This window comes from Chiroxiphia lanceolata, chromosome 18, assembly GCF_009829145.1.
Source record: "Chiroxiphia lanceolata isolate bChiLan1 chromosome 18, bChiLan1.pri, whole genome shotgun sequence".
NCBI lineage: Eukaryota > Metazoa > Chordata > Aves > Passeriformes > Pipridae > Chiroxiphia > Chiroxiphia lanceolata.
In genome coordinates this window covers 13,719,680-14,862,727 of record NC_045654.1, presented here as the reverse complement: position 1 = coordinate 14,862,727, position 1,143,048 = coordinate 13,719,680, and the positions used below count along the sequence as shown (strand labels likewise).

The following is a 1,143,048-nucleotide window of genomic DNA, read 5'->3' as shown; positions in this document are numbered from 1 at the left end:
ACCCACTTCACACATCCTGGCAGAAGTATCAAAAGAGCAATTCAAGATAAAGGACTAAGAGAACACCATTATAGCTTGTAACATGAAAAATTACCTTTACTAGACTGTTGCTGTGTTTTATGCCCCCTGCTTGGATGTGACACTTGTTTCATTCTTGTAACAAATCCCAGGGATTGCAGAATCTTGTTTATAGCAGCAGTAACTTTCTGGATACTGATGCTCAGGGGATTTTGCTGGTTCCGACAACTTTACTGAAGGTTTCCATGCCCTGCTTCCCACCCTTCTCAGACAGGTACACTGTCTGCTCTGCAATTCTTTGACCTCACAAAAGGACAAGTATCAGTTACGTTGCCTTGTGCTTGTGTGCTCCTGCCAGAGCAACTGGTTTGGTTGTGTCCTGTGGCCCCCTGAGCTTTGCAGAGGCCTCAGGTGACTTTTTTTTAGAACTTAAATGTTTGAGATACCCCAGAAATGAGGCACTGGAATGTAGATATTTCTAGCTGAACAGGGTCTTGACAAGGATCCCAGGGAGTACAGAACAAAAACCCAGGATACAAAATGGGTTTCAGAAAAGCAAAGGACAAGAGCATCTGTGACAGTTGCTTTGCATGACATGCCAGCATTAGCAGAAGTTTTTTGCACTATACTGATGCAGAAAAGGATTCCGAAGACTGTGACCCCCAGCTAGTGTGGATATGATCCACCCGAGTGCCGGCCTCTCCAGAACTCACATACTGGTTGAGATGGCATTGCAATATTTGCATTTCACCCCTCTGTTACCTTCTATCCTGTGCACTGCAGAAGCGTTGCATTACCTGCACTGGGAAGCAGCAGCATTACCTCTGTCTTTATTTTAAGTAATTGTTATTACGCTCTATGACACATGCCTGGGAACTTTTATGCATAGTTGGATGCTGCTGTCTCGAGCAGATGTAAGAGGGTCTTTATAGCTTCCTCCCACCCTTGTGCCAGGCATTTAAAACACTAGACCATGCCGTGGCTGCAACAGCCCACCACCCCATTCCTCTTCTGTGCTCTTCCCTGTGCTGGCCTTCCTGGGCTACAAAAACTGCCCAGGCTCAGAAAACATTGTGACAGGCACACGAGTACCAGAGCAGAGCAGAGTGAGCCTTCAGCAGCTGTGTGGCACAGCACAGAGTCCCACTGGGGTCTGCACTGTGTCATGGTGCCATTCTGACCAAGTGGCAACACTAATGCACGTATTTTTTTCTTGGGTACAAAATCTAGCAAGGAGTTCTTCACAGCTCTGAGCAAATTTGCTTTATGAAATGCATATGACGTACAGTAGAAGACTGAGAGTCTGACACTATTAACTCCTTCTGGTGCCTGTCTTGCAAACCTGCACATTTTCCGATTTCTGAGCACACTCTGCAGGGGATGTGAAATGTCATTCTAGATGTGGAATGTGCTTCAGCTTGGCACTGACATTACAGAATGAAGACTCTTTGTCGCTCACCCTTGGATATCGTGGATGCTGTGTATGACATAGCAAGAGAGGCTGTTCTTACCAGGCATATTTTTTTTTTTGCTGGGGCCTGTGACTCCTTGGAAACAGGCACTTTCTTTGCTTCCACATCATAGGGATCAGGGGATATGTCTTTTATATTAAGACTTCCAAAATACATGTGCAGCTAGCCTTATCCTGCCTCATAACCAGTAACCAACCCTGTACCAGTTTCTGGAAACATAATTTGTATTCTCTTATCTCTGCAATCTTGCATCTCTGGAATATTTTTAGAGAGATGAATGCGGTTTCTACTGTGCCTGTTAGAAGCTCTATCCAGCAACACACAAGCTGATACCCAACAGAACAGAATATCCAGCATGCCCTGGTAGCTCACTGCCTTCCTGCTGCCAGCACTGAAGGTGCTAAAAGTGAACTATTTACCTTTATTGCAGCTTGAAGAAAATATATAGTTGTACTATACACCAAACTATGAACTTACATGACTGGGCTACGAACCAGGGACTAGCTGAGCTGTGTGATCAGTGAGCCCGGGGGCTGGCAGCCCTCTGTAATTCCTGCTGTGGGGTTTGCCCTTTGCTGTGCTGAGTTCATGGTTTGGGTGGTCGAGCAGCCAAACCAGGGCACTTACTGAATACACTGCTTCTAGTTCAGGGATGGCAGGAAGAGGTTAATTGAAAAGTATCTGGTTTTGTTGGAGTCAAAAAGTGCTGGTGCATGCTTGTTCTCCCTCCTCCCTGGCTGAGGCTCCTCTAAAAGGTAAGGGGGAGGATGTGACCAAATGCTATGATTGATAGTGCTGCACAGGGAAACGAGCAGTGCTTGCCTGAGCTGATCTTGTCCTTAACCTGTCTCCCCATTTCTCTATTATCAGAAACACTTGGCCCATTTGTTCTAAAAGTTATAAAGGAAGTTCACACACAGTTATTTATCAATATTTATATAAGGCTGATGATAAGAGGAGTCAACCTGCTACAAAAGAATCCGTACAGTTTCGGCCACAAGATGGAGCCAGTACAGTTCCAGGCACACCTTTCCAGTTACAGAAAATGTTTCAGGCTGTATTGTCTCCAAATCCTTCAGCAGCTTTAAGAGGATTGTTCACTTCTCAGTTACTGAGATAGACTTGGAGAATATAAAAATCCACTGGAGAAACAAAAATCAAAAATATCTAGTATTTAAGGTATAGAATTGATATATAACTCATTCCAATCCACAAATGAAACATACAAGTAATCTGATCAAGAAAAATAAAAATCACTAATGCTTCTTTCTTGACTCTAAGTAAAACTAGTCTTTAGACCTAGTTGCATTCTCCAGGGGTTTATGGAATTAACTGACTGTCCTAGTTACAGGGGCCGGGACCAGTTTACTACTACATGGGTACAGCCAGGACTGTGGATTCTACAGCCTCTGTCATTTCTGAGGGACTGTTAGTAATGGATCATTTGCAGCAGCTGCCCAGAGCACACCTAATGACTCAGCTGTGATAACTCCCCTCCGGGGAGGAATTAGCACCTTCACACCAGCCTGAGGGGCCGTCTCTGCCAATGGGCCACACCGGACTGGCAGAACAGGCAGCTGCAACACCCAGACCATCAAACACTCCAAAAATATCCCAAGACTCACAGAGTTAAATCGCCCATTGGGAAACTCCCTGCCCTGAGGGAGGTGCTGGACATTCCCACCTGAACCTGAGCACATATACTCTTGGGGGTTTGGGACTTCTGGTACCACACCTGGATCGAGAGGAGGACCAGAACTTCAACAGGACTGCCACTCTCGACAGGATCATTATCTCGACAGAACTGCCACCATCATCTGGACCAACAGGTTTTCCTTTCTTTTTACTTTGCACCCAGGGGAGCCATGTGGTGCTCAGCACAGGGGCTAATGAACACTGTTCTGTTCTTGTCCTAGAGAGCTGGGTTATACATCTGTTTTTGTGGGTTAAAACCAGTTTTTCTCTGTATTGTTTCATCTATTGTAATTTATTTTTTAGTAAATCGTGACTCTGACTTATAGTCTCTCTAGAGCTGGGTTCATTTCTCCCACCGGTTTACTTTTAAGCCAGCACACTGACTTTAGAAAAAAAAAAGTAGGAAAGACTAGGCGAGGGAAAAATTAAAGGGTGGCAATTAAGGCCCTCGAGTTAATTGTCTTAGAGAATCAAATGTGTCAATACAAGCAGTAAACCAGCAGAGGCAGCTCTAGCAGCTACCACAGTGAACTTATAAGAGTGAAAATCCCAGTGAGCAGGACAGGAAGAGAGGAATGCTCTGTACATTCTCCTTTCAGCAATCTTTTTAGACACTTTTTAGATAAGTTATTAAAAAGAAATTCATCAGTTAGGCCTGCCTGCTGTGTCAAGTTATACTGTATAACCCTGTGTTCTGATAGTCACAGAGAATCTATGTTTCTTTCCTGTTATTACTGTTCTTCTCTTCAGTCTCCTCACTTAGCTTCAAAGTTGCACTAGACTCATACCAATTACAAGAAAGGTTTCATTTTTGTCCTTCTCAGAAAATTTCCATGGTCAACATTACTTTTTACTTCGTGTATTCATCTCAACGTTGCAAAAAGAATCAGCTCTTTAAATCCGTCTTCACATAATTCCAGAGAATAGTGTGATGCCCTGTTGCATTTTGCCCTGTAAACAATAGCCTGACTCCCACAGGAAGTCAATCCTCCTAATCAAAATGTGTTTTTTCCTGGAGTATTGCTTTACTAAGGAAACCTCTGAAAATGAAATGAAATTTGTCTTCTGTGAAAAACTCCAGGGGAACTGCTAGTCATTCTTGAAAAGAGATGCCTCCTGAGTGTGGCCGAGGTTTTAATTTGTATAGTATGTCTGGCCTGATTCAGGAGAAAACACTAACAAGCTGAAAATGTTTTTACCATCAGTTAGCTAACTTGGGGTTTGCTTTCCCCTCTCAGTAAGATCCTCAGTAGCAGAACTCTTCATTAAAGTGCACAGGAGGTCACATTCCCACTCTTTTTGACTTAAAAATGGATATGTTTGTACACCTTATGATCTGCACAATGGTACTGCTTGTAGAAAAGACCAAATACCTGTAGCACTCATTTTATCTTTCCTATATTGTTTATTCAAACAGCTAACTATATTAGAATAGTTGCTGTGAGGCTGATGGATTAATAACAGATTAATGGTAACAGATACATTTTCTTAGCATTATGTAAGCTATCATTGTCTAAAAACATCTCTAAGACGGGATGTTTAGGGTGGGCTAACATTTTTATTAGACCAATTACCATGTAATCTCTTCCCAAAAGTCCATTTTGCTTATATTCTCTTATACATCAGTGATTTTCAAATCTAATTTCATTTAAGCAATTTGCTTAACTTTCATTTAAGCAATTAGAGATACGTTACTATGTGCTCCTAGTAAGTTATTGAATGTGGTGTTACAACTTAAGAAGAAAACAACTCAGTGTCACTGATGTATCTGGAATGCTGTTGGTAATCCAGGGAAGGTAATACACTCAGCGAGATTTTGTTTCCTTCTCTAGAAGGCTTCTCTGAGCTTTAAACTTTTCAAAAATCTCCTTGCTTAGAAGAAAGGTGGGAATAGGCAAGTATTCCTGTTTTTGAAATGGGAACAGCAATTCTGAAACACCTTTGAGGATCCCAATGAAAAATCAGTTGAACTTCTGGCAATTAAGTGAACAAATAGATATGATAATGTGACTGTCTAAATAAGAAAAGGACAGTCCATGCTCGATAGGGACAAAATGGCTGCTGGAAATCCACAGCTCAAGAAACTATTTGACAACTTGGAGAAGGTTCTGAGAAGAGATACAGAAACAACTTAGAAAATGAAAAATGTGCTTTATAAAATGCTATTACTCAAAGGGATGACTTGCTCTTATGTCTACAGTGAGTCCTATTGTCTCCTCTGTCTTACAGAGATGAAGGAAAAAACAGCTGAAAGATAAAACTAAATACATTCAAGGGAGAAATATGTATATATTTGTCAATGAGAGTAATTAAGGACTGGAACTAGGAATTAACAATTGGTAGAGACAGGATGTTCCGGGATGTTTCCCTAGGGGATGCTGTGGTTTAAATGACCAGTAGTATCACTAGTCACATGGCTTCTGCCTCGCAGTGAGTTACAGTAATCCCCTGGCTCTATTTATCTGTGAAAGGACAGAATATGCTTGTGCTGGATGCCCTAATCTGGACAGGATAGAAAATGAAGATGGAAATATGTCTAGGTTTTAAGATGAGAAACACATCTCAGAGAGGAAAGAAAAAAAAGGAAACCTAAACCAGAAAAAGCTCGAATCCCTGCCTCTAGCCAACTGTTTTGCATATATAGGCAAGCATATGCAGAATGTGATTTTCCAAAACATGTATCAACAGAAAATTAATCTCTGCTTTTCTACAGGTTTAACTTCTCAGATAAGCAACAGCTGGCCAACAATCAACCAAGAAGATGGTAGCTGCATGAAATAGATGACAATTCTACATAAAGGTGGATTTTTTAATATGTGTATGTACATTGAAAAGCTTATGTAGTTCTCTTTAATCTACTACATTGTCCTTTTGCCTCAGAGAACATGTCTTCTGCCTTCTTTATTGCTAAATGCAGACAATCCCTGCCAGCATCAGCTTTTGTGCTTTAAATGCTAGGGTCCTCATCAAGCACAATCAGTTTGTACGTGTTTGTTGTGCTGGTTTATTGTGTTGCCACTCTTGTTTGCACACTAAATACTCCACTGCACTGTGCAATTTACTCACCCGGAGTGAAGAGCTGGAAAACTGATGATGCCATTTCCAGTCTCCTGGTGAGTGCAGTGTGACTCTTGCGTACAGCCTCGATGAAGGCACCGCCCCCCGCCCTCTGCATTCAGAATCACCCAGCCACCATCAGGGGGTCAGAATACTTCTGGCTTTTCAGTCTCTGGATATGAGCAAGACATTGCCCTTTGCAAAGCACTCGGGACATCTTAAAATAACTACTGCTTCCTTTTCAGAGATGAGGGGGGAGGTTACAGAACTGCTGTAACAGATAGTAGGTAGGGCTCTTGTTCACTGACAGATTGTGTCCAGTTCAGTCACTTACACCAATGCAGAAATTAGGCCCAAATAGTGACTTCTGAACCAGGTCGCAGGCAAATGTAAAGACTGCCTACTGTTTCATCCTGTGTTCCATCTCTGTTATGCTTTCACGATGTTAACTATTAGAACAAGTCCGTATTTGATACATAAAATGCTTATGCTTATTTCCCATACACAGATATTTGAGGTAGATTGCACACAGACAGTAAGATTTGCAATTCTAGAGTTAGGACTGAAAGATATAATGTGCACTTTAAACCACTGCCTAGATATACAGTTTTAATTAAAATAGAGAGCCTTTTAATACATATTTTTGGTACTGCGTTTTGGTCCTGAATCTTTTTTTGTAACGTCTAAAGCAGATTAGAATGAGTCCAAACACTCGTGTTTGGACTTCCCCCACTTTTAGGACTTTGCTTTACTTTATCTCACCTTTTGGTCCTGACCTGTGAATCCTCCAGTTCCAGAAGCTGTAATTGATTGACGGTGCCAGATACAAACACAAATGGAACGTTTATAAATTCTCCCATTAGGAAAACATGTAAGTTTTGAGAGAGAGAGAGAGGGATACACACATGTATCTACAATTGTCTGTTCTGCTCTTGAGACTTCAGCAAAGCCAACAACCAGCCAGCAGAAAAGCAGAAACAAACAGTTGCAGGGCTTCCCCACTCACACCAGTCTGGTAGTAGCTCACGTTTCCTGCAGTTGCCTCTGCTTTTGAGGACAGACACAACTTCACCTCTCCACAGCTTGGTTAGTAAACAAAAACCAATTTTCAACAATAAAATGGCTGTCACTTGTTCTTATGATCACCCTTTTCATTACTGTGCTTATATCAAGATGACTCTTTTTGTTGGCCTTATATTTTTGTTTAAAAACCAAAAGAAATATATAACAAAACTCAACTCTTACTGTTAGCCTGAAGAGAAAGGTCTAGATTTTCTAGTGAAAGTTGATATTTAAGTATTAAAAAACAAATTCAGGGGGGAAAAATAAATAGAATTTAACCTAGCTACTAAGGCATGCTGAAGCTTGAAGGGTTTGTATGCTGGCTAATTCCCTGGTGAGCTTCTCTGCCTTAGGCAGGACACTTGTACATCTGTCAGTCTGAACATTAGAAAAGTTTAATTAACATCTGGTTTTGCTATTTCAAAAGCCAGACAAGAGATAAAGTAGATCTTCTACAGTGATGGTGGGGATGAGCAGAGCAATGCAGATTTTGCAGATGACAAATTGCCCTCCAGTGGGGTGTATTTCAACCATCTGATTAGAGAGAATATATATTCTTCTGAATTAGGTATCGAGAACTGGCTGATACTTTTTTCCATATCACACCCATTTATATGTATATGAGCAGATGTCTACATCATATAAAAAGCATGATACAGATTTGTTTGATTCATAGCCCCTGAATAAATTCTTCTGACATCAAAGTATTTCAGGACAGCTGATCATACTGCTTGATATTCCCTGATACACCGAAGATGCAGTTCCACTGCATCTTTTCTGGGTTTGCAGGCTTTACATTGGCATATGTAGGACAATTTAATAGTCACTTCTACTGATTTCAAAAAACATCCCAAATGAAAAGATACTAAATTATTTGTCACGCTGAAATACCTCCCTACACATGCAGTTCCAGACATGTAACTAAAATACACTGTGACAAATACCAGTATAATTTATGACCTAAAAAAAAGCTGGCTTACAATTAATGCATAATGTAATATCTTTGTATTATATAATCAGAAGTTTGATATTAATTTTGTCAGTTATTTCTACATTATACTCTCTAGGCCAGCTGCGCCAATCCAGAGAAATAAATGCGTATTTCTTTTCCTTGGAGAACTTTGGAGAACACAATGTTACAAACCTAAGTAACTCTGAAAAGAAGATCAGACTTTTTGTTTTTCATTACTAAGATCACATGCATGGTAAGCATGTAGGAAAGAAGTTAAATCAGTGTAAAAAAAAAAAAAGATTTTTTTTTTCTTTCAGTGGTCTTCTTTCAGCTAAAACAAGAGAAACCAGAATTTGACATTCTAAGACCAAGCAATTTTTAAAAAATTTGGTTAATGTCTCCAAGCTTTTGAGACTTAAAATATTCTGAAGGAGCAAAGGAAGGAATGATCCAGATATTGCTTCTCAGTTTAGATGCTTCTAATGGTCTTTCCTGCCTCTACCTGTCATGTTTTCAGTTTGTCTTGTTTCAGAATGGCTTTTTATGGGTTTGGATAGATTCACTGCTGATTCTATTTCTATTGTGCTAAACCACACAGACAATAACTGCATTCCATCTCTCCAATTCTCATAACCCAGTGAATTCCACAATTACAAACCATTACCATAACCTCAACTAGAATCCTAACAGGAAACAGCAACACCACTCCCTCCCATTACAGAATTGTATTTAAAGAGGTGTTTCACAATCCAGAACTCACAACAAAAACATAGGTGAGAGTTGTCCCTGTCAAAATCAGTCACATTCAAATGGTGTGCATTATGTTACTGATGATAATAGGAATGGGATACAATTAGGACACTACCCGTGATTTAACAGTAGTACTGTACCATTTGCTTTGCTAAGCAAATCAGAGCTCTGCTGTGAAAGGCAGATTTCACCCTAAGAGTTTATACCCTAAACAGTATAGAAATTGAGATGCAAGCATTTTTCTTCCATGCTTTTTAAGTTATTTCACTGTCTCAGCCACTGACTACATGCAGTACTTTCAAGTACCTCATGCTGTATCAGAGGTTCATTCGTACCAGCAACCTTAACCTGCTACTGAACGCACTGAATAGATCCTCGACATGTCTTGATCTTCAAAAAAAATAAAAAAAAGAAGAGAAAAGGATGGTATTCTAACAGTGCAGCTTGTGTATTTGTTACTAGGGAAACAAACAGCAAAGAGAAAGAAACCCTCAGTGTCCTTGTCATTTGGATCTTCCAGTGGAGAAGCGGAGCTTGTGTTAAAACAATGGAAACACTGTTCAGCTTTCAGGATCCTTTGCTGTCCTTGCTGAATGACAGACACTTCTTTCTCCTCCTTGTCCATCTTGTCATGTCTGAAAAAAGAGAGTCACTTCTACATTCCACATTGGACTGCTGGTTATTTTTTTACTATTCGTGTAGACTTTAATTCCTGATTCTGTGTAACCTGGTCAGATCCTAACACCTAAACCATGTCTCTTGAGGTAAACAGAAGAGAGAAACTTGATGTTGCATTCATATCTGCAGAAAAGCACATACAGCAGCACAAGTAATTCCAAGTCTGTGCTTCTTTGAGTCCTTACTGAATGAGAGCACCATCAGGACTCTCTAGAGTGTGAGAGGTACGGCAGCATTCACTGCAGTCCAACATCAGGCCCCTGTGCAGCTGTGATCCATGGAGAGGCCCGGGCACATGTAACATCATTGGCTTTGAGGGTCAGGGCTGTGGATCGTGGTGGAGCTTTGCCACCAGCTTCAGTGAAGCAGTGAGATGTCAGGCCATGTAAGCCACGACTGACAGGTATCTCCCTGGTTTCAGCCAGTTGTGAGGTGTCAGTCATGACAGGTGGGTTGGGAGGACAACACAGAGATCAGTGTTGTCTTTATCATGACTTTCTGCTCATTGCTTAATAATCCTGGTTCCTAATTCTCAAAAAGATGATAAAGGTGGGAACTGTTGCAAATATACTGTGGAATGATACTTAGAACCTGTCAAGTACAATATAAGTATTGACTGCTATGAAAAGGTCAAAGCAATTAATCCTAATGCAACACAGAGGAGAGTTTCTATAGGCAATTGCATAAATGGGGTAAAGGATCCGCAGTGCCAGAGGAGTTGCTCTGTAGATGGCTCTATTTATCTGCTTCAGAAAAACCAAAACCAAACCCCCACTTGATAAAGATTTGAAAAAAAGAAAAAGATGTCAGGATTGACTAGAAAAGGAAGCAGAGACCTGCCCGGGGGTACAGGGTAAATGACAGTTTTCATCACAGGCTCTGGCAGTTTGTGTCCCTGCACTCTGTCCATGGAAATAGAAGGGTACAGCCAAAATAAACAGGGGCTGGCTTTTATTGACTTTTTTAAGGAAAACTCGATCATTACCAACAGACTTGATATGCTTTGGAAACCAGCTGCGTGTGAGTTGTGTTTTGGTCCCCTTAATATTCAAAATTGTTACAAGCAACGAGCTCTTCCCAAACTGGAATCAGCGCTTTGACCAATCCTAATCTTTCAGCCTCCAACTGTGCTTTTTTCTTAATGTTTTTCCTAGAGCACTCAAGTTTAACCAGACCAGTGTCACCTCTCAGGGTTTTACCTCCTTCGAGCAGAAACGCGGAGGGGAAATACTTTCTGATGTCTGTCATGACTGGACTGACATCTCACTACGTGTTGTTGGGACGACAAAAAAAACTGAGCAATCCGACACTGCAGACTTACAGCGCCTTCACAAGGAGGCCGCTCCGAGAACACCGGGCGATGAAACCCTGGCTTCGGCGGGGGAGGGTGGGTTTACCTCGTTCTGTTCCCCGATCCCGCGGGTTCCGCCCCGGCTCTCCCCTGAGGGGCCGCTCCCGCCTCAGCCCTCAGGGAGCGCGCGACGCGCCTTTCCCGCCTCGCCCCGGGCGCGAGGGGAGGGGGGGGGGCGCTCGCGGCACGCGCCCAGCTGCACGCGCCGCCCCGCCGCGCGCGCAACGGCCGGCGGGGCGTGGCCAACCAACCCCTCGCCACGCCCACCGAGCCCGGTTCCCTCTTCCACAAAGCCCGGAGAAAGGGGCGGGACCGGGCGCGAGGGGCACGCGCGCGCGGGGCCGCGCGGCGATTGGCTGGGGCGGCGGGGGGTGGGGTTTAACGGGCGCTGCGCCCCCGGGCCGGGCAAAGCAAAACAAAGGCGGCGGCGGCGGGAGCGCGGGGCTCGGCAGGGCTCGGCACGGCACGATGCCTCGCCGCCCCTCGGCCCTCGGCGCGGCACACGCGCGCCCGGCCCCCGTCTATGACCCGCCCGGCGGCCACCGCCGAGACGGTACCTTCGAGGCGAGGGAAGCCGTCGTGTCCCCCCCCAAACCTCCCTCTTTGTTTGAAGGTGAGGGCCCGGCGCTGACCGCCGCGCGAGCACCGGGGGTCCCGCCTCCCTCCTGCCCGTGCCCCCTGAGGAGAGGGGCCCGGGGGCTGCTCATAGCCCGGGCTGGGAGCGGAGCCGGCGTAGCGGTGAGTACCGAGGCGGGCGAGGAGCGGCCGATCTCCCTTGCGCTGGGATTTATTGTTTGGGGCGGGTGGGCGGCTGCCAGAGAGCCCCGAGCTGCCCTCCGGCCGGGGGGCCGAGGTCTGGCGGGTGCGCGGGGCCGCCGAGGCAACTTCGTGGCGGGAGGAGACTCGGGCGCTAGTTATAGCGCCTGGAAATGACGGCAGCGCTGTCTGCCCGCAGCCTCCTCGGCACGGGGCGGGTGGGGGCGGTTTACAAATTGAGGGGGGGCGAGGCTGAGCTCGGCGGGCAGGGGTAACGTGCGGACTCCCCGCGCTCCCCCCCGCCCGGAGGCGTGGCCGGGCGCGGTGTGTCCCCGCACGGAGCCCGGTGGCTGGAGCGGGGGACTACGAGCCGCTGTCCTGCGGGAATCGCTGCGGGGGTGGAGGGAGAAAAGGCGGCGGCGTCACCCGCACGGCAGTTTCGTGCTCCGGCGTGAGAGGAAACGGCTGAAAGGCGCACGGGCAGCGGCACCCGCCCGGCGGGGGGACGGAGTGCCAGCCGGTAACTTTCTCCGCGCTTCTTCTCTCCTGCTGTTTCCCGGTACCTGAGGTGACAGTGAGGCTCCCGTGGCTCAGTCTTCTAACTTTGTGAGCCTTCCACTGCTGGAGCAATCGCACCGCAGGTTAGCGAGAGCGCGCGCACCGGCCGCGTCCGGCTTTGTGCAGCTGCCCAAGACTCGTTAAGCTTATTTCGCGTCGTTCCTTTCTTTAAACGCAGAAGGAACGACGCGGGGAGGCCGATTTCCGACACGTTTTCCCTCTCCCCGCACGCAGCAGGAAGCCGCTGTTTCCCGGCCGGTGCCGGGCCCGCCCCACTGTGGGCACAGCGGGGCCCGTGCGGGGTGTCCCCCCCGGCCCCGCCACACTTATCGGGGTGTTTGTTTACACATCCGGGCCTCGCGCGGGGCGGGGCCGCCCCCGCCCCATTGGCTGCCCCGCGCACCTCCCCGGTGACGTCACGCGGCGGGACAGGGCCGCGCACCGGGGGCACCTTCGGGGGGACCCGGCTCCGGGGGCACCTTCGGGGCGGCCCCAGGAGGAGCGCGGGGGTCGGAGTGCCCGGTGCAGCCGGTGCGCCCGGAAGTGCCCGTGGGCGCTGGACTGGTAGGTGCGAACACACGTAGATCGTGGGCAAGGACCACTGTGTAGTGGTCAGAAAATTAAGAAGTAAATAGTTATTTCAGGCTTTTACGCTGTTCTCCATAGAGTAATGGACAGCAGCTGTGGAACTGCTCCTAACTCTCAGGGGGAAGTGAAACTGGGTTTATTCGCCGTTTTTAGAGGAAGCTGAGAAATGGTTTGGTTTGAATTTTGCCTTTAACAGCACAAAGCAGCAAGTCTCTGTTCTTAGGGTGTGTATCGAACACAGTTGCCTTTTTGAATCAAATACAGTTTTGTCAAATGAGATTTGGAATTCTTAGGATCGTAGAATCGTTAAGGTTACGATCATTAAGCCAGCGCTGCCAAGGCCACGACTAACCCATGTCCCCAAGTGCCACATCAACACCTACTGAACTTTTGCAAGGATTGAACTTGTGTTTCAGTTACAGATGAAAGGGGTTTAAACCGAAGTCAAGACATGTTTGCATGTGGTGCCTTTCATTCTGAAACCCTGAGAGAGTGGTAGGGAATGGTGCTGCATCCAGTTGATGGCCAGTCACTAGTGGTGTCCCCCAGGGATCAGTGTTGGGCCAGTTCTGTTTACTACCTTTATGATATTTACTATCTTGATGATCTAGATGAGAGGATCAAGTGTACCATTAGCAAATTTGCAGATGACACCAAGTTGTGGGGAGGTGTTGATCAGCTGGAAGGCAGGAGGGCTCTGCAGAGGGACCTGGACAGGCTGGATCCAGGGGCTGATTCCAAGGGGATGAGGTTCAACCAGGCCAAGTGCCAGGTCCTGCCCTTTGGCCACAACAACCCCCGGCAGCTCCAGGCTGGGACAGAGTGGCTGGAGAGCAGCCAGGTACGAAGGGAGCTGGGAGTGGGGATGGACAGGAAGCTGAACAGGAGCCAGAGTGTGCCCAGGTGGCCAAGAGGGCCAATGGATCCTGGCTTGGATCAGGAACAGTGTGGCAGCAGGAGCAGGGAAGTGATTCTTCCCCTGTTCTCAGCACTGGTGAGGCCACCCCTGGAGTGCTGTGTCCAGCTCTGGGCCCTCAGTTCAGGAAGGACATTGAGGGGCTGGAGCAGGTCCAGAGGAGAGCAACGAGGCTGGGGAAGGGACTGGAGCACAAGTGCTGTGAGGAGAGGCTGAGGGAGCTGGGGCTGTTCAGCCTGGAGAAGAGGAGGCTCAGGGGAGACCTCCCAACTCTCTGCAACTCACTGACAGGAGGGGGGAGCCAGGTGGGTGTCTGTCTCTTCTCCCAGGAACCAGCAGTAGGACAAGAGGGCTCAGTCTCAAGCTCTGCCAGGGGAGGTTTAGGTTGGATATTAGAAAGAAATTTTTTACAGAGAGCGATCAGGTATTGGAATGGGCTGCCTGGGGAGGTGGTGGATTCACTGTCCCTGGAGGTGGCATCAGTGCGATGGTCTGGTAACTGTGGTGGAGTTGGATCAAGGGTTGGACCTGATGATCTTGGAGGTCTTTTCCAGCCCAGTTGATTCTATGACTCTGGTTTTGTCCATTTATATGAACCTAAATAGGATCTGTATCTAACAGTAAGTGTTCAGATGGAGAATTTAACAGGAACCTCATGTTCTTAGGTAATCTTCCTCCTATAATCTCTTACTTCTAATAAATGACTTACTGTGACTACTAGCTGTTCTCCAAAAGTAAGCTGTTTTCTCCAAATAATGTAATCATTCTTCTCTTTGCAGTTGTAATTAAATTATCTTGGGACACGAAGTATATAATATTTGTTTAAATTAGTGTTACTATTTAAGTTCTGCTCTTCATGCCAAATGGGTGAATACTTCAAGCATATTAATATATCCCTTATCAAATGTGTTTTCTTTTCGGTGACAAAGCCCAATCATTCTGATGTGTAGATGTGCAATTGGATGGCAGTTTATTCCATTGTTGCTTCATTTCTTTGACTGCCTTTGTTCTGCTACATCTTCTTTGTGGCTTATCTCTGCCTTGCAATTCTTTGTGTAAGAAATTTTCTTGTAGCAAGTCCTTCAGTAGTTCAAGTTTCTCTCCTGTTATCATCTGCTTAGGATTAAAAACAACTAAAGCAAACCCTTTAAATTTTGCTGTGGCTGTCTCATGTGCTAGGCCTGCTGTACAGATTACTTTCTCAAGACTTCTTTTGAAGCACAGTGACTGCTTCCTGTAAACCATCTTTAATTTATGTGGCTTTCATTATCTGCTCTAGTTGTATTACTTGTATCTGACTGCTAGAAGAGTGGCTAGCTGCTGCCCTGCACACAGTTTACAACTGTAATAATTGCTTTGCATGCTTAGCTAGCTCGAGATACTGTAAATTCCTTATATGGGCTCTCATTTCTGTGTTTGTGCTATTGATCTACTCTGTCAGTCACCTGATAGCTGATGACATAAGTGACCGGGCAGTGTTTTGTGTTTGCATTGCTCATTAGCTTGATGCACATAGCACAGGAACTGCAGGCCTCTGACAGATCAGTAGGTGTTGTTATGAGTATTTGGAATCTGTAGTTTTCAGGCAAACCAAAGAGATTTGCTTTCCAGCCTAGCGGGAGGGTCTGGCACACTCTGTACTGCCTCTAAAATGCACTCTGAGCATTAAAAATTAAGAATGGGTGTTCTCTGTGCAGAATTTAGCTTTTAGTATCTGACTGTGACTTTTGTAGCATCTATTAAGACTATTCTGGTACCTTGAGGAAGTTCCTAATTAGCTTTGATCAGGACATGAGTCAAGAAGGTCTTTGCCTAAAGGCATAATTGTGCTTGAAAGAGGAATAGACATGGATCCCTGAATAGGCAGCATCTTAGTTGGGTTTTGACTTAAGCCGGGTGCTTTAATCTTACTGCAAGATTTTGCTGAAAACTGAAGTGCAAATATATCTTGTATGTTTACTGTTGGACAGAGCAAGTATTCTCCAAGATGCTATATTGGAACTGACCACTGGAACTTCAGGGACAATTAACTTTGTCTCATTCCCTGCCCTTTTGCTGTAATTTTCTGCATGGATGTCTTAAAGAGAATACCTGGTATAAGGTAGAAAGTGCTTGTGTTTCTTGGTGAACTGTTAAGTCTCCTCCCTCATCAGAAGTGTGGTGGAGTAGAAGCTGTTAGTGGAACAGAGCTGCTTGTCGCTGTGTTGAATGGAACTTGAACTGCACAGCTTCTTAGAAAAAGGGGCCCCTAGTGCAGCCAAGGATTTGCTCCAAATAACACTTTGCTTTATGGCTGGAGTTGTTGAATAACAAGTTAACTCTGGCGTTGTTGTAAGCTGCTAATTGTTCTGCTCTTTTCACCTGCAGGTTGTGACTGTTTCTCTTCTGTCATTTGTGTGGAAAGTGCCACACACACTCCAGAACAACAACGGCTTTTGCTTGCATATTCCAGTGTTTCTTTTGTCAGCGAGTTCAGCAAAGTTGTAATTCTTCAAGTGCCAGCCCTGAGCTGAGTGAGGAGCCACCAGCAGAGATGGTAAAAATGACAAAATCAAAAACGTTCCAGGCTTACCTGCCAAACTGTCACCGAACCTACAGCTGTATCCACTGCAGAGCCCATCTCGCCAATCACGATGAACTGATCTCCAAGGCAAGTGGTTTCTTTAGAGACCTGAATTATTTCTTAACCAAAATGGTTATCACTGAGTCACTGCTCCCAGTAGATAAGGGATGCATATTGATGCATACTTCACTCTGTCTTCCCTGGGTTGTGTACTGAGAACTGGATATATTCTGGAAACTTCTGAATGTGACATAAAGGTTGATCTAATATGTTCCCCATGTTAACAGCCTTGGTCTGCTGTCAGGTGGGTACTATTTGTGAGCTATCCTATCTGAAAAGTCTGCTAAGGAAAACTGTCAGAAGAAAACATGGATCTCTGGGTAGGGAAATTATTCTCATTATGGTTATGCCAGATAGAGATTATTTTTGACTCTGTTGGACTGATGGTCACAAAACTGGCTGTTTCTAGAATGTCCCACTTCTGTTATGGAATCTGTAAACACACTTCTGCTGTATACCAGTTCCTAAGGAATATGATTAGCCAGAGCAGTTCAAACTAGTTGGACTGTCTGAACTTAAGCTTAGAGGATAGGTGAATCCTAGAAACAGGTGAGGCCTGCCCTTCTTACCTGTTGCCAGAAGAAACCAAGACTTGTGATGTATTATATATGTAGGAAAACTTGAAGTTTGGGATAAATACTAGACAGACTGGTTCATTCTTTGCTTCAAACAAGCTCCTGATTAATTTACTCTTACTGGTGTTCTGGAGAAAATACTTCAGTTGCTTTTCAAACCTATTAATACAAATTGTTTTCTATATATCTGTTTTGTCAAATAAAGTTAATTCTAAAGGGTTTGCCACTAAAGATGTTATCTCTTGCTCCTGCCTGTTCGTGTATTCAGCAGCACTAAGGCGATGCTGCTTTCCAGTGCTGAAGAGATGGAAAGGGTTGAGAATGCTGCTACTTCTGAATTTAGGTTTTCTTTGGGTGAGGAGGTAGTATACCTGCTTGCTTATCCCTTAGAGGGTTATCAGGCAATAATGGGGATTCCCCATACAGTTTTTTCCTGTGTTACTACTATTTTTAATTTAGATCTCAAGACAAGTTCTTGATTCAAACAGTAAAATTGGTGTCTGTTCTTGGCAGTGTTACTGTTTGGTGCATGCTTACTCCTGCTCTGCCTTCAGTCTTTTGTCCCTCAATTCTTTCCCTCAACTTAGTACATGTATTGAGGCATGGAACTGCAAATGTGACACATCAAATGTGAAACAGTGAGCGAGCTACATACATAGAATTATGTGAAGAAGTTGCAAGTGAGGACTTGCTTAACTTTTATTAACCTGAAGAAAGTTTCTCATTTTATTGTGATTGATCTTGCTTTGTTTTATGGTCAGCAAAACTAAGAGAAATGTGAATGCTCTTAAATTTAATTTTTTTCCATGTTGATTTCAGCATTTGAGTATAAGAGGCCTTTTTGCAACACTGGATTATAAATTGCAAACATTCATAGCTTCATTATTCACTACGCATTCTGGGCCAAAAAGTACTGGGAGGGGTCAATCTTTCCTGAACTTCAGGCTGTAGATACCTATGGGAAGAAGGAGACCTTGCTTGCTGTGTCTTTTGAGATGTATTAATTGAGAAAATGCAATCCAAGCACACAGACTTAATAAGGAGCTCTTCTCTTTGTGAACTTAGATTTTTGCATGTCAACTAAGATGCCACAGTTGCCACATGAGCCAGTCCCAAGGCCTTGGGAATGTTGATCAGCAGAATATTTTTAATATGTTAAGCAAATCATGTGTTCATTTTACAGCTTCATAAGTAATTTCAAACATTAAAAAATTTTCAATTCAAAGAAAACACAGAGAACTCTTAAAAAAAAATCTGTCTAGTAAATACAAATAATTACTTCGAAGTTGTTTCTGATGGTGTTGGGAAGAGTGTTAGAGGTGCATTCTGCTTTATTTCTGGCTTCTTTAATTGTTGGTGAAGACACCTTACAAAAGTCTTTGTACTTTCAGATTGACCATATGCTTATTTGACAGCTGATCCGTATTTTATCAAGATTTCTTGACCATATTTTATTGTCTAAATCTGTATGGTGAGATAGATTTAAATGTGAGGTGTATCTTTTTGTATGTTTGTAAAATAAAAAAGAACATTTCTCATTGTACTTGTATTTGGGACATAGCTTTGAAAAACCCACCTTCCTTAGGCTGAATTTATATATATTCCAACATTGGAGAAGTTCTTCTGATGGAAACAACTGCAAAGCAGTAGATACACTTGGATCATTAAAAATAAGTACTGCTGGCCTGGGGGTGGTGGGTGGAAATAAAATTTGATTTATTATGAATCTTTTTTCTGAACTTCTCTCGAAGTGCCTTCATTGAGATATATTATGTGCAATGAACTTGGGTTAATGAGAGATTAAGGGTTTTTTTATTTATATGAACATATCTAGGATGATGTAACTACCCAGCCACAGGGGGGGAAACCCAAGCCAGAAAAACTCCAAACAAAAACATAAACCAACCTGATGTGTAGCAAGTCATTTCTGTACAATCTGAAGTTAACTAAGAATGGTGTGGTTCCTGGGCTGGTTTGGATTTACTGATGGAGCAGAGTTGAACTATTCAACCTGATTTCCTTCCCGCTGCCTTATTTTGAGGGCCTAGTTAAAACCTAAATCTCAGTGTTACACTCACTAAATACAATTTTTGGTTGCAGATTGTCTCACTTTCTTCCAAGTGCTTCCTCTACACTTTCACTCCAGACCCCTGGTGCCACAGGTACTGTGCAGCAGATAAAGGCAAACAGTATTTATTTAATGCCTGGCTGTGGCTGCTTCCTTTGGAGGTTGTTCTCCACCCTGTGTTTCCCGTGTGCATGGTGACTTGCTTCCTTCTGTGTGATCAGGGAAAATGAAACAAAACACACGGTGCACTTTTAATTTAAAGCAGCTCCAAGTAGCTTTCTAATGTGCTTTGATGTATAAGGATTTATTATACCTGACACTGAGGTGTTTCCAACTTGAAGATGAAAAGATAAGCTGTGCTGTGAAACGAGTGGTGTTTCTCTTAAACATTGGTCCATATGTCTGTCAATCATCCCTTTGATTCTGATCCTCAGAATATCAGACTTCAATACAGATTTGCAGTTCTGCTTTTGAGAACTGTTAATGCCAGTTGTCTGCCATGGATGGCAGCATACACAAATCACCTTTTCGCTCTGTTTCTGTTCTGTTGGAGCAGCAGGATCTCTTTCTTGCCTTGGAATTAATCATGAAGCTCCCTTTTTTTTTCTTGTGCCCTTGCTGATCATGAAGTGGCAACCAAGAGTCCTTGCAATGGTTTAGGAATAAGAACACAAACTAATGAGACAGGACAAAAGTGTGTTACCTGCACAGGTGAACTCAGCGTTATTGGTGGTTTTAATTTTCTCTGCAGCTATGAAAGGACTCTGTGTTGCCCAGTGTTGAAATCAGCTTGGATAGTGGTGGTTAGAGCATACATTTCCAGATGTTTTCACTCTATAATCTCGTTTTCTGCCACTAGGGAGGAACCTGGGGAAGAGGAGGAATGGGAAGAAGGCTGGTTGAGATTAGGTCATTGGCCATAGAGGTTATGTCAAACATTAGTCTGTACAGCTGGACACACATGCACACATGTATGAACAGCTGCCATAATCATTTATAAATTCCAGCTATCTTGAGGAAACCATTGATTTGAAGGATACATACACAATAAGAGAACTAATAAACTGTAGATGACTTTTAATTAAGTGAAATTTTGAGGTTGTGCTGGTACACGTTAGACACGACTGCTTTGCGTTGCTAACAAGTCTGTAAGTGATGGATTTCCTGTTTCTTTGGTGAAGACTTCAAAGTGGATATTAAAATATTTTAAAAGTACTATGAGAAGGAGTATGCTGTTCTTCACTACACTGGGGAACATTCAGAGGACAGGAAAGAATCTACAGCTTTTTTTTATTTCTTTAAAAAGTAAATGGATATTTCTTAGAATCATATCCTACTGTCACCACAGGCCCAGAAGAGAAGTAAACTGAGCAAACAACCACCAGTCTCAGTAAAGAGCAAGGCAAAAAACTGATGCCATAGGAGGCACCTACTGGATTTTAAATGTTCAAATAGCATGGAAAAAGTGATATGTTAATAATAATTATTTTTAAAAAAACAGTGTAATTAAGTTTTAAGAGAAAATTTCTACCAGACTCCTTGAAGTACAGGGGTGGTTGCCACTTGTGTGGCCTGTACAAAATGTTACATGTTTGCTGCTCTTAAACCCTTTCTGGAGTAAGTTTTGTGAGAGGCTTAACTGATAGAGCTTTCTTCTGAGTTGTTTGTAAGTAGTAGCCAATGTGCAGTCATTATTAGCAGTAGATAATTTTATAGGAGGCAAATGTTACTTGAAGCACTTGAGAGGGGTTTGGAGCTATTCAGTTCCAATAATTGTGTAGAAGTTCAGGTGTGATTCAGCAAATTACAAAGAAATACAAATACTTAAGAGAAGTCTTGGAACCTAATGGATATACTGCAAAGGATGATGCTTTGTTACTCAAGGTTGACCTGACTGAAAGACTTGAATCATCTTACAGTGTGCCTTGATGCTGGGAATGGAAGAAAATTTGGATTACTTTGTACAGATGCCTGTATAAATACTGTCACTTTCTTCTGTCTTGTTCATTGCAAAGCATATCTGACCAGAGGGGGGAAAAGTCATATGAAGTCACAGACAAGACTAGATGTGTCAATATTTTCAAGAACAAGTTCTACATAAAGGTATATACGTATATACATACGTAATTGTCATTGACTGCACTGGGAAATCCTTGTACCTTGTGGGAAAGAACGATCTTGGTGGTTAAATGTAGTTCTCCAAGGCATTCAGTATGGGCTGCTCTTCTATTATTGATGAGAAGGGAGAGTCTTCAGCCTAAATAGATGCTAAAACATTTTTAGCCTTGCTTGGCAATCTGTGGTTTTGTCCTCTGCTGTTTAACTGATGAGTTCAAGAGGAATTTTTTTTAAAGGGTTTGTTGTCTTTAAGTAAATATGCTATGCTTAGCTTGGTTCAATTTGATAATTCTCCTGTGCTTATGATATAATGGGTATTTGGAAAGATAATTGGGCCCACTGTGTGCTTGAAGGTCATTTTTGTTCCCTGCCTAATTTCATAAATATTCTGGTGATAATTATTTTCTCCAAGAAGTTTCTAGGTTTTTTGGGTTCTGTTTTTTTCTTTTGGGGGAAGAATCTAGTTTTTGAAAGAGAAGCAATCTTTGGAAAACATCCAAGAATAGATTTGAAGGCTTAAAGGAGCTGGAAAGTACAAGGGGAGTGTTCTACTCTATGGGTGTTTTGACATAATTATTTCTGAAATCCATTCAAGATGCTGTATAGGTCGAGATAACTTGTCCTGCCTGACAAAGTTTTCACTCTGAGGAAATATCAGTTGCCAGATTTGCAGGCATGTGGTTTTTGGGGTGGGATTTTTTAAGGTTATTCTCTATGTATTGAATTTTCTTACTGCATTGAAATCAGTAAGTAATTGAATGGAAATACCCTTTACATTTATTTTTTAATACTTATCATGGAGTCTTTGAGAACTTGCCTAGGAAGTAGCTGAGCAGCATTATTTCTGTCTGCATTATTGAGGAGTTGGGACTGAGAGAAGTACCAAATGGAACACATTTTTTTCCCTCTGATTATTTTTTTTGTCTGTAGCTTATGTTGAATTCAATTTTCTGAACTAATTTTGCAAATCTTGAAGTGAGAGGATGTTCTTACGGCCTCTGATGCATCTTGCTGAGAAGGTAATTTCAGACATCAGAGCACTCGTGTGTGTTGCTGGTTTACCTTAATGATACTGCCCCTACAAACACTGTTTTCTGTACTTCTCCAACGTGCTTATTTGTTCAGAATACTAATTCAGGTTGCTCTATCTTAGCTTCTAGAGGGAACTTCAGCTAATGAAATGAAACTCAGGAAAATGAAACTGAACAAAAACCTATGGACTTTCTTCATTTTCATTCTTTAAAATTCCTGTTCTGTGTTATGAGTGACTTGCAAACTGCGTGAGGAGATGCTGTTGATGACACTGTGACTTGCTCAGAATAATGCCTGTCCTACTCTTAATACATGCTAAGATGGCAGTTCCTGTGGATGTGGGGCGTGATCTCTAGCCATGCAATCCAGTCCCATCTGTGGGGAATAATAAATGATATAAGCTTTTCAGTAGGACCCCTTCCCCCACCCATGCCTTGAGCTGTGCCTTAGGGCAGTAAATACATGTTCTGCTTGACTGGTGCTTCCTTTTCTCCTGGGTAAAACAGCTAATCCTGGTGTTAGAGGGAAGGATGGGTTTAACTGAGGAGCACAGATCAAATCTAGATCTGCAGGTGTGTATTAGTGTGTAAGTGAAACATGTATAAAGCTTCTTTGCTACAAAATATATTGACAGAGGTCTCTCAGGTGATTTGGAAAAGACCATAGTTCCAAACTCTTCTTGCATTCGACCTTAGTGTGATTCCTAAGCACAGTTGAACATTTTTGCTGACTCAGTGAGGCATTCTAGATACTTTCAGCTGTGCTGAAACAAGAAAACATGATGGATCTTGTAGATCTTTCTGTATAAATGGAAGAGCTAGTCAAAGATGTGGATTTTCTAAGGAATAAATTAACTCATAAATCAATCCAATATTATTAATTGAGGACCATGAAAAAACAGCCTTAAAGCAATTTTAAATTTTAACTGCAAGGGTTAGTTGAACTGATAAATTGTCCAGCTTCTGAGTAAAGATCCTGGTTGCTGTGAGTGATTATTGATGGCAGTTGATCACACTTGCCACATCTAATTCCTCTCTACTGGTAAGACACATATTTAAGACTCAGTTTGAATAGAATGTTCTGGTTTACTGATGATTTATGTACAGTGCCAGTGATCTTGGAAGTGCTGAACAAATCTTGCAAAGTAGAAGTTTGTGTTTGCATAGGTGATGTTTGTTCTGCCAAATGTGGAGGAACTTGTCTTTGCAGCTGGGCAAAGAAACAAGTGTTCTGTGGCATGTAAATACAATATATGGTCTCTAAACATGTGCATAGGTAAGAAAAGATAATATCCAAATAATCAGTCAGTCTCTGGGAACAGGACGTAAGAGAAGGTTGTGTTTGTGAACAGATTTTCTTTCTAAAATCACAGAAAAGGTTCTGTGTTGCTTCTCCCTCTGCTCTACCCTGATAATCCCAAAAATAGAAGGTAACAAAGATGACCCTTTCTGAGGGGAAATAAGCCTAGGGCAGTACAGCATATTTAGGGCAACAAAGTAAAGGATGCAAGAAAAGCCAAGTCATCTTTAAAAATATATCAGGAGAAAAGAACAATTAAAGCAGTGCTTTCCAACCTGCTCTTCTTATTACATTTGGCTAGAATTTTTTTTCAGCTTATGAAACAAGAGAGGGGAAGAGCTGCTTTTTGTGCTATTCCTGGCATCCTTTTACTGCCCTCTGCTTAATTTTGAGAAAAGCAGGGTCAAAAGAGAGCTTTTATTAAGTGATACTAAGTCAAGACTAAACATAACCTTCGCACAAATAATTGCATAAGATAGTTTGGAAAGACTCCTGACTGTTGGTTTGTTCTGGAGTTTTTTCTTTCCCAGCCTGCTGGGGAGCTTCAGGTATGGCATGTAAGTAGTTTAAAAAGTGATTGTGTAGGACCAGACAAAAAAACCCCAACAACCCACCACATTCATTTGTATGTGATTGGCATGTGTAATTAATTACATGTAAATAGAGAAACTAACACATGATTAATAGGAGAGAAGATTTCTTGGTGCAGTTTGAAAGAGGATTTGTGAATTTTAATTCACAACATGGACTTTTTAAAGCAAGGGGAAATGGCTGCAGCTTTTAAAAAAAAATTAAGAATTTTTACAGTAGCTTAACCAAGTGTTAGGGTCATCATGGCTTTGAAAGTTCTTTTTCATAATTTCAAGTAGATGAAACAGGGAAGTTCTAGTTTTAAGTTTGCTTCTTAATGAATAAGAGGATTTTTAACATCTGTCCTTTGCTTTTTCTTAAATTTTGGGGTTGCACAACTGTAGTTTTCTTTAGATTAATGTGTAGTTTACTCAAGCTAGTTACTCATTTGTTAATGAGCAGTTTTTGAGAGTATATATCTGAATAGTTTTTGGTTTCATCTGCAGTAAGCATTCTCTGCTTAGTTACTGCCTCTAATCCTAGTTATTCTGTAGAAACTGCAGGCTGTAGGTCTGCACCACTCTGCCAGTTTTGTGATGGGTGTTTAAGTATCTCAGGAGAACTGAACTAGTGGTGGGGTTTTGTTTGTTTGTTTTAAAGGCATAAATTAGAGGCATTCCTCACTTTCAGGTGGAGCTGTTCAGACTGTTCAACCAAGTCTCCCCTTTCGGGGTCAGTACCCTCTGAAGTTTCAGCTTTCACTCTACACAGCCTGTGTGTTTTTCACTGCCTTGTGAAAAATAAGAGTTGCAATTCTGGCGAGTAGAGACAGTACCTTTTCTTTTGTCTCTGCTCTAGACAGAACCTCCTTAGTGTCATTTAGGTTAGAAAAGACCTATAAGGTCATTGAGTCCGACCATAAACCCAGCAGTGCCAGGTCCACCACATCATGTCTCCAGGTGCCAGATCTACACATCTTTTAAATACCTCCAGGGATGGTGATGACTCCAGCACTGCCTTGGGCAGCCCATTCCAGTGCTTGAAACCCTTTCAGTGAAGAAATGTTTCCTTATCCAATCTAAACCTCCTCAGGTACAACTTGAGGCCATTTCCTCTTGTCCTGTCACTTGTTACTTGGGAGAGGAGACTGAGCCCACTTTGCCCTCCTTTGAAGTGGTTACAGAGAACAGTAATATGTTCTGTCAATAATTGTTTTAAATGATTGCTAAAATAATAAAATATTAGCACTGTAAACTGTTAAGTAGAATTTTTCATCCTAATGTAAGATTTTAGGAGTAGCTAAGGGCTGTATGTAACTACAGTGCCACCAGTGCTACCTAGAGTAGTCCAGTCATGGACTTCTTTTGCCACTCTTTATTGCATTTATCTTTACTGGTTAATGTTGATCAAAGAGTGTTGATTTATACACATTTTCCTTTTACGTATTTTTTTTTTTCCCCAAACTGTTCTATGTAAGTACATAAGAGACAAAAGATTATTGCTGTTGTGTTCCTAGTTGTTAGACTGGCAAAATACATAATGATTTCGAATTACTTGTAATGATATAACTAAATACATGTCAGAAATAGAATCCGTTGTAGAAAGGTCCTTTTACCTACAGTTCCATGCCTGATGTTACTAAAACCATTCAAAAATATTGAAGGTGAGATTTTTCTTCTAAAAACCTTCCAAGTTGATCTAATGTAGGCTTCTGAAAAGTTGTTCTGTGATCTTCAACACTAGAACTGTGAGGATTCTTAAAGACAGTTGTACTATCTCTGCAGCATGAATAAAATCATTAATTTTCTTGGAAAGTGGGTTAGGGAAGGGAAAGACTGGAAAAAAGGAAATTAAAGCAGTTTAGGGATTTTTTAAAATGAAATTCAGTATGGAAGAGAGAAAAAAGAAAAACTCCATTTCAGTGTGATCCTGTTTGAATGGGAAATAATGGGCGTGTGTAAATTATCAAGTGATCCAATAGAAGGAACAAAGCAGCAGCTGGAAGGAGCGATGGGTTTGACATACCCCTTGAATGTTCTCCCCGTGGCTGGGCCTGCTCTGCTCAGGGTTCTCCCGGGGCCTCGGTGGCTCAGGACCATCTGATCCCAGCCCCAGGCCCCTGGGCCTGCCCTGGCATTGCAGAGTGCCCGGGAGAGGGGCTGCTGGTTCGGTGGGCACGGGAGGAACAAGGATGCAGTTCCCAGGCACTGACACTGCTCCACGAGCCAAACCAGTGAGCGTGGCTGATTAGGGGTTTTAATGCAAAACTGGGCTACTGCTCTGAACTAAAACATTTATTTAGGTCTGGCCAAGGAAGTCTTAACAGTCATCTTTTGTCCATAATCTCTCAGGAATGTGAGAGATTTGAAAGCATATGGCTGTGTTCAGGCATTTTATGATAACAGTTGGTTTGTTAAAGTAAAGCTGAGCTTATAAACTGATCAGATGTGTTTCCTGAGTACAGTATGCTGGGTTTATGCTTGGTTCAGAATTTCACTATTCTTACATCAAATGATGCAGTGAAATTGAAATAAGTCATCTTTTGGGTGCAGCAGGAGAAGACAGAGATGGGAATAATTCCCTTTGAGTTAAAAGCAGATTATTTTAATTAGCATGAACGATGTCTAGGAAAATGAGATTGGTATCTTACAGAGGGGTAGGAAAAAAGTATGCTTAGTTTTTATTACGGAGTCTAATTTTGAACAATAGTGCTTAACAATGTAAAATCACTGCTAAAAATCTAAGTTAGGTGAAGACTTGGCTGACCAGGCCTTCCTATTAAAGAACTGGTATAAAGTAATTGATCTGCAATAGTTTATATCTGTATTACCTCAATATGTTTACTAATACACCCTTCTGGAACTTATTTTTTTGTTTGGTGGGACTTCTTTTTTTTAACGTATGCATTTTTTGTTGTTTTTTTATTTTTAATGCAGTCCTTCCAGGGAAGCCAGGGACGAGCCTACCTCTTCAATTCTGTGTGAGTATACTGTTATGGTTCTGCACACTACTTTCAGAGTGTAACTTTATGCTTCCCAAGTGGAAAACAGTAGGAATTAACGTAGCTTTACTTTGCCCTGTTCCTTTTAACACTGGCTTTACTCACTAGCAATAGTTATTAAAGAGCTACTGGGCTAATTCTGAAGTATCCCATTGCACATACATGAGTTTATCTTATATTTTAAGTAATTTTGCTAAGAGCTGAAAGATTAGGGAAGGGTGTTAATGTGGAATTCCTTTTGTGTATGTAGTGGTAACTGTCTTGAGTAGAAGTTGCTGTTCTGAGGTACTCCAGAAGTCAGATTATACTGTGTGACTCTAAATTTGCTTTAGACAACTCAGCTGTAGTCTAAAGAAGAATTTCCCAGTGTGATAGTTGGATACATTTACAGGTTAATGTTTCAGTAAACTTGGTACATCTTAAATGACCTTGAATATTGCAAATGTGCTAGAGGCAAAAGGTCTCTGTGATCTTATCAAGCCCAGTATTTGCAATCTTAGGCACGTCCTTCCCTTCATAGAAGCCTCTTTGCATTTGCTAATGGGTGTTTTTTAAGTTTTTAATATGCAGGATTGCATTTTTGTCTCTGTTTCTCAGCGGTTTTTTGTGTTGCACCTTTTTGAAAAAGTAATGCAGTTACGTCTCCTGGTCTATTTTTGAGCAGGATAATGGAACTATTAACTGCAAAGGATTTGATTATAGGTCCTTGAGATTCTTTTTATGTGTAGTCATTCAGTGGTGATGTGGGACTTGAATTATAGTTGTAATAGTAAGAAGCTGGTAATACAACAGCAAAACCAGCAAAATTTTGCTCTTGTTTAAAATGACCTAAAAACTTGGTTTAGTCTTGCCTCGTGTTTTGCGCATGGATTCTCACTGATGACAAACCTGGCTTGGTGCAGTACTTAGCTTGGTGCAGTACTTCTTGGCATGTTTTGGTTTGATATTGCTGTTTGTTCGTCATGGCTTAGTCTGCTGATGTGCAGCAAAGAAATATTTATGAGGCTTTTTCCCTGCTGCTATTTTGGAGTTGGTTCTAAATTCAGCTGCTGGTGCTGATTTACTGGTACAGACTTCAATTACAGAGGTCTCAAATTGTTTTTGAAGAAAAGCCCGAAGTTGGAGAAGTCTCCAGTTACTGCCCAGTGTTCTGTTCTCTGAAAGTTTAACTGTGTAGCTCCTCACTGCTGGGAGTGAGTGGGTGTCACCGACAGTGACACCAGCAGACACTTGAAAAAAAACAAAACCCAAACCCTCATTTTCTTCCTGTCCTTGTGCTCAGTGTAACAGAGGAAGTTACTTTTACAGCATCGACTAAGTCAGGCACTTTTTAAAAAAAAAAAAAAAAACAAAAAACAACACCAAAAAACCAACTTCTTGTCCACTGGAGAAAAGGTGGGGAACAGAAAGAAAAGGAACAGAGTCATGCAGTTAATGTAATTTCTCCTTTTTTTTTTCAGGGTAAATGTGGGCTGTGGTCCAGCAGAGGAGAGAGTTCTTCTGACAGGTTTACATGCTGTAGCAGATATCTATTGTGAAAACTGTAAAACCACTCTTGGATGGAAATATGTAAGTAATATACTTAAATCTTCAATAAATGTTTATGTGTTGAAGCACAGATATTTGGGTAGGCCGTTGAGTAGCACCTATACTGATAGTTTGAGTTAGCTCCAGTGCTTTTGTATATATCAGGATGTAATATAGTTTTGCTTCCTTCCATCTGCAGAAATGCTGTAGTAGCTAATAACTTTATTCTGCACTGGAAATCAAGCATGAGCTATAGGTGCTGTTACATGTATCTAACATTTCTGTAATACCTTTTTGCAAGATTACCAAGCACACATGCACTAAACCAGATGAAAAAAATTGTCAAAGTGGGTCTTTCATTTCTTGGATTGCAAAAGTTGGTTCATACAGGAAAAATATGAATTGCAGTAAATGGCACTGAGCATGTTTATACTGCTTACAACTAATGTGAACTTGATGCTGTGGTTTGAAAAGTTACCCGGGCCCTTGCACAGTTCCTGTAACGCTTGCAGCTGTGTTGGAAATTTGATGTTTTGCAAATGTTAGATTCTGAATGTTGCATGTAGGATTTTCATTGATTCAGTATAGCTTCAGATCTTAGAAGTTTTCCAAATGCATTCCCTGCGATGATGAATATGGAGGAGATCTTTTGAAGAGGTTCCCATTTCCTCTTTTCATTACTTCTGGGGATAAGGAAACAACACAAATAACATGCCATTTCCTAATCTTCACTTTAAAAAAAGCATTAAAATTCCCTATGCAGTCAGAGGACATGGAAAGTTCAAAGCAAGATCAGCTGTGTAGTAAATCTGCTGATTCCACTTAGAAGTTTACTTCTATTTCCTTGTCAATGCTTTTCAGCCTCTCCTTCCTCCCTCCCTACTCAGTGTAACCAACATGGGTTGTTAGCTGTAATGTCTCCTGTAATGTTTGTAATTTTAATGCAAGCTTGTTTAAAATGCTTAATTTTCCCAGCTTAATTCACTGTGGTCTTGATTATTTTTTTCTTTCTTTCCAGGAACATGCTTTTGAGAGCAGTCAGAAATACAAAGAAGGAAAATTTATCATTGAACTTGCCCACATGATAAAAGACAATGGTTGGGAGTGAAACATAACGTTGTTCCTTCTGTTTGGACTCTGTTCTGTGGGACAGGCTTTACAAAGACTAAGGAAGAGCTTGGCTAGAGTGGCCCTGAGAATATCACTGAACTCTGAAACCTCACAAATGAGTAGTGTAGTGTAAGTGGCTATTTCAGGCCATGTTTGCCTTTTCTCCTTGTGTAAGTTCCCTCTTTTTGTACGTGTATTATTGTGTGAACAGTTGTTTTGGAACATTTTGGATGACCTTTTTCTAAACTCTCTCTTGACTAGAGAAACAGTTCAGTAATTGAAAACGGATTTTACTGGTTAGCATCTCTCTCTGACCTATGCCTTTAATGCTACCTTCTGCTGTGCATGCTTCTTGCCTAAACACCTCCACTCCGGTCCTGTAGAAGTTCTGTACCTGAGCAGTCTGAAAGAATGTACGGGATGGGGTGCTTTTTTATTAAATGTAGCAATTTCTGATGTGTTTGGCAGTGAAGAGGATGCAGTATTGTAGTTATTAATTTCTTTTTTAAATTTGAGTGTACCACAACCTATGTACATCTTTTAGGTGAATTGGTTAAAGGTACAGTGCTCACTTCAAAAGAAAATATTTCAATTGCACTGACTGAAGTTAGCAGGTCTCAAGTTGTTAGGACAGGTTATGCCAGAGGTTTGGTATCTTAATGAAATAACATAGATTTTAAATCAATAATGCTATAGAATATGTTCATTTAAGACCAACATATTCCCTAAGGAGTTTGCTGGATAAGAAATTTATAAAACTGTAACTTGCTAGATTAAAAAGAAATATATATGCATCTTCTATTTTGGAAAAAAAAACATTAGTTGCTGTATTAGGAAAAAACAAAGTTTTGGTACTGTACCTTTGCCAGTAACAGGGACTTGTGCATCAGTAAAGTTTTATGGCTGGTTCCATGTAACTGTATAGTCCTAATGCACTGGACAAAGAGGTTGATGTCAAGGAAACTTGTTGAAGTATTCTGCTTCTGCTACATTTGAACAAAAGTATTTATTTTTGTGAGAAATTGCAAGAGCCTATGACATGAAAATTAGTATAGTACCTGTAGGAAAAGGAGAAGGAATAAGAGGGAAGTTTGACTTGTTTTTTCATAAAATAGCAAGGTAGTTTTTAAAATTTGGGGGTGGGGAAAGGGTTTCCTGGTTTGCTGGCTAAATCATCCCCAAGTACCTTTTTATAATAAAAATTTATATGAAAGTCACCTTCTCTTTTGTTCTCATGCTGTTTCTTTCATGGAATCAGTTAATGAGAGAAACTTCTGGAAAGTGTATGCACAATATGAGCTGTTGGTATCTGTGTAATGCAAACTGAGCAACTGTGAAAGAAGTGCTCTACATAAATTTGCTAACTTAATTTTCAAATTAAACAGACTCTGAAGACTTTTTGTATTTGAATCCTTTTAATGCTTGAGGATAAAAGATGTTTGGAAAAAAACCCTTTAACACTACATAAGTCCTATCACTGAACAGTACAGAAGCCTTGCAATACAAAATCCTTTTCTCTCAATAACAATTCTTAACTGGCACCTGTGAAGCTGGTCACGGGTGCTGCTGCTGCTGTTCCGCTTTTGGGAATCTCTGATGGGCTTTCTGAACTCTGCTGCACTTTAGAAATTGTCATACATGAAAAATTATGCCAATGGGTAGAGGCAATACAGATCTTCAAAACCAGCTTTCCAGTGTTTTTGTGGAGAGGAGGAATGGGAAGAGCATTCACCCACGTGCACACGTTCTCTGTGATCCAGGCTGGCTAAACTACATTCAAGATGTTGTAGTGATCTATACCTGTGAATTAAAAATGTAAGAATTAGAGAAGTAGTTGAAGCTGTTGGGTTTCAGTCCAGAGACCTTAGGTGGTACAGTCATGTTCAACCTGGATTTTGTGACTCACACGTTACTACTTCATGTTCACATCAGGCTTTGAGGTCTCATTTTTAACAATGTTGTTGATGCAAGATGGGCTTTGGTGTTGCCTGTCTTGTGATCTTTTTGACCTGGAATTCTTGGGATTTTGTTTTCCACCATTGTAATGTATGTTGCCAACAAAGAAGGCGCTAAAACTGTCAGCAAAAAGCTTGTGTTGGCTCCAAAGTCCTGTTGCAGTGTTGATACTTGTGAACACGTTTATGTGAAGTTTGTGTCTCTTTGGGCTTTTCTTATTGCCTGGCTACAGATGTGTTGAGGCAGTACACTGGACTGAAGACAAGAGTAATGGTTGCTTTTCCATAGCTGAAATTAAAGAGAATATGTAAAGTATTACAGATTTTTCTCTCCAAAATTGGGGGTTTGGCTCTCTCTTGTTTGTAAGCTCATGCTGTCTGTAACACAGTCTGATTCTTAGAAATTCAACCTCTTTCTTCAGTGCATTATTTATATTTCAAACTGGACATTTTCACCAAAACCTTAATTAACTTTGATGCCAAAGGTTGGGACTTCAAGTGCTTAGCACATAGAGCTTCAGACTGCTGGCATAGAGTTAATGATCTATATGTGATGCTTATGGCTTTAAGAGAACAAAACAAAGCAATATTCTTTTTGGTCTGTCATGAAGAGTGGATGCTTAGAAGAAGTAAAGAGCAGAACTAATACAGAATTGCTATTTTTTGCTGCCATGTAACAATTCTTGAGGCTCGTCCTATTGAGGGAATATGTGAATTTTCTTCCTGTGTTGTTTGGCGGCATCGATAATTATTTTCTCCCCACATTAAGGTGTAGAGAGTTCTTGTTATTGGTTTTGGTGAAAGTCGAATCCAGATAGCAATGGCTGCTGGCTGATGTGAAAAGGTCAGTCTGGTCACTGAACCCTCCAGCAGTCATTTAAAAGAAAAATAAACTTACTTGAAAAAAAAATTTTACTAAAGCATTTTCCCTCTAACCAATTTTTGTAATATATTAAAGATTATATTTAAAGTTTGTATGTGTTTGCTCTGGGCAAGTTTACTTCCCCTCCAACTTGAGCACTTTTGTTACTTGTACTGGTTATTTTTATTGTTGGTCTTAACATTTATTTTGTATTTTGTTTTTTATAAACTGTAACAAAAAGCTGTTGTGAACCTTTGATTCTTGCTGGCTCTTTCTTGGACCAAATGAACTGACTATGAGCTGGCTTAGAAGAAATGTTCATTGGGATGCATAGGAATTTGCTAGCAAAAATGTACATGTACTGAAAGTGTTTTTCCACTGAACTTCTAAAGCCACACCTGTCCTAAAGTAATTAATCCTAATTTGGTGTGACTTTAGTAACCTGACCACACATTCTCTGTCTAGGTCCAAAGTCACGACTTTAACAATGATGTTCCAGGGCTGAATCTGCCTCCAAATCCTAGAGTTCTTCTTTGGCTGGTCACTTTTTGATTAATAAAAGGCAACCCTGCCATCTCAAAAAATTCTGTTAAGTTGCAAACTTGCTGTGAAATAAACTGCAGAATTTGGTGAGGGGTTGCTGAGGCATCAACCTGACCACTGTTGCTGTATGCTTTCAGCAGTGCAGTAATCTTAATTTTATCTGCCAGTTCAAAGGGCCAGAACATGAATTTCCCTTGCTTACTATACACATTGTTCACATTGTAAACTACACAGTGGCAAACTGTGTGAAGGAAGTTCGTTACAGCTCCATCCTAATTTCCCATAGCAAGGCCCGGGGTGCTGACAGTGTCCAGTGCTGTGCCCGTGTGCTCGCGGTCCAGGGGAGGGGGGGAATGCAGTTTGTGACATTTCTTTGAAATAAAAACTGGCCTCAGAGGCTCTGACAAAGTCATCACTGCCCATAACCAACTGGTATTTGTATTTATTACTGCTGTGTCAGTGCAAGAGTTCCCGAAGGCTGTGCACCATTTTTGGTGGATTTCTACTTCCCTCCAAGTGATGATTGAACATCTCCTACACGCTCATCTCTGCAGTCAGATTGCAACAGCAGGGACCTACAGTCTCACAGACCAAATTCCACCTATCTCCATAGAAGCTTCAAATTATCATTGGACACTTTATTGGACTTCATTGAGACTCGTGTTAAGCCAACCAGCAGTACAAACATTTACTGGAAAAGGAACAGATGCTTCAGATGTTTCTTTTAAAAGGACTGTTACAAGTGGTTTAAGGTCTAAAGCATGAGTCGTAAATGGCAGTTGAGTTGTGCCTCATTGTTTCTTAAACTCTTGAAAATGCTTTCTTTTACAGGTGACATGGCTGTGTTGCTGTTTTGTCCTAGCAATACTGTACATCATTTGTTGTTTCACTATATTGTATCTACTTGAGGTATCACAATAAAAGCTTTCAATTGTTTTGTTGGGTTACCTCTTGGTTTTGTGCTGTCTTTTCTTCCTCATCAGATTCTTATGCTTCATCCTCTGATAAGGCCAGAGAGAAAAGCCGGTGCTCTTAGCTGCTCTTAGGAATTTCTAAATTGGTTGAATCTGAATTTTATGTGGTTTTAAGACTGCCATGAAACATTTTGGGTTTTTTCCTTTCACAAATCTGTCCAAAATATAGAAACTTTTGTTGCTACTTTTGGAGGTTTTGCCTGTTTTGAGCCAATAATGGAACATCTGTGAAGTGAGAGTCAGTCTCTGCACACCCCGAAACTGACTTTGAGAAGAACTGAAGGAAGGGTGGTGTGCCTTTTGTTGCATTAGCTTGGTCAGCTGTAGACCAGAGCAGCACTCTGGGCACAGACACTCCCTCTGTTCATTCTGCTTTGGTTGGGAGGAACTCCTGTAATTCCTCTGATCAGATTATTGGTCTTGTCAGTGCATCAAATATGACCCTCTGGACTGCCTGAGGCTGAGAAGTAATTCAGGGCACACTTGTTCAGCTTCTCCAGTAATCCATCATTTAATCTCACAAAGGGGTGGTAGGGATGCTCTTCAGATGAGATCAAGCATATTTCCATCTTGAGAAAGTGGAAGATGGCCTGCTACCCTTTCTTTTATTTAAGTGCTGTCTTAGGGGCATGAAGTAAGGATCTTTCCAGATCTGAAAAAAAAAAGGGATAAAATGGAGATCAGAGGTGTATGGTATTCATAGTGTAAAAGCCTAACTTTTGACATGGATATAATCTAAGTAATAAACATTAAAATACCACAGAAGTATCTTTCAGATTTGAGATGTTCATAGTAACATGCCATTACATTTTAGTGTAGTAAAGGGACTATAAAAACACCAACTGTCAGCAGTTGGGTTACCGGAATAATTTTGGAGATGTGAACTTGGGTGTTGTGTCTTACCAGCTGGAATACACCTGCAGGATATCTGACTTACAGACAGACAGAGGTGAGCAGATGCCTCATGTAAAGCTTGAGAACTTTCCATTAGATGTGGTTTTGCCCCTGTTAAATTTAAATAGCTGGACTCTCGGTTGAGGGTTCTCCCCACACACACGAAGCGCTGTGGATGTGGCACAGAACAGGGAAACAGTCATGACTAGAGCTTATCTTCTGCACAAGGCTCCACTTGGGTTGCTTTGCCCATATTTGTCTCTTCCTGTGTCCCCTGCCCTTGGCTCTCCCCCAGCTGGGTCTGACCCAGGAGCCGAGCACCTGCTGGCACTGGCACTCACCTCCCGTGGGCACAGCAGCCGTGGGTTAGCTGGGCTGGGCAAAGGCATCCCTGGCTGGCAATTAGCTGGGCTGGGCAAAGGCATCCCTGGCTGGGAAGTGGCTGAACCAGGGAACTGATGAGCATTATCTGTTTCTTCCTCTAGCAGGGGCCGAGCTAATCTGAAGGTTTGGCTCATCCATTTCTGTAGTATTGCTGAATAAGACTCCAGCTGAGAATCTGAGATGTTCTATGATCCCTGCAGCAGATTAATCTATGCTTATGTTACACATAAACCTGATTGCCCACAAATTTGATGTAGTAAAGATCACTCTAGAAAGCAGACAATATAGGTTTTTCAGTGTTTAATGGATTAATGGATGGTCTGATTTCTGTATTTTAGTAGTAAATATCATAGCTTAACTTTCCTTCTTGCCCAAACAGACTTCAGTGATTTCTAGCTCAAGAAAAAACAATGGCAGGACCAAATTAGCCCTTCATTCAAAATGGAGTTTGCATCCTGGCATTAAAATATGTACATGTTTGTGAAGTCCATCACTGCATGGAGTATCGTGGCTTGCCCTGTACCTGCAGAAAGGGTTGTCAGTGTTATTTAATTTTCAGAACACCTTCATGACATTATTAGCAACGATCATCTGCTTTATTTTACACCTGATGGAAGTTGTTAGTTTTACAACATGAGCAAAAGCCTCCAGTTTGGGCCTTAGAGCTGATGACAGAGCAGCAATGGTATATTGGGAATCTGAAACATTTTTCTTATGTTACAAATGTTGTAGAGTTAAAACTCCTGTGGATTAAAGAGCCTGATTGTGGTAAAAGTTTGGAGGGCTTTTTAGCTGTTGGTTGAATGGCATTAATCAGCTGTGTTTGAATTGTAAGTCAAGCTATTTGTCCATTTAAAAGCAAAATCAAATAAGCTTTATTCTGCAGAAAAGATTATTCAAAATGTTTTAGTACCGAATCATATAAAACCGTGCTCACAGAGGTGCAACACTAAACGGAAAAAAAAATAACCCCAAACTGCAGGAGCTCTGTGCCATTGCCTGTGCAAACAAACGTTTTTCCAAAACTTTCTTTAAAAGCTCACTAGAAGTCTGGGATCTTGTGACAGGGAGCAGGGCTGCCAAGGGCTGGAGCAACTTGTTTTGCAGTTGGGCCTGGGGGAAATTGCTACATCTGGGGCTGGGTTGCAGCTGTAAAACACGTGCTTTTGAGGGCTGGGGGAGCTTTCTTAAACAAATATATTTCCCAAACAAACATTAATAGATTCTCTGCCATGCGCAGGGAAAACCTGCTGATGTTATTGCAGTGAACCCTTGATCTGTTGATCTGGAACTGCTGAACACTGTGAAACCACTTTGAGAGGCACGTGCTGAGTGCTGTAAAGCCTGTGTGTGAAAGGTATGTGGGGCACTGGGACAGGAGGGTGAGTACTGGCCTCAGTGCTGGAGGGTGGCTCTGCCTCCCAGGAAAGAACTGAATCTGTGAGACTCTTACAGCCTGCCCTGAAGAACAAGCACAAGTGAACTTCAAAGGGAAAAGATGGCATTTTGTGACACTTCAGGCCCCTCCCAAAACTATCCATCTCTGTACCTTGTGTTAAATGGCAAATGGAACTGCTTTTTCTGTGCCCTGTGGAGAAGGATGCCCAAACACCTGCTCATCACCTGTGCTGGGCAGTGAGTAGCGCCTCCTGTGTCAAGTCAGCCCCAAGTCAGGCTAGACTGGGGAATCCACAGCTCCCAGCAGCTGCTCTTTGGAGCAGGAGGCTGTTTCTGGCCATAATCTCCTTACAGGCCTCAGTTACTCATCTGTTTCCCACTGATGGTCAAATAAGCACTATTGACTGGATGGCACTCTCTGCTTAGTTATCAAGTGTAACCATAAGACTGTAAATCTGCTTGTCTACTTAACTTTTCATCTTCCCTTCCTTTCTTCCTCCTTTATCTTCCTCCTTCCTCAAGTACTCACTTTTTTATGATACCTGTAACAGTCTAAAGTCTGCAGCATTTTGCTTTTTGTTGTTCCTCTTCTTTCCCCTCCAGAATGTGTTACCCAGGGGCAGCATTAACAATCTGTGGTCAGGAAGGATACCGATATTTCCTGGTGTTTGATTCAGTGCCGAGCCAGCCCGAGGGAGCCTCTGTGCTCCCACCCTGCCTCCTGCGTGTGCTGGGAGCCAGCGTAGCCAGTCCTTGAACCTCGTGGGCAGAGTACAAGGTGCAGCTCTTTGCTCCTAACCTATTGCTGCTTTACTGATTAAGCTCCTGCAGCAACTTTTAGGTCTAAATACAATTTCTTTGGCATAATAATCAGCAGTGAACAAGCGGGTATGAGCTGCAGCCCTATAGCCCTCCAGCAATGCTGTGCTGTACTGCCCTGCTTCTCCTGCTCCCAGGCTGATAAAGCCAGTGGATTTTAACCGTGCTTTTTTCCCCCTTTCCTCCTCTCTTCTATAATGAAAAGTTTCTCACAGCATCGAGGCTGGAGACACAAATTAATGCCCTATAATTACCTACTCATAATATACAAAACCAAAAGCTTTCTCACCTCATTCTTTCAATGTTTACTAAAATAGAGACTTTGTTCTGGCAGACTTCTCCTTCACTGGCCAAAACTCACGCTGAAGGTTAACAGCTCCCAAAGTTAATGATTATCTTGCCTTGTTTGCTCAGTGTTTCAGAGTTAAAACATGTAAATATGCCTCCCCCGTGTAATTGCTGCGATCAGCCAGCGATGAGCACTGCAGCAAACATAAACACTGCTCTGAGCAGAGAGAAATGCACCCCCTGGCCTGGGCTGCCAGGAGCGTTGGCTCCCCCAGAAAACAGCCAGTGCAGGAGAACGCCGTCCTGCTCGGGCTGCAGATTACACAGAGCCTGCCATGAAAACCCCCTCTCAAAATAGCAATTTCTAATCTCCCCCGAGGCCGTTAATCAGGTTTCTAATCCAGCCAAGCTGTCGGTGCTGTGACAGGCTGCGATCCCCAGGCCTTTATTAGAAACCCCTGCTGGTTACAGCATTTATTGGGTCAGGGGACTGATGGCCACGGCTGTGTGGGCAGGAACAGCTGCATGTGTTTTGTGAGGCAGATCTGTGATGGTGGTTGATGCCAAGACTTGGCTGCACCTCACCTGTGAGCGCTGGACTTTACCAAAGGCTCATCTGCATAGAAATGCATTGCAAGGTCAGCTCAGATTTGGTATTTTCTGAAGACTTAGAGCAATCTCTGCTTTTCTGGAGAAAAATGCCATACCTGGTCCTGTCTGATTGCTTTCAAACTAGATAGGAATGCTCCCGCCCAGCACAGGGTGGTGGCCGGCACTCACAGTCCTGGTCTGCTGCGCTGTGTCTCATCCCATCAGGCCACAAACTTGTGTCAGAACTACCTTCGTCATCCCTTGGTTTCCTAGAACTCCAGCAGCTGGCTTGGCAAGCAGAGATCCAGTACACAGGGCTGGTTAAATCAGCACAGCAGTGACCATTATGCGGAGTTTTGCGTGATGAAGCCATTGCAGCTGTGCCAGAGGTGGGGGGTGTTTTTAATCTTTACTTTTCCCGTTTGCACTATAGATGCAGAGCAGCCCTGTGTGCACAGGTGGGGATCCAGATCGAGATCTGGATCTGTGTCCAGCTGCTGGAGCCCAGGAGGATCCTTCCCTGTGACCAGCAGTGCCTGGGCACAGCTCCTTGGCTGTCACCCTCCTTGGCTGCCGGGCATTGCCTGGGGCAGCAGGCAATGGAGTTGGGAGCTCCGGCTAGGAACCAGCCCCAGCCTGGAGGAACACACTGCCAGGCACTGTGCTGTGCCTGCTGGATGCTCAGGCTAGTGGTGGTGAAAGGAGAAATTATTTCAATGCAATGAACATAATCTGAGATGCAGCTGCAGCAATGAGACTTGGGCAGAGGGCCCAGCTGCCCTTCTCAGGGGATGGGAGCCCCCAGAGCCTTTTTCCAGCCCTGACTGCCCCCCTGATCACACAGCAATGCTGCCCCTTGCCACTCCTTTCCTTTGTATCTCTTGGCTTTTCTCTTTGCCTTTTTTTCCATCCTTCTTTTTTTATTCTCTTCTCACTTTTTTCTCTTTCGGGTTTTGCTTTTTTTTCCTTTCTCTGCCTATCCTCTCCTTGTCTCTTCTTTTCTTCTGTGCCACAATCAGGCAAAGCCTGACAGCCAGGAGCAAGCTGCTGATGTCCAGCAATACCATGGCCTGACTATCCTGGATGGGACATAACTCCTTCCCAAGGGCAGGATCGATGCTGGTGCCTGTATCTGCCTGGGAGGGAGCCTGGCTGTTCAAGGTGCAACATCTGAGCCCTCTGGCCACACGAGCTGCTGTTCTGACGCCTGTTTGTGAGCATTAACACTCTACAGTTTTGCCACTCAAAAATCCCCGGACTTGTAACAAGAGCCAGCGCTTCACCCAACACTGTCAGTGTGAAGGACTTCATGGAAACTTCTCTGGTTTCTGTGCATGTCAGCTCTGAAAAGCGAGCTCATCTCTGAGCCAGGCAGCAGGTTCTACACTTCAATTATGTCCAAGAGGCCAGGGCAGCAGCCAGGCTGTGTGAGAGTCTCCAGCCTTCACATCACAGGGCAGTGAAATCTGCTCTTGGGCTGGCTCTGCCAGGCTCCCTGGGCAGCCAGCAGCGGTATCAGCAGAGCTGGTAGTTACCCTCTTCCCCATTTTTTCCCATTTTCCTCTCTTTTTCTCATTTTTACATGAAGCTGAGCTGCGCAAATATTTGATCCCCTCAGACGCTGGACAGAGAAGTGAAGGTCGTTGCTGTCCTCCCGGGGAAATCCGCCTGTAGTCAGCACTGCTGGCTCCAACACTGCCTAAACCTGGCTGGAAACGTCTGTGCCTGGACTTACTGCAGCATGTTGGGGTGTAGGGTGCTGGGCAGGGACCTGCCTGTATGTGAGGAAATTGTGGGATGGATCCTGAAGTCACCCAGTGGGCAGGAATGGGGACCAGAGGACTATGCCCCTGTTCCCCATCCCTCAGCATCCAGCCCCAGACAGTGTCTCTGGGTGTGAGCTCTGAGTGCCATCTGGTTTGGCTTTGCTGTTGTTCCCTGTGGCTTTGCTGTGCTATGGGCTTAATTTTAACAGAAGATGAAAGCGTGGCAGGGGTGTGGAGGTGGCAGAGAAGACCCTGAGCTGAATGAACTCAGACTGGCGCCGATTCCTCGACAGAGCGAGCGGCCCCGCTGCGAGCGGGGTGTGTGGGAGCCCTCACCCTTGGAAAAAACACAGAGATGCTAAAAAAAAAACAGGCCAAGCTCTAGCAACGTGTATCTGGCTTTGTTATAGATTAACCACTGCAATAGACCCCAGGCACTGTGCTGAGCTGGATGTTTAATCTACTCTTTCGATCCTTTTTTTTAGGAGAGGAACATTGCTTCTGTGTTTTTATGTGGAGCTCACAGACTGCAGAGATGTTTGCCTTGCCTCTGTGCAACTCTAGACAAGGGATCAGGAGCAGAGGGTCCAAGCACTCCAACCCCAGGGCTGCAGGACACAGCCTGGGGTGGGTCCGGGGAATGCCCTGCCCCAGGACATGTGATGGCAGGAACCGACCCTTCGTCTCATGCTGGGCAGAAATGCCACGTATTGACCAATTAATTCTCCCCTGAGCATCCGGGGGGGGGGGCTGCTGGAGCCCCCCTGCCCCCTCCGAGGGCCATTTGCCACGTGCAGTGCTGCTGAACCGGCTGCTTTCCTTTCTGGTGAGGTTTCAGGTGCCGCCCAGAGCCCAGGAGGGTTTTGCTGACCCTGCAGCCTGTAATCTTACTCCTGGATTTGAGACACCTCTTGGCCCCATTCCCCATTCCTCTGTCCCTAGGACAGGCTGTAATCATCTCTTGGCAGGACAGCCCTGACCTGAGCACTCCGGCTCCCAGCAGATTTCCCCAGCCTCGCTGAGTGTTTGCAAAAATACCCAGTGATTTATTCTCGACAGCTCAGCTGGGTGGAGGAAAAAAACATGTTGCTCTTTACATCTATTCCTAATTTTGTTGTTTTTCCTTGTAGCAGAGGTTGTCAATAATAATATAGCAGGAACAGCTCCTGGCCCCAAACCTGTGAGTTTTCTACCCTTTTTTGTGGCACCTGCCAGCCTGGCTTCTTGCCAGCCCAGTGGCTGCTGACAAGTGTCCAGCAGTGACACGGGTGGGATCAGTGATGGTGTGGGTGAGCCGTACTCCCTCAGGCCTGGATTGCAATGGGAATGACGGGTGATCCCCAGCCCTTTGCTGCCATTTACAGTCGCTGGGAGGTGACAACTGACCCCGACCCCCCCACCGCCCCCCGGCTGGTTATGGGAATGGAATGGGGGCTGGATGAAATGGAAATGGAATGAAATGGAAAACCAAGAGGGACAGACAAGCCTGATAGGCCAGTGCTTCAGGAGGGGAATTTTCTTGGAATACATTTATTCTGGAAATGAGAAGGTGGTTCCCAGCCTTTCTGGTTCTGTGGGATGAGGGTGTTGGTGGGGGGACAGCGACTGTGCCCCTGCAAGACCGGACCTGGGAAAAGCCTCATTGCAATGGACAGAGGAGGAGCCAGGAATGTTTACTTAGCCCTGGAGAGGCTGAGTTGGGTGGTGTTACTGGTTTCCTTGTCTGCACTGGGAGTGAGGCTGGCAAGGGAGCTCTGTGTCCCACCCCACAGACCCGGCGGGTATAAGCACGCTGTTTTATCGGGGTGGGGGGAATACATCAGTGTCTTAAAATGTGACCCCTCCAGGTTATTAACTGTGTAAATATATGCTCTTAACTAAACAAAGTTGTAAAAGTCAGTTAACATCTTCCTCGTGTCCCCACCTGCCTCCTCGCACAGCTCTGTAAGGTCTGCAGCCACAAAACACAGTGAAAAATGAGCTTATTCAGCTGGTCCAGGAGACAGCTCAGGACTGGTGGAGATGGAGTAGGATGGAGAGAGCAGGATTATTGCCTAGGCTGGGGCCGGTGTTGCCCAGATCGGGGCAGGGAAGGTCCAGCCACGCTTTCACTAGCTGGGATGCCTGCAGGACCTGAACACGATGCCTCCGCCTCTGGGCAAAGAAAAGCTGCTTCCCTGTGACTGCTGAAGACTGGGAATCCTGTTCTTCACCAGTCCCTTTCCGCAGCATCCCTGCCTCCCCCTGCCCTCCCAGAGGGTGGCCACAGGGCTTGACACCCCTTTTCCATGTTGCCCAGGGTGGGAGAGGCGAGCAGGCTGACCTCAGTGTCCCAACCCTGGGACAGCCGAGCCCTTCTCCCCCTGCAAGCCCTGGGCTCCCCCTCCCTGCTGCCTCCCCAGCGCGGTGCTGGCACATAAACCCAGCTGCAGACCCGGGCTGTGCGACAGCGAAATACTGGGAAAGTGGGCGGGCGCCGAGGACTTTGATCCCCGGCCACGAAAACCTCCTCCGCAAGCTGCCTTCTCTTGCGAAATAACCTCCGGGGGGGGCGGTATGTGGGGGGGGCTGAGCTGGCGTGTGCTGCCCCAAAAAGGGAGTTTGGCCGGTCAGTGATGGGGTCGTCGGCAGCCTCACAGCGGTGCAGAGCCGGTGCCAGCGCAGGAGACGGGCAGGCGCCTGTGGCACCACAGACATTTCCCTTGGACTGCGCCCAAGAGCTGCTGCTCCTCCTGGTACATCTGCACACACCAGCACCGGCAAGGCCAGCTGGAAACCTTCTCAGGTGGCAGAGGGCATGTGCCCAGTGTGACACTGAGCCCCTTCTTCCAGAGATGCCTGGCAGGGCAAGACAGGCAGCTCTGCAGGGCATTGAGATCCTGACCCCTCCTGCAGCGGGGCTGTGGGCGCAGCACTGTGGGGTGGGTGGCTGGTGCAGAGTTGTCAGATGTGGATGTTAGTGTGTGCCTTAAAAACATTAAAAAAGGAGGTTTTCGAATTTTTTAAAATTTGTTTTTTTCCTTCCTGGGGTTCTCAGCAGCCCTAGCCCACCCCAGCTCAGGTGGGTGATGCTGAGCTGCTGGGTATGAGCATTGTGCTGTGCTGGATGTGCAATATCAGCCTGGCCGGGAATGAAAGGGCCACAGGTGCCGTCTGCTAACTGGCTCACTGAGCCACTGATGAACAATTTCTTTTCCCCATTTTTGTTGTCTTTATTCCAATGCCAGCACCATCCAGCATGCTGGTGGAGAGGGGCTTTTTATGTTATTTAAGCACAAACATGGGAAATAGAGGGATTTTTTAGCGAATGCCAGATTGCAGCTTGATCAAATCAAGGCAGAAGACGCTCTGCACAAACAGGGAGGCAGAAGAACATCTGGGGCTTCTCATACCAGGAAGCCTCCTCACACAGACAACACAAACCCTATCCCATGGTCTGAAATCCTGCCAGGTCCTCAGCGAGGTGATAGTCTCCCCTGAGCTGCTGCTGCAAACATCCCAGACCGCCAGGCAGACACTGGCTGTGCAGGACCAAGGCTCCTGCAGTCATGGCCAGCCCTGCCATGATCTGCTTTTATTTCACTGTTCTGTACTTAAACACAGATTTTTTATTAGCATTTCTGCTCCACAGAAATGTTTCTGTGGCTGTTTCTGACCACAGCCTTGTCTCTCACACCCACGAGCGTCAGAGAGACACCTCTGCACCAGGGGCTTGTCATCCTGTGAACCTGCCTCAGTCTGCACCATCCCGATCATCCCCTGGGGCTGAGAAGTTTAGGACGTCAAGGCCATAAAGCCCTTAACATCACTTCAGTGTCACCCAGCTCTGGCTCCCCAAGCCCAGCAATAACTTGAAGTGTTTTCCTGCTCTGCCAAGTACCCTGAGTGACCCCTGGCACTCCCCTCTCCGTCTCTGTGCAGCGCCTGGGACAGACAGGCCTGATTCTGGTCACAGCAGAGGGGATGGAGGCAGCATCACCAGTGTACCTTCACCCTCCTGCCACACCAACCATGGACCATGGCACCCACCAGCTCTGCAGAGCTGGGCATGGACACGGCCACCCAACTTTTTCTCCAGAGAATGGAACTTTTTTTAACACAAGGAAAAAACCCCAAAAACATCCCAACCCCAAACATGTTTTTAAGGAGAAACAAAGATTAGAAATACTGTAAGCAGTGGAGACAAAACACCAAAAATAGCATCCGAAGTTTCCCGGCGCGCTCTCCCTGCAGGCAGCCTGCACTATATTTGTCTTCACTTGCCATTTCTGCTGCAATCAATTTGCGATTGCCGCTGGCGAGGAACCCATCTATTAAAAGCTCGGTTGAGATCTATGGTGAAGATGTCTGCAATAAAAAAATCCAGGCATTCATTAAAAAAAAATAAACAATGTCCTCTGCAGGTCTTCCCTTTCCCAACAAAATCCACTAAAACCATCACTGGCTGCGTTGTCTGGGCTCGGGAGCAGCCGTGGAAGCCCAGTGTGGGTTTCCTTCCATGTGGGGAGGGATTTGCTCTGCAGCTGCTCCGAGGCTTGGAAGCACTTGGTGTTTGCTGCATGTTGTGCCTCATCTCCACAATTTGCTGCAGGCCATCCTGGTGAGGCAGATTCCTCCCGGGTCAATTGTTTTTATCATAAAAACAAATGTTTTCTAGCATCCCTTTCATCCAGGATGAAAGTGCAGACAGGAATCACACAACTCCCTGCACTGCCTTGGCGGGCCCTGGCACTGCTGGGAGCTTGCTCTCCCTCCAGAGAAATGGGATAGGAGGGACAGGGAAGGCAAACAGGAGCCTTGAGTGATCCCTGCATTTGCCTAAAAAAATAAACCCATGGGGCTGCCTAAAAAAATAACTGACAGGACTCCCTGAAGGCACAAGGCTCTGCCCCAAAGCGTCACGGCCAGTGCTGACATCGAAGTGGTTTCTGCCAGAGCCAGGGACAGGCTGGGCACCCATCTGACCACATCCAGTCGAGGAGGGGACAGGGATGGAGGCAGGAGGGCAATGGGGCCCTTTGAGGAGGCTGAAGGCACAGAGCCTGTGGAGCCAAGCACAACAGAGGCTGCAGGGGGATACAATTGCTGCCTATAAATAGTGCCAGGAAGCAAGCATTAGGGAGGCAAGAAAGCTATTCAAGCTAGAGGACAATGTTGGCACTAAAGCAAATAGATATAATTAGCCATTAATAAATGAAGGCCAAAGATTAGAGAAAGTATCTAATATCAGAAAAGTGAGAGCTGGGAAAGCTTTCCAGGGGGAAGGGCAGAGGAGACCTTGACCAGTGTTTAAAACAGGCTGTGGCTATTTTTTAAAAGCCATAAAGTTATGAGCTGTCAAACCCAGCCTGCTGTGATTGCTGATGAGCCTTTTTTCTGTGTAAAAGGGAAGATTTGGCCTCTCCATGGCATCACAAACAGCAGAGGGGCTGGGAAGCCAGCGCAGGGCCAGCAGGGTTATGAGGCTGATGCCTCTGCATGCTCCCCAGCTCTAGAAAGTACCAAAGAACCAGCCTGGAGCTGTGCATGGAAGAAACCCCCAGATATGCAACTCCCTGGGCCAGGGACATGGGATAAGCCCCATGGAGGGAACAGAGGGGTCTGTGAGAGGGGGTTGGTTTTCTTTCCTTTTCACAAAAGCAAACCTGAACAAATAGGCACACAAAGGACAAGTGACAGTGAGCACCGAGCTTGCTTGCCTCAGCCCTCCTGACCTTTAAACAGCAACTGGGGGAAGCAAAGTTGGTGCTGATATTGCAGCAGCCCTGAGACTTCGCAAAACTCTGGCTCCTGCCCCAGACAACAGAAGGATGGGCACCCACCATGCCCATATGTGCCCTCCTGCATGGCCATGGCAGAGCTGTCAAGGCAGATGGTGCACTGGACTGGTGTCTGTGGGACACCTGCCTTGTGCCCACACCAGCCCTCCACCCTGGCTCCAGCACCACAAGCCCCATCCCGGCACTGTTCCCTTGGGAAAGCCCAGGGTGGAGACTCACAGGGTGCCCCCACGGGAGCTCCAACACTCCTGGCCCTTGTGGCAGAGCCATAGTTGGGCTGTCTGGGGGATGCTGTGTGCTGGCTCAGCACAAACCCCAGGAAGACTCTTCTCACCAGTGATAAGAGCAAGAGCCCTGGGCAGTGGCCCTGTTATCTGAGACAGCCACTGCCAGCTGCTGCCACGGCTCTGCTTCGCTCCCGGGGGAACTGTGGGAGCCCTTTCTTGTGGAAGCCATCACAGGGAGCCAGGTGCCTTTTCTGGAGCTAAGTGCAACTTGCTGAGTGCAAATTGTACTGTCTGTGCTGTATGAGCAGGGCATGGATACAGCCGTGAGCTCCCTGGCCTTGAGACCCCTTGAGTTCATCAACTCCTGCAGCAGCTTCCTGCTCCAACCCTCACAGGGCTGGCAGCGGTCAAGCGCCGTCAGCTTGTGCAGCCACGGGCACCATCCTGTCCTGTCCTGTCTTGTGTGGAGCAGCTCCAGCATGGGGCTGACTGGAGGGGCTGCTCCTGCCTTGGAGCTGGGGCTGGGTGCAGGCAGCAGTGCAGGCAGCAGCCAGTGCCTGTGTGTGTGCACGGGTATGGCAGTGACAGAGATGATTCCTCCTCGGCTGCTATTTCCAGCAGATGAAGTCACCGAGCTCAGCGGAGGGTGAGTCAGTGCCGGCCCCGCTGAGGCCCCGTGTGCAGCCCCCGCTCTGCAGAGCCCACCAGGCCCGTGCACCAGGGCTGAGTTCAGTGGGGTTCAGGTTTGCAGCAGAACAGTGTCAACGTGGCTTCACTGCAGAGTGTCTCCTGGGCTCAGCTCTCCCCCCACGGCCCCAGCTTTGTCCCAAACAGCAGTATGTCCCTCATGGGGCCATGGGGTGCCCCAGCCTGTGGTCACAACGTGCTTTTTGTTTAAAAATCCCTGCACACATTTCCACGCACGCTCTCGGCTGTGAACAGCCGTGCTGTGCCCATCAGCTCCACCGGCATGGGACACACACACTGTGGTTGGCCACAGAGCAGCATGGCCACAAGTGCTGCTTGCTGGGCACCAGCAGCCACAGCTGGAATCTCCCAAACCCCACCTGGGCTCCTCAGGGAGCTGTGGGAGCAGGGAGGTGAACGGGCTGATACAACTGGGAGCCCTTCCCCCCCACCTTCCTTCCCCCTCCCCTCCCTTCACTTATCCACCCACTGAGCTCCCTTTGGTTTTTTTGAGTTTTCTGCTGCAGGGTTTAAGGCCCAAGAAGCAAACCCACTGCTGGCTGTTTGTGTCAGGTCAGTGAGCTAAAGCACTGTGTGGGATGGGCAGGTGGACACGGGTGGCTGTGTGGCAGAGCAGGAGGGAGTGATGGCACCCCACTGCTCCTCCCAGCTCTGCAGCCTGGTCCCAGCCTTGCACTGCAGCGGGGATCTTGGTCCCTGTGGATGGCAGAGATGGGACACCCAGGTCTGAGCTGAGGGTTTGGATGTCATGGCCATGGAGATCCACCTATGTCCCAGAGCAAGGGGGGCTGTGCTCCCTGAGCTCTGAGCACAGCCTCGGCTCTGGCCCCTTCCCCACTGTCACAGCACAGGTTAAATCCTGCACCAGGGCTGTGATAACAAACACGCTTTCCAAAGAAAGAGAGGAAGTGAGAACTCCCTGCCTGCACCGTGTGGTGTAAGTGCTGCCGGCCGGGCAGGCGCTGCCCGCCTCCTTCCTGTGTCTGATTGAGTTTGTTTGCCTTCTCCAAAGCAAACAGTGTGAACCTGGGGGGTGTTTGGCAAATCCCCTCTCTTGCTTTTAAAAGCTGCTTCCTGTGCCAGGTTTCCGACATCCTGTTCCTTCCAAACATTGCTGGGGAGGGGCTGCGGGAGGATCCCAGAAACAGCCGATACTTCCAACCCAGCACCCGAGTGTGGGGCTTACCTGCCAGCTGCTCCCGCTGGTTGCAGGGAGGCCACGGCCATGCTGAGACTCCATCAAGAGCCAAGGGGACTGACAAGGCCCATGCTGGGCTCACCTGTGCCTGGGGGGGCTGCAAGAGCCCTCTGCACCCCCTGAGGCTGTGCCCATCCGGCTGTGCGTGCACCAGTGTGGAGCCAGTGGCACGGCCCCTCCGGCAGCGCCTGCTCCAGCACACTCAGCCTTCCTCTCCCTTCCAAGGGCTTGGTCATGACTTGGTGCACTTGAGCCCTTCACTGCTTTGCTGAACCTCTGCTCCTGGTATGGGCATCTGCCACCCAAATGCAGGATTCGGGCAGCAGACACCATCCCTCAGCACACCGGCGTGGGCAGCGTTGAACCAACACACCACTGCTTTCAGACCAGAACCCCGCTCTGCCCTGCAAGCCCACACACAAGACAATCTTTACCTCACTGTCCTTAAAGCCTCAGTGCCAGCTGCACAAACTGCATCAAGTCAGAGATGCCTCAGGCACCCACAATGCACCACCGGACGTGGCTTTGCTGTCGCAGGTCTCCTACAGGACCATGGGCTCTTCCAAAAGGAATCAGGCAGATAAACAGCAGCTTTTGTTGCTCACATTTTTGCTATTCATTCTAGTTTTCCTGCTAGGAGACACAAAAGCTCAGCACAGTCCTTGGTTTCAACAAGATGGCCTTTGGTGCCTTACAGCCGAGGGTGGCCTGGGCTCCAGGGAATGCTCATTGCCTGTGACTGTCTCCAAAGGAGCTGGAGGGAAAAGCAGCATTTTCTTAGAGACCTTCAAGCACAGTTTCACTACTCAGTTTGTGACCCCACATGATATGGGTACCACTATGGTCTACCATGTGAAGCTGAAGCAGAGCAATTGGCAATCTGAACTCCTGCTCCTGAGAGCTCCTGAGCTCCACTCAAAGCAGCGGGAACAGGCAAAATGGAACTGAACAATAATATTTTGGGGTTTTTCTCTTGATAAACACAGTAACAGAACTGCAACTATTGGGCTTGAAAACTATTCAGTCTGTGCTGTTTCCCACGCAGACAATACCATGGTTCTTGAGGGGCCAGGCTGAATTTCTGTCAGAAAAAGCAGAGGTGAAGAGCTGAGTCACCCATGAGCCCTGTCTCCAAGCCTCCACCCCTGCTTGGAGCAAAACTGAAAGGGTCAAGCTCAGCCCTTCCTAGAAGCCAGGAACTTGTTTTCCCTTTTGTGTCCAATGTTATGGTGGGAAATGGTAAGAAAGGGGCAGTGCCTGGCTGGGCAGCAGTCCCTCTGCCCCGTGCACAGCAGTGCTCCTTCACGGACTGCACTGAGCTCTGCCAAAACGCTGGAGCAGAAAGGGAAGGTGGGCAGTTATCTCTGCAGCCTCTGCTGCCACGGAAAACTGCCCCTTGGATCAATCTGCAGCAAGGACTTGCTGAAATGGGAATCCTTGCCAAACCTCTGCTGCCTTCCTTGTAATCAAAAGCTCCTTTCCTTCATAATAATCTTCATTTTAATCTAGTACAAAAAAAGCATTTTACCCTTATGGATTCAAGAAACTATTCCAGCTCTAGCAATACTGTGAACTTGATAACTCAAAAATGTGCTGAAGTAGAAGTTAGGTAGAAGGAATCAATAACAATTTATCATGAAAAGGCCAGCCCAGTAGAAACAAGAGGTTCCAATAGGACAGAATAAACTCAGCTTTAGGAAAGTACCATCATACCCCCTGTTCCAGTTATCAAACATCTTATTTCAAACTTAGTCGCTCAAAAATGTTGCAAAACAACCCCCCCCATTATTCTTTCAAACTAGTTTGAACTTCCTATGATTTAACAAAGATGCAATCATATCCGCAGAGATCCCAGTTCCTTACGAGCATCTTAAAAAGCACGAATGAATCATTTCCTTGTACAACAATCAACTTTGCAATGCCATGATCTTAGAAATGATAGTTGAACCGTTGAAGGCAAGCACTCAAAAAAAAAATAAAAGCATTTAATGCAAAATATTTTACCAAAAGTTTTTACAGCAATTTCATATAAGTGGAGTCTTCTCTTAAAACATGAAACCACCGATACAAATGTATTGTTCCAAAGGGGATTACAAAACTTTCTCCTCAGCCACACAGGAGGTAGGAAGGGCATTTCTCTCACCTGAAAATACCTAAGATGAACTGCAGAGTAACATTCAGGGCAGAGCCTGCAACGTCTAAGCGAAGGTAACACACAGATGTTTTGGGACTAAAACTTCACAGGCTGATATCCCTGTACTCCATAAGGCTTTATTAAGATTCCTAATAATTTGTGGGCATGCAATGGAAATATCCGAGATGCCTCCCAGCTCTATTACATGGATGGGAAGCCTGATGTCAGGGCAGACACGGGCTGTGTTCCCCTGCAAGGAGCAGCCTTAGGGACAGTTCTTTCTGTTCCTGCTCAGTTGCTCCAGGCTGCAGTTTCTGGGACCTGAGGGCAGGTGTCAGCTGGTGCATCCTGGCCCCTCTGGCTGTCCAGTGGCTCAGGGAAGGGCAGCCACTGGGAGCAACAAGTGGTGCAGCTACCCCAGGATCCCCATCTACATTTGCAGCTCCCCCCAGGCTGTTGACACTTTAACAGGTTCAGAGAGGGCTCGTTGTGGAGCGAGCGAGGCCCTTCGGAGACCGACAGCACGATCCCAGCAGGCCCACAAAGAGCAAGAGACAAAATTGGTCCTTGTTGAGAAGCAGCAAGAGGCAGCTGGAAGGGAAGGGCAGGACAGGCTGGGGCCCCTGCACAGAGCCCTGCAGCAGCACAGGCACTTCCCAGCACACTCACTCATTCCTTCCCTTGGCACACGGGGCCGGTCTGGGGACCATTACCTGTGAAAGGAACTCTTTCACCCCCGTCCTGCTCCCTGCAGCGTCCTGTGGGGCTGGGCTCTGCCTGGGCTGCTGCCAGCCATGCAGAGAAAGGCTCCAGCTGAGCCCTGGGGAGCTGGGCTGCCTGCCCCTGCTTCGCAAAACAACAACACAACGGCCTTCGAGGAAGATGCAGCGTGGGGGGACGAGCTCTCTAGAAAACAAAGCCACATTAACCGGCCTCAACAAAGCAGCAGTTCTCTTTCCCAGGGGAAGGGCAGGCCAGTGCCTTCCCTCCCCAGGACAGGCTGTCTTTCACGCTCTCTGGGGACACGTGGGAGGTGCCTTTTCTGTTGTTGCTGTGCTGCCCCAGTGCTGGGCTCCCCGTGCTGCTACCAGGAGCTGAAGTCCCCAAAGCCTGAGCTCTTTTTCTCTTTCTTCGCAGCTGTGCTGGTCGAGGGCCCGTCCTCCTCTGCACTGCGCTTCCTGGAGCCAAAACGAAAACAACTCTCAGGGACTATTTACTCTTCAGCAGGACCAGGGCAGCTGGATGCCTGTTCTCCCCAACAACAGCTGTACCAGAACTAGCCCATCCCCGGTGGAGCAGAGAGCAGTGCAAGCTCTGTGCCAGCACGGGGACTGCAGGGGGTTGGACATGGGGGCCCCTGGCAAGGCCAGAAAGAGGGAGAGTGTGTGAGTCTGTGGGCATGGTTTGGGTCAGGCTTTGAACACTTCCAGGAATGTGTTCAAAGCACATTAAGTTCTCCAGGCCGGAGCTGAAGATTTACCAGCTGTACTTTTTTATCATGGTCATGATGAAAACATGAGCCATGAGTTCCTTCTACACCTTCTCACCTGCACTTGTGGAAGCGACTGGATTCATGAGGAATTAGGTATAAAGCAGCTGGGTGAGCTTTTCAGATCCTTTCCTGTTTCTCAAGCCCAGCCTGTTGCAGCTGCTGCTGCTGTTTGAGCAGAGTTTGCAACCCCAGGGAAACATTATGCAGCCAGCTCACGTGCTCTGGTTTTATTGTCAGATATCAGTAGAGGACAGGGAGAACAGAGAACCCTGAACCTGTCAAAGGGCTGTGTGGACAAACTCCCAGTGTCAAGGCAGGCTGCAAGGACTGAAGGTCCTTTCTATACTGCTTGGTCCTTTCCACAGAGCCACAAGCTCGGCCAATGTTTCCTCTGTAAATACAGTGCAACATGGCAGCAGTTTTAAGCTGAACATATTTTAAGGGACAAGCAGTATTTCGTAACTGAAACATTTTACTGACACACCAAACTGACCCACCTGGGCTAACATACTTCTGTTCTCACAGTTATGCAAATGCCTGTAAGTCACAGAGGCACACACAAGCTGATTAAATAGCTGCCCAGATCTGTGTATGCATAAATATAGGCCTTTATGCAGACAGACAACAACACTTTCACAAATGCTTTTAGAGAAGTCTGCTAAAAATCAAGTGGAAGGCATTTATTTTAATTTTTCCCAAACACATGCTAAGCTGCTGCTCAGCCAGGATTCTGTAGTGTCCTTAGGAAAGAAAACAGTGCTGCCAATCCTGACAGGAGTACAAAGGGTGTCTGGGAGAGGGTGCTTTAGGATAAGCCTGTCTAACCAGCCAGGTACCAGGAGCTACTCACCAGACACCCTGTGCTCCCACAACAGGCCTGGGAACCTGCTCCCCTTTCCAGCCAGTTCAGCTGTTTGTGTGGCTGAACAGGGAACCAGATCAGCAGACTGATGGGGGCTTAGGGAAACTACTTTGTGCAGGGGAGAAGTTGCTAAATGAAAAACATCTGTGGGACCATGGCCTTCAGAAAAGGAAGAGGATAACAGATAGTGTGGGAAGTGACACCGTACAGTTCCTCAAGGACTTCTGAGTTCTGGAAATGTATCTACAGTTCTGAAGTCAGTACATGCTGTTAAAGACCAACTTGGTCACGTTCAAGTGCTAAAAGAAATGCTCAGTTAACTTGTAATCTTGAAAAACAAGAGGAAACTCTTGACTGTTAGGACTACATGAATATGTCTTTGCTGGCACAAACCAAACATCTGAGCAATGGCACTGAACAGAGTCAGCATCCAGCAGGAAAGGAACCTAAAACACTCAGCCAAGATCAGATGGGCAGGGAACTCACGCTGCAGCCATGTTGATGTATTTTCCAATCCCCTGCCGATAAGTTTTAGGAGCCTGGACCTCCTTCTGTGGTGGGACCACCTCAGCTTTTGTTTTGGCTGCTGCTTCTTCCTGCTGGAACTTCTCTCTTTCAGCAGTGACCTGTGGGAAGCAAAGGATGCAATCTGTTGCAAGAGACAGAATAAGGAGAAAAGGTCTACAATTCTTTGAAGCTTTAAACACTCTAACTCAGCAATTGGCACCGCGGTGATTACAGGGCAGGCTTCAGGAGACACCTCTCAATGGCCACTGCAAACAGGCTACCTGCAGCCACTACAGGAAGACTCCTTCCTTCTTACCTGAAGCTACCCAGAGCTAGTGTGGGCATTTGAAAGGAAGTCATGGGAAGCTGATGGCCTGGGTGCCGTGCCAGACTCAGCTGCAAGAGTAACTCTGCACCGAAAGAGTGACAATGATCCTGGCACACCAGGCACTGCTGAATGGCAGCTGCTTAACCTTAGCTGGCAACCATATGGGCCAGGGGCTGCCCATGTTCAAAGAAAAGGCATTAAGTTACAAAGTTCTCCACAGAAGAGCTTTGGCCTTTCAAATAAAACAGTCAACCAACCAACCATCCTCACCTGCGCATCAGCCTCTTCATAGGGATCAACAAACACAGTCGTCGTCTGAATTCGTATTTCCTCCTGGGAGCAGAAGAGAAGAACAATAATTCCATCTGCTGATTAAGTTGTGCCATCTCCCCCAAATTCAGTTTTGAGAAGGGTCAGCAGGGTGAGCAGCACTGCCATGTGAGGCCACAGCTCCCGGTGCTTCACACGTACCTTGGGACGGTCTGTTTTTGGGTCACTTTCCACATTCTCCATAGCAGTCAGAGTCTCAAAGCCACCAACTACCCTAAAAGAGGAAAGACATGATATCCATCTGTCACAACATACTCAAAATATTCTTGCACCCTTACATTTAATATATCTAATTTATGACCATTCTCTAGCAGACTTTTAAAACACCATGCTTGGGTGATGGAAAATCAGCAACTGTATTTGGAAGATCTAAGAAAATGTCATTCAGCATGGAAGGTCAAAATTTTTTCTCAGATATGGGATCTGAATTTAAAACTAAGCAGAACATGGAAAAGTCAAACACTCAGAGGCAAAGCAGAGCCATTTGTCCAAAAACCCTGGAGCCACACAAACCAACCAGATGAGGAACAAGTCTGTTTTTAAATTGTACATCAGACTGAAGATGTTATCAGGAAGAAAGGGAATGGTAACTACAGCACTACAGGAGAGCAGTGACAGAGCTGTCTACACTAACACCAATAACACAGAAAGCACAGGATTGCTCCAGGAGAATGTCATGACCGTGAGCTCACGAGGGCTCTGGGAAAGCAGCAGAGCACCAGATCACAGCCACAGGGTAATGCTGGGACACTTTTCACTGCAGTTTTTACTTTGGAGGATGTCAGATCCCTGGCCTCTCACTTTTCAAGTCAACATATCCAAATACTTGCTTGAAAATGTTTAAGGCTGAAGCCTTTCTGAAGTGTTGCACGTTCATTTTCAAAACAAAAAAGTGTGGAACAATGGGAAACTTCCAGAAAAGCATATTTAGAAGGGATAAATGGGGTAAACCAGATAATTATAATCCTGTCATCCATAGCAGCAAAATAATGGAATAGTGGAGACAGGACATGATTAAGAAAGAAAGGAAATAAGTAACGACAATCAACAAGGCTTTGTGGAAAACAGAGTCTGTCAAACAACCTTCTGGCACTGAGACAACAGATGTGGTTAACAGGGATAACAGTGTCCATGGAACAGACTTCTGGAGGGCAGCTGATATTTTGATTGAGGAACCAGAACAATATGAGGTGAACACAGCAGACATTAAATAAAAAATTGGCTGACAGGTGTCAAAATCTAATTTTAAACAGGAACCACTGAATCAGTACATTTCCAGAGGGGTCCTGCTGGGATCAGATCTTGGTCCCAGGGTATTTAACACTTTTATTCACATCATCCCCAATTATATTTGAAAACAGCTATTCTTAGAAGAGCAGTAAATAAAGAGGAAGACAGGCTGCTGATGCCAAGAGATCCAGATCCATTAGCAAAGCAGGTTGTTGCTGGACAACATCTGTTTTAAGAGAGCCAAGCCACATGGCCAGGAAACAAAACTACAGTTCCTATTGATGGCCGTGGGACAATGAGAAGCAGCTGTAATTCCCAAAAGCATTGCTCCTGCAGGCAGAGGAGTTTGGGGCCGGGAGCTCAGCACTGAGGACAGGGGAGCTCAGCACTGAGGACAGGGGAGCTCAGCACTGAGGACAGGGGAGCTCAGCAATGAGGACAGGGGGGCTCAGCACTGAGGACAGGGGAGCTCAGCACTGAGGACAGGGGAGCTCAGCACTGAGGACAGGGGAGCTCAGCACTGAGGACAGGGGAGCTCAGCACTGAGGACAGGAACCGGCCACCAAGGGCCTGTGGACAGGGCAGTCCTCCAGCCTTCACAGGGGGCAGCTCTGTTAAGGCCTGATTGCTGGGTTTACTGGGATTACTGGGACTCCAGCACCAGAGCAGGCAGGCTGTCAAGGGCTGGGCAGATGAAATAGAGGAAAATCAAATTAAATGTAACTGGTGGGGAAAAAGAAATCAAACTGGTGGAATATGAAGTGTTTTATCGCCTAACTCTGCTTTCATATCAAACAAATAAGCACTGCCTCAACCAAAACACACACTGTATTCACAGTCATCTTTGTACAGTTGTACCAAGCTATCTCACTCCCACAGGTGTTTCACAGCCCTGCCCATCCTGGCATGGCATCTGCCCAGCCAGCACCAGGAGAGGCCCCCGGCTCTCACCTGCCACAGTCTCACCTGATCCCTGGAGAAATACTCCTTTACACCACTCTCCACTGCCCCCACTGCCACCCCATGGGCTGGGACGGGCACCAAACACACCCAAAAAGACAGAGCCCATCACAGAGGATGACCCCGGGCAGGTCAGAGAGGGTTCCTCAGCACCCTCCCCAGCACAGCTGTCCTTGCTCACGTTCAGTGCTGCTCCAGCCTCACTCCCCAGGGGCTGCTGATGTGCTGCACTCAGGCTGTGGCTTCTGAGAGCAATTAAAAACCATGTATGCAGGCTAGAACAGCCTCAATCTTCTGTGACTGGAGGGAGCACACTGGGGGAGGCCACACAGGGCTTGAAGACCCTGCATGAACTCTGGAAAGTTCATAACAAAAACTCAATTTTAAAATCTCCCTCCAGGCCCATATCAGATTCACTTATAATACTGGTGATTAACACCCAGCCTAAGACATATTCACTGTATTTTAACTGCCCCAAAGGAAACTTCTGATTTAATATTGGAGGATTTTCTAGCCAACAGCTCTACTCATTATCTGCCCATATGTTTTCATTTAATTAGGTTCTGATAATTTGAAATGGCCACATCAGCTATACACTGGCAATCTCAACTGAGTAATCCCTTAGCCCATAGCTAGACCTCCCACAACAGTAGGTCTAATGCATTTTGGTGATGCTCCCAGATCTTCAGTCTCCATGCTAATTAAAATTTATTGGGAATATTTTGTCACTTGTATGTTTTAAAAGGCTGTGATAGACATGGCATTCACAGGTCATCAGTAAATGACCTAAACAGTCTATTTTGATGTGATTGTAAAGGGCTAAGGGGGAATAACACAAAGTTGTTACGCCTGCAGAGCACGTCATTCTCTTTCCTTCTTCACTTCTTGTCTCACAAATGGAAAATTGCTCTTTTTTTTTTACACCCCTGCATTCTCTAACATTTTGCACAGATTGTATCTCTATGTGTATTAGTGTCAGCACAATCAGATCTCAGTATAGGTTAATGTCTTTAGACACTGCCATAATACCAACAAAAAATAAAACCTGCTTTGAATACAAACCACCAGCTGAGAGGAGAGAGCTCTGACCAGAGGCACTGGAAATAATCTACTGGTCACTTTTGTTCAGGGAGCACTTGGGAACTTTGTCAGGATCAAGCTGGTGTTTCATCACTAAAAATTAATATCCAAAAAAGACAAGATCTGACAGCAAACATGACCCATCCTGTAAAACTGAACTACACACTAACCAAGGCAGTCATAGGTGGATGCAAAAAAACTGAGTATTTCAACTTAAGGTCTCAAACTGTAGAGGCTTTTCCAAGCTTTCCTCTGATCTAAGCAGAGAGACAATGTACATGCAAGCTCTTGAAACGTTACATGTTGTTATTGTCAAATCTCATGATGTTACATTGCAGCACTAAAATCAGTTTGATGAGATGCAATGTGTCAAAGCCCCTGCACTGGCATCACTTACAGCAACTGCTCCTCACAGAATGAGGAAACAAACACACTAGAGAAGTTTTGGGGATTCTTTGCCTGCCCCACAACACATACTTTGAGTGTAAGAAGAAAAGCTCATGTTCATCTTGCCAAGAAAAAAGCCCATACAAGTTATATGTAGGAAAAAACATTAGATCAGTACATAAGAACGTTAAAAAAACCCCAAACCGCTAAAGAGAGAGCCATTACTTAATATTATTCTAATATTCAAAGAACTCTATACATAATTTTCAATAAAAGAAAATGCAGACTCCAGAAGTCCAGCTAATATCCTTTTATAGTCTTTTCAAGTGCTAAACGTGTGACACAGACAGTGACAGTTCCCTGTGCTGACCTGTCTCGTGCAGTGTCATTTCTGCCAAGCTGGGAGCCAGCAGGGATGGGAGAAGGCAGAAACAAATTTAGTGTTTTCCCCTGCTTCTGGCTCTATTCCTTTTATAAGGTGCCATACGTGGTTTGTCCTACGTTGACTAAGTGAGGTTTAAACAGATGTTCAGATGACATGCTACAGGGAAAAGGGTAACACCTTCAAGACACCATTTACATTAGAACAACCAGTGACACCGAGAGTTTGCTGTGTGCTTCCAGGAGACATTGAACAGAGAAAGGATGATCTCAACTATATATTTAGCTCAGCATCCCTGAGACAGCTTGTATTTTTAGAGGAGCTTGATAAATGTTGCATTACATCTAAGCATGAATGACAAGGTAGGCACATTTAGGGTTTTTTTCTGTTAGCATAGGAATGAAAACAAAAATCTGCCCTTAATCGCGCAATTCTGTTTTCTTGAAAACTGGGTAAGTTAGCACTGGATATCTTTGCATTTCACATTTAGATATGTTATTAAAATCTTCCTTCCTGTTAAGGCTCCTTTATGTAACCTGGTAACCTTGCTTCATAACCACCACCAATGTCTTTGCACAACGTTTAGGTGGAATATCTGGAGCAAGCTCTGTCCATGTGCAATGTGCCAGGGAAGGTCTCACTGGACACCAGCCAATGCTGCCCCCAGAGAGGAGAGCATCTCCCTCATGCTCTCAGAGACATTCACACGGGGACCTATTTCTCATACTTTTGTTTAGAAAAGAATTATAGGAATCAAGCCTTATGCAGTGCTGGGGATGGCAGCAGTCCAGGACGATAGTTTCCTGGTCAGAGGATGACACAACAACAATGTCTGGACTATTTAAAAAAGTGCTTTGAACTAGAAACAGAAACCAGAAAGAAACATTGCTGTATGTGTAAACACATTCTGCCCTTAGGGTTATTTTTATAACAAGGAGAACATATATTTATATACACACACAGAGAACAGTACATACATGCACAAACACGTACAACCGGGACAAAATGTCTTCTATGCACACACTCAGTCTGCAGTGGAGGGTGCAATTCCAACGTGTAACAAGAACACAGCCAAAATATCTCCATCTCTCATAAGGGCTTAATCTAGCAGGTGAGACGTGGTAATAAAAGGTGTTGAAAAAATCAAACAACTTGGAAAAATCTTTTTGAAACTAGACTCAACAGAAGAACCTGGCACACAAGGACTTCCCTGCTTTGGCACAGGTCCCTCTCCAGAGACAATACAACTGTTTTGGACATGACAGCAGCCCTCATGCAGCTCCAACAGCCCAGTCCTGGTGTGCTGCAGGAGAACACAGCCACAGCTTCCAAAGGAGGCCTGGCTTCTTTTCCCACCTTGCTCTTCCCTCCTATCCTAGTGTCTGGGGAGCAGACTCTGCAGGGCAGAACTAGGTCAGGCTCCTACACAGAATCAGCTCTTCTGCTGTCACACGATTTCTCCACTCTTCAGTTGTACTAAAGCAGAAGAGCAAGAAGAACATGAGTTTTCCACCTTAGAAGCCATTGGGATTCACTGATTCAAACCATACAGGGAATGCTGCAAGTGGAACCAGACACTGTTATTTAACCCTACCTGGCTAACTGAATAATGCCTGGCAGTTGTTTTATGGAGATAATTACTTTAGAGGACAAGAGTTACTTTCACTACCCCATTTTACAGAATGGCAATACAAAGCATTAAAGAGGTTAAGGAATACTTAATACAGAGTGATACTGATCCAAGGGAAGAACTCTCTTCCACAAAAGCATCTGGCAAAGGGAGAAGGGAAGAAAAGAGAAGACTAAGCTGAGTGAATGTCAGCTACTGACTGATGCCTCCAATTTGACCTCATTTTCAAGTCCACCGTGCTCTGCTTGTCCTAAATCTCACCCAAAATACCAAAAGCATTTTTCTCCTCCCGTTGAACACCTTCCACTATTATTTGAAACATGCACTTTTTAATGTGTCTCTTCAGCTTTGGAATAGGCTCTCAAAAAACATCCACAAAGCAATTTAACTTTTTCCTGAGGGTTTCTTTTTCTGAAAAAAGTGTAAACTGTTGGTGGAAGGTAGACTGAAATGGGTCATTGTCACAACAACTTCCCTGTATCTATATGCAGTCTCTTTTCTACTTACACAGCTCTCAGGGACAGAGATTGTTTCTAAGTCTGTTTATAAAGGGTAAATGTAGCAGGTCTCTGATTCACAGAAGCTGCAGGACATTGGAAAAACAGAAAACATACTAACAACATGGATGGGATGTGCTTGCATCTAAATTGCATGAAGCATAGCAGACAGGAATCTGAGCCTCTCTGCTGTTTTGGCTGTAATGTTCCTGTAGCTCATGCAGATCACAGCACAGCTGAACTCCTGCTTATAGCAAGGCAAGGGTAAGAAGGAGCCCCCCCAGAGCCCAGGGCAGCAGCAGGCAAGACCCTCCCCATGCAGCAGTTTGGCCCCTGCAAATGCTTCTCATCCACTCTGTGCAAAGCAAATGCATGTTGGTTGGTTTACATGATTTGAATTTCTAAATTAAACCTCTTACCAGCAAGCTAGAAGCCCAGAAACGCCACCAGTTAGTTTTCATGTTAATTTTACATCATTCTCTAAGTCAGGAGAAATAGTAATTACTAGAAATGGTAATTACTAATTTAATCTAGGCAGCTCTGCTGGAGCAGGAAATCCATGCAGCCTCCAAGGGAAGGCATTCTTCTAACACTCTACCTTTGTTTTTGCTCCCCACCCACGCCAGATTATCTCCTTTCTTTTCAGTACACCCATCCTCATCACTGCCATGGTGAGCAGCACAGTCATGACACGATGCCTGCCCTGTCCTCCAGCTGCCCCCTTCTCCTGAGACTCCAAAATCCCCCTGCCCCAAGCCAGACATGTCCCCTCTCACAGCCCCACTGCCCACACCTGGGGTGTTTTCCAAACAACAGCCAAACCTCCAACACTAATATCTGCCCCCATGCAAAAATTGTGTTTCAAACCAGTGGGGAATAAGATACAGCTCCAGAGAAGAAACCATCAGTGTTCCATCCCACACAGGATCAAAAAAAACTCAAAGAAAGGAGTGGGGAATGGTTGCTCTTTCATTCTTTTTTGTTCTCTGAAGTATGGAAAACCTGCTGAAAAGTTCTATACAAATTACAAACAGATCAAATTGTGCTCTCCAAGATACCTATGTGACATTAACAGGAACCAGAGCCACACAGGAATAGCTGAGGGTACAGGTCAGATCAGAGTATTTAGGTTTTTATATTAACTGAAATAAGTAATCCTCAAATCTATATGAAAGTCACAACAGGCCAGTAAGCATCCAATCAAGACAATCCAATTTAACATTGATGGAAACAAAGAAACCTGATTTCATGGGTTCATTCTGTTCTTAAACCTAGATATTATTTCTAGATATGCTTCCCAGACATTATTATTGTGCTATACAGTCTAAGATCAGATACAGTCACCAAATCCCAGAATCACCCAGGATCTAAAATAGCAAACTGAAGTTTCACTAGAGGTACAATCTCTGGCATCTTCTTCTATGGCTTTTCAAAACAATGCAGGTAAAAACAGCTGAAGGATTTTGATGACAGAATATAGATCTTAAGAGCTACACACATCAACCTTTTATATTACATTTTTAGGTAAAATTGATTATTCAAGAATTCAATTTGTAGATTAATATAGAGTGATTGGAATACATATATCCCAGTATCTTCATTTTATACATTCTTTGAATTAATCTTTATTTACGTGCAAGTGAGACCAGAGTAAAATTCACCTGCTCTGTGTTCATAGGAAGATGTCACCCAGTTTTCATGCAGGGAGCCAAATGTGATTCCAAACCAACATTTTTTATAAAGTTTTTCCATTATATTTCAGCTAAAAATATTTGCAGTGCTGAGAAAGCAGCACCACTTCTTTATTCTGGCACCTAAGCTCAGATTTCTGCAGTAACAAAGACAATTCACAAATTAAGACAGTCTTTGTTAAAACTGCAAAAATCTCTGCTATAGACATTTAACCAGATTTACTTGGATTGAAGTAATTCCTCTCCAAAGGGTAATGTACAGTGTGAAACACCATTTGAGCTAATTTGCTCATAAGGTACTTGAGGTATCAGCCAGGGCAAAGGCTTTTGGGAGCACCCTCCCTGCACCACAGGGAGCTCAGCTGCTCCCCAGATTCCTTCCTGGTGAATTAGGGTAAAACTGGAGCCCTGGGGAAACACAGCAAAGACACTGCAGGACTATCCAGTGTGCTCCCTGAAGCCAGGCTGCATCCAGAACTAAGAACAGGCACCTTTTCAGCTGAGCTGTCCTAACCCAAATACTATTTGATGAGGTGGCCAGCTCAGGTTAACAGCATTACTGTATGGGATTTGAAGGGATTTTTGCAAGGTGGACTCAAAGTGTAGCTTAAGTGAAATAGTCTCAAGATCTAGGTAAGGTAACTCCTCCAAGAATATACTGGCTCTCAGCTTTTAGTGTTGGCATTTGCCTTATTTATCTGCTTTCACCAAATGACAAGGCAACTTTGAATTTTTCTAGGACACACCTGAGAAAGAAAAAAAGAAATAAATTTTCAAGGGTGCAATTATTGAAGAATCAGTATTGGAACTAATAGCACTAAAACAAAGTGCCACTGCAATGAAGCATTTTCTGCCTCAAGAACTTGCAGGCAGGGAAGATGGGATTATATATATCACTGTCACTGTACAGCACAATTGCATGACATCCAATCAAAGTAAACAGCACATGGTTTTATTTTCAATTGCTGACTTCCAAACGGATAAAACTGTGAAAAGAATAACAAAGCAGATCTCCATTTGAAAAGACTGTAAGATTCTCAGGAACTACCAATGCAGCAGGTCAGCAACATTCCCCCTCCTCCCACTCCTGGGGATGCTTTAGAACACTGTGCTTGGCTTGGTAAATACCAGGTACCTGCAGCAGAGCAAGCAAAGAACTAACTCTGCCCTCATGTGAGGGCTTCACTGGAAAAGACTTTCAGAAGAGACTTCTTTATAAGGAATGAAGTTCCCTCACTGTTTGGCCATTGGTAATATCTTTATGTACATAAACACATATGTATGTACACATACACACATACAGATTTTATACCAATGAGAACTGTCAGGAATGAAAGAAAAGGACAAAAAAGAACAAAATGGACCAAAGACCTAATCTATGCAGAAGCTCTATGTTCTATGCCATGATGAAGAGCAGTCCTGTCATGACTAATTTTCCAGTTGATGGCCTATAAGAGGATGAAGCAGTATTGAAGAGGTAATCTCCTGTGTCCCAGCAATTACCATGCACAAATATTAATATGGTTCATTCCTGTGTTCATGACTCCTGGAGGGCCACCCTCCAGGGAAGTAAGGCAACTTACAGTGATGGAAGGAGGAAAAAAGACAGGGTCTGATGACTGGTACTGATGCCATGTTGGCCACCTACTCGTGCCCAGAAGAACTGCACTGTGAGCTAGGATTTGGCTCCAGTTCAATTACAAGAGTCACCAGATTCTTCTCCTTAGGCTTCAGACACACAGGAGAGCACATCTGCTGTACTGCTGCCCATATCCTTCACTTACCTTCCAAAAACTGTGTGCTTCTTGTCCAGATACGCACAAGAGCGGAATGTGATGAAGCTGGAAAGAATAAAGACATAACAGTTACCATATTGTCCCACTGACCCTCAACAACAGCCAGGAATGCTTAAAAACAGAAAGTTTATGGAAAAGCCCTTGGAGAAAAACAAGTCCCCTTCCCTCTCTGGCTCCTCTCTGGGAGCCCCGCTGACAAAACATCCTTTAACTCCTCAGTTTTGGGGGTTTCATCCTGGATTTCTGGAGTTTTGACTTCTCACTTTTACACCTTTATCCCTAAAGAATATTCCAACCATGGGGCCTTGCACCAAGTCCAAGACTAATCTGAGCACCTGCCTCCTTGGCCACTCAGGCTCTGGGAAGCTCAGGCAAGGCAGGGAGACGTGCACGACAGGGAGCTGGATCCAGCACACACAGTTACATGGCACAACAGTCTCTGCCAGTGGAAATTTTTATTTTTTTTGATATTTACTTTTTGCGTTTCGCTTCCCTTCAGTTGGCCTGTTGGTGATCCATTTCTCCTCTGGACAAAGAGCAAACTTGTGCTTCAGACACAAATACCCCAGAATAATACTCCAAAGTGTCCAAAGTAATGAAAACCTGTGAAGCTTGGATTTTTAATTAACTGGACTTTTGGGGGCTGTATTCTTAGACTTTATCATGGGAACTAAAATACAAATCCAAAGCAATCTTTACTACTAAAACCTCTCTCTAAAGCTTGATGCTTCTTTGGAAAACTTGGCCTACAAGTGTGTGAGACAGAGGTTTCCACACTGAGCTCTGCAGACCACAATGGCCCGTCTTGGCTGGACATGCAGTGCTGGCTCTCCTCCCTGTCCCCATCTGTTGCACCACATAAGAGACAGCTAAAAATATATAAGCATTCCAAAAACACTTTTCCATATAAGCAACTGCCTCAGGAAGTTATATGATTGCAAATAGGAGGGGTTGTAATGTGCCAGACAATCTATTAAGACATGGAGGAAAGCACTGAGATGCTGTACAGGATGCAAACTCCTACACAGGGCACCACTTTATTCCTGGATATCCAATACTTAAAATCATCATGTGGTCAGTTATGTAGCATTGTAATAAAAAGAAATCTGAGCAGCAGCAAATATAAAGAGAAAGCTTCTAATTCATTACTGCCAGTCAAAATAAAATTAAGGATAACAGAATTAATTTGGGATGACCCCAGAGGAGAAGTCCTGAGCATTATTGAAGCATCACCTTGCAGAGGGGACACAGCTCCCTCTGTCCTGCACTGCCTGTCACCTATGGGGAAAGCTATTCAGCAGTTCCCAAGGCCACAGCATTTGTCAGAAGTGTCTCAGTGATGCCCAGGAAGCTTTATAAATATGGGCAGCTGGAGTCTCTTAAGGACTTACATATAAAGGAATTTCATATTACATTTGCAAATTTTAGGAGAACATACAATCACATTTACAGCAGCAAATGCGACTCAATATGGCACATCACTCGTGATCTCTGTAACTTCTGTTTCTAGAATCCCTGCTTTTTTTTTTTTTTTTAAAGAAAAGAAGAAATAAGTCTCTGCTCTCCCATAATTTAGCACCTGAGTGCTGGCAACAACATTCAAATCCAAAATAAGTTGTACAGCAACTTGATCCTGCAAACTGCCCAACACGTGCTTAGCCTTAAGAATGCAAGTAAGCCTATTAAAGGCCCTGAGACAAGCACTTGTGTTGAATTAAAGCAAACCACACTGCTGCAGAGTTTATAAGCCATAATAACATTTAGTATCATGAAGACCAACACCAAGAACCCCCTCCCTTCCTCCTCAGTCCCAAGACACAGTATTGTACACACACACACACACACACACACACACACACTCTCTCTCTCACTCTCCTGCTGCTCCTGATAAAAGAACAACTTTGGAGCAACCAATAAATAGCTGGTTCAAAGAGACATTTTCAAAGGATGGCAGGCAAACATCCACATTAATGTTACACAAACAAGGCTATTACAGCTTCAGCATCTTTACATTTCCTTGGTGTTACTTTCTGCTTTTTTATGCATTTTTTCCTCATTTTAGTCCTCATTCTGCTTTTGTACATTGAAAAACAAGTTATTATCAATCCCAGATTGTGCACTTTGCCATGTCTGGGTTTAAACATTTCAAAAGAGCAGAACTGTTCTTTATCAGGTGACTAAAAAGAAGTAACATTTTCATAGAGTGTATGCTTCATTTCACTAAGCCCTTTCAAAAAGTTCAATACAGGGCTAAATTTAAACAGAGTGAATAGGTATGATCTTACAGGGGTAACACTGGGGGGACACTGACAGAAACACAAAAACTTCAAATCATAAAACCAGAAAAGACAAATTACTGATGATATAATAAATCTCTGGGTCTTATTGCCATGCTTGACTTTGCTCTTAGATTGGTAAGAGCAGCTGTAGCCCTGACTGGAACATGCAGCACCCGACAGAATATTTCACTTGACTGAATTTTAAAGAGTAGCTCATAAAATGTCATTTGTTTTCTTAACAGAGTAAGACACAATGTCCAGAGGGAAACAATAAAGCATAAAAAGCAAGTGACTACTTACAACTGTGATTTGTTTGTGTTGGGTCCTGAATTTGCCATACTAAGAACACCACGTCCTGTGTGGGACAAATTGGGCTTGAATTCATCTTTGAAAGGTTTTCCCCAGTAAGATTCTCCTCCTTAAAAGAGAAAAGACAGAAGAATAATGTTTGTTTTCATTAGTTCCCCACTGTGTTTTGTGACAGGCACTGACATTAAACTCAAGGTTTCCAGCACCTGGATCACTACCTGTGACATCCACTGTTACCTCACCCCTATCACTAGGCCAGTATTTGAGCTCGACCTTGAAATCTGATGTTTGCAACTGGCAACAAAACTCTGTGCCCTCACACTATCAGCTGCAACAGAGCACACTGCTCATCAACAGCCTTATGTGTCCTGTGCTGAAGAACTGTCAAGGATTTCATTTTTTACTGCTGGTCCACCATCATTTTTCTCCTTTGAGACATTAAATCTTTAAAATTGGTTTTCTGACAAAACACAGAGCAAAGAATTACTAGTTTAATTGCACCCTGGATATAGCATTGCTTCCAGAAATAAAATATCAGGGAGATGAAATGCATTCATAGAATCAACTAAGCACAGGAGCTATAAGCTCAAATGCTTAACTTCCAGCTAAACAATCAGGAATGATGACACATGGTCCTCCAAAATAACAGGTATAAATTAGATATTTGGACTAGATACCTGGATGATGTGAGCACTTAAATGCAATGAAGTCAAAAGGATGACAAAACTGCACAAACCCCACTTGCAGCCCTCCAAAACTGATTTCTTTTTTGTGACTGTGGACAGAAAGAGGGTCTGGCAGAGCTCTCCCCCTGGCTGTCATTTTTACATTATTTATGACAGATCTGACATTTTCATTTGCACTTTCCACCAGGATCATTCTCAATAAGAAAAACGAAGGCTGAGATGAGTCATAGTTTTACAGTCAAATCCATAATCCTGTTTGACAAACCATGAAAAATATTTCACCTTAGGACAGTATTAAAAATAAAACAAACAAAACTATCCAAACAGACAGCATGACTGGTCCATCTGCTAACAGGCTCAAGAATCCTCTGGAGTAAGTGTATCACTGGTGCAGCAGGAGGTCAGTAAAGGATCTGTGGTGCTCAATGGCCATTTGCACATGGAACACACAGAAGCAATTTGATGACACGGCTGCACAGGCAAGAGCAAATAAAACCAAGGAAGGGAACAGCCTCCTGCTGAAAACCTCATCTAAAAAAATCACAAGAGTGCATTAAATGAGAAAAGAGTTTCAGATGATACCATGAAAACAAGGCATCACATCTGGACAGCTGAGAGTGGAACTGAATAAGTGAGAAATTTTGGAAGAAACTGACCCGCTTAAAAACCCAATTAATCATGTTCAAAAGATTTATTAATAGAGTTGAGTGTTGCCTGCTCTGCAACTTGACAAGAGGTGGCAAAAGGGGACAAACTCTGTAGGGATTTTCTGTAATCAGGGGTAGAGGAGTGATTACTTCCACAACCCTTGGCTATTGAATATTTTAAGATCAGCTAAATTATATCAGCTTGATCCCATATGCCAATCTTTTCCAGTAGTGGATGACAAGCACATGGTCCAGCTGCAGCCAGCTCTAGAGGAGTTTGTGCTGGCTGAAGTTTTCAGAGGATACAGGACATGAGCACAGCCTGTTGAGATGGGACACAGCAGCAATTGGCCAAACCTCTGAGTCCACTACACCCTTCAAATGCTTCCAGTATGCAGGGAATGTAATTCCATGCTGGAATTACAGCTTCGTCAGCCTGCTGAAAGAGAGTGGAATCAAGCCTAAAGCCTTCACCAGTCAGAAAAATAATTCAAAAGGAAAGAGAAAAATTGTGAATGACAGAGACTCTCTCTCTTTCTGGCACAACAACCAACCAGACCCAAGAGCCTGCAGACAGGAGTAATGAGCCACGATCTTCAGGTTTTGGAATATTTATTTTTGTATAATTTCATTTTGGATCATGCACTGCAGGTCAGAATTAATCTCATGTGTGTGAAGGCTAACTTTGGTGCATCCCAGTTCTCTGCAGGTAAGGGCTAATATTTTAGCAGATAGTTACAGCACGAGATCCAGCCCCTGCTTCCCTCTCTGTCTGCCATACAGCTGTTTGCTAAGTTAATTCTGACTGCCCAGGAGCTGCAGCAAGAACAGGGAATGGCCTGTGCAGAATGTGCCTAAAAGGCCAGACGTCCTCTGAAGGACAGAGCTGAAGTGCCTGTGGAGACCAGGCAGCACAGACTGGCAAAGGGTGGTGGAGACACTGCAAAGGCACTCAGACAGCAGTGCAGGCATGGCCTGGGGATTTTGTTGTTGGTTTGTTTCAGGTTTTTTAATAATTTAAAGAGAATACTTTTTTTTTTTATTTAAGGAGAATACTTTGGGATTTTCCTTTTTTTTTTAAAGAAAAAAAAAAGGAAAATCCCAAATAGCCTGAACGTGCTTTTTGTCAAACTCCTGCTAACCTCTGGAATTGTTCCAGGTTTCAAGTATCTGCTTGAAGCAGGACTAGACTGAGCAAGCCAGAAGATGGCAAGTTGCACACCTGTATTTTTTTACTTACTGAAACCCAGTATTACTTTCCCTGTGAAGATTAAGTGCAGACCCCTCATCAGTCTAGTGCCATGGCAGCACAGTGCCTAATGCTCAGCTAGGGGGGCTGCAACAGGGATTTCACATTCTTACATTTTAGATCTCAGTGTAACCTTGGGAAAATCACTCACAGCCTCTAAACCTAATAATAATATTTATGAGGTGTTGGGAAGTATCTAGCAGATTTGACTGCGTTTAATCTCAACACAGTTGGGAGGTGTGGCTGTGCCATTTTCTTAGTTTCCTGGAAGCAGGATGGATGGAGACAGGGGAGGTGGGAGCATTGCAGTATCTGGCTCCTGCCCTCTCATGTTACACTCCCAGTATGTGCCAGAAAGAGAGGAGGCTCCTCCTTACATTCCCCAAATCTTCCTCCGAGCACACCCGGATCACTGCTCAGTAGACACGGAGTCAGGACACAGCAAACCCCTCAGCCCAACGCTGATGTGGCACCTACAAGCAAAGCCCACAGAAAACAAGAATTTCCTCTGGGTGTTGGATTCCCAGCTGGCAGCACTGCCCCTCACCTCACCTTCCTCTCAGCTTACTCCTGATAAGATTATCTGCTGGGCACGTGGTGCCCACTGGACTTGCAAATGTTTCTGAGATCCTATTACAAAAAGTGCTGGAAAAAAATGCAGGAGGCTTCTGTGCTGAAGATCAGAGGAGTTCCCATGGCAGCAGCCATGGTCCCAACAGGTACTGCCACTGGCTGGATTGGTGCTGGGAGTACTTACACCCCCCCACAGGGATCTCCTGTGTGCACAAAGCTGGAAATGTGCTTGGGATCAGCCACAGAAACACAGCGGCCTTCAACAGCATTTAACGTGTTCAACATCAAAGTCTTCGGGAGCCAGAAAGAGCTTTTGTACAATTCAGTAGAACAAAAATCACGTGCCTACTCAGATACCCCAGGTTCAAATCTGAAGGAAGTTGGGAGACAATTCCACACGTTTTTCACTAAAAAAAACCCTTCTCTTAAATTAAAGAGGCGTTTAACTCATTCTCACACAGAGATGAAACAAGACAGACCACACAACTCTTAAAAAATATTAATAATTTCCATGGCTATCCAGAGTGGCAAGATACTTGTACTTAATATACTTAATGTACCTAAAATAGCTTGTGCTGAAGTGTGGTTGGTTATTCAGTCTTGTAGCTGCATCCTGTGCTGACAGTGAACAGGTGAACAGATCTGAACTGACATCTGAAGCAATCACACATTAAGCCACTCTCTAGAAAAAAGCCACATTTTCAGATTATCTTTTGAACTAAACCAGATTACTCTTTGGTAGTTTTTGTTTCTACTAAAGGAATTTTCAAAAATTTTATGAGGTAAAATCACAGAATTTGTACAACTTTGTTGCAAAAAGCTGAGAGATGCACCTAAAGCTTCAGAAATGTAGCATTCCAAAAGCCAGGTGTGGGCTGGGAATCATCATTCATGACAGTTGTGATTTTAAATAAATCCTTCCTTTTTCTGGCATAAAAATTGCTAAGCAGTGGTAAGGAAGTGGGAGGGCTCTGATTCACAAAAATGATGGCTTACTTTCTGTAATTTTCTTCTTGTCATTTGGAACAACGAGGTACATAATAACATCTGACACTTCTGTAGAGCTTTCCAAGTGAGATTCTGGAATCATTTTGCTAATATGAAAGCCTCAGCTCAGGCAGCAAGTGCTTCTCTCCTCTCAGCTCAGAGGACATGGTACTCCTAACCCCACATACCTGTGACAGGATTTGCAGAGGGGCTGCAATGTAAAAGGAGTATATTCTAGATAAAAAAGGCTTGCTCTTGCCCACTTGCTGAGCTTCAATCAGGCATGAAAAGGGGTTCTACAACTGACACAGTTTAGGAACTTGCTTTGTTAGGACATCACATTGCATTGACTGAGTTTGTCCACAGCCCTTTGCTATTGATGTTTCAGAGGAGCTCTTGTTGCCAACTAAAATGCAATTCCCATTTCCCAGTGGTATTTTATCTTGGGACTTTTACAGCTGTTTTAGGTCTCCTTTGTGCCCTCCAGGATTCATAAAAGGACAGAGGCACACACAAGCTGATTCATGAGACCTTCCAACAGGTTGCACGTCACAGGGGCTGAAAAGTGCCTGTGCTGCTTTGAAAATGTAATGCTTTGCATATAGTTTCCCCTTTTTCATACAAAAGGGTTAGGATATTAAACCTATTTTTCCTACACGCAAATTTTCTTCTATTATTTGGAACACTGAAAATACAGAGCAGCTGCTCCACTTGCACGACCATGAGTTACAATTACTCACAATGTTCAACCACTTAGTTGTTATGAACGGTAGGAAAAGAGATACGTCACAAATCTAAAATTCATTTTCAAATAATAAATCATTACAAAGAATGACCATGACTCAGCTTATTGCTCTGAATACTGCCTCTATGGGTGGTTATTTTGTTAGAAAAGAAATAAGCTGCTGCTGCACAATAAAATTTCTCCCAGTGGTCTTATGAAACATTAAGTTGAAGGCTGTAGAAAACGAGCCTGGTCCTCAAAATCAGTGTCAGAACTGTGTATCTGACTACTCTGGCAGTGCAAGTCTGCCAACTGTGCTACAGTGAAACTATTCCCCACTCCTTTCCCAGGGTGGTATCTCAACTCCTGGATACCACAAGGCTAATTCCCACCCTCCTCCATCCCAAGGTCAACTGCTCAGTACCAGGGATCAGTTGTCCTTCACACTTCTGCTGGGTCATGGTTACTTTTATGACAGTCCAAAAGAGACTCAAAAAGGACATTGGGGAGCTGAATAACAAAGTAGGGATCAGAGCTGCTTACAGAGAGGGCTGTTCAGCCAGAGCAGCCATGGAAGAGGATGGTCAGTGACCACCAGCTTGGCATTTGCCTGTGAAGTGCTTCCAAAACACAAGCACACTTAATCCAGGTGAGCTGAGAGCACAGTTGCAGCCTGTGTGACTCATAACCTTATGTCATGTAGTACTGAGTGTGCCCAAACCCACCCAGAAGATGAACAGTCCTGGCCTTAGCTGGCAATGGAGCAGGTGATCATCTGAGCATCTGGGTATTGCAACCATAAACCTGACACCTGCTGCTGAACATGGGATGAATGTCAGATGACAGAAACCAAATGGTGGGAAGATACTTGAACAAGTCTGTTCTAGTTCCTGAACTAATGAACAGGAATAATTAAATAACCAGAAGAAGAAAAATATATACAGGCTTAACGTACCTTCCCTGTATCAGTTTGGAAAAGTGTTTTTTTGTGGTTTTTTTTTTAAAAAAACCCAGGCAAAAAAACCATCCCAAACCTCTTAGCCAGAGACCATCAGTTAAGGCAGAGGGTTCTGTGTGGAAGGAGAAACAAAGTATGCTGTTTTTTCTGAAGTCTTCCTACAAAAGGCCTAACAGAAACAGTTTAAAATATTGACATTTAAAGGGTAACCTCCACATAGTCCTCCCTATTGCCAACTGAAGTATCTGGGAAGAAAGCCCTGTTCTACTCTCATATGCTTCTCTGATATTACAGAAGTCAAGTTATTTACTTCTAAAGACCACTAAATCTTATGGTCTTTTTAGCCTTCAAAGATGCATCTTTTTTTTTCCTTCTAAGAAACAGTGAATCGAAGAAATACTGAAATTCTTTCCAGCTGCCAAATGAAATAAAAAAGAGAATTTATCCTGCAAATAACATAGAGGCCCCAGGTAAAAAAGTACTTTGTACTTTCAGTACTTTGTACTGAATCCCAGTGCTTTACTCCAAAGCTTTCCTAACATGAATGCCTGTGATCACATTAACGAGGCACAAACCAATGGACCAACCCTTTCAGAGCAGGGGGGCCCAGGAGGGCATCACTGCACCTGCCAGGCTCCAGCACTGCTGCTGAGCTGCACCTTCCTCTGGCTGTGCTCTTGTGGAGACAACGTCAAGGAGAGAACATCAAGTCAGACAGGCCCTCAGGTCTGGCCACCTTCTTACAGCTTGACACACACAAGTGAAATTTCTGCCTCCCAGTCAAGTGCCCTGGATCTATCAGGTAGTCAGGAACAAATCCTGACAGACTGCTTGCACTCTGTGAACTGTCTAAGCAGCTTCATTTAAGAAAGTATTAAACACACAGGCATGACAGCTCAAGAGCAATCCAGCAGCCCACCACGCTGTCCATTTAGATTTTCTTGTGATATTATCATATTCGATAAGCGATTAAATAAAGATACCTAAAATTCAACTGTCTTCAAAAAATAAAAACTATTCGGTGCAAAAAAGACATTTGTACTGTTTGGGTTCTATCATAATTGCAGTCAGTCTCTAAAAATTTGCAACACTCATGTCCATTTGAGCATACACTGTTCATTTTATTAGAACTTTAACAGTCCTGACAGATGTTTGCAAGACATCTCGCCTGTGATACATTCATATTTAATTAAGAACGACACAGAGGAAAACAAGATGGAAAAGACTAGAGGTCATCAGACTTTCTTCTTTTTTTTGAAGTGTATATGTAGGAGGATTTTTGCATTTCACTTCCTACTGGCTTTGCCAGTAGAGCTGAGTCTTGACCTTCAGTGCAGCAGTGCTGCCAGTCCTCTGCCAACTGTTAATTGTGCTGTCTTACAGTACTTCTGACCATTTGCACAAACAGAGACAGGAATGACACCAGAAAGTTCATTTTGATTCCACAGCAGGATCTGAACTCCACCCTGCAAGGGTGAGAGGTGTCTGAGTCAACCTATTAAATCTCTCCAGTCTCCTGACACCTCCTTAATTTCTCATTTTAAAAGATGTCCCTAATTATGTCTTTTGGGATTTGAACCGAAATTTTCCCTATAAAACCTCAAATCGCATTTATTTTGACAGTCCAAGCAGAGATGGCAACAATTCTTGTTAATGGGCTTTTGCCATCAAAACACTGAACCTTTAACTAGTCTCATATCTTGCAAGGGTTGATTATCACATACACTGTAAGAAGAGCTGTTGGGCAACTCACACTGACATTATTTACACAGTAAATAGAGCTAAAGTATTTACCAGCTACAACAAGGGCTTTTCTAGATGACCTGTGAGCACACACAGAAGAACACAGTGCTTGCATATGACACATTTATGAACTGGAACAAAGATGTACAGAACCCCCCAGGACCAGGCAAGGAGCTGGGGACACTGGTGACATCCACAAGTGGGGAGATAAAAGGGGAAAGTGGAAAATGAGCAAATTTATAGCAGCAACTGGAGATCTCTCCTGTGGTGGGCAATGCTCTGAGGACCTTTCAGCTGCTCTGTCTCCTGACCATTCCTGACATGACTGTTACCAGATCTCCAGCTAAGGGAGGAAGAACAAACAGAAGAATTTACTAACAGTGATCCTTAAAAGCTAGAAAAAGAGCAGCTTGGGCTTTACAAGGCAACTAGCTGGGAGAACAGATGGTACCTGGCCATTCACCAATTCTGAGACAGGTCTCAAGTATTTCATTAATGCTGAATTTGAAAGCAACTTTGCATGAACGTGTTTCTTCCTTTGTTCTTTGACCAGGAAGGCCAGCTGTAAAATCATTATAATTTTCATTTATTTATTTTCTGAAATAAAAAGGAAGCAAAAATCCAACAAAAATCCTGCATGGAAGAGTTTCCGAGTTTTAGACTTGAGAGTTCATCAAATGAAATTCTGAACATGGTCAACACGGTCATAAACATATATCAATAAAACCTCTCCTTTAAAGTAAACACAATGTACCATGTAACAGCATTTAGATAATTTTAATCTACAAACTGTCTGGAAATAAATGTAACAACACAGCACATGAAGTGAAAACAGTTTACTTGATTCAAAGCCAACCTTACCTGTTCCCGTCCCAGTAGGATCACCTCCCTGGATCTGCAGAATTAAAATTAAATCAATGTTACATATGTATCCATGTGAAAGACATTAAATACAAACCATAAAAGCCAATGTTGCCTGATTTTCTTCCTTCTATACTGTGTCACGTTGACAAGTCAGCAAAAAGGAAACCATTACTATTTATTTGGAGCTGCTTTTATCAGCTGACTGTCGCCCCTTATGTTGCTTATCCAAGAGCAGAATGACAGTTTTATAAAAATAATATGTCTCTTGTGGGTAAACAGGGAAAATAACCAGTCTCAAATGGGTTAACCAGATCATCCTTTCTATTATGTGCTGGGTCATAACCTGCTTTTTAACTGATGATGCACTGCTTTTGGAACAAAAAAGGCTTTACATTTTGCCACCAACCCTCCACATGAGGGAAGGCAAGAAATGAAAGAATATGGAATATTTTTTGTATCTGAATCTGTATTTTCCCGTATCCCCCTCACTGTCTGTAGTAGAAAAAATCCTCATGTGAAACCAATCTTTCAGCAACAAAATTTATCACACGCATTAATCACTGCACATGTAGGATCTACAAAAATAATATTCCACATTCTAATGCCAGTGGAGGGAGTGTGCCATGGCCAGTTTCACACTAACAGCACACAAGCACAATTTTAGTTGTGAGTTTAACTATGAACTGAGATATACAGTGCTGTCAAAAGAAAAAAAGCTTTTTGTAGGATGACAGGATGGAATGTAACATCCAGTGATGTTCCCTGAAAGATGTGCTCTGCCTTCAGGATCAAGTTGTTAATTCTTATGAAAGGAACTTACAGGGCAGCTACTATATCCCAGACTGCCTGGACTGTAACTATGCAAAGAGAGATCTTCCATTACCAAAGACAATGTTCTGGAAGACAAGGTGCTCTTTAACCCCTTCCCAAAGAAAGCCTGAGCACCCAGTGCTGGAGCACGCTCAGGAAAAGATGACTGGACAGTATCCAAGCACCACAACCTGAAACAGAAATTCAGCTGCTCTCTAAAGTTTCATCTGAATGGGATTTCAACAGGCCACAGTATTACTTATCCAAATTAGCATTTCCCTCTCTCTTTCTCTCCTTCTGTTCATTAATGACCCACCCACAGCTCGGGGAAGATAACAAGAGCCTTGCCAAGGCAGTGACTCCAAAGGATTTGTTTGGAACAGCCAAAGCAATGCAGTGATGCTCCAAGTGACAACATCACTCAGAGACAATTGTTAGTAAGGCTAGTAAGTGCACACTGAGTAAATCAGGACAATCCTAGTTCTGAGGGTACATTTAATATACACCTATTTCAAGCTGTCGTGCGTGGAAGAACCTAAAGCTGAAATAAGTAAATGTGTCTTTTGAGAACATCACATGTTGGGTGTATGAGACAGGATTTTTTCAATACTCACCACAAAATTCCGAATTGATCGGTGAAAAATTGTCCCATCATAATAGTTCTTCTTGCACAATTTGATAAAATTTTCACATGTTCGGGGTGTCTGGAAGACAAAAAGAAGTTTTAATTAAGCAAGACCTTTAGACAATCAATTAGTGACTATGCTGTTTATAAGAATCACTTTTCATTTGTGCCTTACAAAGAAACAATCATGCAGGACTTGAAGAGGATGGAGTCTGTCTACAGAAAATGGTCTGAGAGCTGTGACACCAGTCCTGCTCTGAGAGCTGTGTGACACCATTGCTGGTCTGAGAGCTGTGACACCACTCCTGGTCTGAGAGCTGTGTGACACCACTCCTGGTCTGAGATCTGTGTGACACCACCACTCCTGCTCTGAGAGCTGTGACACCACTCCTGCTCTGAGATCTGTGTGACACCACCACTCCTGCTCTGAGAGCTGTGACACCACTCCTGCTCTGAGAGCTGCCACCACACTGAGACTGAGCCACACAACCTGCAGTGACTTCAGAGCAAAGAAACCCAGGCCAGCCTGCTTACAGTCATTTACAGGTGAAATAATCTGTCTGTTGATAAGCCAATCCATAAAAGTATTCATCTGGAACCCTACAGAACTTTAATTTTCTGTATTTTCTCATCTGAAACACAATCATTCTCACCCCTCTTTATTTGCACTGAAATGTCTCTTAATTATCCAAACCAACTCTACCTACCATTATAAATTCTTTATAATGATTCCTTCTTAATTGCTCTACACAGATATAGATGACAGTTGTCAGCTGGGCCATAACTGAAAAAGGAAGCAAATTCTAATGCAATCTTACACCAGCCATTATTTCACATCTCCTGCACAATTCACTCCTGAGTTAAATGGGAATGGTACCATAATGGCTTTAGGGTAGAAACATGTATTCAGGACATGTATTTTGGTGGCATCCTGAGGGCAATTTTTAAGTAACTATATCCAACAAAAGATACCAAGCAACATGAGGTTTTCCTACCATTGTAATGCTTATAGTAAATTTGAAAATATTTCCTTTGAATTCAACACATATGCTTTAAAACAATCTTTGTACTTAACCTTTCAAGTAAAATTCAACCCCTGAAGAATCACCTGTGCAGCACACACTTCCTTTATCAGAGGAGATTGTCACAGCCTTGATCCCAATGTAGTGCTATTGGTTATCACTTGTGAAAAGTGTCAGTAAGGATAAAAATAAGTTAAAAACATTCTTCATGAATCGGAAATGGAATCAGCAGCTTTTAGCCTAAGGCACTTTATCTCATGAGAGCCAAGCACTCTTCAGAGAGAGAGACATAGTTAATAAGTTCTCTGGGGGGAATACAGCAACCTGTAATTAATTTTTTACAAAAAATGAAATGAGGCAAAAGACTGAGCCCCCAAGAAATACACAGCAAACCATTTTAAATTTGCACAAAGTTGATAAGCCCATACAGATTTCCTATTTATTTTCAAAACACGATTTGTAAAATATACATCAAAAAAACTAGCTCTAGTAATGTATTTTTTATGCAGGACCTATGCTGACCCTTCTCTCTAAATGGATTTCTAGCTATTACACTCTTTCCCACAAACAAGCTTTTTGAATGCAACTGCAGAAACATTTAGTATACGTGGAATAATCACTTCACTGCAAGGTTTTCTTTCAATTATTGCCACCAAATTGGTTCCCATGGTCACCTCATGCATCACACAGATACATCTGGCAGGTAAGCAGCTCCTTAGCAACATTACCATTACCTTTTAGAGTGCTTTTTAGTAGACACAAATAAACAGGTCTGCATTCAGTCAGTAATAAACCCCAGTTTCAATCATGCAGTAGATCTAGAATATCTGGCTCAGATTATCCGATTTATTCAAAGCAGTTAATGTTCTTGCCAAATCTCACACTGCTAAGCATATTTCAGGGATTTTTTAATACACTGTCCTGCCCAAAGCAGGAGAAAAAGGCTTGAGGTTCATGGGAAGGTGCAGATCCTCAGTAATGAAGTTACATTCTGCACTGACCATACAAACAAGGCCAGTCTTTGAAGTCTTTGTTCCAAATACAACGACTGATGACAAATATATACAAACAAACCTGACTTTGTTATTTGAGTGTAAGATCTCGTGGAAGACGTCAGACCCACAGTCTCTGAATACAAAGCTGTCTGCTTCTTCAGAAACTTCCTCCCCACCACTTGTCCCACACTATTTCTGCAGAAGGAGGGGATGGTCCAGGCACCTGGAAACGCGGGAGTGCAGGAGGCAGTGCAGGTTTCTGTTCCCTCATCACTGGCTGTGTGCTCCAGGTTATCTTTTTAATTCTGGCTGTTCTTGTTCTGGTCAGTTCTCAAACTGCCCTCAACAGTAACAGCTAACTTCCTCTCTGTGCCTTTTACATGAAGCAGGAAATTTTAGTCTGCTGACTATGACTTCAACTTACATATAAGAAAGTCAAGGGAAAAATGCCACCTTGTCAACCTGATCTGAAAACTACTGACAGAAAAACACCATGTTTTACATCTACTGCAATATCTTGCCAGGGGTATGCAGTGGTAGAATTAACATGACAAATTTAAAAATTCTGGAAGGCTTTTCTGACTGAGGAGTATGGTAGGATAACCCTGAGAAATCCTCCTTTGTTCAGGTCAAGTTGGGACCATGTAAGGGAACAAATGTCTCTGTATCATGTCCTTCAGCTTAAAGACACTTCTCTCTCCAAATGACAAATAGTGAGAAAAAACCCCTTATTTATACAAAAAACGAGTCACCTGCTCCAACTATGCTCCCTATTTATTTTGTAGAAGCCAGATAACTGTCTTTCAACTGTTGAAAATTCACACCCAAGACAAGCAGTAAAATTTTAATAAATGGTTTGAGACAGGAATCCAGAAGAGCACTTATCCCAGAAGATGCCCCAAATGCTTTGCTTGGTTCACAGATATGTATATTTAATGGGGCCACAGCCCAATGGTTTTCTAAGTAGGTTTAAGTCTCCGTTTAGCCAACACACTTAGCAGGTAACTCCACATGGAAACACCACCATTTTACCAGTTACTGGGTCCAGACAAATTTCAGAGTTAAAGAGAGATTGCTTCTAAGAATGACCATGCAAACATAACTGACAGGAAACTGTGAGATCATGGACACAGGGAAAACACTAAAGAAAGGAATGTACAATTTAGAAAACCAAAGCCAAACAGAAAAAACCCTGACTGCTTACAACAGATTTCTAGGATAATCACAGATTTTACCTTGTTCCACTCTTAGTTATTAACCAAGCCAATTCCAGGTTCCATTTGGCCATCAAGGGTGGCTCCAAACCAGACAAAATTCATCTCTCCTGCAGCATCCTAAGGCCTGAGGGGTGACAGCAAGCCATGTCCCCAGCTGATTTCCCAGTTTGCAGCTCTCCTTTCTCATTAGTAACAATGGGTTTGCTAGTTACCTAAACTCAGAAGCTGAACTGGGCAGCTGAAGAGCCAAACAGGAATAGATTAAAAACCTGCAGCATTCCTGTTGCCAAGGTACAGGAGATGGGAAAAGAGGGGAGCTCCTGAGTCGTTGCCATGACTGCAAGGAAGAAGGCTTTAGTATGTGAAGAGCTAATCATTTCAAAATGCTCCATCCCTTGAGGATGTGCATGAACCTTGAAGGGAAATTTCACACTAAGCATTCAGCTGTCATTCCCACATCTGTATAATTTTCTTGTGCTAATTCCACTTCCCTTTTATTTCTTTTTCTTCCTCTAAATTGGATGAACTGTAGTAATGGCACTAAACTACGGAGCCTTGCTACATGCTCATTAACCCTATGTTTCAAAGCAGAAATAATGAAAAGCTCATTCCTCACAAATTAAAATTGCGTTCTACAGCCTTCATCTTATCACATAAATGCCAGAATCCTGCTACTAAGAGGCATGAACTAGTGATGGAAATTTCTAAGGCTTCAAACAAAGCCTTTAATTTTTTGAACATAGATCCCCTTTAAAATGCAAGGTGGATTTTGTTTAGCTTTAATCCATTTACATCCCTTTTTTATATATATATAGAGAGAGAGCATTTTCACTCTTGCAACTGTTCATTCAGTAACCCTTCTAATGTATGAATCCATAAATAGGTGTTTTGGTAAGGTTTAGACTCAGTCCTCCCCATCCCTTTCAATCTAGTCCTCACAGCCCACCCACCACACAGACAAGAACTCAGCAATAAAAGCTTGGCTTTATTTAGGGTGTAGTCAGAGCCAACCGTAATAGAGCAGTTTCAGGAATCACCATCTATCAGGTGCAAGTGTTTGTTCCCTCCTCCAAGGTATGGAAAGAAACTGGACATATAAATGTTTCTACGTGCAATTCTGCGTGTTTCTACAGCATTTCAACGTGCAATACTGTTCTGGAAGGCCATTTAAACTGCCCTACTTCACTATGCACCAATGGACCAGGAGCACATTCCAGTTGTTTCAGAGCAAGAGGGACAAGAAAATCAAAAGCTCCACAAAGTGCAGTGTAGAAGCATAGGAAGAATTTCACTGAGGGAAGTCCATGACATTTCCTGTAGGAAAAACGTTTACTACAGACCTAAACATCACTCCCTGCCAGCTCTTCTTTCCTGCTGACAGTTCTCCCGTGTGCCAGAGGGGCTGAGCTGGGACAGGTTGTGGTGGTTCAGTTCAAGAAGGCCCCAGCTGAGGGAAGGGGCCCCTTTCCCAGCCTGGTCACACCGGGAGCAAACCCGCTGGGGCCAGAGGAGCACAGCTCAGTGAGGGAGCACTGCAGACAGGAAAGCACCAGGGCACTGGGGGGAAACACTTGGCCAGACACTTACTGGTAATAAAAAAGAATCAGAACAAGTGAACTATGCCTCAGGTAATAGATTACTGACTTGACAGTAAACATTTGCCTATTTTGCTACCTCAAAGCCTCAAAGTTCACTTAGAACAAAGAGAAGAATTAATGCATTCTCATTACACAGAAATCCACGGTAATTTAATCAGCTACTTAGCAAAGACTTCAGCAGATAGCTAAATTTCACTTTTAAAAGGCATTTCTTACACAATACTGACATTCACTATGCTACCAAAAACTTTTCCAAAGTCTAAGCAAGATGCTCAGCTTAGACAAGATGCCAGTAAAAAGACGACACACTTCAGTTTTACTTCTCACTTTTTTGCAAACACAGGGACAATCAATCAGTTTAGCTGAGCACAATTCAAGTGAAATAAGGCATCTAATTCACTCATCTAATTTGTCATTTTTAACTACTACTTTTCCAGAGTCAGAGTCAGAGTCAGCATCTCTAGCCACACTTATTACTTTCCCTCTAACTTATATTTATTGCAGTGGTAGAAAAGAAAACAATCCTCTTCCCACCCCTCTCAAATTTGTCATCACACAAGGGTTGAGGAGTTTGTCAGACAGCATAGTGCAGGGCTGGATGCTGATAAGGATGGGGCTGGCAAGCAGGACACAGCACTGGTAGACACAGCCTAAACAAGGATGCAACTTTAATTGCTTGAGCAAGCTCCAGCAGCTGTAAAACTTGGATATTGCAGGTCCCATGGAGGCTCCCTGGCATTTCACCAGCCTGCAATTGACTGCACATAAATCCCACCTTTTCAGAAGATGCAACCTGTAACAACTTGCATGGAGACAGGACAGCTCTGGTAGCCATCAGCCTCCCAAGGTCACCCTGCTCTCATCAGAGCAGCCAAGGTACAAACAAGGAACATGTCAGAGAAGGATGCAGAGCAGTGGCTGTGTAACTCCATCCACCTCATCCTCGGGGTCAGGATCACTGAGGGGCAGACACAGCTGGGATGGGATGGCTGCACCTCATGCCTGAAAACGTCAAAAATCGAGTGGCACAATCCAAAACCAACCAACTCCCTTCCAAAATCCAGCTTGTCAGGGCAGCTGGGAGGGCAGAAAGAGTCCAAATGTGCAGAATGCCTTCCCACTAATTATCCAAGGCCAAAGGCTGCCATGCAGAGACAGCCCCGGGCAGCAGCCCCACAGTGCAGGGAGAGGTTGACAACCCCACGCTGAATGTCCCACTCAGGCATGGACAGGGGGGACATCAGGGACTCCCAGTGCCCCTTCACTGCTGCAGAACAGCACTGAGGACAAGCACATGATGGCAGCATCCAGACAGGGCACTTCCTACTGACATCTCCCATGAAAATGTTCCTTCTCTCTCCAGCATGGCTGTGTGCTGGCTTTGCCTGGGGGAGAGTGAACCTTCAGAGCAGCTACCATGGGGCTGGGTTTGGGATTTGTGCTGACAACAGTGTTGATAATTCAGGGATGTTTTCACTATTGCTGAGCAGGGCTCACAGAGTCAAGGCCTTTCCTACCTCTCACCCCACCCCACCAGTGAGCAGACTGGGGGTGCAAAACGAGTTGGGAGAGGACACAGCCAGGACAGCTGATCCCAACTGACCAAGGGGATATTCCAGACCATATGACACCATGCTCAGCATATAAAGCCAGGGAAAGAAGGAGGAAGGGGGGGAATGTTAAGAATGATGGAATTTGTCTTCCCAAGTCACCACTGTGGGTGTCCTGGGGATGGCTGAACACCTGCCTGCCCATGGGCAGTGGTGAATTCATGTCTTATTTTGCTTTGCTTGTGTGTGCAGCTTTTGCCTTACCTATTAAACTGCCTTTATCTCAGCCCACAAGTGTTCTCCCTTTTCTGGCTCTCTCCCCCATCCCACGGTGGGGAGTGAGTGTGTGGCTGTGTGGGGCTGAGCTGCTGACTGGGGTTAAACCACAAGCAGTTGTTAATGCCCCCAAAGTTAAACTATTTGAAGTATGAGCTGCCAGTTACTTAGAACAACCTAGAAATGACCTGTTAATCAAGATGGCTGTGCAGAGCCATCCCACTCTCAACCACAAAGAGCAATAGATTTGCTAGGGTAGCACTTTGAGGAAAAAGCACACCAAGAAGAAACAACATCCTCTCCAACAAACATTTTTATCCAGCTGCTCTTCTACTGGAAAAGCACAGCTTTGTTTGTTTGTTTTTAGTTTCTGTTGACAAGAACTCTCAAAGTTGAAAGTTGCAGCTCTTCCTATAATCACCTCTTTTGATGAAAAAACATGAAACAAGCCATTAAAACTACGTCAAGACCACTGCACTTCATCCCTACAGTCATACTAACTGAGTGGACAGACACTGGTAAAACATCAGCCAGTTATGTGCCAGACAGTGCCAATAAGACATTGACAGAAAGCAAGACTGGAGGTTTAAGACAGAAAGAAAATGAGAGATTCAGGAAGATTGGAGAACCTCATCATGCCAAGAGGTCAAAGGATTTTTACAGCAACTCACTTCTTTCCCACTGGAAATGGATAAGAAGTTTACAGGCTTCTGATCTTCAGAACAGTCCCTCACACAAAAGGAGATGATTTCAAAGAACAGAGGCTGGATTACACAACTGTACATCACAGGCATGTTTAACAGGTCAAAGGGCCTCAAAAGATTAAAACATCAATGTTTGTCAAATAATGGCTTCTTCAGATAGCTATGCCAAGACACCATCATTAGGCAGAGTTTGCCAGGTCCTAAAACCTCAAAAAGCATTTGTGGAGTGCTGCATGGAGCTTTGAAATCCATCTCACATTCTTCTTTATTATGTCAACTTGCCCTTAAACCTTAAAATGAGAGAGACAGGTGAATTTACAAAAACTGCTGTGGCAGTTATGGATTAGTATTGAATTACCATGATCAGCATGTGCTTAACCACCAGATCATCACCCCAGAGCGACCACTGGTGTGAGGGGAACTCACAAAGGAGAGAAGGGAGGGAGAACACCAAACCAAGGGTTCATCATTTTGCCAGGATCTTCTCGAGCATTACATTTATGTATTTATACATACATACATATATATTTTTAAAAATGGTTGCTCCACCACCTACAAGGTATAACTGCATCACTCTAGCGACTAATACAGCAGAACACACACAGATAATATACAGCTGTTCCTGAATAAAGCAGCTAAAAGAACTTGAGGAGACTAGAAAAATCACAGTAAATAAAATACAAGAAATCCAGTGAAATTCATTGCCTTTCATCAGTTATTTCTTCATAATTTATTTGTTCAGCAAAGCATAAGACTAGAACTGAAAGGATAACACTTGTTAAATCTTCTGTACTTGCCAGAATTACTTCTGGTAAGTAGCATTTTTGTAAATTTGCATCCAATTATTATATACAACAAATGTTGCTTATGCACAGGGGAACTCAGCTTCCTGGAAAACGTCCCTACAAATGGCCACCTGATTAGTCCCCATCAGGAGGAACATGCTGTATCTCAATAAGAAGACTGGGAGAAAAACAAATGGCAAAAAAGAGCAGTAGGCACAGCTATGACGCAGAGAGAACAGGAGTGTGGCTTTGCTCATTTGAGGCACAAATTCAAAAGGGTAGAAAAAAATCCAGCTTATCTGCTGAAGTCTTTTAATTGCATTTTTCAGGACAATGACTTAAACCACACATCATCTTTCTGGAACATAAGTGAAGTTTTCTGGTGCTCTGAACAAGTGATTTCAAGCACTGAAAATATCTGGATTCTAGCCCTATTTCATACCCTTTCTGAATCATGTCACAAAGTAACTGATGACTTCAATCACACTGCAACACTGATTTTCTCCCCTGGATCAATATAAAACATTTCTAGACAAGGTTTTTGGTGCTAGGAATAATTTCATCACTATCAATCTTATTGACTGACAGCTTAAAGTACTTGTATATGAAGAATCCTAGATTTATCTTTAAACAAAAGTTTCCATGTGTACATATGGACTGAACTCCAAACAATCCATACTGCCAGATAGCTCACGAAAAATGAGAAAGAAAGGAGGCAACAGAGCTATGAAGGGAGAGGGAGTGAGAACCCAAGAAGGGTCCTGAAGGCAAGAGTTCCTGGGTAGAAGCAGTGCAGAGTGCTGAGAGCACAACTGCAAGAATATTTTCCTTAAATACAGCCCAGAGCCATGAATATACAACTGGAGACTCAGCAGACATACACTCTTACACAGCAAATATGTCACTTGCTGCTCCTTTAGTGAGGAGACTTCACCTCAAATTATAGATTGAAATCTAAACCATAAGACTATTTTAAAATGCAATTCAAATGTTGCACAGTATATACTGGACACAGTATTTATCTGCCATATTTATATAGCAACCTCCCCCTCAAGCTTCCTTAAGCATTTCACAATCATTTATTTGCAGTACTGCACAAATATGATCACTGTTGGGGTGGCTTCCAGAATAACCAGAGCACAGGATATCCCTCAGCAATTAACAAAAAAGCCAGTGCACATTAATGTGGGTGAGCATTATGTTATAGCCCAGCTCCCTCTGATTGTATTCAAGGACCTTACCCACATTCTACACTTTTGTAAGAAAACCAAATTTTGTCTATAAACCGTTTCACCAGACAGCTCCAAGCAGCTCCCAGGACTGGTTCAGCCTGTGCACTGGATAAGCCAGAAGAGCTGATAAACACTTGGCATATGATTAAGGCTGTTTCCATGCATATTCACAGGCAGGGTGAGCTACATGTGTTTAACAATGCTTAGATTTTGGTACTTCTCCATTTTCTATGTCTTTGCAATCTCAGTAGATCCATCGTAGCTGGTCTGTGTCCATGTTTGTGACAGATGTTTGCTCTGTCTGCACTGAGTGACCTTAGGTGCCTAAACCTCAGTGTCATGCAGGAAAACCAAAGTCAGAAGCACAAATTCCTTATATAGTAAAGGGAGAAAAACAAGTGCCTCCCGGAAAGGACTGATTTCATAGACCTAGGGTGATGACCTAAAGTGGATGTTGTGAAAACCTCCCTAAAGCAGCAAGTTTTTCCTATTTATTCTAAATATATATCTTTTTCCCCTCAGCAGTGCCAAAGGTCTGCTGAATTCACACAGATTTAATCAACACAGAAGGAACAGATGGTGGGAGGCCAGTGTTCAAGCATGTCTGGTTGTGTAAAACAGCACACACCTCCAATGTGTACATGAGGAAGCTTTGTGTGTGAAAGGGAGATGAATAGAAATTCATCTGAAAAAAAAGGAACACAATGGACATCATACAGGAAGTTTATAATGAGCAATTGAGACTGGGTCCTCAGGACAGAGTGCCACTGGTCACATATGTGGCCCAAAAGCCCACACTGATAGGAATAGCTGCAGTCAGGCTGCTCCAGCCAGGAGCCACTTTGGAACATATGGCAAAACAAATGAGTCAATGCAATCTGCTCATTCTGCTGCTTCCCCCAAATATTGCTGTACTGACTTCCTCTGCTTTTTGCCTTATTACCCCATTCCTATTTAAGAGCATGGTAAACACCTGCAGGGATGGCAGTGCCCTACAGGATTCCCAGCACTCCAGGCTGCTCTGGAGATTCTCAGACTGTTCCACAGATCAGCTCGAGATGTTTGCACATATCTTGTGCCTGACTCCTGGGAGAGAAAGTAAGAGAAGGGAAAGCTGGAAGGTTTATGTTGTTTGTACCTTTTTCTTTCTCACAGGCAAAAATGGATGCATTCTCCCAGTACATCTCTGGATTTCACACCAGGCACCCCAGCTCCCAACCAGCATCACTTACTTTTAAACTCTGTGAGGCTCACAACAAGTAGAAATTTTACCATGTAAACCTCTATTCGCATCCTTCAGCTTTCTAAAACATCTACCTTCAGGGCTATCATCTCCTGAGTCAAAAATCTCAGCAAACAATGGAAGGTTTGGGCTTTTCATGTTGAATTTTTTTTCCTTTTATAGATGTGGCTGTACAAATAAATAAGCAAACACACTATCAAGCAGTGACGTCCGAGACATCAGTGTTGCCACAACTCATCCATCTATCGTAAGTCTTGCCATGTTTATTATTTTAAGAGCCACAGATTTCCCCCAGAATCAGACTGTACAGACTATAAAAAACTCTAGTCTGTTGTTTTTTAAAATTAACTTCTCCTAATGGCAAATGGAAGATGTTTGAAAACTTGAACTTTTAAAACTGAGACAACAGGGAGTAAAAAACATATTCTAAGGTTTTCATTTAGGGCTGTTCTGTAAAGCTTAGGCTTTAAAAACAAATCTAACCATTTCTGGGGATCTCAACTACACATACTCAGGCTGACAGACTGCTCTTGGTTTCATTGAGGTTCTTTTCCTGGTCCTGTCAGTAACCTGCTGTGTAACCTTGGGTTACTCTCTCTTCTCTGTGCTCTGCCTTCTCTCTTCTCTCTTCCTTCTTTGTCATTGTTTGGGTCACTAATCCTTTGGGTCCCTTTGAAGCTCTAAACATGTACCTTGGCATGTTGTAAGTAGTCTATTAAAACAATGGGACTGCTTACAAAGACCATTTATACATATAGTAGTATTATAAATAAAATAATACCTAGATTTAACAAATGGAGTTTTGTGTATGTATGAAAATACATTAAAACTACTGAAAGCTTGTTATTTATCTGTATCTACTGCAACTACACACTATTGTTTTCCTTTGACATTTCCACTGCCAGCTTCTGTTTCTTATCTACAGAGATACATCCTGTGGGGCACAGTACCATGTCACAGTGCAGCTCCAGGTTTAGGTCTCCTTTATTAGTGTGAAGTCGCACATATCCCTTCTTCTTCACATACTGGTACCTCACAACATCATCTTCAATAGCAGCTGTAGCAAAGGAAAAGACAAACAATTAGCTCTCTGGAAGCTTACTCACTGATCTCTAGAAATCATCAGAAAACAATTCACAGATTCCCCTGTCTGACCTCTACCCCTGGGTACTGGGTCTTCAGGGATTGTACCCTGCAATTTATCTACAATAACTTCATATTAATCTCTGTGCAAAACACTTTCCATTATAGAAAACCACCAACTCCTTGAGAACCAAAAATATAATCTATATTTTAAATCAGAGAAGCATTCAGTATTACAAACTATAATTTTCAAGTAATGTCTACCAACCACAAACTTTACTTTGAAACCAAATTTTTTCTTGTCAGTCTTGGAAGCCAAGCAGGTAGTCATCAGTCAACCACAAACTGCTGACATACAGAGACCTACCCAGTTCTGAAAACAAATGAAGCTGCTACTGGACACTTCTGGAAAGTCAAACCAAAGGATCAATCTAGGATGTTTCCATTTCCATTTTGTCAAAATGTCCAGTTAGTCAGATACTTTCAATACTTAAAGAGTCACCTGCAAATCACTGTAATACACCAAGTAAAGGAACTGAACTTGGGAAACACGGTATTCAATCTTTGCCTAAGTATGTGATGTCTGAATTTTAGTGCCCAAAGCCAGACCTCCCTCTTTAACTGGAAATACTAATCACTCAGCTATTAAATCAATATCCAAATTAAATAAATTTTATACATTTTTGTTTAGGCTGGAGAATAAAAGGAAAACTTTATTGTACTAAAATGCATTTTCATGTTACCTGGAAAAGTAGTGAATCAAAAGTTATCACCACAAAACTTGTTGTCCTTCTAACCAATACTGAGGCAGGTCAAAAAGGTGGGCAAGACTTTGTATGCTATCTGAGGGAAGATTATACTTCATTCCTAACTTACAGAAGGGAATATCTCGCTTTGTGGTCCCCAGGCATAAAAAACGTCCCATTAATTTCCATGCAACAAAAGTAACTGCCATTCAAAGCCAAAGCTAATTCATAATTGCTCCATTATTTTCAGAGTGAGCTCACTGGAAAGTAAGTCTGTATCTGCTTAGGGAATACATTTCCATGGCATTCGTACTGACCAATCATCAATGCATTCCTTCAGTCCCAATCAATGTGTGTGTGCCAAGGAGCACACTTGAAGATGGAAGGGAGGGAGGGGCTCTGGTACCTGCTTCGTGAGTAGTTTCAGGCACCATTGCAGTGGAGGTGAAGGAAGCACTTACAGCTCCAGTGGAATAGTGAGCCTGTTTGCAGAGGAAAAAGCACACGAAAAAGGCATTAGGTCTTAGAATTTATCTCCTAAAGATACTATATAAGCACTAGAAACACACAAATGTCATCCTTCTGAGGGCAAACTTTCTGCTCCAGCTCCTGCTGACAGAAGCAAATATCCAGAGCAGCAATAATTCTCCATCTGCTACCCCAACACGTGCTCTGATGAAACTGGAGTTAAGGCTGCTCATGAGCTGAGCCAAAGGGGCTTAATGTTTCCACTACAGTTTAATACATCACTATGCAAAGATTCTATTATGAGAATTTATTTGTATGTCCACAGGTGGAGATAGGAAAGGAGCACTGCTGGCAAGACATCTGTAAAAGTCTCCAGTGTTGCTGAGTGAGTGGAAGGAAACCAGTGAAGCACAGAGATAGCACAGGGGAGAGCAAAGCACCCCTCCCACACAGGGCCCCTCTGCGAGCACAGGCTCTGTCCCACGGCTCCCACTGTCTATTTTGAGCCCTGTAATTCTTCTGCAGAAAGGAAATGTTAACGTCACACATGGATTTTGGAGTAAATTACAAAGATCTAATAAACCCGGAGACAGGTTTAGCAGCTTTGCAGAAATGCCTGTAAAGAATCCAGGCCAGGCCAGTGCTCATTCCTCAAGGTTTCACTGCACCCTAAGGAAGTTACAGCCATGCCCATCCACCTCATCAGCTGCTGATCCCACTCCCCAGCATGTGAGAGCTCACCATTGTCTCTCCCCTCCTTTTCTTCTCCCTACATTTTTTTTATTATAACACAACAATGCCCTGAAAAAGGAGCAAATGTGATCCTCCTTCTTGGTCACACACATTCCCTAATCCATCCCTAAGCCTGCTCACTAAGAGCTGTAATCAAAGCAAGTAGGCACACACATCCCAGAATTATTAAAGGGGAGAAGAATACTCTGTCTGGCCCATTACAAACAGCCTTTGATGTAGGAAATCTAGATGTAGATGAATTATTTCTCTTGAGAACCATGAACACAGAGTAACATGCACCTGGAAGAACATCCTTTAAAATATTCCACTAAAATCCTACATTCCAGTGGAAAAAGAAATGGAGAAGCAGCTGTGGATGATTTATGTATTTGCCCACACCAGAAATGATTCACTTGCACTGCCCTCAAGGTGTGCTCTCTCTGCCAATAACTGCAGGAAGCAATGATAAACAAATTCAAAGCAAGAGATTACAACCTGGGAAAAAGGTTCTGCCAACATACACATCATAACCACATCATAAGGATTCTTCTTCTTATTGTGCTCCAGTTCTCAAATGTGTGGGTTCATTTACAATGATTTAACAAACAGAAACTCACTGACACATACAATGCTGTTCTAAGGAATCCCAATATGATTCTCAGATTTTCATCTATGACAAATTTCCATGTGGCAGAAGACAGAAGGAGCAGTGTCTGGTTATGCTGCAATACGGCCCCTAAGCTGAAAAACACCTATTACCATTCTTGAAGAAGTCAGTCAGTGCCAAACTGCAAATTAAGTCAACTTACTGCATTCAGCTTATCCACTTTCTTCTTTTCAGGAGCCTTCATAGTAGCTGCTAAAATATCATCGCCTTTGAATTCCTTATAAAGCTCCAGTAAAGTCTCTCGGGTCTCTGTGTTTGTATTTTTCAAATAGTAAGATGGATCTAATTTTGCTTTTTCTTCATCTAGGTAAGACAAAGTTAAATCACTTCAGAGCTAAAAGAAACACTGTATTTTGTTCTCCTTCAGTTTATTACATATCTAATCACACAAAACTCTGTCAGGTATTAATTCTATTTTTTTTAAAAACAGAAAGGCCTACTTACTATGTTTATTCCTGCAGACAGTGACAAATAGCAACACTTATGACACTGTAACTCGAAATATAGCACAATAAATGCCAATATGATGTACATGAAAAGAAAAAAATAATTAATCCAATTACCGTAAAAATTTATTTGAAACCATGAGAAATTACCTAAGTCCATTCAAGCCTTGGAAAATTTTTACAGAACAATAAAGGCAAAATACAGTTGGATACAATATAGACTTCTGTTCTTCATCTCCTCACTGAATGGCCAGGCCTATGATGCAAAAATCCCAGGATCAGATCTTTCATGTGATACTGGAGGAGGAGGCTGCTGGACTGGACTGTAGAATTTGATTTATTTAGTTTTTAATTTTATTTTTTAATTTTTAAAAGTTTCACTTGTTCTCTATCTTGATATGCCTACTATTTGCTAGATATTATATATGCCATTTCTGAGATAATACCCACTTATTCTGAGCAGGTAAATAGAAAGAGATGCTTGCTTGCAGAACAGTAGATAAGAAAACCAAAAAAACCCCCAGAAAAACAGATATGAGCATAATAAGACCCAGAGAAACACACTTTGCTTAGAATTAGCAATCAGACCTCATTAGAAACAGGTCTATAGGAACCCACAAGGGCAAAGGAGAGAATTTTTTTCCTTCAGCAGTTTAATATTAGCAGATATTACTAAGCATTTAGTTATCAAAAAATCACAAAATAAATGAGAATCAAGTGTCTAGGATATCTAGAAAAAAAGCATTGTATTTTTCACCAAAACCATAATTTTGAGATTATTTGAGAAAAATCTTACTTGGCAGATGCCCATTGTTCTCAAGACAGAAGGATGGGCAATACATTGCTGATAAATATGAAGGAGGTCTAGCAGAGGAGTGTGAGAAGAGGCAGGTTCCCTTGTCTTGGTTCTGGTATGAGGCTAACAGGCATTCTCACTTCTCTCTCATGTACCCACTCACTCTGAAAGGGCATGGAAAGCTTTCCCTGTTTGCACAGCACTCAATAGAGACAGTTAATGAGTTCTCAAAAAATCATGTCTTTGCTTCAAAATATGTTTACACTTTTTGATGTGCAAGGGACAGATTCCACAAGTTATTCATGTTTCCAAGCAGCTTTCCAAGCACCAGCCATTGAGGGATGTCCAACCAGAAAACAGAGTCAATGCCACATTTGGGCTGGGGTTTTCTCAGCCCACCTTCATCTCATCCTTACCTGGATCAACTACTTTTATGTTGTTCTTAACATGAAAGAAGTTTGAGACGTTGAACTTATCCAGGTTTGTTGGATCCTGAAAATAATAATTGAAAAAAGAAATGTCAGAGAGCTTGGTGGGCACCAGTTCCTTGCAACAGACTAGTCTGAAGGGCAGACACCACCATAATAAAAGAACAGGGGGACACAGAACAACTTCCATACTCCCCAAACCACAGAAAGATACAAAAATACAAAGTCATCAACCCCAACCAACATCAGCAATGAGCCTGTTCACACAGACTCTTGTACTCCTGATTCTGCAAAGCAAGAGTCACCACACATTGAGAAGGGGAACAACCCATGCACCTACTCCAAAACAGGTTTCCCTCTGTCAGTGGAAAAAACCCTCACAAATAGTTCCTCAAGTTGAAACTTGAGTATCATCTTACACAGGACACCTGGGACATATTTATTCCTCCCTCAAAAATACAGCATCATGATACACCAGGAGAAGTTTGATTAGAATTAGTGTGGATTAGAATTAGCATGCTAAGTGTGAGAGCAGTGCAGTGAATGTTAAGCACAAGACACCATTTGCTTCTACCCCCCCCAAGAGCAGAAACACATCTGACCAGTCCAACCTGTGCTGCAGAAGACACAACCCATTTCCTCACTGATGGTACTGAGTCCTACAACACGAGAGACACATTTTTTGAAGGTAGGACTACGTAAATTTTAGAAGTGTGCCCAGTCTTTAGACATATCACTTCAGGAAGAAAACTGTCTAAACACTAATAGTTAGGCTGCCAAGCTCCTCTCATTGCATCCCTGACAGCTACTGGGCACAGAACCAGAGCAGTCTGAACGAGAAGCTGCAGGGATGGGCAGATGGATGTACCCACACCATCAAAGCCTCAAGCTCCTGGTCAGAGAAAGGCCAGGCTCGTGGTGATGTTCCCAGTCCTGTTAAGATTAAGAACTAGAGTTCAAAGACTTAAATAAGTTCTGTGTAAGTGCACAAAACCAAAACAGAAGATGAACCATGAAGAGTAACTCGGCCTACTTTTGTTTGTCTTAGCTTGTCTAAAAATATGCATTCAAATCACCATGGTTGGCAGTCTCAGGGCTTTTCTTATTAAGGTTACGAACCATAAACTCCTGTTTAGCAAATCACTAGCACAGATAAAGACTTCAAAGGGTTGCTAACTATCATGACTATTAAAAGTCTCATATTTAATGTTTTCCAGAAAGCTAAACTCTGAAAACTATTAACTTCAAGTTTTATTCCACTTGTTTTTTTCCTGTCATTTTCTGGTTTTACCCACTTAGGGAAACAGCTTAAACTCTGTTAATCTTAAGCACCATACACACAACTTGCCAAAAAGCAGGTTAAACCCAGCAGTTTTAGACCGTGTGATTTCTTGGAGGCCTGATCCCTCTCCTACCATGTGGTTGGCCGTGCTGGATCCCTCATTATTCTCAGGGCTGTCACCTTCACATGTGACCACGTCCCACTTCTTTAGCAGCTCCTCTGCACACCCACTGGCACAGGGTTGGCCCTCCCAGAGCCCTCATCCACAATTGTGAGGAAATCTGCTCTGACCTTCTGTCGCACACAGAGCAAAGAGGAATGGCTGGGGAGTGCAATATCAATTAACAGTGTGTGGCTCACCCACCTCCAGCTCTGCTCATCGGCTCTGCTTCCTGCCACAAATGTCAGCGCTGTTTAACAGCTTGTTGGGAACCACGTCTTGTCCACAGCTGATTGGCTTATACAGAGACAATAAAAGTGACATATGGAAGCACATAACAGTATGAGCCTTTCATTTTTTCCTTTAACAGGAGCAAACCTGGTAGCATTTATCCACACCCTTTTTTCTTTTCTTCTTTTTGCCCCTCCACTTCTGCAGTGCAAAGAAGATGCATTTTTTAGCATAGATCTACTAGGGAAGACTCTCTGCAGGCTGCCAGCAGAAGAGCACTGTGCCTGCTACCACTGGCACAACAGGGCTTGGCTGCAATTCATCCTGCAGAGAGGAACACACCACGTCAGTACCTGAGCACTGCCATGGAGGAGACCCACACTTCTCATTAAATCCCCTGCCAGCACACAGCTCAGTAATAGCTTACTCCAGAGCAGGAGTAATTTCTGCTGTATCCTCACAAATTTGAGTTTGTCCCTTGTTTGTGAACAGTGCAGGATGACAAACTGACAGGGCGTTAAAGGGGAAATTGTTCTTCGCTGCTCTGAACGCTTCCTACCAAATGGGATGTGAAAGCAGGGGATTGCAGCATTCTCACTTTGCTCTCCTCAGGACCTCTCACACTTGCTGGGATGGGAAGAAGTCCATAGCACTGTCAGAGTCCACCCCTGTGTCCAGCAAAGCACTACCTGACCCTGTTCCTCTCTCCATCCTGAGCTGGGGCAGACACCTGCTTCAGCCTGCCCACTCTTACGTGAGGGAATCCAGGTTATACTGATTTATGTGCTTGCGATGAAGGTCCACATCATTACACAAAGAATAATTTGTAAAATACAGGATTGAAACACACAAGGAATTAAGTCACACTAATTAATAATAAATTAATACCAGACTGTTGACCAGATTTTGTCATAAAGATTAAATGCTGGACAGCAGACATTGAGATCTAGCACTCAACTACACCCCCTAAAAAATTTACTTAGAAGATAACTTCAAATTAGGTTAAACAAAACTGTTTTGAACGCTGTGCTGAATCCTACCTTGAAAACAATTGCAAAGTGATATGATGAACAGCAATGTACCAGAATGGGAAGAAGAAAAGGGAGGTAAGAACACTGCAAACAAGAGTTAACAACATCAGCTTTGCCATCACAGACCCCCCGTCCCCAGATCTCCAAGTGCTTGACACTGTCCCTTACCACTGACTACAACTAAGAAACCTCACAGTTCTGAGCTGCCTGGCAGCACATCCAGGGCATTTGCAAGGGATGCTGAATCAGGCTGAGCTGGTCATCTTTCAAGGTAAAGAATATAACTGGGTTTAAATTTATGAGAAACACAGACAACACACAACAGCAATATTCCATTTAAAAGAGATATGAACCGGTAGAGATGGGAGAAAAATTATATGAAATAATGATAAACTGTAAGGAAAGAGAAACTTGGACAATGTAAGACCTGCACTGCAGAAGATGGAAAGTTTGACTTGAGCTTGTGGCAAGATCACAAAGCTAAGAAATGGAAATTTCAACTTTAAGGTAAAGAGCTGGAGTCTAAAGTATCCAGTCACACTAGGAGTGCTGGTGTCCAGGAAGGGCATCATATGGAACAACGTCACATGTATTTCTGGCATTATCAGCAAGATATTAAATGAGAATCCATGGCCTCTTTTGCCTGAATAACTGCACTCCAGTTCTGGTAATCCATCTCACACCCCAGGGTCTGGTGTTACTCGTTACCTCCTGCCCTGCATGGCTGGATAATATCACCATATGCTGATGAAAAACTGCCACACTACCCCAGGACATTTGCATTTCAACAGGGGAAAAAGCAATTTCTGTATGTGGATGTGTAGGAAGCACTGAGGACTCCTTTGCAAAGACAAGAACATCATAGATGTAAGACAGTATTATTAACAATTAAAGTTGTGCTTTTGCTTTTTTTAGTTTCAAATTAAAAAAAATTGCCTTTTTTAACAAGTAAACTTTATAGCAATAGGAAACAAAATTCAAAGCTACCAGCTGAGATGGTGTTTAGCAGAAAACATAACAGGGAAGGATTATGATTGGTGTTTGAATAACGTTTAGCACCGAGAACAGAAAAATAATATTATGCAATTATGTCTCCTTTGAAAAAAAAATATTTTTGGGGTTTTTTTTAATTATATATATTAGGACAGAGAAGCCAAGTTTGAGGTCAATTGCTATTGTGGTAAAAGAACACCCCTAGCAGCTGTAGGAATTCCCTTTATGTATCAATAAGGAAAAACGTGATGATACAAATAATCTGTAAACATACATTATTTATATTTTCCATTTATCATGTTGCATTTCACTACCAAACACAGGTAGGTACCTCATCTGTTTCCTAGGACATTCAGAGTCAGCCTCTGGAAATGCTAATTTCTGCTGCTAACCACACTATTACACACAGCCCTATTCAGCTGATATTTGCAAAGCAAAGAATGTTTTTCTAGCAACTTCCTTTATATCTACTTTTCTGCCAAACAGCAGGGTCAGTGATACCAACTCACTCCCAATTGCAGCCCTCTTGGATACCACAGTGCTCAATTCACATGGGGGAATGGGAAAACAACAAAGGGATGAATTTCAACCCAGAACCGAGAGGTTTTTAAGAGAAGCAGGATTTGGGACAGAGCTCTGGTGAAACACAGAAACACAGCAGACTGCAGTCATGAACTCTGGCTAAGGAACAGAGCCACAGGTGGCAGAGCTTGGCAGTGGGGAGCCAGCACGCTGCCTGCAGGGTTGTCAACAAGAGAGCCTGTACAGCAGACATCAGGCTGGCTTTCAATAATTTATATGAAGGAAATACCAGGAGAAGATAACAACACATTTCTATATCACATACACTCAAGCAGTTTTAGTGCCCACACTAGTCATGCCACTGCAGGTTGGATCCTGGCCTCAAGAGAGCAAGTCAGAATAGGGCAGCATTTGAACAGGAGAAATCAAGTTACACATGCAAGTTTGCAGTGGGTGATGTGCAGTGCAGGAAATGGCTCTTAATTCTCCTTCAACACCCTGAAGCCATTTTAGTCTGTTTGTTGAAAACTCTTCTTGAAAAAAAGAATTAAAAACCAATTTGGTGAAGGTCAAACTTTATCTGGTCATACAGATGGTCAAGTCTCTTCCAGTCCCATTCCAAGATGGGACATTTGCTATTTCTGAACTTATTTAGGAAGAGTATAGCACTGCAGAAGTTAACAACAACCCCTAATGAACTGTTTCCTTCAGAGGAACAAATCTACTCACACATTACTGATGCCACCTTAACAGGGCAAGCAGTGCATGGACGAGCCCTCCTGGCACCCAATGCCCCAGTGACTGCCCAGCTACCAGAATATACCTGGTTTGTGCCAACAGTTACTCCTCTGAGTGAGACAGAAACATGTCAAGAACACAATGAAGATGAAAAGTAGTGATAAAAACCCACACAGGGAACAACTAAACTGCTAGCTGCTGCCCTTTGAGACTTAGGGGACTAGAACATCTGTGAAAAATCAAGGCTAGGCAAGTAAGAAGAACACACTCTTTATACATACATTCAATCCCAACCCTATAAAACACACAGAAATACTTTTTTAGTGACTGCACATTTCAATTATTTGTTCAAAATAACTTCATTTTCCATACTGCTGCCCAGACACATTTTTAGCCACTCATGTTGTCCTTTTTCATATTTCCAAATCCATTACCACCCCTGCAGTTACACTGAAATGACATTCTGTTGGGAGCTTTCAGTCTGAAAAAGATCTTCCATTTTTTGCTTCCATTGGATTAAAAACATTTTACTTCGTTGCATTAGCTTGAACAGCAACAAGCCCAAAGGAACACAGTAAAAATATTTAAAAACATGCTGTGAAGCACTGGGGAGTAGGGAAGAAGGGCTACACTTAATTTAAATTTAGACAAAAATGAAAAATATTTTTCTATTTGAATTAGACTGTATTAGTCTTGGTTAGTGGCAATGAACTGTTCATGAGATGCATACTAACTCGTGATTTCTATAATAATGATCCTGGAATCCTTTTTCCCCTGTTTTCAAATCATGTAAGCTTAAAAGTGCCTGCTTTTAAACTAAAGTTTTAGAACTTTTGATACTAAACTTCATCTGTAAATAACTGTCTTTTACAGTCTGAAGTTTATAATGTTGTTTTAATTTCGTTTTTAATTCTTTTAAAATTAGTAAAAGACCAACACTGGTATTTATTAAGAAGAAAAACGTTCTGAACAAGCATTTAGAGAAAATACTCTGATTTGCTGCTTATTTTACTCTCCTTTAGAGAAATACCCTATAGAAAATGCTTTTCTGAAGCTTTGACTCTTTTAGACATCTTCAAAAGAGTGAGATGGACAATCAACTTCAGTCTTAAAGTAACATGTCAACTTCCTAAAAGTTTAAACACTTCACATTCTAACCCACGTTTCTTTTGATGCCACAGACCATGTAGGATACCTCACTACTCTTCCTGACTGTTACATGGCATCATTGGAGCTCACCTGGATAACAAAGAAAATACAGCAGAGTTTCTCTGTTCAAGCATTCTAGTTTTCTGCTAGAACAGTGGAATAGCAACCTTTCACCTGCTGCAAAAAATCTGGTTTTATATTGAGCTGTGTGGTACAACAGGTAACAAGGAGCAAAGTTTACCTGCAGTGTCACAATGTCCTGGCGAGTGAAGGGCTCGTCTGTCAGGAGATCCTTGTAGCTCTTTGGTTTTATGTTCAGCTGCTCGACTGCCTAACAGCCAGGCAAAGACACTGACATTAAAAATGGGATTCTCATGTGTAAATATTACAGTAAATATGTGCTATCAATAAACTCTTACAATACAAATCATAAAGAAACAATTTCACCTCATTCGCAACTGGCAGATGCAATATTTTCACTATGTGCTTCAACAAACAAGAGGTTTTTGTCTCTCATCCCTACAGAACTTGACAGTTTTGTGTGGTTTGATGAATTTTTTTAAAAAAGAATCTTGCAGTTTCCGTTCCATAGTTATGCCTGTCATTTAAATCAAATTAATCATAAATGTACTGCCAAAATAAGAAAGATCTTGCTTTCGGTTTTCTAAGCTCTTATCTGCAGAAAACCTCCAGAATCTCTCTTATTCACCCAAATGTCCTGTGTCCTCCTCAGATGACAGTGATAATATTTTTCTAGTACCTCTAGAAGTCCCTAAATTAATTCCATGCTTATAACAACCCAAGAAATGCTTTTGCTTCACGTGGTGCCACATGGGACACAGACTCTTGGCACAGCTCCTTCAGGAAGCCCAGGCCTGTAAATTGCAGCAAACAGAGCAATAGTTCTGCAGTATTGACAAGGGTTTAACAGAGACCACTCTAAAACTCACCCCTGCCTTTTAACCAGCAATCAAAGCCCTGTGCTTCTAGAAGGAACAGAGAATACTTTCTATTTTAACCCAATCTGGACTGCTCTCACAGCTGGAATGAAGACAGTTCAGTTACATCTGAGCAAGTTTTCAAAAAGCCTTTCCTTGATTGTAATGGTTTCGGTTTGTTCCTCTCTCAGTGTCTGAAAGTCCCTCCAGAATTCAAAAAGTGGATGTTTCAGTGTTCAGACTTTTTACAACTTTGGATATGGATTCATTAATTGAAGGATTTATTTGCTATTGGAAAATAAATAAACATTGCTTTTACAGTAAGGATTATGCAAAGATAAAATTCCACTCGGGTTCACAGAAATGTTCACAAAACTCAAATGCAAATGCAGTCCAAGTGTCTACTAAGGCATTCTCTCTGCTATTCCCCCAGCTCCACCTAAAATAGTCTTTTTAATTCATTATGATATGAGTAGAAATTAGGCAATTTGTATTTTGTTGATGACAGCAGAAAGAAGACAACAGAAAACTTGTCTTTTAATTCAACTGAGGAGCATATAAAAGCTACTCATATTGATTTACAAGATTCAGTGCATGCAGATTAACTTCAAAAAAGGTTTTAAAAACATAATTAATTCATATTCTAAGGTTGTTCCTATCTTGATAGCAAAGGTTGGACAACAATTTGTGAAGTTGGTTCACCTCTTTAATTTCCCTGGCAGTAAAATAAGAATAAAATCTACCTGTCTTTCTAAAACGTTCTGTGATCTTGAATGAAATGCATCAAGTATAAAATATTAATAACGAAATGCAAGAGAACCTACCTCATAGGCAAATACATTTCCAGTAGTCTTGATGGCCACAATATGGGAGTTATTGGTGAATACAGTGAATAGCACTGGACAGTGGTACTTGCCTGAAGAAGGTAAAAAAGTTTAAATTTCACATGAAGACTTGGAACTGTTTGGAATAGCTAATTTCTCTTATCTCTGTGGAGAATATTTACATTAATTTTTAATATGAAGTGTAGCTTCAGTGTATTTAATGGCGTTTTAACAACATTTTGATTCTCCAGTGGCAGATAAAGAGCTAGAAAAAGTAACACTTCAGAGAACCATAAAACAAGCAAGTTTTGAAATCTATTGCCTTCAATCCCCCAACACAGAAGTTTGTCTGACTTGGTTGACATCTGAGCAGTACCAGCCTATAACTGCTGTTGTTGTAACCAAAGACCTACTGATGACATGAGCCTGTCCCTTGTACCAGTGCTCTGGAACACTCTTGTTCCCAGGAATAAATGTTTAGCTTCTATCCTACAGAAAAGTTCCCAGCAGCTGTTGTGCTTTTAGGAGAGGGGAGCATTTGTATTCAACTGTGGCAAGCAGAATGCCATTAAATTTGAACACATTACTCAAAAGGAACCCAGCTTCTGCTCTAATCAAGCTGTGAATTTTCCCAGGAGGGTCAGCATAAATATTAAGCATGTCAACAGCAAGCAAACTGATGGGGGGCAATGTAGGAGGAAAAAGAAAAATGTCTGGATGATCTCAGCAGAAAGCAATTAGAAAAAGATTATTAATACTTGATCAGTTTGCTAGACCTGGGGGTTTGGGTGAGATTTTTGAAATAAGTTGGGCGTATTTGGCTCTTTTATTCCTAATTACCACTTGAAAATCCAAAGCAGCAGGGAGGCCAGAACAGGCTGCTGACAGCACCTGCAGACAGGAGAGACAAACACCCCCAGAGATGTACCAGGAGACACCCACAGAGAGCCAGAGGCAGCTCTGAGCCCAGCACGAGGTAAAGCTGAGCCTGGCTCTGCTCGTGCCACCAGAGCTGAAGGAAAGGCACTGCCACCAGGGACTGACACTGAGAGGGAGGTTAGAAAGGGATTTTTGGAAGTGGTCTCAGGGTATGGCCCAACTGATGGACACAGCAAGACACTGGTACAATGTGAGGGCTCGCTCCAGCTGCATAACAAAGAGCAAAGGCCCATGTTCTCAGTTCTAGCAAAAGCAAAACTACCTGTTGATCTGATAGAAGGCACTCAGAGGGATCATTAAATGGAAGAAACTGCAATACCCAAAGATCTTTTATATCATACAGGTGTGAAAAGAGAAGACCCTCACATGTAGCAACCATCCTACATGCTAAGATTTAAAGAAAAGTTTGCTGATGGACAGAAATACAACATGTTAATTTTCCTCTTTTGTTGCATTTTCCCTCGATCAATTAATGTTACAGAATGCACCCTTTTAAGGAAAAGGCTTCTGGCTGGCTGTCGTCATTCCACACCAGCATTATGAACTGGACTCCTTTAAGGAAAGTACAATATCACAGTATTTCTTGAAAACTTTGGCCACAGAAATTATTGATCAATTTTTAACACCCTGCTCTTGAGACAGATGGAACACAAGGTGCAGAAGAAATCCATCAGCTACAGAAAAAGCTTGTAGTCCATGGACTTTGGTAAGATAAGGAGACAGACACTCCAGAATTTTATTCCCACCTAATCTTTGCCACTCTCATTTCAAAGAAATCATTATCTGCTCTGTAGCAGATGAATTCATCTCCACTCTTTTCTTTTGTTCCCAGCATCCTCTCTTAGATGGCAGATTTTTTATCTTGCAGAAATAAAACTTGAGGCTGCTGTCTTGTGTGCTTCTACTCATAAAATCCCACATGTTCATTTAAGTCTAATCCCTTTTATAAACAAAAACCTGTTCAAAACCTAGTGAACAGCAAATATTGCCATAGGCAAGTTAGAAATAAGATAACATTACAGAAATTTGGCCTTTTCTGATTCTTTCCTTAAAGTAAACAGCACCTTGCTGCAGTAGCAGCTCTAGTGAAGTGAAATTGCTGAATAATTTACAGCTCCCCAGTGTAAAGAAAAACAGAAAGTGAACTTTAAAGGTAAACATATCACTCACGAGAAGTTATTCTACTCAAAAAATAAAAACCATGATAGAGAACAAAAACTATGTAACTTTACCATGAGTAAGATAAACTAGAATTTATTAAAGCACTCATTAAGGAAAAAAAACCCAAAAGACAACAAAACACCATCACAGAAAATGACTGCACTTACCTTCACTGTTTTTAGCAAAATTCAGCTTTATAAGTGATTTGGCATCTAGTTTCTAAAGAAAATGAAGCATTAAAAAGATTAATCACAACAGAATGTAACTAAGGAAATAAAAGGAAACTGTAACATCACTGTTAGGATTTTAATAGTACATAATTTATTAATAATATTTTGCAAGTTGTCTGAATCATCAGAACCCTGGGAATTTAAGTCACAGACAGCCCACCAAAACAAGACTCCCAGAACCTGAGAACTGGGATACATTTGTTTTCAGGGCTGTATTTGACACAGTACAGTGCCAACCACAGGGAATAAACTGAAGAAGTTGCACTGTGTCTTAGCACAAACTGAAAGGGGGCTTTGCATGGAAAGCTAAGAGGCAAAGATCATTGCTGCCTACCAGAAGGGGCAATTCAGCTGGGACCAAACCATAAAGCCACCAAGCCATTTTGGCAATCAAGCTTGATGCCTTTTCTGAAATAACTGTAATTTTCCTTTTAGTCAGGAAATGTGCAGCAGAGCCCACATGATAACTAGTAATAGTGAAGAGAAATGGAGCACAAGTTCTCTGGAGAAGCATTTGAGGTCATGAAGGGAGTCCCAGGAGAGATTTTCAGCCACTTAATCCCCAGGTAACAACTCCATGGAAGAGGGAACTGAGATGGCAGCTGAGGTTGGGATAATCTCCAGCTCTAGAGCAGACACTGCAAACTAAGGTAGTTCCTGCTCTCCCACCTTCATCTGAAGGATCTCTGTGGCATTTTCTGCTGCCCTCTCTCTGCAAAGGTTTTCTGACACGGGCAGGGAAGAACTATCGGGCTGGCAAACATCTCTGGATGATCAGGCTGCTCCCTCCCTAAAACATGAAAGCTGCAAACACCCCCAAAATAATAGTGAGTCTTCAGTAACATGACAGGGCAGGCCCACGTATGCCAGTCATTCCATAGGGTCACTGTGTGATCTGGGCACATCACTGGCATGGCAGGGCATCCCACAGGGCATCCCACAGGGCATCCCACAGGGCATCCCACAGCCCGCTGGGATGCTCAGGCAGTGCTCCACTGGGGCACTCAACGCAGACAAACGTCCAGCCCAGCAAGCTCAAGGCTGAGCCAGGATCCAAGACCTATAAAAAACAAACCCTTTGATTGTATCAGTCAGAAACTGCCAGAGACACTTTCACTGCCAAACTGATCATTAAAAGCACACACAGCACAGGCCGTTTAAAAGAAAGAATCGGTTTTCTTCTCAAAACATGCTGTAGTGGTTTGGACTTTGTTTTCCCCCAGAGGATAAGAAAAGTGGTAGACCCCAAGGGGTGGAAACCCCTGGAAGTTTTGAATTTCTGTCCAATGAGCGCTCCTGCAAAAAATGTAAACATATCACAACCAGACCGGAAGAGAAGAGTTGTAGTTTGAGGTTAGAAGAAGGTGGCCATGTTGTGAGCCACGAGGAAGGGGCTCTGAGCCCCACAGGGGGGGGCTTTGGCCCCCAGCCCCAGCGGGGACCTGCAGGGACCTGGAACAGCATAAAGCTGGGCTAGGTGCCTGTAGTTATGCCGGGAGATGTTTTCTCTCCATCGTGGGCAGGAGTAGTAGCAGACGCAGCGTCCGGAGACTCTGGTTAAGAGCCAGGACAGATAAGACCTGAACCAGAAGAGCAGCAGAAACAACATGCAGCACCAGAGAAAGAACTCCTGGAAGGAGAGCCGAGGAAGAGAGAGTCAGCAGCTGAGTTCTACAGAGTTCTTGGGGGTAAGAACTGATACCAGACCCCCCAAAACTCCTTTGAGACCTCCTGGAAGGAGGAAGTTGATAGACTCTTACTTGAAAGAGCCTTGAAGTGCGACATGCACTGTAGAGAGGAGCTGAGAAGCTCGGTCGTCCTGAGAACTCAGCCAGGACGGAGTGTGGGAGGTTGGCCTTGAGGCCCTCCCTTGCTGCAAGCTACAAAGAGGCTCGCAGCCTGAGACAGGGCACAGAGGCCCTGCAAGGAGCTTGAATCTCCTGAAGATACCAGACCGTCACGAAGACCCCCCTGTGCTTCGTGATATGACGTGGTGATACGACCTTGTCTGGGGTGACGAAGCCCACGGAAGACCACTCGTTTGGAGAGACGAGTGGCCGAGGGGGATACCCCCCTCGTGTGTGCTGGCAGAGATCCAGCTATCAGCTGCTACAAGAAACAGAAGAGACAGAGAGAGAGAGCCTGCTGCCTTAGAAGATGCTGCTGCTTAGTGACTGCTACTCTGAAGAAGCTGCTGCCCTGAGAGACTGGAAGGGATCTGTCCTTCTTTCCCTCCTGGACTTTTATTTGGAGGGGAGAAGAGATCTGATCCATTGTAAATACTTATGTCATGGTAGAGATAGTTGTAGTCGTGTGTATAATGTATTGTAGTATTTATTTGTATAGTCATTGTAATATATTCCCTTTCCCCATTCTGAGTCTGGTTGTGTTTTGTCTGGAAAAAAACCCATCTCACATTGGGTTGAGATGTGGGAGGGGGGATGGAGCTAGGGAATTGGAATTTGGGCTATCTCAAACCATGACACATGCACCTGAAGAGATTAGGGAGGTTTTTATACCACAGACAGCTCTTTATAAACAACTCTGAGTGGAGATCTGCCAGCCAGGGGCCAACACTGCTGCTCCAATCATTGTGGTAAAGAGTGGTAACAAAATCCCATGAAACTAAATCAGTGGGCTTTTTGTGCCTAATCAAAATCCATACTCTTAGCTCCGTGTACACATCGTGACAGCTGGACTCCTTCCTTTAGAGGAAGGCACTTCTCAAATTGCTCTCAACCAACTGGCAGGCTCATGTGCTGCCAGAAGGCTAACCACCTCTCTAATTTATTAGCAGGAAGAGCAATGAGGGCCAGTAGGAATAAGATGGGAAGGGGGAAAAGGGCAAGGCTAGGTTATATTTAGTTATGTGGTGGAAGACCAGTGCTGCTGCTTTTCCTTAAGTGAATTCTCAAAAAAAACCCCAAAACACTCCAGTTATCTGCCCACTACTAGGGTACAAAGGACAGCAAAGGCAATGGCAGCTTCTGAAATGACTAAGTGAATGCAGAGCTTTATTCATTTATTTATCTTCTTACATGAACAAAATTATCACAGAAGTACTAGGGGAACAGTAGAGTTGCCAAAATGAACATCTGATCCTGGACAGATCTGTTCAACCTAAATAACTATTAACACAAAGCAGCATCCATCTGTGCATATGTTGTGCAACAGCCCAAAACTCATGTTTCAGAAAAAGCTTCTTTAGAAATACAACCCCTGGAAACACTGATAATTTGAAGGAAGGTCCTTAAACTGCCTTCTTGGCAGCCCTGAGCTATGCCCAAAACATATGAGCAGATCATCTTCAAACAAAAATGGAAACAGTTCCCTAAGAAACAGTTTATCATGACTGAAGATTCAGATTTAGATCTTGACAGAAATTTAGCAGAAAAGAGACTAAACTGCCATGCAGACTTCCAGGGCACCAAAAGCTGCAGTGCACTGTTTCATCTGGCAATGCAGGATGTATCATTAGAAGTGCTGTCAAGCCCTTGGACTCTGACTCCATACCCAGGGAAATCATATGGTATTTCAGGTCACATCTTTCCATAATAGAGAAAAAGGCTATTTTTCAGCATCAGTTACTCATGGTGCATCAGCTGCTCGTGCTGGATCTGCTCCCCACTGAGACCAGCACTTACACAACAACAGTAAATAAAAAAATGGTGATTGTCAAGGAGGAGTTGAGATCTGCACACTGCCTGGAGTCTGCTTCCAGGGTGGGAACTCTGTAGTGAAATGCTGCATGACTACTATAAACTTTGATTGCTGCAGACTGGCCTCCCAATAGGCTCATGTTGAAGAAGTGACCTTGGCCTGTCAACTCACACCCTTTGGAGCAGCTCTGTGCCTCGGCCTGTGTGGCGAGGCAAGAGGGGGATTCAGTGTTTGGCCAAAGGAAATCTTTGGAGCCCCAGAACAGGTGATGATCTGCTACAAAGGACTGCTCAGTGCCCAAGACCAACTGCAGGATCTCACAACTACCCACAGAGCAGCTGCAGAGGAGGGAGTCCACACCCCAGGACTGCCGGGAGGTCCAGTTGTGGAAGATCTACACACTCCACAGGAAAGGATGAAAGAACATGATACAGGCAATATGTGTAATATTATTTTTTTCCTCTCAAGTTCTTCATTTCACATGAAAATAGGATTATCTTGTGTGTGTGTGAATCTCCTTTTATTTATTCTCCATCAAAAGTCAGAGCTTTCCAAGCACCATCACACAGTTTGTTGCCATGGAAATGACCATTATGCCACAAACCGGCGCTGGCCCTCACGGGGAGAGACAGCAGGAATGAATGAATCCCAAAATGAGTTAAAGTGCTTGTCTTCATGTATTTCTTAATAATGCATAAGAGAGCAAAAATATAGCATACACAGCTCAAGTTCAAAACTATTTCCAACCTGAGTTTCCCTGACACACAGCTACCATCCAGTTTCAGCTACCCTCCAGTGAAGAAAGCAAGGTAAAATAAAGTGTTTATTAAAAACACTTGATCTAATCAAAATTCTAAATTCTTAATGAAAATAAAAGGCTACAAGCATCTGCCACTTCCCCTAAGCAGAAATAAGAGCTGCATACTCACTTCTAAAAATATTTTATGCAGAAATACTGGAAAGCAGACGCATTTCACAGCACATAGTGCCAGCTGCTCCACAGCAAGGAAGGGCTAAAAAAAACCAAATGCAAACCGTGTGAGCTCTTCTCTCAGCTGACTCCTCTCTCCCAGGCACACTTCCACAAAGGCAGCCAAGGCTACGTTTGGCCATGACCTACTTTCCTGCAGCAGCGAGGAGCCCCAGCACCCTGCACACTGTCATCTGTCAGCTGACAGCGCCGGCTCCTGCGGGATCCCAAAGGGCAGCATCTCCAGGGATGCCCACCCCGGGTCAGTGGGGCACTGTGGCAGCTCGTGGGTGGAACACGCCGATTGTTTGCAATGAAATCCCTCCCTGTCACCGCTCTTGTGTCTCATGAAGAATGACCTACAATCCCCACACAGCAATTAGTTACACTCTCTGAACCTCTTTGGTCTGTGGCTGCATGTTCTTCTTGTTAATGAGGCTCTGGCCCGGTGGGATCCACAGCAGCCTGAAAAGCCACCTCTGCTCACACGTGGGCAGAGCTGGGATGGGTGGGAAGAGTTGTGTCCAGCACAGACAGATCTTCCTGCTCTACAACAGCAACTGAGGAAGTGCTGAAATGTTCAGCACCCTGATGGGACACACCGAATGGCCTCTGCCAGGAACACACAAAAATCCAAGGAAGCTCTCATGGGGAAAAATTAATGTGTCATGTCTCAACCGGTTGACAAAAATCACTCAGAGCTGGTGTGGCCATTTGGTAGGTTTTCATCCCACCAAAACAAGCAACACAGTTACCTCTGTAAAGAGAAAGCCAGAACTACTGATACTGAAACCCAATGTGGCCTACCAAGTACCAAATTTAGCTTAACAACAGCAAATGAATTTCACATTACATTCTTTGGATCCTTTAAAGATGAGACCTGTTACAGATAATTTTGTATACAACTTCCCATTTTAAGAAGCCCTTTTACAATTTTCCCTGCTATAAAATCTTACAAAAATATGGAGATATGAATTGAACAAATAGTATTGGAATAACTCCATGTATAATGTAACTTATTTCAGATCTTGCAAATGGATTTAGTGAGGATAAAGGGTATTGAGAATCCTCAAGTCTACACATTAGGGTATGTGACTGCAGAACTGCTTTAACAAGATAAGCCATCTTCATGTAGTTTAATACTTCATGACAAATTTGGGGTCAGAGCCAAGAGATCAGAACAGTCTCACAATTCAAGGTATTGTTTCTATGTTCAGTTCAACAGTAAAAATGCTTGACATGTATCATGTGGACAACTGCCTCCCAAATGCTAAAGAGCCACCCTCAATTCCTGTTCTGGGATGAAGCTGCTGTTTAACTGCAGTTTTCATGCACTGCTAAACTAATATGGAAATGGTCACAAAAGATCCTTCATTATGCACTTCCAGACCACTGTATTTACATATTTAAAAGTTAATTAAACTGACACCATATGGTCACCAAAGCCTTGTCCAGAGAATCATAAAGATATGCTTGATAACACACATGGCTCACAGAGAGCAGCAATAATGTTGCTCTATCAAAGAGCCCATTAACAGAAATTACCATGAGAAAAAGATGTATAGTTGCACGTGCAAGATCAAACCTGCAGCCTCAATGCAGTCAGAAGTCTGTCAATCCAGAGACCCACAGCCAAATATGACACGGTTCAAGGAAAATAAAGCTTTGCAGAAGCACCAAAACTCCAGTCCCCGATTATAGTGAAAAACAGGCAAGTAAGGATCTGTGGGAAACCTCATGCTGCATCTCATTTAAGGCTAGAGCACTTCACAGCTGCTAGTTTTTCAAGTGTCACAGCCACAAAATCCCATCCAATGTGCACTTTCACCAAAACACAGAAAAGGAAAAGAAGAGACCACCTGTTCAGTCTGTAAAACCTAGATGTAAATGCTTTTTTGCTGTAAGGGATATAATGCATTAGAAATAATGTCAGACTCATGTATCTGCCTGTGTCCAGAGGTGAGTTACTGGATCAAACACTGCCCACCACCACCACAGGCCCCAGGAGCAAGGCATGAAAGAGGCACAGCAGCTCGGCCAGGGACTCAGGACACTGGAGGGTTTTAAATGTCTCTTTTTGATAAAGCACTTGAACAGTGAGTACAGGCAAATCTCATCTTCTTCACCCTCACTGCTTTCCAAAGATACAGGGAATTGAAAAAGAAATCCTCTTTTCAGAACAGATAGAGACTAACTCTTAGTGGTGCTGAGTACACTGCTCTAAAACACACAGATCCAACTCCAGAAGAACAACCACCAACTGTCCATGTTTGTCAGTAACAAACGAGAGTGGGAAGTTTTCAGAAAAGCCAACACAAGAGAAGTCATCTTGCAGGATATCAGCCTCAGTGGGACCTTCATCCCCTTGACCCTCCAGTGTTTTATGACCATTTTCAATTATGACACATGACTTCCTGGTCACTCCTCAGGGCAGGAATCATGTCCTCATATGTTTTTATCCAAGAGCCTTGAAAATTTACGGTCACTAGTCAAATATTAACTCATTTAGACTGTTGACTAAAAGCTAATGATTTCTGAGGCAAATGAGGTAAGATGGCACAGCTCAGTTCTGCACACTGAAGAGTTCATCTCGTTCCAAGTGGGTTCTGGGCACCTGAGCAGAGCCTGTGCTGCTGCCCCAGACAGAAATGCCCCTGGAGGGAGATGCTGCACGAGGGTGCTGCAACCACCCCTGGCTGAGAGGCTGCTACTGGCCACAGAAACACAGGCAGCAACACCAACTGGAAACAAAACAAAACAAAAAAGAGAGAATAGGAAGCAACACTGCTCATCCTGGCTAACTCTTATTTGTAAGTAAGTACCTGCTTCTGAAATGACCCAGCTTATCAAGAAAAAAATGCAATAAATTACCATTTTCTCAAAGCATCCTTCCATCTAAATGGATACACTGAAACTGTTTTCAGTCTTATGCTATCATATGTAATATATCAAAGTATTATCAAAGTATTTCAGGAAGAGATTAGAAAATTTTCCTACCACTGTACCAGGCACTCACACAGCAATTACTGTGTATGATTAAGATTAACTCTGTTCAAAGAAGACATATTAAAATTTAACAGATGGGGAGAAGGGCAACTGTGACCATTTAGGGTATGAAGAACTTAAAGGCACGAAAACATCTGACAGGAAAATACAAGTCTCAACAAGAAAATGCCAAACACACAGCTGTAAACACCAACAGAGAGAAGGGCAATTCTGGCACAAATACAAACAAGACTAAGTTGGTCAACCCCAAAATTTACAGAAGATATCTATCAGATGAGAAACCATCAGAAGAACCTCTCAGCAGTCAGAGCAGGCAGAAAGCAAACAGCAGCTCAAGGCAGAGCATGCAGTTCTCAAAGCAGACTGTGAGAGAGCCGAGGACCCCAGACGATCTTCCACTTTTCTGTTCCTGATCATTTCACCTTTCTTTCTGCAACACATGAAAACCAAGCTGGATTTGTCTGAATCATTTTTCAGCAGCAAAGTTTTCCTTGGTTTTATTTCTGTAAGCTTTGTTCTGTGCTCTGTAATAATGTATTACTCACCCAGAACAGAACTGTATTCCCATCCCCCACTGAAACTTTTTTTACAAATAAACAAGAAAAATAACTCACTTCAAATGTACAAGAAAAAATATGGTAAGTTTAACAAAAGGGAAAAAAGGGGGCAATTGACATTTAAATTTAAGCAGTATCTGAAGACCTGACTGAGTTGCATTAGACAAATTAAGAAACATACTTTGAATTTCAAAGCTGAAGATGTGCCGACTTCTTCTGGCATGTATGTGAAAAGCATTCTCTAGAGAAGAATTATAATTCTCATTTATACATCACTCCTATTACATCCAAATGATACCTGAAGTTACTGATCCACCTAAATGATCACTCATATCCAAAGCCCCAGGGAGAAAATGCAGCAGAGACTACTTGGATTTCAGGTGCTGTGTTCTGGTGCTGAGATAAAAAACAGTGAAAGAGGGACGTGACTCACTCCTGGATTTTTCAACATAATGAAAAATATCTCAACTGGTCAAACTATTTTGCTCTTAATTAGACAGTCCAAGCATTCTAGATATGGAAAACTGATGTGGAAATAGCCTGCCTGTGGAAGGCTGCACAGCATTTTCTTCTCAACATTTTGTATCTAGAGAAAGGATAAAAAAGCTCAAAGTAAGAACAATCTCTTTGGAAACAGTAAGTGCATAAAATTTTCAAGAGAAAAAGAGGAAAAATCATAAGGAATATCTGACTCCTGCTGCAATGTGCCATTTTTAGATCATCAGAATCCTAAGGTAACATTACCACCATGTTGCAGAAAGGTCCAGACAAGCACCTTGAAAATGCATCCCAGTGAACATTATCTGCAGCTATTACATTTTCCTGACAATGTACACTGCTCCACTGGGTCACCTTCAAACCACAGGCTCATTGATGACATCCATTATTTGCCACTCATTATCTAGAAACACACCTGGAATAACACAACGAAAGCAGCAATCTGCAGTAAATTACTGCACAGGCCAGGGCTGATTTAGCCAAGGAGGGCCTCGTGAAACCTGAACTTGTCCTCTTCCCAGATCTGCTCCACTCAGCTCAGGGCTGGATGAGTTTTGTCTGTGGTTGTGACCTCAACACCTGTGACTCCTCAGTGTGTGAAGTTCATCCAACCACCCACAGGAATCCATTCCTGAAACACACGGGCCCTGCACTGATCATTTGATACAAGTGGAAAGCAATTTGTAGTGAACCATAAAGCCCTGGCTGGAACTTAAACTGCCCTTTAGCACCTGCTACTACTGTCCTAGCTGTTCCCCACACTGCTCACACACTGCACTTTCTTTACTCACAATATTGCCAAAGTAGGAAAAATACCTAATCCCTCTTTCTCATTATGTTCACTCCTCGGGTGAAGAAATTATTATCAATGCTTTCTATTTCTCTATCTATGCTTTCAAAATACATACATGGTAAAAACACTTTTATGTTTAAGGAAGTTTCACCTTTGTTCCAATTTCTGCATCCTTTTCAGGCAGGATTTCCCTTATTTAGACAGCCAAAGACTTTTTTAAGTGCATTAAAAAAAGGGCTGTAAGGTTGTTTGTTCCTTTTTAAAGTGGGATTAATAAATTCAGCAGTAAAAGAAATAATCTCCATATCCTCTTCATCAAAGCAGGTCAGCAAGCTTCACTGCAAGACCAGCAACCGATTTCTATGAGACTGACTGCAATCTAGTTGATCAAATGGAAAAGAAACCATGCTTTCACAATAAAATGAGGTAACAACCACCATCAGCATTTGGGAGAGCAATTAGCTACTAATATATTTAAGAAATGTATTTGAGAATGATTTTCCAAAGTTTTGAAATAACAGATTTGGTTGCAATTTTTTCTTTCGAGGGTAAGAAGCTATTGGTTTTGAAAGTGCCTGTAACTATTCAGGCAAGCATCATCTCACCAATCTCACTTCAAATCAATGCTGAAGAAGGTCCCTGCTGCAGGCCTGGTGAGCAGCACTGGGGGCAGGAGTGCCCATGGCAGGGACCTGCTGCAGGTACTGCAGCTCCAGGCTCTGCTGCTCCCACTGCAGCTCCAGGCTCTCCTGCTCCCACTGCAGGTCCCTGCTGCAGGGCAGGGCAGCTCCAGGCTCTGCTGCTCCCACAGCCTGGGCACACAGGCACTGCACAAGCCAGGCACCTGCACTGCCACACTTATTTGATCACCTTAGCCATAATTTCAGCCCAAGTCAGGTTTATTTGGTAAACACGGGATTAAGAGTGTGGGAGAAAACCAGTAAATGTTTATGCTGTACGCAAAGCAAAACTTTGTGTCCAGCCCTCTCTTTTAAAAAGGCAGATGTCTTACTGGAAAAAGTCAGATTTTCAGCCTTCTGACTTCAAAGTTAGTTCTCATGTTCATGTCAGTGGTTCTACTACTTCTCCATATGCACCAGGTTCTTCTTTATGGTTATCTTCAGAGGCAGTCCAAGTAAAAGGCTTTTCTAACCCTAAAAAACCCTCAGAATTTATAAAAATCTTCCTCTTTAACCTAATAACAAGCTTGTGACACTTTAAAAAATGCTCTCTCTGGCCTGCAGGTGTGGATCCTAACCTTGCATGAGACAGGGCACAGCACAGTGTGTTCTGCCTCATCTGGAGCAGAGATGTGACTGCAGGTCTCACAAACCCACCACACTGCACCTCCAGGTCTCCTCCCCTGACTCCTGGGCACATGTTCAGCCCAAGCTAAATGAACTCGACTGAGCTTGTTTACCCTTGAAGACAGACACACAGAACAGCCAGGCAGCTGCACAGGGCCCTTACCAGGGCACTGGCTCTCTGGGACAGGCAGGATCAGCAGACATGGACTGCAGTGTGCTCCAAGCAGTGCAGAAAGAATTCACACAGGGGAGCCCTCGACATGAGTTTAACAGTAGATGCACTTAAAGCAGTCACAAAATTGACTTTGGACCAAAGCCTTAGAAGCAAACATCAGAAATCAACTGGCTTTCCAGTGTTCAAAAGAACTAAATTCCCACAGAAAAGGGGGAACAAGAGACAAGGACAGTAGCTACTGATGAGACAGGGAAAGAGAGACATATGTCCACGGTTACAGAGCCTTGGTCAGGGCTGAAGTACAGCCACAATAATCTGGCCTGCCCACACACAGTCAGAATGCCACTGAACCAGAGTGGAAAAAATAGGTATTGACATCAGACACGTTACAGTGCAAAGGAGGAAAAATAGCTCAGCCCACATATAACATATCCATGCAACAAAGAACAATTTCCTTGAAATTCCTGTCAAAAGGCACATTGCTCTATCATCTGTTCATACTTGAGATTCCAACAAACCAGACATGCTCTGGCCCATCTCTCTCCTTGGAAACAGGTCTCTGAGCCCAGCTGGCTGCCTCGTGTGGGCACGCTGGTCTGGCTGGTAGAACGTGAAACCTCCTGGCAAGCCTGCAACTCTCCCCAAGCCAACAAGTTCACTGAGAACTTCTACTGTTCTCAGTAAAAAGGAATGAGCTAACTGTGACTTCCCTCTTTTATTCTATGCAATTTTAGTGTAAAGATAAGCTAGGGCAGTGTCCTGACAAAGCTGCCAAAAAAACTAAAGGAGCCAATGCTGACTGACAGGTTGTAGTTGAGCTGCAAGAGATGCACTGTTTCTTCAAAAATCATTGGTGTAGTAACATAAGCATTTTCTATCCCAATGTATTCTTAAAAAGGGGGGGAGAATAAATCTAAAGTTATTTTCTGGAATAGTTTATGGGAAACTCTAGGCAAGGGTCAACAGTGATATGTTTCTCTTAAACGGATATTGGTGTCCTTACTGCACTTCAGGAGAATGTTCAGAAAAGCAAAAAAAAATAAACCATAAGCCATTAGAAAGTCTAGAAAAGGAAAACAAAAGAAAAATATTAAAATATTTTAAATATATAAAAGAACAACTGTGATCTTGGCATTGCAGCATTTCTTTAAAAGGAAGGCTGGTCCAATAGTTTAGGATTCAGAAGAGTCAGAGAAGTCCCTTGTAGATCAGCTCACAAACATCCAGTTAATAAAAGACCATCACAGTCCTACCCTGGAGCACTGTGAAGACAAACACATTAATGACTGCAAGGCTCTCCAGTTCTCCACTGAGGGGTCCACTTCAGAAATAAGAAGCCAGACAGAATTAGTGAGTGCCAAGAGTGCACCATTAACAACACCAATTCCAAGCAGCCTGTTGACTTCTCTTAAGCATCTGTCCTGTAGCAAACCATAATAAGAGAAGTACAAACCACAAAGGATTTCATTATAATTTTTTACTTCAAGACAAATAAATGGAAAAATTCTCCAGAGCCTCATCACCAATGTGTGCAAAGTAACTTCATAAAACCCTGTACAAAACATGGCACTGCAGCTGATCTGGCTCAATTCCTTTCTGAACAAACCCAGAGTCTTTCTGTAAGTCACCAGTTCATTACAGAAAGTACCTTCTGGTTTCCACAGGCAAGCTGCACAGGGCACAGAAGGTGCACACACAGTGACAGATTAAACAGAGGACAGCACAGTGCAGGGATGCACAAGCTCAGTCCACTGATTCCCTCTGCCCCTACCCTGCCTTGTCCCAGCACCCCCATCCCCTTCCTCCCCCATCCAAAAATCTGAGCTAGCCCTCTGGGAAACAAAGGCCAAGCTACAGCTCTTCCTTCAGTGCCACTCTTCGACCTACAGCTCCACAGGGCTGGGTTCAGCAGGGCTGGGTGCTGTTCTGGACAACAAGGGGCTCCTTTTGCTTCCAGCTGATCTGAACACCTCTGTCCTGGGGAGGAGAGAGCTGGACAGCAGCAGTCCAGAACACAACAAAAGGGGAGAAGAAAGGGCTGCCCAGACAGAGTGATGCAGAGGAAAAGGGGGTGGATGTTGAGGAGAGCTGGAGGTGCACTGCAGAACAAACAGAGAGGAACAAGCCTGGGTGAACTCCACTCAAAGCCAGACTTCATTTGAGCATTTATGGTTCACCAGGTATATTTTCACAGTCTCCCTCTCTCTGTATTACACAAGACCACTGGGCACATTACACTTCTTGCTTAGCGTTTACTGCAAGTAATTTTAAACCACATCACAGTCCACAGTCTGCAACGAGAGCAGGTGTCACAGAGCTGCTCTGGGTGAAAAAAACTGATCTGGCAACAGCCCAAAACTCCCAGCCAATGCAGAGCAGCAAGGTGGTGAGAGGCTGGCAAAACCAAATGAAACAGCTGTAATTGCATTCCTTCTCAACAATACACTGGCCTCCTCATGTGTGAAGAAAGACCTTCAGTCATCTCTCCATGGCACAAACACACCTGCAGGAAGATATGGAGTCTCAGACAGACTGTTCAGATGCAGAGTTTGGAATGCTGCATCTGTATTTAGCTTCACCTCGTATCTGTCTGCTGGGAAAATCTTTAATCAAACACAAGATGTTTCAGAAACAATCTCACAGCCCAGAGCCATCTGCAAACCTCCCCAATCCTGGGCAGTGGCTGCCTCCCAGTGTCCGGGAAAGTAACTGCACACACTGAAGGAAAAAATAAGTTTCGGTAGCTCAAGCAACAATTTCTGCTTAAAATTTTCCTCTATGCCCTCATAAACAATGCACTCTTTTTAACACATCAGAAAAAAAACATAATTCCAACAAGGAAACATTTCCTGTACCTCATATTTATTTGGTGCTCTACAGCTTCTTCCTATTACAGAAAGTAATCCCTTCATAATTATCATTTATGCAGAAAAAGTGGGGAGAAAGCCACAAAGGCACTGAAATCCCACTCTCACAGTGAACTATCATGAGAGAAGCTTTCTGAAATATAACTCAAAAGCTTTCTGAAAGATAATTCAAAAGATTTTGTAGTTTAGGCTTACCATTCATAATATCATCTACTAATCTCTTTAATCTGCATAACACCAAATACCCTCTGGGTAAGGAAACACTGCTGCAAGTTTAATCCCAGCTGGAGATGTGCCAGCCCCCTGCCCTGCACAGACCAGAACTCTGCCTACATGAGGCCACAGCACAGAGCCTTTTCCAGCAGTGACCAGTCAGGCTCTCTGGGCAGCACCAGCAGGGACAAAAGAGCTCCTATTTCCACTGCTCAGATGTCATTAGGCCACACCTGTAAGGCAGCAAGAGCTTCTGGGAATTCACATAAATAAACCACACACTTCCTCTGCCTACTATTTACAACCCACTTATAAAAAATAAATATATGTAATGCTGTCCTCTTTCTTCCACACACAGACTGAGACTGAGTATTTTCTACTACAGGGATCATCAGCATGATGAAGTGGGGGATATCAGGTCTAAAATTCCAAAGCCTCCCTTTTTTCAGCTAAAAAGAGATCCCCAGTAAATCTCTACATTCATTTCAGCAAAACTGATCTCACAAATATGATCTTTAAAACAGCACTCCCCTTAAAACTTCTTTTGCTTTCACCAAAGCATTTTTGTTTCTCCAATACACTAAACAGGAACCTGAGCATAAGGAAAGCAGAGACCTGATGTGAATACACCCATCACTACTTACTTCTCCTGTGATTGGATTGGTTCCATATTTCTTTATCCAAGGAACAATGCTCCTGAAAAAAGAAGGGATAAAGTAATAAGTGACAAACACCATCAGAAACCTCTATTAGATGGGCATTTTCTTATTTTTCTTGCCAACTTGCTAAGACCAAGTGATGATTAAGCAGCTGTAACCAGCTCAACAACACAAAAATAAAGGTAAATTCAGGCAGTAACTTACAGTATGTCAAAGACTGTCCCATCTGGTGTGCAAACTGGGTATTCAAACGGCTGCAGAGACAAACTAGAAAAGAGAGAACACATTCTTGTCAGCAAAATCAGCTGGAAATCATGGTGACAGAGGCAAATAACACGTTGCTGATTCACTTGCACGTTAAAGCAAGGCCTATACCAATGAAAATACTGAGTGGCTGCCAATGCCCACTACCTGGCTCTACATAAATTAGATTAAGAACAAAATCCACGAGAGGAACCGGTGCTGCCCTCAGGAACCTGTAGCTGTCATCACTCACAGCCACAGAGCCAGGGGATGCTGTAACACCCCCAAGACCTGCTTTCGTTGCCATGTTCAACAGAAACACTCCCTGTCTTTGCACTGGAATGGGCTGGGGAACAACTGGCAATGACATCCCTAACCCATGTCAGGGATGCTTCCATAGCCCAGCAGTTGTTGGCCAAGCAGCAGCAGTTTGTAGATGTGGAAGGTAATGTCTTGACCCACCCAATTTACAAGAGGATTTCTAACCCAATTCTGCCAACTCCCTTCTTTCCCTCCACACTTTAAACAGTAAATTCTAAACAGAAAAAAATGGCAGAAATATTCCCTCAATCTACCTAATCCCTGCCTCAGCAAGAGGAGTGATTGACCAAGCATGTTCTGAGCAGGGAAAAGTAGACTCAAGCCCTGATTGCAGAGATTTGAAAGACTGGAATGTACCCAGTCACTGTCCTGCATTATTTTATCACTTGTGTACTCTTGCAGCCATCAGCTCCCACCTCTGCAGACACTAAACATGGCAAGTGTAGATATTGTTTCAGTTCTTAATGAAGTTTTTCTTGCCACACCACTGTCCCAGCAGGTAGGAGGCAATGAAAGTAACTGCTTTGGTTCAGTGTCAACAGCCTGACAAACAGATGCATCATTTAATAATGATAATGTAAATCTGTTATCTTACCTGCAGTGATCAAATGATAAACGCCTAAAATTAGTTCGAGGAAGGTCTGTTCATGGAAAAAGAAAACCCATAAAACTGAGTTTAAGAAACACATTGCATTCTAGGTAACAAAGAAACATTTGAAAGTTACATTTTGCTACGTCAGTGGGCAACTTACTGATGATAACACAGTAAAGCTTGCAAACCTCTAACTCTACCAGACTCCCCTGCCCTGAAATTACACGGCCAGAAAAAGATCGCAACAGAGCCGAGTTTAAATCTGATTGCTAACAACACTCGGGCTCTGCCCCACCAGTGGGCGCAGGACTTTTGGAGGGCGGGGACACTCAGCGGGGCTACTCAGAAATGTCCCCGCTGAGCTCTGGGGCTCAGCACCCCATGTGCTCGGGGAGGGCCCCCCAGCGCCCGCCCAGAGGGACGGGGGGGCCCCTCGGCCCCTTACCTGCTTTCTTGCCCCCGTAGAACTGCGTGTACTCGGCGCACGTGATGTACCTGCGGGACAGGGGGCACTGAGGGGCGGCCCAGAGCCAGGCCCAGACCCGGCCCAGACCCAGACCCGGCTCGGCCCAGACCCAGAGCCAGGCCCAGACCCGGCCCAGACCCAGAGCCAGACCCAGACCCGGCCCAGACCCAGAGCCAGGCCCAGACCCAGAGCCAGACCCAGACCCAGACCCGGCCCAGACCCAGAGCCAGACCCAGACCCGGCCCGGCCCAGACCCAGACCCAGCCCTGGCTCGACCCAGACCCAGCCCCGGCCCGGCCTCCCGCACCCCCGGCCCCACCCCAGCTCACATCTTGTCCTTCTGGTGCTGTCTCTTGCCCATGGCGGCGGCTCGGCCCAGCCCCGGCCCGCTCTCGGCCCCAGCTCAGCCCGCGCTCCCGGCTCGGCCGCGCCTTCCGCCGGTGCAGCGGAACGGCCGCGGCGCGGAAACTGCGGCGGCGGGCGGAGCGTTCCGGGGCCGCGCCGGGCCGGGCCAGGCTGGGAGAGCCGGGATGGATGTTCGGCCTGGAAAAGGGAGGAGGCAGCGGAGAACCTTCCAGGGCCTGCAGGGCTGCAGGGAGCCGGAGAGGGACTCTCCGTCAGGAGCTCCAGTGACAGCACAGGGAGTGATTGGGAACCGAAACGGGAGACGAGGGAGGAATCCTTCCCTGTGAGGGGGGGAGGCCCTGGCACAGTTTGCCCAGAGAAGCTGTGGCTGCCCCATCCCTGGGAGTGTCCCAGGCCAGGCTGGATGGGCTTGGAGTAACCTGGGCTGGTGGAAGGTGTCCCTGCCCATGGCAGGGGTGGGACTGGATCAGCTTCAAGATCCCTTCCAACCCTTAACGTTCTGTGATTCTAAAAAGGCAACTAAAGTTTATGAAGTTGTCTTAATAAAATAAATGGTCACAAGTCTTCCTCCCCTGAGGAAAGTGTGTGTGTGTTTGCAGTGAGTGCTGTTTGGCACCTCTGAGCTGTTTGGCACCTGCTTTTAAATATAAAATTCTGCTTCACGTACCCCAGGTGAAACTCAGGCACAGGTTACTTCCCCATCACTTACAGGCCAGGCCAGAGGGCAGCGGGTGCTGCTGGTGGCACTGCAGCCCCCTTTGCACAGTGTGATACAGCCTGAGGTAGAGCCCTCACAGCCCCCTCTGGAAAAGGAAGGTGCTGAATGTAGCAGAAAATGTGAAAATGAACAACGTAAGAAAAATGTTCCTCTTAATTTAAATATTTTATTCCATGGAATTTATAATATTCCTGGTCTGTCGGGCAGTGACAGAATCTCCCAAGAAAAAATAGGGAGAAGAACCTACTTGGTGCTCAGCATGGAGATAGCTTTTCACAAAAAATAGTTCAGCATCTCTTCAAAGACTCAACAACAAAGAAGAATTTACCATCCCTTAGCTAATTACCTTTAAATCCCATTAAATAACCTTAATTATAAGACTGGTATAAACAGCACAAGGCTGAACAGAGGATGGTCAGAATCCCGACACCTTTAGGAGGAGGAAAGAAGCACCTGTGCCAGAGCTTTCACTTATCAAACACCTCCAAACCCAGCCATGCTCATTTTTCCTTTCTTGTTGAACCATCTTTCTTACAGCTGCCCACACAGAGCCACTGGGAGCCAAACCCATACAGAAGTGACTCCCAGACTCCCACTGACTGCACCAGGCTTTGGACCAGACTGCCCTTCTCTGCAGAACACCGTGCCTTATCCCCTGTTTTAATCCCAGCAGTTGGTCCTTGGCTGCACATGTGAACACAAGGTGAGCACAGCCAAAAAGTCCCTTCCAGCCCCAACATTCCATGAATCTGTGTTGTTACAGTTCTCCTCTGAGGAACAGAAGGCTGCTCCCATGAGTGCAGACCAACGGGCAACAGCGTAATGAATCACTTAACAGCACTGCCACAACTGGGTCTTGCTATTAAACCTTTGGGACTAGAGCTCAGGGGGACTTGTTTGGCTTTCCTTTCCCCACTTACCTTCACTTTCCCCACCAGGTACACACAGCATCAAACTGTGTTGTCACTCCTTTTCCAGCTGCTTGTTGAAGACTCGCTGATGCCACACTGGATCCCTGCTAAGGCAGTTGTTTTTGTTGCTCTTCAGGACCTGTCTGTGTTCAGCCTGCACAAGGGCTGTACAACGAAGTAAGCTGGTGTCTGGCAGCTGAAGAGGCCACAAAGCCCTGCAAATGAAGGGGTTTGTGCCTTAAAGAACACATCCTCCCTCTAGGACCCAGAGAACCACATAACTGCAGAGCTGCCTTTGTGAAAGGGGTTAGTCCCCTTGGCCACAGCAGCACAGCCAGTCTGAGGGTGAAGGATACTGTTTGTTGGAAGTTTAGGGGAGAAAGGGCCCTTTTACAAGGGTTTAAATACACTTAACTCCTTTCAATTCTCTTACTCAAAAACATTTCAAAGTAAGGCTCAAACTGAGGCACACCCAAACAGCAGGGCCTGGAAAGAGCCAACACGCTCACTTGCTTCTTTTCCAGCACCAAACACACTCTGGGGAAGAAAACAACTTGATTGATTTGGTTTCAGTGGAATTCCAAAAGCACTCCACAAGGAACACGGCCATAAATGCAGGAAGCTCATTCCTTGCTGCAGCACCGACCACGTCCATCAGTCAGGGGAGGCTGTTGGGCTGTGCTGTGAGATGATGATCACTCCCACACAGCTCCCTCTCCTCGGCCCACTTGGGGCTCGGAGGGAAAACTCTGTATCTGTCTGCAGACATCAGCAGCACTTGTCTGATCCTGCTTTCAGAGGACAAATCATCCAGACACAATTATTTCTTTCTAGACACGTTAACGTGATTCAGCCTGTGCTGACATTTCTGGAGATGCCTGTGCCCTTTGTAATGATTCAAGACCATGTTTTTGCTTTTTGGGTTTTTTTAAACCAATGCAATGTTCTTTTATTTTGTACTTACAAAAAGAGCCACCCCATTGTATCCCTCCCCCTCCCCCCAAAATGCCTTTTACAAACATTTAAAAATTAAAAACCTGATGATGACATGTTAATTTGGTAGAATTACTTTGAAACATAGCTTTTGTAATTAGAGTTAAATTTCCTACAAGATGACTTGGTAGAGATAGCCTGATTATTGGCCAAATAAAATTCCATATTACAAGTTAGCAAATTCTAGTACAAAAATAGTCCATGTGTTAGAACAGCCTCTTATTATTATTATTATATTCACAGGAAAGAGTCTATTGGCTGCATAATACCTTAATCTTTATGAAATTTCTTTTTACGTGGCTCATTCATCTAATTTAATATAGTGTTGAGCCTCAATAAATCCTCAGGCAAAAAACCCTAAACAGGGTTAAATATGCTGAAGTACTGTGCTTTTCACAGGACATCCAAGAAACCGCACAAACAGTTCTCAGCTAGCTTTAATATGAGATCCAGATCCAAAAGGATCCCCCTGAAGTACATATCCATGACTTCCCACAGAAACAGAGGCCACAGCTTCGATGGTGAAGTTTCACTTGGGGAACCGTCCAGCTCCTCCACTCCTCCTTTCCCGGAATCCTCGGGGACCTTTGGGCACAGCCCCTCCCTCAGGAGTGTCCCGCTGCCGGGGCTCTCGCTCCTCTCCTGGCTCTGGCTAATGCTGGTCAGCAGTTTCTCTCGGACCAGGCCCCACAGGGAAAATCTGGGAACATGCTACTTGTCTCTCAAGATGTCCAGCTGCTCTTGATACTCTGTGAAAAGCCTCTGGAAGCGGAGGTTCTGTCCAATAACAGGAAGAAGCTCTTTCAACAGTTCTCTCTTTCGTAAACCCTGCACGAAAAAACCACAAAAGCATCCTCAGAATCTATTATTTAGTATCATTAATATATTCCATGGAGCTGTTTAAGATTCGTGCCCTTTTTCCTGCCTGGAGAGAGCTGCATATTTTATGTTCTTACTCTGCTTACATGACTCCTGGAGTAAAAGCTGTGTTACATTCCCCCACTCCTGAGGCCGGTGCAGCCTCTGCAGGTCCCGATCCAGGCCGTGCTCGGGGAGGGGACACAGCACTGCCATGGCCCTGTCTCAAGGCTGCTGCCTGAAGAACGTGGGGACCTGAACATGCAACTCTGCTCCCCCCATGTCAGACTGCAGCCAGCAGCAGAGCTGGCACTGGGGCAGCGAGCACTGGGCTCTGTCTCACATGAAATAAATCTGAACTCCACGGTAGGGAGACTTTTATGAGATCAGAGCAGAGCATGGAAGGGGTCATGTTCTGTAATTTTCATGGGAAGCTCTTCCTGGTTTTTTATTAAACTATTATCAGGACTTACCATAACTGTTGATTCCCACTGACTTCCAGCTGAGTAATGGACTGGACCCAGTAAATCCTTGCATAATTCTCGCAAACGATATTCAAACCCTGGACATTATCAGAAATAAAATCACAGTCACAAGCATTTCACAGACAACATTCAGGAGAGAATTACAAGTATCTAGAGTAAAATAAAGCCTAAAGCATTGATTTCTGAAAAGGCATATTACTATTCTTACAGCATATTTTGGTAATATAAGATGATTTTTAGAGTTCTGAAAGGTTTTACTTAAAGTTCTCAACCCCAGAAACACTACTAAAGATGATCTAAAATTGGGAGAAAAACTGCAGTAATTACTCTAGTTTGTTTTAAGAGCTGCCCTGAACCCAATCTCACTCCCTGCTCCCACATAATGATACCAGCTTTTAAAACCCCAAACACTGGAAAACTGACAGACTTCAACAGCCAGAGAAGAATCCAAAAAACATATCACAAGAGTTAGAAAGCCACAAGATGAACATCATTGAAGAGGAAACGTTGTCAGGTTGCATTATAACAGAACTAAAATGGATCCATACGCATGAGTTATTTTAAAAAAGAACACCTTTAATAAAACCACACACAGTTTCCAGGCCAGCTTTATTCACCCAAAAATTAGAGGGGGGAATTCCCTTGCAAGTAACTTGCCAATCAAGGTATAACAGACTGAGTATTTCAATGGATTGGGATTCAGTCGATGTTGAGACAATCCTAAGAATAATGGGTCAATAATAGGATGTGCAATTTTCAAAGTTTAGCAGCTCTAGAAAACCAGTGAAACAGCAACACACAGGTGGCCAAGCAGAGCTGGCTGTGCCATCCACCCACACACACAGGGCAGTGACACCCGGGTGGTGCCAGATGAACCCTGTGCACACAGCAGAGGTTCTCAATTAGTGAAGGCTTTTAAAAGTACAACCATCTCCTTAACATATGACCCAAGAAGAATATTTTAATTTCAACTGGGGAAGGACAGAGAGAACCATATGAAGTTCAACAAGCTCTCTTGTTAAATAAGATAGGGGTCAAAAGGCAAGAATTAATGAGCCCGATTTTAATTCTGCCAACACCTGTGAGGTGGCCTAACACGAACCATTTCACCTCCCTCTGTGCAGAGTGATAACAATGGGGAGGAGTAAGGCTGAATTAATGCAACAGGAACTACTAAACTAGGAATGCAGACAGGCAGAGATACAACAGAGATCTTTAGAATCCAAAAAGCATAAAGTCAGTTGGTTAACCTTATTTAACATTAGCTTATTTAACAGCACAGAGCGAGTGTATTCAAATATAAAATAGACACCAGCAACCTTTCTTGTGGGTTTCCTTCCTCACAGAATTCAACCCCTGAGCTCACCAGTACAGGTGGCTGAATTTTTAGAATGTAAAAAAAGAATGAAGTGCCAGGAATATGAGCAAATTCCCTGCAGTTTGCTGTGCTCTGGTACAATCATCAGGGACTGAGCAACTCCTGCATTTCACACCAGGCAGCAACTGTCAGCTGCCTGAGGAACAGGACACACTCTACCAAGTGCTGCTGGTGTCCTTGGAACATCTGTAGCTGCTCCCAGACAATACATATGATATGCCTGACAGACCAGGGCATTTTCACAATGCAATTCCCATTATTTAAGTCTGCAGATGGCACTGCTTCCCCAGACCACGGTCTGTTCCCAACCAGCGTGTCCAAAGAGGACTCCTGAGGCCTGGGCACTGGAGAAGCAGATGCACTGCACAATCTGTTCTGGTGTGCAGCAAAGCCTGAGTGCTGAAGCCAAGTGCCAACAGGAGAACATGAGGTGCCACCACAGCCCCAGGACAGGACAGAGTGTTCCTCAGAAGCTGCAGAGGCAGCACAGCCCCGGGTCTCACCTTCATTGACCAGGTACCGTGCATAGATGAGGAGCCAGTGGCGATACTCGTGACTGGACTGTAACATAAGTGCTGCTGCAATCTGGTTCTCCAGGTAGGCCAGGGTTGTCTCTTGTTGCACTAAATGAGGCATGGAGAACAATCTTGCAGCTTGCCTTCCTGAACTGCAAAACCAAAACGGATTAACCAGCCAGAGAAACAGATATAAGCTCAAGGAATCTATATTTCTGTAGTACTTGCTACACTACACTTCTCTTTCACAGGCACCTAATGCTTCCAGAGCTTGAGCTTTTAATGACAAAGGCAGCACTTCAGAGCAAACTGCCTTCACCCCACTGGACCACTTACAAGAATCAAGGTCCACAGAGGGTTTTCTGCCTCCTGTTCTTTTTCTCTTCCTTTCCTCTATCTTCTCTTTAAAAACACATGCTTATCAGTGACCAGGGGCTCCTAAATGTTTATAGGAAATTAAGATGACCGACTGCCTTTGTCTTTCTTTGCCCCTCACAGGTAAAAGTCACAAAACAAACACAAGATACAAAGTTAGATTAAAGCATTTAAAGGATTTCTTGCATATAAATGTATTGTCATATGACGGCTAATTTGAAAAAATAAGCAGTTATTAGAATTTTTTTCAAAAAGGACATTTTTCAGTCTGTTATCTTTGTTCTCTCGTTTGTTTGGGTTTCAAATGTTTTTCACAATTAATTCCCCTTCCCTCTAGAGAACAGCAATAAAATCATACAACTCTATATGGTTTATCTCAGAAAAAAAATTAAACTTAGATGTGGAGAACAGAAGTAGCAAAGAAATCTGCCTGGGAAATCTAATTCAAATCTGGATGAGGATGGGCTATTAAACCACCTACAGGAGTCTGCTCTGGCTCACACAATTCCCTGCTGATGTTTTCACATGTTAAAAATATGCATTAGATGACTAATCCCTCAAAGACTTCAATAAATAGGTCCTTTGAGAACAACTGAACTACTCAAAATTTGTAGGCCTACTCCAGAAAGGTGGTAAACTAAAAACTAAATGCAAAATGTAAAAAACCCCAGTTTGGCTAATAAAAATATTACATGAATTTGAATTGGAAAATTACAGAATCTTCCAATACTTAACCCATCCAATAAAGAGGAGTCATAAAATAATCAAGTTTAGAGCATGCTTTCCTGCCCCTCCAAATCTCAAAAGTACATTAAGATACAGACTATAAATGTGCAAAGGTTTGAAAAAGCCCTGTATGAGCAACTGATCCTTTCAGAGCCACTGGCATGTGCAGAATGAATCCCTGACTGAGCAGGGAACACACCCCCCCAAGGGGTGCAGAATGAATCCCTGACTGAGCAGGGAACACACCCCCCCAAGGGGTGCAGAATGAATCCCTGACTGAGCAGGGAACACACCCCCCCAAGGGGTGCAGAATGAATCCCTGACGAGCAGAGAACACACAACCCCCCAGGCCCAGCAGAGGTGCCGGTGGAGCAGCGGTGGAGCAGCGGCCGCGTACTTGGATGTGCGTCCCTGGATCACAGCCAGGGGCCCAGAGCACAGCAGGGCTTCCTGGGAGGGTACGCTGGTCCTGAAGTCTGCACACTGTGCTAGGGAGTCCTGCTTGTCAGAAACCAGGTTCCTGCAAAACAGCAAACAAACACAGAACGAGTCTGAGGAGAGCAGGCAGTGATGCCAGAGGAGCCAGCTCTGTTCTGCCCCACAGCCTGACTTGGACTTTCATAGATAAGCAAAAAAATATCACTGCAGTGCTCAGGAATTCCACAGATCCTGACTATTCCCACTCCATGTCCAAAGTTTGCTCCTGCCGTGTCCCTCCCACCCCTAAAATTTAATCCATTACATGTATAATGCAATTTAGCATTATTTTTGAAGGAAATGAACTTTCTACTTGTTGTTGTACAATCTAATAAAAAGCCAGGTCCCAGAACGAAGCCTGGAGTGAATACAGGTAATGACTTTCTCCTGAAGAACTTGTTTTTACCCCATGTCAGGTCTCCCCAACCCACCAGACAGGTGTTGACAATCTTTCCTACACATTACAGCTACTCCTCCCCTGACACTGCAGCTGCCATTCCCACACCTAACCAAGGATATCATCTTCCCTGGCTTGAGATGCCAGGGGAAAGAGTGGCTCACACCAATGCTAAGTTTAGACCTTCAGACAGCACAGAGGGAAAATGGCACAAACATTTAAAATACCCTTTGTTGCTTTATCATGTTTAAATTTGTATAATGACTAAAAGGATTGCTCTTTCATATATTTCCCAAGCTGTGGTATAATCTAAGAAATAACAGAATTATGTCTGAGAGCCTGTCTCCTGCTCCTTACTCAGTTAATGTAAAGAACAAAAAAGGTGCTTTTCTTTTCCAGAGGATTCACATCAAGTAGTTGAATAAAAACAATTATTCTAAGGAGGAGTTAAAACAATAAGCCCTCTAATAAGCATGCTCATTACACTAATTACAACAATTATATTAAGACTGCAACATGTTTTTTTCCTCTCAGAAAAACAACAAAGAACCTGTTTTGGAAAGACACTGCAAATAATTTAACCATGGAAATTTTTCATAGGAATTTATGGCTTTCCATGGGGAAGGCCTGTCCGACCCCCAGCAAGACACAGGCTCTGGTGTAGCCTTTGCTTGTGTTTAATGTAATGACACTTCGTGGGAATTCCCTAAGGTATAACAATTTCTTCCCTACCCCCCTACCTGACTTAGTATCTTCATTAAACCTTTACATCTCAGAGACAAAGAGCTCTCTTCAGAACTTGACTGGTCATCAGACACACAAACGTATTAAGGAGTGATGGGGAGTGACCAAGTCAGGTACACACACAGTCAGAACTGGAGAGCAGGGGTGTTACTTTCCCTGGAAACTGAGCAAAATTATTTTAATATGCCAAAACAAAGCTCTGAAAATTGTTTTGATAATTTTTCCAGAACTGCAGTCTTCTACCTAAAGGAAGGGTATTCTAAGGCTAGATTATCTCTAATCATTGCCAAGTTCTTGACAGATTTAACTGATGTACGTCAGCAAAAGTATATATAGGTGTATGCTCATAAATAAAAGGAGATGCACCATGTAGGACAGTGATACAGTAAGCTGCATTTAACTTCTTCATTTTAAAAATTTATTTTAAACACAGAAAAGCATAAGGATATAATAGAGCAATGCCTAGACAGACAACAGTGAACCAAAGCCAAACAAAGCCTGGTATGTGATCCTGCTCAGACTAACCTTCAAAATCTGAAGTGAAACAGCAAGTCAGAATACACATCAGTTCCTCTAAGCTGCAAAAGCAGGAAATAATATATGACTTACCATGTAGAAAGAGAAGGATTGAAACAATATGCCTTTCCATCAGACATGCTCATTACAGGTATTCCATGCTGAGTCAGCAAGATCTGAGAGACAGTTGCATCACTTCCTACAAGTCAAATCAGAGCAAAGTGTTTCTTTTGGAGTCTTGCCTAACACTCACAACGGCAAAACCCAGCATCCACTGTTAAGTATCAGCCATAGCAACCAACAGAAAAAGGTTCAGTGTCCTTCCCAACACTGACAGGAAGGTCAAGACAAGCTGCTGATGATAAACACCAGTCTCAGTGCAGGAGCATTAACATCAATTTTGCAAAATACACTATTGGTCTTGGTGCTGCAATTTACACAGAACAGAAACATTCTCCTTAGCCAGGGAAAATCTTCAGCAATTCTGCCAAGTCTTCAGTCACCCAAGAAGCCTTTAGCTTTCTTTTTGCCATTAAGTTAAAACTCTAAACCCCAGCACACTCAGCAGAGCGTGCTCTCTAAGAGCACAGTGTAAGTGGGATTGCTGGAGTCTCTGTTCCCAGCACATCCCAGGGCTTGTGTGTGTAACCTCTCATGGAGACATTTGCAAAGGGCTAATACAGCTGCTTCTTTAGGTAGTTTGATCAGTACTGTGTGGATTAAAGCTAAAACAGGAGCCAATATGCTCTGAGACACTGCTTTTTTGATAACTTATGTTGGCAGTGATAGAAACTGAAGGTTTTTAAGTAACAAATCAGAAGATAATCAGTTGCTGTTCATCATTAACACATAAACATGCAACTTACACAGAGAAATTGCTATAATAGCAGATTTACATTAAATATTTATTTTGTGATCATCACAACACTCAATTTCTACATTCAGAAGTAAGCCAGAATATAAGCTTCAGAATCACATACGAGTTTGCTATTTGGTGATATTTCTACAGGATATCAACACTGCCAATAACTTCCCTTTATTACACAGTAACCAAGGGAAATTATTTATTTAGGCTTTTCAGGTTTCATAAAATTTCAGCATATTCATAAATGGCACTACATAGGACAGGTGGGCTCAAAGGTCAGTAATTAAGTGACCCCTTTTATTACCTGAAAATATTGTTTGCAAAGACTCATCTCTAACAATGGCTGTCTGCTTGTGGACATCCCTGAAAGACACAAAAGGACAAGTCTGCAGTTTACAAACAACTGAAAACTCCAAAATCATTTAACGAATGCAATTCTTCACTATTGATGACAAAGTGGAGGGGTTTGGGACTTTGTTTGGGTTTTTTTTTGTTTTGATGTTTTCCTCATTGCTTCAACAAAATTATTTTGGCAAACCCAGACCCTTACAGAAAGACAGAATTCAATAGCAGAGAACAACTTCTATGGCTCTTTACCAGGAAACCTCATTAGAGCTAAGCAAACACTGAGCATCCAAATAATTCCTTTAGGAGCTCTGACTGCCATGAGACATTAGATGGAATTCAACAACTGGAAATGAGTTCCTGCTGGTTTTATCCTGGCCTCTTGAAGATGGCTGGAGTACTTCTAACTCTGAAACTCATGCACATTATTGGTTAAGTGTGATGGAAAATGCAAATATCCACATTTCTCCTTTTCTCCCCAGTCCATTCCATATGCATGACAAGTTGCCCTAAGGAGGTTGTTTAAACCAGTAACTTCAAGCTGATCTAAATGCCCCTGATTTTACTTCTAGAATCACACTCAATATTATGGACCCAGAACAGAGAAGAAACAGGATTCAAGTCCGGCCCCATCAACTCTTCATATTCTACCCAAAAGTGGACTTGTGGTCAGACCTGCTGTAGCTTCAGCCTCATTTTCAGCAGCGATGCACTGACACAACTGAACCTAAGCCTATAAAATACACATCCACACCCCCAGCTCTGAAAGGAGCTGGGCCATGCACTCACCACACAGAGAGTGTAGCAGCAGTGGTGAGGGCCATGATGCAGGAGCCTGTGCAGTGCAGGGTGGAGATGGGGGTGTTCAGGATGATGGGAGGGAGAAGGCGACGACCACAAGCTGAAAACACCGACAGCGTTCGTTTCTCACAGGCCACAGTTACGATCTCACTGGAAAAAAATCAAAGAAATATCAAAAAGAAATGTTTACTTATTGTCAAATGCAAGTAGGATAAAACCAGAGTGAATTCTTAAGCTATCATACAACTTGGGTTAATTCCCCAAAAAGTAACTATTACAGCTTTGAAGAAAATCCTGGCTACCAAAAGGTAAGATCATGAACTAGCCAGATTATCTATATCTGTGCATGCCCTGCCTCCTTCATTTGATTATAACTATGAGGAGATGGGCAAGAGAAAGTTTGCAGGCAAAGATAACATCTTTTATTAGACCAAGGGGCATAGCTGGAAATAGCAGTAAAGCTTTTGGGTATACACACGGTCTTCAGGCCTGTACTTGTATTTAGCTTTAAAATCTGCTGCTTCTTTTTCAGACCTGGACATGGCTCAGGCTTTAGAAATATACTTTCAATTTAAACTCTGAGGTTATAACTAAGCAAAATCGAGGAAAATACAGAGAAAAAATAGCAAAGAAATTCAGAAAAATACTTCCACATCACAAAATATCCCTTAGCACTTGAAAAACTGTCACTTAACATGATTTAGTCAAATTTAATGAAGAAATTTAAAGAAGAAATGTAAGTATACAGGCAAATTGTTTTAAGTGGCTAATGAGAATTTGTGATGTTTTAAGACTGCATAGAGCTAATACCTGAAGCAAAACTGGTCTTGAGACTAAGAGCACTGCACACTTTTATCCACAAATATTTATTATGAAGAACTGTGTGAAAATTACAGAGTGTGTGTGTGTGTGCATGTGTGATAAAACCAGCAAATAGCAGTAGTCAACACAGAAACGTCAGAATCCCTACAAAAAACTCCAGAGGATAAGAGCTTAAGAGCTTGAATGAATTAAACCAAGGTAGCTGGAAGAGAAATAGGACATCTTGAGCCAAGTACAACGGATCACAAAAATCCCTAGCAGAAGCGACCCAGTTCATCAACTTTTCTAAATAAGTAGATAAAGGCTTTAAAGCTTCTACTTATTTGTAAATACGTGGGTTTAGGTGCACTTAACTTTCTGTAAATGTATTTTTGCACCCTTAAAAATGTCTTCTGGCCTTCAGGACCCTCTTCCTCCAAACCAGACTCCCTTACCAGCTGCCGGCTGCGGCGAGGATCCGACTGGTGAGGACGGTCTCCCACTCCTTCCCTTCTCGGTTACACTTCAACCTGCTCAGCTTGGAACCTCCCACTGTGGTCATTTCATTCTCCACTTCAAGGTACATTGATGGATCTGAACTTATCTGAAATACAAAAAATTAAATAATTTCTGGAAGAGATAAAACCCTACTCAAAAAAGCACCAACTACTATTAGACCCAAGACAGCGCAGTCTTAAAGAACAGATTCAAGTATTGCTTTCTCTGTTTAACAGGACTTCAAAATACACTGTGGCACCTCAAAAGAAGCAGACATCTGAAAATCACTCTTGGCTAAAACAAATAATTCCTTTGTATTTGAAGCACAAGCCTTAGGAAAGGTTCTGTCTGTGCTTCCTAATTATGGGCACCAGATCAAGTCTATATGTGCCCATGTGGAACCAGACTACCACAACCTAAACACACAGAAAAATTCTTTCATAAATACCCAAAGCAATACCATCTGCAAGTCTCTTCAGATGCAGAGCAGCTCCAGAGAGCACTGAGAAAATGCTTGCTTCTATTCTTCAGTGGTGCACCATCAACACTGCTGCAATAACAGTGCAGCAGCTACTCCTGCCACAGACCCTTCTCTTCACCACTCACTGGGACAACCAGGAGGAAGGACTGATGAACCAGAGGAATTCATTCCTCTTTCAAGTGTAGCTAGTTCAGAAGTGTCCTATTTTTAGCTGATTTGCTATTAACTTCACTCATACAGACATATTCTCAGAAGCTGAAGTATCCCACCACCTTGCTTGCTTGAACAAATACACATTCAGATGTTAACTTGGCAAAGGGTCTGGATAATCTCAGAATATTTAAAAAAAGCAGGATTTTTGTTTGTTTGTTTGTTTTTAAGGTACTAAGCCTTTTTCCTTACAGTCCACTTACTTGTAAAGTAAACGATTTCTGTGGGATTGGGGTTGGCAGTTTAAGTGCTAATGCTGGTGCAGAGATGCAAGCAGCATCCTTCTCAGAGGCCAGTGCAGCTGAGGACTGGAAAAAAATTGCAGAAGTAGTTAAATTTTTCTGTTAAAAAAAATTAAAACCAAAACTATTATACCATATAGATTGATTTGAAAGGGATTTTTTTTAAATTCCAAATAATGCCAACTGGAAATACTAGTCTTTTTCCAATTAGCTGTACAAATACAAGTTTTTTAAAATAGCTTCTAAGAATTAAAAAAAATCAAAACAAACTTGAAGTGGTCTTTTTTTTTTTTTTTTGAACCCACCCTCCACTTTCAGCTGCAACCAATTAATGGAAATTCTGATACCTTATATGGAAAATATAAGTTCTAAATACTGAAAACAGAGTATCTATATGCCCTAAAATGATGGAAACTCTAATGCAACCACTCCACCGTTCTGAGGAAATTTATTTATTTTTTTATGTTGAATATATTTATTTATATTTTAAATCATCATGGACCACTCCATCACAGCCACCCTAAACTGATGGCATTTAATTTCATTCTATACAGTCATTTGGCAGGCTGCCACTGCTTGGCATGCTGGTGCTGTTTAGTAAGTAGCTGTATATTGATATAAAAGATAGACACATTTGCCACACCATATGCATCTGCTTTTTCTAATCTTAAATTCCAAAAAGAGTAAGTTTAAAGGCATGAAAGAGGGATGGCTAAAAATTCTGAGGGACTGATACTTGAGTTTCCCCTCCGTTGAGGGAACAAGTCAACTTGGGACTGCTTGTGAAAGTCACAGTGAATCTTATTTCTTTCACCTGAACAGTTAAAGTTACTGGTACAAGTCTGGAGTCTTTCCTAGGCCTTCCTTTTTTCTTCTTTTCTACTGTTTCCCCCTCAAGTTCCAGTTTCCGTTTGGGGACACTGAGTGGTTTAACAGCTGGAATCTTCTCTTCACTGTCACTGCTGCTCTCCAGAATATCCTTAGGCTTATTGTCTTTAATTAAATTCTGATCCTTCAGTCTGTAAAAGAAAAATTTCATGTTTTATAAGAGCTGATTCCAAAAGCTGCCACATATCATGTGCACAGCATTCCTGTAGATAAGAAGACACATTCTTAGCCCTGTTTGAGCGTATTTCAAAATGCACAAAGGCAAGAGGAAGAAGCTGAAGAGGTTTGGTAAATCCTCTCTAGGAGTACAATGTGCAATTCACACATAAGCTGATCAGACATATTCTCCCCTTCAAAAAAAAAAAAAAAAATCAAACCAGCAGTTAGCTACAGGGGAAAGCTGGAAAGAGCAACCTTATTTTAGCGTTCAGTTCCAATTACAATCAGATCTCTTTCCCTGAGCCGATACAAATAATTCAGCACTCCAAGATGCAAGAGTAGTTCATCTTTTCCCCTTCAATAGACATTACAGTTTCTACTTACTCATGTAGAACTTCCTTTGTCATTCTGTTGTCTATCCCCCAAAATTGTCCTATTCAGCTCTCACTGCTGTAAACCATAAAAATGACCCCACTACTCCATCTTCCATTTCAGGAACACAATATCATGGAATCATAGCATGGCTTGGGTTGGAAGGGACCTTAAAGCTCATCTTGTTCCACCCCCTGCCATGGCAGGGACAACTCCCACCAGCCCAGGTTGCTCCAAGCCCCGTCCAACCCGGCCTTGGACACTTCCAGGGATCCAGGGGCAGCCACAGCTTCTCTGGGCAACCTGTGCCAGGGCCTCAGCACCCTCACAGGGAAGAATTTGTTCCTATTATCTAATCTAAACCTGCCCTCTTTCAGTTTGAAGCCATCTTCCCTTGTCCTACCACTACCTGCCCCCGTGAAAAGTCCCTCTCCAGCTCTTTTGCAGCCCCTTTAGGCATTGGAAGGCTGCAAGAAGGTTGCCTCAGAGCCTTCTCTTCTCTAGCCTTACAGCCCCAACTCTCTCAGCCTGTCTCCACTGCAGAGGTGCTCAAGCCCTCTCACCATTTTCGTGGCCTCCTCTGGACTTGCTCCAACAGGCCCATGTCCTTATATAACGAAATATAATATAATATAACTAAATACTAAGTACAAATCCCTGTGAACTCTCTTGTTAGCCATTATATCCTAAAATAGGTCATTTATTCATACTCTTCCCATTCCCTCCAGTAGCTGGTTATTAACTGACACCCTTTTGCCAGTTATTCCTTAACTGCTTGGCTTCACAGAAATACTTTGCATAATCCAAACCTTTTTCCTCTGGTTTCTGAATTATGCCAAACAATAAACTTTTATCCATACTTTACTGACACATCAGAAGCAATTATGAGAGTCATTTAATGCATCTTTCTTCTGCATCACATGGTTAAACCCTTTGACATAAAAATATTGATGTATAAAATATGTTTTATTGATAATAAGTTGGGGAACTAGACAGTTCTTTCTCCAGATTGCTATTTTTTCTCTCACGTGTTTTGGTGAAGCAGGAACACTTATGCCATAGTACACTATGGCACAAAAACAAAGGCTTGTCTTTTTTTTTTTAAGTCATGTGGATCCAGAGCCAAAACTCCTTAAAATCAAAGAGTCTTCTCCACGTGCCTTCAAGGCACAAAACTGAAATACAACTGCAGCTATTATGATGCTAGGCTGTCTGCTGACAAGGATGGTAATTTATCCTGAAGGAAGTCTGTGCTGTGCAGAGATGCAGGCTGGCTATTTTGGGCTGGTTTTGTCTTCCAAGGAGCACAGCTGCACACAGCCACACAGGGAGGCACGTGCACACACAGCCTCTTGCAACGAGGGCTTGAACTTGGAACATTTTGAAGAATCTGCTTGATACCAAAATGCCAGGGACAAATGTACAAAGGGACAATGCCAGCAGAGAATTTCCCTATTTGCAGCTGTCCCCTTCCCTTCAGTAGTGGGAGAGACCCAAGGCAATTTGTGCAGCCCCAGTACCACGACATCCACAGCCCAGAGAATCAGCATTTCAACTCTCTGCATGAGCACCTTCCCCCTCCCCAGGCTGTGTCTTACCTGTCCACAACAGTCTGGTTTGTGTTTGTTACCACAGCAGTCCCTGAGGTGGCTTTGGAGCGTTCTGTGAATCTGGAATCAAATGCTTTCATGGGTTCAATCTTGGATGGAGTTGTCAACACAGAGGATGCAGGAGGAGCAGTTGAGGCAGAGGTAGCATTTACACTGTCAGTAAAAGAGACAGGAAAAGAAGGATTAAAATGAATTTCGTATTGGTAACCTGCACTGCTCACAACAACCAGGTAGCATTCATTACACTGGCTAGAAACCATGTTGAAAACCTTTCACTTAAGTACATCAGGAATTAGGATATGCTTTTGCCACCCCTTCATGTGTCAGTATCTTGAATGCTTTCCCTACTCTCAAAAACTGCCTATGCTACACCTCAGAGCTTCATGTGGCCACATGTCTAGATTAAAAGATCCTAATTCATTCATTTTGTATTTTTAACTCGGGAATGAAACTTTCAGGAACAATACTTTCAGCTGCTATTTATGTACCCAAAGGGAAAGGATCACTATTCTAAATAATCACTGGGGTTCCTGCTTTTACCCCTTGCTCAGGTTAGAAAATCCTTTCCATTACAATTATATTCCACTGTTTACCAATCAAACAATTTGGGCTGAAACAATTCATGCCACGTTTAGACTTTTGTTATTGAAGAATCCAAACTGATTATTAGGCCTTTCCAAGCACAACTCTAAAGCAAAGGAATGTGTTTCCCCCACACTAAAGCATTCCAGGGATCTGTTATTTGAATAGCTGTTTATTTTAGAGATTTTTCAATTCATTCAGAGAATGAATTCAGGGAATTAATTGAAAGAAAGAATGGCTCTAAAATAACTGATGTTTGTACTAAAAAGCTGCTAGAAGAACAGTTTTCAAAGAAAAGGAGACTAGTTTCATCTGTCAATCATTTCTCATAGTCTACATGCTCATTTTTTAATCTGGGGCCAATTTCAACTGATGTGATGGATAAGCAGAGGTTCCAACGCCACTTGTGCTGTTACAAAGACTGTAAAAACACACTGAGGAGAAGAAACCAAGTCAGTGCTGCCACTGAGAGAACAGCAAGTAAAATTGAGTGGTTCCATTATTCATTTGAAAGGCACACTGGCCAGTGAGCTCATGTGCACTGACAAGTCAGCGACACTCTGCTCTGATGGGGTTGTTGGACAGGAAAGAAGGATCACCATGTTCAAAGGGAGGACACAGGACAGAATTTGATATAAAACAGGCTTCATGACTTCCAGTACTGGAAAGCCTTCTATTTATTACTAATAGCAAGCCAACAATCCATAAGCAGGTCATTTTGTTAGAGCCTCAGCAATCAACTACACCCCTCATTGCACTGGAGCTCACTGCCAGAACTGTGCACGTGGATTTACTCATTCCTGATTTACCACTATTTAAAGTAACCAATGCTAATAAAATCTTGACGTTTTCAGGAAGGTTTGATTCTCAGAGTTTTGCAGTCAGGAAACTGCTTTAATAATTTCTTGGTTACAGAACCATAAACAGAAATTTAAAACTAAACAGACTCACGTAAGTGAAAAACAAAACTGCAAATACTGACCCATCTTTATTGGCTGCATCATCTGTTGGTTTTATACTGGCTGCTGTTGGCTCCACAGAAGGCTTTGAAGTATTAAGGGAATTTGCTGCATTAGAATCAAGTGACATGAGCTGCTGGTTACTTTGAGAAGACATCATTGAGCTAGACAGAGTTCCAGAGATTGGGATGCTATTGAAAAATGCTGTAGAAAAATCCCTAGCAAAAAGACAAACAACAAATATATTACTCAAAAACACGTAAAAGATAATTGAAAAATAGTAATTTTAACTAAACTATTTATTCCATTCTTCCTTTTTCCACATGTGGATACTCATATACAACCTAAATAAACCACCAACACGTAACTTTCCATAGTTGTTTCTCATATCCAAAGGATATTAAAGCCAGTACTAATACAGATATGAATCTACAACACATAATGGTAGATAAGGAGAATTAGCCTGAGCTATTAGAAGTGAGATCTCCTGGCTAAGAGAAGACAGGTCAAAGCTGTCTTTCATAAGGACACACACTTATTTCCAATACATGCTTTATGTGCTGTAAGTCAGAATTTGGAGTTTGCACCAGGGAACAACGACAACAAAAAGATTAAAAAAGATCCCAAAGGATTTTAAAGATGACTTCCAAACATACCCAGTGTCCAGCTGAGCAATGCACAGAGGTGTGATCCTTCTCCGACCGTCTGCGGTTCGGGTTTCAACTTGTTTTTTTAAGAGATTCTGTTGGAAAGTACATTTCATCATCATTTCTGATAAATAGGAAATGCTTTTTTTACTTTTTTTCCAATAAACAAGTATAGTAGAAGAAAGATGTGCCTCAATTAAAAATCTGCTAACAAAGACTGTTTCCCATATCATCTCTGAACCATGCTATTATTGCATAGTCAATCTACATTTTTATTAATACAAGTGTATTTCAATACCATAACTTTTTTTTGACCACTAACAGGTGTTAAGTAGAAGCTCATATAGTACCAAGTACAACAGAATTCTGATTGTGATTACTGCTCTCAGCCTGTACAATAATACACATTATTTTTAATTTGAACACGCACCTTTCCAATCTTCAATCTATCCATCTGTAGAAAAGGCATTTGTGGAGAACGTAATCTGCTCTCCACAGTTAGAGAGTCAAGTCCAAAACATTCTCATCTGTGTGTGTATAGAGTCCTTCATTAGAAGTCGTGTTTCATGTTTAGGAGAGAATTAAATAAAGCTTTCAACCTCTATCACTGAGAAACTGAAGTACAGTTCTACAGCTTCCCTGTTATGAGCTACTTTTGGGTTCCTTCCTGCACACCAAGAATTTTGTATCTGTTGCAGAAACATCCACAAGCCTTTTTCCACAGTCTTATTTCTGCTTAAAAGCACTGTAACTTTTCACCAAGTGCCAGTAACCGACCCAGTGACTCGGGCACCTGGACCCTTCCCAGGCTGGAAGGACACACAGACTGGTTCTGTCATAAGCAGTTTGGTGTTTAACAGCTTAGTACTTGGCACTGCCCAAGAGCACCTACCTTCCTGATGTCCTCCAAACTCTCCCCATTAACCATGCTTGCCACTTTGGGAGCTGCTGCATTCCCGGATCCTTCCCGGATCGACGCGTTCTTCTGATCCACCTGCTGCTGCTGCCTCTGCTGATACTTGAGCATCTCTGGATTCTCAATAATGGTGGTAGACAACTGAGCTTCAGTCATGATAGCCAGGCTTTTACCATAGGTGGACTGGTGAATGTTGCTCTGTGGGCGTTAAAGATGTGAGTGACTGCAACTGCTACCACAGCATCACTGATTGTAACACAATGGAATCACAAAATCTAATGGAATCCATCAAATGCAATTGCCCTCTGTATGATTTACACACTAGATTTTTTTCTTTCTTTCTGTTCTCAACTAACACTAAGTCAATATGTAAAATAATTGGAACTCAAAGCTCTAGTTGCTAATAGCAATGAGAGGAAAAACAGCCAACAGCAATCAGTTTAAAAAGACTTGCATACATGCAAGTCAAAGAGTAATTTTAAAGTGTTTTGAAGCACCCACTCCTTGTTTCCTTGGCCAAATAATTACTTCAAATGTATAATGATGTGTAAGCAAGTGGATGTTTTCCAAATGCTCTTTCCAGAACAGAAACTAATATGACACATTCATTTCTTGACTACTCTCCTTTAATGATTTATAAAGCAGACAAGAACACATCTTCTATAATATGGAAACCAGTCACTATATACTTCAATAAACAGTCCAATATTTTAATTGAATCAATATATCCCTCAAATATGATCACAGGTTGTCTGAGTGCTTACTGTACCTTTTCCTCCTCACTAAGTGGATCCCCAAGTTCATCCTGGGAAAAGTCCAGAAATGCCACAGATCCATCCATGGAACACACCAGGATACCGAGTCCATTAAGGGTCCTGAAGGAAATAAAGGTCCAACTTTGTTTTCAATCTCTTTCATTGATGCAAAGGAGCAAATAATAAAGTGCCCAATAAAAATCTTAGCATAAGATTTATTATCACAGCAATGCCCAATGGAACCAAAGAAGTGGGACAGTGAGGAGATGGGATGAAGGGCAGCAGGAGTCTGTGTGCCAACAGTCCTTGGCAGACTGCACATAGGAAGGTGGCATTGGAACAATACACCCACCCATGGCACGATCAGCACCATGAAAACCTTTGTGAAGGGGTAAATCAGAGCAGTGTTCACAATGAACAACGGGAGAAAATTATAAACGCTCCAAAAGATGTACAAAATCTTCGTGCTAATGCCAGAGGGTGAAGAAAGGGGCTCTCAGCAGATAAGCAATCCATACACATCTTTTAAGGCCCTATAAACTGCTGTTTGAGGCCCATGGAAGATAAAGGTTCATCATGCATGGGAAACAAGTAACAGATATTCCATTCCTATAAGAACTCTCTGATCCAAATAAACAAGAAAGGAAGGAGAGGAAACGAGATTCTTAAGAGAGAAGCCCTATATGTTGGGTAAATGCCTTTTCTCTAGCAGCATTCTCTCAAGCTACAGCAATCAAAAGAAAGCAAGCTGAACATCCGAGCAGTCCAACAATCTCTGTATTAGGCAAGAACATATGTCTGATTTTGTTATTGTTCATTATTTGTGGTTTTAAGCAAACTGCACATGTCCTTGTATGTGGGAATGCATTGTAACCCTCTTCTGGAGGTCTCAAAAGGTTTTCTTAGCGACAAGAGAGAGGAGAAACTACACATTCTAGTCTTAATAGAATTATACTCTTGCATATACAACCTATTATTGCACATTTGAAAAAGTATTAGATGAATTTTGACTGCTCACTCAGACACTTCCAGTTACAGAGCTCACAGAGACAGTAACAGTGGCTTACAGATCAATTGTTACAGAGAAGGAAGAGGAAAGGAAAGCTGGCAGAACTCTGACATCCTATCCAAGTTACTCCAGCAAGGCTTAAAAATGTATGATGTGCACCATGGCTATGGGCATTTGAAAATATCTACTTTTGTGGTGGCTGGTGCCTCGATAGCATCACATCCACAACAGTCAGCCTCAGAACCATGAACTAGGGAAACCAACAGTACTCCAAGCTAGAAAATGGTATCATCTTGTTGAGAGTTTTCTGCTTGCTTAGCAGACAAAATTGCTGAGCTCTTATTGACCTCTGGAACCAAGCAATTGTTCCGTGAAAATATAATCATTTCAAGATATTATTATGATGGATCCAAGTCTAAAACTCTGAAAGAGAAACGACAGATATAACAATATAATAGTATCAGATTTCTCTGAATTTACTCAGTCTGTTTTCAGAATGGAGCATGTTTCTGGGAATATTCCATATTATTGACATTTCAGCCATCCATTTCAGTTTGTAAACAGGATATAAAATATCAAGCTTCCTGATGATCCTTTGTCTCTCAAAGATGCCACAAAACCATTTCCTCAGAAATTGCAAAATGTTAACCAGCTATTACTCCCAATGACTTCATGCCATGAAAAATGTGCAAACTGCAGATGGAGAAATAAAAAACACTACAGGAAAACAAAACTATTCAAAGCTATTGTAGTACAGCAATAGCAGCACTTCTCATGAAATATTCCACTTGCTGGCTCTCTAGCCTTAATCTGCTAACGAAAGAAAAATGTTTTGGTTTTGAAAACTTTATTGTGGTTCACTGAGCTTCGTGGTAAAATCCACTGAGCACACAGAGAGCAGGAAGTTATACTGTGAGCTTTGACATTCACAGTATAAACCCACCTGGATGGTTACAACTATTAGGACAGATTTTCAGAAGTCAGGAAGCAATAGAATTAAGATGGCCTATGGAATCAGCTGTGTGGCTATTATGAAAAAAAATATTAGGCATTTTCTTGTACATAACCCTTAACCCTCTAAATCACCTGCTGTATAGGTGCAGAGGTTTTTTTAAATACCCTTTACTGAGTGGTCTCATGGGCTTTTTTCCCCTTATTATTTAAGTCTTGAAGCGAATGAAGAACTATTAACTTCTGCATTTTTATGACTAGGCCTTAGGAAGAAAGCAGGAGAGGAGAGAGTACCACTCACTGCAGAAAGAAGAAAATAAGGCTTGGGACAGTAGACTGCTGGGAAAGTGGATTGTCCAACCAGCTTCTCACAGATGTAATGCACATAAAACTCACCAAGTCCACCACGTCATGTTACAAAATAGACATTCTGTGAAAAAATATCAGTGAATCATAACAAGTAGGAACTCATTCCACAAGTATTTTACTGTGTCATTACTAAACACATTAATTTTTATTCAGTTTTAATGTTATATAATGTCCAGTGACCACATGGTCAATTGCTAATGTTACTACCAAAGATGTTGCAGCAGAACCAAAACCTTCAGGAATCAATTACTTGTGTTCCAATCACAAGCTATACTGTTTTAAGGAATTTCCAGATAATTCTGGAAAACACCTAAAGTTGATGACAATACTTTGGTTTCTGTAACAAACAGCAGAAATTAACTTACCAGGAAATGTCCATGATTGACTTGTCAAACAGCTCATGTATGACAACTAAAGGTCGTTTCAGACATGTGAGCTTAAAAAAAACAATAAACAACACTCATAAATGTAGAAGCTCTACACTACCACAGATGTATTACCTCATTACACTCTCCCAGAGCCCAACAACATCCACAAACAAGATGTGGCCTGGAGACATGCCCTGCATGCCTGGTGGGGCAGCTGAAGAACCAACTCACCCATTCCACTGCTGGGACAGAAAAGCTCTGGAGAGGAATAGCTGACATTCAACTCTCCTTTCTGAAACACAGACTGAATTTCTAAATCACCTTTGCCTTTCCATCACAGCCACAGAACACCCTCCACCACTTAAAAAGCAATTCCACGGATGCAAAAGAGCTTCTATTCTAAGCTGCTCTGAGATAAGGGGGTTGCAAACTGCCAGCACAAGAGGAAGACACAAAACAGATCAGGTTTTCACGTCCTCACTCACTCTACTTGTCTAAGAAAGTGAAGCCTATGAAGAGCAAAGGGAATTTGACTCACAACTAACTTTAAGAGGATCCCTCTGCACTTACAAATCAGCTTAGTAATAAAGAACTAAATATGAAAATGCCCAATAACCTGTTCTAAATCAGACATTCTAAGCTCTTTAATGTTAAACCAATGGACTTAATATCCATAGTGTATAGTACAACTGAAATGAAGCCAGAGCAGTTGATGTGGCTGAGAAGTTTTATGCTCATGGGTTCACAGTGTAGCTGTCACCTTCAGTACTTCTCTGTGCTTCCATAGGTCTGTGCTCTATACATATCTAGTAAGCTCTCCAGGCCTATAACTTTGCACCTCTGTAATCCCTAATATAACCCCAACAGCCATTCTAAATGAAATCTTTATAGTATAAATAGACAGTAAAATATACTGAGTGATACTCTGATATGGGTATGCACTGGTAGCACTGCCAGAAACAGATTTAGTGTTATGTATCCAGCGATTGATGGATAAATATCACACTGGAATCTATAAATAGTAGATTGGAGTTAGCAATTGGTGTGTTCTGGCACATATTCTCATCACAAAGCTTTACAAATCAGTTAAATTTATTCCCAGTATTTTGCAGTTGCCAAACAACCCGCCTTGCATTTATAAATGTGAGAACAGCTACTCTTCTCTTAGCCAGAATAACAATTTTAGTGTAGATTTTAAAGTAAAACCCAAACTAGATGTCAAAAGTTTGTCAAAAGTATACTTAAAAACCTCCTTCACTTTCACATTCCTTTCCTTTGCAAAGACAGAAGACAAGTAAAAGACACAGGAAGGAAACAGGGCTGAATTTATTAACTGTGGTAACACATTATGTCCCTTAACAGTTCCTCCCCCTTACCAGGGCACATACTCTGCCACTGGTTCCTAACTGCTCTTGGCTTTAGAGAAATTAATTAATAGCAATCCACTTCCTTCCCCTCCAGCTAAACCTGCAACAACAGAAACAAAAAACCCTGAAAAGCACCCAAATATAAGACCTAATGCTGTACACGTAACCTTTGTGCTAAACCCCAAGTTATCCAAATGATAACTCTGAACATCAGTTCAAAGCAGCAAAGGAAACACTTACCCAGACAGAGAGAGATCGGTCTTTACTACCAACAGCACAACAGCAGTAGGGACAACTTGACTTGGTGGAGCTCCCATTCTTTTGTTTCTTTTTGAAGATTTTTGGATTGAATTTCTAAACAAATGAGATGTCCAAATTTTATTACAGTAATTACATTTTAGCAGAAGATCTGCTTTAAAGGCTAATTTTCCACTTAAGAGTGAAAAAGAAACATTTCATAGGAACAAAGTCCTGAACCAGACACTATAAGAGCACTGAGAAAAGCTGCAGGGGCTTTCTTAAGAGGCTTTTTGAATGCCTTAACAGGAATGGCAAATAATATTAATTTTACTAGGGATCTAGTAAACCTACACCACTTTAACCAAGTCACTGAAGACCTAACAAAGCCCGTGTTGGGCATTCCTGACATGCTCCTGTACTGCCCCTTGTCTTGTTCATTTCCATCTGGTTCTCTTATCACACCAGCAAGCTGATTGCTACCAACATGTCAAATTGACATTTTTTAACCACCACCATGCATTTGCTTTACTAATCTTGATGCCTGTCTTCACCTCTTGTCCCATTTATACATAAAATTATCAAAAAGTGCATAACAGAAGTTTTACTTCAGGGGTAAACGACTCTCACTCACTCACCACTACTGTAACTGCCTTCCGATGCCCTACAAAATCCATGTTGGTTTTCCATCCATCCCTCTCAATGATCTGAGCAGTGGGTCCAGAATTATTCATGGCATGAGCAGAAACAAGATAGTGACCATCAGGCGACCAGCTAAGACGCAACACATGAGTTGTCCCTCCACACTGACAAAAAAAAACATACCAGAGCTTTAAAAGTGTTTGGCAAACAAACCATAATAGTTAATACAAACTATTTAAATTTTACATTTAGGGAATATGATTACAAAGTAAGTTTTTTGTGAACATTAATGATCTTACACACAATTCTTAGCACTTGGCCATGTTTACACAGGTGATGAAGTGTAACTTAAGAAGCCCTATCAAAAGGGGGGGAAAGGAACCCAGAGAACTTTTTTAAAGGAAACAAAAATGTTCCATCTTTTTGGATATGTTCCCTCAATAATTATAACAGTCCCAGTTAATGACAGGGCTGCAGCACAGCAACTGCTAATGATGAGACTTCAGCTTGCCACAGCAGCTCACACGTGAATTTAGGCAGTTACAGTCTACTACAAAGAGTAACTGTACTAATCACAACACCATAAGATCACTGCACAACACTCCAGTCAGTAAGCACCAGATTCTGTCCCCAAGTATTTGCTCTGTTGATCAAAGTCACCAAATAACAGCCCTGTGATGCCAGACCAAAGATCCCTCCAAAGTGCTTCTCTCATTTCTGACAGTGGCCAACAGAAGATGCTTAGGGAAGAAGGTAAGACTGCTGTAACCAGGGTGCCAATACTTCCTTGGAACAACCACCACATTTCCAGACATTTACTGAATTGTTTACATAACCCACATAAACCTTTGGCATTCCCAATATCCACTGGCAATGAGAGTCTCCAGTCAACCACATTTTGTGTGAGAAAGTAGCTCTTTTTTCCCCCCTTCTGAACCTGTCATCTGAGAACTTCATTTCATTCAGCACTGCTAAATTAATTCATGTGTCAGCAGAACCAGAGTTGTTCTAGTTTTCTCTCATTCTCAAGGAATTCCCTTTGAACAGTCCCACATTCTGAGGTACCTCATCGAAGGGTTTTGTGATGCTGGTTTCCAGCTGCCAGTCCATGGTCCTCCACACCTTCAGGCTGCGATCGTCGGCCTGCGAGGCAATGTACTTCCCCACAGGGTCCCAGGTCAGCCCCTTCACCAGGCCAGAGTGCCCCTTCAGAGTGGCCAGAATTTCTGTGCAGGCAAAAATTGAGAACAGGGAGTAGTTACTGAAATCTCCTTTAGGACAGACTGTTGAGAAGATTTACCAGACCTTTTTTTGGAGTATTAAATATAATTTTCTTTACTGTACAAAAAACCAGACTGGAACCCGTGCTTAAGTTAACACTGGTATAAAAAAAGGGTAAAGAGAACTCTGTCCAGAATAAGGAGTACAAAACTCTTTGTAAGAAATAGCTCAGAGCAGAAAGACCAACAAAGCCCAGGCACTTCAGAATAGAACTTTGAAGCTGTAGAAAAGCAGCACTTGAACTGGAATTTCAGTTAAACATTCACCCTTTCCTCCACACCCAAAGATTATCACAACAAATTCAGCTTTGTGCAGCAAATGTGAACTAAGTCAAAGTTTTGACTCGACAGATACACAAGCCTGGCAGACCTGGTAACCTATTTTCAGTCACTCTCTTGCTTATCAGATTGTGGGAGGAGAGGCTGAGAGGGTACAGAGCCAGCTTCAAAGTGTAAAAACTCTGGGATCAGTACTGGAAGCCAGCTTCAAATAAATGGCACGTAAATAAAATACACATAATAATGACTGTCTGTAAAATGAGCAGCACAGCCTGAATGCAGCTGTTGTCTCCAGCAGGGTGGAACCCAGTGCTCATTGCCATCCAAACCTGGACAGAGGACTGACCTGCCAGGTTGCAAGTGTGCCATCTCAAAATGCCAGCCATTCCCCCAGAGAGACGTTCAGAGTCAGTGAAACGCCCAAGGAGGGGGTGTTTGTCACAACACTGCACACACTTGCCCATGTGACACAGGAGAGTTCTCACCTGGGAATTTGACAGCATTCCAGATGACAACAGTGTTGTCAACACTACAGGATGCCAGCCAGGCATCATGGGGAGACCATGCTACATCCATCACATCTGTTTGGAAAAAAATAACTTCCATTAGGAAAGAGGCTGATGGTAATCAGAAAACCCAAAAATCTTTGAAAAAAGAACTGGCATGGCAACATTTTGCTCTCACTGAGAAATTATTCTCATTTCACCAGAGTAGAAGGTAGGACAGAACACAGCAACAGTTGTTGGGAGTTAGGCTCTCCAACTTACACTGTTCAATGGGGATCAAAAAACATCCAAGGCAGAGAATGCAATGTGATTGTAGAAAGTACTAATGCCTGTACAAAGAACTCTGTCCTGTTTTGGATAAAAATAACAGAAGCTACTGCAATCCACTCACTTCATTCCAACATATATGGAGCAATCACACTGATGGCCACCTTGATTCTAATCACAGTTCATGTCAGCAGGTGCAAAATGCATCTGAAATTACTTGTTTATTCATCCATTGCACTGCTCTGCAGTTATTTTTTTTTTAAATAAACATTAACATTCTTTGGTTTACAAAATCTTCATCCTTTGCCAACCAGATTATTCACCGCCAGTGTGAACATTTATTTAAATAAAAATACAGTTTATCTTCCTTTATTCGAATTCATTTTTAAGCTAGAAAATAGCAAAAACTAAGTTTCGTAATAGCTAATTCTTCTGTTATGTAGTTGTCAGAAGTTACTTGTATGAAAATCATATTTGATTAAAAATTGTATTTTCTTTTACATTTTTATTGTTGCTCCTAAAAGGAATTGCTGACTTGCCACCAAATAAAAATGTTTTGAACAAAACACTGTGACACTGAAAAACTATTTTCTTCCGAATACATTCAAATCACGTTCACTCAGCACCTTCTAACTTACCCCCTGAATGGCTTCTGAGGATCGACACACACCTCCACTGCTCCACGTTAGTGAGTTTGCTACTAGAACCAAACACAGTGCTAGGCCCAATGTACCTAATTAAAATAGAAACAATTAGCAACAGAACCACCTCAAGTTCTTCTTGGAAAAAAAATGAGCTGCACAGTGCACTTCTATTAATCAGTTATTCCTACAATGAAAATGGAAAGGGAAAAACCCGTGGTTTTTTAGAGCAAGTAATTCCAGTTATTAAAAAATTAGCTTCAATAAAATGTACAATCTCTCTTTAGGGTGACTCTTCAAATCTCACCAGGAAGCTTTGCTCAAGAACAGAAGAAAACGTGTCAGCTCCTCCAGAGGAGAGAGACCCCCAGGCAGACACACACTGCAGCACCAGGGATCTGGTGTCACAGGGTTTGGCTCCTCATGCACCAAGAGAAGCTCTGAGCTTCCAACAGGCCAGCACTGAGGAAACACTAAGGTGTGACAGAGAAACCCACTTGAACTGCAGTATAAAAGTGAGAGGAAAGGAAGGTGCTTACGCCGCTCGTTTCCACACCATAATCAGCTTGTCGTCCCCCCCCGAGGCCAAGTACACGCCGTTGTTGGACCAGCGCACACAGTTCACACAGGCTGCAAGGGACACAAGGAAGTTTGGGAGATGAAATATGGGAACAAGTGGCTCTGGAGCGGGGACAAAGATCACAACAAGCAAAACTTGACAGGAGACATTTAGGATTTAAGTGTGCTTTTTCCACTCAAAGCAGTTACTCTGTCTGCTTTAGATAAATGAATTGGTAACTTATCTGCCAGTAGCAGTCGAGGAACTTCTCACTTAAAAAACCTTATCTAAAAAAGCTTCACCAAAAGTAGCTCAAAGGAAGAAACATTAATATTCATCTAATGAAGGACACTGCTCCTGGTAAATGAGGTGGGATTAAGAGGGCAAAGAAGGAAAGGTATATCTTGAATAAAGAAGGGACAACTTGTCAGGTACGCACACTAATTCCAAATGTAATGTGCAATAAATCCAGAATAATTTAGAACTATAACCAATATACTTCATATGGGGTTTATTTTACACTTATTTCTTCTCTTGCCCTTTCCTTCAGAGCTCCCCAGTTTCTCAGGATGTGCATTATCAAATACTTTGTGGCCACAGCTGAAAAAAAGCTTATAGGGAGGAGATTTCCAAAGGTATCTATATTTCTCTGCATATTTCCCCACATTTTAACATTTTCTACTGAATATCTTCAGAACTATATAGCCAAAGTATGAGACCACTCTGCTGTATTTTATGGATTCTTCATCACTGGACAGAGCACAGTTTTTACAATTACATATGTGTAATGCTTAAGCTTTGGCAAATTACCATTAGTCGGTAAAAAAAGATAAAAATAATAGAAAAAAAAAAATCTTTGTTACCTAAGTGATTGTCCATCTGACAAAGCATCTTGGGAATATTTTCATTCTTTTCATCTTCCTCTTTCAGGACAGGAGCCATATTCCAGATCACAACTTTGCCAGAATCCTGACCTGTAAGAAACCAAAAAGCCCCCCCTTTCAAATACATGCAAAAAAAGCTTTTCAAATTATTCTCAGTCCCAGAACAGATGCTAAAATATAGGCATTACTGCAGTGTGAATTTTGGAAACATTTGAATATAGATGCCATTTTGATACAATTACACCAAGTCACAAGTGCTTTATTTTTCTTAAAGCTCTTAAAAATAAATTTATACAGTTCAAAAATCATACTGTACATAACTGATATCAACTACAGGGACAACTACTTATAATAAAATTGTATTTTAAAAGAGAAAAGATATATTAAAATACTAAATTGCAATTATTGTAGCCAACATAAAATTATTCACTGTTGTGAACCAAGTAATATTTCTGCATGTATTTCTTAAGCTATTCCATTTATATAATTGGATTTTTCTGTCCCAATAGCTCTACTATTTAGCAACTCAAAAAGCCCAACTGCACATTCAGTTCCTCTTCAACTAAAAAAGAAATTTGGCCATGACTCAATTATTGCAGCTACTATCTCAATGGTGCCCAAGAGGACGAGCACATCAGGACAGTGAACCCTGCCTTCTGCAGGAACAACAGCACTTTTCAATACATTGTAATGACTTACAGAATCATGTGTTTCTTAGAGATAAAAGTGATGTCTTTTCAAAAGGGTCAAACTGATTGAAGTGCAGTGAAGGCACACAATTATTATTATTAGAGCCCCAAATTCCACGTTTTATCAGCACACAGACATACCTTGTCCTCCTGTTGCAAACTTGGTCCCATCTGGGTGAATGTCCACTGAAAATATTGGCTTTCCTGGAATTAGAGAACAAGCAGCAATACACTGAGTTGTTTTACAGTCAAGAGAACTGTAATGCCAGAGCCACCATAACTCTTCTGGTTGGCAACTTTCTTGTTCTAAAAGCTGCAGTTGCAGGAATGACAGGAGCTGAGAGCAGCCTGGCACAAAGGGCAGCCCAGGAAAAGCCTCTCTGGAAGTTGCCATTCCACAGCAAACCAGGGATAACCCAGGACATTTAATCCAAATGCCAAATACCTCAAAGCAAAACAACACCAGAGTGCCAAGGAGGCAAAACTGTATTTGAGTAAGGAATTTCTTCCAGGTTTTTACAGTTCATTAGCTGATGACCTGAAGCAAGTTTTGTTTTGGTTTGTTTTTGCTTTTCTAAAATCCTCCCCGATCTCAGGTATCTGCTGGTCACACAATTACCCGTCTCAAATTTAAGTTCTGTTGTTATGAAACTCTTCTACCCAAAGATCAGCTTTCATTTTATGGCTTCCATATAGACAGAGGAAGACTAAGCAACCTCAATATTACTCTTAAACCCTCCAGTTCTCCATATGCTACATCTTTCAGAAGAAACTTAACAATTTTATTAAAATGTAAACTGTGTAACAAGTAACTAACACAGTTGGGGAACAGCTTTGGAAACCAGACAACCTTCAGCCTATTCTGCTCCGACCACTGGCTCACACACACCCCACTGCACGTTCCTTTAACCTTTGCAGGAGGAGAAGGAAGAGCAGCAAACTTCCTGCCTTTCAGTGATGCTCCAAGAGCCACCACCGAGGATTATCTGAAAGAACACACGTGTGATTTCCACATTCAAATGATTTTTGGCAGCAGTCCCAACCCTTTCCAACTGGAATGCCTCTGCAAAGCAAGCTCACACACGTGCCAGGATAAAATAAGGCAATTTATCAAAGAGCCAAAAGAACCAGCATGCAGGTACCAAGACTACTCGATACACTTCCCATATGTGCCAACTCCTGCACTGTATCTTTGTGAGATGGTGAGAATAAATGATAAAACCTGGAGAATCTATCCAGCAGTAAGTTTTATGTCCAACTGTAGCATCTGAATTCCTTGACACTAAACTGCTAATAAACCCCTCATCCAAATACCCACTATTTCTTCCTTTTTGAGGGATACACATTTTGTTTCATGTCAACTTCTATACTGTGTTGACTTGTTTTAAGGTTTGTTTTATTTGGATTTGTATTGCAATTCTGACATGTGATTTCCCTTAAAATTTTTACAGGCAGCCAAGCAAGGACCTTAAATACAGAAAGAGGGCACTCAACTTACATTCCTTCCAAGTGCTTTAGACCTCACAAAACACGAGCTCAGACTCGGCTGCGACTTTTCTTCAGCTTGTTGTGCCCAATTCTCTCCCTTACTATATTAACTAGAATGCAACATGGAGGGCCAAGCTGAATATTTAGAGAAGCACAGGCAAGAAACAAACATTTATTTTGCCCTCCCCAAAATGTGGAAGTTCCCTTAAATTAAACCAGTGCATCATTTGAAACAGTTGAACCCACTGACACTTACAGAAACAGGCCTTTCTGATCAGAACTCATGAGTGGAAGGGGTGACCTTTTCAATTTGCATCAACAGTCTTGGGCAAGAAGACTTCATATACTCTGAAATTTGCCATGGGATGTGTAGAGGAGAGTAGGAAGCCAGTTATCAAAGACCTTTTTACTCTATTAACCAGGTTTGTTTTGCCTATGTATCATTTACACCAAGAGAAAGCTTGCCCAGCAAATCAGAAAGAACAGTAACATCTAACATTATTATCCAGGCAAAGTAGATGTGCTACACATTCCAAAACACTGTCATTGCACCCACTGCTTTGCAAATGTTACTGACGTGATACAATTTTCCTTTCCTTTACTACGTGGTTAAAACTCTCACAGCCTTTCCAATTTCTGCTTCATCTTCAGAGCACAATTCTACAGGAGCAGTAACATCACCCCTTCCCTCCTCCTGGGCAAAGATTTTTCACAGATTCACAAATGGGGTTGAAGAAATTTAGCATATTATTTTGCTTATAGAGCCAGAGGTAACTTAGCTACAAATTCACCATAAAAGCTTAAAATTAGCCACACCAGGGAAAATGTCACCAAGCCCAGTACTGTGTGTTCAGAAACCAGCACTAGATACATCCCTAGGGATCTGTACAATGGTAAGAACACAATGCTTCTTCCTAGGATAATCTTCCAATTCCAAAGAATTTCCAACTCAGACTTCTTGAATCAGAGGCCCTCAACAGAGTTTTCTTCTGTAAATTTAATCAGCCATTTCTCAGACCCATAATTACCATCAAGAGTCTCTACACAGAGAGATCCAGTGCTCACCCATGGATTCTGAGAAGAACCTCCTACTCCCTGTATCTGCACCAGTTGTTACTTCAACACCCTTAATTCTTGTGCAGGAGGACAGTGGCTGAAAATCCCTTGATATTCATCCCTTTCCTGCCACTCCCAACTCATCACGTCCCCAGCTCAGCTCCCAAAGAGTCCCAAGAGTCCTGCTCCACTCAGCCATTCCTTGGACAAGAGCTGTCTCACACTCCTGACTGCCCTGGTCACCTGAGACACTTGCAGTCTCCTCTCTTTTATGCCATGGATTGAACTGGCATTGAAGACCACGTGTTCAAACACAAACCATCCATATATTTACACAGCAGGATAACACTTTATTTTTGGGGGTTTTTTTTTCTAGCATTAAATTTGGGGTTCAATCAAATGAGCACTGAGCAGATATTTTCATAAATAATTATAATCCTAAAAAGTCAGACCTCGGTGGAAGTTGTCAGGTCACAGCACGTTATTTTTGATGTGAAGTTTAGAAAGGGCATGGACTTTGCACCCAGGAAAGGCAGGGGTAATAAATGAAGCCCTCAACAACAAACAAAGTTTCCTACGTGGCTCAACTGTGATCCAGGGAGGGATCTTATTCCACAGGGAACTGATCCTACACAATGATCTATCCAGTACACCTGGGCTTCCCCACAGAATTTGCCAATAAGCTTAAGGCACGGGGACCTGGGAACACGAGGCCCATCAAACTCATCTCCTGTAAGAACCATGTAAATGTTGTTTCCATCTGATGGATAAATCTTAATAAACAGGACTAGTTTCATACATTTCCATCTCACCAGCAATGTCCAGATGTATCCAGTGGCTATCCTATAAGGACATGCTTTTTTCTCCCTAGAACATTAGTTTACTAAATCAAGTTCCAGAATCCTAAGATTTTGTACAGATAAAAAGTCTTCCATTTTCCATGTACAGGAAAACTGTCAAACTACACCCTGTTCTTACCAGGCAGCCTGCATTAATCAACACCCCAGCAGCAGCTGCAGAATGCCATGGCACACACTGGTACACAGGAACACTCACAAGTCAACCTGGACAAAATACTAATTACAGGTCAGTCTGGATTTTATTACAAATGGCCCCAAGATCCAGGGGTAATAAACATGGACTGTTCAGCTGTTAGAGCAGTTTTCAGTCCCCAACACTTTCACTGTGCTCCTCCACTTCAACTGGAATTTGAAGTAATTGTATTAGTGCTGAAAAGCATAAACTGAACCTGACAAGAGCAACCCAAAGAGTGAAGCAACTACTTATGGATTATTCAGATTTGAAAAAGGGAATCACCAGTAAAGTTACCTGCTTATGAATGCATATCAACTCTTTCACCACTGAGAAGGAACTTATGTTTTTAATAAGTCTGCTCTCTGCACTTTTATGTCTATTCCTTAAAATGCAAAATAAGTTAAATAATTATTAGACTGTTTTCCTAAGTAAACCAAGACTTATATTTGTTTTCGGTTTTATCAATCTAGAGATATCAAATTATTAAAAAACCACCACAGGTGAAGTAATTGCAAGACAGAAATTCAGCAAGACAAAGTCATTGCCAGGGTGCTCTTTCCTCCAGGGTACCATTATCAAGGGAATGCCACTGACAGTGCTGGACAAGTGTCACAGGTTGAAGCTGGAACACTTGTTCCATACTACTTGTGGGTTATAAATTGAGCACAGATACTGGGCTTTTCCTCACTTCCTCCATTATCTCAAAATAATAGAGAAGGAGCCACAATTTGATAGCAACCACTTCCTTCCCAAGGCCCATGTCTCCATCAGATTATGTTGTCAGATCCTGTGGAAAGCAGCCAAAAGGTACAAGGTCCCTGTTTCCAAGTGACCAAAGCGTTCCCATGCTTCTAACTGGAGATGTGTTGAATTTCCCAACAGTGATGATGCATCAAAACAAAATGCAAGTGGTACTTAAGCAGCAACACTAAAATCTAACATGGTGTGTTTTAAGACATTTTGACCTCTTGCAATAATATCTAAAAGAAAATAAGCTTAAATTATTGAAGCTCCCAGCATCACATTGCATGAGGAAGCAAAGCAGGTTCATTAAAACCAGAACACCTTATGATAGAGCAGATGTCCCGTGGGCTTATTTGTTTAAAGACACCAAATATACATTACATACTTAAAGAAATACCAATAATGAAACAAGCTTGGAACAAAAAGTTCCAAGTAAGAGAATTAAAAACCCAAGGAAAAGGTCCCATCTTTTTAAAAAAATACACCAGCAGAAGAATAAAAGCCATTTTGAATATTGCATCATTTTTGTTTGTAATCAATGAAATACAAACACAATTTTAAGTGAACTTCTACCACAAAATTAATGAGTTTCTATTCAATTTGCTTTCAGCCCATCTAATGCAACATCCAATGTGACTCACAAATCAATTCAAATATTTACATTCCACCATTACAGCTTGGAGAGATAAACTCTGTGCCTATATTTAAACAAGAGCAGGCTCCAGTTTCTACAAGTTGTTATACATGAACAGCACCTTGGGGCTTGCAAGGGTTTCTTGGAATGGCAAGGGACCTCCTTTCCCTCAGGGAGCAGTGTTTGCCTGCATGAGCCATCTTTAAGCACCTGGGCTCTCAAAACCCCCTGTGCTGAATATGTTCAGACAACTGGATTCCTCTTCAGAGAGGTACTGAATGGAACACTAGGAGAGGGAAGCAAATCACACCAGCTGTATCTTACAGTCATCTGTTCCTGCCCCCCCATTAGATTGCACTTTGAATATTCTACCTTGCTCTAAGCCAAAGAAACATGGAAGAGAACACAACAATAATGAGAATTTCATGCAATGTCCAATAAACTCACACTAGGGGCATGACAAACTTACAGAAGATGCATCTGAAGAAGAAATATTTCCAATAAGTATTCAGATAAGTGACATTAAGAACTCTAAGACAAAAACCTACAGAGCCCCCCAAATGTGTTTTTACCATAAATACATGGCCCACAATTCCCAGGTGTGCTGAACATCCCAGCTCCAACACTGCCTTCCAGTGCCTGTGGAGTGTGTGCCCGTGAGCATCACTACACTCATTCTAGTCCATTCAGGAAAGGAAAAATCCCAAAGCTGAGTGAGGAGAGGGCAAGGCTGGAATGATGGCAGCTGGGTCTGGAGTGTGGAAGAGCCATCCTTGCTCCAACAGCAGTGAACAGCCCCGTGTGCCTGCGCAGGGATCGAGGGAACAGAAATGATCAGTCTCCAGCACACACAGTGAAAAAACTCTGCTGACCCTGCTCTGGAGAGGTTCCAGAGCCAAGGGGAGGTCCAAGAGGAGTGACAGAGACTCCCTGCATGCAGGATGCCTGGAGGATCCAGAGCCCTGGGGTGTTAAAGGGGCTGACTAAACCCCCGGTTTTATCCTGCACTCCCCACCCCAAGGACAGCAGTGTGGGAATGTCACACAGTCCTGCACCCCTGGCACCACTGACAGCACTTTACAGATGGAGCTGCTGCCAAATGTCTCTTCTGCAGGAGGTGAAACTGTGACAAAGTGACTTGGCCAAACTCATCCCAGCAGGTCAGCAGCAGAAATGGGAATAAAATGTGGGACTATCGAGGCCCTGCGTGGTGCATTATCCACCAGGCAGAGGATCCCAGAGCTCTCCAAAGGAGCCCCTGCTGCAAATCACTCAGCTGAAGCCTGTTTTCTGCAATTGTTGGATGTGTTCTAAACTGCTACAGATTTCAAAGACGCACCCGTAACAAAAGGTGCACCCTTTAAAGAAATAAGGAAAGAAGTCACAGATCTAATCTCTTAGATTAGATTTAGGCTGAAAGTTTTTATTCAGCTGCTCCTAAGTGTGCTCTCACTGAAGATAAACAGAAGCACAGGACATTCTGCCCCCGGGTAGCCAGAGATTAAGATGTAAATGCTACATTTGTTTAGATTAACCAAGCAGAAATGTAAAAACCAACTCAAAGTATTTCCACAATTTTTCACTTCACTAAAACCTTTGGTTACAAGTCTGGGTCCATCTGCTGCCTACACAGTCCCTGGAGAGCAGGCCAAGTAAAGATGCAGGTGAACAGCAACTCGAGGCTTGAGTGACTGTTACAAAACCTGCAGCACGGACACAAACACAGCACCACGTGCAGAAAGGCAGCTGTAAAGTTGTATCTGTGGTTTTTAACTCAAAGCACGCTTTTCCAGCCTGAATAAGCTGGTCTCCACCTTAGTCTTATCTAGATTCCAATCAGCTACGTGAGTCCATCTAATGACATTTAGACATTAACAGGGTACAGTTTGCAGTGGAAATGAAGCTGTACCCAGGCTCTGAGGACAAAGCTTGCACAAACTCAAGTGAGCTCTTCACGTTAGATTTCTTCTCACTGCCTCACCAGGAGCAGTACAGGTATTAACCTGGAAACTCATCCTAAGCAGTGTAAGTACATAACACTGATGCTACCCCGTGTTTGCCACACCAGGGAAGCACAGAGCCTTCTGTCAATACCAACACTTCACTCTGAAAGCGTTTGAGCTCACAGATCTCTACAAAACCCCCAGAGGACTGGCAGACAGGAGAGTACAGAAATTCAGGGAGTTGTTTTGAAAGTACTGCTGGGAGAAACCTTTTTGCCCACGGAGACCGACAGCTCAGCGCATGTGGGGACTCCGATAGCGAACCTGCCGCAGTGAGAGCGGCGCGGTCAGTGCCGTGCTCCGGACACCGCTCACCCCGCGGGGCACCGACAGCGCCGACCGCCCTGCACTCGAACACCTTCTGCGCTGTCTCAGGTACGGAGCTGCCCGGGCGGCGGGAGCGGCTCCCGCTCCCCCCGAGCCCCGCAGCCGCCCCCGGCCGGGCTGCGCCCCGCGCACACGCCGTGCGCGGCGGGACGGGCCCGGGGGCTGCCCCGGCACGGCCCCTCCGCCCCGCCCCAGAGCCCCGGCCCCGCTCCGGGACACACCGGCACTTGTTGCGGCCGCTCCGGGCCCGCCGGGGCTCCGGGCCCAGCCAGGGGGCGGCCCGAGCCCGGCCCGGGACCCCGCGAGCGCCGCGGCCCCGCTCCCCGCCGCACCTGCCCGGCCTCACCATTGTGGTTGACCCAGGTCGGCTTCAGCAGCTTCATTGTTCCCGCCGGGGGCCCCCGCCGGCCCCCGCCCTCGGGCCCCCGGGCTGGCGGCCCGGGCTGGCGGCGCGGCCCGCGGCGCTCGCGGCCGGCGGGCGGAGGGCGCGCACAGCCCGCTCCGGCCGGGCCCGCCGGCGATCCGGCACGGCCGGAACCGGCCCCCGCCTCAGCGGCCCGGCGGGAAACAGCGCCCCCGAGCGCGGCGTTCCGCGCGCCTCGCACAGCCCGCCCCCTGCCGGGCGGCAACGGCGGGCGGGGCGGCGCGCGGAACCTTCGTGCGCCGGAACGGCGGGCGCAGGACCGGGGCGCGGGCGGAGGGGCCGCGGGAGCACCGCGGGGCCATGTGGGCGGTGGCGGCGGCGGCGCGAGGGCTGCGTGGGGCCCAGGCCAGGTACGGGCGGGGGGACCCGGCACCGCCCCGGGCGGGCCCGGGGGGATCCCGCACGCCCCCGGGGGGACCCCGCACGGCCCCCGGGGGGACCCGGCACCGCCCCCGGGGGGACCCGGCACCGCCCCCGGGGGACCCGGCACCTCCCCGGGGGGACCCGGCACCGCCGCGGGGGGACCCCGCACCGCCCCCGGGGCCGCGGGGAGGGAGCCCGGGCAGTGACCCGTGCCCGCGGTGCCTGCCGAGCCCACTCCAGCCGCGCCTCAGGGCTGCTCCCCGCCCGGGGTCCCTCGGCGGGCCGGGCCTGCCCCGGCCTCCCGCACCAGGAGGAGCCGGTGCGCGGGCACCTGGTTCGCCCTCCCATAACACTGCCGAGATCTGAGTAACATCTCTCCTAATCCGAACGGCGGTGCTTTTGTCTCTCCCAGACCAACACCTTAAACGAGCCATTGTCAGAGCTTAAAATTACTGTAACCTATCTAAAAAAAAGTCTGTGTTTTGCTCCTCGGTATCCTGTGGGCGCACAACACCGACCAGCCTGGGTTTGGGGTCAGTGACCTTGCTGGAGAGTTCGAGGTCATTTCTGGGCAAACGCTGGATCCTGCCCGGAGTTGAGGTGGTTCAAAACTCATCACTCACTCCTGACTAACAAGTAGCTCTTGTGCCACCAGAGTCGGTTTCTCCTCACGCTTTATGTTCCTGTTCCTCCTGCAGCTCCTGGCTGCCCCAGAGGGGCCCGCTCCGAGGGAGTCACTGGCAGAGCTCTGTGCTGACCCTCAGGACATCCCTCCCTGTGAGGTGAGTGCAGCTGCCTTGGAGTTACAGAGCAGTGTTCTCATCTGCGGGGAACACAAATCTTCCCAAGTCCAAATTAACCTTTACCTGTGCATGTTTAAGTCTCCATATGCCAAAGCAGTTAAGGACTGTTGGCCTCTTGAGGGGAGTTCAGTGGTGACACAATTACCACTTTGTGCTCATATGTAGCATTTGCTTCCTCAGCAGCTGGAAACGTGGGATTTATGCAGTGCTCCAGATTTCCCTGCTGGCAGTGAAAGCCTGGCTGAAGCAGCAGTGCATTGCTGTGAAGGCAAAGGCAGCCCACGTTTCTGTCATGTTGGTGTCCATGTTTTGTTTTTATGCACTAAAACACCTGTTAGCTACCCTCAGAGAGGGGCTGTTTCACACCATAAAGGTTGGTTGTTCAGTCTGCAAGGCAGGAATGACACCCTCATGTGCTCTGGGAGGGTCAGTTTGTGGGGTGTGCCATGGTATCTTGGGTGTACAGGATTTGCATGGAGAAGTACAACAGGAGAGTAACATCTGCAGCCTGAATTTGGCTCCAAATGTGGAAATTTTAGAAGCATTTTAAAATCACTCACTCTCTGCTTTAATGTGAAATGACAGGAACATTTGTCCAAGGCAAGGCTGGTTTGGATCAACCTGGTCTAGTGGAAGGTATCCCTGCCCATGGCAGGGGGTTGGAACATCACTGTCTCGTGGAAATTCCACTACTTGAATAAAGTTCATGGTTGGAACTTTTATTAGGGACTAAATTAAGCAGTGGGAAGGAACAGTCCTTGGAAAACTAAAGTGAAAGTTGCTGGTGTTGAATCAAAGGACAAAATATTTTTTACTATTTCCCTTGTAGAGCACAACCAAAGAAGAAGAAGAAAGTGGATGTGAGGAGAGAGCAAGCACAGAAGGATCGTATGAAAAAGAAGCTTAAGAAGTTGGAAAAAGCTGCCCCAGAACTGATTCCCATTGAGGATTTTATAACCCCACTCAAGTACTCAGACAGCAACAGGTCAGTGGCTCTGGTTTTACCACATGCCTGCATTCACAGTGAGTTTCCTTCTCTGCACAACTGCAGCCAGCCTTGGTACAAAACCTTATCCGCTTCCATAAGGACAAAAACATGAAAAGGAAATTTTATTTGTTCTTGCTAAAAGTAATAAAAAACCGGTAACATGAATTTCCTGTTAGAATGGCTGGGGTGTCCTTGCAGACAGACTAAATTATTAGTAAATTAAATGTATTCTCTGGGTTTGGTGGTTCTGTTGTTGTTGTTGTTTTAGTGGTTTGGTTTTATTGATTTGGTTTTTGAAGTCAGGCTGTTTGTCTCTCACAATGTTACTCCACTCTTTGCCAGGGTGCGAAGCCTTCCTGCCCTGTCTCCTGAAGAGACTGAAAGAAGAGTTTTACTTCTGAAGAAGTGGTGTTTGTTTAAGCAGAAGCAAGATGAGGCAGAAAAGAAAGGAATTCAGCGCCTTGTGGAGTCTCAGCAAGAGGCACTAAAGGAACTGCGCCTGGAATCCGAGGAGCTGTACCAGGCAGCCATCCGACGGGATGAGGGGCTGTTCCCCTTCCAGAGGGATGGGCCCACCTACACCCCCCCCCTTCCTGGCTATGACCCACCCGAGGGAAAGTGTGTTGATATCACCAAGGTGTACACACAGTGAGGGAGGAGGGCGTGGGGCACCCGCCAGGAGCTGCTCAGCAACTGAAGGAAGGACTGAAGGGAGAAAGAACACACAATTCTTCCTGCAGGTTACAGCACTGCAGGAGTGTGACTGTAAATAAAACATTAGTGAGGTATCTGTGTGTTTAGATGTTTTTAGGAATTATCCAGGTAGTAAGACACCCAGCCAAGCTACACAGCCTTACCCAGTGACAAAGCCAGTTTTTTTATTTTATTGCCACATAACTCGTGTAACCAAGTTTCCATGGGTTTGCCCTAAACCAAACCAGATCTCTCTCTACATTTGTTTAAACCTTTATTTTTGTAGGAGTTTTGAATATTACCACAACACACACCATCATTCAAGAGTAGTTCCACAAAGGGGCAGTTTCAGGGGCTGCAGCACCTCCCTATCAGGTGAGAAGCTCTTAACCCACAACAGTCCTGTTCTGGGAAATGCCTTTTAAATGCCAGTGGTTGGGACTGTCCTGAACTGGAGGGAGGATTCCCAGCTTGTTTTTTTCCCATTTGCAGGCCTGGGGTTGGTACCTTGTTCCAAAAGTGCACACCACCAGCTGGTAGGGGGAGAGGCCCTGATCTAGCAAGAGGAGCTGGATCATGTGTGCATTAATTTGGGAGTTGCCTGCTGAGTTGCTGAGACAAAATCCTAAATTGTAAGAGCAATACAAGACCAGACACAAATTAGGCACCTTAGCTCTCCCTTTAAAAGATACTCAGTGTTTAAATAAACTCTCAGTACTTTTGAAAGAGTGCTCAAGTATTGCAGGGCACAGCTACAGACACGGAAGAAAAAAAAAGGCAGCACAGTTCTGAATTGTGTATTAAGTTATGACCAAACACAGCAAACAATCTTCCTAATTTGGTTTGTCCTGGTCAAGGGGTAGATACCAGTCTGGTGGGGGGCTCTTCCTGAGTGTCCACACCGGAGCATACTTCTGGCTTTCCATCACTCGAGCTCTTTCACTCTTGCACAAAGCTTCCTGAAACAGAGGAAAAATATTACCATGATCATGTTGGATATTCCAGTCCTACAGAGCCCATTTCCTGTTGTGACTGAGATAAAAGAAGAAAAAGAAATTTATCATGCTTAAACAGAAGTGCCAAATGCTATCTAAGTAAGACAGGATACAGGTTTTTAACTAAGTCATATTTTGCCTGTGACTCCTGCATTACGAAGAGAACTACCAGTTCTGTGCAACCCTCCCCACCAAGGGCTTTCCTGCCTGGCTGCAGGGCCCGAGTCACGCTGTAGCCTTTGCTGCAGGGCCCGAGTCCTCCAGCGTCTGTGGGGCTGTAGCCAGAGGCGTTTCTGGACACCGCAGGCACACGTTTTGCCTGTAACGTCGCAGCTTTTCCTATCAGGAAGGGAATGTCACAGTAACTGAAACCAAGGGCTTTGCAGCAGAACGCTGAAAATGCTCCCTGGATCCTTAAGCGGATGTCGAGACAATCCTACCCACCCGCTTTCCCAAGCCCTCCCCGCAGCCGCCCCGGGCGGTACCTGCGCGGCGGCGGCGCCGTGCCGCTCCCAGGCCCGGCAGGCCTCGTAGTCCTCCCGCCAGCGCCCGCAGGCCGGCAGCTCCCCGTGCGCGTAGTAGTGGTGGAAGGCGTGGCGCAGCCCGCGGCAGTGCTTCCACTCCCCCCAGTAGTCCTCGCACGGCCGCGGCGGCTGCGGGCGGACACAGGGCCGGGCTGAGCGGAGCGGAGCGGAGCGGAGCCGAGCCCCGCGCCCCTCACCCGGCCCCGCGCCCCCTCACCCGCCACGAGCCGCCCGCGTCCGCCATGCCGCGCCTCCGCCAATGGCCGCCGCGCTTACGGCGACACACGAGGGCGCGGCCAATGGCGAGGGGCGGCACAAAGCGGCCCCAGGCCGGCGAGCCAATGGCCGCCCGGCGGGCGGCGCGCGAGCAGCGGCCCCTCAGAGCGAGCCGGGACGCGGCGGGAAGGAGGCCCCGCTTCGCTCTGACCGAAATCACCACACAGGACGCGGCTGGTTACCAGGGGCCTTTACTTTCAGCACAGCGCAGAGGTTACCCCCGCGTACCCTCGGGTGACACCCACACGGCCGTTCCAAAGCAGGGCAGCGCAGCTGGGTCTTGCCTCTCCCTACACCTGCCATTAGATTGCTACGTTATATTATCTGAACTATTAAAAGGCATGTTAATAATTATAAATATAAAAAGCACTTACAGGGAGTTTGCTTAAAATGGTTGAGAACCCAACACCTGAAGCTAAAGCTCAAGGAGACTCCCTGCACAAAAGTCCTAAACACCAAAGTGTCAGCCTTCACCTGCACCACACCAAAAAAGCTTACCTGAAATTGTGGCAAAATTATATATAGAGGGAGGAAAATACCAAGCAAAGAGTGACATGAGACCATCATCACTCAGGATAGGAGAGGAGGATGTAGTCTAAGAACTGGATCTTTAGTAAGGTAGAGCTTGTTAGTTTTACTTCTCAGGTTGATCAGAGATCTACGTTCACCTCTTTACAACACATACAAAAAGCTCCTTCCAAATTCCCAGGACTCAATTTTCAGCTGAAAATTAAGACAGTCTGACAGCTCCGGTTTTAAACATGAAACCAAAACCAGTAAAAGGGTTCCTATGCTGCAAAACGATCTCTCCTCTCAACTGCAATAACTAAGATCCAATATGCTGCAACTGTTACTTTATTTTCCTCCTAACTAACTGAAGGTGCCACAGCCTAGGGCTTCCTTCCCTTTTTGCGCAGGGACTGGCCTTCTCCTGAAAAGGCAATAAACCGGCTTCCAGATTCATCCTGGAGAAAGGAAAGAGGGAAAAAAGGTTGTTACCTCTCCGCTCAGTGCTTGTGTGTGATGAAAGCTGAACGATCATTAGCAAGAACATTCCATCAGAGCAGCCACTGACTGCAGACATTTCCCATCCTTAATCTAGACATTAATACCTTTTTTTCTTCCTGAAAATAACGTAGGAGTACTTCGGTGGCCTCGCAGCCACCTGAAATGAGGGTGCACTGGCTCATTACACACCAGGCCCATCTTTTTACATCAGTAGCAAGGACACCAGAGGTTGCTTTCACTTAACTCACACCAGTTAACTGCTATCACTTTTTAACAGAAGCATGCTGTGAAAATCAAGTATGGGGAGAGGAGCCACAAACTTGGGCCATAGTTCTAATGTTCTAATTCTGTGCAAGACTAGGAGCACTCAACTTTATATTTACCTCTTCGACTTTCTTAACCAGTGGACGTGAGTTTCTAATGAATGTGATTCTACCAATCTTGAAGTCATAGTTGGGAATTCCTCTGGAAAAGAAGCATAAAAATATTATGAAAGAAGTTTTATACCTACCATGGAATTGAACACAGCGAGACCTGTTCCATGTCTGTCAGTGTTGTACCAACACTCACTGCATATTTCCATTACTAAATAATTCCAGAGTTAAACCACTGAATTATTTTCTGAAGGTTCATACATTGCATGAGGTAAATAACCAAATACTGGAGTTGCTGTGGAAGCTTGGCCAGGGTCATGTTTCCTTGGGGCCTGTGGATAAGACCATTTATTTTCTAAAGGCAAGTTTATGATGAAATTAGTTTGTTTATATTGCAAGAGCAGGAAAAAACCCTAAAACTCTACTCAAACACTGATTCTTCACTTGCTGACAAGTGAATGAAACATACCTTCGGATGTCTCCTGGTTTAATTGGTGAGGGACTAGGCTCCACACCTTTCTTCTTGCCATCCAGTCTGTTCCCAGAACCGGAGAATGCCTATGGATACATAATGAGTTTTCATTTAACCTCTCGTATTTGAAAGTTCAGTGCACAGGGACATTATATTCTGTACAATCTCACAGTCATTTTTATTTAGTTATTTGATTCAGCATGTTTCTTTTTGGTGCATATAAGCTGATGGGCCCTGGGTGCAGGGGTATGTTTCAGCCTCCCACTTACAGACTGCCCTTTACAGACAGCAAGTCATCCAGTTCCTGGTTGCAATCACCATAAAACACTTGCAGGTACTCACTAGTTAAATGACAATCGCCTCCAAGGACAGATATTAGTATTCTGCAGCTGTTTGAAACAACTTTCCCTCTCCATTCTACAACATTCAGAAACCAGCAGAAATAGGGGACTTACACGAAATCCTATGTCACTCACATATCCACTATGGTCTGCTTCCACATCCTGGGAGGGAGAAAACAACGGAGTTCATTGTGCTCATGTTGTACACACACAACATGTGGAAACAGTCCCACATACTTCTGACCAAACAAAACTTCAGAACAATCCCTTTCCAAAACCAACAGTTGGTAAACAACCACCTCCTAAGTAACACATGCAAAAGCTCCTTGTAAGTCAATTTTAACCTTAAGAACTTGTTTCAGGAAAAAAAAATTATGTTGGGGCTCACTGCTTCCCCACAAGCAATGCTGACTTCTAGGGAATACATTTTGGAAGAACAGAAGCTTAACCTACTGTGCTCTCTTCGTGTTGTGCACTTCTTTCTGGTTCTTTGTACCCCAAAGGAGCATCAAAATCCACCTATTTACACAAAAAGCACGAAAATAAATGCAGTTAATATTTTTCTTTTAATCATAAGCTTTATACTACTATTCCTCCAAACTCCACAAACTATCATAACTACATTTGATCTAGAAAGAACTGAGGTTTGTTTGTTGAACATTTTAACTCAAAACTAAAAAAAGACTAAGCCTCCCAGGAATGAGCCTTAGCATGTAATTGAAACAGAGCAGTAAAGCAGCACCACAGTATCACTAGAGTTTGAGTCAAGACAAGGCTATTAAAAAAACCCCAGATAAAACACATTGAAGCTAACCATGAAATTCGAGGCACTAGTCACCTGATGGTACATGAAGTGCCACTCTAGACCACGGATGTGGTTACAAAGGCACGTGGAGTCCTCTCAAATGAGCCACCGGCCCCACCCATCTGCTTGTACCTGTTTTGCAGCACAGAGGTGCTGGATGTACAGCACTATCCCTGCCCCAGGGAGGACACAGTCAGGGCAGACCTTCCCCATCAGCTGTCACTTACATTCATGTCACACTCGATGATGGACACGGCCTTATCCGGTTTGGTCTCCATCACCCGGAGCTCGTAGATCTGAAACAGGAATGGGTATTTTAGCACTGCACATGAAAAAGCTCAACTTTATGTATAAGAAAGCACATATAAGCCCTTCCCTTCAAACAGCTTCAAGAAAACTGCAGTAAGTGCTCTAGGTTGAGGACTGGATACTGCAGGGTCTCTACAGAACTTAAGAGCAAAGGTTTTTAACTCAGAACCGAGAGAACCTACCTATTACTGTACCTTGCTGCACTCTTACTGTACTTTAATCTGCACTTTTGAAAACAAATTAGGATAAATTCTGTCCCTTGGCTTGTAAGAACTTTAACAGTGCAAAGGCTTATTTTCTTGTGAGTCAAAAGAAAGTTTAAACAGCAGTTCAGGGAAAGGCTCAAATGACCCCTTTTCCCCTCCAACAGAAAACCCGCTGCGAAATCTCCCATTTGGAACTACTTGTCAACAACACTGCACAGCTCTGGGTTGACTGTTTTAGCACCAACATCCAACAGCTGAACTTAGTCCACAACCCTCAACCCTCTACTGTACCTTTTCATTGTAGTTGATGGCAATAACATCCCCAGTCGTCAGACAGGCGAAGTTTCTCAGTGCATTTTCTAATCTTCAGAGCAGGTTAAGATGAAACACTTGTATTCAAGGCAACATCAAAGCTTTACAGTTACTGTATTATAGACCTCTGATCCTCAAACATGGTTTAAAAATCATCAGCACACCAGAGGTAGCCTTTTAGTAAACATTAGGGTGTACAAGTTCTTCAAAGGGACACTCAAAATTCATTGGACTTTTAAACCAAGATTCCTGCTGCTTCACTCCAGGCCACACTTTGTGCCAGCAGCTGGCCACATCTCTGTACAACAGCTCTCCAGCCCTTTTGTTTTCAGAAGGAGCAGCAGTAGTCACCTACTACCAGAAGAGTATGAGCCCCACCTGGAAAGTTAGCTCTGCCTGATTGTTCCAATTTGGGAGAAAAATCTTTTTCCATCATCGAATAGGAAGGATACACAGCTTTGGGATTGGTGATGTCAAGAAAATCTGGACTCTGTGGCTGAAATTTTGAGTAAGTAGCAACCTGCAGATTAACACTCTCCACTTGCACCAGGCCTCCCTCTTCCAGCAGCAAGTTCTGCATCATCTGCAAGAATGGAAACAAAGATACAAACCACCGTCAGTATGTCTGATGTTTTCAAATCTCTTTCTTTGTGCATATCTAGTTTTGCTGGGGCCACCATCTTCCTTGACATGCACCTGTTTACCCCGGTTTCGCTTCAGGAATAACAGCCAGGTGCACCTTAAACACAGACTGCTTTGCTTAGTTAACCCCTCGAGGAGGGAAACCTGAGCTGGGACTGAAAGCTGTTGGAACATGACCCATTCAGGAAACACTGCACTTCTTTCCTATTAAACTGGCAAGCTGCGAATGCTGCTGCTGAGGCTGTGCCAGTGCAGCAGGAGCAGCTCACCCAGTGTGGCAGGTAACAAATGCCCTCGTCAGCCACGAACTCGAGCACGCCGCAGTGCGTCATGCGGTCCGAGTTCTTGTTGGTCAGCTTGAACAGCATGGGGTAAGTGATGTTCAGGCGGCCTGCGAGAGAGGGGAGGAAAACTGCTGGTCAAAAGCCACCAACACATTGCTGAAGCTTTCAAACATCACCAGGAGAACGGGCCAGACTGCAGGAGAGGATTCCCCTCCCACCATTATCCCAACCTCCAAACTACAAATCCAGGAGAGAAAGCAGATACCCAAATACTGTGGTGGCATCACACCTGGAGCTTTAAATCCTCCCCCAGCCTTTCCCCAAGCTCAGACATGAGCAGGCAGCAGGAACGAGAGAGGAATCTATTACTGTTATGTCCTTGTGCTATTATTGCTCAGCAGCTACCGAATGACTTCTAACAGGTCCTGCCTATTTTAAAATTAAATTACTAAAGTAATTTCTCAAAGAAATTCTATTAAGACTAAAACTCCGAGGGGGAAAAAAAACCCCTTAGTTAAAAAGGTAAAAAAAGACCCTTTATGTTGTTGATTTGGTTATCTTTTCCCCAATTCAAAGTTAATTCTCACTTATTTTGTTTTTAAAATAAATTTTGCTGCAGACAACATTATCCAGGACAACCTGGTTGAGATTAAGAATTTACAAGATTAATTGTAACCATTATTCTGAGTGCACTATTAATAGTTAATAAATATTGCTTCACACCTCAGGTAGCCCAACGCTTTGGATGTCTGCACTTGAAGACAGACAAGCCCCATTAATTCTAACAGGAAAAACACCTTCAGAATACATTTTTTAACTAATTGGTCTATTCTCTATTTAAGTCAGGTTTCAAGAGATAGCTAAAAGACTGTGGCATTTGCCTACACCTTTGCTCATATTTCTAATGTTATTGTTCCAGAACAAAGTATTCACTTACTGAGTTGATCCAAAGCCGACGGTGGCATAATTACTGCAGGGATGAACAGAAATGGAAGATTAGGAAAAGCACATCCGTACAAGAGTACATAACATACGACTTTAGCATTCCTTTCTCTAGTCTCCTCTAAAGAGAAAGGAGATTCTAAAACCTCCTGCAAATTCATTTTCAGCCAGAGACTTCAGTAGAAATAGTCATGATAAATGTACTTGCTAATGGTAATTCAGAATTTAACCAGAAAAGAAAAGAGAGGACACAAAGTTTTACAATACCTAGTACTAAGACCAATATTTTCTACAGCTAATTTTACTTGTTTGGGCTCACAGGTGCTCTTTAATGACACCAACTCAAAACAACACAGCACTGATCTGACAGCTTGAAAATGAAGTTAGCCAATTTATTATTCTTTGTTCAAGTTAAGTGAGGTACAAAAATGGGGTGGAGGGAGAAAGCTCTTAGTCACAAACTTCCATGGCTTATACTAGATCCAAGATCGTAAAAAGAGACTTCAAAAAATAAGACTGTCCAACGTTCCTAAACCCAGACTCACTCGGTAAGTTTTTTAATTACAGAGTAAGGCAATGGAAGATGACGCCTCCTCCTTCCTCAGGGCCCCACCCAGGGTGCTCAGCTGTCTCCTGCCGTTCAACGTCTCTGCAGTCTCGGCCAAAAGCTGCGTTACTCGACAACATTCACAAACACCCTTCCAACAGGTTTATTAGTCAAAATAAAACATGCACATACTCTTCCCGCCTTTCTCCACATCTGACCTGTCATTAGGCCCGGCCAGCATGGACACCGAGAAGCAGCGGTACTGGGTGGAGAAGCGATTCTGGAACACGCGGGGGATGGGATGGTCGAACATGTTAAACGAGAACTAGAGCGGAGAAAACAACACAAAGAGAAGGACGCGTTAATCGGCGCCACAGCCCCCCCGAGCGCTGCCGCAGCGCGGCGGTCGTGCCCCGCGCCCCGGGCTCACCATGGCGGCGGTGCCGGCGCCGGGGCTCCCTCGGGCCGCCGGGTCGGGCCGGGCCGGGCCGGGGCCGCTGCTCCACCTCACGGGCTGTGCGGGACCGCCCCGCCCCTCCCGGCGTGCCCCGCGCCGCCCGCGCCGCCATGGCCTGTGAGGGCGGAAGGCGGGATCCCGCATCTCGGAGACGGCATCGCACGGGGCTCTCATGGCCGCCAGACCCTCTCTGGGTCACCGGACGTTGTTGCGGCCCCGTCTCCCCTTCGTCGGGCTCGCTTTAGTGGGAGAACAAACACCTCGCCCGCGGCAAAGATGGCGGACGCGGCTACAAAAACTGGGAACGGTACTTCCGGCTGAGGCCCTCTCGGGATTGGCTGGCCGCACGCATCGCCACCAATCCCTCCAATCCCATTGGTGGACACCCGGAATGGGTTGGGCAGTCGGCGCCGCGGCAGAGAGGCTGTCGCGTTCCCATTGGCCAGCGTGCCGTGAGGCGCGGACCAATGGGACGCGGAGCTGGTTTGGCGCCCAGTTTGAGCGGGGACGGCCCAGGAGCGGGGGCTGCTGCTCATTCCCGCCGCTCCTTCCCGCCCGTCCCGCCCGCTCCTCATTCCCGCCGCTCCTTCCCGCTCCTCCTTCCCGCCATGTTCGTCTCCGACTGCCGCCGGGAGTTCTACGATGTGATTGTCACCCAGGTGCGGTGATGGGCCGCGACTGGGGCTGGGGGGGTTCCCCTCAGGGCTCTCCTCCCTCTCAGGGCTCCCTCTCCCCCCCTCCCTCAGGGCTCACTCTCTCAGGGGTCCCGCGGTTCTCGCCGCTCACGGAGCGGGGCCGGCGCGGGCCGTCCCGGCGCTCCGGGGGTCGGGGGCGGCGGGGGCCGCTCTCCCGGGGCAGCACCGCTCACCCGGGTCGTTCCCTTTCCCTGCCCTTGGAAACCCGACACAGAGGAGTCTGAGTAGTTACATTTCCCCAAAGTAGCTGACATATTTCGGGTATCCTTTGGAGTTGCTTTTTGTTCATATTACAGGGATCCAAACTGGTTAATTTTGGTTGCAGTGTCCATTCAGAAGCAATCCCATTTTATGCTTATGATGATCTCTACCTAAATTTCTGGCCTTGCAGTTGTCTATGCATTTCGTGTTCCAGCACATCAGATCTGGCACCTGTATTAATATATTTATTTTGTTATTTTTGCAGCGTGTTCTTCTTCTTGTTGCTTCAGATGTTGATGCATTATGTGCCTGTAAAATACTCCAAGTAAGTCTTGGTTCATTATCACTGCAGTAAAAGAAAATATACCCTGGGGTCCTTTTAATGGGTTTGAACCAGGGAAAGGGTAAAGGTTTAATCTGCTTTTGTAACTTACTTTTTCCATGAGTTATCATGTGGGAAACTGGTGAGTCATGCTCTGGGTTCGTGTAGGTTTGTCATTTGGGATGTCTTGACTAGAAAGGTTTGTAGGGAATAGAGTTTGGCACTGTAGGAGAAGCTGCTTCCCTCCCGTGCACTGACAGCTGTTTGCTTCCCTGCAGGCCCTGTTCCAGTGTGACCATGTGCAATACACCCTCGTCCCAGTCTCTGGATGGCAGGAGCTTGAAACTGCCTTTCTGGAGCACAAAGATCAGGTGAGAAAGCACGGGAAACTTTTTAAGCTGCAGCTCAGCTTTCAAAGAGAGGCACTTCTTCCATTTAAAATGTCAGCTTTTGAACTACTTGTTACTAATGGTTACCTCAACACTGTGGTTACATTTTATCATGCCAGTAACAACCTTGTGAAGTTCTTCATATCAGGTCAAACTAAAGTGCTATAATTTTGATAGAGTCAAATTAGGTTTGCATACCTTTGGAGATATAAAGAGTGGTGGTATTGGATGTCCCCAGATTTGGTGTTTTGTCTTAAAAAAAAATTTCTGCTACAAAAACATCAAATATCAGAAAGCAAATACAAGTTTTGGTGATGATGAGTGTTTTGAAGGTTTTGTAAAGGTATTTTCAGTCTTCTATGTCCCCTGTTAATTTAAGTAACAAGCTTTTTTTTTTTTCCTCCTTTTTTTTGCAGTTCAAATACTTTGTTCTTATTAATTGTGGTGCCAATGTTGACCTCCTGGAAATCCTGCAGCCTGAAGAAGACACCTTTTTTTTTGTGTGTGACAGCCACAGACCTATCAATGTAGTGAATGTTTACAATGACACACAGGTAAAGGCTTTTCTTTCATGATAAAAACCCCCCACAGTGTGGTGGTGAGTGATGTAGAGGTTCTCTGTGTTTTGCAAAACTGCTTCTAGCATTAAGTAGTAGGTCAGGAAGCAGCATTAATGAATATTTGCAGTAGTAATGTACATGATCAGAAAGAGAAATCTATTTTCAGTAGTAAAATCTATACTGTCAGCAGTGTGAGATTTGTCAGTAGTAAACACATTTTAATCTTGCTTCTATAAATCAAGCTGCCATAAATCAGGGCAGCTCAGCATCTCTCAGCATCTCAGCATCTAGCAACACCTAGACTTCCAAGTATTAAACACAAATTATTTGATTTTAACAATCAAAAAAAAGTAAAAATAATTAATCCAGTAATGCTGTAAAAAAGGAATATGAGGTTTTTTACCCTTATTTTGTATAAATCAGTATGGTCTTTGTATTAAAAACCAATGTTTTTTATACGCCTGGAATTGAATTTTTGGTTTCTCTTACTAAGAATACTGAAGTATTCTCATTTGTCCTTTAAGATGTTTTACTCCCTAAATACATTTTTTTCCTTGCTAGATTAAGCTGTTAGTGAAGCAAGATGATGACCTCGATGTTCCTGCTTATGATGATATCTTCAGAGATGAAGAGGAGGAAGACGAGGATTCAGAGAACGAAAGTGAGGGGTCAGAACCTTCAGACAAACGCAGACGTTTTGAAGAGGTGTGTTTCTGCTACTTTGTTGTCAAAATAAGGAAAATAAAACTGTTAAAACCTATATTTTGCATCATAATAATTGTATTTGAGTTTAAATATTGTGTTCCACTAGATCACAAATTCAAGTGCATCACCTAAAAATAATCAGGTAGAGTTTCATTATAAGGAATGTTTATTTATCTGAACTGCACAGAAATATTTTCTCCTAATAAAAAAAGATGTTTTGAACTTACGTTTAATGACTTCTTAAAACTGTGTTCCTTGGAAAAATATTTGATGCTAATACTTTTCTCATGAGATGTTGTTCATAGCGATATTCTTTTTCTACTGATTCTTAAAAAAAGTTCTTTATAATGATTACCTTAATTACATTTTTAAATTAAGATTTAATCATTAAAGTGTCTAGATGCTAATCTAGTTTTTAACATCCAAATTAATTCACAGGATGTAATAGAGAGGACGATGAAAAGGCGACAGAGGCGAGAGTGGGAAGCACGCAGGTGTGTTGGCTGGGTTTGTGTTGCTTGTATCTCTTTTTCTGCTCTTAATCTTTGACTAGAATCTTGTTAAGAATGCTTCTGTCTTCTTTCACAATCTCATTAATAGGAATGGGCAGGAACAAATCAAATAAAATGGGCTTTGAGGAATAATGACTTAATAAATTTTTCCTTTTTGCTTTATGAGTACATTTCAGAGTGGTTTCCACATTATTACTCAAGTCTGTTTGCCTTCCACAATTTCTAGCCCAAATTTAATTTTTTTCATTACTAAAATGAAACTGAGATATTGTTCACAATTCTAGACTTATATTTTCAGTTGGATCCAGTGACCAGTTCATCCTTTAGTCAAATGTATTGGGTTTTTTCTCCTTTTCAGACGAGAAATTCTTTTTGATTATGAGCAGTATGAGTACCATGGGACCTCAGTAAGTATAAACTCTTTGTTTACCTTAAAAACCCAAGGTGACAATGTAAAGGTAATTGGACAATATCCGAGGTTATAATTACCTATTACAATTATATAATTATCTAATAATAATATGCATTATAATATTGTTACATTTTATTTTTACATATATACAAGTAGTTTAACTTAGTTTAATGTTTTCTAGTTGATTTTTAGGTCTTGACAAAAGTATCTATCTATGCACAAGATACTTTCACAAAAAGACCTGAGCATGTAAGGGACTTGTTTGTCTTTCAAAGTTCAGGATATCACAAACATGGCACTTAGGACATCAAACTGTTCCTTATGTCCTTTGGCCTTTGATGATATTTATATTTTTTTAAGTGTTTGCTTTATATATAATGCAGGTTTACAGAGCAATCTGAAACATTTTGCTTTCTACTTAGTGAGACTCTGGCAGACTGTCAGACTCCAGCATGATTTCCAGAGCTTTAGTAACATGCTAACACTTGGCAAATTCACCTGTGTTCTGTCTGTGTGCTGAGGTGAGAATCCTGTGACTGTTTGTGCTGCCTTTTTGCTTCTCCCCCTTGCAGTCTGCGATGGTGATGTTTGATCTGGCCTGGATGATGTCTAAGGACTTGAACGACATGCTGTGGTATGTTCCCATCCTCATTTTCCAGAGAGGCTGGAAGCTTAAACCTGCAGCAAAGACAGGCAGGATTGCCCAGAATTACTCAGCTTGAGTGTGAGGGTCCAGTGAAGCCCATACCTGTGTGAGTGAATGCACATCTTCAGCCAGAGGTCACTGCTGTGTGAATCAGTCACGAGCAGCAAGGTGCTGTGGGTAGCACAGGGTGCTGTGGGTACCACGTGTGTACCACTGCTAGAGGGGAATAACAGCACAGCTTTGCTATGAACCTCTGGGAGCTGAGGGGAACAGTGCTGCTGACATTTTCTGTTACACACTTAGAGGGTTAAATATAACATACTATATTGGAATATTTGTTGCTTTAACCTTTTTTTTTTCTGTTCCTTTTTTCCAAAAAAATTTTAGGTGGGCGATTGTTGGCCTTACAGATCAATGGGTCCAAGATAAAATCACACAGTAAGGAAGAGTTTTTAATTTATGTTTATTATTATTTCTTATCTATTTGTCTGTCTTCTAAAATTTTGGGTTTGGGAGTAACTAATAGCAATTAATAGAGATCAGGAAACCTAAGGGAATAAGTGCTTTCTACTATTTAGAATTTTTAAGCCAACTTTATTTTTCACAAAATTATAAAACAATCATTTCTGATCTGGGAAGAAATGGTGTTTAATAGTAGTTTACCTAAGTATGAACTTGATACAGTCTTATTAAAGGAAAAACCTTTTGTGTGTTCTGGATCTTCCAGCTTCCTTTACAGTTTTAGTTTAGATTTTTTCAGATTTTTTTCTCCTTTTTTCTTATTTCCTGCCAGATACATCAGAATTCTAGTATTACAAGTGTAGGCTTTAATTCTGCTGTTCTATTGTTACTTTTAAGGAGACAAATGTGATAAATAACTGATTTGGTTGGTCAGTCTGTCTCTCACTATTGGGGTTTTTTTTTTTAGTTTCCCTTGCCCGGGTCTATGGCTGAATACTGAAAGATCATCCTTTAGCAAGCTGGGGGGGTTCAGGTGTTTCACACTGCTGACTTTGTGAAACATTGTCTCGTAACCAAGAACAAAACTCCCGGGGAGCGGGCGAAGTGACGGTTGTTGTTCCCAGGATGAAGTACGTGACGGACGTGGGGGCCCTGCAGCGCCACGTGTCGCGCCACAACCACCGCAACGAGGACGAGGAGCACGCCCTGTCCATCGACTGCACCAGGATTGCCTTCCAGTACGAGTATCCTTGCCAGGGCTGGGCAGTGCCCTCTGCCCGCTGGGTGAGCCCCTTGCCAGGGCTGGGCAGTGCCCTCTGCCTGCTGGGTGAGCCCCTTACCAGATGTGGGCAGTGCCCTCTGCCCACTGGGTGAGCCCCTTACCAGATGTGGGCAGTGCCCTCTGCCTGCTGGGTGAGCCCCTTGCCAGATGTGGGCAGTGCCCTCTGCCCACTGGGTGAGCCCCTCCTGAGCCTTGATGGAGGGAAAGGATCCCTGCACGTCTCTGCTGCTGAGAGGGAATGGCAATAAATGGAGGTTTGGGTGTTTTGTTGGACAGGACTCCTGTTACATCACCTGCAGCTTCTGCCTGCATTTCTTGTAGTACAGAGATGTGACATGTGAGGGCAACTGAGCCCTTAACTGCTGCTTGTGGAGTTTTGTTGGGGTTTGGAGCTTCAAACGACTGTGTTTGCAGTTATTTGCCCTAACTCCTGTCCAGTCTGCGCCTGGCCCTGTATCAGCACTGGTCTCTCTATGAAAGTCTCTGTAATACCTCATACACCTCTGCTAGACTTAAGCTTTGGTCTGTACAAGGGCAGAAGAGGCTCCAGGAGTTTTTGGCTGACATGGGGTGAGTTATAAAAATCTGTGTCTTGATTAAAGGATCGTTTTTTCAATGAATTATGGGGAAATATTCAGAATATAGCTCGTAAATACTCAACTCGTTAGTTTTTAAATGATTATGGGGCTCTGAGTGGGTGGCAGTGATGCAGCTTGTGTGTTGGTGGTTTACAAGGAATACTTCAGCTCTATGCCTCTATGGAATGGCAGGTTAGTAAGTAACCTCTGCTTTCTCACATCTGCTTTTTAAGGACTAAAGAAAAATTAATGTAAACAAGTTTAGTCAGACTTAAACTTGCTAAATTACCTAATAATTAAGAAAATATTATTAAAAAACAAGGCAAAATTTTTTTTTTCTGCCATACAAATTTATGGTTTTTTTCCTTCTGTTTTTAGTTTGCCTTTGAAGCAAGTGAAACAGAAATTTAATTCTATGGACATATCTTTGAAAGAAAATCTTCGGGAAATGATTGAAGAATCCGCAAACAAATTTGGGTAAATTGTTTTAAATACAGAGACTTTATCTGAAAATACTTTTCAATTAAGTTCATATATTTTTGTATGAAGAAGTTCTAATATCTTGTTTTAAAAAATACAGTCCTTTGATTGACAAAGTTACACTGGGCTCATTGCGAATGTTAGGGTAAATTTTGTCTTCATGCTCTTAACGTTGGCCAGTTGTCTCCTCAGTATGTTAATGCTGACAATGTTAATTAACTTTCCTGGGTTTATTTCATTTTGCAGAATGAAAGATTTAAGAGTTCAGACCTTCAGCATTCACTTTGGCTTTAAGAACAAGTTCTCAGCAAGTGATATAGTTTATGCAACAACTTCTCTTATGGAGAATATAGAGAAAGAGGGGCCTGAAACAACTAATTTTATTAAAGCTTTGGACAGTCTCTCCAGGTACCAAAAATATGTCTCTTCATTCTTTTGCAATTTTATTTAGGGAACATGGATTATGTATCTAGAATATGCATTGTTGCTTCACAAGCTGTTGAAGAAAAATCCAAATATCTTTGTGAATAGTGTTTAGATTTCATTTTTGTGTGACAAGCTTTGTTTTTGTGAGGACATGCTTATTTTTATCCTTTCTGTTGCAGGGGTAACCTGGACAAGCTGCACCAAGGACTGGACCTGGCCAAGAAGCAGCTCCGTGCCATTCAGCAGACAGTGGCCAGCTGTATTTGCACCAACCTGGTCATTTCTCAGGGGCCATTTCTCTATTGTTCCCTCATGGAGGTCAGCATTCTATATTCAGCTGCTCATTTGACTCTCCTTTCTGTCTGCATCATCCTTGAATAACACTTTTCCTAACTGCTAATTCCATAAGAACTACTGTGAGAAAGAACCTGTTTCATGTCCTGTGCTCTGTGGGTCAATACTGACATGTGCCCTGAACTTCCCAAAGGAAGAACCAGCCCTCACAGAGGGGAGAGGGATCACTGCAAAGCTGGGGGAGCCCAAACTCCTCGTCCTGATGGTTCTTGTAATATTCCTTGAGCCACACAAAGCTTCTAGACTTGGCAGTAGATAGTAAAACTAAATAAGTGTAAGAATCATCTTGGATTGCAACTGAAATAATTCCTCTTTTCCCAGGGCACACCAGATGTGAAACTGTTTTCCAAACCTGTGTCTCTGTGCCTGCTTAGTAAAAACTTACTCAAATCATTTGTTTGCTCTGTAAGTAAATTAAAATCTTTTGACTCACAAACTTCTGACCAGTGTAGTAGTTACTGTTGTGTTGGATACTTGCAGTTGATTACTAGAAACATAATATGAAAATATTAATAATGCTTTTCTGCTAATTGATTGGATAATTTTGGCATATCTGTCAATGCTGCTCTAGGAAAGATACCTGTCTGAGAGACTTCACAGCATTAGGGAGAGTTTTCATTGCTGAGATAGTTACAATCTAAATCTTTGTGTAATTTTCTAAGTTTTGAGGGAGCAGATCACTGAAATTTCTGTTGGTCCTTAAACTGACTTTTGATGGAAGGAAGAAGGGGATTAAGAGATCTTGTAAAGAAACCACCTTCTGTTGAAGTCATCAGAGCTGTACCCTTAGATAAATGCCTGTAGTACCATCTCATGTGGAGAGCTGATACTAAATTAGTTCCTGAGCTTTGTCTAACAAAGGCTTTCTGACTTCCAGACAAAAAACAAGCGCTGCAAACTGCTGCCCCTGGTCATGGCTGCACCCATGGATGTGGAACAGGGAACTGTGATCATGGTGGGCATCCCTCCAGAGACAGAGAGCTCGGACAAAAAGAAGTAAGCCCAGTGTTTAGAAGGTCTTAGTAAAGGTTATCCACAAATGTATCTTTCCTGTATCTACTTAACACTGATTTTGTTGACTTGAATTGTCAAGAACACATCTTTTGCATACAGTGTGGATGAGATACTTTGACAGAGGATACAGATCTTTAGGACCTTCCTTGCAAGGTGTTTTTTTCTCTCCCTCTTAAAAGAGGGAAATAATTCACTAAAAGAGGGAAATAGTTCACTGTGTGGCCCACGACTTCATTTCTAAAAGCCTCTGATGTGAGGATTTTTGCATGTGCATGAGTGAGGTGTGTGTTGAACACACGGCACCTGAAGCATATCTAGGAGCCATTTCCAGCTCTCATCAAGGAAAAGGTTCCATGAACCTACCTCAGAAAATATATCCTTTTCTGTAACGCTCACCTGTGTTCCAGCTTTTTCGGGAGAGCCTTTGAGAAAGCGGCGGACAGCACTGGCTCCAGGACACTGCACAACCATTTCGACATGTCCAGTGAGTATCAGAGCACTGCTGGGGGGCACTGCTGGGGGGGCACTGCTGGGGGGCACTGCTGGGGGGCACTGCTGGGGGGACACTGCCGGCATGGCCCCACAAGGGACACTGCTGGAAGGGCACTGCTGGGGGGACACGGTGGGCATGGCCCTGCTGGGGAGACACTGCTGGGGGGACACCGCAGGCACAGCCCTGCAGGTGACACTGCTGGAAGGGCACTGCTGGAGAGGGGCACTGCCGGGGGGGCACTGCTGGCATGGCCCCGCAGGGGACACTGCTGGAAGGGCACTGCTGGAAGGGCACTGCTGGAAGGGCACTGCTGGGGGGACACGGTGGGCATGGCCCTGCTGGGGAGACACTGCTTGGGGGACACCGCAGGCACAGCCCTGCAGGTGACACTGCTGGAAGGGCACTGCTGGAGAGGGGCACTGCCGGGGGGGCACTGCTGGCATGGCCCCGCAGGGGACACTGCTGGGGGACACTGCTGGGGGACACTGCTGGGGGGCACTGCTGGAAGGGCACTGCTGGAAGGGCACTGCTGGGGGACACGGTGGGCACAGCCCCGCAGGGGGCACTGCGGGCACGGCCACGGGACCCGCGGGTCCTTGGTGTGGCTCTCGTGGGACACCGCGGGGGCTGCGACCCTGCCCCATCTGGTACAAACAGTGGGATGAACACCACCGACATATTCCCTTAAACGGGACAATCCTGGGAACACAAAGCCCTTAATTCCAGCTGCATCCCAGGGAATTCTCACATAAGCTGCTCTTTAAACTCAAAGCAGCATTTCTGTGGCAGAGAATTGTGAGTTTACACGTTATCACTGAAGTTAATGCCCGAGTGGACCTTGGGAGAACCATGGGAAAAAAAAAAGTAAAAAGAGCCAAAAATCCAGCTGGCAGGTGAAACAGGATTGTATAAAACTGGATTGAGTGTTGGCAATATTTCCAAAAAATTAAGATAACTTACAAGTTACTCGAAACCCTGGACATGCTGCTTCAGAGCCAACCAAAATAAACCAGGAGATTCCTTCACCCTCTCACACATGGAGATTCCGGGAAAATTCTGGGAAATCCTCTGTGCTGAGGGGCAGGAGCAGCTGAAAGCATGGGCCAGCATGGAGGGACAAATTTGTCAGGCTTTCTTCCAAGTGCTGTCTTCTTGTGCAGAAACAATGAACTCCAAAGCACATCTTTGTGAGAACATCTCCCTCTTGCAGGCAGTGATGGTTTTCACACGTGCCCTTGGCAATCTGCAAGCTTATCTCTCAGGGGGTTTATGTTTAGCAGCCAAACCAACCGTGGTATTGATGAGACACTTATTTGCCCATCTTTGTACATGCCTACAAAAGAGGCAGTTTTTAACCATACATGTTTATGTATGTGTGTTGAACACGAAAAGAAACATGCTTAGATTTAAACAGTGCCTGCTATATTGTGTAATGAGCACCCAGCAATCAGAGTTTGCTGAAGTCTAAACACAAAATCATGTGCTTTAATTTTGTCCAAGTAAATAGGTGGGTTTTTTCCTTCTTAAAGTCAAGTAAGAATATAAATTAGTATACTCAGGATTATTGTTCTTCAAATGTGACATCTGACATATCATTCAATTGCTTGCATCTTGTAATAAAATATTTCATATTTTAGTAATTGAATTGAAAACAGAAGATCGGAGCAAATTTCTGGATGCCCTCATTTCCCTCTTGTCCTAATGGTAAGACACTATAAGGAGGATTAATTAAAAAATGAGTTACAGTTCAAGCTAGTAACCTGTAGAATATTATTCTTCTTTCACAGTGTTAAGGTTGTAGCCTATGCCAGTGTGTAATTTTTATCTGGAATAGAGAGGGAGATACGAGGCTCTCTGCAGTTGTGACTGTTAGCCCAGTTCACTAGGCTGGTACACTGTGAACACTAGTTCCAGGCTGTTTGTTAGACAGAGTCATGCATGGCTTCCAAGATTTCTACATCTATTTGTTTCTCTCTTTGCACTTTGACTACTGATGGTTTCCTTTTGTCTTCTGCCCTTGTTACACAGTGGTGCTTTTTGGCTCCCAGTGCTGGAAGCTGAGGATCAGACCCTCTGCAGTTATTTGGGATGTTCCAAAGTTCATGGTGCTGCAGTTGTGATGTATCTTGCTTTATCTTAGGAACTGGTACAGGCCCGGACTGTTGTTTTTATGCCTCTTGGGAGGTCAAAAGGATTTTGACCTCAGCACACAGATATTGAACACTTGTTTTTGTGAACATCCCACGCCCGTAAGGGGGATTCCTAAATAGGACTTCTCTTTGTCAAACTTGCTTTTATTGTAGGCATGCTCCTGTGATGTTTAGTTGGTGACTAACGATAAAAAATAGGTTTTGAAGTTCCATATTTATATTACCATTCAAATGTGCTTTTAAAATTGGCTTAAATGCTTTTTATTTTTTAAATGAACTATTCGAGACTCTACTTGAAATTACAGAATGTTGAAACTGTTTTTGGTACTATGGGGTTGAAGTCTTGTAGTTTAGTTAAAAGAATTGTCCTGTGAGACAAGTTCTAAGATTTTAGGGCTTTTAAAATCCAAATACTGAGTAACTGCCAAATACCAAATGAAAAATTCGAGGAATTCCAGTGTTAATAAAGCCTTTCTAGTCGTGCATTGTGATAGTGTATTGTAACTTGACTTTGGGAATAATTTTCCTGGAAAGAGTCTAGAGTGCTATGATGATTCTGTTCCATAACAGATTTCATTTTACTTTGGTCATATGAAATGAAATGGCTTGTTGGCCTTAACCTGCTGTGCATTGGTGGGTCTGTAAATGTGTACATTTGCAATGCTTTTCTTCTTGCAATGTTTACTTGAATTCTCTGTGACTTCAATGTTCTCATGTATTATAAGGAGTATCTAAAGGTTATGCATCATTACATCAATTTTGTACATATTTTAATACAGATTAATTTAATATTACACGTGATTTAAATGTAGCCAACAGATACCTAATTAAACTATATATTTTTATTCGAAAAAAAGTGATTTTTAAATTTTTTATATGTTGTCATCTTATCTGAGTAAAATCCTTGTACCAAGCTGGGATGGCCAAAAAATTGTGCTTCCTGAGATGAAACCCTTTGGTTTTGTATATTTACTAGATAACATTGGCAATAAATGATATTCCTCCTTACCAGCACAGTTTGGGGTTTGCCTGTACACAGCATACAGTAATTCTGCCACATTTCTGAAGCACTTACTGTGCTTTGAGTCTCTGGAAATGGAAACAGATGTTTCTGTTGTTTTTTGAACACTGACAGCAGTGTAAAAGGTAGGAGTCTGTGTGACACTGAAGTGCACTTTGAAATATATTCACTTTATCTTTCAGTTGCAAACTGCTGAGGGGGTAAAGTTCAAGAGAAACGGAGGAAAATCATTTATTTGTCACAGCAGAATCGTGGCCATTTCCACAGCACTGAATGACTGTAACCAGTCCAGCCCCATCAGATATGTAGGACTTTCATGCCTCTAGAAGGACATATCAGACAAAAATATAAATACAATGTGGCTTCCAGGCAAACACAATGTGTTCAGTGTCTGAGACCTCTCAGTGTACTCAGTTCTCACTTGCACAGTCTGTGTGCTCAGTAAGGGCATGAAAGCTCTCACACATCCTGGAACTCTCATGGTTCAGTGGCCATCTATCAGGAAATCCTAAACAAACACCTAAATTGCCAATTTTCTCCCTGAACAAGACTTTTAGGCAGAAAATAACTGTCGTGAGGAAGGCATCAAAAAGCATGGGCACATAACATCTCAGTTTAGTTACTGCAAGTCTTTGTGTTTTCAGTACATGGAGTAGTTTTGATAGGTACCTGAGCAAGCTATTACCTTTATCTTCTTATTTTTTTTCCTCTACCTTCTGCATAGAATCTGTGTGAACCCCTTCATCTCACCTCAGCAAATGACTCATTGCTGTTGTTTGCCCTGTCCCTGTCCTGGCACTTTATGCATTTACTCCATTCCCCTTTCAGGGCATGTCTGGGTTCTCCTGCTGCTGTTGTGATAAATCCAGATATTTCCTGTGTTTGAGAAATGGACAGTTTTCATGGACATGCACCTTTTCTCTTCAGCATACTGCATCGTGCTGGGAGGATGAGAAGTGGGAGCTGGTTTTTATGCTGGGATGTGTTGGCAATTGCTATCCTGGCAGGTTCTCTGACCAAACAGATGTGTAACGTGCAATATAAGCTTTCCTTGTCCCTTCTTTATTGTTTTTTCAGGGGTTTGCTGGTTTTTAAGGTTCTATTTTCCCCAAGAGAACTGGAAGTGCCGAGAATGCTTTTGCAAATTTTAGAATTGATCAGCTGTTGAATTGATCCCAAGACCACCCAAATGTGGCCATAAATCAGTCAGGAATGTAGAATGCTGTGTGAAAAGAAAGTTAGTAAATCTACATAGACACCTGATAAAACTTTTGCATGCCAGCACTTTACAATATGTGCAATGGAACCAGATGCCCCTTATGTAATTTGTTCTGTGCTATAGAATTTGTAGATTAAAATGTTACTGTTACCTGGAGAATCATTGTATGAGGAAATTGTGGAGCAGTTCTGCTCAGCAGCAGTGACTCAGTGCTTTGAGTGACCCGTTGAAACTGTTGTGTAGGTTGGGTAAAGTGGGCATTTCTTACAGTTCAGTGCTGGACAGAGACTGTGCCAAGAACTCTTGACATCTGTTCATGAAGAGATAATTATGGGTTTGATTGATTTTTCCCAAACAGAAAATGTGGCTCTAACAAGTCATTTTAAAAGAAATAGAGCACTAAGAAATCAACTTAGCCTCTAAATGTACAGTGATATTCCACCTGTAGCTGTGTCTGAATGCAGATAGAAACATTCCCTGAGGATTGTATTGAAGCTGCAGAAACTCCTTCTTTCACTGTATTTGCTTGCTGTAATTGTAGCCTCCTAATCAGCTCTTCAAATTATTTCTGCACTGCTAATCTGCTTTAGAGACCAATAAAAGTATGAAACAAATCCTTTGAAAGGTTTTAGGTTTTTTTAGCAAAATAAAATAATGAAAATCTTTAAATACCAAAGTACTGAAGTAGCTGAATAAGCTGATTTATACCATTCCTGCTCAGTGATTCATGGCAGTTTTCTTTATGGGGTGATAAATTTAAACATAATTGAAATTGCACAGTAAGGACCTCATTTGATTGGAATTAAAGTGAATCACTCCACAAAAGAATTGTAGTGACTTACCTTGTCATGGTTGCATAGTGGGTAAGAATTAATTCTTACCTCCTTTGCTATTTCTCTTTAGGAAAAAACCAGAAAAATTAAAGGATATTAGAAGTTTCTTGTCTGAAAGAGTCCCTGGGTCTGTGCCACTTGAACCATGGCAATAACAGCCATGGGGGGAGGCCAGTGGGCCACTCAGTCCTGCCTCTGTAATGTCAAAAGCAGGTGCTGGGGAAGTGTGTGGAAACAAAGCAGCTGCATGTGCTGCTTCCTTCCAGAGACAAACAAGAGCTCTCCCAGTCCTTGTGCTCAAGGACATCCTGGGCCAGGTGTGCTTTCTGTGGCTTTGGGAGCTGTCAGTGGTTATCTGGGAATCTGAATGACTTCCTCCCAGATCCTTGCACAACTCTGGCCTGTGCAATATCTTCAGTGAGTACATCTGCAGCCTGGCCAGAAACTGGGGGAAAAACTACAACTTTTTAGTGCTTTTTCCAGCCTGCCAATTGCTAATTTATTTGTTGCTCTGTAGTTTCTACTCTTCTGTGTACTCATCACTCTGTAACACCACTGTGTATTCCCCAGTCTTCTCTTGCCAGTCTGAAGAATCACATCCTCACTTTTCCTTTTACAGGAGCTGTTCTGTGTCTTGATTACTGTTGTTGCTCTTCTCAATCATTTTCAGACAAGGGAGAACAAAACCTGCAGACAGTATTCAAGGTGTGAGTGTTCAAGTCTATGAACAGCAAACAGTGTTGGCTGTTCTCTGTCCGTGTTCAACAATTCCCAACACTCACCTTGCCCCTTTGGCAGCTCCTGTCCCCGATGTGGCAGTGCCACTGCCCTGGCTGGAGTGACACCAGTACCTCGCTCGGGGCTGTCAACACTCCAAAGAGCTGTTGGTTTGGGGTTGTTTTTGCCATATGCATCACTTTACACTCAGCAATGCAGGAAGTAATCTGTTCCCTGGTGGTTGTTTTTCCAAGTCAAAGCAAGAGCACAATTAGTCTGCTGCACAGAAAGACTGGTGGTAAAAGAAACATGTAAGACAAGGAAATCTGCATCACTGAATGATACAGAAGTGTATGGAAAGAGTAAATTCTGATCATTTGGTGACATAAGATGGCAAAAACATTGAAAGAACTTCATGGTAATATAAGAATTAATAAATTTTGTTTACAATTTTAGAACTGATATTTTTCTCGGAAAATTATTTTTTATATTTTCTGTGTTCTTGTTAATGGAAGTTAAAATCTCTACAACGATTTTTAAGCAAATTAATTTACAAATGTTCACTATTTTTACTTGCTACTGTAAAACTTGTTATAAAGGAGAGAAAATACTCCTGTGTTGAATATTTGGAGATATTAGGGAGTTTTCCCTTGATCTAGAGGAGTATGTATGTCTGTCCTCAGACTGTCTTCTATGTGAAAACTTGATTTATACAACAACATGGGCTCTAGTTCATGAACCAGATAAAATTTAGCTACAGCTATTCTTTCTCACTATTCACTCTGACTACTCCCTCAGAGCCTCCTGCTCTTCTTTTCTGGCAGAAGCAGTAAATCAGAGATGTTTCAGTCTGATGTTTTATCAGGTCTGTCACCAGTTTGAGTTGATGTTAGTAGACAGCAATCACCCCTTACAAACCCGACAGGATCCCAGAGAGCTGCTGCAGCCTTGAAATGCTGACTGGCCTTGGGGAGAGCTCCTTGGTTGGGTAAAATCCAACATCCCCAAGGGACTGCCGCCAGGAAAAGGGCCTTAGGAGTGCCATGGTTGGATCTGTGATCCCAAGGTCTTAAATATAAAGGGAAAACTAACTCTGAGATGTTCCAAGACATCTTTCATTCTTCAGTTTCACTTTTCTCACTCTCGTTTTTAGGACAGCATTTCCAGCCCTCGCTTGTCCCTAAATACATAAGAAATAAAACATCACATCTCTCTAGGAGAGATCACTAATCACTAGTCTGGAGTACCTCAGTTGTAAGGTCTGAAAGAGGAAGTTTTAAAATCAAGTCTCTTTTGTAGGGCAGTTCTTTGAAGATGACTTTGAGTTGAATTGGCCACTCAGGATGTGCTAACTTGTGAAGATGGGAGTAGTACAGAGCAGAATTTACTAAAAGGAAGCGGAGTAATCACAGCTGAGGAGGAATCAGAACACAAAACCCCAGGACTGTTCTCAGAGCAGTAAACAACCTCATTTGATTGTTGATTTTAAGTGTAACCTGTCAATCACCATGGTTTTGATTCCCTCATAGAAGGAATATTCTTGAAAACATTCCTTTCAAAGTTCCTTTGTGAGTAAGTCTGGCTCATCAGAGGGAAAGAAAGCAGTGAAATGTTTGTTTCTTTAAATGGAAAAAATGAAGTCCCTCTTGGCTCTTGTGTACCATTGTTGGCTTCAAGGTGGTACTGAAAGTTCCCTTTGGATCAGATTCAAGGACTAAAAAAATGCTGCCCAGGGTGGAGCTCGAAAGTGCCACCTTTATGCTCAAGCATTTGGGTTATAAACACTTTCTCAGCAGGAAATACTGCAGAACATTCACTAGGGAAAGCAAATTATGTGAACTTTTATTTCAGACTAGACTCTCCTTCTCTTCCAGCAATTGCATTTTGATTTTTGTCACTCAGAAGGTGGCAGAATTAGAGAAGCAACATCAAGGTCAAACACATGCAAAGCAGGCAAGGGATCCTTTACTCAACTGTCTGCAAAGTGCTGCCCCCCCCGAGTCTGACAGAGTGTGGGGTTCCCAGTCACTGCTGCTGGGTGACAACAATTCTGACTCCCTCTGCCCCCCCGAGGCAGCTGTGGCTGCTGGGGAGCTCTCCTGGCACATGTTCCCTTGACATGCTGCTTGTTCCTGCCCTGTGTGTCTGGGCAATCCACTGAGATCTCAATAATGAGAGACAGAGTGCTCTGGTAACCTGAGATCACAGCAGGCATTTAGCACTCACTGCTCTGGGCTGTTCACAGGGGCCTGAAGGCTCAGGAGGCTTCCTCAGACCAGAGACAGCTTCCCAGAGGAGTCTGTGGGCAAGCCTAATCATACCTCCTGAACCCCAGTAAAATGTATGCACCAGCTCTATCAAAACATGGTTCCTCCCAGTGCTGGATCTGGGTTTATTATATTAAGAGATCTGGGGATTCTTTTATTCCCCAGTTCAACAACACTCTTCTCTGAAGTCTTTGTCACTCCTTTGACAACTGTAGATAACTTCTTAGGATATTTCTTCATGTTAATAACTAGATTGGCCTGTGTTAGACAAGCACTGTGATATTCTCAGTCCTTTGTGGTTTTTTTCCAGACCAGTTTTAATTGAGATTATACCTTCCTGGCCTGGCTCCCTTATGACAAGGGCTGCTGTCTTTTTAACTGGGTGAAGCACTTAGAGTCGTTTCTTCTCATTGCTGTAGCTTCTCTGTGTTCTCAGTCCCTGTGGTGTTGGTGTCTCTTTCCACTGTTTAGCTCAGTGGAATTTACTTTCATTCAATCATTCATTTGCAGCATGTTAGTGGAAAATCAGAGGTACCTGCCACTGAATTGGAAAGAATTCACAGGGACAGTCAGCTCTTGGTGTGTTTTTAGTTGCTGAAAGAAGTCACCAAGGGGCTCCTGAAATAAGTATGCCACTAATAATGACCTGCTGTCTGATCTGAGAGTCTGGCTGGTCAGGAATGGAAATGTAAAATGGTATTTTCTTTAAGCATTACTGTGGTCAGTGTAGTAATTCAGGACTCAAATAACAAGACTGTAGGATACACATCAGGTTCTTACACTGTCATATGGCAACTGTCTGCTGTAGCAGTCTGCCTGAATATTTGAAGTTGTAGCTCTTTTTAAAGGATTGGTGCATTCCTTAGTATTTCTGTATTATGTTACACAGCGTGTTGCAGAACTGGAAGGAAAAATGACCTTTGTCTCTAAATAAGTTCATTTTCAAATTGATACAGTCTTGGATAAGTGGAGGTAGAAAGAGGGGTATAACTCCCTTCTGTGGCTTGGGAAAAGCTCCTCTTTGTTGAGTTACAGCCTCCTTTTTGGTGGCATTTCAGAAGAGGGGAATAAACAGGACTTGATTATTTAAGTCATTCCTCTAAGAGACCTGGTCTGTATTTTTAAAATACTGCCAAAGTAGGTCTAATCAGTATGGCATATTTTTAATATTAGGAGGTAGCAAATAATCTTATAATACTGTATGAATACCTACAATTATTCTGCTTCAAGGGATGATGTTGAGAAACCATTGGTGCTTTTAGGATCGTGTTGGTTTGTGTCTGCTGTTACAGTTATCACAAATAGATCACCTGAAAAGTCACAGGATTTGGGCTGGGGCAGTTGGCAGGACAAAGCTCTAAAGAGATGGTGAAGAATCTTCCTTTAGAAAGGGTAACATTCTTGATCTGTGCAAGGCCATGTGCCTTATGCCCCCAGAACAGAGTCTGTGAACAGCAGCTCTGGGGCTGAGGATGATCTGAGCTCCGAGCTGACCTTGGACCCCTCCCGTGTTCCTCTGCTCAGACACAGGCACTGACCAAAATTTCCTCTCCCTGTTTTACAGGGTGACATTCATCTTTAAAAAAATTAGCATTGTAAGTGTTTTCCTGAGGCTGCTGTGTTTCCTTCAGGGAAGCCTCTTTTAACTGGAAGTGTTACATTATATGGAAGCTGTTAAAATTAATAAATTAAATAAACAAAAAGAGATGCTCTCCAAACAGTTTTCTTCTGAGCTTTTTCGATGGTGAACTGTCAAGTTCCAAGAAACTCAGGAGAGCCTTGGGCTGTGTCTGGCTGATCCCCTGTGGTGGGGCAGGTGGCTGGGGAGCTTTCCTTGACACGCTGGCAGATTTGGGATGCTGCTGCCCTGCAGTCTCCTGAGGCAAGCCAGTTCTCCAGGCTCTTCAGGGTGTCCTGCAGACCCTAGAGCATGGAGAAAAATTCACAAGTCAATGGAAACAAGATCTCGACCTTGGCAGTTGCAGAACTAGTGCTGTAATACAATTCTGCAACCTGATGCTTTAGCTGAGAATTCTGGGATGAGGTTTGGTGGGTGCAACACTGCACACACTGCTCTGCTCAGAGAAGTGCCTTCTAAACAGAGCTGGAGGTTGTTCAGTGCATTTACACTGCCCATGTCTGACTGCCTCAATTAGGTGTTCATTGCTTACTAGGTTAGATCAATACTCAGGTTTAATTTAATCTAAAATCAACGGTTCAGATAACTAGTACTAGACTAGTTCAACACTCAGTGCTCATAGTGGTGTCTTCCTTGGGAAGTTTAAGCCACTAAAGGCAGCATCTGTCATCTCAAGCTTCACTTTCTCATTTACCAAAATCTTCATGGCTGAAAATGTTTCCTACTCTAAGCACACAGACCCCAGTTGGTTCTTCATTATTTATAGTTGTTGTCAGTAAAAGGCATTACTCTTTAGGTTATTGGCACTGCAAGTGTGTGCTATCAGAGCAGCACCACTTCTGGACTGTGTAAAAGTTACATTTTGAAAAATTGGGCACAGTCCTTTCAAGACCCTTATGCACACGTCTGTTCTGGGGAGGGAAAGAGTGTCCCCCTAAAACACCCTGAGGACAAGCCAAACCATCCTGCAGTCTCCCTCTGCCTGCCTGTTTCCTCTCCTTGGGAGGTTTTTCTGCCCATGTTATCTGTCTCTAATGTTACACTGAACTACCTTCCAAAGGGCTGAATCTCCCTCAGTGTTTAGGTTTCTTTTCCTGTTATTTGGCAGTAGTTTGTTCACACCCAGAAAACCAGCATTTGCTCATGCAGGGCTCTTGGATAGGGTTACCTGCTTTGCAAATCCAGTCTGTGCTGCTTCATGAACATGAAGAAGGGGAAGAGTATTGTTGTTTCAGCTGGTTCCACTTGCAGTGGAGCTGTGTGAGTAGATTAGCTGATATCAGTGTTAAGGACAGAGTAGTTAGAACAATAACTTAATGAACACATCCTCTTTATGAGACTTTTTCCTTGCAAAGGCTACTGAATTCTGACTCATTTTTCTGACTCACGCTGAATTGCTGGCTCCTGCTGCAGAATATCCCCTCAGCCATCTCCCTGAGCACAGCACACTGTCAGAGAGACAGAGCTTTCCAACTGTTGCATACAAAACTGAGAAGGGAACCTGAAAAGGGCTGAAAATGACAGGCTGAAGTGCAAAAATAGAAAATAAAGAACTAACAGGAAAAGAGAGACTGAGTAACAATAGAGGGCCAGCAGTAAATCCGGTTTGCCTTTCTAGCTCAGGAAGGTGTCTTGGAATCTGTGTTTCAGGGCACCCACTGGGTGGTCAGCAGAGCTCTTTGAGTGTGTGAAATGAAATGGAAAACAATAGCTCAGCAGCAATTGCTTTTTTCCCTCTGATGAGGTGTTCCTTGAATTGCCAGCACGACTCCTGCCTGATTTAGCAGTGAATACAGCCAGGCATTTCCTGAGATGACAGCACTACATGGCTGTTAGAAATGCTAAGTGAAAGGTTCTGCTGTGAATAACCAAGGAAAGGGAATGGGATATGGGAGTGTGTCCCACTAAACTGCCTCTGCAACAAAAGGGGAATGAAATGTAGCACAGCTGCACAGGGACCATCCAGCCAGTCTGAAAACCCCCATCTCTTTGCACAAATGGATGATAGGAGCCAACAAGATCTTTTTAGAAGAGATATATCTTTTTTGGAATGGTTAAAAGCTGATGCCAGCATTGTTTGTCTTAATTGCTTGTCTTTTTTTTCTCATATTATCTAATAAACTCTCAACCCTCTTCTTCTTCATGGGGAACTTTTGCCAGCAAACACAGATACTGTTTGTGCTCTTGGCCAATGTCCCATTCTGACAAGTCTCCACATATGAATCTATCTGCTCACTCATCTGTTCCACTATCTCCAAATAAGCAATAAATGATTCCTTTTTAGAAAGGGTATCTTGTCTGAGCCTTTCCAAGACAGCAATACAGTGTGTGGCTCCAAGAGTACTGCACTGACTTGGCAGAAACTATTTAGGAATTGCTGCTACTCCTCCTCCTCCCTGATTACAGCCCTTAGGAAAAAAATGTGATGACCCCTCATTTTTCCTTATTCAGCACATATTTGTGGTCTTTTATTTCATTAAACCTCGAACTGGTTTTGTTTCCTCTTTGCCTCACCTTCTTCCTTCATCAGGGAAGATGTTAGAGAGTGCCTCACTCAAAGGGACAGGGACCCAAAAGGACATGACTCTGACAGATCAATTAGTAATTAGCTAAGCAGTATCAAGTCTCATGTCATGCCATCTGTATTTAGGAACTTGTGCTGGGTTTTATCTGGTGTCCAATCACTCATATTAGTTCTATCCTTTTGTTTTTAGAACAAAAAACATGTATGTTGCTGAAATCAGTCTTAAAGCCCCCTCCCTGTCCAGGACACTCACCACCTTACCCACACAGTGTTCTATGTACTGCTTTCTAGTCTGTTAAAAAACCTTTCTTGTTGTACCTTCAGCTTGGATATAGTTCTGAAACAAATCAATTTTAGTTCTACCTTTGCATTTTAAGTTAATTGAGCTCTTTAGTTTTTGCCTCTGGCCTGGAAAGACTCCTCTGCATTGCCAGACTCATTCCTGTTACCATTTGTCAGGGTGCAGTGTCTGTATTCTCCTGTCTCCCCGGGCACTCAGTTTGGTGCCTACACAGGGTCGTGTCTTACCCCACTTTTGCTCATTATAAAGCACTTTCATTATGACTTTTCTTTTTATTCCTCTGCATTAAGACCCTTCTGTTTGATTCAAACTCACTTCGAGGTCCCGCAGTGAAGTTCCCCAGCAGTTCAAACGCTCCTGTGTTTGTTGTCCTGCCTGCCCGTGTTGCTGTGTGGAGTGCTCTGGGCAGACAGAGAAAACCACTGCTTATTCTCCTGTGGGTTTGCTCTCAGCCAGCTGGTGTCCTTAACCAGTCCCCTCCTTGCAGCAAATGTGCCAGTGCAAGGGAGGGGTCAGGCTGTGGCTGGTCCATGACTGGTCCTGTGGGATCTGTTCCCTTGGGTTTCATCGCTGCTGTTCTTCGCTTGCTGTCACTTCTTTTCTGAGTTGATGGTCCTTCAGTTCTGTCTGGAGCCTTCTCTGTAGCTTTGTTATTCTTGTGATTCTAGACTTTTCCAGAGTGGCTGAGGTGTCTGGTCTGCAGGTGTTTGATATGCCCATCCCCATCCTTTCCTTACAGAAGGGACAAAATGCAGTGTTGGGTCAGGACAGGCCCAAGACATTTTGGTTCAGGAGAAGAATTGCAGTTTGCCCTTTTCTTCATAGTACAAATTCCTGGGTAGCAACAGATACTAAAACTGAAATTCTCAATTCCATATTGTGATATGACTCAGACTTCAGTAACTGCTGAGGGTGAAAAACTTTGTCTTACAATTTACTGCCCCCTCCCACCCTGCCTTTGATGTGGACTTGTTTTCTACACCAGTGGAGCTCAATACTTGCATTGCAATCTGCCAAAAGCCATTTCTACAAGGCTGTGAATGCATTTTGCAGACAGCAAGCCAAGAAATCTACCACCTTGTGAGAGAGGCAGGAGACAGAGGGACTGTTCTTCCCAGCACTGATGATCAGCCTTTGTGGCAGATGGCAGCATGGAATGAGCCCAGACAGTGTCCAGGTGTAAAGGCAGGATTGCTGGGCTGAACTAAAAGTGCACGTTACAAAGAATGTAATCAGCTCTGAGGAATCTGGGCAGGATGCCATGGATAAGAGCTTTCCTTTAGGAGGGACACTGTAATGATGATATGGATGACTTGGATAGTTGTGGTCATTAATAACCCCAAGTAGACAAGGGGTCTCTTTTAATGTTATCCAAACAACAGCATTTTACCCCTACCCTCTTAGTATGATTTTGGCTTCCAGGAAAATCCAGTATCTATTTAGCAGTGCCTTTGTCTGGTTTCTTCCAAAACCACCCAGTGCAAATAACTCTTTCTCTACGCTGCTGCTCAATCCACCTTGTTACAGACAGACAAAGATTACATGAAGAAATTATTTCCAAATATCTGAAAAAAGACATCAGTGTGTCTTATATCTTTTTGAACAACAAAAACCTCTCTTCCATGGCACAATCTGTGGGAGTTAGGACTTTTAAAAAATTGGCAGGTATTTGGGCATATAGATATTCTCAACTGGACAGGACAAAAGAATCAGGAGAAAATGGGACAGCTGAAAAATAAGTTGAGGTTCCAAGAACCTAATGGATTCAAGTAGATGTTAAATTTTTAAAGCTTCAGTCTTACATGTCAACATTTTAAAATGCCAGCAGTATAACAAAAATAAAGTAAATGTAAACAGTGAAATGTATTATGTTGCTTGGATCTTGGCAGTCATCTCCAATGAAATAATAGCAGGAAATTATAGAGGAAAAAAATGGTGAAATCATTCTGCAGTCATTGGGTATTCTGGTGAGTCTTCTGTGTGGAGATAACATTTGGGTTTATTTGCATTATAGAATGAAAGATTGCTGTTATAATTGGAAACTGTTAAAGGTTTTGTAGCTCGGGCTAAAGGTTATCCAGGCTGCTGCAGCAGATATCCTAATTCTAACAAAAGATACACAATAAGGACAGAACACTAAAACTGGAAGAGTAATCTAAAAATACACACAGTGCAGGAATTCTGCCGTGCTAGGCACTTGTTAGCCCCGATAAGAACTGTGATTGTTGGTTTTTTCCCCAATCCCTCGAATATGTGAAGCTGTATTGAAAGTGAATCGGACCATTTTGAGATTTCACATATGCTCTTGTCAAGAAGTGCCCATTTTTCTTTCCTGAATGATCTTTCGTGCCCAAGCCTAAATTCTCTAAGGGTTTAACCTTCTGTGGAAGTGTTCTGATAGCAAATACAGTTTATGCTAATGAGTTGTGTGTCAGTGTAACAGAGAGGGATGGATTCAGCTCAGAACGTGTTTGAGAGTGGGAATGGAGCCACAGGTACCCACGTGTGGTTAGAATAGCTGTCACAGTACCTGGTGAGGGACCAAGGGGAATGTCACGCTGAGCTCTGTCAGATAACCTGCTTGGCTGAAACTTTAGAACACAGGCAGCTGAAATCCAAAGTGCATTTAACATTGCAAACTACTTTTGCTACCAGATTAAAATTGTTGTTGCAGGATCTGGTTTGGTGCATCTCCTAGCTTTTAGTGCATTTGTTCGACCCATGGGAATCTTCTGCTTATCTTAAAAAAAAAATGTTCATTGTGGCACAGCTGGTGCTAGAATGTGTAAGACCTAAACTGTACCCCCTGGAACGTCTGCAGGATGTGGCCAGTGATGCACAGGGTGTTACAGCTGGCACCGAGTTCACAGCTTGCTCTCTGGATCTGAGTCACTTCTGAAAGGGTTATCTGCTGTTTGCCTGGAAAAATCAGCTATTTTAAACATTTACTTTTGTTCTCCACTGTAAATAAACATGAGCTGGCTTGGTCTCCTTTGCTGTGTTTGTGCACACCAGAGCAAACTCTGCCGGGCTGGGGCAGCCTGGAGGATCCACCAGGAGGGAACCTCCCTGGCTTTGGAGCTGAGGTGTAGCAAGGGATGGATCCACCACTATTGCTGTCCATAATAGCACTGAGGCACTTCAGCCTGCCTAAACTAAGCCTTTTTTCCCCAAAAGAAATAATACCTTGTGTGAACGACATGTCAGCTGGGCTTCAGGAGCACCTTGTACCTGCTTTGAATTCCCTGCCAGCTGCTGCCAGGGCTTGAGTCAATGGGAGTGCCCCTTGCCATTCAAGATGCTCTGAGGAGTATCAAAGTACAAAATGCAGCTTATTTTATTTTCTACCTGGTTTTCTAGTTAATCAAAATCCTTTTGTACTGTTCTATACTGGGTATTGGAGGTGGTCTTGTTATTTACTCTCCATGATTAATGTAATGAGATTTGTATGCCTTGTTGAAAAGACTGTAGGTTGTGGAGTTAGGTGTGTTTTTCATTTTTGTCCTTTTGTAAACTGAAACCAAAACAGCTAGATAGTGGTTTCAAAGCCTGTTCTTTGCTTTAATTAGTGCTGTAGGTACAGTTCCCCATGCTGTATGATCTCATTGTTCTCAAATCAAGTAGCTAAAGGCAGTAGTTCAGTAAATGTATCAGTTAACTCTATTCAGGATGTTTAACATCCAAGCTCATTCATATATTCATTTTTTTATGTTACTCTTAAGCCAGACTGTGATGCTGATGAGTATTTTCACGTTATAAGTGGTAAAGTTTGTGTGATGTGCTCCCCCATTATCCTCAGCTTGTTTAAACAGGGTGATCAGCACCCAAAGTGCAGGCAGAGCTCTGCCTCAGGGCAGTGTACCAGTGGCCAGGGTGCAGGGAGAAGACTGGCACGAGCCCTGGGCAGGTGCCCTCAGCATCACATTGTGCTTCCATGTTGAGCCCTGCTACTCTCCACCTTTCCCTGCCAGACTGTGGCTCGAAGCTACATGGTGAGCTCTGGAAAGAGGGGGAAGCTCGGGGCCCTAAGCAAGATCCCAAAATGCCCCAGACAAAAGACACTTAAATTGATTCATGATGTCTCAATCTGTGTCCAAGGAAATGAAAAGGTGATGCAAGGCTTGTGTATCCAAGCAACTGCAGAGCCCCTGCTGTTGCCATGGGAGGTTTTATCAGTGAGGCAGTGGTTGAAATTGTCCTTTTCTTATAACTGAAGTTGCAGGGGGAAGGAGGGGTTTTCTAGACAGAGAGCCTGTTCCTGCAGAGAGCCAGCAAGGAACAGTCTGGAGCAGTCACAGGCACAGACACACACAAAGGGCTGATCTGAACAAGAGTGACAGAACTCAGTTATTTCCAAAATATAAATATGAGACCCTCCTGAGGCTCTGCTTTTGGACTGATTTGTCCTGCCACAATCAGGCTACAGAAAACAAAGGCAGTATTTGTCCTGAATTCATCTGCTCTCTCCCAATTAATCTAATACAGCAGGAATACTTGCTGTGTCTTACCAGACAGACTTATAAAAGCAAGGGTAAAATGTTGCAGTATGTCCTAAAGAGCAGATGCCCAACAAACATCTTTGTGCAGGAAAAGGAAACATTTCCTTAAACATCCTGCAGCAAACGTGACTGATTGAGCTTCCTTTTCCCCCTGCCTGTTGCATTTCCCTTCTTTGCACAGACAGGATCTAACCAGATTTGCAGGGTATGAACTGCAGGTTACTTTCAAATTCATAACTATGAAATGGTTCGTTTAGCAGGACAAAGGCCAAGCTGACAGACACCCTTTTTCCAGCTCAGCATGTGCACAGCAATGGGAGGGTGGCAAGGAGCTTTTGTTAATCTCAACCCAGCTGGCAAGAATGCTGCAAAATGAAGGCTTTGAAGACGTTTTTTCTTCATTTTTAAAGCTACAGTTTGTTAGAAAAGCTTGAAAATCTTGCAAAAAAGTAATCTGTGAAATATTGAAAGTCCTCCCTGGCAGTCATGTGACTTAGGCAAATTTCTCCACTAGCAATTAGCCTGGACAGTTTCCTTTACCAGTCATTATTTTTGCAGGTTCTATTCTGCTGCATCTGTGAAAATGTTTTTCCCCAGCTTGAATACACTTTTCAAAAAAAATAAATGGTTGGCAGAAAGGATTAGGGTATTGGTCAGGTTGAGGCTGATCCAAGCAGCAGCAGGATTTTTTTGCCTTTTAGTTTAAACGTGTAAGAATTGAAAGCTTAAAAAGCTTCAAGCTTAGAGCTGTTCTGAAAATAGCTGGGGCTCACACTCCACTTCCTAATGTGCTCACATCACAAGACCAACTGCTGCTTCTTGCTCTCTTTTGTCTGGGGTTCAGTGGAGAGCTGAGGTGCTGCCTGCTCTGGAGGGAGCAGCCCTTTCTTCTCCCCAGAGGTGGCCCAGCTCTGCCCTCAAAGGTAGCCCAGGGAAAGGCTGCCCTTTGGGCACCAATGTCATACCCATCTTCCTGAGCCCAAACAATCCAGTGTCTTCCACGAAAAAAACAGCACCCCTGCTCAGGGATTGGTTTACATGTTTTTATTTTTATGAGAAACATAAATACAAAATAAAAATAGTAAACAAGTGCTATAGGCTTTTCATTGGGGTGAGGTTCAGGCCTGATCCTGAGCAGTTCCAAGCTTTTAAGTTCAGGTCCAGGTCTTTGCTCTTAGAAAACAAATCACAGGGAAAACCAGCTGACTTTTACCTGGAAGCCAGTGCTATCAGTAACAGTAACATCTGGGTTATCTTGTAAAGCACAGCGACAACTAAGAAGGATGAGATTAAATATAAAAACACTTTCCAAGATGGGCCCCACTTCCTGCAATATTGTTGGGTGCTGCCCCACTGACCTCAGCAAAACCTTGTTCCACCAGCAGTGAGTTATTCTGGTGGGATGATGCTGTGTCTGGCAGCACATGCACAGGTAGCACTGGCTTCTTCCAAGAGCTCTTGTTGTGTAATTGGTTCAGATTTTGGTTAAAGAGGATCCAGCCCTGCCATGACACAAAGAAACGTATCAAGAAGTTTGGCTTGTTGAAGAAAATTCCCTTCTAAGGTGTAGGTTTTCCTCCCTCTACCACAGACACCAGTTTTGATTTGATTTGAAATTCTAGTGCAGCACTGTCCAGAAAGATCTAATCTTTTAGACAGACCCCAAATTCTGCAGCACTTCTGAAGGCTCTACTCTACAGAGACATGCAGACACGTCTGCCAGGGGGGTTTATTTCTTTAACTGGAGACCAAAGAGCGAGGTCCAGGATTTGGGCTGATATCTGTTGGACATCAGAGAGCTCTGAGTGAGGGTGTAGCGTGTCTATGGGCTGGGTGACAAATACAGTTGGACGTTATCATTTAAAGTAAAAAATAATCATGAAACAAATAAAGGCACCAAACCACATAGCAAGCCAACTTTGGTAGATTTCTTGCAAAATATATGCATTTAAATACATTTTTACAAGGTTTACAAGGTTACACTGTTTAAAAAAGTTGCAATGATGAAATATGGAATATTTCATTCTTGTACCAAAACTACATATCACATCATAACAAAAATATTACAGCTTTTATTTAAATGCAGATAATATAAGAACTGCACCTCTTTATAGAAAAAACCTAATTGTAGACATATTGCTCTGCTTTTGTATTCTCTGATGGGCTCAGACCCTGCTATTTATGTGTTTAAAAACTGAAAGCAGTTATCTTTAAAAGGGTAAATCATGTGCTCAATATTCAACATCACAATTTGCAGGGTCAAGGCTTTAGTCTTATTCTGGTCCATGAACATGTTGATACCCCCGGGGTTTTAAGTTTGTTAAGCAAGGCAGGAACACAGTCCATGTCAATCTGTCACAGACCCACAGTTATGATTAGTCCACCAGTCTTGGAGATATCAGAAAGATAAGCATTAATGCTCAGGTCAGGTGTGCACTGTACTGCTACAGGACTGTGAGGGACCCATGAGGTTGTAGTGTTGTGTTCTGAGGAACATAAACAGCACATTTCCTCACTGGCTCTTGGCAGAAATCTCCTTATGGCAATGCAGAGGCTGCCACGGGCAGGAGCAGGATCCTGTGCTGATGTAACAAGTAACTCGTGTGGAGGAGTTTCACACATCCCCCTAACCCCTCCCTTGAAAAAACGTTTGTCTCTGCAGTGTAAAATGGAGAAGTGTAAGCTGGTATTCCAGGCTGTGGCAAATTTCTGCAGGTGTTGAGCTCAGAAAATTAGAGTTATGTTGCCCGATATATTCTTCCTTCCAGTCTGCAGTGTGTTACCGGGCAAGGCACAGGAGCTGAGAGCTGTGAGAGCCAGGACTTCACATCTCCTGATCAGCTGACGTAAAGTCTCAGTCAAGATATTTTTGGTAAAATTCTTCTAGCAATTTTTTGCTTGATTTGGTAAATGAAGGAAAGCATGTGTTAACAAAATCATCGTGGGGAGCCAACCAAGTGCACGTCCAGCTGAGCACACAATTCAAAATTGGCAGCAAGCGGGGCTTGGCAAGAAGGCCACAAAAGCATCATCCCCCCAACCATCAGTATCTGGGGCAATTTTTATGCTTCCAATCTCCTGTAGTGCAGATGAGAGGAGCAGAGGCCCTGCTGGAGCCAGGACATACAGTGATCTCTCAGATCTCTGGATCTAGGCCTCGGATAATTCTGGCAATGAGTTCATATTCAAGTAAAAACAGAGCATAAGCTGATGGAGGAGAGGGGATGAAGAACTTCAAGGGACAACCTGGTGTAATCTGGTTTGTACTCCACTAAAGGACAGCAACCACCTGAAATCTCTTTCAAGGTCTCAAAGACACACAGACCAACTCACTTCTCTGAGGGACTGAAACAAATGAAGAAAGTCAAATACCTTTCTCCAAACAGCCAGTGGGATTAAGGATCAAGGTTAGTGACATGCTTTGGACAGGATCCCTAGTTTAGTTGCCCGAACAGAAGATCAAAACCCCCCTACTCAGTTAAAGCCGCAGCGGGAGCCGCCAGACGCGGGCTTTCAGGAGGGAGAACGCGGATGGGAATCTCCTCCTGGGCGACAGCGCACACCCGATGCCGGTCCCAGCAGCCGAGAGGCACCGGCAGCGAGAGCGGGCGGCGAAGTACTCACGAGTCTCAGGGCATCGCCGGGGCACGGCCGGGAGCGGGAGCCGGGCGGGCGGCGGAGCCCGGACGGGATGTCCCGGTGCTGCCCCGCGGCTGCCGCGCCGCTCGGTCACCCCGGCCGGGGACGCGCTGCCCGCAGCGGAGCGGCCGGACCCGCCGGGCGCTGCCCTGCCCGGGGCCGCCGCTTCACGGGGTGCCCGTTCGGAAGAGCCTCCGGGCAGGGCAGCGCTGGCGCTCCCGGCCCGCGGCCGTGTGTCCGTGTCCCCGCGGGGCCGAGAGCGGCGCGGCCCCGCTCAGACGTAGTTCTTCTTGTCGTACTCGCCGTTGGACGTGGGCCGCCGCGGCGCCGAGTACTTGACGGGGAAGGAGGTCTCGTCGCGCTGGGAGCAGGAGCAGCAGCAGATGAGGCAGCCCCCGAAGAGCAGCAGGGCCGTGGCCGCCCAGCCGATGTAGAGCGCGGCCCCCATCTCCCGCTTCTTGGACGGCGGCACGGTGGGGTCGTAGAAGTCGCTGATGACGATGTTGGCGAACCAGCAGAGCGGGACGAGCACCAGGACCCCGCAGAGGATGTAGATGGCTCCGCCGGCGATCACGATGCGGGACTTCATCTTGCCGGGCCGGATGCAGTTGGTGCACTGCGCGCCCACCACGGTCACCATCAGCGCCACCAGCCCCAGCAGCGCCACGACGACGGTGAGCGCCCGGCCCGCCTGCACCTCGGGCGGCAGCGCCAGGATGGAGTCGTACCCCTTGCACTGCATCTGCCCCGTGCTCTGCACCACGCAGTTCATCCACAGCCCTTCCCAGAAGGTCTGCGCCACCACGATGTTCACGTCGATGAAGGCCGACACCTGCCACATGGGCAGCCCGCAGGCCAGGATCACCCCCACCCAGCCCAGGATGCCCAGCCCCAGCCCCAGGATCTCCAGCGCCGCCGAGGTCATGCTGCCGTCCCGGGGGCTCCGCGGGCAGGACGGGGCGGGTGCGCTGCGCTCCCCGCGCTGCCGAGCCGGCTCTGAGCGCCGCGGCCGCGGGCAGCGCTATTTGAGGGGCCGCGGGGCGCCCGCCCTCCGCCCCCCGCCCTGCCCTGCCGGGCAGCACCGCCCGCCCCGGGGCACGGGCAGGGCCGGGGGGGCGTGCGGGGCTCCCTCCTGCCCGGGGGGTCCCGCCGGAGCCGGGAACGCGTCCCCGTGCTCCGGGAGGAGCTCGCGGCGACGCTGCCCGCTCCCAGTTCAGCGCGGGGCTGCGGGCGTCTCTTCGCGGAGTTCATCTGCTCGAATTCCTTTCGGTGCCGCTATCTGTGTATTTCCTGTTTACTGATAAAGTCCGCGGCCAGACCTTCGGAGAGGTCTTGCCCCAACGCAGGCACCCAGCAGTGTGGAAGTCCTGGTTATCAGAGTCTAATTGATCATTTCCCAGAACACTAAGTGTGCTGACCGACCTGCACGGCTTTCTCCTGCACACTGGGACGGGCAAAATTAAAAAAGCACGACCAAACAGATTTCACAGATTATTCTGAGTTGGAAGGGACCCACAAGGATCATCGAGTCCAACTCTTAAGTTAATAACCCATACAGGGATTGAACCCACAACCATGGTACTATCAGATGTCTGTACTTGAAGACAGACAAGCCCCACTAATTCTGACAGAAAAAAATACTTTCAAAATACATTTTTTAACTAATTAGTCTCATATTCTCTACTTAAGTGAGACTTAAATAGATAACTAAAATACTGTGGCATTTGCCTACACGTTTGCTCATATTTCTAATGTTGCTCTTCCAGGATAAAATATTCACTTACAATGCTTAGGAACCACCCTGAAAATGGAAGAGCTTTGAACGTGGGATCTGCATGTCACCTGTCAGTACCAGTAGACAGATTCTCAGTTTGGTCCAGGAAGAATAATTGCTCTTAGCTTATACCAAGTGTGAAATGGTTTTTTCTGATACTGGAGCCTAGAGCAAAGCATACCATTTAAATATGTCACCACAAAGATTTCAAACTTGACTTTACTCTTTTAATAGTTTGAGTACATTTTGAATCTTTATGGTATGTTGATGAGTTATGTGCCCATATCAAAAAGGGTGTATTTACAAGAGGTATCATCGTCAGGCCATGCAGAGATTGTAATTGCTACAGTCTCTTCATGGCCCACTGGTGTTTTGGATTGCTCTTGCAAAGCAGCCTTGGTTCACAGCTCACAGTCCCCCAGGCTGGCAGCGAGTGCTCGTGGTGTGAATGCTGTGTTCCAGTTCAGAGAGAACCGACCCCACCAGCTGCTCACAGCACTCACACGGAGCTGTGCCCAGGGGCTTCCACCGGCTGCCCTGAGAAAGGCTCATTTTGATTGCAGTAAGTTTAAATGTTTTAGACAAAACTGAAAGTTATGTTCACACTGACTTTAGAATTGGTTTGGCTTTTTGTGGATTCAGTTTCAACTAGCCCAAGGTATCCTAGTGTAGAGGAGATTGCAGAGTTTGAAAATAACACATTTCCTGCCCCTACATAAGTGGTTTTCTCTGTTGCACAGTAACTTACAGCATGTACTGTGGCATACAGAGGTTTGTGATGGAAATCTTGAGGCTGATATGAGTGCAGCATGAATGGAAAAGTCCACATGCGAAGCAGAAGCAGCAGAAGGAAGGATAAGCAAAGGTTACAGGAATCACATGGATTGCCAGCTGAGGATGTGCCTGCTGAGCTGACACGGGGCAGTGCCCCGAGTACATCCTGAGTGGTGACTCTTCTGCAGAAGACCCTGGCATAGTAACAGGAGGATGACAACAAGGTCACAGTACACTGGATGTGGCCTTTCACTTCTTTTTTTTTTTTCCCAGCCAGGAGAAAAGCTTTTAGCCACAAGACACCCAAAAAAAGGAAACCAAAGAACATGAGCAGCTTTGTGGACTGTGGTGTAGGACATGCTGACACATGACGACTGCAGCCTTCCATTGATTATCTCTGCAGGAGGAGCTGTAAACATTTCTAGCATGGAAAATGTCTTCCTAACAAAGACTGCCTGGCAAATGGAGTTCAGAGGATTTATCTCCTCTTCCAGCTGTATATGAAATACATACAGTTTACTTCAATTATTCAAAACTGCAAATTCCAGTGTGCAAGTTCAGGAGGAATGTGTGACTGGGGCTGTGCAGTCTGTCAAACTGAGGCTGCTTACAATCACTCAGAAGAGTCCCTGGTGTCAGGGAGGGGAGAATGTGCAAAAGAACCATCCACAGAGACAGAGATATCTCAGAGGTGAACAGGAAGAAACCCAGAGCACAGACTGAAATGGAATAACATCTGTATTTATGATGATAATAACGATTATATAGAAAACGACACAGAAGAACAATCAAGAAAGGGGGGAGAAATGCCAGTTATCTTAGCCCACAAGCACAGGAAAGCCCCACCCTTGCCACTCGCCCGGGAGCACGGAACTCTGAATTTCCTCCGATAAATGGCCTGTGCCGCGGGAGGCACTGACGGGGCCGGGGCAGCTGCCCGGGCCCTGGGGCTGAGAAGGGAAACTACTGCAAGGCTTGTTTTACCTCTGCAGCCCTCACCCCACCTTTCCTTGCTACCTGTAACCCAGCAACTGATTCCTACAAATCACTTAATCCAAGGCAATTATTTCTCTGGGGAAATGCATGCTTAATAATCACACAGCAACTGGACCTTTCTGCTTGCAGGCATTTCCCGTGCTGGTATTTCACCTTTGTCTGTTTGTTCCTTTTCCTTACCCCAGATATTAGCTTTTATCCTGGCTACTGGCAACAACCTCCATTTTCAATTACTCCATTCCCTGATCCCAAATGTCTGTTGCACAGACCACCTTTAATGAGCCCAGGGTGCAAGGTGCTCCCCCTCTGCTCACTTCACTTACTGGTACCTTGAGTGACTCAGGCTGGGGAGCCTGAGGACCCCACCAGCTCCAGCACAGCTGCTTTCTGATTTTTCAGTGTCACAACACTGAAAATTAAACTCTCAGAAATGAAAGGGTTCCATTTGTTAAAAGGAAACACACATCAGCATGATGTTTTACTTGGGATGTTAAGTAAAGAAAATCGCCACTTATAAGTTAAATCCTTGCTGCAAAAGTCTGGATTCCTTTAAACTCCAAAGCACAATGTTCTTGCAGCAAAGTAACTCTAACAAATGGCCATTCATGTAATTCCATCTATTTCTGCTCCAGCTGTGTATTAATTAAATTATTCTGGGGGGATGCTTAGAGGGGCTTTACAGCCTGTGAAAATGGGCGGAAGTGGTATTCAAGCTGAGAACAATTGCACAGGAGCCATGCTATAGCAAGAGGGGCTTTGGGATTAGAGGTGATTGTGTTTTTGCTCTTTTCCTGACATAATCAGGACAAATACCAGGCTCAGAGTAACTGGGAGGGCTGCTAAGGGGGGTCCAGGCTCTCCCCACATTGCTTGTCCTGGGCTATGAACCCTGTCCCATGGCACAGAAGTGCTGTGCCCTCCAGCCTTGCCAGGGCTGTGCTCAGCCCCAAGGCATCCCACCAGCAATGCTGGCATAGATTTGCCTTTGGGCACCTGAAATGTAGCCTGCAGAGCACACTTGGTTTATAACTTTTAGAGTGTTCCTTACCCAAGTGTTTCTACTCCTTCTCATCCCTAAAATATTAAGCATCTAGAAGACAGAGAGGAAAATGACATTTAGGATCAATCTTATGCACAAACCTAGTATTGTTTGTGTGAATAAGATGGAGTATGAGTCAAAGGATTAATTGAAAGCCCAGTGATCTCGAGAGAGCTTACCATAACTTTTGGATCAGACATAAGCAAAAGTGAAGAATTAGGAATCCTATTAGAGATTGATTTTGTGCCATATTTTGTATTCTAATTAGTGCTGGAATAAAGGCAAAGAGATTTACAAATACAGAGTGGTTAGGCAAGGACTGTTCTTTATTTAGAAAGCTTGAGGTTTCTCAGTGAAGATTACTCCTTTTGGAATTATCCTTTAAACTCCAATTCTTTTCCTAAGAGAAGAGATTTAGTTGGAGTTTGAGTGCACATTCCACAGTAAGATAGGGCTTCAGGAAGCCCTTGCACGTCAGCAGTGCCAATGTGTCTTCAGACCAGTGTTACACATCAGAAGACTGGCACGCAGGAATGAGTCCTTGTCAAATGAGCAGGTTATTACAAAATGAAAGTGCACAATTCCACCAGAGTACTTATTTAAAGATCATTTATTTTGGAAACAAGCAGAAGTGGTTAACATGAAATTGTTACTTCCTCTCTTAGATCATCTTTTGAGCAAAGAGAAACAGTGATTTAAAAGTCAGGCCAGAATTTTGCAAGAGGAACCAGTAGTGCTCAGTGACTGGTGCTAATGATGAAGAATTCAACACTTTTTTTAGTACAAGTGTTGCTGCTGCCCCTCAGGATTGAGAAGTGGGTGCCCACTCTGCTGTTCCCTTCAGTGGTGATGTGACAAGGCTCAGGGAAAAGAAAAGAAGGAAACAGATATATAGTTGGGAAAGTAGTGAAAGAGGTGATAAAGGCTTCCAATCTTCATATATTTGCTTTATATCCCTTTCCAAACAGTTGCCCCAGCCCTGCTTTACACACCCCCTGTGCCTGGAGGCAGCAGGAGCCTGGGTCTGGCTGGGAACACTGAGACAGTGTTACAGCACTTTCCTCACAGAACGAGGGAATTAATTGTGCTAAACCATCATCAGAACCAAGTTCCACATCTTCCTACTCGAATTCCTCTGCACATGAACTTCTTGATCATCATTTGAAGCTTCCCAGTGTTGGAATTTTCTCCATGTCTCTGTGTTCTAAGAGCAGGCCCTGATGGGAACATTTCCCGTCACCCTGGTCAGGACCAGCTGGGCTGCACTGGGGAGGAGCTGTGCACCCACCTCTTCAGCTCCTTGTTTCCTGAGTTTGGCTTTCCAGAGAACACTGCAGTGTCACTGGACACCATAGCTGTGTCAAGGGTGTTCAGGACAGTTGATGTGGTGAATGAGAGCCCCTTCCCAAAGCCTAGAATGTCACGCCTGCAGGTGAGCAGAAAAGGTTTGATCATCCTGCTCACCAAAAGATCACACTGCACATGCTGAGGCCATGCCACTCAAATGGTTCTCTTTAATGCCAGGGACAGGTCCTGGGAATGTGTTAAAGCCTGGATAGGCAGGGCAGGGGCTATAGGAAATACACATTGTTTCATGCCTAATGCTCCATCCTACTGCACGTTTCCTTCAGGAGAACTGCAGGCTGATTCTATCCTCTCCAGGGTTTGCCTCCTTCCACAGATGGTGGTGTACCAGGATCCTGGCAGATCTCTCTCCCATGGAATTTTTGGGAAATCACATGGTGATTGACAGACAGATGTCAGTCTGTAAACAACAGTCAGCAAGGACAAGTGCCATTGTTTTAAATACACATTGCAAATGTTGAAAGTAATTGGTAAAGGCTTGACCATGAAGTTACTGAAACCCATTCAGGGTTAGTGATGGGAAAGGTACTACATTTCTATTGTGTCCCAGGAAATCTGCATTCCTGAGCACACCTGGGAGGTTTGGCACATCTCCTCTCATTGTGAGTGATTACTGCTCAGCAGTGCTGGCCCTATTCTTAATAAGACATGTCTGAGTCAAGCCCTGGTTTTGGGAAAAACATGTATCTGTCTGATCAATCATGATTTCCTTCTCAAAAGTGAAGGTGGTTACCAGTAAGAGGAAAGTATGGCTGTCATTGGTGAAAAGATGTAAAATGTCTCTAACACTGGAGAGTATTTGTAGGTTCTTTTTACTGCTTCTTCATTGCCACAAGTAACATCTTGAGAAGGAGGGTTTGTACATGCTTGTAAATGCAAAAGAAACACTTCTGTCTCACTCTGAGACTGCTGTAAGTCAAACACGATCTTCATTTCCTTTAGTGTGTCACTAAAAATGAGGTTTGGGAATTCTTTTTGCAGCAAGGGAAAATACTTATCTGCTGCAGGTTTTCTTATGGATTTGCAAATAACTTGCAAAGTAGCTTGTGTCAATAGATCCTGGTGCATCCACAGATAGGGGCTTCCTGTTTGTGCCCTGCCAGAGCTCCAGCTCTGAGCTGAGGGCTTCAGAAGGGCTCAGCAGAGACCAGCTTTCCATGGGCCAGTTATTTCTGATTGCTGACACAGCACATCTATAAAAACACAGAAAATGTGAGATGTTAGAGTGGTTCTCCCTGTTAGTGATTCCACAGATCCAGCCCTACACAGAAGAGCATTTTGATCAAATCAGCAGTTTACCAAAGATGAACAGACAGTGGGAAGTTTGCCCTTAAATTTCTGCCTATCAGCACACCCAAATCCTAAAATTAACCCAGGGAATATCTAAGTTACTGTCTCTGACATCCACTACTTTTTTCTCTGGTAACCCTTTAACAGAGGATGTCACCTACAGTGTGCAGCTCTTGAGTATTTATTTCTAAAAGGCTTGGACCTGGAGCCATGTACTGTAACTTGGCAAAGCACACACAAATATTCTGAATCAAACACCAACTGAAACCTTATGGAAATGAAAAGAATTTATGCATATGGATAAGAATAAGTTGTTTAATCTGGACTTGAGTAATTTTATCTCCAGGGAGGATTGGGAGAGTTCAAGATGCTCAGTGTCTTACAGTAGTGGGCCAGTATCTTCATGAATTGCTTTTGTAGTGCAGCCATCAAAGCAATCACACAAAATTTAGGCTCAACTTTCAAACATCCAGCTATGTGAGGAACAGACTGAATTAAAAGATAATCAAGTTAAAAGGGATCCTACAACAGAAAAAAGACAGTTTTATTTTGTCTAAGCAGCATAACTTTTTTTTCTTTAATGTAAAAGAAATAATGCCAAGGAATGTGGAGTTGTTTTATCTATTAAAACTCAATTTAGTTTTCAGTTATAGGGTTGTATTTGTTTTATTATAATCAGTAAGACACCATTTTCTCTGGTAAGGACCAAAACAAAAGACACATAATGTCTTTTGCTGAATGGATGAGGTATTTCTAATGTGCTAAGATGTGACTCCACACAAAGTTAATATTTGAATTCAAGGAAGGACTTTAATTGTGCTTTTGAAAATGTAAACCCAGATGTATCAGGAACTTTTATAAAAGGCATTGGAACTTCCAAGGGAAGAATTAAACAAAATTCTTTCAGAAATAATAATTCTGGGAATGAGTGATTCACAGTCACTGCTGTTCACAGCATGAACTTTTCTAGACTCTTTAACCATTTAGGAAGAACAGTCTCCAATAGAACCACTTCTTCTGTTTGGACTCACCCCTAATACTGGGGTGAGAAGCAAGGAGCATGCAGGATGTGTTTTGTGGGCCTGCATTTGCTGTAGGTGTCTGCAGTTCTCAGCACTTCTTAGCCACACACCCCGAATAGTTCCAGTCCTGCTGCCTGGAGTTCCTACAACTGTGGGTTCACAGGAGTCTCGTAACAGGTTACAAAATAACAAAGCACATTTTCTCCAAGTGCGTAACACTCTGTAACACTGTCACAGGATGCTCTGCAATGCCAGGAGTCGAGATGGGTTCAAAAAGCAAGGAGAAAAATTCATGGAAGAGAGAACCACCAAGATAAAACCCCTGGCTCAGGAAGCTGCCAAGCTCCAGAGTGCAGGGAGGAAACAGGCACGGAGCTGCTTTTATCTGTTCCTCAGCATCTGCTCCTGGGCCCTGCAGAGCCTGCAGCTGACCTCTGCTCTTACCCCAGCTGCCCCTCCTTACATCACTGTCTGGCACAGTGGGACTTTTGGGGAGGACTGTGACTCCCCTGAAGGTTCTGTGGGGCAGCTGGTCAGCGATCTGGTCCAGCCAGGACCTGGGAACACCACCCCTATTGCCTCAATAACGGGCTGTTGGAACCCCTGGGGGCTGCTTCACCCCTTGCACTAAATCCTGCCACAGGAAAGGAGTGACAGGCATGGGAAAGCACAGACTTCCACTTGACTCTGGGTCAATGGCAGTCTGTGGTTTGGCATTGTCTGTGTTAATATCTTATAATTTCTTCAAATGGGAGTTATTTGTAATAGCAGTGCAGGTGTGAAAACATTGTGTCCATCACAGTGTTCTAACTTAGTGAAAGAAAAAAACTGCCTTGGTTGTTCCTCTGCTGATAGTACAAAACATCTGTATGGAAATCCATGGAGTAATTTTAAATAATACTTTAATTTCTAAAGAAGACTGAAATTCCATCCTTTAACTCCTCCAAGGACTTACTGTGTAACAGAACTCGGTGTTACAACATTGCACTCTGTCCCAAGAAACGGGACTTGGTTGTGCTTTCGTTGGCTTTTATCTGGTTCTTACTCAGATTACATCAATGCACAGTTGATAATATGAGCACAATGGGAATTAGCAAATAATGCCAGTCTGCCTTCAGCAGCATTTGTTTCACTTCCACGTTTTCCTGTTGTGAGCTGCAACCCTGTTTGCTTTATGGATGGAAATGCAGAAAGAACAGAAATGTGCTGCTTGGTGTTCAGAATTGTAAGTCAAAGGATTTCCTGCAGGGTCACACATACAAACTGCCCTCTGCAAAACGTGTGGATGGACTGCCAGGAACTTTCCTGGACATAGTTCTTGCAGGTGGAAGGTTGGAAAAAGCCTTTCCTGAACTTCTGCCGACAGTGTTTTAGCTTAGACAGTGCTGAGTGTTTGGGCTGTGTAACAGTTTCCCCGTGAGAAAGTGATTTATTCCCGTACGCTGACTGCGGTATCGCTGACAGCCCAGGCTGTTCTGCTGGAGTCCCCCCAGCCCCTTCGGCGGTGACACCGTCCCTGAGCCCGAGGGAATGCCTGAGGAAAGGCCACAGTGCAGTAAGACAAGGAACTTCTGCACAATGCTTGGGAGAGAAATTTGCTCCCTGTGTGAATGAGCAGCTGAAAACCAACCAGCTGATGTTACCCACGGCGTGACAGCAGAAAGCTGGATTTCCCCGTGGCTATTCTCCTACCACAGGGTTCGCACCGAGAGCAGGATCGGGCCCCGCTGCGGGCGGGTTCCAGCGCTCCCCCGGTCCGCCAGGCCCGGTCCGCCAGGCCCGGTCCGCCAGGCCGGGTCCGCCAGGCCCGGTCCGCCAGGCCCGGTCCGCCAGGCCCGGTCCGCCAGGCCGGGTCCGCCAGGCCCGGTCCGCCAGGCCCGGTCCGCCAGGCCCGGTCCGCCAGGCCCGGGCGGGGGCCGCTCTGTCCCTCCTCTCGCTGCTCCCGCGGCGGGCCCGGACCATAGAGCGGCGCGGGGTAGGCGGGCGCTCGGCCGCGGTGGCGTGTGGGACGCGGGCGGATCGCGGCCTGGCGGGGCGGCGGCGGGCGGAGGGCTCGGGGCTAGCACTAAGGGCTCAGCGCTCAGGTGAGAGCGGGGAACGGGCCCGGCTCGGACGGCGCGGCCTCCGCCCGCACAGCGCCCCGGAGCTCGGCCCGGGCGGGGCTGGGTCGGTGTCGCCGCTGTGGGGAGGGAGGAGCCGCGGGGCAGGACCCTCGGGCCGGAGTTACCCTGAGGTGCGGGCACGGCCTCGGCCGGGGATGGAGCGGGCAGTGCCGGCCCCGCGGGCATGCCGGGGATGCCTCCAGACCCGCCGGGGATGGAGCGGGCGGTGCTGCCGGAGGGCACAGCCGCGGGGCCGGGGGCGGCCACACACCCAGCACGGCTTCGCTGCTTGCGTTTGGTTTCGTTTAGTCTTTCATTGTTGTTCACGTGCAGGTCGGAGATTTCGTGGTGTCACGGGACTTAAGCGTGATTTGGAAGTGGTTTAAAATACCAGCTTATCAGTTCGCTATGCGTTGCCAGTGTGTACACAACTGTACCTAAATTCTGTGGGTGTGAGGCAGAGCTACCTGTGTCCTGATGAGTGATTGTGGCTAATATGGTTGGCTTTTTCGTTTGAATAAGTCCCTGCTTTTCACGTTTTCAGATCTGTTACCCAATAATTTTCTGACACAGTAACTGCAAAAATACAGTCCAAAGCTGCCTGCATAGGAAGCACATAATTCCTAAAGCTGATCGTTAATGAGAACAGTATCACTGCCTCCTTTGTGCTTTTTAAGTCACTGTGTTCACTGATATAACAGTAAGGAAAGAAGATGTCTAGAGTAAAATGTTACTGTTGAAATGGAACTTTAAATAAAATATTTGGGATCAGAGCTTTAGATTCATGCACTGCTTTTTCTTGAGCAGTGCTCACACAGGTGGGTCCCTCTAACTTGCCCGGTCTTTGCTCCTTCTGCTGTGCATGTGTGCTGGGAAGTCACAGGCGTGTTCCAGGTTTTGATACATTCCCAGAAATAATCTGTGTGGAGTGTCCTTGGTTCAAATCCAGCCCCAGAGTGAAGTCTGTGGGACTTGTGAGCACTGAGCTCCAGTGCAGAGCCAGAGCAGGGGCTCATGCTTGGAGTGGTCTGTCTGCAGAGGTCACAGCTGGGTTGTGGAATTTGCTGTGAATTTGTGCTTGGGGGAAGTGATGCAGTCATTTTCCTGAGTGAGAGTAATGCAGCATTGCTAATGTTTAAAAGAGAATTCCTTCGATTGGTAACACCTGTGTCTGATGAGGAAAATGAAATCATCTGTGGTTGTTGATCCAGGGGGAGTGATGGGGGGTTTCCCCCTCAGAGACGAGGATGTGGCGGGAACAAAGCATGGCACACAGAACAGGCTCTGCTGGACACACTTGTTTGATAGAATTCAGTGATTCACACAACTTGGAATGAGTAAGCTACCAAAAAAAAAAGGTTAACTGCTTTGTATTTGTATCCCTGTATCCAGCTTGGAATACAGTGAGAAAATGTCTAATTTTCAAGTAACTTCTTTGTTTCTCTGTGTATAAGACACTTGGCAAAGTTATATTTTTTTTCATTCTTATTGATGTGCTTCAGTGCTTGAGTCTGACATTTCTTCCTGGGGTTTTGTAGTGCTTTTGTGAGAAACCACAAATACTGGTATTTCACTGACATATTCCTGGTGTTCCTCTGTCTGCTTTGAGTCTGAAAAGTGACTTTAGAATGCTGATGTTTTTGAGACCATTTCCAGCCCTGGGAAACCTGTTAAAGTCTTTACCTAACAGTTCCTTGTTAGGTTATTAAATACTTCTGAAAAAATATCAGAGTTGTATAATCTCAGATGGAAAGAAAGAAGCCTCATTTGAGAAATCAGGAGGGCTCTTCTGCTTGTAGAGATGGTTGTAAGGTCACTCTAAAGTGATGATTTAAAATGTTGTTTGATATCCTTATATGGAAACACTCTTTGTACATGTCTTGTGGCGCTTTCTTTGTGTGGTTCTTATTAAGAAGCTCCCAGTCTGCCTGTTCCCAACAGTTTACTTCTTGCATCCTGACAGGAACAAAGGAAATGACCCATTTTCCTTCCCCTCTCTTTCTCTCTCACTGGAATACTGTTCTCAGCAGAAGAGGGAGGGATGGCACGTTCCAGGGCTCTGTGTTTGCAGAGGAGGAGCTGGAACTGAACTTAGGGGCAGTTTGCTCCCTTTGGTTGCCTGACATCACGTTGTTCAGGGGAGGAATTTGTTGGGATCCAAAATGAAACTTTGCTACATTATGCTCCATTGGAAAACAGATCTGGACATTCCTCTACTGCAGCACAGTGTCCTTTTCTCCTTCTAGGCCTGCTAGATGGGGCCCAGAATTATTTACAAATAAAGTTTCTCTGCTTTTTGCAAGTTATTGCAATTGCATCTTATCTATTCCTTTCTCTGTGTACTATTTTTCGTGTGCTGCTTGGCTTATCTTGTACTGATTGAAACAGGACTTGGAAAACCTAAAGAGAACAGAACAGGCTCTGGTTTGCCTTAGTTATGTTTTTTTATACGTTTTATTCTGGAAAATTGATGAGAAATTAAATATTCCAGTTTGCGGTTGAGGGCCTGCCCAGAGTGTGGTCAGAGGCTCAGGTTCCCCTGGGTTTGCAGTGTGCCTGAGCTGTGTGCAGGCACAGTTCTGGATTTCAGGGCTCGCTGATGCCCAGCGTGGGCTGGGTCAGCAGCACGGTCTCACTCGGAGCAGCGCTGCCGATGCTGCGCTTGTTTGGTGCTGGAAGGAGATTTAACCTGTGGCGTTTTGCTAGTGATAAACTTCTGATTTGTGCTGTGTGGGAAAGCTTCGGGAGGACAGCACGTGGTCATCCGGGGAAGGTGGTTGGTCGAATGATTTTCGAGCAAACCTCACGAGGGCAGTATTAGGAACTGCAAAGTGTGTCGTGGCTGAGTAGCTGAGCTCCCAAATGAACCCTGGTGCCTTATTAAGTGTTGTGGAACAGCAGGTGTTTTCTGTGGGTGGGTTTTTGTGTGTGTGTTTGTTTTTATGGTGGTTGTTGAGGTAACTTTTAGTTAGAATATTTCTATTCTAACGTAGTACAGTGGAAATGACCAACTGGCCGCCTGTTGCTGCAGTCATGATGTGATCAGAGCAACTGTGCTGCAGCTTTGGCTACAGAAACTTTTTGGTCGGAGGAAGACACAAGGTGAATATGGTTTGCCCTGTAGGAAGCAGGTTTTGTAAGTTATATTTATGGAAAAAAATTATTGTAAATGTAGCTTCTTGTGAGAGACTGATTTTGAAGCCAAATGTGTCATAGTCAGCTGACAGTGATTTTCACTCTTCTGCTTCTTAATCAAGTAACTTGGGTGATGCCACAATGGATGTGACTCTGCTGTCAGCTTAAAGTAGAAGCAGTTAGACAATTTGGCATACATATTGAAACCTGAATTGTTCCCTTCCTATCTACAGACAGCTGGTTTGGGGGTTTCTCATCTGGCATCACTGTGGGAGATAGGCCAGGTCTATCTACATTAGCACTCAGTGGCTTTTTATGAGCTTTTCTAAACTCTTGAATTATGTTACTGATTTTATAGACAAAGTGACAGCAGAGGTTTGCAAACTTAGCAACAAGCTGTGGCCAGAGCAATAGGTTACATCTGTCAGTGAGACTGTGACTGTCTTTAAGGGTCTGGAGCAGTGGTTGGCTGGAGGCTGGAATGAGCCCTTGCATATTGGTCAAAGAAAAATAAGCTGTTTTTTCAAAACCATTCCTAAGGGTTTCTTAACAGTTTCCCAGACTGTTCTGAGGAATACCTAATTAGGGGCTACCAGCAGATGGTTAGGATCAGGACCTCCCTATTTTCCAGGCAGTGGATGTTTTATTAGGCTTTCATAGCAAGGAACTGAGCTGGGTTTGGGGGAAAAGTAGGCCTTCTTTTCTTCCAGGGTGGCTGGCATCTGCACAGCTGCCAGGACTTTAAATGTCTGCTGCAGGGCAAATGAAATGCTGTGGGAGCTGAAAACATGTTTTCTTTAAAACTCCAAGTGGTAATTATGCTAACTTTGCTTTTGCTCAGACCAGAGTGTGTCTCTGCTAGGATTGGACTGTCAAAATGCCAGTCTCAGAAACTGGCCTGTATCCTGCTGAAATGCCTCCTGCTACCCCCCAGGAAGGTGTCTGTGTGTGAGCACACAGGTGCCTGCACAGGTCACTGCCCTGCTTCCCCAGGAGCTGCACTGCCAACAGACCAGGCTGGGAAGTGCTCCTGCCACTTGTGCACCTCCTGCCCTGCTCAGGGGCTGCTCTGGGTGAAGGGGCCTCTCGCTGCCCTGAGAACTCACCTCCAGCACAGCTGTAAATAGAGAAGGGCTTCCAAAACCCAGCTCTTCGGGGTGGCTGAAACCAGAGAACAAAGCTTTTGGATAGTTCTTCACCTCAGGGTGAGTTTCCATGTCCAGAATGGGTCAGCCAAGTGTGTCCTTTTCAGCAACAGGACTTTGAAGTGACTGGCAATAATGTTATGTTCTGACCCTTACCTGGGAATCACGGGGGTGTCCTCTTCTCGTGGGAATTACTGTGTAATTTTTTGACAACAGTTACATTACGTTCACCGGTTTGTAAACCATATTTAAGAGAAATATAATAAGTCAAAAGGGTAAAAATTGAAAGAAAAAGGACCTCCTTATGCTGTTATATCCCAACCGTGGTTGGGAACAGAGAATATTTGAATTTTGGGTTTCATTAGCTAAGTGCAGAATCAGAGAACTTAAAAAGCATTCCATCAGGAGTGCCATGCATACTCAGCATTAGCCTTCAGTAGATAATTTTCCTTCTTTAAAGGCAGGATGGATGAAAGTTTGTTATGATACTGAATTTTAGTATTTTGTACTCTAAAGGAATATCTCTGTTTTGAAACTTTTAAGTATTTAAATGAAGTATTCTGGCTTTGATAATCCCAAGTAACTTCTTTCAGAAGCAGACATTTTGGTTGTGGCCTGTTTATTGTGGTAATCCTTGAGTATGTGATATTTCATTCTACTAGAATAAAATGTGATTTTTATAAGCAGATGATCAGTTCAGAACTAAAATCAGTGTAATCTTCAAGTCAGCTAACATGCACTATGGCTTTGTTTTCCGCAGTGTCTGACACTTGGAGTGACGAAACATGTCTCAGTCAGGTGAAAAAGTGAAGGTAAAGAGATGGCTGCACAGCCAAAATTTTGTTTAGAATCTCTCCAACTTCTGAAAATACTCATGGTTTTAATGAAGTGGTAAAACTGTGAATAAATGATACCTTATTGCTGCAGATGTGTTCCTTAAAAGGAACTGTTTAGTAGAAACAGAGCTTGCATGTGATTCTCCTAATAGGCTTCCTGGTGTTTGCCTGAGTTTGCTTACACAGTTAAAATGGTGCTTTTACCTCAGGAAACTTCATTTGACAAACCTTCATTTCTAATGTTTTTGCCCACCTGGGTGGGCTTTAAGAGGATTGTTAGCAAATAAATAATTACCTTTTAAGCTGTGTCCCCTCTGCCCCATTGGAAATGTCTGGCATTGTATAAAAAATGTTCTCATCATAAATTCATCTGTGAAGAAAACCCCTGATTCCAAGTAGTTCATAGGTCCCTAAATCAAGTGGCTGCAGTTCTTGTTTAGGCTCCTACCAGGTTTTCAGTCAATGGATAACAGATGGTGAAGCAGCCTGCTCTGTTTATAGCCCAAATCTCTTTGATAAGTTTTTCAGGCATGTTTCTTTTTCCTGCTTTTGTGTTAGAAGTTAAAGATTGTGAAGACAGGTGAACACCTTAACAAGCCAAAGATACATCTCTGTGTAACTGTGTCTTGGAAATCCCTACATGAGTACAATGTTCCTGTGTTTTACCTGGGAGCATATACGTTGTTTTTAGAGAAGATAGTCGCAGCAAATACTAAATTTTAACAGATTTTTTTTTCTTCTATTTTTAACTGTATTTACATCTTAAGATTGATAATAGTGTGCTCTTGCAAGCTTGCAGATGTTGATTTTATGCAAGGGGAGACTTTTGTTTGTGTAGCCCAAGGTACTGACTGGTTTCTGTTGATACATCAGCCTTGGTCAATGGGCCTGTGTCAGGGTCTGCCTTGCTACAGCAGCAAAAAATGGTTTCAGTCTCTATTTTTCCATGTGCTTTTTATACCTCTGCCCCTTACTGTGTAGAATCAGCTGAACTTGTTTTCAGCTTTGAAGGGGGAGAAGGATCTCATTTATTCCCAACTTTTATTTCCTTGCAGTTCTCTGACTCGGCGGGGTATGTGGGCTTTGCTAACCTGCCCAACCAGGTTCACAGGAAATCTGTGAAGAAGGGCTTTGAGTTCACTCTCATGGTGGTTGGTAAGTCACTTCTTTAAGTGTTTTTGACTGCTACACAACAACAACGAAATTTCTTTCAGAGGTGTATCTCTCTTCCTACTTAGCAATTGACTGTTACACAGAAGAAAAAGCTTTGAACCTCTATACTTTCTAATTAAATCTCTTACCATTTTGTCCTGTTTCGTGGGAGGGAGTATTTGTAGTGATTAGAGGTGATGACTTTGAGCCAGCAGGACATTTTTGTGTTCCTGACTCATTGTCAGATGATGGGGTGGTTGTTTAATCTTCCTTTGACTCTTTTTCCCCAACTCAAGGCATGAATGCACATGATCAGTGTCTTGCTGTTGAAATGGTGATGCTGCTGTTGTGTTTGCTGCTGTTCAGTACTGACTCACTTTTGTGTCATAGATAAACCTGTAATTTAAGAAATAATAAATAATAATAAACCCTGCCTGTTCTGTCAGTGAGCACCTGTGTCTCTGATGGAGAGTCCTTTAGGCACAAAGGTCTCCCAAGTGACATGTTGAATTATATCTGCATTGAATCAGTTTAATGTTATCCAAGTGCAAAGGGAGCCCACAGTACTGTCACTGTTCTGTAGCAGTTACTGAAAAATGAAAATGAGAAGAGATGCAGAACACTTCCATCTTATTCTCTGTGTTCTGTAGTACTGTTTAGGAGTATTTGGTGGCAGTGTTCAGCAGTGTTTGTGAGATAAATAGGTAATTTGTGTTAAGTGTAGAGTTCTCGTTTCGTGTAGTCTGTGATGATGGATAACTTTTCCATCTCCGAGATCAGATTAGTAGCACCTACAGTAATACAGCCAATTGTTCTAAATGCTGACTCCTTTGATTCCTTGGGCTAGGAAAAAAAGTGATTTTTTGAAACTCAGATTTAGTAGTTACATTTACAAGTTTATTACTTTGATGTAGGACAAAATCTGTATGACTTAAAGTTACAGAATTGTGAAACTTCTCAGGTGAATTTTGAATGGTTTTGGTTTCATAGAGCGTACGTAGGTTCAGCTGTAAGGGTGCAAACCCTGACTCTTAGTTTGGGGTTGCTTTACTCATTCTCCTTCCTAACACTGCTCCAGGTTCAGAGTCTAGCTTAGGAAAACCATGAAGCTCTCAGAAATTTTCAATGGGAGAGCTACAGCTCCCGATTTTTGTAAGTTTAGATGAAGAAGTTTTAATTTCCCTTAAGTAACTGAACTGTCTCTAGGTCTACAGCCAAAGTGCTGCATGACCTTTCAGCTTTTATTGTGACATCTATTACAGTAAACTTAAAATTTTCATGTAACATTCATGAAAACACTGGAGCCTTGTTTTTCCGGTGTTTTTCAAAGTGCTTAGCTGAACCTTTGATGTTTTTATATCAAAAGCTAGGGTGGATCCTGATGAACAAATTATTTTTCCTCTATAATGTGTGCCTGAAGAAGGATGAGGGGTTTTAAAAAGCTTGGAGTAAGATGTTTATATGCTTAATAACCTGAATTGTTTTGTTTGTAGGTGAGTCTGGCTTAGGAAAATCCACTTTAATTAACAGTCTGTTCCTGACTGATCTATATCCAGAGCGTTATATTCCTGGAGCTGCAGGTAAATGTGCTTTTGCAGTTCCTCCAGCACACATCCTATAAAACTTCATGTTCTTTCAGTTAACATTGCTTCATTCTGATAGCCTCACCCATGACACCCTTTCTTCATGCTGTCTACTTGCATTTGAATCCTCCAAATTATATTTTGTTGAGTTGTCATTTTCTCATTTATTTTTCCTTTCAAAGACTCATCTTTTGTTTCTTCACCACTTGTTATTAAAAACAACAACACCCAAGCCTTTTAGGTGTTCATATACCTAAATGGGGCTTTCCTCCCATTTCCTCTCTTGCTTTTTACCTCTAACGCCTTAAATCCTGGTTAGAGGTGTAACTACCTTTTGACAGTCTAGCATGCTTTTGAGTATCCAGGTTTTATTTTTGCATATTGTTATGAGTAACCCCCCTTTTAGTTCACTGCTGCTTTTTATTTACAAAGATGTGGTGTTAAATTTTACCTCCCAGCTTGTTCTTTTCCTCTAAAATATTTGATGTTGTGTAGGTTACAGTACACTCCAGATGGCGGTTCCTCCTCTGTTGCTCTGTCCTGCAGGGGTTTCTGCAGCAATTGATAGGCATAATAACAATGCAAATGTTCCTTTATTTTAGAGAAAATAGAGAGGACAGTTCAAATCGAAGCTTCCACAGTAGAGATAGAGGAGCGAGGGGTGAAGCTGCGTTTAACAGTAGTTGACACACCAGGATATGGAGATGCCATTAACAGCCAGGACTGGTATGTGTGGAAATGCTGCTTTGTTAATAGAGTGTGTGTCTTCTCAAACTCCACTCCAGTGTCTGTGCCGTTCTACAACTTCCACTTTCAATTTTCAAACTGCTTTCTCCTGTTTTTAAGAGGTTTGGTTTGGGTTCTCTAGGCTCTGTGTGATTCTGCCTCAAAACCAATGGCCTTTCCTCCAGTAAGGCTCTCTGACAACTGCAGTCAGCTTTTTGTCTCCATGACCATTCCAGTAGGGTGGAATTATGGGGGGCAGGAATTTTCTGTTTGTCTTTTATTTTCTGTGTCTCTGACCATCCAGTTTCCATGTTTTTAAGACAGTACTTTTCATTCCCTGTCCTTTATAGGTACTATTAGCAATTTGGGTAGCTGCTGTTATTTTTTTATGATGAAGTTGCTGCTTAGCTCTCTCTGACCTAAATGTTGCTGATAGTCTTTAAAGGGTGAAGTAATTGTCAACAGATCCACTACACAACATACATAATTGCCTTAGCATAAAGGTTGTGAAAAAAGACAATGGTGAAACAGGAAGGAACTGGGCAGTTTGTAACAAAATTAGTTCATAAATGTAATTTCCAAATAATCATACTCAGGCAATTCTCTTTGGCTGTGAAAAACTGATAACTCTTTTCAAATAAAGGTGAGATGTATTACTGTGCTTATGAGGATGCCTGAATCCAGTGCAACTGGAAGCTGAATTTTGAGTGTCCACATGATTGTCTTTTAAGAAGTGCTAACAATATTTATTTTGCTTAAATATTGACATTTGACACTTTTTTCTGGTGGTGGTGGTAAATCAAAGGCAAACAGAGTGTCACTGTGCAGAGGGAGGAAGCATAAAACTAATACAGGTTGATTTGAGTCCTTCAGTAAGAGTTAAAGGTCAGGAAAGAGACAAATACCTGATCAAATAAACATCTGTAATGCTAATGGACTGTGTTGTAGTCTTTCATTGACAGAATGCTGTGTTATCTGGAGCATTCTGAAGAACACAGTTCTCAGGGTTTTTCTCTTCTTTCCAGGGTGTGTATGTAGGAGCATAGCAAAAGTGAAGGCAGTGAAGTTCCGTAAGACGCGAAATGAAAGTTTGAAAGTGAAGCTCTAGTGAGATTTTTATTTTCCTCCTACTTTTCCTACTTTAGTAAGTTGAAAAAAAATTGAACTTTTGGAATAACACAAAGGCATCTCTCTGGACTGCACCATGGTCTTGCTTATTTTGTGCACTGTTGACTAGAGCTTCCTTCCGCTGCAGCCAGAGCTGAGCAGCCTGTGCATTGTGTTACTGAGAGCTCTTCCTGTTGATTGTGTTCTAATGCCCTTTGTTTATTCTGGTCAGATGTTTCTTAGAGACCTACGTGTTCGGATTTTCCCCCTTTCTTTTTGGAGGCTTGCTGAATAGAGTCAGCCCATGGTGATTCAGACCCAGGAGAAAAATTTACCATTTTGTACATGGTTTTCTGGGACAAATCTTAAACATCAAGATACACAACAAGAACAAATAGTGCTTACCTACTACAAAACAAAAAGATGTAGTTAATGACTACAAAGTTAGCTCTTTAGTGTAATTTTCTTATGTCACACAAAAAGACAGTGAGTCATGGCCAGTGTCATTTGACAAAGTCTGTTAATCTTTCCAGGATGTCCCAGGGACTCGAATGGACAGACTCTTTGTTCTGAACTGCAGTGAAGACAAACTCAGTGCAACCACCTTCCTTCCTTGGTAGTTCAGAGGAAGGAGCAAGTTTGTGTTCTTGAACTCCAGTTTGTGTTCAGGAGCATTTCCTGCAGTCATGGGTAACCGGTGGATGGTGCTGATTGTGAGCCAAGATTTATAAAGCCCTTTTTTTGGGAAGGCTGCAATTTGTGCAGACTCTTTGTATGTCAGGGTGATGAATTTTACTAAGGCTATTTTTGAACAGATGTCATTGTACCTAAAACAGGCTGTAAGGGAAGGTGGAGGAGAACCACAGTTAACCAGAGTGATAATTTTGTAGATGCTGTATGAAGCTTTAGTGCTAGCTGGAGTTCTGTATTCTGCAATCAAACCACACCTAGAATTGCTCAGGGCAGCAGTTTAAGCATGTTTGGGGAACAGCAAAGTTCTTTGTGGTCTGTGGTTTGACACATTCAGCATCTTTTCCATGCGTGAGTATGTAGGGGTCGTGAGAGGAGCATGTCCTTGAAGTAATCTCTCTCATGAGACAGAAGAGAGAGGATCTAATCAGGGGAGGAACAAAATTGCTTGATGCACAGATCTGGTGTGAAATCTGACCTCAAGAGCAGGGCTGACAAAACCAGCCTGCAGGTGAACCTGTTAGATGCTGCTGATCGTACGCTTTGTGTCACCTTGCAGTGTCACAGGTCATTCTTTGAGAGCTGCTCTCTGGCTGATGCTAAATTTTTGTTTTTTTTTTTTTTAAGCTGGCTTAAATGATATTCTGTGGGTGTTGGCAGCTTGATAATATCGTTCATTTTCCCCCCATGGGTTTAAATGCAGCGTTGTGTTGTTTGCTGTTCCAATCCAGGATGTGCTGTCTCCTCAGCAGTGACAGCACGGGGTATCAGCCAGGTGTTTCCTGGCAGTCAGGAGGTACAGGACACTGACACCATATTTATGGGGAAAATTATAGCTGTTAGAGCCAGAGAGCTGCACGTAAACCAATGATATTGCCAGAGAAATGTGTGATAGTTCTTTCCCGTTGTTAGTGCTTGGTTTCTGACCTAACATCTGTATATCTTCAGTCTCATTACCTTTTACCAGCTAAGAGGAGAAGTATCAAAGATCAACAGGAACATAAGCCATGTTGTTGTATTTCAACCCGTTTAGGTATCAAGATGCAGGCTTTTAAAAGAGCAGCACTAAAGTCAAAACCCCGTAAATTCCATGTTTTGCTGTGTTGTCCTCTAGTATGACTTAGAACAGCCAGATCTTGCAGAGATGTAAATGTGTGTGTATATATATATATATATACTGCTATGGATTTATTCCTTCTCTATCCAAAAGCTTACTCAACTCTGGAAAATCAAATTCCCTCCAGGACCTCTTCCATCATTTTTATTCCTTTTGTTTATCATCTTTACATCTGTGCAGTGCTGCATTGACTGTTGCCTGTTGCAGTATTTGCCAGCATTCTGGGTTCATTTGCCAGCATTCTGGGTTCATTTGCCAGCATTCTGGGTTCATTTGCCAGCATTCTGGGTTCATTTGCCAGCATTCTGGGTTCATTTGCCAGCATTCTGGGTTCATTTGCCAGCATTCTGGGTTCATTTGCCAGATCACTGATTTTTTCTTCTGTTCTCTTGTGTGTTTCCCCCTTAAATGTCTCAGTCAAATTGGTGCTTTCTCAGCAACAGAAATATGGATGATCCTATTTTTCAAGTCAAGCTCTCTATGTAGTTTTTCCCCAAGTAGTTTAAGACATGTTCATGACACACAGTCATCTGCCTAATCTTATCTACATCTGTGTGTTCATTTCCCTTCCCCTGCAGAACTTAATATAAAGTGTGCTTTTGTATTAATGATGTTTGCAGGTGTCTGCACACTCTGGAATAGCTTAAAACCATCTTCTTAGTAATGCATTGTGTTTTCTTTTCTCTCTCTAGTCACTGCTCTTTGTATCTCAATAGTCAGTGTAATCAGATTTTGTGTTCCTTTACTTCTTTGTAGGGAATATTTTAAATTGCCTTCAACTAAGTAGGAATTACTTTTCTTTGTCAATAGAAAAGGATTCTGTAAGGTAACAAAAATAGCTTAATAAATTATGTGATGCTTGAGTGCATGACTTGCAAATGTATTTGTACTTAAACAGACTAGAATACCAGAATTTTCATAGGTAACTATAGAAACCTGGTTCTAGGGTCAGGGTTGTAAATGAAGAGGATATCCAGGATATGTCATTTGTCAGCTGGTTTAAAACCAAATCCTCACCCCCTGCCCCCAGAAAAAAAGGCAGAAAAATCCTCAGTCTTCTGTTCCTGTCTCTGTTGTCTCAGCACTGAATGCTTTTTTCTGAGCTTGCACTGGAACTTTTAATGCAGTGAACACAGTGGCTCTAGGCAGAAGTAGGGAAATATCTTTTGGCATTATCAAAATGTTTTTCCTCAGTACTAGATACAATGCTAGGAAGCTGAATTTTTTGTAACAGAAATGTTTTTAATGAAAGTGTGATTCTCCTCCTGTTCTTATCTTTTCATGATTCTTCTTTTGTTGTTTTAAAGCTGGTGTAAGATGCCTCTCTCTCCCCTCCCATCCCACAGCTTCAAGACAATTATCCAGTACATCGACAACCAGTTTGAGCGGTACCTGCACGACGAGAGCGGCCTGAACAGGCGCCACATCATAGACAACAGAGTCCACTGCTGCTTTTACTTCATCTCTCCTTTTGGGCATGGGTAAGAAAATACCCTGCAACTTCTGGGGTTTAGGGTATTATAGCTTGTTCATAAGTCTGTTCATTACCTGAACTGGTAACTTAGCTGTTAATGGAGTTGTTTCCCAGCCTGTCAGTAAGCCAATGCAATTAAAATGGTCTTTTGGGGATTAATGCTCTCCTCTGCTTTGTCCCCTTTTTGACTTTTAATATTGTTTTAAATCAGTCGGTGTTAATATTGTTTATCTCACAGAAACATAAGCACTTTTAATATGCAGTTTATCTTACAGTGACAATTTTAATTACAACTCAAGCTTTACACGACCAAGGTGATAAGCAAAGGACTCTGACTTAATTTGTTATGGAGATACTGTTTATGTAGACACTTGAAATAAATAGTTTTTAATACATTTGGTCTGTTAAAAAGCAAACAACACAAAACTCCGTGCCTTTTTTAAATCTTTTTTTTCTCCTATTTGTTGGCAGGCTGAAACCATTAGATGTAGAGTTCATGAAGGCCCTTCATGGAAAAGTCAACATTGTGCCTGTGATTGCCAAGGCTGACACACTGACACTGAAGGAGAGAGAGAGGCTGAAGAGAAGAGTAGGTCCAACATTGGTCATGAGAACAGAGCAACCCGTGTTAAAGCCACATAGAAAGTCATTTCAGACTAAAGAGGGGTGAATGATATTGGCCAAGGGCATAATGTTTGGGAAGCGTGAGGTGGGAAATCTTCCCTGGAGTCTGATGTGCTTTATCAATTGATTCAGACCCAGTGCATTAATTTGTGAAGTCTTAACAGATTTGAACCCTGCAATCCTGTGAATTTGTATGACTTTAATAACTTACCTCTTGAGTAGTGTAGAGATAATTAGTACTTCTAAAATGCAGTCTGTATTTTACACCAGAGTAAATCTTTTCATGGTAAGATTACATCTTAATCTTCTATATTACCTTTTTATGACAGTTGTTTTGTGATCCTCTGGCTTCCCATGGGCCTTTAGAATGTTATTGGATCTTTATTCCAGGGGTTTTCCTGTGGGAGTGCTTTTCTGTTTTCTTGAAGGGGGACTACAGTTCCATTTAACTGGAAAAATAGTATAGTTAAAATCATGCCTGCAAAACAGCACATGGTCTGAATTCACCCTAAGTTAGAGGATTTGTTTGGAGCTCTTTTGGGTGAACCAGTGCCAAGGTGACAGGTGTGAGCATGGTTTGTATGGGCTTGTAAACAACTGCAGTTCAGCATTGCTGTTGTGTTTGTATAAAGCTCAGTGATGGCAGAAAACTTGCCCAAGAAATGGAATAAACCCTCTATCTGAGGAAGTTAAAAGTGGGGACAGTTGTGACTGAATGAACCTTGTCTGCAAAGACAAACATTCACTGAAGGGGGGGAGAGGTATTTATAGAGAAGTGACCAGCATATGGGGAACGAGGTGAAAAGAGGAAGGAAATTAAAAACAGTCCATTTGTTGAGATAAAAAGGACCTCTAGATCTTACTGGGAGAAATTCTGTCCAGGCTCTTGAGCTTCTATTGTGTTGCTCCACAAATGCTGTAAGGAGATGACAGGTGCACTGTGTGCAGATGGAAAGAAGTCATAGGGAAGTAATAAAGCAGAAATGTGGCTGATTATGCTGGGGTTTTGCCTCTCCTTTTCTGTGGCTGTACTCGGTGAAAGATTGGTATCTCACAGTAATATTGTTTGCAGAGCTGCTACTTTTTGTGAAGAAACTGCATTTGGTCTTTCAGCAGGGAACTCCAGCTCAGTTTTCATAGGTGCTTACTTGTTAGTTCAGCACTTGGGACCAGAATGGTGTTGAAAGATTTTAAGGAGGCATTTAAGTGGAACATTAATAATTTCCAGTATAATTCACTGGGAATTTTAATGTTCTGCTTTAACAGTTCAAATACATAAAATAAACTGAATAAAAATAGGTTCTAGCTACAGTCATCTTTCACAAAAGCAGTTCTTAGGTTTCAATACTTTCTGTAATTTTTTGGGGACTCTTATCTGTGCTCTTTTTATCTGCTGCTTGATGATTTGTCTTAGGGTCAAGCCCAGCATGGTGGACGTGCTGTTTGACAGTCACTTCTCTGTGTTGTTAACACTGGATTTTATGGCAGTAATGCAAACAAACGTTTCCCATGTGAATTGGGAATTGCTTATTTTTCAGTACACTTCTGGAAGTAATGTTAGATTGAGGGTTTATGATGTGCATTTATTGTGGAAGATGGAGATGAATCCCACTGTACATATCCTGTGATGAACAGATTGATTTGAAGGCAACTTCTTGTGACCATATTCAGTGCTAATCCATGTCCAGCTCTTCCTACTTTGAGCAAAGTTACTTTTAACTAACTAATCTTTAAAACAGTCTTACCTTGGACATATGGACACCACATTTATGCATTGTCTGAGTACAGCGAGTTGGATGTAGTGTGAGGGAGTGGTTAGGAAACAGGTAAACAAGTTTTCATTATTTTTATACTGCTGGCAAAGGTCACTCTGCTAACTGAGTTTATATTAAGTCAAATGTATAATGTGGTTCCAAAGCTTTGAAAGTCACAGCTACTGTATATTGTTCTAACTCAAAGCATCTTGGCCAGCAGAGTCTCTAATCAAGCCTAGGAATCAAAAGCTGCTGTGCTGACGCAGCTTCAGCCGTCCCTTTTTAGATGTTTCTGCCATTTGGCCGTCAATCTGAGGGCAAATGTTTTTGTTTTGCTGCTGTGGGCTGAGCAGCAAGATTAGCTTATGGTGCTTGCAGAGGAAACCCAGCTTGGAGTAATTCCTGTTTGGTCTTTCTGGAATTCAAAGTTATTTTTTAAAACTCTTGAGTGGGAAGAAATGCAAGACAGTTTCACAAGCTGTGCCATGCAAGGCTGCTAAGGAAACATGCTCAAAAGAATGACTTCATGAGAGGGGAACTAATATTTTGACTTTTTCTTTTTTAATTTCCCATGGGAAGGCTAATCTTTAAGAACACAGAATCCTCCAAGGCCAATAAAAATTCAGATTTGAAGAAGCAAAATGCTGTTTCATTGTTAGGCCCATAAAATAGAGTTTGTTTTTATTGCAATTCTTTTTCCTTTCAGGAAAGCACTAGGTTTAACAACTGTAATATATTATTCTAGCACCCCTTGCTGTTGGCTTTCCCGTTATTGTTTCACTTGCATTTTATCTTCAAGATCTCAGCCAGGTTAAATGTGCTTTCTTGTTTTATGCAGCTTGAAGGCATCACACTGCAGCACTGCCCCACCTATCCCAGCTGTGCATCTTTTATTATCATTTGGTGACAATTTAGTTCTCTTCCATTTTGCAGAAAGTAACAACGTGCATTGAGTTAAATGCCATTCTGTCAATGTAGCTGTTAATTGCTTCTTGGCAACACTTATTCCCAAATTTCTTTCTTCTTTAAAAAGTGCTGCTCTCTGTGTAGGTGGGGGCTCATGGTATTTTATTGAGTGCGGGGGATGTTTATATACCTGGCAGGAAAACACTGTCAGGGGAATAGCTGTGCTTCAGACATGGTCTTTCCTCTTCTAACAGTCTGGAGAATTGTTTGATTTTAAACAGCTGTTTGATAATCACATTCTGGTTGGACAAGTTTCATTTATACTGTAGCTGTTGGTTGCCATCACGACAAAGGATGGAGGAACCCAACAACAGCCAGAGAAGCTCATTAAGGGCTCTCATCTGTTTGAAGTCTGCTTGTACTTGTGTTATTGAGTTAATCTCCAGTCATATGTGTAGTAATGGCATCACAAGTCCTTACCCAGACTTTTCTGAATATTTTTACAATGACCTCAAAGCCCTCCCTGATTTTCCCAGAGTTTGTCCTCTCTCCGAGTCCATTAGTGCAGCTGCTTGGGTCAGGGGCTGTCTGGGGGGTTCCAGTAGCAGCTCCTTAGGGAAAACTGCTCTAGGAAGTTTGCAGAGTCCACCTTTTCTGCTGAAACATCCGAGGTGCCTGTGCAGAGAGCCATTGTGGAGTCCCAGCATTCCTCATGCTCTCCTCATACCCTTCACTGGGAGAAACTCTCCTCAGTGTGTTTGGTGCAGGGACACGAGCTGACTGTCATATTTTCAGCAGTATGGCAGCAGAAGCATTCTCTTCAGTTTTGAAGAAAGGATTGACTTGTGCCACCTTTTGAAACTGCCCAAGGCCCAGAGTTATTTTGGCTGCTCACCCCGAGGTGATTTCATTAGGAAAAGAATGTACACAGGAATATGGATACTGTATTTTTATGTGAATCTCAGACATTAGTGACAATAAAGAAAACTGTTTAGGAACAGTTTTTTTCTTAGTGGATTTTTAACAACTTTCTCCAGTTTTAAGTAGATAATGAGCTTTTGTCTCTTTTGATTGGAGAAGCAATACAAGCTGTCTTTTAAATTTTTGTACACGTTAAATGCACAAAAATATACTTTGACATGGACTGGGTGGTTTTGATGCTATAACTAATGAATCCCTTCTCCAAGTTCATTGCTTTTATTCTTCCTTCATATAACCTCACTTTGCTTTTGTCCTGCTCTGTATTATGTGCCATGTAAATCTTCTGGCATTTTGTAATGATTTACTTGCTATGTTTTCTAAAAATGCATTTATCTTTTGTGTCTTTAAAAAAAATCTTTAAGCCTGTGTTATTTGGTACTTTGGACACTGAATCAGGTACATATTTGTGACAGACTAGTAAATCAATGATAGATGTTTTTAACTGAATACCTCTTCATAAAATAAGAATTTACTATTCTTCCTTTTTTGTAAACTTTCAGGTTCTGGATGAGATTTCTGAACACGGCATTAGGATTTATCAGCTCCCTGATGCAGATTCTGATGAAGATGAGGAGTTTAAAGAGCAAACTAGAGTTTTAAAGGCAAGTTTCACTCCTAATTTATTATTTTGCTGCAGTAGTTCTTCAGTCTACAATATGCCTAAGGGTACTTTTACAAGGTGTTTAAAATTCCAGTTATCTTTGGATGTTGACTCTGAATTGTAATCCTTTTTATTCCAATCTGTGTTTCATCAGAATCCCAAAGGTAGTATTGTGACTTTCTCTTCTCTTCTAAGGGAAAAGCCAGTGTTCACCAGGAACTATAATTTGCAGTCTGTGTTCTGACTCAAACGTTTCAGCACGCAGGGAGAGAGCGTGTGTCATGGTTGCTGTGCTAATTAACAACTTTCCTCCCGTTAGATGAGATAATAAAGGTTTTACTGCAGTAATTTCCTCTCTGTGCTGTGGTATTTGCAAAGGTGCTTGAAGAATGTATCTGCAATTCTCTCTCTAGCTCCTGCAGTCTGTATGTGCAGTGTGTTTGTGTTGGCTGTTCTCCATGCTGGCTGTGGCAGATGACACATCGTGCCCAGACTGTGCTGGAACAGTCAGGTGTTCCCAGGGCACAGCGTCATTTCCTTCGGGGCCTCTGCTCACACAACTGATCCTCACAGAGCTACAGGTGTTCACTGGGAGAGGTTGCCTTGCCTAGAATAGGATTTATTGCTTTTCCCATGGGGAAGGGTTTTAGCAGAGAGCATTTGTCAACATTTCTTTCCCCTCTCTCCCGTCTGTTATTTAAGTCTTTGTGCTCTCTTTAAAAAAAAGACAAAAGTACAGAAATCAACTGGCCAGAAATCAAACCAGTAACTTGTTTTTCTGTCTTAACTAGGCAAGCATTCCCTTTGCTGTTATTGGATCCAATCAACTAATTGAGGTGAAGGGGAAAAAAATCAGAGGCCGCCTGTATCCCTGGGGAGTTGTGGAGGTTGAAAATCCAGAGCACAACGATTTCCTCAAGCTGCGCACGATGCTCGTGTGAGTAACGGGACAAAGGTCCCCTCTCTGGGGCTGACGTCACTGTGACAGTAACTGCACTTACAACAGCAGGAATCCTTAACTCAAAACTAGTTCTCGTGGCAGTGCAGAGTGACATTTTAGTCCCCTGCAGCTTGTTGGGCTGCTGTACCCTCTGATCTCCAACTTCAGAAAATATTTTCTGTATTTTACGTTACCAGATATATGTGGGTTTATGCCTTTATGGGAACTGATTTGGTGGCTTTACGTTTCAACTGAAGTTTTGTTATGGTGCAGTCGGTGGGCAGGGAGGCTTTTAAAATATTATTCCAAGTGAAAAGTATTCTTAAAAGCAAAGTGCAATTTTCCTGGCAGTGCAGGAAGTGCTTTGTTAGATGTGATGCCCCGCCCCTTTCTGATTTTAGCTGATACGGGTATTCTGCCTGCGTAAATGGCTTCCAGGGATTTTTTTTAAAAACGATGTTCTGCTGTTGTTGGACATGGAATTCCATTGTGTCGTTCCCAAGTCAGTCTGGCTGGGCAGGGATTGCCCTCTGCTGGGCACTGGGAGCAAGCGGGTTTTCCTCTTCCCTGACAATTGGAAGGTGTTGGGCAACATCAGCTGTTGTGTGAGCCGAGCAGCCCCACCTAGTTCTGTTACAAATTGTACTTAACAGCACTTCAGATTCATAACATACTTCAGGAATTACAGGACTTTTCTGAATAACTGTCTTTGCAAGGTTGTTAATGCTGCAAAGACTGGTATAAACAACTCACCTAAAGCAGTGACCGAGAGAAGGACAGTGTGCTTTGGGTCTGGGAAGAACAGTGCTGGGGGCACTGAGCTGTGAATTAAAGACCAGGGAGCTCTGGTGGCTTTATGGCAGGCTGGCTCTGTAAGGGTTTACTTTTCTGGGAAATGCATCTGTTAGATAAAACAGAAATAGAAGATAAAAGGGGTGATTTTCTTTCGTTTGAGATGGACAGAGTGTTCAATAGCCCTTTGCCTGTTCCAGAACACACATGCAGGACCTGCAGGAGGTGACCCAAGACTTGCACTACGAGAACTTCCGCTCGGAGCGGCTCAAGCGCACTGGCAAGTGAGTGGGTGCTGCTGGGACTCCCTTCTTCCACTGGGACACTGCACTTGCTCTTCCTCCCAGCTGATCCCTGCTTATTTCTCATGAGATTCCAATCTATGGAATTACTGAAACTTGTCTGAAACACTTCTGGAAGAGGAGTAATGCACAGCACGGTGCTGTGCTTACAAATGGCTGCTTGTTCTGTACCCATTCCCATTTCTCTGTGCAGTGGGCTGCAAGCAGGATAGGTTTTTATTAAATGATGTCTGCTTGAAGGAAGTAAACATGAGTAGGCACATTTAAATAGGCCCCAGCTTACCTGATCAGGTAGGACACTGCTGCTCCAGTTACTGCAGGACTGCCATGGTGGTTGTTCTCTTGCTCCTGCAAATATAGCTGAAGAGAGAAGTTTTGACCAATCAAAATTTTCTGATAATATCTGTGGGGTTTATGGAGTTTATTTTTTCTTTTTTTCTTCCTGGTAAGATTTTTGTCCTTGGCAACTTAATGCAAAAAAAAATGCATGTACCTTTCCTGCATCTTTATGGTTAGTAACTGGTCCATATTGCACTTGTTCATTAAGTATTCAGCAAAGCATTTTGATCTTAAAGAGAAGAGGAAATGACCTATGCAGCTTTTTATTGATTTGATTTTTGTTCCATGGGTAGATAGTGGGGGAAATCTCTTCATTAAATTGCAAAAAAATCCGTACAGCAGTGAAGAAATGGAATTTTAAGAAATGAAGAGAGAATAGCAGGAGCTGGTGAGGTAAAGATGGCTTCAAAAGGGAAGCATGGGTTTAAGAATGTCCCAATTTCCCCTGTGCAGAGACATGTAGCCTTTTTTAATGTTACATTGATTGAAATATGAGCCTTAAATCTGTTCTTAGAGGTTTTTAATTCTGTGTTTTATACTATCAATGCATTCTTTTCCTCAATAGGCCTGTTGAAGAGGAAGTGGTAGACAAGGACAGAATCCTGCAGCAGAAGGAGGCTGAGGTAAGAGGAAATCTGTGAAGCTGTTGTTCTTTGGTGTAACGTGCTGTGCCCCAGTGTCAGTGTGTGCAGCTGGAGCTGTGGAACAGCCCAGAGCAGGACAGGGGAGCTGCCCAGGCAGAGTTTGGGTCAGAGTCAGGGGCACTGTGGGTGGCAGGTGGCCCAGGAACTCTTGGTGCTAGGCAGGATATTTATCACTTCCCATTCCTGTGCTAATTTTCCATAAGAATATTTGCTATTTTAAGTATTGAAATCAGTTTATGTTTGTCAGCTGCGTGTGCTGCTTTAAACAGTGTGTTGGGACAGACTGACAGTCTGAGGTCATTTCAGATGTGCAGGTACTCACTGCAAGCATGTTACCAGTACATTTCTTTTTATGGCTTGTGGCTATAGAGTAGAAAAAGGCTGTTGGGTCTCAAAACTTCCATGATAAAATAAATGTGAATGTTTTTTCATCTTAGTCTTGACTTAATAGTATTTCTGTTACATTTTCATCTTATGGATTTGGTGTTTCCAAACTCTGATTTCTCACTCTGGTTCCAAGTTATTGCTAGGCCTTTCAACTTAGTATTTTTATGCTAAAGTTGTAAAGACTCAAACTTTTAGCCCAGTATTTAAATTCAAGGAGTACATTGCCAGTGCCTATGATTGCTTGCAATGTGAAAACTGAAGGCTTTCTGCCAATTGCAAGATAGTGAGGGTTTTTTAGTGTTTATCCTTCTTTTACCCAATTCAGCTTGGATCCAAGTCCATAAATGCAGGAAGGTGTGATTTAAAAGATCAGTGCATATGTGCAGTGATTTGGAGTAAGAAATACAGAGCTGCAAGCAGTTTTGTGTGTTTCTGAGGTGAAAGAATGACTCCCATACATGGAAATTTTTGAAATGATGTTGCTTTGGTCTGTGCATTTCCTTCTTCCTTTATAGCATCCATATTTAAAAATAGCTAACCCTGCTTAGCTATTGGCTAACCATGGCATATTGACATAAATAGCAAAAATGTTCCTAAAAGGAAATGCAGAAGTGGCTCATTATCACCGTATTTAATGATATCAATTAGTGGAGATTGAACGAGCTGCGTATTTATCCCTGTATGACTCCATTCCAGCAGCACGAGCCCTGGGCTGGCTGTGCCCCCCCAGGAGTGGGAGCTGGGCAGTGCTGTGTGCCCAGTCAGTGCCTCCTGGGCAGTGCTGTGTGCCCAGTCAGTGCCTCCTGGGCAGTGCTGTGTGCCCAGTCAGTGCCTCCTGGGCAGTGCTGGGTGCCCAGTCAGTGCCTCCTGGGCAGTGCTGTGTGCCAGGGCAGTGCCTCCTGGGCAGTGCTGTGTGCCAGGGCAGTGCCTCCTGGGCAGTGCTGTGTGCCAGGGCAGTGCCTCCTGGGCAGTGCTGGGTGCCCAGTCAGTGCCTCCTGGGCAGTGCTGGGTGCCCAGTCAGTGCCTCCTGGGCAGTGCTGTGTGCCAGGGCAGTGCCTCCTGGGCAGTGCTGGGTGCCCAGTCAGTGCCTCCTGGGCAGTGCTGGGTGCCAGGGCAGTGCCTCCTGGGCAGTGCTGGGTGCCAGGGCAGTGCCTCCTGGGCAGTGCTGGGTGCCCAGTCAGTGCCTCCTGGGCAGTGCTGGGTGCCCAGTCAGTGCCTCCTGTGCCTGCTGGGTGTGCAGAGCAGCAGCCCCAGCAGCTGTCCCGCAGTCCAGGGGCCTGGACACTCTCAGGAGCACTTTGGGAAAATGCTTTTTGGTTTTCTTTTTTCTCCTTAGTGCTTTCAAGATTCAGGCAGTAGACTTAGAGATTTTAAGTCATGGCTGTTTCTCCTGTTATTTGAACTTTTTAAATCATACGTATCTAATAGTTAAATAGAAACTTGAGTATCCTTTAGAACTATTTATTTTAAGATTTATGTCTCAAAAAATTCTCCTATAACCATTTCCTCTGGAAACTCATGATAGGGCTGGCACATTATTATATACTGGTCTATTCTGACCACTCTGTCTGAATGTATAGATAGAGTTTTAAATGTATATACACACATATACATATATAATATGGAATGTGTCTTTTATGTAACATGGCTAAAGGGGTGAAATTTTGAATTTCTTGGAGGACAGTCTTTGGAAGTTTCCTCTGGGGCTAATCATCTCTGAATAATTGCTGCTGAAGTCACAGAGGATTAGGTTAGAACTTGAAAAAACAAATACATTTTAACTTCTGCATTCTGCTGTCCCAAGGAGATCAAGAGGCTTTGCTGAATCCTCTGTAGATAAGCTGGTATGAAGTCCCTTCATCTCAAAATCATCCCTAAGGTTCAGACTGGGAAAAATCTGTGGAGGAAAGAGGCACAGAGGAAATGGGCTTGCATTCCATGGCCTTCACAGAGAAAACAAATATCCATTTCCCCTCCTGTTTTGCATTCCCATCAGTAACGGTGCTTGCAGTTCTATTTACAGTTTTGTGAGGTTTATATAACCTTGGAAGGAATGAATGCTTGGGCAAGTGCCAGGATCATCTTTATCAAGGCATCACTTTTGCTAAATGATCTTTTATTATGCCAAAGGATGTGGTCCCCAGTTCAGCAATCTGGAATTGCTAATCTGTCGTTTTGGATTTACTGCTCCATCTTCTTGTGATTTTGCTCATTTGCAAGTGATGACCTATTTTTCTGAAATGGGAAGTGAAAATAAGAATAAAGATACTCGTGTTCCTTACTGTAAAGATGCAGTGCAGATTATTTTCATGTTGTAGTGCAAATGGGCACAAAGTTAAAGTGTGTAGTTTTGTGCCCTATTTTTCCTACTCTGAAAACATCTCGTAATAAAAACCTTTCAAAGTTTCGAGAGGTAGTTCTTCCAGAAAACAGTTAGGGCCGTGATTACATGAAAACAGCAAGGACTGAGCTTTCTCTGGTTTCTCCAGTGAGCTATTCTGAGGCTTTGAGCAAATCTTCTCTCCACTGCTTCCAGTGCAGTTGCTCAGCACTGGGCTGAGTGTGGTAGAATGAACCACACTGCTGAAATTGTTTGCTCCTGTCCTTCCACCTTGTGAGCGTGTTTAACCCTTTGGCAGCTGAGATGGGGAGCTCTGGTTCAGTGTGGGAGTCAGAGAGGGCACAGCAGTGGCCTGGGGGAGGTGAGGGTGTGAGGAGTGTGTGCAGGTCACTGCCTGGAAGTGCAGGGACATGTGGAAGTATTTTCTTGAAAGATAATGTGGAAACTTTTATGTGAAGAGACAGCACGAGTGCTGCTGAAGGCTGTGTATCTGTGATCCTGTTAGGGGCATGGATACCTTTGAGGAGGTGCATGGTTCATTTTTAACTCTTATTTTAAATGTTTGTTTCCTTTCTGTGTTGCTGCAGTAGTTACATGACAGTTTGAACTAAATTTTAGTCCTGACATAAGTAAACTAAGAGGTGTTTATGTCAAAGTTAAGTTTATTCTTTTGCCTTTTGTTATCTGAGAACTCACAGGAATGATTTGTTTTACCAGATCTCCAAACATTGTTTCCTGGCTTCCTTTCCATGGTGTGCATTGGCCCTATACAGTCATGTTGTAGCATCTGTTCTTCAGGGGCTGAATGTGAATGTATTAATGCTGCTCTTACAAGTGAGAGGAGTTGCTGCTGAGCAAGATCAAAGTCATTTTATGGCCTTGATGCTTGCAGTCCCCAACAGCAAAGGGAACACAGATGTGGATGTGACATCAGTGCCAGTCTTTGGTGTGATTCTTTACATTCTCCTCTATTAATAGCAGGGTTGTTTCTGTCTGTGCAGTAAGGTGAACATGAGCTGCTTTTGGTGTGTACTGTAATGTGGAGGAACAGCTCTTATGGCCCATCCTCTACTTGAGGAATTGTTACCACTCCAGCACAATACAGCTGCATTCTCTTTTTTTAACTCCACTCCTGAGCTGCCAGGATTCCTGCTGTGCAAACCATGTCCTGCCCAAGGTGTGCATCCTCCCTGACTTCAGCACTGCAGTCCTGTAGTTATGGGACCAGGTTTTACTGTGATAACTATCATTGCTCACAGGTTGTCTGCTGACCAGTTGTGAAACTGGTAGTTGTAAGTTTGATTAGAGCTCGAGAGCCACAGTCTCACAGCAAAAAGCAACCATTATTTGCAGAGCAAATGCTCAGTGAAAACCAAATCAAAATGCTGATGCAGCCCAGGCTGCAGTGAAGAAAAGGTGTGCTTGAGTACCTTTCTGTTTTTCTTTTTCCTTTTTTTTTTTCTCAGCTTTCCTTATGGAAAAGAAACTTGATCTCCCAATGGCCATAGGAGACAACAGTGTGCCTGGTTTTGCCTAGTTTTTTTCACAGGCTTTGTGACTTGAAGTTTTTCTACTGAATTACACTGAAATAGCTTCAGAAACTTGCCATTACTTAGCTAATGGATGAGACTGAGACTTCACCAGTAGGTCTCAAAAACTCCCCATGAGAATGGAAAAGGATAATCCTGTTACAATATTAATGTTAGAGCAGAGTAGGTCTCGTGGGGCTTTTGTGCTGCCTACATTTGTGTCCTGTGCAGCATCTGATTTCCCTCATGGTATGGGCAGATTTTTATCCATGAAGGTTAAGAAAATGCAAGTCTCAGTGCTGTATTTAAATCCTACAGTGATGCTGGCTGTTAGCAGAGTTCTGTGTTTGAGCAGTCCCCATAATACTTGGGCAGCAATATCTTCCCCTGTCATTACCCCATGGTTGCTATTTTGGGAATGTTTCATGGCTGTGCTTGGAGTGCTCCTGGGAAGGCTCAAGTAGGAGAGCTTCCAAAAAGCTAGTTTTATTCTGGTGGTAAATCTGCAGAGAGGCAGTTCAAAAGACCAGGTGTCTTACATTTTTACAGATAGATCTTTGGAACTTCTTTTTTGTTGTGTCATGGAATCAATACAGCTCTCACTTCTGAAACTTTCTGCTTTTTTTCCTCCTTCCTGCAGCATTATGCCATCTTTCTGATCAGGAGCTTTTTGTTTTGAGTATGTAGCAGAAAGATGTAGATGGGTTTATAATAATCCTTGCAGACTTAGCTGTGTCTCATGCTGTTGCTGTGTGAATCTCCTTTTGTCAGAGGGCATCTCTGCTGCAGTCACAGGAACCTGAATTAGCCTCTCCTGAACCCTGTGTTGCAGCAAGAGGATAAGTACATAAGCCAGCTAGTTCTGGGCAAGCTCTGTTACTGCTGGCTATGCTGCAATCTGGTTTTTACTCCTTAGTTAATCTTCAGTTTCTTACCATCTCCTAAATCTATATCTGAGACCAGGCAAGGAAAAGTGATAAGGGCACCTGCAATTTATTTTTTCTGTTCTGTGATGTTTCTTTCTGGTTTTTCTTGTTTTGTGGTTATTTTTTATTTTGTTGGTTTTTTTTTTTTCAAACAGCCCAAACCAACAGCTCAACACCATGTACATGCAGTCAAGTATTTGTCTCAGATTCTTTTGTATTGAATCTGATGCAGTAATGAGTGTCACAATAGTTAATGTGGTTGGCTGGATGAAAGTACAGTATGATTGTTTAAACACTGTGTTTTGAGTTAGAATTCCCCCTGAACTCCTTGCAAATAACTGAAAGCAATTCTCTAACTACGTAAATAAGATGACAACTTGCTATACAAGCCTCAGATTTTTACATGACCTCCAATTTGAGATAGACTCATACTTTATACAATGTGCATGGAAATAGGAGCCTATTTCCTTCCCAGTTTGTAACACAGGACATTTGTAGTTCTGTATGTGAAGCTTCCCCACCTGCATTTGGAAGGAAGTACCAGTCATTTGTAAACCAAATTAGAGGTATTTGCATATACATTTTGAAAATCTCTATTAGTGATCTTTCTTCTTTCTAAGGAACATTTGTTCCAATTAATGTTATTTAAAAAAAAACCAAAACCAAACCAAACAAACAAAAAAACCCCATTATGTATAACTGGCCTTTTATGAAATGGAAACTAACTTATAAGTGTTATAAGAAAATGCCTTAAGAAAACAGTTATTTCCATGAAAAATCATTGCTTAGATGTAAAAAATATTGGTTCTTTATATGTTTAGTCTGGCTTTCCAAATTTTATAAACATCTTTCTGTTTTTCTTTTGAAGTAGTTATTAAATCCTGGCTGCATGTTCAGCTGTTCCTGTTGCTAAAAATTTGCAGAGTTCTTTGATAGCCAAAGGCTGAATGTTCTTGCATGGTCTTGTGCTTTGAGCACTTGTATCAGAGCAAAGCTGCTCCAGCTCGCTCAGGTGCATGTTTGCATGCCAAAAGGACATGCCTTTCTTACTGCAGATTAAATGGGGGTTCACAGGTCTGTAAACAGCAAAAGATTTGGACTTTATAACTTAATTTTCATTATAAGTATTCTTCTGTGAAAGTTAGATGTAATGAACTGAAGAGTGTGAGATGGGGAAAACCAAAGTATTCAATTATGTGAATTACTGAACATTTTGAGCTTGTAAGAAAACAGGATCTGCATTCTACCATGGAAGAAAAAGATGTATGGTCTGGATTTTTGGCCTCCTCCTGCCATGGTTTAAACAGTGGGTGTGTCTCTGTTGCAGCTGCGCCGCATGCAGGAGATGATTGCCCAGATGCAAGCCCAGATGAGGATGAAGCCCGGGGATGACTAAGGTGTTTGACACCTGGATGCATCAGGTATTGCTCTTCTCACTTGTTTCCTCCTCTTACATTAGACTTTCACAGTGGTTATTGCTAATTTTGCACTTTGGGCTTGCTTTCACTACTTACAGAGGAGAAATGAGTGGTGGTCTGGGTAGACTGGAAAAGAAGACCTGTGCAAATGTTACCTTTGCAGCTGTTTTTAAGACCTGTAAATGCTTATCCTCAGTGCCTTAATTTTGGATCACGTGGCTTTGTTTCTGTTAGTACAAGCTGCTCAGAAAATTAATTTGTTTCTATGTAAACAAAAGTTAGGGTGTTTTGGGGCATGCAGGCTGCTGCATTTATAACAGTTTTCTCAAAGAACCAAACAGAATTTTACAAGCTGGTCATGTACAGTGAGTACAGATTCCCTTGGTGGTGTGTGTGATGTATGAGGTGGGATCAGAGCGAGCGAAGAAAAAAATTCTTGTAGCAAATATTAATTCTTTCTTCAGAATGCAGCCCTTCTGATATAATTCTTTTAAATACAAGAAGGAAAAACAGAAGGATATGAGGAGCCTTGTTGCTTAATACTTCAGCTTAATACTCTAGTTGTGATTGCTGGTCTTGTGGAATGTAAAACTTGAATAAAATGGATTATATTATCCCTTATGACCTTGTGGCAGCTGCCAACATTCCAAACCTAAAATAAGGAGATTTTTTTGTTGCCTTTATTTGAACCTTCAGTCTTCCTGTTTACATAAAGAAGAAAAAAAGTTTAAGAAATAAACTTATTCACTGGATTCTGATTTAAGCAGAAGTTGATGGTTTTACTGGTATGTTCACTGTGATCTTTGAGTGAAGTAGTTAAGGGAAAGAAGTAATGCAGTCTCAGGTTTCTTACTGTCACAGTTCCAACTGTTGAAGATAGAGGAGTCTTCACATCATGTCTTCCAACTTCCATCTAAGATGTGCTTTCCCAGAGTTGGAATTTAAACCCTGAGGATAATTTTGTGGCTGACCATGCAGTGTGTGCAGGAGCAGTGTCTGACACACGGCCCTCATTCCCTGGGCAGGAGCCTGTTCAACACTGGGAAGTGTTTCAGTCTGAACTGAAGGTTCCAAGTTTTCATGGTGACTTTGTTTTGTCATCACATGGCCAAACTCTGAGCACAGCAATGGCTGTTTGCTGCAGGACAGCTGATGCAGTGTAAATGGTTGGTACTGGTTTTTTGCAAAGGAGCTCAATTCTTTGTGCAACTTACAAATCCTGTTTAATCACATGGCACCTTTACACTTATATTCAGTCAGAAAAAACCCACTATAGGTGTAATAACCTTGTCTATAGTTGTTTGCAGAGCAGAGGATGGCAAATGGTGCAAACACATTCAGAGTTCTGTCTTGAGTTCCTAGATGCTGGCTTTGCTGTGAAATCAGGCTCTGGGGGCTGATGGGATGCAGTATTCCCACTGATGGCTAGCCAGTGATGGCCCCAGATTCCCTGTGTTTCACAGCTTCTGCAGTACTGGCTATGGTATTTATAAAGCTGACCTGGAGCAGAGTTTGTCCCAGGCTGAGTTTGCAGCCATGGCTACGGAAGCAAACAGAGTTCAGACCATGCTCGTGTGCCCAGGGCAGTGTTACCCTGTGGGTACCTCACACTGCTGACCTGGAGTGCAGCCTGCACCACTGAGGGTGCTAAGCAGGGGAGATTTGCAGATTTAACTGAGTGTTCCCATGATCTTGTTGTGATTTAGTTGGAACTGAAGCTCGAGGAAGTTAATTGGTCTGAAATACCGAGTGGGGACAAATTCGGGAAGGATTTGAATGAGATCTTCATACGTGGAGGTCCTGCTGTTTTTTTGGAATTTGCTGAGCTCCATTTCTGCAGCTGCTGTGGAAATCATGTTTGACAGATTGCTTTCAGGCAAGAGTTTTGAACTTATTTTTTGTTACCCTTGAGATGCTGATGGATAGACTTTTGGTGTAAGTTGTTGGCCAGTATGCACAGTCAGAACTGCAGTTGCAGTCCTGCTGAGCCAGGGTGTTGCTGTATGATCCTGGCAGCATGTTGAAGTGAATCCTCACCCAGAACTTACCCTTAGGCAGGTTTCTCTCATGCATGTTAAGTGACTTTGCAGTTCAGGAGGAATGACGAGTTCAACCTCCAGCATTCCCATCAGATTTATTTGCTGCATTTTACTTAACTCACTATTTCTAGAGAAACCAGGAAACTTGTAATTAACACAGTGGTTAACAGAACCAAACTGACAACAAATTTAAATATACTTGATATCAATCTTTTTGTTCTATCACAGCTTATCTTGAACATCTCTTGGGTTCTAGTTTTACGAGAACTTTAAAGGATCAGCTCTGCTACTGAAAGCACAGTGTCTTCTCCAGTTGCTCTTTTGCACCCTTACTTATCTTTATGCTGAGAAAAATATGTGACTTTATAGACAGTTTATATAAAATTTACCATTTTCACTCCTTTTTATTTTGGATAAATACATATTTTTTTATTTTATTCAAAAATCCCTTAAAATATTTTTCCCTACATAAAGCACAGATATAAAGATGTTTTCAGGTACTTTTGGGAAAAGAGAAGTATGGTGTAAAAACCTCTCATCTCCCAGATGAGAGCTGGAGAATAAGCAGTAGAGTTATGAAATGTGCTGATATCCAAGTATGTGAAATACCCACTTCTGGTTTCAGATGTATTTTGGGGTGGGGAGGAGATTGCTGGATGCTTTGGGGTTTTCTAGAAGGAGTCTGGCACTGCAGAATGATTAAAAAGTGTTAAGCTCAAAACCTTGCCAAAAAGCCTGACAAGTCTGTATTCCCATGAGGTGCTGCACAGATGGGATGACTGGAAGGTCTGGTTTGCCTGATCCCTTTTGAATAGGGGCAACTTTAAAGGGTTTATGGGAAGGGCAAAGGGAGAATTTCCTTCCAGCAGTCTCCTTTGCTCTCAAGGCTGAGGTACGAGGAGGGTGACAGAGGCAAAGATCACACACAGGGAATGTGCTCCGGGTTTCCAAAGGGATGGATGGACAGATCTGCTCTGGAGAAGCAGAATCCTGACAAGGAAGGAGGACGAGTGCTGGTGGAGCCTGGGTTAGAGGTGGGAAGGGAAGGTGATTGTGGCACTCTGGTCACTCCTGTTCCCAGCTGCAGCTTTGGCAAAGGCCTGTGAACACAGAGGGTGCTGAATAAGATCTTTGAGTGCAGCCTAACAGGGGTGTGACCTGCCCTTTTGTCTGTTTGCTCTAAACATTTCATAGCTTCTGTGTACAGACAGTGCAGTGGAGGAGATGGTAGTAGGCAATGAGAGCGCAGCTGGACACCAAAATATTCTTGGAATAAGCAGTAACAATTTTTTTTATCCTAACTTTTGATAGATTCACCTTACTAATCTTATTCAGATTTTTTTTCTTCTAAAGCACAAGACTGCTCTAAAGGGTCGAAGCTTCTTATACTTGACAGTTCAAATAAAGGTTTGAAGAGAAAGATAGAAAGGGGAATAAGTTACCAAAACTTAAAACAGGCTTAGTTTTATTTGGGTACTCCAATACAAAATGCTTTTGAAATAAGCCTGCAGTAATTCCAGGAGCATATTGACTAGTTCCTGAACTTGTCCATCTCAGATGAGCGATTATTATGAAAAGCTGGAATTATTTTATCAAATTAAGTGGTTGTTGGTGGATATTTCTTCCCTGTTTCTGAAAGTGTGTATCTCTTTGCAATCTGTTTTCCTCTCATTATTCTTACAAGTCTGGTTTGTTGTCTTCACTCAACGTCAGGATCATACTGGGACAAGCCAGTGACAGTAGCCAGGCTATGGAGAGCTAATACAGCCATCTGGAAATGTAGTTATAGTTAGGGAAATATGCTCATATAAAAAAGAAACCCAAGCATCTTGCACTTAAAATATCTGTAGGATGTTGAAAATTCTTTTAGTACAGATTGTAATTTCCACAATTATTTTAAAGCCTCCTGAGCTTGCTAACACTGATTCTTGATAAGAACAGTGCTGAAGACACTAAACAGCTCCTTCTTTCTGACAGTGAATTGACATCATTTAACAGAACAACACAAAAGCATTGTCATAGCAACCAGCCTTCAGACGATGCTGCTGAATGCTGAATTGATCTGATGAGAAATGTCATTTGAGGGAATAGAGATCATGCTGTAGTTTTTGGCAGCTGAAATTGAGAACCTGGAGAATGTGAAGCTTGGGCAAATTTGTAATATTTGGAACAACTGCCTGGCACTGCCAGTGGATGTTTCTCTGGCTTAGAATCTAGAGCAGGAGGGCACCATCGTGCTCCAGCTCTTCTGACTGTGGAGCTGTTGAGCAAACCCTGCACTGATGGGCTGGCACCAGGGGTTGTCTCCTTTAGAGAACAGACTTCTGAGAGAAATGGTTGTTGTCAGGGGTGAATGGAATGACGTTTATTTGCTTTCAGTAGCGTGTGGAGGCCTTGGGAAGGATGAAATCCCCAGCGTGGTGGCTGCAGTGGCATTCCCAGTTCTTGGGCATGTGTGCAGTGGCACCTGGCACTCTGCCTCTTAGAACCTTGATTGCCCAGGGATGTTACAAGTGACATATTCCACCTCTTCCTCTATGCCAGTGGTTAGAGGATACACTGCTGTATCCACTGCAGCTCCTGGATGTGTGGGCTGATTGAATGATGCCTTCTGGCTTGCTTCCAGAATTCTTGGGCATTTAGTGTGCCCGAGGGATGGGGTACACAGACCTACCAGGTCTGTGCCAAAGCCTGACGTGGTATCATGGGGAACCTGAAAATGCTTCAGAGACACCTTTTGCTAAAGAAACCGAGGAACACTTACAGTTTTGAAGCTTGGAGCCTGGTATTTGTGTGTGACTCATGGCTATCGATATCAGCATGTTTAACTGCTGAACGTTAGAAAGCAGTTCAGAGGCTGGGTTTGTCACTGCCTGTGAACTCGGTGATGACATTTGCTATGGGGAAGCACAAGGGCTTGTGCAGACCAGCAAAGGAAAGGGAACAAACTTGAAGCAGTGAAGTCAACAGAGGGTGACTGAAATAGCAGAAATTCAAAACGTTTGGGGTGCAGGTAACAAAATGAGTCAAAACTACCTCACAGCAGGCACTGGTGCTGTCCAGTACTCCTCTGCCTTGTGGGAAGATGCCATTTCCCAAAGTTCCTGCTGCTGATGGGACACTCAGAGGGGTGCACCTACAACATAAAATGGGTGCTACTTGAGGAAAAACAATTTAGGTCAGTGAGAAAATGTAGCTGCTTAGAAAGCAAATTTCTCTCATTGGGAATTCAGAAGTGAACATGTAGAGATGTCAAGTTGCCCTGCACTGTAGCCGTGTTCTTGGAAACAGCTGAGGGGGAGGCAAACCCATTCCTTCCCAGGTTTTTGAAATGTTTAAAATACAAGACTCTGAGCAGTGTGACCAGGTGCTTCAGGGAGCAGGTGTACATAGTGCTTGCTGGTTACACCACTCACTGAGAAAGTCTTGTTTGAATGGCACACTGGAGAAATGTAGCCTCTCTCTTAAAGGATGGGATGAATTACATTGCAGCTGGAGGCACTTATTAACACTGTGTGTTGGTGAAAGGAGCATGGGGGACTGTGGGGTTGGTCTAAGAAAGATGCAGATCAAACTTGTCAAGAATGATACCAACCGAATTGTATCATGAAATATTGTCTCACAAGGAGATGAGGAAGCAAGAGCAGTGAAACAAATCCACACTAAAACTCTGCAAACATCCTTTGCCAACACCCAAGTGTGTTCCATGACCATATAAATGTGGGTGTCGTGTAGCTGGTGCTGGAAACATCAGTGCACAGCTGTGCCTATAACCCCAGCCTTCACATTTATTGGAAATTCCAGTCTTTGTGTGTCTGACACACCAGGCACGGTTTCCTCTGCAGGTACCTGGAGCAGACTGGAGCTGGGCAGGTGGTGGCAGAAATCAAGCTTCTCTTTCATACTCGAAGCAGCAGTGTAGCACAACAGTTAATTTTGAATTTGCTTAGCAGTTTATGGACTCTAGCTTTAAAGCCTTACTACTGGCTTGCTTGTTCTAGGTGTTATGGGAAGTGATGGACTTCTCACAATGTGCAGGAATCGTGCATTGAGCAGAATCCCCATAGTGAGAATGACCAAGAGCAATGCACCCCATTGGCAGCTTTCCTTGCTCCTTATCCCAGGTGTAGTCTGGATGAGTGTTGCACTGTATTTTATAAGTGAGTTGACACAACAGTGTTTTCTAGGATATTTCTTTTTCTCTATCCAGATGAATGTTTAGGCTATTTTTTCCTGTCAGGAATGAGTATTTTTGGGACTGGAGAATTTGAGGTGTTTCCCTGAGTTCCAAATCTGACACATCTTCCTAAGCAAGACCCGATTTTCAGGGAAAGCTGGAATTCTGCTTTCTTTGTAGCAGCCTTTTTGATTGGCAAGTAACTGTAGAAATTCCAAAACTGGAAGTTATTTTTGAAAGTACAGACTGGTATCCCTTTTTTTCAGCCATAGGAGTACTGCTGTACCAATGCTGGGAAAAAATCTTCTCTCCTGTTTTACCTAAGCAGTGTCACAGGAGTGTTGGTGCATGACAGCAGCCTTGCTGCTCCCCTGTAGCCCTGTGTGCCCGGGTGGTTTGTGTGCCCCTGTAGCCCTGTTTGTCAGGTGGTTTGTGCCCCTGTAGCCCTGTTTGTCAGGTGGTTTGTGCTCCTGTAGCCCTGTTTGTCAGGTGGTTTGTGCCCCTGTAGCCCTGTTTGTCAGGTGGTTTGTGCCCCTGTAGCCCTGTTTGTCGGGTGGTTTGTGCCCCAGCAGCAGTGCTGCCTCACCTCACAGGCGAGGTGGTGCCTGGTGGGCAGTGCTTTGGAGATGAGCTGTAACACACTTCTGGTGTTCTTGCAGGCAGAGGGGGGGTGGTGCTTAACAAAGTATGTAGCTAAAAATAAGTTCTCATTTATTAGCTCTGATTAGACATTTGTGATAAACATCTGGGGCCGGGCTGCTCAGCTGATCTCATTCTCGGGCAGGTCCCTGTGATGCAGAGACTGTCGCTCCTTGTTCCCTGGATTGTGCTGCTGTGCTTGGAGGGGCTCGGGCTGCCCCAAATGCTCTGACAGTGCTGAGAGTTTGTCCTTTCTAATGCTCTTTGTTTTCCATTTTGTCCCCAGCAGCAAACGGGTCTCTAAGTGGATGGGTGCTCTGTTTTCTTTGCCCGAATGGGACCGTTCAAATGCAAAAGCTGGATGCCACAGACCAAGACCTGCTAAAACAAACACAAAGTCTGAAGAACGTGTTGTAAAATGGCTTGTTTTATATATCCAATGTTATTCAACTTACAGTGTATCTTTTTTTGATTCTTTTGGTAATGCTGTCTTCATACTTATAAATGTGGGTTTATTATCCTTCCTATATCTTTTTATCAGAAGCTGATAAGAGTACTCTGTATGGACTAGTCATTGTGGTGGGTTTAAGGAGTTAATCATGTATCTGATAGGTTGTTCTGAACAGTTTCGTGGTTAATACTAAGACTTTGTGGCCTGTTTACAGTAAAATGTGTGTTTGCACAGTATCATAACTTTCACCTGCCATTTTAAGTCATTATGTATCATATCAGTTTTTCAGAACTTTCTCTCTGCTTTTGTTACTTTTGGAGCTTCATCTCTGGTGATTTGCATTTGTGTGGTTGTATGAGAAAATGTCCAAAGTGCTGATGCTCCAGCAGTGGTACAGCAAAGCTGACTGTTCTGACTCGTGTGCCTTACTGTCCACGAACGCTGCACACACCACGGCTCGTGTGCTGCTCTGAGGGTCTGTCTGAGGGTCTGCAGTATTGATGGCAACAATTGTCACAGGCATTTCTATCTGTCAGCTGAGCGATGGCATGTACTCAATTTTTTATATACCATAACACTAATTTTCATTCAAGTTTTGTAATAAATTGTATGAGTGTGGAAAATGTTGATTTTTTTTTTTTTTCCCTCGGGGAGTTGGTTTTTTTTGTTTTATTTTATTTTGGCTTTTTCAAGCTAATCTATGAAGTGCTGTAATGCTGTCGTGCACGGTGTGTATTCAAAGGAATTGTGATGTTTACTCTGGGGAATGAAGGCATTTTCTAAAATTTCTCTGCATACAAACTGCTTTGATTTCATTTCGAAACAACTTTAAAAGTGTTTTACCTGGAAGTTGGGTAGCAAGGCTTTGCATCCACTTTTTCCCAAAGTTCATTAGGCACCTACTGATGTCTTTTAGGTAGGTAAATACCTTGGAAAATCTGTTTGCACATCTTAGCAACATGCATGAATTTATAAAGTATTTCCTTCCCGTCATTACTGACTGTATAGCTCTTTTCTGCATGCTTTTGTAGTCTTGTGTGTTTTATATATGCATAAGTGTAAATTACTTTGCAAATAGGGGGATTGAGACACTTTGTCTTCTGTACTAAATTGGGGTGTCTCTCATGTAATGATTAGCCTTAATTTTGCTGTCTAGCAATGAGTGTTTAATCAGGATAGGATTCACAAACACACAGGGATGCATATTTGCCTTGTTTGGAGCTGAACTGCATAAACTGGACATTTCATTGTTACCTCAGTGGCTGCTATCATGAAGGTGACAGAAGAAATTCAGTGACAGGTTTGTGTTCACATGAAGTCTCTTCAGGTTTTTGAAGATTTGAATTTAAGTGTGTCTGTCCAGAGGGTCAAGGTGAGTGATTTAATGGGAAACTTCATCTCATCAGTACTTTGCTGTTATTTGCACCTTTCTTGTTGTTTTCCTTCCAGAATTTTGCATGATATTTCGCAGCCTTGAGAAAATGATGTGCTGTCCCTTTGTGTTTGTGGAAGTTGGAGCAGCCACACCCCTCCTGAGAAACCCAGGCTGCAGTTACAGACCTTGGTTAGGGCTGGATTAGCTCTGAGCAAAGGGAACATGAAAGCTCCACCTTTCAAAGCCAGCTAGGACAATGGGGAAGCGCACTTTCAAAAGCATCTGGTCTTTAATTTTGTTGAGAACAGAGGGTTTTTTCCTCCCTCTTTTCAAAGCAAGGTGCCTAATGTCACCGTCACAATTCCCATGTGGGAAGCCTTAGTGAACAGATTTTTACTAGTGGATACTGATTAGGAGTTGTAGTCTTTACCTTCTTTGGGCTTGTGGATTCCAGATGGAGCATTTTGGCTCAAAATCTGAGATCTGTTTTAATAATTGTCCCAGAAGGGCTTGCAGTGCTACTGATCCCATATGCTTTCTACCACTTCTTTGATGTTGTCTGATGTTAATTTTCAGTTACATTTGAACTTGGTTTTGTTAAAATACTTCACAGCTTACTGGGGGAATGTACAGTTGTTAAGCCAAGTCTTTGCTCGTCTGAAGATCTCTGGATGGAGGACGCTGCCTAGAACCTGCTTTTGTGACCTTGCATTTCCACTCCCATGGTGCCAGCAGTGCCAGGGCCATGGAAGACAAGATACTTCCTCAGAATTCTACCCTGGCCTTCTCCAGGCTGACATTTTCCAGCACTGGGACAAAGTGCCCATATGTAACTATTTTAATGACTGTTCAGCAGGATCAAGGAGAGTTGACTGTGGTCCTTTCAGTCTTCATTAGCTTTGAACACTGTGGCAGACTATAAACCAACTCATGAAAGGCTGATTGGCTCACTGGGGCCTTTAACTATGGTGCAGGGTCTCTAATGGTCTCTGGCTCTCTAGTGTTTAAAAACAAGAAAATGTGCTGACAATTACCTGATTTATTTTTTTCTGATGCATTGAATCAATGGCTAAAAGTGAACTCAGAATGAGCTAATGGGGTTTTAAAATGTATGTGCCTGGGATTACCAATCTCTGGTCTTGAAAGTGTCTCCTTGTTTAGATCTGAGGGATGTTTTGAATGAGAAGATGGAAGAAATGCCAAGATAAATGCTGTGATAACTACAAGGATTTGAAAAGTTAGTACTGTGGCATTGGTGTCAGATTTGTTCCAAGGCAGGGCAGTGCCCTTGCACTTGTGCAGCCATCACCCTGCCAAGCTTATCCTGTCTTGTGTCTGGAAGAGTTTCAAGTTTGATAATTTACCTGTCCTTGAAATGTGGAAGACATGAGCCCTCCCTGCAGCCGTGGAAGGCAGGGGAAGGATCTGGGTGTCCCGAGTCTTCACATCCCCCTCTCCTGTCTCCTCTGCTGTTGAGGTTTCTATGAGCTGTTCTCAAATAATGTGCAACTGCTGCTTTTCATTTGAGTTCTCTCTTGCCTTTTCTTTAAGAGTTATACTGACAGCTTTTACCTAAAATAACTTTCCATACAACCTCTCTAAAAATTTTTTAATGGAAACAGAGCACACATTCCTACTTCACGCAGCATGGTTGCAGTATGATTCAGGACTTCCCACTGTATTTCGAGGCGCTAAATCTGGAAACGCATTTCCTATTTATTCCATTTGTGTTTGGGTTTTGTATTTATTTATTTTTTTAACGCTGTATTCCCTCTTCTGGCTGTTGTGTTTGTGCCGAGAGCAGGCAGTGCTCTGGGCAGGGGGCTCTGGGGCGCTCTGGGCAGGGGTCTGTCGCTCTGCTGCCCGGTGCCGGTGTGGCCCGGCAGGGCTGGGCAGGGGTCTCTGCGATGCTCTGGGCAGGGGTCTGTCGCTCCGGTGCCGGTGCCGGTGTGGGCCGGCAGGGCTGGGCAGGGGTCTGTCGCTCCGGTGCCGGTGCCGGTGTGGCCCGGCGGGGGCGGGCCCGGGGCGGGTCCCGCTCCCGGGATTGGCGGCCCCGGGCGGCCGCGGCCCCTCACGGGGCGGCCCCGCCGCTCTCGCTCCCTCGCCCGGTCCCGCAGCCGCCCTCGCACACGCGGGCTCGGCCGCGGCCCCGGAGGCACCATGAGCGCGGGCACGCGGTACAAGAGCAAGGCGGTGACGGCAGGTGAGGCGGCGGGGACGCGCGGCCGGTCCCTCCCGCGGCCCGGCGCGGCCCCCCCGCCTCACCGTGTCTCCTTTTCTCTCCCCGCCGCCGGTCCCCGCCGCGGGCATCCCGCCCTGGCCGCGCCGCCCCGCAGAGGAGAAGCAGGTAGGTGGGCTCCGGCCGGGGCTCTCCGCGGGATGCGGCGGCTGCCCGGGCTCGGCTTTGCCCGCCGCATCCCCCCGGGTCCTGGGTTGGGTTTCTTTTTGCTCGCTGCCTTTGGGTGTGTCGAGCGGGTTCGGATGGAGAAAGGCAGCGCGGGGGCTGGCGGAGGCGTTTCGGTATTGGGAGCACGTCTCCCATCCTTCTCCCATCCTTCTCCCATCCCTCTCCCCTCCGCAGCACAGATGCGCAGACACAGCCCCGGTCCTACCGCCCCTCGGTGCTGCAGCCCATCGGCACCTCGCAGGCGGCCGGGATTTGGGCGTTAGGGAACATCTGTTTTGCTTTGCAAAGCTTATAGCTATTTGGAGACATGCCTTTGAGTCCCGGAGAGAGAGGAGGAGTGATGCAATCAGATGACATCGACAGGTTTTTTGTTCTCTGTTTGGTCTTTGGAGGGATTTAGGATATTTGAAAGGAAGAGGAATCCTTTTCTGCAGATCTTGAATGCCTAGGTAAGGGGTTATCAGAGCCCTGTGTGTTCCTTAGCACCCATCATCGTGATGTAGGCAAGAGGGTTTTTTTATGAGGATGGAAGAGCTTAGAATTCTGTCTCCCAAGGGTGGGGATGGAGGCAATGGTAACACAGCAGGGCAGTGCAGAGGGAGCAGCCCACCCACTCCCAGCCTGGCTCACACTTGCCTTTGGGCCCAGTCTTTCTCTGAGGCTCCAATTCCACAGGAAGCAAACACCTTGCCTGCTGAGACCCTGGTACTGCACAGCCTTCCTGGGCCACAGAAAAGCAAACTAGCATTGTAGCAGCTTGGGCATTCACCTGGCCACGGCAAGAGATGATGTTTCCCTATATAATGCAGACTTGGGCACTGTGAAAAGATACTTGTGCATTTTTGTGAGCTGCTGATTGCAGTGATGAGAAGAACAAAGTAAATCCAGGGGTAATAGGATAATGGGATCACCAGATGCATTTTTCCCAAGCTACTTAAAGTTTTGCTAGTATTTTGTAGTTATTTCTGAGTATTGTGGCTAATTCTTGCTTTATTTCTGGAGGAAAACACTCCAGAATGTGTTCTGAAATTGCAGAACATTTAGTGTAAGCTGTGAACTGGGGAGAAGCTTTGTGACCCACTAGAAACATGCTGTTCTTCAGTTCATTTGTTTTTAAATTAAGAGGGAAGCAGGTTAGGTACAAGGCTTGTTCTGCTCATTCCCCAGGGGCAGAAGTGAGGTAGAGATCAGAGGAGTCTGTTGTGGATGTTATTGTGTCTCCTGAAGGCCCTTGTCACACTGCACAGGTGAGGGGGGCTGCAGTCTGTACCCCGAGGAGCCCGTGTCTGCAGGACAGGGCAGTGTTCTGCTGGGGCAGAAGAGGCCTTTCCTCAAATGCAGAGGTGTATCTGTGTATCTGCCACTGAGTGTGGAGCTGGGCTTGCATGACAGAGCACAGTTCATTATGGGTTTGGGCCAGCCATGTTCCTTGTGGATGGTGGAGGGAAAACGAGCTGTGAACACAAAGCAATCCGTTAATTTGTGGTTTCGTACTTCAGTTTAATTTTAACTTTATTTAACATCCTTTAAGAGCAGGATTTTTTTCCTGTGCCACTTTTTTTCCCCAGTCTGCTCACATCTGGCAGCAGGTAACAATTTAAAAGATGTACTAAAAGTGTGATTCTTGCCTGAACCAATTTTTCAAAATGTATTATATAAGGGTTTTTTTATAAATAGTTGGGAAATGAAGTGAGCTTCTGAGAGGGCAGTACAATAGGTTGCATGTAAGTAGGGTAGCATTTGGATAAGTCTTAATAATGTTCATCACTTACTGAGTCCAAAGAATGGAACAATGTGGTGTCAAAGAATGTGTCTTCATCCTCCTTCCCAGTGCAGTCAGGGCTGATGCACTGTCTGGCTCCAGGGGACTCTGGTTTGCAGGTTGGGCTCCTAATTACTACCATTTATGAAGAAAAAATAACGGTAGATTCTCCACCTGTCTGATTTTCAAGGAATGACCTCTTATTTGATTAATCAGACACTGAACTCCTGTGCTGTGGAAGTCCATGGAGGTTTGGTGCTGGTCTCTGTGTGCAGAGCACCCAGCTTTCCAAGGGGAAGGGTTGTGGTTTGAGAGCCTGGGCTGGGGGGATCCAGTTTCTGGTTGAAGCTCTGCAGCAGGTTGCCTGGTGAGGCTCCTTAGTCTGTGTTACCTCTGTTCAGCACCTCTTGGAGGGGGTGGTTTCTCTCCCAGCAGTTTGTATCCCGCTGGATCACTGCGTGGTGCTCGTGGGGAGGCAGCTGAAGCCGTGACTCATGTCCCATGTGCGTGGGCCCCGTGTGAGGGAAACCTTGCAATTTGTCAGGAGTATTGACCTGAGAACCAACCAGGGCAAGGGCAGAGGGTGGATGCTGTGCCAAAGCCCGAGGTGCTGCTGTGGGAGGAGTACAGGTGAAACCACCCAAGTACCCAGTTGAACTGGAGTCTCCTGGCACGCTCCTGCAGAACATCCTCCTAGCTCGGGTTGTCGGCGTGTGTGTGTTTGGGGTGTTACCTTGCCTTGTCTCTGAAGCTGCTCTTGCTCATTCCGGCCCATGTCTCTTCTTTGAAGTAATTGTTTCTTTTTAAATCGGGAGGATGGGAACCTCTCCTTCCCAAGTTGATCTCTCCCCACCCCATCAATTTGCAAAGTTGTTTGGGTGTGGGAGCAGAGACTATCTGGTGGATCCAGTTCTTTCAGTGGGTTTGAAATTACAGGGTTGTGCCTTTTGTATTGAGCTTGGTCCTTTTTTTCTACTTGAACATATTTTGAAGTGGTCTCCTTGTCAGTAAAATATATATGGAGGTGCTGTGTATGGAGAAGATGCTGTGCAAAAGGTAGTTTGACTGGAGGAGTGGTTTCAGTGCCAGTCATTGTGAGCCACTGAGAACTTAATCCATTGCCTTTGTGTTTCAGTTTTTGAGAATCTGGAGTTTATATCTTAAAAACTTGTATTCAGACTCCTTTGTGGTTTTTGTATAAAAAAAAAGAGGAGCAGACATTTCCATCTTTCCTGGAACAGTAGATATTGCAACAGCAGAGATGTCTTCTATCTAAAATAGCAACTGTGCCAACACAGTGCATCATTTTAAGGTCATCCTTCAACCCTTGCTGACCAGAGAACGTTGGCTGATGGAAATCCCCCAGTTCCCCGTTAGTGTCTGCTGAACTGCCTTCTCCTTTTCTCTACTGTGCTTACGGAAATATAAGCCCAGGTGGACTTACAAGAAAGTTTATCCCCTGAAAAGTGATGCCCTGCATGGTGCAGAGGCACCTGAGGGAGCTGCAGACACTGCCCTTGACCCCAAGGACAACTCCCATGCAGGTGGCTGCTGGTGACCAGGAGCAAACTGGGAGAGGGAGAAGGGGTGATCCCTGTGTCTGGAGCAGGAGAAGGGGTGATCCCTGTGTCTGGAGCAGGAGAAGGGGTGATCCCTGTGTCTGGAGCGGGTGAGGATGACCTGCTGTGACCCTCAATGTCTGTGTAGGTACCCGTGTGGTGAAAATGGATTAGCTGAGTTTTGTGAAGTAAGTGATGAGACGTATCATGTGAGGGTGAGGTTCCCTTGTACAGCAACTGCACAAGAAAGACCAGAAGCAGAGGTTGGTCTTTACAGAATCCCTCCAAAGTCTCTGTTGGAGCAGCTTGGAGCATTTGTACCTGCCCCATGACTTTGAGTCATTGCTGTCTTTCACCTGAGTGTTTTTCTTACAATAACAGTTCTTGTAGTCTTTAAACCAGAGGAAAGTTCTTGCTTGTGCAGAAAACCATGGAGCCTGAAAGCAGAGCAGAGTATCACTGACTTTTTCAGTTTTCTCAGAGTTAAATGAATTATTTATAATTGTGATTCCTTGAGTCATTGGGAGCAGCAGTATGGATCTGTGTTCCTGTGCTGCCTGTCATGCTCTGTATCAATTCAGGGTGGTTGTGAGGAGGTGGTTTTTGTTGGGTTTTTTTGTTTTGTTTTGTTTTTCTCAGAGAAAGCAAAATTATGTTTGCAGCTGTCTAGTGGGATATTTCACCACAGCTGGATAGTCTCTCACTGTGTCATAGCTCGCCCTGGGTGAGGCTGTTTCTCTTTGACTCCCCACATTAATGTCTCTTCCAACCTCTGTGTTTTCCAACCCTGGTCTTGCATCCTGGCTACCAAGATGCGCCTGCCAGAAAGGGAGTAGCAAATTAGTCACAGAATCTAGAGGTAAATACTGGAAACACTCTTAAAGCAGCACATCCCTGCTTGTTTTTCTGATGTCCCGGTGTATCTTGGCCAGACGTAGCACAGGAGTGGAAGGTTTTACTTCTCTGTGAAAAGCCTCGTGTGGTTGATTAATTTTTTTGGCCCATTTCAAAAGACAACGTTGGTCCTTTGCCCTCCAAGCTGGCAAGGGCTCAGTGCTCAGAACAGCATGTGGGGGTCTGGGTGGGACTGCAGCAGGTCAGGAGGCCCAGCCCTGCCCGTGTCTCTGCTGTGCATCTGTCTGAACAGCCCTGCTGAGGAGCCCTGGCACACAGATGGGCTGGGCTGGGCTGGGCAGGGAAGCCCATCCTGGGCACTTCTTCCCCCCGCCCTTTGTCTGCTTGGCTTCTTGGAAAAGGGCTGTAAAAAGAGGTCAGCACATGGACCTGGTGGTGAAACAGGACTGCTGGAGAGCTGGGCACAGAATCTGCCTCCTGCTGCTGCTGATGTCTCTCTTCAATTATTTATGCTCCAAATGGTTGAAACGGTTGTGAGGGCAGGGCAGGGGAGAGGTTCAGCCCTCAGTGCAAGTCACAATCTGCAGTTTATGAGGAAGGAGAAGGAAGTGTTTCCTGCACGGGGATTTTTGTCCCTTGAATTTCCCCACCCAGCTACTTGTGCGCAAATCCAAAATTGTGCTGCTCTTGTGTGAGTTGTGCAGGGCTATTCCAGGAACATGAACCAAATGTGTGAGTTTGACAGATGTTAGGGCCTGATCCTTGCTGACATTAAGGAAGTAGCAAAAACCTTCATTTAACCCCAAGAGACGGTTGTGCTGCTTGCTCAGCTGCAGGGTTGCAGACTGCTGGGGCTTCACAAAAGGCAGCTCATAATTGCAGAGGGGAAAACGTTACTGCCATCTGAATGAAGGAGAAACAGTCCCTGGGTGCTTTTAGTCTTCAAAGTTGAGGAGTCTCTTACAACCACTTACGCTCTCAGAAATGTCACTGCCTTCACGTGGATGCTGTTCTTCATTTGATGGTTCTGGGAATAAATGTAAGGGGGTTATGTTATGACAGTTCCCTGGAAAAGCTGAGGAAAGGCAAGTCTAGAGAAACAACTGGTGGAGTTTAGTGTCTTCTAGAATCCCTATTTCCCAGTTTCAGTCTAAATTGCTGTTCATTAAATACCCAGTAAAATGGACATCTTGGAAGTCCAGGGGAGATTCCACCTCAGCCAGCTGGTTGTTCACTGTGCCAGGCCAGGCTGGGTCCCTGCTGTGTTTCTCTAGAGCTTTGCCAAATTAGCTTTAAATGGGGTTTCCCTTGCACTTTTGGGACACTCCCCTGCCCACAGTGGTGGCTCCTGTAACCATGCTGCAGGTACTGCTCATGCTGCTGAGACCAAGCCTGGAGAGCTCTGCTCCACCTTTAATCCTTGAGGCACTTCTTGCTGAGATACCTCTTGGCTAGGCCAAAAGGATTCCTCTCCCGTTGTTCCTCTTCCAGCTAGTGGCCTCTGTTTGGTTTTTCTTTCCTGGATAGCAGAGCATGAACTGGAAGACACATTCATTGCTTACCTGTAGAGCTTTCTTGCCTGACCAATGCTAAGCCTTTGTCCCCTTCTTACTGAAAGCAGAGATTTCCCTCATACAGTGAAACCACACAGGATAAACCTCTAAAACTCATGAAAGAAGCACGTGGCATCTCTAATATGAGTGAGTTGAGATTTTTGTGAAGCATATGCAAGTTGTTTCATAGCATGCTGGAGTAATTCCCATAAGGGCTGGATTTTGTGTGTGTGTATGTCTACAGTGTGGTTAGCCTTGAAGCACAGGAAAAATGCTTGTCTGCAGTTAAACATTCCTTTTCTCCCAGAGAATTGTCCCCAGAGCTGCAAAGAGGTTTGCAGTCATCTTGTTCCCACAGAAGTGTTCAGGAGCTGGGTTTGTGTGTGGTGCATCAGAGGAGCTGGAGGGGATGCCAGAACACGTGCTCCTCATCAGGGTGTATGTGGGCTGCTGCTCATCCGAGCCTTGGGCTTCCTGTAACACTGCTCAGCATGAACAGCAGGAGGTGGCACTGAGGGTGCTGACAGGGAGGATTTGGGTGCTGCCCACAGGGGCTGGGCTGCAGGAAATGGAGCAGATCTGTCACTCCTGACTTAAGTAAGAGTCCTCTTTGTTTTGAGGGCTGAATGGGGTGATATTCTGAATTCCTTCTGATTTGTATTTCCAGTGCATTCAGTGAAATCTGTTAGGGCCTGCTAACACTCACCTCTAGACTGCTGTCCCTGCCTTGGTCATCACTCCCAGCCACTGCCATGTGTCCAGCAGCACCACAGCAGTGCCAGGGCTGGTGAGAGCAGAGTGTGCTGGGAGGATGCAGGGACTGGCTTCCAAGGAGCAGAGCTTGGCTAAGTGTTGGCCAAGAGCTGAAGAGGAAGTGAAACCCTGCACAAGCATCTGCAAGGGTGTAGTGCCAAGGGGGGAGGAGAATTGTTTAGTTTCTGGCTTTAATACAACTTTTCCCTCCTGAAGTCAAAAGGAAGAAGAGAAGTTGAGGCTGAAGTTGAGCTCCAGAAGAGGGGCATAGCTGTGCTGTGCAGGGCAGTGTGGGGATGCTCAAGGTGGCACAAACCTCGTGGACAGAGCTGTGCAGCCCTCAGGCTGCCCCAGCCTGGTGCCCTGTGTGGCAGCCAGGGCTGAGGGGGGCTCAGGGCTAAGGCAGGAGGATCCTGGGCTGTGGTTCAGGCTCTCTGGGCTGTGAGCCAGTGTAGCTGTCAGTCAGTCAGAGGTGGGAAGCCCTTCACAGAAGTTAACTGCAGTTCTTCCCTCAGCTCTCAAGCTCAGGCTGCCTCTGCAGGGTGGCACTGGCTGATGCAGTACCAGGACATGTGCTCACCCTGTGGCTCTGGACAGAGGGACGGGCAGGGCAGGGGCTGACCCAGCCCTGTGCTGGGGAGACTGAGCTTTGTGCAGCTCAGCCCTTTGCTCTTCCCTGGGATCTCTGAGAGTGCCCTGTTTGTCTTGAAGTTTGTTACCCAGTGTGTCCAGGGGTGTGTGTGGAGCTGGGATGACCCGTGTCTGCCTGACCCCACCCCGGGCAGTTGGTGCCGTTCTCCCAGAATGACTCCTGGCAGGAAACTGGGAGCTGGGAGCGCAGGCTGAGCAAATAAACCACAGGATGATGAGTGCTGGCTCCTGGAGACTGGCCATGAGGAGCCAGCCCGGCCCACTGACCTCTGGAAGTTCTCAGTGCAGAAGCAAGGGAGGGGAAAGAGAGATCCACTGAGGTGCCTTGTGGGAGAAGAGTCTCCAAGGGCCGAAGGTGTTCCTGCTGCTTGCTGTGAGGCAGAGCTCGTGGCAGTGCAGGTGTGGTCAGGGCTCCAGTCACTGCATTTCGTTTTTCCTTACCTTTCCCTGGTGCTTGGAGCTGTGTGAACAGACACATGAGAGCATAGGCCAGGCCTTTTATTGCTTTAGTTTGTATTGCAATTATTTTTAAGATCACTTCCCAGGCAAGTCGCTTTGGTTCAGCCTCTTGTGATGTCTCCTGGCTCTTTCCTCAGTGTGGGAACTGTTTTAATCCTGCCTGACGCACTGGGCTCGTTCTTGCTGTGATATGTACACACATGTAGTGTCTTTAGATCCTGCAGTCTTACATCCACTTTTATTTTCAAATAAATTACATACAACATTAATTATATATTCGGGTGAAACGTGAGTCACAGAGACATCTGCCGTCTGCCTGCCCTACGTACACGGCCCCCTTGGCTGTGCTTTCTGTTTAGTTTAAAGCTCTCCTGAGTCTCTGCATTGAGTATTAAGTGATGTGAAGTCCTGGAAATGTGGATAAGCAATATTGGAAATGCCCATCTGGACCAGTAATAATTTCCCTCTGCCCAAGGCCTGATGTAAAAAATATCAGGAAGATTTATGGCTCTTAGGATGCTATAGATTCTCAGAGGTTCCTGCTGCTTAGAAGGTCTGGTGCCAGCTGGGATCAGACAGTAATGGAAGAGGCATCAGAGCTCAGGAGCTGGTGTTTGCTCTGTTTTGTAGGCAATGGGCTGGATCAAGGCATCAGGAGTTAAAATTCAGTGATGCAGCTGGCCTGCAGCAGAGCCTTGCTGCTGTGACTGCCAGTGCTGAGAGGAGCAGGAGTGTGTCATCAGGACAGGGGAGGTGCTGCCCATCTCTCATCTCCCACGGGTTGTTCTTGCAGCCCCGACCCTCACAGATGGGTTCTGTGGTGCAGCTGGAGCCCGAGCTGGAGCACACAGGGAGGAAAGTGCTCATGTCTCACTCCCAGGTTAATACCTCTTTGTCTGCTTACTTTAAAGGGCTCTCCTCCCCTTGAAAGGAGCCCTTGGCAGAGCATGTATTTATGAGGGAAGTGCATATCAGAGAGGACAGTTATTGAAAAGGACTTGGTGCTTTTACCAAGCAGTTAATCCAGGCACATGCTTGGGAAGCACTCCAGGTTCACTGAGCAGCTGAACACTCTGGATCAGCTCTAGTCTGCTGGCAGCCCTGGGGCTGACACTTCAGGGCTCAGACAGGTCAGTGAGTTAGAAGGGTGTTTGCTTTGTACACCCCAGTACTGTTACATGGACCTGTCTGGGACCCTGCTCACCTTCCCTGTGCAGCGGGAGCGTGTCCTCCTGGCCCTGGGATGAGCCTCCTCTGCCCTGCCCCACCACACTGGGCTCATGCCAGGTTCACAGCACTGCACTTCACAGCAGTTTGAGTAAACCAGAGTGACTGGGTGGAGCCCAGCACTCCCCTTCCTCAGTGCCTGCTCTGTGCAGCCTGCCCGTCCCCGAGCAGAGGCTGCATGCCATCCCAGAGCTGGGGATGGCATCATTTGCAGCAGCTCTCATTAATGGCAGTGAAAGCCTTTCTGTTTGAGGTGGTGGGGCTGGTCCTCAGCAGCTGCTCAGAGGTTCCAGCCAGTGCCAGGCGTTTGCTGCCTCGTCTGAATGCCCAGTGTCATCCAAACATCTCCCTGCTGCTCCCGTGGTCGCACTGTCATGGGCAGGTGTCAGGCAATAGCAGAATTGTTCTCTTGGTAAACAAGTGATGGTGTTATTGGAGCTGCCCTTCATGTGGCAGCAGTGCAGCGTGTGCATGGGGTTGCTAATAAGAGATGTAATAGGGCTTGTTAGTCTGAAAGCTTAATGACCCATCTCCTGGTTCTTTGTGAAGTGTGTGGATGGTTCTTCCCGTGTGCTGTTCCTGTGCTGCATCCTGCACTGGCTGTGTCCCTGCAAGGTAGAGCTCCCAGCACAGATATGGGCATTTTGAAGGACTCAGATCCCACTTATCATGACATTAATGACAGTGGACATCCAGGAAATGTCTGGGTGAGACGCTGCTCTTGCTTCCTCAGACACCCTGTGTCTGCCTGAGGGTTGAGCTCCTTTGTGGCTCCAGTGAATCCATGTGTGTTGGGTACCTAGAGCTTGTCCCTCAGGGGTTTATGGATTTTCCTTCGTGGCAAATAACCATCTTCCTTTATTATTTTTCAAAAAAATAATTAGGGCATCCACCCACCTCTGGGCTGGCATCCTGCAGTAATAGGCCAGCATGTGTTTTCTTCAGCAGAGGAAGCAGATCTTGCTTTGTGTTCGCAAGGCAATGGTTTATAAATGAACCTGAAAAGAAAAACTGATTTCCCCACTTATGCAGATTTACATCAAGAAAGAGTCCTATCAAAATTTCTTAAAACTAGGCCATGAATTTGGCCTGACACTGTTGATTTGGTTTTGTACAGGGGAGTTAGTCTGTTCCAGAGGTGTGCAGGTGAGGGAGCATGTTCTGTTTTGCACATAAAACCAGGCCTACTCCATCCTTGCCCTGTCCCTCAGCACTGGGGGTTGGAAATCTTCATGTTACAGGTATTTCTTTCCTTTCTTACACCCTTGAAACTGGTGATAAGAAGGGAAAGAACTTCATGTATTCTAGGAGTACGTGAGGGTACTGTGAAGTGCAGGGAAAGCCAGGTCTCTGGGTTAAGCCAGGGTTTTTAGGGGCTTGGGGACTCAGTTTGCCAAGTCTGGCCAGTCTGGTGTGACATTTAGCATGTCTGTGAGGGGGTGGCAGGTGTCCCACAGGCAGTGGGACAAGATCCCACACAGAGAATAAATCCCAGGAGATGGTTGTTTGGTCTGTCAAGTCAGAGTCCAGGAAAACCCCTCCTCATTCTGATGTGGTGTCGGTTCTGGGCTCTGCTTGGAGAGAGTTATCCTGGGATTCTTAAAGCAGACCAAGGTTTGACTTGCTGTGCTTGGTGGGCAGCTGACCTGAGTGTGCCCCCCCGAGTGTGCCCCCCGTTCTCAGGGAGGGCAGTGAGTGGCTGTCCCTGAGCTGACACTGCAGGGGTTGCTGTGCTGGCTCTCCACCACCCTCTGCCTGAGCCCAGCATTCCTCCTCCTGCCTCACCTCCGTGGCTGTTTCCATTTCCTTTGGTTGCCTCCTAGGAAAACACAGCCTAGCAAATGCAATTTTTTCCACTCCATTGCTTCCAAGTTCTTTCTAACATTGCGTGTTGCTGCCCCTTGTGTGTCCAACAGCTACAGCGTTTACACTCAAATGACTTTCTGTCTTGTCTAATATCTTCTTTGGTCCAGTTTCACTCTGACTTCTAGAAATCCATTATAATCATTTCAAGGGTGACATTTTCATGAACTCTGCTATTCCAGTGCCTGCTATGTTAGCACCTCCCATCTTATATCTCAGGCACTCTGCCATTTTTGTTACTTTCAGGTGGAACCCAGAAAGAGATTTATGAAATCAGCAATATCACTGAAAAATCCACAGGAGGGAGGATTCCACAATTATCTGTTCCTTCTGATCAGGACTGTTAACAGTTTAGCTACAGGGCAAATAGAGAGTATATTGATGACTCTGGCTGGATAAACTTTCCAGTGGAAATCAAGGTTGAAATAGCAGCAAAGACCAGTGTCACAGCAGTGTTACCTGCAAAGAACAGATGTTATGGAGAACCCAGTGTGCCCAATCATTGGGCTGTGTCCCTGATGCAAGGACATGAGTTATTCAGCTTGGGGCACTAACCTTTTGTGGTTGCTTTCTCCCTCAGTTTTTCAGGGGAGAAGGTGGAAAGGATTTTTGGAGGGCTGGAGCAATATGATTTTGAATACATGTCTTTTAATGACCCTCTGCAAGATTTAGTTCTTCAGTCTCTGTCTCCTGCAATCCAGTTGGATGCTAAGGTTTGTTCCTAAGCCAAGGAGAGAGGCAAAATGGCAGTCTTGAATTTGGCAGAAAATACCATCCCTGAGACTTTGTCAGGACAATACTGGTATTCCAGGTCTGTCCTGGTCGAACTGGGTTGCCTGGTGTGGCCACAGTATTTTATATTTATACTGAATTATCAGTGATGAAATTTGCCAAAATGGCAGAGTTGGGTTCTAAACCCTGTGCCTTTTTTTGGAAGATCATAACAGCAGCTCTGATCTTCTTGTTTTTAGTGTGAAGCTTTAGTGTGAAGCTTGTGGCACAGTGGCAGGGTTCTGGAGTATCTGCGAAGCCTCTCCTGGGCCACAGCCCTGCAGGTTCCCACTGTGCCAGCCCAGAGCTGGGGGCTGTCCCTGCCCCAAAGGAAGTGATCCTCCTTGCAGTGCCTGAGACTGTTTTATATTTATATTCTGGATTAACCAAGGAGCTGACACTTTCTCTTGTCTGGGTTGGTGGTGTGGAGATGAAAGGCTATAGGATGAAACATAAGCTTTTCCACAAAGGCCATTGTACAATATAGTTATTTTAAAGGCAAATTTTTTAGTTTGCAATAACATGAACCAAGAGCCAGCCTTCTTTTAACACAGATGAAAGTGCCCAAGTCCTTTGAAATTGAGAGGAGCTAGATACCTCCTGTACTTTTATAAATTTGGCTGTGGTGAGCAGCCTTGCCACTGCTCCCTCCTCCATCCCTGTGGCTGGTCTGAGTTGCTGTGCAGGCAGAGCTCTCACCATCCCTCATGAGGACACTGCTGCTGCTGTGGAATTTACATACCTGGTGCCAGGCTTACAGTTGCCTTTCATGTGCCGTGGTCCATGGATTAAGTCCAGGAAAGGGGTAGGTGAAGGAAAATAACTGTGAAAATACTGCAGGAGGTATGTTCCAGGCCGTTCTGAATGGCCCTTTCATCTTTGCCTCAAAAAAATCAGTGAGAGCTGTAGCTCTGTGAAAGGATCATGGCCATCTAACACTTTGCTTTCTTTATTGAAACTGAAACTTTTACAATGCTGCTTTGTTTTTTAGGGACTCTGTTTGGCAGAGATGTTTCATTGTGGAGTAGTGCTCTTAACCTCATCCTACCTTGCTTCTTTTGAAAATGGTCCTCTTCATCCTCCTTCAGACTCCTCTTTAAGCCCCTTCTGTGTGTCCCTGGCAGCAGCTGGCTGCTGGGTGGCCACTGTTTCCCACCCTGGCTGTGCTCTCTGGCAGTTGTTTGCTTTGGGGCATGAGCCCTGTGTGGCCTCTGTGCCCTGCTCTGCACCCTGCCGTGGGTGTGTGCCCCCTGGGAGTGGAGCTGACTGCAGGCCACTCGCTGGGTGAGCAGTCCAGGGCTGAGGAGATGTGCTTTGCCCTGAGGTTGGATGCTGCTGCATCCCAGGTGCCTGTCTCTGCTTCACCAGACCCGTCACAGCATGGAAAACTCAGCAGGCTTTGCTCTTGGAGGTCTCTTCTCACCTTTTGCATTGGTGATAACTGAGGCCATGCTTGCCCAGTCCTCCTGGGCTCTGCTCTTTCTGGATATGCCAATGACAGCAGGGCAAAGAATTGGAGAGAACTGCAGTGAAGCAGCTGTTTGCTGTAGCAAGAACATCTGTACTGATTGGGCTCCCTGCATTGGGCAGTTGGTGCTTTCACCTTTAAAGTCCAACTCTAAGGCTCTTGCATAAACAGTGAAATAGGATCTGCTCCCAGGGGAACAGTTTATACAGTTAAATCTAAGTATTACTGGAAAAGGAAAATAGAACCTTCATTTCTGACTTCACCAGGGCACCAATGTCCTTACGTCTGTGGAATTCCTTTGCAGAGAGAAATCCTGGGAAGAGCTTTTTCTTGAATTAGGTTATTTAATGTTGTTCTTAATATAGTAATGTTTTCACAGCGTCTCTTCCATATCCTCAGGTCTTGCTGCCCAGAATATTCAACAGTCCCTCAGTGAATCTTTCCAGCCTATAGTTTTGGAAAACTCAGGGTGTGGTTTTGTATGTTTACCCATATCTTATTTGTGAGCTCCTCAAGTCTGATTCTTCCTAAGCTGCCCTGAGTGAAGCCTTTGCTTTCAGTCTGAATAGCTTTTACCTGCATATTGAGCAATTTAAAAATAAAAATAGTAAAAAGAGAAAACCCCCAACATATAGGAAGACTGTGTCAGCGTTAGTGCAGGTCTGCTCTCACTCACAGGATTATTCACGTACAGTTGTTTGCAGACAGAATGTCTGTCCATTCCTGCACACAAGGTTGGGTATTGAAAAAGAGTGAAGCTGATGGAGAGCAGGACTTTCCTACAACTGGTGTTGGTGAGGTTTTTTGGGGGACAGAGAAGGTGGCTCAGAGCTGTCCAGGGTGTCTGGGTGCAGGTACAGAGCAGGACCTTCCTCAGTGCCTTCCAGTCCCAGAGCCCCAAGGCACTGACAGGCACTGCTGGCCCAGCCAGGGCTGGGGGGTGTTTGCAGGGACGTCCCCTCTGCTTTAGAGGGACAGAGCTGAAGCCCAGGATGTGACAGCTCTGGCTGGCTGGGTCCAGTCATTGCTGTGGCACCAGTGAGGCTGCACTGGGGCTGGGTCCAGACAGTGCAGGATCAGAGCAGCTGCATTTGCTGCCAGAACGGCCCCATCCAATATCTGCCATGGCAATCAGACTGGGAACCTTGGAAGAAACACACAAAACCTCAGTGCCTTCCTGTGCTGAGCAAAACCTGGGCTGAGGGCAAAGCTCCCTGGCTGTGGGAGGGAACTGTGGGCCAGTGATGTGTCCTGGCTGTTGTTGCCTGAGGCACTGTTGGGTGCTGTGGTCGGGTTAGAGCCTCCAGGAATGAGACACTGATTCATCTGTGGTCAGTGTGTTTTTAAAATAATGCCACTAAACTGTCAGTCTGGTTTCTCCTGGCCAAGTGTGGCCACTGCAAGGCTCTTTTCCATAGGGTTCCCCTGTGCTGGTGACCTGAATTTTCACCTTCCTCTCTCAGTATGTTTCTTCAGATATTTGTGCTGCCTGGTCCAGGCAGGAGAATCCTGCTGCCACCCAGACCAGTGTGGCCACTTTTACAGAGGAGAATGTGGCTGTGCTGTAGAAGCCACAGGGCTGTGGTGCTGATGCTCCGTGCTGCATTGCCAGTACAAACCATTCCCAGCACTGTGTGTGGGGACAAAGCTGGGCTGCTGCAGTGGAAGGCCGGCAGTGGAGCTGGGCACAAGGCAAAGGGGTGTGGCTGGGCTCCTCTGACAGCACCAAGAGGTGATTTCTCCCCACTGCTCTGCTTGGGTTTGGATTTGGGGAGCTGGGGTTCAAGTGTAGTTCCGTGCAGCTTGTGCCAGCCATACCCTGCTATTAAAACAGTTCCTGCCAGGTTTGTTCCTGCAGGGGAAGGAGGGAGGCTGGAGGGTTCAGACGGCAGTCGACTGGGAGGCAGAAATAAATAAAGTGGTGAACTCTTAATGGGGAACATGCTCAGTTGGTTTGGGTTTCCCTCCCCACCCATCCCACTCTTTTGAATCCGTGGCACAGTCCTGAGAGCAGCTTGAGAAGGGAAGTGATTTCAGACTGGAGATGACCTCATCCATTTCCAGCTCTGAGGTGGAGCAGCCTTTGGAGGCACTGCCAGAGCTTCCACTGCTCTTTGAAGGGTGCAGGCGAGGGCTGGGCCTCCTGGAGAGCCCTGTGCCTCCTGGAGAGCCCTGTGCCTCCTGGAGAGCCCTGTGCCTCTGCTCAGCCCTGGGCACGGACAGGGTGGGCTCTGGCCCCGAGCCCTCCTGCAGTCTGCCAGCCCCCCGAGTGTGGGTACAGCCCCAGGAGGTCCTGTCTGCCCCCGTTACCAGGATTTAGGGCTGCTTGTGATGTCTGAGCTGTTGTGCTGCTCTCTGCAGAGGTTGTGGCCTCTTCAGGGAGGGAACAGGAGGTGTGGTGTGTCCTTTTTGTGCTGGTGGAGAGAACAGCCCCAGTGTTGGGAGGCAGCCCTGTGTGTCTGCCCGAGGAAAGGGCTGTACCTGGGTGCTGTACCATGGTGCTCCCACCACTGAGGGGGTTCCCCATTGCCAGCATGTGGTGATGGACATGTGGTGCCAGCGCTCGCTGCCTGCCAGGCTCAGGACCTTGGCAGTGCCCTGCATCTGTGGCCTCCTGTGTGTGAACCCCAGCAGCATCCCAGAAAGGGGCCATTGTCCCCGAGCCCTGCCTGTTGCCGGAGTCAGGAGGGCACAGTAAAGATGTGTCCCGGCGGGAGCCTGGAACAGGCTCGTGTGCCGGAACAAAGGAGGCTTTGTCCCGGGAGCTGCCCTCGGTGGGAGGTTTGTCAGCTCTGGAGCTGGGGTGGTGAAATGGGGTTCTGTGCCCAGCCCCGCTGCACTGCCTGGGGCCTGCCCCCACTCTGGGTGAGCTGGCAGCCTGGGGCTCTGCCTTTGCTCTGGGAGGTCTTGGCAGCAGGTCCTGCCTGCCCGAGCCTGGCTGTGCCTGGTGGGCCATGCAGAGGGCTCTCCTGGCCTGCAGGCTCAGCTGGGCTGTGCAGGATCTCCTGGTCTCCAGGCTCAGCTGGGCTGTGCAGAGGCTCTCCTGGCCTGCAGGCTCAGCAGCCCTATGTGTGTGTGGCTGAAGTTGGGTGTGTGCTCTCTGCTGTGTGCTCTCTGCAAGGCATAAAGGCCCCAGGAGCAGCCTCGGGGTGACTGGGGCAGGGCTGTCATGGACCAGGATGGCAATGTCACTGTATCTGGGGCTTTGAGGAGAAGTGTCTCCTGGGCAGAGTTCAGCAGAGCAGGGCTGAGTGGGACAGCTTGACAATATGTGACAGCAGAGCAAAGGCAGATTGGAGAAGCGAGGGAAGCTCTTATGCTCAGGCTGTTACACTAAACAACACGAGTTACAGGAGGATACACTTTAGAGAAAGCTCTTTTCCAGCCAGACCTGAGGTCTGGCTGCTCTCCTGTCTCTGGTTGCAGCATCGGTGCTGTGTTGGTGTGGGGCTGAGTGTGATCCAGGTGATCCAGAGGGGTGTGGTTGGAGGTGGGATAATCAAAACCACAGGCAGGCAGAGAAGCTGGTGATGGGATTGAGGCAGTAGGACAAGATCATATTGGAAAGGATTCCCTCCATGGAGCTGTGTAGGATGCTCTAGGATTTTGGTTCTGTGGTAGTTTTGTGCAGTTGGTTGCTGCTACTGCAGTATCAGTGTGTAACTGCTGCTGGGTTTTGTTCGTGGTATGTCCTGAATTCCATCCCTTCTCACCTAAGAGCACTGTTCTCCAGGAACACTCAGTTCCACTCTCTCCAAGCAAGACCAGGAAAACTTTGTTGTGAAGGAAAGGAGAACTTAGTACATGTTCTGCTGCTCTCTGCCATGGCCGTGAGTCTACCACAGGCACCAGATCTTCCAAAGGGAGGAATCTCTGAGGGGAATTGCAGGGCCCAGGGGCAGGCTGAGAGGAGCATAATGTCTCTTCTGGCTCTGAAAAAATGTGTGCTCAGAGAGGAAGCAGCAACCACAGGAAAAGGATAGTTGCTGAGCACAAATTGCCAAGAATTAAGCAATCTGTTTTATGGTATGAAACCTCCTGTTGAGCAAGAGGACTGTTTTCCCTGCCAAGGCAGGTGTGACTGGTAAACCGAGGTGGCAAAGTCCTCCCTCAGTTCAGCTGCCAGACAGGACCAGTATTTCCTTAGCCCTCCCCACACAGGGTGTCCCCAGTTTGCATCCCTTTCCTCCTCCTGCTATTCTCTTCAGAAGCTGCCTAGACTCTCCCATGCCACACGCTGCTGTTTTCATCTCCACTCTCTGCTTTTTGTGCTTTTGTGCTGTTTAGAGCTGCACAAGCACCACTGGCACATCGGCCTCTTTTTCGGGGCAGGCCCAAGCAGGTGCACATAAAAATGAAAGCATGAAGAAGGTGTCTTAGTAAAGATTTCTTTGCACAGTGTGATGTAGAAAGAGAGCCTGGTAGCTATTAATTTTGGGATCCTGGCTTAACAGTGGCAGATTCCTTTTGGCTTTGTAGAGTGCAGACCAAGAGATGTGGGAACAGCTTTGTCAACTCCTCCTCTGCTGTGGTCCCACGCAGAGCAGTCAGTGCAGTTGTGCTGTCTGCTGGGAGCAAGTCCTCTGTGCCCACAGGGAGGTGGCCTGTGAGTGGGTGTATGATGGAACTTGGTCACAAAACCAAAGTGGGAGGGCTGCTGTGCCTCACAGGTGTGCATTTTGCACAGAAGGGAAGTACTAGGTTGCTCTGGGGAGGGTGTATTCAGCCTCTGTCCCAGCTGGTTGTCTGTTCAGTCCCTATTTGCTCAGGAGAGCAAAGTCTCTCTGGAGTCATTTGCTCTGTGAGCCAGCACATAAATGGAAGCAGATGGCACCATCTCAGCAGTCAGGAGGAACCTCTCACTGCTGCAAAACTGCTCCTGAAGTTTGGGGCTGGACTGGAGCAGACAAGGCTGCTGTGCTGGGGGGGTTGGCCCTGGCTCTGTGCTGGGGTGCCTGCCATCACCCCTCTGGTGCAGGAGCACTGCTGAGCCGACCTCCCAACCCGGAGAGCTGTGCTGTGTCCTCTGCAGCCTCAGGCAGGGTGTTCCTCTGGGTCCCACAGAGCCATCAGGACCTGCCAGTGCCCAGCAGTCTGGGTAAATGATCGTGTGGTCTCCGTGTCTGAGTTCCAGACCTTGCAGTTCACACCTGCACTGTGGAAGGGCATGGGGTGCTCTCTGGTATCCGACACTCTCTGCTGAGACTCTGAGCCAGATAATTCTTCATCTTTTGCTCTGTTTCACTACAAACTCAGACTAACTAGTCTCATTTTTTCCATACTGGTCAGCATCCCTCTGATAAGGAGAAGCAACACTCAGCAGTTACTGAGTATTACTCTTAAGTATGGAAGAAACTGTTTAAATTCCCTTTGACAGCACAGTTTGATTTAGATGTTCAGTGACTTGAAGTTTTCTCCCATCATCACAGTATTTAATAAAATGTGAATCTCCAGTCATGCTGCAGGGCACAGGGAAGTGGCAAGTTGTGCAGCAGAGGTGTAACCAGGCCTGGTGTTTGCTGGAGCAAGTGGGGGGGGAGAAGGGGAGAGAAAGGTGTTGGAGAGCATCTCGATTCCCTTTTGGATTATTCTGACGTCTCCCCCCGGCACGGCCTCGGTGTCTGTGCTGGGTACCAGGGGCTGGTGTGAACACTGGATGGCTGCACAGCTGCAGGCAAGTGGGGAACAATCCTGGTCCCCAGCTGCCTTGCAGCTCTTACCTTTTCTTCCTCATTCAGGCAGCAAAGTGCCAGGCTCTGTGTCTGCCTGGCTGGTCCCAGGGCCCCCCACAGTGCTGGGCACCTCTGGGGCAGCCGGGGCTGGGATGCCCTTTGGGAACACCGAGCCACACTCCTGCTGTGCAGCAGCAGCTCTGATCCAGTGCAGTCACTGGTGCGTGCCGTGGGCCAGGCCCTGGGAAGCCCAGCCAGGCTGCAAGTGGTGGAAGAGGCACCCACTGCTCGACGGCTGCAGTGTCTGGGGCCTCGTGTCCCGCGAGCCTGGCACAGCCGGTAGCGCTCCACCCGCTCTTGGTGGGCAGCCAGCAATGGGCTGGCACGGATCAGAGGGGAGACAGTCCAGCTGCAAGCTCCTGAAATCTTCCAAAATGCTTTTCACAGCCCCTTCCCGGGGGCAGCCAGGTGCAGAGTAGAAGCTGGGAGTCTGGAGGGTTGGCATCGGAGAGCTGTGAGATCTGTGCTCTGCATGGACTCAGGACACTGCCCATGGAGAACACAGTATGTTACTGGCTACAAGAGATCAGAATGGACAGATTGTCCCTGGAAACCTCAGTCTGTACATCTCCTGTTAGGGAGGATCTGTGGGGGAGTCACTAATCCCAGCAGGATAGCTCCTCTGCTGTCCTCTGTCAGGTGGAGCTGATGTGTCTGTGCATCTCTGCAGGCCCTGGGGCTGCTTGGGCAACCACCAGGGCTTCAGGTACCAGTACTGCTTCCCAGAAAGCCACTGCTTAGTGGCAGGGGAGGACAGACATCTTGTGTGCTCAGTGAGGATCTCTGTGGATACTTCATCTGGGCACACATCCCTTCCCTTCTCTGGGAGCTCTGAGAGACAACTCTGTGTTGATTTACCCCAATTTTATCACTGCTCCATCTCTTCCTCAGGTTTCCTGCAGGAGGGTGTTATGATCTTTTTCTGAGAGCACCTCACACCATGGCTGAGAATCAGGTATGCTTCTTTAGGCCCTGCCCAAAAGGAGTGTTTTGCACCACTGCTCATAAACGGAGGTGTGCTGCAACCCCAGCCCAGCTGGTGATGAGCTAATTGCTTCCAATTGCCAAAAACAGTCATTGAATTCACGCTGTGATTTCTGTGTCACTCGGGGAGAAGGGGCAGGTGTGGGAGGGCGAGTTGTGTTTGCCAGGCTGAAAAGGACAAATGGTGCTGCAGCGAAGCACTCAAGTCATCCCACAGTTCATTTCTGCTGTTTGTATTGAACCAAGAGCAACATCCAGGGGAAGAAGGGAGCAGAATTTCCCTCTGACTAATGCTGCTGGATTGTGCAGGGCTGTGGGGGAACTGCCAGCCAGAGAAACCATCAGGAGGGGAAAGGAAATGGAAAGGGAATCTAATTATCCATCTGCAAAGACAGACGCTGGTCCCGACGCAGGGCCCAGCCCTGGGCAGACTGGTGTGGGCAGTGATGTTTGCACAGACTGGTTTTATGGTGAGGCTGGGAAACGGCTCCCAGGGGTCCCCTCTGGGATGGCAGATGGTCCAGCACATCCCAGGGAGTCGTGTGAGACTGGAAGCCACAGGGCTGCTTTTGCTGGGAACGCTGCCCCGTGCTGGGCTGGGAGGGACAGCGCCCTGCAGCACGGGCAGAGCTGTGCCTGCAGCACGGGCAGAGCTGTGGCTGCAGCACGGACAGGGCTGTGGCTGCAGCACGGACAGGGCTGTGGCTGCAGCACGGACAGGGCTGTGGCTGCAGCACGGGCAGGGCTGTGGCTGCAGCACGGACAGGGCTGTGGCTGCAGCACGGGCAGGGCTGTGCCTGCAGCACGGGCAGGGCTGTGCCTGCAGCACGGGCAGGGCTGTGCAGAGAGGAGGGTTCGTGCCTGGCTCCCTCTCAGCAGGCTCGTCTTGGTCAGGGGGCTGGTGCCACAAGCCCAAGGCTGGGGAAGGAAGGTGGAGGTCCCCGTGTGGCTCTGCCAGCTCAGCGTGCAGGGGACTGTGCCTCCTGTACCTTGGTGGGACTGGGCTGGGCCAGCCCAGCAGGGAGGGACGGTGGGAGGCTGGAGCCTGGGGGTCTGAGCACTGAAGGGAGACCTACAGGAGACGCCCTGGGAAGGAGAAAAGGCCTCTAGCTCCTTGTCTGCAGAGCTTTTTGGGGTTATTGCTCACACGGGCTAAAGCCAGCTTTCTTCTCTTTGGGTGCTTCCCAGGAGTGAAGGTTGCTTTAGAGAGCTGCCTTTTTCCCCTTAACTAATGGAATTAAAAATTATTTGGTGAGTTAAGAGTAGGCTTATTCTCCTCTCTTGTGGGCATCAGCTACTCCTAAAGTTATGTTAATTGTAGCTGGGAGATCCAGATAGAGGTTGGGAGCCATCCCAAGACACTTCGCTTTCATTCTCCCAGTACTGTTTTCAGGAGCCTGCTGGGTTAAGAAAGACCTTGCAGACCTGGGAGTATCAGTGAGATGGGCGAACTGGGGATGAACCAGAAGCATCCCTGCTTGAGTGAAGCATCCCTTTTCCTGTCTTACTTGTCCCCTGCCTTGCTCCCCACGGTCAGTGCTCAGTGTGCTGTTTGCAGGGGTGGTGCCCCAGCCTGGATTGTCTTCCCCGGTGCTGCCTTTGGGTTTGCTCCTGCTGGCCCAGGCGGGAGTGTCTCCCATGCTCAGAGGCCGGGATGTCCTCTCCGAGTCAGGATTCAGCCTCTGGGGTAGACAGGCTCGATCCTGCATCCCTTACTCACGTGAGCAGTCGTCTCTATTTCAAAGGGACTACTCGGTGAGTAAGGATCGCAGGATTGGGACCACTACCTGTAACTTAAACTGGACCTTCTGTAGGATCCTGTTCGTGTATGTTAACATGCATCAAGAGCTTCCAAAACTGCTGGTGCTCTTGTCATTTGGATGGAGAACCTGAGAGCTGGAAGAAGCAGTGCTCTTGCACTTCAGAGGATAAATCACCATTATCTTCCATCCTCTCCTGCCAAACAGCTCCGAGCCCCGCCAGCTTCTGTGCCACAGAGCAACGTGTACCTGTTTGTCTCCCACGTGTTGCTGTTCCTGGCTTCCCAGGGCTGGCAGGGCTCTCCTCTCTCTGGTTTCCCCAGCTGCAGCTTTGAGATGAGAGCCTGGGATTCTGTTTAAGCCTGATTTGTGCTGCAGAGCTGGAGAATGAAGCAGGGGGAGAGATGAGCAGTGGTAGTGCTGAGACTGCCGCAGACCTTCCTGCGCCACTTGGTTTCTCCTCCTGTCTGAAGAGGCTAAATTTGGAAACCTCCGCCCTGTGCTAAGGTTTTGAATGCATTCGCAATCGGAGGTGTGACCCCGTGCGAGGTGGAAGCAACGAGGGAGGCGGGTTTGAGCCGCACGTGGATTTCTGCGTGGCCCTGGCCGGGGAAGGGCTCGGACACTGCCCTTGTGCGGGCCGGCTTCTCCCTCGCGTGGAACGAGCCGGTACCGCAGCGGCTCCTCCGGGGAGGGGACACACAGCGACCGGGCTGTGCCAGAGATCCAGCCACCTCCACGGCTGCCCGGTTCGTTACACCCTGCAGGTTATCCGAGATGAGGAGCTGAGGGCAGGGAGCGCTGTGAACTCGCTCCAGAGCGAGTCACGAGTTTAAACAAGCAGGAGGCAATTTATGGTCGTTGGTCCTTTTTGAGAGCTGGAAGTGGAAGCATGGCATGAGTCACACTGTGCTTCTTGGGAAGCACGAGGCACTTCAAGTGGAAGCAGGGAGCACAAATACCTTTGGAATGGAATTTGATAGATTTCTGGAGGGATTAGGTGACAAAACAGCAGTGATCCTTGAGCAGAAATTAAAGCTTGACCTGTGGGGTAGGTAAAAGAAAAGACAAGATCTGGTTGCTGTGTGGATTGTGCTTGTGGCACTGAATGTACAGGGTATTAATCCTGTGTTTTGGGATTTCTTCACCTCTGGCCTGGTATCTTGCTTTTCCTTGAGCATCAAAGAATGAAACCTGGCTAAAGTGTCAGGGCTCTGATGCTCCCAGTAGCAACTCACATGGAGCCTTGCTTGCAAGTTCAAGGTTAAATTAATCATCAGAGTTTAGATCAGCAAGGCATTTCCCCTTTGATCAGGTCAGCAGGAGCCTCAGGGTGAGTGTGCAGCTCTGCTGGTGATGGAGCAGCAGAGTTCAGACTGTGATGCCCATGAGACTCATCCGTCTGAAGTCAGCACTGACTTTCCAGGTAGCGGGAGAGGAGGCAGCAGGAGAAGAAGGTGGGAGCTGAGTCCTGGAGGTTCCCAGCTCTGCACCTGCAAGGAGGATACCTGCGGTTCCTCAGCCTCCATCACCCTGGTCCAAGCTGGGAGTGGTTTTACTGCCTGCTGCTGCTCCTGTTCAACTTGACCAAACAGCTCCTCTGGAACTGCCCTTCCCGTCATCCTAGAAAACAACCAGGAAGAAAATTTCCCTTCTGTGGGGAATTCTGAAAATAGCTTTGTCTGCTTCAGAGGAAAAAACATAAATGCTGTTATTACGTGGCTCTGCTGACCCTGCCAAGCCATGGATGTGCCCTTTCACAGCTCTCCTGCTCAGCCAGCCTGGCTGGGTGCATCCCTGGGGGGCCCCTGGTCCTGTCCCCAGCTCTGTGCTGCTCAAGAGCATCTGTCTGGATCAGGCTGAAGATTTTTCCTTCCGTGACACGCTCCTGGTTGTTCACCGAGGATGGAGCCTGAGCACTGCAGCCCCTGGGCCACAGCATATCTGCCAGAAACCAGCTTCCCTGTGGGTGGGGGACCTCTCTCTGCTGCCACAGTTTGACAAAGAAGAGCTGGTCCATGAGGTGGGATGATGCACCCCAAGGCTGTGTTGCCCTTGCTGTTTGGCAGGTTGGGGCCAGGCCAAGCTCTGCTCTGACAGTCAGAAGCCTGGATTCTGCAGCCCACTTCACCCCTGAGTGCTGCTGCTAACACCTGCCTGGAGAGGAGTTTAGAGGTGCCAGTGCAAGAAAACATTGTAGGTTTTGCTCCAGATATTGAAAGGGCAAAGATTTTCCTTGCTGAGCTCTGCTTCATACCACACATGAAAGGTCCTGTGTGCTGTTTTTCCTGTCTTGAGGATGTCATACATCAGATTTCTTGCTGGAGGAGCAGGCCAGGGTTTCACTGGGCATTTCCAGGGGCTGGGTGGAAAGAGAGGAGTGTGATCAGGACAGGGGCAAAACAGGAGTGGCTCATCTTTCTTTGGGAAGTTTGCACAGACCAGCCTGAGCCAACAGCTCTGGGTGTGTCATGGGGCACATCTGAGGGACATGAATGAGTCTGTCATTTATGGTTTGGTGACTCTGAGGAGGCAAGATGAGCATCTCTAGGAGGGACAGAAGAGGCTGAGTCTGGGACTGTCCTTCATCATTTTGGAAGCCATTGCATTGGCTGCTCAGCCTTAAGATGCTCTCTGTAGCCCAGACCTACTCTTCTGAGTTTATTTTCCTAATCTGCTCTCTGAGTTCCCAGGCATGGCCTTCTGACTGGAATTCCTCCCTGACTGCCCCTCCTGAGAGCATGTATGATGTGTGAGAGCTTAAGGCACTCAGGAGACAGTAGTTCCTTGTGCCTCTCTGCACTGTCAGCACAGCTCCTGGGGCCGTGAACAACACTGTGGTTTTGTCGCAACTAAATCATTGTTGACTTCATCTGTGATCCCAGCTCAGAGGAATGCTCTGATTTGGTGCAGTGGGCTCGTGGGGACACAGCAAATCTCCATGTGCACTTAGAAGATACTTGTGGTTGGTGGCCGTGTGGCCTGTGGCCCTCAGACAAGGCTTTTCCAAGCCATGAAATTCATGGGGGTTAGGGAAAGTTTGCCTGCAGCTATTGTGGTTTATGGTGTAGAAGGACTGGTGTGAAACCTCCTGTTATCTCACTAAGATGCATCTCTGGTGAGCCACAAGCCCCTGCTCTTGGTGCCCAGTGCAGGCAGCGCGGTACCGTCACCGCTCCTCGCTCCCGGGCAAGCTGCAGACCCCAAGGTGAGTCCTCTGCCAGGAGGGCAGGGATTACCTGTTGTGAACCTAGGAGGAAAAAAGGTGTCATGAGCACGGCTTGACCTACCACTGGGCTGGGAGACCCGTGCAGGGTTGTCAGCTCCCTGAAGAAAGGAGCAACACTGCAGAGTAGGGGCCGAGCTGCTGAACGGGGCCGTGTTCTGAGCAGTGGCAGTTCCTGCCACTCCTGGATCTCAGTCCAGGCCTTCTGCTTGACTGCTACGGGCAGAAACAATTGGGAGCAAAACCCAGTGGGTGTAATTTAAGGATACTGCTGGCAGAGCAGGGTGGTTTGGAGAAGGGCTTCGTGCATGTGATATGACAGCTGCTGTATGGTGGGAGTTTTCCCTCTCTGGAAGTGTTTCCCAGTTCTCCTTCATTTATTTTTCTCAGCCTTTAGGACCTTGTGCCTGTGACGTTGCCTTCCCTCAGCTTGCAGGATGGCAGCATAGGTAAAACACTGGGGTTTTTTCCCTCTTCTTTCCTTTTTTTCAGCATATGGTATATATCTAAGACCTTTCCATTCTCAGCTGCCTCCAGACTTCAGGCCACTGGACCTTGTATGACTCAGTACGTTGTAGCAGAACCTGGTGCCAGCCACACTTGGGGGCGTGGTGGAGACAGCGGGTTGTGGCCCCAGGGTGACCAATGCAGACCCTGCAAGTCAGGTGCTCTGTGGAGCCACTGCCAGAGACCTGCAGTTCCCAGAGCAGCAGTGGGAGCTCTGGGAGCAGGGCAGGAGTACGGCTGAATGTGTCCTTCCCATTGGTGAGCAGAAAGTTGCTCAGGAAGCTGTGTGGCAAGGGACAGGTTCCTCCAGCACCACCAGTGCCGTCATCTCCTGTCACTTCATTATACATGCTGTGGTATTACCCTCCAGTTGGTTTCTATGGCTGCACAGAAAGGTGGAAAGCAGATCTTATAGGTAGGTTCAGAAACCAGACTTGAAGTTTAAATTAATTCTGTGGTGTGCTGGGTTTGTCTGCTTAACAAACACGCAGATACTTCCTTGTTCTGAAATGTCTTCAAAGGTTGGGTGGTTGTAAGGTCCAGAATACATCCAATTTGCTATTCCAATTGGATTCAGAGATGAGGCTGCAATAGAGTCTGGACAACAGATGAACCTGCACTGTGTGGAAGCAGATCCCCATCAACCAAGACTAGGATCTGGGGGCTGCGTTTGGGCCCTCCTTTTTGGGAGCTTTCCGGACCGCTGAGACCTTCACTCACACAGCCATAATCGGCATATTTTGGTGAGAGCAGGTTTCCTCCAGCAAACCTTTGTCTCGGCTGCGTCAGGCAGGATCCCTACTGAAATCCCGCGGCTGAACGAGCCCGTCTGTCAGGCGGAGCCGGGCTCTGGCAGGGACCGCATCCGGCCCGTGCGCGGCCCCTCCGCGGGACACTGCGGCGACATCGGCCCGGCCGCCCTGGCCTTTGTCCTGTCCTCCCGCAGGCTCCTCCCGCGGCACAGGCGGAGGCAGGAAATCCCGGGCAGCTGCCTGGGAGCCTGGGAGCCTTCCCCCGCCGCTCCTCGCCTCTCCGCCTCGCCTCGGCACCGCGGCCGAGCCGGCCCCGCGTGTGTGCGCGCGTGGGCGGGGGGGCTGCCGCATGGATTTGGCGAGGGCTGGCAGGGAACACATGGGTTGGGGTGCTGCGGCTGGCCCGCGGTGGCTGTCCGTCCGTCCCGCCGGCCGCGCTCATGGACGCGATCATCCTGCAGGAGCGGCTGGTGGAGCGGCTGCTGTCGCCGCGGCCGCAGGCACCGCGGAGCCACCCGGGCCGGCTGAAGGTACGGGGTATTTATAGCGCTGCGCGACCCGGGGAGCAGCGGGACACGGGGGGAGGATGGTGCCCGAGCAGGCGTGTGCGGCACAGGATGAGCCCTGCGAGGAGCAGAGGAGCGGCAAGGCGCTGGTAAGGGAGGGACGGCGGGGACGGGAGGCAGGGGAGCAGCCCCCGGGGAGCGGGGCCGAGGGGCGCAGCCGGAGATGTGCGACATTTTGGTTATTTGGTGCAGCGATTCCCTCCGCGAATGGCGTTTGTGCGCTGGGGGGGCTCAGGGCGGGAGGCAGCGCCGTGTGCCCACACGCAGTCTGGTTTGTGTTAATTAACAGCGTGTTAATGCCGTGCTTTGCTGGCCCGCGTTCCTTCTCTGCAGCGAGTGCTGGTGGGCGAGTGGTTGCCGAGGCTGCTCAGCCCCAGGCCCGAGGCGCAGATGTCCGCGGCAGATGCCCGGGGGCTGTTGGTGGCTCTGTGCGGTGAAAGGACGCGGAGGGTCCGGCTCCCTCCGGGCTGGGCTGGGCTGGGCTGGCTCGGATGTGGGGCCATGCCTGGCCGGGGGAGCGGCTGCAGGAAGGGCCCGGCAGGAGCTGGAAGGTTGTGCTGCAGGCTGGGACAGCGGCAGGCCCCTTCCCCCTGCAGAAGCGGAGCCAGAAGCAGCAGGATCCTAGCACAGCTCCATCATTTCTGGCGTTTGCTCCAGACCTTGATAGGGGCTATTCTTCAGATTCGTTGTGGTCCCATCGTGTTCAGTTTTAGCCCTTTTGAATATACCCAGCAAGGCCCCATTTATCCCCTGGCTGAATGGAGAAGTCACATGAGTCCTGGGTTGTTTTAAAAAGCATCTCCACCACAGAGATGAGGAGGGGATTGGGAAGGACAGGAGTGATGGAGGCTGTGCAGTGTGCTCTGCCTTGGAGCTACAGACAGCACTGCCAACACCTCCATACCGGGATAGCTTCTCCAACAAACCCACCCGGGCTTTGTTGCTTGGCTTGAGCTCCCAGGGAGAGCACTGCCTGCCAGGCAGCCCTGGCCACCTCACCGGGTATTGGGGGATGTGAGGATGTGACATATTGCTGTCATGTCCTCAAACCAGGATGTGTGCTGAGGGAGAGCACGGGTGTGGTTTGCTCGGCCTTGGGTGCTTTGATTTGTGACAGAGTCCCAAAGATTGGCCACTGCTCTCGGTGGCCTCTGCTGTGGTACATGGGGCACGTTTCCAGGCACGGGGGAGCGGGATGCCAGCAGGAACAAAGGCAGCTCCATGGAGCTGGCAGTGGGGAGAGGGGCTTCTTGTGCCAGAGTGCTGCTGGCTCGGCTGGCCGGGCCCTTTCCCGACAGCTGGAGCTGGAAGGGAAGCGTGGTGCCGTGACCAGCTGTCCTGGCTTCTGTCAGCGTGAGGGGAGCTGGCTTGGGAGGGTTGAGAGCACGCAGAGGGGGCAGTGATGCCTCCAGAACTCCTTCAGTCCAGGTCTCTCATCTGATTAGTGGGGTTTAGCTTTTCACAACCCAGAAAGCCTCCTGCCTCCTTCAGTAGTCCTCACAGGCCTCTATATTCTCTTCAGTGCTCTCCATCCCGTGCACAGTTGCACTGCATACACTGCCCTTGTTGAGTCTGACAGAGGTAGTGAGTGGTGTAGAGCTTTGAGCAAGGCACACACTGGGCTCAGGAGGGTCCCTGGGCTCCTTAAGTGCTTTGTTGATGCTGGCACACTGGCAGAGACAGTGGCACGTGCCTGAACACGGCTGGGATAGGAGCACACATCGGGTGCCTCAAAGCCCTGATGAGGAACCGTGGATCAAGGCTGGCCATGGTGCAGGGACCACACTGCTGTCCATGAGAGAGGGCTGTTGTAAGAAGGGGATCCCTCCTCAAGTTTCTCCTGGATCTCTTGCCTTTGCCCTTGGCAGACACGCTGGCCATCAGCCCCAGCAGGACTCTGCAGTACACCTATGGCTGCTCTGAGGGAGACTTGGCTGAGGACAGGGCTTTTCCCCTTGCAGCTCTGGCTGGCTCCCACAGTGAGGGGAACTCTTCTCTTGGTGTTGGGCTCAGCACTGACCTTCCTTTCTGTGAGGGGAATGACTGTGTGAGTCAAGAGCGAAGGGCAGTGTCCTCCACCAGCTGGGATTTGCTCATGTGGAATGTGGTGATTCCTCCAAGCTGTGGGGAGGCACCCAGAGGAATGGTAAATCCATGTTGTCTTGGTTGGGCTGAACAGAAATGAGAGATCAGGTTCAGCCAGTTACACCTGGCAGAAGTAAATGGAGTTGCCCCAGAGTCTCCATTGCCAGCCCTTAGTCATCCAGGTTAAAACCCAAAGGAAAGAGGAGAAGCACACCCTGCACCTCAGCTCTGGTTTTATTAGCACAGGACTAGTACTATTTCACGTCAGGTCGCTAGAGAGAGCAGGTGATCGTCGTCTTTCCAAAGTCTGGTAAAGGTCAGGGCAGGAGAAGCACAAAGGGAAGTATGTTGTATATCTGTGGTGCTTGCTGGGAAACACTGTACCTTCCAGTGCGAGGTGGGGGCTGTTCATGTCCCCTTTGGTTGTGTTGGTGGATGTGTTCACTGGGAAGCAAAGCAGCTGGGACACAGCCCTGGCACCAGGGGACACAGGCTGGAAGCAGCCTCTTCTTTCTTGTTTTTGGGACCTTGCCGTTATCATGTTTCTCGCTCTGCTTTGCACACCTTGTGTTTGCCCTTTGCTGAGCCTTTTGGGTGGCAGTTCACAGTGTTCTCCAGGCAGGTGTTGCTTTGCTACGTGCAGCTCGTCACCCTCCTCACCCCGGGGTCTCACTGCTGCTCCCTGCACTGCTGCTTTGGGATGTCCCTGCCCTTCAGCTCAGCCATTCCAGCTGCCAGAGCACTTGGGGCACTCTGTAATTTTCCCCCGTTCTCTCTAACTTCATTTTCTCTGTCCCTTCCTGCCTTCTGCACTGTGTGCTGGTGAAACAGCATTGCTTCAGCTATGTCAGCAAGGGAGGGAGGGGAGGGAGACCAGAGCCCACAGTCACTGCTTGTCAGGGTAGAATGACCAAGTGTCAGACCCAAACCAAACCTGCTCAGGAGTGGCACTGTCCACTTGCAGTGTGGAAATAAAGGCAAGTCAGCACTGCCCCGAGCCCAGCACACTGGACTGTACTTTGTGGGTTTTTTTAGTGTGTGGCCCAGGAATATAGTTATGCTTAGGAACAGAGGCCTTCCCTGCTGTGCTTGGAGGACAGGTGAGGACAGTCCCATTGGAGGCATCCGTGGCTGAGTGGGAGCTGGGGCTGGTTTGAGGAACTCCTGGCTCCGTGGATTTTTCTGTGGTGTGGATCCCAGGGGTATGATTATTTTCAGTAATGTTGAAAAGTCTGTCGTGTCTCTAGCATTTGTGTCTCTAGCATTTGTGAATGGCTTAGTGTGCTTGTACAGAGCATGTGCCAGGCTTGTGGGGTGGCTTTGGGTTTGTGCTGTGAGAGAGCACTCAATGACAGCATCTGGGGGTGGTTGGGCAGTAGGTAACACTCCTATAATACTAAATGGAATACCCTCACCAAAAGCATCTCAGCTGTGTTATCAATATTTCCACATCTTCCCGCTTCCCATGCTCCTTGAACTTCAGTCTCTTCAGAAATAACACAAGGGATTATTCAGGATTTCCTCTTACCCAGCCAGGAGTGGCTGTGACACAGCAAGAAATAATCCCCTCTCAGGTCAAGCAGAAGCTGAGCCACTGCACCCTCCTTTAGACACAGCTCAGAACAGCACAAGCCCCAGGGAGCTAATTACAGAGCTCTCCATCATGTACCTCATGTGCCTCTGGAGGGAGGGATGTAGAAAGGACCTGGGGAGAGGTGGCATTTGGTGACCCTGCTGTGAAGGGTGCCCTCGACTGTGCAGAGGAAGCAGAGGAAGCAAGGTGTGTCAGCAGCAGCCCCAGATGTGCTCTCTCCTGGGAATGGTGGGATGTGCTTTTCCCTTGTGCTCTCTATGCTGGGAAGCTGATCTGAGCAGGGCTGTGGCTGGGAGGGGTGTCCCCCTGTCCCCCCTGTGGGAAGGGCAGAGTCCCTGAGCCCAGAGGAGGTGTGTGCCCGCACTGCAGCCAGGGCAGGGACTGGCCTCTCCTCCGGCCCCTGGCTCTGCCCCAGTCCCCCTCCCCGTGGCTGTGTGAGGCTCGAGCAGAAGGGGTGGCACACCCTGACCTGCTGCCATGCCCTCTGCCCTGCAGGACCATGAGAAGCAGTACGTGGGCTTTGCCACTCTGCCCAACCAGGTCCACCGGAAATCCGTGAAGAAGGGTTTCGACTTCACCCTGATGGTTGCAGGTGAGGCTGCCCATGGGCAGAGGGGGCTGGGTACGTGGAGGGAACCAGCTCTCCTCACTCCCCTTAGGTGCTCCCACAGTGCCTGAGTCCTCCCCTCACTCTGTTCTGGTCCTTGTCTCAGGCCTTGCTTTCCTCCCCAGGCTGTGGCAGTTCCCCCAGGAGGAACAGGCCCCTCCTGACCCCTCACAACCCAATCAAGCAAGCTTCTCTACCAACAGGGACTGCTCTGGGTGGGGAAGGCAGGGCCAGACAGGGACCAAGGGAAAGGAAAGAGAGAGAGGGTGGGGGAGCTGGGAGATCACATTTGTACAAGGATTGAGACATCTTGCAGCAAAAGTCCTCCCACTGCTGGAAAAATGTAATGCCAATAAATAGCTCCTGACAGCTCGTCTCTCTCACTTCCTCTGGCTCGGGATTCAAAGCCTCATTCAGAGTTTCATTTGTAAGTCAATTAGAGGGTCATGTTGCTTGCTTTTTCCTCCTCCTCTTTGTGCTCTGTCAATTAGGAGAGTCGGGTCTGGGCAAATCCACGCTGGTGAATAGCCTGTTCCTGACAGACCTCTACAAAGACAGAAAGCTCCTCAATGCAGAGGGTAAGCTGGGGACAGAGAGGGGTGAATGGGTCTGTCTTAAGGACTAGTACTTTAGTTCCTTGCTTCAGAAGCAGCTACAGGCTCGTCTGGATCCCAGCCCTCTTGTTTGTGCTATTCCAGCAAAATGGTTTGGCTGTAGGCCTCTTCTATCCTATGAAGGGAAGATGAGGCTGCAAAGCAAGCAGTAACCCTTTGGGTTGAGATGTTGAGATTTGTCTTTAGTTCTTGGGTGCTGGAGAGTGGTAGGGATTTCCCTTCCCCAGTGACTGGACCAGATGTTCAGAACAGCTGGGCTGCAGGCACTTAGAGGTCTGGGTATCTTCTTGGAGTCTACCTGCTTGCTGCTGGCCTCCCATAGTACCACTCCCTTGAGGCTCCTTAGAGGATGATTGGGGTTTTTTGAGACCCATGTTAGTCCCTGTGCTCAGTGATAAGGAGGGAGTGGGCTTGTTCTGGCCGTGAGAGGGGATCCCCAGTGTTGCTGCCTGGCTTTAACTCACGTGTTCCTGTTCAAAGAGAGAATCAATCAAACAGTGGAGATCGTCAAGCACACGGTGGACATTGAGGAGAAGGGTGTAAAACTGAAGCTGACCATAGTGGACACGCCAGGCTTTGGAGATGCTGTTAACAACACTGAGTGGTGAGCAGGGCACTGCTGCCTTCCTTCTAGTCCTTGGCTTCAGAGTCTCTAGGAGACACTGATCCGTTGAACTCATGGTTTTGTTTGGATTGAATTGCCCTTCCCAGCTGGAAGCCCATCACTGACTACATTGACCAGCAGTTTGAGCAGTATTTCCGTGATGAGAGTGGCCTGAACCGGAAGAACATCCAGGACAACCGCGTGCACTGCTGCCTCTACTTCATCTCTCCCTTCGGGCACGGGTGAGAGCCCACACTCCAGGCCTGGAGGGTGACTCAGTCCAGAGGGAAGACCCTTGTGCCCCAGGATTGCCCTGCAGCAGCTTGTCCACTGTCAGGGCTGTTGGCACAGGAGAAGAGCTGTCTGGATGCTCCCCCTCGGCCGAGCATCACACCACCCCCAATCGCTGGCATGACAGGCTGCCTGTGATCAGGCAGAGCAGATCTCCCTCGGGCCTTACAGCCTGTTCTGGAAATCAGAAGAAACAATGCCACACAGACCTGTGTGTTCCTATCTGGCTGAGCCTGAGTGATGCATAGGAAAGGGAGTTTTGAGCTGCCCTGGGTCCCTGCCCCGTGCTGGCTCACGTTCAGCCTCGCCCGCAGCAGCCAGAGGGGCTGTGCTGGCTGCCCATGGCACAGGACAGCTGGAGTGAGACCCCAGGCTGTGGCCTGGGCAGTGTTTGGCCTTCAAGGGAGCCAATACCCAGCCTGTGTCTCTGTGAGATGTTCAGCAGCTAAAACTGGAGACAGCTTTCCTGAGGGTACAGCCATGGCTGAGGCTGTCCCAGTGCTGCTGCAGCCCTTGTGTCACTGCTGTCCTTTGTGCTGGGGGGGTGAGAGAGGCTGCAGGGGGAGCTGCCCAATGTGTCCTTCCTAACTGTGTCTCTCCTCATCCCTGCTGCAGGCTGAGGCCTGTGGATGTTGAATTCATGAAGGCTCTGCATGAGAAGGTCAACATTGTGCCCCTGATTGCCAAAGCTGACTGCCTGATCCCCTCCGAGATCCGGAAGCTAAAGGAGAGGGTGAGATGCTCTTTCTCTACAGGGTGTATCCAGTGGGCTGAGGAGGGAGGGGAGATAGATATCTATATATAGCTTGTTTGTGTGTATAGGTACATATATGCACAGACAGTACCTGCACATGTAGCTGCAGCAGTGCTGTGCTGTGACAAGGGAGGTAGTGTCAGCAGAGAGGCCAACTCTAGAAGTAACATCAAATCCTTTTGCTATCTGTAGGCTGTAACAAACCCATGGTAGCACAAACAGAATAAACCCAGTATTTCTGTATTGTTCACTTCTAAATCCTTTTGGTTTTGTCTTGCCTGGACACAGATCCGGGAGGAGATTGACAAATTTGGCATTAAAGTGTACCAGTTTCCTGAGTGTGACTCCGATGAAGATGAAGAGTTCAAGCAGCAAGACAGAGAGCTGAAGGTAAGGAACCTGCTCAGCAGAGGACTGGGAAGTCAGGCTCCGTGGATATGTGGGTTGCTCCAGAAGGAGCCAGAGCTGCCCTGTGTGTGCCAAAGGCCAGTGCCACAGATACCCAGGGAACAGCCTTGGCTCATGTGGGGGGTGGCCTGGAGAAGGTGCTGATGTCCTTACTGGTGCCATGAAGTCCAGTGTGGCATGAAGACATGGCACTTCTGCTCTCCCTCCAGGCAGTGTCAGTCAGCCTTTCCTCCATCTACCCCAGCCTGTATATTTAAGGTAAAGGCTGGGTTGTGCAGCATTTCTAAGCACCTATGAGTGATGCCATCAGCAAGGAGAGGTTTGCGAGTGAACAGGCACCACTGTGACACATAAGTTGCATGGGGGAACACATGATCCTACAGGCATGTCTGGAGGCCCCAGCAGCCCAGTCCTGACCTCCTCCCAGGCTGAGCCAGCCCTCAGTGCAGGGAGTATGGCCTTGTTTCTCCTGTCAGAGGGCAGCAATGGGCTCTGACTCTCTTCTGAGCAGAGAGGAGCACAGCCTGTACCTTCCTGCCTGGACAAGCTCTTGTCCCACATTGTCCCCCTTGCTCGGTGTCCCGGCCTCTTTGCTCTGGCTTCCTTGTAGAGCTTCCCTTAGAGAAGGGATGCAGGCTCCTGCAGAGATACAGCTTCCCCCAGGAGAGCTGAGTCCGGCTGGGAATCAGGCTGCCTGTAGGTCCCAGTGCCTTGGGATCTTCTCTGCCAGCTGAGTGGTGGTGTCCTGCTCGGTGGCATGTGTGGATATCCTTTCCTACCAGCACCTTCCTCCTCCTGCCCCACGGGGCCAGGGCCTGCCCTGGAGGGGGGTCTGTGGGCAGCAGGGGAGGGCTCAGCGGTGCCTCTGTTCCAGGAGAGCGCTCCCTTCGCCGTCATCGGCAGCAACACCGTGGTGGAGGCCAAGGGCCAGCGAGTCCGGGGACGGCTCTACCCCTGGGGCATTGTGGAAGGTGAGCCTGCAGCCTGGGGGCTGGCACTGTGAGGAGGGAGGCACTTACAACAGGGGTGGCAGGGGAGAGCTGCACTGTCTGTGCCACCTTTGGCACGTGGCAGGGGACATGAGACAGAGGCACCGGGAGTGGCTCAGGAGGTCTGTTACTGGGAGTGAAGTAATAAACCTGCCACGACAGACTGAAGAAGAGAGGCTCCAGTGTGAATGGAAGAATACCTGGGCTTTATTATGCACTAGGATTTGGCTTCTTATTAAGGGGGGAGGTATTGCCCATTTAGTTTCCAGGGAGAAGCCATTGCCTTCAGCCAAACAATGCTAAACCCTCCTGCACTCCTTCCTCTGCTGCCTCTCCTGTAAGGGCTGGAGTTGCTGGGCTGGAGGCTGTGCTGATGCACAATGTGTTTGTCTCCAACTTTCTTCCTTTCTAAAGGGAGAAATTACATAAAGCCCTGGAATGGCTTTGCTGCTGTTGCTGACTCCCCCGTGCTGGTTTGTTGCTTTTAGGCCTTGCAGCTTTAGATCCCAAAAGCTTGTGTGTGCACTCGTGGCTGGTGGTGCTGGCTGCCCAGCTGCTGGCTCTGGTGCCTTGCTGGCTCCAGAGGGCACTGGGCCTGTTGGGATGCTGGCATTTGACATAGGATCAACTCTGTGACTGCCCGTGCCTGGCACAGCTGGCTTCCCCCAGCCCTGCAGAGAAGTGAAGGAGATCACATGGCAGCACAGCTCTGCCCACAGTGCTGTCTGGAGCCAGGCTCCCCATGGCAGCAGCAGCTCTTTCAGCTCTCCATCCTGCTCTTGGCTTTGCCCCTCAGGGGCTGATTTTGTCTACAGGGGCCTTTTGATAAGTCCTGAATTCTGATGAGACAAGCAATTGCCTCCAGCACCAGCTGCGCTCACTCTGGTCATAACAGCGACATCCCATGTACCTGGGATCCTCTCTCATGCTTAATTAATCCTGTTACCCAGAAAAAGTCCTGGTAGCACAGTGACTTCAGCAGCCTGGCCTCAGCATTGGAACTGCAGAGCATCACGGAGGCTGTGCTTGGCAGTGGAGGGGGAGGGTGGGGGGAGGATGAGGAAGGAGCCCTGGAATGGGGATTTAGTCCAGCCTGGGTGCCAGGGCTTCCTGGAGTAAGCTGGTGGGGTGTGAAACACTCTCCCCTGGTTGGTTGTGCAGTGGAGAACCAGGCTCACTGCGACTTCGTGAAGCTGCGGAACATGCTGATCCGGACACACATGCACGACCTGAAGGACGTCACCTGCGACGTCCACTACGAGAACTATCGAGCTCAGTGCATCCAGCAGATGACCAGGTGGGTCCCCACTGTGGTGGGAGGGATGTCTCACAACAGCTCATTGCTGTGGGTCTGCTGGGGACACGCTGGGCTGCAGCCTGGGCACTGGCACTGGGAACTAAAGTAGCAAATCCGAGCATGTTTCCCACAGCCTTTGAACCTGTGGTGGGAATGCTGCTGACAACCCATTTTACTGTCTGAGGATTTCCCATGCAGATATTGGGAAACAGGCCTAGAGATTATTTTGGAGAGGTGTTTCTGGCAGTGGATGAAATACATCCAGCCTAATAAAATGGGATAAACCATGTCTGGTGACTGACAGCTGTGTGCATTGCTGAAGAGGAAGGTGTTCTACCATCTGCAGTTCTGTCCAGATGACAGCATGACCCTTGGGATGCTGCTGTTTCTCAGACAACAAAGCCCAGGCAATTAGTAAGACAACAGGTCTCCAAAGATTTCTCTGCATTGTCTTCCCATTGCATTTGATTCTCCATGGCTTTAATCACAATGATCAGAAAACAGAAGGGAGAACACAAATGGGTTTCTCATTTGAGACCTCTGTTTTTCCTTCTCCCTTCTATGACTGATATACTGGTGACAGGGTTGAGATTCAAGCAGGTCCTGGTTGCTCTGTTGAGGCCCAGCCCTGGCTGGGTGTCTGTGCTGCCCTGTGTCAGAGCAGCAGTGGCTGTGCCTCAGCAGGGAGCAGCCCGGGCTGTGCCGACGTGCAGGTTGGCACATCCTCTGGACACGCAGCGTGTCCCAGTCCTTTTGCATAGCAGACAGGCCTGTTTGTTTGAGCAGTGAGTGCATGGAGTCCCAAAATAACTATGTTAAATGCTAGAGCTGCGTGAGCAGTGTCACAGCTGCTGTTTAGGTGGGCTGTGTGTCTATTAAAAGAAGAGCATGATGCAGAAGCAATTGCTAAGCTCAGGAGGAGCTTCAGCTTGGTACCATTTCTCACGCCATGGTTAGTTCCATGCCAATGAACAAGTCTCATAAAACCAGAGCAGGGCCCTTTCTAGAGAGTCCTTTTGGGAGCAGACCCCAAGCTCCAGGGCTGGAATTGTCTCAGTGGTGAGGCAGCGGTGACTCCAAGTGGTGAACGCCTGCAAGTGACATCTCGAAGTTCCAATTTCAGCCCAGATGTCAGTGGCTACTGTCATCCCCTCCTCACCTACTGAGAGCTCCTCTGACTTCTGGAAGAAAGTCACCTGCTTTCTCTGTCCCCTGCCTGCACTTGTGTGCACCCCCAGCCCTCACAGCAATGCTGCTGTTTCTTGCCTCCCACCTCCTGAATAGGAGGGCAGGCTTTGTTACTAGACCTGCAGCAATCAAACTGTTCCTCTGGTTTTATCTTCCTGGAAAAAAAAGGCTCACGGTGAGCATGTGGTGCAGGAGGGATGCTGATGGTTTGTGTTGATGCTACGTGTGTGTGTAGGCACACAAATAGAAGAGCCAAAAGAGGCTGGATAAATTGTCTCTTAATATCTCTGCTCAGCTTGCCAATGCAATTACAAAAGGTGGTTGGAAATATCAGCCTCTTCTGTGTTTGCTCTCAGTGTAAGCTTGGTTTGGATTTTCTGTTAGCTACCCACACACTTGTATTTTGAAAACTGTCATTGATTTTGGTCGCATTTTGTATCCAAGTGTATCCCACAGCTTTGGGCTGGATTGCCCCCAGCCCTTCCACCTGGCTGGGTGAATGCTGCTGCATTGCTGGCTGGTCTGCCACAGGCAGTGACAGTGCCTGTGTGGTGACACCAAAGCCAGCCAGCCTGAACCACGACTGACTCTGTTTCTGCCTCTCTCTGTCTCTCCAGCAAGCTGACCCAGGACAACAGGATAGAGAGCCCCATTCCTATCCTGCCTCTGCCAACACCAGACACTGAGACAGAGAAGCTGATCAAGATGAAGGATGAGGAGGTGAGACCCGTTTCTGCCTGTACCTCCCTGGTGCTGGAGCTGGAGTCTCAGGTGTTTCTCCAGGGCTGCCCCATAGAGGCTGTCCTGAGCCTTCCCCTCCTGCCTTCCCCATCCTGGGCTCCTGCCCGCAGGGTGGGAAAGCTGCAGCTTCCTGTCAGGGAGATGTGGCCACATTCCACCCCAGGTACAGGTGCCTCTGTGCTCATGCAGGAGTTAATGCTCCCTGAGGGATCCCTTGCCAGCTCCAAGGGCTGCCCCAGTGAGGATCAGCAGGTCCCTTCCTGACTCTCTCCTCTGTCTCCTGCAGTTACGGCGGATGCAAGAGATGCTGCAGAAGATGCAGCAGCAGATGCAGGATCAGTGAGAGGCAGGTACCTGGAGGGCAGAGGGAATCCCCCAGTGACCACAAGACCTGGCAAGAGCTGTGAACGTTTAGAAAAGGTTTCCTGTTGTATAGAGACTCGTGGGCAAGAGCTGCACCCGCACCCTCTAATTTATTAGCAGCAATGTTGGCTTTTCGGCCACCTGGATTGTGGAGGAGGCTGTTCACTTAACAGTTTACTGAAGTGTATTTCTTTCTTAATATTCTTTTTTTTTCTTTTTTTTCTTTTTTTTTTTTAAAGAAACTAGCCTGGTAAGTCTCTAAGGCATCCTAAAAAAAAAAAAAGAAAAAGATCCTCCTTTCCCATGTACTAATCTCTTGTTTAGGAATGCTCTGGTATTTAAAGTCCTGGTTTCTCTGGTGTACAAACTTAAAGACTCTCTGTGTCAATGCACGTAAATGTTTACTCCCAAGTGAGGTGCTGTGCCCCTATCCCTGTTGCCCTTGTCTGGGGCCAGCACTGTAAAGGCAGCTGGACCCTCCTGTGAGTGTGACCTGCTCAGGTGTCTCAGCCTGGGGACAGCTTTGGCCACAGAGCTGGGCTGGGGGTTCCTCTGTGCCCTGACCTGCTCAGGAGTACTGATGGTTGCCTGGTTTCCTGTCTAGGTTTTTATGGGTTTTTTGTTTAGTTGGTTGGTTTTGTTCTTCCTATCAAGAAGCTCCAGGATATTTGCACTGAACAGCAAGGGACTGAGTCTCTCAAGGCTGGTTAGAAGAAAACGCTTCTCTGACTCTCAGTTATATCTTTCTGGCAGAGAGGATGAGTTGTTTATTCCCTGCAAGGACTTGATGGGAGTGAGCACCTTCACTGCCATGGTTTCCTTCCTTGGCAGGCTGGAGGTGTTGGTAGATGAACCCCAGGGCCCTGCAGTAGCTGGGTGAGGGTATCTCTTGGTTTAGCTCTGGTCATCCAGCTGCAGTGTGTCTTCAGTGTCTGCTCTGAAAAGCACTGTGGCAGCCAGAGTGCTTGGCCAGGACTGCTTTGGAGTAGAAACTCTAGGGCTGAAACCCAACCCCAAATGCAGACCTGTGTCCTGTCCCCAGGCTTTGCAGAGCACACTACTGGCTCTGAGCTTCTCCTGGGGGAAGGGGCAGTTTTTGTAGGCTTGTACTTGAGATCTGCAGGCTGCCTGTCCAGGCAGGTGTTCCATCAGTGTGGCAGGAGTAGGATTGTCACTACCTGGGGCTCAGCACAGCCCACCAGACTTGGCACTTGCTCCCCTGCCCTTCCCCTGGGACTCAGCCCTTCTCCCCCTCCCTAGTCCAGGGCTCTTCCTGTCTTAATGCTGGGAAGGCTGGTGGATCTGCTGGGCAGAGATAAGAGCACTCTTTGAGCAGCAGCTCCTGTCTTGTTCTTGCTTCCTGCAGTATTTTTAACTCTAGTCCAGCCAGAGCAGAGCCCTGGAGTGTGATGTGCCTGACAGGGCAGGGCTCAGCAGCAACACTGCCACGCTCACAGGAATCAGGGCTGCTGAGGAGACACTTGGCTCTTCTCTCTGACTCCAGGGAGTGCTCCCATGGGCTGGACCCTTCTGCTCCTTGGCTGATTCCTCTCTCCCCTTTCCCCTTTTGTATCTGCTCCTCCATCTCTGGATCTCCCCAGTAGATCTCCCTGGGTAGGAAGCACAGTGTTGGCCAGGAATAGCCAGGCCCTAAATTCTGTTCTTAGGCACTTCATTTGTCTGATTCCTCCATGGGGCTTTAAAGTCCTGGTCAGGGCTTGTCGAGGTGGTGAGTAGGTTGGCTGGTTCCAGTTATTCACTGTACAGAGCCTCTGCTTAGCCATGGGCTGTAGGGGCAGGGGACAGACCCTGGCACCCTGTGGAAGGACAGAGTGAGGGTGGAAGCCCTTTGGCAGAACTGTGCAACCTGGGCAAGAGCAGTGTCTAACAATGTTGTTTTTTTTCATTCTCCCCTATTTTGGGCTCAAAAGTGGCAGTGCCAGCCTAGGAGAGCAGAAGGATTCAGCTTGGCTTCAATAACATGCAGGACCAAGGTGCCTAAGGAGTTCTTTGTGCAGTGTGCTTACTTGAGCAGTGGAGTGGCTGGAAACCTTCCTCCAGCTTTTCTGGAGCTGGTTTGCTTCCAGCCAAAGCTGCAGGTCTGCTGAGTTCTCAGCTTTCTGTGCTAGTGTAACAGGGAACACCTTGAAGTACCTGTCCCCTCTTTTCTTGCACTAGTCTTGTTAGTGAGGAGGATGTTCTGTTGCAAATGAGCCCTGTCCAGCTGGAGATGTTCCTCCTTCAAACAGATTTATTCCTAGAAGATAAAGGAGACTTTTTCCCTTTATCAAGGACATAGAGCAGCTGCCAGCTCTTATAGGCTGTGCACAGAGGTGCTGTGTGCTGGTGAGAGCACAGGTACACTGGTCACAGGCAGGCAGGGTTGCTGAGGGTGGATCTCCCCCTGTCCCTCTGGGTGAGGAAGTCTCCATCAGCTCAGTGCACGTGGCTCCTACATCAAGTTGATAGTCACAAGTCTGTCCTCTACAGAGAGCTGAAGTCTTTGGCTACCAGCTGGCAAAGATGGTTCAAGTTGCATTTAGGAAAAAGCACACAGGAGTGAGGCACCAGAGATGGCTTCTACAGAGGGGCAGCAGTACCACTGACATCACATCTCCGTGTGGGAGGCTCCCTACAGAGGGCCAGAGTTTGAGGGCTGCTTGGAAAGGGATTAGAGACTGATTTTGGGGGGCACCAGGGAGGTGCCTGGAAGGTGGCATCTGTTTATGAAAGGAGTACTGTGGCATCAAGTCACCCAGTAAGCAGAGAAGAGACTCCTGAACACGTGTGGTTTGGCCGTTCGGCTCTGGCAGCGAGAAGTGTGGATAGGAAAGTAATTTAACACCTCCCCTCACGCAACCCTCCCCAGCCCCAGTGCGATCCCTGCTCCCCAGGCACATTCCCGTGCCTCTGCCCAGCTCTGTCCTGCTGTGTGGGGGCTGCAGGGGTGGTGTCCCACTCTCGGGTGCCCCAGGCTGCAGTGGGCTCTGGGTCCCCCTCAGCCCTGTGCCTGCCTGGGGATGGAGCCAGGGCATGACGTCCTCGTGTGCTGTGCTGGTCCTGTGCAGTCCCTGCAGCCTCCTGCATGCTCCTCTCCAGGGAGGGATCCCCCTCCTCGTGCTCTGCAGTGGCATTCCCTGCTCTTCCTCACAGACTCTGCTGTGCTGTAACGCTGGCTTGCTCCTGCCACACACCTTCCTCACCCCCTGCTCCATTCCTAGGCTCTTTGTTTCCTGTCCATCTCTTGGGTTATTATAATTATATTTTTTTGTAAATTTCTGTTTGAACATTTTGTCATTGTGAACAAAGAAAAATGAAACCTTTTAAAACGTATCCATTTTATTAAATGATTATTGTTATTATTATTAATGTTTACTACCTGAATTGATCAGTGAAATAAATACATTCAAAAACCCAACCTCTTTCTGTTTAATTTTCAGCCCTCTTCAGCAGCATTGGTGATGCATTGTGGGCAGGAGAGAGTAAAACTCACCCTGTTTCTCCTTTTATCTAATTCTGTCAGAACAGGCTCCAGGCAGGACTTCCTGCATGGGATTTCTGGCCTGGTTGTGCCAGAAGCTAGCAAGCTGATCTTGAAGTTCTTCTGTCTTCAGGCTTCCCTTAGGAGTGGTGTCTAACTCAGCACTGGGCAGCTGGGCAGGATCCAGTCCAGGCACTGCAGTTTGTAAGTAGCCAGAGGAGCGTTGCCAGGTCTGTGCTGCCTGCAGAGCACAGTGGGCCTGGCTCTGGGTCAGCTCTGAACGCCTGCCTGGGAATAAACGGAGCACCAAAGGCACGAGACGAGGTAGGTCTGCTGAGCAAACCCAACCTGCAGTAGTTGAGCTGCTCCCGAGTGGAGAGAGTGCCCTGCAGGAAAAACTGGGTTGGTTTGTTAGCCTAAGATCTCTTTCCCACTCTGCCTGCCCACCATAGTGGAGTGATCTGCCCCAACTTCATAGAAATTTAAAGCTTAATTGTTTTCTTTAGAGCATCAAAAATTTTCCCTAGGGCCAAATCCTGCCATTATTTTCACCCTCAGTTCTCCTCAGCATGACCACATTCAGGGCATTCATCATTTCTACTCTGTGTGATGTGCACAGGACAAGGTAGCAGAGTTGTGCTCGGTGGGGCAACAGTTTCACAACATAATTCTGGTGGCCTTAGCCTGAGGAGCACAGTGAATGCCTGGTCAGGCTGGGGGCACAAAATTGTCTGTGAAGGTGTGATGGCCATGAGAACAGATTCTACCTAAATGTATTTCGACCCTTGGACTTACCTGTTCGAGTATTTGTGTAATGCAGCTTCTGAATAAAGCACGTGGTCAGTCTTTCTCATTTCTATCAGCAGATCTTTCACTACTAAGTAGGAGTAGATTTGTGTCCCTGTTTAAGGGAAACCCGAGGGTCAGCACCTGGAAAAGTGCTAGTTCTCACCCCTCTGCCAAGTGCAGCTTTCCTGATGAGATGGGAAACCAAAGGCCACAGTGCTCAGGGAGTGTGGTACAAACCAGTAATGCCACCTTGCAGCTGAGGTGCATTTTGAGTTGCTGTGCCATGAGACTGTGCAGTGTGTGTGCCAGGCCCAGAATCACAGTTATCGGTACCGTCAGCATCCCAGCAAACATGTTCTCGTGGGCAGTGCCAGCTCCTGTGCTGGGGAAGACTTGCTCAGTGCAGCATCAGCTTCCCTGACATGCAGCAGACGTGGGGGAGGCCTCGTGTGGGAGGTCCCGGGGCTGAGCCGGACCCTTATCTTGCCAGCCAGCTGGGAGGGCATTATCCGGGATCAGCTCTGCAGGGCACACTCTGCACTGGCTGGGCTGCCTGAAGACCTTCCTCTGGTCCTGTAAAGCCAGCGAGAAAGCAAGGATTGTACTACTCTGGTAAGTCAACAGTTACCTTCTGTTCTTTTTTTCTCTTTGGTTGACAGCACAGGGAAGCACTGCTTTGTTGCAGGTATGTGTAGTTGTTCTCCTGGAGAATTATAGCAGCTCATGTGCTCAGCAGTGGCACGAGGCTGTAATGTAAAGACACCTCATTGACCCATGTCTTGCAGCACAGTCACAGCTCCAGAAGGAGATTATTCACCTGCTGGAGCAAAACTACCATGGAAAACTCCACTGACCTCCACCCTCAGTGATCAGTACCCTTTCTGTGGCCAAGGACTGTTTATCACTTCTTTCCAAAGCTGGAAAGGCTATTTTTCGCTTGTGGTAACAGTAAATTTATTTCTGAATCTCCTCTTACAGTTTGCATGAACAAAGCTTTGCTTACAGGTAATTCAGAGCTATGATAAGGCATGAGCTGTTTCATATTTTAGTTTTTGATTCCTTGACGGAAATTTTATTGGCTACTCTAGTAATTCACCTCCACTAATGCTGAAAATAGAAGCAGCTCTTGTACACTTTGGAGGACTAGTGAAAATGTATTTGATGGCTGCAGCTAAGCCTCCCAGTAGCTATGTGTTCATATCCCTCCTCAAATACAGGGTTGGAAGACCAGGAACATTCTCTCTCCTGTAAAGAGAGACCAAGATTTTGCACATCTCTTTTAATTTTGTTCTTTTCAGAGCTCTTGCACCTGTGAAGGACACCAAATTCACTCAACTTTAGGAACTCATCCTCAGAACAAACCAACAAAAGACCTGGGGCTGCGGTGTCAGTCCTGGAGTGTGTGGTGTCTACTTGCCTGGTCTTCACCTCATTCAGTCTCACCAGGGAAGTGTTTGCAGGTGAAGATGAACAGGGAAATTCTCTTCTTGTCCCTGCTTGGCTTCCTCCCGCTCGTGATACCCACCTGCCCTGTGCCCTGCAAGTGTACCAGCACCATTATTGACTGCACCTCGAAAGACCTCACTGTAGCAAACCTGCCCATTGCCTTCCGTCCTTCAGCTGAAATTATCCACCTCGGTTACAACAGGCTCACCTCTATTCCCAATGGGCTCTTTGACAACCTGAGGAGCCTGCAGGTAGTGTACCTGCAGGGCAACCCTTGGGAATGCACCTGTGACATCCTGTACCTGCGCTCCTGGCTGCAGTGGCAGCAGAACCGCACCCTGTACCGGGATGTGAGGTGCAGCTCCCCGAGGCACCTGCAGCACCGGGTCATTGCCTACCTGACAGAGGACGAGGTCAACTCCACGTGCCAGTACTGGTACTGCAGCCTGGCTCTCCTCTCTCAGCTCTGTCTCTTCATCCTCCTTTTCCTCCAGGGTATCTTGGTTATCTTCATCATTGTTTACCTGCAGAAATTTCGGAGGATGACCGCTGAAGCCCGGAGCACCACCCGAGAACTGCACCAGCAGGTTGACCCTTGGGTATCTTCTTCAAGAAACCCCTACAACAATGATTAACATCCCAAGACTGAAGACCCTCCTCCTCTTGGGGGATGATGTGCCAAGCTCCTGTGGTTTGTGATACCCAGAGCGGACATCTGATCCTGACTGCAGTCCAAAGCAGGACTTGAACTATCAGACATTTGCCTGTGTTCCTAAAGAACCAATCTTGTGGGTTTTTTAATGCTTTGAACTCTTTAGCATGATGTTGATTGCTTTGCTGAGCTGGAAGTGGCTCTGGTTTGGTAGATTAAAGAAATCATAAACTACAGTGACCAGAACTGACTCGAATGGCTCACAGGGTCCTAAAGGCTACAGAGCTTGATCCCTCCTATGCTACAATATCTCAGCCACACTTCCCACGATGCTTCTGGTTGTGTTGGGTCCGGTGAGGACAGAGGTGGGCAGTGAACAGTTAAGGTACTAAGGACTAAGACAGTGGAGAAATACAGTTTCCTCGTGTTACCACAGACTGCCTTAGAATCTTTGGCCGAGTGACTTAGTCTTCTCCTGCCATGGTTTCCCCCATCAGTAAAAGAGAAAGAAAATTTCTTCTTGCTTGATGCATCTTTTCCAATGTTCTTCTGAGGGAGGGAGAGAATGTTTAGAAGCCCACCTATTTTATCCTGTCTGCATTCCTTTTAATCTTCTTACAGTTTTAATACTGACTTCAGCTGAGTGAGACTGGGGCCCTGAATGTTTTTGAGATATTCATCCTGAAGCCAAGAGTTGTTGAGACCAGTGGCTCGCTCTGGCTGTGCCTGTAACAGCACTTGGCATGAGAGATCTGGTCTTTAGAGACTTAAACTGCAAACCCCACTGATGTGCCTACTGCTGGTTATAGTGTCCCTTAATTATTTTTGAAATGAAGCAAAAATGAAATAAAATAATGACGCCGGTTGATGTTCTCTGTTCTACGCTGGGTATGGTGCATGCTGCTGTGCCCCCGGAGTTCCTCACGCTCAGACCGTGCCGGGCAAAGCAAACCCCGGAGCATCACGGGACAGGGGGGCAGTGACGGGACAGGGGCAGTGACGGGACAGGGGCAGTGACGGGACAGGGGGGCAGTGACGGGACACGGGGGCAGTGACGGGACACGGGGGCAGTGACGGGACAGGGGCAGGGCCGGAGCAGCCGCGGGCGCCCCGCGCGCCGGAAGGGCCCGCGCGGCCCTGCCCGTCCGCGCCTGCGGCACGAGGGCGTGAGGGGCGCGAGGAACCGTGAGGGGCGCGAGGGATCGTGAGGGGCGCGAGAGACCGTGAGGGACCGTGAAGGACTGAGAGGCCGTGAGGGGTCGTGAGAGGCCGTGAGGGACTGTGAGGGGCCGAGAGGGACTGTGAGGGGCCGAGAGGGACTGTGAGGGGCCGAGAGGGACTGTGAGGGGCCGAGAGGGGCGAAGGAGCCGCTCTGGGGCTCTCTGAGGTCAAAGGGAGCCCTGGATGTCTGTGCCTCAGGCTCCAGCTGGGCGCGGGGGCCGCGCCCGCCCCAGGTGCTGCAGCGAAAGGCCGGGGGGCCTGGGCGGGCGGAGCCCCTGTGAGGGTGCGGCCCCTCACGGACGGACGGACGGACGGAGCGAGCCCTCGTGAGGGTGCGGCCCCTCCCCGGCGGCGGTGTCGGGGGCTGAGCAGGACCTTCCCTACGCTGTGAGCGCCGGGCCAGCCTGGCTGAGGTGAGTGACACGGGGCTCCGCCCCGGGGGTCTCTTTCTGCCGTTTCCTTGCTCTGCCCGTGTCCCTCCAGCACTGACCCCTGCGGTGTTGGCCTGAGTGTAGCACTGGCACTCAAGAAAATGGGGTCCAGCTCAGATTTGTGTTTTCTTCTGAGGTTTGCGCCTTGCTGGACTTCAGACAACGTATGCCTATCCCCCACAGTGTCCCCAGGACCATGATCTCTGAGGGGGGACACGGCTCCACCAAGAGCCTGCTCTGTGGAGAGGTCCACACTGCTGCTCCATGAGGCCCCCAGCACTCTCAAATCTCTGATTTTTAAGTACTGTTATGTTTGGGGTTTTTTTAATTATTTTTTCCCTCCCCGAGGAACAACCTTTCTATAGGAATGGAAAGCCAGTTTTCAGGCTTGTTCCTCCCCCATTGTCCCTTTCCCAGAATCAAGATGCAGCAGTGTAAGGAAGTAGCAAAAACCCTGTCTTCCTTTCACTCCTCCCTTCTTATTCCTTTAGGTCAATTATACTGTTATTTTAGTGGTTTATGCCTGTTGTTGAAGTTCTTTACTGATACATGGAAGGCAGGTAATAGGCCTTTTCTTTCCCGATGCTTTGCTGGTGTGGCAGAATGATTCCCCGGGCTTGCCTGCGGATTTTCAGCTGAATGTCCCCGGGCTGGAGGGTGTTGGTGGTGGCTCTGGGCAGTACTGACAGTGCCAGTGGCACAGGTTCATTTGCCAGGACAGGCTGGACTGGGAGCAGGCACAATCCCAGCCCTGTGGCTGCTCAGCCTGTCAGCACTGCCGTGGGGTGCTGGAAAACCCTCAGGGCTCAGTTTGCCCACAGACAGAACAACTCCTGACTGTGGTTTCACTTCCCCGGGGAGGAGGCAGGAAGGGGTCCTGACTCTGCGTTGTTCAGTCTTGGCACGTGAAAGGTAAAATGCCTTTGTGACATCGTTTGCCAAAATGTGGGGAGTGCGACCAGCCATAGCAATGTGCTAATGAATTGCACTGAGCACAGAGTGATTTGTGTGCCATGGCAGCATGTCTAATCCATAAATCTAGAGCCTGCATGGCTTGGCTTCTCCTGGCTCCGGAAACTGCATGTCACAGATGCTTTCCTGCTCTGCTGGCCAGTGGAGGATCTGCTGGGATGGCTCTAAAGGGAGAACCGGTTTTCTTTCTGAAGGGAGGGACTGTCCAAGGCTGCACAGAGGCTTCAAAGGGGAAGTAGAAGTGAAATATGACAAAGATAAATGCAAGCTATTAAGCTGGCTTTGGAAATAACTTTCCAGTATCGAGGCCAATCCAACCCCTGGGTGTGCAGGATTGGGCTGCCATGCCTGCTGGACAGGCTGCTGCACTGCCAAGGGTTCAGATGCTTCCAAGCAGCTCCTTTCTCTCAGAGTTACCAGGTTAAAAAACCCTGAGAGACCAGACCAAAGTGTTTGCAGCCTTCGTGATGCAGAGCTCCAAACGTGAGGTGTCTAAGAAGCAGGTCAGCACTTCCTAAGTGAAGGACCAAATGGTTGGTAGATGACACTGGGAAAGGCACACTGCTTCTTTCTTCTCCCAAATGCCTTGTTTCTCAGTTATCTTCGTAGTGACTTCTGTATGTTTTGCAGAGTAAAAGAAGGCTTGAAAGCAGAGCAAGCTGATATTGAAGCCTAGAGAATTTTAGCCCATAATCCAGCTGAGAACCTGTTTGTCAGTCCCTGTACCACGTGGTGACAGTGGTTCTGTTTTGCTTCAAGATTGCTGCAGGTGCTTGCTTACAGATTGCCTGGGTCCATGTGAACCTGGGAACCCACCCCTGTTGTTTTATATACACTTTCACAGGTTCTGCAGCCACGTGCGTGTGGTGAAAATAATCACATTTGTACACATAGAGAACAACTTGTTATCATCCACTGCAGAGCATCCCAGAGAGAGTGCCAAGAAAAGCAATGGTGATTCCACAGCATGGGACATCTTGTCTGTCCTGGGGTACATAGAACAACTATTTTAGGAATTTTTAAAAGTGACTTTTACATTGTTTTTTGTATATTTCCATATAAAAACAGAGGCTCAGGCTCATAGGCCTGGTTTTGGAGGGCTTTAACGGAGACCACAGTCTAATTTAACAGATTTCTGCAAATGATTAGTTGTCTTGGAGAAGTGCCTCTAAAGCAGCAGGTTGCAGTGTTAAGGTTTGTTCTGAAGGTGGTATGTATGTACATACTGAATGTCTAGATAAAGCTCTGTACTCCCTGGAAGGACAGGATAGAGCACTGCTGGTGGACATAAAAGATTTAAGTGGGTTTAGTCCAAAAACCCCACCTTAAATCACTCTCTTAAATCTATAAGTAATGGTTTTTTTCTGTTTCTTTATATGTCTCATGGTCTGCTTCTGCTCTGAAATGTTTGTGACTATGGAGGACAGAATATGCTGGGAGGTATTTCTTTGTATTTCCACAGAGGAGGATTAACCTGAGAGTTATGAAACCAAAATGCCAGGAATGCCCTCTGTGGATACCTGGTGGTTCAGGCTGTGTAGCTGATCTCCTTTCCTGTCTGTAACAGCTGATGATCATTTCTAATCTGCCCTGGCACAGCTGTGTGGTGCCCCATCAATGCCCTTCCTTTTGCAGGGAACAGCTGTGCTCACCAGGGGACAGTCTGTCTGCAGAGCCCCTGCCGTGCTGCCTCCTCACCGGGGCTTGCTCGGGAGAGGGCAGCAAATCGCTTTGAATCTCCTGTCTGCTTGTACTTGTAAAATCAAAGTGAGATGTGGGCCTGGGACAGGATGAAGGCAAGTGTGATGTGTGTCTGCCCAGAGGCTGACAGGGATGCTCCAAACTTAGCTGCCCAAACAGCAGATATTGCTTTTTGAACCTCTAAGTAGTAGTTTAAACAGTTCTTTCTTCTTGTTGTTCCAAAGCATCAGACTGAAACAGAGAGGAAGAGGAAGGTGGGCATTATGGTGCTATGGCTGTGATGGAAATAGTGTTGGTTCTCTGTCTGATGATCTTTGGAGGGTGGAAATCCATCCTTTGGCAGGTGGTGGAAAATGCCCTTGCTCGTAGTCACTGAGCGGTGAGAGCAGTGGGTTTCCACTGACGTGCCTGTTGGAGGTGGGAAGGTGCCTGGAGGACGGGTGGGAGGTGAGTGTTCTGAGAATACCCAGGGTAGGTAGGACAGAGGTGCAAAACAGCTCAGAGTTACTGGGGTTGGCTCTGTGTGTCCATGGGACAGAAAATGCAGAGGCTGAACGGGCAGCTGTGTAAGCACCCAGGGAATTTAAATGCCTCTGTGCTGGGAGGAGCTGTGGGGAGCTGAAATCTGGATCCAAGTACTGTGAAACACCAACATGTCCTGTTAGGAATCCTAGCCCTTGGCTTGCTTGTCTCATGGGATACGATAAGGGCTGTGCCTGTGTTTGGGGAGCTTTTTTCACCAGGTCCTTTTACCTTCGGCATTCTCAAGCTCACCAAGGGTTGCTGTGGGTGCCCACATTTGCTCTGCATCTCCATTACCTGATCTTTCAACACAGTGTTAGCAAGATTTTTTTTCCCAGGATGAGACTTTAATTCCCTCCCATTGATCATGGCCAAAGAAGAGAGCTCAAATGGAGATTTTATTCCAGAAACAATGGCCCCCTTATGTGCTGTGTTGTGATCTCTGTGAATGAACCTGCTGGTGAAATGAAGGCTTTTCCCCAGGCTGTTTTGTACCTTTCTCAGGTGAATCTTCCTATTAGGTCAGCTGCCTGGATTCCTGCAGAGAGAGAGAAGGGAGGTAAAAGATGAAGTCTTTGTTCTGTGGGGACACGAGACAAAATGACAGTCAGTGGGACTTGGACTTCATATTTAGTTTCCATAAATCCCCATGTGCCACAGGGAGTTTGTCCACATTAAAACCTACAAAGCAAAGGGCAGTTTCCCTGCACAGCTGGACATGTTTTCCTACCTTGTAACACGTCTCTCCAGGTCCACTCCAAAGCCTCTGCCCTGGGCTGGCTGCTCCCTTCAAACCAAACTGGTGGTGTCCTTCTGGTCTCGTCCTCAGCTCTACTGGGGGCTGCTACCTGTTCTCTTGGTACCTGCTCTCCCCTACCCTTGCCACTGCTGTCAGCATTTCTCAAGTTGTGCATAAAACACAGCTTGCTGCTTTCCCATGTTTGGTTCTCTGGTGGCAGAGCTGCACCAAAACCACCACACTGATTATTTTGATGATCCAGTGCTGGAGGCTTTGAAAGAAGACGTTGGTGTTCTTGATTACTTCCTCTCCTGTCATTCCTTCTTGCCACTATCCATCAAGACTGACATTTTAATGATCCCTTTACTTCTTTTCCTTTTCGCCTGAGACTTGCAAGAGTGCAAGAAGCAACATTGTCATTTCTGTGCTGCCTACCCCTAAATGAAAGGAAACTCCCTCCAAGTGCTGCACGTGAATTTCCGTGTGCAGAGTCCTCTGTGGTTTCCTACAGCACTGCAGGTAGTGGTTTATATCTGTCCATTGCTGAGTTTGGCCTGAGCAAAAAAGAAAGTCTGTAATATTCTCTGTTTCTGTGTTGAGTGAGGCAGGCACATGGAAAGCAGTAAAGAGTGATGCTTACATCAGGTAAAGGTGGAGAGAGAGGGACTTGCGTTGTCTGTAACTTGAAAAGCTATCCCGAGGTGTATTTTCGTGGATCTCAGAGAAGGCTCCGTGTTCGTGCGGTGCGGTTCGAGCTCTGTGGTGGTGTTCACACTCTGGGACAGTCAGCTCTGTGGGGGGCAATAATCCAAGCCCTGCTTTCTGTTTCAGGTGTGCAGGGAAAAAGTGATTTAGAGACACAACTGCTGAAAATGTGTGAAACCTGAAGGCAGTGGAGTGAAATCCTGGCCCTGCTCTGTTGTGCCTTGACTTCAGTAAATCCAGGGTTCCCTGAAGGAGCCTTTGGAGCGTGTGCTGGGCTGTGCACACACACTACCAAGGGGAATCGCTTCAAGGAGATCCAGGGCAGGAAGGCTCAGCTGTGGGGCAAGGGCACTGGATTATGCATGTCTTGGTAGTGTAACATTAGTGATGTACAGTAAGGCAAGTATTTCTGAAACCACAGAAAGCATCTGAGTCCTGTCAAAATGAGAGGAAATTGGGGTGAAAGTCAGGCACTGTGTTCCCTAAACTTGTTCCAGTGTGTAATTAGCTGTGGAAAAATTAGCATGTAATTTCAATCCCTGTTTGTCTGTGAGTTTCCAGCATTCCTACCTTCCCTTGCCTTTATCTGTAGATGTCTGCGGGGCCCCATGTGCTAGGCACTTTGCGTTCCCAGGGATGGGAAATTGTGAAATCCATGTGGGATGGGAAATTATCTCGGATGTTTCCCATCTTAGAGGGGAAAAAAAAAAATCTATCTTGGAGATGATTCAGCTGAAACTCAGAGCATACAACTGGTGCATTCATCTTCATGCTTATCCTCCTGCCTACTAGCAACACACAACTTTCTAAATGAAAAATAACTCTAATCCAAAACTTGGAGCTTCAGTATTTGTTAACTGGAAAACAGACATCTAAACAAGTCCACCGATTTATACGTTTTTTTAATCCATGTCTTAAAAATAGATTCTTTTACCAACCGTTCCTTGGTCTTGCCAAGTTGGGGATTTCATATTAAAAGAATAGTTCACGGAATGGTTTCCACCAGCTTTGTATCTTGCACAGTGAAGAGGGTCTGTCTGCTGAAGTGTCTTTCATTGTGTGAGGTGAGACAGAGTGAACAGGAGGATGGGGTAAATGATCTTGGTTAGTGGGACTACCAGTGACCTCGTGGCCTCGGGGGCTGCTGAGAAGAGGTGGCTTATGGTCATGGTCCCATCTGGACCAAGCTTCTGTGGTGTAAATCCTCCTGCAAGAGGCTGGATCCTGCCTAAGATACAGCTTTGATTTTGCTTTGCTGTGTGAGGGGATCCACCTGATGGAAGCAGTCCAGGGCTGACAGCATTTGGGGTTTCTCCCCTGGAAAGCAGGGAGAGAGGCTGAGAGTTGATTAACCACAGTGATCCAGCAGGTCTTGGAAGGGTTCCCGGGACCCCGGAGGTGCTGAGCTGAGCTGCACATGTTGACACACTGGGAGTCCAGCGCCTGCTGTGTTTCTCTTATTTCAAAGGAAATGTCAGTCAGAGAGGGAACATCTCCTCTGTTGGGAAGCAGCTGGAGTGCATATCAAACAGGAGCTTCTGCTGGGGTAGGAGGGCAGGGCAGAAGGCAGCCTTTTGCATGGAAGGGAAGGGAGCAGGCGGGAATCCCGATGGCTGCTCCAGCACAGACATGGCCTGGCACCAGTGCAGTCAAGGGCCTGGGCTCCCTGCCCGCTGTGAGCAGCTGCAGCCCCAGAGCTGCTGGGCTGACGCCTCCTGGGGCTGTGCTGGGTGAGGGAGGCACGTGGGCTGTGATGCTGGGCCCGGGTCTGCACAGTCAGCACTGCACCCTGCCAGGTCCCTGCGTCCCTCTGCGGTGGCACCTGCAGTGTGGTGTAGGCTGGTGTGGAGATGGACGGCTGTGCCAGGACAAGAGGCCTGTGAAGCTGAGAGGTTGTGTGGAACTGCTCTCCTTCCTGCTGTCAGAGCCAGCAGAGCATGGTGTTAACTGTGGCCTGGTTTTAATGACTGCCCATTAGAAGGGATAACTTACTACAGCCTGGGGCACTGTCTTGTACCCTTCTCTGGAGCAATTCTCCTGATCCTTGGGCCATGAGTGGATTTCCCCATGTTCCTCATATGGAATGAGATGGGCTGTTCTCCACTTGGCAGTTTCCCCTTGGCTTCCCTGAGCAAGGAAGGTCTGAGCTGAGCACTACGAAGCTGAAGAGGTCCCTGGCAGGCGTGTGGAAGCTTTCCCTGTTGTGAGCTGCCTGGAAGAGGTTTCCTTGCTTGGCTGGGGAGGAAGAACCTCACTGCAGAGTTTAGCACCAGTGCTACCAGTCTCAAAGCAATGTGACAGCAAACAGCCTTCAGGATGAAGAGAGTGAAGTCTATGCACATGATCAGGAGTGAGCAGAAAAAAGGGCTAGACCTGAGGGGCAGTTTCCTGGCAACAAGGAGGTTGATCTGGGCTGATTACTGAGTATTTACAAATGCTGAAGCAGCAGTTGCCTACTGAGCTGGCCTAGTTGTCTCCTCAGCAATTCCTACAGATGGAGAATGAGTGGCAAGAGTAACAGAGGAGGGAGGATCTGGTTTCAGGCTCAGAGAGGAATGCCAGGATTTCCTTGCCTGTCTTGACTTTCTGCTCCTCCTGCCCTGCCCTCCTGCCTTCCTGGCTAATGCAGCCCTGGTTCAGAGTCCAGCACAGCAGGAAAGGGAGGCTCTTCTATTGGAGTCGCTGTACCCAAGTCAGTGTGTGCCAAACTGTACATAAAATAAAACATAAAATACATTGGCATTGCTGTACTTAAGCTTGGAATGGAGAGAAGAGCAGTAGAACTTGTGGGCTGCCATGAGGCACCCTGAAGCTTCACAGCAAAGCAGCTTTCAAGGGACTTTGTGAGCAGAAGGGAATAGCTGAAGTCTATTTGATTGAGTAGAGTTATCAAGAAACTTAATCTATTAAGTTAATCTCGGAAGTATGCTAAGTTTGAACATCTGTAAGTGCTTTGAGATTTGTGAGTGAAAAATGCTGGGCAGAAGGAGAGGATGTATCTGGTTCAAAGCAGGGGCAATGTAATACCTCCTGCCTACAGCTTGGCTATGCAATAACTTCTGAAAAACTACTTCTTTGCTTTTGAAATACATTTGACTGCACTAAGTGGCATGGTCTTCTCAAAATGTTTTCCTTGGCTTGTCCAATGCCTCTTGGCCTCTATTCCTTCTCTTTTCTTTCCCTATTCTTTGCAAACAATTCAGTTTGAACCTTACTTTAGTTTGTTTAGGTTTAGTATTTCCCTCAAATATTTAAGGCTATGATACTTATCTGGAGTAGCGAGCCAAGGAATCACAGAAATTCTCTGTTAATTTCTCGCCATCCTTTTGCTACACAGAGGTTTTCCCAAGCAGATTTGTGAGCTCCCTGGTTGCTCCTTGTTCCGTCCTAACACAGCATAGAGAATTTGGTCTCTTACCTTTTGGATGGTTGGGCACTTTAAAATAGCTCCAGGCGCTGTTCATCCTTTACCTACCTTGCTATGAACCTCCTGTTTTAGGATGTGGGAGGAACACAATTAGTAAAATAAGACTGTCTTTCTCGGGGATACTTCTCATCAATAGACCTTGGAGGGCTTTGCCAAGTTGGATCCCAGTTGCTACATCTATTGCAAAGATAGAGGAACTGAAGCAGGGAAAGAGAGCCTGCTCTCCCAGAACAGGTTGGCAGCAAAGCTGGGACAGAACCACCCCTGCATCTCACACCAGCTTCCTAGGAAGTAGGAGGGAAGGATGCACAGCCCAAGGTATCTGTCTTGCAAATAGATCTTCCTTGTTTTCTTCTCAATAACTTGTACACTGGAGGAGAGGGAACCATGTTCTCCTGTTCTTCATGGATAAATTAATTGCCAAGTTCCCTCAAGGTTTTAGTAAGTCCGAGGCTGGAAGAGTTGATGTTACAGGCTGATCCAGGGTCTTGGGAGCAGTGTCTGTCTCCAGACCCTGGGCTTAGGTGGGCAGCTGCTGCCACCTTACAGAAGTCTTGTAAAATGCTACCATGAGTCTTGTCAAAATACTCAGATCCTCGGTGCTGCAGGAATGACAGGGAACAAGGGCATTTTTTTGATGTGTGGTGCCACTGGGAGCTGCTACACTGGGAAGAGATCTTTCTGACTTTGATCTTGTTGAGCATGAAGTGTATCCTGCAGTCTGTCAAGGTGCAGAACTAGCAATGGGAACAGAGGTCTCCAGCCTCAAACACACTTCACTCAAGCGTGCACAGAGATACAGGACAGTGTCCTCTTTCAGTGTCCAGGGGAAGCCAAATCCTGCTTTCATTGGGTCTGCGTGGCCTTGGAATAACTTCGTTTCTTTCTGCTATGCTGCAGTGATGCACTCTGCTTCCCTGCTTGTGAACCCCAGCACCCCCTGAGGGATGTACCTCCAAGCCCCTTCAAGCCCTCAGCCGTTTTTCCTGGAGCTGAGGTGCAGAGGCAGTTATGATGCTCAGAGGAGGGAGGGCAGAGTGCGTGCCTACCCCATAAGATAACGTGTCTCCACCTACGCCTGGCATGGCTGTGTTTTTCCAGCTCTTTTGTGGTTTTGTTGTTCTCCTTTTGCACCCACAAGACCCTGCTCTGGCTGCAGCAGTTGGCTGAGTCTTTCTTGTGTTCCTCCCGCCGGACCCAGGCACGAGCCCAGCCAAGCTTTTCATACGTGTCTGCAGATGGACCTTTGCCCCTATGGTTTGCCTGGCCCTCTCTTCACCCGTGGCCAGGCACTCCAATGCATGAAGTGGACATTTTCCAGCCCTGAGCTGCCAGAGTTAATTAACCTTCAGCTAAGGCCAGGCCAGTCATTCTGGGAAACAAGATCCATTGGACTGTGCATTCCACAAGCCTCTCTTTGCCTGGCGTCTTGTGTATCAGTACAGGAAGAATCTGTTTCTTCCTCCATATACTGGTGTTCTGGGATTGGAGGGGGCAGAAGCCTGAGGAAGAGAGAAAGGATCAAGTTCCCTAAGGTTCCTTTCTGTCAGCAGCTGCCAGGAACGTGCCATGAGAGAAAACCAACCCAAAGCTGCTGGAGATGCCTTGGCTGTTCCTGGGCAGACAATGCACACATACAGTTTGTCCCATCTCCTCTGAGAAAGAGCCCAGTCTCTCTTTCCTTGTGGCAGAGTTGTCTTTGTATAAGGCAGCTGGCATAGTTTCCCAGGAACTGCTTGGCATGACTGGTCATAACGTTTCTGTCCAGCTTAGTCCTTGTCCTCTCTCCTCCAGGAGGCTTGCCCTACTTTCAGAGGAAAGCACAAGGTTTTCCTCTGGGATCTGTTTAATTTATGTGGTACTACTGGCCAAGCCCCTACAGAATAACGTTCTTGATGCCATCACCCTTTGGGGCCGCAGGGACCCTCCTGTGCCTTGAGTTCAGTAGGTACTGCTCTCCAGCAGCCTGTGGACACAGAGGTCAATACTGACTGGACTCTCACTGAAACATGTGGGGCTTCAATGGCTGAGTTCTTGGGGCAGACTGTGGAGCTGACTGTTGAATTCTTCCCTAGCTGATCTTTATCTTAAAACAAAGTCCCCCTTTTGCCCTGTGTCCAGTGCATCTTTGTGTTTCCAGGCCCGTACCACCTGTGTCACTGTGCTTCATCCCGTGAGGAGTCAGTGCTGGTGCCAGGGGAACAAACACGGGCTTGTTCAGTCTCCAGCACATACATGCCTGACTCCTGTGGGTATCAGGCTCTGTAAGGTCATTGGTCTCCTCCCCAAAAGGCCCTGCAGAGCACTGGCCAGACGTGTTCCCGTTAACTGTGCCTGTCTTTCCTTGTAAGAAAAAGAAGTCTAATTGTGCAGTCTTCCAAAAATAATAATTAAAAAGTATAAGCTTGCATAAAAGCATGTTATGCTCTGGAGAAAGAAAGATAGGGACCTTTTTGACTGGTGCTGGGGGCAGGGTACAGAGTTGTTTGCTTAATGTGACAAAAACCAGAATTTACCTGTATGGTCTGCTCCTGTTTGGATAGAGGCTGCAAATGCCCCCCCTCCCATCTAGTTCTGTGAGTTGCAGTAGATCAGGACAAGCTGAGAGGGAGTTTTTGTTGTGTGGTTTTTTTTTTTTTTTTTGAAAGGGCCTTGATTGTCCAGCTATTTTTCTCCCTCGGTGCTGCTTCACGCCACTTCTGACTTTGATTAATAGGTCTCTGAATAAAATGTTAATCTAACTAGGGGTCCTTGGCCCAGCCCCCCTGGCCTCCATGCCGTGCTCCAGAAATATCAGAGAAAACACACAGAGGTTTTGTCTCCCTGCAGAGCACTTGTACCTTTTGATTAATGGGTGGAAGGGCCCAGCTCCAGGTTTGTGGCATCTCTCCCGACTGCAGAAAAATAAGCAAAAAGTCACCAAACATGACACAGGGAAGGAAAGTCCCAGGAGCTGCAGTGAGGAGAAAGAAAGGAGAGAGGGCATTTGAGATGTACCCCACTGTAAGCTTTGGTATTTGTGAGTCTCAGTTCAGACCTTCATCTCCACTTTAACATTTCTTTACAATTAGCTTGGACCATGTTGCTGAATTCAGCAGTTTCCAAGCTCTGGGATGTCTCAGCTTCTAATATGTGCACCATGAACTACTCTGCACGTTGCCCTGGGCTGACACTTCATGTGCATGTGTTAAGAGTGGCTAAGATGGCTTAATAAAAAAAATGAGACCCTACACTTCAAACAGGACATGTGGGTTTTTTTCCCTCTTCCCCTTCAAACTCTTACCCATTCTCTGAATCAGACTCCTTTTGGAGCTTCTGAAATGATCAGAAACATGTGTTTCATTCCTGTCTTCTGGCCAGTAGTGAATTTGGAAAGGCTGTTCCTTGTATCACTTTCATGTGGAAGCCAGACCTGATGGAAATTTGCTTGTTCCCTCAAGGTGGATGATTTGGTGGAACTACATATATAGAAGCTCGTGCGAGGGACTGTTGAGCAATTAGGCTTGAGTGGGTCATGAAGTCAAACTGAGCTACTGTGTTAGTCTGAAATAAAAGTAATCACTGAAGGGGTTCATCAAAAAAACCTATTCCTCAGGCAAGCCTTAAGTAATGATGTGGGATGTGCATGAAGTGTGAAGGAGATGTGTATACCACCTTACAGCTCCCTTCCCTTGCAACCCCTCTGTCCAGCTGTCAGTGCTCTCCCATGTTCCTCTATTGTGTGAGGGAGTAACTGGAGCACACGTGGGTCACTCAGTTGCCAGCCACAGAATTGGAACGTACAGGCTGAGCTGTAGGCAGGTGGGGATTCTTGTATGGGTACACAGAGACCTTAACTAGGGAAAGGCTCACGTCATTAAGAAAAGAGGGAAAAAATTTCCCTGAGTATTCTGAGCCTAGATTTTTTGGTCAGAATATGTGAAGGACTTTAAATTTGTGCAGTTGCAATACTCCCTTGTGCCGAGGAAAAGTGCTGCATCCTCAATTACTGGAGAAATCTTTCAATTAAGAAAAATCAAACCTAGTATCAAGAGATTTATACTTTTTGTCACCTGGAAGGAATCTATGGAGCAGTGTGGTCTTTCCTGGCACTGGTGTGGGGTAGCAACAATCCCTGTATGGCCTTTCTTTTCTTGGCATCTCCCTGGAGGGCCTTGTCAGCCTTGACGTGCTTGTCATCCAAGTCACCTGACAAGTGACATGCCTAGAGGATGTGGCCGCCCCTGCTGACAACAGCTTTGTCTCCCCGGTGATGGATGGCTGTGTGGCCCAAGCCTGGCCATTGTCCCCTGTCTGTGGCCTTGCTTCAGTGATTCTTATCTTTGTCCTGGGCACCCAGGCCCTGCAGTGAAGGTGAGCAGTTGCCAGTGCTGCACCTTCTCGCTTGGTGCCTCTCCAGGACAAGGGGCATCCCCTCGAGGCTGAGTGAAGCCCAGCTCGGTGTTTACCCAGGCTGTGTGGCACTGGTGCTTATCTGAGGGATCCTTTGTGTTAGTCAAACAGGCAGCTGTATGGGCAGTGTGGAAGTGCCGTGTAATTACCATTCTCTGGCTCTCACACTCCTATCTTGTAAATCACCAATCCATCACAGCCTGGTCCTGGTATTGTTCTATAATTAACTGGACAAACTACAGGAGCATTGTCATAGTTCCCCATTTATAGAGGAGGGACAAAGACCTGAAGGAAGGCTTCAGTCTCCTTCAGCTTTTTCCTCCTCTCTTGAACTCCTTTTTTCTATATCTTCTGATCCATCTCATGGCTCTAAAGATGTCTCACCTGCTTCTCTGAATGAACACTTGGAAAACCTACAATCAACACAGAAAGAGTGGCCACAAAAGGACAGACCCAAAGATTTTAACCCTTCTTGTTCCACTACGAGTGTGTGCACACGTGCTTACTCACTCCCTAGTGCAAGGAGCAGCTCAGTTCTGAACAGGCTTTAGACCCTCTGCTAATGAAAACAGGCTACGGTTCCCTCATCCATTTCCTTATGGTAATGTGCTAGGATTTAGGTCCTAGCAAACAGTCTGTGCCTGAGTTAGACACTCCCTGGGGCTGGATTATGAGCTACAAGGGAGATGGAAAATTTCCAAAGGGCGTGGTAGTGCAAAGATTTGGGGAGTTACTATTACTTTGCTGGTCTTGACCCAGGAAGGTGTTTAATGGCTTTCAAGGTTCCATATGGCTTTTAAGGCTATAAAAAGGCTTGATGCAGGCTCTGGAGCATGGAGGGAGCTGGCAGTGATTCGGGGTAGTAAAGCTGGTTTCTCTTCTGTAGACCAGATGGAGTGAGGCTGCTGTGCTGCTGGGCAGCATGGAGAGTTGGTTGAAAGGCAGAACTTTCCCTAAATTGGGTCATCTTTGAAAGCCTGTTCCTTTGGAGGGGTTATCCTGCTCCATTGCCCAGTGAGGGTATGCAGGGCCGTGGGTGGATCAGAACCAGGCTAAAGCCCTGCTCTCCTTGCTCTATCTCCTTACCCCCTCTTGCCGACAGGGGTTCACTGGGTCAGAGGAGGGTGTTTCTCTCACTGGGGCTCACAGCACCTGACACACTGTGGCCCTGTTTCCTGCTGGAAGCTTTACACACTGGAGCACTACAAATAACAATGGTTTATAGACCCTCTGTTCTCTTCCTCCACAAATTTTTAGGAAAGGTCACAGTTCTCGTGGCTGCTGCTTTGACAGCAGAATTTAGTCCTTTGTGTTGACAGTGTCATGCAGCCAACTTTACTGACCTCATGGGCATCCCTTGGAGCAGATTTTGGCTCAGAGGCCGAAGATCTACTTTTCTTCCTTATTTGAGGTGTCAGGTAGGTCTGTTGGATGAAATGTATGCTTTTATGTTCTGGTAGGCCTGGCCTTTTAATAAAACCCAACAACATTGCTTATTTAACCTCCGTCTCTAAAACCTTTTTCAGCTCTTGTGAGCTGTAAATTAGACCTATCCACCCCATGGAAACTCTGAATGAGCGACCTGAGGCTGACCTCCAAGCCATGGGGCACTTCTCAGTGCTGCCTGCATCCCAGTGACCAGGTCACCTGTATTAAAGTGTGAGCACATTGGATCCCCTCTTGTGAGGCCAGTGAAGCACACGGTGTCTAAGCTCCACTTGGAAAAAGGCTTTGCCACTTCAGTACATTTGAATGGAAGGGGGAAGACCTGTTCATGTTTATTTTACAGCCCCTTTTATTGACTTGATTTATAGCCTCAGGCTGTGAGTTAATTGAGGTCTGGTCCAGGAGAGGGCACCTGGGAAGGGGAGATGCTGCAGTGCCACCAAAGGGAAAACACGCAGGAAAGTGCTTTATAAAGCACAGTTTATTGCAAGCTCTGGCCCTTGCTCTGTGACAACAAACCAAGCTTTTGCCACCAGCACTGGTTGTTCTAGGTCAGGAAACACCCTTAGCTTGCTGTGGGTGGCAGAGGTTAAGCAAGAGGAGGTGCTTTTCCTTGGTGCCCCCTTGGTTAAAGCGCCTGTGTGTGCCGGTGAAACCCAGTCCCTGGGGAAGTGCGACTGTCATCGCCTGCTCTGATGGAGCCCTGCAGGGCTGTTCCCACAGCCTGAGAGCAGGTGCCTTCAGTGCATACCTCCTGGGCCTGCAGGGCACATGCCAAGGCCACTGCTCACCTTTGGCACCCGCCCTGTGGGTTTACATGCAGAGCACAGGCACTGAGGCAGGTGAGGAGGCAGGGCTCTCACCCAGGTCAGCTGGCTCTGAGGCAGGAAAGGGCTCCAGTGCCACCCTAACAAACAAGGAGGATGTAATACTGCTGTGGGTGGCCAAGAGCTAAGCCTGTTGTAAGGTGGAGGATAGCAGGTCACTCTAGAGGGGTTGATTCAGCCTTTCCTGTGCGGGAATCAGTGTTGTGGCTGTGGGGTTTTGTACAACTCCCTGTGCTGTGGGTGCTCCTGAGCTGTTGGGTATGGGACAGGCTGGAGCTGAAGGGTTGCCAGCAAGTGTGCTTGTTCTTCTGAGCTGGTGGGGCGTGAAACCCACGTGCAGTCCCTGCTGAAGCTGTGCTAAGAGAGCAATGTTTCTGTCCTGAAAAACCCCTGATAGGCCAGGGGCACAGTTACAGCAACTTCTCTTGCTAGGCTGGCTCTGCCACAAACACATATGCCCCTCTCTTTCCTTTCAGCTATTTACAGCATGTGTGTATAAATGGTACTGTGCAGACACTATATCCTGCACAGGGAGACCCTTCCTTGCTTCGGGAAGGCCATTTTAGCTTGGTTTGTGCCAGGGAGAGCAAAGGGAGTAAAGATGCTGTCAAATGAACTTCAAGGCTTCCTTCCTTTCCCAGGCTTGTGTGGAGCAGGTACTAAGTCTTCGTTCCCAGCATCCAGCCACTCCTTGGTGGCTGGTTCAGTAACTCCAGCTGAGATGGGGTGGAGCAGCCATGTGCTGCACATGTGGAATTCAAAAAAGGTGAGCTTGTTGAATGGCGAATGTCCCTATTTTCTTCCATCCCAATGTTACTAAAAAGGATCACCTAGCCCACCTCTTTCCTTCCATATAATGCTATCCCAAAGCTTGGCAAGGAAGGCTGGTTTTCTAGGGAGAGGCAATATCCTTTTTCAGATAAGCTGATACAGCCAGAAAAAGCAGAAAAGCTTTGAACACGTGAACTCTCTTAAAAATCTGAGTGCAATCTCAGTAAGCTTTTCCGTCTGTAGGATGTGTGATCTCATTTCTGGGCTTCAGAGGTATAGTTTGGGGGTTACTGTCTTTGTCTTGCACAAGCTTGGTACTGAGCCCTGTCCTGAAGGAAGGCACATCTGGCAAGTGCCCCATGTCCTCTGGTCTTGGTTATATTTACACTACAGCCTGGTGGTAAAGTTATGCTTTGTTTGTTTTAAACTACTTTATGCTGCTTTTTGGAGAAGCCCTGTTAGAAAGAGGCTTGGCTAGAAATGAGAACCAATTTTGTAACTTAGATTTTGTCTGAATGGTGAAAGGAAGCATCAAGAACAGCCAGGCCTGTTGTTCTTGCTCTATTGCTGCACCGGCCCTCTCCCTACCCCAGAGGAAAGGTCTGGAGTTCAAAGGCTGGTACACTTTAGGAAAGAGCCCCTCTTCCTCTCTCCTCAGCCCTGGGGGGAAGCTGTCCTGCCAGACACACCAGCAGTGCCCAGGCAGCTCCTGCCTCTTCCCCACCCTGCAGTCAAACCCTGAGCCCACAGGCGGCTGTGGTGGGTGCTGCTGGACAGGGCAGCCCAATGTGTCCTGCAGAGCTCAACCTCCTGAGTTCTCAGCCTGCTGGTCAGCCCATGGGAGCCCTTCCTCAGGGATCTCTGTTCCTAATTCATCACCGGCTGACATGAGCAGGAAATAAAAAGACCAATTTACCCTCCATTTCTCCTGTGCAATGAGCCCTTTTCTTTAAGCCATCAGCCCCTTTATCTTATCCCATCAGAGTGGCTGCAGTACAGGTTGTTTTCAGCTGTCTCTGGACATCACTTGAATCTTCAGGGCACTTGTTTAGCCCCACTCACATAATCCCCTCTTTCACTCAGAACAAACAGTGCTTCTGGGCCCGGCTGCACTTCCCCTGCCCCATTGTGGTGCAGGACTGCAGGGGCTGAGGCACTTCAGTACGTGCTGAGGGGGCTGTTCACTGAAGACAAACCCAGAGACCCTGGTGACTTTTTAAATACTTTTGTCTGGCTGGAGAGGGGTCGGGAGTGCAGGGATGCTGAGGTTCAGAATGACATTGCAGTCATCGCACGTGCACGATTTGACAGTGACCATGTTGTCCCTCTGCAGATTTGTGGCTGTGTGGGGTACCTGGTCAGACTGGGGAGAGGGAGGGAGCTTCCTATGCCACGGTACGGTCTGTACGTTGTGTTTGAGGCCTTTCCACACAGGCTGCCAGAGGCCGGGGGTCTTCCTCCCCCCGCTGTCCCGTCAGGCTCGTGCTCCTCCCGCTGGTCGGCAGAGGGCACCGGTAGCCTGGAGACAGTCCTCGGGATGCACTTATTCTGCCGCCTCCCTGGGCAGCGGCGAGGAGAACGGGCATCCCTGCTCTGGGGCAGCTTCTCCGGCATTGGGATAGGAACGTCTCCCAGCTGCATCATCCATCCGGTTGCCCATTCTAGCCCGCCAGACTGGGGAAATGGCTCCAGGGGCTGCTTCCACAAACGGGTTCTCTGCATCCCATCCTCACAGACGTGACTGTGCCCTGTGCCTTGCGGCTGAAACAAGTGTTGCTGGCTGAGTCAGATCCTTCTGCCTCTCCTTTGCTTCGTGCTCCAGGTGATCTTGGAGGTGTTTTATGGGGAACACACCCTCGGATCAGGGTGCAGCTCTTCTGCATTTCCCTGTGTGAACTATTAGATCAAGAGACAGGCAATTTAAGAGTTAGCACTGGCTCTGTGAGCACTCCCTACTTAGCCTGCACTTGACTTTTCCTAACTCCATCCCAAATCTGATCATCACAGCTCTGCTAGAACTGTTTACTGCTCGTTTCTACAGACACAGATGAAAACACGCAGTGCTGCAAGGGCAGCTTTGAAGCCAGACGTGCTGCAGTGGCTGGCACTAATGGCATTCCTTCTAGGCTTCTTGCCCTGCTTTTAAAAACATGTGGTATCTAAAAAGACGTTCCTTTTGTTGTTTTGTTTTTGTTACATCTCAAATTCTGACTTCCCTCATGGCCTGCTGAACTCCTGGTTGTATGGCCTTTTTAATGTAGGATCTGGCTCCACATAACACATAACTAAGCTGGTTCTCCAAAGACAACCCTCTTTCCCTTTTCCCTGGTCCCTCCTTTGCACTAGATCTAAGCCATGTGTAATTGCAGGGGAAGTTGATAGAACTAAGAAGAAATACATTTTCTTTTTTTCCCCTACAGATTATTTTCCCAACAGATGAACAGTGGAGAGTGAAGCCAGATTCCTTTTTCATTTCAGCCTACTTGGCACGCAGTGCGTGGACAACCCTGCCATCCCTCAGTGTGACCCAAAGCAAGCAGCCCAGCCTTCGGAGCCTAAACCAGTTCTGACTGTCAGGCCTGAGTTGTTTATGGCATCCCCCTGCCAGAGGCATGTGCTGCAGTGTACCAGCTGCAGTGAAACTCATGATGATACTGCACCTTCTGATTTATTGTCAAAACTACCTCCTAAGCTCTGTTTCCTGTGTGTAAGTCTGAAAGAATGGCACTGATTTTAGCAACTTACTCCAAGTTCATGTGCTGTAACTGAGATTGGGGTTAGGCTGACTGATGTCTCAGCTTTTGTTCCTTTGTGGTTTTTTGTCCCATTTTAATTCCCTCTATTGCTTTCCTAATTGTAGCTGACCAAGGATGAGCAATGAGTCATACAGGAAAGGCTCATGCATCTGCTCATACATGTCACCTAAATTCCAAACCAAATCTGTCTGGTGCTTGATTTCTTTTTCATTCATTTCTGTGTACTGTGGCATTTTCTAGCTTGAACTAGAAAAGCAACAGAGGCTGGAAGGCCTTGGAGTTTCTTTTTCCACATGGAAATGTGAGAAAGAATCTCTATTAGAGGCTATTTCTTTCCAGTCTTCTGGAGTGTTCTTCCTCAAACAGTACAAGCATAATGTAACTGACTTTGAGTTATGTTGGCTGACTAAAAGAAGGAAGATGTGGCTCATTGCTGGAAGTGACAGATGATTTTGTAATTGTATTTAATCACTATTGATACTGGCACGCTGTTTAATTTGTGTAAGTAAGGAATCTTTGTACCAGCCCGTACAGAAGTGTTTGTCTCAAATTTGTTGATTATATATAAATGCTGGACAATCTGTGGATGTGTGTTTCCAGAAATGAATTAAGTATGCTTTTTAAACTCCAGAAGACAGCAGTGCTGCTGGAAATACACAGTGGGTTGGGAATGGTGAGCTTTGTAATGTCGTCTGTATAGATCTGCTGGAAATGGGTCACACCAGGAACACGTTTGCAGGTGGAGGGACAGGGCACAGAGAACCAATCACAGGTGAATTAAGTTTCTCTGGCCATGATTTAATGTTGTATAAGTTCCTCAAACCAGCATTGTTTGATCAGGAGAGCAGGGCTCAGCTCCTTGTACCTTCAGTGCAGCACAGCCGTGTCTCTCTCTCATCTCTGCAGCTCTCAGCCTGCTGGGGCTGGGGCTGGGGTGACTGTCTCACAGCAGTGTAGTTCTTCATTACCACCCAGAGTTCTCTCATCTCCACACAGTTGTCACTGCCTGGATTGTCCTGTGGGGAGAGAGACAGGAACTGAGCTCCATGCTTTGGACTTGGCTGGTGAAGGGCACGTGAGCTCAGAGCTGAGGGTTTCTGCTGGCACCTGCTGTTCATCCACGTCTGGCTATTGCTAAAACTCTGACACAGGAAGGTGATTTCAGTCTTTTGGGCTGCAGTCAATGTTTAGATTATACTGTTTGTTCTGCTGCAGGAAAATATTTCTAGGAAACTGTATTACTTCTAGAGCAACTTGGAAAGGAAGACTAGTATATTACGGTTGTGAAAATTGTGTTTCACTTCTAAGTGAGAGTCAGATTCTGCTATAGCAAGTGCCTTTTACAAGGTAAATACCTCCCAGGACATGGTGCTTCCAGAGCAGATTGTACTTTGGATACTTGCTCTGGGAGAGAGACTCCATGGATTCAATAATACATAGTTTAGTGCTGTACACTGGGATCCTGTGAGTGATTTTTAAAGTCACAGTTTAATGCAAGACCATATAGAAAAGTCAAAGGATGCTTTTGTTTAACCATCATCATTTTAAGTGCTGAAGGTTGTCTTGATTTTATTACAGTTGCAGAAGTTCTCTGGTTTAGGTGTTTCAATTTAACAGACTCAAGGTAATGCCAAGGGGAGGTATTGAAAATGCTCTTTTGATGTTCTTATGCCATCCTGTTTGCAGAAGTGACTGTGCCAGGGGTTGGATTTGTTAACCAAGAATGAGAGCAAGAGCTAAGAAATTACATGTTCTCCAGAAACCAAATAGGGTGAATTCTCATCTGCTTTGCAGCTGGTGGTGTTTCGTGGGAGTAATCTCAGTTGGTGTGTGTAGTCCAGCCTTAGAGTGGTTATTGCAAAGTAGGAGTCAAAACCAGTAAAGATTAGGCTTTTTCTCCTGGCTCCATGACTCCCTGGAGCTGTCATCTGCCATTTACCACAGACACTGGGCTTCAGAGAGGTTTTGAGTCAAATGCTGTGAACCCTGTGGCTTTCTTGGGGGAAATATCTTCTCTAGTGGCCCAGGGTTGATGGGCTTTGGGGTTGTTTAATGTCCAAGACAGAGAGTTCCATGTTCAGCTTTGCCCAGTTTAAAATAAGCCCTGTTTGTGTAAAATTTTAAGAGAGGGTAGGGATTACAGAACACTGGTCCAAAGAGAAACCCTGCAACAAGGGCCCTGCCCCGGAGGGACTGTGGGGAGCGAGGGCAGGGAGAGGCAAACGGCCCACACAGCTAATTGAAAGCCCATCTTCCCGTCAGTCATGGTGCTTGCTCATCAATCATTCTGGCACCAACAGGACTTGACATCAGTGGGGAATTAAATAAACTCCTCTCTCTTTAGGGACCTGCTGATGGAAACCCGTAGGGGGGAAGTGAGCAGAGAAGAGCCGGAAGCGTGTGCGTGGGGGAGAAACAGTCTCAGCGGTCCCCTGGGATGGTGCAAGTCCGTGTCCTTCCTCTTTCTCACACCAGCATGGACAGCTGAAGGGATTTTTCAGTGAGTTCCCAAAAAGGTGAGTTTAAAGCTGGTAACAGACCAAGCTCACCTCAGTTTAAATAAACAGAGTGCAATAGCAGTATCCTGCGGTGAGTACCCGGAAAGCCCAGTGATGCTCTGTGCAGCTGAGAAGGAGTTTTCACCCTCAAGTGAAACGAGTGCTATTGGACTGCAGTAACTGAGGAGAATCTGGACCAAAGTGTCAGAGCAGAACACTGGGAAGGGAAGTGGACAAGAGCAGAGTTAGCAACTGTACCCCTGTTTTCTCTCCTGCTGGGAAACCGTGTCTGCAGTGAATTAGGATGTGGTGTGGGCTAGGATACTGCAGATTGGAGCTGCCTGAAATCAGGGTTTCAGTGCAGATAAAGGGCTGTCCCCAGTGCCTGGTGGAGTGAGTGAGTGTGTGTGTGTGTGCTCGTGAGGAGGGCCCAGCAGCTGGAAACCATTCGGTCACTGACAAGTCCCCTGATGGACCTCTACTGACATGGAGCAGCTTTGGTTTCAGGAAAGCCAAAGGGAACCTGTCACTAATTAGACACACAGCTAATTAACGAGAAGCAAACAAAGAGCAGCAGCTTGTGTTTTGGGAAAGCTGGGCTTTAGTAGGCAAGGACGTCTGCTCCTCCCTTTCAAACCATTTCAAAAACAAACAAAGCGGGGAGACTTGCATTTCAAAGCAGTGCAAACACTGCCAGCCTCAGAAAGCCTTCCAGAAGGGATGTCCAGGAGTGGGATTTAACAGTGAAAGGAAAAAGGGCTCCCCAGGTGTAATGAGACCTTCCCTGTCCCTAGATCAGGGCCCTCTGAATCCCCAGAGTGCATCTCTTATCTGTTAGCTTTTAATTTTTCTTTCTCCAAATAAACACTTCTGTTAAAATTTCGGGTGAGTGGATGAGGAAGAAAGGCAGGTGTGGAAACATGAGCTTCCATTTTGTGCTTTGCTGCTTTCCAGATCTTGCAGAAGTGTGTGGTATCTCAATTTAAAAACCTTTTCTGATGCATTGTTTTTATCGATGCTGTATATATTTATTACTGCAGGGCTGGCTAGAAAGGTAGGTCAGTAACAAAATAATCAAAAATTACCTGGACTGTGTAAACAGATGCTCAAGAGTGGATGAGGCTCTGTTTGAGTGCTAATATCTTTAGTAAGAGAAGTGTGTCTTTGGAACAGGAGGAATCCAAAACTGTAATCCCAGTTATGAGTCCTCCAATGACCCTGAGAAACCTTGCTTAGGGCCTGATCCTCCAAGGAGCCTTGCCAGGGTCCCAAGTCCTGCTTAGAGCAATCATTTTTCACTAACTCCAAATACAGCAGTGCTAGCAGGATTCATTAACTGAATTTTACAAAGTGCTTTGAACATGAAACACGGAAATAATGCCAAGTTATGTGATATTTGGTGTATTTCCTAGAGCCATGCATGTAATTAAGGGAGAATCTCAGCTTTCAAAAACCAAGGCAGTTTCTAACCCTCCTTGTCATAGGAAAAAAATAATAGCCTGAAAACAAGACTGAAGGTTAACAAATTAGGAAGCAAATTCAAAGGAAAAAACAACTCACCAAGTTGTGCTATCTTAATGTCCTGGTTTTGGGAACAAAATCATAAAATTGAGCAGTTGAGTATGACTGTGTGACTATGCTTTAAATATTTATTAAAAGAAAATACATTATTAATCTTTTTTGTGCATTCAGTATAGAAATTATTAAGCCCTTATCATCACAGTGTAATGTGGATGTTGAGCACAGCACTTGTCCTCAGAGCAGCCTGTCAATGTAACTGTGCCTGTTTTCTCCTTGGCCGTGGAGGAAGGTCTGTGTTCCTGGCTAGGACCGAGGCTGCTGGCTGCAGGCTCAGTCCCAGTGCTGCCAGTGGCTCCCTGGATGAGCATCCTGTGGTCCTGCTGGGATCAGTCCCCAGCCCCACAGGGGTGGCTGCAGACACTGGCTCTGCTGGGGTGCAGATGGACACCTCCCTGTTTCTGTGGGATGCTGCAGTGTTCAGCTCAGGAGTGTTTTTAAAGCACTGCAGCCTCCTTGAGCAGAAGGAGTTACCGGAGCCCCTGGGGTTACCCTGCACTAGTACATCACCATGTGCACTTACATTAGGAATTTTTTTTCAGCACTCATCTGGTTTTGCTGCTTTATGGCCTGATTTGAAATTGCCTTATACTATGCTGTCAGCACGGGTGTTTACTGCTGTCAAAGGACCTGTTCAAAGAATCAGCAAAGCCACCACAGGATTCCTTCTTATATCATTTTGGCTCAGGTCTCAAATATGTACCAGCAATTAAAAAAAAATAGAGAAAAAAAAAGGCAATGGCTTCAGGTTACAACAAGTAAGGAGCATATCAGCTTTTCCAGACACAGATTGATTTCGCTGTGCCTCTCCCTTGAATATCCTTAACTTCAATGAAAAAGCAACTGGAGGCAAATACATGAAGCACTTCATAAAGAAAACGTGGTGTGGCACTTCATTTTCTCTTTCAGGGATGTTACTTTACTATTTTATTGTTGAGACTGCAAAACCCCAGCAAGGTACGAAGCAGGATAAGAAGATAATGAGAATTTTCTCTCCAGCCAGCACACACTGGCTGAGGGCTGTTTCAGATGGCATCAGGTTTCTTTAGCCTACTCAGAGCTTGAAAATGTGCCCTTGATTTCAGCCCACAGGAACGTGGGCTTGTGCTGCTTTATTGTCTAATGGATCTTTCCCTTGATCTCCTCATACAAACACGTTGAACATGTGGTTGGGTCACTTAGAGAAAACTGAACCCCACTCATGCTCTTAGTGTAATCCCTTCATATTGATTGCTGTGCTGCACAGGGGCAGCAGGTAACCAAATCCATGTGGCTTCAGGCTGGCAGCTGATCGTCCCACACACACAGTTCAGCTGGTGAGCTCCTCTCAGCACCAGCACTGCTCTGCCCCGTCGCTTCCCACCGAGTGTGAAACACAGAAATATCTTGGAGCACGAGGACGGGGTTGCAGCAGTTGTTCATGGGAAGGGAACAGATGCAGTGGAGGATTTTACTGGGGAGTGTGTTCCTCTCTGGATTTATCTTGTGGGTATCTCATGTTTATCTTTTGCCAGCTTGTGTTAGATCAGAGTAGGGTAACCTTGAAGCCAGTGTGTGTACCAAAAGTATTTTGTGAAATAAAGGCAAGCAATTATAAAATATATAGGGGGCAAACTAAGTATTTGTAGAAGCAGCTTTCCAGTGACCAGAACAACTCTTGATTGGATTTTATGTGTTATTAGGGTCATGTCTTCCATTTCCTGACATTTGTGGGGGTTTGGGCTCAATGGAAGCCTCATTCTTCTCTATGGCTTTTGGGGACTATACAATGCTAGTTTGCAATCAGAGTGATTTGTGGGGGACACATTATAAACTTGGGTCTGAAGGGAGCGAGGAATCCCAGGAACTGTTGTAGCCTGAGGCCGATTTCTAAATATAAAGTATCCTGAGATGATCTGTCATGTTTGACTGTCTCCTTGGTTCAGTTTAATGGGAACTCAAATGCTGGTGATGTGAAACAGAGGAAAATGGGCTAATGGGAACCCTCACAAACACTTGAGTCAAGATGAGTGACTGGTTAAAGGTTTGGTCTAGTGCTTGGTGACTGTGGGCTATAACGGGGCATCCAGTGGGGGAAGGAGGGAGATGCCAACTGGCTTTCCACTCTGCTTCCAAATATAGCAAGTGCAGATTTTGCCCCCAGACGGGTAGAACTGCACATACAATGCTGCTGGTGCAATAACCATGCCCTGGAGTGGGGAGGTGCAATCAGGATACTTACGGAAATGTGTCCCTTAAGAACATTGTATCACGTTACTCCTAACAGCACAGAAATGGAGATAAGCTTCAGGTTCTTCTTACATGAAACGTGTGCCAGTTCTCTACTGTTTGGTAATTCAGTGTGTTGCTGTGAACACACCCACCCCTTAAATAAGCCTGCATTTTTAAAATCTGTGTTCCCAGCAAAACAACAGAAATGATTTTGGCACCGTCATTTCCCAACTAGACACCCTGAGACTGGATTTTTTCCCACCATTTTAATTTGGAGTTGTTTTGGCATGAATTTCAAACCTGAATGCATCAGTATCCCCAGGCTATCTTGAGGATCTGATCTAAGAGGCATCTTCACACTTACCCTAAAAGGTTGGAGACAGTATGTGCTCTTAGCTCATTTAAGACCTACAGGTTTGTAACAGACTTGCACTTATAGGTCACTGAGGATCCCTTACTAGCTAGTGAAAGAGTGACCTTGGCTGTAATGTCAAATGCTGCAGAGAATCAGAGTAGCCATGGGGATAGTCAGGGCTTGCACTTTAAAACTGTGGTTTCCTTTGGGACAGGATAGTTTCAGGGGCAACAGTGTTTGTGCATGACTGAGTGAAGAAACCAAAATCTAACCCCCTGAAGGGGTTTGTATGTGCAGGATTTTAGACTGGTGTTGGTAGCAGGTGATGGGTCGTTGCTTAGGGTATACGACAGACTTGTTACTAGTGATTACTTCATTATTAGCTTTATCTAGTTTTTCACTGTGTTTTATTACACTCAATAAGTAATACCTGGACCTCCATCCAGACTTAAACTGCCCCCCTCTTCTCACTCCCCTCCAGTTCGGAGAGATTATTGAGACAAGGTTTGTTAATTTAGTATCATAGAGTCATAGGATGGTTTGGGTTGGAAGGGACTGTAAAAACCATCCCTTTTCCAACCCCCTACCATGGGCAGGGACACCTTCCACTAGCCCAGGTTGCTCCAAGCCCCGTCCAACGTGGCCTGGGACACTCTCAGGGATGGGGCAGCCACAGCTTCTCTGGGCAACCTGTGCCAGGGCCTCCCCTCCTCACAGGGAAGAATTGCTTCCTATTATCTAATCTAAACCTGCCCTCTCTCACTTTAAAGCCATTCCCAGTTGTCCTGTCTCTCCATGCCCTTGTAAAAGGCCCCTCTCCAGAGGGACTAGAACTGTTTCAAAACCCCCTTGTCAGGATGCTTAAGGAGGGGAGAGGTGAGTTACCAGGCCCTCTTAGCTGCACCAACAGAAACAAAGGCACCAGATTTCATCAAATTAGTCTTAAATCAGTCCCTCATCTTTTAGTCAACCAACTGCTATTAGAAAGCAGCATTTACAGAGCAGGGAATCCTCTCTTTTCTTGGGACAAAAGCCTTGATAGTCTGTATTAAGAAAGAGAAATTGTGCCACTTTTTTACCATGTCCTGAGCAGAGCAGACACAGGAGATTATTTCATTGGACTTTCTCCTGCTTGAGACATGTTCAAGATAAATGTACTCTGGCAGTGTTGCAAATGGAGGCTTTTCATAGCTCTACATGTCCCCCTTCTCCCTACCTCTTTCCAGCTCCAACAGATGTGATCAGAGCAGGAGATTTGGTGGCTAAGTGACCTGGTTTACACAAGAGCAGCCCAATCTCTGGACATTTGCAGACTCTCATTTCTGAAGCTGCAGTGATATTCAGAGACTGCACTTTCAGAGTTTGGCTCTCCCATTCCCAAATATTGTTTTTCATACTGTATGCTAAATAGCCATAGCTGGGGCCACAGATTACAGGAATTTAAGCTGCCACCTTATAAAATGCTAGAAGAATCCAGTGGGACATTTAGAACACGAGTGAATTGGAGCCAGCTGGAAACAGAATACAGGAGGCGGATTTTCTCCTGGAGGGGTGCTAATAATTCCTGGTAAAGATCAAAATGAAGGACAGTTGGATTGGTTTTGAATATCCCATGGCTTTGCATGAAGAGAATCTCACTTCAGTCACAGCTTATTATCAGGAGGGTTTTTGCTTTCAGGTGGAGATCTACTTTCCTGTTCTGTTTGCCCCCTGAAGGAGTGTATTTGCAGCTGTGTGCTCTCCCTAGGGCATGCCACCCTGAGAATTGCATGGCATGCCCAGAAACATCAGTTCCTTAGTCCCACGGGGCAAGCAGAGCTCTGGAGGGATCCCAGCAGTGGTTAGCAGCACAGCACAGTGGTGCTTTTCTGTGCTGGGGTAACCAGTCCCTGCCCACAGGGGTTCAACACTGCCTCTGAATTGCTCTCCACTGCACCTTTGGGCCATCTCAGCTTGTCTACATGGCAGCAGGACAGCCTGGATGTGGGGCATAGAAGAACCCTGGACTGGTTTTCTCCTGCTCCTCTCCCGTTTTCCTCCTGAGCCCAGGGATCACAGCCCTGCTCCCAGGTGAGCAGGCCACCAGCACTTTCTTTCCTCACTCTCAGAATCACAGAACCAGAGAATTGATCAGGTTGGAAGAGACCACAGTGTGTCATCTGGTCCAATGTCTGGACACTTAGGAGCCTTAAAACATTTCCTGTCTTCTGTGTGGTAGATTCTGCTCTAAAGAGGTACCCAGAAGAAGTAAGCTTCTTTTCTTATAATTCAGCCAGTTTCCTTCAAAGAATTTAAATGTGCAACCAGACATGGTGCAAAGCAGCTCCTCGTTTGATCAGCTGCCTGAGTTCTGTGTACATTCAGGTATATTTACATGACAACCATTAGGTTGTTAATGTAAAGGCAAATGCCAAACACTTGGGTGTTCATTGTGATGTCCTGGTTATTTCTAAACCCTCAAAATATTTAATGATCCTTTGGGTTGTATTAGTACCTAAGAGCCCCAGAATTTCGTTGTCCTGCAGCTAAACAAATGTATCACAACCTGCCTATCGAGTCCAGCACATTCTTCATCAGTGTACAGTGTCTCAGTATTTACAGAAATCGTCTGTTTTCTCATTATGCCGAGAAGTTTTGCTTGACGTTATCCCTTTCTGAAGTCACAGTGGTCACTTGTCTGGATTGTTTTAAACGTGTAAGTTTTTCTAAGTTACTAATATCTGTATGAACTTTTTGGGCTGTGATTTTGCAACAAGGAGTATTTCCATTTTTCTTGCAGAAGGCTTTTTGCCAATTTTTTAAACCCTTAAGAGAAAATTTTTTGCAGGGGCTTGGTGAGAAAATGTTTTTTATTGTTTCAACATGTCTTGGGACAAATAGAAACTGGTCCTGAGGCAAGACAGTATTCAGAATTAAAATAATTCTCTTAAATATGTTATGCCAAGATACTGTTGATATTGATGTGCTTCCCAAAGTGTGCAAGGTACTGTTGGCTGTGTCCCCATTCCTTGCAATGATATTGCCTTATTCAATTGATTGGAAATGAGAGCAGAAGAATTTTACCTTAATTTTACTCCCTACAGACAGTAACCTGGAGCTGGTATATCCTCTATACTTGGTACTTACTCTGCTGACTTTATTTTGCAATCCTGGGTTCCCCCTGGCCCATACACCAATATACTCTTATTTATGGAGTGAAGTGCATTAATGCAAAGTGACACAGCATGATGGGTGCTTGGTTTTAGCAGCACGTGGGAAGAGACAGATCTTACTCTTTAGACACTGGAGATGGACATCTTTGAAAGACTTTTGTTGCTGTCTCCTTCTGCTCCCCCCGTGGTGTCACAACACTGCCTGGTTTTCCTCGCTGAAGGTGGAATCACCACATCCAGGTTCACAAAGACTGGGACTTGGCCATAATGTCAAAGGAAATCTGAAAAGCAGAGCTGTTGCTTGGAGCTTGTGCCTGGGTGCTGCTGTTTCAGACAGTCTGTAGCTGAGGTGCAGGGCAGGACCCTGAGAGATGAGGGACTGGCCAAAAGCCACGAGGTCAGGCAGGCAGTGATTACAGGGCTCCCCAGGCGGGTCAGGCTGCCCTGCTCTCCGTGCTGTGCATCCTCCTGGGAAGCAGCTCTTGTGGTCCAAAAAGGCACCTGGGCTTGGCCCCACATGCAGGTTTATGTGCCCTGTGTGTGTGCAGCCAGCATTCCTCAAAAGCACAAAGCACTGCAGAACCCAGGGCTCCGCCAGAGTATGGGAGAGAAACCCACAGATCCCTGGGAAGGGAGAAGAGGTGTCTGTCTGGAGAGCAGAGAGGCTGGGAGGTTTCCAGGAGGCAGCTCCAGGCTTGCTGACATGTATTCTCCAGGGTGCCAAATAGCTGTGCAGGAGTCTGGGGCTGCAGTGAGGGCTGCTAACAGATGTGGCTCGTGGCTCTGTTCACCTGCGACACAACTGTGCTACCAGGAAGTGCTTGTAAGTTGGATTACAGGGCTGGGAGGATTTTTTTGTGTATTGCCAAGTCCTGGCTGTCCCCTCTCATCACCTACAGCAGGGAAACTGCTCCGTGGGGACACTGCAAGTCAACTACAAGGGTCCCCACCACCATGAAGTGCCAAATCCTGACCCAGCAGCAGGTGACAGTGTGGCAGCATGGAGTGCTGGGGAGGAGATGGTGAGCTGCATGGGTTTGGTGGCCCGTGCAGAGGGACACAGCTCTCTGGATGGCCTTTCACAGGTTCGGGGAGGTAGATAAGCATCGGTGAAGATGAGTAACGATGCCACACAAGGTGAAGGAAAACTGCTTCCAGGAATATGAGGTGTAAGAAGAACACTTAAAACAATGTCAGAAATAGTGTCTCTTCCAGCCCTGTAGGTATCTGGCAATAAACATGTATTGATTAGCTGACATTCTTGCTAACAGATGCTAACAAAGAGAGCCTGTACGAGGCTGATTTTTATACTGAATCATGGCTTGTGCATTGGAAGCTACTGGAAAGAAATTCCAAAAGTCTTATACTCATGTGGGCCCTGCTCCCATTTCTGCAGATGATCTTCCCAGTAGAAACAGGGGGGATACTTCCCTCTTCTGCCACTCAGAAATACCAGTCTACTTTCTTCTTGGCAGATCTCTGGCTCTGCTCTTCAGATTCTTGCTCATCTATCTTTTGTGGACTGTGTGGGTTATACGGGCCTTGGCTCCTAAAGCCTGTGTGTTAAAGGAGTGCCTTTTCCTGGGACTGTTTGACCTCTTAAAGCTCACTTGCTCTCAGGGATCATCCAGCAGAGTGACCTAACACGTGGTCCCACCATGCAGCAGTGGAGAGCAGAGAGCTCAGGCAGTGAGGGCTGGAGTGAGCACATCAGTGCCAGGGCTGGGGGGGCACCCTGAGATCTGTGCCATCACAGTGGTGAGATGTGTGCCCTGTGTGCCCGAGGGCTGCACTTCCTTCTTATCTGTACCCATAGCTTAAGGAGGAGTGACCCTCTGGATCCTGGCTATTTATCAGTGTGTGTACCTGAGCCCAGAGAGGAGCACAGCAGTGGCTGTGTGTGCCTCAGCCCCGAGAGGAGCACAGCAGTGGCAGCTGGCTGCCAGCCTGGCAGAGCCCCTGTGCCCGTTTGGCTGGAGCTCTGCAGACAAGGAACCTTCGCTGTCGTTACTGAGTGCTTCACTGTCTCCTTGTATTGGGAGAAGCAGGCCTGCTTCCAGAGTGCAGCTGGGCTTCTAGGGAGAGAGCAGAGCAGAAAAGAGAAGATGAGGAGTGCAGGTTCCCTCCTGCCCCATGGCTCACTGCAGCACATTAGCTCTCTGTCATGCAGAAGTGACCATGCAGCTCCTTCTATTCGGATTAGGCTGTATTCATTTGTGGGTGAGTACAAAGACCTCCAATACAGATATTCTGGGACTTCTTTCATAGAAAAGGAGGAGCTTGCTATTGAAGCACAGTCCCCTGTCCAAGTTCTGAATTTTGCAACCAAATTCTGCAGTGTTTTTTCAAATTAAATCCCCACTGAAGTAAATTTTTATTCAGTCAGGGGGTGAAGAAATAGTTCACTCTGTTTCATAGCAGCTGAAGTCCTTAATCCTGGCTTCTCAGCTGATATTAATGCCAGTCTTTCAGTTGCATTCACTACCTCTTTGACTTTAATTCCTCTGAGGAATCTGTCTCTTAGATGCCTGAAGTAAAAGCCCAATCCCTATGTCAGGTGGGCTTCTGCTGTTTTGTAAGTTTGATGAGAAAAGCGGTTCTTTATAGGGAGACAAATCAAAGCTGCCTTCTTCCAGGTGTAGATGAATAGGATGGGTAGAGAAAAGTGGCTTTTTAATGCAGAGGTGTGTGTTAGCTTAAACAAACAAACAAGAAAAAGAACAACTAAATCTGGGCATGAATTATAGCCTGCTTCAGATTTCAGTGTGTCACGTTTTGAATTGAGCTGAAGTACCTATGGCTTTTTTTAAATTGCATTTGAACAAAAGTAAATACAAAGAGAAAGAAACCAGGACAGCAAAAGCCTGCAGGAAATTCCTCTACTGTAAACAAAGTCACCTTATGATTGATGTGAATGTACAGCCCCTTGTAAACATGTCTGTTTACTTGCAGGAAACCAGAAAGAACCCACATTGGGCGCTGCTGATTTTATCTAGCTTTGCCTAAATGCTTTTGGCTTCCAGTAGTCACTCTAGAGGGAGCACAGGAGTGATGGCTGCTCCCTGGAAAACTCGAGTCTACTGTACTTTTAAAATCTGTGCCACATGCTGCAGATGGGCAGAGCTTCGCAGGGAAGATTGGTAACAGCTTTTGGTGGCTGTCCTGACCCTCAGCAGTGAAAGCTGATTAATAGTGGATGTAAGCATTATTCCTTTGCAAAGGAGCTCTCGTTTTCAGTGCACCTAATGAGGGAATTTTATACCTCTAAAAACATAGTAGTAACCCTGATCCTACACCCTTAGGTTGCTGTAGGCTCCCACTGAAAGGTCCTTGTTCTAACAAAGATTGTGTGCTGCTGAGGCTGATGAGTTTTGTGGTGATGGAAAATGCTGTAATTGTTTGTGGGATGTGTTGTTTCAGTTTAAGGTTTGGTCCTTTCTGAGAGTGAAATCCTGGCTGTGCCGACGTCTGTGGGAAGCTGGTCATAACCTTCAGGGGCTGCAAGTCATGGAAAGCAAATCTGGATTTTTCTAATGGATATAGCAGAGGAGTGATGGGGGTTATCCATGTCTCCTGCTGAAGGTGTGACCTGTGGCTACCATAGAGCAGCCTTGCATTACAGACAAAGCTAAGTGGTCAAGGCCTGTGTCCATGCATAAGGAAGTTTTCTATTCTGTTCTCTGTTCATTTCCTAGCAATTTCTAACATCAGAATGGCTTTTTTGACCAAGTACAAGTACTGAGTTGATGTCTTCAGTGTTCTATCCCTGGGACTTCTAAATTGCCTTTTGCCAGTGGTAACATCTGACCCAGACATGTCAAGGGGTTTGTAGAGTTTGGGTTTCTCCACATGTGCATTACTTTCTAGTTATTGAAATGTAATTCAGTCTGACATTTCCATACCATGACAGCCAGTTAGTTGAGATCTTGCTATACCTCATCACCCTCAGCTTCAGATTTGACAACTTTGAATGATTTGGGAATCGATTGCAAATGTCATTTTCCTAATCACCCCTTTCCCACGTTGTTATGGATGAGTTGCACAGGATGGATGCCAGGACAGGTCTTTGGAACAGCATCTTAGCAGCCCTGTCCTGCTGTAAAAAATTACTTTCTTTTCTTTAACCAGTTACTAATCTGCAAGAGGTTGTTCCTTCTCACACCATGACATCATTATGAATCTTTGGTAAGGGAACTTCTTAAGAGTTTTTCTTTAAAAAAACCCATATTTAAACACTATCAGCTAGATCATTCTTCCCCATTCTTAGCCATACACACAGTGAATCTCTCAGAGAGCTTGAAGGGATCAGTGGTACCATTATCACATATTTACAATTAAGTCTGTTCCTCAGCATAGCTTCTGCTAATTTCTTCAGAACAAAAGCAAAGTGTACATACTCAGATTCCAGGATCACCCATAATTATATTTTAGTGAGCAGACATATATGATGCTCAAAAATTTAGTCCTACCTCTTGATTAAATATGACATTTATTCATTCTTTGTGAAGACAGGCAGTCTCCCCCTACGATTATATCTTCTGTTTTTGCACTTCTTGAGGGTCTCTGAGCAAGTTCTAGTCAGAGTTGCCATCCTGGTGGGACAGTTGAGAGAGCAGTCCTAATGGTTCCTATGTAGAAGTAGTAACGTTTATGGTCTGAGACTAGAGAAAAGCAATGTTGGCTTCAAAGTTACAACTTCATAAGGGAAGTCCAAAGCCTGAATATTGGCTCTGACACCTCTGCCAGGCACAGCACCCACAACAGCCACCTCTGGCTCCCTTCAGGATAATGCCAGGTGGGAAATCTTTGCACTGCTGGAGTCAGCGAGGCCAGTAAGAGTAATGAGCTGAAAGTAAAAGGGGAATTTGGGCTAAATACAGGGAAAATTATGCATGTCACAGTTAATATAGGCAGACAGACATAACAGCCGAATAAATACTTGTCTAGAGGCTGGTGGAGATTTCCCTGCCCAGGAGGGAACTGAAGTCAGGATGTGTAGGTGCAGGTGAGTGCAGTGTGTGCGAGGCAGAGCCAGCCCCTGGAGCAGCAGCAGTGTGGCAGTGCTGTTCCAGGGGCAGGATGCTCAGCTGGTTGGAATTGTGCCATTTTCTGACTGCAGGCACTGCTGATCAACCTTCACATCCTCAGTCGTGAGCTCTCTTGGCTTGGTAAGGCAGAGAGGACAGAACAGGAGGAGAATTTATGCCAGACCGAGAACAAACACTGCCTGATGTGGGTGGTTTTATACCTTGGAGACCAATCCCTCAACTTTCTGACTTGTTTGCCCCCTTCTTTGTTTCTGATGGGAAAACAACCCCGAAGGATGTAAATCACAATGCAAGTCTCTCCACCCCGTGTAAAAGTGAGAAACTGGAGCAGAAGGGGCTGGCCACATGCAAGCAAGGAGAGATGGCAGAATGAATTTCTTCCTAATAAATTTGACACAGAGGCTGGGAGCATGTTTATAAAACCCTAGCTGAGAGTAGAGCAGGGTTTGTATCTTTGTTTTTTTAAAGTGCAAAATCAGGGCTGGTTTATCGGGCCTGTGGGATTGGGCAGTGTGTAGAAGGCCACCCATCTGGAAACCAGCTGATTGCTGCTGAAACTTTCTTCCCAGGCTCCATCCCTCCTCTGACAGGGTGCTGGGGTTTCATGAGAGGCTGACAGCAAGCCTTTTACAGACCGTGACTCCTTGTCTCAACAAAAATTGCTACAAATTAGCTGGAGAAGGGACCTGAGGGGATTGTCCCAATCTGGCTCAGTGTCCCAAGTACAAAGTCAGCAATTTTAACAGAATAATCTGAGTTTTCAAATCAGTTGTGTCTGGAAATGACCTTTATGGGAAATGGGTGAGTGGAAGGTAGGAGACAGGGAGCAAGAGGAGGTTATTTCTAAATGGTCAAAGTGTAGGTCATGTAAGTCTGTTGTCCAAAGACTTTTCAGGTTTTATAAAGAAAATCAGCTAGTCTTTGGTTTCCCAGGACTTCTTATTTCCTTTGAGCTGAAGGCAGCTTCTGTATAGAACTGGGACTTGTGCTCCAAGCCTGGGTATCCAAAATTCAGAAAGCGAGCTTGCATTTGGCCCTCACTGGGGATCCCATTTTCACAATAGCCTAAAACTAGTGCATCCTGGAACACTCCATTCCCCTTTGAAAGACGTGACAAAAACCCCCTTTTTTATCCAAATAACCAATCTGATCCGAGGCTTGTATCCCAGAGTGGTTCCACAGTAAAAAGAGACGTATAGGGTGGAAAGAGATTATCTTGAATTATACACTGACCACAGCTGAGCATTGCATCCAGTCCTGTCAGCTCTGCATGGAGTGTGGGATCACTGGGGTGATGCTACACCAGAGAAAGAGACTGAGAAAGCTTTTCAAAATAAGGAAGTTAAATACAAGCTAAAACTTTAATAAGTACTAAAAAGCTTTGTTCAGGAAATTAAGTATTTTGGTACACCATAGACAAGTAGTTACCTTATTAAATCCCCAAGCAGTGTTTCCAGGTAAATAGACTGAATACTTTCTGATTACAGCTATTTATGCCTACATTTGTTTGGGAACTTTTGAAAATATCCATGAAATAGAAGGAAACAAGTGCCATTAAAAAGGATCAGAGAGCAGTTTGCTTGGGTTGACCATGACAATTGTCAGAGCAAACTTGCAGTACTTTCACTCTTTATGGTAAAAACCACTTGGCTGTTCTGTTGCACACAAGTCTCATGATGTTGATTTTTGCTTTCCAGAGTGACTGAGCCAAGCAGTTGTGGAAGAGGATGGAAACCCCTTGGACTTCCCATCTTGGAGAGGGGAGGACATCTCTGAGAAATCAGGGAGAACTGCAAGGGGCCCTTCTAAGCTGAAGGACGAGAGGAGAGGAGCACTGGACACGTTGCCTGGGTGTTCTCAGCAGTTGGGGCCATGTCCTGTTTAAAGGAGAGAGCTGGCCAGCGAAGGGCTGTGAGCAGCAGCACCCCTGGGGACCCCTCCTGGCCAGAAGACAGCACCAGGTAGGCTGGAGAGGGCTCTGGGTGGGTCCTGTGACCTGGGAGGTGCTCTGTGGGCTCTGGAGCTCTCTCAGCCCTTTGCCATTGTCCTGGTCTGACCTTCGTGTGCTTATGGGTTGGTGCATTACCACACCAGTGAGGGCCCTGCTGTTGTTGGTGTGGTTATGGGGTGCCAGGGCCCTGCTGTTGTTGGTGTGGTTATGGGGTGCCAGGGCCCTGCTCTCGTTGGTGTGGTTATGGGGTGCCAGGGCCCTGCTGTCGTTGGTGTGGTTATGGGGTGCCAGGGCCCTGCTGTTGTTGGTGTGGTTATGGGGTGCCAGGGCCCTGCTGTCGTTGGTGTGGTTATGGGGTGCCAGGGCCCTGTTCTCGTTGGTGTGGTTATGGGGTGCCAGGGCCTGGCTCTCGGGAGCTGTGGCCTTTGGCATTGGGCTGTGCCAGGCTGGGCTTTGGCATGGCATGGGGCAGTAGTGAGAGGGCGTACTGTGGTTTACAGATGCTGCTTTCCCTGGTCACAGTTGTATCTGTTGTGCCTTTAGCCAGAATGTGTTTCACTTGTGGATCCAAACGCTGCTTGAACTGCAATAATTAATGATCACAACACTTCAGATCAAGTCTGGCTTACACAGGGATGTTGACAGACCCATGCCCCAGGTAGAGCATCAAGCAGCAGGGCAATATCCAGCTGGTGCTGCCCTCGTGTGACCCTCGGGGCGGGAGTGGGGTGTGTGCCTTGTGTGTGAGTGCCCAGGGCTGTGGGACTCTGCATTCTCTGCCCCGAGGGACAGCTGGGAAAGGCACCCAGAGCAGCTCAGTGCAGAGGTTTGGATGTGCAGAAATTGAAGCAATTTGAATTTGGAATAAATTTCTGAAGCTATTTGCAGGAACACTTGGAGGCTCTCAGAAATCTAAGAGAAAATACACACTTGCAGTGTGTGAAATGTCTTGGCAGAAAGCTTAGCACAAAATAAACCAAAACTTTCACCAACTTCCACCAGCTGGAGCTGTTACTGTAGCTGCCAGCCTGTCTTGGTTCAAAATTGCCTACTGCTGGTTGATCTGTAGCACTGTTGGGGTTGAAAGACACAGTCAAAGGGAGTTCTTTAAGTTCTCAAAATGTATTATGTGTGAAAACATTCAAATATACACTTAATTTAAAACAAAACTGTCGAGAATCAGGTTTTTTTGCTGTTTGCAGACATGCCAAGAACTCTGCTCTCTCCTGCAACAGCTAATTCTATAACTTAGTCTGATGGGGGCTGTTCCAGCTCCTATTAAACACAGTGGAAACTGCTGGTGGAAGGTGGATTGGGCTCATCTGGTGCCCTGTTGAAATTCGTGGTGATACACCAAAACAGAGCACAGATAAGAGCCTCAGACTGCAGAGTGGTTGGGGCAGGGACTCTGTTTGTGTGCATTGTGTAGTGTTGAACACGTTTGTCGACACTTCAGCAATAATGAATAATGCCAGTGTGAGGAGGAAATCTCTCCACTCAACCCTAGGTGTTTCTGCTGCTAAGTGTTGAAAGAGAAACACAGAGCCCTGAACTTTGAAGACTTGGCAGGTGAGAAGAAGGAAAAATCTTTTCACTTTCCATTTAAATTTAGGCTTAATCTGCATTTGTTGGGTCTGGTAGAAATATTTGAGCTTTTAATTTAATGTTGTTGATTTTGGGAAAACTTCTTGGGACGCATGGCATGAAACACCTTGGATATGAGGCAAGGTTTTGATTTAATTTCTCCTTTCATCTGTTTTCCATTACAAACCAGACTAATTGCAGTAAGATTCTCTGTGGCAAAAAATACTAGGGGAAGTGTGAATTTGGAAGTTTTCTCACTTTACAGTAACTATAAAAACAGTCAGCAAACAGGTTTTAAAATGATTTAGTATGGGAGGGAGCAAAGTCTGGTTGTCTTCATAGCAGCAGGATTTCACTGGCACTATCACGTTTTCAAAGCTCTCAATTCAGCCTGTTCATATTTATAGCAAAGCTTCCTTACACACGAGTCATATTTATTCCTATTTTAGAGACTTGTAATACTGAAGCACAAGCTGCTGTGCCCCTGGTGTTGAGGTGCCCACGTGTTGCTGTTGTGGCTGATAGATGGGTGTGCTCGTGACAGAAAAGTGCTCCTTTCAAACCAAAGGAGGGGGCAGCTTTAAGCAGTGCTTGGGGAGCAGGACTGAAGGGACCCTTGGCGTGGTTGTTCCTCGTGTCCTATGGATCTGGTCATGGAATGATCCTAACTGTAAAACAGTGCCTCTAACAGTATTCTGGGAATGGGATGAAGCAGTGAAAGGCAAGGATATCTCCACTGCCAAAGACAGTGTGTCAGGAGTTTATTGCCTTGGTTACACTTTCCTTCGGGTACAGACTTGTCACAATTTTTATTTTATTTCAGACAGTGTCTTAGGGGGCAGTGCCAGGATTTTAAACTGCCACAATATGAACCTGGCATTAAATGTCTGCCCCACAATAAATAACATTGGGTTTATATTTGTGCTTTATTTTGTTTTTTGTTAGAGAAATATTTGAATTCACGTTTGCATTGAGAAAGATAAACTAAAAATCAAGAAACCTCTTAAGAACACCATATGTTGTTGTGATTTATCCTATGATGGGTTTGTAGGGAAAGTCTTGTAACACTGAGACAAGTTATCATTACACATTAATTGGATGGTGTATGAGCATAAGAAACTGGCTTGAAGTGTGTCACAGTGTGTGTGTGCATTTGGAGGGGTGAGCTGGGCTGTGCTCCTGCTCCTTCCTTCAGGCTTGCAGAAGGGAGAGGCCCTGGTGACTGTGACCTGGGAGACACAGCTGTGGGACAGCTCAGCTTTCTCTTCAGAAAGCTCAGGTCTGCCCAGCTTAGCTTTCTGTTTTGCGAGATCCATCGGCATCGTTTCTTAACAACACCCAGGACCTTCAATGCAAAAAGAACAGAGCAATAAATGTATTAAAAGCAATAAAAGAACCGAGCTCCCTTATCTCCATGAGAAATATGGATTCTTTGCATTTTTAATGCATACAAGTCTCTTTTTGGGAACTGCCCTGTGGACACTGTGCTTATCAGCTCGCGATACACTATTGTTCTGTACGTGTTGACATCACTTGTGTAGCTGTTGAGAGAAGCAGGAAGGAAGCTGAAATGCCAAGTGACTTTCCAAGTCCTTATCATCATGTGGAAGAGGGACAGTTGTCACATGAACAGTGACAGAATTGACAGGACGGGATCTGATGGTTTGGTACTTCTGAAGCGCCAAGTAAACAGCAAACAAGCAGTTAAACAGAGATGAGGAGAAAAGAGCTGTCACCTTTCCTGTGTTCAAGTTGACTTGGGAATCCAGGCTCCCAATGGATGCTGCTAATTCTTTTTAAAAAAATCCTTCTTGCATTGCATGTATGGAAACATGCTGCTCTTCTACAGTCTCTGTGTTTGTGTGGCTGGTTGGGCTTAATATTTACATGTTAAAAAACCCCCACTGATCCTTATGTAGTGCCACAAAAATCTCTCCAGGTGATGTATCAAGCTGTCATTAGGAGGAGATTCTGCACCCTTGGCCCTGCTTCTTGTATGGCTTGGATTTAAGCTGTGCCAGAAAAACAGTATTCTTTTTTGGTAGTATTTCCTATATCCTGCAGGCTGGAGCCTCTCCTTTTGCTGGATGTTACTCCCTTTCTTCCCCCAAAGAGCCACTCCTCATGCAGTAGAGGACAGTGCTGATCTGGCAGTGAGCTACCTCAGCTGGTGGAGTAGGTCCTCCCTGGAGTGGATCTGTGATGCTGCTGTACTGGAATGTGTGGAAGGAGCCAAGAAACAGTTATGGGAGAGTAGAATTGCAGTGTTTGTTCTGGAGACAGGCAGAAGGAAAAAATACATACAAAGAGATCTCTGTAGACGTGTATATGACGAAGCAGAATACTTTTCAGGCACATGACACATTTGATTACATTAAAAATCCCTTTGTTCTCTTTTCTTCCCTTGCTTTTTATGTTGGGTGGTGTTCCTGCTCTTGGGATGAAGGATGTGGATGTGATGTAGGATCTTCAAACCTTCCCCAGACCTGAGCAGGCTGATCAGCTGCTTCTTCATTTGCTTCTAGGACAGCAAAATTCGAAAAAAATTACTATTTTTTTTCTGTATGATTTATAGGGTTGTCTTTGAGACAGGAATCTGATATTGCCACCTTTGCTTTTTTTGCTCTCCAGGGTCCTCTTGCCTTGATTATAAGAGCTAGGTTGTGCATTTCATTGGCAGACCTTCATCCTCACCCCTTCAGTGCCCGTCCAGATCAGGGAAGTACCAGGTCCCATCCCAGTGCTCTTTGGGCCTCCCTGAGAGCTGGTGTTCCTGGTTTGGAGCTGCCCTGCTGATTGCAGGGCCGGCACAGAGGAGCTTTGTTCCCTGACGCTCTCCCCGCCCTGTGCCCTCCTCTGGGGCTCCACATGGCCCACAGAGGATGTGGCACATCTGCGTGTTCCCACCCTCCTGGGGAGCGCTGCTGGTGGTGAGGATCATTTGGCAGTGTGGTGTTTTGTGGTTACATTATTGCTTCCTCCTGGGATTTCCCCTGCTCTGGCACACAGGGTGTTTAGTGGCATCCTCAGTTACCTCCAGGGTGACTAATTTGCTGAGACTGCACAGGCTGTTGGTATCCTCTGGTGAGGATTGGTTACAGACCTTAGTGCAGGCTCCTGGCACACAGCCCTCCTTCCCCACAGAGCCAGTGTGTGGGGCCAGGCATCCCAGTGCCCTTCACAGACATCTCCAGAGCGGGCTGGAGCACAGGACTGCCCTGTGCGGGAGTGGCTGGGATTTCCCCTGGCAGTGCAGGGGCACAGCCTGGCTCCCTGCCCCAGGCTCTGCTCTTACAGCCCCTGGTGCCAACGGGCAAGGGCCGCTCTCGTCCGAGCAGCCGAGAGCACGTCCCCCCTCAGCAGCCCAGCCGGGCTCCTTCCTGTCCTGCTGGCAGATTGATAAGGAGGGACTTTCTTCCTCCTCACCAAGTGCTGCTCTGATTTACTGCAGCTCTTCCTTGAGCGCTTCCGGAGGTCAGAGGGCCGCAGACATTAGCCCGTGATGGCAGACCCGGGGTCATGGGTAACCAATACGAGTGCCCTGGGTGCCGTGCAGCGCGGCTGGGAGTAAATAAACCTGTCCCCTGGCTGCCTTTGTAACACCTCTCACTAATGTGACCCAGGGAGGTGGAGGGAAGAATAATGGATGCTTCTCATCAGAAGAAATACAGTGCCCAGTGGCTCGTGAGGCGAGCGTGTTTATCTGTTATTCTTGCGGCCGCTGCCCTGCGGGGCCCGCTGTGCTCCCTGAGCAGGCTCGGGGCCACGGGGCCTGAGGGCTGCATTGCTCAGCCCACCTTGCCCCAGCCTTGCTATTTACCTTTTGTAATGGAAAGTTAGAACATTTCTGATGAAATTATTACATTTTAGTTCAAAGAGCGCTATAAAAATCCTGTACTGTGGTAACACCAATCTGTATCCATAGACCCAGGGTCGTTCATAATCAGTACGAATTAATCCAAGCTGGGTTAACTGTGCTGAAATTGCTGATGGTCCTTGCTCCAGTAACACTTGAAAACTGCCCAGCTGCAATGGCTGCTGATAGAAGGAATTAAAATTGTGGGTGTCCTGCAGGCAGAAATCCTTTTGGAAGTAACTGAAGGACTGAGTGCCATATGCAGGGAAGGAGACCCAGACAGCATGTCCTACTGTATGTGTAAATGAAGGGGCTAATCCTAAAGGCAACAAAATTTTGTGCATTTCGGTGCAGTAAATCCCACTAAAAGCCATGTCAGGGCTCTCGGGGGCTGGCTCTGAGGCTTGGCAGCTGCACTCGAGTGACTGGGCTGCCACGGGACTGAGCTCTGAGCAGGAGGCCCCAGCACCAGCCCCTCCCGTGCTGCAGCCACGGGCAGAACAGCCACAGTGCCCGGGGCACAGGGAGAAGAGCCAAGTGGTGACGGAGGTGCCACTAAGGCGCTGGTTGGGGCTGCAGTGCTGGCAGCCTGTGCTTGCTTCTGCAGCTCTCTCTCAAACCACCAGTGCAGTGTCACCATGAAATGGGCAACTGTTATTCCTGGGGGTATCTGGGAAGCAGTTCCTAGCAGGACTAGGGAAGTGTCAATGCCATCTAGAAGGTGTGGGAAATCCCATCTTTAATAGCGTGGTCAGTATTGGTTGACCCACACCCAGAATAGGTATATTCCAACTGGAGAAGGTACAGAGAAGACCTTCTAAAATGATCAGGAAAATGTACTATTTGTGGATTTTATATACAAAATTTGGCTTATTTTGTGTAGCAGAATAAATAATGTGACTGTGCCCTGATGGTACGCTGGGAGTAAATTCAAGGGAAGCAGGTGATGTGTTCTCACTGAAAGATGATGCTTTGTGTTTTAGTGAAAGCCTTCTTAAGGACACATAAGCAAGTGGGAGAAAGACCTTTGGATGGGGTTTTTTTTCACCTTCCTGGGCACTTTGTAAAAATCTGGCACATCCACAGGTTCTCCCCAATTACACACACCCCCACACGTATTCTGTAGAAAATGTACAAAATTAAGTCAGGCAGGGTGCCTTCCCCTGGGTGTGGAGCCTGTGTTGTGTGTAATTGGGACAACAATCCTATGAAAATGTTTTGAGCTCAACTGTGCAGGATTTTTCCATCTGAAAATAGGAACTCAAAAGATGGGAAGCAGTCTTTTTGAAACTTCCTTGCAAACAGTGGCCGTGCTTAGCACCTCCATTCATGCAACAGGACCTGTCATCAAGAGGCACTCAGACCCGCTGAGTCTGCTCCAGCTTCATTACTGGATATTAGGTGTGTTTGTACTGCTCGGAGTGCCCCACGCAGTACCAGTCCCGAGGAGGAGGCAGACTCCCCTGCTGCCTGTTTGCCTGCTTGGGTCTCTCTCAGCAGAGGACACAGTCTCCGTGGGCAGTGGAGCAGGAGCCCCTCCCGTGCCCAGCCCCTGCAGTGGCTGCACCGCCAGCACCCTGCACCGCTCGCACCTGAGCCGCGCTGGCAGCACGGGGGCGATGACAATGGGCCTCCCAGGTAAACAGAACAACTGAACAAAAAGTGCTGAAAGCCAGCAGCAGGTGAACTGCTAAGAACAAACCCACATGCCCATCACCCCGCCTTCGAGGCAGGCTGGGCTGTGGCTGGGCACAGCTTATCACTTAGGCTAACACACAGTCCTTTTCCCCCTCATGCCCCAACGCCTCCCTTCCCAGCTTTCAACAGTTGTTTGATTACTTGTGTGATACAGCTACAGAAAAGAAATTATTAGCTGCCCCCCTTCCCCTTTCACAACCAAACAGAGAGGAAGCAGCTCCACTGCTTCGTACAGCAGGCAGGTGCTGTTGGGTGGCTGGTCTCTGCTCTCTTCAGGAAGGTAAATATTGGGCTAGAGATGATTCCAGGTGTGTTCAGAGGAGCCCCACATGGTGTGCAGCCTCCACGTGCTTCCAGGAACCCCGTGCTGCAGAATGCATTTGCATGTCTCCTGCTGAACCAGCTCCTATTGGTGTGTCTTTGGCAGTAATTGGCTTGAGCCTCAAGTAAACATTGGCTCTGTCAGTCATCAGTGCACATATGGAGGTGCTCTTTGCAGGGGTTGAAGTGGTGTTTACCTTTTGCTCCAGCCTGGTTAAAGACAGTTGTGCTAGGAAGCGAGCAGACAATCCAGCTGAGATGGCCTGTGCTCCAAAGACCACTGGTGTCACCAGGACTGTGTGCACTCCAGCAGCCTCTGGAGCGTATTCCTCTCCTGCCACATGCTGCCAATCGCTTGCTTTACTTCAGTTGTATTTTCAAGGAAGATTATTAGAATGATGGAAACTCTGGAAGTTTTCCCTGTGGCAATACCCTTCCTAAAGCACCTCTGATCCAGAAGGCCAAAGCAGCTGGCTGCAGAGGCACTGGGTTCCAAAGGCCTTCCCTGAGGTGGGAGCAGTGATCTCAGCCATGAGATGGCAGCGCCTGGCAGGGTCTGTGTGCCATGCATTCTGTGTTCATGGGTGGGGGCAGTGTCCCTACTTGCTCTGACCTGGTTTCACTGCTGTGGAAAGACAACCCTCTCCACGGGGAAGAGTTGTGCAGAGCTTTGCTAACAAGTGTTCCTCTTGTGGTGCCAGCCCCTGCCTGTGTGATGGGTGCGAGGCTGCAGCAGACAGAGCCAGCACCGAGGGCTGGCGGGGTACGAGGGAGGGCAGATAGAGTGGTGTGAAGGGAGCAGGGGCACGGGAGGGGCAGTGACAGGGTACAAGGGAGGCCAGAGGGAGTGGTGCAAAGGGAGCAGAGGCACAGGGAGGGGCAGTGACAGGGTCAAGGGCTCGCAGCAGGTCAGAGCTGGTCCCGCGGGCCCGGCCCATGCACTGCCCAGTGCACCGCCAGCCTCACACACTCCCTTCTGCAGCACATACAGGCACCCTCTGGGGAACGGGGCTGTTTGAACAGCTGCAAGCTTTGTGCAGGGTGGATTCAGGGTATGTGATGCTTTCTTACAGCTTCTTAGTAGGACAGTCAGTGCAGCACAGTGGAAACTCAGGGTCTTCTTGGAACAGCTTAGCATGGTTTTAATCAGCTTTCTACTTGAGCAGCACTGTTCGTGCAGTGCAGAGTTTCATGAAGAGGCAATAGCGGGGCCACTTCATTGCAGCTCTCGTAGCTGCAGGGAGAGAAGAGTAAGTCTGGGACACACAGATTTTTAGGGCTTCTCTCAATCCAAGTGGAGCTCAGGGCTGGCAGGCAGGGAAACCTTTTTATATTTTGTCCCTGCTGGATATCTGGGTGGTATTGCCCCATGAGGAAGGGAGTAGAAGGGGACCCATTTATCATGTCTTCTATTTTCTCTTTTTATTTATTTTCCTTTTAAAAACACATAAAAAAAATTAATTCAGTGCTGGGGAAAGGTGACAGATTAACAACCCCAGAGATTTCAGCCCTCTGTTTATCCTCTGAACAGAGAGCTGTAGGCATTCCCAGTGCTGCTCCAGCACTGTGCCCCAGCCCTGACCTTAGGGAGCAGCTTCTGAGAGAGCAGCTACCCCATTGCTCCAGCCCCTTGATCCGCTGGAGCAGCTCCTCGGATGGAGGGAGGGGTGCTGCTGGCACTGTGAGGCTGTGCCAGGGACTCCTGCAAGCAAGGAAGTGGATGGTGATCCACACCTAGACTGCTCAGCAACAAGCTGTGTTTGTGCAGGGAATATTGCTTGGAATATTGTTCCCAGTCCTCCAGGTGAGGCAACGCACTTTGAGACCTCAGGCCACTTCTTTTCCAGTCTTTAATCTTCTCCCTTTAAGGAGGGGAAGAAAGCTAATCATGTGAGAGCATAGTAAAAAAGGCCTTTGGGATGCCCAGGTATCTGTGGATGGTGCTTTTCACCTCACTGTGCAGAATGGATGATAGTTTCCTACCAGCATGTAGAGTAAGAAAATCATGTAGGAAAAGGGTCTGGGCATTTGCAGCTCCTGCCAGCTTCTGCAGAATTTTTAGATGTGCTATAATCATATGGTTTTATTTATGGAATAAACATGCTCCATGGATCCTAGTACAGGTTGCCAACTTTGAAAAGGTGAAATTCATCCCCCATCCCTCCAGCCTTTCACACTGTCATACTTGGTTAGATTTTGTTTGATAATTCTCATTACGGGTCATTTCAGTTTCCCACCATAAAGGCCGTGTGTAGTTACCTTTTCATCAGCCCTGGTGTTTGGAATAGCCCTTTGCAAACTAGGTATTTCCCTCTGCCATAAAGCTGGAGTGTTTGGGAGAAGGGAGGAGAGCATCCCTCAAACCAGTCCCCTTGGGTCAGGGTGGGGTGGCACTGTGGGGGGTAAGGCTGCCCAGTGCACACAGCAATACCTCCTTCAATTAGTAATGCTGCCACTGCCCCCTCCCCTCTCTCGAGAAGTGACATTCCGAGACATGCATTTGGTGTTTGAACTACCCTGTCTCCTGGACCCAAGGGACAGGGGCTGGGACAGCTCTGTGGGAGGCCCTGGTGTTGAATCCATTTGGCTGGTGTGCCCAAGGGGCCTTCCATCATCACCTGCCTCTGTTGGGGCAAAGGCATCCACTGCACAGGTGGTACTTAGGAATTGTATCCACTATGAGTTACTGTGGGAAGAAACCCCTCCTTTGCTTTTCTGCCTGTGGTATCAGACGATTGACCCCATTCCCGCTTTTTGCTGAAGGGGCAGAAATTTGATAATGGCCCTAATTATGTCTGAACATTAAACGAATGCTCTGGATCATCATTGCTGTATCCACTTGTCCATAATTACCAGCACTGGACATGGGGGCTTCAAAGGCCACCCAGTTATCATTTATGTTTACTATAAACACAGCAGCTGTTTTGGGTTACGAGGGTGGTCACTGCTGGAATTCGATGAGCCAGACCCTGAAATCCTCACCTGACAGCACTCTCTCCCTCCTTCAGGAAGCACATCCAGTAGAAGAGTGCTCTGTGCCACCTAGAGAGGGAGGATGGATGGGCTGTGCCTCGTGCACGTCTGGGTTTTGCAGTTTTCCCAAGCTCCCTCAGTGACCTGGTCTGTGTTTGTGGAGCTGTTCCATGTTTGCTAATTTGGCTAGTCACCAAATACTCAAAACAAAAGATTTGGGATTTGGTCAAACTTAACCAAAGTGTTAAAAACTAATGCTTTTTTGATTCACTTTGCAAAACGGGTGAAAATCCATCTTGCAGTCATGCAAACTGGAGTCTTATGATGAGTGAGCTCATAGACCTCATGCTGCTCTGTGCACAGGGGAGCTCTGCATTTCCAGAGTGTGCCTGGTGTTGCTTTGGGCTGTGCTTCCCTGTACCCCTAGGGATGAGACTGTCCTGTCTTAATGCACAGGGCATTCAAAACATGTTCTGTGCGTTGTTTGTGTGGTGTGAAGGAAAAGACAAATCCTGCTGCAAGGTGAGGAAGAGCAGAAATCTCAGACAAATACAAAGCTTTGGAGATTTTGAGACTTTGGAGATTTGTGAGCTTTGGTGATTTTCAGGCCAGGCTGATGTTGCCCATGGCTTTGGTGAAATCTCTACAGAATTACAAGTTGGTAACTCATGATGGCAGCGACAGAGTGGAATTTATGAACTGCCTCTCACCGCCTTTTGTGTTGCTCATAATTTGGCTAAAAGAGTTGGGACTTTCCAGGTTTTTCTCTTAGCTAAAAATCTTTCATCTGGTGCAGTTTAAGAAATGCCATCAGAGTGGGTTTTTAAACTAGTTTGTTGCTGGTGTGTAATCCTTTCTGATTTGTGTTCCTACTCATTTTTTACCAGAGGAAACTGAAGTTCAGTGATTTCAGCATGGACTGTAAACACTGATGGACTGAAAGGGAATGAAAGGATGGCAGCATATTTTGTAGCTGTGATAGCACCACTTTATGAGAACTGAATTATAACGTGGGGAAGTTTCACAGCACTGCTGGAGAATAAAGCTGTGCCCGTGCCTCAGCTTGGAGGCCAAACACAGACTCCTCCTTCGGGAGGAGAGGCACAGAAGAGCCACTGCTGTGCAAGGCTCCTGCTTCCCGTGAGTGCAAGTAGCATGTCCTGCCTCAGCCAGGGCCTTGTGTGAAGCCCCTGGGAGCAGTTCAGGGAAAGGGAAATGGCACAGCAGGGAAGGGGGATGGATGTGCAGCAGGTTGGCACCTGCAACCTGACTGCAGGTAATGTGGTCTGACTCAGTTATTCCCCACTGAAAAAAAGATGCTGCATCTTATCTCGAAAGGGAAGAGCAAATTGGCTGGGTTTGCAGCAGATAACACACATCAGGGTGATGTATTTATAAGGGGAGGAAAGAACAACACAATCAGTGCCTGTTTATTTATTGTTTCATGAATTACAGAGGCTAAATAGACTAAACACTCCTTCGGTCCAGAAAGAAAAGCAGTGCCAGCGCATGGAACTGAGAAATGAGCCCTTGGATGAGGTGCAGACTGTTACAATGTTCTCCTCCCAGTCAATAAATGAGGTACATCACAGCCTCAAACAATGTTCACGGGAAAGCCCTGGAGACAGAGCTACAAAGGCAGCCTTGGGATGGAAAGCCGTGCTCCAAGGCTTGCTAATAGCTACGTTAGCTGATGTTGTCATGCTGTGGCACGTGTATGTGTTCTGTAGTGTGTGGCATGTAGATTATCAGCAGTTTGTGGGTTGTCAATGTTTGCAAGAGAATGTTTCATGTCAATTGAGAACAGTGTGTTACACCTCCGGAACGCTGCCCCGGGTCTCTGCACCCTCCAAGGCTCTGTGCTCTGCCCTAGAGCCAGGGACAGGTAATGTTCTCAAGGGCAGGATTGCAGTGAAATCCCCAGAGGATTTCAGTGCTGTCCTGCACAGATACAAGTTCAGGGAGAAGGCAAAAGAAAAAAGCATCTAGCAATGCTAGACACAAATTGACTTCAAGTAAGAGGTAAACATAGAGGAGAATAGGTTGCATGGCACAACACATGAATACAGGGGGGCAACTCTCAAGGAGGAAATTTTAGCCTGTATAGCAGGGCACGTTCAGTAAAACAAGGTACCTGAGACTGGAAATGGGGAAAGCAAAAACTAGCTTAGTGATATGATACAAAATGTATCAGAGGCACACTCAGCCTTGGCAGCAGGAGAGAAGGGGTTATTTAGTGTCCAGCCTCTGTGACAGCACAGACTGGAGCAGCCCCAGGAAGGGCCCAGCTCCTCCCCAGCCCCGGCCCTGTCAGGCTGGGCAGGATCAGCTGGAGCAGGTGTCACAGGGATGGAGCAGCACAGCTCTGCTGGCTTTCTCAGAGCAAGTGGCAGGATCTCTTTTATCACGCTGAGCCTTCTCCTGTCAGCAGAGCAGACGGATGAAATTTCCTTCTCTGGAGACCCCCTCTCCGTTGCTGTGTAGCCAAAGGATTTTCTAGGCTCTTTTACTGTCTTAATTCTCATCAGATTTGCATCATTATTCAGGCCTAGAAAAAACTATAAAGCTGACTTTAAAATAAAAATCTCTCCACAAAGACCATACCAAGGACTTCTGACTTTGGTGTGTTTGGAAATATTTTGGGATGGTTTTCTTCTGAGCATTTGGAAAGTAGGGTTTTGAACTGTTTTGTACTAACTTTTACAAATGCTAAACATCTGGCTCTGCTGACATTACTTCAGGTATTCATTCTGAGTCATTTAATCTTGAGTGTGTTTGAACTCAGAGAGAGCAAAGGTGTTTTCTGTATTTCAGTAAATGTGCTTAAAATGTAGAATGGTGCCATGGGTCCAGATTTGGAATGCTCCAGGCAAAACCTGGAAATAGAATTTCATTTCAGCCCTCTATAAAAAGCAGTCTACTCGGCAGTCTTGAACAACTTTCAAATTTGATTTTTTTGAGTGCTTTAATTCTGGGGCATTTTAGTCTGGATTGTCTTCATTTCCTACCTTTTGAGAGTGGGTGAAAGATCACTCAAGTGTAAAAATGCATCGAACGTGAGACTGAAACACTCACCCATAACCTTTGTTCTTTCTCTCAGGTGGCTTGTAGTTTCAGAATTTACATGGCAACAGAAGTCCACATGGGGGAGGAATAGTGAATTCCAAACAAGATCTGGCACTTGGCTTTAGAGAAGGGATGAAGACACGGGAGGTGCAGGGGTGGCACTTCCCAGGTGCTGCTGTTTCCTCTGGGGGGTGTTCTGTGGTTCTTATCATCAGAAAGCAAAGGAAGTGGGTTTGGTTTATATTTCTGTACAGGCATAGTTAAACTCTGCCAATGGGCAGGGAAAAGCCCCCATAAATGAGAAGGCAGAGCACCTTGGTCCCTGTGCTGGCAGGCCCACACTGTGTCAGGGCTGGGAAGGTGATTCTGGGAGCAGGAGGACTGAGCTGGTCCCTGCCGTGCTGTGTTTGGGGTGCTGGTTTGCACAGAGGTGTTGCAGTCATTGCTACAACGTGCAGTAAAGCACATCAGCTACTTGGCAGGACATTAGGCCAGGATGAAGAGAATCTTGGAATGAGGAGCTGCCCTGGCAGACTGGCCAGGCCTGGCACCATGGAGGGCTGTGCACAGTGCCAGTCCAGCTGCATTCCTTGCTGCTGCCCACGGCTGTTGCTGCAGCACCACCAGCACAGAGCCAGGGGCAGGAACCCCTCAGCTATTGTGTTGTGTCTGTGAGGGATCTGGGTGCAGCCATTCCACAGCCTTTGGCTCCATGGATCCTGCAGGAAGAGGGAGAACAAGGAGCAAGGCTGCTAGCTCAAGTTGACAACTTCTACCAGGAGGCAGGAATTGGCTTTTATTTGTTTGATTTATTGTTTTCTCTTCCATAAATGTAAGTTAGGAAGTTCTTGCATTTATTTAAAACAAACTTTGCCTACTGAGTGGGAAATTCAGAATAGCTGAGTCTCTGTCCAGAGCTGTTATTCCAGGCCAAGGAATTGGTCTGTGATATACAGAGGTGTTTATTAAACACTTCTGATGTTTATCAGGAAATTATCGACAGTTTTTACCTGTAAAAAAAGAGATGTTGCACTATGGAGTTGTCAACCATCGCATAAAGGAACAGTCCCACAGCCCAGCTGCAAATACTTTTGCAACCAAATGCCAGTACAGTTCCTTGAAATGCCAGGGTTAATAATACATGGATTTCATTTAACTTTTTCCATTAGAACATTTAAAAAAACCCTCTTAGGTTACAGGGGAGACAATAAGGGTCAAGGAAAGAAAGCAGTTAAAAAGAATAAAAGAAAAGGTTTAACAGCAGCATAGGATTGAGGAACGTTTGTTGGGCTGTAGGAGACCTGTCCAGCTGGACTGAGCATCAGCAGTGCCAGTGCCGGGTGCTGCTGCAGTGATGTCTCTATTCACACAGGATTAGGCACTGTCTGGCTGCTGGCTGAAAAATCATTATTTTTAGTGCCGTGTCCTCTGGTCGGTTTTCATTCCCCTCCTGACAACGTGCAGTTGGGATACATTTTATCTTGCCCCTCCCCTTGTACCAGGTTTTGAACAAATAGAGTTCTCTCTTGTTGTTAAGCTGTTTTCCCTGGCCCTTTTTTCTCGTTTCCTACCAGAGGATGATGGATTTGGTCATTTCTAAGGACCTTCCCAGCTGTTTTGGACATGAAGATAAAAACAAGCTTGAAGAGATTCATTGATATTATGGGAGATTAGCCTGGGAGTTTAAAGATTTCTTTTAAAAAGAATTTTTTCCCCAGTTTGACTCTTTCCTGGTGTGCGTGACTAAAACACCTGTGATATGGGCTCAGTGCAGAGATGGAGGGATGTAACCCTCAGCTGCTGTCAGGGAAGTGCAGGACACCCACCCCTGTGTGCAGCTGCTGGCAAAGCCCCCACGGCACAGGCTGTGTGTGTGAGGGGAGGGCACACAACAACAGGGGCACAGGCTGTGTGTGTGTGAGGGGAGGGCACACAACAACAGGGGCACAGGCTGTGTGTGTGTGAGGGGAGGGCACACAACAACAGGGGCACAGGCTGTGTGTGCGTGAGGGGAGGGCACATGACAACGGGGGCCCTTCCCTCGCTGGTTTGTCACACAGAGCCAGCAATGAGGAAGGTGGCACTCCCTCCTCTTGAGCCAGGGGTCCAGGGGTGGCAGTAATTGGTGGCCTTTGTCTCTCCTGTCCCCCTGCCCAGCTGTCCCAGCAGCACTGCTCTGTGGGTGGAGGGCATAGCTGTCATTCCAGCAGGCTTGGCTGGGCCTGTGTGAAAGCGTGTCCTACAAATTGAGGGGATCCAGCATAGTGACAGACAGAGATTTAGCATGTAATTGCTCTGAAAGTGCAGCACAAAAGCTCTGGGAGGTAGGAGAGTGGAGGATTTGGATTGCATGAGATCTGCTTGGAGTGAGGGTTGGATTTTTTTTCCAGAGCGCATTTGAGCTCCGTAACAGGTGTGATGGTAAGGCACAAATACATCATCCCACAGCCACTGGGGCACTGTGTTAGTCCTCCTCCAGCCTGCTCTGTCCCCCTGATAAAGTCCTGTTTGAGGCAGTATCTGTTACAGACCAAGCAAAACCATCCCTTGGGCTGTTGCACAGCTCCCACACCCTCAGACTAAACCTGCTTCTCCAGGGAAGCTGAGCTACGTGTCTCTGGCCCTGTTGAATCCCAAATGCCTCACACACCACAGCTTTCATATCATAAAGGTAGAACCTAAATTTCACATGTATTTGGAAGTATAGAAATGGTTCATTTTATTTTCTGGGTTTTAACATTGGTCATTAAGGACCAATTCCATTTCTGCTGAAACTGCTGCTTCCAAATGCAATCAGGTTGTGGCTTCATGCTCCTGGGGCCAGTCTGCTCCTATCTGCCCTCCTAGAGCTTCTCGGAGCCACAGATTCCGGGAAAGTCGTGTCCTAGAGTCCAGAACTGATCAGTGACTTTTACAAAGAAAGCTCATGCTCCCAAGTCATGTTATTTTTAAAAACTCGGCACTGTGAGTGGCTGTCAGCCAGTGGTGTAGCTGGGACATGGGCCCCAGGTCTTCTCTCACCTGCCCCTGCCCTTCCCCTTCTGCAGGTGTTCCCAAGGATTGAGCATCAGTGTCTGCAGACACTGGGAATTGTCTCGGGCTATAGCAGAACTACTAAAGGAAAAGTCACAGACCGACTTTGGAAAAAGCATCTGAACTTGAACGTGCCCAAATAATCCCTGAAACACCCTGGTCTGAGAGGGGGGAAAGCTGTTATACAAATTTGGTGGGCATGGTCATATGATGTGACTGAAAAGAGAAGGAATCACTGGCTCTTAAGTCTGTGTGGTAGGACAGGTTGCACATTAAACTACTCATGTCAGCTGCTGGGGAAATAGCTGTAAATCAGTCACTGGTTCTGTGCTGGAGACAGGACAAGTGGTGGGAAAACTTAACAGTGCTTTTGGGCTGCTTCTTTGCACGACATCTCTGCTTCTATTCTTAGGTGAACTGTACCCAACCAGCCCTCAGCTGGAGTTTGTTAAAGGTAAACTTACAAGAGGAAGCTTTTAAAATAGGCTACTGAGATCTCAGTTTATTTTGAGCGTTACTGATGTTTAGAAGTTTAAAATCTGTGTTTTTGAACCTGGTCACAAAGCAGCAAGAGAGGGGTGCAAAAGGGTGGAAACACTTTATTTAACATTTACATTATTATTTAGTAAATCAACACTGTAAATGGGTATTTATCAGAGCCCTCAGCTGGTGCTCAGGAGATCCAGGTTCTGTGGTTTCAAAGGTCTGCTACAGACCTCGTGGGGTGTTTGGCCACTTTTCTTTCCTTGGTCTTCTGCTGAAGTGTCCCTGACTTCAGGGACATGGTACTCACTAAGGCTTTGGAGAATTCAAGGACAATGACCAGGCCATGGAAATCCTAATTGAATGTATTGATATGCATGAAGAGATTCCTTCCCTTAGCTCCCAGCAGCAGCTGAGCAAAGGCAGCACTCCCGAGTGGTCAGACCCCAGGAGTGGGTCTGGGGGGTGTGTGAGGTGTTGTACACACATGTAAGGGGGGAATGTTCCTGTCACTGTGCAGCCTGTGCAGATGATATAATATTGTAAGGAGCTGGCTGGAATGTCACAACAAGCAGTGTGATTGATCATTGATGATAAGCTCTTGTCATGTTCACTTGATTTAGATTGTTTTAAGTGTATCATTTACGGATGTACCACTTACTGTCTCTGTGAGAGAGAGGAGATTCCACAACCAAGGGGTTTTTGTAAAAAATGATGTTGTTCAGTATGTTCATTTTTCAATGCCCAAACTGAGAAAGTTTAAAGGGATCTAAATTCTATGTGTACTCTGTTGTCCAAAATAGGAAGACATGCTTGAGGGTCTGGGTCCACAGATCTCTTCCTTGTTAAAGCTTTTCTAAAAGTGGTGGAAGAACTGCAGGTGAAACGAGCAGGTAGCACATGTGCACATGGGCACATCCCAGGGAACAGGGATGGGGGAGGCAATGATGGGACACACCTCAGGCCCAGCTTGTGCCAGAGAAGTTTGCAGCAGCTCCGCTGACTGGGATGCCAGGGCTCAGTTTATTCCAGTTTAAATGAGGTCAGAGGGGCACTGGAGGATTCCTGTGGTCCTTTAAGATCATCCAAAGGCAAAAGTGCCAAGCAAGTGTAATGTGGACATTACTGACGAGGGGCTGTTGCTCTGCTGTTTGCAGCCACACCTTCTGAGTGTTTCCTCTTTGTACAGCCCAGGCCCAGGTTGCTGTCAGGGAACATGATAGAGGAATAAAGCTGCAAGTGGGATCACGTTTCCCTTCGCTCCTGGTGTGTGTGTGTGTCTTTGTTTTTTCTGTGCTGTAGCTCAGGGGGACTCGTAAATCTTGGAGACGACTGAGGGTTTTTTTCTCCCCGTGTGACTGATTGTGTGAATTTATGTGTGGTATTTCTCTCCCCAGCCTGGCTCTGTTAAACGAGACAGGAGGCCAGTGAGTTTGCAGTGGGAGCTGGGCAGGGTGGTGGGTCCCTGAGCCCCTCTCTTTGCAGCCCGAGGGCTGTTCCTCAGGTCATGGGTTGGGGGTTCTGCCAGGGGAGAGGGGGCTCTCTGCATCACTCTGCTCTGCTGGGTGAGCAGCCTTTGGCCTCTGCTCCAGCACCAGGGGGTGGAAGGCAAAGGTGCTTTCAGGAGAAAGTTACACTCTCCCAGGTTAGTGTTCAGTGTGGGCAAAGGGAAAACCTTGAGGTGTGAGTTAGAACGAGGTATCCCAAGGTACACCCCTCTCCTTCCCTGTGTCCAAGAACACAGCCCGTCACCTCTGGCCTCTTCTGACTGCAATCACTGAGCCAAGAAGAAGAGTTTCGGTGTTTCAGAAGTTGGTTGTGTTACAGGGAAGGAGCAGTAGGTTTAAAAACTCCTCTAAAATTATGTCATAAAACTACTTGTCTCTGCTTCTAATTCCTGAAATATTCCTGAAAGGGCCCCTGCCTGTGCCCCTTTTTCTGAGGTGGAGGGGTGCCCTGCATCCAGGCAGTGTTTCCTACCTTTCCTCCCAGCTCTGTTAATCCCATATAGCTTAAACTGTGATTGGGAAGTCCAGCCTCAAGTCTGAGTGCCACCTTGAATTTGAAATACTCCAGTAGGAGTATTTCTCTTGAAAAATACGGTGCTGCTTTCAAAGCATTTCCAGGTTTATTCCAGACTTATTCCAGTGATAATTGTTTTAGCAGCAGCAGCAACAAGTTCTGGAAGTTTTGGTTCCTGAATAGAGTTAAGAGGCAAAATAATAATTTAAGGTCTCATCTTCACCTGAAACCATAGACATGTCACATGGCCCAGTTTAATTAGTTTAAAATGTCTTAAAACCAATCTAGTTTTAGCTAAGCTTATTAAATGCACTCAATGAAGTCCATCTGCAGCCCAGCAGAGTTGGAGTGGACGTGCCCAGTGTTCCCCCGGGTGATAACACGGCTCATGCACACACACCTCAGGGCTGTTTCGATGCCCTGAGCCAGTTCCAGCCCGAGCTGGAGCACAGCCAGGCTCCTGTGCTGTGCCCAGAGCTCCAGGTGGGCTGTCAGGGCAGGGCTCAGCTGGGACAGAGCGGGGCTGTGGGACAGGGCAGTGTGGGAGTGCCTGTGGTGGCTGGGCTGGGGCACTGCTCCTGTCTGGATGTACAGGGTCACAGAGCACGGAGCTGCTTTGCTCAGTTCTGTCCTTCTGACTGGGAGATAACAGGGGCTCAGGGCCAAAATCTGCGACTGCTGTCCTGTGAGCTGTGCCTTGTCCCTTCCATTAGGACACAGCCAAAAGGGGTTAATCAGACATGTTTTATGCTAGACCCCACAGGAACCGAAGGGTGGGCAGTCGCCTCTTACAGCTGCGTCTCTGGGTGAGCCCTGTGTGTTGTGTCTGTGGAGTCCACGGGCCAGGTTCTTGGCTTGGCTCTGCCCTGGGTCTGTTATCAGTCTGTGGTCTGTCCCTTAACCCTCTGGATGACATTTTAAAAGGCACTTAATGGCCAATTGCAACTAAACATCCAGGGAGAAGTGACTCCCCAGGTACCTTGTTGCTCCAGGGCCTTGGCTGCAGCCTTGGAGGTGTGCAGATAACAGCACTCTCCAGCCAGGCCAGACTGAGGGAGCACATCTGAGCCCTGTTACCCCTCCAGAGCGGGAGGCTCACCTACCCTGAGCAGTATTTGGTTGCTGCAAGGACCTTGCAGTCGCTCATAAATCTCTGGCGTAACTCTGAGGCGGCTTTGCTGACAAATTGGCACCCACCTCTCCCCCCACCTGGCAGCGTGACTCTCGCATTCAGGGCTGCTCAGAGCTATTTCAGGCCCATAACAAATGGAATATTCGTCTCCCCTTTGCCCTGGCAGTTGCCTCCACACCAGTGTTTCCCTTTCCCACCGAGCCAAGGGAGGGAGCGGGCTGGAGCAGTGCTGCTCTCCAGCCCCTCAGCACTGGAGCCCTGGCCAGGCAGCCTTCTCTTCCTCTTCACCTCTCCTGCCCCTTCACAGCCCACCCACTGCTGCTTCAACCCCTGTGAGAACTTGGCCCCAGATTTCCTCTCTCCTTGCTGTCTCTCCCCATCAACAAACCATTCCTTTTGTATGGCACATGATCTGGAATGTCTCGATTGCTCTTTGTGTCTCTTCCCATCCGTGCTTACCAAGAGCTGGGGCACCCAGGGCCTGTCCTGTGACTAAGGCAAAGGGAACCTGAAGTGCTGCTGGGTGTGAAGTGTGTGTGTAACAAATGTACAGAGAAAGAAGAGTTTCCATGTGGTCACTGTGCTCCATATGCCATTGCAAAACACCAGTGCTGTACAGCATGCCCAATAAAGGCAGCAGAGACTGACTTGCTTTGAAGCCTTTGCTTTGACTGTATATTTTTTTCCCCCTACTGTGCCAAAATGCTCTTAGACACACATCTGCCTTAAAAACAACAATCTCCCCTTCCATTAGCTCAGTTAAAGCTTTTCTGTAAGCCTTTCATTTTGAAAAGACCAGGAAAACCAGAAAAAGAGAATGAGCCCAGGACAATCAGACATGTGGTTCTTGTGACAAAAAAAAAGTAAATTGAATTTTAGTCAAGAAATGTGAGAGATTTAGAACAATACAGTTAGTACTTAGGGGAATAGCTGCCTGACAAGCAGGTAAGACCAGGGTAATCCTCCATCAATATGTAAAGCAGACACAAAACAAGAGCAAAGAAAATAGAGAGCAGGCTCTTTGCTTGACAGTTTAAATCCTCGGGGTATAATAGCCATGTAGAGCAGCATCAGGCACACAGACTGAGTGTACAATAACTCCTGCTGTGGGACATGGTCACCATCAGTGCCACTGCAGCAGCCCTCAAACAGACTTCTCTCCCAGTGCAGCTCTGCGTGTCTTGGTACCGGGTGGCATCAGCCCAAGCTTTGGCAGACCTGGGGCAAAGGAAGCTTTGCAAAGAGGAGCAGAGGCAGGGAGCCTTGCAAGGAGCTAGGGGTGTTAGTTATGATATTCACCATTGCCTTTTTTTTATGGAAACAAGAGATGATTTGGAAAAACTGCAGCTCTCCATACTGCTCCATGTGCTGAAAATCTCTGGTGCAAAACTCCTCCAAATTTCCTTTTCAGAAGTCACCTGGGAAGAACATACTGTTCTCACAAGAGCTGTGTCAGGTGAGACAGCAGTATTACCACAGCCCTGTGCAACACTAGCTCCCATAAAGCCAAGGAGTACTAAAGGATTTCAAACTCAAAGAATTAATGATATGGCCAGCACAAATTTATTTAGCAAAATATGTTTGGTTTTGCAAAACAAATGCTTCATGCTTACAATGCTTCTGAAGGCTGGGTTCTCAGCAAAGGAACCCCAAGCTAGCTCACAGAATAGCACGTAATAGTCTCAGGTAGGACAATTTTCTGCACTTGCCAGTCATTTTAAGCCTCACATACGGGTGGCTGCCTTTGTCTTCCAAGTGCCTGCTTGTACAATGAGATTTACCTGTTGTGTTATGACAGACAAGTGATTAACATGAGAAAGACAAGTTGGATCTGGTGTTGAGCTTCCTGTATATCTCCCTTGCATGCCCTCCCAGACGTTTCCTCGGAAGCAAAAGGAACTGTTAGTGCTCCTGGTTGCCCAGAGAAAAACATTTGTGATGGGGTTTGACTCTTCCTGTGTTGCTACAACTCTCTTGCCAAAGGAGCCTTTGTCACACAGACGGTGACAGGGCATTGATGGGCTGCTGCCTCCACTCTGTGGCATGTTTGCAACTAGGAGAAAGAGCTTGGATTTGTGCCTGGTGCCAAGGGTGGGCTTTGGTACTGTACCTTCTGCCACAGAGTTCCCATTCCCGAGGGCCTTGCAGTCTCCCAGCTGGCAGGAGTTCTCAGTTCAGGCCCAAATGAAAACTCAAGGCAGTGACAATTCTATAAGCAAAGGTGCTCTGTCTCCAGCCCTGTGGTGAAATGGAACTGAAAATACTTTTTTCCTATGGATGGAGTATAGTTTGTAAGTCAGAAGATCGTTTAAATACATGTTTAGCATTTTTTATGGAAGTATTTAGACTTCTTTTTTGGGTAAGGATGCCTTCCTGAACATTGGATTGGGATTTAAATTGGGCTGGTTTTGCAGCCTTTTTGGTGATTTTCCATTCAGGTTATTTCTGCAAAGACATCTCTTTTGGTGAATCCTCCAGTTTTCAAATTCTTCACATGGATCCACTAATTCATTCTGTCTTTTATGACTTATTACTTTTTTTTTGTTTTTATAATGATGGTGCTTTACACCTCTTATCTAGGAATCTCCAGTAACTTTCTCTTAATTAGTTAATAAGCCACAAGTCAGCCCTAATGTACCTGACACCACGTGTCACTTCTTTTCTAAGATGACACATCCCACGTGTCCCCTCCTGTGTAAAGGCAGAGAAGTTGAGAAGCTGGGCCCCGAGCAGAAGAGCCTCGCGGTGAGCCCTGAGGCCACACCGGTCCATGCCGGTGCCAGTGCCGGTGCCAGTGCCAGTGCCAGTACCAGTGCCAGTACCACTACCAGTGCCAGTGCCAGTGCCAGTGCCAGTACCAGTACCAGTGCCGGTACCAGTGCCAGTGCCAGTACCAGTGCCAGTACCAGTACCACTACCAGTGCCGGTGCCAGTGCCAGTGCCAGTACCAGTGCCAGTACCACTACCAGTGCCAGTGCCAGTGCCAGTGCCAGTGTCAGTACCAGTGCCGGTACCAGTGCCAGTGCCAGTACCACTACCAGTGCCAGTGCCAGTGCCAGTACCAGTACCAGTGCCAGTGCCAGTACCAGTGCCGGTGCCAGTACCAGTGCCAGTACCAGTGCCAGTGCCAGTACCAGTGTCAGTACCAGTGCCGGTGCCAGTACCAGTGCCAGTGCCAGTACCAGTGCCGGTGCCAGTACCAGTGTCAGTACCAGTGCCAGTGCCAGTACCAGTGTCAGTGCCAGTACCAGTACCAGTGCCAGTACCAGTGCCAGTACCAGTGCCAGTACCAGTACCAGTACCAGTGCCAGTGCCGGTGCCCTGCGGCGCTGCTGGAGCCCTCTGGGGCCCGGCTCTGGTGGCACCTGAGCAGTGTCCCCTCCCCGGGGCCTGCGGGGCGCAGTGCTGGAGCTGCCCTTTACCACTCCAAACAAACAGGGGCTGTGGGAATGGGAGCAGCTTCCTTTTCCCTGCAGCCCGCGGGGCGGTGGCGGTGCCGCCGGGAGCCCGGGGAGCCCGGGGCTGCAGGCACGGCGTGGAGCGGGCAGGGCACCTCCTGACCTCCCGGCCAGGAGTGCGGCTGCCTGTCGGGCTCCGGGAAGGCTTTGCTTGCTTTCTGCAGCTTAAGATCCCCCAGGTTTCTGATGGGAAGAAGCTTATAGCATAATTTTTATTTTCTCAAGTGTGTTTTAAGAGGGGAGATGCCAATGACATGGTGTAATCACCAGAGAGCTTTAGAGAGCGGCTGTTCACTCACTGGGGGTGCAAGGGCAAAGTGCTGGGATTAGTGTTTCAGTGTGCCAACAAAGCACCAAAGCTCACTCCTGGTCTTAGCAGAACAAGACCATAATATTTCAAAATAAAATGTTGTAACAGAGAGGGAAATCTCTAAAACACTTCTAAGTGCGACTAATCTCTCAAAAAATAAAAATGTGCTCCATTTCTTCCTTACAGGGATGTGATTCCCTTGCCATGTGGGTTCTGTACCTATGTACAAAGTCAGGTCCCAGTGGGTGAGTCTTGGTTCAGCTCTTGTGGTTGGTTTGTGCCATCCTGTCTCTTGCCCTTTGAGCTGTCAAACCTGGAGCCAGATTTGTTGCCATTGTAGGATGAAAACAGAGCTATGTGCTTTGGAAACTTTGCTCAGTGGAAATTTGGAAAATTTCCTCAGTGACCCACTGCCCGTGTTGAGTAGAGGAAAGCCTTATGGGGAAGCCATTCTTCCCCAGGTGCCTCTGTAACCCATTTCTTCATCTTTACTGTCAAGAAGCTGTGACATAAGTAAAAGGATCCATTTCTAGCTCCTTTTTCAACAGAAAAACCTTCCCTCTGGGCCAGTATCTGATACTGTGTCATGGCTACAGAACAGCACAGTCAGACTTGTCCCTCCAAGCACTTTGGAAATGTCAGCCCCTCTGAAAGTCCTTCTTTGCAGAAATACCCATGGCCAAGAGGCAAACAACCTGATTTGAATGGAAACCTGCTGAAGAGCAAAGAGAAGGAGCGAGAGTCCCCGCAGGAAAGCGTCTTATCCTTACTAATCAGCTCTCTGAAAAGAAGTCTGTCTGACTGTTTTAGATATTTCAGTTTTCCTATGAGATAGTCAAAATCTAAATATTAGGGTTCAAAAGTATATTCTTACTTATGCTGGTGTAAACCTATTGCATATTGAACAGGTTCATGGCTTTGCTCTGGGTTAAATCCAGTGTAACACTCAACAAGCTTTGACCTCAGTCTAATTTAATTAGAGAGATTTTAGAGGCAGAGGCCTGCTTTGTAACTGCAGACCAAAGATCTTCAGCTCTGGCAAGATGTCCAGCAATATCTATGGAAATATAACAGCTGCCCTGCTCTGCTGCAGGAAGATCTCCTCTTCTGTGTTTTAACAGTGTGAGTGATGGAGAAGCACCTCAGTTCCAGTTGTGAATATCACTTACAATTAGAAATTAATGTCTTATTTCTCATATTAATTGAACTACTTGGAGCTTAAATAACCTGAATTTCAGGATGCTTTCTCCTGCAAGAGTGAAAAGCTAATCCAACTCGCTACCAGTGTTTTCTGGATTTTTTTCCAATGCTGGTATTGTATTTTCTTCTAGGCTATTGGAAAAGAATAGTGAAAAGCTTGTTGAACTAAAAGCACAAGAATATATCTTTCCAGGATACTTCCTAAATCTCCCCAAATCCCTCTCTCTTAAAAATGCTTTTTGTATTCTGTCTTTGCAGTGGTTTCAGGCTGTGGAATGCACCCACACAGATTTTTGTTAGTATTTCTCTCTCAGTATCATGAAGAACTCCCTGTAATGTTCCACAGAAGCAGAGGTGCTGATGAGGGTTCATTGCTGGATCAGTTGGTTGCTCTGCTGCCATGTGCTCCATGCCAGGAATGGTGTGTGACACGTGCTGGGGAGGTGAGTGTCCCTTTGCTTGGCACTGCCTGACACCAGTGCCCACACCATTCCCAGCTCAGCTGCACAAGGGGCATGGCAGCAATGCTGATTTGTTTAGGTTTGCTGCCTTCAGGAAAGGGGAATGATTCCATGGTAAACACTGAGCTAGCCTAAAATTTTAATATATATTTAATTTGCATCAAAAAGAGTTCAGTTGTCTGATTACAAAGTTGGAAGCACAGTTACAAACGATGAGCTTAACTAGGAAAATCAATTCTTAAAGCATGCCCTTCTCATACCAAAGGATTAGCAGTAGTGTTTGTTTAAATGACCCTTCATAGCAGCCATCCCCACCCAGTCATTCCTTTTACTGATCAATTTAATGACAAATTGCTAAACTAACAGCTTCAGGGAGTGCTGCTCACTTGGGAGGGTGCACAAGAAACTTTGCTGACGTTTGTTTGTCAGTCAGAAATAACTTTGCTCACCCTAAGATTGTCCTTGGTTTTGGTATCTAGGACATTAATTTTATGTTCTCCCCAGACAGCATGATGGAATATGAACCATCTCACAATGTTTTTCACTTTAAAGTAGATAGGAGCAGCTGCAGACATCTCTTTGGTAGAGTCTTGGGAGAAGGCTGAGGTGGTTTTCCAGGATGACCAGGGCTGGTGAGAGACCTGCTGGCTGCAGGGATGTCTGTAATGCTGTGGAGGTTGTGTTGTGCAAGTTAAAGACAATTTAAGACACAGATCTTCAAACCTGTGTAGGAATGTACATTTCCACTCAGCTGGCACATGAACATCCACATCTAATCTGAAACAACATCTTGTACAAAGCAGAGCAGCTCTGTGACATCTCCATGTCTGGTGAGAACTGAGGGTCTCTTGGGGGTGGGATGGGGGCAGAGGTCTCACGCTCACAGTAGGCACTTGTGTCTGCACTGCCAGCTGCTGGGCAGGAGGAGAGACCTGCACCTTTCCTGTGCTGACCAAGCCCTGCCTGTTACCTCTGCAGTTCAGGAGTGCCCACCCAGGCTGTGAGTGCTGAGGCTTTATGGCTGGGGGAGGTGGCTGGGGACCAGTTCAAGGTGCCAGTGTTGCTGTGGTGTATCCCCTCTGGCTTCTCACACGTCCAGACTCTGTTCTCTCTTCTTCCTGCAGCAGCCATCACTATGTTTTTGTACTATTTTGTGATATTCTAAATACCAAATTGCTTTTAATACAGACAGCTCTGAAAGCAAACAGCCTCCCAGGTGCCCTTCACCTTGCTCTGGGCAGTCACTGAGAACAGGACATTCCTTGCCCCCAGGGAGGGAGGCCCAGAGGATCTGCTACATCTTTACACGTACAACAGAGGTGGCTGAGTCAGGAACTCTGATCCTCATGGAAAGAGAGAGCTCCTTCAGGTGCAATCTCCTGAAGTCCTCAGTTACCCTTTGAATGTCTCAATTTCCCTCTCTGGACTAGTAAGAATGCTGGGAATGGTTGGGCTGGGTGGATCTGCAGCTTTGATCCTCAGCTGGAGATTAGGAAGTGTTGTCCCTGGCTGGGTGAGACACACAGGGAGGCACAGCCCTGAACTCTGGAAGAGTTCATACCTGAACTTTGCATCCAGGCCCAACCTGTCCTGCCCGGACGTGCTCCGGGAGAGAGTTTGGTCAGTGCCTGTAGGGCTTGGGTGGGGGTAGGGGTGAGGAGCTCTTGAATAAAATGATGATGATTAATTATTATTTCATAATGAGGGATTATCACAGGCTTTGCAGCTAAATAACCCAGTACTTAGCATTTCTGTGTTGTGGCACCCTTGCACGTTCAAAGCATTGTACAAACAGCAACGAAATTACTAAAATGAAGAGATTATTTAATAGCCCGTGTCTTTACATTTCTCAGGGAAGGGTGGGGAGGGTTTAGAAATTTGCCCTCGACATTACCATGCAGTCACATTCCAAGATTGTGGCTCATGTTGCCAGGCCTGTGATGTGCTTGTTTGGCTTTTATATTTGGGAGACTGTAGTTACGAAAATAAAACTAACAGGCTCACAGGTACAAGTGCTCCGCAGCCTTCCTCCGACGCCCTGCCAGGGACGGATGGGTGGAGAACTCACAGGAGCAGCTCTTTGGCCCAAGTGCCATAAGATGTCAGCCTGGTCTTAAAGTCCCAGACCCTCCAAACATATTTTGACCCAGCACACCCTGCTCCCTCTGTCCTGCAGAAACCCCATGCTGCCAAGTGGTATCAGATTATCTCCAGTGATAACACTGGGATCCCAACTCAGTGTCCCACTGCCTGTTCTCACAACTCGAAGGCTGTTGGTTTTTACAGACAACCTCTATTTATCATTCCTGTGCTTGCCCTATTTTGCACTGTATTCCTGGTTGTCTTAAAGGAAACAATACTATGGCTTTTTTTTTTAACCGCAATGCTGCCTGTTATAGCAGCAGCATCCTCCCTTCTTAGATACTAACACCCTAATGGGGTAGAAGAGCTTTAGGATATTCCATGAAATAGTTATATGGACCAGCCGTGGGCCCCATGTTAGCAATGTACATCTGTGCAGACACCCTTTTCCTCAGCCATGCTGGTCTACAAAGATATTAATGGAAAAGAAGCTCCCAATCTGCAGCTCATTTGTTTCTGTGAGCAGAAATAATATTTTAGTGCCCCTTCTCAGCAGATTTGGTTAGGAATTACACGTGGGGGGTTATTATTTGGCTTTTACTCAGCAAAAGGTGCAGTTAAGTTCCAGGAATGCTGCTACTCAGCAAATGGTATTTTTCCTGTGGGGAAATGTATTTTCAAACTAATTTTAAAAAATCTTCTGAACTTGGCTGATAAGTCATGGTATTAATTGCTCACTAATGAGCCTAATTGCTGTTGTAAGAGCACACCAAGGCACAGCTCCCGATGCCTGTTGGAGCGGGAATGAGCTGACAGGGGCTGACACAAAGGCTGCAGAGTTGTCTGAGAGCTCTTAGAAGAAGTCCCATAGACATTTATTTTGGTGGGGTTTCATATATTAATTGCATCTGCTCTTGGGCTTTTTGGAGGCCTTGGCTCTGTTCGAGCTCCAAGGCTGCTGGGGAAGGAAAGGTGAGGTTCCACCTTAGCTCTGGGTACTGATTGCCACAGCTCCACAGTTATCGTGCTGCAGCCTTTAGTAATCTGACAAGCTGGGACAACCAGTAGAATGTTGCTTTTCCTTCTCTTTTCTAGACTGAACCATGCTGATTTCTTCAACATTTCTTTAGTGAACGTTCCCCTCCAAGCCTCTGCACTCTGTCCAGTCGGTCCATGTCCCACTGAAGCCCAGCCTCCAAAAAGCAGGCAGCACGTGGCCAGCAGGCAGGGAGGTGATCTCACTGTCCTCCCCCTCTTCGTACAGCCCAATGCTCTCCTCAGGGGGGAAACTTCCATCTCAGTGGTGTTCCCCAGCCCTGAGCTGGGCACTGCTCCTGCAGGGTGGGTGGATCTCCCTGTGCTCGCTGATCCAGGGGAATGCCCTGCAGCTGGAGCTGGACTCTGTGCCAGTGCTGCCCAGGGAAGGCCACACATCTGCTGGGCAACATCAGGCGCGGGGGAGGCCGATGCCTCCACCCAGCCATTCTGGGAATTTGGGCAAGGCCTTTGTGCCTCAGTTTGCCCATCTACACATATGTGTGTGCTCAATGCCTTTGAGAGTCTTAAGAAGAAAAATCACTTTATAAGGACTCATTATTTATTAAATGCAAGTCAGAAGGTAGCACGGGGACTGTGGAAGACTTATGCAGCCATAGGAAAAAACAAGGCATCTTGTTTCCAGGACAGAAATGTACCACTTATAATTCTAAGAGAAAATATTAAACCTCTCTGTAAGTAACAGAGAATTCTTCTTGTAGACAAGGTGAGCTTTACTGGTGTATCAACATCTTTAAGAAAATCTGGCTCTTGCTCTTGTGTAGACTTGATAATCTATGAAAAGTAAGAGGAAAATATGAGAAACATAAATGTGGTCCCGTGGCTGGTGATAATTATTATTTTGTTTTGATTTATCGTTCACAGGAATTTTTTTATGAGAGCCTCACAGGCATAATTCTTTCTCGTGCATAGTTTATTTTTTGCCAAAACGACAAGAGGACAGGATATTTAGCAGAATATGTATGATGGGTGGGTGGAAAGCAGAGAGGATTTGGACTCGTGCCAAACATGGGGAAGGCGAAAGAATGAGAGGAACCCAGCTCACTGCAGCAGTGTGTTGCTCCTTATCTTGGCACGGGGTGTTTGCCTGCAGTGGCACTGCTCAGCCCTCCTGGGTGTGTTACAGGTGTGGGGCTGTGCTCCTGCCCAGCTGCAGAGGGCTCTGCAGCCATCACATCACTGCAAACCCCTCAGTGATCCAGGCGTGCACAGCAGGAGTTTAAAAATATAATCTTCCTTCTGGCATCTGAGCCCTTAGGATATGTTTGGTTTGCATTTTGAGGTGTTTCCCAGTAACCATGAAGAGCAGCAAGGTGCTCTGCTGTTCAGGGCTTGAATGCAGCAGCTGAGCCTTGGGACAGAAAGGAGCAAATATTGTGGTGGCTGCCGAAAAGTCACAGGGGTTGTCACCCAGCAGTCGGGCAGGACAGAGAGCTGCCAGGTGTTATAAAGTAAGCACAGACGTGACCATGGTGATTTTCAAAGGGCACTGCTAGGTGCCAAGTGTTTTGGAAGGGCTGTTTCTTATTTTGAATATTAAGATGGAAGGTTTAAGTTTTGGGAGTGCTTTTGAAAATATTCCACTTGCATTTTAGCAGAGTGCCAGCTGTCAAGAGCAGGAATTTGTGAATAAGTTGTCCCAATGCCAGGTGAAGACTCAGCTTTCCAACTGTATCACTGTGGCTACAACTTCTCACCTCGAAAAGGTCTTAATCCCATGTACAAGGTGCATAGGCACTTATGGGATTTATGTATGCAAGAGAATTGTGAGGCCTGCCCTTACTTGCAAAATAAGAAGGAAAAACTTATGCTCAGCTGACCTGCTCCCTGATCCCATTGTGACCTCAAATCCCTGCAAAATGGACGTGTTCATTAGGATTACTGAGCCAGCCTTTTTGAGAATGTGGCTGTTCGAGGGGTATTAATAAAATGCTCTGCAGGAAACTAAATTACATTTTGAGCCTGTTAGTAGCTTCTGTAGAACATCTTCTATTGCTCCCATTGCAGACAAGCACAGAGTCTCCAGAACTCTTGTATACCTGACCCCAAAGAGCGTTCTTACCTCCACAAGAATAGTTTTGGAGTGGGAACTGTGTCCTGGGATGACCTTGGGGTTCCACTCAGGCTCTGAAAAGGGACCAGCATGGAACAGTGAGGAGGGGATTTGGCACTGGGTTACAGTGGTGGGACTGATGCTGGGACCTGCTCCATACCCCATATTTGGGGTTAGCTCCACTTTTAAAAAGGGAGGTGGGGGAAAATCAGGGTACAAGGAAGATCACAAACAGTTTTTCGAGCTGAACAGTGTGAAATATTTAAACAGCTCAGTCCATCTGGCTTACCAAAACAAAGTCTGAGAGGTGACTTGGCTACAGTTGGATGAGCAACACTTCAGAGGAAAAATACCAAGAACTAAAGGCTGTTTAATCAGAGTGGAAAGGCAGAACAAGAAACTGGCTGAAAGTTGAAGCCAAATAATTTTAATATTGGGCACTTTTTTCCCCTTTTCACCAGTGAGAATAATTAATCATTAGAACAAGGTTATGTGTATGTTTTTGTGTTTCTTGCTTCTTCACATCGAGAGGAGGTGCTTTTCTGAAAGACAAGCAGCGAGTGGCCAAACACTCTGTATAAATACCGGGGTGAAATGCTGGGATAGGGAAGGGTTCTTACTGGAGTCTTCGATTCTTTCAACTGATTCTCTCTGACTCGTTGCCATCGAAACATCACAGTGCTCCACAGCTGTATTTCAAAGGCAGTGCATGGGTTTAAGATGGAAAGAAATGCTGCTCAGCCCTCCCTGAGGGCTTGGAGCACTGAAGCCCAAGCGGGCACGACTCTGCCTCACAGAGATGGGAAGGCACTTGCACAGCTGTCCCGCCTCAGAAATTCCTGCTGATTCTGCAGGGGTCAGTCCTTCACTCAAAAATGTGTTTCTGATTAGATTCTGCCCCCTTGCAGATAACAGTGCAGTCAGTGACAAATCTAGGGGCAGAGAGGCTCTTGGAGCAGCTACCATGCATTTGCCTTCCCTGGGCTGACACAGCTCATCTGGTTTAAGTTGGGCATGGCAGCGGGCACCAGTCCAGCCCGGTCCTTGGGGAGTGCAGGGCTCCTCTGAGCCAGCGTGGCCACTGCACTTGTGAAATGATCTGCTCTTCTCTCAGTGATACAGCACTTACTTACAGTGACTGATGCCCGAGCAGGGCAGAGAGGAGAACTCATCCAAACAGCAGTGCTTTTCCTCTGCAGCCAAATCACGTACTGGACTGAGCATTACAGAAAGAAATAGCTTTATCTCAGAGCTCTCCATCTGATATTTTATAAACCATGCCTGAGCCCTCTTAAATGGGGCAGAAAAGCTTGGCAATGACACTTATGAAAGGCAGCTGGGCCCAATGAGTCTTTTACTCTCTTTTCTGGGAGAAAAGTCTACCCTGGACAGCTGTGGATGGAGGAATTGATGATCCTGCAATTAAGACCCTGGTTGAAGAACTGCGTGACCTGGATTCAATAGGTCAGATCTTATGTCTGGCCCTGGGCCAACTGCTGTGATTTGTTATGCCCCTGTTTTCCTGTTGAAAAATGGGAATGGCAGGATGAATTTGTCTGGCAGAGGTACAGGGGGAGAGGTGATGCAGGGTGCTGGGTTATAAAATAGAAAAACTGAAGAGTTCTCAGGAAAGCAAAGCGGCAGGCTCTGCTCCAGAAGGCTTTTGGGAATCCCAAATCCAGCTGGCACGGGGAGCAGCTCCAGGACAAGGCAGGCTGGCAGGTCCCAGGCAGGCATCTCTGCAGAGCCCTGCCAGAGCCCACTTGCCCTTGCCAGCAGCCCTGGGTGGTGATCCCAGGCCGGGAGGGGGCTCAGGGGCCGGGTCTGTGCCGCAGTCGGTGGCTCTGGGGCAGGCACAGAGCCCTGGGCTCCTGCAGGCCCTGTGGCTGCGGCACAGCGAGGCGGGACACGGAGCCAGGAGCCGGGGCCGGCAGGAGCCGGGGCTGCGCTGCCTTCCTGCCCGCGGGTCGGAATGGGAATGCTTTGGCTGGGCACTCCCTCCAAAACGCACCGGCCAGCCCTCCACGGAGGAGCATTAGCATTCCTGCACCGCTCTTCCAGACCCTGATCAACTCTCAGATGTATCGTTCCCACTTCATAGCACTCGTTCTCTTTTATTTTTCATTCACAACCAATTTTATCTGGAGTTTAACCTCAGAAAGTTGCCAGTTTTGTTCTAATTGCAGGTGACTCTGAGCCAAAACCTCAGATATTATCATGTGTGAGCGGGTGGAAAGTCAGCAGGGAGAGCAGCACACGGGCTGCCTGGCCTCAGCACCTCCCCTGGGCAGGCGTGGGGCTGGCAGGCAGGGCCCGGGCTCTGACCCTCCTCTGTGCCCTGAACGCCGCTGCAGAGCCAAGCTCAGCTTTGGGCCGTGGTATGAACACTGTATTTTTATGCCTGTATCTTGCCCCGCAGGAACAAAGTTCTTTGAATATAAGCCCTTAGATAACCCAGTATCAGGTGCCGAGAGAGAAATTAAAGGCAGGGAGGTATGGAAGAGACTGCTGAGGAAGAGAGACAGAGGGTCTCTTACAGGAGGAGTAAACTGGGAGCTGCAGGTCACGTGCAGTCAGGTCACACAGGCTTTCCATATCGATTAGCCTGAATTCCCAGTGGCTATTCTCAGTATTCTCTGTCCCTTCCCAGCTGTCTCATTTCCTGGTGGATTTTAGTTGAAGTGTTTTAATCTTTTTTAATCTCCTGTACTTCCCTGCTTGAAGATTCTTTCCTGCCTCTGGTCAGGGATGCTGACAAAGCTCTCTGAACCATCAGTTTCCCAGTCTTTCCCTACAAGATGACAAAAGTTTGTTGAAAGCATCAGGGTGGTTGATGCTGTTTTATTTTCAGCCTTCATCATGGAGAAGTGCATGGAGCGTGTCTGTGGTGGTGACTAATGACTAATATTAGGCCCTTATTGCTGTCAGGTGAACTAGTAGCCGAGCCTCAGACATGTGGTCATTGTCAAGAGGAATTTTTGACTCCCCTCTTAGGAGCACCTCCTCCTCCACTCCCCAGCCATTAATTACTTCCACCATCCTTCCAAACTGCCAAGGAGTGAGGAGCAGCAGAGCTGGAGATGAAAGGAAGCAGCGGCTGCCCCGGTTTCCAGGTCTTTCAAATAACCAGTCTGTAATAACTTCCACAGCCGAGGGAAATGGGCGAGCAGTGGGAGGAAGGTCAGTGCGGAGGGGAGGAAGGCTCTCGCGTAGCAATGATGTAGTGGCTCCTAATGGAAGAAACCTGTGGAATTAATCAAGCGCCGTGCCTCATTTGTTAATGACAGCACGCCCGAAACGTGCACCAGCCCGTCTCGGTGGTGGGCAGCTGAGACCCTGGGAGCCCTGCCAGGCTGCCCCTGTGGGGACGGGGGTCCCGGCGCGCCGGGCGAGCTCTGTGGCAGTGGGTGCTGAGGGCGCTGAGGGTGCTGGGTGACACCTCGTCTCCCCCGCAGGGCTGTGCTGACCTCCCATGCTTGGCTTCCAGGCTGTCATGCGTGCAGCTGGTCACGCTCGGTTTGCCCCCGATCAGCGCGGGGATGGAGCTGACGCTGTTCTGGCTTGCTCAGAGCGGCAGCTCTGGGGAACCAGTTAAGGCGGTTTGGGCCCAGCTTCCGTCTGCTCGCCCCCCACACACGCTCCAGAGTTTGGCCTTGATTTCAGGGGCCAGAGATGAGCAAGAATCAAAGTGGAATAATTACTGGTAGTGCAGGGGGCACGTCCCCAGCCCCTCAGCCCCGGGCTGCCTCCACAGCTGAGCGTGCAAGGCGAGGTGTGCTGGGAGAGCGGCTCTCCTCACACCCCAGGGAGGGCTGCAAGCAGGCAGAACCCACCACACCTTCTTGGTTTGTGGGAGGAATTGTTAACAGGGTTTTGGGGAGCGTTCGGTGTTTGCACCCCCAAACACTGTCTCTCCTTTGCACGTCCTGGGGGTAGGGAGGTCACCCAGAGCCCCTGAAGGCTCCTGGGCGTTGGTGTCCCTGTAGCCAACCAGCACAGGGGACGTGTCTGGGCTATTTGCACCCTTGCACCCTGTACCATTGCTCCCGGCTGTGCTCTCCCCTCTGGCAGTGAATAACTGCTGGCAGTGTTGCCGAGGTTCCTGGGGGACTGCTCTGCTCCTGCCGAGGGCAGGCAGAGAAGCAGAGAGGGGTCTTGGCATCCTGACCCGCCGCTCCTGCCGCGCCGCTCCCTGCCCTTGGACATGGATGGAGCTTTGGTTCTCCCTGTGCCTGAGGCAGTTAACGGATCAGGCCTGTGTGACTCCACAGAGGATTGCAGATATGAATGGTTAGCAAGTAATGAGTCTTCTCAGATATTATAGTCTTCCTATGTGTATAAAAAATAATGTACAGTCTTGTTATAGGAAACATATGTGTCCTTTCTCCAGAGGCTGGGCAGATTTCTGTTTGAAGAAATGACAGTCTGACCACAATGCCAAGCCCCGCATAGGATCACATTACACCCAGGAGAAGGGCTGAGTTTTCTGAACCTAAGGCTCTTTTTAAGCTCCAGTCCCCTTCAAAGGAGTGCAGCTGCACAGTGCCTGATGGGGAAGTGTCTTCAAAATATCCGTGAGGTCACTGTCTGATCTTGGATCAGTCATTTGCTGCCCCATTCGTACCTCAGCTTCTCTGCTGGTAAAATCACAATGATACCTATTGACCTTTCAGACACTTTTCAAGATCAATTGCAGAAAATGCTACGGGGCAAAACCACAATGTAAAGAAATGCAAAAGGGTAGGTTTTCTGTGCTTGTCAGTACTCCTGATTCCTCTTTAGGTAACTATTAATTGATGCACTGGACTATGAGCTTTGAAAAGTCACATGCTATCACACTTGAAAAGCTGAAAGTGAGATGCGGTGGCTTGGATTCATAGTTCCCTGGCATGAGAAATATCAAGAAGTAGACAAACATCCCATCTGAGGAGGAGGGGAGGTGCTGAGCTCTGAGCTCCATGAAAACTTGGCCTTTAAGAGCCAGCCAAAAGCCTGGCAGCATTCCTGGCACTGTGATAACCCTGGGCAGGACTGTCGAGTCCTTGGAGCTGGGCCACGTGCCAGCAATGGGCCATCTCCAGTCACAGCCTGCCCTGGACCAGCAGCTTGTGGGCTCAGAGCCTGGGCATTTGAGGGGCACCAGGACCCCTCCAGACTCAGCCTGGGCTGGTGCTGCAGCATGCAGGGCTTCACCCGCTCAGAGAGGAGTCTTCAGAGAGAGACAAAGGTACCACGTGCCTTTTACTGCAGTGATCTCAAGTTGTGCTCTAGGCAGGTAACGTGAAAATGTGAACAGCCACGGATTCCCCTTGTGCACAGCCTGCTCTGACTGACGAACCTGACACCCCAGGATTCTTTCATAATTGGCTAGTGCACGTATGTGCATCTCAGAGTGAGCCCTTGTGCTTTTTTTCTTTTTCAGCCCATGATAAATTAAAGTCTTTAGTCCCATTAAAGTATTAAATTTTAGCTAAGTCCTTAATTAAGCCCTTCTTGCTTTAATTAAGGCATTAAGGTTTAATTAAAAAGTTAACACATTGGCAAAATCTCCTTTCTCTTCTGCCTCAACTTCACTGGAACAAGTTGTGGCCCCAGATGTGATCTGATGCTATAAAATCAGGAGAAGCCTCCTGATGCTTTCCCCATGCACGTGAGCAGGCTGCAGTGCACGCCAGCGCTTGCCAGCAGAGCCCTGTGACCAACTGCTGTGTCCAGGGTGGGTGTCCCAGCACAGTGGGATGGGGCAGTGCTCCCAGCCTCTCCTCCAGCTCCCTTGCCCTGCTCCGTGAGGCAGAGCCTGCCTGAGCCCCCACGCTGGGCTTGTTCCCCAAAGCACTGCAGGGACAATCCACACAGACCATGGGACAGCCACTGAGTCACGTTTGCATTGCTGGGTCTTGTCTTTAGGTGTGTTTTGGTCCCTGGACTGGTGAGTCAGATAAGTTCCAAGAAAGACATTCTCAAACCAAAACCCTTGTCCCCTTCAAAAACAGTTTGTTGCTGTTTGCCTGGGTGCACCCAAGAGCTTGGCTTTGCTTCAAGCCCCAGAATTATCAGGCACACTTTTGTGTTTTAAGTGGCATATTGGAACCAGGCTCTTGGCTGTGACAAAGACCTGCACTTTGGAGCAGGGAATGAGGGCCTTTCAGCTGGCCCTGGACAGCTTTGTGCAGCTCCCATGGAGGTATGTGTGGGAGTCATCCTTGGAGGAAAATCCTGCCCTCAGTGTAAAATTAAAAGCAGAAGAAATTTTAGCAGCTAAAAAATCCATTCTAGAAAGTGGCAAGTAGGTGTGAGAATCTGCTTTGTAATAGGTTCACTACCTGAAAACTAGAGCAAGTTGCAAGAGCTGAGATTATCCACCAGAACATGGCTGGTTCCAGGCTGTCCAGCAAGAAGCCCAATGAGAGAATACGCTGGAGAACTTGTCTGAACAAATGTGCTTTTCTGGACTTGCTGGTACCTTGCTGAAATCAAGTATGGACTCTTGTCACCTCAGTGCCCATTGCCTTGATTGTTTCAAGGGAAGGTGAAGAGCTTGGGCACAGAAGGCAAAAGCACTGTACACCATGTAGTCTTTCAGTCATGTTCACTTAAATCTTCCATCAAACCTGCATACTCTGACTTGTCAAAACCAGCTCATCCCAGCTGTCATTGCAAAAGCGCCTTTCCTCGAAGCAGAATAGAATTGGCAAGGAGAAAACTGCATTTTTAATAGGTTGCATTTCTCCAGAAGTTCTCTTCCAGGGACCTCCAAGATCTCTGCTATGATAATGACACCCTTGCAGGTCGTATGGTAGTACCGTGTTTTCAAGTCAAGGAAACCAAAGCTCCCACGTAGAGCAAGCTACCAGCAGGGCCTCAGTCTCACAAGTCTCAGCTCCCAGCATCTCGTTGTCACAGGGACACAGGGACACAGGGACACAGGGACAGGGCTGCTGTGTGCAAGGGGCACACACGGCCAGTGTGGGCAGCAGGGGGGTTCTCCCCGTCGTGGGTGATCACCTCACCCTTCAGGGAAAGGAATTGCAGGGTCGAGGAGGTTCTGGTCAGATGTTTACTGACAAAGTACAAATCTGTGTGGCCTCTTCTCCATAGGAGAACTCCTCAGCTGTGGTGCAGTGTCCTGTGTCATCTCTGTTCTCAGTGTGTGTGAGAACCACTTTTACACCCTCTCTGCATAGAACAGAAGGCTGTTCTATAGAACAGAAGGCTGACAGAAGGGCACCCGTGCTCTGCCCTCCTACAGCACAGGCAGCTGCTTGAACAGCGGCCCTACAGCCCCTGCTTTGGCCAGCGGGCCGAGCATCTCCCTGCCCTCGGCTCTGCCCGGTTCGCTGTGCCGGGCTGGGCTCCGGGCCCCGCGGGACGCGCACACCCGCTCCCCCCGGCACGGAGCAGCGGCTTTGCCTCGGAGCTGGGCACGGAGCGGGGCCGGCACTGCGCACGGGGCTTGGCCGGCGGCTCTGGGGCCGGGGGGGAGCTGACACCCCGTGTAGTCACAGCGCTCGCCGCGAGGTGTCCCCGTGCGCTGCGCCACGGCCACGGCGGGGATGGAGCGGGCATGGAGCGGGCATGGAGCGGGCATGGGGACGAAGCGCGGCCGTGCCAGGGACTGCCGGGCTGTAGCTGCTTGAACACGCACGGGCACCCCGTGTGGAACAGGCAGAAATATTTCTGTAGCTTGGTAGAACAGGAGTTAAGCTGAGCCCCCATCGCTTTAATACCGGGCCTCTCAGCACTAGGAACCGAGTTTGTTTCTTTCCTAAATAACTAGAATTCATACAGAAATATGTTTAAGTGCTAGCAGCAGCCCTGGGAGCCCAGCGGTGGACAGCAAATGAGAAAACAGGTAGCTAAGAGCATTTGGAGGCAGAAATGAAACTGTGCAGCCCATCAGCTGGTGATCTGTGATAACCAGCCCAGCAGCTCATGGTGAGCTTGTATCCACCTTTGTGCATCTCTGCTGGAAAAAATGCCTGGAAAAAAATCCTGTTGCTTGCGGGCTGCCTCTGGCTCATTAAGAGAGTGATGACTAGAGCCACAACAGGAGGGTATTTCACAGGTCTCAGCTCTCTGGGGAGAGGAGAGGGGCTGCCTGAGTGTGCAGGCTGCAGCGCAGTGCTGGGCACTCGGGGGGAGATGCAAGAGCTGCTGCTCTGCGCTGCACATCTGTGCACTAAGGGAGAAGGCAACGTGACACACAGCTTGGTGAATTCAGCCCAGGTACATCTTGGTGACTGTTCTGGAGAGGAGCTGAATGTTCAGACACTCTACCTGAGTGTGAGCTAGAAAGATGCTCAGACTGTGCTGTCCTCTGCAGCAGCAGAGTTCCTGTGTGTGACTGCCTCGGCTTTCTCAGTGCCAGGAACTGCTGGGAGTTGGTCTCTACCATAAACCTGGAGCATCTCCCGGCACACCACGGAGTTTAACCTGTCCCATCTGAAAGGCTCTTCCCTGTATCTTATCAAGGCTCAGGCAGAGCTCCCCAGGGCCCCCAGCAGCCCTCCAGGGGTGTCCCAGGTTGGAGGCAGGGACCGCACACCCTGCAGGCACCTGCCTGTCATGCTGAGGTGTCCGGGCACTGTGAACAGCCGAGAGGAACCTGCGCCTCTCTGCTCCCTCTTTGCACGGGATACATGTGATGACAGCAAGTGGGACATTTGCCAGGGTATGAAAACCTCTCATCCTTAAGGAAATAAGTCCCTGCGGGGAGCCATTCCTGAGGAGTGGGCAAGGCAGCTTGGGAAGTGAGTCCAGGAATGCGGGAGCCTGCTTGCCAAGGAAGGCCTCGTCTGCCTGCTCAAAAGGGAGGAATTACTGGAATGTTTGGGGGATCCAAGCTATGTCATTGTGAGATGGGAACCAACAGGCTTGGGAATAAACCCTTAATGGAGAAAGGTTACAAACTACCCCTGTTCCTTTGGTGATCATGGCTCTGGAGGAGAAGAGCCAAGATTTACGAGTGATTTGGGGCAGTTCAGTGAGTCAGGCACTCAACATCGAGGCTGCTTTAGAGGCCTGAGTTACTGATGGCACTCGTTAAATCACACATTTTTATAGCATTTCTGTCAGCTCTTCTGCCCTGGCTCACTGGAGCAGCTCTCCCAGGTAGAGGGGCTGTCGTGCCCAGGCCAAGGCGCTGGATGATGGACAGCACAGAGGCCAAAGAGCCTTTTTCTGACAGTTTGGCTACACTGAAAAGTCTTTTGCCAGCATGTCTGTGTGACTTGAATTGTTTTGTGCATCCAAAACCAGTTCCTTGGTTCTAGTGCAATGTCCCATGGTAGGCAAAGTGTGGGACACCAGCTTACAGCAATGTTTGGGAAACATCTCCAGCTCCACAGCCAAAAGAAAGACACGGTGTCTGTGTTAACATCCCCACTGCCTGACACAGTTTCAGCACTGGCTGTTCAGCAGTGCACCTGCATCTCCACAGCAATTCCTGTTCTTTGGCTTTTGAACTTGTTTGTGCTCAGTGCAAAGACTGCCTGTGGAAATTGGGAGGGACAGTGCCCTGGGAGCAGAGAGGGAGAGAGAGGGTGACAAGGGTGGGCACTGGGAACGGAGAAGAGAGACAGATACTCTCTTCTTCCCTCAGAGCTGTGAGCAGGAGAGAGCCTGGGAGGCACTTGGAGCACGAGGAGTCAGTCAGATTTTCAGTGAGCTGTGCATGCCAGGCTGCAAATATCCATGGGGGAAAGCAGTCATAGGGAATTAACTTCCAATGGCCAACTTTGTACTACAAATTCCTCACTACAAGGGCTGTAATTGCCTCCAGTCCATAACTCACCGAACTTCTGCACTACCTGACGTCATCCTAGAGCTCTTCACAAGGAGATAGCAAAATTCCCAGACCTAAAGCAAACAGAGAAACTAAGTGATTCATTAATGTTTCATCAGGGATTCTCTGGCAGGTGACGTGGGATGTGAACTCAGATTCACAAATACAGTGATTTTATTATTTATATTAATTCAGTGCATTACCATAATTCTACATAGAGATTCTATGGACTAATGACTATAAAGATATACCCCAAATTATTTATCTTCTTGAGGTATTCCAAGAAGACTGTCTAACAAATCTAAAGTCTAGGCAAAAGGATGTGACCTCTACTTAGGAAAGGTTCACCCAAAGACTAAAATTCTTCAAGTCATGGCCATCTTGAAGCTTGTAGGGAAGGGATAAGAGAATGGAGTTTGAAAGAAAAAAAAGCTCCTGTTTGTTAGTTTTATTAGGAAGGCATTTTAATGATAATTTTCTCCTCTGTTCTTTCACAGAGTGATAAGAATCTCTTTTCTTCTTGTTTCTTGGAGGGCACTGGAAGGCATCATGGGTCAGCTAGACTGCCCTTTATCCTCTCCCATCCATCACAGTTCTGGCTGGTGATGGGTTCAAGGTGTTGCAGGTTTGAGATCCTAAGCAGTTCCTAATGCCTCCTCCACACTCTGAAGCTTGCCTTGTTTTTTCAGTAATCCATCCTTTCCCCTTCACCCACGAGAGAGTTTAAGACATCTGCTACCACAGGTTTCTGGAGAGAACAGGGAAACTGATAAAGAGTGTTCGTTGTGCTTTGATTTCCAGGGGAAAATTTCACCCTAGTAGTAGTGACACTGGTACATTTTTCTTAAAGGGTAAAAAGGAAGCATGAGAAATTCCACAAAAATAACTTACAGCTGTCCTCAGTGCTGTTATACCATTATAAAGGACAAACAGGGTACAATCATAAATATGCCCAAAGATTTTCTTTTTTGGGATCACAGATGAGACGTGAATATTAAATTCTACCTGGTGCAGCCTGAGGACTTTAATGACTTGTGAATTGTCATGTCTTGATATAAACCAGAACTGCCTACCGATTTAGCTCAAGGTATTTAGCTCAGTCTAAAGGGACTGAGGAGCAGCTGAGAAGGACAGTGTCAGCATGTCAGCACGGGGGTTGTGCAGCAGACCCCGGGGCTTCCCAACGCTCCGTGAGGACAGCTCTGCCTTCGCTCTGGCACTGCTGTGACAGCACAGGCAGCCCGGGGTAGGACAGGGGGAGGAGAGCTCCCGCGGGGGCACCTGGCAGCTCAGGGAGAGGATATCAGCCCTCATTTGTTCAACGTTAAGCATCACACCCTTGCCATTATTTAACTTTACCTGATCTTTAGTGGGATAATTGGTGTTTAACATCTGTATTATACATCCTTCTTGAGAACGGTGTTGACAGTGCAGCCCTGACACAGCCTGAATGGCAAACACGCTGTGGGGTGCCCTGCCCAAGATAGAAATCTCTGATCTTTCCTCCAGCCAGACTTGCCTGTTTCCTCTCTGACTGAGGTGTAACTTCTGAGTGAGTTGAGAAACTAAGGGGTTGCTGTTGTAAATGTGATCAGACAGAAACATGTGTTAAGCAGGGAGAGCTTGCCAAATAGATCCTTATGCCACTGCCTTGAACTTAATGACAGTAAGATTATAAACTTTAGTCCCCCAGACTGCAGGTGACTCTTTTGGGACCAAGCATGCTACATCTGGATCCACCTGGTCCAAGGTGTCAGTGGGTGTCTGCAAAAGCAGGCTTGAAGATTTTAAATGCAAACCATCATAGGGACAGTGATGTCAGAACTCCTCCCTGTTCCTTGAAACAATCCCTAGACACCAGGCTGCCGACAGTCGGATCTGGCAGGGTCTGAGCCGTGTGTTGGAAAAGCTCCATAAATCTTGCCCGCACCTTTGGAGCACTCCTGGTCTCAGGCTGCAAAGGGAGCTTTCTGCAGGATCCCTTTGTACAGAGTTCGCAGACAATGACATTTTTGTCTTGGTTTTCATTTCATATTATTGCACCAGTTGTCCTGGATAAGATCATAAACTTGTCCTCACTGGTAATGTGCTTTCACAATGTCTGGAGGAGGCGAGAGGAGGTTAAAATTAATGCGACTCCTAGCGTGAAATTATTCATGGCTCAACACTTGTAATTACCAGGGCCAGTTTTAGGAAGCCCATGGTTATGAGGAATTTGATATTTTAAGACTTAAAACAAACGTTTTACAAGCTTTATCCTTTGCCCACTGCAGAAGACATTATGGTGTGGTAAGATCGCCGTGCATGTGCCCCATCCCAGCCATTCCATCAGCTGATCCCACCTGTCAGTCGTTCATCACCCACACTGCCCTTGGATAAGAACACTGCTGGGGGGGTCAGCCCAGCCACTGTGCTAATTCCCCACCAGAGCAGGGCTCCTGCAGCCAGGCCCGAGGCATCCTGGGCAACGTTCAAAGCTTTTGGAAAAAGTCATCAGATCAGACCAATTAGGGCCTGTCTGCCCACACTGACAACTGTGTCAGGAGCCCCGTGCAGCCCATCCCTCCTGGGCATGCCCTGACCACTGCTGCCCTGGCTCCAGGCTCCTCTCGCCATCTCAGGCGTGTTCTGACAGAACTCCACAGCAATTCCCCCTCATTCCCAGTAAAGCAGGAGCAGAATTTGGCCCCGGTGCCATTTTATACCAAAGGGACTGGCTGTGGGCTGAATGGGGAGTGGGGCTTAATTCAATATTTAATCCATGTTCTTAGACCACGTATCATATTACCACCTTTTAATTCCCTTTGTTACTCCATGATTTGTTATGTGTTCTGGGGGACTCCCACACAATCCTAAGTGCTTCTGCAGCTGAGTCAAAGCAGTTCTGCTTTCACTGGAGCCCAAAATACCAGGGGCTCACAGGGCTCGTGTGGGTGTGTTCTCACAGCAGGACTCCCGGCTCCTCTGCCCCACAGAGGGCAGCTGGGCTGGCCATACTCCACACCCACCACTGCCAGGTCCTTCTTCCACCACGCTGTGCCACTCTGCTTCCCTCTGCCACCGTTTTGTCCAGGGAAAAGAGATCTGTAGTTCAGTTTGTGTTAAGAAACTGTGGTTGTGTCACTATCAGGTAAATAAATATTTATGACAGCTACTGGACATGCATTTCCCTTCACGTGTCCCCTTCACAGTCTTCTTTCTTACACTTTCAAGCCAGGAAATGTGTGATTGTCTCAGACCTGTCTGTGTTAGTAGGTTGGTTTTGACGTCCGTGTTCCGGGTTACCTGGACTCTTGACAGCCTAAAAAGGCCCCCAGACTGCTTGGTGTGTAGGACTTCATTTGCTTCATGGTTGTGATTTGGGCTGTGAGAAGGAAACAGGTCAGAGCTGCTGTTCCTACTTTTGTGTCTTGAGGTCTTAGAGGGCATCCAGCAAGTTAGAATAGAGGATCCCTCAGTCTGCAATATTATCACCTGAAAGAAAATCCAGTTATATTTTGTATTTTCCACTTATACATGCAAAGTAAGTTGTTACTAAATGACAGAAATAGGGCAGTTGATCGTTAGTGATTGCAATAGTGTTCAAGAGGTCCTCCAAACCATTATGTGACAACTTCCTCTCATCTGGTCATACCCATTCATAAAATACCCTATTTATAGTTAAGAATGCATGGGTTTAAACATTTACACTCTCTTTAGAAGTCATTCATAAATGAGCCCTTCATATGAAACACGGCCAGAATGATTCAGTGTTACAGCATCCCATTTATGGAGAAACCACATCCACTGACAAAGTCAAGCCTTTGAGGGCTGCCTGGCTTTTCTGGCACGAAGAAGGAAGCAGGCTGGAGTGCAGAGAACAGGACTGGGGCACTGCAACCAGTGCAGCAGAACAGCCCAGCTCTGCCCTGCAGGACCCGGCCCTTTCTGGTTTGTAAATGAGAAAGTCAGTTGATCTGGAAAAAACCCCTTGCTGTGTGTTTTTCAGTGAATGCTCAGTTTGCCCCAGTGCAGGGCTCACATGTGCCCTGTGGTGTGTCTGGGCATGGCAGGAAGGCAGCAGAGAGCACAGCCTGATGGAACTGGAGGAGAACCCAGCGCTGTGCCAGGTGTTCATTCCCCAGGGAGCACCACAGCCCAGCCTCTCCCCAGGCCCCGGGGCAGAGGCTCTGCCAGGCTGGGGCACAGGGCATTAGACACTGTGCAAGACAGGGAATTAGAAACTATTTCAGAAAACATGCCCTGCTCCATGAGGTGCTCCTGGGGCAGCCAAACAGCATCACTCAGAGATTTATGTTATTCTAGGAAGGATAACTCCTGGAAAGTTGAGAATATGAGAATATGAGCATATGAGAAGCACACGAGCAGACAAACGTGGTCCCATCCAGACAGGCTGAATTAATGCCATGGCCAAGTGTTTGGATTTTAAAATGCCTCTCCCAGTTTCAGACTACCAGATGCCAACTCCCAGCTTTCCAGGAGCAGGACTTGACCCTTTGTAGGAGGACCTGTCAAGATCTCTGCTTTAATCATCACAAATGGCCAAAAGAAAAATTAATCTGTCATACTCAGAAAAAAACTTTTGAGATCACCCCTCAAGGAGGATTGCAAGTAATCCCTGTGCAAAGGCCCTGTAAAGTGATCTCTTTCAAAATCATATGTATGAAATTAGTTATAATCTGCATGGTAACAACCCAAATTTTCAGCTTGACTGTGCAGGGCACAATAAGGAGAATCCAGATGGTTCTGAAGGGGGGTTGTACACAGCCTTTCATTTGGCCATGGTGAGGCCTTTGCTGCGCCTCAAAGGCTGTCCCATGGAAATGTGCACAATAAATCCAGGGTGACTGTGTTTTCCTGGTAGAGCCTGACCCTGTGCCCTCTGAAACTTGTGACTAATCTCTCACTAATTGTAGTGGTATAGGATCAGCACTTCATAATTTAGAGCCTAATTTTTGTCTGCGTGTAGGTGCTTTTACATTCTCAAAGTTATGAACCTAAATGTCAAAAAAATGAGCCTACAGCAGGGACTGTTCAAGGAGCTTGCCTTTACAAGCAAGTCACCAGGGAGCTCTTTGATGCTCGCTGATCCTTTCAATTTTATGTAATTTAATAAAAGCAAACTTTTACTTAACATTCAGGGTACTGCAGAAAGACAAAGTGCAGTGTGATGGTGGACTTTTCTTACATAGGGCACCTTGTGTGGAGGAATCATATTGCAGTGCCCCAGGGAGCAAACAGCACAGCTCTGAGCTGGGTTGGGCATCCAGGGATGTTCAGTAACAGAGATGCTGATGAGGAAGGAGGAATCTGGGGGCTATTCCATATGCACAAGACATGTGGATCTCTGGACAGAGGTCATGGCCAGGCTGCCAAGTGTCTGGGTTTGCACAGCCCTGAGCTCCAGGCCCTGCTCTCTGCCAGCTCCTTCTCACTGCACACAAAAGTGGCAAGGAAAGGAGAGCTCTGTGTGACCCTGTACTGCAGAGCAGAGCACACCCTTCTCTCCTCGGGAATCATCCTGTGGATGCACAGCTGAATCATGGCATTGCTCTTCCCCAAGTACACAAGAGGACTATTATCTATGATAAATAAGTGCTTACCAGACATGGTTACCAGAATGGAGTTTTGGATGAAGTGCAAATCATCCCATTTACTTCTGTCACTGTCAAAAACCTATCCCCTAGACCAGCATCTGTGTTGAAAGAGAGACAAGAGAAGGCAAAGGATTGTAAAAAAAATGCAATCAAAACAACCTGAAACTGGGACAAAGGGGATCTAAACGAGACAAAACGGAGCAGCCGAACTGAGGACTTCAGAGGGCAAATCCACTTACTGGGGGAGGAGAAAAGGCAACCTGTTAAGAAAAGGGCAAGTGAAAAGAACCTGTCCAGGAAAAATAAAATGCTATCAAATTTGCATGTAATATTATCAGTCAATTATAATAACATCGAGGGAGACTTCATAAAAGAGCTGATAAGATAGGTGCTCTGTGTGCTCTGCCCTCTGACTGGAGCACCAGCATTAATGGCCTTATCTCTTTTGACTTAACGTCTCTGATAAGAGGCAAAGCAAATGCTGTGGTTTCTCCTCTTGTTTGCAGCGGGCAGGCAGCTTGCTAAGCTTGTTCCCTGTTCTTCCACAGTCCTCAAAAGTGGACATCTTCCCAAGTGGAATGGGGAGAGGTGAGTGGCCAGCTCAGGATGGTCAGGTCACAGGTCTTGGGCCTGTCCCTGCTTTTGTCCCAGACTTGCTGGGAGACTTCAGCCAAGTCTGTCCATCCCCCTGCTCCTGTCAGTCCCTTTAGCCCCCAGCAGGGACAGTTTCTGCAGTACCTGACGGCAGCACTGGGGTCTTGCAAATAATACATCAGAGGAGCACTTGGGTGTCAGAGCAGATCTTGTCCCCCCACTCTGAGAGCTGTGGGATAGTCTGGCAAGGCTGCTGCAGTCCTGTCTGCTGTGACCTGCTCAGCAACTGGAGGGAGAACCCAGGAGTTCTGCTCCCAGCTTCCTCACTCTTGCATCACTGGAAATATTTTGTGTACAACCCTGTTAATTAAAACTTTACTAGTAGACACTTGAAGTAATGAAAACCAATACACACCTGCCAGGTCTAAAGACATTTTCTTCAGTGAAACTATTAGATCAACATACACTAAAACCTGGCCTGTAAATGTTTTGGCCCCGGGGCTTTTCTCATAGTACATTACAAAAATGTCAACCCAAGTTAATCCCCTCTAACAGTTGGTAGATATGGTTTATCTGATCGAAACAACAGGACAAAGGGATTTTACTGACTTTATTTTCATTATCATTAAAGTAAATGTTTTTGCATCACTGAAAAAAAGTTGTTGGAAAGTTATCTTGTGCTGTGGAATAGAAATTGTCCCATGCAAATCTTGATTCAATATTATTATACACTACTGTAAACAGCATGGTGTTGATTCAGAGAGATCAGGGGAAGGCGTATTTTGGTTAGTCTGTTCATTTGTTTCCAGTTCCTGCTGGGGCAGTTGAGTTCCAGCTGCTGGCTCTGCTGGTTACACTCCCCTTTCCCTGAGCCTGCAGGCTCTCAGGTCAAGCAGCACTGCTGACATTCCATGTTCCATGATGGTTTTCTCCTGCTCCTTGGTTTGTAATCCCACCCCCTCCCACAGGAAAATACAAGTAATGAGAGAGTGAAACTTATCTACCTTATTTATAGTGGGCTGACCATTGAGTTTGTCCTGAGCATAAGTTTAAATAGGTACATTCAGCCCTGTACAGACAGGAAAATGTCACAGGTAGATGAAGTAAAGCACACAACCAAACCTGTTCTCAAGAGCTCTTTTAGGCAAGGCAAGTCCTGCACAGCACAAGTCTTGCTAAACAGTTACCCCTTCTCACTTGACCTCATTTAGATAAAAGTATGTTACTAATGAATAAAAAATCCCACTCATTCCCCAAATGGGAAGACAAGGCCATGGGCAGCTCTCTCAGGAGGAGCCTGTCCAAGCTGCTCTTGTATTTCATTCCACCTTGGGGTAGTTCCCCACTCCTTGGCTTTGCTGCTGGCACAGCTGCACCAGGGATTAAGATGTTAATCCTCTCTTCCCATTAGCACTGGCCAGTGCTGAACTGTCTTCCAAGGCCTGACACATGGGTGTTCCATACACCCCAGGGCAAGAGCCTGGCTTCCTCCCCAGTGAGCAGCACAGGCAGGTAAAACACAAAACATGTTTGCAGAAATCTCTGCAACGCACAGGCACAGAGGGGAGAAATGGCCCCAGACCTCCTTTTCATGGCACTGCTTCTTGGCCCCATAAAAAGGGATCATTAGCTAAAATCCCTTGGCCTCCCTGGCTTATCTCTCTCTATAGGGCTGTATTTAGGAACAGAAATGGGATCTGGCAATTTTTAAAGATTCAGATTCCTTAATCATTCATGGTGGGAGAATGTCACTGAGTGGGGATCCGCACATAAGCCCCCAAGATGGGAAAATACAGGGAGCTTTTGGTTGCTAAGGAATAAATGAGGTTAAACAGAGCACATACCCTTTCCTCATACAATGCCTGTCTGGTGGGAATGAGAAGCCCTGGGTTTGGTATGCAGTGGTTTGGTCTCTCTAGAAACATCTGGATGGCAAGACAGGACTGTGACTTTGAATATTGTTCTGCACATTTCTGGCTGCAAAGTCCTGTTTCCTCCCATCCTCTCCCCATGAAAATACCTCTCCCCATGATATGATGGGGGAATCCACCTTCCAGTGGGTTAAGAGATTTATTTCACAGCAGCTGTGACAGGATGTAGGTAGAAAGTACATGTGCCATTACAGGGCAAGGGAGCCCAGAGAGCAGCTGCTCTGTGCACACCTGCCCTGGGGACAGAGGGAGGGCAGTGATTTATCTGCCATGTCTGTGGAAAAAAGCATGGACCAACCAGACACAGGCAGCCTCTCTTATTTCCCAGCTCTTCTAGGAAGGCTGTTCCTTTCTGCCAGGCTCCCCCTTGCTTTGAGCCCATTGCAGTTGGGTTGTGCAAGATGTGAAGCCACAGTCAGTTCTCCATGACAGAGGGCAAGATGTTTAAATCCACTAGAGGCATCCAGATCCCTGCTGTGGAAGGCAGCCTTCTTCCCATGCCCATTTGGATACCAAACACATGCAGCACTAAAGCAGGAACTTGGCCCATTTTGAACCCAAATGTACAGATCAGATTTCTGCTTTAAATCCTTAGAGGAAGAAGGCACAAGTGGCCGTGTGGGAACAGGAGCAGCAGTGCTCCAGCACAGTCGTGTGAGGGCCCTCAGCTGTCCCTGGTGGGTTTGTGTGGCTGTTCTGTGTGTGAGCCCAGGCTCAGGGGGTGTCCATGCCCTGGTCAGTGCCCGTGGGCTCAGCTGCCCCGTGGGCTCAGCTGCCCCGGAGCAGTGACACACCCGGGTGGCACCAGCTGCAGCTCCAGCTGTGCGAACGAGCGGGGAGGCTCCGGCTGCTCCGGCCCGGGGAGGTGCAGAGGGACTCGGGACAGCAGCTCTGTGGGGCTGGTCTCTCTGAGAGCCTTCCTATCCCCCTTCCACAGTTCAGTGGGTTTGAACTTCCCTCGGTACAGCACCAGTGGATATGGAACTCCTGAGGGAATCTGAGCTTTTGCCAGGCTGAGGAAGGGGCAGGGCGAGGTGCACGTGGAATCCAAATGCAGGGTGAAATGAAAGGCAGTTTCTGGGAAATAGCTTGAGGCTGTGGCAGACACTCACCCAGACTTTCACAAACTGGAGTTTACTCTTCACCAGAGAGGTGTGTTTTGCAGCGTCACACACATCTCTCTGAACACAGAATATTCTCCACGCAGACTGAGGATGAAGTCAGCCCAAGTCAGCAGAACTAAGTACACACAGGGGCCTTACCCAGTAGAAGGAGTCAAATAGGAGAATGGAAAGTAAGTTTTATTATAGATGGAGTTAAATGAACTAGAACTAAGCTTTCCAGAGACAGCAGGATCTGGCCTCCTCTCTTACCCAACATGCGTGCACGGAACAGGAGACAAAACCAAATTGGCACATGCCTGTAGATGGAGAGCAACATCAGTGCTCAAAATACATGAAACCAAAAAAATGAAATAGCAATAGTCTTTTAGTGACTGCAGAAGGGTTATATCAGGAACCCTGTCATTTAAAGTGCTACAAAAAATAATTAGAGAGGAGCAAAGAGGCTCATTAAAAACCTGATTCTGTTTCTACATGTTTTAAGTGTTTGTTCTTATTTGCAAAACTGGAATACTAGCATTTTCAAAGGTTTATGAGAATGGGATTTATATCAAGAGCAAAGGGATTTTTCCATGTGCCAACCACTTACAGAATCTTAAAAATAACTGGGAAGAACTAAAGAGATGCAAATATTCCAGATAAGTTTTCTTATCAATGGTCACTTTACCTTAGTGAGGCCACATTTATAAGGCCAGGTAGGATTATTTTGTAACCTAAGACCAAAGTTATGGAAGGGTGATGGTTGGAGGTTTTTATTCCTGCCTTCTCCTTGCAGTTCAGCTGACAAACACTCAGGCAGCTGATAGAGAACAGAGCTGGCTGCTCACAGCACGTTCCAGAGCATGAACTGCAACCAAAGCCTGAAAGGTGGATGTTGAAGTGTTTATTTCAGTGACCTTAAGCTTTAGACTTTACATATAACCTTTGGTACATGTGTAATGGTGCACGTGGAGGAGGTGCTACACCCTCTGATGAAGTTTTCTCCCTGATTATGATTTTCAGACTGGGAGCTCCCCAGGCCGCAGAAGGGCAGCTGGGAATGTCTGAGGACAAGCTCAGTGGCTTTGGTTCCCTGTGCTCTCGGGTGCACAGTCCCACCCAGGGGACTGGGGGGCTGCTGAGCACAGATGTGTGCACAGAGCTGAGTGTGCAAACACAGATCAGCTGCACCAGCACAGCCTGCCCCTCTGGGGCAGTGTGTGTGCAGCAGCAGCAGTCACAGCAATCCGGGAACAGGTACAAGGAAGCAAAGCATCCCCTGTGAACCCTGGTGGGAGGCAGAGTTACACTGGGTTGGAGCAGATGGGGAAGCTGGTGTCTCACCAGGGAGGAAGGAACCATGGTATGTGGCCCAAATGGCAGTGCTTGTTTAGGGTGGGAACAGGGTGTCTGTCCTAATTATAATGTGCACAAAAGCCAGCTAACTGGCACTAAATCTTTACTGTTTAACTGTAACTCAGTTTAAAATCAGGTCCCTGCCAGCTGAGAACTAGAGATGCCTCAGTGTGCTTAGTAAAGAGAAGTTTGGATGGGAGGGTGGCAAAAACTCTCCCATCTGTTCTTGAACACAGGCTGAAACCAGTTCAGAAGTCCACCCAGAGATGGCTCTTCCATAGCACGGGCTTCAAGGAGGCTGGGTCCAGAGTTACTTCATGGGAAGTGTTTGGGGTGCTGAGTCAGCACTGCCACTCCTGGTAGCCCTGAGTTTTCCATGGATGGTTCCTGTGGGCTGAACAGGACTTGTTTATCTGCTACAGCCCAGCCCAGCATGGCAGGATCTCAGGCAACATGAAAAATAAACAGGGGATTCTGGCAGCATGATGTCACTCAGGCCAGCCCAAACACTGCAGTCATGCCAAGCTGGGGCACTTAAGCAAATCCTTTGAATGGGTTTAAGAGACAGCTAGACATTTTTATGAGGAGAAAGGAGATTTGCAGATGCAAAGACAAAGCAAGGAGGTGCATTTGAGATAAACTTAAAGGGCCAGGCTCATTGGGCCAAGTGGCCATTTCCTGCCTCACAGTCCTTTGCTTCCTCACATCTCTTCCCAGAGGAGCCCCTGGACCAGTGCACAGCCACTGCTTTGGATACGCCTGTGGCAGACCTGGCACGGGGGCACCACTGGCAAGAGAAACACTTTCCATGGAGGAGATGGCTCAGAGGGGTCAGTGGGACAGTCCAGACTGAGTCAAGGTTGCTCCTGACATTAGATTGGACTCTCTCGTGAGTCACTGAAAAATTCCTCACTTTCTACCCTAGAGCAAACAGGGACAAGATGGCAGGTGGGAACAAGTCACCCCACTAGTGAGCCCCGAGGAATCGTCCTCCTGGGATGTACCCAGCTGGCACTGCAGAGACAGCATTTCCTGGCATGGGGAGAAAGAAATCATGGTGATATCCCATTTTCCAGAGTTTGAGTTTACATCTGTGCCTAAATACTTCAGAACTATTTAAAGAAAGGGAGCAAAGAAAAAGGAAATAACTGTGCTATATTTTTAGCAAACAAGCAGGACTGACTTACATGACACTGCTGTGATGAAATTCTCTGACTGCAGTACTTGGGTAGAGGTAAATTATTATTGACACAGAGCAAAAGACTGGAAATAATTGAAATAAATTCTAAACTTATCTGACCTATCCCCTTTCCCTGTGTCTCTGGGGTCTTCAAACTGGGTTAGAAGTCTCAGGAGGACTGTGAGTTTCTGTTACCCCTTGCTTTGACGGAGCTACAAATACCTCAAGATGAAGTGTGTCCCTCTGTTCATTTCTGTTCATGTTCTGTTGAAAAACAGAAAAGGTGCTTAGAAATAAAAAGGGAAAGGAGAGAGCTGCCTGGCCTTTTCTGGCTTAGCAGCAGAGTTTGGTTCCCATTGATCAGAGCTCAGAGGATGGGTGTGTTTGACTGATGAACACGTTAGAAACAGAACTAACAGTGCAGAGGTGAGGACGTACAGCCCTGCTGTCCTTTGCTCTTGTCAGCTGTCAGGTTTACAGCCCTTAGCCCAGGGCTGATCTTCATCCCCTCTGCCTGAGACTGTAGATAAAGCATCACGTTTTACTCTGGTGCTCCATCAGTTCCTTCATGGCAAAGGTGCAGAGGTCTGGTGGGTTATAGAGGGAGATCTCCGTGCTTCCCGGCCAGTGGAGGCACGAGGGCATATTCTTGGGAACAAGAGAGGAAGTGGAGTTTTCTAGGATGAAAGTTGTTTGTGCTGTTTCCTCTCTGCTGTCCAGCTTTGTGTCAGTGTGTGAGATGAAGCTAATGCACCTTGCATCCTGCACCTGGCGCCAGAAAATCCTGGGGTACCTGACCTTGGATTTTGAGGGACATGTTAATTGTTCCAAATGTACAAAGGCAAGATCAGTTTTGAAACGCAGTTCCCCCTGCAAGGGACATTCAGTCCTTCCCAAGTTACGGTTCTACAGGTTCATTGCATTAGGGATAAAACATGAAAAAGTGAGGCATTTTCAAACAGTGAATACAGGGAAGAAAATTGTGATCTAGTCCTGACATTCCATAGCAACAACAAAAACACCACTAACAAATTATTGTATGAGTAGCAGAACTAAGGAACCAGAACTTGCTTCAGATTTGTGGGTTTGTACAAATGCAGTATAGGAACTGCAGCTTCCCCGTGGCCTCCCTGAGCCTCAGTGGGGCAAGGTCAGCCCGTGCTCCCACCAGCCTGGGCACTGTGCCCGTGGCTGCCCGGTGCTGAACCACAGCCCAGTGCTTCCTGCCTTCCCCTGGGGGGGCAGGAAGGGAGTCTCTTACCCCAAATCCCTATTTTCACAAAAGTCGTGGAAGTTCTGTTTTCTTTGTGTCATTCATCATGTTTTTAGAATTTTACTTGTGATGGAGCAGGAAATAAAATCATGTTCCAATGCCATATAATAATATTTTGAACCAAATGTTCAAAGTCCATAATGTAATGAATGTTATGATTTAGAGAAGCTGTGCTTAAGAAAACCCTAGTTTGGAATCAGTGTATAAAGAAAGCAGTTGGGCAGGGGGTGGTTTGTGAAGTCAGACAGTCGCCGAGTGTCCCTTGTGTGCCCAGGAACGTCCCTCCCTGCTGCAGAGGGGCACTGCAGGTGGCTGATGGAAGGGAGGAAGGATTTGGTGTGTTACTGCCATTAAACTAGGATAATGCTCTGAAGCTGGGGTGTGACTGCAGTCATCTTTCTCTTCTTCATAAAGACCCTTAAAACAAGGGAAAGCTTCCTGTAGGCACAGTGGATATAAACTTTATGTAGTGTAACTAACTGTTTAACCTCTGCACCCTCACCTGTCTGGAGACCAGTTCACACAGCAGCCATGACATGAAGGCCTCAGGCAAACGGTTTGTTGAGTGTCTGTGCAGGCTCTCAGCTGTCCACACAACACCATGAGACACACAGAAATGGATTTGTGGAACAGGACAAATCTGCCAAGCCCCCTCCTGGGACCTCTAGTGAGCATCATTTTCTTTTGTAAGAATTTCTGATTACCTTTACCCACAAAAATTTGATGGGGAGGTAAAGGCAGACGTTTGAATTTTCATAGTTTTTCTTTCTCCCAAATGTTCTTACGTGGGCTTTTCTAACCAAATCCTCCTTTGTAGATCTGAAGGAGCCAGGTCACCCATTAGCTGAAATCCAAAGAGGGTTTTTGATCGTGGAGACTGGGTTTTGTTCCTTGCAGAAGAAAAGTGATCTGCATCTCTTGTTCACATTTCAGTAATGTGGAGGACTGAAACAATATCCCCTCTTTCACCTGACTTTCCAAGCCACTGGTGCTGGTGGTAGTGGTTTCACAGGGCAACAACGAGGAACTTACTGGTGTTATTGGGAATGACGTGAAAAGGGGAATCTGCTGCAAACTGAGGTGCAGTTAGTGATGGTGTGCAATTGCTTCTGCTGCAGGCTGGGTGCAGAGGCACCTTCACAGCAGGGACTGCAGTCCCAGAGCCTTTTGCTGCTGTTTGAGCCCACAGAGTCTCCCCAAGAAGCTGGAGGCAGATGTAGCTGGGGGAATTGCATCCCTCAGGAGTCCCTTTGTGTGTGCTCTCAGGTGTTGTGGCTCAGCCTCTGGGGTCTCTGAGCAGAGCTGCTGGGCTGTGCAGCCCGGCTGCCCTCTGGGTTGCAGGAGGACCTTTGCTTGGAGAGATCTCTTCACCTCCCCTGGCCCAGTGCCATACCAGCAGGCTGGCAGGGTTTTTGGCACAGGCTGGCAGTGTGCTCATCCCTACTCTTTGCTTTCATTTGGACTGACTTTTGCTAAAAGATCTGTGTTCAGCCCGGATCTGTCCTACAGACACTGAGTGAGCTGGAGTGCAGGAGGGAGCTTCCTTCCAGTTGCCAGCAAGCCTCTCTCAAGGAATAACATTTAATGGGCCACCATTATTGGTGGCCACTTCCCCCATCAGTGATGGGGAGCCACCAGTGGGAGCATCAGCTCCACAGAGGAGCATGGCAGGAACCCCAGTCAGCCAAACCTGACAAACATTTAAACCAGATCCCTTTACAAATGGGGAGAAGTCATAAAATCTGCTGAGAAACCTTAGTCCTGGCTTCAGCTGTCAGTGCCTTTAGTGGCAAAAGTGCCCTGTCTTCATTATAGGAGCCTTTTACTCCATTGTCTAATTCCCCAAGGGACTGGGAGAAGATTGACCCCACAGTAGCACTTCAGCTAGTAGCAGAGCAATAAAAAAGGGGAAAGGAATAAGAAAGAAATCCCATGTGCTAAACACCAGCCATTCTGCTGCTGGCTTTCAGCACAGGCAGGTGCTTATGGGGCTTTCATATCCTTTTTATGGGAGCAGTGCAGTAATGCTCCTCTCGGGATGTGCAGAGCCCTCAGCCAAGGAGGACCTGCCTGTACCTGTAGAGAGGAAAATAATTCCTACTCCTCAGTGACAAGCCAAAATTCTTCACAAGTATGTGCTAGGAATTAAAGACCCAGCCCTATTAAGAGCAATAAATTTGTACCAGGGGTGCATTTGGCCCAATAGCGAGAGTAAGTTGACACTGGTGCTGCAGCCTCCTGCCAAAGGGGGAGAAGAAGTAACCCAAGTAATAGTAAAGTGATCTCAGAGGGGTTTTTCTGTAGCCTGGCTTTGGCTCTGCAGAGGAGGTGGCTGGAAGGGGTGGAGAGAGGCCTCGAGCCTGGGGCAGCTCCCTGCCTGTGCCCCGGTGTGTCCCACACTGCCAGCCCCCACCCCAGGGCAGTGCAGGGGCTGTGCTGGGTGTGCTGCCTCCCGGGGAGGGCTCACCCAAAGGTGCTGCTGCAGGGCACGGCAGGGAGGGGAAACAAGCTGCAGCTGCTCCTTGGCCTCAGGGTCAGCCAGAGCTGGGGCTGTAGGTGGTGCCTTCCTGGTGACCCCAGTCCTGCCGTCCAGGATGGTGTTTCTGGCATCTCCCTTTGGGGTACCACAGAGTTGGTGGCTTTGTTCTCACTCCCGTTTTTCTGTTTGGGGCCAGGTGTAGTGTCAACTTCTCCCAACCATCCTCAGTGGGTTCCTTTGCTCAGAGCTGAGAGCAGTACAAACCTTTTCCATGCATGGAAAATCATTTCACGGCTCGTGAAAAAACAATTTTAATGAGATAAAAGTGCCCTGGGAAAATCCCATGGACAGGAGCCAGCAGTTCCTGAGGATAGAGATGCCTCTTCTACGTCTCGGTCTGCCCATGTGCTTGCTTTTAAAATTTTTTGTAAACAAGTTCTTGAATTGTTGGAACCACTTTTCATGCACAGCACATAACATTATGGATAGTGTCTGAGGTCATAATAGGATCGATCTCCTGTGCAGGTGGAGATGGGGGGTGAAGATCATTTCAAAAGGAGCTGCTCAAAGGCTTGAGCAGCTCAGACCTCATGTGCAGAGCCAGGACAAATGATGCCTGGAGGAGAAGCCGTGCCTTTGTCACCAGTGTCATAGCGGAGCACAGTTGATTTATTGCTTCCTGAGCCCCTGTCCCGTCCCAGGGCTGCCCAGCCCGGCTGTGGGCTGTGCTCTCGGGCAGGGGGACTGAAACCAGGCCCAGGTCCTGTCGCCTGCGTCAAGAGGAAGGAGATCAGGTTTTATTAGGAACAGCAGGTGGACACTGAGCAAAAGCAGTGTTATGGGTGTGGCTCTGCCACTGCAGGCAGGGAGGGTGAGGCACAAGGGCACAGGCTCTGGCCGAGCTGGGCAGGACACAGCCAGGCTGGGCTTACACTGTGCTCAGCATCCTGAGGGAGTGGGCAAGGAGAGGCAGCCAAACATGGAATGGATCAAACATCTTACCTTCCTCTGCCTTCAGTGGAAAAGAGACTCTTTTGCCTCTACCTGGAAATCCCCAGAGGCAATGCCCTTTTTTTTTAACTTTTCCCTTAAAAGTATATGCTCTTCTCCCACCACTGAATAGAAATTCATTTTTTAAAAAATCAGAGTTTAAAGAAAAGTATTTTTTCCTGGGTAGCTAATCAAATTACCAACATTCTAAACCAGACACTTTATAAAGCCACATTTTTCCTCACAGTGTGGAATACACACTACACAATATGTACCTGTGCAACAGCACCATGTCTTGTTCATGTGTGGGTGACATTCAGTGCGAGTGCAAGTAGAAAGCTCATCTCCAGCAGAAGAGCTGACAGCTTGATAAGTATTGATCTCACTCTCACTAGCATTTGTCTTTGTATTTATTTCTTTTGTCGGAGCAGACGGTTTTCCTGATGGAGTGTGGAATGTGTATTTATTGGTCCCAGTGCCCTAGGGATTTTATTTTGGCAAGGAATGCAAAGACGACGCCAGTAGGCAAGAGGGGTCTGAAAACACTCCTGGTAGGTTTGAAGGGATGAGCAGCACAGTCAGCAAAGTGAAATGGTTTTATATGACACGGTTGTCTGCGATCACAGAGGACTAGACTCAACATGCAGACGATCCTTCCATGCCAACTTGGGCATGTCATTGGGTTTGGCTGTAAATGCAGCCTGGAGAGCCCCTCTCTCCCCCCTGCCACCAACCTGCTTGGGCAAGTCACTTCCTTGCTCAGAGATGCTCCAAGAGGAAATAAGGTTGGCTTCAGTTGAACTTTCTTCTTACAAGCTTGTGCGAGCTGCAGTGGTGACAGCTCCGTGTCAGCCTGGGTCGGTGTGACCTGTCTGGGGACATCCACGCGAGGGGCTGGGCCACGGGGACCTCGGGCATGAAGTGGTACCTTGGGTTGAAGTGGTGATGGTGGAGACAAACTCTTTAAAGTCAAATCTTCCTCACCTACATGCCATCTACTGAGCTGAGCACTTGTGCATGGGGCAACTCCCAGTGAGGCTTTGCCAGGCTTAGGCTTTCTCTTAACAGCTATTTTTAGGGCTGGTACTATAAATCCCAGTCTCTCCCTCTTGCTGCTGCTTCTTATCTCCTTAAATCATGCGTAGTAGCAGTTGTTTGGCTCTGCCTCTGACTTCTCCCTCCAAAGGGAAGGAAAACTATTTTGAAATGTAATCCTTTTCCTCTTTTTTTGGCTGGGAAAGACCTGACCTGCAAAATGTAGACCACTGAGTAACACCCCCGTTGTTGTAGCTCTCAGTGCAGCCCTGGGGGGTCAGGGGAGGGATGGAGGGTTGTGCCCTCCCCGAGCTCTGTGGCTGTGGGCCCTGAGCACGCCGTGCCAGGGCAATGGCAGGAGGAGCTGCTGCCCAGCTCCTCACATGTGCTGGAGGCAAGCAGGCTTCTCAGCTGGGCCCTGCTGTCCCAACACCTTACCCTGACGAGCTGGCTGCACCCCAGGGGTGCGCTCTGCTCCTGGCCTTGATTGCCTGCCCTCTGCCTTGGGCCCTCCCAGAGGCCCAGGAGCAGTGCAGGCTCTCAGCACTGGCACTGTCAGACCAAGGCTGGGAAGGTCTGGTTTGGGAATGTTGAGGTTTGGAGGAGTTCTGGGGTTTTTGAGGATTCACAGCACGCGTCAGAGCTTGGCCTGCTGCGTCCAGCCTCTGCGTCACTGCGGATGTTGAGGCGGCTGCTCAGGTGTTGGGCCACCGTGGCTTGTTCTTTTGGTGTCAAATTATTTATGATTCATGTGTTGCCATAACATCACTTGCATGAAAAACCTGGGATAGTGACCCAGCTCGTCTTCCACCAAAGCACTGGCAGAAGGCCCGGCAGCATCTCCCTTTCCCAGCGACCTGCACCGACAGTGCAGCTTGGCCCCGGCCCTTTCCTCACACTCCAGGGTCCTGACCCAGGGCTGGTGGCTTGTTAAGGGTGGCTCACGTGGCTTAAAGTGCCTGGTAGAGTGGGAGAAGGGAGCAGGGCCAGGTGGCTCTGCCGGCGTGTTTGGGGGGGTGTTTGTGCCTGCTGTGAGCATGTGCAGGTTGGTGTGTGGGTGCAGGTTGGTGTGTGTGGGTGCAGGTTGGTGTGTGGGTGCAGGTTGGTGTGTGTGGGTGCAGGTTGGTGTGTGGGTGCAGGTTGGTGTGCTGGTGCAGGTTGGTGTGTGGGTGCAGGTTGGTGTGTGGGTGCAGGTTGGTGTGTGGGTGCAGGTTGGTGTGTGAGCACGGCCGGGGGTGGGAGTGTGGGTGCGTTTCTGCAGCTCCCTCTGCTACTGTTTGTTCAGCTAACACACTTGTTTTCATTCAAGAGCTAAATCACAAGGGGATAATTTGCAAATAGCAACTGTATGTTAAATACTAATTTGTATGTACATGTTTGGGTTGCTTTCCAAAGTCCATTTATCATCTTGGTCCCCTTGCATCTGCTGCTACGAGGCTTTCTGCCAACTCAGCAGAATGGGAGCTCCAGCTAACCCTGCTCTCACTTGTCTTGCTCCCAGCACCTCCGGGTGAGAACTGAACCTGGCTGGCTGTGCCATGAGCTGTGGTAGTCTGGGAGCACAGTAGGGTTTCTGTCCCACACAAAATGCTAAATGTGTAAAGTTTATCTGTGCTTGCTGAAGTCTATAGCCATCTCCTGTTATCACTCTTCTAAACATGGAAAACAGCCCTGAAAGAGTCACTGGTATGAATTTCTCAGGAGCCCTAAGCTTGGTACAAGTTCTGGATGTCCAGAGCAGGCTGATATGAGACCCTCAGTCTGTGCCAGTGCATCAGCCTGTGGATTTGCAGTTCTGTTTCTGTCCACTGGAGCTCCCACCAAAAAACACAACTCCAGGTCGTGCTCAGCACGAGGCCAGAGCCAGCCCCTTGTCTGCAGAGCTGAGGTGCTAAGTTATATCTGGACCAATATCTAATCTGGGCAGGTCTAAAACTAACCATGAGAAACAACAGCCCTGCTATAAAACAGGTGGAGGCGAGTTTACTACTGTTTCCTAAAAACCGTTTAGGATCAAATCCAAACAGTCTCTGCTGCCTGGGAGCATGCAGATGGTGTGATTGCCAGCACCACCAGTTGCACAAAGCAGATCAATACAGCTGAGCCCAGAGCCCGTTTGCTGGGGAGACTGGCATTGTATGTGAACTGGAATTTCCTGTAAACCAACTGGCCCTGCAATAGAAAGAAATGTCCAGGAAACAGCTGCACACATGCAAAGCACTTTTACTACTTGCCTGATGTTTTCCTCAGCATCACGTTTTCATAATTTTTTTTTAAATGCTTAAATCCTGTGCAAACAACCTTTTTCTCACCAGCTTCCTGTATGACAGTAGCCAAGAGAAACAGCTTCATTTAGGGTGATCCATTTAAGCCACACACTGTATTGTCTGGGAATATGGGGACCAGGGATTATTCAGTGGAGGCTGAAAAATGTTAATATTTTATCAGCCACAGAATAAACAGATAAAGCGGAAACCACTTTATATTTTTCTGAAATGTTAATAATGGGCTGATAATCTCCAAAGCCTACATACTTCCTGTGATTCAAAAGGCACTGCATGTACTCGATACTCATGGTGCAGGCCTGGCACAAGAGACACACCCCCTCCAGAAAAGGATACTGTTGGTCTGGATGGGAACATGGCAAAGAAACCAAAAAGCTGCTGTCTACAGTTTCTTCATGGAAATTGGAGAGCCACAGGGAAAAGCAGACAAGGGGACCAGCAACCCTCCATACCTGCCTGGAGCCTGACCCACACATCACCTTAGACCTGGGGCCCAGCAGCACCATTTGAGTCCTACAGACACCTGTAGGCATGGCACCTCTGGAAAGGTTACCTTGAACTGTCCTTATTGCTGAGTTGTGGAAGGACTGAAAGGTTTGGACCAAGCCTGAGTTACAGAATGAGGTTCACAGTGAGGCTGTGCCTGCTGCAGGACAGTTCTGAGCTCCCCTCCTTGCACCAGAGCCCTGCCCTGTGTGCTGAGCCAGCAGCCCAGCTCTGGGCTCACTGGGCTCTGCTCTCTCCGAGCCAGCCCTGCCCACGGGAGAGAGCACACACAGCACGAATGGATCGTGGGGCTGGAGAGCACTGGCATGGGCAGGACAACACTGCAGGGCACCTTTTGCTTTGTACTTAATGACACTGGTCTCCAGTTCCAAGATTCTGGCTCCTGAGAGGTCACATTAGACTTTTCCCAAATATCAGTGATTATAAGTCAGTGTAGCTTTTAGATATATCTCCTAAAGAGACTCATGTTGGATCTCGTGTGCTGCAGGCTGATCTGAGTGCAGAACGGGGAGCTGTGAATCTCCATACCAAGAATTATTTCCATTTTAGGTTATATTAAGTCTCTACAAACTTATTCAGCAGTTATATCAGAGTGACTGTACCAAAATCAAAATCAGATTCTTGTATTTGGTGTAGATATATCACTTCTCTGGCTTTGTATGTGGGAATCCTGATGCTTTTCTGGCAGAAGTTGAAAGTTTCTGCCGTTTACAAACCTGTGCAAAAACTGACAGGAATAGAATTCCTTTCTTGTGCCAACTTAATGCCGTTTTTCTTTTGCAATCAAGGATCTAAACACACACATTTTCTGTAACTACTGCCAAAGCCTGGGGGGTGTTGCAGTCTCCCCTTTCTCCAGGGTTTCACTGAGACTTGGCATTTTTTGACAACAGGTAATGTCATACTGAAAAACTTGAGCCTGAGAGAACAAACCCTGCAGCCCTAACTGGCAGCAGCAGCTGACCTTCCGTGCAGGTTGGACTTTTCCTCAGGTTCTCACATGCACATCCCTGTATCTGTTCAGGATGTTCCCGTTGCCAAGTGCAACAGTAACTAGTGTGCTCTGTATTGATGGCACTTCCTCCAAATCACAACCACATATCCCTCTTCCATTTCCAAAACAGTAACAAAAGAGGCTTCCCCTGATTTGTTGGTATATACGAAACAAATAATACTCCTCAGAGATCACAGACACTGCTTTCTCCTCATTTTATTTTGAAATTGAATATAATGAAATATAAAACGTACGGAGTTTTCCTATGTCCCTTCTTGTAACCAAACTCCAGTATTTTCCCAATATCATTGTGGTTTTATTATGCATCGGGTATCAGCAGCAATTTAAATGAAGTTTTTAAAATGCTGGTCAGTTTGTTATATTACTTACTGAAACCTCCTTTGTAATTAGTGTTTCGTAATCTGATCAACAAAAGTCTTTTGAGTATTATCTTCTTGTTGTCGCTGCTTTTTCGATGCAAATTGCACTGAAGGGGAAGGTCAGGAGTCCCAGAGCTCCAGTGCCTCTGTGCTGCTGCTGCTGGAGGGATGGAGGGATGGATGGATGGGTGGATGGATGGATGGATGGGTGGATGCTCTGTCTCTGATCCCTGTTTGCCCACCTTCAGCTCCTCTCCAGCCTGCCCAGTGTCCCAGAGTCAGGAAGGGAACTGCACCAAGAGCTCGGGTCCCCCGCAGGTCTGAAGAGAGGAGGAGGCTGTAAACACAACAGCTCTGTTGCAGCACTGACCCCAGGCAGCGATTCCAGGGAGCTGTGCACGCACAGAGGATGCCTGATGGGATTCCCAGACGCTCTGGCTCCCACTCTTGCCCACAGTTTGAAGTAAACAGTTTGATACACTTCCCTTTTCAATTCCTGTTTCCCTTTTCAGGCACATGGGCAACACGAACTCACATTCCTGAGTCAAATGGGCAAAACTAGCCAAATTGGTTGTGCCTTAAAATAATGTTTTCTATTCTTTCCCTCCTTTTTTTTTTCTTTTCCCTTTGCACATGTTGCTGTTTCCACAGCAGTGACTAAATATTGACGTGCGACGTTCACCAGACAAGAAAAACGAGCACATGAATAAATATGAACTGAAACCCAGGGCTTTCCAGTGGCAGGGCTCGCTGGCCTGCTCCAAACCAGCTGGGAGCAGGAAAGTGCCTGCCACCCGCCACCCCTGCCTGGGGCAGGGGGGCTTTCCAGGCTGCCAGTCCACAGAACTCAGATCTGGCTGCTGGCAGAGCTGGGAGTTTGATGCTGGGGATGCTACTGGAACAGACTGATCATCAGGGAATGGCCTCTCCCCCTTTATCCCTGAGTATCCGTGTGAATAGTGTGAATTTACAGTATTGCAACAGTCTCCATCCATCCACTTGCCCACATTCCCAAGCAGGTCTTTTAATTGAGTTCTTTTTAGAAATAAATCTTAGCTGAGATGCAACATCTGTTTTTCAGCAAGATCTTTATTTTTGCCCAGTTCTACAGCTGGACTGGAGGCTGAGGGGGTTAAATGACTCGCTCGGGTTCCAAATGTTGGGCAGGGGCTTAGGTGGGATTAGAGCCCAGGATGCTTACAGCTTAGTCCTTGCCTTCACCAGCCACTTCTCAGCCACATGGGCTCTTTGGGTGCAAGGAGAACTTGTTCATGGCATCAGGGTGTGTAATTCTGTAGCTGCACACACCAGCAAATGATTCGTCTAGAAAGAAATGTAATCAATCTGCAGTTAAAATTCAGCTTTGTGTTACCCTTGGCATAGGATTCATTAGAGTTTAGGATCACTGTGACGAGAACAGCCCCAAGAGCAGGAGATCCATTTCATGAAAGATGTCAGGTTTTAAAATTTGGTTTCACTCCAAGGAAAAATGAACACAGAAAATGTTGCAGCTTTCCTCAAAGTCTCTTCTCGGCCTCTCCTCAGTGAATTACACAGATTACGTTCCACAAGCCCTTTATTATCTGGGGTAGCTTCCAAACCTTGTCTCATGTAGATACAAATTTTCGAGTGCATCCCAGTTTTTTTTTCCACATTCGTAAGAAGGGTAGATCCAAGAACAGGACAGAATATTCTTGAAGTGGTCTCACTAATTCCTGAGGCAAGGATAATATAATTTTCATCTCCCCTGATAGTCTCTTCTTTTGGAGTTCAAACGCTCTTAGCCGTAGTTTTGCACTGATGTTTTTGTGCTCCCCAGGTCCCTTCTAATGTTTTTAAGACTTCACATCCTGGAAATGGGACCTCCTGTTTTCACATGGTCTGTTTGGGGTTTTTTATTTGGTCAAATTCAAGTGCATGTTGATCAAACAAGCAATCTCTGGAGCTGCTCCTCATCCTTGTTACCAACTACTGCATTCATTGTTGAGCTGGTTCTGGGGGATATCCCCACTGAAATCTGCATTTGGCCCAATATCCTTAAGAAAGAAACCGACTGGTGTTTGGTCATGAGCAGGATGCCCCCAGAAACAGCCCCATTTCATCCCAGTTTCTCTTTACAACTCCTTTGTGTTCTGTCAGGTCCCCAGTTGTCCAGCTGAGGAAATGCTGCCCTGCTTTTGGAGCGCTTGCTCCTTTCATTGGTGTCGTGCAGACAAACCTTGTGCCTTACAGGAAACTCTGCATTATATCAGCAGAAACATTTTTATTAATGAAGCTTGTAATTCATCAACAAAGGTTAGTTTGGCAGAACCTATTTTCCACACAGCTGTGCTGACTGGCACGAAATATGCTGCCTTTAAGTTCTTCAGTGCTTGTATCCAGTACCACTCTTTTCACAACTGAGCTCAGAATCAGTATCTGGTTAACTGAGTTAATATCTCCTGGGGTTTTCCATCCACCCCTCTTCAAATGTTGGCACAATTTGCAATTCTCTTCAGTCTTATGGAATTTCCCTCGTGTTCCAAAATTTCCTTCAATCTAACAGTAGCTCCACTTCTGCTGATGTTTAAGCAGTTGCCTGCTTCCTATGGGAAGTTCTCCCTGGCTTCTGATGGACCAGAGAGGGTGTCATTATCACTGAAAGACACAAATGTGCCACTGTCTTGCTTTTCAAAATCAGAACAGAAATAGGTATTTATGAGTGCTTCCTGACTCAGGGACTCATCATACTTGGCTGTAATGGGGTTCATTGGTTCTGGATATGTTTCTTAGTTTTCCATTGCTATTCTTACTTGAAAGGCAGTTCTTAGTTTCCCTCTCACCCAGGGTAAGAGTGGTTGTATTAATAACCCCAGTTAACTGCACTCTTAAGCACCATTGTACTTGAGGAGCTTGGTTTCCATTACAGGTTGTTCTTGAATAGGTTTAATTAAGCATGTGTTTAAGTACTTGGTATTGGAATGACCTCTTAACTCCAAGCAGGACACTGGCAAGTGGTGAACTTTCCTACAGAATGACTGAGTCCTTTCTGCAGAGCCTAATATCCATTCTCTGTGCACAGCATGATGTTGCATTACCTGATCTCCCCTGGATTTCATGCTTCAGCTGTGTTTGTTGAAACAGATCTTACTTTCTGTAGTAAATACTTGCTTCCCATGTGGCACTTTGCACTCTTCATTTCAGGTACAGACGCTTGTGCATAAACAGTTTGTCCCACTGCCAGATCTGTGGGTTTAGACAAGTATGGGGAGGTGTGAGTAGGATCTGGCTGACTCACAGAAACATGTATTTTCATCCAGTAACCAACATGGAAACCCAGTATTCAAAATTTGTTTCTGTTGAGTACAGAGAGTGGTTTTCTGTAACCGGAAGTTTTAGGTTTGACAAGCCAAGCAATCTGTCTGAAGCTTATCTCATCTGTCTGATCATACTTTTCACTGCAGAAGGCATGATTGTCTTTTGTCAGCTCATGTCATGGCACAGACATCCACAGAGACTCTGAGAGATGCCCTTCAGAATGACTGGAGAGAGGGATGGCTGCATGCAGCTGTTTGGGTGGGACACTGCTACGAGTGGTGCCTTGAAAGCTTACCCAGGCTTTGCAGAAGTGGGTAAGCCCTTTTTTCTTAGTCTGTTCCTGAGCAGACCCTTTGCCTCCTGCTGATGTTACCCAGGCAAATCTCTGACTGTGGGTTATTTGCAGATGATGGTGTGTGATTTGCCACCTTAGGCTCACGTGGGTGTTTTGCTCTGCTTGGCCAGTGGCACTGTTTCAAAAGGGAGGATATGCAGAATTGTTTGCTCATAAAAGTCATCGATAATCATGTGTGTAAAGTTCATGAATTTCCTGACACTTGCCAGTGTTTTCACGTTAAGCCAGGGGCTGTCCAAATTCTTGTAAGTCATAAATCACATGCCTCACCCTCCACACAGCAGCAGAGCCAAGTTTATTGAGTGAAATCTTCACACGGTGCCAATTCATGTGCTCCTGGTTGGGACCATTGAGGTGAGCACAGGCACATGCAGTGAGGAGCTGTGCTGGCTCAGGGCAGCCAGCCTGGCATTCCCATTCCTCACCCCCATGTGCAGTGAGGAGCTCAGAGCAGCCAGCCTGGCACTCCTGCTCCTCACCCCTCCCGTGCCCGAGTGCCAACAGTGCCCTTGGCGCCTTTGAGAGTGGAGTTTGCACAGGGCAGAAAGAAGCCAACAACCCACCTAAGGCTGCTTTCTGTGCCTGACAGAGGTGGATTTGGTGCACTCCTCTGCTTGCAAAGATGCCACCACCAGCCTGTCCGTGTCAGGCTGTGAGTGCTCCAGCCCTTTGTGCCACTGCAGTCACACCAAGCAGGTCTGTGTCCGTAAAACAGACTGTCGCAGTAAAGATCTAACAAGAATATTATTGCCATTGGCTGGAAAGAAAGATGCTGTCTGAACGACTGTTTTTCTTGAGTATTTTAACAGAAGTTTTAGTTCAGCATGAAGAGCAGCTTTGCCTCCTTTTATAAGAATTGGCAGGAGGAGGTAATATTTTAGCTGACGCGTAATCTATCTTGACTCTATTGCTTTTTTATTGTTTGTCAGAAAGGCCCTGGGGGTAAACATTATTTCTTTGTCTGTTTGGGCTCTGGCTTTGTGCCACGGACACATTTCTCACACCAAGCATGTTTCTGCATACCAGTGGGGAATAGACTGGGTGAGGACAAATTACCAGCTCTGCACACAGGCCTCTCCGGTGCCATTTATGCATCTGTGGAGAGGTCATGGGAGTCAGGGAGTGTGAGAGGGAACAGGCTGCAGGGAGCTTCCCAAACTCCCCTGCAAGTTGTCAGCTGGTGATTTCAGTTCAGCATCTCACACCTTGCCCCCAGCACTCGTGGCTGAAGGGCTGCAGAGCACTCAGCCGGCACTCAGGGGGGCCAGTGAGCAGACAGAGGCTCTGCTGGGTGTGGAGATGGGCCCAGGCAACGACTTTGCAATCATCTGCAGATTCAGGTGAAACAAATTCGCTTGATCTCCTGCAGCATTCAATAAAGAAAGAGCTGACTTACATTTCCAGCAAAGCTCCTGAGCTTTACAGCCTGCAGAGCTCGTGTCCCCAGGTGCTGTCTCTGGAGTCAGTGTTCCCGAGGCACCAAACACACAGCAGTTGCCCAGCGCACTTTTTATCATCCTCACCTCATAAAAGCTTACAGTTTTATGCCTTCCTTTGTTGCACCATCTCTGTCACCCCCTCTGTGAGTTGTTGAGATGTTAAGCCTCTGCTTTTTGGGCCTCTTTGGTCTTTGGAGTTTGTATGGGCAAACCTCAGTCTGAATGTGAACATCCCCCAGGGCACAAGCTTTCCCATTCAGGAGATCACTATAGCTCTGCTCCTGAAATCCAGCCCAGTTCTCATCTTTTGCTGTTCCTACCACTGGGGCAGAGATTGTTTGGCCTTGTTTGACCAATGTGAATATTTCTCCTCTGTGTAGCAAAACTGAACAAAAGTGAAGCATTCAATAGCTGGGGATTGTTAGTGAAATCCTGAGCGTTCAGCAGGATCAAGGTCTTTCAGCTGGATCAGAGGCCCCAGGTATCCACAGACTCTCGAGGTTTCTTCCCCAAGCAGTGAGAGACTTTTTGTTCAATGAGCTCAATGGAATTCAAAGTAGAGCCAGCCAAGCTATAGGAAAAACTCTTGAAAAGGGAAAGGAAAATGAGGTTTAAGAAGGAGAAAGGAGAAGGAAAGGAACACAAGAGAAAATAGTAACAGGAGCTGAGGTGCTCACTCAGCAGGGAGCTGTCAGGGCCAGAACCTGCAGTGTCCATGGGATGGTGTTCTGGGTGCTTTTGGCTCCCATCAGCTGGAGCACAGCAGCCCTGCCAGCTGTCCCCTCCCTCTCGGTGTTTTAGAAAGGCTTGATCTCATCTGGCACCTTTCCATCTTCCAGCAAAAGGACTGGAGGTCTCCTCTGGGTGTATCAAACTCTCCAGCCTTGCTCTCAGAGCCCTCCTGGGCTGCCAGCACACAGGGATCCCAGAGTGCTGCTGCTGCTCCACAGAGGCCCCGACAGCCCAGCCCAGTCCTGCTGGGGGGGCAGGTGAGAGAAGGATGTTGTCTGCCTGCTGTCCTTCTTCTGAGAGGAGCAAGATCTGGGTGTCCAAACAGCTGAAAGAGTATCCCCTAAGAAAACCAGGGGGGAAAGAGCTGATCTGTCTGTAGGATTGGTATTTCTTCACCCAAAAACCCCATGTTCAAAACTGGCTGCTGACTGTGGACTACTGGAAGCACTGGACACCTCACCCGGAACACTGCCAGCAGCTACAATGAAACTTGTTGGTCCTGAGGGTGGGACAGTGTTGTTTGGCTTGCTTGGATGTAGAATTAAAGTGTTTTTTCATATCCCTTATCTTCTCAAATCCAACTACTCAAGATTGCTGAGGGGCAACATGTAGACAAGAACAGCAAGCACCTTTGGAAATGACTCAATCTGTTTTTTCATCCAAAGAGTTGATAGCTCCTGTGGGTGGCAGATAAGCTGAACCTTCTCTCCAAACACAAGGACAGAAAGCTCTGGGATATATTCCATAAAATGTCATCACCTAAAAACTCTACATAAATTCACAAGAGTCTCAATCAAATAAGACATTCCCAGCATCCTTCTGAGTATGTATTTAGTACCAAGAAGCATCAGGGGATAAAAAAAATTGTTCAGTTATTATGAAGCTCACACTCCAGCTATGAATATTCTTCATTATTTCTGTTCCCTAAGATTTCTTTCAAACCAAGTCATTTAGGGAAGTCCCTCTCTTTTCACAATAGAGGTGGCAACAGGCGTTTTATTACAATGAAGGTGAAGAAACAGGCAAGTCTCCCATGCAGAATATGAACAGTCATCCTTCAGAGTGTGTTCAGTTCCTGGCTGTGCCACAGACTTCCTGGGTGAGTCACACCAGCCCTGCCCTGTCCTGTGCGTGTGTGGGGGCTGTTGAGGAGCAGGTCCCTGAGGAATGGAGCTTACCCAGCCAGCATCCAGTAACATCTGCTCAGATCCATCCATGGTCTGGTGGGAGGTCTTGTCTCGTGGCCCCCCTGCTGTCCTGCACCCTGCAGTGGTCAGGTGGCTCAGAGCAGGCCCAGTGTGCAGCTGGCAGTGCTCTGCCAAACCAGGCATTGCTCACTGAGAGCAGGCAGGGATGGCAGTGAGCAGGAAATGGGCCTTTGGATCAGGGGCTTTCCTTAAGTTTCTTTTACTACATCCACTAAACTTGCTTCCCCCACATCTGGCACGCTGGGGCCTTCTAATCCTCAAACCGGCTATAACAGCGGGAATGGCAAAGGAATTGGAGTTACAAAGGAGCATGTGCTCAGAGGTTCTCCTTTTGGGGGGGAAACAAGGAGAGTGAAGCGGGAACAGACTTCTTGAATATATTTGCTCTTTCAGGGATGGGTGCAAACGCTGGGCTGTTGTTTTTGTTGAAAGCTCTGGGGGCAAAGGGGTTTTTGTCAATGTTTTACAAGTCTCTGGGTGACGGTTTGAAACTGCAGCAAGAAATGTGATTCCTGGCTTAGCAGACAGGTTCTGCAAGTCAAGCTTTCTGTTTATTTTAATATTTCAGGGATCCTTCAGTGTGTGTCACATGGACAAAAAGAAAGGGGGAAACTCCTCCTCCTGCATGAACCCAGCCATAGAATTGCCTTAAAGGTACCGGGTTCCTGTGAGCCACATGCCAACACACTGCCCACTCCCCAGGCAGACCATCTCAGCAGGGAATTCCTGCTGAGCCAGCTCAGATCCAAGGATACACCTGGCTGTGGACTTGTCCTGGCACCATGACTATGCTGACGCTAAATAATAACCTGGAACTAAAGGACATCCAGCTGATGGGTTCTAACATCTTCCAAGAGAAGTGAGGGAACGCTCTTGTCCATGATGTTTAAAACTCTGCAGGCACCAGTTGCACACAGGGCTGGGGCTGCAAGGAAGGGTTCTGTGCTGGGGCCGGGGGGGACACAGGGAGCCTTCCCCATCTCTGATGGGGTGACCTGAACCAGTGGCATAAGGTTTCCAGACTGTAGGAATGTAAAACTCTGTCCCTTCTGGCTCCCTCTGCTGCCTCTGTAGCTGTTCCTGGTGGCTGTGCGTGGTGATGCTGCCCAGGGCTGCAGTGCAGGGCGTGGGTCAGCCCCGGGCACGGCTGTGCCCAGCCCAGCTCTGCAGGGATGTTCTCACACGCAGGTTTCTAGAGATGCTCATGAAGGCTGTGACCAGAAGGCCACTACATGTTGGCTGCATAAGCTAAACTGGCCAAGCTTCTGCTTTCCAGACTGGGAAGGCGTTTGATAGGGATTCTACCATTTTGGTTGTGATTTCTCCATATTTATAGTTAAGTGATTAAATGAAACAATTCCTCCGACTTTAAAATGGCTTTCAGAAGTATAAATGCCAACTGGGCAGTCAGCTGTTGAGTGTGTATTGTTTTCAGAAGTATAGTATTTCAAAGTATATTTTCTGAGGAACTAGTTGATTTTTGTAAAGAAAGTTTTCCCCAGGTCTAAACTGAAGTGGCTTCTTGAGTTTATGCAGTTTCCCGCAGAGATCTCTGTTTTGTGTCTGTTCTTTCCTTCCACATCATGATATCCATTACACTTTATGCCTCATCACTGAATTGTCAGTGTATTCCTGCCAAAATGGAGCTATCTGCTGGGGTAGGTATAGACTCTTTACAAACAGAAGGAAAGGATGTGATGGCAGATTATGTACTGTAGCTGATGACACCTGAAATATAAAGAAAGGATACGAAAGTCATGTATTGTTCTCAGAGAAAAAGGGCAAAAACTGAAGCACAGACCTCTCAGACAGGAGAGGTGAGCCAGTGAAATGATCATCTAGATTCCTTCTCCTCAGCAAGTACCTTTGCCAGCTCCAACCATCTCGTGGCAGCCCCGGGGAGGAGGTTTCCCTTTTGGGCTCTGAGCAGTGGAAGGTGCTCAGTGACTCTGAAGGGAAGGGAGGTGGATCTGAGCCAAGGAAGCACATGCATTGTCCCCGTGCCCCCCAAGCCATTCCTCCATGGCAGTGAGTGATTGAACAGCCCCACGATAAGGACAGAGGGAGCTGCAGTGTTTGGAATAGGGGCGGAAATGCCTTTAGCCTTGATTAATCTGATCGAGTTCCCAGTTTGGAACGGAACTGGAGGGCAGACCTGGGAGTTTTAGTCAAATGAGGGAAAAAGGAATCCTTGTTCCCAACAGGTAATTAATTTAATTTTACAGGAATGTTGATGCTTTGCATCTATAAGTGCTCCTTCATAGACCATAAAAACTTCCCCAGTGCACAGATGGTTTGCTCTTAGAAAAACAAGTAAAAATGTGGTCCATTTGGTTAAAATAAGCCTCCCTGTTGGGGGGAATTACAGGACAATAGAGTAGAAATCTGTTAACCACATAACCCATAATCACTGTAAAGCAAGGAGATAATAGAGCTCTTTGTCCAGTCATCTGCTTTTCACAGTGTCACTGTCATGTATGAACATCCTTTCTACAGGGAGACCCTGCCTTCTTTGGTAGGGGAGAGTTTTGCCATGAGGTCTTTAGACATATCACTGTTTCTTGCCTGGCTTTCACGGGGAGTTTGTGTGGATTGACCCAGCACTGAACAGGAGGGATTCAGCCCTGTTTTATGAACACAGACACATCTGGGTGGGGCCTGGGTTCCCCACAGCTCGGGAGTGTGCAGCTCATCTGCAGCCTGGGGCAAACTGAGAGGCTGTTCTTTGCTGACTGTGTCTCTTAGCTGGTTTATGGAAGGACAAAGAGAAGGTAACAGAAATTAATGCTACAAGCTCCTCTCCACAGCTAAAATGGCAGAGTGGCAGCCAGGGAGATCACTGGGAGAGCTGACACAGAGCAGGCACCTCATGCCCAGACCTTTAAGACTATGAGAGACAAATGAAGTCCTGAGAGAGCCTTGAGGTATTTTCTAGCTTAAACCATGGTCATGCTCAGTCATAAATGGACTTAAAACTTGAGAAAATCCCAGTAGCCAGAGCACTCTGTGAATGTGAAAATGTGAGCCTCACGTGGCAGGGCCGGGGTGCTCAGAGCATTGGGGTGTGAGCCAGACACAGACAGGCTGATGGAGCAAACACCTGACAGATCCCAGAAAACAGCTGGATGGAAAAAGGACAAGTGAGATGATCCTCTCTCACACCAACTTGGCAACAACCCAAGTTCCCAGCATGATCTCAACCCAGGCACCTGCCAGGGCTGTGTGAGGCTCAGCAGACCCGGCCTGCAGCGTCCCCTCTCCTCTGCACTGCAAAGAAGCCTGAGCACCAGCCCATGGCCGTGGGCTTGCAGGCTCTGCAAGTGTAAAGATCTCTTCAAGGCAAGGAACAAATCCTCAGATAGTCAATGATGTCACCTCAGGACGTGGACGTTCAACCAACAAAAGCCCAGGCACTTGCAGATAAGTCACAAATCAGAGAATGTTTTGATGAGAAAAATAAGGCCCAGTCAGGAAACAAAAGTGTTTTTAAGCGCTGGAGCAAAGTAACTGTTCAAATGGCTCTTCAGACCTTTGTACCTGCAGTAAGGAGCACCTGCTCCCCCTCCTCTTTTCTGCACCAGAAAAATATCCAGTGGTGCCAAGTCAGTAGCTACAAAATTGCAAGAATAATTCCCTAAGCAATTACCAAAGGACCTTCATGAGGCCTTTTAAGGACATGAGATGTTAGTTATTTCCATTGTCAAAAGGAAGGAGAACATGATAAGAAGAAATCTTTTTTTGTTGTGGCAATTTGATCCCAGTGATAATTCCTGAAAGATACACTGGAGACCAGACTTCCATAGGATAATAAATGGTCATTTCATATCAAGAACACAAACATTTTCCTGTATGAGATAGATAATTGCACTGATTGAGTTAGGGCAGAGATAAGTAGACAGGACAGAAGGATGGATGCTAGAAACACTTGTGCCTCAAAGTTAACTGCTAATTGCCAAAAATGAGGGAATAATAGAAAAGCCGTGGTGACAACTGCTCAAAAGAGCAAGATAGTGAAGTCACTGGAGTCTTCTCTGCAGCTGTTTTGGGAACATCAGAGCAGTAGAGGCAAGTCAAAAAACTGCATTCATGTGGAAGAAGGGAGGAGAAAGGTCTGACAGGTCCCCAAAACAAGGGGCAGGTTACCCTGGTGTTGCCCATCTCTGTCCTGCTGAGTCCCCTCAAGTTCATGTGGAAGCTGCTGAGATCCGGCAAATCATTTGCAGGCTTCAAATGAGACAGTTTTGCACATCAGCTTGTGGAAGAGGCTGCCAAGAACAACACTCTGGCTCTGGGATTTACATACATATCAAACCATTTATAACACACCCCTGTGTATGAGTGAGTGGGTGCCAGGAGAGCAGGTACCACATCTGGTTCTCATGCCAATGTTCTTCTGATGGCACTGGGAAGAAGGGGAGGTATTTTGGGCAAAACTTGGGTATTCAAATAGGAACAAGAGAAGATATTCAAGGTCAGGAGAGAGCATGAGCCCATCTATGATAGCAGATCAAGCCCAGGGGCTTTACAGCCAGCCCAGCTGTGGCTCCAGTGTGTGTCAGACCCTGAGCAGTGTCTGTGTCCTTTGAGGGCCAGGAGTGCCCAGAAGGCCGCAGCCCCTTTGTGCTGCAGCCGCCCCGGGCTCTGGGCTGAGGAGCGAGACACAGCCTGTCTAGACTGCACGTGCAGGATCAGCCTCTGCCCGGGACCTGGATGGCAACGCTTCTCAGAGGCAAGATTATATTCGCTGTGCTGCTCAGTAGCAGCGGCTCCATCCCGGGAGGACCCTGGTGGGGGCAGCTGAATTCCTGCGGGAAGGCTCCGGGATTCCCGCGGTGTGGGAGCTCAGCAGGGCTGCCCGGAGCGGGATCCTGCCACCACAGCCGTCAGCACACGGCCCCACGGTGGTTACAGGGGCTGTCACCACCCTCAGCCCCTCTGTCATGTGTTTGTAATCACCACCATCGTTCCAGAGCGCAGGGCAGAAGCATCCTGTGCAAATCAGGGCTGCCGGGGTCACCTAATGAATTGGTCACACCCTTTCCCTCCAAGAGAACCCGAGTCCTGGGAGGGACACCGACAGTGTACTGTAGGAAAGGCAAAGGCACTGCAACCATAAACAGCTGAGTCACTTTTTTTTCATAGCACAGCTTTGCCCTAAACAGCTGAGTCTCAGATGTAGGAGCTTCCTGGGATGCAGTGAAATAATTTCAGGAACTTTTCCTTGGTCTCACACCTCTGTCCTTCAAGGCTCACTCAGGAGATACAGGCTGGTCTCCTGCTTCTGCACACACTGGCAGCACACCCACTGTGTCATCTCACTTTCCCTGAGCTTCTCCCATTTATAATCTTTAGTCACAGTAAAAAACCCTTTCTCAGGGCTAGGGAGGCCACCCTAAATGTGAATGCAGCACCCAGTGCCAGTAAGTCCCAGCAATGCTTTTGCAATTCAGATGGAGGACATTTTGTTTCCTAAAGCTTTAGAGAAGTCAGTGCTTAAGAAACACAACAGCAGGACACCATTCCCATCTGCTTCCCTTCTTCCTTGTATAGGAGAATGATGACTAAACATGACGTGGCCCCTGGGGTGGTATCATGACATATCAGCCATGCCAACCTCATCACATGTGTTCCCACATAGTGCCCAGCTGAGAAGAAGAGGGTTCTGAGCCTCAGCTGTTTCTTGGCTTTTCCACAGGGTTTGTAAGGTTGTCTCCATTAGCAGAATTGTTGCTAAGGTCATACATGTGATTTTATTGAGCTTTGCCATCACCCTCTTGTTGCTGCAGCCCTGGCTGAGTGAGCTCATGTCCCAGGTAGCTGTGTGGTGAGGACTGGTGAGTCATGTGGCACTTAGTGCCATGGTCTGGTAACCACGGCAGCAGTGGATCAAGGGTTGGACTTGATGATCTCACAGGTCCTTTCCAACCCGTCTGATTCTGTGATTCTGTGGTTCTGTGATCCACATGGGGGCTGGTGAGAGCAGACAAGAGCAAGAGGGTTCCTCTCTCCCAGGTCTCAGTGCGAGATGTGGTTGGACTCATGTTATCCATGGTATCCATATCCCGGTCCTCCAAGAGCTTCTCACCTCAGCAGGGAAAAGCAGTGGCACCAAGCTGGTGAGTGTCTTTCCTGTGTTCAAGGGGCGGGCTGGCTCTCTCTGGCCTGCAGTTTGGTGTGTAACTCTCAGAAGGCAGTTCACTTGCTGATTTTATGTGCTTCCGAGGATGGGAAGCTTTCTTTGGAAAGGGAGCTTCCCTCTCAGCATAGGCAGGATGCAAAGTGCCAAAGTTAAATTAGAACTGCTGTGGTAAAGGTCACTCCAGACAGATGCAGGTTTCCAGGAGGGAAGGGTGGGCTGGCTCAGGGCAGGTTTGCATGAGCTGGTTCTCACTGGTCTCACGGTGCCCATCTCGCTGAGCACGTCCAGCTCAGGCAGCTTCACAAAAGCTGCCTTCCTGCCCCTTTCCAAATAGGCTTATTTCCTGACCCAGGCAACATCACTGGGGCAGCAAGAAAAAACACTGGCAAACAGGCACATCCTTTGCCTGATCCTCAGAGGGACAGAGGCAGACCTTGCCCAGCAGGATGTGGGAGCCAGGGCACTGCAGTTGGTCACCTGCCACCAGCAGAAACAAAACAAGAACGATGCTTCACCAGGGTGAAAAATAAAATGGAGAGTAGCAAGGGTATTTATGTCATTTCCTGATGGGCCATCGTAGAGCATGATAACAGGATGGGGTCCACTGTCAGTTCCTGGCTAGTTCAGGCTGTTTCCCATAACCCCAGTGACTGAGCAGTGCCGCCAGGGGAGCTGGAGCTGTGGTGCATCCTGCTTCCACACACACACACCTGGCTCATGCAGGAAGTGAGGGACCATCCCAGAGGGGTTGGGTGTGCCCTATGAACCACAGGCCTTTCACTGGCTTTGCAAGAGAGTCAAGAGCAAGTAAAAACATCCAGTTTGTGAAGTATTTGCTCTTCCAAATGGCCTGGAGACCCTGGTTCCCACCCACTGCCTTGCTGGTGAGGGAGACAGCACTGAGTTCAACCACAGCTCCACCGAAGCCTGTCTCTTGCCTCCAACAGTGGCCAATGCCTGGGGAAGAGCAGGGCAACCTTGCACCATAAACACCCCTACTGCTCAACAGTCTGTGGCTCACATCACTCTAAATTCCTGACCCAGAGGTTATTGTTGTGTTAACTGCAGGTTTTCCACTTGAAGGGCTGCTTAGACTTTTGGGGATTGCTGTGTCTGGGGAAGGTTTGCAGAAGGGAGCCGCATTTGCTGATCATGGGCAAAGGCAACTTTTGTGGTCTGTGGACAATGAAAACAGCTACAGAGAAAGCTGGTCCTTCACATCCACATCATCTTAGGAGTGAATTACAAGATTGTTGCCACATCCCTGACCAGAGGTGGTCCAAAGAGCATCATTCAGGTGACAGGCAAGGTTTCAAATACTTGCCCATATCTAGCAGGGAATTTACAAGCTCTTATTTTCCAGACCTATTACCCTACTTGTCTTTTTGCAGTACTTTGATGGCAGAGAGCTGCAGCCCTGTTCAGTTCAGCTACACCAGCAACCCTGAGCTTGGCTGTGTTGGCAGCTCTGGCCCTGCAAAGGGATTTCCATCCCTTTGAGAGACAGACATTTTTTGCCTCGTATATGATGTAAAATCAGTCTCATAATGCAAGTACAATCTGTCATAATCTCTTGGTGCTCGGTGCCTGTTTCGGAGCCAGCTGCAGCTGTCACAGCCTAATGCTCCCTGCTTAGGGCCCGTGTGTGCACAGCTGGCTCGGCCTCAGCACCTGCCCTCGGCCCTCAGGGTGAGCTGGGATCCCCCTCTGGGCTCTGGGCGCTGGGACTTTGCTGCTGGTTTTATTTTGAAACCTCCGTTACAAGCGCGCCGAGGGGAGGGTGCCCTGTTCCGAGACAGCCTGGTTGGATTATTGGGGCTTAGAGAGCAAAGTGTCAGGTTTGTGTTTAATGAATATCTCCATCAATCATCCTGGCTGCCCATGGAGTAATTACCTTGCAGAGCCCACAGTGGCAGGTAGAGCACTTGGCTGGGGACACACAGCAGGCTTTATTAGAAGCCCTGCTGTTACACTTGTTATTATCACTTGCCTTCGATTCCATTCGTGCTCGGTGCTTTGCAGTGGCTGGCTGGTTATTCCCTCCTGGGGCTGCTGCAGCAGGTACCTTACCCTGCTGTGGTGGCACAGGAAGGTGCTCCCCCAGCCTCTGGGGCACACAAACAACACTTGCCCAAGGTGTGAGTTGTCTCCCCAGCTGACGCTGTCTTTGATGAAGTGCAAGCCAAAAGCACTTGGTTTGTGTCCTGACTCAGCTGCACTGCCTTGGAGTCTTTTGTGCTCACACACCCACAGCAGGGTATAGCCAGCTCTGAGAGACTCTCAAGAGCTGCAAGGGAGACAAGCTAGGCTCATTTTGTAAGGCTAATGGTTAAACTAACCCAAGTTCATTCCCTTTGTAAGCTCCAGTACCTGCAGTCATCTCAGCAATGACTTTGGCCCCTTTCACCTCTGCCATTGCTGGCCTTTACCCCTAAGCTTCAGTAGGATGAAATGCCCAAGCTATGGGCTTTAAAGGACTTTACAAGTTCGCTTTACAAGCTCCATAAAATTACAGATTCTCCCTCCCCACTGCAGAAGTACCTTGTAAAACATGTCCTGTATTGTTTCAGTCTGACAGGTCAGGCTGCAAAAGCAGGGCAGCATAATGGAGGGAGTGCATCTGGTACCCAGCAGAGTCTCTGGCTGGGAGAGGAGAAAGCAGGAGGGGATCATGGTCAGCAGCAAGTAAAAATAATGTTCTGCCTTGTGCTGTGGGAAAGCCCAAGGGCTCATCCCACCTTCTGTTTCTCCCTCTTACTGAGCAACTGTTTGCATGGTACATTTTGTTCAAGCTGTACCTGGGACCGTGTGGTTTGATCTCAGCTGAGCGCCTGGCACTGGAGAGAACTGCAGTGACCCTGCACAGCAACTGCCTGGCACTAATCCGACACCAGGGCAGTAATCCACAAAGCTCCTGCTGCTGATTGTGTGCCAGAGGTCTGCAGAGGTTGTGCTCTTCATCTTTGTGTGTTTGGGCTGCCTTGAACAGCATCAGAAAACAAGCAGCAAGTTCTCTCTTTTCGGTACAAAACTCAGCTGGCTCTGAGCAGGGACTTCTGATGGAAAGGGGGACAGGGAAGGGCCCGGGGTCTGTATCTTGTTTTCAAGGCTGGATAATGTGAGGGGCTAGGGAGGATGGAGTGTCAGGGCTTGGGTTCAAGCCCAGCTTTATTCTGCCCCACAGCCACACAAGCCTTTCGCAGAGGGACAGCAGGTTTTCCAAAGAGCTTATCACTCTCAGCCTCCTCAGCTTCCCGACTCCAACAGCTCCTATCAACTTCTGCCCCTTTCCTTCCCCAGAAAACCTCCTTCTGCTGGGCTCTGCCTGGTCCCAGGCTCAGGGATGAAGTTCATCCCGAGCAGAGGCAGCATGTGCCTCCAGCAGGCAGGACCCTGCAGGGCTGCATCCCACAGGGCTGCATCCCACAGGGCTGGATCCCACAGGGCTCCATCCCACAGGGCTCCATCCCACAGGGCTCCATCCCACAGGGCTTCATCCCACAGGGCTTCATCCCACAGGGCTCCATCCCACAGGGCTGCATCCCACAGGGCTTCATCCCACAGAGCTTCATCCCACAGGGCTTCATCCCACAGGGCTGGATCCCACAGGGCTCCATCCCACAGGGCTGCATCCCACAGTCCTGCTCTGGCCTGGCTGTGTGTCTGCAGGCTCCCTGATAGTTACTGGCCCTTCCAGCTAACTTAAATCTGCAGTGGCAGTGCCAATGTAGCTGCGATATTTTTTAGATGTTCAAGAGGACAAAGTTGATATGTGATTCCCCTGCTCACCCTTCTGCTAACTTTGGACGCAAACTGTTTACAAACAGCTGTTGTAACATCCCTGAGGTCCAAAGGAAAATTCTCTGATACAAAGAAAAAGATCTTAGCATGGACTATGTCCAGGAATTTCATGAACAGAGCCAGGAGCTTATTCAGATGTTTCCCTTCTGGGCTCTGGGTTACCCAGGTCCAGAGATGAGAGGGTTTGTGGTTCACAGCAGCTGTGGCTGGAGCAGGGTGCAGTGTGACCTGGCGTGGGGCACTGCCCAGAGGGGGGTGGCCATCGGGGGACAGCCAGGGCAGGTCCAGCCCGGCTGCAGGGGCTCCTGTGCAGCAGCAGCCACCACTGTCCCGGTGCTGCCCCGGTGACTGCTCCTTGGCCCAGCCCTGAGCTGCAGAGCTGTCTCTGCTCCTGCCATCACACCCTGGGCAGGGCCAGCATGGCCCATGGTCCCCGGGGTGTCACCAGGAGTCCTGTGACCAGCTCTGCTGGCAGCACAGTTGGGCTGGCTGCGGTGTGCTGCACTGAGGTGGGCACAGGGTCAGTGTGGGTGCTGGTGCCTCCCTCCTCCCTGTGGGCAGCACACTCGCTCCTCAGTGCCTCCTAAGAGTGGCACATAAGGGTGTCATTCCCACTGTATTTAAAAGAGAAACCCTCTTGTTTTCTTGTCCCTTATTCGACACATTTTCCCTCTCAGTGCCTGACTGTATTCCCTTTCCATCAGCAGGGCTGGCATGAGGAGCTGCTTTCTCGCCCTGCAGAAAACCGTTGCCCAGCCACACAACAGGGGGAAAAAATAGCTTGTGAAAAAAAGGCAATCAGATCCCTCAAGCTAAAGTTATTTTTTTTAAAGAGTCCCCCCTTTCTGGAAGCAGTTTCCTCCTTTTCTAATTGGTGTTTCTGAAGGGAGAGAAAGAGGTCCCTGTTCCAGGGATATTAAGCCCTTTAAAGATGCTTTAACTAACAAAGCAAAGATTAGAGAACACGGATCAGATGTTTTTCCTATCAAAGCCTTTTCTTTCTTTCCTTTTTTTTTCCCCCACTGTGGATGTTTTGAGTCTCCTCTGGGCCGGGCTTCATTAAGGCTGTTAACTTCGTAGTGCTGATGTCTCTTTGCCCAGCTCACAGTTTGGGTGGCCTGAACTAAAATCTCCCAAAGGGCTTATTACAGGTGGTAGGCAGACAGGGCTGGAGCCTGGGCCACACCACATATCCCTGAGAGAAATGTGTTTCCCTGACCAAAAAAGCACAATATTATATTCTTAAAACATTCCAGCCCCGTCTGGGTGTTCTCTGCATGCATTCCTGTACGTGGGATTATTATTGTAGAGAATTTATAAAGTCATTCATTTCTCTGGAAGTGTATGACATGGGTTTTGGTTGAATGGGCCCAGTGCAAACTTAGAGCCATGTGGTGCTATAAAAACACAACAGTAAATAAATCAGCAGGGTGAATTTACACTTCAGCCTTCTGATTGTTTTTACATTCAGAGGCTCAGACTCAGAGCCAGAGTGTAAAATAAATACCTGTAGCACCGAAAATGCAGCGTCACACTCGCCTGCTAGAGATCACATCAGCAAAGCCAGGATACGTGCAAAGCAAGGGTGTTTACAGGGAGCTTGTGGTGACCTTTTTTTCTTTGGCTGCTTCCTATTTTTCTTGGTGATACCTCAGATCTTTATTATGGTATTGTCAGTCCTGGTGCTCCTGTGAGTGAAGGTTTGCGTCAGGCCTTCGAGGGTTCAAGTGCTCAATTTTTTTTTCCTGGGGGTTATTTTTATCACTGCTCCTTAGAGAAAAAAAAAAAGAAATCACTCCAGGCTGAAGCTTGCCAGCTCCTGGATGTTACCAGGAGGAAATCATGCTTTTCATCTGTGAAAAACGGGCATGAAAGGAGCCAGGAGATGGATGTCCAGGTTCTGTGCTTCCTTGTCCTACCACTGCACGGGAGCTCAGGGTGCAAGAACCAGCACCTGGGAAAGGAGCTGTGTGGGTTGAGGCCTCTCAAACCTGCCTTTGGTGGGAGCCTGAAGGGGATCTCCTCAGCACACTGCCAAGGTGACCCTGCAATGTAGTGCTCCTCAATCAGGGGAATTTCTGCTGCACTTGTCCCTGCATAACGTGAGGGTGTCACTGAGCTGCAGTTTCACCCACGGAGAGACAAAGGGTGAAATCATCTTTGATGGCATCAAATTGTGTTTGGAAAACCAAAGCTGTTCTGTGGCAAGTGGAACTTTCCTGTACTGAAGTAAACCTTTTCTGGGCACAGAAATGGGTCACAAATCCTGTGAGGCTGTAAAACCACCCCTGGGTTACCCTTCTCCTCGGGAGCCCCCTGCATACCCCAGGTTGCTCCGGTTGAATTCTCCTCTGCTGACCATTGCACAAAAACAGATTTTTGCTTTCCTGCCAGAAAAGCAATGAGGTTATTTACCACCTCAGAGCTGGGGCCACTGCCAGTTCCGATGGTCCGTTTCCCATCAGCAGTTGGGATCTGTGGCCCCACCCGTGTCTCCTCCAGGAGCGATCTGTGAGAACACCCCATTGTACCTGTTGGGCTGGAATCGCCTCTTCCACTCAAAACACATGCCAGGGGTGTGTGCTGGTGCCTCTGGGTGACCTGTGGCAGCTCTGTGCTTTTGTAACCCTCTGGCTGCCTCTGCCACACGAGGGGCTCCGGGCAGCCCCCCCGGGGACAGCAGCGGTGGCTCTGCTGAGCTTTCCTGCTCCAAGAGCCTGCTGTGAGTTTTGCACACTAGACAAAATACTGCTGCTGGTGAAGGTATCTGAGAGCATAAGAGAATGTGGAATTTGGCTCAGTTAAAGGAATATATTACTGGCATTTGCCTTTTCCATGTTTTCTTAGTAAAACAAATCTCTGGTCTAATAAAAGGATGGGAATTAAGATAGGTGGCTCCATGCCCTTAGTAAAAAGAGGTGGTTGCACACATGCACCTCTTGACTCCCGTGCAAGCCTGAATGTTCAGGCTTGGTTAGGACCTTGACAACTTCATTTTGATGGCTGAGATCAGATTTAAGTCTGCAATTCAAATGCACATGCAAAATCATGAACCCAAACCTTGTTTGCAAGAGAGCTCGTCCCCACCATCACACTGATGCTGTGGGTTTTAGTCTCTCTGAAGGTATAGAAACTCTGAAAACTGGAAGCACATCAATCTCAGTGAATGCATTATACAAGTTAGATTCCTGTTATCTTTAATAAGGGATTATTTTTGTTAGCCAGGCAGTAGAGTTATCGGATAGAAAAATGGAAGTATTTTCCTCTGCTGGGTCCCAGAACGCCGCCCTCCAGGAACAGCCCCCCCTCCTCCAAGCCCCATCCCCAAGATCGTCCTCTGCTGTGCATACACTTTTCATGGGTGAGGAAGATTTTGTTGAGTTTTTGGGTAATGGATCCTCTATGCTCACTTGCTCTCTGTTTGGATTGTGAAGGAGCCTTTCTAGCAAAGCAGTATTCAGTGGTGGTCTCCAGGAAAAGGCATTTCTTGCATTAAAAACAATAAAAGGCCCAATGTTTTACAGACAGATGTCCATCAACAGCTGGCGCTGGAGTGGGAAGAGAACACCGGATCTTCTCCATCGTCACAGTGCTGGGGCTATGCACAGCCACTTGTTTATTTAACAAGCTGCATTATTAAACTGGGCCTTGGGTTGTGAGTGGAAGCTCAACCCCCCGAAAAGCCACACGGACGCTTTGATCGTTTATCAAGACCTACTTAAGAGACTGTGCACTTCACCGGGGCTGCAGGGAAGGAAAGGGGCCAAGTCTGTGTGTCACCAGCTTTCACCAAGCTGGGCCTTGGACTCAGCCTGGCCCTGACTCAGACGTCTCTGGACTTGGTCTCGTTTGCAGAACCAGGTCCTCGTGGCAGCGTACCCTGCGAGGAGCACGGGCACAGACGGTGCCACCCTCCCTGTGCCAGGACAAGACTCCACTGCAGGCAGTGCTTGGGGCAGCGATGGCCCTCAGCCAGCCTCTCAAATCCCACATGCCCTTGGCTTTGAGCCCTCCTCTCTCCCTCCAGTCCCTCACCAGCCAGGCACTGGGTCGAGCTGTGCCAAAGCCCAGAAAGGCTCCTGGTGTGCCGGTGACCCCTCGGCAGCGCTGCCTCCTGCAGTGGGAACCTGGGCTCAGACAGCCCTGTGCCACCAGTACGTCAGTGCTCTCCACGCAGCAGCTGTTCTGAGGACATGGCAACAGCTCCAGCTAGGAAGGGAACATTTTATCCAGCTAAAACTGGCCAGCAGTTTAAAGGGGGAAATGTAATTACCCACACTTCAGTTTGGCCTTGACGTGGCATCTGATGTCTCTGTTTGCCGTGAGCACCCCTCGTGCCGTGGGAGGCTGTGCAAAGCGCTCAAGATGAATAATCCCATGTCCAAAGATGCCCTGATAATTCCAGGCAGAAGTTGTTAAACCAAGACTTTCAAAATACACTGAACATCTATCATTGTCCCACATTGTACCTATTCTTCCATCATCTGCAGGGAGGGTCTTGTGGGGGAAGCAACGTGAGGGTTGTGATGGAACCTGTCCTGGGACAGTGTCACCCCCTGCAAAACTAGCATGAGACCCCTCATTTGGGGCCCTAAATTGCTCCCATTAAGTCTTGTTCTCTTCAGGCACAGCCAGGGTTGCTTTTGTTTGGGCATTTGTCCCCTGGATTTTCTTCCATCACAAAAGTCTCTGGGTAAAGCTGGGGTCAGCTGAGCAGCTCTTTGCTGTGCCCTCCCTGCCAGCCCCTGCTTGCAGGGCCACAGCACATGGCTTCAGGGGAAGGCAGGCTCTGCCCCTCAGCACTGCTGAGCTTTTCCTGCTGGATCCCACAGTAAACCAGAGCCCTTCCCTGATGCTCTCTGCGTGCTGGAGGTCACATTTGTCTGGCTCACCCCGTGGGCACTGAGAATCCCTCCAGATCCTCCCGGACTCGCTGAGCCAAAAACCTGCTCTCAGTGACAGCAGCACCCGGCCCAGCCGCCCTCGCCAGAGCAGGCTGTGCCCCTGGAATCTGACACTTGGGCTGGGTGGCATCGCTCTGGCCACCTGCTACAGCTCCCCTGGCTCACGGACCTGGCGAGGCGGGCGATGCCCAGGCTGCCGTGGGGATGGAGGCCCTCTGTGGCCACCTCGTGCCTTGGACAGAAGATTTTGCAAGGAGGCAGATTTTCAGTAAAGGAGCACAGAGCTGATTCCATTGCCAGGCCAAAGGGGAGGTTTGGACAGGCCTTTGGTCTTGGAGTAACTGTGGAGAAAAGCTGTCCTGTGCCAAGATCTCTGCGCCCAGCGAGACAGGGAACGGGCACTCCCTGAGCCGAGCGTGTGGTGCTGCCTGCACTCAGAGGCAGAGCCTCCTGCCTCTGCTGGCACAGCACAGCCCCTCACTCAGAGCAGGCAAAACTCCTGTAGGTTCATCAGAGCATGAAATAAGGAGAAATTGCTAAAGCTGGCATTGAAATACAAGTGCTCTCAGCACAGCAACACCAGGAAAGACAGTTTCTGTGGATTATTTTGCAATGACTGCATACTTTGATTGTTTCAAAGAGATTTTACATTTAATTTTTTTTCTACTTAGCCAATTTATCTTTGTCCTTGTTTTCAAGAAGTCTAAAATCACTACAGCACAACCCAGCCACTGGGCTGAAAATGTGATATTCCCAAAGCTGTTATGTAGTCTTAGGTATTTTGGACTCTACTCCTGACAGAAGTAACAAAAACAAACACTTGGAACACATATGTAATTTTAACTAGAAGCCAATCTAAGTTTTAGGACCATAAACAGCATAATCATTATTTACACTCGACTAACTTGTATTTCAGTGAAACCTAAAACTTTCTGTTCTGTGCTCACAAAGGTTATCATTTCAAGTTGGCCATAGAATGCTTCTGCTAAAGAAAGAAAATGGAAAATAGGAAATTCAGACTCTGATAGTGCACCAAGGCAGAATAATTCAGCATTGCATATGAAGCTTGTGTTTACTCACTCTGAGGCTGAAGTTAATCCTATCCCATAGATCAGCTGCTGTACTGGAAAGGTTGCACTGGACAATTCAGTTTATTGGATTAACTGTGTGTGGAGAGCCACCAGCCCCATTCTTGGGAATTTCCACTGTTCAGCTCTAGACCTGCGTCACACTTCCTTACAGCCCCGTATTTCTCTTTCTGTGGTTTTATTCTTGATTAATAACCCTCAGAATATATTTGGTCTGGTGAGCAGCAGGCACTTGGCACTGTTTCACCCCTCACAGGTTCTTTCTGCTGGTGGCAGGGACTTGGAGAGCTGCTCAAAGGGACAGGCCTGTTCCCAGGATGTGCTGCAGCTCCAGGTGGGACACCCTGGGGGGAAAGGGGCTTCCCAGCAGCAAAAGGCTGAGAATGGGATCTGACACCATCAACACACACATTCCCTCCCATCAGCTGAGCTGCTGGAGTGGCTTTTCACAGTTGTGTGCACCTGGAGTTAATGCACTTCAGCTGCACCCTGGAGAAATGCAGCTTCTTGGTTGATGTTTCCAGAACAGACTGAACAGCATCAGTCCCACTGAGAGTCAGGGAGAGATACACTCTTGGTGCATATTCAAGAGAGTGCAAGCATTTTGGCAGTCTGCATCACAGCCAGAAGTGTGGAAGGGTTCCTATGAAATGCAGATAGTGCCTAGTGAAACTAATAAAATGGTCATGAGGTCAGGACAGTATTGCTGTGATTTATTGATCTTCACTGGTCTTTGTTTTCTCTCTCTCTCTCTCACTGACCACTGTCCTGCATACCTTCAGGTGGCAAACCTGTGGATACTCAGCAAGCATGCACTAAGCACTTTCTCACCTTTGAAAATGGGACTCCACCCTCCTACATCCCCACGGTCCTGGTGGGAGGTAACCTGTCATATGCAGAGCCCCTGAGTCTGCATGGAAATCAGTGCAGCTCCACTGACTCCTGGCAGCTTCAGCACCTCCATCAGCTGTCCCACATCGTAAGCAATTGAATTATCATCACTTCTTCTGTAAAACATTCAATGCCACAGCCAGACAGGTGCATCTGTGAGAGTTTATGTTGCATGCTCTCTACACACTTCTTCCTCTCTGGTTCCAAAGACCTTGCTGAGGAGCTGCACCTCAGAGAGCCCTGCAGTGCCCGGCCCTGCTGGGGGGTGTGTTTGGGGCTTTCCCAGAGGCTGAGCTGTGAGAGGGGATATGGCCTGGGCTTGGCCTCCCGCGACTCACATTTCCATCAGCAGACACAGGCTGCTGCAGACTCCTCGAAGCTCCAGGCAGATTTTCCGAGTGCTGCTCAGCTCTCACATAGCAGAGTGATGCCACACAGGGGTGCTAAAACTTCTTCTATAAACATCTTCTTCCAAACCCTGTTGTTGGGCTGTGGGAACCTACTCTTCTGTCTGGAGGGCAGAGCCAGCAAAGCCACTCCAGGGAGGCTGCCCCTGACCACCCAGGGCCTGCCTTAGCCCCAGATCTGCAAAATGATCTGATACCTCTTAGACCACAAAAGTAGAAATAAGATGATTAGTGGGGCAAAGCAGGCTTAAAAGGGATGGGAGGAGATTTGCTTTTCTCATGAAGCCGTGGTTAGAAATCTCTTTGGATAAAAGAAATCTTAAGTCAGTCAAACCACTTGTGAACAAATGCAGGTCTTGTGCCGTTGTTTCAGAGACAAACTCAAGCCAGACAGGGGATTTTCCTATCTTAGAGCACTAATAATCCAACAGCAAGTGCTGTCTGGTTGTGAATAAGCCAGTCTACAATATTGCATATACAATATGTCGAATAACTTGCACTCTGATATGGCTCAGGGGTCTATTACGTGGATCCCTTACAGTGTAGGGCTGGACACTTGATCACCTCAGAGGGTGAATTCACCTCCTCATGGCTGCACCGGCTGAGGGTCTGTGTCACCCACCGTGACGCTCACGCTTGCTGCCACGGAAGGACAGATGTGTTTTTTCCAGCAGCAAGGAGTGCCAGCAGGAGCACTGCAGCCTGAGGGACCCAGCCCTGGCTGTGCTGGGAGCCGGGCTGGCCCTGGAGGCACCGCCAGCCGCCCAGTGCCCGCAGTAACGCGAGCCCTCGATGGCTGCAGCCACGGACAAATAGTCATAAATAAGCAGCAAAGCACTGGGGCTTGACAAGCCTGAGCATCCCCAGGGATTTGTAATGGGATATGGAGTTTTCACCTCCTGGTTCTCTGGTTCACATTCAAATCCAGCCTGCTCCAAAGTGACCAAAGGTCATTGCCAGGCTCAGTCGCCCGTGTGAAGACATAAATGGCCTCATTTCTCTAATTCCTGAAGCGAGGCCAGGGGGAGGACGGATTTGTTTGGTTTTATGATCCTGGTGGAACAGCCCAACAGCAAGGCTCTCTGTGAGCCTCTCTGTTGCAGGCCCCATCCTGGCTGTGTCTGGTTGCCTGGACACCTCCCCGGCAGCTCCCAGGCACTACCCTGCTCCAGCCATGGGGCACAGAGGGACTGGCCTTACTCACACCTCATTTTACTGCTTCCAGATAGAAAGCTAAGCAAGAGTGTGTATTTTTGGTGTTGTCCTTCTGTACGGGGCCTGGGAGATTTGCTACAAGTGTGAAACTCCACTGTTTAAGCACAGATCTTCAGCCCTGTCCCCAGAGCTTGGTCTTGGTCCCTGTGGCCCAGACGTCACGGGAGGGTGACAAACGGGTCCTTCTAACCAAACTTTGCATAAAAGCAATTGCAGTGGTGCAGGTGCCCCATGGTTAGTCCTGGAGAGCCTGGGCATGGACCATGTGGGCTTTGATTTTCTTAGTGACTTGTCCTCTTCCCACAAGCTGGGAACAGAGAAAGGGCATCTGTACCCCTGCTCTGTCCCAGTTTCACTCTGTTGGCAGGGAGGTGGCTGGATCTGGGCTATCCCTGCCCGGGCACCCCTGCAGGACCACCGTGCTGGTGCTCCCATCCTGCCCTGGGCCTTTGCAGCGGCCCCCAAGCCCACACATTTCTCATACTAGTCAGCAGGGGATAGGATTCATTTTCCCTCTGTGGTGATCACCAGAGCAGCTCGGGGCCAACACACGGACCTGCAGAGGTTTGGAGCTTGCTCTGGATTCCCAGGCACGGAGGTGTTGTATAAATATCCCTTATTATTACGGTGCTCTATTAATAACCACCTTGGGGAACAATGAGAGCACGCAGCAGCTTTGGTCACCCGATGCCAACCAGCCCAGCCTCCTCGGGGCCATGGGACATTCCCAGAAAAGCATCTATTTGGGGAAGCATAGCATTTACATGCAAGCCCAGGGGATGCCCAAGGCCTGGAGGAGGCCAGGCCATGCCTGTGCTCCTGGAGACGTGCTGTTGGGAGCACGGGCGCTCCCCACCGTCCTGGGCCCTCCCCACACCAAGCATGGGAGGTGTCGGGGCCTGGCCATGGACCTCTCCTCACCCCCAGCCAGGGATGCACCAGGGCTGCAGCCCAGGAACCCGGCTCTGCCTGTCCTCTTTCCCCAGCTGTGCCAGAGGGACAGGGCAGGAAGGGAAGGAACGTGGCTTGTGGGGAATTTGGTTCTGCCCAGACACTCTTTGGTTGCAGCTCTTGCAAAATTTGATGACTGTTCCTAGGGACATGTCCTGGGGATTGTCACGGCCATCATGGATATTGTCATTGATGTCAATGGTTCAGGATGACACAGCTTTTGAGCAGCCTTGATGCTCAGTCAGAAGGCATTTTGGGAGAGAGGTGGAAATTAAAGAGGCTGATAGAATGACCAGTAGGTGTCTTTCTGCAAGCCACTGCTTCCCACTTGGGACAGAGACAGAGAACTCACTGGGGTCTCCCTGCCAGCCTTGCTGCTGCATGTGCACCCAGCGTGTCCAGGCAGAGGGAGACATCCCTCCTCGTCCTGCTGGGGACAGGGCAGCAGGGTTCCACAAAGCATGAGGAGGAAAATAAAACAAAGGAGCCCAACACTTGTTTCTCCAGGAGAGACACGAGGGAGCCTCGCTCCTACTGGGTGTTGTGGTCCCTGCTTGGGATCCTGCCAGGTTCACCAGGGAAAACGGTACTGGGTTTTTTTTCACATTGTTCCTGATGGCTGGGCACTTCCTGAGTCTTTCCACTGAGGTGGGGAAGGGGAACGAGAGGAAAACAGAACCTTTTTTTATTTTCCTTCCTTTTGCAGTATCTCTGGGATCACAAAAAGCCATATTGCGCTGATTTTCCTGCCTCCGTTCACACGGGCATTTTACAAGGGCACAGGAATTCCTCTATGAGGGACACGGGCTCTTCTGATGCCCCGCTGCCAGCACGGTGCCCTCCCTGGTCCCCGAGCTGCCAACTCACCGGTTCCTGCTCTCAGGAGCTTGGGATGCACGCTGGGCCCCACATCCCACCTGCTGCCCCGGCCTGTGGGGGCAGAGGCAGGGAGCAGAAGCAGCAGCAAGCCCAGGGCCCGCAGCCCCGGGTCTCTGCAGGGGCAGAGGTGGGAATGCAGAGGGGCAGCGGAGGCTGCACTGCAGGGCAGTGACTCACCAGGCCCACGGGGTCAGGAAGGGCTGTCCCTGTGGGGTCGGGGAACAGGACAGTGCTGAGAACCAGCAGAACTCACCAGACACCACTTACAGCTGCTGAAGCTGCAGATCTCCTGTTTTCATAAACTCTGCACTGATCTACCCAGCTAAGGAGAGAGGTCTAAAAATGTGAAGGGAAGTAAAGGCTGCAGAGATTTGTGCTGTCTATTCATGACTGAGTCACTCAGCAGCCTCATAAAGAAGTTGCAGAGCTCAGCAGGTACCCAAGGGGACTTTCTGTGTGATGTGAAGATGAAAAATCTCTCTGTTCATCACTTCTGGAAAAACAGACGTTTTGCTTAACCTGAGTTCTTGCAGGGCCTCAGCAGGAGCACAGCCCTGCCTCGGTGCAGGCAGGATGCAGCAGGGATGGTGTTGCTCACAGGACAGTGTGTGTGACCACAGTGGTTCCCTCTTGTCATGGTACAGTTTGCCAGCGAGGGAAAGCCAGTGACCCCTGGGCTGTTTGAGCAGGTCTGGGCTGGAACAGGCCTTCTTCTTGCCCCAAGCATGATTAGCACCTGAGCTAAGCAAGAGGACCCAGCTCCAAGCATCCACCACCCCCTAATTCCTCTCTGGTTCAGCTTTCACTTGCTTTCCCTTAGTAAGGACATTCTTTTTCTCTTTACCAACTGCAAAGCTGGGGAAACCTAATGCCAGTATTAAGAAAAATACTTTTCAAATTATCCTTTAGTTCCAACAGCTTAATGTCCTTACACATGCTTAGTGTGGAGTTTCAGCCTCCTGTGTCTGCAGTGGGACAGCCCACCCTGGGGGAGCACAGGACCCCTTTCATGTGGATATGTGGTCCCCTGGCCGGCTGCAGGGACGAGAGGCCACGTGGGGCATCGGGCCCTCCCAGGAGCAGTGCCCTCGGAAGGGCTGAGCACCCACAGCTGGTTAGGGTTTCAGGCTGCATCTCCCCGTGTTGGCACAGATGCAATGGGTGCAGTGATCCCTTTCTCCACGGGTGGTGGTGAGGGTCTTGAGGGTCTCTGCAGCCCCTGTGCTCCGTGCTGGCTCTGAGGACGTGGTGCCCATGACTTCAGCAGGAGGATGGCCGTGCTCTGTGCTCTGTGTCTCTGTGTGTGTGCAGCATTGAGTGCAGGAAGGGACTTTCCCATGGCACAAACCTGGGCATTCCTTGCTTCCCTGGGTGGAGGCTCTGTCATTGTCCCCCTGAGGTGGCAATGTGACTTTGTGCCAGGTGAGCCCACAGAGAGCAGAGTGGTTGTTGCAGCAACATCCGAAGGGTTTGTGCGGTGACAGAAGGGCCTTTCAGAGAGGACAGGACAGGCAGGGGCAAGGCTGTAAGGGGGTCTGCTGCTGAGCCCTACCTCCCTACTCGTGCCACTGAAGCCTGGAGGAAAGCAGCCATAATTCCTGGGGGTGACTGGCAGCTTGTCAGGTGCCTTGGCAGCTGCAGTGGTTAGAACTGCACCCTCACACCACCCCACCTGTGCAGCTCCTCTACATTGCCCAGCCAGCCCGCCTGCCTCAGCCAGAGTTTTCTGGGTGAAGGAATGGGTCACCCCAAAGAGGGGCTGCCCTCCACCCCCTCTCCCTGCTCCCCCGCCTGCCCCCTCTTGCTCCACAAATAAACAGGGAGGTGCTGACAGCTGCCAGCTTTGGCCAGAAGACTTTGACAGAAATTGAAGCCCCCACTGTGAGGAGGGCGAGCTGAGGGGGCTCTGTGTTTGCAGGGTGGCCAGGAGTGTGGGCAGGCTGAGGAGGCTTCTTTTTAAAGCAAATTCAAATACCAGTCTGATACTCACCTGAACAGGGGAGAGCTGGGAAAGCCCAGCCAACATTCAATTTCCTTTCTCTCCTTCTTTTTTCCCCTGAAGTAACTCATACGTAACATCTGGCATTCATCTCTCCTTTCCTTCACATGCACAGCAGAAACCCTGGTGTGAGTCATGTCCATTTAAATATGGAAGCACATCATAAAACCTAATGGAGAGTCCAAGAGGTGAGCTTTTATGTGGTAAAACTCATAGAGAGGTCAAGATTGTTTGGTTTGAACATGGGGGGTCACTCTGCACATGAAGGTGGTCCTCTAAACCTTTAGGAAGCCTTGTTTGCTCAACGCGAGCGCTCGGCCGCTGTCCCGCGGTGTCGCCGCCCGGCTCCCGAGGCACGGGGACTCCACCGAGGGGAAACACGGGGCTGCAGCCCTGGGGAGCCACGGCCTCGTGGAGGGGTCCCAGCCAGCAGCAGGAGTGGGGACTGGGGCTGCACTGACAGTGGGGTTTGGGGTTTGCAGAAGGGAGCGGTGGCCACGCTGTGTGTCCCAGCCTGGGCAGGCACCCGTCACCTGTAAAACCCGGCATGTTTTATGGGACAGCAAGAGGAGGAGTGTTAGCAGTTCATTTGTCCTTGTTAAACTGCTTTTTTGTTTTATGGACTCGGAAATAATTTTTGATGACCGTTTATTACTACTTTATTGTCTGGTTTATTGTGACTAAGCTCACAATAAAGCAAACCTTCTGCTCAGGACTGGCATAAAGATACAGTTTGATCTCTGAATTCTCTTGCCTGATACACATTTGCTTGAGCCAAAACCAGGCATCTGCAGCCCGTCTGGGGTCAGGCGGTCCCTGCCCTTCTCTGGGACAGAGTCTTGTCCCAGTGACTATCCCAGCCATGGGCTTGAGTGAGTCCCAGCCTGGGGAATCAAGGACAGGATCTGCCCTTCTGCTGCTGCGTTAGACCAGCTCAGAGCTTCAGGTTCCTCCTTGATAGTCCCATGGACAGGGATGATTTTGAACTGTAAGGAAACAAGTAATTCAGGGTTATTAACCCTGGGTTATATAAATGTGGATGCTCAGTATAGCCAACATGACAACCAGCTCTCTCTTCAGCTCAGTCTGGGCTGTGGCAGGCACCAGAGCTGGTCTATCTCATGTCCTCAAACACCTGCTCTGACCAGTGGCTGCAGATTTAGGATGCAATTAAAATAATGACAGCCAGGGGCAAAGTCCCTGACAGCTTAGAGGCATTAACACTTAGGGTCTGCTCTGTGGTCCTCCTACCCCGTCTTGTTTCCATTACCATAACAACATCTCTATTTACTGCCGGTGTCCCTGCTCATCTAGTGCTGGCGTGCCGACTGTCTTGACTAATCTAAGCCCCTTCCTCAGCTGTCTTGTGAATTTTCCACTATTTAATCCCCAGTTGTCACATTGGCACTGGATTGGATGATGGAGCCTGCACAGTCACCTCTGAGAGTGGAGGGGAGGTGATGGTCCCTGCTCGAGGCTCTCGTCTGCCCTGGGCTCTGCCCCTGTGCTGTGTGGCCCCGGGGGTCAGTGCAGGAGGGGTTTGGTGTGGGAGCAGCCTTGGAACAGGATCAGGGAGCAGTGGTTGGTACCCAACCAGCATATCCTGCTCCTGACCCCGGAGTTTGGGATCAGCAGAAGCTGGGCACCTCCTCTTCTCCAGGGATTCTGGGGATGCTCTTCACACCTCCTGCTCCCTTCCTGCACACCCAAGGGACCAACAACACCCACATCTGACACCACCTGCTCTGTGTCCACTGTGCTGGGGTTTATCCATCACCTGCCAGGCTGCTCCCTGGGGAGCAGAGCGAAGCTGGGCTGTCTGTGCTCTGGCTAATCTGTGGTTTCTCCTCTGCTGGAGACATTTAAGTGCTTGGGAGAAGGTGCAATTTCATTTAACGTTGCTCTGTCCTGTCTCTTGCTGCTTCCTGCCAAGAAACTGTCAGTTCCAGCCGAGCTTCCCATTTGCTTATTCTTTGCCATACCATGAAGTCTGGGCTCAGTTTGTAGCTCCTATAGCTGCAGGAAAACAAATCCATCCTGCCCTCGCAGCCCAGGGCTGTGCCTGAACTTTCCAGGGCCCTGAGTTTGCTCCTTCACTATTCCTTCTCTGCCATCCTTGCCCCTGCTTGCTGCCAAGAGGCAGAGAAAATGGGATCTCATGCTAATAAGCAATCCTGGTCGAGGTCTTGTTTGAACACAATCAAAAATGTTCCCTCTCCAGCCTTTTGCCTCGCCAAACCTGAGAGAAGTAGAAAAGAGTCCGTCGAACTGGGCTGCTTTTAGACCCAGGCTTGTGCAGCAAGGAGACAGGCAGCAGGTCACTGACACCAAATCCCATTACTCTTCTCGGGAGGGCATTTTTCTTGTTCCCTCAGCCCTGTTCCCCTGTCACTGTCTCCCCTGCTCTTTTTTCATTTTCAGGTACAAGCTCTGCTAGTCCGTCCAAGGGGTTTCCACGCAGGTCTGGCAGAGACGCTGCCATATGTTTTTCATTCTGATAACTCCCCTATGGTGTCTGTTATCACCCAAGTCTCTATTAAGATTATTCCTGTTATTGTAGCAGTCATTTCCCCCAGTACATGTGCATTGTATTGGAGGGAGTCATAACCACTTTCCCACATCCAACAGATGCTGTAGTCAGAGCGACTCCTGCTTCCATTTACCAGACCTTTCTACTAATATGGGATTTCACCAATAACCACAAGTGCTGTTCGCTCCTCAAGATTTCCACACTGTCATTTCTTGACTGTGTTAATGGCAAAACACCACCGAGAGCTCCAGTCCCTCGCAAAGCAAAGGTTTTGCTTGGCTTGCTTTTCATCCACTTTCCCATTCAAAGCAGTGAGAGACTCCTGCTCCCAATGGCTGGAAGGCTGAGCAAGAATGAGGGCACACGGACCTGGGGTGGGCAATGGCTGTTGCGAGAGGGGAAAAGGGCTGGTTCCCCTCGCCATAGGATTGGTTGAGGACAGGCTGGGGAAGGGGAGGGGGGTCACTGGATCTGATATATGGATTTAAGAAGAGGCCAAGGTGCCTTGGATGGGAATGGATGCAGTCAGGAGGGGTCAGGTTTCACTGGCATGGGTTTGGTAGTGCCTCACCACAGCTCTGCCTCTTGGCAGGAGGGTATGAAAGATATGTCCCTGCTTCCCAGGACTGGCAGCAACCGTGGCCCCAAGGCTGTTTTGCTCTGGTCCTGATTGCAGGCAGCAGCACCACTTGGGCTCCCTGAGCGAGGCAGCCTTGCCTGCAGCAGCCACAGACCCTTCCAATTTGCCCCTTTCATCCCGTGGCAGTTGTTCAGCTCGTACGGAAGAAAGGAGCTCCAAATGCTTTCCGGGCCTAATAATATCCATCAAAGCATTTCCAGGGCTGAGGAGGATCGAGGATAGAGGCATCTACACGGCGGCACGCAGAGCAGGAAATGGGCTCGGGTTTCCAGAGCTGCCTCTTCCAACCAGAGCAAACCACAGGATCACGGGAGGACAAGAGCGCTGCGCTCGTGGCTTTGTTTGCCCCAGAAGGAATTGATTCGATGAGAAAGGAAATTGGCTTTCTTTAATCTGTCCTTGTGCTGATTCCGCAGAGGAAGGCGTGAGCACTGGCAGTTCCTGAGCCTGCACCACCCCTCGGTGCCAGGCGGGGCCGTGCTGTTGGAGGGAGGGCGCTGTTCCCAGGCCGTGGGAAGTGCCCGAGGATCCCAGTGAGTGTGCTGGTGGAGGGGGAGATCCTCGCCCTCAGGGCCGGTGGCCCCACAGGGACGGCAGCCAGCACAGCTCAGGGCCCCGGGTGTGTCACGGGTCCCCTTCCATGTGCCTTCTCAAGTGACAGGGGTCCCACTGCTGGCTTCACACAGCCAGGTTTTCTCCGGCAAAAGCCATGAGGAAGGAAACAGCTGTGCTGCTTCTCACCTCTGGGGAGCCGGACTGTGCCCTTCACACCTCCTGTCCAAGCCCTGTCTCTGAACCCAGCAGGACAAGAAGGAGGATGTTCCTCATGCCTCAGCCATGTGTGTGAGTGCAGGTTAGATTTGAACAGCCTTTTCCACTAAAAGTATTATTTGATAAAATCACAGAAATGTAAAAATTCCTTGGGAATGTGGATTCCTGAATGGTTCCAGGCTGGCGCTTTAACTAGAAAGGGGGAAATGGAATTAATGAGTAGGAAGAACAAAAACTACAAAGTCAGAGAAGAGCTAGAAATGGTGCAGTGTACTTTGTACAACAAGCCTACAGTAAATAACTTATACAAAACCTAAGCCAAGATTATCCTGGATCCCTTTCAATGCCAAACAGCTCTCGAAGGTGACTAAACATCATCACTGTTGTTTGCCTGGAAGGACATTGAGATGCAACCAGCAAAGGGATTTAGATGTGCCAGCAATCTTGGGCACCCCATGCTGAAGTTGTTTGAGGCATCAAGGGGCAGGACTGGGAGCCTGAGACTTGCTCTGCTCTGCTTCATCATGCTTGTTTAGTGACACACCACTGCCCTTCGCAGGGCTGTGGCAAGGATTACAGAGCCTATTATAAGGGCTTCCTGGCAGCTGGGGAGGTCCTGCCCCTTCCTTTCTGTGAGATGCCCGTTGAGGGGTGCCGGGTCTCCAGCCAGGACTCTGCAGCAGGAGCCCAGAGGTGCAGGGCACGTCGAGCCTGCAGGCAGGGCCCGGTCCATCCGGTCCCTGTGCCTGCTGCAGCAGTCCTTGGCTCCAGCAGAGACAATCCACACTTCGGCAGCACTGCAGCTGGATGTCTGCCTGGGCTGATGGGGGTGGGAGCGGGAGTCAGAGCAATGGCCTGACACCCTCAGGATCCTTCTGCCTGGGGAGAGGGTGTGCTGTCAGTAATACTGGTGTGGCTCTGCAGGCAGACAGAAAGGACCATCTGTCCTGCCTCACCTGCCCCCACCAGGTCACAAAATCCCCTGAAAACAGGCACAACCACAAGAGGGTAAAGTGACAAGGAGCAAAAGGAGTAAGGGGAAGAGAAAGGACCAAAGCAGGCTGGCAGAAGTGCCACTGCTTTTTCTCAGACAGACATGGGCTCCAGGAAGGGTCTTGGGCTTATCCTCGTGTCTGGTCTGTGCTCTCAGAGGCTGCACTCTACAGCTGCCCTGGGTGACAGTGCAGGGCCCACTGCCTCTCCGCTGGACACGTTCCAGAGGGTACAGCTCCAGCATTGACGCAAGAAGAAAAATCTCCATGGTGTAGCCAGTTTTTATGCTGGATTGGATTGAAGAAGCAGCTGACAATTGGCTGAAACATCCGTCCTTATGGCACTTGGGTGAAGTTTGAAACATGTCCAAAGAAACCACCCAGCATGCAGGGAGAAGATTTATGCCAGTGGGAGCCTGGTAGACTGTGCAGCCTCCCACTGGTTGTGTTGAGCTCCACGGTTTGTTGTTTGTGTCATCTGTTTGTGCTAACACACTGTGTTGTGTGAGTGATTAACATATATCATCATCCGCCACACCAACCCCATGAAAACATCTGAGCTCCACAACAAGTGATGTTAATCTGTTCTTTGCTGGGGCAGGAGACAAGGTGGAACAAGGAATGTCCAGAGTATTTTACTGGCCTAACAGAAAAGGGAGAAAAGTTCTTGCAAGGAAAAAAATCCTTACAGGACAGTCTGCAGCAACTGCAGCGTGGGAGCTCCAGGGACACCACATCTCCCTGGCAGTGACTGAGCTCCACAATGACCCCCCCTGAGGGACGGTGCTCACTGACTGCAGCCTCTTGCTGGGGGGAACGTCTGGGCTCCCCTGTGTGGAAGTGAACCCACACACAGACAACCTGCAGGGCAACAGCGGCTGCGCCTGCACGGGTCAGGCCTCAGTGGCTGCATCCAAAGGAGAACCAGGCTGCCTTTAGCCAAAATAAATGTCTGCACAGGATGCTGCTGCGGCGCTGAGTGAATACAAACCCTCGGTGCAGCAACCACAGCTGAGTCATGTAGAATGCCTGACCTTCCCTCTAGCGATGCTGCTGCAAGTGCATGGCTTGAAATCAGCTCTCGCTCCACAGAGAGGATCACAGAGAGAAGCAGGAGGCGGCTGCTGTCCCTGTACAGCACAGCAGCAGTGTCCTCCTGTGCTCTGTGTGATTTTCTCACCCCTCTTCCTCAGATTGGTGTTGTCATAAGGAAATACGCTTCAACTGAGCCATTTTTGGCACCTCCAGTACTTCGGGGGGGAGGCTTCTTTCAGACTAAAAGCGCCTCATTGCCTGTAGCTGCAGCCCCATTTCCCTGCACTCAGGGAGCACAGGCGGCCGCGCAAGAGCTTCCCCCCCTCCGGAGGCGGGGATGCGCGAGAGGAAAGGACCAGCACGAGGGGCATGGGCACCGATTCGGTCATTCATTAGTGTAGGCGTGTGTCAGTCCCAGGCAGAAGAGCAGCACCCCCGTACAGAGCTTTCTGACAGCATTAATGAACGTTAATGAGCACAGGGGAGTGGACAGAGTGACTGTGCACTCAAAACAGACGAGCTGGGGTGCTCTCCTCGAGGAGCCCCAGGCAATGACCCCAACAGTGAGGTCTCCTTGCCCAGGCGACCCCTGGAGCTCCCAAGGGAGCTCTGTGTTCTGGGGCTGGGCGAGGTCCCAGAAACTTTACAGCCCCAACTCATGGGCTACGCAGAGCAGCTGTACTTGCAGGAGAGCATGGATATCTCACTGGAGAAGCACGAGCAGTTGTCAGGGTGGGGGCCGCGGTGGGAGGTGTCAGGGGAAGTAAAAGTAAAAAGAGGGCGAAAGGGAGAAACCCCCGGCCGGCTGTGTGCTGGGGGAGAGTGGCTGACAGTTTTATTTTGAGGAATTTCCCCGTGCGTGATCTCTGCATTGGGATCTGCAGGGAAGTGACTCCATAAAAGCAGCCCAAAATCCCCATGGCAAATAACATAGAGCCAAGGCTGGCAAGCAGGAGCAGTGGGAGGTATGGGGAGTGCGAGGGGTGTGGGAGCCCAGCCCCATTCCCCTGGGCCTGTGGAGCCCCGCGGGCTCCCTGCCGTGCCTGTCCGCAGGGTCAGGCAGCCCACGGAACCCTGCAAGCCCAGCTATAGCAAAAAAAACTGCTGTTGTTCATGAGGATTGAGCTGATTATAAAATAATTATTTGTTATTGGATTCTTTCATCCTTGGGATGCTTATCACCCTTCTTTTTCTTTCATTCGTTCATTCTTTCTTTCTTTGTCATTTATTCTTTTTCTCATTCTCTCTTTTGCTCTTTCTCTTTGTTTCTTTACCTTCTCTCTTCTCTTCTCTTCTCTTCTCTTCTCTTCTCTTCTATTCTCTTCTCTTCTCTTCTCTTCTCTCTCTTCTCTTCTCTTCTCTTCTCTTCCTCTTCTCTTCTCTCTTCTCTCTTTCTCTCTTCTTCTATTCTCTCTCTCTCTTCTCTCTTCTCTCTTCTCTTCTCTCTCTTCTCATCTTCTTTTCTCTTTTCTCTTTTCTCTTTTCTTCTTCTCTTTCTCTCTATTCCTCCTCCTCCATCCTCTCCCGTCCCACGCTCCCGCGCGGAGCCCCTGCGGTGCCGTGCGGTGGCCGTGCGGGAGCGGCTCCCCGGCGCGATCTCAGGTGCCGCTTGCTGCCCGCGCTGCCGCCGGGGCCGAGCCGCCCCCCTGCCCCGGCCCGGGCGGTCACGGCCCCGCTCGGCACCGGCCCCGCGGACCGCGAGCTGCGGCGGTGCCGGTGACCCCGGCCCGACCCGCTCCGGGGTGCGGCAGAGCGGCTGGGAGCGCGGGCTCGCCATGCCTGGCTTTTCGTTCGCCTGTCCTTATGGGTTCTGGCCGTCTTTCCGATGTCTTTTTCTGTCTCTATTTATCTTTTTCTCCTTTTCTTTCTGTTTTTCTTTTCTTTTCTTTTCTTTTCTTTTTCTTTTCTTTCTTTTCTTTTCTTTTCTTTTCTTTTCTTTTTTTTTCTTTCTTTTCTTTTTCTTTTCTTTTTTCTTTCTTTCTTCTTTTCTTTCTTTTTCTTCTTTTTCTTTTCTTATTTTTCTTTTCTTTTTTCTTTTATTTTTTCTTTTATTTCTTTTTATTTCTTTTTTTTCGTTCCCTTTCCTTTTTCCCTTTTTCTTTCTCTTCCGATATTTTTCTTCTTTTTTCTTTCTATTTTTTTCCTAAATCAACTTTCCTTTCCTTTTCCTTTCCTTTCCTTTCCTTTCCTTTCCTTTCCTTTCCTTTCCTTTCCTTTCCTTTCCTTCCTTTCCTTTCCTTTCCTTTTCCTTTCCTTTCCTTTCCTTTCCTTTCCTTTCCTTTCCTTTTCCTTTCCTTTCCTTTCCTTTCCTTCCTTTCCTTTCCTTTCCTTTCCTCCTCTTTCCTTTCTTTCGTCTGTCTTGCCTAGTTTCTGTTTTATTGTCTTTCTCTGAGACCTGGCTCACACACAAATTTGGCTTTGAATTTGTCAAATAGATTCGTTAATTCGGTTCAAACATCAGTTGCAAAAGATGCTGATAATCGCCGTAGTCGGAGTAATACAGAGGAGACTGTAATTATAAGAACAGTACTCATCAATAACGGTCTCAAATTAAAGGTCAGAAAATCCGTGTTTTTCCCGGGACCCGCGGGAAATTCAGGCTTTTTTCACCTGCCGAGATCTTCCCGTCTCTTCTTTATTTCCACCCTTACAACGAATCCGTAACGGCCGTGGCTCCCGTTAGTTGAACCCCTGCGAATCGCCATGTTTCTGCAGCAGGCATCGCCCCCCAGCGAGGAAGCGCCAGCCTTTCCCTGCGGGGCCGCGGGGTTCCCTCCCGGGAGCCCAGCCCGGGGCTCCTTCGCGGGGCTGTTGGCGCGGGAGCGTGCGGGGACACGCGTGTGCGGATGGTGCGGGGCTGTGTGGGGAGTGTGTGGAGTTGCGGAGTGTGTGGGCCGTGCGCGGAGTGCGGGGCTGTGTGCGGGGCGCCGCCGGCCCGCATCGCTGCCGTTGCCCCCGAGAGTTATTTGCTGCCCCAGGGCCCGGCGGGCAGCGGGGCTGCCGTGCCGAGGCCGAGCCGGGCCGTGCGGGGCCGCCCCAGCTCCCCTGCAGAGCCCTGCGCCCCCCCCGCAGCCGGGCCCGCCGGGGTACAGGGGCTGGGGGGCGGGAGGGACGGCGGGGCCGGCAAGGGCCGCGGGAGCGGGCAGAAAGGAGGGATCGCGGGAGGGACGAGAGGAGAGATGCCGGCGGAGGGGTGAGTGCGAAGGGGCGGGGACGGGAGGAGGAAGGCGGCGCGGCCGTGGGGCGCAGGGAGAGCCCCTCGGGACCGCGGTGCTGCCTGCAGACACAGCCTGGGCTCGGGTAGTGCGCGGGGAGCCCGTGCCTCGGTGTGGGCACGGCCCGGGCACGGTGCGGAGCGCGGCTGTCCGTGCCCGAGAGCACGGGCCGGGCCCGTGAGGAGCGCTGCGGACCGGAGACCCCTGCGAGGGAGGACGAGCGCAGCAGCCAGCGGTGTCCGCCCCCGCCTCGCCTCAGAGGTCTGGGGGGTTGCGGGGTGTCAGGCCTAAACAGGGGAGGAGGCTGCGCGGGGGAAGCCTCGACGGGGCCGGGGTAGGTGGTGGAGCGGCGGGGGACGCGGCGATGCTCGGCTCGGGGGCCGCCCCGGGACTTGGGGGCTGCCGTCGTGGGGGAGCTGCACGCGTTGCTGTACTCGGTGCCGCCACGGCCTTTTGCGCCGCCGGGCTCGAGCGTTTCGGGGCGAAGCAGTATGGGTGACCGCGGGGATGAGGAGAAAGGGGGAGAGGTCCCTGCCCTTCTTTCCCGTCGAGCTCTTGGCGTTTTCTCACCGCGGAGATGTTTCTGGCGGAGGGGCGGCAGGACACCCCGACCTCTCCTCCCACCTGCTCCGGCAAGGTGTGAGCTGCGAGGCGCAGAACCTCCGGGCTCGATCCAGACACACGCTCCGGCCCCCTGGACGAGAGCAGAGCCGGGGGCAGAGCAGTATGGCTAGCGGCGGGGTTAGCAACCCCTCATGCAGACTGCTTTGCATGCGGAGCGGCCGGGGAATGGGGACAGGCGTTCGCGGGGCCGGGCGAGACGCCTGCTAAACGTGGCCTCTGGTTTAGGCCCTTTTTGGGGGTGCAGGAAAGGGGACGACCCCGCTCCACTCCTTCGGTGGGTTCTGTCGCTGCGGGGTTCCCGTCGCGGGGCAGCCGGGACTGGTTCCCCCCTCCATCGTCTTCAGCTCCGCCCGGCGACGCTCACGCGTGTTGGAACCCCGCAGCGGGCTGCGAGGCCGGGCACGGGATATGGGAAAGGGGCGGCGGGATCTTTCTCCTCTCAGGGATTTGGGATTTCGGGGCTGCAGCCCTGCGGTTTGATGAGGACCCGCTCCGCTGCCGCCCGGGGAACAACGATTCCCGGCGGATCCCCTGTTCCCGGTAGACAGCACTCAGCCCTGACCCCGCCGGCCAGGTGGACAGGCCGAGGGCCGGTCCGCGCCCGGGCTGTCCCCGACGTGGCGCCGCTTACAGCTGGAGCTTTACGTAAGGAGTAGGGAAGGAGAAAGGGTGTAAACGTGGGAAACGGTGAGGGCAGTCAAGGGATGGACAGTAACCCTGAGCTCTCCGACTCTGCTGGGGCGTTGAATTCGTGTCTTTTCTTAATTTCCAGGGGAGAATATTTTCTTTGTTTCTGGGCAAAGGCTGTCCAGAGCCGGGCACACCTCGGGGAAGGGGACTCGCATCAGCCCTTGAGTTCCTGGAGGCGGCTTGGAGTTCACACGCGTGGCTCCTCGCTTTCCTCCGGTATTGCCCGGGGTGCCCAAACGAAATCCCTCCCCCTCCCCTTGTATTGCCGCCAGGTGAGCAGCGCGGGTCAGCACCGGGGACACTCTTCTCCCGTGGCGTGTCCGTGAGCTCGGGACAGAAGCTGTCCCGGCCGGAAGCCGCGCTGCCCAGCAGACAGCAGCAGGGAACACAACACCGATCGTGTCACGCTCTGCCCTTATGCCGTTAGCTGCAGGAACATATGCTCAAATATGTAAGGAGTAGTCTAGATTTTTCTCTGCAAATATTTTTACCACATCCAAAGATAATATTTCAACAGAAGAATCAAGCCCCGCAGGCTAAAGACAGGGCAGCTATATATAACCCGCTTGCTCACTCCGGCTCTCCGCGCATCGCTCGGGTATGCAACCCCCATCGCGGTGGTAGCCACCGGCGCGCCCCACGGCTCCGCCCGCCCGTCGGGGCATTTCCCCGGCACCCGGTGCAGCCACCCGCCCGGACGGACCGGCACGGGGCTCGGACCGGGACTGGTGCTGGTACCGGGGCCGGGCCGGGGCCGGCGCGTCGCCTTGCCCCGCGCCGATGCAGAGGAAGGGCCCGGGGGACGCCGCGGCGCTCCGAGGGGCCGGTACCGGGTGGTGAGTAGCGCCTCGCCCTCCCCGGGGCAGGGACGGGAGCGGGCCGGGCCCCGGCCCAGCCGGGCCGTGCAGGTGCTGCCGGCGGAGCGGGCTCTCGGGCGGGCTGGGCAGGAGCTCGCCTGCCGCCCCGATCGTTGCTTCCGTTTTCTCCGCTTTTTTTTGGCGAAGGAAATGCTCGAACGCCGAACGGGTGTTTTCAGGGTTTGGTGACCCGGGGCTGGGGGATCTCGTCCCACTCCGGCCGAAGCGGCCGCGGTACCTGCGCCTCAGCGCACCCCGACGTGCCCAGACCCCGCCTGCTGCGGCGGCTCGGACCGCGAGTCCCGAGGCCACCGAGCCCCCGGGGCCGCTCGCAGCCCCGCGGTGGATGCGAGCTGGAGGAAGGGAGCAATCCCTTCTCTCGGTGCCGGACATCCGCCGCGTGACGCCGGGCTCGCATCGGCTCGGCTCTTCCCTTCTCGTCGACCGGCTCCCGGAGCCGTGATGACACCGCCGGCCCCTCCCGCCCGCCCCGCAGCACATCCCATCCTCCCCGGCGGCCGCTCGCCGTGCCCGGGAGGCGGGGAAGGGCATCCCCAGCCCTTTGACACCGTCTCGGCAGGAGTTTCACTTCGCTTTCGCCGCCGCCGCCGCCACTTCTGCAGGCAAACACCCCCGGCTTCCATGTGACGCCTCCCAGCCACAGAATGGGGGGAAAGCGCCTATGAGGGAGACACTTACCCTACGTGCAGGAGAAAGGAGGGGACGGGGAGGCATAAGCAGGAGGTGGTGGTTGGGGGGAAGGGAAGAGAGAAATAAATTAATAAATCGGAGGGAACGAATTGGGGGGAGAGAAATTGAGACCCCGGGAAAGAAATTTATTGTGCCCCCCGGTCCCCTCTCGCTGCAGAGCTTGGTCCGCCGTTGCGGTGCTCGGCGCTGGCTACAAAGGGCCCCAGGGAAGTTTCTTGCTCCCCAGCGCCTTCCCGGGGTGACAGAGTTTTGGGTTGTTTCGGTGTTGGATTTTTTTTTAAGTTTCCCTCCCCCCCCCCCCCCGTCTGGAAGGAGGGGGGTCTCATTCGCACCTCCCTGGATGGTGCCGTAGAAAGGAGGGGAGTGAGGGGGTGGGAGGGGGGGCTCGTGGTGGGAGGCTGCCGCGGCTGCTGCTCCTGCATTGGTGTCTCCCCTATGGACGAAAACAGCCCTCTGTCTCCCAAGGCAAATGCTTTCAGTATCGCCTCTCTGATTTCAGTCGCCGCCGCCGCCGAGCAAGCAGGGAAGGGAGCGCTGGAGGAGCGCCGCGGCGGCCGCAGCGCGCCCGCCCGCCCCGGCTGCCGCCCGCAGAAGATGCACTTCAGCACTGTCACCAGGGACATGGAAGGTGAGCGCCGCGCTCGGCCCGCAGGGTGCGGGGACGGCACCAGCGGCCTCCGCGTGTCGGAGGGTTTTCGGGCGGCCCGGGCCGGCGGCCGTGCGGGGGCAGCGCACAGGACGCGGCCTGCCCGCGGGGCCGCTCGGAGCGGGCTTTGCCGCTCCCCCGGTGCGCCTGGGCCCCTGCAGTCCTCCTTAGAGAGTTGGGCTCTGTCCGTGGCCCGGTGGCAGCTTTCGACGGCTCCGCCGCTGGGACCTGCATCTTCTCGGAGGTGCTGGAGCATCCTCCGACAGCGCCAGCCGTGCCCGGGGCAGCGGCAGGCGGGGCTCGGCTCCCGAGGGCTCTGCAGACCCTGGCTGGCCTGGGGGCTGCTTGGGAAATAAAGCAAGAGACCCAGGGACGTCGAGGAGCCATCAGCACCGGAGGGGATCCGAAGGAGCGGGCCGTTCGCCGGGCCGGCCTGTCAGGCGCCGCAGGCCCCGCTCGGGCCGAGGGCTGCGTGGACGGGGCTGTCCCGGGGCTCCTCGGCGCGGGCCCGGAGCTTTGCTCTGGTCCCGATCCGCTCCCTCTCTCTCGCCCGGGGATGGAAGGAATGGGGGATTGCCAAACCAGATCCGCCTTCCCCTGTCAGCCGCGGCCCCGCGGCCCCAGAGCGAGGGAGCCGTTACCTGCAGCAGGGTAGCTACACGGAAATAAGAACCGGTTTCTTTCTTTGAGTTCCCCCACTCCTCTTTCTTTTCCCCCTCTTTTTTTTTTTTTTTTTTGGATAGAGGGGGTGACGAAGGGAGTTTGCTTTGCCCCAAGTGGTGTGTGGCGAGGGAGGCCTGCAGAGATAGATAGCACGGGCTTTGCACCGCCGCGGCTCTTGGCAGATCTCTTGGATTTGCAAGAAAAAAAAATAGAAGAAAAAAAAGGAAAAAAAAAAAAAAAAAGAAAGAACGACGGGCCGGCAGGCAGCGGGAGCAGCGAGCTCCCCGCCTGCCCCGGGGGGAGCGAGGCTGGGGCCAAGCAAAGCGGAAAGGGGGAGGCGCCCCGCTGGGCTGGGCGCGGGGCAGGAGAGGAGGCGGAGGGCACCCCGCGGAGCCGGCGCGGAGGCGGGGGCCGCGCGGAGCGGCGCGGAGCTGGGGGGAAAGCGGAGCCGGAGCGGAGCCCTGACCGCCTGTTTTTGGAATGATTTCAGCTATCTCCAGCCCCTGGCTCACCCAGCTGTCCCATTTTTGCGATGTTGCAGCTTTCACGGCCAACAGCCTGAGCAGCCTGAACGCCTCCGGGGGGTACCACCTCTCCCCCTCCCCGGGGGACCCGTACGGACAGCATGAGCGCCGCACTACGAGCCCTGCACGGCTCAGCAGCACCCCGCACCCGCCCGCCCCAGCCCCAGCACGGCTATCCTTTCGCGGCGGGCGGCGGCCGGGACCAACCCGCCGCCCCCAGGCCCGAGCAGCCCGAGGGCGCCGGGGGAGCCGCCGCGGGGCCGGCCGCCGTCTCGGGCTGCTCCGCGGGGCGGCCGCCGCGGCCAAGGCGCCGGTGAAGAAGAACCCGAAGGTGGCCAACGTGAGCGTCCAGCTGGAGATGAAGGCGCTGTGGGACGAGTTCAACCAGCTGGCACCGAGATGATCGTCACCAAGGCAGGCAGGTCAGTGCGGAGCTCCCGAGCGGCCCCGGCTCTCCAGCCGCTCCCTCCGGACCCGGGCACTCAGGCCAGCCGGGACGGCAGGGTCCGGCCGCGGGTGGTTGAATTCGCAGTTTGGGGGAAAACTGGGGCTGCCAGAGGGCGAGCCGCGGAGCGGCCCGGCCCAGCGGTGGCCGTCGTTTGATCCTGGCGCTTCTCTCGGGGCGAAATCTGCCGGCTCTTGCGGCCCGAAGGCCTCGAGTGCTGCGGGCAGAATGCGCGGGTGCTGCGGGCTGGCGGCGGAGGCGTGCGGAGGACGGTGGGCAGGGCGCTGGGTTTCAGCCCCGCTGGAAAGGGCGCTGTGCTCCTCCGGGCGCCTTCAGCTGCCGGTGATCCCGCACGGGACTTCGATCCGTGTTTACGGACGACAGTGTGTGCTGCGGGGGCGGACAGCAGTGGCACGGGGAAAAGACAAATGGAACTCTCGAACGCTGCAATACCTGCTAAATGCATGTTGTAGCACGGGTAGATCTTTTCCTTCCGGCGAGGACGCGAACAGACCCTAATTCTGCACCTTGAACCGTGTTCCAGGGCTGTTGCATTTCCCGATTATCGAGTAACGAGCCCGGCTGAGCCCAGCTCTTCTCGGCCCTGCTCCGGCCGCCGCGGCGCGGTTCCGGGGCCAGGACCCCGCTCCCGACTGGGGAACAAAGGAAGCGACCGATGCGATCGCGTTAGAAACGAGCAAACGTGGGGGGGGAGAGGAGCCCCAATTACGGTTGTTAATTATTGCATTTAATGGAGATCCCCGGGAAACGCCGCGGCTGCGGCGGCTCGGGCAGAGCTGCGGAGCTTTCCCCGCCAGGCTCCGGGCAGAGCTGCCTTCGGGGGGAGCGAGCGCATTGTTCGGGCTCTGACTCTTCCCCCGTTTAAAACGATCCGGCGGGGAGGAGAAAAGAAAACCAAACAAATAAGGAATGTCCCGGTGCTTGCTCCAGTTGTGCCCGGGGCTGGCTGCGGCGGGACGGCCGAGGGCGCGGGCCGGACTCTGCTCCGAACGGCCCGGTAGGAGCGGTGACCACCGCCGTGGGCTCCTGCTCTCCCGCCAGCGGTTTTGAGGGTCCCGAAAAGTGCAAAAAAAGAAACATATTTACATGCACGCAGTCATTTTGGTTTGTTTTTTTGTTGGGTTTTTTTGTGTGTGTGTGGTTGGATTTTTTTGGAGGTTTTTTTTTTGTTTTGTTGTGGTTTTTTTTTTTTTTTTTTTTAATTTGCAATCGGCTAAAACGGAAGGTGCCCGGTGCAGAAGCAGCCGGTGCCGCGCTGCGGGACCCCGGGCGGCATTTCCCGCAGACGGTGCCTGCCCCGGCGCCGGCTCGCGAGCTGCGCTGTCTCCGGCCGCGGCCCCTGAGCCCGGCGCCGAGCTCGGCGGTGCTTTCCTTTGCGGAAAAGGTCGTTCAGACTCCAGGCAGAGGCTCTCTGCAAACAGGAGCTCTTCGATCTGGCTTTCTTCGCTCTCCCAGAACAGCGGAAGAATTGCAAATACCCCACTTCAAAAGGGCTCGAAAATTAACCAACTCGATTTGAATCAGGGCTTCTTCCCTACCTTTCTTCTCTTATTTTATGGCACCGTCGAATCTCCAGACAGGCGAGTAAAAACAGGAGAAAAACGGAGAAAACCAGCAGGAAAAGGCTGAGGAAAGGCGCTGCTAAGCCTGTCTCTCCCAGCCTCTCTGGGCTGATCCTGCTTGTTTGTCTAGATGGGTCTTATCATCTCAGGTTGTTTGTTTTAAAACTAAGTTTTAAAACAAGAAACACCGGAACTGGAGCTAATGGGGGCTTTTACACGTTTAAAAATAATAATAACAGAGGGAGCGACTGGAAACGTCCTCCAGAGTTTGCTAAAGCGTTACAGGGAGGGAGACGCAGCCGCCCGATCCTGATGCAGCCCGGCAGTGCCGGGCCCGGACTGGAAGAGCTGCCGAGCCAGAGGCACGCTGCCCCATCGTCCTGCCAGACGGCCTTTCCTCCGCGGGGAGCAGCGGCACATAACAAAAAAAAAACCGGGAAGACGCACAGCAGGTCCGGCCGTGCGCTCCGAGAACGGGCCGGGGGGGACTCTCGATATCCGGGTTTGATCGGGTTGTTTGTTCAGGGGGTGTTGGGAATTTGGTTTTTCAACGGCTGCAAATCCCCTTCCCGGAATACTGCCCGCTGTCGCTCGCTTGATTTTCTACTCGGTAAAACAAAACCGAAGCTATAACGAGCCCCGATGCCAGGACACATCTTCCGCGTGTCCCGCCGGGGAGCCGCGGGCCGGGCCCTGTCCGCGGTGTGCGCAGATGGAGGAGGGAGAGACGGGCGGGCCGTCCCGGCCCCCTGCCCATAGCCCACCGCAGACAGCGTTTGTTCCACAGCCCCTCGAAGGAACCGTGCCCTCCCTGAGCGTGGGATCCGTGTCCCGGCTTAGCCTGGGGTCCCCGGGGACCTGCGCAGAGCAGAACGGCGAGGGGCAGCCCCGGGACTCGATCTGCCCTGCCCGGGAGCCCCCGGGCTCCTTCCCCCTCTCCTTTTGCCCCGCAAAGGTGCGGGAACAGGGGGCCCGCCGGGCTCCCACAACGAAGTGGAGCAGGGACGGGATTTTCTGGGAGATCCCTGGTGCTCTCTAGTCCTTGCTTGCCGAAGGGGAGCGTTCACCCCTCCGTGCTGCGGGAAGTCCTCCGCTGGCCCCGAGGGCCACGGGGCTGCTGTAACCGCTGCTTTCAAACGGGCATAGTTTGGGGGGTACAGAAGCTGCAGAAGTGGAAACTCCCATCACTCGTGTCGTTCTCAGGAGTTTCTAGATGTGCCCCCAAGGGCTGCCCGGGACTCCCGAGGCTCTGTTCCCGGCTCGGGTTGGGGTCCGCAGACAGGGTAGTGCCTTGCATCTGCGTCCAGTCAGGTCAGCTGAAAGGATGGGGAAATATGGGGAAGAATTCTTTTCACTTGGGTCTCCCCATCGCAAAGGCAGAGGAGGCACTTGTTCCCCCCGGCGTCTGCGTTCCACCGCAGCGGGGCATTCCGGGTGTCCGACACGAACGGTCCTGGAGCCGGCAGGAGAGGCAGGACTGCTCCGGCTCACCCTTTGGGATGCTGCCGAGGGCTGGGGAACACGGCAGCCCCTCTCCTCACGCTGCCCGGGTGCTCTGCCTCTTCCTCCGGCCGGCGGTTCCTGCGAGGGGACCTGTCATCGCAGCCGGGTGGGCATTGGAGCAGAGGGAGGGGAAGGGTACCTGCGCCGGCCCCTCGGGGCTTCCCGCTGCTCCTCAGCTGAGCACTTCACTCTCTCCTCTCTGCCAGGCGCATGTTCCCCACCTTCCAGGTGAAGATATTCGGCATGGACCCTATGGCTGACTACATGCTTCTCATGGACTTCGTCCCCGTAGACGACAAACGATACCGGCAAGTAACACCCTGCCCACCCGCGTTCTCGGCACTGAGGGCTGGTGGGTGACTGCCCGCTGAGGGCTGGTGGGTCACTGCCTGCTGAGGGCTGGTGGGTGACTGCCCGCTGAGGGCTGGTGGGTCACTGCCCACTGAGGGCTGGTGGGTGACTGCCCGCTGAGGGCTGGTGGGTCACTGCCCACTGAGGGCTGGTGGGTTACTGCCCGCTGAGGGCTGGTGGGTCACTGCCCGCCCCCTGCCCCTGCCCTCCGGGGCGCGTGTTGGTGTGAGATGAGGAGGAGACGCGGGATATGGCTGCCCTGGGGTCTCTTTCACACCTTTGCAATGAGTCCAGGGCTGGAAGCAGCTGCACAGACCCCAAGGGCTCCCCTGGGCCTTCACACGAGGCTGGCAGGGGCCGAGGCCGGAGCAGCGCGGGCAGAAGGGCAGGTTTCCACAGGGCTCAGGGCAGGAGCTGCCTTGTCCTGCCCAGAAGAGCTTTCCTTGTTGCACTGCTACACGCCTCCACCCGGCAAACACACATTACCCCTTGGTAAAAATCCTCCTGGTGCTCCTTGAGTGCTGTAGCCTCTTGGCGGGTGTCCCCAGGCTCTGCCATGCTCTCCTGGGAGCCTGCTGGGTGCTTGGGTGAAGAGAGTGGGTTTTGTGCTCCGGAAAGGCATTGGCCACCTGAGCCACAAAACCCTGCCCTTGTTTTCAGTGGCAGAGTAGGAAGGCCTTGGAAACTGGCAACTCACAGGGCAGCGATGCGGTCTGGTTTGGAAGCCCTTTAATTTTTAAGACAGTGAAAGGTGCATTATGTATTTAGCCTCAGATCAGGACGCCGAGCAGGCAGCCCGCATAGGAATCGCAGGGTCCGATATATAAATATTTAGACAGATATCCAAATTCTCAGGGCGTCCTAGAAATGTTTGCTTGTCAAGGGAAGTGGGATATATAACATCCAATTGAGTATATCTTTAAAAAGTAATGTTTCTGCTCAAGTCCAATGGTGTCTAATTCCCCCTGTGCAAACACTGGCTTTTAAAGTAAACACGTGTATAGAAGATTGGTTTCTCTGTTTTAAATGTTACTGTTGAATATGTACTTTGAAAGAATGAAACAAGGCTGCTAAATTCTGGACCTGCTATTAATCTACACACAACTTTCCACTCTTCACTTAAAGCCAGAACATTACTGTATAGAGGGCTCTCTTTCACCCTTTTTTTAGAGGAAGGGAGAGCTTCTGTGGCTTCTCTCCCGAATCTACACGTGTAGCTATAAATTTCCTCCATCCTGCAGATTCTCTCACGCCAGTTCCATCGGTGACCTGATAAAATATTATCTCTCCCCTGCAGCAAGTCTGGCTGCAGAGAAGAGCTTGTTCCTCCCGTGGCTGTAGGAAGTAGCAGTGATGGGGAGGCAGCACTTCCCCCTCACTGGGCTGCGGGTGCTGCAAGGGCGCGGGAGGGACCCCCCAGGGCCTGGCTGAGGGTGCCTTCCCTCCCGCAGGTACGCCTTCCACAGCTCCTCCTGGCTGGTGGCCGGCAAAGCCGACCCCGCCACCCCCGGGAGGGTCCATTACCACCCGGACTCCCCGGCCAAAGGGGCACAGTGGATGAAGCAGATCGTTTCCTTCGATAAGCTCAAACTGACCAACAATTTGCTGGATGACAACGGGCATGTAAGTGTTCCCGGGAGAAGATGTCCAATGCCGGGCTGCAGTGGGGGAACTCCCCGCGCCGTGATCCCCGTGGGGGATCCCTGCCCGTGCCCCTCACCAGGGCTCCGCGCCCCGATCCCGCCCCAGCCCCGCGACTGCCCCGGGCAGGGGAGCCGGCAGGGCCAGACTGCACTCTCCTCTCTCCATGCTCCGCCTGGATCAGTTATTGTCTCCTTGCTCATTTTATCATTCAGATCATTTTGAACTCCATGCACAGATACCAGCCGCGTTTTCACGTGGTCTACGTGGATCCCCGGAAAGACAGCGAGAAATACGCGGAGGAGAACTTCAAAACCTTCGTCTTCGAGGAGACACGTTTCACAGCCGTGACCGCCTACCAGAACCACAGGGTGAGGCAAAAGGGCCGGGCCAGCCGAAAGCGGGGGTTGGGGTCACCCCCCAGGTACCGTGGGTGTGGGTGCTCCCGACGCTGGAGGCCGGGCTGTGGTGTCTGGGGGCTGTCTGGGGGTACTCCCACTCCTCCTCCCATCTGCTAAACCCATTCCGGGGCAGCGCCAGGAACCCGATAGCCGGGGGCTGTGCAGAGCTGCATCTCTGCATGCCGAGGAAGCGACGTGGGCTCCAGCCCCATCGCCAGCTTCTCCCTGCCCGGGGGACCTCATTACCTATGTAAACCCGAGACTGGGGCTAGTGGGGGAACTACAGGCCTCCCGCTGCGAAATGTCACTCACAATTTGTTTGGATAAATTTGCGATTTACTACTCTAAGCTCGTAGCTGTCTATTCCCCCCCAGAATACAATTATATGTTAAAAACGAAACAAAACACCCCCACCCCAATCTGATGCAGATTTCTAGGCAGCAGTTAATCCAACTCCTTTAAATTGCACCAGTGTGATGTAAGGAGCAGGAATCCCAGTGGCGAGCGCAAATACGATTTCCAGCGGGGGCTTTTCCGCGCCGCTCCAGCCGCCTGGCTCCGCGCTGGTGCCGCTGCCCGGGCCGGGGCTGGGTCCCAGGGCTGGGTCCCGGAGTTGTCCCCGAGCAGCCGGTGGCAGTGCCACCCTCTGCAGTGGCTCTGAGCAGACCGACCTGAGGTCTCCTCGGGATGCTGCGGTCGGGCCGCACCTCACGCCGCAGAGGCGGCGAGGCCAGAGCAAGGCTGTGCCTTTAAGGGGCTGCAGAGTCCTCCCCGGCTGGCATTTGCCTGATGGCTCTGGACAGCTGCTCTTTCTCTCTGCTTTCTATCAGTTTGACCTCTAAGGCTGGAACTGTCACTGAGGGGCTTAAAGTTTGTTTTTCAACCCATTCCGGAACTCACAATCACATACTTTATCCATGGATTTGCTTAAATATAGAAAATGTCCTGCCTTCTCCCCGGCGAATTAAATAAATACATAAGTATGATTTATCCAGTGATTTGTCTTAGCTGCTCCAGTGGTGACCCATATAATGTGGCATTTTCTTACAAGTGCGTTTACTCAGCTTTTGCAGCCGATTCAGGCTGCCTCTCCCTTCACCTTGAACTCATATTAGGTAGCATGTTAGCCCTCATTTTCTGACAGAGAAAGCACACGATTGTGCTCTGTGGCCGAGCACGTCCCAGTTCCACCGGCCACCTGGACCCTCTCTGTTACAGCAGGCACTGCTGAGTCCCCAAGCCTAATCAGGGACACGTGTTCTGTCTGACCAGGGAGCCCCGTGCGCCACTCTGAGACATTTTCCCATTTCTCCTTACAGATCACACAGCTGAAGATCGCCAGCAACCCTTTTGCCAAGGGATTCAGAGACTGTGACCCTGAGGACTGGTAAGGCTGTGCCTTTATTGACTATGACTACACCCCACTCCCGTTCCATTTCACGTGCACCTGCCCAGCTTACGTTTGCACAAGGCCTGCAGGGAGTTTGGGGGACACCGTGTGGGGCCCCATTTGCCAGCTGCAGCTCACAGCAGCAACGTTCCAAGTGTTCTTTCCATTGGACCATTGGCTCTGTGTTACTTCTCCATCTCTTCTTCCAGGCCCAGGAACCACAGGCCAGGGGCTCTTCCTCTCATGAGTGCTTTTGCCAGATCCCGGAATCCAGTCTCTTCCCCGGCCCACCAGAATGGGACAGAGAAAGGTGAGAGCCCCCACTGGCCAGGCCAGCCCGTCACCTGGGCCCTGCTGGCCTGCACGGCCCCCACATGCATGTTCGGGGCCAGCTTTGCTCCTCACGCTGGTGCACAGCCCCACTGCTAACCAGCTTTGCACTATGCCCGTTTTTTGAACAAAAATAGCCACCTTCATAGCCTAATTAATTCTTGCTCGGACTACAGCACTGACTGTTGTACTCAAGCAAGTTTGCTGCTTTATAAAATACCACCCTTTGCCTTTAGTGTCCCCTTTTCGACTTTTTGGCAACAAACTCAGCTTTTCAGGCAGGGATGCAGTGCTGGCCACGGGCTCCCCCTCGCATTGCCCTTTTAATGTGCCTCACGTTCAGGGCCCACCCGCTCCATTCAGGAGCTGCAGTCAGGTCGAACAGCACCTCTGCCCATTGACTGCTTTTCCATTACCCAGAGCAAACAACTGCAAAGACAACCGAATGCCTTTCTTCCAAAACACACTCCGGGCCTGCAAAATAAAGGGAAGTCTGTATTTATTTAGTGTTACACAATTGCAAAAATGTCAGGCGTGCACCAGCTTGTCAGTCAATTCAGCTCCATTTATCGCAGTCAGAAGGTCCCGTCCCGCCAGCCCCGCTCGCAGCGCCGCCGTTCCCCCCGCTCCTCTCCCCCGCGTGCCGGGATGCTGACGGTGTGTCCCCCGCAGATGCTGCCGAGAGCCGGCGGGACTTCGAGCGGGAGGCGGGCGGGACGGGGCTGCACCAGGCGGAGGCCGCGCACCAGCAGCTCATGTCCCGCGTGCTCAGCCCCGCGCTGCCCGGCGGCCCCGGCGGGCTGGTGCCGCTGTCCGGGCCGGGGGGCGGCCGGCCGAGCCCCCCGCACCACGAACTGCGCCTGGAGCCCGCCGCGTCCGAGCCGCTGCACCACCACCCCTACAAGTACCCGCCGGCCGCCTACGACCACTACCTGGGCGCCAAGAGCCGGCCCGCGCCCTACCCCCTGCCCAGCATCCGCGGGCACGGCTACCACCACCACCACCACCACCACATGAACGCGGCGGCCGCGGCCGCGGCGGCTGCCAACATGTACTCGCCGGCCGGGGCGCCCGCGGGCTACGAGTACGGACCGCGGTAACGGGGCCGCGGGCCCGGCGGCACCACGGACACCGCCCGCCCGCCGCCCTCGCCTCCCGCCCCTCCAGCGACCCGATAGGCCGGCGCCACGTGATCGACAGCTGCAGCGACCAATCAGCGGCAGCCGGGCCCACGCGGGCCGTGAGGGGCCGGGGCCGCCATCGCGGACAGAGCCGTGAGGGCGGCGGTGCCGTCGCGCGGTGACCCGCCCGTCGGGGACCGTGAGGGCGGCGGTGCCGGGGCCGCCATCGCGGAGAGACCGCGGCTGCACTTTGATAAATGAAGCCATATGTCCTTATCTCCCGGCGCCTCCGCCCGCGCCGGGCACCCGGGCCGGGGACGGCTGGGCAGCGGCGGGAGGGCGGGCAGCGGCGGCGAAGCGGCTCGTGCCGGTCGCTCGGCCGCGGGTGTCTGAGGGCGGTGCGGGGGTGCCGCCGGTGCGGGGGTGCCGCGGGGCCAGTCCCTCCCCCCTGGGCACACCGAGGCTTCGTTCGCGGGTGGCTCAGGTGGTTCTTTGAGGGCAAGGGAACGCTTGGGATCCTCACTGCCAGAACAGATTTCCCACTTCTCCTCCGGCCCTGACCCTCCCGTGAGTTTTGGGGTTTACGGGGGTGCCTTAACCACAACAGCACGTTCTGGAGCTGTTGAGAAGGGCCCGTGGCCAAGGGGACAGTCACGTACAGCTGTGTTTGTGTCTTGTTTTCACAACAACAGATGCAAAGGTTTAAAAACCAGCCTGTGGGGGGGTACCTGCAGGGTTTAGGCTGTGTGTTCTCACCCCCTTCCCAGGCAGCCCCACACTCCTGCCTTCCTGTGGAGGTGCCTTTTAGAGGGACTTCAGGGTTTTTTCTCAGTCTGCCTCACCCCTTATATTTGGCTGACCCAAACTGCAGTAATCCCAAAGCACCCGTTCTACACCTACCTGCTTCCTGCATCTTCCCTCTTAATGCTGGTAAGTACTTTTTTCTTCTTCCTTTAATATCCTCCTTCAGTAGCCGTTCCTTGCTGTGGAAGGGATGGCCCTGTTCATCACAGTTTCTCCGGTGATGTGTTTGGAGTAGTTGGTTTCTGTTTTCAGATGCTCACCGAAGGCAGTCCCTTTGTGTTCAGAGAAGGTTTTGAGCAGCTCCTAAGCTGTGTTGGTATACAGTATTATGAACACTTTTCTGATTCTTCCATGTGACTCTATGAAAAGAAGGGGTTTATGTTTTTTTAAAGTCCTCTATTCACCCACGTTTGTGCATTTTCATTACAAGCCCTTTAAAACGTGTTCTTTCCCTTGTGCAGGTGGCAGTGTTAATAGCAATGTTTATTTTGTCTCTGGCAGTGGGCTTTGGGCTTCCAAAACTTTTTTGAAGGGTTTAAGAAGGGATACAGGCTACCGTTAATATTTTATGTAATTTTTTTTTCTGTTTAAAAAAATATATCTGGATCCATGAAAAAGTCTTGTGCAAGAAATATGTATTTTATTTGACATTTGCAGTGAATTTTGAGGTTCTTAGTGTCTGACTAAACCATAATTAATGTTCTCAGAAAGGCTGATGTCAAATAGCCTTGTGCTTATTATTAGTCAGTGGGAAATGGCTCTCGGATGTGCTCTATTGCTTTGCCGCTGTTATTGCAGAGTTTTCACTATGATTTGTTATCTGTAAACTGATTAGTGCCAAAGCTTTGGTCAAACGTTTAATGAAGTTGTTATATTTATTATTTCTTTCAAAGATTATGCAAACACTTTTTTTTCTTAATAGTTGGAGCATAGGAAAAAAAGTGAAGACAACCAAAGAAATCATATCTGCAAACAGTGTAGATACATGTAGATATTTGTAGATATATGTAGATAATCTTATTTCATTTAAATTGAAAAGACATTGGACAGTGACATTTATAAATATTTTTCTCTTCTTTCTTTCCTTCACTTCTTGTTTGATTATTTGTGTATATTTGTCAGTTTGTCTACTCTGAAGTATAAACCTCCCCTACAAAATGAGGTCATTTAAATAAGGAGGGATTTTAGTGTGAGCAAACAGTGACTGTCCTAGGTCATTCCTCCCTCCCTGCTGTCCCTGGTTGCCCCAGCTGTGCGTGGTTGTGGTGATCTGTCACCACCCAACAGCTTGCAAGGTTGGGGTTCCCAGGTGGAAACAGATCTGTTTGTTTTGGTAAGCACTGTTTTCTTTAAACACACGGAGAGCAACCCAAGGTGCCAGGACTGTGCTCTTACCAAAAGTGGCTCAAGGTCCTTGTCTTGACTGTAGGAATTTTAATTTTCTCTTTGTTAGAAGAGACGATCACAGATCCTCAACCCATGGTGTGGGCAGTGGGCCCTTTAGGATCACTGGTCTGTCCTGTGTGCTAAAGACCCACTACAGAAGTCCTGGGGCTGAGTGGGAAGGAGGGAACCGGCAGCTGTGTCAAGGCTACAGTCTGAACTATGAAAATGGTGCTTCCAGCCTTGCTTTTAGGCCATGAACATGCAAGGTCCTTAGATATATTAGCATGAAACATATTAGCAGTCCATTTCTTCTCATGTTTTAATCCTTAAATCAAGATTCCTTGGGACTTTGACCAGTGTCCCTCCTTCCATTGCTGTGTCCATCTCATGGAAGGAAGTGTTACAGATATGGAAAGCAAAAAGGGTTATTTTTCTATGACAACAAAAAATCCCCTTCAAACAAACGCAAACCCCGTAACTGCACATTGACCAGTAGAAGCGTTTTGAAAGTCACAGAGAATGTGTAACACTTTAATTTCAGATTGGTCACCTGTCAGCCAGTTAGTGAAAATATAGTCAAGCCTTATCTATGTATTGCAGATTCATTTGGCAAGTGACTTTGTACGATTTGCTTACATGTCTGGTTAAAGTTCACGCAGTACACACTGTCACCACAGCACATTTTTGGGAAGAAGGCAGCACTATTTCCAGACAGTGCTTCCACTTGTGTCACCTCAAGTCACACGGAACACAGTATTTGAAAGCTGCTGGTAAAACAGGCCCAAGCACGGAGGGTACAAGCACCCTTTGTCTCTTCCAAACAGGGCTAGAGAATAAATTAGCCACGTAGCTCTGTTTTCCAGAGGCACAGGCTGAGTTTACTGATTGCTCCAGAGGTCTGAAAACCGCATCACTTAGCTCAGTGGATAAATACAGGATTAGGCTGGTGAAACAAGGGCGGCTTTGGTTTGATCACTTACCCCAAACACAGTTTTCAGAAATGGCTTTTTGCTGTTGTTGGTTTTATTTTTTCCATGCTAGTGGCTCTGACTAACTTCAGTGTAGGATAGGAGCATGGGGATGAGACCTGTGTGTACCTGTGGTGGTCATGCACACTGTTTACACGCTTCATGGATATTCACTTCAGTCTTTTCTCCTCTTTGGGGAAATCCCAGAAGTGCTTTGGCTAGAACTGTGAAGGTGGTCCCCGGCAGGTCCCTCTCAGCATCCTGGGGTGTTGGCATCTCTTCAGTCAATCCCAAGCACATGTACACACGGCCATGGCTAGGGGAGTAACTGCTTTGGCTTCCTTCGTGGGACAGTGTGTGTAAGAGTTGCTTGCAGAGTGCAGAATGACTCGAGGACTGCAGTAAGCATAAAAAGGTATTCTGCAGGCACCAGGCTGCTGGGGCACTGTGGGTCTGCCATGAGCTAGGGGCTCTCAGTGCACCCCTCCAGAGGAGCTGTGGCTCAGGGCCCCCTCGGCTGGAGTGCTGTCCTTCCCCCCAGACAGACCTCCTGCTGTCCAGCGAGTGCGTGTCAGCCCGTGGCGCTGGGTCCCTCACCGAGGGGCAGTCACACCTCCATCTGGACTGGAAGGAATAAGAAAAGCAGGTTCAGTCGTGCTGTGTAATGTTCTGCCAGTGTAAAGTAGCCACTGGAAGCGAGTTAGGCACCCACAGGTTAGGGCTGGGGGTGGAAGGTGAGCCCTGCTGCCCGGAGGAGTCAGGAGGAGCAAAGGCAGCAGTACCTGCAGAGCAGGTTTCAGCACCTTCAGCCGAGGAGCTCCAAAGCTGCCGTGAGCCCGTTGAACTGGGCTGGAGGGGGCCGAGCGTGTGTGTGCCACGGCCCTGCTGCTGCTCGGTGCTTTGCCCTCGCTCGTTTTCCTGGTGGGCTGCAAGCAAAGGCGGTTTCGCTGCAGCACGTCTGGGGCCGTTCGTGCGGCACTGCCAGTGCAGGCGGGGAGGCCCTGGTGTGCCCCGGGTCAGCCGGGGAGGCCCTGGTGTGCCCCGGGTCAGCCGGGGAGGCCCTGGTGTGCCCCGGGGCAGCCGGGGAGGCCCTGGTGTGCCCCGGGGCAGCCGGGGCCCCCCGGGTACCGGGGCAGGACTTACCCCGAGGAGGAGGATGCTGCGCTCGCTGCGGCCCGCCCTGCCTGAAGAGCCGGCTCCCTCCAGAGGGAAGAGCCGGGCATGGCACGCCGTGGGTCCTGCCCGCGCGGAAAACGAGTCCTGGGAGAGCTTTTGCAGAGCTTGCGAATACGCAGTTGGAGACGAAAATATAGATTCGTTTTATAAAGCAAAGAATGGATCTTTGGGGCACGCAGGCATAGTCGAAGAGGGGCAGTAACCTGTGAGTGAGACTCAGCCAGGAATGGTTCAGCTGTTGCTATAAGCTGGTTTTGGGAAGAGTCCAGTCTGCTCGTGTACAGGGCAGTACGTGTGTATGAAGGCAACGTTTTTCTAAATGTATGCATTTATTTTCTTCATTTAATTATTCTAATTAAATTAGTCGGTAAGATATTTAATTTTACACAGGTGTTTGACACAACTAGATGACAGTGACTGTACCCCAAGATTTCTGTTACTCTTTTTTCCTGCCCGGTATGTTGCACACATGATCAATGCAAAACCATAAAGATATACATTAATTTTGAAGAACACAGACATGACACATATACACTGTGTGTGTTTGTGCTCTCCGAAGCCCCACCGTCTGTGTAAAGTACTGTGTGTGTTGCATATGCCAGAAAAAATGCACTCCTTCCCCTCCATTAATAGAAATGACCTATTATAAATTTACCAAAGATACCATAGTTTTATAAATTGGCCACATATGTCTGCATAATATATTTATTATATCACATTTCATAGCATTTCTGTTTTATGAAATTCAGCCTTGAATTTGTCACATATGTTTTGCATATATGTGCAATAGTTGGCCAAGTATATCCGAGTAAAGTATGATAAATGTGTTCTTTCCATATGGGAAATTAAATGTTTTTCCAGATTTTAAAAAAAGCTTATTAAGAGCAGCCTATACAAAACAATTACAATAAATCACTCGCTTCTATTTAGGTTAAAATTACAAATTTGAACTAGTAACAAAGTGATTAAGAACAAAAGCCAGAAAAGTCACCTTTAGGACCTAATTGTGTAAGGAGACAGAGCTGCACAGCAGAGTCCTCCTCCCCAGAGCTTGTTGTGGGAACTGACCCAGCGGGTGCTCCCACAGGCAGGGAAGGAACCTCGGGGCCACGGCTGTGCTGGAACCTGCCTGCAACAGGGGGGCTGCACAGTGCCAGGGACTCAGAGGGACACCCCTGGGCTGGGAACTGCCAACAGGAAGTTAAAACCGGGATAAACGACATGTCACGTTTCCAGAAGCACCTTTGTGGGGGGTGTTTGCAGTGCCAGTTTTGTCAGTGGTTTTAGTTTGCCTGGTGGATGGGGGCTCTGCCTTTGTGTTTGGGTTTTCATCCCCTTGCTTCGTGCTCCTGTTGTCCCTTGTGCCAGGGGCAGGTGGTTCCCCTTGTCCCTCGGTGCTCCAGCCTGGCTGTCCCAGCACAGCAGGGCTGTGGGGTGAGCTGCAGAGCAGAGCAGGGCTGTGGGGTGAGCTGCAGAGCAGAGCAGGGCTATGGGGTGAGTGAGCTGTCCCAGCAGAGCAGGGCTATGGGGTGAGTGAGCTGTCCCAGCAGAGCAGGGCTATGGGGTGAGTGAGCTGCCCCAGCAGAGCAGGGCTGTGGGGTGAGCTGTCCCAGCACAGCAGGGCTATGGGGTGAGCTGCCCCAGCAGAGCAGGGCTGTGGGGTGAGCTGCCCCAGCAGAGCAGGGCTGTGGGGTGAGCTGCCCCAGCAGAGCAGGGCTGTGGGGTGAGCTGCCCCAGCAGAGCAGGGCTGTGGGGTGAGCTGCCCCAGCAGAGCAGGGCTGTGGGGTGAGCTGCCCCAGCAGAGCAGGGCTGTGGGGTGAGCTGCCCCGAGGGAGGGAGGGCAGGGGCTGCAGCGGAGCCGTCCCGTTCCAACCCTCTGAGCAGGGCACAGGGTGGTGAGGGGCGAGTGCAGCGGCCCCTCACTGAGCACTGCCTTACACATTGCTTTTATTTCAGCAAACATAAAGTGAGTCTTTCATTCTGTTCCCTTTCCTGCTTGTTGTCAACTGCTTCAAACCAGATGGGCTCAAGAGATAAAACTATAAAGACTCAATGTCTCAATTTAGCAGGATGCCAGGTCTGCATGCCATCAAAATATCTGAGGCAAAACCATCTGACCAGACAATTCTTACCCTCAGTGTTGTGGTGGAGCAGCCCGGACACTTTTCCATCACAGAGACAATGCATCCATGAATCACTGGGGGCTCGTATCAGCAATTTTTGAATTCCCATCAGGACAAATGCCATGGCCACGTTCTCTGCCATGTTTAAAGTTATTCCATAGGCTCAGCACACCCACTTTCTTCTTACCTGGGCCAGGATGTGTTTATAGCAAGCAGTGGGTGCCTGGAAAATGTACTTTGACTTGCATGGGATGACAGAGCTCTGGAGCAGAATAACAGCCAGCATTTTAGCATCCTCCCTAGATTGCCTGATCTGGACATAGTCAGGATCAGTCAACCCTGCTGCTGGCAGGAAAGGGAGCTCATTGCTGTCCAGAAAGCACCAAAGGGTTTCTATAGCTTTTCACTGCCCTCATTTATGTATCCTGGGAATAAAAACTAGGAGGAAACACCATCTAGCTGTAATCTCAGTGTAATGTAACAGCTTTTTTTCTTCCTTTTTTTTTTTTCCTAATATTAGAACTTCAATTTGCAACAGATAACTGCTAGGGTTCCACTATTCCTGCCATCCTTGTCTTTTTCCCATTAGGAATCTGGCCACTGCTGGAGGTGGTTTGCTCCAAGGCCCTTTGTGCTTTCCAGAATCTTCATATCACTGAACTCAGAGGGACAGGTTGCTTCTTTGTTTTGATTTACACCCTCATTCCCCTTTCTCCTCCTCTTCTAATACCAAACTGCAAATTGAATTCCTCTGAGGTAAGTCAGAATAAAGCAGTGCATAGCACTGCTGACAGGACATACAGATATTGTTCATACCAATAATCAGGTGAGCAAAACATTCACAGCTAAGAGATTATGTTTTCATTTAATTCATTCACAGCTAAGAGATTATGTTTTCATTATGTTTTCATTTAATTTGATACTGTGACAGCTGCCAAAATCCCCCAGTATGATCTTAATTCTGGATAGTTTTCTTCATGATATAAAGGAAACCTCCAGCATGCCCCAGAAGAGTAGGACATGGATAAACACAGTCCAGTTTACTTGGAAAAACTACTCTAGAAGGGGGACCCAGGCTGGAATTTCAGGATACTGGAGAGCAACAGAACCCCCCGTGCCTTCTGCTTTAGTCAGGGCTGTCACTGCCTCGGGAGCACAGTGGTGGTGCTTCCACATCCAGCTGTGTGTGTGTCCCAGCACTGCTGGAACAGTGTCTGGTTCCATCCAGGCAGTCCTGTGCCATGTTTTATGTAATGATCCACACTTTGACACCACAGACACACAGCCAGAAAAGGAAACACATTGATTTAGCGCTCGGTAATCCTTGGTTAATCCCCACTCCTTTGGTTTACATCACTAACATGGCTCCTGCAGTAGTCAGTGTTCTATCTTTGTTCTTGGCAGACTGAATTAAAGGAAAGATTTATTAATTTGTAAGTTGGCTTTGTAGATGCATCTTAAACGTGCTAAAAACAAAAAGCACTCCAGAAACCAGTATTAACTATAAAAATCTGCTCTTTTAAACTCAAATCTTTGCAACAATCCAAGTCAAGCTGCAGAGAATAATTTACTGGCTTGCTGAAGCAATTGCATTGCATAAGGCTAAATTTAACAACTGTCTCATTGCAGGCCCCCAGCCTACTTCCTTTTTCACTCATTACTACAAATACAATTAATCTCCTCTTTCCTTGCTCATCTACACTTAGGACTGCAATGCTTTATGGCTCATGTACTGATAAGAGAAAGGGATTTAACTAATGGGTTCATTTGCAAATAATGTTAGCGGGTCAGAGATCACCATTCATTCCAGTGGTGATAAATATTCCATGTAATGGCTGCACAAGTGCTGGTGTTTGGGATTTATCTCTATTAGTTTACGAATGCTGGTTGCTTTCTTCCTCTCACAGTGCCAAAGACAGTGATTCTTGGGAGGAAGCCTTTTGTAATAATTTAGCTGTCATCACCTTCACTCCTGAATCCTTTAGACCAGGTACAGGCTAGCCCTGTTCCTTACTGGCAGGTGAGATTCCAGAACTCACTCCAGCAGCTTAAGGTGGCTCTTCACTCACAGCCTTCCTGCTGAGCAAGTCAGCTGAAATCTCGGGTGATAACCATGCTCATGGCACAATTGTAACGAGCTTTAAATTATTTTTTTTTAATTAAAAAAGTTGTTACTTTAATAGATGCAATCAGACAACTGTATTTTACAATTATACTCAGACAACTGTGTTTTACAGTCTATAGCAACTGTCCTTCCTGTTGGAAATCATTCTTCTTTGGGGAAGTCCAGGTTAGTTCCTTAAGGATATAAAATTTTAGAAGATTCTAATTCACAATTCAACAATGGCATTTAGGTTCAACTCTAAATCAAACTAATGTAGTCTGGTTGCTCATTTCAAGGAAACTATAATGTGAAAGAGAAATCTGTTTATTGGGTGTTTAAATAAAATCAGTAGTGATGTAAAGTGTTAATGAATTAACTGTAATATGCAAAAGTATGAGCTGGATAGTGCTTTGTAATGGGAAGTATAGGATGGGTCTGTTCTTGCAAGCAGCTCTGCAACCTGTGTCCTTCCTCTTGAAGCTGATGAAATTCTTTACCTCTGTGTCTGCCTGGTAGTGAGATGCAGTTCATGCCCTCATTTTCAATTTGTACTTGCATGACTAAGTTTATTTTTAACTCTACCTAATCAGACAAATATAAATATTTAACTCCCAGCAAAAGGCAGTGTTAGATGTGACAGCACATACTCATCCTTAAGAGTATCTTCCAAAGGACCTATTAGTAAATCTAAACATCCCTTATGAGTCTCCACAATGACTTTAGACACAGACATTGACAGTAAATGGCATTTTTTAGGGAAAATAGTATACTCCAGAATTCCTGACTTTCAGGCTCTGATCTAATAGTGCTCCTGTTAAGGCACGGGGTATTAATCCTTTCTTGCCAGGGGGCTGCCACTGTGCCAGTGCAGAGTGTTTGATCAGCAGTTGTTTGCTGAGTGGCTGTAAGGGGCAGAGGTCTCTGCTCTGGGGCCCGAGGGCTCGAGCTGCAGGGGTGGCTGTGAGCCAGCTGTGCCAGGAGCAGGAGCCCGGCCCAGCCACGCCTTGGCACCTCACAGTGTCCCTGGAGCATCAGGTGCTCCTCACTGGCACTCAGAACAAGGGTGTGCTGGGCGTGGAGCTGCCCCAAGTGCTGCAGGTTTGCATCAGTCAGTCTGGAAACGGCTTCCCCACGCTCTCACTGCGCTCTGTGGCACAGAGCCTTCCTGTCCAAAGGATGAATTACTGCTCTGCCAGGACCAGGCTCCTCATTTCCTGCAGTAACCACTGCCCAAGGTGGGCGAGCCCCGGATTCCTTTCCCGCTGGATGAGCAGTAACCCTGCAGGCACTGGGCACTGCCCAGCAGTGCAGGCTGGACAGGAATTGCACCCCCCTCACACCCCCAGGCCAGTGTGGTGTGTCCTGACAGGACAGCCCAGTGGGAGCTTTGCCAACTCCCTGGGACGGGTCCCTGGACCACACTCAGCAGTGCTTTCTCTAGTTATTCATTGTATTGTTTTTTGTCAGTTCTGACTTATTTAAGAAAGGGGGAAAAGAACAAAAGAAAAGGTCTCTTCCAGCAGCAGCTTTGTGGAGACAGCCCCTCATTCCATAGGCTGGAGCCGTGTGTGCAGTGGGAGCAGCTCCTCCTCTGTGCGGGAGGGGATGAGGGTGGAGGTGGAGCACTTAGTCTGTGCAACTCTGTCTGGTAGATGTAATGAACACCATCACCTCCCCTTGACTTGGGATCACTCAAAATTAGGCTTTAACTTTCAACTGCAATGTGATCCTCCATGCAGCTACTGAATAGTAAAGAAATAATCAAAGAAATGCATTATTTAAACTGTCATTACACTCCAAAATGTGTAAGGCCACGTTTTATTTAGAAAAGCCTGGCAACAGTATCCTGATTCTGTTTTAATGGAAAGAACACCAGGCTGGGTGCTTAAGGCTTTCAGTCCAGCAGTATTCTCTGCCTGCAAAGCACAGCTGGGCAACAGACCCAGACCTTAATTTCCATGTGTGTTTGTCCTGAAATAATTTCCGAAGTCTTTGATGTTGCTGTTCACTGCACTTTTGGTGCCTTTTTCTTTGATTTCCAGGTCTTTATAGTGCAGAAACAATTATTTCCAATAAGTATCAACAGTGCCCAGCCTGGACACAGTTGCCACTGCAGCTTTGTGACCCAATCCAGCAGTGGTGTGGCTCTGAACACACGGGGGGGTATCTAAAATGCCTCAGAAGAATGCAAATGCTGCTTCATGAGTCAAACAAAAAACCCTCCGTGAATGAATTTTAGCTTCCACAACCCGAGAGATGACAAGTTAACGGAGCCATTTGCACCGTGTGGGTAGGGATTTACCCCAGCACTTCCCCTAAATGTTAATGGGAGTTGTGTGGCTGAATCCCACACTTGCCATGCTGATACCTACCCCGAAGTCTCCAAGGAGAAGGGCGCTAATTGGATTGCTGAGTTCAAATGCTGCAGCTCGTCAGTCTGTGGGAAGGATTTAGCACTGCTCTGGAAAGGGCTTTACAAAGCTTTGCAGTGCAGTGCAGGGGAAGATTTTTCCCTTTCTTTCTTGTGATTAATTGTGAGGCTTGAGGTGACAGGAGACATAATGAAATTCATAAGTGCCAAAGGCCGTCCCTAGTCACATTCCTGGCTGTTGGTTTAAGTTAGAAACTTGACAGAAGTGTGAACAAATCAAGGTTGTTCTGATAGCCTTTCAGTTACAGGGAAGAAAAAGTAACTGACAATGAGAAACCACTGGAGGTGGTTTAATGGGTATAAATTTTCAAGAAAGAGTGATATTTTGCACTGATTCAAATTCTTGGTTACATAAATGGCTTACAAACAGATGTATTCTGCCCCCACCAGAGTTTGAGGGATTCCAGTCCTTTTTCACAAGAGATAATGGCACAAGTTATTTCAGCAACCTGCCAAAGAAAAGCTGTTGCAAAACCTGTAGCAGAACCCAAAGCAACTTGTTCTGTGTCTTTGTTTGTGACTGGCCTTTTTCTGCTTGTTATGGATTTTAAAAGTCCTTCTCTGGAAAACAAAATTTGCAGCTTAAACAGGCAGCATTAGGAATTAACCTGGGACTCTCACTTCAGCCTGGAGACAGGTGCTCCGAGTTCCCTCCATGCAGGTTTGGGTTCCAGGAGTGCTGCCCCAGTCCCTGCTGGTGCAGGTGTCAGCTCTGGGTGTACAGTGACCAGAGGCTGATGCGCTGGTCCTTGGAGCCGGCTGCCAGCAGCCTCTCACGGGGGTTCCTGTGGTCTGAGAAGGACACACAGTGGACAGTTGCTGTGTGATAGTCCAGCACTGCTAAGGGCTTCAGTTTTTTCCAGCCAAAGATCCTGATGCGATGATCCCACCCTGCTGTTGCTAAAATCTTCTTGTCTGGACGGATGGTGATGTCAGATATGCCAGCGTTGACGAGTTCGTGTGTTTTGTAAACCTGGGGGAAAAAGTCACAGCTGAGTTCCAATTGTTCAACACAGAAGAGAAAGAACCTTTTGGCACCTTAGCAGGTGTAGTGCCCACCCAAACACACCCGTGTCACACAGCGTGGAGCTTTTCACCACGGGGGATGGTGTTTAGGGAGAACAACTGTAGACAGAGATGGAAAACACCTTACCTTGAGCCTACACCACCTCCAGCACCATTGTCTAAAAATAAACCCTTTATGTTTTTAGTTTATTTTGCATTTACTCAAGTAAAGCTCTGAGTCAAGGTTTTGAGCACCAGACTACACAGCTGTGCCCTTTTCTTCCAGCTATTCTTGCATGAGCTGCAATGTTCAGATCTAAGGCCATATATTTTCCCTGCTTCTTCAATATTCCCAGGCTGAGATTTGGAGCTGCTGAGTACCTGCTACTCATTTCTACTACTGTGGCCCCCCAGAAAACCCCCAATAAGCTGTTATAGCATCTACCTCAGTCTTGAGAAAGGAATGCTTCCAGGAATTGGGTTACAGTGTCAGGAAATCTGTATTTCTAGTACTCCTTCCTAAGAGACTTTTATTTACACCAAATTCCAAGAAGGGGATTATGACCAAGTTATTGATTTCAATCTTGGGAGCCTTTTGTTGCTGTTTGGAGACTACTGGGGAACAAGTTTCTGAGGGGCACAATTACACTGGAAGGCATTGGGCTTCCTTCAGGAGGTACTGGGGCTGCAGAGGACTTAGCCCGTGGAAAGAAAAGTTTTCACTTCACTGACACAAGTTTCTCTTGAAGCACAGAAAAAAAGCTGAATATAATAGGTTTGCTGTTCTCCCCTCAGGTAACTTGTATCAGTGAGCACTCTGGCTCTGAGACACACACAGAATGTGCACCCGTGTGTGTGTGTGTTGGAACAGCCCTGCTCTTGTCACGGTGGCAAAGGCACCTGTGGTGTGACCCTGGCCCAGAACCGCAGTTATTTGTCAGCACAGGTGGAAAGGATGTGTTTGTTTTGTCACTGTCTGTCTACTTAAGCTCGAGTCTGGAGCTGTCTTGTACTAAAGCCCAATATCCTCCAGTGCCTGTTTTAATACACTGTTGGTGTTTGCTGTTTGTCTCAGGTGGGAAGGGATTGACAAGCACATTCCATGGGAGCAGCTTTCCCCCTTGAAGGACATTCCACGATACACAGTTAGTACAGGATTACAGAGAACAAATTAACTGCAGATAACTTTAACCTTTACACTGGACATAGAAAACTCCAGAAGTGTTGGTCAAAGTTAGTTTCAGATGCAGTTGAACATATTTGGAATCTTACAGACACAAAGCCATAAGCAATTATTTTTTAACTGTGTAACAACTGCCCTAGCTACATACTCAAACAGAAGAAGTGTGCAGTTTGATGAGAAAAAAGGCTAAATGAAACTTGACATGCTCCATACATTCCTCTTTTAAAGACAACCTGAAGAATGTGTCTCCAACCAATTCAGAAGAGGACAGCAATGCTCAAGCCTAATGAGCAGCAGGAGGCTGTATGGGGGCCTTTTTGTGGGGCTGCCACTGTCAAACCTGTGCTTTTGGTTAGTGCTTGTGTTCCAAGCCCCCCAGGTTAGGCTCATGCAGCACGGCCTCACTGGAATTTCTGTGGGCCTAAGTGTCCTGGGAAGGAAGGATTTGTTCCTTCCCTCACCAGCCTGGCAGTGCCAGCAGTGCCTTGCTCTGGGATTGTTGGCTAATGGCTGCAGCCAGGCCCGGGCGTGGTGCTGCCATCGTTCCTGGCAGTTCTGGGCAGGATCCACAGAGCACCAGGGACACACAGCACTCAGCAAGCCACGGCTTGAACAGAGCCTGGCACGGCCCTGCCTGTGGCTGTGCAGCAGGAGGAACAGGGGGCATTTGTGCATGATCTGCAAATACAGGAGCAAAGCAACACCTTGCTCAAGGTATTTGCAGCCAGGTGAAATCCTAGTGCCAGCATTTGTGCCATCCAGGGACTTACTACACTAAGTCACTAACTACAGTAGTCTAATGCATACCAACATCATTCCCTAACCAGAAAACCAGCTTGTAATTAAGAAAACAAAGAGGTAAAAACAGGTGAGCTGCTTTCAGCCAGCCCTGACCAAGGACACTTGCATCTACACCCAAAGCATGTCTTTAAGCCCTCTGCTTATTAGAAAAATAGCCAAACAGCAGCAGCCTAAGCTTTAGTGTTTGGGGAAAAAGCCTCAGCAACCAAACTAACAAAACTTACATTACATCTTATAAAACTTTTTTTCTTGTCATATATAAAGGAGCTTCTGTGGTTATCAGATTTCTTAGTTCTGCTTTGTTTATTCACCTGCAGAAGCTGTTTACCTCCTACATTCTACCACAAACATCATCACATAATTACACTATCTCATCCGAATCAGAAGGCTCAGAACCAATCCCGGCATTTGCTGACAGTGATGATTTCAGCAACTTTCCTGTAGAAGACAATACCCGAAACTTTCCCCATAGCAATAAACTGTGCAGTTACCTTCATCATCCCCTCATTGACACACTGGAACATTGCCACTTCAAACAGAGCTGAGCACCATCATTGCATCATTATTTCTGCACCGGCAGATAGCTCTGCCCCGCATTCACTTATTAAAACCTCTTAGAATAAAAATAATGTGCCACTGAGTGGCTTTCCAACATCTACCATTACCTCAGGTACCTGGAATGTCAGGGAAAAAAAATCCCCATCTGGTTTATATTATTAATGCAATAGTGGAAAAAAACTTAATCTATGTCCTTGACAATCTCTAGTTCTCCTATGAAAGATGCATTTTATTAGGGCATTCATACTCGCATGGAGCACAGGAACATTGCTTGGAGCTTCTAATACTTGACATTTAAATTTCTTCTGAGAAAAGCTACTATCTCTGTGTGAGCTGCTGAGGGTGTAGCTAATCCTGCATCTCCTGGGAATGTGAATACCTGGTGAAAAACAATACCTGGAACATCTCAGGTGAACAACTGCTTTTCCCATGAGTTGTACCTGTAGCCCTCCATTAGGGTTAACTCATAACTGGAATATGCTGTGAAGAACAATATTTCCTTTGAATTAGGAAAAAGTTATGCTATGATTAATATGAAGGAACGACCTCCTCTCCAGCACCAGAGTATTTGAAGCTTTAAGAAGGCTGCTTGGTGTCAGATTCCTGACACCTTGGCCTTAGAGAACTAGTCTCAATACCAAGCTTCTTACTGGGATTGCTCACCTTCCTTCCCCTTCCCTGAGCTAAGGACACCACGTGCAGATGGTGACAGTATTGGGAGAAAGGCTGGGCAAAGATCACCAAAAAACCCAATAAACCCAAACCATGGTAACTGTGCCCCAGCCCCGTGGCTCAGAACACCTTCCCTGCCTGTCTCGAGTGCCCTGTTCCCTGCTGTGCTGCAGGTTCAGTGCAGCTCAGACCCTGCTGGGCCAGGGCCGTGTCCCCACACTGCCCAACACGCTCTGCCCCAGCAGCTGGCTCTGTGGGGATGCCTTCCAGACTCCACACCTTTGTAGTGACCCCCAGGTCCACTTTAAAGAGGGATGCTTTGGCTGTTTTAATGTTCATGAGCCTTTATTTATGCGCTTCATTTCCACACCTGGGTAAATCCTGCTTCCCCCTTGGCACTGCTGGATCACCTGCTAAGGTTGTCTAGATACCAGCAGTGTTTATGGCCATTCACTGAACTGGTGTCTCCTCCTAAACCAGCCTCTCCAGGTGTGTTGCTGGGCACAAACTGGTGCACCAGCTGCCTGATGTTGTGTCTCTGTGGGGCTCTGTAGGTGCCAAAGGAAGGTGGCTGCCTGAGCCTCTCGTCCTCTTGGTGCTGCTTGGGCTACTCCTACTCTTTTTTCTGTGAAGTATTTCATGGAATACTTCTGTCTTTCCCACAGTGGAAAGAAAGCTCTAGCCATTCAAGCAGAACCTTTAGAAAAGCAATCCTTTGTTTCTCATTTTTGTAACTCATTTATAATGTTTAGGGCATTCCGAGAGCTCGATACTACTAACGTGATAAATGAAGATACAGAGGCAATGGCTTGAGTAATGCTAGGCCTGTGTGCCTGTTGCAACTTTGGTAAAACCAGAAACATGTGAGAGAGGGGTTTTTTCTTTTTTTTTCTAAATCCTCACCATCTTTTGCTAAGTCTGGTCACATAGCACAGACATTCTAACCAGTCTGTGATTAATTAGCTAGAGATCTGCAACAACTCCTCTTCATGACTAAATATTTTTTTAGTCTATCAAACTGTTAGTGCAGAGTGGGATAAATGACACTAGAGGGCCAGTGATGCTGACCTGGAGGTTCTGTTGCTCATTGAGGCTCCAGATGCGAAGCACCTTTTCAGATGAGCCCGAGATCCCCTTGGTCCTCTCCGAGTCAAAGTCAAGGCTCATCACTGGCTCCTGGTGGCAAATGAGTTGGCTCAACGCTTTTCCCATTGTCACATTCCAGAGGACCACTGATCCATCTTCATAGCCAGCCAGAAGCAAGGGTTGGGAACCACAGCTGAGCTGATCAAGGAAAAAGTAAAATTGTTTGAGAAGTAAATAGTCTGGTAGGAAAATTACCACCCCGAGGTAGGTTCCAGTCCAAGCACCAAGAGAATAAATGAAAATGCTGACTGGAGTAGAAGTGATAAAGTGTTAGGAGTGTGAATGTCAAATCCTGAGAGTCCATCCACTTACAGAAGGCAGTACTAGGTACTATGAACTTATGGGGTTTATATCTACAGATCAAATTCTAAATTTTATATATAAAATATATACCTAACATACACACACACATATATACACACAGATATAGAAAATTTCTCTCTGAAAATGCAAACTATTGCCCTCTGCAACACCTGAAAGGAGGCTGCCTGAAGTTCTCAGGAGCTTTACTTCATGGTCTGAACTTTGTCTGCACTTCTTAAAGAATATTCTGCAGAGTAACTGAGTTCCTGTCAAGCACTGCAGCCCCCGTGGGCACTGACAGAAGTGCCATGCCAAGGATTGCAGTCCCACACTGCCAGGGGCAGGGTTACATGGGGGATCCTGTGCTCCAAGGAAAACACTGAACACTGAGGCACCAAGGGGTTAATGGGCCCCCAGTCCCACTGTAACCAATTGAAAGCTCTTTTGATTAATGATGTCACAGGCCAAAGGCCACGGCACCCTGGGCAGACACCTAATTTATTTAAGCCCCTGAAATAACTCAAAGAAGGGAACATTACTGGATTACGTGTCACACTTAAGGAAAATATTCATCATTGCTCCAGCCAAAAGACTAATGATCCCGTGAGCAGTGACTGCTTACAAGAGTGAAGATGCAAATCCCCAGTGAAAAGCAACTAAAAATGAGGCATCTGTTAATGCCAGTTATTTCTTCAATAGGAGAAGAAACATCAAAATAGACACTGGGACTCTGACCACCTCATGTAGGCACATCTAAGAAATGTATCCAGTAGGCTATTCAGATCCTTCCAAACACTGTCTGCTCCCACAGGATTTGTGTACTTGGTATTCAGTTCAAAACAAAGGTAAAGGACATAAAGAATTCATTTTTACCAGTATGACATTACTGACTGAGGTCAAGCTCGCTGGCTGTCAGTGCCATGACACAAACCTGCAGTGGCCAAAGGCTCACTGCCTCTATTTATGGTCCACACTGTTCTCCCACTGCTTCTTATTTGTCCTGGGGGGAGTTAAACAGGAGAGGGGTGGTCTGGTAACAGCCTCATGTGCTTCCTCACCTTTTTCAGCCCAGGGGAGTGTTTGAATGAGGAAAGGCTCTCACTGAGCAGGGAAGAATGTTGCCCCTTAAGAGAAGGGAACCAAGGGGAAATCCTTGGAAATGTAGGAAATCCCCTACATCATCCTTCTGAAGGGGTCTGTCCACACCTGGGATCTTGCAGGAACCTCCTTCTTTCTTTTCAGACCCCTTTTCCTTTGAAAAGGTAGGGAGCATGCTCTGGCTGGAAAGGCCCACAAAGCAGGTCTCTCATAGTGCCCGGAACTGTGAACAATTTTTCTGTCAAATTTTTGATTTACTAAAATAATATAACATCAGAGCAATGAATATATGTCAAATACATGTGAATTAATGTTAACTCATCAGGTATTTGGATCTGCTTTTTGATACCAAGGAAAAGTTAAAAAATTTAAATTAAATGAACATTCCAGATTTTATTTCTATTTAATAAACGATAGAACCTTCAAGGCAAAACAAAGTATTTCACAGGTACTTTTAAATTTAAAAAAAGCCCCGAGTTTAAGCATAAAAAAGCTCCACAATTATTTGTGCTGCTCTTCTGTCCTTAGCCAGTGAAACATGGTATGGAGGGGCAGGGTTGGCTCCTCTCCCTACTCCAAACAGCCCTCATGGAGCTCAGGGCCCTCGTGCAGATGGAGACACAGGTGAGTGCTCAGCATTTCCAGAAATGCCAAGCAAAAATATTTTTTTGTGTGTTGTGGGTATCTCAGCTTAGATTTGAAAACCAGTAATTTGCAAGTGAGCTCTAAGATTGGTCTATTTTAAAAACCAAGTGTTGTCTCCTATGAAATGTAAGTCTCCCACACTGCTTCTTCCTGACTTTGCTAACCACATGAAGTGTAATATTTCAATGAGTACATGAACTTGAGCAATGAAAGCTCTGGAAAGCTCAGGGGAGTTCTCAGGCTGAGACCTCAGCAGGCTCCCCTCACAGCCCTGTTCACCGCAGTTCCACTGATGGACACTGCTGGAGACGTCTCACCATGTAGGAAAGTTCAATTATAAATCACTGCTCTTCCTAAGCAGAACATCTTGTTGTTGCATTTGGATAAGTGTCAAGGAAGGAAGAAAAGGTGATCTGCTGTCAACTCAACAGGAATAATTGCCACAGTTTATATAAAGTAATAACTCGGCGTTTCCAGTTTCAACATGTTTTCTGCTCATTGAATTATTTTGTTTGCACCATTACGCAACACGATGCCTTCCCCAAGGAGAGCACAAAATTTAAGGGAAGACTGTCCTTACTCCTGCAAATCCTACTCCACCCAATTAGTAATAGCAGGAAGGTGTGAAACGGAAGGGACACTGTATTTAAGAATATAAATCTTCACAAGAAAAAAACTTACTGAATGAACTAGTATGTTTAAGGATAGACCTAGAAAAATAGGAGGGAAAGTGCTCAAAACGACCCAAATAAACAGCTTGAAGCATTTGGATTGCTTAGGGGAAGCCTCCCCCGAGCCTCGGTTGCCTTGTGCTGTGCAGAGCAGTCCCTCGTTCCCGCTGTCTGTTGTGTCCCTGAGCTCAGCCTTGGCTCCCTGGCACACAGGACACAGGATGGTCCCTGCCTGCAGCCCCAGCTCTCCCTGACCAGCCACACCAGCAGAATTCCTTCAGACCATCCTGGGGCTCTCTCCCTGTCAGCTTCTGTTCCAACTTGTTCGTTCCCTGTGCCCTCACCAACACCAAACAGTCTCTCAGGCAACCCCTGGAGTGCCCATCCCACGGGTCTGTCTGCACTGCCCAGCCCAGGTGTGTGCAGAGATCCTGCTCAGGAGGGGCTGAGCCCCTGCTCTGCTCTTCTGTGCTGACAGGGTTGCTCAGGGAGCCACTTCAGTGCAACCACAAACTGAATGCAGAGCATCACTCTGGTACCCCACATGGAATTATTTGCCCTTCAGGGTGTCCTGCTCCCCACGCTTTCAAACCAAGTTGCACACATTTGTAAAAGAGCAGACACAGCTGTGAGACTGTCAGGGATTAGCTGTACTTGCCTGGTGCAGTCTAGGAAGTTATGGTGAGTTCTCAGAGTCAGAATCTGCATGGAATAATTTACCTCTCCCAGTTCCCAGTTCTCTGCTTTATCCCCACTGGCAACAAAATTAAAAACTACATGAAATTAAGACTCTGCACCTGCTCTGCTTCCTAGAGGAATAGCAATATTAATGCATGCAGAAAATATGGCAAGACAGAGGACTTCTTATACAGGCAACAAAATTTTCAACACTGAACATTTCCTCAGTTATCTCCATCTTATTAAAAAGTGTCCAGGAGACAGAAAGCCCCATTCATTTCATCGGGCACTGAACACTGACTGCATTTTTAGGAGAAACTTTGTTTAATAAAAGCCTAATCAGCCTATTTAATTTTCCTTCTATTTTTTTCCTAGTCTTTAATTACAGCGTGGGACTTGAACAGTGGCCTCTCCTACTTTTGTCTGACGTCAGCAAATGAATTCCTCTAGATTTCAGTTGGTTCAGGACTTTGAGTGAAGACACTAAGGTCTCAAACTCTGATTGAGAATGTTTTCACCTGAAACCAACACAAATGTTGAGATGAGCCTGCAGGAACTACACATTTGGCATCAGCGTGGATGGTCCTGCAGACCTGTCACAGTGTGTGGTCAGGGGTTAAATGGCAATCAGCTTTGCCACCAATTCTTTGGAGATTTAGAGCCAATCACTTCAACTCCTTCCTCCCTCTACTGCCACCTTTTTCTATTACTTGTCATTCACTGTTGGCAGCCCATAAACATTACTGGCTAAATATTCTGCAAATATGTTTTTTTTTTCACTAACTGCTTTTATTTACCTTTTTGTCCAAAGTCAGTACCACTATAAATATTTTGTTCCTATTGTATGTCTGGAATAGAAATGTTCATAGAGTGCTTCCTCCTCCTGAGGGCATTGAAGTGAATGTAATCTGCCATTAAAATCACAGTTTTCAAGCAACCCAGTCATTTCTCATCATTCTTAATGCAGTGAGAAACCATATCAAACAAGTGGCTTTGGTAAGTCATTCATTTTCCTCTTGATTGATGCAAAAAGTGTATCTAACCTAAGGATATAAAGCTTTCCCTGAGCATTTGCAAATCTTCCATTAAAGCTTGGAAAGCTCTGAAAGTTACATTAAGGATGTTCACAAATCTTTCCCCCCTTTAATAGTATAATTACTTGATTGGTTTGATAATAAATCAAAATCCAAGTGAAGAAAGATTCATGTGCTTCATATAAAATGAATCACAGGGGAAACATTTCACAATTAGCAAGCACTCTTGCCTTACCTGCCATAACTTCAGACACATGGGCATGCCCAGCTTGGCACCCACCTCTGGCTTCAAGGTACAGACTGACGTCTTGGATGGCAGCTCCAAAACCTGAACCTGACATCAGGAAAACAAGAGGAGTTGGTCAGGCTCCAGGTCAAAATTCTGCTCTTAAAACCACGAGTCTTTTAAGGTGATTAAGGTTAGTATAAGCTCCTCCAGTAAAAACTGTCTGCAGGAAGATGAGGAATGCATGCTAAGTTGGAGCTCTAGGGGAATCTCCAGCTCTCTAAAGAAGTGCATTGTTTTAGGAACAGTGAGCACATCCTCTTCTCCACTCCTCCACTTCATCTGCATTACAGTCTTCTTTCCAAACAGTAGATGACATGTGCACACAACAGATAACACTGCAGACTCCTTAAACTGAGAACACAGCCCTGCTTCCTTTCTCCTTTTTCCCTCTCTTGCTAATTTTTTGGCTGTGTTCCCCTCTGGACACTTGCATTCTCTGCTCTGTGCTGTTGTGGTAACACAGAAGCAGAGGCAGTGTGTGTATGCCAGGAGGATGTTTTATTTCCTGCCGACTGCACTGACAAAGCCTAGCCCAGAGTCACTGGGCTCACTGGCTGCAGCAGCGTCAGCACACAGGTATTTTTAACACAGTGTTCTCTGACCCTGTTCAAAGCAGGGTCAGACAATGCTGTGTTAAACACCTGCTCTCTCTACAGAGCAGCTTCCCCTGTTGCTTGCACTGATGGTAATGAATTACGGATCTGGTGTTTTTCTGGATTTTTTTTTTTTAAACATTGGGCAAGTCATTCCTCTGCCAAGGAAGAAGCTCATTTCCACCTCAGGATGATGGCAGGCAAGATCAGGAGTCTGCCTCTTCTGTTTGGCACTGGAAGGTTTTTAGTCTTGACTGACGTGGCAGTGCCTCAGCTCTGGGCTGGTTCTCAAGCCTGGAACTATGGAGAAATAGAAGCTCTTGAGTATCAAAACCTTGCTGCCAGAAACATGGCTGTTTCTCAAACACACCCCTAATCACCAAGGTGATCTTTTCTTTTAATTAAGTAAACAATGGTCTGCATTATGCTGTAAAATTGAATGACTTGAACCGCTTGGTAAATGAGCACCCGGCCGTCCTGGGCCCTTTCCGAAGGGGCAGGAGCCCGGCGGCGCTGCCGGACGGCCCCGGGGCGGAACCTCCCGGGGCATCGGAGGAGCTGCTCCACAAACACGGCTCCGCGGGGAGCCATCAATCACGACCACGGCAGCTGCGATGGTTCCCAATCCCATCCCTTTAGTTCAAAGCCTGCCAGAACATCTTCCTCTTTCTGGAGGCTGTGAGCCAGCCTGCCAGCAGCCAGCTGCTCTCGAGGACTGCGGCACCGCGCTCAGCACACCCCGCGCTCAGCACACCCCGCGCTCAGCACACCCCGCGCTCAGCACACCCCGCGCTCAGCACACCCCGCGCTCCCAGAGCCACGGGGCCAGGGCAGGAAACTGTTCCCCACACTGGAGGAGCAGTGACTACAGCCAAGAGCCATCCAGTCTGCAGCCAAACCTGGAACAGACCAAAGGCTCATCAGCTGGGAATTCTGGTTCTTTGGAGCTACACTCTTAACAAAAGATGCTTTTCTCTTGGCAACTTTCTTGCTATCAACATAATAACCAAGTTAGCTGTGGCAGGAAATGGGCTGTAAATATGAGGATGACCTGGCCTCATCTTGCATCTTTCATCACTGTCTCTCCAAAGGGCATTGCCTCCTAGGCAAGACTGAAACTGCAACTGTGACGTAATGAGGAAGGGTAAGTGTGGTGTGATAAATGCACTTCTGCAGGTTAAAAGGAAAAAACCTTCTTCGCTCTACCTTGACTGAAAACAGATGAACTGGTACGAGGGCCACAGTTGGGCTTGCAAAGGCCAAGGAAAAACCCAGTGAGCAAAGCTTTGTGCAGAAGGCAGGCAGGCATGAGCTGCTGCCTGTGCTGGACTGACAGTTCCAGAGGCTGTCTGCATTAAAAGTAACTGAGACTTAGAAATAAATACTATTTCATATATTTTGACAACTGTAACCTAAAACTTGAAGTGCTGTGTTTATGTTGGTTTTGCTTAATAGAAGAAAGATTTGCCTTTGCCTGAGGTTAATAGTGTTCCTGGGTGGCTAAAGCTGGCCACAAGGAAACACACCCTTTTTCTTTTTTACATTAATAAAGCTTTTAACATGTTTCTGGCAAATTGGCAAGAAAAGTGCGTGTAACTCATAATTGGTGATTTAAATGCAATCATGAACAAATAAATGCCTGTTCAGATCTCATTATTTATGGACTGAACCTGCTTTAAGACAAAATTACTCTTTTTTTGGGCACCAGCCAAGCATAAACACTTATTAAGTCTTAATTTTAATCATAAGCTGGAAATGTACTGCGTCTCACACAGTGCTGCCTATTTGGAAGGACTGTATATTATGGGAGCTCCTGTGAATTTATGGAAACGTGACACGGTTCCAGTGCAAGGGGCACACGAGAGTGGGACTCTTCTACCTGAGGAGCCAGCAAATCACCCTCCCCTGCAGGGCCCAAGCAAACAAATGAGAACAAACCAGGGATGAGTTGTGAGCGAGCCCGGGGTGTCCTGTTTGGGTCAGATGAGTATTTAATTTTTACCCCAGAATGCACTTGTCAGTTTTGTTTAACTGATACATTACTGAGCAAAATGGAGGGAGTTCTTTGTTTGATCAGAACAAGGTATGGCACAGGGTGGTTGTACTTACTGGTGCAGTGGTTGTGTCTGCAGGCTTAGTGCTGTGAAAGGCTGAACAATCTGGCTGTGAGCCAGCAAAGTACTTAGATATGTGCTTAACTTCTGAATAATAAAGAGTTCATATTTTCTTGCAATACAGGCACTTATTACTTCATGTGTATAAAATATGCAACTTTTAGTTTCAAGATACAGACCAGAAAAGCATCTGAACTTTTATGCTCATCAACAAGTTGTAGTGAGCTACAATATTTCTTTTCATATTTATGCCACTTTTTTGGTATTTTGATGTCAAGTATTTGACATAATTTCTTTTAATATGATGTCCTCAAAACAGTCCTTTGTAGAAAACAAAGCTATGATTTCTACAAAGCAGAAGTGGAAGTTGCCAACAAAGCTGTCAGTCAGTGAGTGCAGTGCCAGTGGTATCAGATGTGGACATTTCAGTAGGAATTGAAGCGGACCCTGCAATTATCTCACACTGAGCAAACCTCTGGCCACTAATCGTAATTCAACTGTTTCCAGCCCCAGTCCCAGGGAAGGAATTAGCCCGGGGTGAAAGACCCCGGATCATGTTACAAATGAGCTGCCCCTCCCCTGCCCAGAGGGGAGCTGAACACCTCCACCTGATGGCAGACCTGCTGACCAGGAGTTCCCCACAAGGACTCCTGTTCCCAGTGTCCAGCAGCACCAGAAGAGTTTTCAAAACTCCTGCATGTGAAGACCAGCAGTCACTGCAAATACTTAAGTGTCAGACAAACCTCGGGCTGGTGTCCTTGTCATTAGAGCAGGAGTTATAGAATTCAGTCATCTTTGTGGCAGTAAAATTAATGATTAGAACCCCAAAGATTTCTTGTGCTGCCCTCTCGAGCAGAGAATTCGAGAGCTCCCCTCCTGAACGATGTCATTTCAGTAACAAAGGCAACCAGAAAAAGAGACATGTCCTACCTCCTGCAGGCCTTTGGCTGCCGTGGCCATCAGCCAGCGTCCCTGGGCCAGCTGCACCAGGGAGCACCTGCAGAATCCCACGTGCTCCGTGCAGACAGAGTCCGTCACCGAGGTCCGGCCCTCTGCTAAATCCCACAGGCAGATCCTCTGGTCCCGACCCTGGCTGTGACAGTGACACACACATCCGTGAGCTGCAGGTCCCAGGAGCCCTCTGCCTGCAGGGCAGCAGCTCAGACTGGGACTGGCCCAGGCAGGAGTGCACTGAGCTCAGTCCAGCTGGGGGTTGTTAATGGGGTCTGTAATTAACGGGGGAACTCGGTGTCCTGCAGGACTGGCTGGGAGGAGGGAGGGCCTGAGAGCCAGGCTGACACCCTGCAGTCCCAGGGGGCTGTTGCCATGTGGAGAGAGGCTTGAGCGAGCCCAGTTATGCTATTTATGTGTATGCATGTATTTATAAAGTCTCATGAGCATTTGAACATATTCACAATCAAAAGACTTATATTTTACCATTAATCAGATCTAATTTAAGAGGAAACAAAAGTACCCAGAGAGCCACACATGTAACATTCGTTCACCCTAGCAATGAAATGGAAATGTCATGTGTTGACAGCTGAAAGACAAACAGCAAGACAACACAGAGGGCGTCAGAGATAAATAAAAAGCTACAGTTATTCAGTGGGCAATGTCCCACAGGCACAGGGAGGGCAGAGGGCTGGCAGGACTGCCACGTGTGGAGACACGACAGGAGAGGGACTGGCAGCAATTAAACACCAAATGTTGAATGCTGTGGCTCAAACACCCCCCAGAGCCCTGAGGCACAAGTGCAGCTCACTCTGACTCTGGGCACAGCCCTTGGGGGCTCTCCTGGCCCAGGAGCCCAAAGGGCACAGCAGGAATTGCTGCAGGGTTCTGGGATCCCACTGCCTCTGGAACAAGGTACCGCTGTGGAGAAACTTCCAGTCCATAAACTACAGGAGCACAGGACACATGTCCTCATGCTACCCCTGGGCCAAGGAGTCACCAAAAATCCCTTCTCCATGTGTTACTTTAATTAACTGGATCACCTGATGAAGTATGAAACCAAAACAGAGGAGATGTGAATCTGCAGACTGTTGGGACTTCTTCAGTCAATACAGAAACTCCCACCTACTGTTCAGCTGAGTGACAAGCTGACACAACATTTACAGCACTGGGAATACAAACAATGTGGTGCTGCAAGAAATTGTTGTGATTTAGCTTTAGAAGAGAGAAATCCAAAATACAGGTACCTGCTGTCCTAAAATTGCACTGCTATGTGAACTGTTATAACTATACAGCAGAAATAGAGGTATGGAAGAACTCTATAATTATACAAACAATGTTCATTCAATATGATTTTATGGGGAAGAGTGTTGAGAATTGTACCTAGGCAGATAAGAAATATAAATGCTAATGAGTTCCACGTATATTATGAGATGTCTTCTCTAGATAAACATGTCAGAACACCTCCTAATCATACAGACACTTTGGCATCTACTCTAGATCACCTGTCTAATCCAAAATACACAAATCTACCCAACCTCCCCTTGCTAAACAAGAGGATATTTTGCAACAAAGCAAAGGCATGAAACTCAGCATTCTTGCTCATTTTCAGTCTTCCACTCTCCATCTCTGATTCTTCTCTTCCTTCTTTCCCTTTTCTCCCTCCCCTTTATTCACAAACTCTTTATATCAATATTCCCTGAGAACCAGCTGTGAAAGGTTTGTCAACTTCAAATCCAAATGTATTTCCTTTACCCAAACACCGCCCCTGATCTCAGTGCAGTAAGAAAGGCACTGTGGATCCCAAGTTGTTGTGATGTCATAACACACACATCAAAAAGAAATAATTTCTATTTTCCCCCCACTTTTCATTCTAGAGTTTCTCTGTATTTTTGTACAACACGTGTTGGGGAGACTTTCAGTGACTCCTGAATTACGGGACTTTTTTCCCTTCAGTCGTGTCCATCCCAGAGACAAGAACTATTTCCCTGGTTCTCCTCTGCTTTGCTCACCTGAGGAGTCTGTCTTTACCACCCATTGTCTCCACCCAGTAGACAGATTTTCGTCCATGGCCATCCAGTGCTGTGTCCACTCTGTGTGTTTTCAGGTTCCAGACATGGATGAGCCCGTTCTCAGAGCTGGCAATAGGAACAGATGGTTTTAGTGTGACCACTGCATTCAGGTGATCAGTCTGATGCTTTTTGTTTTGTTTCCAAAACTGAAGGTGTGTGCACAGACAGCACACCCATCATTCACAACCACACGTTGCTGTTTTCTCCAGACACACTTTGTCAAAAGAATACACTTGTTTTTAAAAGGAAACGAGCACACTGAGAGCAGCCAGAAATCCTGGTTTCCTTACCCAGAGAACAGAACAGGGGGATCGGGTTCTCGGCCTCCACAGGAGAAGTGCAGAGTGTGGATGGCAGCACTGGTACCTCTGAGCACAAACTGGGGATCTGGAGGTGGCAGAGCCATCCCAGCAATGAACTGTGGGGGTGAGAAGAAGACACAGATATTAGCGAGGGGAAGGCAAAATGAAAGGTAAAGTGAAATGACAACTTTGAATATATTCTGAGCAGGATGTTGCTTTTCCTGGTCCCTTTGCTCTTTGAATTATCATTACTGAATGTTATTTCTATTTGCCACACAGCTCAGGGTAAAGCATTTCCTCTGAACAGCAGCTGTGAAGCAGTGTCCAGCCTGCTCTTTGCTGCACTGCTCTGTCAGGGAGGTGCTGAGCTGGCCACACACACCCCCCTCACAGTCTCGGAAATACAAAATTGGTCACCTGTTCTCCCTGCTGCAAAAGGCAAGAGCCACACAACACAAGAAACTGGATACCCATAATTTCAGTGGGCAAGCAATTCATCATTCCCTTTAGCCCCTTGGCTAAGTCTTTCCCCTTCCTCCCCATAAAAATACTACTTCTGTGTTTCCCCTCACAACCGTTTCCAGAAAAGCACTGCAGTGAACATATCAACTGCAAAGGACTTCTGATGAGACTGGAGTTCTGGTGCACACAAGAATTCCATTACTCTTGAGTGCTTGAATTTTTGGTTCCAAGCACGGTTACAGGAAAAAAGAAATGCAGTATTTCACACTGAGTGACTACTGTGTTAAACATTTTATTCCAAGCAGTTTGTATTCCCTAAAGGATCAAAAGGGATGGATACCTTCAGCTTCATGTCATTGGTTCAAAGGTGGTCGGGCTCAGCACAGAACAGGACTGGTGTCTGGGGAAGGAGCTGCCCTGTCCCATGTGGGAAACACAAAGGACAGTTCCTGATGAGCTCCCAGGGACAGCCCGTGCCATTCCCACAGGCCCAGCCTGTGCCATTCCCACAAACCCAGCCCGTGCCATTCCCACAGGCAGCTGTCCCTGCCCTGGCACCCTCGCCAGGTATTTCCAGTCACAGAACACCTGCACAGGCAGCTCTGCACAAGCACCAGAGAAGGACGAGAATGACTTCTCTGTGCTCTGACTTGCTGCAAATGACCCTCCAGACCTGTCCTGGGACAAGGGAACCAGCAGCTTCTTTGACTGGAACTGCAATTTGCAATTCATTGGAAAATGCGTTATAATGTCCATTACAAAAAATATTTTCACCACGAAAAGTGTTTACTGCCTTATCTGTGGCATTACTAGCTATGCTTTATGTTTGCTTCTTCATTTCTGACCTGACTTCACACAGAAAAGGTCATCTTTCGCCACTACAGATGTCAACTCTTGTCACTTTTGCCTACTCATGCATGTATTACCCCAGATTAGACAAAAACTTTGCTAAATTCAGTAAGGAAGATCAGCAGGTGTTTGTCTGCCTGCTGGCTCACAGCAGAGGGATTGCAGAGAATCAGAACAGAGCACTAGAGCTACAAGTTCCATGTAAAACAGCTCAACTGTTCGTCATCCCCCTCAGCATCGGCTTTTGAATCGTGTTCAGTGGATGCACTTGCTGTTGCACCTCATTTGCAGGTCTACCTTGAGTGTTTATAGATCAGTAATCACCATGGTATCTATAGGTCCTAATTAAATGCAATTATCTTTTAGAACTAGTGATGAAACATAATGTGCAGCATAATGTGCAGTTCTCTCTCAATAGCACTGTGTAATTAGGTATGAGAATGATGAGCTCAGTGGATCCCCTCCGTGTTTTAGGGCCCTGACTCATCTGGTTTATGATGCTGTCGGCTGATCCACACTCCTGACAGGCATTACACGATGTACAGGTTGGCCCCATGGCGAGATCCAGCTCCCAGGTGCCCATCTGTACCATGGTACACCTGTACCCTGGGTTACAAACCTGTGAGAGTGAGGATTCTGTGCCCAGGGGTCCCTCTCTGGGCACCCCAGCTGTGCTGGTGCCCTCAGCCCCCCCTTTGTGGAGCCCTGTCAGTGTGAGGAGCTGGGGGCTGGTCCGAGGGTGCAGCACTCCCTGTGCTCAGCACGAGGCAGAGCCGAGCCAGCCCAGGGGCCAGCTGGGATTACAAGGCAGGCTTTTAACAGCGTTTTTCTAATTACCCCCCCACAGGTTTCTGCTGACAGACAGCAGTGTGGGCGTGGCTGTGGGAAGGCTTTACCTGGCATCAAACAGACGCTACTAATGCATGTCTTTACAAGGAGGAGGGTTCAGAACAATCCTCAGAGCGGTTACAAGAGAAAAAACCAACTACTGAAAACATACTTCTGAGATGTAAGCAAATGAAGGGACTTTTTGCTCCTTGGAGCCTGGTTCTTTCCTTACTTTTCTGCTAATCATATATGTGAATCTGGAAATTTGGCTTAATATTAAACCTAATTTTTATTGAGCTTATGACTCCTTATTACTTCCTATCACGATGTGGCAGATGAATGGCAGTGTGACAGTATTAAGCATCTCATTTTCCTTCCAGCAAGTGCTGAACTATAAAATTGCATCTGTGCTGTCTTTATCCAGGAGCTTGGACAAGTCACTAAAGACTAAGATTTAATTAAAAGTTCTTAGGTACAGAAAGTCCCATGAGGTTGCAAATAGATGGACATTTAGTGCACCAGTGCTTTAACGACTCCAAGAAAGCATCAGTCTGTTCCTGTTGACACACAGCATCCTCAAAACAATGATATTCAGCCTACCTTCAGCTCAGCAGGTAGCTCAGTCTCTCCCTTACTTCCAGGGATAATGAACTACCTTGTGGTGCACTGATAGGAACAGATAATGGTTACACTGTGCTTTGCTGAGCAGACAGCTACAAACATGCTAAATATGACGATTGTGAGATGGTTAAAGCCTCTGGGTAAATTTTTCAAAAGTGCCTAAGTGATTTAGAAGCCTAAGACTCATTTCCAAATGAATTTTCAATCCTGCATCTCTAGGACTTTTTAAAGTTTCACCCCAGGTGTCTGAAAATGAGTTCTCTAATTAGCACAACATTTATTTTCTTGTTAATGCCATCTAGCCTCAGGGAGACCAATCTGTTCTTCTTAACTGAGGATATCTGCAACAAATTTAATTAAATGAATTTGCTTAGTATTTAGTCTGGTCTGAGAGCAAATTCTGGCTCAAGGGCTTGAACAAGCGAAGTGCAACCTACAGAAGGAAGTTCATTGAAAAGCAGGGCTACACTGTATGTTTTAAAAGGGCTACACTGTATGTATGTCCCAGAGATCTCCTCATGCTGTGCCTCCTGCCTCCTGGGAAAGGAGTTCAAAGACACGAATACAGGAATCATTTTCTTATGGCAGTATTTGCTTGCAAGAGGGTGTCCCCTGCAAGAGATGCAACACTCACCATCCCGCTCTTTCTTCTGAAAAGATGTTCCACTTCTTATTTCTTCCAGCCCTCCCTGCCTGTCTCAGCATCCTCCTGCAGGGGCTGAGCCACCCCTGGGGACACAGACAGGGCCGAGGACTGTTACAGGGTGACAGCCCGGGGCTCCTGCACAGCTCACATTTGCTCCGAGTGAGGAGTGGAAGCCGCGCTTGTCCAAACGAGGGCTTCAATTAGCAAACAGCCAAGTGCACCGTGCATTAAAACCAAAAAGGGTTTGGTCTAAAAAAATGCATCTGCTAAATGCCAGAACAATCAAACTTCCTTCAAACTTACGTTATTTTAGAGAACAATTCTCTACTAATATCCCTCACAAATCTTACTTTGCTTAGGTGGCAATTAGAATAATCCTCAAACCATTTGAATTTCTATGCAGTGGTATTCCAGTATCATCACTTCAGCATTCGATATAAAAAAGTTAAGCTTTTATTTAATGAGAGTCATTTAAAATATGTAAATGTCAAAAGGATTACCTTAGAAAAATCTCTCAGAGAATTAAAAACATTAACAGATTCCCACAGGAAAAATTCCAGCAGAATTCAGCAACTCTCCTGTTCCCACTCCTGTCACTTGTATTTCTATCACACATTGAAGCAAAAACAAATTGCTATTAAAATATCATCCAAACACCCTCCTCCCCCTAACAAACTCCACAGTTCAGTTTGAGATACCAACGGCTCAAGCAAAGACAAGAAAAAAAATCCTCTTTTTTTTTTCTTTAGGCTTATTTAGAATAGTAAAAACTCAGTGGTAAAAGAGCTTTTTCAGGTATAGGAGAAATAAATCTCTCTAGGCATGTCTGGCAAACTGTTTTGGGACTGAAACCAGCAGGTGTGCAGACATAATTACTACTGCAAAATATCCAACACATCCAGGTGTGCTCACAAACAGATATATGAAATCCCTGTTATTTTTTGAAAATTCCTAGTCTACCAGGTGCCACCCTCCCAAAGGAAAACCAGAGCAAAGAATGAGTTCAGGAAGATGTGAATAAATTGTCCTTGCCCCCTTGCAGGCTGTGTGTCTTTTCCCCCCATCCCAAAGCCCTTTCCCAGGCTGCAGTCCCGTGCCCCCTGCCCACCCTGCCCGGCCGGGACGCTCCGCGGCACCAGGGCTTTGGGAAGGGGGCACCAGGGCTTTGGGAATGGGGCACCAGGGCTTTGGGAATGGGGCACCAGGGCTTTGGGAAGGGGGCACCAGGGCTTTGGGAAGGGGGCACCAGGGCTTTGGGAAGGGGGCACACACTGCCACAGCAGAGGAACCCTCTCTCAGGGTAACAGTGCAACACCAACAGCTCTGTGTCTCCCATTCCATCGCAACCTCCACTGCTCACATCCAGCGGGGATCCCTGCGGGACGAGCTTTCCAAACACAGCATTCCCACAGCTCCAGCCTCCAACCCCTGCAGACGAGGAGGTTTCACAGCGGTGAAACAGGAACCACTCTCAGCCCAAGCAATTACAGGGAACTGGAGAGCAGCATTTAAGGGCTACAAGAACCCATTTAATGAGTAGCGTTTCCACACATCATCACGAGAGATGCCAGACAAATCCACACGAGCTGAATGAGTTAAAGTTCACCTCATCTGACTGCAAAAGTGAATTTTAGTAGGTTATTGTACAAATGGTCTCAAAGCAGGTCTATAGGTCGGTAAACAATTCTTCAGACATGCTCTGACAAGTTTTTAAGCCCAGCTTTTGGTTTTGCATGTACAAACCAAAAAATGATAGAACACACTGGAACAGGGAAGTCAGCAATACAAAGGGATGTTGTGAGACAGTCATCTGAAGAAATCTCCATGCACCTGAGGTGCAGAGTAACTGAGCGGACCAAGAAATGCCTTTTGGGGTCCTGTAACAAGCTACCACATACAAACACTTAGGGAAGAATGAAAATCCCGAAGCCAGGCCCTCCTGCTTTTTGCATTCTCACTGCAGTTGCTCAAAACACACGGCATGTCTGTTGTTTGCAAAGACAGAAACATGCACTGGTAAAAGTAAAAGCAGCAGAGCCTTGATCGAGAGGTGTGGGAGCGCTACACAAATAGTTGCAAAGGTCAGAGCCCCAGAATATATGAAAAGTCATTTGTCAGTCAAATAACAATGCAGCTCTCAATTTAAAACTCTCATTTCTATCCTTGGTGCTAAACTGAGATAGAAAATTTATTACATTTCTAGGCTTTATTTAGAGCTAATTAAAAAAAAATTATTTCAAGTGGAAGCAATCAGTAGAAATCTTTAAATCGGGAAATTGATGTAAAACAGAAATTAGAAGTAGTAGAAATTTTTGATTTAGCCAGTAAATGTACTAATACAGCACTCCTAATTTTCAGAAGGATAACCAAATGCCTTCTTTTTAATTGGTTATTTTTCACATTACTAATTACAACTACCAAAGTAGAGATTAGCACAGTGATGTGTATTTGTGACTTCAAACCCTAAAATAATTATGATAAAAATAACAATAATAATTTTTTAAAAATCACACCAATGGACTGGGAGTGTTCATTAGTGTGCTTGTGCTTGCACCAGAAAATACAGTGCCCAGACACTGGAGATAGGTTTCTATCTTGCTTGCAAACCTTGCTGGTTAGTGACACGTCCATGTCAGAGGGAATGCAGTGATTTATACGACCTGGTTGTACAATCCTGGACGAGCTGAGACCATAAATCTGCTGCCACACAGCCAGCACTGCAGCTGACAAGAGCCCTTCCTCTTACAGGTTGGGAACACCGAACACTGTCAGAGCTTTCGTTCTAAATACTCACCAAATAATTTCTAATGACTAACAAGGACAGAAAACACTTCCAAAGTCTCCCTTGGAGAAGTGCTGAGAACTTCCATTTCCCACTGACTTCAAGGGAAGTCAGGACTTCATCCTTTCTCAGGAGACCCCAAAATTACCCTCTCTCCTGACATTTAGACAACGAATGACGGAAGTTTCCACATTTTAATTGTAATAGTCAATGGACAGATAGCAAACAAAACTGCTTATCAGCAATTGGTGATGTGCCAAGAAACCTTCTGGGAGCCGGAAAGCAAATGACAAATACCCATCCTGCAACACAACCCATTTCATGATTTCACCCAGGTAATGGCTCCTCCCAGGGTGAGCACCTTCTCTGCCAGCATTCCTTACCTGAGCGAGGCTAAAACACAACATATTACCATGTTAGGGAATGAAGTTTGCAAGAAAAACGTGTATAAATGTGTGTAACCTTCAGGAATACTGAAAGCCCGGGCTGCATCTCGAGGTCCACTTGCAAATACCTCCATCTGCAAGTGTTAAAAAAAAGTCACTGAACAACAATTGCTTTCCAAATGAAAACACAGATTCAGCATGGGAACAAAACTAAGAACACTGTAATCATTTGCAAGACACTGAGTTAGCATATGGATCTCATTGCCACTTACACATTTTGGTCACTGAAACAAAAAGCTATTAATCAATATGTAAAAGCCATAAATTAACATAAACATTAATCATTCTAATGCTCCCACTGTGTCGGACTGATAATTTTTTTTCAGTCTTTCATTCTGACATATGTGCCTTCAGCTATCAGCTGGGTGACCTTTTTTAACACAGTTAAACATTTTGGGCATTGCAAATATTACTGAAGTAAACATTTTGGAGACAGCCAAATATCATGGATACACTGAAGCCAAAAATATGGGGTCTGAAAACATGAGAGCCCCTGCCTCTCATGTAATTATACTAGCTTTTAATAAGGGAGCCTAAAACACAGCCTGAAATCCAGCTGAAACAGATGAAATTCTAGGGTTTCATAAACAGGTTCGTTTTGCAGATGAGGGAAAAGACACCCATCTGTTTTACTTTCTGAAACCATTAATTGCTTGGGAAAGTGCAAAGATGTAACTACAGCCAGCCTTGTTTGGAGAAAGAAAGCATAAAAGCCCATAGTAGTTCAGCTCTGCAACACACTCTGCATAAAATTATCAGGGGAAAAAAAGATGACAAATGCCCAATCACTTTGAAAAGTTGAAGAATATGAATATACACTTATATAGCACAATGTAAGTGAAAAGAAGTATTTATACAAGTGTGTCTCTGTTCCATACCAGCAGAACTAACGTGAATTTAAGTTTGGGCATGTGATAAATCATTGTAATCTAGCAGAAAATTGATAAGCCAAGGACCATCAAAAGCCTGTTTTGAGCAGCCTGTAGCTCAGCCATGCATAGCAATCTGTCAGCCACGGGGCTCTGTCTGCCCATCCTCCTTAATTAGGGGCGCTGCACGGAGCAGCATCAGCCACAAATCTTGTGGTTCCAAGAGCTAATAATGTCCTCAGATAGCTTGGGCTTCATTAAACGTCCGCCAGACATTTTAGCAGACATTCCAGCAATAATCTTGTTTAGTAACAAACTATTAAAAAGAATTGACAGAGAAGGAATATATCAAGTTGTTACAGCAACTGAAGTTATTTGGGCCAGAATTGTATGTCTGCAATTAAGGATTCTGTAACTCTGAGCAATTAAAATATCACTTTATTTGAAAACTAATTAATTCTAAACACATATTTTTCCCATGACAAACTTTTATGATTGTTTAATTTATTCCATTCTAATTACACTTTAATTAATCTACTCTTGTATAATATTATACTGTTATTCTGGCACTTGCCCAATGCAGACAATAAATTGATTGCAGTTCCGTTGTGCAAGAGCACAAACTGTCATGCCAGTTTCAACACCGTCTTTATTTATTTGTCTGTTCTATTACTTTTCTTTTCCTCCCACAGGGCATAGGAACATGAAACACAACACAAATCATATGACATTTTGTCTTCTACACTTTCTTCTTCAAAGTGTGAAGTATAACAAGAGTTTTTAGTATTAAGGAAAAGTATATGTAATATGATACTACATAATAAAACATAACCTATAGGAAATGAATTTATACTTCTAAAATACATCCCACAATGACTTATCAATTGATTCCTGATGTACAGGACCATGCCCAGAAACGGAGCTGTTTCCATTGACACTGATATCTGCTCAGGAGCTGACCTGGCACAGTCTCCAATAAGGGAGAAAGAGACCAAAGCCCATTTTCATACTAATCTTAAAACCACAATTATTTCAGTATCTCTCTAAGTTTTACAAGACACTGCATTTTAATTTTGCATCAAGTCACCTTAGATTCAACTAAAACAAAAGTATATAAATTCTTTTCTTACTCAATAAATACTGTATTTGGATTAAACTCTGATAAAAGAAATACATACAAAAATTCTATTGCACACGGAGCTATCAGTGTTGTATTTTATTTTGCTTTGGCCATACTTGAGGTAAAAATGACTGATGGTTACAGTCAGAAGTGCTCAAGTTTTATTTTTTTAATGTGAACGTCCCTGAAATTCGCAGTTCTTGCGCATTTGGTGGGAGGAGATCCTGAGCAGTGACTCTTTCTGAAGACACAATGAAGCAATCTACTTTTGATGTGCTTTTAAACCCTCAGTTGTGTTCCTGGCTGTACATTGTCTGTGCTTATGAAATACCTGCTCTTGTACCTGCCTTACCAAGGGCAGACGCCGTGCAGAGGGAGGCAGTTCAGTTAAACTGCACTGCAAGCTCTGACAGTGCTCCCCAAAATATGGCCTTTCACTAATGATACAGTTCCCATTTCAGAGAGTTAAAAAGACAACTACAAAACACATTCACAAAATATATACTCATAAAAGGGGAAAAAACCACTGCACTTAATTGAACAGGCTACGTCCTTCACCAGCATTGCCGAAGTGGGAGCTACATTTGTATCAGAATATTGTACTGTCCTACCCCCTGTGTTTATATTCTCAGCATTTGTCTCATAACAGTTAAAAAATATACTTTGAAACTGCAAACAGCAAACAGGACAAATTGACATAAACACTGGAGGAATATTAAATAAGAGGGCAATTCCTACTTGTGTCCAGCTCATGTTTTGCATTCCAAGGTCGGGATCTGATCTCCGCCTGCCCAAAGTGCCAGATGATATTGGTGAGACTGCTCACACGGGGGAGGGTTGGCAGGGTTCACTGCACCAGGATTTCATAAAGTATTTTCTCTTTGGAAGGTTTCTGCTGCTGTGCAAACACAACACATCTCCAAGAGCAGCATTACTGTGGGTCATTCCCTGTGGATGCAGAACCTGGGGCAGGGACAGTGAGTGACCTCCCGAGGTGGCACAGGCACAGGACTGGGATTAGGACTCCACTCACTGATCCAGACACAGACAGTCCCTTCCCAGGGCCACTGAGCACCATGGGTGTTTTAAGAAACAAAGCAGTGTGGACAGTCTGCATCAATTCATTAGGTTAAAACTTTGCATCCTTACTCAGGTGAACTCTCGAGCTCAGAAGCAATTGCATTTCAGTAAAGTCTGTCCCATTTGGTACTTGTATTTTACTTTCTCCAAGAACCCCTTCAGTATTAAAAGAAATAGAAGACAGTGTTATGTATATCACTTTAAAATATATGACTCAAAGTTACAGGTTATTATTATTTTTATGCTATGAAATTTCCCCCCAAATTCAAGCTTAATTACTAGTAGTATGTGCCATTTGTCTGGTAGGATGCCTATTCAATACAGCATAAGTATTTGGATAAGCCAAGTTTCTGGAGAGCAGTTTAGTCCAAGAAATCTAAAAGGGATCACTATAACTCCACTGCAAATAGGAATGACATTTACAAGGCAAATATTACCTAAATATCAAATGAAAAAATTAATCTTTTTTTTAACATTTAAGGCTAAGCTTATACTTTAGACACAATGCATAATTGTTCTTCCATGCCAGTCTGATCACATAAATCTACATCCATTTTACAAAAGCATTAGTTAAATATGCTCATCTCCAAGCATACGAGCATATGCTTACACATTAAACATGTCAAACAGTTAAACTGTTAAAATGTGAGGGATATTTATAAAAAACTGGTTCCACATTTACCAGGTTGAGTACTGATGATGCTTAATTCCCAGTTTCTGGTCCTGACTGCTTCCTGTGTCTGTGATGCTCTGATCAGTCCTTTCTCTATGTTTTAATGAGTAACACTAATTATTTAGCAAATGGAGAGAAATAACCCCAAAGCAACAGAACAGAGTTACAGTTTACACATGTAACTTCAGGCTCCACTCCCCTCATCCACGAGAAACTAATCCTGACCAAAAATGTAGTGAAAAATGCACAACTGTTTCACCGCATTAATTTGAAACTTTGAACAATTCTGCCGGCCCTGAACTTGAACTGCAGCCTTTGAACGTGTGCTGAACAGCCCCCATTGTACCAGGCTGCCATGCTGGCAGCAACTGAAGTGCCAGTCTCTCGGCAGATAATCAGATTATGTCATGTTCTGACCAAATTCATTAGGAAAACTTTTACCAACCCATTATCTCAAACCAGAAAATCTAGATCAAAGTATAACCAATTTTACAGCACAATAAAACTGTTATAAATATTTAAACACTAATTAAAAGGCCTCTTTCGTTAAAAGTAAATAAATAATTGAAAGCTACATCTTCTTATAAATGCTATCAAGTGCAACCACATTTATCCCATCCTTCTCAGCAGACCAGAGCCTGTGTATGGTGGAGAGCGGGAAGAACAGCTCTCAGGAGGAGTCATTTGAGAAGATGGAGGGTTGTTAGACTTTTAAATCATTTGCCTACAGTAAGTCACAGTGAGTGCTCCTTCTGGTGCCAAAGCATCCATCCCTGAATGTCTCTGCTGACTGCATCCCCACTGGACAATGGGATCTCCTTCATGCTCAGGTCCTGGAGGGACACCACATCCAAAAGGAGAGAAAAAATACTTCATAAGGAAATTCCAAATCAGTGACTAATTTCTCAGTAATTGCAATTCTATTGTAATATATTGCTTTCTTCCTAAAATATGCATGATCTTGTCTGCTAAAAAGGCCGATAACTGTAATTAAGTTTGGCAGACTATTTTCTGTGTTTTGATCAGATATGACACCTGTGCAGAACAAACACCGAACACAGAGTACTAAACACTTCCCTTGTCTCCATTTCAGCTGGATAGCAAGAATGGCATAAGAGGGAATCAAAGAATTCATATTAATATAATTGACAGCAAGGAACCAATCCACAAGCAGAAGCAGCGACAGGACAGTCATCAATATTGATTTCACATATTTTTCAGTACTACAATCCGATTCTCCATCTGTAACCCAAACTTTAGAAGTATGATAATTTACGGAAAGGAGATTAATTTAGCCATTTTGAGTCAAAGACGTATTTCATAGCTTCATCCCAATCCTGTATATTGTTGGGATCCCTTTCCCCTTTGAAGACTTAGTGAATGATTGAAGCTTCTACTTTCTGAGAAACAGATAACACAAGACTAGTAATCTGACTCTAAGCCACTGGATAAAGGCAGTTTGTTTCCTCTTAGCCCATCTGTCAACACCTCTTCAGTAATTAGTCCTAATTATTACAAAGGGCTAGCCTCCCATTGGCATTATTAAATCAGAAATAGTATCATAGCCAGGTATCTTTCAACGCCTCCCAGGCTGGCGACCTTCGATTTCATTGAATCTTCCATCAGTATCCGCCTTTGGAAGAGCCTCAGCAGTAATTTTAGCATCAGCTTCAAAGATGCAGATCCCACAGTGGAATTCCAGGGATGCATTCATATACACACCCACATCATGTGACAGGAGAGCAAGCAACACAATTGACCTTTGCATTGTTCTCTAAACTCCCGTGATATAAACCACACATTTCTATTTTCCACAGTAGAGCTGGGGTTTGCCTGCATGCTTAGAAGTGCTCCTTTGAACTTATTGCTGATAGGAAGAATAGTGAAACCGTGCCTATAAAGATGAAGGTCAAATCTTTGTTAAGAAAACAATACATGTGAAACTTTTTTCAGATCAAGATAAATTTGCAAGGAGTAAATAGTAACTAAAAATATGCATTAATGTATTTAGGTGTGAAGATTTAAAAGGTTTCTTTTGTTTATTTTTGCCATATAGCTGAAGTACTTCCCCAGAAAAGTGGAAAACAGAAAGGATGATGACATCAAACTCTCATGGAACCAAAGCTCAGTTAGCTGAGGCTTTAGTCAGACAGTCTGAAGCTCTTCCTTTGTGTTAGCATTTATTTAACTGAAACAAGAGGAAAAAAGATATTGCTATGAACCAAACTCTCCATTTCTTTTGATTAAAAGCCAGAAGTGTTTCCCAGTCGCACACCTGAGACCACGAGTGAGCATTTGTTTATGCTGGATTTCTCAAAACCAGCCCAGCACTACCAGTTCCCTCACCCAGTGAGCCAGCCCGAGCTGCACTCGTATGCTCTGTGCTCGTAGAAGTGGCCCTGCTAAAAGCTCGTGCACAGAGCATGGGAGCTACACAAATATTCAAAAGCCTCCATGGGAGCAAAGCCCACATTCTCTAATTAAAATAAAGAATGCTTTTGTTGATATGCTTAATGTTACAAAAAAAAATAAAGCATATAGAAGACAATTTTTTTTACAAGAAAAAATTCAAACACATTTTAAAGAACTTTCCCGTGTCCTATATTAAAGTGAAATAGTGATTCTTTTTACCTGTTCACAGGTCTCTAAATGCTCCAGATGTAATAAAGAGCCAGCTGTTACAGCAGAAGCAGCAGCCTAAAGCCTTAGGGTTTGACTGGGCCATCAGGAGTGGGGAGCACACGGAACAGGGTGCCTGGGGAGGATGCCCCAACCTGCAGGGACATCACCCCAGCTCTGTGGTGTCACCAAAGCCCAGTGCCTGGAACAGGGACCATGACCCAAACTGTGAGCCCCTAATCCGTGGCTGTGGTTGGCCCCAAGTCCCTGCTCTGTTCCATTGGCTCAACGTGGCCTATTTGGAAGGAGCACAAAGACACCTCAGTAGCACACAGTACTGGAGCGTGGAGAAACTGCTCTGAGCCAGCTCCCTGCAGACTTGTCCTGCAGACTTGTCCTGCATTCCTTCCTGCTGGAGCACTCATGGCACCATACAGCTTCACTGCACCTGGATAGCTTTTCCCTTCTGAGATAACTAAAACTCACTGCCAAGAAAAATAAACATACAAACTTAAAATTCATTTTCCAAGTTGTACGTTTTCCAAATAAATGCCATGTTAGTGACATGCACAGCAACAGGCAGGCATTTGACTATCTGTCGATCAGACTTTAAATACATTAATATTTCAGGTATCAACAATGCAGTATTAACACCCTTGCTACCATTTTTTTTCTTTATTATCCTTATGAGAATTTAGTGCAGTAACAATAAAAACCTTTCAAAGTAAAACACTGTATGGTACTGTACTGCAGAAAGAAATGCCCTGCAGGGTCAGACAGCTGATGGGGTCCCTCAGGCCTGGCACCCCATTTCCAACAGTGCCATGCTACTGAGAGAGGCTGTTTAGGGAAAAGACAGAAGCCTGGCTACTTCTGCAGTCCCTGTGCCCCCCACACCTTCACAGCTAATTGCTGAGTTAATGATGGCACAGGGCACGTAACTGCACTGTCCATTTGCAGTGCTGCTGCCTATGGAACTGTCTGAGCCCTTCTGAACCTGCTGAGATCCTTGCCTTCACTGCCTCCCATGGCAAAAAATTTACTACCTGAAATTCCAGAGAATGAAGGAGTATTTTCTTTTCTTTGTTTATAAACCTGATCTCCTACTCTCTCACTGAATGCCCTCTCATTCTTACATTGCAGGATTTAGAGGGCAACAGTTTCACGTTTGGCTTTTTCATCACTGTCTTGATCTTGTAAATATCAGTGATAAATAAATATCTGTTTTTCTCTAAGGAGTACCAGACTTCTCAATTCTCCTCGTATGACAGTTGTTCCATTTCCCCAAGTTGTTTCAGTTGTCATTTTCTGCACCATCTCTTACTCCACCTAATCCATCTCAAAAAGCAGAGAACTGAACACAGTGCTTCAGATATGAGCCCCATCAGGTTTTCCTTAGTAGCTGTAATCTCAAACCACGACAGTAGCAAAGTGCCATCCTTGATGGGATAAATCCTCACTACCTCAAAAATCACGTCACCTTCAAGAGAAAAGTTCCTTCTTCCTGCAACAGAGAGAATTCCAGCTAATACACCTGGCACAGGACTATCCTTGTCACCCAATAGTTTGGATTCCTCCTGCAGGGCACGCCAGTATCTGGCAGTTCTGCACAAGTACAGAGAGGAAGATAAGGGCCCATGTTCCCAGTGCAGCCCAGTGCAGCCCTTGCAAGAAGAAATGAGATCTGGGCTTCAGGACATGGCTTGTAAACAATCTCTGCAAAGCACATACTCATTTTTAGATACTGCAAATTGAAATGTTTTATATGAACCCACTTCTGCAGTTTCCTCAGTTCCCACTAAGTCCAAAATACTTACATACATCAATAATTACACAAAGGTAACACCACTAACCTATCACTGATTTTAAAGAGATTACTGCATAGTGAAGATGTTCACACACAGCAACAACAGCCATGGAGCGTTCACTGAACAACTGATTTTAGCTCTCTCAAAAGCCAAAAGTCTTCATAGTACTGCGTTTTGTATAAAACAAGATTACAGTTTAACCCGAAAGGTCTTTGGTATGTTCCTTTTTCAAGTCTGCAAGTACTAGTTTCAGGGAAGAAGTCTGTGCCAAAGTATATTATACCTACTATGGCAATAAATTCTTCAGGGATGAGGTTTTACACATAAATTACCTTCATTTGCAGTCTCTGAATGCTCTTCTAAATTTTATGGGATAATATGAATTATGAGCACCCATGTATTTCTTGCAGGTATAATGTGAGACAGATTTTTTTTCTATTACTTGCAAGAGATTATGCAAGTGAGTTGTACTCTGCTCTACACCTCTCTCCCCCCACCTGTGGTAACACAGGCCACTCAATTGCTTAGGAGAAGTGTACAGTCTCTATAAAGATGTGTATGTATTAATTAGTCTAACTAGGATTAAATGTGAATCATGTGGTTAAGCAAAAGGATTAAAATATTAGAAAGGTTTTTTTCTAAACATTATAATATTAGATCTCTTAATCTTTTATTTCTTGGTTTAGTTATTGGTTTGGCAAAATAATTCCTTTTAAATAAATTGTACCTTTAAAGAGCACAATTTATATTTATTTGAAGCTACCATCGTAATCTTTACAAAATTTGGCTGGATTTCAGAGGCTGGGTTTTAGGCATTTTGTTGGTTCTGCTGGATTTTTAAAACCCTTGAGATCTGGGAATGGAATGAGTCTGTTCACTGTTATTATCAGTCTCCAGTAAATACTGTTGGTGATGCACTGGAACTTAAATCCTGCCATTCTTCATATATCTGTTGAACACTGGGTGCCTTGGACTCAGTTCATACACACCACTTGCCTCAGAAGCAAAGTTCTGGGTTTCCCCGGGAGCTCTAATTTCAGGAATCACTAGAAATGTGAACTGGCAAACAGATCCCAGACCCCAGTTGAACAAACTGCTCTACCCTCACTATCTGACACAGCTTAGTAGTTTCAAAGGCTTCACGAGAACGGGTCCAGGATCAGGCATTTTTCTGAAAGGACACACTGTTGGTTGGCTGTATGAACCAGCAACCCCACTTCAAACGGCACCTACTCCCAGCCATGAAAACCCAGGTGAAGGCAGCAGGAACGGTGCACGTGGCATGGGAACGCTCGCCCTGCTCCCACAGTGGGCGAAGAAGGCTCATAACAAGATCAGACAAAAGAGAAAACACTGAATCATATTAAAGTAATTACCAGAAAATAAGACTTCTGCAAAATATTTGCAATCAGCTCGCTGGAGCCTTCAGGCTCAGTCTTGCATTGGGCTGCCCGTGGCAGCAGCAGCCCAGGAGGTGCTCCAGGAGGAGCGGCTGACTCAGGCCAGTTCCTCCCCGGCTGCCGCCTCCGGCACGGAGAGCACACGGCACCTGGCCCGGTGCTGCTCCCACGTTACTCCTGGCCCGGTGCTGCTCCCACGTTACTCCTGGCCCGGTGCTGCTCCCACGTTACTCCTGGCCCGGTGCTGCTCCCACCATACTCCTGGCCCATGCAGTGTACTCCCACGTTACTCCTGGCCCATGCAGTGTACTCCCACGTTACTCCTGGCCCATGCAGTGTACTCCCACGTTACTCCTGGCCCATGCAGTGTACTCCCACGTTACTCCTGGCCCATGCAGTGTACTCCCACGTTACTCCTGGCCCATGCAGTGTACTCCCATGTTACTCCTAACCAGCCTGACAGTACAGAAAGCCATGGCCCTCCTCCCCCTCTGCTTGCCCTACTACTTCTATGACAGAGAGGGAAGGACCAGGCATGCAGACCCCACTGCCTCTCCACCTTTGTCTCTCCCATCTCCCCACACCCAAAACTGCTGTCTAAAGCAGCCATATGGGACACATTTACTTCCCACTCCTGCCCTGGGGTGCTACCAGGGCCAGGAATAATCTAGCATGGAGATAGCATCAGCATGAAAGAGAAGACAATCCCAGTCAGGAAGAACATATGCCGGCACTAGATAATGACAACCACATTTAATGGGCACGAGCATGAAGGCATGGATTTCAGAGACTGTCCCCTTACTTTAAAAAAGGGGGGGCTATTATAAAAATGCCCAATTACATCATCAGGCACTATACAATATTTATGATATAAAATCCCTATAATTAAATGCTAAGTACAGATTTCAATTATTTAGTAATAAAACAAGTAATAAAATATTTAGTAATAAAATAAGCAAATGCCTTTAAAACATTATTTTCATAGAGAGATCACAGAACACAAAAGGAGCTTAAGAGTGACCTGTCAGGACCTAAGACATCCCATGGTGAGATTTAAGGTGTGAGGATTCTCAGGCTCAGTGTTGCAATTAAGCTGTTTCCTTCCAGATTCACTTTTTTCTGCAAGCTTATAGCGGAGCTGGTACATGGGAAGAGAGGGAATTGCTGCCCTGACTGTGTTAGTTATCACAGCACCTTAAAACTAGACACTGGGGAAAACAAAGGCACATACAGAAACTAAAACTAGTAGAGATGCAAAGCAGTGAGACAGTTCAACCCACAGGGGCCATGTCTGCACATGCCTCTCCACTGAAGGACCTGGGCTGTGTTCATTAGTGTTGGAAAACCCTGCAATATTATATATAAAAAAAGAAATTAATTGAAAAAATAGTTTCAAAACATAACCTTTCTTGAGAAATATCATCCAAATCATTGGAAATAAAGGGTATTCCCAGTAGATATTCTCAATAATTTATCTGTCATGGGGGGGAAGACCGCAATATTACTAATTCTATTTCAGGGCTAAGTGACAGTCCTGGACCAATGCTGATAAAACCATCCAGCAATGCAGCAGTGAAGCCAGGAAACAACCAGGTGCTGCCCTGTCCTTAAGCAGGATGCAGCACACACTGTCCTGCCCAGGGACAGGACTCTGCCAGCCAGTGGTGGCAAAGTGGCCGTGCCACCTCACTTTCCTTTCTTCTTGGTGTATCTGATGTGACTTAAAGGAAAGACCTCCAGCACAGCTCCAAATCTGCAAGGCTCAAGTGCTGTCAGTGTGCCAGACTCATCCTTACGGGGAAAAATAACAGGTGGATGAGGGGCTCCTAGACTCCCTTCCCCTTAGCTGCAATCCTTGCAGAAGTTTGGGATGGACGACACTGAAAAATTCTTCATATTTGGCATCACATTAAGAATTTTTGTGTCAAGAAAGAGAATGCAGTCCGCTTCAATTCATGTTTCTGACAAACTCGTTTTTCTGGGTAGATTTTCAGCTAAACAAAAACTGAGCTGGAAACGTCCAGTTCAAATTGAATGTTCTCTAAACTAAATACAGTTGATTATTCCTTGCTTCCTTACATGCTCCTCCCATACCAAGAACAAAAGACAACTTGTCGAAGAACACATTTTAAAGCAGGAATAATGACCATTCTCAACGCCACAGCTCCATTTTTATTGCAGCTAAACCAACCCTGCAGGTCTTCCACTAGCTCCAGTGCCTGGGAGGGAGTGGGAAGAACGATGTGTTACACTACAATGGAGGAAGTACACAGGTCAACTGGAAAAACGGACTATAAAAAGCTTTTCTTACACAAACACGGGAGGAAGCAACCAACACCCTCAATTGTCGAAGGGAAATGATGGAGGCCTAAACACACAACTAGAAAAAAAGACGTAAAAAGTCCTGCCTGATTCACATGTTCCCAGTCCCTCTCAGATTTGAGAGCCTGGTTCCATAAGGTCAGTGTTACCCACGGCAGACCTGGCAAATCTCACACACAGAGCACAAATAACTGTGCCAGGCTGGAGACCCTGCTGCAGCTCACACTGAGCATCACCCCTTCCTGGGGCACAGCACTAGGAGCTCTCTCCCTCCCTGAAACCTCCTGCAAGTTGGGTGAGGAACTCCTGGAACCTGGGGTCAGAGTGCCAAAAACAAGCCCCGGTGCTGTGCTGCAGGACAGGGCTGTGCCACCAGGGAAGCCACTCCTGCTCCAAGGGCCTTTCCCGAGCAGCAGCAGCCCCGGCTGTGTGCCAGGAACAGGCCCCAGGGACCTGTTCACCCAGCTCGGAACGTCAGAGAACAGAACAATCAAAGGGTCTAACACAGGGGCAAGAATTCAAAGTACAGCTTCGGAAGGTCAAACAGACCCATCACAGAAGAGAAAATCTATCAGAGCAAACAGCTAAATAGCAGCAGGCCAGAGATGCAAATTCTGCCACGGCAGACTGAGGACAGAGGAGGCAGACAGGGAAGGTGGCTGCACTGGTAGAACCTCCTTTGGAGAGACTGTTACCTGGGCCTTCGCAATGGGCAAGACCCAGTGGGGACCAGCCCTCTCTGACACAGCATCACACACTTCCACGTCCCAGGGAACAGCCCCACAGCCCAGGTATTCTGATCCCCAGCAGCAGAAAGCCTCTGAGAGAGATATGACCAAAAGAGAGTTCCCGTGATGATCTACTGCCACTCCAGCAGTCTCATGTTTTTCCATTAATTTTCCTTATCCACAAAAATACATTGGCTCATGGCATTTAGCAAAGTCATAACCTTCTAGTTACAGAGCTTGAACTTGCCAACAATTATTTAGTGAGTGTAATGGAGCGAGGTCAGGATGTAGATACATAGGACAGAGATTTTACTAGTCCTTACAAAATCATTCCTTCTCCAGCCAGCCCTGGATGAAAGGACATAAAAAGTAGAGGTTTGGCTATGCAATGAACCTGTAGCTTCAAAGTAATTTTACTTAGAAATTTCTTATGTGGTTTTGAATATCTACCATTTATAAATGACTACAAATTAAAGTCATCACACAATATTTGAGTGGAAGCAGATAGCCCACATTCTCTCCTGCCCCCAAAACACGTCAAGTTGTTTTGGAATTTTTTAAAATAACAGTAATAACATACTAAACACTTGGATGATACAGATCCACCAATCTGGGATAAAACTGCATTCTTCTTCCCCTGCTGCTTACTTAGGGAAGGTGTTAGTATTGCTTTGCCAGAACACAAAGACAGCAACACAGTTTAGCACTTCAAACACCAGCAGTCAACACAACAGAAATCACCCTGCTTTGTCCCTGGTATTAATGCTCAGTGCAAAACAGGATACTGGGTTCTGGAATATGTTTTCTTTATTCTACAGGAGGCACACAGAGGAGTTCTGTGACGGGCCACTCTCCCTCCTGATTTCAAAGTGAGAAGCCATGGCTTTACAGGGGTCTGCACAGACATGGCTCTGAGCAACCTCATTCCTAGACAGCTCCAATCCTCCCACATTTATGGATGTGCCCACTTTATCACTCTGTCTTATTGTCTGGGTGGCTGTTGATTTTTTCACATTACGTGTGTCCGTGGGTCTCTCCACAACTCACGCTGTGTGAGTTAAAATCCTTGATGCATCTTGTTTGCAGCTCTACTTCTCCCACCTCCTAACACCGACTAGGACTTTTTTTCTCTCAAACAGTCTCACCACTTTCTCATGGTAAAACTGGCACTGTGGGCTGCCAACTGATACCTGACAGTTTATTCATGTGCAGAGCATCATGCAATTCCTTAATGTGAGTTAAGAAACAATTCTCTGTTTCTAGCTGTCCAGAATTTCCTTTCTTGATATACAAACTCAAACCCTGATGATAGAAACCTGCTCTTCAAGGAGAGGCAAGCAGAAATTTCCCATCAACTGAACAGGTTGTGCTATGCTTCTGGGTAAGCATTACAATATCGTTTTCGCATCACACCTACTCTACTAAATATACAAAACACTGTGCAAGTGATAGTTTTGTCAGCCACCAGCTAATCAAATGAAAAATTATTAGGCTTAGGAAAATAATAAAAGCAGAAGCCAGCTGTGTGTTGGTTGGATGAAAACCCCAGTGTCTCCCATGTTAGCTCATGTGTGTTTCAATTTCTGGGAAGAAAATAATGGGAGTTTCTCCACCCTTTCTCATGTGAGCCATAAAACAGATTTATTACCTAGGATATATTCTGTGTTTTCTCCTGAGGAAAAAAGAAAGTGGTGGAACAAGTTCATTTTTTTCCCTTCTACAACAAGGATTTTCTTTATAATAAACACAGAGCTTAATTTTGGTATCATATGGCCCTTCTATTTAATGCTCTGGTCACACTTTTTGCCTTTCTAAATCTTGAATTGTTGCATTTTCATTTCAGTGGGGAATCTACAGCTGCTCCAGCTGTTTGAGTGCAAAAATCTGTCCTAAGATTCCTATCTGGTATGTTTTAAAGCAAAATCCTTCTCTCCCCTAAATCAAATAAATTTAGCATCTACTGAAAAAACTATAGAATAACTAAAACAAAAAGAAAAGCTAAACATAAGTCTATGTTTCTTTTCAAATAGTTCTAGCTCAGCTTTACCTTACACCCAGCAGCTCTGGGAAACCTAGGCTGCAGATTCAGAGGTTTAGGACAGGGTTGCACCTCATCTGGGACGGTTTTCCTGTACAAATAACTATTTTTTGACTGTAACAGTCACCTTCTGACCTTTAAAAATAAATCATGAAAGAGAAAATTTGCTGACTAGAAGATTTTTAGCTCCTATGACTCTAATTTGCTCACAGTATGATGTTACAGTTCTGAGGACCTGCGCTGGTAAATCCCTTTACAAAAAAGGTGATTTCCCCTATAACTTTCACTTTTGAGGTGCAGAAGACACCGATTCATTAAACACTTCTGCATCATGACACAGCCTGGGTTCCCCAGTTGAGTGGTCTGGAAAGTTTCAAGGCTAAGATATGGTTTTGTAAATGACACCAGTAACACCTCTTCTTTAAGTCAATCTGTTGACTCCAATATCTGTAGCCTGAACATGCTCCACACTCTACCCTTGCTCTCTCACCCCTCTTGTTGATGAGTCACTTCCCTGCAAACCTGACATCTCTCAAAGCTTCGGTTCTTTCAAACCAGCCTGTGATATACGAGCGTTTACACCGAGCCATAAATGCCACTGAGACAATCTCTGCAATGACGAGCTACGCCATCATTAGCTGCATATAATTAAAATGTACCACAGGAAGTGTGTTCATTACAGTTGTGAAATTATTTTTATTGCTTATGAACAGAAAAAAAAAATGCACTTTTAATCATAAACTGTGCCAGCACAGAGCTCAAAAGGAAGCTGGCTTGCTTGGGCAAAAATTGTGCAGGTTTTTTTGTAGATTTGTTTCTTTCTCATCGTTTTGTGATCACTTGCACTGCTCCACGGAGACCAGTAATTTGGAAAATAAAATCCCAGTAGCTGAAGTCGTTTTCAAGCCATTCCTAATTTGAAACCCCTCATTTGTACTACCAAGTATATTCTAGTGCAGTTAAAGTGCATTCCTACCAAGAGAGTATAAATCCATCCACACAGATATTCTGGGGACCAAAACACTGTTAGTGCCATGAAACTTCCTCTGTCCTTTGTAAAGACACGCACACAAACATGTAATAGTGTGCTGAGATTCTGAGTTTGGACAAGAGTAAAGCATCAGCATTACAACTCAAAGGAGAACTCCAAAAAGACAAGATCAGCCTTTTTTTTTAAATCATTACTAAGTTTGTCTTCACAGCCTCAGAAATCTCACTACCACACATCCATAGTCCAACACAGCTGCAACAAAGCAATTTATTACAGAGGAGCAACAATAGTAGCTATTTTCCCCAATGAAGACAGTGTTTCATAGAATATAATTTTGAAAAGTCAGAATCTTCAGTGTTAAGTCTCCTGTATGAGCTAATTAGCACTGACTGGTTGACAGTTATTACTGATCCAGTGAAACAGGACATTGTTATTGCAGAGAAATAGAACTCAAATTAAAAATAAAATGTATACAAACACAAAGCATAACACAGCTCATGTACTACATGATACAGGGCCAAAAAAAGGTGTTTCTTTACAATGTAAGAACATAGATGGGTCAGTAGTTCAGCATTTCTTTGCAAAAAGAAACCCACAGTATTGCAAAATGGTCAAAAGGGTCAGAAAAGGTGTAACATAGTTAGGCAACAGGTCTGCTCCCCAACACCTTACAATTCCAACACTGTCATTCTAATGCTTAAAAATAAGTCTCCACACCAATTAACCAAAATCAGACAATCTATCTGACATTAGAACCTGGCATCTCTTCCAATGCATGCACCAACATAATTTCCATCTGCACAATCTTTATAACTGATAATGACATACCCAAGCCAGAACAAACAGAGTTAGATTTCCTGATTGCAGGATATTTTTGAAACAAGAAAAAACTAGTTTACCTGTAAAAGCAATAAAAATGTTAATAGAAATCATAAAAAAACAAGAAGTTACTCTGGTATGGTTTTTTAAAATGTAGTAATTTAGTTTAAAATAAAATTTTAAAAAATCTTTGTACGCCCTGTCCTTCATGCAGACAAGACAAATTATTAATGAAAGGCTTCCCAGTCATGGAGCCCTCTCTAAAAGCCTCACAGAAATGCTACTAAAACTGGGGGTTAATGGAAGGAGCTTCGGAAGAATGACGGGTCACAAAGAGAGTGTGCTAAAAAGTGTGGAGAAACGCTCCTCAAAACAATTCCCAGAGAAGTCACACACAGATTTCTACCTTGTGTCGCCTGTTTTTTCCAGAGCACACCCCATGCCTGCTTTTTACCTTGTTCGTTTCAAAACGAAGCTGCTGAATCTGAAACTGGATTATTTCCTACCCTAAATCGGCATTTAAAGGAGCTGTACGAGGCACGTCCTTACTTTCACACAAAAGCGGGGAAGACAAGCACGGCAGCGCGGTGCGGGCCCTGCCTGTGCCGGCCCTACCTGTGCCGCCAGGGGGCGACAGCGCGCGAGCCGCCCTCACCTGGGCACACCTGGGCAGAGCCCGCGCGCGGGCCAGGAGGGCTCTGAGGGCTCTGCAGGACCATGAGGGGCCATGAGGGGCTCTAAGGGGCCATGAGGGCTCTGCAGGACCATGAGGGGCTCTGAGGGCTCTGCAGGACCATGAGGGGCCATGAGGGCTCTGAGGGGCCATGAGGGACTCTGAGGGGCCATGAGGGCTCTGAGAGGCCATGAGGGCTCTGAGGGTTCTGCAGGACCATGAGGGCTCTGAGGGGCCAGGAGGGGCTCTGAGGGGCCAGGAGGGGCTCTGAGGGCTCTGAAGGGCCATGAGGGCTCTGAGGGGCCATGAGGGGCTCTGAGGGCTCTGCAGGACCATGAGGGCTCTGAGGGGCCATGAGGGGCTCTGAGGGCTCTGAAAGGCCATGAGGGCTCTGAAGGGCCATGAGGGTTCTGAGGGGCCATGAGGGGCTCTGAGGGCTCTGAAAGGCCATGAGGGCTCTGCGGGGCCATGAGGAGCTCTGAGGGGCCGCGCGGGGGGTGTGGGGTGTGACGCTGCCCCCGTTGCCGTGGCGACGCCCCGCGCGTGCGCACAGCGCCACCGGCCCCTCTGGCCTGTGAGGCGGCGCAGCGGCAGTGACAGCGCAGCCGTCCCGGCCCCGCGGCCGAGCGGGGGGTTCCCCGCGGCGGTGATGGCGCAGCCTGGTCCGTCCCTCCGCACCCCACCTCCCCCCCACCCGCTCACCGAGCGCCGGCGGGGCGGGAGCGGTGCAGCGATGATTCGGCGATCCCCGCGGGAACCAGGCGGACGTCGAGCCGCGCGCGTGACGTCACGGGGCCGGCGGGAGGCGCGCATGCGCTTTGTGGGCCCGGCCGGACCGAGGCCGGTGTGGGGATCCCGCTCAGGGTGTCCCGGCCAGGGGGTCCCGGGGCTGCTCAGGGGCCTCGCGGTGCCGGCGGCGGCACGGAGAGGCAGCGCAGCCGCGGGGTCCTACGAGGGGCCTCGCTCGGTAATCGGGAGGGCCCCGCCTTCACCGAGCGCGTCCCCGCTCCGCGGGGCTGGGCACGACCCGGGACACGCGGAGGACAAGCTGTGAGCCGGCTGGGCCGGTGCCATCGAGCGGTTCGGTCCGGCTGTGACGCGGGGGACTCCCCGCAGCTGCTGGGGGTGCTTTGGGCTCTCTCCCACCCGGGGCTGTGCTTGGGGCTCTCTCACCCTGCACCGCATCCGTTGCCAGGAGTTCTGCTGAGCGCGGGGTTGCCGCACTGCTGAATTCATTGGCCTCTTCCGCTGCCAGCCTGGGTTTATTCTGCCATAAAGACCCAAGTATTCCCAAGTGCCACACAGCCACACAAAGTCTTCCAGGTGCTGTCCTGCAGGAGAGCGTCTTTAGGCAAATAAAGAAGTTGCCTCCTGAAATGATTCCCAATGGAAGTTACTGGGTAGGTGAAATAATTGAACTAGATCAGGCACCAGTTAAATAACCCTGTACGTATTGCTGGGACAAAAATGCGGAGATGTGGGATTGGGACTGACCCTGCTGATGTCCCACCATCCCCCTGAGCCGATGGGAAGGCAGTGTAGGCACGTACACAACACACACTCTTCCCCCTTAAGAGGCCCCTGTTGCTCCCCAGCTACACCACGACTTGCTCAAGGAAAGCAAATAAACCATCCTTTGCTTTTGTCACCTGTCTAGGAGTTAAAAGCTCTTGTCATTTCAGTATTTTCTCAGAAGGCTGTCCTGCTACAATTCCAGCTAGAAGGCTTGGTACCTCTGAAAAATTAATGCTTTTCAGTTTTCCTATAATTTTTGCCTATGGAGGCAAAGAGTCGTTGAAAGCTGAATTAAACCTAGAGTACCACAGTGCAGACAAAGGCATGGAGACTTTCTGTGAGTCTGGGAAGTCAGTCTGGAGCTTGCTTTTCTACTCATATCAAACTTCCCATCAGCAGGAACACGGATTCCTAAATCCCTGCTCTAAAGGGCTTTACATGGCATTCAGCACACTGAGGAGGTTATGCCTCTCATTATTAGGAATGTCCTAAGGACGGATAAATACCTTCAGGATTGTATAATGCACAAATACAGCCCCATGTTTCCCTACATGTTTTGCTGAAATGATTTGAATTAAGAGATTGAGAGCAGGAGATCATTGCTATAAATTGCTGTGCATAATGAAACCACATGTGCAGTGTGCTTCAGGTCTTTAATTTGTTAGGAGCTGGATGTTTATTAGAGTATGGTACAGTTAATATTCCCTACAGTCGCCTGGAAAATGAAATACCCCTTTCCCAACACAAAGATAATGAGTTGTGTGGGTAAGATAAGGTGGTTACCAGAATTCAGAATTCAGAATTGACAGAATCCAATTAATTTAACATGAATTAATGCAAGATCGAATTTATTACAGTTGGATGCAATTTGTAATTGAAAGTTCCATTGCAGCACGTTTTTACATGTTATCTCCCATCAGTAAGAGATCTCAAAAGAGCAAATTCTCCATTTTGAACAGCAGCAATGTATTTCTTACATCATAAATAACTCTTTCCTTACATGTTTGCTGTGAGGAACTTCAGGACCCAAGAGCCCAGCTGTGCACCAGGGGCTGTGCTCTTGCTCTTTCTCACAGGGACCATGACTGAGGCTTAAACAGAAACCTGGGCTTCGCTTTCTTCAGCTGCTTTGCTGGGCTGCCCCTGCCTTGTCACTTCTTCCTCCCCTTTCCCATTTGCCACTCTTCTGGGGGGTCACCCCTTTTCTTTTTTTGGGTGAGAGGGGTGAAATCGGCCCTCTAGTCAAATAAACCTTTCAACCTCCTACCTTCAAAATAAACACTTTTACTGTGGACAGTCCAAGCTCCTTAGGCAAAGCTTTAGGTCTTAAATCCAAAAGATACACTGTGTCCTTTTAATAATTTCATAGTGGAAACTCTTTATTTGCCCATTCCTGTGGTGCTGTGAAGGTTTTCAATGATTCTGGTTTAGGTTTCGGGATTAGGTGAAACCAGAGTGCCTTAAACCTCTTTAGAGGCTTGGGATTAGGTCTGCATCAGGCCTAATATAGCCTTTCTGTGCAAGGCTAAATTAAATGGGAGGAATATTTGTTGTGCACTGATTCACAGGTGTTTGGCAAAATCCCAGAAAACATAAAGGAACCACTGGAAGAATCATGAAGGCAAAGCCATCGAAACATGAGTATTAACTAAGCACTGCAGTATCACTTGCAACTGTGGGGTCTTTCAGGCTGCTCCTAAGTGATTTTAAGCATGGATATCATTTTTATGTGTCTCTTTCACATGAATGTGAGTAAATCGAAGATCTGTCGTGCAAATGGATCATGGATTTTTATTTGGGTATCACATTCTGGTAATTGCTGCCTGTTTTATAGCAAATGTATATTAAAGTTCGTCAAACAGCTGATATCACTGAAACTCTGTTGTTTTATTGTACACATAAATTCTGTTCCTTCTCTGGAGTCTGCATTGCCCTGGCAGAATATGCTGGGTCATGAGGACAAAACCCCAATAGATTTATGCCTACCATTAAAACCACCCTGCCTGGCCCAGGAGGCAGAGGATTTGCCTTACTGATGACCATGGGCTAATTGGAGGAGATCATTTCATTGTGTAGGCTGTCTACTGTGAGGCTTTTCAGCACTTCCCAGTCACTTTGGTGGTGCTATTTCTCCTCTCTGTGCTCTCCACACTTTGTAACCCCAACAGGGCCTGACTCACTGGCCGTTCCCCCGAGGAACTGCCTGAGCTGAGCAGATCCCAGCAAGCAGAAGGAAGAGCAGCTCAGCACTACAGTCTCAGGATCTCTGCAAAGTGCAGCAGCTGCTTTGGCTGCATTTGTAGGGAAAAGCTGAAGCCCGAGCCTGGTATCAAAAGAAGCTGGGTATGGAGTTACGGGGTGCAAAGCACCCAGTGGGTCAGTTCCTACAGCTGTCCAACATCAGTTACTGCCTGAGCAGAACTTTGTCCTAATACCAGAGCATTCCTTTCATTGGTTTTGTGCCTGTCAGCCCTCTCCAGAAAAGTGTATTTTGAAAGCATTTATCTCCCCAGATAAACAGATTTCAGTTTTGATTGTAGACTTGCCTGTATTCAGGAACTCGACTGCATCTCAGAATTTTAGGGCTTTTCTTCCATGCCAACAATCAGTTCTCTTGCAGGCAAGCTTTTCTGCATTCCTATGGCAAGTGTTCTGATCAGCAGTGCACACAGCCAGGTCCTGTCTTCTCATGTCTGCTTGCAAAAGTGAAACAGAAATAGTTAAGTTTCAAAAGAATATGTCTCCTCTAATCAGATGAGCTGTAAAAGAAAGAGGGAGGCTAACTAGAAGAATTTAATAATCTTAGAATGTGTATAAAATATTATTTATGGCTGAAGAGCTACACAAGTCTTGAGCTCTATATGTAAGTCTTTTCCCTCTTTAATGGTGCATGTAAGGAAGAACAAGAGAGAAATGTTCCAGTCAAGGACAAAATCATAAAATAATGAGCAGAAGAAGAACAAAATGAAAATATTAGGGGCCAAGGGAGGCTGAGTGGGAGTTTGTCTTCATACATGATTGATCTAAACTTGAAAAGGAAAAAAAAAGAGACTCCTCATCTTTAAATGAGATGGTTATTTGAGCATAAATAACAGTCTCATGTCAGCTATGCTGCTATTTCCAATGGAGTCTTTTCACTACAAAACCGCAACATTCTCAGCCCTAATCTCCTCAGATAAAACAATAGGGCTGGTGGCTGTGAATCAGCACTTTGAAACCAACCTCTGAAAACTGCAACACGTTCAGGGTGAGGAGACATGGAGGAGACAAAGAGCTGCTGTTTCTAGAGCTTTACAAAGCGAGGCCCCACCTCTCTCGCTTGGAACCGTGCTGTAACACCCCAGGGTTGTTTTTCTCTCTGGGTGGGAAGTCCAGCTCAAGGGACTGGGGCTAATCATGTACCTGGGTGTTTAGTCCCACACCAGGCTGAGCTGTCACTGAAATCAGGGGCAGTGAAACAGCAGAATCCTCCGGGATGCTTGGGCTGTGAGGTTCCCTGAGGAAGGGCACAGTGAGCTGGGCTCTCTGTGACAAAAGGAGTGCTCCTCCTTCCCCAACCCATCTGCAGCCCCGTGGCCATGTCCCCTCCCTTGTGCTGACCCCAGCACTCAGCTGAGGAGTGTCAGGGCTGATGCAAGGCAAGAGCATGGTGCCAGGACAGGAGAGGGCCAGGGAGGGAGAGCCATCACCCTGGAAGAGACCTGCCCTGAGCGGTGGCACCGAAGGGATCGGGGCAGCCGGGACACAAAGGCTTCCATCCAGCAAATGACATCTCACCTTAGGCAGGAAGCTCATTTCCCTCCACAGCCACTGAGGAAAAACAGGCTCTTAACTACATAGGAACATCCACCTTTTTTTTTCTGATTCTACTGTTTCCTAACATAACACACTTAAACAACAAGCTTTGAAACCCAGAGATGCCATCCCATGGGAAGTGAAAGAAAACTTTGGTCTCAGCGTAGACCCCAAGCTGTTCTCGGACTAGAATGACCTTGCACTGGTGGTGGGGGATGTCTTGTGGCAGTGAGACCTGGAACAGGACCAAATTAGGAAACACTGTGGCATTTGCATGTTCATATGGGTTTTAGGGGCATTGTCTGTAACTCAGGAAAGTCCTGATCTTTTTGAGCCCCTCTCAAAAAAAGAGAAATGAACTGTGCATTGTTCCTCTCAAAGGGATCACTGTAAAATGGCCTTTGGACATGGTCTGGAGGCATCAGCTGCACAACCACCCCACCAGTGCTACCCTTGAAGAGAGAGATGTCGACAGGATGCCAAATCCAAACCCTCTGACAGAAAAGAGGGCCAAAGGGCAAACCTGTATCTGGGTCCAGCTGCAAAAGCCCATGCTTTTGTTAATTCTGAACAAAAATCTTTGATCCAAACATACCCACTTTTTAGGGATTCCAAACTGGAGTGAAAACACAGCAGTTTCACCCTAGCCTGAAACACAGCCTCACATCTTTGATTTCTGAGGACAGATCATTTTTCTTGGAGTGAGGCACGTGGACAGCAACAGACACCTCCTGTCTGGTTCAGACAGGCCAACCAAAAGGCTTAAGTGGACACACACACTACCAACAGCATGTGATGGGATTTAGTGTGAGGAAATCAAACTCCCTGCCCCACCTCCTGGGCTTATCCTTTAAAGACCAGTCCTGTGCTCACAGCTGGAGTTTATGTGAGTCCTGCCTTATTAATTAACTGAAGCCAGTGCCTTTTCCCCCTGAATTCCAACAGAAGCAATTAGAAAGCAGATACCTCACACATAACAGCTGGTTCTTTTAACCCCCTCCTCATGCTATTTTCTCCTGTCCCCCAGCCAACTCATGTCCCCCTTTTCCATCCTTTCATGTAATGGAGAGGGAGAGTAAAATCGAGGTGGCAAAAGCAGGGGCACCAGATAACCATGTTCTTAATAAAATCATCCAGTGTGATGCTGAGAGCGGAGGAGTGTTGTTGAGACCACACTTCTGAGCAGGGGATCGTTACACTCACCCAGCAGATGGGAAAAAAGCCTTGGCTGTCTACTGTGTCCTCCTTAAAAGGGGATCTGTATCAAAGTAGCAGCATACTTTCTGCACTGAAGGCTGTTGATGTCATTAGAGCAAGCCTCGTTTTTATTTAACACCAGAGTTAAGAGTCACATAAAATTGGCACAGGTGAAGGCACCAGGCCCATTAACTTGTGCAACGTGACTCTCTGGGAATTTTTTGAATGTTCGTGCACCTCCAATTTATTTATGCTCGGGCAAACCAGCCCCAGAGCCTCTCCTCCCTGCTTCTCAGTATGAAGACAGCCTCAATCCTGCCATAGACCTGTAAAAAATCCACTCAAACCACTAACTTTCCCTCACTCCCAGGAAAGATCCAATGACAGGAAGGGCAGTGCTGTCCCTCTCTGTATTCCATGCATTGCTGGGAGATGCTATGGACATAAAATCAAACCCACAGCCAAAAACATCCACCCTAACACTGCAAGTGAAATCTGCCCTGGCCAAACCACCTTGAGTGCACGTTCTGCTCCCAGACAGGTCCTCTGGAGGTTGTGTCTTCATTTAAGGCAGGTAGAGCTTTTCAGAGGGGAAACCAAGTCAAGGGGAACAGAGATTAATTTGCCTCTGCAAAACACTTCTGAAGCAGGGAAGTAATTTCAGTGTGTTTGAGGCAAAGGGGTCACAACATTTCTTTTCTGAGCATGACTGGCCTTTTTTTAATGTAGAATTTATAGGTAAAATAGAGATCTGGTCCCACACAGGGCATCTGCTCATGGCAATAACAGACGTGTGGACAGCCACAGCACTCCAGTGCTGAGAGGTTTTCCTGCTCAGGATTCCTCACTGATCCTGAAGTCAGGCAGCATTGTGAGGACATTCTCAGTTATGATATAGGGAAGATTTAGGTCCAGCCATAAACTACCCATTTCCTCCCTCAAAGAGGTGGCTGTCAGAGAGGCTGCTATTGCACCAGCCATCCAGATGTTTGCCATCTTTATTACAAATTTACATGAATCTTACAACACCTCCATACTCTACAGCAACCTGATGATGCAGCCATCTAATACCTACATAACAGACATGGAGAACAAGTTAGGAGGGATTAAATGATCTGCCCAGCTTCCCACAAGACAACGCAGGTGTGGCTAGAAACCAAAACTCCAAGCTTCCAATTTCTGCTGCATTACACTAATCTCTTTATACGCTTTATTCTAAAAAAGAAAAAAATAAAGTAAAATATCATCATTTCTGTAACATGTTTGTTGGTAACTAGTATGGGTACTGCTAACCAAACATAAAGATCAGCATATTTTAAAAACTGTTACAGCTGATTAGTCTGCTGAACCCCGTTTTTTTTCTTCTGGGTCTTTCTAGAAGAAGAAAAATAGAAGGGAAGGGCATCCTTTTATAACTGCAAAGGCTCCAGCTAATGAGAGCAGAAATCACGTTTCGTATTTTGGCAGTTAGTGGTAAACACTATTATTAAAGCTATAATAAGATCAGCTAATGTTGTATGAAATATTAGTGATGTCTGAACACAAAGTAGAGTCCCCATCTCTTTAGTTAAAATTACAAAATGATTAACAGCCCAATTAAAAACATTTTTGTTTTTGACATGATAAATTATACTTTATCTACCTATCTGTGGATATAATTGATTATTTTATCCGTTTGCTGTTGGCTGTCATTAAAAAAGACAGATATCGTGGCTTTCTGGCCTCTCTCCCGCTGAGAGAAAGAACAAATCCTGCTATTAACGACAGACAGGATCATTATGAAAAAATTCCATTTGCCACTAGGCAACATAGCCCAGTTCCAGTAATTATTGTATTAGTCAAGCCGTTGAGAAGTTCCATAAAATTGAGAGAGTTTTTAAGGAGCATCCAACATTATTTGGCAACTTTTGTGATGTAACAATTAAAACCATGCTCCAGGCCCCAAAATGTGCAGGAGATTGCCAAAATCAGATAAAACCCTAGAGGGCCCCTGACTCGCAAAGGAAAAAAAAAATCAAACTGTTTACTTTTAGGATCAGACATTCATCAACGTTTGGCTTTTGTTTCAGCCGTGTCAGATAATAACAGCACCACGTTCTCAGTCAGCTTCTAACAAAACTCCCCAGTTCGATGTCAGCTCTCAGGGCTGACACCAGCCTCTCCTCAGGAGAGGGAGATCTTATGGGAGCTGATGCTACCAGCTTTCCTTGGCAGATCAGATACCTGGAGCACTCAGCAGTACCTTCTGGAGTGAATCACGTCTGCCATCCACCAGTGAGCATCAGGAAATCACTGGAGAGAAGTGTAAGTTATTCCTTCCTCTAGGAGCTGAGCCAGGCAACACCTCAAATTGTCAGGGCTGCAGGGGATAAAGCAGAAGTCTCCTGTCCATGTACCCCATTAACCTGTCAAGGAACTGATAAAAAATATTTAAATCATGCTTTAAAACTGCTAAGGGAAATTGCTACCGAACAAAACTTCCAGCCAAGTTTATCATCTACTTACCTCTCTACTGAGTGGTGTTCAGGATAATGATGTACAGTACCAGAGCTGGAGGGACAGTGTCAGGCTTCTGCAGGGGAAGGTGAAGTTGGTCACAAAACCCAGACCTGGTTTAGCCTAATACAGAGTGCAGGAAGCACTTCAAAAGCACATCAGTTTGCAAAGAAGTTCCTCCCTTCCCAGAAAAACGTGCCTGAGTCTGAAAATCTCAATGTACTAAAGAACTGGGATGGCAGCAGCAGTTTCCGTGGCAGTCAAAGGCAGCTGGGATCTGAGCACAGGATGAGGAGCCAGGATACTGCTGTTGTCACTGGGGAACGGCAGCAGGGCAGGGTTCAGTCTCCACCTGGAACATGCTGTACCAAGCAGGACAGATGAACAGATACCCTGGAGCCTGGCATGGTATGGCCTGTCATCACCCAGCTCCAGGCTGGAGATGGATGCCAGCTGTCAGGGCCTGCTGACCTATTTAATAAAGACCAAACCTGCAGCCCTCAGCAGTCATGGCTCCAATCTGATTGAAAGGGGAGCAGGGCACAGCACTGCAGATGGGCAGCCCTGAGCTGTGGGCACTGCCAAGGCACAGGCAGAGGCTCACACCTGGCAGAGGGAGGGGTGTGAAGGGAAAGCTCCACTCTCCCCCAGCTCCAAAACTGATCCTGCTGCTCTGCAAGGCAGGCATGCCTGAGTCCTGATAAGCTCAGGAATCAGCTTATGCTGGAAGCCACTGCCACATTTTCCAGCACATTTAACCTCCAGTTTGGGTCTGGCAATTGCTGGGTGTGGTGAGATGTGTTGCTGTAGAAGTATAAAACCCTGAGTAACTACCAGCTGCTTTTGGGAAATACCATCACCTTGGAGTTTTCTTCAGCACAGCTAAAGCATATATTGTGGTAGTATTCAATTTTCTTGCATTTGGAGCTGTCATCTGAAGTGAAGCATCCTAGGTCAGCTCAAGAACTTAGGTCAGTAGCTGTCAGTGTGAAGAATGAATTCTTTTTCTTGAGTTATATGAGTAAATTGTGCCAAATCCTCAACATATTAGAGAAGTGCCAGATGAAGACTTAGGAAGGTTTTTTTAATATATGTTCCTTATTAGCATTAAAACTTTTATTATTAAAAGAGCTATATTACAACATACATGTACATATGAACTTAAAAAATAATTTGAAAAAAATACGATCCTAATTTTTTTTGTTAGTCTCTCTGGCTTACAGCTCATCTGAGCCATCAGCGAGGAAAATGCAAACCCCAGCACACAGCAAAGGGAACTCAGTGATGAAAGAGGGAGAGTGGAGTGCATTGTTTGTGGGTATTGCTGAGAATGAGATGAACTCACTGAAAAAGATGATAACTTTGTAATGAAACTGCAGGACTTCAAATCAAGGGCCAAACTCCCTGATTCAGCCAGCTCCCCTCAGACCACTCCTATATTTTCCCTGTGGACTGCAGGAACAAGCCTGAACAATACAGCCAGTTTCCACCCCAGCCTGGCTGTTCAGTTTGTAGGTGCTTGCACCTCCCTCCATGTCAGCTGGCTGGTTCAGAAGGATGCCAGCTGGTTAATACTTCAGCCAACCTGATTTCCAGATAACTGATTTTTGTAGCTACCACTGTAATTAAAATAAAAAATACATGTAAAGGACAAGTTTATCACCTGCTAACACATGCCATGGTTGTCTCTTGGTCAATCAGCAAGCAGCAGACAGAGCTGCAGACTTCTCTTCCACATCACCAGCATCCAGAAGGAAAAAAATCAGTCCATCTGCTAAAGCAATCAGGCCCCTGTGCTCCCCAGCATCAGCTCCCATTTCCAGGATTCAGTGCCCTCTGCTGAGCAGAACCAAACCAAGCATGAACATGTCCCTGCCCCACAGAGGGACTGCTCAGGCTCAGCAGCACTGGAGCTGAGCAGTTGGGAGATCAGTGCTCCCCTGCATGCCCACCCAATGCACCCACTGCCCCCCGTGCTCCAGGTGGTTGGAAAGCAGCTCATGGAGAGCGTGGAGGAACTTTGCAGAGGCTGCAGAGCTGTCAGAGGAGTAACATGTCACTGTGGAAGGGGAAATCCACGTGGACATGTGGTAGTTGTGAAAGCAGCTGGACTAGCAACCTTGGCAGGCTTGAGTCGAACAGAAATGTTGCTGCTTTGCCTTGATCTTTATTTACAATAAACTGCTGGGCTCCAGCTCGGTGTTTTATCTGGGAACAGCCCCGCTGCTCCTGCGCCCCTGTTCCGTCTCATTGGTGCACTGACATATTTACACGGGGCCGGGCCGGGCAGCTGGGAACGAGGGGCCATATATCAAGAGAGGAAAAAGGGATGCAAAGATGAATTTTATGAAATACTTTCCACTTTCCTTTGACTTGGTTGTGCTCTTTGCTACGGCCCATTGGGCGCTCACTCAGCACCCAGACACTGCACTCGGGGCAGTCTCGCCTCTGTTCCTGACTGTGTCTGCATGCCAAGCCCAGCCCAGTACCTGGGGCAGCCCACAGGGAAATGGAGAGTCAAAAAAAGAGAAAGGTGGCTGGGAGGGAAGTTTCCTGCCCTTCAGTGGTGTGTACCACGGGAAAGGGAGCGATGGCCTGTAAGTCACCGGTCCTGTCCGATTCCTGCAGGACACCCTTTACACCTGAGGGCCAAAGGGAGAGGAAATATTTCCACTACTTTGGGAGAGAAAACAATCAAGTCCCTTTTGCAATTTAAGGAGGTCGTATCATCTTTGATTTCTTCTCTGGGCAATGAAAAGGGTTAATTCCTCACAGTGTTGACTTAATCCTTTCCTTTTTCCCAGTGGCTGACTAATAGGTTAGATGTGTTGACTCTGTTTAAAAAGACAAGCTTTGGACATAATATTAATGATATTGTGTGTGGAATAACATTAGAAAACAAACACAGAGGCACCTGGGGAGTCTGAAGGCATCTTCTGGCCTTTCTGGGCTGACAGCACAGAGTGGCCCTTCAACATTTCCATGTGGAAAAACACCATCTAGTGTGAGACAGTTCACTCTCAGTGACCCTCTTGCCTTTCAGACAGTGAGAAGTCAGGACCGTTATGAAGCCGAAAACTTGTTTCATAAGAACAGGTCATTGCTCAAACAGCTGAAGAAGGGGGAAGAAATTGAAAAAAAGGGAATCCAGAGAAACAGTTGGAAATGAAAACGGGAGATGTGAATGCAATAATGGCTGGTGTCTTTTTTCTGGCACTGATGTCCTAACAAAGGGTGTGAAAGTTTTTTCCCTTATGTTTTTGCAAAGTAAAGATGGGAAGAGAGCACTGTTTGTTTATTCATTTGTCTACGAGCCCCACTAGCACAAAGAAGTCACTGCAAATACTTATCCAGGGCTCAGGCTGATCCCACTGGGATGCAAGAACTGCATGCTCCCTTGATAGCCTCTGTGGGATCCAAACCAGCATGTGGAAGTGCTTATTTCCCTCTGTTGTCTATTGGGAGGTCTAGGGGAATGCAGCACAGTTCCACCTCCATCCCCATGGTGAGGCCTGAAAACAGGGTGGGCCTCCCTGAGCCCCTGGAGACTCTGCCCAGCACAGACATGGACGAGGCCTTGGGACAAGAAGTCTCACTTCAAAGATTTGCCAGGCTTTGTGCAGGTGTCCCATACCAAGTGTCACAGTACAGGCAAAATAAACTAGATGCCCTACTGCTGACAAAGCACAGAATTTTCCTGGTACAGCTGTGTTTAAATGGAGCTGAATCAAGGCAATCTCACCTTGGATTAAGAGCCACCAGTTGCCAGGAAGAGATCTTCTGCACTGAATAGAATGTCTGTCAGCACTCTTGAAGAATCTCCTCAGATGGTTCCTTGGAACTCTCTTCTCTGCATGGTTTCATCACCTGCACTTGAGCAGCTGAAGGTGCACTGGAAAGGAGCACCTGAGGTCATCCAGCTCAGAGCTCAGCAGGAGCCTGGCAGAGATAAAAAGACAGTCACCACTTTAAGCTAAGATCGTTTAGTGACTCACCCAAGATCACACAGATGGTGCTTACACCAAGAATTAGACCCACCAAGCCATCCAACACCTCCTGATTACTCACTGAGGATTAGAGTCCATTTAGGAGTCTATTTTAATATATAAATGTAGGATTTGGAGCTATGATGGAATGGGAAATTAAATACTGAGAAGTCTGTCACATCTCTGTTCAAAGCAGGCTAACATTTCATGTAAGGAATTACATGCTTCAGACAGTTGCAATCATCTTCTGCACAAATAATTGAAGCTTACTTCATCTGTTGTATTCTGATATAAATTTTTATTGGAAATATAAATACCTATGTCGGTCACCAAACCAAATAAAACAAACATATTGAGTAGGGTCTATTATAGGCTAATATGGAAACAAATAATCTGCAAGTCTGGTTTTATTTATAAGCTTATTTGAGTTTTTACTCTAGGCTCATATTAATCGGGTTTGTGGTTTCCACATCTGTATTGCTGATGCCCAGTGCAGACAGCATGCCAAGTCAGACCTGGGCATCCTCCAAGCTCCAAATGGAAAACATATGCCTCAACTCCAGCTACCTCCAGACAAGCAGGGCCAGTAACCTCCCCGGTAACCGCAGCGGGTGCAGCGGGCGCAGCGGAGCCCTGGGGAGCTCTCGGAGGTGCCTCTCACGAGTTTCTTGCCTCTGACTTGCTCCAGGGGCAGCCAGGCTGCCGCCTGTGCTCCATTTGCTCTCTCTGATGATCGAGAGATACCAATTCCCTTCACAGCCTCCCCTCTCCTCTAGCTGTAGCTAGGAATTCCCAGACTGGACCAGTTAGCTCACAGTGTCAGCCAGTGATACATACTCTCGAGGAAGATGGAAGAACTCCTGCAGCTGATGGCAATGCAGGATGAATTCTTTCCATAACCCTTGATTATATTTTTAATATTTATAAAAAGCATTTCAAATGTTCACAAAAGCCATAAATATATATATAAGAAGTGCCCATGCCCCTTGTCAAGCCAAAATGGATCCAGCTGTTCTGCGGTGCTGGTCTCTGATTGCAGAGAATCCCTGCATTAATGAAAGATGTATAAAGGGAATCCCAAACTAGAAATATGATCTCTGCTAAAGACTGTTCAAATCCACTATTAAAGAATATTTCAGGGAAGTACATGAACAAAAAGCTGATTGTCAATACAGCTGAGATCCAGTCCTGAGAACCCACCTCCACAAGGGCATCTCTTCTGCTTGCAGGCACCTCTCAGAGCAAGTTGCTTCCAGACAGACTTTGCTTTGTGCTGGAACATCGCCAGAGTTTTGTGCCAGTGGAGCTGCATCACTGCAAACCCATTCATGGAGCCCCACAGAACCTGAGGGCAGTAGAAGTGCCAGACCTGCTTCTTCCCTGAGCACAGGAGGAGCTGGAGCAAAAGCACATACATGACAGGAGCGAGAGAAAAGGAAGCAGTATTGCTGGTGGAAACACTAGAAATTTGGTGAAGGCATTCAAATTCATTCCCTATGTACCCTCTGATGGCCATCCAGCAGCCTCTACCACCTGTAGCAATTATCTCTTTCCTGACAATTTTGACACAGTGATGCACAGCAGTGCCATAAAATATGGTTTTTTCGAGTTACTATAGCATCACCTGTGTGTGTTGCTCACACAGCAACACCATGATTAGCTTTTAAGAATTCAGAGGAGGGAAAGGGGGGTATTGGGGAGGGGATAAAAAATTAACACAACCTCAGTGCCCCATCCATGCCAAAGGGAATCACTGTCATCCATCATCCACCTCCTCAGAGAGCTGCTCTGCCCAGCACGGCTGCTCCACTGGCTCCCAGGCAGGAGCAACTCTTATGAAACTGAGATGGCAAAACTGCAGTGTCTGATAACAGAGGGGCAGATCTGTCATCAGCACAGAAGGCAGTCATTCCTCGTGGCAGTGGCTGGAGAAAAGAAGATGCAATTAACAATTAGCTTTGGTAAGAGAAGACAAAACCCTTAACACACAGTTTCTACTGCAGCAAATCAAGCCACAGACTTAGGAATTACTGGCTCAAAGTCTTGGTTCTTCCCTTCCTAGATACACTACAAGATGAAAGAGAGAGTGAATTTCTCCTGCCACTTGATTCTGGCTAGCTAAGAATTGGGGCTCAGCCATGGAAAAGGGCCAACCTTGAAACAGTTACAGGAAATGAGAAGAGTTTTGCAGCATTTCCAAGCAAATTCAGCACACCTTCAGATTTGTATTTTAGGCACAACACTCAGGCTTCTCACCCCAGAAAACACTGAAGCTTTTCAGTGGGTGTTTCACTATCTTCCCTTCCCATCCTCCCCTCGCAGCTCCTCAGCTTCTGAACTTAGAACCAAATCCACACAGAGCTCCAGGTGTGTCAAACAGGCTTTGCTTTCATAGGTTTGACCTCTGAGTTGCATCTCCCTTCTCCCAGCCTTGGTTAATAGTTCTGGGATAACATGCTCATGCCAGTCACACTGTTTATATACATAAACTGCAGGTTTATCTACATTGCTGTCTTCTCATCCATTCTCTTGGATCCTGCTGTAAGTGCAGCCCTGGCAGCAGCTGACCCACAAAGCTGTGTCCCCAAGCAGTGAGTATCAGCTGTGCTGTAGTAAAAGGCATGGCTCAGAGGGCATCATTCCTACATAGAGCTCACGTGCATATTTTCAAGTGCTGCCTGGATTTTTAGCTTGGAAATTCTATGTATAATTTAGATCTGTTGGACTTCGTTTCCAGCAGAGACTGATTCAGATTATCTAGAGATGTGCAAGGAATATGGTCAACTAACATGCACATAAAAGCATTGTTTCTGGTGCAAAGTCAGGTATCTTCCTCTCCCTCAGACACCTTGCATGTAGATTAGTTCAGACTCTCAAATGACATCAAAGAACCTTGTTCTATTATTTCACAGTCCACAGGTGCAAGAGGAAACCAAATCCAGCCCAGTCTACAGGCCTAGTTCAACATCCTGTACAGCACTGCCAGCCATTCTCTCCCCCCTCCTTCCTGATCACTTTGGTTCTTTGTGCCCTACAATAATTTCCTCTTCTAGTCTCTCTTTTTTCCTTTGTCCACGGCACACTACAAATTATTTGTGGTTGCAATGATTAATTTCACAACTCACACCTAATTTGACCCTAATAACTTTGCCTGCAGAAGGGACAATTCCTTGTTGATCCAGACAACTTATCAGCCCCTGAACACAATAAAAAGGTGGGGCTGGTTGTCAGCAGGGAGATGCCCATTAGTCCTTTTTCAGGCGGAATGTCGGAGCTCCCTTATCAAGTGGGAGAGAGCTGGAGTACTGCAGGCATGCAGGGGGAGGCACACTGCTCCCAGCCTGCAAGGCCACACAACATGGGAAGTGGTGGCTTGAAAGAGGAGTGGAAGAATGACAGATGGTTTGTGCCTGTGTGTCCCTGCAGAGGACACCGGGCCCGCCATGGGAACGGCGTGGACAGTAAAGGCAGCGCCTCAAGTGAGGAGTGACAAAGCAAGTCAGCCACGGATGGCCCGTGGGAGGCCAGAGGAAATGCACCATTAGTCAAAGTTGGAGGAAAAATAAAATGCGATGACAACTGGGCCATTCATGTGCTTCCCCTTCAAGGACTGACCAGAGCCTTCACAACTCAAAAGACTCAAGTATCAGCCCTTTCTCTCTGCAGCCAGGCTAATGTGCACCACAGAGTCTGAGAAACTCCCCTGCCACCTACATTAATTCTTATCTTGTTGTTCTTGGCTACACATCACTGAAGTACAGTGAGGGAGAGTGCTTCAGTCAATAATGTGGATCCAAGGGAACACCCCTCTGCTGTTCCTCAGGATCAGCTCAACAGCACAAAGCAAATGTTCACCCAACTGGGGAACTTGGGAAATATTAGGACTTCCAGAACTAGAGCATAAGACACTGAGGTGGCCTCACGAGGATGTTTAAGCTCACATGGACAATTGCATCACTCCAGGGTAGCTTTCTGCACTTTTGAGAGTTTGCTACTCAATACAAAAATGCAAGAGTTCAGAGCTCTCAGTAGCCTCAGTGACAGCGGCCTTGCACTTCACAGCAGATTCCATCAGAAGTTCCACTTTGCCACTCTCCTGGAAACCCTGAGGCACTGCTGTCACAGCCCATGAATCTGAGAGTTTGTCATCAAGGAAGGATGATGCCCTTTAGAAGGTCCAACTGTAAACACTCACAAATGCTTGGTCTCTCATTCTTCAAAGGGGACAATACCCCAGCTAAGGACAGGACTTGTTTGGAACTGCTCTCTGGAGCTGTGGCATTTCCAGATTTGGAAGTACGTGGGAGCTAAAGGGAGATGCAAGCAGAAAATCCCCAAATGTTCTCTTACAAATACATTGGACTCTTACCCCATCAAAAGGGAATTCACTTACTAACACTAGGCTAAAAGGGGCTAAAAGTAGCTAAGTAAAATAAAATGTGCATCTTTCAAAAAAAGTAGAACAAGAAAAATTCGGGGATTACAATGAAATCCCTGATTAAGGAAGAGACCCAAAGTCCTGACCTGAAATGTAAAGGTATCCTGGATATACGCAGAACGAACGAGGGCAGAAATGCAAGCAAAGTCTGAAGTATCAAGAGAATTCTCCTTATTTCGTGTTTGAAATATGTCTAACAAATAAGCTCAGTGACAAATAAAGAAGTAAAAATCAAAAGCGCTGTCATGATTTAATTAGATCCCAGCCTGATGTAAATTAAATTACTAAAAAAAAAATAAATCCTTTGACAACCTGAGAGCTGTTTCTGAAGTCTCCAAAGCAGCCTTGCTGCTCTTGAAATGACTTCCTGTGAGATGGTGAACAATCTCTGCTTTCTGCATTAGGGGAATCATTCACCTGAACCGAGCAGTGTGATCAGTGTGAACACCCTGCTGCCCAAACTGCTGCCTGACAACATCTTCCCAATCACTCAGGAGTCTCCTGCCAGCAGAACATTAGCTGACTCCATTTCTCTAAGGAAAATGCCTGGGTTTCCTGATGTTTCCAGCTGTGTTTGTACAACCTGCCTTCGTGTGAAGTTGAAAATTAATGCACTTCCTCTTGGTCCTTTGAAAGAGAGAAAAAAAGGAAGATTATCAAAATTAATAAAAATGCCAAAGCTCAATCCTTTGTCCCTGTTGAACAAGGGTTTTTAAATAAAGATTGCTGAGCTCAAGCTCCTGCATAAAGCTAAAAGCTGCCATGTAACCTGTTGCTCTGGCACAGTGTGAACAGAATATTGGTTGGCTGCACTGCAGTTCATTCACACGAGTAAGAGATAAAAATAAAACAGGCTTTCAATTTGGACTGTTTTGTTGGGAGTACACCCTGGAAAAATGTATTTGGGCCTTTTCTCACAGGGAGCTGGCAAAGAAGGGAACATTTGTTTATTTTCTTGATTTTTGCTTAAAGCCTAAAGTCGGTCTTTTTTCGCTGGTTTTCTTTCCCTTGGTATTTTAATTTAATGGAGTTACATAATATTCTAATAGACAAGGTATCTGTAGTGCTTTTGGTTTAAATTTGTTTGAGATATGTTACTACCTAGCTAATCCTAACTCAGAGCAGAGCCTTGGGAAAAAGAAGTCTCCTTGTCAAAGATTTAAGAAGAGGGATCTTGCTCTTTGTTTTTATGCTGAAACAAGGAGAACAAGCCTGATTCCCATGTTGCTTTAATGTAAAGGGAAGAAGGATGGAACAAACCCCAACTGGTCTGAAGGAAAAACAGGGGAGGAGGTAAGGGTGAGTATTTTTACAGTTCATCTTTCATGGAGTATACAGGCTTTCCTTAAATGAATCTGTTAATATATTGGACATACTCTACCACAAACTGCTGAGACTTTTATCTGGAAAAATTTCCCCCACCCCCTCCTTGGAGCTGCTGGTTCTGACAGGCTGCAGCTCCCAGTACCTCTACCCAGCTAACAATGCACAGCACCTTGTTCAAACAAGACTGGTCTCCATTTCACACTACCCCCCAGGGAATATTCACTTTTCTCTTCAGACTGTATCTTTCTGACTGATGCAATCAGATTCTGGAAACCTGCCTTATTAGTTTATATTCCAGCTTCTTAGGGAATGATGTTAATTTTCCATTGTAGGACCAGAAGATTTGAGATGTGCTAGATCTTGTCTATAAGGAACAACCAAACAGTGGCACAGGCAGTACCAGGGTTAGAAATGACTGCAGTGAACAGCAAGTCTAGGGGTTACAAAAGAGACACTCTCCTAACTCCAGCAGTGCTTGAAAAGAGGTCTTTTACAATTACCCAATGAATAAATAAAAGTGCATTTTCTTACTTATTCACTTGAGATATTCTGCCTCATTTCTGCACCAGTTCACCATTCTAATTGTTTTCTTCCCAGATCTGTGGTTTACTACTAAGCCTTTACACTGTGATGGCCAAAGAGTTCCATTATATCCATTAAAGATTAGATCATTTTCTTTTGTTTCCCACAGCAAATAGGATCCCATTTATGTCCCAAACAGAATGTCAGTAGTTGGAATGATGTTTTCTTAAGGTGCATATAAGATTAAAGACTGAAATCAGATGCAGTGTTGCCAAAGCCTTTGTAATATGCATGTTTTTCATGGCAAGATGATTGACAAGAATTGCAGGAAGGTGCTGAAGGGGATATTTCACCTGGCCCATCAAAACTCAATGTAGAGGATTAGAACTAAGAAGAGCTGACAATATTGACTTTGAGTACCACAACGGAAACATAATTAGCTCTTTGACAGGTAGTGGACAGAAATATTCCATTTTTAAAAAATCAGTTAGAGTAATTACAGCATATCTGTTGCATGCTGCCCTGGGAAAAAAAAAAAAAAAAGAAAAAGAAAAAAGGTCTGCTCTGCTGTTTCCTCTTTTCCCAGTAAAATTCAACTTTGGCACTAGAATAAATGCTTGCAAACCCAGCCTTTCTGCTGGAAGAACATCAGGAAAACTTTGTGCATAAAAGTAAAAAACCTCTCTTAAAAGAGAGCACACAGATCTGAAAGAATGAAAAAGTCAATGAATTTTATACAAGTTTACGTATTGCAAAACAAACTGTCTGCACTATGCTTATTAAAGGCATATTTCATTGCCTAATCATAGATGTCTATTGTACCTTTTATGTTTTGAATCATAATTGCAGCCTGTTCCCCAACTGTAATAATGACAGACGTTTTGGCACATGCTCACATCGATTCCCCTTTAACAAAGCACTTAAGACACAGACTGGCATCCCACTGCAGTTAATGGGCAGCATTAACTCGAGGCCCTTGATGTCACTGGGATTTAGACAAATGGCAGTTTGTATGGACACAAAATTGCCCACTGTTGGCCAGCCAGGAGCCTCTGAAGAGAACCCTTCAAACTCCAAAGCCTGTCCGAGGTGCAGCTGCTTTGGTTAGAAACACACTGCACTGGGCAAAGGGGTTTTATGCTTTCACCAGAATAACTGTGCTGGGAAAAAAAGGGTATCTGCTGTGCTGAACTGTCTTTTCCAGCTCCTGCTCTGCAATAATCTGAACTGTAGCAACAACTTTCAGTAGGTGTAATGACAAGTCCCAGAAATGGGAAAAGGCAAAACTTAATTGCACACAATACCTTAGCACTGAGAACAAGTTATCATTAGGTGTAATACAAATAATGCAGTATATTCAGCTCCCAATTTATAAAGATTTTTGTCTGTATGATTGTCTGTAATTCTTTTTGTTTTGGGATTACGTAGCATACGAAAATAAGGAACAAAAAAATAATGAAGAGTTTTCTTACCTTATCCCTTTTTTAGCCTCTGTTACTAGATATCCTAATTAGTTAGAACCTGCAATGAAATATTACAGGAAATTAAAACAGATTAAAAATGCGGAAATCAAAATGTCTTTAAATACAATAAAGTCAACATTCACTCTCAGCATCAAATCCAGGGCATGTACTGAGATAATACCAAACCAGCCTGTTTCAGCAGCTCAGCATTACCTGACATAATGGGAACTTCTCATCAAAATCAGTGCATTTACAGTAGTAAAAGAAAATTGAGATGAACTGATCAATGTTCTCCCTTTCTTTTCTGACAGAGAAGTTTCTCAGAGTTCTAAATGTTGCTAGTCATTTCTCAATTAGTTTTCCAACATTTTTACCCAGCAGTACCTATAGCTGCTAACTGGCTTTGTTCCTATGCATTTTTTCCACTTTGTGTTCTGGTTTAAAACCCGAGGTAAATAGCTGGTGTAGAACAGTTTGGCCCTGTACAATCCTCTGACTGCACTGTATTTCCAGGGAGTTTACTCTTGACCTCAAGCAGGATGTCAACACGCAGGGACAGTTAGATCTCATTAGCTGCAATAAACAGGAGAGTGTTTGAAAACATACTTACCAAGTCTACAGGTTCCCTTAAATTTAAAATAAGAGGCCATCCAGCCTGGAAAAATCTCCACGGTTATTCAGTTTACACACAGATACAGAGAGGTATCAACATTTCCTTCTTAAAAGGTCTGAGTCTGTCTACTTCTTCATTTCCTTAACACACACTTCAACCAAGAGAAACAACAGCAAGATCAAAACCCAAATCTATTGTAAGCAGAAAGCATATATCCAAAATTAAGCAAATACAATCACACATTTACTAGAAAAAAATATTCTTTATTCATTAATTAATGCACAACACAATAAATATTGGAATCACACATGTAAGGGACCCAGCAAAGCTCAGACCTGTTTGCACCATGGTGTGGTTTGACAAACAGATCCTCATCAGCTGGCATCCTGTGAAGCCTGACTCAATTTGTTTGTTTTTTACATTTTCACATGCAATCAGTAATTTGCAGTGTACATCAGTTGTTCCAATTGACATTAGTCAGGCTTTTAAATAAAACAATTCTTAAGCACCATCCCTGGTGAATCCTGCAGGAAAAAAGCACAGTCACAGCAGTTGTCATGATTCTGCCCTGCTGCTGATGTTGCCATCAGGGTTATGCAGCTGTGATGTGTGTTCAGTTTTACTTCAGTGGGGCAACAGCATTTGCCACTAAACCAGGAACAGAACTGGGCTGCTACTGAAGAGACAGAAACAATGTTCATCAGAATTCTAACACCAAGGCAGTTCTGTTACTTCTGAGAAAGCTGACATGCCTTAGTTTCACACACTGAGCACACATTTCCTCGAGATCTCCTTATTTGCTGTCCCAAATCATTATTTTCAACTTTATGATGAATGAAATGAACTCATCTTTCTATTGATTTGTCTGTAGGGACAGACTCCTTCTGCTGGATGCATTGATAGGGAAGAGAAGCTGATTTTACAGGGCTAAACACCAGTGCTTTCACTTATGGGAAACCAAAGGAACTATCAAAGGTAATCACTAGAAAAAAATCTTGCATGCACAGACATTACAATTCAGTCAGAGGTGAGAGATTTCTCACAGAAAGATCTCTGTTTCAATTGTTAATTGCAATATTGAGTAAAACATTTTAAGAAACCCTAATGTATTATGAACTCCTCTTTTGTGAAATGAAATAGGGTTTTTGGCTGCACCAGGCTCATACGACCTTTATTAAAGGAAACAGAAACTTCTGAATGTGCAGGTATGCACACATTTATATACAAAGTTTTCATCATTTCTTCTAAAGGCAGCTGTAAAATGCAGGCAGTGTTTCAGCTACACTTCCACTCAAAGTATTTCTTTTCAATTACAAACTTATGGATGAGTTCACAGATGAAAACTGGCAGATGTGACAGGGAATGCCACTTGCAGCCAAACCATATCACTCCTTCCTATTTTATGGACCAGAAATATTGACTAAAACTCAGGAAATTTTGTAAAGAAAGTATTTGAGATTTCTTTTGTTGTTAAAATAAATAGTTGAAAATTCAATATTCTAGTATCAATGGAAATATGATAAATGCTGTTACATAATATTTTACAAGGAAGTTCTGATCCTTTTTTTCTAGTAGTTTCTCTGACAGGTATAATTCTCGTGGTAAAAAAGATTTCACACTCATAACAAACCAGCCATTTGCCTGTGTTGCAGCAGTGAAACAGCAATCAAATTAAAAATAGCAAAGATACACATGATCATCAGACTATTCTTCTAAACTGTGCAACAAGCTTGGAATGAAAATATCAAATTCCCCAAATAAAACACTGACATCAATTAACTGCAAAAAGGATACATTTGGTTTCACCTCCAGCCGATCTCTTCTTTTCCTATGATCACTATTCTGCCGTAAAGGGTGCAAGAAACTCTGTGTCTATGCATAGCAAAACACTGCGACTTCCATTGAAGTTCGGGGCAGTTTTTGTGCTTGCCTTTGTCAGGCCACCTCCTCACCGGGCTCTGCACAGGCAGCTTCACTCTCGGATGTTCCTTTGCTGCCACAGATTAGGCAGCACCTCCCCCTTCTGGAGAGCCCGAAAAGCAGCAGGAATTCGGGACAGGGCAAGGCTTTCTCGGTCGGGCCAGTACGCAGAACAAAGTTTGTAGAGAATTATTTTAGATCCTTGTTCTGAGCAGGACTGTCTCTTTTCTAGATCGCTGGTTAATGTAGTTCCCTTCACTAACGTGTTTTAGTAAAGACAGACCTAAGTCAATTCAGATGTAGTAGCTCATCAGTGAGAAAGTCTTAACAACAAACCAAAAAAATATATCAGTGTCAGCCAGATTTCTGTGTTCTATAAAACAGAAAATGCTACATAAGTTGGATTATTAGTGGGTTTGATTCTACTTGTCAGCATTGCTTAATATGCACTGTTCAAGCAGTAATTTGTGAGATGTGTCAATTTAATTTGAACTGAATTAAAAATTTCAGGAGTAGGCAGAGAAATCACCATAAAATTCAACTCTTCCTTTAGCACCTCTGAGCTCATTCATTCTCAGCCATCATCATAACATTGTGCCCAGGATGCTACTGATTAATGCACTGGGATTCTTCCAGCAGCAGTACAGCCTCAGTGGTAGGTGATTTTCTATTACATTCCTGTATGTATTACATTTAGAAGAAAAATCCCAAGGATGACTGCTTACTCATTGTTACACACTCGGGGAACTTGCTTCTGCTCGTGAGCACAGTCTCAGCAGTCACTGCTGGCAGCAGTAATGAGCTGTGCAAGCTCAGGACAAAGTATCACCAAACTGCCACGGGAGGCCCTGTCCAGTTCCCAGCATCTGTGGCACCATCCCAGGGGGCACTTTGCCAGCAGTGCCGGCAGAGGAACCCAGGGAAAACTGCTCCACTTGTGGGCGGCCTCAGGTGTGCCTGGCTTCAGTTACATTCACATGTAAAATACTGGGATTATTTCCTAGCTCCCAGCAAGAGGAGGGTTTTAGGCACTTTGAAAGAGAGAGCTTTGTTGCAGCAGGACTGCATTGGTGTTAGAACTGAGATGGTGCAAGGACAATTCTTTTGGCTGTGAGAAGGAGCTGCCCACAGGGAGAACGAGAAAGATCCCTGCAACTCAAACCATTAATGCTGTTTCAACTCTAAGTGCCCCTTTTCTTCACAAAGATATTTTGTGCTTTTTTCCTCCTTTCCAGGGATGGTGTTTAACCTCAGCAGCCTGTGACTGTTGCATCCAAGCCAGAGCGCTTTGTGATGTGCAGCTTGGTGACCTCCTCAGCACAGGTGGGGTGGATGCCAACTGTCTTCATCAGCTGAGGATACGTGGCACCACACCTACCAAAAACAGCAGAAAGACCCACACAGTCAAATGCTCTTCACCTGAAACAGCCAGAAGGTCTGAAAACATCAAAGTAATTGTGCTCTTGTCCATTTTATCAGGTAGAGGAGCTCATTTGTTTCTCAGACAATGCTGGCTCTATTATTTCTCAGGCACTTACACAACCGTAGACGCCCAACTTCACGGCATCGAGGCAGGGAAGAATTGTCATAAGGGTTGAGACAGAGACAATTAAGCAATTTACCCAAGTCACAACTGAGCCTATGGCAAAAACATCTGACAAAACTGCAACCTTCAGCTTTTCTTGTACATACATGTGTGTCTCACTAACTCAGATGGAAAACAATGCACACATGCACACAGAGGAAGAAAATCTGAATCAGAACCGCTGGAAAGAATCTGCTGAAAGAAGTAATACCAGAATATTATTCCATGATCTTACAGAAAGTCACTGGTGCTTATACTGAACATATCAATGTTATAAGCAGGAGAATAAAAAGCCTCTTATTTGAAAAAAACCCAAATCAAATAAACAACAACAAAAAGCCCATCAGAAAACCCTTCAGCTAAAATCCCACTTGCTTAATTCCTTTACTTGTCCAATACATTCTTAAGACTTGATGACTTTCCTTTGAGCTGCTATTCCTGGCAGATCATGCTTTAAGAATAGCTGAAATGGCCCTAAATTTAAGAATTGTTTCAAGCTCTCTATGGAACTGTGTTATCTCACTCTACAAAATACAGGGAAGGGAGCCACAGATACTTTCTGATGTCTGCACGTCCAAAAAGCACCGACAATCAGAGGATCATTGCTGAGCACATGTTACTGGAGTGCTAAGTGGGGAGGGAAGATGAAAAATCGTCCTTCAGAGAGGCTGAAGCAAGAGCCAGTGCTCGACAAAGGAGAACAGCTCTTCCAGTGAGTGTTCCACACTGAAAGCTCTGGATTTGTGAAGTGCAATAGAAACCAATACAAGAATCTGACCTGCTGAAAACCTCTTACTGTGGCTAAAATTTTAATTTCCCTCAAGCAAGGCAGAAAAGCACTCCAGTTTCATGTGCTTCCTTTTCAATGGTTATTTTGGATAAAACTTCAAAACAATGACATCCTAAAAAATGTAGTTCTAGAATCTATACCACTGGCAATTAAAGGACTACAAACACATGTTGAAAATGTGTACTGAGGGTACACTGCAATCAGTGATTTCCAAGATATTCCTTACGTGATACTTGAGGTCCTGCCTTCTTAATCCTTTCTGCTTTTCATTTATGCTAGTCACTCACATCTCTAAGACTAAAACTGCAATAAAATGGTGAGCACAATTAGGAAAATGAACTCACACCACAACTCGGGGTGATTTATTGTGCCCCAGACTACTTTCTTCAAAGAGTGAGTTAAAAACTATAATTTAGTAACATAAATATACAAATCAACATTTCTGAGGATAAGGATGATAAGAAGGGAAATGTAACAACAAATATTAAGTAATTGTAGCCCATGGGAGGCATAGCAGGAATTTTCCATTTACCAGAGAGGACCCAGAATCATTCCTTACTCCTTCAAAGAGAGGGCTTCTATACTAATATTTGAGGAAAATCTGGAACAAGATCTGATCACAAAGGGTAAGTTTGTTATTGCAATTATCAGCTAGCTCCAAACAAAAGTACCTGCCCTCTCCCATTATCCTACACAAGTTTCTTTTTTACTATATTATGATTAGCTTATACCTCAGAAGCATATAGGGATTCATGCTGAGCTTTCGAGGAGCAATGGCTCTGCACATTTAAAGATAAGATTAGGAAATCCTTGGCAGGTGTAAAGAAAGGTTTTTATTAAAAGCACAAATATTCTTTAAAAGAAGTAGCTTCCAAAACTAGATAGTGGTTGCTTATTCTGTGCATAGAATGCAAAAGAGGCTACGATGAAAAACACTAACATTAGTAAGTTAATGCACAATTTTGTTTTTTGCTTTAACTATATCAAGTCAACAATATATTTTCCTCAGTTGTTTCCTTAGCTATATCCAGTATTACAGTAACTAAATCCAATACATCTTAATGAAGAACTGCAGTATTTTAAGTGAAAATATGTGCAACACTTCATAAAAGTAACAAAAAGCCTGCATTCTTTATAGTGTTGCCAAAACGAGGCAGCTATCTTTTATAATCTTACAATAACTTAAGAAGCAGGCTTTAGAAGCTGGAGACATTCTTTTGTACTTACTTGATTCCAAGAGCAAATCCTTGAATAACTTCGCCTGCATTTGGTCCAATGAAATGAAGGCCAAGTATCCGTTGCTCCCTCTCTCGTAAGCACACCATCTGAAAACAATACATGACACAGAGAGCCTCCCTTAGAACACTTAAAGATAAGGCAGGAAGGTGAATTAAATGCAACTGAAGTGCCCCAGGATCCTAGTTCAGCTGGTCGTTTCCAGGGTGCCAAAAACTCACACTCTTGCTCCAGTCTTACTGACCTCAACGGGTCCTACTCTGCTCTGGAGCACTTTGCTGAACAGGGTATTTGTGTCAGACTGCAGGGAGCCACTGACAACAGTCATCTGTGCTATTGAATACTTTGGTGTTTGTCATTTGTTTGAAAGCCTCAAAACACTGTGCTCTGGTAACCAGAGCAATGTTCTTTTCCCCAGACTGGCCACCTCAGCACTTCTCCAGGGCTGGGCAGTTATTGCCAGCAGCTCATCAGCTGGATTGGCACACATGACCACTGCCAATTATGGGACACTTTGGGCCTTTGTGATTCAGGCAGGAAGCACTTGGAGCAGTGTCTGGGGGGACATTCACCACACTGGCCACACAACCCAGAAAGGAGTCAAGCCTTGGAAGCAGCCAAGTATGAAGGTGAGTTAATAAGGATCTGGGAGAGCTGAGTCACTACACACTTAACTTTTATTAGAGAAGGTAATGAAAACTTTTTAGTTCCTTTAAGGACATCATCTTTATAATTATGGAAAAGAAAGAGTCTCTCCCAGCATCCTCCCATCAAGCATTAAATCATCACTAATCCAGCTGTTCAGTAAAAGCTTGAATTCTTTCCTCAGGAATGCCAGGAACAGCAGCAATCCTGACATGTAACTTTAAATTTTGAGGAGTTTTAAAGAAAAAACTCTCTTGTAATAGAGTTTGAAATACTCAAGTTAAATGTTTGTTTTGAGATTAGTAGGGACTATATTCAATATCTTCCAATAACTATTATGCTATTACTACTTCACCCTCAAATATTTACTTTAACTGACATAATTCAAAGGGAATACATAAAAGGAAATAGCATCACCTTAGTTGCACTGGTAGTTGGGACACTTAAGGCAAGTCACTAAGGCACTTACATAAATCAGATGTGACAAAATACAGTCAGAAAAACTGGCTGCAACTATTGACAATGGACATCTCTTACATAACAATAACAATATAACACTTTATCATAGAACTGATGGACCTATTTATGCAAAAAAGATTGTTCCCTGATGTTGAAGAGAAAAGAAAGAAAAAGAAAACTGATATATTCTACCAACACTACACTTCACCTTATCTAAGATTCTCTACTAAGGGCAAGTGCATCAAAAACCTTTCCAACACTGAAGCAACTGGATGGCTCTAGGAGAAGATATATTTCAGGTCTGACACTTTGGTCTTAGCCAGGAGCTTTCTGTTTTCCTGAGTAAGACTGAACAGTTACTCTATTTTTGTAAGCCTTATGCTTAATTTTTCTGAAGGTAGCACAATTTGCCAAGAGATGGCAATGCAAATATTACACGTAACCAGTTAAAAACTTTGCTGGGAGAAGCAGAGATTGATGTCTATAGAATTTGGAATATTTCTTAGGACCTTAAGAGCAGTCCAAAGGCAGTATTAGTCAGCAGAATGTCAGTTCTGAGAAATGCTAATATCTGTAAATCAATTCCAAGATGCAATGGGATATTTAATGAACATTAAACATTTGGAGTTACACGAGAGAAACAGGTTGTCAACAAGAAAATATCTCATCCACCTTGAGATGTTTTTTGCCAAACAGCCCTCCTTAAGCTGGCTGCACCATATCACTTGTTTCAAATTAAAGGCAAATTAAAAGCTCACAGAACTCACTTTCATATAGCACTGAGCTGCATCTCTTTCAGCCACTGTAAACTCCAGAGGTTTATAATATGCATGGAATACCTGGTAGGAAAAACAACAACATTTTGTGTTAGAGAGCACTATTATGCCAAAAACTGCCATTTAATATTATAATGATGGCTATTACTACATCTTTATACCTCTGCGGAAAAAATTATTTATTTAAAACCTTTTCATTATTTTAAAGAAAAATATGGAAAGCCCTTGCTAAAAATGGCAGCTACTTTAAAGCTGTCACCCAATTTTAAAGCTGTCAATAATTTCAAGCCCACTAGGTAGCAGTTCCCATTGTGATGTGCTGCAATAATACTAAAGCTCTGAGCACTTCTGGAGACACCAACTCCCTAACTGCAAACACAGTATTCTGGGGGTCCAAAAATTTCACCTGATGCAACAGTGAAAATTCTGTCTGTTCACAGTGCAACTCTGCCACCAGAGAATTACAAATGATTTCATACCTCAATATTGTCTGACCCGTGACGCTGCACCGCTGCTTCCTCCGACAGTCCAACACAGCCATACTCCAGGGGAGTGAACACCGTGGTGGGCACCTGCTCCAGGGGGAACAGGGCTGTTACTGGGGGACAGGGGTGTTACTGGGGGACAGGGGTGTTACTGGGGAACAGGGCTGTTACTGGGGGACAGGGGTGTTACTGGGGGACACGGGGTGTTACTGGGGGACAGGGGTGTTATTGGGGGACACGGGGTGTTACTGAGGGACACGGGGTGTTACTGAGGAACAGGGGGTGTTACTGGGGACATGAGGTGTTACTGGGGGACACGGGGTGTTACTGGGGACAGGGGGTGTTACTGGGGACAGGGGGTGTTACGGGGGACAGGGGGTGTTACGGGGGACAGGGGGTGTTACGGGGGACAGGGCTGTTACTGGGGAACAAGGCTGTTATTGGGGGACACGGGGTGTTACTGGGAGACACGGGGTGTTACTGGGGGACACGGGGAGCAGCTGGGGGACAGACCCCAGCACCCTGGGCAGGACTGAGCAGTGCAGCTCTGGCACACACATCAGCTGTCAGAGCTGCACTCCAGGGGACAAAATGCAATTCCTTTAAAAATTCTTAAGGCAAAAACGGTAAGATTTTTATTACTGAAAGGAAGAAGCAAGGACTCACGTTGTCATAGTCCATCAGCTCTGAGGACTGGCCAAAGAGGCGCTGGGCCAGCAGTTTGCCTGCAGCAATGGCTGTGGGAGTCAGCTCAGGGCGGCCCTGAGGAGAGAGCACAGAGCTTCCTTTGAACCCAGAGACAAGCAGCATCCAAGGAGTTCTCCTGGGACCACGGGCAGAGGAAGGCCAGATCTTTGGAATTCCAGCCTGGCAGCCAGGGCTCAAACAGAGAAGGCAGGAATAACTTCTCTCCAAACATGCTTTTAAGTCTCTGAGTTCACTGTCTGTCTTAATGGAGGGAAAAATGTCATGAATGTGTCAAATCTTTATATCTTATCATGTCACCTCCTGAAAAGCAGCACATATTCACATGCTAACCACTCAGTTCCCCCTTTCTCTCCATAGAAAGTCATCAAGAAATTTTTCAGATGGTCTTTTTAAAGCAGGAAGAGCCTGGTATAAAGCAACAGTGTTTTTATACCATCAAACCGTTTAAAAAAATTTGTCTGACACGTTTTTACAGAACCCAGGCACAAAACACAGCTATTTGTAGGCACTATTGCTGACTTCCTAAGCTGGCCCTGGGCTGGAGAAGTGGAGCTGGTCCTGGTCTCAGGCTCTGCTATTACAGAGGAGCTGAAAAGGATTGGTATTGGCAAATACTGATTTCCTGGGACTGAAAAATGGAACGACAGCAGGGTATGCCCAGGACATGCTCCAGTTCAAGCCATGAGCTCATCCAAGACATATCATCAGGACGCTTGTCTGACGTGAGGAAAGAGGTCACCAATCCCAAAGGAATGATGTGGAGGTACAAGAAAGCCATAACTGAGAGACTCCCCTGTGGGACAGCATGGAATGCTTTGTGAAATGTGGGAAGTTTGGATTCCTACAGGTCCTATTTAGGTGCAACACTTGTCATGCTCCTGCAAAGCCCAATTTGGAGGCAATCATTCAATAAACCCTCAAAACCAGTTTTCAGCAGAAAATAAGAATTCCCCACCACACACATTCAAAGTTTTCCAATTATTTTCATTACCCTAAAGTTTTTTAGCATTTACTACAATCCAATCTTCTCTCCCAGCTTATCTTTTTTTGCTAGTTGCTAGATAGACTCTGGTATTAGCTACCATTTCCTTCAATACACATACCATTACCAGCACATTAATGTGCATTTATGCTTTTGTCTGTACTAATAACCACTTCAAAGTCTACTGCAAAAATCCAAACTGAAACATTATGTCTAACCTGATAACAGAAATTACAATTCTAAATGTTAATGAAGACTAATCTGTTTTTCCTGCACAGCTCATGACAAATCACAAAACTGCAAGCCTATCCCTTTCTTCCCCCTAACATCCATCACGTCACAATTTTTTAAACCCAGCATTCTGACTTTAAAGTCTGTAAATATCATTTACCAGATGAAATTTGCCATTTGTTTTTCCTTATACGCATTTGCCTGAAACATGGCTGCCAATCACTTCTGCAGCAGGAAATACAGATGTTGTTTTGGCATTCCAGAAATGAATAGAAGATTGGAACGAGAGATAAAACTGTGAAAGCACCGCCATGCATTCCATAAAACCCAGCTAATTACTAAAACATCCATGCAGATAAAGCCCAATTTCTCATAAACAATGACTTAAAGACCTTTCTTGGTAAATATTTGAAACTAACATTCACTTTGCAGTCATGTGTAGAACTACCCCACTGATTATTATGGATACGACTCGTTCATAAGAATCCTCCAATGTATTATAGGTTTAAACGAGATGGCTCCTGAGAGAGTTTAAAAAGCTTTGAAGTAATGTGTATTTGTTCTAACACAACTCTTTTTGGTCTCATTTCCATTCAAAGCAACATACTGTACATTCCACCTTCTCTACACATCTTTGTTATAAACCCTTTGAAATATGACAGATGTGGAGCGGCCTGACCATATAACAAACCTCCTTCTGAGAGTGTCTTTATGGTGTGTGCCATGCTTTTCAACAGCAACACTACTGCTGGAAGAATCTGAACACAGGGAGTTTATATCAGCCCTGAAAAAAAAAATTCAAACTAAAATTCCAGCTTGATCTTCCTCACCCTGATCACAGAAGATGAAAATGCCACAATGCAATTTCACATGGCAGTTGAAAATAATATTTTGTCAAAGTTTGAAAAATGTTTTTTGAGGGTAGACAAACTGACTGATGTCTGGAAGATTCCCCCCCCTTTTTCTCCAAACGAACAGCTTGGATAACACCAGGATTCCATTTGTCATACAAGGGTGCAACAAGACACCCAGGCACACACAATTTCCCATTGGTACCAGCTGGGTATGACTCCCAAATGAAAACAGAACCTGTCCTGACCCTCTGTTCTGAGTGAGCAGCAACCTGCCCTGCCCCTCTCTGCTCCCCCCCAGCCAGGGCACTGCATCCACACCCCACCAGCAGTCCCTGCATCCACACCCCACCAGCAGTCCCTGCATCCACACCCCACCAGCAGTCCCTGCATCCACACCCCACCAGCAGTCCCTGCCTGTGTGGGAGCAATCCAGAGTCTGCTCAGGAGGGAGGAGGCTGCACAACTACAGTGTGAGAACAGCACTTCATGGTAACAAAGACACTCTAAACAGGGGGAGAGCAAAGAGAAATCCTGAGCAGGAACCTGGGGAAAAAATAACCTTATTCTTCTGATGACTCTCAGGGATCCCTGATGCTCCTCCAGAGGAAACGAGGTTCCCCTTCCTTTGCTCTTTGGGTGGGTCACACCCAGACAGGACCACACCTCGAGCTCTGCAGCTTCTGTGGTTCCCAGCAGGATGCACTTGATTCTCCTGTGTGTGTGCTTTGAGATGGGCACCAACACAGAACTTCATTTTAGTGCTGGTTCCCATGCCAATGTGATTTATTATCTAAATTAATTCTGCTTTAAAAAAAAAAAAATGCCTAAATGGATTTTAAGTATTCAAATAAAATAAACTTAATTGCTTAGCAAGTGGAATTACACAGCTCACAGTGTGCTGGAGTCAGATAAGATAGTGGCAATAATTCCTTTTATCTCTAAACACTTCAAATGTATGATTACTACACCATGATTTCTTTAACTCCCTGTATTGAGCCCATATGCAGATAAAAGCTTAAGAGAGTATTTCTACAGAGCACCTGATTTAACTCTTCATTTTTCCCCAGTTGTACACTGGACACAACATAGAACTGTGTTGCTGTTTTTAACATTTCCATTTAAAAGTGTCTATTGAATAACTCAAGTTCAAAAATCTGCACTGATTAAGACAAAAGCAGGAAAAGGAAATCCAACTTTTAACAACAAAATAAAGATGACAAATAAATGAATACAATATTTTTTAGATTCAGAGTAAGAAAGAGGAGAGCATCCTGCCTCCAACTTTATATTTCTTACTTAACCAAATCCTCAAAGGGGAGAAGACAAAAAGCACCCAAAAGGAAATGACTTGCCCAAAATAACACTGCAGATTGGCAGCAAAATAAGCAGCAGAATCTAAGCCCTGTCAGCATTGCCTCTAACAACTGCTTCTTGGATGGAATCAGAGAAGTTTGGAAAGCAGGAGGCCCAACCAAGGCATATTTATCAGGGACAAGCAGGTGTAGGAGGCCATTGTGAGCAAAAAGTGGACTTTAGGAAATGTCCCAGAGCAAGAAGTGACAAGTACAGAGGGAACCTGCACATGAAGTGAGGAGAAAGGACAGGAATGCTACAAAATCCCAAAGCTCTGAGTGATTGGACAGGACAGAAGCTGTGCAGAGTAAAAAGGGGGGAAAAAAAGGAGAAATAGCTAAAAAGGAAAGAGTTTTAAGACAATTTAAAAGGAAATGGCAAGTCATTCACAAGAAGATGGAGATGGCCAGGAAGAAACATGTCTACACAGAGGGAAGAGGTCAGGAGTGGTCAGCAGATTTCTGTGATTTAAGTGCCTCGGGCAGCTCCAGAGTCCAGTCAGAAATGTTCAGGGCTATTCCCAGGACATTATCTAACCTGTTACATCTCTTCCAAAACTCAGGGCACCTGTAGGGTTTATATCTGAGAGACCCTTAAAACCATTTAAAACATGGCAGAATGAGAAATCTTTCAAAGGTCTCTAAAATTATACTATACATTATGTCTGGATATTGCTACAGTATTTAGATTATATTGCTTAGGTTATAATGTCCCCTCCTTAAAAAACAAACTAACAAATCCACATAACTCATGTTTCCTTGGCATAATCATTCACAAATTGTGAACAGAAGTCAAAAGCATTTAGTATTTTCAGCAAGTACTTTTTCTTATTCTGGAGGAAGATACTTTTGTCAGATGTATTTTGCATTAGGGAGCTGAAAAGCTGTCTTGTGTTTAGTCTCGACTGACACCCAAAATACTACACATGGAATTACAGAACTTGTCACAGTCATTCCCACCGAGTGTGCTCATCTCCAGAAGGCAAGAACTGCTTTCACTCAGCATTCACAGGCAGCGTTAAGTCATGTGTCTAAAGTGACAAAAACATTATTAGGAAGATAATTGAAGTGATAAAGACATCATTATTAGCCTCTGACCAATGATGCATTCCCTGATAAACATCAGCAATAATCTCCCATGCTGAGACACTTCACAGGATCCATGTGAAGGAAATGACTGACCCAGGTCCTGGCACAAACACCACAGCTCTGCCAAAGGAAAAAGTGCAAAACACCGAGATATACGCTGGGGCATGACGACATCTGGGGACTAGTTATTAGTCAGGAACAAAGTTGGCTTCCTGTTATTGTAAAATAGTTTATGTAGACTCAGTACCTCAGTTATGTCTCCAATTGCATAAATGTGAGGAACAGAAGTAGCTTCACTGGCATCAACAATAATCTTTCCAGTTTCAGAATTAGTTTTCACTCCAACTGTCTCCAAATTGAGAGTTTTAGTGTCAGGGGCTCGGCCTTAAGGGAAAAAAAAAAAGAAATTAAAGCTATTGAAAACCATCTGCAGTGTTAATCTAAAAAGCTGGTATCCTCCACTGTGGGTTTCCAAGAACTTCCCGTTATGTAACAGCCCAAGCAGAAACATGACAAAACTTATCTCATCCTGGGAAAGCTGCAGGGGGGGCAAGTATGGATATGAATTCCTTTGTTCAGAGGAGCTCAATCACTATTGCCTTTGCTCAGACTATTCCAGAGGAAGTTATCCTTTAGAAATATGGAGGACAACACCCACTGCAAAAAGTGCCAAACACACGTGGTTTGTAATTTATTCAACGTTCTAAATTCAGTTTCCTAATGTAGCATGAATATACACATGAAAGCTAAGTAACTTCCACACTGAGAATTTCCCATGAACGTTGACTGAATGGCACTCAATGCTAACAGTGTGTTGTGCATACTTGTTGACAAAAATTATTCATAATGCTGTTCAACATTAAACATTCCTCAGTCCTCTTTTCTTGTTATCTGAACACACTTATCTTAAAGCTTTTTTAGTTCCCTCAGTTTGGATGACAAACTGTATCAACTTTGCTCTCAAGTCCTCAGTGCTGAGTTAGTTGGCTCAAACTCTGTATTTGAGCTATTTCTGTAGTTTAGAAACAGCATTTTAAATGCATTTAAAAACACATGAGGCAACTCCTACCAAGCCTACATTTTATTACATTTTCCCCTTCCAATGATGTCAAATTATCTCATCTTCAAAAAACATGCTTCTGTAGTGTTTTCTGCACAGTTACCACTTAGACCACTAAAGTCTTACCATTACACTGAGCTTTCTAGTGAGTATTTCAGGAAGCAATTTCTGACCCACAAGTTGCAATCTTAAATCCTATCCAACTTTTCAAATGCATTGGAAAGTTAATAAGCACAGTGAAATAACCAGGTACCCCCAAAATCTGCAAGGGTGCACAGAATCACACAAAAATGTTTCCTGAATATATCCAAATTAAGGACATTTGCTAGCATTGCATCTATTTTTAAGCTTTAAATGACTGTGGATATCTGTCCATTTCTAGGTCTCCCTTGCGTGAGTCACGGGCTGCGTTTGATGTTAATACAGAGCTATAGCAAAGCAAAACAAAAAGGGAAATGTGTTCTCATTAGGAAAACAAGCTCTTTGATGTTAATGTAGGAAATTATTAAACAAAAGGAAAACCTGGCTTGTCAATACAGACCTAATTATATGTAAACATATGATTCACTGCTTTCTACATCTGCCATATAGGCAGGCCCCTCAAACAATGTCCCATCTGAGTGCCCCTGTAAAGACTCCTGTGTATGAATTTCATCTGGAGAAACCAACACTTCCTCTGGGAGCACTGACTGAAGCTGTCGGCACTTGGCTATCTGTCTGTCTTCCCTCCTCCTGTCCCCATGGGATGCTGATCTGCTGTTCCTTCTCTGCCCCCTGCTCCCCAGCCCTGATGCTATCAGGCAACAAAAATAATAAACCTCCAGGACCTTATCTTGGCTCGGATGTGAAACAACTTCCTACCGTTGTATTTCTTTGTGTATTGAGAGTAAAGCCTGGGTATTCTGCAAATGGACAACTAATGGGGTTTTCTAGTTTCCCCTTTTTCCTGCCAGGCAGAGCCAAGAGAAAAGCTTAGCACGCAATGGCAGGCACTGAAAGAGGGAAAAAAGAAAAACTGTCAATAGAGTCACTTAAAGACCCGTGACAACAACAGATGAGTTTATCAAATCTGCAGGATAACACTTAACTTTTCCATCTCAGTCTGTTTTAACATGTGTACAGCTTGGTATTAATAGCTAAGAGTTACAAAAAAAATGTCCTGCTACTCACAGTGCAATTTCTCTCTCAATTTTACTGCCTAAATATTATTTCTGAAAGCAAAAATGAAACTTTAAAACACTAAACTGAAGCTTTATTGGCCTTTAGCCCCATGCTGGCCCACCTCCATAAGTCAGAATTACACTTACTGATCTTGCTTCATCTCAAATCCATTAGCTTAGGGTCATGATTAGAAAATGTATCTTGTGAAGTTTTAATGCCAAATTCAGGATATTCTGATATTTCACAACATTCACTTACATATATCATAGAATCAGTTCTCACCATTTCTTAATAGGACATCCATTTCATACCCACAACTCCTCAGTGTTTTTACATCTACAGCTTCAAGAAAGCATGACTTTACAACTTATTCCTAAGACCCATAGGACAATACCTATACCAAATCCTGCCAAGGACACAACCCCATCCTTCCCCTAAAGTCAACACGTGTGCTTTTACTTGATGATGTCCCCTGCCCTGAGACTACCAAAAAATAGGAGTGTATGATTGTATGACACAAGATTAGATTTAGCTTTTATTCAAAACAGCAAAATATTATGCCAGACATTTAGAAGAAAGGTCCAATGAAATCTTACCCTTAGAAAGGTTATCTGCCTCCTGCACTTGTTACACATCATAATCTCATCTTTAATAAACCCATACATTTACCTCATAGCTGTGAAAACCACACACATCCCTGCTTTCAGTGCCTGTCCCCATTTGCTTTTAACTTTAAAAGAAAAACCACTTTTTGATCTGTTTTTGTAAAATCTAAAAGCATGGTTTCCTAAGGGGGCTTTTAGCCAGTTTACCTCCAGGGAGTGCCAGGAGAGTGGCTGAAGCACCACCTCAGATGTTTGCTGGGGATGTGGCCTCTCTGTGCCATCCCCTGTGCAGGGCCCTGGGGTCACACACAACAAGGGGGAGGCAGTGGCACTGCTGGGACCTCCAGGGGAGGGCCTTCAACAGTGGAGACTGACACAGTTAAACTTGGAAGAAACCAGAGGAATAGGCACAGCCAGGTAAGGAGCAGCAGTAAATGAGTGATAGCACACTCTTGCATCCTGTAAGATTTCCCAGGGTGATAAAGGTGCAGCTGACAGCAAAATTTTATAATGGGTCTTCCACAGTTTCTTAATCACAGAAGTTGGAATGTCTGTTTGCCTCCCAGCATTTGAAAAATCCAACCTGGAGCCAACCATACATTTTATTGCAGATGGCCACTGTGAGGATACTGCAGGGTGACAGTATCCTTCTTCTTCTTAAACAAAGGTTAAGCCCAATAGTCTTCTCCACTTCTTCCCTACACATTGGCATTTTGACACATCAGTTCACAACTTTATCCAATCTGACCTCAGTTTGACCTCAATCAAAATCTCCTCTGTGTTCCCAGTCTTGGTACTGTCTCTCACCTTGTTCTGGGTGCCCGACACACTCCCCAGATTAGTTTCAAGACCACTACCCTTTCCTCCTTCAAATGTCTCCTCAAAGCCACACGGTGTTCACTAAAACACAGCCAGCTGACAATGGCTAATAAAGACCAATTCATTGTAACTACTGTTCAGATCACAAGAAAATACTGACTGGAGTAATACTAAGTAAGGTAAAAAAAAAGTTCAGGACTCTTATCACATTGATAGCAGCGTGCACCAGTTCTACAAGGAAGCTTTTGAACCTTACATCCACTACTGATAAACTTGCAGCATGCCTGCCACAATCTGCAAAGAGATGTGGCCCTCAGTCAGTGCTGGGGCAGTCCCTGGGCTGTGCCAGGTCTCTCCTGCAGCCCTGGTGAGGAGCAGGAGGGCTGTGGTAGCCATGGTGTGCTCAGCAAACACCCACTGTGCCCACCCTGCACAGCTGATGCTCCCTGTGTCTGGAGAGGTGCCAGTGTGATCCCATTGAAACCAACCCCAACAGCAACTCCAGCTGACATGCAACAAAGGCAAACCTTACAGCACCCAAGGGAAAACCTTACAGCACCCAAGGGAAAACCTTACAGCACCCAAGGGAAAACCTTACAGCACCCAAGGGAAAACCTTACAGCACCCAAGGGAAAACCTTACAGCACCCAAGGGAAAACCTTACAGCACCCAAGGGAAAACCTTACAGCACCCAAGGGAAAACCTTACAGCACCCAAGGGAAAACCTTACAGCAACCAAAGGCAAACCTTACAGCAACCAAAGGCAAACCTTACAGCAACCAAAGGCAAACCTTACAGCAACCAAAGGTAAACCTTACAGCAACCAAAGGCAAACCTTACAGCACGGGACAGACTTGTAGCAGTTCCATTTGTTTTGTTCTCAAGCTCCTGTACAAGGTAAAGTGGGTTGGAAACATTTTCTGAGGAGAAAGCTTCACTCTTACATTAATTCTCCCACGCCAAGCTTGCTTTAACCAAAGGTTTTGTTTCAAAGGATAGCTCTGCAGTCTCAAAAACCAGCACCCAACCACCATTCCCTTTTGACATAACCTGTATTCTGCACAAAATGTCAGGAACTATACTGGTTTCAAGGAATTACTTTGGAGTATTTTCCACCATTTTTTATTTATTTATACCACCATTCAGGTGAAGGTTAGCCATTACCTACCAACTTAAATAGCACCTTAGTGCTGAAATAGTTCTCAATCCAAAACCTTCTTCACATGCAGATTAGAGGCAAAGCCTACAATGTAACTTTTCCTCAACATGAGCAGGTGATTTTTGTAGTTACAAGCTGGTAAAATAAGTAGCACAAAATAAGAGTTACACTCAAAGTTTATGGAGGGGCTAAACAAATGAAGGGTCTCTGTCAATGCAAACAAATGACCAGCACATTAAAAATAGCCTTGTTGAACAGAGTCTGACTGAATGTCATTAAAACAAGATATTGGGGGAAAAACTAAAAGCACTGGCTGATGTAATGGGAACGACAATTTTCATTACAATTCCAAAACCCATATCTTACCAAGACAGTAATGAATTTAAATTAATAAGAGAGATAGACATGGGAAGCTCAGAACAAAGACCCAGCAAAGCACATCACATTAACAGTTGTCTGAGATCAACCAAGGTGCACTATTTTTCACTGAATAGTTCAAAGGTTAAAAACTGGATAGCAAGATTTTGTTTGCCAAGACAAATCTAAAGCCCATCCCCTTTTCTGTATGCCCTACAGGAGATCACAGCAATATTTGACCATATGGGACTTTTCAAAGAAAATCTCCAAACAAAATTTCTGTTTCCCTAGTTAATCCAAACCAGTGTGGTTGTAAGAGTTGAAGAAAACTACCATTAAAAAAAAGTTATGTACTTAACCCTTTGTTGATACCGAACAGTGAGGATCTTATTTAACTGCACAGCAGAATAAATCCACCAAATCTGCAGTGGGACACAAAGGACAATCCCCTCGACAGCACGAGCTGTGCAACCCCTGAGACCCTCCAGCCCCATGCTGAGCTAAAGCCAGTGTTCTGTTTGGAAGCAAAGCTGATGTTGTGTCAGACACCCTGATGTTCCTCTGAGCTGACAAATGCACTGGAACTTGGGAATGGTTGTTCCACTGCTCTCATCAGGGAGAAAACTCTTTTTGTGAAGCTAAACTTAAAATCTGCCACTGCTTTTTTTGTTGACAGTTTACCAACACACAGCCTCACATTCTCTGCCAAACTAATTCCAGGATTTTGGAAAACCTGCTCATTTAAATCATCAATTCAATGTTGCTCCTCTACACATTAAGATCCCACTAGAGATGTTTCTTTCTCAGTCTCTTTTCTAAAGACTTCATGAAGAATCAAATTCCAGTTCCAGCAGTGATCTTTTGCCATCTGTTGCAAACTCCAATGGCAATATTACTCACCAACTCTTTTTATACATTAGCTATTTGCAATTGCAGCATTCAGCCACAGGTTTCAGCCCCTCAACAGCTGAAACAAACCCACCCTACAGAGCCTGAGCTCCTGCACCTTTGTCCTGCAGCTCAGCACTTGCAGCTGTTTCCAGAGGTGTCCATCCCTTTTCCCTGGATGAAGACCCCCCTGTTCACTCTGGACATGCACAAATCTACCATTGCTTTGCACTCAGGTACATGAGGCATCTAACAGAGACATTTTTTGTGTGTCCTTAAGGGCAGGGGGAATACTAGAGAACAGGAAAAGTTTATTTGTTTTTTTGTTCACTGTAGAACTGAGTCTCAAAATCTTATTTCAGGAGAATTCTCAAGAAGCAGAAGACAGCACAGGCAAGACAGAAGGACATTACTGAGCTAGACAGGCAGAATCAAATAAAGGTCAAGAATGAGCTCTTTCACTGAGCTGGAATATATCAGTATGGTCACTCAGCAAGGTATTACAGCTACATGACAGTACCCTACAAAAGCTTTGAATTGAAACTTTTAAATTACATTAAAACATATCAAAATGAGATTTCTTTTCCCCCCCCCCTCAAATATTTCTACTAGTTAAAAAAAGCTGTTAGAAAAACAAAGAGGGCATTGTGCCTGCTTTTACTGGCTTATCCACACAAGCAGAAAATCACACATTCCAAAAGCAAAACAAAATTCTTCACAGAAAAAAATGTAATTTTTTAAAAGGCTTACATTAAGAGATAGCACTGTAGCTTATCAAACTCAAACTATGTCCCACTGTCAGTAAATATTTTTAACATTATTCATAAAATCCTACTAAAATTCCACAATGCACTTACAAAAATCAAGGAAATATGTGGTATGATTCAGGCTACAATTAGTTAACAATAGCAGCTGCTTTTTAACTAACTCTCCAAGCTGATTTGCTTCAATCAGTATTGTAACTGGCACATCTGCAGACAGGAAATCCTCAACACCACCGAGTTTCCCAGCCTATTATCTGAGACACCTGGTGTGGGTGTGTTGATACAGAGCAAAACAATGAATCATATGGACTGCACATCAATTAACCAGCTTTAACTGTTAATGTGTGTAATCCTAAAGGGTGGAGTGGCAATGTGAACACTAAAAGAAAAGGCAACACAAACCCCCCAAACCCTCAAACTATTCATTTTGCAGTTTCTAAATATGGATTGTAACTCAAATCTATGACAAAAATTATAATACAGGTAGTCCCTCTATCAAATTAGTGAGTGGACTCACACTGCAACAGTCTATCATGCAACCTTATTCCATTATAATTAACACCAAACAGAGATTTTTTTCTTATTTCAATCTGATAGCTCTTCTTTCCATCAAAAGTAAAAAAGACAAAAGTAACAAATTGGCTTGACATTGCACACGTGTGACTCCAACTCAGTGTCCTTTTCACAGGACCATAGAATGGTCTGGCTTTTTTACCAGAAAGCTTGAGAAAATCAAATACAGCATTTAGAAACCCTCTTTTTGGAAACATATTCATCTCACCTCATGAATATTATTCTACAGTTTTCAGGACTGTCACATCTCCAGATAGCATAACCTTGTTTTTTGCTCTTGGCAAGCACTAGTCTCTTTGATTGGTTCTGGTGAGAATAATCCATTATTATAGGCTGTTTCCACAGTTTATAGAAGCCCATTGCACTTCTAAGAGAACAGTAGTCACAGCAAGGAAAAGAAAACATTTGTCAAAACAACCAACCTGCTCTCTTTTGGGGTATTAGGAAGATATAAAGCTGACTTAACCAGGGAACCCTTAAAGGTTCCTGCAGGGAGCTTGGATTTTTAGACACAGTTACTTCTCTTTCTCTGAATTGGATGATGGCTGCAGCAACAAACTTAAGCACCACAGTTTAGAAAAAGAAGAAATGGGAGGCTCTTAAACAGGATAAATATGCACTTGTAGTGAATAGCTTCATGACCAAAAGTATGGACTCAGAGCACACGACCTGCACCCCAGAGCTGCTGGAACTCACGTTCTCACTCTCCAGTAAAGGTGAGGAAGACCACATGGTCCCCATTTATTGCAGCTCATGCAAAAGTAGTTACCATTGACTTCTTTCATTCACTGTAACTTAATGTGGTTTTAGACTGTAAATGAACAAGTCAGGCATGCCAGAAAAGAATTAAACCACTCTCAATGTTTAGGTCACTAAGTATTTAATACACAGAAAAGTGGGGGCCTGTTTGGCCCCAGACAACATGAAGTGTCTTCATTTTCAGAATGGAAAGCATTGCAAATAAATGTAAGGTAATCATGTTTACCTACTGCCCACATCACAGTGTCGAAGGAATCTGTTTCTTCTGTGCCCAGGTCAGTATTCTTCCAGGTGACTTGCAATCTGTTGCTCTCCAGTTTTTCAACTTTGGTTGGGAAACATCTCTTTAAAAATTTTGTGCCGTAAGATTCCATGTGCTCAGTTACTAAAGACGCCATTTGCTGTTAAGTAGGAAAAACAAATTGTTTATCCTTAGATATATGACCTTTTTAATGTAAAACCCTCCTTCAGCTGTGTTCAGGAAAATCCAGCAAGTACAGTGTGCATTTCAAACATTCCTTGTCAATCAGTTACTAAGCACTGCCAGCATATGATAATTTATGGAGCCACTACGACCTGCAACTCCATTCCAAGAGGCATTTATATCTGAATACTCCAATTATTTTCAAAAAAGTAAAGCAGTATATGAACAGAACAGTTGCTTTTAAATCATTTGGTTTTTATACAAAAACAGCATCTAGAGCATTTTCTGGCAGTTTGATGAAAATTAAATACTTTCAGAAAACAATGGAAGAAAAATATTTCTCTTTGCCACGACACCTGACATTTCCCTGCAACGACTATGAATCACTAAGACTTCATGGAAAGTTCTCCTACAAAAAGGAAATAATGCTTTTGTCCTAAGAGCCTGTTTGAAATAATGCCACCCCACACTCAAGCAGTGAAGTGTCACATTGACAGGTTTATCCAAAGATGGCAGTGCTCCTGACTGCAGTAATTCAGGTTGCACTTTTTGTTAAAGAATATGATTATTAATTGAAGGATATTATCACAAAACCACTCACAGAGAACAGCTAGGTGTAAGCTCCCAGAATTTTGATATTAACTAATATGAAGGCAACAGCAGGGCTGTGTCTCTTCAGAAACATGAGCTCAGGTGCCATCAGACCCAATATGGTTGCAGAGTGAACACAATGACTTTCTCTCTATTAATTCTTTATTACCTTTGGTTTGTCTGCTGTGCTCTTCCTGCCCACAGAGGATCAGGTTGTCAGAGACACCCCCGCTCTGAGTGTTCCCCAGTGCCACACACACTGTTCCCTGGGCTGGGACAGGGCTCATTTCTGCACTGCTGGGTGCAAATCCCAAGAACTGTTCCTATCCAATGTTCTGCACACTCATGCCCCCAATTTAAGGGATACAAGCTGCTGGTTTCAAGGAAGCTACTTCCACGTGGAAGGGGCTGGCACACAACCAGGAGCTGTCACTGCCTGCTGTGGTGCTTGTCACTGCTGCTTCTAACAGCAACACTCCTGCCTCAAACTGTGCTCTCACACATGGAAATGACTTTCCTACACTGTAAGATATTCCATACTTGCCTGATCAAACCCACGAAGGGGGATACTTCTCATCATGACTGCAGTGTCCAGTCCAATGCCTGTCAGAAAACCAGCACACTCAAGGGAAACATCTGGTGAATCACCAGTTAGGGAAATACAAACAATAATGTCATGTAAACACAATATAAAAGGGTAGTATACAAGTGGGATTTTTACCTAAAGATACCAAATTCTCCTCACACAGACATCTTTAGCTTGCTTTTGTACTCAGAATAAAACTTGGAAGTCTTAGAATATTTTCCTCACAGTTAACATTGGTTTTAAGATCCTGAGAATTTATCCTCAGCTGACCTTAATTTCCATGATGCTACTTCATAGAAAACTATTACTATTCTCTCACCAACTCAACCATATGACATGACCAAAGGAATTCCCTAAACTGAGCTTTCATAGGAAAGACAGTGATGCTGCTTATAATCATAGATCATCACAGGTTTTCCAAAGGATACAGCTGGCTCCAACAATCAACCTGTTACATAAAAAGAAAAAAGGAATAAAGTAGTGGAATGAGCTTGTGTGTATTTCTGCACAACCAAAAGATTATTTTCTGAAGCACATATTTATAGAAACATTTTTACTGTTTTTTACAGCAGTAGTCAGATTAAGTCCTAACTCTAATTTTCTCCCTTCATAACCTCATGACATCCTTATAGTCCTCCTGAGATCCCTGCCCCTTCTCCCAAGGGCATAAACACTCCTTTTTTTCCTGAGTCCCAGCCAAAGTTCTCTGTTCAGCCAGGCCAATCTTCTTCTCTGACAGCTCATCTTTCAGCACATGGGGACACTCTATCAAGTAGATTATGTCTTCCCATCAAGTAGATTACAGTTCTTATTACAGATTTTATTCATTGCTAAATTTCATTTTGATTTATAACCATCTGCTTTTTAATAATCTTATTTTTCCGAATGCCAAATATTTGCCTTTCCTGTCTCCAAACATTTGTGTACACAACTATAGAAAATGGGTTTAATAGATTTACCTAGACTGCTATTTACCAAATACATCCACTTTAGTTCTTAAATAAAACTCCAGCTCCCTTCTCTCCCCATATTTCACACCCTTTCAACCAGGAATATCACTGAACTTGTCCATCAACACTTTCAGTTTACGAGGTGGATCAGCTCTCCAGCACAGCAGTTTCTGTGCCTGTCCCCAGATGCCCTCTATGCTGCACATCCCTCTCTCTCCTGACCACATCCTCAGTTCCCAGCTCTGCTGGGGACAAAAGGCAGGATCTCAGTCCCTGTTCTGGAAGCAAAGGCAGGTCCCAGCAGCCAGCCATGAACACTCTGCACAGGCTGCCCGGGCTCTGCTCTGCTGTCCCTGTGTTCTGCAGACACAACACACTTGGGGGGGGGAATCCCACAAAGGATTTCCACTGACAGCAAAGCATTTTATTGAGTTTTTGAATGGGCTTTTGCCCTGTGCCTCACCCTAAAGCAGTGTGCACCACGTCCCAGGGTAAGGGCAATGCTGTTACACCTCTGAGCAGTGCAGACACGGAGGCTGCTGCTCTGGGAGCCCCAGGGACTGCACAGTCACTGCAACACATGTTTTCTCACAAAAGACCCCAGATAACATCTCTCTATCCTACAATAAAAACACACAACTCTGAAGGTGTACAAAGAACAGGTTGAGCTAAAGCGATTAAAATCTGCTAGTCTGGGGTTTGTGTTTGGCAAACAATTTAACAGAGTGGGAACTCATTTTTCCAGCATTAGGGCATCTGATTCATGTGTGAATGGATGATCACCCCCTCCTTTGGCATGGAGCTCCTGGGCAGGGCTGCAAAGTGCCACGTGCTGCCCATAAAGAAAATATGTGCTGGAGATTCACAGGGAACAGAATGAGAGTATCTGTAATTTGGGCATGTGTTTGCTCTTCTTTGTCATAAGATGAAAAATATATGTCAGCTGGCACTTATTCATAATATCAGCACCACATAATTCAGAATTCCTTGCACAAAGCAGGGGGTTCCTGAGCATTGTCAGAGTCTAACAGAAAAGTTAGGAAAGCAGAGCCTAACATTGTTCACACCTGCTCAATCTCTCACTCATGCTCAGCACATTTCAAGGCATCTTTTCTAACTCACTCTGCCAAAACCCTTCATCTCAGTAGCAAGAATTTCTTCCTATGTTTGTATATCTAAGGGACTTTTAAGTTGTTTAACAGTTTACTTTTTTTTTCTAATATGAATAACTGCAGGACTGACAGTTCTATAACCTCCAGGCATGTAATTTGTAGCTGAGATATGTACATTTGGAGAGGGAGAAAAGAAAGAATAAGTACAACACAGCTCAGACTAAAAACAAAAGGTGTTAAACTGAACCTTGGGAATATTTATAATAGAAATAAATCCGACAGAAACAAACCTTTAACAACTCCCTCGTTCATTTGCTAAGACACAGCCTGATAAAGCACAGAAATGCTACTGTAGCCCCTGCAGGCTTATTTTGACTAAATCTCAGGAATGCAACATATAAACACTAGACTCCCACATTACACTGTTACAACTTGCATTAGCAGTAACTGGACAAAAGCCACATTTTCACAGAAACATCTTAGAGGGATAAATCTTATGTTTTGGTTTGGGGTTTTTTTTTGGGGGGGGTGTTGGTGTGGGTGTTGTTTCTTTAAAAAAACAATTTCCTCGCATAAATCATGCTTTCAAAATTCAAGAGGTGACTGATATACTACAAACAACAGCAAATTTACTTTTTTTTTAAATTGTACCAAGGAGCCTTGTTTGTCTATTTGGTGTTTAACTTAACACAGTGCATTTTTTATTCTAGAAAATCACCACCGTGAATGGCAACTCTGTTGTCTTTCAAAACCACCAGTATTACAGCCTGAAGTCTCTTTTTCTTATATATACTTTGCATTTTCTAGAATTGCTCAGTAGAGAAAAGGAAAAATAGTATTATCTGACTTTTGTGCCAGCAAATGTGCATTTCCTATCACAATGTTTTGCATCAGGAAATTTCTCTGTAGTGCAGTGTGGACTGGGAATCTTACTGTGCTATGGGCTGTAAAAAACAACAGCTATGGTGTTTTAGTATTTTCATTAAAACCAATATTTTAATACTTCAGTCAAACAACAGCTTCCACAGCAAAAAAAATGGCAAAAGTAACCCAAATGTCTCATCATATTTTCTTTCGTTATCAGAACTGCCACCACTTAAGAGAATATAAAGTTAAGTTGGAGTTTCCTCCCTAACCCAAGAGCACTTTTGCACTCCCGTGGTGAGGAAGGGGAACAGAGCAGCCCTTGGTTGAGTTTATGCTGCCCTCTTGTGACTTTGTGTGTAATCGCTACAGCAAACAAGTCACCCCCACCTAACACGGTGAAAATTCGTGTTTAATTTTATTTTAGAAGGGAGTTTCATAAGAGGAGGAGGGGGAAGACCTATGAAGTACTAATGAAGGTTGGTAGTGTGATGCTGATGCACAGTAAAGCACTTTTTCAGAAGGAAAACAGAAATAAAACTGGTGTATAAAAGGCAATTTTGAACATTTTTCACCTTGCTATACAGAAAAAGAATGAAAGCCAGCATCTGTGAAAGCCATGGTAAGGGAACTTACGTTTTTCCAGGAGATTCCTTTAACCAGAACAGGTCATCACTTGTGATTCCATACTGCAGTGCACCTGCAATCTGTGACCACACAGGTAAGATCCTGAAGCTGCACCGTAAACCCCGGCAGCAAAAGAAGCTGACAGCAGTTTGGGCTGGGTGGGCTGAAGGACAGCCAGCACACCAGGGGGAACACATCTGGGGTTGCCCAGATCTGTTACCCAGCCTCTGTCTCTGGAGATTTTCCAAAAGCCCTGAGCAGTGTGACCTGACCCCGTGGCTGACCCCAAGCTCCTCGAGCAGGAGGTTGAGTTAAAGTTCCTCTAGAGACCACTTCCAACCTGAATTATCCCACAGCTCTAAGCAACATCAACAGACTCAACTGATGCAAAGTGTTTTCTATGGAAATATTTTTCTAAAAAGCTGTCCTTTATAGAAAGACAATTTTTCGTATGACAGGAGTAAAAAAAAAATCTCCCATGTGTTACTTTATATCCACATTCTCCAAACATTCACTGTGATCTGAAGCACATACAGTTGCAAAGCCATGGCAGTTGTCAGATGGAAGGGTAACTTACATGTGTAGGATACTTTGGTCTTCCTCCAGTAGCAATGACAATATTATCTGCAGTAATAATAGTCTACAACCAAAAATTAAAAAATCAAAATAAACCATTTGAAACCCTTTTATCTGTCTTTAGACTTCATCTATGTACAAAGGAGTAACAAATGAGAAAGCTGGCACTACTATCTGCTATTTATAAGACATAATCAGCAATACATTAAAAAAAGGATAGAGATAAAATAAACTAATACATGCAGGAGTTTCTCCTACTCATTCTCTATCAGGTTTTGTTTTAATATTAACCTTGCAATTGTTCTTACACTGAGTAAGATTCTGATGACTACTTGGAAGCAACAGTTATGCATAACCAACAACTTTTTAAAACTAATTTCTGCTTAGGACAAAACACACCAAGATCACAGCAAGTCAGGCCCAGAGTTAAGCTACCTCAAAGGCAGCATGTTTTTAGAAAACCCTAGGCATTACCCTCAAAAATCTTTGCTCTCTCAAATGGATATTAACTCCAAAAAGGTGTTAAAAATGCATGTTCAGTATTGTTAAACATGCAGCAGTGGCCAGCATTCCTTTATGTGACCCAGCTGCTGGAATCTGTGCATTCACTATAATTGCCTCCCACACAGATTTGGTGTTAGAAAGCTGATCACCCTTACAAATCACCTGAAGGAGGGGAACATCTCAGACTGACCTAATGCTCATTGGTGATGGTTCTCTTTACATTTCTGTGAGCATCAGTATGCCTGACCAAATCAAATAACATCTTTTTGTCTCAGCATTTCCACTCACAGAAGAGCAATGGCATCTGACAGGCCAGGCCAGGGACTCAGCAGGCAACAGTCAAGTTCAGAAACAACTTCTCAGGTGGAAAATGCAAATCACCCCCACCAAAACAACACTGAATACCTAAAGCAATTTGAAAAGGGCCAATCTAACTCCCAGTTGCCCTGAAAGGGTTGAAGTGAACAACACTGCAGAAGCAGCACAGCAGCTCACCTCTTTACCTGCTTTTGTCAAGCCACGGACCGTGTGGGGATCGGAAAAACTCCCTTTCATGTTGAAGTATTTCACCTTCCTGGAGGAGCAAACAGCATCAGCAGTGCACACTTAACAAAGAACAGCTATGAAATACAATCAGCTACGTTTTCCATGCCTGAAGTGCTAAAAAAGGCAGCAAACAGGCCTAGAGCAGTAAAAGGAACAAAGCATCTAATTTCAGGGGCCTCAGCGTTGGCAGCTCTATCATAATTTTCCACTTAATTCTTGTGTCACAGTTAACTCCTCTATACAGCAAAGTAACTAACCTTGGGATCACATTATTGACCTCTTCAAATGACATTTTCCACTAGCTATAGCATGACTAGTACTATCTATAGCATCACTAATACAATGCTCATTTAAGAGTACACAAAAGTGACTCAGCAGGAGTCACAAGACTAGAACCTGCTAAATTTTCTATTAATATAATTTCTCTATAAAAGGAACTGCATGCTGAAAAACTTGGAACCATTTCTGCACTGAAAGCAAAAAAACCCTGCTCCTCCAGCATTGTGTTATCTGTGGGTTTGTATGGCATAAAAATGTTGGGGGACAAGATGGAAAGTATCTTCAGAAACCCAGATTACTTCATATTAATGCAAAACCTCTCCAGATTAAAGAGAGCATCCCCTGATCACTGCACTGCAAGAAAGCTTTCATGTGTGGTCACTGTCAACCACTGTTTCCCAGAAAAGAAAAGGAAGGTGGGAGGGGAGGAGAACACTTGAATTGACAAGGGCACTTACAGTCCTGAGCAGAAAGGACTCACAAACTCAAAATACTACCTCTAGTGAGAAACTTCAAAGGCAATTCTGCAATTCTACAAGGAGAAGAGCAGCTCCTTGACTATGGGAGGAAAGATGAACTTCAAAGGCTTATTTACTTGTCTTGTAGTTGCACTCTGTGTCCCCAGTTCAAGGATTTCACGTAATTCTGAACAGCTTGTGCCATCACAGACCTACCACAAAACAAGACATTGAACATGGTGTCATCGTTTTACAAATTCAGATCATGCAGCTCAAAGATACAGGTAATTGCTAGAAATTAGGAACGTTCCACGGTACTTTTTGTTATGAAATTAAATTGTCAAGTCCAAATCAACATACCTGCCCTGAGAAATCAGTAAATACAGTTCTGTGTTTTAAACAAGGACCCAGCTAAAATTTCACATGCAAAATCCACTTCCCTAACTGTCCCCAAGAAACACCAGCTGTGAAAAGTTGGTTATTGTTATGCATTTGCAGCACACAGGAGTGAGATGGGCAATTATCTTTACCAGGTATGATGAACAGGTTGGGCTATGTTCCAGCCATAGTGTTGGGCATCCTTGAGGGCACTCCCTAAAAGGGCTGCTTGATGCATAAGCTTTTTAGGAATGCAGCCAACATTCACACAAGTTCCACCAAGTCCCCATGTGGTTCCTCAGGAGAAGGAAAAAAAGAAAGGAAAAAAAAGTAAATGCATCAGATTAGTGTAACTTAATGCAACTGGGTTCACAGCAGTTTAAAAATTCTGAAACAACACACAGTCTGTTATCTCCTAGAGATCAGTTTCTAACTTTGTTTGTGCTCATTTGCTTTGATAAAAACCATCTCTGCATATTTTTCTTCTAAAATTCAAACCATCTCAAGATGTTTCTCAGAGCTCTGAAGATCCAGTCACTAATCATTCACATCTGCAGATTTTATTTTATACATTGTACATGAAGAGCCTCAACGTGATGCAATTCATAATTTTTAGAAATTGTAAGTAACATTTTGACAGAGAGAATATTCTCGCTTATTTAAGTCCAAAGTCCATTACCAGTGGTAGCATCAAACACTGCTACCAAGCTGAATGTGCAGGGGAAGCAGGAACAGCTGGGACATGCTGGAGGGCACGAGCTGTACTGCAAGCTGGGCTTAAAGACTTATACTACCAGCAAAGCAGGCAGCTTTGGCCCCTCTGCTGTCTGGAGCAACCTGCTCACCTAGGCAGCTGTTTACATGCATTTCCAGCTATTGTTACCCCATTATTTCTCAACCATACCTTGTGGGGAAGGGTCCACATAATCCAAAACAGCCACTTTTCTTCCAAACTGAGCAGCTTTAAACAATAAAGCAAGACAAGGTATTTAGAGGAGGAAGGAACACACAAACCTAAACACTTCGAGTAGCACAGCTACAGATAAAGGGTACAGGAGGTGATGGCTGGTGTTTGTCACTGTCTAACTCAAGATACCAGATCAGGGACCCAACCAGCCTATGTAGTCAGCAAATTCTCCAGAAGACACTTAATAACCCAGAGTCTCCAGCTTCCACCAACCCTAAAAATGCAAACTGACCTCAAATGAGATGTTCAACAACACTGCAGGTTGTTGAACACATTACACTGAGATGCAAAGGGGCAAGGTTCTCTACAGCAGCTGAACAGTGACATCAAAGCTTGTTAGATTTTCCCATGACAAGTGAAGAAATATTTTTTAAAAGGTTAACAAGAAAGCCAAACAAGATCACTCCACCTCAGGGTGTGAATTAATTTACAGATTAACCATATAGAGTTGAGTTAATGATTAATGTGCAGGTACTGTGTTTCTTAGAAAGCTTTAGGATTATCACTAACATTTCTCATAGGTTCCTTAAACACCATTGAAGCTAAACCAAGTTATTTATACATACACACCTTCTTTTGCACAAGCAAGGCCTCCAGACCCTCCACCAATGACCAGAAGATCATACTCATTCTTCTTTCCTGTGAAGAGGATGTGAAAACAGAAGGAAAAGAAAGAGACAAGGAAGATGGGAGAGGTATGTAAGGGCCATATCAAAAAGCATGCTGCTTTTTACAATAGATTTTTGCTGATTTGGGTTTTCTTGACTGTACTAAGGCAACATGTTTTTTCACTAAACTATCTGGTCTGGTTTTGTGAACGAAATATGGAAAACGAAGCTACTCAAACAAAGGGGGGAAATAGATTAGATTTTTACACAGTGTCCCCAGAAGCTCCTTCTGCACAATCAGACAGACGCAGCTGGGATCCACACAGGTCTCAGCACCACAGCAGCCGGCCCTGACACGGGTCTGTCGGCGGGGTCACCCTCGGGGCTCCGCGAGCCGCGTGTGCCCGGCAGGGCGGTGGCGGGGAAGGCGGCCCTGCTCCGCCTCGGCCGGAGCAGCCCCGTGTCCCGGCGCGGTGCGAGGCGGCGGAGAAGCCGCAGGTGAGCGATGAGGGCACAGGACGGCTCCTGCTTTGGGGCCGTCACAGCCGGGGCGGCAGCGAGCGCCGCAGCCCCCGACCGCGGCGGGACCGCACGGCGGGCGGTGGGAAGGGCTCGGGGGACCCTCCGCGGGCGGGCCCGAGCCCCGCGGGCAGCGCGTACCTGAGAGCGCCCGCAGCGTACGGCACAGCCCCGGCCCGGCCCCGCGCCGCGCTCGCCGCAGCGCCGCCATGCTGTACAGCACCGGCACCGGCCGCCACAGCGCCGCCATGCTGTACGGCACCGGCACCGGCCCGCCAGGACCCCCGGGCTGCCCGCGCCGCGCCTGAGCCGCGCCGGGGGAGCGCGCGGGCCGAGCCCTCACGGCGCTGGGGAGGGCGGGCGCGGGATCTGGCGCTGTAGGAGCGCGTGTGCGTTAAAATCAGACTTTAGAAGGGAAAACAACCCACCACAGTTTGCTTGACAGGCTTCCCCCCAGGTGCTGGTGCAGAAGGGGTTCGGGGAAGGCTCTATGGGAAAGACGAGGATCACGGTGACTGCCCAGAGAGCCTTCAGTGATATCCAGGCCCTGTTCTGTCCCCTCTGACCCGCCCATCTCTCTGTGGCAGAGCTCCTCAGCTGCGGGGCTCAGGCTGACAGAAACCTCTGAGGAACTGGTTCGGACGGAGCCTGTCCCTTCCTGGGGGTGTTACAGACCACTCGCGTTCCTGTGACCACGATCCGTTCAGAGCTCCGAGGAGGACTCGGTGCGGAGGAGCGGCTCCCTCAGCCCGGAGGCGGGAGCGCTGTGGGGCAGGGAACGCGCCCCCGGAGCAGCTGTGACGCGTTGGGCCTGTGATGGGGCAGAGCCGCCTCACAGCCCCCCCGCAGCCTTTCCCGTCCGTGGGCCACATGGCAGCTGCTGATTAACCCAGACCTGCTCCGGACGAGAGTTATTAATGCCTGTAATGTCTTCTGACAGCCCCAGCTAACAGGCCTCAAAGCAGGCATCGATCAGAACAAATCTCGGGGACGCGGTTTTTCTCGTTCAGGGGCGCTGTCTGTTGGCCTTCAGTGAAGCAGAGTGCGGACCCTGCCTGCTGCTCTCGGTGGTGGGTTGGACGCGTTAAATGCCACCACAGCCAAATCCGAGTTTGGGACAAGACAATCGGCCACTTTTTCTACAGAAAAAGGGTTTTAGAAGCCGTGGTTCAGTCTCTGGAGCAGGAGCCCGGCTCACAAGAGGGCAGCATCCAACCATTTTGTTTCAGACACCATCAATCCTCTGCTCCGCAGTTGAAGAGAAATGGCAAGAAATTAAAATACACAAAAGAAAGTTTTGTAGAACTGACATCACCTCCAGCGCAGTCTGATTATTTTTGTTCACTCCGTCAATGTTTGAAAACACTTGAAATAAGAATTTCTATTGCTTTGGTAAGTGGATTGATGACTTTCTCCAGTATCGCCACTGTTAAAAAAAACTAAACACAAGAAAACCTCCTGCAGCACCAAGCAATAAATCACTAGAAACACTCTTACCCACTGAAACAGCATTAGAAATACATGACTAGAGTGTGCTGAGGGGCCTTTGAATTAAAGAAACCTAAAGCATATTCAGATACTAATCCTTTATGCTTTTCAGGTACGTGCACACAAAGTTGTTTCAGCTTTTTGTTTTAGCCACTGTTCTGAATTGAAACAGGCACTGTTGAGCATGTGCTCTTCACACAGATTTAGTTCAGACAAGTAGGATCAAGGGTAGAATTAAATCGCCCCAAACACAAAACAGGTTTATATGAAGAAAAGTCCCTGCAGCACTGTGGTGTTTTGCTAATAAGGAAAGGCCTCAAATGTAGCAAAGCAAAGCGAAACCAAGTTGAACCAAATGAAAGGCAAGTGGGGTTGGCCTCTTCTGTGTCTCAAGTGAAAGGATAAGAGGAAATGGCCTTATATTGTACTGAGGGAGGTTCAGATTAGATATTAGAGTAAAAACTTTACCTTGAAAGAGTGGCAGGCGATGGAATAAGTTGCTCATGGGGGAGATGGTGTCACTGTCTCTGGAAGTGTTCAAGAGGCATCTGCATGTGGCACTTAGGGACATGGTTTAGGGGTGGTTATGGTGGCCTGGGTTGAGGAGGGATTAGATGATCCTGAAGGTCTCTTTCAACTCTGATGATCCTGTGAAAGCTGTTGATAGAAACCATTATCTTTGAACAGCACCTGAAGTGGCAATTTAGGAAGTAATTGATGATAAATTTAGAGTAAAGCTTCTAAACTTTTTAAAGGGTAGGATCTTGGCCAAGTGCCCATGGAAACAGCCCCACTGTACACTGGCATTACTGATTGCTTTCATCATTTTAGAGCTCAGAGCCTAAGGGAACCACAGCCTACACAGCCCTGGTGAGATGGTAGCTTCTTCTGGAAGTGTGTGTTCCCAAACATATCAACATGCACTTTTGTGGCTCGAGAGCGAGTCATTGCTGTCCCTTGGCATCCTTCTTCAGTCAGCTGGGAACCAGAAGCACCCACAGTGCCACTGTCAGACCGTGGGAAGGGGGGTGTCACCAGCTGCACCCCACAGCCCGGTGCAGTTCCACAGCCTTCCCACCAGGACTGGCGGCTGCAGGACAAAGCACAGAGTCTGTGCTGTGTCATTCCACTTGTTCTTGCTCACTCTCACCAGTTCCATCCTTGGGACCGACAGAGGCACAGAGCAGTAGTGGGGAGGGGGTTGTGCTCCTGGTGACACCATGAGGGGGAGCAGCAGCCCCTGAGCCTTGCTGCTGTCAGCTCTGAGCAGGTGTGTCTGTGCTGCACTTCAAAAATCTTTATCAGGGACCACAGACAGATTCTAGTTATCAGATGTGGTTTCTAATGTGTCTTTGGCTCAGCTCCTGTGGCTTCCTACTCCTGTTTTAACTCTTTTGTGGTTAGCATTCTGTTGATTAGGTAATTAGTTATACTTTTTTTTACATATATATATATATATATGTGTCTTAATTTCTGTTAAGAAAACAAACATTAAGTCCTTTAGTGGCAAATACATTCTAGTATCAGGAATCATTTATATGAAGCCTTGTGTTTCTGCAGTGAAAGCATGTACTTTCAAAACCTGAGATTAAAAAAACTCCTTGCAAGACAGCTATCAGACTTAACATCATATTTCCACAGATTTTTTTTTTCAGTGTTAGCTAGTCATATTTAAAGTCATAAATTAACTTATACATTAGATGTGGTTTGGTTTATTTCCAGGGGGAGTTGATTATTCAGTGTGCTTTAAACAGTGTGGTATTAAAGGGGTAAAGGAAACACCCTGATTTAGAAATAGAATTTAGAATCCATTCAACAAGAAAAGATGCTTTGTAAGTCATGAATTAGTTTTGGTAACAGGCAAACTTTCTCCTCTTGAATTTATTGTAGAGACAGCTTGGAATTCTGTATGGTTTTTCCTTTGTATGAAATACGTTGAGTTACATTTATCCATGGCTCACTTAAATTCTTCCTCATGAAGATGACCAAGACCAAATACTTTTTTCTACCGAACTTTTTAGAAATTTTGACTTTTCAAGCACATCTTCTTGTCTCTCCTGTTTTTCTGGCATGGTTCCCTCTATGCCTTGTTCCCAGATCAGCAGCTTGGCAGGGTGGAGGAAAAAAGAGAATGTCAGGTAGATACTGTCTTTGGAAGTCATCCCATTGTTGCCTTTGTAGTGGGTGGGGTGGGGAATTGATTCTGTCAGAGGCTGCATTTTGTGGCATGACCTAATTAATAATTGACGGTGGAGTCAATAAACTCTGCTGGAGCAGGGGTTGAACTCAGCCGTCTCTGTGGGAGGTAGGATGTTTTGGTTTCTTACCATCTCTCCTGATTAATTGCATTTGCTGTTCGATTTCTTTTTCCACCCTTGTTTTCCTCTGCTAGTGTGTAGTGTGGTGTCCTCAGCAATGAGGAAGAGGAGGGGGAGCCTGTGGAAGAAAGGCACGGCAGAAGGTGAATACAAAAGTGGAAATAGTGACATAGTCCCTGGCAACTGAGAGAACCATACCCCAGAGCTACAAAAAGCTTTGTGTAGCAAGAATTTTCCAATATTACTTTTTGTTGGATATTGCTTTGCTTTGGCATGAAGGAGTCTGTGGCTGTTTGCTTACGATCCAATTCTGCTATAATTTGCTGCATTTTTGGTATTTGTTTTTAAGAGCTTTGACAAATCAATCTTTAGGACAGTTAAAAGCCAAACTGATAAGGGAAGAAAATGACTAATTTTGGTTGATGAGATTGAGGTGGAGATTGGATTTCACGGGGAGTCTACAAAGTTCACAACATTTTGTTAAGATGGGACAAATTAACTAATTATTCAATTAATTAATAATTTTTTTATGTAAGGTCTATAAATATATCTAAAACAACTACATTGAGGTAAGAAAAGTATAGGCATCAGAGAATTAATGTAATTTAATTTAAATTCCATTTAAAAATGTAATTCTAAAAGCATGTATTAGAACGGTTGGTGTTCTAAGTGCCCAAAAGGGCATCTTGTTACAAAGAATACATCCTTCAGCTAGTGGTGTTTCCTCTGCTGCAAGCATTTGTGCATGAGTTCATAAACCAACAGAAATAGCTGAACATTTCACCTGGGTTGCTATTTTTCCCCTTGTTTGCTTTTGCTTTTTTTACTCTTTTCATAGGTTTGTCTGAGAGTATGAGTCGTTGTCCAGAGTTTAATCTATGCCATTTTATTCCTTCCCTCCTTAAGACAGATCTTCTGTTCATAGTTTGTCCTGAACAAGTAATTGATTGCAAGTGAGGGAAAAAACCAGCAGAAACAGATGAAGCTTCAAGTAACACCAGTTCTTGACTTCATTCAAATGCTTCAACACATATTACCAAAAAAAGGGAGGGGAGAAAAGACAGAAATGGGGTAGACTTAGCTGCTTCAGAGCTTTCCTGAGTAGTTATAAAGTCTTTGAAAGCTGAAAGTGTTTCTCAGTCTGCATGATGATCTTTAAGATGCACAGTAACACAAAATAGTCTAAACCCTCCTATTATCTGTTCAAATTTAGAGCATAAACTGTATGCTGGTCTTCTTTCCTCTCTTGTAGCTCTTTCCTGTTTTAGGTATGACCAGGCAGTTAGCTGATTCAGACATAAGTGCTGCTTCCTTTCTCTTTTGCATGTTTCTCAGCAAGAGAAACTAATTTGGCTGTGGAAAACAGCAAATTCACATAAAAGAAAATCCCTCCTGCTATTCTGAAAATGCAAACTCAAAAGAATTTTCTTCCACTCAGTGTTTCACATGATCTGTGGGTTTATGATAATGTGCTAGCTCTCCTGTCTGCCTTTGTTTAGGCTTTTAAAAACCAGTCTTTGGCCAGGATTATTAGAAGCAGGGAATGCCATTTGTTGTTATGCCAGGCATGGATTTGCTGGGAAAAGCTCCGTGCTGTGCACAGCCAGTGGGACAGCAGTGCCACACTGCATCCTGGGACTGAGCTGGAGCTCCAGGCGGGACAGGTCTGCTCAGGTTGGTGCAGCCAGAGCAGAGCTGAGCCCTGGCAGCTGTCAGAGAGTCAGCCCGAGCCAGCCAGGTGTCCTGACCTGCTGCCAGTCATGGGATGCTGCTCCCAAGCTAATGCATCCTGGTTCTACATCCTCCCATGGATGTGCCCTGGCAATCCAGCATCCTGACGTTCTGCAATACCAAATCCATCTTTTAAGATCTTGGCCTGACGTAAAAATTGTATTACACCAATATATTTATAGCTCTCCACAGTTCTCTAACCTGGGTCTATTAATATGAGGGTGAATTCTTACTCTCTAGACAAGGATAAGTCATGTGAATAGTGTATAAATTTATGCACTCTGGAGTTTGTAGCATTGTTAGTCTGTTAGTAAAAACTTGCAAAAATATCTGTTCTTAAATAGACCCTGTACTGAGTAAACAGGTAAACTAAAAAAAGGCATAAACCAATGTCTAACAGCTTATCAAAGAAATTTCTCTTGGAGAAAAAAAATATCCCATAATAATATATTACAAGATTTCGACTTTCTATTAACATGGAGGCAATTTATGGACACCCAGTTTGGGTGGTTTAACCAGCTGAACCTCTGGCTTTGTCTAATTTGCAGTTATTGCCGTTCACCATTTTTACTTGTGTAATGAAATATCTAGACAACAGCAAGGGTTTTATCACACAAGTAAACAGCTGTGGGCAGGCAGAAGCAAGTTTGCTCCTCCCATGCTTCCAGCCTGAAGAATATAATTCAGCTCGAAGTTAGAAGTCTCTTAAAAGTGTCGTCATGGGACGTTGCTCAATCTGGGAAGTCTTGGCACTAATTTACACTCCTAAGCAGAAGCTGGGCTGCCCCCACCCACCAGTTCACAACTGGCTGTACTGACCTGCAAGGACATCTCCAAAGCAGAGCTGCACACTTACACAGGGGCAGTGCTCACAGTAAGTGTTACTGGTTTAAACTCTTCTCCACAGCTCAGCAGGAAAACCAGTTCTGTGTTAATTTGGATTGTGGGTGGCATGAGGGATTGTGCAGACGCAACCAGCTTTTGACTGGACAGGAAATTACAGTCAGTGAAGCTGGAGTGCTGTATTGCTTATTTCATTCTTTGTTCTGCTTGATGTCTGGATTATGAGAAAATATTTGTTGAGCTAAAGCTCTGTTGTACATGGAAGGGATACTTCAGAGTTGTTCTGTATGGACCTGGGGTACTGTGCTATATTGCAGGGTCTTAGTTATGTTTGGTTTAGTGTTATTACTAAAAACACTTCAGTCTTCACCTACGTCTTTTTCTCTACAATTCTTTATTCAATTCAGCCACTTAAAATTTTTTTGTTTTCTCTTGTCATGCTCCCAGTTAGTCCCCAGTTCTTTCAAGGCCCTCTCCTATCATGTGACAAAGCCTGTTCTCAGATCTTCAGCTCCTGTTTCTGCCACGTGATAAAACCCCCATTCTTCAAGTCTTTATAAAAGTTTCTAGGCTAGAGCCTCAAACACTTACTGACTAGGTCTGAGCTTTGCAGTGAGAATACAGGAGAGAACTACTACCACACTGGGTTTGGGTTTTTGTTTTTCTTACTAGTTTCTTCGATGATGCAATTTAATTGCAGCTGGATTATATTGTTCCCACCTCGAAGGAAACAAAACAGACAAGCCGAGAACAAGATTTACCAGAATAAGCCTTTTCTTTTATCTTAGAGCTGTTTGTAGCAGAATAATTTCCGAACTAGAAGCTATAGAAATTCAGATGTACTGTTTATAATATACTGATTGCACCTCCTCCAGTAGTTGCCATTAAGCAATTTGCTTTGCATACCTCCCCTGCCTCCAGCAGCACTATATTTAACCCAGGTCTAGGTCTTGTTCCTACAAATTCTGCTCTGGCTGTAGCATGCCACGCCTGAGCTGAAAAAAGAACTAAATCCCCCGGGCCAAATTCATTCCTGGAGTTGCTTGATTGAACAGAGAGCATTTACCCTGAGCACAGATTTGGCTCCTACCTGACTTTGTCAGCAGTCACTGTGCTGTAACTAAGGAACGAGAGCACTGTCGTTAGGGGGGAGATGAAGAGCTTTCTCTCCGGTTATTAGAGCACCGAGCACCTTTAAGGAGGGCAGAAATCTGTGAAAGGAGGAACTGGGGAAAAGGACACCGCTCCTTTTAGAGCCCGTGTCACAGAACTGATCAGCTATTCCTGTGATGTGATCGAATGTGACTGAATACTGCAGGCTCTTGGACTCTTATTCTGTAAAATCCACAGGAGAGCAGCACAGGGAAGGATCGGAGGGAACAGCTTCTGCTATACTGAGAAAGGTACTTATTTGTATTTTCTTATTTCTCAGGCTTGACAGGATTTGTTATCTTCGATAGTGTCACTGTTTTAAACAGTGGTGCCTGTGAAAGAAGTGGTGTTTTCCACGTTCTGAGTGGCACCCATTGTCAGGAAGCCAGTCCGTGGGCAGCAACAGCTTTCTCAGAGAGAGAGTAGGACATATTTGTGTGTAGTGCATTTGTACTGCATTGTAAACCTTGACAGCTGAAAGAAGTGAGATGAGATAGCCCCAACTGAATTGAATATGTAATTTATGGCTGTAAGTATGCTGGAATGTGGTACTCATTTGTATTCAAGAAAAAGCTGAATGCAAGTCAAGCTTCAGTTCAGTCACATTTGCCTGAATAGCTGCTTTTATAAAGGTTTCTCTGCCCGTGTATTTTAAGGGGGGTTTCCTTCTCAAGAGGGAGTTCTGCTACTGCAAAATGTCTGTGAAGAAGAGACAAAAAGCTAGTACTTTTGCTTGCTAGCCCTGTTGCTGCTTATAGAGTATCCTTCTGATGCCCCTAATAGGTATTTTTTACCTTCTGTCCTTTAAAAACAAACTCATATTTACCAATAATGTCAACCACATCATACCAATGAGCCCCATAAACAACCTTGACTTTGTCTCTGCACTTAAGCTTACTTTTTTCTGCTTACTCAGCCATGGACTTCTCTAACAAAGCCCTCAGGTTCAGAACCATATGGATTTGCACAGCACTGCAGTATTTAAATGCAAAAGGAAAATGTCCTGATTTTTAGCTTTAGTTTGCATCAGTGGAAAAAGAGTTTGACCATATGAACACTGCAAACAATTTACTTGTCACTCATGTTTAGCAATATTTCTTAGCAGCCTGCATCTGGTATGAGCTTTATCTCTGCCAGTCTTTCAGCATTCCTTCAGGATCACTGGAAGTAGAACTGACTGGGAATTTTCTGAAAAAACATAATTTTGGCAGCAGTCCTTGAAAAATGATGTTAATGTGTGCGGCTGTCCTAACGCTCTGTCAGGAGAGATTTCTCAGAAAGCAATTTCTAGCCAAAGTAAGAGACCCTCTTTGCCCATTCCAGCTATTTTTCTGGGCAGGGCATTCACTCAGGATCTAAGACCAAGGTCTCATACCCTGCTCTGTCTCAGGTTGCCCCTTTCCACGTGGTGCTTTGGTTACCTGCTGTGCTGTGCTGTCCCACCTTGCCTGGCCTGTTAGAGCTGTTCATTTCCATAGAAATAAGTCATCATTTCAGCAAAGATTTCCTTCCTAATCTTTCAGATCCCTCAGTGGGTGTCCTCACTACCCAGTTTCAGTCATGCACTCCCCCCCAGCCTGAAGAGCAGCTTGTGGACAGCAGGAAGCTGTTCTGGGAGAGAGACAGATTTACACTAGATTAGCTGGTAGCCTTGGAAGCAGGGCAGGAGCATGCAGGGGGATTTGGGACACTAAGGATTCAGCACTGTGATATAAGGAGGGACTGTGAAATAGTCTGTCAGTTGATGCTCAGGAGCACAACCAGCCATTTTGGTCTCTTGCTCTTCCAGCCCTTTTCCCCCTACCCCATTTGGGGCGAAATCATTCAACAGGAACTTGTTTTACCCCCTGGGGAACATGAAAATCTCAGCTAAGAAAACTTTTTCCAGACCAGCTCCCAGTGTGCTGTCAGGGCAGAGCACTCTCTGCTGTTGTCAGTGCTCTGCCTGCCAGGGGGGATTTGTACAGTGCTGCTGAGCTGCACTGACCACTGGCCTCAGCCTCTGGACAAACAGTGCAAACACATCTGGGGTGCTAGAGTGGGAGTAAGGACTGTCAGAAACAAACCCTTCCCAGGGGTACCTGAAGGGATGGTATTCCTGAAACGCTGTCTTTGCTCAAGGCCCAGTAAAGAGCATCTCTCATCCTTGGAGAAGTCTCTCACCCCAAGCTCTGGCTGCAATCATGCAGAGTGTTCACCAGGCCAGGCTGGATCAGATCCACATGTTCTTTTCCTTTCATTCAATAAGAAAAAACCTGTATTTTTTTCCTTTCAACCTCAGAGGAGGGAAAAAGACAAGATAAAAGGCTGTGGGGGACAGGAAATAATCACCAGAGTTCTGCATTTATAGAAGACAGAATTTTTGTAGTTATGGAAGCAAAGCTAAATTGTAGTAATTTTAAAAAGAACTAAGAGGGAAATCTAGATTTCAGGCAAGAAATAGTTAGTGAAAAATTATATAAAGTATGTTCAGATTGACATTCAGATTTTCCACTGACATCACAAAAACAAACTCCCACACTAAGTTTCCACTGAAATACAAGATACTCACATTTGGCAATATGCTGATCATTCTTCACAGTGTTGCACTCACTTGAAAATACATAAACAGTTATGAAAGAATAGGAAGTAAAAAGATATTTCTTTGACCTTTAAAAGTACTAAATTATGAAACTGTTGAATTGTGTTGCCTACAGCAACAAGGATACAATATGTTTGGCAGAAGTTAGTTTAGACTTTCTGACCAAAATACTCTGCCTTTCTTGCTCTGGGAAAAGATCAAGAAAAGCAAAATGCCACAAAACAGACATTTCCTCATTCAGGACAGCATAGCACTGGGAGTCAGGAACTCCAGTCCCAGCCATGGCCCAGATCTCCTCTGGCCTAGTGCAGGACGTTGTTAAAATATGTGTAGAAATGTGCTGACTGCTCTGCATTGTTTTCACAGTACTTCATAAACATTATTAGTATGCAAATCCTCTGCATACTTGTGTGCACGAGATACTTAAAAGCATAATTTCGGCAGAAGTTTTTAAAAAGTTTGAACTTAAAACTTTTTAAACCCTTTTCTAAAAACAGGGGGTAAACCTACCTCCTTCACACTCAGCTCTGGGAGGGTTAATCTGTTGATTTGTATGGCCTGTGTAGAAAAAACCCTCAAAATTGTTTGCAACTGAACATTCTTTCTGCAGATTCAGCAGCAGTGACTCTGCAGTGTTACACCCTGTTGTCCCCAGGCACTCCACTATTGTGGACCATTTCTATTATCCTCAATGCCATCAGACCAGCAGAGAGGATCTTTTCTGAAGAAACGTTGAATGATACAAATTTATCAAGTGCTCCCCATTCACCAGGTTATGTGAGCTAATAAAGTCAAAATTAGATTCTAAACCCTCTAGCATCAGAATGCTAAAGTACTGTCTGAATGCTTGGAGACTCCTAATAAACTCTTAAACTACCAACCAGTACTTGGCAGTTAGATTAAATGCAGGAAAAATTATAGCAGGACGGGCTGTAACATCATCTTCCCTCAAAGGTCTCAATTGTCAGCAGGCTGACAGCACTTAGGAAAGTGTTTGAAGCACTGCTTGTCTCCTCTTTTTCCCAGTTGTTTATAAACTCAGGAATAATAATGTGACATAGGCATTTGCTGCCTTGGTATCCCAAAATCGTGTTCTTTAGTTAATGCAGATAAAATCCCCTTGCCTTTCCTCAGGTGTTGTCCATATATTCATAGCAGGGACTTTTCTGAAAAAGTTTAGTACAGCTTTACAACTTCAACTTGCTCTTGTGGCAACACAGATGTAGGTAAGACAGCTCATGCAAGATCAGGAAAACATTGCCAAAATGAGACTCAAACCTCAGTCCCCTGATTCAGGATCACAAAGTTTACTTTCATTCCAGCCCTGGAGAATAGCAGTCTAATATATGTACTGTCTTTGTAGAAAAAATATTTTTTTATAATGTCTAGGCCTTAATTTTCAGTACAAAGCAAAGCAATATCAGTCTATCCAAGCTAAAATTGTAATGAGAGGCCCTGTAATTAGGCTTAGAAGGATTCACTTTGATTAGAAAAATGTCCTATCCAACCACTTTCAACCTCCCAGGTATTTGAATATCTGTCATCTCTTATTTTGGCATCTGCAGGGAATGACATCTTGTGAATTACTCATAATCATACTCCATTTTTATGGCTTTAGAAAAACTGGAGATCCTGTAGTAGTAAGAGGATCCCAAATCCCAACTTCACAACTGTTGGCAGCTAACAGGTCCCTAAGTGTAAGCCAGTCTCTGGAGGCTTCTTTTTTAGCCATTGGAATGACTTAGGTGTTTTATTGACAAAGGCAGGTAAGTTGGGGTAGCATATTCCCACATTTTGTGTCTGCTTCTCTCTTTGAAAGTGCCTTTTTAAATCTCTGGAAGCTGAAGCAGAGGTACTGCATTCAAACACTGATTGTTTGCTTATAGTTTGCAGCAGGGGAAACTGCTGAACTGCACTATCCAGTTACCAGTTGGGCTTATGAAACCTGCCAGAATGAGGAAGATTAGATGCATAAGAAAATAACTCAGTGCTTTAGAAAGGCTCATCAGTAGTTTGACAGGTTTGGGCATGAAATTTTAATATGTTTTCTTTTAAACTCCGTCTTCTCAGAAGCAGATGTAGTGATACGTGTTAGTCATTCCTTTCCAGAACATTGTCCCTCCAGTTCTGTTTATTCTCTTGCTGAATTTTTCATTTGCCTACTATTTTCCACTTCAACTTTTAGCTTTCAAAGAGAAGGCTCACTTTCTTATGGTGTTTCTAAAGCACAGAAGAGGTTGCAATGCTAACCTGTGTATTTGGAACCTCAGTACAAGCATTAAATAATAAGAGCAGCTGCCTTGTAATAAGTGGTTATGGGAAACTTGACTGTGTGCAAGTTCAGTTTTATTGCATACTTAATGAGTCTCATGAATCCACATTAAAGCTAAAATTACAGTTGCATTTTCTAAAGCTGTCATAACATGACTGTCTCCTAGGTAGTGGTAGTTTTAAATTGGTTGAATTACACACTTAATTTTCATATCAAATATTTTCCAGCTAAGAATATGAAAGTAATTACCTGTTTTGGTACAGATCCTTTTTCCCCTCTGGGTGCATGACCATCGCCAGTGCATCTTGCTCTTGGCAGTCTGCCTTTACAGTCTATTGCTGTAAGTTTATTTTCACACCTAAGAAAACAGAAATTAAGATGGACAAACTTTGAAAAAAACTGTGTTAAAAAAAAAAAAGAAAACCAAGACATGTCTGTTTTGCTCCTTTTAGAAGGTACCTTCTCTGGAAATTGCTTTTCAGGATAATTGCCTCCTAAAGGAGCTTTGCTAAGAACAATCCATGGAGCTGGTTTATGAAGGTGCCGGGCTGTTATACAGCAATATTAATAATAAAAAACACAGTAGTTGAAAAACCTTCCCTGATACTGCAAAAATAAGTGAACTTGTCTAGGAATAGAAAAAGCAGCATGTACTCTAAAGGTTGTTGCTACCTGTGAGCAACCTCTGAGGGTCTGTGGAGGCCGGTGGGCTCTGCTGTTGTATTTTGTAGCACTCAGGTGGGACTCAAAAGTGCAAAGATCTCAGGCACTGAAAAAAAGGATCCCTTTGAGCACCTGGTTATAGGAATGGCCAAGCTGAATTGCTTCCTTGCTTAAATTTTAGTTCTAGGTCTAAGATCATCCCCAAATCACACACATTTGAGTTTAAATTTATAGCATTTTTTGTCTTCTTGACAAATGTGTTACACAAGAGGTGTAAACAAAGCAGTGGTAACAGGATTTCACTGTCAAGCAGGTCCTTCTTGCCAAGGTACAAAGGGAAGGCTTCACAGGCTGTATAAAAAGGAGTCTTGGCATTGCTGCAGGAACAGGGAGTGGGGCTGAGGGAGCCCAGGGAGGCTGCCTCTCCCTGTTGGAGAAATCCCATCAAATAGTCTCATATCCATGCTAAACAACAAAGGAGGGAACTGTTCCCCCCAGATAACCCCCCTAGTTCACCCTGCTGCTGTCAGCCATTTTCACTGTCTGACAGGTCTCTGAAGGGCAGCCCCAAACACGATGGCAGAACCTCAGAGTGCCAGAGCAACAGCCTGGGGCAAGGGCTGCTCAGAGGATGCCAAAGGATCCCTTGTAAGCAGAGGATTGTGCCTGCCCTTAGTCTGAACCAGTTCTGAATGCCACAGTCAGTGCTGGAGGGACCTGCCTGCTGGACTGCCCCCAAGTCATGGATGCAGGGCTCACAGCTCCCCTTGGCCAGAGGGGGGAAGGTTGGATACCTACTGGCATCAGGAAATGGTTTCTGGGCTCCATCCCTTCACTGCAGTTCAGAATAATTCTCTCTCACCTGTGTCAGTAATCCAAATCCATCAACAGCCACCATACAATCAACTCAGCCATGAAAGTCAAGTAAAGACAAGCCAAGTGAAATTAGAGAGATATTTTATGTTAAACTAATGATATTTTCATAGCCCAGCCCAAGTTCTCAGTGGACAGATAACGTGGAACATTTTCATGTAGGAGAACTGGAAAGAGCTGAAATCCCACCTGGGAGGTGCAGGACAATTGGGCCTGGGCAGTAGAACTGCTACTGCATAGAAGGCCATCCTGATCCCATTGAGGTAAAGAAGCAGGTTCATATTAAACAAAATTCAGAAAGTCCAAGAAGCAAGACTTTCATGTGCTAATGACAGTGGCAAGCCCTGAAAGGAAATGTCTCAGGTGAGACTTTGCAAGGAAAGCATTAAAGGTAACTATCAACACTGGTGACTACTTAAAAGCAAAAGAAATAGACTTTTAACTGCTCCAAACAAATCATACTTGCTCTGCAACTAAGATAAGTGGATGGGTGAACAAAATCAGCTGTACTGTGTCTTGAAATATCTCCATGGAAACTCAGTCATCTTCTGAAGTCAAAATGTGTTCTGCATGATGATTCAATAAATCAGTGGCACAGATTTTCCCCATGTGTATGTGCCAAGTCCCACTACAGAATGGAAGTCTGACAATCCATAAAATTTAGTTTTTTTCAGGGACAAGTTTGGGGAAAGTAAGCAAGAACAGGTAGGACTAGATTTGGGGGAATATTTCATAGAATCATATAGCCCCTTTGCCTCTGGTCTTGGGCAACTTAGGCAAAATTTTTGATGATGTTGTAGCTCCAGCTGGAGCAATGGTTTTGCTGAACTCCAGGTAGGTGGAACATTAATACCAAGTGCAAGTGGAAGCTGTTCACCATGTTCAGCAAGATGGAAGAGAAAGAGATTTAATAGGAGGAAAGAGGCTAGAAAGAATTGAGTGCCTGTTCTTTAAAAATAACAGTTTAAAAAGCAGGGCTACTACATCCACCCTGCTGAGGTTAAGGAGTTGGTTCTGAATCCTTTAGACCTGTGTTCAAATGCCTGGTTAGGCTTCAAGAACCAATGAACTTGGCATTCCTTCATCCTAATACTGATTGAAGCACGTTCCAACCTGGGCTCTCCTCCCAGGGTACAACTCCAGCCTCTGCTTGCGGGAAGCAGGGGTGGAAAAGTGGAGGTGTCACGAGAAATGAGGTGTGTTTGGAGTTGTGCAAGAGAAGCTTCATGTGCAGAAGAGTCCTCAGGCAAATCAAACCCCTTAGTCTGGCACCATCTCAAAGGCTAAAACAATTGCTTAATTTTAAGAACCCTTTCTTTACCAGATCTTTTGTCCTGTGACTCCTGCATTGAAGTAAATGCACCTTCCTGTCCACTGGCTTGCCTGAAATGCAGCAGAGTGAGGGGCTTTGATGGGATTTATTGTGTGAACTGTACAGGCTGACATGCATCCCATCTGCTGAATGTTACATTCAGGTGCCCTGAACTCACCAACAGAACACACCCCAACCCTGTGCTGCCCACACAGAAGCCCCTGCAGCTCTGACACTGAATTTCAGGGGAAATAGGCACAGTCTCATCGGAGCAGTTGAACTGGCCCATCAGAAAAGTACAGTGTGCCCCTCTGTTAATCTCTTCAATTTAATGAGCCTGAGAATTTCTCTGATCCAGCTTTATGTTTTTAAAACCAGTGAGAAAGCATCCTCACTTTTTATAAAAGGAAATGCATATTTTTTTATCCTCAAAAGTGTCAGAATGATGGCTCATGTCAAAGGTTTTATAAGAAGGAAAAAAGCTTCTATTTTCTGAAAACCAGTTCCCCTGGGTACCTCTGCTGCAGGCTCTGGAAGGAAGGGGGCTGGTCCAGTCCTCCTGAGATGTGAAGCTGAGGTTCTCTGCAGAGAGGTGCTGGCAGGGCAGTGACTCTGGCCCTGCAGACTGTTTTGAACAGAACATCCCCCAACAGTGCCGTTGGCTGCCAACACTGTGCTCAAAATGCATATTTTCTTACCAAGGCCAGCTTAGAAGTTAAAAATGTGGTTAATAATTAGGGGAGTGGGATCACATGCAGGCTCCAATTTAAGCTTTTAAATCCTTGGGAATACAGTCAGGACAGTTTTGGTGCTGGGAAGCTCTGTTGTGGCACACTTGGAGCCAGGACTGAGCAGCTGTGTGGGGGCAGGGACCAGAGCATGAAATAAAGCTACTTGTTGACCGCCTGTAAAATTGGCTTCTAAAGGGAGTGCCACGGAGCACCCTCCATTGCCAAGGGACAGAGAGTCCTTTTCAGCTACTCTAGATAAAACCATAATTACACTCTGTGTGTTCCTGTTCAGAACGGTTGGTTGTGGGTTATTCAGTTGAATATTTACAAACAGGATAGTCCTCTCCCATGCCACCTTAACCCTGGGCTGTTTTTCTCTTTCCTTCCAGATGCTGGAGAGCTCTTCAGTCCCTTTGTTCATTGTCTTCATCCTGCTTTTCATTTTGCTGCTCTTCCTGGTGCTCATCAGGAAAAACGGCACTGCTGCCCTTATCTGGAATGAAATAATCCGGGAGAAAGTCACCAATTTCATCATGAACCAGAGCAAAGAGCAGAGGATTTTAAATTTCGTGCTGCAGAACGCGGTGCGAGGAGACCCCCGGAGCGTGGTGGACACTATAGACAAATACTGCTCCCAGAAGGAGTGGGCCATGAACGTGGGCAATGAGAAAGGTAACTGCAGCAGGGATCAGATCCTTCAGGACTAGCACAGAACAGGACAGCTCATTGTGTTCACACGAGAACTTCCATCTGCTGCTGCTGCAAACCAACCCCCCCAGCCCTGTGGGCAGCAGAGCTCTGTGGGCAGTGCTGCCCGCTCGGGGGGAGGGTTTGCACCGGGGGATCCACTGACTCATCCACCAGCTCACAGCACCAAGGCTGGGGTTTGTGTAGTGCACACTGAGAGTGTGTAAGATTACACACATAAGTGTGTGTAATTTATGGGGAAAATCTCGGGTTGTGTTACACCTCAGTTCCTACACAAGGTCCCCTTAAGGCATAGTTCATTATGGTATGTACTTTCAGATCCTTAACAAGATAGTAAATTGAAAAAAAAGAAGGATGAATTTTGTGTGTGCAAGCATAAGTTAGAAGTTTCTGTTGACAAAAGAAATCCTTCCCATGTCACACGGTGTCAGACACTGTTGCTATTTAGCAAGCAAATCATCTCGTTCTTGTCTCCTAAAGGAAAGTATGGCAACAAAAAATTTTTTTCTTAGCTGCAGGAAAGTGGCAATCTTTTCAAAAAACTAACTTGCTCTTCTGTATGTGAACCAGCTTGCTTTTGTCCAAAGGTAACCTATTTGCATTTGAATCAGGTTTGATTTTAGACAAGACAGTGGAAGAGGTGAACCCCTCGGTTGCCCTGGAGCTGGGCTCATACTGTGGCTACTCAGCAGTGAGGATTGCCCGGCTCCTCAAGGCAGGGGCTCGTCTGCTCACCGTGGAGTTCAACCCAGAGTTTGCTGCCATAGCCAGACAGATGATTGAGTTTGCTGGAGTACAAGACAAGGTAAATACCATTTTGTCTGTAACCACAAGAGCAGAACTGGTTAGAATTTGTGTTCTTTTTTTTTTCTTGCACCCACAAGTCCTTCTTAGTTTAACCAGCTCCCTGCCAAGTTCCATCCCTGCCTTCTCACAGCAGTGCAGCTGAGGACTCCACTGGGTTATCTCCCGGACTAGAATGCTGCTTTTCTCTATAAAAACAAAAAGCTTCAAATTGCTGTCAAGACTGAATACAAAAAACTGAATCATAGTCTAGTTTGTTACAAAAGCTCACAAGAAACAGCTGTACTATGTGCAATGGACTTCAAATGAGAAGTATTTACCCAAATCTAGTTGGTCACTATCTATAGTATATATCTATATGTATCTATATATCTGAATTTTGTGCATGGAGGTGTCTTGACTCTCTGTACAGCTGGTTGAGATGCAGGTGTTTCCAGTCTAGAATCCATCTCATCCCAAGGCAGAGATCTGCAGCAGGTTGGGGGATTCCTGCCTGGAAGTGCCCATTTGCCTGACAGCTCACTTAGTGGAGCTGAGAACACCAGGGAAAATAAAGCCCACCACGGTCCTTCTAACGTGCTTCTGAACTCTTTGAAGAGAACCTGAAGTACTACTGACATCTAAAACTGCATTTTCCCCATCTGATTTAATCTCTGAGCAGCTGTAAGTCATAAACCAGACATTTCCCCACCACTTTCTGCCTCCTCTCACAGTATGTGGTGCTTGCCTGACAAACCCACGTGCAGCAGCTGCCCCCAGTTTAACAGTGCTCACACCAGCAAACCTGGTGGGAAGATAGAACAGCCTCTGGCCTGCCCCTTTCCTCTCCTGGCCATATCAGTTTTACATACTGTAGCCTCCAGCTTTATTCTAAACTAGCCTGGTCTCTGCATTTTTTGCTTCCCTTGGACTGTAAGATTCAACTGAGATGTAACTAGAAAAAGTAATTAAAGTATATTTTTCAACAGGAGATTCCCATGTTCCCAGTAAAGACACACATTATCCAACAGAAACAACAGGTCACTTTTGCTGCTGTTATTTTAAAAACCCAACGAGATCCCAAAACACCCAAATCCATATTTTGGAACATAACTGAGTTGGTTTGTCAAAAAGAAAAAAGTACACCTTATCTAACCCTGTTGACATAATTCAACTGACACAATACTGAGCTATACAGAGGATTGCTGATGTCTGGCCACAATTTAAAATGAGCTAAAAGCATGTGCTTTTACTTAATGGTTCACAGTTCATCAGATGGATTTGTATTTCAGGTTAAACTCCTAGAAGGCCCTTCACAGGAAATTATCCCCCAGCTGAAAAAAAAATATGAAGTAGATACTCTGGATTTTGTGTTCCTGGACCACTGGAAAGACAGATACACACCAGACACCATCCTGCTTCAGGTCAGTTTGCACAATTCCAATCTTAAAAGTGAAGTAGCAAATGCCTTGATGTCTGTGAGGCCTCTGTTCTTTATGAGGGACCTCCTCTGCTGTAAACTGGCAGCCAAAATAGCAACCTTACAGGAAAAGAGGATTGGAAGGCCTGGACTCCAAAGTTTTGCTGAGAGTAACTGCTGACACTACACAGCTCAGGGCTTGGCACAGCACTGCTGAGCCATCCTGCTTCCTGAGCATGCAGGGGAGCACAATCCCTCCTGGAGGAGCAATGGGCTGGGTCTCACACCCCCTAGGAGTGGTCATCAACCAGAACACCTGACCCAAACCCCATCCTGATCCTGGGAGAGGTGAGACTTACAACCTGCATGTCCCAGCTCCACCTCTCCCATTTCCTCAGTACCTTTTGTTTGCCTGGGTCTGTGGTGCCAGCAGAGCCTCCTGAGGAAACACCCTTTTGGTGGCACTGCTGGGTATCACTGTTCTGTGTCTACACTCCACCTAATTAATGGGCTGGAAAGCAACCTTCAGAGACTGCCCCAGCCAGGCACTTCCCAGGGAAATACTGTCTAATCAATGGCCAGCCCCAAATGTGGGAAAACTATGTTCATTTCTTCCCAAGCTGCCTTCACCATTCCTGTGAGCATTGCAGCAGCAGCAGGCAGTGACAGGTGAGATAACTGCTAGAGCACTTCTGCATAGGAAGGTATTTTCAGGTGTTAAATAACTGAGATTCACAACATCTCTATATATGAACACAACACACACAGATACTCTCCTGCCTTAGGAGCTGCAGGCTGATACAATTTTCTACAACTACCTGTTTGTATGGAAGTGTCATTTTGCAATTATTTTCTTCACAAATAAATCCACTTTTTTTGAACCTGCCTCTTACATTGAGAACCTGCCAAGCACTTTCTGACCCCTTGTGGACTACAACATTATTTTCTGATCCAGGCTCCTCTGTTTTTTAGTTTTAGTCCTGTCCTCCAGAAAGCTGTTTGGAAAGGAAATTTGTTTGGGGTTATGAACAGCCAGTATTGAATTTACACAGCAGTAGCTGAAGAAAATGTTTCCTCCCTACAGTTGTTTTGTACTCAGAGAATGCTTTCTTTTAAACTGCTGTGTGAGGATGACTGAACTCTTTCCACTGGGAAGAGCCAGTGCATCCTTATCAGAGCTCAGCCTTCGAAACACAGCCAAAATAAACTTATCCCAAAAAAGGTTGTTTAGTTCCATGGTAGTGGTCAGTCTGATGCAACTGTGGGACAAAGTTGCAAAAAACCCCCCAAGAAAATTAAGAGCAGAAAGACAAAGAAAAGATCCTCCCATTTTCTCAGATGTTACAAACCCTCCAACATGCACCCTTGGCAAGTATCACAATATGAACAGTGACTATGAAGTATGAATATAAAATAATCAGATGAAATATGTACATTGAAAAGTGGTCCAGACATGCACTTCTAGAAAAGCCAGACACGAGGAGCATCTGAACTCCTGATGACCAGTGGAAAATCCAGTATGTTGTCTCTTGTAGGGCTCTGTAAGCTGTGCAGAACAAACAGTCTGAGGGCACTGGACATGTGTCTCAAACCCTGCTCCTGTGCTGGCTGTGCTCGGTCCCCAGAGGCAGGAGCAGGGAGCTGAGCAGCCTCTGCAGCACACCCAGCAACAGAGCTGCTCTCACACACTGCCACTGCAAAAACACCCCATGTTCTGGCTCCAACTGCTGCCTGGAACCACAGGGTAACGACCAGCCTGATTAGCAACAGACTTTGTTTTAAAACAGCTGGTAAGCTCAGATAAGCAACTTCTCCTAGACAAGAATACCAGTAAAAACCACGTTTGTAGGTTTACTGAGGATAAACATTGCACTTGAAGTGACTATTGCAAGTTAATTATGCCTTGTGGAAATTTGTCAGAGTGATCTTCATTGTGTGCAAACTCTGCTTCGTGCCCAGATCCTGAACAAAATCACAGGAAATTGTTTAAGATGAAAGGAAAGCAAGCACAGAAAATCTCTTTTATTCACTTAGTGGTTTTGGAGTCTGACTGAGACAGGCCAAAGCACAGTGGTATGTGCTAGTTTCTCAGGTGACCTGAAGAGCTACTACAACAGTTTAATGCCACATTAAAGAAGTTTTTAAACATTAGGTGTGACAGCCAAAACAAGGCCACCTTACCGATCCTGTAGAGATAGTTGGAAACAAGCTGAGGAACAAACTGCACACCTCCACTGGGCTTCATCTGCTATTTCAGAACCAGCCTTTCTAATGTTCTACTCATCATGCTAAAAGTCGGCCTATGACCACAAAGGATCCTGCAGTTACTCAGCCTCTCCCACCTCCTCTCCCTTCCAGACCCAGCCCACAGTGGGTTTCTGGCTGCAGGCACTCGAGTGGGACCTGCTGACATGACAGGACAGTACAGTCAGGCCAGTGTCTGCTTAACAGCCCCTGTGAAGCCATTTCTCTTCTTTCCAGGAATGCAACCTGCTGAGGAAGGGCTCAGTTCTCCTGGCTGACAATGTCATTTTCCCAGGAGCTCCAGATTTCCTGACCTACGTCCGCAAGAGCCCCCATTTCCAGTGCACTAACTATCCATCCCACCTGGAATACATGCAAGTGGAAGATGCCATGGAAAAGGCTGTGTTTTTGGGATAAAGAGAGCCATTAATACTCGACCTTTGTTTCAAATGATGTAAATGCAGCTGCACAGGACAAGCTGCACTTGCCCATGCATTAATTTTTGGGGGGTTTTTTTAATTACTTTTATTTTGAAGCCTGTAATTAAAGCAAGTGCTAGTGGAGATCTTTTTAGACTAGGTGGAAACCAAGACTGGGAGTAAGCAGGGTAACTGCTCTGTGCCATTGTTCCACGTAATTCAGCAAACCCAAGGTGATGCACATTGCCTTCCCTTGACCAAAACATCATCTAACAATAGTCTGTTATTTTGAGCTCAAAGCTGAACAACCACAGTTTGGGCTTAGGGCAAGGTAGACAAATACACTGTAACTTCTGAAGACTTGTGTCCCCAAGCTGAACTCATTAATGGTTATCAAGAGTGGAAAAAAGCAGGCATGTTGCAAAAAATGACCATTTCAGGTGCCCTAATTTTGCTCAGTTACTATCATGCCACCTTAATGCAGTGAAGGCTCCTATGGTGATATCAGATACTTTTTTGCATATTTACTGCAAAAGTTAATAATCTCTATGTGAGAGAAAAGAGCACACACACACTGAAAGATGAAAGACCCATGCAGTGATGAGAAAAACAAAACAGAATTTTGCAAAATACAGACAAATAAAATTATTAACCTGCCCATGGAGATGTAGGGAACACTGAAGTAGTAAACAGATTAAAGTAAACACAGCAACAGACAGAGAACAAAAGGAACAGACTCCTTCCAAAAGCATACAAAACCATGTAATATTTGAGAAATTCTGTTTATCTGCTCGTTATACTGTATATACATAGGATGTGATTTTTAGGGGCAGGGCAAGCTGCTTACTCTGAAGTGCTGTGTTATGTTTAAGGCACTGTATAAAAATAAAGCCAAGAGAGAATGGTTTCCCCAGGTGGGTCCTGGTTCACTCACTGCTGTTAAACCTCGGGAACAGTGGGGGTTGTCATGGAGAAGATACAAAGCCTAATCTGGAGTCTCCAACTCACCTGAACAAGGCACCAATCCAGTGGCAGTTCCCAGCATGTCCTGCTGTGATTATATAATAAAGCAACGGTTGTATTTATAAATAAAAAATAAAAAACAACAGAGCAGGGACGTGACTTCCATTGTCTCCCAGGAATTCTGCACTACACTTGGGAATTCCAGCCTCAAAACAGCCACAGAAAGATCCAACAGTTGCAAATCAGAGTGAAAATCAGGGATAACCATTCTCATCTTTCCCAGAATGAATTCTTTCAGGCCTGTTAGGAGTTTCTTCCTTTCATAGCCCACCCTCCTGCAGTGGTACCTACCCTGGCCTGGGTGCTGCACAAAATCCACCTCCAGGACACCAGTGAGGAGCAGAGGATCACCACACAGTACAGAGGCAAACAGAAAACAATCATCCAGCCCATTTACTGGCATAGCCAGGTTTCTGGAGCACATGGGAAATCTGGAGACATCACTGACCAGAACATTTTTCTGTACACCTGAGGTCACAACCCCAAAGAATCCTCTCTTGTTTCTGGACTTAAACCCCTCTGCACTCCACAGACACTCCTGCCACTGCAGGGCACATCACCAGAGCCAGGAACAAACCAGCCTCAGGTACCTGCTGAGGGATGTGTAAGGCTAAGCAAGTGGACTGTTCTGCACTTTACAGGAGAGGATCAGAAAAACACATTCCTACTGCTAGTTAATGACCAAAATTACTGTCCAAGAGACTGTCAATAGATTAGGGAAGATGGGAAACTGTAGAGGTAGGATGGATACTGCAAAAGATGCACCAGTGAATAATGTGTGTAATAACGTGGCAAATTTAACAGCCACCTTTTAGTATAAAAAGGTATTTTAATTCATTAGAAAGGATCTCCCACATGGCAAGCTGTAAAAACAAACACAGTGTAGGTACTATCAGAATATTCACAGAATTCCATATGTAAGAAAAATTTTTCCACTTCAGCACACTTTTGAAATGCTCTTAATTATTGGTGGCAAGGGATGAAAAGAAAAAAGCCTGACTCAGTTTGCATGACTGACAATTAGAAAAAAGGCTTTTGGTCAGTTGAGCAAATATGATCTGGAGTCACTGACACATAAATGTGAAATCTCCCAGGGATAAGAAGGAGAAATAAGTCACACTTTGAATTCTGGGAGAAGCAAAAGGCAAACAATGGATCTTCTAATTGAAATACATTCTAAGAAACTACCTTTACTGCAACATCATCTTATTACAGTTAGAAGACACAACCTGTTCTTGCCCAAACCAGGAATGGAGTTGTGTGTCTGGAGCACGTGTTTAAGGAGTGCCCACTGACAGTGGAAGGCTCCCAAGGGAAAGAACTCCCCTAAAACACCACACAGCTTTCAGCAAGTTCTCACACCTCGTGGCACAAGTCAAAGGCAGCAACTCTCACAGCCCCCCTGCAGGCAATCCTTACCCCATCTGACATCTGAGCAAACCCAGCACCACAGGTTTGTACAGAGCTCCTGCCTCCTCCGCCGGCGTGAGGAGGTGAAGAGCAGCCCACTGGAGACTGTGAGCCGTGAGCCAAACACTGAATACAGGGCAGAGAACACACAGACACCTCTACAGGAGTAGCAACAGAGCCCTGAGATCCCAACTGCCCCCCCGAGGTGACACCTCCCAGGCAGTGCTGTGTCCTGCTGTGGCTGCAGTCAGTCAGGACTCAGTTCCAAGGGATCTTACACCACCCCTGGGATTGCTGTGCACACACTGAGCACAGCACAGCAGTTTCAGTCTTTGCCCTTGTCCCTACACCTCAGTTAACGGCCACACTGCAAAACAACGTCCCGTTTAAAACGTCCCCCCCCTCGTCACCTCCTACCAGAAGATTCTGCCATGGCTGTGCTTCAGCTGCTCAGAGACCTTCCCAGTGAGACACTGGGGAAGAGACCCTCAGGGACAGAAAATTCCCCCAAGACACTGCTTAAACCTTAAACAGATGAGGGCTGTGATATTTCTTGCCCATTGTTACCAGGTTAACCTTTCACCTGCAGGACTCACTGCTTCTGTTTGCCCAACCTGTGAGGAGCTGGAAACGAAATCATTTTGACAGCTATAAAAGGTCAGTTGTAAAAACAGCATGTTTGTTTTAGCTCAGTACCTTACCCACAGCATCTGCTGTTCATTGCCATACATTAGTGCAGCCACGAAGGAAACATCGATTCCTGACTGCAGCGGAACCCCGACGGCACCGAGGAGTAGGACGGGCCCAGGAGCAGGATGCTGGGCCCAGGAGCAGGATGCTGGGCCCAGGAGCAGGATGCTGGGCCCAGGAGCAGGATGCTGGGCCCAGGAGCAGGATGCTGGGCCCAGGAGCAGGATGCTGGGCCCAGGAGCAGGATGCTGGGCCCAGGAGCAGGATGCTGGGCCCAGGAGCAGGATGCTGGGCCCAGGAGCAGGATGCTGGGCCCAGGAGCAGGATGCTGGGCCCAGGAGCCCACATCTTACCAGGGCACCAGGGAAACTCCATCCTCCAGCTGCAGGAACAGATCCAGAGAGCATTTTACAAAACTCCTGGGAATGCTTTGAAGACATCTGCAACAAGGAGGGCATAATAAGGAAGGCAAGCTGGAGATGACCCTCCAAGGGCTCTTAAACAGAACCTTTAGTGCTGTGAATGGTACAGGGAGGAATTCACTGATGGCAAACTCTGGTACTGGCAATGATTGATCAGCCTCTCAGAGGAAACCCGACCTCCACTGTGCCTGCAAGGCCTGGCAGAACATCACCGAGATTCACTGCCTGTGCCAGGGCTCACAGGCACATGGGGTACGTACGGGGGGCTTGGGGCATCAGCCTCCCTGCTGACCTCACCAACACAGGGCAGTCCTCGAGAGAATGAAGGTCTGCTGGTGCCTGGATATTGCTTTAAATACATGGGTGACTCTTCAGTATCAGGATTTTTTTCCATCCCACAAATGTGAATTATTTGGCGCATCCCCAAAATAACAATTTCTCATGTCAACCAAAGCTCATACGTTGCTACGATCTGTTATTCTTACACACTTCTATTTATGAGAACACTTGCACACATTTCAGAAATGGGAAATCTTTGTAAAGTTTTATTTTATTAACAAGTTGGTGATTTTATTATCAAGTCGGATTTTATTACCAAATTGGGAAAGGTTAATAACTTCCCAAAAGGAAAAGCTATCAACAAGTTAGGTTTGTGCTCACAAATGTGCTGGCCTTTGAACAGTGATGCAGATGTCTTTCCCACAGAAATATGCCTGTATAGTAAAAAAAGAAAAAAAATCCCACGATCTACAATCCAGGGCTGGGCTACAACTCCAGCATCTGGCAGCGAGTCAAAAATGTTCAGCTTTACTCATTTAAAGGATATTTCCATTGCCCTCATTACCACTGACCTTTTGCTAACACAGAGCACTGACCTGAGCTAGGGTTGAATAATCCCCCTGCCACAGAAAACTGCTGCTGCAAAGCCAAGGAATATCTGAGATACCTGAGGTAACAAAAAGATAACCAATGGCACATGTATTCTTTCCAGGCATGGTTTATTGAAAACACACCAAATTGTTATCCTACATACCTGGTTTCTAACAAGCATTCTACTTGTCTGCATTATGGAAAGATCCTATAATAATAATACATTCTGTCACGGTAACATTTGTTCTATGAAAAGCATAATCCACCTTTTTTTCCTCTTCATACTTGTAAAATCAAACCATTCTAGGTGTTTCAGTTTATAGTACAGTGTAAATACAATGCAAAATCCCACCAGTCTAAACTACAGAGAGAATGTTGAGCAGTATTACAGAAAACACATTGTTGATTTTTTTTTTTAATTCTCCTACCATGAAAATTTTAAGGCACATGATAGTTACAAACACATTAGCTACTAATTACCAGTAAGCTTCTTAGTCTAGTTATTTTGTTTTTCTGAACAGTAAGAACCAGATTGGCAGGCCTTGTAGTATCCTCACTATCTTCCTCCTCACCTTGGACTTCACATCATCCTACCCTGATGTCAAACCTAAGACAAAAAACAAAGGTTCATAATACCTTCCCCTTAAATGCACTAAATTAGTTACTGTACCAGTAAATCAGAGAATTTCTCTGTCAAAGATAAGGAAACACCAGATTTTAGGGGCATCCAAACCAAGAAATTTTGCAAGAAACGACAACTATATAAACACCTTCAAAAGCTGTGAGAGCACAGCTCCAGCCCAGCAGCACAGCCTGTGGCTGGAGGCACTGGCACGTGGAGGTGTCACTGAGTGTCACACTGGGGGTGTCACTGAGTGTCACCCTGGAGGTGTCACTGAGTGTCACACTGGGGGTGTCACTGAGTGTCACCCTGGAGGTGTCACTGAGCACAAGGGGCTGTGACCACCCTCGTGTGCCCATGGGGCTCCTGAAGCTTGGCTTCCTCGAGGGTTTGCCATGTGCCTCTCACAGGGATCTGAGCCTGTGCTCAACTTTAAGGCAGGTGGCAGAAGGGAACTCCCCACCTTCAGTCTCCTGAACTGCTCCAGGAGTGCAAACTGCCCTTCCCAGCACGAGCCTTTCGCTAGAAAGCATTGCTGGACCCTGCTCCTCAGGGCAGGCACGAACTGATGAACCTGCTGCAGCAAACACACCACCCTGCTTTCTTCAGGTGTCCATGACAGCCAGTTTGTTCCTGGTCAGTCCCTTCTGGGACATCTTGGCAGCAGGGACAGGATTTGCTTTCCTAATGCAGGTGCCTTCAGAACCGGCAGGTCTGAGCGCACGGAGCAGGACTGGGACAGGCAGGTGGTGTGCCCAGAAGACACTGAAGGCTGGGACCTGTGGCTGCCCAAGCTGTTCTCTGGGGAGCATTTCAAGCTGACAACACATCTTGAGTTGCACTTATGGTTAATACGCTACTTAATTCCAAGACAGAAACAAACTGTCCTAAAGCCCTGGCTTTCCGCTCTCCTGCTCGGATTCTGCAGACGGACGGACCGACCTGGGAAGCACAACTGCTCACACCCAACACCCAAACTGGGTGCTTCTCCAGGGGAGTCGACACACGATTTTGGTTTTTTTAAACCTCCACAGCTTAACAAAGGTGCCTGTTCTGCAGTAATCACATGCCATCAGAAGTCTCCCTCCCCCTGTGTTATCTCGGCCCTGACTGGGCCATCCAATTTCCTCCTCCTCTTTAGCAGGAGCCTTGCAACACCATCACTTCCTTCCATGCCCATCCCTCCCACTAGAATTTCACAGGTAGAAATCTCTTCTACTCCAGCCCTTTGCAGGCAGATTCCCTCCAGTTTTCACAGTGAAGCCAACAGGAAAAGAGGAGGTCACATCCGTGAGCCCTAAAAAGCACTGCCTGCCTTTTAGCAGGAGACTCCAGCCCCTACTGCAGCTTTAATCACACACATTGCCACGTTCCCTTCTTTACATACAGTCCCTGCTGCCAAAACACAACAATTACGGGTTCATCCACCCACAGCCCAGAACAGCTCCAACGGCCAGCCACAACTGTGCCAACAAGGGGAGAGGGGAGGGCAGGGTGGGCACACATCCCCCCAGGGAGCTCCTGGCCACAGACAGAATGGACACGGAATCACCAGACCTGTTCCAGGTGCCCTGTGCCAGCCCTCAGCTGTGGGCTGACAGTACATGGTGGGAAGTCTCACGTGCAAGTCACCCCCCAGCCCGTTTTCCTTCCTCAATATCCAAACAACAATTTGCTGAGAAGAAAAAACCCCACAGTAATGCTGAGGATGGGTTATTGCTACATACTTGGGAATGAGTTGTCACTGTAAGGCATGGGAAAGGGAGGGGTCAGACGTGTGATTGCCAGGGGATGCCTTGGCCCATCCACTTGGTATCTGACTCTGTGACACACCATCCTTTGCTCCTCTGCAGCCACAAACCACATTGTCAGCTCACAGCTCTGCTGGCTGCCATCACACTTACCCCAGGAAAACAAGGACCAGTTTGCTCCAATGACCTGGGCAGCCAGTGCCATCCAACCTGGCAGGGAGGGTTGTCAGCACAGGGTGCAGTGTGAATACAAACCAGACTTTTGGGGGGAGTGGGATGGGGTCTGAATTTGCTTCTCAAATACTCCTCAGTGTTTTTAGCCCACTAATGACAGAGACTGAAGTAGATCCAATCCAGATTTTGAGTGTCCCTGTAGTGTGCCACTAAGAGCCATGGGATATCTGGGATAGGAGGTCATGACCATAACTGGCCCCAGTCAGTTCACTTCCCCCTTCCTGTGGTTTTCTCTGTTAACCTCTTGCTGGCTTTGAAATATCTGTACAATAACTAAACCACAAAGTCTTAGCAGAGACTCCTTTCAACAGTCAGGTCTTTATTTGAAGTGAACTTTTGCTCAGACTCCTTTGGTAAGTATATGGTTTGAAGTAGATCAGGGACAGACTGACAGCACGGCCCTTCTCTTACACTGTTCTAATCAGCTACAAAGCAGGTTCCATTGCTAATTACTGAACGTTTTTAAAAAAATCCTTTCATATACAAAAAGAATACACCAAGTACATAACCAAAAGTGATATAAAACTTTTCTGTGTAGCTTGGTTAAAAGGGTCTCCGCGTATTGGCAGAACAAGTATGAAAAGAGCACCATTGATAGAATGTACAGTCAGACGATGGATCTGGTCTCACTGCCACACTCATGTCTGCACAGAGAGACACTGCCTGACACAGACAGTCACAGAGAGTCACAGACACTGCCTGACACAGACAGACACTGCCCGACACAGCCACAGCCCCTCCCTCTGCTGCCCCTCAGCCGCTGGGCAGCTCTGGCCCAGCAGGACTCTCGTGCAGGTGAAAATACAGACTTTGCTCTCTTGATTTGCTCCAAGCAACTTCACCTTCCCCAGCATCCAGGAGTGACCACTGCAACGCACAGGGCAGATGAGGCTCAAATAGGGAGGGTGCGAAGGAGCACACGTGTCATCCAAATCACTGACAGCTTCTGGCATCAGTCTTTTTCCCTGAATCAACAAATGCTTCCCTCTCCTGCAAACTACTTTACACGGTTTTGTTAACCTATCCTCTGCACAACAATATATATATATATAGATATATAGACTTTTTTATTTATATATATGTATTCATGTCAAATTTTTAATATACTCAAGAAGATACAAAGCTCTTGGTACTTGCTTTTTTTTTTTAAGTTTTAAATCTTTTTTTACAAAAAAAATGTAGATGTTTACTATTACAGTAATATTTTGGGGGAGGTGAGGTTGTTGGCTATTTCCCCTTTTTAATTACAAAAGAAACGGCAGGCACTGAAAACCGCAAATGATGTTTGCTGGACTCAAAAATGTGCTTTCCAGTCACACCGTTTTTAGGAGCTCGTTTAAAACTAAATGTGGCAATCAAAGAACAGTGGCAACCAAATAAATTCAGCAAAAGTCCTCTCGTGCTACTGGTGAGACATTTGCTTCCTGTTCTCATCTGCTGCCCTCCCTTGACCAATGCCTGGAGAAAATCGGTGATCTGAAGTCATTTAGTTCACGGCATTTCCAGACCCCACAAACAGAGCACTTCCCTGGAGGTGAACGTCCCCCTGCACAGAGCAGGGGAGGAGAGCTGCTGCCCACGGGGGCATTTCAGGCCAAATCAAATATGCAATCCCAAAACAAAAGCAAAGGAACACAGAAATCACGATGATGATTTAAAAAATGCCAAACCAGTTCCCTTTGTGGCATTTTTCATGAGGATCTATAGCCCAAAGCAAACATGGATCCAACAGTGAAAAATTTACCATCAAACCCAAGTGACAGACCCATCTAAAATTTATAGCGTTTTCAAAATAAAACATCCTACAAAAAAGCTCTTATTCTCTTCCAATGCCGTAACAGCTATGGCAAAAGCAGTTGTTAATCACCATCAACGCAACAGTGCTACATTTAACATGTAAAAGCTCCTTATTGCAATCTTTGAGAATATGAAAATAAAAAGCCAGGCAACTCCATTTCTCAGCACAGATTTCTGAACCAGGGACACTGAAACCTTCTACAAACTGCTTTTCAATATGTGGAAATAAAAACAGAGACATTACAGAATTCAAAAGGCAGAAGTATTGTACACCAGATTATAATGACAATATAGCACTGTGATTGATATAGCTTACTCTAAAAGCAGATTATACAGCTTGCATCAATTCTGTCATCCACTCTCCAGTTCATTTGACTGCCGTTTAATAGGTTTTGTTCTGCGTTTTCTCCCTTCACTGAAATCCAATAAACCCACTCAACATTCCTGCACTTTCTGTGGAAATAATAAAGAAAACCTGAACATTTTTCAAAAAGCCTTCAAAAATGTTAAGAGTCACAGTTCAAAAGAAATCCCCCAAAACAAAGAAACCCAAACCAAGGAGCCCCAAGCCAGGGAAGTGCTGTTATCCTCACGGTGCCCCTGCAGTGGCAGCTCCAGTGTCCCCAGCTCCTCTCTCACTGTGGCACCGTCCCCACGCCAGAGTCACCCGGGGCTGCAGTGACAGGGACTTGGGTTCTCTGCTCTTGCTTTCTCTTCTTGCAGGAGCAGAAGGAGGGAGGGGGAGGTGGTGGCTGTCCTGGTGGGGTGTAACCGAGTTCAAAGCAGGCTGTGGCTGTAAGGCAGGGTGCTCTGGGTGCTCCAGGGGCTCCGGGGCCATGGCAGGGCTCTCCCCCACACCCTCCTGGGACCTGCAGAACCTGCAGCCTGTCAGTGATGCAGCGCCCTCGAGTCTGAATGGCAGTGGTGACTGATGAGATCCTCTGTGTCGATTCAATGTTTGCTTCTCCCCCTCAATTAAAAAAAATGTGGTTGGACTTTAGCCCTGCAAAATAAAGTCAGAATTGGTTACTACCAGTCAGTGACATGGCCTTTATGATCTCCATCACCTCGTGACAGGACAGTGGCTGCACGTGCCAACTTGTCCCCAACACAGGGGTTCCTTGGAGGGTTTGTCTGGGAGAAAATGAGCACAGACTGTTTCTCAAAGTCAGGACCCTGGTGTAAGGCTTCCCTGCTCAGGGAGGAGTGCAGGAGTGGAGCAGGCACTGCACACCCTGAGCTCAGAGAGCAGTGCAGGACTGGAGCAGGCACTGCTCACACACCCTGAGCTCAGCCCTCTGCCCCAGCCAGCACAGCCCAGCCTGCAGCACTGCCCAGCCAGGGGAGCCAACAGTGCAGGCTCTGCTCTGGTCTGGAAGAGCACCTCCCCATGCTGGAAACCTGCTCTGGGCAGGGGCTTCCAACCCAGAGCAGAAACAATGGCAAACACTCAGCATTTATACCAGACTAAGAAGGAGTAGGGAAAAAACATCCAATACCACCACCCAAAACCATCCAGGAGTTTTCTCTCCCACTAATGCAAGGGATTTCCATGTAGAATTATGGACAGATGATGGTTCATTTTTGGGATTTGGGCCTTTAAAGGTCTGTTGTCCACTCTGATAGGAAAGTTGCTCAGTGCCTTCCTGACAGTCAGTAAAATTTTCCTTTAGTCATAGCCAGGGGCACAACACCTGCTGTTCCAAACATAGCATCCTCTGCTGGAGTGCCAGGAGGGATCAGCAGGGTAACTCTAGCAAGGCAGCAGGACACAGATTAGCAGTGGCAGGAGCGAGGAAAGGCCAGTGACATTACCAAGGAACTTGGCACGTGGCAAAGGCAGACAACCAGAAAGCGACACAAAGGCACCTTTCTTTAGTGACAGAATAAAAAAAAAAAGAAATTGAGAAGTGGGAGCTGTGGGTCACTGCTTATTGTGTAACCAAAATTATCTCTCCTTGCAAAGTAACTTGTGTACAGTCAGCAGCTTTCCTGCAGATGGGCAGCACTGTGGAATACATGGGAACCTCAGGGGACATCCAGAAATAGTCAAGGATATGCTTTTCCTTAAGTCTCAGACTAATCCTTATAATGAGCATAGAGGGGGAAAAATGATTGGAAACAGGAACACACCACTCAAATTCATTCCCATGGCCTAACAGCAGAAATATTTCACATTTCAGCTGACAACCAATCATTCACAATATTAATTTGCTGCCTGCTTATTTGACAGGTTATTTTTTAATCAAAGAGTGGTGTTTGATTGCATTTCATTAAAGATACACTGAATAATGTAAACACCACTTTTTTTCCCAAATGCATTTTCATTTATCTGAAAGCACCCAATTAGCAGTTAGACTTGAAGAGATTCCACAGTGATACAGATCATGCACGAGAGAAGTTAATCACTAGCCCCAATTACCATTAAAAGGACCTACCATGCATGCAAATTAGACCCAGGAGTCAACAGGCTGGGGTTTAATGTCACGGGCATCCACCAGATTCACCGAAGCCCTGTTACTCCTGTTAATGTTTTTCCTATTTGTGTCATTCTGCAGCACAGGGTGAGGAGTTAAAGCAAAACAGAGCGGATTAATCAAACAAAACCACCAAACGAGTCAGCTTCAAGTAGCACAAGGGAAAATTAGTGGTAGAGGAAGAAACAAGATCAGCAAAGGCACAATACTGACAAAAGCATCTGCAACAGCCAGGAGGCTGCACTGCCCTGCAGTTGCTGCTCAGGATTCCCAGTCTCCCTGGAGCCTCGGGGCTGTCACAGCTCACGGGGCCACAGGACTCCCAGGACAGCTCAGCCTCAGCACAGGGACAGGGACGAGCAGCAGCTGCTCAGCTCTGCCCAGGGGAGGGCAGGGCCCTGCACACCTTGGCTGTGCCCAGCAGCCTGAATTCAGCTCACCCTCAGGTCCCCAGAGCCAGGAGACAGCACAGACTGGGGGTTACACACTCTCGAGGTGAAATGGTTTTTCTCTTTTTCTCAGAGAATCAAAGCAGCTACTCACTGAACTCTGAGTTTTGCTTCACTTCAGCCATACACTGGAGTTAGGGCTGCTTGGACCATTTCAATGAATTTTGAGTGGCAAAAATAACAAGTACTTGTTAATTTTCATGCCTTGGCCTATTTTCTTTAGAAAGACATTTTCTGCCAAGCTCCTGTTGATCAACATTCTTGTACCACTTCCTGCATCCATTCCTGCTGCATCCTTGCAAAACATCTTAGAACTGTGCTGAGGAACCTAGAAAGTTCACTTTGTTGATACTGGCTCAGGCACAGCCACCTCTTGCCAACTGGAGCAGGGGAGCAGAGTGCACGACTTGAGCAGTCCAAGGTGAGAAAGGTCCAGTCAGGTCACAGCCATTCTCCAGGGTGTTCCTCCATGGAAAGGCAGGACACAGCAGGAAAGGCCTGACCAGGCAAGATAACACAGACAGGCTGGTGCAGCAGGACATCTTCCCAATTCATGATCTATGGAAATATTTTTCTCCAAATCACTTTTTTATTGCCCTTGTTCAGTGATGGGGGTTTTCCTTTCAGCTGACTGAAGTTTAATTCTTTCCACTCAAATCACCTGGATTTTCTGACATTATCAACAAGGTGCTGAAGGTTATTAAGGACAGCCTCCTGCAGGGTAACAACAGTGTTTCCTACCACTGCCTCTTGTTTTGATGAACCCTCTTCCCCTTCCTTCTCGAAATTACTTCCCAGGGGAAAACCCAAGTTATTTTGAGGCCAGGGAGAACTGGTGGCCAAAGCATTAACAGACTTTTTAAAAGGCCACTGAAAAGGTACAACAATGCAACAGAAATTACACAGAGCCTGCTGAGCCACATTTGCACATAACCCACAATACAAAAAGCTGTGAGAAGGAAGATTTTTTTTTTTTTAAATTAGAAAGTTGTCTAAATTTGGGTTTAGAAGGCACACATATAACTGTGCATGTCTCTCCTTCCTCTCCATCTCCTTGGTCCATGCCCATAGTCCACCATCAGGACTGAATGAGTGTTGCAGAACTGAGTGCTGCTCACCACACTGCTCACACTGCTGGACACGGACACACAAGATCACATCTACTTCTCGTGGTGGAAACAATAAAGCAGTGAGAGAGACTGAAGAGAACAAAGTCGGAGCACAGTTACACACTTCAGGGCCAGGGAATGCTGCCTGGACAAGGGTGACAGAACAAGCACTTTCTATTTTTACAAACTCATCCACTTACAAGAATACAGCAATTGCCTGTATTTGCTCCTGCACCAGAAAGCAGCATTTTGTTTTTATTTCTAGTCAGCCAAGTGCTGAATTACAAAATAATGCCTTTATGTGGAGAGGAAGAAAAAAAGAAAAGGCCCTTTGCAGCCCCCAGGTGAGTAACCAGCACGTGTTGCTCGCTGAGGGCACCAGCCCCCCTTCCCCTCAGAGGCACTGGGGGCACTGGGCAGGGAGAGCAGCTCACTTTTAAAGGTTCCTTCTCCGAGGCATCGCCCGAGGGGTCGCTGCTCTTGTACTTGCGCTCCTTGTCGCGGTGGTCGATGGTGGAGTATCCATCTGGGGAGAGAACAGCACAGTCAGGCAGCAGCACCAGCAGCACAGTCAGGCAGGAGCACCACCAGCAGCACAGCCAGTGCTGATGTGAGCACAGTCCTGCAGCAGAGGAACAGGAAACCAAACCATCACACCCCGCCGATGCCAGCAGCCTGCGGCTCACGGGCTCCAGCTCTGCAACTTCACTGTTACAGCTAAAAACAAAACAGAGGAGCCCTTTTTTACAGCACTGCCAGATGCTGGCACTCATTAGCAAGCAGCACTGTTTTCATCCCAGCCTGCTGCACTTTTTAGTGTGCCCAAGGAAAGCAGCGAGTTGTCATCTCATGCCCTGTGGCTAATGAGCTCCAAATTCAACCCAAATCCTGAGTTCCTTGCTTAGCAGCCTGATTAATTGGCTGTGTTCATTCTCTGAATGCTCTGCAGCATATTCCCACTCTTCCTGAGCCTGACTGCTGGCAGGACATGACGATAATTTGGAAGAGTCCTCATAAGAGCACTGAGAGAAAGTGCCTGTTGAGTTGGAGGAAATGTCACTGCAAACCCCGCTGTGCCTGGGCTCACTTTCATTACCAAGGAGCACCTGTTGGTGCCTTTTCTCTTGACAACTAAGGAAGAGTATGAAAGCTTGATGAACACAAGGAATAAAAGTGTGAGAGGGTTTTATGAAGAAATGGCTCTAATTATTTCAGAACCTTTCCTCTGAATCACTGTCAGCCAATGCAAAACTTAACTTATTTTCATGATGCATCAGATTTCCCTCATTATCAGTGACAAATAGATCCTCACCTACTCTGCTTTGACAGCAATTGTAATCTGGAGTAAATGACACCCAAATTTATAGCTCCCTATAGGCTTTTGTTTTCCCCTATGTAATTGAGGGATCATTAATGTTTTCCTATCCTGACAAACTGGGTTTTTAGAACATCACAAAAAGGTTTTACATAAACTATCAAAACACTTCCCTCTCCGTTTATTACTTGCCTGCAACAGGCCATTAAGAAAAAATGAGTGATGTGTTTGTGGGGTTCCTGTGGCATAAAGAGGCACCATTTGCCCACATGACACCTGCACACACAGCCAGTGACTGGCACCAAAGCCCATCCCAGAGCTGCCCATGGCCTGGTCAGACTGAAAAGAGCTGCAGTCTGTGCACACAGACGTGCAGCAAGCACCTGAGGCACCAAATATTTATGACATCCCAGGCAGTAACAGATTATTTAACCTCGCTGCCTAAAAATAACTAAAGCATTCTGGAGTTATTCATGTAGCACAGAGACACAAAGCATGAAAACAGTTGTTACACAACACTTGACTTACAATTACTTGTTGACAATGAAGATGCCTGACATTCTTGGCTAATCCTTTTGAACAAAAAGGAGAAAAAACAGCTGCACACCCAGCTACCCAGCCAGGGCTTGCAGGGGAACGTGTGACCAATAATTCTCTTTCAGATGACAGGCATGGAACACTGCTAGTAAGCCATGGCCTAATCTAAGGATTCATCATTTATTCAGGACTAAATAGGTCACATAGGTATGTATTAAATGATGGAAACATGGTGACTGCCCCAAAGAACCAAACTTGCAGCAACTGAGTGGCAGCTTCTCACAACCCAACATTAATTGTACTCCCAAGGATGTACTGGATCACTCTGCATTTTTGTCGTGCCATCATCATGGGTGATCCACAAACAGTTTTAAAAGGAGTTGCCAAGATACAAAGGAACGTTTAACCTTCCCCCAGAAAGCAACAGCCACTAAGTGAAGGATGGCAGCTGTGATACTTCCAGGGAGCAAGGTCATTAGTAGAGACTGCAACCACAAAGAACAGAGAGCACAACAGATTTTTAATACTACTAAAAAATTAAACCCCCATGTTCAGCCAGGACACAGCAGCAAGAGGAAGATCCAGCTCTGGCACAGTGGCAGTAATCTAACAACTAAGAGGGCCAAGAACTTTGCTCTTTGTGTCCAAGTTTCAGCAGGTTTTGCAATCCCTCCTGCTGTGTGTGGTCTGCGAGCACAGCAGCACGAGTGGGGTGTGTGCTTCCAAAATCCACACGCTGTGCTGTGACCCTGCCAAGATAAGCAGCAACAGAGATAGGCACTTCATGATTTGATCTGATAAAATGAGAAATATCTTGAAGGAGATTGCATCAGAGAAGTAACACCTCACTGCCCCAAGGACCAAAGCTCTGCAAAGAAATTAGAAATACTGCTTCTCCCATGTTTCAGATTCATTCTAAGAAGCCATCAGAATTAACTTTCCGTGGCACAAGGAAGATCTGTACGGAGCTTGCTGCTGCACAGCAGAAGTGCTCACTCTAGAGTGCAAAAAGAACAAAACCTCCAGAATACAACAGTCTACAACAAAGTTATAGTCAGAAAATATAGTCTAGAGCAGCTCCTTATGTCAGTATGCCCATAAGACAAAAACCACTAAGCATTTGGAAGAGCCTGAAGGAAAGAGATGAAATACTAAGTTGCTATTCCAGTTCCCTGGAATTAAGGACAGTAAACTGGATAAACTGATTTAGTCTCTTCTCAGCTGAGCTCTGAAATAGCACAGGGTTAAAAGTCAGAGTCACTCAAGAGCCGGAGTCATGAAAACCTGACAGATACCATCTCCTAAAGGTGATAAGAAGACTGGAGAGCAGAATGGCCCAGAGAACCTGCCTGATGCTGTGCATATGCTGTTAATCTGCATTTGGTTTTGCACTCAGAGCTGTACCAGGAACTCATGACAGCACAAGGCAACAATTAATACTGAGACTACCAACAATCAGCACTGCCCAGACTGCAGCACCTGCCAGCACAGCCACCCTGCCAGGCAATCCTCTTGGAGGGTGTTTTCTTCCATTGTGAGAACAAATGTTTCAGTGTTCCCTTAGGCAAAATACATATGGACAGTTGATTCCTGGCAGGTGGCGTCTCATTTTTCTAAGAATACAAAAGGTAACAATATACCTGTTATTTTACTTCCTGAACGTGCTTGGCTTTCAGCTTGGTTCTAACTTCCTATTTTATTCAGCTACAATCACAAATAGCAGCTGTTTGATCTGGAGGCATTAATATAGGTATATTTAAATAAAAATAAAGTCAACTGGAAGAAATAAAACAAATTCTTGAGAGACCATATAGCGCCTTTATCTATCTTGGTAAAGAAAAAACTCCTCCCAGTCTTACACTACAGAGTTTATCAATCTCAAAGCACATCACTGCCAGTCAGCAGCTGAGCTCAGCCTAAAGGAAAAGCCAGGTTCAGCTGGGTGCAGGTCAATGAAAAGTGGAGCCAGGAGTATCACACATACTAACCTGTCTTGGGTATTACCTACAAAGCAAAGGCAGAAGAGATTTAAACACAAAAAACTCCCTGAAGTAAATTCACAACTCTTTTTCTTCCTTTCTGAATCCCCAGACTTGCAGATCTGTAACGGGGAATGCAGCTGCCTCAAGGGCCAGAGACCAGAATTAAAGGTGGGTTGCTGTGTTTCCAGTATATAAGCACAAAGCAGTGCAGAAATTGGTGTACATTCTACATGTGTACAAAGAAAACAAAGACAGGAACAAAGACAACAACCAATCTTTTGTGAGGTAATGTTCTGTTTTTAAATGTCAGCTTTATCCACCTGAAATAATATCTCCTAGAGAAATAGCTGAACTTTCCTGTGAGTGACAGAGTGCTCTATTGGAGCAGAGTTTGATTTATGAGTGAGTTTACCTGGGCCGAGCTCATCCATAGGTATCATATCACGGCTCCCAGACTTCTCATTATCTGTAACACAGAAACATTGAAACCACCTGAGTTACACTTGCTTTGCTCAAAACCTGGTACTTCTGAATTAGTCACAGAACCAGAGAGGTCCATGAAATACTGAATGCAGAGATTATTGTAAAAAACTCCCCACCAATTCAACTGTTATCCATTCAGAAAGGGAAGTCTGACTGAAGTTCTCCAGAGGGCACATGTAATCCTTGTATTTGCTGCTTTAGCACTGTAATACAGAACTCTCTCTCTCCAAGTGACAACAGAAACCACAACTCTGCTGTGGACCACCTACCACTATTAACAAGCTTCTCCCTGGTCTCTCCAGAACAGAAGAGAAAGCAAATAAGGAAGGTGCAGCTTCTCAGGGCACACAGCCCAAGCCAGCAGCCTGCTGAGCCAGCACAAAGCTAATCCACAAAGAGAACAACAAGTTTCTTGTCACATCAGCAAACTGACCCAATCATCCTTCATCTGCATAATCTTCCAGGTCTGATCAAAGACAGGGAAGGTGGAAAGAGGCAGGCAGTGTGGGGCTGTCATTTCTGCAGCAACCTGCACTTAAACCAGATAAAGGGCACCACGAAAAACCTGCTGTGAGAAACCAGAACTAGCCCAGGGCAGAGTAACCCCATTGAAACCAAAGCTGCAGCTACACCAGAGTTGGCATGGAAAGCACAGCCAGGTTTAGCTGGAGTTGGGATTAACTCACCTCCCACAGAACTCCCTGCACAGCAGAGGAAGGAGCTGTGCCAGAACAGGAATGCTTGTTCAGAAAGGAACAGACTGAGCAGGGGTAAAGTCAAGCCCATTCCCAGGGAGATTTAACTGATTATGCTGCATAAAGTTGAGAAAACACTACCAATAATGTAATTCCATAAGGGAAGGAATATCATCCATATGCAGGTAGTAAGGACTGACAATTTGGGGACTGTGGGGTAAAATCACCACAAATGATGCATTTTTACCCCCTCATGCTGCAACACAGTAGCAAATCCAGAAAACAAGAAAGCAAAGTAGTGCAGAGCTTGGGCTAAAGAGCAGAACTGACCTTGACTCTTCTCCACCAGAGGCAGGGTGCTGTCATCATAGCCAGACCTGCCAGCAGGACCCTTGGAGCCCTTTGGAGCCGCCGACACGGACTAGAGACAAAACCCACGTGAGCACAGAACTGCTACTCAGGGAAATGCAACCAGAAAAATAAACAAACCAACACTATGGAGAGAGATTATGGATGTTGCTAAGCATCCCCCCTGCTGTTGATAATATGGCACTCGAGTATTTTTCTATTTTCATATAGATTTGCTGGTGGAATTTTCTTCCTGTTATCTAAATGGTAGCACTGTTGCTCTGTAAAAGGAGCAAAACCTTTCCACAAGGAAAGAGGAAGAGGCTGCAGGTCAAGCACAGCCCTGTGCTGCTACAGGGAATGTTTCAAAAGAGACACAACTAAGACAAGATATGCTAATTCTTCCTCCAGTAAAACTGGGGTATTTGGCCTGTAAGAGGTGTCAAACTTCCCAAACCTGAGAGCTCCATTCCCCAGAGCACAGAAGAGCTCAGCCAGCAGGATGGTGTGACTGAGTGGAATACAATCCACTGTGCTATCACCTAGAAGTGAAGCCTACCATCTATCACACTGCAATCCTACACTGAACTAGGACATCTTCCACTCAGGCATTTCCACCACCAACCCAAGATCCAGCACCTTTACCTGGAAGTGTGACTTGTTCCACCCATCCTTCTGAAGGGCATTTCGTAGCTCTTTATAGCTCCAGATCATCTGAAGAATGTGAGATGCTGCTTTTGTTTCTCTGGGAGATTGGCTGCTTTGCAAGATAAAATCAGAGCTTAAGTGCCAAGCAATGTCAGACTATTCCTATGCTGATACCCAGAACTTCACACAGCTACTGACTGAACCTGTGAGTTATGGTATGTATGTGACTTCTTCATACCTAGAGGTATTTGCTGACAAAAACAGAAATCAAAAAGTTGCAAATTGTGCACGTTTCTGGGGTTTCACATGTACTGCTGGACAAGCACTGAGGCCAGGGTGACCCTTTTCTCTTGTAGCTATCATCAACAAAAACCAGATTCCATCCTGCCTGGATTTATTCAGGAAAAAAACCCCAACCCAAACAAACAAAAAAAAGTTCTATGCCACTTTTCAAACCTTCCCCCAATGTATCTATATCCCTCACAATTCAATGAAGTTGCTCCACGGTTTAGAATACCTTAAGAGTAATTAAAGTCAGCAAAAAAAATAAGCTGTTTTTAAACAGAAGACGAATTTTTATCCATTCCCTACTAGGTCAATACACAAGCACCCTCTGTAAAATAAAAGAGGTCTAGATTTTTGGTCAGCTCTTTCATAACAATATTTCATAACAGTATTTCATAACAATACAACCCAACAAAGCCACTTCAGCTTCTCTCCCAAAAGTTTGCTGAAGACACACCTACAATGTGTAACTGGCTGAGCCACACAAAACAAAGGCTCTGAAGCAGCCACAACACAGGTTTGCAACAGAACTGCAGAGGAAAAATTGGTCACTTCAGATGACCAGCACCAGCCCTTTGGCCAGAACAGTTACTGCACATCATTAACCATTTCACCTGACAGACACAGATTTCACCCCTGGCAAGGAATGGAACAGTGCCACAGGAAAAGGCCTCCCACACTGAAACCAAGACCGTGGTTTCACCCCAAATGGTGTCTAAGTGCAGACGTGGTGCTGAGATGTCTCTGACGAGGAGAGAGCACGTCCAGATGTGACTGAAGGGACGACTCAACCAACCTTCATCAAGTAACCCTATGAAAGGTGCTGGCTTTCTACTCTGTAGGTATTAGCTGCTGAAATTAGAGCTCCCAAAGGCCAGGATGCTCCAGCACCTCACAAACCAAAAGCTGCTGTTCATGGAGACAGGTTCAGGTTTGCAGGGAGTTCTCATGCATTCTGCTGTCAACTGTCACTCACCTGGACTTGCTGATGGCCACCAGCTTCTGAATGCCCTGGGTCTGGATCAGAGAGCGCGCGTTTTCGGAGCTGTCAGTAATGATTTCGTGGATGGTGTTCAACACTGCAACCACTGTATCCTCCTCCAGGTTCTTTGCAGATCTCTGCTGCCTGCTGGGCAAATTTCTTACCAGCTCACCCATGGCATAACTACCTAGATAGGGGGAAGAGATACCATTAGGCAGCCCTAATAATCAGTTCAGCTTCCCATCCTGAGTGACAGAACTCAAGGGCATTTGACATGTCAAGAAAAACTTAACAGTGCACGTGTTTTGAACCTCACGACTGTAACTTCACGGGGCATTTATCATTCCTTGTTTCAAGGAGATTGAGAGTTGACACCCAAGACAAAGTCCTTCATCATAAATGCTAAAAAGTATTGAGAGGGGAAAAAAAAGCAATCTTTATTGAGAATTTTACAGCCAGCATCTATCACATTTTGCAAAGCCTGAGGCAAAAAAAGCATCCAGTAGCTGCTGCCAATGCCACATATTCATGCTAATACACACACATGGCTTACTCAGCTCAGCCTTGTAAGAGGCCTTCTGGGGCAAGGTGTGCAGTCATGCAATTATTAACCTTCCCCCAACAAAGGTGAGAGTATTTCCTCCCGGGTGCAGTCAGCCTTCTCCATGTACAGGACTGGAGAAAAACCAGGGAGGTTGAACTCTATCCCTCCCAGGTGTCGTCTGTGCCACTGGCCTGGCTGCACCTCTGAACTATTAAAAAGAGAACCTGATGTAGTAAGGCAGAATCCCAGCTTGCTATTTGCTGGTATCAACTTCCATGGTGGCCCTAAACATGTCACCAATATTTCCTGGCCTGACAAGGTTAGAGTTTAAACAGACACATCTGTTAAATACAGAGGCATCTAAGGGAAAACTCAAGTGAATCTTTGAAGATTCCTGCTTAGGGCAGGTGAATGCTTATTTACCACCTTGGACAGGAGCTAGAGCACTGTTAACACTAGCTTGAAGAATATCAAGTTGCTTGGTGTCCAGATGCTGCAAGTACCACCACAGAAAAAGATGAGAAGGGTAGGAAGAAGCAAAAAACCCAAAGGCAGAACTTTAGAGCTCACTGCACTTCCCCAGGTTTGCTCAACGTGCCATGGGCCACACTCCCACTACATCTCTGTGACCACCACGTGTGACCAGGAGCACCAGTGCCATGTCAGCCAGAGCTAAGGAAGAGACAAGAAACCTCTTAACCCACCCAATCCTCTGCACATCTCCAAACATGCTCCTCCTGCAAAGTCTACATCTGATTTTACTCCCGGGTTAGAACTTCCCTCAAACCACAGCTTGTCTGAGTGGGCTGTAAACACACCCTGAGCCGACAGCCCCCACTCGGTGGCTGCAGGACAGTGTGGGTGGGACTGCACACAGGATGAGTCCTCAGCACCGGGGACAGAGCACGGGAAGCCTCCCAAGGGTCAGGCTGGAGAAGTTGAGAAGGTACCTATGAGATCTTTGTTGCGCCGGTCCATGGACAGGTTCCTCAGGGCGATGGACACGGCCCTCACCACCTTGTCCGAGTCGGACTGGAGCAGCTCCACCAGCACGGGCAGCCCCCGCTCCTTGCGCACCGTGGCACGGATGTAGGTGGACCACTGCCAGCACAACAGGGAGAGACAACACACACTGAGTTCAGGCACTGCCCTGCCCCAGCACTCCTGCCCGTGCTGCAAAGCCATCCTTTCCCTGCAAAGACCAGCTGTGGTGTGTGTGCTGGTGCATTGCACTGCCTAACCAATCATTCAAGTTCATCAGGCACCAGGGAAGAAAGGATGTACAAATTCATCCTGCGGTGAGGAAGCTGCTGGGGAGAGGGGACAGAAATGGGCAGAAGGAGGGTCATCCACCAGCAGCTGTTCTGTACCTACCTCAGTGGGAAACACAACCCTCTGGATCAGGAAAAAAAAGAGGTCATTTGGAAGAAACAGTAAAGCATCTAAAGCATCTGTTATCTTCCTCCTCCTCCTATTTCATGCCTTTATTCTGTTTCATGAATGACTTTAAACTAAGCTGGATTCCAGACAGCTGTGAAACACCATCCTGCTGACCTCAGGCCGCTGATGAGTCCCCTGAGCCATGTGATTCTAGAAATGACCAGGCCAACCTTTGGGAGAACTGCCTGTCCAGAAGATGCAAAACATCTTCAGTGAGCAAATGGAAATAAATTCTTTGGCTTTCCCACCTCCCTCCCTTTTTAAAGGAGATGCAAATGAAAAAGTAACAGTGCCCTTACAGGGACATTGTTTTGTTCTTTACTCACAGAAAGGAAACAAAGAGAAGGCTGCACTCACCGTCCAGTTGCCAGCACTGAGATTCTGCAAAGCTCCTGCTGCAGCTTCCAGAGTGTTGAAGTTCTGACTTTCAGTGAGGATGGAGAGGTACAGTCGGACCACATCTGGCTGGTACAGTAACTCAAAGCCTGCAGGGGGGGAGAGGAGAACAGAAGCAAGAGAAGCAGAGAAGACAATGTATGAACAAGCACAGAGCATACCTGTACTTAACCACATAAGAGAACAGCCAAGAGGAAGCTGCTGCCCCACAGGAAGAAGGGTTTCTACCACATCCAGGACATTCCATCCACAGCTGTGGAAAACAGCACAGACAGCAACTCCTGCAGAGAACATTCCCATGGGCCGAAGGGCCCTTTGCTTGTCTTCAGGCTGACAATTCTCTCTGAAATTTGTGCTATCTACACACTGCCTAGCATGCATGTAATGACAAGGTGACAAGAGACAAGTTTTGCCTGCAACAATTCTTATTGCTTCTCTAGACTGGGTTGCAAATTCACCCTGCACTCCTGTTTTCATTCAAATCTCTCTCCCTGCCTTTGCAGACACAAACAGCAGGGCCAAGGAGAACAAGCTACACCATCCTATCAGCCACCCCCTCTGCACACAGGGGACAAAGACAGAGGCAAGATGTCCAAGTGAACTAGAACTCCCAGCTGGGAGGGGCAGGGAGAAACACTGATTCCAGCTCAAATATTCAGTAAAGAAATACTCTGGCATTGTACCACACTGGGAGTTGAGATAGACACACCTGTCACCTGTCTGTCCCAGAGTCACTGCATCAGCTTTGCAGTTAAGCACGACAGTAATGAGAGCTACCCCCAGCCTGGGCACCCATTTCCTTCTGTGATGCTCAGTGACTGACAGGAGCATCCCTGCCCTGACTTCCTCATCCACAGGATTAGGACTTACCCATCCACCCACATTAAAAAGAGGGTGTTAGGCAAGAACTTCATCATTCCAAGTTGTTGCATAATTTGAAGCAATTTTTATCCATCTTTCTCCACCAAGTGCAGCATGAGACACTGCATCAGAGAGGGCAGAGCATGCCAAGCACCCTGTTAAAGGACTGGCCACACTGGGTGCTGTTTGGAGTGTGTGAACAAAAAGCTGACCCCCCTGAAGTGTTTTGGTGAGGGCAGGAAGGCACAAGCAACCATGGTCAACACAGCCTCATGTACAGGCACTGCAGCAGGTTTGGTGGCTGTTGGGCTGTTTGCACTGAGCAAGGTTCAGCAGGCATTACCTAGGAAAGGATTTCGAGAAAAACATGACATCAAAGAAAGCATAAAGGTGTGAAGGAACTTGGGCGAAGAGGGAATTTGAACCTTGTTTTGAGCAGAAAAATTTTTTGATTATTATTTGTACACATGAAAAGGATGTTTTTTACCTCACCAGATGCTGTCCTAGAAGTGGAACATAATTCAAAGCAAGTTTTCCGCTAGGAAGACAGAAAACCTACAAACACAAATCACTTCCTCTCTTCAGTACTTGCTTTTCAAAAATCACCCATCTCTCATAGACATATTTTTCAGCATGTATCACAGATTATCATACTTTAGACATCTCAGATCAAACCTACAAGCAAAAACACTAAGCCATGCTATCCTGTCCTGTGGATATTTCATCATTTTTTTCCTTTTAAAAATTCTCTTTTGGTAAAGGCTTTATGAAATTAAAGCCTTGGTTTTAAATCTGCTTCTCCACATTCTTCATAGCAGTTACTGCTGTGGGGCTATGTGAGTCAAGGTCTCAGAACTCAGCACTACTTTAAATCTTGTACAACACCACCCATAAACACAGGCTGTGTCAACCCCTGGGAATACAGGGGATGCTTATCCCACTAAAAATAAGAAAACACACTTAATTAGCCCAGGGTTTCTTTGCTCCATACCAAAAAACTGATGTAGGTATGAGGATCCACAAGCTGCTGTGTGCTGGCTCCTGCTTTCTGTGCTCAGGCTCTCACAGCCAGCCCAGCATCCTGCACCCTCCTCCAGTGACTGCAGAGTGAACCTGCTCCAGGGCTGGGACTGCTGGTAATGCCACCACTCGTGTGCCACACATGACACCCCACAGATATGTGCAACTGCAACAGGTGGCAATCCCCAAAGGCATCCTGCCAATCCACACCACCGACCTGCCTCTTCTCCAGTGTCCTCTCCCTGCACTGGGATCACTGCAGAGGAAAAACTGTCGTTACTTAATCCATGAGGCATGAGCAGCTGTACAGCTTTTCTCCATTCCTCGAGTAAGGCTGTGATTATCTGACTCCACTACAACCTTCATATCACCTTTTTCCCCTGCCACTTTGCAAGGTGAATTGGCAATCTAAGAACTCCTCAAGAAAAACCACTGCTGATAAGCACACAGTGTTCCTTTCCTGAACACTGACACTTCAAACCTCTTAGGGATAGCCTGCTGGAATTTTGACACTGTTATCTTTTAGGGAAGCTTTGCTGAAACGTAAATCAGATCAGCAGAAGAGATGAGAAGGCAGGTTCATTAACAGATGATGTTCATACAGAACATTTGCTGCTCCTGTACGTGAGCTCAGACTCACCTGTGGTTCCCCAGGATGCAATTGTTCAGCCAGCCTGTTTTACAGTGCCCACCTACAACCTGGCACACTTGGGCACAGCCCAACACGTTCACCCCGTGCTGTTACCTAAATGCATCCTGCAGTCTGTGACGGGCCCTTTCTGTCAGTCTGCACATTCTTTTTGGCTGGACACTTCCCTCTTCAGCACCTCCTGTGTGTGAACACCAGGATGCTCCCAGCCTCTCACCTCTGCTTCCCTCCTGTGGCCATCGCTGCATTCCAGTCACGCCTCCCCCCGCTCCCTGGCATTACCTCTCTCCATGCATGAAAGCCTCTCCTTTTTCCTACTTACTAATGTAAGAGCATCTCAAAAATGCCTTCACCTTCTCTCCTCAATAATGCACAGCATTTGCTCTACCAACTACCAGTACCTTCCTGCTTTGGGGCACAGCTCCTTAGCCAGGTGGTGGATGATTCCCACCTCACTCCACACATCCCCCTTTCCAACCATATTTATGCCTCTGCCCTGTTGGCATCTCTTTTAAATGGAGTCAGCAAGGGCTACACACCACAGAGGGAACTCCAGCCTCCCTCCTGTCTCCCCTGCTCCCCTCACTGCTGCATCTCCCAGCACTGCAGCACTTCTGTCAGCCTGGCTCTGCCACAGAAAGGCAGCAGGATTTGCTACAGCCAAGTCTGAAGAATGTCCCTCATGGATGCTGCTCATTAGCAGGGATGAGAACCTAATAGTGAGCAAGTTACTGTTGCACTGGAGGGTTTCCCCTCATTGACAGCAACCTGACACTTCTCATAAGCATTATAGTGCCTTAAAAAGAAACAAACAAGTTTCATATTTTCTCCATCTGCTTCCTGTCCTAATGAATCCAGCTCTGCTATTTATAGGATGCAATTTGTCTGAATTATTATAAATTTCCTTCCAGTGTTGCAGGGAGGCCTCTAACATTTTTCCACGAAGCGCTTCAAGCACGTTCCTGGAAGCACAGCTGGTCTCACCTCCATTAAGCACCTGCTTCTCTTCAAAACTGATTTCCTTAATTTCAAGATCATCTTAATTATTTTTTCAGGTAATGCTACTTTTATGCAATATATGGCTAACTGCCTATATCCATTTTTTTTAATGAAAATGAAGAAAGAGGGTCATTAGTGATAGATAATACATCAAATGACAACAACATTCACTGTTTTTCTTGGTCTTTAAAAAGCTGTTTTAATTATAGCCCAGACTCAGCACTGCCCTTAAAAAGATAATTTTCCTCAAATAAATGAAACTTTTCCATCAGTTACGGATTTGTGCTGAGTTGCAATCTATACTGTTTCCTCCTGGAAAAGCACAGAGATAAGTCATTTATTGCTTTTTTTTCACTGCAGAGTAAACAAGTTCCCTGTGTCAGCTTTTGCCTTTCAGAGACACACCTGGAACACTGATGGCACTGTGAGCAGGGTCTGAGCATCCCCCAGTGACCACAGCCCTGTCACAGAGGAACACCTTCCACTGAGACTCACTTCCACCAGGGCTGCAGTCCCATCTTTCTGAGAAAAAGGAAGATGAGCTTCTTCACAGCAGAGTTGCTAAAAATTGGCCAATGGATTAGTTCTGTGTGAGGCTCCACTACCAGGAGGTGGCACGTGGATTATCCTCCACCTGCCCACAGAACAGTGACAGCACAGACAGCAGTGTCAGTCCTGAAAACACCTGAGGAATGAGCTGGGGCTGATTAGCCATTTCCATCCCTTCAACCCTCAGTCCCTGTGATGAGAATGATGCAGCAGTTCTGGATTATCTTTTCCACAAAACTATTTGCTTTCATCCTGGCAATGCTGATCCTGTGCCTGTCCTTAGCTCCATTCTGGTAAGAACACAGGACACTGCACCAGGTGCCCATCCCTGATATACCTGTCTGAGCCCAATTTCAGACAACTCTCCCTGGAGCAAGGCTGCTAAATCTATCCCCCTTCACCACCCATTCCATTTAGGATTTATCCTCCTCCTACAGATGTACACTGGTCAGATGAGAGATCTACTGCTGCAGCAGAAACAGGCTGCTTCCTTTCCTAGCCATACAAACCCCCTGGGCTGCTGTGCAAAACAGTGGCAAATTTCCTAAGAAGCTGGAAGGATGCTGGCAACACTGCAGGAAAACAACAACGTCTAATCCTAGGGGGAAGAAAAACCAAACCAACACTTAAGTGAACCCTGGCAGCAACTCATCCTTGCAGTGTGCACAGGCAGGTGCCCACCAGTGCTTTGATTCTCACTTACTGCACTCGGGTCCCCAACACAGAGAGGGTGCAGCACCACCCAGACTCCTTTTGGGATGCCACTACAGCCAGAGGTGCCCTCCGTGCCCCCAGCCCCGAGGGGAGGGTAGGTTGGGAGCTCAGGGGCTGCTGTGCTGGGCAATGCCAGCAGCGGTGGCAGCGACCGGCAGATGGAGCGAGAGGAGCCCGAACGCGCCTTCCCTGCAAGGTCACTACTAACAGACTTGGCAGAGTAAAGAAAGCAGCTCCCTCAGCAACCAGGAAGCTATGAGCCAAAAGAAAAAAAAAAGAGGAAAAAAAAAGTAAAGAATCACGTCAGTAAAAGAAATGAACAATTAGCTCCTGCACAAAAGGAAAGCTCCGCAGCCCTTGGACTCCTGCCCTCTGCTGACAGCCGGCTGGTACCTTCATCCCAGCCTGTGCACTCCATTGTCTGCCAGTTGTACACCAGAGCTCCGAATTATCTCCTACAGAAATGTTTTCAGAACACGTGAGCAGCAAAGCAGGCCGGCAGTTCAACCCTGCCCTCCCAGAACACCTCACCCCACGCTGTGCTTTCACAGCAGAGGAATGGAAAACCCCACAGAAGGCTGGGGAGGCAGCTGGTTACTTTTACAAAAACAGTAATTAGATCCCTAAAAAACCTGACCCATCAGCTCCATTCCATCTGTATGCTGTGCTTCAGCACCCGGTGCACAAAGCAGCTTGAATGCCAACATAAACTTGCAAGATTCTTCTAATTGAAAGGCTTAACAGCAGCGAGGACACAGCCAGCTCCGAGAGAGCCAGAGCCCTGGCATGGCTACTGGAGAATGCAGCTCAATGCAGAGACAGGCAGAACACTGAGTGTCACACAGCTGAGGCACAGCAAACTCTGCGAGCAATGAACACAAAATAACAGGGGGAAAGTTCTGAATAGTCCCTGTGGCTTTCCCTTCGAGGCACAGTGCAAGTCAGGACAGCAATGGCACTCACTGCAGAGATTCAATCACGAATGCAGCATCCACCACTGAGCAGGAGCTCTGAAGACAGGCAGAACAGCCTTTGAATAATACTGAAAAGAACCACCGGAATAATATGGGACACATGAGACTCAAATCAGGCTTGAGGGAATGCTTAAGAAGAGTTTTTCTATTTAGCAAATGAACACCACAGTGTGTGACCTTTCCAACTAATCTACTAAGTCACACAAAAGCTCTAAAATGATGTAAACTCTTTCCAGCTTACTACATACTCCCACAGTGAAAGCACCAGTGGCATGCTAGTTATAAAGGGAAGCAAGCAAACCCCCACCCCAAAGGATGTAACAGGAATGTTACCAGCACTACCAAGTGTGCAGGTATGCAGAAAAACAACACAGGGCTGACTGCAGGGAAGACAGAAAGGCAGCAAGGAAAGGAAACGGGAGGGTAAGGGAGTGCAGGAGAAACAGGGGTGCCTGGGAAAGCAAACTGTCTTTTGTTATTTCTATTATTCTTTACATTTCCCAAGCTGCACAAGCTGTCATCAAAGTACCTTCTCTTACAGAGCACGCTTTGTAAAAGGTTGGTTATATTCCACTTCATATCCAAAGAATATGCTATTCAACAGAGAGGTGGCTCAATTAAACACAACCCATTTTGACCTTGTGTGAGTTCCAGCACTTCTGTTTTCTGTGAGCACACATTTTAAAGCTAATACAGTTTTCCCTTTCCAAAGGACCTGCAAGCAGCACTTCTCCCAGCAGTGTTTGACAGGCTGCCCAACACAAAGTCTTTTTCAAGCATATGCAGCGAAGTCTCTTGGCAACTGGAGATGTGCTGTTAACTGCCTTCTCTCCTCACTAATCAGCTGCAGAGGCTCTGGAGGACCAATACTTAATAAGGATCTGGAAGTTGCTGCAGATAACTGGAGCACTACCCAAGCTGCTGGTTCCACGGGGAATGCTCTGTCCCGAGGGGCTGCCAGGAAGGGAAGGGCAGGGAATCCCCGGCAGCCAGGCTGAGGCAGGATGGGAGAGCTGCTGAAGATGTGCACTGACAGGGAGAGGAGGCACGTGGGTGAACTGCAGCACATTGAAGCATTTGTAGGTCACCTTTGGCAATGTTTTTTATTTGGGTTTTTTTGAGAAACGCCATTGTTACAAGCAACAATGCTTTGGATCAGAGTTAATATTAAGCCCTTTGGCTGAATGATTAAAATGGAGAGTGTATGTAAACAGCTTCCTTTACCCCAGTCCCAGAAGACTTGCATCTGACCTTGGAGACTCTCAGTACAGTACATGAGACGTTAACACTTGCTCTCTTGCCAGCTCCTCTAATCTGAAGTTATTTTTATTTACTTCAGTGATTACTGAATGCATTTTATTTTGAAAGGAACAGGACAATCCCGTTATTCCAAAAGCAAGTCTGTTTTGAAATATAATTTGTATCTAAAAATCAAACATTAGATAACATTCTCTCCCCTCTCATGTCCACAGAATGCACGCAGGAGTCTCCGCTTTGTGAGCTACACATCAAACACAATCCCATCACCAGCTTATCATGGTGTTTGCAAGCTCCCAGAACGCAGCCCAGGCCCTGCAGCATCACTGCAACAGCTCACAGTGGGGCTTGGTTCAAAATCCTGGCTCACACATGTAAGCTGTGCCAGCTCTGGAGGGTTTCCCCGTGTGGCACTGCCAGCCGTGCAGAGGGTCAGTGCTCCTGCCACTCAGGCAGACCTGAGACTAAGCTGGAGTGAACACTCCTGCCTGCAGAAAGGCTGTGTCTGGGGCAGTCTTTCTTACTGGTTGTCCCTTAACTCTTGTGTCAAACACTACAGTGTTTTAAGACAAAAGGCTGCTTAGGCTTATCAGGCTGGTGATCTCCCTGACAGCAGATCAATATGCCAGCAGAGCAGCAATGCTCCTGGACGTGGGCAATCCTGCCTGCTCCCTCCAGGGAAGCTCCTTCTGGCTGGGCTCACACCTCTGACAGCTGATAGCAGGAGGAGCTGGGCACAGGGATGATGTGCATGGCACTGGGGACTTCTTAACCAGACAGCAATCTGGCCCATGCACACGAGATCAATACCAAGCGTGGCATTGATCATGTTATGTTTCCCTGGGAGGGAAAACCTGAATTTCCAGATGCTGTCTGCTACATCACAGGAATATTAGAATAACAGTGACAAGGTCAAACATCCACGCTTATTCTCTCAGATCCCAGCGCTGCTGCTGCTCCTGCTGACCACGGGGGCTTCTGTGTCTGTTCCTGCCTCGGAGAGGGCCCAGAATTACATGACTGACTGGTTTCCTTTCTCCTGCCTGAGAGGACCCAGATGGCAGTGCCTGGTGATCGCTCACACGCCCGGAGGGGTGTCTCCTTGTTCCTGTCACCAAACAGCTCTGTTTTGTCACTCCTCCTTTTCAGCCCCAGAGAGCAATTGCAAGGCCTGCACAGTCCAGGCCAGAGCCGAGAACACTGCCCAGCCCGCCCAGCTTGGCTGGCCCTGCCACTTGGGCCCCGGGCACTTGGGCCAGCGACAGCAGGAGCAAAGGCACAGGCTCAGGACCCTGTAATGTGCTGTCTTCAGAGTGCAAGCCCAAGCCAGGAACTGTGGGAATGCCACAAGAATGCAAACCCAGAGCACTGCCAGAGATCACCTCCCAACTGCCACTCTAGAAACGCGGGAACGGGACAACACTACAGAGAGCCTCACCTGGTACAAGCAGGTGGGAAACGGACCTTTCTTCTCAACATGGAAAGGGTTTAAATGCAGGAATCTCTAAGCTAGAACATGTTTACTCTCTGCCTTGGTAGGGCTTGAATCCACTCCTTTTTGGAGCATATTTCAAATCTTTTCCATTTAGCCAAGTATTCCCAAAGGGAAAAGAGAAATAGAAAGATGGCTGGCAAAGCTAATGAGGATTGGGAACTGAAGGAAAATGATTACTTTTCATACTATATAAACAAACATGCTTTTACAACTGTGCATTCATGTATTCCTGCCAGAACACATGTGTTTTCAGGGACTTTTCCTTAAACTGAGAAAACCAAAATGAGGCAAAAAATGTTTTCCTTACAAGCTCAACCTCCAGCCCTTAAAGCATACCCTGCTTTCTGATCCCAGCTGCCATGGGATGCAGCTGGAGAGACCCCAGATCCCAGAGAGACTCTTCATTGCCATGACTAGGGCAGATGCCTAATTGTCCAGCCCAACCATCAGCAGGTTTGAGCTTAGTGTACAAAATGTGTTTATTAAAGAGAGAGATACTGAGTGATCCCCTGAAGCACATTAAAAAAAAAATTACACCACAGCTACGTCCAGTAATAAAATACAATGTGTTGCTGTTAGTATCTTACCAATAAGTCCAAGAGCCTCGTAACACAAAACTGCCTCAGAACTACAGTCATCACTGAAAATCAACAGCACTGTTAAGGGACTTCTTCCTTTAACTTGTGGCTGCCTGAACCTACCATTTTCTTTCCTCTGGTCGTCTGTGTGTGTTTAACCATGGATCATGTGTTCCAAATTGCCCTTTTTTGGCCTCAAGCCCCTGTAAAACTCAGCTTTGCAGTTCCAGATGCCAATCAGCTGCTCTAACTCCAGAAAGCTAACGAGCTTTTAGTTTCCTCCCAGCTCAGTAGTAGAAACCTGTCTGCAGAGAAAAGCTTACTGCAAAAGGAATCATGCATTAGTTCTTGGCTCCAGATGCCACTTAAATATATTTATTTTATTTAAAGGTTCTGACATTATTCAGAACTGTTTAGATATTGAACAGCTTTATAAAACTTCTGTCAAAAAATGCCAGCAAACTGGGAAGCACAGCAAAGGGAAGAAACACTACAGCAGACAGCTGCATGGCAAAATAAAACTCCTGCATGTTAATACTTGTTTAGATAAATATCCACACCCCCTCAGAGTTATGTAAGAAAGGTGCAAAAAGCAGAGAGAACAGCTTTTTACCTCTGCAGACCTCCCAGTACCTTCCTTCCTGTCCCCAAGGGAGTGGATGAAATGTATGAGGCTGGGTATGGTCCCAAGTGTTGACCCTCCTTGGCTGGGTCAAGGGTGACTGCAGCCAGAGACCAGCTCTGCCCTGGTGCAGCAGCCACACTGCTCCAGACCCCCAGCACCTCCTGCCATCAGCCCCTCTCTGCACTGGGGAGTTGGCACTAAAACCAGCCAGCAGGGCAGCCCCAAACCCTCCATGGCTCGGGAACGCACAGTAACAGGACTGCCCTGGCAGGGTGGGACTGGGGGGCTTCCACTGCCTGCACTTCAGAGCACCCCTGCTGCCCAGGGCCCTCTGCCCTGCCCTGCCCATCAGAGCACTCCTGCTGCCCAGGGCCCTCCTCTGCCCTGCCCATCAGAGCACCCCTGCTGCCCAGGGCCCTCTGCTCCAGGTTCTCCCAGCCTGTCTCAGTTTTATCTTCAGTGCCAAGGGAAAAACAAGTTCAAGGAAACACCCAAATCTTTCAGACACTGAACTCCACTTAGAAGCCAATTTGAAAGCTTCTTTCTGGGTTACTCATGCTTCACAGAGTCTTATTATACCTCCACCTCTCATCATGATTTTTATATAAAGTCTCATAAATGGTCATAAGCCATTACACAGGTATTTGGTTATTCATATCAATTCAGCTGCTTGTTAGAGGCCTGTCTGCTTAAGGCAGTGAAGGGCTGCAGAACTCCACAGCTTGAATTCCTCAAATAAGGAGGAAGAATAAATCTCTCTATTCTCCAGCGGATCTACCCTCACAGAAACATGAAACATCTCAAAATACATTTCAGTAGGAAGGAAATATTTGGGTATAAACAACTCATCTTTTTTTGAGGAAAGCTCATCAGAACCCAAGCTGAGCAGAAGGCAGCAGGGCCAGTCTTAGCCTGCAGAAATGAAAGGTCAGTGGTTCCCAACCACCAGCACTGGGACCGAAGCCTGTTTGGTTCTTTACATGCACAGTCCTGCAGTCTTGCCTTTATAAGCATTTTATAAGCAACTGCCATATGGAAAGACTCCCTCATGTTAATAAATAATTTATTATATGCCAACCCAAACACTCCCTCCTGTTTGTGTCCTGAAATTGCTAATTAGTTCCTGCTCCAGCTTCCAAAGTCAAATGTGTGTTTCAATTCCTCTCTCCATTTCATGAAAGCTGCCTCATGCACCCAAAGGCAGCCCAGTGCCTCTAATCTGTCTCAATTACAGTCACTGCACTGCTGTCAGGCAAGTATCTCCCAAGCATCCAAGAAAAAGAATTTGATGTTTTCAATGTCAAATAAATGTCAGGCCAGAGTGGGAGCAGCACGAACAGAAGGTTTTCTTCAACTTTTCTAACAAAAAATGGACCTTACAGCCTAGTTTTTTAAGGTACAGTATTTGGGTACTTAATTCTCCTGGATTTCAGTGTAAGGCAGAAACCTTAATGTCTTCAAGAACAGAGATTCTGCACCTGTCCTCAAAGCACCATATCCAGGCAGGGACCAGAGATGATGGAAGGCAAGAGAAGCTGCTGCTGCTCCTCCTTCATTTGAACTGGGACACACTGGACACACCACATCAAAGCTGTGGAGTGAATGGATACTCCTGCCCTTTCTGCCAACCATTCTCTGCAGCTTTTTGGAAAATCAGGGAAGTTTCTATGAAATGAAAACCTGCCTGCTGTTTGGTGTACTGCCTGAATATCAGACAATCACTGGCAAAAACAACACGAAACCAGCTCTGCCTACAGAATTAAAGGTTTCTTGGAAACACAGGTCTTGCTATAAAACTTAAATTTGGACTAGAATGTGAGATAGGACAACATGATCTGGAGAGAAGTAGCTCCCTGAAGCCTTAGCTGGCCCAACACACACACATAATGCAGCCACAAATAAATCTATATGCAAATTAAAAAGAAGAAGAGAAGAGATTGGGGCCCCAGTGTGTGGCAATGAATGAGACACTTAGCTGAAATGAATAGAGGGAGCACAGAGGCATTTTTCAAGAGGCAAAGGGGAACGTTACACAGCATCCAACTGCAGCCTGGCCCCATCTTCACCATCCTACAGCAATGGCATGCATTCCCAAACCACCACGAAATCATACGAGAAATTTTACAACAAAGCCACAGCAGCCACTACCTCAAAGCAACCCTGACAGCTTCTTTGAAACCACTTCACTGCTGTTAAAATAGTGAAAAGATCCCAACCCAATAGCCACTTTTTCTAGGAGTTTTCAATGTCAATGCAGCTTTCTTATGGTAATATTATGCAATTAAAAATTGAGCTTAAAACTACCGTGTAAAAGATTCTAAGCAGAGGCTGACATTTACTGTGGAGGTTGTTCATGCCTATAGAAAACTCTGAAAAGGTCAGTATAAATGTAAATAAGGTGAGATACTTCCTCAAGAGTACAGAAATTTCCACATGTTATGGACTGTACCCATTTCTAACCCTTCATACTCCCAAGGCAGTGCTGTCGATGCCCTGGTGGCTTCTCACGGGCCACCTGAGTCCAGAGCTGGAGCCAGAAACAGGGCTCCAGATTTCAGTGAGATGAGTGGCACCACATTTGAAGTGTTTCAGGGAAACTGGGATCCAGCCCTGCAGAGAACTGCCAATACAGTTTAATGCTGAGGGGTTTGATCTCAGCACTGCTTTCAGCAGGCAGGTCTGGCAGATTCACGGGGGATGTGCTTGTTGGAACTTAATTATCAAGCAAAACCTTGCAGAACTGCCCAAATCTAAGCCACATATGCTTTTACCAAGTCTCATATTTTGGACACCAGCACTACCCTGAAGCACTCTCCTGGAAGCAGCACTCGTGTAATTGAATAAATGGGATTAGGCCTCATGCTCCCAACATTCCCAGTTCCTCATTGCTTGAGAGATCCCAAACACACTGCACTGCACAGAACACCTCAGTCATCCTGCACAGTTCTTATCTCTCCTCTCACACATCTGCAGGTTGCCTTGTGTGCTCCCACGTTTTATGACTCAACGGGCAAAGTATCCCCAAAAGGGGAGTGGGAAACCTGCATCTGCCAGGAATGCAGACTTCCAGTTTCCAAAGTGTTTAAAGGTCATTGGGGACACTCCAGTTAAGGCAGATCCTTTCTCGAGATCTTACTCTTGTCCCCTCATATTCTGAATGACTCTTTGGAGATGTTTTTCTTGCTCATCATTTTTAAACTCTCAGGTGGACAAGATGCCATTATATACTCAATCATGATTATAGATTTGCTGGTTGTGATTTTAGAGGTCTCAAAACCAAACTCACTGGATTACATCAGATTCACAGAATACACTGATTTGGAAGGGACCCACAAGGATCATCCAGTCCAACTCCTGGCCCTGCATAGGCCCATCCCCAAGAGTTACACCCTGTGCCTCAGAGCGTTGTCCAAACCCTCCTGGAGCTCTGGCAGCCTTGGGGCTGTGCCCACTGCCCTGGGCAGCCTGGGCAGTGCCAACTACCCTCTGGGGGAAGAACCTTTCCCTGAGATCCAACCTGAGCCTGCCCTGACACAGCTCCAGCCATTCCCTGGCTGCTGTCCCTGCTCCCCCCAGAGCAGAGCTCAGTCCCTGCCCCTCCTCTGCCCCTGCCCAGGCACTTGAACTGCACTGAGGTCTCCCCTCAGTCTCCTCCAGCTGAACACACCAAGTGCCCTCAGTGTCCTCACACGGCTTCTAATCAAGGTCCTTCCCCACCTTCATTGCCTCCCCTTTGGAGGCAATGACTCAATATCTTACACTGTGGTGCCCCTGAAATGCCATGTAATGCCCAGCTCACTTCAGCAGCCCTGTCCCCTTCCCACAACTGTTCAGCTTTGCTTACCCAGACTCAGCCTGTTCAAGTGGACTGTCACAGCATGGGAGGTATTTACACTGTACTGAGGCTACTGGTAAAAGAGAACACAAAGTTTCTCTAAATGACTCCTACAAAAGCAACAATATTTTCAGTAAACAGACAGCAAGGTGTGAAAACACAACTGAACTGGACACGAGGTGGAAGGACTGCTCTTCCCAGAGCCTCCATCCAGATCTGCCCCAATCAGGGTCTCTTCCTGCACACACAAATAACATTTCATACTATCACAGATTTCCAACTTTCCCTACGATCAAGACACAGGAAATTCAGAGCTGGAACTAATGGTCTGTGAGGTCGAAATAAAAACACTCTGCTTCCTACCACACACTGATCAACATTCCCTGTGATCACTGACAAGGCCTGGGCCAGCAATCCAGCTCTCAGTGGGCTCAGAGCAACCAGCAGCTGGACTGACATTGCTCCTAAACCGTGCAGAGGTGAGATCCCCCCGCCTCCAGCTGACAGGTAAATTTAAGGGAGTGCTTTCCAAGGTAAATGCCTACCTCCCAGTTCAAGGTCGTTTTTCTTCAACCCACAGTTACAGGGATATGGCACATTAAGTCACATCATTCTCCTGTCATGTGGGAGAAGGGGAGAGCTTTTAAGCCCGTGCAGAGCACTGGGGGTTACAGAAATAAATATGGCTTTATACAGCAGCTTTCACATTCATGATATCTCAGAGTGGTTTACAAAGTAATGAGTCAGATAATGGGGCTGCAGCAGCTGTGCAGGTACAGGCACCAGAAATTAATGCTGAGAAAACAGAAGTCTTAATTTTTTGATTCTTTTTATTTGCTCTTCTGCAAAACATGACTGCAGCTTCAGTCTGACTAATGAGCATCAGTGGCTTCTGCAATTCAGAATGCACAGGTTATCTGACACTCCAGTTTATTTTAATTTTGAGATTAACTCCATGATTAAAGCTCTCCATTAACTATAATAAATACTATTCAAGCAAAAGTGGAGAAAATACATGTACTTCCCTGTCCTGGCTGCACTGTAAGGAAGGCCTCCTTGCTTGATCTCCAGTCCCTCAATTTGCAATTAGTTCAGAATCACTCTACTATTTCATTTTCATTCACCTTACTCTCTCCCATCATCAGCTGTTATAAGCAGACCCTCAAAGGCTGGTTAAGAGTGTTGTGAGGACTCCATGGTTTACTGTGCAGGTGCCAGAGAAGGTACATATTCTAAGTAAAAACATATCTGTCTATTAAATAAGCCACATCTTGGGATGCAGCCTGATATACCCCAATTAAGATGCATTTTGAATATATGCTCCTTTCCCAGCTCCTTGGGCAAATGGACTCTCTCATTCTTCTCATCTGAGTCACTAAACCAGGCATCACGGATCAAACTGTTTTGGAAAACTGTGCTGGTTTTATGCAGACATACTTTTTCTGGCTGACTTTGTAATCAGTGAGAGTCACAGAGAACAACTCGACAGAGAGCGTGGGAGGTCACCTGGGCCAGCTTCCTGCTCCAAGCAGGCTCAATGCCCAGTTCAGACCAAGTTAGTTATGCTTTTGTCCAGCCAGGTCCAGAAATCCTTCAGTGACAGAGAACCCTTCAAGATCCTCTGAGGAACCTCTGCTCCAGTGCTAATCAGGGGCATTAGCCTGTGCTTTTGTGGGCAGAAGAAATACCAGATGGGACAGACAAATGCCTTCAGCAAGACTCGAGAGCTGTCTGTCTGGAGTTGAGTTCTGAGAGCACCAGAGTCATGCAGGGCTCCCAGCCAGCCATCCACATTCCTGCTCCTCCTGAAGGCACAGCCTTCGGAACGCTCACCTGCAGCTACAACCACTTCCTTTACTTATGCTCACACTATTTCTGGAAATCTGGCAAGGGATTTAAATCAACATCACACCATTTTTCTGCCTCAGCTGTTCTGAAACTTTCTGCTGTTCTCTTAACTTGTCAAGTAGCTTTGTCAGCACAACTTTGCTGCAGTGCCTTTGATGGACACGAGAGACAACTGAAACTTTGTGCAGCAAAGTTTTTGTAATTGATTTTGACAGGAAATTCTGTGCCTGAATTCTGACAGAAGCTCAGCTCCTCTTCCTCACGCTTCACGGTGATCCTGGCCAGGCTGTCAGGACAACTTTGATTTGTACCTCTCTTCAAAGTATCATCTTATTTTTTACACTTATGCTAAAAGGGGGAAAAGAGTCTCCTTGTTATTGTTTCTTAACTGCAAGTCAGTGGCAGGGCAGATGCAGATACAACCCAACAGGGCTGGGGGCTGGAGGAGTCTTTCTCTGCAGTGACTGAGTCCCAGACTGAGGCAGTTACACTTATGTGAGATAAGGACCTCCCCACCAACTCCTGCTTTTATTCCTGGCAGGCTTTCTTGGCACATTCTTATTTTATAAAGTCCTTGAGCATCATCTGTATAATGAGCTACACTCTGCAATAACAGACATTCTATTTTGGGGAAACAATTAGAACTGCCTGTAGAATAGAAATGCTAAATGAGACATGCAAAAACATACACACAACCTGAAGTGTGGGGAGGGAGGAGTATTAACCATTCTCAGCAGGGAAACAGTACAGGAAAAGCTGTGGAAAAAAAAAACCCTGACAACTATAGCTTTCTGACACTAACTATTTTTTCCATCAGAAATATTAACCAAGTGGAAAGGACATGAAAATCCAAGCAGTGTTTGAAGAGTTAAGATCTTGCACTGCCAAAGAGCACACCTAACACTGGACTTATGCACTGGCTTCTGTATATACCAATCTCTACAAAGCATCATCAATAAAATAGCTGAACTTCTCCATATAAGCACACAGCAAGTGCAGTATGCATAGTGAGAATACAAAACAAATTCACAGTATTATGTATTTTCAAAACACTCTCTGCAACATGAACTCCTCAGTCCACTCCCACAATATCCCATTGGGGCAAGACACTACTATGCACCATTAACAGAAATTATGTTTTTATTTACTTTTTATATCACTGAGGTGCTAGCAACAGTTGGGATACACAATATTCTGGTAGAATCTTGCTGTTTTTACAAATGTATCATGTGCCCTCCACCTGCATTGGTTATCACAGCTGCAGTGAAAATACTAATTACTTTAGTGAAGGTAATTATTCTCATTATTATTTAGTGAAGGTATTTTTCTAGTGAAGACAGTGGAAGTAGCAGACACTTCCTGAGCAGGTTCACTACAGCCCCAGCATCTGAAGGCAATCCACTTGCCTAAGGCCACTCAGCAAGTCAGTAGTGATGCTGGAATGGAAAAATGAGACTTTCCTCCTTCCAGCTCTGCCTTTTGCTGAAGCTCCAGATCACTCCATCTCCTTATTAGCTGCTGTAATTACCACGTTCTCCAGTGGAGCTCCTGCTGTTTAGTTTTTCATGGGCTACCTTATTATGCAAGTACATACAGGCTGTTCTAGTTTAAGATGCATAAGTCTCATTTTCTGTGCATTTATAACTTGGCCACAAATTCACATCAAGTTGGAAAGGGAATTTACCACCTGGGATTCTTGTCTTTTAAAGTCCTTTTAAAGTCTGCTAGTTATTCTAGCAGATCTATATTCTTGGGTGCCAGCCCCAGGCAAGGAGGAGCTGGAAGTGACTACTGGAGTTATTTTGTAGTCCCATGAGAGCCACAGGTGAGAGGACTTAGAGGTGGAGAGGGGGAATCTTGCCTCCAAGTGCCAGCTCTTCCCTCCACGCACTGAGGAAGACTAAACATTCAAGAATGCAAGAGAAGGATAAAGAGGAGGAGTAGCTGTGGATGTTGATTCACTATTTCCAGGATAACCAAAATACCTTAGAGGTGAGTCAGATTTTTCTCATTCAGAAGGAAAAGCCTGAAACAATTCAGAAACAAACCTGTCTTCCTAACTCAGTGTGATGGTTTATTCCCTGCAAAGTGAGGCAGACCCTTCTACTCACTCCTCCTCCCTTGTTGGCCTACATAAAACTTCTCAAGCAAGAACTGCAAAACAGTTCTAATCAGGTACAATCCTGCAGCAAGTTTCCTTTTAGGTACCCTGGAGTATATACTGGGACTGGGACTGAGACAGAAGTCAAAGATAAAAACCTTCTCATCTCTGCAGATGAGTCACCACCGCCCATCATTGCTCACCTCATCCTGAGTTTACAGAGAACTCGTGTTTCCTGTAATCTCCAAAAGAACTCTAAAAAGAACAACACCCCTACTGGAATGATTTTCTGCTTTAAAATAGTCTTTTCAAGTTAACTGTTGGTAGCAGAATTTTGCACTCCATTTGAAATCCAGACTGAGTAACCATTAAACCTCCCCACATGTGACTCCTGAAAGAAGAACACACCACTGAAACACAGAAGGTGCCACAGTGTGTCAACATGAGCAACAACTCCTACAGGCCTAGGCCAGTGTACCTGAAATGAAAACACCACTGTTCAGTAACTCAGTTACCAGTTCAATTGCTTGAGTTGTCATGTTAAGAACAACAATAAGATATTTCAGACTCATTCTTTCCACTGGAAGAAGGTAAGCTAGGGCAGGAACAAGAGACATGACAGTACTCCTGGATTTCCAATTCACATTCCAGCTGCATCTCCCCATATGACCTTTCAAACCCTCCAGTGCAGCCCTAGACTTACAATTTATGTTCTACATAATAAAATTTAACAGATCCATGAAGATCACAAATAAGGAGCTTCCACCTGTAGAGCACAGCTCAGCAGGCCAGGAAGCAACTCCTGCATGTGTCAGCCAGCTCTGAACATTCTCATTCAACATGAGAATGAGAGAAGGTTATAACAAAGGCAGAGTATTCCAGAACAATCAGCAGTCAGCTATGGAAAATGTGCGTACACAAGAAAGGAAAAATCCACATGTGCCTGCTCTGAACGCCTTGCAATGTTGGGAAAAAGAATGGGAATTTACAGGTACCAGGCCAGAGAAAGTTTGGCAAAGGTAGGCTCCATATGGGAATTTTCCTATTCCAGGCAATAAATTTTCTCTGACTCCACTGGAAGACAGATGAGAAATCTTTCACTGCTTTGTAAATTATGAAAAACACATGGGACCAAAATGAACACTCAGATTGGTAAAGCAACAGGAATAAGAAATACTTAATAATTCTGACAGAAATTCTCAACAACGTGCACAAAATACTGAAAAGATGTTAATACAGGAACATGTTCCTCCCTGTCACAGATCTCCCCAGTCCCTCCATTTCCACCAGCAGGCACAGGAGGGGTCTGGATGGTGCCATCAATCAATTGGTTCTACTCACTTATTCACAATACAACAATCAAAATTAATGATTGAAGGGAGCTGCAAAAAGGCAGGTGAGTGCTTGAGTCAACTTGGAAAGATTTAAAGAAAGCAGATTTAAATGGCAGTGAAATGCAAACAGCAGCCAATCTTAATCACAAACCTAAAGCCAGAGTAAAGCTTCAGTGAAGTTTCTCTCTCCTTCACTACATGTTGCCTTTAGCTGAAGACAAATTGCTGGCACTTTTGTAATCTACTAAGTTAAAGTCATTACCCTGACAGTGCCAGGAAGTCTAATTTCCTGGAGCAGTAATACAAAGATTTATAAGGGAATTTAAACACTCACCTTCTGGAATAGAAAATCTATCATCAGCATCAGGCTCCATGGGAAGTGACTGAGGATTTCAGATAATGGAGAAGAAGGAATTCACCTGCTGACAAGTTCATCCAAAATCTCATTCCCTGCCTACACAGGCTGCTGACCAGGGTAAGTGTGTACACAAAGCTGAGCTTTCAAATGAATTCAGCTTTTCTGTGAGGTCCCTGGTGCAACAAAACAGACTTGTTCATTACAGGCAGCTTTAGCATGGTTCAGTATTTCAGCACAACTCTCTCCTAAATACATTCCCATTAAAATGGAAGTAAGCTTAAATAATCAAAACAGAAAAGATGAATTAATAACCACTTCAATAACTGATTTGAAGGAGAAAATGAGTCAGCTCATCCACCAGGCTAAAATGGAACTGCATATGTCCTTATGGCTGAAAACTTTCAGCTCCCTAATGAGAGAAACTGAAATTAGAGATGAACTTCAACACCCAAAGCACCACAGAGCATCAGCTGTTATGCCATCAGATGTGTGTGTGTATGAACAACGAGCCATGAGATCCTGCTTGGGCCAAACAGCACAAAGGGCTGGATTTAACTAGGAATAACCTAATGCTGATTCCATATAAAAAGCTGTTCTGCTCTTCTGGACTTTCTCCTCTCAAGCTCCAGCACTGAGGAGCAGTGGTGGACGATCCAACACCTCCAGATGAGGAGGATGAAATGCTCTCACCTCTACAGCATCTTTGAGGGCTGACACACATCACTCCTGACTGTTCTCAGCAAACCCTGTAGCAGCCTCTCACCTGAGTCACTGCTTTCCACCACACAGACCTGAGCAATCCTGAGGTCTCCCCTCAGCATGAGCCTCCTGTCACTGCTCCTGCTCACAGACAGGGACTGACAAAGCCAGGGAGTTGTGCTGCTCCTGCTCACAGACAGGGACTGACAAAGCCTGGGAGTTGTGCTGCTCCTGCTCACAGACAGGGCCTCTGACAAAGCCCAGGAGTTGTGCTGCTCCTGCTCACAGACAGGGCCTCTGACAAAGCCCAGGAGTTGTGCTGTGCCCTGGATTTCACGTGTGCCCGGGAGAGCTCAGCATCGCTGTGCCGGTGCAGAGGAGGCAGCACCACTGCCACTGACCTACTTCACACCGGGGAAGGCACTTCAGCAAGACTTTCCCCCCTCACCTCAGAAGCAGCAGTTTCTGAAAGTCCTAAATTTAGCAGGTTCTGAGGACAGCATTCATAATTTCTTGTCAGTGCTGTTCCCTCCTCTGTGCAAGCTCTTATCGCTTCCTGCCGAAATTCATCCTCTCCCTCTCTGACCGCCAGGAAAATAATATGCTCCTTTCAACAGAGAGGAAACAAGAAGCTTCTCTTCCACACTCTTTCCTCATCAGGACAGCAGTACTCTGGACACTGCCAGAGCATATACATTTACTTTTTAATATCAGATGAGACAGCTTCTGAAAGCACTGCAAGTTCTCCCATCTGACATTATCCAGTTTACCACAGATAACAACCCTGAACTGGAAGCTTTCCCCTGCCAGAATGTCTAGCACATAAAATTATTAAAGGCTTAGAAATGGTTTCAGGGCTGCTCAAATGATGTGCTGCAGCAAAATCTAATTCCCATTAAAAAACCAAGAGCAATCAGGAGGAGACTCTAGTCCATCACTCTGAAAAAAAGAATTGCCTTCATTCATTCATTTCTCTCCAGAACAAACAAATTCCAGGGAAAAAAGTAAAATACTAGCATTTAAACTAGGTCATAACTCACAAGACCCTTTGGACTGTTCAGAATACGAAGACATTCCTAAGCTGTTGTATCACCTGGACAGGTGTCCTGAAGGAGGACTGAGAAACCTCTGCCTTCCACACAGACACCAGCCAGACCCCACCCACAACCTGCAAAAGTTTCTGGGTTTATGATGCTTGGCTACAGAACAGGATGAAATTCCTACAATTAAAGTAATCTGGAGACCAAAAGTTTCCAGAGATGGTAGAAAATAGGTCTGAACTAGTTTGCTGCTGCTAGTTCATGGTTTTTCCAGCAATGTAAGCACACTCAACTAAGCTCAGTGGTCACACCCAAGAATGTCTTGCAGGGAAACCATGATGTCAAGTTCTTGAAACCTCATCTGCAGATCCACCAGATAAGCTCCATGGATGTTGACTATGAGATGACAGGAAATTTAACACTACATCCCAATATTTGTTCACTACCACAATGTTCATTTGCTGCATTGCACGAACAAATCTTATTACTGCAGTTTCATTTGCCCACAAAGATTCCAGCTGAAAACTCCCTTTAACATGGCTTTAATAATACATGAAAGAGATTAATCTCTAATTGTTGATTTTTGAAATAGCACTTCATTGTGTCACTCAATCTGAGTGCTTCTGATCATTAAAACTTGCATGATTTTTCCATCTTAGTAACAAGGTTCTGCTCAGCTGAGAGCTGATCTCATCAGAGGCAATTATACTCCATGGCAGAGATCAGACCAGAGCTCTTAAGGGTTTTAAAACTTCCATTTTATTTTCCTTATTTTACTGAACAATGCAAAGTTCAAACAACCTTGTTAGAACCTTGAATATCCAGGAACTCTCATGTAAACGAGACACCTGGTAGGAAACTACCAGGAAAAAAGTGAACAAAAATGCATCACTGACTTGAGTTTTTTTACTCTTGGCACACAAGTGAATAATTTCTCATGCCCTTTTTTTTTTTGTCAAAGGGCTTCTTTCAAAATGCATGGGGAGCAATCTCCTGACCTTATCTAGTGTGAGATATGCAGTCTATTTGACTTAGATTAAATGGGAGTATCTCAAAATTATCAACCAACCTCTTCAAGAGTGTGAGATTTCTACCACCTGAAGAAGATAACAAGCTGTGCAAGCTCAGAGACAGATATGGTTCCCATCAGATCCTTCACATCACTTCTGCATTACCACAGCCTTGGGGAAGATTTTTATCTCATTTTAAAGAAAGTCAGGCAAGATAGATTTCTTCACAGAAATTCTTGATTTCCATCTTTTCCCTTTAGTGGCACCTACATTCCAATGACATTTAGAAAGGAATGGAAACACTGAAGCCCTTGCTATATTTTGCATTCCTTTCTTTTTCTGCATCCTTAAGATCCTCTGCACTGTAATCAACACCCAGCCCTGAACTGATGGCATTCCAGGAAAACCTGGTTAGGAGAAGTTTCCTGCAGCTCTCCCAACAGGATAGCACTGCAGCTGCTAAGAGGTACATTAGGATCTTAAATCTTGTACAGATTTACTGTATCTTGTGCAATAATGCACCAAATGAAAATGTGTGTTTAGACATGAGACTAGAAACTATCCCTGTAAAGGGTGTCTGTAAATAGATTAGATCCATCTACAAATTAGGAATAGCTTGCACTATATATTAGGATTAGCTTGCATATCATCAGCCAGAGCTTCACTGTGAATTTAAGTGAGAGTGCAGCACTAAAAATGTGTAATTATCCCACCATCCCTGACTATCAGCACACCTCTAAGGATCTCAGACTGGCCTCTCTTGCTGCCCTCAGATATCAGCAATGGAACTGAAGCACAAATAAGTTGATTTGATCAAGGTCACAAAAAGAGCACAATGCAGGTATCCCACATCCATGGATCTCCCCACTGAGTCACACTGTCTCTTTATACTCTCCCAAATTCTGGAAGTGACGCAGGAAGAGTTTAAAATTTGTCTTCTGAGGAACACTGAGGTAGTTGAGCATATTCATGCAGGTGAGGGTGCCCTGGGAGCTGGCAGGGTGGCACTGAGGCAGTTGCCATGGCAATGGCTGAATCTTTGCAGTGACACTGCACACACACTTCAAATCCAAACCTGTGCAAGTCTCCCAACACCATCCAATGCTGTAAGAATTCTAACGAGACCCCAAATCGCCTCCTAATCTCCAATTAAAAAAAGTACCATGCATGCATGAAGGGAATGCAGATTGGGAAAGATTTCACCTCTGCCAGACCTGAAATACAGAAAGGCAGGGCAGAAGAACTGTTCTGTGAACCTCCTGATTTTGGAAAACTGCAAGTCCTGCTCGCTACAGACAGGGAAGAATACTGTGTTCAGGAGAAGACTATCAGTAAGGGCAAAACCCCTCACTCCCTGCCATCCCCTCCAATGGACTGAACACTGAGGAATGACAGGGATGCCAGGGAAGGGCAATGTCAGTGCTAAGCACCTTCACCCATTTCACAACTCCTTCCAGCCATGTCTGGTGCAGGGGTGTACAAATGGAGCTTGTAAAGAAAGAGAGTATATGCTCCCCCCTCTCTGGAGCTACAGTCACCCAACACCAAACCAGACAGACTTCTGCAAGATTCCACCAATTCAGCAGCTTTATATAACAGCTGGTTCTATCCAGGATTGAATCCCAGATAACAGCATGCACTGACACATCCATTAGTACAATTAACTGACTACAAAAGAAAGATCAGCCTGATATGCTCATGTCTCACGTCCCTTTAAGAGCCTCCAGCTCCCAGGCTACTTGTGACTTCCAAAAGCACAAACATTAGCATTACCTTTTGCTGCTTCAGACCGCTTAGGCAAATCAAGTGTATCAAAATTCCTGTCCAAATCTCCATTCTTCTTTCCTGTGCAAAAAAACAGAAGACAAGATATGGAAAAGACTGTCAGCATACTGACAGGTAAGTTACTGTCATGTGCATCTAGGAGATGACAGAAGATACAGTCCCAGAATACAAATCACAGCCTGTTACCATAACTGTGTGTATCTGCCTTGCAGTCCAGCTGGGCCTCTGTATGAGCAACTTAGGGACAAAAACCTGTGCTGCTTTCAGGCTGATCTGCAAATATGCTTAGGACCAGCACTTCAGTGGGTCTTAAGAGTGCCTAAAATCTTGGAAATTTGTGCCATTTCCCTTCTTGGCAAAGCCATGCCTCTCCCTCATCAGCCCAGTATTTACCTGTTATTTTCACACAGACCTGAAGCCCAGTTGAAGCAAAAACTCGGCAGCAGAGCAAAAAAACAACAGGCTTGCTTTGCAGCCTCTGTTCTCAACACAACTGCCAGGCAGGAAGATTTAATACATTGTACAGACAGCAGCCAACAACTTAACCTTGAACTGCCCTTCAATCGATAAAAGTGTCATTTTTACTATTTATTGAAAACTAATGGAAATATTCCATACTTTTGCTAAGAAATAGTTTTAAACCATTACATCAGCTTTAATTTATACAATCCTTCACAGAAAGCAGAACAAACCCAGGACTTCAGTTTCAGCTGGGCTGAGAATTCAAGGTTAGGTAAAGAGCTGGGGAGGGAAGGGAAGGGTTAGTTTTCATCTCTTCTTGTCCCCCCAAGAAGACACAGTGCCTTGGGTGAGCCCACACGGATGGTGTGGGATAAGCAGGCACTGTGCCATCAGAGGAATCCTGGCAGCAGAGACAGAGATTTGGAAGGCACTGCAGGGATCTGCAAGGCTTCTGAAGACAGCTCTGTACAATTTAGCTTTCCCAAATTATTCTGAGGGGGGAAAATCAAGTTCTTGAGTCCCTCTCCCTCAAGAGCAGGTGCAATGGGATGAATTCAGACAACACAGTTTGAAGCTGCCAGAAGTGGCTTCTGCACAGGGACTGCACCAGGCTGTTAATGGGGGTTCTGCAGAAATGGCTGAAAGCTCCACCAGTCAGGAGGCTTAAAAGCAAACAGGAAAATGATCCTTGAAAATGCAATGAGGAGATCAGTCTGATCCTTGACTGGCAATAGGTCACAAGATGGGAAAGGCCCAGTCCCTGCCTTGTCATAGCAGGGGGGGTGGTTGGTACATGCACAGTGAATTCAGTGGGTTACTCTTGACAAAAGGATAAACACACAGTACAGGATAGAGGAGAATTAGAGCTTTTAGATACCAATATGAATATTTAGAAATAACATCAGGAGGAAAAGAACCCTCAAGGTAGTATTCCATCTACTCCCTTTCTTTGGGAGGTGATGGAATCACACACTTTTGTTTTGAAATGCCAACACACCAGCCAACTTCAACTACTGTGCAAACCAAAACATGCATCTAGAAGTTCTGCTTATCTGAAGTGATTTCCTTAATGAAAGCATGTAAAAGCCCATCTAAGCTGCCAAAAGGTCCTGCAGTCAGGTACCACATGCCACTCCTTGGAAAGCTGTCTTTTCTAAAGGAAGGGACAGGAATCAGAGGCACTTTGCAGCCTCCCATCAAGTTTTTGCTCCATGAAAGAATGAGAACACGTTGTTTGGGGAAGCAAATACCAGAGATAAAGGGTGCTGTACATCACCAAAGGATGTCTCATTCCAAAACAGCAGCTGAACCCAGTCACTGGCTGCAAACCCTTGTTGACCCTTAGAGCACTGACAGGAAAAAGCAGGGCAGAGGGAACTAAAACCAAAAAAAAGCATTGAAGGAAGGAAGTCAGTATTTAGGAAAGATTACAGACTTAAGTCAGACCAATAAATGTGACTCCATCTTATCTACAAGTAAGACAAACTGTTTTTTTCACATGACCCCAAATTTTATGTCTCTGGCACCAGTTTAAACCTCAGAACACGTACTCAGAGAACCAGACCTTACCCAACACAACTACTCCTTGTAGAAGTTCTCTCTATAATTTAAAGGCCGGATCTGGCATTGGTTATCAGCCCTGCAGAACTGAGATGGCACAGGAAGAATTCCCTTCCTCCCAGTGGCAGTGTTTAGTAAGGACTGTGTGATCATGCACAGCTTGTTAAGGAAGAGATTGTCCAGGAGTGCAGTGTTGGCTGCTACATCTTCTGAGCTGGCAATGCCAAAGCAGCTGCTCATTTGCTACCCCATCTTTCATTCAGACAGCCCCTTCCACCTGTGTCTCTGCAGTCCCTGCCCCTCAGGTCTGGGCCAGCCTGCGAACACGGCCTGGCTTCCCCCAGCCTTGGCTGTTTGTCCCTCAGCCCTCTGAGACACTCCCACCCTGCAGGCCAGGCCAGCTGTCTGCCCATGGCAGCAGTTCAGAACACACAGCTCTGACCAAGGGGATTCCAACTCCACAAATCACTTGCTTCATCAAGGCTAGGTTCAGAGATACCCCAGACATTTTCCAGAGCTTTCGTAGAGAGAGGAGGTGACCAAGCTGTAAGAAGACTCCAAAACAAATCCACCCAGAAAGGCAAAAGTTTCAATCTGCAGCCCAGTTGGTATTTCTCCCATTTGATTTTCACAGGGACCACAAATACTGGAGTTTCTAAAAAGGTGACCAAATTTAGCAAGTTCAAGACTCTACTGATGGCAAACCTCTCCGCCATCCCCACGCCAACTGACAGCACACGACCAGCTTCACCACCAGATTCTGTAGCTCTGAACACGATGCTCTGCCCCCTAACAGGGATGTGGACACACACAGAGCCCACATCTGCATGTATTTGTATTTGGCTGACATTTGGATGGAGCACACTGTGCCCTTCCCAGATCCTCCCATCCAGGGTGTGCTGCTGTGCATCACCACAGGGACGCTCAATGGCCATGCTTGGGCAGGGGAAGAGAAGTTTAAAAGGTTAAGAGGTTTTGTACATTTCAGTGTCTACCCTTCGATGCATCCCCAGGTTCTCCAAGTTTTCCAGCCCAAGGCACGTCAGAGAAAAGCCGCCGCTGTTGGATCAGAAGCACAGCTCCAACCTTTGCCAGGAGACAGACAGAGCTCTGAACATGCCTGACAGGTCTGTTTAATGAGACCTGGCTGTAGGAACTGGCACAACACTCTGGTTTGGGAAAACTGCCTGACATGAGACTTGCTTGTGCAAGATGCAATTTACAGTCTCTGAAACAGTGGGATTAAAATTCTTTCCCTCTCCCCCCTCGCTACTTTTCATTATGTAAGAAACAACCAAAACACGACCTTTGGCATTTTCAATCTGTCAGAAACTCAGCACAGACTCTCAAGTGTGACCCGGTGTTATTAACCACTAAATGTTGTTGCTGATCTTCCTCAAATGTCATTTGGATTTACCAGATAATCAAACCAGCTTTGCAGCCAGACTGCTTCTGTTGAAGGTATAATTCCCAAATGCTTTCTTTCTGGTTAAAATAAAAGTTGTAAGGGAAAGTGATTCTTCTTAACACCTCCTCTACCCCCCCCAGTCAATACTGTGCTAGTTAATACACCCACTGACCCGACTGCAGAGCGACAGAAGGTACGGGCTGAGCTCTGTGTTGCCAACAAGCTCATCCTCCACCAACTCCCCAGTCACAGTCTGCAATCCATGTCTCACAGAACACTAGCAAGCACCATTTGTTGGGTCCTTGGTTATTTTGTTTGTTTTTTTTCTCTCCAGTGTTCTCCTTTGGCTCAACCCTCTGGAACCCACGATCTGAAGCAAGTGTCACGAGCTGACAATGCCCCTGCCTTCACCCCCCAAATCAGCCTCAGTGACAGTCTCCAGGGCACTCACAGCCCATCAACTTCCCAGCAGAGAAGGCAGGGAAGATTCAGCCTCGAGACCTGTGTATTCCAGCTGTAATTTTACTTATTGTGTTGGGATGAGAAACTAAAGGGTGTCTCCCCCGAGGCACTGGGGGCAGCTGCACCCACCTCTTCTGCTCTGAGGCAACAGAGCTGCAGCAGGCCAGTCAGTGCCCAGGCAGCCAAAGTGCCCAGGAGCCCTGAGCACACACACCCCAGGTGCTGGGACTCCTGGCACTCAGGGCTCCCTGCCCAGAGCACACACACCCCAGGAGCTGGCACTCAGGCTCCCTGCCCAGAGCAGCCAGCAGAGCTGTCCCTGGTGTGACAGGGCTGGGGAGGTGCTCGCTGTGCTGGGCCCTCTCTCGGGGTCAGCAGCCCAGCTGCACAGCAGCTCCCTCACTGCACAGCAGCTCCCTCACTGCACTCACACCAGGAAGGAGGAAAACCTTGGGATCTCTATTCGTGCTGTGGACAGACCAAGCTGCCAAAGCTCCCTCAGAGGATTCCTCTGTCTGCTGCAATGAACAGGAGGATGTGCTGGGGGAGCACAGGAGGAGATGGATGAACGAGACCTTCATGTCAGCTCTTAGCCTTGCATGGGAAAGCTGAACAAAGCATGTTATGGCGATGAGGAAAGAAAGTATTGCAGACTCACCTTGAATGAACCACTCCTCTAATTACCAGAAAAGCAGCAAAAGGAAAACAAAAATTTACAGGATGAAGAAAATACAAAGGAACAGTCACAAAGAGGCAGAATTTCACAGAATAGGTTCAAAACCTGAGTATTACAGGATTACTGTAGAAGTTTCATCAATTAAAAAACCCCAATCAAAACAAGATATTCCACTTTCTCCCTTTTGTTCCTGCTGAAAACCCCAATCTTTTTCTGCACGTTTTTTTTTTCTTTCTCTTTTCATTAAATGAAAAGGTGCTCACAGAATTGAGGGCACGGAAGGATGACTAGCCCTTTGCAAAGGTGTTTGAAATGCTGTGATCAATGACCATGAAATAAAATAAACATGGAAACACTGCAGGATTAAGTGAACAAGAAGGGAGAGAAAGAATTGATCTATTGTAAAGTCCTAGACTGAAAAAATTAAGGCAGGTTCAGACCAGTACCCACGTACATTTAACAGCGAGATAAGGGAGCCTCTGCTTATGATTTTAAAAGCACATTTACGAATGGATTTTGATTTTTACTTTGTAAACACAACAAACAGTCTGTTACCCTCTACCCTTCTGACCTACATCCTAGCAGCTGTGAGCTCAGCATTATCACCAGCTGATCTCCCTCTGGGGAACAGCACATTTTAAAAAGAGCGCTGCAAAAAGGGGGAAAAAAACATTAAAATTTTCTTTGGAAATGGAAATTTCCTGCTGAACACACAGAGACAAACCCAGGCTGTCACTGAGTGCCTGCACTGCTCACTGCAATCCACAGCATCAGATGACTGTGAGGCCAATTTGTCCAAAAAGACATGCCTTGATGCTTCAGATGATACCCAGCACTCCCTGGGCGTGCAGACACCGAAGGTGTCTCTCCAGGTCGGCCCAGAGGCAGCAGACACTCGACTCAGGACATCACCTGAGAGCCCCCTGGCACTGCCCTCGAGGGGGTGGGGACAGCCCCCCACCAGCACTGCCCTGCTCCCCCAGGGCACCCCGAGCTTCATGGCCAAAAATGTTCCCCCTGACTGGGCTGCTCTCGAGCCACAAAACAGGGACTGCAAGTGGCAGAACAGGCTGGAGCCCCAGAACATGCAAGGTTTCCAGAGGGCATCACTGCAGGGTCACTCACTCACTGGGAGAGCAGGCTGCCCAGCCAGGTACTATCATTTCTTTAGTTTTCCCCCCAGTCATTAAAAGATTCCCATCAATTTAATTTTTTTTTTTCAAAGAAGCAGTTTAAATCTAGTTGATGACAGACTAGTCTGCAGAAGCAAGTTCCCACTGATGACTTCCCTAACACCCATGCAGACACAGCATTTGAATAGTGCACAGGTCAGATCACAGAGAGAGTCATGTGCAGCACACAGCCTGTCAAGCTCAAACAGTTCCATGTCAGCTCTTTAGGGCCAAAACCCTTTCTGCTACCTGGCTATAAACAATAAGGCAGGATGTGTGTACACATGAATGAGGAGAATGAAGCCAAGATAGAAAACTGAATTACTTTATCTCTGAATTCATCCAGAATAGTCATTTCTCTAAAACAACAAAGAAAACAGAATTCAGTCTAGAATAGCAGTTTCTCTAAAACAACAAAGAAAACGGATATAATTTGAATGTCTCTTTGTGAAGGAAACATTGAAGGGGTTTTACTGAGACTATTAATCCTCTCTTATAATGAAACTCATTTGCAACACTCATGCCCCAGAGGAGAGAACAGGTCTAAAAGTGAATGACAATTAAAAGCTACAAAATCATGTTTGCAATTTAAATTACTGAAAGAGTGACTGAATTAGGAGGTTTACATTTTGGCTGAGTGGGAGGGGAGGTTTTCAGTCTTGTTTTCAAGTATGAGAGACCGGGGGCATGGAAGATGTCCAGCCAGGCATGCCATGCCCAGGGATGGATGGATGCATGCTGGCCTGGCCTCCTGAGCCTGGCACACAAGCAACACAGCCAAGCAAGTGGACTAAGCATAGATTTGACAGATATAAGAACACAGGAAGGCAGAGGGGAGGCAGAGCACATCCACCTTTTTCCAACAGCAGTGTCACCTGTCAGCATGCACCACTCCTATTTAAAACCAAACAAAACTACATCAATCGTGGAAAAAAAATCTCAAATATTTAGTAGTGATGCAACACAGGGGATAAACACATGCCATGATACTGCAAACATGGACCTCCCCAAACTGCATCCCTCCACACTGGCACGATGAAGGTGCACTGCAATGTTTACCCCATTTCCAGTTCTGAGCTCTCTGCAACACATACCTTTAGCTTTTTTTCCACCAAAACAACCAGCATCATCTTTCTTCTTCTTCTGAGAGCCTCCTGTGCCCGTGGTCTGACCCGCATCTAGTTCTTGGTACTTATCAGCTCCGGGGACCTCTTTGTGGACGTGATAGGAAAGGTTCCTCATGATGCACACACAGTTCTCCACAGACTGTCACAGAGAAATTGGTGTTACAAGAAGTCCTGAACCCTCTTATTTACAGGCCACTATATTGTACAGTGGAGGGTTCGGAGGAGATGAAGAAAAGGCCCACCTGTCCCAGGGAAAAAACGCAGCTTTCGAGGAAGATTTAGACAAGATCCTTAAATGAAAGTTCATTCTTGTTCTAGACCCAGTTTTTTTCTTTGAAAAGTGAAGCACTTCATAAATAGCACCCATTCAAAATGAAAACTCTCTAATCAAAAATACCACTTGATCTTAACAAAGAATATAATTCATCAAAAGATCAAACACACAGCAGAAAAAGATCATATAAGGATCTGATTTTAATACAAGCCTCTCTCTCGTTCTTCCAACATTCACAATCCCCAAGGGGTCCATTTTATTAAATTTTCTTTGGGTCAAAACCTAGGCCCTGGGGGGATTTCAATGAGAACACACGTTGTCCTGCAGCAATAGCTAATCCACAGCACATCGGGTCTGACAAGAGCAAATCCCTGTAGGTTGCAAAGGAAACCACCAGGTGGTTACAAAATCCAGTTCCAAAATTACCTGATTAAGTGACAGGGCTTTATAACTCTCCTGTATGGGCCATTACATGGTGGGACTCAAAAGGAGTAAAATAATGATGCTTTACAGACCTTACAAAGCAACAGTGTGCTTTTATTTAAACAGGTTAAACTTATGATATTCCTTATGCATATAAATACACTTTTAAGTGCCACGGGATAAGATGAAGATAAAAACAGGTTAATAAAATCTGCACCAAAAAACAGCCACAGTGAAAGTGCTGTAGGTCTGAAGGCATTTCTCAATGTCTGTGCACTACAGTCTTTACAGATGGTGCTGAATAAAGTCTTTAAAATGGGAACTGACTCCTGTGCTGCTTTGTGCAAATGGGACTCAATTCTGATTTGGAGACTGCCTTATAAATGCCAGTTAAGTAATGCAGAACAACAGCAATAATGTCCCTGACAATAAAGGACTGTTCTCCCCATCTCTCAGCCACCAGCCTTTGCTCCCCTCCTCAGCCATGGAAGGAAACAGCAACATCCTGCTGGTACCCACCATGGTACCATGGATACCAGAGAGGAGGATAATTGCTCTATTTTCTGAGGCCAGCATAATCCTCTTCTGATACTAGCAAAGAGAAGTTGGATCCCAGTGCAACACTTCAACCTAAATTAATGGAAATATCCACTAAGTTTTAATATTCAAGTTCACCTTATTGTCTGTATCCTTCTTGCCAACCGCAGACTGCAAAGCGTGAAGGAGGGCATCCACCAAGCCATCACACTCCCTCAGTCTTCTGCGTGCTTCTGCTCCATCTGAACTGACATTCCTGACAGGAGAGAGTTAAAAGACAATTTAGCCCTGTAACCTTCACCATAAAGTTGAAGGTGCATTGATTTATCCTACAATTATTACGATCTCATCACCTTGGATGAACAATTAGGAGGCAAAGTAGACTGACAAACCTACTAGATCTCAGTAAAATATGGGCAGTGCACATCTGCAGCTCCCTGAACCTGAACACAAAGGGGAACACAGTCACAGAGGTGCTACAAACACAGTTCTCTGCTTTCCTGGTGAGTCCAGTCATACACCTTAAACTGGGCCAGAGTTTTCAGAGCCAATATGCAAACCAAGAATTTAATGTCAAAGCCGGTACTTCTGATTTTTTACTACCTTAGGAAAAACAAGCAAAGCCACAAGATTGCTCAGCAATATTCACAGCCACTGAAAAGGCTGTGTGCAGCAGGTTCAGCACAAAGCCTGGCTCAGTCACACTTAGCAAGTAAAAGATGACACTTTATGTGGCTTTGAATTTCTCAAAATATTGCACAAGAGAATGGCACAGGTAGAAGATGCAAGACAGAGTGAGAGGCTACTGGAGTTGTTAGAGTTGCACATATCAGTGACTGCAGAAACTGTCAGAGGGAACCTGTGAACTTGGCCTTGCCTGTCCAGCAGTCATGCAGCACTGCATACCAAAGCCCCAGGCTTGCACAAGCATCAACCTGTCATTACCCAATAAATAAAATTCAAGTCCATTTCTTTTTTTCTTCTTTTTTTTGAGGGGAAAAATGAATTGACAAAATTATTCTTAACATTGTTTGGTGAACAAACCTATATGGAAGGTCTTCTCAAAGGTGAAATGCAGTAATTTCCATGATAACACAGACAACTCTCAGGGCCTCTGAATCCCACAAACCTGTGTAAGGTTTGTTCTCAAACGCTCAGGACACCATCATTACCTTCTGCTCTCAGGACTGAGCAACCAATTTTTCTTTTTAAGTAATCTGTCTGAGGGCTGCCAATCTCCAGGCAATCATCAAACCAATCCCAGTCCCCTCCCATGTCCCTGCTCACCCAGGAGGCTGCTCTGGTAAATGGACAGTAGGAAACCCCACATTTTCTCAGACACCTCTCACAATCTGAAGGCACTTAATTGTGAGCTGGTTGCTGTAACAGCACATTAACTTTCAATTAAGAACACCAATGAAATGCAGAGATAAATGACTCCTTTCCCCACATCCTAACACACAGCCTCACCTCCAGCAACGGCTGATAAAGGCAGGTGAAGTGGATATTAAAATGATTCCACAGGATATATGGAAGAGAATTCTACATGCTGTTTTCCATCTCCAGCTGCACTAATCCCTTTGTACAAAAAACACAACTGTGAATTTTAATGTCAAGTCTTTATGAAACTGAAATTAGAATTCAAATTCTCTGTGATACCTTTCAGGAGTTACAACAATAAAAGATAGCAGCTCCACCTCCAAGCACATCTGTTAACATGGAACATTACTTATTAAGCTTCATAGTGACAGAAATGCACTATAACTGGTCTTATCTGGAGCTGTGTATCACGTTTTTTATTCCCTCATTAAGTCTTAAGAAAGAGAGTTAAAATCCATAAGCAACACTTGCAGACTTCAAAAAAAAAAAAAATCAAATTTAGCCAAAAAAGCGCCCAACCTTCACACCTTTCTGGCCCCACGGCCCATTCTCAAGAGATTTTTCTATGGTCCATTTGTGCCACTGCACATTTGGTTTACTACTTTAGTTATCAACAGCATCACACTATTCTGTATCCTGCTTTCTTATTTCTTGATCTGTACTGGGATTAATATTAAGGTAGACATTGATAAGGTTACAATTGAAAAAGATATTATAGAAGTGCATCAGTAGGAGTGTAGCTTGCTGATACCACTTACTGTCTCTTTAACTGTAGAAAAATTTACTGAAAATTAATGCCTCAAGAAAAACTTTCCACATATATCACACATAAATAAGCATGAAAACTCAGCAGGATCAAGTTAAGAGCTAATTAATGCTATAGCCAAGTTATGCAGCCATCAAACTTTGTAGTTTTAATGTTGTAACTAACACTTCAGAAAACAAATCCTTATGAGCATGTCATGCAGAAACATCTGCTCTGTGAACACCCAACTCCTGGGATTTTGTTAGTCCTCCCTCCTTGGGCAGTGAGGTTCCTGCAGCCCAGGGGACTCCTCTACCATGGAAAACCAAAGCCCATTTCCTTGTGTGTGGCTGTGACCCAGAGCCACGGCAGAGCTCAGCTCTCCTTCTCCTCCCAGCAGTCCAGGCTGAGCTCAGAGCACTGAGCCCAGTGAGATCAGCTCCTGCCTCCAGAACCTGCTCCTGCTGCTGCTCCAGCACTGCACAAGGCAGCAGAGACCTCCCAGTTCCTGGGGGAACACTTGTGTCTCAGATCCAGGCACGAGGATGCCAAACATCTCTAAGCACTGAGTAAAGCTGAGCACGGTGAAAATGAAGACAGTGCACTTGGACTAAATTCTCATCTGGCAATCCCAGTGCCCCCAGGAGTGATTTCCATAATCCAGAGTAACCTGCTCAAGTCCCTGCAACCCAGGAAAATGGCAGGCTGCATTTATGCCTCGGGGTGTTAAGACTCTATACTATCCTTGAAAAAAATCACCCAGTAGTCAGTCATCAGTCAGATTCCCAGCTCCAGATTCCCATCAGGAGGGGCTGCAGCACGGAGACAAAGGGATGACATGGGCCAGAGGGCTCCTGCTGGCACTGGTCACCAATGGGGACAGGAACTGCAGTGGAACAGCCACCCTGACACTGCTCCACTGCCCACAGCCACAACAATCACTTTGCATCTGCACTGGAATTATTCCTGGTGCACCCTACAGATCCATTGTATGTGATGGAATGGAAGATGTAACTAAACCACCTTCCAAAGCTTTGAGAGCAAGGTTTCTTCTAAACATCCTTCTCCCCAGAGTGAGGGAAATCACCAGAGGCAGCCAGTGCCAGCCCACGTTCTCAGAGGATCTGCCATCAACCAGACACAGGGGACACTCCACAGAGGGAATGCACAGCATCACCCAGGCCAGACACCCCTGGGAACTCAGGCAACAGAGACACACAGCACATGGCATCCAGACTTGGATAAAGCACAGGGGTTTGCTTTTCACTGAACTGTCCTACACACTGGACAAGTATTGCTTTGTCCCAGAAGAGAAGTCATTCTTCAGTGGCTGGAGTGTTTCACACAGGACACTGAACAGAAAAGGAGCCAAGCCCCCAGCTGAGGGGCTGTGCACCCCGTTACTGAGGAGCCAGGCTGCCATGCAACAACTGCAACACAGAGACTTCAGAATTAAACATGTCATCTCACTGAGTTACTTGCTGGGGCAATTCAGCATCAAAAACCTCTACAGATGTCAGTCAAAGATACTTTTAAAGTCTGAACAACTTGAAGAAGGAACTCTGCAGGGCCTTCAAAGCACTGATGATGGGCAAAATCCCATCATAAATGAAAATAAAGTTGAGTGCCTGTCCAAATGGGTGGGAATAGTGAGGAGGAACTACCCAAACTATTTTTACACAGGTCAGTGACAAATGAGACCTGCCATTCACCCCTGGTGTTCTGTACAGTCTGCTTCCCTTGCCTTGTCTCTTCACCCCCAGAACAGCCTCTGCTGCCTTCCCTGACTTCCCCTGCTTTTCAACACTTTTCCAAGAGTTTATTAAATGAAAAATGTATTTTAAAAACAGTATTGTCTTTCTTATGTCACACTGCAAAGGGCAGTAACAACCTTCACAGTGTGTTTACTGTAAATATATACAACACACTCTGAAGAACAATTCTAGGAGTAAACCACTGAATTACTGCCCATGTGACTCAAAGTACACAGGAAGGAACCCAAATATATGACTGATTTTATGTAAAACAGTAAAGCACAAATCTCATTCCAGAGATTTTACACCCCAAGCCTTTAGCTGGAAAAAGCAACCTGGATTCTTCCTCAAATTCTCAGAGTCCAGTCAGTAGCCAGGACTGGTGAAAGAGGATTTGTGAGGATGTTAAAATATATGCTTTCCCTGGGAAAACAAAACAGAAAGGCACTAAGTAAATGTTAAATAAAAGTAAGTAACTACCAGCATAGAAACACACCCGGCTAAGAATCCAGTCTGTTGGTATTAAAGACTTCAGAAGGGGGAGGGGAATCTGGTGAGAAATTTGTTCCTGCCTTAGATAAGCTCATCATTATCATCAGACAGTCATCTTAATAATATGCAATTCTGAATGCCATATTTACCTCTGCAGAACAGAACATTTATCACCCCTAGGACAGGTGAGCTGTTGCTCATGTCTGTAGCAACATACACATACCAAAATTATCTCCAAGAGGAAGAGATTTAAAAGTAATGAGATAATGGTACTTAACTGGCACTGTTTCAATGCAGTCATGGGGCAATGCCCCTGTGCTCCCCCTGACACCCCAAAGACAGAGCAGACACGCAGAGCTTTGGGGTTGGGGTGTTTTGATGATAAAGAGAAACTTGAAAATACAATGACCAGAGACACATTTTTCTCTGAACATTCAAACCAGTATTTCCAAAGCTATTGCTGTGTCTGCCCTTGGCTGGAGAGGTCCCTCAGCTGCTGTACCACAGTGCTGCAGATGAAGCTGGGTGCTGGAGCATTCCTGGTCACTCCAGGAATACCACCCCACTCCAGTGGGGGGTGTGCTGAACTCCCAGCCCAGTTCAGCAGGTGTAAAAAGCACTGTGTTTAAAGATCTAGCTGGGAACAAAGACAACGGGCTGGAGACTTTGGCTTTTAGATACACAGGAAGCTTAACAGGAATTTTTTAAGACATCCTTCTATTAACACTTCCACCTTTCCCTGGAAGAACTGTGGTTGAGAGCTGAAGCTGAGATACAGATGAGCTCTTCCAACAGCCCCTCTGTGCACGAGGCAGGGTCTCAGACTGCCCAAATGAATCCTACTTCTTACTAAAGAACCTTCTAATAGCTATTTTTGTATTGCCAGCCTGGAAAGCAGCACTGCTCTCCTCAGTCTGTCTCAGCACTGCTGCAGGAGATCTGGGCACTGTGATCTGTGAGCCAGAGAGCTCCCAGTGATGAGGGGGGTCCCTGAGGGGCTGCATGAGTGGCACACACAAGTGGGTAAGTTCTGGCAGTGCTGGGGTGGAGCTGACAGGCAGTACATGCCCCTCACCACCCCATGACCAGCACCAGCCCCGAGGCTTCACTGTCCAGACACTGAGTTCTGTGTAATTCAGCTGATAAGAAACTACAAGCTTCTCATAAGTCAAACAAATATATTAGCTGTACTGTCCACCTATTCTGGCAGGCAGAACCCTTGCTATACAAACACCCTTCCACACCCACACTCTGCTTCAACAATTAAGAAATTTTTATTTGGATGCCAGCCAAAGGGCACTGATCAATAATAGTTGTAGTAAATGTAGTCTATTTCCCAGTGCATTTCTAGGTCCAGTGTGTCTCAAAGGAGGAATATACAACATTAAAAATCATTCCATCATTTCATGCAGAAATAGAAAGAATTCCATACTTCAGTTCACCTGAAATACCAGAAAGTTTAATTGGTATTAAGTTCATTGTTCTGAAAACAAGAGAGAAAAAGAAAGAAGCTGCCTGTGACACAAAGATAGCCTGATCCAGGCAGCACTGGTCAGAGGGCTCTGTACAGCACAGTGGAGTTTGGCAGCAGACAGCTGAATCAGAAATGAAGCAGAGAACATGGTACAGAAAGCAGAAAGAAGCCAAAGTCCAACTGAAATGAGCAGAAAGCTGGTGGAGCTCCAGTGATGGGGATGTTGGGCAGGGAGCAGCTGTTCAACTGAGAAAATGTGTCTGAGGCCTGGGCAGGAGATCCCACTGGAGACTGCTGCTGCACTCCAGCATTCACTGACCAGGCAGACCCAAGAGAGCAGCAGCAGAGCAGCCCCAGTTTCTCTGCCTGTAAACCCTTCCAGCTATCTGAACAAAGGGACTGGTTTTGTTTAGTTGATCAAATGCTCAGATAAGGACACACCAAAAGGCACCCTCGAAAAAGGGCTTCAGGAGCTCAGTCTGTGCTCCAGTGACACAGAGCAAGGGATCCACAAGGACACTGGGATGGTCTCATATCCATGTCAGCACTGCCTGCAGGAGCTCCCTGCAGTAAGCAGGGGCTCAAAGTACAGCTTAACAAAGGATGGACTTTGCATCTGCACCTTGTCATCTGTGGCTTTCCATACTCCTGACATGGTGTGATGCCTTTGCAGTAACATGTGACTGGTCACCTCCTGCCTGACCCCCCAGAGGAGCACAGTCTGTCCTCCTGGGATGCAAAATGATGGAGAAACACATCATACAAGAATTCCATAATGCCCAGCAGCTACTCAGCTCCCAAACTATTCCAGTCTCTGCTTTGAGGGGAGGCCAAGGGGCTCTCCTTGCTTTATCACACCTTTGCTGCCACGTGAAAAGAATCTCAAAAACCCAAAAATGAGGTGGCATTTATCTAATAAAGGATCTCGTCCAACAAGCCTTCCAAAACAGACTGTGCCCATTATAGGGACTGCAGAGCTTTGGTACAATCTTGTTCTTCATCCCAGCACAGCAGCAGCTGTTTCTGTAGATTCCCTTTCCTGACAGCCAAGGGAGGACGGACCTAGATTCATTCCTAAGTAATGACAGAAGGCAATAAGCAAGTGCACAACTTTAAATTTATACTTCAAGATACGATTGTAAAGCATTAAGGTTGCATGTAACTAGGTTATGTCTCTGCTGCTAAAACCTATGCATAATTTATTTATATTACAAGCTAAACACCAGGAACTGTCAGGAGGAACCCTAACAGCTCCTTACTAGCACGAATTAAACGCTCTGCTCATCATATAAGCCCCAGGACAACCATATGCTGTGATCCTGCACAGTATCAGTAAGCTAATTAAGAAACTGCCTTCATTCACTCCTCTCTTTTGTGTGGGTTTTTAATTTGAGTTGATTTTTTCCAGTCTGGGTTGGGCAGATAAGCTCCTTTTTCGTGCTGCTTGCTGCCTCCAAAGTGAAGATTCACAGGCAAATTTCGGTTCTGTTTCCTTCTCTGAAAGTCCAGTTCCCAAATACCTGCTGCACACCAAAATACTGACAGCATCTTTGGCTCCAGTACCTGGAGCAGCAATCTCCCAAAGGCTGCACCCACTCTGCAAACGGCACGAGTGCAGCAGCCTCCAAGCACGGTGGGTGGGTGGGCAGAGATGGCAGCACCTGCCCTCTGCTCCTCTGGGTGGGACAGGGAAGCACTAAGCTTTGGAAGGAGTCCTCTCCAGGCCTCCTTGGTTAAATAACTGCCCCACAAAAGCACAGGAAAGGACTACTTGACCGAGGATAGGGAAACGCGCTGAGTGAGAAGGAAAACCTTCTGACTTTGTCGAAGAACCCTCTCTGGAGTCAGGGGAGAAGCGCAGCTGCCTCAAGGAGGGCTCTGTACTAATGCTAATTTGCTGCTGATAGAAAAAGAAAATAAAGGCTGGCACCTGAAACCCCACATTTCCCCATCTTCTCGTTCTGCCACGCTCCGATGAGCAGAGCTCCCCCGGCACCAAGGGCAGCTCGTCTGGCAGCACTGCAGCAGCATCACCTGAACTTCACCTCCCGCCCTCTGCTCTGCACCACACGGCTCTGCCAGGGCAAGGATTTGCACTCAAGTGCCTTCTTGCTTCAGTCAGCTGGAGGTGAAGGCTCCCTCCAGTACAGAGAGTGCACGCAGGACAAATATTATGTGACTGCCACCACACACTGTTATCATGCCTGCAGGACCTAAAGATGGATAGAGCTTGAAAGTAATGCACTTTGAAAGCTCCAATTCCCAGGCACTTCTCTTCAGAGAAAAGCCACACATTAATCATTAATAAGAAAGAAGGGCATAAGCACCTGGCTTTGACAGCCTTTCTTCCTTCCGCTCCTCAAATTCGGCAGAGATGGGAAGAAAGGACAGGCACACCAGTCTCACTGATATGGGAAGAAAGGACAGGCACACCAGTCTCACTGATATGGGAAGAAAGGACAGGTACAACCAGTCTCACTGATATGGGAAGAAAGGACAGGCACACCAGTCTCACTGATATGGGAAGAAAGGACAGGCACACCAGTCTCACTGATATGGGAAGAAAGGACAGGTACAACCAGTCTCACTGATATGGGAAGAAAGGACAGGTACAACCAGTCTCACTGATATGGGAAGAAAGGACAGGCACAACCAGTCTCACTGATACACTCACTGAATCTTTTCCAGGGTGCAAAGACAGATCTTTTCTGGCCAAACAAGAGCACACGTTGCTTGACAAACCTCCTGTCCCCCCCTGTGCCTCACAGACACACACACTCCTGCCACAACAGCAGGTGCTGTGGGACACAAACACTGTGGTCACAAGTACACAGACAGGAGGACTCAAGGAACACATCACTGCCATTGTTACCCATGACTGAAGCAAGTCATATCTGCAGGACAAGATGCACATTCAGGCAGCACAATGCTCTCTGCCCTCCTTAGAAAGAAAGGCTTAAGACATTCTCATTAAAAAATTCTATTTGACACATCCTAAGTATTAATGATTTACCATCAAGCTCTTGCAGTCGTCTTTCCTCTGAAGTACCTAAGAGGAGCCTGCAGACACTTAAACATCATTTCTCAGCCTGGTGCAGTTCTGTTTCTGGCTCTGAATCCCCGGAGTCTTTATCTCATGCTTACCAGACCTCTTAGGCTTTGCATCCATGGGAGCAAACTCTTAATTTATACCTACAGGAATTGCTTATTCCCAGTTAATGTCTCTAGGATCAACCCCTTCAAAATCCTTGAACTGCTGGTATTTACCAGCTTCAGGGGAAGGCACGGACAGAGGTGCCAGTCCCACATTAAAGACAGGAAAGGGAAGATCAGTGACTGAAGTCCAGATCCACTCAGAAGCCTGAGTCTCAAAACCAGAAGGAGAGATGGCCATTAAAAGTTAGACCACAAAAAGGTTTACACCATTAATCTTGCCTGTAATTATGTCAGTGCAGTCGCAGAACAGCAAATAAATCCACACTTCTCAGGTCTCGTGTTCCAGCTCCAGCCACCAGGATGTCCCTTCCCTTCTCAGGAGCTGATGTTGGACAAGCTGTTCTGTGCAATCCTGAGCTGAAGAATACCTGTTTTCTGGGCAAGTCAGGTGGGTGCAGTTTGTTTGTGTTCACACAGCACGGTCAGGGCTCTGAACCCTGAGGCTGTTTGTGAATGTGGATTTCTGTGTACTTGGAGAACTGACAAGAAATGCTGCAGCTACAGATGGTACCCGTGGAAAAAAGGAGCACTTTGCATCTGTTTGCTATGCAAATTAATTCATTTAACATTTGTTGACAGCAGGTCAGTTTAGCACAGGAATCAGGCTAGAAAGTTGGCAATTTAGGAACTAAGTTCTACTCTGTCCTCTTCAGAAGTGAAAAAATCCAAGGGAGAATTAAAAGTAATTAGGCAGAAAACAGCAATTAAGCCTAGACTGAATTTAATTTTTAAACCATTAAAATCCTTGCAGTTTCCAGAGAACTAGGAATCATGATGGGTATCTCCACAGAAAACAAAAAAGGTGATGTGACTTCAGCAGTGCTCTGACCCACAGACCCAGCACTTCCCTTGGAAAGCAGGGAAACACCTGAGGAGAACCCTGGGGACTTGGTGAAGGTCTCTGGCCCTGCCTGGGTGCACATGAGCCACAGCTCCATCTCTCCCCCAAGAACTCAGCTCATACTCTTCTCCCAGAGCACCTCAATGGCTGGGTCAAAGCTGTAGAAAGGGTCACAAACTGGTTTTGTTAAGATGCACCAAACCATTGCATTATTTCAACTGCAGTACAATTTGAAGACAAATGCTTCTGGGATGCAAACCCCAGTAGGGACTCAGGATTTTAAAGACCACAAAAAAAGGGCAGTTAACTAGAACAGACATTCTACACATACCTAGAAGAATAAAATGCAATGTGAAGACATAAAACCTGTAAATGCAATGAAGGAACATCTGTGCATATTTAATGATCCTCCTAGCACCAAACGTCTTCCTTACTTCTTCCCCAGTCCTACTTTTTCATAACCAAAAATTCACTTTGCTTTGTTTTTTACTGTTCCTTTCCAGAGTTCTACCATACGTGTTTCTTTTATCAGCTTCAACAGAATGTAAGAATACCTCTATTTTAGAGAACTACACCCAAGGCAGAATCCCTCACAAGGCTCATGACCATTTTCAGTAGTAAAATGATTATGGATATTGCAGATCCATTCATCATATTGGGTCTGCCCCTAGAAATAAAACACAGCAATGCAACAAAGCATCTTTTTCCTGATCTCAGGATGAGAATGGAGACAAAATTACCATCACCTGCACTGGTTTATGAAATCTTGGTAAAGATTACAGAAAAAGCATCCAAAACATTTCATTACCAGACCATCCTTTGCAAATTGGATGTGCTGCCAAGCTTGCAATGAGGAATACAGCATTCCCAAAAGATTTATTTGAGCAGAGCTTTTAGTAAGTCAAGTACAGAGTGAGATGGCAGAGAGAACCCACGAGTCACGCTCCAGATGAAGCCAGGACTCAAAAGATCCCTACCATGGACACTGTCATGCAAGTAGGCTTAACTTCAGAAGGAGCCCTTCAAGTAAACACTGTCTCCAAAGTCAATATAGACTTCAATCAGCTGCCTCTTCTCCCTCTGATTCTCCCTGTGTGTGTACGTGGAGTTCCTGTGGCAGCTTGGAATGCCAAGGATCCCAGGTAATCCCAGAGTTCAGTAACATGGCAAAAGAGAGCACATGAATGGCCTTCCTGCTGATACAAACTGTGCAGCTCCTCTGATTTCCAAATGACCAGGGCCAGTGTCACTCAGCCATGCCCAGACAAAGGCAGCTCAGACAGGTCCAGTCCTGAGGCCACACAAGGAAAATCAGCCTCGAGCATCCCCGAGGGACTGGTGTTCCTTCAGACATGGGTCAATCAGGCTGTACAAAGGCAGGAACTGCCCTGGCTCTGGCCAAGGGGCAGAGGGCATGGATCATGCCTCTCATCCTGTCAGGTTCATTCCCAGCTCTGGTGCAGTTCAGATCTCTGCTCAGGTACTGGCCCCAATTACTGACCCTGCTGCAGAAGCCACCCTGCACCCCCCCATTCCTGCTGCAGCTCTGTCTGGGCTGTCATTCCAGCTGTTCATCCATCCCAGGCACTTGGGCCAAGGGGACCAGGAGGATACAATTCACCTGCACACCAACCAGGACCTGAACCCCCAGAGTGAGGAGGGAGAGACACAAACTACACAGAGGAAAAACAGTACTGCTGACAGCAGAGGACTGGAAAGGAAAGTGGGATGGATCAGGTTTTGAAGCAGAGGTAAAGGTAAATAATTGTAATGTGGGGTTTGGGTTTTTTTTAATTACTTGTTTTTAATCACTTTGAAATAAGTGTTTCCATGGCTCCACATTATCAAAGGAGAGACCCAGATTAAGAACAAAGTAAAGATGAGTAAGCAGTGTTTAAAAAAAAAAAGGGAAGCAATAATTAACTGGCAGTTCACGCTGTGAATCACTGAGTTTGAAACAAACTCGCCCACATCTGTTGATAAACTTCATTAACTGAAAAAATGATCCTGAAAGGAACACCATCCTGCATGCATAATGCCTGTCTGCTGCTTAGATACCTGAACTGCAAGGGCACCCAAAACCTCAGGAGCTCAGAGAGTCTCTGTTGTTTGGGAAGACAACACAGCCCACACCTGAGGCTCGCTTCCAAAGGGGATCAGGGAGGCTGGCACACTACCAGGAGGACTAACCTCCCAATTAAATATCAAACTGGGGAACAGGCTGCAGTCTGCAATAAGCTTCATTCATGGAAAACTGGATTTCTAAGAGCAGCTACTGTGTCAGTGAGAGAAGTGTAGGCAAAGGGGTTTTCAACACTGACGTCTGTCACACAGATGGCTGCAACAATTCATTCTCTGCTGGTGTTAACCAGCACATCTTGCTGCTGCTTTTAAGGATAAGCTGCAGAGGATTTCAACAAACAATGCAAAATTATTTCCAACAGTTTTAATGTTAATTACTTTTGCTATGTCAATTTACATGCCCAGATCTGGAAGTGCCCTACAAAAGGTATGTGATATTCAGGAAGCAGAATCAGCTGGAAGACAGCTCCTATCCACCTGCTCCTGCATCTGTCCTGTCCTGGACTCACTCATCTCACTGCAACTCCCCTGCACCAACAGCACTCCTAATTCACTGGCTGCTGTCCTGATGTGTTTTAAGTGCATCAGGACCACTTTTAAACATCAGGAAGTTCAAATTCTCTAACATATCTCATTCCTACTATGCTCCACACCCCTCTTCATTAACTTTAGAAATACACTGTCCAAAGGGGCACAAGCTTTTGTGTTTCCTGTAAAGCCAGTGCCTTACTGCTAAATAATAAAAAAAACCCCACACAATCAACAAAGCCAAAGATATCCTGGAATGCAGAAGTTCAGGTGGATCCACATACTAATAAAATTTTATGATGTGGATTAGGCTAGTCTACTAATGATGAATTTATTGTCTACACTTACTGGAGAATCTCACATTCATTGGGATAATCCTTTTATTCCCCCACCATGACTAATTTCCTCTTGCAGAACACTGTTAGAAAATGAGACACTGGTAAGTAAAACCCTCCCATGTCTGGAGCCTGCTTAACAGACCTCAGCTTCCACTGGGACTGCAAATAATTTCAGTAATGGGCCCTTTCAGAACACTTTTCATTACTTTCTGCATTTGTGAAGTTACTCAGGGGAATAGTTATTGCAATTTAGAGACCACAAGCCCAAGAAACAGAAATGAACCAACTTCTGAACCTGCATTAATCAGCAGAACTCTGACAGAAGTGCACTTGAGAGCAACAGCAGGTACGATGCCAAATCCTTATTAGTTTTGTTCAAACTAATTGACTTCATCACAAAGCTGAAGAATCTAAACTGGGCATCACTGTTTCATCTCCAAAATGAAATGAGAGACAACACTGTTCAGGGAACACTGGTTCTTCCAAGGTTTTCAGACTCCTCCTGACCCCAGCTTCCAGCAGGTACTGTGCTGCTCTCGAGGTGCTTTCAGAAGTGCAAATACAGTATCTAACAAGAAAAGGCTCCTTTGCAAGGAAAAGTAGAAGGAATATCTAGGTTCCTAAATGGTTCCTAAATGGTCAGTAATTTTAATTTCCCATAGGTCCTAAGTCACCTTTGCTTAAAATATGAGTGTGTCCTCAAAAGGCTAAAACTGGATCCATATTTCAAGGTGTGTGTAATTCCAGGAAACTACTTCCCTTACAACTGCAAAAAATGCCTTTTCACGGGAAAGGACCTAAAACCCAAGGAGGGAGTTATCTGAAAACACAGTTTTCAAATAAATAAAACCAGCACCATCAAGGGAAGCAGGAAAGGTACTAAAAGTTCATAGAAACAGCCACTGACCCCACTGCAGTGAGTGTCATTGGGATTCTCAGCACCTGCAGCACAGTTCACATTGCAAAGTGCCTTTTGTGTCCTCAGCTCGGTGGTTTAACCTCACCTGGTCACCTCCAATGTGTTCTACAGTGCCCTCCATGAACCCTCTGCCCCTGACCTGGACACACAACCTGCTCCTCACACTGACCCCACTGCACAGACCCCCCTGGTGAGTCCTACAAGAGAGTCTGTGGCAGGCAAACCCCCACAGGCACGGCTGCTGCGGCCACTGGAACGGGGATATCCCTGCAAAAACAAGGACGTGGGATCCTTCCCTTCTGATCCGACTCCTGTCAATGAAATGCAGCCCCAGAGCTGGTGCCCAGGTGCCCAGTGCCACCAGGTGCCCAGTGCCAGGTGCCCAGTGCCAGGTGTCTCACCGTAAGCAGCCCGAGGTGTTCTTGAACACAGTCGTCCACTCGGCGTCGCGCGGCTTCGAGTCCTCGTTGGGCTCGCTCTCCCAGCCCGAGTGGGGGATGATCACCTCGTTGGTCAGCGTCTGCAGCCCGTGGTTGATGATGACCATCTTCAGAGGCTCGTAGGAGGACAAGTTCCACAGGGTGCCTGCAGGAGAAACAGTGATTATTAAATAACAAAAGAATAACAACTAAAAATCTCCAGATTAAACAGGATCACTGAATTCACAGGGAACCGCTCAAAGGTTAAAGCACAAAACTAAACAAAAAGGCAAAACAACTTGGTGAGGAGCCAGACCAGCACTAGCTTAGGGAAAATGCCACAGCTGCTGAAATAGAACCTTTCAAAAGCATGGATACATTTTTATCAAGACACGGATATTGTTGAACTCATCAAGCCCTACAAACAGAGTACATAAAAGTGATGTGCTATTGGAGATTAATAGGATTTTTCTGCTATATACAAATTTTGTAACACTTTAAAGTCTAGCTATGCCTCAAGTAAAAATTCATCCAGTGCAGCAGACAAATATATTGAGCAAGTCCTGGGAGGGATGAATTTCTGGAGGATCATTGATCTTATGCTTATCTTCTGCACAACATAATATTTCATTCAAGTCTCCTCTCTGTTATTTACTTTCACATTTTCCTGTCACAGGCAATATCTGTGTTCAAACCTCCTGGTGCCACAAGCATATGATTCCTTGAAGAAGCTGAAACCCAAAACTCCTCTGTCTTTTCATTTTTACCTCAATTATGAGGCAAAGCAGACAGAAGTCAAACATCAAAAACAGCATAATGGAACAACAGCTTTACAACTACAAAGTACCCTGTGTTAGGTAAGTGATACAGCTTCCCAGCAGACCTGTACCAGTGTCCTGACAGTATTCCTCATTAGAGTGGGACTAAAACAGAACATTCACTTCAGAGACAATTTCTGCACAGCCCCAGCCTGGCACCATCTGAGAACTGTCAGTAACAACACTTGCAGGCAGCCAGACACACACTTCTGCTCTCCAAGGAGAAGTGTGAGGACTAGCAGAATTTCAGAGACACAAATGGAAAAGCTGGATTCCACAGAACACGCAGGAAATCCTTCCTCAGCAGATACAACATTAACCTGAGGCTCCCTGTGTCACTGCAACCATGAATTTGTGCATATTCCAGAGCAAACTGAGCCCTGCACCTCCTCTCACACCTTCTCAGCACAACACCAGAACAACAAAGGTGTGGCCTTTGGGTTCAACCTCCTGAAGCTTTAAAACCCACCATTTTTGAGGCAAATCTGTCGTGTCTCCCATCCAAAGTGAGTTACAAAACCCAGGCACCTGTTTAGACTTGGGATTCCATATTAACTAATAAAGAAGCTTGGAGGCAGACAGAATGAACACCAGAATGTTTCCTTCAGTCTTCTTCTAAAACCATACAAAAATAATGCCTTTTTGGCCTACTGCCCTTGCCATTCATAGACAACACACTGTATGAGATTTTCATAACCTACTTTTTTAGCTTTAAAACAAGACTGTGTAGGTAAAATATGAATTAATTTTCTCTTTATACCCATTACAATAAATCACCATTTTGTTGCTGCAAAACACCAGTTGTTAGAGAATAAGAAAAAACCCAAAACCAAGCAGAAAAGGCTAATTGGCTCCATTTTGTTACTGAAGAAAGCCTCTACTTCTCATAATAAACTGTCTCAAAAACATAAATCATACAAAAAATAAATGCAAGTCAATATTTATAATAAGACTATAAAAACTGACGTGTAAGCTACCCCATTAATTTTAAATACTTCACTAGACATTCTTTAGTTATTAAATACCAATTCCTTAAGCATATCAGACTTACTGATATATAAATGATAACTACAATTAAATCCCTAAATGCATGGCTGGCTCAGGACTTCAACATTCAAATGCAAAATGTGAACAGCCAGCACTGAACAAGATGGATAAACCCCAGGAAATGATATAGGATAATCATCTCTGGAGCCAACCCAGATTGAAATAGAGAACAGGGGGTGCAGAATTCCCTGGTTCTGGAGGGTTATGCCAGGGTTCCTTCACAGGACCATAAATGGAGCACTTGGTATTTGCAGTGGTTAAAAATTCAGGTTCAAGACTGACTTCAGGGGGAGAATATTCCACAAGAAAGGACACAGAAAATAAACACAGTGACATTTTTCTTATTCAAAATTATGAAATCAAGAACTCTAAATCCCAGCATCCTTTCAGCTCTAGAGAAAACAAATTCTGTGGAAGACACTGATAGTGACAGCCAGGGAACAAATTCAGATCAGGCTGTAGCATTCTGCAGCATAAGAAAAAATCCAAGTGAAAAAGAAAAATCCCTGTAAGTTTGACATCCATCTTTAAAAATCATTCCCTGCCTCTATTAGCATAACACACTAATGATCTAACAAGCTGGAAACGCTGTTTTTAAAACTCTAAGTTTAATCAATTCAAATGAATAGCACTCCAGAGAAATCATGTCACTAACACAGCAGCACAAGGGAAATGAAGTTATCTCAATTTTCTGGGCTCTTTCACTAAAAGCATTGGCCTTTTGGACCACAGCCTGTAGGAGTTTCAGGACTAGACAAGGATGAACTATTGCTTTTCAGATGATGATCACAGTCATGATAATTATTTTATTCATAAATACTATTTGTAATATGCTCACCTATTTCCAACTACAACCATCATCCCTGATTTTTCAACATATTAACCAGGGACAACAGCTGTAAGTTTTTATTTCGAAAGCACTGACTATTGTAAAAATTTATAACAAAATACTCTAAACATAACTTATGCAATATTAAGTGATTAGGGCTACAGCCTTAATTTCCTAAAACTCTGCCTCCTTGGAGTTGGGGAAAGATTTCTAAAGAAATTGTGCAGAATATACACATGCTATTCTGAAACCCAGGGGGAACCCTTATTTGGAAAAATCCAATGTCACCAAGAAAGCAGAAGCCGTTCATTCCTTTCCTGTGGTCCATACTGGAGAGTTCATCACGCAGGAAAATAAAGCACTCTGCAATATATTCCCTGAGCACCTGTTGCACGTTGGTCCTGAAGGCATTTGTTTGACAGACTCGTTGGGATGGAAGTCCCAAAGGCTGGAGCTCTGCACCCTCAGGGGGGCTCAGGTTGAGAACCTCAACATGGGAGCAGCCAACAGGATCCCAACACCCCGTGCCCAGGGGTGGGAATTCTGAGCCCGCTCATCCATCTGCCAGTCACCACTCAAGCATCACAGCAAAATATTTCATCTGCAGAGTATTTTGAAGGTCAATCATTTTTCAATTACAGACAATTTGGCAGCGGGAAAATCACGTCCTGCACCACTTAAAATCAGTGCAATGTCATTAAACAACAAAATTACTCCAATGTTCTCACGAAGAACAAAATTATTCATTAAAGCGACCAACTTCTGATTGCTTTTCAAAGAATGTAATAGAATTTTGGTCTTGCATATCTGATGGGAACATTTCCTCCACAAAAACCTTATCACTCAAGATAAAACTTTTGTAGCTTTCCCAATCAGAACAGATTTAATTCCTTATCAGCCTAATCCTCGTTTCTCTGTTTCTCAAGAAAATGATCCACTGAGAGTTCAGCACTACAGCTACAAGACTAGAAAGAGATGCAAGTAAGAAATTCATGGAATATTTCTCAACACAACTCCACTCATGATTTATTTATGGACACCCTAACAGTTAAGTCAAGCTTTTCTCAGTGCAAGAGATGGGAAACATTTTGTAACTCCACACTTTAAAAAGAAAGAAAAGTGAGATCTGTGGTATTTTCTGAATGTATCTTGAGTTTTGAAGGTGTTTTTTACACACTCTACAGATGAGGGACATCATGTTTTAGTGCTGTTTGCAGGTATATTGAGAACATCTGGTAAAACAAAGCTGGCACTAATCAGAGAAGTTTTTCAAATTCTTCTAAAACCAGTGCTACCTGACAGAAAGAAGCTACTAAGCTACAGTAGCTTAGAAGACTAAGCTACTGCTTAGTCTGGCAGTAGTGGTGTGTAGTACAGAGTCTGCTTCCAAAATTCCATGTCAATACTATTGTCTAATTTGTGTTCTCCAAAAACAGATATCCTGGGGATGGGTCAAGTGAACACACTCCTGACCCAACAAGCCTCACCTGTTCAGCACTGACATGACACATCTGATTCCTCCCTCACCCTCCCCTGATCTGCATCCACCTCTGAGCTGTTTGTAACACACTGGGGTGGCTTTTCCCCCTCCATGAATCCAGTGCCAGACCCAGCTGGAGGCAGATCCATCCTGCTCTGGACAGCTGTGGAGCTGCAGCAGAGTCCAAGCAAGGAGAGGCCACAGAGCTGGACTAAAGCCAAGGACTGACTCCAATTAGATGGGAATGGTGCTGTCTCTTGCCAGAAAGCAGCCACTCCAAACAGTGTGTCCCACGTGCTGCCATGGACCTCCTGTCCTGCAGGCAGGCAGTGTGCCACACCCAGAGAACCAAAACTGCAAGCCTGCAGTGCTCTTGAATTCAGACAACTGAATTATTTAAACTTCTTTAAGATACTTAAGTCTCTTTGGAAAGTAGGATTATTTTATCATTTATCCACATCTGGGACGAGCTGATGATTACTGTTCAGCTGTTGAAAAGCAGCCAATATTGAGTTAAAGAAATATTAAACCACAGAAAAGTCAATGTGTCACACTGAATTTCAATCTGTTAAAAGCAATAAACAAGCAAACCCTGGATGCTGTTGTGTTCCCTTCTCTTTTCATTGCATTGCTGGTGGAGTCCCCAGAGATTTCACTCCAGACAGAATGAAAAACTTTGGTGGCAAAGGCAGGTTCGGGTTTATCACTAGGCAAAAGCACCCAAGACAGGCAGCTGAGATTGCTTCCAGGAGAACAGCAGAACTGAGCTCGGAATTCCTGAGGCTGCACAACACAGGCCTTTTGTAGCAGCCCTGCCTGAACACTCCCTCTGCACTTCAGGCTGGCTCTTGTTTCTCCCTCCTGACTTCTAGAGCTCATTTTACGAGTGGACAATTGCACATTATCAGCCAGAGCTTTGAACACGACTGCCAGTGCAGCAGCAGCAGCCACAGAGGCATTGCTGGAATACTCCTCTCCTGTGCTGCTGCTTGAATGGCTCACACCAGATCTGCTGAGATAGTTTTAGAGGTGCAATGAAATTATTCCTGGTTAGGTGGAGATTAAATGCACATCATCTGTTACTGGACATCTGTTTAGGTTAATGCCCTTAGTATTCCTAGTGTTTTCCAGTAAGAGGAAATAAAGAGCTCTAAGTAACAAAAAACAAAGTGGAATAAAACTACTGCATTTAATTAGCAAGAACTACTGCCAAATAAAATGCATTTTGAACTGTAAAGCTAATTAATCAACTGGAAATCAAAGCAATCGTCATTTATAGTGAAAAGGAAAAACATCCAGTTTGTTTTTGTCATCTCAGAAGTGACTGATTACCACTTAGCATTATAATGATATTCCTTCAGAGTAAATTATAGACTGGCTTCACCTTTCTTGAATATAAGGAAATAAATTTATTGCTTCTCAGCACTCCAGAAATGAGTTTTGATTAAACTAGAACAGTAGATAAACAGATATTCTTTATTTAAAAAAATAAATAAATTTCAGTCTGCCATCATACTAAATGAGCACAACAAATGGAATATAAATACTACCTGCAGAGTTCCCATGTTACGAGGCAGAGCACAGCCAGCTCTCAAAGCACAGCCAGCATGTGCTACTTGGAGGCTCTCTGACAAGAGACAGCTCTCCTTTGCCAGCTCACTGGAAAAATATCCCTGCTAGTTTCAACACTGTATATTTAGACCTAGTTTGCTAAATATCCTGTAATGGCTGGGGAAGAACAGATGGAACACCCAAGGCCACTGCTCATCTCAGAGAATTATGACTACCAGTAAAAACTTGGAGAGCTACTATAATTTTTTGCAGAGATTACAGAATTATGATGTTTACCTCTAATGGCTTAATCCATGTTTGTAATAAGGTCTGCCTGCAGAATCCAACACTGATAAGGCAGTAAACAGTTTCAGCCCCGGACCCATTTTCACCCTCACAAGGTTTCTGAGAAATTCTATTCTGGCACTGAAATTCATTGGAACTGCTCTGGTCTCCATCCAAACATCCCCTGCGGCTGCTGAGAAGAGAAGGGGAAATCCATTTCACTCCTCATGATTTATGGGAGACTGAAGAACAATATCTTTCTCCTTACTTTATGAGCTGACATATTTTTCCACCCTTTTCCACTTAATGGCTGAACTTCGAAACTTGGCATATACTTTATTACTCTTTTTGGACAATGTCCAAGACTAAGTTCAAATAAAAACAGGTTAAATAATGGAGTTATAAGTGTTTGAAAACTCCCTGCAAAGTGTGCATGAATTCAGTAACCTGAAACGTAATTCTCCATTTTCCCATCATTGCAACAAACCAACCCCCGTCCAGAGCATCTCAAAAGCAGGCCCTACACTCCCCAAAATCTGAGTTTTCCAGCCCAGAAGTGCTGCAACTTTATACACAGCCTGAGAGTCCCCAGCAGCAGGCTGGAAGTGTTCCTGAGGAGACTGACTGTTCCATAAATATGAAGGAGCAGAGACATGGCAGCAGGACTGTTTTGTAAGAGATTAACAAGGAAAGATTTAGATTAGCATATCTTACCTCATGATTACACCACGCTGAGGGCAAGTGCACTACAAATTACCTGCCAATGAAGCTGCTATAACTCATTTAGGCTCCAGTAACTCAACCCCACGCAGTTGCATGCTACATCCAAGAAAGCATCATCCATCTCTCAGCAGCCAGGAAAGCCAAGTGCCCCACATGCACAGACAATCTCAATCCTCTCCTGACAGCCACGTGTGCCTTCGGCGCTCCCGCACCGCGGACGTGGTGCAGCTGAGGAAACAGCTGCAGCCAGGGAGCTAAATTCCCCCTCAGTGCTCTCATCTCCAGAAATTCTGGCTCCCGAGCTGAAAGGACTGTTCTAAAGACTAATTCATTAAAGACAACGCAGACACCGACCTGTAATTAGCTCTCTGACTTCCATGTCGTTTGTTTTTCGCAGCAGTCTGATCAGCGCGGGGATCCCATCACAGTTCTTTATGGCCACTTTGTTCTCGTTGTCCTTCCCGTAGGAGATGTTCCGGAGAGCCCCGCAGGCCTTGCGATGCACCTCAGGCTTGGGATGGTCCAGCAGGCCCACCAGGATGGGGATCCCCTTGAGGTGCCTCACGTCCTTCTTGATCTTGTCGTTCTCGTAGCACAGGTGCTGCAGGTAGGCCGCGGCGTTGGACTTGACGGGGTCGATGGGGTGGCTGAGCATGGCGATGACCTCGGGCAGGTCGGGGTCCCTCCAGCGGGGGTCCTTGCGGATGCTGTCGATGGAGGGGGAGCGCTTGCCCAGGCGGTCGATGCTGGCCATGCTGCCCCGCTCGGGCTGGGCCAGCGGCGCCGCGTAGCCGCCGTGCAGGTACGGGATCCTCTCCTCCACCAGCTCCGGCTCCACGGGGTCCTCGTAGCCCCTGCGAGAAACAACGGCCCCCAGATAAAGGAAGGGGGAAAAGAAAGGAAAAAGGCACATTTCAACAGCTGTAACTCTGAGGCAGTGCAGTGATTTCAGCCGCGAGCAAACCTTTTAGTATCACAAACATCATCAGGGGCAGCATGTTTACCATTTCCAATAATTTATTTGTAGTAACTTGAAAATTAACCATAGTGGAGTTCTCGGTAGCGATGGGACTCCAGTACAGTGTTTGTTTGGTTGGCAATGAAATGATGACAGGAACTGCAAGCCATCAAACAGATTGCTTTCATTTTGGTCACTTAGCAAAACAATTACAAGGGAGCTGGATTACATTCAGTAGGAAACACTGATCTTCATTAATGCTGCTACTTCGGCAACAAACCGAACTCTAATTAAAGGCACTCAAGGTCTGGGCAGAGACCACAGACACTTTTCAGCACATCTGAGAAGTTCCAGTACACTTCAATGTTGATGCTCACACCACTGTACTCCAACACTCTTCTTAATCCAACTTCTTAAACCAACTTCTCAGGTGTAACTTTTTGTCAAACCAGCAGCACCCTTTTACCTTACTGGTTTTTCCTGGACGGGTTCATTACTGTCTCAGTATTGCCATTCTCATAGTCAAGCAAGTGGTTTTAACTGCTACAAAATGATTCTTAAAATCTTTCATCTGAAGCACTGAGTGATGTTATTGAACCATTTCTTATGTCATGCTCAAGTACAGACTCCCAGAACTCAGAAAGGAAATGGAGCGTGCTGTTCTCCCAAAGGGACTGCTAATTAAACCAGGCCCTGGGGAGAGTAGCAACCGGAGGTGGAGGCTGAACTTAGCCTTGTACAATTAACGCTTTTTAATGTTAAAAGTGCCTCTCCTGACTTTAAGTTGCTTTAATTGCTGTTCTAGACCATAAACTGAATGAAAGGATACAAATGGGCAAGTATTCAAACCCCAGAATGAATCTGAAGAAATCCTTTTATCGATGCAGTATTTGTGTATGTATAATTCAGTAGTTGCTCTACACAGTAATTTACACTGCCTGGACAGTCCTATCTTCTGTTAGAGTACAAAGCTGTTTCCATCGTTCCAAGAAGAAAGCAACAACATTGAAAAGATTTACTTTTATGCATGTGCACAAGGCAGAAGGATTAACAAAACTTTTTAGCTACTCCTCAAGCAAAATTCTATTTTCACAAATGCAAATTTGTGATAACCAGCATTAAAACTACAACAAAATCTCATTTCTCAAATTCATCCTCATGTTAAGAGTTCTTATTGATTGCACAAAAGAAAAGTAGCAGAAGATTAATTTTAATAATTGCCCTCTGCACAGCTGTTGCTTACTGGACTTGGTAACCTGCAATTCAGCATGTCTCAGTCCTGTGAGCTGCCACAAGATAACTGTGCACCACCTCAATTAAACCTGCACAATTAAGTCTCTCTCTTCCCCTCATCGTGCAAATACACAAAGATAATTACTGTCTCGGGATGCAGTTTGTTTGCTTTATTTCCATAAAGTCCTCCAAATAGAACCACACAGATGGGCCCATCTTCCTCACTCTGTTTCCTCTTCCCTGTGCCACACGAAGCTCCTTGGTTTCATTCCATTTGCCAAAATAAAACTTCAGTTAGGACTTTAAATTGCAATGCTGTCATGACAGAAGAGAGAGCACCACATAACATGGTGCTGGTCTTTTCATACAGTCCCATCCCTACATGAACCATTCACCTGTAACTGTTCCTGCCAACCCCAACCTGCTGCTGCTGGACCATCTCCTCAGAGAAAAAAGAGATTGCACATCTAACACCCCCATCTCAGCACACAAAGACAGCTACTTTGAAACAAGACAGCAGCTCTCAAGTACCTGTAGAGAAAGGATGAAATCAAAAAACACAATTGCTGAAGGAAGCCCACACAGGTCAGGTCCAACACACCTGTGAGGATGAAACAGTGTCAAGAGCTGCTGGTTAATGCACCATAACAAAACTCCACGACTGCACAAGGCAGCAAAGAAAACACCTGGACACTTGACCCTTGAAGACCCCAATCATTATCTAGAAACTCTGAGATCCTGGTATGACTTAAGAGCTGTACAAGAAAGCCCAGTGAGGGTAATTATCACATCAATTCAGAGTCACATGACTGAACACAGATCAAGGCTGAAGAAGGTTAAAAAAAAACCAGGGGGAAAACCCCAACCAAACAAAACCAACCACAAACAAACCATACTGCAATTAAAGAAAAAGAATGCTGAAATACTTATTGAAATAAGAATTGCATAATATCAGCTTTGCCACTGTTGAACAGCATTGAAGGGAAGGAGTTTACCAAAACAGATGTCTGAAAGGAGCAAAACAACTGCTGAGGCAGCACAAGGCAGAAGTGCCACAGACCTCGAGTGTCTGAGCAGCCTGGGCCACATCCCACATCCTCTCCTGGAGCAGGGGCTCCAAGGACAGGAAGGGTGGACTGGCCAATAGAGAAGTCAAAAGCACGTGTCTATCAGGGAGTTAAACACACTCTGAGCACCAACACATTTACACACAAGGAGAGTAAAGAAATCATCTTTTTGAGTCAGACTGGTGCAGGCCAAACACCACTTTTCACTTTCAGCAGCAGCTGTGCTGGGAAGGAAAAGCCACGACACAGAACAGGAGCAACAAGAGCTGCAGCAGATCCAGTCGTTGGTTCTCAGGAGGCCAAGAGCTCTTTACTCCCGGGACTGAGGAGTCTGGTACTGTGCCAGACTGGCTGACTGCAGGCAGCTTGCCTTCCATCTGTCTGAGCCAGGCAGCTGAGTTCTCAGGATGGCACGGGTCTCACTAATCACCTGTCTCAGGGCACTGATCAAAACATATTCCAGCACAGATAAAAACGGGGAAAGAGCTTGTGCATTTATCATCTTCCTCGTGGCTTCAACACAGGCACATCTGAGTAAACAGGTGAGGGATTTAAACATTTAATCCTCAACAACTTATACAAGTGTTACATTCCCCACAGTTTGCAGCTGGCGTCTGCTTTGGATAAAAGACCAGAAAGGCTTGAGAGTTCAGTTGGGAACTTTGTGCCAAACACTGAAGAGGAAACGTGAAGACTCTGCAAGACTGAGGTTCTGCTTTTGCCAGGCTCTGTCCCCTGAGAGGAGACACAGAGGATCCAAAACGGGAGCGAATCCTCTGCTGAGACAAGTCTGAATTATGGAACACATGGTTAAAACACCAAAATCCACTGGACTGGAACCACCTAAAAACTGCCAAGGGTTGAGCTGACTCAGGTCACCTCCTGCCACACTGAACTGCCACACCAGCCTTCTGCCACCAGAGAGGAACAGACTGAGAGCAAATTCAGCTAAGGCAGAGGCTCAGAAAAAAACCAGGTATTTTTCAAAATGTCCATGGTGTTTGCTTTGCCCTGTTCTGCCCAGGTATGTCCACAGCTCCTGGCCCATAATGGCCCATCCCAGTGCTGCCCACACATACTTGGAATGAGTGGGCTTAGGACAGAAGTGCTGACTGACAGTTTACCTACAAATACAGGCCTTTATATCTGGGATTCCAAAAAAGACATCAGAAGAAGAAGGAGACTGACATGAACATAACACCCATATTCTCACACTGTCTATACACAACACAAGCAGGAAAGACCTACTGTTGCAGTTATTTAATCTAAAATCTGGCTCATTTCATGGTAATAATAATTTGGACCATGAAATGACCACGAAATGTAGTTTCAGTCTCTTAGATCAGGCTTCTGACATGGAAAATTTAACAGCAGAAAAGTGTTTTGTTGTTGATTTAGTCAACATAAAAAATTTATATCCTGTCTAGTCTGGAACAGTAACACTGGCAATAGCTGCTCCAGAGTCTGCAAGTGCAAACTGCAGTGATCCACTCTGGAAAGGAATTACCATAGAGGCAAGGAAAAGCTGAACAGAAGATAATTTAAATAAACAAGATGAATTATGACTCAGCATTTTTTCCCAGTTCATCTGTGTTAACTTCAATTTAATAATCAAGAAATATTCAAATAATAGTAGGGATGCCCTTTGCAAATAAAAGATATTCAGTACTTCCTGTTTCTCTTTTGAAAAGGACTGTATGGAACAGATCTAGCAACACTGGAAGACTGCTATAGTAAAATACCTCCTAATATAATAAATGCAACCCATCCAATGAAGAAAAAAGGTAATAAACCCAATTAAAGATGTGTAATTACCCTCATAAGTAAACTTGAGTAGTATTAAATCAGTATTATGCACCCCAAATGCCTTTCTCTCCCTCAATTTATTATGCAGCCTGACTTACACTGAACCAGAGCACAGGTTGAGGGAAAGAACATTAAGTACCAGGTACTCTTGCAGAAAGTAATATATCTCACATCAGAGACTCAGTATAAAAGAAAACAAGAAAGAAACCCAGGCACAAGCACAGAAGAGCCAAGAGAGGGAATATCTGTCTTTGTGCATTTCTCTGGAATTGTAGATGTTTGTGAGGAGGCACATTTTTCCCCAACTGAAAACTAAACATAAGTAGCGTACGAGGCTGGTGATGACAGAGGGGAAGTGCAATAGGTGTTTATTTATCTCTGTGATCCAATGGAGCAGCCAAGGCATGGGAAGAACAATCTGTGCTTGTCATCCCCCTGAGCAGGATCCCCCCAGACACAGCTGTCTCCTCCTCTCACAGGGAGTCCCACTCACTGCCACCGACTCAGAGGAGAAACCTGCACTCAGTCCCCTCACCCACAACAGCTCCAGCCTGGGAACTCACAGGAAAGGTTCTTCTTCTGCCTTTAAACCATTAACAAATGGGGCAGCAGCTACTGGGAAGGAACTGAGAGAGAACTCAGCAGGTCGGTCAGCACAAGAATTCCATCTGAGACACGATGAGGTGCCCAAGCTGAGAGCTGGTGCAGTGCAGAACATCCACCAGGGCTGTTCTTAAACCTGCTCTGCACACACAAACTTTGGAAATCGGAAATGCCACCGATTTATCACATTCAGTTAATCATTTTCACAGGAATAACTTACTTTAAAAAAAACTAGAGAGAAATAATAAGTTAGTAATTACCCTCATCCAGTACAAAGCACTATTTGTAGTCTTCAGTGTCCTGCAGATCAGTAGCATATCTGAAATGCAGGTTTATTGAATTGTTCAAGTATTTCTTTGAAGTGTCAAAAAGTAACTACTTATGAAGAGGCCCTCATAGAATCTTCTTATGTTCTCAACAGCTAAAGTTTGTTGCCACAGTCAGGCTAATTATTTGTCAAAGCCTCTTGATCATATTAAATATGAGGAAAAAAACACAACAAAAGAAATGTAATAGAAAAATTGTGAATTGGTCCTATCCAAAGTGCAAGGAACAATAAATCAAAGGGATGTTAAAAAACACCAAAAAACTTTTAAAATGCAAATGAGTAGGTTCTAAGAATACTTTTAATTATTCATCTTGCATACAGTTTGAAAAATTTTAATAAAAATTTAAAATCATTGATACCTGACTGTTTTTAAACGAGAAATGTAAACCTGTTTAGTGGCAGAGGAGCACCAATTCAAGTCTGATAGATTGCTCAGTATTTCAGCACCCACTGGGTGCAGATGTTCCCTTCAGCCCTGTAAAACACAGATGTGGTTCCACTGGTGGCAAAGCTTGCAAGGTCAAAGACATCCCAGGGGGACTGAAGGGGTGCTCTCGGAGATACCTTGACACCTTTGCACTGTGTTTTTGCCTTCCTTTTTTTTTTTTTTTAATATAGAGACAATTTCCAAGTGTTTGATTCTGTTTAGCTTTAAAATGAACATCTGGACACAGGAAGGAAGACAGAGCTATGCAAGCACGAATAAGGCAACACCTCCAAGCACGAGCACTCCAGGAGAGCAGAAAGGCCTCCACAGACCCACTGACCACCACAGCCAACCCAGCAAAGCCTCAGGGCAGAAGGGTTAAGTCTGAAGACTGTCTACACACACAGAGCAAGTGGATCCAGACCCTCTTTACAGCTCTGGCAACTGCTCTAAATTAAAAGGAAAAGAATGAGAACAAAATCCATATCAAAACATGAACCACGAGGACATGACTTCATGCAAGCACAGGCAGAATTTGTACACCCCTTGGAAAACAAAGCATTACAAGTTTTTCAGGTCCGTACAAGACGACTTTCGGCTGAGTAACACGACTCTTTCCCTGAGCTTGTGGGGTGTTGGATTCTTTTCCTCAAATGCAGGAGCAGATATCTGTGAATCCAGCATAAACAACTAATAACAAAAAACATGGCATAAAATAGAACATCCCCTAGAAACTGGGCTGAACCAGAAGTAATTTGTGACTCATCACTTTAGTTACATTAAATGCAACACAGATACTCTTATCTCGTCTTTATAGAGGCACAGGACAAAAAAATGATCTGTGAGGTTCTGCACAACCTGGTCATGCAGCTGAGAGTGTGTGGTTAGCACAGGATCAGGGGCTGAGGCTGCCCAACACCTCCCAAGACGGCCTGAATACAGCAAGGCACCCTTCAGCAACAGGTATCAGCTCGTCTGCAAAGCTCAGCCAGCTGTTCATGATTTTTGTTTCACACATATGCACACAGCCACACCTGCCAGAAGGCTCACAGATCACAAATCCCTCTTTTCACCTTGCTAGTGTGGGATGGCTCCAGGACAACACAATGCAGTCACAAGTCTTTTTTAAGAAAAGAAAAAAAATTAACTTAGCCCCCCTGTACAAGATCATCCTTTTTTTCTAAAATCAACCTGAACTAAGCAGCCCAGAAACACAGTGTGAGGGTTCTTGAGCCCTACCTTCACTCTCTTTTGTACTTCATGTGTGTTTTGCAGTCATTTATGGGCTAATGACAGGGGCAACCTGTTTTTCTGTCACATAACTCCAGAACTTACCAGATCAGTAACAGTTTGAACACGCGATCGAATAAGCCAAACAGCTGCAGGTTAGCACTGCGAGGAACAAAGGGGTTTTACCTTCCTTTGTGAGGTCTCCCTCTCTCTGGCACACCTGCAGACGTCCTCCTGTTCACAGTGGAGTAATCAGGATCCAGTTCATAGCCTTCATCATCCACTCCCAGGCTGCGGTTGTCGTCCTCCAGTCCGTAGGGCTCCGGCTGGAAGCGCTCGGGCTGGGAGCGGTTCAGGTCAGCGTTGCTGCCCACGGGCACCTGAGGCTGGGCCACGGGACCGTAGTTGTCCCTCCTGCTCGGCAAAGTGAAGCTGCCATCGTCGGGCCGGTAGGCGCTCCCCGGCACGTAGGCGTAGCGGGGCCGGTAGCCGACGCCGCGGGACAAGCTGCCGTAGCTGTCGGAGAGGTCCCCGTAGCCGTCGTGGCCGAGGTACGGGCGGTACTGGCCCTCGTGGCTCTCGGGGTAGGAGTCGTTGTAGCTGTTGTAGGACCTGGTGAGCGTGGAGGACGCCTGGGGGGTGATGTAGCGCTCGCCGTTCTTGAGGTACCTCCTGTCGATGGAGTCCGTGTAGCTGCCCATGGGCGACGAGCCGTCCATGGCGGGCAGCCCGTCCGGGCCCAGCGGCACCTGGCGCACCGTCCTGGTGGTGACCGTCTTGACCATTTTGGTGACCTGGGAAGAGGCAGGGAGGACATGTGTTAACCTGCTCCTTGTTGCACCACGTGATGAGACACACGGGGAGCTGAAGAGTGAAACGGGGAGGGCACCACAGAGCAACCACAGCGATGTGCCACTGAACGGAGCACCGGGGCACTCGTGGGCTCACCCGTCAGCTTTCGGACTGAAGAGTGGACAAATATTTCTAATGGAGGCTAAAAGACATTCTAGAGGCAGAGCTAAGTGCACTCTGGGCTCTTTCTACCACATCAAAATCACTGCAGACATGTGACAGTGCACGGAAGCAGTGCGAAGTCATTACAGCATTCCAACTTACCCAAAATGTTTTCAGGAGACATCTGTCCTACAGAAGACTTTATGATGCTGAGGAGACACAGCCTGTCCTCCCACAATTAGCATAAATATCATAACACATTCTCTAGTTTGACAGAAATAAAGTTACATGCTCCTACCCGATCTGGACTGAGTTTGCACCACTGTGTAACTGGATGGAGCTCAAATCTGGCAGCAGCATTTAGGAAACCGTGATCTCAAACAGAAAAGTTTTGGGCTTCAAGATTCTGGACAACAAACCTGCTTTCTCCTTTAAGATATGCTGACATCCAAGAATCACCATACAAGCCCAAAAGGTAGTTGTTGTCGTTCCTTTGTTTTGGTGACCAACATATTTGCAATAATTAACCCCACAGTGTTTTTGCAACTGGAACCACCTGGGAAAACTTACTGAGCTGGACAAGATTGTTTAAAACATTAAAGAAAAATCTCCCACAAATGCATCTTTATCGTTTCTTCCATAAATCACATTTCATTTCAACAGAGAACTGACAAAAACTGGTTAACTGTCCAGAGGGCCTCTGTGTTCAGGGTTTTTTGCTAAAGGGTAAGGACAGACCCCTCAAGACTTTGCAAGAATGTTCCGCCCTTCGTGGGAAAGTCTGGTAATCTGTTTAAGACAGTTCTGGACAAAAGCCACTATTATTACAAACTAGTAAAGGGCCTTCTGTTTGGGTTGGTATCTGGGGTCCATCAGCTGTCTGGACTGTCTTCCAGAGTGACCAGCAAAGGCTCTTTTGAGGAGAATACAACATTCGGCAGAGGCCAATCCATCCTTGGCAGCCCTAGCCCTAATAAAGTTACTTTAACCTATAAAAAGTTACCCTAACCCTAGAAAATGCTAACTTTCAGTCCACTGGAAAAAACCCAACCAAGCAACAAAACAGCACACCCACAAAGGTGAGAAGGAGAATCAACCCCCCAACAGTGTTACACACAGCAGGGGAGGAGTACAAAAGAAAACTAAGAGATATTTTGGGTTTCTTAAGTAAGAGGTAACTAAGCATCAGCAACCACACTTTTCTTCCTGTAAGCCTCAGAATGAAATGCGTATATCAAGAGAAATGGTAACTGTAACATGCAACCCTGGATCACCCAATGGCTCTAAAGTCCAAATAGATATTTTGACCTATAGCCCCCAATTTAAACATTTAGATTGGCAACAGATAAGCCAAGCTGCTGCAAAACAAAATAATTAGAGTACATCTCTTGAAGTGGCTCCAGACATGTCCTCTAGCCAGATGTTTTCACACAGAAACCTCAAACAGAAAAAAAATTCACCCAAACAGCATTTCTTTTCCTAGAGACATCTGTGAGCAAATGATACTTCAAGGTAATGAAGTAATGAAATCCTCCAAGGCTGAAAGCAGCACAAATGGCTCTCCAGCAGCAGCATAATCAACAGCATCACGTGCTGAACACAGCACAGCCAGGTACCAACACGACCTTGGTGTCTGATGTGAGCCAGAGCTGAAAGAGCTCTCCTCTTCAACCCTACTGATTTCCTTAGCAAGAAAACACCAGGAAAGACGCCCTCTTCCCTGCCTCCCAATCTTGTCTCCCTTTTCTAAAAAGCACAATTTTAATAACAAGACACAGAATGCAGCAGGGGTTTCTGTTTGTCACCTGGGCACAGCACTCCTTTCCACTCTGTTATCAGTGTGAGCACTGTCAGGGCATTTATCAGCCCAGACAGCACTGAGCAGAGAGAAAGAGCTGGTGGAGCTCACAGTGGCTCTTTGTAAAGAGGATACACACAAAGCAGCACAGCTCAGTGTTCTCCTGCTGGAGTCTGAAACAACAGTTTTATTCAAAGTAAGTTCATAAGTGATCTTTTAAGGGCAGAAAAGGCGACATTTCTCAGGCCTGGCACTTGTGAGTTTTGCAAAGCCGTGACAAAGCTGGACAAGAAGTGTTGGGCCTTTGTGTACTTGAATTTGGGAACCAGTAATGGGAATAGCAGGAATTGAGGTACCACGTCAACAATCTGATGAATCAGAAATGGATATATTTTCCCAGAAGGGAACAAGGAGGCAGCTTTGTGATGCCAAGGAGTGCCCTCACACAACCCCCCAAAGCTCCTTCTTCCAGCACCACTCAACAAATGGAACTCCAGGCCTGGTTTTCAAGACACAAGTTGCCATGCTGGTACAGTTTGTCATGTGTAGTTTTTCATGAAGTTGTTAAGCTCAGACAATACTTAGTCCCCAATACCCCTCATGTGGCTGCAGCAACAGCACTGAAGAAGGACCATCTTTGACCTGCAGGATCCTTGGACAAAGGCTTGGATCATTTTTGCCAAGCAGGAGGAGGTAACACAGCACAGGAATGTTGTGGCCAGGACAATGTCTCCAATAGTGGGTACATGGATACAAAAAAGACAAAGAAGAATTTCAGGTCACTGAAAATCAATTCCTAGACAATGTGTGACCTACCACTCACACTTAATGAGTTTTTCACCATGCTCTGACACTCTACAGAGTATTTACAGAGATTTTTTTCCTTTTATTACTATTTTAAATAACCCAAGGGATTCCTTTGCAATTTTTTCCCAATTTGCCTTCTTTTCCCATCTTCGAGACTAGCACAGACAAGCTTTCAATGGCTATGGATAATCAAAAAGCCACACTTGGAGTCAGGCAGCACGTGTAAGAACAAGTTTACAACGTTAGCACAGCTTCACCTCTTATTTTCTGAGAGCTGCACCTACTGGCAAACAGAAAGAATCAGGACAATCAAAACCCCTTGTCAGACACATAAAAAGGAACATTTCACTCGAGCATTAAAGTACACATTTCTCACAGCACAAAAGCACTCAGTAATGCCAAAGGTGTTATGGAGGGGCAATCAAAGTCATATCTGGAGAGGCAGGGAGTATTTGCACTCATGCCTCATTTGTCAGGGATAGGCACCGAGACAGAAGATTTATCATGTGATAAACAGACTTTCTTGCTGACAGGACAATAAAGGGAGGCTTTTTGGAAGCAATTAGCCAGCACAGAGAGGAAGGTCCATTTATTAGGTTTCCAAGCAAAAAAAGAAACCCAACCAACAAACCAAACATCGTTATCTCAGGAAATTCTGCTCAAGGGAACGTTTCATTTATGTTTCTTTAAGAACACAGGCAGACTGGAGAAGCTGACAGTATAGCAGCCTTCTCTCCCAACATTTTTGTGGTTTCCTTAATATTGATGCATCAGCCAGAGAGAATGAAGCTCTTCCAAATGGGAGTCCCAGCAGGCTGTTCTCTGTGACACCCAATCCCCCAGATGCACCCAATCTTGAGAAAGATCTATTAGCATAAATTCCTCACTACAGATAAGGTCTAATGAAAAATTTAGAGGTACAAGTTACTTTGAGAAAGTGCAATTTGATTTCCTCTGTTTACTTTCCATCTCTAAAGAAAACCTGCTTAAAAGGGTTTTTTAGCCTGATGACAAATCAAAGATGCTCAATTGTTTCAAAGCTACGGTCTCTGAGCAGCAGATGAAAGCTCCAGAGTACTTCCCTGTGAAAAGCCTGTCAGAGTAGGCTTAAAATATATTTGTAATTTTTTATTCCCTGTAAAGACATTAAGATTTCAACTACAGTATAAAAAGTTCCAATCTACCTAATTATTCAGGCCTCTGCAGCCCAAATCCTGCAAGTCAGTGTTTTCACTGCTGCTTCCCCCCACCCCGAATCTAAACACACTTCAGGTTTACTGACCTTACCATTGTCCTCAACCTCAGACAGCAATTACTTTATTAAATAATCCCCTTACAGGCCCCATGACAATGTTTTCACTAATTCTATTTCTGGAAATACATTTGCCAACAGAACATAAAGGAAATATTCACACATTTGAAGCAGCTTCTGTATTTTTCTGTCCCTCATCTTTCTATTTGCCTTGAAGGATGGTAGAACAAACATGTAACTATCCAGCAACTGGATTTACTGAATGCATATGGCACAAGTAGATCCCTCCCAGGGCTCAGTCACAGAGGAGTAAAGACAGTACAGAGATTTCAGCTGAACTGGGCCATCATGGTCAAACACAGTCATCTTAACCAGTACCTACAATTCTGCCTTCCATTGTGGTTTTGAGGTTGGGTTTGTTTTGCCTTTATTTTTTTTAATCAGTTAAGTGCATTATAAAAGCTGACAGGGCTAAAAATTTTGTGGAAACTGTCATAACCCAAAAAAACAGATGAGAAGGAATCACATGTCACAGGAAGCACTGTGACATTTCTGAGAGCTTCTTTTTGAATCAGAGACTGTAAAAGTTCATCAGACCAAAGCTACTGCCTTTCTATTAAATGCTGGGCAAGAACTCACCCAGTAGGTTTTCAAAACAACAGCTCAAATTTCTCCCCTTCAATTTTAAGCTTAACATTTCACATTTTGAAAGGGCTCTCAACTTTGCCTGCAATCCCTACCTGCTCTCTGACCCAACTGCTCTGAATTTCTGTTGGAGTTCCAAAGCCCTGCCCTTCAGGGCACCACCACAGCCCAGGGGTTTGGGGATTCCCAGAGCAGGTGCTGGAGGTGGGAGCAGCAGTTCTTCACCGCTGGGGAAGATCCAGACCTGCTGAGTGTCGGAAAGCATGAGGAAAATGGATGGACTACAAATTAAACAAGTTTGTATATGGACTGGACTTCACATTTTGTTATGACAAAACAACAATTCCAATGAATATCAGTGACCCAAATCTCTCCAACCTTTCAGCATGTCAATGATAAAAATAAAAGGTGCCTGAAGAAAGAAAAAAAATCCAACATTAACACAAGCACACACACGTCTAATTTGCTTCACTGAGTTCTCTTGAGCCACTTGCAACAGGCTCCCTTTAACTCCTGGCAGTGCTCCAGCCAGCAGCAAGAAGGGCTTGTCTCTCCCCAAGGTGACTTTCACTGCTTTAGCTTGATAGGTATTTGGCTTCCAGAGATATTATAAAGTTGAAATGAAGTATTATCTGCTACATCTTCTGTGCAGTGAATGTTATGTAGGGACTTAGTATAATACTATGAGAATAACAGGTAGGGGAAAATTACTCACAAGTACCTCATTTTGAAAAGGCAGATGTTCCCTATTTAAAATATGTCAAATATTAAATTCTATTACGCCTTCTTCCTGCTTCACTGCTGCAGGCATATCCAAAGATGTGGGGAAAAGCACAGCAAAACTGTCAATGCCTCCAGATTAAGGTTGTTTACTTAATACACTATTGAAAAGAATAACCTCTATAAATGATGGGTTTGTAACAATGGGGGAAGGAGCAGGGAATAAAGAACAGCAGCACACAGGAGCTTTCATGCTCACAGCCTTTGCTGTGCAGCATTTCAACAGGAAGAATTTCAGAGGCAACACTCTCCAGGAGCTGGAGATTCACACAATTTAGCAAAATTAAGTGACAGTTTCCTTCTGAAGAATCCAAAAATGCATCCTAAATGGCATTAGGTTGACTAATCCCCACTTAAACTATCCAGCAAAGAAAGAACACACTTGGAAAACATCTCTGGTCTTTCTGGCTCTTAAAAAAAATATGACCTGTGTTATTTACTCTGACAGAGGAATTATCTCATGCTGTCACTTTCTTTGCAAGAGAGATATGCTGCAGATTGTGACTGACACTGTCCAGGAGAGCCTTCTAGCTACAGATAAATAAAAACAGGTTCTAAACCCTTCCTTAAAAAAGCCTAGAGCAAGAACAGCAATGTAGAGCATAAAAAGGTTATCATTCAAAATAAAAAGAAAAGCTGAGCACAGGCCAATCCCTCCTAATCTCCCTGAACAGACTGTGACCACCTCAGCTTTACACACTGCCCTTATTAAGTGCCAGACTGGATGTTACTGCAGAAGAGATGGGACAATTCTCACCATAAGACATGTTGCTCCTTTACAAGGACAAGTTCCACCTGCACACTAAAAGCAAGGTAAGATTTATGTGGGTTTAGGGTTTTTTTTTGGTTTGTAGGTATTTTTTTAAATTATTTTTAGCTTTTTGGGTTTTTAGAAGTTTTTTTAAAATCTGTGGGGGAACAGGCAGAGACACAGAACTGCAGTTTTTGGGCTCAACAAAGATCCTCCTGTAGATGCCCAGTGGCCACATGTTTGCAGCTCCCATCCCAGGGAGAGGCTTTTCTTCACCACCCTCACCTGAGCAGTCAGAATTTCACCACTGCACAGAGCTACCAGAACACTTCATTTTCTCTGTAAGGCTCTCACATGACAGTATGACCTATGAAAGCACTATGATGGTATCTATTAGAAATGACAGTGTTGATGCCAATTAACTACAGGACAATTAACTGATGCTACTATGCCCCAGTGACAACAGTTTTCATTTCCACAGTCCCTACCAAAACAAAATGCAATTTGAAGACCAGTGTGATGGAAAAAAATTATAAAATCTGGCCTCAGATTCATATCTAAGAGCTGTGAAACCTGTGCCATTTTATCACAGCAAGGAAGAGTCAAAACAAAGCCATTTCAGAGGCAACAACCAGCCCAGCAGAGCCTCAGCCCCTCTTGTGACAGTCAGGGCTGAGCCAGCCCTGCCTGTGTTTGGACATTTCACAATCACTTTGCTCAACAACTGCATTTCTACTTTTTTTTTTTTTTGGTGGTCTTTTTAGCAATGAATTACTGGGGAACAGCTCTGGGCAGTACATCAGTAGGAGTCAGTGGCACTACTGGAAGCACCACAAATGCAGAGTAAGGGGGCTGTGCAGCCTCCCCCAGCCCTGGACACCCGGCAGTGCCTCAGTGACCTGCAGGAACAGGAGGAAGTCTCGCTCTCTGAGATGGAACAGGAGCTCCAGGGTTGCTGGTTTTCCCATTTTCCTTTCCCATATGCAGATACAATGCCTGTTTTGAAGCTGCCACTGTTATTTTCTGTGGGAAGATGGGAAAACAGAAGGTACCTGACACACAGGAGAGAACTGCCCCTTCTCTGCCGTGGCAGACACGCAGCTCTGTCAGTGGCACCACTATTTCAGACAAACTGCTTCACTCCCTCTGGTCCCGTTATCTGGGGGCCACTGCATGGCCTCGCCTCTATTTTTACAGCTGTAGCTATAATTTTATTCCCTTGCATAGCTGCACTTAGAGCCTCCTAAAACTATGTGCTACTATTAGTACATATAAAAAGGTGTCCATCACCACTGTAATTTTGTCACTTCCTTCCTGTAAATAACAGTTGTTGTTGCTGCCACTAGGAAGAAACCAGCATTTCTTCCACTAAGTCACAAACTACAGACATTACATTATTTGAAGGGTAGGGTCTTACTGTTTGTCCATTTCATTTTTATTTAAAGAGCTTCATCTCCTTCCAACAATGAGAAAACAGGCCAGTTATATTTACCTTCTAACTAACTGTAACAAATATTAAACCAGATATTCAGTTTATTATAATGTGTACAGGCCCACCTGACCTCAGGAAATCAACGTTCATTTACTTCAACCTGAGGCTCTGATGTGCTGAATAGGTCTCTTAGAGGACTGCGATTCTGGAACACCAGTAAAAATAAACACTGATTTATGCAGTGACCTCTGTTCAACTCCTATTAACACAGCAAGCAGTTGGACAATTCCCTTTTTTTAGTTTCAATCAATCTTGTCTAGAAGTTTTTAAAAAGGAAATCACCCTTAATCTTTGTAATGTTCCAGTTGTACTGAAAGCACACAAGGCAGCTCTGAACACACAGCACCTGCTCAACAGAGACTACAAAATTACCTCACACAAGGAACAAAACCAGATCAAGAAAATTAGAACATATGCAACACCTGTAATCCAGTCAGACCTGAGGTACAGGTCACTTGGGAGCACATCCAGCTTTCCCAGTGCACCAGGAGGAAAATGCCATTCACAAGACTGGTGTGGAATTTAAATTCTATGGTGTTATTTACACAGGCTGTTTCTTGCTCTAAAGGACAAATGCACAATCACATACTGATATAGATCACCACTAATCTAAGACACATTTCCAAGCACATTTTCCTCAGCCAAGCCCTACCAAACCATCTCATTCTCCCATCACTGTGTGTGTTTGCAGGGAATGCTGTGAGCTGCTTCAGTAAAATAAAGTGAATCTTAAAAGAATAAACAGCCTGAGAAGGGGTTCTAGTGTTTTTGTTTGGTTAACCTGGATAATTTCTCCTCTCAGTTCACAGCTCCATGAGAGCTGTATCAGCAGAGTTGACAAGGAGTGAGCTGGACACAGAGGGGGAAGTGAGAAAGCCCCGAACTGAGCTGTGCTGGCAAACACCACTTTGAAATCCCTGAGGATCCCAACAGCATGACTGTCAGCACTCAGGCTGCTCCCTGCTATTTCTGTCTCATGATTAGGTGGCATTCTGCCATTTTCCACCCTGCTTATTAACCCCTCACCTTGGTTTCTGTTCTCCTTGTGGTTCCATCCTCTGAAGTGACAATAGACACGTGGGAGGTGGGAGTGCCTGGGTCTTCCTCCACAGTAACTGTCTCTTCCACCATTTCTTGAGGCTCTTGCATCATTGCTATTGAGGTCTGGTTACTGGGGCTTTGTTCCTAAAGAAGCAGGTAAAAAAAAAAATACTGAAATTTTCACTTCTACCGTCATGGTGTAACTATTCTACTTATTTCAGATTCCTCAACTGAAAAAACACATTCTACCCAAAAACTTGCAAGTAACAGATTCAGAGAAAGGAGTATTTACTGTCCCAGGGAAGCATTCTTCAACTATGCTGGTATGACTGGGTTTGGTGCAGCAAACAGAAACCATGAGAAGCATCTATCAAATACTTCATATTTACAGGCAGCAGACCACTGCCTTACACTCAAACACTCTTTAAGCCTTCTCTTCGATGCCCAGCATAGGAGCAGTGGAATTTTTGTCTGTAAAAACATTCATTCAGTTCTGCTTTCAGAGCAGTTAATTTTACACACCATTAAAAGTTTCTTTTCCATTTGATAAAAAAGTACACTCAGTTGCAGACTAGAGAAGGCTATAAAACATCAACACCTACAATTAAATAGACACCCTTTCCAAAAAGAAATGGATGGCTGGAGATTAACAGCTGAATTCCGTGAAATGCTTCCCTTCCCACATCTTTGCTAAATCCATAAGGGCTAACTGGTTATAAACTTATTTAAAATTTATAACAGATAGACAACATAACGAAAACTAAACAGAAAGAAAGCAGATCAAAGGTAGGTTCTTGCAGAGCTGCTGCCCAGAGAGAACACTCTGCTGCTCAGCAGCACCAACATCTGAACCTGTTCCTCATGCAGTTGTGTGTTCCAGCACAGAAATCACAGAAGCTCCCTTTGGAAGATGAACACATTTCAGAAGCTCCACAGTGAGAGGCCAATAAAGAACCAGCTTACACACTGAGAAGTCAGACTTTTCCCGAGCATTATGAATCCTCAGTCACGTAAAATGAAATGACAGACTGTTCATTTCAGTAGAACCCCGAAGGGATCTGGCTACACAGGCCTTAAAGCCAAAGCTGGGCTTCTCTTGGCACATCCTGTCAAAAAGGCACTCAAAGAACATCCTTTATTAAGGACTATATATATACACACACATACACACACAAATACCTTTTTATATATATATATTTTAAAACCAAAACATAATGACACGAAGCTCTAAACTGCCAAGTGAACACACCCTCCCCAAAGAGAACACTATGGACAAATCCAGTATACTTCTTCACAGGAAAATAAAATGGTTGGGATGAAACTGTTGCCATGCATGAGCTGAGCCTAATTACATAAAGGTTTAAATATTCTCCACATGTGAGCAGCTTCATCGCCAGGGAACTACACAGTATTTCATACCATTTTACTTAGAAAAAGTGCATTTCATCATCTGAGCTATCATCTTCAGACTGACCCTTCTGCTGGGCCATGTTTTGGACAGGCCCTCAATGACCTTTATGCTGCTGAGCAGGAACTGGGCACTGAGGTCTCATTAAGTTCCACATTTATTTCTTCCATGATATATAATTTCCTTTTAAACAAGCTGAGATATGCCTGTTCAGTTTTCCTTCATTTACAGCTGTATTCTGACCTTCTGGAACCTGGACTTCAGTAAGGAAGCTGCTTTCATTTTCAGGTAAGCAATAATATTAACCCAGACCATGACAAGGAGCCTCCAGCAATCATCTCAGTCAAAATGCAACCTGGACAGCCTTCCAAGGTAATGGACAGATCTCCAGAGGTGATATGAGCAGGCACTACTTCCATTTCTATTGAAACCACAGAGTAACTCAGGGAACAGAATCAATCAACGAGAATAAGGCTTCTGAAGTCCTAAAGAAAATCACTCCTTCCAGTCTGTAATATTTAATCAACAGCAAATAAGTTATGATACATGCTGAATCCTTTGTGGTAGGGTTCATATTCATTCATTGTGTCTTCTGCCCACAGTTTCAGAAGGGAACTAGGCTCCAGGGATAAATACATTATTCTCCAGGTTTTTCTAGAAGGTACTGTATTTTGACTGCAGCTCCCTTTTTCCCACCCCACAGTGAAGCTTTCCTCTAAAGAAAGTAATGTACACAATACTGCAACACAGCAGAGACCAGAGCTTCCATTCACCTTCACACAACCCAGCCTTGCCAAGAACAAAGAAACAAACCAGTCACATGGAGAGAGGGTTTTTCCATTACACCCTGTCCCTGTAGAACTCCTCATGGAATGCCAGAAATGCTCCAAGGTGGGTCCTTCCCACTCCTCTCACACAGGACATCCACACATCTCATCCACCAGCTTCATTTCCAGCTGCACTTGAGGTGCCACAGCTCTTCCTTCCCCTCAAGACTTTTCAGAGGCAAACTCTGAAGGAGATGGAAGGTGGAAAGAAATATTTTGCTCTTTGAACCTTTGCAATACTTTATTACAGAAAATAAAAATAGTCTGCCTTTGTATTCAGAGACTGCCTGTGGGCAAAGGAAACCTTAAAAGCTGGACACTTACACATGAGCAAATTGCAAACTAGAGCATATTGACTTCAAATGAGCACTGCACTAGTTTTTAATCCCCTGGTTGCTTCTAAAACGAAGAATGAGGGAGGTATGGTACAGATCTGCATTCCTACAAGAGAAAACCATTGCTAGCAAGAGACTGTCCTAAGCATCAGAAAGCCTAAAAAGCTTGCCAAGTTCAAGGTAGATCTATCCCAGCACAGAGAAGCAACCAGACTGCATCTTCTGCGTGTTCCCTCTTTCTGTGTGAGCCACGAAGGAATGCAGTGAGGGAAGAGGACAGCTATCACCCAGCTTACTCCCTGAATTAGCTTCAGGAGATGGTGCTTTGATCTCCTAAGCCAGTACTTTCTCTACATCGCTAACGTGGAATTGTCACAAGCTACATTAACGTAGAAAAGATGCAAAGATTTTGTTATCTGTTTTTAGACTCCATCATTAAGGATTTTAGGTCAACACAAACTGCAGAAACTGGGACACATTACCCCTTTCAACTACCTTCCTCTGTGCTCAGCTTCTAAGGCAGTACTTAGGATGGTTTTTTTCGCTAAATACACCTCAGCATCTCAAATTCCACACGTTTGGCAGGTCAGCCTAATTATCCACAGCAAAACACAAGTTGCTGGGTAAGGCTGGAACACGACACCCCCAACAAATAGTGTTACCAGTGGTTCCCTGCCTGCCACAGGGAGGTAATTCCAGTTCAGAAAAACACCCTCATCCCTGTACCTTGCTGGGGGCTTTCAAAGCAGAAGCAGCCAGACAATTCCTTGTGCCAGAGAGGCCCCGTGGTCCTGCCCCTACTGCTGAACTCCAGAGCTCGTGTCCCAGGGAACACCAAGGGCCAGCAGCTCCTGAGGGATGTGGCACTAAGGGATCCTCAGGATCCTGAGGGATGTGGCACTAGGGGATCCTCGGGATCCTGAGGGATGTGGTACTAGGGGATCCTGAGGGATCCTGAGGGATGTGGCACTAAGGGATCCTGAGGGATCCTGAGGGATGTGGCACTAAGGGATCCTGAGGGATCCTGAGGGATGTGGCAGTAAGGGATCCTCGGGATCCTGAGGGATGTGGCACTAAGGGATCCTCGGGATCCTGAGGGATGTGGCACTAAGGGATCCTCGGGATCCTGAGGGATGTAGCACTAGGGGATCCTGGGGATGGCTGGGCAGGGCCTCGCTGGCTGGTGCCCACACCCCCAGCACCCCAGGGAGCAGGACAGAGCTGAGCTGGCAGCCAGGCCCAGCCCAGTGCAGTGTCACAGTGATGGGGAGGCTCGAGGGCAGCCTGGGCAGCAAAGCAGGGTCAGGATGAGGGGCTGGGACAGACAGGGACAGACAGGCAGGCCCGAGGCCGCTGTGGGCTCTGAGCTGGCGGGGTCCATGGCCACTGCCAGGCACACCAGTCCTCCTCCAGCACACACACAGACCCCACTGCTCCTCCAGCACAGCCCAGGCGTGGGCTGAGGGCTCAGCTTCAACACCAGAGCTGCCAGGTCTCTGGGCACAAGCCCCACGTGCAGCTGGTCAGGGCAGTGAGGTCTGCAGTGCCCTCAGGGATCCCACAGACCCCCTAAAATGGATGCAAGGGTTCTCCTGCAATAAACACACACATTTCAATGTGTTATCCCCCCCTGCAGGTTGCTGAGCATTACCCACTAAGTCCTATTCAAATAATAATCTTTGGCTTCTTCCAAGATTACAAAATACCACCAAATTACGAGAACAGATTCCAAAGCAGTTACTGCACACAGTGCCAGCAGTCTTGACTTCTCTCTCTGCTTTTGCCTTTTTGAGACCAAATCCTATCCTGCTGATCTGTTCTTGCATCTCCAGTGTGCTTTAAAAAAGACATGCTATTTAAAACACAAAGCAACAATCAATTTATCCCCAGTCCGTAAAAGTTAAGTGCAGATGAAACAGCTAAAGACCTTGTAAAATAAGCAAGAATCATAAAATAACAGTAATTCTTGTTTTGTTAAAGAACAGTGATTCACCATTTAGGGCACATATCTCCTAGGGCTTATTTTGCATTAGAATACTACAGCTTCTGTAATCATCACCATTTCAATTCCTAGAGTTATATTTCCATCAAAGTAGCTATTTTATATCTGTTTTAATAAAAGAATAACCTCCCTCGGGAGGATCAGACATCCTACCTTGAGACAGTAAACAAAATTCTTTATTCTCTGCCTATGGAACAATTTTAAACAGTCTGGAAATAATATAAAATTGCAGGAGATTATTACTTCCACTAAAGCAGTCCCTCTTCAAGAACACTGAAAACATGTACATGTACATTGAATCATCATTCTCCCCGAGATCCCCTTTGTTCATAAGATTGCAGGGCAGGCTATTCTGGCTACTCCTTACTTCAGGCTACTGTCAGATTCCAAATTTGAAGGTTTTTGCAAAGCACAAAGGCTGAATTCTACATCAGTGGACATACTTGTCCTCAGCCAACCCCAGCACAGACAAAGCTCAAGTGTTATCAGCTCCTGTGAAACACACTGCAAGTCTGGGCATAATTAATGGCATTGGACAACAATGCTAATTGAATTAAATGTGGATTCTGTCTCCTCTACTACTCTTTGTTTAAACTACTTATTAGAGCTTCAATCTTTGCAAAGCATGAGATTATTTCCAAGTGTAAAGCAAGCAAACGTTGGTTTTGTCGGAGCCAAGTCTCGGGTTGATGTTCTGCCCCACTGGTCTCTTTCCAACTCAGCTCTGCACTTCCAGCTCGCCATATCCTCAAGCTGTTATTTGCTGAAGGCACGTGGAGGAGAAAGGAAGACAAAAAAGACAAGTCTGCAGAAACACAGCAGTTGAAAAAAGTCTATCCTGAGATCTTCATCAGACTAGGACATCAGAGAGGAAGAAAATCACTGCTGCAGTTTGTTGAACTTGGTCTATTTGTGGCAGATTTTTTTCAGTAAAAGATCCAACTCCTCAGCAGCTGAAGACTCAAGTCTCATTACTGTCACATCCTCCTGCCTTGTCAGAGCCCCCTTCTTTCACCACAGCCCCAAGAGCAGGACAGTTTCCTGCGGCTGCCCCTCGGCTGGGACGGGCTCAGAGATGGGCACATGCTGGTCAGCTTGGATTGCAGCCCTGGCACTGCTGGGACACACAGCCCCCAGCCAGGATCAAATGATGGCACATCCAGGCACAATGGCTCTGGAGCAACAAAGAGCACAGGGACCAGCCTGGACTGCAACTGAGGCAGCACACAATGCTGGAAGGAGAGTTTGCAAGTCAGACAATGATTTAAAGATGGGAATACATAAATATCTACTTTGCTGCAGATAAACTGATCTCCATTTAGTAAACTTACTTTTCTGTTTCCTCATGTGAAATAAAATGTGGGTTTTATATATAATAAATATATATGTATGTATACAACAGATTCAGCTCACTTCAAAGTAACCCAAACACGTGAACCTACGAGAAGCTTCAAGCTCTCTGTCAGAGCTCTCACACAAACTCTGCCCTCAGGCTGGTCAGTTCAGAACAGCTGAGAAATGCCAGCCCCAAATGAAAGAAGGTTGTCCTGGCATGGGGTACCAGAATGAACTCAGCCCCACACCACAATGCACCAACTGTTTCCTGAACACTTACACACTTCCTTTGTCCTTTAGAAACACACACGACAAGCAAGGAACAAATAATGCCAAGAGCTTTTAAAGCACCAAGGTTAAAAGGAACATTTCAGCAACTGGAAAAAACCCTCAACTACAGAAGTTTTGAAAAGCCACAAAGAGCAGCTTCTTTTGGAAGCAGGCATGGTAATTCACCCTCTGAAGGCATCACACCTTTCAGGGAAAGCAAGAGGCGGAGGTGAAGGAGAAGGAATCAAACCCAGACAAGGCCTGGAGCAGGAATATTCACCCCTCCAGCGTGGCAGGACACACTGGGGTCTGTTCAGCCACGCGGGAGCTGCCCATCAACGGGCAAACCCACAGGGCCTGCCCAGCAGCCAACAAAGAGGCCTTTTATGCTATTTTAAACAATCTGAAGTGTCTCAGTTAATGGAAGACCGGGCAATTGGCCCTCAACTATTTCTAATTGACTGGAATGATGGATGAAGCTAAAGGGAAAGCTGACCCACTGAACTTTTCCATACAAAGCTAGAAAACTGAGGGAGATTGTAAACAGTTTATAAGAATGAGAAGTGGGAGAGGCAGAATCCCAGGAGCTTTGCTCCTCTCAACCTGCTGTTTTTTCAGGCGAGGGAAAACAAAGAGCTTCAACTCAAAGCCACAAACAACAAAAAATACAGGGGAAGGCCTAAACAAGTAGGGTATTTTTCCCATGCTCTCCTCCCCTTTCTCCAGTAGCTGCTTAGCTCTGCCATGCAAGCCGGTCCTTTGAATCAGAAAGGGCAATTTGTCACTTTGACAAGGTGTCTCTCAGGGCTCTGCACTGCCTTGCTCTGCTTTTCAGACTTGACTGGATGTTAACCATAGATGTCAAGACATTACATCTCAGTCAACCTCAACAGATGTGATCATATATACTTAAAACTTACACCACTCCTACTACATCAAGGCAATGCTCAGGAAATCACACATGCCCACTGATTTTCAGAGCAAAACCATCACCAGTAGCTTTTGTACTGCAAGGAGGCAACACTGCTGCAATGTGACAGAGCTGTCTGCTCACCTCAGCACATCCTAGGAGGGAAGAGTGAGGACAGTAAACTTCTAGGAAGGGAAATGGATGAGTAATAGGTTCGAATTCACAGCACCCAACTGTAGGCAGCTTAGCGAGGTGTCTAAATGCAGAACAACTGAATTCTTCCTCTTCAGTCAAAAACAAGAACAGAAGTCTCAGAGAACAGTTCAGACCTTTCATAGACTGAATCACCTCCTTGGACACATCCAGCTCTTGCCATTGATTATGCAGGGAAATGATATCAAGAAAGTATTAAAGCTGGAGGATGAATCCAGGCCTCAGAGACCTGATGTAAGAAGTCTGTGGCAGAACACAAAACAGGACAAGTGGATGACAATGCATCACTCAGTCCCTTAAACACAAGCCCTTTTCCCCCCAGTAGTTCAGCAAGATCAAGTAGTAAAATAGAAGCATAAATCATATAAGTCATTATTTTTAAGATGAAAATGGTACATGCCAAAAGAAAAAAAAGAAAGAGCCCCTGGCACACACAGTAGGCCCAGCTCTGCTCCTCTTAATGTCACCAGCATGGCTGCTGCTGCTGTGGACAGCCTGCCCACTAGGAAACCATCCTAAAGGAGCAGGAAATGACTGTCTCTCACCAAGACTTGTACAGAGAGTTCACTGCAATTTGCCAAACTACCTCCCAAAGACAAACACAGTCGAATCTGCTCACCCAATCTTTGACCAAACCCAGAACAGATCTGACCTGCTTCCTTCTCTGGAGCCACTCCTATGAACTAAACAAGGCTAAATTAGGGAGATTTTTCGTGGGATGAGGTTACATCACGGATTATAATTTTCCAGCAAGTTTTTTCCCTTCATCCCCACCTGCTGCCTCTAGCTGGCATTAAGGGTGGTGTGGGATGACTAATTTTACATTCCTTTCTGCAAGACAGGCATTCAGATTTCATTTCTTCTAGGCCCCACAGAGTTTGGGTCATAAATTAAACTGATGTATTACTAGAGATCCAAGTCCACAACTTACATGCACAGGGGAGTCAGAAGTACAAGTTAGGTCCTTCATCTAAAACAAAAAAAACAACCATCAGTTGGCAGGTGACAGCAGCAGGTCTCTTCATGCAGGTTGTGTGTCCCAGACTCTACCCCAGCCACCTTCACACATCATTACCCCACTAAACCAAAGTCTGCCAAGGCCCAGCAGTTAACACACCCACGCCTACTTGCACTGCTACAAAACTACCTTAGAGAATTGCTTTTAACTTCAAGGCAGATGTAAACCAGCTCTGCATTCCTTGAATTACAACCCAGGCTGGAGCATTATGTGAGTGTCCTAGGAGCCATATCAGATCAGTGTTAAATTCAACTAATCTCCTCACCCACCCACAATCTTGCCGGTAGATCTGAACAGCACAACCAAAATGCTTCTTGTGGCAAAACACACCGCCACAAAAGCAAACAAAGTAAGCTTTCATAATCGTGAGGAAGACAGAACAAACAGATCACTGATGATTTTCTAAGCCTGCATTCCAAGAAAGCCGCTCCTTAAAATAAATTATTTCTCATTCTTGGGAATACAAAGTGATTGACAATAAATCCATCTCCCAAGGAATGTGCTTGCCAGTGTCTCCCACTATCAAGCCCCAAAGCAGGTTTGCTTGGCAGCAAGGCAGCAGGACTGAGTCAGTCCAGACAGCTCCCCAGGAGACTACCCACCTTAAACCACACACTGCTTCTTCCCTCTGCATCTCACCCCTTCCCACACCTGCCCCAAACACAGCAGGACGTGTGAACAGTGCCTGGTTCCCATTGCTCCACAACTCCCAGAGAAAACCGGGACAGCGGGAACAGCCCCGGGCGGGAGCTCTGGGGCTGCCTGTGAGTCCACTGAACACCAAAAACCACAACTCAACAAAGCCAAAGGCCTCTCTGACTGCTGTAAACCTTCCAAATGGGAGAGATTCCAGCAGAAAGCCAATTTTCCCCAGTGTAATGCAGTTACTGTGCTATTCCAACTCCCCAGGAGAGCTCAATTATGCCTTTTTGTCCAGTGCTCCATTCAGTGCACGTGTTTTCTGTTTATGTCCTAACACTGACCTTATAACCCCACTTGTACATGGCCAGTCCTCACACAGACTGCAAAGACAGCAGGCAGACTTGCAAAGCCAGTGATAAACTAGCAATGAACAGTAGGGGGAAAAAAAAAGGATGAAAGCAAGAACTTAGATATTAGGGGAAATGCTGAGTAAGAACCTGTTCAGCCCTCGCATCCAGAGCTGTGCAAGGATGCAGATGCACTGCAGTGGGCTCAGAGCACAGCTAACAGAACAGCCAGAGAAAGGGATCAGACAGGTCTCACATCCAGCCCTGAAGTCCAAGCTATTAACCTCAAAAGAAGGTCAAGGGGCAATGTGATTACAGTTCAAGTGCCTAAAGGTATAATGGAAAGTTGATGGAGAACCCTTCAGCCTCAGAGAGAAGGCTGACACACACATTTTGTTTTAATTTTCAGACAGCAAGGGTGAGCAGTGCAACAAAAAAACCAACACAGTAAAATTATGCTGCTTAACATGTTGGACCTGTTTAAGAAACATGATTCTATTTAATCATAAACCTGATAATGGGAAGGTGCTCATGTGTGCACACACAACTCCTCCTGCTTGACTCCGAGGAGTTTTCTGGCTAAGAACAATTTATTTAAAGCTCCTGAAGGAATTACCCATCCCCACAGCTCATCCTCAGCAAACTGCACTTCAGTGCAATAGAGAGAATTCTGTCAGCCTGGGGAGGGGCTAATGAGGGATCCCTGCTCAGAACTGGTTCTGGCTGAAGAAGTTCCCTCTCCTCCCACCAGTGAGCAGTGGGGAATCCCCCTCTCAGCTGGCCAGCAGGACCTTCAGCAAACCAGAGCACTGTGTCAGCTGAGACACCAGCATCACCAAGGACCAACCCTCAGCCTTTGCTCTCCACAGCACAGCTCCCAAAACCTGCAGTGCCAGTGCAGCTGGAACAGCTGTGGGACAGCAGGAACCACTGACTGAAGGGGAAAACAAAAGAGATGAGCACCATCTGTCCAGGCACTCTCACCCAGGACATTAATGGGAACCCACTGGGCCCATTCAGGTATAGTAAGAATGCTCAGCAGGGACAGTCAGTTCAGCAAGGCCTGCTCTTACTGCAGGGGCACCAACCTCACACAGGAAAAAGTCATTTAAGCCAAGGTGGAAGTCACTTGCCCAGAGGTAAATATCTTCACTAGCAAAGTAAAACAGCTCTCAACTTCTCAGTTAAACGTGTTTGGCTTTTCCCATTTGCCACCAGCTCTGGTTAAGGATTCCACAGACTTGCTGGAAACAGGCACCTTTCTGTGACCTCTCTCTCCTACTGGCACCGTGTATACAGTCAGCACTTCTGGACTGAAGTACTTGAATTGTAAAACCCTATCACATTTGCCAACCACTCGATTATTTACACAGTATCTTTTTTATTATTTCTGATATGCTTTTGTTTGGCACTTCACAATGGAATTCAAACATGATAAAGACTAAGACAAGACGCAGCCCTGGAGTCAGCAACCTAAATCACTTCTAAACAGGTTCTCAGAGGGCTTTTGAGAGAGCCATTTCTCAATTAAACACACACAGATAAAACCAAGAGATCATATGGGATGAAATGAAAGACTTGCTATTAACAAGCATCAGTCAGAAAACTACATTCATGCTCTGAGTGCTGTACTTCCCTGCAGCTGGCAACACAAGCTGCAAGAGTGCTGTTTGAACCCAGGGATGGGACAGCTGCATTTCCCTCCCACTCCTTGCTGTGGTTTTATGGCAGAAAAGAGAATCTTTAATTTTTCCAGAGGAGTCCTGCCAAGCTGAGGCTACAAATAGGATATGGTGTGTTAGTAAACTCCCAGCCAGCTTGCTCACACTGTGGCCAGAACCCCTCTGAATGCCTAAATCCCCATGCAGGCTGGCAGCACTGAGCACCTCGCTGGCAGGTAAAGCAGCCTCCTGGGTGACTCCCTTTGGAATTCAGGATTGTGCAGGAGATGCCATTTTCACCTGTTCTGGCAGAATACACAGCACCCAAGGACCCTCTCTCCCCTTCCCTCCTTTATATAAAGGAACTGCTTTCCTCTCAGCCACCTCTGCTACTAAAATTTTGGCAGAAATGAACCACTTCTTACAGTGAAACTCCCTGAAGTGCATCAGAGGAGCAAAGTTCTCCGTAGAGCACCGCAGTCCTTGTATCATCTACACACAAAGCTGTCCTTCCCACAGGTCAAATGAAGTTGTTTTTTCTTCCAATTCTTCACAAAGAATCGAAAGATAAACAGTCATCCCACCCACCTTTTCTTTAACAGGAGGACAGACTCGATCAGCACAAATTCAGCAGCAGTGAGTCCACCACCTGTGATGAACACCCTGCCAAAAACACTGTTCCTGCCTCCAGGACTCACCTTGTGCTTTTTAATCCCTTCCCAGAGTCCCCAGCAACACAAAAACACATCTACAAAGGTGCTGCTGAACCCACAAGTCAGGTTTGCTCATCTGGACTAACCCATCATTTATAATGATATTATTAACAAATAAAGATGTCTGACAGAAATCCATAATATTCGACAGCTCAGCTTGCTAAATCAGGGAGAACAACAGGTACCAACAGACAAAACATATGCATGGAAGAGGGTAAGTGTGGCAAAAAGTTGCAAAAGCAATGCCAGAGACAGAAAAACACCAGAAAAAGATGAGCAGAGGAGAAAAGTATCACAAAATGTGAGAGTCTTTCCAGGGAGGGTAAAACCAAAACAATAAAGTACATCAAGACAGAAAAAAATGAGAAGAGACAGAACCCATAAATTAGACAAGGAAGTGTCATGTGGAAGCCAAATCAGTGGCTTTCACAAGAAAAAAAAGTGGCAGGAAAAGGGAAGGAGGAGAGAAGCACGAGAGAAATATTTCAGTCTGTAACTCCATCCTGTTAACACTGCTTTATTTCACTGCTTTATTTCACCGTAAAAGTCTTTTGATGAATAGGAGCTCCCTCCACACACAGCAGTATATTAAGATTCTTTATTAAAGCTTTCCGAACACCACAATGTCATTCTTTGGCTTTTCATGTGGTTTGCCTAGACTGTGTTTTTGTTGCTAAGCTCTCATTAGATGTGTATCTTGTACTGACAGGGAAGAGGTTATAAAATACACGAAACCTGAACGCGAGCCCAGGATTTGATTTTACACAAGTGAACACTCTCAGGCAACAGTACAATGCCTTGTGTGTGACTTGGGGATGCTTCTGCACACATTCAGGATGGACTGAGTGTGCCCAACTGTTCCACAGCAGCATGCAATTCATTTAGGCAAGTACAGAAAGGGAAAGGGAGCACAACTGCAGATGTATCCCAACCCACCTCCCAGCCCAGCAGCTCCTGTGCCAGCCCCTTGGCAGGACAGCTCCTGGCTCTGGCAGAGGGCTCAGGATGGGAGGAGGAGCATTGCCCCGAGCCACGGATACCAGGGAAGCACAAGAACAACACACACAAAGGTGGAGCCAAATTAATTAATCTTGCTTACAAGGGATGACAGCACGTCAGGAAGAGCAAATGTAACCATCCAGCTATCGGGGTGGAAGACAAAGATATCCATCCCGAACAGCAAATTGTGTCAAACACCATGAACACTTTGCACCCCACAGGCAGAAAACTAGCCTGATTCTACACTTAATTCAATTATCCATGTCAACAGTGACCAAACACATCAGCATTTACAGCTTCCCACCATTTATCAGTTCACACACACACACAAACTGAATCGACTCCTGAATAAGAAATCATCAGCAACTCTGATCATAAGAAAAAAACCCCCAAAACTATTTTTGCCAAGAAGTTTAAAGTGAGTACAGCTCCATTTGGGAAATTAAATGAAACCTAAGGATAACCGTATCATTCCCTTAACAAAAGCCACCAAACACATTATAACAGGCTCTCAGTACATCTGAAATGTGTTTGGAAACCCAGAAAATAGCCCAGCTAATGTGCTCTCTATACCCTCAGCAGCAGACGTTACAGCTACTCCTAATCCCAGCTTTGTGAACCTGGGAGACAGAATTCATTGTGCTTCTGGAGCTGGAATATTTTGCAGAGCACTGCAGTTTGCTGGCTTACAAACATGCCCCGCCAGCTCGCTGGGCAGAAAGGTTTCTGCTGACTTCACCCAGCACTGCAGTCACACTCAGCAGGGATTAATATTTTTCCCTGCTAAGGATCCAGGCTGCAGCACTAAGTAGGGAAGGTTACACGTGTGTCTGAAAAAGACTCTAACATTTTGATAGGTGATATATAAATACAAGCACTCAGGAGGCACTTGACTATTTCTTCCATGAAGTTCAAGTAGGATATTTAAATTTCAAATACTTCAGAAATGTTACTGCTTTTTAAAAGACATTTGATAAATAACTGATAAAACTGTTTTGTCATCATAAATGCATTTTATACCCATAACTTCTCTAAGAGGAAGTGAGCTCAACAGATAAGCCTCTGTATTCTTTGCAGACTTTCATGAAGAAATTTCACCTCTTTTTCCCAGTTGCACACATACCACAAGAAATAAAGACCATTTTTAAATGGAGAGTACCTCATGTAATGATAAGAACCTGAGAAACCATAAAGGGAGACTAATAAGCATTTCTGGTCCAGTCCTCTACCAGTAAGATCACATCTCAGCAGGCTGCCAATTCTGAAGCACTGCCATATCTTGCAATGAAGGTGGTTTTCCATCACAGGGATTTGCAATCCAATAGTGGGTTTCTGTCTTTATACTCAGCAGGAACAAAAGAAAATATCAATACAAACCCATATAACTAGTCTAATGGAATTTTACACAGTGAAAACAACTACTTCAGAACATGAACTGCTTCAAGAACACAACCTTCACACCTGCAGCAACACCACAGCACAGGAAAACATCACTGAAAATCACTGCTTGTGGCAATAAGCAGCATTTTGCAGTTTCAGCAGTCAAGTTCAAATGGTCAGCAGCCAAAAAGCTTTTTGTAAACCATCCGGATCTTGTTTCTAATAAATTTCCCAAGAAAACTAATTCACTGTCAGGAGCGGGAGGAGGGACGTTAAGATGCTCATCATCAGTGCCCACTCTACACCAGGAGCATGAGCTCACTGTTCCTTCTCCTGGAGCTACATGGACCTGATGACAGACCAGTGGACTTGTTTCTAAAATAAGGGAAGTTAAATGGAGGCTTTTAATTCAGCTGAATGGCCCTGCAGTGTCTGTTAACTGTTCAGCCTGCAGTGCTCAGTCAGTGCAGGGCCACATCCAGATGCAATTCCAGCAGTTCCACGCCAAGGAAGGCTCTGACAGGGCACTGCCCGTTCCACAGCAGCTCTGCTGTGCACGTGTACAAACAAACATGCTTCAATCCATCCAGCAGCCGTGCCCAGAGCTGATCACTGCAGTGCACACAGGGGTGAGGGGTGCTCAGAACAAAGAGCCCAGATTGCCCGAGCTGGCCAGGCTGGTCCAGCACCCCCAGAGCTGCAAAGCACCCTGTGCTGACATCACTTATGTGTGAGGACACTGGGGGCTGAGAGGCAGCTCAAGCATCAGCTGCACTCTGCTCTCCCAAAAGCCTGGCAGCAGCAGCCTACAGCAGGCAGTCCCAGCCCACGGAGGAATAACAAGTGACAATCCAGGAAGGCATGTTCCCTATCCATTCATGCATGCACGCGAGCCTGGGCCCCACAGCAGATGTGCTAAAAGGTTTTCTCCAGAGGAAATGTGTTTATTAATTAATATCTACTGAATTAATTGGTTTCCCATATGCTCTGCTGTGCAGCCCTGTCATTATTACTGAGAAGTGTCAGGTGTGGTGACTACCCAGGAGGTTCATCAGGACACTTCAGTCAATTCAAAAATACTAATCTATGTTTTCCTTTTTATCGAATTCGAAGTGTGTCCATCTATGTAGAAGTCATGGAAGAAGCATCCAAAATCTCCAATCCATAATCACTTAAAAAAAGCCAACACATGCCCTTACTTCAGACCCAAGAGTGGCATACAGCAGCAGCACAGCAGGAAGGTGCTGCTCTGAGGCTATCAACTCATCACTGGCCCCTGACACAGGAACCCTGGTGTTCCTCTCACACACTCACCTTACACTCCTTACACCAACCTGTTCCTCATAGCTGGCACCACCACAACCAAACTGAACTCTACATCCACAACATCCTCTCCCACTCCCTTTCACTGAGAGATGTACTTTTGGATTCTGACTACATCTGGCACAAGTCTGTACAGTGACATCATTTTTCTGACGTTATCAGTCTCACTGAGAGACTTCACTCATCACATGGCCGTGTCAGCTGGCAGGGACCACAACTCCAGTCCCCCCTGGCACAGCAGACATCCTGCACCAGCCTCTGGTGTAAGCTCAGGCTGCAGCAGCAGAGGAGGGAGAGCAGTGCTACAACCACCCTCTTCTGAACATGCACCAGTACAGGTTGTGCAACCTCATCCTGAGAGTTTACTCACCCAGATGGAGTTCCTCCTCCACTGCAATGCCACCTCTCCCAAGCCCCCTGGATGCCCCTCACAGTGCAGAGACCAGCAAACCCCTCTGTCAGATGGCAGCTCTCTAGCTGATTCAAAGACCTTTGGTGCTTATTTAGTCCAGGTCTCCAATTCCAGCATTCCCTCGTGTACACAATACCCACTTAGTCCCCTTCAGAACCCTGAACACCAACACCTATAACTACCACACCAGAGGTGAACTCAGACTGCAGAACAGCATCCCCGGCTCAGGCAGAGCTGCCACCCCGGCGCCCTCCAGAGACAGCCTGAACACCACAGCTCCCTCCAGAGACAGCCTGAACACCACAGCTCCCTCCAGAGACAGCCTGAACACCACAGCTCCCTCCAGAGACAGCCTGAACACCACAGCTCCCTCCAGAAACAGCCTGAACACCACAGCTCCCTCCAGAAACAGCCTGAACACCACAGCTCCCTGCAGAAACAGTCTGAAGTCAACATCTACAGCAGAAAAGCAGTGTTCCTGCTAAACTAAAATACTGTGTTCCAAGATTTTACTACTGTACCACCAGCACACCACCACACTGCCCACTGCAAACTGAACGGGCCCAAGGACCGGTTGTTTGACCATCATTCAGACAAACTGCTCTCACAGCATCAGAAAGGTCTTGGGTGCAGCAATAATGCCATTATTGAACACCATACAACCTGTACTCAGGCTGTAGTAAAAGGGGGAGAGCAGTCCTACAACCACACTCCTGTAAACACATGTTAGCACAGGCTGGAGCATAAAATCTCAAGCAAATGAAGCTGAAGACAGCCTAGCTGTACCAGCAAGACTTTTGAAGTGATCCATGTCAAACATTAGTGCCCAGCGCAGCAGGGTTAGGAATGCTGCAAATAAAAAGGTGGAAGGACTCCTCCTGTCTGGAAGAGTTGTTTCTGAAAGATTTGCAACATGGCTCAGGTGCAGCACTTCATCTTTCCCAGAGATGGCAAACCTCTCTCAAAGCTATGAGCTGCTCCTCTTTGATTCAGAATATCTGCCCCATGCAGTGATTAAGTCCTCTGACATTTCATTTAGGAGGAGATAATTCTCCTCCAGATGCTAGTAAAGAGCACACAACAGGAAAAAATGATGAATGTTCAGTCTCCAGCCACTGTGACACAGCACAAAGCTCCACAAAGGATTTGGAGGAGCTGTAACCACAGTACCCACAGCCCCAGATAGCACCACCTCAGTAACCCCCTGAGCACAGACCGAGCTGGTCCTGGAGGCACCTCTTTGCTGTTTAAGGATTCAGCTTGAGGGGATCTTTTCCAAGCACTTCACTTTGTTTTGGTTCACTGCTCTGCATGCAGATAAAGACTTCCTAACACATTTGCTGTCCACCTGGAAGACATCAATGATTCATTTCCAAGCAAATCAACTCTAGACAGCTCTTGGGCTTTCCTCTGTTTCTTCATTGCTTGCTTTGAAGAAAAAAAGGAATATCATGTAAAATCCAGCTAGAGATACTAAAACTTCGCAGTATTTTTCAGTCTCAGCACAACAGCTGGGGAGTCAAAGGTTTTATCAAAACTCCACAGATTAGGACAAATATTTCAAGTATACACAGTGCATGCCAGATCAAACCTTGCCTTCTGTTATATGAGTGGACTGTTATCCAGTGGACTAATTTGCAAACATAATTTTAACTGGTTTTTATATGAATCAGCCTAGGTGAAAAGATGTGAAGATGTGATTTGGAGCACAGACACCGAGGAGCGAGGAAGGACCTGCATGAGGTCCACACTGAAGGGAGCTCTGCATGCAGAGACAATTCAGTTGGTGGTGAAAAATGAGATCCATGGTGACTCCTGCCTGGTTCTTTGAAAAATGTCATATTGGTTCTTTGAGAAATGTCATATTTGTTCTTTCATGTCTGCAGTGCAGCTCTGGGGAATGGCTAAACACGGTCCAAGAGGCAACCAGCAGCAGAAGCAGCACACCCTCACTTCATTAAGCAGCAGCTCAGGCCCTCCCAGACAGCTCTTGCTCTCAAGGTATTGCAGAGGAGCTCGAGCAGCTCAAGCATCTCAACTGCCACAACACGAAAGCATCACAGAAAGGGAGGGGGAAGGTACCAGCCAGGGGCTGGTAAACAGGCAACACAACCCAGCTACAATTTAATTGATCTATAAATCCACAACTGTGCAGTCAGTGGAACCAAGCCACCTGATTCAGATTTACCTCACCTATCAGCCTCTCTGCTCCTGAAAAGGAAAATATTGCTAAGGCTTTTCAAGACAGTTAAAAGGAACTTCCCATAAAGATCCCTTCAGACAAGCGCTAGAGACTTCTTGCAAGATATAAATATACCAAAAGCTCTCAGAAAGTTTCTGACTCCAAGTTTTACTTTCCCAGAACAGGTTGTCAGATCAGTCCTTGATGTCTTTTGTAGCTGTACATTACCTGGAGGCTGACTGTTGGAGAGATACAGTTACAGCTTCTCAGTGTAACTCCTGAGGCAAACACTGTCCTGAAGGACAAACAGGGCTCTTTGGAAATCAAATTACACTCCTGGTAAAGCAGCACATTTACTCTGGAGAGAAACCACTCTTAACAACAACAAAATACATGCAAGGACAACTGTAATGCATAAAGTTTGCACTGGAATAGACTACAAAGGCCAGCACAGCTATCCCAACACAGCTGTCTTTGTCCAAATTCATAGCATTTTTCCCTTAGCATAAAGGTTTGCAACAGGAATTCAGGAGAATGTACCAGAAAATTTCACACACAGAACACACAAAACATCAAAGTATAAAGCAAAAAATAAATTCAAGCATCTTTATGGAATGTGCTTAAATACTTTGATTCCTGCCTGAAATTTGCCTCCTGATGGAGGAATCCACTATGACAAATTAAAAGTCTTTTCCCCACCCAGTTACCCTTCCAGATCTTTGAGATGTTCTGGGAATGGTGGGAGGTAACACCCTTAGCAAAAAACAGCTGGATAACCAGGGAAGTGCCAAAGTCCCAAAGGGTGGATGTTCTGGGAAGGGAAGGCCAGATGAACACACCCCCCACGCAAAAGACAACCGGGGGAACAGAATTACCTTGATTGCTCTGATTTAACATTTCTGAAGAACAGTTCACAGCCAGGGAGTTACTAATAGTGTTCTCCCAAGGTAGGCTTCACAGGACAGTTGCTTTTTGTCTCTCTGGAAACACCTCTAAAAAGAAAACCAATCCAGACGTGGAGTGCACACACAGAGCATCCACTGGTCTGTGCAGTCACAGTCAACGTGCCAAGCCTCTCTCCCTCTGTTCTTTAGAAAAAAGAAAAGAGGGGGAAGATTGCCTATGTGACATCCCTGAGAGCATCAGAAATTCAGTCAGCTTTTGCAGTAATCTCACTCACCCCTGTGACTGCCTTTGTATTTTCTCACAGTTCTGAGTCTGACCCAGACAGGATGCAGCACAGAAAAGAGTAAACCTGCAGAACTGAGGTCAGGGGTCTACACACCACTGGCAATTGCTGCTCTTTTTCGCTGGAAGAGGCAGTGGGCCACTCATGGTGTGTGTAAAAGAATGAAAGCTAAAGCAAACAGCCTGCAAGTCTTATTAAATTATCTGTACTGAGTAAGAACCAAAAAAAGCCACACGATGTATAAAGAGATTTTTAGGTTCAGTGAGAATGAAAGATCCCTAGTTTAGGACCCAGTCCCCAACTGGGAGGTGTCTGAAGTCCTACAGCTGACCAGGGGTTACAAGAAGGAACCATGAGCTCTGCAGCATAAGCAGTTCTGCTGACTGATCACTTGGGCCTAAAAACTTGTTGAGGGAAAAGAAACAGCAGTTCAGATAATGGCAAAAATGTAGACAGACTTCTAGGTGTGCTCTAACAGCACTAACAGTGCCTGGAATACTGTGCTACAGACATGATCTAATTAGACAGTGATTCAAATATCAACATTTCATGACTTGATGATCTCTTCTACTGTATCAAAGACCCTGAGAATTTTTTGACATTTGAGAAAACCAAGACTATTTCCAAAAGTTGCATGTGAGTCACTTGGAGTCTCTGATGATCTCCTCTAAAGGAAGCAGGCCATTGTGCTGTCCTTCCAGCAAAACCCACAGTGCATTTTCTGTTTGTGGTGTTTAATCATTAAAAAGAAAGGGGGAAAAAAATCCTTTTTGCTAGGGCACAGCTAATGGCAGAATGAACTACCTCATTCATCTAAATAAAGTCAGCTCTAAACCATGCAATAACCATTGAAGTGCCTACTTTGTTAATTATTTCACTGTTTATCTAATTCATTACGAGCATTTAAATAATAAGCTCATTCAGCATTAGCCAAGATCAGAGACACTGAGGACACCCATTGAGACCATCCACCCTTCTGCCCGTGGGGATCTGTCCCCGCAGCCTCACCCAGTTTACTGGTCTCTAACCCCCCCGAGAATGTTCAATCACTCCACAGCTCAATACACCACAGCTTTAGGAAAGCTTCCTGCCTCTTCTACCATCTATAGCCTCTGGGTGGATTTTTGGGATGGTTACCTGCAATTTATTTCAGGAAAAAAGGCTGCCTTCCAGCATGAACAAGGATAGCAATCACCAAGGGACAGAACAGGTGAACTGCTGCATTATTAATCCACTCTCCTTTTCCTCACCTGTTGCTTTTGAATTAATTATTTTGAACGCAGCTGCAACAACCATTCCTCTGAAAATCAGGACTTCTGTAAATGCCTGGGAGAGCTCACTGGGGAAACAAGGGTAACACACCTTCAGGAGGGCACAAGGAATTGCAACTGCTCCCTCCACGAGACCTCAATTATATCCTCCATCCACTCCCCTTCAGAAGGGCAGGGACTTGTGATTGCCTTAAGGAAAAGTGCATTCCACCTTTCTAGGCTTCATTTCAGTTTGGCATTTATACAGCTCAGCAGATACCTACACCTTTTTCTGGCCATGCTGGCACGTGACTGTGTCCCTCAAACAGGGGCACCTTTCCTGGAGACAGTCCCTGCAGTCAGCACGTGGGCTGGGCTGAGAGGCTGCATGAGCAGGTCAAACACTGCTCTCTTCCACTCCTGAGCACTGATCTCATCTCATCTTCAGGGGGAGTAAAACAGATGGAGCCTTGGAGAAAAACAAACCTGGTAAAGTGTCTGGGAGCCTTACACTTGGTGGACAAGCCCATCCCAACATCACTCCAAGTGGCAAAACACAACTGGAACAAATCAGAAGAAAGCCCAGGCCACGTCTGAGTTCCTGCTGAGGGAGTGGTGTTTTCCTCAAGTATTTCCAAACAGTGGTCAGGGTGGGTGGGTGTGGGGAGTCAAAGGCTTCAGTACAAACTGTTTATTGAAATAATTCCTTTTAACTGCCCTCCCTCACACTGCAATTTTTAGCCATGGAATCACTCGTGCTCTGAGAAGGGGTGACTGCAATTACAGCAGAGTAGCAAACACCAACCCCTCCACTGGGGCAATAAAAGCTTCTTAAGCTAATAATGAATTAAAGCAGTGGAAAGCAGTGAACCAATCTTCCATCCTGCAGTCATACAGAAAACGCCAAATGCTTTACTCTGCTTAGACTGTTCACTGAGCACCTGAAATGATGCAGATCATTACTTCAGCAGGTACCAGGGATGCTAATCTGAAGATTTACAGAGGAGACAACAAATGCTATTGTAATACAGCCACAGAAGTGCAACTGTACAACGTATGCAAACTTTACATAAACCAATATGTCCTTCTGAGAGATTACAGTAATTTGGGTGCGAGAGCCAAAAGATGTAAATCTGCCCAACTATTATTAAGACAGCCAAGGCCAATTTACACAGCACACCAATGCCAATTAAAAATGTTAAACAAAAGCCAACCATTTTCTCTCCCAACTGTTGTGTAGGCACATTATTTAGAGCAGCTGTGTTATTAAAAAAAAAAAAAAAAGGTAGCTCTTATGCACACAGAATCCTGTGCAGGACTCTGACCCTGCAGTGAAGGACTCGGGGTATGTTTAGGCCAGCAGAACCTGCCTGACTACTGTCCCAGATTTAGCACCCAGAGAAAATTCATCTCCAGCACAGCTCTATTAAATGAACGTGGTTCCATCTGATTCAGGAGCCAAGCCTGGCTCATGCAACCAATGCACAATTAAGTATCAGGCAAGCAAAACGTTGGAAGGAAGAGAAATTTGCCAAATGAACGTTATAAACCAGGATAAATAAATAAACCACAGTGACAAGGGGCACCTGTGAATTATGACTCCATCCCAGTTAAGCCCTAGATTCTCAGCCACCTCACAGAAGTGAATAAAAATGTGCTGGCTTCCCATTCTGCAGCTGGGCAGCTCAATGCTACGTCAGCATCCACGGCTGGCACTGAGCTCTTCTCTTGTCACCCACTCCTGCATCCCAGGAACCATCCTTTCAGAAACCACTTTGTCACAAACTCATGGGATTTCTTTCCAGTCTATCTCTTCACACCTCATTGAGAAGATCTTTCAGCCAGCTCAAGCAGTCTAACTCAGGCCAGTTCCACAGCAGCCACCCTAAAATGGAAAGCCCAACCTGGGCAGAACACTTAGTGATGCAGGACAGTTCCACCAGGAGACCTCAGCTGGCTGTCACCTATACCAGCATGGCTCAGGCACAGCTCTGCTGAATCCATGTCACCACAACAGTTCAAATGAAGGAACACATTGCTTCTGCCAGGAAAAAAACATATGATGAAAACAAAAGCCAGAAGGAAAAAAAAAAAAAATCCAACTGGAAGCCTTCCCCCTCCCCCCCCCCCCCCGAGTGTTATACTACTCTCCCCCACCTCTGAAATGGTTCAGGAACTCACACAAACACACTGAAAAGACAGAGGCATACAAGAGTGTTTGTCCCGAAGGCACAAAACAGAACTGGGTCAGAAAATTGGGTAACATTTGACTTGCTCAGGCCAACATAATCAGGCAAAAAATGAAGTTTTGATTGGAGAGTGGCCATGCTGGCTCAGAGCAGTTATCTCCTACATGACTTCAGTACTGGTGCCTTGAGCAGTGGCACTATCACGTTCCACGTTTTTAAGAGGACATGCTTGGTTTCATCCTTCCCATTTGCACATCCACAGTATCCCTTCACCCACCAGCAAAGAGGAAAAACCTTCCATAACCTTTTCCTGAGTTTAAGTAAAAATCACCTGGTATTTGTCAACAGAAGCAAGAGCTGAGATGACAAAATGTCATCTGAGAACAAGCACTTGACCTTCCTCTCCTGCAACACCTGAGTGCACCTGCTCAGGTGCTGCCACTCCTGTGACACTGCAGTGAGGACAGACAGAGCCCCGAGCTTCCTGCTCCTCTCCACTCACATCAATCCACTCTGGAGACCCCAAATATCTTAATATAATGTGACTTCCAGAACGGTTAACCCTGCACTGTGTTACCTATTCCAAAGCTCACACTCTTCTCAGCTGCTAGAAGGAGTCCCAGAGGTGGAATTTTTCAGGCCTGTTTCTATCCCCTGTCCTTCTGTAATGGCTTCCAGTCCCTTCATTTTTGGTGGTTTGTTTTTCTTTGGTTTTGTTTGGTTTTGTTTTGTTTTAATTTTTCTCTCCCATACGAGGAAAGCAGGCAAGATTTATTCCCCCAAAATTGTTGAATCGAGACAGATAAACAGGGAAAGACAGAAAGTAGTATGAAGGCAGCAGAAGTGGACAAACACAGAGGTGAAAGCACAAGGGTGGGACCCTGCTGGGAGACAGTGTAAGAGCCATTAACACCACACAGTGAAAACCATGTTCAGACAAACCCTGAGGACACACATCTGGAGGGGGTGCACAGAAGTGACCTTGCTACAAAGCAGGGACACCAACAGCTCTCCAATACTGCAGGAGACGTCCCAAGCAAATAAAGGCCCTGTTTTCATTCCTACTGTATAACTTGAAATAATTCTACCACCTTCCGATAATATTTTACCTTTCACAACCACCACCTTCTCTGTCATAAGAAGTTCCAAAACAGCATTCATTTTAAAGGCTTTCTGTATCTCACAGAAGAGGAAACTGAGGCACAGACTGTCAAGAGATGACTCCCCAGTGCTTCAGTGCCTGCAGTTCTGCTGAGCTGATGGGACACATCAGTGGTGAGCAACAGCAGGTAAGTCTGCAGTGCATCCGTGTGCCACAAACAGACCCTGCCTCTTCCAGCAGCCAAACAGAAGACTCTGGTTCTTTAACTTTTCAGGCCACCAAAGAGCTTGGCTGATAAAGTTTTCCTTTCTCTGCAGCAGATTTTCTGAAACGTCCCACAAATGGAAGGTTGCCTCTGGAACTCATTTATTAGGAATTCCAGCAATGCTCTACACAGATGTTGCATATCACTTCAGGCTCCTGCTAAAATGCAAAATGTTGCTGAACTCAAACATGAAGGATTAACTCCACAGGACTTTAAAGCACAGAACTTCCAAGAACATTGACAGCAATTCCCTCTGGGGGCAGTGAGAATACACCAGGATTCAAGAGAGCAACAGCCCAAGCAGAGAACTCGACAGTCTCTGCAGTTCAGTGGCAGGATGCACCCGGCCAGGGCCCTGAACCCTCTCTGCATCTCGTCCTCTTCCCCTCAGACTTTTTCCCTTCAATTTTGCTGAAATTCATGTGTGCTTGCTAAACTTTTCCTAAGCATTCCCCACACTGCTGTCAGGATCTAGGAAATTCTCTTACATTTTCAACATCAGCTATTATTTCAGCAGTGGTTCTAATCTCCCTCAACACTTTCAAACAGCATTCTCTCTGCTTCTTTACTGCCCATCCTACCTCAGCATCTGCTGCCTCACATCCATCCCCTTCAGCACCTGCCTGAAGCACTCAGACTCCCATTTAAGGAACTGAAAAAGCAGCTCTTTGGCCAATACATCAGCAGGAGCCAGTTCTTCCTCGCCTCTCACAACAACCTTTCCAACCATCAAATACAATTCACAGGAGCTCTGCCTCGCAGTTCTTATTACCAGCCCTTTTCAATCAAAGGCACTGGGCCAAAATAAACCATCTCACTTATTAGTCCTGCAACCTGCTGTCCATCACAGCCATTCTCAGCACATTTTGCACTGTGTTCTGGGGATTGTTCATTTTAAGAGATGTACAGGTAACAGGATTCCCAAGTGGGATCCCTGACTCCTCCAGTGGCATAACAGAGAGCCTGAGGAAAAGGGATAGATGGCAACTACCCCAATGGCATCCATCTCTAGAGGCAGAAACATGTTTATCTTCTTTAAAAGCAGCTTTATGACCTGTAAGTACTCAGGTTATTTGTAGAGCCTCAGTTTGAATTCCACAAAGCCTAATCTAAATTTTTGCTGAAGTTGCTCTATTAATGGCAGCTTCTTTCCTCCTGGGAAGTATCAACACAATCATCTCCTGGACTCTTTAATATGGGCTAATAGCAAAGCAAGGCAAAAAGCAAACTACAAAGGAGACAACAACCCAGCTTGGAGAAATTCTTACCTTTTAGTTGGCAAGCAAATGAAAACTCCATATCTACAAAGGTAGATCAAGTATTTCAGAAACATATTTCTTATTCCTACATGGTGAGAGAAGCCTTTTCTACTAGATTAAAGTCCTGCAGTTCAATCTCAACACTAATGTGAACTTTTCAAGCATTTTCTCCTCTTGCAGATCATCCATGTGCTTTTTAAAAACCTTTTTCTCAGAAAAGTGAAAAAAGTTCTTCTCAAGTCTCCAAACTGCAGCCAGCTTTAAATACATTCCCAGGTCAAATCCCAAACCCTTCCATTCCTTTACAGGGACATGAAGAAAAGTGGGGCTGTTGCAAGAAGTACAAGAAGAGTTCTCCCAGTCACGTGAATGTGAGTCCTGCTTAGACCAACTGCTGGAAAATGGAGAGTCATCAGTTCCCTCCTGCCTTTGCTTCACAGTGATCCTTGTGGGGAAAACTGGCTTTTCTTCCTTGCAGCCTCGCTGCTGATTGCCATGTGAATTAATCAATGGCTGAGGTTCAGCCCCAGCCATCCCTGCTGTCACTGCCCAGCTCCCCAGGGCTCTGGTGAGGCTGGTCTGTGCCACAGGATGGGCTGGCAGGCTGCCAGGCCCAGGAGCTGCTGGCCTTCCTGCAGCATCATCCTTCTCCCTCAAAACCAGAGCAACCGCTTCCAGCTGAGCCATCCAAACCGCTCTGCCACCTCAGCATGAAGACACAGCCCAGGCTTTGAAACAAAATGTTCTTGTGCTTGAGGGATGGCAGGGGTTACCTCCAGAAACCTGCCCGAATATTTCCCCGGGCTGTCAGAAAGCCAGGCACAGAGCAGCAGTCATTCTGACAGGCTAACAGGCTGGGATCAGTTGCCTACAGCAAAGAGTCATTGTCTTGGTCAAAAGGGTGGCTTTACAAATAAGTTATTTATGTAGTGGTTGAATGGCACCTGTAAAACTTCTCTGATTTAATGCTAATTTGATGCAGATGGAATAAATCACTAGGTAGCCCTAGTTTTACTGGCTCGATTTTTTTCCAAGCTTAATTTTCCCCCCCTATTTTACTGGGCAACATTTTCCAAAGCAATCAAGTTCTGCTGACACCTGGTATTTCCCCCACCAGCATAAGCAGATGAGCATCTGGAAAGAACACAGTCCTTTACAGTACGTCTGTCACCATGACATCCCATCATGGCTTTGCACAGGAGGGACCAGGCCATCCCCCACTGAGAAGTTACCTGCACCTCTCAGGGCAGCTCAGGACTTGCTTGAATTACTTGTGACTCTGGTGGTTCTATTTAAGAGCTTCAAAACCAAAATCTTAAGTTCTCTCAAGGATGAAGTATAGAAAATATGTTAAGAAACATGAGATGCTTCAATTCCTTTGTGCCTTTTTAATTTAAGTCAACGTCTCTTCTGGAGCTGGGTCATTTCTGAACCCCTGGGCTGTGGCACAGGACACCAACCAAGGCACACCAGCAGCCAGATCCCAGCCTGGAGAGCAGACAAGGGTACAAGAAAATCCCAACACACTGTTCAGTCTCTCTAGCTTATGTCTGGAGTAAGTCATGTGAATCTGACTGTATTTCAAGAGAAAATAACTAAAAACACTCAGGTTTTTTGGTTTCTTTAAGTTTTGAATACATTTGTGAGAAGGGCTGGGAAAGAAGCCTCATGTTGCAATGGGAAGTGTTTTGCTTAACAGCTACAGAGAAAGCAACCCATCCATTTACAAAATAAGAAAGCAGAAAACAAAACCAGTCAGCAGCTCTGTAAAATGATTTAGCTCAGTGTTACCTTGCACTCCACCTCTTCATCATGGAAGAGGTTTGGGATGCTTTGAAGGGCACAAAATTCCATTGAAAAAGCCACCAGCAGCTCAGCACTGAGCAGGGATCAGCAAAGCCTGGCCAGCTCAGTGCTGGAAGGTCCCACCCTCAGTGGCCTGTCCCCAGAGGATTATCTTTGTAGCCTCCTATTCAGTGCTGTTTAACACACCACAGCACACATTTCAGCTGCTAATTCAACCCTCAGTCAAAACAGGCAGCAGAAGCAAACGGATCGTTCCTCCCCGGACCCCGATTTTAACCCTCCAATCATTCCTTTATGCACAGCAGTGTTCACACACTCACCCCCAAACACAAAGCTCAGCCACCTGATATGGTTTGCAGCAGCCCAGATCCAGAGATGGAAGGAGAGACCATTAAATCAGAACAAAAAAAGCAATAAACTACAGGGGAGACGATGATGTTTCAAGGCATGTAGCAAGTCTCTCCTACTGATCCCTCGCCAGTTTTTCAACTGAACCACAACTGAAAAGCCAATTTAATAAACATCTCTCATTTCAACAGGCAGGACACCACCAGGCACCAAGAAATGTTGCAGCTCAGCAGAAAGATAATGCAGTGATCATTGGGTGGGTATAACAGAGGGATTATTTTACAATTACAGCAACAATGAAAAAGCAATTTATACAGTAACACGCTGGTGTACTGGCAAGCGCCTGTCCAAAGGGATTAAATAAAAGTCTGACACAGACTACAGAGAGAAGAATGTCTTTAGCAAAAGGTTTATGAACTTCCCTAGATGGCTGTATTTCTGTGCAATATCCCTTAAAGGCAGTATTTGGTGTTTAGATCCATTTTAGGTAAGAGAGGCACAATGCACAAATAAGAAATAAAGAGCACTTTGAGAATTCTTATTTATTTAAAGAAAAGTAAAAGCACATATGAAAAAGATAGGTCACTTCTCACTGCTTTAGAAAGCATATTGCAGTGGCCTCCAAAACATCTTTATTTCTTGGATTAAATGGCCAAGGAACCCCAGAGGCAACACTGGTAGTTCTTGGGCAGTTCCTGCTGCAGCAGTGGCTTTGGCAGAGTATTTGAGAAGCCCTCAGCAGGAATACTGAGAAGGGACCAGGAGAGAGGAGAGCTATCCAGAAACACCGTGTGGAAGGAGGGAGTGGGTCAGAGTGTCTCACACTGCTGCAGCAACACCCCAGGAGCCTCTGAGAAAGAGCTGGTTAACAGAGACAACCTGCAAGAATAACCTGCAGGTAGATCAGGTCCCTGCTCCAGAGCAGGGAACATCCAGCTGAGAGGGGAAAAAAAACCTGCTTCAGAAGAGAAATTCGGGTAGTTCAAAGGGAGGGCAGATGAACATTTTTACAAACCACAGAGCTTTTAGCTCTGGTTGATTTATTAAATGGGTCGTCCTCTTTTTCCTATCACTTCAGGCAACAGTTGAATTATTCAATGAGCTCCAGTTGACTATGTTGTTTCTAAAACACTTGGGCTACCTCTGGGGAAGGAAGACAAGAGGCGAGGGGGAATAAAAATACGTTTAAAAGTTAAAGAATTTAACAGAAGTGGATCCTATTCATTTACAAGAAGTCTCAAAAGCAGAGAGGGAGACAAGTCTTTGTGTAAGTCTCCTGGCTAAGGAAACTTGTACCACATGGAGAACTGGAGATGTGCAACTCAACTGCAAAGCTCCCTCTGATCCCAGCATGAGGTGACGGCCCTTCTGCTGCCCCCACAAAACAGGATTTGTGGCTTCGACCTCAGGGACACCCGCCCTGTCCCTCCATGTGCCTGCAAATAAACACCAGCTTTACCCCCTGAACTTTCCCATCCCCAACAGCACTGTCAGAAGAATTTCTCCAGCAGTCCAGTGGAGTAAAAAGCTGTTTTTAGACAGTCCTCTGGAGCTTACTAAATGCAGTGCTTTTTTTGCCAGCCCAAAGCAGAGGGACTCTTAACTGGACAGGGAGAAGAAGAATGAAGCCAGTCTCTAGGTGAGGCAAACCCCAGACCACCAGGCTAACAAAATAACATTCCTCTGAACACCCCATTTCTCACAGATCACCAATTCCAGGACTCCACTGCACAGTGGCATGTAATGAATGCAAACACTGTGTGATGCTCATGTGAACACTGGCCAGTCTTCAGATCTCAGCAGTAGCAGAAGTGGTTGGTCATGAAGCAGCAGATCAGCTCCTGGGAAACTACTTCTCATCTCTCAAAGAAGAGGCTCTTGCTCCAGAACAAGTCAGCTTTCTGGAAGCAAGCCTGTTGCCAGCAGGGAATCCTGCTCTCATTTGTGCCTACTCAGTAATCAGAGCTGGATGTAGGAACACACAGGAATCAACTGGCACGTCAAGACAAAACCCAATCAAGGAATACAGAAAAAAATTTAAATAATCAGAAAAGCAAAGGGCCTGACAGCAAATCACTGCAGCCAAACCCACAAACAGTTCTTCACTACAGTAAAAAAAATAGGAACAGAGAAACCCAAGAACCTCTAAATAATTTACTTGCTTATGACATATTTTACTACTGCTCCCAAAGACTTTCAAACCAGTTACGTGTACTTCAAAATAAAATTCAAGTTATTTATGGCTTCTTTCTTTTTTAAAGATTACAAAAAATTTATAGGCACATAATCTATAAAGACACAGAGCATCTTGACAGGAGTAAATTACAGGACTGTACATGCCAACTAATGCTCAAATACAAAGATCAAAACCAGAATGCAGGACTGATAGCTGACAGGACCTTCCTAAGGATTTCAGGTGTTCTTGCTATCATCTGTGAGAAATATCTGAGTTATCTGAAGCCTGCAAATAACTACAAACCAGATAAAGATATCTAAAAATCAGTGAAGGAATAAGTTCTTCACAAAAGCTTGCAAAAATGGTAAAAGTTAGCAAAGCAAGAGTCAGAGCCAATTATCAGGGGCCCAGACCTGGGCCCTGTGAGTCTGCCCAGCCCTTCCAAGTACCATGGACCAAGGACCAGAACTGGACATTGAATTATCTCTCTCTGCCCTCAGCTTACATGGAAAAGTATGAGTTCATACTCAATGGATTTATCTTCCCTGAAGAATCCCCATTTCTTTCAATTCTTGTCTTTAATTAAAACACTCCATCCCAACTGCTGCATTGTCCTGGGCACCTGATTTATTTCTTCCTGCCATGTCCTGCATGGTTTTTATTACAGAACAGGCAAGATCCTTTTCCAGAAATCTCTTAATCTTTTCTTCCTGTGCCTTATTCAATTTTTTTTCCGAGATTCTTCTCTGGTTGCCATTTATATTTGCACAGATAAAGTCTGTCCATTCCAGCAAATCCAGGCTTTCCCATTCCTGCAGAAATAGCACTGCTGCAGGAATTTTAAATATGTGGTTTTAGCTGATGCATGCTCGTTGGGATAACTATGAATGCAGTGTAAGAATTACTCATTGCAGTGATTTCAAAAGGATACTTTAATAGCTTTTTGTAAAAAGGAAGTTTGATGTTCTGAATCACCTATGGAAAACAATCAAATCCGCCTTTTAAAAAAAAAAAGACCTAAGAACATGGTCTTTTTGTTGTATTCCAGTAAAGCTGCCTCATTGTAACAAGGCACATTGCACAATGCCAATTTTCAGGCTCCAGTGCCATTGGGAAATTCTCACTCGAGTAACTTCCATTCAGCCCCAGCCAAGAGCATTAGAATTTGTACAAAGCTGACGTGCTTCCCCCAGAGAGCAGCTCCCCAACCAACCCACTCCAAACGATCAATAAAGTTTACTACACAGACCCAAAATTCAATACTGAGGACACATCTCTGAAGCAATCTAGAATACCATTCCTGGCAGAAAATTATGCACTGAAGCCACTTCCTTTTAAGGTTAATTTTGCCTTTTTTTTTTTTTTTAAGAAGCAAACAAAAGTATGACAGAAATTATGCAATAGACAGAAAAGGGGCTTATCTAAAGTAAATAAAGCCTTCTGTTTGCAACCAGCTGAGGGCATTTGGTAAGCATTTCTCTCCTTCCCTCGCCCTCTTTAAGGGCAGCCCTTCCAGTTAACACATCAACTTTCAGAAGACATTTGCAGGTGAGTAATGACTCTTCTCTTGGTGTGGCCACTCTCATGGCACCACTGAGCAGGAAAACTGATAGCCCGTGGTGCAGATTTGACAGTGACCAGTTCAGACACCAAATGCTGCCAAAACTTGAACACCTTTTTTTTTTTTTTTTTTTTTTTTTTAAATCTTCCCTTTTTGGAAGACTAGTTAGAAGAGCAATGCAAGCTTGAGATGCACCAATCAGCAAGTTTAATCCAGCCCAGGGAGATTTATAGAGTTTCTATTCAAATAACTGCCTTTCTCAGACTTTCAGAAACATCACTTATTCACACAACCTTGAGACAGCACCCTCCCCAAAGATGTCTTGCATTAATCCAGTGATGCAGCACCAGCAGACAGGGGGCTGCTAATGGCTTTTTAGTGACCAAGAGCACAGGGATAAGATTTTCAAGATGAGTAACCTCTGTCCAAGTGCTCTCTACAGACCAATCCCCTCGACAAGTCACAGGTGGTCACAGGTTCTCCTGACAGCCATCAGAGGAAGAAGACAGAGGGCAATGCTCCACGGGGAAGGTGCCTCCCATCAGCCTGGGAACAGAGAAGTCTCCTGCAAAAGCTCCCTGACAACCAGAGCAGAACTGCTGGGACCTGCTGGCAGGGTTTGCTCATGTCCCTGCAGTTCCTACAGCACCCACACTGCTCCTGCTCCACCTCGGGGAACCAGGGACCCCAGGCTACATCTGACTGGGCACACAGAACACAGCATGGGCCCTCTGATGTACCCACACTACCAAATGAACCAGCAAATGGAGAGAGGACAGAGGTCCCCCTGTGTCCAAAGTAGAGCTGTCAAACAGGACACACAGCCAACAGCAGTCAGAACAGCAATCTGACAGTATATGCAGACTTTGTAACTGGTTTTTTTCAGTTTAATAAAACCAAGGCATACAACATGGAAGGTGGGGAGAGGGAGGGCAAATCAAGCAGTCAAGGATCTTTTTTTAGATTCTTTCTGTAGAAAGGTAAATAAAATCAGGGAGCCTTTATGGCACAGGAGGTTCTAACTGTTCTCTGTAGACCTTCCAAGCACAAGAAAGAAAAACAAAGTCATTAATCTGGGCGGTAACAATGCCAGTGACCACATTCCAAAAGCCATGGTGGAGTAAAGGTGCCTCACTACTACTTCAACATCACACCACGTCACAGCAGACAAGGAATGTGGAACTGGAATTCTCCAAACCTACTGGAAATCTCACATCAATTCCAGGAAAGAGCAGAAAGAAGTAGTCTTAACACTTCTCCACTTGACTGGCACCTGTCACATTTAAAGGATGTTGTGTAAAACACCCTTTTTGTTCCCTTAAAATCTGGAAATTTCACAGGGAGTATTTCCCCAGCAATGATCCTCCTGCACTCGGCTCACTAGTTTGCTGTCATTCCAAATGCCTCTGGAAACATCAGGAGGATCCACACCCCAAGTACAAGCTGGTGTGTGCTCAGCCACACTGAACCACCAAATGTTTGTCCTGCAACCACTGTACAACAACTCCCTCTGCAGAACTGCCCCTCCAGGACCCTGTCACCACTGGCAATAGTCAGTTTGGGCAGTTTGCGAGAGTTTTAACGAAATATATGACTTTCCTAACGAAAACAGTGAAGTTTTTCTAGCCATAGTACAACCAATTCAGCTCTGTTACTCTGTTTCTCTGTCTCCAAGGCTCTCCTATCACTCCAACTGTATTTTACTGGATAAAAGCAGATCCTAGGAACTCAATTGTTGTCCTTCTGACACAATTCCTGCTGCCTTCAACCCCCACACTGAGAGCTACCATTAACTGAGGCCTCCTCTTTAATAAAACCCACAGCATGAAAAATGCACAAACTGGTCACTCAGGACAGGGAGGTCACAACCACACACAGAATTTGCAACCAAACACGTAGACCATGGATGGCAAAATAATGGTACACAAAGATGCTCAGCCTTCCCTACAGAGCTCCACACATCACTGCTCTGACTCACAGCTCATGAGGCACACACAGAAAATGTCTGTTCTGGAAAGAGCACTGAGCAAAACTTTGGAAGAGGCAGGCAAAGGGAAAAAAGTCAACTACATCTTAAGCAATGGAGCTAGCACAGACAGTGAACCCTGTACAGCAGAAGGGATATATTCCATTTACCTGCTGCGACTTAACTTCTGTATTTTATCATTCTCAATATTGCAGGTTATTTCCAAAAGATCCTGCTGCTGTTCCCATTCACCTTCCACAGTAATCCCTAAATACAGAAAAAACCCCAAACCACTAATGGCAGGAGAATTGCACCCTGCCTCTGCAAGCTCACAGCAAGTGTGATCCAGTTCCAGCTGCAGTTGGTTTAATGGAGACATTTCTGAGCAGACAGGAAGGCTGACCATGCACACAGAGTAAAGGGTTTCCAGCCCCAGCTCCTGCTGACCCACGCTGGCCTGATGGGCCTGTGCTTGCAGGAAAACCCACTGAACCCCCTGAGGGGCCATGAACAGCCTGCTCAGGACAAAACAGGCTCAATAGGACACATTTCCCAAACCATTAAATGAAAACGTAATGGAAAACATGACTTGGGAACTTTCTGGCTGAAACCACCACCATCCTTTTCTCACTCAGAAGTCTCACAGATATTGAACCAGACAGGTACAGTGCAATGTTTTATCCTATGATGAGCTCCAGTGTCATCATGCAAGAACAAAAACCCCTCAGCATCTGGCATTAAATTATTGCTCTAATAGATTTAGAATACAACCCCTAAGTCAGTAACACTACTTCAGAGATGAAAACTCAACACTGATTTCTTAAATCTTACTGCCACTAAAAAATAACACCAGTAAACATTGGTGCCTGAACACCAGCAAACACTTTTCCACTGTGAGAGTGACTGGGCACTGGCACAGACTGCCCTGGGGGGCTGCAGAGGATCCATCCTCGGGGATATTCCAAAGCCATCTGGACATGCTCCTGGGCAACCAGCTCTGGGTGATTCTGCTTGAGCTCCAGGTGACCTCCAGGAGTCCCTTCCAACCTCAGCCACTTGGTGATTCCCTTGCTCCATGTTAGTCACTCCAATATATCCTACTGTTTTAGAAATTATAAATCTGCCTTCTAGTTCCTCTGCAGACACTCCCCACCTAAAGCAAGCCAACAGGGAAAAAGAAACCTCAAAGCTTTTCTGAATTGCCTCCCCCATATTCAAATCTGCAGTGGCTCTAAACACATGCATAGTAATGATCAGCTTGACTTGGGGCTAAATAAACAGACTTCAGTCAGCACTGCTTTCTTACTCTGGTACAGAAGGCCAGGAGTTTCTTTTTGCTCATCAGACAGGCAAATACAGATATAAAAATAGGACTGGAACACTTTAGAACAGTTTGTCTTTCGGTCTCTACTCAATCTCCAGTATATCTGTCCAAATAGTTAGTAAGCCATAATCTGAAGTGATACAAATTCAAATAAGAAATACCTGTTCCACACAGTTTAAAGCATCCCTCTACTTTTTCCATATACTTTCAGGCATGGTCTGAAAGCCAGACTTCCCAAAATACAGAAACACCGAGGTTCTCCCCCAGATAACCTCAAAGTTACATTCCCTTCCTTGCAGAGCAGAGCATCCAGGAACTGTAACCTACTCACCTTTATCTCAACAGCAGTGTTGACAATCCCTCCAGAATTCATTCCTTTGCGTGAAACAGCAAAAAGCTCTTTCAAAGTTACCTCTAGCAGCTGACCAGGAAGGTGGAGATGTGCTAAAGCTTGCCCATTCTGGCTCATGTCCCCACTCCCAGCTGGATCAGATGGCCTGCCAGAGCTGTCTCTGCTCGCCTTCAGCCTCAGGTGATCCTGCTGAAGTGATCTCTTTAAGAAGCCAAAGCATGCAAACATACCCTTCACAATCTCCCTTTCGAAAAGCTCCTTAAAATCTTCATCAATCAGCATTATAAACCCCCTCCACCCTCTGCCTGTGAGACCTGACTGACTTAAAGAACAGTTTTCTGAGGTTCCCACCCTACAAATCGACCCCCTGATATCAGGCACCTTCAATCACATGGTGCCCACAGGGACTAAGAGGCATCTTATGTGTGTTCTTTACACCTGCAATATATTCTTACTACTCCAACAGTATCTGCTCTCTGTCCCACTCTCTGCCTGTTTAACCTTTACATCACTGGTGCCCAGAATTAATTCCATGTAACCTCTAACAGACTGTCTCCATCACACTGACACACTGCCCCACATCATCACAGGGTGACATTCACAGCCACCTCAGGAGGAAACACTACCTGAGCTGCTGAGCCAGCAGGCACAGTGTGCTCTGATGTGCTTCCCCCAATTGATCCCTGCTGCTGTCACACAGAAATGCAGCTGACACATTGCACACCACCTTCAGTCACCACATTTCAATAACTTCAATGAAACAAGGAGAGACTGACTTCAACAGTGCCACCATCATCACCAGATGGCTGAAAGTTCAACTCAGCACCAGCAAAAAAACCTTTCTGTGCCATCAACACTCTCCATTTCACAGCCTCCTGCTCTTTTCTGGTAGCAACTCAGCAGCCCCCTCAGGTAACACAGAGCCTGGATCTATCTAGTCTGACAGTTTGCAGTATTTAAGCCACCTACAAGGCCTAGTGGAGTGTAAAGATAGGCAAAAATTTCCTCCAACACCCTGAGCACCATTAGCAGGCAACAATTTCCTCCAACACCCTGAGCACCATTAGCAGGCAAAAATTTCCTCCAACACCCTGAGCACCATTAGCAGGCAAAAATTTCCTCCAACACCCTGAGCACCATTAGCAGGGCCCTGGTGTGCTTCTGACAGCACCTCTTCCACTCAGACATCACCCAGAGCCTGAGGAAAGCAGAGCCTCCAGGCCCCCTGCTATGAAGTACCTACATCCTCCTGTGGATGCTTGTTAATTCTGGAAAACTATGAAGGAAGCTGAAATTTTCAAAAGCATATTACAGCAAGTGAGGCATCAAGCAGCTCCCAAACCTTCCTGATAGCCAACAGCTTTCTGCACTTACATTATCCAATGAGTTAAAGGAAGAAATATTTGGCTGTTTGAATTAGTGCATTGTCCCTCCAGAATAAGGAGTGTACTCGGCTACAGAGATTTATCTTCTTTACCTCTTGTATCACTTCAATAGTCAGCTAAATATAGAAAAATGGTAATTATTTAGCACATCTTTAAAACAACAATTTCCCTCCCAATTAATTTCCAGTTCCTCAGATTAATTATCTACTCAAATTTTCTTGATGCACATACTGCAAGAAGCTGAATGTGTTTCCTGTAAATTAAATCACCTTCAGAGATAATGATGCTCCTAAAACAACTCTGACTAAGCAAAGAATCAAAAATCCATTCCACTAAATCTGCCTGGACGGGTAGAAGGCAGAAACCAACATCACCAGACAGAGAAACTCTGGAGCTTGGGCCCAAGCAACAAGCTGCTTTCACCTGCCCCCAGGGTTAATGACTCCAATGTGAAAAGTAGTTCTGGCCCAAATAAGAACGAAACTCAACTCTCCCCCAAAACTCAGGGATCATCATCACTGCTCCCAACGTCAGCACTGTGGAGCTGCACTCCAGAGTCATGTTCAACACAACCCTCTGGTGTGAATGAGCTTCTGCCTCACCTGGAGGCACGAAGGGGCAGAAGATTCTTTACAGATATTAATTACTTCAGTATTGTACAATCAGAACTCCGGGGGAAAAGAAGTTTCTTATCACTCAAAGCTCTGTCACTTGAGCACAACAAAGGGGAACGTTTAGAACAAAGCATGTCTGAAATCAAATATCTGCTAAAAGCTTACACATTTCAAGCCTGTCTAGATTACTAAGTGGAAATGCTCAATCAGACAACAGAGAGAAGGCAGAGCTGGCAGACAATGCAACCATCTTATAAAATATTTAAGCAAAGCACGAGACCACTGATAATATGCACTTGGTCTGATATAAACGATGTGGGGCTTCATTTCTTTTCAAAAGAAAAATAAGTCTTTTAGCAAGACAAAAAGAGAAGGAAGGGTCATTAAGCTGAAATCCCAGGCGACCAACATCTTACCTGGGGAGAGGTTCATTCAAATTTCATAACCCTAGTGAGTGAATAAGGTAGGCAGAAGGGATGCTGGGGTCAGAGGGGAGTGAATGATGCCCTGAATGTGGAGCACAGTGCTGCCCACACAGACTCACCCCCAGCCCCGTGCAGGGCCGGGCTGCATTCTGGGACATGTCCACTGCAATTAGGAACCAAATAACTCTGTGCAACGGGGCTGAATGGCATTTGCTCTCCAGAGACCACAAGTTCCAACTGAGATTTCAGCTGTGCAATCAGATTTCCATTCTTAACTCCTTCATTTCCAACGCCACTGATCTGCTCACCACACTCTTCCCTTTCCTTCCATTCTCAGCTAAATCCAGAGACACAATTTTACAGAGCCCTGGCCCTGCCTGCAGCCCCAGGTCTGGACTGTGACAGCCCTTCTCCAGAGTTAATGAGACTCTCTGCAGAATACCAGCTCTGAACTGCTGTGGGCGTTACCAGAACCCAGACCAGAATTTCAGAGACCAGGAAAAAAAGTGGGAAGTAGCCCTGTAAGCCCAGGCTGAAGGGCACTGTCAGCCAGGGCAACTGGGAACAATTCTGAGAAACTGGTCATGCACAGTTGCCAGGACCAGTATTGAGCTGATTTTGTGCAGTGGAGATCATCACCTCCCATCACCTCCCCACACACTGGGTGTGCACCTTCCCAAACACACCTCCCAGCAAAGTGAACAGCCTGTGTGCCCACACAATCCTACAGGCATTCAGTGCTGCACCCCCCCACAGGATGGGATACACAGCACAGAAACAGAACCACAGAACAATATTTCTGCTTGGGGTACCTTGTGCAGTACCCAACAAAGCCATCTCCACCTTTTGGTCTCAGCAGAACATGGAGTTGACTTTTAAGAGTGAAGAAAAGTACCTTTTCCCAATTTGTTAGCCACCCAAAAATCTACAGGAAATGTGAGAATAAGCACAGTGTAAGTGTAGTATTTTCATCATTAACTTAAAATTTAAAAGCATTTTTTAAAAACACTTCTCTATCATTTACAACCAGGAGCAAACTGATTCTCCCTGTCCCTTTAAAAGAAAACTCTGGATTCTTTAGAAGAATAAAACAAAACACTTAAGGGAATTTTAAATACAGGAAGGAGGGATAAGAGCATGGGGGAAGAACCCAACAGACTTTGTAAATATTTTTGTGATTCCAGTTGCCAAAACAGTATCCACATAATACACCTTAGCCAAGTTTCTCTGAACAAGAAAATTCAAAGAGTAACAATTCATGAAATATCCCCACACATTTGCAGTGTATTTATGCCAGCACTTCAGCTGCTGTGGACATGACTCTTCCTTTACTATCTTGATTTAATGGCAGATGCTGATTTTACCACTGTCTCTTTTTCTGGAAAGACTCTGGAATTCAGCCAAGCTTGGGATGGGTGTTACACAATATCTGCTATGCCTCTTGGTAGAGGCAGCAGAGGAAGAAAATTACATTTGAGTACTGAAAAGTTTGTACTGGCACTGTTGAGCTGAAATTCTGAAGTGCCAGCTTTGTGAGAGAAAGAAAAATAAAACTGATCCTATGTAAATGAAACACAAACATGATTTTGACTGGAGTCTCAAAAATCAAGGAGAAAAACTTACTGGATTAACAGTGTGTCACACTAGATTTAAAGAAACTTGCAGGCAGATGCTTCAGTTCCTATTTACACACCAGAATCAGCAGTCAGGCTTTCCAAATTACTCAGCAGATTGGTGCAGCACTTTCTAATTGATCTCTAATCACATCTGCAGTTGGGGTATACTCGCTTCAAAGGGCTGAAAGCCTGTCCCTCATTTCTGCTTACCTATATAGCAGCAGTTTTCTCTTTGAAGATTTGGCCCTTGAAGAAAATGTAGGAAAGAATACGTTTTTAAATCTAACACATTGAGAAGGGCCACAACTTTTTCAGCAATGGAACTGAACAACATTCTCCCTCTGCTTTCTCATACAGCTGGAGGAAGATACTTGGGTTTGTGTGTTAAAATACAGAAGCTGCAACTGTGAATAAGGTCCATCACTAGTACATAAAAAATGAATTAGTGCTTCTTTGCACCTCCCTGCAGTCACAGAAGGGTGCAGTGTCACCTTCTGTTTGCCTCATATTTCCTCAGTGTTACCCAAGGAAGTTGTCTTTGCCACCTCCTACACCTCAAATGATTGATGGCTGCTGAGTCTGATGTAATTACAAATGGCTCTTCCCTCTAGAAACAACCTGCTAAAATGAATATTGCACCTCAGAAGCAAAGTATTACCCTTAAAAACTGCCAACAGTGTGCACTAATACATAGCCCTGGTATTGCTGTGCATCTAACGGGTGTCACGGCTGCCACTGACAGATGAAAAGCCCACTAGGAAAGGGAAAAGAAATGGGATGTGATAAGATTGCATCATAAAACACAAGATAAATGTGTTGCCATGACCAAGATGCATTGTAACCTCGGGGAATAAAACAACATGTCTGGGTAGGAAGAATGACCCAGATGAGATGGAATTGCTAAGGACAAATGTGAAATGTTCCTCCTCTAGCACACATTTACATATGCTAATTGGAGAAATACATTCTTTAAAACTCTTGCAAACATACCATAGTCTATTCCTGTTGGGCAAAGAGGGGAATGAAGAAATGGAAAGTATAGTAAGCTTATTAAAACACATGGAGGGGGGGTGAGAAAAAAATATTACAGAAAAAAAATAAAACAGAAGCTGCAGCATCAAGTTCTGACACTTACTGCTCAGACACAATCAATCACCCTGCAGAAGACAATTAATGCCATAACTAGCAGATTTCAGAAAGTTGCCATATATTTAATAAATAAAGATTTACTAACTTGCATGGCAGTGCTAGAAGGTAAGGACAGGCTTTCCACATAACTGATTAATTGTAATTTCATCCAGAAAACTGGGTGCTCAACTTCACCCAACCCCCTATGTCAGCTGGCACCCACTGCCACTGCCCAGGCTGCCTCCCCCCTTCCTGGGCTGGAGACAGAACTCTGTTTCCCTCCCGTTTGCAGAGCAGGCAGCAGGTCCAGCCCCTCTGAACCCCGACGGCTGCACTGTGGTTTTGTGCACACCCAAACCCAGGCACTGGGCAGGGCTCCAGTTCCTGAGGTTCCACAATTTCAGAGCTGCCATAGTGAGGGGAGAAGGTTACACCAGGAAGGTGCCTGGAAGTTAATGATGTCCTTGGGAGAACAGGAACACGACCTGATGCAGACCCAGAGCAGTCGCTCTACAGGATTTATGCCAATGCAAGACAGTGGTGCCATGAAAAAGCTTCCAGACACCACTTCAATATAAAGAATCAGTTTGGTTCACCAGGGATCTAGCCACCTGCGTAATCTGTTCTCCAAATGAGTCATTCTGTTCATTCAAAACAAAATAATTTGTTTTGCATTGCTGCAGCACAGCACTCTGAGAAGCACCACGTGTATTCTGACACACTGGTTTCCTTACCAAACCTTTCTCCAGAGCTACTGGGAATTAACATACTTTCAACAGCCTGTATTGAACTGCCTAACCAAGTAACTTCATCTCATTCAAATGTGGAGCTCTCATCTCTGCATGATACTGGTACAAACATTTGTTTCTTTGCTAAACTCCTCACACGCCCAACCAGCCAAGGCCCACTTGCTGTTGTGCCTGCAAGCCAAGAGGGCCTTTATTCCCCCTACACTGAATTCTCCTGAGAATCCTACCAAAAGAGAGGGATGCAAATCTTACTAAAATGATTTGAAAGCGTTTACAATTCAAAGAGCAGAACCATCCTGATCACACACAGGACCCGTTCATATCTCAGGGCTCCACCACCCATGAAAGACTTGGGCTGCATCTCTTTTATCAGATCCTTAATCAACTCTAAGTTCATACTCTGAAAAGACTTTGAACATTCCAGATGATTCTTCTGATCAGTGTTACACTACCCACATCCAGAGTAATGCCACTTAAAATAAATCATCTTCTCATCTCCTCCACATATGTATTTTTATACACACATACATATATATACAAACAAACACACACAAAAATACATTCTCTACAGTATAAAAATAAGCCCTCACACTGATTTCATTACAGGCTTTCAGGAACATCTCTCTGAACATTACAATAGTCTGGCTGAGAAAGTTCTACTAAAAATAAAAGTTCAGAGCTGTGCCAAGTGATTTAGCTTGCAGAGGCAGAAATTCCAAACCTCAAAAATTCTCCAAGTTTACTTAGAACAGTTTTCACTTTGTTTTTCGAATGCTGAAGTGTTGTGATGCTAAGGATAGATGTGTGGGATTAGCCAAAAGGGAAAACTCAGGCATTTCGATTTCCTGCTGGAAGCAGGTGTGGGCTTGACTCATCAAAGAGGCACAGAACACCACTAAAGGTATGAATTTGCACATTTCTGCAGTATTCAGGGAGCACTGAGCTCATGGAGTCACCACCCCTTAATCACAGAAGGGATCCTGCCCGTCCATCTGCAGATACAAAAAACTGTGCTTCCCTAAAAAGCAAGTGTTGCTCATCAGGCTCCTCTCAGGTACAGTCACAGCTGTTCACTCTCAGGCATGCAGACAAATGAATAAAAAGAAGGATCCCAAAGCCTGGCTGCAACCTAATGAGATACAGGAGACACAAAGGACATTGTGAAATGTAAAACTATCAAAGTCTGACTTGGAGTTTTCCTTTCATCCAAGAATCTGAAATATGCTCTCTCTAGTCTCTGGATTTATTTCAGGGATACCATTCACTCTTCAAACTTCCATTGGAAAAACAAAACCAAAGAAAACCTACCAGCAAAATTCTATGTTTCATTTCTCACATGCTACTAACACAACAGCAGTTTTAAAAGAATATAGTCTTTTTACTGCTCCTATCTGTCCTTGAGAAGATCTGACGAAACCAAATGTATAGAGAGCTCCCAGGCCAAGGCATTTGAGCTATGAAACCCCTGTGTTGTCACCCTGTTCACCAGGAAGAGCAGCTACAGAACTCCTGCCCACACACTTCCCTCCATTCCTTGGCCTTTTCTTTCTCCCGATAACCTACTTAATACAGAGCCACTTCTCCTCCTTGGTTCACTTCCAGGAGGAAGGTAAAGGTAAAGCCCTTCCAAGGGCCTCCAATGGCCTGGGTCAGGATGCCATTCCTCTTTTCCTGGAGCATGCAGGGTTCCCTTCAGTTTTTAAGCTGGATCAATTCACTGGTCTGTGCCCACAGAATGGTCCTAAAGGTGTGTTTGCAGAACCAAGAGGGTGATTTGTTTTATACTATGGGAAACCAACAGCCAGCAGCAGAAGAGGATCTCCCTAACCCCAAAGCTGAATTTCCCATCTCACACAACAATACACACAAGTATTTTCAGAAAGGAGAACAAGCAGTGGGGAAATCTGAACCAGGGGCTTCTGAGAGGTTTCCCTGCCCACAGTTGCACAGTTTTGCTACCACAGAGGAAATAACTTAGCACAACTGAGGAACAGATGTGGGAACAGGTAAAGACATGCTGAGGACATGCTAAAATCCTCACATTCAGAGAAATGCCTTGTTACTTTAACACTCAAATACAGAGACACAACTACTTTCACCTAGTGGCCCTGATTCTACTCCTACTGAATCAAAACCTTAAGTTAGTGGCAGAAGTGAACTCCTCAGAGAAAAGTGGTTGAGATTAAATGTTTGCCAACAGCCTTGTTAAAAATGGCCAGTCCATCCAGTTTCAAATGCAACTGCTTAATATGCTTCCCTCCCCCCCCCCCCCATTTTATCTTCCATAATGAGTCTTTCTACACTGGAAAAGTCCTGGAGCACATATACTTTTTTTTAAATATTTATTTTTACTCACTGCAGTGTAACTCAAGCAAAAACCACAGCCAGCTTGATTCTCCATGTACACCAGCTCACCACCTCACGACCTCCAGGACAGGTGGTTAAGCAACACAGCCTCAGGAATGCTCTGCTGGGAATGTCTATTGCCATCCCAAAGCTGTACACACACAGTCACACAAACTGGACACTGTAGGCCCTCATCCCCCAACAGCACTTCCACAGGAACACAGTTCCTGCTGCAGCATTTTCAGGCACAGAACACTCCCACAAGCCGCACCGTGTCCTGCTGCAGCTCCAGAGCCTCCAGGTCGTGGTGAAGGACCCAGCTCTGTGAGCCCCTCCAGCAAGAGGTGAATCCTCACACCTGAGTTCTGATGTTCCACACCTGAGTCAGGCAGTGACTGCCTGAAGAGTTCCAAAGTCCCCCCTCCTGGAGGGCATTCTGCCTCTGTGGCAGAGGTGGTAGAAGGACTGACCGCGTGTCTCCACTCAGTCACTCCAGTGAGCAGTTCAGCATCCCAGAACATGTTCCCTTTGTCCAGCTCTGCTGCACAGGTCACACTGCTGGCAAAGGGTTTACTCTGGGAAGCAGGGAGGAGTCAACATTGTAGAGTGCTGTACCTCTTCACTCCAAGGCAGCAGAGCACATTACACCTGTCTCAGGCCTCTTATACATGAGAATCCGTGGGGGAATCCCTACAGAGATCCATGTCAAAAATTACACTCCTTATTTCTTTCCAGTATGACTTGCCCAACTGTTTGGAAAACGATGGTGATGCTTTTGCATGCTGTGCCTCCATGAACATTTCTTCCACGAGCTTTCCATCACTGGCACAGATTCACAGCAGGTATGTCACCAACACATTATCTGCTTTCTCATCTATGACTTCGTACTCCCTCACATCAGGATCATCCTCCAGTGAAATGCTTTGGGGACAAGTGCTGAAGAAGGGCAGCCTTACTGAGTTCAGTGCCTGAATTTGAAATGTTAGTGAAGTACTTTCTGAAGCAGGAATAATAGAGAACTGAAGAGTTTTTGGCAAAAGTCACTTTAAGTGACTCCTTTCCCCTTCACAACTTCATGGCCCGAGGCAAGCCAGCGCTGGAGGTTTCACAGCCAGATCAAAGCTGAGTGTGGTACAGTGTGCACACGTATTTTAACAGTTCCAGCCTTCAAGAGCCTTCTCAATTTCATAAACTCTTTACTTACTTCCACACCACTGCAGATACTCAGCACAAACTTCAGCAGTTTTCATCCCTCAGCAGCAGAAGGGGGATGGCCCAGGGAGGACTCCGGGAAGGCGACCCCTGCCCTCCCTGCTCATGGCCACAGGAAGAGTGTTCAGCATTTGTTTTCTTTACCAGTGCTCCCAGGTATGATGCTGCTTTTGTGACCCAGAACCTGAGGAAGGATGGCTACTCCCAGTAGAAGCCAAAACCATGATTAGAAATTACTCTTCATTCTTTTTAATTACAATTTCACGGCTGTCTTTATCTAAGCACATTAGGTCTTCAGTTAATGTGGCAGGAGTCCATTCTAGTACCTCTCATATCTTTACTGGTATGGATTGTATAGACTTGTCATCCACCTCCAAGTCCATTTCACTGAGTTTTATTGAATAGTGATCATTACAGCTAAAGAACTACTTTCTAGAGGCCCTGTAACTGCACAATAAACGTATCTGACAACTCATGGCTTAAAACTACCACCTTCCATTAAGCAAAGCATTCTCTAATACACTGTTGTGCTATCAGACTGAACAGTTATTCTGTAAAAAAGACCTCAGAATGAATCGAGAACCATTGCTCCGACAGCAAAGATAAAATGCCATATCTCTGCCTGATCCTCAACTATGACAGACAGCGTGAAAATTAAAACCATGAGATTTTTTTTTGTTTTGATAAGAAAGAAGAATTTACAGGCTCGCTGAAATGCATGACCTAAAGTGATTAACTACAACCTTCCATTCTCCCTCAGGCTTTTCTGCCTATGAACACAGAAAACCCAGAAGACACGAACACAGCTGTACTGCACGGGTCAAAACACATTAAATACACCTTTTTTTGCTGTTAGCATTCTGCTCCTCATGTATTTTCCTTCATGTATTAAAAAAAACCAAAATCCCTTAGAGCTGCTAACTAGATCTATCTATCTAAAACTCAACAAGCCACGGCAGGTAATCTGACAGGTACAGCAGCTGAGGGTCAGGCAGTACGAACAGCACCACAGACAAACCAAACCCCTTCCTCCCTGAGAAGGCCACAGGTAGTGTGAACACAAACCAGCACCCAAACAGAACCAGGATTCAGCCACCTCCAGCGGGCAGGACCATGATTCCAGGGAATCCTGCAGACAAAGAAATGCTCACTCGAGGGCCCAGCTGAAAGGGCTACTTTCCCTTCGAGGGAATCAACATCCTATTTGCATCAAGAAATGATTCAGTCTGTTCCTGAGATGGGCAAGTGGAACACAGAGTGCTTAAACAAACTAGAGAACCTCTAATAATTCCAGTGCAATGAACCTAAACAAATTCACAGATGTATTATCAGTCATGTGTTATCACTGAATTTTCTTATTCTGGAGTACACTGTTTTAAATTATGAAGGCAGAAAGGAAAAAGGAGGGTTAAGAAAAAGACACAACCACATCCCAGTTGGAAGAGAAGCTCTACCCTGCCACCACCTGAATTTATAGGGTTTCCTGAGGCTTACAAGGCAGATGAAGGAGGTTACCAAGGAAAGCACCTATAAATTACAGGAGTCTACATGATCTCTATTGATTTAAATCTACTCTGCAACAGCTTTGTCCTGCAATACCCAATGACACTTCAAAGTAAAGAATAACATTTGAAATATTTTTGCACAGAGTTGTAAGTCCATCACAATTACTAAGATAACAGCCTTGAGGACTTTATGTTTAAGACAACATTTAGTGAAAAACTAGTTATTTCCCTGGTATGTCCAGCGACAAAATCAAAGAGAAAGCCAGGGAACACGGTATGGGAAAAGCAAACATCTAACAAAAGCACAATAGCAAAGCTTTCTCTTTTAACAGCACTATTTCTAGCTGTCCATGTCAAACAGCTCCCCAGATTTATTGAGCAGGACGAGAAGGTCAAAGAACACAATGGTTTGCTTTTTCGAGTGTTCCATCAGTTACCACAACAGAGACAAAAGCAGGATCCCTCTCGAACGCTGTGCTGCAAAGAGCGGCTCAGCTCCTGCTCTCAGTCCCCAGCCAAAAACAAACGCACGAGTAAACGAGAAACGAGCCCCTCCACGCTGACAGCTCTGCCCGCGCCGCCGGACCCGCGGGGAAGGACGCGAGTTTCGCACTAACCTGTTTGAGTTCCGCAGGCATTGATGCGGGGGGACGGGGCCGCCGACCCTCGCGGGGAACTCCTCCGGCCGCCCGCCGCTCCCACAGCCCCCGGGCTCGGCCGGGCTCGCTGCCCCGCTCCCCTCACAGCCCCCGGGCTCGGCCGGGCTCGCTGCCCCGCTCCCCTCACAGCCCCCGGGCTCGGCCGGGCTCGCTGCCCCGCTCCCCTCACAGCCCCCGGGCTCGGCCGGGCTCGCTGCCCCGCTCCCCGCAGCGGCACCGCGGCCGCCCCGCAGCCCCTCGGCAGCCTCGGCTCGGAGCGAGCCCATGCAGGGGCAGAGCGCCGCTCCGCCGGCAGCAGCGAGGGCGGGCTGGCGGTTCCCGCACGGCTCCGTCCCCGCCGCCCTCACATGGCTCTGCCGCCGCGGCCCCGGCGCCGGGAGGCTCCGTGCGGGGGGCGGCACCGGCGGGGCGGCCGCAGCCGGAGCGGGCTGGGCCGGGCTGGGCTGGGGCGGCCACGCCCGGCGCCGGGGGAGCGGGGGCAGGAGCGGGGGCAGCGCCGGGGGCGGTGGGAGCCGGGCCCTGCCCTGCCCGGTTCAGCCCCTCGCCCTGCCCGGTTCGCACCGAGCGGCTGCGCGCCCGGAGCCCCCCCGGGGGTTCCCCCGCTTCCCTCCCCTCCTGCTGGATTACAGAGACAAAGAGGGAGAGCGCCCGTCCGCAGCCGCTCTCGGAGCGGGAACCTGCGGGCTCCGGGTCCCCTTCCCACAGCGCCCGCACGGAATTACTGCCAGGTCTGACAAGAACGCACAAGAAAGGAAATCCTCGCGCCTGCTTACTTTTCGCACTTCACTTCGAGATTAATGGCATCCCTGATGCACCAACACCAGAGAACGATGATCTTCCATCACTGTCTCCTCCCTTTTCCATCTCACAAAGATGCGGCGACGCTTAGAGCTCAAAGTACAACTGGCCTCATTTTTTAAAACCATTCACCTGCCCGCAAACCTGCCCCACATTCATTAAGAGATTCTCCGGATAAATTATTGAATACCAGAATGAATGCCAGATGTGCTACACCTTGCATCCACCACATTCGGCAACAAAAACTGGGACTTCACAGCACGGTTCAACCTGGTTTGCACATCCACCTATTTCTAGCAAATTGGAAGCACCTGTTTTTTAACATTCAGTCTTCGAACAGGCAGCCAGGCTCCAAACCTCCAGAGAGGCAGGTTGGGAGGTGCAAACCAACCTTAACTAAACCTGAAGCGTTTTTCCCCCTGGAGCCACACAGGAGGACATGCTTACCCAGCACTGGAACTAAGCCTTGCCCTTCCCTGTGAGCACCTGGCCAGGTCTGGGAGGCAGCAAAGTCCTCCCCCAGTGCTAAAAAACCCAGCACTTCTTGCAGGCACCAGCCAAGGGGCAATGGCTGTTTTTCCTCTTCCACACCGGGTTCCTGCAGCAAACCAGTAAGTGAACCCAGCACTGTAACAGCTGCTGGCTGGGCAATGGTAATTAGGACTGAAAGATACTGGCATCAAATTAGAGACTATCCCTGGGAAACAGGCAGAGTCAGAGACAGTGAGACCAGCTATAAAGCAGAAAGGAAGGTATGTTACAATTTAACCTTCTTTAATTATCAGAATAGGCACTTTAGCACAAAAGGGTCTTTTCATCCCAGCTTCAGTTTCCCTAAAAATTTTAGAACATACTTCCAATGTCACTGTAACTCAGAGTTGGTACCAATCCTACAGGATCAATGTGAAAACTGCAGCATCCCCTATACAAACATTTAAGACCAGAAGAAACGTTTCAGACTTGTTTAATTGTAATTTCAGCCTTCCTGCTACTGCCAGTGTCAGCATTCCAGCTGAACACTGGACCTAAGGCTTTGGATTATAGGGACAAAGAACAGGGCAGAACTACATCACCCAACTCATCCTAATTTGTTTAAAAATAAATGCCATATAGTTTGACAAGGGCAACGGTAGGTGTTCCACAAGGTTTGGCTGAAGTGAAGGTATTTGCTTCACTGGAGGGCAAAGATGCACTCTATGTACAGGGGAATAATTCAGAGGCAACCAGGAGTGGCCATTAATAAAATACTCCAAGGCCACGGCAAAAGGAACGCGGTTTCTCCGAGTCTCCTGTACCTCTGTACAGCACTCCCCCCCTTCTCCTTGTCCAACTTTCCTTCAGTTAACACACTAAAATAGCTCCACTTTTGTCGTGCTGGCACAGAGCAGCACCATTCAATTTAGGCATGAACCTGGCCCTGTGCCAGACCTTTCCACGCTGTCAAAGCACAGACCAGAGTAAAGCCCATGTCCATGGGGCACCCAAGGAGCTGCTCCTGCATGCAAAGCAGTGACACTGAAAACCCTCCTGGATGGATTTGCCAATTCTTACTCACTTAAGAAGTCTCTCCTGTTGTAAACCCACAGATATTTGTGCAAGACGTGAAAGATTAGCACTGCTGAATTTTGGAGTCCCACCTTCTGGAGTCAGGTTATTATTTAAAAACATTACTTTCCTTTCAAAAATATAATAGATGCTTGTAGGCATCCCGGTTATAAATTAATTTTGAGAATGTTTTGACTCAAAGCTAGAGGATTTTATTTTTTTTTAAAGGGCAAATTACATCTTAAGTCCCCTCTTTAGCCTCTTGCAATATTTTACCAGCTCATATAATTCTGAATTGCTGGGATTTGGCACTGCTTAAGTCAAAGAACTAATTACCTAAGTAAGAGTTATGGATTGGATCCCTAAGGTTATACTGCACTTCCAAATTCTGGCAACAAACGCTCTATCCATTAGTATCAGACTGCTGACTGCATCGCAACCGCCCCCTCTTTTTTTTAATGAACCTTAAATTCTTAATCTGTCACATTTTTTCCAGCTGCAAAAGTAGTGAAAACCTTCCTTCTTCTCTCTGAGAAATTAAAAATTTATAAATAGGAAGGGATTTAATCCTTTGGAAGATGGAGCAGTGTAGTATCTGGGCCAAGCTCTCTTTTCTTATTTTCTCCCATTACCCTTAAAAAATTCCCCATCACTGGTGCTGCTCTATAGATTGATATGCTCTCAGAGGCAGTAAAAAGGAAATGGTTTACAGCTCTGCCTGGGACCATAACATATGGCCTCAGTGATATGTAACTTCCATAAACCCAGCAGAGCAAGGAGGCACAAGATGAATCAAGAGTCCCAGGTAACCACACAGGCAAAAGCACCACCATCACCCATGGCAATTCTCCAAATTACAGAGCCTGTACTCAAAGAAGGGCTTCCATGCCGAGGGTATTTTACTGTCCTCCTGTGAATTCCGTGCAGCAAATACAGCAGGGAAGTGGGAGAACTAAAGCACAGCAGACCCTGGTGTGCCAGTGTGCCCCACCACGGTGATTTTAATCCAGACAAATGCAAACACAACATTCCATCTCCAGGATGCATTTGACATCTTTTCCTGCTAGCATTTTCATCATTTTTACATGTATTTGAAAAGTCACAGTAGCCCTTTCAAAGCAAAATGGTTGTGTGACCCCAGCAGGACACATCCACCAGGACAGTTCCAACACTTCCTTGGCCATGGTTTTGACAATCTGCTTGCTTCCACAATGCAAGGTTAGAGATGGAGACAAAGCCTGATCACCTCAGTCAGGGAGCTGCTCCATATAAATGGAGGATGGTTTCAGGTGTCATCCTTAGTTAAAAATCCAGTATTAAAGAAGAGCTCTGCAGAATCACAAGGCCTAAGAACAACAGAGCAAAGAGGAAGTAGACACTTGCTGCAGGTTAGCACCATGAGGCATCTCAGCAAGTTCAGGGGATTTTAATTTGTATACAAACACAGCTTCCATCTTGCTACATCCAATATCAGTCAACTCCATTTCATCCAAGTTGTCATATGACAGGAGGAGAACAAGGACAGGCTGGTGCCAGCACTGCTTACATGAGAAGGAAAGGACAGAGGAAGCTACATGTCACTATATATAGGTCACAGTTGAATGAATGACCTATGTTTCTACCCAGCAGCTTCATTTAGATAAGAATCAACTGCATTTTAAGGGGATAAAAATAAAAAAATCTCCTCCAGTTTATGAAAAAAAAATTTAAATCACCATGGCATTTATAACGCAATGACAACAGCAAGGAAAACAAATCAAGTTTAGGGTTGGTGCTGTGACCATAATTTCATGCTGTAGTGATTGGAAAGGAAAACAAAGACTCAAATGCAGGAAAAATAGATCCAGTATTAACTATTTTTTATTTCTTCGATTTTGTTTCGGTTTTTCGATTTTCTGGATGATTTGTGCTGTACTTCAAGCAGCACATTACAAACATTTGCTCAGAGGTACCAGCTAAACACGTCATTCTCTCATCCAGAAGGCAAAAATGTGGTTTGCCACGATGTACTGGACTGCTAACTGTCTGCAAAATCTACCCATTTTTATGGCAATTACTGTCCTCCTTAAACCAAAACCTCAAGCTGTTTTGCAGTTCCTTCTGAAGAGAGCATTAAGGTCTCTGTGCAGGAAGTTTATTCCAGAGCAAGTTTCTTATATTTTAAATAGTTACATATGAAAATAAGACTGCAAAAAGGAAGAAGAGCTAATCAAGATGGGTTAGAAACATGGACACTATAGTTCTTTTTGATCTTTACAGAATTCTAAAAATGCCACTCCATCAGCATTTTAGACTAAGTCTCTCAAATGAACTCTGACAGTATTCTACAGCACTTCCCAGTCACCACAACTGTGGTTAGAAACTATTCTCTTCAGCTAGTAATTTGGTAGGTTAAAAAAGGAAGCAGTTGTTGGGGTTTTTGTTTGGTTGGTCTGTGGGGGTTTGTTGGTTTGTTTGTTTGGGTTTTTTATATTTATATAGAGGTTAAACCATGACATTTATTTAAATCAAAGGCTTTAATTACAGTTGGCACAGCCCCAGGCTGCCCATGGCCATCCCTGGCCATTCTGTTCTCAGTCACACTGATGACTTGAGTGAACTGCTCCCCATCTGAGACAAAGCAAGCGAGAACATCATTTGAACCATTAACAAGATGGCTCAAACCAGCGAAAGAGTGAGTGATTTATCACTGTCATCATAACCCAACGTTCATTTTGGCCTCTCTCAGCATTAGTTCACAAGAGCTCACAGATCCTGCAGGTAGCTGAAAGGGAACCAGAGGGAAGGCTGGGTTTGCAAAGCCAGGCTGAGCCCTTCAGGTACGAAGCCCAAAGGGCTCAGGGGCAGAGGAAACTGCCTGTTAGGCTGCCTGGGAGCTTTAAAGTTCCTGCAAAGCACTCCTGCAAAGCACTCCTGCAAAGCACTCCTGCAAAGCACTCCTGCAAAGCACTCCTGCAAAGCACTCCTGCAGCCACAGGTGGCTCTGCCAGGGCAGAGACTCAGGAAGATGGAGCAGCTCCTGTGCAGTGCCCTGCAGGGAGAAAGCTCTGCCTCACTTATGGGCACAGATCAAGGTCTGTGTTAGGAACAAAATCTTCTCATAAAACTGGGAGATACAGCGCAAAAAGATTTTGTGATGGTTTAAAATCTTTCTTCCTGAACATCGCAGCTGAGCTAATACAGTCATGTGCCTGGGAACTAAAATGTAGGAGAACTAAAAATCTTGAAAAGCCAGGACAGTTAATCATGTTCTGCTGCCTGAGCTGAGGAACAAACAGGCAGCAGGACATGGAAATAAATCATAACTTTAATGTAAGATGACTCAAGAAGCAAATGTGGTAAATGTGACTAGAAAGTTGGCTTCAAAAAAAAAATCCTGTTAAACTTGATACTACTCTTTAATGTTTACATTTTAATGTTCCTTCTTTTAAGACATTTTTAATAATTACTTGCTCTTATACTTACCAATGTTGTAACACTCAGATGTCATGCAAAGAACAACCCAGATGCCTGTTTACATAATGAGGAACACACAGCAAGCAGAATTAAATTTTAATGTGTTTCTCTTATAAGTTCTTCTAGAAGAAAACACAGCCCTATTAGTAAAGCAATGTAAAATCCTGGAAAATTATCACAAAATAGGGAATCTGTCATTCAATTTAAATGTTTTTAATTTAAACCTGTCAGAGCTCTAGGCCAGAAAGGTTAACAGTTGTGAAAAATCATTCTTTCACAAGTCTTGGCAAACAAAACAAGACAATTCTTGCCTTTCAGTTGCTTCCAAAACCTCATTCAATAAAAATTCACACAAAACAAAAGGAGTTGAAATTCTCAAGGCAAAAAACCCTGCAAAAATACTTGAGATGCTTAGGGTAAATGTGGTCATTGCTTTGCATTATTATAATCACTAGTGCAAGGCAGTTGCTGTCCTGCTGACAAACATTAGATGGCACTTTGGAATTTAGCAGTTCCCACACAAAGTTGCAGAGCACATAGTTAAGAGATGAAGTGTGAGATGTGTATGTGAGGTACTGTTAATGACAGAAAAAAATGAGATTTCTGCCTTTTGGAGCTAGAAGTATATTTTCAACCTGCACATGTAAAACTATAAAATAGTATGTGATTAAGTCTGGAAAAAAACAAATCATTGTGATGGAAAGAAGAAAATAATTCTTTCCTTACCAAACAGAGGGTCAGTTTTTCAATTGCTGGGTTCCCTTTTTTTAATTTTTTTTTTATTGAATCCTTTGGAAGCTACTTTTTAAACTAAGCTTGCTGACCAAGTTTTAGACAAACACTTTTCAGATGTAGAGTGGATTTGGTGCATGCCAGCAGTTCTGAGCCCCAAATAACTCTAATAAGTGGGGTTTAAGGTGGTTTGCTTATCAAATAAATCCCTTCTGGAAGGCAGTGCACAGCTTCTGATGCAGCTGGTCAAATCTTAGCTGATGCTGACATTGATGCCAATATTCCCATTCACTTGTATCCATGTTTTACCATCTAAGGCCTTAAATGAAGACTGAAGAAAATCCATAGGGGAGAGATTATTCAAGAAACAGAAGAACCAGCAAATGTAATTTCTCTCAGCAATACTGCCTGAGTCCCTTTCCAGAGCCTCCCATATGATGTATACCACGATGCCTGCTGCACAAACTCTTTTTTTTTTTGTTAGCCTTGTGCTATGGAATCCTCCTGCAATACAGGAAGCAGGTTCTAGAATTTCTTTTGGAATTTGGGTCATCCCAGCAGAAAGGCAAACAGCAGGAGCTCCTTGAGCTCCCAGTGGTGCAACATGCCATGCTGTCACCTTGTGAGGTCTCCATTTGACACCTGCAGTAATCCCAGGAGAGCTCCTGCAGCACTTTGGGCCTGAGAAACACCAATTCTTTGTGTCCAGTTCCCACTGTTGCTGAGCTGTCACCAACAGGTCCTGACTCACAGTAAACCAGGAGCTGGTGCTTTCACAGAGGTGGGACAATGTCCACCAAAAAGGCAGCAAAAGCTCCAAGCTAAATGCAGTTATTGTCATGTCCAACACAGCAGAAAGCAGGGACGGGCTCACCCCTCAGGCACAGGGAACACACCTCCCTGAAGAGCAGCTGAGTGATGGCTCCTGGGCCAGGTCCTAATGCTGGGATTCCTGAGGACTGCAAGGGTCTCACAGCTCACACTGAATTCTGATCTAATAACTCATTCTCCCATGGGAATCATATTCCCAAATCTCCCCCCTTCCTCCCCCCTGGAACCTTGGAATAGTTGCACAAATGCAGAAGCTGAAACCTGACCCAGGTCGCTCCTAGAAACTCAGTCAGACCACTCACAGGTCCTGACTGTGCAGGATCAGGCTGAGGGCAGGGCATGTGTGACTCCCATGGGAATAACTCCCCTAACTCCCCAGGGACCTGCAGGGCAGGGAACACAGGAGCCAAAGTACAGAGGGGAGCCGAGCAGGGGCAGCAGCAGCTGAAGAAGAGAGAGGAGACTGACACCAAATCACGCTGTTCCCCTCAAGCACAATGTGCATTTCCAGAGTTTCAGCTGGTTTGGTAAAGAATTAGGACTATCCCTACAATTCTTTCAACATTTTGCTATCCACTCAGTACAAGCAGACACAAACACCCAGGGGTTAACTACCAATGAGGCTTTTTCTGAGGATTTGGCACTGCAGCAGGAAACAGTACGGGAACACCAGGGAGCTGTCAGGAACCAACAGCACTGCTGTCTGTACCTGACCTTACCTGCGAGGCAAAAACCCCAAAAAGTAATTTTCCATGCTGTCAGTCCCTTAATATCAGCACAAATATGTTACACAACACAGGAAGCCAAGAGGCACCACAGATTAGAACTAATTACAGAAAACTTTGCACACAAAGATGGAACTGCTTTCTGTAGGAGATGGAGAGGAAAAGAAAGGTAAGGTGAAGATTCACTGCAGCTCAGAACCCATTTTTCCTTCCTCTCTGTATATGTTCAACCATATATACAATATTAATGCACCCATTATATACAATATTAATGCAACCATGTTCTTAGCTATCAAAGCACTGGAAACAGCCTCTATATTCTAACAGTCTGTACTACATCAGTGTGGAGCAGAGAATCTTAAATAGAAGTAATGCAATACAGACAGAAGTGTTATTGTTGCCCACACCAACTCAGAAAGGTGAACTCCATGGTATTTTCTCAGAAAAGCAATTTGAACTAATCTTGTATTTTTTTTTAATTCTCGCCATGTGTTCTGGTGTGTTTTAGAGTTCACCTTTTACTTGAAGCTGACCCTCATTTCACTAAATGTCATTTTTGGCAGAAGTCAGAGGTACCTCAGATTAACATAAAGATTGAAGAATACTGGTGCTTAATTATGGCTATAAAACACCTGCCTAAAAAAAACAGGGAAAAAAAATAAGGAAAAATGTGTTTGTTAGTTTTCAAACAGGTGTTATTTCTCTGGAACATAAGTTGAAACATAAATGATCCAAATAGTAACTATGAAAATATTCTGTAGCTTTTTTTCCACAAGCTGTTTTTGAAGAGCTATAGTCACATGTGCAAAGTGAAAAAAAATTTAATTTTATTAACTAGGTTGATTTTTGACATTTCAAGATGGTATTTTAGGATATTCTTTGTTGGGAGGGGGTAAAAGTATTCCATAAAGTTCAGAATTATATAAAACTTGCAACAAGACTACCAATTTAATGCCACTAGGTTTTCAACAAAAATATCATTCTAAGAAAAAAAATGTACACATACACAGTCTTTGATTTGAGTTTAAGCTACTCTGGGGTCTCCTCAGCCAAATGTGGCAGATGATATATCTAAAAAAAACCAACATAAAAACATCCCAACAAACCCACTACTGGGAACCTAAGAAACTGGAAGTAACAGTCAAATGTAATAAATTTTTAATTATTGGATGATTCTGTTAGGGTGAAGACTTCTCAGATCAACCCATTGACAGGCACATAAGAGTCAATCTATCTGATCACTAAAACCCTGGACCAGCATGCAAGGGACTCATTTGTGTTATTTATCCCATAAATACCAGATGTGGCAACTCCCACAGCTTTCCTACTGTAAGAGGGGGGGTAATACTCATCTTTTTTTGACAGGAACCCCCCTCGAATCCCTACAGGGCACTGTAAAATTTCTGGAGTCAGAGTATTGTTACAGTGCATTTGTTGGCAAAATCAGTTTATTGAATGCTGTACTTTATTTTGGTTATGGAACACTAACAGGAATGGAAGTTGTCACCGTGCACCAACGGGAAACAATCTTTGAATGCAAACCTTGTTCAGCTCCCCAGCTGATCAGACCTGCCAGAGCTCCTCTGAACCCCATGGAGCCATGCCAATGGAAACCAAGGCAGGATATGGCCTCGTGGTTAATAGGTTTCACATGTCTAATGTTTTAATAAAAGTATACATAAAAAAAGAATATTCTTTATTATTAGAGAGTTGTGCTGTGGCTGGTGAGCTGTGCAGGGGAACCCTGCAGCTCTGGGCAGTCACCCAGCCCAGCACACGTCCCAGGAGGGGACAGTCCCACTGCCCCTGCCCACCTCAGCTCCCGTGGCCAAGAGCAGCACAGGGCTGGGCTGAACAGAAGGAAATAAAGCCAGGGAGATGAAATCAAACACCTCCCACAGGAGGAGTGGTAAGATTTATCAAGCCTGTAAAAAACAGTATCACCGAGATACCTGAACATGGAGAAGACACGGAGAGGTGCTGCTCAGCAGCCACTCAGACTCCTGTGCTGTGCCCGCACCCTGAGCTGAGCTAAAGGCAGCCCCTGCCAAGGCTCCAGGGCTCAGGACACTGCAACAACCCATTTGCATCACTTACTTCAAAAACTAGAGAAGCAAACACAAACATACATGAACCCACTGCTCTTCTCTCCATAGTACAACCAGAGCTGCACTTCCAAAATCCAACAGCCACGGCCAGTCAGGTGGCTCCCACTGCTCAAAGCCAGAGACAACTTCCAAATGGAAAAGCTACTACTTGTTTTATAATATTCATGACAACAAATGGCTGAACAGGATGATGCACAGAACTCAGCCAGTCCTCACTGAAACACAGCTCCAGAGAACTGTATTTCACTGCCGTGCCTGAGCCATCCTCACAGACAGCACAGTACAGATGCCTTTGCTGTGTGTACTCTTCACAGTGAAATGCAATATATAATACTAAAGATAAAATCATTATATATTCTGTGTAAGACTGAATGTACAGCTTTCATCTTTCATTTAAACATTAGATAATGAATTCTAGTAAGTCAGGGAGGAATTTGGCCCTCAGTATATTTAATGAGAATTCATACAAATAAACCTCACATTAATTCTTAACTGTGCGTATTTAGCTATTCGACCATTTTATTTCATATACAAGCTACTCTAAAAACCTCAATGCTAATAATTTATGAACTAAAGCTCCCCTCACCCAGTGGCAATGAGCTGAGTGTACACAGATCCAGTCTGGGGTCATTTACAGGGCTGTTTCTCCATAAGAGTCACGTAGACTCCAGTAACTTAAAACTCTTTTATTAAGTTTTCTTGGAAGTGGTTGGACCTTAAGCCATTACACTGCAGAAAACTCATGCTTCATCAGTTTTGTGGATCAGGAATTTCATTCTGAAGCTATTAATCAGGCACTTTGCACAAAGCCGTTCAGAAAAAGTGAAGGTGAACTCGTCCTTTTCCTGTAAAAAACAGGTAAGCACAACTCCCCTCTCCCAGCCCAGCTGCTAATCAGAGGATAACACCCTACAGCTCCTACCAGCCACGGTCAGACTTTTAGCCTAACCAGTGCAGGCTGCTCCTTTCACATGAAGTCCCAAATTCTGGCATCTACATGTACAACACCGTGGTAGTTGTTCACAGAAAAACAGAGCTAACAGAACAGAACAGAACGTGGAGTCTGCCTGAACACAGCTCAATACAAGGATAATTGTAAAACAGTCTGGTATAACTGGGAAACAACTTGGAGAATCCCCACAGCCCAGAGTTTCTGAATTGAACAATGTTTTCTTAGGAAACAGACCTTCACAAATGGCACTATTGCTTCTGCATGACTTACCTTGTGTGTCAGAGGGATTTGCCAGCTGAAGTAATTCAGAGACATTAAGTAGTTTATCATTGCACATTTAAACAGTTAAAGAACACGTATCAAGCAAGACAATATTTGGAAATCTAAAGCTACCCACAAAGCCAGTTTGCATCATTAAAATAAAGTCTATCAATTCACTACACATGAGAAACAAATTATGAAGTCCTCCCTCCACAAACAATAAGGCTTCGCAGGAGGGAAATTCCTGCTTTTCATGCTGCTCCCTCTATTCAAAGTCCAGCTATTTCTGATGGAAATTTTGTTTGCTATGGAGATTATGATTCAGGCTTCTTTTCCAGCCACCAGCACATCACCACACTTACAGCAAGTGCACAGATTCAGAGAAGGGCGTGAAGATCTCTGTTTAGGGTTTACACTCAATTATGCACATAGTTTCTGAAGGATCCCATGAGCAAAGAGAAAGTAAAAACAACTTCTGAGCCAAGGCTCTGAAGTCTGAGCTGCCAAATGACTCGATGGAGCGTCGCAGCTCTGGGGTACTGGGAGACAAGGGATGAAACGCTGCCCACCCCCCTGTGCCCCTGGCTGTCCGGGGTGGGGCCTGTGCTCCAGGTGAGCTCTGGGGACAGTGAAGGGAGCAGGCTGTTACCTGCAGGACGAGCTGCTGCCAGGCGGTGGCCAGGGGCTGCCCGTTGCCAATGTTGCAGATGCTCAGCCTGTCCGTGGGCTGGCTCTGGCTGGCGCGCTCCAGCTGCAGGGACACGTTGCGCCGCTCCTCCTCCAGCGCGCGGGTGAGCCGCTCGAAACGGGCCTCCTGCTCCTTAACTGAGGCCAAAATGCTGGCAGCTGACCTGATATCATAGTCATCCATGACTGCTGGCAAACGCTCCTGCCTGTCAACTGACCGGGGCAAGCGGGAAGGGTTAAGGCAAAGGGTGGGGAGGGCACAGGTCAGAGGTTAAAGATAAAAATGCACATCGTTAGTCACCCCACTAAAATAGGTTCACTCTAAGAAGCAAACTGCAGTGGTCTGTGAAAAGCATCCATCTTTCCATCCACTAACTTGGCTTTAAATTAAGAATAATTAATCTAAGACTTCCCTCTTCAAAAAAGAAAGAAAAAAAAATGCTCACCTTGGAGAGAATTTATATTTAATTCCTTTGATCTTTTTGCTAGAATTGCTCTGACGAGGGTTTTCATCCCTCTTGCAAAGCTAATTTCACTGTGCAAATAATAATGTACTTAAATATATAAAAAAAGATACAGCTTTGGAGGGAATGAGGAACATTCTCACTACAGACACCTGGAATTTCTGTCTTTAACAGCATAAGTGAGAAGATTAACATTTTTAAGGACAGAAACGTCATGGTGCAAGAAAACAGTTGCATCCATTTTTCCCACCCCCCAGTCCAAAGTTAACAGACAGTAGCTGAAAATAGTTTTCATTTTTAAATTATAGCAGCACACTGTAATATGGAAAACATTTTTAAATGCAGAGTGTGCAATTACAGTTGAAATGTGCTTGATGATTTCAGCCAATGAAACGGCCCTTCATGCAGCTGCTCACTAATAATGCAAATGAAAAAGCCAAAATCAAACATCTTCCATGGAAAACACACAGGGCTGCTTGTCTCTCAGTGCAGAAAAAAGAACTTGGGAACCAGCTCTATGGGATGTATCTTCTGCCTTATGTCTTCTCTAGCAGGGTTATGAAGTATCCCATTTGAAACCCTATCTCCAGCTGTATGGTGCATGAAGTAAAATTCCCCATTGATCCACAGATCTGGGATGTGAACATCATTTAAAACGTTTTCCCAAGAGTATGAAATCAGCAACACAACGTAAGCATAAATGATGGCTTACCAGAACCCTTTCACTAAAAAAGTAACCAGTTTACCACTGGACTACTTGAAGCACCTCTGAGAGAAGCAGAGGCAGAACTGCCTCGAGCTCCTGTAATTCAAGAACTGTTCATATTCTGTGCTGAGAGTTAAGTCCTGAGAAATTGTCCCTTGATGTGCTGCCAAAGACTCTTTGTTTTCCATCTTTCAACAAGGATTTCCATGAGCACATATAGTTCCAAACCCTGGTTTCCTGGTGCTTTGCAATTCATCCTTCAGTGCCCTCAGATGATGCACACACTCCTGACTGATGCATTTTCCATGAGGGTTACATTTATCAGACCCCTCTCCTGTGCAGATTCTTTGGTAGTGAGTGATAATATGGTCATGTACTCGTGTGTTCCCAAAGCAGGAATATCAGTAGCTATTAAGCTGCATATTTTCACAGTTTATTGGAAACTCCTAAGTAGGCCTGAGGTCTCCTTTCTTTTGTCATATATGGTTGAAATCATCCAATGGGCCCAAAGATACTGGGGCAGAAGTAAAAGACCCCAAGCCAACAACATACACCTTGATTTCATGGGAAATCACCTGCCAGGAGCTCTGTGTTCACTGTTAACTCCTACAGTGCTGCTGAAGGAGTTGGGTTACTATGAAATCACGTTGGGAACAGTGTAAGGATTACCATGTATTCATCTCATCCTGTTCACACATAACCATGACTTCAGCCTTTCACTTTTGCAGACCAGGAGGCAGAAGTGACTTTTCTCATTTGTACATTGATTTAAGTTCTGTTTAGATTCTGAAAGAAAACCAAAAACCACCAAAGGGTTCTCCAAATGTCACAAATTAGTCAAATACTGACCAAGTTGTGAACTTCTGAGACCTTCCACTAGATTATTAAAGTCTGTAAAGCCTTCAGAGACCACACTGCTTCCTGCAAAGCAGGATCACAGCCATCTCAAAGGACAGCATGATTCCTGGGAAGCCCCAGACTCACCTGCTCCATCTCAGTGTGCTCAGCCCTGGTACAGCTGCACATGAACACAGCCAGACCCTGTGGGCCTCAGCTGGCTCATGTGCAGCCAACTTGCACGTTTCTGCTTTTGTGCTTCCCTGCCTGTGCACAGATGGAGGCAGCTCTGTCTGTCTGTCTGTCTGTCCTCCCAGGGGTGCAGACGTGCTCACCGACTCCTTCGAGTGGGAAAGCACTGGGACTTCCCAGACCCAGGCACTAATCCTATTTTGGGAAAAACATACATGGGGGGGCATTTCTAACTATATATTCTTGCAAAGAGCTCCTGGGTTACTAATTCCCACTGCCCTCATGCAGGAGCAGAGGAACACACTGCTACAGATCCAAGTGCACCTCAGCCAAGGGGATGCTCCAGGCCCAAGAAAAGAGTCTGGATGGGTCAGGGATGAGGACTGGAGACAGGCTCCTCAGAGCTGCTGCACAGTAGGAACTCAGGTTTCCTCAGTCACGCCCTGCAGGGGCCCATCTGCCAGGGAATTCACTGTCTGCAGCTAAAACTGCTTTTTCTCACATGCAACCATGTGAGAAACAACACAGAAGTCACCTTCTGTGGGTCCCAGAGGCTGGATATTTCTATGGACTGATTTCAAAAAGTGAATCCAGTGGGGATGACAGGATGTAACCTACGGCAGCTAAATTTAAAACAAGCAGGTTCCCTTTAGAATATGTAATGCAAGTATCTGTTCTAAGGAAAAGCATTACCAGGAGTGCATGAAAAATCTAGAAGCCCCTCTTCTGAAACAGTTACAGCTTTAATAATAAAAATCACAGGTGATGACTGAGCTGATACATCAACTTTCAAGTCACATTCTGAGAATGTGACAAAGATTCCATTCAGAAAATCCCTAATGAGATATAAGACCTTGATGCCACACAAGAGAACGTAGAAAATTTGGGTTCTATAAATGGTACAAATCTCTAGAGAGATCTCCATGCAGAAAATACAGTGTTAACCTCCTTACAACCATAAATATTGTGCTTCTCTTCTCTGTGCGAAGACAGACACAGGCAGAAAATAAACTGTATAAATTTTCAGATGTACAATTAGTGACCATAAAAATCCTAATTGCTATGCAGAAACAGCAGCAGGACCAATAACTGCCTTTTAAGAACTGTTGGACAAAGAAAGACTTTTGCATTTCAAATGTTTTATTAGCAGATAAATACCTGCTTGCTGTTGATTGCACTCCTAATTATTTACCCAGGGTTTCAACAATTTACATTATCAGCAGTCTAGACCAGAGGAGAAAAATAAAAGTACTGACTCATGAGCCAGTTACTGGGGCTGCCACTTGCAATTTGCTACCACTTGTAAATAAATTAAAGTGCATTGAAAAGGGTATCAGTAAAAGAAAATATTACACCTACAGCAGCCAGGTAAAAATTATTCCTTAGGCTGCATTTCTAAACACAGCAAAGAGCTGCCTTCAGAGTGTCAAAGGCTACGCTGACAGCAGCAAATCTCCTCTCCTGCCTACGTGACTCCAAATACATCAGTGTTGCATTGGAGCTGGAGCAAAGCAAGAGGAGCTGCTTTTCTGCCCTTTCCTGTGACAAAGTGATGGACTGAAAGGCCCCTCCTAAGCCAGGACAGCTCGAGTGCTCAGTGAGGATGGAAATCCCCCCAGTGCAAAGGGCCCAAACGGAGTCCCCCCCTTCACACCCAAGGCTGGGGCTCTTGGAAACACTGCCATGCCTGTGGTCACTTGGTACTCCCCCAAAATGTGAGTCAGCTCTGCATGCTGGTTTTGCTAATATAGTCAAGAGCTCGTCAAGAGCCCTTCAGATGAAGAGGGGTCAAGTTCTGTGAGATCTGAGTACCTAAACCCTAACAGCCCTGGAGAACCTCAAAGCCCCTGCACTTTTCAAAGGATTCTGCCTTCCTAAAGCACTCAGGCACTTGAGTGAGCTGAGTCTGGAGAGAGCAGTGTCCAGAACACCACAGAGGCTTCTCCCAGCAGGAGGGGAGGTGGTTCTCAGGGCACACAGGAGATTTTTCGGGTCCAACAGTGTGAGTGCTGAGCAGGGCTGTCCCACTGCTGCTCCAGCCCAGCCCAAGGCTCCCTGCCCTGCTGGCAGCTGGGGCACTACAGGGAGCAACAAGAAGCTGGTACAGCTCATGCAGCTGCAGGAGCAGGAAGGGCTGTGAGTGTGCATGGTAACAGCAGCTCTGTGCTTCCACAGGGAAGGAAACCAGCAGAGTAAAAGCACAGATGGGGCTTGAGAGGATGTGTGGAACTGAAGTGTAACACATGCCACGACATTTCCAGCCTCGAGTGCCACAGGAGATGAGCAGCATGACGTGACTGTTGCCCCCCATGCACCACCAGAAGGCATGCAGAGAAAACTGAGCCATACACACCTAGAGAGGTACCAGGGCCTGAGGGTTAGAGCTGCTGGGACATCCCCCACTAAGCCTAGAACAGGACAGAGAAAGCAGGAGAGCAGCCTGAAGCAGAACCAGCTACAAGAGAGAGGAAAGAGAAGACAGAGTTAGTTAATAAGGTATTATATTACAGCCTCTTCTGTACAGTCATCTCCCAAGTTCTTCTCACTATGTTATAGAAATTATTTATTACACTGTTTTCCTCCTAACTTGGAGGAAAAGGAAACAATATTCAGAGAAGCCAATCCTGAGACTCCTAAGGAAAAAAAAACCCACTCTAGTTAATGTCATTTGTGATCAATATCTGTGTGTTTCTGTGAGATTTACTGTTGATGTCCTAAATCAGGAAAAGCTCTAGACTGGAATGAGGATGAATGAATGCTGCAAACTGGATATTGTGGCCAGACAACTTAAAACACAGAAACCTAACATGATGCTTCAGAAATGATAACTGTTATTTAGGCATGCAACTTCAGGCCCTGTGTCAGATGTACAAGCTCCAAATGGCTCAAGATCATTTTTAGAAAGGAGACATTAATTTCTCAAATACGCCCACTGCACAACAGCTTACAGCCACTTTCTTTGTTCTACCTGCCTGTAAATCTGATCCTACACAAAACCAGAGGCAAAGAAGCCTTTGGTATCAGGTCATCTGTGTAGCTCTGTAAATCTATGATCTCTTTTGTCTTAAAATATTTAGCACCAAAACTTCTCTGGGCCAGTGACTGCCAATTCAGTCTCTGTTTTTCTGGAGAATGTACAGAACAGGATCCCTTGGCACAGACATGGTTCTGTGAGGCAGCACAACCAGCCTTCAGCCACTGCCTCATCAGAAATGCAGCAGCCACACGGCAGGGAATGCAGAGCCAGGACAAACTCACGCTGCTGGTTCAGATGGTTTAGAACATTTTCAGAGAGAAATGTTGGCCCAGCAGATTTCATGCTTGACCAGGTACTGTCTGCCTTCCTGAAGCCAGTACAAACACAATTTCTTGTGTTTCAGCCAAATTACCAGAAATACGATCCTTTCTTTGCATGGATCCAGCCTCAAAGGGCATGGAACCATCATGCCAGAAAACTCATTTTTTCTTAAACTAAACAGAAGTAAATTCTATGCTCAAAATTTACTAGATATAACAAAACTGTGCAAAGATATGCCCACAGATGAAAGTGGGGAGGCAGAGTGAGAAAAAGACTAATTCTGAAGCAAATGACCAGAGAGAATAAATTAAGCATAATTCAGTTTCTGCAGACAAAAGAGTAACACCTTTGAAAAAAAGAATTTATACATATATAAAAAACACATTCCAGATAAACTGCTTCTCAGACCTTACGCTGAAATCTATCTTGAGCTTGGGTCCTCCTGCTGCTCTGGCTGACTGAGCTCTAATTTGACCCTTAGGTGACAACCTCCAGCAATGAATAGCAATGAGGAGGCCACAAAGAAACCTGTTTGAGTGCAGTTCTCTCCTAGGCACAGACAGACTCACTGTGCTGGTGTCAAAAGGAACAACAGAAAAGCTGCTCAGGGTGGCTCTGTTCCTTTGGACAGAGGCACTCTGTGAAACAAGGTATAAACTGGGGAATGAACAAGAGCAGAGGAAATGGTGATGGGAGAAATGGGAAGAGGAAAAAGCCCCTGAGAAAGAACTTTGGATCTTGGGGACACAGCACTGAACACTGCAGCTCACCAGCTCTGCTGCTGCAGAAAAAGAAGGGCAAGTGCAATATCTGGGGTTTTACATTGGTCAGGAACTTCGTCTGATCGTCCAGCAGGAAAACTTTTGTAGAAATAAATAAATTCTGCAAATAAATTTGCTGAATATCATATTAGGATCTGGGTTTGGCAACAACAACAAAAGAATCCAGACACATCTTTGTACACACAACACAGTTCCAAAACTTCACTCACTGCAGAACTGGCTCTGCTCAGCAGCACCACAGCATCTCTAATCTTATCATAATGGTTCCCAGTCAATTTAAACATTAATACTTTAATTAACCTCTTAGTTAAAAGCACTGAAATCATATCATAGCACCTTAGAAAAGACACGGTTCTCAGGTAAAAAGGATGCAGAATTTTCTTGTATGTAATACAATCTCTCTATTAATGAGGGCACATTTAAATGACACCAGTTATCTTTCTACAGCTTCCCTTCAGCAGAGATTCCTCACTTCTACAGTTTGATACCAGGAATTTTTCAGGTTTTCCTCCCAAGGTTTCATGCACTGTTTTCATGCTTGGTGTGTGCCTGCACAGCTTTAATGATACTGTAGCTCTGTTCCCCTAATAAGGTACATTTCAATTTCTATACTGTATTCCCAAATGGAAAGGAAAATAAATTAGAGCAATATAGAATACCTTTCTCACAACTGCATACATATAATACCATAAATAATTCAGTTTAATACTCTGAAGTTCCAATGGAAATATTTTTACAAGGGCAATTTTTAAAGTAAATGTTTTAGTCTATGATTACTTTTGCCCAACAGAAAAGAAAAATCCATTTCTTCTTGAAATTTGTCATTTATAGACAGCACCTCTCTTGGACTGTGGCTCCAAAGGACTTGTCTATACAGAGGAAGCTGAACTTCTCCATCCCAGAGAGCTCATTACACCACAGTTCCTTCAGAGATCGCTTTTCGTGTTAATTAAGCATAAAACAGCTCAGCAAAATGGTATCACGTTACTTCACACCTCCTGAGTGTCCACACTAAGGTTTAATGGGTGTGGGATGGTCTGTAAATCCACACCGTGCACTGTAAATTCTCGGTGTAAACAAACAATCCTCACCAAGGGGTGTCCAGGTGGAACAGTTTTTGTAGAAGCCTCGTAAATCCCAGAGCAGGGAACAAGGCAGAGCTGGCCCAGTTCTGCCTTCAGGGTGTTGGGTTGGAATGTGCCCACTACAACCCCTGCTACTGTTCTACCTCACAGGGGTTAATGCTGCCACCTGAGCCACGGCCAGGAAATACCAGCAGCATTAATACTTCACTCTCTGCATACAGAGAATCAGCTCTGCATGATTTCTACTGATGTCCTGTAGCTGGGTAGCATTTGGGAGACAGCACTTTCACCCCCACACCAAGAAGCCAAGTCTGAAATAACCAGCTGAGCTGAACACTGTGCACCAACCTCGTGGAAACAGTTCTGAATATTTTGATGATTTCAGCAATTCCATTTGCTTAATACTGTGCACCGTTAATGATCAGCCTGTGTTTTTACCTATCCTCAGAAAATTTTATATTTTTTTTTATATTTTCTTGTTTTCTATAGAAACAAAATGCAACTTGAAAATTAAAGGCAGAATGAACAAGATCATACTTTGCGATCTCTCTTGGAATGGAAACAGTAAATTTGCTCCTTCCCAAACCTCTGACACCTTTTCCTCTGCGTTGGAACTTGCCAAACATGATTGCTACCAGCCTGATTAGTTCATAGCTGATCACTTTAACACCCCACAACACGTGTCCTTGCATACTAAAGCTGCTGCACGCCATTGATTTCTCAAAGGTCTCCCCCACCGAAATCAATAAGGAGTTCTGCCTGAAAATGGATTCCACTTTGTGTTCCCTTTCTGATTCATGGATATTCAGCTTTCCAAGTATTCTCAGGGCTGCTTTCAGCAGGAGCTCTGCGTATGGAGCTTCACCCTCATCAGCAGACACTTCACCCCTGTCCCTCTGCTGAGAGCAGCCATGGCCACAGAATTCCACTGGAACCTGCACATCTGTCTGGGCACAGAATTCCACTGGAACCACCTTCCTGCAGGAATGGCTTCCCAGCAGCACGGGAACCACCTCTGTCTGTGCCTGCTGGATAACAGCAGCCCTTCAATGAAGCACCCAGGTGCTGCTGCCTGGGCAGGGTTGTGGGCATGGACTGGGACTGAGCTCATCTTCAGCACAAATGCTTCCTTCTGCAGAGCCTGCCTTGCAAGCAGAGCCACCCAAAATCAATACATCTGCCCTTAGAACAAGGCTATTTCAGCGAGGAAGCGAAAAAGATAAAGATCAAAAGCAGCACAGTTCAGAACTCCACTCCCTCAGTCTTTCCCCTGTATTTTAAAGCTTGGCCTCATAAATACACAATCCAATCTGGCCCCAAATAAGCCAAACACGAGCTCATGCAATTACTTCCACAGACTACTTAAAAGATTTCATTAAACAATATACCAGATTCCTCACTTTTCTGGGTTTCTGGATGTTTTGAGTTTTGGTAAAAGGGCTTCCATTTTCAGAGAAAGGTTCCTGACAGGAGTGTGTCTGAAGTGGCTGTATGGGGGGAACTACAGCTGAGAACAGCCTTGTATTCATGAGCACTGAATTCCCAGCTCACAAAACTCAGGAACAAGAGTCAGTGGGCAACTTCCAGAGCCAGGTAGCTTCTCATAGGTAAACCAGAGCAACTGAAATATTACAGAAAGGCTGGAAAATCCTGCAGATGCTCATAACTCTTTCATAAAAGATACTGTTGTGTTGCCACGGAACAGATAAATAAAATGGCAAGTGCCAAAGCTGAGGCCAGCCCTGCACTCAGGCAGCCTGATGCCCACTCCAAATGCCCTTGTTAGGCTCAGCACACCACTTATTTAGGCACCACACTCAGGCAGCTTATTTAAACTTAAGAGTCATTAGGCAGAAAATTGTCCTTTCACTACACATTTTGAGAGGAGAGGAGAGGAAAAAAAAATCCAAGTGTGACCCCACAGAACAGTGAGTGTCTCAGCTCAGCAACAGATGTGTCAAATGACTTACCCCGACCACGAGGAGTTAATTGGTGCTATAAATAGCACTCTGCACACACACACAAAAATCCACTTAATTGTAGTATCCAAAGCACACAGGCTGGCTTTGCTTATCAGTAAAACTATTTTCCTTTAAAGAAGTGGGCTTGGGTGTTCTACATGTAGATTAACACAGAGAGATAATTTGATTTCAGGCTATTGAGAGATTTCCTTCCTTTTATGTTTCAGAAGAACAGGGCTGCATGCAGCTAAATGAGATCCATAGATTACAGTAGAAGAAAGGCTAATAAAACTGCACAGCTACATTCCTGGGTAATAACAAATGCTTTTTAATTCTAGGGCTCCAATCTCGGGGTTTATGGGGGCATTTCCAATTACTACCTTTAAGATGAACGCAAATAAATGCATCAAGAGAAAACAGATCCTTTAACCCATCTGAATCAAATACCTACTATCTCCCACAGCATTTTAAAAAAATAAACTGGCACTGCTAGGAAAAAAAAATTTCACAGTTCTGAAGTGTTCAGAGCAAGCATCTTCCCTGTGGTTTCTGACCTGCTTTCAGGAGAAAAAAACCAAAACCAAAACATAAACCCCTCAGCTATTTTCCAGAGCATGTGTCTTGTTTACCTCTCACAGCCACATCCAGTGGGTTGTGTGGCTGCTCCACCGGGGAGCTGAAAACATCAGTATAAACAGGAAAGAACATAATGCCAATATTCATGTCTCATTCTTGAAGCTACTAAATCAAATTAATTTTATTAGCTGCTTACCAACCTATCCTGCTGCATTACTCTCCTGCATTTCCACCTCTCCCATTAAAAACAACCCCGTTTCCACCTTACATTGCTTTAAACCAGGAACCGTATCAATGAGGAGGAGATTAAAGCAATACAAAGAGAGGGAAGGAACAGAATGGGGCCCACCACCTCTATTTCTCCTCAGGAACATCTGTCTCATCCTAAATCCAGTGGTTTTTTTCCCCAAGCTGTGTTTGGAAGCCCGAGGCACTGAGTAAATGTACTGTGTGAGACCGAAAGTATCGATCTGCTTTCTGCAGGGGCATGTGCAGAGCACACCCTTCACTGTCCCAGCATCTGCAAGTTTAAAATGCAGTCCAAGTTCACCTTACCCTTGTAAGTTCAGGATGCAATCCAAGTGCGTGCTGATTAACACCACAGCTTTTTAGTATTACAAGGTAAACATGCATTTGAGAACTAATAAATAATTTCTGAGCAAAATAAAAGTATTTAGCTCATGTGATGCCTTGAACACTCATTCCGTTCATGCATAAACATCTAAAGGCAGAAAAAACACAGATATTTTAATGACAGCCTTGGACAGAGTCCTCATTCCATAGGATGCATTTTGGCCCCCACATCTCAGCAGCAGTCCCTGTTCCACACTGTAGAACCATCCTGCTCCAGGGAGGGGCTGCCTGGCTGAGGGGTAGAACATCAACGTCACGAGAACTGCACTTCACCTCCCCTTCTCCAGGTGCAAGACCTGGCTGAACCTTCAAGGCAGGAATCCTCATCCCTGGGAAGCATTTTCTACTCCATTAGCCAAGAATCTTGGCTTCTGTGGGGTTAAACTGACAGTCTAAGTGTCCCTCAGAGAACAACCCTCAGGACATGCCTGGTTCATATCCCTGGGTAAATCCAGATGCCACAGTAACCCCATTGATTAGTCCAGACTCAGGCTTCTTTACTCATTTAGATCTCCCCTTGCATGGACCAGCAGGGTAGGGCTGTGCTTACACTGCCAAGGGTTACATCACACAGCCACCAAAACTTATTTTTATTACATCACTGCGAGTGGTAATTTTCACAACTGAGATTCATGTCTTCATTATAAGAGCATTTTATTCATTGGTTTGTAGGTCTATCCAAATTTAAACCTTTGGGCTGAAGTCTTCCCTGGTAGGTCTTTCCTTCAAGGCTGAATTTCTCTTTTAGGAGAACTTCAGTGAGAATAATTGGGCTGGTTTTTTTATCAGTTGGGGAAATTTCTGTGCAAGTTTCTCCTGTCAGAGGCTCTGCAGACACAGCCACAGCCCTGCTCCCACCCAGCAGCCCCAGGGTGCCAGCACAGCACAGGGACAGGGGCCTGCCTTCAGCTCAGAGTCTGGCAGGGGTCACCCCCACCCTGAACAGGCAGCACAACACCCACAAAAACCTGCAGGGACTCCCCTGCCTCCTATCCCTCTTCTCTCACATGGAAAACCTGTTCTGAACCTGACCTTGTCACAAGCCTCACACAGCATTTAAACACCTTCTGTGCTGAGCTCAACCCTGACCTGGAAACCAGCAGGAACTGGGCAAGTCCTGGATTTAGGGAGTCACCACCAATCGTCTTTTGGACAGACCATTTTCTTCCAGACAGCTACAGTTAGACTCTGACCTCCCCCCTTCCAAGCCTGTCCTGCATTTGTATCTTTAACTAAATCCTAATGCTTTTTGTAGCTTATACTGCCCATCAAGAATATTTCTTATGTCCAGGAACACACATCACTAATGTCTAATATTACAGTTATTGGGAAGCACAAATATTTCTTCCAGATCAGGGATGATCCGCTCCAAGAACCAACTTTCTATTCAAACATTCCTTTTTAATAACTGTTCTACTAATAACTGTGCTGAGTTGGAAAAATAATAATTTTGCCTTAACTGTCTAACCACTTCAAACGTTTAAAGCAAATTCCCTCTATTATATCAAAATTAAAATCTTGCACTGTATAAACAGGAATGTATTCCAGCTATAATAAACACTTTTAAACACTCATTTCATTACAACTAGGAACAGAGCTAAGTATCAAACAACTCAGACAGTAAATACAACGTAAACTCTACTGAGAACCTTTCCTACAAACAGCTTTGGAAGCTGAAATGGGCTATTTACTTTCCATAAAACTTTTTGATTTGACATATATAAAAGGAACAATGTTTAATCTAAAAACAATCAAATGAAAATGGAAAGAGCTTTATAAAAATCAGTAACATGATACTTGTTTTTCAGAGGATTATTTTCAAGGAATGCTTGGCTCAAACTATAATCCACCTACACTGAGAAAAATAAAGCAGTACACAAAAGGGAGCAATATTTCAGGAAAATAAACAACAGAGTGCTTTTATATTTAAACCCATTATTCCCTATCAAGTCCCCAGATTTAAAACAGACACACCAAAGCACTGAGGTGAATTTGAAGCAGCTGAAAATGTTTATGGTCATCCTCTAAGCAACCAGAGTACTGGCCTTTTGATCTAGAAAGGCTGAGGCATAAATTGGCAGGGACAGAATGGAGAGAGGAAGACACATCTTAGGATTTTTGGAAAACACAAGTCTGAGTGGAGAACGGGACAGGAGGGGAATGCTGAGAGTCCACCTGCTGAAAATGGGGCCGTGGGAAGAAGTCACACAGACAGAGACAGCCCTGCTCTGCCAGGGGTAGAATGAAGCCAAATGAGGACTCCCATGGCAAGAGGAGAAGGGAGACATGGACCAGAGATGGCTCCAAGTCACAAAAGACAAGTGTCACCCCTGTGTCCCTCAGCTCTCACTCCCATTCTGCCTCTGGCAGTGCCTCATCTCAACACAACCAACCATCCCAGGGGCTCCTGTCCCAGGGCCAGGTTTCAGACCTGTCACAGGTATTCCCTCCTGTCTGCTCCTCAACCACCCTACCATTATTTAAAATAAATTTCAGTAGGCCTTCAATAGCATCCAAACTAAGGAATTTCTGAGAAGTGTAAAGACAATTTAATAAAAGGATCGTGACTTAAGAAGACACATAATGACAAAGCAGCAAGATACTCAAGAGACTTGAACTCAACTGCAGAAACACAGTACCTTTTACAGTGTTCCTTTCTTGCAGTGGCTTTAAGATGGAAATTCTCCCCTGGTTTGATGATAACTCTGTCAGAGAAAAAAAAAACATAACAAAGACATTTTTATTCCATCTAGAGGAAGTAGGAAGAGCAGATATTTTTAAATAACTGACATCATTTACATAATATAGTGGAAATCTATTAGTTGTATCTCTCCTTTGTATCACTCCTTCCTGAGTCATGCTGGCTTACCAAAAAGCATTACCTCTGTCATCTATTCCACCATTACCTGAAATCCCAGGAAAATCCCACAGAACTGGAATATGGAAAGTAAACTTTGTAGAAGGAGCCTGGTTGACTAACTGGCTATTCCAATCCTCTTGATTTCTGTCTCAATGCCATATGTCCCATATGTGCATACATCACACATTCCTAAACTTAGAATTCAATCCAATACATATTTAATTCCTGATTAACTCATAGATTTAAAATCCAAAGCTGTTTCCCTCGTCAGCACACACCACAGCATTCTCAGTCAGCCAGGTCTAAATGCCATCTAGTGGCTCTAAAAATGTCAACTGTGGCTCCACAAATACACCTCATCCCGTTTGACATTTTTCCTTCTAGCAGCAGGAAATAAGAGAAATTAGGGCAGGAAGACATTCGCCCTTGAATCACCAGAAGGAACTCATCACTTTTCAATATCTCAATATTTTTGTCTGAGCTCCAGGCAGCATTCCCACTCCATGCAGCATTCCCACTGCAGCAGTTCTTCTCTCAGCAATCCCTCCTACAGTTACAAGCAGGATCCTTTGTCTTGGATTTCCAGCCTCCTGCTCTCTTTCCCAATCCAAGAACATTCAAGCAGCTGATTCCTGCAGATCCTCCTGGTTTCCCCATAAAGCAGACACTGCCCTTGCACTGCCAGCCTGACAGGGCTCCATCATTAGAGCCTCCTCCCTGCTCCTCCTCTGCCTGCAAAGTGCACTAAGGCCAAATAAACAGGAGTGGCAAGCAAGGAAAAACACTTTAACCCTGCAGACTCACTGTAACCAAACAGGTGCTAAAACAAAACTGTACATCTCTGATGGAAGATGAGCATTTCTCTGAAGCCTAATTTCTTTGAGCTTTTGTCTCATAACAAGAATGTGGCTATCTCCTCTCTATGTAAGCTAATTTTATGCATTTTATTAGAATATTCCCCCTTTTTAAGCCAGAAATAATGGTTTACGTTCAGTGTCACTTGGAGCAGACAAAAGCTACTGGAAAGAATACTTCCCTTGATTTTTCTTTCCTCCTTTTCCACCTATATTTTTGTTGCTGTTGATTCAGAGTCAAGCAGACAAGCTGCCTAAGGCTTGGGGTAAGACCCAGTCCCACTACAGCAATGCATGTACAGCTGTGGGCTTTTGAATCTTTTTAAATCACATAATCTGGGATAAACAGCATTTGCCCCCTTGACAAGACTTCAACAATATGTATCTAAAATACCAGGGGTGGTCAGATCACCCCATCAGGGATGTTCTAGTGATAACCACACCCGTGTGGCCTGAAATTCAGGGCCAGTTATCAAGACAAAACCACCTGTTCTTTTCAATACAAACCCATGTGTTTCATTCCCTCCTCTCAGCAGAGTGTTTGTGAGAACAGGGACAGTCCCAGTGCTGGGTGGGATGTGGCAAACAGCTGGACCAGCTGTGCTGTATTCCATGGGAAGAGTCCAACTGCCCTGGGACCCGAGCGCTGCTCTGGATCAGCTGATCCAGCTCAGACATTCAGCCCCAGATCCTGAAGTCTGGAGCTCACTGAGTGCTCCTGGCCATCCTGCCAAGCCCCCTTCTCACCCCCTGGCTGCTGCCCATCTGACACCCTGTCATACAGGGGAGAGGGGGGAAATCCACCAGCTTGGACCCTGTTACATTTAATAAAACACCTGTGCTTCATTACAAAAATGCTGCTTCATGCCAGTGATATACTTTTATTGCTGATTTTAATCAAGCAGCTTACAGCTCTCAGATGAGAAAGGTGGAGAAAAACCTGTAATGCCTTTTCAGATTGCTTGTTATCTCTCACTTGTAACTAATTATCCCAGTCACACTGTTAAAGACTGAGCAGTTTTACGTTCACTCGCCAAGAAATGACAAAAAAAAAAAGAAATTAGACAATTAGTCTCTAGCTATAATAACTAATTAAGATAAATATTTTCAGAATAAGGAACTTAACAGAACATCAAGGCACTAACACTGCAAAAATGTCTGGGAAAGTAAAGCATCTCTCAGCAAAACCATTTCTTGCCAGTCAGTGAGTTCCACAGTTGCATCCCAACCACACTTCATTCTTGTCCTACTGCAGTAAACATAATTAGTTATTAAAACTTCTTTCTAACATGGTGAGAATGTGAGCAGCTTATTGGACTACAGGGAAGCTTAGGGACAAATGTTTGATGCTGCCCCTTGCAAGTGTGTGCTGCCCATAGATCAGTGTTTTACACCAACCCCGTGATGGCAAGGACTGTCACAACTGGTTCTGCCATTCCTGTGTGCTCAGGTCTTAGTTCATCATCAGCTAAGCCTGGACTGTGCTGGTATCCAGTCCTCAACACCTTCTTGGTCCCTCACTCAAAGAGCTTCTGAACTTGCCCCCAAGTTCCTGAAAAGGCTTTCTGGGCAGTCAGTTTGTGAGGAGCAGCCTTCAGACAGGTCCAGCATGGTGACTGCACAGCATCTGCCTGGCCCTGGCTCCCTCTGTGCCCCCTCACCCCCAGGGACAAGGAGCCAGCCTTGCACAAACAGACTGGAACACGTTCTGGGGCACAGAGCAGATCCTTCACCTCTGCAGAGAAACTGGGGCAATTAACACTGCCAAGGGTGAGGCAACAGTGCAGTCCAAAATAAAGGAGACAATGAAATGGTGTGGATAGACAAGCAGACTGCTTTTAATTCAGCTGCAATACCACTGAAGCACACACTGCAAAATCCTGCCAAGGGCATGAATGGAAAGCCTTTCTCTTTGGCTCTTTCTGTCACTCCAATGACCTCCTGTCTGGCATTTCTGGCATTAAAATAACTAATGAAGAGCTTGGATGACGTAACTTATTTGGTGACAGAAAGATTACCTGCACATTCATGGCTACAGCCCTCACTGCACACTTACAACCCAAAACCAGCCCCAAGGAGCTCATGTTTCTCTCAATTCCAGCAGCACATCAGAGCACAGCTCCAGGTACCAAGAGCTACATCCATGGAAAAGAGTCCAGTGGAGAAGAGCTCACTTGCTCCCAAATGAATTTGTCTGCCCATGTTCTGTTGTTATTGATCACAAGAAGCCGACACCCTCCAACTGGATGTGTTCCTTGGCAGGAGCTTTGTCACAGATAAATCACCAGAAGTTCAGGCAGAACTAAATAACATTCTCTGGGCTCTATTTTGCATCTGCTGTGATTTACTTTTCTTAACCAAGAGACAAGGAGGTGAGGAGAAAGAATTTTTTCCTTAAGCACCACCTTCCTTCACCTTACATCTTCACTTGCTAAACTGCTACTTTATTTCACAGAGAAATGTAGGGTGTTCTGACTGACAACACAGGTCTGCTTTTATGTAAGGTGTCAGATGGCAAACATGAGGTATCTACATTACACAACCCAGTGTGTGGGTATATACCCTGTCACAACTTGCATCAAAACATATGAAACAGTCATGGGAAGTGAGGTCTCTTCACTGAAAGATGTGATACAAACACAGCTACCACACAACACACTGAACATCAGCCACGCTGCACACTCATTAAAAGGCTTTCCATCAAAAGAGGCGGACTACAAGCTGTTTGATATTCTAATATTTACACTCAATTATCTCCAGAAATTTATTTAAAACAGTATTATTTTTGTGTTACTTAGGAGCTCTGAGTTCCCTTATAAACTCCTACTCGTTCTTAATTATAGTGTAAATCAGCATGTTAACACCAAGCGAGCAACCATTAACTAAAGCAGCTGATACAAATGCAGACAAAGTTCGGACAGAAGGAGTGGCAAAATGCCCAGAAAGTTCCAAACCCCCTCTGAACAGCTCAGTCATCGTGCAGAGATACACAGACCTTTCAAAACAGATGCGCTGGGTAACTGCAGTTACCGCCAATAAATTTTATATAAATATTACAAAAGCAGTAAAGGGCCCATGCATCAGTACACAGACATGTCACAGATAAGAACTGCGGCTTTTTAAAATGTCAGGCCTGAAAATGTACAACAGCCCATAAAATGTCTCTGCAGTCATTACTGCTAACAGTGAACTCAATCAGTCATTAAGGGAACGACGCTGAACCAACTCTGGCAAACCAGCTGCACCATTTCCTGGGCTGCCTTAGTGTGTGCACAGACATGGCACAGCAAAAGGACATTTATGACATGTACACCTACAGAAGCCAATGTACAGTGATTCACTTCATTGTGTAAAATTAAAGCTAATCCCTTCTTCTGAAGGAAACGTCACAGACTTCTGTGTGTTCGGTGAATTAATGTTTATAAGGAGCCCAGACAGTTTAATGTTTTTAATACAGGACTGAGATTTTCTCCTAAACATCAAACAGAGAAGCTGCATTAAAACAGCGGTTTCTTGATTGCCACAGACCTAAGTGACAGTATTTCCAAGCTTTGTTTTCCATCCTGTCACACCGATTAGCAACTGTACACAACTGGGACATCTGCAAAATCCACCAAGTAGCCATGAATTATACATTCCTGACTCTTTAAAGTGTGAATTACACATTCCTGACTCTTTAAAGTTAACGTGTGATAATCTCCTTATCAAGAGCCTGCCGACAGCTGCTAGTACTATTCTCCTAATATTTCTCATTATAAACAGACACCTAGGAATGGAAAAACAAGGTATACAGTCTAGTATCACACAGGTGCCCATCTACATGTAATAAGGGAGGCTTTACCAACAACATTGTTTTAAGAATTTACGTAGCAATAAAGCTGTAGCTGAACACCTTTTATAAAAAAATGCAATTTAACATTTTACAGCCTAATACGTGTAAGAATTCATCACACCCAATTAAATACAAATGCAACACTTGGTCACCTTTCATTAAAGTTTTGAATGGAATTTTGTTATATTTCATATTAATATGGAGTTTCATTTAATTTAGATGACAAATCATCTGATTTCATGTTCTAGTATGCTAAGGTTATCCCAGTCAAACATGACAGTGTTCAAGGGGTAACCAAAGTCACCTTTTAGGTATTAGAGAAAGAGGATACATTTATTCATTTAAATGGGAGGCAAAGGTGATGTTCCAAAATTTTATAATGAAATTTATCTTGAAAAAAGAAGAAAAAAATTAATCCTGGTTTTAGTGATAATACATTAGTGCCAGTAAAGCTCACAACTGTGGGAAACTGGCTGCAGCTGGTTTTACTCTCCAGGGGAGAAATTCCTCTCCCAAAGCAAGCCAGACCCAGTTCTGCTATCACTGCCAGGACTGTTCTGTCTGGATAGAAATTGTACATTTAGGCCTGTAACTGACTGTAAATAAAATTCCAAATTAATCACCCATCTGAATCACCCACCACGTACAAATTTCAGTAGGTAACAACTCCCAGACCCACATCTCCTGCCCTGGCAGTTACACTGGCAAGGGCTCAGCTCTGAACAAAAGCAGCTACCAGAGATTCTGTCACGCCGGGAAATTCCTCACCGAAAACATGCACTTGAAAAGTGTCCAGTTCTTTCTGGGCCCAAAGGGAAGGAGAAAATCAGCCTGAACAAAAGCTCAACTAACAATATTTTGTGAATAAAATTATAGGGCTGCCTAGCTTAAGAACTGTATTTTCCCCCTAAACCTGCATTCCCAGAACACTTCCAGCAGTCAGGAGTGAACCAGTCCCTGACCCTGTCCCTGGTGTTAGACCTACTACAGACAGACATGGTACCATCACACACTAGCAGAGTTAAAAGAAAGGAACATACAATACAGGTAAGACTGGAGAAATCACAGAGAATGAGAGTTTTCTGAAGGTCAAGAGCTGTGAGAAACCAATCTCCTGAATCTCAGAACTAACTCTTGACACCCAAGTGATGCTTTCCTCTCATCCTTAGGAAAGACACACCTGAATGAGGCCTCAGCCACATCTCTTACAGTTCTTCACTTGAACACGATTTTTTCATGATTTTTTTTTTTAAACAAGAATGTAGAAAACTATGGAAAGTCCTGCAGCAAACCTGCAGAATCCACAGCATCTCATGGGTGGTGGGAGGTGCACACATCTTCCAGGAAACCGGTCAAGCAGATGCATGTGTGTGCAGGTAAATCCAATGAACATTCCCAAACTAACAAACTACATACAAATAGTCAGAAAACCAAGAGGTACAAGCAGTTAGATTATTTCAGATGTGCTGGCATTCTTTAAATTTTATGTTCCAAAGAAGCACTGATCTGACTAATGAAATTTTGGCAGTAGAAGTTGCAAGGATGTGCAATCTGTACCTGAGTGACAGTGACAGGGCACAGCACCTCTGACTCACACAACAATTACAGATATTCTATTTAATTGTATAACAATGTTTCCATTTGTCTTTGTTGAAAAATAATTTCCTAACTTCTGTTTATCAATGATGACCTGAAGGGAGAAGTTCAGATGAAGAGGAAAAGTAAGATCCCTACTCAGTCATGCACATGGAACAGTGTGACATTAGCACAAATTAAGATCACTGATACAAATTGCTTCAATAAAGCAAAGGGAAAATTAAAGGTGAAGTATTGTAGCAATCTAAACCAAAAAACAACTGCCAGGGACAGATATAAATAGCATCCAAACTCGTTGCTCTATGAATGTAAAATAGATGGCCAGGAAGAATACCCAAGGATAGAAGAAATCAATCATTTGCAGTTGATAGAGATGGGAGCTCAGTAACCTTTCCAGCAAACTGGGAATTCACACACAAAGCTGGGATAGCTTAATGAAGCAGGAAACACAAAGAATATTTCTGTTCCAAGTCCCAGAACACTTACAAGCTGCATGCTTCATTTTAATACATGCAGGCTACTGGGCAGTCCTAGTACTTGGGCTATTTAAAGATACACCAGCTTATTCAAATACTCAGCTACAGTTTTCTCAATTCCCAGGACAAATAAAAACAGCTAAAATGTGCACTATTAGCTTCCAGAAGTATGTGTTCCCACATTTGCATAAAGGCTATGTAAGTACCAATAATCTTATGTTAATTGAAGCATGATAAATATATATATTTATTAACAGAGCTTGTTTCCCAGTGCTTTCAGTATGTAAGTTTAAGGATCGTAGAATCATAATGGTTTCTTGGGTTCAGTCTGGTCTTTAAACACTAAAAGAGTTCAGTTACTTCTTTTAAAAGGATTAAAACATGAAAGCAGCAGGAATTTGGTTATCCAGCCACTACTGAAGCAAAATTGTTTACTTTGCTGCACTGTTTTCTTTTTTATGGTGACTACTCTCATCTTTTTCATGTATTACTGTAGCTCTTCTGATACAAAAAATTTATTACAGACCCATTGTAAAGAAGTTGAAACAATTATTTAGACCCACATATACATATAACCCTTATTATGTATTTATCTTTAGGGTCAATTAAGGGGGATTACATAAAAACATATTCCTAAAACTCTGACACCTTACTAATTTCAAGCAACTTCTTGTTGCTTTTCTAAGAAATATCAGGAGGATGTGCAAGACAAAACCTAACCAAGGAAGAGAATGGGGATTCTGAGACAGTACAAGTCAGTGTGTAAAATAGAAACAAAAAAAAAAGGGGGGGGGGAGGAGGAATTTTTAAAAGGGTGGGGGGTAAAATCTGTAGATCACTAGAAATTTGGCAATTATACTAACCTAGCTGATGTATTTTGGTGACAGCTTGAGCTTGCAGTCCCCAAATACTGCATTTTGTTACTAGTGGAGACACCAAAGAGAGAGCTGAGACATGTCTGAAAGGCCAAATGAAGCAGGGCAGAACTGAGGAGTGGGGCACAGGCTGGGAGAGCCTCACAGGGAAATGGGCTGGCACCAAACAGGTTTGGGGATGGGGAGAACACACAAACACTGGCAGGGAAGGTGCTCAGGAGACACACACGTGTCCCTGCAAACACAACAGCAGTGCCAAGGGTGAACTGGCACTGGCAGTGTGTGCCAGGGGTGTCTGGAGAACTGTCAGGGGCACCTGAATCCCTGCATTTATCCCTCTCTGCTGGGGTAACTTGCCTGAACAAGTATTTGAATGTATGAAGTGGCAACGGGCTAATTAATGGCAATTATTATTGTCAATACACGATTTAGTGATGCAGAGAGCTTGCTCTGTAGCCAGGCAGAGGAAAAACAAGCAGAAAACAAAACACACGCCAGCATGGAAACAAGGAAAATACGGTGAACAGTGAAGAAAGCACACCCTGAGTCTGTCCTACAGAGCTACCACTGCTCAGGAAAGGGAACAGGTAATTACCAGAAGAGAAATAACCAGGTAAACAATTCCCATACATTTGCTCCATGCTACAGTGCCTGCTTTTCATGCTGACTGTAGGATTAACACACATTCCTAGTAAGATTAATAAGTGGAGAACCACATTGCTTTTAAAATTTGTGTATTTTGCAGTATAGATTCGATATACCTGTTCAATCAGTTTCTCAGGACCACATAACCTTTCTCCTTTTGCTCACAAAAGAAGATAAATGAGAACAGTGGCAGAGCACTGGGAAATGTGGATCCATCGTGCCACACCCCGGAGCTCTCCAGGCTCGATGAAGTGAGATCTCGTGCCTTGCAGAACCTTTCTGGGGAGCTCCCTGCAGTTCAGGCTCACAGGAATGGAGCAGGCAGTCAGATAACACGGGGAAGCACAGCAGCAAAGAGCTGGCAGATCTAATTTTAGCTCTGCCAGCCTGGAACAAGCAACAGATGCGATCAAACCCCTGACCAGCCCTGGCTGCCCAGAGCACAGGAGCAGTAACTCCACCACACGAGTCTTATTTGCATCTCAAATATTTACAATCTGCAGATTTAAGAGACAGAATATGGCTGCACATCAGATCTTTGGATGGGAGCAGCCCAGCAGTGCCCCCCTGCAGCCCTGCCCTGGTTTCCTCCCCTCCCATTTTATCATTCCTCCTGATGCAGTGATGTCTCATTTCTGTGGCACCAAAAAATGCAGCAAAGGACTGATAAGGCCAAAAATACCAGTCTCAAAACAACCCCTCAGCTTGACTAGTTATTTATTATTAGAAAAAGAACATAGATTTCATGCAAGTACCTTAGGAACCAGGAAGTTTTGATTTTAAATCATGATAGTGCCACAGACATTAGATGTTCCTCAGATCTCAGAACATACAGAAATGAAATGGATCCCATAAATACAGTATCAGATATAATGACACTGTATTAGACTTGCAGAATTGCACAAAAAAAGGTCTGAGAATTGCTAGAATAATTGTAATGAATGAACAAATAATATTTTACTTGATGTCAAAAAAATGTAAACATCCTGAGGAGTCTAAAAAAAATGTTCAAAGTTTCAGTATACTAAGCTGCTCACATAATGCTAATACATCTCCATGATAAAATAAAATAAGCTATTATTCCCTCTAGGCCTCATCTAAGTCCTATTGTTTTGGTCCCTTAGAAAGGGACTTTTCCATGTGTCCAGAGGCCATCCACACAGTAAAAAGAGAGCAGAGAAGTAAATATACTCCCACTGAAACCCTGTTATTAACCTACTAACAGTACAAGACTTTTAATAACATAACATGAATTTTATGTTATTAAATAAAACCCTTTCATCCACAAAAATGCCCATAAATTTTCTGAAATTTTGGTAAAGCTATAGCACATATTTTCTTAGAGTTGGTATATGCATAACCTTATTAAAGCCCCTCAGAGGCTCTCACTGTTAACCATGCCCAGCCCTGCACGAAGGCAACAGGAAATTATGTGAAGAACTACGTAATTTCACTCTAGATGTTAATTAAAAGAAATCACTAAACCCACAGCAGTTTAAATCAATAAGAGAATAAAAGTCCACATTTAGGTGGAATGAAAATCTAAGGCCTTAACAAATCTTAACCTTTCTCTGCTGTGTTCACTGGTGCAGAGCCCTGCAAACAGCAGCACCTTTGCTGGTGACAGTCCCAACCCAGCATTCCTGCCATGAGAAGCTCTCTGGGAACGTGACTGAGCGTTCAGCAGGACTCTGAGATTTACAGTTTTGAAGGGCAGATTTTAATTGTACGTGTGTCAATCACAAACCCATCCAACTGTCATGGAAACACACAGTCATGGAGAGTCAAACCATGAACTTGGCTGCTGAAACAAAAGTTTTATTGCTGCAATTGACTGAAACTCCCTGGTTTGCAGATATTCAGCTGAATGGAATTACAGTAATGGCCCTGCTGCTGGACACAGCGCTCTGCCAAGACTTTAAATGGATTTGGTACTTAAATGCTTTGCAGAAAACATGCATTATTCTGATTGTATTTAGGCTAGTAGGATGTTAAAGTGTATACTCCAATTCTGTAAGACTCCCATGTTTTTGACCACCTTCAAACATGACTAATCAGGTTAACTGAGTCAGTTGAGAATTTAAGGCATAAGCAAGGCATATCATATTTAATATACTGCTTAATGTGCTATCCCTATGTCTTTGACAGATGATTTTCAAAGTACTCACAATAGTTAGGTTGGAATGGCTTTCCCAAATCAAAAAACCCACTTAGTTGGCTGCCATTCCACAAATCCCTCTCCAAAAATGTTGAGGAAAACAGAAAGAAAACTGTGGCTTCCTCACAACAGGACCCACATTGTCCTGGAGGCAGGGCACTGCTGCTCCTATTGCTTGGCAGACTGGGAGGGGAAACAACCACAAACTCAGTTCTCTCAGTACCCAGCTCTTTAGGGACCTAAAGGGTGGCATCCACCCCTCTCCAAAAACGTTGAGGAAAACAGAAAGAAAACTGTATTATAGAGAAGACTTTATACAGGACAGGGGCAAACAGCACCTCCAGATTCCAACTTTATTCAAGTGAAAGCATGAATTATATCAGCCCTTTTAACCCCTTTCTGAAATCAGTCATTTACACCAAAAGTGAAACAAAAGAGTGATCTGATATCTTTCAACACTCCAAACTAACAATTTGGAAAGTTATAAACTCACTGAATTACTTATCACGGTCCTCTTCATAACCTGCACAGGCTCCTGTCAACAAAGTCAACTCTAAAGTTTCAAATCCCTAAGAAAACTCAATATTCTGTCTGATGTCAAAAACCCAAATATGCTGAACATTCAAAAAGCAGAAGAAATGTTTATAACTCCCTTCATCGGTAACAATGAATTACCACCATTAAGATCATAAGGCAGATATTTTACATTTATAGAGCTTTTCAACTTGAGCCTTCAGTGTATTTTCCAAGGGATGTAAAGTCAGCAGCAGTAACTGCTGTCAGAGACACACCATGATGTATCGAAGGTAAACTGCACAGCAAAGCCTGGGATTAAAAGGAATTTTTTCCTTTCATATCCCTATTCCGGTTCTTTGATCACCATGCTGACTCCTGGGAATGGGGCAGCTCCAAAGGGAATCTACAAAATTCCATTAAAACCCGACTGTGTAGATAGCAGCACACATTTCCACGTGCAGTTATGATTTCCTGCACACACGAGCTGGGGTGTTTAACACCTTTGAAGCTCAGAGTCCCTGTGAAAATGTCCCCCCATCAGTCCTCCCTCCCTGGCAGTGCCAGGAGGGTGCAGGGGTGCCCAGGCCTGGGGCTTGCACAGCCTGGAGCTGCAGCTGGGCATTTTCACTTTTACATTTCTAGTGTAACTATGGCAGAGGAACACCCAGGCTAACACACATTAATAATGGCTGTGCTCCAAATCACAGCAGTGCTGCTGAAATCCTACATCATTTCAGAAGGGGAACAGGTGGGTTTTTTTCATGCAGTTTCTACGTCTCTTTAAACTCAGCTGTTTCACTTCACTCTATGTAATATTCTTTCTAATTTATAGAAACTCTAATGATTTTTTTCATATTACAGAAATTAAAAAGATCACATCAGAGCAGTTGCTGTAAAATTAGACACCCTTAATTGGCTATAAAAGAATTAAGACTGCAGAAACTCTCCAGGCTAAATCCAAAAAACCAGGAATAGCAGAAAAGGACAAAGATTTTATTTATTGGAACAATCTAACAGAGCAGAACACATCAAATACTTTATCCAGTACAGAACAGGCACGGGTGGGGCTGTGGGGGTTGGTGTGAGGTGGGGGCAGTGCTCCTTCAGGGGTTTTTGGTCTGAGGTCTGGCTGGGTTTTTTTGAATAGTGACAGAGCAGTTCCATTCCTACCCTGGGAACACACGGAGGCAACACCAGAGTGAATGGATGGTGCCCTCCACAATTCCAGCAGCCACAGCACTTCCCCTCTGCTGATGGGCCACCAGTCCTTCATGGCAGAAAGCTATTTTGCAATGTCTCAGTAAAAATGACCCTTTGTGTGTGTGTCCAGGGTACCCAGCAGGGTCTGATGGGAAGGGCAGCAGTGATGAACAGCTCCCCACGAGCAGCATCGGGGCAGCCGCCACTGAAAGCAGGATCAGATACAATCACAGCCTCAGTTTCACAAGTGGAACATCAGAGTGGAATAAAAGCAACCAAAACTGTCAAGCTGGAACTGTGGGACTCTTTAAAATCACTGTTAAACAGAAATAATTTACCTATTTTCAGGGGGTAGAGGAATACTTTTTCAGGATTTAGAGAAAAATATCCCCAAGTGAATATCTGTTCATGTTATGTTTCCATTTCATTAAAGAATTAGCAATTAAATCAAATTAGGTAAAGTGGGTACAGTGTTCATCTTCACTCTTATCTAGTACCCAGTCATAGCCCTGAAATTTCATTCCCCTGCCATAGCTCTAAGTTCTTACATTTACTCTAAAATTGTGTAACCTTCCCATTATTCCTCCTCTATGTGAAACTGCTCTTCTGAGTCCAATTGAGAAAGAAATCAGATCATTAAAAAAATCCTCTTTATCCAGAAACATATGAACAAAGCTAAAAATGTCTCTAAGTGCTGTGTTTTCATTTCAGTTTATTATATCAATTTACTCAGAATCATTCACCACCAGAAGCCCCTGGACTTAAGTTTCTCCTCACTTTATTAACACCCAAACTACTCAGGACAACAGGTACTAGTGAAGATTCTCATTACACAGACAACTATTCCCCTTTGTACTTCAAATTCATAAATAAATGCACAGGCTGTGTCAAAATTTCCCTTGAAGAACAAAGCTATGACAATGAACATGTTCTATTAAATAATGAGAGAAGAAGGGATGCAGGATTATACTCTGTACTTGCTCCATGAGTCCTCCTGGAGCTGGGAAAACCAGCCCCGGGAGGGATCCTGCCCTGGAACCACAGTTTGGGGGTGTGAAATTTCATGCTACAGTATCTAAAAATAGGGAGAAGCTGGAACAAATTCAACATCAGCACAAGTCTACTGGAGTACAAGACTGGCCCTGAATATTTCAGCTATTCCAGGACCGTGCACTCCTACACTGCAACAGGGGCCAAGAGCTGGTGCCAGGGAAGAGCACGGAGACCAACTTCCAGCAGCATTTGTCAGGATAGAGTTACACACGGAAGGAATGTGGATAATGCCACCCTGGGTAATGAATGTGGGTGCTCTACTACAGCAGGAGCATCTACAGGACAGCCCAAATCCCCCAGAACTGCACAGGAAGGGTTTCCTGAGCTCCCCACAACACAGAGCAGCACAGTGCTCTGCCAGGAGACCTCCAAACAGGGAACCTCTCAGTCAAAACCTCTCTCTTGCAGGAAAGGCAGGGAATTATACAATCCACAGTGGATTGCAAATTAAAAATTCGTGGGATGCTTCTGAACCCTTGTTTGGATTGTTTACCAGAGAGATTTAATTGACACACCAGTAGGTTATTTTGCTCATCTCCCTGCCTGTATTCTGGTTCTGCTCACAGATGAGTCAATGATGTTCAAATCTTGTTACCTGCCTCTGTGACTTCAAAACATCTGACTGTGCAAATTATTATTTTTATCCCTTTCCATTTGGCAGGCTGGCTGTGTTATGCCGAATGGTGTCATAAGAAGATATTATCTCCTCTTTCAGCAATTCAATACACCTTATAATTAAGAATTATTTATTAATATTCCCATATCTGCCAAGCCATTAACCCCACGCAACACAAGTGAAATCAGATCTCCCTGAACCCTGCTAGGATAAAGCAGGATCGAGATTAAAAACTCTTGCAGCTGATCTTAAGGCTCCTTTCTTTATGGTGGTCACTTCACATTTCTGGGGCAAACTGCCATGAGGAATGTCAGCTGTAAGAGCAGGCAGCCTGCCTGAACAACTGGAGGAATGGTAAGGCCCTTTGGGGCCAGTGCCTGGATCTGCCACAGCTCTGGAATTACCCCGTGGTGCAACCTCTGGAATTACCCCGTGGTGCAACCTCTGGAATCACCCCATGTGTAATCTCTGGAATTGCCCTGTGGTGTAACATCTGGAATTACCCTGTGTGTAATCTGTGGCATCACCCTGTGGTGTGTAGCAGAAGGCAGCACAGCACTGGAGGCATCCCCTGCTCTGGACAACACGTGCCCTCTCCTGGCAGATCCAAGCAATACTCTGGGGTAGCTGGTGCCTGCCTGGATGAGGAAAAACTAGTCCCTGTGCTATTAATATCAATGCATGCCACTAGAGGATTTTTGTATTACTTTTCTAGTAAATATTCCTATGCTATGAACTGTTCTTAATGCTGTAGAAAATACCCTGAATATGTATCCTCCAAATAACCTGCCATTTTTCAAATAGGTCTGGCCTTAGAGTGCATATGGGAAAACCATAGGACAGCTAGGAGTTATTAATTACTCTTAGTTATAAAATGTCCATCAGAGGACCCAAGTAGAGGTGGGGGAAGAAGAATATAAAACCCTGTCTTGGTTTTAATATGTTTAGTTAATGATGGGCGTTAGTCCCCAAGGTCCATATCCCCACCCTGCTGAAGGAGCCAAGTAAGATTTTCTACTATTGAATTCATTACCCATTTAGCTCAGCTGAAGGACTGTCTCCACACAATTCATGCTACTCTCTTTCTCTCTAAAATTCTGCCACTCATGAGCAGACAGAAAAGCAAAGGCAGGTTAGGACAGGAGGGATGCAGTTTAATATTAAACAGCAGAGGCTGAATCGATCAGTGCCTTGAAGCAGATTCCACTGAGCAGCTCAGTCAATCTGGGCAGAGCTGCTGTGAATCCCCCCTCCTCTGAGGAAAGGTTGAAAGAGTGTCAGCAGAACTAGTGTGATGCTTTCTTAACCTTGTAATTACAGCAGGTTTAGAGTAATTGCCTCAAAATATGCAATTTGATTGTTCTCAGTAGTTTTCATGCTATTTCTACTTCCTTAAGTACTCAGGAAAACAGTTTTTCCAGAAGAATGTTTACAAAAATACTAACACTGAGTAGAAATTAAAAATATATTTGGAAAGGCAAGCTCTGAATCATTAGCAAATTACATATGATGCATGGATCTTATGGCTCACATACCTCATCAAGTCCACACCAGTTTGAATTCTGAATATTCAAAATAGGTTGTGATTATGGAACAGAAATAGAAGGTAAGAAATGAGCAATTGATACAGGTAAAGAAGTGCTACCTGACACTAAATGACCATCATTGCTAAGAAACATTTAAGGCAAAGAGATCAAACTGGCTTGTGAAATACTGGACTTTGAGACAATAATATGAAAACATCTCCTAAAAGAAAGAGAGGAATCCAAGTCCTCAAAGGGCAGATGCTTTCTGTCTCCTTTTGATTGTACTGCAGGATAAAAGGCTTTTCAGTGCCAAAAATGGTGAAAGTCCATTCTATTCTGACACTGAAATATATTAAATACCCAAAATTGATACCTTTATGTGAGTCAGGGAGTAAGACATCAGCAGAACCATCTGTGTCAGGACTAACAGGGAAGGAGTGGCTTTGAGGTTTCTAAGACTTCTCTGAAGATTAAAGCAGAGACTTCAGTGGAGATACAAGCAAGGATTTTTAAAGACCTCTGCAAGTGAAAAGTACACAAGAAACGGGCAAAATATGAAATACACACTGTAAATATAACAGAAAAAAAATCTCTATGTCTCTATTTTAACACTATACTTTCTTCCTTCAGGTGCAGGAACTGCAAGGAGGTGACTTCTGCCTACCACAGCTCTGTAACAGATTCTACCCAACCTCAAGCACTGCACTCCCTCTTATTTCCCTTCTCCTGCACCTCTCCTGCATTTTCCCAAGGACACTGCCCGTGCTTGCACATTTCCCCCTATGGAATTACAGCAGGTAAACACAAATGGGGAATGAATCCCCTCCTGCAGAGGGACGTGCTGCTGATGTCCCTGTGGATGTGGGAACACCGTCCCCTCGGCTCACAGCGACTGCCGCTGGTCAAAGACAAGACAGCTCCACTGGATCTGTTATTCCCTTTTCCAGCCAGCACAATTCCTGTTCTCTGCTCATTTTTCCCTCCTGTTACTTTCCACAGAGCACCAGAACTAACTCAGTAACACTTTGGTTGGAGGAGATTTCTTGTCCCCAACTGTTTCCTGGTTCTGTACCACCCGCCCATTTTCCCAAGTCACTGGAGGATTCCAATCCCTTCCCCAGCTTATTTTCTCCAAGGAAAAATGAAAATGACAGAATGTTTCTTGCCTGATGTGCTCCCTGGGGGTGCAGAGCTCTATGGCTAAAATGCTCATCAGAGCCAAAAGCTTGGGCATGACTAAACTTTAAACAAGCTAAACATCAATTGGTTTGATTTACAGACCCAGGAGACCAAGTCAATCACAAAAAAGTAAAATTAATTTGCCATTCAGAGCTGTCTATAAAATACGCTGCTTGGTCTGAAAAATACAGAAAAATATTATCAAGTATGGGCAAAATGGCTTAAAATTCCACCCTTTATAATGGTCATGTACTCAGAATATCCCTTGCTCCATCCAGGTAAGATGAAATCTAGGAGTTTTCCCCTCATGCCATGCCACTGAGCACTCCAGGCTTGGCTGAGCACTGAACACACAGCAGTTCAAGCTGCACAGACTGAGGGTGTCCCTGGAACTGGACTCTCTCTGGCATCTGTTTGGGAGGCACAGCATAAGGCAAGTTCATCAGTTCAAACCTCGCTTATAAATAGATGGTGCAGATGCACTTCAGAGCACATATTACAAACTTTATTTTCCATTTGAGAACTTTGCATCTTTTAGGTAATGCACATCCATAAATACAGAACATTAACATAACAGCTTAAGGGATGCAATCTGGGATATTTTGAGCTGCACAGGAACGTGCAGGTTTATGGCAGCATCGAATGGTTGTCAGAGTCAGCTGCAGGTGAACACACAGTCCCATTTCCATGGCACTTCCAGAACTCAACTCTCTCAAATTCCATTCAGGACTGTAATCCCATTTCTGTGGTTTAGACTGTGGCAACGGGGAATGAGGCAAGCAGGAAGCAAAGGCTAATTGTGTAAGGTAAAACTCCCTTTTATGCTAAAATCATTTTGTTATGAATAAGGGACTTAGAAAGGAAGGACAACTATTGATGAGTCAGTGACAGAATAAAAACTTCATTTGCTGAGGTCATTTAGTCTGTCAGTACTGAAAGATTTGAAAGCTTCTAATTTAGTTCTTCACAAAAGAAGCTCCCTGCTGTTAACAACTTCACAATTAATCTTCAGCATTTAACTTCAAATCAAAATCAGTGCTGTAGCTTAATACTTCTCTATCAGGTACTAAGTCAAACACAAAGATCAAACTCTGGACAGAAAGCCCTTCCAGCTATTTACAGTTTAGGCAATTGCTTTGTATAGATAATAAATCAATGTACATATCTCAATCCACCAAATGAAGTCTGACCACAGAAATATCTTAAATATTAGTTTATGTACTCAGTGGACTTCTGCTTGAAACAGCATCTACATTAATCTAAATCAAATATCCAGTTTATAGATATTTTGGATGCCTCTTGCTTCTGTTTCAGTAGGTGCAATGAGAACAGTGGTCACAATGCTATTTAAAAAGAAAAAAATACAGCTAGGTTTCTGCACTGACACCAAATGCAATCAATCTGCTAACACCTGACACCCAGTAAGTTCACAGCGTCCATAAAAAGTATTACTACGTGTATGTGTTAGAAACACCCATATTCTTGGCTCCTTTACTCTCCTATAAAACAGGAGAGTGAAATCGCTCTCCTGAGATCCATAAACAGATTTAGATTTCATCCAGGAAAACCTCCATCCTTCTCTTTGCAAAAGGAAGTTCTCCCACCTCAACCTGTTCTTCTTTGCAGCTTCAACAACCCAGTATGATTCATGGCTTTGTGGATGGTGCAGCAAGTTTACAACACTAGACACACAAAAAACCCCAAGCCTGCAGCAAATAAGATTTTCTGAGAGCTTTTAAAGCTTCTAAGACAAAAGAAATTAAGATGCATTTATAACAAAGCACAGCTTTTCCTTCTTCCTTATGGGTTCCAGAACAGCTACTTTATTTCACTCCACATATCCTACCCCTGTGTATAATGGCAGGTTCATAAGCCCTGACTCAAAAGAGAATAACTTCTGCTGGCCAAAGTAATCAGCCCTGCCTGTGCCCTGGGAGCTCTGCCAAGGAAAAAACAAGCTCCATGGTAAAGGTCATTAGGAACAAGAGAGATTCTTTACGCTGTGCTGAGTACAGAGACTAATCCACTGCTTTGGGTAGGAAGGAGGCAGGTAGGGGATGTGCAAGCATCAGTCCCAGACTCTTCCACTCCTGCTTTTCTAAGCATTATCAGGGAACCATCCATTTTGACCTGCTTTTCCTTGGGTTTTGATGTCATGTGCTACAAACCCCAGCATTATGCTTACTAGGACAAATCTATTGTCCTGGGCTGGAAATCCTCTCTAATAGAGTGGGGGATGCTGGCAGGGAGGGCAGTAAGTCAGCTGGCTGCTGTTATCATCAATCAAGCATGAAGGCTCTGCTATTCTGCAGCCTGAATTCTTTATCTAACTGATTAGTCATACAGGCCAACTGTATTACAGTATTGCTTCCCAGCTCCCAGCACAGAACTCCTCCATTTGGAGTCTTAAAAACCCAGCTGATGAGCCCAGTGTTCCATGAAACGTGCTCTGGAGAGGAGAGGGAGCAAGAACAGCAGCAGAGGGCAGAGAACAGACACAATCCCCTTATCCCCACACATCTCCATGCCAAAAGGAAGTGAGTGAAAGCTGGAAAGTCAATTCAAAAGTAAATAAAGCACAACAGGCCAGCAAGACAAGCACCAGAAAGCTATTTTAAGGTTCAGAGTGAATTAAACATGCAAAGAAATTAAGCATAGCAAGGAAACAATCTCACTGGCAGAATTAGCATTTCTTTTCCTCCTTGTTAGACAACTGAGAAAGGCTGATACTCTTCAGAAGAAGAGTATCAGTAACGTAATTAAGTTGAATTTGCTTTTTACTATGCTCAGAGAGGTCTTCTATTTTAACAGCCCTCATAATAAAAAGAAACAGACCCCTTAAAAAACATTCCCTTGTTATTTTCTCTTCACATTCTGTACTGTTCCCCATAGAGACCTCATGTCAAAGGTGGCCTCTTTTGACTTCATGGAAAACTTACTACTCAGCTATTTCTCCCATCCAAGAAAAAGAAAACCACCTTGCTCAGGAATCTCTTCTGCTCTGGGATCTTCCCTTTGCTCACACTCCCTGCACGCGCCTGTACCTGTACCAGGATCACCTTCATTCAGGGACTGCACAAGAACCTGCCATATTTTAGCCCCAAATTACCCTTCTTTTACCCTTCCCTGACCTACACAAACACTTCTCATGCAGTTTCTCCTGCGTTTTTCTCCTTCCCCTGGAAGTCACACTTGCTTACAAAAACCTTCGCCTGTAACTAATTCCGACATATCCCAGCCAACAACTTCATCTAAAAGGAGGAGCATTTACCATAATGGTCTCCCCACCCTACAGCACACAGGCACTAAAATAAGATGCTTTACCCATAAATGTCTACCTCTGGATAAATGTCTTTCATCTCACACTCTTGCCAAGCAAAACTTTTTGATTTAGAATTACATCCATCTTGTCTTAAAAGCAGAATTACCAATCCAGAGACTTCCTTCTGCTTCCCTTTTTTTCCAGCATCTGGCACCTGTTTCAGGGCTGTCACACCCTCGGGAAGTCCCTGTCACTGCTCACAAGCAGCTGTACCCTGAGTGACTCTCACACAGCTTTTGTCTCCAGTGCAACACAGACAGAGCCAGATATTATGCACTACACCAAGAGTCTCTTCTGCTGTTTAAAATATTCCATTCTCACCATACCTGCTGGTTTCAATATTCAGAAGTTAAAGCACTGCTGAGCAGGCACCCAGTGGGAATTCAGAGCAGAATGTAAAGAGGAATTACTTGGAAAAAAATAATCCTGCAACGATGGAGTCCTGCAGTCAGAGAACGCTTCAGTTGCAAAGACCTCTCCCACCAAATGCTGAGGATATGAGAGAAACAATACAAAGCACAGACAGGCCCACCCTGCCATCCTGTCAGATAAACCTACAAAACACACATTCACAGAACTGCCTGCAGTATGTGCCAGATAAATAAAACCTAATCTAAGTACAATCACAATGCAAGACAAAATAAGCATGTTGTGTACATGGATATTCTCTAACAGGCTGCTCTGCTGTCTTCTATGAGATGTGGATACACAGGAAAACAACTGCAAAACAGAAACAGGAATATTTTGTAGCTTATATTCTTTATAACAGGAGCTGACTTCTTTAAATTTAATATTCATCCACAGAGACCTAACCACAGCTAGATTTTTCTCTAGTGAGCTTCTTGGGAAAGGGCTGACTTAATTCTCCTCATTTGTACTGTGCCAAGCACAGTATGGTCTCAGTCCCAGTTGGGGCCTGCAGGCACTGTCACAACACAGTCACCACACAAGCAAGTTGACGTGCTTAATGCAAAATTCCCCAGTTTTAGAAGCAGCTTGAAAGATGTGAGGATAAAGCATCACAACGATGGTAAACATGCCTTGATTGTACTTCTAAAATAAAGCTGCTTACTCCTGTTTTTTACTGCTTACTCCTCCATTCTCTCTCTTGCTTCTGTTACTACCTCTACCTGGGGAGATAGTTTACATTTATTATTTGTTCCAAGAAGTTCTCAGCTTTCCCCAAGAACAGCATTAAATAAGAACTATGTACAGTGGGACAGGGTTCTTTTTCTTCTTTTTTTTTTTTTTGGCTAGCACTGGTGAATAAAAAGGCTGAAACATTTATTTTTCAGCCAGTAATGACAGGATAAGTGTCAGACGTAACCCAAAAAAGTCCTACTAGAGCTCTCTGCAGCTTAAATGTTAAATTTATTCATATTTCATTCCACCCTCAGAAAGCCAGTTCTGTTCTGTCTTTTATTGTTTATATTAGATATAGTGAGTCATGGAAATAAAGTGATATGAAACCACATTTACGCTAAAGAAATCATCCCACATCTTTTCAGATTCCCTTCCCTGCTATTTCCGTACCCTGCCTCCCATTGAGTCTGGGAGATTGATTACCCAGGCAAGGGCTAAGCGTTTATTCTTGACTCCAGTTATTTAGCTGCTCACATTCTCATCTTAGCATGCCAATTTAGAGGGAACCGATGCATTATCCATCAATTCAGACTCAGAACGAGCGTACACAGGACTGTCTGTCTGATATGTGCCTATAAACAACAACAGACAGTAACACTAAGCAAAATAATGATCTAAAAGGACCATTAGCTGCCTGTTCTCTGTTTGTGTGAGCTGTGATACCCCAGAAGAGATGTCTCTCCCTGCACATAAGAGATCAAGGGCAATCAAATGCCTGACTCAAGCACCTCTGGCACTATGAATGCAGGGCAGCACATCTTTCTAAACCTGACCTGGGGTGTTTAAGGCATCAGGTCAGCCACACACTATCAAGAAGAACACATCCTATAAGAAGGAACACATCTATAAACCCCCTGCCTGCTCAATCTGCAGTGGTAAGAATCCCAGTTTACATCCACAGGAACCATCCTACCAAGTATTATTATTGTGTTTCAAGACCAAACACATCTAAGTCAGCACTGTCTGTCAGCCATGGAGAGTGTGAGGGCCCAGGAGGTGAAGGGGGGGGGTTTCCTCACTGTTTAGCTCCAGTTGAAAGGGTTACAGTTTATGGTTTATGGTTGAGTCAAACCTAACAAAGCTTCAAACCACTCACATCTGCCCAGTCCTACAAGGATGTCATAAAAAGTTTAAAGACACTGCTTTGAGAGGGGTTGGGACAGATGACCTCCAAAAGTCCCTTCCAACATGTATTATTCAGAGATTCTAAGACAAAACACACTCTGGCTTCCAAAGCCTTCAAAAAGGACCCACACCTTTAGGTGTTATCCCTCTGAATTTTCAGGAGGTCAAATGCTGACAGAAATTGGGCATTAGCAATTCCTTTGAAGTCAGTAGAAATTACAGCCCCTCACCCCTTCAGGAGGTTTTGGCTTAGAGATTTCAGTGTGACCTACCACCATGAAGACAGACTTTGGTGCAAAAACTTCTTTGACACCACCCCTCCCATCCCAGCACACACTGATGCAGGGTCTCCATCACCAGATGCTTTTCCACCCTATTGATCTGCCTTGGAACAGCGGAATCAGAGCATAGGAACAGGGACAAGCATCCCTAAAGGCTGACTCCACCTTCTTATCCACTAAAAGCCAAGAGTTACTAATCATACAATAATCCCAAAGCCATAGACTTTCATGGCAAAGAGCCACTGCACCCTCCTAGTTACAGTTTTATCAGGAAGGTGGGAACTCTTTTTACTCAGAATTAACACAAACCCTGATCTCTAGAAATGTAAAAGGCAGAAAGAGCTCCCCCTGCTTTTCAATACACAGCATCTGCTGTTGGGAATCTTTATTTTAAAGCCAGATATGTAAAGGCAAAATGAGATTAACGAGCAGTTTCAGCATTGCTAATTCCATGCCCAGGCAGCATAAAGACCAAGCTGATCATTCCAAATTAACTTACCTGACTGCCAGAGTGGTGTGTGACAGTGAACACCATTCACCAAGCAGGAGGAGCCCTTCCTGTACCTGTTAACTGATATGCCAATATGGAATTAAATGAAATCTATTGGCAAGTCTCAAAGCATAGTACGTATTTTCCAAGTACTGTTGCAGTGACAGCGCTCAAATAACGCATCCCAGTTCAATTCCCACTGCCACCCTTCCATCGGATTTGCGTATGGAAACCCCATCCAGAGGGAATCCTGCTCCAGGCTGGCCAGAGCACAGAGCCCTCACAGGTACTGCTGCCTGGAGCTGCAAGGGATGGGGACCAAAATCCACACAGGGACAGGAGATGATCACTCAAAACAATTCCAGCATTAACAGAGGTAACAAAGGACCCTCTCTCTGGACTCGCCAGGACCTCCATCCCCGACCCAAGGAGTGTGCTGCCAACCTCCCAGCCAGACTGCCCCGTGCAGGCCGGGGCTGCCCTGGAAGGGCCCAGCAGGACACAGGCAGGCTCTGGCCCTCACAGACCTCCTTTATCTGCTCACAACAGCACTTCATGCAGCAAGTGTGAGCAGGCCTGCATTTCAGGAGGAGCTGAGAACTCTCAACAGGTTCCCTTATTTCTTTGAAATACTTTATTCTTTTATTTGTTACAGAACACCTAAGAGAACAACTTCATCAATTACTTATAATTGTTCCATCTGTTGTGACACGAGAAATAAATCTGAAAATGAATCGAAAAGTTCCATTTTGCTGCTGCTTCTTGTAAGCATTCCAGGCTAGACAAAAAATATCATGAAGCTTCTTGCAGCTAAATTCCTCTGAATCACAGAGGAACAACAGGCTTTGTATCAGATGATGTGAATTTTTATCAGTGTCACTGGTACCTATTGCCTTTATGGTTTCATTTTTATTTCTGTACCTTAGTTCTTATACTTATAAAAATGTGAACACCACCCTGAGGGCTCCAGCTCAACTGTGTAAAAGTAGTCAGAAACCAAATTTACTTCGATTTCTATTGCAGCAAATTATTTTTTAAAATATGGTACTTTCTATTGTCCTGAAAGAATGAAGAGTAAACAAGCCATGAATGGTGTTAAAGCCCTGTGTGTGCACCAGACCCCAAATGGAATTTGCTCCTGAGTGTGCTACAAAATCTATCTTCTGACCATACTGTGAAATGGTAGCGTTCTACCATCATGTCTGATTTACTGATTTAATAATAATCCAATCAATGGACAAACAAAATGTTACTGTTTGTGTTGTTTCCAGGAAAGGCAACAAAGGAAATAATTGCCAATGATCTCATTAGTCATGTTTAGTTACAGTCCTCCAGATATAGCCCTAAATCTTCAGGGACAGTAAATAATCTTTTTTTTTTGGTCATTATGTATGAGTGAGGGAAAATCCTATACACTTCAAGCAAGTTTTCAAAGCCCAGTTTTTTAATCAGTAAAGATAATGCAACCCCCCCAACCCTAAATCCAATAGAACAACGCAATATGGATCTGGGAAAAATGTCAAGGGCTTTCTTTGTATTTTCAGTGCCTAATTAATGCTATGCAGAACTTCCTCTGCAGCTGGGATACACTGTGATATCTCTCAAGGGGCAATCATGGGAATTCAGGTTTTTATTAAGTCTGTTTAAGAAGTATTGTAATGAAACAAGAAAATTTAAAGGAACTGAACATGAATTAAACATTGCTCTTAACTCTGATAAAAATAAAAATGTTTGCTCTTGCTGTTGATTTCACCCACTGCTGCAGGAGGGGAAGGCTGAACTCGTAACATTCCTGATTTGGCTGCGAGTCCTGGTCAACAGATGCCCCAACCCCGGGTCCAACCCCCGGTTCCTGAGCTCCCGTGTCCGTCTGTCCTGCCCTCGAGGCACAGCTTAACTCAGGGGATGGAGGAGCTGCTCCAACAGCCCCTCCCTGCACAACATCCCCCAATGCTGCACTGTTCCACAACCTCCAGTCACCCCTGGAATGACTTCAGGCTCCCACCTAAGCAGTTCTTCCATCCTCCCAAACACCATCACTTCCATTCCCACCGACTGTTCCACACCTCCCCAACCAGGGGGACAAACAGCCTCTGACCCCCTGACCAGTGGACAGTGCAACCTGGCCCATGATGAGGGGTTTGTTGTACCACAATACAGACACACTTACCAGCACTGACAGTGTTAGCTGTTCCACAGCACTTGTGCTGGAGTGCAGATCAGCTACAGAACCCTTCTGCCTGATTTAGTCTTTTCCACTTATACAATCTTCTATTAAAATTGGATTTTCTTTTGGGCATTCATAAAGTTATGTTCTCAGGCAGCTGGGCTCCTCAAGCTTCAGATGTCATAGGACAGGTGAAATAGCAGCAAATCAAATGGAGCTGAAATTCCTTTTTAAAGTACCCCAAAGGAAACTGAGGAAGCCCAACAGAGACCCCACGAGAGCTCCATGATCAGAAGACTCAGTCAAGAAGACCAGTTCTACAACTGATGTGAGAGATCAATTCACCAGGACAATGGGAAGCATTTCTAAGCCAAGGTGTTCCTCGTGGAGTCCTTTCAACCTTTGCCTTTAAGGCTGTAGGATCATGAACTCCTGAGGCAGGAAAGGTAAGGAAAGGTAAGGACACCTCCGGAGTCTGTCCTGACAACAGGAGGAAGCAGCCAATTAGTGCATTGGTGCAGTGATCTAAATTACAGCTAAGCCTGCAGAGGCTCTAAAGGATGCTGTACCATGTCACCAATGACTTATGGGGAGAGGAAGAAGACAGCTTAGTAAAAATCCTGAGAGGAAACAGTGGCATGTACTGAGACAATCCAAAAACATGAGACAAATTGCACCCACACCTTGCTTCAAAAGCCTGATCTCAGCACAAGGGACCCTCTCTGCCCTTCTTTTCTCTCTCCTCAACACTTCTTAGTGTCCTACAGCTTTGTAACCCCCTGGGAGCCCTGTCTCACACAGCTCCCTCTCCCATCCCCAAGGCACACGTATTCCCTTCACACATCCATCAAAACCATGCCTGCAGGGAGATGCTTCTGAGGGACAAGCAGCACTTTCCAGCTTTCCCTGGAGTTAGCAACTGGCTGTGCAGCAGGAATACACTCTTGTCATTAAAAGAAAAACTCTGGTACTGAGCTGACCAGGTTTTGATTTGTTCCTCTGGTGTATCATTATAGCTGGAGATAGACAACTATCTCAGACTATGTGCTTGGCAGGAGAGTCCCAGAAACATCTACTGCAATAAGTTTTTTGTCTCACGTCAGCTTTTACTGTAACAAGGTCTTGAGTTAGGCAAAGGAGAAAAAAAAAGGGAAAAAATGAAACCAAAAAGGGTCACTGAAACACTGAAGAGCCAGTCAAGTACCAGATTTCACTGGCAGCATTGTCATACCAATCAAAATCTAAATCAAAATCAAAAACTAAACTACTACCTATTAAAGCCAATCTGTAGACAACACACGGTCACTGTTCTGCTTACACTCAGTTCTGTGAAATCCCTCATTTTCATGTGTGAGCTTCAGAATGTGCCTGACCTGACAGCAGGGAAGGGGGCTGTGCACACAGGCAGGGCTGCAATCAGTGGCAGTGCATCACCAGGTACTTGAAGAGACAAAACTATGGTCAGAAGTGGAAAATAAAAAGACCACAAATCTGTAGGGATTATTTTATTTTTGCTAAGCCCTCTCCATTTTTCAGTAGATCCACTTGAATTTCCTCTGAGTTGGAGATCTTCAAAACAACTCTCCAGGGATGATCCCTTCAAAGTATGAAACACTCAGTGCCCTGTCACTAATTGCAACCATCCCACTCACACAAACACCAATACCTGCAAGTGCCACATGCAAAACCACATCTTATCTATTACATTCTAACACAGAGGCACCAGGACAATATGAAGAATTTCAATTACATTTCTAGGGTGTGGTCAGGGACAATTAAAGCACTGCCATAATATTCCAGTGACCAACAAGTAGGACCTAGAATTTCTGATAATAAAGGTAGAGAACTAAGGTATGTGAGGTGTCAGGAGGAACAAAGGAAGGACTACAGGCTCATGCCAGTGATAGAGAAGTGAGGACTTGTGTTTCACTCCATTCTTAATAAGACATTGACGGGAAATTCTAACCAAAAGCTCTGAACTTTACTTTCTTCAAATATTTTCTCCTCAGAAAACTCATATTTACATTTACCATTGAGATATTAATAAAGAACAGTTCTAAAGAACACAGATACAAGAATCCCTGGCATTCCCTCTGCACTGACACCAGAGTTGTTTTCTGAAGGGCAGCCTCTGCCCATCATCAAGCCCCCTGGAAGCCACAGCGGCACAACTCTGAATCCACACTAAAGCCTGGGTTCAGCTGCCCCAAGGAGGGGCATTAGCAAGGCTCTGTGCCAGGCTAAACACGTCTGCAAAGATCCCAGACAGGAACTGGTGCCACCCAGCTGGCTGAGCCATAAACCAGCACACCCTGAGCAGCCAGTGCTCTGCTACTCATGTTCCACATTATGACCATGCACAAAACAAGCTACAAATAAAAGCCATGTTAATTTTGACTCCCATGCTTGTTTCAGTAGAACATCACTATCTGACTAATTTTAAGCTCTACTGGAAATGCAGGAAAATCACAAGCTGTTCTGACAAGCAGAACAAAGCAGAGGCTTGGCCCTCCAGAGAGGTTCTGAATATGCATGTGCCAAGGGACTCCACACAGAAATAAGGTGTTAAGACATGGAGAATCCTTCTCACAAATTCTGTCCAAGATGGCACAGAAGAAAAGTTTGAAAGCTAAAACATAATGGGAAGTAAGACAACTTCAGTGAATGATAATGTTCTTACAAGATTATTTTTATTCCACAGAATCCAAATATAAACAACTTGTGATCTCCAAAAAGCAAGAATGTAGACACTGCCTTGTTAAAGTGATTGCAGCAAGTTAATGCTTCAGGCAGCATTACCTGACCCAGAGATGAAATAAAGACACAGCTTTGCACTACTGATACCAGTTCCAGTCCATGGAAAACTGTCACTGATGGAACTGGGAAAACAACTGGGTGAGATTTCCCACCTCTGTGGAAGACTCAGGGTTACTGGTGGAGAGACTCTAAGAACTCTTTGCAGAGTTCATGTCTGTCTCTCATTTCCACACTAAGTTTAAAATCAACCTGGGACTTTTCATGCATTTTTGCATAAAACAGAGAAAGAGGAAGAGATCAGCTACTGGAAAGATAACTATGCTATTTTTTAATTGAGGAACTGGCTGTTTCTGATAGTAGAGTAACAGAGGTGCATTATATACCCCTGCCCATTCTCTGAAAGTTATGAGCTCTGGAATAAATTATTCTGTAACAGAATTAGCTATTTCAGCCTAAATAGGACACTAATCTTAATTGAATAAAACCTGTGTAAAGAATAAATTTACACTGTCCCAAGTGGCTCAGAAGCACTGCATCCCAGGTACTTAGCTTCAGCAAGAAGCCACTAAATCTAAGACTGCTCCCAAAGAATTTGTCATATATTCACAATGTACAACAGTAATAAAGCACCCAAAGATACAAATATGCAGGTTCTGGAATTTACTAAAATACCCAAGATAGAGGTGCCTCAAATTCTGTACATCAATGAGCATTAAACTCCTGATTTACATCAGTGGCTTGAAAAACCTCAGTGGATACCTACCTGTACCTTTCAATCCCTAAGTATCCTTGCAAATCCAGCTCATATTTTATATCCTGGCTTTCCAGTGACTGTGTTGCCTTCCAGGTCTTTTCCCTCCACCACACCTGAATGCTGACTGACAAAAAGTCACTTGCATCCAATACCCACTGCCCTGCCCTCATGGCAGCAGGTCTGCACTTGGGCTTTCCTTTCTGCAGGTGAACTTTGCCAACTCCCAGAACTCCGGGATGGCTGAAAACCTGCACACCCCAAGGCATCCACCCTGTCATGAGGATCACACAGGATGAGCTCTGGTGGACTTGGGCTAAAAACAGAAGAAAAAAGCCAAACCCAGAGGCACTCCTGGCTGCCCCAGTCCCACATTTGAAGGGAAGCTGCCTGACATGGGCACAGGCAGGGGAACAACTGGAGCACAGCCCAGGGAACAGAACCCACAGAACAGGGAGCAGCCTTTACAAACCACAGGGCACACTCATTCTGTTCTGAATGGTTCTTTACACGTTAGAAACCTGCACTGAATAGCTGCAATATATTGGCAGTGGGAACTCTTTTCCTCCTGTGTTTGGTTTCGATGCAGCACCCCCGTGGGTCACACACAGGGGGTCACACACAGGGGGTCACACACAGGGGGTCACACACAGGGGGTCACACACAGGGGGTCACACACAGGGGGTCACACAGCCCCCATCCTGCAGGACTGGGCACAGACCATGTCCACACCCACCACCAGCTGAACAACAGGAATGCCAGAGCTGTCTGAAACAAATCCTGGCTCAGAAAACCCAAGCATTCATTTCTCATTTGTCATCACTATGTATTTACATAAAAACACTACATGCACACTCCTATGTAGGTGTTAGAATTAAATAAAAATAAATAAATAAAAATCTTCATGTGGAATCAACAGCAGAATGACACAGGCCTTCTACCAGCCCTTACAATTACATTCAGGAATTGATGAAAAAAACCTCACCAGAACCACAGCTCAGTAGCTATAGCAACGTGCTGAGCTTCTCAGAAGAATCAAATAAGATAACCTGCCCTAAAATAGATGCAAAATAGCTGTTGCTGCACATGTGTAGTTTCAGAGACAGAACACAACCATAAAAATTAATTTTTTTTCAAAAGCACAATGCTCCCTTTTACAGAAATCAAAAAGCTACCCTACAGGCAGTGGGTGAGAACTGAGTTTAATTCCTTTGCTCTCAGTGTTTTAAAAGCTAAATCATTTATCTCAAAGCTTAATTGTGCCTTTTAACAAATTAGACTTCACTGGAAATCATTATCTGTTTTCCCCCTTCTTGTTACAATTCAAAGGCAGCATCTGTTAAAGAGCAAAAATGAACCATTTCCCCCTCATTACACAAAGAGTAAAAAGTCATCCCAAGTTCACATTACTTCAGAAGGTAATTTCTGTTCATCAGAACAATTTGGTGTGTGTTCAATCCTTCGCATCCAGTTTTGCAGGCTAATTCCCTCAAATATTTAGACTTAATCTGGTTTGCAACCATTAACTACAACCACATCCACAGAACCTGCATGTTTAAGTCATATTCCACATCAGTACTGTTAAGAATATACTCTGGGTTGTACCTTTGCCATGCTGTGTGACCATATATTCCTGACGAAGCGTTACAGCAGGAAAACAAACCCCCAGCAGTTCCCAGAACCATCCTGGGTCACTGTTCTGATCCACGTTCTGGGGTCCTGTCCTGCTGCTGCACACACAGCCTGGCTGTGCCACCCCTGTCCTGCTGTGCCACCCCTGTCCTGCTGCACACGCAGCCTGGCTGTGCCACCCCTGCTTTGGAATCACCCCAGGGACACACAGGGAGAGCACAGCCTGGTCCCGCCACAGGGAGCACCTCCAGAGTGCAGCTCTTCCTTAGGAACTGCACCAACAGCCATCCTGCCTCTTCCCAAAGACCCCTCTCCCTAAAGAATGCACCAACAGCCATCCTGCCTCTTCCCAAAGATCCTTCTCCCTAAGGAATGCACCAACAGCCATCCTGCCTCTTCCCAAAGACCCCTCTCCCCGTGCACTTCGCAGAGCTCCGCTCCAGAGGGAATTGTTCCAGCAGCTCTCTGGGAACAACGCTGCTCCAGTCTGGATTAAACCTCCCTGTGCTACAATTAAGACTGCAGAAAGAGAAGGCACAGACATTAATTTTGCACTGCAAGGGACCAAGTCAAGGCAATTAACAATAAAGTATTAATACTGCAAGCCAATGTTTAACTCGTGGCCTCGTTCACAGCAGAAAAAGGGAGTTATAAACAAGTCAACTAGAAGCAAAAACATCACTGGAATTTGAGCTTAACAAAAACCCTCACATAACAGCAAAACTGACAGATTTCAGGAGAACTAAAATCAACAGAAGCATTCTGTTTTTCAAACAAAAACTTTTTAAAGTGTAAACAGTGGCTTCAAGGCTCTTGCCTTATTCTGCTTCTGTTCACAGACAAGTAGAAAACAGATTCTGCAGACGAAGCTTTCTCCTGAATTAAAAGTTTGATAACCCACATTTACATCTACCTTTGTACAAGTTTACAGATACTATCAGCACAACATAAGAAAAAAAAGAATTACTAGAAGTGAGCAAAGGCTACACAGAATGCTCCACCCATTCTGGTGAGCACATGGATTCATTTTTTTTTTCAGAGGGACACGTCTCTCCTTTCTCCCACAAGGATATCTTGGAAAGTGTTTGCAGCACAACACCCAGAAACCTAAATCTGAAATTTCCACACCGTTAGCAGAAACGATATAGCTCACTCTACAAATTCAACTTACTGCTCTGAATTTCAGGATTAGCAATATTTAAAGAAATAATTTTAAAATTTAATTTATCTTCCGTATGAACTCAGACTTGCTCAGTCCTTGACATTCAGCATCAAAACCTATAACACAGAAATACAAAATAAAGTAGTGAGGATGGCTTCACCCTTTGGAAACAAAGAGGGGAGAACAGTCAAGCAAAGACTGGAAGTAAATGGCATTATAACAAGCCATTTCATTCCACTGGGAAGAATTTGGGCTTACCCTGCAGTTTGGATTCCAGTGTGCAAGTTTTCCTTTTAGCAGGACAGCCTCAATCACTCCAGTGTAAGGTCTCAGGGTATTGGAGCATAACCCCCAAGAGCTGGAAAAGGAGGGACACTTCAGTCACTGCTGCAGGACAATCCACACACAGACTTGGGAACTCACGTCCAGGAGTCCCCATCCTGTCTGGGATTTGGTGAAATGCTTTCCCTTGGTTCATCCCATTTAAAGAATCCCATGAAGGTTTGTCATTCACTTGGACAGCTCATTGTATCCTGTCAGACAAACACTGGGACAGGAATCAGCAAGGAGGAAACTACATCTGATTCCTTGCAACTCAAACTCCCTATGCCTGAATTTGTGTGTCCCAACTTAGGTCAGCTGGCTGCTAAAAATCATTTGATAGGGCAGGTTGGCAGCACTGCCACAGTGAAACTGGTGGTTAATGCTAATCCTAAATTAGACAAAGGTCTTTTTTAAATCACCATTGTTTTTTAATTAAAATATTAATTTATCTGGACTGAAGATACCAATTAAATTCCCACTGTTGGCATTACAGTTGGGGAACCAGCAGAAGCCTTCTGGGAGCCAGTACTCACAATCCTTGCAGAATTCCAGCAGAAGCAAAAAGCTTTGGGTTTAATGCTGAGTAACCCTCTGACAGCAAGTGTTCAGCAAACCCACTGTTCATAATGGACCACTATCTCCTGAGGGTGTATTATTGCTCTAATCTGTCTGCTGCCATCAGCCAGGCTCTTTTTTTGACAGAAATCTGGTGCTCTCAGAAGAGGCCTTTTCCTGCCTGGCTGTTCCTGCTGGAACAGAGGAATACATGGAAGCTCCCAGGGAGCTGCACAGCCCCTGATTCACCCAACAGACAGGGGGTCCTGGGGACTCTGAACCACAGCCAGCAGCCCCAGCACTCCCACCTGCTCCCCTGGGAAATCCAGGGTGCTCTCACACAGCACTGGGCCTTGGGAAAGGAGGGAAGCACGTGTGGAAGAGCAGTGGACAGGCTCAGGAATTCCAAACATCAGGAGCTCCACAAACACAGATGCAAAATCCTCTTTAGGAAAGACTTATCCTAATTTTAATTAGGTATTTGTTGGAAGAGAATGATGCTGATAACTGCAGTATTTGGACACTTTCACACAACAGTCAGCAAAAACTGTCCTGTTTTCATAATTCACAAAGAAATAACAGAGTCCACTCTATTACCAGGATTAATATACACTTTCTGCTATATGCAACAGTAAGATTGAGATCAAAAGATAAAGAGGTGGTATATGATTAAAAAGAGGGGTTTGTATTTTCTTTTTTTCCAGGAGCTGGAGGTGGTACATGTTATCCAAGACTTATATAAGGAATCTCATGTGACTCTGTGGCTGTTGCACAAAAAACCCTGCAAGCAAATCTGTTTTTGGATAACTTCAAACATTAGCTCTGTATTTGGAACTTTTCAACTACACGTCAAATAAAACAGACTTAATATCATCAGCATTGAGTGAATGCAGGAAGTAACTCCGTTTCCCACACAGATTCCAAACTGTGTCTTTGGCAATTTTTGAAGTTCCCTTTTCCTTAAGAGGAGCATTAGGACACAGTGACCTGTGTGTTGGGAAAACTGTGGGTGGGCTTCTCATTAAATGCACGAATCATTTCAAGGCATTTATAATTTCATTTTCCACTTCAGTTTTCCCAGGGGTTTGAGAAAAGGAGATTTTAAGTCAAAACTGCGCATCCATAACACTAAATGGTTTCAACATCTTAAACTGTAGTGATCTTTCAGCTGAAATAAGGATGCACAGCTATAAAGTTTTAAAAGTCTTTAAAGACTTTTGTGTAGTCTTCAAAGATCCTTGCGTCCAGAATTTGTATGGACTTCAGCAAGTCATGATGTGGCTCTTGAGTTTTTTATAAACAGCTTTATTAAAAAAAAAATACTCTTGTTTTACAAGTCTCAGGAGCATTAATGGAAAAAGTATTAATCTTGATCCAATATGTTTTTTTCATCCCTCACTTAACACCCCTCAATCAATGTCAGCAGTATTACAACTGATCTCATTTCATGCCACTCACTCCAAATATTATTCAAAGATTTTTCTCACATGTACTTCCTCAAGTGAAAATCTGGGCAAGGAAATCTTTGAAATTTCTTTTTCATGTCAAAAAAACAAATGATGGCAAGAATTCACACTCATGATCCGTTTTAGTACCCTTAATATGCAGAAGAGAAAATACCCCAAAACATATTCTTGATCCCCAATTCTTTTCCTGGCATATTTGGTAGACAGAAGATTTAAAGGAGAAGTAGAATCAACTGTTTAAAAGAGAATTCAACCACTAGAATGAAGAGAAGCTTTGATGCTGTCTATTAGCTCCCACTACTTCATAAAGTGCTAAGCTCAACCCCCCCAGAACTGGAAGAGTTTTTGTAAGAGGAAGGTGGAAGAAGCAACAGGTGAAAACCACGATGACACTTTTTCTAGGAGCACAATGAATTTGTCAGCTGGAGAAAATGGTTCTTTAACTGTAAAGAAGTAAAACTAAACAAGCCTGCAGAAAAGTAAAACAGAAAACTCACACTGGAGAGTACAGAAGACAAGCAAAAGATAAATTCAACCACTTATTCTCTCTCAGTATAAGATCCAGTGAAGGCATCAAATGAGATCTGATCTCTGACAATAGCTACAAAAATAAAGACAATTACATGAGCAGAACTTTGAACTGAGTTTTTAAAATGAGTTATCCCATGGGGACAGGGAGGCTCTACAGGAACTCACACCGAGCAGGACCCCTCTTGCAAGAAAGTTTTCTGTTTATGGTGTTTTGGGGGCAGGGTTAAAAAATAAGAACACAACTAACTGACATCCTACTCAAGGGTTCAAAACACATCTGAGCCCTGTGTGGGGTCAAGTTCCAAAACACAAGGGCAGCTGCTGGCTCTGGTCTGTGCAGGAGACTGGGGCAGATGGGCCAGGTTAGCACCACTCAGTTCCAGCACATCCACATTGTCTCTCCCTCTGTTCTTTAACATTCCTTGATCCAGAGCCAGGATGTCAGCAGCACACTGTTCTAGCTGGTTACCTGCAGCAGCTCCTGAGGAATGGGCAGGAGGCAGCTGTGTCCCATCAGGAACATGTCAGATACGGACCCAAGTGCTGCACAGTCGTGAGGAGTGAGGGAAGGAATTAACTGATCTCGTGTGGCACTTAACAAGCCTGACTGCAGCCACTAAATCCTGCTGCAATCTGAACTGTCCCATCCAGAGTGCAAACAACATGCAGTGGTTACTGCAGTGCTCCCAGGAGGGTGAGTGGCTGGAATGTCACAGTTCCAAGAGCCAGCAGCATGATAAGGACAAGGATGGCCACTCACATCCACTGAACTCGTCTGATGAACCTTGACAGTCACCTCCCAAAGAAAACTTCACCACAAACCTTTTTCATATCAACTACGAGATTTTGTCTTTTTTGGAGCTTTTCTCTAACCAAAGATAAGTCTAAAAATGCAGTGCAGCCCCTGTGGTACAGCCAAGGGCACAGTGCATGGGAAGCAAGGCCTGGAAGCAGCTTCCTGAGCCAGCCTCAGCATCCAGGAAAACCTGAGACACACCTGGAGCACTCCAGACCTGTTCTCTCAGCCTCAGGGCTTCTCTGAGGTGCTGTAACAGGTCTGTACGAAAGCATGGGACACTTCAGTGCTGACAAATGGCCCTGGAGTTCCACTTCAAAGCCACCTCTGGAAAGCTCTGCATGTTGCTCTTTAGCCCTTCTCTAACCTGCTGCTGGAATATATGTCAAAACCAGCATTCTAGATAAGCTGCCAAATGATAAGCACAGCTACATTAATCAGTTCTGGTTTGCCTAATTCAGTCAAAACACAGTCTGAGGTCATGACACACTTTCAGCTGGGAGAAAAAACAAGAACAACCAGGAATTGCTAAAAGACTGATTAACCTCCCAGAGTCTGGCCCCAGCTAAGTACAAGTCAACAGGAGTTTAAAAAATAAATATGAATCCTTAAAACTAAATCAATGCATCTTTGGAAGAGTACTGTTGAAATAAAAATTAAATTTTATAAGTAAATGTGCTGTTTTCATGGATCTGATAATTTTGAATTTACTGTTTCCTTTACAGTTAATGGGTTTATGACAAAAATCTCAATCACACGAGTAAAAAAGTAGCTTCTTTTGCAGATCCAGACACTAATGACAGCTGCATAGGAACAACAGGCTGTCACACCTAGATACATTTGATGTGATATATTTTTAGAAGCTGGGAAAAATTTAAGACTATTCTTCCTAAATATAGAGCACAACCAACCAAGTACAAGGACAGTCAATTTTTTAACATATTTTTCACATGGAGTACTCAGTCTGATTGAAATCTTCAGTGGAGTTTAACAATTTAACACGGAGGCTATTTTCTGCAAAACTTAATCTGTTTATCAGTTAAAAAGGATCCCTCATTAGAAACTTGAGAGATAACCAGGCCCTGTAATTTTACAATACTGTATTTTAACATATTCTACAGCCAAAGACAGATTATCTTATGCTTCATGTTAAAAATAGATTTGTATGATATTAATCTTTCTGTTGAGCTGCAGTGCCAATCTCACTGCTGACCTTGCCATCACTGCAATAACATGTCAGGCCTCTCCCCCTGCTGAGAGTCCAACTGTGCACACTGGTTTGCTCAGAACACACTGCTGAGAGGAAAAAACCACACTTTTCCCTCCACAAGATAACAGGTAAATGTACCCCAGAACAGTCACTCAAGTGTCTGAACAGAGTTCCTCCCGGGGTCATAGCACGTAGCATTACATTTTCAGGCAATTAACATCAGGCACTGGTTGTATCTTCAGCAATTCCTGCACAGTTTTTATCCTCACAACAGAAAAGGACTTGGCACAGTGTTCCCCTCCTGCTCAGTGCAGCCTCTCTCTTGGCCAAGCAGATGCATCTTCATTATAAGCCAGTTTACACTGTTAAAAAAGAGTTGTTTGGTTTTAATCAGACTATAAGTTTCTTCACAAAAATGAACTGTATAAAATCTTAAAGTTTAGATCAGAAGACCAAGCACAAATCTCCACTCTCCTGAGCTATACTATCTATCTTAATAAAATTTCTCATTTCAAATGCTATCAAAAGTATTTCCAAATAGTTTCACAGATCATTCACCCTGGTTTTACAGACAAGAAGTTTGCAAGATTCTGTCCAGAACCACTGCTCTTGGATCAGGACCCATCAAAATCTGAAAGTTTAAGAAACTAGCTAGTCAAGAAAATGATTCCACAGTGCAATAAAACTAAACAGGTCTGGGTTTGGTCTGGATTTAATGAGAAATCTTCTAGTGCAGATTTGAAAAGCCCATGTGTGTTGATCAAGTCCTCTCCTTCACAATATGCAAGCACAGAAAGGACATTTATACCAAGTACATAATGCCTTCTCATTTGAGTTGCTCAGAGGAAGGAATTCATACGTTTTTTAAGACACTGCAGTATCTTAAAAGAAGAATGAGTGTATTTTCAATTAATTTACTGAATGTGTGCTATTACTACCTGAAAGTAATTCTTCTCTTTAATGAATGACCAAATAAATCTTAACAGCTGAATTTGCAAATCCATTTCTTTATGTCAACAGCTCTGTCATGTCAATCAATACAGCACCAAGCCAGGACAAGGATTTTTAGCCATTTCTGCTGTCACTTACCTGAGTAGAGCTACATAACTTGCCTAAAACCATCAGGCAAGATTTACACTCAGTAGTCAAGAGCAAAAAGGAGCTAATAAATCACAGCTGTCATCAGGTAAACAAGAAGAATCCAACGTGTCTTGGGGGGAGAAAAAAAAAAGAAAAAAAAAAGGAAACATTTCCTTCCGTAATCCTAAAAATCTGCACTAAAGCAGCCAGCAAACCTTGAGAAAGTAACTTTGAATTCTGAATTAGTGAGGTGATTTCATGAAAGCCTCCTGTCCTCCAAACTGATACAGCTTAAACACAACTGCTGGCTCTCAGCTGGGCTGGAATGGGTGGGTTCCAACAGAGTGCTCTTATCCTACCACCGAAATTAGGAATCTCACCTCTGGCAATGCAGACCACTGTGATACTCATGACAAGATGGGAACTGTTTCCTCAACATCCTGTAAACAGGTTTTAGCAGGGATGTGCCAAACCTCACACTGAAACTCGGCATCAGAATAAACCTCTGTAGCTTAGTCTCCTGCAGCAAATTAAGAGTTAATACTTATTCTGGAAAAAAGCCCCGAAACTGAAAAATACTCCATTTTAAATAGCCTTAATCTGTCAGCAGTAGACAAAGTCAAAATTCATTTTCATCTAAAAATGTCTTTCAGATTCTGTAAGTACCATACTATGCGCATAAGCTACGGTACCTGTCACATCAAGAGCTGGTATTAATATTCATGCAATTCCTTACTTTTATGTTCCAGTGGTATTGCCTTGAAGGCAGATGGATTAAAACACATTGGTATCTCAAATAAAACCTTCTCCACAGGCAGAGGGTAGTACCATTACTTAATATGTGGTGCTAAAGCAACACTCTACATCCTACAGAGAAGATAAAGGTGTTGAGCCAGTGCTGTGGATCTCATAGTTTGTGTGCACAAAGAAAAGCTCAGCACACTGCTCACTACTGTGACTGTTCTTCTGAATTTGATGAGATCCTTTGGAAGAGTAAGCAGTGTGCTCACTCTGGGTACACAGCATCACTTCAGACACCTGAGCTAGTAAAACACCGAAATGGAGAGATGAAAAGAGCAGAGGCACACAGAGCATGCTAGGAAACAAGCTGTCCTCCCAAGCTGCATGTTATAAATATGTGTATTTCCAAAGTTTTATAATCAGATTTATAGTTCTTCAACAAATGCAGGCTTAGCAGGACTTGCAAGAGGGGAACAAATCAAGTTAAAAAAGAAAACAACAGAAGAAGGGACACAAGGTGAGTTCTTAAAGGTTTTTGGCATTTGTATCTGAATCTGAAGGAAGGAGAAGGCCAGCCTGCTTCTGTTTAGCACTTAAAGCAGAAGACCAACAGCTGTAATAAAGCAAATTCACCTTAGACATGTTTAACCATTACAAAGCTGTACTTCAGATGGGGGAGACTTCAAGCAGAGCTGCACAGAAGGAAGACCAATAAGCTGTAAGTATGTCTGCCAAGGAGAGGGAAATGCCCCTCTGAAGAAACCAGAGTTTCTGGGTTCTGTCTCAGATAATTTACCTTCAGATTAATCAGTGTGCCAGAAATGATGGAGCTGTAGCAAGACACCGAGGGGACCCTTCCAGGATACAATCAAATTTAGACCAGCTTATGAATATACAGAGAGCAAACTTCTTGTATCCACAACCCACACACACTACTGAAGAATTCTAATGATTTCATGCTTGCACAGCTCTCTCCAAGATCCCAGTTCTGAGTGTTCAGGAGAAAAAGCCCCACCTCTGAGTGCCAGATGGATGTGCCATGCCTCACTGGTACCCTGGGTGCTCCTGCCAACCTGCCTGCACTGCCTACCTGCTCCTTAGCAACTCTTTGCTCCAAGTCCAATGCAGCCAGGTATCTAAGTCAGCTCTGTGTTGAAAAGATAACTGGCCATCTGCTCAGGCAGGTGAGTGAGCTGACTGCACTGTTTGTTGGGTGTGTGTTTTATTGTTACAGTACCCAGAGAGACAGAAGTGACAAGAGATCTTCACTAGTGCCATTCAAACCCTGCATCTGAGCAATGATGTTTGTTTTCAGAACAATAATTTGAGACTGGAGAACCAGTGTCCCACTGTTATCAGAAATACTCAATGTTCTTTAAATAAAACTAAACAAACAAACAAACAAACAAAAAAACCACAAAAACAAACAAACAAAAAAAATGGGCTAAATACTTAATTTCTAGTAAAGAAAGTTCATTTTATATACAACCTTTGTTTCTGGCACCCGCACAGCTCCAGCCACAGCCCCATCCCTGTTCCCTCCCAGCTCTGCTCCTCCTGGGGAACAACCTGCCTGATTTTCTGCAAGTGAGGAGCAGCAGCACAGTGTCACAGAGGTCCCACACAGACCCAGCTCCCAGCAGGACACAGGAGGGACACACTCCCTCAGTGGTGGCTCTCCCAACATCCTGCTCCCCCAGACTTTCCAAACTGGCCGTCAGGGAAGTGCTGTCAAGGTGAAGTGACTCTCGTGGCTGTGTTCATGTTGAGGGGATGGAAGGCCTAATTGCTGCTGCCAACACACCCCGGGGCTTTGATCCCACACCTTGCCATGAGCAAGTCCTGTGCAGCAAGTAATTAATCCCCTAAGGGAATCTGCAGTGGACTCCATCACAGCTCTGCTCTGCATTTCCCTCATTAACACCAACTCCCACTGACTTTCAGGGAGTGGATAAGTAGTCCCAAAATTCCCATGTTTGTAAGAGACAAGGAACCAGTAGAAAATTCTCAATTATGCCTGGCTAGACATAATTAGGAATCACCCAGATAAACTAAGACCCAGGTCATCCAGCCAAGATAAGATGTTTTTGTATTCCAGCATTATGGAAACTTTCTGCCTTAAACAGTTATACAAAAGCCAAATGGAAATTATTTTATTTTAACTAAGTTTCACAGAAAACTCAAATGCTCATTATCTGCACTATATTACAGCTGCTTCAGAAACTGAGCAACTGTGACACATGAAACTGTACCAAATCACTCACAGTTTGGACACTGTGTAAGGTTAGAATGTCAACAAAGGTCAAAGCCTGATCTTTATTGGTTTGAAAAATTTCCTGAGAATCCTAAACAGCATTAAGATGGAAAGAACCCAAGACCTTTTACATGTTCAACACAATACATAAGCCCAGCACCAGAGTTCACCAGCCCCACCAAACAAACAGCATTACATGACAGCACGTGTGGGTCGACAGAGGCACCCCTGGGTTGGGTCAGGTCCAGTGACAGCAGATAAAGGATTAAATCAAACACACAACACACTCGTGGGGAAGGCAAACCACGTCCAGTGGATTCCTGAGCAACTTCTTATAACCTGCTGCTTCAGTTTAAGTATAACAAGTAGTTATATAATTAGAGACCACGTAAATTAAATTTGCCATAAAATGATATATGGGTAGTTCCAACCAAATAAGTTGTTATTACAATAGAAATTAAGTGTGAAGATACTTTCTACAAAACCTTTTGTACTACTTGGCCTCCTTGCTAGTCAGCAATTTTGCTTGGGAAAGATCAACATAAAAAAAGTGCCTGCAACATATGTACAATTATGTGCTTTATTTAAAAAACTGTCACCTCTGTTGCAGTTGTGAGCACACCCAAAGCATTTATTACATAACAGATCCCTGAGTTCTCTTACATAACAAATCCCTGAATCCCAATCACATTAGTTACATACTATGTATATTTTTTCCACATAACTGCACACCTGACATTTGAAAAATCTGGCTGACCATTATCTTATAGCCATCTTTATTTAACAATACATCCTGCACTTTACAGTACCCTGAATTTTTAAAAACACACCTGTTTCCTCACTCCCGATTTTTTGTTATGCCTGATTTAAATTAGCTTGTAAATCTTCTGTGTAGATTAGCTCATTTATGATATTCACATATACACACTCACATGTACACAGGATTAATGCAGTCTAGAGAAAAAAATCTTAGCATAAAATTACTTATGAATGTCCTGAAATACTGTGAGTCAATTACAAACATGCTGTGTTGAACAATTAATATACACACACACTTCCACCACAGCAGAGGTATCATTATAAATAAAGATACAAAGAAGCCCATCCTTTCCTGCTCTTTACAACTTCTCTTTTCAGACTCTAATACTCAGCACCTAATACCCTCCAACACTCCAAAATATAAACTTTAATGTCAATTTAAGGGCAGGACCTGATCCTCAATGCCAGCTGGGATAAGAACATGCCCTGGTGATATTTTAAAGGGAGGAATAACTGGGTTTGGAAATAATGTCATAAATTATGTCACAAAGTCATAAAATCAGAGCAGCAGCTTCAGTTACATCCCAGGCACCACAGAATGGGATCTCATGAATCACACTGGAGCTTAATGCATAATCACATCATCATGGATCAAATCAGGTAACACAAACTTAGCCATAACTTAAGTACTGCAGCAGGTCCCCTCAGCAGTGTGACCTTCAGAACAGGGTTAGAAAATTATCAGTCAGACACATAAACCGATTTTTGAAGCAAGTGACTATGAACAGATCACAGTAAATCTAAATAGTAAGCTATGCATGAACACTTTATATTTTTAAAACATCATTAGGTTGACATTTTTTATTCAACAGGAGAAATTAACGTTTGATTTGCTTTTCTTTCCTGTGAAATATAATAAACACATACACACACACACCTTCTTGGAGAAAATTATGAAGCAGGTAGAGGAAAAAGCAATGTGCTAATTACAGGTTGAAAGAGTCAAGTGTTTATACAGAACTACAAAATCCCAGGAACTAATCTAAGCAGTGCCATATGGAAGAGTCAAATCTGTTCACTGAGTTCTGTTCCTGCGTTCCATGTAGTGTTACACTAATGGCTACAGTACAAACACACACACACACACACATATATATATATATACACACAAAGCCAGTTTTTCAAAGCAGCTCCCAGATCTGGAGGGTTCCATCAGGAAGCTACTGAGCACCTATCTGAAGTCAGTAAAAATTCTCCATTACTAATGTTCTACAGCTTCTGGTATCGTGTCTGAGCATTCAGAGATTGGTTCCCTTCTTCTCCTCCCTTGTGCCCAGCCAAAAAATACAGCATGTTCAACCAAGGCATAAAACCAAGCTGAGAATGCCTACAATTCACTGAAGGAGCAGAAACAGATATAGCACAGTTTGGCTGCTGCCCAGCTCGGGAACAAGAGATGTGCCTGAATTAAAATACTCTATTCAAACCCAGTCAAACTTCAGGCAAGTTTCACTTCTATCCCCACAACTTCAACACAGTCAGTGGCCTTATGATTTAAACATGATTTAATTCTAAGATCTGCTTATCTGCAGACAGCTTCAAAGTAGTGGAAAATCAGTAATTTAATACTACTTAAAAAAAAAAAAAAGACATTTTCTCTGGCTACAGTCATTGCATAATACAGCGCTCAAAAAAGGAAGAGAAACCACACTTCTGTTACATAATTAAAACAATACAGCAAGCTAATTTCTCTGCAATTTTAATATGGCAATAGTAAAAGACCTAAGGAGCAGGCATTCAGGAACATGACATTCTTAGCAGAGTCCTTTCTCTGGGCCTTCAGAGTTTATTTTTATGCAAATCTGCAAAGAAAACCAAGCCCTAGAGTACACATGAGAAAAAAGGCAAAGATTAAGCTAAATCTGGACAATTTAGAATGCACGTAATAGAGAACTGATTACAAGTTTTAGTTGGTAGCAAATACAACAAGCAAAATAATTAAGTGATTGGATGTTAATCTTAAATTTGCACTGATTATAGAAGGTGTACTTTTCTGAATACATCAGTGGCTAAATATAAACTGTACTTCTTCAAATAAATGCCTAAATTTTAGGATGCGAGGATTCTGTTAATTGTCCTCTTCTCTCTAAAAGTAGTATTATAAGCCAAGTCAAGAGCAGGATTGGTACACTGCAAAATGATTTTAACACCCTCCTGTAGCTAAATTTGTTTCTTACATGAGTCTAAATCACAAGCTCTTTGAAACAAATGGACAGCACAGTGCACTGAAAGAGCAGAAAAAAGTGGCCTTCCAAAAAATGCTAACAGAAAGCAGATTTAAACCACCTAAGGCAAAAACATACTATACATTTATATATCATGTTATTAAGAAGAAAAAAAAATTATGAATTTAAATTGATAACACAAGGTACCAAATTTAAGTATATTAATCCACTTTTGAACAGCAGCCTTTCAGAGCTCGTGATAAGGGGAGACAGGCATAGAATTGCTGCCAAACAACAGTAAAAAGGAACTATAGCTTTACACAGAATACAGAAACTATATTTTGAATTCAAACTCAGGATATGTAAGCTACCCTCTGAACCCTGCCAATCTCAACACCACTGTTGTTGTATCAAGTTCCAACAGAAAATTATAATAAAAATATTTTGATCGTATACCACTTCCACAGACAAGCCTTGCCAGTATCTATAAAGTTAAATCCATAAAATCTTTAGAATATTATTAAAGGAGCCGTTTAGCCATCGCTACTATCCCTCTTCATTTTCTTCTGTTTAAAAACAGCCTCATTAAAGATTCATACAGCATAAATAAAATGTGCAATGCTGCAGCAAATCAATTGAAGAGCGAGGGGCAGAATTCAGAACCTCCTGGCTCTGGATCATTTCTCACTCGCTAGGCCAAGGCTCTGGTTCCAGCAGGTGACACTGCACACTCCGAGCTTTAAATGAAAACCTCAAACATTTGTGCAGCCCTTGGGCAGCCAGGGCCCTGCACTGCTCACTCCAGGGCTGCCAGGAATGTGGGACACACACACACACCCTGGGAACAGTGGGACACACATACACCCCCCCAGGAACAGTGGGGGACACACCCCAGGACCAGGCATACACCGGGACACATGGACACTGCAGCAGTTCAAGGTGGGCTGAACGTAGGACAATTCCAACGCTCCCAACGCCAGGACAGCAGTTCCATCATGGCAAGGGATGCACAGTCACTGCAGCAGTTCAAGGTGGGTTGAACACAGGACAATTCCAACACTCCAAACACCAGGACAGCAGTTCCATCAGGGCAAGGGATGCAGGCCAGCAGCACACAGCCACACAGCACCAGCTCCAGCCCAGAGACCTGGGCTAACATAACAGAGACATCCAGCCCTGTCCAGCACAGCCCCATTTCCTAAAGGCACCATCCCAAAGCTCTCCCTCACCTCTGTGTCCCTGCAAGGTCCCCACACCAGCAGCCTCAGCAGTTCCTGGGGTGCAGGACCCTCAGCAGAGCCTTCACCTGCCCTCAGTCCCTGCCAAGTCATGGCAGCCACGAGCTACCAGCCCTGCACAGAGCTGAGCCTGGAACAGGCAGGTTCAGAAAGCACCTGAAAGGACTCTGGTTTGCTCCTCAGCAAAAACTCCACCTTGGCAAAGTCCTCAGTTATCACCAGCCCAAAAAAAGCATTTAAAGGCTCTTAAATCAGAACTTTCATCAGATGTGCTTAATGTAACAGTTGCAGCAATTCTGAATTGCCTCTTCACTGAGACAAACTAGACTTTACCTAGTTCTAGAAGTTCTGCTGATAACTCTGGTGACTGAGAAGTGCCCAAGGTTCTACAAGTCAATTGGGTAACCATTGGATGTCATCCAGAAGACCCAGCTTAAAACACCTTGAAGACACAGCATTAAGTGGGCATTACAAGGACCTGGACAGGCAGCTGTTCCTTTTCTCCCTGGTTTACTACAGCATGAGTACTGTTACACACCAGCATTATAAAATCTAAGTGTCTGTGCCAATAAAGCCTTTCCTGTAAGAGGATTTTAGCTACTCATATAAAAGTGGCAAAACCTGGAGGACACAAAGCTGGTCCTTGCTTGAAACTAGATAAAAACTCTCCCATGCCACAAATCAGTTTACACTGAAGGAAGCAAGCTGGAACCTTAAGGTAGATACAGCTTGATTGTATCTTCAAACAATTTAAATGAACAAATCCCATCCCCTGCATTTGTGCCAATCTTGCAGAAGCAGTTTTCCTGTCAGGTACCACTTACATGCAGCAAGAACGAATCCTCAGTGCAGTGTCTCTGCTCATTACACCACTCTGCTTCTCTTTGCTTGAGAATAACATGAGAGAGCCCAGGCCCCAAATAACAGAGCTTTTGTTTTATTTGTTTCTTTTGTAAGAGTAAGTCAGTTTACTTTAAGAACATGTAAAAGATTAATGGTGCATCAGTAATAATATTTTGCTTTTCCATGTGATTAACCCTGCTTATCTTCCTTTGGACAATAGGCTGCATTACCCACAAAAACCAAAACTTCAAAACTCAAGACAGACATTGTATTACTGTCACTTCTCCAGAAAATCTATACGAGCATCAGAAAAGGGCCATTGTTTTCTGAGGTGGGGGGAGAGAAGAAAAGCAAGAGGAGGATTGATCAATCAAACAGCAAAAAAGCATTCAAGAATAAAAACATTCTCTGAGAAAAATTAACTACACACAGCCTTGGTATTGAATTGGGTTGGAGGGGGATATTGTTGTGATTGAAAACTGAAGAGTTTCCTCAAGTTTTAGAGCAAGAAAGAATGATTATACCCTGAAATTTGAGGATTATTCTGCCTAAGAAACTGTCAATTAGCATAACTTTGAACCCAGCAAAACTCTTCCTGACTACCAGATGTAACTATGGCAACGAGATCCAGGAACCTACAATAAATATGATACAGTGTCAATAACCCAGGCTTTTTTCATGTAAATAGATAAAGCACAAGGAAGACAGAAGACCATTTCCAATGGTTTAGATTCAATTTTTAGATCTCTTCAATGCTAGGAATGTTAGCACATTCCAATGACTAGTAAATAAGGGGTAAGAGAAAACTAAAAGGAAAGAAAACAACACATCTCTCATGGAAAAACTATTCAGTATTTAAAAAAGAATAAGACCACATTTATGGACTCTTTCCATTAAAGCTGTGAAATTTCATAAACAGACAAAATCTCTTTTAAGTTCTGTAAACAGGTTTGATGATGTTTCAGAACACCTACTCAGTTTAATGAATATGTGAGATCTTGAGTGGAAACAAGTCAATCCTAAAAATAAAATAAACAGAGGCAAATTCTCTTCTTTGGCTGCATCTCACAGTCACATCTGTAACGTGTGGGATTTTCATATATGGGAACATTAAGCCAGAGCTTTATACAACAGCATTTACAACTGTGAATCGCTGCCCAAATGTAAAATGAAGTTCCCTCTCCCATTCAGCACAGGATGGAAACTTCATGGAAGTTTCCTTTCCCACAACTAAGAAACGGCTGATGGATGGTACCACAAATGCATCATCACCCAGAGAGGACCTGCATGCTGAAAAATTTAAAAAACAATGGCTTCCTATCATCTAAAGCCTCCCATCTCTGAAAAAATAAGAACAACACACTACAGCAAAACCCCCATGTCCAAGGCACATGTAAGAGCACAAGCCATGCAAAAAGTTACACTCTGGACCAGAAAATACAAAATAATGTCGTGGGGTTGAACATGGACACGTGAGAAACACAATTTCATGTGAGGGACACGGGAATTTACGAGGCAGCTGGAGTGAAATGGAGAGGAAAAAGAATATTACAGAAGAGTGAAAATGGAAACAAAAATTGAGGAAGAAAAGGGACTGATGATGGAATGACAAACCCCAGACAAGGTGCAGACATGACACCAGGGAAATGAAGGTTCATTACAAAGGAGAGAGAACTGAGCTGAAAAGCTCCAGTCACTGGCTCCCAAAAGGATCCTAATCCAAAGGCCAGTTCTGCCTCTGTCTGTGTCCAAGTGTGCCCAGCCATGAATAGCTTCCTCCCTACTATCCCCAGAGAAAGAGCTGGAAGCCACAGCACCAAACCCCAGCAAGAGCCTGGGACACATGCTGGCCTGGGGTACTCAATGAAGACAAAGATGATTCCATCTCTGGGTAGATGGCTCTTTCAGGAGGACAGACACTCAATTCTCACTCTTTTGGACTGCAAAGATTTGCTAAAGTACCTCTGCATCCACTAACATCCTAAAAGGAACCATTAAGGTTGTGTATTGTCTCCAATTAATTGCTGCACTATTCCCCTATGTCAAATATTCCTTTAGGGGATGGACTGCAAGACAAAGCAAGCACAATACACTGCCACCCATTCATGAGGCATGTTTTCAGAGACAGCATAAAAGGAGCTAAAAAAAAATTCAAAAACCTCCCAGCATTTCTTCCAGAGCCTTACCATCTGAAAAAACCCTCATTTGTTGAAATATATATAGTTTAATGTTTTTATGCTTCTTGCTTTTCAGTGACCTATTTTCTTCTAGTGAAACAGATTATCAATAACTGAAGGCACACTTGTACCTATATTCTGCTCACTGGTGTTGGCTCTGCAGCCACTACATCCTGCACCAGGCCCTCATCACATCTCAGCCCAAGTGGTTTCAGCTTCACACCATGCCTGGACAGACATTCATGAAGCTGCCTTGAGAATTCAGGTGTCCTTCTCCCTGTCTAGTCAACATCCCAGTCACTGCATGCTCCACACATTCCAGTCCCCACAGATCCCACTGCACCAACAACCATCAAACAAAAAACTCACCCAAAACACCACCACACAACAAAAAACAGACCAAAAGAACCAACAGCAACAACCCCCAACCTCCCCATGTCTAAGCTCAAATATCCTGCTCAAAAATAGAGAGAGAAAAGTTAACTGGAGATAATAAACTATTTCATTTCATGTCCTAACTCAGGCGGTGTGAATAATTGATTTCTCAGTTCAGCAGATCGAACTGAATTTGAAATAAACTCCTTCTCTTGCTCAAACCCTCTGAAAATTTCATTTTGACATGACATATTTAATTTCAGACCTGTAACAAAAGCTGTGAAATGAAGGCCATAGCAAGGCCCTGTGTGCCTGTGACTGGGACCACAGCTGAGCCAGGGCAGCAGCTCCCTCCTGGTGACAGGAGCAGTCCTGACCTCCCCTCCTGTGCCCCCACTGGGGAACAGCAGCAGCACTGAAGGGAGGGACTGTAACCAAGTAATTCATCCAAGGCCACAAACAGTTGATGCCTCTTGACACCAGATTAGACTTTACCTGTGACAGTTCCCATGTCTAAACTTCAAGGTGAGCTCTGCCAGCAGAACTCCCAACAAGGAGCTGCAGCATTATAGAAAACTACAGCCTGTGACTGGCTGACCATCTCTGGCTCCAGGAGTCAGAAACATTTTGTACATCCTTCTCTCAAGGTGCCACGAGTCCCACATCCCAACCCTGCCACCTGGCATTCCAAATATGCTGTCTGTCAGGAGATCCAACCTCTGGAGTATGTTACATGTCTGTTAAACACAATTACCTTACAAAGAACTCACAATTAATACAGATCCTTTTTTCCAGTACAGCATATGGAAAAAAACAGGTTACTTCTGATAAGCAATAACAACTTTTAAGTAAAAATTAAAAAGTGTTCCACGCTTGTTTTGGGCTTTTATTCATAATGCTCAAGTTGATTACCTCCACCCTAACAGTGTTCAGAGAATGCAGTTTGCCTTTATAAATTGCTACTTCTGTTTCACTTCTAAAGAAACTCCTTCAAGAGCACACTACAGAGATTATGAACAGTGAAGATAAGTATTATCAGGTTTTGCCAAATTAGATACTGAATTAATTAATAATTTACCATAACTTTTAGGAGTATGGTTAAAAATAGCCCTCCCATGAGCTCTTAGTCCGTATCAGATACTGTGAGTTATCCTCAGAATTTGAATCATTATAATAAAAACAAAATAACCAGACTGAGCAGAAGCTAAGCAAAATTTTAACTTTGTGAGTAAAATTTCTCCCTTCCATGCCAATCCCTGCCTGTATGCTGAAGGCCACTGGAACAGAGCTGGAGATGCCAGTAAAGCCAAGAAAAGTATCCACGCAAAAAGTGAGGAAAAGGAGGCATCTCTAAGCCTCTCCTTCCACATGAAGGATTTTAAATCACCTTCCTCGCTTCCTTATAATCCCTCCAGTTGTTTTTTTTATTCTCTACACTGCCCCCACCTAAACACAATCACTATGGAAAATAAGCTCATTATGGTGCAGCAGGGGGGAGCAACTGCAGCCAGAACTGAGTCCCCTGATCCCAGCTCCATGGCAGTGGGCACTGGGATGCACTCCCCAGGCAGCAACCACACTGAGCAGACACACATTTGTCTACAACAGTTTATGCTACCACAACAAATGTTGATTTTCCCCGTCTTCCAGGTCATCTTGCCAGGAATTCCTGCTACAACGCATTAATCTCAATTACTGTGGTTATACTATACTAGATTCTTTTATTATTTCTACACTGAAGGTAGTTAAGTTACATGAGCAATGTGGTTGAGGATTTTGTAGTCATGAAATAGGTCAACTCACCATCTTTTATCCAGGAAGCATTAACAGTTACCCCCTATTTTAAGTTATTTTGCTTTGTCTATGCAGACACAGCTGACAAGCAGTCTCTTTGCATTTCTTCATATTTAATTTTGTTAAAGAATCTGTACATGACTCAGCTGAAGTCAATAGGAGAACACAATTAATATGATTTTGCCTCAAGTTTGCCATATGAGATTCATGTTGCTGTGACAGAGATTTATGCAGTAATAAAACTGTACTATTATTAAACTTTCTACAGCACATCAGTAACACAGATTACAGGAGTCTTCTCCTACTGGGGAAAGCTAAAGCTGCTACACAAACATTTCTAGGCAGTAAGCATTAATACAACTTGTAGTTCTTCCAAATAAATAGTGCTCATCTCATTTAATGCATTTCCATGCAGCATTTCATGTAAGAAATACAATCAATACCTGGAAAGAGGGGAAAAATATTTACCTATGAATGACACTGAAAATTGGCAGGAATAATTTCTATTAAAACTTCTGTAGCCTTTAAAGTGGGATGTAAGTATAAATACAGAAAGTCTATTAGAGCAAAGAATTCCAAAGAGGTTCACAAATTCGGGTTTCAGAATAACTTGGCATATCTTCTCTCATTAAAATATATCCTATTTCAGACCTTGCCAAATGCAAATAATAGAAATGTAAAGAGAGGTAACAGACCATTAAAAAAAAAGCCTTAAGGTAAGTTTAATAGGCATTTTTCATGCTATTAAAAATCACCCCTGTATATAGGTCATCTCACAATAAACTCGAGTAATTCACTGGATTCTATGAAAGAAAATTCACCCCAAAATTATTATAAAAGCTCACACTTGACCCAAATTTGTGCAAGGTATATCCTATTCCAACAACATTATATGGAAAGTTTGCTTATTTGTCTGTCCTCATTCCTGCTGCTGTTCCAGCAGCAAACCAGCAGCCCTGCCCTGTAACCAACCTTATCAAACAAAAGACACACAGACTTCAGTGAGAAAACAGGCCATGGGATCTTCAATAAATTTACTACAGAGACAGAAACAAATTTTAAATTATTTCTGTGGAGATCCTCTGATGCCAAGTTCAGAGTGGTTTTTGTGACAGGGCTGACCACCAGGATCAAAGTGTATTTTGGGATCTGGCATAGTTGCCACCTAGAATTAGCAAAAAGGAGAATGCAGCCCAGAAAGGGACAAATTTCAGGGGAAAGGGAGATCATATTTAAAATTCCTTCCATTCCACTGCTATAGCTACCCAGCCTTCAGAAATTGTTGAGCCTCTGAAAGATAGTTATAACCAAGATTCCCAAAAGGATTAAGGGAAATGGGAGGGGAGCCAGCAAAGTGAAGCTTTACGTACCAAACATTCTCTTCAATAATTCACAAGCCATGAAATTGGCTCATACGTTATTTGGCTTTGGTCCAAACAAGTCTAATTTGGCAATTCCACAGAAAAGCAGAACAATATATACAGAAGTGACACATGTAATGCATATCTTTCACAGACTCCAGGATTAAAACACGTAATTGCTTTCCTGGGAAAACACACTGAACACCACATTAGGGAGCCTTTTATGTTCAGGCAGGTGTGCAATTTGCTTCCTCCCAGAGCCCTAAGGAAGGCATCATGTGTTCCCCTTCCCAATTTGTTTCACATCACATGCACAATGCTACATGTCCTCTAATTTCCAAAAAAATCCCATGTACAGAAAGTACAAAGTAACAGACAGTGAAAGAATGAAGTCTCTTCAGTGCATCATTTTATCTCATCATCCTACAGGCCATAAATCCAAGTAATGTCTAAAACAACACCAGTACTCAGACTGAGCTTGTTTCCTGCGTGTCCTTAACTTCCCACAGGAGTTCTCTGCTTTTAGGGACCATCAACTTCTGGGGAGGAAACAACGTCAGGGAAGGCACTGAAGAGAAAATACAGCCCTTCGTGAGCCAACTGTGATGTGTGGAAACAAGCAGTTACATCTCCAGCATTTCCAAGAAGTGCTGCTATTAACTGTGCTAAACTCAGTCCTATTCTGTGGTAAAGGAAATCTGAACACTGTAAGAAGTGAAGAATTGCATGGGATTTTGTATTTACTGCTCCGCTATTGCTTAATTTGCAAACTGAAAGGCCAGTTCTTACAGCTAACTTTAAAATTCCACCTAGAGTTACGGCAAAGCCATTTCTGATTTATTTACTATAATAATGATAATTTTTCATACATACACATATATATATATAACCTTTGCCCATATAAAATAAATATCTAGCAAAAATATGCTTCCCTAAAAGAAACGTCATTGACAGTTTAGAAGAGAAGTATCATGGGAACAAAACCTGGCCTGTGTTTTCTTTCCAAATTATTTTTACAACAGACCTAATGGTTCCTGAACTTCAAAGTTAAGATCTCGAATCATTGACAAAACCACCATCATGCTGCCTCTGCATTCTGTTTAGCATGCAGGCTGTACTTGCAATTATCTGCAGAACAGACATTCATGTTATTCCAACCAGAAGGTATTATCACTGCAAACAAACTTTAATATCCCCCTCAAATTGCATCCGCTGTAGAAAAAAATTCCAAATACACACCGCACAGTGAAGGACAGATGCACCAAGTCAGTCATGTTTTGGCTCAACACGCAGGTAAAACCAGCAGACCAAGGCATCTGCTATATTGTTGGACAAAGGCAGGGCTGAGAAAAGTATTTTATAGAGCAAAGAGACTTTCCCAGTGGTCTGAGTGGTCTGCCAGCAGCATCCAGTCTGGAGAGGAACTGCTGTGGATCCCACTCTTCCACTCACCCATTCCTGGTCTAAGGGCTCATCAGAGTAATCCTGCAAGTTGGGGAGCAACAGGACATTCCCTGAAAATCATCATGTTGCTGGAAAAGACATCAGGAAAGGAATGAACCTACTCTCAACCCACTCCCCTCACACTCTAAGTGAGCCTTCAGCAACACTGGTGGCCTAAAGCAGGATGAAATCTGGCCAACAAATACTGCTAGACCAAAACCAATACTGCAGGCACAGTCACACATGAAGAATTACAACCATGTTTTAATTTAATACACTGCTGGCCTTTTTTTAAGTTAAATTACAGCATTTACAAGGTTCCAGTATCAAGACTGTGTCAGGACAGGGGGCTTGCAAGGGTGAATCTCTTTGTCATTTCTGCACACAGGAGATGTGTTGCACTTTCCTCAAACATTAAAGTTTACCCTGTCTATTTAAGAAAACACTCTACAAGCTGTCAAAGGAAACTAAAAGGCCATTTCTACTGTAAAACTAATCAGGGTGTATTTTCTCATTTGCTACCAGGTAAGGGAATTCTTCTCTTTGTGATGATTATCTTGAGTGCCTATTTCATCTCCTTTCCAATGTTTTTTGGCAGAAATCCTTACAGATGCCAAGACCCAGAGAACACAAGAGAATAACGAGCATTTTGAAGTGCAACCACATATGTATAAACAATCTCTCTGCCAATTTGAAATTAAATACGTGAAGACCTTACAATAAATTCATGAAAGGAATAAAAGAAGTGGAAATCAGATTTTGTTAATTGGTCCAAACCAGCTCTGTTCTAGCCTTGCCTTGATTTGTTTTACTCTGTGTTATTTGTGGATACAAAATGCACCTGCAAGTTGAACACATCCTATGGCAAAACTAGAAAGAATGATTGCAAACCACTGACCTTAACCTGACTTGCCTGTTTGGAATTAAGTAGCATTAACTGCATTCTGCTCAGGAATACCTGCATGACCAGCAGAATTAAATGGCATTTTAATGATTTATCAGCCTCTAACAATCTTTTGAGCCCTGACAAGTTCAGCCCAAACTGAACAGATTAATGAACTTCTAGCTAGGCCCCACATCAAGACCATGACTTGGGACTGCTTGATAACCTACTTCCCACACTATAATTGGGTAGGAGTGGGTGGCTCCGTCAAAACAAAAGGGGGGGGGGGAACCCTCTTCTTACCTGTTGCTTAAAATGTAGGAGAATAAATTACTGACATTTAGGAGGACTAGGGATGTAACACAGGAAGCATGGTGACAACTGTTACTGGAATGGGAGAAAGACTAAAAATAACTCACGAAAATAAAAAGCTACTACCTGGAGCTGTAACTGTCAAAACCAAGTGTGACAATGTGGCTTGATAATTCTCAGATTACTGGATTCTTTATCTCTTGGGTTCTGTATCTTTCTCCTTTAACTGCCAGCCCTTCCCAGCAGTTCTTCTTCCTGACCTCACAATCCATGAATAAAACACAGTTTCAGTCTTGCACCCTGTCATCCATTCATCACTCTGCTAAGTCCCTTTGCTGGCTCTGCTTCCCATTTTATGCATCGTAAAATTCCGTACACGTTTAACAGAGCAGCAATTTATAAATAGCTTTTATTATACAGGGCAGGCTTGATGTTCAAATGGGAGGTCAGAGATACTGGCACTTCATTCTTAAAGTTTTCTTTTCTGCTGTTCCTCCCAATTTCTGACAATTAGCCACCCTCAGAGAATGTTAATGTTGGTTTGTAATTATCTTTTCTCTTTGACAAGTCTACTACTTTAATAGTGGTCAATACATCGTTTTTATAAGTGAAATATTCTAAAAGATGATGAGATCATGCAGTTATCCCCACACCAAGGCAGGAATCAGCCACAGAGAAGCACCTGTAAAGAACAAAGCAGGGATGCTTCAGGGACAGAGAGAACCAAAGCAGTACCACTGAAACACTGAGGGAAGCAAAGGATCAGGGCATGGATTTCACAGCTACAAACCACTGCTCTGCACCACCACAGCACAGCCTTCTTGCCTGCAAGGCTTCAGCTTCTTGACAAAAATCAGTTTAAGCCTATCACCTTCTGCACACCTGAGAGGAGTGAAGAACAAAACAAATAAAGGAGGATGTCACTGAGAACAGGGAATGCTGCACTGTGCTGGGGCTGATGGCTCCAAACAGAGCGGAACTCTACAAATCTGTATGGGAAGGGAGGTTACACAGCTTCAAGAAGCAAGAGGGTAGTGGCCCTAACCCTTTCCCTTGATTAACATTATGCACTGATGGAATATCCTAAAATAGCTGAACAGTGGTGGGAACAGAGCCCACAGAGGGAAAGAAGTTCTGTGCTAATGTCTCTCCTTGAAGAGATCATTTTAACAACCTCTTCCTCTCCTGGCTTGGTTTATTCTCTGGCTTACCAATTCTTTTGCAGGTATTGATATATTAGATACCAGTTTTCCCCACAGTACAACAACCTTGCACTACACTTCATAAAATTAATCCAAAACTGAGGTTCTATAGTAAAATTATCATATAAGCATAAATTGTAAGGAAATCTGTAGGGAAATCTAGGAACTCAAAACACTTGCTACTCAATTACCACTTTCAATGCTACCTGAAAATATTAAAGAAAATTATTATTGCTGAACACTCTGAGACCAGTTTGTTAAGACACCCACTGATATGAACAGCTGACCCTGCACTTAAGTATTTAAATTTAAGGTTTATAACCCATCCGTCCCCCCTTGAGGTGTGATCTGACACACAGCCAAGAGGGAAAGCTGTTTAGGCTCTAATAGCACAGAAACCCATTTGCAAGTGCTCTTTTCATTTGTCCTCTACAAATCAGTCAAGGACCCAAGCTCTTGAAGAAATACTGCTAAATTGAACTCTGCTATTGCTGCAATTGCCCAGCAGCAAGGCTGGAGATGGATATAATTCCCAAGGACTAAGAAACTTCATAGCATCCCAGAAAAAAGACTGATAAAGAGGAGAAAAATGAGAAGGGAGCCTGAGAATGGTTTGTGCTCAGCATGTGCTGACCTGTCCCCACCCTGGGGGGAGCTGGGGATGCTCCCCCCGTGTCCCAGGTCCCATCCTCTGCTGCCCTGCCTTGGACTCACACGTTCCTCTCCCTGTGTGCAGCCAGAACGTCCCTCCCCAGCATCCAAGGAGTGTTCTCAGCACAGACAGGGTCCAAAAGGCAGATTTCAGTAGGCAAGAAAGCAACAGCTGAAATTAATTCCTTCCTGAAGTCCCACGACTCGAACAGAATGCAAAGTGCAGCAATTATATTCAAACCCAATGAATGCCATAATTATGACTTCAGAGATAAGGGGAAATATTTTGAGAAGCAGTAGTTCAACTAAAGCCCTATTCAGAACAGGGAGTGCTAGACTTCACCTACTATAAAACAGTTGTAGGGGATTAACAATACTTGCATTTTTAATTGTTTGTCTCTACACATATGCTGTTTTGGAATTAGAGAAATAACCTCCTCTGTCTAAAACACTGCCATTAACAACTGCTCCTATAAAGACATGAAACTTTTCTCTCTGAATCAAGGAGGTAACCACAGCCATAACTCAAAGGCTGTTCATAAGTACCAGCAGGAAATTCCATATCAGTATCATCTGTCACTTTGAGCAGGGAGGACAGTATTTTTCAGTAATCTCTACCACAAATTTCTACCAAAACAAAAAAAGATAAGCATCATTCCAAAAAGTTTCAGATCTAGTAGCCAGCTTGCAATTCAGTGTCTTTGACACTGGCAGAGATGGTAATTCTTCTGTTTAAGCCAAAGTGAAAACTAATCACATATATCTTACTGCCAGTACACAGACTTTGATTTCAAAGGCTGCCCTATAAGGAGTAAACTGAAATTTGTGACAAGGAATAGAGCTTGGAAAGATGGAACAGAAGATGAATGAATGTGAAAACAGGGATACAGAGATTTGTTGTTCAGCTCTTTGAAGGAGAGAATAAACACAGGGCTGGGAGACACTGAGGAAAGGACTGTCAGCAGTTGGACAAGACAATAATGTAAACACTGTGTTGGACACACCAAGTAAAGAAACGTCAGGGACCTTCCCAGAGATCAGGGACAGAAAGGTATGAAGTACAGGCACAACAAATTCTGCTTCTGCAGTCAAGAGGACAGTTTGCATTACAGAAATAAATATGAAGCACTATCAGAAAGCAAAGAGCCCGTGGGTGTTGGAAGAGAAGACAAAAGCACAATGTTATACAACTACAACAAAAACCCCACAAACACAGGAGCCCACACAAAACCCCAAGGATCTTAATTAGAGAGAACAGGGCTGACCCACAGTCCTATTTTCTTTCATATATTCAGCCAACAAACTGCAGAGAATTCCAGCAGCTAGAATTGACAGTGACATTTTAAGTCAATGAGAATCTATTTTACTCTTCCTCCCACAACACAAATGAATAGTAGTGCTAATGACATTCCACTCCTATTATAAATCGACAAAACACAATCCTGCATTTATCCCTTCCAGCAGAATTTGCCTTTTAACAAACTCAAACTATTCTGAAATACCCTGTGGTCACAACACGACCAAACAAAATGCCACTCTCTCCTGCACAGCACTTATTCCCATTAACTTGACTTTAGTGGACCAAGATCATTTTTTTAACCGTATTTCATACCTACATTTTTGGATGAATCATATTACCATTTACAATTTTAGTCACAGACTTTTAATACAGTCTGGTTATTCAATTCACATTTGATCAACTCTTTCTGACAGAGGATGGGCTTCTATTCATTACATCAAAATAACTTGCTTAGAGAAAAAAAAACCCCAACCCATATGCACTGCTTTTCAGTGCTGTCTTCTCCAAATGCCAAGGAATTACATTACATGCAGAACTAAAAAGAACTGATTGGATTTTGGACCAAGATGCAAAATGTAATCTCTGCATGCTATTATTCAGAAGAAATTGAGAAAATATTCTTATTCCTTTTTTTTTAAATGAGTTCTCAGAAAGGCTAGATAACCTTTTCCTATGTAATTGTGGTATACTAGGAAAGAAGCTCTTTATCTCTGGATCAGAACTGTATGGAGAAATAATTCTGTGTGTTTCTTTCAGGCAATAAAAATAGCTATAATATTTACCAAGCATGAAAGAAGAGGGCAAAATAAATAAATAAATAAATAAAAGCACGGTGTTATGGTGTGAACTGCCTGTTCTCACAAGTTAACCAGGGTGGGATCAGCTCTCAGTGTAACACCCCAAAAGCACTGGGTGATGCAGTAGTGCCCTCTCCTCTGGGGTGTTATATAGGGAAAAAGGAAGGCAAGAGCTTTCAGATTTAAACCAAGCTGCAGGACAGTCCTTCAGCCAACAGCAGTGCCAACAATTCCATGGCACACCCACGGCTACCTGGCAGATTCCACTGCGAGTAAAGACTTCTCCTCCACATCTCTAAGTTTGTCTGTAACTTCCCTTCCCACCTTGACAAGTGATGCATCCCATTGAGCACAGGCAGGAATTTACTCAGCCTAGGAGCTGCTAACACAATATGTATTTGCAAGCTCACAGATTTGAGGATTCACCTTCCTGATCTGCTGTAAACTCCCCACTCTGTGATGTGTTTGCCTTCCTTTACCCCGCTTGACAGCCTCACTGACAGGGAAGGTGTTTTGGTCAAATATTATCCATTCCACTGCTATCACAAACACCAAATATAACACCATCAGGCAACAGTAATCCTGCTCACTTGAACTAACTGAAAAACTTAGCAATTACAGTCTTCGGACCCTGAAAATTAAGGAAGCATTGACATGGAAAGAGAGTAAAACTTACAGCAAAAAATAAGTTTATCATTTCTTAAACGGCAGCAACTTTTTGTTGCCCAAAAGTACTCATACACTTTTTCTATTACTGTTAAAACTAACTATGGGCTATTCCTCACAGAAACACTACAGCATTACCTACAGCCTTCTCTGCATAGGGAAGACCACGGGTTTGTTTCCTCACATAACATTCTTAAGCCTCAAAAATGCAAAAGCTGGCCCTCTCAGCTGTCAAAGGTGTCCTTATCTTTACCTCTCAGAAGAATGGAATGTCCATGAACAGTGCAAGAATGTAAATTCACCTCCCAGCTGATTTCAGGGGAACCTTCCCACACAGACAGAGCTCTGGACGGTTCTTCCCCTTTATCACTGTTGTCTTTACTTAGTCAAAGATGTTTTGCCCTTGTGCTCTTTGTAGGAGGGTTATGCATGACCACAGAACCCCCCAGGAACAGTTTATTAGTTTCAGGTTTAGTTGTACCTCCTTCAATGTCTACTTTCCACTCCCAGCTGAGTCCTGGAGTGGTAACTGCATTGGTGAAAACCGTAAAAAACCCCAGGGGAAACAAGAAGGAATACACACAGCTCAGTCTCACTCCCACAAAGTAAACTCCTTTCCTAATCTGCCTCAATATGCAGTTAAAATTTACTAACAACAGAAGGATGAAAAATCATCCTCCCATTATCATCTTCCTTTGACTCAGCTGAGGACCATTACTGCTAGTTAATATTTTGGACATGAAAATATCAGCATCTAATACTTAAAAAATAATATCCCCTTTCCTATCAATTTTTATTTCTATGGAAGGTATTGCTCATGCTCATTTGAAAAAGTTACTGCTTTTTATTTAATACATGGCTATGTAGGAAGGTTCCAAAACAATGCTGTAGCACAGAGATGGAACACCTGACAGGTGCAAGAGCAGTCAGACATCCCTAAAACAGATCTTGCAAATTTTGGCACAGCAAGATCCATTATGTTGCAAATTTTAAATAGGATTTTCATAAATCTTCAGCTTCAGTGATTGGGAGACATCAGCCAGCCAAAGACAGACATAAGTCAAAGGATGAGTTGTATCCATATTTCCACCTGCTGGCAGAAAGGATTTACACAGCAGTAATATGATTCCACAGTGGTTTCAGTCTGGAATAAATCCAACAAATCAGTGGAGTTTTTTTGAGTTAAAAAAAGAACACAAAGCAGCATTTATCCTACAGTGTCACTAGCACACAAAGGGTATTACAGCAAGTCTGCTTTTGATAAGGCTGTAACCTCCAGGGCTGAGTCTCCAGGTGTTCTGAGGCAGCAGGGGAAGGGATGACCTGTATCCACCACATTTCTAAAGCAGCAGGGGAAGGAATGACCTGTATCCACCACATGCTGAACTGCTACGACATGGAACCCACTGTCCACGTTCCTTCAGAACTGAGTGCAGCAAAGCATGACAAAGTGAGCACTACAGCTGGAAGAGGCCCTTTCCAAAGCACTACAGCTCTGCCACAAAAGCCTCCACTGTCTACAAACAGGCAGAATGAACCTCTGTTCTGCATCACATCAACAACCAGAGAACCTCCAAGCACAGACACCACACTCCCAACCTCACTGAGGCATTTTCCCACCCTGGGCACTCCAGGCTTTCATCTTTTAACACTCTGGGTTCATAGTCAATCATCAGTGGCTTTAGCAAATATATTCCCTGCAAGCTCAACATTCAAGTCCCAAACAGCAGCATGAGATAAAAATTTCATGGAGAGGAGAAGCTGCATCACCTCTACTGTGAGACTGTTCAGGAGGCACGGAGACAAGTTCTCTAGTTACAAACACCAACCTTCTACAGTCCTGTCACAAAACCTGAGTTGGAACACTGAAATGTCTGCTTTCTCTCCCTTCTGACCTTGATGACACATGTGACAAGGCTGTTTCCAAACATATTTCTAAACTCAGCTCCATTAAAAAAAAAAAAAACTTCTTGAAAGATCTACTATTGCACTAACACATGCTGGAAAGCATCTCCCCTCAGTGCTGCCCCTGCATCTATAAATACCCAGACAGTGACGTGCAACCATCAAACAAACACAAACTTCCTCCAGGCACACTGACAATTTTCTCTGTCACCAAATGAAGCGTTGTATCTTTGTGCCAAAACATCATCCTATACATGTATACAGTAAAACTGGAAAAAAAATACCAGCAACTATTTTCACAAGTGTCTGGTGCCAAGAGGAGGAACACTCCAAACAAGCAGTGCTGTGACCCACCCCAGCATTACAAATTCAATCTCCTGTCAGCTGTCAGCTCCCCTTCTCTCCAGCTATCTTAAGGAGAAGAAACACTTCAGGAAAGCAGAAGAATTACAACAGGCTACAATTTAATTAGAAGAAGGAACATGACAAAGATAATGCCAACAAAAGGATATGCTAATGATCATTTTAATGAGATAAACATGCCCTCAGATCCCCAGTCAAGAATGCCCAGGATCCATGTTGGCAAGGGCAGGGAGCAGTGGCAAGGAACAAAGTCTCCCTTTTCGCTCATGTGGGCGATGCTAAAGCTGCAACAATCACTGGAATTCCACTCAGGAAGGAGAGGAGGAACAAGTGATGCTTTTAGCTCCTGAAGCATAGCAGGGCACGTTTCCCTTCTGTGTCTGAATGCCCTGCTCCAGGGAAACAATCCCTGCCAGAGCTCTCATGGGACAGCACATCTCCACAGTTGTTCATGCATAACTCTCCAGATGGAGGGAAAATTCAGCTTTAAATCTAAAAATGCAAAGGTGACTGTTTTGTTAGAGTCTAATGCTCTCATGTACATATGTCTAATGCTCTCACTATGTACATATTTTAAGTGCTTACCATAAAGCATGAAAGTTTACAATGGAAGAATAATACTGGAATTATAAGAAACCAAGAAAGTAGCAAAAGCCAAATAAAACTGCCTGTCCTCTTTCATAAAGTATACTTTTTAACACCTGAAAAAAAATAGTTAAGAAGTCACCATGGGATGGTGCAGCAGCTAAAACTGACTGCATTTCAATTGCATCTGTATCTGTTCTGTAACGTTAATTGAAGAGGATATGGTTCTGAGGGGAGGCTTACTAAGCATCAAGAACTGTAAGGTATTTCCAAACTAATGCTTTATATTTATTGTTTAATCAGTTTCATCATTGAAGTTTCCTTTATCTGCTTGGAAAGGCCTTTAATGGATCTAAATAAAAGGAGAAAATCTGGCTAATATTTATGCCCTGTCAATTCTATTAGATGTTGCTGTAAGAAATGTAAATCAAGAGATTGGGTCTTAAAAGTTTTATTCACTGTAGTTTTAATAGACCATGCCAATATTACTCCAGTATTGCCAGAGATGCCTCCAAGAACACTGAATGAATACTAAGAAGGCCTACCATGACTCTTGCTATGAAAATACAGATTAAATTCAAAAACTTTTAATCTCTCAATTTGATCCACATGGGGAAATTCCGTGTGGCATGAGGGAATATGCCAGCAAAGATAGGACAGAGGAATTACATCCTATGTTTAACCAGAACACAAACACGGGCAGTCAGATCTCAAGGATCAGAAGTGACATGTTTGTTTTCAGTACTAATGTGTGCAAAGATGTCCAACTCCACTGACAGATACACATTAGCACGTTTCCACATGCATATCCCAAACACAGATTATCAGTCTTTTGGGTCCAGAAAAGCACATAAGTTTTGAATAGTAATGCTCTTCAGGTAAAGGAAGCGTTCCCTGAGGCAGAAAGCAAGGCAGCACATAATGGTGTATCACAGACTTCAGCTACAGGAGTCCACTTAAGGCCAACCTTACCCAGGTGATTCAATGGAATTCTGAGTCACACAGGTAAGTGCTTCTGCAGGACATTCTGCCAACCAGCAGGTTATGTGAGCCATACCTACACCCTACCAAAAAACCCTGACTGGTTCAGTGATCAGTATTCCAGGAGTTCTGATGCTCCCTGAAGTGAATCATAGTTTGTTTAACCTGATCAACCCATAAAACACTATTTGCAGCAATACAAGCTATCTCTGTTAGTGCACAGGTACCTTCACAGTGAACTGGAGGAGAACAGCCCCAGCCTGCTGCCTGTCACCCCACTGCTGCAGAGGGTCAGGCTTGCTCCTCCTGCTGGGATCTTTGCTGGGAGGACACCTGAACACGTCCAGGAGCACCTCCCAACACCATGCCAGGGGCTGAGCATCCCAAGGAGCACCTCCCAACACCATGCCAGGGGCTGAGCATCCCGAGGAGCACCTTCCAACACCATCCCAGGGGCTGAGCATCCCAGCCTCACATGGGTGAGTTGAGGGAGCTCAGTTCTCCACTGCCTGGACCTGCAGTCATCAGCAGACCATGCCAGGTCCCAGGCAGCACCAGGGCAAGCTCCCCATGCTCTCAAACAACTAACCATTCTAAATCAGCAATCAAGGCATCCCAAATTTCCATCAGAAGCACAAGAAGTTAAATCCGTGCATATTGTATGTAAGAATCCAACATTCCTGTTGAAATCCATTCAACACCACCAAAGGCAGTACAATCGTGTGGATAACAAAGCCAAAATTAGGACTCATCAGCAATTCTGGAAGGCTTCTATGATCATTAACTGAAGACAATCATGTAGACGTAAATTCTCAGGCACACAACACAAAGTCAGACTTGGTTTGTAAACCATGTCATGCAGAGACAATAGTGAACCTTCACATCCAAGATAAATAGACCTGGCGTCAGATAAACAGGATAAAAATAATTTCCAAGAGCTACATATGAAAAAATCCCTAATTAACATCTACGTATAATATACACTACCAGGAGGGGAAATTCCTTTCTAAAATTACTTAGCTCAGACTTGTTTGTGCTGCAAATGTTTATAAACCAAAATGCTATCCTCTGGTAATTTGAGTATCTGGGTCATATCTTGTGCTTCCTGGATGTGACAAAGAATCTTACATGCCCAAGTCTTAATTTAATAAACTTAACTACAGACAGTGTTTTAGAAAAACAGCTTACTCACAAAAAATATCAAGCACATTAAGTAGGAGTTTGATTAATCTATAGTAATCCATCAATTAAGATTAATTCATTGCTCTTGGTCATTCCAGAAAATATGGTAGAAACCCAAAATAAGCAGCCATTAATCTACAAGCAATGAATTAGGGAAAGAAAATTAATTACAAGAAAAAAAGATGTTCAGAACAGCTAAAAAACTCCCCTTCTGGATGGCTCAGGTCTGAAATCTGGCAGCCTGGAGGAAGTTTCCAATCAAGTCAACTGCATTCTGTACATTACAGGCAAAACTGACCATTTAAATCACACAACCACAGTCCGGGAAATATCCATGCAGTATGCATTTCTGAAAAGGTAGTTATTTTGAATGTTTTTCAAATCATTTCTGGGCAGCCCTGGGCTAGAAGCTTTTATGCCCAAATTGCTTATAACAACATCTTCCTAGAGAAGCTTAAAAAAAAAAATATGACAACTGCATAGCAAATACAGTATCTCACTTTTTGTAATGTTCACCTTTGTAAAAAATAACCTTTTCCTTAAATGACATCCATGAAAATTCCTCTAATAATATTTAATTAAGCTTTTGCTCAAAGTTGAGAACTAATACAGTTTTGAAGCCTACATGTATTCAGGAGATGGCCTGATGCTTTCTCTCCAATCTACAATCCCTGTTTACACGACCAGCAGTATCTGCAGCAGCAGAATTCGGGTCATCTCTCCCACTACTCCAATAAATATTCATCCTGCAGCTCTCCTTGCCTTGTGGGAAGACACAGTGTCTCTTCAGACCTACTCCTACAGACAGTGGAATGAAACACACTGGATGATATAATCAAACAATTCTAGATAACCAATTTTCGTGGTGCAATGCCTTTCAAAGCTGTAGGTATTAAAGCAAGCAATATGCTGGCACAACAGAAATGAACACAACTGCCTTCTCCTGCTTAGAAAACCCCCTTTTTTCCATAAACAAGCAGTACAATAGTTACTTAGTTTTCACGCAACCCTGAACTATGGCAAACTATTGTGAGTGTTTCTGAAAGAAGAGGAAAAGTCCTCACATTCACACAGTATAATGTTACTGCCACTGAAAGCCACAGAAATGCTCCTGCTGATCTCGGGGGGAGTGAGAGCAGCTCCAAACGGCTCCAACTTCACAGATTTTCCACCCCGACATCTACTGCACAAAAATGCAATTTTATTTCATCATTAAAAGCCACAAACCCATAACCAATCAAAATAAACCTAAAATTGCTTTCTAAGTGAGCAGTCTCGGCCAGTGAGTTGCACTCAAAGGAACCAGCCAGCATTCTTCAGGGCTGACAAGCCATAAATTGAAAGCACCATCATTCTGAAAATGTATGGCACTCCTGATTAAGGGTGACATACCCTTTAAAAGGAGTAGAGAATACCTCACTTCTGAAATAAGGAATTGGTCTTAGACGTGAACTCTGCAAAAAAAGCCCTCTGGTAATGATAGCACAATGACTGGAGTTTCTTCAGTGTAGAAGGAACAGGAACATGTTCAAAGCTGGACATTCTTTTCCTTCACAAATAAACTGCAGAATAACAACAGGTTGCTCATGTATCCCCAAACAGTATCTCCTTTGATTTCCTGCTACCTTTTTTCCTAATTTTGAAAGACTAGTGAGGCTGCCTGGCAAGAGATAACACGTCCTAGTTACTGTCATTTTATTCCCTTTCACCCCTACAATGATTTTCCTTTGCTCTAAATACTACAAATTTCACCCTAGGATGACTGTTACAGAGAAAAATTCCCTAAGAAATCTCCCCCTTCTTCTGCATTGCTTAGGATATTTGGAAGCAATAACTTCCAGTTTTGCTCATACTATATAAACTGTACTCCATTCTTTCACCTAAAAATCTACTTTCCCTAAAACAAATTTAAATGGAGACTAATAAAATAAATGAAAGCTTTTAAAAGTTTGAATTATTCAATCAGTTTTATTCATTTAACAAGTACAGCTGTCTTCTGGTTTTAGTCATTTAAGAGACCAGCTTTTTTTAATCATGTTCCTTTATCCCAATGTAAATGACTTTTCCTTGTGTAAGAAAACTTCTGTCTGATTAATTCTGAGGAATGACTTCCCCAATGAGTGGAAGTCATACAAATTAATAAATTGCTTGGTCTTTGATTATGCTGACTGTACTGTTCTGCCAAGGGCCCTGCACTGAAAACAGGGAAGTTATGCTGCAGAAAGCCACACATCCCACCACACAAGGAGGTAAATAATCACTGGATTTATAACCCAGCTACATTCACAAGCCACAGATTTCTGCACAGAGAGCTCTGAGAAGAACCCCAAGTGCAATGTCTGTCAGTACAGCTGAACACAAACCCCAGAGGCTGAGCACAGGCAGCCAGGAGGGGGGAAGCCAGCTCACCTCTTGTCTGAAAGTCAGACTGCAGCAGGACAAAACTTTCTGAAACGGTCCATTTATAAAGTTTTGGAAGGTTTATTATTAGTTACATTACATGTAGTTAATTATTCCACATTTTCATTATAGAGACATTAGTTTTTATATGGTGATTTGCTATTCCAAGCAGACTAATTCAAACTCTTGCATATTTTAGCCATACAGTTCAACAGTCCTCCTGTCTGAAAAAAAGGCACTGCAGGCTATTACTATAAAATGAATTTAGTCTTTCACCACTTCATTGTTGGCTAAGGAATGACAACTGTGAGACTGTCTAAGACAGTAAATAGCAGGACTGATTAAAAAAGGAACAATTTTGCTTTCTAGATTTCACAGACATGATCATGTGTAATAAGGAAAGAAATACAAATACATGTAAGAAATTTTGGCAACTCTTACCACCCTTTCAGGCGAGTTGTTAGGCTCCTTTCCTTGTTCATAAAGCACAACTCAGTTATGGATACCCCTGGAAAACACAAGATACAGATCAAACTCAGAATAGTAATGCTGCAATTAGTGTGACTAATGGTTTGTTGACCTGAGCAATGGGGCAACTCTCTCAACACTTGCCAAACTGCACTGCTATCCCTAGTTCAAAACAGCAAGTCAAGACTTCCATCATTAAGAGTTCCTACTTCCCCCTCCAAAAAAACCCCAAACAAACAAACACACCAAACAAACAAAAACCAAACCACAACAAACCACCCACCCCCCCAAACAACAAAAAAAAAAAAGAAAACCCCTAACAAACAAACAACAAAAAACAAACAAACAAACAAAAACAACCACCAAAAGTTCATGGTAGAAATTTCTACCTGGTTCGAACACTCTAGTATGTGAAGAGTTTCTACTGAAACCTCTGGGTCACAAAATTCAAAAATCATTTGGTTTAACTGTACAGTAACAAGACACAAAAACAGCCAAGATGTTTCTCCTTATTTTCTCTTTGTATAAATATATTTTTACTTGAAGTTTTAAGGAAACCAGAGCATTTTTCATATCAAGTTCACAGTAATACAAAGTTTTAAATCTCAGGGAACACAAACACTGTCTTGGGCTACGTTCTGTCAAGTTTTAATCAACTTTTCTTTGTGTTTGACTCCCCAAACCATACGTCTCCAACTGTCTCACCTGCCTTCCTTTCCAAACTAGAAATCCCCACAATTCCATGTGGACACTGCAGGTCACACCTTCAACAGGGAACACCACAAGCCAGCAGTGCTGGGGTTACAGGACAGAAGGGGGTAAACTTCACTGTGACCCTAAAATCCCCCCCTCTTGTAACCCATTCGACATTTGGCTGCCCTATAAAAACCATCTCCACTCCCTGGGAGCCCTCACCTCCCATGGTACATTTTATGTTTCATTCCATAATTTACAAGTTGTAAAGCAACACTATGTCATAACACAGTAATTCCAATGACTTCAGGGTGACACTTGACGAAAATTTAGCTAATTAGTAAACAGGATGCTTTATTTATCTTCAACTCTTGATAAGTAAATGCTTTTAAGTCCTGCAGAACAAAGGAGAAATCTCATCACAACCATGAAACACACGAGCGAGTAGAGCACGTACACGGAAATCCAGTTTGTCACAAAATAAAACTCATTAGAAGGGTCATGTTGTTCCAGAAGCAGCACTGAGGGAGATGGTAAAATCATAAGAAATGTGTTGAATCGGTACAAATCCAACCTCAGGCAAGAATTCTCCTCAAAAGTTTCATTTTTTACTAACAATTCAGACTTTGCCTGATGAGCAGTTCAACCCAGAGGTCAGAAGCAAAGTCTTGTCAGTGCTTGCCCTTTTAAAAACTTTGCCAAAGAATAAAAGGAACACACAATTTCCTCTAACCAAAAAGAAATGCAAACAGTTATGACAATCAGAAATAATATTAAACAGACATCAGCAGGGTAATACTAACTATTAAAAAATGCCAGTAGTATCAAGTTTTAAAACACTGCAAGAAATCCTATACAGTCCTTCTAAAGTTATTTTTAATTAAATATGGTAATTCCATGTGAGCCATTTTAAAAGCCTCTACTCTTCAAAAAACGTCAAAAATTATGGCCTATTTTAAATAAATAATCAGTGAGTTTCTTAATGATGACAAAAAAACATAAGTTGGCAGCAAGCTGATTTAATTTATGTTTTCAATGTAAATCACAGCATAATTTGAGCTGCAAATCTGGATACTCTGCTATCTGTACCTGCCTGTAAGACCCAGGAAGAGTGCAGGAAGAAATTATAATTATTTGGAACTTAAATTTATGAATGTTATTAACTTCTTTTATGAGCAACATCACTCAAAAAGTATGTTTGATATTCTGGTGATTTCACTTGATTAAAAATTAATCTCTTTTCAGCATCTGAAGATGCTCATGGGAAGAGAAATTCCAGTGTGTGACCAAACATGCACTGCAAAGAGATCAGAGCAGTGCAAGTCTTGATGAGAACCACCACATACCATTAAAAGAAAACCCTGACTTTTTGCATTGCAATGTCATGTTCTTAAAATCACAGGGGGGGTGGATGTAATGTGATTTCGGGTATCTTTGCACAGTACAGATGATTAAACATTAGGTAAGTCAAGCAGCAAACCAAGAGAACAAGCTCTGCAGCCTTCACTCATAACCTTGTTCAAGAAATTTAGTCTGCCAAGCTCCAGGTCCCCAAAGGTCTGAGCTTCTCAGGAACCAAGCCAACCTTGAAACTGCAGCAGCTGTACAAGTGGAGCTGTATTTTGGGCTTAACAAATAACTATCATGGCTTAACACACAACAGTGAGCAGAGGAGAAAGGATGGAAGAAGTCTCTGCCACGAGCTTGAACAAAGTTCTCTGTGCCAGAGCAGCTGCCAAGGACTAACAAGTCTGTGTTCTCAGTGACTGCAGGCAGGACTAGAGTAATAAGTCCCCTATAAATATTCAGCAGACCCACCATATTAGCAGCTCCAAACATAGCAAAGGGTGAAGGTCTCTTAAAGAGCAGCTCTCAGCATCGTGCAGCCAATTCTGACTGGAACCTTGTGCTGAACCAATGCCAGCTGACAAGGGCACGACCTTCTATTGATGCTGAAAACGATGACTTGGTTCAAAAATTGTTTCGTTTTGCTGCCACAGATTTAACAGCTCAGGTTTTGCCCCCACGAGATGAGTAAAACATGCTCATTAGGTAATCTGCTTCCACAGAGACAGGATTTTAGACAAAGGCTAAGCATCTTTATTTTAACATTACTAATATGTCTTCAAGGTCCTTGAATGCAGCCCAGGTGCAGAGGGAGCAGAGTTCTCCCAGCCCCACCACTGTGCCCAGCACACATTCTCCACAGGAACACCGGTGCAAGTTGTGGGTAACATTAAATACATCACAAAAAGCACTGAGCAGAAATACAGCTCCATACACCATCACAGCAATCCTGCAGCTCTCCAAAAATGTGCACAAATAGAAGGAAATAATTTTTGCTTTGTTTATCCACTCTAACAGGCAAGACAATTATGAATTATTATAACAACTTCTTTCAGCTTGTCCAAAATATTTACTGCCCATTGTTTTCATCTTCCTAGTTACAGACATGCCAATGTCAGACAGTATCTGTTATAATCAACTTGGATTTACTATTCCTACCATCTGTCTTAACTCTAACCAATAAAGAAATACTGAACAAAAAAGGGGATGAGAGGAAGAAGGGAATCAGAATGCCACAAAGATAAGCAGGCAGATATTTGAATGCAAGAACTCTAGAGGCCAAAATGTTCCAGCTGAGCCAACCATGGTTTCCTGCTGCTGTTACCAACATGGTACTATAGAAAATAATTGCAAATATTACTCACAAAGTACAAAATAGAAACAAACAAGATAATGGAAGAAACATGTATCTACTGACAAAGCTCATTAGCAGATGATATACAAAATAATTCAATATGCTTTGAAGCCACTTGTATAAAGTGACAGTGGAAGTGCTTAAATTTAAATAAACCACTTAAAATTCTTTATTTCGCTAAAGGCAGAAGTTTGACCTTAAATGTTCATTTAAATAAATAGAACCAAGTTGGTTAAAAAAACAAAAACTGGAGTCTCATAAATGCAGCTGAGGGCTGAAACTGGAAATACTGGAGATAATCTGGCACAAGACCCCTGCTCAAAGCAAAGTCAATTTGAACAAGTTACTCAAGATCTTTTTTTTCCAGTCAGGCTTTGAAAATCTCCAGGAATGTAACCTCCACAGTCTCTGGTCAACTTGCTCCAGTTCACACTCAGAGTAAATTCTTTCTCAGGTTTTGACTGAAATAAGACTTCTCCACTTTGGCCCTCCCAGCCCCTGAGGTTGTGCTGCCTGTTGTATATTCCTGATCAGTGCAAGCTGCTCAAAGCCAGGAGCTCCAAAAAGGACAATGAGATGTATAACCATGAAATCTATTGCCCGTGCCTGCATGCATTAGCAATCACCAGCATGGCCTCTGGGCCCAATAATGCAGAGCTGGATTCCTTCATCTTCCAGTGACTGCTGAAATCCCCCAGTCACACAAGGACACACAAAACAAGAATACATTTTTTCACTCCTGGGCATTACACTGATTTTAAATCACCTGGGTTTTGTTTTGTTACTGTACATCCTCAATAGGTTTATTTCAGTTTCACAGGATCAAGGATATTTTAAATAATTAGTTTCTCAGAAAATCCACTATTAACACTCCTTGCCTCACACATTACATGCAAAACACAGTTTTTGTGAGGTGGACCTGGCAGAACCTGTATGAACTCAATGCTCCTGAGATTTCCATCAGAAACCAGTCACTTGATTTCATAGGAAATGACAAGAATGCACAAGCATATTTTTTGTTCTCTGGTACAGAAGTCTCAAGTGACATTTGCTGTAAGAAGGACAATGTTAATGGCCATTGAAATGTCAAAGGTTTCCCAAGGAAAAGTCAATTCTGGTCATGCTTCCCCTCTTAAAACATGGGAGCAATTCAGGTGTATCGAGTCAAACCACACCTGTGTCAGGAAGAGGGAAACAAATACCAGGCATTAATCTCTGGTACTAAAACTGTGCAACTGGTATTTTTGTGGATAATTCCTTTCTGGTTTTACATTCTGTAGAAGAAGATGCCTTGAGGGATTTCTTCTCCCCAGTAGAATTTTCCAACTTGCTGTTTCATATCAGTGCAGCTACTGAAGTCACTTATTTTAGAGTACAAGTCTGATAATTAAGTCAGCCTATTTCAGGGTCTTCCCCCTCCCCCAGGCTTCTTCATTACAGCTATTTTCATTCTGGACTCTCCACACACTGCGTGCACCTGTAATCTGTATCTACATTGTATTAGTAGGATCCTCCTAATTAGATTTAATTTCTTCAAGTGAGGAAAAAAAGTGACATGCTAAGCCTGCCAGTTCTTTGAAGAATGTCCTAGAAGGTCAAATGGTGTGTCTAGAAGGGCTTTGTGATCCCTTTGACACAAGTGAGATAAGGTTGGTCAACATTTCAGATGCCTTCAGTAATGAAAAGCAAAGTAACTGGTATTGATTCCCTTCACATCAATCTCAAAGTGGTAAACAAAATAATTATATCCTCTGTATAGCAGTCTCATGGGTACATGCAGATACTTAATAGATTACAGACAGAAGAAAGCTCATTTAAATCACGTGTCATGTAAAATTCTAGTTTTCTTAATTGAGCTACTATGTAGACACTAAAGTTTCCAAAATCCCTATATCCCTTATCCTGACAAATGCAACCAAAATCAGAAACTCTCTGAAGATGAGTACTGTTCCTACAGATTACTGTTCCATAGTTCTGTCTAATTCTGAAACAACAGCTCTGTTCTTTAACAGAAATAGCTTCAAAACAGTATTGCAGGTTTCACAATTCTAAAATATGTTGGTTTAATTCTTCAAAGCAAAAATTATTTAAAAGAACTAAAAACTCGCTCCTGTGTGAGACCAGCTGCATTCCCCTAGACTTCAACTTCTTTTCCCATGAAATAGTTCCCTTTATCCTGTAATTCTTATTAGACTTTTCCCTCCTTTTGGGGCATCGTGACAAACTACAGCCCAGATTACTTTAAGTAATAAAGGGCTAATAATGAAGGGCTATGAGGGTCTGGTTCTGGTGGAAGCACACAGTCCAACCCTCCCCACACTGAATCTCTGGCTCGCAGCCTCCCCTCCCCAACTGCATCACTGCGACAGACACATCTGCATTTGGCACCTGTTTAGTCCTCTCGGCCCCAGGATCTGTAGCCAATTTGTTTGGCTAAACACTGCACCTGCAAAATGCAGCAGTATTTGCTCATTAGGGCACAGGTAGTAAGCCTGTAGCACAAAAAACGAAACAAATAAAAAGCCAACACGTTGTCTTATTTATGGTTAAAATGCCTCACACCAATTACAGCAGTTCTCTCGGCCCAACTGAGTGTTTTCTCAAGGTAATACTACAGAGAAAGGTTGCTGAATTTTAACAAGAGTCACTGTAGTTATTGAAATATTGATACATAAAATGAGGTAACAAATTACAGAATCTGTACCTTTGGTTTCCATAAAAAGGAGATTTCTTTGTATTGCTCCTCTGCCTTGGATGTATCTTTCACAAATTTTATAACATTTAACTTATGAAACTTCCAAGTTCTTCCTATTCCTTTGTGGCACAGAGAATAAGCTTCTACTTATTTTCTATATGCAGATGGATAATGCAAAGCAAATTCCTCATTCAGGACACAAAGAGTTAATCCGAGAGAAAAGGAGAGAATACAAGGTCAAAACAATATGGGAAAGGAAAACATCTTGTAGGACAGGGTCTAAGACAGTTCTACTGGCCAGTGTTAAGGTTACCAACATCACTACCCTCCTACAGAGAGGGAAATGAGAAGAATTTGCTAAATATAGCCAGAACTGTTTGGAAGGATGCCTATCCTTATTTGTGCATTCATCTGTTTAATTGTGGGCAATATAGTCCACTAGACAGCCTGAGGCAAGTGTGCATGTTCAATATTCCCTGAATTAGACAATTTCAACTGCAGATTGGACTTAATTACAGAGTTTACAATAGTATAAATGAAAACTCTGTATTTTGAAACTCAAGTTTGGGAATGTACTAAATGCCTTCAAGACTGTGTGCAGTTTTAAACAAGCATGGTGAGAAAGGCCACAGAATTCTTGTGTTTACTCTATGACCTCAAATCCAAATGTATACAAATATAATTTATATGTATTATCTCTTGATCATTTAAATGCAAATGCTTGCCTTTGCATTGTGAAGAGACTAACCTTCACACAATAATATTTTGAATTTATGTTCATTTTCTATTTAAAAAACACTAACAAGAACTTTGTTATTGGGCTGTATATAACTAGATAAGTTACATTAGCTCTTCCTGGAGAGGAAAGTGAATATAACAAACTTCAGTTCTGTTTAATATTAGATCTTCAGCACCTTAAAAATTAAAGTTTTGAAATTCAGAATTATCATCCTGCTTCTCTGCTTCAAAACAGCGGCAAGTGGTTTGTGGCATCATAACAGAAAGGAGGTGGTTATTTCCTTGAACAGACAGATGAGCACGGGCTGGGACTCAGAAATCACCCTCAGCACAGTAAATAGGCTGTAAAAGCTGAAGGTTGTTTGTCATCTACGAGAACACCACAGTGAAACATCAGTAAAACACTGTGGCAACCTATGAAGGCCTGGAACTTATGGATTATACAATTCCATCGTCACAGCACATTAAAACCAGCACCTTCCCCTGCGCCTCTGAAATACTGCCTCAGGAGAGGGAACACCGGGTTTGCCTCCCATTATCTGCCAGCCTGCAGTAAGGAAGTGCCTTGGTCCTGAATCAGAACCCACAGGAATTTAACAAGTGCTATTTCTGCTTGTAGTAAAATCTTCAATATGTAATTTACATCTTGATATGTCATCATTTCTTGGTATTTAACTTAGTAACAGCTTCTCTAAAGCAGAGATTTTATTACATAAATTATGGAAGTAGCAGCCTGGGTATAGTGCAGACAGCATAAATTTCTGAATCAATACAAAATATGTCCCTGGCAGTAGTTGTTATTCTATGCAGGTGTGTTATTGATTACAGCCATAATGGTCTCACTTTAGCTGCCATCAATAACTCACTACTTGTATTGTCACACTGAATTAAAAAAGAACCAGTCTAAAAATATGAGAAGTTATACCAGCATGGCATGACCCAGCCTGTGGTGCAAAGAAGCAGAACACTGCCAGTTTAACTCAGAATTCATGTCTGAAACTTCACCTGACATTACACTGATAAAATAAAGGCAAATGTGATATTTATTCAGGCAGAAGAATATATGTTCTTAAATGTTCTGGAAACTCTTAAATTTATGGCTACTGCATACAATAAAACTGTTTTCAATACCTTGGGACCATTATTAGGATACAGGTTATTGACATTTATTGATCAACATGGCTGAAGGTTCCTTGCATCAGATTAAGAATCACAGAAGGAATGTTAGATTATTTCATTTTTAAATAGAGTTTGTTTATAAAGCAAAACTTGACAGCAACATACAACAGTAACACACAACAGCAGAATACTAACCACAAGCCAAATGTTTGTGGAGTATCAAAAAGTTAAATATAGATAAAGGTATTACCACAATTGTATCAAAGACTGTTAATATACAGTACAATGGGTATTTTTCTTTTAAATATTTCAGATTAGATACACAGTAAAAGAACACTCATTTGCACTGACCTATCAAAATGCAGAAACAGACACGAGAAATAAAAGACTTCCAGTAATCTGATCTTTGTGCCACTTTAACCTTCTACAGAAGACTACCAAAATATTAAGATTATACATCAAAGATCAAAATAATAATAATAAAAGTGTCTACACCAACACTTTGTGTTCTGTACATATATAAGTAACACTGCTCATAGCAAATCTACACCATTTTAAAGGAGCACTGGTTTTGTGAGACACTTCCATTGCATTTCCCATGTACCTGCTCTGGACACCAGAGGGATTCTCCTCGAAAAGCCAAATAAAACACCTAACACCCTAAGGCATGCTCATGCCCACCGTTCTCTCCATATGCAGTCTGGTATAAGGCTTCCCTCTCTTTCCCAAAAAACAGCCAAGAAACTCTTGCAGCAGCAAGCTTACAGATTCCACCACACTGCCATGATGTCAACACCCATCACAGGAAACTCAACCAACAGCAACAGAACTCTCCCAAAGATCTGACAACTTCACCAAGTGACCAAAGTTATTTTTCCCCCTTCAACCTCATACAACGAACTTCCTATGTGAAGTGCACCAACAGCTGTCCATAAAGAAAACTCAACCCATCAATGAGCAAGTTCTCCAGAGTGTTGATGTACAAATAACATGAACAATCACCACACTGCCTCACTTGGCCTGCATGACCCATTCCAGAAGCCAGTCCCCATACACTACCTCATGAGGTGCTCAGACACACAGAGGCTCCTTCAAAGTGCCAGATAAAACACTGGATTCACCCTCACCGACTGAAGCAGCCTCCAGGAGTCCATCTCCATCACTGCTCTTATCTGCAGCCAGAAGGGTCTCTCTTTCCAACTCAGGCACCCACTGATGTGCCTGATGTTATTGTAGCCACCCCAACTCCAGTGTCGCATCTCATTCTCCTTCCCCAAGACAGACCACACTTTATCAACCATATTTGAAGCAATTCTGCAATTTGCTTTCCTCTGGGGAACCTCTGCAAGCTTTGATACTCTGCACACTGTTAAAACTATTACTATTTTCCATTTAAAACCTGCAAAGAAAAGCCTACCCAATATCACCATACACATTCAGCTCTCATCAAGCTGTGAATCCAGTAGCCATGGACGCTGTTGATTAGTCAAACATTGCATTGCAGTTTCTTAGCCACAGCATAATCCAGTCAAAGTCTGTGCCATCACTTCTGTCACCATTCTGAATGGCAGTTACTTAAAATTTTATCACTAAATAACTCAAATTAAATAGGGAACTGTTTACTGGTAACGAGAGGGTTCTATGGAGGAATTCCAACTCATGGGTAGAACTTACACCACTAGAGCAGATGAAGAACATGCAATTAAATTACTGGAAACACTAATGCTACTTTCACTAACTGAACTGATCTACATTCATTGCAATAAAGAAAACACTCTCACAGCAACAAGTTAAGGTGCCGTTTTTCTCTACAAAAAACCCCCATGATTTCTTTTATTATATTAAGAGGAGAAAATAACCAAACTTAGAAAAGAGGCATATGTGACACACAAAGCCCAGATCCTGTAAAGCTGTTTTTTGGCTGGTCAGCACTCCAAATTAAGTTACAGCTCGCACCTCAAAGTCAGTCAGTACCACTGCACCTCTAAGAATTCTTACAGGAATTACTCCATTAGATAAGTAGAATGATTTCCAATTAAGAATGCACATCTTGATGTCAATCCCCTGAGAAGCCCACTTTCAAGGATAACTGTGCAAAGAAAGCACTGATGCCTAATTCTAAAATCCCAAATTATTAAATTCTCAAAGAAAATAATGAATATTTTTCATTTACCATAACTACACAATGTCAGGACTTGCCCCAGAATGATTTACTCACTTCTTCCCTCTCACTTGCTTGCAGTGTTTAAGCCGTAACTCTTCAGTGATGCATTTCAGAAGAAATGCTTCACAACTCTCAAATAATCCATAAGGAGCTAAACAGGACCTGCTCTGGAGGACAAAGGCCTGGTGGTAAGGCATTAGACTTCAAGCTTTTAGTGGCTTATAACAGCCATAACAAGGCAAACAAAATAAATAATAAAAATGAAACTGGGAAAGATACCTTGATGTTGTCCTTTCAACCTCCAGCCAACCTCAGATGTCATGGAAGCACTGAAGCAGCAAAGAGATGATGCTGCTTAGATAGCAAAATCTCCATTTCTCCCTGACCCACAAATCAGAAGCTAACAGATCAGAGGTGCACTGGTGTATATCCCACGGTATCTCATGGAAACCCTGCTGCAGCTTCTGAACCAAAATGCATGTGCTCGAGATGCACAAAAAACATAACTATAAATAACACCAGCTGAAGCATGCACAGAAGATTCTGACAACCCAGTCAAGGACCTTATGGAACAAAATTCCCGAATTGCCTAAGAAAGCCATCATATCTGAAGAGATGAAACACACTGCATGGAGCTGAGAAACAGAAAGGTCTTTCCTGGGCAATATCAACTGCAGAGTGAGGCAGAGCAGCACAACCCTGCCCATGTGTTCTTACTGCACCTCACTACCCTGGAATATTGCCACCAGCAGTATCCCCACCACACAATGCTGCCTGAGAATTACTTTCTTGGGCCACTCAGTCTGGAATCTGTGATCTCAATATCACAATTCTGCTCTTTCTAAATGTACTCTATAGTCAAAAATCACTCGTCTCATGGTAATTAGTATCAGCTGATTACAGAGGATTAACACTTGCACAATCAGACAAAGATATCCTTCACAAAGAGGTTTTTGGAGATAGAACTGCATATACTCAGGCTCATAGGTTTTCCACAGCGTACTTTTTCCTAACAAACATTGTACATCTTGTGCAAAATGTGTACAATTGAGGAAACACAGGTTTAGGTATCTACACAAGTACCCACTGATCAGTTCTTTCCAGGTTAACTCCTCAGAGGGCCTGATTTTGAAAGATAAGTCAAGGGATCTGTCTGGTCATCACTGTGGCCAGCTTCTCGTAACCAACTCTAGCTGGTTCTTATTTGGTTGGAACCACTAACATTTCCACCAGTTTTATCTAGATTGGACAAAACCCACACAACTACAAAGCAAAAGATAAGGACATAAACGCAGTATCAACTTTTACAGAATTGGATGAATCACCACTTTAAAAAAAAAAAACCAAACCACATCAATAAAGCCAATCACTTCAGGGGTATAAAGGATCCACTATTTTCAGAAAGAAGCATTTGTTCCAACAGTGGTAACAGTAATGACAACTACTGTAAGAAAATATATGTTTTTTGTAGGAATGAGGAGTGACTAGATGCGAGCTTCATTAACTAAACTGTTCTCTATAAGAGACTAAAATACTTAAAAATACCACCCATATATACATTCCTATTGGGTCTCTTGCACATTTTTTTTATCCCCATGATTAACTGATATTCCAAGAGAGGCATTTATTTTGGTGGGTCAAGATGTCGGACTATCCTGAAACACAGTGGCAATTGATGACTCTAAAACATTATTTTGTTTGATCAATGTGTATAAACTAATGAGTCATAGATGCTGTCCAGTTAGCACTCAATGATTAGCCATTTACAGACCACACACCAAATGTTACTTCTTGAAAATGTGACTGCCAGACGGTTGATTGTCAGGTTTTCAAAAGATTGGACATTACTAAATTGAGCTGTCTGTTCTTAGAATGTTGCACAAAACCAGCCACAAAAAGAACTGGTTTCTCTAGAATTAGTTATTTGTCTTACATACTATGCAACACAAACGTGACCCAAGCTAATGAAGAAGATGCAGACCTCCAGAACCTCAGCAGACAGCACCAGATGCAGCTGCACAGATTGTTTTGGACTGCCTGAGAAATGGAGAAACAAGAACAAAACACTTGCACAGCAGTTTTTTTGTTTGGGTTTTACATGAGCTACCTGAATGAAATGAAACCCAATTCATTATGTAAGTTGGTTGCTATTTTTCCAGATGCTCAGGTGGCTCTAACCACCTCGCTCCAGCACACAGGTAGACCACATCCTACCTGGAATTTAAGAGACTACTTCAAGACCTCCCTGTTCTTACTTTAATGCTTAAACACTGATAATATTGCCAATGCCCTTTCCTGAAGAAAATGTGCTTGTCAAGTTACATGTATACTCTGAATATCTTGTATTATGGAAAGAATACTTTTCCTAAAAAAATGAGGATCTTAACAGAAATCTCACTGCTAACATTAAGTCTGAATAAGGTAACTGCATGCAACACATCTTAAATTCCTTCCCTATTCGTACTGGTGTAAGCCTAGAGTTGGCCCTTTCCTCCTTATTCTGTAGAAGCAGACAAGAAAGTAAAAAATTTGACCTAACCTTTCTGATTTGAAGATTACTGTGATGGCTACAGGATACCCTCACAAGACACTGTCATACTCTGGTTAAACTGGAAAGACACAAGCTAAATGTAATCTCACACTTTGCGCTGCTACAGCATTTGTTTACAATGTTTGTGTCAATGATTTATACTCACACAATAAAATATTAAGAGCAACAAACCGTAAACCTGGCAGCACAAGAACTCTAACAGGTTTTCCTTGCAGTCTATCAATTCTGACACTACCCAAGATCCACCAAAAGCACTGCAGAAATAACGTGTTGCATTACATAAAATCAAATACAGAAGCTTAGTTTTATATAACTGTAATATGCATACATATGGTCTTCAGGACAAGATATCTTCTCTAAACTGCAGTTCATACAAAATTCCAAGTATAAGCAAAATACAGTAATTCTGCCATTTCTAGTGCAGTATCTTAAACTCAATATAATGGCAATCTCTCTCTATTTGTAGCTCTCACTGGTTCTTCCAGTATTAAAGACTTGCTGAAACTGAAATCCATTGCAGATTTTGAACTAATAAGTGAACGTCAAAGAAGACACTAGTTTTCATCTATTTTAGCCAAATAGTAGGTCAAAACTATCATCACATTAATTGCAATTCAGTTATTTTTCTTGACAGCAACTATGGCATAAAAATAAAATCAAAGTCAACTTTGCAAAGATCATCAATGTCAAATAAAATACATTCTGTGCATCTCTGAACAATACACGAGGATAAATCATGCAGTGAAACTATTGTTCTTCCAAACCTTGCCTTCCCAGAACATTCCTTTAGCCAAGCAATGGGAAGATAAACCCATTTGCCTAATGGAGCATATAATTTAAATATTTCAGACAAGCATTTACAGAGATGTTGCTTAAAATAGATTTCACAGCCATCCATCCAAATCTATTGCATGATGAAGATCCCAACATAGTTCACAACTTATTTTTTCTATACAAACTCTAAACTCTCCAGCCCTTGCAGCTACTTTAGTCACCAGGCATACTCTGTATTACTTTATTACAACCTTTTTTCCATAGCAAATTTAATACGAAGCTACAATTTTCCTCTTTGGTAGTGCCTTGCAACATTTCTAAACCCACTAACATTTCAGATTTTACTACTGCACCATGCAGTCCTGCACAATTCTCTAAACAAAATACACTGGAATTTATGAAACCTTAAAGGGATAGTGTACTTCATACAGACTGCAGTATATTCCATCCACAGGGAGATGCAATCAGCCAATGTCAATATTCTGTCATTTAGAGTCATAGTTTTCTTACCATAAAACATTCTCATTAATACAGAACACTAGGGTTAGGTTTTCCCCCCCAAACTTCTATCTAGGGTTTAAGTTATTAATATGATAACAGGTCTTCACTTGATAAAAAAAAATCTGCTTATGTTTTTTTTTCAACGTGCTATGAATCACATTTTGTATTGTGACCTACCTAAAGCACAACAGTAACAAGCGAACTGCATGCTAACAAGAATTCCCCCTTCCACATACACAAACAAGTACCTACATGAAAAAAAAACAGAGAAAGGGAAAAGGACAGTCTTTACTATTCTTTACTATTTACATACTGGGAGTGAGCATTTCAAAGAGTTGATCAACTTCCACAAACAAGATTTCAATCGTGTACCTCAATACCGCAGGGAAAGCGAAAAGTAAAAAATAACCCCAACTTCGGCTTTTAAGCCTGTCATGGATTTCACCCTTGGGAAAAAACAGGTTAGTTTTGTCTGGTCTTTGCTACAAAGAGAGTCATCTCCTATGCACGCCACAAATAACCTGAGCGATGACTGCCCTGCAGGACAAGAGCTGCCCATCATATTGCAGGATTATCACAATGTTGGCTTGTTTAGGGGTTGCCCGTGTGTGAGCGGCTTGCGCATGTAATTCAGGCATTCGCTCACATCAACTCCTCGTTGCGTATCTCACGATAAACTGATGGACGCTGCTGAACCTGAACCACCAACCTTTAGCGAACAAAGAAGTCTAAGCCCGCAACCGTGATGCAAAATCACCCCAAAACCTACTACACCCTGCAAGACCCTCTCACCGAAAATAGCCCGGCAAGCTCATTCATTCTTCCCGACCCAGCGATTCGCTCACCATCTCCTCCGTCTTCTCTTATCTCTCTGCCCTCCGCTTATTTTCCTCGCTGCTGCTGCTGCTGGATTCAAGGAGGCGGTGTACCAAAAAAAAAAAATTAAAAAAAAATATAAAAAGGGAGGAAAAAAAGGCCAAGTGTTCCCTGCAGCAGCAGGGGCAGGCGCTGGACAGCAGGTCAGCCCCGGCGCTCCGTCAGCCCCGGCGCTCCGCTCCCAGCGCGGGGCCGCTCCCGCCGCCGCCGCTCCCGCCGCTCCGCCCGCCCCCCGCGCGGTCCCCGGGAGAGCGCCCGGGCTGCACCAGCGCCTCCCGCCCGCTCACCGCCGGCACCGCCGAGGAGCCGCAGCCGGGCTGATTTTCCCCTCCCACCTCCACATTCCTATTTACAAAGGGTATCCAAGACCGTCTTTATCCAACGGGGGGCTGGAGGGGGGGGGGGATAGTTGAGGGAGGGGGAGGTAGAAGCGATCATTAACCCTTTTCCTGCGTTTACCTTTTGCTACTGGGATTTTTTTGCTCCGGTTTTGGAGCGCACGGGGGAATCCCCCTTTCTCTACAGAGCACATGGGCTCGCTGCCATCGGGCCCCGCCGGGGCCGCGCTCCCGCAGCGCGGCTTGGCCGCTCGCCACTCCTGGAGCAGCACAGCCCTCCCCTAAAAAAGGTCCAAGGGCACGGCCGAAAAACGCACGCCCTCCCTAAACCACCGCTGGGGAAACAAGGGGAGAGGAGCGCACAGCACGGGCAGGCCGTGAGGGCAGGGCCCGCCCCACACCGGTGTTTTTAACGGGGCGTTCGCGGTGCCCCGCGCTCACACCTGGGGGAGCGGCGCAGGCGGCGCGCCCCGCCCGCCCCCGCGCGCCAACCGGCCTCGCCAATTCCCCATTGGCCGCTCGGCCGCGCTCGCGCCCGGCAACCGCAGCCCCATTGGTGCGGTCCCGCCCCCGCCGCCGCGCCATTGGCAGACGGGGCTGTCCGTCAGGGAGCCGGGCGGCCCCGCCCCTAGGCGGGCGGGGGAGCGGCCGCGGCGCCGCGCGGGAGCGGGTCCGGGGTGGGCATGGGGCACCGCGGGGTTGGGGCTCCGCCCGGCCCTCACGGCACAGCCGGGCTCGGGACACGGCCCGGCCCTCGGAGCGCTGTCGCTGCGCGCTCGGCGGGAGCGGCAGGGACCATTGTATCACCTCCCGGGATGGGTGCGCGCTCCCGCCCTGCCGGCCCGCAGCGCTGAGCCCCGCGCAGCGCTTCGAAGGGTCCCTGCGCTCGGGGAACTCGCCGGTACCTCGCCCAGCTCCCCGCGGGGGGATCCGGGCCCAGCTGGTGTCCCAAGGGCTGTGGCAGCGGGCCCGCCTGGTGCGGCGCAGCCGGGGATGCTGGCACGCGATCCGCGTGGGTTTGTCCAACCTGACCTCGCCGTTTGCAGTGGTCTGTGCAATGCGGTCGTCGCCTTCTCTTTGATAACCTAAATGCCTTGAGCTTTCTATGTCCTTATTTTGTATCTTGTTATCTATCCCCTTCGTTAATGTTCCTCTTTTGAATCATTTCCTGTGGTTCCCCCCCTCCCTAACCGAGGGTGCCAGAAATGTTTCAGCGTTCCAGTGTCACTCCCTTGTCTCCTCTGTATACTGTATTTTATACATTAAGTGATTAGTTTAGTCCAGTTTACCACAGTATTACCCTGAGAGGTCACATTGCAATATTTATATATAGTAACAGCTAAATTATCTTCTGAAGTACTTTTTGCCAAGGCAGCCCCCATCCCTGCATTCTTTATTTCCAGATGTGTTTCCTCACGTTTTCTGATACTAAAAATGCAATTTATTGGACTGGAATTATTTAATTGGGCATATCAGATGATTTTGTAACCAATCAGCCATGTGAATTATCCACTCACCTGCTAAGCTACAGATTTTACTAGTAAAGAACTTGCCTCATCCAGGCAATTGATAGAGATACCAAATCGGATCAGAGCAAGAACTCGTCTCTAGAATACTCTGTCTGGGTCCCTGATGTCTCCTCTTCACAACCAGTTTTCGAGAGATCTCTCATGGCAAAGATACTTAATCCATCTAAGGAGTGTTCTATGCACTCCAAACAATGTGCATTCCAGCACATAAAGAACAAGGTTTAAACAGATGTTAGGACTATTTCCCTTTTTGTTTTTGAGATTTCGTCAGGACAATTCTGCAAGGTTTTCACTAAGCTTCTGCTTGTTTTTCAGCTTTCTCCAAGACAGATTCTAACCTGACAGCCAATACTACTCTCTTCATTAAAATAAAGTGGACACAGAATCACAGCCTGCTTGGGATGAGAGTATTCAAGTTTGACAAACAATGGGAGCTATACACAGATCCCCTAGAATAGGGTCTAAAAGGGACAACAATAACCAAGCTGTTTTAGGCAGAACAAAAAGTAGACACAAGAATAGAAGGAAGAGTCTGAATGGTCACCAAATCCAGTATTCACAAGTCCTTTCAGCAGACTGTTTTTGTGAAACCTCTTAAAAGGCTTTTTAAATGACTCTAAGGTTATTCTAACTTCCCATATTGTATTAAAAATAACAAAAAAGTCATTAAAAACCACCATTAACTTTAAAGCTTATGGACAGTTTTTCTTCCCATGGACATTGCTGCTACTGAAAATATGCAGATTTATCATCTGAGGATTTTTAATGGGTATCAAGCATAGAAGGTAAATAATCTTTGGTCACAGTGATGAGTCTGTACTTGAAACCTCAAACAGAGTGATAGAAAGAACAATACATTACAATTAATGTACATGCATTTTACCTATTTCAGTGTAATGGAGATTTGTATAATTTGTCCACTTATTCATCAGATGACTTTGTAATAACAACTCTGTGCCTGAAAGCATATTTTAGGTTTATATGTTTCAAGGTAATAACTACACTCTATTATTGTATTTCAGAAGCAGTAGTACAAAGAATGATGATCATATACTCACCCAGTAATTTTCATCAGCAGATCTCAACAGACCTTGTGAAGGTCAATGTGATCATCCCACTGATGATGATGGAGAAAGAAAGCATTGAGATGAACTTGCTCAATGTCATGTGCCAGAGCAGTGGTAAAGCTGACACTTGACTTCAGGTTTTCGGCATCCAGGATGAAAGGTTTCGCCCTGCAAGCCACGGTACACATCCAGATACCCCTGGGAGTTCTTTTAATTAGTGTTTTGTATCTTTTGTGTGCTGTGTTTATCAGTGTTAGAACCTAGAAGAGCACTTAAGGCTTTTATGGTGTTTCCTTATAGGCTTCACCATAAGAGATTTTGTAATTTACAGGGTTCCACTGAAACCCTCCATTGCCACCTGTGAAGAAAAAGTCAGAAATTTTCAGATCTTGTTTGAAAAACCCACGAGTAAGTTAATATTTAATTGTGACAAAAAAGTGGCATGGATCCAATCTCAGCCTAAATCTGCAGATCTAGGTAAAATTACTAAATGTTTGATTATCAGTTCTGATCGTGCTGTGCTTAATAACTTGACACTGTCACTTGTAGCAAATTTGACATTGTCAGTTGTATTTTCCTCAATCCTCAGGAAAGCTGTCCTGGCTGGAATTTAGCCCATTGCAAGCTCAGAGCTCAGTGACTTTGGAGCCCTCCTGGAAGTGGAGTCTGTGCTGAAGGTGGTCATGGGAACAGCAGTCCATGGAGCAGCCTTGATCTAGACGGGTCAGGAGCTACAAACTCGCTTGTTCTAGAGGGGCTGGGAGTTACTTCCAAACTCGCCAAGTGTCAACAGTCCAGTCCTGGGTGTATCCATCCTTGGAGGTGTGAGCCCTGTGCACCTCAGATCGAGCATTTTAGGTTATTATTTCACACCTTCATAGAATCATCACAGTTGGAAGAGACTTTTAAGATCACAAAATCGGTGTGGCACTACCACTGTAACCTCTAAATCACATCTACCAGTGCCACGTCTTAAACACCTCCAGGGATGGTGACTCCAACAGGGGAAGGTGTGTGGATCCAGGGGAAGGTGTGTCCATGTAGGGGAAGGTGTGTGGATCCAGGGGAAGGTGTGTGGATCCCAGGGAAGGTGTGTCCATGCAGGGGAAGGTGTGTGGATCCCAGGGAAGGTGTGTCCATGCAGGGGAAGGTGTGTGGATCCCAGGGAAGGTGTGTGGATCCCAGGGAAGGTGTGTCCATGCAGGGGAAGGTGTGTGGATCCCGAGGAAGGTGTGTGGATCCCAGGGAAGGTGTGTGGATCCCGAGGAAGGTGTGTCGGTGCAGGGAAGGTGTGTGGATCCCAAGGAAGGTGTGTGGATCCCAAGGAAGGTGTGTGGATCCCAGGGAAGGTGTGTGGACCCCAGGGAAGGTGTGTGCACCCCGAGGGAGCCGTGTGGGTGCAGGGAAGGTGTGTGGATCCCAGGGAAGGGGTGTGGATCCCAGGGAAGGGGTGTGCACCCCAGGGAAGGGGTGTGCGCCCCGAGGGAGCCGTGTGGGTGCCGGCAGTGCGGCGGGAGGAGGAGCCGGGCCCGCTGTCGGCCCGTCCCCCTGAGGGGCGGGCGCTGCCCCGGCCCGGCCGCGCTCCGGAAGCGGCGCGGGGGACGCGGAGCCGGCGCTGGTGAGTGAGGGAGTGAGTGAGGGCCGGGGGAGCCCGAGCTGAGGGTCGGGCTCGGGCACAGCCCGGGGTCGCTTCCTCTGCCACGACCGCCCGGGAGCTGACGGGCTCCTGTCTGGGGGGGCTCTGAGTGCCCCTCCCGGCCACCGCCCCGGCCTCCCCGCCGAGCAGAGCGCTGCTGCTGAGCGCCATTTGCTTCGGATTTTTATCCTAAAAGCCCCCGGTTGAAGTGTGGGCTCGCCCCCGTTCCTTGGGCTGTGCTGTGGCAGCGCCTTCCTGCGCGGGTGGCGGCCCGTTGGTACCTGCGTCACGTACGAGAGTAATTGCAATTGTACAAGAGTAATAAAGTAGCTTTTTAATTAATTTTTAATATGTGGTGACACTTTGAGGGCAAGAAATTGTCACGCAAAGACGCTGGGAACTACTGACGTCTTTTGGTGGTTCCTCACTGAAGAAAACCTAAGAATTGTGCAAGCTAAAAATACAGCTTTTGCCTAGGGGGAAAAAGTCCAGCAGAAGGCTCTGGGTCTGCAGATCCGTGGCAAAGGAGAAGTTTGTACTCTTGAGAAAGTGGGGGAAAGGCTCTTCTACTCCATCCTTGCAAATGCTTCTAAAACATGCTGTGGTGAAAGGTTATATTTACTGGCCTTTGTTTCTCACGGGAGCTGTACGGTGGACCTAATCTAGTAGGAGAGAAATTATGCAGCTGAAAATAAAACGAGCTCATTAAACTTGGGAATGGCATGCACCTTATGTGTTATTTTCTGTTTTTCATAAGCGTTGTACTTTGCATTGTTGTCTCTTGCAGTGAAGACTGGCTCTTCACCTTGGTAGGGTTAGTTACAATCTGTGTGCAGAGCAACCTGAAAGGCATTAAATTAGAGATCCATCTATTCCAGCTGGTCTTTAATTATTAGTATTGCTACAGCTACACAGGAGCATGTGCTGCACAAGGGAAGTGCAAAAATAAAACAGTAAAGTGCTTTAAAAATGCAGCCATGAGACACTTTTCTCTGGAGGAAAAACACAGATTACTTTTTATAACTAATCGTTCATCTCTCTTTTTGATGGTTTTAAAGTTCTGTATTAAAAAAAAAAAATCATTCCACTAGTGCAAGAAAGTGCATCCAGTTTTATGGCCCTTTAATGGGCATTCAAGGACTGTAGTGGTCAGCTTCATTTGGACATATTCAAAAGAGACAGTAAAATAGTTTTGGACTCTGCTGACCACGAGTTATTGTTGTGGTACCTAAAACTAGCAGATTCCAGTGATAAATGATTTCTAGCTGTGTTTTAGGCTGCACCTAAACAATAGTTTTGGATCAGGTGAGAAGCACTGGAGATCACTGTGGTAACTGACAGATGTTATTTATGATGCTTCATTTGCAAAAACAAAATACATAACAAATGGCTTCATTTTTCAAAGCCTGCTACTGGGAATTCTTAAGGGTAGAATAGTTTTATGCCAAATTGTGAACTGATTGCCTCTAATCAACCAAATGATGGTAGAACCCTATGAAAAGAGCATACACAATCTATCATATTTGGGTCTCTTGGTAGTTCCTCTAAGCACTACCTTATGCTGGTGTGTATCCACTCAGGCTTTTAACAGATCCTTCAAATGAGCCAAACACACTGTACTGTGTAACAGAGCCCAGCAGCACAGAACAAGAACGTTAGTTACTGGAATGCTGTTTCCAAATTAGCGGTGCCATTTGGAGCAGAACGCTTAATTACAGGATGTTTGTGATTCTTGTCAAGCTGGTTTGTGTGTATTAGGCATAAGTTGGACAGCAAACTAGAAACATTACACAAATAGGAGATTGTTGCTGATCGTGTCATCCTTGGTGGCTGTTGTCTTATTGACTAGGAATAATCAAACCAGAATTTATAAAAGCTCATTATCCAGAAAGCAGTAAGTCTTCACTGTCTCTACCTTAGAGTGGAGGTTTTTTTCTCCCTTTCTGCAGACTTTGCCATGTTTCATAGTGTGTATGTTCTGGCTTGTCTTCAAAAAGAAAACCAGAAGGCAGGTGTTGTGCCACAATTTAGCCTTTTCTGCTTGAACTAGGCCACCTCCTGCATCTCTAAGGATGGTTCTGAAGACACATTTTCTACTCGACAAGTCAGCTTTTGATCAAGCTTTGGACTTGCTGTAGCATCCAGTTGCAAGTGGAAGGCAGTGCTGGCCTAATGTCTTTCATCTTCTCGCCCTCTCTCTCTGTGGGGACTGAGCTGTGTGGGGAGGAGGCTGCTGAGCACATCTGCTGGTCTGTGGGGAGGAGGCTGCTGAGCACATCTGCTCTGCGGTGCCAGCTCTGTGCAACGTGCTCGTCCCACCCCATAGTTGCAGCACTCGCTTTTATGTGAACGTGAGCCCAAAAGGATGACACCCGTATAAAGATTTTCTTGTTGAATATTTAGGTACTTATGGTATCTATGACTGCTTCTCTTCAGGGTTTTTTTCCCTCTTAGTGTTTGTTAATTGTCATGAATTTTAGAATATCCCAATTTGAGTCTGACTTACAGTGTGCTTCTGTTTAAGAATTATAAGGCTGACATCCAGCCCTGGGTATAAAACCTCAACAGGTGTTGCAAGTGCAGTGTCAGCCTTGATCAAAGAAGGTACCAAAATACATTGCTTGCCTCCTTTACCAGTTAAGTGTTGCTGCTATTTTAAGGGGTAGCTCTGTTTTATCTGGCTTAACACTTTGTCTGAATGAAAAAAAAAAAAGGTTGGGCTGTTTATGTAGGACCTATAAACACTTACACTTGTTTCAAGGCCGGCAGGTGGAGCCCAAGATAAGTAATACTGATTTGACATTTGGAGTTAATAAAACCACAAATGGAACCTAAAGTACTGTAATAACATCAAGCAAGGTTGATGGGGTGACAAAAAGATGGTTCTGTCAAAGCAGCAGTAGAAAGGTATTGAAGTGTTGAAAATACTTGTCCTTCTAGATAATTGTGTTACAAACTTATTCTACTGCTGTTTTCTGACTGGCAGTTTTTGTATAAGTTTTATGTGGCCAGTAATTTTGCACAAACAGCTGGACTGAATTGATTATTTGAACTCAATACATCAGCTAATGGAGCCTGAAACATGTTTATTAAAATAGTGGTCTTATGAGTGATTAATTGCCAGCAGTTTTTTATTGAGTAATCCATTTAATTGTCTGGCAGGACACCTAATGGATACCAGGAGCCATATCTCCTTAGTCAGCAAGAGTAGTCAGCAACAGTTGTCCATTAAAACTGTATTTTATATCCCTGCTTTCACCAAGTGGCCTTCTTTGCCAATAAAATGTTTCATGGATTACCCACCATATTGCTGGTGGTGTTTTAAATGGAAACTGCTCAACTGTGGATTTGAGGGGATCTCTTCTGAGCTATGAGTGTTGTTTGGGAAATAGGCTTGGTGACATAAAGCAGCTGGGGTACACGATCCTGAGTTTTGGGAAAAGTTGGCAAGGTCTGGATGTAGAAGGTCCGAGTAGTTCAGTTGTACAAGTCCAGTATGGTTGCAGTCTACTGAGAATTCAGCACTAGGAGTCTGAGAAGGGGGTAACACCCTAAAACTGAGTAGATTTTCTATGTAAAGCTGGCTGTGGATCTTTTTAAACACCTGGCTAGTAAATCAGTTATCCAGAATTCAAGACTGCATCTTTAATTTATGATTAATTTCTAAACCAGTTGTTTAGGGATTGACTTGATAGAGGCAAAGAAAGTTAGTCAGTACATTGCAATCCTTGAGCTTCAGCATAGAAGCAAGTTTATCCTTTTATAATTTGCAGTGTAATAGATAATCTTAATTTGCATTTCAGGCTATTACAGAATGACCTTACATTGAGCCTTTGTGGAAGAACCAAGATTTAAACATCAGTTCTTCAATGTGCATCCTTCTATTCAAGTTTGACCCCCGCCCAGCTTCAAAAAATGCGTACAGGTAAGATTGTTCTAGTTAAAACAGACTTGTTTCCGTGGTTTTACACCACTTCTTTTTGTATCCAGTACATGAAGTACAAACTCAAGTCAGAATTATGTGTTCTGTTGTGCCTTTGAGGTGTTTAACTTCATGGCTTTCCCCATTGGAGGATTTACTGTAACCTTTTCAGAACCCTTTGTTTTTAGACTGTCAGAAGACTCGGGCTTTGTAACCACAGACCTTTAGCTGGTGATCTATCACGTGCTCTATAAGTCCTTTAAATATTCTACTCCAGAGTTTGAAAGCCCTGTGTTCTACTTCAGCATTTGAACTAAGGTGAATCGTGTGTGTTGGGCATTGCAAATGCAGCTGTCCCCTCCTTTCAGTGTGGTAGATAAGCTTAGGGTTTCCAGTTTAAAACCAGTTTTAAAGGAACTTCTAGTAAGTGTCCTAGCCTTCCCCCACCCTAAAATCTGCATGCAATTAAAATTGTCGGTAAAAAAGTAAGTCTTGTATAGGAAATGTTTGGCCAAAACCCGAAGACCAAACAAGCATCCAGGCTTCTAGGTAAGTTTGTCAGGATGTGTCCATGGCATACAGTGAGCTTCCAAAACATTAAACTTCCTGTAATCATTTTCTCTCTCATTATAGCCCTCAATTGTTAAACTTCATATCCAACAGCAGCATCTTTGAGTACATTGAGTATGCAACAGAAAGACAGCACTTCAGGCCAGTGAGCAGATTGTAAAGTTTTATTGCTTTATTTCTATATACTGCATAGGTTCCATTTTATTTTGTGGGGTACAAGTACTGATATTCATCCAGAAACCATCAGTCAGGATGCTCAGGAAATCATCGTGCCTTTCACTGACTTTTCTGCCTTGTTGTGTTGAGAAGCAGATGCCATTCCACAGAAAGAAAGGAAATGAGAACCCAAACCTCAGTTGTCCGTGGAGTGCATTCCTTTCTGCATCTGGAATCTGCCTAAAAGGGGGTTTTGTTTATGATGTGACTGGTGCTGAATTAATATATCCATTTATTTGGTCTGACTTTCTTTGTGTTACGAGTTAGTGAAAGACAGATTCAGCAATTTGATGCCTCTTGGGAAAATCCTCTGGATGTCAGCTGTAGTTGCTTGCCAAGTGAACTTTCTGCCACGATCAATATTTAAAAGTAAAACTTACAGTAGTTTGCTTGCTATAAAAAATTGCATCAAGATTGAAATTAATAATTTATGTCAGAAAACAACTTGCTGTCAGTGTCAGAATAGGACAACACTTTTGAGATGTTTGGCCCAAGTTCAGGAGCGTTTAATTGTATTTAACTTTCTCAGTCTTTCTTGTTAAGCAGTGTCTTGCTCTCTACCTCTGAGATAAATCACTCTGGGCCATCTGTTTGGGGGATAAGTGCCAGACCACAGTGTTCCTGGTGTCAGGTTTTACCATCAGATACATAACTTTAGTCCCCCATTTATTATTTTTTCTCCTTAACACACCATAACCAAATCTTTTTGCTTTTCTTTATTTGGAAGAATGTTGAAGTTCTTTCTTTTTAAATTGTTCCTAAGGTTTTTTTCACCTTTGCTTCAGCTTTCTTAAGGACAGGGGCCTGAGTATCAGTTGGGAATGGTACCCAGCCCTCCTAACTGGTACCATCAGACCAAGTTAGACATCTCTGTACTAGTCCTTGCTAAGGGTAGTTTTTCCTCACAGCTGGTGCATCACTGTTCTGTGGCTCTGTTTACTTCATGGTGAGGTCTTGGAACAGCTTTCCCAACCAAAAGGGGATTCCTGTCCCTGCAGACATACCAATTTTTTTTAAAGCAGGCAATTACTTCCCTTGCTGTTCTCTACTTTGCATCTCAAACTAAGAGAGTGTCTGTAACAGGCATTAAAAGTTGAACAGACAGAGTGCTTATTGTTGACAGAGTCTATTGGCTGGAAGAAAATGGCCAAACTAAAGTGTTCTTTGTAAGGCTCAGGAGAATTTACCCCACCTGGGCAGACTGTGCTTTCTAGAGCAGCATGTTGGTAATTCCATGAGCAGCTCATTAGGCAAAGGGCTCCCAGCTCACCCTGTGATACACCAACACATCTGTGTGCTGCCTTTGCACTGACACATCTGTGTATCTGCACCTTTGCACTGACACATCTGTGTGCTGCCTTTGCACTGACACATCTGTGTATCTGCACCTTTGCACCAACACATCTGTGTGCTGCCTTTGCACTGACACATCTGTGTGCTGCCTTTGCACTGACACATCTGTGTGCCTGCACCTTTGCACTGACACAGCTGTGTGCTGCCTTTGCACTGACACATCTGTGTGCTGCCTTTGCACTGACACATCTGTGTGCTGCCTTTGCACCAACACTGTGTGCCTGCACTTTGCAGCTGCTCTGGCTGCTCTCTGGGGCCTGTTTGCACTGTAGTTTAGTGCAGTGTAACGAGCCCTTTACTGCAGACCATTATTATTGTCACAGGGAACACGCTGCCTTTACATCTTCCTGAACTGTGCTGTGAGCATCTTACAAATAAATACATGTTTCAAGCTTCAGAGCTGTAATCACAGAGTCTTTTTTAAGGAGCTGAATTGCATTGTAGGAAATTGCTTTAATGGAATGATTTCTTGTGTTTTCATCTCTCTCAATATTAAAATAAATCTTAATACGTAAATCCTAATACAGTTGAATTATTTCAGCTATAACATGGCTGAATAGGCTTTTTGCAATTTATTAGAAGATGAGGGTCACTTAATATTGCTCCTTTTCAGTATGATTATGTTTCATAAAAGACAAAATAAAGATGGTTTTATTATTATGATCTTGTACACTAGCCTTGTGATAAATTTAGGATCTGCATTAAACTTGAGACAGGGAATATTCAATCACACCAGAAAGATTTCACTTATTTTTAGTATTTAGATACTATAAACAAACCATGGTTTCATGTCAAGAATCATTGAAAGCAAAGTATAATTGGAGCTTCAGGAGATGAGGAATGCACTTCAGCCAAACTGTTTTTTAACAGTGGTGATGTTAATTTAAATAAAAATCTTCAAAAGGAGGCTGCACGACATAAATGGAGCATATTCAAGTAAGATGACAGAAATTTGGAAAACCAGCTGAAAGCCTATAGGTCAAAGACTAGAATCAGCTAGAAGAAGAAAAATTATATAAGTTTGAAAGGAACAATATTATATTTGTGTTGGAAAGGAAAAAATGTACATACAGTTTGGCTTCCAACAGATGCTGCTTTGTTGGGCAAAATACAAAGCACGTGCCTTCCAGAAAGGGTGCCATTGAACTTTGAGGGTTGTTTAGTTTCTCTGTAACTGATTGATTACAGTTCCTTTTCTGGAGTATTTCTAATGTAACGCTTCTAACTCAAGCTCTTATTTACAGATACCCTGCATCTGTTTGATGTTGCAATAAGTAATTCAGTTTAGTTTCTGATGCTGTCTTCCCTTGCTTTTGAATAGCAGAAAGTGTTCACTTTCTCAGTTTCAGAAGATGGCTGTGCAGTCAGATTAGCCCAGACTCTCCTTTCTGGTGTTGCAGTGCCAACACTGCTGCTGAAGTGAGTGTGGCACACATTCAGTGAGGGATCTGTGTGATCTGTGAGGAGGACACCAAAAAAGTTGCTTTGTTTTAATAACTTCTGCTGGATGAAATGGACAGAGAAACAGTTTTTTCTTTCAAAGGCCAAGAATGGAGAGTGTTCTAAATTCCTGTGGAGCTGTCTGGCTGTACTGACTCATTAAAACTTTACATTCATAGCCTGACTGACTGGAACTGGGGTTAATACTGAATTTGAGTGATCTGCAGTGCTGCAAAGACTGGAACTTTTGAGGAAGACCTGTCTTATCTTGCCTACCTGCTGCTTCTTAAATATCATGTTGAACTTGGGTCTTTCAAGTGTGAAAGTGCCATTTATGATAATTATCAAAGTTCAGAGATAATTGTCAAAGTACAAAGTACAGATTTTCTACAACTATCAAATTTTAGATGGCACGTGAAGAGCTGCAGCATGCTTTTTATCAGGACAGCACTTGGTCTTGTGGAGCCATGTGTTTATTTCTAAATATAAATAATGGCTTTCATCCAGCAACATTTTTCAATTGCATATTATTTTTCGTAGCTTCTTCCTACCTCCTGATGGTGCCACCTCCTCCTGTTCTGGCAGAACCCAAATTATGCAAGCAACTATGGATGCAAAAAAACCCCAACCCACAAAACAACAAAAATCAGGGAAAAAGTGCCCACCAAAGTATCTCTTGATTGTTACAAAACCCCACAGCTGTTCCCTTTATTTCTTTGCCTCCCTGACCATACTGTCATTTCATCCAAGAATTTTGGTGGGGCTGGACCTCCAACACTATCACAAATTTATCTCTGCTCTGAGTACCTACAGACAAAACCATCTGACTTGTGTCTTTGAACCCCATAAGTAGAGCTTTAGGTGTCAAAGACAGATTAAGAGATACTGTGACTGCATGATCCTAAGCAATGATCCATAAAAACATTCTCTCATGCTTCACATTTTTGGTAAATTACCTATGAATCTGTGGGTTATCTTTACATTTTCTTTAATGAAGCTGTAACTTCATGCTGAGGAATCTTAAGGTTGTTTATGTGATCTTAACTCAACCTCTTCCATTGGAAGTATTGTTCTTTGAAAACAACATCTGCCTCATTCACTGAACAAGATGGACTTGCTGTCTCGAGACAGTGAGAGACAAGGCTGCTGTCAGATGTCATTTATTTGGCCTCTACACTGAGTGATAAAGGTGAGATGGGAGGATAAAGGATGGTTTCATGCTTAAAATGAGCTAATGCTGTGGCAAAAATTGGATTCTGTTCCTGCCTGCACTGTGAAGCTCCAATTTGTAAGTAATAGTGTGTTTTTCCTCCTGTGTTCTCCAGGCTCATTCTAGCAGCTAATAGAGATGAATTTTACCACAGACCATCCAAATCGGCCGAGTTTTGGGACAGTAGCAATGAGATCCTCAGTGGTATGTCTGTCTTGCTGTTTTGACAGGTTTTCATGTCATTTATAAGGGAATTGTGGCCCGGATTTTTTTGTTATTAGGGTGGTGGTGTTGCCTTTCTAATACAAAATTTGCTTCTTCCTTATGCTTCTGAGGAAAATATGTAAGTTTGAAAGATGAGTTGTGCTATTGTTATCTTATTTATGTTTTAATATCTTGTGGGGTTTTTTTACCAGTTTTACATTTTTTTAATTGATTTCAGTCCTAGTGGTGCAGTGGAAATAAATCAGATTAATTGCTCCCTCACAAATGATTACTTTAGCTTTGTCTGATAAATAGGTGGAATTAGTTTGTCTTAAAATAGGTGGAATTAATTATTCCACAGACTCGGGGTCTGTAATATTGACTAGAAATCATTCAACAAAGCCTCAGAAACATGAAAACTTTCTCATTTTTTATTGGTTAATAATTTATAGGCTACAGAATAATTTTAGTTATTGATCCTTCAGTTTATTAGCTCTTGTGTCTACATCTTGCCAAACTGGTAGTACAGTCCCTCAGCTCTCTGGTTCTCCTTTGTGGGGAATCTGTCTGTAGAAATTTTTAAGTATGATCAATACTTCTGCCTTTTCTGCGAAAAAGAAATGAAGCTCTGGAAGACGAAGCATTGTTGAAATGCAGCATTTTGACTTTGCAAATACTCTCTGTTGATGCTGTGTGTGATTGTCCCTGACAAGGAGGTCTGGGAGGAGGAATTACTCCCACTGTACTTCCACTCCCTTGCTTCTCAAGTTCTGCCTGGTGTTTCTGTTGTGTGCCAGGCATTCTGGGTGCTGCTTCCCCTGCTGTGGAGCAGTTCTAAACAAATAAAAAGCTATCCTGAAAACTGAAGAGCCCTGAATTGTTGTCTTTTAGACCCTTGTCAGCTCTGTCCATATCTGGCATAAGAAACTGGTATATTCTCCATCTGGGGAGTGTGTCTGGGGAGCTCCCATGAATTTGAGGTCCCGTGCTTTTGGAGTTAATAATGTTGTGGACTTCACTTTCCTGGGTCCCCCTCCTCCATTCCTGTTACCAGAGTCCAAGATGTTTATCAGTTACCCAGTTTACTTTAAATGTTTCTGGTTATGTGTGAATTTAAACTTGCATATAACATCAATCTTCTGGGATTGGCTTTTGAGCTAACAAGCATTCTGAGCATTCTTAAAGCTTCATATGTAGTTTAGCATATGGGCAAAGCTTTTAATTTTGCTTTTATGTTTAATTTTCTCATTATCTCTCATCTGTTATTGCAGTTGCTTGGAAAATACTTGATAGTGCAGAATTAGAGGGCAGATAACTTAAGTGGGCTTATGTCACTTATCCAGAAAGACAGTCTTGCACCTACTGCATTTTATCCAGCCTGATGAAAACTCAGCATTTGCATTAAGAAATTCTGGTCGAAGCTTGAGATTTTTTTAAACAAATGTAATAACCTAACTCTTACTTGTTCCCTTAGGTCTGGATATGGAGGAAGGAAAAGAAGGTGGGACATGGCTGGGAATCAGTAAGAAAGGCAAGATGGCAGCCCTGACAAACTATATGCAGCCAAAGATTGATAAAAATGCAAAAGGAAGAGGTATGAAAGAGTTGAAATAGAAGAAGAAAGAAAAGAAAGTGAACCAACGAGCCCTAGTGTTCCAGTAAACCAGTGATGATTACAGTATTAATTTTCTTAACACAGCTTTATGGGCAAATAGAATGTTTATGTGCTGTAAACAGAATTTGTGAACTGATGAGTTTGAGTACCTGTGTGAGAAACTTGACTCAGATAATGATTTTCTGATCAAACAGGCAAAAGTAAAACAAGATGTAGTGCCTGGAGCCTGAAGTTACATTCAGACAAGAAATGCAGCACCAACTGTCTCCTCTTGAAAATAATTCTAATTAACAGGCAGAACAACTAGCCAAGCATTGAGCTAGATTTAGATTACAATAGACTTTTTAAAATGTATATATTCATGTTCAAACACCTATGTCAGGGAATCAATACAACTTGAGTTATGCTGGAGGTAGCCTGAAAGATTATTATAGTCTCTCCTTCCCCCAGATCAGAGAAGCAGAAATATAGGAAAAAACCTCTTTTGAAGAGGATTCTCAACAGAGCACATCTGTGGGGTTTTTTAGAGTAACAATAGGTCTGTTTGTAACTGTCATAAGCTGCTGCACTGGGAATATATTGGAATGACAAAAGATGTTAGACAAAGAAAACAAATGAACCATGTCATTTGTATTTCATTTTAGGGTCATATATCAGGGAAATGAAGCAAGACAAGAAAGAATTTGTAAGGTGGGAGGAGAGGAAAGGCACATCCAGTTTAGAGTAGTTAGTAATATGAATTCTGTAGAATTTTTGAGCAAGAGCTTTTGACTGAGTTCTTCAGAGTCAAGCTCTTAATAGGAACATGGTACAGTGACATAAGACTTTTAAAGGCTGGTTTGTTACTTGGTTTGATTCTGGGGTTTGGGGTTTTTTCCCCACTCTTACAGCCTCTTGGCAACAGGAATCTTTATCTTGCTGTTTGTTTTACCAGGCCTGTCAGAACAGTGAGCTCACCCATATTTGTTCTATGTCCTTCTCTTTCTTAGGTGCTCTTGTAACAAACTTCCTGACTGCAGATCTGGACAGCTACTCTTACTTGAAGAAAGTTTCAGCAGAGGGACATCTTTACAATGGATTTAATTTGTTAGCAGCTGACTTGAAGTAAGTCTATAAAACACCACAGCTCAGGTGTCAAAGGGAGCAGTTTTGTTCATGTACATCACAGCACAGATGTGTGACAGTGCCTGTCACAAACTGAAGTCAGAGCTCATGGTTTTTGCTGATTGGCATGTAAGGTCCTAACGTTACTGCAGTCATCATTTCCTGGGGTACCTTCTGGTCTGTCCAACCCTGGAGCACTGTCTTGTGCTCTAATCATTGCTTCCCACAGAACTCTTTGGGGCTCCCTGACAGGCCATGGCCAGTCTTTACCCTGAGGGCTCTGTGCCTTGTGTTTTGAGAAAACAAAACCTTGGCTCCATCATTTCTCAGATACCTTTTTTCTCTGAGAGGTGACATGCTGTGGTGGGATTAAAGCACCTGAAAGCTTTCAAGATACCTTTCCTGTCAGAGTAGCTGTGTCATTAATCTTTCCTGAAACATTAAAAATCAGCAAAAGACAGTGCTGGTTTACATTAACTCAGAGTTTCCATAGCTGAAGGAAGGATCTTGGATACTTGACTATAACCAGTGTGGTTGGGCCAATCCTTTGCACTGCACATGCCTTTGTCAGTTCAGCAGTCCATGTGCTGGGTGGTTTCTGCATTGGGCCTGAGGGAGAAGAAGGGAGATCCAGCACTGGGCTGTGTGCAGGCCGTGTGTCAGCTCCCAGGTGGATCCTTTCTGCATGACCACGGGCACATACAGATTGCCCAGAGCACACCCCTGCTTTGGCACCCTTTCTGCAGCAGCATTAATTTTATTAGACAACCTCGTGGTGCAGCTTTTCTGCCTGCTTCTGGGAAACCACACACACTTAAGGCAGCAGGTCCCAGTGTTTGCTGTTCTGAGTGGAAATGATTTCCAGCACCCTCTCACTAACCAGCCTTGTGTTTGCATTTTTCGCTTTCTGTATGAGACCACCTTCAGCTGGTGATTCAGTCTGACTGTTCAGTTCTTCCCTACTCTCCCACTTTCCTGCAAGTAGATATTACAGTAGATCTGATTGATGTTATTTAAGGCAGTCATTCCTGTGTTGGTTTTGTTTGGTTATTCCTCCATGCTGGGCTAATAGGGAATTGTGTGTTCAATTGAATAGTCTTTCCATGGTGATACAGCTCATAATTCCTTGTTGAGTATCACTCTGAAAGCTGTGTGTGTTGATTAATTTCTCAGTTTTGACATGTCCTTAGCCTTGGATACTCTGATGAAATGAAATTCTTGCCAAGCTAATGATGCAGAGCAATTTTGATAAGATTTGTAAACTTGTCATTTTAGGAAATGAGAATTACTCCTGAGAGAAATATAGTATATGAATGGAAGCTACTTCTCTATGTAAATAGAAAATGTTATTGTAGCTGATGCTATTTTGTTGGGCCACGTTGCTGTTTCAAAATAAGGACTGAAGACTATTCTTGAGATGTTCTTCCGTTGTGTAACAAATAGTGACTGGCTCAGTTAAAGTGTGTGAAATGGAGAGGAAACTCAAATGGGAAGTTTAAATGAAGCACTGGTGGGGAGGGGTGTGTCTGAGCTCATGATATTGCTGAGAGACTTACAATGTTTGAGTTTTCAGGTACACATTTCAGAAAAAGAAATTTTAATCTTCTGTCTGTATTCTTATGCTGATAGTTGGCTAGATACCTGTGCAGTGATGTGAGAAGGAGAGCTGGAAACAAGTATACAAGTTGTAAAATCTTGTTTATTTCCACAGCTTGGTGTGACTCTTATTTTCAACGTGCATGGGTTCTGACACTTAGTGTAATAATCTTTTTGCTCTGTGACATCTCTTGATGTCAATTTAAAGACAATTGATTCCTTTTTTTTAAAGAAGACTACTTAGTACTTTTATTTTTCTAATTTTTTCAGTTTAACATCTTGGTCGTGAATATTTATCCAATTATGCTTAACATACTTTTATGTTCAATATATAACATATGACAAACAGTGTCTATTTGGAATCTTGTGCAGCTGCAAAATTAGCTTCCTGGAAGGCAGTGCTGCCATCCTCCAATTCTGAGTGTCAGTGGGTCTGATTGGAGAGGAACAAGGTTTCAGAGACTGGACTGGTCTCTAAGTAAATGTCTGCTTAAGATTCAGAGCAGTTTCCCTCCTTTCTCCATCTGTGACAGTATCTGAAGTCAGTGAGCTGCTCTTGGTGATGCTCGGGGCATCATTGCTGTCCTCGGGAAACCTGTGTTTATGTCCAACAAATCCAGTTGCTACAGGTACTTAGACTTTCATGGGTATCTCAAACTTCTGTCAGGGCCGTTGTGGCAGCATCTCCCCTGTGTTCTTACTACCAAGTGTGTAATACAGGCTGCCCTGAAGGACAAATGGAATTGGCAGCTTCTTGTCGCTCTCCCAGCAAGTTTGAGTCTCTGACAGGTTGTCACTCAGAGCCCATACAGTTCATGTGCAGTCAGATCCCTGTGTAACAGGAGTGAATCACTTCCTCCAGGAGGAACAGACAAATTGTCCCTTCCAAAACAAGTCAGCTGGAGGGGACTGCAGAGAGATGCCTTCGGGGTGAGCTCTTCTGCTCTCCCTGTCACAGCCAGTTTCCAGTCCCTCCAGGGGAAATGTAGTGAACTGCCCCATCACCCGTGGGCTGTGCACTCAGTGTGGGGATCAGGGCTTGGCTGTGTGGGAGGGATTTGATTGCTCTCCAGGGATTAGATCTGGGAGCCTTTCCAGTGAAAAGTGAGACAGGGTCAGAGTGCTGCTGTGGAAGGAACAGGGATGGTCAAGTTGTCATGACTGCTCTGTGAGCTCACTGACATTTCTTCTCTTGCACTGTCAGTCCTAATACAATATCACCTTTTGCAGAGTACACCTGTCTTGCTTCTTGTGGCTCTCTCATGAAAATGAGGTGTCCAGGTACTTCTCTGTGTTCTGAAATATTTCTGCATAGATCTTCAGTCATTTCCAGTGAATGGATGGACAGGCCTATGTCAAAAGAAGGAAAAAAGCTTCTGAGCAACTTTTTAATCTCTTTCCTCTGGTGTCAGCTTCTGCCTGGCCCAAAATATAAGGACAACACCGAAGAAATGTTTAGACACTGGCAACAAAATCAGAGTAGTGCTTTAAAGCAGACTTTGTATGCTGTGAATATCTGGCAGAATTCTTTTCACCATTTTATTGGATGGTAGGTGCTATATGTTTGGGCTTTATAGTTGGTGGTTTGGTGCTTGCTTGTGTGTTTTTAGTTTCAGAACAGAAAAAGTTTTCTGATTAGCTCATGAACATTGAAGAAAATTAATCTGTGGACTGTATTACTTAGTTGAAGCTCCTGTTCAGCTTTTCAAGCTGTCAACTTCATCTTTTGTCCTTGCACAAAAAATACACGCACACATTATTCATCAAACAATCCAGTGTCCTTGTGTAAGATATTCCCCCTGTGAGCAGAGTGGAGCTCAGTGCCCAGGGGAGTGATCACTTGGTGATAACCACACGCTGTGCAGCTTTACTGCCTCACTTCTTCCTTTTCCTCTCGGTCTGTTTTTGGCCAACACGACCTGAAGCCACCTTGAAGTTGAAGCAGGGCAGGGGAGCAGAAGGACATTGCTTATGTTTCATTAGCATTAAGGAGTGATTGTGGCAAACTCTGCATGGCTTTCATGTTGCTGGGGAGCTTCTATTTCTACTGAGATTTATGCTGCCTAGAATATTTCCCGGAACATTTATTATTGCTTACATTTTTTTGACAGAATGATGTATCTAAGAGCATAATTTTTATGCAGTTTTAGTTTCTTTCTGCTGTCAGCTATGGCTGGGATTTAAAAATAAGCCTACTGGGCCCTATTGTCATCACTTTAATTATGCCTTTATTACTTCTCCAGTGAAATTGGTATCTATACTTGTAAAGCTGGAAGGGAAGAGAATCTGAGTACGGGCCAGGGGTTTGAGGCTATTGCTGTGATCAAGTTTATAGTGATTTTTTTTCATCTTGGCTTCTGCCTTTCTGTTCAGTACTGAGTATCTGTAAACAGTAGGAAGGGAATAGGCAGAGCCAAATGACAAAAAGAAGAGTAGCTGACTGGCACAGAGAACTACATTTTGAAAGTGTGCCCATTTCAGAAGCCTCTTGGGAGGCTTCAGTCTTCCTTTGACAGAAGACAGCAGCAGTGTTGCAGTGGAGGTAAGTGGAAACACTTCTGGGGGAATGTGGAATGTGGAAACAATAAGATACAGATGTCCTGAGTCAGTGACCCTGCAGTTTGTGTGTATTCCCCATCTTTTTGTTAAACTCCAGGGGATCCCGTTACTGAACTTGTCAGTCACGAAAAGCTCGGCACAGATGCTAGAGGATAATATTCTTTCCCATAAAAAGCCATTGCTAAGGGAAGGCAGCAGTGCCTGTTTACACAGCATGCAGTCCCATCTGTGGCAGGACATGGACAGCTGTGGTCAAGGCTTGTGTGGAAAGGCCATTTGTCTGCCTTTCCATCTAACACTGGGTTTTGAGACCTCAGGTGATAACAATTGCTCTGAACTTTTCTCTTCATAGACCTTTTACACCAGGTACAGGTTCAAGAATTTGAAAAGAGAGTAGTTATTGCACCAATATAACAGTTTCAGGATGCTGCTGATAGAATTTTTTTTTCTTCCACCTGTACTTTTCAGCAGCACTTTCTCATATTCAATGAAAGGCTCTATTTCGCTGCTTTACTGTGTTCTAGAATAATAGCTTTAAAACCCCTTTTGTCTCTGATGAAGAAAATACAACTCTTTCAATAGATTTTTTAAGTGGGTCATATAGACAAGTTAATCTGTGGTACTGGGACAGGAATTTGTATCTCAGGAAACTGAGGAAAGAAAATTCTGGTCATATGTTGTGTTTTCCTTCTGTTTTGTTTCAGCTGCTTTTGTTATGGACTGTGTAGTTATTCCCAATGCAAATACTCCAACTGGGGTACAGAAACAATTTCACAACATACTTTCTTGCTATGGTTGATGCATAAGAATATCACAGATAATACATTCACATGAAAACTCTAGCAGAGACTGGTCAGCACCTTCAGTGCTTTAGAATTAGAGGCAGAAGAGGAGAGGAGGATCCATATCCATCCCTGCTGTAACTGGAGCACACGAGGGGTCACAGTTCTGATGTGGGCACTTGTCTGTGGAGAGTTCAGGTGCTCAGTAAGTCTTGAGATCAACATTAAAGTTGAGCACAAAAACAAAAATAAGGAAAATAAATGTCTTTTAAGCCACTAGAGGAGAGTTCAGAAAGTGACACATTTCTTTTAACAGTAGATAAATTTTAAATTGAATAACTGAGGGCTTTCTATATGATATTTAACAATAAAAGCAACAATACACAAATACCACCTATAATTGCTGTCTTCTACCTTTGCTGAAAAACTTGGGCATCTTTCTGTAAGGCATCAGAAAAGTCTCATGGGTTTGGGAGGAGGAAGAGCAGTGCACAGAGAAAGGCAGTTCTATTTTTGCTTTATTTTGTTTTGTATTCTTGACTCTTCTGAGTTGTATAATTAATAAGTTAATATTTCCTTCTTCATTTGGCTGTCTTGCAAAGGATACTGTAGAATGTCTTTCAGAATGGCTTTTCAAGAAGAATATAAACAGCTAAATCAGGACTGTTTTGCTTGTTATTAAGGTTTGAGTAGCGGATGTTAAGTTATGCAGAGCAATTTAAGTTCCAGAACATCATTAATGAGATTGCCCTGATGCAGATCAGAGTATACAGAATGCAGAGATACTTCTTTTTATCTTAGGAAAAAATGAGGAGCTGGAAATGGTTTCTCTACTGTATTATGTTTTATGCTGCTTAATCCAAATTCAATTTTAACTGCAAGTTTTGCTTGTTTGGGGTTTTTTTCCAATACAAAAAGCCTATATGCTGTCTGAGGAGCTGGAGCTTGGGAGACAAATTAAAAGCTGAACAATGGTCAGAATGTGTTTGTTGGTAACTGGAATAATACTCTCTTCCATTGTGACCAAGTAAATCACAAGGGGGAAATAGAGAATTAGAGGATCTCGTTGCTGTATTCTGGCAAATTAAAAAAAAAAAGCCCAAACCCACCAACTGGTAGCAATCTGAGGAATCACTGAGGAATTCCATGTCAGCTGATGGGACTGAGGGATGCTGGCAGTGAGCCATCTGATGGCAGTCCATTTCCAGAGGACACACAAGGCTTATTGATGACTTCATTTTTTTGTCCTTATCAGTCGGTTTGCTGTTTGTGTTGTCAATATGAGTATGACTACTCAAGTCCCTGCTGTTTGGACATGCTGATCCCATCTCTGTCAAATGAGAGTTATCTGCAGTGTTGGAACCTGCCTTTGAACACTGTGCACAAGAGAGAGCAGCAGCCAGTGCCTCCAATTAAGGGGAGAGAGCTCACAAACAGTAACTGCAGTAGCTGAACACAGCCTGGCCATGCCCATGTGTCCCTGGAAGGACCCAGCTGTCCCTGCAGCATTGCTCTGAGTGGGCCACAGTGTACTCCTGCCAGCTGCAATGGCCTGCAGGAGCCAGGGCCTCAGGATGCAGGAGGGCTTCAAAAGAGGGGATGGGGGAAAGGTGACTTGCTGTGATGGACAGTTCTGTTGTTTTAATGTGCCCCCTTCTCCCAAGTAACGAAATCTCCAGTTATCCAAAACCCCACAGATTTTTGTCATTAAGCCTGGCTACTTTCCATGCAGAGGTTCTGAGGGTTTACTGAATTCCACTGCAGTTATGTTTAAAAATTATAATGGTACTTTGTGATATCCAGTGTTTTGAGAGGAGGAGAGTACTAAAACTCCTCAGTTAATGCCTGGAACCATAGGAGTAACAGTGGGAGAAACATCTTACTGTGTTCAAAGATTGCATGAAATTGGAGCATAATCAAACACAGAAGCTGATGGCTTTTCAAGGAGAAATTCTTATTTATATTTTTCAGTACCACCAAAGGAGACGTAATTTGCTACTATGGAAACAAAGGAGAACCAGAACCTGTTTTCCTAAATGCTAGTAGGTTTTCTTCAGAAAGGTCTGAATATTACCTTTCCTTATGGAGCTCTGTATTGTTCTAGTAGTTTAGCTATTTAAGCATTGTCCTCACTGACTTTTCCTTCACGTTCTTTAAAAAAATATTATTGTCTTTGAATTCATTTAAGTGTTTACTAATAAATTACTATATAGAATCAATAGTTCATTAAAAGTCCTGTCCGTGTCAGTGTACCCACCTGTACTGCAATTAGTGGGATGCTCCTTTGGTGACTGTGCCTGAAGGACAGAAGCCTGTTTTGAGGAATGGAATTTTCAAAGGATCTGACCCTAAATCCCTTACCCAGCATGTGTGTTTATGGCATCCCTGCAGGTAAAGGTTAGGGGGACCACTTATATTTTATGAACGTTTTTGAAATCTGTAATGACAACTGAAATCACCAGAATACACTTCCATTGAATTGTTTTTTGTGTGTGTGTAGGAATATATGGATTGAGTAATTCTTTGTTGGATACACCATGGAAGAAGCTTCAGTATGGGAAGCAGCTTTTCACAGAAGTGGTGAAGAGAAGTCAAGACCTTACCAAAGAAGACTTGGTGAAGGAGCTTCTTACAGTGATGAATAATCAGGAGCCGTAAGAACATGATAGCTGGAGTTCACTGAAAATGCAACATGACCCCTTTAAAAATTGCATATAGAAACTGTTTTGGCAGAGAAAAAGCTTTAGCCATATATTAATTGACTAAAGCTGGGTAATGAAGGGCAAAAGGAGTGTTCTTTCTCTCCACAGAGACTGACTTTCAACAGTATTGATTTTTAAGGAAGAGACACAGTAAACATTACTACTGCAGTCTTAGTACTCCTCAACTGTATACTGTTTTTTCTGTGCCCTTCTCTTTTAAAGATTGCATTTCCCTTAGTAAGGGCAATGAGTGCAGGACTGTAAGTTGCTTGCTGTAAGCTTTTTGGAGGCTCGGGTAAGGTTCAGTTTGTTCCTGCACACAGAGAAAGCCCTTATTTACATAGAATCATAGAACAGGTTGGGTTGGAAGGGACCTTCAAGATCATCTCATTCCAACCCCCTGCCATGGGCAGGGACACCTTCCACTAGACCAGGTTGCTCCAAGCCCTATCCAGCCTGGCCTTGGACACTTCCAGGGATGGGGCAGCCACAGCTGGTTTTGTCCCCTCTCTTCTGCTTCAGCCCTGCCTCTGACTGTGATATCAGGGATGTCCTGCAACTCCTTCCAGTTTAAGAGGGATGAATGTGTTAATACAGGAGAATTTTTAAATCTCTTTAACTCCTTTACTCCTTTTTTCAGTCAGTTACCAGACCCTGCAATTGAGGACCAAGGGAAGGAATATATCCGTCCTGTCCTCAGCAAGTACGCAGCTGTGTGTGTCCGCTGCCCGGGCTATGGAACAAGGTAAAAGAATTCCCAGTGCAGCAGCAGATCTGAGCACTTTGATCTTATCAAAGATACTGCAGAACGTTTCTGCTCCACAAGCAGGAATCGTGTCATCTGCAGAGCTAAATCAGAGTTCTTTAGGCACAGCGTTGTCAAATGGATCTGCCACAGTCGTGCATTAAATACTTTGCTCTTGTTCAAAAGAACATGTATTTCTACTTCTCCCCTAACTAATGCTTCTCCCCTAACTGCTGCTTTTATTGAGATATTCTCACTTTCTGCTCAGACTGTTCTACCAAGAACAACAGAATAATGCAATGCCCCTTGCATTTAATCCATGTGAGAAAAAATTACAGGTGAACCCTGTTGCTGGGAACTCCTACTCTAAAAGTTTGCCAGATTGCTCTCTGGCATAGTCAGGCATGGTATTTCCACTGCAGAGATGTGAGTTGATAAGCTGACAGTGCTCACTGCTGGAAGTATTTTAAGTTGGGATTCTGAGAAAGAGATACTCAGTTTTTGGAGTGGTTTCTATAAAATATATTAAAAGAACATTTTAAATATAGGATAATGAAGACTTAACTTGATAAAGAAGCATCTTCCTCCTCTTACTTCACAGATTGGAGTCCAGCTATTTCAAAAGGAACAGGGATAACTTGGCAGAAGTACTGACCTTTCACTGGTGAATTAGCACTATATGTCAAGTCTTCCCTACTGCTATAATTGTGTGCTCACACTTATCTTTCCCTTAGCAACAGGGTTTAGTGGATACAGATTGTTAACTGGGCCTCATGAGATTCTTCTGAGGAAATTAAGCACTTTTTATGTGAGTGAACAACTGTGAAGTGATTTGGGGAAGGCCACCACATCAGGATGGTGGAAGATTCCTGCTGTCAGTGATCCCTCTGAGGCACAGTGTCCATGGAGCAATGACAGCTTCCACAAGGCAGAGTGGCACCGATGCATGACCCAAATCTGCTTTTCATGAAAACAGATTTCCCCTTTGGAAGGTTCCTAGAGAGAAAGAACTTTTTCTGTGTTCATATATCAGTGTCCTGTGATAATAATTAACTGTGTCTAAATCTCAGTGGACAATTGCTTTGAAAGAGAGGAATGAAGAGAGTTCTGTTGACAGGATAAATAACCCTTCAGGGTACGTGTAGGCTGTGAAGAACAACTTAGTTTTATGCTGCTTCTTTCTGAGTGGAGCACTTTGCACTAAGTGTGACCTTCCATCACACTCTGCAACAAGCAGCTCTGTGTGTGAGCTGCTGCCAGAGCAGCAGGGACTCAGAGCAGTGCAGTGACAGACAAACGGACTGAAAACGCCCATCTGAACTTGCCAGGGCCATTCCTGCCCTGCTAACGGGGTGATGATGTGGGCAGGGGAGGAAAAAGAAGAGTTAAAACACTGGGGAGTGAGGGCTGGCAGCCTGGCAGTGGGTGTAGTGGGCCCCAGGCTGAGCCTGTCCCTGTGTTGCAGGACAAACACCGTGGTGCTCATCGACGCCCAGGGCCGGGTGACGTTCACCGAGCGCAACATGATCGACGCCGACCTCGACCAGTGGCAAACCAGCACCTACGAATTCCAGCTGCACTGCTGACAACTGCCCACCTGAATGGTTTGTAAGAACAGCAGGGACAGAACAAGCCATTAAGCTCTAGTAAATGTTTTGTGCCAGCCTCCACAAGCTAAAAATAGCAAGGCCAGCAAAAGTTTAAATAAACTGGTAGCACACCCGGGTCAGGCTCTCAAAGTCTTTGGATAGAACCAGATGAAAACACTGGGTTTACGTTAAGTAGCAACTTACAATCAGAAATATTTTTTTTAATATCACCCTGCCTTCAGGACGAGGCCATCTTTGCCCAGGACAAAGTCATTGCTTTTTGTGAGGGTGTGGGGTATTTTAAAGATGCTTTAAATAAACTTAAACTTGTTTTCAGTTCTGAGGGGGGGAAACATTTGCTGCTTTTATTGTTAATATATGAAGGTTTTACCAAACTTTACTTTTCCTTCAACATATGCTGTTAAGAGTGTCCAGCTGATGCCAGTGTGCATTAAATGAATGTATGTTCTCCTGGTAGCATTAAGTGCTTTAGTCCCATGTCAACCTCTCAGCAGTGCCATGGTGCACTGTTCTGCCTGGGGAGGGCAGAGCAGGGGGATTCTTTACATTTGTTTTCCTCTAGATAGTACAGCAATATATCTTCTTTCTAAAACTTGGTCTAAGAGTAGGTAGGAAATTTTGCTCAGTCCCTGTTCACTTTTACTGAAAGAATCACGGGAGCAGACTTGCCTACCTTTGACAGGAATAAAATTATTGGTGTTGTGACATCTTGTTTCCTGATAGTCTAACTAGCAATATTGATTTTGATGTTTTCTTCCCCAGCAGGCAGGTAAGGAATAGGTACCTGTTTGCAAACAGAAGCTGAATGTGAGGTTTACATATATCAGCTGTTTTGTACATATGCAATTTTGGCTTCAATATTGGTATAATATGTTAAAGCCTGGAGTGACTGATCATAGATTTTTAGTAAAAATAGCTGTTTGTTGTAAGGTGACATTATTGCACTCTTATATTGCTGAAAAGGTTGGGTATTAAGATGTACTTCCTATGTTCTAACACCTGTGAATTAAAAAGCTATTTAAATGCATGCTTTTTTCAATTATTCAGTGCCATGGTAGGTAATGGAAGATTCTAACTATTATCAGGATATTTGAAAACCCTAAGTTATTTTGCTGCTACTGGTGTTCTGACTTATTTTGAATACTGAGTATTAAGCTAGTGGTGGATCACTGCTATTTTTTTCCCCTCTAGATATGCTGACTGTATTCTTTCCACATGCCTCTGATTTTAACTGATTATTTCAAAGTAGCAAGATTTCTGATCCTCTCTCCAAGGTGTGCAGTTGTGCTGCTTTGTGTTCCATTCTCCCTGAGTGTGTGGAGCCAGCAGCAAGTGAGACTTGCCATTGAGGTGAAGTACTGTGAATCCCAGGTTTTTAACTGCCAGGAGATGCTAAAGCAGCATTCAGTCAATTCTTTCCTTTCTATTTGCATATTTAAGTAGCTTCTAGATACCAGGACTGCTTGTAGAACTAGTCCCAGGCTGTTGCTGCAGTGCTGTAGAAGTGGCTCTTTGAGCACCTTGATTGCAGGATGATCAGTGGGGCTGGGTTGGGTTGTACCTGGTTTCCAGCTCAGAGCCTCCCACACTGTCCTGAGCTGCAGGAAAGGATTAGCCCTTTCCTATTTTCTGATCACTGTTTAAACCATGTATTTGTATGGATAAAAATGCTATTTTTAGATGCAAGGAAGTAGCTGTAGCTGTCTTAAGTCTGAGTTTGACAAATGCACATTTTAAAACAAAGCTCTGCCTCAATGGCTTGCTCTGAGAGTTTCCATAGCAAACTCTTTTGTGGCTTAAGAAAAAAATCACCAGCGGATATCTGAACAAGAAATTCTCTTTGAAGACATTATCTTAAAGGCAAGCAAAATGCTTGAATGTAATTTCATGCTAAAAGCATTTATAAACCTTAGTTTTTATAGCAGTCCTGTAATAATGAAAATTTATTCTCATCTTTTACCTACGGGTAAAAAAGTACAAGTCAGAGCTTAGATGTAAAAACAGATTGTAATCACAAATTTTGCTTTACTTGAATCAAAATTCTAAATCTGGGATTTGCTTTCTCTGACAATTAAACCATAAAGAGCACAAACCTCTGATGTTATTTTTTATCATATCAGAATAGTTAATGAGGGGAGCATGTGAGTGTTGTTATTGGCTTCAGTGGAAGCAGGATCAGGACTGCAGTGCAGGGATCAGCAAGTGGTGCTTGTCCATAGAAATGGTCAGGTGTTTGTGAAGTGCATCATCTACTCTGTGCAAATCATAGTTGCAATGAATCCACTGGAAAAAATCAACTGTAGCTCAAGTTAGCAAAGAAAGTGTTTTATTTTTGTAAAAGTATTTTTAATAACAAAAGGGAATTTTAAATATCAGTTTTAAGGGATATAAAGGAAAAAGTGTATATAGGAAAAATTTCATTGCATTTTAGTAAGTTTGCTTATACATATCATCTCTTCAAAGTCATAAATTTGCAAGAGATTTTTGTTTCTATTGGAAGGGTAGTAGAAGACATTTTAAAATATCTGTAAAAACTCAATTGTGTTTTTTTGCCTCAAGTTGTGTCATAATTGTTGTTTATATGTGTGTTCAAAACTAGAACCAGAATAAAGTCAGTCTGGTGACCAGTCTCTGTCGACATTAATAGATCACTTGCACATCTGTTTCTGTTGGTTTGCCTGTCAGTCAGTGTGTCAAGATGAAGTAAAATCTTTCAGGAGGTATTAGCAATGAAAGAGCTGGAAGTTAAATCCATTTCTGGTACTTAATTCCTCTTTAAGTGCTGTATTTTTCTGGGGTTTCTATGTTGTGGTGTGTGCGCTGGGTTTTTAGTTCTAAGCTGTTGTGTGGTTGTCTTATCCAGGTAAGACATTGGAAAATATTTGAAATGAAGGAAAGAGCAAAACTAATGATCCTGTAGGGAAAAGTGGAGCCTCACAAAATGCTACTGAGGGACAGGAATCCAGGTTCACTGTGGGAAAAGTTTGGATCCTGGGCAGACCTGAGACTCTTTTGTTACACTGAGCTGACAGGACCTTAATGTCCTGCCATCCTGGACACTGGAGGTGGAATTGTCCCATCTCCCTGGGAATGGCTTGATAAAATACACCTGAACAGACCAGAGAACGAGTTGGGCCTCAAACAAAACCAAAAATATTGATAAGGCTTGGAACACTGGTTTCATAATATCATAAGGAAATAAGCAATTTCAAAATGAATCTATGAAATACTAAGCAAAATAAGGCAATAATTAAAGCATCTTGCATTTCAAATTTAGCCTGTAGAACTTAATGCACATTTATGACTTAGCAAGCATCCCTATTTATATGGAATATTAGCTCCTAGGAATTAGTTTTATATCAGATTCATGTAATTGAATGTTGCTGATGTTCTTCATCTGATTCATTTTTTGCAGAGAAGTCTTGTTGATAACTTCTGAGGATCTAGGAAATAGTCTTGGCTTGGTGAAAATAGAATCTGTGTGGTAATCAGCTGGAAAGGCATAAGCTGTGAGAATTACAAAATCCATCAGCATGACTCATGCTGGGAAATGTAGGTTAAGGTGAACAGAGTGAAGAAATGTTGAATATAAAATATATATATAAATAATTTATCTGTAACATCCTATTTCAAGAACTTAGAAACTGAATGAGTAAAACAGTATCATATTAACACACTCAAATTTACCATTTATTTTCAAATAGAAGACATAAGGACTGAACTTTGGATCACAGATGAGGGAGAAAGGTAATAATGAATATAAACTTTTATATAAGTAGGATAGCCCAAAATTACAATCCATTTAAGTCATATGCAACGTGAATGGTAAAAAAAGCAATTTCTCTGCTGATTCACGTTAAATTTTTGTGTGTTTGTACTAGAAAGATAAATAGAGTAAAACAAATGAAAGCTAAAACCACATCAGAAGCTGGAGAAAGGAAGGGGAGGAGAAGCCACATCTAATTTAGCAGAGAACACACAGTGATGTTCTGTTTTATGAGCTTGTTCTTTTGGAGGCCTCTGAGAATGGCAGTGCCAGCTGATGCACTGGGTGCCTGACGGGCTTCCCTCGGGGGCTGGAGGAAGTGTTTTCCAGGAAGTGTTTTCCATGGATGTCTCACCTGCCACCCCAGTCCTTGCAGGCACAGAGCCAGCCTGGGGCTGTGACTCACCAGGCTGTGCAAACACATTGATCTCTTCTGGTCGCTGGAGAAAACCACATGTAATAGGTTTGTGGCCAAAGTAAACTAGAACACCACATCACTTTTCAGACAGGAATTGAGATATATAAATAATAAACTGGAGGATATGTGGAGCCAGTAGTGTCTCTTCTTGTGGTACAGGATTATAATTAGGATTATAATTAGGATTCAGTGGTTGAGGCTTTTGCCTCTGTTAAAGGAATATACTCTCTCAAGAAAAAGGTGAATGAGAAAGCCAGTTTTTTTCTCTCCCTGTACTAGCTCTGCTCTGAATAACCACAGAGCCTGGTCTTAGTCAGCTGCATTCTCCATCTCCTGTTTGTCACTGGAATGACTGGGATTTAGAGAGGAATTAACTGTCCTTTCAGTCACAAATGGGTCTGCATTAGCACCTCGGTTGGACTGGCAGTGCCCTTACCTGGTGTCTCTGACAGTCCCTCTTGCCTGTGCTTTAGTTCTCATTTCAAGGCAGCCTCAGGTCACAGGGCCAGGCTGCTTTCAGATGGAACAGATCTGGTAGGTGTGCTTGAGGAATGCACAAAGTGTTGTCCCACAGGTAACAAGTTTAACCTGAAGCAAAATTGTCTGAAATGTGCCTTGCAGGGAGACAATGTACCAACTGTTTTGCTGCACGGATCTGCTGATGTTGCTCTGCTGGACCTGCAGTTGCAGCTTGTGATAGATGTGTTGTATCAGTATCCTCACAACAAGGCAGCTGCAAATTTTTCTGTTTTCTTCAGCAATATATTGTGCCAGTCAAGTCTGAGTTCTGTCTTGGTATAATATGCATGAGTTTAGACTGGCAAAGCAATCCCAGAATGGCAGTTACATAAAAAACAACCCTACCAGCATGACTGTGCTTTCAGAACCAAAACTTACTTGTACTCTGCTGGGGAAAACAAAGGTACTGACATTTATGGTTTTGCTCATATATGTGCAACTACAGCTGGAGTTTTGACAGGCAAAGATTGTGCTCCTGATTCATGTCTGTGCTGCCAGCAGGACAGAGACTAGGCCAGGCTGAGGAATTGGAGCAACAGTTTCTTAGCTGTGGTTCACCCAAAGTGTGTACAACAAAGTGTGCTTTGTTACCACAGGTCTGAATTAGAAGCATCCTGATGTGTGTAACGACTCAGAAGCAAAACTGCCACACAACAGAGGTTGAGAAGCCAGAATTGTCTGAGGTAGCTGTCAGTGGAACACTACTACAGCTCTTGTAAAGTAACTAAGACTGACTTACAGGGTTAGTTTAACTGGTAGAGATGCACGATGTGAAAGCAGCACAAGGCTGGCTCAGAGGGTTTTGTGTTAAGTTTATCTTTACAAATAACAGATATATATTGCCTATTTCAGAAAAGTGCTCTGAACTATTTGGATGACAGGGCCTATGGAAAGCAAAGTAAGAAGACTGTTGTTCTGTCCCACATGGGAGTTATTTAATTTTTTCTTTGATATTCCCCATAGATAAATTGAGTGTATTTAGGAATGCAGGATTTTCAGCCCTAGGACCAAGTTTGTCTCTGTATCAAGAACAAGCAAGGGAAGCCTTGATGGCTGCAGGATAGCACCAGCCCCGGTCCAGGTGGCAATTGCATCGAATTTTACTTCTGAGTGGTTTGTGCAGTCCAGTTTCTAATGTGAAGGTCACTTGGTTACTTAAAAATGGGCATCTTTTTTAAAAAAAATGCCCCGACTTGCACATAAAGCTGTTACTTTTCATTTGACCTCTTAAGTCAGCATACCCCACTTTAAGTAGTAGTGTCTTTAGAAAAGTGTCTGCCTTACTGGGCAAAATGCTACCAGCAGTCTGAAACTTTGGAGAACCAGTTGGCTGATGTTTTTCCAACAGGAAAATCAGAAGTTAGATATGCTTCTGTAGACAACACAGTTTAGTTTAAGATGAATCTGTGTGGATGGCAAGAGCAAGATTAGTAATTCTGTGGTACTGTTGAGCCAAAGGATGTGTCTACTTTGATTATTTTTTGTAGCAATCAGCCACCTCTTGATATCAGAGAACTGATCTGAGATTGCTCACGGGGTCCTTTTGATGACTTCCCATGGCTGTGAGGTGAGGGCTGACAGAGGTTAGGTGAGGAGAGCGGATTTCAGCAAAAAGTGGAACACTAAGACATGTAATCCATGCAACTACCAGTTTGCCAGTGCCAAAAAAAACCATAAAAAGCTGCAATGCAAATTATTTTACTGAAATAAAAGTAATGCAGGCTGAGCAAGACTTGTCTTTCACTGTGGGAATGGCACAGTATGTGCTGCAGTTACTGACACTGGAAGTAAAAATATGAAAAAGCCACTGGCTCCACCTAATTTTCATTCCAATGAATGCAGCCTGGTAACTTTATTGGGAAGCTCATAGTTTTTGCTTTATAGCCTTGATTTCTGTATTTTGTGTTGGCAGCAGTAGTTTCTGTCCAGCCTTTTGATATCTTGTGTGTGAAAATCTCTTTGTCATTAGGAACTTCTTTTTGCTGATGATAATTTTACTTCATGATATCGTGGTACATTCTGATTGCACTGTGCAGGTGGACCTGTGCACTTCTGGTTCAAAAGTGGAAGACACTTCTAATTCAAAATTGGAAGATTCATGTTCATGTTTGAAAAGTCCAGGTGATGAAAATTTTCAGGTGAATTTGCCCCTTGTTAGACATAGCAGATCAGATATAATTCTCCAGAGGTCACATAGGCCTTGGGGGTAAAAAATTACCCATGATTTGAGCATTCTTTGGATGAAAACATTGTTTTGCTAATGGATTGATATTCTTTTGTTCATAAAAAATTAGAAGTATATTTCCCTGTAGTGTCTGTGTCTCAAAGAATCACTTGTTGCATCGTTGCTTAGGCCACAGTATTATGATTCTCTGAGAACAGATGCACAGTGGAAAAACTGACTCTGGTTATATTTTCACTTTCAAAGCACTGCAGGCATTTTAATTCTCCCAACTCTGTGCAAAAATCTCTGTGTGTGCCTCTTCTGGTTCTGACTGAAACATGGCTGTTTATGTACATATGAAGAATTTAACCTGTTTTCTAAGTATGTGATCTTCTTAGTGCAGTAGTTCAGTTATACAGTCACATAAATGGGATGCACATGAGTCACAGTACTTGCATTTTCACAGACCCTGTGAGAGGGACAATCTTCTGTCACAGTGTTAGTGATGGGAGGTGACCTGGCACAGCAAATGCCAGCATCAGCTTCAACTCTGTGCTTAATCATGAGGGGTTTTTTTTCCCAGCTTTGACAAGTTGAAGTGTGATGTAAGTGGCTGTTTTGCAAACCGTGGGTGTTTATTAATACACGTTCTGAAGCGGTTTAACATTAATAAAAGCAGACGTAATTTAAAAATCACTAAAATGATGGCTTGAGTGCAGAAGCCTGTTATGAGGAATTAAAATTAGAAAATGCTGTTGGTCGAAACTGCTTTCAGGTTTTCAGGGCAGCTTGCAAAGATTTCAAGCAATTTCAGTACTTGTTCACTATGTGTTGATACAGTACCGTGACATTGTATCTAAATTATCACCCCCCCCTCATTAGATGTGTTGGTCCAGTCAGACAAAAAGATGAAAGGCCTAGCTGGGGTCTTCAAAGTACAATTTAAAATTTTTCTTAAAATATTACTGTTATCTTTCATAGCAGGATTTGGGGACCTCAAATACATGAGATCAGTGAAATATTAGGAAAAATATTCTCGTGTCCTGAAATTACATATGGAAGCAAACAAAGCCATTTTTCACAGTTAAATGTTATTATACTGTTGGTGATGAAACCAGTCTGTGTTATGGTGATGTTTTTTCTCTCATGTTGATTTCAAATCAGTATAACAGTGAAAAAGAGGCAACCCTATAATTAGGTGTATGAATAAATGCTCTCTATAGCTCTTTATGTTTTTTAGGGGAAACAAATTATAAAGTAACAGAGCAAATTAGCAGCTGTTCATTAGCACTTTAGAAGTGATTTTACATAAATTCTGTAAGACTTTCTGTAATTATTTAGGAATTCTGTCTAAACACTGCAAACAGATCGGGGGCTTGTTCTGTGAACTGCTTGGTACCTATGGCACGGAAAACGGCCCTACTTTGATTTACCCTTTTTAGGTAAACCCGTCTTGAAGCAGCAACGCTGCAGTTGTGCTGCTTAAAGATACAAAAGCGGTGTTTGTAGGAAGAGGTGTCTTCTCTGGCGGCCGGTTCGTGCGGTGGAACAGCCCCGCGCGGCCCCTCAGCGGCCCCGGCCCACACAAAGGGCCCGCCCGCCCCGCCATGGCCCGCGCCTGGGGGCGGGCGCCTCCCGCGCCCCCATTGGTGGAGCGGGTTGACAGGCACGGGAGCGCGCCAATGGCTGTCGAGAGTTCAAAGCGGTGCCAGCGGGGGCGGCGGACGCGATTGGCTGTGTGCGCGCGGGGCCCCGCCCGCGGGGAGCGGAGGGGCCCAGAGCAGGCGTTTAAAGATGGCGGCGGCGGCGCCGAGGGGGGCACGGTGGTCGTGAGGCGGCCGCGCTCGGCCTCGCTCGCAGCCCCGGCGCAGGAGCGGCGGCACCACCACCAGGGATGGCTCAGGTGGGTGCGGGCCCCGCGGGGCGACGGGCAGGGCGGGCCCGCGCGGACACCGGCCCCTCCGCCCCACAGGCCGCGGCACCCGCGGGCCCGCCGCGCTCCCGCCGCCCGCCCGGCCCGGCCCTGGGCACGGAGCCCACGGGAGCCTCTCCCCGAGCCCCCCCACCCCAGCGCTGAGGCGGGGAGGCGCTGCCCTGCCCGGCGGGTGTTGCTGTGCCGCGCTTTCCCCCGCTCCGGCCGGGGCGTCCTGCCCTCAGAGCTGCGGTTGTGTTTTGGTTTGTTTCGGGCTTGTCTTAGTGGGGATCGTTTCGTTTGTTTGTGTGTTTGTTTCCCGTTGCCCCCAACCACGTCCCCGCTGCCCGGCCGTGGGGTAGCGCTGGGGATGGTGGAGAGGAGGGGAACGCCTTGTCAGTGCCGCCCTGCCCGGGGTGATGGAGCGGCGGGTCCTGCCCCGTGTCCCCCGGACCGCTCGTGTGTCGGGGGTGACCGGAGGGACGGGGAGATGTCACCGGACACACCCTCTGTACAGGGGAGAGGAGCTGTGTCTCCTCCGGGCCGAAGTGAGGAAGAAAAGGCACTTTTTCTTTGGTTGTGGTGCGTTGAAGATAAGGTGCTGTGTCTGTAACTCTCAGGATCCCTATTCGAATGTTCCTTCTATTAGTAGTAAATTATCTTGTTCACTCTCTGGAAGGTTAATTCTCCCAATTTTCTTTTTTTTTTTTTTTGGCAGGAAACTGTTCGTTCTTTTGTACTTCTTTTCACTAGGCTTCGGGTTTATCTGTAAAGTTTCTTTGCCCACCCAACATCCAGGCGTTGCTTCCTCGTAAACTGGGGTCGAGTGAACCCATTCCGTTTCTTGACTCCTGTAGGCTCTGAGTTACAGGTCTTGGAATTACATCTTTAATTTTTCTTTTACAAGTTGAGAAGTTGTCTCTTCTATTTAGGTAATTAAACTTAAGGGTTCCTGTTTTTAATTCTGTTGGGTTGCTAGTTCTTTCAGTTATCAGGGTTATTTTTGCATTTTTAGAGAAAGAGAAAGGAATTTGGTTCCTTGTGTCTGTTGTTTTTCTTTACAAGTAAGAAGTGTGATGTGAAAGGAAGAATATTTTTCCTCCTTCCTAGACTCGGATTTTCGCCTTTTTTTAAATTTAGTTTCCTGTTTTACACAATTAACAAAACTATCTAAACCTTGCCAGAAAACCGATCAAACTATAAAAGCAGCTGTTGTTTTCTCATTTCTGAGGATGCCTTTTTGAAATCATGTGTTCTGTTTGTTCTGAAATGGGATGAAGTGTTAGGAACTTGAGAAGTTCTTGAGTCTTGTATGTATTTGCCACTGGTAATGCTGTTGTTGGCCCTGGCTGCATTTTCTTTAGCTTCCTTGATGACTGACTTACACAAAGTGGTTGTTTCCTTCAGAATCTCTTTACCCTAAAGCTGATAATGGGGAGAGAAACAAGAGAACAAGTATGGAGTAATTAACATACAGAATGGTTTTTTTCTTTCGGCATTTCCTGTTCTGCTTTAAAGAAGGTAAATTCAGTCTCTTTGGGGTTTGTTTTGGGTTTTTTAGCAGGGATAATAAATAGGATTAACTTACTTCTGGAACTGTATGTGTCAAAAAGATACAATAGGTATAATAAAAGAAGGTGAATGACTGTGAGTGAGAAATTACTCTGACAGGGGTTAATAAGTGTGATCAGGGCCTTATAAATTCAGCTCCATTTGGGGCCAGAGGATGAGGAGGATGACTTTGTATGTGGTTAGCAAATCAGGAGAGTTTGCTCTGGACCACTTCTCCTTTTGGGTCCACTGAGTGTGAAGTAAGTTTGTGACACAGAATCCAGTTTCTTTTTAAAAGTGACTTTTTGAGGAGAGAATCTGTGGAATGCTGTTCCTTATGGTGGCTGCAGGTATCTGTGAAAAACATGTTCTTTATGAAGCTCCCTTCTAGATGCTGACCTGCTGTCCTGGGAAGGAAGTTCTTTGAGTTTAGGTGGTGCTGGCTACAAATTCCAAGATTCTGTTTTTTTCCTGCCTTGAAAAAAGATACCCTTTTCTCTGTGCACTTCTCTCCCATCCCTCTCCTGTCTGGTTGTGGAACTTACTAAACAAAGAAGTAGTTTGTTATTTTTCTTTTCAAAGGACATCTGTAAGACGACCAAGCCAAGACTTGCATTTGCTGGGGCCTGTGCAGTTCACTGTGTTACTTTTAGGAGTCCCCATTATCTGTAGCGCTGAATTTACTTTGTGACATGAAACTTTTTGAAGTGATCTGCTAATATCAGTTAAAAGTGTGAGACTTGCATGTGTTGGTGATCTGCAGATGGTGAGCAGATCATCCAGAGCACCTTCAGTGTTTTGTACTGCCTGGGGCAGCTCTCAGTGCTCTTCCATATCTTTGGAAGGAGTCCTTATGGAAACTGTTGATGGAACTTGGTGGAGCCTTGGAGAATAAAATATTATTTCAGGACAATGAAGGATGGCAATATGCAAACTGACTTAGGTCACACCGTAACCCAGTATACTAAGCCAGGTTTTGTATGTGCCAGTTGTGTTCTTTTGATCTAAGGTCTGCTTGGCTGTTTGTAACCTACCAGCTTATCCAACTCATCCTTTCAGGTTTCATCCCTTCTGCCTGTCTTTGAAATACCTGATAGCTCAGGGAAAATCCTTACTGGTTTTGTTGTGGGATTTTTTTTCCCAGCCCCTGATATAAAGGGCATATTGTAGTGCCAGTTGGCAGGAAAGTCAGTGGGATTTGGACCTGTGTTACTCTGCTTCTCCCTGGTTTTTTGTAGCTTATAGGAAGGTATTGTAGCCCACTGTAACTGTAGAGCTACCAAACTGTTATCTTATCCTAGGGATGTGGCAGGTTTATGGCTAGAAGTGGAAAAGCTCCTTTAAACTCCCCTTGGTTTAGTACTTTTCCTGACCACAGTGTCTCTACCAAGTAGTCAACAATCCCTGGCAGTGATTTGGTATTCATCATTCAGCTATTCATCATTTCCAGGCCAACAAGAAAGGGAAGAGAACAGGAATTTAATTGTTAACAGTACTTGAAATAGAATAACAAGACATGTTTCCTGCAAAAAGCAGAGGTGTTCCGTCAGTGAACTACCAAACCTAGGCAGGTGAAGTTCTCCCATTTTGACATTGGTGGTAAGACACCCTTTGGTGCAGGAGCAGGACGTGTTTCAGGGGGTGCAAAGGGCATCCCCAGCAAGGCTTGTGCCTTGGCAACATTAGTCTTTCTGCTTGGACCAGGTAGCAACACATGGGAAGGTATTACTCTTTCAAATTCTAGAATGCTGATTTCAGTACTGCATTTCTGTGTGAATTGCCTGTTTGTTCTTTTCAGGAGTCTTTAGAAGACTCTTAGGGTGGAAAAATTAGATGACTTAGGCATTTAATTTCCAGGAGTTAGTGAACTCATGCTATGACTTTTTTGATTCTTTTGTTCAGAATTAACAATTAAGACACTAATGATTTACTATGAAGAACTTTAATCATTTGTCATTCACTTTTTTTTCTTTTTTAATCTGATGATGAGGAAGGTTATTAGAGAATTATATTTCTAGAGGTGTTCTGTATAATGGTAGATGTTTGAGAACTTGCTGAAATAAGAAGGAATTGTTTGCTGCTGGGGTCACTGTGTGTTCATCCTGTAGGATGAATGTATAGAACTGCTTGTCTTACTGGTGAATGAGCCATTTTTCAATCTGAAAAGCAACACGTTTGTATCAGAGAAGGCGGGATTGTTTGGAGCCTTTTTCCTTAGTGACTCTACAATGCATGTCAAGCTCAGCATGTTGAATGTGTCACAACCTTGAGTATGTTTAAAAAGCGACCACAAAATATGAACTGCTCTGCTGCCCCAGCAGAACTTGTTTTATTGCCAAATCACTAATATAAGAGTTTGCTCTGTTGGATTTTATGCTTTCTTCCAGTTTCCAGGTAGGTGGCTTGTGTATGTTGTTGAATTTTAATTGATCCCGTTATAACTTCTTATTCCCAGCTTCCTGCCTTGCCCCAGTTGGTGTTTGGATATTGCTGTTGGTTTGTTCCTCCTGGGCTGGCCTAGAGATACATGAGACAATTATATTTGGTTTCTCCATAAGTCCCTCCTGACAACCCAGACGTTCTGCCCTGCTGCCTTCAGTGTTACACAGCAACACGAAGGACCTGGAGCTTTCTTCCCACAATACTTGGGTAGACTTTCTCTGCTACTTGGGGATGCTTTGAACAGAGCAGGCTGAGCCAGCTGCCTTGGGCAGAGGGACACTGCTTCATTTCTAGCTGCTTGGAAGATTTAAGCCTAGTTTGGGCTGGCATGGAGGGACTTGGAGAAACCAAAATAAGCAGGTAAGAAATTATGCTTCCTTTCCCCAGGTGCTTGTGGTCCTGCACAGATGACAAAAGTATAGTTGAAGAAGGCATCATAGACATGGTAGAAAGAACTCACTTAATGTAAAAAATAAACAAGCCCTGAACACACACTCCCCATCCCCTGTAAAATTTTCTAGAGCAACTGAATATTTTTTCCAGTTTAAATTACCTAAAACATTGGCTTCTAAATACCTTCCAAAATTGTTTTGAGCTTCAATGGTATGTATCTGGACCTGAATTCCTTGGACATAACAAATAAATAGGTCCCTAATAGTACAAACCACAAGATCAAATGTCTAATATCTGACTATCTAGAGAGTAATTTTCTGTGAGATTTTAGTAAATTATGAGATTTCCTGTTAAAACTTCCTGTGAGTTTTCAAAAATACCTAATAACTTAAACTTTGAAAAGCCATGTGTCTTACAGAGCAGAGTTGTTAAAAACCTCTTGGTTTTGCAGATTATCTTAAACTGTAAGCTAATTATCCTTTCTGCTGTGTGGGTAAGTATGGCTTGAGTGCCAGGTTTTTTAAATTATGGGAGACCCTCCCCAAAATGCACAGCTTTTAGTCTGTCGTGCTTAATGCCCTGCCTGCTAATCAAGCAGAGATAGTCAACTAATCATAACACGGGGCAGCTGTGTTAGCAAATTCCTGTGCTGGTGTACAGCTCAAGCAGTAAAACCAATGGAATTCCAACCTCATTCAAAATGGGCTCTGGGTACCCTGTGTTTTTCACTGTAAAAATGTCACTCTTCTGCTTGAAATTTATACCAGGAGTTACGTGTTTTCTTTCTGCTTGGGATCATATTTCCATTTTTTCCTGAGACAAAATTTTTTTTTCTTCTTCTCGTAGGTTGAAAGAAAAAAAGGAGACCTGCTTGTCCAATGAAGATGCAGTCTTAGTCTTCAGCTATTTAAGCTGAATGCATTGTGATTTCCAATAATTGAGACAGTGATTCTGAAAGCTGTCTACATTAATGAAAAGAACAATGTAGTCAGCTTAACTGAATCATCAGTGTTGCCTATTGAATAGAACACGATAAACCAATCCCGATGGACTTGTGCATGTTAGGAGTATAGATATAAACATTTATTAAAGCGTTGGTTTGTTTTTTTAAGAGACAGTAGTTTTAAAAATGGAGAACTATGAAGGTGTACCACCCCTCCCTAGAGAACCCGCGAGAGAAATGAATGTGGAGAATCAGAGTTGTCCCCCACCTCTGCCGCCCAACGAACAGCCTCCACCACCTCCCCTGCAAACGTCCAGTGACGCAGAGGTAATGGACGTTGGCTCTGGTGGTGATGGACAGTCAGATAGCCCTGCTGGGGACACGCCCGGGCTCGGCAGGACTCAGCTGCTCACCAAGGGATCTGCCTGCTACAAGAGCCGCCTCATCGTAGACCCCGCCGGCGGCGACCAGAGCCCCAGAACCGCTCGGCACGCCCCGTCGGTCCGCAAGTTCACCCCAGATCTTAAGCTGCTGAAGGATGTGAAGATTAGTGTTAGCTTTACAGAGAGCTGCAAGAGCAAAGACAGGAAAGTTCTGTACACTGGAGTTGAGCAGGATTATAAGGCAGACGCAGAGTTCGGTGTTAATAATGTCAATGGGGATTTGCATGTTTGTCCTTTCGGTGGTAGTAATGGTAAAGCTGTAGGAATAGGGGGAGACAGTGAGGACAAGAAGGAGGATGAAAATGATATTGATCAGGAAAAGAGAGTGGAATATGCAGTTCTGGATGAGCTAGAAGACTTTACCGACAATTTGATGGAAATAGATGAAGAAGGAGGAGGGTTCACATCTAAAGCAATCGTTCAGAGAGATAAAGTGGATGAAGAAACTTTGAATTTCTCATATGAGGTAAGCAAATCCACAGGTTTTTGGTGGGTAAGAGGTTTCCAAGTGGCTAGAAAAAAATACACAAAGAAACAGTCTCTTCTAGTAGTGTGCAGTATGTGAGTCAAAAATGCAGAATTTTCAGAGTCGGAGCTTTGGCTGAAAACTTCTTTAAACTGTTTTGGTTAAACTCCTGAGTTGTGTGGCAGCTTCTGTAGTTTGTTTAAAAATGGCATTTAAAAGTCTTTTCACACAGTTGCAGCTCATTTTATCATAAAAAATACGGCTCTCACAAAAACTTTTCTTATTTTTCAGTCTTTTTACTGGAATCATTGGAAGTGTCTAGTTTCTCTATGGAAGTGCATATCAAAAATGTGTACTTACTCTTTGCAAGGGAAAAGGGAGGTTGGTAGACCCAGAAGGATAGTGTCTGATGAAGTCTCTTTCAGGATGACTTTGATAATGATGTGGATGCTCTGCTGGAAGAGGGTCTTCGAGCACCCAAAACAAGGAGACTAGATAATGAGAAATATGGTGGTGAGAGCGATCACCAGTCTGATGGAGAAACGAGTGTGCAGCCAATGATGACCAAAATCAAAACTGTCCTGAAGAGTAAGTTGATGTTCATTAAATAACTGTAATTCTTGTATATGGCTCGTGTCTGTAGAACAAAAGTATATCAGCAAGCAGAGTGTGGGATAGCAATTCTTATGGAATTGTTAATATGTTGGAGAATTTTATTGTTTGGAGGCTTCTTACTGTGGGATTTTTCATGTTCCTAAACAGTGAAGTTGGTTTTTACTTTTGATCTGTTTTATGTAATAAGAATGCATTTTAGTGTGTGGATTTGTGAAAAAGAATGAAGAATGTTCCCTCAGTGGCAGGGAGGTGAACAAGGATGATCTGGGGCTTTTGTCTCCAGTACCATGAATCAGCTGAAGACTTTGTGGTCATTGTGGACTTCTCCCCACTTCAGCAACTTCTACTGTTGAAATGGCTCCCTGTGAAGTCTATGCAGGCAATACTAGGTTACAAGTAATGACTAGAAAAGTCAGTGGCTTACATTTATCTAATTTCATTGTGTAAAGGTTAGAAACTACTAATAAAGAAGAACTGAGAATATGAACCAAGCCAGAAGAATTTACCTGAAAATATTCTGAATTAGCATTAAAATTTGAACACGCTCTAGAGGAATACTTTACAGCTTCAGTATGTTTTGAAATAGGAAGTCAAACAGTTTTCCCCTCCAAAATTGTGTACTAATGCAGGATTGCCAGGAGGCTTCCAGCAAAGGTGAATGGTCTCTGATTTCTGGTGTACAGAGGAGTGAGACCCTGGCTTACAAAGGAACTCCTTGCTGGCTGTTGGGATCTGTAGGTCTGGTGGTGACTCAATGCAAATTTATTCCCAGGTGTCAAGTGAAAAATTTTTTAATGGAAAATTCAGTTGTTTCTAAAGCAGATGTGACTTTTCCAGTAAATACAGTGGTGCTTAAATACATAAAAGAGAGTAGTGAGAAAATCCAGTGAAGAAACGAACAAAGCAGTCTGTATAAAAATTAGTGCTTCTTTTGCCTTTCAGTTGAGAACATAATGGAATCTGTAATTTTTCAGGATTTAGTGTGGGTTAGAAGCATATACTTTGTTATTAAAACAACTTCTCTCTACAAAACATCTTTAATCTTGTTGCGGTGCAGTTTTATTCTTTGAGACAGAAAAGGCAATAAATAAAAACCTGGATTCTTGTTCTTTTAAGCAGTCTGTGCAAATTTAAAGCCATTCTTTGCTTTCAAGGTCGTGGCCGCCCTCCTACAGAGCCTTTGCCAGATGGATGGATCATGACATTCCATAACTCGGGCATTCCTGTATATCTGCACAGAGAATCCAGAGTTGTTACCTGGTCTAGACCTTATTTCTTGGGAACAGGAAGCATAAGGGTGAGAGCTGTCAATTACTTACATACTTACTAAGATTTGAACATTAGATGTGTTCCTGCAAGCAGTTGAATAGTATTCTGCTTTAGTGGGCTTTTTTCCAGTGTTAAAGCTAAGGTCCTTGAAAAGTAAACTCTTCTCTTTCTGAAAATTTGATATGATTTTTCTTAGGTGCTTGGTTTTTCTGTTTGGGCAGTTAGAGAATGAGATGATCTTGTTTGGTGCCTTTGTTTTTCTAGCATATGGCTGAAAAAGTTTGGTTTTATTCCACCATGCAATATATATGGATCACTTATTTGTAGCTATAAACTAGTCTGAGCTGTGGCTTATGGTCCACATTTACAGAAGTAAGGATGTGACAGTCATGTACCCAAGGAATCTGCAGAAACTGGATTTAATGCCATGGGCTCATGCCCCAGGAAAGCTGGGTGGATTTTATGAAAGCATGTAGTGTGTGCATATAAGTGACCAGAATGTAGTTTGGATCTAAAGCAGCCAACACTCTCAGCAGGTTTGTGTCAGGGGTGCACAGTGTCAGGGTACCACAGGAGGGCCCCTGTTCAGCTCTGGAGTAGAATGAGGTTGCTGACCAAAGAGAAGCCAGAGCCTGCACTGAGGAAAAGTAACTTCCATCTTAATTGCATCTCTTGGGTTTGATTTTTGCTTTTGGTGACCTTGAGATACTGATACCTTCTGTATTATTTTATATTTGCAGAAACATGATCCTCCCCTTAGTAGCATTCCTTGCTTTCATTACAAAAAAATGAAGGAAAATGAGGAAAGGGAACAAAACAATGACATAACCCCAAATGGGGAGGTATCACCTGTAAAGCATCTAGAGAAATCCTCAGAACTGGACTGCCAAACAGAAGAACCAGATTCCACTGCTGCTGATTCTGGGCCTTTAGATGACAAAGACCCCTCTGGGGGAGATGCAGCACAAGGAGCCTTGGGACAAGTTAAGGCCAAAGTTGAAGTATGTAAAGATGAATCTGTAGGTATGTATGGCAAGTGGGGTAATGACATTTGGGAGGCTTTCTTCCAGACTTGGCAGCTGAGTGGTATCTTGGCTGAGATCAGGTGATCAGTTATCAGGCTGCATGCTCTGAGATCTGGAGAAACACATCCAGTATTTGAAATCAATTTTGATTTTAACAGAAGAGAAATACACAGTGAAGAATTTTGGTGAAGCCTTGAAAGTCCACGTGGAAAGGTTTTACACAAAAAATGTGAACAGTTTGGAAGTTAGTCCTGTAGACTTTGACTTAACCGACTGTTAAACTGAGATAATGTGTACATTTGAATTGCTGTTGTCGGGTGTGTTAGTGTGACTTCTTTAACTAGGCTTTTCTAGGCAGCCTCTATGTTGGCTGAATTGTATCTGTTTTCAGTATCAGCTCATTAAGATAAGTGGTGCAGCTAAACTATATTTCCTTATGTGCACACTCTATCAAAATAAGTCATGCAAATATAATGGATGCATATGAAGGGGGTAATGCTTCATTATTTTATTTGTACAAGTCTGATAACCTTTGCACAAAAAGTTGTCTGAAGAAGTCATGCCAAAATCACTGCCTAACTTACAGAAACTTGGAGAGGAAGCTCATGTGCCACTTGCCACATCTGCATACCTCACAGGCCCATCCATGTAAATTAATGCTCCTCAGAATAGTGATATGGATCATAGGCTGCCATTTGTCTTTAGTATTCAAACATAAAACTTACCCTTGACATTACATGTGTCCAGTTCCCTCAGAAAAACGTACCAAAAGATTTAAAGAAACCCAAATCACCAGTATTTAGCAGCAAAACTAAAACCAGTGAGCACTTACTTTTGTACATGAAGTTCACCTCTGTATCTCTTTCTTCAAATAGGATCTGTGAGTGATCAAGCATAAGCATGACTTGCATATGGAGTTCCTTGTGGAAGGAAAAAATACCAGCAGCTTGCTTTTGTTTGTTTACATCTGTGGATGCTACTCTTTATTTTTGCTGATTATATCTGCAGAAGTATCCTATAAAGGAGAAGCAGCTGTGTTTCAAGGGGGGAGTCTTTCAGTGCTCTGTGTGTGAAATGAATGTGTTAAATTGTGCTTAGAGGCTGCAGACACTCCTGGAGGTCATGCAGCATCACTGTACTGAGTTTGATGGTTCACTGCTGAATAAATAGGCAGTGATAGCTGGGCTCAGGAAGCTGAGGCTGGAAGCAGAACTGTGCTCACTGTGTGCCTCGCTTCAGGGGCAGGAACGTGAACAGGTGTTGAAGCAGAACAATTGCCAGTGTTTGTTACAAACTGGGTTGGGTATTGTGCTAGATAGGGCTTCCTAGAATCTTCAAGTGACAGAATAAAATGGTCTTTTTGTTTTCCAGTTTGCACAAATGTTTTGCATTTCCAGTAACAGGAAAACTTGTAATTAGTTCTGTTAGTATAAAATAGCATCTTAACCTTTGGCTGCTGCTCTAAGACTGTAATTACAGCGTGTTTGAGCAGTGGAAACAGAGAACTTACTGCTTGCTCAGTGGTAAAGAGGAGAGAGTAACTCGCCTGTGCTCCTCAGATCTGGACGATTTCCGGCGCTATCTGGAGAAGCGCTTTGACTTCGAGCAGGTGACGGTGAAGAAGTTCCGGACGTGGGCGGAGCGGCGCCAGTTCAACCGCGAGATGAAGCGCAAGCAGGCCGAGGCCGAGCGGCCCATCCTGCCTGCCAACCAGAAACTCATCACCCTCTCTGTGCAGGATGCACCGATCAAGAAAGGTTGGCTTATCTGCCTGCAGTTCAGACGTTCTGCCTTCAACACTAACAGCTGGGCTGAAAATAAATCCCCCAATAAATCCTCCATTTTGTGTTCTTTGATCCATCATATTACATAGTAAAGGGAAAATATTGTCAAAATGTGCTTCCTATTGAAAAGAATAATTCGTAAATGAAAAGATTTTTATTTAAGGTTACAGTCCTGGTAACTGGTGACTACCTTCAGCTATACTTACTGTTGGCTGTTGCTGAAAACCCTCCTGCCTTGTCACTCAGTACTACTGCCTTCTCAGTTCTGTACCAGTTCTAGTTGGTCCAAAATTAGAGATTGGTTACAAATGCCACATTAATCCAGATTAAACCCTCCTATTAAAAATACAAATGTGCAGTTGTGTCCTGTGGTGTGAGGAGTGGATATTGTGTCTGACAAGAAGCTGGAGTGTTCCCTTGTGTGTATTGGCTGTGTATCCATAATAGCACATCTGACTGCAGTCTGGTGTTTAAAATGTCCATTAGACCTGTGATTTGGATTTTGGTTTTGTACATTGTCATGATTCCGAGTTTCTTCTCTTTAGCAGAATTAAAGCTCGTGAGTTGCACAGTGACCACTGCCTGTTATAGGGAGGTACAGCTGAATTTTCAGTCAGTACATTTTTATCTTCAAGTATAGGTTTAGAGCCCCATTGAAACTGTCTAAATTAAAGATGTATTTGCACTTTATCTGTCTGATCCTAACTTTCTCCCACATATTGTCATAGTGCCTGCTGAGCCAGGGTTTGTGCTCTTGACTAATGATACTGTTGCAGGGGGAAAATCCCATCCGACCAAAAAGTAATCTTTTCCAATAAAAAGAGCACAGCCATGGCAAGGGAGCAGTGCCCTGGTCTGTGGCTTGCTAAACAGGGTTTTTGTGTAGGATGGCTGGGGGAAGGGGGAATGATTCTGGTTTGTGGATTTGAAGTCTCTGTGCCTGTCATTGTGTCCCTCTTCTGATGTGTTTGGAGCAAATTAGAGGATTTCTAATTGATGTTAGCTGCCAAAAATGCTGTGTCTAGAGGTCCAGAGGCCCTGGGACTGCAAACATTGAACAGAATGTTTGACTTGGCTCATAATTAGTGCACTTCGAGTTGTTGATAGAAACGTCTCACTCACACCTCAATACTTTGTCAATGAAAATGGCCTGGGAGGTCTTAGTTACCTGCACCAGATTCAACAACAGTGCATTTCATTTGAACAAGCACTTATCCCTTGGAGCTCCTAATTTATTGATTGATTTATTTGTAGTAGAAATTGTCTTTTAAAGACTGGAACTACTTAGCTTCTTCCCCTCTCCTTGTCTTTTTTTGCAGAATTTGTCATTAATCCCAATGGGAAGTCTGAAGTTTGCATACTGCATGAATATATGCAACGAGTCCTGAAGGTTCGCCCTGTTTACAATTTCTTTGAATGTGGTAAGTCTGTTAAGTTTTCTTAAAATATAACTGGAATCAAATTAACGTTGGGGTTTGTTCCCTGAAGTGCTGTGATGTATGTTCCCTTAATTCTTACTTTTGCTGTTTTGTTTTCTTTTTTTTTTTTTTTTGAGGGCACCTTATAATTCTTCAGAATTATGTTATTCCTATGTATGTATTACATAATTTACCTGAATTTTCAGTATCAGAATGTGTAGCTCTTGTGTTCACGCTGGGATATGGAAACTTTGGTGTTAATACTTGAATTCTGGCAGATTACCAGGGATCTCTTAAAATGTTCTTTATTTGGAAGAATGTGGTAAGTCGCTGTTAATGGAAAACTCTTGTTAGTCTTTCTTATACTGAAGCAATTTTTCAGTCTTTATGAAGAATAAACAATTTCCATCCCTCTTGAAGTTGAAATGAAGAAGAAAAGAAAGCCTTGATAGTGGTGGTATTTCATGTTCATGGTGAGTGTATTTTACACTGAGAGTTCTGCAAAGCTTTCTTTTACTTTCTTCCTCTATTTCCAGAGAACCCAAGTGAACCTTTTGGAGCCTCAGTTATTATTGATGGAGTAACTTATGGGGCAGGAACTGCCAGCAGCAAAAAACTTGCCAAGAATAAAGCTGGTAACATTTTTTTGTTCTTAATAACAACTCCTGATTTGTTTCTGTGTTTTCATTTCTGCTTTGGAAATTACATATTTGCCAGAATAAGTGGGAATAATTTTGTTAACAGTCAAATAAAATGTGTACATGGCCTTTTGGCAAAATTGATAAATGCTGGTGCAGAGACTTTGCTGACAAGCAAAGGTTCAGCAATGGACTGGGACAGAAAACCATTAAGGAACTTGCTCTGCTGACTTCCATGCAGACTCTTGATGTGCACTGGGCAGCAGTGTGAGAGTCTGTCTCCAATGATCCACCAGGAAGAACTTGTTGGAGGTTTTATGTCTCTGCTGTCACCTGCTGTATAAACACCTGGGGATGGATTGGAGCAAAATGAAAATATTTGCCTGCCTTTCAAAAAAAAAAAAAAAGGAAAAAAATCCCTCCAACTTTTGTTTGTTTTGGTTTTCTCTCTGACAATAAAGCAGTTGCATTGAACTACGTGATTATTGATTTCTAAGTACTTGTCTTCATTTTTCTAATTGTGTAAGTCTGTAATAACTGTGTAAGTAGTTCTAAATGGGAATGTCTTGCCACATCTGCTATGTTAGGACTCCTCGCTGAGCTCCAGGTTTCAATCTCTTTAGCATAAGGCTCAGGAAAAACCCCTCAGCAGGTAAAGATGTATAACATCCATGTGGTAATTTCTGCACTTGAGAAATCCATCAGTGCAGCCAAATCCCCAAAAAGCAACCTGGAATTGTTTGTGCATGAGGAAAAGGGATTTTGCTGTGAAGGTTTAGGCAGATCCTGGGGGTGCTTTTTGTACCACGCTGGGGTTTGAATGCCCTGGAGACAGAGCACCAGGGCTCAGCTCTAACAACTGAGGGACACAACTCTGATTTTTGCTGCTAAGGGCTCTGTGTCACTTATTAGAGGAGATCTTTTTCTTTACAATCATTGTTTAAAATAAACTTAACCAAGATGTTTAATCACTCTCTGCAGCTCGAGCTACACTGGAAATCCTTATTCCCGACTTTGTTAAACAGACCTCTGAGGAGAAGCCCAAAGACAGTCAAGAACTTGAGGTACTGAGCTTTTGCTTCCTGGCTGTCATTATTGGAGTCTGTTTTTAAAAACATTGCACCTTCAGTGTCAAAAATACAGTGGAAAGTTCATAAGGTTGTTTTCTCAGTCAAAGGGAAATGTGAAATTCTTCCTTTAGAGGAAGACCTATGGCAATGAAAATACCTTTTTTTAATTGGAATTGATCAGAAGATTTAGTGTGATGCAGAGAACTAGTTCCTTACTGATTATATCAGGTCACTTACTGAAGACCTGAAATGTTCCAAGATACCAGACTGCCTGTACTGTCCTGGCTTCCAGAATCCTCTGGTTGATGCTGTGAAAAGTTCAGAGCTTGGTGTTGTCTGGTTTTGCGTGATCATCTTAGGACGCCAATGAAGAACTGAAAGTGCTCAGTCTTCTGAGACGTTTTTACCTACCTGTAAATCTCAGGCTTCAGGCAGTGACATTTGAGAAAATCAAAGGAAAAGTTTCTTTAAGTGGAGAATATGTGCTATATTTTCAGGTACTGGAAGTATGAAGTAGTTTGTTGATCAGTGGTATTTCTCACAGACCATCAGTGAGGAGTAAAGGACAAATCAGTGATCAGCCTGAAAGGAATGTTTTAAAGAGTGCAATATGCAAAGTTAGTTGTTTGTGCCTTTACTTTAATTTAAAACTGTTGTATCTCCTACACTACTGAAATGGTCATTAGGAAAATGCAAACCATTTTTTCCGTTGTTTTGGAATACAAAATGTGCCAATAGCTATGTGATTAGGTGTGGCAGTTTTAAGGATGTTGATAAATACCTCCCATTATGGATTTAAAAGCCCTTTTTAAAGTATTAGGCACAGAGCAACAGATCTTATTGAATGTTGCAAAAGAGAAATGAGGGTTAAGGACAGTTTTAGGGCCTTACTTGCACAAAGCACAATGACCCTTCTCAATTCCTTTGTAGTATTTTAACCATATCAGTATTGAGGACTCACGGGTATATGAACTCACCAGTAAAGCTGGACTCTTGTCTCCATATCAGATTCTCCATGAGTGCCTTAAAAGGTAAGGCTGCAGCAGGAGGGCAGTTTGGGGGGACTCAGCTGGGCAATGCTGAGGCACTTGGAATTCATATTTGCTGTTTAGGCCTCTTCTGAGATCACAATTTTTTTGGGGGACATATATTTGATTTCCCTTTATACAAGCTTGCCTTTTCAAGTTACTGATCTCAAATACCCTTTTCATTAATGAGTGTTTTGGAATTTATTATTAATGTCTAATTTCATTGCAATTACTCTCAAAGATAACTGCAACCACTTCAGTTGTTTGTAGTTTTACTTAGTATGTCATCTTGATTTTGTGCTTAAGAAACCACGGAATGGGAGATACATCCATCAAGTTTGAAGTGATTCCTGGGAAAAATCAGAAGAGTGAATACGTGATGACGTGTGGGAAGCACACGGTGCGAGGCTGGTGTAAGTACAGGGCTGGGGAGTTCTGCCCTGCCTGGGGCTGGGGAGCTGTCCCTGCTCTGCTGCCCAGTTCTGACTGACACAAGGGAATGTTTGGGGGGCTGGCTCAGCTGGGAGCTGTCCCTGCTCTGCTGTCCCACTTCTGACTGACACAAGGGAATGTTTGGGGGGCTGGCTCAGCTGGGAGCTGTCCCTGCTCTGCTGTCCCACTTCTGACTGACACAAGGGAATGTTTGGGGGGCTGGCTCAGCTGGGAGCTGTCCCTGCTCTGCTGTCCCACATCTGACTGACACGAGGGAACGTTTGTGTTCATCTCACTACACAATGGTCCAGGACTGACACACTGCCCTGACTGTTCTTACAGGCAAAAATAAGAGAGTGGGGAAGCAATTGGCTTCCCAGAAAATCCTGCAGCTCCTACACCCCCACGTGAAGAACTGGGGCTCTCTCTTGCGGATGTACGGGAGGGAGAACAGCAAGCTGGTTAAACAGGTGACTGTGCTCTTGTGTTGGTCATAACCTACCCTGGGACTGGAGTTTTGCCTTTGGATCTTTCTGGAGGTTTAAATTTAGCCCCAGCAAAGCTTTAGGGTGTCTGTTTTGGCGTGCTGGTCCCTGCTGGTGAAGGCAGTGCCCCTTTGGGGAGCAGTTCTCAGTTCAGAAGGGATCCTGTACCTTGCTCTTGCCAGAACTCGAGAGGAGTGATTGCACTGACAGTAATCACTGTTAATCTTGCATCTTCCAGATCAAAATTATATAATCTGTTAAATATTTAACATTGACCTCACTTGTGGAAATAGATTTTATTACTTAAGGAAGTACAACTCTTGCTTCATGTACATTATTTTGATCAGTTGTTGCTTGTGGTTCTTTGAATAGGAAACCTCTGATAGAAGTGTGATAGAGCTTCAGCAGTATGCCAAAAAGAACAAGCCAAATCTGCACATCCTGAACAAGTTACAGGAAGAAATGAAAAAACTGGCACAGGAAAGAGTGAGTAAATGTTCTTGTGGATTTACAAACAGCACAAGTGCCACAGTTCACCTGTACCAATGGTCAAATGGTTTTGCTTGTTTTACTCAGTATCTCAGGTGAAGAGAGCTCTTCAAAACTTGACTGGGGGGCTACTTTTAAACTCTCTTTTAAACTGTCTTATAACTTAATTGTACCTATTTCAGTAAATTTATTTTCAACATCAGCCCAAGTTAGCCTTTCACAGCGATTGACAGAAGTTTGGCTAAAATTGTACAAAATTGGAATGGTGTTTTATGATTACCTTCTCTTTGTGACCATGTGGTGGGGGCTGTTTCATTTTTTTGTAGGAGGAAACACGAAAGAAACCCAAGATGACAATAGTGGAGTCGGCTCAGCCTGGGAGTGAACCTCTCTGCACTGTTGATGTGTGAGGAGAAAATGCAAGTGGGGAGCAATAACACAAATGGAGGAACTAGATTTTCAACAATTATTTAAAAATTGTTTGCTGCAGAATGCAAGATAACTTTTAAAATCCAAGCTGCTTCAGTTATGCATTGTTCTTTTTGCATCATCAGGGCAATATTACTTTTTCCTAGTTTCTTTTTCTTTGGTTAGGTGTTTTTCCTTTTTTAATACCTCTGAGATATGTACGTTTAAAGGATCGATCATAAAGGTCTCTTACTTGGCAAATGCACAGAGCACAGGCATGTTCACACAGGATAAAATCAATCAAGCACTTTTTTCCTGGAAAGCCATCCATGTTGTTTGAAATGGATGTATTTTAAGTATGAAATTCAGAATATCTATGTACAGGTTGAAGCCGATATTATATATATACACATTCATATATATGTATATATAAAAGAAATATATGTACATCTTCTTGTATGAACATGCCTAAAACTATTTTTGTGAAAAGTTTTGTTGCATTTCAGCACATAATAATATGCACTGATAAGACACTTTGGTGACAAATACAGGAAAGTGATGAGCAATGTTCCTAATGCCATAGGATTAGGCCAGTAATGCTGTTTTTGTTTTGCTTTTTGTCTCCTGCCAGGCTTAGTTATTTGAGAGCACAGGATAAACATTTTTTTACTACTTGAAAAGAACAAGTACACCTGGTAGTGTTAAGAGTAACAGGTTGGATATCCAAAATTACTGGACTTCATTTGAAATGAAAAGAGCCTGTGTTAGTTTACAGATCACTTGAACAGGGAAAATATGGCCCTAGTTGTATGATTAAAATAAAAACTGTAGTTTGAAAGGCTGTTTTCAAAGCTTGGAGCCAAAACGCAGCTGATGATGGTTGATAGTCTAAATATACTTTGCCAATGATGAGTTTAAAGACTTTCCACTCCCTTCTCCCAGCAATAAAACAATTTCTTATTTGTTTGGTGTCAGATTACATCTGACTTGATGAATTAAGTCTTAATTAATTTGCACCGTAAAAGCAAAGAACTTAAAAAAGAATCAACACAACCCTAAAATCTGAAATAACTGCAGCAATTTAGTTTTTTTTCTAAGAAGCCTTTGTTTTTACTTTTTTTAATTACATTTTTAGTTTTTAAAGACAATGTGTAACTTCTGCAAACTAGAATGTAGATTTGGGTTATGACATAGAGTAATGAGTAGAATGAGACTATAAGTGGCTATGCTCCTAACTAAGGAAGTCACAAATATGCAAAGTGTTCTCAGCTGCAGCAGGGCAGGAGGTGTTGGCAGGCACAGCACAGGAGGAGCTGCGGCTGCAGCGAGGGCCCCGCTCGTGGGTTTGTTCTTCACTGGGCTCTCTGTGGGGTTCTCTGGGGGGCTGCAGTGGCTCTGCCCTGGGAACCATCCCTGGGTTCTCTGTGGGGTTCTCTGGGGGGCTGCAGTGGCTCTGCCCTGGGAACCATCCCTGGGTTCTCTGTGGCACTGCAGTGTCTGCTCTGGGAGCCACTCTGTTGGCTCTGTGAGGGGAGAGTGAAAGCCGAGCTGGTGCTTCAGTGACTCCTGGAGGAGCTGCTCTGCTCTGTCCTCCCCTCCTCCTGCTCTGGGAGTGACCCAGCTCCCTCCTCTGCACCTGCTGCAGCTCCTGCCCCTTCCCTGGACAGGGACCTGGGGGCTCGAGGGGTTGTTTGCTTTGGTTTTTCTTTTGATTTTTGCTGGGGGGTTTTGATTTCCTGTGTTACATGGAGAGTGCTGCAGTATATTGAATTTAGTGCCTACTGGATTTTAACAATGTTGGCATCAGTATTGTAAGACCTCCTTTTACATCATGCATTACTTTGGAAATCCGTGGAGTTTAATTTATATTTCGAGCGGATGTTCTCTCACGTGTTGCATATGATGTTTGAGGTTAAACAGGAGGAGTCTTGGAGTCTCACCTGTTTCTGTGTTTGAGTGATACCCTCGGGGGTCTCTGCAAATACAAATCCATCCATTTTTTTATTATTGTATTTAGCTTTTTAGTTCCATGAGTTGTAATCCTGGTACAACAGGATACGGGTAGTTGGAAGACTATACATAAACTTATTATTTAAAGAAGTGGCCTGTCTTAAAAAAAAAAAAGAAACAAAAAACACTGCCTCTGCTTTTTTTTGTATAGCTTTAATAAATCTCCATCTTTTGAAGGGTATATAATATTGGTGCAGCAGTGACAAGCAGTGATTGCTGTTTGTCTCTTTGTTTTTATTGGATTTTTTTTTTGTTTATTTTCCTAAAGACAGGGCTTATATCTTCTATGCCTAAATAGATAGGTTTTATTTCAGCTTCTCTGTTTTCAGCAGAAAAATCTGTACTTGGATGGCACTGTAAAAGACAAATCACCCTTGTAGATCTTTTTATTTTTCTGAAACCAGAATGTCAATGCATTTGCAGGTCACCTGCAGAATATCCACAGATGCCTCGCTTACCAATTTGTTTTCATTAATTTTAAGAGGATTGCTGTATTACCTCACTCTGCCACTATCAGATTCACAAGGTGACCATTGCCCTTAATAAACACCCAGAGATTTCATTGTGAACCAAAGCCTAGAACGTGTATTATGCATTCTAAACAAAACCCAACCACCACGATGGTATCAGACCTTGCTGCAGCCTTTAACTGGAGAGCTGTCCAGGAACCGCAATAACTGCTGGAACAAACAACGGAACTGCTGTTGATGTCAGTGTGGAGTATTCTTGTGTTTTAATGTTTACTATTGTTTGGAGTGTAACAGTCTTGCATTTGCACATAAGCACGAGCTGCTGTGATAGAGGATAGATCATTGCATTAACTTCAGCTTCTGCATGAACACTTACAGTGTGATTCAAGATGTATCCTAAACTTGTCTTGTAACTTGTGTGTTTTCTAGGTAATCGGCTGTAAAGGTTTAGATCTGACTGTATGAATGCATAAAACAACTGCTGCTTTTGTCACTGATACTTGTTATTTATCCCTTCTATATCCAGAGGAAGATGGGTATTTTTATAGGGATGGAGTGTATTTTTAAGAACTGTTCCATCCTTTGGGGATTAGACAGTTTTGCTTTGCATATTATGTGCTTCTTGACAAAAGTGTGGTTTATTGACTTTAAGGATTCAATTAGTGTGCATTCAAATCTTCATGGTACTGACAGAAAACTTACTGTGACTTGCAGTGACTAGTCAGATGCTACCTACTGGAACACCAGTCATCAGCTTTTTTACATATTTATTAGGCAGAACTGATGAATTAGTTGGGTACTCAGAAGTTTGGAAAGACTATTATGCATAAACTTAACTGTTGTATGTAAACTTCCATTCTCCTGTGATGCTGTTAGGCTTTATACAAATATATTTGTAACATCCAAGTATTTAAAAGCATCATGATTATCTTATTAACTCTCTAAACTGTACTTTGGTCCTGGAGTGAAGTTGAGGAAGTGATATCCTCCTGACTTTCCGTGGGAAGGAATGTGAAGTGCAAGAAGCCATGCTGTTATTAACCAAATAAAATGATCAGTTACAGTATTCCAGTGTGTATCTGGAGGTGGGAAAACAAAACAAACCCGAGTCCATCCGTATTGCCCGAGCAGGTAACAATGGCTGCTCTTTGAGTTGTGGTGGGTGCAGTTGCTTGATGCCAGTGCTGAATTGGTACAACTATAAAGCCTCATTTTCACTGAGCCTCTGCTTGCTTTTTTTCTGCACAATCATGTAATCCTCTGTGTTTGGTCTTTGAGTACTACATGTGTATTTTTCAGACAATTAGTTTTGAGCAATAAAGTTTGATATTATAAAATGCACCAGTGTGATCAGTATTACCATGGCTTAAGCTTATCGAGAAAAAGGAACTTTTTTATTTCTTGAGTCCTGCAGGTGTTTTTAATAGAAATTAAATTAGTGCAGGCTCTAACTTCTTGGTTAGGGAAGTACTTGATCACCTTTTTGGTAAGGAAATTAAAGTTTAAATGGTTAAACATTTGGAAATAAATTACAGTGTTTTCTTGAACTGGGATTTGTATTTTTACTTAAGTGATGTCAAGGTTGGGAGTGTCTCAGCCCAAAGTGCTGCTTTTGGTACCTGCTGTCACTGGACAGGTGGGGTGTCAGCACAGCTGTGGGCTGTTGTTGTTCAGGCCACATGAAATGTGTATCAGAAGATTGTTTGGTAACTTGAGATTTAAGATGGTTTTTCCTTCTCCCAGTCAGTGTTCTGTCTGCTCTGGAGTGTGGATCCCAGTCTGTTCATGGCAGCTGCTGGGTATGTCTGGAGAGTGACTCTGCCTGGAGAGCACCTCGTGCTGGGCTGGGGCTCTCAGCCAGGTTTGTCTCCAGGCACGGGAAGTGCAGCTGCAGGTGCTCAGTGGGGTCACTGTCCTGCTGTGTCTGTGCTGGGGGTTTGTCTCAAACACAAACTGCCTTTGTCTCCTGCTGCACAGGGCGACGACTAAAACAGCTGGGAAGATACCTGAGGGAAGATCCTTTGGAGCCCAGGGCAGAGGTTTGGGACAGAGCACCAGTGTCCAGAAGTATTTCAGCTCTAACTCAAACACTGAAGGAGATGAGGTTGTACTCCTTGTTTTCTCATTCCTCAGTGATCCCTGAATTACACAGCTCTTCCAGAAACACTTTCTGTGAGGCCAAGGTTACCCTTTCAGAGCTCCTGCAGGATCAGAACACCTCAGTGGGGCTACAGAAGTTCCTGGAGATCCCTGGCACCCCCTGAAGGCACCCCCTGAGCAGCCTCACTGACACTGAGAGGAGGAGGAGGAGCCTCTTGAACAAAAATGACAAGTGTCTTCCCTCTCCTGCCATGGCCGGACTGGGGGCAGTTTGCAGGGTGAGGGCCTGGCTGGAGCCTTTAGTTCTGAGGTTTAGGACACTCAGCATTGGTTGTCCCGTCCGTGCAGCTCCAGCTGGGTCAGACTGACGGCGGCTGAGGGGAGGGGGGGCACTGTGGTTGGACTGAGTTTGTTGCTTCCTAGGGAGGAGTCAGCAGTGAAATGATCTGTGGAAGGTTCAACGTTGCTCCATCTTCACTTGCCTCCTCAGCCAGGGTGTGGTTTTGACAGGCTGGCAGAGCCCAGGGGAGCAGTGGCAGTGACACCCTCTGGAGTGCCTGGTGTTGGCTGGGGGTGAGTAGCAGCTGTTCACCAAGGGTGGTGTGTTCACACTCATGGGAAGGGGTGCATTAAAAATCAGCCCAGGTTTCAAGTAGTTCTATCTGCATAGAGTTGTGGAATACTTTATTTAAAGCCATTTCAAAGAGGGAGACCACTCTGGGCATTAGGAGAAAAGTAGAATTTGGGCTTAATAGTACCTAATGCCCCATCCCTGGAAGTGTCCAAGGCCAGGTTGGATGGGGCTCTGAGCAACCTGGTCTAGAGTGGAAGGTGTCCTTGCCCATGGCAGGGGGCTTGGTATGAGATGATCTTTAAGGTCCTTTCCAAAACAAACCATTCTGTGGTTCTACAATAATGAAATTTAGTTCATGAGTATGAGGAAAGAACTCGAAGCCTTGCACCTACTGTGCTGCACAGAGATTTATTCCCTGGGTGTTACAGACACGATGTTATGGACGCAGCTGGCAAGGCAGTGGTTTGTGCACAGTGTCTCTGAGTCAGGGTGACTCCCTGGCCTGGCCTGCAGTGTCTCCATGGCCAGCACCTGCCTGGCTCCCTGAGGGGACCCCTCCCACTGTGGGCTGAGCTGCTGCCGAGCTGCCGTTGGGGTAGTTGGGGTATTCCCCACGCTCGAAGCAGAGCAGTAACTCACAGTGCCTGGTCTGGGGGAACAGGTCCACGGCCATGGCTCGCACGGGGCGGAAGGAGGCTCCTTTGACCCTGTTGGACGGGGCCCGGCAGAGGCTGAACAGGAAAGGACAGAAAGGGGAGGAAGAAATGAGTCCGTGTTTTACTCTGCTCATCACCACTGCTGTTCTTCTAAGAGCTCCCCCTCCCCAGCAAGCACAATTTGTCTTAAGATGTTTACTAAGTCAACCTAATGCAAGAAACACTCACTCTACAAAGTTGTTCATCGCAGCTCTGGGATTGCAGGAGACATAAATGAGCTTCTTCAGATGTTCAGCTCTTCTAATGGCAAGAATTACCTTGGAATCTGGATGATCGAAACCAAGACAGCTGTTTAGTGGCTCTGTGTGCAGCAACAGACTGGCAGAGAAATTCCAGGAACAAACTGCTGCAATACCCGTTGGTTCAGGCTCTTCCTGCAGCCTCCACCTCATTTGTCCCGTTGGTGTTGCCTTGGGTTCCCCCCAGCACCCCTGAGAACAGCCCCAGCTGGGGAACTTACGCAGCCCAGCTCGTGGGGGATCCACAATAGTGACCAGGTTCTGAGGAGCCAAGACGTTCATCAGGGACGGGACAACATCTTCTGCCTTCCCACAGTAAAATTCAACATTGTTCAGTTCTGTAAGAACAAGAAGGGATGTCAGAGTACTTACCAAAGCATTTTCAGTACACTACACTGGATATTAAGTTCTGGTGCCTTAGAAACTATAAATTGTTTAGTCTACCATGAAATCAGTGTCATTTAAACAATCACTGTTATTTCAGATCATTTAAACAACAGTAATTTGAGCATCTTCCATTATCTGGACTGAAGCAAAACCCCACAGCCAACAGCTACTGTTAATGTTTTATTTAGGAGGATAACTGGTTTCATTTCACTTCTCCACTGCAATGTTTTACTTTTGAAGAAGGAAAAAAAGCTAGCTTTTAGTCAATGGGCGAACTGATCCTGTGGGTTAACATGGTATTTGTTTTCAAGAGAGATTAAGTGTTTAAAATGGACAAGATCACTATCAACAACATGTAATTCCAGGCTGCTCAGATAAGGTAAAGAGCAACTGGCTGTACAACTACTGCTTAACAAACACAGCATTTCAGCTCAACTCACCATTGATCTGGGCATTGGCTTTGGCATCCTGCACAGCTTCTTGGCACAGCTCAATTCCAATCACCTTCTTCACTTTCTACAGAATCAAGGGGAGAAGTTCTCTCTGTGTAAGTTTAACCACTTTTCATAGCATCAGCAATTAACAGGAACTTTGCCCAGTACCTGGTCATGGAATTATTGCCTCACAGGCAGAAAAAGGCTGAGAAGGGACCTGTGCAAATCCATAGTGACTTTTTCAACTGAAATTGTGGGATGAACACCCTTTATCTCAACCTGTAGGGGACAGACAGACTCCAGTTTTGCTGGCATCTTTCTTTTTTGGGGGCCAGACTTCCTTACATGCTCTAGCAAACTCCACTCTACCCAGATGTAAGAAATGTTGGTTATTCATATCCAGAGCTTGCTGAGAAAGCCCAGACTAGTTAGTGTCAACTAGCCCAGACTAAATTAGCTTCAAAATAATTTAGGCTGCTCAAGACAAGGGTGAGCTTCCATAATGACTTGGTAAAACAGCTGCAGGCAGTTTAATTAGACGTTGTTTGAAAAAAATTAAGATCCAATGTGTTGCATTTTGAATGTATCGAGTATTTTCTTTCCTTGTAACCACCCTTAAAATTAGCTAAAGAAGGCAGTTAAAGCAGCTTGTCCCCAGGAGGAGCAGGGGCTCACCTTGGCCAGGGAGATGCCGATGGTCCCTGTGCCACAGCAGATGTCCAGCACGGTGCTGTCGGGGCTCAGCTGGGCCCAGTCCCCGATGGCCGCGTACAGAACCTCTGCAGCCGCCGTGTTCACCTGGCAAAGGGAGTTTCCAAGGGATAAACTTCCTCAGCAGTAGCAAATGTGCTTTAGTGAGCCTTAGCAAAGCACGTTTTCTTGTTCCCAAGACACAACTCAACTCCACGTGTAAGTTAAAAGCACACATTTAGAGTGCTGGAAGGCTCGAAATAAGTTTTGGAAAAGCAAACAAAAATGAGTCCTGCAAGATTCCCAAAGCATCCACTGCATGTTCAGTGTTACCAAGACTGCCATGGAACAGGAGGCAAACAAAATGAACTCCTATAAAGAAAAAGTTGTCCTCAGTGTGCTCCCATCGAGTTTACACTCCTTCACTGCTTTTACAGCCAAGAGAGAGATTTAATCACACTAAATATAAAAGATTAAATCTCTAGATATATAATATCTTGTTCCACAGCATTAGTCAAGATCAAGGGCATTAATGCAAATCCAGTGAAATTAGGAACTTCACGTCATCCTTACTTGAAAAAATGCATGAGGAGAAATTCTAAACTTTAGGCCAAGAAGTTCTTCATATATGTACTTGTCACCAGCCACGTGCTCCAAAGGTAAGTCTTCTAGGTTGGGAGATTTCCTGAGGGTGGGGAAAGAATGGGGAGACAAAATAGGGGAGAAACAAAAAGAAGACAAACATGTTTGTTACAATTTTTACCAAAGCTGTAGTCACCCCAAAAATTGTAGTGCTACATCCTAAGCAGTAACATTTTTCATCTCTTAGAGACTCTTCTCGGTCATTTCTGCCCTGCAGTGTGCAATTGTTCCACTGCTGGTTGCTGTAGGACCTACACTATCTCTGGATGAAGATGGTGTGAGGCTTGTGCTCTGTGAGGGAGGATGGGGAGATTAAAAGAATCACAGAAATAGGGAAGAAAGGATGTAGAAGTTATCTGGTAATAATAAACCTCCATCTACTGCAGTAAACACTTCCACAGCTTGACAGCCAGCAACAACTGCTGGCTTCACCCACTGAAACTCTACCTGCCTTCATCCAGAGAATGGGAAATTCCAACAGTCTCTTGTGGAAAAGGTAAGTGACTTGCAGAAATGAGTAACACTGCTGCTACTTCTCTGAAATAGCCCAAACAAGGCTGTGCAAGTGCTAGCTGCTGTTCTGCAAACACAAAACATGCACCACAGTCCCCCAAAGACATCAGCTCCCTCACCTTTGTCCTTCCTCCACAAAGTACAGAGAGGTGACACCACTGCTCCGTCCCAGCCCTTCTGTGAAGTATTTCGCCAGGGAGCTTTTCAGGTCAGTGAGCTCTTCTTTACTTAATTTCTACAGGTTTTGTTGGAAAGAAGGGAGAATAATCCTGAGTGACTCGGAGATGTGATTTAGTGTGTACTGTTTATAACGTATGAACGACTTGTTCATCTCCAGGTATCAGTCTGAAGAGAACTGGAGTAGCAATGCAAGGCAGACTACAGCAGGTACTGGCCGTATTTCCCTTCTGCATGCACAGATCCAGACTCAGCTGTAAGCATTTCCCAAGCTGTGTGTGGGCTGCACAGCCTGTCTGCAGGGCAGTACCTGGGGGTTGAAGTAGGCGATGGCCATGAGGTGGCCGCTCCTGCTGGTGCGCACAGTGAGCTGCTTCCAGTGCCCCTCGTACGTCTCGGGGCTGTAAACTGAGTAGGGGGTTGACCTGCAATTGGCAGAAACTCCGTTACCTATACACAGAATTACTTTTGTTTTGCATAACATTAAACAGTTCATGGACACAAAAGAACATCACTGTCCAAAGCGATGGGAAAAAATGTTAAGTACAGAGGCTGCACTGATTTGTCAAGAAAGGAATGACTCCCACATCTCAGCTAAGAGAAAAGAACAAAAAGGACTGATGAAGAGAGAACATCTCCTAAAGCAAAATAATGTGTGCCTAGTTCTCAAAATCCTTTTACCCATTTTAACCCACCTAAATTACAGAGAAGCAACAGGCAGCTTCTCATCACGTTCAGAGAATGACACCACCTTTTGTATCATTAGCTTCTCTGCTTCATACCAAGTTCAAACCTTCCACCTTCATGATTCATCTGAGGTTTCCATTTTTGAGGATTTAATTGCTTTTTAAAGAAAGCACTCATTTTTCTAAAAAAGTATTTTTGCTTAAATGTACAACTTCTGTTTTATTCCTTGCTGTAGGATGATTCTTCTCTTCCTCCCGGGAAGCAGTAAACCTTTGTTATTCAAATTTCTCCTTTTAAAAGCCTTTCTTTGCAGTTAGTGGAAGAAGCTCACAACTAACACACACTTTTTATGGTAGACTTACAACTCCCACTGCTTGCAATAAAACTGTGTTCAGCTTGTCCCTGTCCCCCCACCTCAGAGCAGCCCAGCAAGAGCAAGGGAAAAATACCCTGTGAGCCCGTGATCCAGGCACAAGGTGGAAAGAAAGAATCGCTGAAAACTGAGGCTGGTACATCTTAGGTCTTCAAGCTCGGAACAAACACTAAGCTTTTCATAATATTTCATTTTACAAATAATTTTTGAGTAAGATATCAAAACCTTTACGGATAACTCATTTTACTTATGCTCACCTTATGAAGTCTTGGAAAGCTTTTACTACTTTTTTGGCAATAGCAGGAATGTGAACAGTATCAAATGGCTCCACTACAGCACATGTACCACCCTTATATTTGCCAAGACGACAACCCACAGTTTTGTCTTCTTGATTTACACCAATCCCAATCAAGAACTCACATTTGTTGCGATATTCAGTCTAGATTCAAAATAAAGTTATGTAAGATATTTATATAGCATTTATTTGTACATGCCAAGTTTCTCCTGAAACAAATCTCATATGGTTAAATGCATTTGCAAACGGACACAGGACATTTAGTTCATATGGAAGATACTCATGGATTTTGACCTGTGTGAACTAACACTGAAAAGTGTTAGTAAGTCTTGTTATCTAAAGAGCAAACTACTGCCTCTGTTGAAGAATGTATTAGCTTACAACACAGGCTTACAGGGACAGCATATTCATTTTAAACTTAGAATATCCAGTTAATTGTGTCTATTTTTCTGCTTCCTGTAAATATGTCCACACAGTATTTACATGAAAGGCAACAATGTCTAAAATTCATCATTTATTATTACAAGATGAAGTCCAATACTCACTGTCCACTGTCTCCTAAGACCAAATAAGGAACGTACCCCTCAGCTCATTAACCCCAGCCCACACTTTACCTGGGCTGACATTACCTGTAATGGTGATGCTTTCACTTCCTCCACCGGGCAACACAATTTATTAAACTTCTGCTTCTGCAGGAACAACCAAGGTAATAAAGCTCTGTTGTTATTTCCTATTTCCCTGCCCAAATCAGAAACAAAAAGTATAAAGCACACAGTTAGAGAAGCTGAGGTCAACAGTTGCACAAAACATTTTCTTGTATAGGGCACAAAAACGCATGAGATTATCACGTGGAAGAGTATTTCTTCCAGAATTTTTTAACAGGCAAACCCTCTCCAACTTTATAAGAGCTGACCTGAAAAAATAAGGGTTAAATGTAGCTACAATGGTGTGTACTGGATTTATCAATGTACCCATGCATGAAAAGAATGCCAATTTTATCCACGTAAGGCAAGAGACAGAAGTGATACTTCGATCTGCAAAGACAGGGCGTAAAATTTTGAGGGGATTTTAAAAGAGAAAAATCCCAATAGTAATTTACCATCTCTACAGACTGATTATCTCTTATACCCTTTGACAATGCCATTTTTTTAAGGGCACAAACATCCTCCTGCTTATGGAACAACACTTTAAAACCAATTCCCCTTCATTTAGCAATTTTTGAAGCTGACCAAGAAAGCAAGTTTTGTCAACTGGAACAGCTTTTAGGCCCTACCATCGCAGATTAATCTTCTATTTACTTTGACAGGGGATCTGAGTTTTGACCTACCTCTAACTCACTTCATTTTAGAGGTAGCAATTGGTGTGAATTTAGCTACATCCCATCACAAGGCCAAGTCTCGTACACACTACAGTAGCGTTACAAACAGGAATTACTTTGTCAGCTTCTGCAGCACTTGCTCGCACTCCTGCAGCTTCTGTGCCAGCTGCTCCTCGTAGGGCACGTTCCACAGCGGGGTCACCACGTCCGCGATCCGCTTGCTCAGGGGCTCGTCTCCCGAGGGAGCCGCGCGCTTCGCCTCCCCCGGCCCCGCGTCCTCCTCCTGCCGCCTCTTCTTGGCGATGGGGTCGGCTTTGGGCTTGGCCAGGCGCACGCTGAGCCGGCGGCTCTTCCAGAGCGCGCCCTGCAGCACCCGCACGGCCTTGTCCCGCTCCTCCTCGCTCTTGAACGTCACGAAGGAGAACGTCTGCTTCCCGAAGAGTTTGATCTTATGCGGGTTGAGCCCGTACTTGGCGAGGAACTTTTTCACGTCGTTAAACCCGATGTACTTGGGCAGGTTCTGTATCTCTACTTTGTAGATCTCGGAGGTGAACAAGTCTCCCTTGATGTATCTGTACACGTCGGGGCTCTCAGCGGAGTCTCCCCCGGCCCGGCTCTCCGGCTCAGCGCCATCTCCAGCCCCCTCCGCCGGGGCCGTGAGGCCGCCGGGCTCGCAGGGACCGCGCTCCTCCGCCATGGCCCCGCCGCCCCTCAGCCAGCCCCGCGCACCGCCCGGGGCGGGGCCGCGGCGTCACGGCCGGGCCGCTGCGAGGGGAACGGCGACAGAGGGACGATCGGGCTGGTTTTTAATCTCTGCCCCTCGGCGCGGCCCTCAGACACCACAATGAAAGGAGCGGCCCGGACACCGCCCCCCCCCTCACGCGGGCGCGCGCCATCTTGAGCCCCCCTCCCTGCCGCGGGCGGGCGCCGCCATGGCGCGGGGGGCGCCGGGAAAAGCGCCGGGGAACGGGGACAACGAAAACGCTTCTCGGGGGGACGGCGACACGGGGATGGCCGGCGGGGGCCGGTGGCACGGGGAGCGGCCCCGGGGCGGGCTGCGAGGCGCGGGGCCGGCGCGGCGGGGCCGGGCGGGCGGCGCGATGGCCGCGCCGGGGCGGGGCCGAGGGCAGCGGGCGTTTCCCATCGTGCCTCGCGGCGGCGCGGCGCGGGCTGCGGGAATGAGGTAAAGGCGGGCGGGGCGCGCGCAGGAAGCGGCGAGCGGAGCGCGGACAGCGGGGCCATGGCCGACACCGCGGTGAGGGACGGGCGGCGGGGCCGGGGGGCGGCGGGGCCGGGGGGCGAGGAGAGCGGAGGAAACAGGTGGGGCCCGGGGCGGGGGGCCGGGGTCGGGCAGGGCCCGGGACGAGCGCTGGGCCGCGCCGGGGGCCGCGCGGGGCCGGGGCGTTGCGGCCGTTCCGCCCCACCCGCCGCGGCCGTTCCCTCAGGCGCTCTCGGGTGATCCCTCTCCCCCGTCTCCCTCCTTTCTTCTCCAAGTTCTCCCTGTCCCGCCCCTCCCCCGGCCCGCCCGGCCGGACCCCTGGTGCCGCAGCCGCTCCCCCACGTGCTCCGTGTCGCGGGTATCGTGATAGCGGGCCCCGCGTTCTCACGTGTGCTCGCTGTGAATGGTGCCTTTCTCATGCCTTCTGTAATTAATCGCTCGGGCGCAGGATGGACGATGAATTGCCAGGCGGAACGTGCTGCTTACACAGGACAGGACAATGTATAAAAGTTTGGCTAATGCTTCTTTTCCTGTTTTTTGAAAACAGATGTGACGTAACGCCTTTCTTGCTTTTTTTCCCCCCATTCTGGAACGCTGGGGACGTAAAACTAATGATACCTCCTTTGACGTTGTTGATACAACTGGATTTTACTTTGCAACATTTCTTACCTCATTTTCCTCCCTCTCCCCCCCCTTTATTTTTTCACTATTTAGTAAAAATAGGCTGCTTTATTTCAGTTGCTTTACGTACGTGTGGTGTATACCTGCACTGTAAAGGATGTTGTGCACAGAGCCTGTAAGAGTGGACTCCTTCATCTGTAAAGTAAAAATAGGATTTAAGTATCCCCAATGTATGGACTGTTTTTCCTTTCTCTGTTATTCAAGCAGAAACAAAAAAAGCCAAACCCGAATGAGTTCCCTTGTCCCGAGACAGCTGTTTTGTGGCTTCATTAAACTTGCATATGGATCTCCCTTCTAGGCTTGTGTAGTGAGTGCTTCTCAGCAGCCCATAGGTATGAAGCACTGGAGATGTTTATCACTTACCTACTAGGCACACAGTAAAAACTGTTCTTAAGCTTAATGAATGCTATGACAGATTCCTAAAGAACTTAAATAGGAAGTAGTAGTTTGGCCATTTACCCATAACCTAAAGTTCCTCGAAGAGTATTAAAGCAAAAAACTTAAATTATTGCATGAGGTTTAGAGCTGTGCCTCAAAAATATCTTTGGCTGTTGGTGATTCTAATACATAAAACAGAATGCTGAACTTGGGATGCAGTGTGTCCCTTAAGCTGGGTTAGGTGGTTGATTTGGTGTTGTGGGGGATTTTTTTCTATTTTTCCCATTAGTGATGGGTCATTAGGCTCTAAGAAATAGTAGGGGTTTAGTAGCGTAAAACACATTATATGGGAGAAATGGTTGAAGAAATTACTTTTCCATAACCAAGAGTTATTGCTCCAAGGCCAAGCCTCTGCACAGTTCATGAGTGGTAGGATTAAAACATCCAGCACTGCATGAGCACCTTTTTGTTTCATGCTTTAACCATATGTTGACTTGAAAGCCACTTGTTTTCAGCTATAATAGTTTTTCTTCACTGTTACAGGGTATTTCAGTTACTAATTGCTGAAAAGTCATAAAGGTTTTAATTTTAAATATAAGTACTCCAGGCTTTAGGTTCACAGCATAGTTATTTGTTTGTCTTCTCTTTCTCTTCAGGAAGCACACGAGGAGCATGATACTTCTACTGAAAATACAGATGATTCTAACCACGACCCTCACTTTGAGCCCATAGTTTCCCTTCCTGAGCAAGAAATAAAAACTCTGGAAGAGGATGAGGAAGAACTCTTCAAGATGTAAGTGCAATAATTCTGTCTGTTGTCTGAATGCTTATTATGCTTTAACTTGGCTGTTTATAGAAGGCTGTATGAAGCTGTAATGCAATTTGGTTGGTGTTTACTGTGATGGCAGAGATTGAGTGGGGAGTGACTGATAACAATGCCCCAAGAAACTGAAGTTTGGAACAACAGAAGGGAGCTGATAGTGCAGATCTGTCTTTAGAACTGTTCAGCATGAAACAAAACAGTAACTTAAATAATAATAAGAGGTTTGAAGTTGTGTGATCACAATGTAGAACAAGTATCTTGTGAGGAAAGAAAGGAGATATACACCGAGTTGCTGCCGTGTGTCCCCAGGTAGAGGGTGATGCACAATGTACTGAAATAATAAAAGCAACAGATGCAGTATTGGGGCATTTGTGGCAGTACCTCTTTCTTGTCTAAAACATAGTTTTATCCCTAGATTGGGCTTAGTGTCAAATCAGGATAGCTTGATCTGCCTGAAGAAAAGTGTAGCCTGAAGGCTTAAGAAGTGTTTTGAGTTTGATCCCTGATGTGCTTACTTTAAATAGGTTTAAAAAATACTGGTTTTACTTAAACACAGAATATTATTGCTCATCTGGAAGAGAGCAATATTATACAGCATCCTTACACAGATGCTGGTAATAACTCAAGTGCTGGTCAGGTTCTGACAGGTACATGGTGAGATCTCTGACCTTTGGCCTCCCTGCTTGTCAGGGCCAGCATCACATGGAAGGATTTTCTAAAGAATTATTTTATTTTAAAAGATTGTGGTAGTGAAATAACAGTGTAAGTTCTGGTGTTCTGTAGGTTAATTTTCACGTCTGCAAAGGGGTGATGGAGGAAAGGAGTCCTGTTTTTGTGAATGCTGGTGGTTCTGATAGTTAAACTTGGGGAATAACCTGCTGAATGCCAGCTGGACTTGGAAGGAATGACTTGCTTTGGTCCAAGTAGTTAATGTGAGTCAGAGTAGCTTGCTCCAACATTTGACACTTTCTCTTGAAGCCCCTGGTTTATTACAAGTGCCTCTCCCTTGCATTTGTGTATCTACCCTGCAGTGTGAGCAGGTGCCTCCTGTTCTGTACCAGTGTCTTAAACTCCTCCTTAGCAGAGCTCAGGCTGTGTCTTGGCTCAGTTTTGACCAGTATCCCAGACTCCTCCTGTTTCTCCTCTGGTGGCATCTTGGAAGGTTCAGCAGTGATGTTCTGAAGCAGACATGTTCCACATTATTCCTGATTGAAGGAGAGCAGCAAGTAGGCTTTTGGAGTTAAAGGGAAATGAGTGACTCTAGAGGGTGAGGCACTTTAATAGCTGATCAAACACTGGGCTTGGAATTTTACAAGAGTCTCTACTTAGCATTAAGCTGCTAAATTTTGTGAATTACTATTGCTGGGAAGATGAAGCAGCTGTACCTGTATATAAGAACTCTGGCTATAGCAACACTTGTTAATTAGCTCTCTGAATTTAAAAGGTTGCCTAAACCAAATGTGTTTGTCATCTCAAAGAGTGTCCAGAACCTGTTGGATTTTAATATAGTCATTACATCATTTCTAATAGCTTATTATTAAATTTTAATTTATCCCATCAGTTCCTAAATCTGTGTGACGAATTAGAACAGAGACCCTTATAAAAGGAATTGTTTTCTTCTGGTGTGTGGCTTTCAAAACCCCTGTGCAGTTCAGTCAGGTGTGGGGTTTCAGTAAGTGTTTCTGCATGCAGAGTAACTGAATTCTCTCTCCTCCAGGCGGGCGAAGCTGTTCCGGTTCGCGTCCGAGAACGAGCATCCCGAGTGGAAGGAGCGAGGGACTGGGGATGTGAAACTCCTGAAACACAAGGAGAAGGGAACAATTCGCCTCCTCATGCGGAGGGATAAAACTCTCAAAATCTGTGCAAACCATTACAGTACGTTCTCCACCACAGTCCTTCTTAGTTGGGTTTTAAACAGTGGCTCTGCAGAACTGTACAGTGTAGGTTAAGAACTCGGTGGGTTTTTAGTAGCAGCTGCAGAGGTGCTGTACGTCTTTTGAACAGGCATCAAATTTATATTAGACTGTAAATACAGTTGTCTCTTGCTCTTCACACAAGGCCACAAGCATCAAAAACCATTAGGGCTTATTTTTGTTAATGGAAGGAAGCTGCAATTTTTTTCCTTCAGACTCTGATACTGCTCTAAGACTAACTAAAGTCACTTTAAAATTTAGCTGGGATAGACAGGCATTATGTAACTTCCAGTTGTGTGTAGTTTACTTTAATGATTGATAGAGTATAGAAAATGCAGGCCTTAATACTGTTTGGGATAAGAATTTAATGTATACTGGCTTGCTTTTGTAAAAGGGTGAGAAAACCCATCATGTAATAATTTACTACTTAGAGCTAAATCTTGGAATTGCTAGAACCAATCCCTTAACCATCAGAAAACAGATACTGAGGTGCCAAACTAATCTCTGTCTGCCCTTCCCTGCTTGTGAAATAAACTGAAATGAATGTGGTGCATTGGGCTGACTCACTCAAAAAAGAATCCTCTTTGAATAAAAAGAACATGAAAGTGCAGGACATACTTGAAAGTCAGCATAAATTGCAACAAGTAGATTAATTTGATAATACTTTGTTGCTTGCTTTGGTAGTAGTCAGATTTTTATAGCAGGAGTATATAGTGGTCTGTGGAGTTAAACTACATTTAGATAACTTAAAATAAGAAGTAGCTTAATAACAAACCTCAAGTCAGAAGCAGTAATTCTTGTTTTCTTGGGGTAGATCCTTCAGAAAGTCAGACTGTTCAGAGGACACAGGTGTTCCTGTTTAGTAAATGAAATGGCAAATATGAAAGCAGTGCAGTCACCAACCAGCAAGAAAAAAACCCTTTTGTTTAAGGAAATAAATGTGCATATACAAAACAGAACTGATAAATTTACAATGTTCATGTCAAAATTTGTTTTGGTTTTTTTCCTGGCAAAGCTGCTCTCAGTATAGATTTGTTCAATGAAGTTATGCTGACTCACAGGCAGACAAAAGGACTCCCTTCATTTTTGCAAAACACTGAATGGAACAAAATGTAATTTGATCTCTAGATTTTAAAAATGCAAGGAAGGGAGTAGAGTCTTCAGATTTCTCCTGAACTAAACAGGACCCAAGGGATCAAGGATAAAAAAAGCCCTCCCTAAACTTTGCATGTCTGGAATGCACCAAGTCTTAGAGCAGTGTGAGAACTTCTCCAGTCAGTCAGGTGAAGTAATTGGAACATCTTGGAGGGAAAGGGCTCCATTTACTGGGAGAGAACAAAGGGATTGAAAATACACTGTGTGCACCTTGCAGGGCTGCAGAACTCTGTCATACCTTATACTACAGCTTTAAATTGATGGCAGAGAAGTTAATTTGATGATTAATTGAAGGAATAATGCTTTTTTTTTAACTAATTTTTGGTAGTATTTTCAGTGTGTAAAGGAAGAATGAATGCTGTTTGTCTGGATACCTTTTCCTCCTAAATCATTTGCCTTCAGGGTTGTGCTTAGTGACTGCATCTTAGTATCACAGCCATCTGTTTTAAATAAAAAATTGAATTAAACCCTCAGTTTTTTAACAGTAGGGAATCCTCTGACACAGTGATGGTGCATTGTTTTATTTGGTGATGTAAGGAAAATTATATATGGGCACCACTGTCTTATATTTATCCAGAGTAACTCTGTGTGAAGTGCTCTACGTAACCACTGCAGGCTGTTGCCAGTGAGATTTCGGGAGGCTGGTGTGGAAAACCTTTCCTGTTGTGCTCTGTACATCTTCCAATGCTTTCTTTTCAGTCACCCCCTTAATGGAGCTGAAGCCCAACGCCGGGAGCGACAGGGCCTGGGTCTGGAACACACACGCTGACTTTGCAGACGAGTGCCCCAAGCCTGAACTCCTGGCAATCCGCTTTCTAAACGCAGAGAGTGAGTGGATGGCACTGAACTTACCCTGGTTGTAAACTGTTGTGTCACACTGCCTGTCTGAACTGCTGTAAAATCGCTGCTGTAGATACACTGTCTCACCCTGCATGGCAGAGTTGGCTAATTACTTCTTTATCTGAGAGGAGTCTGGTAATCACTAAACGTGTGTGTTGACAAACACTGTAGTAATCAGGCCTTTAGGAATATTTGTTCAATCTCTGCCCTAGGCCCTTTTTTTAACCTAAGCCATTTCATGCAAGTGCAATGCCAATTAGAATAAAACTGAAAGCAGTTTAGAGGCTCACATGCAGCTTGTGTTCATTTATCTCAGGTGCTGAATTGTAGTTAAGATTAGATATTTGCATTAGATATTTGCATTAGAAGCAGGGAAATGCTGATCTGATATTTCTGGTCCATCTGCATTAGCAGAACATCTAAGTGTTTGCTGGGTTTTTTTTAAATGAAGTATGTAGTATCTTCTGTGTTTTGATTAGGTGGATTTCTCAGTGAAAAGTGTCAGTCAAACCCCTCATACTAGTTTGTGGGTTTTTCTGGAGTGGCTACACTGAGTACCACAACAGCAAAGTAACTCTAATTATGGATCAGCTAGGATTAAATCAAAGTAGTGTCTGGGTGGGGGAGGGTTTATGTTGTTTTGGTTTTTGTTTTTTTTAAAGATGTGAAATGAAAAAGTGTTGCATTTCCTGCTTTACAATTTGCCACACCAGTTTAGTGTTAGCCTTCTTTTGTCCCCACATGCTAGATGGATTTGCCTACATCTGGGAAGGACTTAGTGTATCGTGCTTATATCCAACATCATTATTTAGCCAAACAAATCTCTCTGATCCACTTGCTTAGTGCTTGCTTCATGATCAAGAAGGAAATTAAAAGGGTTTGGTAATTATTTGCTCGTCTTCTTTGAAAAGTCCCTCTTTCTGGTGGAGGCTGTTCAGCCTTTTGAATGTTGTGTCCTGGGGGAGAATTCCTGTCCTGCTGTTTGCCCTTTGCAGTACTGACTAAGGAGATGACAGGTGAACAGACAGAAGTATGTCCTTCAAGTGTCTCCTCTGTTTGAGATGCTTGAAAAGGAATCGATCCGAGCTCTTCCTGGGCTAGTTCCATAGTGCTTTCAGAGTTCCTGTGGGGCAACAGTGACCTCGTGTGGGCAACCAGCCCAGCCTGGCACGGGAAATTGCCTCCTTTGTCGCTCTGGGGTTAGGAAGCACCGTGCCCATTCCTCTTTTGTCTCTGGTGCTGGTATTACTTGTGTAGAAACATCAGTGTAGCTAAATCAGCTGGTTGGAGTGAATCAAGTGGTGGCTTAGACCAAAACATCATGACAGTTGTGCATTCTTAGCTCTTGTCTCAGGAGCAGCTGGAGTGCAGCCCTTGGGCCAGAGTGTGAGTGCTGTACTAATGGAACAGGCATTGGCTGCCCTTCTTCATGCTAAGAACCCAAGTCATGGGAAGGTTGTGGAAGACTCCTGGGGTATAACATAGCTCACAAAGATAGTAGTTCAGAGCTAATCTTCAGTTTTTTGCATACAGATAGTCGTGTGAGCAGTCTCTGACATCATGTTCCTATTCCTGTAGGCTAGAGACAGCTGGGAGTTGCAATAACTACAAAACAGCTCCTGCTGGCATTACATTTTGATTATTTTGCAAAATAAACTGCTTCAGTAGACTTGCTGAAGAAAATAAACTGCTTTTGCACAAAGATGTGATTGAAGAATTTTGCATCCTGTGTGATTTACTAGATTACTTCAGAGGTCCCTACAAATGCTGTTTACACAGCTTCTTGTTGGGTATCTTTCCTCAGGATCAGAAGTATTCAATGTTGTGAGGCAGCAAAACTAATGAAAAAATATTTTATCGTTATTGAAACAGATGCACAGAAATTCAAGGCAAAATTTGAAGAATGCAGGAATGAAGTAGGCAAGAAAGCAAAGAAAGGTAAGGTGGTCTCAGTTTTCCAGCTGTGTGAGTGGTGACAGTGCCCTGGAGTGTCGTGTTCCAGCAGACTCACTCTGTGCTGAACTGCAGCCTTCAGTTCAGGTGCTTTTCTGTCTGCAAGAGTAAAGCTCACTCCAGTGACCATGGCCTTCTTTGCTGTAGAAGGCTGTTACAGTTGCTGTTGGGACATTGCTTCTTTTGAAAGCATACCAGGGAAGTGTTTATGGTATACAAATGAACTGTGAACACTGCAACCACAGTCCTACTTCTTCCTCCCAGTTCCCTTTCCCAAATTCCACAAAAATATAATCATGCAAGTATAATATTTAATGGTTTATATAGTTGTTAATGTGTATGAAGTCGTAGCATTTATTCACAGGTCTCTCAATAGATTGTTGCACCACCTTATGGAATTGCCTGTGTGCCAAGATGTGTCACCATATCAAATAAACAATTCCAGCTTTTCTAAGTACAGACTACTTGTGGTCTGCATCAGCATTATTCAAGGTACTTAGACTGGGCTTTGCCAGTTTTAAGAACTCCTGTTCCTCAGTTTCAGACCGGGGAACTTGACTTCTGGTGGTTGTGGTTCAGATGAGAAGAAGCTGGGCCTTGTCTGGACACTGTGTGGAGCTTGTCATTGGCAGCAGCACAGCTGGCCAGTTGTTACACAGTTCTCAGTCTCTGTAATTAGGCCCTCATGTGGTGATTAACATATGCAAGTGGTATTTCTTGAACTCTGACATCTGAGATAATAATTACCAGAGGAAGAGAAAAGGAATGAGTCACTCCAGTGGTCGGTGGAGAATGTCTTTATTTTTGTTCACATCCTGAATACCAGCTATCTCTCCCCTCCCCTCACCATCCACTTCTCTACTCTTTCCCCTGTAACAGGAAAATCCATTACTGCCTCTATGTAACACTTTTCCTAATCAATCTTTTAGCAGGCACAGACAAAAATGATAGTGCTGATAAAGTTGCTGAAAAACTAGAAGAGCTTTCTGTAAAGGAAGAAAGCAGAGATCTGAGAAGAAGGAGACCAAGGAAAAAACTGAAGAAAGCAATAAAATCATCCTGGGCCTTGCAGTTTTTCTTTACTTTTTTTCTTTCTTTCCTTTTTTTTTTTGTTTGGTTTGTTTTTGTTTTGTTGTTTTTTTGGGTTTTTTTAAAATTTTTTTACAGGGACTTTATAAGGAACACAGATCAGCATTCAGGTTGCTTTTTCTAAGCTTTGCCCTTTGGAAGGTGTCTTCAGAAAAATCCATTCCCCAGTCATGAAAATGTACTGTGCTAACTTTCTTTTCCATAGTGGAAACACTTATTTATAGTCATCCAAAAGAGTGAATAAAACAAACGTGAAAACAGCATCAGGGGCAGAACTGTAAAGGCTTGTGAATACACTTGTTTCCTTGGGTGTGAAGCTACATATCATCATTCCTGTGGATTTAGCAGGTTAACAGACTTTTACCAGCAGGGAAGGTCAGGATGCATTCGTGTTTCTTGTCTGGCTTCTCCGTGTGATGTCCCAGAGCTTTCCCTGTGCTGCTGTGTGTGCTGGGCAGGGATGTGCCAGGGACTGGGGCACTGAGAGCCTTCCTGGCACACTTGGTGCTGAGCCACCAGACAGGGAAAATGAAGGTGGGGGAGAAAATGCATGATGTGAGATTTGACAAGGATTTTCCTCTTAAGAAACAAAACCTGTGCTTCCCCCCTGCCCCAAATTTGCTAATACTACAAAGGCTTGATTCCAGCAGAAAGCTGCTGCTGTTGTCCCAGATCTTCCATGCCGTGCTCCTCGCTGGCTGAAGGCACAGCAGCCTGTTCTGCCAGGTGTGTGTGCAAAGGAATCCAAACTGTGTGAGTACCTTCCTGTGAGATTCCCCCTGTCACCAGTCCTGGCAGTCGTAGCTAAAACTGAAAAGCTTTTTTTTCCAGGCTTTGGAGCTCACATTGTTTTTACAAACTGGAGGAGTTCTGAACTTCTCAGATGCTTGGTAGGGAGGCTGTCCCTCTTGCAGAGTGGCAGTCACTTTGGAACAGTTAATGAGTTGTACAAGCTTGAGGGACACTCTCCTTGCCAAATTGGATAAACAACAAACATTTGCAGTGAGGAGACTGATTTCAAGGTAGTGCTAGAGTAAGAAGATAAACTATAGTAAGCAATAAAATCAACACAATTAAGTCTGATAGATGAAATGAACTTCGTTGTTGAACACTAATACAAGGATTGTGTTAGGATAGTGATGAAATTTTGCAATAGTTTCCAAATAATTAATGAAAACCAGACAAAACCTGCTAAACTGTAAGACTGAATGATGTTAACATTGGATAGCAAGACCTTTTTATCTTCATAAAGAGGCTTTTAACTTGGTCAGGTTCGCAGCCTACTTGAAAATATATTTTTAAAAATCATGTTTTAGCATGTCTTTTAATGCTACCATGAATGAGTCTTAAATCTGGAACTGTAATTAAGGTACTCACTTCATTCAAACAGAGTAATTCCTTGGTGTTTTGCACATTCCCCTTCAAGTACAGCAGATATCAAAAGTCTGTTAATTAACAAAGGTGGTTGAAAGGCAAAATAAAATGCTCCTTAGTGTTTCTGGTTTGGAAATAACAAGACAAAGCTATTCTGAAGTATTTAACATTTGAATGTAAAAGCCAAATCTTTATCCATGAGTCCTGTAAATTCTCTGATCTGATAATGTCAAACAGTGTGTCTAAATTGATAGAAATGACATTTTAAAAATTCAAAATAAACTTAAATTTTCATTTAAAGGATTTGCTTGTTGTTTTAAGAACTCTTCCTGGGAATGCATTTTTAATCTACAGGGGCAAAGTGATGAAGGCAGCAAAATGGGTGGTTGGATTTCACTGTCAAACGTTGGACAGGAGAGGGGAGGCAACACCTGAATTACTTAATTTGTCTTGATATTAGATATTGATGATTCCTGCTTATTGTTATTACCCTCTTCTTCCCTCTTATGCATGCTTAAATGATTTCAAGACATTTCCATTCCTGTCTAGGTTGATGATCCATGTTTACAGTTCATGGATTGGAGCATCCTTGCAGGTCTGCAGTCTCAAAGAGCAAAGTGGGCAAAAGGCAGTAAAAAGTGGAGAACATATGAGGAGACCACTAAGTGAACTGATTCTCTGGATAACATTTGGCTGAAGAATGTTGTAGTCCCCTAAAGTAAAGGATGGTCAGGCAAAGTTCTGCTCACTTTAGAAGCCATAGGTGTGCTGTTCTACACCTTAAAAAGCAGTAAGTATTTTAAAATTGATCTCAGAGAAATAGGACTTTGTGCAAGCGTTCTAATGATCAGCTTTCGTATATGTAAAGTAACCAGCACGAGGAGTCCTTGAATGTTTTTGTAGCTTACTCTGTACTGAGAATTCTCCAGTTCCAGCTGATGCAGTGTTGTCTCGTCCCCCTGCCAGGTCACCAGGGATTCATGGTTTCCCCCATCCTCACTGTTGACAGGATATTGAGCTGACAGAACCTGCCTGCCTTGTCAGGCAGTAACTTGGCTCCAGAACTGCAATAGTCCTTTGACAGAAAGGTAGGCTTGTGGTGCAAAAGCTCCCTCTGGAATTTGTGGGCGCAAATACATCAGTTGTCTTACACCCGTTTTGAAAGGGCAATAACTTCAGTGTGATTAATGTCTGAACCTGTTGAAAGCCTTGTGTCAGTAAAAATAGATCACACAGAAATTGCTCTAATTCACTGTTCAGACACAGCACAGAAATTCAAATAATCTTTAATTTCTGCAGTTCAGAGGAGTGTGGTGAGACTTTGTCTCTAGGATTTGAGAGGCAAATTTGATTCTAGGCTGTTTTAACACCTGCAGTTCACAGGGCAACTTTCTTTTTTACTCCCAGTGAGGCAAGGTAACTCATAGCATGTTTAAACTAAAATATGGGGGGAATATAGCTTTGTTGATGCAGCTGGATAGAGAATAAAGTCTTTCTGAGCATTCCAACTTAGTAACAGCGTTATTGAGAATATGAATATTACAAAAGGTACAACTGCAGATTTCTTAAAGGTTTTAATCTATTTTCAGTAAAGAAGGAAAATACAGAGGGTTCATAAAGCATTGGAAGGTGCTGAAGTCTGCAATTTGTAAAAACTCTGCTTGAGAGGCTTAAAAGATGCTTTCCAGGCAGGCTTAGTGCCCCAGCCTTTGGTAGTACTGATGGGTTTGTGTGCACAAAGCTGGATGGGTGAATATCTGAGGACATCAGTAATGAATAACCTTGAAATCGTTAAATTTTGAAAGCATCAAAGTAGATATCTTAGCAGGTAGTAGGGTCTTAAAGAAGCCTATTACAGCAATGAATTCAAACCAGCTCCCTCTAAATCCCATGTTATGATTTTGAAGACTACATAATGTGTGGGTTCTTTTTTTTTCCCCTCAGGAATAAGCTTGTATTAGTGATCCTAAATGTCCCATTAAGAAATGCCAACACCACAGTTTGTTGTGTTTAATACTGAAATGACATTTTTTTTTTTCCCCTGGGTGATAAGCAGGATATTCTCAAGACTGCCCATATAATTCAAGTTACATGGCTTCATACAAGCCGTCCTTATCAGCTTTAATATATGTGTTGCTGGTATATGAACACTGTTGGCTTCCTGAGTTTCAGCAGCATCATTAGAGGGATAGTTCATTCTAGTGGAGGGGACAATTACACTTAAGTAACAGTTTTAAACAGAATGGTTGGTGAATCTCAAAAGTGTTGGAGGCTCCGGATTTTTCGGAGTATGGAATGGGAGAAGCCCAGACTGGATTTTGCCCGGAGTACGGAATGGAGGGGGGAAAGGGAAAACTCGGACTGGATTTTCCAATATGGAATGGAGTGGAAAAAAGCGGGACTGGATTTTTCCAGAGTACGGAATGGAGTAGGGAAAGGAAAATCCGGGCTGGATTTTTCCAGAGTATGGAATGGAGTGGTGAGTGGAAAATCCGGGCTGGATTTTTTCAGAGTACGGATTGAGTGGAAAGAAGGGAAAACCTGGACTGGATTTTCCAGAGTATGGAATGGGGGGAAACCAGACTTGATTTAAAAAAAAAAAAATTTAAAAAAGGGAAGGATTGGACTTGATGATCTCAGAGGTACTTTCCAACCTGGCTGATTCTCTGATCATTGTGGTGTAAGTAGTTTCTCGTGGGGATCATTTAGGACTCAGTCTGTAGAGTTTCAAAGTCTCACAGTAAATGCAATCAGTGCAGCTGGGAAATTCTGTGCAAATGCTATTCCATGGTTAATATCTATTGGAAAACTCTAGAAGACTTTGTGGGATATCTGTTTAGGCCACTGAAAAGGCATTATTAGGCAATAATTCTTTATTTATCTGTAAGAAATGAACAACTAAATGAAAATTGTCATATTAAAGTTTCCAGTGGGTAAACTTAGTAGGTGTGGTTGTACCCAGAACTATCTGGCCCTGCTTGGACTTTTTGGCAGGACTGGGCAGCACAAGATGATCCAAATGTTCTGAGCACTGCCAAATTTGAAGGAAAAAATAGCTTTCCTAACAACTAGTTGCGATCCTTGAGGGTTCTCCAGCGACCCTGAACAGTTTGCAGGTCACCAGTACTGGTGGGGCTGGCAAATGCATTTAATGTAGTAAGCAAATCCAGTAAGAAAAGTAGAATTATTTATTGTGGTCACCGTTTGACAACAACAGCAAATGTGAGCTAGGAGCTAAATTGCATAGTGACTGATAAAATATTCCAGGGATTTTCAGTACTTTCAAGTGTGCAAAATAAAAGAATTTTCTTAACATGTAGCTAAGATTTCCAGCTAATACTAGTATCATAATTGATATGAAAATGAAGGGCAGTCAAGCGTTTCCTGATGCTGCTTGCTGGGAGTTCCCTTTCATCTGCCCAGCTCGGAGTGGTGCCGCCACGTGGCTCCAGCACAGCTTCTGTGGTTGGCCCTTTCTCATTTGGGGTAAAACCTCAGAGTAAAATCTTGCAAGAAGACGTGCAATTACTAGCCATGCTCTGCCAGATTTTTAGATTGCTCTTTGTAGCTGTATTTGTTCTTTGTGTAGTCATTAAATCTTTCCCTAGCTCATGCTGCCATTGCTGTTTACCTCAGTGCTGCCAAAATCTTCTGGCACGCCGATAAGGCAGTGTGAATCCAGAAACTGCAGTCCTTGAAATAAAGGTGTTCCAGGAGAGCAACTCTGAGACATGTCTGTTCTGCTTTAGGCAAGTCCTCCTCAGACATCTCCACAGTTGACTGGTAAAGTCATCTCATGGCTTTAAATACACTTGGCTTGTACACTGAGATTGAGTGTTGCTCAGCAGTGCTTTATGCTGTCTTGAAAACAGACTGTTCTCCAGAGCTGGAGTGTTAGTGGGAAGGAAAGGAGGTGAACTGCTGGACACCAAATTACAGAAAATTACTGCCTTCTGATAGTTAATCTGTGATGTGCAGCAGAAAAAAGTAATCTCAGGGTGCTGTTCAGCATAGCCCTGCAGACCTGTACCAGAGACTGTGTCAGCCACCTTCTGGCAGTGCTGGTCCTGCACCATGCACAGCACAACTGTTGGGATCCAGGGGATGGTTGTGCAGCCCAGCCCAGGCTGGCACAGTGTTCTTCAAGATCAGTTGAAGTTTGGAGAAGTGCCCCTTCTTGTTGCTGTGAAAGCTACAATTCTTTGTGCCCTGACTCCACATACACAGTTTTATCTTTAGTCTCCTCTATAGAACTGTTGTGTGCTTAGGAGATATAAAAAAGACCCAAGTTGCTGCTGAGAACTCCCTTCAGAACAGGAGTGGCTTGAAAGACTGGCCCTCCAAATAGGGGCAGATACAGCAAGGTCAGCATTAGTGTGTCAGAGTGAAGGGGAAACCATTCTGAAGGGTGGAACGAGCAGAAGCCCTGAATCCTCCCCACCTGCAAAGCTGCCTTTGACAGACTTTCTAGAGAGGGAGGAATCCTAGTGGGAAAAGACAACTGAAAGTACTGAGGTGTGGATTGGGCACAGTCTTAAGAATAACTCCTGTATTCACATGAAGGAATGTTACTGTCCCAGAAGGGCTTTGACAGTAAAGATAATGAAATCTAAAATCATCAAACTTCAAATATGTATCTTAAAATGAGCTTCTGCTTATTGCTTCCCAACTCTGCTAGAAACTTGGTAGGATGCTTATGTGGCTCACCTAGAAAGGAAACGGGCATGTCCATGCTAAAAATGCAGATATGACTTTTCTCTTGGGAGAGAAGTTTTTCAAGCCCTAAGAAATGCATTTGAGTAATTCTTGTACTGTCCATTACAGGATGCTGACCAAACATCAAAACTGGTCTATAATGCTGCTTAGGATAATATTTCCAGTTTAAAATATCAGTGGAAAATTAATCAGAGTTCTGATTGCAGCTAAAGTTCTTCACCAAGACTGTTGCTTGAGTGGGAAGGAGGAAGGGGCTTGAACTGATTTAAGTGATAAAGTCTCTGCTTTTTGTCATGCAAGTGGTGCTAAAGTAACTCCTGACCTGAGTGCTCCTGAGATGGATCTTCAGCCTAGTTTTGAAGAGGAACCCAGTCCCCTCCTTGGAGATCTCTCAGCAATACCATCAAACCTGGTAAGTGACAGACATTGAGAGACTTGCTTCCCAAGGATGCTTTTGATCCAGCTCCTGGAGCTAGCTGTGCCTCAAGGCTTTCAGATTATTATGCAGAGCCTGGTTCTGTGTGAAATTGTTGACCTTTTGATGAGTTACACGGATTTTAAGAATAATTAATTTCAATAAGCTGGCATGACAAGGAGTAGTGAAGCATAGGAAACATTCAATGTCCCCCAAGCATTTAAAAATAACTTGAATAGATGTTGTCCCTCCCTATCCTCATAAATCTAAGTCTGGTGTTCATTTTCAGTTGACATTTTTAAAGTTATTCTAGAGGGCTAGAGAATATATTTTTTTTCCTCTGGTGGTTTGGTTTTTGGTTTTTTTTCTGACATGGGGCAGTTGTTAGCAAAAGCTGAGATTTCACACAGCCATATGTCCTAGGCTGGAACTGGCTGGCTTTGTTAATGCTGATGCTCACAATTTTATTTTATTTTTGCAAACTGCAGAGTTGAGGACCCCTATGGCTTTTTGGTTGGGTTTTACTTGTTCGGTTCTTAAGACCGCTAGAACTGGGGAATTAATCGAGTCTCTTGAAATGAGAAATGGTAACGTCCTTTCAGAGGAGAACCGCAGTGGATACCTTCTATACCTTCTAGGGCTTTTAACAACCAGCAGATGCTGCAAATGTGGCTTTTGTTGTCTTACGAAGTGGTTACTTTATCTGCGTGTTGGCAGCTGCCAAAGGGGGATTAGCTGATGGAGGGAGCAAGCTGCAGCTCCTGGTCTGGATTTCTAAACTTCCCGTTGGCCTTGGACCACTCTCCCCATGTGAGGGTTTCCTCCTGACCAAGGCGAGCTGCTGGGTGGTGCCCCGAGCGTGAACACAGGAGCCATTCACACGCTGCTCTCGAGAATGCTGATTCGGTGAACTTCCTGATGTTACCTTAAATTACCTCTTCTGTCTGCCTCTTGGTGCTAATGGATAGATTTTAAAAGAACAGAGCATAGTGCCATTTCAGTTATGCTCGCGCGCTCAGTTATTAATTTTGGAATCGGTTAAATTTGGCAGAGTGCAGCAGTCCCCTTAACATCGTGACTCCGTGTTTGGCAGAATAAAAAGCAGGGTTTATTGGCTGAGCTGCAGCGCACGGTCTGTGCCGAGCCGGCCCCGTCCCGCAGGGACCCCCCGGCCCCGCTCCCTGCCGGGCCCGCGGTGCTGCAGCGTCTGCACCGCCTCCCTCCCTGGGCAGGGAGCTCTGCAAGGGCTGTCGTGTCCCGCACAGGGAGCTCCAGACATCGCCTTTTTTTCTTGTAACGAGGAGAGAGCCGGCCCCGCGCTGTCCGCAGGGGCTGCCCCGCTGCAGAAGGGCGGCGGCGGCGGCGGCGGCTCGGCCGCCCCGGCAGCTCCCGCAGCCCCGCTCGCCGTCTCCCCCCAGCGCTACCTTAAGGGGCTGGTTGACATCAGCCGAGTGGGCTGGGCGGTGTGGGTGGGATTTCCTGTGCTGGAGGTCAGCTGCTCCCGTCCCTCTCCCGTCCCTCCCTGCCGCCCGGGTCCCGCTCTCCCCGCGCCGGAGGGACCCGCATCCTCCCGGCACCCTCGTCTCGGGTTGGATTTACACAGTGATGTGTAAGCTACAGGATGCCCAGCAGCACTGGAAAGAGGTTTAAACCTACTAAATACATCCCGGTCTCCACTGCAGCTGCCTTATTAGTGGGTTCGACTACTTTATTTTTTGTTTTCACGTAAGTACGGCTCTGGCGGAGGGGGGGCCGTGCTGGGGCCGCCCGGCCCGGCGGGGGGAGGCGGCGGGGCTTGACAGCCCCCCGGGCCCCGCCGCTGCCGGTCCCGCTCCCCGCCCGCCGCCCGCTCTCCCTGCCCGGCTGCGCTTTGCAGAGGCTCGCGATCGCTCCGTGTCGCGAAATGTGCCTGACGGGCAGATCCACCATTTCATGGCACACGAACCCCGTCCGCTCCCGCCCTGCCGGCGGTGTGCGGCGGAGCTGCCGGAGCCCCGCAGCCCCTCGGAGCAGCCCCTCGGAGCGGGCAGGGCTGGCGGGCTGGGGAGGTGCAGCCCCAGCCCGGGGCTCAGCCGGCCGGAGTCTCTGTGCTCCGGGAGGCAGCGCTGGCCTCCTCCCTCAGTCTCAGGGTTCATCCGGCAAAGCCTCTCCAAGTGGAAGGAATCCTATTCTAGGCATTACCCATTCTACGTATTTTTATGTAACTGTTCCTGAAAGGCTGAGGATCTGATGAACAAATTTACATTTGCTTGAAGGAGAGACGGGGAAACTTTTTTCCCCCCCTTTCTGTTTCCTCTTCTCTCATTGCCTTCTCCCTTAAATGCGGGATTGGGCTCTGTCGGTCGGCTCGCAGCTCTCCTGTAGTTCCATTAATATGTGAGTGCTGTAGTGCTTCGGCTGTTTCCTCTCCCTTTCCATACACTGGAGTTCTGTCGCTCGTAAACCCTTCCTGTGCGGGGGTATCGGCAGCCTCTCTGCAGAGGTGTCAGTGTTTCCAGAGAGATGCTCTGAAAGGAGCCTGGACCAAGCTGCCTGTTGGGAAGGTGGAAAGACGGCTATTGCATATTGAGATTTATTGTTTCATTTATTTTTAAGTTTTGTTATTTCTGTTTTCCTTGTTTTGCCGTTGCTATTTTTTCACCGAGCTCAGTGAAGCTGTTGGAAGCAGAAGGCTCTGTAGGAGTGGGAGTTATGTGTCTATGTCATTATCCTTCGTGGTTTGGCTGTGATATGATTCTTGATGTTTCAAAATGCTGGTGTGGTAATCGCAATGTAGGATTTCAGAATAAATGTGGATGTTGTTTTGTCTAACAGTTTCTTAAATCAGAACAGATTTTGACACTGAGTAACGCTCTTGACTTGCTGTGCCTTTATTTCTCATTGCTTGTTTTCAATGCATTTGATATGAAGTAGTGGTGACTCCTTTCAGGATATTATACTGTGTCAAGAACTGGTCAAGCCTCAAGAACTGGTACAAGTATCTGCCTATCATTCATCATTTGGGCATCTAATTATAGTTTGGTGCTTGCAGGCAAACACAGGACAGAAGTTGGCTTTTGTGATGAACTTGGTTAACACTGTGGGGGAATATTAAATGGTTGCACAGTCGAAAAGAAAAGGGGGTCTTAATGCCGGCATTTGTTTTCCTGCTGCCTGAGGAATGGATGTGTGCTGAGGCTGTTTTGGAAGCTGGATGCTTGTTTTCGTATGATACTTCCAGTGTGGAGCTACAAATTGCTTAGTGATGTAAGACTTTCCTGGTAACACAGTTGTTGTTGAAACATCCTTTTGGCAGCAGGACATCAACAGAGATGTTGATTTTACAATTTGTTACTGTACGAAAGAGGCAACTGGCTTTAATTCATCACCGAATCTCAAACTTCACTCTGCTCCCTCTGTTATCAGTGAATAATTACATGCAAAATGAACTATTTTAAGGATCTCTCCATATTGTAACTTGGCCTGTGTATCTTGAAGTGTTAGTAAATTTTTTGAGGACTGTCCCAGACATACGTTCTCTGCTGCTGCCAAGTCTTGTGTGTAATAAAAGTAACACATAATTGAGCAACTGTTGCCAGGCAGGATCTGAAGTCCTGTCCATTCAAAAATACTCAGATGAATTTGTATGGAATTATTGTTTTTCATGCTGAGCAGTTTTAGTAAAATCTATCTATGTTGTGCCATCACAGCAAGCAGTACTCATGACATTAGTGTCTGTTGTGTGGTGCTGGGTTTTTTCCCCTTTTCTTGAGCATTTCCATTTTTTATCTTTTTCCACAGGCAGGGTTTTGTGTCTTGATCTTTTTGTTGTCATATGTTATTAAAGGCTGAGATAGATCTGAATTTTCAGGTGTGTTGATTTGCACAACTTGTTTGATGTTGGATAAATCTCTGATAATGCAGCAGTTGAAACACTGGCCTAAAAATGCTTTTGATACAATCCATGCTTGCTTGTCAGAGCACAAGAACTTAATCAAATGGAAATTTACATGTGTGTTTATTACCTCCTTATTTGTGTTAATTATCTGTAAGGCTGCTGTGTCTGAAATGAAGTAACCTGTATATAAATACGTGAAACCAAGGATGGATGGAACTCATATCAAATTTTGGATGCAGATCAGCTCAGTGAGATATCAGGGATTTGAGCAACTTCAGTGTGGTGAAACGGAATAACAGAGGTTAAAATATGTGGAAAAATGGAATAATAACTATTTTTAAACCACTAACTGAATAGAAAAAAAAATCTTTTTAGGGCACTGGAAACATTTCTGAATAAATGTATGAAAACAGAGGACCTGACTTGGCTTTCTCCCTAGACACGTTTGTGGGCTCAAGCCACGTGTTATGAGTGTCTTCTGCTGAATGAAAAGCTCTTTGAACTTGAAGGGCAGAGTTTGCTTTTTTGCAGTGTGGTCTTTATTTTTAGCTTTTGTCCAAACACCTTTGCTAAAAAGCAGCACATAAAGACTGGGATACACAGTGTCCACTATTAGTTCATGGTGGTGTTGATCAGTGCTACTGTTAAGCTTTGGGAAAATTCCATTATATGTTCTCCTTTATTCTTTTTCCTCAGCTAACTATTTAGGATTCTCTGTTATATTCCTTCTGGTTTTATGAGGGGGAACTAAACTGTTTAGCTATCAAGATTATTGCCTGGAAAGGCAACTAAATATTGCAGTTGTATTACCACAGGCTTTTAGCACTCCATGTGTGTTCCTTCAGTAATAAATACAGTGTCTGAGTAGGTGGTCTAATTTGTCACAGTGAGAGAGTAAACAAGCATTAACTCTAAGCATTATGAAGGAACATATCAATAATGTTATATAGAATGATTAGGTTAATTTACTTATATGAACAAATCAAATGGCATAATGAAGGAAGAACCAATTCTTCTTAACACTGCGAGAATCCAGAGTGAGTCAGTTCCAGCAGACATGAATTTTTCTACCAAAACCTTTTTTTCTTGGTATTTCCCATCAGGCTTTTTGTTAGAGATAACAACCTATTCCAGTGGAGTCTGCCTTGGACTCCCAATGGCTGTGATGGAAACCTGAGGGGGATCATTCAAAGACCCTGAGTTTTAAGAACTTGCCACCTTATTTTAGGCTGTGTAACTTCAGTATTAGCAGAGAATGCAACTTAATTCTCAGTAAGCAAAATGTCACCCAGTGAACGGTTGGAATCAATGATCTGAAAGGACTTTTCCAACCTAAATGGTTCTGTAGCTGTTCTGGAGCTAATAGTTCTCTTCACCTGTTTAAATTGGCTCCTTACTGTAGTTGTTAGTGCTGAGAACCCCGGGGTTAGTTCAGCAGCTGCAGTGCTGTAGATTACACAGCAAGCTAAAAGCATATGGTTTTAAGGGAAAACTGTGGCTCATTTTAGTAAGGAGAAAAAGCTTGTCATTCTTCCTGAATACTGCAGACTAGAAGTTTCTGATAAAATACCCATTTTCAGACTAATTTCTGCAGCATGCAGCATCTCTGAAGTACAGTAGAAACATGGAGCCCATGACAAAGGTCCCGGTGCCACTACTTTTTTGATATAATGGTAGTAACACTGCTGTATATTATTCCTTTAAATGGGATAATAAAATGGGTAATTTTCTCGGTGAAGTGAAAGCATAAATAAGGTGAAAACTCATTCAGTCAGTACTGAAAATGAGACTTCAACTTAGTTCTTAACAGTCATAATGGGAGATAATCATAGGCGTGCACCACAGACAGCTGCAGTTGGCACTCTAATGCAGGCTGTGCCACAGGGAGTTTGATACCAATAACCTGCAGGAAATGACTGAGGAGTGATAAACTGGTGTAGAAGAGCAACTGCAGTTGCAGTAGGGATGGAAAGGCAATAGAGAAATAACCTGTACTTGTGCTGTTCCCATGGCTGGCAGACTGTGCTCTAGAGCAGGCCTGGGGGACTTACCTTAACAGGAAGGAAAGCTTGGCTTCAATTAATCAGTTTACAGCAAAATTGGTATTCTCCCCACATTTGTATGTGATGTTACTGTGTTTTATGAACTAGAAAGACTCAGCATTTCTGTAGCTGTGTATGAATTCAGATACACTTGAGATAAATGCACCTCTTAAATCATAAGCACTACCCTGCTCCTGCAATTATCTGATCCTGCACTGGAACAGCCTTAAAATAAATATGTAACAGCACTTTAAAGTTCAAAACTATAGTTACCATCCTGGATGGTAGTTAATGGAAATATAATTATATATGTACCTAGAGTTCTTGAACTATCTGTTGGATCTTTTCCTCCCATGGCTTGCATATGCTCACAGATCAAAAAAGGGAAGGTATCATCTGCTTTTTTGACTTGAGTTTGTTTAGTCACTAGCAAAGGTCAAGCTAATAGAAGATTATCTTTGCTCTAATGAATTTGATTTGCATCCAAAATGTTTTTCTTACCTGAAGTATTTTAAAGCCTTCTGTAAACTCCAGTTCCAGCTGTTCAGATGTTCACTTCTGCCAGTTCAGTGTTCTGATTTCAAGTAGAACAAATGATAAAATGTGATTTAAAATGAACTTTAAGGCTGACTTCACAAGCACACACTGATTTCAAGCAGTGCAGCTTAGCCTCCTGCGATATCTTAACATTTTCCATGTTAAATGCATCTTTAATGGCAGGCTTTTCCTGTCCACTCTACCTGGGATTCAGAAGAGGGGACGCTTCCTCGGCTGACCTGAGTCATCTCAGTTGTCACGTCCATCAGCTTCTGTAAAATATTTACTTTTGTTATGACAAAGAAATGTCCTTTTAAGCTGTGGCAATTTCATCTTGCTATAATTTTTGTAAATAGAATCTAGACAAACTTGTCATGCAACATAAGACAGGCAGTCTCAACAGGAAAATAGATTTCACTGAAGTGTGAAAAGTTTTTTTGTTTGCTGAGGTTTTTTTTTTATGCTCGAAGAAACCTCAGTTTTACTGCTTTTAACTAGTTGATTCTATGGTCTTTGCTTCCAAGGGCACCAGCCAGGTTGGCAATACAGGACATTTCTGAAAGCTATTAAATGTTATCCCTTTAGAAAAAACCCCTTGATATTTATTATCAACAGGAATATGTTTTCTTCCTGTAGTTTGAGAAAGGGAGAAGGAGGCTCAGCTTTGGTGGTGGCAGCAAGTGGCTGGCTGCGTTGAGCTCTCTGTGTGCAGCCACTGCAGGGGCGTTTCAGTGCTCACTGTAAATCCTGGTTTAAAAAGGCAGAAGAGCTGCTGCAATGAAAGTTATTCCTGTACATGGGCCACAGCTGTAGTCAGTGTGTGATTTATGCCAGGAGCAGCCTCCTTTCTATTTTACCTAATAAACAGAGATTAAGGTCATCTGGAAATAGGAAAGAGAGTGTCTCAATTAGATCAGGGTGGGCCTCAGCCTTTGTACATGAATATACAAGCAATTTTTCTATTTCTGTTAAAAGTTCTTTTCAAGATGCTAATATAAATACTCTCCATGTTTGTCCAAGTATGCCACACGTGTATCCTCTTATAAATAGAACCAATCTCTGCAAAATTGTTCAAGCTCAGTTGGTTGGTTAGTAATGTATAAACTAAGGGATGTTACTGCTCAAAACACAAAACTTGAGAGGCAGATACATGTGGTGCCCTTGGAGATCTGATTTTTGAGGTTCATTACCTGGGGTGATTGCTAATTATACATATAACATTGTTGTGTAAACAACTTATTCTGCTGCTGCTTGCTTCTCAGCTAGAATGAGGTGTAGAACCCTGTGGTGTTGGGATCTCTGTGAGACCTGGGAAGGGTGGCCTGGGACAGGTTTTCTGGGCTTACTGTACTTAGAGTATAACCTACAAGGAAACTTTGCAAGGCCTACAGAGGGAAACCATGAGTGTTGTTTAGCTTTGCACTGGAAGATGTCAGGAATTCAGCAAAAGGTGGTACAAGGCAATTTAGAGCACGAAGGAGATGTAAACTGGTGTGGGGGAGAAGTATCCTAAAAGCCACCAGAGCAAAAGTGGAACTGTGATTTACTGTCCTTTGATTCGAGCCAGTAGATACAAGACTTATTTCTCTCTAATGCCAGAGTAATGTTCAATTTGGCTGCACTGGTACAGAGCTGCTCTGAGCTGCTCGTTTGTCAGTGGGAGCAGCTGATGACATGGAGAGGCAGGAGCGTGGGGGCTGAGGCAGCGATGCTGCAGCTTTTAATGGGAATTCTGCATTATTCTTTTGCAAAAAATACCATACACTGGAAAAACCTACTCAGCCTGCATCTTATTTTACCGTGGAGGTTTTGGGGATCCTTGCTTGGTGATTGCAGTAATTAATTCAAATGAGTACACCACAGTGTAGTGTATACTACGTAAATCTTCAGCCAGTAATCTGTATCCAGAAAGAGGATTTAATTAGTCACTGATTGTTCTTATGCAATTACTAATGCAATTTAGCTAGACTTGCTTCAAAAGCTGTCCAAAGTGCCTAAAATTCTGAGCTCTAAACCTGTTATAAACACTAGTGGGTACTTGATTCTTTGTTTTTCTCAGCATGGATATTATGGAATAAACTTTATGGTAACCCATACTTAGACACTGCGGTAGTTACCATGGTTTTCTGTTTGTCAGAGTGTAAACACAGAATTTGTGGACTTCAAATGTGGAATCCTTATGAAATACCTGTACTCTGCTGCTGTGTGTTGAGATCATCCAGTAACAAAGGACAGTGGAGCCAGGTGCAGGAAAAGTACCCCTTGAATTTTAGCTCTAAACCCCAAGGCAGCTGTCTGTGTGCACACCTGCACTGTTTTGGTGGGTACTTCAGTGTCACATGAAGTGCATCATTAGGAAATACCCTTTGTTGCTCTGTAGAGCAAGGCAGGCAGTATGAAGATGGGAATACATGAAATACAGATTTTTGTCAAGCCACATGTAGAATGATGTCATTTTCTGATGAAGGGAGACGTTCATAGAGGCAGACTGCTCAGTCATTCCCATGGAAATAAGGTCTGTATGTGCCACTTTGAAGTGTCTGCTCTCCAGAAAACCCTGGTACTCAGACTAAACTAATCATAGAATATTCTTAAATGAGCAAATTATTTTTTAAGTTGGAAGCCCAACAAAGCAAGCTCGAGACTGCTTAAATGTATAAGGGCTTTCATAAATAAAGTCAGACAAAGCCTTACTCTCTCAGGATTCTTAAAACTAAATTGGCATTTACATTAGCTCTTATTCATGTCTTCAGGGAAATAATCCAATGTAATATCAATATCAACACAATTTAAGTACAGTGCTGGGAATAAGGAAAGCTTGGACATTTCTATAAACAAGCATAATTTTAATTTAAACTTGGGTCAATCACAGAACTGCTTCAAAGTGGAAAAGTTCAGCGTAAAACTTTTCTGTCTACTCTGCTCCCAGTCAGCTAGGAGAGGCAGGTATCTTCTTATGGAAAAACACTTCCAGTCCCTCTTCTCAGCCAGCTCAGTTTCAAAAGTTATTTAGGATTATTTTCATTGTGAATAACCTCCCTTTCAGTTCTTTATCCTGAGCAAGATCTCATTCTGCATGTTTAGCTTTCTCTGAGGATGGATGTTTGCCCCAGCAATCAGACTCTCCAGATGTGTTGTGATCTAATAATGCTGTGGTTAACCCCTGTCTGCTGTCAGCAGCTGCTGAGCCACCTCCTGTGTTTTCCCAGCAGCCAGCATTTGCTGGGGTGGTTTCCTGGCTCCAGCAGGACCATCAGTTGGGAGGTGGGTGTGCTCTCCCTCCAGGGGGTTTGTATCTGGCATTGGGCTCAGGAGCCACTGCCTGGAGACTTCCCTGGGGAACCACACTGTTAACTTGGCTTCTCCTCCAACATTCCAAGGCATGACGAGGGAACAGGTACTTGTGGATGTCTGTATGATCATCCTCGTGGTCAAACCTGTAACTTTGACCAGTAACTCTGGGTTCTTGTCTTGTTTTAAATGATCAGCTCATTTCTCCATTGTCTGATGCATGTCTCACATCTTGCTTTTCTCTTTGAAGACTTTGCTGCAACCCCTGCCTTATCACCTGGCCACGTGCAAGCAGTTCCTATTCCAAAGGGTCTCTCCTTGAATGGACAAAGTATGCTAATTACTCTGCAAAGAACCAAGTACAGGCTTGTGTAGTAAAGCAGTTCTAAAGAGACATTTCATAGTAGGTATTTAACTTGATCAGTGCACAAGTAGGTTGGCTTAGCACATACTGCATCTTGTGTAAATGGCTAACGAGTCTGTGGCAAAAACAATAAAACCATCAACAGGCACTGGATTTTTTTTTTTTTTAATGACCAAGTTTTGCTCATTCCATAGGAAGATGTGTATAAAATGGCTGCTTTCTGACATATAGTACAAGTCAAATAGATATTAAGCCACTGAGTCTAATGAGGCGACTTCTAATTCATGTACAGAAGTTGTAGCATCTGCAGCAGCAAAGGGGATTAATATTTGCCACAGAAATTTCACATTACAGGAATAAAATAACAGGACACTTAAATCTGCATGAATGTACGAGTGTGGAGCTATATGTACTAAAGCTTCCTTGTCTCTCTTGAAAAGTTTAATGGTAACATTGTAGTCTTTAAACTTTCATTTGTACGTGATTCCACAATGACTAATTACTTTTGCCAAGTAATTTTTCTTGCATTGTATTACAAATGCTAGTGGGATAGAGCTAAACATGATATCTGTGGTTTGAGAACTGAAAAATTAATGATTCCTTCTCTAGCCTGCTGTGTTTGATTTATAATTCATCTCTGATAAGAGATATGCTCTTCTGAGCCCACTGTCATCTCTCCATTTACTATCTAGGTGGGTGTTTTTTAATTCTTGCCGTGGTGGATGTTGGGGAGTTGTGAATTCTGGGCTTAGAGTGCTCCTGAGAAGAGGTTTCCAGACCCACATTTTCTTCACCTCTCATTTCTCCTCTGTGGGATCTGGCCCCAGGACTTGTGTTGACCCCTAACCTCTCAGCTGCTGTTGCTGCCATGACCCTTGATTCTGAGCATAACCCAAGTACATGGTTCACCTTTCAGAGGCCCTTGACAGCAGGAGGGAATGGAGAGCTCCAAGGGTTCTGAGTGTCCTGAGTAGCTGCTTACAGCCACTCTCCATCTCGAGGAGTGCCACAGCTCTGAACTCAGCACTAACCCTTCACACAACACCTCTCTCACTCCTCTGTTTGGTCTTCAGTCACTCTGGAACTTCCTGGGCTACTTGGCTGCCTCTTACCTGCCTCTTACACTGGCTTTTTTGCTGTTCTCTGCCTCTCTCTTGGCAGGTGACCTCCAGGTCAGTCTGTTCAGGTGGTTAAGGCCTTTTGCCCAATACACACAGCATAGGCTGATCCACTGTTTACCTTCTAAAATGCCAGAATAGAGGCATTACAAGGTGCAATTCAAAATCTAATCCCATCTGTTGAGCTGGAGTGGCTTTTATGAGTTGATGAAACAACTCTTCTGTATTGAAACTGTAAGTGCTCTCTGTGGGCCACTGTCTTTGCTGTGACTCACACACACTTGGCATCCTCTCCAGAGAAGCTGACCAACGTTTCCATCTTCTTCCCCACTGAGAAGTTCTGTACTCTTGGGCTGTGAATTTATTTGCTCCAGAACAGTGACCTGAGTTGCAGCTGGTCCAAAGGGAAAGAGATGTCTTCCAGTTTGCCAGTTCCATGGTCCTCTTCTGAGCACAGGAGAGCCCTGTTTAGTGGATTGAGGCACTGATCCTGCATTTTTGTGATTAATATGCTTTGTGCTTTTGTTTGCATCTCTGAGTGGCGTTATTTATTTTTGTTGCTTCATCTGCTTTGGAAATGAGAAAAGGTTATTTTGAGTGCAGTATTAACTTGGCATCATTAAAGAAGTGTCTCTTCTTGCCAGTTTTTTTCCTGGTTCCCCTAGAAATACATTCCTGTTGGGCTGCTTCTGCCACTGTGTGTGTTGTGCTGTGTCTCCAGAGCAGCACGCTCTGCATGTGTGATGCTGGCATGTCTGAGGAGGGATTGATTCCCCTGGGCATGTGAGTCCTGCCAACTCCTCAGTTAGAAAACTTAAGGTTTTAATATACATTCTGCTTTTAGTCCCAGTTTGGCCCCTTCTTTTGGAAGGCATTTTTTCGGAGCAAGGAATGATATACTGCATTTTGTTGTGGTCTGTTTTGTTTGGGATTTTTTTTTAATTAAAAAAAGAGTTTATGGTTATATTCAAGTAGTTAATCAAACAGTCTGCACCTCATTCAGACCTCTCCCCTTAGTTCCCTTCTCACTCTTTCTTACCATGCCTGCTTCAATAATCTGAGCTGCATGGGAATTACTGAGATGGGAGCCAAAGCTAGAATCTGAATCTGATCTCCTGACATGCCCATTAAAATCTCACTGCAAAATGATTATTCCAGGGTATCCAAGTGGCCGCCTGCTTGGTTTAAATCCCTTGGAGGGCTGTTGGTCCTCCTGGCTGATTGTATTACTTCAGCTGCCTTTATGATCCACATGTCCTGGGCCTTACCCTTCTGAAAGAGGACTGCCTGTGGCCCAAGGACAAGATCCTGTTCTGTAACTCTGAAGTGATGAGCTTTTCAACAGAAAATAAAAAAAATAACATTCTTCAGCTTCCTCTTGGAAATGTCTGAATCATTTTGGTTAAAGCCTTAAGTGGGACAGATACTTTGCTCGAAGGGCAGAGCTGGCAGAAAGACTGCAGCCTAACAGTTAATTTGGCAGAGTGATTCAGAATGGAAAATATGCAACGTTGCTGTGTACCTGTGCCCTCTCAGTCCCATCAACACAACGCATTCCCATCAGCTTTTCCAGTGGCTGTTAGTCTGCAGATGCTTCTCTTCACTCCTCACTTCTCAAGTTGAACTCTGTAAATTTCAGTAAATACTGGGCTCTCTCTCTGAAAGTCAGTCCTCTTAAATCTGCTTCTTCTCTAGGGTGACAGTCTTAAAAATGTATTGTTTGCCTTTTTTTTTTTTCTGAGTTCAGAAAACAGCGATTTAAAGTGAATTATCTCTTAGAAGACACTTAGCCAAATGGGACACTGTGCCCATTTAAGTGGTAGGGGGCAGGATGGAAAGACAGGAGAGTATAAATTGTGCTGTTGTGAATTATTGTGCCATAGGCAAGGGTTTCTTTCGTTTTCCTCCCATCTTAACGTTTAGTCAGAGGAAATGTAACTAAGGAAGAAGTTGCAGTGTGGGAAGGGATGTTCTGATTTCCATGGCAGTAACACAGAAGGTTTTTTATATATACAAACACTTCACTATCACTTCCCTGATGTTACCTGTGATATTCTGAAGGCTGTTGGAGGGAAGGTACATCAAGGGAGGCCTAGACTGGGTCACTGCTGATTCTTACTCTGTACTCTTGTAGCCTTGACTGGGTCCATGTTCAGAAAGCAGAAACCTGTCAAAAGTCAATATATCTACTCTGAATATCCAAATTATTAGTAGTGTTCTACATGCAGATTAGCGCTTTTTTTGTGCTTATTTAACTGAATCTTGGAATTAGCCTTCTAAAATATATCCATAAATTAAACATATAATTAAACATATTAATTAAACATATTAATTAAACATATTAATTAAACATATTAATTAAACATATTAATTAAATATAATTAAACATATAAATATTATCCATAAAATAAACACAGGATGAGTGCTGTGCTAAGCACACTTAAAATGCTCTCATGTCTTTGAAATATAAAATTCTTTATTTTGAACTAAAGAAAATAGAAAGAAAAAGTCAGAATCCCTAAGGGGAAAGTACTGCATGTTCAGGTCTCTTGTCATGGCCTATTTGATTTATAAATATAAAAAAACCTGTTTGTGTTCTAGAGCTGGGGCTGGTCCAGCGTTCTCTGTTGTTCTCCCACAATGTGACAATCATCCAGAAAGCTTCCATGAGGATACGGCAGGATTTTGGGTGCATTATGGTATAAATGTATCTCTGGCTATAAACTGTCAATCTCCATTTTTGGGTGAGCCTTAAAGGAAGATTCAGGCACAAGGAAACAGACTTGTTTGGTGACAGTTCAGCGTCGCTTCACTTGCCATGTATGATCACCCTCTCAAGAACTGCATCCTGCTGCGATGACAGTTTGCTGGAAACTCTCCACAGATTCATTGGAAGTTGGCTGAGCCCCAGCTCCACAAATTACTGGTCAGAAGAGACTGTTTGTAGGGCACAAATCTATCCAATTTGTAGTGTTGATTTGATTCTTTTTTTAATTAACACTTTAAAAAGTGTGTCAGCAGAGTGCCAAAAAGACAAGAAATGATCAGCTAAAACATTTTATTGCAGCATATGATGCTGTTTTATATTATCATAGGAACATGGCACTTAGATATGGCAATATTTTTTTTCTGTTACTTTTGTTCATTTTATGGTCAGCAGCAATTTGAAATAGTCTTCAGAACAAATGCTGGGGTTTTGCCCTTTTTTCTTTTTACGTTTTCTCCTCAATTCTTATCTCCTTTCTCTGAATTTCCATTAAGTCCAGTATCTTGCTGAATTTAGAGCTAACAAGTTGAGATTTTTTTCCCTCTTTAATTTTTTTCACTGTAAGAGTGCTTTCTGTCTGGTGTTTCTGGCTTAAAGAGGTGATTGGCAGCTATTATGTAAAGAAGTACACTAGTCTGTAGTCCTCTGGAGATCCAGCAAGTACTGTCAGGATTAATAAAATCTGGCTGGCTGATTTTTGATGAAATCATCTTTCTCCTTCCTTTTTGCTTTGAAGCATAATTTTTTCCTTTTTGTTTTTTTTTTAAGTGCTGTTTCCTCAGTGCTCTATGTGAGACTGTAACTCCTCCATCCAGTCCTTCAGTGTAGGACTATGAGGGTAACGAACGTCAGGGTGAAAGATCAGAGCTCGTGTTGACAGCAGTTTAAACGTACCCTTGCTTATGTTTCCTGCTGTAATGTTTCCCATAGAGTTGCCAGTTTATAGCTTCAGATTTTGGAAATGCTCTGTGCAGGGAGGCTGTGCCAGGTGCTGGAGCCACCACTACAAAGCAGTGTCAGTGCCGTGTGAGGACTTGGTGCTGCTCCCAGCCCAGCGTGGAGCAGCCGGGGCGAATTCCCATTCAAAGCTCTCCCTCTGCCCTGCCCTTCCCAGGTGACCTCTGTTGGCTGGATGCCCACCCAGCCACTCTGGCACTCCTCCCCTCAACAGGACAGCAGAAAATAGGATGAAAAACCTCATGGGTTGAGATAAAGACAGGGACATCGCTTACCAGTTCCCATCAGTCATGGACAAACAGACTCAATTCGGGGAAAATTAATTTGTTGCCAATTAAAATACATTTGGATGGTGAAGAACAAAGATAAAACCTAAATGCCTTTTCCCCCATACTTTTTTTTTTTTCCATGACAGGCCCTCTCCGCTGCTCCTTCCCCCTCACACGGTGTCTCCAGCGTGGGCTCTCCAGGGGCTGCAGTTCCCTCAGGAGACGTGCTCCACACGGGCTCCTCTCACCGGCCACGTTCCCTCAGGAAATGTCCCCCTGCTCCTCCCTGGGTCTGCCCTGTGATGGCTGCAGGGGAAGCCGCCTCAGCCTCCCCCTGCTCAGCCCCAGCTGCTCTCAGGGACATTTCTCACACTTTCCCCCTCACTCCGTGCAGGTTTTGCCCTTCCCTGAGGTGCCCCGGCCTGGCTGAGGGCTCGGCTGGGCCGGCCTCACAGAGCCCCGGCAGCCCTCAGCGCCTGGGCACGGGCACCCAAAACCCCCCAAAATAAACATTTCTACATAGGTGTTCCAGCACTTCTACATTTATGTGATTCTTTACATGCAGGAGAAGGAGGCTGTGACCAAAAAAAGCCCTTTGACCTTCGTCCCACAGCTGCACCACAAGGTCAGTCAAACAAGTTGGGAGGCAAATGGATTTTGGGGTTTTTTTCTGCATACAGTCTACTTGGTTTTTAGCAGCTCTTAACAATCTCTTTTCAGGAGAATTATCTAATGTCAGAGTGCAGCAGTGGCTCGCTCTGATTTGTGAAATCCCTCAGAATTTCCGTTGTGATTCTGTGAGTCACACTAACGTGGCTCCTTCAGCTGTGACTCGTGTGCTCTGTTTCCATACTCCGTCACAGCTTCTCTCTCATGGTCCTGGGGTTGTCAGAGGCCGAGCTGGGGGTTTTATTCGAGCACAGGGCACAGAGTACGTCAGCTCTCATGTTCTGTGAGCTGCTGGTGCAGGGGGGTCACTGGTGGAAGGCTGTGGCTGCACAGACGTGCCCCCACAGGGGCTGGCAGGTGCCCTGTGTACCCTCAGACATCACGGCACTGCTGCTGACCCGCGGCCTGAACACCTTGTGCTCCTGCTGACCTCTCAGAAAACCTGACGGGTTTAGTTTTAACTCCTGTTGAATGCTGGTTTTGGTTTTGGTTACGGGGCTGAGATTTTTAGTGGAAACCTTCCAGAGAATTGCTGCCTCTGCCCTGAGGACAAGAAAAGGTTTGAAGATATGGAGGCTGCACACACTAAACACCCACTTAGTAGAAGGACAAAATGTGAAACATTTAGCAGGGATGTGTTTGGGTAACTTTGATGGCTGTACCCTGTTATTGGAAAGTATCCAGGAAGTGACAAGGAGGAATAATCATCTGTCAGTGCCAGGAAAAGTGACTAGGTCAAAGCACTGTGAAAAATGAAGTTTCCAGAGCAGAAATACTAAAGCTTCAGCCTAGTTCACAGTTCTTCTCTTCCTATCCTGAAGCACTCCATCATAATTGCCTTTGCTCATACTACACCTGTCAAGAGATGACACTGTTATGCATTAAACTTGGTAGGTGTGACAGCAGTGTGTTTTGCCCTGCCACAACAGAGGCGGCTTGTCCATCTTTTAGTACTCGCCCAGGTCTACTACTTTTTTTTTCCTAATCTAGAAATAACACCAAACAGTAACACATAGCGTGTAACTAAATAGACTGTCCTTCCTGGGCCCCTTTAAAAATACTGGAGAACTGCTTTTAATGCCTCTGTTTATTTTGGTACAGTATCCAGACTACTGGAAGTATGTTTATAGCATAGTCTAACGAGCTGAGGCTCCTCTCTAAGATTTCAGTGCCTCGTGGTTGGATAGAAAAAGCTGATGCTAAATATGTATGCAAGACTCTGGCTTGCAGTAATAGTTCATGCCATGAGAAACTACCTATTTAATGCCACCTGAGCTAAGTTTGAGCAGCAATTGTTCCTCAGCATATGACACGGTGATCCTCGTTACTGCAGCTTCATTTGCGTCTGCAGTAGTCAGACTTAGCAACACCTGTGTTGTGAACAGCACCAATTACATTAGGTCGTCTGTATTTAACCTTGAACTTCATGGGAAGCCATTTTAATTTGCTCTCTACCTGTGGAGCATGAATTCCAGGTCAAACTTTGAAATCGGATAATGATTAGATGCAAGAAACGCAAGTATATGAAAATATTGTTCTTTATGTTGAACTGAAGTTATAATTCTGCTGTGAGTGCCTGGAGCACATTTAAGTGAGGTATAAGCTGCTCTTTACTGTGCTGAGGCTGACTGGAGAAGAGAATTGATTTGGAGTATAGCTTTTCTGTCAGTGTTTTGGCCAGCCCTGCTTAGTAGGGGCAGTAGTTAAATCTTTCTGAACTTCAACAGAATTTAGGCATTTAAATGATTTACAGATTTTTAAAAACATTGTTATGATACCATGACAGCATTTTAATGAACTACTTTTTTAAATTACAACTGGAACTAATATCTGCTGGAGTAGTAGCTCCTTCAGTACATAGCAGAGTTGTTGCCAGGAATATATTGAATATTTGAAGCCCAAATTGGATGTAGTGAGTGAGTCTAGTTGGCTCATTCAATAACTCGTTAGCAAAGCATAAAAATTCTACTGGAGCAAACTCATCTTGTGCTTTCGAAGAACATTCCCGTTCTTTATTAACAGACTGAAGATTGCTTAAGCAGTCTGGGGGCTTTGGGAGGGAATGTCCTTGTGTGTGCCTGCTACCTGGCTCTGATAGCCCACTGTGGGGTTGGGGTTTGCCAGTGCCCAGCTGTGCAGAGTGCTTGTGTTCCTCGCCACGCTCCTTCCTTCCCCTTTTCCATGCGGGAATAGCTGAGGGAGCAGCAGCTCCCTGGGGGCACAGCCCTGGCTGGCACCTGCAGCACCTGCTGAAAGGCAGGATGGTGTTGCTCAGGGATGACTCACAGGCACCTTAAACCTGCTCTGTCAGCAGCAGAAATCGCAGCTTCCTGAGGCAGCCAAACGTGATCCGTGTGTACCGAGTTCCACCTCAGGCTGCTGCCCTTCCCTGAGCACCTGGCAGGGCACGAGGCTGTTGTCTCACTCTGGGCTGCACTGGACTGCCCCTGCTAGTCACCTGAGCAGGTTTTGCTTCAGCAGGTGAGGCACAAATGAATGGGTTTTTTTTGAAAAGTGACTGTGAGCCGCTGGTATTTAATCTGTGTAATTTATTTCATCAATGAGCTAACAGTGCTGTTCCTCACAGCAGTTATTTTTGCTGGCTGGTAGGACAAACCTGCACAGGAGGGAGGAGGAGCGAGAGGTAACGTGAATCTGAGTGCTTTGGTCGCTGTTCTGGGCTTTCATTTGGCACTGGCTATTTCAGAAGGGTGCTCAGGGGGTTGGCAGGGAGATTTACTCCCCAGGAATGAGGCGTGAGAGACCTTCTTTTGAAGTCCTTGGGCAGCAAGAGCACAAGCCTGTCCTGCTGCTTCCTGTTTTGTTTCTGGGGTGAAATGTGATCCACAGTGACCAGAGACAGGTGGACTCTGTCAGAGGTCCAAAAGAAGAGGCTAATAAAAAATCAGATCCTAGGCTTGAGTGTTTTTTACACATGTGCCAAGCTATATAAAAAACCTGTCCTGCATTAGCTATTTTAACACACATTAGAAAAATTAAGTGACTCTCATGTATCATTTGGTGACTTCAGTTCTTTCTGTATACAAGCAGTTCCATTGATTTAAGGTAGTGCAAAGGGGTATTTGGAAATCTTTGTGTTTCTTTGTGTCATACTGAAAGAATTATGAGTTCTTGAAGGAGCAAATAATGCAAAGGACTGAAGTTGTCATGATGTTTGATTTGAAAGAAGAGACCTAGTTACAATATGGCTTTTTTATGTACCTGGTCCATCACTGAACAGCACATGTACAGAAGAAATTAATATTTTTTTTAATATTTAGCCCGTGTTCTTGCATCTGCAGTACAACAAAGAAATTTTAAGTGATAAGCTGCACTACAGTGATTACTAGTGTCACTCCTCTAGCTGTGTGAACAACTAATCTTCTTAAGTGGGTGCTGGTATGGATGGAGACCAGGACTGGGGATTTCAGGGTTGTAATTTGCAGCTCCTTCGATCAGTGGTGTGTACTGCATGATTTTTATAGTCTACTTAGAAAATTTGAAAAGGCACATCCTCAGAAAGTCATGTTCTTAATGAAAAGTACAATTTACTTGGCTGGAAGTTTGTCTGTTCTTTTATCTGCTTTGTGGTGAAAGGGAGTGAGTACTTGGCCTTGATAAACTCTTGTGCCAAGCGTTCTTTGGGAAAAAAACCCCCAATATATTATGGCCTGTAGTTATTTTCAGCTGAGCCTTGTTTGGGAAGCAAATAGAACTTCAGATTAAATAATTGCTCTCACTGGATTGAAGACGTGGGTTTCTTCTCCCCTATATGCTGCCTACTTGCTCAGTGCTTCAGTCTTACACTAAAATCTTAAGAGCCAGGATGCTCTTGGGTTAATCAATGAAAATGGTTTTCATTGATTGCTGTGGAAAGAAAATAACTAACTGGTTTAATTAACCCACTGTCATGTATATCTAGAAGAGTGCTTATTGATTTGCATGTGTTTAATTAAAACAAAGAACTTGCAGTTTTTGCAGCCCTTGTCTCCTCACTCTCTGCTCTGGGTAGGACTTCCCCAAGTGCCCGTGTGCCCTGCACAGCAGCTCCTCTTGCTTCCCTCAAGCTGCAGCACCTGGGACTGGCACAAGGGCACAGGGAGCAGACACAGAGCTCCAGCTGGGCCTCTGGGCCTCAGAGCCACGGCAGCTGCAAGGGACACTTGAATTTTCTGCCCTTTGTTCTCCTATTTGAGCAGCAAGCTTGGCTGGAATCAGATGACTAAAGCTGTAGGAAGCCACTATTTGTGCCATGTACTACGTTGTTTAGGACTGGCAGAAGGTGACTTACCCTGTGCTGCTTCTGCAAAAGGTGCCAGCCCTCTCCCCTGTGGTGCCCCTTCACTCCCACTGTGCCAGCACCAGTCACTGTGGCACAGCGATGGTGGTTTCCACCCAGATGGGTTGTCCTCGTCCAGTTTGCTGTGTAGCCAGTAGCAAAGAAGGTCCCTGCTCTCTCTGCAGTTGCCACTGATATTGGCATCAAGTTTTCGTGGAGCAATGCCCTTAGCCTCCCTGCATGGAAATCGCCATTTTGAAATTTAAATTACAGGTTGCAGTGGCAAGCTACCTTAATGGTAATTATCCCCAACACTTCCATTCTAAGACCTCATTTTTAATTCTGTGAAATGAGCCATTTGGGTGAAGAAATGTGCTTGACGCTGAGGGATTCTGTGTGTGCTTAGGCTAAAACAGAATGATTTTAAGAAAAAAATGTTTTTCCTGTCAGAATCTTCCAAGTTCAGCCAGACAAAACCGTAGGGACTTGAAATGGGGCAAAAGGATCGCTTTTGTGCTTGGCTTTTGCTGTCCTCACAAAGATCTTCCTAAACTTGCTAAGTTCTTAAATCTCTATCAGAGCAGTGGGGTTTGTGTCCGGTGGCTCTTCATGCTTCACTCTCCCAGAGCATGAGGTGCTGCCTCGGAGGGGTGCCCTGGCCCCAGGAGCAGCTCTGCACGCTGGAGATGTGGGGCAGGGAGGACACGGCTCACCTGGGGCTCTTTGCCCAGGCTTTGGAGCTTGCAACCAGCAGAAGTGAGAGCAGAAACACTTCATGTGTCTTCTCAGTGCTTCTAAGGTGGGAGTCAGGGAACCAGGCAAGGGATGGGGGGAAGGCAGAGAACCTGGAAAGTACCTGGGTGAGCTCTTGTCAGATCAATGCACAGCAACTGCAGTCTTGGTTTTTTGAAAGAGCAATGTAATCCTGGGGCTTTCAGCTCTGAGTGCTGCCAACTTCATGTTATGTTTGCACTGCAGCTTTCCCTGACTGCCAAATGTCAGGGTCCCTGAAGAGTCAGGTTCTGGGGGGCACACAACATTGTGGGTTCCTATCTGCAAGGTGGAGAGATGGTAACAACTCCTAGGGTGTTCAAATGATAAATGCTGATGTGAGCAGAATCTTCATATGAAGTTAATTCTAGCAGAACATCCCAGCAGGAGAACAATTCTCTATTGAGTCCAGAATGTGCAGGGCACACAGCAGATATGGCCTGAGGCCACGTGTGACAGGGCACAGTTACCTGCTCAGTGAGCTTAGGGCAGCAGCCCTTTAGGGAACACAGGCAATAAAGAGATTAAATTTGGCCCTCTTGTTACATGCAAGTGACTTTAAAGATTCATGGACAGTTTTATTCCAGCAGTCCCAGTGTTCTGAGCGCTTGCTCTTACACCAGTGTTGTCACTTCAATATATTTTAAAAATATGATGGTGAATGTGAACTTTCAGTGTCGAGTTGCAAAAACAAGTGCTGGGCTTGGGGCTGTTTTTCTTTTCCTCAGTCAATTATTAGGCTGAGGAAGGTGAGAAATCCAATATTGTATCTATCAAGTGGAAAAACTTAAAGATTGTAAGCAATTTGAGTTGCCTTGGATTGATCTGAGTTTTTTCAGTGCATTTTTCCCGTATCGTCAAATCATCCCAACTGATCTCGGAGCAAGTACGAGATGTTACTGCATGCAGAAATACTGGGAAAAACGCTTGCTTCCCCAAGAATTACAGTAAAGTCTATTAATCTTAGCACACAGCCTATTTTTACAAATAGAATTATGGGTTTCAGTTTGTTGTGGTCACATTTCTGCGAGACTATCCTGGATAGTTCCATCTCTCACTTCTAAAAAGGGGCTCGTATGGTGTATTAAGCAGTAAGCAGCATCATAAATTTAAGTCTTATATTTTAAGAACAAAACCTTAGGCCTCCTTGCGTTCCCCATGATGTTTAATATTTCACAAGTTTGATTCTTTTGCAATCCTTTATGACTTTATAATTGTGGTTTTATGGATTTGAGTTCAAAAACTGATTTTTTTTTTTTTTTATAACTTCAAATAGATTGGATGAAAGTAATTATTATTCTTTGAAATAATTACAAGCATAGCAACTATTTGAGACAGAAATAACTGGGATTTCAAATTCTTGCAGGCAATGCTATTCACCCACCAAATAAATCAGTCCTGATGGAAAGGGGGAGAGGAGTAATCACCGTGGTTTTGTGGCACAATAAAACAAGGAGGATATTGTGTCCTAAAAGTCCTACTGCACAGATTTAAGATACCTTTTTTCTCCTAGTACTTTTAGCTAAGGATTAGGGGAAAAAAAAAAAGAGGTCAAACTGTCTCTCAGGCTGTGAGATAAGGATAAATAATTTCTTGTCTCAGTGTAATTCCCCCCTTTCTCTAAAAATCTTCAGAATGGTTTTTAGAATAAAAAAATGTATTGTGCGTGAGAAGGCTAAACAGATTAAAACTTTGGTAAAACTTTGGTTTCCATGAAATTCTAGTTTTTAAAAATGACAAGAAAGGTTCTTTCTCCCTGCAGGAGTCAAACTGGAGTTGGCAGCAGCAGTGGGAAGGGGGGACAGGAGTAGAATGGGAGGACTTGCTGCTGGGAAAGTGGTTACCACTCCAGTCTGGAAGAGTATAATCAAAATTTCTTAATTCCGCTGCAAGAAAGAGCTTGGGAAGCAAAGAAATGAAATGGGTTTCTATTTAGCCTGGTGTATGTGCTGCTGTTTGTTGGTTTGCAGTAGGGAGCTGTGGGTATTGACAGCTGTCGCCTCCGTGTCTCCTGGCTGCGTGAGCAACCAGCCAGCTCCTCACAGCCTCTGAACCCCCCAGGGACAGAAGGAAATGTTTGGACCGTTTATTTTGGAAGATAATTATTGCTCTAAGCAGCCCCTCAAAGTTGATGCTTAAAATTGACATTATTACACTGATTTGAAAAATGTTATGATATTGAAAAAGAACATTAATGTGTGTTGTGAAACAGTCACAAGTTTTAAATCATTCTTGCTCTTGTAGTGTCCCATTCTTTTCTCTGTAGGAATATGGGTATAGAGGTCAGATTTTGATTGTTTGAACTCGAGCTAGAGGAACAGTTCAGGCAAGGATAGTTCTACTGTGGGACAACACTGAAGGTTTCAAAATTTGCTTTTGTTTTCTTGGGAAGCAAACGTTGAGAATGAAGCACAATATTCTGTAAGATTCCAAGCCACCCTTGCAATAGTCATGGGATTTTTCAGTTCGACTCCTGCATGTCTGGAGTTTGCTCTTAATGTAAATTTCATATAAACTTTAAACCTGGTTTTGCTTTAGCAAAAAAAGCATAACTAGTTTTGGTCAATGTTGAGATGATCTCCAGTACCAAAGTAAGCATTGCCTTGACTTCAGGAGGGCTTATAATAGTTCTCATGTTTATTGCTTGCCCTCCTCCCTCTCACGTAATTTATTTGTTGAAATGTAAAAGCCCAGTAAGTGTTGAATCATCTCATCAAATAAAAGCTATTCTGACCTCTTTTGACAGGGGAAGAGGAGGAAAGGGGGAAGAAAAAAATCTACGTATTCTGCACTTAGGAAAGGATTCTCTGAGAAACTCTCTACGTTCTCAAACAAATGCAGCCATGCAGATGGGTCCTCCTGTCAGAGTCCTTGTCCTTCCCTGTTGGTTCTGTACGTGCAGGGTTGTTTTAAAGTTCAGCTCTGCTGGACCCTCCCTGCCCCCAGTTATGCTTTTCTTCATTAAGTAATAATTCACAACAGGATGCGAGGATGTTGTCCTGTCTGGCCACACCTAATCTGTGCTGGACACACTGACTTCATTCACTGGGAGGTGTGGTGATTATGAGACAGTTTGTCACCGCACCCTGGAGTGTTTTATTGCAATCATAAGTGCTTCAGCTGAAGGAAACCTCGCTCTTTCTAGCGGAAAAAAACGGGAACTTTCTGCTTCTAAAAGAACTCGTTCCAGGAATGCGTAGTGTAAAAATTTCACAGCCTGGAATAATCATTGAGCTTGTAGCAAATATATAAAGAATTACATGGCTTTTTCATCTGAGTAACAGCATACTTCAATATTTTAAAATAATGATCTTGGTTTGTATGGTTCAGAATTTTTCATCCAGTCTTGTGTGGAGTGGCCTCAAGGGGAGGGCTCACGTTTCCCTCCCTCCTCTGGCACACAGAAAGGCTCATTTTATGTGTGAACCTCTTTGTGGGCAATCCAGAAGGGAAACTACCAAGCCTTGGAGGTGGAAATACTTTATTTTTTGGCTGGTAAGTTGTTCATGACAGAACAACATTGGAGGGTAATAATAAATAGAGTTATGTGTATTTCTGGTGCATATTGATGTTAATTGGGTTTTTGAACATGAGTTCAGTTTACAAACTTTTTTGCCTGCCGTTAAAAGAGGCCTCTAACTTAATCAGAAATGATAAAAAGAAGATGCTGTCCCTTGCAGAGCACCAGAAATGCAGCTGATGAATGACCAGACTGAGGTATTTTTAAAATTCAGGCTTGCTGGAGGGAACTGAACTTCGAGTCACTTCCAAGTAATTAAATCAGAGGAACGACCGTTTTAGAATAGTGCAAGAGATGATCCATATTAAGAGGTGCTGGTTTCTTGGTGTGAGGCAGCTACACTGCTGAAATGATTTGCTGTGGTTCTAACTAGGGAAATTGGGTAAAAATAAGCAGCTGGAGGTGTGATTGCCTGTGTAAGTAGGAGAGGACATAAAATTCAGTCCAAAGCTGATTTGTGAACTTGAGGAAAACAAGATGAGACAAATGATAGAATTTCAGGAAGTGAAGAGATTCTCATGCCAACCACATGGCCACCCACAAAGGATGTTTTCCTGTATCTTTTACTCCCTGGGCTTCATCCCATCCTGTTGTAAGTCAGTGCTGAGATTCCAGGAGAGTGCAGGGAGCTGGGCAACCAAGAGCTCAGACTCCTGAAGGACACTTACTGGATCTCCTCCCTGCCTGAGTTTAAGGCATGGTAGTCCGCTAGTTGGGGACAGAGGCACATCTAATAAAATTCAATCAACCTGATAGTCCCTGTGTTTGTAGAAGAGGAATGAGAAGGGAATAGTTCTGTCCCACAAAGCTGAGCTGTGATGCTGCTCTTCCTGTGGAATTTTCTGTCTTTTGTAACAATTTTCAGAAGCTGCTGACAGCTTCAAAGGTGGGAAAATCTTTCATTTCACATATTGCTGTTGTCAAAAATCTGCTTCTGTTGATGCTATGCTGAATATCCTTTCCTGAGTCCTTACATCTACAGTCTCCTTTCCCAAAAAGTTTACACCAGGGGGAGAACAGGTTAACATGGCCTGTCTTGCTGTTTGTCGCAGATCAGTCCCATTTCCTCATTTTTGCTCGTAAAATGAAATGTAGAAGCCAAATATGTTTGCCATGCACATTTGGCATGGTTAAAAGGCTGCTTTGTTCCAAGGGGAGGAGCATTAAGAAATCGTGATGGAAAACGTGGAGAGGCAGCACCACTGGAGCTGCTTTGAGGCCAAGGAGTAGCATTTATGTGCTGATTCGATTCCTCTGCATTTATACATTGTCATGAGGGGAGTGGTCTCAGCTATTTATCTCAATTATACACTGTCATTGAGGGAGTGGTTCTCAGCTATTTATATCATTTATACACTGTCATTGAGGAGTGGTCTCAGTTTATTTATCTCCATTATACATGTCCACTGAGGGAGTGGTCTCAGTTATTGATCTCCACCACTGGAAAGTCTCCTCTTCCTTGCAGTTAGTTTTTTTCAGTTGCCAAGCTGTTTCACGTGTCCTATCCACGGGAAATCCCTTTTCCCTAGGAAGGGAATGTATAAGCAGCCAAGATCTCCTCCCCTTTCTTCAGCCATGAGAGGGTGTCCAGCTCCTCTGCTGCACTTCTGCCATCAGGAGAGGGCAGTCCTTTCTCCCTGTGAGTGCTGCCAGGCCAGAGTCTGTGCAAGAGCACAGTGCAGGACCCCAAGTCACCCTTTCCCTGGCCAGTTTTGTTTCAGGAATCTTGAGAGGCTGGAGGAATTAAGCAAAAGATGCTTGCATACCTCTGGAAGATTAAGATCTGCTGGGTGCTGGTGTAGTATTTTGGATGACTGCCACTCTCTTAATGCTGGAGGTCCTGTAGTGCCTGAGCTTCAGGCAGTTTGATTATAAAATTGACTCTTGGCTCTCTCCACATCAAGTGTTTGGGCTGCCTAACTGTAAATAATAGACATTTCCTGAGCTACTAGCTTTAGGGTAATTAATAACTTTCACTTCTCTTTTTATTTTATTTTTTTAATCACTTTGTACATCTGATTTCTCCATCAGTGTAAAAATACTGTCTGGAGAGCAATAAAAAAATTAGGAGCCTCACTGTGCTTGTATACAGCAAGGCAGGAAATGGACTCCTAAAAGTGTGTGCAGGTGTGGCCATAAAATGCTAGAGTGCTGTTGTTCATTGGAAAGGAGTTGTTCTGGTGAAAACCCTGGAGTGCTGAAATGTTCTGGAACCAAGGAAAAAGAGAAACTGGGCAGGGTTGTGCTTTCAGACCCCACAGCCCACACCCCATCCCTTCTGGAGCTGCGTTGTGCTCAGGGGTTGACTGAGGCGGCTTTTCCCCGAGTTACTGCAAGTGTTGCAAACCAAAGAGAGCTTATCTTGCCTTGCCACTTGTGAATTTGCCTTATTAGGAGGCATTGTTCAGGTAAGGAACTCTCCCTCTTTTTGAGGCTAAGACTGAATATTTTGTCCAAGGGAACAACAGCTTTATAGCAAGAGCAGTTTCTCTGGCCAGAGCTGTAGAAATAAGGCAACTTAACAACAGAGTTTTTTAGAAAGTATACTTCCTAAACATTTTCTGGAGGGAAACTTCACATCAACAGTTATTTATCTTCTTCTAGGGGAAGGAATAGAGGTAGTGCAACACTTTGCTGTTTGATATCCAGTGGCAGAAATGGCTTGACTTTCACACTAATGATGTGTGTTGGTATCACTGAGGGCACACACCTCTGTGCCAGCCAGTCCACTGGGCTCAGTTCATTGTGGGTTCTTATGGAAGCTAAACGTGTTTCTTTTTTGGGAGAATATTTTTTGTCTGGTCCTTTGGCACTTCCCTTTGTATTGGAAACATAACAGTTTCTTCCTAAGGCATGCATGATTTACAGTAATACCCTATTATTTAGGCATGGAGCACAAGGAATATGTTTGCAGGAAAAGACCCTGCTTTTTAGTAGGACTGTAAATGAAGTGAAAAGGTGCATTACGGGGAGGCTGTTTTTTCAAGATTTCCAACAGACCATAGTTGTAAAGCTTCTAAAACAAATAAAAAGAAAACCACTATATGTAAGTGGAGCCTTTTGTCCAAGTTACAGCTTGGAGAAATGTTTCATTGGGATACTAATTTTAAAGGATTTTTACAATTTTAGGTTTTCAAAAATTTTATTTGTATTAATAACTTCCTAATTATTGCTTCAATTTGATGGCAGTGGTACAGTAAATACTCTTAAATAACAGATACACAAAGATTTTTTTGTGTGTTGTCAGGCTATAGTTAGAGCACCAATGAATCAGCCAACAATTGCTTTGGTTGTTGCTTCACAGTAAGAAATTTGAGATTAAAAATTGTCTGCCCTTACCAAGAAAATTACGTACTTGGAAAGCTCTCGTTGAGCTTTGGTTTTGATCAGCAAATGGTGAGTTTGCTTTTGGCCCAGCTGAAGATCTGATCCAAAGCCTGAATCTCACTGGAGTGATGCCAGTCATTCTAAAGAAGTGCTGGATCTGGCCCATATTTTGAGCAAAGAGATGATGAAGGGCAGTAGTTAAACATCTGTCAGTTCTTTCCAGCAAGGCCACATCTGGTTTCTTTTGTAGCTTGCTTCTCCTTTATCTTGGAGTTCAGTCCACTCCTGTGGGCCAGGAGCCCAAACTTGTATTGTTTTTCATACTCCCATCCTCCCTCTCCTCTTGAACACCCAGGGTGAATCCAGCAGGACAAATTACCGGTGTATAAAACATAAGATCTTCCAGACTTTGCATGGTTCGGATTTTCTTTGTGTGTTTTTCCTAAGTTTGTTTGTTGAGAACATCTGCCTCCCGTGTCTCTCACATATTTGCTATTTTCCTGAGATACTGGAGGAGCGTTTGTAACAAAGAACACCATGGATGTAGCTACAAAATGGCAATTATTTCCCTTGCTGGAAAAGAGCTCTGAAACAGTCCTGCCCAGTTAGGATGTAAGGGAATCATTTATCCTTTTCCTTTCATATCAGGTTGTTCTGAAAGTATAGTGTAAGTGGGAGTGTGTGTTTACAACCCACGTTTTAGGAAAACGTTTTCTTGTCTGTGTGGACCTCACTGACCGGGCCAGTTTGACACTCCTGAGAGTTTCTTTGCAGTCAAATAGGTTTGGGTCTGAATTAGTTCATGTTTTCAGTGTACATCTGAAAATTACCATTTCATAAGGTTTGAGTCGTCTCAGAGGCGATGCTGGAATCCTGGTGTGTATTGTCACAGGTGTCATGACTCTTTATTTAAGCAGTCTTGGGTGTAAAATTAGCTTAGAGATGTGTTGGACTGGGGAGTCGAGAGCCTCTGATGCCTCACTCTGCTGGCAGGCCTTGTACCACTGTGCTTGTGCAGTGCTCTAGAGGGGACACTGCTGCTGAACACCTCTGTGTCACCTGGCTGAAGGTTTCTTGCTTCTGTCCTGAGTAACCTACCTGAGGGTCTGTTAGGTAGGGTGGAAATGTGGCTTTGGGATACACGTGTCAGCTGCTGGGATGTCAGAGCACTCAGGGGAAGGAATGCAGAAAAGATCAGGAAATACTGCAGGGAAAAATTGCTGCAAATTCCTAACTGTCAACAAACTGCCAGAAAACTGTCAAAACCTTTAAATAGCTTGCTGGGCCAATAAAACATCAGTAGAAATACATTGCTGAGAGCTCAGTTCCAGGCAGCTCGGTGTTACTAAGAAATGAGGAGTTATCCTGTCTCCCATTTTGTCACTGGTACCTTAAAAAAGATTGCTGGATCCATTGGTTGAGGTTTAAAATGGGCTATAAATAGGGCCCACTTCCTTATGTTAATGTTTCTGCAATTAGAACACTTAAGAAACTGTCATTTGGGGTGCCTTCCAGTTTCCTGGGACTGGGAAGGTGCTTCAGTAAAGGTTTAAGGTGACTGGGTAGGGAAGCAGGAAAATCAGCTTCTCTCTGTAGTGTTCCAATGGTTTGTGCAGCACTAATATACATACACACATGTTTTTTCTGAATTTAAGCATTCAGCATGTGTACCTGAGATATACCAAGGCAACTGGAACTACTGTGATTGATCCCATGGAAAATGGTGAAGTGAGGCCATGCCAGAGTGTTCCAGGTATCCTCAGGGGCTCATGCTTTGTACTGTACCATTTGACTCTGGTCCAAAGGACACAAGAAGATGTGGATGTCTGAACATATACTGGATGGGAAACTTGGCTAGAAAGTTCCAACAGCATCATGATGTTACTGGACATGGCCATGATTGGTTTTGGTTTGGGTCATGCTACAAATGACTCGTTCTTTTTTGAGCTGAGCTAATTGGATCACAGAATGAGAAGGATATAGGGAGAAAGGAGAAATAACTAAAAATACTCCAGATGGCATGTGCTGTGAACTTGCTGTGTGGGTTGAGGAAAGGCTCAAGGGCTGGATGTGCAGCAGTGGCTGGGAGCTGGGTAACTGCTCACCCAGGGCTGCAGCCTTCACTTGGCAACCGGTTCTGAAGCGTTTGGACAGAATGGGACTCGATCCTTCTTGTGTCCTTGAGGAGTGACACGTGCTGTTTATCATGGCTATGCTGTACAAACACTGAGAAATCATTTCTGAAGGAGGAGAAAGAAATTTAGCAGTCATGAACACGTAGTGGAAGTGTAGGAACTCCATCTAATGTAAAAGAAAAAACTAGAGGAAAGTGTGCACCTGGAACTCTGTTAGTGCTGTTCTTGGTCAGGTAACTGTGCACTCTGATCTCTCAGCAAGTGCAGTGGCCTTGTGTTTTCCCTGTGCTGTACTTGGTGAAAAGGCAGCACTTTGGCCAGACACTGAGCAGGAGCACAGTGAGACAGAGGGGTCTGGGCTGTGCTGCTGGGGGAAATCCTCTCCTGCTGCAGGGAAGAGTTTGCTCAGCTCTGCTCTGAAATGGGCTGCTTGTAGGTGTGGAAGGAATAATTCATAGTGAGGGGGGTCTGGGAACAAGACAGTTTAAACTCCTAAGCTATTCTTGTCCTATCCATGAGAAAATGATATCCAAGCTTCTGCAAGAATTGAAATTACCTATAAATAATGGGATAGGGTGGCTTAAATCAGAACATGTATTTCTGTGCTGGCATACACAGCATCTGCTTCTGCTTTAAGCAAGGACTGAAGAGACTTGGCAGAAACAGCCTTTGGCATCACATGCACGGGGAGCTAATAAAAGGCTATAATCGAGCAAATATATGGGCCTCTTCACACTGACAGTTCCCTTGAGAAAGTAATTAGGGATGGGGATGAAATCTTAAAGAAAACACATGCACTGGGAGACTGAGTGAATCTCAAACAACAGAAGAGCAAAGAATGTATCAGTACTTTCTTGTGGAGTATAAAATAACTAGTCTTCAGAGACTGAGCTGGAAGTCAGAAGTTGTGTCCCAGACTCTGCTGCCTACTTGACGAATGGCTTAGCCTATGGTGTGTCTTCCATTTCTGATGGACCTTTGAAGTGAACTGTTGCTGGATAGAACACATGGCATTTATGTTTTGACAGCAAAACAGATACCATGTATTCATATGCTTGGACACTAATCTTTTGAAGAGAAAAACAAAACCCAAACTGAGCCATGATAAAATCTTGGCAGCAGAGTAGACCCAGCTGAACTGCATTTTGTATGCAGTACAAAACAGCTCCAGTTTCTTCTTCCCCTTCCCTGGCTGAGGAGCCTGAACGCTTCCAGTGGATAGTTTGCAGTCGCTTCCAGGTCCTTTTGCCAGCTGTAGTTAGCTTTGTGCTTATATTCCATATTCTGTCTGTGAGAAAATTCCCCTGATGATTGTAAGGAGAGTCCATGCGTGTGAGAAGCTACAGGACAACTAAGCAATGGAATTTTTAAAAGAATCACTCTTGGCTACAATTCAAAGTGTTTGCAGCGTGTCCTAAAGCATGTCAACACTGTTCATGCTTCTTCAGTGCCTTTCTCAAAAGGATATTGCTTCCTGAGTAGTAATTTTAGGTGAAACTGCAGTGAAAGTGGTTATACTACACAAAGTTATAGTTAGAGAAAAATGTGCAAGACTGACTTTTCTGCTCTGGCAAGAGTGTTTTATTCAATAAGTATCTGAAATAGTATTGAGCAAATTTGAAATACTCAAGGTCTATGGGGAGAAAAGGCAGGCAGTGGGAAATGGCTCAAACCCACCATGTGTTCTTTCCTGTATATCCCTGATACAGTCAAGGCTTTGAGCTGAAGTCTTGATTTCTAGAGGTGGGAGTTGTTCTAGAGGTCTTGTTCTATAGTGAGCTTTTTAGATTGCCATGGAAAGCTGATGACATCCTCGGGAAAAAAACTGCATTAAAGGAAGGCATCAGCAGTACTTGTGCTGCTCTTAAAATCTGGGTTCAGTTTGCTTAACTCTTGGCTGTGCTTTAGAGCCATTAATTTCCGTGGGATTTAAGTAGCTCTTCAGTGTGACACAGGGCAGGCTCGCTGGCCTTTGGTGAGCAAGCAGCAGTTGAATGAATCCCTTTCTGGCAGCGTACAAAGTACCCAGAGAGTTTGTACAGACATAACAGTAAATGACTGGTAATTACTCTGCCTTCCTAACCCAGCAGAGACCTCCATGCTGCATTAATCCCTGCCTGAGGAGTGACACAGAAAGGTGGCAGGCTGTGAAGGCTGCCATGTGCAAAGCTGGAAGCAAATCTCAGTCAGGAGATGATCATAACCAGCTGCTGCCTTTTGATCCAGGGAAACACAGGACTTGATTGACTCAATAGCAGGAAATAGATGCTCTCATTAGGTACCAAGTAATGTTGTTTCTTCAGTGGATTTCTGTTGAGTTTGCAGTTTACACTGCCCAGTACTGAAGGACTGGCTCAGGTAGAGACAGGACTCCTGTATTTTCAGACAGCACTAGTCTGGGCTGCCACTCCAGAGAGATCTTTAAAAAGGAGCTGTTTGGAAAGGGTGTCTTCTGGTGACAAAGTTCTGCAGAAGAGCACAGGAAGGTGTGTTATGTATTTGGTTTAGGACTGCTGACCAGCTTTCCAATGTTTCAGGCTTCAGTGTTCAGGAAATCAAACGTCTGCTTTATGATTTAGCACAATAGAAGTTGTATATAATTTTAGAATACACCATGTAGTAGAGAAATGGAAGGTTTTACCTACAGGGAGTGCTATGCTTAAAATAAGGGCTTTTAGTGAAATTTAGTACTTTGAAACATATCTGTGGATACTTTTTAAATCTGCAAGCTTCATGCTACCATGCAGTTGTGCTGGGCAGGTCCCTCGCTGGCCGGGGTGTTCCAGCTGACACGTTCAGGATGTTGGTTGGCAGTGCTCAGTGTGAACTGCCTGGATGCTGTGGGGCTGTGCTTTATTGCCCAGCTCTCACTGCTCAGTGTGAACTGCCTGGATGCTGTGGGGCTGTGCTTTATTGCCCAGCTCTCACTGCTCAGTGTGAACTGGAGCTGTGCTGTATTGCACATCCCTCCCTGGGGCTGCTCTCCCCTGCTACCAGGGGCTGGCGGTTGTTCTGTTGTTAAAGTTGCTAGTAAAAGTCCTGGAGCGTGTTTTGGCCCACTAGAAAGTATTTGAAAATCTCATCCAAGAAACAGAATAGTGCAATCTGTTATTTTTGTGGGATGGTGGGTGGATTTACAATGCAGTTGAACAAAATAAGATCATGCATAGGCTTCTGAGGCTCTGTAGTGATTCTGCTTCTTTGAGAGCTCAGTTTTTATTTTGTCTTTTTGTAAACTGCCTCAAACAGTACAGATTAAATCTGTTTCTGGAATTGAAATGATCAATTTAGATCTGGGAAAAGCTGATCAGACAGTAAATTGCTGTCAGCCACAGCTGATGTGTTCAGACCAAAGGCTCTGACTTCTTGTTTGCCTGCAGAGACCTAGAGCACAGGGTAATCCCAGTGCTGCAGAGCTGAATCAGTGATACATGGAAGTCATAACTCCCAAATGACTGCTTATTTAGCTAGTTGTACTTATAAATAAAGAGACTGACCCTTTAAAAGCACATCAGAGTGAATTTTTAGGCCATTTTTCAGTGCTATTTACCAGGATAGCTGGGCAAGATTCTATGGAATGTTGTATGTGCATTTGAGTGAAGATGACAAATAAAAATCTTGTGTTTTCATACTTCCTCCCCTCTCTCCCTACTCACTGGACTTGAAATGTGGAACAGGGCTAAATAAATCCTTTTTAACATCTCAAATGCTCTGAAACAGTCCCAAATTCTGTGCTTCAGTCTTGTGGAATACCCACAGCATGCATCAGCTTCCCCAAGGAGGATCTGGATCTCTGTACTTCATTCCTAAAAGGCTGTAAATCTGTTACTAAAACCCCCAAAATCCCCGATGGGCTTTCTTAGACACTAAATATCGATCACACACGTAATTGAATATTCTATTTTTGGAGTTCATACCTGAACCAGTGTAGAACAGACAGCCTTAATTTAGCATTCAAGTATTGAAAACCTGGCCTACATTTTGAAACTGCAGGCCTTACTTCCCTAGTATTTCCCACAAAAGAATGCAATAATTTGGAGTTTTAAAGCCCATGTGATGTAAGCTGGGATCAGAATCAGTCTGCCCAGCTCCTGCTTCCTGAGCCCAGCCATTTCCTCTAGGGGACAGCATGGGGAGGACACTGCTGGACCTGATTTCTCTTCCCAAGAAGTGTGCCTGCAAAGTACAAAACTTTCCACGTTAGGTGAGCTGTACCAGAGTGAGCTGTACCTTGCTGATCTCTTGCCAGCAATGTCTAAATGTAAAGTCAGAAATGGGGAATTTAGTGAGTCTTACTGGCTGAAAGCTGAAGTTTGGTTAACTGTTAATAAAGTAGACTATGCTCAACAGAAAATTAGCTGTTACCACGTGTGCCACTTTTGAAGGAAATGCTTCTGGTAATTGATGTTCTGAAACCTCGTTCTGCTTTTATCCCTCTGAAAGTACAGGAGTGAAAGGTGTGGAAAGGGAAGCAGCGTTTAATCAGGGGGACAGAATTCACAGGATAGATGCTGTAAATGGAAGGAAACATGAGAGGCAAACACCTGAAAGCTCTTCAGGTGATCTACATGGGTCCAGTAGGTGCTAGCAAATTGTTCTTCTGAGCACAGATGAGTAGTAAAAACAGTTCTTACTACTTGTCACCTGTTTTTGGGGGGTTTTTCCTTCCTTCCTCCTTCCACTGCAGGGAAAAACCCAATCCCTTATTGATGAAAGTGTAGGAAATAGGAAGCATTATTACCCCAGTTTTCCAGGGGGTGATTTGCTAATGAGCAAAAAACCTCCAAGCTGTCTGGATTGCAGATTTACCCAGATCCCAGGGTGCAGTTCAGTCCTCATTTTGATCTGTAAAGAAAAGCAGTCTCTTGTGCAGTGGTTTGGGAGACATCCTGCCTTGCATGGTCTTTCATAAGAATTGGGATGCATTTGAAATACAAAACAGATGCATTTGAAATACAAAACATTCTCTCTTCAAAGTATCTTTTCAGCTATGGATAAAAGTCAGATCTGCTGGGGTGGATTAGCTTTATCTGGGGTGAGATTCACTCTTCAGCTTAAATGCTAGAGTTCTTCTCCTCTGGATTTCTGGCCTTGCAGCTGAACTCGGGAGGATTTTGTAGAGGTGGCTGGTGATTTATTTCACCTCTTCTTTGGAGCCAAGTGTCCCCCTGCACACTGAAGTGGATGGGAAGTGCCTGGTGAATTGATTGTAATGGATGTTCTTCTGCTCTCTAATCTTTCCTCTGTGCCTGTGCAAGGCAACCAGGCATGCAAGTGTTCAGAACATGTAACTCCTAAATTCCATGGGGCAGCCAAGGAAATAGTTCCTAAACCTACCCAGTGATTTGTGTCCCTGCTTAAACTGAAATCTCGGTGTTAAGCCTTTTAGCTGGAGGGTGATCAGAAACCCCTTTGTTTCCCTGTCAGGTTACAGTTTCAGTCTCACAGAACTACACATTTTCACCCTTAAACTGCAGGTGCTGTTCATATTGACTTATATTTGAATTAATTACTTCCATTTGTCATATATTGTCTATATAAGTCAACCAAAAAAAAAGCTAAAAGGACCTGTCCAAAATCTTTAGGGAGCTGATTTAATGTCTCACATAAATATTGACTTACAGAAAGGCTTGTCTTTTACGTTAAAGGATGAATATAAAATAACCAATAAACCATTTTCTAGATTTGTGATTCAGTGGCCATTTAAAAGAGCATAAGATTTTCATAGAGCTTGACCTGCTGCATCACAGGAGCTGAGGATCCCAGGGGTTGGGTTACATGTTGTCTCTGCTTGGATAGTGAGAGGGTAAAACAGAGAAACAGTGTGAAAGAAATACCAGCTCATGAAAATTTAGAAATGGGCTAAACTTTTGAGGGCCTGAATTTGACATTGTTAATATAATATGTACAATAGGTGGGATTTGAAGATGTACAAAGCACTGCAGATACAATGAAAAGTCCATCTGCATAAGAAGAAATGTGATGAAAGCAATTTGCACCAGCAGATCCCAGTGGTTAGAACCTACCCCTCCCTAAAAACGCTGGTCTGGAGGCTCCAGAGCAGTGGTGCCACTGACCCTGAGGGTGCTGAGATTTCAAGGTTCAGGATACAAGAGGAATGGAAGAAAGAAACCCCTTCTTTATAGGAGGAGTGAAAGTAGCTTAATAAGCAAAGCAGCTGCCAAAACAAAATCCGTGATCGCCTCCTGCACGCTTGACTGCAGGTAAAAGGCAGCTCTGAGAGGGTTTCAGAGAACAGTAAGATCTTTGGATATTTTTAGTTGTCATAAATGGTCTTCAAGTGTGGTAGAACTGAGGGGGAAGGAGCCGAAATGAAGGGATGTTCCAGACAATTTTGAGCAATGTGTAGATGGTTAAGGCTGTGGGACAGACACTGAGAGGCTGGGAGAACAAAGACTTGGTGGTGGCTTGAGTGCTTGAAAACCTGGGGGGGGGAAAGCAGCTGTGTGTATGTGTTGGAATTGTTTATTAAGTAGAAACTGGCTGTTTGCAGTTAATAGTACCTCTCAATTGAACTCTGCTTCCCAAAGACCTAAGGGCCATTGGAGCTTGGAGCATGTCATTCTGGGAGTCGGGAGCATTAGAGAGCAGTTGGAAGAGAGTGTTGTCTGGGAGCCTGGGCAGAAGGAGGTCAGACTTGTGTTAGTCCCTCTCAGCGTGATCCAGCTGCAATTGCTGTCTCTTTTCCAATGGATCCCATCACTGGGCTGGGTGGCCCAGGGCTGTGCACACGGTGCTTCTCTGTTTGTGATTCCAGGAACAGCACTCTTTTAAAGCTGAAGGCAGAGAAGAGTGAATCCTGCTCCAGATGGGAACTGACAAGTTTGAAAACATGTCAGCATGTGTATATTTTTAATTTCAAAGGCGTCACGCTAGCGTTAGAGAGTTGCTTTAGTTCTAGAAGCAGCTTTGTAGAACTAAACAATTCCTAAACATCTCTACCATAGCACAGGCATGTTGGCACAACCACTAGCCTCTGTTGGCCACTTGATCTGTAATCAAGGGAAAATATTCTTATTCTGGTCTTTTGGACTGATCTACCACTTAATGAGGATGTTGTTCTTTGGATTAATCCTGACATTACACCAATTGCACAAAACTAGGGAGGAAAAATCTGTAATGGATAGCTGTGTAATCCTGGCTCTTGGAGTTCAGTCCGTGGAGTTTGGTAAGGTTGTAACTGAAGATTAATCTAAATTAATCACTATAAAAATAGTGATGCTGCTAGGAGACTGAGCCTGAATTCTCGCTGCAACAGCTGATGTGTGCTCTGAAACGTGTTTGCTGTTGGTGCTTGAGATGTAGATTTGGAGGTGGGAAAGATTCTTAATGCAAAGTTTCATCACATGGGGATTATTTTATTTCCTGGCTGATGACAAAATGACATTGGCCTCCAAGGCCATTGTTTGGCAGCAGGGATGCTCAAAGGGGATGGAGGGTGTGCCTCCACTTTTGATCATGGGAGTCAAAATAGGGGACTATTTACAAGGGCTTCCCACTTCCACTCTGCAGGACTGACAGGACAAACAGCAGCTCTGCAGGTCACCTCTGTGCCTGGGCTGTTGGCAGGAGGGCAGTGAAAGGCAGGATTGGGTGCTCAGTGTCCGTGGGTATTTGAGACCCCTAGGAATGCCAGAATGGAGGTTACAGTGAGGTACCAAACAAACAGACACGTGGGTTCAAACTTCCCTTCATGTCTACACCTGACTTGCTGAGTTGTAAGCTAAAGTGGAGTCTGAGTGCCTGATACATTCCTTCACAGCTTCTCTCCTGAGTATGCATCTTCATGAAATAAAAAGCTGGAAATATTTGGTATTGTTTAAACAGTATCCTAATTCATGGCAGAAAACAAGATTTATTTTTTTTTTTCACTTTGCATTCATAGAGAAGCGACTTGTGTTGCTTCATCATGGACTAACTGATTTTTGTTTCTTTGCTGTAGTTTGTCAGTGTATCTGTATCATTATATTTTTTTCACATGCTATATCAATAAGCCTCAGAAACCTGAAGAATGGTTCTTGAGCAAGTTCTAATCCTGTGACTGCAGAAAAGATCGAACCCAAATTTCCCTTAAAAGACAATTGAAGCTGTTCCTGTATTGGGCTGGGTTTGAAATGGCTCACTGAGCTGGGGCAGGCTGTGTCCAGGTGGATACCCTTTGACCTGCCAGAGGAGAACACCATGAAATGTTATAGTTGGAGCTTGGATGCTGCTCGAATGATTCAGATGTTAGTATTTCCCAACTTCTCAGATATCTGCAAGTGTTAAATTCCTAGTTGCTGCTTTTAAAAAGACATTTCTACTGAGCAACTTCTTATCTCTCTTTACTATTTTCGGTATTCAAACCGAAGATGCCCACATTGAATCTGAATACTATATAAGGCTCTTTCCTCTTTTTAGACTGCTTCCTAAGGAAATGCCAGGCTTTTGCCATTGCCCTCTCAGCTGAATAACTTCTGAATTCAATGGTCAGCTTTAACCACGTTTGAAAAGAGAGCTGGGAGCATTTCTGCTGCGGAGGAAACGCCGTATGGGCAGCACTCAGCTGCTGCACATCACTGACAGGAGCTGCCCCGTGCATTGGCCAGTGTGGACAGAGGGTCACTCCACATCCACCCTGCTCCTGGCTGCTGGAGCCATGTGCTGTCCTCTGCCTGCTGGAATCACTGTAGAGATGGGGGGTATTGGAAGGAAGGGATGAATTGGCGAGAGGGTAAAGGATGAAAATAGGAAATTTAGCTCCTCTACTTCTGTGTCTGTGAATTAGTTTGTGGAGTTTGTTTTCCCTATTACCTGAGTAAATAATGCATTTCCTTCTGTGGTGTGTAACAGAGCTTGGTCATGACGTGAGGTTACTGACAGAACCTGCTCAGGAAAGTTGCATGGGGAAAGATCTTTCATTTTTTCATCTACGTGTAATTTTTGAGTCAGAAGTTGTGTCACACATCTTTCAAAACCAACTTTTAGGAAACTTGGTTCTGTCCACCCATGAACAGACTAATGTCTACAATCATTACTGATTATTGGTTCATTAGCAGTATCTTCTAGTTCATACAGCCTTTGCACACTACAGGACATACGGGATCTTTTCCCTTTAATGCTTGGCCTTTGCTTAGATTTTTCTCTTTATATATGAGCTATATAAATGTATACTTATAAAATAGTGTGTGGAAAGAGCTGTAAGAAATACCTGAGAATATCAAATGGGACTAAATGACAGAGAGAGGAGACTACCTCAAACCTGAAACAAATTTCCTCTGAAATATAGCTGTGATCCTCAGGTTGTTTTTCTTTGGGGCTCATCTCACTGCTTGAAGTCAAAGAAAATGAAGTGCTTGTGTGCTTTGATATTATTGCAGGGAGGAACTTCATGGATCATCAAATTCATCCTATGAAAAAAATGCATTCACCCAAAAGCACAGTTGATAGATGTACCTGCCCTTCATCCTGTGTCTTGAACCGCTTCAAATTTCTGATAGCTCAGATGTCTGGCTTTGAATGGGAATGGAGGATTTGACTGTTGGTGCTAAATTATGAGCTTGCCAGCTCTGTCTGCCCTGAGCTTTCCCATCAGTGGTGCAGGAATGCTGGAATAGATAAGATGTGATTAATGAGTAGTTCTTGGGGGTTTTTTCCTAAGCTGTTGGCCACTGTCAGAGACAGGAGGCTGAGCCTGCTGAACGTGTGCTCTGGTATCATACTAATGTTATTTACTGCAGAATTTTGAGAATCCTCTGTCCCTTTGAAGCAGAGAAGAGGAAGGAGAGGGGTCCTGCATGACTGGGCTGCTGTAATGTGTCCTGTGTGGGCTGCAGTTTCTAAACAAAGCATTCGTGTGGCCTCCCTTCCCCAAAGGACTGATGGTTGCACATTGTTCTTGTCTCCCTCCCACCACTGTCTCCTGCACTTACTCAGGCAAACAGCTTTGGTGCATGTTTGCTTCCTCCATGGTGCTCATGTATCAGAGAATACCTGTGGAAATGAGAGGCTGTTGGAACTGGAAACTTCATAACACACCACCTTTGAAACAAAATGTTTATTCTTATCTTTTCAGAACTAGCTGCATCTTAGCCAGACTGTGGTTTTTATTTAAGAGGCATGATGGATGTGAGAAAGACTGAATTGGGACTTATGTATACAAAGTTTCAGACTGTAAATTATTAAATCTACCAATTGCAAATAAACAAGTTAAGCTTGGTACTGTGAATAACAATGTTTTCACCATAAATAGTTTCTGAGTTTGGAGGTTCATTGTTTCACTGCCCTTCCTCCCTCCTGGATTAATCTGAATTTCTGAAATGTCCTGCCTTTAACATGTATGAATTTAAAAAGCTTGATCTTACAAACACATACACATATACAGGGTCACTTTATGTTTTCACATTAAAGCTTTGTGAGCAGTAAAGAAGTTGACATAATCTTAGTGCATTTGTTTCTAACTGGCTGATGAGTCCACTTCTGATTTAATAAGGAAATAGAGGAAAGCATTGTTTTGTATCTGAATATCCAGGGCAGATACGAGTGAAATAATCTCTCAGTTAAACTTTTAAATTTTTTTTCCTTTGTAAATGTTCCAATTTAGTAGGCTTGAGTCTTGAACTCTTCATTACTACTTAGGGGATCGTGTTGGATGAGCCTTGCACAAGGAACATGTGATGATCTCTAAAATTGACAGGTCTCGAAAGCTCCTGAATAGAATAAATGTCTTTTGCCTTCTTAGAAATGGCCTTTTTGCCCATTTTAGAGTTTGCATCTAATCCAGGAAAAGGCTAGAAATTACCTCAGCCACAAACAAAACCTGCCTGCTTGCTCCTGAATCATGAATTGAAACCTCACATAATGGCAATTTGAGGCCCAGTAGTCTAAACAGAAAAGTGGCCTTGCTGTGTTTTTTTTTGCATAAGTGCAGGTAGTTTTTTCAGCATGGCTTTTGCCTCCCTTCCTGTTTCATTCTTACTTGCTTTAATACCTAATTGTAGGCATACAATGGATAGAGCAAAAACATAATTGAGAGGCCGTGGTACAGGAAGCTTTCCAACTGCTGTAAAATTTGGAAAACATAGCTATTTAACTTAATGTTTAAAGGTACAGTGGGATAAGGGTTAAGGGAATGACTGCAAGATTATTTAAATGTGTATATAATACCAAACTAGCTTTTATACCATTTTTTCCCCTATAATGTTCATGGGAGATTGTAATATTGATTTAGTATTCCCAAGAGCTAATTTTGGCTAGAAAATGTCAATATTAATTTAGTTACTTAATGTTTCAGTCCATCTCATCATCATAGCCTCCATCCTTTCTTTTTTCTCCAGTCTCAGATTTAATATTGAAGTAACTCAATTTTACCCCATCTCCAACCCTTGGAATGATAGGGTCCTACATGCCCACAGGTGTCCCTGAAAGGACTTGTAGGATCTGGCACAGATGTAAGAAAGGTACAGCAGGAAGGAACGAGCAATCATCTTGTTCCACCAGCTGTAACCCATGGGCATTACCATTATCCTTGCTGATTAAAGGACAATTTCCTGAAAAGCTGATAGTTTTGGTCTAATGACACCGAGTAAAGGATCTGCTGAATCACTTCTTCAGTTTTGTTCAGTAACTAGTTGGCCTCACCCATAAATTACTATCATATTTCTAATTTATCTTGCTTGAACTGTGCAGCAGCTTCTGGGACTGAGCCCCATTGTGCCTACTAGTAAAGAATCCTGTAGGTCCTCCACAGGATTACTTTTTGGTGTTTGTAATTGTCTCTTCCCAGCAGACAGAGTGTTTAAGATCTCTTACAGAAACCTTTTATTTGAACCCTCAGATTTTTTTTTCATGGTGGTTTCTTTTCTGCCACCTTCAATTTTCCGATGCAAATGGAAAAATTTGGATACCCAGATTTGAATGTAATACATGAGTGGTGCCACGGAATCGTGGCCTGACTTTTGTTTGAGGTTGCTGAAGGCTGGGTTAGTCCTTTACCCACCGTGCTGTGGCAGGGACAGAGCAAACTGCTGAAGTTCCAGACTCTTCCTCTCTCCTGTCAGTTGTCTGTGTTACCAGAGGTGTAGCTCTGTCCTGGCTTTCCCTGGTTTAGCTGATGTCACCTGACTGTGTGCACACTTCTGCTCTTCTTTGTATTTTGGTTTTTTATATCGCTCTGCCAGTCTGTGTTAGCAGAACATTTCCTCCAAGGAATTTGTTATATCTGGATTTCAGCAGTTTTCTGTATCTGGATGAGCATCTGTGTAGCTCTAATTAATGCAAAACCAAACTGAAGCAATTTCATTCCCCAGTGACTTTAGACTGTCAACTACTTTGAGATCTGTCAGTTGGCCAACTCTTAATCCATTTAATATGTCCTTTATTGACACGTGAGCCAAATTTGTAGTGAGAATATCGTGTGGTGTAAGTCACGTTCCTTGAAAATCTTAACTACCCAACCAACTGTACCAGCCAAGCAAGTGATTTCAAATTCTGAAATCAGGTTTGTTTGAATACCAGTCTCATAAACCCCTTGAAATTGTCATTGGTTGCACTCCTGTCTTTTGATAGAAACCTGTTTGAATTTTTCACTTTTGGGCCAGTCTTGGTCTTGGAGAAGCAAGGCTGCAGTGGCCAAGGCATGAAGTTAGCAGTCATTTCTTCTGGGAACCATGGAGAATTGCATCCAGTGAGATTTACATTTAAAAATGAACTAATTACAGGCTGAGTGTCTGTTAATGCTGTTAAATACTGCAAACAGACTGGAAAATATGGAGCTGATACAACAAGTGTTGGGTGAGGAGTGTTTCAGATGGATCACAGGCTGTTGGCTTCCCTCAAGACATCGGTGACTCTTGTAATTGTGTTTCTGTGTTCCAAGTCCCAGTCAGGGGTCAGCAGCTCTGGGAAAGCCTGTTTGTACTTGATGTCATTGTTTATACTTTGATTCACAACTCTGGCTGCTTCTTGTGTTTTCTTCAGTGGAAAGAGTTGTCAGTAAATGTTTCCAGATAGGAATGCTCACCCACAGCTTAACTAAACTTAACGTGCATTTGTTAAATCTTTGAATTCTGTGACAAGTGAAGAAACTGGCCTGGCCTTGCCTTGTAGCCAGAAGTTGAAGTGGGGCTACTGCAGGTTTCTGCTTGATCTCTTGCTTTAGACCCTGGGTTTAGTGGCTGTTGCAGCAGCTTCCCAGGACCCAGAATCCTGGGAAGGGGACCTCACTGTTCACATCACACACCTTGAGGGTTTAGGAGCAGAAGCACAATTGATTTGATGAGATGGCTTTTGCTGCTTGGAAGGTAATATTGAAGAGACTCCAGAATATTCAGGGGTTTGCCTCTTCACAAATTTATATCATTAAACTGTAATTTCAAAATAATCTCTTACACTGAGGGAAGAGCAGCATGGAGTTTAAAATCAAGTCTGTTTTAGTTTTGCATAAATCCATCCTTACTAATCTTAATCTGCCTTTACTAATCTTGCTGGCCTTCTGCAGAATTGGAAAAGGCTGGTTTGAAACCAAAATAGTGCAAACTCATGTCAGAAACCACCTCCTGAAGCCAGCTGGTCTGCAGGCAACACACTTTACATGCTTCTGATGGAGCTTCTGATAACTCGAGTTATCCATGGCTGATGTCTTTATCCCAGTGGTCATGGTGTAAGGTAGGGAGAGCCATCTGCTCCCAGCAGGATTGATCCAACTGCTGCCCCCTGAGCGTGCTGCTGCTCCATGATCTGCCTCTGTGAGCCATGGGAGAGGCCGTGGCTGTCACAGCACTGCAGAGACACGCACGGGGCCCACTGCTCTGGAAAGAATTCCCCCAGGATGCCCAATCGTTTGTTTTCTACACCAACAGCAAAAGAAACACTTGTTCTGGGTGTTTTCATCTACTGGTTGTACTGCTAGAAAACAAGGATGGAACTAAAATCCACAGTAGGCTCAGTATTACTTTAAAACTGAACCATGGATTAAATCTTATTTTGCTTAAGGAGTGCAATAAATATTTATTTTGGGGAAATGGGAATGTCAGCAGAAGACATAAATACAAAAAATAGTTTGAGATTTCTTTTTCTTCTTTTTAGTTCCTTTGAGCTTTTCTTTTAGGGTTTCATAATTAACAATGAAATAACAAACCTGCTCAAGGGCAGAATGTGCTCTAAGAATCATAAGTGTGGTTATAAAAACAATTTTTTCTCTCCATAGTACACCAGATAGCTTAAATTTTAACCCTGTAAAGCAGGATCCTTGACTTGGGCCATGTGAATTTTTGCTGATAAGGTTTTGAATTAATCCCATTTCGTACAGACCTGTGCTTGCAGAAGCTTAAGGAAATTCATCACAGTTGCAGATTGTTTTCCAAGTAATATCCTCATGGACTATGAAGCCCATCATTTTATGGTAAATGTATAAAGATTTTACTTAACTTCATTTTTGAGCCACTGCATCTGTAATCTCCGTTGCTGGGTTTTCCAGCAGGCTTTGGCAGCCTGGCTGGAATTGCACAGGATCACGGGGGGGAGGGATGGTAGAGGAGGTTCACTGCAGACACAGCTTGGATTTTGCCTCCCCTTTGATACAGCTGAAACTCTTCCTTCCTACACAGACAGGCAGTCAGTGTGATTTTTGAATATTTGGGTAGGGGATAATGTACAGCAAAGTAATTCAACTGTAATCCTACGGGGGGGATAACAAATAACATCCCTGCTGTACAGGCAGCTGCAATGATTCAGGAGGTGTAAAGGGGCTTTAATGTTGTGAGGAGCTGCCTCTCTAGGGTTCCTTTGAGCAGGCACATCTGTAGCTCAGCAGATGAAGTCCCTGGCAGGCCCAGGCGTGGCTGGGGTGGGTTTGCTCTGGGGAGGGGGTGGCTGAGCATCTGCACCCCTGAGGTGTGCTCAGAGCTGCAGGGGGAGCTGCCCAGGCCACCCTGGGAAACAGGCATTTGCTTGCAGTCCTCGGGGCATTGGTATTACTGCTCATTCCAGAACAGTCATTGTTGATAAGGTTACAGCATTAAGGTAATATTTTTATATCGGTGTGATTATTTGTTAATCTGACTAGGTAAGGGGGGAACAACAGTAGCTCAAGGAGGAGCTTCAGTGGAGAGCTGTCTCTGGAGTGTTTGGCACAGCCATTCAGGTGGGTGTTACCAGGGTGAAACACTTGGGCCAGCATTTATTCTGCCAAAATCTGGGCCAAAGCATGAATGGCTTTGCAAATCAACATTTCCATTTCAGATGTGGTTCCCTCTCACTTAATAGCAGCAGACACTAAAGTTTAACTTCGCCTGATTGAACAACGGTCTGGAGATAACTGAGGAGGGGTTATGTGAGGAGATACCAATACACTGTCCTTGTGTGGGAGTACCCCTGAACAGAGAACCATCCAAACATTTTTTGTGTTATGTACCTGTCTCTGAGGGTGGCATATGCAGATGAAAGGCTTTCACTAAAAAAGACCAAGCCCAAAACTTAAAACTCACCCTCTGTAGCTCTATCCAAGGTAGTGTTTGTTAAAATGACTCTTAGTTGTAAAGAAGTGTGATGGCCTGTTCCTTGTTTGGTAGTTTGAATTTTACAGCCTCTGGTGTTAAGCCATGGCAGAAGGGGGGCTGTGGGACCGTGGGAATCCTGTGCACAGGCACGGTGTTGGCACAGAGATGAGCTCCATTTCCAATCCATTCACAATCACATGGCCCAAACTCACCCCAGGTTCATTCATATTTCTACAGGTTTCCATTTAATTCCTTACTTCCTGCTGCCATCTAAGTTATTGTGATCACAGAACAGAGGCTGATATAACAAATGGCAATGAAATGAAGTCATGTGCAAGTGGGTGCTGATAATTTCAGTTGTAGTCATTGAAAGGCTTTGAAGAAATTCAAAGGTTGGGCGTTGGTTTGTTTGTTTGTTTGTCCTGAGAAGATACAAATGAAAAGTGCACCTCTTGAACAGATGAATATGTGAATGATGAGGAGGTAATCTGATCCATAAATATAAATGGAGTTTTGTCTACTTCTGGCTTCAAGCCAAAAAGCATTAGGTTAAAAATAATTTTAAATTAAACCCCCCTGCTGTAACTTGAAAATAGTTTTCCCTCTGAATGGAATATTTCATAGTGAATGACCAGAGAGGCTCTTGATGAGAATTGCTTTCTGACTGAGCATCTCTGTCAGGCAGATCTGAAAGTCGCAGCATGCTCAGCCTCTACCCTTATTGCCAAAGTTCTGCAGGCCAAATTGTTCCCAGTGTGACACCTAAAAACAACTCATCTGTGTTGATGTGTGTGTCCTCTCACAGTGCTGCTCTTGCAGCTCTGGCTTCAGCTGGACTGGGTGCACGGAGCCCTCGATCCTTGTCTTTGGCTGTAGCCAGTGGCAGTTGCCTGAAGAGGGGCATTGGAACAAGCCAGATGAGATGCTTGGCCAAAATATTCTCCCTGATTCTCACAGCTGCAGTCCAGAGTGCTCTTAAATCAGCAGTGGTGTCTTTGCCTGGTGTCAGGCAGGGATGGTGGAACATGCTGCAGGGAATGCCCCAGCAGCTCGTGCCAGGGCCGAGTCTGCCAGCACTGGGCTGCTCCTGGAGCCAGGAGGGCCAGCCCGGTGTGTCTCTGTGGAGAAGGGCTAGTCCTGGGAGGGACAGTCTGCTCAGGCGAGCCTGTGGCTCCTCAGCATCACAGTCCCACACCACAGCCACTCAGAGCAGGCCTGGGAAGAGGATTTGCTTTTCTGAGCTCAAGCAGTAATACGTTTTGGGCATAATTGAAGAATAATGGACTCTTAATCTAAATAACTTATTTAGCCTTATTACAAAAATTAACTCCACCTTCTGTAGCCAAAAAAATATTCAGCTAAAGTGGAGGGTTGAAATATGCGGAGGAGAAACCTCCTCCAGAAAAGCAAAGGGGCAGCAGATGTTGTTAGGGTGTGTTTTGCTAACACAGGAGTGCTGATCCCCACTCTCCATTACATTTTTAGGCTGTTGCTCTTCTTCCTGAGGAGGGTGTGGGGGTCATATGAACTGTGCTTCCTGCTGACAGCCCCACTGTTGAAAACTTAAGAGAGCTTTTCAATTTGCCAGACTTCTGCTGAAAGCCTCTGATCTGCACTAAACAATCGGGCCTCAGTTCCCGCCCCTCGTGGAGGCCAGAGCCTGGTAACGTGTGGGCAGCTCCAGCTGCCTCTGAGGAGGTTTTGTTCAGTGTGGGCCTCTGCTCACCCATCAGGCCCTTGTGTTTTGCAAAATGTTAAGTGTTCAACTTTGCTCCAGTGCATTATCTGACAGATCTGCTATTGTTTGGCCCTTTTCTGAAGAGCACTTTGTGTGTGGTGGCAGGAACGGGGGCAAAGCAGTATCTGCAGTGCATGCAAAGGTGCTCTGGGCTTGAGCTGGTGCCACCCAGCCTGGGGTGGTGGAGCCCTGCTTGAGTCAGGACTTGTTCTTCTTGGCCTAAACTTGTGAATGAAAGTATGAAGTACCGTGGCTTTGTTCAACGGGGCAAGCAGTGATAGGTCCATAACGCTGCTATTCCTGGAGCTGTCAGATGGAAGGGAGCTAATGTGATAACCCATAATGCTTTGTCTTCTGTGATCTGGAGACATAGCTGTGCCTGAGCATCTCATTTCCAATGGAGAGGGTTGGAGGAAAGTGAAACAATCCCTGTTGAGGCTCTGATGCAGTCTGGCCAAGCTGCAGAGCTGTCATCAAAAGCAGGAAGCAGCTGGACGGGCACAGCTGCAGGAGGTGCTGCAGCTTCCCTGGGAAAGCTCCCCAGGCATGTGCTGCAAACAGCACATCAGCACAGTGCTGCTGCTCTCCAAGGGCTCTGCCTGGTGCCACTGGGTGCTGAGGCTGCACAGCCCGTGGTGCTCAGGGAGATGCCTTTTCAGGGAGGAACCTGCCTGCCATTCCTTCCAGCTCCCAGTGGTGTAGCTTGCCTGTTTTCCAGGATCTGCTCACTGCAGGAGAAGAAAAATGCGTCAAAAACTTTGTTGCTAAGTCTTGCCTCTCTGAAGGATGCTGTGCACCCTGTCCTGGGGAGATTACTCTTCCATCCCTTCCAGGAGCACCTCACTGCTCTGTCTCCCTGCTGAACTCTCCACTTCAGAGTGCACAGCTGAATGATGAAGGGGTCTTGTAGCTTGGTGGGCTCTCAGAGGCAGCCAGAGAAACCTCTGGGATGCCCTGGGGTGATGTTTCTTATGTTCTTGAGACAGAAAAGGAAAGAGGGTCCAGTGGCCAAGCTGCATCCTCGGTCTCTTCCCAGCCACTCCTGCAGAGCCATCGTTGCTCCAGTGGAAATGAGCCAGTGCACATTGTTTGTCTGGCACCTACAGTCCTTGACTCCTCCTATTTACTTGAAAGGTGCAAATATTTAGATCTGTTCCAGAACAAATCTGTGTTATTGTTATTTAGGAGGTTTCTTTTCTAAAACAGTTCAGTAATTTTTCTTCTTTTGTGTAGGCTTTGCCAAAATTAAAGACTTTTCCAAGGAAGGAGCCCATGTAAGCACAACTGTGTAGTGGGGGGAACATTTCTCAGCTTGCTTTCCCTTTTCTAAAGACAAAAGAGCCTTATTGAAATGTGCTTCCTTTTTGACTGCTAATGGGTTTTCCTTCCTTCCTCCTTGAAACGAGCTTAACATTCTCCCATCCTGTTGGGTAGAAGTTTCAGCCGAGACTGTTTTCCCTGTTGAGGTGTTGAGTCACTGGCCTTGAATGGGAACCTGTGGTGAGATAGGGAGAAGTGAGGGCTTGGGAAGGAAGAGGTTTTCCAGCAGTTTGGTGGTACATGGGGTGGATTTTTAGAAAACAAGGATAAGGTGCTATTCATTCTAGCCTGGTGCTGCTCATATACTTTTTTCGTGTTTTTATTTCTGGATGCTTTCTTATGTTGGATCTGGATAAATTCCAGGACATTATACACAAAATACTTAGAGGAAGAGCTGGTTCCTGCTCAATGACAATGTTACATTTTAAGCTGTCTCATGTTAAAGGGGGAAAAAATACAGTGCCATGTCACTGGAATTCATTTGTCTCCTGGAGGAAAGATGCTGAAATCTTGCTTCAAAGGCTCTGTGTGGAAATTATATCCTGAAGCCTGGATATTCTCCAAGGCTTAATTGAGCTTATTCATAGAAACTCTAAACTTGATGAACTGGACGGCAGACCTCTCCATTTGGCTCTAACTGCAGAGAGGGTGTTGTTTTTGCACACTCTGATTGACAACACTGAGCACAGACATACATTTTAGAATAATTAGGAAAATGGACAGGAATTAAAATAGGCTTTGCTCTGACAACAACCCAGGTGAGCTAAACAGGTCATCTTCCTATCTGTATTTTTCTCTCTGAAGTAAGGTTTCATTTTGTGTGGTGTTGGGTTGTGTCATGTGGGTGTATCTCCTTCCCCCCCCCCCCCGAACTTCTTTCTGGTCTAAAGTCTTCAGTGGCAGATTTGAGATAAAAATCTGCATCTCCTCCCCTACCATCTTGCTCTGCAAGATGAAGAACACAAGAGTGAGCAATGCCATTAAACTAGCAAGAGTGAGATTGGGTTAGTGCCTCACATACACTTTTGCCAGTCTCAATTTATTACTAATATTGTCTGTGTTTTGAAGGTTTCTCTTGCCTTTTTTCCCCCTCGGGCAACAGAGCTGAGAAATTAACTTCTAAAGAAAAAACCTCAAATTATTATTGTGATTACTGTAAGCAATCTGAGCTTGTGTGAAAACAAACTATTGTTCAGTTGACTTCAGCAAAAAAAGGTGCTTTTTCGTTTGGTAGAAAAGCAGGTAAGACTTCAAAGCCAGTTGAAACCAATGTGGACTTCTTTATTTGCAGTCCTGCCTCTGGAGAACCACGAGTGCAAGAGGGTCCCAAAGGTGGTTTAGAGGGCATTTGTTTTGCTGTTTGGGTTTGTGATTGTTTTTTTATTTGTTTGCTTTATCATTCTGCATTAATTGCAGATCAGTTTATAAGGGATAAGACTCTTTAGTAATATTTCCTTTTTAGAAAGCTCCTGTATGAGTGAAGGGGAAGGCTTTGCTTGGGGGGGTTTTAAGAGCTCTACCTTGAAGGAGTATTTCCTTATTTCTGGTGTTACTTGGGATTTGTGTATCCAGAGAGTTTTTTCTATATAGGCTTTCTCACAGCATCTTAAGTAAGTGTGTAAAAAAGCTGAACAGAAGGATCATTTGGACAAAACAAGTTCCGTGCTTTGCTTTTGTCACACTTTAGTCAGTGTTGGGGCAAATTGGGAAAGGTGTACTGTTCAGAGTTTTGTCCACCCAGCATTGCACTGCAGATTAATTTTGAAACTTGCTGCTCAAGGGAATTTAACAAAAATTAACCTATGTAAAACTTAAAAATTTTTTGGGAGTGTTAACAGACAGAAATGTTGAGTGACTTATTTTTTTAATGGAAGTCATAACATTTAGACATGTAAGAATATAACTGCTTTTTAAAATGTGAAATATCTCCATGAGACTACTTAGCTATCCATACATGACATCCTCTAGGCTGCTTAACTCCTGTTTGCTTTGTCAGGGAGATGAAAAAGGGACTCAAGAATGAAAGACAGTCATGGTTTGGAAGAGCAGTTGTCAGTGAACTTTGTTTCTCAGAAAACCAGGATCTCTGAGCTGGTAACTTTGCTTTGGCACATGGAAGCCCACATTCCAGGCAGGTGAGCAGGGCCAGTGATGATCAGGGGTCACTCTGGATTTCAGTGAGCTGGTTCAATTCCCATCCTCCTTGGAAGTGTGCACCTTCTTCCTGGCTAGGCTGGAATAATCAGGAAAGAACCACAGGCTGGGAAGCAGTTAAACTAATGCAGATTAGAGAGGCAGCAGTTGGGGGTAGCTGCAGTCACCTGCCCAAGTGTGGAGGCTGATAAAGTGTCAGTACAGGATTCACAAGTGTTGTGGCTGCTGACCTGATACTGGAAGATTTTAATCTAACAGAGAACAAGTATCATCATCATCATCTTTCATATCTCTGAAAGCAGCAATGTGCACTGTATCTTTATGTTTGATTCTTGCAGGTACTGTGAGTGCATCTCTCCTGCCCTGTATCCTGCACTGGAGTTTGCAGTGCAGTATCACACCCTTCATCTCTCAGTGAAAGAGCCCCTTTGGGATGAAGCCTAGTAAAAACCTCAGGGTTACACTCTCCATCTGAACTGCTTTAGAGATCAACCCAGCTGAATTCTAATTCAGAGAAAAAAGCTTCCCCTTCTGCATTTGCACTGTGCACATTTAGGGACGTTTGTAAGAGTTGATCTTGAAGTGTCATTTAGGCTGATTGTTCTGTTTTTACGAAAATTTTGCCTGTGAGAGCCCTTGAACACACACTAGTGAGGAAAGAATTGAATAGAAGTAGACCACAGAATTCTGAATCCATGTTATATCATGTATCAGGAGGCTTTGTAATAAATGTACTGAACAGCTCTATCCAAGCCTCTTCACAATTCAAATTTGAATTTCAATAGTGTGGTGCCCATCTTGAATCATGTGTCCATCAAAAAATTTAAGGTCAGGTGGCCTAGAACTACCAATCACTTCCTTTTTGGTTGGGAATGCTTGTAAGAGGGCTCTTATTTTTAGTATCTGATGTTGGAGATTGGAACTGGAGTGAGTGGGTGGATGGAGGTCCTTGCAGAAAGGATCAGACCGAGTGACAGTGCTGTTCCATCCCTGAATAAGGACCCAGTGGTGGACAGCTGGCACACAGTCCTGCAGAGCTGCCAGCTCAGCAGTGTCTGAGTCAACACCACTGCTGAGGTATTCCCCGCCTGTACCTTTTTGTTAAGCACAATTCTTTGAACAGAAGTAATTTCAGCAAATCTAGGAGGATTTGGGAACTTTCCCCTTCCCTGCCCTTTGGCTTAAGGCTGCAGTTACCTGAAAACTGAAAATACCATCATAAAAACCCCAAATCCCAGCCATCTGTGACAGGTCAGCTGTCTGTCTGTAGGAATTGGCCGTGTGTGAGGGGGACACGTCCTGTGGTCTGGGCAGGCAGCAGGAGGGGGCTGGGAGGGCTCCTGGTCGTGGGTGATGGCAGCTCGTGAGCTGTCAGGCTCATTAGGGAAGTGCTGCTAATTTGGGCAGGCAGGCGCTGCCAGGCTGCATTGTTGGGGTTAAGCAGTGTGAATAGAGCCCGTAAGCAAAGCTGCTGGAATCTGCTTTGTGCTCCCTTTGGATGGCTGGCCTCTGCTCTTGGCTTCTTTTCCAGTTCCAAGTGGCCACGTGGAGTTCTGGCACTGTGAGTGCTGTCTGTAGATTAGTTATAGATTGCAGAAGAAATCAAACTTGTGCCGAGAGGAGTTTCCCTGCTCCTCTTCTCAGCTCTATTTTTGCATACGTACATTTAGCCAGAGTGTCAATTCACTACTTCATGTGACTTAATTAGAAATGGATTAAGCCCTCTCTCTTTAAAACCTCCTTTGAACTGCTATAGGTATTTTCCCTATCACCCCTGCTCACATGTGCTAGGCACTAGCTACATAGCAATTAAAGTTTGTGTTTCTTTCCTACTGTCAAAAAATAACCTTTCTCCCCTTCCCTCAGTCACAGCCCTGCAGGTGGGTTTGGAGGTCTGACAGTGTTTGCCTTCCAAATCCACTGCAGTCCCCAGGAGAGCTGGAGGAGAGCTGGGAGGTGATGGGCCGACCCTTGGGGCAGGGAAGAGAGGGCTCAGGGTGGGTGAAGCTGCCCTGTGCAGCCTGGCTGGAGGGGCTGTGCTGGCTCCATGTGTGCCCAGCTGGAGCAGTTCCTCCTGGGATTACTGGAAAAGGTTGAGCAAGGAGAAGAGATTGTTTTCATCTCATAAAGGCAACAACCAGATTGTCTCAGTGCTGTCTGTCCCCGGCGTGCGTCAGAACATACTGTTAATTTGGGAGTTGGAACCAGTGGAGGATTTGCTGATTCTCTACCATGTGTTTGCCTTTGTGACTCCAGTTTCTCTCTCATCCTTTGGGGATGTTTTTCCCTGAGATCTTCAGTCTTACTAAAACTTACTTTTGTTTCTGCCAGAGAAAATGCTGAAATGAGTAATTTTCTGGTAATCATTTTCTACATTTTCACCCGATTGATCTGATTATGTTAAGGCTGAGTCAAATACTCCATTAAGAGTTTCAGATGCTATCAGAACTGAAGCAGGAAGGTTTCCCAGGAGATTGACTGTGTGTGCTTGTGTGGAACAGACCTGGTGGGGAATTGGCCTGCACAGTCACCTGGCAGCTCCAGCACTTCTGTCCCCAAATTCCTGGTTCTCCACCTGCTGGGTCAGGCTCTGCTGTCACACCCAGGTCTGCCCTCCCCTCCAGGAACGAGGGGAATTCGTGCCTCTGCCTGTTCATGTGCAGGGGGATCTATTTAATGCAGTGCCCCATTTTAGAAAGTAAAGTAGTGTTTTTCCAAGGGTGGAAAAATGTATGCTGTGTGGGAGGGAATCCTTCCTGCAAACAAGCCCTGAATTTCCTCATCTTACTTTGCTAGGGATGTCTGTTAGCATAAGGCTGGAGGGGGACTTTTGAAATGATTCTGGGAAGCTTTGACTCAGGAAAGGGAGAATGATTCATATTATTACTGTTATTTATTAAGGAGAACAGACCATTGAATCTGACCTTTTACTTATCCTTCTCTTTGAAAACTTAAAGCACTTATGCAGTGACCCCAGAAGAGTTTGTGGGTTTGAACCAAGGTCTTTCAGCATAAAAGCATAAATCCCAACTGTGGGAGCTAGCCTGCAATCATGTTAATAATATAAGGTAGGCAAAAGGTGTACATTAGAAAGAAATTTTGAAGTTTCAGCTCAACATAATACTAAGAACTGTGAGGTGACTTACATTTGATTTTGTATTATGCTACAGTGCAGAACAGATGAGTGCAACCTAAACTATATTTTAATCATAATTTGGCAAGAGAATTTAAACAAAGGAAAAATCAAAACTTGACTCAGTGTGTGTCACAACTGTAATTTCATTCTTGCACTTCAGGAGGTAATACACCTTAGTTGTTTAGGTAATTCCCCAGGTCAGTTCTTTAAAGAATCAATCAAACAAGACTGTGTCCATTTTATGAAGGTGGAAAGGCACTTGAGTGTGGCCACACGCTCTTGTCTTTTCCACTTATAATATCACACTGGACAGCCCTAATACCTTGGGTGTGCTGTCAGTGGCTGAGTCAGAGAAGTGAGGAGAAAGTTTTAACCTGTAAGTTTTAACTGGTGGAGCCTGGAACAAACATCTTCATTATCCTCCTGAAAAATCCCGTTAGCAAAGCAGTTTCCTCATATCTGAGCTACTGGCTTGAATTTTGCTCATAGTGTCTGTTAAAGTGCAGCAGCTTCATCTCAGCAGAGATTGAGGAGGCATTCAAAGACTCTTCTAGTGAGGAAAAATGTACAGAAAGGGCAAAGTCCGTTGTCACAGCAAGTATAGAAGGTCGAATTTAAATCTCTGTTTTACTGCACTGGGGAAGGCAGAAGTCCTCAACTTCCAGAACTGTGAAGCAAACATTTCTGACCAACTCAACACCTATCCCAGAAAGATTTCCTTATAGGCTCAAGAAAACAGATTTCTGTCAGTAGCTGCAATAAACACATTGTGCAAAGTTAAGAAATCTCCAGGGCTTTGGATTATCAACAGAAATCTTAATTATGTTCAACCTCAGATAAGAATTTATCAGTAATTACAGACATTTAGTTGACATGTAAGCAGTCCTCTAAGGTCACCAAAATCATTTCTTGGTTCATACCTATTAATGCAGTTGAAAGTTTTCTTTGCTTAAAGGTCCGAAGTAATGTCAGCCACATGGCAGTGGAAGAGATGTGATAAGGCATCAAAAATCCATCAGTGGTTTCTTCATTAAGCTGCAAAATAAACTCAGTGAACTCCTGTGGTCAGTGTATGGCTGGAATGAACTTATCCCGTGTCCTGCCAGAGAATCTGAGTAACTGCTCTGGTAGAAATGAGATCTCCTCTGTTAGGATTGTGAGTACCTTCCAAACCTGAACTCAGATGTGAGCTGTGCACTCAGACATTGGGGTCTGTGGGTGGAATTCTGAGGAGAGGCTGTGTGAGAACAAACACATGTCAAACATGGGGTACAGGCTGTGTGAGAACAAACACGTGTCAAACATGGGGTACAGGCTTCCTCCTCATGGACATGGACTTTGTAGCTCCCTTGTGTTGCCAGAATTAAACACGAGACACAGTTTGTGGCTTTTGTGTCATTTCTGAGTGCAGTGTATGATGTACAGATCATATATTGCAGCAAAATGTGGGCATCTGGAGTTACCCTACCAAGTGACCTGCCTCCTGTCCTTGGTTTGACCCCTGGTGTTCTCCTTGGCTGTCCTGAGCTCCTTCTCCAGATTAGCAATCTCTGTATAAAGAAAATGAACATCAAAGTCATTCCCAGCAAGACACATCCTCAAAATGAGACTAAAGGCTCCATTTCATGGGAAGATTTTGAGAGTCCACATGCTGAAATCCCCAGCCCAGGCAGTACATCCCAGAGATCATTATTAAGGAGTGTGGTTAAAAACTATTTCCCTGGGAGTGATTTTGCTGCTCAGGCAAATCTCTCCCAGGTGCAGTCCATTAGGAAAGCCAGACCACTTCCTATAAACAAGCAAGCAAGAATGATCCAAAGAATAGCAGGGATGTGTTGCCTTGCCAGCTGGGAAAGTCCGAGAGAAGACTGCAGATTTTAGTGGAGGTAGAATTTGGGTGGAAAAAATCCATGGCCTATAATGGGATTTTTGAAAAGAACTGTTTATTCTGTACAAAATTGTCCACTCAGTAGAACTGGTAGTTTAATTAACAGGCAGAAGTACCCAAGGAAAAACTCAAGCAACCTAACCTGGTTATTGAATTGAATGCTGCCCTCTTTTTGGGTAGTACAGGTGGGACTGATAAAAGAGATTTAAGTCACCTGCTGTGCACCATGATTTGCTTTGCCATGGCCAGTTTGAACTGCAGCAGCCAATGCTGCTTGTTCAGGTTGGGCAACTCCAGCGTTTGCAATCTGAGATGCAGCTCCCTCTTTTCTTTTTTTTTCTTTTTTTTTTTTTTTTGAAGATGATCAAAAGAGTCCAAATTACAGGGACCTTCCTCACCTGAGAGGCAGAGAGTTAGGTAAGTAGATGTTTTTGCAAATTCTCTTAAGAACACCCTCCAGCTTCAGCCTGGCAATACAACACTGATATGTTCCTCTTCTCTCCTAGGAATGAGAATTCAAGATCCAGCAAGAAGGTAAGCTGTATACTAAGTTATAACAAATTCACATCCATTCCAAAAAGATTTTTTACCTAGAAATCCTTTGAATATGAAATTCAAATACTAATTGAAGTCAGTTGTCTTGGAAAATTTTCTGGTCCTTTTTTATTTTTTTTCCCCCTGTTCATGTAGAATGTGGTAATTTATTCTTTTGTTTCCTTGGCTAAGGGGAGTTCAGTGTGTATTTTTGCTTTACCCCACTAGTTTGAGTGATTCATCTTGCCTTCCAGAATGATTACATGTCCATCAATCCAACTGCAAACCCTTTTTGAAAACTCCTTGCTGCTGTTGTATCTAGTGAATAAATGGCAGCCAGACTATCCCAAATGTATTGTTTCTGGGGCACAGTGAAATGATTGCAGGGGTTATGGCTGGCTGTAGCTAGAACTGAGAGCAAATAAACCAAACAAACTTCCCATTGCCCACCCCCTCCCTGAAGCCACTGGGCAGTGTGTATAACCAGTATTTCACCTTTTCCTGCAGCATCCAGAGGAGCCTGTGGAAGCACCACCTGGAAGACCCCCCTCCCTGTTTTCCACCTGCAGCCTCACGTGCCTTTGGGCTTCCTCCTGCCCTCAGTCAGTCTGCAGGATGTTCAACATTTCCCATCTGGGTTTGGCTCCCCCACGGATTCCTCCTGGACCCCTGAAGGGGTGAACAGCTCTGAAGGAAAAGGACCCGACTGGAGCAGAGTACAGTTTGAAGAGTCTCCCAAATGTTGTTGCTAAATCCTGGGAGCCTCCCTTCAGGATCAGTGGTTGCTCAGATGCTTTGCTGGCCAGGGCTGGCAGTGCTCTGGTGGGCAGAGCAGCTCTTAGGTGGCCTCCTTGGCTCTGGTTTTGCCTCAAGTTGTCTTCACTTCTCTCTCCTCAGAGCTGTCTTTCCTCCTCAGCTCCTCTTCTTCCTCCCTTACTCATGGGTGTTGCTCTTCAAGTGCAAATACACATCATTTAAATCATGGTTGCTCTGGCTCCACCTTCCACTCTTTGAGCATTACATATCACATTTCTTTTTGGGGTCACAGAAGCATGTTTAACATGTTTAAGTTGCCACTGTGATGTTCTTCTCCAAACAGAATTCAAACCATTATGTTGCAATCTGTACCAGAGCCTTTCTAGCAGCTGTGTTTATACAGCTCCTAGTAAAATGGGTCCCTGATTAGGATTTTTGAATAGCTCATTCACTGAAAAAATGGTGTTTTGAACCAGCTAAAACTATTTAAAAAATTGGGATAATATATGATTAAAAGTTTTGGTTTGAAGGAATGTCAGTGGCAACACCCTGCCAAATTTTAGGCCCAAAACATCATCACCATGAGTATCACAAAGATTAAGTTACTGGAATTTAACTGGGCAAGAAGTGGTTTTCTTTTGCTTGTTTAAAAAAGTAGCTGCAAAATGTTGTGCTGTGGACACTGGCACTGTACAAAACCAGTAAGTGCACGTTAAGGCAGGAAACACAAGTGCTACTCCTGCTCCATTAAACTGGAACACAGGATTAAAGGACTAAAGCTACTTGGACTGACAAAGTCCATATTTAAATGTTTCCTAGATCGTAAACTAAGAGCAAAGATTTATAAGTTTGTGTCGTGACCCATAAATCCTGATCTCCTCTTGTCCTTTGACTCTAGACAAATGGCTTGTAGAGGAATTTGTAGTGGTTTGGATAAATCTAGGTTTCAGCAGTCAGACATGTAAGAAACAGCTGTAATTGTTTGAGGAATTTGGCAGATGATCTTGTACTTAAATCACATTTTCCCCTTTGAAAGTTGGAAATGTCCATGTATAAGTCAGACACACAAGCCACATACCTCTGCACTTGTGGAATTGGACAAGGTATCAACCCTCTGTTACCTTTGCAAATCCTACTTCAAGGTAAGAGCAAGTTGATACCTTGCTGTAGTAAAAGAGACCAGCTTAAGGTTCTTTAGAACTGTTAACCTTTTGTGAGCCCCAGAATAAAATCTAACAGCTTTAAGGGGAGTTGCTGTAAAATGGCAGGGCTACTTTAGTGTTCAGAATTTGCCACTTAGCCAAAAGACTAAGACTGAAATCAAAAGGTTCTTTGAGTAAAATTATACAAACCTTCCTTTCCAGGCAGAATCACTCAGTTACGTGCAGAGTTGTCACATGCTGGGCCTCTGAGTACATTTAGCATGCAGTTGTGCAGAGTAGTCTGTCTAGAATCATCTCATCCTGTAATGAGATCATGTGAATTCAAAGCATATTAAACTTAATCCTAGTTCCCAGGATTATACCCTGCAAATTTAAAATTGCAGTGTATAAAAAAGGCATAATGTTCCTGACTGCTAATGATAAAAAAATGAAGCCCAGCTCACTGTGAACCAGCTTTGGTTTTGCCACTGAAAGCAGAATTTGGTAAAGGGACTTCAGTGAGAGATTCAAGCTGATGCCTGGTGACCTTTGTCAAGCAGAACAAATAATTGCTATGTTTGCTAGAATTGTATTAGTGCTGGATGCTTCTGGTACAGCCTGAGCAAGCGGAGTTTAAAAGTCTGGCTGTCTGTCAGCAAACTTTGCCTTTTGCTCGAGTCTCCAAATGCTGTAACGTGGACCTTCCAGGCAGGAATTTGAGGCTCTGCTTTATTTGATGCCAGGTCCTTTAATAGTTTCAGAAAGTGACTTTGCTTGTAGTAGAAAAGCATGACGAAAACAGACATGATCCTGAATCATGTGTTAAAATCAATTCCTGTGTGTCAGATTCCTGCAGAGCATGTCCTTTGCTGGGCACAGGAATTGTCTGAGCAACCGAGGAAGAGGCTGTCCCACAGATGCTGCACGAAGGCTGCACCTCTGTGCATTCCAACTCAGGGATGAGAAAACAGAGCTACCAACTATTTAAGCTTAGCCCAGCTCGTAGTGGACAAAGAGCTAAAACAAGACAAGAAAAACCCCCACAAAAAAAAAAGAAGAGCCAAAATTTGCAACTAGTCATCTTTTTGTATTAATAACCTCTAAGAGCTAAAGGCTACGTAATTCTGACCTTGATCACTGAAATGCTGTAAATTTGCTGTGGAAGTGCCCTTGGTAGCTTTAAGGTTGAGGATGTACTAGAGTTCTTAGCAGTATTCAGTGACCTGTCTGGTAGGATGGCAGGCCCTTCCATGTTCAGCTCCATGTTTTACCTTAAGGACAAGCAGAGTTGGTTGTCAATAGTCCTTCTGAGGCAGAGGTTTTTACTGTGCCTGATTGAGGAGCATCAACTAAAGGGAATGAAGGTGGAAGAATTGTGTCCCATGAAGCCATTTCTGGAACAAAAAATACCTGCCCTGGCTCCAGTACATCACTACTGTTGCACTGTGGAAAACAGACTTACTGTTTCCTTGCAATACTTTCTACCACCTCTTTTACTCCAGCTTTCCTTTCTGACCTCTCTACTTTTGCCTTGCTGCTCTTCCTTCTACATCCAGTCTCTCTCTCTGTTTTCACTTACTGTTCCTTTACACACCTAATCCAAGGCAGTCAGTTCTAAGTGGGGTTTTTTCCTTTGCTCCCTGGGAAACATCTACATCCTGTCTGTTCCCTTCCCAGGGTGTGTTTTATGCCAGCTCTGGCAGGTCTCAGCCAGTTGCAAATCTCCCTGCTCCTGCAGCGGGTAAGAAGTCAATGGCAACAAGTGTGTGTGCCTGCAGGTCTCAGCTGAGCATCTCCCCTGGGGGCTGTTCCTGGTGGCTGCTGCCACACCCACCACAGCAGGGCCCAGCTTCTCTGGCATGGTTGGGGTGGCAGGGAGTGTTGGCACAGAAGGGGTACAGCAACCTGGCATCTTCCACAGCTGCAGTTTTCTACCCCTGGAAGAATACAGGTTTCCTTTTCAGGAAGACCAGCCTGTTTGGAAGATATTTTTCGCATCTAATTACAGCGGTTCTCTTGCAAGCCTCTCTGAAGCACTTCAGGAAGCTGCAGTGAGTTGGAGCTGATTGGCAGGTGTCAGACACATCAGCAGTGTTTTTCTTAGGCTGAATTGCCTGACACAGCTCTCTGGAATGTAGCAGGAGGCAGTGCAGTATTTTCATTTAATTGCTCATGGAGATAGCTGCAGGATTGTGGTGTCAGAAAATATTGCTAAATCTCAGGGGATTTCTTGGCATTTTGTTGCCACAATAGAGTCATAGTTGTCAAAGTGGCTTAGTACAGCCACAGAATATATGTGCACTTATTTATGCAGCCTGGAAATGTGGTGCAATAATAAAATACTCTATTTACATTTCTGCGACTTGCATTCATTTGAGTCTTCTAATGCTACTTTTGTCCTTTGCTGTATTGTTTAAATGCATATTTCTTATATTTGAAATTTATGTAGATGTTAAGAAGAATTATATGCTGTCAGTCTGGTCACATTTTGCAACCAGTCTGAAACATGATCCTACTCGTGGTTTTGTGTCTCTGTGCTGTCTTTATTACCTAGGCATTTCAGTTTTGGAAATCCATATTTATAAGGAATTTGCTCCACAGTAGAACTGCCATCGCATTGTTAATACTGAGATGACAAGCAGCCTGAAAACGAGGTGTCAAGCAAACATGAGCAGTTTCCACTCGAGTTTTTTGGACTGTCCTGAAGCCCAGCTGGTCCAGGTTGTGGAGCATTTGCAAAGTAAGATTAATGCCGTGCAGAACTGCTGCTGAGTTACAGGAAGGTAGTCACTTGAGACCAAAAAATGAAGTTCCTGTGTCTCCAGCTCTCCCCTGGCAGATAAAAAGCTTGCTTGCCTTCAGGATGTAAAGGTATCTGCTTTGCTGTGTGTCACAGTTGAAATCTCCTTGTTCAGGGTTATGTTCACTATATGCAAAATATTGTCCTGCAGAAGGGGTGGGTTTTGTCCACAGAAATTATCTTAGTTGCACAGGTGTAAAAAATACCTCCTCTGTATTGTGTTTTTGAAGATCCTTTTCTCACACACTGTTTGTGTCTATTCCTTTTGTCTCCAGTGAGGTGTTTAAGCTAAAGCATTATCATTAAGTCAGGAGAGCATCCAGCCTGTAAGTAGCATGAAGAATGCTCCAATTACCTCCTTACCTGTGTCTGTGGGATTAGACCATGAACTCTTTAGCTGGAAACATCCCTGGCAGGTTGCTCACGTGCACAGTCGTTCTGGCCCAAGCAGAATTGCTTACAGAAGTAAAAAATTCAGCGTGATCTTGCAGTGCTACTTAACAAAGTCATAGGCACACTGGTCATGGTAGAGTGGTACTGGAAGAGCTTTCTTGATGCTTATCTGTGATTTTACTCCTTCCATTTGTCGTGACCTTGGTGCCTCTCACTTCTGGCTTTATTTTGTAGCAGGAGCTTTGTTTCTCTGTTACGATACATTTGCGAATTCCCTGCTTTTTCTCCCACGTTTAAGCTGGAGAGAGATTTTTAGAATGTCTTGCAGAATATATCTGAAATCCAAGCTAATCAAACTAATCTGATAAAATAGGGTTTAGAATTAATCTAACACCAATCTACTGCTCTGTGAAAAAGCATACATAAGCAGTATTTATTGTCTGTAGCCACAAGAGAGGGGAAAAATAAAGCCTAAATGCATTCAGCTTCTGCAGCAGCAAGGAATTTCCTTAGAACAGTGAACATGATAATCACAGTGTTAGCCTGAACTTGCTAGTAAAGGTTAGTGCACAGACCAGCTGCTCTGAGAAAGGGAAGACTGAGCTGAAAATCATCCCTGGAAACCTGTCGGATTTGTAAGGGGAACAGGGAGAAGAGGAGATAAAATACGATTTTGGGGCTGTAATGAAGATGGCTTTGGGGGACGAGTGTGTGTGAAGGGAGCCTGAGGGAGGAAGGTGAAGGGGGAAAATGCTGAACCCTGACAGGTCACTGGGCTGTGCTGAACGGTCTGACAGCACCTTCTCACCAGCTACAGCGACAGCCAGGCTGTCCATCACCTGCAGAGTCAGAGCATTCGTTAGGCAGCACAACTTTTCTATCAACACATGGTTTTTCCTGCCTGGTGAGCTGAAGAAAAGCTTCTTATACTTACTTCAGCAGGGGAAGCACACAAACAGGCAGGTTGTACTCTGTGTCAGATTATGGGATTTATGTCTCAGAACTATTTTAGTCTGCCACAACCATTTGAAGCTTGGGACATGGATTCCAGAAACTGATATTTTGCTGTTCATCATCAAAGGTTTGGTCAAAGGTTTCTTCTGATCAAATTATTTATGTCTTTGCAACCCTTTCAGTAAGATTTCCCCGTATCCCCTTTGATGCAGTTCAGGAATGGCTGAAGATAATTAAAAATGAGAGGTTTTCACAGAGCATTTGTTTGGGGAAGCAGTGGTATCTTTACCATTTATTATTGGGAAGCAACCATGTCATCACATTTGTTGGGAGACAGCCATGTACAACTGCTGGGTAGAACTGATTTTTAGGAAGCTGTTCTGGAAGAAGTGACATTTGTCACCGATCCACTGGGAGGCCCTTGGTGCTGCCAAAATTAATGGATACACTGTAACATCAGCAACCATATTGAAGTAAGAAATGAGAGGTATTAGAGCATTTGGGGTTTGGATTTTACTGTATTTAAAATGTTTTTGTGTGAAGGTGGTGTTGATGGTTTTGGTGATAGTGGTCATTATATTGGTCATTAACATGATTTGACATAGAAACACAGACTCATGGGATCATTTAGCTTGGAAAGGATCTTTCAGATCATTGAGTCCAATGGTTAAACTTTAGCATTTGGCAGAATAAAAATGATCATTATATAACTGATCACAAAAACTGCAGTTTTTGCAAGTATCAGAGAGGACTTTGGCATAACTAACACAGTACCCTATGCAAATATTCCTAGTTGAAAAGGAATTAATCCCTTTCCAAAGGGCCAGCACGAATCTTTCAATGGCACATAAGCCTGCTTTTGAGGGAGCAGGTTCTTAGCAAGCCCTGAGGATTCAGATTGCCAAACTGTACACTGCACTGACACATATGCAAATACCTTGTTCTCTTACAAATATGCTATAAATTCTGTATTTTGTGAATTTAGCTGTAACTTCCACGGCATGCAGGAATTCTGTAAGAGCAGGATCATCTCAGTCTGGAACTGGACAATGTCAGCTGTAAGCTGGGATAGAAAAAAGCTGGAATTGATGGTTGGCCAGGTCCCTTTGCCAAGCTACTCGTTTTCATCATTCATAGCAAGAGAGCCTTATTTTGTACAAATCCTTTTGTTGGTGGAGACAGCAGACAGGTTCTGTTCTGTCCTCAGAGAAGGTGGCTTGGTGCCAGCACCAGCAGCCAGCAATCCAAAGTGTTGTGTTTAATCACCAGATTAATTTTTCCTTTTCTTGGCTTTTCCTTTCAATAGCACCAAGCATGACATGTTGTAAAACAGCAACACTGGTTGCACAAGGGCTGGTGAGCATCTCTGAGCCCCCTGGCTGTGGTGATAGCTGAGTGAACACTTGGCTCCATGTGCAGCCAGTGGAGACTCCCAGGAAAGCAAACTGGGAACAGACCCTTGTGTTGGTGACTGGGCCGTGTGCTGGGGAAGGGTGAGGGGAGAGGAGGCACCTGCTCCTGGGTGTGAGAGCTGAGCTGGGGCTCGCCTGCCTTCCCTCCTCCAGCATCTCACACAGCTGCAGGTTCAGTAGCATGGTGGATGCCTGAGCTTTCCTGCTCTACATGTAGTCCAGGAATGGTCTGTGCTTTCATTGGGATGTATTTATTTTAGCCTTAGTGTGTCCATATGCAAGTTATCTTCTAAAAGGAAACGGTGGTAGACCCAAAGCAGGTTAAAGATTCATGCTCATCCCACTGAACACAAGAGATTCTGCCTTGCATTGAATATAGGAAAAAAATGACTTGTTTTGTTTTTTTCCAGGAGGATGATGTTAGATTCAAAATTTCTTTATCCTCAGAGTTTTCAGCAATGACTTCATGACCATCAGTGGTGGTCTGTGCCATCGAAGACAAATCTGGTCATGGGTGGAAATGCTTATGGTGGAGAGGTTTGGTCTGTCTGCTCCTGTATCTGCCTTTCATCTTCATTCAAGGAACTCTGGTGGCCTTGGAATAGAAAGTTTAGCAGAGTTTGGTGTGAGTGCAAGAACAGATAATTCTCTGTTTGGCAAAGAGTTGTCAGCTTCCAGAACCCAGCATTTTGATGGTTATTAAACATTTTAAAACTTAAATTACTAGACTCCTGTCTTTACACAGTCTAAATTGTAACCTATGAATATTATGTTCCAAATGGTCTGTGCTGCCAGAGACAGATGATAGAACTTTATTGTGCATAGAGGAAGGTAAGTGTACCTTCAGTGTAATGTCCCTTTAAATTAAGATTTCTGGGTTTGGATTTGACTCGTTTTACTGATATCTTCAGTTTAAAGGCACAGATTTGCATGTACCTTTTCCAGCCAAAGTTGTGTTTATTAGCTTTTCACAATCAATGAATAGGGCAAACAATAATGTTAATCTACTGTATGAGTAATACAGCTGCTGAAAGGTCAGGGACCACTTCATGGTACAGACAGATGCTGGCTGTAATTTGTCAAGGCTGGGTTCTCCTGAAAGCAGAGGTTAAAGAATGCAGCCCTGTGGTTGTTCCTAGTTCCCTTGTTTTACAGGAGCTGCTCTTGTCAATTCTTTCTTCTGCTGGAGATCTTTCTTCAGTGAAAGTGTTCTGTGAGTGATAATCTTGCGAAGTAGAAATCCACAAATGTCACTTTTTCAAATAGACACCATGTGGCAGCTCTCAAGGAAGTGGCCTAACCTTTTGTTTCAAGGATTAAACTTCTGAGCCCCTCTTTCCATCCCTGTGCCTGCACTCTCAAGGGGCTGAGACTTGAGGGTGGGGGGATTATGGATAGTTATGCATTTATGTAAATATGAAACATTGACTGGAAATGAGAGGGGGGGAGACTGCAACCAAACAGCTGTCTTTGCAAACTTAGTATTTATTGCAGAGTTAAACAAAATGCCTTATTGTTTAGAGCACTTTTTGCCTTGGGCATTGGCTTAGACAGTCAGCGTTCGCTGAAAAGAATTTCCTAACTCCCTTTTCCACACAACAGAAGATTAAGTAGATAACAGCAACAATTGGCTGTTTGGATCTGGCCTTGACATATGTTCCAAGCATCTACTTCATGATCCAACTGCAGTATTTTTCTCTTTCATGGCTGCAGCACTTTACTCCTCTTTTACCATCACTGCCACTTATGCACCGTCAGGGGCTTCTTTCTGAGCCTTCTTTCTGGTCAAGAGTGACCAATTATAAAAGAGTCTTGCTGCATAGTATGTAAATTCTTTATGCACAGGGAGTATTCCTGCCACATTATTAGTATGCAAAGTCTTTCAGAGTTGCAAAAAAGCTCCATTACAGGAAGTGAGTTCAAAGCAAAAGTGAGAGGAATTGCATGAAGAAGCTTTAGTATTCTTGGTAGTCAAAAGCCCAGAAGAGTTGGGATACTATCTGGTGGTGGTAATGAAAGTTGGAGACAATGAACAGCAGAATATTTCTGTGGAGAGCTTTCCCCTCAGATTTCACTGACTGTTCTCATGCACTGTCCCACCTTCTGGTAGGAAAAGGCTTCTGATCAGCAGTGTAAGTGGGTCACACAAGTTTCCTGCATCTTGCCAGGCCCCCAGGCAGCTCTGATCAAACCTTTGTCGAAATGCTTACTTGGTTTCTGACCAGAATTTATCAGCTGGCATGGAGCAGTGCTTAACTGCTTCGCTCCCTGATGCAGTTGGATGTTGTAGGAAGAGCTGCAGAAGTCCAGCTTTCCTCTCTGCCTGCTGCTTGGTGGAAGGGGCTCTCTGGTACAGCAAGGTGCTGGGACAGTGTTGTTGTCCATCTTCTCTAGAAGGCAAAGATTTGAGGCTTCTGTCTGCCCTTTTTACCAGAATCGAGGCTGGTGCTCAATTCCAGCTGTGCTGGCAGGTAGTTCCTTGATTCCTGTACTTGGCACTACAGTCCTGTTCCTGTCGGATCTTTGATCAGGAGGAAGGGATGCACTTATAACAGGAAAAATGATCTTCCTGTGTGTTAGGTGAAAATGTTGGTCTATTAGTCTGTTTTATATTATCAATGAATTGCAAAGCCCGCATTATAATTGGCTTAAATGTAAATAGGGAATGGACCTGCAGCCTGACACAGTGGAGTTGCAGCTGGTGGTTGCCCAAGGTTTGAGGGGCTGGAGTTCTCAGCCACTTTAAGACAGAGCGGAACTGGGAGTGTCTGGGAGCTGACTCGTGTCTTTCCTTGAACCACTTTCCTCTCCCACAGCTGTAGTGGTGGGGGATGAGGGAGCACTAAAGGATCATAATACCCACAGCACTGTTTCTATGCTTATTTAGTTGCTGTGTGTGACTCTCAGCAGTCTGCCCACACTGCAGGCACGAGCACTGTCACTGTTTCAAACACCAGTTTCAACACACAGACCACCCAGGGACCAAGAATTAAGGTCAGTTATGCAGAGTCTGACACAGAGTGGAAGGTGCTGAGCAGCAAACTGGTAGAGCTGCTTCAGTTATTGCAATTAAAATACTGAAGTGAACTGAGTAAATAGGCTTCTGCATCTGCATTGCAGATTTGCACTGCCCTGGTAGATCGATGTTAGGCTTGGCTGTGCTAATTCAAATTTTCTCCCAGCCTGCAGTTAATTACCCAGTGCTGGCTGGCAGCCCCCACGTGTGAGGGTGCAGCTCCTCTGCAGACAGGGGATGCTTCAGGAGCAAAGCAGTGCAAGGTGACTCCCACAGCCTGGCCTCCACTCGGGAGTGGTGGGATACGGGAAAGTTCACACAGTGCTGGAGGCAACTCAGCCCCAACTCACTGGCTGAAATGGGACAGTGAGGGAACTCAAAATGGAGAGGCAGGTAAAGGAACACAGCGTTGGAGGGTTGGCTTTCACTGAGTATATAGAAAACATTGTCATAAAACACAAATTTAAAACATGCCTTTCTAGTCACTAGAAAAAAAGATTTTGTGCCTACTGAAAAGTCTAGAAATTTCCAAAATTCAGAAGTTGCCAGAGAAATAATGAGCAAATGAATGTGCCCTTTCTGCAAACCTTTTTCAATCCAGGGGATGCAGTTCCTATTTTGCTTGTCTTTGTGAATGTCTGTGGAGTCCCACTGCAGTAAACCAGGTGAGAAACCAAACAAAACTGACTGTAATATTGGTTGCACACAAAGCAAGGTGTGGTGTTAGAAGTCGTTTTCAACCCAAAAGCAAATGACAAACAATAGATTTCAGTAGTGGGAAAAAAAAAGAGTTGGATTGTTCAGCCAACAACTTTACTAAAAAAAAACTTTAAAAAAAAAAAGCCTGAACAAACCATGTACTTTCCAATGGAGGGTATCCAACAAATCTTTCACAATTTTTATCAGTCTGCAAATCAACTTGACAGAGGTGTTGGTTCCTAAAATTTGAGCTCAGGTGGTCACTGCTGGACTCTGGGTTGCTCAGGACCCCCAGCACAGCCCCTCGGGCTGGCCCTGTCCCCTGGGCACAGCTGTGCCAGGCAGAGCAGGGCATTTCCTCTGCTCCAGAGTCACAGCCAAGGAACCCTTAATCCAAAACGAATGCTGGAAATTGTCCCCTGTGGACCTGGCAAAGTCATCCGAGCTGGAGACAGATGGGAAATTACAACAATTTGCAAGAGAGATGTTCCAGAGAGGTTCTGCTCTTCGTGCTTTGTACTCCTAACTCGGGGAGGGGGAGCTGGAGTTTGACTCTCTTGCAGACAGCTGTGGGCCTGTGTGAGAGTTCTGCTGGACTTTCCCGAGCTTGTGTGGGGTGTGTGCATCGTGGGCTGGGGGAAAAACAAATCACACATTCTCCAGCCTGTCACCACGGGCTTTCTTCCTGTTTGGAGGGAGCTGAGCCCTTTAAGTTCTCTTCTTTGTCCCTAGTTGTGCTGTGGTAAATGAGCCACACAAGATTCTGTGTAATTTGAACAGCCGTGTGTTTGCAAAGACGGGTGTTAGGAATCCAGTCAAACACGCAGGAAACAAAATCCTGGTGGAAAGGGAATCTGTTTCTCCTTGGCTGCTCCTCCCCAGCGCTGCCCAGGCAGCCCTTCTGCCAGAAGTGCACACCCAGACTGGGTTTAGGAAGGCGCAGCTTTGCTGAAATGGTTGAGCTGCACAGATGCCTCAGCCCATGGGGAGGGTGGGACAGAGCCTGTGGGAGCACACTGGGCACTCTCTGCTTTTTCTGCATCTCTTAAAGAGGCTCTGAATTCACTTTAACCCCTGCCTTGTCTTGCTGGCACAAACTGTGAATAATTGAAAACATTTCCAGTAGAAGGCAGGGTTCTGCTGTCTTGGCATCTGTTACTGTTCAGAATGAGGATACTTGCATTTTCTTGCTGGCCGTGTTTACTGTATCTTTAGCGTAACCATATCATTATCTCTGGCGTTTTTTATTCCAACATTAACAAAAAGTCCCTGGGAAGCTAAGCCATGGTTCTGTGAATGCAAGAGAAGCAAGGAATACTGAAGGAGCTGCTGTGTGTTAGTTACTAAAGACACAAGGCAGATGTGTCTTCTTGTCTTGCACACTTAAGACAACTAACATGGAGCTTTTATTTTCTTTTTAATAACCTTTTGAAGGAGGGCTGTGTTCTCTATAGCCTTTGCAAGCATGGAGTTTTGCAATTCAGAAATACTAACAAGTCTTAAATATTTATTAATTCAGCAAAGCTGGTTGCTTTTGTTCGTGGCAGGAAGGGATGCATTCAGACCACAACCTTCAGATGTCCCAGGGACTGTGGTTTGCCTTGAGGTGTCATGGGGAAGGAGAAGAGAGAAGGTGAGACTTTAGAAAGTAAAGACGGAGTTAAACTGCCTGTATTGGCAGTGCTCCATTTTGAGGGAAAAGGCAGGATCCAAACAATCTTTTGTTTAATTACAAAAAATCAAAGCAAAGCACCATGAAAAGCAAACAGATTTGTTAACTTGTCAATGACTTGATTGATTGTAAAAAAAACAAAACCTGCTGATATCAATGTTTAATGTTGAACAGCAAATGTTGAAGAGCTGATAAAATGAGTGTGTCACTCATGCCTGAGGAATAAGCAATGTCAGAGGCTCTTTTCCTCTCTGTAGTGTGTGGACACAGGCCTGGATGCATGTCAGAAAATTCCTACCACAAGTGAGCAGCTTTGGGAGGGCTGCTGTGATGGGAGTGAGGAAGAGGATGGGCCCACTCCTCGCCTTCATCTCCGTGCCCAGCATGCAGCTGTGGAAATCTCTTGTTTGAGGCTTTACTGCTCTGTTGCTGATAATCACTGATTTCAGCTGCTCTTCCAGTGAACCTGGGTCTGTCCCTAGCTGGTGAACTTCTCTTGAGATGGACTATAACACTTCCCAACTCATATTTATTGATATATCTTTGTGTATTGTTTTAAAAGGAAAACTTCCCAAAGCTGCTGAGAGAGGGCAGTTAATGTTGAAGGTGAGGTGTTTCCGGAGAAACAATTTGCTGAATTGTGGAATATATAAACAAACTGGTGAAAAAAATAACCCGCAACCAGATCACTCCAACTACTTGACTGTGTGAACAAGAGCCTTTTTTTAGTCCAGTGGGTGAGTGAGAAAAATATTATTTGGAGAATTCAAATATGCATTCTGGAATTGATACATGAAAAAGGTGCTCTTTTGGTTCTGAAAAAGAAATTGCTTTTCATATTCACCCAAGGGTACTTCAGGGATTCAACCTCCCAGAGCACAGTTGGTTTTTACCTTGTTATTGCCCTTTGGAATCAGGAGCAGGGTACTGCATTTTGAGAAATTACAAGTGTTCTTCAAAGTTTCCTTCAGAATATGAATTATAACTCCGTGCTTGGATTTTCTGATTACTCTGATTTTATCTTTTTTTATTTTCTCCCCCCGAGTCAAAGGAGATGATGGCACAGTTTTAGCTTTGCAAGCTTTGCTTGTGTCTCTGTGGCTGTTCTGCTGTGAAGTGCAGCTCCACACTTCCCCTAACCATGATGGTAGACTTGTCTGCTGGTGAAGAGGAATGTAAAGGAAAGTAGGGTACCCCAGAGTTTAAGAAGTTTCCTAGTATAAGCCAAAACTAGTTTGCTTGTGGCATATGATTTTTCAGGCAATATTCGAGGGGAAAGGCCAGGAGAGATAAGGGGTTCATTCAGGAAAGCTGAATGGTAAATTATTTTCATTACACTGTTACAGCTGTTCAGCAAGAAGTAAATATTAATTTTTTTTTTTCTGAAAAGCAGAATGATGGTCTCTACTCTTTAAATTAAATCAAGAAGGAAAAGCATGAATTGGGAATTTTAACAAAGTTCAGGAGCAAGTTCAGTATTTAAAAAGGGCACACACTGATGCCAGTTATTGCCATTGGAAGGAATGGCAGAACTCCACAGACACAACATCCCACAGTTCAGATCTCTATCCAAACCTCTCACTTGAAAATTTGGCCTGGAAATTTCTCAGCAGTTAAATCATCAGATGCTTGATGCTCCTCATTCTGGTCCCAGCTGGGAATCTGGAAAGTGTAATGTTTAAGCTGAATATTCGCTTTGATTCTTGGAAATGGGAACGAGTTTCATCAGGAAACTGTTTCTTTTTTTCTTTTCCTTTTCTTTTCCTTCCCTGAATTGCTTTGCCTGTTGCATATCGTTAGCAGATGGTGACACAAATGTCATTTCCATAGTCTTCTATTTTGGCACAGGAGCTGCTAATTGTCCCATTTGGGCTTGGGAGTATTGAGCTTTGTTAATGCATCTCAGGTAACTGTAACTGGCTTATCTGCCTGAATTATGGCCACGGAGTCGGAAGATTTTTAGTTCATCAGGCCCAGTGCATAATTGTGTGTTTTCTGGCTACTCTGTGGTTCTTCCAAAAAATGAACCACACCCCAAAATGACAAAACCCATAGGCTTTTAGTGAACAGTGAGGTATTAGTAGAAAAACAGCTCCCCTGTGTCCACTGCAGTGTGTGAGCAAGCTGCTCTTCTGCCTTCGGGAGTTGTGGGTTTGGGGATACAGTAAATAATACACAGGTAAAGCAGTGAAGCTCCCCCTGCCCCCATGGCTGCTGGCACATCTTCACCTTGTGCACTTTGGAGGGGAATTGCCAAGAAGCAAACCTGTGTACCAAGCTGAATCCCATTTCCCTGTCTCTGTAATTAAGATGCTATCATCTCTTAGGATGTTTTCTAAGCAAAGTAATTTTGTTTTCTGTCAACCTGAATTGAATACCTGTGCACCAGCACAAATATTTTGTCCAAGCTGACAGACCCAGGATGGTGATGCTGTGTTTCATCATTTAAATAAAAACAATCCCTGTTACTGTGACAGTCACTGTGGGTTGTTTTAGGTTTTTATTGCTCCCCAAAAGCCTTTGGGTTTTTGATAGGTTCTGTAATAAGATTTTCCCTGCAGGAGAAGCTGTCTCCAGCAGCCTGCCCTAATCCTGTTAGATGAGAGCAGAGATGTTGCAGTGGTTGACGTGCAGACAGGGCAGTCCTGGGACATGGTTTGTGCTGATACAATTGGAAATGCTTGATCTAAGCCAGGGGGTAACAGTCATTTAATAGTTTGAGAAGGCTGTGACTGTGTTGTTACCTCAGTGACCTTCTGGGTGTTTGTTGAGGGAGTGCATGGGAACAGCCACGAGTCTCCTTTGCCTCTGAGCCTGGGACATCTGCCCAGGGGTGTGTCCAGGGGCTTCCAGAGCCGTGGAGGCACCTGAGGATGCCTTGGCATGGCCAAATGACAGCAGTAGTTGCCCGGTGTTCCTCTGCTGCAGGAGGAGGGGGATATCACTGCTCAGGCATTTAATTTAGCAACAGGACGAGGGGAGAGAGAGAAGAGGAAACAGAGCCTGAAAGTCTGGGAGACTCAAGGAAAGGAGACCAGTTCCAAGACAGATTTGTGATATGGATGTTCATAAAAAGGCTGTTCTGTCCCTGCAGCTGCCTGGGAGTGTCCCTCCCCCAAATGAGAAAGGGGAATGAAGCTGGTGTTGTTACTGGGGAAGGGTAGAGATGATGAGAACGAGCTGGGTTTGATGTTTCCTTATTTGACAAATGCAAACAGAGGACAGGGTTCAGTTTTGTAACATTCCCACCAGGCTGTACCACTGTGGTTTTGCACCCTTGGTTTTGTTGGAACTGCCTCTGTCTCCTGCTTGCAATGTAATCCCGTGTTGGTTTGCCTGGCTTATGTGTCCCACTACCCTCTGCTGGAAGAAAAGAGGATCAGCTGTGTCTTTGTGCCCCAAAACAGTCCCAGTCCTCCAGCAGAAACAGGCTGGGAGCCCGTTTGGGAGGCCCCCTGTTCTGCTTGGCTGTTGCTGAATATCCCTCCCTCAGGGAAGAGACGTGGGGTCTAAAATATTGCTGGGTTTGAGAGCAGTGCCCAGCCAGCTGAGCTGGTGCTTGTGGGGTGTGATAGCAGGAGGCTGAACTGGGTGATGTGTCCTGTTCTTATTTGTTACTTTGGCCATAGTTGTTAGGTCTGTTCCAGTTTATGATTAAAGGTGTTGCCAAAATAGGCTGAATCACTGATGATTGTCCTCTGGTGTCCTGTCTTGAGAGGTGACTGGTACCAGCTGGTGGCTTGAGAAGGGGTAAAATGTCCCAAAGCAGGTGCCCACAGGAGCATGTTCTTTCCAAGTGCAGAGTTTCTTTTATATGTTGAAACATGAGGGTCTCTTATATTTTTATTTTCTTAAATCAGCTAAAGTAGTTTTGATTTTTTTATTCCCTGCTTAAAATCTTAATAGGTTAGGCCCCTTTATACCAGCTATGCAAATGTTCTTTTACAGTGTAGTGAGAAATAAGGTATATGAATGTCATGCTCCTAGTTCAGGTTTCTCTGAAACCCTGTCAGGAGGATATTCCAGAGGGAAATTAAAGATGGGATTCTAAGAGAGGCTTTTGGTTTATTATTATATATTTGCTCCAATACTTGATATGTGAGAATGTTTACACTTTCTACCCTATCTCCTGTATCTATTTGCAATAGAGGTACCTTTATCTCTGTTCCGTTCCTCTCTTCTATAAAATATGAAGTCTCTAATATTTTTGCTTCACATGGGGAAACCTTGCAATAACTGCAGTAATTTTGCTGCACCATGTGTCTAGAAATCTTCAAACAAGAGAGTTCAGATTAGAACTGGCTTCCTTTCCCTGGGCAAGCAAACTATTGCGGAGATAAAAGAGCTCGTGTAGCAGCTCTGAAGTGTGTTATTCAGGCCACAGACAGGTATTGTTTCCAGATTTCAAAGGCAATACATGATCCAGACAAGTCTGCAAGAACCTCTGGTCTCAATTAGTTGTAATTTTCCTGAACAGCGCTCTCCAGTCGTGGCAGAAATGTCACTGCTGTCACCAGCCTCACAGGATTTTGCTTCCCCTCCTCTGGACGGGTCTCTCTGTGCCCCAGCACTGCAAAGTGCAGCTGGCAGAGCTGGCAGAGCCAGTGGGGTGTGGGTGTGCCCTCCCCAACACCGGAGTTGTGGGGACAGTGTCAGACCTGCCCTGCAGCTTGATGGTCCCTCCTGTCCTTCCCTCATCCCTGGCAGGGCTGGCTGCTCACTGCCAGGCATGGAGCGAGTGGCACCTGTGGCAGAGAGGTAAGATCCTCTAAGGAGAGATTTCCACTGCTCCAGGCAGCCTCTGCAGCTCTTTAGCAGTACAAAATTCCAACAAGGCAACTTGCTCCCTGAAGCAGCCCCTGACAGGGGCCCTGACACCAGGGCTGCCCAGGACTGAGCTCAGACTGCTGAGCTGTCTCTGCTGGTGTCCCCCGCTTTTCTGCTTTCTCCCTGCATCTTTGAAAGCACATTATGTTACCCCATTCTCTGCTAACCCACCAAGGACACCATCACAAAGTTCAGAGCTCATACTGAACGTTTCTTATGCATATGGGCTCATTGGTAATTTAAGTGGCATGTAACTTAATCTAATAGATGCTGTCTTTAAATTAGGTAATTGCTCCAGGAGCTGTAAAGGGATGGTATCCTGTGAAATTTAATTTCTTTCTACTGAGCTCATGTGGAAAAGGAATATCTAAAAAATCAAATTAACTTTACAACAAGGATAATATAAACTGTATCTTTTCACTGATGGCACCACCCCCGTCCTTATCTCATAATATTTCTTTACCTGTTTCTCTCTCTCATCACCACATACTTAAAATGAGCTGCCTTGCTTCCACTGCACCACTGTCTCATGAGTTCAAGCACTGGGTGTGTATTGGATGTGTTCTGCTGGGATGTGGTTGGGGAATACAGCGAGCAAAGTGTGCAGATCCTTCTGTGCCAGGAGCTGGGATCACCTCAAGTGTGTCTGTGCTGATAATTTGACCTTGTTTTGAAAAGCAACTCTGTGGGAGCAGCTCACCTCAGCTGCATTGCTGATTCATGCATGCATTGACAAGGATGGAGGCAACAGGGAAAACAGGAGAACAGCCCTCAGGCAGGGAGGAGCTATCCTGTGCTTTTTTCCCATCTTGGAATCTGGCAAATGCAATTCCATCTGTCCAGCAAAACCTTGTGTTACAGATTGCTGAGAGGTCTGGAAGGTCATGAGGATCACTAGTGGTGACCAAATAACCTGTGTTCCTTGTTGCTCAGATGGGACTCTGGGGGACTCAGGATGAGGGGCTGTCTCTTTCTGGCACTGCTGCAGGTGATGTGGCATTAATTTAATAGTTGATGTTTGTATGTTAGAAGCACGAGTTCTCATTCCACATGGTGTCTTCGAAAATGCTCAGAGAGCCTCAGCTGTGCAGTGTGTGTGTGTCCCTTTCAGACACTGTGAAGTATCCTTTGGCCTCCCTGGCCACCAGGCTGGGCAGCTGGACTGGGACTGTTGCTGGAAGTGGTGCACACGGGAGCACAGACAGGGCAGAGCAGCCCCAGGCACTGACAACTTCACTGTGTGAGGAATTATTGGTTCATGCAGCATCTTTTGGAGGTGATTCAGTGAGGTTTCTGTGGCTGGGAAGTCATTCAGCTGTTGCAGCACAGTGATGCTGGTGGCCAGCCATACACAGACAGAACTGCAAAGGAATTTCACTGGGCAGCAGTTCCTTCTTTTTCCAACCAAATGGATTTAAACCTTTTGGTGTGACAGGGCAACTGGTGTCTCTCCTGCTGGGGTTGTTTTGCAGTGACTCCTCACTGCCCTCCTTTTCTGTCGTGACCCAATGATCACCCATACCCTCAGCTCTCTTTTCAGCTGCTGAAGGAGTGGGGTTCACTTCCAGCTGCTCAGCATGGTACTGATACAGGGTTGGTGCTTGGCTGAGAAGCCCTGCACTACACTTGGCCTTGCCTCTCCCAGCTTGCAGGGCATTTTAGGCTTTGCAAAGTCCAGGGCTGAGAAAGGAAACCAAAGGGGTTTGTCTCTGGATCTTTGCACTCCCTCTGTGTACCTGCACTTGGGCTCTGCTCTGATTTACCCTGCACTGGCCATCAGCTCCTTCCCTGGGGCACTGGGGCATTTACTGCTGCTCTGGATGACACTGCTCGTGCCCATCAGACACTGGAAGTGCTGTGAAGACCTGCCTCTGATGTGAGCATCATCCTTCCCCTGATACAAACATGTTGTGTCCTCTGAAATCCAGCCTCTCTATCCCTCACAGTCAGTGTGCAATGAATGCCTTCCATGGGAGGTGCAAGTAAAGAGCTGGGCATTTTGAGTGATGAATAATTGCACCTGAAAACTCAGGGTGGATGTTTTGATAGCTCCCATTTATGGCCAGCATGAGCTGCTCCATGGAGCACTCAGCTCTCACAATTTACTGCTTTTCAGGGATAAATTTTCTTGTGTTTACTTGTCCTTCCCCCATTTCTTGGTAACATTTGTATTTGTTATCCTTTTCCTTGGTATCACTTTCTCTCAGTGGTGCTGTGCTCACAGTGACAGTGGAATGCTATGGCAACGATATATTATCTGCAGTCTTGCCAGTGAGTAAGATGTGCTGCAGAAATTAGTTCATTTATCAAAATCTGATGTGCAGAGCTGAGCAAAGGACTTGGCTGTCCAGAACCTCCTGCTACTTTCACAAGACCTGCTGTTCTGCTTCCCATTGGTTATGGCACTCAGATAAATTCTCTCCTGACTGTTTCCAGTGATGCCTTGTTAAACCTACAGATGTCTCAGCACCTTGGAAAGTATTTTTGGATGTACAGTAATCTCCAAGCTATCTTTGGTAGTGACAAAAAATGGAAAAATGAGCAATTTTTTTTCCCCCTTCTGTTACTATTCCAGAAAGGTACTTTTCTGTGATTTCAGGGTAGGAAAGAGCATATAAATGGAAAAATCTCACCCAGATTGGAAAATGTGAGAAATGTGTTAGATTTGCACTGCTAAAGACTAAAAGAGCTCTGCCCTTCCCTGCTCTGTGGTGCAGACTGGGCCATGTAGAGCCTTCAGGATGCTGTCTGGCACCTTCTCTGTCCCACATACACACTGGTGGGACAGCCTTTTGGTACAATGTTGGCATCTAATTCCAAATTCCTCTCCAGTGTGGGTGCTCAGAGTCAGTCAGTTGACAGCCCTGTCATTTCTGGTCCCTCTGGTGGGTGCTGGGTGAGGAGGACTCTGCCCTCTGTACCTGTCCCTCCTGTGCTGTCCCTCCCAGCCATCCTCACTGCTGGGCCTGACAGGCCAGGGCAGCTTTCGAGCAGCCCAGGGCCAGGGCCAGCTCCCACGATTGCTGGGTCTGGGGTTGAGATTAGAAATGTTAAACCTTTGGTCAGATGTTCAGAAATTGTTTACATGGGTTTTACAGTACTCACATGTTCTTAGCAGTCAGGGTATGGCCAGAAACTCCTGGAGAGGAATCAAGCCAGGACAGGCTGCTGCAGACTTATGGACATTGTCTGAAAGTTTCCAGGGAAATCAGTACTCTTGCTTAGTCAAATTATGTTTGCTTGTTGACCCCTCTTACCTAATTAGTCTGTACTTCACTGAGCTGCTTCTCCTTGCATGCACTGAAGCAATTATTTCACGTTACTGTTTTACCATTGTAACGGTGGAAGAAGTTGAATTAAGAGATGCTTTCTTTTCCGTGTTATGCCCCATGCCTTGTGATTTGTGCAGAAATGAATTGTTTTGTTGCACATCTGTCATCTGTTTGAGGTGAGGGGAGGATGTGTGAGCTGAACAGCCAATTAGACAATCCTTGGGGGCTTCTTATTAGGTGTGGATAAGTATCCAAAGCTTGGATACCCATCTGTACTCTTGAGGTTCCCATATCTTCTCTGGGCACTGCACAAGCAGCTTCAAGAAAGGCAAGGGGCAGTAGTTTGGTCTCATTTGCAAAATGTGTAACTGGGCTGGGGGGGGAAGCAGATGGATTTTGGTTCCTCTGCAAGCCCATGTCAGAGCCAAGACTAAAACCTGGTTGTTGAAATCCCAGACTCCATCCTCTGTGGCCTACTGCCTCTCTAAGCATGTGTAAGGTTTTAATGAAAAACACCAATCTTAATTTAGAGCAGGATTCAAGGGAACTGTCCTATTCAGTTACTTAATTATAGGTGAACTATAATTACAAGACACAAACATGTCTTGCTACAAAACACCAAGCAAAAGAGCAGAAAGGATTATTTGTTGTTTAATTTAGCAGAGGAAGGCAGCTGATCATGCTAAGTCTCTCTGACACCCAGCAAGTTGTGTGATCCTATTTGTTAATCTTTTTAACTTTCCGTTTTATTAGGATAGGGTTTCAGGAGCAAATAGGATAAATGAGATTAAATCTGTCACCCTGAATTACTCTCCTCTGACTTATGAACAGAGTTGCTCTATGTAAGAGAAGTATAATTATGAGGGAGATGCTGCCTGTGTAATTGTGTGCTTCCTTGGGAAGAATTTGAGATCCCTAATTATCTCTGGAATTGCCCTGTGCTGGCCCTGAGTTTCCAAGGTAAACAGAGCCAAGGGAAGTTCCTCTGCTGAGCAGTTCCTGATGTAGCATGGCTTGTACCTGAACAGTAGCAACATTACCCTTCAGGTCTTCTGGTTCAAGTGAAGGATCCAAACTAACTTGGAGTAGGAGACACATATATATATAAAATAACTGGTTTGAGTTCACCAACCAAAAAAAGCTTTAAATCCTGTGTGTTGTTTATCTAGATTCACAGCAACTTCTGTTAGGAAAAAGCAAATGAAAAGTTCAGCTGGATTTGTCCCATGGATAGGCATAATTGCTGCTGGAAGATCTCCTGGAGAGGGGATATGCACAAAGTAAAAAGAAACTCACTACAGGTCCCACTCAGACATTTCTGCGGACTCTTTCATATGGCAGAGGGGCAGAATCCAGATTTATATGATGGATTAGTGATAAAACAACCTGCTAGCCTTGGATTAGAGTTTCTGTTATTTTGCCTAAAACTTGTGTGCATTAGTGGAGAGGATGCATCATTTTTGTGAATCCTAGTATCAGTTTTATTTTCTTTTTCAGACCTTTTTACAGTTACAAGCCAGGACTTGATCTCCACATCTGTTTTTATTGGCCAATCTAGTTCACAAATGAGGCCCCTTTTGTTCCATCTAATTTTATGTAGACTGTGATGCTGCATAAAGATTCTGGGAAGAAGAGATGGAAGGATTGTGAGCTGACCTTGTGGCTAGTCTGTACAGTGACTCACTCTATCCTGTATTTCAACTTCCATGAAGTCTTTTCAGATACACTGTTCAGCCATTAAATGAGCTGTTCACTTTAGCTTATGGCTAAAGTTTTTCCTAATATTTTGATATATTTGTTGTGAACATGACAAAGTAAATCACAAATGAGAATGTTAACAAATGCTTGCATTAATCATCTGAGACAGTCTCTCTTGTTATAATCTCATTCAGAGTAACTAGTTGTCTGTAAGAAAGGGTTTCCTGTCCTTTAGTTTGCCAACTTATGTGACTCTACTGCCAGGGAAATCTCTCCTCCGTGCTTGACAAGCAATGGGGAACTTCATAATCTTTCTCTGTGTAGGCAGCTTCTTCAAGGGAAGAAATTAAGTCAGTCATGCCTATTACTGAATCTAATTTTACTATAATTTAGAGGGAAGAACCTTTCCCTGAGTAGAATTGATTCTGTAACCGCTTACTTAAGGATTTATTTTGCTTTCCTCCAAAGGATGTGGCAGAAACTGTTGTTAGTGACAGTGCCTGGCAAGGTCACTGCAGCACATTCCCTGGCAAGGGAGGAACTTCTGCCTTGCTTTGGTTTGCAGTCACTGGCAGCTGCTCTGAGGCAAACTGAGGGTGGCAGCAGGTCAGCAGGACTCAGGTCAGCAGGACTCAGGTCAGCAGGGCTCAGGTCAGCAGGACTCGCTGCTTATTGAAGTTCCACCTCTGGGACATGGAAGGGTCTGAGGGTACCTGGTGGTGTCAAGCTGTCTTCAGCTGGTTGGTTTGTCCTTCTGCCCTAGTCAGCCTGGAGGTTTGGCCCTGGCCACAGACATGTCTTACTCTTGGCCTTACAGTTCATTCACCCTGGGTAGGACTTGTCCATCTTTTCCTCACTGCAGGTGGGGCTGATTGAAGCACACACAGGGAAAGGTCCTTTTGAAGGCAGTTTGCAGCAGTGCTAAAAGCCCAGCTACAAAGAGGAGGGGAGCACAAAACAATCTTTTCTCTTACTGCTCACAAAGAAATGGGAGAAGAAAGTGTGGTGCCCTTCTACCAGTGGCCACAAAAGCATGTTTAGCAGTGTCCCTTCAAGGTCAACAGCACCATTCTCAGCTGTTCAGAACAGCCTCTCAGTAGCAGGCCCAGTGAGAATTAGATCTGGAAGAAGGCTGCTTGTCTGTTGTTGTTTTTTCCTTCTTTCCACAGACCTCAGCCTGGCAGACAACCAGGTTCAACTGTGGATGTAATTCAGGCTAAATACCATCCAGAAGACGTGGGCCAGGGCAGGATTTGTGCTAATGGCAGCAAGGCATTGCTGCTGAGTGGCTGCTTGGCAGCTTTGGAGGAGTCCCTGCCTGGCAAGGCAGGTGGAAATCTGAGGAGAAAGTCAGGGGTCTTTTTTCGAAGACATACCTGGTCCTACGTTATTCCTTATTTATATTTGCAAAATTCATGAGATTGATCAGATTTTTTCCTTCTGCAACCCTGTAACACCAAACCTCCTCCTGCAGACAAGAGCAGTGGCTTTGGTGTGGTGCTTGGAGAGGCTGTGAATGGCTGAGTGAATGCAACTCTGCTTTTTGTTGGGAGAAGCTGCCTGCAAGGCAGGCTCTTTGCTGCCTCAGGCCTGCCCTTCTCTGCTGGTGGGAAGTGTTCTTTCTTTGCAGTTAGAACAGTTTTCCTATAACTGACAGCCATTTCTCCATACTCTTCCCAAAGTCTCCTATTTTTCCTCCTTCACTCTTTGTCTTCAGTTCCTCTCAGTTCTCACCAGGTGAGCAACAGGTCTTTCTGGTGTTTCTGAAAATTGTTCATTTGTGGGATGCCCTCCACTTTCATTTTGATATTGCATTTTTATATTCTGCTGACACCTGCAAAGCCCCTGCTTGGTCTGACAAAGCTTTTCCCCGAGGAGAGGTTTTGTAGTGCTGGTTCTGAGTGTTGCAAACCAGTCCTGGAAGCTCAGTGAGAAGCGAGTGTGATTCTCTTTGCCCCTACTCTGGAGATCAGTGATTTGAATCCTGTTCTGCTTTACCCCAGTGAAAACTGAAAGTAACACCAGCTGCAACAAAGTTGTAGGGAAGGTGACAGAAATGCAACAGTGGGATGAAGCTTTACACAGAGTAGCAAAACTCTGAGTAGCCAGGTTGTAAATAAGGCAATAGGGTGGAAAGGCCTGTGAACCCTGTGAACAATGGTGCTTTCTGTGCTCTGGAACAAAGCAGCTTTACAGAGGGTGTTGCAGTGATCACTGGAAGTGGCTCTGTGGAAATTTCTGTTCCATTGCAGATCCAGCCTTGCTGCATGGCCGTGGGGAGGGACCGAGGGGAGATGATGGTGAGCGGGCAGAACTCCGTGGCACAGCTGAAAGAGCCCTGACCCAAAACTTTTCTTCTCCACAGGTGCCCCTGGTTGACAAAAGCCATCTCCCCAGCCATCCCAGTGTACAATGGGCTCGTGTTCTTGTTTGTACTGGCAAACTTCAGCATGGCAACTTTCATGGACCCTGGAGTATTCCCCCGAGGTAACAGAGAATGGGACTGGTGTGTGTGTGAGGGCGTGGGTTTGAAAATCCAAGCCAAAGGAGGTGCCAGGTATCCAAACACACTAGTTGCTATCTAATCCCCCTTTGTTTTTCTTATATTCTTTCTTATTCTGTTATTCTCAGCGGGCAGTAGAGGTGGGATGGCAGTGAAGTGCTGGGTACCCTCCAACTCTCTTCTGAGCTCAGAGGTGTCAGTTGGCCTTGCACTTGCTCAGACTGGCAGTCGGGGGCACAGGGTTGCTTCGGATGGTTCTCCTTGAATAGCTCTCCTGAGGGATGTGATTTTGATTGCTATCCCCTGTGTCAGGCTGGCACATTGGATTTAAGTCACTGTCTTCACAATAGGTAGCAGAGCATGGCAGAGGGGAGAGGCTAAACTTTCATCAAAGCAGACTTTCCAGAATACCTTAAAAGAAATGCAAAAGCATTGAGCACTAAAAAAGATAATGATTGAGGCTTGCCTTAGAGTGTCTAAAAATGCATACATTTAGAAATATATTCCTGCTTAAATTAGTACTGATTCACAGCTGATTAAATAGGATAAAGATCGCTTGGCTTTTGTAGTGGGAGCCACAGTGCAGCTATCTCCTTTAACACATCCTAATGAGAGAATTATCACCTCATTTTATCTGTCTTCCAATAATTATTCTCATGCAGTTTGCAGCAGAGACTGCTCTAGGCAGTCTCTATAAACCAATGGGTCTGTGCTATCTGCAAGCTGTGCTTTTTCACCTCTATTCACTGAATTCATTATCTACCTGACGAGAATGAGGTACTTGTCCTGCTGGCTCCCCTGAATAGCAAGTGCCAGGTTCCACCAGGTAGCAGAGTCTAATGATAAGCATCTGTCTGCCATTCCTTTCAGCTGAAGCTTCTGAACTCCTGATTAAGTGTTGCAGCACTCCAGTTAAGCAAATAATTGTATATAAAGGCAAACTCAGGCAAAGGCAAGATTCAGTGACTTGTGCAAGATCAAGGTATTCAGTGTATAGGTGCTTAAAGGTACAAATGCTAGTGAGTTTGAAGAGAACTCAAGCACACAGAGCTTTTAAAGAGTTTCCTGGACTTTTTAGTTTCTTCCTCTCAGCAGAGATAGCAGGTGTTAATTAAACCTGTGTGGGATGTGAGGTTATTAAAGGCATCAGCGCTCCTTGCCTTTGGTAGGAGGAAAGATTAAATAAAGATGTTCAGTTCTGAAGATCCCGGGCTGAGAATGCAGCACCTGTGTGCAGGGCAGTTCCCTCTGAGCAGAGCCTGCAGCCAGACATCCCCCTGCCCTGGGAGTGAGCAGGGCTGGGGGTGTTGGCAGTTCAGACCTTCCTTTGCACTTCTCCAGCTCCCTTTTGCAAACAAGTTCTTCATTTTGGACTTTGTGTAAAGAAGAAACACCCAGGGACATCATGTAGAAACTCCCTCATCACCTTCCCTCCCTTCCACCTCCCTTCACACAAGGGAAGAGAAGCAGGAAGAGAAGGAACTCCTGGAGCTCACCACTCTGGTGGCTCTTTCTCTTCCCTTGAGGCCTTGGCCTTTTATCTCTGTGCTGTGCCTGTGCTTTGTGTAGAAGATGCTGGGAACAAGGGGAGTGGGGAAAGGACAAGGAAGGGGGTGCATTCTTCCTGGAAGAAAGTGATGGAGTAGGAGTTTAGATGTGTGAAGGAAGCAAACTGATAAGGGAAAGATGGAAAAGACTATAAATACTGGTGCTGGGAAGGAAGAGAAGATGTTATTTCAGACCACAAGTGTGCATGTGAAGAAAGCTTATCACCACCCCCTGCCACCCGCAGGGCTGCCAGTGCCAGGAGTTCAGGAGTTGTAGGAGTGATTCAAAATGAATATACAATCAGTCTGTTTGCTTTCTGGTTTTGAAATTAGGTTTAGTCTTGTTGGTTTTCAAACTTCTTTGCACGTTTCTAATAGTTAGGAATTTACTTCAAAACCAAAACAACAAATGAGCAATACAAAAGCTGAGATTCTATTGAAATCACAGGATTCGTTTAAGGAAGCCACCAAAAATCCTAAGATATGTTATAAAAATATGAGCTTTGTCTGCTCTGTGTCAGTGGCTCCAAGTCTGAGAATCTATGTAGTAAGATACATTCATCTGTCAGTGTATTCTTCTGCTCAGGTCCCTGAAAACTGGAAATAAGCCCATTTCTGACTATGTCATATGAGCTTGCAGGTTCTCTGCAGATGGAACTTGGCTATGGGGGGAAATGACAGAACTTGGGCTGTGGAGACCCAGCCTGTTGAAGAGGGCCTCAATCAAACTCCCAGAGCCATTACTCATTTTTAAATATTTTTTTTAATTTGGTGGCTCTCTGAATGTTTCTGGTGTGAATCAGGACTGGCTCTGTGAATGAATTGCTGGTAATACACCAAAAATGAATGAGAAGGAAAGGAAATGTGAAGTGACTGAAATTGGGGCTGCCCTGAAAAATCTGATTTACAGTCTAGGTTGAGGCTGGCAGTGTTCAGTACTGGCTAATTATACCAACTACAAAGTGGCTTTCAGTATTTTTGATGTGAATCTGTTTTACACAAACTCTTGAACCGTGTGTGAATTCTGCAAGAGCAACATGTTTAAATGCACATAAGTATATGGAATGTACAGACTTTTTGTCTGCATAGTCAGGTTTTTTACAAAGAGCTTAAATGGTTTGACTGTTCCAATGTCTTGTTTTCATCTGCCCACATGTATTACACAGCATGGGTAGGTTTATAATGGTATTGAAGAACCTACAGACTGTATTTATAGAAGTGCCTCAGGGATTTAGAGTCTAGCTCTCTCTGAGTCCCACTGCCTAGTTATGAAGGAAAATTATAGGGAATGGTGCCAGTACAGCACTCTGCTTCCACACACAAACGTTAATCCAGAGAATACTCCTGCAAGATAAATACTGTAGCTGAGCCAGATCCCAAGCTCGTCTAAGTGAAGGGAGAAATTCCCTCTGAAGTCAATGGAAATTGGATCATGATAACACATCTAGAGAAGATTTAATATAGAAGTGAGTGACAGTAATTGATGCCCCGCTGGGACAATATTATCAAATTCCACCTAATTTGGAGCCAGTCAACCAATGCCAGCTGCACTATAATGTTTAACCAGGTGTTAAATAGAAGTGAGCTTCTTAGATTTTCTCTGTCAAGAGGAAACAAATAAAGATCACAGGAATCTAAAATAAAAGATGAACTTTCATGAACATCATTCTCATATTTTTTATCTTCTTCCCAATAATCGTCTATTACAGACAATCTTTTATTTTGTGCATTTATTTTTAAATGGACTCTTTTCTTAAACAGGGCAGTGCTTGGCTGAGATGATAAACCATGTGCCCTCTGCATTGTCCCTAATGAGGTGACTGTGATAATGTCATCCTCATCTTACTAATGGCAAAGAGAGGCTAAATGAGTAGCTCAGGGCCACAGGGGGAGAAAATTAAAATACAGGACTTCCTGAGTGCCAGTGCTGTGCTCAGATCAGTAAACTGTGCTTCCTTTGAGAGAGGTGGGATCTTCCCAGTTCCTTACTGTTCCTAAAGCAAGAGTGTTCCAGGTGGGCACTGTGGAGGTGAGCACAGGCCATGCTGTACAGGAGTAAGCACTGATGCAAGGACTTTTCATGGGCACGTGGCTATCCCACTGTGGCCTCACACTCCCTGGAACAACAGGTCTTTGGGATGATTGAGGGTCATCTGGGTTGATTTTGGGGGTTTGAGCTAGCACAACATTCTTCTAATATATGCCTCTGTAATTTGTTTTCCATTATGTGCTGATGAGCTAGCACATAGGCTGGCATTGAATTCATCCCAAATGGATGCAGTAGAACTTCTCACAACCAGGGCTGGGGTGATTTCTGCCCCCTCCTTGACTCTGTGCTGCACAGAGTCTTACTCATTCAGGTTGTAAATGCTGGTTAAGGTAGGACTCAGACACCTCTCTGCCCAGAGACTGGTGGTCAGGCTGCACAGCCCCTGGGGAGGTGCCCACACGAGCCCTGCTCACTGGGGGGTTCTGACAGCCCATCACTCCCCACTCTGGGATTGCTCTGACGAGCCACGGAGCCCGGGCAGTGCCCCTGCACCCAGGGGACCGACAGGATGAGCTCTCTTCTCTTTGCTCCCTTTTATCTCCACTAACGTTTGGTTTTGCCTTGAGCAGCAGATGAAGATGAGGACAAAGATGACGACTTCCGAGCTCCGCTCTACAAGAACGTGGAGATCAAAGGGATCCAAGTTCGGATGAAGTGGTGCGCGACCTGCCACTTCTACCGCCCCCCGCGCTGCTCCCACTGCAGCGTCTGCGACAACTGCGTCGAGGTAACACCCGGGGCACCCTGGGCAGTGCAGCTGGGGGCTTCCCCAGCATGCCAGTTCTTGGAGGTTCACAGCTGTAGCCTTGTTGCTGGACTCCTCCTGGGTAGTGCCCTTTGAAGCGCAGCCCTCAGTTGTGTGTGCTACACACACAGCTTGATGGCAGCTTTGTCACCAGGGCTAGTCAGAATAAACATTTATAATGCTGGCTGTGTCTTCCTTGAAGTAGCCACGGGATTGTAAAACAAGGGGTGAATGGGAGAGTCAGTTCAGAGGCAGAGTTCAGGAGAGCAGGAAATTCAGGGTGAACCATTGTAACTTGTCTGTGTGAGCTCAGGGCTCATCATTTAACTGGGAGCAAACTGGTGACTGCATTAGTGGACAAACAGAGAAGCAAGAACGGTGTGTGAGCTTTAGGAAAACCAGACTCAGGATTCAGGGAGTGGTTCTCCAGTCACTGGAAGGAGCCCATTGTTTCAACACCCCAGCTCAGACTATGAACTCATTCATGTTTCTAATGTTGGTTGTTCTGAATTATGGGACTTTCCTGATTCTCGATACCCTTAAGGTCTGGGTGAGTCACAGGGATTTTTAAAAAATAACCCCTAACAGTAAATGTGCTTCTGGGCTACAGAATCTCCCAAACGTGTAAGTACAGAGCCCTGTACTCACTGCAGTGTATTGCCAGGGGACACTTTTTATTGCTGAGCTAAACATTTCACTTCTTAAGGATCATTTCTGCTGCAAGGTCTATTTTTTTTTTCAATAGAAAGATGAAATCTTTAATATGTCTAAAATATATTCAGCTGTGCCATTAAAATGAAAGGAATTACTAATCAGAGAAGGAAAAAATCCCCTAGTCAGCTGGAATGCTGTACACACTACCTTTGTCCTAATCCTCTTTGCCATAAGCAAGGGAATAGTCCCAAAGAAAGCAGCACAGTTACATGTGAGAGAAAGGCTGCCTGGATTTATCTTGTGTCAGTCGTTTTCTCCTTCAGGGCAATATATATCTAAGTTATAATTATCTGGAAGCAGTGCTGTGCCTGGGAACCATCGATAAATAGGACAAGGCTGTCCTGTTCTGGAAGGCTTTGGAAGGATGTGGGATTTCAGAAGCCTGAGAGTAAGGGCTGCCAAGGTCCCCGGGTAGAGGGGAATAGCCACAGCTATTCATAAGTGGTGACACAAATTTGTTTAGGCTGCTGTGAATTGTTGAATAGAGCTGGATTTTTTGTAGAAAACTTGAATCATATATTCCTGGTTTTAAAACAGAAATGTTCTCACTAATTCTAGATCCTGAGGATTGTTTAGATGATGGTAGATTCTCAGTTGTCCCGTGGAATTTCTTCCTTCCGCCTTCCCCAGTGGCTCAGCATAAAAATTCATTTGCAACAAATGAAGTTTTCTGAGGAAAAGATTACTCAAAACTCAGTGGTATAAACACTTAAGTTTCATGCTGCCATAAAGCCTCCATGGAGTCAGTTCTGCAGCAGCAATGAACAGGGGAGAGAATCCAAAGGGAACCTGCAGAAAATAGCAGAAGGCAAGGTGACTCTGGGTAGCCCTCCAGAAATTCTATTGATAGTCAGGTCAGTTGAATAGCAGTTCCCTGCTATTCTGGGGCACAAGTAAGAAGCTCTCCTTGTAATTAAATTATGACTGCTGTGGAGGAATATAGGCAAAAAGCATTAATGACTTCTGAATCAATAAATCATGGTCTTAAACAGCATGTTTTATTGATTCTTGTGATGCTTATTTTCCACTCACCTGTCTATTTTAGGCCAGCACTGAGATGGCAGTGGGAGCCTCTCTGCTGATGTTCCCATGGAACCCACTCAGGGTTGTAATTCTTGTGTTTTCAGTTTCAGCCTAGAATGTACAATAAAAATTCTTTTCCCAAATATAAAACTTTTGAACTAATTTGATACAAATGCACAAACAACAAAAGCAGACAACACTTGCAGAAATAAAAACAGTTAAAGCCTAAAGCCTGCTGTTACCAGAGGGAGCCAAAAATGGATCTGTGACAAAAGTAGTCAGATTTTTGTTTTCTTTACTGAAATGTTTGCAGTGGGTACTTATAGTTTCATATTCCATAGGTATTTTGGGCTGCATACAACCAGATTTGCTTAACAGACAGATGTTATGTCAGCATTTCAGATACAGCCTGAAATGATCCTTATTAAATTGCCCCTGCCATTTTTTAATGTGCTTTGAGAAAGCTCTAATCCATTTTCTTGTATTTTGTAAATTTTTGGTAAATACATTGTGCAAAACTTAGAAATATCAAACCATCATTGAGCAGTGTTTAAAAAGAGCACTACCACAAAGCAAATAAACAGTTCTCTTGCTGATGCAGGGAGTGTGTAATGTCTGTTCTGCAGAACACAAGAGGTAAGAAGGGGTTATTTCTTGCACCTGACCTTGTCCTCACGTCAAGAATAATCCCATTGAAGACAGTGGATTTACATGCTTACAGAACTCTGTAAAGGCCCCTGAAAGGTGTCTCTGCCTTGCCCTTATTATTAAATCTCCTGTTAAAAGGCATTTGGTCTTTTGACTGAGACAAATAGTCAGATGTGGGTTCATAACTGTTAATGAACCTGTGCAGGACTTTGCCTGTGTCTGATCCAGCTGTTGCTTTTCTGTGTGGATCTGCTTGGTAAACAAGTATATTTGGTGATGTCCATTGTTGAGAGTGGATTAATTCAGTGATATATAAATACTGAAATGTGGGGCAGGGAATTCTGCAGCAGTATTGCATCTTGAAATCATTCTAGGTTATAATAACTTCATTCTAATTGACTCGTGCTAAGGATGATAAAAAATTAGGGCTTCTGCTGCTAGCAGATAAATAGACTGTCTTTTTTTTAATATATCCTCTCTTCAAACCCCATAAACACTCAAGTACCTCTCCATCCGTAGACAGTGAAACAACTTGGTCCTAAAAAGAGTCTTACAAAGATAGCCAAGCATTTTGTAAAGCTGCAGAACTAGTCTGATGTAATTTTACATGACAGTGGTTTAGATTCATCTCTAAGACAATGTATTTTCTTTCACTGTTTGGATATTTTTCCCTGTGTCTCCCTTTCTTTACAAGGACTTTGACCATCACTGCCCATGGGTCAACAATTGCATAGGACGGAGGAACTACCGCTATTTTTTTCTCTTCTTGCTGTCCTTAAGTACACACATGGTTGGAGTGTTCACCTTCGGGCTCATCTTCGTGCTGAACCACATGGAAAGGCTGGGAGCAGCCCACACCACCATCACGTATCCTTCTTTCTGCTCTCCCAAGACTCACGGTGACTGAGGGAAATGTGAAAGAAAGACTCTGAGGATTTGTCCTCCTGGAGCTGCTGGGGCCTCTCCTGATCCCCCCGTGCTCCTCTCCTGGAAATGCCCAGTGCAGGTTTCCCTCTGTCCCCATCGTGCTGTGTTCACATCCTTTACTCCAGAAACTGTGGCTGACCTTTTGTCTGTCTCAGTCTTTGTCATGACAACCCTGCAGAAGGAGATGCTGCCTCCCTGAATTTTACTCACAGTCAGGTGTGACTCAGAGCTGCTGGGTGCTGTTTACTGTGTTTAAGACTGTCACTGTATTCTAGAGCAGAGTTTGCTCTGATATCAGCCCCTGCCTGCTGGTGTAGTGCTCTGAGGGGTGTCACTGCTCTTACTGGGGCAATGCAGAGCATTCCTTACAGGATGGTTGAAGCCAGAGTCAATGTACTTTTTACCAGCTCAAGGGTAAGGACTCAGACTAGGAGCAGATGGACTTAACCTTGAGTTAAAGTTTAGTTAGCCTTGCTTAAAGGGGCTACAGGAGAGCTGGGGAGGGACTTTGGTCAAGGGCCTGGAGTGACAGGACAAGGGGCTTTAAACTGAAGGAGAGCAGGCACAGATTAGATATGAGGAAGAAATTCTTCACTATGAGGGTGGTGAGGCCCTGGCACAGGTTGCCCAGAGAAGCTGTGGCTGCCCCATCCCTGGATGTGTCCAAGGCCAGGTTGGACGAGGCTTGGAGCAACCTGGGCTAGTGGGAGGTGTCTCTGCCTGTGGCAGGGGGTGGAATGAGATGATCTTTAAGGTCCCTTCCAACCCACACCATTCTGTGACTCTCTGACACTCTCCTTGTTTCTAAGATTTTTTCCCTCCTTTTCCTCTCTCTGTCTTTCATGGCCTCTTTTGCCCTCAGTCCCCCCAGTTTCTTTAACTCTTGGATGCAGGATGGCTGTCATGTGTGTGGCTGGGTTGTTCTTTATCCCAGTCATTGGTCTCACTGGTTTCCACATAGTTCTGGTGGCCCGAGGGCGCACAACGAATGAACAGGTAAGAAGCAACCCCTTCTCTGTGTTTGTGGCTGAGCTGTGGAGTTGGGAAGGAAAGTCAGCAAGTCAGCTTGGGTAAAGCAAAAAAATGATCCAAATCTTAGCCGTCACACTCTTACTGGAGCTTTTGTGAAGATCTAGGAAGATTGCCAATTTTTTTTTATTTTCAGATTTATTTTTTTTAATGCGCTACAGGCAAAGATTTCCCCTTTCTAGCCACAGAGAATCATCCCAGGCTTATTTATCATTTAAAATCCACTCGTGGCCTTGAAAGAGGTTTTATGTGGTGAATACCATCCACCCCAGAAGTTCAAACTTTATGAGTCAGACTGAACAATCCATGAGACTGAGTGAAAGAAAGAAAGGAAAAGATTAAATCATGCCTTTGCCCTGTCTCCTGATATTTTGAACTCCCCCAGCAAGCCCACACTGCACATAATAAGGTCTGAGTTAGCTCTTTGTCTCTCTCTTGTTGTCCTGTGTATGAGCACACACACACTCGGCACGATTGTGCCCAACTTGTTTTGCTTCTCCAAACCAAGTGCCAACACGGCGTCTTGTGCCAAACAGGCTGTAAAACCTGAGTTCCCCTGCAGGCACTGCAGTGTCCATGATGCACAGCCCCTGTGGGGGTGATCCAGACCCACATGTGCACATGGATGGCTCGGTGTGGGTGACAGATCTAGTCTGGGGTCAGTGGCACATCCTGGCCGTTCCTGAGGGCACCCTTGGCACTGGGGCAGGCCCTGCCAGCCAGCTCACACAGCCCTTCCAGCCACCTTCCCCAGGCTCATTAACTGTGTGCATTCTGGTGCCTTACCCTGCCACAGCTCCAGCTCCAAAGCACCCCTCACATCGGGGCTTTTTTCACCTTTTGTGCCCCATCATACTTCCTTTCCCTTGTGGTTTGTTTCTTTTTCAGATGTGTTTTTGCTGCCCTTGCACCCATGGGTGCTCTGCAGCTCACCCTGAGCTGTCCTGGCAGTCCTGGGGGCTGCTGGCTTCCTGCCTGTGGAGCTGCAGGGCTGCCACTGGAGACATCTGTCTGAGGCCAGGCCCTGTAAACTGAGATGCCATTGTGTCCTGTCCCACCAGAGACAATAAAAACTCTTATCCACAATAGTGGGGGAGGTTTACATAAGCAAGAAGTCTGAAGTCATCCTGAACAGTTGCCTAACATGGCCTTTGAATAAAGCAGGCTTCCATAGCTGTCATCTCCAAATGCTTCTCTCTGTCCTGCTCAGAATCATCTGCTCTTCATTTTAAAATTGATTTTGGTCAAGTACTAGGTTTGATAGTGCTTACAATAGTAGCACGAAACTCAGGGCATTTTGGACTCCTGGCCCAAATCGTGGTTTGCCTTAGGCTTGTCTTGTGCAGAGATGAAAATTTTAGGCTGAGGAAGAAGGAAAAATTTAACTTCAAAAAACCTAAAATTTAACTTCTTGTCTTTGTGGCTGCACTAACATTTGGGAAGGTTGAGAATTTCTCATTTAACTTGATTGAAGCAACTGTTAGAAAATGTATCCTAGCTTGGATTGGTTTCCTGAGCTACCAAACCACTTGAGATTTAATTTATCTTCCCGTGCCATTCTGAAAATTAAATATGATCTGGTCTTAATTTCTGTTTAGTCATACATAGTGGCTATCTGTAACTGGAAGATGGATGTTCCCAGCCTTCAGGTCCCTTTCAAAGGAAGTATATCTAAGTAATTAGAGCACCAGACCAGGAGTGATGGATATGAGATCTGCTCCAGGATTTGCCACTGTTCTAAAACATTCACTTTTTTCCTACAGCCAGTGTTGATTCTCTTTTCTTGCACTGGTAGCTATTTGTTGTCAGCTTTCCAGTTGCAATATGCTCCGTTTCACTTGTCCTCTTTTCCCAGTACATTTTATAGGCCAGTGGTACAGACATTTTTGGGGGTTTGCTGCAAATTTTTGGTATTTATTCGTTCCAGAGTTTGTTCTGAGCATTCATAGTAGGCAGACTGTGATTTAAATGTGCATAGTGGCTGAGTTTAGATGTTTGTGAGCTTTCTGAATGCCTCTGAAATTCTTTTATGGAATCAAAATAACCCATAGTCCAACATCTGCTTATATCCTGGTATTTTTAGTTTCTGAATAGAGTAAATAAATATCCTTCCTTCTGAGACTGCTTTCTATCAGTGGATTTCAAACTACTTTAGAAACCAAATTGATATAATTAGTACTGTAATCTGTGAGTTAGAGAAATTTTATTTTCATTGTGTTTGAGAAAATGGGCACAGAGAGATAAAATGCTTTGCCAGCATCTGGCACAATTCAGCTTAAGCCTAGGATTGAATGCAGATGTGCCAAAGAGCCCAGGCCCATGTTTTAGTCATCAGGTTACTCTTCCAGCTCTCAGAACTTCCAACATATCTCTCTTGGCCTTTTCAAGAGTTTTATGTTATATCAACAATGCCAGCAGAATATATTGCAAAGTCATTTAATTGTTGTTATTTCATGTGAAAGTAATTAAAGTATTTCTGGTACTCTGTAAACTTGTTGCTCCATCAGAACTATGAGCTGATTAAAAAGCCTTACATGCAAACAGCAACAGTAATGCTTTTAGAGGCAACCACTATTAATCTCCCTGGCTTTATTGGGATCTGTCCCCATATGGTTACTTTCAAGTATCTGTCTGTAGAGTACAAACTCTTTATAATGCTTGTGAAGCCTTGGATGGATCCCTCCAGTCTAACGAGGCTTGGCTTTTATTATTAAACGTGCTCATTTCCAAGCAAACATTGTGATCACCGGGGCGTTCTGGCACCCTCCTGCATAAAGCAGTGGTTTGTACTGATTGCTGCTAGGGAGGGGATCTGAGAGAGAGGAAACATTGCTCTCATCCAGCATTACAAACGTGGATTTGACATTCCTGTTGGTTTGGAGAGGACTTGCCAAGGCAGAGGAGTGGAAGTGATGGGAATGAAAGGAGCCGAAATGGGCTGTTTGGCTGAGAGCAGGCACAAATCCAGGCAGGAGCAGCATGGAGAGGTGAACATATGCACTTTGAAACCCAGTCACATTGAGCACACTGTCCTTTTGGGAAGGCTCTTCATTTGAGTCCCTCCTGGCTGGAATTAGCTGACGGAGGTGATGTGTTAGAGCTGGAGAGAGGAAGTGCAGCATTCAAAGTAACATGATCCGTTTGGGAAGGACAGAAGGGTCAGAGCAAGGCAGACTTGTTCTTGGCTTTCTGAGGGTTGGCTGATGACTTTGATATAAGTAGAGGTTTGAGCACTGTCCTGACTGTGTTTCCAGGTGACAGGAAAATTCCGCGGGGGAGTGAATCCTTTCACCCGAGGATGCTGTGGGAACGTGGAACACGTGCTCTGCAGCCCCTTGGCTCCCAGGTAGGAGAAACTGGCAACTGGGAGTGAGGGAGGTAGAGCAGTCCTTGGGACAGAGGAAGAAAATGTGGTGGCTGGGCTCACAAGCCAAAGATCATTGATGAAATAAGAGGAAAGTAAAGCAAAAGACTGCTGAAGGCAAAGCTCTGTGGTGGCTCTTCCGTCTTGCATGGCTGTGACCTGTCCAAGCTTTCTTCACATAATTCACAACCTTTATCCTAGAAATACTTATTTGGAATGAGCATGTCAAATTATGTCAAGAGCTGATACCCTTGTCTTCAGTAACTTGTTTATCCAGTGGATATCAGTAACAGGGGAGGTTTCCATATGTTGTCATATTCCCCACACGACTCCTTACACTGTGCAGTCAAGGTCTGGTCTGCTGGAGAAAAGGAAGGAAGCTAAAATCAGCCTTTCTCCTTAAGACTTAAATCTAATTTAAGTCTTCTGTGGTTTTCAATCTCACTGGCACTTTCATTATCATAAAACAGATCATCAATGAGGTCTACATCACGGAACTTGGGATTTTATTAATGGCTTTCTATTTTTGGGGAAATGGATTTATCGTGCCACATTTTGAAATCAGGATCTTAATGCAGAAGATCAGATGGACTATAAATATCCTAGCTGCTGAGCTGTCCAGCCTGCAAACGTGTTAATAATCTTACTACAAGACTTATTTGAGCCTTTTCAGGGTATTGAGCAGTTCCAGACCCTGACACTGTTATCTGCCTTTTTCCCCCCCTTTATTATGCAACAGGTAAGTCCTTTGCATAATAGAGGATTGCTACATGTGTTAATGTAAAGACACTGAAGTAGCTGCTTCTCAAACTTATCAAAACATGAAAATCAGGTCAAGATACATTAGAAGAGCCAGATATTAGAAGCTGTGAGACAGTCCTGTTAAGAGAGGGGTGTAAGTACCATCATTGTGGCTATTCACAGAATTGTAGCAAGCAGGATTTTAGTGTTTGGTAAAGACCTGTTCACATTGTCCTGCATATTGAAATCACTGAGCCATCACTACTAGAATGTCCTGTTCACTACAAAACCCAGAGAAAGCTGGTGTGTGTCTTGATGTTTAGGCATTGTACAGCCACTGGCCACTTTCACTTACAGAATTCTATTCCACTGGAAAGAAATTAGAGATCTGAAGTCAGCCATTTCCCCACGTGCTGGGTCTTATTCCCCCAGTCCTGGACTCCCACTGCAGGGCAGCTGGTTCATGTTCACTGGGTGAGATCTGGTCAGTCACTTCTGTTGGTGATAGGCCTCTCTTGCTCTCTTCATGCTCTTGTCCACCAGTGCTTTAAAAATTGTGCTTTTTTACTGCATCCTCTCCTTTTGCTCACTAAAAAAGCCCCATTGATCTTTTTACTACTGTTCAGTTATCATATCTGTTGAAATAAATGGAGGTTGCTTACCTAGATTCTGACACATTCTTAAATCATAACCTGGAAGCAGGAAGATTTGCTCATCTCTAAGCCTCATTCTTAGATTATTGTTTATTTTAATGATGACTGTTGCCCAATGAATCAGGTACGTAGTGGAGCCCAAGAAGAAGCAAGCTGTGAGTGTGAAGCCTCCTTTCCTCAGACCTGATTTATCTGAGCGACAGATCACAGTGAAGATCAGTGACAATGGGATCCAAGCCAACCTCAACCGGAGCAAGGTGAGGCAGCCTTCAGGAGCTGCTTTGGAAGGGCAGGGATTATCAAGGGATATGGGAATGAGTCTGTCACTGACAAATCTCTTTGAGATGATGATGCGTTTCTTGGAGAAGGTGACAGAGGCTGAGTCTTGTCATATACTTCATCCTCTGAAGGTAACCCAGGTTCAGCAGCAGCAGCTCCTGATCCAGGAGCAGTCAGTAACAGGCAGCTCTAGAATGGAAAGCCTCTGGGCTTCTCTTGGCAGAGGTGGCTGTTCTTTGCAGTGGTTGTTTTCTGTCCCAAGAGTTGTCACCTCTTGATGTTCAAATTAATTTTAATGAAACCCTGTACCACCAGGTCAGCTTTTCTGTTTCAAAGAATATTCCGAGCTTCCAGGCTGCAGGAACACTTTTGGTCCAGTGAAAGGAATATTGACTCAGAAGCTGAGTTCTCTTATCTCCTCTTCTTTCTTCACTTTCTTCTGGCATGAAATAGAGAGAAGGATTTGTTTAGTCCTATAGAAAGCAGTGGATTCAAAAGAAGCCAACTTGCAAGATTATTGTGGATAGTTACTTCTTACAGTCTTTGGAGAGTTGCTTGCTGAGAGCTACTGGAAAGTTGCTGAAAAATGCTAGAAAACACCATTGTCTTCTACCACATATGAACTAGTGTGATGATAATGGTATTTAGCATGCCAAGTAGACCAGCATAGTGCAGTTAAAATTATACTGGCTTGTTATGACAGTGCTGATTTGACATGTGACAGTCCTGGTCTGCAGTGGATGCTAAATCCTGCTTGTCATTGTAGGTATGGGTAGTTCTTGTTCTGTGATACATCCAGCACTCTGACACATGCCATCGTTTAACCAAGTTTCATGCGATGATTGATTTTTTTTTTTAACCGTTTTCAGTCTAAAATTAGCCTGGAAGGTCTGGAGGATAAAAGTATGGAGGGCCAACCACCTCTCCCACCCAAAGGAGATCCAAGCAAGTACTCGGAGCTAAAAGGGCAGCTGGGTGCCAGTGAAGGTATAGTTGCATGATCAGTGTTTTATTTTTATTAATAAGAAAATATTTCAGCCTCTATAAAAGCCTTGTGGTGTTCTTCCAAAACATTAACAGGACCTGGGTGAAGGGTTTTTTTCTGTTTGTAGGAGTTCCAAGCTAGGGGAATTTACAGCAGGAAAGGGAGAGAAAAGTCAGCTTGAAGTGGTTAATTCAAACTTAGGTTGGATATTTCTATCAGTTTTGCAGAGTTTATAAACTCTTTTAAACCCCTTTTTAAATTCTTGATAATTTTTAAATGAAAAATGTGATTTTGAACTGAGGGATCAGAATTATTAGATTACAAACTGAATTATTTAACTTCTGAAAATGTGGACTTAACATCTTGATGCTATTAGAAAAACCTTTTTTTTTTTTTTCAGATCAATCCAGTAGCTGATTTCAGCCCAAAGATCTAGTATGTCAAATTAGGCAAAATTACTACTCACCAAAATATGTCACCCCACTTAACATACTATACCTTGTTTCTTCTTCCCATTACCTTGCTGATCTGGCAGCAATGTGCTGTTACTTCCACGGGGGCTCCTTGATTTTTGTGGAATTCTGCATAAAAGTACTGCAAGTTTTGTTCTTCCCAGACCAGATCTGTTTGTGGAGGACCACGGATAGGGAGGAATGATGGATGGTAGCTTTCTGTCCACACCCATTCTAACAGAAAGTCCTTTTTGTTTTTTCTTTTGCAGAAGGTGGCCTTTCACCCAAACTCATCAGCCCCCCCACTCCTGCCATGTACAAGTACCGACCCACTTTCAGCAACAACCCCAAAGTTCACTACCACGCCACGGCCGAGCAGGTGAGTGAGCCTGGCAGTGTCTGCTCCCAGCCAGGGCAGTGTGGAGCTGGGGATGAACTCCCTGCCGGGCCCCAGGGAGTGTCAGAGTGTCAGAGTTAGTCAGGACACGTGGCACTGTTGTGTGACACTGCATTATTGTCACTGTGCTCCCCATGAACACAGGGCTGATGTCACAGCTCTCCTCCGCTGAGCGTGGCACATCTGTCCTGCTGCTGGGCCTGTCCTGCTGCTGGGCCAGTGTCTCGACCTGATCCTGAGAGGCTGACAAGTGTCACCTCCCATTGGCTTCTCCTGACACAGGTGCCACCCCACATTCCCCTCAGAGGAACTGGGCATGATGAGCTCTCCTCTGGATCAGACCCCTCAGCCAACAGTCACTGAGCTCATGGATTCCTTAAGATGGCAGCTTGCAAAACAGAAAGAATTTTTAAAACATCCCAAGAAATATTTTAGTTGAAATTAGTGGAAGACTCCTCATGTTTGACCTTCCTTAGCACCTTTTCAACACAGTTGGGTTATATGGAAAAAAACCACCTTCCTTACACTTGGCATCATTTTCTCCTACAAAAAAACCTGAGGTCCAAAGAATTAGAGAGATATGCTCTGGATTTTCGACAGTTTTCTCTTTTTTTAGGAGTTTTGGAGCATATTTTCTCATGGATTTATTGATAATATTCCTTGTCCCCCAGGACCTGAGGACAGGAGTTTGAAAATCACTGGTCTAACTTGTATATTTGCACTACATATCCAAGTCTTCACCCACCAGTGGAGATGCCCTTAAATCACACACACCACCCACAGTGTAGTTTTCTTACCATTAATTTCATCAACCCCTCCAGTGTCACCCCTGGAATAATGAGAAGGGGGTGATAGGAAGGAGTGCTATGAATGAAGTAAGGAGAGGAAGTTATGGTAGAGAAATATAATTGTCTGCAGCAACACTCTAGTGAGAAGAATGTTCCTTAAATGGTGAGGAAAGCTTTTTGTGAATGCTTCCCATTTTGAAAAGAAAGATGGTGATAGATGGTGGAATTCCAGCTACCACCATGTTCAAGTTTTAGTCTTACTGCAGGAATGGTAAATCTTATTCTCTGGACTTGTCCACTTAGTGCAGAAAAGATTGGCTTGTGAAAGGGAACTCGAGAACAACAGTGTGTTTCTGCATCCTAAAAGTTTAATATCCTATCATTTTCACTTTATTACATGAAAAATGGCTTGACATCCAATTGAAAATATTCTATTTACAGGCATCATCTAGCAATTTTGAGCTGTGTAAGCCATGGCATTCTGAGTCATAATGCCAAAAGTCAGAAAGCCAAGGAAAGCAGGCTTGTTTTATTCATTCAGCCCAGAGCCAGAGATGCAATATGGATCCAGGAGAGGTTCTGGTTAGGCCAGGAGCCTGGGCAGTGCTGGGAAGTGATAACAGGGTCCAGCACCTTCACTCTGAGTTGCTGTTTCAATCCTGACCTACAACAGTGTTGTTGCTGTGGGCTGACTGGTGTGAATACAACCAGCTCTGGGGACTTGTTCAATTTTGTAGCAGTCACAACTGTCTGGTAGTCAAGTGGGAATATCCTGAAGTGGAGTTCACTTGGCAAGCTGATGGGAGGGCATGCCTTTGTCTGCCAAGCCTGAGCAGGGCACAGAGGGAAGGAGTCTGGCCTGGCTGAGGGATGCCCTGGTGTCTGTTCTGTGGCACTTCTTCACTTGTCACTGTGATTCTGCTTTTGAGCAGCAAAGGCAGGTAGGAAACAGGGATCAGGACAGAAGAATAAGTAGCACAAATAAATCACGTCCTTGCTCTCTCATCCTCCTCTACGGGCTGCCACTTGGTCTCCTTTTTCCAGAGAAGGCCAAATTTAGCACCATGCTCTGGAAGAGAGTGAGCTGTTTTGCATATTTCTCTATCTTCTAACTCAAAGAAAAAAACCTTTAAAAGCTTCACAATAAAACAGATTTTTATAATTTAGCTTTTTCTTTATAGCTTTCCTTTGAAAGAAACTAGATAAAGAACAACCTGTGTTGGCTGCATTTGCGGTTAAATATGTGACTGATAATAATTCCTGTTTGCAGAACCAGTGTAGCCAATTTATTGTGCATTATGGCAAACTCCTCTTCAAAAATAACAGCAAAAATTATTTGCTTAGCACAGAATGGCATTTTAAGTGAACAGAACTGTAAGCAATTTTCACAGAGTAAAACAAAGTGAAGTCCTATCTGTTTTCATTACATAAATAAATTATGGCCTCTGATTCCTTCTCTGATGTGGCCACTTTCTCCTGCACAGGCAATAAAAAAGAGAAAATTGCTTCATTTTGTTGTCTAAATGGTAGGAAGGAGGCTCTCTGCTTTAATTAAGCTTATGTGCCTAATTTTGAAGACCTATGACCAGAAATTCAGAATTACTGAATATTCATAGCATGGAGTATAAAGTGGATAAGAGTGTTCTGGTCCCCAGTGTTTTGAAATGAAGCAGAAAGTATTTCTGTCTCAGCACACAAAACCAGACATCCCTCAACTCAAGAGCTATTTGTAGAAAACTCTAAGTGCAGTGGTTTTTCCAAGGGCAGTATTATCAGATTACAATCTGATTTACCTTGACTGAGACTTGAGTCTCAGTTTAGGTCTCACATTCAGTGTTTTCAGTGTCCATGTATTAACTTATCTATTACTGTCAATATTATTTAGGACTTAGTATGAATAGCTCCTCTTTGCTTCTAAGGTGCTAATCCAGGTGTTGAACAGGACTGAGGAGACTCCTTGTAATGAACCTGTGTCATAGCTGGGATCTGAGAGAAGACCTCCAGCTCTTTCCTTCCCCTGCACTCCCTGAGCAGAGCAAGCCTGTACTGACATGACATTGGCTTCTGTTTCTCATGTTCACCTCTGTTTTAGATCACCCTGCAGGAGGGACACAGCCAAGGGGCTTTGATAGAAGAGGATGGCAGGAGCCTTGATTACCAGTCCGAGCCCAGCCTGGACATCCCCAGCTACAGGAAGAGCTCCCTCCACAAGACCTATCAGTCTTCCCCACTGCAGATAGATTCCTTTGCCATCAACTCACGATCCCTGAGCCTGAAATCTGCTGGCAGGAGAGGGACAGACAAAGTGCCCCTTCATCCCATAAAGTCTGAAGGGGCGGCTTCCACCCCGTACAAAAGCATCTTTTCTCCCAATTCCCTGTCCAACAGAAATGGGAGCCTTTCCTATGACAGTTTGCTGAACCCCATGTCCCCCTCGGGGAGGAAGTGCATGGCCCACTCTGCAGTGAGCTCTGTCGGGTACCACTCCCCATATCTGTCAGCCAAAATGTGCCACCTGCGGGGCAGCGACCTGCAGCGCCAGCCCCCCCAGAGCTTCAGCCCCGTGCTGGGGGCTCCGGCTCCGCACCAGCGAGACCCCTCCCCGGTGCGCTACGACAACCTTTCCAAGACAATTATGGCCTCCATCCAGGAAAGGAAGGAGATGGAAGAGAGGGAGAAGCTCCTCCACTCGCACCCCGACTCGGTGTTCGCAGACTCGGGTGTCTATGACACCCCCAGCTCCTACAGCCTGCAGCAGGTCAGCACGCTGTCCGAGGACCCGCGCGGCATGGCCATGAGATACGGGTCCAGGGACAATCTGATGGCCGCCACCAGCTTTAGCACAAGGAACCCTATACTGCAGTCCTCAGTGTCTTCACTCTCAAGTGCAATGACAAGAGCGCCAAGGACTTCCACAACCTCTCTGCAAGCTGATTTAGCCAATAATAACGTGCAGTCCCATCAGGCGCTGCAGGGCAGGGTGAGCAATGGCTCCTACAAATCCCCGGGCCACCAGGTCCCGTCGTCCCCCACAGGGATGCCCAGGTCACCCTCCTACGGAGGCCCGAAGGCTGTCTCCTTTGTGAACACTGTGGAAATCACAGAGGTGCAAGCAGTGGGAGCACAGAGGTACGTACTGCCCCAGGGGTGCTTGGCCATGGCAACCTGCCCTTGGCTGGAGGCACGACCCAGGTGACACGTTTGCTGTAGACCACGAGGGTGGGAGGTTTGTGGGTGCTCTTCAGCTCAGTGACACCCCCACAGCAACGTCATCATGACAAAACGTTTGCACATTTGCTGTAGCTTGAACTACAGGTGGTTGAGTCAGTTGTAAAAGTCACAGTGAATTGTAGTCATAAAGATTATTTGTCTAAAGATTACTTGGAAGATCTAACTTTCAGGAGGTAGACAGCCATTTTCTCCTCTTCATATGTGTTTAAAAAATGAGCCTGTTTCAGTGAAAGAAGACCTGTGGACTTTCCTTTGCCTCTCTACCCTGTGTTTGAGACCTGGCTGTGTCAGCTGCTGCTCTAGGAAAGATGATGATAGGAAAAGCTGTTTGCTTTTTCTCAGTCTCTGGTTCTTGGTTCTATCGCTGCTTTTACATTGTGTTTGTTTAAAAGGTAGAGCCTGTAAATTCACTTCAGCTCTTTGAGGTTATGAAGAATACAATCTCTGGCAAAAGTGGTCTAGCTATTAAAATAGCTACAGATCCCATCAGGTGTTAAAGAAAGTGCCAGACATATGAGGACATTGCAGAGGATCTTTTTTACTGAAGTTCCTAAAGTCAAGTACCTAGATAAATAAATAAATAGCTTAATAAACTAGTGAAGTAAACCTTCCACAAGCATTCTGTGCTTTGTAAACCTGGCACATTTTCTCTGGCAGTAACACTACAAATGACTTTCCCTTCTCCCCTTTCCCCTAAGATTCCCCAGCTCCTTTGTGCCTCATTTCAGGAGGCAGACTGTGTTCTTCAGGAGAAGCTCAGCACTAAATTAGGGCTTTGATAATACTCTGGTGAGGTAAATTTAGCATTTGGTCCCTACATATTTCAGCTGTTTGGGGACACAGCAGTGTTTTATGAAATCACCCCATTAATTCCATCTCAGTCTGTGTGTTTTGCTGGTTCAGATGCCCACAGCTCCATTCTCTGGTGGAAGCACAGCTCAGCCACGTCGGGCTGGTGGGAGCGGATGGACCTGCTGCTCCAGCTCCAGGAGACAGCTGTCAGACCAGATTGCCACAGAGAAAGTGGCAAAACCCCCAAACCCTCTGGCCTCCAGGAAAGGTCAGGGTGGTCTGAAATAGCTGGGACTGCCTCTGTCTGCAGGCAGCAGGAAGTGTTCCGTCCTGGAAGGGACGTCAGCCCCCGGTCACTGCTTTGGGCAGGAGCTGCTCTTAAACTTGAGAGTGAGGCAAAGCCCTGCAGACATTATCCATTCCCTGTGCAGGAGTGAGGCAAAGCCCTGCAGACACCATCCATCCCTGTGCAGGAGAACACTGAGGACACAGCAGCCCCCAGTCATGCTGATACTTCCACAACATACACAAGTTCTTTTGTAGGTTTTTATCTAATTCAAGAATCCTGGGGAAGAGACACATTATGCTTTAGTGTGTAGTAGCCTAGATTTAGAAGATCTTTTGAGGAGAGCCTGTTGTCCATGCTCCCTGGCACTAGGTCAGAAAAAAGGAAATTATTTTGAAGAGTCCATCTGGATTATGGTCTCTAATTACAGGCATCCTAGAATACTTCCTGACTTGATTCAGTTTATGTCTTCTGTCACAAAGAAGTCTTACCAATCCACCTGTCTTATGTGTTTTAGAGATGAGCAACATAATTTTATCTCAATATTTAGCTGGGAAATGTTTTTTTTCTGAATATTTTCTTTCTCATTGTAAGACATAATTTGGCTTAAGGTCAGTAGTGGTGACAGTTAAACCCTCCTGCATCCTACAGATGTTTATGCAATTAATTTAAATCAACAAAGCATTTAAGCAAATAATTAAATGAACAAATATTACTGATCCACTAACCTAATGGCCAAATAAATTCTCTCATTTCAGTGGCTTTTCATCCAGTGCATTGGCTTCAACCAGCTTGCTCCCAGGCTTGAATATTTTGCAATCCTGGGACTCAGGATAACAGGAGTAATTGTTTATCCTGAGTGAAGCCATTCTGCTATCACACTTTGTCACTGACATTGCATCTTTTGATGTTTCCTTTGATGCAGGGATGACATGCAGTTGAAGACACCTCACAGTAAAATCAATGGACAGCCAAAAGGAATAGTCAGGTTGGGCTCCACATCAAGTTCCCAGGGGACACCTGTCAGCCCTGCTAGACACTCAAATGTTAAGAAGGTGTCTGGAGTTGGTGGAACAACCTATGAAATTTCAGTGTAAAATAAAATTAGTTAAAAATAAAGAGCCATCCACTCAGCCAGCCATGAAGCTAGGAGCACTGTGAAGACTCAAATAACAACAAAGAAGGAGCAGCAGCGGCCGGCCACTCTCCTTTTCTTGTTTTGGGTTTGTTCTGTTTTCATCTTTCTCTTTTGGCCAAAAACCAGCTGCAGCCTTATTCTTGAGGGAATGAAATTGTACAGTCTATCACACTCTTCCTGAAGAGGGAGGGGAACTGGCAGGAACTGGCTACGACCCGACACCACGGCCCCGAGGGTTTCCTTCCTGCGGGGGAGCGCTGAAGCCATCGCGCGGCTGTCCAGCGAGTCTGTCGTGCACCAGTTGTGCTGTGACGGTCAGTCCGGGGTCATTCAGCTTTTCCCATGCCTGTTCCCAGTTCTCCTGGCCAGCCATGTGTCCAGCAGGAGCCAGAGGACCACCTGGTGTTTTCCTGCTGCCGTGGAAAGCAGGTTTCCTGCGCAAGAAAGAACTGCCCCGCGTCCCCCCGGCGCTGCCGCTCGGGTTCCTTCTCCTGGGAAAGAGCAAGGCAAGGCCACTTGGGCTGCAAACACCATGTCGTCTTCAAAAGCCTCCCTGGTCTTGGATGGGAGCAGGAGAAAGGATCTCATCAGCTTCTCACTGTCTGCCAGTCTCCTCCCTTTGTGACACTGTGTGTGTGTCTGTCTCTCGTGGAGAAGGACCAGGAAGGATCTTCCACTCTGACCTCTCGCTCCCTCTGGGTTCTAAAGGCTTCTCTGACTCAGAAGCAAAACCAAGCAGATAAGAAAGGAAATGTTTGGATGGGAACATACTTTAAACAGCCGTCAGCTGCTTTCCCTGCACCCTCCCTGTTCCCCGTTGGATTTAGGCAATAACCTGGTTTACTGCCCTGCCCTGGTGCCGTCTGTGTAATCCCACAACAAGGTTGTCATGAGCTGTTGAATTTACAGTGTGTGTAACTGAGCCAAGTGTACATCTAAAGGATATAAATTTTCTGTCTGCCTAATTACTAGCACATTCCCTCTGGTCTTCAATACTGTTAGACAAAGGATTTTCCATTTGGGTTTTTTCCCCGGGGAACAACTTTTTAAAATAGTATCAATCAAATCTATTTAACATTCTGAGGTTTCCTTTTCATGTCTCCAGAAAAGTACATTTACTTTGTTGGATTTAAAGACAACTTTACTATAAAAAAACAAGAAAGGGGTGCATTACTTTTATCACAAATATGAGGACTCTGGCAAAGCTAATTTTGGGACAAACGGATTTTTATTTCTCTGTTCCTTATCTCTTTTTCCTTCCCATGCAGTTACCACCTCAGAAGTCATAAGTACTGAGATCTGGACCAATGCTAAGTAGCAGATCACTTGTGCAATTAAGAATATCCTGAGCGACTGTTGCCAAAGTCACTAAAAATTATTATTTTATCACTGAGCCAGTCAGCATATGAAACCTCGACTTCCCACCTGGTTCTCCTGGTGAATGGTTTTGACTAGAGAGCTAAATCCATCATTTTTCAGGATATTTGTTTGAAGGGGTTAAATCCTTTTCAATCCTTGACTATAATGAAGAGCTCTCCAGGTATTTGGTAGCAATTCAGAATGTGTTGATAACATCTTATTTGTTTTCATGTATGTTGAGATTAATTGTTCCAGAAGGCAAATACTGACCTTAGTTTTGCCTGGTTAAAATTTATATTTTGATTTGATGAATCTTGACATCTGCTGCAATACATGGTTATTATGTCCCTTGAATATCACATTATTTTTTGGGGACAAAGGTTGAAGAGAACATAAGAAAGTTAATCATCTCTCTGTAGAATGCTCTGTGTTGCCTGAAGGGAGAAACCTGGAAAGCAGTGCACCTGCAATAGGCCAAAGTTCTGAGAGAGGGAAGTAGAAATCAGTGATATTTTCAATGCCTACTGTAGGGACATTGCAGAGCAGAGAAGCAATAGTCCTTCTATGCAGATTTGCTCACTGGCATGTAGAATATTGTCTTTAGTTGGAGGCACCATGGTACCAGAAAGATGCTGGCAAACTGGATCAGGTACAGATGGAGCAATATGTATTAAAGGACTGGCTGGGCTGGCTAATGAGAGGATTTAAAGGGCTAAAACGTGCCACTGGCGAGGCAATGAAGGGGAAATCAAGTATCATAATTGTACAAATCTGTTAATTAAAAGTTGCAAAACCAAAGGTAAATCAAAGGGTTGTCACTGGTAACCAGTGGTCTCCATTTAGAAGGGGGCACAGAAGCTGGAGGCGAAGGGGCAGTGGAATAGTCTTCCAAGGCAGAGTTTTGGAGCCAAAGTGTTCAGGACAGTCAAACTATATTTGGACAAGTCATTAAAAGAATTTCTGTGAGAGGTGAGCCTGTGGGGACAAGAGGCTAGACCAGATGGCCTTATAGATTTCTTCCATCTTTAGCTGTTACTAATCTGCCATCTACCCTGATGTTAACTCCTCAGGAGGATGCAGTACTTCCTTAAGGACTGGAATTCACTCTGGTGCATAGAGTATCACAAGAATTACTTGTTTTTAAAGTATCACCTATGCCATATGTAAGCCCTGAAAAAGAGGGGATATGAGACACAGGGAGTTTGGGCTCGGGAGTTGGACAAGGGCACATCTGATCATGTATCTTTGAATACCTACATGAAATTCATGCAAGCAAGGCTGAAAATTTGCACCAGTGTAACATTTGAGATTTGCATCCCAGTGATGCTCCACTTTGATCGTTCTTTCTCTTGCATTTATAAATGAAAAAGCTACTGAGGAACTTGAAGGGCCAAAGAGCCTTTGAAGTTAACTACATTAGTTCATGAGAGAATTTCTCAGTAAGACTAAACACAGTATTGTGTGTATAGAGCACTAATATCCAGGGTTATTTTGACATAGTTCACAAGGGGTAAGGGAGGGAAAAATGAATGCACTGTGTCAGTACAGGTTCAGAAGTAAAGATTATGTATTTTGTGAGTAGTTTTGCCCACAGTTGAGAGACATTCAACTTCTTCATAGGTTTACAATGGTACCAAAGTCTTTTTTTTTTTTTTTTCCTTTTGAGGTTTGCATTTAGTTCAGTGCACATAGCCTGGAGTAAATGATTCAAATTTTCTGAAAGAATAATCTAAGCAGAACTGTTAACAGGAGATTGCATGCAGCAAATCCAGCCTCATTTTCGTCCAAGGCACTGAACCTGCAGTTATTTTCTCATAAATCTAAGTGTCTGTTTCCATAGTTCCTGTTGTGGGACTGGGGACCTATTTATTAAATCTAATTTTTGAGCAGATCCAGCCCATGTTAAAGTATAGTTCTTTAAGCAGTTTACAGATTAGCAGCAAGGTTCTTCTGCCCAGATAGCCTATTTTAACAGACACTGCAGGCCAAATCTTCAGCTGGTATAAATTGGTGTGGCTCCATCAAAGCTGATTTAATTGATGCTAATTTGTAGTAGGTGGGGATCAGCCATGAAATCCAGCACGAGTTAACACATCCTGTAAAGTAGCTTCTTTATTTTTGTCATGCTTATTTCACGTGTCAGAAGTCTTAAATATTGTCAACGTTTTTATTTGTAGCTGTGGATTGTATTACTTATTTAAAAAACAGCAATAGTTTTTGTTTAGTTTATGCATCAGTTTTCATTGCATATTGCATTTTATTAGCAGTTTGTTCCCTGTTCATACGCTCCCATTTAGCCTCCAGGTTTTCATTGTAGTACAACCTGCCTTGAAAAGTTGGATCTCTGTATCTTTAATTGTATAATATATTGAGTATTATGAAATTAAATGTACCTTACTACATGGGTGGGAGAGAGAGGAAGTATTTTTACTTGAAGCCTTAATATTTTCTTTTTTTACTACTTTGTTTGTTGACCTCGTAGGAAAGTCTGAATAGCAAAGACTTTGAAACTCCGGGCCAAATACTGCACTGACAGACAACCAGCATTTGGCCCCCATGTCAAAACTGGATGCAGACATAACCTGAAGTGAACAAGGGAAAAAGCCTCAGGGTGGCATATCTTCCTGAAGATCATTAATACAGTCTCAAAATACGTCTGTAAGCAAGTACATTAAAGAATTCTTCAAGTCTTGAATTTTAAAGGAAGGTGATAGCAGGAACTGCCCTAAGATCTTACATTTGCTTTTTTTTTTTTTTTTTTTTTTTAAATTCAGCAAAACAAATGTATTTACTCAGTTTGGTTAAAGGCAGCTCTGAGGGTTGCACAGAGCTGTGTGTCAGTGGCCACGTGCAGCAAATGAGCTGTGCTGTGTTGCTGCTCTAATTGCTAACCAAGCATAACGTTGGGGCAACTTGGCCTGAGAGAATCCCCTCCTGGGCGTTCCCGTGGACGTTCCTACTCTCCTGCAAGCCTAATGTGGAAATTGCAATGTGGTTTTCTTTGGACTATATCTGTGGGCCAGACTAGAGATATATAGAGAGATATATATATATAGTCAATATTTTTTTGTGTGTGTGGGAAAGATGGGGTCAAGCTTGCTGTCTCTGACAGTCTGGGAAGTTGATGTCGAACCGTTTTTATGGTCTGTATTTCACCTGTTCTGCCACCTTGAATTGTTGGAATGTATCCGTGCAGGCTTTGTGGAGCTCTGTCTGTAACCTTTTTTGTGGCTCTCGTAATACATATATATTTTTTAAACCTTTGAGTCACTTCAGTATTTTCGAGTGTCCGTTTCTGCCTCGGTGCATTCGTTTGCCGAGCTGGCTCGTGGTGCTCTGCCCTTCCTCACTTCCACTGGTGCAAAACGTGCACTGAAAGAGTAGAACTGGAAAGGCCAGTTCCAGTGCAAAGTCTGCAAGTGACAAAACATTTAAAGAAGTGACTGCAGGTTAAATCTCATTTTCAAGATGCTTATGGTAGAGTAGGAAATATGCTCTGTCTTTAAAAGAGTGTCTCCTGGTTGTGACCAATGAACAGTGTTTGTGAGGTCACAGCAAGTGGTCCATGAAACAACACTAAATGAAGTTTTCTGTACTGTTTTTTATTCAAGTTGTGGGGCTTATAGGGATCCTATGGTCCAGGACAATTGCGAATCATTGCTACAGAGCCACTGGAAAAAAAAAATGTTATAATGGTATTTACTGTAATGTTCTGTCCAGATCCTCTGGGTTTATAAATCCCAAAGATGTACAGTTCTTAGTCTATCTTCATCTGCCTGTTTCTGGTCTTTGAAAATATGTCCATTTGATCTGTCAGGCTGGCTTACAACACGCACAGTTGCCAAGCCCTGCAGCTGCTGCAGGATTTCTGATGCCATGATTTGCATATATAGGCTAATTGCATTAAGCAAGGATCCATTCAAGCATGTTCATCAGAAATGCCAGTCATATTTGTGTGCTGTCATGTCTTCACGTGGCAGAGATTACCTTCTATATGAAATGGCCCAAACTGTAATCACCAGACCCCATTGATGTTGGCTACATCAAAGAGGATTATATTAGCTCATGATCTGTTTTAATACATTTTATTTAAAGATATCTTGGCTTACAGCAATCTTGGCTTTCCTCCCTCTAAGTAATGGATGAATTATCCAAGTCTGTATTCGTTTCTTCATTATTGTTATTTTTTATTCTGCAGGACAAGTTTAAGTTCACATTTTGGAACATAATAAGGAGAGACAAAGGAAACTATTTATACAGGTGAATATATCTTTTAAGAGAGAAGCAGTTTTATAATAAATAGATTAGAATTACCACTAGAAATAGGTTTTGTTCATCTTGTCACAATAACTCGAAATTTAAAGCAAGGCTTATTTCACAGCTGATATCTCTAGCCCTGAAACATTTTTAAAATGTCTTGGTTAGACATTTCAAATTATGTGAAGAAATATGATCTACTTTTACAGATTAAAACAGTCCTAGAGAAGTGATGGTACATTTTCCAGTGCCTTATATATATGTGTATATATTTATATGTGTATATATAATGCCTATATGTATATAATGTATATGTAATTGTGTACATATATTCAAGTAAAACTAGTTACAGGTGTCCTAATCTGGTGTATTTTAAATGGAACTGATCTGTGTTGATAAAAAAAAAAAGGTTGTGTCAGCAGCAAAATACAGAACCAAAATCACTTACTAAAATGTAAGCAAATAAAATAGACTGGAAACAGTGTTTCTGCCAGTGGTTATGTTCCAGGCGTGGGAGACACCATTTTAAGGAATATCCAGAGAGAAGAGAAAGCAGTGCTGGAAGCTGGGAGGAAGTGGAGAATGAGGGATGCCTGTGGAAGGGGTGCAGGGGAGGGGACAGGAGGGTTTCAGGGACCTCAGATGGACCATCAGAACCTGCCTCAAACAGGTGGCCTTGAGAGCTCTGGCTCTGGGCCTGCCAGGATGTCACAGCCCCACAGGTGTGGGTGGGACTGTGGCAGTTCTTTCCAACAGGCAAATTGAGTCCTTTCCCCCAGAGGGTCGGGTTTTTCTGCCCACAGAGATGCAATGCTGGGATTCTGTCTACATACAGAACAGGGACCTCTCCAAAGCTTCAGGCAGTGGATCCGATCCAGAGACAGAAAAGTGGCTGCTGTGCAAAAGACTCATCTCCTCACTGTAAGGAAGATGATTCATGTTTCTTTCCCTTACAAGTTATTTCATGTTGTGTTGCCATCCTGTTCACCTTTTACACATGCATCCCTTGTGTGGATATTTCAGACAGTAATGTTGCCATTTATTTGCCAGGAATATAAAGCACTGACATAGCCTGTCCATGTGGTACTAGATCTAGAATGCACCTGGCCTGGGATGGACAGTGTATGAGACTGTGTGAGCACTGTGGGCACTGCTGAGGTTTACCAGTATTTCTGGACTGTGTTAAGATATTCTGTCTCCCCACTCCTCATTAATGAAAGTCATTTCTGCATTTGTGGGCGTGGCCAGTTTGCTCAGACTACATGGCAGAAGTGCACAACATGACTTAGGCAGCAGATTCTGCCAGATCATGAGCTTTTCTAGGGGTTTAGTTGGAGTTTTGAATAAAGGGGTGCCACAGGTAAGTCTGGTATTTTAAAAAATGCCCCCTTTCTTAAATAAAACAATTTTAGAAACATAAGTAATTCAAACCCCTTTCTTTCAGCAGACTTTATGGAGTATGTGCCCTGTAAAAGCCATAAGGGCCATATCCTACCTTCTGAGGGTGATTTCACACCTTTTAACTCCCAGCCTGCGCTGGGGCTTGGACTGTCCATCTATTCCTTCAATATGAGGTAAGAACAGGATTTTCAAGGATTTATTTGAGCATTGTATGTATGTGTGAAACCCTCCCATTGAGCTCAGTGATAACTGAAAGAGATGATGGGAAGGATAAGTCTGGTTGGCAATGCCTGAAAGTCTTTAAGGGAACAGTAGCCCTCCATACAAGTGAGGGCTGTCCTTTATTTAGCACAGTTGGTTTGGAACTGAAGGCTGTCCGTGAGTTTGGCTTCAGTAAATCATGTCATTGCACACAGTCAGCAGTGGGGACTCAGTGTAGGGCTTTCAACACCAAAATCACAGGCTTTGAATACCTTGGGTGAACACCTAAAGTGAGAATCCCTGTTTTCAGAATGGCACATAAGCTCATGAATGCTATTCCTAGCTCATGCTGAAATCTTAGTTCCCCTGAAATCAGTGGTAGTTTTTCCTTTAATAGTAATGGTGCCTCATTATACTTGATGTACCTTTGGAAGTGGACTGTGGAAGCTCATAAAATTGCATTATAATCTGGTTCTAGTCCTGGGCACAGGTGGTTTAGCAGAATACAGCTTTGCTGTCAGCTTTTTCTCTTGTACAGTCATTGGAACAGATGGTAGAAGGGTTTTTGTTGATTTTTTTTTTTTAAATACAAACCAATGGTACTTTTTCTTAGGAAAAGCTCATCTCGTAGAAACTGCAGTGTCTGAGTAAATTCAATGAGTAACAGCATGATCCAGTTTTTGCAGCCTGAATATTATGAATCCATCTGGCCCTGCGATCAACCCTTGCTGTCTCATTGACAGTTATCTAAAATAACAGACTTAAAAACAAGAGAAGTAAGTAGTTATAAATAGGTGGTACTTGGTTATGACTAATTTTTCAGGCACACTATGACATAATGGAGACAGACTGCTCTGTTGTTGGCCACAATCTCCTACATCACCACGCACGTGCTTTGCGCTGCTCTCGGCAGCAGCTCTGCTGCACTGAGCCGGGATTCCCAGTAAGAGAGGGACCAGTTGGACATTCTGCTGGAAACACAAGCTGCACTTAAGGCACAGGAACGAGCTTCAGGCACTCTGGCAGCGGGTCCTGACTCCAGTGCAGATTCCTGCTGACTCCTGTGTCTGTCGGTGCCTCCTCGCTCGGTGTTGGGGGGATGTGACTTCCCGACCTCCCAAACGTGTTGTGTTTGTGGGAGGCTCCAGCCCTGTCGTTCTGGGACCAGCTGTGTAGCTGGAGCCAAGCAGATTCCTCCCATAGGTCTCCAGGAGCAATAGGGCAGATTTTGGGCATATTTAACCTCAACTGAAAGCATAACTAAGGTCACATACTTGGGGAGGAAGTTTCTGTGTGTTTGTGGTGGGTGTTGCTGACAATAATCTCCCTCTTTCCCACTGACTTAGGAAAGCTGTTTTAGTAAATACGTGAGAGGCATTTCTGCCTTGACACTTCCCTTGACCCCCAGCATATTTCCCTGTAATCCAAACCCTCTGCACAATACCCACACTGCACAATCCTCATTCCAAGAGACCATATGCTTCATTGCCTTAAGCAGTTCTGCTCTTCCCCGCTTGCTTACTGGAATAGTTGTTCATATAGATATAATCATAACTCAAATGACTGAGCAGAAATACAGTAAAAGAAATACATATATATATATACACATATATATACATATATATATACATATATACATATATATATATAAAGGAAATACATATATATGCATATATATATATATTTATGCAGAGATACAGTAAAAAAATGGCTGTAGGTTGGGAGCGACCTCAGAAAGGGGGACACTGTAATGTGCTGTTGAGGCACAGAACACATTGACATGTCATGGGCAGCTGAGGAAATCCAGCCTTTTACATCTTCTCTCAAGAGCAGGGACTGAGCTGCTGTGTTGCCATGAGAAAACTGCTAATAATTCCTGTCTTTTTTTGTGTCTGTTTTAGTGCTGTGCAGAAGTACATATCTGTTTATCTACAGCTCCTTATTCACAGCACATGAAACTTGTCAAAGAAGGAATAACATTGTTAGTGCACTAATTCTAGAGATATCTGTGCAGCTTCTCTTCATGTATCCCTAAAGCCTGGGATGCTGCAGGATTGCATTACAGCCCCATGTCACAAATGATGGAGAGACATTTTTGGGTACAAGAGGCTTGGGATGTCCTCTCTGGTTTTGGTCTAGTTATATATATGTAAAAATATATATATGTAAAAATATATATACCCTCTGTTACTGTCATTAGCAGTGCCCTGCGTGGGGCTGTGAAAGCAATTCTGTCCTTTAGCTTGGGTTGGCATGACTTGATTTTTGAAGCCTAGTTCCTTGGATGCTCCATGACTGTGCTTAAGGGTAAATTCATCACTTGAATCCTACAGCTGGTGACTTGAATAAATTAAAGCTAATGTGGTGGTCAGACTAGCACAGTGCAGTGGGCTGATTTTCACCTGAAGGTCCTTAAAATTCCCCTAGGAAATGCATGAATATATTGGCAGAAATTTGACTGAATGAGCTCAGTAACATCATTTGGAAAAGAGAAAAAGCCACGATGCCATTTTGCCTGATCTGTATGTAGAGCAATTTCCAAATTGCTACACACACATATATATACACATACATTTACATACATATGTATGTGCAAAGATATTTATAAAACCAGCCACAGCCTTTCAATTGTGTGTGCTGTGATTCATCAGCAGCAATAGTTTTTGGCAGGGACATAATTTCAAATCTTCTGCTGAGGATGCCTGCCAAAACATTGTTGGACAGAGATAGGACGAGAAAAGTTATTTATAAATGGGGATAATTAGGTCCTGTGGTTATTAGTGTTGGGAACGAGACAGAGAGACGACATGTGCAGTAATGAGTATTGTAATATGAGGAGATACTCTCCATGATTTTCTATTTGATGATTGAAAAAATATAAAAAATCAGAATCTCTCAGGTGAAATAACATGTGGTGCTCTCAGCTGGGAGAGTCATACTGTGGGACTGTGTGTGTCATGCTGTGGGACAGGTCTCAGACTAATGGAAGCTTGGAATCCTTCCACAGGATCCAGGTGCTGACTGTCATAACTGAGGCTGGACTCTGTTTCCTCGGTCCTGGACTTTGCATTTTGTGTTCAGGCAAAAATAAACCCTGATCAGACATAGGAACTGTACTAATTCCTCTTATTTGGAAGCAGTGCTCGCAGCCACACTGTCAGGGGAGAGCAGTGCTGGGGGTGATGCTCATCGTCTCTGCCAGCAGAGTCAGTCATACACGTTACACCCCTTTGTTCTTCAGAAATACTGTCACTGGGACAAATTCATCTTTGCATTGGCCTTCTTCCTAGAGGTACAAATCCAGTGACCACAGAGTGCAGTTCATCCCCACAGGGTGTGAAAGGAGCCCGTGCTCACAGACTCTGCCCAGCACCCAGGACAATGCTTGCAGGACATTCACTGCACAGGAGTTGGTCACATGGTGAGTCAAGAGAATGGCAACTAATATTAAAGAATTCTTAGCTCCTGGCTTTATCCCAGGCTTACTAGGTAGTGTGATTAACGTGCAGTAGACACTTAAGCACACCTCTGTGTTTGAACAGTTGAATATCCCATTAACTTTTCTTACTTCCAAGCTACTTGGCCTGACCTCACAATGCTTGGGATTTTTAAGGCCCCAAGCTCCTGAAGTCTCAGTAAATGCTTGCTTATGGGGGCGGGTTTCTGAGGGGAAAAGACATCTTCAGCATCGCAGAGAAGCTTGAAATACAAAAATGGTCTCTCTCCAAAGGTCATTATTCCTCCTGCAAAGTGTGTGGGTTTAATCGCTGGCACAATGCTGAGGAGTTCCCTGCGCTCAGGAAGGTTATCCCTGTATTCAGAGGTGGGTGCAGTGCGAGCGAGTGTTGGGCTCGGGCCGGGCCGGTATCTCTGGGGCGGGGGCGGTGCTGGGACAGCTCGTCGGGCTCGGGCGGAGCCGCAGCTGCTGCTCCTGCCCCGGTGCCAGCGGAGAATGGCACGGATGGGGCTGAATATCCCCCAGCTTCTCCAGGTCTGGAGGGAGCGTCACTTCCCCAAAAACTATTTCATCCCAGGGTTGTGCCCACACATCCTCAATGCAGCTTGTATGTGAAAACACCGCATTTAAATGCTGCTTCCAGAAAAAGAAACAGCCTGTGCCAAGCTCATCCCTGGGGTGATTTTTTTTGAAGTTGCAAAGCAGGGAATATCTGAAACAGCTACTGAGAGGAAAGGATATTTTGGGGGAGCTAGAATTTTCCCTTTGTACTTCTTGTAAAGCATTACATGGATCCTTAAAACGAGAAATCTCCTGAAGTGTGTAATTAGGTACGTCACGGTGCCTCAGATGGCTCTGCCGGCAGAGCACTCTCTCCTGGTAAGTGAATTTGGCAGCACAGGTCTTTCAGTGGTTTGCAAGTGCACCTAAAAGCAGTGCTGGGTCTATAGCCCACAGACTGCAGTGCCTAAGTATTAAGTGCTCAGTAATGACTGCAACAGAATCCAACACTGTCAAGACCATAACAACTACAAATTTATTTTTTTTTCTTTCTAAAACAGAAAAAAAAAAGAAAAAAGAAAAAAGAAAAAAAAATGGTGCAAAGAGAGATCAGTTGAACTTTGCCAAGGCAGCAAATGCTGTTGCAAAAGCAAATTCTCACTTGCTAATGAGGATTAGGAGAAGTGCCTGAGTTCTGTTTGGTTGTTGGGAGCTCTCAGCAGCACCTGTGCTTCATTAGCAAAATCAAGGTTTACTGTTATCTAAGACAAAAGCGTTGGGAGGGGGGTGCTCCTTGAGGCAGTAATATCAAATCCCCTTTTGTTTCCTGGAGAATGATTACAGTGAAATACTTTGCTTATGTTTCCATTCCTTAGACCATCTGTTTCAAATTAAACCCTTCTGGCGTGATACATCATTATTTATTAGAGCATTACATTAGATAATGCAGTGTTAGTATTGCTGTTATAAACCCTTAGTTTCATAAGTGTGACTGCAGGGGCAGAACTAGATGTGTTTACTTAATGAAAGGGCCAGAGACTGTTAATAAAACTAGTTTTCCAGTTCACTGGTTTTTTCGGTCTTTCACAACTACATTTTTGGTGCGTCTCTCAATTTGCAGCTCTGACTGTTTGGTAGAGAGAAAACTTCTGGTTTTAGATGACTGAAGGTGAAAGTACTGAGGACTTGTTAGTGATAAACTGTGAGTCACAATTTAAGAAGTACAAGACCTTGCAAGGAGACTTTTTTTTTAATTTTCAGTCCCAGTGTGTTAAAGAGCCTCACTCAGTCCTTACTGGAGGAGCAAGGAAAGAGACTGAGCCACAGCAAAGCAAATCACAGCTCTGTTTGAGATACTCCAGTTTACCAGTGATGCCCAGTGTTAGTAAAAATATTTCCTTCAATCTACTTCAGTTAGAAAGATGGTGACTGTGAGAAATGGATTAATCATTCCTAATAGAAAGGCTGTGTGTGCTTTAGATAAGGCAAAGCCTACTTTTAAATGTACTTATAGAGAGTGTGTCTGGGGAAGAGGACAAGTCTTTCATCTTAAATGAGCTTCTCTTTTTCTGGTCAAGGGAGATCTGAAGAATCCTCTAGTGGGTGATTCACAACACCTAGATTAAATACAAGATCTGAATCACTGCTAAAATATATAAATGTAGGCTTGCTTTCATGGCAGAATCTCCCAAAATTTTGTGCTACATTTAACTGACGCAGAACTTGTGTAGTTGTATTGACCCTTCAGTGAAGAGTCAGATACAGTCAGGAAGCCAGGATCCCCTTCAAAATATTTTCTTTTTTTTTTTTTTTCAATTGGTCAAATCATACCAACCAACTTGCTTAAAAGCAGTGTTCTCTCTTGCTCTATAAAAAAAAAATGTATTAAGTGAGCTTAAGTAGCATAATTTTATAACCTGAAAGTTTAAACTAGTGTATCATTTAAATTTTGCAGGGTCTGAGGCAGGCCAGGATGACATCAATATTTCCTTTAAGAAGGCCAACAGTAAATCCTCAGTGTGTCTCTGAATACATGTGGATCAAATGACATAATGTTAACTTTTCTCTCTCTCTGTTTCTCTTTTGAAAATAGACTTACACTTTTTTTTTTTTTACGCGGGGAAGGTGATACATGGTGAGTAAATACTTTAAGGGTCATGGAAGAGGCTTTTCAAAACCACATTTTCCTGGTTTGAAATGTCCTTTTATTAGTCTGTTTTGTCAAAAAAAAATGCCTGAAAGTTCATAAATTTTGCTTGCCAGTGGTAGGCTGGAGACCTGCCGTTGCTGTGCCTGTAGCTAATGGCAAAACATCCAAACACTGACTCATCCCTGCAGCGATCCAGGGCCCAGCCAGAGCTGAGCTGTTTGTATTCCCGGGGCAGTTCACCCCGAGGGCTGCCACGGACCTGCTGCTGCCACAGGGATTTCCTGCCTGCCAGGGAAAGCAGCACCATTTGTCAGGCCCCATTTGTGCTGACCTTTCTGCCAGCCCTGCTGGCTTTCTGACTTCTCCTTGTTCTGGTCACAGCACAGTGAGGAGGCCACCCTAACCTTGGGCATCCTCCTTGAAGGTGTCTCTGCATCCGATCACAGAAATGGGATAACCCCCTGGGAGTCATCCCCGCGTACTGGACCTATGGCATCAGTAGCACGAGCATTTACTGTTTCAGCTAACAGAATAATTCCATTAGTGGGTACCATCAGTAGGTTGTTATCCTCTTAGGTGGATTTTCTGCTCACAGATGAAATACAACACAATAAAACTGGATTACAATAGCAGCAATATAAATATATATAAAAAGAACAAAGCTAGAGGTTAAGAAGTTCTTCATGAGATGCAGGACTGTATGTTCAAGCTAGTGGTAATTTTCAGTACATTATTTTTAGAGGGTTTTTTTTTAACCTGATTGAATTACAAGTTTTACAAAATAGTAAACATAATCTAATTAAAAATAACATTTTTGGACTTACTGAGTAAAATCTAAGGTAATCTCGAAAGACTTTTGCACATGAATTGTATAAGTGTATTAGTACCTAATCCAAGCAAAAACAAGCTGCACAATGTTGCACAGGCACAGGAGATTCCTAATGGGGAAGTGTTAGCACAGAAGAATGACATCCAAAATGCAGCACTGAGGCAAACAATCAATATTATCCATTTTCATTTTCTGGTGCAATGGGATTGCCCAGATGTTCAGCAATACTTTTTTTGCTGAGGAAACAGTTTTGACTGTTGCTTAACAACAGCCTCAAACTTTTCTGGTGGTGAGCAGAGCCCAGCCCTGGTATAAGTTGGTGACACCAGGAGACTGAGACCTGGGGAAAAGGGACTGTGCTATTTATGAGGAACTGTATGTGAGGTTTTGAAACTAAACTTTTTCCTTCTGGGCTCTTGGTAAGAAAGAACATACACTGCATAAATACATGCACCTGCCTCTATGATAAGGGCTAACACTTCCAAGATAAATCTAAAGAAAAATAATAACAATTTAAAGCTATGTAAGAATAAACAGAAAGCTGAGCACCTTAAATACAGAGAATGAACAGGCAAGAAGGATAAAGGGGGAGAAAAATCATCTACTCTGCAGCAAATTTTCCTCAAGGTCTGATTTACGTGAGTGGCCCCTGGGAGCCACTGTTGGTCTGTGAAATGCCCAAGAGCCAAAGGACCTGTGCTACAGTGAGATCTGTGTCTCATCCACACCATATGTGTGTGAGACAGAGACACAGAGTGGTGGACAGGGGAAAGGCACTCCACTGGAAAGTGCTTTAACTTTAGCAAAGCCCATTCCTTGTGGGCGGGCACAGCGTCCTCGTAGCCCTGCTGTCAGTGCCCAGGGCTCCGGGGGACACAGCGGGGTGCTGTGCTGGGGGGAACAGGCTTTGTTCTCAATTGCTCTGGGTCACTCGCTGCTGGAAATCTGGCTCTTGGAAACTGTCTGTCCAGCTGGCATATTAGTGGAATAACAGGAATAGTATTGGAGAATTTGTAGTGTGGGGAATGTGGTTATGGAGCTGAAGCTTGAACAGGTGGACAGGAATGGTAAGAATGCATAATGAAATATGCAAAGGCTGGATAATAGAATCTGTAAAATCTAAGGGCATCCCAAGGTCCACATTCAGCAGCATTTCTGTCACCATTTGCAAACTGCTGAATCTAATAGGTAGAAACTGTTGAATTTGGGATGTCAGCTCAGAAAAAGGTGGCTCTGTTCTGCTTCTCTTTCCCCAGGGCCTCTGTTGTGAGGTTATTAATGGCACCATTGCCCATATACAGGTAATTAATGTTCCAGTTCAACCACAGAATGTATTCTGTGCAAGGCAATGCCGTGCAGCTGTGATGAGCTCTGGCTTCTGAAGGAAGTTCAGGCACAAGAGGTGGGATGGGAATGCCCGGGCGGTGCTGCCGCCTGGAGCAGGTGACACAGGAACGTGTCCGGGTGGGTTTGGAACGTCTCCAGAGAGGGACACTCCACGACCTCCCTGGATACCCCGTTCCAGTGCTCTGCCACCCTCAGTGTAAAGAACTTCTTCCTCATGTTGAGGTGAAACTTCTTGTACTTCAGTTTATGGCCACTGCTCCTTGTCCTGTCACTGGTCACCACTGAATAGTCTGGCACCGTCCTCTTGGCACTCACTTTTGAGATATTTATATGGATTGATGAGATCCCCTCTCAGTTTTCTCTTCTCCAGACTAAGCAGGCCCAGCTCCCACAGCCTGTGTCATAAGAGAGAAGCTCCAGTCTCATCATCTTTGTGACCCTCTCGAGCAGCTCCTTGTCTTTCCTGTACTCAGGAGCCCAGAGCTGGACACAGTGCTACGGCTCAGGGATTATAACTAAATATGATGGACCTGGCAGGGCTGGGTTACTGGTTGGACTCGATGATCTTACAGGTCTCTTCCAAGCTTAAGGACTCTCCGACGCTCGCTTTACCCACGAAACCCGCACCCCGAGCGCTCACACCGGCACCACGACAGGCAGGGCTGCAGGGGCTCCCCCGCCCAGCCCCACCGGGCTCCCGGTGCCCCGGGAAATGGTTGTGGGGCGGAAAATGGTTTTGGACCGGCCAGGCAGGAGCAGTCCCTGCTCCCTCCCTCGAGCCCGCGCAGCCCCGTCCTGAGGCGGGCGCAGGTCCGCGGGCACCGCGGCTGAGGGGAGAGAGGCCCGGGCCGGGTCCGTGAGGGTCCGTGGGACCCGGTGGGGGCCCGTGAGGGTCTATAGGAGTCCGTGGGGGTCCATAGGGGTCTATGGGGGTCCATGGGGGTCTGTGCCGCCCCGTCCTCCCCGTTCGCAGAGGAATCTTGCCCCACGCCGCGCTCCGTCCGGGGCGGGGCGGGCGGCGCGGGGCGGGCTCGGCGCTGAGGGGCACGCGGCCGCCCCGCCATGTCGCTCCGCCGCGCCCTGGCGCTCGCCGCCTGCGGGCTGGCGGGCGGCTCCGTCCTGCTCTCCGCCGTCGTCGTGGGCAAGCAGCCGGCCCGCGGCGGCGAGGGCGAGCCGCGCCCGCCGGGCTCCGCCGTGCCCGCCGCCTCCGCCGCGCCGCCCGGCTTGCTGCTGCTGCCGCCCGCCGCCTCCTGCCCGCCGGCCGCCGGCTGGATCGAGAGACCCGCCGGCAGCGGCGGCTACTGGGACAGCAACTGGGACAGGTGGGCCCGGCTGCGGGGGGGCCGTGCGGGGCGGGCGGTGCCCGCGGGGTCGGGCTGACCCCGAGCAGCCCCCGGCCCGGGCTGACAGGGCACCCCCGGGGCGAGGCGGGCCCCGGGCCCCGCTCCGGGGGGAGCTCCGGGGGTGACTGCTCGGAGCACGATGTCGGTGGAGTTCCTGAGCACCCGTGAAACGCTGGAGTGCTCCGGAGGGATGTGCCAGCACCGGGTTTTGTTTCAGACAGCTCGGAGACTGTCCCCTGGGCAGGTAGAGCCCTTTATTGTGATGCTGCTCAGCCTCGGGTTTGTGATACTGTGAGCACTGGGGAGAAGACGTGCGGGGGTTTTATGGTTTGTTTGTGGTTTCTTGTTTTTTTGGTTTTTTTTTTTTTAGTCCATATCTCACTGTTCTGTATCTGCAGCGAGGTTTCTCGGCTCGGTGGCAGTGCCCGTGTGGGCGCCAAGAGCTCTCAGGTGCTGGGTGTGCCCTGGGCCTGCTGCTCATGAGACTGCCAGGTACTGCTTTTAAATCCTGGTAAAGGTAATGGTGCTTTGAACCCGACTCAGTCGTGTTCTTCAGTCTTAAAACACATTCACACAAGGGTTAACTGCAGTTTTTTATCATTCTTTAATTAGAACGTGCAGATATCTGTACTGAGCTTTGGCTCATTTAGCTTCTGTCTGGTAGAATTATCTCCCTGGGGAGACTTATGTCAGGCTCCAGTTTAATCATGGTAAATCCAAACTTAAGCACTAACAGATTTTTATTTTATAATGCATCCAGTTTTGGTTTTCTGAGAGGCTACAGGATCAAATGGTTGTGTAAGTAGGGCTGTGTACACCGCAGCGATAAAAATAAAACCTTTATTAAATAAGATTATGTCTGGTTACACAGTTACATTGAGGGAGGTGCTAAAACTGCTTGTTTAACTGTGGCTCCAGGCCTTCCTGCTTCTGCTGAAAGGTTGATTTTCTTCAGGGATTCTAAGCTGCTTTCAGGTTCGTTTGGTTTTTTTTTTTAACCAAATCAGGAAGTAGAGGTTGTGCTATAAGCAATGGAGCTGTTGCAATTGCCTGAACAAATACAGCAGATGATACTGCATAGCAGTCGGTGACAGTGCACAGTGTCACCATTTGTCATGGCATGCAAACAGTGGAAGTGTTCATGTATTACCACAGATCAATTTTAGTTTTTTCTGCTTGGTTGATGTGCTCTGGCTTTGTCTGTGCCTGCTTGTAATCTCAGTTTTGATTTTTGGATGTTGTTGGCAGAAGCAACATGAAAACGTAACAATGTGAAAAGTTGTTGAATGGCTTATAAACACCCAGGGCATCTGACCGCTCCCCTCTGGGGGCAGGGAGTGTTTACAAAGTCAAGTCGTGAGCAGATAACCAGGTATTACAATATTCTTAGCAAGTTTGAAACTGGCTTTGCAAGTTTGAAACAAAAGAGTTGCAGGGTATTTTGCATTTCAGACTTGCTGGTGGTGTGGATACCACGCCTGGAGTGTTGCACTGGTCTGTGTCCCCTGCTCAGGAATTGCACAGCTCAGTTCGTGGAGAAGACTAGATACATGTTTCATTCATGTGAAAAACTTTATTTCAGCCATCAGATGAGTTATTCCCTTTGCTGCTTTACAAATGTGCTTGAATTTATTTTAAACCCTTCTTTTTGTTCTCCTAACGTGTCTTTCCAGCTGTATAGATTCCACTGAATCAAAAGAAGTATCCTATGAAATAGGAATGGAATGTCTTGTTATTGGGCTCTTGTTTCATTTTTAATGCCTTGCTGAACTTTAACAGCTTAAGAAATGTGTTGAGCCTCATTGTTTAGTGGAAATCATGTGTTCACTAAAGGAAAATGGAGGCAGCAGGGCTTCTCAAAGCCAGTCTTGCTGTGAGCTGTAGAAATAGGTACAGGAAGCAGCAATTTTCTATGACTAGATTACTTTGTCTCAAACTGAATAAAAGTTGTATTTTTGATTTTAAAAAAATCTATCAGCAAATAAGTTTGATGGAAGAAGTGAAGTGTAGTATGAATTAAATGAACAAACTGGTTTTAAGGTATGAGATCAAGGGAAAGATTTACACTGAGGTGGAGCAACGTAGCAAAAGGATTTGTGTTAGTGGGGTGAAGGATCAGGGAGGGGCCCGGGCTCCTCTCTGGAAGGTTTGGGCAGGGCTGGTGGTGCCAGGGCAGTGTGGGTGTCAGTGGCACTCAGCTGAGACACCAGGGCACAGAGGGGAAGATCCTCCCTGTCCTCGGGAGGAACCGGCTCAGCTGTCTGGGTGAGGTGCACTGTGACAAGGGGAAGAGAGATTAAAGTGGCACGAGGGGAAAGAGTAATGAAAAAGATGAAAGGATAAGGACACACTCCAGGCTGACAGATAAAGTTACTGCAGAGACCTGAGGTGACCTGGTTTAAAGCAGAAGATAATTCTCAATGTGCACTGCAGAAGGTTGGAGCCTTTCTAGGATATTGTTGGGGGGATGGTTTTTTAGTCATTTGATGTAAATGTGATTGATAAAGTGCAAATTTTCTGAGTGTTATCACAGGGATATGGAGCACTTTCTTTTCTTTATGATCAGTCAACACCTTTTCCTCTTTTCCTGGGTATCCTTCCTGATTAGTTAGTCACAAACCCTACTGTTACACCTGTGACTGAAAATCTCAAGAACAACTACTGGATCACCAGGAATTGAAATATAAAGTCTCTGCTAGTGTTTATAATCTTCTTGTCCAGACAGACTGTGGTTTTAGTGTACACCATTTCTTGGCATTGGGATTTAACCTTTTCTGTTGTGTTTTTGCTTTTATTTTCCAAGAATTAATTCAGAGGTGGCTTTTACAGAACAGCACATTTATCTAAGTCAAGTTAAACCTTTTAACCTATATTTATTTATACTTCTCACGCAAAAGTTTGTGATACAAATGGCTAAATTGTCAATGTTAGTGCTTCAGTTATATCTGGACATAAGGCAAGGGTATCTACCTGTAAAATTCCTCTGCCTTTTAGTCTCCCCTACTTGGAAATGACGCTTTAAATGTGTTTGTTTAGACGTGAACCACTGGCTCTTATCAACCTCAAAAAGAAAAATGACGAAACTGGGGAAGAAGAACTTTCCTCTCGCTTGGATCACTGCAAAGCCAAAGCCACCAGGCACATATTCCTTATCCGTCATTCCCAGTATAACTTGGATGGCCGGGCTGACAAGGACAGAACTCTGACCCCACTCGGTACGTGTCACTCACAGCATCAGGCTTTGGAGTGTTTTCTAATTAAATACATTTCACTTTTGCTGCTGTCACTGTTTCTGGGAGTGCTGCTAATCAGGTAGTTGAACCGAGGATAACCTCTGTCTGTGTTAATTCATTGATCCTGTGAGTAGGTCTCAAATGCTAATTGGTATTACTTTTAGTAGTGTACTTTAAAAGCAGTGGATGCTTTTTTGATTATATATATGCCAACATTGTTTTGAGAGGGCAAAAATTGTCATTGTGGTGGTTTTTTCCTCCCAAACCTTAATTACCGGTGTGCAAACAGGAGTGAAATGCTAATTTGAGGCCTCAGGTGCTATCTTAAACTGGTAACAAAGTCTAACCTTAATCCTGTCTCATCCTGTGCCTTAAGTAAATGACTTAACCTGTCTGTTGTGTTTTCACCTGGGAGATGGGCTGGAGTCTTTCCCGAGGGTGCCGTGGCCTCTGGAGCTGGTGCTGCCCTGATGAGCAGGACACTGTCAGGCCTGGCAGGGTCTGTCTGACACATCACTCTGTGCTCCCCAGACAGGTGCCTTGGCTCAGCACTGCCTTTTATTGGAAGTGACTTCCTTGGGATGGGGCTGGCAGGGATATTGAAGATTTCAGTGGAAGTCGTTCAATAAGTTTTGATTATTTTTTTTTTCCCTAATTAAAAAAAAGCAAAGAATTTTTTTGTGCCAATGGAAATACGACTTGAAATCCAGCCAATAAGCTTGGTCTGAGTAAGTAGTGACTGGGGTAAAAATGATTTCCAGTTGCTTTTTGAAAGGAAGAGCCCTGCCATCGATGGAGACCTTTCGTGTCTGCTGGACACCTTTTCTGTGGTTTGCGTGAGACCCGGGAGTGTCACCAATTTATGTAATGAAAATCCTTTTTAAGGTCGAGAGCAGGCTGAGCTGACTGGACACAGGCTGGCAAGCTTGGGATTAAAATTTGATCAGATTATCCACTCCTCCATGACTAGAGCAACTGAAACAACTGAAATTATAAGCAAACATCTCCCAGGTAAGACAATTCCCTTAATTTTTCATTGTCTTCTGATCCTTAAAAGTGCTTCCAGTAGAATTCTAAGCTTGTCCTTAAGGTTGAGGTGTTATTTAGCCATTTTCCAGCCCTATGTGAATATGTCTGTAATAAAGAAACCTACAACTGGAATTCTGCCTGTTTGCAGTATATCTTTAAAAGTACAAGTACATGTTTTCAAAGTGCAGCAGTCTGGGAAGGCTCAGCTTGCTGTGCCAAGCTGGTCTGGCTGTTCTCAGCTGAAATAAACTTTGTCTTGCTGATGGCAAAACAGTTGTGTTGGAGAGATAGACTAAAATGGACTTTAGGATGGAGAGGAAGCTCCCTGGAAGGAAGACTATGAAAAATGCATTGACTGTAGAGTTGTGGGGCTGTTTGTAGTAGCATGTGAAGTAACAGCTCCTTTCTGAATGTGTATTTGATATTTCAGGAGTCAAAAAAATTAGTACTGATCTGCTGAGAGAGGGAGCCCCTATAGAACCAGACCCTCCAGTCTCCCACTGGAAACCAGAAGCTGTGGTAACTGTTTCTTTAAGGATTTTTTTGTTGTTGTTTGTGATTTTTTTTCAGTATACTCTGTATGGGCAGTAGTGATAACTTGCAGTGTCTGAGCTGATGGTTTTTAATCATAGGCTTTAGATAATTGCATGCTCTCCTCCTGCCCAGTAAGTGAACAGAGCAGTTAAAATCCCTTCAGTGTTAGTTCAGGCTCGTGTGCCTCCCCGGAACAAAGAGCTCTGGGGCAGGTGAGGCCCTCTGGCAGTGCAGGGGCTCTGAGCTGTGTGTGACTCTGCCCTCAGCAGTATTACGAAGATGGAGCTCGAATTGAGGCAGCTTTTCGGAACTTCATCCATAGAGCTGATGCCAAGCAGGAGGAGGACAGCTACGAGATCTTCGTGTGCCACGCCAACGTCATCCGCTACATCGTCTGCAGGTACGGCCTGGTTTGGCTTCTTTGAGGGGGTCGGACATCGGTGCCTGCATTGTGAGCAGCTGCTTCTGCAACTTCATCACAGGATTCATTTGCAGATACAAGATACCCTTGACAATTAGAACAATTTCATTCTAATTCTAAAGCAAAAATGGCTAAATTGGTGAGACTCAGCTTTTTGGTACATCTGAACAGTTACTCTAATACCATGTGCTGCTGCTTCCATAAACCTGAGGACAGTGCCTGTGTGACTGTTGGAAAAGACACATCTGACTGGATGTGTCTCCTTAAGGTGACATGAATTTGATCTCACATAATGAAAGATTGATTTAGTTTGGGGAATTCTTTACTAAGGGAGATTTTTGAGATATGTTCAAGTTGCATTAGTGTGTTTTTGCAGTAACATCCAGTATTGGATTAAGGGGACAGTGGATCTTTCCGATAACATCAGGGTTGTTCATGAAGGAGAAAACAGTTCTGGATCCTTGCCTGTCGCTGTGTCCAGCCAGCTGAGTCTGTTTTATTCCTCTTCTCTCTCAACAAAGCACTGTCTGTAAGATCATTTGTCATGAGCAGGACAGATGTGATTAAACTTTAATCTGATCAATACCTACAACAACTTCAGTTAGCTTTATTTAGCTGAGCTAGTTAAGTGCTATCCTTTCTGCTCTCTTGGCTGCTTTAGAGCTCTTCAAAACTGCTGTACTTAAAATTATTGATCAGGTAAACAGAATATTCTTTCCTGTGCCAAAAAATATCATGTTGCTCCTACTGAGGCTTTTTCTGAAATACTTACATACTTTTTCTCTTTGCTGTTCCTTCCCTCTTTATTTTTAACATTTCTTCTGTGCCTCCTATTCCAGGCTGTCTGATGGCACAGTTGAACATGTCCCATGTAACATTCCTTTGAATGTAGCTTGGCTGGAGCTGGTATTTAATTTCTTGGCCTTCGTACAAGACTGTCATAAGAGCCAAAACCAAGTTATTCCTCAGTATCTGAGGCAAAAGGTGTTTGAGACAGCGTGGTGTTTTTTCCAGCTGTTTAATACAGTGGATGGGGCTCCTGTTGGGTCAGGAATTTCAGAATAGCTGGGGACCAGCTGTGACACTGTGTTTCTGTAGAAGGCACAAGGTACTTTTTCTTGCCCCTCACAGGGAATGATGTAGCTGAGGGAAAGGAGTTGGGTGAACTTATTCCAGACACCCTGAGGCCCCTGGAGTGAGCCTGTCTGTGTGCTCAGGTTGTTGCCCTGCCCGTGTTGGTGCACTGGTGTGTAACAAGCAGTACCCACCCACGCCTGGGCTCTGTGCAGGCGGCCCTTGGGGTGCTGAGCCTGCTGTCCACCTGTCCCCACCTGCACAGGGGGTTGTGGTGCTGCAGCTGCCTCGGGCACAGCGTGGGCTGTGCTGTGGGCTGTGCTGTGGGCTGTGCTGTGGGCTGTGCTGTGGGCTGTGCTCTGCACTGTCCTGTCTGTGCTGAGGTCGCTCGGAGCGCCCCCAGCAACCTGCCTGTGTTCAGCTCCTGCCTTCTGCCGGCCTGAACTAATCCTGTCAGCACTAATCACCCCCATCTGCTGGACTCTGCTTATCCCAGGGCACTGTTGGCCCCAGTCCAGTTGCCAATGCTGTGATTTTATATCAGTTCCACAAGAAGAGGATTTTTCTGAGGCTGGCTGGGAGCATTGACATGGAAACTGCAGAATGCCCAACCATTTTTTTTTTTCCTTCCCCCCTTATGTGGGCAGAGGGCGATGCTGTGAAGGCACGTTACAGTAATACCTGTGTCTGTTTCTCCCCAGGGCACTGCAGTTCCCCCCGGAAGGCTGGCTGAGACTGTCCCTCAACAACGGCAGCATCACTCACCTGGTGATCCGTCCCAACGGGAGGGTGGCCCTGCGGACACTGGGGGACACGGGCTTCATGCCCCCAGACAAGATCACTCGCACCTGAAGGAGCAGACAGGATGGCTGTCCAGGAGCTGCCTCAGCCTCTTTGCACTAGCACGTTCTGCCACAGTACCACTAGAGTTTTTGTTACCTTGGGGTGTGATGCTGTCTTAAAATGTCCTTTAGCCCCTTGCCTCCTTCATATTCATATCTGCCTTTCAGTCCAGAAAAGAAGAAACTTTTGTAAGCCTGAAGCTGTCCAGTCCTTAAGTATTCCCCAGAACTCAAAGCTGAGCTGTGGAATACTGAGATTGAATGTCTGCTCAGCGGTTGCAAGAGCACTGACTTTTTCCCCACCCTGCCGTGAATTTCTCTAACCAAAGCTTGCTCCTGTGGATATTTTTCTTGTGCAGGAAAGTGATTGGTGTGGGAACAGCCTCTTATATCACTGCAGCTAAAACAAAAGACAAGCCAGCTTGTTACAGCTCCTGCAGAAGAAGTGACAAACAGGGTATTCTGCTGTTCAAAGGACAAAGGGATAAAGCTTCAGTTTTGTAAGCTCTTAAGTGTGTATATTTATGTTGTGTCATTGTTCTCCTCTGCCCCCAAAAAGCCCATGTAAACTGTGCCTGGAGGTTATGAGCATAAAGCAAAGAGGGTAAAAACCCCATTTGCCTCAGAGCTGTGGTGCTAGAATTAACTGCTGCTTATATTAAGTGTCCTGCCATCCTCAGGATGTCCTTTAAGGTATTCTGAATAACGTTTTTCAGTTTTGTAAAGCCTTTAACTAAAACATGGTCTGGAGAAGGCTGTAGAGGTGAGTCTGGAGCAGTAAGATGGAATGCAGCAATGTTCTGAAAGTGCTTTCAGTTGCTGAGTGCTCTCTCCCATTGATTTGTGTTTTTGATACCTTACTTTGACAGCAGAGAAATGGCACCCCTGAGTTGCAGGAGCGGTGCTGCAGGTCAGAGGCTCTGCAGTGCTGCTGTTGCTGCAGGGGTGCACAGGTGTCCCTGGGATGGCATTTCTAGGCTGATGTGTGGGACAGGCCTGAGGCAGAATGCTCCAAGTGCCTCCTTCCTACAGCTCTGACACTGCTGAGGGGAGGGCTCAGCACCATTCCAGCTCTTTGCTGGGCACCTGAACCCCTGGAGGAACTTGGCTCAGTTAAAAGCTGCAGTCTTGCAAAATGTCACTGTATGCACAGTCTGCCTTGGGGACAGCAAACACAACTTGTCTCACAGGTTCTCTTATCAATAAGGATGTTGGTTAGAGCCTGAACTCACTCCTGTCAGAGCTGTATGAAGCATAATCGGGGCACACAACCTCTGGAGATGGGGTTTGGGGCTTGTTTGATCCCACACTGCTACAGCAGGACGAGTTTGGGGAACTGGGGCCAGGAGGGAACAAACCACGATCGCTGTGTAGCGCAGGGGGTGGGGGCAAGAAGAAACCATCATGATGTCTCTCTCATTGATGCAATGAGAATAATTTATCAGTTTTTGTCTATTAACTTTTTAAAAGTTTTGAATAAAATACTTGGTCTGTCTTTCTTTCCTGTCTCTTCAGCTGAGTGGCTGCACAGGGAGTGTCCCAGGCTGCTGAGGGCAACACTTCACCCACCAACTTTGTTCTTTTAGCTCCAACCATCTGAAATATAAACTTGGGATAGGAGCCAGCACAGAGGGAACTGCTGGAGCCTAAGCCCAGGGCTGTGTCACTTACCCCACGTGGAACAGGAGCACCAACAGCAGTAAGATGAATGTGCTGGGTATTTTTATCTGTGTGTGTGTACACATACTCTCTTTCACACACCCCTTACACCCCTGGCTTTTGGTGGGCAACCGGAAGACACACAACACCTCTCTGCACAAGTACACACATTAATGAGTGTTGGTGACAGTTAAGGTGGAGGGGAAAGTATGAAATTTAAAATTAAATATATATTTTTTTTACCAAATTCTGAGTTCCTGTCTCTTCAACACTATAAGCAGTCCTTTAAGCTCTGGGGGTGTAGTGCAGTGTCACTGTGCACACGCACAGAGATGCAGGTAGTTGTGTGAGCAAGGCCTGGACCAGCCAGTGAGTCACCCTGTCGTGGCATCAACCCAGCTCCTGCTCCCCTTGTCCCACACACTGAACACAGGGTGACACTTCCAGATGTTCATTTGGTTTTTAATAGAAAGTGGGGTTGTTCTGCATTTTTAACATGACACTTTGCTAATTATAAAACAACCAACAAAAACCACAACTAATCTTTTGCACCTTTAAAAGTGAACTTTTGGCCAAGAAAACACAATTCAAGCACTATCACTCTGATTTAAAGTGTCTCCACAGGCTCAGTGTCAAAGGGCTTTCTTCACAATCACAAATGATCCAATTGCTACATAAATTGCTATTTTTGTCATAGCTGAAGTAACACATGGTTAGAAAAATGAGCTCTGCAGTACAACTGGACTAATGCACGTTATAGAACACAGTTAAAAAAAATTCTTGAGCGAACCAAACCAAAATTACAAAGTGAAAGGGAGGAGTGGGTGTGTGGAGGGGGGTGTGGAGGTGTCTGGCTACACGTACATACCAGTACCATACATTTAAATATTAAAAAAATGAAAGTAAAGCATAACAACAGTAAAAAGGACAAAGAACTAGAGTGTTAGTATCAGTCTCCTGGCTCAGTAACAAACTCTTAGCTCAGAAGGACCAGCGTGGAGAAGAGCAGCTGCCCCTGCAGCAACTTACCCGTCAGTGTGGCTGGAACAGGGGATGAGCTGAGTCATTTCTCCAGAATGATAAAGACTTAACTTATTAATGTTAAATTATTTAAAAAAAACCCTAACCAACTCCCCCCAAAAAAAACCCTAAACAAACCCCAACCCTCTCAAGGTAAAATTGTAGGTATGTGGGACCTTAAAATGTTTTAGACCATGGAGCTTGCTGCATCAGAAAAACAAATTAAAAAAAAAAAAACAACAACACAACCACCAACAAAAAATACCTGTAAAAAAAAAGTCAGTTAATGTAACAGCAGGTTATCTTTGTGAGTTGTATTTTGTTTTTAAATGTCTCTTAAAGCATGACACCCACCCAAGCCCCTGCTTGGTGTCTGGAATATGACTGAATGAGAGGCATTTATGTAAAGTAGCTCTTTCTAATGGCCAGCTCAATGGAACTAGGCTTATTTTTAACAAAAGAGCAAAATAAGCCTGTTAGTTTTTTTTTTAAGAATTTCTAGAAGAGGAGTCTCTCCCCCAGTGGAGAGCTATCGCACCAGATAATGACTTAAGAGACATTAAAAGACATCCTGTTCAGAAAGCCCAGAGAAAAACTGTGTTTTATCTGCCCATAGTAAGTGGATGCCACTTTTTTTTTTTTTTCAACTTCTAAAAGAACAAAAATTTAATTAAAAAAATATATTACAAAAGGCACTACTGAACTTGCAAAAGCATTAAGTGCAGTGTTGTAGTCTGTCCTACGGAGGGTGCACAGTCGGTGTACGAACAGTCACTGCCGTGTGAGCAGCCGGAGGGGCTGGAATCAGCCCCGGGACTGGGGGGACCCTCCTGCCTCCCACTGGTGTTTTTAACCTGGTGCACTTCCCTGACAGCTCCAAGGTGCTTCCTCACAGCCTGTGGGGCACCAATGCTCCCTGATCTGTCCCTTCGTACCAGCACAGCTGTGCCAGAGTCTCACCTTCTCAGCACATTAATTTTTTTTTTTTTTTACCTCAGAGCTCTGTTTCTGGAAACCTTTCATGCAACATTACAACCATTAGGCTTGATATGGAAAACTCTGGAGTTTTGAAAAGCTTTCTTCACTGCCAGCATTGTGCTGTCCAAACAAGTCATTCTTACAGAAGGCTGAAGAATAAAACTATCGACTGCTGTAACAGAAACTCATTACCATGTCAAGGTTGGAGACAGTAAAAGCTTAGACTTCAAGAAAAATATTTATAGTCCTCACTCCTCTCTCTTCACAGTTGGGAAATAAGGAGCCACCTCATGGGCCACTGGCTACCACACTAATATATTACAAACTAGACCATTAAGGTATCTTGCTGGTAAATTTGCTGAGATTATTGCTCATGTGCTTTTGTGCAATAACTATTAAAATCTGCTAATGTTAAAAGCTTCTGGGGGGGGGGGGAAATCAGCTAATTTTTATGTGTTTTTTTTTTTTTTTCCTTAATCTTTACACAACCATGGAAAGGAATCCCAGCAGTTTCTACAGCACTGGGTCGATGCCGGGGTTGGTAACAAGCAAAGAGTCACGTTCTCTGTGCACGGACACAGGGACAGACGGGGGAGTGTGGGGAGGAACTGCCCAGCCCAGGCTGCTGCTACAAACACTTTGGTTCTGCACAGGGGTTCACAGCCCTGTTCTCTACTGGGAAGTTGTCCTTGCATTACCCAGGCAGGTTTTGGCCTTTTTGCTCTCAGAGCTCCCACTGCAAGCAGAACATTTCCCTTCCCGCCATCTCTTTCCTCTCCTAAGGATCTGTTTGCTGATGATGTTTTTCCTGGTCTGTCCAAGGTAAAGAAAGGCAGTTGAGGACCATGTGTTCATTACAATAACAATAACTAGTGCTAGCAAATCCCACCATTGCTAAGGGAGGGCTCAGCTCACCGTGTTAGTGGCAACAAGGGTTAAATTGTAGCTACTGGACAACTGCACAGTCACGAACTTCTTGCATGTCACCAGTATATATCTGGTATATGGCATTAAGACATATATTCCATTTTTTTAAACATACAGGTGTCCTCAATTGAGGAAAAATAAATAGCCAAGTACAAACCTCCTGTCACTTCAGTAACATTGTAGTTTTCCCCCCAGTCAAAGAGTGAGGACACAGGTGCAGTCTGGGCCATGCCTGGTGTTTAGTGGGCAGGGGGCTCTGCCGGGTAGCGCAGTTTGAGCAGGGCCTGGTGCACAGAGGCCGGGCTGTAGCGCCCGGGGCTGCCCGGCTCTGCAGGGAACGAGGTGGCACTGCCGTGTTTTCCTGGACTTCCAGGTATGGGACTGTTTCTTCCTGAACTGGGATACACTGAAGCATTTGGAAGGCCAGCAGCGGTGGTTTGGGACCGGAATTTTGCCTTCAGAGCTGGACTGGGCCAACTGAAAGAAACAAGAAGTGATGTTGCATTTTTTTAAAGAAGGCTGCAGTAAGGAGAGCAGCACTTTGACTCATCATGACTGTGTATAAACTGTTGGTTGTCTAAGCAAGGGACTCCTCAGTGTTCTGGCCAGTGTCTGCCACAATGGAAATAAATCTTTATGTCAGTAAAAAAACTGTCACTCTGGGTCCCCAAAACCAGCAATATTAAAAATAAAACATATAAATAGCATAACATGTCTTCAGGCCTCCCAACAGAGGCAGCCTGTGTCCATTATTTGTGTGGCAAAATATGACATTTTCTCAAAAAACTTAACACACACCACCCTTCACATGAACAATTCCTTTGGACTGGGGTAATGAAGGGTAAAAATAAAAACAGTCATAAAAAAATGGCTGAACATAATAATTCATCCCAATATCGCTCTGCACAAGCTCAGTACTGCAGAGCAATACAGAGTTCCTGCACTGCATCCACAGCAGGGATGAACTACCAACCAACAGCACAACTCCTGGCTGTGAACAGACACCAGCCAAAAAGGCCTGGTGATTAACTTCAGAAACAGTAACAGTTAACACAGTCGAGTATTTAAAACAAGGTTTTGTGAGCATTTGACTGCATTTGCAGCAATACCTTTGCCTGTCAGAAGAGGAGTAGGACTGCACTGCGAGCTTCCACCTGGAAATCAGCGGGTATTTCTGAGCATCGATCTCTGTTCCTTCCAGAGCTGCCAGGACATCCCCATCCAGCTTCGAGGGCTGCTCCCTGCAGCAGAAACACAACTGTGTGAAAAGAGAACTATGGATTTGTTTAGGCAATAAACACCCCAATTCCAAAACACTTGGTTTTTATCTAAGCAAAGAGACTACTGTGCTCCTCTACACACACAGCTTCCTCATGAGCTCTGTGCAGCAGCTCCCCACCACGAATGACTGTCTGTAATTACACAGAAGTCTCAGAACAAACTTCTCCCTTCTACTTTATGGTCAGGTAACGAGGTGCAAGAGAACTGCACAGGTTCTCTACAAGCACTGAAGCCTTTTCAGATGACTGTTCAAGCCTGACTGCAATCAGTGGTGTTTAATGTCACATCACCTCAACCTTTTGTCAAAAGCATCTTGTGTTTGCAAACAGAAACCCAAGGAAAAATAAGTGTTCAAAATTAAGACAATTCTTACCCAAGCAGGAATAACTTAGAATTGTCATTTGTGGGTAAAGGCTTCAAGAGAAACTTCTGGGAAGAAAGTTCTTGACGTTGTTGTGCCTCCTTAGTCAGAATCCCAGATTGCCTAGACAGCCTCTCCTTTTCTAATGGCATTCTGTGTTCTGTCCTTAACTTGGCCTCTCCAGATTTTCCTGTAACACTTGGCTCAGAAGAACTTGCCAGTGACACTGCACAGTAGGCCTTGTCCAGAATCCCCTCGTTCTCAGTTTTTTCAGTGATTTGATGAGATCCTCCTGCAAGCTCCTGCTCCTGGAAGGACAGGCTTTCGAACTCCGACATCAAATTGGAGACGGGCGACACGAGACGTTCCTCCTCCTCGTGCAGCTGCTTCCTGTCACTGATGATCCTCTCACTGGACACGGGGCTGCAGAACCCATTTTTGCTGGGGGCAGCCCCCTTGCCGTGCTGTGGGGCCGTGGGGAGGATGTTTGCTGCGCGCCCCACGGCCAGGATGTCGCGCTCGGCGATGTCGCCCACGGGCTCCCGGGCCGCCGCAGGGCTGACGTTCCGCGCCGCGTTCTGCCTGTTCTTGATTTCCTCTAAGCTCATGTCATCCTCATCCTCGTCCAAAAATGCACCCACGGAAATGGAATTGCAGGACTTTTTGCTCTTCCCTGTAAAGCAGTTTTAGTAAGAGCAACACGTAAAAAGACTTTCAACAGAGTATCGAGTAAATAAACCAGCAGCAAATACCCAATTTTTGTGCCTTATTCTATCTCCTGAAGCCCTCTCTAATTTTATTTATGTAACAACAGCATGAACTAACCTGACTAAAGCTACGAATGCAAAATGACAACATTATTGCTGTGTATTTTCTGCAAATAACCTTTCCTATCCTAGTCATTTGAGAACTGCATTTCCTCCACCCCCCATTTCAACCATTAACCAGCAATAAAGGACAAATTCAGGATAAAGCAGGATAGGGCAGGTAAATGTTACTAATACAAAACAGCCTAAGTTTTCATCTCTTCCAAAGTACAAAGCCTTATGACTAGTCCAATGACTACCCCTCAGGGTCTTAAGCCAGGTTTATCCCAGCACCAGAGCCCTTCTGGATCTTTAACTGCCCAGAAAAGGAGGAAGGAGCACAAAGATTTGGGACTAGTGTTGGCTTCCATGAATACGTGGCAAGTAGTGGCCTAAGAAGGTATTAAAGCTTTCTTGGATTTTGCTCCTTGTCTTTCACCCTCAACTGTAAATAATCATTCTTTTACTGTAAAAAGTTATTTATTCTGTACCCGTGGATTATAAAAGGTTTTCTCATAGGGATTTCATTTGGGGGCTATAATCAAATAAAGTACTTCATATGAAAGATAAAGAACATCTAATAAAGCCTGTTGTACTTCTCTTACATTCACAGTGTTGTTGGTTGCTTTTCCAGTACTACAGTCAGATTGTTTGGATAACAGATTAATAACAGCAACCACAACAGATGAACAGGACTTCCCCTGGGCACCAAGTTTTTTCTCTCCCTCTTGTCCCTTGGCACAACGTGTTGTTTGCAGCTTTGCCCTTTCCTTACCCGAGGGCTGGGGTGTTTTATATCTGTTGCAGGTTTCATTTTCCCCTGTCTCCTGCTGAGCCTTTGTGCTCATTTCACGATGACTCAGGTACTCTTCTAATTTTCGCAGCCCCTCCTGGGAAGACAGATCAACAAAACAGCCCAGAAATTCCCAGTATTCAACCCACGGGAACCCCAGTTCATGAGCTAACTCCCTGCAATAAATAAAATAAAACGAATCATTTGTGAAGACAGAAATATCAGTTTGACAATAACTTTTCTGATCACATTCTATCAGCTACGAACAGGAGCACAAATGTGCAACTAGGCAACACAATTCTGCAACAATCAACAGTCTGCAAAAGCACAGAACATCCTCAGCAAACAAAGCATCATCTCATTCATTCTAGAGTATTTTTCAAATTTAATCTACTATTTTACAGTTTGTAGCACAAACACTGCCACCTTTAAGCTGACTGTATCTAGACATCAGATAGAGATGAATTCCCACTGATGGAGACCAAATTTGAATGATATTGCATTCAACAGCTTGTTCTATTTGGGAATGGGAGAGGCAGGAGGAAACCAGGGATTATTTTAAAGAATGAAATCCAGTCAGCTTTTAACAAAGTATGTTTTTTCCTTATGTTGCTGATAGAAGGTATTTTAACAGCAAGGACACCCCCCTCGTTTTTATATGCTTTTGTATTAGGATCTTTTCATTCTGCTCCCTTTTAACAATCCCTCGCTCTCCCAGAACAAGCAGGCTGTAATTGTACATCTTCTGAAATATTAGGTAAGTCCATGTTGGAGAAAAGCATTCCATATATATTATCAATAACAGCTCAATTGTCTCTACTGCCAAAACTAAGAAAGCCAGGTCTCACATTTTAGCTATTGTGTTTACACAAAAATACAGTAAAAATCCCACTACAATATACTTCATTAAATATTTCTGCAGTAACTTCTGCCCCAACATGTTGTTCAGTAATAACTGTACTCTCAGCACAGTCTTTTGCTTTTAATTGCTCTATGATTAATTTTTTATACTGGTAGTCTTTTAGATACCTTCCAACTCTTTCAACACCTCTCTCCAGATCAGATTTCCTGACATTGTGAAAGAAGCCAGCTCTCTCTCGAGGTGGAGTTTTCCAAAGCCTGCGAAATTCTTCAGCCTTTAAAAAGCAGAAATAAATTAAAAAACTACCCCCCACCACAAGAAGCAACTCAGTCCTAGCTAAATATCTGCCTATAGGTGTAGAAGACCTTCAGCTGTTTGCTGTCCACAGGCAAAGAACTCAAGTTCTGCCACGGGTATCGCTCTGCTCCAGCCATGAAGGATAAAGCTACTCCTCCCAGGATTACTCACCTCTGATCTCCTAACTGCTCATGACAAGAGAGGGACCATAATGTGCAATCAACACTGTACAGACACCAGTTCTGCCTGGTTTTAATTTGTGTGCAGCAAGAAACTGAAGTGTCTTGTAATTTTGCCATGTCACTATAATTTTATTGAATTTCAAATGCCCTTCTGGTCACTGGTTTCTAGGATTTTTATGTGCACAGAATCACTACAACTACTAGAATATATTCTTGCTATTTTGAAGTTGGAATGCCTCAAGGGAATTTTTTTGTACAATCCCACACTTTTTGACTTTATATGACAAAAATCACAACGATGACTAAGAATTACATTCAGACATTAAAAATATCTGTCAGCAATCAAAATGATGAACTGTTTACCCCCTAAAGTAATACTTTTCAGAGTATAAATGGTATTTAAATTTCTGTCAGTTGAACAGAAAAATGATCATTTAGAAGAAAAAACATTAAGCATCTTGCTAAAACTCAGTCTTGAAAAATTCAAGCATCAGATGACACAAAGTCCTCCACTGTATTTATTCACCATTTTTAAAGTTGTCATACTTCCAGCACATTCCTATTAGATAAATGAGTCAAAGAAATACCTATAACTTTATAATATATTTAACAGGTATCTAAGTATTCCTTCTGAAAACTAAAGACTTTGCTTTTCTGCTACACAATCAATACTTTTCCAAAACTATCCCAACACCTACTACTTGGTTGTCAGTTTTTCCACCTAGAAAAATATATAAATGTTAATTCAACAAGCAGAGATGATAAACTGCTTCTAACATCCAGTGGCAATTTCTAGAAATTAGATAAAGACATAGTTTTTTCAACCTGATTCACAGCTGCATTGAAAGGCTTTGCTCTGTGTTAGAAGGTTACAGCAATTATCTGTAAGAAATGAAAGGTCTGACAAAGGTGCTCTTCAAAGAGATTCCAAGAGGAAGAAGAAAACTTTCTTTTGACTGACTTCCATTCTTCTTCTTTACACCACATTCTGTTTCCAGCAATAAAAAAAATATGTACAGGTTTGTGTGCTTCTCCACGGAGGAAGAACAATCTCCTCAAGAAAAAGAGCCACAATCTGTACCAGGAGCAAGTTACACCACACAAGGAACTGTGCAGGATCTTCTAATGGTTCTTCACACAGAAAGAGGAAAAAATAGGCATCAGAGTGGTATAAAGTTCTCTCCTTACCTTTGAGGGGCTCATGGGGCCTGCAAAAGCCCTTATGGACAACACTGGATCTTTGGGGCTGCCAGGGTATTTAAATAAAGTCCTCTGGGGACCATCATCCGTCTGATCCGGTGACCAGGGCGCTCCAATGACAGGAGCTGAGGAATTGTCTTCTGCTCTCAAGAGTGGCACATAGTATCGGCCTAAAATAAAGAATACAAAGCTTCCTTGAGATGTTTATGTTACATCAGCCTGCTGCTTCTTCCTGGGGTATCAATGCACCCAGACACTTAACCACCTGACTTTATCTCATCAGTAAATTCAGCTGTAATTCAAACTCACTGTTTCAGTATTTATTGCCTGCTTACAGACGGGATGTGAGCAAGGACACACAGAGGCCTTCCCTCAGGATCTTCAACAAATTTCAAAACCTCCTTTTGCAACCCCCTGAACACACACGTGACAAGGCAGAGAAAGTGCTGTGTCCAAGAAATGACAGGAGTCCCCAGGGTGACAGATCCCTCTCCTGCCCTGCACAGGGCTTTGTTCCTTCCGGATCAAACGCTCTGCTCCAGGCTGGCTGAATGAGTCCAGAGCTGGGAGGGTAACCTTGTGATCCACACTAAGAGTTCTGACCACACCACTTAAAACACAGCAGGTTTTCTGTTCTTGCTCAGTTTTGGTTTCCTTTTCACAGCACTGCACAGCAGCACCATTTCTGAACTGCTTCAGAAAGCACATGGGACAGGACACAGCAAAGAGCCAGAATACGTCTGATATAGCACAAAACTCTGCATACAGACCTTTCAAGTACTCTCTTAGCTTTTCTTTCAATTCTGCAGATTTATTCTTGCTTCTTTCACAAACTACCTGTTAATATAATTTTAGTTGTTAGTCAAGCATAAGACCTCATTTTCAAATCAACTGTAATGTGTCTTCTTCAACAGTCAGAGTACTGGCCTCTCTCCATCTCACCCTGTACTTCTAATTCATAGCAGACCAAACCACTAAAACACACCCACATCTATAAAATCTACAAATTTTCCACGGATACAAGTCAACATAAAATACTTCTAATGTTATCAAAAATTTACACTTAAATCATAACACTAGTACCTTATCTACAGCACTTACTAAATGTCTGAACATGAAAAATATTGATCAGGCATAACATTTTTGTGTTTGTTGAGGACATGGAGAGACTCACTTCTGCTGGAGTTTGATCATATTTGTTTCTTGGATTTTTCACAATAGCTGGGTGTGAGGTAAGCACGTTAACAACATCCAAATTCCCAAACTTGCAGGCAAAATGCAGTGGAGTATCAAATCCCTGCAGTGGGACAAGGGGAAAAATTCACATGCATTTAGAAAGATGACAAAGTCAATACCACACATCTGATTTTGAAACTGGGAAAAATCAAATAAATGTCATGACTAATCATCCAGGTTCTTGATAAATCTTTTCCCACCATACTGCAGAATGATTATTAAGACCCACAAAAAAAATTCATGAATAGTTCATTTTGCTACAAGTGTCCCCTTCTGTCTTTCCATCTCACTTATACATCCTTAACACCTTCCATTACTATGACAACCAGGTCACCACCCAAGTCTTACCATTTTATCTGGTGTGTTAAGGTAAAGGTCAACGATATATTGGATGCGATTCTTCAGCATGGCATCGTTATCATCGGGGTACATCAGCCTCATAAACTCAGGATTTTCCAAAGTGTCCAGCAGCAACTGGCAGATCCCAGGTTGATTCTCCTTGGCAGCAACATGCATGACATTGTACCTACACCCTTCCTGGAAAAAAACCACCACCATTAGAATGAATCAAAATCTAAACAGCTCTCTTACACCCATACATGTAACTGATTTCACTGTGAAAATATAAAAGTTCCCACATTGAGTCTTATACTAATATTTTTGTAAAGACTAATGCATCTCTACACCCACATTATTCTCATAATTAATTCAATTGTTCTTATACTCATCTGTAGTCTTTTTCTACATGCAGGGCAAAACTGTGGCAAAGAAGATATATTTAGATATCACAATAAAAGGAGGTAGGAAGTTGAGTGTGCAAAAAGAGCAAGAGAATGTATATATATACACATATATATATAAAATTCAGCTGTGTTTTGCTGTATTACACAGAAAACTTTAACAGCTTCACAAAGCTGGTCTGACAGAAGGCATTTGTTAGCTAAGATTGTCAGTGCTTGCTAAATGGCACCTTATACGTGGTTTTGAAATTTAATAGTGGTGCTTAGGTAAGCAGTGCTGTAGGAACAACTAATTACAGCCTGGGCCCTACCCTGGTCTTTAAAATCAATCTATTTTTAAAAAGATTGCAATTATTTGGAGGAGACCAATGCTATATGAAGACAAGACCATTCTTTCACTACAGAATAAAACTGTTCTTCACCTGCAGAACTGCACACAGTGCTCTTCTGGAGCAGAGAACTCCCAGCCATCATGGGTGACTCACCCAGGACAGAGAACTGCCTGGCTTCTCCTCATTTTCAGCTACTATCAACAAACACTGGGAAACCTTGCACTGACTGAAACAAGACCTCCTGAAGGAAAGGTAGGAAACATTCCTTCCAGCTCTGCTATCAGGCCTCAAAAGCTACACCACTGAACAGGAATGTGGATTTTCCTATTTTGTTGGGTTTTTTCACCTGTACAACCGTTGGATTGTCTCCTGACCCGATCAGATAGCGAGGGTTACTCCAAATAAGTTCTGAAAACGTTGCTGTGTCTCCCTTCTCGACAGCTTTCCGAAGCTTGGCCGTGAGATCTTGAGTCCGTGGACTTTTATAGCTGTTGGCTCTCTCCTTATTAGCAGTTTCAGTTTCAGGGGAGCACAAGCCATCTATCAAACACAAATCACTTGCTTCTAAGATACATTCTTTTCAGACCCAGGCCACGAAAAGCTCCATATTAACTTTGCATCTTTAATGTACAGGAGTAAGACACAGAGGTCAATAACAAGACATTTAAGTACACTAGTAGTTAGTAATAGGGAGGCAGAGGAAAATGATTAATCATCTTGTAAAACTGTTTCAGGCTTTAATAGGGACGGGTAAATTCTATAATTACCAGTCTACTCCCATCCAAACTTAAAAGCAAAATTCAGCAAGAGGTAACAACTGCTTTTGCAGTTCTGTGACTCCTGGATCCCTTTAATCTAGCAACTGGGAACACTGGGAAGTATGATCAGTGCTTACCACTTTACTTCTGAACTTATAAATATACTTAACAATTAAATATAGTTTTAATATACTGTGCAATTTTATCAGTGTCTTATTAAACCTGAAAATCCTGAAGTCCGTGAGTAAAACCAAATCCTAACAAATATGACCAGGGACTACTAAGCAACATATTTATGCAGACCATGACCCACATTTCAGCTTTAGAAAAGTAGCAATGCTTTTTTCATTTAAAACAAATGTTGTTTTAAACTTCAGCTTATTAAGGTGTTTCACCCTTTGAGTTTTTCCTGTTATTAGTATATTGGTAGTATAGTTGTTGCTTCTTCTCTCACAAAAAAAATGAACAGACTATATAACATCCACTGTACAGAGATGAACCTCCTCACTTACCTCTGTTAAATGATCCCATTTTCACTGGTGACAAACATAAGGAGGACTTGCTTGGAGATGGGAAATAATCACAGATTCCTTTAGCAAATTTCTCAGCATCTTCTCTGTTTGTAAAAGCCTTAAAACGAGAACCCTTAATCATCTTAACAGCTTGGAGAGCTTCCTTTTTATCTTCATAAACATGTACTCTCTCTGCAACAAAGAACAACCAAAGTTACATTACTTCAATAATCTCAGATTTGATCCTAGAAACAGGTTACCAAATTCTCAGATTATCCTTCCAGCTTTGGTCTCAAACTGCTTCTCTTCCAAACCAAAAGAACCAAAAGCCCCTTTCAGTCTTCTCTCTCAGAAACTAAACAGAAGACTCCTGCACACTCCTTACATCAGGTGACACATGTACAGGGTTTGACCATTCCTACCAATCAATACCTGAACATCCTTTTTAATGGGTCAGCTTCAACAAGCATTTCACATCCAGACTGAAATGCAAACTCAAGTTTATTCACCCTGCATTACTTTTGATGTTCTCTTGTTCAGAAAGTCCAACTCTGTAGCTGTCACAACTTTAAATCTCTACACAGAACCTCAGATATTAATCAAATCCTTCCCCTTCCTCCCCTTTTAATGATAATTTGTTCAAATTCTATTGTTCATAATATGTGAATATTCACTTTTTAACAGAAAGAAACTACTGTCTCAGAGTAAATAATTTAGTAATTCCTTATTGCTGTCTTCATAAATAAAATGTGAAGAATGGCTGATGCTTCCAGATATAATTTGGCATTTAATACCATTTGGCATTAAAACAGAAAGAAAATGTGAAAACTTTTAGACAAGATGCTTTAAACTTTAACTGATGACAGTATAAATAGTTTTTTGATTGTTTTATTTATAGGATTACTTTTTATTCTTGAGAGGCACAATATGGGCCCAAGAGTAGCAACAGGAAATCATTTTTTTCATCTGAGCTACACTAGGTAGAGGACCCTCATGAGTAGAAACTACTATAGCAGAACACCTGGGATGTCTTATAACCATGTTTCTATGTCTCAGAAGATCAAATAAATACTGTTTACAGAAACAAAAAAATCCTTTCAGCAATGCTTACAAAACTAATGCAGTGGTGTTCATATCCCCTGCTACACAGAAAAGGTCTATTTAGACATGACTGTAAAAGGCTTATCACTGGAAAAAAGGGAAATGAGTATTTACCATTCCTGGCCAGTATGTCATCATACACTGGACAGACACCGTAGAACAGTGGAGGATCTCTGGATGGTGTCTGAGCACTGGTTTGTGAATCAACACTTCCTGCTCCACAGGCTGCAGCTGAACAGTTCATGTGTGTCCCAGCATCTTCTTCTGGAGGGTTCAGACCCACACAGTACCCAAAGTCTGGCTCCTCAGCAGCACTTCCATGGCCGTTGTGATTTGCTGTCGGGACATTTCCAGCAGCCTCCTCTGGCAGAGCAGATCCTGGTTCCTCCAGTGCTCCTTGCTGCTCCAACAACGCCTGAGCCAACTTCTTTTCAAAAATAAACCTGGTAGTTGCGGTAATGGGGCCACATTTCAGTCCTGCTCTCACAATCTCTTCTCTAAGCTCATCCGGGCCAAGCTTCTTCAGTCGGGATAGTATTGTATCCATTGTTAGTTCACCTGTAGGGAGGGCAAAACAGACAGCAGAGAAACTGTTAAAAAACAGCACAACTTTTTTTCTGCTATTTAAAAGCTGTATTAAAGCCAAGGAAAAAAGGGTCTCCTAACTATTTCTCTGATTTTTATGAGATTCTCACAGTGCAGAGAAGACAAAATACTTTTCAACTCAAGGCATTAAAAACATTCTTAAGCTGTCAGATCTATACCAAGTTTACTTCCTCCTCTCTCAAGTACTTAACAGTACAGCCTACAGTTTATTCTCACTTGTCCTTTTCAGATTTCTTCTGGAGTGAAAATTCAATCCAGAATAATATTTGATTCCTGCCAAGAAAGGCACAATCTACGTGTGCAATGCAATACAAGGACATGGCAACCAGTCAACCCCAGGAAGAGGGGCAGCACCTACTGCTAGAAGCACAGCACTATTTCCATTATTTCCTTAAGAATTTCTACCTGACAAAAGCTTAAGGCATAAGTGTGATGCAGCAACCAGGGGAGGCTTTCTCTGGCCATGGTGCGAGGCTGGAATTATGTGCACAACATGTTGTTTCCCAGGCCCTGTTTGGAGAGCAAACAGCCAGAAGACAAAAACAACTGATCTTTTCAGATCTCCCTCTCCAAGAACAAGCAGAAGCTGGAAGAATTTCTCCCTTTCCAAAGGAAAATCCTTCTCTCTGCTATGATAATACGCTTCCCTCCATGTAATCCACACTGACAGCTTCTGCACTGGTCAATGAGAAGATACTAAGACCAGCATGATACCAATAGAAATTTCTTGCTGTGAAAACCACAACTGAAGGAAATACTATGAAAATATACTTAATGCCAAACTTAGGCAGACTTTCAATTATTACAACTTGACAGTCATGCAAGTTTGATGGTTGCTTCCCTTGAGAGCTGTCTGCTTTTTATGAATGCCTGATTTTGAATGTCTGTGGTTAGAGAACATACCTCTGTCCCTGAATATTTCAAATATTAACTGGAACCTTGCTGAAACGATGGGAAATGAGAGTATTTCCGCTTAACAAACCCACCACACTGCACCAAAGCCACAGCTGGTGCTGCTGAGCCACCTCCCCAAAGGATTCCAGTTCCCTGAGGACTCCTGAGCCTCCAAGCAACCTCATTGTTTCGATTATCTGACTCGGCCACAGGATTGCAAGGACAGACGTGAAAGATCTTCTCACTTGTTTCCAATTCTTAATTGTCTATTTTTTTAAATGAATGTGGGGCCATTGTGTTTTAATCAAAGAATAAAATGCAGCCTTCAGTCAAAATAATATAAAAATTTGCTGTTCCAAGGATTTTCTTTTTGAGACTGCATAACTGAAAAAACCACAGTAAAGATGGAAACTCAGATGTGAGGAAGTTTATTGCAAAATCAACTCAATGAAAATACTTTAAAGAGTCAACGTAATGCCTTAAAGAATTAACTGAGAGAGGCTCCTATTTTTAGGTTTTAGAACTAGCACAATCATTCTGCAGAAGAGCAGACCTGTACAAATATATAATTCATGTATGGAAAACAGGCAGGAACACACAAAAATCCTTCCTCTTGCCTTGTGGTTAAACAACAAAAAGTGTTGGGAAGGAGTGAATTCTCTGATTTCTTACGTTTTGATAGAACATGGCACCTAAAATTTAATGCTCAAAATTTGCTTTCTCATTATGTAAAAGAAAGTATTTTGTGTGCCCGTTACAATTCTGGCACAACTAAACCAAAGCAAAATGGCAAAGCAGACCAACAGTGAAGAAACCAATCTTTGGTTTAAGATCTACTGTTAGGATGAAGAGTTTTCTACAATAAGCTTGCTGTGGAAACAGGGAAAACACTGTTGGAAGGACAACAGAGAAATCCCTTGAAATCTATGTAACAGGATGATTTCAGCTACCCTGGGTAAGCATTCATTGATTTTTACCTGCATCACCTATTTTGATCTGCCCAAAACAGAAGGTGTGACTTGCAAACCTGAGAAACAGCAACTGCCTGTTTTAAGATAATCCTTCAATCGTTTGCTACATGCAGATGCAAAGGGGATTATCTGAACCTTAAAATGCATTTTATGTAACTACAAACGATCCAGAGTACAGCCAGTGCTGACGCAGCTCCCTCCTGCAGTTCAGCACACAAGCCCATGCAAGTTACCTCTACTAATAGGAATAACTGCTTTAACAACGGCATGTTTGAGGGTTCTTCCAAAGCAACCAAAACCCGAAAGAATGGGTAGGAACTGTATTTTCCCTTGTCTCACTGCATCAGCATGAAACGACCAGAACCTGTTTCCAAAAAAAATTAAGACTAGTCCCACGGCAGAATGAACGACTGACTTTTAAGGATCACAGTATTATTGTACTCCACTACTCATTAAATCCTTCCATAAATTAGTAACGTAAGAAAACAGGGAGTTTCTTGTTTGTTTGTCTGTAGAGGCAGGAACTGAGAGTCACATCCTGCCTTTGGCTGTACCGGGATTTGCACACGGCAGCACAACCGTGGCCATGCTAAGGGGTGGGGGTTTTGTCTGTACTGCCTGTGGCCAAATGAGCCAGCAGCAGTTCCGAACTACGCGGCTGAAAGAGAACTGAAAACAAACTCGGAATAAGCCACGGGAAAACAAGAAGGGGGGGAAATAAGAACAATTTCTCACGAAAGAAAACCGCGCGTCTGTGTGCAGCCCTGGGGAGGGCGGGCGGGGGGAGCGGGTGGGGCAGCGCCGGGGACCGGCCGGGACAAAGCGGGACCGGGGCGGCGGGGCCGGGCCTGGCGGGGCCTGCGGGCGGTCCCCGAGCTCCGCCCGGAGCTGCAGCGCCGGGAGGCGGGAAGGGCCCCGGGAAGAGCGGCGGGAAGGGGAAAGGAAAGGGCCGGGGGAAGGAAAAGGCCGCGCGGCCTCCGCGGGCGGTGCCCGGTGCCGACCCTCCCGCGGGCCGAGGGGCCGCGCCACCCCCGACCTGCCCCAGTGTCTCACCTGGGCGGGTCCCGCTGCAGCGCCGGCTCCCCGCGGCGGCGGTGGGAGCGGGGGAGGCGGCGGGAGCCGGGCAGGGGGCGATGGCCGCCGCTCGGCCGCCGCCCGGCCTCCTGTCCCGCAGCCGCAGCAGCCAGCCCACGGCGCCGATGACGGCGCAGGCGGCCAGGAGCTCCCAGCACGGCCATCGGCCCCAGCCCGCTCCCCACAGCGAGCCCCAGCCGCCGGCGGCCCCGGCCCAGCGCTCCATGCCCGGCCCGCGGCCCCGGGCACGGACGGTACCGACGGTACCTCCGCGGCCTCGCGGCTTCCGCCTCCCCCGCCCCGCGCCCGCCCCCCCCGCGGGCTCCGCGACGGCTCCGCCCGGCGCTGACGGGGCCCGGCCGCCTCCTCGCGCCTCACCGGGACAGCGGGCAGGGCCCTGGAGAGCCGAGGCGGGCGCGGCGCTGCCGCTCCGGCGGGACACGCGGCGGAGCTCCGAGCGGGGCCGGGCTGCCCTCGGCTGCGCTGCGGGCGGCGCTGAGGGCGCCCAGAGCTCCCGGGCCTGGCGGGCACGGCCCGAACTGCAGCCGCTCGTCCCTCGGCCAGCGCGGGGCTCGGCGCAGGCACTGGGAGAGGCCTCCTTAGAAAGGAGGGCTCAGCCCAAGCATTAAGCTCGAAATGCTGCTGTAGTCCCGGAGAAGGCGGCAGAGATGGAAAGCCATGAAGAAGGAAGCCTCTAATGCAGAAGGGAAGCAGTCCCTGCTCAGATAGGAACCGGCCATCCCCTCAGGCACAACATTCCTGCCTCACGTACCTGCCCCACGAGCAGCGCGGTCACGTGCTGGGCTAAGAGCCTGTCCTTAAAGAAGAAAATAACATCCCTTTAACTCACACAGATATTGCAGGCAAGGTAGAATAATTTCTCTCCTCATCACTGCAATTGGCTAAACTTGAATCAAGGTGACATTTCTGCATTGTTCCATTTTGTACACTCAAGAAGTTGGCAAATTCAGGCCAGGGAATTTCTCGGTTTTCCCTGATGCGTTCAGCTGACTGAGAAAAAGTAAATGCAGTACAAATGCAAGCACAAGGAAGTCTAGACGTGTGAAAAAACAGCGAAAACAGTGAAAAAAATTAACATAAAAATTACTGCCCAAAACCAAATCGAAGATGGTAACTCTTAAAGGAGAAACAACATGGAGCCCTTTACCAAAAATAGTTTATTGCACAAAACTTTTAAAGGAATTCCCTATGCACATAATTTTTATAATCAACATGCTTTGTATGATCATAAACATTAAATGTACATAGTGTAACTCCTCCAGCCCCTGGGTTATCCATTCAAGAACGTGAAATGATTAATTTCTATTTTTTTACAAATACAGCCTAAGCAGACATTACTGAATGTCATATATGAAACAGAACCATTTCATTTACAAAATCCAGAACATCCTTCCCTTCCTTAGAAATCCGTGCATCTGCATTGGAAATGAGGCTGCCCAAGACTCAAGTGTTACACATAAGTAAGAGACAGAGAGATACTGATGAGCATTAGTAATTCCTTTGGACTGTAATTCCTTTCACATGAAAATATTTAAAGGCTCTGGTCACAATAAGTCACATGCAACTATTTCCACTTTCCCCACAAGGTTAATAAACGTATATCACAATCTTCTGCGTCACCAGGAGTGAATCTGTCATCTTTAAGTTAAACTTACATTGATAATAGTCTGCCCCCAGCACACCTTTGATGCTGTCACAGCTAGCACTGAAGCACCCATGGCACTGCAGTTCTCTCCTCTAAGGAGAAATACATAATCCATGAAATTACGAACACCAGAACTTTCATCCCTGATATTACTTTACCCATGTGAAAGTCTCACAGATTTTAGCTATGATATTGCCTGAATAAACAGTATGGGATCATTATATGAGTGGATAAGGGGCTCAGCTGATCCCACTACAGTGCACAAATATTTCCAAGAAATCTGGAAGACAACAGAATGGAGCATTATGCAATGTTCAGCAATGCCAGAGACTCAGTAACATTTTTCACCACTGTAGGGTTTGCTGGTCTTTGTTGTGATTTTGTTTTAATGCACAGTTACTCAAGAGTCCTCAAAAACTCAACAGCATCTGAAAAAGTAACACTGCAGCATTTACCAGCTTTCAGCACTTGGGAACATTCTCACATTGCAGTGATATTTTTCCTTCATCAGTAAGACTTGGTTTAGTAGGTAGCAACTACTGAAGAGACAGACACAGGAAATACATTCTATTGCAGTGCTTGAAAAGGGAAAATAAAAAAATCTTTAAGATATTATTCTTCAGATTCTCCTCTGATGTGTTTGGCAGTGCTGTGACAGGCAGAGGGGGGAGGCAGTTTTCCTTTCTACAACTAGTTTGTTTTATTGCCTAGACAGGAGAGACCTGAAGCTTTGCAGACCCAAGCATGCTCAGGGTGAGGCTTTTTAATAAAACAGCAACTACTGCTCTGGATAATTAGGAAACTTAACTGATGAGCTTCAAAGAAAAGGCCTTGCTATTATCACACGCTGTTGCTCCTTCTAGAAGACTTCCCAATGATTTAGTACCTCACCAGATTTAGACTCTCAAGTCTCACTGTCTGTCATTAAAGTAAATGACATGGTGCTTTTGTTTAGAGAAAAAACACAGGCTGAATATAACACAAAAATACCCAGTGTTCATCCAGGTACTTCCAGAAGCAGGTGGGTCACTGTGGGAATCTAATCTGTGCACAACAGCTCCCTCATCTTGACAAGGGAAACACATCTAAGGGAACTGGACTGTACAAGCTCAGAGGGCTTCAGGAGCTAGTGAGAAATGCAGCAGAGTGCAGAACTGATACAAAAAGGAGAGCAGACATTCAGAACAACTATGCAAGTTTATAACAATTCTGGCTTCTTTGATACCAGATAAAACCTTTATCCACACAACTGTTGCCAAACTTAACAGATTAAAACATAACAGATTCTTAACTGTAGGCAATGTATTTAATAAAGTGAACAGCAACATTAACGCTGCACAAGTATTATTTTAAATTCTGGACGTTTGGTAGTTTTTTGTCCTGAATATATTATTCATTAAATAGTTTTAATTTTTTCTTTAACAATACTGAGGTGTTTTTTTATTTCTTTGAGTTTAATATACAGGTAACTTCAAGAACATGACAACAGTGAGATAATCAGTACCATTTACTCTACAAAGTAGACTGCAGCAGTATGCAGATACTACCATGTCTAAGCTAGTCAGTAAAGCTTTTGACTTCTCTTTGAATTGTTTGGTAGATCTGTAGGATGGGCACCTAATGCCACACAAATGCATTTCTTCCTTCAGTTCCAAACCCCTGACTGTCAGCACCACTTGACTTTGATCCCAATAAAATATAAGTCAAAATTCAGTAGCTGAAGGGCGTGAAATCGTTCAGTATGAACACTTTAAGTGCAAAGTGCTCAACTGGACTAGAGCTTAAATTGGTAATGATGAGAAATCAGACTTTAGATAAATATAAGTGGGTTTGGGTTTTTTCTTTGTTTGCTTATTTTTTGTCTTACTGCTAAACAAACTGCAATATCCTTCCTGTTCCTCCACAACAACCAAACCCATCCAAAAGCAGAAAGAGTCTCTTTGGAAAAATACACGAACTACAGGGTTTTTTCCCCCACCCACTGTACTTATTAGATTTCTTTTCTTTTTTTTTTTTGCAAACACCAAACTATAGTGGATATAACTAACCTGTTTTCTTTATGTTTCGAAGACAAAAACATTCTAGTACAGGAGTGGCTACTAAATCTTCCAAATAATGTCCCATGTATTTTGATTTGTGCTTTAGAACTCAGCACACTTGGCGAGGCAGGACCCCCCCATCTGGATTTTTGAATGAGGAGAGCGGGGGCTTATCACTCACTACAAACCACTTGGAGAACGGGACCAAAGGGGAAGGAATCTGAAATGAGCTGCTTTAAAAATCACCTGGTCAAGGTGCTCTGCAGAGGGGCTGCCACAGTACCAACACTTCCATTCATGGTGGACACCTTGTAATAGAGGGTGCAAAAAATAGGGCAAGAGTGTGTGGGGGGAAGATAAAGCTATTAAAAATAATAATTTTATAGGCATTATAATTATGTCTTTAAAAGTAAAAATAATTACATTTCTGAAAGCTCTGGCTTTAGGAGCCAATTTCTGTAAGACATTTGTACAGTATGTCAAAAAAGCGCAAACTTAAACGTAACATTAAAACAATGACAGTAACAAAAACCCTCACGTCAGCCTTAACTTACAGTATATAAGCATATTAAACCAGATATTCAAAGTCAGAAAATTATGATCTTTTTCTTATATATATATATATATATATACTTATTTTTCTTTTTTTACACGCATACTTTTTTAAGGGTGTCTGTCTACTTCAAAACTTGAACTAAAAAGGTGCAAAGTGTTTGTGCAGTGAAGCAAAGCTCACTACTGGCCTGCAAGTGTAAGAGAAAAACCAGTACTTCAGAAAACATCCCAGGCAAATCTGCCACAGACACCAACTGCTCTGCATGGCTCGTCTTTACAGTCTTGTTTCTTTTGCTATAGGTCAGAGGTCATCTTCATAACTGGAAATAGCTTACAGTGAGGTTTTATTCTCTTTAAATACAGGTATCTATAATCTGATCTTTGAGAGTAAGAGATTACAGGAGGGAAGAGAGAGAATACTCAGCATATCCAGTTCTCAACCACTGCTAACGGCTGGACATGAGAACTTACTGGAATTTGGCTACAACCAAAGATGGGAGAGAACAACACATCCCTCTCCCCCCCAAATAAAAAAAGAAAAAACCAAACACAAAAACCTAGATGTTACAAAATTAACAGTAATTCCTCAATAAAATCACCCAGACTGAACAAATACAGACCTGGAACCAGATGCTCCTCTTGACCTCATTTTAAACCTTCATGTGAATCTCTTACTAAACCCTCAACTGAGCTAGATTCAGCACTTGGCAGTCCCCAGCATGACAGAATTATTATGGCAAGGTTTCAAACAAACCCTTGGAATAGCACGTTCTGCATTTACTATTACCTCAGTTTCTCAAATCTGTGCCTTTTGCTTCTACAGGCAAAAGCACAACTCTGAACACTATTAAAAAAAATGAAATAAATAATTTTTATAAAGATTTGTTTATATACTTAAAGCAGTAGGAAGAAGGACAACTGATGAGGAGGTTATAGTGTCAAACCTTCCTTGTCATTAACACTACAATTCTCTTTCTTTTCATCTACAGTAGGAATCTCCTGCTGGTCTGATGCAGGTGCAGGACTGGTAGAACCAAGGTCCATTAACTTCCCCTCAATCTGAGTCCACGAAGACATGGATTCATGTACTGTGATGGTGTGTTCCTCCATCTGACGCTGAAGGCTGTCCATTTCTTGCCTTTGAAAGTATTGAGAACAAAAAAGCAAAAATTAAAAAGCAGAAAACTAAAAGCTACGTGCACGATCAAAAGTTTACTTCTCTGATTCCTGATATCTACTCCAAGACTACCTGAGATACAGCTGATAACAAGAGAAAGAAATCTACAGGAAGCTTGGGAATTGTCTCCTTTAATTGAAGAGCAAAACAGATACAATGTGCTTAATTCCAAAGTAAGGGCCAACAATGCAGCAGCTCCTTTGCTGCACATACTCATTGCCAGGGGTGGTGAGCACTATTTCCTCAGGAAAGGCACTTAGTGACTGCAACCTGAACCACAGTGCTCCTGCAGGTATGGAACAACACCATGGGAGGCAGAGGGGAGGAAAGCAGCATGGAATATGCTCTCAGGCACGTGGTGTGATTCTTGGGGTTGCCCTGTGCAGGGCCAGGAGCTGGACTCGATGCTTGTGGGTCCCTCACTCCCTCAGACATCAACTGAGGTGGTAAAAGTGGCTCAGTTCTCCTAATAACCTCAACTCCCCACCTTCCTGAAGTTGTAGCTTTCCTGTACCTTGCCTCACATATTTTTGCACAGACAGTAGAGACTTACTACCACACGGTAGAGACTTATTACCACACCCACTGCCTGGGCCCCCACTGCAAGCATTCTTTCTGATGTTGGCAAGAGAGAAACACCAGCTTTTCCACCAGCAAAAACTAGAAATAATTGTTTCTGGTTTGTTCTGCTGTGTACAATTTAGGATGGACTTTTTGTCTAGTTTATTGTAAAGTCTTCTTTTACCATGGTAATGGCCATATAGGCAAGCATTTACAATGACAGAACATCCTACTGTTCTAAATATAGTCCTAATAAAAGAATTCATTTTCCAAATCCTTTTTTCCCTTTGGCTGGCAGCTGGTTTCCTGGAAGCATTTTTAAGGTTATGGTTGAAAATAACATAAATAAATAAATAAATAAATAAGGTCCTACTTTAATTGCCGGAGACAGCTGTTCAGGTTTTTCAAAGGCTCCTTGCTCACAGCTGTCGATGGTTTCAGCAGTTCTTCCAGCAAGGCAGCAGGCACTGGACAATCAGGAATCTTGACTGGAGTCACAGGATTGGAAGAGTTATTCTCTCCTTTGAGTTCCTTCCTCTGGTTAAAGGAAAAAAGTCAGAAATACAATTAAGTTATTTCATCAATGTAATTTTTACTACCTAGAAAGAGTCTCACATCACACTACTGGTACACATCTGCATTACAGAGCAGGAATCACAGGCACATTCATGGCAGGTAATTTAGGAGCATTAACAGAGTATTTTCCTGTGTGTTCTTCCTATTTAAATACCTTCTTCATCTTGCCATGCTTCAGGTCCTGCTTCAGTTGCTGGTTCTGCTGCAGCAGTGACTTCATGCTGTTCTTCAGTTCAGTCACTTTGGCCTGCAGCATAAACTTATCCTTCTGAGTCACTGACAGGTCTTCCCTCACCATCTCCAACTCAGTCTTGATATTCTAAATGGGAAGAGAATCAATGTGAGATAGAGAAACAGTATAAAAATTCCAGCCAGCTACTGGTTTTATTTTTTTTTTTCAGTTTTCAGGGGAAAACCATCATTCCATCAGAATCTCCACTGGCTGCAGATTAAATACCTGCAAGACAACTTGCATCCCTTCTAACTCCTTGTGGCTGCGCTGTTCAGTCATGTCCAACTGCTGCTTAAGTGTTTCAATTTCTCTTTCTTTCTGTTCTACTTCCCACTTGAGATCTTCCACCTACCAGGGCAGATAAAAAAGAAAGTATCTTTAGAATTATCTACAGGTGCAATCAACAACAACATTTAAAATATATTTTTATGTCTCGTGAACCATTCCTGGTTCTAGGAAAGCCTATCAAAACTTCATTAAAAATGCTGAATTAAAGACAAACAAAGTCATACAGTGCAATATAAATAGGGATGAATACAATCAGTGTTCACTTTTTACCTCTTGGCTTACTAGAGGCTGTTCACTAAGCTTGTCATCCAGGTTCTTCTGCAGAAGTTGCAGCTGAGACCTGGCTTCTGCCAGCTCTTGCTGAAACTGTGACACCTCCTGGGAATGTTTTTCATCCTCTGCCCTGCACAGCAGGATCAACAGACACAGCAGTTACTCAACCTGTCCTTTAAAACAAGTACTTCACTGGGTTAGCCTTGTAAGTGCCATGACAGTGCATGGAACTGGTTAGTTATAGCTTTGACTGAAGACTTTGCCAACATATTCACAGCAACAGTTAACTCATAAGAAGAGTTTATGAAACAGAAAATTAAATATTGAAAAAAATTTTAAAGATTACTCAAGCACTGGTAATAGTCCAGTTACAAACAACAGATTATGCAGTAAAAAAAAAAAATCAAAACAAAAACCTGTCAGCAATTTTGCTCTGTTTTAGGAGGAACAGGCTTAACCTTATATCCAATCTCACGTAGCTCTGACAACTTCTTACAATTTAAGAAAACATATTCCATACAAGCAAACAAATTGAATTTTAATATATTGCGGAATACAGTCAACAATCAAATTAATCCTCTATGTAGTTTGTCAGGGATGTGAAAGAGATAATAATAGGATATATATGAAATGCTAATCCTTACTAATAACATGAAATAGTACAAGTCTGTGTTGAAAGTAGAAAAAAAGCAGATGGTGAAGCCTAAATACAGTGCACCTCATCAGTGCACTAAATGATGAAGGGAGAAAAATGCAGTCCAAAAAGCACCTCACAGTCAGGCTCTGAACATTCAACGTAACCCACTCCAGAGGGGCAAAGCCAAAAATTCACTAAGGTATGGCTTTTTTCAGAGGATTTAATTACTGTTCTCTAAGAACCTTGTCCAAGAACTTTACTTACTGCAGTTTGTCCACTTCAGCCTGCAGGGCCTGGACGAGCAGGTCCTTGGCGTGGAGCTCCTTCTGCACCTCGCTGAGCTCCAGCATGGCCGCCCTGTGGTGCCGCCGGTTGTGCGCCGCGTCCGCCTTGGCCGCTGCTTCCTGCAGGGGAAAAACAAACAAAGAGGCAGTTTTATTTTGGTTTATCACTGTAGGTGAGCTAGACTAAAGCAGTATGAAACCAATCAAGAAGGAAACTGTGCAGCTGTTGACATTTTCTGTCTGAAAAACTTAAGTGCTGGTGTCTTTATTAATGCTAATGGCGATTAATGACGATCTGTAATTATAATGGAAGAAGCCTGTTTGCCAGACTGCTGCTTCATTGTGAATTTTTGGATGGTGTATCATCACTTCAAGGGGTCTCATGCATTGCAAGTCATAATGGAACTTTCTGGATAGTCAATGAGTATGACTAACACAGGGCACAACATCCCTGACCTTTCAGCCACTATCCATCATGACAAAGACCCTGCAAGCAGCAGTCTGTTATAAAGCATAGATTTTGTTTCAAGATGCTTTTAAAATACATTTAAATCACCTTCTAAGTAAAAAAAAAAAAATCAAATGATAAGCCATTACCTGCTTCTGAAGGTCTTTAACTTTTAACTTTTCTTTCTCTAAGGAAGCCTGTAAAGCTTGAATAAGTTGTTGCATTTGCTGATCCTCTTCCTCTTTCCGCTTTAGAACTGCCTGAACCTGTAGCACATCATCATAAAAATCAATGCACATTTTGTGTGGGCTCACTGGAAGAAGAGGCAATGCAAACACAAGCCAATGCAGGGATTGCAAACCCAAGTTTCTGTCTCTCTGCTGTTCACTGATCACTCTTTCCACATGGTACCCTTTAACCTTAAAGCTGCTGTGGTTAAATGGCAGCTCGTTGCCTACGTTCCCATTTGCTTATACCCCATGAATACACTACTGCTGGCATAAAAATTGTCCATCTCAAGGAATCTGTATGTAACATAGTCTGGATGTTCCAACTGCCTAAAGTGAGCCACACTTTCACTACTGCAAATATTATAGTGCCATTCTGATAATTTGTTTTTCAATGGAAACAAAGTCCCATTTCTGATCTCTGGTTTAGCCCCCCCCATTGCTGCTGTTACACAACACAGGGGGGACCCAGAGCTGGAGAAAATGCATCAGCATTGTATCATATGAGCTAGTTCCTTAGGTCAGAAAGTCAAATACCTGCAGATTCAGCTGCACCAAGTCTGCCTCTCTCTTTGCCAAAGCTGTTTCGAGGATATTATTGTGCTCCCGCAGAGCAGCGTTGGACTGACTGAGACCTGTAAGTTTGCCACGTTCATGCTCCAGTTCAAGGGCCAACTTCTTATTAATTTCTTCTAAACGTTTTATCTTCTTCCTGAAGCCTCTAGATTCCTGAAGCTACAGTCAAAGAAAAACACAAATCAAACAAACATAACCAAATCACTCGTCTACTACATAAAAAAAAGTTGTGAGTTACACTCATTAAACATCTTGCTTTTCCAGAATGGGATTTCTTTTTTCTTTTTAAATTTTTTTAATGAACATTAAATATAAGTTCACTTTGACATTTTTTTGTGTTGGAAGATTAAAATGCTTGCTAGAAAGCAGAGTCCAGGAGTACTGTTTAGGTGCAGATCAAGAATAGTCGATATATATAATTTTTTTGTGTAACTCTACAATTGAACACCACTACCCTGCCCTCAAAATCACTGGGGATCCATGACTCCAAATAGCTCCAAAAGGTAATGATTCATACATCCTCACTGTCTCATGACCAGACACAGCTGGTATCTAATACAGGAACTATTTTTCTCTCTCATCCTTTTTCCCTATACGACAATGACTCATGAAACCACAAAGAGCCAGCATAAGGCAGCAAAATCTGCAAGTATCCCTGACATGATGTTTCCTACCTAAGATCCTGATTTCCTGCACTGTTGGAATAAAATCACAGTACTAAAATTTCTCCCTGTCTCCTGGGCACTTTATACTCATCTACCAAGCAAATTCAAGCAATCACCTCATCCTCAAGTTCCAGCACTTTCTCTCTGTACTCTTCAAGCTCCTGGCTGGTGAGTGAAATCACTTCTTGCAACTCCTTTTCCAGCATCAACTTACTGCTGCTCACAGCTCGCAATTCTGCCTTCAGAGCTTGAATCTTTTCCTAAAGACAAAGGGATCACATGTGTGGTTAGTGCCTCACCCATCTACAGGATTTTTGCTTTGGTTAAAAGCCCACTTCCCCAGCAAATACAAAATGAGGTGCTAGTGTTTAATTTAAAGGTCTTGCTCAGAGCTTTCCACTCCTGCATCCAGCTACTGCTGTTAGTGCATTTGATATCTTGCTCCACTGGTCCAAGGAATTGGAGCTTCCCCCAGCAAATTAATTTTCTTATCACAGCCATAACATATATGAATAAGTTATGGTTACCTTGAAAAACTTTTAACTCAATGAGTTAAATAAGAAAAAAGCAGTAAGACTTAGAATTTTGGAAAATCTTCAGATACTGATCCTTTAAAAAAAAAAAAAACCAAAGAAAAAACCCCACTAAAAAACCCCAAAATTTAAAACCAAACCAACAATAAAAATTAATCAGGAAATCCAGCACAAAGGCTTGAGGTTGAATTACAATTGGTAATTTGAAAGATACAAATAAAATATAAAACCCCCCCCACCAACCAAACCAAAGCCTGCCAAATCACCTCTCTCCAATGTAGTTAAATTCTCAGTGCTCAGAACACTGACACCATGTTATGATCTAGCTTTATGTTCCAAATGTTTTCATCACTTCAGGGTAAAATGGTATTTCAAGACTTATATTCAATAACAAGATAGCTCTGTCTCTGCACAGTGTCACAGGACACCTGCACACCTGAGCAATCTGGTCGTTTCCACCATCAGTGATCTGTGCCCTGAGCTTGCTCAGCTCTGCCTCAGCAGATTCCTTGGCAGTGAGGGACTCCTGGAGCCGCCGGCTCAGGATGCCGACAGCGTTCTCGTAGGCTTTGTGCTTGGCTTTCATCTCCTTCTGAGCACTCGTCAGGTCTGACCCCAGGCGCTTCATCTTCTGCTTCTGCTCAGTAATGGCCCTGCAGTGAAAGGAAAAAAATCACCAGGTGAAAACAGGAACTGCTTGAAAAACAGCACTAAAAGATAATTTTTTTTCACATGGCCCAACAAAAACCAATGTTCACTTCTCTCCCTTTGTCCCAGAGTCACCCCCCTCATCAGAGAAAGCCATCAGGTTGGCAAGACAGTACCTTGAAACTCTTGATAGCATTCTAAGAAAATACGTATGGGTAATTAAGAAGTCTTTGTCAGAGTTATTAAAATACCAACGTGAAGAAATATATTACTATCTCTAAAAATAACACTGAATTTAGAGTAAGAATCCAACCTAATCTATGATTCTTGATGGATATGTCAGATATCATAAAAACCCTGTGATCACCAGTGGAGAAAAAAAAGAATGATTCTCATTAATGCCAACATTCTAGCCAGTGAAGGCTAAAATTCAGTGAATGGTAATTAGGATTAGCTCCAATCTGTAGGTTGTATGGCAGAGACTGCTGGTTAAAAGCATAAGTGAATCAGAGAAGATGCAACTCCTGTGTAGTGTACAGCCAACATTTTGCCATGAGTCTGACTATGTGAATTTCCCAAAGGAGAGACTAGGGAATAGGAAAAGAGTGGTTGCTAGAAAGGTGAGTATGAAAAACAAATGCTGTAGTTATTTGTCTGTGCTGAAAGAACACTTACTTTTTTGCTTCTTCTTGCATTTGTTCTACTTGTTGTTTTAATGCCTGATTTGCCTCAGCAAGAGATTCCATTTGTTCCTTATCAAACTGCAAAGACTTAAGAGGAAGGAAAAGAGCACCCATGAGAGTAAGAACAAAAGCGTGTTTGCTATATGTTGGATAATAAAAGAGTAAGCACAAAACTTCAAAATCACTTTAATCTCTAAATATAAATTGTTCCACAGTTCTCCGTGTTCTTTCCCTTTCATTTCTTCTTTTAACTCTTCCCTATGAGGACACCACCATAACATGTATGAACAGAGTTCTAGTTTGGTTTTTGCTCTCAGATGGAGGTCACTTTGGGGCCAAAAAAAGTACTTCCACATCACACCTCTATCACTCCCGTGGTCAAGCAGTCGTGTATTTACAGAATTTTGGTAGGTAAATGCTCAAATGTCTAGAGAATGTTAAGTATGTAAGCAAGAACCTTATCTTGTAGGTGATCATTATGCTTATTTCTAAAGTTACCAGAAGTAACACTCTCCAGTGCAAAGCTTTACACCTCCCATACCTGCAGGCGGGTTTCCAGATCGTCCCGTTCTCTTTGCACCGACTGAAGATGATTCTCTATTTCCACCATCTGCTGGTGAACCTGAGATACTTCCTTCTGTAGCTTCGAATGTTCGGATTCGAGCGACTGTTTTTCAACTTGCATTTTCAGCATCTCTTTTTTTATCTCCTTCAGTTCCGAGTCCAGCCGCTTCTTTGTAGCTTTCAGTTCGCTGATCAGCTGGTCCTTGGAGCTGGCGTCTCTCCGATAAGCCTCCACCATGACCTTGGGCACAGGAGTTACAAGAGGACAATGTCACCTCTGTTACAGCCTTTTTGACAAATTTAGTGGAAAGTATTTAGTGATATTCCTTTAGTTTGGGGGAGGTGTGTCATACAAACCAGCGTTGGATGCTGTAACATATTTACTCTGGTTCAAAGACTTTTGTGTAAGCTCAGATATCAAATAACACTCTGTACTAGGAGTTCATTAAAAACCCCACCTCTGAGTGTTCATGGCAGTTTGGGATACTCTTCTTCACATTCTTTATGGAACTGCACTAATTATGTGCCATTTCTAAAAACTAAACTGATTGTCAAAAATTAACCATCCTGTGCACACCACTAATAACTTTTGCCATGAGAAGAGGGCTTAACTGTGACTGACAGTTTAAACACCCTTCCCAAACAAAAACCTAACAAGCTAAACCAAACTTTGGCACTAGGTTAATAAGCAACCAAGCAGTAAATTAATGGTGCTGCCCTATAAATAAGACACATATATGTGCAATGCTAATGAGATACAAATTTTAAATGAATGTTTCAAAACTGTGCAAATTCAAAATAAAATTTTAAATAAAGCACTTAATTTCCATCTAATTACTGAAGCAACTACACCACTTTTCAGCATGCAAAGAAATGACAACACAAGATTTCCATGAGTGCTTTGGCAAAAGCAAACCTAATCAACAAACTAGAGAGAGATTTTTCTATGGTGGATCATTTGGCAAACTCCCACAAGTTCTATCAAAACATGAAATGGTTGGTGGATCAGCTTTTACTTTAGTTACAGATAGAAGTTCAACTGTAAATTATACAGTTTCTTTATTTCAATGTCACATAGTTCTGTGATAAACAACAGATTCAAATATTCTCACACTCCCCCAAAAGTACATGCCTTCACTGTAAAAAGAAGTATATTCCTTGGTTTTATGTCTGTGAAATTTCTTTGCTTTTGCTTACCTTCTGCTGCAGGAACTGTTCCTTCACTTTTTGAACCTGTTTTTTGAGATTGGCATTTTCTTGTTGCAGATTTTCCACCTGCCAAAGGGGAAAAAAAAGCAAACATTGCTTTACATGCCAAATGTCATATTCTACGTGACTTCTTCAGTGACAGCATCTGTGCTTTGTACCAAATGCCCAATCTAACAAGGATCCTGTTTCTGACTAAGTGTCTCAGTGGTTGATAACATAACATTTTATACAGAAATATATTCACACAGGTCACCACGTAGTGAGCCCTGTTAACCCTCAGGGATGCACAAAGTCCCTTTATCCATTGCAGTTTTAGTACATGTCATTAGTGTACAGATGTTGTATCTGGATGGCATCTGTTCACACATTCATGATCAAATGAAGAAACCAGCTGGTTCTTTGAAGGAAAAAGAACATGTTAAATCTACTTTTATTGTTTTTCAATAATTCCATTGGTAATACTATCAAGTCCCATTATTATCTTCAAAAGAAATCTCTAAAGATTACCAGGAACTCATCACTACCAGTATTCAGTAAGAAAGCTCTTCCTATGAAGCTTTGATGCTCTAAAAGACACAGAGCATACACAACTACAAAACTGAAGTGTGAACAGAAGACTCTCCATAATTTAAAGAAGAAAAAAAATAGATATGCTTTAGGCTTGTCCTTGTTCAATGACTAGAAAAAAGCCTTGGTTGGCTTTGAGAAAACAAGTCCTGGTGAAAAGGCACAATTAAATGTGACCAAATTACTGCATAGGAAGGATGTTTGGCTTACAGTGCCACAGAAGAAAACACCAAAAAATTACTTCCTAAACTGTCATCTGTTCTCAAAATTCTTGTGTTTTAAAACTGATAGATTTCAGAAAGATGGTGGCTCTTGAAAAGAGACAGAACAAGACTGATTAACCTCAGCTTCCCATCTCCTGCTACACAAATGCAGAAGCACATACAGGTACCATGGGATATTAAACCCTAAGGTCACCAGTGATGTAACAGGATGCAAAGTGTCACTCTACAAATAAGGAAAATGATGGAACTGATTAAAATATTCCCCTTAGCTGAATCCCACAACTACACAGGGACAAAACTCACATACCAATCTCCTCTCATGGCTCTACCGTGTGTCTGTGGCAATCCTTCCCTGCAACAGCTACTTTAAATAAGGTACCTTTAGGGATGCACTACCTGGCTTGTCTTGACTGCCATTTCTTGCTTCAGTTGTTCCAGGATCTGCGATGTGGCTTCTGTATCTTCTCCAAGGCGCGCGGCTCCTTCATCCAGCTGCTCTTTACTGGCCTTTGCTGCCTGCAGAGCTACTTCCAAGACAATCTTCTCGTTCTGCAAATACTGGATGGTGTCATCTTTAGAAGTAGCATCACTTTGGAACTCTTCTAATCTGGCCTTCAGTTCGTCATACTGTGTTTGCAGGTCATCCAGGGACTGCTCTTTGGTCTGCAGTGTCTCTTGGGTGAGGGTCAGTTGCTTCATCAGTTCCAGGTGCTCTTGCTGTAAAGATTCAAGCTGCAGATCCCGCTGATGCAAAGTCAACTTGACCTGAGAAGAAGTATTTTAAGATTAAATTAATACAAAGCCAAGGTTATCTTTGCGAATGCGCTCCAATCAAAGTCAAGTATTTTAATCAATACTTTAGCTTCTAGGAGAAAATAGCAGGAGGTGAAAATATTTTTTAACTTTCCTAGGCCACTTCTATTTTCTCTATTAATTGCACTGATTGCCTTCTGCAGCATGTTATCTTCATAATATTCACTGTATTCAAAATTTTTAGTTGCAAGACATGTCCACAGTAGATACTCAGATAAATTCAGCATTATTAATGATAATACTGTATCATTACATGGAATGTTGTACTGAGCTGTCACGTCATTCATCTCATTCCAGCCCTTGACATGCTGCCTACATTTCAAGGTTGAAGCAGGACTCTGTAGTGAAGTGCAGATTTATCATGCTTTAAGTGTAAATGTATATAATGATATCCTGACTGCCTAAGAACTTTGAATATGGATCTATAGTTCTTGTCCATACTTAAAATAATCACACACTGAATTCACTAAAAAAACCCAGCATCTCCAAAACAGTAGTTCTGAAATTTAAAAAAGGTACTGTTACTAAGATGGTTGAAAAAAAAAAAAAAAACCAACAAAAAAAGGCTTTTCACCTGAAAGAGAGTGATTTTGATGTGGACTTCATTTTTGCAGTGATCTTTCAGGTTTTAAAAAGAAGTTTAGAGCTCAGCATCTATTTACTATTGCTTTTTCAGCCAAACAAGTATTTCCCTTGAAACCCTTGGGAAGCTGATTAACAACAGTCTACCTGTCCCAACTCCTGTTCCAATGTTGCTGCAGAATCAGCCATTTTCTGAAGCTGTTCTTTCTCATCCTCAAACTCCTCTAGTTTTCTCTGCAAGTCTTCTTCCACCATGGTTTTAGCCTCCTGGATCTGCATGAAGGCAGCTTCTTGATCTAACATGTCAGCCTGCACAGAAAAAGCAAGGAATCAACTTCTACAGTTTCAATGGAGGGGGAAGAGTGGGGAAAAAGAAAAAAAAAAATAGGAAAAGAAAAAAGTAAATTATCAAGAAAATTTGTAGAGGAAAGACACAAGCACAGATAATTCTGATGTCTGCCTTACACACCTGTATCCTCTTACTGAAGTCACCCACTCATATTCTTAAGACACCTCACGATAACAGTGAATGTGTCTTGCATATTTGGGACAATCTGAATTCCTATTAAATAACACCATGTCCTTTCTCAATTGATGAAACAAGACTTAAAGAAAAGGAATCTTTATTAAAATTAAGCTGTTTGGAAAAATTCTAAAGCAAAAGGGATTCCTGGGATGCTGCAGCTACTCAGTGTAGCGGCTGAGAGGACACAAACTCCTGTCACTTACACAATGTATCAGGAACACTGGCCATGGGGTGCTCCCACTAACCTGCTGCTTTACTGCCCTTTGAGACTCAGGAGCAGGAATGTCACTGAAAATCAGTGGAATTTAAAGGTTCTAAGAGCTCTGAAAGTGATTTTACCCCACTTTTCTTACTGGAGGGCAAGAAGGACAAACCTGATTACTGAGCAATTTCACACACTTAAAAAGCACATTACTGATTGAGATTAACTTCCAGTTAAGCTTTCTCTTGAAAAAGTTCGTGAATGGGCAAATGACAACATTTACATCTGAAAATGCAAGTATCACCACTGAATGGGAAATATATGGCCTTGCTCCCTCTTATTATTCATAATGCCATGCAAATTTATTTGTTCTCAAATATCTACTGTTTTTATAGTGCAGCATTTGAACCAGTTCGTAAGAATTCTATGTTACTTTGTTGGAATAGCCTTGAGTTTGCAAGACATAAATACACAGCCTAGACAGAACTTAACTCAGGAAAGCCACCCACAACCATACCTCAATATTTTGCAGCTGTGCTGCAATGCGTTCCTTTTCTTTAATGGATCTGTGCTGGGTTTCAGTCAGCTGCTGAGACAGTGCCACATTCTCTAGTTTGAGATGTTCCAACATACCTGCTTGAGTCATTTGCCCAGCCTAAAGAAAGGGAAAAAAAAGGCACAGATTAACACCAATGGTCAAAATTTGGCCAATGAATTAAGAGTTTCAGAAAAAAAAAAAAAAATCACATTGAATCCATGTGTGCCTTATTTCAGGCACTTCTCATCCACAAAGGTAAGTGCTTTGGTTAAATTTATGCCTCACTATTAATGTGAACTAATACCTCAGGATGAAGAACAAAACATGACCTGGCCCCTTCTCTTGCCACCTGAAGAACACACAGGTTGATCCCCCAGCCTGTGCTGACCCCGGGGTTGCCCCAGGTCAGGTGCAGCACCTTGCCCTTGGCTTCCTTGAACCTCAGGCAGTTCCCATGGGCCCACTTCTCAAGCTCGTCCAGAACCCCCTGGATGGCATCCTGTCCTTCAGGTGTTAACAGCACCACTCAGCTTGCGGTCACCTGCAAACTTGGAGGGTGCACCTGATCCCCTCCCTGGTCCCACTGCAGACCCCTGAGGGGCACCAGTGTCCATTGGGACACGGAGCTGTTGATCACCACCCTCTGGATGTGACTGTCCAGCCAACTCCTTATCCACCAATATTGAATCCTTCTCTCTCCAACGCAGAGAGAAGGATGCTGTGGGGGACCATGTCAAAGGCTTTACAGATGACACCCATAGCCCTCCCCTTGCCCTGGTGCAGTCAGTCCATTGCAGAAGGCCACCAGGTTGTCCTCTGGATAAAAACACAGAAAAGAACAGATTCCCAGCTCTCTGGGTGCAAGTGAATCACAATACCTGGATATTGGCCATCTCACTCTGCAGCCTGACCCGGGCCTCCTGTGCCAGAACGAGCTGCTGCTGGTACCAGTGCCGCACATTTTGGAGGGACGTGATTTCTGTCTCAGATGCCTTCAGCTTGTTGGTCAGTGTGGTCCGTTCCAGCTGCACCTTCTGAAGCTGGTTCTGTAAGGAAGCCAACTGCTGCCTCAGATCATGAACTGGAGAAACAAAAAGAGAGAACTTGGACTAGAGCATCCACTGCTCTATTTTCCTGCACAAATTTCCAAGGATTATTGCTATGTTCACAGCTTCTTTTTTTTTCCTTTCTTTTTGAACAAAAGCATGTCTGCCTAATTACATGAAGACTGGCTTTTCCTGCAAAAGTGTTAGAATCTGAAGTATCAGGTCATAAGCAGAATAAAATTAAACTAAATGAATCACTTCTGTAAGCATTCATTGTTCCTTAGAGGCAGAAAATATGAACTAATTAAACATCAGGAAGTAGATGTCCTGTAGAGTCATCCTTACAAATCACTATTTATACAATTTTCTAAGAAAACAATTAGGACGCTGTCAAACAGTGACTGGACTAAATATTTATGCCTCCAGGCTGGCAGTGGCAGTTTGCAAACTGTGGCACATCTGTGACACAAAATAAAAAACAATCATCTTAAAATTCATACCATTTTAGTAGTATGACATCAATTAAACACAACTTAAAATTTCTTCCTCTTCCTGGACTTCAGAATTATGTTGAAAGAAAATGATTTATGGAAAAACAAATTTTAAAGATTGACATTTACATCATCCCACCTGTGCTGTCTCTGGTGAGAACATTTTTTTGCATATCTTCAACCTTCTGCAGGAGTCTTTGGTACTGCTCCTCTGCTAACTGCAAATCATTATTTGAAGAAGCCAAACTGGCATTCTTTGCTTCCAAGGCATTTTGCAGGTCAGCCATTGCTCGTTCCAGATCCCAGCAAGACTGCTTTAATGTGGCCACTTCTGAGCTCAGAGATTCCTGCTTCTGCTGGCTGGTTTGGCTGTGCTCCATCTGCGCCTGAAGCTTCATGTTCAAAGCTGCAAGTTGGGCTTGTAGCTCAGTCTTCTCTTTGAGAGCCTGAATGTGTCCAGAAAATCAAAACAGAGAAGTCATAAAAGAAAATACACTAATGGCTGACTAAAAAAGATGCTAAGGCAAAGACCATTTGCTTGTGGGAAATTCTTTTTTTCAAGTGACATCTCACCTATCAGATATTTCAAATACCTGAAAAGTCAAAATACAGAGGAAAGCACAGACAAGACATACAGCATTGTATGACAGTAATCACATCAGGATTTTTAATAATACACATATGTCTACACTTTAAGGAAGAATGCTTTCTAATATGTGTTATACCATCAATTAAAAAAAAAGAGAAAATACAGTTACATAGACATTGCCAGCATTGCTCTGGATTTACCATCTCTTTCAATTTGACTTTTAAAAAAAACATACAAAACCACCACTTTTTTTTTTTTTGAAGTAACCTTTGAGGGCTTTACAACATTATATTTACCCTCTTCAGCATCTGCATTGGGCTTGCATGGCAAGGTTTTGGCAGTGGGGTTCTACAGGGGTGGTCTCTGTGAGAAGCTGCCAGAAGCTTCCCCTATGTCCAACAAAGCCAATGCCAGCTGGCTCCAAAATGGACCTGCCACTGGCCAAAGCTGAGCCCATCAGTGACAGTGGTAGTACCTCTGGTATAAAGGATTTAAGAAAGTGAGAAAAAAAAATAGCAGAAGAACAATAGCAAAGATAAGAGTGAAAATATGTGAGAGAAACAGCCCTGCAGACACCAAGGCCAGTGCAGAAAGGAGGAGGAGGTGCTCTGGGCATTCATGGAAGACTGACTCCCATGGGAGGAACCCTGTGCTGGAGCAGGGGAAGAGTTTAAGGAGTCCTTTCCATGAGAGGAAAGGAGCAGCAGAGACAACTTGTGATGAACTGACAGCAACTCCCATTCCCCATTTCCCTATGCTGCTGAGGGGGAAGGAGGAAGAGAATTCAGGAGCAAAGTTAAGGCTGGGGAAAAAGAGGGGTGGGGGGAAAGGTGTTTTTAAGATTAGTTTTTCCTTTCTCATTAATTTATTACTGATCAAATCAGAGTAGGGTAAACTCATTTCTAGTCTCTCTGGCCTGTGATGGCAACTGGTGAGTGATCTCTCTGTCCTCATCTTGATCCATAAGCTTTTCACTGTATTTCTTCTCTCCCCTGTCCAGCTGAGGAGGGGACTGACAGAGCAGCTCTGGTGGACACCTGGCATCCAGCCAGGATCAGCCCACCACAGCATCCTTGTGAAGTGCCTTATTGAACAATGTTTTCACAAAACACGATTCCACAAGTAATGAGAAGGAGGCTCTTGAAAAATTAATTTGAACTATTAATGTGATTTGCTAAACACAGATTTTCAAATTCATTTTCTACCTGATTAGCTTCTAGTGAGAGTGCCTCTAGTTGCCCTTCAAGTCTCATCTTCTCCTTCAGAACCTGCAGCATTTCATCATGAGTTCCTGCGACAGAGCTTTCCATAGAAACACTGGAGACAGAGACAGCACATACACAGTGACAGGGTTAGAATACAACACTTATCTGGTTGAAGAAAAGTTTAACTGAAATTAAGAGGGACTAAGACTATGTGTGTGACCTAGACTGTAGGATGTTTTTTCTGGCTTTATACACAGACCACAGTGTAACAACCTTAGTTACAAAGAGATAAAAAAATTATATTCATGCTAAGGTTTTATACTTTAATCTTGTGTATTTGCAGCAACTAGAATGTAGTGTATTTGTTTTTTAGAAGTGCAATGGTTGACTTCATTAAATTCTGTATCTGCATATCCCATTTTAAGCAGACAAGTGGACATACTGGGAGCACAAAACCTCCACAATTATTGTCCACAACTGTCTGCTTCGATGTGCCCGAAAAATACCAACAGCTACTGCAAAAGAAGGAAGAACAGGTATTTGGTGTAATGCCTAACAAGGGCCTCCCTGGGATCACTCTCACCTGCTGGAAATACTGTCTCTCCTGCTCCGTACTTCCCCGTTAACTTCTTGCTCTTGGGCTTGATGCTCCACTGCCGCAGCCTGCAGCACCTCCCTGATGGAAGGGAACTGCCCCATGGCTTCAGGGTGTATCTTCTGGCCATTTATTGTATATGGAGTATCCTGTTTGCTTTCTGAGTTCTGTAAACTACTGTACAGCCCCTTCCCTGACACGCTGCTGTAGGTAGAGCTGTCACTCTCGTTTCCATCCAGCCTCATTGCCACTTCACTCCCGTCAATCTCTGAAATGCTGTCTCCTGCCAAGGAGGAACTCTCTATTCGATCATCCATGTCAGAGGGCAGACTAATCTCAGAAACAACTGATGTTGGACCACTTCTGCTTTGCTTTAGAGTCCCACCAGATAAATCAGTAAAATTCCCAGCAGTGTTTCCGGTGTCTGAATCTTCAGTTCTGTAGTCAGCCAAGGACCGGATCTTGCTGGACTTAGATTTTGAACTTTTCCTCTCTTTTGAGGATGCTGGAAGTCCCAAGCTACCCAGTTTTGGCCCCCTGGGGACACTGGTCCGCAAAAAGGAGTATTCTTTTGTCATTGCTACAGTGCTAGCTCTTGGCAGGATCTCTGGGTTTAACATCAGCTCAGGATCCAGGGTGCTGGAGGGCCGGTTTTTGGATGTGGACTGACTTGACTAAAAGAAGCAAAGAGTCAACAATAAATGCCAGAATGTTAACTTTGAAGTAGCATCAAAGCCTTATTTTGCTCTCACTTAAGATGTAAAGCTCTTACACTTCTACACTGATATTAGATATACAGGTCCTTTTGTAAACAAGGTAAATTACACCAGCAGTCAACCCTACCAAGGTTCTGTACATCATGTTGAAATGTTCAAGGTACACTCCAAAAGTTAACTGAAAAATACAGGCAAAATTGAACATTTAGGTCACTTGAGTTTTGTGTTTGATTTTGTCCCCCCTATTTTAAGTAGCACAAAATGGTATGTTACTGATGAGGTAAGAGAACCAAATTTTGCCTGTCGAGAAGAAAAAAACCTGCTTTCTCCCATTTGAGAAAACTACTGAATGGTTTCATTCAAAGCACAGAAATGGTAAAGTTTTCAAGCTTCTCCACAAAACACTGGATCTAGAAGATCTGTTGTGTGGTACTCACTCTTTCTTGATGTCTCTTCACTCTGTATTGTTTGAGCTGTTCCTCTAGACGCCGTCTTGCCTGAAGTCTGATTTGTTCTTCTTTCTCCAAGGGGAGTGAAGACTCTACTGAGCCTGCAAGTGAAAGGTTTTCTTTACAGTCAAACAGAAAATGCCAACACAGGCAAGTGTGATGCAAAAGGTAAAAGCCCCTTCTACCATCAGCAACATGCATCATGCTTAAGCAAGGAAAGAAAGGAAAGCCCACTGACATGCACCTCAAACTGCCCCCTTCAAATACAGACTTGTGTAAGCACTGATAAAGCTTGTGGACTTCCACTGCTCAGTTTGCAAATGCTGTAGTTTCTCCACATATATATGACAAGAGATTATACAGCAAGAAAAAAAAATATTGCTGTCATTTAATCTTACCTGTCCTGCATTTCTGATAGTGCTAAAATTATAAAACTAAGCAAGACCTATGCAGTCCACTCATTCCCTATAAGTCAGGGAAGGATGTTCCCTAGATACATTTGCTTACCTTTGGTTAACTCTTTCCCATAGTAAGGCTTTTTAAAAACACTATTTTAGAAAACACCCACAGCATTAGACACCTTATTATAAAGGCTTCCCCTTCATTGCTCTTCCCTCTTTATTACTTAGCTTAAAATCCCCTGGTTCTGCTGTTGGTTTTTTTTTTAAATGTCACCTGTTACTCCTACTAATCAGAAAGATTAGAAAAGCTTCAGCCCCAGAAAGCATGAGTTCCCCTCAGCATAAGAGCCATCTTCAAATGGTAAGGCACATGCCTTAGCTGCAGCAGAGGGTGGTTTACTGAAAGAAAATGAATTGTAGTTCTAAGTAAAAGCTTACTGCAAAAATGAAGTTTAGTTCAAGCTTAAATGATGTTAGAGGAGTCCAGAGCCAGGCTCAGAGTAAACAGCTTTACGGAGCAAGAGAAAGCAGGGGCACCACCATAAACAGATGCTTACACAATTCAGTTTCTTGCATGGGAAGACTTAGTTTGAGAGACTGCAAAGCTTCTTTTCTAAGAACTATGCCCTCAGCACTAGTTCCCTGAGACTTCCTTAGGCTGTCATGGAAACCAGTCACACCTGGGCATGACTCTTCACCCTGCTCACAGTTGGTGGGGCCAAAAGACACAGGAGAGTCAGGGAAGAGCGACTCTGGCCCATTCTGGCAGGCGTCCACTGTGCTGTTCATCTCCAGACCTCCCTCCTCATTTGGCACTTCGTTGATGTTATTACTGGTAGCTGGAAAAGAAAGTTTTATTGAGCCACCCCTTAAGCCACCCCATTTATCTCCACACCTCCACCCAAATACAATGCTACTGCTACTGCCTTTAAACTGTAAGAACATGGAAATCGCTGCTGGCAGCAACTGGCAGGAGAAATTTTACAAAGGACTTTTAGTTCTCTGTTTAGAAAGACCAGAACAAGTACCTTTCACTGCTTGACCATGCTGCCTCCAATCAGGACCTCAAAAGTGATCATATAAAAATATCTTCAAAACTTCACGTAGGTTTTTAAATCTTATTAGGTTTAGAAGCATGAAACACTGAGTGTAAGGAACTCTGAGGGGCAACCTACTACAAATCAGACTCACAACTGCAGGCCTGTGCTGAATGATTCAGCTATTTGATATTCTGCTGGGCACTGGGGAGAAAGCATCCACCATCCTGACTTCCAGCCTGGGCCAAGCAGTTTTTCAATTTTAAACTGAGTTTACATTTTTTTCAAATGGGATGTCTTCATCAAAAATACAGCAGCAAAGCTCACATGGATCAAACTAATAGATCTACCAATTAAAATCTACAATTAAAATTAAAATCTACCACGTAAAATGCAATTCAAAAACCACTTTAATGCCAATTTTATCCCCACTTACTAATATTAGATTTTTTTTTTTCCATCAGGAAAAAAATGCATATTCAAAACCAGTTAAACATTTCACAGGTTTATACTTTGGATTTCTCACACATTTCTACTTTGCTTGGCTGGTGACTACTTACATTTATGAACCTGCTGTTGCAAAAAACCTGTGTATGTAAATTAATTACTATAGATCTCAAATGAGCAGAGTACTGAAATAGCCACTGCCTTTCTGTTCATTCCCACACTCTATCACTGGAGTAACTGGAACTCACTGGAACAACATGTAAGACTTCATTATTTTTTCTAAAAGATGTTTGAAAATATTTGACATTTATGATCACAAAGTATTTGCAAGTGCAAAAATCAAGTTTTCTCTTCCCATTTTTCATCTCCTCTCAGAGCTACAGACTTGAATAAGCACTTTGCATTTTTTTAAAGTCTACTCAAGGAAGATATGACAGGAAAGAAAAAACCCAAACTAGAACTGAGAAACATATCCTCCCAAAACAAAGTGTTTCTATGATGATGTTCTGTAGCCAGGAAGTTGATTACAAAGATTCAGTACAACTTTAATTATTAATTTAGACTAGCCCACTAACCTATTGCTATTAAACTTCTTCTCCCCATATAATGAATCACTGCAAACTTCTGAAAGCAAAATCACCACTAAAAAATAAAGCTATTATCAATCAATGATGTATGTGGAGAACGTTAAAGTGCACCCTGAAATTAAATGAGCCATATGAAAAAAAGTACAGGTAGAAGGAGTAGGATCTTTTCATTGTTTTCCCTTTCCTTATTGAAGAAAGCAGAAGGTTTCCTTTGAAGTGCAGTCAAATTTCACTGCAGAGTAATTTGAAGAGGAAAAGACCAATTCCCACCCCTGAGCATTTGTTCCCACCTCTGCAGTGCCTCCTCCCTTCAGCAGCACAGCTGTTTGTACAGTGACCCAGCACAGAGGGAACCGAATGAGGAAACCCAGTGGGGGTAAAAATAAAAAGCTTTCAGTCTTGGGCTGCCAAAACCCATAAACTCTCTAAGATTTGAATCAAAACACTTTTGAGTATCTGATTTGTCACGCAGACAAACATTTTCAGGCCACTGTAGCCTGAATCAGTTCTCTGATTTAGACCATGTCACAAAAACACTTACAGGCACAATGGAAAGGGAGGGTGCAACGAGTATGTAAAGGAGGACAGAGGACAAGACTGCTTAGTAATGACTAATATTTTAAAACTAAAAGATGGCCAAAACCAAATTTGAAATAGAGGTCAGTGCTAAGAATAGCCACAAGAAACCAAAAATAAGAAGACAGCTCACACATTCAGAAATATTGTTTCTGCCCATGTCTCAGAAACTGCAGCCAGTGCTGCGTCTGGTTTACTCCTTATTTACATTTTTTTCTTCACTGCTGTCAGTGGTGTACATACACAAAAAAGAGATGCTGGAGCAAAATTCTGGAGGAATGGTTTCCTGGCAACTTCCTGAGGCCACAAGACACTCGGAATCTAAACACTACTTGAACCAAAGTGATTTAATTGCAGTAGAGTCAATACAGCTGCGGTCTTTTTAGAACAGTGGAGATGCAATTAGAATAAAAACAGTAGGAAGACACACTACCTATTTGTAAGCCACAATTCAATTGTCCAACACAGGAGAAAGCAGGAACACGTGATCTCCAAGTTCATAAAAGATGAATGAATCATCACATAACTCCACTCTGCCAGTCTGGTAATGGGCAGTGTAAGAAATGTAAATAAACTCTCAGGCCTCCACTCTCTTGCCTGGGACTGGATGACAAACCTGTGGTACGAGAAGGCTGCAACTTCCTCCTGTCACCTCCCTTCACACAAGGAACCTTTTGTGTATCCACACAGCCACAGGGAAAACACCCCCTCCACCCACCACCACCAGGGCCTCCTTACCAACACATCCTCACACTCCGGCCAGGGAAACAGGGAGACTCCAACTCGTCCCAAGGAAAATGTTTTCACACTGAAAGCACCTGAACACTGCAATGGGTAGAGAGGCTGTTGAACCTCCCTCTGCAGAGACTTCCAGAATTCAACAGGACAAGGCCCTGAGCAACCTGATCTTGCTCCAGAACCAGGTCTGCTCTGTGCCTGAGGCTGGACTAGACACCCCACAGAGCTCCCCTCCAAGTCAAGTTTGATTCTATAACCTACTCAGATCAGTGGTCTCTCAAATTTCTTGTAAACAGCTGCATGATTATTTTATTATAGAGCTTGTCTACATATAAAAGTTATTTTGAGATAATCTGGAGAGTATATGCCAGCATCTCTCTTCCATAAAAGGAAGTTTAGGGAGACTTTAAAAGAACATTTTGGGTTTTGCCTGAGCAATTTAATTTATTAGGGAAATTTCTTTTCCCAGAATAAATTACACTGGTCATGAGCTTCCTCCATAACAATCATTTCAGAACTGCTGGTTCTAGATAATTTCAGGTGTACACTTTTGGAAACACTATCAGAAGACAGTAACACCCTGAAGAACAAATACTCAACTGACAGCAAACAGTACTTAAGTTAATAGGTGGGTTTTGCTTTCGAAAGAACAAGTTCTACAACAAAAATAATTTTCCTCGTATACAGAACATTCACCAAACTCGCTTAAAACTGCTGTAAAAGAAATTCCTGACCTCAAGGAAAAAAAGTCCTTCAGCATCAGCTGAACAATAAAATGTGACTGTATGAATGCCTGGGTTAGTCTAGGAAATTATCTGGTGCATATGAAATAACTTACTGTTAATTGCATCTGTAATAACTGGCTGTGACTTGGCTTTACAATCCAAAAGTTCTTCAGAGCTGCCAGGAGCCCCATTACTGCTCCTGTTCTCCAGGTGAGCATCCTGCTGGACAGATGAGGAGTCCATGGTAAAAACGATCCAGATCCCTGGAAAGTTTTTCTTCTGAATAATTTGCCACCAAGTGAACTACCAAGTCCTGTTTCTCTCCATCAGCAACAACAGCATCAAGGTGTTCCAGGGGAGCACAGTTCTGGGCTGTACAGCTGGTGGTGTGCAGCAGGCAGCTGCTAACCCCAGATCAGGGGAACAGCTCGCAGCCAAAGTCGTAATCACCAAGGACCTGCATCCTCTAGAAACAAAATTTACAAACATTTATTAGAGCTTTGAAAATATGAGATAAAAATAAAGCAGCGCCCACAGACTGCTCTGCAGCTCAACTTTGACACACAGAACCAGGACATGGGGTAATAACAGAGCCAATGAAATACACCCAAGAATCCCGCTTTGGGGATAAAAAGTGATCTGTTTAACAGTTTTTTTAAGGTCACTTTTTTTTTTAGTAGCATTGATACACTGCATAACAATGCATGAAGATAATATTTAGCAAGACAGCTCATTTAAGATCACTGTCTCTTTTAATGGAAATGCCTCTCTGGCCTCTGCTTTAAGAAGCAAGCCAGTATTCAGAGCAGCATTTTGCTCTGTATATGACAGTCTGGACTTTGATACCATATATTTCATTTTAAGGACCTACTCCCATTTAAGTTCAGTTAGAATGCAGTACGGAATTCAGAGTTTTTTAAAAATTAAATTACATCATTACTGTTTGCTTGGCTGCAGAATGATGAGTATGTATCACTGCACAGAACCTGAACTACTCATTACAGCACACACACTGGCAGCCAGAACGTGGGCTGGGCTGCAGTTCAACACTGCCTTCTCCTATGACCACTCAACAGGAGGATTTCAAAACACAGTTTATAGAATTTTCTATTTATTTTCCAGGCATTCAGATCAAACTTGTGGGTAAAGATCCAGCCAACTAATAAAATCTGACAGAAACTGTTGTATTGTACACAGTCCCTTCAAGTATTTAAATTTTGTTCAAATAGTTACTCACAGATGAATTCAGATTACAAAACAAACTTAAGAAATCCCAGGTTAAAAAAAAGAAGAAAAAAGAGGGAGTTGTGGGGAGAATGTCAAGTCAGGAATATTTTGATTGCATTTTTACATGAACACAAACACTTTGAGCAACATTCCTTCCATATTTCCAGAGAGTACTTGTGTAACTGCTACTGTGCCACCCCGCCCTGGTCACCCAAAACACCACCACCATCTCCCAAAGATACTGAAGCTGCAAACAGCTCAGGGCACACAGGAGAACACGGTGATGTAGGTGAGCTGTGAAGGAGCCAGAAACCCGGAGAGCATTTCCAAAGGAGAAATCTCCACAAACAGAAAAAGATTTAATACCTTCACTGCGATTTGTTATTGATTTTTAAAGACTCTCAGTATAATAAATCTTACAATAAAACTTCTAGAAGAACTGCCGTCGTACAACAAATAGACACCACATGACAGGTCACCAAGAGGAATTAGAGACAAAAGGCAACCAAGATTTTGACTGCTCACACCTCGGGAAAACCCCACCAGCACGAGATGGTTTGTTATCCTTGTCATAAAACACGTTTTAATAACCGGGTGATGGAGAACAGCTTTCACCTGTACATCACACTCCCGATACCAAAGGCTCGAGTATTTCGGCTTCAGAATTCTTTTGTATCCCTGTGTTGCGCTCAGACAGACAGACAGACACATACACAGATGCAGGCACGCCAACCTCACGGGGGGGGGAGCTGCACGAAATCCACCGATTTTGCTTAAACCCCCCCAAAGCAAGAGGGCACCGGGGCTCGGTCACGGCCCGCGCGGGCGCCCCAGAGGTGCCCGGCGGGGGCAGCGGGAGGCCCGGGGCCCGCAGCACCCGCAGCCGGACCGGTGGCTCCCGCCCCCCGCCAGCCCCCGGGCTTCAGCGGGTCCCGGCCCCCCCAGCCGCCCCCGCCGCCATCGCCGCCCCCCGCCCCGGCCAGACCCCCGCGGACCTGGGGCCGCCCGCCCGGCGCCGGCTCCTGCCCGAGACGTGGCGCTGCCTCCGCCGGGAAGGGGAGGGAGGGAGGGAGGGCGCGGCGGTGCAACGCGGTTCTGCCTCCCCCGCCAGCCGGGCTCCGCCGCCGCGGGCCGGGTGCGCGGCCCCTCCGCCCCGCGGTTCTCCCGCCCCGGCGCCCTCGAGGGGCCCGCGGCACTCGGCAGTCACAGCCGCGGCTCCGCGCCGGGCGCTCCGGGACAGCGGCAGCGCCGGCGGGCCCGGGCACGGGCGGCGGCCTTTCCGGACGGACCCTTCCGGCAGCGCGGGGAGGGAGGGGCGGAGGGAGGGGCGGAGGAGGGGCCGCGGCGCTCCCACCCCCTCAGGGCCGGGCCGCTCTCAGCGCGTCCCCTCCGCCCGCCCCGCGGGACTCCGCGCTGGCGCCTCCTCGCGTGAATTAAACTTAAGTGATGCATAAATTAAACATTGACTCTGCCTGGGGGAGCGGTGCGCCCCTCGCAGCCTTCTGTGCCTGCGTTATTCATGTTCTTGCGTTAGTGTCTGTATTTACTGGGGACTCCAGTGACATGTCCTGTTAATGTCATGTTTCCAGCATTCCCGATGGCCCTTTTCTCATAAATCAGTCCGTACAGTTTTCAGCATCTTTCTGGCTCTGGGCATCCAAGAAGTCCTGTGGGTACTGGGAGCCCCTCATTTCATAATGAAAACGCCTGCTGACATTACACTGTCACACTAAATATAACTGCCAGGTAAACACACTGTCTGCTTTTCCAGGTATTCCTCTTTTATTGGCCTGTCCAAATTATCCTTATTATGAACATGAATCCCCAGAGCTGTTTCTCTAGGAAGATGTGAGGCTTTCCACAAGTCAGGAGGGTTTTTAAAACCAAACCACCAGCGAGTCTCTGTTGTTTAAGCTCCAAACCTGTTAACCGAGCTCCCGGCACATGGATAAAGCCAGCAGCTGGGTGTTTTCCTGCGCACACTGTGCAGCCCTCGAGGCGTGATTTGGAAGAGAACATTACTCTACAAACTAATTCAGGAAGAGGACTGTTTTCAAGTGCAAATGCATGGATGTGAGAGAGGCTCCCAGCCTGATGATATAGGCAGGAACTAAATGAGCTTGATCAAGGAGGACTCTGTAGAGTGCACCTCAGTGCAATCTATTCTTAGAGACTCTACTAAATTAAATCCTTTGCTGTTCACAAATTCACAAACATAATAAGGGATCTGAACAAGTATCCAGAGAGGGTACATCTGGATTCACGGAGCAGCAGCCTCCTGCTGTTCTGCTGCCTGAGCCAGATGCCTGTGTGAGTGGGCAGTCCCAGGCTGTGGCTCACCAATGTGAGCTGAAGTTTGACCTTCTTGGCTGGATGCACATGCTTGGCATTGAGCTTGTAAACCACATGTGGGACTTGAATGGGTGAAGGAGAGCTGAGTGAAAGGGATGTTAACAGAGTGAGCCTCTGCTGAGATTTGAGAGGAAACCCTGGGAATGTCGTGTGTGTGTTTCAAATTCTTTAATAGTGACCTTCACTGGATACTCTTCCACAGAAGATGTTAAGAACATGAGGAAGACTTGAATGCGTAATATTCATTTGATCTGGGTTTGATTTTCTTTTAAGAATGTAAAATTTGGAACCGTGCCTCTCACAGAGAACTCAATAGCTGTTGAGTCACTAAAGTAGCTGTTCAGTTGGGAGTATTTGTCTATATTTGCTTCTTGACTTTGATCTCATCTCTCTAGAACAATGCAATGCTTGGGTAAAGCTCCAAAGTATCTCTTTTTAGTTTATTAGTCTGCTGCATGGCATCAAAGCCCCAGCTGCAGGAATAACCCCTTGTTTGGAGACTGTTGCCCAAGCTTGGCGCAAAGCTGCAGCAGGCTTAAACAGGCTGCCTGAGAGAGAAAGGGAATCCTTCATACTGCAAGAGATCTATCATCAGCAATGTAAGTTTTAGCACAACAGAGGAATGTCGTGGTAGTTTTTTAAAAAGCCATTAAAAAAAGTCAAACAGTGTCACAAATTAGGCCTTAAAGTGAAGGGATTCCTGTAAATTTGCAGGAGACTTGTTTGTGTAAACTGCAGTCTCTGTCTCCAGCAGAGAAAGAGCCCATGGCTTATCCCAAAGTCTGAGTTCTTCTTGCAGAGCTCTCTTTTGTTCTTCAAATAGAAAGATCAGAAGGTACCACAAGTCCTTTAACCACAGCCAGCTGCAGCATTCTCTCACCCTGCAACTCGACTGCATACAGGAGCCCTCGTGCTGCCTTCTCTCCAAGTGAGCTCGCTCAGACCTTAATAGGAACTGTCTTTTTCAGGAACCCACAGGGCCTTGCCCCTAAAAGGGGAAGGGAAATTTATTCATCTTGGCTCTGAGCGAAAAAAAGAGAAGGCATATAATGCCAAATTAAAGAGCTGACCTAACAACATTACCAGGGAATGACAGACCGTTTGCAGAGTTGCCTACCCAGATGGGTAATTTTGTGACTCACTGCGTGTGTGAGAACTGCACTAGTGAAAGAGGAAGAGTCAGGTAAGAGGGAAAGGCTCTGTTCTCTGCAGGAGCAGAGGGTGGCACTCTCTGCACAGCACAAAGCCTGTGCGTGGTGCTTTCCAGTTACAGCTTTTATAGCTACAAAGGCATTTTTCTACATATTTCCTTAGGGATATTCTTGTTCTCTAACCACTGACAACACCATGTTCCAATTGCCTGTACTTATTGCATGTTTTTCTGCTTGCATATTGCTATTATTTGGTGTCACTCAGTCTGCAAAAACTTCATTAAAAAAGAAACCCAAGCTAACTACATATAAATAGCTCTATTACTGGCAGACTGCAATCAGGCTCAGGCATCCAGCTCGCCTCTCACAGCCACTGAGGAAAAAAAATAATTTTGTATTAAATACAGATTATGGAACTAGAATTCAGGTCTTCAGAAATGGGCTTTGTTAAAGACTGCCTTAATATTTTATTTGCCTATAAATTTTATTTATATGTGTGAAACATTTTTACAGCATTCTGTCTAAGCAATTTTTAGCATGTCTGTTCTAGCATGGATAAGTATTTAAAGAGTTACTTTCCTGACTCATTTCTATAAACAGAGGAGCCAGATGCAACTGTGGTGTATCTGATATAACAACATAGCTCAGAATGGATTTAAGCAGCCTCTACTCTACATAAGAGAAGGCTGGGAAAGCATAAAAAGCCATATTGTGTAACCATAAGGTCTGCAGATGAGAGCTCTTGTGTACAGAGAGTAAACTAAGATATAAGGCCTTGTAACTGAAAGTATCTTGCCAATGCCCTCCTCCTGTTTAAATCTGGATTCAGTTTGGTCACACCAGCTGTTTTGAAAAACAGAAACTGCTAAGAGCTGCATTCATTTCTGTGGGACATTCCACAATAGTCTCCGTGGGCAAGGAGGGTTACTTTTGGTATCAGGATGCCTTACATATTCAGGGAAATTAATTCAGAAAGTTCTCTTCCCGTGTATCTGTGTGTGTTTGTGCCCGTGTATCTGTGTATGTGTGTGTGTGTGTGGTAGAGAGAGAGTTGATGGAAATGACTGGGTTTTAGTGGTTTCAAGCTTAGCTTTCCCACAATAAATGATTTTTACTGCCAGTTTGGAAGCAGTAGGTTTCTGAATCTTTTTTTTTTTCCTGGAATTCCTCTCCCAGCCTGGGGCTACTGGTTAAGAAAGTGCTGCCATTATACACACAAGTCCTATCCACTAACTTCATAAATGTCACTATTTCACTGATATTTGGTGCTTGCTTCAGCATTTCAAGAGCCCTCAAAATGGCATAGTACAGTAGGTAACACTGGCCAGTCCTTGGAGTGACTTGCTAAAAGAACATGGAAACCTTGAATTTTTCAACAGGGAGCCCAACACAGAGAACAGGATATTTACTTTCTTCAAGATTTCTCAATGACTGTGGAAGAGTCTTGGCCTTGTCTGTTCAGGGATGTGCACAGTTGTTGCACCTGCATCTCCCCTTCGTGACACGTGGTGGGAATGGGGTACAACTCTGATCTGGGCTGTGTGGCAGCTCTGTGAGAGGTGGAGCTGTAGAGTGTGTAAGACAGGGAATAAAGATTAGGCAGGAAACAAAGTTCCTTTTACCCTTCTGTCCTTTCTCGATCCTTCCAGTAATTCTATCACTGGTCTGCCTCCAGCTGCCTGGCATGGGTGTCTGATGAGCAGCACTGGGGGAAGACAGCTCACAGGCAAGATGTTCCCTGGGAGAGGCATGAGAAGCCCTGGTTGCAGGCACCACTCACAAGCCTGGCTTTACAGCCATTACCTTCAGTGGGCAGTCAGACACTTTTTGGACCTAGAATTCCACGCTGCCTGGTGTGGGAAGTTGTTCTAGCCCATACAGGGTCCTGCTGCCTGCTCACAGAGCGAGATCATATATGTAAAACATAATCCTCGCTAAAAATATGGTTTGAAAGGGTCGTCAACCTGAGCTGAAAATACTCATGAGCAGACTACTGTATGTCTGATCCTTAATTCTAGATGCTAAGTCATTGCTAATCCATAGTGATGAAGTGTGGTGTGGACAGGGCCTGCCAGCAAAGGGATGCTGGGATAAGGGATCAAAGACATGCTGACAGAATTTGCTGGGCCAAGAACAGAGCAAACACAAACATGAGAAGTCAGCATACAGTTGCATCTGTACCTCATGCTCAAGGTTCACAGCTTGGAATGGCAGCAGAGCCCACACAGCAGCCTCTTTGCCTCCAAAGGATTACGGGTATCTGCACTTAGATGACCCCTGGAAAGGAATCCAAATGACAGGGGTGTAAGATCCTTAAAAAGAGAGCTGCATTGCTAGACTTGGACTAGTTCTCTCTCATTCAGATATTCTTATATTATTATTCCAGTGCTGTCCAAGCAAAGATAAAAACCCACTTTTTGAATACCCTTTTCTGCCAGCTAGTCCTTGACTTATGTCCTCAACAACTGTGCATCAACATAAGGAAACAGCAGATGGAATCTCATCGTTTACTTCTGTCACACTGAGCCTCATGTAGAAAAAAGTAGATTTCTTGTTTCAGGGATTTTTCAAAGCTTACCATACATTTATGGTGACATCGCCCTGAGATTTAACTGTGAGTGTTAAGAAAAGCAATGTACCACAGTGCTGTGCTACAGAGACCAGACTGCCCTTCAGGCAGAAGTGTTCTGCTTAGAAAAACCCTCCTGCCAAAGATGCCAAGTGTCTTGGGTTTTGTGTTTATTCAGAACGGATATAATGTAGTTATATATTCTATGATATATGCTTTTTCTGTTGACAGCTAACTCAAAGAAATATTACCCAGGAGGAGTGAAATGTAAATTTGAATATGAGCAGTCACAGTAAATAACTGACAAGGTCAGAGCCCAGGAACACCATTTACACAGAATTTGCCTGGAAAAAAATAAGAGTGAAATAAGTGACCACACAAAGAATTATTTGCATCTTCTGCTTTCAGTGCAAGAAGTATAAACAACCCAATTAAGCTATTGAGACATTCCTTCTGTGCCCTTCCATGGAAGGGCTATTTCTGCATTAGCAGATGCAGATTTCCCAGGGAGCCAGCGTGGGCCCGGTGGGCAGTGAGCACTCGGAGTCCTGGCCCTTCAGTCTCCCTCAGCCTTAAGCTAATCCTGTTGTTACATTTTGTAGGTGTCCAATAAAGGAAAACAAGCACCTTCGTCTCGTGAGCACTGCAAGGATTCGATGGAGATCGGCTTCGCCTCTCTGGGAGTCAACCATGACTTTCTATAGACAGGACATCAAACCCATGGAGCAGGTGAATGGCCCTGGATTACACATGAGCTCAGTGCCAGGGTGCCTTCAACATAAAACTGCTGCCTCGGTGCCTGTGCCCAGCCTCTCCCATCTTCATTACAAAGTGTAAAATCAAGATGTTACTTCTGATTTACACAATGAAATGACAGTATGGAACATCAAATACAAAGTACATCCATGTACTTATGAAAAAGAAAATTGTTTTCTTTGACGCCAGTTCTCCAACTTCATGCTTACTATATGCACCCACTTGGACATCACCTGAAGGTATTAGCCACTGTTTCCCATTGATTATGTTGTTGCCTGGCACTCATGGTAGGATGAGGTGTGAGTGGATGGGGTACAGGAGAGTGTGTCTCACCTGGAAAACCAGAAAGCTGCCTCAGAAATGAGGAGTGTTTCTTGCCCTCCCATGTTCTCCAGAGAGATTAAGGGACTGCTGTACCCTGACTGCTAGTTTTTGTGCAACTCTTGCTCTTTGGCGTCTCGAGGATGCCTGGGAATACTCCTTTTCTGTCCTTTGCTTCGTGCTCAGATGCAGCTGGGGTGATTTTTCCTCCTTGGAAAGACCCGAGCCGTTTTGCTAGTTCGAATTCCTCTGACAGTTCACTCCCCTGACCGGTCTGGCAGGTGACCGGAGCAGCCCCGGGTGCGCTGTCCAGGGCAGCTGCCCCTCCAGTGCCAACACACCGGCCCCTCCATCTCCCACCGACCGCAGGAGACGCTTCCCCCGCAGAGCCCGCTCCCGACGGCTGCTCCGAGGGGCTGGGCTGCCTCCAGCCCGGCGCTTCCCGAGCCCGGAGAGGATGCACCCCGGGGCATCCCCACGGGGGGGCTCGGACCGGGCACCCCCCGCTCCCCTCCGGCCCCCGCCGAGCTCCGCGCCGCAGGTGACCCCCCGGGGGAGGGCAGGGGCCGGGGGAGGGGGCGAGGGGCGGGGAGGCCGCGCTCGGGGGGTCGTTGTCAGCGGCGCCCGCTCGGGGCACGGCTCGGCGCGGCAGCTCCGCTCGCTCGGCGCGGCGGCAGCGCGGCTCGGCTCGGCTTGGCACGGCACGGCACGGGCACGGCTCGGCACGGCTCGGCACGGCTCGCCATGCAACGGAGCGGCCCCGGCGCGGGGCTCGTCCTGGCGGCGGCCGCCGCGCTCTGCCTCGGCGGGGCGGGAGCCAAGGTAACCCCGCGGCACCGCCGGCACCGGCACCGGGCAGGGCAGGGCGGCCTCGGGAGCCCCGCCGGGAGGACCGAAGGGACCGCGAGTCCCCGGGGGAGAGGGGTGCAGCGGAGCTGCCGGAGTCCCGGGTGCGGGGGTGCTCCCGGGACGAAGGATGCGCCGCGGCCGCCGGGAGCGGGGATGCAGCGGGGCGGCCGGGCCGGGGGCTGCTGCGGGTCCCCCTCGGCCCCTGCCCCTCGGCGGCGGGGTTTGGGGTGTCGGGCTGGCCGGTGACTCGCCTCGGAGTCCGAAAGGCACCGGGAGACAGGATGCTCCGGGAGTGTGACTCCGGGTCACCCTCCCCGCATCGATACAGCCGGACCCGAAATCCGGTGCAAGCCCCGTGGAAACCGATAGACCAGCGCCTACAGCCGAAATGAGAGCGTCCCCCAAGGCACCCCGACCCCGGCAGTGCCTGGCATGAGGACTCCAAACAAACTACCTCGTGCTGTATTAGAGTCCCACGCCCTCCGCTCTTGAGCACCTGGGCTGCAGTTCGGGGAGCAGGCGAACAGTGCCAGTGACAGGTACAGCTCCCAGGGCAGGGGTCCTGGCAGAGCTGGGAGCCACTGGGTGAGCAGAGACGGAAAGGCAGACGAGGAAGCACAGAGCACCCCAAAACTAGGGGCAGCTACAGGGCAGACAGTCACTCTGAGCTTTAGGAAGGGTGAGCAGCCCTGGTCCCACTGAAGTGAAGGGAACTTTTCCTATGGACCCTGATAGGACCAAGGTTTGCCGCTTGATTCTTATCAGATCTATAAAACATGAGCCACTACAGTATAAGAAAATTATACTCCATACATTTATGTCTTTTGTTACATATATATATATATATATGCATATACATACATATATAAAGGTGTGGGGTTGCTTTCCCTGGTGAGAAACAGCATTATAATTCTGCCTGATAAACCAAATCCCTGGCACAGCACATATACACAGCAATGGCTGTGGTTGAAATAAAAATGTTTTATCTCACTCTGGTATCCTGGTGAAGACAGCTATGATGAGAACTTAATTAAGCCACATTTCTGGCACTGAAATACTAAGTATTAACTTTACCAAGATCTATTGAATTATATGGTTCTGGGGTTTTGTCTTTGGTTTCTCTTTTAAGTCAGAATTCAAATGCAGAACCTGCAAGCTTACCCTCACCCAGCTGCATACCTCTCTTATTAAACTACATAACTTCCTTGCTTCCCTGAATTATTGCATCCTTCCTGTGCTGTTTCTGTTCTAACTTTGCTTGTACAGTCATGAGGAGCAAGTACTGGCTGTGTGCTGTGCCTTTGGGCATGAGAGGCAATGGTGGGACACTGAATGCATCAGCAAGCTTGATTTGTCTTTTTTTTTCTATGTTTTCTAGTCAACTTCTGCTTTTCTCTAACTCTGAAACCAAGAGTGTTTGATTTCCCACCAGGCAGTATCTGAACTAAAGTATTGACCAACAGCACTACAGAAAAGAAACTGGCTCCTTAATGAAGAAGCAGCAGCCTCCTGCCTGGTTTCCTGACTTGACTTCTTACTGTGTCAATTATTCTTTTGATCACATGTTGTTTACAGGCTCTTAACACACTGGACAATTTCTTTGGCAGAATGAAACAAGCATTTTCTATTGCTTTTCTTCCTAAATGTGACAGGGAACTCTGTCCAAACAGACGTGCGTGTACATCTCTTGCTCCCTGTTTTTGTTATTTTTTGGAGTAAGTTGCACTTGCTTTTCACTCATCAAGGACTGCACTATGCTGCGTAGGCTTCACTATTTTTATCTCTTTTGGCTACACTGATAGTGTTGCTATGCTAGTAAAAAAATACACATCCCACTCTAAGTTACTTGCTCAAATGTAGTTCAATTTAGCAGCTGAACAAAGGTATTCAAAGATTTATCAGAAATTATTTGTCTCCTGGCTTAGAGTTAACAATATGAAAACATAACAGAAACTCCCTTGGCAAGGGCAAAGTCTGCATGAGGTACAGGGAACTGATCTTTTCATCCAGGGAGGTGGTCTCTGCCAGTCGGAGCTGAGAAACTCTGGGATGCTGTGAGGTAGCGTGGATGTTTGAAACATGTTTTGTGGCAAACTAGAGCTCTGACTGGAATCCTTCACCCAGCACTACAGCAATTTAAAAATAGGAGTCAGATCAAATGAAAGAAAATTTGAGGATAAGGTGAATGATGCTTCCTCCCGCGTCTGTATCAGATGATGGAACAAGATGTGCAGATAAGTGGCTTGTTTATCCTGAAGGAAGAATGTAAGCCTGATGAAAGAGTAACACAGTCAAAATTATGTCTCTGTATGTCCATAAAATATTATCTGTTTAATCAAATCCCTGTGGAGGAGGTCACTATGCCAGTGCCATCCTTCATCTGGTATTCTTCTGTTCACTTACTGGCTTGAAGAAAAAAACAAGCCTTTCTTGTTCCTTTTAAGAGAAGAAATCTTAGCAATCCAAGACCCTCTAGTGAGAGTCCTAGCCCTGTTCCCAGCAAGAACTATGGCAAAATTCCTGCTGGTTTCAGAGGAAGCAGGATCCTTCCCAAGATCAGTGAAAGATTAAAAAAAAAATCAACTACTAAAATATGCACCTCAATTAGCAAAGAATGTGGCCTGATTAGTAAAGTGTATGAAATTTCAGCTATTAAATTCTACGGCCCTGATCAACAAAGCACACTGCACAGTTGGCAATGTATCCAGAATCTCAACTGCTGTACTAGTCTCCTACCAGATCAACCAAGCATGCAGCTGAATCAGTAAATTATGCAACTGGAGCAGCAAAATATGCACTTCTGATTGGGGTGGGAGGACAGGGAACTTCTCAAATGTTTTAAATTGGCACACAATAGGTCTGCTAGTGGTCAGCCTCTGCCTTAAGAGAAGTGGAGGCAAAATGCCTCACTTCTACCAAGACTTTGCAGAAAATTGCTGGATTGGAAAAGTGTGTTCCTCCAATGGCTCAGTGTTTGTTAGCAGCAGTCCCATTCCTCACCAGATGTGCTGCACATCTGGTTCCAATCCCAGCTGCTGCCAGGTGTGGGGGTTATTTTAGTAACACTTCAATGGGATTTTTAGGTCCAGGTAGCTTTTGCTTTATTAGTCCCTGTGAAGCACACCAGGCTGTATTTCTGTCTCGAGAAATTAAGCCAGTCAAGTCAAATAAGACACCTTCAAAGAACCTGATGGTTTTGTTGCAATGAGCTTAATAGCTATTAATCTGTTTGTGAAAGTACTTTGGGCTTGAGGAGCAGGGAAATGATAAGTCTTTCCTATTTTCTTTGTATTTTGATTAATTGCCATAGCTGCATCCTGTTGTGTTTATAGTGCATCTTGGCAGATCAGATGTTTACTGTGAGGACAGTTTGGATGTCTGGGCAATTTGGAGAGCAGCTATATTCGTATATTCTGAAGCAGTAGAGCTGTTTCTCCCTAGCTTCTGTTTATGAGGTTTAAAAATCCAGTCACAGTATCCAGTTCTGATCTTCAGAATTTGTTTTTGCTATAAATTATTATTATTATTGGTTTATACAGAAGAGCTACAGGTTGTCCTATTTTAATAAAGATACAGTTTCAGGGTTTCTATAAACTGTTGGTTTGGGTTTTTTTGTAATGTCTGGAATTAAACTGTGTTACAGTGCTCAAGGAAGGCATGAGAATTGCTTTGTTTTATTGCACTTCTCACTTTAGCACCCAGGAGTTTGAAACATTATTTGAATCTAAGAAGTATCTGGGCTTGATTTTTTTTTTTTTTCCCCTGGTTTTGGTTTGATTTTTTTTTGTTGTTGTTTTTTGGTGTTTTTTTAATCCACTGCATTTGGTTCATAAAGCTGGCTTGCATTGAGCTTCTTATTTACCAAATTTCTGCCTCATTTCCAGGTCAGTTCAATGAATGATCCTATTTAGTTCTTTTTCCTGTTTAAAATATTTCCTACTGAGTCCAGAGCAGTGCCCTTAAAACATAATTGATTTGGGTCATTGAACCCTTATTTTTCATGCATGTTAGTTTACATCCCGCCACTGGTCTGACTGGTATTTAAATGAGAAAATTGCAGGCGGATTTCTTGTTGAGGCTAAAGTTCACGTGGAGTCCCTGGCGAAATAAGATCCTGGAGTACGTATCCCTGGAACTGGGCAATGATTTGTAACTTTTTTTTAATTCTCTGTCTGGCCAGAGTGTTGTAAATCTGGCGCTCCCTTGTTAGCTTCACGCTAAGCAGCAAGAATGTCCACAGTGTTTTAGTCCTGATAATTCTAATTACTGAAGCACTGAAGAAGCTGAAAGCTGAGAAGATGGACAAGGCTGGCCTCAAGTCCTGCCCAGCACATGGGACACTTTCTTTTTAGAGCTGAACCATAATTCTCTCGTTTGCCAAGGCTGGCAACGGAAGCAGAAGCCAAGGTAAGAGAAACAAGGCCATGGCAGAGGATTTCTGGAATGATGTGGGTGATCTTTCTGCAGAAGGAGCTAAAAGAGAGCAGTGCCTCTACGGATGCCAACCATCCTTGGGGTGGAAACGCTGAAATAATTTTTTTTTTTTTTTTACTATCTGTCAAATCCTGTTGCACTGGTAAAATATTCAGGTCTCTTTCTTCCTGCCTCCCTTTCCTCTTAAAAAAGGAGCTCAGGGCATATTTGGTACCAGAGAGTGGCTACCCAGCACTAGTGTAGCTAAACCAGGTCTGGTAAAGCAACTCTACCCATTACACACTATTATTATTATGCACTGATATCTCAGGCCTGTAAATAATAAATATTCAACTTGGTGTTTAGATACTTCCTTGAGTATGGGGAGTACTAAATTAAAAAAATATTCCTCTTGTACAAATTCCTGGCAGGAGGAGGGTGAAGTAGGGATAGAGCACTGCACAGTCTTGCATTACTGTGCATTCCTCTTACAAGCCCTCAGCAGCAAATGGCCTTATGGTTCATTTTGAATATCCTTACATCATTCCCAATGAAAAGGAGGTTCCAATTTTGAGAGGAGCAAAGGCTAATTCACCTGTATTTCCTTTCTTGAATTGTTGGAGACCTGGTGGAGCTCACAAAAGTCATCTGGGATTTCAGGAAAACTTAAATCAGGCCACTAAGTACTGCTGGTTTGGATTAGCAATGATGTACATTGAGGACAACCTCTGTATTTTGGTTTGGGTGGAGCCCTTTCACGGTAGAAGAGTTGGTAATACTTTCAGAGCACCTTTCATCAGAGGATTTCAGAGTTTCACAAATATCTAATTACAGAAACTATTAAACTCTGTTAAATCCTTGGTCCTGGGGGAGTACAGGCAGTACCATTATGCTCCAATAGAAAGCAGGAGTGGGTGGTGTTCAAAGTGGCAAAACAAAAGCAAAATTTTCACATGCAAGCCATAACCTGCTACACTATCTCATTTCCATCCAGTATTTTATTCCTCTCATTTCTTTATATTAGCAGCCAGGTTTCACCACCAAACCAGCTAAACAAAATGGGCTGGCACAAGCCTCCATTCAGAACTCCCTCCAGCCCTGAGGAAGGACTTTCAGTTGTTCATCAGTCTCTTCCTGATTTGTTTCTGTACTGTTTGGGTTTCTTTATTCTGTTAAGGAGTAGCAGGACTGTAGGCAGGGTCAGGTGCCAAGGATGACAATAAGGACAGAGTCCTGATTACAGGACATATGGGATGAAATGCCTCTGGAAGTCCAGCCTGATCCAAATCCCAGGAAGCTGATTGCTCAGCCTCTCCAAGGAGGGTGTGTGTAGTGTAGTTAATTTGGGGTTAGCAATGGGAGATCTAATCCACTTGTTCTACCTAAATCCAGCTCCCTCCTAGTTTTAGGTTAGTAAATATTCCACTGGTGAATATTTATGTGAGTGACTGTTTTATTTAAAGGGAATTTTTTTTCTGGATTTGACTGAAAACTTGGAGCCTTTACTGTTAGCATTGAGGGTTGAAGTCCAGGCTGCCCATGCCTTTGACTTCCTCCAGTGTCACAGATCTGCATGGGTGGGCAGTTCAGGTGAATCTGAGACCTCACTATTTGAATACAAGGGCCCCAAGCAGTTGCTCATCAAGACTAACTTTAAATGCAAGCTTAGCAGGCTGAACACTTTGATTTGCCTCTAAAATCAGCAGTAACTTATTCCAGGTTTCCTGGTTGAAACTTGAATGGGGAGGAAGAAAGGATGTCTGCAAAGCAGGTTTATTTGGAAAAACAAACTGCTCACTGGTTGGGACCCTGTAACAACAAACCCAGGGCTTAGCTTTTCCTCTGTTTGCAGTATCTGTGATGTCTTTTTTCTGCTTTCTCCCAACACTCCCTGCTGTGCCCTCATGCTCTCTCCTTATGTGTAGGCAATAAAGTAAAATTTACAAGCATCCTGCTCTCTGAAATCCTGGCAAAGGTGGAGTCTTGGAAATTTCCCTTTTCAGAGGGTACAAGGGGAGACTAATCCTGCAAGAACGAGGTGGAGAGAAGTGCTGCTGTTTGTGTACCATCCAAAACTAAGGATGAGTGCTCAGACCACAACAGGCTTCTGAAGGCCAGCCTCAGCTACAGCAATGGCTCATTCAGAAGCCTAGTGAAAAATATTGCATGAAAGGGAGAGGGTTTTCCTTTACTTGCATTTTAAGGATCACTATCCATGTCTTCTGCATAAGCCTTCTCTCCTGCTGGTGACATTTAGTGACACAACAACCTGGTTCCCAGGGATAACAGCTCTGCAGCAGGGTAGTGACAGCACAGAATATTTGCAGGTTTTGGCTTTCACATGTGGAATGTTTCCTTCTCCATGTGTCTGTACAATAGACTTGCAACATGTGAAACATCTGAAGTGTCTGAATGAAACAATAGGGTCATGTAGCTGGAAACCCAAGCACAGAGAGTTTGCTTCTTTTGCCAGGCCAGTTTACATGTGTATGTGTGTGTTTTGTTTGCTTTTAAAGATCCAAATTTGTTTCCTGAGAAGTGCCCAGCAAAATCTGCATGGGATTGCTTTTCAGTCCTCCTATCTCCTGTTTCTGCTACTTTCAAAACAGAACAAAGCAGTTTTGGGCACCTAAGCTGCATATGGATTTCATTATGTAAATCTCCCCCACACATTTGGGAGGTGACATATATAAAGTTAATTTGGGAACATTAGTTTTACAGATTCCTATGGACATACTTAACTTGCTCGATGACTTTTACACTGAACTCTACAAGCAAACTTTTACTGCAGGGCTATAGCTTTTGTTTTGTTATACCATCTGGCTACCAAGTAGTAGAAAAACAATCTGACCATGTTTTCTACTCTTTAATTTGAGCTGCTTTAGCCTGTTCAATTTGTAGAAAATGAAAACCAGATTGATCTTCTGGAAACTGCCTCATCACCCCTGTTAGTTCCCACCAACCCTAGAGTTTACTGTTAATTTTTCTATGGTGTGTTGAGTACACTTTGTTAATGAGAACTTGCTCTAGTGGAGAAAAGACCTATGTGACCTATTAAAGCCCTGAAGCAAATGGCCATGGCATCTTGAACTCTTCATTACACTGCCTTACTTTTATTTACGGTGGTCCCATCATATTCATGATTATTTGCCTGAGGAGACACTCTAAATGATGCCTTTGTTTCTCTTTCTAAGGCTTTACATTTTTTTGTATGTTTGAATGAGGGTATTTTCTGAAAAAGGAACCCAACAAACTAGAACATGGATAACAGCTTTGTATAGATGCAGGATCTTATTTGGTATGGCATCTTGCATCTTTGTTGGAGAATCTCTGTTTGTCTGCTGAGTGTCCAGTCACAAGAGCTAGCTCTTTTTTTTTCTCCCTGCAAGGATTAGTCTGAAAAGTCTACAAGAAAAGGCTGGTTGTTGTTGGGAATTCCAGCACTCCCTGGTGGATGTTATGTTAAATATGTTGTATGCTTCCTTGGCCATAAAAGCTGATACTGGGATGAAAGGGGAATGCCAGTGTTCAGACTGCCCTCATAATGACATGACTCACATGCATCTGTTGCATGAGCACGGCACAATAAATTTGTGAGACACTTATGAGAGGTTTCTGCTCAAAATAGTTTGACTTTGTGGGTGTAATAGTCACAGTCCCCAGGGGAGCACTGCCTAGTCAAGTGGGTCTTTCCAAGCACTAGATTTGCATATTTTATGTAGATTTTTAAAATCATTTGATAGAAAAACAGTCTGGCTTTTGTCCCTTTCAGAACCAAGGTGAGAAGAAGGAAATGAATATTGTAATGTGGGACTGTAGTGAAAGATGGAGAAGAGTTCAGAATGAGACCTTAGTTTCTAGTAAAAGCACCTGGATGTAAGTGAATTGAAAGAAAAAAAATGTCCTATGCCTTAGCCTAGGCCTCTTCCAGAGCATTTCTATCTGGTTTTCACGCTTGTACCAACATTTACTCACTTCATAAGCATATCTGCACCTTGGCAATCAGTGAATGCCAGGCTTACTCCTGTGGTGGTAACTTCAAACTGGGAAAGTAACAGGTAGCAAATGCACCATAAACTGCCAAGCCCAGAGAAAAACTATTCATCATAAGCATTTCTAGCCCTGAGGATCTAAATCACAGAAAGAACTGAATAAGGAGAGAACTCTGCTTAGCAAGACTTACACAGCTGCAACTTGTAGGACATCTTGTAGGTAAATCCAACTCCATCTTAAAGAAATGAAAGGGGATAACTAAAAGTTCTGCCTATTTATGATATGGGGGAAAGAACTAACATGGGTTTATTCTCTTTTCAATGTTCTGAGACTTCACCTCTGAGGTTTTAGGTAGCTGAGTTAGCAATAAGCCTCCTGCAGTCCCACCTTTGCTGAAAGGAGAGGACATATTCTTTCAGAGGGCTGTTAAGACCATCTCAATTTCTCTGAAGTCCCCTCTGCAGGAAACAACTCAGGCTTCTGCCTGCAGAGGAAGGTGAGCCAAATCAGCCAGTAAAACCTTGCACCAGAGCTGGGTGATCTTTGTCTTACATAGGAATCTGGCATCAGGTACTCATAAGTCTGTGGCTACTGCACAGAATTCTGCCCACTGCTCGTAACTGCAGTGTAGGTTGGCATCTCTGACCTGCTCAGAGTGGACTGCTTTTCCTTCTCACCTGAGCCTCCCAAAGCAGAAGAGCATTTGCCTGCCTTTCCTCTGGGTACTCTGAAGGCAACTACAGGATGCTGATGTATGCCTGGAGTGCATATGCTGCTGCTCATGCTATGGAAAGCTGGGCTGTTCCATGGGGGATTGTTTGGAAAACAGCCCCTGCTTGTGTCGCTGGGAACAAGCATTTTTTTGTTGTTTGGGAACAAGCATCTCTGGAGTTAAATGAGGAGGGCTGTTGTTCTCCACAGAGGCTGGAGTGCCCGTGTTTGTTTTTTTGTGATTTTCCTTTTCTCCACCTCCTGTTCTCAGGGAGGATCAAGGAGGAGGGATGGTGACCTCATGGTGCAGTTATGCAATCTGCCAGGGCCAGGTATCAAAACACACTGCAGCTGTGGGGCTGGGACCTCGCTGTGGCTGGGGGCCCTGGCCTCCTGGCTCTAATGAGATCACTGACCTTCTCCTGCCACTTCTCCTGCAGCTGCTTTGATTCCCAGGGATTTGTTGTGGCCATGCCTGCCTAACGGTTTGGCAAGCTGCCCCAGGGAATGCTGCAGCCACAGGCAGGCACTGGGAAGTGGCCCTGGAGACCCAGAGCAGGTGAGGATATCCTGAGCCCTGCCAGCCTCTTATCCTAACAGAGCTTATATGCCTTCCTTCAAGGGCATGCAAACATTGCTGCCCTCCCTGATTATTCTTTTTTCACAGGGAGCGAGGAGAATGTTGCCTGTTCTCCAGTGAAATAAAGCAGTGCCTGCCCAGCAATCTGGTTGTGATGTTTGAGCCCAGGGCTCAGCTGCAGCCCAGTCGCATGTGGGAAGGATAAGAGAGAATAGCATGTCTGCAGTCTGAGGCATATTTGGGCATCCAAGTCCTCAAGACTCATTCAGACTTTGCATTCTTTGCTCTAATTGCTGAACTGCATTCCCATTTCCCTCCTCTACTCTTCTGACTGTATTTTTATTTTCCTTGTCTCCTGCAGTAACAAGCTTTCACAGTCCCCTTCCTACCTGCATATTTGTTCTCTTCAAATGTCCTGCAAATCATGAAAAACAATAGAAAAGTTGGAGATAAGTGTGAAAACAGGGCCCCACAAAGCTGTCTAGTGTGTGCCAAGAAGGAATATAAGACAAGTCGGTTTCCTGGAAATGGAATTCACAGACTGGAAATGTCACATCCAGGATCACTTTCATGTGGTGGAACTGCTGCTGCCCACCACTGAAATAACAGAGCATCTGTTCAAAAATGTGGGTTTGGAGTTGCTTAAATCCAGCAGGTTGCACTCACTCCAATAAGTGTTAGATCCTTGTTTAAAAACGGGAGTGCAAATGCTCTGGTACCATAAATGTACTAAAAGCAAATGTATGCTTGGCCCAGCTGCAACGTCCCACACTGAACCTGTTCAGAGCTTGTTTGTGTCGATGACTCAGGGAGTGAGGAGAGCACACGAGTGTGGGCAGGGAGCTGGGTTTGTGTTGGGACAGGGAGGGCAAGGGAGAGCCCTCAGCAAGCAGGATGCTCTCAGAAGTGATGGGAACTCTTTTGAGATAAATCTGAAAATAATCACGTTAAAGGCTGAAAAAGAGGAGGCGGGGAAAACTCCTAATAACTAAGCAAAGTGTCAGCAATTTTTGTTACACTCTGTCAATCCCATGTCTGATCTGCTGCTACTTTCAATCATCCAGAGATACTTGAAGAGTTGCCCTAATACAGGATAAGAGACTGTCCTTTTGCTCATTCCTCGTGCTTTACAGCAAAGGCAATTTGGCAAAGAGGGAAATGGTGATTCCAAGGCATTTCCAGGAATTCTTGTACTGCCAGGTGGAAAAAATAGGTTAGATGTGCTGCAGCTGAATTTGGCTCATGCTAATGAAAGAAAACAAACCTTGCACACAAAGATGAGCTGGAAATGCAAAATTCAATCTAGCAGTAATTTTCTAAAGTCTCTGATCAGCCTTGTCCTCTGCTTAGAAAAAGTCCTACCAGCTTTGATCTCTAGATCAGTGGGCTGGTGAAGTAAATGTGGTCACTTCTTAAACCAACAGATTGGAGTTTTCTATCCTACTCTTGGGATAGTGTTTCCTGAGATCCTGGATTTGACGAGCATCCAAAAAGCTCAGCCTTCCCTAACTTGGAAATACCGTGAGAGGAGAACTTGGGGCTTGTGCTGGGAACCACAAGAATTGTATTTCTGGTGGCTTTGCAGCCAGTTCCAGCCATGTCAGCAAGTCAAAACTTTTATCTATACGATGTTTTTCCCCTGTAAGCTGGGATTGTGGAATGAAAACGTTCCCTTTTTCCTTCTCATTTTCTTTTTAAAACCCTAAGTTTGGCATTTTCTCTGTGCTCTGGCTGAATGTTTGGGCCACTTCATATTTCATCCAGGTGGCTGGCTCTGTTCAAATGTCCTTAGGAGTCTGAGGGATCTTTAACTTGGCATGAACCTCCCATGTTTGGAGGGGAGAAAGGGGCAGTACTGAGATGCTTCCCTGTGTTTTGAGCAAAGATGTTGGTTTAGCCAGAGCTTTAAAGAGGTCTCTGGGGCAGAATAAACGTGCAGGAGCTGGTGAGGCACCTCAAAGCATTGCCAGCTCTTTGAGGGAAACACATGTGTGTGCACGAAGATGTTTTTAATTTTGGAGAGGTGAGAGATCCCAAACAATTTTCGTCCCACTGATGCTACAGTGAGCTCAGATCATTAAATTTAATCATCCAGGCTGAACAATCTTGGATTCTAAGACTGCATCCATCTCTGTGCAGAAACTCATTGCATACCCCTGGGACAGGATAAGGCTACTGTGGAATGCCCATACCCTGCCTGCAGTCCTGTTTTGGCACCAGGCAGCTGCAGTGGATTTTGATTTTGATTAAGCAAAAAAAAAAAAATCTTCCCACTGAGGGGCTCTTTCTTTTTTTTATGTAGTGGGGCTATTTTACCAGAAGGGACAAAACATAAAATAATTACCATCAAAATCACAGGATCATAATCAAGTATTTTGACTTCAGAGTGATTTTTGTTAGGGACCTAATGTCTGCATAAAGAGCTTCTATCCTCACCTCCACTCATTACTCTAGTATTAAATTTTTCTGGTAGAGTCTTTAGCAAAGACCAATAAGTCCTTTAACTTGGATAGGGAGTTAATACATGTCTGTTCCTGAAAGGACTAATAAATACAGCACTTCTTAAATATTCAGTCAGTTTGAAATACAGTGGATTATTCCTTCTCTCATTTCTAAAAAGAAGCGGAAGTGACATTTTTAAATCTGCCTGACACTTGAAATACATGTGAGAAATGCACAGAAGTTGAGATATGCACAAAGCATTAATGAGGTCAAAGTGGGTTATGAACTTTGCACATCATTTCCTTGCAAGCCTACAACTGGATCTCTCTATTAGGTATGTGTGGCTTGGCCCCTGAGGGTGTCTTGGAAATCCAGTGGCTCAGCTGTGTGTCTCCAGTTTCCTCTGCTGAGCTTTCACTCTGACTCTGGGTGTGCACCACAAGAACTTGCTCTTTCTTGGGTATTTTATAAAAGAACACAAGCTACATTGGACAGGTCCCAAGCCAGAGAATCTGAGGTTATGCTCATAGAGGAATATCAAATATCAAGACAGGATGTCCTCCTTCCCCTTCTTTGAAATAAATACACTTAAAAAATAAACAGTCTTTGGGATGCAAGAGAGATGTGTCCTCTAAGATGTGGAAAACAGCAGCTCCTCGTAACCAGCGTTAGCATGAATAAAGAAAATGTGCACTACCTTTTTGAGCTTCAGCAAAATCTAGGAACACAAATGGGCTGAGGGTTTCCTTGGCCAGGCCTCACATCACTTAGTTTCCACTTCTCTTCAGCAGGGCTTGTATCTTTACAGGCTGAACCACACAGTCATGCCCCCTTCTCTCACCAGCTACGTGTCAAAGCATCCTCCCCAAGTTCCCTCACAGCTCCCAGTGTCACCTCGTGCCAGGAGCATTTCTCTTTTGGAGGCAAGACAGAGAAGATTGAGAAACAGCCCTGCCAGCTTCCAGTGGTGCAGGCAGAGGCTGGGACCCATCACCCAGCTAAAGGCTGCCACCACTTGCCATTCATGGCATTCTGCAGGACCGTCCTGCAGGTTTTGGGTGCGGCTTCGCTCTGGTGGGAGCAGCCAGGAGGGTTTGATGCAAAGTGCCACAAGAGCTTGTCCTGTCCTGGCAAAGTGAAGAGTTTGGTTCTGTGTGTGCCCCTGGGCATAACTAAATTATTCTCAGAGAGAGTGGGATTCCTTTAGAATGTGTTGACTCCCTGAAAATGCTCCTACAGGAATAATGCGGGTGCTCCAGAGCTACATTTGTAGGTGTTGTGTGAGTGGAGAGCAGAGTTAGGGGTTGTATTACCCTCAGATGATGACAACAACTTTTCCCTGTGCATATACTTGGTTGGGCCTTATAATAAACACCCACCTGGCCAAAACAATAATTCTCCCTTTTCTGCATGGAAATTCTGCTTTTCCTCAGGGCCTCCTGCTCAAAGAGCTCTTTGATGTGCAGTGTCCAGTGGGAAGAAACGACAGAGTAAGAAAAACTCCCGGGCTCTCTACAACAGCATCATACATGGGTTTGCTGCAAACATACACTTCAGAGGGCAGCAGAGCATTCTTACCACCACCCACTGCCAGAATCATCCATGAGGGACTAGCACAAGGTCATCCTTGTACTCCTTAGCCCTGTGTTTCCTGGTGTAGAGGCCTTATAGCTCCTTACATGTGTATCTTAATGGTACAGCTCAAAGCTGATGCCAACATCAAGTACTCATTTCTAGAGAGTCCAAACACCATCACAGGAGGAGGCAAGTGCATGACAATGGGGCATGTTTTAGTAAAACAGATTTAAGCTGCTGAGTGGGCTGTGTAGTGTGAAAAGGGGAAATGCAACATCTTGGGTTGTTCTGAAACAGCCAAACATTGTGTCGGTGGCCAAGCAGCAATACTTGAAATTTGAGTTCCTTCTAAACCTACTAAATGCTGTTCCCCATTACCCTGATTCAGAAGACAGGTAGGATGTGTCTGACCATGATGGACTGGAGGTTCAGTTCAACACAACTGTTAGAAACATTTGGGACTCCTGGCCAGAGAGGGAAGTACTGAAAAGCAGATGAACAGGACCAGTAATCTGGTTCTCCCTGCTCATAATTAACCTAATTGGTGTGGGCATATATCAAGTGTTGTTTTTAAAAAGACAAAACCTATCATTTGCAAAGATTAAAAATGTGCTGAAGTTTTTGTGTGCCTCTGTCAAAAGCGCACGAGTCTATAACTTGCTGCAGAAGGGAACATCTGTGTCTAATTGGTGAAACTCAGGGTTCGTAATGGATGATTCAAATGAACTAAACCGTTTTGTCAGTCATTCAGTTGTGGACTATAAATTAATCAGAAATTCTTCCCCCTCCCCTCCCCTCCAATCTGTCTTGCATTTCCTGTCCCTTGTGGTTTGGTTTTTTCCCTCAGAGCAAGTCTTGAATCTTTTTGGTCTTACAAGCCATAATAAATGAACAATTTCCTCACTGCCATGACCTTTCAGCCACAATTCTGGAATTCACACATGGCACTTCCCCCTGTGCCTGGGTTTGGGGGTTCCACTCGATATTGTGGCCAGCACATTGGGGAACAAGGGACACCTGAGTTTGGGCACATCCAAGGGGCCTTGGATTCAGAGTGTGCAGGATATTTCCCTTCAAACTGTGACACATTCAAGTGAAAAAGAAGGCAGGAAAGGGAGCCTATCCCGAGGGCAGAGGAGAGATTTTTGGGGGGATGCACTCACCCATTGAGCACTTTGGTGATTGATCCACAGGACCCGCTGATCCGATGCTTTTGGGTGTTAACAAAGTCTTCTGGTAGTAGAGGTGGGGCTGTGAACGCCCCCCAGCCCCTTCTCAGAGTCTGAAAAGAGACACATAGATCAGTTCACATATTCCTCAAGATAAAATCTCACCCTTGATCACTGCTAATTTAGAGAGACTTGAGCCAACCTGTGACCCTCCCACAGCCAGGGGTGCCACCCTGGGACAGCAGCTGTGCTGGTGCACACTCTGGCTCCAAAACTGGGCACATATTGTAGTTGAAAAGTCAGTTATTTACTGTTTCTTGCTATGCAAATATGTTATTTAAAAGTGAGCTCAAAAGATTAACATGGAACAGAGGGAAGACTGCACTGATGTGCTGGGATGGAGGGAAGGAATAAAAGAGAAGTCACAGAAAATCCCTTTTTCCTTCTTCCAAGTGTAGGAGCCACCCTCTCCCTGAGGAAAGAGGAGCATATTCAGTGAAAACCAGCTAGTTTTCAGTAAAATCCAAGTGCCAACAAATGTGTCTGTAATTCTGATGTGAATTAGTAAATGGATCTAAATGTTAGGATCTGTAGCCTCTCAAATTGACATAAAGTTTTGCTATTTTCGCCTGGATTTTCACCATGAATTAACTGATCCAGACTAAGCCCCAAAATTTTACCTCTTAGAGAAAAGGTCACTGAATTTCTATTAATTTCTTTTTGTATTGTGTGCTGTGGGACTCCTAAGGCAATAAACAGAAAATAATATGTATGTGGCAGATGAATGTGGTTTCTTTTCCACTTGAAACTTCAAGCCACAGTTCAGCCCAGGTGCCTTAAATGAGAAACCTGTAGATTATTCCACTATAATTAACATAAGCTTTGATTTAAATGACATTTTTACAAATCAAATACTGGATTTCAAGTTGAATACAGAACACAGTTTCCAGCCACATTGCTGTTTTGGTCCTTTCCTGTGGCCATCCTGCATCTATCCTGAAATCCCTCAGAATATGAGCAGCACCTGCTGGAAAGCAAAGGTCGTGCCTCTCAGAACAGGTCTGGCTTTTTGTTTCTATTTAGGGGCTTTTAACATTTGGCATTGCATTTTTTTTATTTCCATTTCAATATGAGCCAAGGGGAGGGACCAAGAGGAAAAAAATCTGGAGTATTTTGATCTTTGTGGCTTTATATGGATTTCACAAGCTTCGTTTGTTCTACTGCCAAACTTCCTTTGTGTTTAAATAGATAACAGACCAAGACAACTAATCATTTCCAATAAAAAACCACACCAAACCCAAAGCACTCCCTTTCTTTTCCAATTAATTCTTGCAAACCCATGCTCCTAGACAGGGTCTTGTGACCATAGCACTTAGGATTTTTCCTTCCCCTTTTCCAAAAAAATTGCCCGAGGCACAGACAGGGCCCTGTGCTCTGCAAATTTATGAAAGGATCTTGGAAAAAGGCTCTGAGAGCATCTCTGGGAGAAGGCAGCTGTAAATATGATGTGCAAAAGCAGCCTTCTGTACCTTTAGAGAAGCAGCAGCGTGGGGGTTTGTGCCACCATTCATGGGCTTCCTTCCTCTTTGGAGGCTGAAAGGCTATTTCTGGAGAACGAAGGAATTGCAAATTTCCCATGGAACTGTGGCTGTGTTATGTAAAATGCATGTTGATTGCTGGTTTACTAGAGAGCTGTTATCTGCTATCACTATTTTGGGAGGCGTTGAATTTGAAGAAGAGAAAAAACCATCCAAAAAATCAAAGCCACCCAGATTTTACCACTTATTGAAGTAAAAAAGGCTGAATGTTCTTGAAACAGAAGAAGAGCTGGGTGGATGAATCATGGGTAATCATCAATGCAAAGGTTCTTTTTCACATTAACATGGTTTTCCAGTGAAAATAACACAGAGCTCGAGCTGCTGTGGTAACACATTTTTTCTTTAGCTTCTTAAGATTTTTGTCACACAACCAAATGTTTAGAGCTACACATTTGTGTGGTCAAAAAGTTGTGTATTTGCCAACAGCGGAAATGATCAGTAGTAGGAAGTGAGAATTATGTGAATTACTTATGTGGGTTATATTTCTGTGGAGGCTGACCATTCAATATACACTTCCATAGTCTCTAAGAGTGGCTTTCCATATTAGACATATCAGATTGATGCTGTACAAAAGTAGGAGTTAGACTTGCACAAGCTGAATGAACTTCCCTGTCTTATCTCTGAAGGGAAAGAAAAGAGCAGGACTTCCAGAGGTCCAGCAGAACTGCATCCTGTGTATAATCTCTGGCAATCTGTAAAATGATTTGTTTTATTTCCCAGGTGTATTATTCCTGTGGTGCAGTGGTGCAGTCGATGGAAAGAGGTCTGATTTTATCCCCAGGTTTTCCAAACAACTACTACCCAGGGATACACTGTGTTTGGCAGTTTTTCATTCCCATGAGAACCCATCTCATCTTGGAAATTTTTGACTTCGACATTTTTGAGAGCTCTGGTGACACTCCAACCCCCTGGGATGGCTTTTCAGCCCCTGCTACAACAGGAAACAGTGGCACATCTTCCTCTGAGGAAAACCTGGACTTTGCTCTCCATACTACAAAACCCTCTCTCCAGACCTGGATGTCAAAGGCAGCTCAGAATCTGAGCAGCACCAGAGATGAGTCAAAGGACCTTGCTGGTCACCTGGATGAACTTCCAGGAATCACCTCAAAAAAAGATGAAGCCAAACAAGCAGCTGAAGAAAACCAGTCGAAGCAGGTGAAGGAACCCAAAGTGATCCCCAAGGCTCAAGCAGAGGAGCTGCCATTCCCAGTGGCTGGCAGTGCCACAGTGCAGAGGGAAAATACCAGTGGCCTGGAAGCAGGAGATGATTTGGAAGGGAAAATCTTGCTTGCCCACCTAGCTGCTGCTAGTGAGAGAGATGAAGTTCCAGCAGAGAGCTGGACCCTTCCCTCAACAGCACTGCCCGTGGAAATCTCCTCCAGCCCCCAGCCAGCAGTGGATATCTGTCCCCACGATGTACTCTATGTTTCCGATCTCATCACATTTTCCTCTCGCTTCTGTGGACCAAACTCCCCTTTAAACAAGACCATGGTGTTTGGATCCTCCCTGGAAATGGTGGAGGTTATCATGGAGCTGATCACCACCACGGACAGGGGCCGAGGCTTCGCGATGCTCTTCGAGTACAGGAACATCACAGAGCCCAACACAGTCGATGCTGTGAGGCAGGAGAGGAAGGAGAACATGATGCTGCTGGCAATTGTAACAGGAATCGTTGTCTTTGCACTTGCTTTGCTCTCTGCCCTCTGCATAGTTTGCAGGTAAGGTGATACATCTCAGAGCCCTTGAAGCCTGTGATATAATTCATAGGGAAAAGACCAGAAAACAGTCGTGTTTCCTTTGCTCTGCTGATGTTTGCTGTCCTTCAAATGCAGTGAAGTGTGTGGGTACAGAGGAGGTCAGTGCCAGTCACTGCTCCTGCCCCAGGCTCCTCAGTTTTCTTTCCTATTTCTAAAGCTCCTGTAGCTTAGAGGTATTTTCTTTTTCCAACAGAAATACCTGAAAGGTCAGGACTTTCCTGGACATTCTTTCATTTCAGTGGCAGAGGTGCCTTTGAACCTCAGTTTTGGGACAATAACTGGCCAATGAACAAAAGCAGAACAGAGAGATCATCCTTCTCTGAGTCTCCCAGGCAGACTGAGCTGACAGGCACTGCATCTTTTCCCAGAGATTCCAGTTTGACTCTAACTAACCATCACTAACACTCTGCAGAAAAGTAAATAATAAGTATTACCACTTAGAATTAAGATTAAAAGTTGTTTTCCAGTCTGTAGCATATTTTATCCAAGAGCCTGTGCAGACATTCTAACTCCAATGCATTCAGTGTGCTCAGGAGTCATCTGCACAGCCCTGTGATGCTGGGGAGGAGCCGAGAGCCACACTGCAGTACCTCTCATTGTTCCCAAATGGGATCCAAAATGATACAGTCAAGGGATCTGATGGCCAGGCTGGGTTGCTCGTTTCCAGGTCCTGGTGCTGACTAGTTAAATGGCTAAAACCAGACAGTTACAAAAGCATACCTCTCCAGTCAACTGCTTTTATTTCATATGTTTCTTTCCTCTATATTTATCCAAAAAACACTTCTCCGCCCCCCAGCATATGTTTGCATTTTTCTTTCTAACTCCCTAGTGAAAACATTTTTGTAGAAACAGTGATTTTTTTTTTTCCCCTTCCAACAAATTCAAAACAGAGACTGAGCTCCCCAGGTTTTTGTCAAAATAAACAGCACCTTTCCAATGTTTCGGTTTCAATGAAAACATTGGGTAACCTGACACAAACCCTGTCCCTTGCAGGGTGGTGGCTGGGCACTGGCAGGAGCCTTCACTTCCCAGAGCCAGCAGCCAACTGGCCTGTCCTCCCTCTTCCTGCATCCCCTGCCTCAGTCACTGTGCATCCTCCAACCCAAGAGCTCTCAGGATTGCCCAGACACTCCTGGTCACTGAGGGTGGTTTGATAGAGGAACTTCATTTTCCTGGTCCTTGTGGGGGCTGCATTTCTAGCTCTGGCTGAATAAATACAAAATATGGGCCATCCCACTGGGTATCAGAGAACACAGGCACAGTGGTGAAACTTAAATATAATCTCTCTTGCTGCATGTATAGAAATTCCTGCCTTCAGAGTCCGAGGTCTTCGTAGTTGTAAGAGTTAAACTTGCATGTGTTACATCTAACTAACCTTTTTCCTTTTTTAAAGAGCTTGCAGAACACTAATTTAGACCACAGTTTTTTTGCTAGCTCTAAAGGAAAACGTCTGGTGGAAAATGTCTTCCAGATACCAAATACTTTATTTTTATACCCTTGCCAATCTTCAAAAGAGACAGAAACAGTCCCCCTTCACTATGGCAGCAGCCTGGGCTGATACACATGTTGAGTAGGCTGTTCTTGCTCCAACACCCCTATTTAATTTCACTGTAACCATCCATGAAGCAGAGCATTATTCAAACCAAAAAGAACATGGACAATCTGAGGTTCCACTGGCTGAGGTTCACTCTGCACAGCCTGTTTAGAAAGTCAGGCCATGCTGCTCACATTCAATTTGGCTTTTTGCTTGTCAGATGTTTACAAAATAATGTTCTGCTCTTGCTGACCAACAGAGAAAAAAGTGCACGATTTCAGCCCCACACACAAATGTTTGTGTGTTCTGGGGATACATCCTACCAAGAGCCCTATGGCACAGGATCAGGATTAGACTCACTTCTTTTAACACTGGTGTTTATGTCTTTTGATTGCTCTACAACTCTTTTTTATTTTTTTTATTTTTTTTTTTACAAGAAGATATCTATACCTCAGTCAGCTACTGACTGGATATAAATAGAGATTATCCCTACTCCTTTAGCCTCCTGAAAGGGCGTTTACTATCCCAGCTGCCTGAATTCCCTGCATGCTCTTCCAGAAAGGTCTTGATTATAACACTGTATTTCTTGTCAGACTGAAAGCATTTAAGTGAGAGCTGACCCAGGTGGAAGCAATGCCGTGGCCTGTGCTGAGTTACCTCACTGGTATTGCACTGGAAGAGTCTTTTTTTCCTCTTTGCTGTGCTCACTGCTTCGAGGATTTTGTTCTCTGGCCCCAGAACCACTGGCAGTGTTTGGAGCTTGCCTACCCCTCCCAGCTGTGGGGTTTTAATGCAGCTCAGAACAAGACTGCAGAGACCACTGAGCACATCTAAACTTCTCTCAGACTGAGCCCATCAAGCTCCGTTTTATGCTTCTTGCCCTGAGAAATCAGGTGTCAAATGTGTATCAGCCACAGCCTGTCCTCACTGCAGGAAATGTCAGGGTGGCAAGGGGTGGGCTGACAGGGGAAATGACAATGTTTTAACAGGGCAGCACAAGCAGAACTGGCATCAGCTCCCTGAGGCACAGTGACACTCATCCTGGCCAGGCTGTGCCATTGCAGAGGATGCCAACAGTCACCTTGAAGCTCTTGGCCTTGTAAACTTGCCTTCCACTTTCTTTTCTCTTCATACTTGATTTGTTCCTCTGGTACCAGGTTTAGCTGTTGATTTTTTTTCCCCTCATTTCTATCTGCTGCTCTTGCTCAGCTAAAAGTAGCAGGCTCTGCCTTGCCAGGAGTAGAAATGGCCTGGGATGGGCTTGGCATCCCCTGCCCCTCCAATGCACCAAGTCGTCAGCAGTATCTGCTCGGGCTCATTGCATTCAGCCAGGGCAAAGCTCTCTGGGGAAACTCCAAGTCTCTGCCACACTGCAGCTTTTGTTTGCTACTTGGGGAAGGAATGAAAGCTTCAGTTGTTAGTTGGCCAATAATTCTAATTACTTTTGGCCATGAGGCCTGGCTCGAGTAATGGGGTATTTTTTATTTTCTTTCCCAAGCCCCCAGAACAACAGATATGTCCACCTTATTTAGTTCTAATCCTGTCCCATGCAGTCAAACCTTTGCTCTATGGTTGCAACCCATGGATTGCAACTGCATTTTACATCTGCACAGCCTGCCAAGGACCTGTTCCCCATCACAGCCCTACAGGGACAGGGATGTGATCAAACCATCGCGTGCTGCCCTCTCTGCCCACACAGGCTGCCCTGCCAGTCACTGCCTGCCACGCTGGCACCTGAGGATGAGAATGTGCCTTTGTCGTGTAATGACCTCCTAGAGAATCCCCAGCACTTCTGGGCTAAAAAGCAGACCTTTCCTCTGCCATCCTTGTGTTGGGCACAATGCAGACACCCCTTCCTCCCTGCTGGAGCTGTGTCCTCTGCTTCTATCCTCTACACATCAGACTGATTTACTTAGATACCTCTGACAGCTAGACCTGTCTGGAGCTGCCTGCTGGGGAGCACAGGGCAATTTTCACAAAGCTTCCAACAGACTTAATTTTTTGTTGTTGTTGTTTACTCAAGAATTTTGAAGCAACTTTTTTTTTCTTTAATTACGTTTTCTTTTAAATTATAGAAATTGGTCTGTTTTCACATTGGCTGTTTTATATTCATGAGCTGTGCACTGATCCAAATCTCTGGTCTCCTTGGTGGAGAGGTCCTCAGTGGACCACAGAGCTGCAGTCCAGCTGGAGAAGGAGCTAAAGAAACATTAAGGTCTCCAGCCCTGCAAACTAGAGCATCTCTGTGTTGGTTTTTAGCAGTAAATCCAACTGTTCAGTGAAAATCAGACACTCAATACCCAAAGCGTGATGAGGGAAGAAAAATTAAACCAGTGATATTTCAGCCAGTTACCATTTTTCAGTCCTAATTTAAACTTTGTGAAGAACAGGACTCTCTCTCTCTCTCTCTTATTCTAATATACTCACAGAGGAAACATCTTTGCTGGGGGCACCTTACTCTCCCTTTGGTTCATGCTGCCAAAGTGCAGTGTGGTTTTCAGGTTAGTTATGGTGTCTGCTAAATTTATAAAGGGAAGGAGCCAAAAGAATGTGAGGTATTTCAGTTTGTTAAGGCAGAACTCGCCCGGTCTATCCATAGTTTAAATTTTTCTATGGGTTTTGACAGGGAAGAGCTGGGAGGAGATGACAAAAAAAATACTGCCATGTGGACAAACAGGGGAGTTACACAGAGTTCTCCCACAATCTACCTGAATGCCTTGACCACCCCACTAATTCATTTTTTGGGGGTATGCTTGGCCAGGTCACTCCTGCTGAAATGATTCTGGTGGCCAAAAAGAGCTTCTGGGGGATGTGTGTGTTGAATATTGACATACACATTTTCTAGTCTGAAATATTTCCTGTGTTGTTTGATCTTGCTTGATAAGGCAACACTAATCCCAATTGGAAGCCTTTCCCTGCTCCCCTTCCTGAATCAGCGCATTAGAGGAGCCTTCCCTGCTTCAGCCTTGAGTTTCCCTGAGAAGCCCAAGCAGTGGCTGTGCCTCCTGGAGTAACAGCTATCTGTCTGGATCTCCTCTGGATTAAATTCCCAAGTGCCAACTTGCTCTCCTCTTTTTTTCTGTAGTCCTCTCTGTATTCACCAGGAATAGCATATGGGTTTTTTCTCCCTCAATTCACTTGTCAGTCAATGAGCATTTTTTAAGAGATCCAATGACACGGTGCAGGAATGAAACCCATCATGCCCAAGACAGAGCAGACACTGGCTCACAGCCACCTCCTTAGGTGGTCCCTGAGCCCATATTCTCACAAACAAACAGTAATGAAACGGTGACTGAAAACTCGACATCTTGGCTTCAACTCATAACTACCAAAAACACTTGCATGGAGGAGATTGAATGCCTTAAACCAATCCCCACAACGAGAAGCACAACAGCCAGCAGCACAGATAGTAGGAAAACAGTAACACTGGTTGCATCCCATCTGGTCAGTGCCTTAAAGCTCCCACGTGTCTACTGTCCCACAGAGAACCACTGAACACAAAGGCAAAGTATACTCGCCTCAGTCATTGTAACATTCATTAGTGCCAGTGGTATCTTTGAGTCTTATCCATCCAAAAGTTAATAACACTAGTTGTTTCATAACCTCAGTTTTACAAAAAATGGTTAAGAACACGCGTGTGCCTCCCTTCAGCCAAGGGGCACATTCACCCCACAGTGATCTGCCTCTTAGTGAAAGGGTCACACAAATGAGCAGCATCTGATGCTCTCTGCTTGCTAAAAATAGCCCAGCACACAGAATTAGCTCTGCAGATGAAATGTTCTGTCTAACAGGATCAGAGGGATGTCACTGCCCAGACCCAGGCAGAATCTCAGCCCTGCTATTCTGCTGCTGATGGGGAAGAGCAGCTGGCAGGGGGAGCCTGGTGGGACTTGGCAGAGGTCTGAACTCTGTCCCTGCTTTTGCAGTGATCACGGGAAGAAGATGACAGGTTCTTCTCTTCTTCAGCTGGCTTCCCACCACATGAGCATATAATTTTCTCCCCTGGTTTGCAGGCCTTGCTGCCTCAGCCTTGGCAAGTATTTTGGCTGCTCCTGTAGGTGGGAGAGCTCACAACCTGCTGGGTTCCCCTCGCGGGATGAGCACAGCCGAGACCTTCCCCTTGGACCTTTAACTCACTTGTGGGCTTGTTGTTGTTGTCGCTGTCTCTCCTTTTCAGGCAGAGAACGTGCCCCAAAAGGAGCTCATCCAACGCATGCAGTGACCAGGAGGTTAGTGCTAATGGCTTCAGCAATTTCTGTTTCTCTCTTTCATGTTGGCTGTTGCACTGTTTATCTGACGATGTTTACTGGGGCATGTTCTGAGTTGTAGAACAGGATCCAGAACTCCACTGTCGATATCAATGAGCTCCAGCTGGTGGTGCCAAGCCGGGAGAATGAGAACAACAACCACTCTGTGAGCCGGGAGCAGGCGGGTAAGCGCGGGGCAGCGGCGGAGCAGGTCAGGGCACCCGGAGCCCTGGGCCAGTTAATCAGATAGTTCCTTCCTTGCAATCCTCCTCTCTGTCTTGCCCATGCACAGCTGGAGAGCTGCTTCACAGCAGAAAGCCTTTGTTGTGGGGACTCTCCCTTGCTGCTCTCCCCCCTCCCTGGGAGGGTGATTCCCCTGGCAAGGAGCACACACAAGCACAGCTCCAGCGTGCTGCCAACACAAGCTGTGACAGCACATGGCATTGCAGAGACACTGGGTTAGCAGAGCGAAGATGCTGGGTTCAGGCTGCTACAGATCCATGAACTGTGGAAGAGTTTCACCTGCCCTGTGCCTAACCTTGTCCAGAAAGGATTGGTTTTACAGTGCTCAAAGGGGCTCTGGTCAGCTCCAGCTCCTGGAGTTCAGTTTCTGTGGGTCTATGTGGAACTGCTTTGGGTGACTGCTCCCAGTATTAGCAGGAATGAGTAAACACAAATAAATGATGAGTTGAGAAGGCTGCAAGTTTCTGATCTGTAGCACAACCTTGTTTGTGTTTAATACAAAGGATTTCAGTTTACCTCTGTCTGTATTAGAAAGCAGACCCAAGGGTGTTCCTCCTCTCCTCTTCTGTTTCTAAAAACTTGCAGTTGCAGGAGAACAAACTGTTGGCTTGAATTTTGCTCTGGCTGGTGTGACAGGCAGCCAAAGCCTGCTCTAGATTGCCTGGGGAGGGAGGGAGGAGGGTTTGTCATGGAGGAGTTGGAAACAGATGTTTTGGACTCTTGCAAGCAGCCTTTATTGATTTTCCTCCTTTGTCAGCCCCTTCCTGCAGGGGCAGCACAGAACGGTCTCCTCAGGACACTGACCCAGACGTGCCCTCCTCCATCTCCGCCGTGACCACCGAGACCGGGAGCGACGAAGTGTTTATCATTTCTGCTGGACCTGGGGCCAGTGGGCTGAGCTTTACCACCTACAGGATACAGGTAGGAGTGCTCTCTAGCAAGCCACAGCATGTCCCTCTTGGACAGCACCTGTCATATCTGTCCATGTACGACTACCACCCACTTTCTAAGCAGGGCAGTGGCTGAGCCAGGCAGTTCTCCCAACCCTCAAGCTGAGCTGCCCTCAAACGATGTGGGCTGGGATCCCCCAAGCCAGTGTCTTCCCAGTTTTGGGAAGAGTAAGTACAGAAGTCTACCTTGAATCTGATAGCCAATAATGCAGATGTCTGCTGACAGGCAGTAGAACCAGCCCTCTGAAATATGTTAGTTGGCAAAGATGTTCCATTAAAAATATCACCTGTAGCAGCTTAAAGACCTGGGAGTCAGACCTGCTCCTGCCCACCACTCCCAAGAGATCAGGGAACGTACTCGGCTCCTCAGCTTGGCAGAAAGTTAACTGTCTCACCAGGCTGTGAAAATTATCAGTGTAGGCTCCAAAAAAATCAAGTGCTTCAAGTGGAAGCTCTGGAGCCCTTTCAAATTCAGGCAGAAACCCGAATCAATTCAGTAAGTTCTTTTTTTAGCCCTTTCCCCTGCACTCCTGGTCCTTTATCTGTTTAGGAACAGATGATGGCTCAGAAGCCTCAGGTCTGGCTGTCACCTCTTCAGCCTTGAGTGAGTGCAGATGGGGCACATCCATTACGAGTGTGTGCTAAAGCCTTTCCCAGGTCAATGTTCTCTTCTCCAGTGCCCTCTCTTTTTCCCACAAGAGGATAAACAAGCAGCACAAGGAACTCACATGCCCAGGACAGTCTGTGTAATACTTCTGTCACGGTTTACAAAACAAAAGCATTCTGTATCCCCACACTCCATTAGGAAGTTAGCCAGGAGGCCACGCTGGTCAGGATTTTCCTACCCTGGTGTAAGACACGTGCTGAGCTTTTCCTCCAGTTGGCCACGCTGATTAACAGGAAGAGAGAAAGAAGGGAAAACAGCTCTGGTGCCTTCCCCTGCCTAAACATTACCTTCTGTGGAGCAGGGCACTGTGAGCTGCACCCAAACTGGGCACCCTTGAGCACCTGAACTCCCTGGTCCTTCTTCCCAGGGCAGAGAGCTTCACCTGGTGGCAGTCACATACACACACACCTTCCAGGCAGAGGGGAAGCCCTCTTTCCTGCCTCTGTTCCCCACCCTAGTCAGGAAGACTTATAATCCCCATTTCTATTCTGCCATCACTTCTGCAAGCATCTTCAGAGGAGATTTATATTTAAAAAAAAATAAAATGAAAGAGTTAGTGCTAAAACAGTGAAGGTAACCCAAGAATAAAAGTGACTTGCCTCATTATTAACTCAGGAGGCGTCTCCTCCTCGGTGATGTCCTTGCTGCACACAGATGAGTCCACACTCCCAACCAAATCCCCCAACAAGCAGAAAAACAGCCCAGGACCCATGGCAGGGCCTCTTTGAAAACCCTGGGTCTCTCCACACAGCTGAAGACTATCATCTCCATGGGAGTGGAAATCAAGCACAGCTGGCTAATTACAGACCTGCCATCATTGGACCACTTCATACTCAGGGTTCCTGGATATTAAACATGTTCACAGTTTAATTTTTAAACGTGTATTTTTAGGGTGTAAAATGCAGCTGGGCAGCCAGCCCCTGAGCCCTGCAGAGGGGATGGTGCAGAGCTTTGGTGGCCCAGCACTAGGGAAGTGAGATGAGTTACCCGCTGGAGCAGAGCCTGTTTCTTGGCAGGGATCCTCCTGCAGTTATCCTCTGTGAAAAGATGTGTGAAATCCTGAGCCTTCACGGTGCAGAAAATAACACCAGCAGACTCACCTCACCCAAAATGCTCTGCTAGACAAAGCCAGATATAAGGAGCTTTCATTAAATAAATTATCCCAATCTTTTCACTGGGAAATGGTGTCTGGCTGCTTGGCCCTGTGCCACCCAGCAAGTGTGAGCCCTGCTCTGCTGGGCCCGAGCCAGTGATGAACCAGCTCCTGCTTCTCAGCTCCCAAAACCTACTGGAAGACACCAGTCCCCTGTTAGGAGGGAGGAGCTGGGAGAGCAAACACGTGTCTCTGTGTGTGACCAGTGAGAGGAAACAGGGGGCAGGATGGGTTTTGGGTGGCTTCCGAGGTGTCCTCCAGGAGATCACGGCTCCATAAGTCCCGTTTGTTTTAAGGCATCGTTCAGCCTTTGGCCAAACTGTAACTGTGATCTCTGACTTCTGATCAGACATTGCAAGTTTCAGATGCAAAGGTCTGAGTAAAGAAAACGATCGTGGAGGTTTAAGAAACATTTTTTTCCTGAAACATTTTCCAAAATGTAGAAAATACATTATTCATCTTCACAGTTACTTCCAGTATATCTATCTCAAAACCAGTGGCTAATTTTTACATCAATTTGGAGGTATTTATAGTAATATTAGAATAATAAATCCTAAGACAGCCTGAAGGGGCTTCTGAGGAGAAGACAGCTGGCTTATAAATAAAGATTGTTGCTTTAACTAAATCTGAGACTAGGAGCTTAATATTGAAACAAACTTATCCTGAGCCTGATGCCTCTCCTGGCTTCCTACTGAGGTTTTTTTCTACTGTAGTAGCTAATTTCTTGCCTCTCTGCCCATCCATTTCCAATATGACACTTTCACTAAATAGTTTCTTTGATTTGCAGAAACTTGAAAGATTCAGTTTCTCAGAAATAACAACTGACAAGTTTCTGGTTTCTCAGGACTTTTAAATCGAGGACAGTGTGGGATTTATTTCAGACCCTTTTTAATGACTGTGTAAACTTTGGGAATGTGGAGTTGGCATTCTTCTCATGACAACCATATCTGCACAGCTGAAAATTAAAAATATGTATAGAGTTGTGTAACAGGAGGCTTATATAAATAACAGGTGAAGTATTAATGAGAATGAAAGGAAATTCATAGGACTGTCAGGGATTCTCTAACTTTAAACCCATATCAATATTAAGGACAAAAATTGTGATTTTAAATGCAGCATCAGAACTTATAAAGTGTGGAAGAGCTCTTTGTCTATAGTTCATTCCCATGTCTGATCAGCCCTGCTTATGCACAGGGCTGGTGACAACATTTAATGTGGTCTCACCTTCTGATGATGCCAATTTTACCCCTGTCTGGATGTCTTGTTCTGCTGCTAAAGCACGTTTTCCACCTGAAGAGAATTTTTTATGCAAAATGAAAATTTCCTTGGCTCCAATCCAGTCCTTGTGCTTCTTGTTCCATTCAGCACAGACACTGAGAACAGATTATTCCCTTTCTCTTTATTTTTAATTCTTTTTCTTAATTCTTCCCTTACATAGAATAAAGAGCACTACTTCAGTCTTTTTTCCCAAATTGTGCATTTTTCAGACTCCCGATTCTCTTGTTTCTTGCTTCTGGATTTCTTTCAGCAGGCCCCCTCCCCCCTGAAGTTTCATTTCCCCAGACAGGCTCACCTGGAGCCTTCCAAGAGCCAAGCTCAGTGGAAGAATTACATTTTACACAGAGAATTTCACTATTCTGATCTGTCACGTTATCTCCAGTAAAATTAAGCTGTAGGTACGTCATGTATTTGGTTAGTGAGAGCGGTGTGATTGCTCATATAACCGAAATTTCCCAGTGTTAAACCCAAAACTGGGGAAACAAGGTAAAACCTTCCTGCGGGGAAGGCAACAAACTTCAGGCTGGAAGAGCAACGAGGAGAAGTTGCATTCCCGTGTCCCCTGAGAACGACTGAATAACTCAGCCTCTTGCACCAACAGCGTATTTTTTAAAGTGTTTTAAAAATGTCCCGATGAGAGACGCTGTAAATTATCTTTATTTTTACTCTTTTCAGGACAAAAACCTGAAGAGAAGCGTGACCAGCCCGGGCTCCGTGTGCGAGTGGCTGAGCTCGAACCCCGCGGGAGCCGCCGAGAAGGGGAACGTGCAGCTGGAGAACCCCAACCCCTGTCCCCGGCAGCGCACGTGGAGCGCCCGCACCTTCCACGACCTCCTGGCCCCCATCCCGCAGCTGCAGAAGAAATGGTGCAGCTGGACCACCACCAACAGCCCCTTCACGAAGCTGGTTGACAGCAGCGTGAGTCCTGCGGGGAGGGGAGGGCGTGGTGGTCAGAGCCTGCACCCCAGGACTGCTGCTGCTGGGACATGTTTCCCCCTTGGCCACTGCTTTGCCTCTCCACCCTGCACTTCCACACATTTCAGTCCGTCTTCCTGGATGGATGGGAAATTCTTTTGCCCAACTGTACTGTAATTTAGCCAGGCTTTCCCTAAACTGTATTTTCCAGCAGTTAGCACCAGGTTAAGAAGTTTTCCCCAGTCCTGAAAAAACATTAAAAAAATGCCTTTGGGCAAGATCATCTCCTTGAGTGTTCTGATATGTGCCTTTTCCCCTGGTTACACCTTAAACTCAGTATATTTGATGTATTATTATTGCACTGCAAGAGCCCGTGGGTGTGGGAGGGATATCTAGGTCTCACTGACTGTAACCATCAAACCAACAGCTTGCTACAGAGCTAATAGAGGATGTTTCTTCCTTTTTAAGGTAATAACATAGGTTTTTGCTAAAGAATACATCTTACCTCTAACATAACCAGGAATTTTAACTTTTAGTTCCCTTGGGATCAAAGTTTCTAATTTTGTGTTATTTTGTGCAGGGTTTTTCTACAGCTGCAAGATCCCAAGGTGTCCCAACCAGAAAGGTAATCTCAGCCACTGAGATAGAGGGAGCATCAGAGACCATTTACTCTGATTCCTCTGCCAGTAATGCCTCCTACCCCCTCACTCAGTCTGCACAAAGGCAGCGGAAGCTAACCTCCTGCAATTTGAAGAAATCCAGATTTGGGAACCCTTATTTTGGATTTTTAGCCAGCTCCCCTGACAGCAAACCTGGGAGGTCCTTGGATCCCTCAAGACATCTAGGGGCAGCATCTCCAGTCAACAGCCAAAGCCCCAAAAACCTTCTAGAGAGCTCCAACCCACTGAAAATCAACTTGGTCAACGGTTCAAAAACAAAGGAGCTTCTGGTAGAAACAGATAAAAACAAACCTGTTTTTGTTATTTCTGAAGAAGGGGATGATCAGCAGCCTCTGGTCCTCGCAGAACATCTCAGTCAGTGTGGAGATCTGTCAGAGCAAAGTGCTGTGTACGCAGTGCCAGACAAACAGCCCGTGGCTCTGACTGTGGAGGGGAAAGGTTCCACCACTTTCACATCGAATCTTCCCCTTTGGGCAAAATCTCCTGCTTTGTACAAAGGTCACAAGAAGGCCCCCAGCTCCTCCAGGGACCAGCAGAGCTCAGCAGGTGTAGATGCCAACACCACTGAGACCTCACAGGACTGTGACAGCCCAGCTGCTCCTACACTATGCCAAGCTTCAGTCCAGTGATGCCCTTGGAAAGACTGGAACATCAGTTCACCAAAACAGAGGGAACAGGGACTTGACCAGAGCAGAAGCTGTGCCAAGCAGTTGAGTGCAGCTTTGTTAAGAGCAGCCTTTGCTTCCCACACGCTGGGACTGAGATTATGAGGATACAAACCACAGCACAGCACAAATGCCATTGTCCCTTATGCCCACTAACCTCCTCTCTCTTCTTTTGCATGAAATTTTGAAGTGGCTTATACAAGAAAGCATCCTCTGAAAAGGCACTTCAGGCTGCAGAAAATCTGGAGTAGGAATGAAAGTCATCTGGGATGGTCACACCATGGTTTATATCTGAAATGTAAATCAGTCCCCTGTCCCTGTGGTGTCACTTGAGTCTTTCTGTTGGGAGCTCTGAGTTAACTTAGCTATGCCTGTACAATCCAAGCCTTGCCAAGCCAAGGGTAAGAATTCAACCATGCATGTTTGCATACAGTTTTGTAAACTTAATTTTAAGCATTTCATAACTTCTGCACTCTAGCACAAAGCTTACCAAGCATTAGAATCTCTATTATCAAAGACCATGATTAGCTCATATCCTAACTCTATAGAGGAGTGTGCAGACGAGCTGAGCAACCCAACACCAGATGCTTGTTCTATAAAAGTCTAATGTAGCTTTATCTTTGTTAGATCTATATAGGCTTAGAACACCTCAGTCCACTACATTAAGTGACTCCTCATGGCAACAGGAGCATGTGTACAAAAACACTGAAATACTAGGAATAGTCTCCAGCATCCAACCCTTGGATATTTGCAGCTGCTCTGATCCTACATCCACCAGCTATTTATTGCTGGTAACGCACATTGACTGCAGAACTATTTCCCTTTAGCAGGCAGGACTTAAAAGACAAAATTAAGTGGGGCAAACTTTGAGTGCTTTCTTTGGAAATTAACTCCTAAGTGGCTGTGCCTCCCTGAGTACAAAGCCAGGGCATTCAATGGAACACTGAACCAAAGGGAAGCCTGCTAGTCTCATTGCCTTTAATAATCCCATCAGTATTTTAATTGCCTCCTGGTGATATTTTCCTATCTCTGCAAGACTCCTGCATGTTTGGCCCACAATTTAGAATTATTTTCCTTTCTTAAATGAAAAAAATTCCCTCTGAAGCTGTACTTTGCAGCTGACACAGCACATTGTTTTGAAGCAATAGCATGTCATAAAACAGGTGTCAGAAGGAAATCTTCCACATGAGTCTTCCCCTGCATTGGCTACAATGTGCACCCAGTTATTTTAATCCTTCTGTGTGAAGGCATTAAGCCTGATTCCTGAAATATTTAACTGAATTATTTATGATTTCACCTGCTATTACAGCTTCCATTTGTCACCTATTAATGTCTAAGATATGCAGCACAAGTAGGTTTTGCCTTATATTTTGTGTGTGTGTTTACATGTCTACACAGACATAGAAGCCTCGCAGCAGGGGAAGCAAAAACACATATGCCCTTTAGCAGCTGACTTAAACATGAACAGCAAACAAGTCTCTGCATCTATTACTACCAGACTGTGTTGAGTAGTTTTGAAGTGCAGAAGTCTGGCTCCACGTTGGTTGCTTCTTTTTTTGTGGGGTATTTTTTTGTTGTTTAAATTAATGCTATTTGATTCAAAGGGAAGAGTTAATATATTTATGATTTAAAAAATATTTAGAAGTCTTCAGCACTCTAACAATAACTCCCACTGCATTAAATTCATACACATTGTAATTCAGAGTCGATGTTCTGTTACTTATTACATTTCTAAAGATTGAAGTACTAAAATCTACTTTTCACAAGTCCTTATGTTCAGTTATTGACAATAGCTACATTTGAAGGGCTGGAAAAAGTGGCTTTTTCAATAAAAGCATGTTTAACTATTAATTTGCACGGTGTAACAACACTTACTTTGTTTATTTTGCTGAAAGACTGAGTTGCCTGGGCAGTGGCTCAGGGCAGAGGTGCCTAGGGGGGGGTACCCTGGGACAGCAGCCTCGGGAGCAGCTGCAATGGGATGAACACAGGAGCAAACCCTCGAGGATTAGACCTCTCTCAACTTCTCCTCAGTAACTGAGCCAGATTTCAGAGGAGCTGGTTGTTTACCCTGACCTCCCCTCCTACCTGTTGTGCAACCAAAGAGCAGATTTGGCTAAGGAGGTGCAGGTTCTGCCGGGGGGGTTCTGGGGGAGTTGGCTTTCCTTTCATATCCTGCTTGTCTGAGCCCTGCGTGTCCCTTCCACCACTGCAGCAGCACAGGGCCAGCTACAGAGCCATCAGACTGTGCACTGTCCACAGACCCATGTGCAGAGAGCCTTCCTCCTGATGAATATGCAATATTGATGAATATTGCAATATGCTGCCTGTTCCCAGAACAGAGGGGGCTGATTTACCAACTGTTCCAAGGTGATGCCCTCTGGCACCAGGAGATGCTGGAGCCCCATGCCTGCAGGTGCTGCAGGTACACAGAGACCCCCCTGCCAGGTCAGCCCTGGAGAGCCCCCAGAGGAGACTCCAGTTCCTGACTTTCCTTTTGAAGTTTTTTTTTTTTCCTTTGGCAGATCACAACTGCTAAAGAGGTAGTTGTGTTTTATTTTGAACCTCCAAAGAATGTATAAAATATTTTCTTCCTCTTACACCTAAAGCAATAAGTTCTCATGTTTTTCTCCCCCACCCAGGAACACAAATGGCTTCCACCCAAACTCTTCAAGGAAGTCATAGTGCAGAGTTAAGACATTCTGAAAGTGGAATAAAGTGCTCTAATACCCTCAGCTGTAAATATTGAGTGGGATTACTTTTTAAATAGTATTACTTATGGCATTTGTTTTGTTCCTGACAGCCATTATTATTTCAGAGAGCTCTGCTGCCACTTGCAATGACAGAAATCCTCATCCCTCATGCAGGGGCTCAGGTTCAGTTTTAGCTTTGTGCAGGGCAGTCAGTTTGCTGTGCCATTCTGCATATTGTAACCAAGCAGCAAATGGGATAAACATGCTGAACACTCACTGAAGAGGAGGAAAATCATTTCCATCACAACTGCATGGGGATAAAATGTCACAAAAATGTTATGGAGCTAACAAAGAGAAGTATTCTTTTCAGCAAAACTGTGGTTGAATAGTGTGCACCTTTTTTTTTTTTTTTTAAATTATTATTTTGGAATGTGCTAGGCAATCCCTCTAGATAATGTGTTAGGTAGACTAAATAGGACAAAAATATGCAGGCATTCCCTATGTTTTCATTTTTCAAACAGAGTTTCAAAATAAAAGCTTGAAGCTATACAGGTTGACAAGAATCCTGTGTGTGAGGCTCCTTACTGTCAGGTACTTACAAAAGTTGGGAAATGGAGGCTCAAAGGGCAAACAATCCAGTGGATTTAGCATGCAGGTAATACATCCTAACTTGGAGGATTCAGAGTAGTATTCAGCAAGAAAAATCCACTTATAACTTATTAGCGAAACATGAACTGAGGTTTCCTTTCAGAAAATTAACTTTCCTTTAGGAGCAGTTGCTTACAAAGCTTTCTACTCAAAACTCCTTTGGTTTTTTTTTTCCTCATGAGGGCAGCACATGGGCACTAACAAAACACATTCGATTCAAATAGTCCAGTCAGTCAATTTTATTCTAAACAATTAAAGATTAATTTGGATTGCAAGGAAAAAAAAAAAAGTTAAGTCCTAAGCCAACACTTACCTAACGAAAGCAAGTGAAACTCAGCAGCACTGAAAAGGATACCCAACAGAGACCAAATACAGCTTCAACATATATTCATGGTCTGTCTAGAAATGTCTTTGATGTTAAACCTCATATGGCACACTTAACATTTTTTATAATTCATTTCCTATGGAAACTAATGAGCTTAAGGGTGAAATTACCTCATTGAAAGTCAAAATGGAAGTGTGAAGAAAAGAGGGATGACCTGGAAAGCAGATTTAGAAGCAATCTTTGCATATTAAGCATTGCTGTGGGAAATAGTATAATTAGTTTTCTTCAGAAGTTATTCCTTGGAATTGTGTAAGTGGTATTTCAGCTCCCAAACATCATGCAGAAAGAATGTTAGACAAAATAGGTGGAAAAAATGCAAAATCCCCACATGTTCAAGAGATCCTTTTCCTACCTTCCAGTGACTGTTGATTTACTTTTAAGAGGGCAGACTGTACAAAATAAGGCCCCTTTCCAGCAGAACGTTCTCAGGGGCCACAGGAAACCTGATTTTCAGAGCATAATTTGGAATTAAGCATTCTCTTCCCAAATTCCTAAGTCCTTTTGCTTGAATCAACTTATGTCCCTCAGCTCTTGCTGCAGGCTAAGCCACCTGCCCTCCCCAGCTCTGCTGAAGACCAGACATTGATACAAAATGGATGTGTTCTGTTTGCTGAATGAAGAGCTAATGATTAACCCTGGAGTGCCAAATATCAATATTTTCCTATCAAATTCAATGAAAACGGTATCAGAGTTCAAACAAATTATCCTCTAAAATTGCTGCTTTAAGTCCTTGAGCCACACTGAGGGCTCTGGGATTGCCACGGGCTGTTGGGACCAGCCTGGGGCAGCTGCCAAGGGCCAGACCTTGAACTGCCTCTCCCATCACACCACCACCCTTCCTCATTCTGCACAGAGGAAGAGCTTGTGCTGTGCCAGAACAGATCACTCAATAGAGCATCAATCCAAAGCCAGCAGCATCCTCAAACTGAAGTAGTTACAGGTCATTTGTTGATATAATGGAGTATAAAACAATTAAACCCACCAATGGAAGTGCAAGACAAGCCAAAACTACCAGTTTTAAGGTCTATCAGCTTGACTTCATGGTACACAGAACACAGTGTTCTCACTTTTATGTTACTTGAGTTTCATTTAAATTTAGTCTGAAGAACAAATGACTGCTGGTTTAAGAGCAGTAACGCAGATTAGCCACAAACATTAAACGGTTTCCAGCTGCAAGTATGGGAATGGCAGCAGCACAAAAATCCTGGGATGCTGAACTGCAATTTGAAGCTTAACAACCCTGGCATCAGTCTTCCACCTCAGATACAACAGGGTGCAGACAAGTCCTCCTATTTACTCAGCAAGGGAAAAGTTCTATTCAGAAAAAGTTCTGTTAACAATAGCCATTTGAAACCTTACAATTTATACAAATTAGATGGTTGCAAATATGAACACAATATGACAATTATTTCCTCTAGCCTGCTGTTAAGTCCACAGTGGTATAATGCTTGTCACTTCAGAGTTTATGGTGTTGCAAGAATTTAAAATAGCATCTACTTTCTAAGAAGTAGCAAACCTTTTTATTTGTTAGCATCTTGAAGCCATCTTAATTTTGCTTATTCATTATAAATCCTGTAGAGACGACTGATGACCCTTTGCAATATCATGTGACACCAACTCCTGTAATTTCCAGTAACTACAAGTTCAGGGATGATATCCACTTGTAAAACCCCAGCATTCAAATAACTAACATGCTCATGACCAGGCATCAGCAAAGTGCTGCCTACATCCATTTCTGTGGGGAGGGGACATGACACAAGAGAAACAGAAACAGACAACTTTTTTTTTTTTTTTTTAATTAATAAGTTCTTAGTTCAGGAAAAAAATAAATCACAAAAGAGAACTGGAAGAACTACTCTCCACCTTCTTTATAAAAGAACTTCCTCAAAGAGAGAGACTATAACCTTGTTCACCACTATGTCAAACCCTATCATAAGCACCTCGGTTTCCACAGCTATTCTACCACGTTTCATGCTCAGCTTCCAAACATCTCTTATAAAGGAGGTGGGGATGTGCTTTAGACAGGTTAAAAATATGCTGCACCTTTACAGTATTTAAACAATTACACCAAGCATAGTTCATACATTTATCACATTAACTATCACCTGGTAAACATACATTTGAAAAGGTCTAATGTAGAGTATGTAATACCCATGACAGATACTCTTACTTACTTAAGAGCATATAAAGATCAGGATTTATTCACCCTCCCTATCTGCAAGTTAATTTCTGATCTCTTCCTGGTACAATATAAATGAAAAAAAATAAAAGAATCCCTTCATTCCATTGCACTACCGCAACCCTAAATGCATAGAAAGGCAGATTAATGACCTGTGACAGGGAAAAGGAAGAGGGGTTTATAAAAGGAATCTGAAGAGCATCTACTGCACAGGTAGTTCAGATGTTAAGCAGAAGTTCTGTTGATTGGTTTTCCCCCCAGTTTTTTTTTCTTACAGTCACACAAAACACCCCTGTACAAACAGAACCCGAGTAAGTGCAAGGCAGGTCGTACATTGTACTGCAGACACATTACTCTGGACCAACAAAGAAACTTCAGCACAAGAGGCCTGAACACTAGAACAGGGACAAGCCTATGCTGAAAGCCCATCTGGGGTGTGGGAGTGGTGAATGGGAATGCAAAGCACATTTCTGCATATAATGTGCAAAGGCTTGATCTCCACAACTGCACTTAATTTGCTACATGCACAGCCAGAGATGAAAATGAGATCAAAACCAGCTGGGAATGGTTGTCCTGAGAAGATACAATAACCATTAAAAAATCTAAACATAAAATACAAATACAGAAGCAACAGAACATTGTTAATAATACTAAAAGACAGAAACACACTGTTGTTGTTAAAAGAAGTTTCAAGTAATATTCCAGATCCAACTTCAATCCTACTCACAGGAGAAAATGCCCAGAGATTAGGAAAAGAAGTCCACACCAAAGTGTATTTTAATAGCATACAGGCATGGTCAACAGACCCATCCTTGCAACAGCTATTTTAAAAAATAAAAATCTGAACAGAAAGACATAATTCTAATTAGCATTCATATTAACATGTGCATTGCTGGAAATAGTTGTTTAATTCACTGCAACCAGTAGACACGATGTGCTGCATCATTTGTGCTCCATTATATCACAAGATATCGTGTGTGCACTTTTTAACACCCAAGTATAAATCCTGCTCATAAAATAAGGCATACTCAAAAACAACATGGTATCTACAGAGGTAACTTGGTATGCTTTCTTCTCATTCTGCTTCACTCTTCTAGGTGTGATGTAAAAAGAAAAATTGGTCCCAGTTGAGGCTTGTCAACATTGTAAATCAGATTATGATGAAACAGGTTAGATCATATCAATTTGGGGGGAGGGGAGGAGGGGGATTTTTCTTATTTTTAATGACACTTGGGACATCTCCTGAATGAGCTCTGCAGAAGGCATGAAAAAAAATATCTACATTTATTATGTCAGTGACACCAGTGTTCCCCTTCATCATCCCTATCTCTACCCCTATCCAGAAATGCCTCCATATTGCTACAATTTGTCCAAACTGACTTATTTTGTGTAAGATTGTTCCTTCCAGTAAAGCTGCTATATTCTGTTTTAAATTATAGCTTTTTCTACATTTTCACCAGTGTATGCATGCTAGAGAACAGCTGCATTGCAGAGGTACATATTTAGCACACGGTATCAAACCAAAAAAGAAATACAAAAGAAAGGAACCAGTGTGTCCTACTGGCTGCTCTATGTCAAAAGCACTGTTTGGTCTTCTGATATAAAACAATACAGAAGTAATAGTAGCAGAAGTCTGTTCTGCTTCAAGTATTACCCCAACTTTAAACATGATTTTCAAACTTTTGTGCAACTCTTTTTGTAATTTCATGTGAATAAAAACATCAACATGTCTAAACTAAGAAAAGAAACTGTCCTACTTCCACTGTAACACTGCACATATGGTAGGAGCTTTAAGTTGAAACAGCTGTTTAATGGATGGATTTTTTTGAAGGAGCATTCATGTGGTTTCCAGCCCAAATGCAATGGGCAGCAACGAAAGATCAGACTACCACAAAATGCAGTTACAAATATCCACTGACAATTTCCTTCTTAAATATTAATGGCTCTTGAAATACCCATCAGATACTTTTACAAAACTTCTCTATTTTAAGTCTAACGATTTTCCTTAGTTTCTCCACAAGTAGTGCAAATACACTCCTTATTCTTAGGTCATCCCAAGATATGGCTGGGTTTTGTGGGGGTGATTTCTGTTCGTGTTCTTCACTGAAGTGACACAGGGACACTGTAGTCATGAGGATGGAATGCAATGCCTGCTGGACTATCTTGGGAAAAAAAAAATCTACCTCATTCATGTACAGCTGTAAAATTCTACAAATTAAAAATTTCACATCAGACTACCTGATGCAAAAATCATTGATTCCCTGCTATGGGGGGAACTGAGAAGATCCCCTGAAACCTTAAACTGTACAAGCAGTGTAAGAGGTTTTTGTCCCCCCTCTACAGACTACAGGTATTCAGTTCTTGAATCGTGTTTGCTCACAAATGTGATTGAATTTCCTGAAAATAAAATAAAAACAACAAGTATTAAAATGTAACAAAAGTTCTCAGAAGTCAGGCAACAAAAGCAAGTCATCATCTTTCACAGGATATTTTAAATGTTAAACAGTTTAAAGCAGAACATTCACACACTAAAATACCTGTTTTTCAGAACCTGTTTATGTTGTACTTTACTACCATGTTATGTGCAACAGGATTTTCAACATCTCTCGTGCCCAACCCTTGTTAGTTTTCTTGTGCACACAAGAGCCCTGTTATTAAACATTCCCCTATACTTCTGCATACTTAAACCCAGAAGGCAACTAAAACAGGAGTTGGTGGATTAATTTTCCCCTGCAAGATATTAGTAATTTTTAGCAGACAGCATTACACCAGTCACTAAGAACTGGCATTAACCCGGCTGAGGATACATTTCAACACAAATGCGTTCTCTCAATGGCTCAGAATCTTCTGGAAAGGAAAAGTTTTTCTCAGCCTGTATTATGTAAGTTTTATGGGAATGGCAAGCCTGTCTTCAGGGATTAAACAGATAACACAGTTTTTGTACAAGGCACTTCTTCCCAACTCTCAAAAACCTCTCACTGTTCATTCTTTGTTTTTCTCTGACTGGGGTTTTGTGTCCCCTGACACACAACTGACACAGGAGTGGGGTGCTGAGTGTGTGTGGACCTGGGGAGGAGATGATGCCAAGGGGACCACGAATTTTCCTCCTCTTGCTGAATTAGATCAAAGATTACAAAAACCTTGCTGACATAACGAAACTACTCAGCAAAACAGTGTAGCTCAATTAAAAAAAACTTAACCAGGTATTTAGAAGTAGTATGACAAGACTGTTTGCTTTTGTGGATTTTAGAAACTAAGAGCAGCAGCCAGTAAAGTTCTAGGAACAGCTGATGCTTGAAAGAAAAGATAAATTAAAAAAAAAAAGAGAAGAAAAAAAGGAAAGAAAAACCCCGAGTCATTTCTATTCTAGATGAAATTATCCCCACAATATGACCAAAGACACACAGTGAGTACTTTGATATTGAATTAACTCTAACATTTCAAAACAGAATCTCCTCTGGGAACACAGAGTAATGTGAAGTTACAGATAGCTGTGGTACTTCAAATTACATCTGCAGCTTAAATCCAAAATTATTTTTGAAAGCTATTTGGTAAAACCCTCTGAATTTGTAAGAGACTGCCGATGAATATTTTACAAGTCTGTCTTATGATCTGCTTGCCTGAGATGTACAGACTGGTTATTTTCAACCCACAGTACCTGAAATATTAAAGGAATTATGCTAAGTGTGTATGTACATTGCAACATTAGAAAGATACTGCAGAATCTACTATTCATTAGGGCAATTTCTGAATAAGGGATAATTGCTCCTCTCTCTTAAATTGCACTGAGCATTTAGAGAATTATTCATAAAGCAAGAAGGATTTTTCAACCCTCCCTGGAACCAGTTGGCTCCTAGGTAGAAAATTTTTGTTTTGGTTTTACGAGTCTTTAATATTTGTCATTCCACATGTGCATCTTTTCATAAGAATAAAACTACATTGGTCATCAGTGGCCTTGATTTTTTTTTTAATCAAGAAGCTTGATTTATTTTGGAAAAATATTTCTCAGAAGTGACCAGATACCAAGAGTCCAAGTTCCCTGGATTAAAACCCTTGAGAAGCAGAGGGTTAACCTCTCTTCAGACTCAGTATTTCATTTTCAACACATGCCAGATTCCTTGGGTCAGGGTTGTAAGATCTAGAAACTCCTCCAAAACCAGGAACTGCTTAGGAACCTGCTGTGGTTTATGTTGCATGTTCCAAGCTTCTCTTGTTGCTAATTATTCCCACCAATTTATCCCTTCAATGTAAGCTGCACTTCACTAAAAGAGGCACTCCTTCCACTCCAGTGGGTGGAAAAATAAACTCAAGAAGTGTCAGCAATGGGTTACATCAACTTACAAGTGCTGGCAGTGCCCTTCTGACATGCACAAAGGGCTCATTTCAAAGCTGGGCTAAAAACAAAAATGACAATGAAATCCCCAAAGCTCACCCAGTTCTGCCTTATGCTGCAACAGTGTTACTCACACAATTCCTGGCACGGCAAAGGTTGCTTTTTGGGTTGTTGTTAGTGGTTTTTTTTTAAAGAAACACAAACCAAACTCACTCTGTGCAGTGTCTGACTTACATGGCATGATGTGCTTTGACCTGAGTTCGACAGTTGCGCCCCCAGTAGCAGTCGGGACGGGACGTGACAGTCACTGCAGGGAGAGTAAATGAAATGACACATTTATTTAAAAAGTCATTAATGAGGTGATGGAGATTATTAAGCCACTGCTAATGGAGGTTACTCATCAGAGCAGGCTTTGTAGAGAAACAAGGCAGGAATGGCATAAAACACCTGTACAACTACACTGGTTCACCTTACTGGGAACAAAGCAAACACTCTGTGAGGGACAAAAAACTAATTTTGAATATTAAACTCATGCAGACATGATGAAAGGATTTGGTTCTCGGTGCTGTCAACTGAAGTTTTACCCTTAAGTTTAAGAGAGACTGACTTGGCAGTTAAAGACACTGGGCATTTGTCTAGATACATTTCCATACAAGAGAAAAATTATTAATTTGGGTAGAGTTTGTTGCTTTCCCCTCAGTTTCACATACACTACAACTCAGCTGTCCAGCAGGTCGTTATCCTAAACTGAAAAGCAACACTAAGGAGAAACCAGGTTGTTGCTCATTCTGCACAGCACCAGAAGCAGATTTCTCAACAGCTGAAGACAGGGAAGCTGTTGTTAACAACAGGAACTACATGGACAAAAGTAATATTTGAAAGGAAACTGCTGGAACAGCCTCTGTTCCAAATGATTTAGGTCTGAAGGAGGTACAGCTGGCTGCATGCTATTTTATACTAAAACTGTAAATGCAAACAGATCTAGAATTAGTTAATGAAAGCATTCTTGTTCCTAGTTGAGAGCTGGTAAAATGTGGAATTGTTCAAGAGGTGCATCATTTTATATATTTAAATGGGAAAATAAATTCAGTTACAGCAACTAGTTCTTGTTGACTATATCCTGAATTTTACTGACTTTCTCTTTTTGCTCTGCAGATACACTTATTCTACAGATGAGAAATCACACTGAAAGAAAAGATTCCATTCAGGAGTCTGACAATAACTACACACAAGCTTAGCAGCTGACAAGTAAAGCAATCAGAAGATATTAGCCCTGTAAGGAGATTTGCACTGGGCTACATGAAAGGGCCAGGAGAACACGGATACAAAGATAAAACTGATGTTACTTAACTTTAAGTGACTTTTCCCCCCTTACTGTGCAAAACAATCCCCACCTGGCAGTTCAGCAGCAGGAATATTCTGCCTGTACTGGTAGGCGAGTTCTCGGAAGCTGCGAAGGCCACAACAGTAGCAAAGCACTGTGTTCCCAGTAATTCTGTAATCTGGGGGCAAAACCAGTTTGTGCAGAGTGTCAGTGTAAGGCTCGAGAAATCAGATGGAACTGAGGAGGCTGGACAGCACTTGCCATGCACACAGAAGTCCAAACCTCCTGGTAACATTACACTAGAGTTATGTACAGACAAGGAGTTACACACATGCAAACTGAACACAGCACATACCTGACAACATAAAAACTCCTCTTTGAAGAGCTAAGAGGCTTTCGTTTAACATGTTTTTCCACGTCAGACCCCTGGATGCCAGGTAATCCTGAAAAGAGCAACTTCAGTGCTTAGCCTAGAAAAACCTTCAACCTTAAAGAGTAACCAAACAATTTATTCTCAAATATCTCTAGATCTAACTACATTTTCAAAATGGGTTGATGCTAATTACAAGTAAATATTAAATATATTTAACTTAATTATCAAGATACTTTCAGACCACCAATAAAACCTTCTACTACATTTTTTTTTTTTTCAGGAACAACCCTCACTTTTGCCAGAAGTTTGCAAATAGATTCACGTCAGTCACACTTTTCTTTGCCCCAAATCAAGATTTCACACAGCTTACATAACTTAGGTAACCCTGCTATGGTATAAGCAAAATCTTTTCCATGCAACTTAGCGTGAAATTTTGTCTGGGACAGAATGTTTAACAAGCCTTGCTTTCCTGGCATATTTTTAGTGAAATTTTTTTCTCTTAACTAATATTTTGGATGTTACACCTTAGACTTTAGAAACTGGCTTCCCCAACAAAAACAACCAAACATATCTAGACTCTACAGTGTGCCTACCAGTCATTTAAATTCAAATTCAGAACCAGGTCTAGAATTTTGGCCTTCTTGGAACCTATCAGGCACACACATTGGAGAAAATAAACACCAGGATTCCAGGGAAGTGAATTTTGCTGTTGTTAATTGATGCCCTCTTACACAGACAGGTGTGACAGAGACACTCCAAGATACTTCCAAAGCAGACACAGCAAACTGTAACTTTGCTCCAGCTGATCGCTTGGGGCTCATTTAATCTGCCTTTTAGAATCAGGTTCTGCAGGTGACACAAAGCTGCCACTGCAACTGTTGGGCAGCACAACACTTTCATTTCATCAGCAAGTACATCTTAAACCTTGTACATTTGTTATTATCACACGCAAAGATTGTTAAACTTACCTTTAGGATATCTGACTCGTAGTGGTTGTTATTTAGGACTCCATCTAAACACTTATCACCAAGATTTATTTCTAATTAGAAAAAGAAGAAGAAAAGTTACTATTTCTTCCCCCACCTCCGTGGCCCTCACACATTTTCTGAAGGTTCTTCTTTTGCCTGAAATAATGTGCACAGGCTCATGTGAGCACCAAGCACAGGACTACATTCAACATTTTCATGTGATATGTAACTTCCATTGGCAAAGACAAGACATTGATATTTTACAATTTCACCTTTAGTCCACAAACACTACAAATAAGCTGCATAAACTAACAGTGCTACTAAAGCATATTCCATTAGCCTCAAACTGCAGCCAAACCATTCCAACTGTTTCAATTTAGTTCTGGAAAAAATGTCTAAAACCTTAAGTTTTAGAAGTCTGCATGTTTAAGAGGGCAAGGCTCTTTTCTAATCAGTGAACATCAGATGTTCAGTGTATGATTCTCTTCCTAGGCTGAAATACACCATATTTTTAATATGGAAAAGCATTGTGCTTAACAAGTGTGGTTTCTAAGCCCAATCTGGTATGAAGACACAATGTGAAATCCTCTGAGTTAGGACACATACCACTTGAATTTTTTGTGTTTGTGGTGTGAGGACACAGCTCTTGTTTCTTTTTGCATGACTGTGCTACAAATTAATGTATATTTCTTAAATTACCTAAAATTCAAGACAGACAGACATTATTGTAAAGTGAGCAGGCTCATAAGAAACAGATTATTCCACAATACCACAGAATGGTGCCAAACAGCCAAAACATGCCATCCGAGTGCAGCCCCAGTACAAGTGACAGAAGGGTTGCAGACAAACTGTACCTGTAAAATAACAAAGAAAATCCCTGTAAGGACCTCCACACAACAAAATTCAACAGTTACTGTTCTTATACATCAATAACAACAGAGCCCTGATAAACTTGGCTTAAAAAAGGTACAACTTTCTCATTTAAAATACATTCTATAGATCGATAAAATTCTACAAAAGAAGGTACTTTTACTCTGTCTGTACAAGAGTTCAGATATAGAAAACTCATCTAAAAAACAGTCTTCAAAGTAAATTTAAGTTTAATAAAAAGTAAAGAGAGAGTTAGTTCTGTAGCCAAGATTTAAAGCAATAAGATGAAAAATGTACACACATTGCTGAGGAGCAACATGAGGATTCTGCTCACGCTCTGCTCTGCGGTCAGGCATGGGCTGGAAACAGCAGGTGCATATTACATGACTTCCTTGAGCAGGACACACATATTCCTGGACAGCTAGAAGGGTTCAAAAGGGAAAAAAAAGATAGACTGAACAAGGTACACAACTGCAATCTGGACTAGGAGTCTTAGTGAATATTAACAACATAAAAATCTCAAAACTAGAGTCAAATGTCATGATATTTGCAAAGACACTGGTGTGATGGTGTTACTCTCAGTACCATGAGAGTGGCCTTGATTAGTTCATAACTTAGTACAGTGTTATAACACAGCTCATTGCTCAGTTCAGGGGAGTTGGAGACAATCTTTCAGGCTCCCTTCCAACCCAAACCATTCTGTGATTCTGTAACAGTTGTATGAGTTGTAGTGTTTCACTCCCACACTCCCGGGATGATGCCGTGACACTGACCTGCAGGGAAGTTGGCAGATGTTGATGGTGCATCCCCCAGGGCCTGCATTCCTCCTGCCTCTGTCTCCTGGCCTGTGCCAGGCACAGTTGGAACAGAGTGTCTTCGATACCCTGGGCACTGTCTGCACACTATATATGGTTGACTGAAAGAATAAAATAAAGTCACAGGAAACCACGCTGAACAAACACAAATATAACTTACATCTGTATGCTAGACAAGGTTGGTCAGACTCTCAAAGTTTAAATTTGGAACTTCCTCATTCAGTAACAGATGGAAGTTTACATAACTCAGTATCTCACAGCTGTGAAGACTGCTGCAGTTGGACAGATAAAAATTTGGGGGTTTATAGTAGCAGTTTTAAAAAGGAGGGGAAAAAAAAAAAAAAGCGCTCAATGTGACCAAAAGTGAGATGAACAAAAGACAGAGGTACAAAGCTGGAATAATTATCTACATGAAGAATTCTGTTCCCCTCCAGACATTGAGCAAAAAGTGTTTGCTGCTGGAAATAAAGAGGAGATATTTTGGTACTTGGGAATCTCCATCAGCTGCCTCCGTACCTTACACCCAGTGAAGGCAGCGTTCTAGACACATAAAAAAGTACAACCATTGCAGCTGCACTCACAGGGCATGGACTGCTTTACCTCCTGACAAGATCTTAGCCAGAAACCTGTCTTCTCTACAGCAACAGCCAATTTGTAAGTGGAAAAGGTAATTTCACGTATCTCACATGAAGCTGTTGCACAGTTCAGGATAGAACTGTTGGTCACAAACTGAATCTTGCTGAACTTCTAGGAAGTTCTAATTTTTTTTTTTTTGACTGCTCAAGGTTCAGTAGGATGGCCAGTAGAACTGCCAAGATAGTTACTGCTAAGAATGAACTTACCTGAAAACAAAAAAACTCAGATTCATTCTGACAATGATCACGGGAACACTACCAGCAGTAACAGCATTTGTGAAACTAGCTCAGTCTATGGGCTTACCCAAACATAAGTACATCTAATTCAGAGCACAACCTAAAAGTAGACATACCTGATATCTGAAGATTCACTATCTACATCTGACAATTCCAGTAAGTCTTCAGAACTTCCCTCCTCGTCTGAAAAAGACCTGCGCACCTTGGGCTGCAACATGTCTTGGGTAATTTTGTTTCTTGCGTCCATGCTGCGAACATCGTCCTCATTGCGACACTTATCTGGCACCAGAACCAAATCCACATTTCAAAAAAAAAAAAAACACCTCACATCCTTTACCTGCACCCTACTTTGTTAACACAGCTCTGTTTACTGTGTTCCCATTTCTGTAAAACTTGGTTTTGTATTAGAGAGTTGTAGAAGATCTTAGTTAAACTCCTCTCTCTGTTAATGAAATGTACTATCAGGCAACCTAAGTTTTCCTTTCAAGAGGCCATGATCGAAGTTAATCACAAGAAGGATATCAGATACTTCTGAAAAATATACTTGAATGTGGATTTAATGAAGTAACAAATTAAAATGAATAATTCTTAGATACTCAGTTACAGTATTATATCACCTTCCCCAAGTCATTATGTCACACTAACTACGCTTGTTTTCTTACAACCATGTCAGAGAACACAGCAGAGTGATAAAACACACAGGTATGGTACAGACCAGTGTGAGCATGTAGCAGTTATGCAGCTCATGTGTGAAATACAAGGGATTCTGCCACACACACTGTTCAACTTGCCTGGATGCTGAATCAGATAAGCTTCAACCAAGTTGTTCAAAATGTGATTTTTACAAATACGTTCTACCGGACAACGACAAGTTGGACAGAGGGAAGATCTTTCCATCCACCCTGAGTAGCAGGCAGCACAAAAAGTATGCATACAGGGCTGCAAGCTGGAAAACAAACAAATGGAGTCAAAACATAAATATTTCATTTTTTCAGATCCATTCATAACACTCAAAAAACCCGTTTGGCATTGATTTGACTATATAGATGAGGTGGGGGAAAGGGGACCCAGAAGAGCTTGTGAAAATGCTCATTATCCTGACCTCCTCAAACAGTTGTCACTGAATTTCGGGCATTATTACCACATGATTACAGCTTTTGTCACTCTTACATACCTTACACAGTCATGCAGCAGTTCTTGGCAGATAATGCAAGTTAATGTTTCTTCCATCTTATCTGGTTTCACATTTGATGTTTTTGCATCTTCAGAGCCAATTTTAATTATACATTCACTTGGAGGTGCTGGTGAAAGACCTGGACAAGTGTCTTCATCTACAAAGACAGAAGATTCCACAGGATATAGTTTTTGAAGCTTTTAATAAGTTACTTATTTTTATTCATGTACTTAAAAAAAGACCTGAAAGATATACACTGATTCACTGTTCACTGGCAGTGGTCCCACTAGAGGTTCTTGCTTTATACACAACAGCTTCTGCTACTGAAGACATTATTTTCACTGGACCAGAAACCAGAAGAAGCAAGAAACAAACTGAAGGACTGATGAGAGCTGTTCTAATTCAGTTTGGAGGGGGTGGGGGTTAGGTTGCACAGTACTGTAGTATACTTGCCTCCTTTTAGTTTCTTCTTTGCAGGTTCCAAACCTTCCTCCTCCCTTGTTCTTTGAGAATCCGATTCTGCTTCTTCTTTGTCAGTGATCTCTGAAGGGATTGCAGAAGTTTCAACATTCATATCCAGCTTTTCGTGTTTGTTGTGCAGTGCTCTTACACACCCAGATTCTGAGATGGAGAAAGCAGGCACAGGAGTGACAACTGGGGATTGTGAGCCTATAAAATAACAACAGAAACAAGGACATGGCTTAATACTGAGACAGGACATGTGAAACCAAAAGCTACTCAAACCCTGATGAGGCACATGCATCAATCCAAACATCTGAACAGGAAAAAGGGCAGCAGAAAAGCAATGTCTGCATAACTTAAATGCATTCTGAAACAATCTGACTAATTGCAAGACCTGGGGAGAAACAACCTATTAGTTGTGTAACCCTACTTAAAATCCCCACTCCTCTTTAAATTATAGAGTATTTATTCTTAAGACTCACAATTGCTTTACTCATCCATTAGGATTTACCCCTGCCTGCTCATAGAGAGAAAGTTAAAATGCACTTATCCACCTGGTATTTTCACTGGAACTTTACAAAGCAAATGCTAAAGACCCAGAGAGGACTAACAGATCATTTTTTTAAAATTCAAAACTGGAGTAACAGTTGATGGGATATCAAACTTGCAGTACTTGACACAATTCTTACCAGATGTAGATGGATTATCCTGTTGAACAGATGCAGACTCAATAAGAGAGGTAGAAGAAGCATTAAAGAGGTTAGATGTAGAAGTAGATGGCTGTGGTTCCTCATAGCAAGACTGAGTAGATGACTGTGATGAGGTAATTGGGGTCTCATCATTACTTCTTCCTGTACTTGAGGTATCTTTGGTCACATGGCATTGGTTTTCTACATTAACTTCTACAGTTGGAAGGGGGGAAAGGAAAGAAAAATATCTGTGTGACAGTCACCATATCATGGCTTCAAAATTCCAAGGAATCAAACTCTCTCAAGAGGGTTACATTAGTCATTGGAGCTTAACTCCTCTTCATGGATCTTGAATTACTTCCTTACCTACTGGTTGAGTTGCATCACCTTTTGTGTTTAAGGATTCATAAAGATAAGCAACATCTGAAAGAGATAAGATAGTATTTATCACAATCTTTAAACAAAAATTTGCTAACCCCCACATAAACAACTCACATAAACAACTTCTATTCACAAGTGGCTGCTTCCCCAAAGTGTCTGACAATGGAAGAGGCAAATGAGGGGTCACCTCAACAGCACCATGTTAATACTCCTACTTAGGAGGCAATTAGGAGCTGCACAGCAAGATCTTTTCTTCTCAGGAAACCAGGCAGAGCAGCTTTTGTGTGATGTTTAACTTGTGCCAGCCATGGGGCTTAATCATTTCTTAAACCTAAAATCTGCTCTGTGTCTGAACAAATTGTATTTTTACTCATAATGAATCAAAGTTCTTCGAAGAAGCTCGTTATTTCTGAGCTCACTCCTCAACTTCTTCAATCAGTATTATTTCATATCTTTTGAGATACATGAACTCAAAAATACAGATTAGGATTTGCCGTAAGTTTCACCCAGAAACTAATTTAGAATCTATCAATAAAATTAACTCCATAATATCCTTTTCTTCTCCATCTTACTTCATATTGTTCCAAAGATTCCCCTAACTTGCTACTTTTTGCATCTCCAATCACCTCCAAGCAAGAAAGACTCTCTTAGTTTGCAGCAACCCCTTTTCTGATCAAAAGTTAGAATATTGTCTCCTTCAGAGCTACTCAGAATGGCCAAATAGGCACATCAAATCTGAATTCTTCTCTGTCTTCAAAGGTGAAAAAGCAAAACTGAGGCTTGGTAATTCAAACACTTGTTAACCCACACAGAAAGCAGTGATTCAGTTCATTACAAAGTGTCTGGAAAATCGCCTGAGTAATTTCATCTGAGTAGCATCAAGTGCAGTGGTGCCAACTTAGAAAGGATCTGTGAGATAAACAAGCCATACAGACAGAAAAATACAGCTTAGCACTGCTTCATGTAACATTTGCATGAGACAGCATAAATCTGTCTGATCTGTCTATATATAAATTAACAGCAACTTCAGAAAGGAAGTATTTCAGTGGTATGTATGTATCTAGAATATTTTTCCAGGTTTACTAATTCTACTTACAGTGTAGGGCTTTCCCCACTTCCCCCTGGCTATTTTGCCTCTTCTCTCTTCAAAACAAAAAAAACCAACACACCCAAAACCCCCCAAAAAACCACACACAAAACAAAAATCTTTTGCAGCCTTTCCTTCTGGTGCCAAAAATTGCTTCACTGGGATATATAAAGTATCACTAAGTACCCCAGCAATTTGACTTCTAAAAGAAGCACTGGACATGTGATCAGAACCTCATTAGTTACCACTCCATGCATTAAGTTATGCCAAAACTACTTCTAGGCACATTTCAATTTCAGACAGTTGCTCAGACTTGTCTCTGTAAAAATTGGCACATCTATGACCTCTTCTCTAGAGAATTGTTTTTAAACATTAGCAAATTATTTCTCTTATAATTGAGTAATTCTATTTTAATTACACTGATATTTCTTTTCTCTCATGACTCAAAAGAAAATGACTCAGTATACCATTTAACAAATATTCACTTACTGTTCTCTGGCTCATTTTTTCTGTAAACAACATAGATCACATCCCCAGTCTGTAATGGGTATGTCTGCTTCTTAACCACTTTCTGTTTATTAATTACTGTTCCATTAGTACTGTAAAGATAAAGAAAAGATAACAGCATAAATGTTTTCGTAATTACATGGGAGAAGGAAAGGAAAACACCAGATACTTTCAAAGAAGAAAAACTATTGGCTACCCCCCAAAAAGTAAGTGGATTAAAAAAAAAAAAAAAAAAGTCCAGAAACAAAAAAATTCTCCCAAAGACAGAAATGCAGAGTTACTGAAACTTCAAAGCTCATTTTCAGCTACTGGTAAAGAGGTGATAGTTGGCAGACAAACCCTGATATTTGGCCAACGTCTCAAAACAATTAGAGGATTGTTTCTGTACTATAGCCTCCACCCTTTAAGTATAAAACCCTAAGGGGCAATAGGAGTTCTATTCAAAAAGTTCTGGGCTATGTTTTCCAATTAACACTGGGAATCTCCTAAAACATCCTGTGACAAAGGAACTTTTCCTGTGCACTTACCGATGCCATGCAGCATTATTTTTTCTCCCCTCTTCCTTCAAATAGTGAAAAAACTAAAATTCTGAGGTTACTTGGACTGTTTGCAACTCAAAACTGAGAAGTCAGTAAGGTGGAAAAAAGTTACTCATATTGAAAGATGAGTTGGAATTAATTATTTTGATACTAATAAAAAAATCAAAAACTTGTAGAAGAAATTAAACTGGGGAAGAGGAAAATGCAGAGCATTGACGGTTATTTTCTTTACCTCCTTTACTGTGGGGGATGTTGTACACACAAGCTACTAATGTTTTATAACCAAGTTATTCAAGTACTGAATAATTCCAGCTCGCTTGCAATAAGCCTCCTTCAGGGCTGCAGCACTTTCGAGTTTCAGACTTCAGCCATTCAAAATCTCAGCAAGTGGTACCAAATATAAACCAAATAAAAATATCTGCAGCACGAAACAACAGTAAACCTGTGCTGCCACCTCCTGGAGGCACCACCTGTGCCCAGGACACACCAGTGCCTCCCTAGACAGGGATGTTTGTTTAGAAATTAAGTGCCTTCCCTTCTCATTATCTCTCCTTTTAAAAAGCAAACTGGAAAATTCTCTTCTCGTTTAGTAACACGAGCAGAGAAAGAAAACTGGAACTTTTGTATTGTTGACTTTTTTTTGGACGCAGAGTCAAAACCATGACATTAAAAAGCAAAGGGAAAGCAAGCCCTTTGGAATCACCGCCACAAGTCTTGACCTAGGTATTAGTTCTTACATTACTGCTGCAATTGCTTTCACCATCCACTGTCCTTCACTATCTGCCTGGTTGCATCAACTAATCCAACATAAATGATCACAAAAAAAATAAAAATGCTACTTTAAACATTGAGAAACAAACAAAAATCTTTGGGTCATATTGGTATTCGCTCTATTAAAAAAACTTCAAGTTTTTCCCACAAGCAAGAAAACTATTTTAAGCTTGTCTTTTAACCTCAGGCATACAGATGTTGACTTGCCTGAAAGACATGAGGAGCAAAGAACCAGCAGAGCAATCACTAAATGAATACCAAAGTTTAGCAATTAAGAGGAAAAAAGAAGTTTAGCCAGTCTGTTAGGAACTACACTCATTTTTAATTTCACATTGATGGTAGTGATAATATATTAAAAAGCTTATGTTGAAGTGAAGATAGTGCCTCCTTCAATTGTCAAAGAAGCAGCAAAGCTTATACCAACCTCTAGAACCTGTCAGAGGTCCTTTAACAAAACTAGGAAACATCAAATCTGACCTCCTTTCCAGAAGGCACAACAAAACATGCCCTAAGAGTTCTAGACCTTCTTTTGTAATCAGACAGCTAAACTCAAGTAACAAGACTTGTCTCTTACTGAGATTTAGCTTCTACAGGCAATTCCTAGCCCAAATATTTCACTAAACACAGGGGAAATATGTCACAATGATGTATTTTATGAAATCTCTCTGTCATGACTGCAAAGTTCCAAGATGGTTATGGGGGACAATAACTCAACTAAGGTATTCTTGGAAAAAAAAAAGAATAAAACCCCAAAACATCACACATCTAGTGACCACTCAGGCTTGGCTTCACAAAGCAAGCTGCAGAAATAACTACCCAACACCCTGACCATCCAACTGACTACAAATAGGCAAATGTTTTCAGTTCTGCATTACACAGACTCCAGTGAGAGTTGCCTAATGAATTACTTGGCACGCACAGACCCAAATGAAGCAGGAACAAACTGACACTACCTAACACAGAAAACCATAAGCTTTTCTTCATTACATTAGCAAACTGAATCAGCTGTATTTATAGCTCAGCCAATAATCAAAGGGGAAAAAATTATCCAACTGCACCAGATAATTATATTGGCTTTTCATTTCCAGTTTCAGGCTTTAGCATGGGGCTTTTAACAGATATGGTGACATTTCAGATTAATGTTGTGGGTATTTTTCAACCAGACACACATGATAAATTGTGACATTTGCACATTCCTCTGATGTTTCAAATTAAGGTTCCCATAAAATAAGTAGAAACTACAATGAGAATCCCAAATATGAAGGCCATTCATTAAGAATTAATATTGAATTGAGGCCAACTGGCTGTACAATTTTTCAAGAGGAGATGAAAAACAGCACTATCAGATATAAATCGTCTGTGCTGTGAAACAATGTCACAAAAGGTCCCAATGTCACTTTTCTAAAGAGTGGAAGAAAAAAAAAAAAGTCTGGCCTTGACTCAATTCCAATGTGGTTGATGACTCTACAGTTTCATTAATGAACCATAAATTCCCTGTACTTCCCAATCCCAACTGCTGTGCAGAATTGATGTGAACACTCAGAACAGGCTCACTTTTGAAGTAGGTGAATTACCTACATGTTGCAAGATACCTTGGTATCCTTCCAAAAAAAACGCCAGTCTGTTACTTTTTAATAATTACTCCCATCCAGGAAAAGATTGTGATTTATGTTAAAGCTTCTGGGTTAATAGTTTCAATAGTTGTCAGCTATTTAAATGTATATTATACTGAACACACTGTAAACTTAAATGAGTTTTGAAGTCTTTTAAGGTACAGAATCCTGTCTGTACTGTAATTTTCCATTCTTGTAACATTCATGGAAATAGTTTTGACTGGTAGGGTGAGAAGAAGTCAGTAGCAGAAAGGACACCAACTGCAGATCAACCTCCGATTTACCCACAGAAAGGAAATATCAGCCTTGGGTAAACAGTTTTCTGTTCTGAAACATCACTTACTACTTACAATCTTTAAAAAAAATTCCTAGAAGATAAAAAGAGGAGGTTTAAAAATAAACTACATTAGTTGCCTTCAAAATGTCTTTTTCAAAATGGAGAATCTTACAATTGCTTTTACTTGGGGCAAGCCAACTGCTGCCTCCACTGTGTTAGATCAGCTTGTATAATTTGTTTTCTTTCAAGAAGAATAAAGCAACTAGTGCATGGTTTGGAAAATAAAGCAGAAACATATCCCCAAAAAGGGCGAGTCTGGGAGTATTTTATTGTACTATTTGCTAACTCTTGGCTTCTGTTACTTCCAAACTTCTATTTGCTCAACAATTTTGAGTTCTCTGCACACTTTCTTTCACCTGCAAATTTATGGTAATTCTTTCCAAAGTAGATTCAAGAACTCACTATGCTAACAGGGAGATAGAAACCAATGCTGCCTGTCTACATATATCTGATTATACTCTCTGGGTGAGCCACAGTACAGAAACAAAGTCCACTCAGTCCCACTGTCCCACACCCGCTGCCTCCTTCAATGCATTCCTCTTCACAGAAAAATCTGAGCTTGACCACAGCAATGCTTCCAAACTGTTTTCCACTTCAGAGAAGAAAAAGCTGACACTGCAGTATTTTTCTGGGACTCTGGGCATCTGTATGGCCAACCCAAACATTCAAAAATCATCTTCTTTCAGCCTGCTTGATTTTTTGGAACTCGTCTGTTATTTGGCACAAACACTGCAAGACCCAGAAGAGTCTTGTGCAGGTTTGGTTTCTTGATTCAGCAAATGGCAGCCACACTTCACACCAACTCAGAGGAGGCAGAACACAGGATCTTACTCCTCTTTGTTGGATGTACAGAGGTGTACCAGGCACCAGCAGCTCCCTGGCAGTACTCCATGGGTGCAGCCCTTCTGCTACACTACCTGGTAACAAGCCTCACCTTTTCATGAATATATCACAGAAAATTAACTTTAATTTGGCTTTGTTAGTTGTCTACTAGCTGCACTTTCTGCCTCGGGGGGTGGGCAGGGGGGAAAAAAAAAAAAGTAGGCAGGAATGTTTCTGCATTATGCACAATTTATTTAGCTTGTTTTATCCTAATGTTGGTCTAAACCAATTCTACCACGGAGAGTTTCTCAAGCTTAGATTTACAGCTACACTCTTAGACTGTCATGATAGCCAATATGGCTTGATTTGTTGCTTGAAACATCTTGAAATTTAGGATTGTATTGGAGAATGACAATTATAAGCCATTTCCTAGATATCCCAGCCAGGTCTTCTATTTTTCCCAATAATTTAGCATTCTGTCCCACAGTTTCTTAGAGTATAATCCCTCCAGAAATCTATCCAGGATATCCTGGACATACCTGTAGCTACAACCTTGAAGAGGAGAGGAAATACACCCTCATCAAGTTTGTGGATGACAAGAAAGCAGGGGCAGGGCTGGGCTGCCCCCAGGGGCACTTTGGCCAGAGGAATGGGCTGATGGGAATGTCATGGCATTCCACACAGACACACTCCAAGTCCTGTGCCTGGGACAGAAGAACCACGTTCAACAGAACAGGTTAGAGACTGCCCAGAGAGGGCTCCTGGTGGATCTTATGACTAAGCACAAGATCTCACCCCCTGGACTTCTGCCTAGGCTTAAATCAGCAGCCTGCCCTGGCAGGGGTGAAGGCCTACAGCACACTGGGCTGGATTAACAGGAGTGCAGGCTGAAACTCAAGCAAAGTGGTTATTATTCCCCTTTACTTGGAATTCATTAGTCAACATCTAAATATCACATCTAGTTTTGGGTCACCTGGTACAAGGAAGGTCTTGATAAATTTGAGCAAGTCCAGCTATTGATGCCTCAAGCAACAAACAAGATTTTTCTTCACAGACTAAAGGGAAGACAAGATTAGAAGCTCACAAAAGAACCAACCTTGTATCTTCCAATGACACTTGACCAGATTCTTCATCCACTATGATTTTACAGTGATCTCCAGACACCAACTTGTTGCCGGGGAAAGATAAGTCACAACCTTAAAAAGAAAGGAGATTTTCCAGTGTGCTTAAAAATACACATTACACAGTCAGATCAGCATTCTACATGGCTATAAATGCAACACAAACTGACTCATGTACATCTGCAATAGTTCAAAACTTCTACTGTCACATAGACAGCAACACAGTCTACTGTGTGGTACAGAAATACAAATGGTGAGATAGACCCATGTGCTGATATAAACTTATTTCAAACTTCTGAAGATGTTTCAGTTCCCTTCCCCCCCAGTTGTAGCCCTCACAGATGGTAAACAAATTATAATAACTCTGTTCTAGACTTGTACAGAAATAAACTCACAAACATTGGAAGTATTCAATCCAAATCCTAGAGGCACATATCACAGAGCACCCAACTGTTTTCCCACATCATTGTGATACTGTTTCATTGGATTTAACTTCTGTTTCATTCTGGTATACTGGGGGGAGTGGTAGGAACCAAGAGCTGATAGACAGAAAAGTATCACTTTCCTATCTTACAGCCATTTTCTTTTGTTTGTGTTTAAATAGGAAAATTTTCCTCATTGCTGTTGACAACACTATTGTGTTAATAAAGCTGAAGAGAATCTCAAATCCAGGACTAAGATTTATGGATACACAGGAGAAGTGTCATGACAATGTTGATGTGATAGAAACCTTCCTACCTATGACTCCAGGGCTCTGACCAGATCTCATCTTTTCACTTCACTTTAATGCTGAATGTTCACGGCAACACTCAATTTTCCCACTGATCTCTCTCACAAATTACTCAAAGCACTTGCTTACACAAGAATTACAATTAACAACAATGGTTCCCTTCCACCTATTCACACTGTGGGTGCACTGATCTCAGCCTTCCCAAACATGTCCAGAAGGAAAGCAGCAGCCACTACACGTGCAGGGGATGGTTCATCACCAGCCTACTCATAATATCCAAGGAAGAAGCAACAACTACTGTCCCCACACAACTTGTGATGCTGGGAAACTCACTGAAAGCAAGCAGACTAAATTTGATTCAGGAGTATGCCACCATTTCCCTTCTATTTTACAGAGTTAAGACTGTCACATGGCAGCAGAAGGACAAAATGCTCTAAACAAGCAATTCTAATGCTCCTGAAGATTTTACAAGCAGTACTTATGACCCAAAATTTGTAACCATTCATTTTATGAATACATTAGCTAATAGTTACAAAAGAAAAAGAAAATGCAAAAATTCATCTTTTTTTTTTGCAAGTTCACTCTCAACTAGACATCAATTTGAAGAATTTACCAATGGCTTAACGATAAGCAATCTCAATATCTATCACCAAATGTAAATTGGCAAAACATTTTTCTTACAATACACTATCTGAACTTCTAACAGAGCTATAACATCGGGTGTTTGTTCAAGACTATTTACAGGATGTGACTGATCAGCCAAATTGCTTGAACTGATAAACAGGAAAAAGAATATTACTCCTGTCAGGGCAGAATAAAAAACTTAAAACACTTCAATGATTGTTTCATCTACAGTAAGCATGAAATCCTTTAAAATAAAGGCACACAGTAAAAGCCTTAGACTCTGGGAATAAAACTTTCAAATCCACTCTCACAGAAACTTTCAGTACTTGTTGGCAGTCTTTATATGGCCAGAAGAATTAAGGGCTTTTAATGTGGGTGTTTTCTTTTCTGTGAAGCAGAAGCATTTTGCATGGCAGTTCCAACTTATTTTAACCACAGAAATGAAATGAGAACGTAAACAGGGCTGGTGCACAGAAACTCTCCTGAATCAACAACCATTTTTCCTTATTTGTACAAAGTACCACAGCCAACCAACCTAAAAGGCGTATTCACTTCCAAACGTGCCCGTGTTTCAAGTTAGTGAAAAAGGAAAGGTCGGCATGAAACGACTTCTTCACATAACCAAGAAAAACTACTTCACACAACCAAGAAGTAAATTAGGAATATGGGATGGCCTGGCAAGCACCTCCAAGAGCTGAAAGCACCAAACCCAGCTAGTTTCAGAGCACCTTGCTGTGTTTTAAAGGCCAGGAGGGGGTATCCCTGCTGTCCCCCGAACACCTCTCTTCTCTGTCCCACCTTTCTTCCTCCCGATGGTCCATTCCCTTTTCAGCAGCAGGACGTGCGGCTCTGCCCCCTCAGCGCCCAGCCGGGTCAGCTTCCCCCAGGGCTGCGGCTGCTGGCTCTGCTCGCCTCCTTCCGACCGCTCCATTTGGATTCACATCTGACAAAAACACAAACAAAGCCAACCCACGCCCCACCATCACGCAGCGCCCGGGGAGGGCTCGGGGAAGGGCCGGGCCCCCCGCGCCGCTGCCCCGCACCCCCGGGGGCTGCCCCGGCCCCTGCCCGGCCGCTTCCTTTTGTGTGGGGCTGGAAATCCTTCCCTCCCTCCCCTCGGCCCCCCGCAGCCAGCCCATCGCCTTCCCTGCGCCCCCACCCCGCTGGGCCGCTCCCCGCCCGGGGGGGAGCGAGCTGAGGCGGCTCCGTCTGTCTGTCCGTCCGTCCGTCCGCTCCCTCGCCCGCGCGGGCAGGGGCGATGCCCGGGGCCGCGGCGCCCCCGCTCCGTCCCCGCTCCCTCCCCGTTCCCGTCCCCGCTCTCACTCCAGCGCCGGGCCCGGGCGGCTCCTGTCAACAGACGGCGCCCCATCAGCTGATGCGCGCGGGGCGGGGCCAGCGCGCCCATTGGCCAGCGCGCCCGGGAGGGGCGGGACTTCCGCCTCCCACCACCGAGTTGCGCCGGCCGGAGCGGCTCCGCGTCCGGTGAGGCCGCGCCGCGCCGCCGCCCATAGGGGAAAGCGGGCCCGCCGAGGGGCTGAGGCGGCGGGGACGCCCCGGCGGACATGTTGGGTCAGGGCAGGCTCGCAGGCGGGACAAGGCGCTCGCCGCCATCTTTGCTGCGGGCACGTGGATTCCTTAACAGAGGGTGGTGTGTGCCGGCAGCCGCCTGTCCCCCAACAGTGGGGTCACGTATCACCACGTGCAGCAAATTTAGTTCAGATCCTCGATATTGAAGAGTTATTAGTTTGCCAGCAGCGGCCACATTAAAGGAACATACTTGGTGTTCCAGGGACGGGCTTTAGAAAGCAAGCTCCCCCTGAGGTGGGATCAGGGCCTGCTGATGGGGTTCGTGCATGGACAGCCCCAGTTTCACTCAGGGGGCTCTTCCAAACCCAAACCTGCCGTTACTGTGGAAAACAGCAGGTGACAGAGCTTTCTGCACCTTGTCACTTTACTCTTTGTTGCCCCATCAACCACCTCATTTCAACATCCCCATCCTCATCTACAGTAGTTGGAAAGTAGCTTTGAAAAGACCCAAACCAGCAAACACACACAGAAACAAAAGAGGTGCTTTCCCCTTTGTGTAAAACACTATCGCCCACTACTACCCACTTATTGATCTACTTGTTTCTCTGTATTGGTTTGGGTTTTTTTCCCCTGGGACATTTGTATCACATGTACCATCATTTTTTAGGCGAATTAGCGCTTCACATAAAGTGGCTCCTTAACCAAACAGATTGTGATCCTTTTGCACACTATCACTAGCAACATTCCAGTTGTGAATTACTTTATCGTGTTCCTCTGAAGGCCTCAAACAGTGTTAAGTTCATCAAAACAGAGGAGGGACAGTCTGAGCTCTCCTGGATGTCCCTGCTGGTTGCTGGTTATCTTCTTAATTAGTTACCAAAGTACAGAGGCAGCAAACCCTATTTTCCCCCTTCACCCAAATGATTTTGAAGTCTGGATTAAATGAGAAGACAGAAGACATGAAAAGGGAAACAGAATACTGAAAACAAAACCATTTGCAATTCTTGGCATTGATACTCCTACTTGGTTCACAGGCTCGAGCTCTCAGATTTTGGTTTTACCTTAACCTTTCCTGGAAGCCCTGTAGATCCCCTCAGCCACACAGATCTCACTCCAGGCTGTGCAAGAGAGCTGCACGGCACCACTGATAAAGCAAAATTATTCAAATACTTAACTGATATCTAACATACAGTATTGCTTAGTTCTCAATTGCATGGGCCTCAGGTCAGGAAAAAAAAGTAGGCAGACATGTAAGTCAAAATTGATACATGTTCTTAAGAGCTTTGTGTTATTGACCTTAGCCTATAACTCTTCCCTTCGTAACAATACTGTGAAAAAATGGTTCTTTGAGACCTAACTGTCTGCATTCCTCCAAAAGAATTTGTCTGTAAAATACCCTGCTTGCTTTCAACTTTGTCCTCACTGAGGAATTGTGCCTTTTATACATTCCAGGAGAGGCACATCAGTGGAAGTTACAATCACTCAAAAGCATTGTCGTGGTGCTTCATTTTTATTACTGCTCACAGTGACTGGTAATTGTTATCTCTGAGTGGCAGAGGAAAATACCAGCACATGGGAGATGCAACTAACAGCCCAACAACCAAATCTTTTGTGTAAACTGTAGCATTAGCTAAGGGAGGAAGTTGTTTTGTTATATTGTGGCATTGAGAAAACGTATTTTCCAAATATTCCTGCCAAGAGATCCCTCTGCAATCGTACCAAGGAATTACTGCACCTCGGTGATAGCACAGAGCAAGCAAACGATTGGTCCGGCTCCTGCAGCTCTCCCACAGTATCCATGTAAAAAGACAGCAAGTGAAACATACAGCTGGCTTAACGAGTCCTGTGTGGATAGGAGACTCAATTAAAATTAAATTATACAACAAATTAGGTTTTAAATGCTGCGCTGCTTAGCCAGCCAGACAAATAATAATTAGAGATGTACTGATCTGCTGCTGTGTGCAGTTGACTGCTGTAACTGCTCTCCGTGTGCACTCAGGACACTTCCCTCCCAGAGCAGGGTAGTTTTGTATCACATTCCAAGAAACCCATCCCTCACCAGGCCCATTTTGTACTTGTCACCCTCCTGAGCTGGGCAGAATGTGTACAGGATCTCTTTCTGGAGAACATCTTTCCCATCTGTTCCCTCAGTTAATATTTCTTTAGCAAAATACCTCCCCCTCTTCTTTGTTTCTAGAATCCAGGTCACCCTAGATGGAATTAATTTTCAGGTTCTGAATTGTGTAAGTATACATATATTAGATTCAGGAGAAAAAAAAGCTACAAATATTATTTCTTTTTATAGTGATACACATACTAGCAGTTTGAAAATACTCCACTCTAGACAGATGGACACAAGCCAGAAACTGTCACCTCTGACACGGGTTCTGGCAAAAGAAATTTAGGATTCCTAAATTCCTAATGTTAGGATTCCAACATTAAAATCAATTGGGTTTAAAAGGACCTGAAGGCAGCTACCCAAATCCTACTGTACATTTTCAAATGTATTTGTATTGCATAAATATCTGTTATAAAGAACATTCAGAAAGACTGATACTATTTAATTTTCTCCTCAATTTTTCTTCACCTCTGGAGAAAGTAATAATAAATTCTTTATATCAGATCTGGCAAAAGCAACTTGGAAAACATGTTTTATGATTAAACTAATAATTATGTGTCCTGCATGGAAAATAAAGTATTAAAAACCATCCTAAACCAGCAAGAAGAGTGTTATCATACAGTCATCTTCAGCTGTGGTTTCTGACTGCTGGCTGCTTGTCTGTGGGTAAGGAAAAACAACTTTGTAGTGCAAAAGAAAACATACCAAGGACAGCCTTTTACTCTAGCATTTTTCCAAATACTGATAGCCCAGTCCAGCAGATATTCTATGTTCCTGCCATGCTGTAAATGAGAATACACCAGTAACGTGAAGGGTTTTCCAAATCAGGCAGCCAGCCCTAGATTTCTTCCTTATTATGTGGCAGAGAAAGGCAAACAGCCAGAGATGTCACGTGAGGAGGAAACAAGAGAAAGATCATTTATGTCCTTTTTTTTTTATGCTGTTAATCCACACATCTATTACAGGCCACTGCCAGTGTTTGGGAAATTTTTAGACTAGGGGAAAGGAGCATGTTCCTGTGTCATGACTCTCCATATCAGTCCACTGCAAAGCCTCGGAATTACCCATGGGTTACAAGGTTAAGCAGCGGTGAGTTTAAGTACCTCAAAAGGAAGAACTCCCTGGGAATTCAGAGGACCTTTGAGGAAAACAAACCAAAGTGACACACCAAAATCATGCCCAAGGGAGCTGATGGAACAGTGCAGTTCCCAGGAAGAAGTTCCTTTCAGCAGCATCACGGCTGAGCTTTGTTGCTGGGGGAGGAAAAATGAGGAGAGACTGCTCTGTGCCTAGCTGGCAAACACAGATCAAAAGTAATGCCATTATTGTTCACATTTGCCAGGTTAGCTTCACTGGATGCAGCACATTCCCAGTTGTTTTTGAAACCACTTTTCATCCAGGTATTTCCCAGAGAGAGCTAATGATAATAATTTAAAAGAAACCTTGTTGACATTACTTTTTAGAAATCATCCAACGATTTTGTTACGTTCAAATGGAATTTTAAAGCAGTATAAATACACCTTTTGGCATTATTTACATTCTTATTTTCTTGCAGCCTGGAGGGAGAAAGCAGTTTAAATTTTTGCCTTTGGCACTTTTTGCTTTCCAAAGATCAAACTCTGTAGGTAGCTTGCAAGCCCAGCAGATGGTCTTCTCTGTCTAATAAAGAGAGCAATTCCACTTGATTAGCAGAATGGAAGTATTTCTAATAGCCTTAGGTTTTCCAAGACATGGGTTTGTTTTGTTTTGTAGATCCAGGTACAGCCCTACAGTAAGGTCTTTCCCCATCTTACCTGGCATGAGCCCACCCCAGCCACGAGCATAAGGATGTGTACTGATTCTCATATTTCTTGGACCAGATTCAAACAGATCTCTTTAATGGTTTTTCTTGTCATTTATTGGTGAAATTCCAAGTTTTCTTTTTGATCATTGAATTCATGATGCTAAAGTAATCCTCCAGCGCTTCCCCAGTCAGCCTTAGAATGACATGTTTAGTCTGAGGAAGGAAAAAAAAAATTGCATATATTATCTCAGGACAAAAAACTGCCTACAGAAAAATTACATTAATATTTCTGCAAAGATTCTATAGAAAATTGGGAAAATTTAGAGTCTAGTTGAAGAATCGATTGCATCAAAGGGGATTTTTAAAATATTTCCTTCCTTTGAGTGTTTTGAAACATGCTTCCTCCAGGGGGTGCCAAGTTAACACCACTGGAAAATAAAAATGTGTAAATTATCCCCACCAAGGACAGAACTGCCCATCCTGTCCATTCCCCTGGACCTCGTGAGGGATGCACCCCTCCAGTCTGGGCCAAAGGCACCAATCCACATTTCTCAGCTGTTCACCTGTGGAACTCTCTTGAAGTCAGAAACAGTGCTGACTGGTCCTGCAGTTAATGTCACACCCATGCTCTGCTGAGTTGGACAGGATACAGCCCTTGGAAAAGAGCTTTAAGAGTGGCTGTGTGGAGAAATGCATCCATCTCAGCCTCTGAAAGACAGAGACTCTGGGGAGGGAAGGAGTAACAAATGCAGTGACAGCTGTGTGGAACTAACTTCAACCAGCCTAAGGGTAGAAGTAACCAGAGTAAGCGCAGAAACCTGGACACAAGAACTAAAATGACATAAAAGCTGAAGAAAACACGGTCAGGAGTGTCAGCAGGTTTTCTGTAGGTCTGCAGGGAATGTCAGCCCCGAGTAGGATGTCTGTAAATGTCATTAGAGCAGAGGAGAAGTTTCACTGGCTCAGAAAATAGAGATCTGTCCCTTAAAACAGAAACTTTGCTTTGAACAAGTGACACTTTACTCTTAGGGAAATCAATTTAATCACTGTTTCCAGACAAAGGAGCAAGAGAAAAAGAAAATGTTGAGAAGTAATACAAAAATATCTATACCTTTTCCACTTTTCAATGCTCATGTTTTTCTTTTATCTACACAGCAGCTAAAATAATCACAGTCAAGCTATTCTGGATCCTTCAGAAATACTACTGAAAGAGTGCCTGGTTATCTTCCACTTGACAGTAAAATCTCCACTGGATAATTATTTAAGTAGAAAACTCCTGTAAGACTCCAATAGTAAAAGACAAAATCTTTACTGTGTACGTAATTTGTCGTCTCATTCCAAAAGGCAAGTTTACTTTTCCTGCTTGGAGATTAGCAACGACAGCCAACATTTGCAGTGAAAACCAACATAATAAATCTGTAACATCATATTAGTGTGGACATTGACAGAATGGAAAAAGGGCCTGAATATTGTATTAGGCCATTATTAGGGTGATCTCAGCCCCGGGGCTGTCAGTTAACACTGTACTGAGATGCGGAAGAGATGCTCATTATCCCGAAAAAGTCACCTCTCTGAATTCTCAGCTGCATGTAACAGTGGAGCCCCGCTGCAGTCCCTGAGCAGCAACTTCACATCAGCTAAAAATGTGATCACTTGTCCGGACTCTGACTTGCTGTGGAAGCACAGTGAGTTCATGAACCAAAACCTCAAACACTGGGGGTGATTTCTGTGACCACGTAGGGAGCAATGGGCTCCAGAGGGAAGGCTTTCCCAGTTGTGCCCCTGGAGAGTAGGTGCTGAAAATTGTCAGCATCTTTGGGGAAAAGAGAGCACAACTTTGGTGGAGTTCAGGTGCAGCTCAGCCATGCAGGTGCTCTGCCTTGCAGATCCCCTCTCGGCTGAACATCTTGGCAATGCACTGTGTGTTTGCTATGCAACAACCCCAGGAAATGCTGTCCCTGGTACATGAGAGACAAATATCTTTCAAGCTGAGTGTGCAGAAAGGGAATTTAGAGGCAGAAAAGGCAAATAAAGGAAGTGAGAATGAAAGGCAACCAAAGGAAATGGGCTGAGTACAGTTCCTCCTCCCAGGCTGTTGAAGTAGGTATTTAAATCACAGCCCGGTAGCAGGCTGAGCAACACACAGTCAAGATGTTTAATGAGATTAATTTTTATTTTACATATTGCACAGTGTAATGATCTGTAAATTGACTGGTGTAGGCAATGAACCAGAGACAAGCAGATAAGAATTAGATCTCACCTGCAGTACATACCTGGAAGCCTAGTCATTGATTTTGTAAATGACAACATGCCCTAAATTGCATCATCTTCAGACTAGACACTGGGATTAATGGAACATTTTACCTTGTTCCTTGCTTTCTCTCCATGCCATATTCTAGAGATGCACTGATATTTTTGTTTTGCATTACCTTTGGAGATGCAGGCTTGCACACTAACCTGGTTGATGCTGAACTGTCTCCTGAGAAAGGGGAGAGTCTGTCTTCTACACCCTGTGCAAAAACAAAAGGTCCCATAAAACCTTGCCTGGATTATTATTGGCAGGGAGTCAGATCCATCCAGCCCTGAGGGATGTGGCAACATTTTTTATTTTTTACTTGATTTGTTAAAAATCCCTGCTGTGGATATTAAGAGGAAATTGGCCATAATTCAGGAGCAGTAGTTCTGATGGACACTGAAATGGAAGCTTTCATATTAAAGCCTTAGGAGGCCAACAAGAAAATTGGAAATCTGGAGGTATTGGCTGATGGGCACTATACTTTCATTATAGAGAACACCAAGCTCTATAAACCTCTTGGTGGGAGGGATAAAGGCAGAATCAAAACAGTGACCTTGAGATCGGTGTCAGGCTGGAGAATGGCAGGTTTACAACAGGGGCCACATAAAGGAGAGGAAGAGAAAGCACAAGCCAAGACATCATCTTCAATTTGGACCTTGTTCTGGGCACTCCTGGCCAAAAAATGTCCACATTTATAGCTTCTTCCACTAAACCAAAACAGATACATAATGTTTTCTTTCCATCCATGCGACTGGAACTCTTAACTCGGTTCTCTTTGCTTTGCATCTTCTCTCCTGCATTATTCTCTCCTCAGCTTTTGTCATTTGATGTCTTGCCCCATTCCTTTTCCTGGCCAGTGCCCTGCTTTGACCAGATCCCTTTCTGTTTATGTCCCTCCTTTGATTCACCATTCTCCAGTGCAGCAAGGAAAAAGCTATTGGATTCATTTCCAAGACCTGTTTCGACCCATGTCTAGTCCAGCCTATAATTTTAATTAACTTTTAGAGTCAAAGCTCACCTCTTCCTAATCACATTGCTAGTCTGTATCACCTCTTTGTTACATTTTCTCACATTTCCTTCTAAGCCTGACCTCAGTCTAAAGACATCATATTGTAGACTCTTATTTGGGTTAGGCTTTGAGGAGCCAAAAGGCGTATATCATTTGCTAGTTAACCCTGGAGGCAACTGGCTATGATTTATGGGGGTGTTGGAACACCCACAGCTCAGCATCCAAAGCCTCTGAGAGCACAGGACAACGTGGGTGTTGGCTCACCATCACCATGTGCTTTTTCATATGTGAACACTGGTTGCTTAAACACCCTGCATTCAGGTTTGACAGACTGTAAAGTACTGGAAGTCACAATATCCCCAAAACATTGCCTTGATGTCTCTCATTTTATGGCATTCTCATCTTTTATAGCAGTGTATGCATGGAGAAGTAATGGTTCAAAAGCTCACCTAAATCATTGGTTTCCAGTTTATGGTCTGCAGAGCCTGGCAAGCCCATGAAAAAACTTCTAAAGAGTCTGCAAAAAAGTGATTGAGAAAAAGAAAATTCATATGTGCCAAACAGCAATCTACATATGTGAAATTCCTAAAGGAGTCTGCACTACTGCTGGAAATTTTTTTAGGGGTCCACAAATCAAAAAAGGTTGAAAAACCACTGACCTAAATCTTCTCTTGCAGCAGCAAATGGCCTAGAACTGCAGCAATATGAGAACTTGGCACTAAGAAATAGCATGACAACTCAGCAGCACAAAACCTCTGCAACTTCTCACAGATGTAAGTGGAAGCAAACAGGACAGACACGTATCTGTTTTGCTTTTGTAAGTATTTGTTCAGGGATTAGTGTTAAAACAGATGCAGAGAACAAAAAGGGCAGCCCACTTGAGTGCTAACTAAGTAATCTTGACCACAGATTACTGTATGCAACAAATCTGGAGATGGATCTATTCCTTATAGAGACTGGTCATTTCAAAGGCCGAACTTTCACTAATTAAAAAAAAAAAAAAAAGAATCAGACAAGGACAATCCCTATTAAGGCATCATGTAGTTATTTCAGGAGGTTCTCTGGAAATAAGCTTGTTTCTGTGCTAATTTTTCTTCTGGCAGAACCAATTCAATCTTGGCCTTTACAAGCTGGTCTTTTACATTTACTTCAAAATTGGATTTGGGCCTCTGGAGATATCTGATGTCAGCCTTCCTAATGTAGTGTCAACATGAAGACACAAAGAGATAAAAAGTCAGTTGCACTTAGAGATTCCTTTTTCCAGGGTCTAATCTGGATTTTTCACTCTCTTTCACTTTTGCACTCTGGATCACTGCGTCTTCTTGTTGTGAGTCACATTAAGCAAGAGGGCAAGAGTGTGCTTAGCCAACCTCCTTGGTTTATAGGCAGGGTCACTAACACAGCTGGAACACATACTTATGCTTCATGATATCACCTCATAAAACGATCACATAGCAGACAAATTTTAAGTGCATATTTGAAAAGCAGAAACTCTGGGGTCAGGGTGGTGCAGACTGGAGGAAGGGTAAATGCAGGCTACAATGAGAAATAATGAGACTCCCTTTGCTGGAGGAAATGGTCAAACATTAGCATTTCAATAGAAGAGGTCAAACCATTTCATCCAATACAGGATGTCATTCCCTGCAGACCAAGTTAATACAACCCATAACATCTGTACTCTGCACCACACTTTTTAAATATGACATCCAAACTGTAGGTTACTCCCCACAAAGACTTATATTATCCCTCCTGCCTCCCTCCCTGGCCCAGCATGCAGTCTGTGCTCATCTGGATCGTATGAAGTAACCTACTAAAAATGGGACACAAAGGAAAAAGAGCAAGAACACAGAATATCTCAGAGATATTAAGGAGAACTGTGTAGGCACACAGCTCAGGACTTTCATAACACTCACAGAGAAAGACTGAATTACGATTCCTTGGGCAACCTGAGTTCTGGACTTCTCTCACACATATATGACTTTGCAACAACAATGGTTGTGTCATTCCTTAGGGCAATAATATACATTATTTATAGACTATGAGTTGATCGTTTTCTCAACTAAAACAAGCACCAACAAAGTATTTTCTGCCGTTGCCTGTGAGAGGCTTTAGGTTTCTGTTCTCTTGCAGATGACTTGGAAGCAAAGTGCTTCTCTCTTCTTCTAAAGTGACACAGCCTGTGCACAGAGCTAACTTAGACAGGACATAGCACTTCTGCAAATAACATGACTACAAATAAAGGCATGGTACGCTAAGTAGGATAAATTCATAATTAAAATCACATGTGACTCATAAAATGAAGATATCCAATCCAGGCAGATTCCTAAACTCTTTTCCTGGAAGTGTGAAAATGCTGTGACCAAAAAAAAAAAAAGAAAAACAGAAAAAACCCAAACAAACAAACACCCACAAAACACAAAAAAACAACCAAAAAAACCCCAACAAAACCAACCAAGAAACAAACTAACCTCCTCTTCCCCCTGCATTTCCCAATCTGCAGCAGTTTCATGGTCCAAACACCTACAGAGTCAAACTTTTGCTACAGCTGCCACAGAGCAGAAAGTGAAGCTGCTTTATGCAGTGTCCTGCTTAGCATGTTGTATTTCACAAAGGCACTAGAGAAGGTATTTTGTTCCAGGCCTCATACATGGCAACTGGGACAGGGCTTTGGGCCACAGGTAGAACATCATCACTGTGCCATACTGCTTACCTTCTTAAAAAGGTAAGGGAAATCCTCATGTTCAGATGAGCTGTACAGCTGTTCAGTTCTGCAGATCTGTGAATTTGCCTTGATGCTGTTTCTCCTCTGCTTACACCTCTGTGTCATTTAACCCCCCTATTTCACTGTTCCCTCTGCAGTCAGGGCCCAGCAGCACATCCTCCCGTCAGCTCCGCCCTGCACACCAGCCAGGAGCATGTTAAACATTTGATTGGATTCAGCTGGATCTTTCTGCATTGTGGGAAGAGCAGACAAGCATTTGAATAGAGTTTCTGGGTGTTGGTCTGGTTATCCAGATCAATCTC

General features: G+C 44.8%; 26 protein-coding genes, 4 long non-coding RNA genes and 1 other non-coding gene across 70 annotated transcripts; 17 read left to right on the top strand and 14 right to left on the bottom strand.

Annotated features, from left to right (window-relative positions):
- Window positions 1–9,430: 9,430 nt before the first annotated feature.
- LOC116796039 lies at window positions 9,431–11,194 on the bottom strand. The gene is made up of 2 exons (XR_004360237.1): window positions 11,006–11,194; window positions 9,431–9,641 (listed from the first exon to the last, which is right to left on the bottom strand). It is a non-coding gene; the product is annotated as an uncharacterized LOC116796039 (long non-coding RNA).
- A 243-nt stretch (window positions 11,195–11,437) lies between these two features.
- Window positions 11,438–34,083, top strand: YPEL1 (yippee like 1). 4 transcript variants are annotated; one of them, XM_032705455.1, is made up of 6 exons: window positions 18,505–18,522; window positions 19,152–19,213; window positions 21,135–21,222; window positions 27,075–27,118; window positions 28,600–28,708; window positions 29,685–34,083. In XM_032705455.1, the coding sequence occupies exons 1-6, from the start codon at window positions 18,520–18,522 to the stop codon at window positions 29,772–29,774; spliced, it is 396 nt and encodes a 131-aa protein (XP_032561346.1). In that variant the 5' UTR covers window positions 18,505–18,519; the 3' UTR covers window positions 29,775–34,083. The 4 variants fall into 4 exon arrangements, with proteins under 4 accessions (XP_032561348.1, XP_032561347.1, XP_032561349.1 ...); XM_032705457.1 differs by lacking the exons at window positions 18,505–18,522; window positions 19,152–19,213; window positions 21,135–21,222 and adding exons at window positions 11,438–11,773; window positions 16,221–16,503; XM_032705458.1 differs by lacking the exons at window positions 18,505–18,522; window positions 19,152–19,213; window positions 21,135–21,222 and adding exons at window positions 12,842–12,913; window positions 16,221–16,503.
- Window positions 34,084–50,130: 16,047 nt separating this feature from the next.
- Window positions 50,131–118,872, bottom strand: PPIL2 (peptidylprolyl isomerase like 2). The gene is made up of 20 exons (XM_032705627.1): window positions 118,766–118,872; window positions 118,416–118,465; window positions 117,974–118,019; window positions 117,019–117,081; window positions 116,800–116,851; window positions 102,047–102,098; window positions 99,780–99,871; window positions 98,259–98,348; window positions 91,900–91,975; window positions 90,384–90,544; window positions 88,781–88,856; window positions 87,496–87,602; window positions 75,913–76,002; window positions 74,486–74,519; window positions 66,049–66,166; window positions 63,458–63,514; window positions 53,958–54,030; window positions 53,757–53,819; window positions 53,138–53,277; window positions 50,131–51,475 (listed from the first exon to the last, which is right to left on the bottom strand). The coding sequence occupies exons 1-20, from the start codon at window positions 118,795–118,797 to the stop codon at window positions 51,382–51,384; spliced, it is 1,566 nt and encodes a 521-aa protein (XP_032561518.1). The 5' UTR covers window positions 118,798–118,872; the 3' UTR covers window positions 50,131–51,381.
- Window positions 118,873–121,843: 2,971 nt separating this feature from the next.
- On the bottom strand, window positions 121,844–156,796 carry LOC116795628 (protein HIRA). Its single transcript, XM_032705442.1, has 25 exons — window positions 156,708–156,796; window positions 149,216–149,278; window positions 148,365–148,475; window positions 147,482–147,572; window positions 146,940–147,034; window positions 146,014–146,109; window positions 145,035–145,195; window positions 143,966–144,133; window positions 143,331–143,444; window positions 141,721–141,791; window positions 139,041–139,146; window positions 138,248–138,469; window positions 137,365–137,450; window positions 136,732–136,926; window positions 135,156–135,320; window positions 132,953–133,157; window positions 132,100–132,204; window positions 131,163–131,311; window positions 129,895–130,056; window positions 129,065–129,123; window positions 127,989–128,094; window positions 126,159–126,281; window positions 124,649–124,812; window positions 122,756–122,844; window positions 121,844–122,252 (listed from the first exon to the last, which is right to left on the bottom strand). Exons 1-25 carry the CDS (start codon window positions 156,742–156,744, stop codon window positions 122,136–122,138), a joined length of 3,060 nt encoding a protein of 1,019 aa, XP_032561333.1. The 5' UTR covers window positions 156,745–156,796; the 3' UTR covers window positions 121,844–122,135.
- Window positions 156,797–157,046: 250 nt separating this feature from the next.
- Window positions 157,047–159,727, top strand: MRPL40 (mitochondrial ribosomal protein L40). The gene is made up of 4 exons (XM_032705447.1): window positions 157,047–157,135; window positions 157,847–157,930; window positions 158,781–158,936; window positions 159,282–159,727. Exons 1-4 carry the CDS (start codon window positions 157,086–157,088, stop codon window positions 159,589–159,591), a joined length of 600 nt encoding a protein of 199 aa, XP_032561338.1. The 5' UTR covers window positions 157,047–157,085; the 3' UTR covers window positions 159,592–159,727.
- Window positions 159,728–159,808: 81 nt separating this feature from the next.
- Window positions 159,809–161,506, bottom strand: C18H22orf39 (chromosome 18 C22orf39 homolog). 2 transcript variants are annotated; one of them, XR_004360108.1, is made up of 4 exons: window positions 161,369–161,506; window positions 161,113–161,280; window positions 160,797–160,966; window positions 160,478–160,591 (listed from the first exon to the last, which is right to left on the bottom strand). XR_004360108.1 is itself a non-coding variant. In XM_032705449.1 (3 exons), the coding sequence occupies exons 1-3, from the start codon at window positions 161,393–161,395 to the stop codon at window positions 160,466–160,468; spliced, it is 321 nt and encodes a 106-aa protein (XP_032561340.1). In that variant the 5' UTR covers window positions 161,396–161,414; the 3' UTR covers window positions 159,809–160,465. The 2 variants fall into 2 exon arrangements, 1 of the variants encoding a protein (XP_032561340.1); XM_032705449.1 differs by lacking the exon at window positions 160,797–160,966 and having other exon boundaries at window positions 159,809–160,591; window positions 161,369–161,414.
- A 512-nt stretch (window positions 161,507–162,018) lies between these two features.
- On the bottom strand, window positions 162,019–168,209 carry UFD1 (ubiquitin recognition factor in ER associated degradation 1). Of its 4 annotated transcripts, none has more exons than XM_032705443.1 (12): window positions 168,100–168,209; window positions 167,862–167,994; window positions 167,118–167,150; window positions 166,166–166,287; window positions 165,707–165,837; window positions 165,234–165,306; window positions 164,655–164,723; window positions 164,076–164,141; window positions 163,737–163,784; window positions 163,279–163,367; window positions 162,819–162,900; window positions 162,019–162,392 (listed from the first exon to the last, which is right to left on the bottom strand). In XM_032705443.1, exons 1-12 carry the CDS (start codon window positions 168,100–168,102, stop codon window positions 162,318–162,320), a joined length of 924 nt encoding a protein of 307 aa, XP_032561334.1. In that variant the 5' UTR covers window positions 168,103–168,209; the 3' UTR covers window positions 162,019–162,317. The 4 variants fall into 4 exon arrangements, with proteins under 4 accessions (XP_032561334.1, XP_032561335.1, XP_032561336.1 ...); XM_032705444.1 differs by having other exon boundaries at window positions 167,888–167,994; window positions 168,100–168,194; XM_032705445.1 differs by lacking the exons at window positions 167,862–167,994; window positions 168,100–168,209 and adding an exon at window positions 167,640–167,834.
- Window positions 168,210–168,612: 403 nt separating this feature from the next.
- Window positions 168,613–180,155, top strand: CDC45 (cell division cycle 45). The gene is made up of 19 exons (XM_032705674.1): window positions 168,613–168,785; window positions 169,288–169,347; window positions 169,623–169,715; window positions 170,150–170,287; window positions 170,855–170,998; window positions 171,437–171,492; window positions 171,869–171,917; window positions 172,495–172,556; window positions 172,956–173,006; window positions 173,654–173,773; window positions 174,250–174,381; window positions 174,768–174,866; window positions 175,116–175,277; window positions 175,475–175,613; window positions 175,971–176,054; window positions 176,527–176,645; window positions 177,071–177,147; window positions 178,794–178,860; window positions 179,185–180,155. Exons 1-18 carry the CDS (start codon window positions 168,735–168,737, stop codon window positions 178,856–178,858), a joined length of 1,701 nt encoding a protein of 566 aa, XP_032561565.1. The 5' UTR covers window positions 168,613–168,734; the 3' UTR covers window positions 178,859–178,860; window positions 179,185–180,155.
- Window positions 180,156–195,355: 15,200 nt separating this feature from the next.
- CLDN5 (claudin 5) lies at window positions 195,356–198,963 on the bottom strand. Its single transcript, XM_032705576.1, has one exon. It carries the CDS (start codon window positions 198,888–198,890, stop codon window positions 198,240–198,242), a length of 651 nt encoding a protein of 216 aa, XP_032561467.1. The 5' UTR covers window positions 198,891–198,963; the 3' UTR covers window positions 195,356–198,239.
- Window positions 198,964–208,188: 9,225 nt separating this feature from the next.
- LOC116795690 (septin-2) lies at window positions 208,189–243,705 on the top strand. 4 transcript variants are annotated; one of them, XM_032705572.1, is made up of 13 exons: window positions 208,189–208,309; window positions 213,368–213,419; window positions 214,499–214,598; window positions 216,089–216,175; window positions 216,781–216,904; window positions 221,165–221,299; window positions 221,764–221,881; window positions 226,058–226,159; window positions 226,950–227,095; window positions 228,091–228,174; window positions 229,097–229,154; window positions 235,686–235,779; window positions 242,918–243,705. In XM_032705572.1, exons 2-12 carry the CDS (start codon window positions 213,393–213,395, stop codon window positions 235,752–235,754), a joined length of 1,050 nt encoding a protein of 349 aa, XP_032561463.1. In that variant the 5' UTR covers window positions 208,189–208,309; window positions 213,368–213,392; the 3' UTR covers window positions 235,755–235,779; window positions 242,918–243,705. The 4 variants fall into 4 exon arrangements, with proteins under 4 accessions (XP_032561463.1, XP_032561466.1, XP_032561464.1 ...); XM_032705575.1 differs by having other exon boundaries at window positions 208,237–208,309; window positions 242,921–243,705; XM_032705573.1 differs by lacking the exon at window positions 208,189–208,309 and adding an exon at window positions 208,724–208,746.
- Window positions 243,706–246,551: 2,846 nt separating this feature from the next.
- Window positions 246,552–290,814, top strand: SEPTIN5 (septin 5). Of its 4 annotated transcripts, XM_032705569.1 has the most exons (13): window positions 246,568–246,660; window positions 246,794–246,804; window positions 266,409–266,472; window positions 277,487–277,583; window positions 278,090–278,176; window positions 278,693–278,816; window positions 278,924–279,058; window positions 279,723–279,840; window positions 280,150–280,251; window positions 281,144–281,240; window positions 282,420–282,555; window positions 284,361–284,463; window positions 284,771–290,814. In XM_032705569.1, exons 3-13 carry the CDS (start codon window positions 266,458–266,460, stop codon window positions 284,825–284,827), a joined length of 1,071 nt encoding a protein of 356 aa, XP_032561460.1. In that variant the 5' UTR covers window positions 246,568–246,660; window positions 246,794–246,804; window positions 266,409–266,457; the 3' UTR covers window positions 284,828–290,814. The 4 variants fall into 4 exon arrangements, with proteins under 4 accessions (XP_032561459.1, XP_032561460.1, XP_032561457.1 ...); XM_032705568.1 differs by lacking the exon at window positions 266,409–266,472 and having other exon boundaries at window positions 246,552–246,660; XM_032705566.1 differs by lacking the exons at window positions 246,568–246,660; window positions 246,794–246,804; window positions 266,409–266,472 and adding an exon at window positions 272,972–273,276.
- On the top strand, window positions 286,570–292,086 carry GP1BB (glycoprotein Ib platelet subunit beta). The gene has a single exon (XM_032705571.1). It carries the CDS (start codon window positions 290,584–290,586, stop codon window positions 291,196–291,198), a length of 615 nt encoding a protein of 204 aa, XP_032561462.1. The 5' UTR covers window positions 286,570–290,583; the 3' UTR covers window positions 291,199–292,086.
- Window positions 292,087–432,084: 139,998 nt separating this feature from the next.
- On the top strand, window positions 432,085–442,475 carry TBX1 (T-box transcription factor 1). Its single transcript, XM_032706249.1, is given in 12 exon segments — window positions 432,085–432,189; window positions 433,412–433,498; window positions 433,501–433,542; window positions 433,545–433,663; window positions 433,702–433,780; window positions 433,783–433,816; window positions 437,132–437,233; window positions 438,728–438,899; window positions 439,133–439,288; window positions 440,638–440,705; window positions 440,918–441,018; window positions 441,711–442,475. Coding segments are annotated over 12 exon segments (1,422 nt in total). The 5' UTR covers window positions 432,085–432,155; the 3' UTR covers window positions 442,139–442,475.
- Window positions 442,476–449,514: 7,039 nt separating this feature from the next.
- On the bottom strand, window positions 449,515–493,826 carry GNB1L (G protein subunit beta 1 like). Of its 3 annotated transcripts, none has more exons than XM_032705701.1 (7): window positions 493,743–493,826; window positions 469,255–469,382; window positions 468,905–469,030; window positions 466,872–467,034; window positions 463,181–463,279; window positions 458,439–458,654; window positions 449,515–454,124 (listed from the first exon to the last, which is right to left on the bottom strand). In XM_032705701.1, the coding sequence occupies exons 2-7, from the start codon at window positions 469,368–469,370 to the stop codon at window positions 453,858–453,860; spliced, it is 987 nt and encodes a 328-aa protein (XP_032561592.1). In that variant the 5' UTR covers window positions 469,371–469,382; window positions 493,743–493,826; the 3' UTR covers window positions 449,515–453,857. The 3 variants fall into 3 exon arrangements, with proteins under 3 accessions (XP_032561592.1, XP_032561593.1, XP_032561591.1); XM_032705702.1 differs by lacking the exon at window positions 493,743–493,826 and adding an exon at window positions 492,822–492,940; XM_032705700.1 differs by lacking the exon at window positions 493,743–493,826 and adding an exon at window positions 470,069–470,095.
- A 2,500-nt stretch (window positions 493,827–496,326) lies between these two features.
- On the bottom strand, window positions 496,327–546,223 carry TXNRD2 (thioredoxin reductase 2). 2 transcript variants are annotated; one of them, XM_032705641.1, is made up of 27 exons: window positions 545,779–545,900; window positions 545,081–545,149; window positions 544,448–544,504; window positions 543,696–543,840; window positions 543,303–543,377; window positions 542,378–542,456; window positions 541,380–541,442; window positions 540,812–540,882; window positions 537,678–537,697; window positions 537,208–537,299; window positions 535,875–536,049; window positions 527,751–527,887; window positions 522,954–523,049; window positions 522,282–522,374; window positions 521,794–521,865; window positions 519,914–520,011; window positions 517,468–517,685; window positions 514,389–517,407; window positions 513,788–513,836; window positions 510,885–511,094; window positions 507,752–507,954; window positions 507,230–507,425; window positions 505,786–505,982; window positions 503,707–503,879; window positions 502,053–502,119; window positions 501,790–501,963; window positions 496,327–497,248 (listed from the first exon to the last, which is right to left on the bottom strand). In XM_032705641.1, the coding sequence occupies exons 1-17, from the start codon at window positions 545,885–545,887 to the stop codon at window positions 517,562–517,564; spliced, it is 1,575 nt and encodes a 524-aa protein (XP_032561532.1). In that variant the 5' UTR covers window positions 545,888–545,900; the 3' UTR covers window positions 496,327–497,248; window positions 501,790–501,963; window positions 502,053–502,119; window positions 503,707–503,879; window positions 505,786–505,982; window positions 507,230–507,425; window positions 507,752–507,954; window positions 510,885–511,094; window positions 513,788–513,836; window positions 514,389–517,407; window positions 517,468–517,561. The 2 variants fall into 2 exon arrangements, with proteins under 2 accessions (XP_032561532.1, XP_032561533.1); XM_032705642.1 differs by lacking the exons at window positions 496,327–497,248; window positions 501,790–501,963; window positions 502,053–502,119; ... (5 more) ...; window positions 513,788–513,836; window positions 545,779–545,900 and adding an exon at window positions 546,066–546,223 and having other exon boundaries at window positions 514,634–517,407.
- On the top strand, window positions 545,034–568,297 carry COMT (catechol-O-methyltransferase). Of its 5 annotated transcripts, none has more exons than XM_032705645.1 (5): window positions 545,034–545,205; window positions 561,991–562,273; window positions 562,921–563,114; window positions 564,385–564,516; window positions 566,994–568,297. In XM_032705645.1, exons 1-5 carry the CDS (start codon window positions 545,197–545,199, stop codon window positions 567,171–567,173), a joined length of 798 nt encoding a protein of 265 aa, XP_032561536.1. In that variant the 5' UTR covers window positions 545,034–545,196; the 3' UTR covers window positions 567,174–568,297. The 5 variants fall into 5 exon arrangements, with proteins under 5 accessions (XP_032561536.1, XP_032561538.1, XP_032561541.1 ...); XM_032705647.1 differs by lacking the exon at window positions 545,034–545,205 and adding an exon at window positions 546,076–547,029; XM_032705650.1 differs by lacking the exon at window positions 545,034–545,205 and adding an exon at window positions 549,341–549,430.
- Window positions 568,298–573,231: 4,934 nt separating this feature from the next.
- Window positions 573,232–813,210, bottom strand: ARVCF (ARVCF delta catenin family member). Of its 8 annotated transcripts, XM_032705633.1 has the most exons (24): window positions 812,996–813,210; window positions 812,453–812,563; window positions 797,698–797,764; window positions 731,281–731,346; window positions 722,660–722,761; window positions 718,070–718,320; window positions 667,841–667,879; window positions 659,595–659,753; window positions 650,276–650,883; window positions 642,792–643,291; window positions 635,687–635,870; window positions 621,655–621,772; window positions 620,250–620,421; window positions 617,966–617,983; window positions 613,404–613,475; window positions 589,646–589,773; window positions 588,799–588,949; window positions 587,299–587,491; window positions 586,035–586,149; window positions 585,372–585,462; window positions 584,276–584,329; window positions 580,464–580,555; window positions 578,433–578,546; window positions 573,232–576,997 (listed from the first exon to the last, which is right to left on the bottom strand). In XM_032705633.1, exons 6-23 carry the CDS (start codon window positions 718,289–718,291, stop codon window positions 578,445–578,447), a joined length of 3,018 nt encoding a protein of 1,005 aa, XP_032561524.1. In that variant the 5' UTR covers window positions 718,292–718,320; window positions 722,660–722,761; window positions 731,281–731,346; window positions 797,698–797,764; window positions 812,453–812,563; window positions 812,996–813,210; the 3' UTR covers window positions 573,232–576,997; window positions 578,433–578,444. The 8 variants fall into 8 exon arrangements, with proteins under 8 accessions (XP_032561524.1, XP_032561525.1, XP_032561526.1 ...); XM_032705634.1 differs by lacking the exon at window positions 812,996–813,210 and having other exon boundaries at window positions 718,070–718,313; window positions 812,453–812,658; XM_032705635.1 differs by lacking the exon at window positions 812,996–813,210 and having other exon boundaries at window positions 731,281–731,344; window positions 812,506–812,658.
- Window positions 813,211–817,028: 3,818 nt separating this feature from the next.
- On the top strand, window positions 817,029–841,363 carry TANGO2 (transport and golgi organization 2 homolog). Of its 2 annotated transcripts, none has more exons than XM_032705643.1 (9): window positions 817,029–817,088; window positions 820,910–821,031; window positions 825,933–826,021; window positions 827,496–827,615; window positions 828,626–828,740; window positions 835,649–835,719; window positions 836,178–836,331; window positions 837,020–837,124; window positions 838,590–841,363. In XM_032705643.1, exons 2-9 carry the CDS (start codon window positions 820,976–820,978, stop codon window positions 838,708–838,710), a joined length of 831 nt encoding a protein of 276 aa, XP_032561534.1. In that variant the 5' UTR covers window positions 817,029–817,088; window positions 820,910–820,975; the 3' UTR covers window positions 838,711–841,363. The 2 variants fall into 2 exon arrangements, with proteins under 2 accessions (XP_032561534.1, XP_032561535.1); XM_032705644.1 differs by having other exon boundaries at window positions 817,039–817,092.
- A 5,992-nt stretch (window positions 841,364–847,355) lies between these two features.
- Window positions 847,356–865,250, top strand: DGCR8 (DGCR8 microprocessor complex subunit). Its single transcript, XM_032705947.1, has 14 exons — window positions 847,356–847,504; window positions 852,746–853,751; window positions 854,177–854,339; window positions 855,521–855,663; window positions 856,376–856,658; window positions 858,220–858,417; window positions 859,764–859,865; window positions 860,399–860,497; window positions 861,482–861,564; window positions 862,501–862,601; window positions 862,905–863,011; window positions 863,373–863,500; window positions 863,888–864,001; window positions 864,331–865,250. Exons 2-14 carry the CDS (start codon window positions 853,029–853,031, stop codon window positions 864,412–864,414), a joined length of 2,328 nt encoding a protein of 775 aa, XP_032561838.1. The 5' UTR covers window positions 847,356–847,504; window positions 852,746–853,028; the 3' UTR covers window positions 864,415–865,250.
- A 4,401-nt stretch (window positions 865,251–869,651) lies between these two features.
- Window positions 869,652–877,038, bottom strand: TRMT2A (tRNA methyltransferase 2 homolog A). Its single transcript, XM_032705954.1, has 11 exons — window positions 876,154–877,038; window positions 875,349–875,457; window positions 874,682–874,863; window positions 873,675–873,789; window positions 873,307–873,422; window positions 872,606–872,717; window positions 872,018–872,140; window positions 871,349–871,424; window positions 870,743–870,859; window positions 870,451–870,547; window positions 869,652–870,297 (listed from the first exon to the last, which is right to left on the bottom strand). The coding sequence occupies exons 1-11, from the start codon at window positions 876,732–876,734 to the stop codon at window positions 870,051–870,053; spliced, it is 1,875 nt and encodes a 624-aa protein (XP_032561845.1). The 5' UTR covers window positions 876,735–877,038; the 3' UTR covers window positions 869,652–870,050.
- A 127-nt stretch (window positions 877,039–877,165) lies between these two features.
- Window positions 877,166–887,765, top strand: RANBP1 (RAN binding protein 1). The gene is given in 7 exon segments (XM_032705955.1): window positions 877,166–877,292; window positions 878,972–879,108; window positions 880,856–881,013; window positions 882,906–883,034; window positions 884,919–884,984; window positions 885,929–886,003; window positions 886,006–887,765. Coding segments are annotated over 7 exon segments (837 nt in total). The 5' UTR covers window positions 877,166–877,277; the 3' UTR covers window positions 886,263–887,765.
- Window positions 885,048–885,178, top strand: LOC116796056. Its single transcript, XR_004360244.1, has one exon. It is a non-coding gene; the product is annotated as a small nucleolar RNA SNORA77 (small nucleolar RNA).
- A 351-nt stretch (window positions 887,766–888,116) lies between the features above and the next one.
- On the top strand, window positions 888,117–1,009,011 carry ZDHHC8 (zinc finger DHHC-type palmitoyltransferase 8). 9 transcript variants are annotated; one of them, XR_004360179.1, is made up of 18 exons: window positions 894,113–894,318; window positions 973,790–973,911; window positions 978,094–978,251; window positions 981,349–981,521; window positions 982,475–982,577; window positions 985,865–985,956; window positions 987,493–987,625; window positions 988,517–988,634; window positions 989,354–989,463; window positions 992,362–993,398; window positions 995,504–999,733; window positions 1,001,274–1,001,335; window positions 1,002,136–1,002,253; window positions 1,002,383–1,002,906; window positions 1,003,548–1,003,710; window positions 1,006,176–1,006,355; window positions 1,008,153–1,008,272; window positions 1,008,847–1,009,011. XR_004360179.1 is itself a non-coding variant. In XM_032705949.1 (13 exons), the coding sequence occupies exons 4-13, from the start codon at window positions 973,875–973,877 to the stop codon at window positions 995,673–995,675; spliced, it is 2,133 nt and encodes a 710-aa protein (XP_032561840.1). In that variant the 5' UTR covers window positions 888,117–888,252; window positions 888,429–888,550; window positions 892,479–892,590; window positions 973,790–973,874; the 3' UTR covers window positions 995,676–1,001,814. The 9 variants fall into 9 exon arrangements, 5 of the variants coding, with proteins under 5 accessions (XP_032561840.1, XP_032561839.1, XP_032561842.1 ...); XR_004360180.1 differs by having other exon boundaries at window positions 1,002,112–1,002,253; XM_032705949.1 differs by lacking the exons at window positions 894,113–894,318; window positions 1,002,136–1,002,253; window positions 1,002,383–1,002,906; ... (2 more) ...; window positions 1,008,153–1,008,272; window positions 1,008,847–1,009,011 and adding exons at window positions 888,117–888,252; window positions 888,429–888,550; window positions 892,479–892,590 and having other exon boundaries at window positions 995,504–1,001,814.
- LOC116795873 lies at window positions 899,269–906,694 on the bottom strand. The gene is made up of 3 exons (XR_004360185.1): window positions 906,409–906,694; window positions 905,868–905,989; window positions 899,269–899,321 (listed from the first exon to the last, which is right to left on the bottom strand). It is a non-coding gene; the product is annotated as an uncharacterized LOC116795873 (long non-coding RNA).
- LOC116795872 lies at window positions 942,791–954,733 on the top strand. The gene is made up of 4 exons (XR_004360184.1): window positions 942,791–942,802; window positions 943,098–943,100; window positions 947,317–947,323; window positions 954,532–954,733. It is a non-coding gene; the product is annotated as an uncharacterized LOC116795872 (long non-coding RNA).
- Window positions 948,609–949,763, top strand: LOC116795871. Its single transcript, XR_004360183.1, has 3 exons — window positions 948,609–948,666; window positions 948,756–948,783; window positions 949,291–949,763. It is a non-coding gene; the product is annotated as an uncharacterized LOC116795871 (long non-coding RNA).
- Window positions 1,009,012–1,012,264: 3,253 nt separating the features above from the next.
- Window positions 1,012,265–1,021,192, top strand: PGAM5 (PGAM family member 5, mitochondrial serine/threonine protein phosphatase). Of its 2 annotated transcripts, none has more exons than XM_032706196.1 (6): window positions 1,012,265–1,012,539; window positions 1,015,597–1,015,775; window positions 1,016,679–1,016,804; window positions 1,017,253–1,017,341; window positions 1,017,626–1,017,756; window positions 1,019,553–1,021,192. In XM_032706196.1, the coding sequence occupies exons 1-6, from the start codon at window positions 1,012,280–1,012,282 to the stop codon at window positions 1,019,701–1,019,703; spliced, it is 936 nt and encodes a 311-aa protein (XP_032562087.1). In that variant the 5' UTR covers window positions 1,012,265–1,012,279; the 3' UTR covers window positions 1,019,704–1,021,192. The 2 variants fall into 2 exon arrangements, with proteins under 2 accessions (XP_032562087.1, XP_032562086.1); XM_032706195.1 differs by having other exon boundaries at window positions 1,012,280–1,012,539; window positions 1,017,623–1,017,756.
- Window positions 1,021,193–1,023,774: 2,582 nt separating this feature from the next.
- Window positions 1,023,775–1,038,735, bottom strand: ANKLE2 (ankyrin repeat and LEM domain containing 2). 2 transcript variants are annotated; one of them, XM_032706194.1, is made up of 13 exons: window positions 1,038,662–1,038,735; window positions 1,034,853–1,035,296; window positions 1,033,638–1,033,829; window positions 1,032,714–1,032,907; window positions 1,031,644–1,031,832; window positions 1,031,234–1,031,356; window positions 1,030,830–1,030,896; window positions 1,030,048–1,030,229; window positions 1,028,548–1,028,654; window positions 1,027,501–1,027,694; window positions 1,025,932–1,026,592; window positions 1,025,387–1,025,518; window positions 1,023,775–1,024,754 (listed from the first exon to the last, which is right to left on the bottom strand). In XM_032706194.1, exons 2-13 carry the CDS (start codon window positions 1,035,283–1,035,285, stop codon window positions 1,024,517–1,024,519), a joined length of 2,712 nt encoding a protein of 903 aa, XP_032562085.1. In that variant the 5' UTR covers window positions 1,035,286–1,035,296; window positions 1,038,662–1,038,735; the 3' UTR covers window positions 1,023,775–1,024,516. The 2 variants fall into 2 exon arrangements, with proteins under 2 accessions (XP_032562085.1, XP_032562084.1); XM_032706193.1 differs by lacking the exon at window positions 1,038,662–1,038,735 and adding an exon at window positions 1,038,263–1,038,524.
- Window positions 1,038,736–1,039,440: 705 nt separating this feature from the next.
- GOLGA3 (golgin A3) lies at window positions 1,039,441–1,067,499 on the bottom strand. Of its 2 annotated transcripts, none has more exons than XM_032706191.1 (24): window positions 1,067,401–1,067,499; window positions 1,065,292–1,065,644; window positions 1,061,626–1,061,907; window positions 1,060,656–1,060,768; window positions 1,059,491–1,060,176; window positions 1,058,908–1,059,019; window positions 1,057,253–1,057,559; window positions 1,056,455–1,056,657; window positions 1,055,556–1,055,693; window positions 1,054,458–1,054,619; window positions 1,053,312–1,053,680; window positions 1,052,113–1,052,190; window positions 1,050,893–1,051,156; window positions 1,050,344–1,050,438; window positions 1,049,457–1,049,673; window positions 1,048,604–1,048,747; window positions 1,047,784–1,047,981; window positions 1,047,169–1,047,285; window positions 1,046,552–1,046,691; window positions 1,045,648–1,045,780; window positions 1,045,315–1,045,437; window positions 1,045,012–1,045,176; window positions 1,044,655–1,044,818; window positions 1,039,441–1,043,681 (listed from the first exon to the last, which is right to left on the bottom strand). In XM_032706191.1, exons 2-24 carry the CDS (start codon window positions 1,065,419–1,065,421, stop codon window positions 1,043,474–1,043,476), a joined length of 4,548 nt encoding a protein of 1,515 aa, XP_032562082.1. In that variant the 5' UTR covers window positions 1,065,422–1,065,644; window positions 1,067,401–1,067,499; the 3' UTR covers window positions 1,039,441–1,043,473. The 2 variants fall into 2 exon arrangements, with proteins under 2 accessions (XP_032562082.1, XP_032562083.1); XM_032706192.1 differs by having other exon boundaries at window positions 1,061,749–1,061,907.
- Window positions 1,067,500–1,091,646: 24,147 nt separating this feature from the next.
- Window positions 1,091,647–1,107,609, top strand: LOC116795761. Its single transcript, XM_032705711.1, has 6 exons — window positions 1,091,647–1,092,602; window positions 1,098,353–1,098,404; window positions 1,098,505–1,098,607; window positions 1,099,423–1,099,586; window positions 1,103,389–1,103,631; window positions 1,104,209–1,107,609. Exons 1-6 carry the CDS (start codon window positions 1,091,722–1,091,724, stop codon window positions 1,104,935–1,104,937), a joined length of 2,172 nt encoding a protein of 723 aa, XP_032561602.1. The 5' UTR covers window positions 1,091,647–1,091,721; the 3' UTR covers window positions 1,104,938–1,107,609.
- Window positions 1,107,610–1,110,101: 2,492 nt separating this feature from the next.
- On the bottom strand, window positions 1,110,102–1,132,692 carry CHFR (checkpoint with forkhead and ring finger domains). The gene is made up of 18 exons (XM_032705712.1): window positions 1,132,614–1,132,692; window positions 1,132,089–1,132,233; window positions 1,129,912–1,130,011; window positions 1,124,716–1,124,825; window positions 1,123,125–1,123,181; window positions 1,122,759–1,122,971; window positions 1,122,061–1,122,276; window positions 1,121,608–1,121,764; window positions 1,121,225–1,121,379; window positions 1,120,550–1,120,712; window positions 1,119,520–1,119,662; window positions 1,119,048–1,119,167; window positions 1,118,647–1,118,730; window positions 1,117,877–1,117,947; window positions 1,116,891–1,116,978; window positions 1,116,606–1,116,713; window positions 1,115,446–1,115,518; window positions 1,110,102–1,113,275 (listed from the first exon to the last, which is right to left on the bottom strand). Exons 2-18 carry the CDS (start codon window positions 1,132,219–1,132,221, stop codon window positions 1,113,233–1,113,235), a joined length of 2,034 nt encoding a protein of 677 aa, XP_032561603.1. The 5' UTR covers window positions 1,132,222–1,132,233; window positions 1,132,614–1,132,692; the 3' UTR covers window positions 1,110,102–1,113,232.
- Between the last annotated feature and the right edge of the window lie 10,356 nt (window positions 1,132,693–1,143,048).

Excerpts from the sequence above, each read along its gene's own strand:
- GOLGA3 (XM_032706191.1), bottom strand. The coding sequence starts at position 1,065,421 with ATGGACTCCTCATCTGTCCAGCAGGATGCTCACCTGGAGAACAGGAGC. Across the intron at positions 1,057,560-1,058,907 it reads TCTCACTAGAAGCTAATCAG|GCTCTCAAAGAGAAGACTGA; the intron begins GTAGAAAATGAA and ends GGACACATTCAG. Across the intron at positions 1,055,694-1,056,454 it reads GTGAGATGGCCAATATCCAG|GCTGGGCAAATGACTCAAGC; the intron begins GTATTGTGATTC and ends CCCTTTCTTTAG.
- SEPTIN5 (XM_032705566.1), top strand. The coding sequence starts at position 273,187 with ATGGACGCGATCATCCTGCAGGAGCGGCTGGTGGAGCGGCTGCTGTCG. Across the intron at positions 278,177-278,692 it reads AAAGCTCCTCAATGCAGAGG|AGAGAATCAATCAAACAGTG; the intron begins GTAAGCTGGGGA and ends TCCTGTTCAAAG. Across the intron at positions 279,059-279,722 it reads ATCTCTCCCTTCGGGCACGG|GCTGAGGCCTGTGGATGTTG; the intron begins GTGAGAGCCCAC and ends TCCCTGCTGCAG.
- LOC116795761 (XM_032705711.1), top strand. The coding sequence starts at position 1,091,722 with ATGAGAACCCATCTCATCTTGGAAATTTTTGACTTCGACATTTTTGAG. Across the intron at positions 1,099,587-1,103,388 it reads TTACCACCTACAGGATACAG|GACAAAAACCTGAAGAGAAG; the intron begins GTAGGAGTGCTC and ends TACTCTTTTCAG. Across the intron at positions 1,103,632-1,104,208 it reads CGAAGCTGGTTGACAGCAGC|GGTTTTTCTACAGCTGCAAG; the intron begins GTGAGTCCTGCG and ends TATTTTGTGCAG.
- CDC45 (XM_032705674.1), top strand. The coding sequence starts at position 168,735 with ATGTTCGTCTCCGACTGCCGCCGGGAGTTCTACGATGTGATTGTCACC. Across the intron at positions 175,614-175,970 it reads TCTATTGTTCCCTCATGGAG|GGCACACCAGATGTGAAACT; the intron begins GTCAGCATTCTA and ends CTCTTTTCCCAG. Across the intron at positions 176,055-176,526 it reads TCAAATCATTTGTTTGCTCT|ACAAAAAACAAGCGCTGCAA; the intron begins GTAAGTAAATTA and ends TCTGACTTCCAG.
- ZDHHC8 (XM_032705948.1), top strand. The coding sequence starts at position 894,215 with ATGCCCAGCAGCACTGGAAAGAGGTTTAAACCTACTAAATACATCCCG. Across the intron at positions 982,578-985,864 it reads GGCGCACAACGAATGAACAG|GTGACAGGAAAATTCCGCGG; the intron begins GTAAGAAGCAAC and ends CTGTGTTTCCAG. Across the intron at positions 993,399-995,503 it reads CAAGCAGTGGGAGCACAGAG|GGATGACATGCAGTTGAAGA; the intron begins GTACGTACTGCC and ends CCTTTGATGCAG.
- COMT (XM_032705645.1), top strand. Across the intron at positions 562,274-562,920 it reads GAACGTGGGCAATGAGAAAG|GTTTGATTTTAGACAAGACA; the intron begins GTAACTGCAGCA and ends CATTTGAATCAG. Across the intron at positions 563,115-564,384 it reads TTGCTGGAGTACAAGACAAG|GTTAAACTCCTAGAAGGCCC; the intron begins GTAAATACCATT and ends TTTGTATTTCAG.
- PGAM5 (XM_032706195.1), top strand. The coding sequence starts at position 1,012,280 with ATGTCGCTCCGCCGCGCCCTGGCGCTCGCCGCCTGCGGGCTGGCGGGC. Across the intron at positions 1,012,540-1,015,596 it reads TGGGACAGCAACTGGGACAG|ACGTGAACCACTGGCTCTTA; the intron begins GTGGGCCCGGCT and ends GTGTTTGTTTAG. Across the intron at positions 1,017,757-1,019,552 it reads ATCCGCTACATCGTCTGCAG|GGCACTGCAGTTCCCCCCGG; the intron begins GTACGGCCTGGT and ends GTTTCTCCCCAG.
- GNB1L (XM_032705700.1), bottom strand. Across the intron at positions 469,031-469,254 it reads CCCCCTGTTCTGTTCTCTGG|CTCTGAGAACGGGCTCATCC; the intron begins GTAAGGAAACCA and ends TCCTATTGCCAG. Across the intron at positions 467,035-468,904 it reads GGTAAAGACAGACTCCTCAG|CCAGGGTCGGGACCAGAGGA; the intron begins GTGAGCAAAGCA and ends TCACTGTCACAG.
- C18H22orf39 (XM_032705449.1), bottom strand. The coding sequence starts at position 161,395 with ATGGCGGACGCGGGCGGCTCGTGGCGG. Across the intron at positions 161,281-161,368 it reads ACGCGGGCGGCTCGTGGCGG|CCGCCGCGGCCGTGCGAGGA; the intron begins GTGAGGGGGCGC and ends GTCCGCCCGCAG. Across the intron at positions 160,592-161,112 it reads ACGGCGCCGCCGCCGCGCAG|GAAGCTTTGTGCAAGAGTGA; the intron begins GTACCGCCCGGG and ends CCTCTGTTTCAG.
- ARVCF (XM_032705632.1), bottom strand. Across the intron at positions 643,292-650,275 it reads GGGAGACCTCACAAAGGAAG|GGGCTACGAGGACCCCGTGG; the intron begins GTAAAACCCCTT and ends TGTTTCTCGCAG. Across the intron at positions 578,547-580,463 it reads CGGAGAAGGAACCTTTAAAA|AATGACACAAATAGGAAAAA; the intron begins GTGAGCTGCTCT and ends CCTGTGCTGCAG.
- TRMT2A (XM_032705954.1), bottom strand. The coding sequence starts at position 876,734 with ATGGCGGAGGAGCGCGGTCCCTGCGAGCCCGGCGGCCTCACGGCCCCG. Across the intron at positions 875,458-876,153 it reads GTGCTGCAGAAGCTGACAAA|GGAAATAGGAAATAACAACA; the intron begins GTAATTCCTGTT and ends TGATTTGGGCAG. Across the intron at positions 872,718-873,306 it reads TTTGTGGAGGAAGGACAAAG|GAAATCTCCCAACCTAGAAG; the intron begins GTGAGGGAGCTG and ends CCCCACCCTCAG.
- ANKLE2 (XM_032706193.1), bottom strand. The coding sequence starts at position 1,038,509 with ATGGAGCGCTGGGCCGGGGCCGCCGGCGGCTGGGGCTCGCTGTGGGGA. Across the intron at positions 1,030,897-1,031,233 it reads ATGATCAAACTCCAGCAGAA|GTAGTTTGTGAAAGAAGCAA; the intron begins GTGAGTCTCTCC and ends TTATATTAACAG. Across the intron at positions 1,025,519-1,025,931 it reads TCTAAGTTATTCCTGCTTGG|GGAGCAGCCCTCGAAGCTGG; the intron begins GTAAGAATTGTC and ends TTTCTGCTGCAG.
- CLDN5 (XM_032705576.1), bottom strand. The coding sequence starts at position 198,890 with ATGACCTCGGCGGCGCTGGAGATCCTGGGGCTGGGGCTGGGCATCCTG.
- YPEL1 (XM_032705455.1), top strand. Across the intron at positions 19,214-21,134 it reads CCAGACCCCTGGTGCCACAG|CATATCTGACCAGAGGGGGG; the intron begins GTACTGTGCAGC and ends TTCATTGCAAAG. Across the intron at positions 28,709-29,684 it reads CCACTCTTGGATGGAAATAT|GAACATGCTTTTGAGAGCAG; the intron begins GTAAGTAATATA and ends CTTTCTTTCCAG.
- TANGO2 (XM_032705643.1), top strand. The coding sequence starts at position 820,976 with ATGTGCATCCTTCTATTCAAGTTTGACCCCCGCCCAGCTTCAAAAAAT. Across the intron at positions 827,616-828,625 it reads TAAAAATGCAAAAGGAAGAG|GTGCTCTTGTAACAAACTTC; the intron begins GTATGAAAGAGT and ends TCTCTTTCTTAG. Across the intron at positions 837,125-838,589 it reads TGCCCGGGCTATGGAACAAG|GACAAACACCGTGGTGCTCA; the intron begins GTAAAAGAATTC and ends CCTGTGTTGCAG.
- UFD1 (XM_032705443.1), bottom strand. Across the intron at positions 164,724-165,233 it reads CCATCAACTACAATGAAAAG|ATCTACGAGCTCCGGGTGAT; the intron begins GTACAGTAGAGG and ends TTCCTGTTTCAG. Across the intron at positions 162,393-162,818 it reads TGGTTAAGAAAGTCGAAGAG|GATGAATCTGGAAGCCGGTT; the intron begins GTAAATATAAAG and ends TCCTTTCTCCAG.
- MRPL40 (XM_032705447.1), top strand. The coding sequence starts at position 157,086 with ATGTGGGCGGTGGCGGCGGCGGCGCGAGGGCTGCGTGGGGCCCAGGCC. Across the intron at positions 157,136-157,846 it reads CTGCGTGGGGCCCAGGCCAG|CTCCTGGCTGCCCCAGAGGG; the intron begins GTACGGGCGGGG and ends TTCCTCCTGCAG. Across the intron at positions 157,931-158,780 it reads AGGACATCCCTCCCTGTGAG|AGCACAACCAAAGAAGAAGA; the intron begins GTGAGTGCAGCT and ends TTTCCCTTGTAG.
- GP1BB (XM_032705571.1), top strand. The coding sequence starts at position 290,584 with ATGAACAGGGAAATTCTCTTCTTGTCCCTGCTTGGCTTCCTCCCGCTC.
- LOC116795628 (XM_032705442.1), bottom strand. The coding sequence starts at position 156,744 with ATGAAGCTGCTGAAGCCGACCTGGGTCAACCACAATG. Across the intron at positions 145,196-146,013 it reads GAATGCTGTCAAATTCCCAG|AAATTCTGGCCACTCTGAAG; the intron begins GTGAGAACTCTC and ends TTGCCTGCACAG. Across the intron at positions 137,451-138,247 it reads GTTTGGAGGACATCAGGAAG|AATCTCTTAAAAAAACAAGT; the intron begins GTAGGTGCTCTT and ends ACTTTCCAACAG.
- LOC116795690 (XM_032705572.1), top strand. The coding sequence starts at position 213,393 with ATGTCTCAGTCAGGTGAAAAAGTGAAG. Across the intron at positions 216,176-216,780 it reads TTATATTCCTGGAGCTGCAG|AGAAAATAGAGAGGACAGTT; the intron begins GTAAATGTGCTT and ends CCTTTATTTTAG. Across the intron at positions 221,882-226,057 it reads GAGAGAGGCTGAAGAGAAGA|GTTCTGGATGAGATTTCTGA; the intron begins GTAGGTCCAACA and ends GTAAACTTTCAG.
- DGCR8 (XM_032705947.1), top strand. The coding sequence starts at position 853,029 with ATGGAGAACTATGAAGGTGTACCACCCCTCCCTAGAGAACCCGCGAGA. Across the intron at positions 861,565-862,500 it reads AAGACAGTCAAGAACTTGAG|TATTTTAACCATATCAGTAT; the intron begins GTACTGAGCTTT and ends ATTCCTTTGTAG. Across the intron at positions 863,501-863,887 it reads ACAGCAAGCTGGTTAAACAG|GAAACCTCTGATAGAAGTGT; the intron begins GTGACTGTGCTC and ends TTCTTTGAATAG.
- CHFR (XM_032705712.1), bottom strand. The coding sequence starts at position 1,132,221 with ATGGAGCGGTCGGAAGGAGGCGAGCAGAGCCAGCAGCCGCAGCCCTGG. Across the intron at positions 1,130,012-1,132,088 it reads GACCATCGGGAGGAAGAAAG|GTTGTGACTTATCTTTCCCC; the intron begins GTGGGACAGAGA and ends TTTCTTTTTAAG. Across the intron at positions 1,122,277-1,122,758 it reads GGATAATCCATCTACATCTG|GCTCACAATCCCCAGTTGTC; the intron begins GTAAGAATTGTG and ends GTTATTTTATAG.
- TXNRD2 (XM_032705641.1), bottom strand. The coding sequence starts at position 545,887 with ATGGCGGCGCTGTGGCGGCCGGTGCCGGTGCTGTACAGCATGGCGGCG. Across the intron at positions 545,150-545,778 it reads TACGCTGCGGGCGCTCTCAG|GAAAGAAGAATGAGTATGAT; the intron begins GTACGCGCTGCC and ends TCCTCTTCACAG. Across the intron at positions 537,300-537,677 it reads GTTGATTGTTGGAGCCAGCT|ATGTTTCCCTTGAGTGTGCT; the intron begins GTATCCTTTGGA and ends GTGATTCACCAG.
- PPIL2 (XM_032705627.1), bottom strand. The coding sequence starts at position 118,797 with ATGGGCAAGAGACAGCACCAGAAGGACAAGAT. Across the intron at positions 98,349-99,779 it reads GAAATGTATTTGCCTATGAG|GCAGTCGAGCAGCTGAACAT; the intron begins GTAGGTTCTCTT and ends CCTGGCTGTTAG. Across the intron at positions 87,603-88,780 it reads TGAAACTACTCACGAAGCAG|CTGCTATTGAAGATGATGTT; the intron begins GTACCAGAGCCC and ends CCTTTGCTACAG.